The following is an 889,237-nucleotide window of genomic DNA, read 5'->3' as shown; positions in this document are numbered from 1 at the left end:
GCAAGGCTGAGGCAGGAGAATCACTTCAACCCAGGAGGTGGAGGTTGTAGTGAGCTGAGATTGTGCCTGGGCCACAGTGCAAGACTCCGTCTCAAAAAAAAAAAGCGGGGGGGAACATTGCTCCCTGCAGCTCCCCATTTTCTCTCCTGTGGATCCCAGTGGTCCTGGTGGCTGGTGGTCTCCGTTCACACCAACAAGCTTCACTCCGATGTTTGACAGAAAATTCCATGGGAGCTCACTGGCTGCTGAGCTCGGGATGTACCAGCGCGTAGCTGAAGAGCTGAAGTCATCCTGCTCAGATGCCGGCAGAGCTGAGGGGAAGGCAACGCAGGCTGTGCGACCTCTTAGGAGGCTGAGACCCACCAGCAGGGCAGAGGCAGGGGCTTCGCTACGCTGTCCCCGCTGATCTCAGACTCCAGCACTCAAGCCATCCTCCCCACTGGGCCTCCCAAAGTGCTGGGATGGCAGGTGTGAGCCCCCACACCCATGACTGTCTCTCCTGTGTCATCCCTTTTAATCCTCGCCATGGTCTGATGAGGATGGTAATGCTGTGATTCCTTTTACAGATGCAGAAACTGAGGCAGGGAGAGCCAAGCAGGAAAGGCAATTCTCAAGACTATGAGGGGAAATTCTCATGATGCACATTCCAAGAAGCACAAGTTAGCCCTTCTGGAGCTTCTCCCAGCAGCCAGGTTCCGATGGGCGAGGCTCAGGGTGCAAGTGTGGGAGATGTCTAGAGAACGGCACGGGGGCTGTGAACCAGAGAGCCTAGAACGGAGCTTCACCCTCGACACCAACTAACCACAGGGTCCTGGGCGAGTCACTGAGCGACTCGTGCCTCAGTAAAACAGGAATCACAACATTACCAGCCTCATCAGATAGTGGCAAGGATTAAAAGGGGTCACACATGAAAGACAATCATGGGCATGGGGGCTAACACCTGTCATCCCAGCACTTTGGGAGGCCCAGCGGGGAGGATGGCTTGAGCCCTGGAGTTTGAGATTAGCCTGAGCAGCATAGTGAAGCCCCTGTCTCTACAAAAAAAGGCCTGGTGTGGTGGCTCACGCCTGTAATCCCAGCACTTTGGGAGGCCAAAGCAGGTGGATCACTTGACGTCAGGAGTTCAAGACCAGCCTGGCCAACATGGTGAAACCCTCTATTAAAACTATATAAATTAGCCAGGTGTCAGGCACCCATAATCCCAGCTACTCAGGAGGCTGAGGCAGGAGAGTCACTTGAACCAGAAGGTGGATGGAGGTTGCAGTGAGCTGAGATCACACCACACCACTGCACTCTAGCCTGGGTGACAGAATGAGACTCCATCACCCCCCCAAAAATAAATTAATTAAATTAAAATTTAAAAATTTAGCAGAGCACGGTGGCATGTCCCTGTGTCCCAGCTACTCAGGAGGCTGAGGTGGGAAGATCGCCTGGGCCTGGGAGGTTGAGGTTGTAGTGAGCCTTGATCTCACCACTGCACTCCAGCCTGAGTGGTGGAGTGAGACCCAAGGCATGGTAGCCCATGTCTGTAATTCCAGCATTTTGGGAGGCCAAGGTAGCAGTTCGCTCGAGGCCAGGAGTTAAAGACGAGCCTGGGCAACAAAGCAAGACCTTGTCTCTACAGAAAAGTACAAAAATTGGCCAGACATGGTGGCTCACGCCCAGCACTTTGGGAGGTCAAGGTGAGGGATCACCTGAGGTCAGGAGTTTGACACCAGCCTGGCCGACATTGAGAAACCCCATCGCTAGCAAAAATACAAAAACATTAGCCAGGGGTTGTGCCAGTGGCCTGTAATGCCAGCTACTCGAGAGGCAGAGGCAAGAGAATTGCTTAAACTGAGGAGTGGGAGGTTGGAGTGAGCCAAGATCGCACCACTGCACTCCAACCTAGAGCAAGACTCCATCTCAAACAAACAAACAAAAAAAGATAGGTTAGCAGAGAAAAGAAATAGTGATGGTTGATCATTTTAATGTACTATAACTGTTAACCATAAGCAACAAAATAGAAAAACTGTAGTTTGGTTAGGGTGAGTGAAAAACGGGTAGGATATTAGTAATTAGTGATCACCAAAAGATTTTAAATTGTGATTTTTTTAAATAACCATGTTATGGATTTCATATGTATGTTTTCAGAGGTCATAGTTCAGAAATGTATTACAGTAGTATCACAAGATGCCACAATGGGATATTTTATTCCATATTTATCATCGTATCATGGAATACATCATATTATGACATACAGAATTCTGTCTGACATCTAAGCAAGCACTTTCTTAACAGAAAGTGGAAACCCCAAGAGTAAGTGACAAAATCTCAAAATAAAAACCAAAATCGTGAATGTATATGAATGTATAGCAATGATGGTTTATATAATTCGAGGTATCAGCTCTAACAGACTTTTATTTTTTTTTGCCATTTGCTCCTCATCTTTTCAAACACTAAATATCAGAGCATTTCAGAGGTCAGGCTTCAGATTTCATCTGTATCTACTTTTACGGCCCATGAAATCTCATACAAGTACAAGTACATTTAAAAATTAACCAGGTGTTATCATGTATAGCTACAGTCCCAGCTACTCAGGAGGCTGAGGCAGGAGGATCCTTAGCTCAGGAGTGAAAGCCTGCAGTGACCTGTGATTGCACCACTGCACTCCAGCCTAGCTGACAGAGTGAGACCCATATCCTAAAACAAAAAATAAAAAAAATAGATCAAGTAGCAAGTTGTATGTGGCTTACTCTGAATATCTCTAAACTAGAAGTTCTCAAAGTAATGTTTCTAAATCTTTTGGGGTCTAGCATCCCGTTACATTTTTTAACTTTATGTAAGATTTCTAAGACTTTTTTCTTTACATAAATAATTACATTAAAGTTAAAAAATAAAACAAAAATTTAAAAATATTTTTATTCATTACATAATAATAAAACCATTACATGTTAATATAACTAATACAAAACAAAAAATTTAAAATATTTATTATTCATTACATATTAATAATAAAATTGGCTAAGTGAGATGGCTCATGCCTATAATTCCAGCACTTTGGGAGGCTGAGGCGGGTGGATCACCTGAGGTCAAGAGTTTGAGACTAGCCCTCCAACATGCTGAAACCCTGTCTCTACTAAAAAATACAAAATTAGTCAGCTGTGGTGGCAGGTGCCTGTAATCCCAGCTACTTGGGAGACTGAGGCAGGAGAATTGCTTACACCCGGGAGGCAGAGTTTGCAGGGAGTCAAGATCATGCCATTGCACTCTAGCCTAGGTAACAAGAGCAAAACTCCATCTTAAACAATAATAATAATAAAACCATTAAGTGTTGATATAAGTAATCCTTTTGTTTCTTTGAGACAGAGTCTTGCTCTTTCCCCAAGGCTGGAATGAAGCATGTAATCTCGGTTCACTGCAACCTCTGCCCCACCTCCCAGTTCAAAGGATTCTCCTGTCTCAGCCTCTGAAGTAGCTTGGATTACAGGCACCTGCCACCATGCCCGGCTAATTTTTGTATTTTTTTTTTAGTAGAGATAAGGTTTTGCCATGTTGGCAAAGCTGGTCTCGATCTCCTGACCTCAGGTAATCCACCTGCCTCATTCTCCCAAAGTGTTGGGAATGCAGGGGTTAAGTCACTGCACCCATCCTGATTAACATATTTTTTAAAACTCTGATTAGTCAGGAAACAACACTGGGCAGGGGTCTCCTCATTTCCAGTGATTAAAAACTCCACTGCATGGCTCCAGGGTTGCAAGGGCTGCAGAGCCCAAAGGCTCTGACTTGAGATTTCATTACTTTATTTGTATTTCTATTTGTATTGTGAGACAAGGTCCTGCTCTGCCACCCAGGCTGGAGTGCAGTTTTTGCACTTATAGCTCACTGCAGCCTCAATGTCCTGGGCTCAAGCCATCTTCCTGGCTCAGCTCCCCAGTGCTGATACTACAGTTGAATGCCACCATACCTGGCTAATTTTTAATTTTTTTCTTTTGAGACGGAGTTTCGCTCTTGTTACCCAGGCTGGAGTGCAACAGAGCGATCTCGGCTCACCGCAACCTCCGCCTCCTGGGTTCAAGCAATTCTCTTGCCTCAGCCTCCCGAGTAGCTGGGACTACAGGCGCGCACCACCATGCCCAGCTAATTTTTGTATTTTTAGTAGAGATGGGGTTTCACCATGTTGGCCAGGATGGTCTCGATCTCTTGACCTCGTGATCCACCTGCCTCAGCCTCCCAAAGTGCTGGGATTACAGGCGTGAGCCACCGCACCCGGCCTTTAATTTTTTTTTTTTGTAGAGAGCGGAGTCTTGCTATGTTGCCCAAGCTGGCCTCAAACTCCTGACCTCAAGAGATCTGCCCACCTCAGCCTCCTGAGTAGCTGAGACTAAAAGTACACATCACCATGCCTAGCTACATTTATTTTATTAAATCTTGAAAAATATTTTTGTAGAGAGGAGGTCTTGCTATGTTGCCCAGGCTGGTCTTGAACTTCTGCCCTTAAAAGATACTCCCATCTCTGCTTCCCAAACATCAGGGACTACAGTCATGAGCCACTGCACTGAGCCTGAAGAGATTTCTTTAATCTAGCTTCCCACATTTGGTAACACTGGGAAAGACAGTAGTGTTTTTAAAAATTAATAATTCAATAAGAATCAAACTCAACCTTGAACCCTGCCTTCTCTCACACCCCAACAGGAAATCCTGTTGACTGTCTTCACCATGTACTGAAGATCCCCACCCAGCAACTCCCTGGATTCCTCCCCTGCTTCTCTCCTCTGACCATCTCTCACTACCACCATGACCCTGGTCAGGACCACTATCATCTTTCACCTGGATGTTACCACAGCTTGACCCCCATGCTTCTACCCAAATCTTCTCACAGTCTTTCTTAACTCAGCAGCCAGAGAATGCTTTTACATCAGGAGACAGATCATGTCGCCTCTCTGCTCAGAATCCTCCCGCAGTTCCCATCTCATAGCAAAACCCAAAGCCGAAGTAATAACCTCCCAGGGCTTACATAATCTGTACTGATCCCCGCCCAGCAACTCCATGGCCTCCTCCCCTCATTTTCTCCCTCTCTCCTTCTGCTCCACTGGCCTCCTTCCAGAGCCTAAGACACACCTCAGACACTTTATTCTGTTGTTTCTGCCTATAATGCTCTTCCTTCAGCACCTTGGCCAGCTCCTTCCCCTCCAAGTCTTTGCTTAATTTTCACTTAGGAGGCCACTCCTGACTCTTTTATTTAACATTGCCATCTGTCCCCATTCCCACCGTGCTCATTCTTTTTTTAAACAAGATCTCACTCTATCACCAAGGCTGAAGTGGAGTGGTGCAATCACAGCTCACTGCAACCTCGAATTCCCAGGCTTGACTGATCCTCCCACTTCAGACTCCCTAATAGCTAGAACTATAGGTGCATGCCATCATGCCTCCCTAATTTATTTTATTTTATTTTGAAATGGAGTTTCACTCTTCTTGCCCAGGCTGGAGTGCAATGGTGCAATCCCAGCTCACTGCAACCTCCACCTCCCAGGTTCAAGCAATTCTCCTGCCTCAGCCTCCCAAGTAGCTGGGATCACAGGTGCGTGCCACCATGCCTGGCTAATTTTTGTATTTTTAGTAGAGATGGGGGTTTGCCATGTTGGCCAGGCTGGTCTCGAACTCCTGACCTCAGGTGATCCAACCCCCCTCAGCCTCCCAAAGTGTTGGGATTATAGGAGTGAGCCACGACACCCAGTCAATTTAATTTTTCGTAGAGACAGGGTCTTACTATGTCGCCCATGCTGATCTTGAACTCCTGGCCTCAAGTGATCCTCCTGCCTGGATTCCTAAAGTGCTGGGATTACCGACATCAGCCACCATGTCTGGCATCATGTTCTTCTTGCTGCTGCCACAAACTACCCTACATTAGTTGTTTAAAACACCACAAATCTACCATCTTACAGTTCTGGGAATCAGAAGCCCAAACTAGGTCTATTAAGGCAAAAGTTAAGGTGTCAGCAGGGCTGCATTCCTTCTGGGGGCTCTAAAGTGTTCCATTGGCTTTTCCAGCTTCTAGAAGCCACTCCCATTCCTTGGATCATGGCCCCTAACTCTATCTTCAAAGACAGAAGTGAAGCATCTTCAAACCGCCCTCTCTGACTCTGCTTCCATCACCACATCTCCTGCTCCAATTCTGACTCTCCTACCCTCTTTCTTTTATAAAGATCTTTGTGACTGCTGGGCATGGTGGATCCCATCCATAATCCCAACACTTTGGGAGGTCAAGACAGGAGGATCACTAAGACCTTAGAGTTTGAAACTAGCCTGGACAACATAGTGAGACCCTACCTCTACAAAAGTAAAAATAAATATTAGCCGGACAGGGTGGTGTGTGCCTGCAGTCCCAGCTACTTGAGAGGCTGAGGTGAGATAATGGCTTTGGCCCAGGAGTTTGAGATCAGCCTGGGTGACATAACTAAATCTTGTCTCTACAAAAGTTAGCTGGGCATGGGTGACATGCATGTTTAGTCTCAGCTACTTTGAAGGCTGAGGTGGGAAGATCGCTTGAGCTCAGGTCAAAGCTATAGTGAGCTATGATCATATCACTGTGCTCCAGCCTGGATGACACAGGGAGATTCTGTCTCAAAAAAAGAAAAGAAATATATATTTGGTCTCTGTCCCTGGTTCCTGGCACAGAGCTTCTAAAGTTTATAAAGACCTCAGTGATAGAGGTGATAGGAGCATCTTTCATTTTAATATTTTGGTCTTGGTTTCAGCTTTCTAACATAAGAGCCTCTAAGAACTTTGGGATCTCCAGCATGCTAAGAATGCATTTGGGGATGTGCCTCAGATGACTTGGTGGCTGCATGCTCCTGGATTTCTTCAGGAGGAGGGCTGATTGCCAGAGAAAGCAACCACATGATTAGAGGCTTGGAACTTTTAGCCTCACCTGCTGAACTCCGGGAGGCGAGAGTGGCTGGAGATTGACTTAATCACCAATGGCAGAAGATTTTATCAATTGTGTTTACATAATAGAGCCTCCATAAACACCCTGAACAACAGGGTTTGCAGAGCTTCTGGGTTGCTGAACACAGGAGATGCTGGGAGGGTGGCATGTTGAACAGAGGGCATGGAAGCTCTGTGCCCCTCCCACTTACCTTCCCCTGGGCACCCATCTTTCTTTCATTTCTTTCTCCCTTTCCTTCTTTTCTTTTTCCTCTCCTTCTTTTTTTTTTTTTTTTTTAAAGACAGGGTCTGGCTCTTTTGTCCAGGCTAGAGTGCAGTGGCACAATCTCAGCTCACTGCAACTTAAGCTTCCCCAGTCCCCAGCTCAAGGCATCCTCACCTCAGCTTTCCTAGTAACTGGAACTACAGGTGCACACCACCACACCTATTTATTTATTTTCATTTATTTTTGAGACAAAAATCTCACTCAGTAGCCCAGGCTGGAGTGCAGTAGCATGATCTCAACTCACTGCTACTTCTGCATCCTGGCTTCAAGGGATTCTCCTGCCTCAGCCTCCTGAGTAGCTGGGATTACAGGTGCACATCACTGAACTTGGCTAATTTTTGCATTTTTTAGAGAGACAGGGTTTCACCATGTTGCCCCGGCTGATCTCAAACTCCTGCCTTTAAGCAATCCTCCCAACTCAACCTCCTAAAGTGCTGGAATCACAGGTGTGAGCCACTGTATCCAGCATGCACATCTCTCTCACTAGCTGTTTCTGAGAAATGGATCCTTTACAGTGAACCAGGAATAGGAAATGAACTGACCAGATGTGGTGGCTCACATCTGTAATCCCAGCACTTTAAGTGACTGAGGTGGGAGGATCACTTGGGCCAAGGAATTTGCAGCCAGCCTGGGCAACAAAACAAGACCCCATCTCTATAAAAATATAAAAGAAATTAGCCAGATGTGGTGGTGCAGGCATGTAGTCTCAGCTACTAGGGAGCGGGGAGGATCACTTGGGCCCAGGCAGTCGAGGCTGCAGTCAGCTATGACTACACCACTGCACACCAGCCTGGGCAACAAAATGAGACCCTGTCTCTTAGAAAAAATGAAAACAAACTTTTTCTGAGTTCTGTAAGCTGTTCTAGCAAATGATTAAATCCAAGAAGGGGGTCATGAGAACCCATGATTTGTAACAGGTTGGTCAAAAGTACAAGTGACAACCTAGTACTTGCTATTGGCATCTGAAGCGAGGGTAGTCTCATGGGACTAAACACCTAACTGGTAGGGGCTGCGCCAGCTCCAGGTAGTGTCAGAATAACATTGTGGGATACCCAGTTAATACCCAGAGCACTGGAGAATTTGGTGTATAAGCTCCACACACAGTCAGTCAGTCGAAGTGTGTGACTAGAGAGAAACCTGGGCTTTTCTTTTACCTACCTGCCTAACTGCATAGGAGAAGCAATACATGGTGCTCATGAAAAGAGCAAGCATTAAATCAAACCAGTCCCTACATCTCACTCAGCTTAATACCCATGTGAGCTTGGGCAAATCACTTTTTATCCCTATGTCTTCATTACTTCATTCATAAAATGGGGTTAACTGTGGTGCCTGCCTGTGATTTTGTGAGAATTCATGAAATATTATGCTTGATATTACTGTGATCATCATACCTATTCCAAACTATCTGACAGGGACAGTGATGGATGATAACATTACAAGATTAGAAACTGTAGTGAGGTCTCTCAGGCAAAATTCCATACAAGCAAATTACTGTGATCATCATACCTATTCCAAACTATCTGACAGGGACAGTGATGGATGATAACATTACAAGATTAGAAACTGTAGTGAGGTCTCTCGGGCAAAATTCCATACAAGCAAATCACTGTCTCTCCAAAGCATTCCTGCCACACTTAATTCCCCATTCCCTGAACCAAATGTGCCATCTTAATTGTCCAGGTCTTTACAGTGCTGGTTTCCCTGCCCATTCCCCATCCCTTCATGTCCCCCTTCCCTCCCCACTCTCACACAACTCTAATATTAGTATAAAACAAGCAGTATTATTTTTCCTTTTCCTGTGACTAAAATTGTTTCTAAGATTTCAGAATGTATTTATTACTGAAACAATGCCTACACTGCACAAAAAAGGAAGAACCAGACATTCATTAAAGCTGGGAAAAAGCAGAACTCAGTGCACTCAAGAACAGCTAGCAGGCTGGGCACAGTGGCTCACACCTGTAATCCCAGCATTTTGGGAGGCTGAGGTGAATGGATCACCTGAAGTTAAGAGCTCAAGACCAGCCTGGCCAACATGGTGAAACCCCACTTCTACTATACAAAAATTAGATGGGCATGGTTGTTTAAGCCTATAATCCCAGCTACTTGGAAGGCTGAGGCAGGAGAACTGCTTGAACCCAGGAGGTGGAGGTTGCAGTGAGCTGGGATCACACCACTGCACTCCAGAGTGGGTAACAGAGCAAAACTCCAACTCAAAAAAAAAGAAAAAAAAAGAAAGAAAACATTTGCTATGGGAGACTAGAAATATGATCTTGCTGGCAGTCCATCCATTTTAGTTAATCTAAACAGTGTGAGTCCATTCTGTTTTGTCTGTCTCCACTCCAGAGACAAAACCAGCAAATCAATTCTATTTCTTTCAAAACACATCTAACAACTAAGAGATGATATGCATGGCTTCATACTCTAAAAGAAAACCTTCTTAGGTCCTGGGTATCAGGGATGGTTGATGAAGGCTTGTTCAGTTGACTGGTGTAGACTTCAATAATAAACTGTTCAATGCACTATGCCAGATAAATCATGCATCTCAGAAGTAGGACAAATACTGTTATTTTAGTTCTATCTACATATAAATGCAATATTTACACTTATTGATAATGGGCTAATACAAGCAAAGTGAGTTAATTGTTCTATAGAGTATTAGAATTTGGACAACATAAATTCTCCTGTCCTGGCACATAATAGTTAGAGGCATATTATTTCACATGAAAGATGCCATTAAAAAAATCAATGGTAAGCATTATAATAATTTTTGAACATGATCTTCTCATCTGAGTTAATACTGAAGACCTACCTCCTGAAGCTGGTTTATCAAGTTGTAAATCTTCACATATAGAATAGGCTCATGCCTGAAAGGTGAGAATAAACATTTAATATTCACTATGCAATATTCAGCAAAGTAATATCCACTAGTGCATATTTAACATTTAATCATCAAGGGTGGTTTTGAAAAGAAAAGACAGGCTGGGGACAGTGGCTCAGATGTGTAATTCCAACACTTTGAAAGGCCGAGGCAGGTAGATCATGGGTTGAATGTTTGAGACCAGCCTGGCCAACATGGTGAAACCCCGTCTCTATTAAAAACACAAAATTTAGCCTGGAGTGGTGGCAGGTGCCTGTAATCAGAGCTATTCAGGAGGCTGAGGCAGGAGAACTGCATGAACCCAGAAAGCAGAGTTTGCAGTGAGCCAAGATCATACCACTGCACTCCAGCCAGGGTGACAGAGTAAGACTCTGTCTCAGGAAAAAAAAAAAATTAAGAAAAGGTCATCTGAATGCTTGAGCACAACTAAATCTACAGAGTAACAAAACAAAATAACAATTGCAAATTGTCTCATCAGGTGCTTCATGGTGCATGTGTCCTCACAAGTAAAGTGGTAACTTGGTAACACATAGCTCTTTTGAAGCATATTACAAATATCTTTAATGGGATCCTTTAATATCACATTGTATTCAAGGCTATCTCCCACTAAACATCTATAAATACAATAATATATTCCCTCATATGCTTTAAAAGTCTCAGGCCTAAAAACAATATATGGATATTATTTTATTCCATCTACCAAAGAAGAAAGGGAAGAGACAAAAGACAGATATAACCAGGTATGGTGGTTCATACCTGTAATCCCAGCAGTTTGGGAGGCCAAGGCAGGCGGATCACTTGGGTCCCAGAGTTTGAAACCAGACTGGGCAACATAGTGAAACACTGTCTCTACTAAAAATACAAAAATTAGCTGAGTGTGGTGGCATGTGAAGGTAGTCCCAACTTCACAAGAGGCTGAGGTAAAAGGATCATGAGGGTCTGGGAGTTCGAGGCTGCAGGGAGCCGTGATCACACCACTGCATTCCTGCCTGGGTGACACAGTGAGATCCTCTCTCAAAAAAGAAATGTTGGTGAAAATGTAGAAACTGGAACCCGCATACATTACTGGTGGGAACATAAAATGGTTTAACCACTTTGTTTGGATGTTTCTTTTCTTGTCATTTTCATTTCATTTTTTAAAATCAAGACAGGGTCTTACTATCTTGCCCAGACTGGTCTCTTTTAACTCATAGGCTCATGTGATCCTCACACCTCAGCCTCTCATGTAGCTGGGATTACAGATGTGAGTCACCACACCTGACTGGTATAACCATTTTGGAAAACAGTTTCTCAAAAGCCTAAATGTACAGTATCATAGAATGTAACAATTTATCTCCTAGGCATATATCCCAGAGAAACAAAAATATATGTCCACACAAAAACTTGTACATGAATTTTCGTAGCAGTATTATTCATAATGTCCAATACATGAAAACAACCCAAATGTTCATTAACTGATGAACAGATAAATAAAATGTAGTGTGACTCTACCACAGAGTATATTATTCAGCCATAGAAGGAAAGAAATACTGACACATGTTATGACATGAAGGAACTCTGTAAACATTGTGCTAGGAGTGAAAAAAAAAAAAAAGCCAGCCACCAAAGATCCCCACATATCGCACAATCCTATTTATATAAAGGGTCCAGATTATACAACTCTATAGCGACAGAAAATAGATCAGCAGTTGCCTATGGGAGCACAGGGGTATGGGGGAGTAGGAACTAGTGGCAAAGAAATGTAGATTTCTCTATAGGGTAATGAAAGCTTCTAAAATTGATTGTGGTGACAGATGCACAGCTCCATGAATACTCTAAAGACCACTGAATTGCATACTTTGGTGAATCAATTGTAAGGTATGTTAACTATATTTCAATAAAACTGTCTTGTACCCAGGAATTCAAGACCAGCCTAGGCAACATGGGGGCAAGACCCCCCCATCTTTGCGAAAAAATACAAACTATTAGGCCAGGCATGCACCGTGCCTAGCTAATTTTTGTATCTTTTCATAGAGATGGGGTTTTGTCATGTAGCTCAGGCCTGTCTCAAACTCCTGAGTCCAAGCCATCCTCCTGCCTCGGCTTCCCAAAGTGCTGGGATTACAGGCCCCAGGCAGCCTCAATTTTTCTTTAAGCAGTCCCCCGATGTGGCACACTTGGATAGTTTTCTTATTTTTTTAGACAGGGTTTACCTCAGTCTCGCAGGCTGGAGTGCTGTGGTAGGATCAGAGCTCATTGCAGCCTTGAACCTTGGGCTTCAAGTAGGTGGGAGGCTGAGGTGGGACTACAGAAATGGGGTCACACTACGTTGCCAGGCTGCTCTTGAACTCCTGGCCTGAAGAAAACTTCCCGCCTCTGCCGCGCCCGGACACAGTTTTCCTTTTTTTTTTTTTGAGACAGAGTTTCACTCTTGTTACCCAGGCTGGAGTGCAATGGTGCGATCTCGGCTCACCGCAACCTCCGCCTCCTGGGTTCAGGCAATTCTCCCGCCTCAGCCTCCTGAGTAGCTCGGATTACAGGCACGCACCACCATGCCCAGCTAATTTTTTGTATTTTTAGTAGAGACGGGGTTTCACCATAATGACCAGGATGGTCTTGATGTCTTGACCTCGTGATCCACCCGCCTCGGCCTCCCAAAGTGCTGGGATTACAGGCGTGAGCCACCGCGCCCGGCCCGTTTTCCTATTTTTGACCCACATAAACACTGTGCTGGGTCGGAGTCTGTTAACTACCTTTCTCCAGCCAGCAGCACACGGGACACAGCGGGAGGTAGAGCTTACCAGGCTCTGCTCCGCGGAGAAGACAGGCCAGCTCCTAGGTAACATACCGCCACGTGAGGTCCCCGAAGGTCCGTGCCTGTGACGTTGCCAGAGGCCGGCTCCTGTGACGTCGCCGGAGGCGCGTCCCTGTGACGTCACAGGCGCCCGCCCCTCATGTGGAGCCAATCGGAAGTCGAGGTGAGGCTGCCCGGTCTTACAGGAGTGCGCACGCCCATGCGGGTGACGGAAACCGCTGCAGAGCCGGCACTTCCGCGTTGACAGGCTCCCACCTGGCTGCAGTCATCTATAAGCCCGAAGACGACTTTTAAGCCGGGCGCGGTGGCTCACGCCTGTAATCCCAGCACTTTGGGAGGCCAAGGCGGGTGGATCACGAGGTCAAGAGATCGAGACCATCCTGGTCAACATGGTGAAACCCCATCTCTACTAAAAATACAAAAATTAGCTGGGCATGGTGGTGCATGCCTGTAGTCCCAGCTACCCGGGAGGCTGAGGCAGGAGAATTGCTTGAACCCAGGAGGCGGAGGTTGCGGTGAGCTGGATCGCGCCAGTGCACTCCAGCCTGGGTAACAAGAGTGAAACTCCGTCTCAACAACAACAACAACAACAACAACAACAACAACAACAAAGATTTCCCAATCTGCAGGGCCGGGAGAAGCAGGGACCCGATGCAGCTAGCAGTCGCTGCACACCAGCCTCCCGGCGCCTGGCGGGCATGAGCGCAAGGTCACGCAGAAGCAGATCCTCAATGGCCAGTGCAAGGGCTACCAGCGCCACTGCTACACTGGCAACGTATTCACCTCGCCTCAGCCTGGGTTCGTGCGACCCCCAACACCTTTCCCAGCCAGGGCCCCGGGGAACCCAGGAGCGTCCTTCACCGCTGCTCATCCTGGGCAGGATGCCGACCCTGAGGCTGCCTCCCATTAAGGAGCTGCACCTCCCCCCCAGCTTGACTTTTGATGGCTGTTGCAATAGCCTTAAAGCCTTTGCAATTTGTAGCTGGGTACTAGGGAGTTAGGAAACAAAGAAAACATCTTTATAAAAATCTAAGGGATTGGCCAGGTGCGGTTGCTCAGGCCTGCAATCCCAGCACTTTGGTAGGCTAAGGCAGGTGGATCACGAGGTCAGGAGTTCAAGACCAGCCTGGCCAGCATGGTGAAACCCCATCTCTACTAAAAATTAGCCAGGTGTAGTGGCAGGTGCCTGTAATCTGAGCTACTTGGGAGGCTGAAGCAGGAGAATTACTTAAACCTGGGAGGTTGAGGTTGCAGTGAACAATGATAAGGAAATGATGCTGTTCTTTGTTTGTTTGCTTTTTGAGACCAGGGTATTGCTCTGTTGCCCAGGCTGGAGTGAGATGGTACAATCTCACTGCAGCCTCAACTTCCTGGGCAGGTGCAAGCAATCCTTCACCTTAGCCCCCCCCTTTCCCCCACCAAGTAGCTGGGATTACAGGTTCATGCTACCAAGCTTGGCTAATTTTTGTATTTTGTATAGAAACAGGGTTTCACCATGTTGCCAGGCTGGTATCAAACTTCTAGGCTCAGCTGTCATCCACCCTCAGCCTCCCAAAGTGCTGGGATTATACGTGTGAGCCACTGTTCCTGGCTATTGCTGTTCTTTTCAAATGCATTTTTACCTTTTTTTTTTTTGAGATGGAGTCTCAGTGTTTCCTACACTGGAGTGCAGTCGTGCAATCTTGGCTTACAGCAGGCTGGTCTCGAACTCCTGACCTCAGATGATCCACCTGCCTCGGCATCCCAAAGTGCTAAGATTACAGGTATGATCCACTGCACCTGGCAATTTTGCTCATTTTAGATACTAGAACTTTTTTTTTTTTTTTTTGAGAAGGAGTCTTGCCCTATCGCCTAGGCTGGAGTGCAGTGGCGTGATCTCAGCTCACTGCAACCTCCACCTCCTGGATTCAAACAATTCTCCTGCCTAAACCTCCTGAGTAGCTGGGATTACCAGCGCCTGCCACCACATCCAGCTCATTTTTGTATTTTTTTAGTAGAGATGGGGTTTCACCATGTTGGCCAGGGTGGTTTTGAACTCTGGACCTCAAGCAATCTACCCACCTCGGCCTCCCAAAGTGTTGGGATTACAGGCATGAGCCACCATGCGCAGACGATACTAGAACTTTTTAATTCAAAAAAAATTTTTTTTGAGCTGGAGTGCAGTGGCATGCTCTCGGCTCACTGCAACCTCTGATTCCCGGGTTCAAGCCATTCTCCTGCCTCAGCCTCCAGAGTAGTTGGGACTACAGGTATATGCTACCAGGCCCAGCTAATTTTTGTATTTTCAGTAGAGATGGGGTTTCACCATGTTGGCCAGGATGGTCTTGATATCTTGTCCTTGTGATCCATCAGCCTTGGCCTCCCAAAGTACTGGGATTACAGGTGTGAGCCACCACCCCTCGCGAAAAAAATTTCTTTTTGAGATGGAGTCTCACTCTGACACACAGGCTGGAGTACAGTGGGACAGGATTTCTATATGTACTCCTATAGGTCGGTAGAAGAGGCAAGGACCTCAACATGATGGGAGGTCAAATTTTTTTTTGAGACAGGGTCTTACTTTCTCACCTAGGCTGGAGTGCAGTGGCAAGATCATAGCTTACTGCAGCCTGAAACTCCCAGGCTCAAGCAAACAAGGGAGGCTGAGGCAGAAGAATCACTTGAATTCGGGAGGCACAGTTTGTGATGAGCCAAGATTGCACCATTGCAACAAGAGTGAAACTCCAACTCAAAAAAAGTGTTTTGTGGTGGAGCACAGTGGCTCATGCCTGTAATCCCAACGCTCTGGGAGGGCAACATGGGAGGATCAGCTGAGGCCAGGAGTTATAAACCAGTGTGGACAACATAGCAAGACCCCATCTCTACTAAAAACATAAAATTAGCCAGGCACAGTGACACACTGTAGCCCTAGCTATTCAGGAGGCCAAGGCAGAAGAATTGCCTGAGACCAGTAGTTCAGAACTACAATGAGCTATGATTGTGACACTGCACTCCAGCCTAGGTGACAAAGACAGACCCTGTCTCTTAAGAAAAATAATAGTAAGATTGTGTTTTGCCCTCTGTTCTCTGAAGTCCTTCTGCTGTCCTGAGGATGTCAGCATCCATGTGGATGAGCATGCAGTCTGCCTGACTCACTATCCCACATCTTCCTCAGCTCTGATGACCTTTTCTTCCACTCCCTTTAAGCCACCACAGGAACGGCTCTTGTGACATCTTTTGGACGGCTAGATTTGTGAAATCTTAAACTCCAACTTTCTTTTTACTTGCCCTCTGTGGCAGATTATAGTTTCCAAGGTGGCTGCAACAAGTTATGCCATCCTGTGTGCCCTTCTTTTTTTTTAATTGTTAAATTTTTTATTTTTTGAATTTTTTGTTTATTTATCTTTATGTTTTGAGACTAGAGTCTCACTCTGTCACCCAGGCTGGAGTGCAGTGGTGTGATCTTGGCTCACTGCAACCTCCATCTCCTGAGTTCAAGCAATTCTCCTGCCTCAGCCTCCTGAGTACTTGGGATTACAGGCATGTGCCACAATGCCTGGCTAAATTGTGTGTTTTTAGTAGAGATGAGGTGTCACCTTATTGGCCACGCATGTCTCGAATTCCTGACCTCAGATGACCTGCCTGCCGCAGCCTCCCAAAGTGTCTTGATTACAGACCTGAGCCACCACGCCTGGCCTAATTTTTAAGTTTTTAAAAGAGGAAGCAATAGACACTGTGGGCTATCAGATGGGAGGGAGGGAAGAGGGGTATGGGTTGAAAAACTACAAATTATGTGCTATGCTCACTACCTGGGTGCAAAATACACTTGTAACAAAACCTCATGTGTATCCCCTGTATCTAGCACAAAAATTGAGAGCTCGTACAATGGCTCATGTGTAATCCCAGCACTTTGGGAGGCCACGGTGGATGAATCACTTGAGCTCAGGAGTTCAAGACCAGCCTGAGCAATGTGGTGACACCCTGACTCTACAGAAAATACAAGAATTAGCCAGGCATGGTGGCGTGCACCTGTAGTTCCAGAAACTCGGGAGGCTGAGGTGAAGATTGCTTGAGCCCAGGAGGTCAAGGCTGCAGTGAGCCATGATCACACCACTGCCCTCCAGCTTGAGTGACAGAGTGAGGCACTGTTTCAAAAACAATAACAGTAAAATAAAAGTTGAATTTTTGTTTTGAGACAGTCTTGCTCTGTCGCTCAGGCTGGAGTGCAGTGGCACAGTCTGGGCTCACTGCAATTTCTGCCTCCCGGATTCAACTGATTCTTCTGCCTCAGCCTCCTGAGTAGCTGGAATTACAGGTGTGAACCACCATGCCCAGCTAATTTTTGTATGTTTAGTAGGAACAGGGTTTCACCATGTTGGCCAGGCTCATCTTGAAGTCCTGACCTTAAGTGATCTGCCTGCTTCAGCCTCCCAAAGTGCTGGGATTACAGGTATAAGCCACTGTGCCTGGCCAAAAGTTGAATGTTTATTACCCTCTTGATATGGACTCTCACTCTGTCATGCAGGCTGGAGTGCAATGGCACCATCTTGACTCACTGCAAACTCCACCTCCCGGTTTCAAGCGATTCTACTACCTCAGTCTCCCGAGTAGCTAGGATTACAGGCACGCATCACTGCAGGCCTGGTAATTTTTGTATTTGTACTAGAGATGAGGTTTTGTTATATTGTTGTGCTGGTCTAAAATTCCCAACCTCAGTTGATCACCCGCCTTGGCCTCCCAAGGTGCTGGGATCATAGGTGTGAGCCACTGTACCCAGCCAAAAGTGGAATTTCTATTTTTTGAGAGGGAGTTCACTCTGTCACCCAGGCTAGAGTGTAGTGTATCTCAGTTCACTGCAACCTCCACCTCCCGGTCCAAGTGATTCTTCTGCCTCAGCCTCACAAGTAGCTGGGATTACAGGTGCCTGCCACTGCACCCAGCTAATTTCTGTATTTTTAGTAGAGACATGGTTTCATCATCTTGGCCAGGCTGGGATTGAACTCATGACCTCGTGATCCACCTGCCTCAGGCTCCCAAAGTTGTGGGATTACAGGCAGGAGCCACCACATCTGAATAGTTGAATTTTTTAATAAATAAAACTGAAAAATAAAGTTTGATCTATTTAGGGGTACAGGTGCAGGTTTTCCATATCTGTATATTGTGGAGTGCTAAGGTCTGGGCTTTGAGTGTAGCCATGACCCAAATAATAAACACTGTACTCAATAGGAGAATTGTCACCCCTCACCCTCCTCCCATCCTCCCATGTTTTAGAGTTTCCAATATCTATTGTTCCCCATATGTACCTAGTGTTTAACTCCCAAGGGTAAGAACATTCAGTATTTGACTTTGTTTCTGAGTTATTTCACTGAGGATAATGTCTCCAGTTCTATTGACACTGCTGCAAAAGACATGATTTCATTGATTGTGGCTGAGTCATGTTCCACGGTGTATAGGTACCACATTTTCTTTATCCAATCATCTGTTGATGGACACTTAGGTCAATTCAATTTTTTTGCTACTCTGAATAATAATATCAGTACAGACACTGGTTTTTCTTCATTTTTCTTTTGAGATGGAGTTTTACCCAGGCACAATATCAACCCACTGCAACCTTCGCCTCCCAGGTTCAAGTGATTCTCCTGTCTCAGCCTCCCGAGTAGCTGGGACTACAGGTGCGTGCTACTGCACTCAGCTAATTTCTGTATTTTTAGTAGAGATGGAGTTTCATCAGATTGGTCAGGTTGGCTCGAATTGCTGAGCTCAGGTGATCCACCAGCCTTGACCTCCCAAAGTCCTTGGATTACAGGTGAGTACAGGTACTTTTTGATATATTGGTTTCTTTCCCTTTGGGTAGATACCCAGTAGTGAGATTGCTGGTTGAATGGCAGTTATGTTTTTAGTTCTTTGAGAAATCTCCATACTGTTTTCCCTAATGGTTGTACTAATTTACATTCCCACTAACAGTGTGTAAGCATTCCCTTTTCTCTGCATCTTCACCAACATCTGTCATTTTATGACTTTTAATTTTTTATTTATTTTATTTATTTTTTGTTAAGACAGAGTCTTGTTTTGTCACCCAGACTAGAGTGCAGTGACACAGTCTCAGCTCAGTGCAACCTCCACCTCCCAGGTTCAAGTGATTCTCCCGCCTCAGTCCCCCAAGTAGCTGGGATTACAGGTGTCCACCACCACACCCAGCTAATTTTTGTATTTTTTTTATTGGAGGCGGGGTTTCTACATGTTGGCCAGGTTGGTCCCAGTCTCTTGACCTCGTGATCAGCTTGCCTCAGCCTCCTAAGTGCTGGGATTACAGGCATGAGCCACCATGCCTGGCCTACTTTGTATTTTTATACGTATGTCAGGTCTCATTATGTTGCCCAGGCTGGTCTCAAACTCCTGACTTCAAGTGATCTGCCCACCTCAGCCTTTCAAAGTGCAGGGTTATAGGCATGAACCACCACACCTGCCTGCTTTCTGGCTTTTTACTAATAGCATGTGCTAGATGCGGTGGCTCATGCCTGTAATCCCAGCACCTTGGAAAGCCGAGTCAGGCAGATCACCTGAGGTCAGGAGTTTGAGATCAGCCTGGCTAACATGGTGAAACCCCATCTGTACTAAAAGTACAAAAATTAGCTGGGCATGGTGGCAGGCACCTGTATGTAATCCCAGCTACTTGGGAGGCTGAGGCAGGAGAATCACTCAAGCCTGGAAGGTAGAAGTTACAGTGAGTTGAGATTGCACCACTGCACTCCAGCCTGGGTGACAGAGCAAGACTCCCTCATGATGATAATAATAGCATGTGCCCTTTTTCAGACATGACCTTGGCACTGCTCCCATGATGAGGTCGGGTCTGTGCTCCTTACCCTTGAATTCAAGAATGTCTGTGACTGGCAGAAGTGATTCAAGGTAGGTCATAAAAGGTGACACCGTTTCTCTGTGGTCTTCCTGGGATGCTTGCTCTTTGACCCCAGTCACTATGCTGTGAGGAAGCCCAGATCACAGGGAGAGGCCACATTTTGATCTTCCAATCAACAGTCCCAGCACAGGTTTCAGATGATAGCCAACATCAGTAGCTAGATGTGAGAGTGAAGAAGGCTCTGTAATGACTCCAGCCCCAGCCACTGCAACAGCATGAGTCCCCGAGTGGAAATCACCTACCTGAACCCAGTCAGCACCCAGAACCATGAAAAAAAAAGATTGTTATTTTTTTCTTTTTTAGACGAAGTTTTGCTCTTGTTGCCCAGGCTGGAGTGCAATGGCATGATCTCGGCTCACTGCGACCTCTGCCTCTCAGGTTCAAATAATTCTCTTGCCTCAGCCTCCCAAGTAGCTGGGATTACTGGCATGTGCCAGCCACCACACCTAGCTAATTTTGTGATTTTAATAGAGATAGGGTTTCTCCATGTTGGTCAGACTGCTCTCAAACTCTCAACCTCAGGTGATACACCCACGTTGGCCTCCCAAAGTGCTGGGATTACAGGCGTGAGCCACCATGCCCAGCAAGATTGTTATTTTAAGCACCTGAAGTTTTGGGGTCATATATTATGCAGTAACAGTAACTTAAATATCCTCCTTTCCTTCTAGCTTTTGAATCTCTTACTCACCAAACCTAGTCTCTCCAGGAAGACCTCCTCTGCATTAATGTTTTCCCCATGGACCCAGCTAGAGGGAGGTTGGGTTTTCTTCCTATTCATCACGGCTACTCAGAGACCATTTCTTCTTCTTTCTTCTTCTCCTTCTCCTTCTTCTATTTCTTCTTCCCCTTCTTCCTCCTCCTCCATTTTCTTCTCCTTCTTCTACTTCTTCTTCCTCCTCCTCCTCCTTATTCCTCTTCTTCCTCTTCCTCCTCTTCTTTTTCAACAGGGTCTCACCTCCCCAGGCGCAAGTGATTCTCCTTCTTCTTCTTCTTCTTCTTCTTTCTTCTTCTCTCTTCTTCTTCTTCTTCTTTCTTCTTCTTGTTCTCCTCCTCCTCCTCCTCCTTCTCCTTCTTCTTCTTCTTCCTTCTTGTTCTGCTTCTGCTGCTGCTGCTTCTCCTCCTCCTCCTCATCCTCCTCCTCCTTCTCTTCTTTCTCTGCTTTTTTCTCCTCCTCCTTCCCCCTCATCCTTCTCTTCCTTCTTCTCCTCCTCCTTGTCCTCTTCCTCCTTCTCTCTTCTTTCTCTGCTTTTTTCTCCTCCTCCTTCCCCCTCATTCTTCTCTTCCTTCTCCTCCTCCGCCTTCTCCTTCTTCTCCTCCTCATTCTCCTCTTCCTCCTTCTCCTTTTTCTCCTCCCCCTCCTTCTTCTCCTCCTCTTCTCCTCCTCCTCCAGAGAATCTCACTTTGTCTCCCAGACTGGAGTGCAGTGGTATGATCTCAGCTCACCACAACCTCCACCTCTTCTCCACCTCTTCCTCCTCCTCCTCCTCTTCCTTCCCCTTCTCCAGAGAATCTCACCTTGTCACCCAGACTGGAGTGCAGTGGCATGAGCTCAGCTCATTGCAACCCCTGCTGCTTCTCTTCCGCCTCCTCTTCCTTCTCCTCCTCCAGAGACTCTCACCTTGTCACCGAGACTGGAGTGCAGTGGTATGATCTCTGCTCACCGCAACCTCCGCCTCTCAAGTTAAAGTGATTCTCTTGCCTCGGCCTCCCAAGTAGCTGGGATTACAGCCACATGTCACCATGCCCAGCTAATTTTTGCAGTTTTATTAGAGATGAGGTTTCACCATGTTAGCCAGGCGAGAGAGAGAGAGAGAGAGAGAGAGAGAGAGAGAGAGAGAGAGAGAGAGAGAGAGAGAGAGAGAGAGAGAGAGAGAGAGACACGTCACTACATGGGTTCAAATGAGCAAGCTGAGTATTCTTGGCTCCCGGTGGAAAGAGAGGCGCTAATTTCAGGTGAGCCCATCTGCTGTGCCATGGGGCTTGGTTTTGAGCTGCTCCTTGCGCTCCTGGCACAAGAGGAGCAGATGTTTAGGGCAGCCACATGACTGACTGAGCAGCCAAGACCAAGACTCCTGTGTACACAGAAACTCATGTTCTCAGTGGAATGGAAAGATCTGCTGACCGCTCACTCGGGATGAGAGGTGTGGTGAGTCACCAGTGGGGCCTTTGTGTGACCCAGACCAAACAGCTGGTGCCAGGCATGGCAGAGGCCAGTGAGGCAAGGCCCTGCTGGGTAGGTAGCGCTCACCTGAGTGCTATCTGGCTAAGGCCAAGGAGGAGGAGCCATCCAGCAGAATCCATTCATGCAGCTTGCACGCTCCAATGTGGTGGCTGCTAGTCTTTTGTGGAGATTTAAAATCTTGCTTCTCAGCCCACCAGGTACATTTCAAGTGCTCAGCAGTGCACCTGTGCCTTGCGGCTGCCTTCTGGACAGCACAAACACAGACCATCTCCAACCTTCCCAGAAAGTTCCACTGCAGGCACTGAGCCGCACCTGGCCACAGCGATGGAGCTGCCAGAGGGCGAAGCCCAGCCTCACTTTGGTCAACACATCAAGGACAGGTGCCCAGGGGCAGGTGCCCAGTGGCAGAAAGGTCTTCAGGGACCTCCCTGCCCACAGGCACTCTCTCAATGCCATCTCCTGCCTCCGAGCCCATCCATGGTCTTCAGCCCACCTTGGCCCCTCTCCTCCACTCCACCCCAAGCCGGAAGCCATCTGTCCTTCCTCTAAGCTCCTAGAGTCTCCGGGAGGTGTTTATGGGCTGACTGAAATGCACAGCATTGCTCAGAATAAAGCTCACCAGCCCCTGCTGGCCTGGAGGCCCCGCCTGCCCAGACCCCCACCCCTCTGACCTCCCCACTGGTTCTCTCCACCCTAGCCCAGGTTCCTGTTTGTGGCCTTTGCAGCTGGTGTTCACTCTGCTAAGAATGCTTTTCCCCAGTGCCCCCAGTTATCCCCCCACCCCACTGCTTCTGCCAGGTCTCTCAAATTTCACATCAGAATGTCTCTCCAGAACATTCTAGCTAAAAGAGCTCAGGCATACGCAGACAGACACACAGACACACACACACACGCACACACACAGACATACACTTTCACACATACAAACACACACACTCACATTCTGATGCTCACACTCATTCTCACACACACCCTACATGCACACCCCACAGGCATACCCCCTCCATAGACCCCACAGGCACACACTCACACCCTCACACTCCACAGGCACACCCCCATCCCCATACCCCACACACACACTTATACACCCCCTGCACACACTCACACACTCGGATACAACCCAAAGGCTCACTGCACTCTGGGCATGGGGCTGTTCCACCGCTGATGCTGGAAGCCACCCCCGGCAGCCACTCCCAGGATCAGGGGCCTGAACTCCTCTCTTCCCTTACCTGGCTGTGATGAGTTTCTGAGAGTCAGAGCCCTTGAATGGGGCTCCCAGTCCTATGTTTTGGCTTCACCGTCTGTAGGAAACCTGTGTGGCAGGAGGACAGGTCACTGGTCTCAGGATCAGACGAGCTAGGCTCTAGTCCCGATGCTCTCCCTGACTGGCTGTGTGACCTGGAGCAAGTCACTTAACATCTCTGAACCTCACTTTCCTACTCACTGAAATGTGGGAGTCAATGTGTTGAGCAGGGTTTGGTGAAAATGTTTCTCTCCTGGATCCCGAGTGGTGGTGTAACTCACTACACATTCTCTGGAAGGGGATTTGGTAACATGAATCTAGAGTAGGGGGTCTTTAACTCGGGTGCCCCTAAGAGCCAGGTAGGTGTTGTAATAGAGAGCTCATTAACACAAGGGCAAGGGCAGCTCTGATTTTTGTGGGGTTTTCTTGAGACAGAGTCCTGTTCTGTCATCCAGAGTGAACACACCCCACAAACACCACACACCCCACACATACACCACACACACTCACACCCCACACACATCACACACACACCCCACAGACACCACACACACACCTCGCAGACACACACCCCACAGACAACCCACACATGCTCACACATCTCACACTCACCCCCCCACACACACCCCAGACACATCACACATGCTCACACACACCCTATAGACACAACCCACACACATTCACACACTCCACACACACCCTCCATACACCCCCTAGCACACCCCCACACCCCACACATACCCCACAGAGACACCACACACACACCTCACACACCCCACAGGCACCCCACAAACTCCCTCCACACTCACACACCCCACAGCACACCCCACACCTCATACACACACACCTCCCAGACATACCCCCCCACACACCCCTACACACACCCCATACACCCACACCACACACACCCCATACACTCCACACTCACACCCCACACACCCACACACAATCACATACCCTACACATACACACCACACAGACACACCCCACATGCCCCCCACACACTCATATACCCCACAGACCCTCACACATCCCCCATACCCCCACACACTCACCCCCCACACACACCACACACCCCACACACACCCTCCACACACCCCACACACACTCATACACCTGACACACCCCCCCACACACCCACAGATACCCCACACACACACCCCACACACACACACTCACAAACCCCCTGCAATCTCAGCTCACTGTGGCCTCGATGTCCTGGGCACAACTGAACCTTAGCCTCTCGAGTAGCTACAGTGCACCTCAATACCTGCTAAATTTTAAACTTTTTTAGAGATAAGGTCTTGCTTGTTGCACAGGCTGGCCTCAAACCCCTGGCCACAAGCAGTCCTACCTCAGCCTCCCAAAGTGCTGGAATTACGGAACTGAGCCACTGCAACTGGCCTGATTTTAAAGAAAACAATTGGCTGTGTGCGGTGGTTCATGCCTGTAATCCCAGCACTTTGGGAGGCTGAGGTGAGTGGATCAACCTGGGGTCGGAGTTAGAGACCAGCCTGACCAATATGGTGAAACTCTATCTACTAAAAATACAATAATTAGCTGGGCATGGTGGTGTGCACCTGTAGTCCCAGCTACTCGGGAGGCTGAGACAGCAGAATCGCTTGAACCTGGGAGGCGGAGGTTGCAGTGAGCCAAGATCATGCCACTGCACTCCAGCCCGGGCAAGACAGAGCAAGACTTTGTCTGGAAAAAAAAAAAAACAGAAAAGAAAAAAAAAAAAATTTTTGAGGTAAAACTCACATAGCACAAAATCCATCATTATAACTATTTTAAGTTGTACAATTCCGTGGTGCTTAATGCAGTCACAGTGTTGTGCTACCATCAGCAGTAGCAGGTTCCAGAACATGCGCATCACATGAAAAGGAGACCAGTAGCCCTTACGCAGTCACCCCTCATTTCCTCCTCCCCTCATTCCCTGACGGCCACTCATCTCCTTTCTGTCGTTATGGATTTACCTATTCTGGCCATTCCATATAAATGAAATCATACCATATGGAATATTTTATGTCTAGCTTCTTTCACTTAGCTTACTATTTTTATAAACTTATCCACGTCATAGCGTGTGTCAGTATTTCCTTACTTTTATGTCTGAATAATACTCCATTATGGATAGACCACATTTTGTGTATCCATTCATTTGTGGTGTTTCCATCTTTTGGCCATTACAGAAATTACAAGGTACTGCTGAGAAGATTTGTACAAAAGTGTTTGTTATCAGTTCCTTTGGGATGCACACCTAGGAGTGGAAATGCAGGATAATTCTATGTTAAACTTTTTGGGGAATTGCCACATTGTTTTCCACAGCAACTGCACCGTCTTAACATACCCACCAGCAGTGTACAAAGCTTCCGGTGCATCCCTTCCCAGCCGCCCAGCCCCGACTGCTTCTCTCCTTCGTTGCGCCGCCACCATGCTCTCCGTCCGCGTCCCGCTCGCGCCCATCACGACCCGCAGCAGCTGCAACTCTGGCCGCTGAAGGGGCTCAGCCTGGTGGACAAGGAGAACACGCCCCCTGGCCCTGAACGGGTCCCGCGTCCTGGCCAGCAAGACCGCCAGGAGGATCTTCCAGGAGCCTGCAGAGCAGGAAACTAGAGCAGCCGCCCACCGCGTGGCGGATGAGCCGCTGCTGAGAGAAAACCGCGTCGCTTTGTCATTTTCCCCGTCGAGTACCACGATATCTCGCAGACATGTAAGAAGGCGGAGGCCTCTTTCTGGGCCGCCGAGGAGGTGGGCCTGTCCAAGGACATTCGGCACTGGGAATCCCTGAAGCCCGAGGAGAGATGCTTTATATCCCACGTTCTGGCTTTCTTTGCAGTGAGTGATGGCGTAGTAAATGAAAACTTGGTGGAGCGATTTAGCCAAGAAGTTCAGATTACAGAAGCCCGCTGTTTCTATGGCTTCCAAATTGCCATGGAAAACATACATTCTGAAATATATGGTCTCCTTATTGACATTTATATAAAAGATTCCAACGATCTGGGCGCGGTGGCTCACGCCTGTAATCCCAGCACTTTGGGAGGCTGAGGCGGGTGGATCGTGAGGTCAAGAGATCGAGACCATCCTGGTCAACATGGTGAAACCCCGTCTCTACTAAAAATACAAAAAAATAGCTGGGCATGGTGGCGCGTGCCTGTAATCCCAGCTACTCAGGAGGCTGAGGAAGGAATTGCCTGATCCCAGGAGGCGGAGGTTGCGGTGAGCCGAGATCGTGCCATTGCACTCCAGCCTGCGTGACAGAGCGAAACTCCTGTCTCACCAAAAAAAAAAAAAAAATCATGACCTAAAAAGTCTCCCTCTCACCCTGTTTATCATCCATTCAGTTCCCAGATCCCTTAACCCGTTTTTAGTTTCTTGGTTATCCTTCTAAAGAATTTATACGTATATATAAGCTACTATGGAAATATGTTATTTTTCCTTTCCTCTTTATTTTTACCCAAATGCTAGCACGCTATCCAGCCTTTTTTGTTACAACATATCTTGCTGATCTTTCCATAAAACACAAAGAAGCTTCCTTACTCTCTTGTTACAGCTGTGTAATATTCTACCAGATGGAGGTCCCACCATGTAACCAATCCTTTACTGTGGGACATCTGGCTGGTTTCCAACCTTTTGGCGTTACATCACTGTAATGGATAACCTTTTATGAATGTCATTATGCACATGTATAAGGATATTTATAGGAAAAAATTCTGGGATTGGGATTTCATTTGTAATCCTGATAAATACTAATTGCCCTTAAGGCACGGTGTCAACATACCTCCCTACCAACAATGTTTCAGAGTGCTTGTTTTCCTTTTTTTTTTTTGAGATGGAGTTTCACTCTTGTTGCCCCGGCTGGAGTGCAATGGCATTATCTCTGCTCACCACAAACTCTGCCTCCCATGTTCAAGCGATTCTCCTGCCTCAGCCTCCCCAGTAGCTGGGATTACAGGCATGTGCCACCACACCTGGCTAATTCCGTATTTTTAGTAGATTGGGGGTTTCTCCATGTTGGTCAGGCTGGTCTCGAACTCCCGACCTCAGGTGATCCGCCCACCTCAGCCTCCAGTGCTGGGATGACAGGCGTGAGCCACCGTGCCTGCTGAGTGCTTGTTTTTACCCTGATCCATGCAGGGTGATGTCAGATTTTGAATTTTACTAGTATAACAGGTGAAAATAATTATCAATATAGTTTTAACTTTCATTTATCTTATGACTGGGGTTGAGCATGGTTTTTTTTTTTTGGAGATAGAGTCTTGCTTTGTCGCCAGGCGCCAGGCTGGAGTGCAGTGGCACGATCTTGGCTCACTGCAACCTCCGCCTCCCGGAGAATCAAGTGATCCTCCTGCCTCAGCCTCCTGAGTAGCTGGGACTACAGGCATGCACCACCATACCCAGCTAATTTCTGTAGTTTTAGTAGAGATGGGGTTTCACCATGTTGGCCACGCTGGTCTCAATCTCTTGACCTCATGATCTGCCCACCTCGGCCTCCCAAAGTGCTGAGATTACAGGCATGAGCCACTCTGCCCAGCCAAGCATGTTTTCATAATAAGAGCCATTTATTTTTTCTTTTCTGTGGACCATCTGTTTAAATCTTTTGCCCATTTTCCTCTTAGGCTACTAATCTTTTTCTGATCAATTTGCAGGAGTTCTATAAATAACAGAGTACTTAACTCTCTGCCTGTGATATGAGATGAAAATATTTCTCCAAGCTTGTAATTTATCATCTGATGCTGCTCATTGCGTTAGCACATTTCATGCTGCTATAAATTCTGTTGTAACAGAACACCTGAGACTGGGAAATTCATTCTTAACAGAAATGCATTGGCTCACGGTTCTGCAGAGCAAGGCAGTGGCAGGCCCGGCGGCAGGTGGGGGCCTGGTGTCTGCTTCCAACACGGAGCCTTGACGTTGCCTCCTCCAGGGAGGAAAAGCGCTGTGTACTCACCAGGCAGAAGGTGGAGGGGCGGGTGGCAAATAGGCCCAGACACGCCCCTTATAAAATGACTGTATTTTAGAGCCACACGCGGGGGTGAAGCCCTCATGGGCTAACCAGCTCTTAAAGCTCCCACCTCCTAATACTGTTACAGGCCAGGCACAGCGGCTCACACCTATGATTCCAGCACTTTGGGAGGCTGAGGCAGGTGGATCACAAGGTCAGGAGTTCAAGACCAGGCTGACCAGCACAGTAAAACCCCGTCTCTACTAAAAATACAAAAAGTGGTGGGTCGTGGTGGCTCACGCCTGCAATCCCAGCACTTTAGGAGGCCATAGGTGGGGGGATCATGAGGTTAAGAGATCGAGACCATCCTGGCCAACATGGTGAAATCCCATCTCTACTAAAAATACAACAATTAGCTGAGCGTGGTGGCACATGCCTGTAGTCCCAGCTACTCCAGAAGCTGAGGCAGGAAAATCACTTAAACCTGGGAGGCAGAGGTTTTGCCACTACACTCCAGCCTGGGTAAAAGAGCAAAACTCCATCTCAAAAGAAAAGAAAAAGAAAAATCTATTCCCCCATTGGTTTTTTATATTTTATTTTATTTTTTGAGACAGTTTCACTCTTTTGTCCAGGCTGGAGTGAAGGGGCATGATCTTGGCTCAGTGCAACCTCTGCCCCACACCACCCCCACCCCAGGTTCAAGCCTTAGCCTCCTGAGTAGCTGGGATTACAGAGGAGAACCACCACACTCAGCTAATGTCTGTATTTTCAGTAGAGACGGGGTTTTACCATGTTGGCCAGGCTGGTCTCAAACTCCTGACCTCAGATGATTCACCTTCCTGGACCTCCCAAAGTGCTGGGATTACAGGCGTGAGCCTCAGTGCCCAGCCCCCATACTGCTTTTAGATTCTGTCTGTATTAAATACTAATGAGCTAAAGCAACTTTCTATTGTTTCCATTGGTCTGTGTGTTCACACAGTCAATTTAGTCATTCAGGTATTTGCTGAGGCTCTCTCCATGCTTGGTACCATTCTAGGCACTGGGAATTCACAGTGAACAAGACACACAAAAATTTCTATCCTGGTGGAGCTTAGATTCTAGTGGGGACACTCAGAGAAAAACACTAAGTTAAATAAAATGTGTATGAGATAGTGATACAGGTCAAGGAAGGAGGATGGTAGGGCAGGGAGAATATCCGAGAGGGTGGGGGCAGGCCTCTCAGCAGGCATCATTTGAGTTAAAGGAGGCTGCCAATGGGACTTCTAGGCAGAGGAAATGAAAGGGCGAGGCGGGGAAGTGGGTGTGTAGCTGGCATGTCTGGGGAAAAGTAGGGCCTGTGGGGCAGGAATGGAGAGAAACGGGCTCAGGTCAAAGTGGTGAGGGCAGCCAATGGCACAAAACCTTGAACTACCACTTTTTTTTTTTTTTTTTGAGATGGAGTCTCAGCCTGTGGCTCAGGCTGGAGTGCAGTGGCGCTATCTCAGCAAACTGCATCCTCTGCCTCACAAATTCAAGCGATTCTCCTGCCTCAACCTCCTAAGTAGCTGGGATTACAGGCGCCCGCCACCACGCCCAGCTATGTTTTGTATTTTTAGTAGAGATGGGGTTTCATCAGGCTGACCAGGCTGGTCTCGGACTCCTGACCTCAGGTGATCTGCCCACCTCGGCCTCCCAAAGTGCTGGGATAACAAGTGTGAGCCATCAATCCCAGCCTAAAATGTACTTTTGACAGTTCCACAGGTGTGGGAGACAAAGTTGGAATCCTAAAAGGGTGGGGACTCTGGTAAACCACTCCCTTCTAAAGCTTTCAGCTGGGGGTCTGAGGGGTAAGAATATGGGTAATCCTGAAGCAAATGAGCCCTCCCACTCACTGCATCTGGCTCTGGTCTTATGCGTTGTCCAGAAAATCTCAAGCCTTAAACTTGGTGTTAGGATGTCCAGGACACCTGGAAGAGGCAACCCCCACTCCAGTCCAGATACAGTGGCTGATGCCTGTAATCCCAGGAGGAGGCATATGTTGCAGTTACGGGAGATCTTCGCCCCACTGCACTCTAGTCTGGATGCTGAAGTGCAACCCTGTCTCAAAAAAAAGTACATCTTAGACCTTTATCAAATATTTCTGGAGAAAGTGATGCCAAGTACTTTGCTCATCCATCTTCATTTCTAACTTCTCCAGTAATTGATCCATATCTTGTTAACTCTGATGCTTTGGATAATGTTTTGTTATTCTCTGTCCAGTATTTAAATTTCTCTTCAAGGAAAGAGTTGTCCTAAATTATCCAATCTGCTAGTACCAGAAGAGGACTTTCTGGATTATTGTGGCAAAGTTTCATGTGATGAACCATCCTTGAAATCTCCCAGAATATACCCCACATGGTCATGACATATTAATTTTAATATGCAGGCCAGGCGTGGTGGCACGTGTCTGTAGTCCCAGCTACTTGGGAAGCTGAGATGGGAGGATCGCTTGAGCTCGGAAGGCAAAGGTTACAGTAAGCCAAGATCACCTCGCTGTACTCCAGCCTGGTGACCGAGTGAGACCTCATCTAAAAAAACTTTAGGCCGGGCACAGTGGCTGACACATGTGACCCCAGCACTTTGGGGGGCCAAGGCAGGAGGATCACCTGAGGTCAGAAGTTTGAGACCAGCCTGGCCAACATGGTGAAACTCTGTCTCTACTAAAAATACAAAATTAGTCAGGCATGGTGGCACATGCCTGTAATCCCAGCTACTCAGGAGGCTGAGGCAGGAGAATCTCTTGAACTCAAGAGGTGGAGGTTGCAGTGAGCCAAGATCACACTACTGCACTCCAGCCTGGGCAACGAGAGCAAAACTCTGTCTAAAAAAAAAAAAAAATTAGCTGTGCGTGGTGGTGGGCACCTGTAGTCCCAGCTACTTGGGAGGCTGAGAGGAGAATCACTTGAACCCAGGATGCAGAGATTGCAATATGCTGAGATCGTGCCTGGGTGACAAAAGTGAAACTCCATCTTAAAAATAATTAGGTCGGGCGTGGTGGCTCATGCTTGTCATCCCAGCACTTTGGGAGGCCGAGGCGGGCAGATCACCGGGTCAGGAGTTCGAGACCAGCATGGTCAATGTGGTAAAACCCCATCTCTATTAAAAAAAAACAAAAATTAGCCAGGCATGGTGGTGTACACCTGTAATCCCAGCTATTCAGGAGGCTGAGGCAGGAGAATCACTTGAACCTGGGAGGCGAAGGTTGCGGTGAGCCAAGATCTTGCCACTGCACTCCAGCCTAGAAAACAAGAAGAACATTTTGTCTCAAAAAAAACAAAACAAAAACAAAATAGGCCAGGTGCAGTGATTCATGCCTGCAATCCCAGCACTTTGGGAGGCCAACAGGTGGATCCCCTGAGGTCAGGAGTTCAAGACCAGGCTGGCCAACATGGTGAAACCCCATCTCTATTAAAAATATAAAAACTTAGCCAGGTATGATGGCGCACACCTGTAATCCAAGCTACTCGGGAGGCTGAGGCAGGAGAATTGCTTGAACCTGGGAGATGGAGGTTGCAGTGAGCTGAGATCTCACCAGTGCACTCCAGCCTGGGTAACAAGAGTGAAACTGCGTCTCAAATAAAATAAAATATAACATACATTAATATATGATACTCTATTTACTAATACTGAATTTATACTCTTTGCATTAATAGTAATTACTGAGCTATTTCTACATTTGTATTTTAGCCGAGTCTTTCTTGGGATTTCTATCAGCCTTGTGCTCATGTTTTTAAAGGATTTTGGAAGTTTTTCTTCTGTTTCTATAGTTTGGAACTAATTAAATAGCCCTGGTATTATCTTTTCTTGAAAGGTTTGGTAGAATTCCTTTTTTTTCTTTTGAGACAGAATCTTGCTCTGTCACCCAGGCTGGAGTGCAGTGGCGTGATCTCAGCTCACCACAACCTCCTCCTCCTGGGTTTAAGCAATTCTCCCAGCTCAGCCTCTGGAGTAGCTGGGATTACAGGCAGAGCAACCTCGCCAGCCTAATGCCATGGTTTTAATTGTGTTCATGAGGATCCTTGCTGGGGGCTCCGGAGGGGAGAAATGTATGTGAATGACAGAATTTGATTCACACCAGTGCACACAGCTGCAGCTGCGCGATTACATGGTTAAAAAATAAAAAAAACATGCAGTTAGAGTAAATGTTCAATAATGTGAAATTACAAAGATTTAATGTTTGGCTTTTGTTGTTGCAGGAGTAACAAGGTTTTAAAACCTTTTCTTGTACTTATATCATGCTCCAGCCTTTTTCAGAGACCAAAATCTGTGCCTCAAATCACTTCCCAAACCATCAGGGCTCTAGCAGTGGATCTAGTTGCTTCAGGCTATAATGATAACCCTTCCTCTCATCCACAAAGCTCATCTATAAAATTTGACATTTGCTCATCAGGAAACCATTCCTGTCTCTGGGCTTCTTATCTGTGCTGCTCTCCCCTGAGGGGACAGGCTTGCCTGTCTTTGATCACTCCTAGAGCAGAGTCAATATGATTATTAAGCATAAGGATGGAAGCATGATGGGAGCCGGGAGTCAGATCCACACTCAGATTTTGCAAAATCAAAACAAACAATTCCCCAATAACCACAAAAGCCCCTCTCTCCTTTAGAACAGCATGCTATTTATTAATGGGCTATTTTCTCATCTCCCCTTCTGGAAAGATTCCCTCAGAGAAACCCTAGCATACAACCAAAAAGCCTCTGGTCAAAAGTGACCTTTGCAAGGTGTTCTGTTTTCAAAGGAAGGGATTTCACAATAATAGAAGGCGGAAGACATCTGAATTAGAACTCGCCCCCGCCACCACATCCGAACCCTGAGAAAGAGGGTGGGGATCAAGATCACTGCCAGCCAGGCATGGTGACTCACCCTTGTCATCTCAGCACTTTGAGAGGCCAAAGCGGTGGGTCATCTGAGGTCAGGAGTTCGAGACCAGCCTGGCCAACACGGTGAAATGCTGTCTCTATGAAAAATACAAAAATTAGCCAGGCATGGTGGCAGGCGCCTATAATCCCAGCTACTTGGGAGGCTTGGCGGGAGAATCAGTTGAACCCAGGAGGTGGAGGTTGCAGTGAGCTGATGCCATTGCACTCCAGCCTGGGGGACAAGAGTGAGAATTTGTCTCAAAAAAAAAAAAAAAAAAAAAGAAAAGCTCAGCACAGTGGCTCATGCCTGTCATCCTAGCACTTTGGGAGGCCAAGGTGGGCAGATGACCTGAAGTCAGGAGTTTGAGATCAGCCTGGCCAAACATGGCAAAACCCTGTCTCTATTAAAAATAGAAAACTTAGCTGGGTATGGTGGCAGGTGCCTGTAATCCCAGCTACTCAGCAGGCTGAGGCAGAAGAATTGCTTGAACCCACGAAGCGGAGGTTGCAGTCAGCTGAGATGGTACCACTGCACTCGAGCCTGAGCGATATGAGCAAAACTGTCTCAAAAAAAAGAAAAAAAGATCACTGCCAAGATAAGCAGTTGAATTTCAGAAGGCTACTGTCAGTCCAGCCCCTATGAAACCTGCCATGTGACTGTTGTGATCTGTTGGTTGAAGAAAGCTAGAAATTCTATTGCTCAAATTCATGCCTGAAGTTCACAGGGTTGTCCTCTCCTTGAGGTCCGGGATTATACTTTTGATCTCTGATTCCTCAGTGCCTCACACAGCGTACATACTCAGTACACGCAGGAAAGAATAAGCTGAAGCTCATGTCTGTAATCCCAGCACTTTGAGAAGCAGACCACCTGAAGTCAGGAGTTCAAGACCAGCCTGGCCAACATGGTGAAACCCCATCTGGCCAAAACCCCGTCTCTACTAAAATACAAACTTAGCCGGGCATGGTGGTGCGAGCCTGTAATCCCAGCTACTCGGGAGGCTGAGGCAGGAGAATCACTTGAACCGGGGAGGCAGAGGTTGCAGTGAGCAGAGATTGCACCATTGCACTCCAGCCTGGGCGAAAGAGCGAGACTCCGTCTCAACAAAAAAGAGAGAAAGAGAGAATATGAGCCCCTCCTATTCCTCCAAAAGACAGAAACTAAATCCCCAAAGGGCAAATCTACCAAGGCTGATCCATCCCCACCACAGCCCCCAGCTCCAACCCCCGCCCCTCCACCATCCTCCCCACCTTCCAGGGGAATTAGGAACGGAGCAGAACTCTAGCACAGCCGGTCTTGGCTACCCACTGTTTAGTCTCTGATTCCCACCCTGAGGAGAAAGTATATGACTTTTTATAAACCCATCTGTTCTCTCTCTTCTCTGCAAAGACAAGAACCCGGGGCTGGGTCATAATACTGATGGCATTACCGGAGGCTCACTGGTGTCTCCCTCCCCTCTCCCGCAACAGCACTTAATTTGAAGATTTTCTTTAAAAAAAAAAAAAAAAGACTTTAATGTCCCGAGCTATCTTTTCTCAACAGCAATAATGATAAATTCAAAACACAACCTTAGCGGCGGGTGTGCGTGCGTCTCTCCCGGCCTTTTCATTTCAATAGACCTGTTAATTAAAAGCTATAATTTAACAAACAATGACCCAACCATCTCACTTTGAAATCAAACGAAAACCTACTACTAAAATATTGCACTAGATAAAGGTAATGAGTCCGGGGCAATTCAGACGCCTGCTGGGTCCCAGCTCACCCCCTTCCAGCAACGGGCCGCACGTGATCAGAGGAATCGTTCTTTCAGCCATTTGGAGCAGACACTACAGGGAGGATAAGTGAGCCGTTTCTGAGGCTAACGTCTTTCTGGACCCAGTCCCACTGCTGACGGAGCAGGATGAGCATGTATCCCCTCCCTGCCCTCCCTCATTGACACTTGGTCAATTTCATTTTCTCTGAGGCCCTCTGTGGCCTCTGGGGGAGAATGTTATTTCTGAAGTAACAAGGCAGAAGGATTTGTGAACAGGAAGACTAGCAATGAAACCAGGCGAAGGTGCCCACTGAATCTGGCATCCTAAATGTTTAATAAAATAATAGACGATGGGCCGGGTGTGGTGGCTCACACCTGTCATCCCAGCACTTCGGGAGGCCGAGGTGGGAGCATCACCTGAGGTTAGGTGTTTGAGATGGTGAAACCCCATCTCTGCTAAAAACACAAAACTTAGCTGGGGATGGTGGCAGAAGCCTGTAATCCCAGCTACTCGGGAGGCTGAGGCAGAAGAATCTCTTTTTTTGTGGAGACAGAGTCTCACTCTGTGGCCCAGGCTGGAGAGCAATGGCACAATCTTGGCTCACTGCAACCTCCACCTCTGGGTTCAAGCAATTCTCCTGCCTCAGCCTCACAAGTAGCTGGGATTACAGGTGTGCACTGCCATGCCCAGCTAATTGTTTTTTTAATAGAGAGAGGGTTTCACCATGTTGGCCAGGCTGAAACTCCTGACCTCAGGTGATACACCTGCCTCGGCCTCCCAAAGTGCTGGGATTACAGGCATGAGCCACTGCGCCCAGCCGAGAATCTCTTGAATCCTGGAGGTAAGGTTGCAGTGAGTGGAGATTGCACCATTGCACTCCAGCCTGTGCCACGGAGTGAGACGCTGTCTCTAAATAAATAAGTAAATAAGTAAGTAAACAAATAATAAACAATGAAAGCAAGATTGTTTCCCACCTCCCACACCTCTCCCTGGGCTGGGAATCGGGCATCTGTGCCAGGTTAGACATAGCCTGTGTTCTGGAACCTCCCCCTAGCCGCAACTCACACCTGTCTGCTGAGAGTGCTGCCCAGCTGCTGTACAGGAACCCTTGTGCTCCGTGGGAGGAGGCCTCAAATACCCACCCCTTCCTGAAGTCCTGGCAGGAAGGCGAGAGAAAACGATGCAGAGCGGCAAGGAACTCCCATGGAGGTAGGAAAGCTGACCACTGGCTGAGACCCCAGGAGGACCCACAGCTCCCACATGCAGACCTGTCTGCAGCCCCAGGGAGGATTGCCACCCGAGGACCTCAGCCTCATCCCTCTGCCTTGATGTCATAAATCCCAACAGCCTCCTGTGAGCACAGTTCCCATCCTTTTTTTTGTTTTTATTTTTTTGAGATGGCGTCTTTGTCACCCAGACGCGATCTCGGCTCACCGCAACCTCCACCTTCCAGGTTCAAGCGATTATCCTGCCTCAGCCTCCCAAGCAGCTAGGACAACAGGCATGCACCACCACGCCTGGCTAATTTTTGTATTTTTAGTAAAGACGGGGTTTAGCCGTATTGGCCAGGCTGGTCTCGAACTCTTGACCTTGTGATATACCTGCCTCAGCCTCCCAAAGTGCTGGGATTACAGACATGAGCTACTGCACCTGGCCTGTTTTCTTGTTTTTTTGGTTTTTTTTTTTTTTTTTTTTTGAGACAGAATCTTGCTTGATTGCCAAGGCTGGAGTGCAGTGGTGCAATCTCCACTCACTGCAACCTCTGCCTCCCAGGTTCAAGTGATACACTTGCCTCTCAAGTAGCTAGGATTGCAGGTGTGTGCCACTATGCCCAGCTAACTTTTGTATTTTTAGTAGAGACTGGATTTCACCAGGTTGACCAGGATGGTCTCGAACTCCTGACCTTAGGTGATCCACCCACCGTGGCCTCCCAAAGTGCTGGGATTACAGGCATGAGCCACCATCCCCGGGCTGTTTTTAAATATTGTGTAGGGCAGGGTCTCGCTATGTTGCCCAAGCTGGTCTCAAAGTCCTGGCCTCATACAGTCCTCCCACCTCCTGCTCCTGAGTACTTCACCTTGCACATGGCCTGCCCTTGTCAGGAAGCCTTTCCCTGCCTCTCCATTCCTCAGGCTTCCACTTAGAAGCCACTTCCTCGAGGAAGCTGTCCCTGATCACCCAGACTCAATGGGGCTTTCTGTTCAGCGCATCCTGCCTGCCTCTGTACTGACTACTTTTCTCACATTTATATTGACTTTTTTTTTTAGACAAAGTCTGGCTCTGTTACCCAGGCAGGAGTGCTGTGGTGTGATCTTAGCTTACTGCAAACTCCACCTCCCAGGTTCAAGTGATTCTCCTGCCTCAGCCTCCCGAGTAGCTGGGATTACAGGCATGTGCTACCACAGCCGGCTAATTTTTATATTATTAATGGAGAGCAGGTATCGCCATGTTGGACAGGCTGTTTCGAACTTCTGACCTCAGGTGGTCCACCCGCCTCAGCCTTCCAAAGTGCTGGGATTATAGGCGTGAGCCACTGTGCCCGGCCATCGTTTATTATTTCATTAAACATTTTTTTTGTTTGTTTGCCTTTCCTAGTAAGTCCAAAGAAGTGTTGTTAAACATTTGTATTGATTTTTACCAAAAGAATATTCACTTCTTGGAAGCCAGGCCAGTCCTGTCCACCCTGCAGATGCAGTGCTTGGGGCACAGCCAGCACTACGTATGTGTTAGACGCTCAGTGGCTGAGCAGGTGGCTGTGGGTTCATTTTCTAGGGCTGCTGTCACGAAGCCACCCCAACACTGGGTTGCTTAAAACACCTGGTATTTTTTCACTCACAGATCTGGAAGCTACAAGTTCAAAATCAACTTGCATTGGCAAGGCTGCTTTCTTTGCCAGCTCCGGGGAGACCCCTGTGTGACCCCTTTCAGCTTCTGGGATGTCCACCAATCCTAAGTGTCTCCTGGTGGTAGATATGTCTCTGCAGTCACGCGTCCTCACGCTGTCTTCCCTCTGCATGTGTCTGTCGTTGTGTCCAAATTTCCCCTTTGTAGAAGGACACCAGTTATGTATGATTAGGACCCAACCTCAAGGCCCTCATTTTAACTTGATTACCTCTATAAAGATTCCGTTTTTCACCTGGACACAGGGAGGGGAACATCACACAGGGGGCCTGGTGGTTGGGGGGCTAGGGGAGGAATAGCAGGGGGTGGGGGGATTGGGAAGGTATAGCATTAGGGGAAATACCTAATGTAGATGATGGGGGCGATGGATGCAGCAAACCACCACCATGGCACTTGTATACCTATGTAACAAACCTGCACAATCTGCACATGTACCCCAGAACTTAAAGCATAATAATAAAAAATAAAATAAAATATTTAAAAAGATACTAGCTCATTTAATCCTCAACACAATCTTTAGGGTATGTGTTATAATTGTCATTTAATAAGTAAGAAAACTGAGGCACAGCTGCCTTAGGTGCAGAGCTGGGATTTGAACTTTTACATCCAAAAAATCCATAATTTCCTCCCCTCCTTTTCTCTCCCCTCCCCTCCCTTCCTCTCCTCTGTTTTATTTTCTCTTTTCTGTTTGATGGAGTCTCGCTCTGTCACCCAGGCTGGAGTGCAGTGGTGCTCACTGCAATCTCCACCTCCCAGGTTCAAGTGATTCTCCTGCCTCTGTCTCAGCCTCCCAGTAGCTGGGATTACAGGTGCCTACCACCACACCAGGTTAATTTTTGTATTTTTAGTAGTGATGGGGTAAAAAAAAAAAAAAAAAAAAGATTCCGTTTTGACCGGGCATGAGGGCTCATGCCTGTAATCCCAGCACGTTGGGAGGCTAAGGTGGGTGGATCACCTGAGGTCAGGAGTTCAAGACCAGCCTGACCAACATGGAGAAACCCCATCTCTACTAAAAATACAAAATTAGCTGGGCATGGTGGCGCATGCCTGTAATCCCAGCTACTCTGGAGGCTGAGGCAGGAGAATTGCTTGAACCCAGAAGGCGGAGGTTGCAGTGAGCCGAGATTGTACCATTGTGCTCCAGCCTGGGCAACAGGAGCGAAAAAATAATAATAAAATAAAATAAAGCTTTGCTAATCCCATTTGTTGATGTGGGATTTGGGTTTTCAAAGGCTGCTATTTCACTGAGGAACACACTGACTTACTCATCCCAAATCTTAAGCGCAAAAGTATCCAATGCCAGTTTTTGGCATCAGCAGCCTCTCCAGCAGTGACCTGAGCTGGGCTTTCACATCGGGGCTGCCAAGGATGAGTGTGTTGACTGATGTTAGAGTCTGTGTCATCACTAACTGGGGATATTTGCATTTCAGAAGAGGCAGAGTTCAAGTTCAAGCCACTCTTCCTTCTTGTGACTCAGAAGGGGCTCATCAAGGACTGAATTCCATCTTGTTTATCTCTGTGTCTTCCCAGCACCTTGTGGTCCTTATAAAGATCAAGGCTGTGGTCAGGGGCACGTGGTGGCTCAGGCCTGCGATCCCAGCACTTTGGGAGGCCTAAGTGAGTGGATTGCTTGAGCCCAGGAGTTCGAGACTGTGGGGAGGAGACCCTGAAAGAGCTGAGGCAAGGGTCTGAGGCCTCAGCATATTCTCATATAAATTTAGAGTTAGAAAAGAATTAGAATATACTTAATTATTCCTGTATATAATCATAAATAATCACATAGCTATTCACATGTAATCACAAATATATACATATATACAATCATATAATCTCTAATCTTACTAATAAGTCTCAGGTCAGGAAGTATGGGACTGAAGTGGCATTGGAAAAGAGGTGACCCTAAGGCAAGATGCTCTAAGCCCTCTGTGACGCCCGCATAAGGGCTGCTGGAGGGTGCCTCGGCTGTGCGGCAGTGTCAGCACTGGGAAAGCCCCGCTGTTTAGCCAGCTAGGGAAGGAGACGTCCAAGATGGCTGAGGGGGTCTCCTTCCCCAGAGGAGTTAGAAAACTCCTCTCCCCCCAGCTCTTGCAGCAGGCCTGTGGCTGTCAGAGGCCCACAGACACCCAGTGACTTGTCTCCCTGTGGTGCTGCCCTTCAGCGGTCACGTTCTGTGGCTACTTTCAAGTTCTGCTTCTGCACCTGGTTTCTCTTTTTCATGGAAGATGAGAATTAGCAATAGTCACAGAAATCTTAGTGACCTTGCTATTTCTTGACAAGTATGAAAAAAGTGCTGACGCCTTAGGTTTTCTCTTCACCTCGGCTTCTTGAAAATCCTGAACTCCAGCCAGGTGCGGTGACACGTGTCTGTATTCCCAGCTACTCCGGAGGCTGAGGCTGGAGGATCTCTTGAGCCCACGAGTTCTGGGCTGTAGTGCACTATGCCGATCAGGTGTCCACACTAAGTTCGGCATCAATATGGTGACCTCCCAGGAGCGCAGGACAACCGGGTTGCCTAAGGAGGGGTGAACCAGCCCAGGTCAGAACTCCCGTGCTGATCAGTAGTGGGATTGCGCCTGTGAATAGCCACTACTCCAGCCTGGGCAATATAGTGAGACCCCGTCTCTTTAACAAATAATAATAATAAGTTTTAAAAAAGAAAATCCTGAACTCCTGTCTCCAAGACACGTGACTTACCTGACCCTATCACTGACCACCATTATCTCAGCCTACCTGCCGTTCCCCTGCTTTGTACTCAGTAAAAGTCAGAGCGTCCTGGCTCTCGGGGCCACTGCTGGTCTCCGCACTTTGGTAGAACTGGAACCCCAGGCCCAAACTCTCTTTTCTCCATTCTGTGTCTTGTGTCTTTATTTCCAGTTTCTCGTCTCTGCACCAGCAGGGAAGGACTCATCGGACCCTACATGAGACCAGCCTGGACAACATGCTGAGCCCTGTATTTTTTTTTTCCTTGTTTTTTTTATTGCATTTTAGGTTTTGGGGTACATGTGCAGAGCATGCAATACAGTTGCATAGGAACACACATGGCAGTGTGTTCTGTTTGCTCTCACCCCTTCACCCACATTTGGCGTTTCTCCCCAGGCTATCCCTCCCCACCTCCCCGTCCCACTGGCCCTCCCCTTTTCCCCCAATAGACCCCAGTGTTTAGTACTCCCCTTTCTGTGTCCATGTGTTCTCATTTTTCATCACCCGCCTATGAGTGAGAATATGCGGTGTTTCATTTTCTGTTCTTGTGTCAGTTTGCTGAGAATGATGTTCTCCAGATTCATCCATGTCCCTACAAACGACACGAACTCATCATTTCTGATTGCTGCATAATATTCCATGGTGTATATGTGCCACATTTTTCCAATCCAGTCTATCATCAATGGGCATTTGGGTTGATTCCAGGTCTTGGCTATTGTAAACAGTGCTGCAATGAACATTCGTGTCCATGTGTCCTTATAGTAGAATGATTTATAGTCCTTTGGGTATATACCCAGTAATGGGATTGCTGGGTCAAATGGAATTTCTATTTCTAAGGCCTTGAGGAATCGCCACACTGTCTTCCACAATGGTTGGACTAATTTACACTCCCACCAACAGTGTAAAAGTGTTCCTTTTTCTCCACATCCTCTCCAGCATCTGTTGTCTCCAGATTTTTTTAATGATCGCCATTCTAACTGGCGTGAGATGGTATCTCAATGTGGTTTTGATTTGCATCTCTCTGATGACCCAGTGACGATGAGCATTTTTTCATATGATTGTTGGCCTCATATATGTCTTCTTTTGTAAAGTGTCTGTTCATATCCTTTGCCCACTTTTGAATGGGCTTGTCTGTCTTTTTCTTGTAAATCTGTTTGAGTTATTTGTAAATTCTGGATATCAGCCCTTTGTCAGATGGGTAAACTGCAAAAATTTTTTCCCATTCTGTTGGTTGCTGATTCACTCTAGTGACTGTTTCTTTTGCCGTGCAGAAGCTGTGGAGTTTGATTAGGTCCCATTTGTCTATTTTGGCTTTTGTTGCCAATGCTTTTGGTGTTTTGTTCATGAAGTCCTTGCTTACTCCTATGTCCTGGATAATTTTGCCTAGATTTCCTTCTAGGGTTTTTATCGTGCCAGGTCTTATGTTTAAGTCTTTAATCCATCTGGAGTTAATTTTGGTGTAAGGTGTCAGGAAGGGGTCCAGTTTCTGCTTTCTGCACATGGCTAGCCAGTTTTCCCAACACCATTTGTTGAACAGGGAATCCATTCCCCATTGCTTGTTTTTGTCAGGTTTATCAAAGATTGTATAGTTGTAGATATGTTGTGTTGCCTCCGGTGCCTCTGTTTTGTTCCATTGGTCTATATCTCTGTTTTGGTACCAGTACCATGCTGTTTTGATTACTGTAGCCTTGTAGTATAGTTTGAAATCCGGTAGTGTGATGCCCCCCGCTGTGTTCTTTTTGCTTAGAATTGACTTGGCTATGCGGGCTCTCTTTTGGTTCCATATGAAGTTCATGGTGGTTTTTTCCAGTTCTGTGAAGAAAGTCAATGGTAGCTTGATGGGTATAGCACTGATTCTGTAAATTACTTTGGGCAGTATAGCCATTTTCACGATATTAATTCCATCATGAACATGGAATGTTTCTCCATCTGTTTGTGTCCTCTCTGATTTCATTGAGCAGTGGCTTGTAGTTCTCCTTGAAGAGGTCCCTTACGTTCCTTGTGAGTTGTATTCCAAGGTATTTTATTCTTTTTGTAGCAATTGTGAATGGCAGTTCGTTCTTGATTTGGCTTTCTTTAAGTCTGTTATTGGTGTAGACGAATGCTTGTGATTTTTGCACATTGATTTTATATCCTGAGACTTTGCTGAAGTTGCTTATCAGTTTCAGGAGTTTTTGGGCTGAGGCGATGGGGTCTTCTAGGTATACTATCATGTCGTCTGCAAATAGAGACAATTTGGCTTCCACCTTTCCTATTTGAATACCCTTTATTTCTTTTTCTTGCCTGATTGCTCTGGCTAGAACTTCCAGTACTATATTGAATAGGAGTGGTGAGAGAGGGCATCCTTGTCTAGTGCCGGATTTCAAAGGGAATGCTTCCACTTTTTGCCCATTCAGTATGATATTGGCTGTTGGTTTGTCATAAATAGCTTTTATTACTCTGAGATACATTCCGTAGATACCGAGTTTATTGAGGGTTTTTAGCATAAAGGGCTGTTGTATTTTGTCAAATGCCTTCTCTGCATCAATTGAGATAATCATGTGGTTTTTGTTTTTGGTTCTGTTTATGTGGTGAATTACGTTTATAGACTTGCGTACGTTGAACCAGCCTTGCATCCCCAGGATGAATCCTACTTGATCGTGATGAATAAGTTTTTTGATTTGCTGTTGCAATCGGCTTGACAATATTTTATTGAAGATTTTTGCATCTATGTTCATCATGGATATTGGCCTGAAGTTTTCTTTTCTTGTTGGGTCTCTGCCGGGTTTTGGTATCAGGATGATGTTGGTCTCATCGAATGATTTGGGAAGAATTCCCTCTTTTTGGATTATTTGGAATAGTTTTAGAAGGAATGGTACCAGCTCCTCTTTGTGCGTCTGGTAGAATTAGGCTGTGAACCCCTCTGGACCTGGACTTTTTTTGTGTGGTAGGCTCTTAATTGCTGCCTCAACTTCTGACCTTGTTATTGGTCTATTCATAGTTTCAGCTTCCTCCTGGTTTAGGCTTGGGAGGACACAGGAGTCCAGGAATTTATCCATTTCTTCCAGGTTTACTAGTTTATGTGCATAGAGTTGTTTGTAATATTCTCTGATGATGGTTTGAATTTCTGTGGAGTCTGTGGTGATTTCCCCTTTATCATTTTTTATTGCATCTACTTGGTTGTTCTCTCTTTTCTTTTTAATCAATCTGGCTAGTGGTCTCTGTATTTTGTTGACCTTTTCAAAAAACCAGCTCTTGGATTTATTGATTTTTTTGGAGGGTTTTTCGTGTCTCAATCTCCTTCAGTTCAGCTCTGATCTTAGTTATTTCTTGTCTTCTGCTGGGTTTTGAGTTTTTTTGATCTTGCTTCTCTAGCTCTTTCAATTTTGACGATAGGGTGTCAATTTTGGATCTCTCCATTCTCCTCATATGGGCACTTATTGCTATATACTTTCCTCTAGTGACTGCTTTAAATGTGTCCCAGAGGTTCTGGCATGTTGTGTCTTCGTTCTCATTGGTTTCAAAGAACTTCTTCATTTCTGTCTTCATTTCACTGTTTACCCAGTCAACATTCAAGAGCCAGTTGTTCAGTTTCCATGAAGCTGTGCGGTTCTGTGTTGGTTTCTGTATTCTGAGTTCTAACTTGATTGCACTATGGTCTGAGAGGCTGTTTGTTATGATTTCAGTTGTTTTGCATTTGTTGAGCAGTGCTTTACATCCAATTATGTGGTCAATTTTAGAGTAGGTGTGATGTGGTGCTGAGAAGAATGTGTATTCTGTGGATTTGGGGTGGAGAGTTCTGTAAATGTCTATCAGGTTTGCTTGCTCCAGGTCTGAGTTCAAGCCCTGGATATCCTTGTTGATTTTCTGTCTGGTTGATCTGTCTAATATTGACAGTGGAGTGTTAAAGTCTCCCACTATTATTGTGTGGGAGTCTAAGTCTCTTTGTAAGTCATTAAGAACTTGCCTTATGTATCTGGGTGCTCCTGCATTGGGTCCATATATGTTCAGGATCGTTAGCTCTTCTTGTTGTATCGATCCTTTTACCATTATGTAATGGCCTTCTTTGTCTCTTTTGATCTTTGTTGCTTTAAAGTCTATTTTATCAGAGATGAGAATTGCAACTCCTGCTTTTTTTTGCTTTCCATTAGCTTGGTAAATCTTCCTCCATCCCTTTATTTTGAGCCTTTGTGTATCCTTGCATGTGAGATGGGTTTCCTGGATACAGCACACTGATGGGTTTTGGCTTTTTATCCAATTTGCCAGTCTGTGTCTTTTGATTGGTGCATTTAGTCCATTTACATTTAGGGTTAATAATGTTATGTGTGAATTTGATACTGCCATTTTGATGCTAAGTGGCTGTTTTGCCTGTTAGTTTTTGTAGATTCTTCATTATGTTGATGTTCTTTAGCATTTAGTGTGATTTTGGATTGGCTGGTACTGGTTGTTCCTTTCTATGTTTAGTGCCTCTTTCAGGAGCTCTTGTAAAGCAGGCCTGGTGGTGACAAAATCTCTGAGTACTTGCTTGTTCGCAAAGGATTTTATTTTTCCTTCACTTCTGAAGCTCAGTTTGGCTGGATATGAGATTCTGGGTTGAAAGTTCTTTTCTTTAAGAATGTTGAATATTGGCCCCCACTCTCTTCTGGCTTGTAGTGTTTCTGCCGAGAGATCTGCTGTGAGTCTGATGGGCTTCCCTTTGTGGGTGACCCGACCTTTCTCTCTGGCTGCCCTTAGTATTTTTTCCTTTATTTCAACCTTGTTGAATCTGACAATTATGTGCCTTGGGGTTGCTCTTCTTGAGGAATATCTTTGTGGTGTTCTCTGTATTTCCTGCATTTGAGTGTTGGCCTGTCTTGCTAGGTGGGGGAAATTTTCCTGGATGATGTCCTGAAGAGTATTTTCCAGCTTGGATTCATTCTCTTCGTCCCCTTCTGGTACACCTATCAAACGTAGGTTAGGTCTTTTCACGTAGTCCCACATTTTTTGGAGACTTTGTTCATTCCTTTTTGTGCTTTTTTCTCTAATGTTGGTTTCTTGTTTTATTTCATTGAGTTGGTCTTCGACTTCAGATATTCTATCTTCTGCTTGGTCAATTCGGCTATTGAAACTTGTGCATGCTTCGCGAAGTTCTCGTATTGTGTTTTTCAGCTCTTTTAATTCATTCATATTCCTCTCTAAGTTATCCATGCTTGTTATCATTTGCTCATATCTTTTTTCAAGTTCCTTAGTTTCTTTGCATTGATTTAATACATGTTCTTTTAGCTCACAAAAGTTTCTCATTATCCACCTTCTGAAGTCTAATTCCGTCATTTTGTCACAGTCATTCTCTGTCCAGCTTTTTTCCCTTGCTGGTGAGGAGTTTTGGTCCTTTCTAGGAGGCGAGGTGTTCTGGTTTTGGGTGTTTTCCTCCTTTTTTCGCTGGTTTCTTCCCATCTTTGTGGATTTATCCGCTTGTCGTCTGCTTAGTTGCTGACTTTTTGATTGGGTCTCTGAGTGGACACCCAGATTGTTGATGATGAAGTATTTCTGTTACTTGGTTTTCCTTCTACCAGTCTAGCCCCTTTACTGTACGACTGCTGAGGTCCACTCCAGGCCCTGCTTGTCTGGGTGCACCTCTAGCAGCTGTGGCACAGTGAGGGATGCTACCAGTTTCTCTTTCTGCTATCTTTGTCCCAGGATGATGCCTGCCAAATGTCAGTCTTTTGGATATAGAGGGGTCAGGGAGCTGCTTGAGGAGACATTTTGTACTTTATAGGAGCTCAATTGCTGAGCTGTGAGCTCTGTTGTTCATTCAGGGCTGTTAGGCTGCTATGTTTGATTCTGCTGCAGCAGAGCTCATTAAAAAAAACCCTTTTTTTCTCAAATGCTCTGTGGTGGGGGGTTCGGGCTTTATTTTTGGATGTCGGTTGAGGTGTCCTGCCCAGCTAGGAGGCAGACTAGCCACTGTTTGCCTGCTGAGGCTCCGCCCTGCTGTTGTGCTGCAGGCTCTGCTGTTCTGCTGTGGTCTCCGCCATGCCCTGCCGCGGAGTCTCTCTGTTGTAGCGGGTTGCCTCGGCAATGGCTGGCTGCATCAGCAGTGGGCGTGTATCTCAGTTGGGGCGGGTTGCCTCGGTAATGGTGGACGCCCCTCCCCCACAGAGCGTCTCGGACCGCCTGCATGGGGATCGTTTGAAATCGCGGTTTTGTTCATCCCACTGGGCTACCCCAGACGCTCTGTCCCTGCAATCCCCTGGGCTGGCCCACTGTCCAAGTCTCGTTCAGTCTCAAGTCCAGCCCTCTCAAGTCTCAGGTTGCCGGTTCAACAGGGCACCCGGACAAGGGCGCCCTGTGGGAAGTGCTGGGTAGGGCTGGCCGCCGCCACCCCAGCTGCCGGCTTCACCAGGCAGAGGTACTGCCTGGCGTCCCGTGTCTCCTTTATACTTGGGAATTTCCCCGTTCTGTGGGCAACAAAGATCAATCTGGAAATGCAGCTCCAACTCACCTCTCTGTGGATTCAAGGAGAGCTCCAATCCTGGGTTGTTCTCACAGCGCCATCTTCCTCAGCCCTGTATTTACAAAAAATACAAACATTAGCCAGGCATGGTGGCACGCACCTGTAATCCCAGCTACTCATGAGGCTGAGGTGGGGGAATTGCTTGAGCCTAGGAAGCAGAGGTGACAGTGAGCTGTGATCACACCATTGCATTCTAGCCTGGGTGACAGAGTCAGATCCTGTCGCAAAAAAGAAAGAAAGGCCAGGCACAGTGGCTCATGCCTGTGATCCCAGCACTTTGGGATGCTGAGGCAGTGGATCACTTGAGGTCAGGAGTTCAAGACCAGCCTGGCCAACATGGAGAAACCCCCGTCTCTACTAAAAGCACAAAAATTAGCCAGGTGTGGTTGCACATACCTGTAATCCCAGCTACTCAAGAGGCTGAGGCAGGAGAATCACTTAAACCCGAGATGCGGAGGTTGCACTGAGCCGAGATCACATCGCTGCATTTCAGCCTGGGCAACAGAGAAGGACTCCACCTTGGGGGGGGGGGGCGGCAGAAAGAAAGAACAAAAAAAGACCGAGCCTACTATCAAGATCTACCCATGAAATGGACTCAGAGCATCGTGTTCCTTATGACTCCTCACGCTGCAAACAACAGCTAAAGGAACAGGCATATACACGGCTTTAGTGTTTTCGCTTGCATGACCGAACGGTTTGGGGATAGATCATCTAGTACTCAAACGATGTGACCAGGAACCTGGTTTCTCTTACCACATTTCCCGGCTCTCTTCTTGGTGCTAATAGCTTCATTCACAGGCTGATCCCTGTCTTCATGGTGGCCGGATAGAGGCGGCCATTCTCCTGAGCTGGAGCTATGCTCAGAGACGTCCAGCAGGGGCGAGTCTATTCAGGCAATTTCCTGACAAGAAGAAGGAGGTATTTTATTCCTGGCAGCTCCAGCAAACATTGCTGGGCATCTTACTGACTCCGGCTGGCAACTGCCCATACCTGAACCACGTGCTGTGGCCAAGGTGAGATCCTCTCACGGGCTTAAGCTGATCCCATGCAAAGTGCTGGGGACAAAGGGGTGGTGACTCTCCAACAGAAAAGGGACTTTTTTTTTTTTTTTTTGAGATGGAGTCTCACTCTGTCTCCCAGGCTGGAGTGCAGTGGCGTAATCTTGGCTCACTGCAACCTCCACTTCCCAGATTCAAGCGATTCTCCTGCCCCAGCCTCCCCAGTAGTTGGGACTACAGGCGCTCCACCATGCCTGGCTAATTTTTGTATTTTCAGTAGAGACAGGGTTTCACCATATTGGCCAGGCTGGTCTCTAACTCTTGACCTCAGGTGATCCACCTGCCTCGGCTTCCCAAAGTGCTGGGATGACAGGCGTGAGCCACCGCACCCAGCCAAAAGAGGTCACTTTGGGGACAGAACGGGCTGGGTGCAGTGGACACCAAGAAAACAAGCAGGCGTGGAAACCACAGCAGCTGGTTGGCTCCTGATGGGTGGAGGTGGGTGGGAGAAGTTTCCTTTGTGGCTTCCCTCTTGGGGGATCACTGCAGCAGCTTCGAGGGTGAGAGCTGGAGACCACAGAGCAGGGGGCGCATCGGCTTCGTGAGAGGCTGGGGACAAAGGCTGGGGCCCCGTGCTCAGGAGTCCTGCCCTCGCCAAGCTCCCTGGGCTGCCTGCACTTCCCCTCTCCTTGCCCTCACCTGCCGGGCTCCTAGCTTGGAGGCGGTTCTCATCTCTTTGATCATCTTCCCTTGTCTCAATTTCATGCATGTGGGGGAATTTTTCTGATTCCTCGTAGGCCTGAAGCTCCTTTTTCATTTTTACCTTGTAGAGCCTGGGTGTCGCTTTGTTGCCCAGGCCAGAATGCAGTCACGCGATCTTCACTCACTGAAACCTCACTCAAACTCTTCGGCTTAAGCGATCCCCCCACCTCAGCCTCCTGAGTAGCTGGGACAAGTGCACACCACCACCCCCAGCTAATTTTTAAATTTTTTGTGGAGACAGGGTCTCTTAATAATGATGATGTGTCAATATTGATTCAGTAATTGTAATAAATGTACTATAGCAATGTGGCAGGTTAGTAGCAAGGGAAATGGGGTAAGGGTATATGGAGGACTCGGTATTAGCTTCTCAATTTTTCTGTACATCTTTTTTCTTTCTTTTTCTTTCTTTTTCTTTTTTTTGAGACAAAGTTTCACTCTCGTTGCCTAGGCTGGAGTACAATGATGCATCTCCACTGACTGGAACCTCTGCCTTCCAGGTTCAAGTTATTCTCCTGCCTCAGCCTCCCAAGTAGCTGGGATTATAGGCACCTGCCACCATGCCCAATTAATTTTTGTATTTTTAGTAGAGACGAGGTTTCACCATGTTGGCCAGGCTGGTCTCAAACTCCTGACCTCAAGTGATCCACCCTCCTCGGCCTACCAAAGTCCTGGGATTACAGGTGTGAGCTGCTGCACTCGGCCTAATTTTTCTGTACATCTAAAATTATTCTAAAAAATAAAGTTCACTACAATATAGAAAATGGACAAGGTGCAGTGGCTTATGCCTGTAATCCCAGCACTTTGGGAGGCCAAGGTGGGAGGATCACTTGAGCCCAGGAGTTGGAGACCAGCCTGAGCAACATGGTGAAACCCCATCTCTACAAAAAAATGCAAAAATTAGCTAGGTGTGGTGGCACATGCCTGTGGTCCCAGCTACTTGGGAGGCTGAGGTGGGAGGACTTCTTGGGTCCAGGAGGTCAAGGCTGCAGTGAGCTGTGATTGTGCCACTGCCCCAGCCTGGGTGACATAGAGTGAGATCCTGTCTCAAAAAAAAAAAAAAACCTTTAGCTGGGCATGGTGTGCGCCTGTAATCCCAGCTCCTCAGGAGGCTGAGGCAGGAGAATCGCTTGAACCCTGGAGGTGAAGGTTGCGGTGAGCAGAGATCATGCCATTGCACTCCAGCTGTGGCAACAGGAGGGAAACTTCGTCTTAAAAAACAAAACAAAACACCACCCTCCAAAAATCATGAAAAATCAAAAAACAAATGGAGAGACAGAATAATAGCTAGTGGCTCAAAGCCCACCTTCTGTGAAGACGGGAGTAGATACTCCTGCCCCCACCCTCACCCCCACAGCAGGGGTTATCTTCAGACAGCAGGAGGGGAGGACATGCAAGTGGGTGCAGACAGATCTCTCTGTGCGCCCCGGCAAGAAGCTGAGGGTTCACACCTGGTGGCCTCAATTTTTCCTCCATCACGGGTGATGTGCAGTGAGCAACTATGGGTGGCTAAGTGATGAAGATTTGGAGATCCCCAGAGAGACGTCAGGAGGGACCTGACCAGGGCAACAGAGCAACCTCCTCTCCCAGCACAAATGAGAAGAGATAAAACTCCAATATTTGCAGCGGACAGCCGCAGGCAGACAGCACCAAGCAGCAGGGCCCTAGCCACTAGCTATTATTTTCTCTCTCCAGTTGTTTTTTGATTTTTCATGATTTTTGGGGGTGGTGTTTTGTTTTGTTTTTTAAGATGAAGTTTCGATTTTCTTTTCTTTTTCTTTTTTGAGAAGACAGAGTCTTGCTTTGTCACCCAGGCTGGAGTGCAGTGGTGGGATCTGGGCTCACTGCAACCTCCGCCTCCTGGGTTCAGGTGGTTCGCCTGCCTCAGCCTCCCGAGTAGCTGAAATTGCAGGCACCCACCACCACGCCTGTCTAACTTCTGTATTTTCAGTAACGATGGGTTTCACCAAGGTCTTGAATTCCTAATCTCAGGTGATCTGCCCGCTGTGGCCTCCCAAAGTGATGGGATGACAGGTGTGAGAAAATTCACCAAGCCTGGAGTTCCACTTTCTGACCAGAAGAGGACGCCGAGATTCCACCTAACTTTTGTTCTTCACACCCCACGTTTTGATTCCAGGAGTAAAATATCCCCTCTGAGTTAGCTACAGGGACGGTGGCAGGCACGTGGGACGGGTCATGGGTTTTTGGCTGGACCAACTAGGTCAGTGATGGCTTTGCTCATTTACTCATCTCGTTCACCCAGGTGGGGAGCCGGGGAGAAGTGTTTTGGAATAGGGTTGAGATGTCTGTGGAACAGAGAAGTTGCAGCTGGAAACAGACATTTGACAGCTAAGGGACTGGCAGAAGAAGAGGAGCCAATAAAAAGGACAGAAGAGGAGTTGGGGGAGAGATCCCAGCGGGAGGAGCCCAGTTCCAGTGGGAATCCCAGCACTCTGGGAGACCGAGGCAGGCAGATCATGAGGTCAGGAGTTCGAGACCAGCCTGGCCAACATGGAGAAAAAAAAATACAAGAATTAGCCAGGCATGGTGGTGGGCACCTGTAATCCCAGCTACTTGGGAAGCTGAGGCAGGAGAATTGCTTGAACCTAGGAGGAGGAGGTTGCAGTCAGCCTGGGCCACAGAGCAAGACTCCATCATAAAACAAAGAAAGAAAGAGAGAGGGAGGGAGGGAGGAAGAAACAGAGGGAGGGAGGGGGAAGGAGCCCATTTCTGGAAGGCGTGGTCAGTGGCTTCAGAGCTGACGGGTAGAGGAAGGAGGTGAAAACGGAAGGTGGCCGTTATATCAGCCCACGGGAAGTCACCGGAGAGTGCTGGTCCAGCAGCGGAGAGAGGGGAATCCAGATTTTATGGGATGAATAAATGAGCCGGGGTGAGGTGAAGCAGAAAGGGGTTTACTGCGTGAAGCAGGATGAAGAGGGTTCAGAACTGGGCACCTGGGCACATTCGGCCATCTTCAAATACCACTGTCAGCAATTCCTCTAATCCAAGCACATAGACAGGTGCCCCTGGAAGAGGTGGAGTCTGTTTCCCCTACCCTGGAATTGGGCCGGCCTCACCACTTGCTTTGATCAATGGCGCTGGCAGACGTGGTGTTCCCAGACCTCCAGGCTGAGTCCTTATGAGAACACTGGCAGCATCCTACCCCTCTGCCTTGTAATCCAGTGGCCACACTGGGAGGAATCCAGGCTGTCCTGTGGGAGATGCCTCAGAGGATGAGGCCACGTGGTGAGAGAGACCTCAGGCATTCCCACACTCAGCTCCCAGAGCAATGAAGTCACATGAGTGACCCTGGCTGACGCCACACTGAGGCTGCCTGAAGAACTGCTCGTGAGAAATCATGATTGGTATTTTATTTAATTAATTAATTTGTTTATTTTGAGGGGACAGAGTCTCGTTCTGTCACCAGGCTGCAGTCCAGTGGCACAGTCTCAGCTCACTGAAATCTTCACCTCCTGGGTTCAAGTAACTCCTGCCTCAGCCTCCCAAGTAGCTTGGGATTACAAGTGCCCACCACGCCTGCCTAATTTTTTGTTTGACGGGGGTCTCACCATGTTGGCCAGGTTGGTCTGGAACTCTTGACCTCAGGTGCTCTGCCCACCTCAGCCTCCCAAAGTCCTGGCATTACAGGCGTAAGCCACTGTGCCTGGCCTGACCTGGAATTCTTTATCCAGCTGGGTCCCCTTTAGGCCTCCCCCAATCCCACTGAAAACCCTCAGATACCTACCAGCTTCCCGGCTGTGGGACCTCGAGGGGCCTCCCCTTGCTGACCCGGGCTGCTCCCCTCGCTGGCCCGGGCATCTCCCCCTTGCTGGCCCAGGCTGCCCTCCTTTGCTGGCCCAGGTGTCTCCTCCTTGCTGGCTGAGTCATCTGTGGGCCGGGCAGAGCAACACCCAGGCAAGGGCAGTCCACCCGATGCTAACTGGGACTTCCCAGGACCTGGGTGAGGTTGGCTCCCTCTCTCCCCTTCCCTGACCCCCCCAGGCAGCTGCCCTGGCCTGGGCTCTTTCCCTTAGGCAGGAATGATGTGGCTAAAGGTGGGTGGGGGAGGGGGGTGGAGGAGGTGGACCTACAGGGGGCAACTGAGGGCCGCTCCGTGCCTCAGCCTGTAGTACCAGCACTCTGCCAGGCAAGGCGGCCGGGGTTCAAGACCAGCCTGGACGACAAAGTGAGACCCACCCCATCTCTGCAAAAATAAAATAGCCAGGCGTAGTGGTGGCCACCTGCAATCCCAGCTACTCGGGAGGATGAGGCAGGAGAATCACTTGAACCCGGGAGGCAGAGGTTACAGTGAGCCAAGATCATGCCACTGCACTCCAGCCTGGGCAACAGAGCGAGACTACGTCTCAAGAATAAATAAATAAATAAAGTAACAGAACAGAAGCTTTGCAGTCAGGGAAAACTTACTGAGACTTGGTTTTCTCATCTGAGAACAGGTGACAGATAACAAGGACCGTGCAGGTGGTCATGAAGTGTCCCTCAATCCCTGCAGGTGCCTGGTGCAAAGCCAGGTCCTGGAGGGCTGGGAAGTGCCAGGACTGGGTCCCCAGCCCTGGCCCCTCCCGCTACAGCCACTTGAGGTAGAATTGAGGCGGTGACGACCCCTGGGTCGCTCCCTTGGGGCCTCTCTCCCAGCCTGGTCTGAGCTCTAAATCTCCTTCACACAGAGGGCCATAAATCAGGGGCTGGTGGAGGGACCCCCCAGCTCCCCGCCCCGCCCCCACTCCTGGAGAGGTGGGGGTACAGGAAGCCCCTGGGACCTACAGGAAGCAGCCAGGGACCAGGCTGGTTAATTATAGGTCACAGGGCCTGATTTATGGGGGGCGGGCCGTGTGCTGTGCAGGGGCTGGGCATGTCTGGGGGAGCCCGGATGGTTCCCGGAGGCCTGAGAGACTCCAAGTTCTCAGCAGCTTGTCGAAATGACAACCTGGACGGTAACAAACCATGAAATGTTTCCATGTAAATAAAATATAAGCGTAATAATAAGCATAGCGAAGGCAGTGGAGAGACTGTGTGCCCAGCTGTGCTAAACGCTTCCTCAATGCACTCATCAAATGTTTACTAAGTGCCCATCGGGTGTCAGGAGTCCTGTACATGTCATCTGAACTTCCCCTTAGAGCTCTGAAAGTCAGTCTTACAGTGCCCATTTTCCAGATGGAGAAATCAAAAGAGAAATGACTCCTCCGAGGTCACTTGACTAGTTCAGGAGTCAGGAATCACACTCCTGGTCTCTGTCCTCCAAGCTTAACCTGCTTTGACTGTTATCCTACCACTGGCTTCCTGCTCCACCCATGAGCTGTGTGACCCTGAGCAAATGTCTTAGCCTCTCTGAGCCTCAGTTCTCCTCACTGATAAAAGAGCACTCTGTCCTACCTACCTCACAAGGAGTTAGGAGGATCAAATTTAAAGGAAGTTTATGTAAAACTTATCTCTAAAGTTCTAGATGAGGCCGGGTGCAGTGGCTCACGTCTGTAATCCCAGCACTTTGTGAGGCTGAGGCGGGTGGATCACCTAAGGTCAGGAGTTAGAGGTCAGCCTGGCCAACATGGTGAAACCCCATCTCTACTAAAAATACAAAAACTGGCCGGGCTCAGTGGCTCACGCCTGTAATCCCAGCACTTTGGGAGGCCGAGGCAGGTAAATCACGAGGTCAAGAGATCCAGACCATCCTGGTCAACATGGTGAAACCCTGTCTCTACTAAAAATACAAAAACTTAGCTGGGCATGGTGGCGCGTGCCTGTAGTCCCAGCTACTCAGGAGGCTGAGGCAGGAGAATTGCCTGAACTCAGGGGGCGGAGGTTGCGGTGAGCTGAGATGGCGCCATTGCACTCCAGCCTGGGTAACAAGAGCGAAACTCTGTCTCAAAAACAAAAACAAAAACTATCTGGACATGGTGGTGCATGCCTGTAGTCTCAACTACTCGGGAGGCTGAGGCAGGATAATCGCTTGAACCTGGGAAGTGGAGGTTGCAGTGAGCTGAGATTGCACCATTACACCCCAGTCTGGGGGGGGGGAAATTCTGTATAAAAGAGTATTAATTAAGGTAATTTTAGGTACTGTAACAGATAAATCCCCAAATCTCAGTGGCTTAACCATGAAAGTTTATTTCTTTTTATTGAGACAAGAGTTTTACTCTGTCACCAGGTCATTGCAGTGGCGCAACCTCAGCTGACTGCAACCTCTGCCCCTGGGTTCAAGCAAGTCTCTGCCTCAGAATCCCAAATAACTGGGATTACAGGTGCCCTCCACCTCACCCAGCTAAATTTTTTTTGTATCTTTAATAGAGATGGGGTTTCACTATGTTGGCCAGGCTGGGCTTGAACTCCTGACCTCATGATTCACCTGTCTCAGCCTCCCAAAGCACTGGGATTACAGGTGTGAGCCACCATGCCTGGCTGAAAGTTTATTCTTGCTCATGGAACCATTCATGTGGGGTCTGTGTCAGGCAATATTCCTGGGCTCTATCCTCCAGCCATGACAAGGGGCCCAGACTTCTCCCCCTTGTAGCTCTGCCATCTTCAGCTTGTGCCTGCCATGGCTGGCCTAGGGGACCTGAAGCTAGCAGAACGGGCGTGGAGGCTGCAGAGGTGTGGAGGCGAAGTTGGTGCGGGCGGGCCTGCAACGGCTCCTGCTCACAGTCACCAGAGAACTCTGCCAACTGCAGGAGCCGGAGGGCCTGGGAGACGGCAGAGGGGCTGAACTCATCACCTCATGTTGAGGGACAGATAACCTCAGAAACAACTGGTTTAAAACAACCACAGTCTGGGCACGGTAGCTCCCGCCTGTCATCCCAGCACTTTGGGGGGCCAAGGCGGGAGGATCACCCGAGGTCAGGAGTTTGAGACCAGCCTGACCAACATGGCGAAACTCTGTCTTAAAAAAAAAACCATGTATGTTCAGTTTCTGTGGGTTGGGGTTTTAAGAGGGACCTTCCTGGGTGGTTCCCTTCTCCTTCTGTTCATGATGGAGGATGCATGTGAGTCAGAGAACTCCTGTAGCCCTTTTGCCACTATGAGGAAAGCCATCTTGAGAAAGAAAATATGGGCAAGGTGGCCGGGTGAGATGGCTCACACCTGTAATCCCAGCACTTTGGGAGGCCAAGACGAGTGGATCAGCAGAGGTCAGGAGTTCAAGAGCAGCCTGACCAATATGGTGAAACTCCATCTCTACTAAGACTACAAAAATTAGCCAGGCATGGTGGTGCATACCTATAATCCCAGCTACTTGGGAACTGAGGCAGGAGAATTGCTTGAACCCAGGAGGTGGCTGGTGCAGTGAGCCAAGATCGAGCCACCGCACTCCAGCCTTGAGGACAGAGGGAGACTGCATCTCTGACAAAGAAAATGCTTAGAAGAGGGAAGAGGGAGTCACAGAAAAATAGTGACTAGAAAAAAGGATAATCAAATTCCTGTGGAAGTGTAGAAGGCAAGAATACCCAAGACAATTCTGACAATGAAAAAGGAGACTGCAGGATTTCCCAGCCAGGCAGGCACGACCCAGAGATGGTGGATGTGCAGGGCAGGGACGTGGCATTACAAATTGCCAGAGGCAGAGCGAGTGAGTCACCAAAGGGAGTTGGAAAAATGGGTCACCGAGTTCCCAGAATGACAACAATAATGAAAGCAATGATAATAGCAGCAATAGTAATGGATGCCATTTATTGTCACCTACAAAGTGGTAGAAATCTTTTTTTTTTTTTTTTTTTTTTGAGATGGAGTCTCACTCTTGCCCAGGCTGGAGTACAATGGCGCAATTGTGGCTCACTGCAACCTCCGTCTCCCTAGCTCAAGTAATTCTCCTGTCTCAAAAGTAGCTGGGATTTCAGGCATACGCCACCATTCCCAGTTAATTTTTGTATTTTTAGTAGAGATGGGGTTTCACCATGTTGGTCACACTGGTCTTGAACTCCTGACCTCAGGTGATCCACCTGTCTCGGCCTCCCAATGTGCTGGGATTACAGGTGTGCACCACCTTGCCCGGCCAAAATCTACTTTTTTTTAAAGCAGGGTCTCACTGTGATCCAGGTTGGACTGCAGTGGCTTGATCTCAGCTCACCGAAGTGTCAACTTCCCAGGCTGTAGCTGGGACCACAGGCATGCACCACCATGCCCAGCTGATTATTTTTGTTTTAAGAGACAGGGTCTTGCTGTGTTGCCCAGGTTGGTCGGGAACTCCTGGTCTCAATCAATCCTTCTGAGTTCAAGCAGGTAATGCCTGTCTGCCTCAGCTTCCAGAGTAGCTAGGATTACAGGCACCTGCCACTACCCCCAGCTAATTTTTGTATTTTTAGTAGAGATAGGGTTTCACCAGAAGCCAATCAGCAGGTCATTAGCGGGTGGAGGTGAGGAGGATTTGGTAGTCGGTGGGAGGTAGGAGGCTGCTCTTGGTTACCCAGATGATTTACAGCCACAGCGGCGGGCTTGTAGGGGAGGGGAGCAGAGGGTACAAAAAAGAGAAAGTTCAGATTCCTAGAGTTCCTTCCAGGAGGCTGGCCCTGTACTCAGAGCATAACGTGCTTTGTTTTGTTTAATCCCACCACTAACCTGATGAATACCCCCTCTTACAGGCAGGAATGGGGGCTAGAAGAGGTTCAGCCTCTTGCCCAAGGCCACACCACTAAGAAACGATGATCTGATTCCAGAAGCCAGACAGCACTCTGCTGTTCTGTGTTATGGGCTCGGCTGGGTGGTGCAGGCAGAGGGCCAGGCAATATTCCAGCTTTACAGCAAGAAGGAGCAAGCTGTCGGGAGGAGCTCAGTTGAGGGGTGCCACTGGGTGTGCTGCGAGTGGGAGCAGGGGGAGGACCAAACACATGCGTCAGCTTGGAAGAAGGAAGAAATCTGGGCTGCTAAGCATGTTCTCCAGAAAGAGGGTAACAATAGGAACAACTAATTGCTAATTTTTTTTTTGAGATGGAGTCTCGCTCTGTTGCCCAGGCTGGAGTGCAGTGCTACGATCTCGGCTCACTGCAACTTCTGCCTCTTGGGTTTAAGAAATTCTCCTGCCTCAGCCTCCTAAGTAGCTGGGATTACAGGCACCTGCCATCACACCCAGCTAATTTTTGTATTTTTAGTAGAGACGGGGTTTCACCATATTGGCCAGGCTGGTTTCAAACTCCTGACCTCAGGTGATCCTCCTGCCTCGGCCTCCCAAAGTGCTGGGATGACAGGCGTGAGCCACTGCGCTCCAGCCTGGGCAAAAGAGCAAGACTACATCTCAAAAAAAAAGAAAGTCTGGGAAATTAAGGCTGGGAGAATCACAGGAATTAGAGGAAACTGGGTAGCTAGACCCACGGTGCCAGGCCAGGAACCTCCTCTAGATGCCCGTGCAGGACTCGGAGGGCCACAGCCCTAGCCCTGGCCCTGGCACCGGGATTTCTCCACAGCTACCTGTTTGTTTCTTGGGGACACCACTCCAGATTCAAGTCAGGCAGTCACGTGCCCAGACTCCTGTCTCTCTCAGTTACCAGGAATCTCTGCCACCCAGAGCCCCACCATGGAGGCTCCCTTCTCCCCAGATAGGAAGGCTATTCAAATGCCACACAGCAAACAGTGATAACAAAAACATTCACTGTGGCACGAACCTGTAGTCCCCGCTACTCAGGAGGCTGAGGCAGGAGAATGGCTTGAACCCAGGAGGTGGATGTTGCAGTGGGCTGTGATTGAGCCATTGCACTCCAGCCTGGGCATAGAGAGAGACTCTGTCTCAAAAATTAAAACATTTAAAAAAAGTAAATAAAGTGTGGTTTGGGCCAAGCATGATGGCTCACACCTGTACAGGCATGGTAACAGCCTTTTAAAGTGTGGTTTGGGCCGGGCGAAGTAACTCACATCTGTAATCCCAGCACTTTGGGAGGCTGAGGTAGGGCGATCACCTGAGGTCAGGAGTTCCAGACCAGCCTGGCCAACATGGTGAAACCCGGTCTCTAACAAAAGATACAAAAATTAGCCAGGTGTGGTGGCGGGCGCCTGTAATCCCAGCTACCTGGGAGACTGAGGTGGGAGAATCACTTGAACCCAGGAGGCAGAGGTTGCAGTGAGCTGAGATTGTGCCACTTCACTCCAGGCTGGGCGACAGAGCAAGACTCTTGTCTCAAAAAAAAAAAAAATTCACCATAGCAGCAGGTGCCCTGGGGCCGAGGTGATCATATGCCATCGGCTTTCTTACCCTTCCTGGGCTTTCCCCATGTCCATGGCTGAACCTTCGTCTGGAGAGCCTCTCCACTAAGGCCTCTCCTCTTACAGAGGATGTGGAGCTGACACCCCTTTTTGTCACCTGCTTTATCCCGCTGCCCCCTCCCACACATGCCAATTCTATTTTCCAAGCAGGTGGTGACTTCAGTGTGTTTTTCTCACAATTGCCTGCTTAGCTCAGGCCCCACTTCCTCCAGGATCCTTGCTCCCTAAGTGGAATTTGTCTTTTATTTTTCAAGACAGAGTTTTGCTCTTGTTGCCCAGGCTGGAGTGCAGTGGTGCGATCTCGGCTCACTGCAACCTCCACCTCCCAGGTTTGAGCAATTCTCCTGCCTCGGCCTCTCGGGTAGCTGGGATTACAAGTGTGCACCACTACGCCTGGCTCATTTTTGTGTTTTTAGTAGAGACGGGGTTTCTCTGTGTTGGTCACACTGGTCTTGAACCCCTGTGATCTGCCTGCCTCGGCCTCTCGGGTAGCTGGGATTACAAGTGTGCACCACTATGCCTGGCTCATTTTTGTGTTTTTAGTAGAGACGGAGTTTCTCTGTGTTGGTCACACTGGTCTTGAACCCCTGTGATCTGCCTGCCTCGGCCTCCCAAAGTGTTGGGATCACAGGCGTGAGCCGCCACGCCTGGCCCAGAATTTGTCTCAACATCCATTATCAGCTGGGCGCTGCAGCTCACGCCTGTCATCCCTACACTTTTGGAGACGGAGGTGGGTGAATCACCTGAGGTCAGGAGTTCAAGACCAGCATGGCCAACATAGCAAAACCCCGTCCCTACTAAAAATACAAAAATTAGCCAGGAGTGGTGGCGCATACCTGTAACCCCAGCTACTCAGGAGGCTGAGGCAGGAGAATTGCCCCAACTCAGGAGGTGGAGGTTGCAGTGAGCCAAGATCGCGCCACTGCACTCCAGCCTGGGTGACAGAATGAGACTCTGTCTGGAGAGCCTCTCCTCTTACAGAGGATGTGGAGCTGACACCCCTTTTTGTCACCTGCTTTATCCCGCTGCCCCCTCCCCCACATGCCAATTCTTTTTTTTTCAAAAAAGAAAAAAAAAAAAAAGCCATTCTCCACACTGCTCAAAGGAGCGCTAGCTGTAATTCAAATATGACTGTCATTCCTCAGCTTAATAACCTTTTGTGGTACCCAGCTGCCTACAGGTCGAAAAGCAAGCTTTTTGGCACGATGCCTACTGACCTCCAGCCTCATCTCCCGTCACTCCCTGGCCTCACATTTCATGGTTTGGCAAAGTCTCTTCCTACATTTTCTCATCCCATGATGGCTGGCACTCCCAGGGTCTGGCACCTGCTCTTCCTATAACTTCAGTGCCCTTCGCTCCTCATCTCCCTGGCAAACTGCTATTCATCCTCTGAAGTCCAGTTCAGGCATGATCTTCCCTGTCGAGCCTGACCCCTCAGAGAAGAAGCTCATCCTTCCTCTGTACGACTTCCAAATTTTGCGTGTTCTTTTATTTCATGCTGTTGAAATAACTGGTTTACCAGATGGCCTTCTCCACTAGATGGCAAACCCCATGGACACAGGAACCATGTAAGTTCTGTTCAGCATGGCATCTTCGTAATCTAACCCAAGATCTGGCAAATAGTAGGTGCTCAATGAGTGTGTAACAATTGACCAGGAAGACCTTGCAGAGGTCATGGGGGATGAATGAAAGGGGAGTGGTTTCAGTAGATTGGGGATTTGGGGTGGCGAGAGCCAGGCTTCCAGGCTTATGAGAGGTGAGAGGACATGAAAGAGAGAAGGTAGAAATTCTAGGATGTAAGGAAAGATGAATTCAGAGAAAGCAGCTTGAGCACATGTGTATTTCCAAGGAAGGAGCCAGTAGAGAAAGAAAGCTGGAGAACTGAGGAAGGGGCAATTGATGACATGAGGCACCAGGAGAGATGGAGCCGAGGCAAGCCAGAAGAGAAAGACACTGCCCTCAGAGCATGGGGGCGCTGTGCAGGGAGAGAGGGACAGTAGGTCAAGATGGGTGCTGCCTGGAGAAGGGGGAGGTTGAGGGAGTCCTCATCCTGTGGTCAGAGGAAGGGAAAGAAAGCTAACGGCACCCAGGTGCAATGGCACACACTGGTAATCCCAGCACTTTGGGAGGCCCAGGTGGGCAGATCACCTGCGGTCAGAAGCTTGAGGCCAGCCTGGCCAACATGGTAAAACCCCATATCTACTAAAAATACAAAAAAATTCTGGGCGTGGTGGCTCACGTCTGTCATCCCAGCTACTCAGGAGGCTGAGGCAGGTGAATTGCTTGAACCCAGGAGGCAGAGGTTGCAATGAGCTGAGATGCCTTATTGCCCTCCAACCTGGGTGACAGAGTGAGACTGTCTCAAAAACAAAAATGAACAAACAAAAAACAAACGTAATGTCTTTTCTTTTCTTTTCCTTCCTTTTTTTCTTTCTTTCGTTCTTTTCCCCCTCCCCCCCTCCCTGCCTCTCTTCCTCCCTTCCTCCCTGCCTCCCTCTCACCCAGGCTATGGTGCAGTGGTGCTATCTCAGCTCAACACAATCTCTGCCTCCCAGGTTCAAACAATTCTGCCTCAGCCTCCCGAGTTGCTGGAACTACAGGCACATGCCACGATACCCAGCTAATTTTTGTATTTTCAGTAGAGACGGGGTTTCACCATGTTGGCCGGGATGGTCTCGATCTCCCGACCTCGTGATCTGCCGGCTTCAGTCTCCCACAGTGCTGGAAGACTCCCACATGCCTGTAAGGCATGAGCCACTGCACCCGGCCACTTTTTTTTTTTTTTTTTGAGACAGAGTCTTGCTCTGTTGCCCAGGCTGGAGTGCAGTGGTGCAATCTCAGCTCACTGCAACCTCCACCTCCTGGGTTCAAGTGATTCTCCTGCTTCAGCCTCAGAAAGTAGCTGGTTTTACAGGCGTCCACCACCACACCCGGCCAATTTTTGTATTTTTAGCAGAGACAGTTTTTGTATTTTTAGCAGTTTCACCATGTTGGTCGGGCTGGTCTTGAACTCCTGATCTCAGGTGATCCGCCAGCCTCAGCCTCCCAAAGTGCTGGGATGACAGGCGCGAGCCACTGAGCCCCGCCTGTCTAATCTACTTTTATTAACACAGAGTCTGGCTCTGTTGGCCAGGCTGGAGTGCAGTGGTATGATCATAGCTCACTCCAGCCTTGACCACCTGGGCTCAAGCAATCCTCCTGCCTCAGCCTCCCGAGTAGCTGGGACTACAGGCGTGCACCATAACATCCAACTAATATTTTATTTTTGGTAGAGATGGGGATCTCACTATGTTGCCTAGTCTGGTCTGGAACTCCTGGGCTCCAGTGATCCTTTGGCCTTGGCCTCCCAAAGTGCTGGGATGACAGGCTGGGATGACACCATGCCTGGGACTGGCTCATGTCCCTTTAATTGTATTTATTTACTGCACAAATTATTTTCCTCATTATTCACTCTTCCCAGGAGAACATGTGCTCCATTAGGACGTGTTTTTGGCTGTTCACTGCTCTGTCACCGGATCACTTGTCAGGCAATAAGTTTTTGTTGAGGCCCTGCCTATGGCTCACACCTGTAATCCCAGCACTTTGGGAGGCGGAGGCGAAGGCGGGTGGATCACCTGAGGTTAGCGGTTTGAGACCATCCTGGCTAACATGGGAACCCCCATCTCTACTAAAAATACAAAACATTCGTCAGGCGTGGTGGCAAGGGCCTGCAGTCCCAGCTATTCCAGAGGCTGAGGCAGAAGAATCGCTTGAACCAGGGAGCCGGGGGTTGCAGTGAGCCGAGATCGCGCCACTGCACTCCAGCCTGGGCGACAAGAGGGAGACTCCAGATAAACAAACAAACAAAAAAATGCGTTTGTTGAATGAATGCATAAAGGGCCAGAGCCTGAAACTGCGCCCTCTGTCTTCGACACGGGGCGCGTGTGGGTTGAAATCAGCGTCTGGGCTTGGAATGGGGCGCTCAGGGCCTGGGGGGACCCGCTGTCTGCGGGCGGGAGAGTTCCAGGACCCCGCCAGTGGGGCCCGAGCTTTCTCTCCAGGGCGGGCGTTCTGTCCTCCCCCGGGGGCGGCGCCGGAACTTCCCGAGGAAGGGCAGGAATTTTTGAAATCCAGGCCCCGCCCGGCGGTAATAGGCACCTTCGGCCCCGGCGGAACCGCCCGGCCCTAAATCACCGCGCCCGCCTCTGCTCTGGAGAGAAACGCGCGCTCCCGGGCACGGGCGCAGGTGCCGCGGAAATGCCTGGTCCCCGCTAGCCTTTGAAGTCGGCGGAGCCCGCAGCGGCCCGGGATCCGCGGGCTTCCAGGAGGAGGCGCCGCTGCGTTTCCTGACCTGTGCGGGGAGGGAGGGGTAGGAAACGCCGGCCTTTGGGCATTTTCTTTGCTTTTACTAACCTCTTTTTTCATTCATTCATTCATTCATTCATTTGACGGAGTCTGGAGGGCAGTGGCGTGAGCCACCGCGCCCGGCCAAGTACTTTCAAGGTTCTTAAAACACACCAAAGGTTAGGCGCGGGGGCTCACGCCTGTCATCCCAGTTCTTTGAGAGGCCGAGGCAGGTGGATCACCTGAGGTCAGGAGTTCAAGACCAGCCTGGCCGACATAGTGAAACACCGTCTCTACTAAAAATACAAAAATTAGCCAGGTGTGGTGGTGCATGCCTATAATCCCAGCTACTCAGGAGGCTGAATCAGGAGAATTCTCCTGAACAGCAGGAGAATCACTTGAACCCAGGTGGTGGAGGCTGCAGTGAGCCGAGACCGCGCCCCTGCAGTCCAGCCTGGGTAAGAGAGCCAGATTCCGTCTCAACCACAACAACAAAAACACCAAAGTACCACACTTCTGGTTTTTATTTCTATTTCTGAGGCAGGGTCTCACTCGACTGCCCAGAAATAGACCGCCCCAGCCTCCTGAGTAGCTGGGACTACAGAGGCACGTACCACCGCACTTGGCTAATTTTTGTATTTATCATATAGACCGGGTCTCGCCTTGTCAGCCAGGCTGCTCTCGAAATGCTTGGGCTCAAGCGATCCACCCGCCTGGGCCTCCCAAAGTGCTGGGATGACAGGCGTGAGCCACCGCACCCGGCCGCTCCCACTCTTTCCGTTCCCATCAGCTCTCCTGCTAGAAGCCACATTTAGCCCGGTGTCTGGAGTGGGAAGTGAGGAACGTGGCCACCCCGCAGCGGCCCCTGAGTGAGGCCAGTTCCCTGGGGCGGCGTGGCCGGGATGCCCGTCTGGTCTCCGCTTTCAGAAACCTGCAAGCTTCCTTCCTCGCCTTCCTCCTTCCCTTGGTTCCCCCCTCGCCCCCCGACCTACCTGGAGGCCGGCAATAAAGCAGGAGGAGGGAGATGGATGGGTGGGAGGGCGGGGCGCAGCGTGGTGCCATAAAGCCCTGCCGGAGAGGCCCGTCCAGGGAGTGTCCAGCCCGTAGGAGCCGGGACTGTCCGTGTCGCGAGCCGGGGCTGGGGCAGAGGGCAGAGGGCCCGGGAAGGCCATGCTGCGAGCGCCAGGACTAGGCCTCAGGGCGCGGAAGGGGGCCGAGGGTTCCGCGGAGGACTTGGGGGGCTCCTGCCCCGGGGCCGGGAAGGATATGGGGGTGCTGCGAGCGAGCCGCGCTCCCCACGGCCTGGGCGAAGCGGAGGAGCCCGCGGGCCGGAGGCGCGCGCGGCCCGTGCGGTCCAAGGCGCGGCGCATGGCGGCCAACGTGCGGGAGCGCAAGCGCATCCTGGACTACAACGAGGCGTTCAACGCGCTGCGTCGGGCGCTGCGGCACGACCTGGGCGGCAAGAGGCTCTCCAAGATCGCCACGCTGCGCAGGGCCATCCACCGCATCGCCGCGCTCTCCTTCGCCTTGCGCGCCAGCCCCGCGCCCCGCGTGCCCTGCGGACACCTGGAGTGCCATGGCCCGGCAGAGCGCGGGGTCCCGGGGGACGCGAGGGATGACCCGGGCGCCAGTCTCCCGCCGCCCGCAGGGCCTGGCCTCGCGCGCCCAGATGCCGCCCGCCCCCCGGTGCCGCCTGCGCCCCGCTGTGCCTCGTGCTCTCCGCACGCGCCCCCGGAACGACCCCGCGCTCTGGCCGAGGTGCCCCGCCCGGCCCAGCCCAGGCCTCCGGGGGAAGCTGGCGCCGAGGTCCAGGGGCTTCCTCCGCCGGGCCGCCTCCCTGACCGCGCGGCTACCTGCGAGCCAGCCCCGGGATGGGCCCCCCGCACTCCTGACCCGGCTCGGGGCGCCCGCGGGCCCGGAGGGAGGCCGGGCTGGCAGCTGGGCTACAGGAACGGAGGCTGCAGAGGCGCCTGGACAGAGCGACACGGGACACAGCGACACTGCACCGGCTGAGACCTGGCGCGGAGGAGACGCCGCCTCTCCAGGGAGAAGGAGCTCAGGGGCCTGTGGAGCATCCCCGATCCCAGCCTAGGAGGCATCCTCATCCCAGCCTGGGGAGCACCCCCTATCCCAGCCTGGGGAGTACCCCCAATCCCAGCCTGGGGAGGTGGCTCGAGGAAAGGGTCAGGACCCCGGAGTCATCTTGGACTGGAACTCGTCCTGGAGAGCAGCCTTTGCACTCCGGCGCCTCGGGGCCCTGCCTGCCTTTAGGAGGGTGAGGGTATGGGACAGGTGTGGAAGCCCGTGGGGCCCGCTGTGGTCTCATGGCCAAGGGCCGAGTCCCCTTCCCCTGCCTGCGCCGCTGCCCAAGCCTGATCCAGGAGAGGCAGTCAGGAGCAGCAGCCAAATAAAAAGGGAAAACTGTCATTTCTGCCAGATACCAGACTCCAGCCGGCATAGTGGCCCAGGGTGACAGGAAAGCCTGAGGGCCAGGCTTGCCTTGGATGCTGAGCAGGTCCTGAGTGCACAGGTGGGCCCCCCGGGAATGGGTTCATGGCAAACCCCAGGTGTGGCTGAGCTCCGGGGCCCATGGGGAAGAAAGAGACAGCCAGTGATGACGCCCCACCCTGTGGTGGGAGAGGGGCTTGGGGGCTGGGAGGTTACCGATGTGCTCAGCCCAGGCTCTGGACCTCCCTGCAGAGCCGTGGTCTAGAGTCAGCCACAGGGGGGACTGCCATGAAGGGAGAGTCTGGCCAGGTCTCAGGGCAGGAAGCCAAGGGCAGGCCAAGGACTGGATGCCAGTAAGTCCTGCATGCACCTACCTCCAGCGACAGGCAGGGAGAGCTCCCAGGGAACCTCGGGCCAGGGCCCCCCATGGTGAGGGGCTGATTTGGAACCCAAAAAGGATTCTGGGTGGGGGGGTTGAGTGAGGGCAGACACCTCAAGGACGTCTGAGTGAGGGCAGAGGGACCTCAGGCCAAGCCTGCTGAGTAAGTGAGAGGCACAGCCAGTTCCGCATGGAGAGCTGCCCTTGTCTGAGATGAGCTGGTGTCCGGCCAGGCTCAGGTTAAGGGTGTCATGCTGCAGGGGCCACCTGCTGGGCCAGAGCCCGGGTCTTGCGAGCGGGGGAGGGAAGGATTCCACACAGCTAGCTCAGGGTGGGAATCCCAGAGATGCAAGAGAAATTCGGTTAGGCATGGCTCAGGGGGGTGTCCCAGAGCAGGTGGAGTGAGGCTCACGGCCACAGTGAAAGCTTCCTCTGCACTCTGTGAAACCCAGCCCTGGCTGGCACGCTCAGCATCCTGTCCTCAGCCACAGGCCTTCGGGCTCCCAACTGCCCAGGGGGGCTGTGGCACAGAAGCTATTCAGAGGGGACATGGGGTCTAGCCAGGCCTGCCTGGGGCCAGCCCCTCCTCAGCCACCTCTCTCAGCCTCCAGTTCCTCCCCTCTGACTTGAATGGTGACTCCAGTGCAGGGCGGCTGTGAGGAGTGAAAGTGCTTCCTAATGGACTGTTTCTGGCAAACAGAAGGCGTTCCGCAGTCGTGACTGTTTGCACGATTAGAATCTGAGGCAAGGCCAGCTTGGACAAGGCTGTAGCCTTCTTTCAGCCTCAGGTGTTCAGTCTCTGGAAACACCATACAATGACCAGCAAGTCTGCTTGCCTAAATTTCAGGACTGAAAGAAATAAGGGTTCTTCTGCAATCACACACTCAGCCTGGAAATGGCAAGGACGCCTGAGCAGGCAGAATCCTGAGGCGGCAGCCCTGTGAGTTCAGCGCGGGGCGGGGGAATGTCACAGGTCTGGACTTCTGTCTCCTCACTTACCAGCTGAGTGATCTGGGCAAAGCGCCTGGTGGCTTTGAGTCTCAGTGTTCCCATCTGTATAATGGGCTAGACTAAGTACTTAACATCATCGGCTGTTGTAGAGACTATATGAGACAATGCATTTAAAGCAATAGCATAGTGGAGGCTGGGTGCAGTGGCTCATGCCTGTAATCCCAGCACTTTGGGAGGCTGAGGCGAGCAGATCACTAGGTCAGGGGTTCAAGACCAGCCTGGCCAACATGGTGAAATCCTGTCTCTACTAAAAATATAAAAATTAGCCAATGTGGTGGTGGGTGCCTGTAATCCAAGCTACATGGGAGGTGGAGGCAAGAGAATTGCTTGAACCTGGGAGGCGGAGGTTGCAGTGAGCTGAGACCATGCCATTGCACTCCAGCCTGGGTGGCAGAGCAAGACTCCGACTCAAAAACAATCAAGAAATAAAATAAAGCAGTAGCATAGTGCTTGGCCCGCAGAAGCACTCACTGGGCAGAGGTTGCTGCAACCTTTGCAAGGTTGTTGCAAAGACAAAATGCCTGGGAAGGTGTTTTATAAACTGTAAAGTTCAGGACACACCGCAGTCATCAAGGTCTGTCCAGGGTTGTGTGTTCCGGTGTGCACATCACATGTTTGTATGTTGATACTTGCCTAGCATTCTGAGTTTGTGATATGGATGTATTTTGTGTGTGCTTACGCAGATGTGTGGCTGCGTGGACATTTGTGTGTGTATCAAACACCTAGCAGCCTGACAGGTGCTTCCTCCTCCCTCTGATGCCGCAGGGGTCCTGGGCCTGAGTAGCATTAGTTGTGTGCCGTTTAGCGTTTGCTTGATTTTCTGTCGGCTTCCAAAGATCATATCCATTCTCCAAGATAACTGATATGTGGTGAAGAAAGGATTTTGTGATTATTTAAAAATGGTGGTTATCCTGGCCAGGCATGGTGGCTCATGCCTCTGTTCCCAGCACTTTAGGAGGCCGAGGTGGGCAGATCACCTGAGGTCAGGAGATGGAGACCATCCTGGCCAACATGTGAAACCCCATCTCTACGAAAAATACACAAATACAAAAATTAGCCGGGCATGGTGGTGTGCGCCTGTAATCCCAAGTTGCAGTGAGCCAAGATGGTGCCATTGCACTCCAGTCTGGGCAACAAGTGCAAAACTCCGTCTAAAAAAAAAATTACATGTTGAGTCGACACTGTGCCAGCTAAACCACGCCTATCATCCTGGCACTTTGGGAGGCCGAAGCTGGTGGATCACCTGAGTTCAAGCATTTGAGACCAGTCTGGCCAACATGGTGAAGCCCTGTCTCTCTTAAAATTACAAAAATTAGCAGGGCATGGTGGCAGTGCCTGTAATCCCAGCTACTTGGGAGACTGAGGCAGGAGAATTGCTTGAACCCGGGTGGTGGAGACTGCAGTGAGCCGAGCTTGCGCCACTGCACTCCAGCCTGGGCGACAGAGCGAGACTCCATCTCAAAAACAAAAAAAGTCACCTGTTGGGTCAGCACTGTGCCAGCCAAAACCACCTTGTGTGATGAACATCGCCATGGTCCTTCATGGTCTTCCATGTGGTCCTAAGTGAGAACCTGTCTGGAGCAACTGCAGACGAGCGGGGCCCTGGGCAGCTGGCTGGGCTGGGCTGGGCTCACCTGCCAGGAGTCCAAATCAAGGGCGGCTTTTCCCTCCCTCCTCCTCCCTCTGCTCTGGTCATGCCCTTCATCACTATCTGCCACTAGGTGGCGCTCAGAATCCAGCATCCTACACGAGCAGAGCAAACGGGTCCCTAATTCCCCCGACTTCAGTCCACTGGGCAACCTGGAGTTTTTTTCTTTCCTCCTTTTATTCAATCAAAAATTTAACACATAGCCAGGCACGGTGGCTCACACCTGTAATCCCAGCTGGTTTCTGCATAAAGTATTTCAAGGAGAAGCAAGAGACTGCCTTTTTGTCCCTTTGAGATTCCTAACTAAACAAAACCTTACAAAGCATGGGGTTGATGACAAGAGATACCAAAAAAAGGGGTCTGCCCCAGCCATCGGGGATGCAGTGTGCCATGCCAACGGCAGGAGGCTGTGGGATTGACCAGAAGGCCAAGCCAGGTGAGAGCAGAATGGCGAGGGGTAGAGGCCGTCTCTACCCCCTGTACCCAGAGTCTTCCTGGGCAGGCCTCCCATGTGTGCCTCAGTGGCCAAAGGACACCACCAAAGCAACCTTCCTGGGCATCAGTGCCCCCAACCCCCACACACCTCCTGATTAGGTCTGAATGCTCCGCCGGCATCCACAGCCCCTCGCAGCCCTGCCCCAGTGAGGCAGCCCCCTGGCCTGTCACTGCATCACCGCACAGACTGGCATATGCAAACCTTAGGACGGGCCTCAGAAGGCCTTGGGGACATCAGGTGATACAGTCAGAGGACTTGGTACAGCCACATAGCTTGGGGGGGCACAGCAATGGCAGCCTCGAACACACACACCTATTCAACAAGCCCCACGCTGAGCATGCCCCATGTTGGCAAACTGAATACTTGCAGCCACCCAGAGTGTAGATCCCAGGACCATCCCCATCACACAGACAAGGAAACTGAGAGGCACAGCTCATGAGCAGAGGGACGGGCCTGCACTCGGCTGGCCAACACCAGCCTCCCTCCGACCAAATGCCAGGCGGCACCGTGGCCCACACAGTGGACACGGGACTCGGGATACTGAGGGAGCCAAACGTGCCACGAATGCACTAAAGCTCAATCTTTAAAACTAACCAGGAGAAGCAAGGAATGATGAGCCACAGTTAGGGCGGTTGTCAAGAGAAGGCAGGAGATGCAGCCCAGGGAGTCCAGGCCGCAGTCACGCTCAATCTCTTTAGCTGGGCATTGGGGACACAGAGCTCACTACGCTGTCATTTTCTTTTTTTTTTTTTTTTTTTGAGACGGAGTTTCGCTCTTGTTACCCAGGCTGGAGTGCAATGGCGCGATCTCGGCTCACCTCAACCTCCGCCTCCTGGGTTCAGGCAATTCTCCTCTCAGCCTCCCAAGTAGCTAGGATAACAGGCACGCGCCACCATGCCCAGCTAATTTTTTGTATTTTTAGTAGAGATGGGGTTTCACCATGTTGACCAGGATGGTCTCGATCTCTCAACCTCGTGATCCACCCGTCTCAGCCTCCCAAAGTGCTGGGATTACAGGCTTGAGCCACCGCGCCCGGCCAACGCTGTCATTTTCTAAAGGACGTATATTCTGCATATCCTTTTAGTGTCTGTGGATACAGTTACAACTTTTTTTAAAGGAGAGGGATGGAAGTCCTGCCTGCCAGGATGGCATCGGCCAGGAGGTGTCAGCAGAGCCAGGCACGATCCTGGCTGTGGGCCCCATGGCAGGAGGTGATGCTGGCTACCCTGGGCAGGGGCCCAGCTGGGAGAGGGGCAGCTGGATGTGGCCTCCCCAGAGAAAGCAGGGAGGGTGGCCCTGGAATTCAGAGCAGGGAGGTAACAGCAACATGTGCCCAGTACTCGATCAGGAAAAGAAAGCCTGGGGCCCTCTCTGGAGCTGCTGCAGCCAGGCTTGGTATCTGGAAGCTGCAAAGGGCCCAGCAAGCTGCTGCTGCCTCCCCTGGCCCTCTCTGGGCTTCAGGCCCTTGACATGAGGCTGTTTGAAGTTTCCAGGGCCCCTGCTTCAGGGAGGCACCTGCAGAAGTCACTGGGCAGACAGGCCTGATGGGGGTAGGCAGTGCCAGGAGGCACAGCCAAGGGCAGGCATGGATGGCATGTGGGCATCAGTCATGGGGTGCTGCCACAACACGGCATCCTCCATGCTGCTGCCCAGCAGCCCTCCTCTGGGACCCCTCCTGAGACACTGGCACCATGACCCTGTGCCTAGTTCCTCCCCTCAGCTTGGCCCACCACCCACCAACACCCCTGACACAGGACAGAGCCCCTGGAACCATGACCCCAGGCCCTGCTTCTGCTTCCCAGGCTGGCCCAGGGGGCTGCGTCCTGATTCCCGGTCCCACCCCGCCTTCACCCTGTCATCCTGTTAATGCCTCATGTCAAAGCTGGGGACGGGGCAGGCCTGCAGGAGCAGGCTCCAGCTCTCTGCTCCCCACGTGCCCTCCCCAGGAAGGCCTAGGAGGCCAGGGGCAGCCCCCAGCCCCAGACTGGGGACCAGAAGTTTAAGAGGCCCTAAAGCCTGATAAATTCTGGCCTAGATGAAAGGACCCTACTGCCCAGAGGCCTCGCGCTGCACCCACGAGCCCACCGTCATGAAGCCCTGCTACTGCTTATCCACCACCAATGAACTACAGCCACAAAAATAACAACAATAAAACAAGAACAGGTGCCATTCACTTGACAAATGCTATCTGCAATCTCAACCACTAGCCTGCACGGGAGAGGTGTTTACTCTCACCTTACAGAAGAGAAGACTGAGGATTAGAAAGGGCACAAGATTTACCCAGGTGAGGAAGCAGCAGAGCCAGGATTCGAACCCAGGGCCATCCGACCAGAGCCCAGGTTCCCCTGACTTCCTGCCTGGCAGAGGCGTGCCTCAGCTGGGTTCTTTGTGGACAGAGGGCAGTCTTGCCATGACTCGCGCCTGAAACTCAGCAAGTGTGGAATGGAACCATCTGCATTCAGACAGACAGGGTCCCCATTCCCAGTCTGCAGATGAGGAAATGGAGGCTTCTCCTCTGAGGGCTGGGCCTTGCCCAGGGACAGAAATCATTTACAGAGTGCAGCGAGTGGACCAGCTGCAACTTGTCCAATGTCACATCGCAAAAGGGATGGAGCTGGGGCATGCGCTCAGGCAGTTAGGCTCTGGAGACTGAGGTCTCACAGCCCCTCCACATAACCACCTTCCAGGAACTCAGGCCGGGTCCCACCCCAGCCTACCCTGCACCACCTCTGCTGCTCACCCCCCCGAGTCCCAGCTGCACAGCTGAACCTGAGGAGTCCCCTGGGCCAAAGGCAGTAAACAGCCACTGCCACCTGCTCCTGCTCCGTGAGCAAGAGGAAGCAGAGCCCCTTGCCTAATAGAGGAAGTTCCTGGGTGGGGCACAGAGGGCCTGCCCAGGGGGTCCCAGCCCAGCCCGAGGTCCCGGAAGGGGCCACCTCCAGTGCCCCAGCTCAGGGCTAGGTGCCACCTGCAGGACACGTAACCCCCTCCCCACCCACCAGGCTGGTGGCATCGCCCCTTTAAGCTGTAGGCAGCCGGCTGGCATGCCCAGCGGGTGAGTCAGCACCCAGTGCCCGCTGACTCATGGCCGGAAGCCTCCGTGGTCCCGGCCTTCTCCTCACACAGGCCAACTGAGAACTTTGCTCCCTTTGGGCCCTGGGCCATGGGTTGGCTGACAGAGAGTTTCCTGTGCGTCACAAGAGGGGTGGGGGAAGTCCCCGAGGTGCCACCTCCAGTCTTTCTGACAGCCGAAGGTGGGGGAGGGTGGCCACACCAGGCAGGGCTAGGACATGGCTGTGCTCCGTGAAGCCTCGGTGTTCCCATGGGGCAGTCAGGAGTCCGGAGCCACGGTCCAAGCCATGTGAAAATTAACCATGAAGTGCCTCCACAGGTGGCACTCTTAGGGCAGAAGGGCAGAACCCATGCTCTGAACGACGACAGGACATGTGTGGTACCCTGCAAGGACAAAGGTGGCTTGCACACATGCCCCTGCCCACTGGCCCAAAGATGACCATGTGGGCAAGGAGGCCAGGGGAAGACCAGCAGAGCTCCGGGCCTGAGGGCTGCACACACACAGAAAACTCCCCAGGCCGATGGCACGGAGGACGGAGGACGGGGCCGGGTACCTGCTGCATGGCAGGAAGCTCAAAGGTAAAGCTCCAGTAAGGTCAAGCGCCAGCCACTCCCTGCCGTGTTCAAATTCCTTTGAGAAGGTGGAGAAGGCTCTGTGCTGGGAGGCCCAGTGCCCAGGATGGGGCGGGCATGGGGCGAGGATCTCCACCTATTGGGGCAGGCCGGCCATCCTCCCTCCAAGCTCGGTTCTGCATCTGTCAAATGGGTCAGATTGCAGTGAATATGCCTCAGGCCCAGCGTGAAGCGCTGTGCACAGGAAAGGCAGCACCTCTGCTTCAGTCTGTCCTGGAGGTCTGACATGGCCATGAGGATAGGCCCACTGCACAGGCTGTGAGCAAGGCCAGGGGTGAGGGTGTCCCACCCACTCAGCTCAGGCATCTAGCATGGGAGCGGCACACAGGGGGTCACTGGGAAGACCTCTGTGGAGACACACAGTCCTGGGGGAACCCTAGTACACCTGTCACCTCTGTGTGGCCTCAGGCAAGGCACTTAATGCCTCTGGGCCTCAGTTTCCTTATCTGTAAATGGGGCTGTGAGGAATGAATGAGGAAATGCATGGCACGTGGAAAAAAAGAAGGAGCTCACAGGGATTTTGGTGAGGGGCACTGTGGCTCTGCCACCACATACTTCTCCAGACCCCGAAGAGGCTACAGGGTGCCTGGGCCTGAGGGAGGTCCCTGACCCTCCATTCAGCCCACCCAACCTCATCTGGGACCTGGGTTCACATCTAGAAGTTCATCCTGGCCTTCTCACAGCGCTCCCACCACCTCTGTGACCCCTCTCCCTGCACAACTCTGCAACTGGAGCTTTTATTTTGCTGAGGCATTCCCTGCCTGGAGAGCTAAAAAAGCCTCCAAAACAAACAGTGCTTCTTACCCCTCCCCGAGCTCTCCAGAGTGGAGAAGTGTCTGATTTCCCGGTTCCCAAGCTCCACGAGGTCTGTGCAGTGAAGTCCCTCTTCAGATGCCTCCCCCGGCGAGTGCCTCCTGAGTTACTCACAGTGGTTGGGCAGTTGTCAGGGATCCAGCCTCCCACTTATGTAAGGCATAATTATTCTGCCCACCCGGCTCCAGCCACCACAGCAGCCAGCAGCAGGGGCCAGGAAGAGCCCATGCCCTCCCCAGACCCCCATAGGGCTTCCATTGGCATGCATCCTCCAGGGCAGGAGAGTGGTTGACCCCTGATGAGGGGGTGCCCGCTGCTACCTGCCTCCTGCTCACTCTGCAGTGGAGTCCCAGCAGCGGGGGCCTTTCCAGCAAGAATGAAAGCAACAGCGGGATGCATGCAGCCGGTGTCCCCTGGTGAGCACTGGCCCTCGCCAGGCTCTCTTTGAGTGAAAGAACGCCTCAGAGCTCATTAGCATTCACCACCCCACACCCCACTCCCGCATCCACAGAAGCAGGTGTGATGACTTCCAATTTACAGAAAAGAAAACTGAGACCCAGAGACACCAGGGAGCTTGCTGGGGTGAGGCAGCCCATTCATTACAGCTATGTCCGGTTTGGAAATCTCTCACAACACAGCCTGCTGAAACTCCGACGCACCAAAAACATCCTCTCCTCTTCCTGAAAAAAAAAAATTCCCCTTCTGCCCTCCAAGTCTCGTCCTTCCCCCCTCCGCATGACAAATCCTGCTGCCGCCACCTCACAAAAATTTCCAGGAAGGCCAGCTACTTGGAGAAGAGCAAATCCCTTGCACAGCCAGCACCCTGGCCTGGCGGCTGGCCCAGATCCCAGGCAGCTGGGACGGGAACCAGATGGGGTGAGCGCCCCAAGTGCAGGGAGAAGCTTGCAACTCAGAGAGGAGTCGGTACAGAGGGGGCTGCACCTTACGGAGGGGTGAGAGGACAAGGGAGGTTCCTGGGGACACAGGACTGCAGGACGGGGTGGAGGTCAGCCAGGGAAGGGGTAACATAGGGCCTAAAGGAGAGGGAGAGTTGGGGGAGAGGAGGTCAGGCGGTTCTGAGCTGGGGTGTAGCCAGAGCACCCACATAGGGGCCACAGTGAGGCCCGCAACAACAGGAGCACTCTGGGGCCCAGATGGAGACGCAAGCGAAATACCAGCCTAGATACAGCCCTGGGTCTTGAAATTGGACGTGGGACTGGGTGCTGACCAAGGACCCAGGTGGGGGCCAGTGTGAATCTCACCCGGGTCCCGCTGACGGAGAAGATTGGGAGAGTTCCTGTCTAGGCTGCAGCCATAAGGTCCAAATGAGGTCAGAGTGGGGCTCCTAACTTGGATGGGTGGGAACAAAGTCCTCACCTGGGTCCAGCCTGGGTGATCTCAAGCCTGAGTGGAGTCCCAAGGCCTAACCTGGGGGTCCAGGTGAGGTCCCAGGCTAGGGCCGGTCCCGGGACCCCAAACAGGAAGGGGTTCTGGGACAGGGCGCCACTGCTAGGTCAAGGACAGGATAGGGTGGGACCACAGAATGGTCAGAGTTTGCAGCCCGACCCCAGACTGGGCCTGGGGTCAGGCCAGGGGTTACACAGGTGTCTCCATTTATCAAACTGACACTTCAAGTTGGTGAATTTTAAAGTCTATAAATTATGACTCATTAAGCTGATCTTTTGTTTTTAATATGGGGTTCCACCATGTTGGTCGGGCTGGTCTTGAATTCCCGACCGTCAGGTGATCCGCCCACCTTGGTCTCCAAAGTAATTGGATTACAGGCGTGAGCCACTACGCCCGGCCTTAGCTGATGTTTTAACAGTTTTTTAAAGCATGTTATAAAACAACAGGGTCTCAGTTTTGTGCAAAAAAGAAGTACACACCTATGTTAGTCAGGACAGATTAAGACAGGCTGTGGTAACAAAACCCCTCAATCTTGATGGCTTTAGCAAACTAATATGCATTTCCTCATCACGTCCCAGTCTAAGATAAACCGGGTAATGTCTGAGGCAGCTCTGCTCCACACAGTGATGCTGGCATCCAAGCAGCATCCACCCTTCAGCTCCATCCTCTCAGCACATGACTCCCACAGTTACTGCCAACAGAGGGGAGGGTGTGTAGAGGCCCTGACTCTTAACTGTCTCCACTGCAGTTGGCCCAGCTCCCCACTGGGCCCGCCATCTACCAGAAGAGTCATGCGGCCCCAACTCAACAGGCAGGGAGGCTGGGAAAGGAAGGACACCATGGGTATGCAGCAAGTGCCGGTTGTCTCTGCTGTAACATTTCACGTTTCCTTACAGACACCAGATCCCTCTTGCTCTTTTTCCTATACAGAGAACACGCCCCTCCTGTCTAAAGGGAAGAAACCTGTTCCACCCAGCACTGCCTCCAGTTCAGGGTGACGTGCAGGTCCTATGTCTGTGAGGGTCCTGTTGTCCAGGGCCTTCTGAACTAAAATGACAAGTGACCCACCCTTCATCACACCCCTCAACATACTCCGGTGGATACCACAGGCAGCCTTCCCACCTAGAGCCTGTGCAGACGTCAAGATTCACAGTGAGACTGAGAGCCTGCCGGCTCACTGTGGGCAGCCCCTACCTTGAGGATGAGGATGGGCTTTTCATCAGGCCCTGATGCTTCTCAGGGCAGAAACTCCCTCGTCCAGTATCCTCCAGGGCCCCTCATTCTGCCTTTTGGGGTGTTCTCTTTCTGCTGGTTTCCCTTTTCTTCTTATCCCTATCTGCAGTGAGATCTCTCGCTTTCTCAGTCCACTTCCTGTCTCCTGGAAGGGCAAAGATCCTAACGTCACTTAATCCCATTTCAAGTTTCAAGTCATCAAAGGCTTTTGTAGGCCAGGTGTGGGATTTCCCTGCAGTCATATTCCCTTTAAACACTTCGCAGGTTTCTGAGTTAGTTGCCTCCAGTCGGTTCTGCGTGCTTTAGAGGGATGATGGGGGATCAAGGCTCCCTCTACCTTAGATGTCACTGTGTCTGCAGAGATCACCAAGGCCGTAAAAGAATGGAAGGGAGGGGGCACACCAGGCCTTAACTGCTTCCAACTGGAAGTGACAGTCATTGCTGAAACTGGGAGGACTTGCTACACGTCCCACTTGTGGGTGATTACAAGGGGTCCATAGAAAAGTCAGAGGAAGGCTGGGTGCAGTGGCTCATGCCTGTAATTCCAGCACTTTGGGAGGCCAAGGTGGGTGGATCATGAGATCAGGAGATTGAGACCATCCTGGCCAACATGGTGAAACCCCATCTCTACTAAAAATAAAAAATTAGCTGGGCGTGGTGGTACATGCCTGTAATCCCAGCTACTCAGGAAGCTGAGGCAGGAGAATCACTTGAACCTGGGAGGCAGAGGTTGCAGTGAGCCAAGATCACACCCCTGCACTCCAGCCTGGCGACAGAGTAAGACTCCATCTCAAAAAAAAAAAAAAAAAAAAAAAAAAACAGAAAGAAAGAAAAGGACTGGAACAGTGCAGGCTTCATGAACTTTCCCTGTAATAAATTAAAACTCCCTTCCAGGTCAGGGCCCACACTGAGAACTGGCTGAGAGTAGTCAGGGTGTGGTGGCTCATGCCTGTAATCCCAGCATTTTAGGAGGCCAAGGTGGGCAGATTGCTTGAGCCTAGGAGTTCAAGACCAGCATGGCAAATCCTCATCTCTATAGGAAACACAAAAATTAGCTGGGTATGGTGACACACACCTGTAATCCCAGCTATTTGGGAGGCTGAGGCAGGCAGATCACTTGAGCCCAGGAGGTCAAGGCTGCAGTGAGCTGAGATTGTGCCACTGCACTCAAGCCTGGGTGACAGAGTGAGACACTGTCTCAAAAAAAAAAAAAAAAAAAAAAAAAAAAAACTGACTGAAAGTAGCATCCAAACTGGGCAGAACAAAGACAACAAGAACCAAAAACTAGAAATGAAAGAAAGAGCAAGAGAGGAAGAGAGGGAGGGAGAGAAAATCTAGGTGGAAAGGAGGAGGGTATAAAATACAGATCCTATTTTTTAACACTTCACAAAAACAACAGAGGAGGAAACGATGGAGCCATGAAGCTAGAACAGTGAGTCTGACCCACTCATCTTCTTGAGAGTTTAGAAAACTCATTCCATTTAAAAATGAGCAACACAAAATGATTGTGGTTAAATCTCATACAAAGTTAGTACAAGAAAAATGAGAATGGGGACTCCATGTTTGGATCCTCTTCCACGAACACTCCTTTCATGGAAGCCATCTTTCTCTCTCCTGGATTTTCCCTCTGGCGTCCCCTTCCATGAACACACTCTCGTGGAAGCCTGTCTTCCCCTCCCACACTCCATCTCTCTCTATTCCCTTCCCCTCAATGTGGAAGCTGCTTTCCTCTCCTGGATTCCATCTTTCTGGATTCTCTCACTCAGTGTGAGTTAGCTGTTTCTCTCTCTCTCCTTCTCCTGTTTCTCTCTCTCTCTCTAAATAAATCAACATCAATCAATCAATAAAAATTAATTAAAAAAAGAAAAATGAGAATGATAAATGACACCTTCACAGATAATGAAGACATTCCAGAAACACATGCCCCCAAATACATACCTGAAAGTTTAGAAACTCATTTAAAAATAAGCCAAAAGAAAGTAACAAAAGATACAAAAGAATAACAAAAGTTGGAAGACTTCAGGAAAGATGTGCTAGAACGAAAGAAATCATTGGATATAAAGAAAAACTCTAATTTCAGAATGACGACTAAACTAGAAGGAACACAAGAACAAATGAACACAAAGAAGATAAAACGGTGAACGTTTCTAAAACAAAAACAATGGAAGACAGAGAACTTGGATTGAGAGAAAATGACTATGTAGATGACAGGCAAATGATCTAACATATGTATAATAGTAGCGGCTGGAAAAGAAAACCATAGGCCAGTGTTCCTCAGCTCTTTTCTCTAGTTTTTGCAGTGTCCTGGCATCCTTAAAATACTTTATCCATGGATTAAATATTTGATCCATGGATTAAATCAGTATCTAGGTGAATGTGTTGTTTTATTGATCAGATCTATATAAGTGGGACTACAGCATATAGCTGGATAGTCTTATAGTTATCTTTTTAACATCTTATTTTTTCCTTAATTACATATCAACATTAATTTTATATCTTGAAGCAAATTGATTTTGTATAATTAAATGTGTCAAGCATCTGTTAAAAAAAAAAAGCACCAACAATCAAGTTCCCCCATTTTCATTAAATGAAGGAAAAAGTTGAAGTTAATGCTATGAAAACTGAGTGAGGCTCTGTTATTAATGTAATATTTATATTATTAAATGGCAAAACCTTAAGCAATACTGCATTACCATTCAGTTTTTATAAGCATTTCACTTCTGTTTTTAAAAAATTGTTAATAGTAGCTTTAGTCACAATTTTCAAAAGGTGAAAACAACCCAGCAGATGACTGGATTTTAAAATTGTGGTATATACATACAATAAAATATAATTTAGCCATAAAGAATGAAGTTCTGATACCCCTTACAACACTAATGCACCTTGAAAACAATTTAAAATAACTTCTCTTAATGTGACTTATTTTAATGTATTTACTGATATTTACATAATTAATTTGTTTTTCTTTGCACAACCAGGATTTTTTCCTAATGTTTCTGCCATAATCAAGGAACATGGAAAAGAGAGAAGTGGGTTTACGACAATATCTAAACCTCCCGAACCACACAATGGTCTCCTTCACAAGTAGACACTCTTACTCCACAACGCTCTTGTTGCCTATGCCAAGTGTGGAGGTGCTTCCAGAATTTTCTCCCCTCATGTGCCATGAGATGAGGCAAGGTTGAAGGCTGGTGTTGCTCTCCAATGTGCAGAGCTAAAAAAGCCCTGCTTGGGCATGGGCTGGGTAACTCTGGTGCCACTTTCTGTTTCATGCAGAGATGATATGAGTGACTTCCTGGCTGACAATCCAGGTTTTTCACTCCCCATTTTTCTGTGATTATATTGTTTACAAGCATGACATACACTATCCAGGTCATCTGCTATCCAAGAAAAGTGTTATCAATATTTGTTTTATACAATGAACAGTTTGTTCCTAACATGATATGCTGTCTAATGGAGAATCTTCACAAGTATGGATTTGTAGTTGCCTTGGGCTACCAGATGGCCATGCTGGCTTTGCCAGATTCTGTCTTCATGGAGATTAACATAGAGTAATTTCCAGTGTAGCTTATCAGAACAGCAGGCCAATTTTTGTGCACTTATAATGTAATCCTTAAACCTCTTCATATTTTTTTCTTAAACTTTCATTGGAGCAGCCTACATAGCATGATAATCTCTAAAGCACTTTTTCTAGATTTTATGGTCTATGTTTTGCTGTGAGCTTTTATTTTTCAGACAGTCACTTCTTTAGATAGCATAAAAACATCCACTAATTTATATTTTTAGTGACCATTTGCATAGGGGTACACGAAGAGGATAAAAAGGTTTTTTTCCCTATAAGTTTACAATGTCATTAATATTCTAGATACACATTGTGTATCAGTGTTTATGCATACTCTTTAACTTCCAGCCACTTGACATGCCCCAGAGAAGGCAAGAATTTGGGCCACTTGAGTGTATTTTGGCCTGGTAAGAGAGTAGATTGCATACACATGTTCAGAGTAAATTATTGCATAACTATCCAAGTATTTTTCCTGAGACCTTTTATCAAGGTTTTTAGCTTCCTTGCATTGGGTTAGAACATGATCCTTTAGCTCAGAGGATTTTGTTATTACCCATCTTCTGAAGCCTACTTCTCTCAATTTGTCAAATTCATTCTCAGTCCAGTTTTATTCCCTTGCTGGCGAGGAGCAGTGATCCTTTGGAGAAGAGGCATTCTGGTTTTTGGAATTGTTAGCATTTTTCTGCTGTTTTTTCTTCATCTTCATGTATTTATCTACCTTTGGCCTTTGATGTTGTTGACCTTGGGATGGGGTTTTTGTGTGGACGTCCTTTTTGTCGATGTAGATGTTTTTGCTCTTTTTTAGTTTTCCTTCTAACACTCAGGGCCCTCTTTTGCAGGTCTGCTGGAGTTTGCTGAAGGTCCTCTCCAGACCCTGTTTGCCTGCATATCACCAGCAGTGGATGCAGGACAGCAAAGATTGCTGCCTTCTTCCTTCGCAAGCTTTGTCTCTGAGAAGCACCTGCCAGATACCAGCCAGAGATCTCCTGTTTGTATGTCTGTCAACCCCTGCTGTGACATGTCTCCCAGTCAGGAGGCATGGCAGGGGTCAGGGATCCACTTGAGGAGGCAGTCCCTTAGCAGAGCTCAAGCACTGTGCTAGGAGTCCCACTGCTCTCTTCAGAACTGGCAGGCATGAACTTTATGTCTGCTGAAGCTGTGCCCACAGCCATCCCTTCCCCCAGTGCTCTGTCCCAGAAAAATGGGGGTTTAACCTATAAGCCCGACTGGGGCTGCTGCCTTTCTTTCAGAGATGCCCTGCCCAGAGAGGAGGAATCTAGAGAGGTAGTCTGGCTACAGTGGCTTTACTGGACTGTGGTGGGTTCTGCCCAGTTTGAACTTCCTGATGGCTTTGTTTACACTATGAGTGGAAAACCACTTACTCAAGCCTCAGTAATGGTGGACACCCCTCCCTCCACTAAGCTCAAGCATCCCAGGTCAACTTCAGACTGCTGTGCTGGCAGCGAGAATTTCTAGCCAGTGGATCTTAGCTTGCTGGGCTCCATGGTGGGGGGATCCACTGAGCAAGACCAGTTGGCTCCCTGGCTTCAGCACCATTTCCAGGGAAGTGAATGGTGCCACTGGGGTTCAAAAAAAAAAAAAAACTCCTGCAGCTAGCTCAGTGTATGCCCAAACAGCCCTCCAATTTTGTGCTTGAAACCCAGGACCAAGGTAGTATAGGCACCAAAAAAAATCTCCTGGTCTGTGGGTTGCCTAGACCATGGAAAAAGCATAGTATCTGGGCTGGATAGCACCATCCCTCATGGCTTCCCTTAGCTAGTAGAAGGAGGTCCCCAACCCCTTGTACTTCCCAGGTGAGACAATGCTCTTCCCTGCTTCTGCTAACTCTCTGTGTGCTGTACCCACTCTCTATCTGGTTCCAATGAGATGAACCAGGTATCTCAACTGGAAATGCAGAAATAACCTCCTACTTTCTGCACTGGTTTTGCTGGGAGCTGCAGACTGGCACTGTTCCTATTTGGCCAACTTCAGGATGATGTCTTTCTTTTTTCTTAACACAAATACTGGGTTTAAATCTGAGTCCTCAGCTTTAAATAAAAGAGTATCACTCTTTCTCTTCAGCCTTACCATGAAGTAAGGGTGGCTGTGGGCACAGTTTCAGCAGATATAAAGTTCCTGCCTGCCAGTTCTGAAGAGAGCAGTGGGACTCCTAGGACAGTGCTTGAGCTCTGTTAAGGGACTGCCTCCACAAGTGGATCCCTGACCCCTGTGCCTCCTGACTGGGAGACATGTCCAGGAGAGTTCTGGCTGGCATTTGTTTGTTTTCACTCCAACTTCCACCTCCCGGTTCAAGTGATTCTCCTGCCTCAGCCTTCCAAGTAGCTGGGGCTACAGGCATGAGCCACCACACCCAACTAATTTTTGTATTTTTAGTAGAGATGGACTTTCACCATGTTGGTCAGGATGGTCTTGATCTCTTGACCTTGTGATCCACCCATCTTCGCCTCCCAAAGTGCTCAGATTACAGGCATGAGCCACTGTGCCTGTCCAAAATGTCTTTTTAACTGGTTTCTCCAATGACATTTTTGGAAATTTTGTCTTTTTTGAAAAAGTGCTTAATTTCTAGCTTATGTTTTTATCTTTTACGTATTTACTTCTCTTTTTGTTGAAATGTGATTAAATAATATGGACCATAAACTCAACTTTTAAAAATGTTAAGTTTTCATTTGTGTCTAATACATGATCATTTTTGTAAATGTTCCCATGTACAGCTGAATAAAATTTGTATTTTCTAATAGAGGTAAAGGTCTACTCTTTAATGCCATCATATTATTGCACCCCAAAGCCTAAAATAGTATAATACACAGTAAGAACTTAGTAGATACATAAATTCTGCTAATTTCTTTATTTTAGATATTTTTATTTCTCCAAATTTGATATTTATCAGGAGTGACTGAAATAAAAAATATAATTGAGTCCCATCATCATCATGGAAATGGCTTTAAGAGAAAACTGGTCAGATGAATATTATTGCTTCTCATTTTCAACCAGTAAATAGTTGCCACAGATAAACTGACAGCCAGGAGTCTGTAGAGAATGCTCAAGATATGTTATATAATACAACATGCCTGTTCACGGGGGGAACATTCCCAGGAAATAACTTATGTGTACTTCTTGATTTCATCATACAAGACAAGTATAAAAGCACCACCCATGCATCGGAGAACATTGGACCATGCATCGGAGAACATTGGACCATGCACCCTTGAAGAAAGCTTTGCCTCCTTCATCACGAGCAATCTTCCTTCAGCAGTCAAGTGTGCCTGTGTACATGATGTCAGTTCCTTTGCGCCCCGACTGCATCATCATGTGGCGGCGAGCAGTATCAAATGGATAGGAAGTCAACCCAGCAAGAGCAGTGACAGTCTGTGCGATCATCCAGCTGATAACGATGTGAGTGTTCTTGGGATCTGGAAGCATTCCCTTTGCAGTGTCATAGATACCGAAGTAGGCAGCTCGGTAGATGATAATACCCTGCAGAGACACATTAAAGCCTTGGTACAGGCCCTTAATCCCATCAGATTTGTAGATCTTAACCAGGCAGTCGCCGAGGCCTCGGAATTCCCTTTCAGCTCCAGCTTTACCCACATCTGCTGCTAGATGGGTATGGGCAAAATCAAGAGGGTACACAAAACACAAGGATGTGGCCCCAGCAGCACCGCCTGATGCCAGATTCCCTGCAAAGTAGCGCCAAAACTGGGTCCTCTTGTCCACACCACCCAGGAAGATCTGCTTGTATTTATCTTTGAAGGCAAAGTTAAGGGCCTGGGTGGGGAAGTATCTGATGACATTAGCCAGGTTACCGCGCCAGAAGGACAGGACTCCCTGCTCCTTGGGAATACGGACCACTCCACCTGCCAGGAAGTCCTTGGCGAAGGACACAGCGGCATCTGTCATGTTGAAAGGAAAGAGGAGGCAGGCTTGCTGCAGGATGGGACCGGGCCGGGAACCGGCTTTGACTCCGGGGCTGCGGGCGCTAATTTCTTTCTTACTTTTTTGGTCAGCCAAATTGGTCAAAATCTGAAACAGATTATGGCACAGAGTGCTATCTGTCCTCTAATATTCATTATCTTTTTTGCTGGGGACATGGCCCCCACGATACAATCCAAATGCTCTAGTCTCCCTTGGAGTTATGTGAGGCCATTAAATTCTGTCCAGTAAGATGTTAGTGAAAAACATGTGAGGAAATTCTGTGCCATTTTCTTAGAAGTAAGCTGCTTTCCTTCGGCACTTTCTTCCTTCCCAAGTGATTAGTTTAGAAGAACTTGGTGGTGGTGAGCCAGCTTCTAGTATGCAATCCAGAGACTGCAAAGGTTGGAGAAGAAGCCCAAAATACAGGCTGACTTTCAGAAGCAGAGATAGCACCTACCCCCAGACAGTTTACCAACAAAAACCTTTTTAGAAATTGTGGCAAAAAACTAGTAACAGGGAACTCCCAGTTTCCAGAGCATCAGGTAAAAACCTCAGAAGTCACCACTCCTTCTGAAAAGTCATGTAAAAAGCTGAACAAAATAAAAAAATCAACAATTCTAACACTTCTTAGGTCTTCAAGAAAGAAGAGGTACAGGATAAACCCATGCTCCCAAAATTGGAGACAGAGAAGTAAATACAAAAAATCAGATCTTAAAAAAGCAGAAACCTCTATGGGAATAGGTTCTGGGACAGAAAAACCTGAACTGTAATTGATGAATTGCTGAAGGTTCAGTGTGGACAAGTCTCAAAGTAAAGGCTTCAGGGGGACTTGATAATCAGCAACCCCCTCCCCCCACCCTCAACACACATACTTTTGTGTGTTTTATTGTCTGAAGCTCCACCAGGCTTTCTGGATGAATTCCAGAGAAGACCCACCCTTCTGCTTTTGGAAGTAGGGTGGAGGGCAGGGGGTTGAGAAACAATTTTGAAACACAACAGAGCATTCTGTTCTTCATAGCATATTGTACTTTCAGGAGAAGGTATATAACCAGAGCCTAACTTGCTGGGGGGTTTTATGAGAATCAACTGTCTAAACTGAAGGAAATACCCAACTCCAACCAAATTTAGCATCCTAGGTGACAGCAGAAAAATATCTAACTCCAGCTTCCTCAACTCACCATGTTTCACCTAAAAAGAAGGTGTGGTCTACAAAACATACTGGTGAAGTTCACAGTCCAGAGGCACAGGTTCACAAAATAACAAAATCTAACCATAGGACTGTAGAACAATTCCTACCTCCAACACCTTATTACATTACCAAAGCCCTATTTATAGCAATTTGTTACATACAGCGCATCAAGCAAAAACTGCAAGACATACTAAAAGGCAACAATCAATCAATCAGGTTGAAGAATTTTAAGACTGAAAATTTAAAACAACTGTAATTAGGCTGGGCGTTGTGCCTCACACCTGTAATCTCAGTACTTTGGGAGACAGAGGCAGGTGTATCATGAAGTCAGAAGTTCAAGACCAGCCTGGTCAATATGATGAAATCCAGTCTCTACTAAAAGTACAAAAAATTAGCTGGGTGTGGTGGTGGTATAGTTTCATTAGGATTGATACCAGTTCTTTTTGTATCTGACTGAATTTGGCTGTAAATCAATTCGGTCCAAGGCTTGTTTTGGTTGCTATTTTCATTACTGATTCAATTACAGAACTTGTTATTGTACTTTTCAGGCTTTTAGCTGATAAACTGTGGCAGAAGCAGCAGCAGACAAAACCTCTCCAACACTGAACTGAGAAAGGAGTGGCTTTCTATTTGGCCAGAAGCTGCCACACGCTAATGCCTTAACAAGTGAGCTCTCCAAGAAGCAGCTTCTTTCCCTTTTTATAGGCTCACAACTCTAAAGGGGAAACCAAGGCAAAACTGTGTTACTGTCCATTTGCCAAGTGACCTCACAATCTTTGGCTTCACTGATGCTAGTCTATATGCAGCGCACACAGAAATAGGCAGGGGAGGGGGCTTACAGAGACAAGACAAAGGCTTTCTTGAAATTATTAGTTGGCAGAGGTATTTCCAGGAGGGGTCTGGGTTGTGTAAATGTGGAGGACGTGACCCAGTTCCAGGCTTTGGCCAGTAGTTATATTCTTTGCAACACTTTCAAGGCTTATAGATAGCTTAGATGCTGGGAACCAAAAAGCGAGTTATCTTCCCAGTCCTTGGGCCTCATTATGGCCTGGTCAGTGGTGTCAGCAAGTCACTTGACCATGGATTCCAGTTCTTTGGTATTTTATCTCTCTTTACTCTCCTTCTCATCTGGAGGGAGGAGGTGGAGGTCTGTGAGGAGGGAGTTGGGGAGGCAGTCTTTCCTCTTAAAACAACTGTAGTAAAGTTTCAGAATACAAAATCAACGTACAAAAATTAATAGCATTTCTATATGTCAATAATATTCTGGCTGAGAGCAAAATAAAGAACACTATACCATTTACAGCAGCTATACAAAATTGAAGTGCCTAGGCACACAGCAAACTGAAGAGGACAGCTGTTAAACACTGCTGAAAGTAATCAGAGATGACAAAAAAAAAAAGGGAAAAACATTTATGGCTCATGGACTGAAAGAATCAGTATCATAAAATGGCCATACTACCTGAGTTAGGCTGTTCTTGCACTGCTCTAAATACCTGAAGCTGAGTAATTTATGAGAAAAAAGATTAAGCTGACTCACGGTTCTGCAGGCAATACAGGAAGGATAGTCACATCTGCTTCTGGAGAAGCCTCAGGAAGTGTCCAGCCTTGGTTCAAGGCAAAGGGGGTGCAGTCACATCACATAGCAGCAGTGGAAGCAAAAGAAAGAGAGACAGAGAGACAGAGTTGGGGTGGGGCACCATGTACATTAAAATGACCAGATCTCACAAGAAGTCTATCGCAAAGACATCAAGCCATGAGTAATCTGCCTTCATGATCCAAACACCTCCCACCATTTACAATTTGGGATGTTGCTTATATACAAAGAACACACACAATGTTACTGTGGGACACCCTGGAGAGCAGCACAAAGTGGCTTGACAGACCCAGGACACAGGGAGGGAGTGCCTCTGGGACCCAAAAGCTTAGGAAAGGGGACTTGAGTGTTGATGACTCCCGTTTTTTCCTGGCCAGTGAAAGGCCCCAGAAAATTGAGAAAAAATAGTTCCTCAAAAATCTTCCCTTGCATCAGATCTGCTTTTTATACTCTCTCATCACCATCTTGTAAAATGATACATTACCTCACTTTTCTGGTAAGTACTGTGAACAGAAAAAATATCTTGGGCCCCAAAATAACTAAGCTAAAAGGAAAACTCAAGCTGGAAATTGCTTAGTGAAAACCTGCCTCCCATTCTTTTCAAAGTTCTCTCTGCTCACTGAGATAAATGAGTATCTGTCTCCTTCGGAAACGCAAATCAGAAACTCAAAAGAATGCCACTTTGCTAGATCCGGAAAGTTTTCCTGAATAATATCTTGAAGAGTATTTTCCAGCTTGGATTCATTCTCTTCGTTGTATTCAGGTACACCTATCAAACGTAAATTAGGTCTTTTCACATAGTCCCATATTTCTTGGAGACTTTCCTCATTCCTTTTTATCCTTTTTTCTCTATTCTTGTCTTCTCGTTTTATTTCATTAAGTAGGTCTTCGATCTCTGATGTCCTTTCTTCTGCTTGATCAATTCGGCTATTCAAACTAGTGCATATTTCGCTAAGTTTTTGTGTTGTGTTTTTCAACTCTGTTCATTTATATTCCTCTCTATATTGTCTATTCTTGTTAGCATTTCGTCAAACCTTTTTTCAAAGTTCTTAGTTTCTTTACATTGGGTTAGAACAAGTTCTTTTAACTCCCAGAAGTTTCTTATCATCCACCTTCTGAAGGCTGTTTCTGTTAATGGGAGGCAGTCCTTTTCCATCAGGGCTGTTCCGTTGCTGATGAGGAACTGTAATCCCCTGTAGAGAGAGAGGGGCTCTAATTTTGGGCATTCTCAGTCTTCTTAGGCTGGTTTCTTCCTAGTTTCTTTACATTGGGTTAGAACAAGTTCTTTTAACTCCCAGAAGTTTCTTATCATCCACCTTCTGAAGGCTGTTTCTGTTAATGGGAGGCAGTCCTTTTCCATCAGGGCTGTTCCGTTGCTGATGAGGAACTGTAATCCCCTGTAGAGAGAGAGGGGCTCTAATTTTGGGCATTCTCAGCCTTCTTAGGCTGGTTTCTTCCCTTTATTACAAATTTATCCATTTGTTGTTTCTACAATTACCACCTTTCTAGTTGGGTTGCTGAGTGGACGCCCCGTTCATTGACTCCCAGCGCTGAAATCCGAGCAACCCACTGCACCGGCTAAAACAGCAGCGATAAGACTGATGGTGCTCTGCTGCCCGGGAATCTCCTCCCATTTACTCTGCACGAAGAGCTGCCACGCGAGGCGCTGGCAAAACCGCTGCGCCGGCCACAAGAGTCGCCCTGGCGACCCGTGGGGCCCCTCCACTGGGAATCCTCTGGTCCATGAGCAACTAAAATTCATCTGAAAGTGTGGCGTCCTCTTGTTCTCTGACCTTTCACTGGGAGCTACAATCCTCAACTGTTAGCGATCAGCCATCTTGGATCTCTCTCCCGCAAGTGTTTTCGGATTTTTTTTTTTTTGGCATTTGACTCAACTGTAAAGTGAAGTTAAAATACACGTATAGGTAAACTTTATGATCTAAATTATAAAGTGTTAAAGATTCTCCAGCATTTCAGAATACTTTATATCCTCTGTACGGCAAAAAGTAGGAGGAAATGTGGCTGCTGTATCATTTTTCCCCATATAAAGTTGACATATAATTCTCATGTCCTTGCAAATATTTTAGTATGTGAATTATTATGTATAAAATACTTTATTTTTGAAGATTTCTATTCCAAAATTATATTAACTCTAGCCTTGAGCATTAAGAGTGAATTCTTCTATAAAATCACAGTAATATTAGACTTCCTTACAAAGTCTCTGTATGTGAAATATTAACATTAATATTAGACATTCATGAAGCCATATGTTTTTTGTAGATTTGCAGATATTCTTCAACAATTATAAAGAAAAAAAACTCAATGTATGTTCTATTATTAAACAGCCCAGAAAATACATACATATTTATAGATCTGTGCAATATGTATATTTATTATATAATTTATATGTTTTTGTATATTTATACATTGCATATATACAGTTTAATAGCAAATTCATAAATTACACATTTCTGGACTTAGTTGCTTATAAAACATTTACCTACAGATAAAACTTATATGAACTCTTTTTTTCAGTCAGCTTTCACACTTTCTTCTTCAGCTCATTGCATTCCTTGGTTTTCCGCAAAAAAAAAAAAAAAAAAAAGAATGCCACTGTTTGTCTCCCACCTATCTGGAAGGAAGCCCCCTCCCAGCTTCCAGTCTTCCTCCCTTTGCTTCAAGTTTTCCCACCTTTCCAGACTGAACCACTGTACTTCTTACATATATTAATTGATGTTCCCTGTCTCCCTAAAATGTATAAAACCAAGATGTGCCCCGACCACCTTGGATACATCATCAGGATTTCCTTAGGCTGTGTCATGGCATGTGTCCTCAACTTTGGCAAAAAAAAAAAAACGTTATCAATTAACTGAGGCCTGTCTCAAATTGTGGGGGTTCACAGTACTAATGAGAACATTATATTTGTATCATGCTTAACAATTTACAGATGTATTTAACATTCATTTTCCTTTTGTACCCAGTGGTACAATTTCATGACTGAAGCATTTGGATGCTAATCATCTTATTTGTTTTTCAGAAAAAGAAAACCTAAGCAAACAATATCATTAAAAATCTCAGCTAGCTGGGCTCCTGAAATCTATGTATTAAAACAATAATTTAATGCATTGCCTTTTAAGCTATTTGGCTGCAATGCTGTCTAAGAAACCACAGATTTGCTCTTCTGTGATATGTTAGGACATGAAATAGCCAGGTAAACACAACAAGGTCGAGGCCTCATTCCATGTGGGCCTATGCTAATTTTCTATGCATTTAGGAGATCATAAAAACACCAAAACTAAGCCAGGCATGGTGGCTCACACCTGTAATCCCTGGACTTTGGGAGGCTGAGGCTGGCAGATCACGAGGTCAGGAGTTTAAGACCAACCTGGTCAATATAATGAAACCCCATCTCCACTAAAAATACAAAAATTAGCTGGGTGTGGTGGTGCACGCCTATAATCCCAGCTGCTTGGGAGGCTGAGGCAGGAGAATCACTTGAACCCAGGAGGCAGAGGTTGCAGTGAGCCAGGATTGCACCAGTGCACTCCACCCTGGACAACAGAGCAAGACTCCATCTCAAAACAAAAACAAAAACAAAAAAACCAACAGGCTGGGCATAGTGGCTCACACCTGTAATCCAAGCACTTTGGAGGCCAAGGCGGGTGGATCACCTGAGATCAGGAGTTCAAGACCAGGCTGACCAACATGGTGAAACCCTGTCTTACAAAAAAACCAAAACAAAAACCAAGAAACAAAATAACAACAACAACAAAACCACTGAAACTATAAGCCAATGTGCATTGACCGAAATTTAAAAAAATAAAAATACACACAAAGAAAACTATTTTTGTTCATACAAATGTTTTATAAATTTTGTAATTTTTATAAGAGGCAGAATCTTGCTATATTGCCCAGGCTGGAGTGCTACAGTGTTACAGAACAATCATTACACACTGAAGCTTTGAACTCCTGGGCTCAAGTGATCTTTCTGCCCTCAGCCTCAGGTGTAGCTGGGACTACAGGTGTGTGCCACTGTGCTCAGCTTTTATAATTTTCCTCCAGTTGAAAAATGGACAAATGCAAGACAAATACCTTAATCTGAGTTAAGCATAGCTGAACTCCTTTTCTTTCCCTTTACCAATTCTATAGTTGACACAGCTTGTCATTCTTAGACACATTTTGAAATCCTCAGGAATAGACTTTGAGTGAAACTGTTGTAGTGGAGTGAGCATAGAAAGTCAACACCAAGACAAAAGTATGCCAGATTGCAGGGTCTTTATTGCCGGCGGCCATGGAGGACTCACGTCTCTCCAACCCATGGCCCCGAAAGGAGGGTGTCAAGACCTTTTATACCTGTACAACCACCTCAGAAGTGAGGGTGAGGGGCGTGGGTGGAAGTGAGGAGCTCCATACATTCTGAGGGCTAGTAGATTCTGTAAATCACCTACTGGGCGGAGATTAGGGTGATGGCCAGGGGCCTTCTGACATTCTGATTGTTACTTAAGCGGTTCACAAAAGTCAAAATAAGCATTCATGTATACATTGTTTGCATAGCGTGAAAATTACAAGTCACAGGGGCCAAGATGGCATGGGTTTGGACTGCTTGCCTGTCACATTTGGGTTACAGAGAGCAGTTTCAATGGAAAGCCGAGGTATGGTTGAGGTATGCAGTTTTATAGGGCTTTACCATGTCACAAAACCACATGGTTGAACTAAAAGGTTCCTGTTACTAGTCCAGGGGAGATGTCCATGTGCAGCTTTAGATGGCATTTGGGGTAGAAAGAATAGAATTGATTCTGTTTGGTCACATTTGCTACTGAAGGACCCAAGACATCACTGCCATCTTAGTCATCAAGTTATGGCTAGGTAGAGAGACATAACTGAGCTTTACTTTAAAAATTCAGATATTTGTTTATTTCAGAATCACTGTACAATTGCATAGTAATAGATACATTTTACAAAAATGGAGATTAAAATGCTGTAAGAGCAATAGCAATGACAGGTGTACTCGTAAAAAAATCACAAATATTTTAACTTAAAGAACAGAGATTAATCAAGTGTTGCAGGTTTATACAACATATTAAAAGTTTTCACATTGGATCTTTTTGAATAATAAACATCAATGTATGGTTAGTGTGTGGATACCAATCATTCACATATGATGAGGGGTAGAAAACCTGAGATTGAAGCAGGAATGGCCTCGAGAAACAGACCTCTCTCGAACACCGAACTGTGAAGGAAGAGGTGTTTATTATTATTATTATTATTATTATTATGGCCAGGAGCCAGGCAACAATTTGTCTAAATGACCACACTCTCCTAACAAAGAGAAGCTCTGCCTTAATATAGGCTTATACTCCAGATATTACACATGAAAGAATCTTAGGTTTCCAGCCTTAGAAATTACCGGTGAAAGGGTCTTGGGTTTACAGTTTTAGAAAGCACATATGAAAGGGTCTTGATCGATGGAGGAGTGGGATGGGGTTTTGATCTTGTTTAAGTAAAAGCAATGTCTTCTGGAGAGATTCCCCCACAACACGCCTGCTATTTACAGGAACGTGATTTAGGAGGCCAGTCAGCCATCCTTTTTTTCCTAATGAAAAGCAGTGTGGAGCTCAAGGGGAAGGTGATCCTAGATGCCTGGGTCTCCTTGTCATGATGATACAGAAAAACTTTCAAAGTGACCCCAGACACACCAACCCCTTTAAAAGTGAACCCCAGGCAAACATAAAATCAATTAGCAAGACCACGCACATCAAAGTATACCTTTGTTAAAATCTAACTTAATTGTGGTTTTAAAAGAAATTTAAAATGTGTCAGTTTGGTTACCTTTACTGAATCAAGTTAACAAAGGAGTAATCTCCTGTGAATGAGAGCTCCGGGGATTCAAAAATCACTAAAATTTCTGTCTCCTCTTTATGAACAGAGATAATTATTACCTTTGCTTACCACACAAAACACAATTAAACAACTGAGTATTTCAGCAAGTAACATGCCAGAATTATATCAGAAATCTAAACACCAAAGGAAAAAAGATAATAAAACTAACCCTCAACATGAAGCTCTTCATGCTCTCACGTCAAGACCTGCTTTTTCCTTCAATATGTCTTCTGTTGAGACATTCACTAAGATTTCCAACAGAAGGTGACACTAGGACTAGCCTTGTAGTAGAAGCAGTTGCTGGATATCTGGTCTTCTTTCTCCATAGTAAGCTAGAGACTGACCTCTGCTGTCATCTCCATGGTTCTATGAAGATTGCAAGAGACAAATGCTTAGTATTTCATTTTATCCTAAGTGATTCCTAAATGACTTCAAGTGTTCTAAAAGTTGCCATAAAAGTAAATGGAACATACTGTAAGCCATATTTTAACTCTGAAAATATGTTAGAGCACACCTACTGTATCCAGTTACATTGGTCTAAAGAAGTACATCTATTTCTAGGGGGAACAACTACTTGTTTGTTGGAAATCCCCCTAGAAATCATGTTGTACTCCTTAAATATATACAATAAATCATGTTGTACTCTTTAAATATATACAATTGAAAAGCTAAAAGAAAAAAATAAAAGCTAGAAATACTTGTATTTAGTAAACTAGTTAGAGATTTTTAAAAAACTATCAGTCAAAGACATTTTCAAACAACTGTTTTTACTGCCCTTGCACATTTCACCCATTATCTGGAAAAAATTGAGCATTTGGCATTGAGGAATCATTCAAGGAGACTTTTCCTAGGGGAGAATAAGACAGCTGAGATCAAAGAGAGCTAAAGCAGCATCGACAACAATCAGCTCCTAATACTGTGGCCCACACATCAGAGGTGGGGTCTGCCCTTTCTGTCTTTCACACACCCCCTCAGGCTGACTGAGGTGCTTTTTTTTTTTTTTTTAAATCACTTAGTAAGTGATATGTCCCTTCAACCCTATGTTAATCATTCTGTACTTCACAAGTGTGTCTTGATGTGGAGCGGAAAAACTATACAGGACGCTTCTTCTCAAGGTGCCCTCTAATGATCACAGTCAAGTGAAGGGAATTTACTCAGTGCCAGAATGTGCCCAGAGTCGTCGTACTTGACCCAAGGTTTTCAGCTGCCATCTTCCAAAAATTAATTAAATTCATTAATATTTTGAATTAAGGGAATACTGACAATTTTTATCATGATATCACTGTCTAGATTACGAAGCTTCACAAATATTTAGCTGAAACCCTAAGAGATCGGGCTAACTATACAAGAATATTAAGGGGCTGAGGGAAGCCATGTAAAACCAAAAAACAGCAGTGACATGAACTGTCCTGGACTAAGATTTTAAAGGTCAAGTTCATTTACTATTTATAATTTACAATATTCAATTGTACAGTCTAGTTAGCTTTCACTTCCCACAAATCTCATGAACCTGTCTCACTAGAAGTTATGCTTTGGATGGCAAATTAATGAGCTTAACTTATTTGCTATGATTCTGTATACTGACTTACCTTCTCAGTTTATTTGACAAGGATTTTACAACTTGTAATTTTTCTTGGTAGTTTCTCATACGTTTCCAATTCGATTTTATTTTCAGCTTCCGAAGTTTTTATTCTGGAGAGTTCAGATTGCAGGTCTTTGATTGTGAGTTCCATCTGGGTTTTTTCTGCAGGAATATCATTCACCCTTTGCGCTAACTGTTCTAACTGTTCCTGAGGTGCTGCTTGAGTCTAAAATAATGAAAAGGGAACATTTTAAAGTAATTATAACCTGAATAATTACGTGCATTTGTTTCCTTTTGTTTGGAGTCAATTATTCAGACAATTTTAAGTATGTGAAGAAAGAAGCTCAAGCTTCACATATTTATCATCAGTATCAACTGAATTAATGATTGATTCTGAGTTGTACAACAATCCTCCAAACAATGACAGAAACAAGTTAAGATTTTAAAAATGAAACAATGTAACTTAAAAGCAGTTCAAGAGTATGGTATAATTTCTCAATCACAATTTTTTTCTTTTTTTACTTTTTCTATTAGTCTTCTTTTATGCATACTGGCCTTAGTAATCAATGATTTACTAGTGAGAATTCTTATTATGGAAGATCAATTTAGTTAGAAGAATGATGGAAACCAAAATATTTAAATGGAGAAACAGATATCACCTTCCTTCTAGAAGTCTGCCAAACAAATTGCTGTAAGAAAAGTACAGAAAACATATACGATGGATATATCCGAGATAGAATCTGCAGCAAAACAAATGAAAGCACATTGCAGACAATTAAACCAACATGCAAGGGGAGACTGATTTCCTTTAACTCTTCCACTATCTTCCATCTTGATCTTTCTTCAATCGGCACTTCATACTGTTCAGCTTCACCACGTTCTAACATTTTTCTCTCCATATAACTTTTGAGATTTACTATTACCTGTTTCAGCTGCTGCATCTCCTCCTCTAGTGTTTGACATTTTTTTCTAACACTTTCATAGAGAATAATATCTGCTGAAGGACTTCATTCTCTGCGTGCAGATGTAGACATTGTGAAGGTGCTGTTTCCTGTGCTTCTGTAAGGTCATCCTGCATGAGTCAAAAAACAATATACTTTGGTAATGAAGGAGGCAGACAGAGGCCAGGTGTGGTGGCTCACACCTGTAATCCCAGCACTTTGGGAGGACGAGGTGGATGGATCAACTAAGGTCAGGAGTTTGTGACAAGCCTGGCCAACATGGCAAAACCCCGTCTCTACTAAAAGCACAAAAATGAGCTGGGTGTGCTAGTGGGTGCCTGTAATCCCAGCTACTCAGGAGGCCGAGGCAGGAGAATGGCTTGAATTGGGGAGGTGGAGGTTGCAGTGATCAGAGATAGTGCCACTGCCCTCCAGTGTGGGCAGGAAGAAAATAAGATAAAAGAAAGTAGACAGAGAATGGTCTAACACAAAGCTAATCATTTTTTAAATGAATTCAGTTGCAACAAAATATTACCTATACTGTTGTAGATTCATAAAAAACAGACCCTTGGATTACTCAGAAAATTAAAAACAAAGTTAAAACCACCAGAATTCACAAAAATATATCCTTTACTTTCATCATTTTTTCCACATAACATTTGGATTTGATCTTAGACTTCTGTTTTTCTATGATTATTTCATGGCTTTCCTACTTAAAATGGCTCTAAGTCACCCTTAGCACAAGTCTCTTATTCCTTTAACCCACTGTCATCATCCGTAATTTGCATGGAAGTTTTAGGGGCATTATATTAAATTATTTGGGCCTCAGTCAAGATATGGTTTCCATAATAAGACTCTGAAAATAAGACTCTAATAAATCTTGAAAAAAAGGAGATTCCAGCACCACAAGCCTCTTGCTGAACTGCAAGTGTCTTAAGTTAATTTGAATTATATTTCAAGGAGTAATGACACTTGGAGTTAAAAAGCAATCACATCTCCCAGTATAAAAGTTGAATGGCATGATCCGTACCACTTTTCTGAATAAAAATGCCTAATTTAGTAGCACAATCTTGTAATTCATTGCTGTTTTACACAAAATAAGAGAGCACATTAAACGATGACAACAAAAAATCTCCCTGAAATTTCCGTGGTGCTGAGTTGGAAAGAACTGCTTTCCTTTAGAGGAAATGACTAGGACTTTTTTATTTTAAAAAGGTAAGTGAAGTGGTGGTTCCAAAACATCTGCAAATTGCTTGCCACTTCTCCCATGACATTCCCTCTCCTGAATACAAGCTGGCATTAATAACTGGTTTCTCGTGAACATAATGTGGCAGAACTGCTGTGTGACTGCTAAGGTTGGGTTACAAAATGTCATACAGCTTCCACCTGACTCTCTTTCTCTAGGGACTCTAGTCCTTCAAATGTAGTCACCACGCTGTGAGAAAGCCCAAACTACATGGTGAATCCTCATGTAGGTGGGTGTTTGAGTTGTCTTCCCTACCTAATGTCCCGCCAAAAGCAGCTTCAAATGCCACAAAGGTGAATGAACAAGCCTTTAGATGATTCTAGTCCCAAGCTTTAAGTCACTTCAGCTGATGCCAAGTAAAGAAAAAGTGAGCTGGCCCCACTGAGCCTTCCTTATAACTGCAGCTTATGAACAAAATAGATGTTTTGAGACACGACATTTTATTACATACCAAGAAGTAACTGATACAGATATGGACACTACATATAGATTGCATAACAACTAAAACTACTAAAACATGTAGGATTACCACTGGACCAGGAGCTAAGAAGAAGTTAAAAGGACCTACAGAAGAATAAGCATGAAAACAAAAAGAGTCTTAAAGAGACTGAGTGGAATCCTGATGGTCCTCGAAGAGGCTGGTAGGCAGGTTTTAAGGATAGTGAAGAAAATGATAGTGGAACCTGAAGGAAAGGACACTGTTACTACACAGCTTCAAATGGAAACCAAAAGCATGCAGGAGCAGCTGTATTTCTATCAGACAAAATAGATCTTACGTCAAAAAAAAAAAAAAACATAAAAGAGAAAAAGAAGGTCATTATATAATAACAGGATCAATTCAGCAAGAGTATACAACAGTCATAAAGGTATATGCACTTAACACCTGAGCACAGAGATATATAAGGCAAACATCACTGAAACTAAAGAGACAGTCCCCAGTACAATAGTAGATGAGGACTCCATCACCTGACTTTCAGCGCTGTAAAGATCATCTAAACAGAAAATCGACAAAAAAAAAACATCAAAATTAACCTGCACTGCAGACTATAGGGACCTAGCAGACACTTACAGAACATTTTATTAAAAAGCTGCAGAATACACATTCTTCTCATTAGCACATAGAAAATTCTCCAGAATAAACTATATACTGAGTTTAAAAACTCCTAGGAATCAAGTATCTTCTCAAACCACAATAGAATAAATATAAAAATCAATAACAAGGACAAAAATTTTGGAAACTGTGCAAACACATGGAAATTAAACGGCATGCTCCTGAATGAACAACTGGGCCAATCAATAAATTAAGAAAAAATATTTAAATATCTTGAAACAAATGAAAATGGGAAAAAAACCAACCCCTATAGAAAGTGACAAAAGAAGCACTAAGAGGGCAATTTATAGCAATTAACAGCTACATCTACAAAAGAGAAAGACTTCAAACAAGCAACCTAACAATGTACCTTAAGAAACCAAAACAGCAAGAACAGACTGGAAACTCAAATGTAGTAGAAGCAAAGGAATGATAAAGGCAGGGCAGAACTGAATGAGGTAGAGTAAAAAAACAAAACCAACAAAACATCCTTCAAACTAGAAGACCGTTTTGGGAAAAGACAAACACAACTGATACACTGCTAACTATATTAAACAAGAAAAAAGAGAAAAATAAAAAGAGAAACAGAGAAGGAGATATTAAAACCGATACCAAAGAAATACATGGGGTCGTGAGAGACTACTGTGCACAACTATATGCCAAGAAACTGAAAAGCCTAGAGAAAATGGATACATTCCTGGAAATGCATAACCAGCAAGAACGAAACAAGAAGAAATGGAAACCTGAACAGAACAATGAAAGGTTATGCAATTGAATCAGCAGTAAAGTTTCCCAACAAAGAAAAGTATAAAACTGGATAACTTTACTGCTGAATTCTATTAAACTTTTAAGGAAAAACTAACAGCAATGTTTTGCAAATTACTCCAAAATCTTCCTAGTTTATTTTAAAGGTCAGTATTACTCTAAGGCCAAACCCAGACAAGGACACACACAACAGAAGGAAACTACATGTCAATATCCCTGAAGGACACAGACACAGAAATTGTCAAAGAAATAAAGGGGATCCAAATTGGAAAACAGAAAGTCACACTGTCTCTCTGTGCACATAAAAGAATTCAGCAGGCCGGGTGTGGTGGCTCTCGCCTATAATCCCAGCACTTCGGGAGGCCGAGGCGGGTGGATCACAAGGTCAAGAAATCGAGACCATCCTGGTCAACATGGTGAAACCCCGTCTCTACTAAAAATACAAAAATTAGCTGGCCATGGTGGCGGGTGCCTGGAGTCCCGGCTATTCAGGAGGCTGAGACAGGAGAATTGCCTGAACCCAGGAGGCGGAGTTTGCGGTGAACCGAGATCGCGCCATTGCACTCCAGCCTGGGTAACAACAGCGAAGCTCCCTCTCAAAAAAAAAAAAAAAAAAAAAAAAAAAAATTGGGCATGGTGGCGTGTGCCTGTAATCCCAGCTCCTTAGGAGGCTGAGGCAGGAGAATTGCCTGAACCAAGGAGGCAGAGGTTCTGGTGAGCCGAGATCACGCCATTGCACTCCAGCCTGGATAACGAGAGCGAAACTCCATCTCAAAATAAAAGAAAATTAGCTGGGCATGGTGGCCTGTGCCTGTAATCCCAGCTCCTTAGGAGGCTGAGGCAGGAGAATTGCCTGAACCCAGGAGGTGGAGGTTGCAGAGAGCCGAGATCGCGCCATTGCAGTCCAGCCTGAGTAACAAGAGCAAAACTCCATCTCAAAAAAAAAAAAAAAGATTGCTATTTTCGTACTCGTCTCCAGAATACCGACTCCTCCCCTGTGCGCTACAAAGTAAAAGATTGCTATTGCCTTACTCACCTCCGACATACTCCAGGGTCTTTGGGAGTTTCCTCCCCTAACCATTTCAAATTTTTTAAATTCTCGCTCTTCCATGCCTCCCTCTTCCTTTTTCTGTTGCCAGTTCCCTGATGACAGTTACTGGTTTTCCTGAATGGAATCCTGGGCCTATCCCTCACCCCCACCTTCACTTTCAACCAGTTTGAAACCATTTGGCTCCTTTTTTGCCAGAACAGTTGCTGTCATTGTAAAGTTTTTAGATCAATAAAGTCAGTGGCTTTCATGAAAAAAAAAAAAAAAATGAAAACTACAGCCCAATATTTCCGATGAATGTAGACACAAAAGTCTCAACAAAATATTAGCAAATGAAACCCAGCAACACATCAAAAGTTTACTTCACCACAATCAAGTCGGGTTTATTCTTGTGATGCAAGGTTGGTTCAAAGTACACAAATCAGTAAATGTGTTTCACCACATAAACAGAATGGAAAAGGAAAAACCATATGATCATCACAAAAGATGCAAAAAAGCTTTCAATAACATCCAGAATCCCTTCATAAAAAAAACAACACCACATTAGGCATCAAACAAATAGACCTCCAAATAACAAGGGCCACTTTGTAACAAACCTGCAGCTGAAATCACAGAATGGGCAAAAGCTGGAAGTGGGGGCTGAGTGCAGTGGCTCATGCTTGTAACTCCAGCATGTTGGGAGGTATCACTTGAGGCCAGGAGTCTGAGATCAACCTGGCAACACAGTGAGACCCTATCTCTATAAAATAATAAAGAAAAATTTTAAAGGAAAAAGAACAAAAAAAGTTGGAAGCATTCCCCTTGACAGCTGGAACAAGACAAGGATGCCCCATCTCACCACATCTATTCAACATAGGACTGGAACTCCCACCTAGCCAGAGCAATCAGGCAAAAGAAAGAAAGAAAAGGCATACAAAAAGGAAAGGAAGCCAAACTATCTCTCTTTGCTGATGATCTGATGCTATACGTAGAAAACTCTAAAGAGTCTGCCAGTGTATCCTGGAACTGATAAATGACTTCAGTCAGAATGCAAAAATATCAGTAGCATTTCTATAGACCAATAAAGTTCAAGCTGAGAGACAAATCCAGAATGTAATTCCATTGACAACAGCCATACACAAAAAAGCAAAATACTTAGGAATGCATCTAACCACAGAGATGAAACGTGTCTAAAAGGAGAACTACAAAACACTGCTGAAAAGTCATGACACCAAAAAAACGCAAAAACATTCCATGCTCACAGATTGGAAAAAATCAGTATCAGTAAAATGGCCATACTGCCCAAAGCAATCTACAAACTTCAATACTATTCCTATCAAACTACAAAGGTCATTTTTCACAGCATTAGAAAAAACGATTCTAAAATTTCATATGGAACCGGAAAAGAGCCCAAACACCCACAGCCATCCTAAGCAAAAAGAACAAAACCTGACACATCACACTGCCCAACTTCAAACTATACTACAGTAAACAAAGGCTACAATGAACAAAACAGCATGGTACTGGCACAAAAACAGACACACAGACCAATGGAACAGAATAGAGAGCCCAGAAATAAAGTCACAAGCCTATAACCATTTGATCTTTGAAAAAGCGCAATGGGGAAAGGACTCCCTGTTCAATAAATGGTGCTGGGATGACTTGCTATCCATACATAGAAATATGAACCTTGACCCCTAGCTATCACCACATATAAAAATGAATGAAAGCTGAAGTACATTCTTAAAAGAAAAACCTCTAACTATAAAAACCCTACAAGAAAACCAAAGAAACATACTATTTGAAATCAGCCTCCGAATATAATTTATGAATAAGTCGTCAAAAGCAACTGCAACAAAAGTCAAAATGAGAAATTGGGACCTAGTTAAACAAAGGAGCTTCTGTATAGAATAAGGAACCATTCAAGAGACTAACTAGGCAACCTAAATCATGAAAGAATGTATTTACAAGCGATGCATTAAACAGTTCTAATATCCAGAACCTATAAGAAACTTAAATCAACAAGCAACAATTTAAAAATATATAAAAGTGGGCAAAATACATAAAGAGACATTTCCCAAAAAGAGACAGAAAAGCAGAGGACAAAACTGAAAAAAAAGCTCATTGCACTAATCATCAGAGAAAAGCAAATCAAAGCCACAATGAAATGCCATCTCATACCAGACTTAATGGGCATCACTAAAAAGGCAAAAAATAAGCAACATCGACCCAGATTTTGGCAGAGCTGCTACAGTGAAAAGGGAATTCAAATACACTGCTGGAGAAAATGGTAAATTCATTTAGCCACTGTGGAAAGCAGTTTGGAGATTTCTGTCATGGAACTAAAAATAGAACTGCCTTCAACCCAGCAATCCCATTAGTGGGTTAAATACCCACTCCCTCCCAGAAATCATTCTACCAATAAGACACGTGCACCCATATGTTGGCTGCAGCACTATTCACAATAGCAAAGATATGGAATCAATCCAGAGGCCCATCAATAGTGCACTGGATTAAGAAAATGTAGCACACATAAAATATGTAATACTATGCAGCTATAACAAGAACAAAATAATGTTCTTTGCAAGAACACGGATGTAGCTGGAGGCCATTATGCTAAGCAAACTGATGTGGAAACAGAAAACCAAATACTACATGTCTCACTTGTCACTGGGACCTAAACATTGGGTCCACATGGACATAAAGAGGGGAGCAACAGACACTGGGGACTACAAGAAGAGGGATTGGGTTGTGACAACGGTTGAAAAATGACATGCCAGGTACATGCTCACTACCTTGGGGTTAGGTACAATTGCACCCTAAACCTAACCATTATGCAATATACCTTTGTAACAAACCTGCACATGTACCCCTAAATCTAAAATAAAAGTTAGAGGTGGTGGCTCACACCTGTAATCCCAGCACTTTGGGAGACCGAGGTGGGCAGATCACGAGATCAAGAGATCGAGACCATCCTGGCCAACATGGTAAAACACTGTCTCATTTTTTTTTAAATTTTTTATTGCATTTTAGGTTTTGGGGTACATGTGCAGAACATGCAAGACAGTTGCATAGGTACACACATGGCAGTGTGTTTTGCTTCTTTTCTCCCCTTCACCCATATTTGGCCTTTCTCCCCAGGCTATCCCTCCCCACCTCCCCCTCCCACTGACCCTCCCCTTTTCCCCGAAATAGACCCAAGTGTTTAGTACTCCCCTCCCTGTGTCCATGTGTTCTCATTTTTCATCACCCGCCTATGAGTGAGAATATGCGGTGTTTCATTTTCTGTTCTTGTGTCAGTTTGCTGAGAATGATGTTCTTCAGATTCATCCATGTCCCTACAAATGACACAAACTCATCATTTCTGATTGCTGCATAATATTCCATGGTATATATGTGCCACATTTTACCAATCCAGTCTATCATCAATGGGCATTTGGGTTGATTCCAGGTCTTTGCTATTGTAAACAGTGCTGCAATGAACATTCGTGTGCATGTGTCCTTATAGTAGAATGATTTATAGTCCTTTGGATATATACCCAGTAATGGGATTGCTGGGTCAAATGGAATTTCTATTTCTAAGGCCTTGAAGAATCGCCACACTGTCTTCCACAATGGTGGAACTAATTTACACTCCCACCAACAGTGTAAAAGTGTTCCTTTTTCTCCACATCCTCTCCAGCATCTGTTGTCTCCAGATTTTTTAATGATCGCCATTCTAACTGGCATGAGATGGTATCTCAATGTGGTTTTGATTTGCATCTCTCTGATGATCAGTGACGATGAGCATTTTTTCATATGAGTGTTGGCCTCATATATGTCTTCTTTCGTAAACTGTCTGTTCATATCTTTTGCCCACTTTTGAATGGGCTTCTTTGTTTTTTTCCTGTAAATCTGTTTGAGTTCTTTGTAAATTCTGGATATCAGCCCTTTGTCAGATGGGTAAACTGCAAAAATTTCTTCCCATTCTGTTGGTTGCCGATCCACTCTAGTGACTGTTTCTTTTGCCGTGCAGAACCTGCGAAGTTTGATTAGGTCCCATTTGCCTATTTTGGCCTTTGTTGCCAATGCCTTTGGTGTTTTGTTCATGAAGTCCTTGCTTACTCCTATGTCTTGGATGGTTTTGCCTAGATTTTCCTCTAGGGTTTTTATGGTGCCAGGTCTTATGTTTAAGTCTTTAATCCATCTGGAGTTAATTTTGGTGTAAGGTGTCAGGAAGGGGTCCAGTTTCTGCTTTCTGCACATGGCTAGCCAGTTTTCCCAACACCATTTGTTAAACAGAAAATCCTTTCCCCATTGCTTGTTTTTGTCGGGTTTATCAAAGATTGTATGGTTGTAGATATGTTGTGTTGCCTCCGATGCCTCTGTTTTGTTCCATTGGTCTATATCTCTGTTTTGGTACCAGTACCATGCTGTTTTGAGTACTGTAGCCTTGTAGTATAGGTTGAAATCCGGTAGTGTGATGCCCCTTGCTGTGTTCTTTTTGCTTAGAATTGACTTGGCTATGCGGGCTCTCTTTTGGTTCCATATGAAGTTCATGGTGGTTTTTTCCAGTTCTGTGAAGAAAGTCAATGGTAGCTTGATGGGGATAGCGTTGATTCTGTAAATTACTTTGGGCAGTATAGCCATTTTTACGATATTAATTCTTCCTAACCATGAACATGGAATGTTTCTCCATCTGTTTGTGTCCTCTCTGATTTTGTTGAGCAGTGGTTTGTAGTTTTCCTTGAAGAGGTCCCTTACATTCCTTGTGAGTTGTATTCCAAGGTGTTTTATTCTTTTTGTAGCAATTGTGAATGGCAGTTTGTTCTTGATTTGGCTTTCTTTAAGTCTGTTATTGGTGTAGATGAAGGCTTGTGATTTTTGCACATTGATTTTATATCCTGAGACTTTGCTGAAGTTGCTTATCAGTTTCAGGAGTTTTTGGGCTGAGGCGATGGGGTCTTCTAGGTATACTATCATGTCGTCTGCAAATAGAGACAATTTGGCTTCCACCTTTCCTACTTGAATACCCTTTATTTCTTTTTCTTGCCTGATTGCTCTGGCTAGAACTTCCAGTACTATATTGAATAGGAGTGGTGAAAGAGGGCATCCTTGTCTAGTGCCGTATTTCAAAGGGAATGCTTCCAGTTTTTGCCCATTGAGTATGATATTGGCTGTTGGTTTGTCATAAATAGCTTTTATTACTTTGAGATACGTTCCATCGATACCGAGTTTATCGAGGGTTTTTAGCATAAAGGGCTGTTGAATTTTGTCAAATGCCTTCTCTGCATCAATTGAGATAATCATGTGGTTTTTGTTTTTGGTTCTGTTTATGTGGTGAATTACGTTTATAGACTTGTGTATGTTGAACCAGCCTTAAATTCCTGGGATGAATCCTACTTGATCATGATGAATAAGTTTTTTGATTTGCTGTTGCAATTGGCTTGCCAATATTTTATTGAAGATTTTTGCATCTATGTTCATCATGGATATTGGCCTGAAGTTTTCTTTTCTTGTTGGGTCTCTGCCGAGTTTTGGTATCAGAATGATATTGGTCTCATAAAATGATTTGGGAAGGATTCCTTCTTTTTGGATTATTTGGAATAGTTTCAGAAGGAATGCTACCAGCTCCTCTTTGTGTGTCTGGTAGAATTAGGCTGTGAACCCGTCCGGACCTGGGCTTTTTTTGTGTGGTAGGCTCTTAATTGCTGCCTCGACTTCTGACCTTGTTATTGGTCTATTCATAGTTTCAGCTTCCTCCTGGTTTAGGCTTGGGAGGACACAGGAGTCCAGGAATTTATCCATTTCTTCCAGGTTTACTAGTTTATGTGCATAGAGTTGTTTGTAATATTCTCTGATGATGGTTTGAATTTCTGTGGACTCTGTGGTGATTTCCCCTTTATCATTTTTTATTGCATCTATTTGGTTGTTCTCTCTTTTATTTTTAATCAATCTGGCTAGTGGTCTGTCTATTTTGTTGATCTTTTCAAAAAACCAGCTCTTGGATTTATTGATTTTTTGAAGGGTTTTTCATGTCTCAATCTCCTTCAGTTCAGCTCTGATCTTAGTTATTTCTTGTCTTCTGCTGGTTTTGAGTTTTTTTGATCTTGCTCCTCTAACTCTTTCAATTTTGATAATAGGGTGTCAATTTTGGATCTCTCCATTCTTCTCATATGGGCACTTATTGCTATATACTTTCCTCTAGAGACTGCTTTAAATGTGTCCCAGAGATTCTGGCATGTTGTGTCTTCGTTCTCATTGGTTTCGAAGAACTTCTTTATTTCTGCCTTCATTTCGTTGTTTATCCAGTCAACATTCAAGAGCCAGTTGTTCAGTTTCCATGAAGCTGTGCGGTTCTGGGTTGGCTTCTGAATTCTGAGTTCTAACTTGATTGCACTATGGTCTGAGAGGCTGTTTGTTATGATTTCAGTTGTTTTGCATTTGCTGAGCAGTGCTTTACTTCCAATTATGTGGTCAATTTTAGAGTAGGTGTGATGTGGTGCTGAGAAGAATGTATATTCTGTGGATTTGGGGTGGAGAGTTCTGTAAATGTCTATCAGGTTTGCTTGCTCCAGGTCTGAGTTCAAGCCCTGGATATCCTTGTTGATTTTCTGTCTGGTTGATCTGTCTAATATTGACAGTGGAGTGTTAAAGTCTCCCAATATTACTGTGTGGGAGTCTAAGTCTCTTTGTAAGTCATTAAGAACTTGCCTTATGTATCTGGGTGCTCCTGTATTGGGTCCATATATGTTTAGGATTGTTAGCTCTTCTTGTATCGATCCTTTTACCATTATGTAATGGCCTTCTTTGTCTCTTTTGATCTTCGTTGCTTTAAAGTCTATTTTATCAGAGATGAGAATTGCAACTCCTGCTTACTTTTGCTCTCCATTTGCTTGGTGAATCTTCCCCCATCCCTTTATTTTGAGCCTTTGTGTATCCTTGCATGTGAGATGGGTTTCCTGGATACAGCACACTGATGGGTTTTGGATTTTTGTCCAATTTGCCAGTCTGTGTCTTGATTGGTGCATTTAGTCCATTTACATTTAGGGTTAATATTGTTATGTGTGAATTTGATACTGCCATTTTGATGCTAAGTGGCTGTTTTGCCTGTTAGTTGTTGTAGATTCTTCATTATGTTGATGCTCTTTAGCATTTACTGTGATTTTGAAATGGCTGGTACTGGTTGTTTCTTTCTATGTGTAGTGCCTCTTTCAGGAGCTCTTGTAAAGCAGGCCTGGTGGTGACAAAATCTCTGAGTACTTGCTTGTTCGCAAAGGATTTTATTTTTCCTTCACTTCTGAAGCTCAGTTTGGCTGGATATGAAATTCTGGGTTGAAAGTTCTTTTCTTTAAGGATGTTGAATATTGGCCCCTACTGTCTTCTGGCTTGTAGAGTTTCTGCCGAGAGATCTGCTGTGAGTCTGATGGGCTTCCCTTTGTGGGTGACCCGACCTTTCTCTCTGGCTGCCCTTAGTATTCTCTCCTTTATTTCAACCTTGTTGAATCTGACGATTATGTGCCTTGGGGTTGCTCTTCTTGCGCTATATCTTTGTGGTGTTCTCTGTATTTCCTGCAATTGAGTGTTGGCCTGTCTTGCTAGGTGGGGGAAATTTTCCTGGATGATGTCCTGAAGAGTATTTTCCAGCTTGAATTCATTCTCTTCGTCACATTCTGGTACGCCTATCAAACGTAGGTTAGGTCTCTTCACATAGTCCCACATTTCTTGGAGACTTTGTTCATTCCTTTTTGCACTTTTTTCTCTGATCTTGGTTTCTCATTTTATTTTATTGAGTTGATCTTCGACTTCTGATATTCTTTCTTTTGCTTGGTCAATTCGGCTATTGAAACTTGTGCATGCTTTACACAAGTTCTCGTATTGTGTTTTTCAGCTCCTTTAATTCATTCATATTCCTCTCTAAGTTATCCATTCTTGTTATCATTTCCTCGAATCTTTTTTCAAGGTTCTTAATTTCTTTGCATTGATTTAAAACATGTTCTTTTAGCTCACAAAAGTTTCTCATTATCCACCTTTTGAAGTCTAATACCGTCATTGCATCACAGTCATTCTCCATCCAGCTTTGTTCCCTTGCTGGTGAGGAGTTTTGGTCCTTTCTAGGAGGCGAGATGTTCTGGTTTCCAGTGTTTTCCTCCTTCTTGCGCTGGTTTCTTACCATCTTTGTGGATTTATCCACCTGTCGTCTCAGTAGTTGCTGACTTTTCAATTGGGTCTCTGAGTGGACACCCAGATTGTTGATGATGAAGTATTTCTGTTACTTGGTTTTCCTTCTACCAGTCTAGCCCCTTCACTGTACAACTGCTGAGGTCCACTCCAGGCCCTGCTTGTCTGGGTGCACCTATAGCAGCTGCGGAACAGTAAGGGATGCTACCAGTTTCTTTTTCTGCTATCTTTGTCCCAGAATGATGCCTGCCAAATGTCAGTTTTGGATATAGAGGGGTCAGGGAGCTGCTTGAGGAGACAGTCTGTACTTTATAGGAGCTCAATTGCTGAGCTGTGAGCTCTGTTGTTCATTCAGGGCTGTTAGGCTGCTATGTTTAATTCTGCTGCAACATAACTCCTGAAAAACCCTTTTTTTCTCAGATGCTCTGTCTGGGGGCGGGCGGTTTGGGGCTTTCCTTGTGCGTGTCCACCGCGCTGTTCTGCCCAGTTAGGAGGCTGTCTAGTCACTATTTGCCTGCCGAGGCTCCACCCTGCTGGTGTGAGGTTCAACCTGTTGCTGCAGGCTCTGCCCTTCTGCTGTGGTCTCCACCCTGCTGCCACGGGCTATGCCCTGCGGCAGAGTCTCTCTGTTGTAGCGGGTTGCCTCGGCAATGGCAGGCTGCGTCAGCAATGGGCGTGTACCTCAGTAGGGGCAGATTGCCTCAGTAATGGCGGACGCCCCTCCCCCATGGAGCTTCGGTCTCAGGGAACCCCTCCATGGGGAGCATTTGAAATTGCCGTTTTGTTTGTCCCACTGTGCTACCCCAAATGCTGTGACCCTGGAATCTCCTGGGCTGGCTCACTGTCCAAGTCCCGTTCAGTGTCAAGTTCAGCCCTCCCAAGTCTCAGGTTGCCAGCCCAACAAGGCACCCGGATGAGCGTCCTTTGTGCGGAGCGCTGTGTAGCGCCACCACAGTGCGGGCCGCCGCCACACCGGCCGCCGGCTATACCAGCCAAAACCTCTGCCTGGCGTCCCGCATCTCCTCTATACCTAGGAATTTCCCCATTCTGTGGGCAACAAAGATCCATCTGGAAATGCGGCCCTGACTCACCCCCTCCACACATTGACCACGAGCTTCAATCCTGGGTTGTTCTCAAAGCGCCATTTTGAGTCCTCTCCGAACCTAGTCCCTTTTATGATAGTGATGGCAACAACAACAAAAACTTAACCTTTTAGGATATTTCACCTCCTTGGTAACCAAGATGAAAGATCTCTAAAAGGTGAACTACAAAGCACTGCTGAAGACATCTTTCATTGGAAAAAAGGAAATCATAGATGACACAAACAAATGGAAATATGCCCTATGTTGATAGATTAGAAGAATCAATATATTGAAAATGACCATATTAACTAAAGCAATCTACAGATTCAATGCAATTCCTATCGAAATGCTACTTTCATTCTTTATAAAATTAGAGAAAGTACTTCTAAAATTCACAGGGAATAAAAAAAGAGCCTGACTAGTCAAAGCAATCCCAAGCAAAAAGAATGAAGCCAGAGGCATCACAATACCAGATTTCAAACCACACGACAAGCCTAAATTAACCAAAACAGCATGGTACTGGCATAAAAGTAGATACATAAACCAGTGGAACAGAATACAGAACCTAGAAATAAAGCCAAATATGTATAACCAACTGACCTTTCACAAAGTGTCCAAAGAGATAAACTGGGCAAAGGACACCCTATTCAATAAATGGTGTTGGGAAAATTGAATAGCCACGTATAGAAGAATGAAAGTGGATCCCTATCTCTCACCATATATAAATGTTAACTCAAGATGGATTAGGCCCTAACATGGTGGCTTCTGTCTGTAATCCCAGCACTTTGGGAGGCCAAGGCAGGAGAATGGCCTCAACCCAGGAATTCAAGACCAGCCTGGGCAACATAGTTAGATCTTGTCTCTACCAAAAAATATTTTTTAATTAAAAAAAAGATGAATTAAAAACTTAAATCTGTAACCTGAAACCACAAAAAAATCTGGAAGAAAGTGTAGGAGAAAACTCTTCTGGACACTGGCCTAGGCAAATTATTTATGACAAAGACCCCAGAACTAAAAGCATCAAAAACAAAAATAAATACATGGGACCTAATTAAATGAAAAGGCTTCTGCACAGCAAAAGAAATAATCATCATAGTAAACAGACAACCTACAGAATAGGAGAAAATATTTGCAAACTATGCATCTGACAAGGGACAAACAAATCAGCAAGAAAAATACAAATAATCCCATCAAAAAGTGCACAAATGACATGAACAGACACTTCTAAAAAGAAGATGCACAAATGGCCAACAAACACAGCTAAAAATTCCCAATATCACTAATATTCAGGGAAATGCAAACTAAAACAACAAGGAGATATCATCGTATTCCAGCCAGCATCCTCATTATTAAAAGGTTGAAAAACAATAGAAAGATGTTGGTGCAGATGTGGTGAAAAGGGAATGTCTGCTCATACATCGCTGATGGGAATGTAAATTAGTACAACCTTTATGAAAAACAGTAGGGAGATTTCAAAGAGCTAAAATAGAGCTACCAGGCACTCCAACAATCCCCTATTGGGTATCTACCCAAAGGAAAATAAATCATTACATCAAAAGACACCAGCAAATGTATATTTGTTTATTGCAGCACATTTTGCAATTGCAAAGATATGAAATCAACCTAAGTGTCCGTCAACCAGTGAATGGAATAAATAATATGTGGTATATATACACCGTGGAGTACTACTCAGCTGTAAGAAGAATGAAATAATGTCTTTTGCAGCAACTTAGAAGGGACTAGAGGCCATTATTCTAAGTGAAGTAACTCAGGAATGGAAAGCCAAATAAAAACACAATCTCATTCATAATAGGGAGTTAAGCTATTCATCCATGTAACCAAAAACCACTTGTATCCCCTAAAGCTATGAAATACACCAAAATTCTAAAAAAGAATAAAACTGTAGAAATTTTTAAAAAATTACTTTGGTTTTAGAAAAGTGGCCAGTTCATGCTCTATTGGTTGGACTGTAAATTAACACAAACGTTCTTGAGAAAAATTAATATTGATCAAAGATCTTTTTTAAAAAGTTCCTGTATTTCAACCTAATAATTCTATATTGGATAATTTATTCAAAGCAAACAGTTTAGAAATGTGAGATTTATATAAAAAATGTTATGGGCTGGGCATGACGCTCATGCCTGTTATATTAATGACTTGGGAGGCCAAGGCAGAAGGAATGCTTGAGGTTGGGAGTTGGAGATCATCTTGAGCAACGTAGTGAGATCCTGTCTCTACAAAAAACTTAAAAAGTTAGCCAGGCATGGGAACAGGCACCTGTAGTCCCAGCTACTTAGGATGCTGGGGCAGGAGGATGAAGTTCAAGGCTGCAGGGAGGTATGATCACACCACTGAACTCCAGCCTCAGGCACAGAGTGAGACCTTGTGTCTATAAATAATAATAATGAGAAAAGATGCTCCTTATATCATTAATTATAAATACAAAATAATTTCAAAACTCAAATTGCAATTCGTTAAATGAATAACAAGATTTCATATGGTGGACTTCTACATGGCCATTAAGATTGCAAAGAATATGCATTTATTTATTAGCAGAAGAGTTCACAGTTAAAATAATTTATTATTTCCAAGAATTTCATGTTCCACAAGACCAAGAAGGTTTCTCCCATTAATCCCCAGAAGGCAAGTCAGAAATTACAAAAATTCTAATATATTATCTCTAGTATAAATATTTCTTTAAAACTAGAATGTGGCACATATATACCATGGAATACTACGCAGCCATAAAAAATGAGTTCATGGGCCGGGCGCAGTGGCTCAAGCCTGTAATCCCAGCACTTTGGGAGGCCGAGGCGGGTGGATCACGAGGTCAACAGATCGAGACCATCCTGGTCAACATGGTGAAACCCTGTCTCTACTAAAAATTACAAAGGAGAAAGAAGAAGGAAGAAGGAAGAAGAAGAAAGAAGAAGAAAGAAGAAAGAAGAGAGAAGGAAGAAGGAAGGAGGAAGGAGGAAGAAGGTAGGAGGAAGAGGAAGGAGGAGGAGGAGGAAGAAGAAGAAGAAGAAGAAGGAGAAGGAAGAAGAAGAAACTAAAAAAAGAACAAATTAAACCCAAAGCAAGCAGAGGAAATGACATAATAAACATACGCGGACTCCGGCGCACCAGGCCCAACCACAGCTTCTCGGCTTAAGCACCTCCACTTGCAGCACCGATTCTGAGGCCACCTCCAGCAATGGCCTTTGCAAATCTGTGGAAAGTGCTCATCAGTGACAGCCTGGACCCTTGCTACCGGAGGATCTTGCAAGATGGAGGGCTGCAGGTGGTGGAGAAGCAGATCCTTAGCAAAGACGAGCTGATAGCCGAGCTGCAGTTCATGGGAACAGAGCTGAACGGAAAGATCCTGGGAATTCTGGGCCAGGGCGGGATTGGGAGGTTGGTGGCTACCCAGATGCAGTCCTTTGGGATGAAGACGATAGGGTATGACCCCATCATTTCCCCAGAGGTCTCGGCCTCCTTTGGTGTTCAGCAGCTGCCCCTGGAGGAGATCTGGCCTGTGATTTCATCACTGTGCAGACTCCTCTCCTGCCCTCCACCACAGGCTTATTGAACAACAGCACCTTTGTCCAGTGCAAGAAGTGGGTAAGTGTGGTGAACTGCGCCCGCGGAGGGATCGTGGACGATGGCTCCCTGCTCCCGGCCCTGCAGTCGGGCCAGTGTTCCGGGGCTGCGCTGGACGTGTTTACGGAAGAGCCACCATGGGACCGAACCTTGGTGGACCATGAGAATGTCATCAGCTGTCCCCACCTGGGCGCCGCACCAAGGAGGTGCAGAGCCGCTGTGGGGAGGAAATTTTTGTTCGGTTTGTGGACATGGTGAAGGGGAAATCTCTCACAGGGGTTGTAAATGCCCAGGCCCCTACCAGCGCCTTCTCTCCACACATCAAGCCTTGGATTGGTCTGGCAGAAGCTCTGGGGACACTGGTGCGAGCCTGGGCTGGGTCTCCCAAAGGGACCATCCAGGTGATAACACCAGGAACATCCCTGAAGAATGCTGGGAACTGCCTAAGCCCTGCAGTCATCGTCGGCCTCTTGAAGGAGGCTTCCAAGCAGACGGATGTAAACTTGGTGAACGCCAAGCTGCTGGTGAAAGAGGCTGGCCTCAGTGTCACCACCTCCCACAGCCCGGCAGCACCAGGGGAGCAGGGCTTCGGGGAATGTCTCCTGGCCATGGCCCTATCAGGCGCCCCTTACCAGGCTGCGGGTTTGGTCCAGGGCACCACACCTATGCTGCAGGGGCTCAATGGAGCCGTCTTCAGGCCGGAAGTGCCTCTCTGCAGGGGCCTGCTTCTGCTCCTATTCAAGACTCAGGCTTCCGACACTGCAATGCTGCCTATCACGATTGGCCTCCTGGCAGAGGCAGGCGTGCGGCTGCTTTCCTACCAGACTTCACTGGTGTCAGACGGGGAGACCTGGCACATCATGAGCAACTCCTCCTTGCTGCCCAGCCTGGAAGCATGGAAGCAGCATGTGACCGAGGCCTTCCAGTTCCACTTCTAACCTTGGGGCTCACGGTCCCCGCCTCTGGGGCTTTTCTGAAGAAACCTACCCACTGTGATCAACAGGGAGAGAAGATCCACATTCTTGGGCTGAACACAGGCCTCTGACACTGCTTACACGGCGCTTGTCTGACCCTGTAGTACAGCAATAACCATCTAATAAAGACCCTACCAGTGGCCGGGCGTGGTGGCTCAAGACTGTAATCCTGGCACTTTGGGAGGCCGAGGCGGGTGGATCACGAGGTCAAGAGATCGAGACCATCCTGGTCAACATGGTGAAACCCCGTCTCTATGAAAAATACAAAAAATTAGCTGGGCATGGTGGTGTGTGCCTGTAGTCCCAGCTATTCAGGAGATTGAGTCAGGAGAATTGCCTGAACCCAGGAGGCGAAGGTTTCGGTGAGCCGAGATGGCACCATTGCACTCCAGCCTGGGTAAACAAGAGCGAAACTCCATCTCAAAAAAAAAAGACCCTACCAGCAAAAATAAATAAATAAATAAAATAAACATATGCCATGTTTGACATTTGCATCTTCCCAGAACTTAAGTTTATGTTAAGTTTATGCTGAAACTTAATCACAGAGGTGATGTTATCAGAAGGTGGGGCTTTGTGGAGGTAATTAGCTCATGGGAACCAAGCCCTCATGAATGCGACTAGTGCTCTTATATAATAGACCCCAGAGGGCTCATTTACCCATTCTGCCATGTGAGGACACAGGGGGCAAAAAGGGATCTATAAACCTAGAATTGGTCCCTCACCAGACACCAAATCTGCATCACCTGGGTGTTGGACTTCTGTGAGAAATCTATTCTGTTGTTTATAAGCCACCCAGCCTATAGTATTTTGTTACAGCAGCCGAACAGACCATAACATCAAAGATGAAACCAATAAAACAGAAACACAATAGGAAAAACATCAATTACAACCAAACACTTTGAGGAGGTCAAAAAAAGTGATAAAGCTATCTAGTCAGGTTGATCATAAAAAAGAAGATGCAAGTTACTAACTTCAGAAACATAGTCATATGACATTTTATAGATTTGAAAGCTACTCAAAGAATAGCAGCATAATAAGGTCAGCTTTGTGTGACTAAACATGACAACTTTGATGAAACGGACACTTTCCTTGAAAAATAAAAACTACGACAGTTCAATCAAGAAGGAATAACTTGAACTGTTCTATATCTATAAAAGAAAATAAAGCATAAGTAAAGCCTTCCTAGAAAGAAAATTCCAGGCCCAGATAGCTATGTTCTGGTGAATTCTACCAAATATTTAATAAGTAATACAACAATTTTACATGGCCTCTCCCCTAGCCCTGAAAAAGAAAAAAAAAGGAGAAATACAACTCATCCTGTCACTCTAGCATTACCCTGAACCGAAATCTGACAAGGATATTACAAAAAAGGAAAACTTCCTCGTGAACATGGACATAAAAATTTAACCAATTTCTGAAGAAACCAAGATACCTTCCTTTAGGTGACAGAACCACCTCTGGTACAGTCATGCAATAATGAGCTATCATGTCATGGGAAGACATGAAGGAACCACAAAGGCATATTACCAAGTGAAATATGCAGTCTAAAGGCTGCACATTGTATAATACCAATTATATGACATTTTAGAAAAGGCAAAACTATAGACAGTAAAAAAAAAAAATCATTGGTAGCCAGGAGTTGGGGAAGGTGGGAAAAGATGAACAGATGAAGCACAAAGGAGTTTTGAAACTCTGAAACTACTTTGGATAATACTACAATGATAAATACATGTCCTTATACCTTTGTCTAAATTCACAGCAATTAAGACACCAAGACTGAACTCTAACATAAACTATGGACTTTGGGTGATTATGATATGTCAACTCAGGATCATCAATGAGATCAACTGTACCACTCTGGTGAGGGAGACTGATTGTGGAGGCTATGAACATGTGTGGGGCAGGTAGTACAGGGATAATCTTTGTGCCTTACTTTCAGTTTTGCTGTGAAGCAAAAACTACTCTAAAAGATGGTCTTCTAAAAATTTCTAAATAAAATTTTGGCAAATCTAATATACTAGAAGGATAATACATCATAAACAAGTGAGGTTGATCCCAAAACATGGGGTTGGTTTGACATCAGTTATTCACCACATTAACAAACTAAAAGAGAAGAACCATCTGACCATCTCAGTAGATATAGGCATTTGATAAAATACGACATTCATTCCTGATTTTAAAAAATTTCCTCTTAGTAACTAAAGAATACAAGGGAAGGCCATCAGCATGATAAAGAGCATCTCTGATAAATCTACAACTAACATGCATCATGATGAAAAACTGAATGCTTTCCCTGTAAGATCAGGAACACAGGAATGTCTCCTTTCAGTATTTGAGCAGCAGTGTACTAAAGCCAGTGCAGTTAGGCAAGAAAAAAAAATAAAAGCTATCTGGGTTGAAAGAAGAAGTAAAACTGTCTTTATTCACAATTATGATCACATAATAGGGACAAGTAAAATCCAACCTGTGGGGAAGCTTCTTATTTTTACAAATAAAGTTTTATTGAAATGCAGCTGTGTTTTTAAAAATATATTTTATTGCACTTTAGGTTCTGGGGTACATGTGCAGAACATGCAGCATTGTTGCACAGGTACACATATGGCAATGTGGTCTGCTGTCTCCATCCCCTCGTCACCTATATCTGGCATTTCTCCCCAAATTGTCCCTCCCCAACCTCTCTACCTGCACTGTCCCTCCCCTATTCCCCCTCAACAGACCCCAGAATGTGATGTTCCCCTCCCTATGTCCATGTGTTCTCATTGTTCAATATCTGCCTATGAGAACATGTGGCGTTTGATTTTCTGTTCTTGTGTCAGTTTGCTGAGAATGATGCTTTCCAGATTCATCCATGTCCCTACAAAGAACACAAACTTAATCATTTTTATGGCTGTACAGTATTCCATGGTGTATATGTGCCAAATTTTCTTTGTCCCATCTATCATTGATGGGCATTTGGGTTGGTTCCAGGTCTTTGCTCTCGTAAACAGTGCCGCAATGAACATACATGTGCATGTGTCTTTAAAATAGAATGATTTAGAATCCTTTGGATATATACCCAGTAATGGGATTGCTGGGTCAAATGGAATTTTTGTTTCTAGGTCCTTGAGGAAGTGCCACACTGTCTTCCCCAATGGTTGAACTAATTTACACTCCCAGCAACAGTGTAAAAGTGTTCCTATTTCTCCACATCCTCTCCAGCATCTGTTGTCTCTAGATTTTTTAATGATTGTCATTCTAAGTAGCATGAGATGGTATCTCAACATAGTTTTGATTTGCATTTCTCTAATGACCAGTGATGATGAGCATTTTTTCATAGGTTTATTGGCCTCATATATGTCTTCTTTCAAAAAAGGTCTGTTCATATCCTTTGCCCACTTTTAAATGGGTTTGTTTTTTTCTTGTAAATCTGTTTTAGTTCTTTGTAGAGTCTGGATATTGGCCCTTTGTCAGATGGGTAGATTGCAAAAATTTTTTTTGCTCTGTTGGTGGCTGGTTCACTCTAATGATTGTTTCTTTTGCTGTGTAGAAGTTTAATTAGATCCCATTTGTCTATTTTGGCTTTTTGTGTCTATTTTGGCTTTTGGTATTTTAGACATGAAGTCCTTGCCTATGCCTATGTCCTGAATGGTTTTGCCTAGATTTTCTTCTAGGGTTTTTTATGGTGTTAGGTCTTATGTTTAAGTCTTTAATCCATCTGGAGTTAATTTTAGTGTAAAGTATCAGGAAAGGATCCCATTTCTGCTTTCTGCACATGGCTAGCCAGTTTTCCCAACACCATTTATTAAACAGGGAATCCTTACCCCATTGCTTGTTTTTGTTAGGTTTGTCAAAGAGCAGATGGTTGTAGATGTGTGGTATTGCCTCCAAGGCCTCTGTTCTGTTCCAGTGGTCTATATCTCTGTTTTGGTACCAGTACCATGGTGTTTTGATTACTGTAGCCTTGTAGTATAGTTTGAAGTCAGGTTGCATGATGCCTCCAGCTTTGTTCTTTTTGCTTAGAACTGACTTGGCTATTCGAGCTCTTTTTTGGTTCCATATGAAGTTTAAGGTGGTTTTTACAGTTCTGTGAAGAGGCTGTCATAGGTAGCTTGATGGGGATAGCGTTGAATCTATAAATTACTTTGGGCAGTATGGACATTTTCACAATATTGATTCTTCCTAACCATAAGCATGGAATGTTTTTCCATCTATTTATGTCCTCTCTTATTTCCTTGAGCAGTGGTTTGTAGTTCTCCTTGAAGAGATCCTTTACAACCTTTGTTAGTTGTATTCCTAGGTATTTGATTCTCTTTGTAGCAATTGTGAATGACAGTTCATTCTTGATTTGGCTCTCTATTTATCTGTTATTGGTGTATAGAAGTGCTTGTGATTTCTGCACATTGATTTTGTAACCTGAGACTTTGCTGAAGAAGCTTATCAGTGAGGAGATTTTGGGCTGAGACAATGGGGTCTTCTAAATATACAATCACGTCATCTGCAAATAGAGACAATATGACTTCCTCCTTTCCTATTTGAATATCCTTTATTTCTTTTTCTTGCCTGATTGCTCTGGCTAGAACTTCTAATACTCTACTGAATAGGAGTGGTGAGAGAGGGCATCCTTGTCTAGTGACACATTTCAAAGGGAATGCTTCCAGTTTTTGCCCATTCAGTATGATATTGGCTGTTGCTTTGTTAATAAATAGCTTTTATTATTTTGAGATATGTTCCGTTGATACCTAGTTTATTCAGAGTTTTTACATTAAGGACTGTTGAATTTTGTTGAAGGCCTTCTCTGCACCTATTGAGATGATCATGTGGTTCCTGTCTTTGGTTCTGTTTATGTGATGAATTATGTTTTAGATTTGAGTATGTTGAACCAGACTTGCATCCCCAGGATGAAGCCTACTTGATCATGGTGGATACACTTTTTGATGTGCTGTTACAATCAGTTTGCCAGTATTTTATTGAAGATTTTTGCTTCTATGTCCATCATGGATATTGGCCTGAAGTTTTCTTTTTTTTTTTTAAGAGAAGGAAAAATAAAAAGGAGTGAAAAAGAGGAAGAAAGAGGAAGAAAAAGAGGGAGAGAGAATGGAAATGTTGCTTTATTCTAAAAAAATGAATATTAATAATGGCCAATCCATATTTCATTTAAACCTATGAGTAGGTGTGATGTGGTTTTGACAAGAATGTATATTTTGTGTATTTAAAGTGGAGAGCTCTATAAATATTTATTAAGTTTACTTGTTCCAGATCTGAGTTCAAGTCCTGGATATCCTTATTAATTTTCTGTCTCATTGAGTCTAAGTCTCTATGTATCTGGGTGTTAGGATCATTAGCTCTTATTGTTGCATTGATCCTTTTACCACTATATCTTTGTTGCTTTAAAATCTATTTTATCAGATAAGAGAATTGCAACTCCTACTTTTAATTTATTTATTTATTTTTGCTCTCCATTTGGTTGGTAAATCTTTCTCCATCCCTTTGTTTTGAGTCTTTGTGTATCCCTGCATGTGAAATGGGTCTGGATGTAGCATACCGTTGGGTTTTGGCTGTATCTTTTGATTGGGGAATTTAGTCGATTTAAATTTAGGATTACTGCCATTTGATGTTAACTGTCTGTTTTATCCATTTGTTGATGTAAATTCTTCTTTATGTTGATGCTCTTTACTTTTTGGTATATTTTTAGAAAGGCTAATACTGATTGTTTCTTTCCATGTGTAATGCTTCTTTCAGAAGCTCTCGTAAAGCAGGCCTGGTGGTAATAAAATCTCTGAGTACTCGCTTGTTCATAAAATATTTTATTTTTCCTTCAATTGTGAAGCTTAGTTTGGCTGGATATGAAATTCTGGGCTGAAAGTTCTGTTCTTTAAGGATGTTGAATATTGGCCCCCACTCTCTTCTGGCTTGTAGAGTTTCTGCTGAGAGATCTGCTGTAAGTCTGATAGGCTTGCCTTTGTGGGTAACCTGACCTTTCTCTCTGGCTGCCCTTAGTATTTTCTCCTTTGTTTCAACCCTAGTGAATCTAACGATTATGTGCCTTGGGGTTGCTCTTCTTGAGGAATATCTCTGTGGTGTTCTCTGTATTACCTGGGGTTGAATCTTGTCCTGCTTTGCTAGTTTAGAAAAATTTTCCTAAATAATATCCTGAAGAATATTTTTCCAGCTTGGATTCATTCTCTCCGTCACATTCAGGTACACCTATCAAATGTAAATTTGGTCTTTTCACATAGTCTCACATTTCCTGGAGACTTTGCTCATTCCTTTTTATCCTTTTTTCTCTAATCTTGTCTTCTCGTTTCATTTCATTAAGTTGGACTTCGACCTCTGATATCCTTTCTTTTGCTTGAACAATTTGAGTGTTTAAACCTGTGCATACTTCTCGGAGTTCCTGTATTGTATTCTTCAGTTCCATTAATTCACTTATATTCCTCTCTAAGTTGTCTATTCTCATTAGGATTTCGTCAAACCTTTATTCAAAATCCTTAGTTTCTTTACATTGAACTCACAGAAGTTTCTTATTATCCATGTTCTGAAGCCTGATTCTGTTATTGGGATATGCTCATTCTCCATCAAGTCTTGTTCCCTTGTTGATGAGGAACTGTGATCCTCTGTAGAGGGAGAGGCATTCTGATTTTGAGTATTCTCAGCCTTTTTACACTGGTTTCTTCCCATCATTGTAAATGTATCCACCTGTCGTCTTTGTAATTACCAACTTTCAAATTAGGTCTCTGAGTGGACGTCCAAGTTGTTAATTCCCAGGGCCAAAATATGAGCAACGCACTGCGCCGGCCAAAACAGCAGTGTTAAGACTGATGGTGCTTTTCTGCCCAGGAATCTCCAGTCTGGCTTCCTTCTTGAATCCGTAATAGGCGACTCTGCTGTCCTGGAGCTCCAAATGTCCATCAGAAAAGGAACCAGTCCCGTTCACTTTGCACCAAGAGCTGCCAAGCCAAGGTGACAACAAAACTGCTGCACTGGCCACAAGAGTTGCGCTGGTGACCCATGTGGCTCCTCCACTGGGAATCTTCTGCTCCGTGAGTGACAAAAATTTGTCTGAAAGTGTGGCGTCCTCTCGTTCTCTGTGCTTTCACTGGGAGCTGCAATCCCAGGATGTTAGTGATCAGCCATCTTGGATCGTTCTCCTGGCCTGAAGTTTTATTTTCATGCTAAGTCTCTGCCAGGTTTTGGTATCAGGATGATGTTGGTCTTATAAAATGATTTGGGAAGGATTCCTTCTTTTTGGATTGTTTGGAATAATTTCAGAAGAAGTGGTACTAGCTCCTCTTTGTATGCCTGGTAGAATTCAGCTGTGAACCCAACTGGACCTGGGCTTTTTTTTTTGTTGATAGGCTATTCATTGCTACCTCAACTTTAGACCTTGTTATTGGTCTATTCAGGGTTTTGTCTTCTTCCTGGTTTAGGTCTGGGAGGGTGCAAGTGTCCAGGAATTTATCCATTTCTTCTAGGTTTACTGGTTTATGTGCACAGAGTTGTTTGCAGTAATCTCTGATGGTAGTTTGTATTTCTGTGGAATTGGTGGTGATATCCCCCTTTATTGTTTTTTGTTGCATCTTCTCTTTTTTTATTAATCTGGCTAGTGGTCCATCTATTTTGTTGATCTTTTCAAAAAACTAGCTCCTGGGTTTATTAATTTTTTGAAGATCTTTTTTGGTCTCTATCTCTTTCAGTTATGCTGTGATCTTAGTTATTTCTTGTCTTCTGCTAGCTTTTGAGTTTTTGATCTTGCTCCTCTGGCTCTTTCAATTTTGATGATACAGTGTCAATTTTAGACCTTTCCTTGATTTTTATGTGGGCATTTATTGCTATAAATTTTCCTCTAGATACTGCTTTAAATGTGTCTCAGAGATTCTGGTATGTTGTGTCTTCATTCTTGTTGGTTTTGAAGATCTTTATTTCTGCCTTCATTTCATTGTTTATCCAGTCCACATTCAAGGCCAATTGTTTGGTTTCCATGAAGTTGTGCAGTTCTGAGTTAGTTTCTTAATCCTGAGTTCTAATTTGATTGCACTGTGGTCTGAAAGACTGTTATGATTTCCCTTCTTTTGCATTTGCTGAGGAGTGACTTACTTCCAGTTACGTGGTCAGTTTCAGAGGTGTGATGTGGTGCTGAGAAGAATATATATTCTATGGATTTGGGGTAGAGAGTTCTGTAAATGTCTGTTAGATTTGCTTTGTCCAGATCTGAGTTCAAGTCCTGGATATCCTTGTTAATTTTCTGTCTCATTGATCTGTCTAATATTGACAGTGGAGTGTTAAAGTCTACCACTATTATTGTGTAGGGAGTCTAAGTCTCTTTGTAGGCCATTAAGAACTTGCTTTATGTATCTAGGTGCTCCTGTATTGGGTGCATATATATTTAGGATCATTAGCTCTTCTTGTGGCATTGATCCTTTTACCATTATGTAATGCTCTTCTTTGTCTCTTTTGATCTTTGTTGGTTTAAAGTCTATTTTATCAGAGACTAGGATTGCAACTCCTGCTTTTTTTTCTCTCTCTCCATTTGCTTGGTAAATCTTCCTCCATCCCTTTATTTTGAGCCTATGTGTATCCTCGCACATGAGATAAGTTTCCTGGATACAGCACACCAATGGTTTTTGACTTTTTATCCAATTTGCCAGTCTGCGTCTTTTGACTGGGGCCTTTAGCCCATTTACATTTAAGGTTAATGTTATGTGTGAATTTGATCCTACCATTTTGATGCTAGCTGGCTGTTTTGTCCATTAGTTGATGCAGTTTCTTCATTGCATCAATGCTCTTTGCCATTTGGTACGTCTTTGGAGTAGCTGGTACTGGTTGTTCCTTTCTATGTTTAGTGCTTCTTTCAGGAGCTCTTGTAAGGCAGGCCTGGGGGATGACGAAATCTCTGAGCAATTGCTCGTTCATAAAGGATTTTATTTCTCCATCACTTATGAAGCTTAGTTTGGCTGGATATGAAATTCTAGGTTGAAAGTTCTTTTCTTTAAAGATGTTGGCTATTGGCCCCTACTCTCTTCTGGCTTGTAAGGTTTCTGCTGAGAGATCCACTGTGAGTCTGATGGGCTTCCCTTTGTGGGTAACCCAACATTTCTCTCTGGCTGCCCATAGCATTTTTTCCTTCATTTCAACCCTGGTGAATCTGATTATGTGTCTTGGGGTGGCTCTTCTTGAGGAATGTCTGTAGTGTTCTCTGTATTTCCTGGACTTGAATGTTGGCCTGCCTTGCTAAGTTGGGGAAGTTCTCCTGGATAATATCCTGAAGAGTGTTTTCCAGCTTGGATTCACTCTCTCCATCACATTCACGTACACCTATCAAACGTTGATTAGGTCTTTTCACATAATCCCATATTTCTTGGAGGCTTTGTTCATTTCTTTTTACTTTTTTTTCTCTAATCTTGCCTTCTCATTTTATTTAATTGAGTTGATCTTCAATCTCTGATATCCTTTCTTCTGCTTGGTCCATTGGGCTATTGAAACTTGTGTATGCCTCACGAAGTTCTCGTGTGGTGTTTTTCAGCTCCATCAAGTCTTTTATGTTCTCTAATCTGTTTATTCTCATTAGCATTTCATCTAACATTTTTTCAAGTTTCTTAGTTTCTTTGCATTGGGTTAGAACATGTTCTTTTAGCTCAAAGAAGTTTGTTATTACCTACTTTCTGAAGCCTGTTTCTGTCAATTCATCAGACTCATTTGCCATCCAGCTTTGTTCCCTTGCTGGTGAGAGTTGTGATCCCTTGGAAGAGGAGGAGGGTGTGGGGGTCCGGCATGTCTGCCGGGGGGCTTCCGGCCAGTGGAGAGCCTCAGCCCCACTCAAATGTTCTCAACCTGGAAGAGGGAGTGTGTGGAAGAAAACATAGATAGTGGGGTCTGGAGGACTGCCAGGCAATGCTGGGACAGCGAGTTTATTTGTGCACACTACAGGTTATATACTTTTCAGTGTTTAAGGAGTGACATACATTCCATTGTATCTTAAAATAAAATCAAGAACATAAATCACAAGAAAAGGGGTACAGAAAGTATGACTCTTAATCATAGGGTGTACAGCAAAGGGACAATAAAGTTTGCAAAAGGGGGTCATAAATCTAAACATATGTTTATCTAAAATCAGTCAAGCAAGCAAGATTGTTAACAAGGTACAGTTAGACCTTTCCAAATGTCATTCTAACCTTGCCTATTCATATAGGATCATATGCAAACAATATAATTGAGTTAGCAGAGGTAAACAAAGTCATACAGTTTTTGTGCAGAGAAGGAACTAGGAGGCACACAATGTCTAACCACACAATGTCTCGTTAGACCACAAAGCCTGAGCTCAGCCATCCTGTTGCGAATGTCAGAGGCAAAGATAGATGATTAAAGAATCAGTGCAACCAGACTTCCTTTTTTCCCTTAGCTCAACAGCCTCCAGGAGAGGAAAAATGTGTATGGGCTCAAGCTCAAGATGGCAAGGGTCCTGTCAAGGATCCCTTGCAGGAGCAATCCCCACAGGAGGGGTTCTGCTTTTGGATATTTTCATCCTTTTTGCACTTGTTTCTTCCCATCTTTGTGGATTTATCTACCTGTGGTCTTTGTAGTTGGTGACTTTCAGATGGGGGTCTCTGAGTGTACATCCTTTTTGTTGATGATGAAGTTATTTCTTTCTGTTTTTTAGTTTTCCTTCTAACAGACCCCTTTGCTGTAGGACTGCTGGAGGTCCACTCCAGACCCTGCTTGCCTGAGGATCACCTGCGGCAGTCTCTGCATTCTCGCTGGAAACTGTACTCCAGAGCTGTTCCTATTTGGCTTCTTGAAGAACAGTCACAGCTGTGCTTTTCAACATATGCATTGTCTACAGCTGGTCTCATACTACAATGGCAGAGTTGATTGGCTGTGACAGAGACCATTTTGCCATAAGTTAGTTTCAAAATGAAAAGGTCTGGCAACCTTTGGTGTATGTATAAAAGCTGATTGACTTAAATCTCAATTTCAGATGTTCATAAGCTACCCCAATCGGAAAAGACATTTCACCAAAGAAGATATACAGGTAGGAAATAAGCCCATACAGGATGTTCAACATTATTAGTCCTTAGAGTAATGCACATTAAAACCATAATGATATGAATACATATCCATTATAATGGCTGAAATTTCAAAATTAAAAAAACAGCAATAATAAGATCTTGAGATGCTACAGAAAAACAGGAAATGTCATATACCTCTGACCTCTGGTTGGAATGGAAAATCAATTCAAATACCTTGGGAAACAATTCAGCAGTTTCTTAATAAAGGAATATAAAGGGACAGGAAAAGACTTTGATGGATGATCAACATGCTAACTCTCTTGATTATGGTGATGGTTTCTCATGTCCATGCAACTGTACATTTTATATATGTGCAGTCTATAGTGTGTCAGTTATACCTCACTGAAACTATTGACTGCTGGAACAATCATCTAAGACGCTGGGTGGGACACAGAGATAGAGAAGGGTAAAAACGATGCAGGATAAAGCTAGAGGATTCAGATCTCTAACCTTATAGCAATGAGTAGTAGCAGCTGAGTTATAAGCAAAGGAATAACATGATCAGATCCGAATCTTTAAAAACATATCATTATGATTGCAGAGTAGACCATGGTTTTAGGAGGTAGGGTATTAGAGAAAAAAGTTCTAGGATTCCTAAGATTTCTGCAGCATTCCAAATGGGAAAAAATGGTAACCTGACATTGGGGGAAGGCATAGGAGAGAAACAGAGCCAACAAAAAGACTGGGAGTGCCATTCACACCGAGAAAAGTACAGTGGAGTTATCATAGCTCTTTGGTGTACAGTATACATTTGTTCTCTTTTTATTTTAACACTGAGCATATTTCTGAGATGAGCTTCACTATCATGCATCAGTTCTCAGCAATGTATACACACATTACTGCAGGACACATTAAAAGGTCTTGCATTTATGCAATGGTCTTACCTTTACACTTCATTCTAAGTTGTTCAATCCACAACAAAAAATTCTCATAAGTAGAGTCAGACAACTCTCATTCTGAGTCTGTTTCAGATGGTTGCAATGAGTCAGCAAAGTCAGCCTCAGGATGTATTTGGTTTTTGACCTATAAGATAAATAATACTGTTTCACAATGTCCTAGAAAGATTTATAACATATGCTAAATGTACAGAAGTGGTATTTCTCCATTGTTTTTTTTTGTATGAGCAAAAACACAGGTACTTCTTAAAGAAACAGATTGTTCTTAGAAGGTACAGTTACAAATGGCTATTTTTTCACCACTTTTTCTAAGCAAACAGCTTTATAACAAAACATTTTTTTTTCCACCTTACCTTTTAGAATTTTTTAAAAAATAATATTTTAGATCATTTACTTTTTTTACAACACCTGGTTCTTTTCAGTAGATGTTTTATTTTCAGCCCTGAAAAAGAAACAATTCCTATTAGAAAAATAGCAAAGATGTAAAATATAAAGAATATCTAATACTATTGTTTTATCATATAAAATATCTGCATTTGTATTACTTCTGCTATTCATCAAGTGCACAGGTAATTTTTTTTTACAGGTAATGCAAAATACAGTAATTTTCTACAATAAACATTAAATTATAAACAGAAACATTGACATTAAGGGATAAAGAAATTTACTGCTACCCCAAATAATTAAATTTAAGTCCAGCTTTCTGAGAGTAAAACCCAAAGAAAAAACTTGTTACCTGCATTATGTGAGAAAAAAAAGATATACATCAGGTTCTTCTCATTGTTGTCCTTTTCAATAAAAACAGTGTTTACAGGCAGTAAAACCTATTTGGAAAATATTACATTCTTATATAAGGGAAATCCTTTTTTAATGATGATATTAGTTAGCTTTTTCTGGACTTACTATGCAGGTACTATGCATCATTCTAAGCACTGTCCATGCGTCGAATTCATATAATCCTTTCAACAGTGTGAGGTTGGTAACATATTAGGTATTTTATAAAGAAAGAAAATAGGCACAGAAAGGCCCCATGACCCTCCTCAGCGGATACACTTGGCCAGTAGCAGACCCAGCACTCAAACCCAAGAATTCCACCTCAAAAACATGTGTTTCATGAGATGCTGTGAAGGTTAGCTTTATTTTCATTTTCAAGTGTTTTAAAGAGATATGACAGCAGATTAATCCACACTGTCATTCCATTTCTAACTATAACTATAAATAATAATTTCAGAATCTTGCAATTTTTTCTGTTATAAAAACTATACAGAGGCAAGTTTGGAAACCTACATTCAAAAACTAAAAATCGTTTTTAATGAAATTCATCAACAGGCATTCATTCATGTATTCATCCATTTATTTGCACATTTAACAAATAAATACTAATTAAGCACACAATACATCCTGATGGCAATGCTGGTCCAGGGAAACATGGTGTTTTGATACTTTAGAACTTTAGAATTCATTGTGGGTCAACTTGATTAAATTTTTTTTAAACTCAGAAGTAATAATCTGTGATAGACTGTCAACAATTAGCTTTCCTAAAGTACTTGAACAAAAACCTCCCCTTCTCCCCAGAATCTAAACAACTCTAAAGTTGATACGCCTGACATTTTAGAGTGCCTTAGTAAATCATACCTATTCATCAAGGGATGTTTAAATTCTGTTCAGTATGGCCTACGTATTTGCATGTTTATTATTTCACAATTTAAAAAAATCTATACGTAACAGTTTAAATTTTAGTTCACATTTACATGCTCAGTTAGACTAATGTTACATTTCTGAAGGAACAACTCTTACCATAAAACTCTACATGAATAAACATTTTAAGGACAATTAGTTTGCTAAAAGCCTATAAAAGATAATGAGTCGAGCTTTCAAGCACTGAGACATGCAAACAAAACTAAATCTCATAAACATGTGCTTCTTTCCTGATCATTGCCAGCATCATACAAACACACTCTAAAAGCTTCTATTTTAAAATAAAAAAGAAAGAAAAATCCCTGAATTCCATATTCTTCTTCAGTTATCACCCATTTCTCTACTCTCTTTCCCAGTAAACATTTCCCCAAGGGGTGTCTATGCTTATCCATGATAGTCAGGGTTCCACAGCAATTATTTATTGAAACTGCTCCTTGTCAAAGTCACCAGCCCTCAGAATAATCTGTCTTTCAGCATTGATAGTTGAGTATCCTCTAGCTTTGGCAGTCTACACTATTCCATTTCCAGAAAAAGTAACCACTGCAAATGTTCCTTCTCAGAGAAATTAAGAACGTTTAAATTTTATCTCCTTTCATCCTCATCTACTTCACTTAAACCACTGTCATCATCTACTTGCAGCAGACCATGAGTTACTAAATTAGCCTTCTCAAACATTGGTGTAATCACATTATTGTGAGGTCCATTTTTTATTTTCATTTTTCTTTACTTCCTTCATATGTAATACAGAACCACAACTTTAAAAAAATCTGGCCGGGTGCAGTGGCTCATGCCTATAATCCCAGCACTTTGGGAGGTCGAGGCAAGTAGATCATGAGGTCAGGAGATCGAGACCATCCTAGCCATGGTGAAACCCTGTATCCACTAAAATACAAAATCATTAGCCAGGCATGGTGGCATGCACCTCTGGTCCCAGCTACTCAGGAGGCTGAGGCAGGGAAATCACTTGAATCCAGGAGATGGAGGCTGCAGTGAGCTGAGATTGGGCCACTGCACTCCAGCCTGGCAAAAGAGCAAGACTCTGTCTCAAAACAAAAAAAAAATCTATAAAAAGCCAATGTTTTATAATAATTCTACTGATAACAAATAAAAAACAATTTTTTAAAATTCCAACTCTTCCCTATCTCAATTCATTAATTTAAAAAACAGTTATGAATTACCAACATATAAAAAAATATATATTTCCTGCCTCAAAAAACAAGTGATATACAATTTGATACAATGTGTTAAGAGTTGTTATATGAAAAGTTATATTTTAGCACAAGAAAGGCTTTACAGAAGAAGCAAAATAGGAGCTCACCAGGGAAAAATAGAGAAAACGACTCCACTCAGAGAACAGAATGAGAGCACAAAGATTAGTCCCATGGAGTCTGGGTGTTTCCTAGGAACTTGAAAGGAAGAGTGTAAAACACAAGGAAACTAAGAATGGAAAATGAATGCTACATCAGACAGCTGGAGCATACAGACAATGACTCTTAGACATAAAACTCGTAAGTAGATCTGTTCTATGTTTTGGGTTTTGTTTTTAAATAGAATAATATTTAAACAGTTTAAACAAGGTTTTAAAAATATCAGGCACATATTAAAGAAATAAAAAAAATGTCTTGGGAAGAAAAAAATCTTACTGTTAAAATTCCTAAATGTCAGTGTATACAGTTCAAAAATAGCAATATTTTTGTTAGTTATAGAAGTTTGTTTGAAAATAATTTGGTAAATTTTCTATATGTTTAGTCTAGTTTTTTTTTTTTTTGAGACGGAGTTTCGCTCTTGTTACCCAGGCTGGAGTGCAATGGCACAATTTTGGCTCACTGCAACCTCTGCCTCCTGGGTTCAGGCAATTCTCTTGCCTCAGCCTCCCGAGTAGCTGGGACCACAGGCGCGTGCTACCATGCCCAGCTAATTTTTTTATTTTTAGTAGAGATGGGGTTTCACCATGTTGACCAGGATGGTCTCGATCTCTTGACCTCATGATCCACCCACCTCGGTCTCCACCTGCCTTGGCCTCCCAAAGTGCTGGGATTACAGGCGTGAGCCACCGTGCCCGGCCCATAGTCTAGTTTTTAATCTTAACACAGAAAGCTGAATTTGCCAGCAGAAAATTGTAATGACTTTTTTTTTTTTCAAAGCTTGCTTATTTGGGTTCAATTTTGTCAGCTCTTCTGTGGGCCCTGACACTGTGCTAGGCACAAGGACGTGTAAGGGTAGTACTAGGCACCTCACCCTGACTCATGCTTAGAACTGGATGCTGTTTTTTCTTTTCTTTCTTTCTTTTTTTTTTTTTGAAGAAAGAGAAAGAAAAAGAGGGAAAAAGAGAAAAAAAAGAGGGAAAAAGAAATGACTTTTTTTTATGAAGTAAACACATAGCATCACTACCATTGCATGGAACAGAAAGTGAACAACAACAACAAAATAGATTAAGGAATATAAAAAAGTATCACTATCATATAGCTACACACATTAACAAAAAGACAAACATTTACCACTTGAGATTATGTTAGGAGTTTAGAAGAAGCCTCTGAAAATACCAAAAACTGAAACAAAACTAATAATTGCTGTTTGTTTTTAACTATGTAGAGAACTCTCTGGTTAAGACTAAAAAAAAAGAGAGAGATCTTGCTGAGACCAATTATTAAACACTTCCTCTTGACCCCTACATCCAAATTAATTACATAGTTCTGGAATATGAAATCATTTTCATTTTGAACATAGTTGATGGAAGGCAACTTTTAAACAGAAAACTGCAGTTTAAAGTTGCATCAGACTTAGGAAAGAACTGACCTATAGCACAGTAGTAACAAGCAACCACCCACAGCCAGTTCTAAATACAGTCAATCAATCAACCACTATCAATGTGGGCCACTTGCTTCTGAAAGACAGGCGATCAAACACAAACTTACTCCAATCCACAAGCCTGGGAGTGCTGACCAACCCACAGCAGCCTCCCTCACATAGCCACGTTTCTCCAGATCATGTCAACCCTCTTATGCCCTGAGAGTCTGCCAATCCTTCAAGTCCGATCCACCCACCACCCTATATAAGAGCCACAGCTGCTCAGAGTGCCTGATCAGCACAGCTCTCTGATAGAAAGCAATATATTCCGACTTGGCCTTTTAACTTCAAATACTGAAGGTTCATAATTGCTTGAAAACAATTTTTAAGTCCATTACATTTACCACCCTTATATTTTTTCTTTATAAATTACCAGTGAAGTTTGTAATTCCTTTGATCCATTTTATCATAAGTAAAACTATCATGATTATTACTAAAACAGTAAATACTGAGTAACCACAATATTGAGCTTTACTCTCTAAATGGAAAACTATTAACATAAAGAATGCAGCCTATTACAAAGAGCTAAAAAAAAATCCCAAAAGGCATATAATTGCCAAGCAAAAGTGTTAGAATGAACCCATGTTAATCCTTTTATTATTTCTTTTCTTTTTTTTGAGACAGACTCTCACTCTGTCACCAGGTGCCAGGCTGGAGTACAGTGGCATGACCTCTGCTCACCGCAACCTCCACTTCCTGGGTTTGAGCAATTCTCCTGCCTCAGCCTCCCTAGTAGCTGGGACTACAGGTGCACTCCACCATGCCCAGCTAATTTTTTTGTATTTTTGGTAGAAGATGGGGTTTCACCATGTTGACCAGGATGGTCTCGATCTCTTGACCTTGTGATCCACCCGCCTCGGCCTCCCAAAGTGCTGGGATTACAGGCCTGAGCCACTGTGCCTGGCCTTTCTTTCTTTCTTTTTTTTTTTTTTAACATGAGAATCAGTCTAATGTTTTTAAAATACACCAAAGGGTAAACTTCACTTGCTCATTTAGTGAGTATTTGTTGAGTAGCTACTTATTGCATGCTAGGCACTTTTCTAGGAACACAGGACATGGTAGTGAACAACAAAAATCCTTCTCATGAGAGTGAAATAAACACACAATGACAGTAGATAGATTAGGCAAATATATAATGTTAGAGGGAAAAACTGAAGCAGGAAAATGAAATGTTTACAGGTTTGAGAGGAGGAATGGTGAGAATTTTAGGATGGCCAGAAAAGTCCTGACTGAGAAAGGGGCTTTTAAGTAGAGAACTGAAGGAGTGGAAGGAGAAAGCCAGGAGGCTATCTGAGGAAAAGGCATCCCAGACACAGGGAACTGCCCAGTACAGAGGTATGCCTAGAGTGTTTAAGCAACAGTGATATATAAGGAAGAGCAAGAAGTTCAGTGTGGCTGAAGTAGAGCAAAGGGAGTAAGAAACAGAAATTTAAGTTGAGAGAGGGGCATTAGGGGGAACCCTGACACATACTCAGAGTAAAAGGGGAGGCAATCAGATGGGTCTGAGCAGAGGAATGACATCATCTGACTTACATTTTAAAGACGGCCACTGAGTTAAGGATTGATGAAAAGAAAATTCTTTTAAGAAAACAGAAAGACCAATTAACAGTCTATTACTTGCATCTACACAGCAGATGGTGGTGGCTTGGACATGGACGATATGACTAGCTTCTGGATATATTCTTCAGGTACTCCTGACAAGATCTACTGACAGATGAGACATGAGGTGTCAGAGAGAGAGGTGAGTCAAGGATGACACTTTGGTTTCTAGCAGAGCAATTGCAAGAGTGCCATGAATGCAAAGGAAACACTATGTGAGGGTAGGTATGAGAAAGAACACTGGTACCCCAATCTTGGACCTGGTAAGTTTGTGATACCGAACAGTTTGTGATCAACCAAACAGAGATGCCAGGTTAGTACAGAAGTCTAGAATTAAGGAGAGAGATCGAGGCAGGAGACATGCATTTGGAAATCATTAGCAGACTCAAGATAGTAAGCCATGAGAAAGAAGATTGAGGACTGAGCCCCGGGACACATCAATGTGTAAAATGTGGGATATGAGAAGAAACCAAAACAGATTATAACAGATGGACTAGAAAGGCATGAAGAAAAGCCAGGTGAGTGAGGGAGATCCTGAAAACCAAGTGAAGACACTGCTATGGAGGAGAGAGAGGTTTCCATCAGGTCCGATATCGCTGACAGGTTAAATAAAATGAGGTGTAAGAAACAATGTCTAGATTTGCTGAAGTGAAAATCAGTGGTAAACTGAGAACAACAATCCTGGAAGAGCGGTGGGAGTGAAAATTACTGGTGTCAGCTCAAGAGTGAATGGACAGGAAATCTAAATCCATGAGTATAAACCATTCTTTCAAGGCCAACATACCTAGGGACATGACGTAGATGACCTTATTTTCTTCTTGTTTAGCTGTATTTTTCAATTCTTATATTACTATATAGTATATTTTTACCCTTTAAAAGTTTTTAAAATTATGTCTATATGGTATTTTTGCAATGCCAGATCAAGGTATTGAATAAAAAATTCATGAAGTTGTAGAACCAAAAGATTGAACTTTTCTAGATTACATAAGCTGATTATCATTTTGCTCATGCTTATACATAAAGATCCAGGAAGACTAAAAGTTTCAGAAGAAGCATTTCTTGCTTAATAAAAATCATCCAACTCTAGAATATGTTATACTCATCAAATATACAAAAACAGTAGTCAAAATATGGAATTCTATTAACAGGAATAAAAGGGGACAAATGCAGAAAATAATCTTATTTTGTAAACCAAATTTGTTGAAATTATATGAAGCCACTGTTGAAAAATATGGTGTACTCCCTACTGAAATATATTATCTTTTTAAAAAAAGGATAATGGCATGCAGGTAGGGCACCTTTAAAAAGAGGATTCACTTCATAAAAGCACCTTGGTTTTAGAACAAGGGTCAGCAAATTGGGGCTTGTGGGCCAAATCCAGACCACTGCTCATTTTCAGGAGGAAATTTCCTTGAAACACAGCCGCACTTACTCACTTTATAATCCACAAAGCCTGCAATATTTACTAACTGGCTCTTTACAAAAAGGGCTAACTCTTGGTTCAGTACATCTAAGATCCTCTCATATATTTTAGCAAGTTTTACCTGATATACTGAAACGCTTATGTGGAATATGAATCCCCTTGTGCAATCCCTTGGCAATATACAGATTAATTTGAGGGTCTGGTATTTCAGCACTCATACACTGAAAACAAAAATCAAAAATTTAATAACTAGCAGTTCTGTTGCTAACAAGGTACGGTGTCAGTGTAGCATGTAGCTAGCTTCCTGTTGTAACTGAGCAGATATTATGAGAATTTCAACAAAACTGGCTTAAGATGTGTCACCAAACTAAATGCTTTAAATACACTTTGTGAAATAATCAGGACACTCTAGATCTAACACCTTCGTTTATTAAAATGACTGCATACTACATGATTTTCTAGGTATGACAATTGTACTATTTCCTTATTGCTAAGGATTTAGCCTATCTCCAACTTTTTGATATTACAATGCTATAATATCTTTATACATAAGTACATATGTAACACATATAAATAACCTTAACATACATATGTCATACTTACGACATATTTACCCATTAGCCTGTCATATATTATTATTATTATTTTTTGCCAATCAGTTTGAGCTTATGAGGTTGCTCAGGTTAGCCTTGAACTGATGACCTCGCCTTCGTGAGCGCCATGACCTCCGGCGGGAGCCACTTTGGACCCCTAGCCTGTCATATATTATATACTACATGTAATAAATGTCCTTAATGCATATGTGTATGTGTTTACACAAGTAATATTTTCCTCTGGGCTCTCATCTCAAAGGTGAAGCCGTTAAAAGAGTGATGTGTTTGAAATTTTGATGCACGCTACTAAACTACCCTGCAAAAAGGATTTCCCAATTTCATTTAACAACAGTGTATGAAAATGCCTTTTTCCTCATATTTGCCAATGCTTCCTATTTTTTTAAATAAAAAATATGATTGGAAAACATGGCATCTCGTTAATTTGCATTTTTCTGATAACCAAAAAAGGCTGAATATCCTAGTAAAAGTATAAAATTTGTTCAGCATGAATATTAGCCAAAATTCAAATTCACTTTATAGCACATAATTGTCTCTTGTTTTTTTGTTTTTTGTGTTTTTTTTTTAATGGAGTTTGGCTTTTGTTGCCCAGGCTGGAGTGCAATGGCACAATCTTGGCTCACTGCAACCTCCACCTTCTGGGTTCAAGTGATTCTCCTGCCTCAGCCTCCCGAGTAGCTGGGATTACAGGTATGCACCACCACACTCAGCTAATTTTGTATTTTTATTAGAGATGGGGTTTCTCTGTGTTGGTCAGGCTGGTCTCAAACTCCCAACCTCAGGTGATTCGCCCACTTCAGCCTCCCAAAATGCTGAGATTCCAGGCCTGAGCCACCACACCCACCCAATTGTCTCCTGTTAAGTGTTGCTATAGGCTTACTGTCATGCACTTCATTCTCCTTCCTAGGAAACTGCTGATTAAGTCCATCATCATCACTGCTAGCAGCGGCACCATCAGGTAGGCTTCCGGATAATTCTGCATTATTACTCATGTGCTGCTTCATTTCTTCTTCAACCTTGAGTGAAAGTTTGATGTTAGGATGATTGTTATTACTTTATTCAATACAAAGAATTTTGTTCTGTTTTCATTGATTTCATCACTTGACTCAGTTTACTTATCATAATTTTAGTCATTAAAATACTTTGTGCTTAATTTTATCATATCTAAAACTATAATAGAATTATAATTATTATAATTGTATCATCAACGGTTTTGTAAAGTCAGCTTTATTTCTGTTTCAATCAATGAGACAGAATTTTCCAAAATTTCAACAAGTGCCCTTCTTAATTTTGTGCTTTTATTCCCAACCACCCTTCACTATGTATTATAAAATTTTACCTCATTTGACTGGTACAAAGACAAATAAGAAGACAAAGACAGAAAGCATGTCTTCTTCTGTCTTTACCACTTGGCTTCAACATTAACAGCCAGACTGAGAGGGTGTGACACTGTGGGGCTTCAGGAACAGAAAGGAAGCTTTCTCTTTTCTGCACTAAGCTATTCTTTTCCCCCGCTAACTTTTGTCATTTTTTTTTTTCATTTGAATCCTGGGATGTCAAAGCTCACTGAAATACAAGTCTGCCTCAACACAAAAAGCAGAGTGAAACTGCTAAGCTGCTAGTGTGGAATTATGGAAATGAGATGCTTCCCAAATTTCACATTCAATAGCCATAGAAGTTTGTAGCTGGAGGATATGCAGCATAAGAATCTACTTTAGCCCACTTCTATTGATAACAGGAACAAAGCCAAAAAAGATTTGGGCTATCTTAAATTATTAAAGCAAAGAAAACAGTATTAAACCAGAAATTTAGATTTAATTTAAATGTTTACACACCTGTGGCTGCTTATTTTCACGTCCTTTAAGTGTTTCTTCTTCTTTCTCCGATGGCAGCTCCAAGTCTTGTTCTTCTGCGAAATCGAAATGTTTAGTTAAACTTACAAGTTAGATAAAAGAGAGAGTCTTTACAAAAATAGATTTTAAATTATGTTTCATTTTAAGATGGAGTCTCACTCTGTCACCCAGGCTAGAGTGCAGTGGCACGATATTGGCTCACTGCAACCTCCGCCTCCTGGGTTCAAGCAATTCTCCTGCCTCAGCCTCCTGAGTAACTGGGATTATAGGTGCATGCCACCACGCCTGGGTAATATTTGTATTTTTAGTATAGACAGGGTTTCACCATGTTGATCAGGCTGGTCTTGAACTCCTGACCTTGGAATTCACCTGCCTCAGTCTCCCAAAGTGCTGGGATTATAGATGTGACTACAGAAACAGTCCCACGTCCTGCTGTCTCCCATAAACACACTATGCATTCAGGGCTTATTATATTTTATATGTCCTATGCTTGCAATTCATTAAGTTTAATTAACTATCATCTCTCACTTTTCTACTTTTTTTTTTTTAAAGCAGACAAGTTAGGACAAACATTTTATTATCAAAATAAACACTTTTGTATAAAAGCTTTACAGATCAACAGCTATATTTACACTTATTGATTCAAGGTCCAATCATGCATCAAACACTGAATGGGTCAGCAATGGTTTACTCATGCAAGTAAATTGGACACACAAACACTTAGATTCCTCCTCTACCAAATTATGCAAAGAGGCGGGGGAATACTGACACAGGAAACCTGTCCAGAAACTAGACTGGCAGAGATGTCAGGTTAACAAACTGCTGAAAGTTACATCTCTAAAAAGGCACTTCTCATTCTTACAAAAATGCTTAAAATCTAAACTTGAACCCTGTGCCTAGGTTCATAAATTTTCGAGAAACTGTAAAGAACCATAGACTAGTTTTTAATATCAAGTTTCCAAGCAAAATTGTCCAAGAATTTATTTGCAGTACCTTACATGTAAACTGAAATAAACTTGGCAAACTATAATCATACTAAAGTAAGTTTTATACTGAAAATTCAAATCGGCCTACTGGTAATTTCCAGATAGCTTTTCTATCACAATTTTAAGTATTACTTGCCCACCAACCTTTGAATCATGATTGTATAAGCTAGACATACCATTTACCCTTCGGGCACAAGAAATTAGCAGAAATTAAGTCTCAACTGTGACAACAACTTGTAACATAAGCACAATGCATGGGTTTGAGAGGCATGTAAAGTAATGTACTCCAATCTGCAGTAATCACCTAATTTCTCCACATGGTTTTAAGACTTCTGTGCCTTGATTCTATTAAAAATTTCAACTAGTATGAATGCTAAATCATACTTGTTTATATGTAAACAAGTTAGAAGGCTGTTCTCTGAAATTCTCTAGTTACTTAATACTATTACTGTGTTTCTAAGTGCTTAGCTTTTATGAGGGCTATTTCAACACCAAGTAAATAAAATACGCTTTCATAAAACTATAAAGGAAATTACAAAACTAAGTGGCTAGAGAGGACCACTGGAAATGGAGGGCGATGCTATGAGGTGGGGGTTGGAAGCAGAGAAGAAACTGCAGGAAGGCAAAGTGTAACTAGTAATATACCTTCCGCGATGCTCCAGAAACATGTCGACTGAGATTACCTTGATTGGAGTTTCTTATAAAACAGTCTGATCATCAAGATCCTTGACTCGGGTTTCAGTGAAAAAATTGGAAACTTTAACAAGAAAGATTTGAGAAGCAGAAGACAGGCCGTGAATTTTCCAGATATTATGCTTGCATTTCAAATTCCTGTTTCAGACTTTTCAAGTAGGCATGCACATTCCCAACGCCATGATATTTGGCTAAATACACAAGGACTCCAGTTGCATGCCGTCCATCTCGCTGCTGGCAGAAACTGCAGTTGCAGACTCCTCGACAGGGCGGGCAATGCCAGTTCAGATCCAGCAAAGCATCCCTGACCTCTTCACCAAAACGGTTTCGAAGGCAGGGGCCACAGAACTGTCCTCAAACGCCACAGCAGTCTGGGTTTCTGCAGTTTGTTCTGGTATCAAGTCTTCTGACGGCGTTGATGACAAGTGGAGCCCAGTGAACGGTCATATATCTTCTCTCCAGAGTTGCTGCAGATGTTCTCCAAATCTTACTCTAATTTCTTCCACTGGGCGAATTACACGCGGAAGGGTCAGGGATGACCTGGAGCGACGACTTTTGGGCATGTCATCTTCGTTCATGTAGCTGTCCATGGTCTTCCTCTTTCTCACCAACATGTACTTATCCTCTTCCTCCTCTTCCTCCTCCATGGGTAGAGCGTCAACAAACCCGATGACCCGGGACCTTGACCTGAGGTCAAGAGGACGAGCTCTCCCTTCAGGGTTCCTCCTGGACGCAACACCTGGGAATGTACGCCACACCTGGGAATGTACGCCACACCTGGGAATGTACGCCTTCGAGGTCTCCTCGATTGTGAGTTGGACCCTGGAAGGGAATATCTTCCAGGGAACCAGCCAGGGAAGCTTTCTAATTCAGACATGAGTTTTGCAAGATTGCTTTGTTTTGCTTTATATTTAAAGCCCTTTTCTCCAAAAAATTCATCCCAGTTTCATCTTCTGAATTGGAGTTGGAATCAGTCGCAGAATTCTCCGAGGACTGTGGGAGCTCTGCTTTTTTGTTGGTTGCTCCTCTGGTACTTCGAGCTGGAAACTCCATCGCCGCCCTGAGAGGTCCAGAGTGCCTGCACTGGCTGCGGGTCCTACAGCCTTCCCGAACTGACTGCAGCCTCGTGTTTGCAAAATTATCAGAAGCAAAGCTGTCACAACTGTCATCAGAGATGATGAGGTTTCCATGGAAATCAACTTCACATACCTGAATTTCTTTAAGTTCTTTACTCTGAGATCGTTCTGTAGCACGCAGAGAGCGACCATGTTGGCGGCGGGTGCCCAGGCCCATACTTGGAGCTGGAAGAGCGAAGCAGCCGTGTGCTCAGAGGTCCCACAGCAGGAGTAACAGCAGCCGCGCGGCCGGCAGGCGGGGCGCGCCGACCCCACTTTTCTACGTTTTTATGTTTACTACTTACTTTGATTCACCTAGCAGTCTCTATTACATATTTTGCTTTCCATTAAGATTCTTCATGGATATAAATTTTTTATAAACAGAATTTATGTCTAACCATTTTAAACTTAAATATACATGATGGGATCGTGTGTATGTATTCTAGATTCTTTGTTACCTTTTTTGCTCTCTTTGTTTTCTGGCGGCTGTGATTGGCACACGTCATGGAGAGTGTTATTCCTTGAGCAAAGTTCAACTCCAATGTTCATCTTTTCTTGTTCTATTAATAAAAAACAGACTTCCTGTAATCCCAGCACTTTGGGAGGCCGAGGCAGGTGGATCACGAGGTCAAGAGATCGAGATCATCCTGGTCAACATGGTGAAACCCCGTCTCTACTAAAAATACAAAAACTTAGCTGGGCATGGTGGTATGTGCCTGTAATCCCAGCTACTCAGAAGGCTGAGGCAGGAGAATTGCCTGAACCCAGGAGGCGGAGGTTGCAGTGAGCTGAGATCCCGCCATTGCACTCCAGCCTGGGTAACAAGAGCGAAACTGTCTCAAAACAAACAAACAAAAAAACAGACTTACAGGATTTACAAAAAGTCATAATAAATATATTTTAAAAACTATTTTAATTATAGTAAGATAGTCTTTCCTGAATGTACCACTATTTTCAGAGTTTACTTTCAAATACTTGGATAAACTTCATACATTTCTATGCAAAATGAGAGCCTTAAGGGACCTAATTGTTCCCATATAAAAACAGGATTAGTCTAAGACCACATTAGATCCAAAAAGCATGCAGTACCATGAGACAGGAAAAAAATATATAACAAAAATATTTTCCTTTTTTCTTTTTTTTTTTTTTGAATGGAAACAACTTTTTCTAAATTGTTACACTTTAAGTTCTGGGATACATGTGCAGATCATGCAGGTTTGTTACTGCTACACAGGTATACATGTGCCATGATGGTTTGCTGTGTCCATCCTCCCGTTATCTACATTAGGTATTTCTCCTAATGTTATTCCTCCCCTATCCTCATACCCCCTGCTATCCTTCCCCATCCCCCTCACCTCCCAACAGGCCCTGGTGTGTGATGTTCCCCTCCCTGTGTCCATGCACTCTCACTGTTCAACACCCACTTACGAGTGAGAACATGAGGTGTTTGGTTTTCTGTTCTTGTGTCAGTTTGCTGAGGATGATGGTTTCCAGCTTCATCCACGTCCCTGCGAAGGACACGTACTCATCCTTTTTTATGGATGTATAGTATTCCATGGCATATATGTGCCACATTTTCTTTATCCAGTCTATCATTAATGGGCATTGGGGTTGGTTCCAAGTCTTTGCTATTGTGAACTGTGCTGCAATAAACATACATGTGCATGTGTCATTATAACTGAATGTTTTATAATCCTCTGGGTATATACCCAGTTTTGGGATTGCTGGGTCAAATGATATTCTTAGGTCTAGATCCTTGAAGAATCACTACACTGTCTTCCACAATGGTTGAACCAATTTACATTCCCACCAGCAGTGTAAAAGTGTTCTTATTTCTCCACATCCTCTCTGTTGTCTCCTGATTTCTTAATGATCGCCATTCTAACTGGCGTGAGATGGTATCTTAATGTGGTTTTGATTTGCATTTCTCTAATGACCAGTGATGATGAGCTTTTTTTCATATGTTTTTTTCTATATAAACAAAATTGTTGGGATTTAAAATTTCTAAGACAAGTGAAAGAAAAAAAGCAAAAACACACAGAAGTGAAACTTTAAAAGCCATTTCATCAAGGGCCCATTTATCCACAACCATATTCAACCCACATATGTATGTGGTTTAAAATATTGGCTCTAAATTGTGATCTGAGAATCCCTGGAGTTCAAGATCCAGGCAGGGGGTCTAAGAGGTCAAATAATACAAAATGTTATTTGTCATTTTCACTCTTATTCTTTTTCAAGTGTACAGTGGAGCTTGTCATAGACATGATGTGTCATAACGGCATAGCTCTAATGGTGAATGGGTCATAGTCCTAATGTCTATTGGAATGTGTGGTTGTGCATGCTTGTTTTTTAAATATTTTAATTTCTAAAATATTAAATATCAATAGATACAACCAACTTAAAAGCTCTTTGGAATCTGCAATCATTTTATTTATCTATCATTATGAAGAGGGTTTAACTGAGATCCAGTAATTTGATAGAAAACCAGAGCTTCCTGTGTCAATAAGGACAGACCTCAGTAATGTAATGTGACCAGAAAAAAGAAAGTTGCAAAATATGTAGAGTGTACAACAATTTATATACACTTTTAGGGCATAAAAACAAATCTACATATTATTTATGACCATAAACATATGTAATAAAATGTTTTAAAAGAGAATGGAAATGATAAATGGAAATGATAATTCACGGTGTCAGTTACCTCTAGGCAATAATATTTAATCATGTAAAAGAAACTTCAAGCCAGAAAGTTTCAGAACCAATGTTCCAGGAAACCCATCTCACATGCAAGGATACACAAAGGCTCAAAATAAAGGGATGGAGGAAGATTTACCAAACAAATGGAGAGCAAAAGAAAGCAGAAGTTGCAATTCTCATCTCTGATAAAATAGACTTTAAAGCAATAAAGATCAAAAGAGACAAAGAAGGCCATCACATAATGGTAAAAGGATCGATACAACAAGAAGAGCTAACGATCCTAAACATGTATGGACCCAATACAGGAGCACCCAGATACATAAGGCAAGTTCTTAATGACTTACAAAGAGACTTAGACTCCCACACAATAATAGTGGGAGACTTTAACACTCCACTGTCAAAATTAGACAGACCAACCAGACAGAAAATCAACGAGGATATCCAGGGCTTGAACTCAGACCTGGAGCAAGCAAACCTGATAGACATTTACAGAACTCTCAACCCCAAATCCACAGAATATACATTCTTCTCAGCACCACACCACACCTACTCTAAAATTGACCACATAATTGGAAGTAAAGCACTGCTCAGCAAATGCAAAACAACTGAAATCATAACAAACAGCCTCTCAGACCATAGTGCAATCAAGTTAGAACTCAGAATACAGAAACCAACCCAGAACCGCACAGCTTCATGGAAACTGAACAACTGGCTCTTGAATGTTGACTGGATAAACAATGAAATAGAGGCAGAAATAAAGAAGTTCTTCGAAGCCAATGAGAATGAAGACACAACATGCCAGAATCTCTGGGACACATTTATAGCAGTCTCTAGAGGAAAGTATATAGCAATAAGTGCCTATATGAGAAGAATGGAGAGATCCAAAATTGACACCCTATCATCAAAATTGAAAGAGCTAGAGGAGCAAGATAAAAAAAACTCAAAACCAGGAGAAGACAAGAAATAACTAAGATCAGAGCTGAACTGAAGGAGACTGAGACACAAAAACCCTCCAAAAAATCAATAAATCCAAGAGCTGGTTTTTTGAAAAGATCAACAAAATAGACCACTAGCCAGATTGATTAAAAAGAAAAGAGAAACAACCAAATAGATGCAATAAAAAATGATAAAGGGGAAATCACCACAGATTCCACAGAAATTCAAACCAACATCAGAGAATATTACAAACAACTCTATGCACATAAACTAGTAAACCTGGAAGAAATGGATAAATTCCTGGACTCCTGTGTCCTCCCAAGCCTAAACCAGGAGGAAGCTGAAACTATGAATAGACCAATAGCAAGGGCAGAAGTGGAGGCAGCAATTAAGAGCCTACCACACAAAAAAAGCCCAGGTCCAGACCAGTTCACAGCTGAATTCTACCAGACACACAAAGAGGAGCTGGTACCATTCCTTCTGAAACTATTCCAAATAATCCAAAAAGAAGGAATCCTTCCCAAATCATTCTATGAGACCAATATCATCCTGAGACCAAAACCCGGCAGAGACCCAACAAGAAAAGAAAACTTCAGGCCAATATCCATGATAAACATAGATGCAAAAATCTTCAATAAAATATTGGCAAGCCGATTGCAACAGCAAATCCAAAAACTTATCCATTATGATCAAGTAGGATTCATCCTGGGGATGCAAGGCTGGTTCAACATACGCATGTCTATAAACATAATTCACCACATAAACAGAACCAAAACCAAAAACTACATGATTATCTCAATTGACGCAGAGAAGGCATTTGACAAAATTCAACAGCCCTTTATGCTAAAAACCCTCAATAAACTCGGTATCGATGGAATGTATCTCAAAGTAATAAAAGCTATTTATGACAAACCAACAGCCAATATCATACTGAATGGGTAAAAACTGGAAGCATTCCCTTTGAAATCTGGCACTAGACAAGGATGCCCTCTGTCACCACTCCTATTCAATATAGTACTGGAAGTTCTAGCCAGAGCAATCAGGCAAGAAAAAGAAATAAAGGGTATTCAAGTAGGAAAGGTGGAAGCCAAATTGTCTCTATTTGCAGACGACATGATAGTATACCTAGAAGACCCCATCGCCTCAGCCCAAAAACTCCTGAAACTGATAAGCAACTTCAGCAAAGTCTCAGGATATAAAATCAATGTGCAAAAATCACAAGCCTTCCTCTACACCAGTAACAGACTTAGAGAAAGCCAAATCAAGAACGAACTGCCATTCACAATTGCTACAAAAAGAATAAAATACCTAGGAATACAATTCACAAGGAACGTAAGGGACTTCTTCAAGGAAAACTACAAACCACTGCTCAATGAAATCAGAGAGGAAACAAACAGATGGAGAAACATTCCATGCTCATGGTTAGGAAGAATTAATATCATAAAAATGGCTATACTGCCCAAAGTAATTTACAGAGTCAATGCTATACCCATCAAGCTACGATTGACTTTCTTCACAGAACTGGAAAAAACCACCATGAACTTCATATGGAACCAAAAGAGAGCCCGCATAGCCAAGTCAATTCTAAGCAAAAAGAACACAGCAGGGGGCATCACACTACCAGATTTCAAACTATACTACAAGGCTACAGTAATCAAAACAGCATGGTACTGGTACCAAAACAGAGATATAGACCAATGGAACAAAACAGAGACATCGAAGGCAACACAACATATCTACAACCATACAATCTTTGATAAATCCAACAAAAACAAGCAATGGGGAAAGGATTCCCTGTTCAACAAATGGTGTTGGGAAAACTGGCTAGCCATGTGCAGAAAGCAGAAACTGGACCCCTTCCTGACACCTTACACCAAAATTAACTCCAGATGGATTAAAGACTTAAACATAAGACCCGGCACAATAAAGACCCTAGAGGAAAATCTAGGCAAAACCATCCAAGACATAGGAGTAGGCAAGGACTTCATGAACAAAACACCAAAAGCATTGGCAACAAAGGCCAAAATAGACAAATGGGACCTAATCAAACTGCACAGCTTCTGCACGGCAAAATAAACAGTCACTAGAGTGAATCGGCAACCAACAGAATAGGAAAAAATTTTTGCAGTTTACCCATCTGACAAAGGGCTGATATCCAGAATTTACAAAGAACTCAAACAGATTTACAGGAAAAAAACAAACAAGCCCATTCAAAAGTGGGCAAAGGATATGAACAGACACTTTATGAAAGAAGACATATATGAGGCCAACAATCATATGAAAAAATGCTCATCGTCACTGGTCATCAGAGAGATGCAAATCAAAACCACATTGAGATACCATCTCACGCCAGTTAGAATGGCGATCATTAAAAAATCTGGAGACAACAGATGCTGGGGAGGATGTGGAGAAAAAGGAACACTTTTACACTGTTGGTGGGAGTGTAAATTAGTTCAACCATTGTGGAAGACAGTGTGGCGATTCCTCAAGGCCTTAGAAATAGAAATTCCATTTGACCCAGCAATCCCATTACTGGGTATATATCCAAAGGACTATAAATCGTTCTACTATAAGGACACATGCACACGAATGTTTATTGCAGCACTGTTTACAATAGCAAAGACCTGGAATCAACCAAAATGCCCATCGATGATAGACTGGAGTGGGAAAATGTGGCACATATACACTATGGAATATTATGCAGCCATCAGAAATAATGAGTTTGTGTCATTTGTAGGGACATGGATGAATCTGGAGAACATCATTCTCAGCAAACTGACACAAGAACAGAAAATGAAACACCACATATTCTCACTCATAGGTGGGTGATGAAAAATGAGAAGACATGGACAAAGGGAGGGAAGTATTAAACACTGGGGTCTATTGGGGGGAAAAGGGGAGGGCCAGCGGGAGGGGGAGGTGGGGAGGGATAGCCTGGAGAGAAATGCCAAATGTGGGTGAAGGGGAGAAAGGAAGCAAAACACACTGCCTTGTGTGTACCTATGCAACTGTCTTGCATGATCTGCACATGTACCCCCAAACATAAAATGCAATAAAAAATTAAAAAAAAAAAAAGACTATGTCCAGCACATACTCAGTAAAGAGTGATTAATTACTTTCCTCATTCTTGATAATCAAAGATACCCTCCCCACAACACACACACACATATAGTCTGCTAACTAGAATATCTGACTGGCTTAAAATCATCAGTATAGCCACAGTATGAATAAATAATTAAACTAAAAGCACAGCTCACATGTTGGCAGGTAAAGTTTGTCTTATCTGATAAGTTTTGGGCTACACGTTGACCTTACATTCTTTCCACCCTCCTAATACCCACTCTTCCTTCTTCGGAGGTATTATCTCATTTTGCCACCCTCCATCATATGCACCTGCTTCTTTTCCCTTCATTTGCTCCCTACACTCTCTGCCTTCCTCGTTCTTTATTCCCCCTTTTACTCTTATCCTCTTCCTTCTAATCTGACATGGCATATCTAGGGTTCAATAGTATCCACAGTTGCAGGCATTCGCCAGGGGTCTTGGAACATATCCCCCGTGGATAAGGTGGGGAAACTGTACATTTTGTTGTGTCACAACCTAACTTCTCCAGATCTTCAGTTAAAACTGTTCCGTTTAGGAAAAAACACCCTAGCACAAGGAAGCTAGGTCTATGGGTACTGTGCTATGTCATATGGCAAAACATAGGAAACAGACCAGGGACAAGGATCTTTGCAAAGACTTTTCACTGCCAGTGGAGAAGAGCTCAAGGGACATCAATGTATTCACTCTCAATAATCCTCTTGTGGGGCAGATGCTGGTTATGTTTACTTACTTCTGGCTATTTTCTCTAGCACAAAGAAGGTTCAAATTCACTCCCATTTTACCTCCCATGGAAAAAACCACTGGAAAGATCACTCCCTTAAAGAGCTTATTCACTCTGAGCCATACCACTCATTCAGAGAGAAGCTTAAGAAGAAACACTACCACAGTGGCGGCAGGTTGCCAGAGAGTGTGATCTGATATGAAAAATACATACCAACACAACTATCATCAACTCACTCACACTACCAGAATGTGTCAACAGCTGTTGCTCTTGCTGGCAAAAACAAAATTATTTTTCAGTTCTTGTAAAGCAAAACACTGGCATTTCCTATGACAGGGAATCTAACTGTAGATGAGTCATATTATAATAATATAGACTGTTTTCAAATTCATCCTTAAAAGGAAGAGAATCACACTGTTGTCAGGCTGGAATGCAGTGGCATGGTCTTTGCTCACTGCAACCTCCACCTCCTGGGTTCAAGCGCTTCTCCTACCTCAGCCGCCTGAGTAGCTGGGACTACAGGCATGTGCCACCATACCCAGCTAATTTTTGTATTTTTATTAGAGACAGGTTTCACCATGTTTTCCAGGATGATCTCCATCTTGTAACCTCATGAACTACCCACCTTGGCCTCCCAAAGTGCTGGGATTACAGGCATGAGACATCACGCCTGGCCCACTGAAGAGCTTTTAAAAGGTTAACTCACTTTATTTTTTAGTAATCCTACTGGTTAGAATTTATACTCCCTCCCTGAAATTCTCACCTTTGTAAGTTTTTGCAACATCCCTTTTGATTCCTCTCCTCTTTCTCTTTAGCCACTGCTCAGGCTTCTTTCTTAACACCTCTGGGTAATGCTGATATTCCTAGGGTTCTGTCACTGGCCCTCTGCTCATTCTATACCTTTTCCATCATGGATAAGCTCACTCAGGTCTATGATTTTGCCTCTGTTATTCCAAGTCTGCATCTCCAACCTCAGAGTTCCATCTCCAGCCATAGATGCCTATTATCCAATTACTTACTGAAAGTATCCTACATGGACATTCCACTAAACTTAACAATGCTGAGAAATGTTAGTCATGCCTGTTGACCTGCTGCTCTCCTTTACACACCCGAAAACTGCCTACTCCTTCATGTCCCGGTTAGGTGTGAGGGCACAAGCCAGAAACCTGAGAATCATCTGAGATTTCTCCTCATCCCCTATCTTTGTACATTCAATAATCACTAAATCATTTTAACTGTACCTCTTTTCTGCATCCACTTGATATTTCCACCACCACACATTCATTTTATGCTTATATTTTCTAGTTAAACATGGGTTCTTAAGTAGTGGCTTTTATAGGGAAAACCATTATTAATGTTATTTCTTAAATGAAAAAAAAAGTTTAAGTAAAATAAATTAAAAAGGCATCATGACAAGAATGAGACCGACATTTTTAAATGAGTAACTGAGCTCCTTAATCTTCCTGATTTCACCAGGGCTGGGTGAAAACCTCACAACAGACTGCTACTAGTCTGAGGACAGGACAAGGGAACTATAGCTCTGCTAACTGCATGCTTCCTTTGTTTCCCTGTCTCTTTATATGGTTATCTTCTAGCTGCCCTCCATATGAGGGAGTCAGCAAACTACAGGCCATGGGCCAAATCCAGTCTGCCTTATAGTTTTGTAAATAAAGTTTTACTGGAGCTCAGTTATGCGTATTTGCTTACCTGTTATCTATGACTGTTTTCATACTTCAACAGCAGGGTTGAGTAGGAATGACAGAGACCATGAAAAAGCCCTGTACAGAAAGAGCTTCCCAATCCCTGCTTTATACCATAACCAGAATGCCCTAATACTCCAATCTAATTGTGTGACTCCCAGCTCACAATTCTCCAATGAACCCCTACAGTAAACATTGCTGTCTCCCTACGCGATTCCCTACTCTGTGTTGCTGGAGAAACACACGTCTATTTGGATATTTATCATGCCAATAGCCCTCCCAACTCCAAAAGAAGAAATGATTATTCTAAGCTTATCACAGTAATTACATTTGCTTTCCCAGTGCCTGGTTTAGGAATGAGCATGTAGCAGCCAATAAAATGTTACAGGAAGTCCACTGCATGCTTCTGAGTCTTCTCTCTAATCAAAAGAAACAGGTAAACAAAAGCCACCCTTTCAGCTTCAGATATTGTCAGTGAGACCATGATGTTTGGGCCTGCTGCTAATTAGCCAGCCATGAAAAGAGACATGAACAAAGCACTGTGATGTCACTCAACAGTCAAAATGACTGGTCCCTACTGTTTTAGCCACTGTTAGTTAGGTCATCTAGTATTTGCAGCCCAAAGCATTCCACCTGGTAAATTTCCCATGGCCTACAGGAAAAGATCTACTAATTTCTACAGTATTAAAAAGTCTGGGCAGGGAGTGGTGGCTCGTGTCTAATCCCAGCACTTAGGAGGCTGAGGGGGATGGACCACTTGAGGTGAGGAGTTTGAGACAAACCTGCCCAACATGCCAAAATCCTGTCTCTACTAAAAATACAAAAATTAGCTGGGCATGGTGGCTTGCACCTGTAATCCCAGCTACTTTGGAGGCTGAGGCATGAGAATCACTTGAACCTGGGAGGTGTAGGTTGCAGTGAGCCGAGAGAATACCACTGCACTCCAGCTTGGATGAAGAGTGAGACTGTCTCAAAAAAAGAAAAAGAAAAGATGTCTGTGGTAAGCTTGCTTTAGGTATTCACTTCATTCCCTAGCATTCACATCTAGCATGACTTGCACTAGAAAAACTGAACTGCTCAGAAACCCTGCAAAGTTCATTCAGGCATCTGACTTTTGCACTTGCCGCTGCTTCTGCCAAACACACAGTCTTGTTAGATGTTCCTTCTGCCCACATCATCCTTCTGCCTCTTTACCTAGTAAAGTTCTACTTTCTCTGCATGCTTACCTTAAATCCTACCCACTGTTTTACAGCTTTCATTCCTCACAAAAGTGTTGGCACATATTTAACACAATAAATGATCATTTCATGCTTCAGAGGGCATCTAGCCCACAGTAGTAGGCACTGAATAACTAATTCAGCAAATAAATAAAATGACAATGATAATAACAAGCTCCTGGGTTTTTTGTTTGTTTTTTTCTTTTTTGAGACAGGGTCTTATTCTGTTACCCAGACAGGAGTGCAGTGGCATGATCATAGCTCACCATAACCTCAAACACCCAGGCTCAAGAAATCCTCCCACCTCAGCCTCCCAAGTAGCAGGAAACACAAGCACCTATCACTGTGCCCATCTAATGTTTTATTATTTTAAAAAAAATTTAGTAGAGATGAGGTCTTGTCATGTTGCCCAGGCTGGTCTCAAACTCCTGGGCTAAAGTGATCCTCCCATCTCAGCCTCCCAAATTGCTGAGATTACAGGCATGCACCACCGTGGCTGGCCCTGGCTATATTTTTAAATGTTTGTGTTCTGTTACATTAGAAAAAAATGCTTAGTATCTAACAAATAATTATCAAATGTCTGTTAAGTGGACAAGTGAATTATTTTCTTGAAAATTCTGTTAAAAAACACAGAAATTAAATAGAGAAAGTTCTATTATGACCACCTCAAAGACTAAAACTATGTCTATTTCATGTTTGCGGCCAATAACTTACAAAACCTAACTTACAGAAGTTCGTTGATTAATATGTACTAAATTAAAGTTGTCCTCTTACAATTCAGGTTGTCCAATGCATGAGGCATCACATCTCAGTAGCACAGTAGCATTTTTGTTATTGTGAAACATTTTTATACTTTTATTATAATTTGTTGAGCCTAGAGTTGGGCTATTTGAATATTTATTTTGATAATCTTTTGGCTAATGGTAACAGGATATCTTGTGCTAACAAAATTATTGTTATCATAACAACTAACCAGCAGGTAGAAGAACACATCTTGTTCTAATGAAGTAAATATACCTCATTCAATTTCAAATTAGGGGGAAAGTCAATAATAGTGAGACCTTGTTGGTTTATAAGTGTGTAACATGACCTGTACTTCTCAACAAGGAATTGCTTTTCTGACTTATGCACTCAGTAGGTGTCTTTAAAAATAATTTGCTATTAGTATGCACACTGGATATGTTTTGCAGGTTTTTTTCTTTTTTGGAGACAGGGTCTCACTCTGTCATCTGGGTTGGAGTGTAGTAGCATGATCACAATCATAGTTCACTGCGGCCTCGACTCCCAGGCTCAAGTGATCCTCTCATCTCAGCCTCCCAAATAGCTGGGATTACAGGTGTGCACCAAAACACCCAGCTAATTTTTTACTTGCTTTTGTAGAGATGTGGTTTCACTATGTTGCCCAGGCTGGTCTGGAGCTTCCTGATGCAAGCAATCCTCTGGCCTAGGCCTCCCAATGTGTGGGACTACAGCTGTGGGCCAGCACACCTGGCCGTTTTGCAGTTCTTATTGCCATTTGTTTATGGCGCCAGAAAGGCATTGTTGATTTTCCAGTTTTGAAACTACTTTGTGTTACTTTCGTGACACAAATCACTATGTAATACTCTTAGCCTTTGAACAACACAGGTTTGAACTTCAGGGGTCTACTTATAGGCAGATTTTCTCCCACCTCAGATAGCAAAGACCAATCTTTCTCCTCCTCCTTAGCCTACTCAACTTGAAGACTATGATTAAGAGTTATATAATGATCCACTTGCATTTAATGAATAGTAAACTTACTTTTTCTTATGATTTTCTTAATAACAGTTTATTTCTCTAGCTTCCTTTATTGTAAGAATACAGCATATTAATACATACATCACACCAAACACATCTTAATTGACTGTTTATGTTATCAATAAGCTGCTGGTCACCTTCTTGGGGGAGTTGAAAGTTATACACAGATTTCTGAATGCAGAGGGGATCAAGCATCCCTAAATCCTACATTATTAAGGGTCAACTGTGATTGATATTCATTTACTAAACACAAGCCATTTATTTTAAAAATTAAATAGAAGTTCCAATTTCATAACAAGTCTAATTCATTATAATGTGACCAGAAAGAAAACATGCAACTTACTAACTTAAAAATATCTTTTTCTTCTCTATACAAATATATCATATAGGATTTTATGGACCATAATTAAGTAATTTTTTTCAGACAATATTGTTTGAGATAATAAATGACCTGCAATTAACTTTTTAAATAATTGTGAAATCTAACCTACCAAGAAAGAAATTAAGAGAAAAATATACAAGCAACTTACACACACAGGGCTTTTAAAAAACTGCTTTTCATGATCAAAACTTCCTTACTCTTACTTTTTTATCTATAGGACCACCAAAAATAATTCACTATCAGAAGTCTTAACTGGATTGTTGTTTTGAGGAAAACTTGCAGGTGTCTGTTTTTCCTTACATTCAGAAATTAGTTGCTGAATGCTATGGATAAAAATGTAATAAATAAAATTACTATTTTAAAACAAATGAAAAATAACAAATATATTAAATTTTTAGAGTATTTCAAACAATATCGGAATTAATATCAGAACTTTATCCTATATACTAATTTGTGAGTTCTACCAACATTTCTTTAAGCTTTTAAAGAAGATAAACAGATGAAGTACTCCTAAATTGAAGGGAGTATAGCTCAGTATAAATTAACTCATATTCGCTTGACATAATGGAAAGTGTCCTAGCCCTATTACCAGCAGCTACTTGTTCTCTGACAAGTCACTTCTCTTAGGCTCAATGTATTCTTTTAAAAAGCAAAGATTTTACTGGCTTATTTCCCTAGGTTGTTAAAAATTTAATAAAATAATGTTTTGAAAATGCTCAGATAAACAGTGAAGCAATAAAATAATTTGTTCTTCAACTTTATTGCCAAAAGTATTTCCCAGTGTGTATTTTTTCAGAGGTTCTAAAATTCCCATTGCAGTTTTCTGAAACTGTTATTAAGTCCTAGTTTTGCTTATCAGTTGTTCCATTCTTTGTGGCTTATAATTCAGGGCATCACAACTATTTCATACTTTGTAACTAAATTTTCTAATAAATATATTATTTCAGCAAACTAGATAACTTCCCTGTCCACTATGACTGAACTCATCAATCACACTAAGGGCAGAAAGCTAACATGTCAAGACCTAGCTTGAACTACTGCTCAAACTCTGAATTGGCAGATTTTTGTTAGAATGATGCTCAATCCCCATGTTAACCTCAAACTGACATGGAAAACAAAATTCTACTTTTATTTTTTCAGTTCCATGAAAGAGATGCAAGTTGACATTCTCTCATTTCTGAGATACATACTAACAAAATATTTACACACACATCCCATATGATACTCAGCTCAATTCTCATTCCATAGATCACCTTACTGCATATTTTGTAGTGAAAATCACAATTTTAATATTAGGTTACACCCAATTTGCTTTGACTCACACTGTTTCTTTGGAGCTAGTCAGCAAAGAGTCAAATGAACTTCCAGTTACAGTGCAAAATATGGACCACTTCACAGATCTGTGCATCATCCTTATGCAGGGCCATGCTAATTTTCTCTGCATTTTGTTTCAATTTTAGTATATGTTTGCTGCTGAAGCAAGTACAAAGCTCTCCTTTTCTACATGGATACTCATGAGTCATGAATGAAGCTTAGCTCTGTTAAATCCAACTAATATACTTGAGACTCCAAATTCTGGTAATGGCTTCCTGCCACAACTCTTGGGAAGGATAATATGGGACCTTCCATGATCTAAGAAAAGGTACTATACTGGATATACAGGGCCCTCAGTGTACAGATTTGGTAGCAATGAAAAAAGGAAACACATCTCTTTCTGCAACATTATTTGAACTGAACCCGAGGGCCTAAAGGGCAACTTAACATAAAGCTTTTAGCTAAGTCTAAGCTAAGATGTTGGCTCCACCTAGGTTCTGAGTGAGGGGTGAAGGGTCGGTTGGCTCACTATGTGTGTGTATAATGCTAGGAGGCTCAGCTGCCAGAGCAGGATGCTGGGAACAATGCCTGAGCATATAAACATATGTATATCAAGCCAAAAAGTTTAACTTTGAAATCTATGTATGGATCACCATGAAGACTTGAGGGCATCCTGGTGGCAAAGGTCAACCATTACTGGACTGCAGGACCAGTTTCAGTGCAATGACACAGCAACAGAAACAACAGCAGAAACAACAGGATGATTACAGTGACCTTTTTCTTCCCTCCTTCTGACTTGCAAAAGAGGGTTGTCTTCTGAAACATAAAGAACCCCATAGGTTCTGAAAAAATTCAAGGAAGAGGGTAGAGGAGACAGTTCCCAGAAGACAGTACAAAATTTTCTGCTAAACAGGACATTTTAAGACCCAAATACCTAATTAGAAAACCCTAAGCTGTGACACTATTTTTTATCTCATGCATAGGGGTTACACTTGGAATGAAATGGACAATGCTGAAATCTCTAAGGATAAAGGTCTTAAAAGTCCTGATATAAGCCTGTACCCTTTGCTACTTTTAACTAGTTTGGCCTTTTGCTGAATTTCAGGCTAATGATGTGGACTAATTCATTGCCACTCCAAAACTACCTGAACCAAACTATAAAATCTCACCTGATGTATACAATGCAATCATTATAATTATTTTAGACCTCAATTTGGTGTTAACTAGCCTTTTAATGTAAACACCCAGTAAACTGATTAAAAATTGCATAGTCTTCTGCAGTCCTCCCAAACATCTTGAGAAAAGATGTCAATTTTTTGCTGCAGAAGAAGGCTAACTATGTTCACTGATCCACACTGCACGGCGAGAATGAGCACTGTTCTAAAATGACAGAGCGATAACTTCTCCCTTAGGAACTGTAAAAAGCTATTTAAAAAGCTTATTCAATATACTCTACCAACTTAATAGCTTGCCCATCCGTGGAGAATTAAACATTTACCTGTACTAACAGACACCAGCATCTTGGGTGCTCAAGTGTTCATCTTTGTAAATTACCACCAAGGCTAAAAGGAAGGGACAAAGAGGAAGTCTCTTGTCTTAATGGGGTATGTCATAGTAGAAGTTACTAACTTTCAGTTCCCTGATGAACAAGAGACTATGCTGAGGTCACTTATCTAAAGTAGGCAAAGATTTAAGTGAAGATTTCACCACTGCTTCCCTAGACTGATACGCTGTAATTCAAAATCAGCCAGGGGTCAGATAAGTGAGAGCTATCTGCAGGCTGAAAAACAATAATATCAATAACAATGGTAATATGAGTAGTCACAGTGGTTTCAGTTACTGATACTGATAAGCATATGCTAGGCACTGAATTAAAGGCTACACACACAATCTTTCTTACATACACAACGCTGGAAGGATATATTAGTATCCTCTTTTTAATACAGAAAAAACATACTTGGTGATGAGTAATGTTCCCAAGGTCACACACCTAGTAAATGGGAAAGCTAGAAATTTAAACTCAGTCTTGTGTGAATCTGAAGCCTAACTCTTTTCTCTTTATCATCCACCTATGAGTTGTCTTCGTGAAAAAAAAGTTTATCCACCAAAAACTGTATTTTCTCCCTCTGCCCATACCAATTTAAAAAAACATCAAAACACATTAGAAGTGAAAAAGGAAACCCACATATCTGGTAATGGCAATTAACAGTCATGTAGAGATAATCAAACATTAATATTCTTCAAAGAAATAAAGCAAATAGTTATCCAAAAGACAAAATTATTTTTAACTCTATTCATTTTTATTTAACATAGCATGTTTAAAAGAAAATCATGTAAGGAGAGATTAAAAACTACAATAAAAAGATTAAGAAATTCAGTATCGAGTCATAAAGTAAAAATTACAAAGTCCACACTCTGTAAAACTAATAAACTAATAGGAGACCTCTGTAGCTAATACAAGATCATATGACCCAAAACATCAAATTACAAATAACAAACACCAGTCGGTATAAGAAGACAAGATGAATCCTTTTATACACTGTTCATGTCACCCAGTCCAAATAATTTTCCACCCGATGATTTGTGTTTATATTTTTTACTATATTCCAATAATTTTATTAATCTTTTTATTAATTTAATATTTCTGGCTTGACTGTTTTCACTCCAGAACAACACAGGGTTAAAAAAAGAACATACCTTTGAAACTTATCAACTGCAAGTAAATTTGCTCCTCTCTCCAGTAAAAGTTCTACCATTTGCTGTCTTTTTCCGCTTATGGCAAATAGAAGCGGTGTGAGGTCATTCTGTCATACACCAACAACAATTTACAATTCACAAAATTCTTATTTCTCAACTGGACTGGAAACCTTACATAAGATCCTATAGACTTAAATGTATAACACAGAAAGTAAATTAAAAATAGCCTCTTCCTTCTCACTCCTCTGTGTTTGCCCATGCACTGCTCCTTCCCTTAGAGGCCACCTTCCTCTGCCTCACCACATCAACTCTAGTCATCTCCAAAACTCCCTTCAAATATTGCTGGTTCCAAAAATCTTTGCTTCTATCATAGCATTTAGCATGGAATATTGTAACGGTGGTATTGCTTCCAATGTAAACCAAGAGCTTCTTGGAGGGCAGGCTCTTTATCGCTATATATGTCTCTGTATTTAGCTCCATATTTCCAATCCCTGAGACATACCAGTAAATGCTTCAAGTATTTTTACTAAATTAATGATCTAACATATTTGCCTTTAGATCAGTGTTTCTTAAACTACATTCCAAAGAATATTTATTTTACCAGAAGTTATAGACTGTATATCTTCCCAACAGGAAGATTCCATGATCATCTACATTTGGGAAATATTATTAAACAGCACATTATATATCCAGTATTCAAGAAATCTCTTGAATTTTGCCTAATTCCTATTTGGCAATACTTTCTTTGTGGCAAACAGTAACATGAGGATCTAGAGTTTCGGGAATACCGTGGTGAGAGCTTTACAGTAAAGGCGGGTGTTTCCTCCAGGTTATACAAACTTGCTTAATTCTCTTCTATCAGTGGTGTCAGGATCCCAGATGCCCAATGTCAGCGCCCAGTGTCAGGTCCTTCTACTACAAATGGGTCACTAAGAAAATGGTCTGTGAATTACAGAAATCAGCTTCAAATGAACTTCCATTGCTAATTAATAAAAGGCTCACGGGTTTTCTCCTACTACAAGAGGAAAGATTTTTATCTTAGATGTTAGAAAGCACAGTACAAAATTCTGTTCTTAATTATAATCCTAAGACCCTAATGCACATCTACTGTTAAAATTCTTTGTTAATTTTGTTACCATTTTTATTGCCTCTTAAAACTATCTTTCATTTTAGGCAAAATGTAAATCAGAAATACAAACTCCCTGTTTAATAAATGGTGTTGGGAAAACTGGCTAGCCATGTGCAGAAAGCAGAAACTGGACCCCTTCCTGACACCTTACACTAAAATTAACTCCAGATGGATTAAAGACTTAAACATAAGACCTGGTACCATAAAAACCCTAGAAGAAAATCTAGGCAAAACCATTCAGGATGTAGGAGTAGGCAAGGACTTCATGACCAAAACACCAAAAGCATTGGCCAAGAAAAAGCCAAAATAGACAAATGGGACCTAATCAAACTCCACAGCTTCTGCATGGCAAAAGAAACAGTCACTAGAGTGAATCGGCAGCCAACAGAATCAGAAAAAATTTTTGCAGTTTACCCATCTGACAAAGTGCTGATATCTAGAATTTACAAAGAACTCAAACAGATTAACAAGAAAAAAAAAAAAACAAAAACAAGCCAATTCAAAAATGGGCAAAGGATATGAACAGACACTTTACAAAAGAAGACATAAATGAGGCCAACAAACATGAAAAAATGCTCATCATCACTGGTCATCAGAGAGATGCAAATCAAAACTACATTGAGATACCATCTCATGCCAGTTAGAATGGCTATCATTAAAAAATCTGGAGACAACAGATGCTGGAGAGGATGTGGAGAAATAGGAACACTTTTGCACTGCTGGTGGGAGTGTAAATTAGTTCTACCATAGTGGAGGACAGTGTGGCAATTCCTCAAGGCCTTAGAAATAGAAATTCCATTTGACCCAGCAATCCCATTACTGAGTATATATCCAAAGGACTATAAATCATTCTACTATAAGGACACACGCAAACGAATGTTCATTGCAGCACTGTTTACAATAGCAAAGACCTGAACCCAAATGCCCATCTATGATAGACTGGACTGGAAAAATGTGGCACATATACATCATGGAATATTATGCAGCCATCAAAACAATGAGTTCATGTCCTTTGTAGGGACATGGATGAATCTGGAGAACATCATTCTCAGCAAACTGACACAAGAACAGAAAATGAAATACCGCATATTCTCACTCATAGGCGGGCGATGAACAATGAGAACACATGGACACAGGGAGGGGAGCACTACACACTGGGGTCTATTGTGGGGAATAGGGGAGGGACAGTGTTGGGGGGGGAGCTGGGGAGGGATAGCTTGGGGAGAAGGGGAGAAATGCCAGATGTGGGTGAAGGGGAGGAAGACAGCAAATCACACTGCCATGTGTGTACCTATGCAACTATCTTGCATGTTCTGCATATGTACCCCAAAACCTAAAATGCAATTAAAAAAAAAAAGAAAGAAATACAAATACAATGGCTTATCAACAAAACTATCTAATACCGATCTATCTGGATTGTTTCTATAATAATGAAAGCCACTAAGTCACCTGCATTTCTAAGGGACAATGCTGAGGAGAAAAATATATATATATTTGCAATATTAATAGCTCAGCCACGTATAGCCAGGAATAACCCAAACAGGCTTACACGCATGCTAATGTGAAGGCGACTCTTTGTGGTAGCTATAAGGCAAAAGAGTTTTTAAAAAACAACTTCCAAACCCTAAAGTTCAACCCCATTACTAAGGGATAGCTATAAAATATAGACTATATGTTATAAACAAATATAAAGTGTTTTGAAAAACTTCAAATCTTTTCAAAATATGCCATGACAGGAGCTGTAAACTCAAATCTTACCCAGGCAAAGGAAGTGACCTGAGTGAAGTACCTAGGTGGGCGCAGCAGCAAACCAGAGAACATATACTTCCTACAAAGGGGCAACCTAGTTGCAGCACCCCGAACAGTGACATGGGCTCAAGGAACAACAGGCTTGATTCTTAAAGAGAAGCCTGAAATCCAGATTTGTGCATGAGTCTCCTAAATTTTACACATTGACACAATTTGTGGAGGCAAATTAAACATATCTGTGGGCCACATTTTGACTACAGCCCTTGTGTTTTTATACTTGTTATAGATGTGTTTCAAAATGGTTGTGTGTAAAGCATTTACATGTAAAATATTTCCTTTAATTTCAGATGTTTTATCAAAACAAATCAGGCCCCAAAATGTAATAAAAATTGCTATTAAAACTCACAGCTGCTCACACCTGCAAGTCCAGCACTCTGGGAGGCCAAGGCAAGAGGATCACATGAGCCCAGGAGTCTGAGACCAGCCTGAGCAACGCAGTGAGACCCTGTTTCTTCAGAATAAAAAAAAAAATGCTCACAGGCTCAAAACACTCACACTTCAAGCATTTTTCCAATACGTATTCAATTAAAATCTACTTGTATTTATTTTTCCCAGCTTGTTAACCAAATGGATAATTAGTCCACATGACTGCCGAAACTAAATTGTTAAAAGAATCAATATTTGTACTCTTACTAATTTCAGGGTTTTCAGTGCTTAAAACTGCCATCTTGATTATTTCAAACTCTGTGAACTTAACAGAGATACTGAGATAGTCCATAACAGAGCTTCAATTAATAAAAAAAAAAAAAAGGCTAAATGTTTGCCAGCTCTAATTGAGAAAACTCTGCTTGTAATAAAGATTAAGCTGCTTGTAATAAACAATAATCACCTGGATGATAACAAAGACAAAAAATCCTAAAGCAGTCAGCCTCTGCTTACTGAAGGGCTATGAGGTTGGGAACAAAAGGTATTCTGGAAGCTGAGAGATATTACCAATAACATTCCTTTTAACTTCCCAACCCAGAGGTAAAGAAAGATAAAAGTCAGGATAACAGTATTGAAAAGTGACAGAATTAAAGGAAGTAGCACCTATCAAACTCCAACTCCTCTAGAGATTTCTTATGTTTCTGAGAATGGGCATTTACATATTACACCTACCTATTCACTGGCTCTTAACCAGGACTGTATCTGAAGTTTTAGGAATTTACTGCTGTTGTTAGAGACAGGGTCTCACTATGTTGCCCAGGCTAGACTCAAACTCTGGGGCTCAAGCAATCCTCCCAATTCAGTCTCCCGACTAGCAGGGACTTCAGCCAAGTACCACTACACCTGGCTTCAAGGAAATATTTTAAAACATAAACTTGTTCAGGCTTTATTAGACTTATTATATCAAAAGTATTCAGGGAAGAGCTTAGACTTGTAGATTTGTTTTCATTTCCTCGGTTGCTGTGATGCACAACTCTAGCTGAGAACTAGAACAACAATTACTTCAGTCTCATCTCTCACCCACATGACCAGTTCCCTTTATCGTTTGAGGATTTTGTCAAAAAGAGGAAAAAATAAGAGACAGTCATTTGCTAAAAACTCCATTTAGTTTTCCTGGGTAGGAGTAGCACAGGGACTGGTAAACTCAAAATCCAACTTGATTTTGCTATTTCTAAACTCCACCTCGCCCACCTTCCCGTCAGGGCATTCTAGATTTGAGGGCTGAGCGCAGACGCTTATCTAAGTGGCTGTTTCCTACTCATCACCACCTAGTCGCAGCTAATCTTGTTTCCTCAGAGTCCTCCTAAATTGGATTCCTAGGCAAGTTCACAACTCACTCTCTTCCAAACAGAAAACGATGATCTGATTATCCCTCAAACTGAAGAAAACCTTGTCTAAACATATAAACTAGAAAAAAGAAATAGTAATAACAACAACAAAACACATTTTAAAAAAAAGGTCGCCTTGGTATTTTCCCTCAATTACCTAACCTCCAAGCCGGCCTCCATATTTCTGGCTGCTTTTTTCGCCCTTTCCATTTTACCCTCCTAAGCTTTGCCACTGAGAGCTAAACTGCTTGAATGTTTTTTTTTTTTTTTTTTTTTTTAAGAATCTGTCAATAGCAGCAAGATTTGTATTTACTGAAAAATGTTTTAAGATAAAGTCTATTTCCAGGGCAAATTTTGCTTTCCACAGATTAGAAAAAAAAATAGGGAAGAAAAAAAATTTAAGTATTAACTTTTACAAATGAAGATGGCTGACCACTAACAGCTCAGGATTGTAGCTCCCAGTGAAAGCTCAGAGAACGAGACGACGCCACATCATTAGATGAATTTTCATCACTCACCGATCAGCCGATTCCCAGTGGAGGAGCCCCACGGGTCGCCAGTGCGACTCTTGTGGCCGCCACAGCGGTTTTGCTGGCGTCTCGGCGCAGCAGCTCTTCATGCAGAGCCAACGGGACTGCTTCCCCTACCGACCGGAGTTTGGAGCTCCAGGAAGTCAGAGCCGCTTGTTGCGGACTCAAGAGGGAAGCCAGACCAGAGACTCCCGGGCAGAAGAGCACCATCAGTCTTATCGCTGCTATTTAGGCTGCCACAGTGGGTTGCTCGGATCCCAGCACTGGGAATCAATAAGTCGGACGTCGACTCAGAAAACTAATTAGAAAGGCGGTTCATCTACAATGAAGGGAAAAAAACAGCCTAAGAAGGCCGAGTATACTCAAAATCAGAACCCATCAGCAATGGAACAAGCCCTGATGGAAAAGGACTCATCAGCAACCGAACAAGCCCTGATGGAAAAGGACTGTGTTCCATTATCTGAAGTAGGCTTTAAAAGGTGGATGATAAGAAACTTCTGGGAGTTAAAGGAACTTGTTCTAACCCAATGTAAAGAAACTAAGAACTTGGAAAAAAGGTTAGATGAAATGTTGAAAAGAATAGACAATATACAGAGGAATACAAATGAACTTATGGAGTTGAAAAATACAACACGAGAACTTAGTGAAATATGTACAAGCTTAAACAGCCGAATGGATCAAGCAGAAGAAAGGGTATCAGAGGTAGAAGACCAACTTAATGAAACAAAACGACAAGACAAGAATAGAGAAAAAAGGATAAAAAGGAATGAGCAAAGTCTCCAAGCAATATGGGACTATGTGAAAAGACCTAATATACGCTTGATTGGTGTACCTGAATGTGACGGAGAGAATGAAGTCAAGCTGGAAAATACTCTCCAGGACATTATCCAGGAAAATTTTCCTAATTTAGCAAAGCAGGACACTATTCAACCCCAGGCAATACAGAGAACACCACAAAGATATTCCTCAAGAAGACCAACCCCAAGGCACATAATCATTAGATGCACCAAGATCGAAACGAAGGAGAAAATATTAAGGGCAGCCAGAGAGAAAGATCAAGTCACCCATAAAGGTAAGCCTATTAGGCTTACAGCAGATCTCTCAACGGAAACCCTACAAGCTAGAAGAGAGTGGGGGCCAATATTCAATATACTTAATCAACAGAACTTTCGGCCCAGAATTTCATATCCTGCCAATTTAAGCTTTACATTTGAAGGAAAAATAAAATCTTTTAGGAACAAGCAAGTACTCAGAGATTTTATTACCACTAGGCCTGCTTTACAAGAACTTCTAAAAGAAGCATTATACACAGAAAGGAACAACCAGTATGACCCTTTCTAAAAATACACCAAAAAGTAAAGAGCATTAACATAAAGAAGAATTTTTATCAACGAAAGGACAAAATAGCCAGTTAATAACAAATGGCAACAACCCTAAATTTAAATCGACCAAATCTCCCAATCAAAAGATACAGACAAAATCTAACGGTATATCCAAAGATATACATAGACTCAAAATAAAGGGTTGGAAAAAAAAAAACAAAAATGTACCAACCAAATGGAGAGCAAAAATAAATAAATAAGAAGCAGGAGCTGCAATTTTCACATTTGACAAAATAGATTTCAAAGCTACAAGGATAAAAGGGTAAAAGGAATAATGTAATAATAAGAGATCTTAACACCCAGATACATAAGACCCATAATGAGATTTAGATTCAACGAGACAACAAATTGATAACGATACCCGGGACTGGAACTAAGATCCAGAACAAATAAACTCAATAGAGCTCTCCATTTTAAACACACAAAATATACATTATCCACAAAATCTAACGATATATCTGAAGATATATAAAGACTCAAAACAAGGGGATGGAAAAAAACTCACCAACCAAATGGAGAGCAAAAATAAATAAATAAAAAGCAGGAGTTGCAATTCTCACACTTAATAAAATAGATTTCAAAGCTACAAGGATGCAAGGGTAAAAGGATTAATGTAACAATAAGAGATCTTAACACCCAGATACATAAGACACATAATGAGATTTAGATTCAACGAGACAACAAATTGATAACGATATCCAGGACTTGAACTCAGAGCCAGAACAAATAAACACAATAGAGGTCTCCATTTTAAACACATAAAATATGCATTAACCACTTTAAACACTCAAAATATTGATCGGCCATTATTGAAACCCATTTTAGGAATGAAGTAATATTCCTTTTTCCCTCTTTTTCTTTTTTTCCCCTTCTTTTTCTCTTTTTCTCTCTAAAAAATAAAAAATAAATAAAAGAACAGAACAAGACTCTGTAAAAAAAAAAAAAACTTTTACAAATTCAGTGTTTTCAAAAATATTTACCATATGTACATAAAAGAAAGCTGTGCCCTCTCATGCTGCTTTAAAAGTATCAAGATTTCAAATATTAGATAATCATTTCAAAATATTCTCATTCAGGGAGTGCTTGAGCTTCCAAATATGGAAAACTGATAGTTACATATGTCAGTGTTAAAACAAATGTATTTCAAACAGTTTGAAAATAAAGTTGGTTGGTCTATACCTCATTTTTTGCCTCCTTGTTTGTACTGTATGAAAGCAGTTTTTGTGCTACTGATTCGTCTTCATTATGCACAGCATAGTGTAGAGCAGTGTTGCCGTAGATATCTGGAAGGTCTGGATAAGCACCCCATTCCAGCAAAATAGTTGCACATTTCTCTTTTCTGCATTCTCTTGGCCTGTCATTATTAGACCAAGAAATAGATTACAAAGGCTAGGAATTCAAAATAGAGGTTTTGCTAATGAGTTACATTTAAATGAAATGAATTCATTTTTATTCTGGTGAGAAATGTGAAATTTATGAATATTGATGAATGCTAAGTGTATGATAGAATATATTGTTTGCTAGGAAGAACAATGGCAAACAAAACCTAGCATCTCCCCCCCTCCACCCCAGTAGAAAACCACTTGGGGCATTCCAAAGTGGCAGGACAATATGTAAATATCATACACCTGTTAAAACAATTCTTTAAGCTATCTGACCCTGCCCCAGTGGCTCCCTCATGAAGAATACTTTTTAGGTTGTTTGATCAGTGGTGAGTGGGCACCAGCTGCCTAATTGGTGTGTTTTGTGTTATGGGAAAATACTGAACACCTGTTTGTTAATAATGATCACCTGTTCAGAGAGATTAAATGCGTGGGTCAGAGTCTACCTGGGGCCTGCAGCCTGGAATGCTGTCAGCCCCCGAGCCTCTCAGTTTGGAAGGCTGCTGGCCCCCCTGCTTGACCCACTTTGCTGTTCTATCTGGGTGTCTGCCTCTCATTTCTTTCAGTGCTGCCTGGGTGGGAGTCTCTACCACTGAGCTGGTTCTCAGTAATTCTACCCATTCAGATCCATCTCATGCTGAAATACTTGGTTACTATATACCTTTATCAGAGCTGTCTTCTTATCGCTGTCAAAATAACTAAGTTGACATTTTCTGTCCACCAGGAGAGCTACCACTGCTGGATGTCCACAGGCACATGCGAAATGCAGAGCCGTCCTAAGACAGTAAGAACACTTTTTAGGAAATTGTACTGTACTATCTGAAAACACACAATGATTCACATATATCCATAGCACTGGATATAATTTTAGTCCTCTGTCTTTAAAACAAGTATTTAATTTTCCTGAGAAGAAAGCACAGTATTTACCAGCTCTTATTATTCACTACATTAATGAAATGTAGTTTATTTGAATAGAAAATGCTTCACCTCTGGATTCAGTTCACCTTGAGGTGAAATCCTACTTTAAGATCTGTCACTTCCTGTTGGCCTTTTTGGGCCTCAGTTTCCTAATCAATAAAATGGGAATTAAAGTATCAGCAGTCCATAGTGATGTACTGGGCATCACTATGATGCTTAAATGAGAATCTGTGCAAAGCATTTAGAACAGTTCCTAGCACAAATAACCGCCCAGTAACTGTTAGATATTATAATTTTTATAATACTACTAGTTAACATAAACAAGTAAAATAATACGATTATACACACTTCTGAGGTATGTTTAAAGATTAGAAGTAACACTGTATTATCATTCTAAGATGTTCCTTTTCTCACATTTTAACAACTCTGCCATTGGGATTCTCCTTGCAATTCATAATTTATCACAACTATAATTGGCAGCATCTAAATAATTCTTATTGACACATAAAATAATGGGCATCAGACAATCCACGGTGCCTTACGTGAAGTAGAATATGGTGTATACAACAGGTCCAGAGCAGCTGGGCAGTTCTAATCATATGATTGGTGTTTAAGTACATTTTAGTTCTTTAAAAGTACTATGGAAAAAAGAGGGCTGAGATAAAAAGCATAACAAATTTTTAAAACAAAATAATTCTTACTTTGATTTTCAAAAAAAACTTTAAGCCAAAGGAAGAAACTCAGGTTCAGATGAACAGGTATGGCTCATTTTATTCAACATTTAGATTTATATAATGCATGTAAATCAGGCATTCCCAATGATTAATATTAGTACATAAGACTGTTATATATTTTCAGAAGGGCAGTTTAAGCTTACCTTTTACTATTTTCTACCTTGAGAAATGCTTTTCTTTGAAAGGGGGGAGAAAAAGCTTCCACTGAGATCAAGTCCTAATACTTCAATTTTAAATCTCTCAGGCTTACTCAGGCTGGGCAGCTAAACATGAAGTTTTTAAGTATGGAAGAAACCTGAGCAATATAATATATATAATAGCTATTCAGCTTGTGTTTGACGAATACATTGATTAAATGGACAAACATAGTTGAGAAGTGCAATATTTTTAAAGAAAACTCCTGTAAAGTAGAGCAACACTTTTTTTTTTTTTTGAGACGGAGTTTCGGTCTTGTTACCCAGGCTGAAGTGCAATGGCCCGATCTCAGCTCATTGCAACCTCCGCCTCCTGGGTGCAGGCAATTCTACCTCAGCCTCCTGAGTGGCTGGGATTACAGGCATGCTCCACAATGCCCAGCTAATTTTTTGTATTTTTAGTAGAGACGGGGTTTCCCCATGTTGACCAGATGGTCTCGATCTCTTGACCCCGTGATCCGCCCGCCTCCTCCTCCCCACAAAGTGCTGGGATTATAGGCGTGAGCCACCGCACCCGGCCTGCAACACTTTTGCAATAGTAATAACCATTTTTATTTGCTCCTGGCTCACGGAGAGGCCTGGGACCCCGACCCTTCCAAGGTTTCCCCATCCGGGGTGCCATGGAGCCTGTGGGCACCAGAAAGCCCGGGCCCCCGACAAGACGGTGCGCCCGCCTCCTTGGCCTGGCCATTACCTATTCTCATTGTCCCTCTTGTCCACGCCAGGGCCTCCGGGCACCAGGATGCACTCCAGCCCGGGGACGTCGCCCAGCCAGGCAGCTCTGTGGGGCTCGTCGAGATCTTTCGGGTCGACGCGGTACTGAGGCGGGGCGAAGACTTCCGCTTCACGCTTCCTTCTGCTGAGCGACCTGTCGGGCCGCCAGCTGGCGAGGGAGCCCAGGGCCATTGGTCCTCCGGGCGCCCGCCTCTAAATGTCCTCCTCATGGCGGAGACTGCCGCCTTCCGAGACCCCTCAGCCCCTCCACACCCCTCCCCGCTTTTCTCCACCCCGGGAGGCCAAAAGTAGCGAGTTACTGCCTTGGCCACAACCTCCCAGGAGGAAAGCTCGCTGTTTCCAATCAGTGAAAGGAGCACCTCCGAGCCAAGTAAGAAATGTCAAGCCAAGCGACCACCGCCAAGCCTCACGGGTAACGGCAAGGCACGCAGGTAACGGCCAAGCCCTCGCGTGTGACGTCACCGCACTTGCTGAGGCTCCCGTGACATCACTGCACCTGTGCACACAGGCCCCCGCCTCCCAGAGAAAACTCCTTGGCCATAGGTGGCGCTGCAGCTCCGGCGCCGGCCTGGGCTGGCGGGTCCTTCCGGGTGGCGGCGTCCAGCCTACCTGTCATCGGGGAGTGCCGCCTCACAGCGCCGCGGCGCACCTGCTCCTCGGCTTCCTCAGTTCAGGCGTGCGGACCAGTTCCCGCCCCTGTGCCGCCACCGCAGCGGAGTTGCCAGGACACAAGCCGAGTCAGGCGGCTGGGTCAAAGCGAGCTGCCCGCCCGGCGGGAAGAGCCTGCCCGACGCCACTGCCCGCCCAGCTCCTACTTGGCCGGTGCCGAAGCAAGGGGACCAGTTCTGGGCATTCCGCTGCCTGGGGATGGGGCCGAGCAGCGGCTCCCCGCTCTGAGCCGCAGCCGCCGCGCGCGTCTGCCCAGAGGCTGTGCGGCTGGCAACCCGATTGGGTCGGGGAATGCCAGGTGCTGCTGGGGTCACTGGCCTCTAATCCGTCCTGTCCCTGCAGCCCGCGAGCACTAGTGTCGGTCGGGCGCAGTGGCTCACGCCTGTAATCCCAGCACTTTGGGAGGCCAAGGCGAGGGGATCACTTGAGGTTAGGAGTTCGAGGCCAGCCTGCCCAACAAGGTGAAACCCCGTCTCTACTAAAAATGGAAATAGTTGGGCATGGCGCACCTGTAATCCTAGCTACTTGGGAGGCTGAGACAGGAGAATCACTTCAACCCAGTAGGGGGTCGAAGTGAGCCAAGATTGCACCACTGCACTTCAGCCCCGGCAACAGAGCAAGACTCCCTCTGAAAGAAAAGTGGCAAAGGAGACTCTAGAAAGTACTCAAATACTAATTCTTGAGGACAGTGAAGATAAAGCATTATGAAAAACAGATTTTGTCACTGAAGCCTCGGGGCATTAGCCTAGGTCCTGCATTGCTCACCCACAGAAAGCCAATCACAGAAATGAGTATTGCCAAAGAAGAAGGCTTTAATCAGGTGTTGCAGCCGTGGAGTTGGGAGCTCAGTCTCAAATCCATCTCTGACCAACTAAAATTAGGTATTTGTAGTATAGCAAGGAAGAAATGTAATTATGTATAAGAAAACATGAACTAGGGAGGGGTAAGGAAGCAATCATTTAAAAACTATCTTCACTTTGCCTCCTCAATCTTGGCATGATTCCCCCTATGAGTGGTTTCCAGGGTCTCAGTTGGCATTTAGTCACACATGACATTGCACATATTGTGTGCACATCTGCACAGCTCAGCAGCATCCTGGGTAGGCCTTGAAAGGCAATCTTCATGAGCCTGTGGCCTCAGCAATAAAGCTGGAAACGGGAAGCGGAGGAGCCAGGAGCCCAGTCCTCTGCGGAAAATTCCAGCACAACCCGCAAGAGCAGCTGCAGTGAAGACTGTGACCCAACAAGGAATACATGGATGAAGATGCTGGTTTGAAAACAGACTCAGTGTAAGCATGGCACTTTGAGAAAATATTAATGATAAATGTCACCAAGGGAAAAAAATCATCGGACAGAAACAAAATATATTTATTAGAAATAGTCGTTTATCATACACTCTCCTGTGAATAAAGACATCTAATAAGCATGTCATATCCTAACAGTGCTGGGTACAATCTAGTGTGCTCTTTAATAGACACGAGGCCACAGATGTATCAACTGCATTCAACTAATGTAGTTAAAATTTGTATGCTACTCAGGATGCTACAGATTTAGCAAAACTCTAACTTGGGTTAGAGGAGTGAAACGCCCAGTGGCATTGGTAGCTATTCGAAATGCTTCTAAAATGGCTGTGAGGTTATATCCTTCACTGCATGTCTGGTAGGTCATCTCAAAATGTCACTCGAGCTTTGGAAGGGTGATAATTATTGCTGAACTTGGCAGGGGTTCTGCATGTAGGGGCGTGAGTCCTCCATCTCCACAAGCCGCCCCTCAGTGGGGAAGAGGAGGGGGAGACTAAGGGAGTCTCTGTGGGCAGCAGGTAAAAGAACATGGGAGAGATTCCTCACCACTGGATGGCTTGCCCCTGGGGATGTGTGTTTTTGTCTAACACCCACCAGCATCTACTTGCGTTAGTCTCTACAAAAGTTGTAAAACAACAACTGAATGAAAAAGGGAAACAAAAGACTTATATTGTTTTTGAAATGAGAAGGGACTAGGATAAGAAGTTCCTGAGAATGTTACCCCCACAAGGCGGGGGCCATGGGCTACACTCAGACAGGAAAAATTCAATCCATGTTCGACGCAGAGAACAGCAACTTCTCACCTCGAAAAACTCCCCCACTCTATTGGGGCTTGCATGTTGCAGATGTCTTTTCATGTAAAATTTACACATTAAAAAAAGAATCTGCAGAACAACCAAAGAATTTTAAATGACTATGTACTGGCTGAGGGAAGATGGAAAGAAATGTGGTTTTTGTAGCCTCTGAAAGTCTCAGGATAGAAACTGGGAATGGCATACACTGCTAAAGAAAAGGTAAGAGCTCACCTTGTTTTCCCAGTTTATCAACTTTCCACCTTCACCTGGTGCTCTAAGCTCTGTTAAAAACACCTAAAAACCCTACCCCTTGGCCTAGTTGTGGTGGGACTGCCTCCCCCAGGTCCTGCACCTCCATGCCAGCCGATGGCTTAGGGGAGCCTACTTGCTGCTGTGCTAGAAGGCCTATTCCTACAGCCCTGAGGCCATCAGTCACAGCTCCAGAAGCCCAGCAGAATCTGCCCTTCCCCTAAACACCATGTGTATTTCTTTTGTGTGTGTGACAGGGTCTCGCTTTTTTACCCAGGCCAGAGTACAGTGGCACAACACAGCTTACTGCAGCCTCCAACTCCTGGGCTGTGATGCTCCTGCCTCAGCCTCCCAAGCAGCTGAGACTACAGATGTGTATCACTGTACTCAGCTAATTTAAAAAAAAATTTTGGGCCAGGCACGGTACCTGTAGTCCTAGCACTCTGGGAGGCTTAGGCAGGCAAATCACTTGAGGTCAGGAGTTCAAGACCAGCCTGGCCAACTTGGTGAAACCCTGTTTCTACTAAAAATAAAAAAATTTGCTAGTCTTGGCGGCATGTGCCTGTAATTTCAGCTACAAAGGAGGCTGAGGCAGGAGAATTGCTTGAACTTGGGAGGCGGAGTTTGCAGTGAGCCGCGATCACGCCACTGCACTACGGCCTGGGCAACAGAGTGAGATGCTTTCTAAAAAAAAAAAAAAAATTTTTTTTATAGAGTCAGAGTCTCGTCATGTTGCCTAGGCTGGTCTCAAAATCCTGGGCTCAAGCAGTCCTCCCACCTCAGCCTTCCAAAGTGCTGAGATTACGGGCATGAGCCCCATGTGTATTTCTGTGGACAGAACATGGCATTCCTCTTCTACATGCACATTCACTGGCAGAGAAAATGGTAGTTGGGGAATCTCCTTAAGTTATAAAAATAAATTGCACATGGCCTTTCACGTTTCTTTCCTTCTTTTTAATCTAAAGAGCAGGATACAGACAAAAATGGGAAGTTTGGCCACTGTGATTGGCAACTTGGGATCCCATTGGAGAGGGGCTGGTATGGCCTCAGTGTGAAGGGAGGGAAACCACAACACCATTGCTCAAAGTTGGTTCTAGATGGTTTACATGTAATCACTCAAAACAGAGCCAATCACAGGCCAGGTGCGGTGACTCATACCTGAGTGAGCTGAAATAGCGCCACTGGCACTCCAACCTGGGCAACAGAGCAAGACTCTGTCTCAAAAAGCAAACAAAAAACAGCCAGGCACAGGGGCCCACGCCTGTAATCCCAGCATTTTGGGATGATGAGGCGGGTGGATCACTTGCAGTCAGGAGTTCAAGACCAGCCTTGCTAACATGGTGAAACCCCCGTTACTAAAAATACAAAAAAAAGTAGCCAGGTGTAGTAGTGACACCTGTAAACCCAGATACTTGGGAGGCTGAAGCAGGAGAACTGCTTAAACCTGGGAGGCAGAGGTTGCAGTGAGCTGAGACTGCACCACTGCACTCCAACCTAGGCAATAAGAATGAAACTCTGTCTCAAAATAAAAAAATAAAAATAAAAAACCAGGCCAATCACAGAAAACACCTACCCCACTCTGGGTATCCCAAGGCAGCAACTGCCTCCCCACACAAAACCCTGGAGTAATTCCAGCTAAACTCAACTACTTTGGATATTACTTCCCCTACTTTACTGGTGGGCAAAGTAGAAATGCAGGTTAATAAAAAATGCTTCAGACAAGTGCCTGAAGCAGCCGAAGTAATAACTTACAGGTTGAATTGGTTCTGACTGTATCTCAAGTTTCATTTAAATACAAAGGCATGGGTGATGTAATGACCATCGCCAAAAAGCTGCTCAGGAGCTCCCACAGGCTGCCTGCCTTGGGGCTGCCAGGGAAAGGTGTCTGCCCCTCAGTACTTCACGCAGCTATGCTTCAGTCACCTAAAGAACCTTCAAAACACGTAGACTGCATCTCTGGTCCCATTTCATAGTTCTGAGACAACCAACTGGGGCAGCCAGGAGTTTTCAAATGGTGCCCTGCAGGTTCTGATGCAGAGCCACAGCTGGGATGCACTAACAGGGCTGGGGCGGAGTCTCTCGTCTCAAGGTGGCTTGAGAATCAGGGATCCCCTGACCCGTGCAGCCCAGCGGCCACCTCTGCAAAGGTCTGGCTTGGGGCGGGGGCGGGGGGGCTGAGTTCCTGCTTCTCCAGGAATGATAAGGGGCTGGACCTGCAGCCTCTAGAACTTGGCTCTGAACCAGTGGCTCAGATCAGCAATCAGAGATGTACTTTGAGTAGTAATGGTAGTCACTGTCATTTGCAGTGACTCACTAGAAGTATGATCATTTGTTGGAGGGGCACTAACAGGCTATTTGGCACTTAAAACAGCAAGGGATGGGCATTACCCATTTCCCTCAACCACCTGTATGAGCCACACCCTTACTCGCTGTGTAGTGCACATAGATCTGCCCAGAACACCGCAGAGCCACCAGATGGGCACCCAGGCCAGACTGAGCTCTTCTGAGGGGCTGGGGTGACTCCGGGGAGGGCTCTGCTGCCACTTGAGGAGAACAATAGGGTGTCAGGAGCAACTGCATTCTTCTTTGTTGATTATAAGTGGGCCCTCACCACCCACCCCCAAAGGCTTCTTTTTCCCATGCCAACATAAGAGGCCTGGGGAAGCACTGAAGGCCAAGTCAGTCCAGAGCTGAAATGCTGTTGAAATTTGCTGTCAGCCCAGCATCACCAGAAGCACATGCCCTCAGCCAGCTCAACCCTGCAAAGCAGACACAGGCCATTCCCACACACGTGACCTCCTGTCAAGTTCTGTGGGGGACAATCCTGTGTGGGTATGAATGAATGGGAGGACAAAGTTGGGGGCAATGAGGACTGCATTTTCCCTAGTGTGAAAGCTGCCAGCCGCTTGGGACCACACAGACTGTGGTGGGCAGAGGTGTGGGGCACCTCCCAGGGACCCTCTAGCAAAGCAGCCCGGGGCTCTCTTGCATTTGCACAGGCTTTCCTTTTGCTACAATGAACCAAATAAGGAACTGTGAGAACTAAAAATCAATAAAATTCTAGGTGTTAACATTGTTACCTAGAACTCCCACCTTTCCCCAAAAGGCTGAGTGAGCACATGCTTCCAGGTTGCCCTGGAATAAATGTTTATTTTTTTGTGTTCTGTTGGTTTTTATTTTGGAGGGGAGAAAGGAGGAAGGTTTATAGGGGCAAAGTTTTGCTTTTTGTTTATTGTTTTTTTTGAAACAGGGTCTGGCTCTTTCACACAGGTTGGAGTGCAGTGGTGCGCTCATAGCTCACTGCAGCCTTGAATTCCTGGGCTCAAATTATCCTACTGCCTTGGCTTCCTAAAGTGCTGGGATTACAGCCACGAGCTACCACACCCAGCCAAGGGCAAAGGTTTCATAAAGGCAAAGCCAGGATACTTTTAACAACGAAAACAACCAAAAGACTGATTTGGAGATGCTGTTTGTCTGAATTTCTGCAGATGATGTGTTCAGTCACCCAGTGTAATCAGCAAAACAATCCTGGGTGTGGGGTCTTGGTCTGGAAGGAGGCAGGCTGCCTTCTTTAGAAGCATCCTGAGGGAGAACAAAGTGTCCCCAATTTACCGTCCAGCTGGGGTTTGCATTTGAGACAGGTACACCGTGGGACCCACTCTGTTTCTTATTTGGGTGTGGGTCCACTTGGATTAAGCCTGTCTTTTAAGTCTAGGCAGCTGGGTGGTGGGCAGAGTAGGGTCAGTGGACAGTGATCAGGCACTGCAGTAGGTGGCAGTGGTGGCTACTCCGGGCCCTCCAGGGTTACGTCTCAAAGTACTTGTAGATTTGGGCCACATACTGCATCACGCTCTGCCAGTCGGGCCGGTCCGTGTACAGCATCTCGCTGAGTTCCTGCAGCGGAAGGAAATGGAGGACAGGCAGGACATCACAGACCCCTTCCCCTCTGGGACTTCAATCCAGGTTAGGGCTTACACTGCCTGGAAACCCTCCACTTACATAGAATGTGAAGGCCAGCACAGGTGGTGCTGAAAGTAATAAATTAAAGGCCCTTTCCTCCCACTTATTCAGGAGATACTATTCCTTTCCAAAAAATGGAAAACACGATTTCCCACCATTTTCATCTTTTAACCATAGGACGGCATTTAACAAGTTTTAAAAAGCAAGTCACCCATAATTTGACTGTTAAAATGATTTCCAAGTTTCTAAATTGCATTTGAATCTGCACTTCTAATTCCCCAGGCTCTCAGCACAGTGCACGTGCTATTATGTGGACTGATCATTTCACACCTGGGGCCCTGTGCTGCTATGCCATTCTGCGGGCTACCATTCTAGTGGATGTGCACTATCTAGGGAAACTGCTGTCTACAAGGGACATGGAGCAGTGTATGCTCACCTCATCACCACCACAGACTTTGCGATAAGCATCTTTGTGCAAGATTGTTTCCTTCTGTCAAACTAGTTCCTCAAGATAAATTCCTGAGGGTGGGATTATCACAAAAGTCTTGAAGCAATTTCAAATGTAATTGTTTTACCAGCATTATGTGTTACCATTTAACTTTTTTATTGTTATTTAATATAGTTTGTGATTTTTTTTGCTTCTTTTTATTTTTACTTTTGCTAATTTGCTGGTTTTGACAGACTGATTTATTTTTGTTCATTTTGCAAGTAAGCTTGTGATGAACATGCCTTAAGTTAAGTCCAGGCCAGAAAGGGAAGGACAAGAGGGTAGGCATCCTGTCAGGCACTTAGTCAAACTTTTCTGAAATTTGTGCCACTGGACATATTTAGTAATTAACTTTGGGGTTGAATTTGGATTCCTGTGCGATTACCAGAGAATAGTAGGAAAGGACCCTGATGTAAAGCCAGAAGCAGAGATGCCATGGAAAAGTAAGGCTGAACTTAGCACATCTGTCCCTTGATTCAACATCTGAACAGACTTCACCTATTCTGCTCCCTGGTGATGCTAAAAAATTATCAGCATATCACTAGTTATGGAAAGGAGTGGAAGAGGAGTTGGTAGAACATTCCATGCAGGACAACTAAAAAAAAAACAACACACTTTCACACAAGGATAGAATGTCTCCTTCTACCTATACTGCTGTAGTCATGACTGCACACAGACTGAGGCCTGGCAAGCTAAAATCCTTACCAAGGAGGGTTGCTAACATGACTTACAGAAACAAAGTGATGAAGAATTTAGCATGCAATTTGGGAGACAGATGAGCTCTGGGAAAAGAAGGGATGGCTACGAATGCAAGAGAGAGAGCACACTGTTCACTTTCCTCTGTATGATGGAAAGGGTGTGTCTTTAATCTCAGGGACGACTCAGAAGTTTAATCAATATTCAGTTGTGAGCAGACAATCTTACATGCTTGAACTTAATAATAATAGAACTAAAAATATTTAGCACATTGTTAACGTCACATTTGAGAAATTTGTGAAAGTATATTTTGTACATTTCAGAAGACAGAGTTTGCTGCATTAGTTACAATCTTATAGTGCACGGCCTTTGTTTGAATTAGTAGTTAAGACTCTCCAAAAGATACCAGACCAAGATGATTTCACTTGTGAATTCTATCAAATACTTAAGGAAGAAATAATACCAATTCTACACAATCTATTCAAAACAGGGAAGAGGGAAGAACACTTCCCTACTCATTCTGTGATACCAACATTATCCAGATACCAAAACTAGACACAAACATTACAGGAAATCTACATGCCAGTTTCTCATGAGTACACGCTAAACTGAATCCATTAATCTATAAAAGTATAATAAATCATGATCAAGTGAGGTTTATCCCAGGAACACAAGGCTGGTTCAACATTTGTAAACTGATGTAATTCATCACCTTAAATAACTGAATGAGAAAAAACACATGATGAAATCACCAGATGAAGAAAAAGCATTACACAAAATTCCACAACCAAGACAGTTTTTATATGTGGTGACCTTCAACAACTAGGAATAGAAGGGAACCCCTTTTACTTAATAAAAAATATGTACAAAAAACCAACAGCTCATATCATACTTAATGGTGAAAGACTTGAACACTCCCTCATAAAATCAGGAACAAGGCAAGGATACCCTTTCTCATCTGTCCTGTTTAAAACTGTACTGGACTATAAGTAATTCCAGCACTTTGGGAGGCCAAGGCAAGGGGATCACCTGAGGTCAGGAGTTCAAGACCAGCCTGGTCAACATGGCAAAACCCCATCGCTAGTAAAAAAAAAAAAAATTAGCTGGGCGTGGTGGTGGGCACCTGTAATCCCAGTTACTAGGATTACAGGTGTAATCTAAGTAGGCTGAGGCAGGAGAATCACTTGAACCCAGGAGGTGGAGGTTGCAGTGAGCCAAGATCATGCCATTTTACTCCAGCCTGGGTGACAGACAAGACTCTGCTCAAAAAACAAAAACAAAAACAAACCAAAAAAATTGTACTGGAAGTTCTAGCTAGTGCAAAAAGGCATGAAAAATAAATGGCATGCAGATTGCAAAGGAAGACATAAAACTGTCTTTATTTGCAGATGACATAATTGTTTAGAAAATCCCAAAGCATTTCCATGCAGGTTTAGCAAAGTCAGATACAAAGTCAGTATACAAAAGTTAATTGCTGCCCTATATACGATTGAACAACTGGATTCTGTAATAAGAAAAAACAATGTTATTTTCAATAGCACCAAAAAAAAGAAAAAAACAACTAAGGTCTAAATCTAACAAAATATGTGCAGAAGGTGAACATAGCTGTCAGGTGGTTGAGAGTATGGGCTCTGGAGCCGCTTGCCTGACCTTGCCTCTTACCTTTCCTGCTCATAAGCCACATGCCTCAGTTTCCCCCTGTAGAGGGCATCCATCTTAAGGACCTCTGTAAGGGTCCAACAAGTCCACGCAAGAAAAATGCCCAGAATGGTAAATAGTCAATACACACAGTAAATACAAAAAACATTGCTTTTCATACAATCAAGTAGAAATTAGCTATTTAAGCACAGCTCATCAAGTTTATACTTGCAGAGTAGGCCCAGCCACACCTTAAGAATTGCTGTGTGGTGACCTCCTCCATGGAAGCATGCAGCACCCAGCCCTGCAGCAGCTGTCCTGGTGGGCATGCTGGCACTCAGTGAGCAACAGCCCTCACGGACTACATGGCCTGGTAATGACACAGCAGCCCTGGGGCACATATTCTGGCTGTTTAATGACAGTGATGTCACATATCCTCCCAAATGAAATTCCTTTCCCGAGGAGTTGCTTGCACCTGCAATTGGACTGGCTAAGATGCTCTCCTTACACGGTGGCTGAGGAAGAACAATTTCTAGTATCTGGGAAATACTACAGAACTTCACTTTTAAAGATCCCAACATTTCACACCAGTCAGAATGGCTCCTGATAAAAAATCAAAAAGTAACAGATGCTGACAAGGCTGTGGAGGAAAGGGAATGCTTATACACTGCTGGTGGAAATGTAAGTTAGTTCAGCTACTGTGGAAAGCAATTTGGAGATTTCTCAAAGAACTTAAAACAGAACTACTATTTGATCCAGCAATCCCATTACTGGCTATATATACAAAAAAAAAAAAAAGAAATCGTTCTACCAAAAAGACACATGCACTTATGTTCATCACAGTGCTAGTCACAATAGCAAAGACATGAAATCAACATAGATGCCCATCAACAGTAGTCTGGATAAAGGGCCTATAATCCCAGCTACTAGAGAGGCTGAGGCAGGAGAATGGCTTGAACCTGAGAGGTGGAGGTTGCAGTGAGCCAAGATCACACCACTGCACTTCAGCCTGGGTGACACAGAGAGATTCCATCTCAAAAAAATTTTTTTTTTTTAAAAAGGGAGCAGTTATTTCCCAAGGCCACTCCTCAATTGTAATAATAAGGCCATGTTGTGTGGAGGCCAGTGCATAGGCTTCGAAGTCACAGAGGTGAGTTCAAATCTTGGCTCTGACATATTCTATCTTGGGTATCATGGTCAAATTGAATATACAGCTGGGATTACAGGTGCCCACCATCACACCCGGCTAATTTTTTGTATTTTTAGTAGAGACAGGGTTTTGTAATGTTGGCCAGTCTCAAATCCTGACCTCAGGTGATCCACCCACCTCGGCCTCCCAAAGTGCCAGGATTACAGGCGTGAGCCACCATGCCAGGCCAGAATTGTATCTCATTTTTATTTAAGCTTAGATTTTCTCGATCCCTAATGAGATTGAACATCTTTAAAACTGCTCATTGACCATTCCTGATCTTCTTTTCTGAACTGTCTATTCCAGCCTTTGATAATTTCCTACTAGGTTGTATTTTTATTACTGAGTAGCAGAAATTTTTAATGGATTAACTGTCTTATCTTTGACTTTTCTGTAGTCTCATTACAATACATCTGGATGGATATTTTTGTTTTATTTATCCTGCTTGAGATAAATAAAGAATCTGTGGACTCTTCCATTGTCCTTTCATCATTCAGGAAAATTTTCAGACATCGTATCTTCAAAATTATCTCCATTCCATTCTTTCCATCCTTTTCATATCAGGAATTCCCTTTGGGCATGGGACATGGCCATCGTCTCATTTTTTCAGCCATGTTTCTTAAACTCTGAGACAGACCCTATTAGTTAGATAGCCCAAGAGTAATTCCCAAGCTCTCTCTCCCTTGCAGGCTTCCCACTAAAGAAACTGAAAAATGTTATGTGCTCACTTCCTCAAATGCCCTTGCAGCTGGAGACCATGTAACAGAGTACCGCCAAGGAGCTGGAGAAACCCAAGGAGGCTTTTATTTTCATTCTTTAAAGGGAAAAGACAGGAGACACTTGCTCTATCTCTTCTCCCTTCTTCCTACCCTGTAGATGAAAGTGATGTCTGAAGTTTGGGAGCCACCTTCAACCACAAAGGAACAAGTATGGAGACAAAAGAAACAGATTAAAGATGGTGATCATGAAGAAGAGACACTCTGGGACTTTGAATGTAATACTGAGTGGTGAACCAAACCTAAAACTACTGTTGCTAAAAAAGAAAATTAACATTTTATGGTTTAAGCAACTGCCAGTTGGGTTTTCCCTTTACTGAGGTTGAACACATATTAATTCAACTTTACCATTATATTTTATAGTTTTTAATGTCTCTTTTATATTTTGGATAATTTCCCTATATTTATTTTCCAATTTAGTAGTTCTCTCTTCTGCTGTATCTATTCAGTTTGGCAACACATATTGTGGTCTTAATTCTAAATTTTCATTTCTAGAAGTGTTATTTGATTCTTTAAAAAAATATTTTAAAAATGGAATCATTCTTTCTTTGTGATTTATATTGCTCCTTTTATCTCTTTAATATGTTTAAATAGTCTTTTTGTTGCCTCTTATTTATCATCTCAAGTTCTGACACATAATCCTTTTGTTTGCTGTATCTGCTGACTAGCTCAGGTAGATCATTTTTCTCAAGTGTTTTGTCACTTTTTAGCAGCCACTGTAGTATCAGCCCAGGGGCTTCCTGCATCCGAGAGTATAAACTAAGGGCTTCATGCAGCACAGATTTTATAAATTTGGGCTCTAAATCTCACCTGGCCCTTTTCCTTTCCTTGCAAAAGACTTTTTCTTTTTTCTCTCTCCTTTTCCTCTCTCTGAGCGCATGTGCACATGCGTATACACACACACACACACACACACACACACACACACGTGGAGACCAGCTTCCTTATCACCTCCCTGGACTGGCTGGTGGAGTTTTAAAGATTTCTGCTTTCACTAAGAAGAGCAGCATGTTGTAAGCCTTGGCTTTATACAGGCATGGGTCTTGGTGCTTGCCTGGCCCCCTGCCCCCTGCCCACCCCTGCCGGCTTTTGCAGGCTCAGCCTATGCCTGGTTTCTGCTTCATTTTACATTTCTGGCATCTGGGTATTTCCCATTCTTCCTTGAGAGGTCAGCTATATGTTGATTTTTTAAAAATAGCATTTTATTCAGATTTCTAGGTGCTCTGAACAAGAGGGCTCTAATAATAATTCAGTCCACTGAATTATTATTGTGTGTTTCCAGAACTGAAATTTGTCCATATGAAATCGTATGTGACTGAAAACCTCTTAGAGTTGAAAATTTCTAAATCATATGTGATTAGATCAACTGGATAATTCTATATTAGGTATTGAGGGCAAGAGCTTTCAGCAAACAGATGTCAATGTTCTACAAGAAATTGTTTATTAGCTGCCATAAAGCTATTTTTCATACAATTAAAATAAAGTATCACAAGAATACAAAATAGGATACCTACCAGGCTGGGTTTGATGCCTACACTTTCAGCTGCTTCAAATGCCAACAATAGATTCTTCTTCTAGGTTAAAAAGACAAACAGATTGGAATCATTAATTTAAAATATACAGCTTTTTCCAGGAAAGAACATCAACTGATACTCCCATATAAATTATGCACTATTATAAAACAAAAAATAATAAGTCAAGTGTACAAAATACGATCTCAGTTTAAGAAAAAAAATAAAGAGGTTGCAACTGCACCAAAACCAACATTACTGACTGACACCTGTCAGAGACAAATTTTTGTTTACCTCTGTCAGGATTTAGGTAATTTATACTTTGCAAGATTTATGGGGCTGGGCGTGGTGGTTCACACCTGTAATCCCACCACTTTGGGAGGCTGAGGCGGGTGGTCACCTGAGGTCAGGAGTTCGAGACTAGACTGGCCGATATGGTGAAGGCCTGTCTCTACTAAAAATACAAAAAACAGCCAGGCATTGTGGTGGGTGCCTGTAAGCCCAGCTACTCCAGAGGCTGAGGCAGGAGAATCACTTGAACCCGGGAGGCAGAGGTTGCAGTGAGCTGAGATTGCGTGATTGTGCTCTTGTGCTCCAGCCTGAGCAACAGAGACTCCACCTCTGAAAGATAAATAAATAAATAAATAAATAAATAAATAAATAAATAAATAACATTTATGGCATACATATTCTATTGTATAACAAAGCTGCTTGATAAGCAGGGCCTGGAGTGGACCTCAGCAGTCGTACAGCAGAGGGGCTAGACTGTTAGAAGGAAAACTAAGTAACAGAAATACTTCATCGTCAACAATCTGAGCATCCACTCAGAGACCCAATTGAAAAGTCAGCAACTACTCAGACGACAGGTAGATAAATCCACAAAGATGGGAAGAAACCAGCGCAAAAAGGACAAAAATACCCAAAACCAAAACACCTCACCTCCTAGAAAGGACCAAAACTCCTCACCAGCAAGGGAACAAAGCTGGACGGAGAATGAGTGACGGAATCAGACTTCAGAAGGTGGATAATGAGAAACTTCCGTGAGCTAAAAGAACATGTTCTAAATCAATGCAAAGAAACTAAGAACCTTGATAAAAGATGCGAGGAAATGATAACAAGAATGGACAACTTAGAGAGGAATATGAATTAATTGAAGGAGCTGAAAAACACAACACGAGAACTTTGCAAAGCATGCACAAGTTTCAACAGCCGAATTGACCAAGCAGAAGAAAGAATATCTGAAGTCGAAGATCAACTCAATGAAATAAAACGAGAAACCAAGATTAGGGAAAAAAGCACAATAAGGAATGAACAAAGTCTCCAAGAAATGTAGGACTATGGAAGAGACCTAACCTATGTTTGATAGGTGTTTCAGAATGTGACGAAGAGAATGAATCCAAGCTGGAAAATACTCTTCAGGATATTATCCAGGAAAATTTCCCCAACCTAGCAAGGTAGGCCAATATTCAAGTCCAGTAGATACAGAGAACATACAAAGATATTCCGCAAGAAGAGCAACCCCAAGGCACATAATTGTCAGATTCACCAGGGTTCAAATGAAGGAGAAAATACTAAGGGCAGCCAGAGAGAGAGGTCGGGTCACCCACAAAGGGAAGCCCATCAGACTCACAGCAGATCTCTCGGCAGAAACTCTACAAGCCAGAAGAGAGTGGGGGCCAATATTCAACATTCTTAAAGAAAAGAACTTTCAACCCAGAATTTCATATCCAGCCAAACTAAGCTTCATAAGTGAAGGAAAAATAAAATCTTTTGCAAACAAGCAAGCACTCAAGAGATTTTGTCACCACCAGGCCTGCTTTACAAGAGCTCCTGAAAGAGGCACTACACATAGAAAGGAACAACCAGTACCAGCCATTCCAAAAACATACCAAATGATAAAGAGCATCAACAAAATGAAGAATCTGCATCAACTAAAGGGCAAAACAGCCAGCCAGCATCAAAATGGCAGTATCAAATTCACACATAACAATATTAACCCTAAATGTAAATGGGCTAAATGCACCAATCAAAAGATACAGACTGGTAAATTGGATAAAAAACCAAAACCCATTGGTGTGCTGTATCCAGGAAACCAATCTCACATGCAAGGATACACAAAGGCTCAAAATAAAGGGATGGAGGAAGATTTACCAAGCAAATAAAGAGCAAAAAAAAAGCAGGAGTTGCAATTCTCGTCTCTGATAAAATAGACTTTAAAGCAATAAAGATCAAAAGAGACAAAGAAGGTCATTACATAATGGTAAAAGGATCAATACAACAAGAAGAGCTAACGATCCTAAATATATATGGAACCAATACAGGAGCACCCAGATATATAAGGCAACTTCTTAATGACTTACAAAGAGACTTAGACTCCCACACAATAATAGTGGGAGACTTTAACACTCCACTGTCAATATTAGACAGATCAACCAGACAGAAAATTAACAAGGATTTCCAGGGCTTGAACTCAGATCTGGAACAAGCAAACCTGATAGACATTTACAGAACTCTCCACCCCAAATCCACAGAATATACATTCTTCTCAGCGCCACATCACACCTACTCTAAAATTGACCACATAATTGGAAGTAAAGCACTCCTCAGCAAACGCAAAACAACCGAAATCATAACAAACAGTCTCTCAGACCATAGTGCAATCAAGTTAGAACTCAGAATTCAGAAACGAACTGAGAACCGCACAGCTTCATGGAAACTGAACAACTGGCTCTTGAATGTTGATTGGATAAACAATGAAATGAAGGCAGAAATAAAGAAGTTCTTTGAAACCAACGAGATTGATGACACAACATACCAGAATCTCTGGGACACATTTAAAGCAGTATCTAGAGGAAAATATATAGCAATAAGTGCCCACATGAGAAGAGTGGAGAGATCCAAACTGACACCGTATCATCAAAATTGAAAGAGCTAGAGGAGCAAGATCAAAAACACTCAAAACCTAGCAGAAGGCAAGAAATAACTAAGATCAGAGCAGAACTGAAGGAGATAGAGACACAAAAAACCTTTCAAAAAATCAATAAATCCAAGAGCTGGTTTTTTGAAAAGATCAACAAAATAGACCACTAGCCAGACTGATAAAAAAGAAAAGAGAGAACAACCAAATAGATGCAATAAAAAATGATAAAGGGGAAATCACCACAGATTCCACAGAAATTCAAACTATCATCAGAGAATATTACAAACAACTCTATGCACATAAACTAGTAAACCTGGAAGAAATGGATAAATTCCTGGACTCCTGTGTCCTCCCAAGCCTAAACCAGGAGGAAGCTGAAACTATGAATAGACCAATAACAAGGTCAGAAGTCGAGGCAGCAATTAAGAGCCTACCACACAAAAAAAGCCCAGGTCCAGACGGGTTCACAGCCGAATTCTACCAGACACACAAAAAGGAGCTGGTACTATTCCAAATAATCCAAAAACAGGGAATCCTTCCCAAATCATTTTATGAGACCAACATCATCCTGATACCAAAACCCGGCAGAGACTCAACAAGAAAAGAAAACTTCAGGCCAATATCCATGATGAACATAGATGCAAAAATCTTCAATAAAATACTGACAAACTGACTGCAACAGCACATCAAAAAACTTATCCATCATGATCAAGTAGGATTCATCCCGGGGATGCAAGGCTGGTTCAACATACGCAAGTCTATAAACGTAATTCACCACACAAACAGAACCAAAAACAAAAAGCACATGATTATCTCAATTGACTTACAGAAGGCATTTGACAAAAATTCAACAGCCCTTTATGCTAAAAACCCTCAATAAACTCGGTATCGATGGAACGTATCTCAAAGTAATAAAAGCTATTTATGACAAACCAACAGCCAATATCATACTTAATGGGCAAAAACTGGAAGCATTCCCTTTGAAATCTGGCACTAGACAAGGATACCCTCTCTCACCACTCCTATTCAATATAGTACTGGAAGTTCTAGCCAGAGCAATCAGGCAAGAAAAAGAAATAAAGGGTATTCAAATAGGAAAGGTGGAAGCCAAATTGTCTCTATTTGCAGATGACATGATAGTATACCTAGAAAGACCCCATCGCCTCAGCCCAAAAACTCCTGAAACTGATAAGCAACTTCAGCAAAGTCTCAGGATATAAAATCAATGTACAAAAATCACAAGCATTCCTATACACGAATAACAGACTTAAAGAAAGCCAAATCAAGAACGAACTGCCATTCACAATTGCTACAAAAAGAATAAAATACCTAGGAATACAACTAACAAGGAACGTAAGGGACCTCTTCAAGGAGAACTACACACCACTGCTCAACGAAATAAGAGAGGACACAAACAGATGGAGAAACATTCCATGTTCATGGTTAGGAAGAATCAATATCATGAAAATGGCTATACTGCCTAGAGTAATTTACAGAATCAACGCTATCCCCATCAAGCTACCATTGACTTTCTTCACAGAACTGGAAAAAACCACCATGAACTTCATATGGAACCAGAAGAGAGCCCGCATAGCCAAGTCAATTCTAAGCAAAAAGAACACAGTGGGAGGCATCACACTACTGGACTTCAAACTATACTACAAGGCTACAGTAATCAAAACAGCATGGTACTGGTACCAAAACAGAGATATAGCCCAATGGAACAGAACAGAGGCATCGGAGGCAACACAACATATCTACAACCATACAATCTTTGAAAAACCTGACAAAAACAAGCAATGGGGAAAGGATTCCCTGTTTAATAAATGGTGTTGGGAAAACTGGCTAGCCATATGCAGGACCCCTTCCTGACACCGTACACTAAAATTAACTCCAGATGGATTAAAGACTTAAACATAAGACCTGGCACCACAAAAACCCTAGAAGAAAATCTAGGCAAAACCATTCAGGACATAGGAGTAGGCAAGGACTTCATGACCAAAACACCAAAAGCATTGGCAACAAAAGCCAAAATAGACAAATGGGACCTAATCAAACTCCACAGTTTCTGCATGGCAAAAGAAACATTCATGAGAGTGAATCGGCAACAAACAGAATGGGAAAAAATTTCTGCAGTTTACCCATCTGACAAAGGGCTGATAACCAGAATTTACAAAAAACTCAAACAGATTTACAGAAAAAAAACAAGCCCATTCAAAAATGGGCAAAGGATATGAACAGACACTTTACAAAAGAAGACATATATGAGGCCAACAAACATATGAAAAAATGCTCATCATCACTGGTTATTAGAGAGATGCAAATCAAAACCACATTGAGATACCATCTCACGCCAGTTAGAATGGCGATCATTAAAAAATCTGGAGACAATAGATGCTGGAGAGGATGTGGAGAAAAAGGAACATTTTTACACTGCTGGTGGGATTGTAAATTAGTTCAACCATTGTGGAAGACAGTGTGGCGACTCCTCAAGGCCATAGAAATAGAAATTCCATTTGACCCAGCAATCCCATTACTGGGTATATATCCAAAGGACTATAAATCATTCTACTATAAGGACACATGCACACAAATATTCATTGCAGCACTGTTTATAATAGCAAAGACCTGGAACCAACCCAAATGCCCATCAATGATAGACTAGACTGGGAAAATGTGGCATATATACACCATGGAATATTATGCAGCAATCAAAAATGATGAGTTTGTGTCCTTTGTAGGGACATGGATGAATCTGGAGAACATCATTCTCAGCAAACTGACACAAGAACAGAAAATGAAATACCGCATATTCTCACTCACAGATGGGTGATGAAAAATGAGAACACATGGACACAGGGAAGGGAGTACTACACACTGGGGTCTATTGGAGGTAACAGGGGAGAGACAGCGGGTGGGGGGAGGGATAGCCTGGGGAGAAATGCCAAATGCGGGTGAAGGGAAGGAAGGCAACAAAACACACTGCCATGTGTATACCTATGCAACTATCTTGCGTGTTCTGCACATGTACCCCAAAACCTAAAATGCAATAAAAAAAGTCGCTTGATCATGATACTATATCAAAAAATTATCAAAGTAATATATGCATATATTATAGTATATATAGATTGTATTTAAATCGAATGAAAACCATTAAATCGATGTTCCTTCAATCCTGGTGCTTCAGAGAACTACCTTTTAATTTCTGCTTAGTTGTGAATTATTTCCATATCTCTGTAAATGCTTACACAACTACTACTTGATTTCTAAAATGAAGGCATTTTCAACGGACTTCCTCCAGGACAAATTCCTCCAGTTCCTCCAGGACTCAGGCATCATGCATCTGCCTCCTCCTTGCCCTGTAGTCACATAGCTAATTTTAGTGCCCTATTAATATTAGCTATGTTTGTGACCTTAAATAATATTCTCAAACTTCTATTTTTTTGTCCCATTGATGTGATGTGGACACGACTTCCTTACTCCACTTTGTATGTCAGGAATAAATCCCCCCATCTTCCCTCCACCTGCTCAAGTTGTAAATTGCCACAGCTGAAAACATTTGCTTCCTTCTCTGGAAGCACATTTAAGTCCTCTGTGGTCTCTGACCAGAATGATTCTGGAAGGTGAAAACCACAAGCAGCATCACAGAAGGCAGCTCTGGGCACATGTCCTCATCAGTTCCACCACTGTGACCTGTGCCACTCAAGGCTTCATTCAAAGGACTTCCTCTGTTACTCTACCAATTGTCCAAAATCACCCTACGTTTTAGTGTGCTCTGGATTTGGACCCTGCCTTTCTTCAAAAGTTTGGTTCTCTCCTATAATTTCTGCTTGTTTGGGGTTTTCCTTACTAGGAGGAGGACTTCATGCCTCCTTCTCATCTCACTCACTGTAACCTCCACCTCCTGGGTTCAAGCAGTTCTCTTGCCTCAACCTCCCTTCTCATCCGGCCTCTTGCCCATTCTGATTGTTGCCTGTAAGTCCTAACATTCTCCTCGTGGCCTCACCATTCAATTCTGACACAGAGAGACTGCCTCATAGACACACTGAACTGTGGCTTCCTCACACAGCCTCTCGTCTTCTCCTTTATCACAGCCTCAAGCTCTTAATCATCCCATCATTCTATGAAACCCTTCACCCCCAAGCCCTCCAGAACCTCATTGATTTTTGGATTTTACTCCCATTTTATTGCCTAGGTTTCCTTCATAAGAAGGAATATGGGGAGATACATTTTCTGGATGCAATTGTGTATGAAATATTCCCTCTTTTTTTTGAGACAGAGTCTTGCTCTGTCACCCAGGCTGGAGTGCAGTGGCTCGATCTCAGCTCACTGCAACCTCTGCCTCTCAGGTTTAAGTGATTCTTGTTCCTCAGTCACCTCAGTAACTGAGATTACAGACACACACCACCACACTCAGCTAATATATATACACATGTTTTTTTTGGTATTTTTAGTAGAGAAGGGGTTTCACTATGTTGACCAGGCTGGTGTTGAACTCCTGGGCTCAAGTGATCTGCCTGCATCAGCCTCCTAAAGTCCTGGGACAAGTGTGAGCTATGGTACCTGGCCATCATGTTCCTCAGCAGAATTTCTTCTTCTGTTTTTTTTTTTTTTGAGATGGAGTCTTGAGTCTCACTCTGTTGTCCCAGGAAGGAGTGCAGTGGCACAACCTCGATTCACTGTAACCTCCGCCTCCTGGGTTTAAGCAGTTCTCTTGCCTCAGCCTCCCTAGTAGTTGGGACTACAGACACCTACCACCATGCCTGGCTAATTTTTGTATTTTTAGTAGAGGTGGGGTTTCACCATATTGGCCAACCTGGTCTCGAACTCCTGACCTCAGGTGATTCGCCTGTGTATGCCTTTCAAAACTGCTGGGATTACAGACATGAGCCACTGCACCTGGCCAAATTTCTTAATTTTGTTTAGATATTATATGTAATTGTATATTTTAGATTTCATACTTCATTTTATACCCTTTTCCATTTCCCCATTTCTTCTGTGTTCAATATCTGTTGTGAAAACACAAGGGGAGCCAGATGTGGTGACACGCATCTGTAATCCCAGCTACTCCAGAGCCTGAGGTTGGAGGATCCCTTACTGAAAACTGTCTCGAAATACCTTGAAATAATATACAGGGTGACATGGAATATAGAGAGGAGGTGCGTTTTTTATTCACAACAGTGACTATTCATTTTTGCAGCAGCAGAACATCTGTGACCAACTGTTATTATCCTAACCTCTTTCATTTGATCACTGTGCAGAGGCCAGCTGGGAGACAGAAGCCACAGATAAGCAGCAGCTCTGAAGGGACTCACATCCCCCATGGGCTGTAAGCTTCAGTTGCAGCTCGACCCACAGGAGCTGGGCAGGGTGACATGGTCACTGCTTCAGTCTGCCGTGGTCGGGGGGGGGAGGATGGTGCAGGCTTGGGACCTTCCAGTTCCAGGACAGCATTAGTGCCCAACTAGTGGGAAAACTCTGTCATCAGCCGGGCTCAAGGGCTTGTTCTAGTTGGGCCTTGCACTCAAAACCGATGGGAGAAAGGATGCCAATCCTAGAGCTCCCCCTCTCAGGGTCATGCTTCATTTCAGACACTGGCACAAGCACACTCCATTCCAACACCCGAGTCCATCTGGACTAAGAGAGTTGCATAGGCTGCAGGTGAATACCCTTATTATTGAAAACAATAAAACAAAACAAAAATGGCCAGGCACAGTGGTTCACACCTGTAATCCCGGAACTATTGGGAAGCCAAAGTGGGTGGATCACCTGAGGTCAGGAGTTCGAGACCAGCCTGACCAATATGATGAAACCTCATCTCTACTAAAAATATAAAAATTAGTCAGGCATGGTGGTGTGTGCTTGTAGTCCCAGCTACTCGGGAGGTGAGGTAGGAGAATCACTTGAACCTGGGAGGCAGAGGTTTCAGTGAGCTGAGATGGCACCACTGCATTCCAGCCTGGGTGACAGAATGAGACTCAGTCTCAAAACAACAACAAAATGACGAAACCTTCCATGGACTGGAAATCACACTCTGTGATCATATAACTCTTTACTATCATAGAAGATATGCTTGCTGGTTTTTATCAGAAATTCCCTACTTAACACCAATGTCAAACAGACATAGTTTAATTGCTTCCATCCAGGTGGGGAGCTCATAATTTCTATATTTCCTGGGCTATCAACAATTCTATCATATACTTTTTAGATTTTGTTTTTAATAGTTTTACAAACATTAAAGAAAGATTTCTCTTGGTGTCCTTTGTGATGTATGTGTAACTTAAAAAAAAAAAAAAAAGCCCTGGCACTGAGCACACAGGAGAACATGGCTGCAGGCTGGGGTGGACAGATATGCCTCTCATCCTGATGACACAGGGTGTGTGCTACATTCACATCTGCGTGCTCCCTATGAAACCCAGCTTCTAACACGATTCTTTTAGGAAAATTTCCCTGCTCTTTCCCTCTTCTGCTCTAGTAAGAGTTCTCCTATGTGCTCAGTTTTATACTGTATGGGTTTGCCTGTTTTGACACGTTATTTTGAAAACCTGTACCTGTAACTGTGATAGATATGACCTCTCTCACCAAAAAGAATGCCAGCATCCCCCAGCGGAAGCCATACACCAAGAAGTGGTGAAATGTCACTGCAGCCACTGTGGCTCCTCTGGAATGTGGCCAGGATGGGGCATTTAGGAAGCAGGAGGCTGGGTTCCTTCAGGGAGAGGCAAACAGGCTATAATCAGCAAACAGAATCCTAGGCTCTGGGACACAACCCAATTCAAGATTATTGTGAAGTCAAATAGACCCTAAAATGAAAAATGCCGGACATCCAGGGCTGATTGAGACTCTCATCACAGACCTGCAGTCTTCTACACGCTCCCTGGTGGTTGGGTGATCGGTCTGGGGAAGAAATTCAACCCTGCAGGTAGGGAACAGGGGCCTATGCCATGGCCTCAGCCTGACCCATTGCATGCTGCCATGGCTGCAGGAGGCTTGGGCAGGTGGTGGAGCCTCTGTGCTCAGAATCGCAGAGACTAGTGCCAGACACAGGGGCTCCAGCCCAGGAGGCATGGCTTGCCATTCGGAGCCTGAGAGCAAACATCTTTAGGTCCATAATTTTCCAATAGAACCGTGCTGATTCGAGGACAAAAAGGCCAATCTATCTGGATGACTGCAGGGAGAGATGCACAAGCACTGTCAGGAGGACGTGGGCGTGTACCTGTGTGGGCTCCACCCAGCAGTGTTAGGAAGGCCTTCTGACTATTTTCAGTGCTTTTATGCCCACTATTTCCTCAGTTATCTCCACAACATCATATCAGAAAAGCAGAGACTAAGACATCAATGAATGCATAGATCACACCTTTGACCCGTGAAGCCGCTGCAGCCCGTGGCCCCAACTTAGGCCGCCTCTCTGGCTGCTCCTTTCCGGTCCCCTTTGCTGTGTCCTCCTCTTCTACCTCCACGACAAACACTGGGGTTCCCAGGTGTGTTCCTTGGTCCTCCCTCTCTATGCTTCCCTAAGACCAAGGGGCTAGATGCTCTCCTTCACTCTGATGGCTTTAAATTCCATTTGTGCCCATGGTGTCCAACATGGCAGCCACACATGATGTGGCTATTTAAATTAAAATTTGATTTAATGTAATTCAATTGAGCTAGTCAGCAGATATAGTCTTCAGTCACACTTGCCACATTTCAAGTGCTCAAGAGCAGGTGTGGTTGGTGGTTGCCCCGTGGGCAGTGTAGATAGAGAATGTTCCCATCATCTCAGGAACCTGCATTAGATGGCATGAATCTCTTCATGGACAACCCCAGATATGTGTTTCCAGCTCTGTTCTCCCATCCCAGCTTTGGATTTGCTATGCAGTCACCTGCCTGCCATTGCCACCTGCATTATTTCACAGCACCTCCGACTTCACATGATTTAAACACAACCTTTCCCCTAGAATGTTTAATAATCCTGTCCAGCCTGCTTCACAAACAAAGCATCACAGAAAAGTAATTTAAAGATTTTAATACATTCTGTGATGGTTAATTGCATGTGTCAACTTGGATAGGCATGGTACCCAGATATTTGGCCAAATATTATTCTAAATGGTTCTGTGAATTCCTTTTTTTTTTTTAAGACAGGGTCTCTGTCACCCAGCCTGGAGAGCAGTGGTGTAATCACAGCTTCAAACTCCAGTGTCAAGTGATTCTCCCACCTCAGCCTCCCAAGTAGTTGGGACCTCAGATGTGTGCAACCAAGCCAACTAATAAAAAATTTTTTTTCTGTAGAAATGGGGGTCTCCCTATGTTGCCCACGCTGATCTTGAACTTCTGGGCTCAAGCGATCCTCCTCTCTCAGCCTTCCAAAGTGCTGGGATTGCAATTTTGAGCCCCTATGCATGGCTTAATATTTAAAGTAGTAGACTCTGAGCAAAGAAAAAGACCCCACTTAGTGTGTGTGGGCTCATCTAATCAGTTGAAGGCCTGAATAGAAAAGGCTAACCTTACCCAAGAAGGGGGAATTCTGCCAGCAAATGGCCTTCACATTGGGACTGCAGCATCAGCTCTTCCCTGAGTCTCCAGCCTGCTGGCTTCTTACCCTACAGATTTTGGACTTGCTAACTTCTATCATCTACACATACACATACACACACACACACACACACACACACACTCTCTCTCTCTCTCTCTCTCTCTCTCTCTCTCTCTCTCTCTCTCTCTCTCTCTCTCTCTCTCTCTCTTGGTTCTGCTTCTCTGGAGAATCCTAACACTTTAAAAAATTAAATTACTTTGCTCAGTTATTGTCATTGCCATGACCATTCTCTGGACTTTATTTGAATCCTGATGTGAGATAATCAAAACAGAGCTTTTAAACATTTATCTATACCCTCCCCATCTCAGAAAATGGCCCTGTCTAACTAGATGCTAGGGCATCATCTTTGACTCCTTCCTCTCCTCCTCCCCTACAACCAATCTGTCACAAAGTCCAGTTGATTCTATCTAAGACATATTTTGAATCTTTCCATGTCTTTCCATCTGCATTGCTACCACCCTCGTGGTTAGTGAGTGAGGCCAAACCAGAGCTGTGGGGAAGCTCTGTGGGTTCTGCCTCCTCGGGTCAGCCCAGCTGTGGGGTTCATCTCCCTGACTTCCCTGGATCATCACAGCCTCTCTGCCCCCCTAACCACATCCAGTCAATCAGCCTTCTTCCACAGCCTGTGACAACACCAACACGTTCCCTTACTGCAACTGCTCTGTCACCCTGGCTCTGCACTGCTGCCTCCTCCACCTTCCAATGCCAGTATATTTTCTTTCTTTTTTTTTTTGAGATAGAGTCTTGCTCTGTTGCCCAGGCTGAAGTGCAGTGGCATGATCTTGGCACACTGCAACCTCCGCCTTCCGAGTTCAAGCAATTCTCCTGCCTCAGCCTCCCAAGTAGGTGGGATTACAGGTGTGTACCACCACGCCCAGCTAATTTTTGTATTTTTAGTAGAGACAGGGTTTCACCATGTTGGCTAGGCTGGTCTCGAACTCCTGACGTCAGGTGATCCACTTACGTCAGCCTTCCAAAGTACTGAAATTATAGTTGTGAGCCACTGTGCCCAGCCTGGATGCCAGTTTTGACATCACTGCTGTAGTCTCCATGGTCTGAATGTGATCCCTGTCACTCACTCTCACAGTGCTGAGTTTCTCTCTGGACTCTGATGACTCATCCTTGCTCATTTGTAATTTTACTTACTATAAGTCTACCCACTTGCTTATTGTCTGCCTACCTCATGAGGGTGCAGAACTTCTCTATTGTTGACTGTTGTCTTACTGTGGTGCCCGATGCTTGACAAGAGATTCTTGAGTGACTGAGAGCAGGATCCAGCACAGCATTTTCCATAGTATGCTCTGTGGGACATTTTGTAGGAGGTTCTAGGCCAGGAATTGGCAAACTGCTGCCCATGGGCCAAATCTGGCTCATAGCCTGTTTTTGTAAATAAACTTTTGTTGGGACACAGCCATGCCCATTCATTTACAAAGCAATCAATGGCATCTTTAGCCGGATGGTAGAGTTGAATAGTTGTGACTGAGACCAACTGACCCACTGAGCCTATCACATGGCCCTTAACAGGGAAAATTTGCTAACCCTTGTTATGATGATTGTAGTAAAATAAACAAATGTAAGTAAAGAGGTTATGTGGATCTGATCTATGTTGGGTTAAACAGTCACATAGATTTCTTAATGGAGGACTTCTTGAAGTCTTTAATGCGTTAATAGGCACCATGCTCTCTAAAAATGTGAAGCAATATACATTGTCCCAGACTTATATGAGCAGGATATTCTTTTTGTTGGTGCTTGCTGGTTCTTTGGAATAGGCTTTGAAAAATGCTGGCCAAGGTCTTGAAACCATGAAGGTAAGATTCCTGAGACGGGAAGCTGAGGAGTATTTGCTGAGGATGGGGTTCCACAGTGTAGTCACACATTCAGGAGTTATCTGTACCTGGTATCAATATCCCAACTTCTACTTCAGGCCTGTAAGCACCCCCTACACTGGGGTTTATCAATTAGGAATCCCCCTGCATTTCCTAGAAGGTAACCAAGGTGACAGGGCCATGACTTACTTTCTCCTGACTGTTCAGCTCCTGGTAGGGGATGTGGGCAGGCAGGTAGGTGTGGAGCAGAGCACAGAAGGCCAGGCCATCACTCCAGCTGCTGCTGAAATTGGTGATGTCAATGTTCTGCAGTAGAGAAAAGCAGCATTAATCAAATACTATTGCAAGTTGTACAGTATCACAGATGAGGGGATTCTGATAAGCTGGGAATCTATCTTTGGATTTTTCAGTAAGGCAACATAAGAATAAACTTCCAAATTTGCTCAGAGTACATTTCATTTTGGTACCAGGAATGGCCTGGTGTTGCCCAAATCTATTCTTAGAATAGCACTGAGAAAAAGCTTTCAGTGTTCAAAACAGTAGAAGATTTCTGTCCATCCCTCAGGAGAGTCATTAAAGGCTCAAAGATACCTTATTCTCAAATTAACCCACCTGATTAGCTTTGTACATGCCAGCATTTCCCAGACTTACTTGGTCAAGAAAGAATCACCCATCATCATTATCACCACCATCATCACTACCTTCATAACCATTACCATCATCCCCACCACCATCATCACTACCATCACTACCACCATCACCATCTCTGTATAACCCCAATTCACAACAAGCAGACCAAGATGAGAAGGTCTGAAAGACCTACAGGGCTGTCTCTGGATTCTTCTTCCTACCACAGTCTTCTCCTCACAATTTAGGAGGCTTCTCGGGGGAAAAGAAAACCCTTCCTACTCAGCATCCCCCTGTCAGCACAGGAAACAAGCAGGGAGCATGAGGCCTCATGGGAAGAAAGGAGCTTCTCCTTCAGGATGGGTGCAGCCCCCAGCAGCTGCTTGGTACACAGTGATAAGGAAACTAAAATCCAACTCTAGCCGGGTGTGGTGGCTCATGCCTGTATTCCCAACACTTTGGAAGGCTGAGGCAAATGGATCACCTGAGGTCAGGAGTTTGAGACCAGCTTAGCCAACATGGTAAAACCCTGTCTCTACTAAAAACACAAAAATTAGAAAGGCATGGTGGTGGGCACCTGTAATCCCAGCTACTTGGGAGGCTGAGGCAGAAGAATGGCTTGCACCCGGGAGGTGGAGGTTGCAGTAAGCCAACAATGTACCACTGCACTCTGGCCCAGGTGACAGAGCAAGACTCTATTAAAAAAAAAAAAAATAGATGAAAAAAAAAATCCAACTCTTAAGTTCCTGCCCATGGAGATGGTGGCTCTGAAGATTCCCGTGAAGGTCCCCTAGGCCCCTAGGCTCTGCTGCATCCCCACCTCTTAGATCCTCAGTCCTGTCACCCACCTGCCCACCCCAACAAGGTTTTCTTGCCTGGATCCACAAAGTCTGTCCCAAATGAAGTGGCAGGATCCCAAGCCTGCTAAAGCTGGGAGCTCAGGTTGTTTAAGCAGGGACCCTGCAAGGGATTGCAGAAGAGGGACACAGCTCAGACTTGGCTGAGTTTTAGGTCTGTGTTAGGTTTGGGGACAAGAAGAATTGGGCAAGTTTAGGGTTCCTTCCTGCAGTCTCCCCAAAGCCACTGAGAAACTCTTCCTCCTCATGCCCTGTCCTGGGAAATGTGAAGCCAGCAATGTTGGAAAGCTGTGGTGTGTGCCGGCTCCCACCCACGGGGTGGACACTGACCACTGTTCCCTCCCTCTGCCCAGATGGCCAAATACAACCCTACAATTAGTTAACTCTCTGACTGCTCTGGGAAGGCCATTTAGGGAGTTTCTATCAGAATCTATTCATGGCTGAAAAGGAGAGGAAGGGTGAAGATGAACAAGGCATGACATTAAGATGGAATAAGAGAAGGAGGCTTTATGAAACTCTCCTCAAAGTGTGTGTAAAGAGGTTCTGGAAGCAAATCATCTTAGGAAAGAAAAAGCCTATAATCTCATTTAGCTTTTTGTCTATAGATTTTTTGAGGGTTATTTCAAGCTAGCCTGACCCTTAGCAATAAGGTTTGTCAAATATCTAATTTTATGGGTAAAGAAACTGAGGTCAAAAGTGAAGGTTTTCACATGTCACGTGTAGGGTTTACCTGAATGACACAGATACAAGGAATCTGTCCCTGTCTTCCTAGCAAACTTCTCAGTGTCCAGGATGACCCTGGTGGACCCCGGTATGTCCCCCAAAAGCACCGGCTTTCAGGAAAACAGTGTGTTCCTGAGTCTCCTTTGCAGTTACATTTGCCTAGCGAGGAGGATCTGGCTGAAAGCAACACACAACCATAACAATTATCTCTTCATCTTGGCTCTCATGACTCAAGCACAACCAACTTTCAGCAGCTTCTAAGCATCAGTGTTACATAAAAGCCTGAGGATGCCCTTGTTGGGAGGGCCCCATCTTCTAAGTGCTGGGGCCATCAGGAAGCTGATTGTGTGGATTTTTGGCTTCAAAGTCTCTTTGAGTTCAAAAGCTACCTGATGAGAACTGAATATTCTTGAAGAAATGGGGAGTGCTTTGATTTTACACTTTTTGAAGAGGTTTATAGGTTAGGGAGGCTGAAGTGGGTGGATCACCTGAGGTCAGGAGTTTGAGACCAGCCTGGCCAACACAGTGAAACCCCATTTCTACTAAAAATACAAAATTAGCTTGGTGTGACGGTGGGTGCCTATAATCCCAGCTACTCAGGAGGTTGAGGCAGGAGAACTGCTTGCACCTGGGAGGTAGAGGTTGCAGTCAGCTGAGATTGAGCCACTGCACTCCAGCTTGCATGACAGAGAGAGATTTTGTTTCAAAAAAAAAAAAAACAGTGGTGGGGTGGTGCCCCATCCAGTTCACTGAAAACATTCAAACCAGATGTTATGGACGTCAAACCCTGGGAAGGTGAAAATGAGGACCAAGCCAGCCTTGGGAAGGGCAGAGAGCACTGTGGCCCCTGCCAGTCCCAGGCGCCCCCTTCCTTCCTCTGCCGTGCACAGGCTGCCCGAGACCCTATCTCCAAACCCATCTCTTGCAGTGCTGACCTGGAGGAAGGAAAGCCAGGCTTTATATCCAAACCTGTGTTGATGTTTATATTATGTTGACGTCAAGGCATCTGTGTACACAGGACAAACACTTGCCCTGCCTGGAAGTGTTCTTTCCCAAGAGCAATGCTGATGGATACAAGATCGTTTCCAACAGAAAGGCCACATTTCAAATAGAAAACTGAATGTTCAATGATCAAGACGAAAGTCCTTTAAGTATGAGTCCCTTGGCTGGGTGCAGTGGCTCAAGCTGAACCCTAGCACTCTGGGTAGCCAAGGCAGGCAAATCACTTGAGCTCAGGAGTTCGAGACCAGACTAGCCAACGTGGCAAAATCCCATCTCTACTAAAAGAACAAAAATTAGCTGGGTGTGGTAGCAAATGCCTGTGGTCCCAGTTTCTTAGGGGGCTAAAGCAGGAATATTGTTTCAGCTCTGGACGCAGAGCTTGCAGTGAGCTGAGATCATGCCACTGCACTCCCGCCTGCATGACAGAGTGAAACCCTGTCTCAAAAAAAAAGAGTCCCTTAAATATGAAGCTCCAAAAATGGTGGGCTGGGAAGGGCAGTGGCATTTGCTGAGTGCCTGTCATAGGCCTGTCACTGCGTATTTTCTCATTTACAGCCATGCACAGTAACTAGTATTATACCCGTTTTACAGATGAGAAAGCCAGAGCAAAAAGAAGTATTTCTAGTGCCAGAGTCAGGGCCAGAATGCGAGCTCCATTTGCCTCTGAAGCACATGTCCCATTTGCTGTGGACACTGCCATCAGGGGAGGGTGAGGATAGGAGAGGAAAGGGCACCAGGCAGGACAGCCGCAGCATGGATGTCAGCACTGCTGGCAGCGCTAAAAGCAGACCCTGCTGAAAGAGGCCCTGTGGCTTGGTCAATTCATGTCTTGGACAAAAGTGAAAGGAGAGGCTGAGGGTGGGAGAGGGCAGATTCTAGAGGAGTGAGCAGTGAAACTTTGGTTCCTTCTTGTCAGTTAAAGAAACTAGAACCCTGTTTTCTGAGGCCAGGCCAAGCCCACCAGGAACAGGCTCTGGGATGGAGGGCACTGCTCTCTGAACTGGTGACTGCTACCACCCCAAGGAATTCGTGCATCCAAACCAGCCAGGTTCTCCCTCTCACCCTTCCTCCCTCCCTTCACAAATTCACTTTAACCCTTGCTAAATCTTTCTTTTCCCAAAACATGAGAACATTTTATACACACTTATATCTTCTATCATTTCTGATACAAAACATCATTTTTCGTCATCTGCAAAATCTTCAGAAGCATTTGAGTGGGTCAGATGGATCTGAAAGCTTGACAATGCCACCATCTCCTACAACCAAGAAGGTGCCCATATGCTGGTTAATTGAACACTGTCAAGAGCAGAAGCACCCAGATACATAAGGCAAGTTCTTAACGACTTACAAAGAGACTTAGACTCCCACACAATAATAGTGGGAGACTTTAACACTCCACTGTCAATATTAGACAGATCAACCAGACAGAAAATCAACAAGGATATCCAGGGCTTGAACTCAGACCTGGAGGAAGCAAACCTGATAGACATTTACAGAACTCTCCACCCCAAACCCACAGAATATACATTCTTCTCAGCACCACATCACACCTACTCTAAAATTGACCACATAATTGGAAGTAAAGCACTGCTCAGCAAATGCAAAACAACTGAAATCATAACGAACAGCCTCTCAGACCATAGTGCAATCAAGTTAGAACTCAGATTCAGAAACCAACCCAGAACCTCACAGCTTCATGGAAACTGAACAACTGGCTCTTGAATGTTGACTGGGTAAACAATGAAATGAAGACAGACATAAAGAAGTTCTTCGAAACCAATGAGAACGAAGACACAACATGCCAGAATCTCTGGGACACATTTAAAGCAGTCTCTAGAGGAAAGTATATAGCAATAAGTGCCCATATGAGGAGAATGGAGAGATCCAAAATTGACACCCTATCATCAAAATTGAAAGAGCTAGAGAAGCAAGATCAAAAAAACTCAAAACCAGCAGAAGACAAGAAATAACTAAGATCAGAGCTGAACTGAAGGAGATTGAGACACGAAAAACCCTTCAAAAAATCAATAAATCCAAGAGCTGGTTTTTTGAAAAGATCAACAAAATAGACAGACCACTAGCCAGATTGATTAAAAAGAAAAGAGAGAACAACCAAATAGATGCAATAAAAAATGATAAAGGGGAAATCACCACAGATTCCACAGAAATTCAAACTATCATCAGAGAATATTACAAACAACTCTATGCACATAAACTAGTAAACCTGGAAGAAATGGATAAATTCCTGGACTCCTGTGTCCTCCCAAGCCTAAACCAGGAGGAAGCTGAAACTATGAATAGACCAATAACAAGGTCAGAAGTGGAGGCAGCAATTAAGAGCCTACCACACAAAAAAAGCCCAGGTCCAGACGGGTTCACAGCCGAATTCTACCAGACACACAAAGAGGAGCTGGTACCATTCCTTCTAAAAGTATTCCAAATAATCCAAAAAGAGGGAATCCTTCCCAAATCATTTTATGAGACCAACATCATCCTGATACCAAAACCTGGCAGAGACACAACAAGAAAAGAAAACTTCAGGCCAATATCCATGATGAACATAGATGCAAAAATCTTCATAAAATATTGGCAAGCCGATTGTAACAGCAAATCAAAAAACTTATTCATCATGATCAAGTAGGATTCATCCCGGGGATGCAAGGCTGGTTCAACATACGCAAGTCTATAAACGTAATTCACCACATAAACAGAACCAAAAACAAAAACCACATGATTATCTCAATTGATGCAGAGAAGGCATTTGACAAAATTCAACAGCCCTTTATGCTAAAAACTCTCAATAAACTCGGTATCGATGGAACGTATCTCAAAGTAATAAAAGCTATTTATGACAAACCAACAGCCAATATCATACTGAATGGGCAAAAACTGGAAGCATTCCCTTTGAAATCCGGCACTAGACAAGGATGCCCTCTTTCACCACTCCTATTCAATATAGTACTGGAAGTTCTAGCCAGAGCAATCAGGCAAGAAAAAGAAATAAAGGGTATTCAAATAGGAAAGGTGGAAGCCAAATTGTCTCTATTTGCAGACGACATGATAGTATACCTAGAAGACCCCATCGCCTCAGCCCAAAAACTCCTGAAACTGATAAGCAACTTCAGCAAAGTCTCAGGATATAAAATCAATGTGCAAAAATCACAAGCATTCCTCTACACCAATAACAGACTTAAAGAAAGCCAAATCAAGAACGAACTGCCATTCACAATTGCTACAAAAAGAATAAAATACATTGGAATACAACTCACAAGGAACGTAAGGGACCTCTTCAAGGAGAACTACAAACCACTGCTCAACGAAATCAGAGAGGACACAAACAGATGGAGAAACATTCCATGTTCATGGTTAGGAAGAATTAATATCATGAAAATGGCTATACTGCCCGAAGTAATTTACAGAATCAGTGCTATACGCATCAAGCTACCATTGACTTTCTTCACAGAACTGGAAAAAAACCACCATGAACTTCATATGGAACTAGAAGAGAGCCCGCATAGCCAAGTCAATTCTAAGCAAAAAGAACACAGCGGGGGGCATCACACTACCGGATTTCAAACTATACTACAAGGCTACAGTAATCAAAACAGCATGGTACTGGTACCAAAACAGAGATATAGACCAATGGAACGAAACAGAGGCATCGGAGGCAACACAACATATCTACAACTATACAATCTTTGATAAACCTGACAAAAACAAGCAATGGGGAAAGGATTCCCTGTTTAACAAATGGTGTTGAGAAAACTGGCTAGCCATGTGCAGAAAGCAGAAACTGGACCCCTTCCTGACACCTTACATTAAAATTAACTCCAGATGGATTAAAGATTTAAACGTAAGACCTGGCACGATAAAAACCCTAGAAGGAAATCTAGGCAAAACTATCCAGGACATAGGAGTAGGCAAGGACTTCTTGAACAAAACACCAAAAGCATTGGCAACAAAAGCCAAAATAGACAAATGGGACCTAATGAAACTCCACAACTTCTGCACTGCAAAAGAAACAGTCACTAGAGTGAATTGGCAACCAACAGAATGGGAAAAAATTTTTGCAGTTTACCCATCTGACAAAGGGCTGATATCCAGAATTTACAAAGAACTCAAACAGATTTACAGGAAAAAAACAAGCCCATTCAAAAGTGGGAAAAGCATATGAACAGACACTTTATGAAAGAAGACATATATGAAGCCAACAGTCATATGAAAAAATGCTCATCGTCACTGGTCATCAGAGAGATGCAAATCAAAACCACATTGAGATACCATCTCATGCTAGTTAGAATGGCGATCATTAAAAAATCTGGAGACAACAGATGCTGGAGAGGATGTGGAGAAAAAGGAACACTTTTACACTTTTGGTGGGAGTGTAAATTAGTTCAACCATTGTGGAAGACAGTGTGGCGATTCCTCAAGGCCTTAGAAATAGAAATTCCATTTGACCCAGCAATCCCATTACTGGGTATATATCCAAAGGACTATAAATCGTTCTACTATAAGGACACATGCACACGAATGTTCATTGCAGCACTGTTTACAATAGCAAAGACCTGGAATCAACCCAAATGCCCATTGATAATAGACTGGATTGGAAAAATGTGGCACATATACACCATGGAATATTATGCAGCAATCAGAAATGATGAGTTTGTGTCATTTGTAGGGACATGGATGAATCTGGAGAACATCATCCTCAGCAAACTGACACAAGAACAGAAAATGAAACACCGCATATTCTCACTCATAGGCGGGTGATGAAAAATGAGAACACATGGACACAGGGAGGGGAGTACTAAACACTGGGGTCTATTGGGGGGAAAAGGGGAGGGCCAGTGGGAGGGGGAGGTGGGGAGGGATAGCCTGGGGAGAAATGCCAAATGGGGGTGAAGGGGAGAAAGGAAGCAAAACACACTGCCATGTGTGTACCTATGCAACTGTCTTGCATGTTCTGCTCATGTACCCCAAAACCTAAAATGCAATAAAAAATTAAAAAAAAAAAAAAAAAAAGAATAGTTTTTTGGGCCAAGAGTCAAGGCAGGCAGATCACTTCAGGTTAGGAGTTCGAGACCAGTCTGGCCAATATGGTGAAACCTCATCTCTACCCAAAAAAATTCATTAATTAGCCAGGCATGGTGGTGTGTAACTGTATTCAGGAGGCTGAGGTGGGAGAATTGCTTGAACTTGGAGGCAGAGGTTGCAGTGAGCAGAGATCACGCTACTGCACTCCAGCCAGTGTAATAGAGTGAGACCCTGTCTTCAAAATATAAACATAAATAAAAATCAAAATCAGGCAGGTGTGGTGGTACATGTCTGTAGTTGCAGCTACTTGGGAAGCTGAATGAAGTAGGAGAATCACTGGAGCCCAGGAATTCAAGGTGGCAGTGAGCCATGATCACACCAGCCTGGGTGACAGAATGAGACACTGTCTAAAAAAAAAAAAAGTTATTTTGTTTTCCTTGCACAGGGGCCCTGTCAGTCTTTTCTGTATCATTTCCATTTTAGTGTATAGCTGCCAAAGTGAGCACTAATTCTTGATCTGTAACTATGAAAGGGTCATAGGTTGAGACTGAAGTCTGGAAAGATCAAAGCCATGACTGAAAAACCAAACAGAATGACTGAAACCCACAGAAGAGCACTGAGAGCCCAGTGCCTCAGGACAGACTGCACTGGTGTCTGGTCTGGGGGCTCAGGCATATTTGAATGCAGACCTTGGCACTGAAGCAGTGAGACCACACAGAAACAACACAGGAGAAAGGAGAGTGTGCTACCTTAAAAAACAATCATTATAAAAAGTCCAAATCTAGTCAGGTAGACAAGCCCAAGCCCATGGTCAGGAAACACTCTTCTTCCCTACAAACAAGGTTTCCCTGCCTCAACTCAGCTAATGGTGGCAGAGGTGGAGGCTACCCAGCTATGGTTTGCAACATAACACTTATTCCAAGAACGTTATACTCCCAAATAAAGATGTTCCCTTTCATCTCGGAGTGTAACAACCCCAACCAAGTCCCCTTGGTACCATCTGAACTCATCTCTAATTCTAGCTGAACATCAGGAGTGCCAGCAACTCCCAGTCCAGTGCAGCTGGGGGACAATTCAAAGCAGCATGCACTGTCATCCACAATGGTTGAACTGATTTATATTCCCACCAACAGTGTAAAAGTGTTCCTTTTTTGGCCATGCATGGTGGCTCATGCATGTAAACCCAGCACTTTTTGGGAGGCCTAGGCAGGCAGATCACTTGAGGCCAGGAGTTTGAGACCAGCCTGGCCAACATAGTGAAACCTCATTTCTACTAAAAATACCAAAAATTAGCTGGGCTTGGTGGTGTGTACTTTTAGTCCCAGCTACTCAGGGGGCTGAGGCAGGAGAATCACTTGAACCCGGGAGGTGGAGGTGGCAGTGAGCCAAGATCACACCCCTGCTCCAGCCTGGGCATCAGAGCAAGACTCCATCTGGTATAGTTTGGCTGTGTCCTCACCCAAATCTCAATTTGAATTGTATCTCCCAGAATTCCCAAGTGTTGTGGAAGGGACCCAGTGGGAGATAATTGACTCATGGGGGCCGGCCTTTCTCATGCTATTCTCATGATAGTGAATAAGTCTCACAAGACCGCATGGATTTATCAGGGGTTCCCACTTTGTTTCTTTCCTCTTTTTTCTTGCTGCCACTGCCATGTAAGAAGTGCCTTTGGCCTCCTGTCATGATTCTGAGGCCTCCCCAGCCATGTGGAACTCTAAGTCCAATGAAACCTCTTTTTCTTCTCAGTCTCAGGTATGTCTTTATCAGCAGTGTGAAAATGGACTAATACACCATCTCAAAAAAAAATTGTTCATTTTTTCTCAGCAACCTCACCAGCAACTGTTGTTTCTAGACTTTTTAATAATTGCCATTCCAGCTGGTGTCAGATGGTATCTTGCTGTAGTTTTGCTTTGCATTTCTCTAATGATCAGTGATGTTGAACTTTTTTCATATGTTCGTTGGCTACAAAAATGTCTTCTTTTTTGAAGTGTCTGTTCATGTCCTTTGCCCACTTTTTTTTTTTTATTGTACTTTAGGTTCTGGGGTACATATGCAGATCATGCAGGATTGTTGCATAGGTACATACATGGCAAGGTGGTTTGCTGCCTCCACACTTTTTAATGTGGATGTTTGTTTTTTTCTTGTAAATTTGTTTAAGTTCCTTGTAGTCCTCAAAGATCCAGAAGCAGCAATCATTTGACCCAACAATCCTATTACTGGATATATACCCAAAGGAATACAAATCCTCTTATTATAAAGATATATGCAAGCATATGTTCACTACAGCACCATTCACAATAGCAAAGTCATGGAACCAACCCAAATGCCCATCAATGACAGACTGAATAAAGAAAATGCGGTACATATAAACCATGTAATACTATGCAGCCATAAAAAAAACAAGATCATATCCTTTGCAAGGACATGGATGGAGCTGGAAGCAGTTATCCTCAGCAAACTAGTGCAGAAACAGAAAACCAAACACCGTATGTTCTCGCTTATAAGTGGGAGGTGAAGGATGACTATATAAGAAGACATAGAGGGAAACAAGACACACTGAGGCCTGCTGGGGGGCCAGGGGGAGCATTGCTAATGCATGCTGAGCTTAATACCTAGGTGATGGGTTGATCTGTGTGGCAAACCACCATGGCACACATTTATCTATGTAACAAACCTGCACATCCTGCACATGTACCCTGGAACTTAAAATAAAAGTTGATTTTAAAAAAGAACTATAATAATAAAGGTTTCTTAGAAATAAACAAAAAAAAGCTATGTGCACTTAGGACATCTCGGATGTGAGGCCAAGCAGCAACCTGCAGAGCATCTCAAAGGCTGCTCTGCTGCTGTTCTTAGAACAAAAGTGGCTTCCTTTCCAGTCACTAGGGTGTGCTTTTGTGAGCTCTAAGGTATATTTTCAGGAGCAAGGGGTCTGTCGACGTGATATGGCACAACTGATATCGTTCACACTTTCCACATGGATGGAAGATGAATTGCAGAAAAGAGACGAATTGAGTTATGCTTTATCAGAGCTCTCAGATCATTCTGGAAAAGGCACGTCACTTAAATTACTGTTCCCCTGTGGACCACATACAGAGGCTATGAGCTATGTGGTGTGCTGCACCCTCATCAGCAGAGCCCAGGTGAGGCTAGGGGAGGCTGAGGATGGCAGTCAATGACCTCATAGAGCATTAAGGGGGTCAGTCCTCCAGGAGCCAGGACTTCCTCTGGGCTAGCACAGTCTCCAGGAGCTCCTGCAGCTTGAGGCCTGGGGGCTGGTTCAGGGGGTGGGGGAAGGAGCAGGCAGCAGTGATGGGATCATGCCATCATTCACCAGGCTATGGGGGACCGATTTCCTGGACTAAAAATGAATCCAGCCCTAGGCAGCCAGGAGCTAGGCAGGTTCTGTGGGTACCAGGTAGGTAGGTTAAGATCTAGGCCCACTGCAGTGACCAGAGAGGTCAAGGAAGCCATGGCAGCAATGTACTAATGTGGGCAGGGCCAATGTACTGGGCACCAGGCAGAAAAACTGCAGTTTGTTGGGGAAGGGTGGCTGGGCCAGTCCTGGGCACCCTAGGAAGCAAGCTGAGGACTCACTCCAGGACCTACCCCTGGATGGGGGTGAAAAGCCTCATTTTTGTTCACAGGATCATTAGAGGTGGCTCAGTCCTTAGAGGAAAGGGAGGTGAAATCTGGGTAAGCTGCTGGGCAACAGTCCTCAATGCTCACAGAAGCAGCCAAAACTAAGAAGAAACACAGACTACCCCAGGAATGTTAATACACTAAGGTCCTTTCCCAAGGACCACTCATCTGAGACTCAGGGGTTCATCAAAAGAACAATGAGAAGAAAATAAAAAGCAGGTATTCTATAGGCTATAGGCTATATCTTCAGGTATTTTCCTTGATATTCATTCCATCATTGTTATCCTTGAGTGGAATCTGGTAACCAGGGGAAAATGAAGAGGATTCTGGGGGACTGAAACTGTGCCTTCTAGACCTGGGTCATTTTGTGGACATCCCTATGTACACATGTATGTTATACCTCGATTAAAAAGGAGGTCATGGCCAGGCACAGTGGTTCGCGCTTATAATCACCACACTTTGGGAGGCTGAGGCTGACGGATCATGAGGTCAGGAGTTCAAGACCAGCCTGGCCAACAGGGTGAAACCCTTTCTCTGCTAAGAATATAAAAATTAGCTGGGTGTGATGGCAGGTGCCTGTAATCTCAGCTACTCGGGAGACTGAGGTAGGAGAATTGCTTGAACTTGGGAGGTGGAGGATGCAGTGAGCCGAGATCACACCATTGCACTCCAGCCTGGGCAACAGAGCTAGACTCTGGTCTCTAAAAAAAAAAAAAGAAGGTTATATACAATGGCTTGCATCTGTAATCCCAGCACTTTGAGAGGCTGAGTCAGGAGTTGCTTGAGCCCAGGATTTCAAGACTAGCCTGGGCAACATGATGGGACCCTGTCTCTACAAAAAATGTAAAGATTAGCTGGGCATGTTGGTGCATGCCTGTAATGCCAGCTACTGGGAGGCTGAGGTGTGAGAATCCTTTGAGTCTGGGCAGGTTGGGGCTACAGTGAGCCATGATCACATCACTTCACTCCAGCCTGGGTGCTAGAGTGAGACTCTATCAAAAAAAAAGGAAGAAAGGAAGGGAGGGAGGGAGGGGGGAGAGGGAGAGGGGGAGGGGGAGGGGGGAGAGGGGGAGGGGGGAGAGGGAGGGGGAGGGGGGAGATGGGGAGGGGGAGGGAGAGTGGGGAAGAGGGAAGGACCTTGATTGTCTTAAGGGGCTGGAGTGTGGTGTCCACTCTGAACACTAACATTTAGAATTTATATACAAGACTTTTTGGGAGAAAAAGTGGAGCAAAAACAGAAAGAAACTTGCTGATTATTTTACACAGAGAAATGCTAGTTATTAATTGCAAATTAACTTTTCCTAGGATATAAATACCTTTTTTAAATTGCATTTTAGGTTTTGGGGTACATTTGAATAACATGCAAGATAGTTGCATAGGTATACACATGGCGGTGTTATTTGCTGCCTTCCTCCCCATCACCTATATCTAGCATTTCTCCCCACGCTATTTCTCCCCAACTCCTCACCCTCTACTGTCCCTCCCCTATTTCCCCCCAACAGACCCCGGTGTGTAATGCTCCCCTCCCTGTGTCCATGTGTTCTCAATGTTCAACACCCAACTATGAGTGAGAGCATGTGGTGTTTGATTTTCTGTTCTTGTGTCAGTTTGCTGAGAATGATGGTTTCCAGGTTCATACATGTCCCTACAAAGGACACAAACTCATCGTTTTTGATGGATTATTATTCTTCCATGGTGTATATGTGCCACATTTTCCCTGTCCAGTCTATCATCAATGGGCATTTGGGTTGGTTCCAGGTCTTTGCTATTGTGAACAGTGCTGCAATGAACATTCGTGTGTATGTGTCCTTATAGAAGAATGATTTATAATCCTTTGGATATATACCCAGTAATGGGATTGCTGGGTCAAATGGAATTTTTGTTTCTAGGTCCTTGAGGAATCGCCACACTGTCTTCCACAATGGTTGAACTAATTTACACTCCCACCAACAGTGTAACAGTGTTCCTATTTCTCCACATCCTCTCCAGCATCTGTTGTCTCTAGATTTTTTAATGATCGCCATTCTAACTGGTGTGAGATGGTATCTCAACGTAGTTTTAATTTACATTTCTCTAATGACCAGTGATGATGAGCATTTTTTCATGTTTGTTGGCCTCATGTATGTCTTCTTTTGTAAAGTGTCTGTTCATATCCTTTGCCCACTTTTGAATGGGCTTGTTTTTTTCTTGTAAATCTGTTTTAGTTCTTTGTAGATTCTGGATATTAGCCCTTTGTTTCAGATGGGTAGACTGCAAAAATTTTTTCCCATTCTGTTGGTTGCCAATTCACTCTAATGACCGTTTCTTTTGCTGTGCAGAAGCTGTGGAGTTTGATTAGGTCCATAATGAGACACTACTTACTACACATTACCCTCATGCCCTTGAGTAAAAAGACTGACAATACCAAGTGCTGATAAGAATGCAGATAAATAAATCTCTCATTAATTGCTGGAGGGACAGAAAGTGTACAATTACTTCAGTCATCTGTTTGGCACTATCCACTAAATTGTATGCAACCCTATGGCCCAAGAGTTCCATTCTTAAGTATGTATCCACCAGGAATACATCAACCAATTTCTGAGACAGTACAGGGACACGCTTATCTTCAGTTTACCCCCACTACAGCATTATTTCTCGCATTCCCACTGATCACAAAACCCACACCATTACATCACTGACATACCTGCAGTCATGCAAAGAAATTAACCGCATTGTTTTTCTGCACTCTCATAATGTTTAAAAGAATAAAAGAATGTTTAATTTTTTTACTTAAAGAATTCCAGAAACTAACACTAGGAAATCCAAAATATCCAACCAAAATTGCCAATGTCCCATCTCAGGAAGGAATGCTAAACAACTGATGTCCAGCCTTGCTGCCACTGACCAGAACACCAGCTAGCTCATTACTCAAGACCACCATTGTCAGCAGATAAACTGACCCACATCCCCTACCCTTCACTTGCTCTACCCAGCCCAGCCCACGTTCCCTACCTTGATATAAATTCCTTCTTAATTCCTGCTTAATAAAAAAATCCCTACCAGTTCATTTCAGGAAGTCAGCCAGAGAATCCTCCCTCTCCTGTGCTTCCTCCCTCATGCCTAGGCATAAGCTCCAACAAAGCCTTGCTGGGAGAACTCTTTGGGCCTCATGTGCTGGGTGGAGTGCAGACTGTTTTTCAGTTGCATTTGCCTCTCTGTCTGGGTGCCTTTGGGCAGTACACAGATATCAAACCCTCCCTGGCAGCCTTGCCTAGGAAAACAGAAAGATGATAATTACACACCTCTCAGCCCACCAAGCACAGGCACATATGGAACATGTACTGACAAAGGGATACTACTGTCTGAGGCCAGCTGGATGTTGGTTGATGTCCCTTACCGCATAACCCTGTGTCTTTTTCTGGCACCATTTCAGTAGAGCATTGCGCTTGGAACCGCCATATTCCCGGGCCAACGCCGCCAGAGGGTCTTTTCTTTCCACACTGGTTAGAAAGGACACATAGTTAGGAGAAGATGCTAATATTTAGAATCCTCAAATACACAAGAAATAAATACCTACTTTAGAAAAGCAAAAGTCTACTTCATCCAGCAAGACTCTAACGAATAGCCGAATTAGTCACATTACTATTTTATATCTTACCGTATAAAATAAAAATTAAATTGTGCTTCCTGACTATCATAAATCTAAGGAGAGTTGTGTTACATTTTGTTTTAAAATCCATCTGTTGCTCATCCAGCTAGTCTTTTCTTTGTTTACTTAAGTATGACATTATTTGAATTAAAGATACCTAAACAAAACACACCCTACATCTTTCAAGCCTAAACCAATATCTAAATAACATGTAACAGGTAGATTGTCTGGGAGCAGTGGCTCACATCTATAATCCCAGAATTTTAGGAGCCAAGGCAGGAAGATTGCTTCAGCCCAGGAGTTCAAGACCGGCTTGGGCAACATAGCAAAACCCCATCTTTAAAAAAATAAAAAATAAAATAATTAGCTGTGCATAATGGTCTGCACCTGTAATTACAGCTACTCAGGAGGCTGAGGCAGGAGGACTGCTTGAGACCAGGAGTTCAGGGTTGTAGTGCATTATGATTGTGCCACCCCACTATAGCCTAGATAATAGAGCAAGACCCCATCTCCAAAAAATAAAAGTAAACAAATTTTAAAGGTAGATTGGAAGGGCATATTAGAAACACCAGATATCCTGCCATTGTTTATCTCAATTACATAAATGTAAAATTGAAATAAGAATTTTACTAATTTACCTTTTTATTATGAAAGGTAAAATGTCAATTTTAACCTTTATCAGTCTTTCATTATGAAAGGTAAAATATCAATTATGAATAGCATATTCATATATACATAGCCTTTTGTATGCATTTCTGGCATAAAGAAAAGGACAATTCAGAATAGCACTAATTCTGGTCCTTAAAACCTCTTTCAATTATATAAATTGCTTGTGCTTAAACAGGACAATATATAATATGGGGCTTTACATTGCACCTGTAAAACACATGACTTCATCTATTTGGATTCAAATATATGCTATACCCAAAGGTGTAACAAGATCTGAATTAATTCAGACTTTCATAAATCCTTCTATGATATCCATATTTGTAATTATAATATTTATTCAAAAGCTATTACTCCTAATGTAGCCAATTTTGTATATTGATACATCTCTACTCAATTCTTAAGTTTTACTAAGTGAAATACTATGTGTGTTGCACAATGCAAGGGGCTGGAAGAGATACCAGAATGTAAGCTAAACATTTACTGTCCACTAAATTATAGCATAAATGGAGGCAATGACATGTACTGTGCAACACTGTTCTACACTACAAAGCAGCACAGAAACTAAACGCCCAAAACAGTGTAGACACCAAAGTCAGAGAAGGGATATGTCAATGTGCCAGGTATTAGGTACAACTTCATGAAAGGTTTGACCTTGGCCGGGCAGTGGTGGCGGTGGTGGCGCACCGTGCGAAGTTTCTAGCTATGGTGGTGGCCCCGCGCCAAGTCTGGCCGACAGGACCCCTAAAGCACTGCTTCTGTCCAGCCCGCCTCCGCTGCTGGAGCCCCAGCCGGCCAGGCCCTGCCACTCATGGTGCCGGCCCAGAGAGGGGCCAGTCTGGAGGCAGCGAGCGGGGGGCCGCCCCAGGTGCGGAAGCGACAGCGGCTCACACACCTGAGCCCCGAGGAAAAGGTGCGTGCTGAGGAGGAAACTGAAAAACAGAGTAGCAGCTCAGGCTGCCAGAGATCGAAAGAAAGCTCGAATAAGAGCTGGAACAGCAAGCGGTAGATTCAGAAGAGAACCAAAAACTTTTGCTAGAAAATCAGCTTTTACGAGAAAAAACTCACGGCCTTGTAGTTGAGAATCAGGAGTTAAGACAGCGTTTGGGGATGGATGCCCTGGTTGCTGAAGAGAAGGCAGAAGCCAAGGGGAATGGAGTGAGGCTAGTGACCGGGTCTGCTGAGTCCTCAGCACTCAGACTACCTGCACCTGTGTAGCAGGTGCAGGCCCAGTTGTCACCCCTCCAGAACATCTCCCCATGGATTCTAACGGTATTGACTCTTCAGATTCAGAGTCTGATATCCTGTTAGGCATTCTGGACAACTTGGACCCAGTCATGGTCTTCAAATGCCCTTCCCAGAGCCTGCCAGCCTGGAGGAGCTCCCAGAGGTCTACCCAGAAGGACCTAGTTTCTTATCAGCCTCCCTTTCTCTGTCAGTGGGGACGTAATCAGCCAAGCTAGAAGCCATTAATGAACTAATTCGTTTTGACCACATATATACCAAGCCCCTAGTCTTAGAGATACCTTCTGAGACAGAGAGCCAAGCTAATGTGGTAGTGAAAATTGCAGAAGCACCTCTCAGCCCCTCAGAAAAAGGTCACCCTGAATTCATTGTCTCAGTGAAGGTAAAACCTGTAGAAGATGACCTCATACCAAAGCTGGGTATCTCAAATCTGCTTTCATCCAGCCACTGCCTGAAACCATCTTCCTGCCTACTGGATGCTTACAGTGACTGTGGATATGGGGGCTCCCTTTCTCCCTTCAGTGACATGTCCTCTCCGCTTGTAAACCATTCTTGGGAGGATGCTTTTGCCAATAAACTCTTTCCCCAGTTGATTCGTGTCTAAGGAGTGATCCAATACTGTTGCTCTTTTCCTTGACTATTATACTGCCTGGGGGATAGCAGAGAAGCCTGTTGTACTTCATTCAGAAAGCCAAAATATAGAGTATACAGTCCTAGAGAATTCCTCTAAAGTATTTGTTCAAACCTCATAGATGACCCCCAGGTGTTGTCTTTTACATCCAGCAGTCCAAGGTATTGAGATACATAACTGTAATTGAGAACTACAGCTTTTTTTAAAGATTGTACTTTTATCTTAAGTGTGGTAGTTTGCCCTAAAATATATATTACGTATAAAATACTTATTATATATGTCTTGAAGTAGACATGGAATCCATTAATGGTTCTTTACCATGTCTCTTCCCCCTTTTTGGTATCCAGGCTTGTCTCCAGTTTTAGGTCCTTTAGTTTGCTTCTGTAAGCAAAAAGAACCACCTCAGGCAGGTATACTTCAAGTAAGATCAAAAATCTTTTGTGAAATTATAGAAATTAACCATGTAAATGCTTAATGGAATTTTTTTCCTGCTAGTATGGATTCTGAAAGGTGCTTTCTCCATTTATTTAAAACTACCCATGCAATTAAAAGGTACAATGCAAAAAAAAAAAAAAAAAAAAAGAGAAAGGTTTGAAGGAGAAGCAGTATTTACAGTATGAAAGGAAAAAAGAAAAATGATTCAGGCTAAAACCTTATACACAAAGACTTGCAATCAGAAATTCTCATGTGATATTACAAAGGCAGGGACTACAACAGGCTCAGGTGGAGGGAGGAACAGAGCCATCCTGGAAGGTGGGTGGGGTAGTGCTAAGTCGTGAGGCATCTAGAAGACCAGGATTAGGAGTGTGGATGACAGAGTCATGTGAGATTTTTGTGAGATCTGCAGCAGGATGTGCTCAGTGCTTCAGAAGATTAACCAACACAGAGAAGCAGGGAAGACATAAGAAAGAGAAGGGGCAGCTGAAAGGTTTGCTGTAGCCTGGATGACCAGGAGCACTGAAAAGGGAGGAGGTGACAGAGGTGTGGAAGCAAAGACCTGCTCTTAGTGACCACCCTGCTGGTCTTGCCATCCTCTCCCTCTGCCAACCCCTCCTTCACATCCTTGTGAAAGTCCTTCTTAATAAACACTGATTTCATATGCCTCTCCAATCCTTACATGCCACTGTTTTCTGATGAATCTCCTTAAAATGCAGGTACAATCTCACTGTACAACCTCAAACTCTGAAACAAAATCCCACAAACTTGGTAGTTCCCCAGTCCTTTACCAAAATAATACACAAACCTCTTCCTTAGCAATGAAGATTAATTACAATATGGCTCCAACCTGCCTTCCAGCTGGAATTTCCTACTCACCTATCCATCCACCCAACAAATACTGACAGAGAGCTTGTTATGCATATGTATGGCAGGGTCCCTGCCCTCAGGAAGCCCATAGTCTAGTCCAGACACACAATACCACCCACATTCCCTGAACACTGCTCCACAGCATGCTTGTAATGGTACCTTTAGGGCCCTCGGCAGAAATGCCAATTCTCTCTAGACTTCTTGATCCAACTAACAACCTCTCAAGACTTTTCTTATGTAGTATTGTTTTTAACAGCCCTTAATTCCATTTTGCATACTACTGCTGTCCAGTGTCTCCTTTTAGACTCACCAAGGGCAGGCACAGTGTCTTAGTAATGTTCATGCAGGAAATATTTGTAGAAGTAAATTGGCCATGGGGACAAACAGCAAGAATAAAAGGTGATCAGCCCAATGTTTTTCTGATTTCTTATTGTTTGAAACATGATACCTGAGTTTGCTTTGTGGTTTCCATGCCCTGGTGGAAGCGCTCAGCAGTCTCGTGTCCCCAAAGCCCAGAGATGGGGTTCTGCTAAGTGACTCCAGTGAGGGACTCTTGCGGAGGTGGGGGTCCGGCTTCAGGGCTTCAGTCCTTCCCTTTAGAATATCTGTGGGAACAACCACATAATCAGCCATTCCTGAAGCAGCAGCTCTTGACTGCCATCATATTTCTTCTCAAATATAATACAGTTCTCATTTTATCCTCAAATAAAAACATATATATAGTTTCTGAAGTAATAAAAATGCAATAGGGATATGGATTCTCCAGGCAGGACCACGACATCATTTATAGGACCTAGTGCTGGATCAACCTCTTGTTCAAAAATTACTGTGATGTCATCAAAGTATTACACCAAGCATGTGCTCTTCTAAGGGCCTTGTGCAAGTGCCAACAAAGCCAGCCCTGTCCCCAGGTAATATCTTTTGTTTTAATTGATAGACATCTGAGAGGTAACGGCAGAAAAATGCCTTGTATGATGATCAGATCACAGGCAAACAAGAAGCTGGTAACCAAAAAAAAACTATTTTACAACAGAAAAGGCCATTCTGACCATAGGGCCTTGCTTGCTAAAAAAGAAGTAAAAATCATGCTTTCAAGGCTTCTTTCTGCTGTCATATTAGCCTGCGTCAAAACAGGTAATGAAATGGACTGAATCCTCCAGATGATATTCCTTTTTTTCTCTTTTAGAGACAGGGTCTTGCTGTGTTGCCCAGGCTGGAGTTGGACTCGACCTCCTGTAGTAATCCTCTGCCTCAGCCTCCCAAGTAGCTGAGACTACAGGAGAGTGTACCACCATGTCTAGCCAGTTGATATTTCCTAAAGGATCATAAAAGAATAGAAAAGGAGAAACTTTTCAAGATTGTCTAGTTCATATTTATAGAGGCAGCTAGAGCTCAGAGAATTAAGTGCCTTGCTCAAAGCTACATAGCAGGCCAGGGACCAGGATGAGCCCAGAGTTGTCCCTATGACCTGCGAATAGTCACAGAAGAAAACAATCCTTTTACAGCTCACAGCCATCGGTTAGGGGCAGTAAGGTTGGGAGTGAGGCTAGTCAGCTCTAAATAGCAGAGAAAAACAGTATTTATATCACTAAAGATAACAACAACAAGAACAGCACATTATCTTCAGTTTCTGCAGCTTCCAATGACCTCAACGTTGACAAGCAATTTCTGGAGATTGCCAGAAGCAAGTAATTGTCACTGCAATCCTTTGCTGTAATAACAGTAAATAGAATCATCCAAGCAGACAGGTGCCTGGTGGGGGCAAAGTGGGGAGGGCTGTCAATGAGGTAGTAACTTCAGAGCAATAGCTGTTGTGGTCTCAAGTTCAGTATGTATCTTGTAAACTAAAAGAATGGTTTCTTGGACAGGCGTGGTGGCTTACATCTGTAATCCCCCAGTGCTTTGGGAGGCCAAGGCAGGTGGACTGCTTGAGGCCAGGAGGTCAAGGCCAGCCTGGACAAATTTGTGAGACCCTGTCTCTACCCATCAAATTATTTTTGTAATTAGCCAGGCATGGTGACATGCACCTCTAGTCCCAGCCACTTGAAAGCTGAAGCAGGATGATCACTTGAGACCAGAAGTTTGAGGCTGTAGTGAGCTATGATAATGCCACAGCACTCCCGCCTATGTGAGAGCAAGACTCTGTCTCAAAGAAAACCAAAAAGAATGGTGTCTCTACACAACAGGAAACGTTAAGGCTAGTGGAACAGAGAAGACACAAATATTATCTACCAAAGGCTTACCTAGTACACTTAAAAAACGGTTGAGATGGTAAATGTTATATTATGTGTCATTTAACACAATTTTTCAAAAACCCCACACCTAGCACTATGCATATAATCTAGTTATTCCCTCTTCTGTGCTGCACAGCGGTAACTGTGAGCCAAGTGGGTGTCCCGCTGTGCTTTGGCATCCTCCACTCCCCTCCTAGCACGGGACACTCAGGCCTGGTCTCCTGCAGCGCAGACTCTCTTATTTCTCTACCTCCACTGAACTCCATCTGTTTGTTCTTACACTCTTGACTTTACATCGGCCTTTGGTTTTCATTTCCTCCTGCTGGGAAGTCATTATCATGACTTGGAGTCCCACATAAACTATCATCACTTCTTTAGAAATCACCAGCCTCAGCACCAAGAAGCACATGGTAGAAAGAATCAGGAGACTTCCTGGCCGGAGAGCCACCCAAAATCACTGCAGCCTTAATAAGTCACTCAATCTCTGTAGGGCCTGAATCTCTCCCATGTAAAATTCAAGGAATGGGCCGGGATCATCTTTAAATTCTCAATTGTCAGTGTTTATCCAACTCTAAAATGTTTACTTAATTCCATGAAAAAGCAAAGAAGATTATTCAGAGGGAAAGTTCCTTTATAGAAACAACTATTTTAAGAACAAGCTGGATTGTGCTTTACCAAGATCTAAAGGAAGTACAGTTGTAGAAATTTTATTTTATGCTTAGAAACCAAACGATTTTTGTCCATGTGATGCAGACTTTTGGCTTTCTATCCTTCCTGCTGGCACCCATAAACAGTTCATTTCGTGTTCTTTTTTACTTTTTTATTTCCTAACAGTGACCGCATAGACACATACATAGGTTCTAAGGCCCAAATTCTGGACAACCTGAACTTCCCACTAGGCTCAAGTGCTGTTGTCCTTTTAGTTCTGGGCAGGTAAACTGGGTCAGCAGAGAAGAACAGGTGAGATGTGCACAGCAAACACTTCCACAGCACTCACCACGAGCCCAGCATATTCTAGGCACTTTAACATGCTAACTCAATCCTTGATATGATCCAATGAGGTAGACAGGATTATTTCCATTTTAGAGATGAGGAGACAAAAGCACAGAGAGGTGGGGTGATGGGGCCAAGCCAGGCTGAACAGCAGTGATGAGACTCAAACCCACACGTCCCTGCTCCTGGGTCCCCTCTTGATGGCTGCTTCACATAAGCCTGTGACACAGGAGATGTAGTGCAAACCCAAATGTGATGATGAGTGGGGACTGCTGAATGCAACCTCCACTTTACAACCAAAATTTGAGTTAATACAAAACAAACAAAAAAATACACACACACGTGCACACACACACAACACACACACGGTGTAGCAAGAGGAAGAGGACTACACCAAAAGACAAATAGCTTTAAAGAGGCAACTTTTGAGAATTGTGGAAGTAGCAGACAAATTCAAAATCAGGTAAGATTTTTCCCCTTATATTAGTTACTTTTTAAAGATTAGAAAATATGCTCTTGAGATTCACTTAAAAAACAACAGGCCAGGCACAGTGGCTCACACCTATAATCCTAGCACTGTGGGAGGCTGAGGCAGGAGGATCAGCTGAGGCCAGGAGTTTAAGACCAGACTGGGCAACAAAGCAAGACCATGTCTCTAAAAAAGAAAAAGAAAACAACAAAGTTGGGCCTGTCTCCCTCGCGCAAGGGCACTGAGAAGTGCAGCTGGCAGGAGACAGACACTTTCTCCTTTTGTCAGCTGCACTGCTGCATCTAACATCCATAACATATACATTCAGGGGTTGAAATAACCTGAAAGAAATGCCACTGATTATTTTTCTAAGCTCAGTTTCATGCAAAAAAAAAAGAAGAAAAGTTAACTGCACGGAAAGATAAGTAAACAGTTCTTCATGTTTACATAACTTACCTGACAGGGGAAGGTCGGGAAGGTCCAAGCGTTGAGTCACCCCTCTGCTGGCTGGCTGCATAGCGCTGTAAGTTGAATGCCTCTGTAAAAAGCAGGGGAACACCAGCATGGTGAGCTCATAACATCAAGAATAGCACAAACACAGGTATAGGTGGGTGTGCAATAGTTCTTAAACACAGTGGAATAAGCAGGGGGGTTTATAATTAACTCATTTATTTGAATAGGCAATACATGCAAATAGACAATCCTCAAAAGCAATAAAAAGGACAAATAGTGAAGAGAAAGTCTCCTTTTCCTTCCCATCCCACAGTTCTTCTCTCCAAGGGTAATCATTATTAATTGGCTTTGTGAATATCTTTCCTGGAATGTTCTACGTATATTCAAGGACATGTGTAAAAGTATTTTTTTAGCTGCCAATAGGTATATGAAAAGATACTCAACATCACTAATCATCAGGGAAATGCAAACCAAAACTACAGTGACACGCCACCTCACATCTATTAGGAAGGCCATCATTAAAAAAACAGAAAAATCACAAGTGTTGGTGAGGAGGTGGAGAAAATGAAACTCCTGTGTACTGTAGGTGGGAATGTACAATGGTGCAGCCATTACGGAAAACAGTATGGAGGATTCCTCAAGAAATTAAAAATAGTACTATCAAATGATTCAGCAATGCCACTTCTAGGTATTTATCCAAGAAAATTGAAAACAGGATCTCAAAAAGATATTTGCACCCTCATGTTCATTGCAGCATGACTCACAACTGCCAAGAGGTGGAAGCAACCTAAGTGTCCACCACCAGATGAATGCATGAAGGAAATGTGGTATATAATATACAATGGAGTATTATTCAGCCTTAAAAAAGAAGGAAATCCTGTCCCATGCTACAACATAAATGAGTATTGGAGACATTACGCTAAGTGAAATACTCCAGTCACTGAAGGACAAGTGTGGCATAACTCCACGTTCGCTAGGAATCTAAAGTAGTCAAAATCACAGAAGCAGACAGTGGAGTGGTGGCTCCTAGAGGCCTCAGAGAGGGGAAGTGGGAGTGTTCTGTGGGTACAGAGTTTCAGCCAGGCAAGACAAAAAAGTTCTAGAGGACAGAATTATGGTAACAACAGATACTGGGCAGGGCCAGAGGAGGGAGAAGCAAGGATTGAAAAACTATTGGGTACTATGCTTACTACTTGGGTGATGAGATCAGTCATACCCCAAACCTCAGCATCCCACAATATATCCATGTAACAAATCTGCACATGTACATCCTGAATTTGAAATAAAAGTTGAAATTATTCAAAAAAAATTCTAGAAACCTGCCATACAATATTGTGCTTCTAATTGATAATATTTAAAAATTTGTTAAGAGGGTAGATTTCATGTTGTATTTTTTTTACTGTCATTTAAAAAAGCATTTCAGAATGCAAGTAAGCATGATATTATTCAAGGAAAAACCTTGAAAAAAAAGTCTGTTTTTCTAAAAACACAAATGTTATAGCATTACATTGTTTTGTATACCAATTTGTTTCTTTTACTTACTGTATCTTGGATGTCATTCTCTACCCACCATCACCCACCATGTTGGCAGCTTCCCATGAGAAGTGCCACAAGAGGCCAAGCACATGGCTCTGGGGCCAGATGGCACCACTCACCTGTGAGACTCTGGGTTACTTCATTCTCTACCTTATTTTATCTGTAAAATGGCAATGATACTAAAAGTACTTACTGCAGAGAGTTATGGGAGGATTAAATGAGTTAAATCCAGTAAGAACAATCAAAACACAGCCCAGCACATGGTAAGCATTCAGTAGATCTTAGCTATTTTCATTACCATAATTTATTTTAGTGATTCTCTATTGATATTGATATTAGCATAAGGAACAATACTGCAATGAACATCCTGGTATATTTGTCTGTGTAGGGCCATTCTGAGGCTTTCCAGAACATTCTTTTTCTTAGAGGCTCTACTTCATATCACTTTTCTTTTTTGAGACAAGAGTTGCACACTATCACCCAGACTGTAGTGCAGTGGCGCGATCTCAGCCTACAGCAACCTCTGCCTCCTGGGTTCAAGCAATTATCCTGCCTCAGCTTCCCGAGTAGCTGGGACTACAGGCATGTGCCACCACACCCGGCTAATTTTTGTATTTTTTGTAGAGACGGGGTTTCACCATGTTGGCCAAGATGGTCTCAATCGCCTGACCTCATGATCCGCCCACCTCGGCCTCCCAAAGTGCTGGGATTACAGGCGTGAGCCACCACGCCCGGCCTACTTCGTATCACATTAGACACAATACCATGTTCCCACATCCCACAAAAATATAATGGTTGTATACAGTTTTCAAAAGTAGTTTTAAATTTGCTTTTGAAGTTGGCTGAACAAAAGTAACAATATGGGGCATTCCTATCCCATTCACAATCTTGTGGCAATATTTTACCATTAAGTATGTTTGCTGTAAATACATAATAGAGACCTTTTATCATATTAAAGAATTTCCCTTCTATTCCTAGTTTTTAAAGAATTTCCATCAAGAAAGATATTAATCTTTATTAAATACATTTTTGTGCCACCTACTAAGATATATATATATATATATATATATATATTATATATATATATATATACACACACATATATTTTGAGACAGAATCTTGCTCTGTTGCCCAGGAGTGCAGTGGCATGACCTCAGCTCACTGCAGCCTCCGCCTCCTGGGTTCAAGTGACTCTCCTGCCTCCCGAGTAGCTGGGGTTACAGGGGTGTGCCACCACACCCAGCTAATTTTTTGTATTTTTAGTAGAGATAGGGTTTCACCATGGTGACCAGACTGGTCTTGAACTCCTGGCCTCCAGTGATCCGCCTACCTTGGCCTCCCAAAGTGCCAGGATTACAGGTGTGAGCCACTGCACCCAGCCGACCATATTCTTTTTACACCTTTGTTAATCTGGTGAATTCCTGTGGTTGGCTTCAATAGTTAAAATCACCTTGCATTCCTGGAATAAACCCGACATGACATGATCTTTTTCATGTATTTCTGAAAAAGGTTTTCCAAGATTTTGTTCAGGATTTTTGCAAAGAGATTCATGAGAAAGACTGACCTTTTAATTTTCTGTCTAATAATATTCTTGCAAGTATTAGGGATCGAAGCTATGCTAACTTCTTTTCTAGTCTCTGAATTTACTAAGGAAGATGTTATTGCTTCCTTAAATGTTTGAGAGGTTTCATGGTGAAGCCATGAGGACCTGGCATTTCCTTTAAGGAAAAGATGTAACTTACAGATGATTGAGAGATTTTCTACTTTTTCCTATGTAAGTTCAGTAAGTTACAGTTTCCTAAGATTTTGACCATTTCATCAATATTTTCTAATTTATAGCACAAGCTAGTAATCTATAATATTCTCTTTCTTTTGCTTTAATAATTATGAGATCTTTAGTGATGTATCCATTTAAAAATTCCTGATACATGTAATTTATGCATTAGCCTTTTCAGATGTTTTGAATTTTAATTGTCCTTTAAAAGAACAAACTCCATGCAGAACTCCTTTAGTCTTTTCATTGTAAGTATCCCAGTAAAACAAAAATCTGGTTGTGTCAGACTGAAAGCATCTGTCTTTTGTGTTCACCTTTGAAGGGTATTTTCACCAGGTAGAGTATACTGAAGGTTATTTTCACCAGGTAAAGGAAAGCGGGTGTTTTCTTTCAGCATTTTGCAGATGCCACTGCACTGTCTTCAGGGCTTCCATCATTTTTGTTGAGAAGAAAGATGACAGTTTTGCTCTTGATCCTTTGACACTGAGGTGTCTTTTTTCTTTTGTGTGCTTTTAGGATGCTTTCTCTTTAATATCCAGCAATTTTAACCTAATGTGTCTAGGTGGTTTTCTTTGTACTTATTTCACTTGGAGTTCATATTGTTTCTTGAATGTGGGCTTGACATCTTTTACCAGTTTTGGAAATTCTTGGTCATTATGCCTTCCAATATTGCTTCTGCCCTTTTCCCACCTTTTGGGGACTCCAATTACACATGAGACCTTCTTGCTTCATCCCATATGTTTCTTGTTTCCTTTTCTCTATTTCCTATCATTTTTCTCTGTGCTTCAGTTCAGATGTTTCTACTGACTTGTCTTCAGTTCTTTAAGCCTCTCTTGAAATCTCTAATGGATTCTTTTATTACAGACTCTGGTTTTCTGTGAAAATTCTTCACCTTATCTCTTATTTTGTTGACTGTATTAATTTTTTTGTTTTAGGGTCTATGTCTAATAATATCAATATCTAAATCTTCTGTGTCTGTTTCCATTGTCTATTTTTCTCTTGGTTTTTCAACATTTGGGTTCAAGCAATTTTCCTGCCTCAGCCTCCTGAGCAGCACCACCACGCCCAGCTAATTTTGTATTTTTAGTAGAGACAAGCTTTCACCACGTTGATCAGGCTGATCTCAAACTCCTGACCTTGTGATCTGCCCACCTTGGCCTCCCAAAGTGCTAGGATTACAGGAGTGAGCCACCGTGCCCAGCCATATCTGGTATTTGTAAAAGTTACTACACGACATTGTACGTTTTAAAATGTGGTTATGATTTTAAGGATCTAGATGATGTAATTGTCTGCCAGACAGTATTTACTTCTGCTTCCAGAAGGCAGTTAAGATAGGGGAAGAACATCTAAATCCAAACCCATGTTTTTATAGGTTTTAAGACTGAACAAACAAAAGACTTGCTTAAGATATTTACGGAGACTATTTTAATAATCGAATAGCTAGAAAGACATTTTAAGGCAGGAAACAAAACAAAATCTTAAAAGAAAACACAACACAAAAATGTAAAATTTCTCTTCAGTAAAAGATTACATATGAAAAATGCACAATATATCAAGATTTCTTACAAACTAGAAAAGGACTTGACACTTCAAAAGAAAACCAGGCAAAGTATGCATGTTTCCATACATACATACAAAAGATAAATGGCCTATAAACATATGAAGAAGTGCTTAACCTTACTGATAAAGTAAAGCTAGATATTATTGCTCATTTACACGATCTTCAAACTTTATAAACAGTGTCAAAATTCTGGGAAAACAGTACTGTGAGTGGGAGGGCAAACTGAAGGGCAATGCGTCTATCAAGTTTTTAAACATGCTGGAACAGGTTAAATATATTTCCTTTTCTAGGACTCCATTTTCCTTTACTAGGAATCAATTTGTAGAAGATCTGAAGAAGGGCTTACTCAACACCATCCTCATCTCTTTGTAGGGTGACTTACTGAATTATAGGGGACTGGGAAGCTAAAGGGTATATATACTAGCCAAACTCCCTTAAAGCTTGGCTCATCAAGTGGCCTAGCTTCTGTCGAACAGGCCGCCTCTGAGAGCATCTGGAAGGTGCAAGGGAGTGTAAAATCCCTTCTGCAGCTTCTCCTGGTAAAAATCACTGGAAAGGCATTGGCTGCTCTTTGGCAGGGGAGCAGAGGTTCTAGGGTCTGTTCCACTGTTTTCTGGGCAGTATGAGGCAGGCACAGAGCCTGCTTTGCTGGCATGGACTGCACCTGTGGCACTGTTGTCCTAAGGCTGATCCTTGATCTTGGGCAGCAGTGGCAGTCCTGGGTAAGCACCTAGAGACAGAAGCTCCTTTAATGGGCCAACTTTCAGATGCTCTGGGAACCTTTCCTGGAAGCTCAGTACAGCCTAGAGCTTTCTCAAGCCCTCCCAGTACCAAAAGCCCTGTATTAAATTCCTTTCTGCTTAACTACTGATCTCCTGGTTTTAACTAGTGATCTCTGATATTTGCAAATGAATCTTGATATACCCTTTTTAAAAAAGCAGCACTTTAGGTAGTCAAAAGTTTGAATAGGGATCTTCACCGTAATGTTTTTTGTAATAAGTTAAACCTGAAAAAACCTAAGGTGTATCATAGAAGAGTAGCTAAATAAATCACCACATATTACATAACCTTTTATAAAAAGAATTGTTTCTCCAAATATTGAAATTTGAAGATATCTCTGACATATTATTCACTCAACAAATATTTATTGAACTTCTACTATAATGTGGCCATGTGCCGGCCAGTGTTATAGACAAGAGACAAAACAGCAAGCAAAATGAACAAAAACCTCTGACCTCATGAAGCTTATATTCTGACAATAAAGTGAGATAAGTATTGGAATAATGCATAGTGTAATCCAATTTACAAAACACACACCCTACACACAGACACATACATACACAGACACTACTAAGTGTAAAGAAAACCATCTAGAGGGATACAGAGCAAACCATAAGCAGTGATTATTTCTGGGGCTCATCTACCTGCATTGGAGAGACAGCAGCTGCTGGAGCAGTCCTCACTGGTATCCCACTTAGGGGACTTCTGGGGGTCTTATGGACAGAAATATTCTGTCCAGCTCCACCTGCCAAGAAAAAACATGGGAACATTTATATGTTGTTGCACTTCAAAATAGCTGATAGTTCCTGATTTCTCACTACTTTTCTTGGTGGCTGCAGGAGTATCTCTGTTTAGTGAAATATTTACTCTATTATCCTTTTCTTTTCTGGTCTAGAGCTGAATTGGGGAAACAAGAAGGGAGGAGTTAGCTGAGTGGAGGTCAGACTTAGATACAGGATAGCTGAGCAAAAAGAAAATGTGTAAATAATGAGGTGCCTAGGAAAGGAAGGAAAAGAAAAGTTCCTGTACAAATTGTTACTGTTCATTCATTTCCAGTCTTCACAGACATGAAAGGCTTTCATGTCTTTGAATATGTAGAGTCTAGTCTTAATCAAATTTAGGTGCAAATAATTTTAGCAGAGACAACCAGGTACATCCTAGAATTAACTTTTACTACAGTCTCCCAATACAATGGCATGACTGTTGCAGTCTGGGGAAGACAGATATTGTTATTGGGGAGAGATACACATTCTGTTTCTTCTATGGCTATGTTTATGTATGAAGTATAGAATCTTTCTCATATAGGAAGATAAGCATGACTAAAGGGGAACTGCGAGTCCATCAAACAATATCAGGAAAAGCTGGGAACACGCCTAGATCAAAAGTGACAGATTAGCACAGGTGCTCATGTACAAGACCAGGTAGAAAAATGTCAAGCAGGTTGCAAGATGAGGATGGCTGGGGGATTACAAGATGGCCAGGTGGACAGATGTGATGTCTCATTTCCCAGGGGATGAAGTCTCTAGCTGACCTTTATGATTCTCATGAGATGGCAAAAAGGCTAATAGTAGCACCTGAATTTAATGGCTATGAGAGGCAGAAAAGAAAGGTAGCAAGGCAGGAACTGGAGGGGCAGAAGAGGCAGAGAGGAAGAGGCCACATTTGTGTTATTCATGTACCAAGCTCTCCATCGGTGCCTCCCTGGAGCCTCAATGAGGCTCCTGCATGCAGTGGCTGCACGTGGTAGGACCTGGAAAGCACCCATGTGGTTGTAGCAATGTAGGGCCAGGGTGTAGAGAGAGTAGACACATCAAATGTCAGGCCAAAATTTGAATTTGGAGCTTTGCTTATAGAAAAAATGATTAAATACCTGAGCGTCCCAAGTCAAATGACTTGATAAGTGACCTAACGGTGGTTGCAGACTCTGGGGGTGTTGGAGACGTTCTGTTAACAGAGACACCAGGCCACCGGCCAGCAGCATCGACCTCGGAGGACTCCAGCTCTTCATCCACAGGTCTGCACGGCAAAGAGCAAATCAGATTGAAAAGGTGGAGGACATCCCCATGGGAGAAAAAGACACAGAGAAAATAGAACTGACATGAAGAAAATAAAGGAAGCTGGAAGGGAATTCTAAATTTAACATCCTGTTTTCTCTAACAGTTTGCATCTTTACAAAATAATGTAGGCATTGCTCTCAATTTTTAGAAGAGCTGTTTTCTTGGGAAATGGTCAGAAATAATATTTTTATATGCAGAGTGACTTATGGCTACTCTGCAAATTGTGCATTTTTTTTGTGAAAAAAAAATGCAAATGTTATTGATCATATTTATTTCGCTTACTGTCAATGGTGAATGCAGTGGATTGGCTTGCTGACATGTGCTCCAAACTCCATGCAGCACAGAGTTTGGAAAGATGAAATCTCACAGCTCTCCTGAAGCTGGGATTTTGGGTGTGATTCAAGTTCCACCAATCAGAAGGACTTAGGCAAGACCTGGAGTGGGATCTGAGTTAGATGAGCAGGACAGAGGGTGTTCACTATGTGGACAGATACTGTAGCAGAGACAAGATGCTCTGGTGATGGCAACTGTGGTGGTAGCTTTCCAACTGAGCAGGCAGCTTTCTGAAGTTAAGGCTCCTGTTCTAGTGGAGGGAGCAGGTTCCCTGGTGATCCAGTTCTGTGTACAGACTTTGGGAACTGCTCCTGGAAGCTCAGCCTTCCCAACAATTCTGCAAGCCATTTAACACCTTTCTGCCTAAGCCAAAGAGAGTGTGATCCATTATACACGACAGAATCCTGACTCAGACACTCTGCCTTCTAAGCCTAAGAATGGTAACAATACTCTGGACTTCTGCCAAGATGGCTGAATAGGAACAGCTCCAGTCTGCAGCTCCCAGTAAGAATGATCCAGAAGATGAGTGATCTCCACATTTCCAACTGAGGTACCAGGTTCATCTCATTGGGAATGGTTAGACAGTGGGAGGAGCCCAAGGAGGGCAAACTGAAGCAGGGTGTTGCATTGCCTCACCTGGGAAGCACAAGGGGTCGGAGAACTCCCTCTCCTAGCCAAGGGAAGCCATTAGGGACTTTTCCAGGCACTCTGGTTCAGAAACTGCGCTTTTCCCATGGTATCCACAACCTGCAGACCAGGAGATTCCTTCTGGTGCCTACAACACCAGTGCCCCAGTGTCCAGCACAAAACTGGGGGGCTGAACCACTCATTCCCCTGAAACAGAGGGGGCTGAGGCCAGGGAACCAAGTGATCTAGCTCAGTAGGTCCCACCCCCACAAAACCCAGCAAGCCAAGATCCACTGGCTTGAAATTCTCAAGGCAGCACAGCAGTCTGAGCTCAACCTGGGACGTTTGAGTTTGGTGTTGGGAGGGGCATCCACCACTACTGAGGCTCGGGTAGGTAGTTCTAAACTCGCCCGTGTAAATAGAGTTGCTGGGAAGTCCACACAGCAACTGGGTGGAGCCCACAGCAGCCCAGCAAGGCCTCTGCAGGCAAACTGTGACTAGACTTACTTCTTGCTGAGTAGTGCATCTCTGAAAAAAGGCAGCAGCCTGTCAGGGACATATAAATAAAGCCCCACCTTCCTGGGACAGAGCACCTGGGAAAGGGGCAGTGTGGGTCCCGCTTCAGCAGACCTAAACATCCCTGCCCAGCAGCTCTGGAGGAACCAATGGAGCTCCCCTCACATCACTTGAGCTCTGATAAGAGACAGACTACCTGTTCAAGTGGCTCCCTGACCTCCGTTTATCCTGACTGGGAGTGACTCATACAGGAGAGCTCTGGCTGACATCTGGCAGGTACCCTTCTGGGACAAAGCTACCAGAGGAAGGAACAGCAAGCGATCTTTGCCATTCTGCAGCCCCTGTGGGTGATTCCCAGGCAAGCAGGGTCTGGAGTGGACCTCTAGCAGACCTGCAGCAGAGGGGCCTGTTAGAAGGAAAACTAAAAAACAGAAAGGGTAGCTTCAACATCAACAGAAAGGAAGTCCACTCAGAGACTGCATCCAAATGTCACCAACTTCAAAGACCAAAGGTAGATAAATCCACGAAAATGGGAAGAAACCAGAACAAAAAGGCTGAAATTACCAAAAACCAGAATGTCTCTCCTCCTCCAAGGGATCACAACTCCTCACCAGCAAGGGAACAAAACTAGATAGAGACTGAATTTGACAAATTGACAGAAGTAGGCTTCAGAAGGTGGGTAATAACAAAATCCTCCGAGCTAAAGGAGCATGTTCTAACCCAATGCAAGGAAACTAAGAACATTGAAAAAAGGTTAGATAAAATGGTAACTAGAATAGCCAGCATAGAGAAGAACACAAATGACTTTATGGAGCTGAAAAACACAGCAAGAGAACTTCGTGAAGCATACACAAGTTTCAATAGCTGAATCAATCAAGCAGAAGAAAGGATATTAGAGATTGAAGATCAATTCAATGAAATAAAGTAAGAAGACAAAATTAGAGAAAAAACAGTGAAAAGAAATAAACAAAGCCTGCAAGAATATGGGATTATGTGAAAAGACCAAATCTACGTTTTACTGGTGTACCCGAATGTGATGGGCAGAATGAAACCAAGTTGGAAAACACTTTTCAGGATATTATCCAGGAGAACTTCCCCAACCCAGCAAGGCAGGCCAACATTCAAATTCAGGAAATACAGAGAACACTGCATAGATATTCCTCAAGAAGCGTAACCCCAAGACACATAATCATCAGATTCACCAGGGTTGAAACGAAGAAAAAAATGCTAAGGGCAGCCAGAAAGAAAGGTGGGGTTACCCACAAAGGGAAGCCCATCAGACTCACAGCAGATCTCTTGGCAGAAACCCTACAAGCCAGAAGAGAGTGGGGCCAATATTCAACATTCTTAAACAAAAGAATTTTCCCAAAGCAGAATTTCATATTCAGCCAAACTAAGCTTCATAAGTGAAGGAGAAATAAAATTCCTTACAGACAAGCAACTGCTGAGAGATTTCCTCACCACCAGGCCTGCCTTACAAGAGCTCCTGAAGGAAGCACTAAACATGGAAAGGAAAAACGAGTACCAGCCACTGCAAAAGCATTCCAAACTGTAAAGACCATCGACAACATGAAGAAACTGCTTCAACTAATGGGCAGAACAACCAGATAACATCAAAATGGCAGGATAATTCACACATATTAACCTTAAATGTAAATGGCTAAATGTCCCAATTTAAAGTCACAGACTGGCAAATTGGACAAAGAGTCAATATCTATTGGTGTGCTGTATTTAGGAGACCCATCTCATACACAAAGACACACAGAGGCTCAAAGTAAAGGGATGGAGGAAGATGTACCAAGCAAATGGAGAGCAAAAAAAAAAAAGCAGGGGTGCAATTCTAGCCTCTGATGAAACAGACTTTAAACCAACAAAGATAAAAAGAGTCAAAGAAGGGCATTACATAATGGTAAAAGGCGCCATGAGGTCTGCTTGTACCGGTTCCACGGTACAAGCAGACTCTATAGTGCGCTCGCCAAGACACTGAACAGCAGCGCTGCCTGCCAGCACTCAGAGTATTTGGTGTCACCTGACCCAGAACATCTGGAGCCCAGTGATCCTAAAGAGCTACTTGAAGAATGCAGGGCTGTCCTGCACACCCGACCTCCCTGGTACCAGAGAGATTTTGTGGATCTGAGGACAGATTGCTCCAGTACCCACCCACCTTTCAGGGTCAAGCAGTGGAACATCCTCGCCCAAGCTCTTGGAGAAGGCAAAGACAACTTTGTACAATGCCCTGTTGAAGCACTCAAGTGGGAAGAAAGGAAATGTCTCATCCTGGAAGAAATCCTGGCCTACCAGCCTGATATATTGTGCCTCCAAGAGGTGGACCACTACTATTTTGACAGCTTCCAACCACTCCTCAGTAGAATAGGCTACCAAGGCATGTTCTTCCCCAAACCCTGGTCACCTTGTCTAGATGTGGAACATATTCATGGATCAGATGGCTGTGCCTTATTTTTTCTCCAAAACCAATTCAAACTAATCAACAGTGCCAATATGAGGCTGACAGCCATGACATTGAAAACCAACCAGGTGGCCATTGTGCAGACCCTGAAGTGCAAAGAGTCAGGCTGACACTTCTGTATTGCCGTCACCCATCTAGAAGAACGCACTGGCTGGGAGTGGTTTCGATCAGCTCAAGGCTGTGACCTCCTTCAGAACCTGCAATACATCACCCAAGGAGCCAAGATTCCCCTTATTGTGTGTGGAGACTTCAATGCAGAGCCAACAGAAGAGGTCTACAAAAACTTTGTTTCCTCCAGCCTCAACCTGAACAGCACCTACAAGCTGCTGAGTGCTGACGGGCAGTCAGAACCCCCATATACTACCCGGAAGATCCGGACCTCAGGGGAGTGCAGGCACACCCTGGATTACATCTGGTATTCTAAACACACTCTCAATGTAAGGTCAGCTCTCGATCTGCTCACTGAAGAACAGATCGGACCCAACCGGCTACCTTCCTTCAATTATCCTTCAGACCACCTGTGTCTAATGTGTGACTTCAGCTTTACTGAGGAACCTGATGGACTTTTATAAATACTTATTAATAACAAGAGTCTTGTGATTAATAGGAGCAGTTTTTCTAAATAGCATTTTAAGTTATTTGTGGGTTTTTAAAATGTCAACAAAATATGCATGATGATATTTATTTTTATATCTTCATATAAAATTAAGTAAATAAATTATAACATTATCAACATTTTAGAATCATGCAAGAGAAGTTATGGAAGAAGTAATTTATGGTAATTTTCATAAAGCTTTAAACTATTTTCATTTGGGCTGTAACAAAATTAGTACAAAGGAACTATTTAGCCTGGAAGGGCTTTTGTTATTTAAGTGTCAGATTTCTTTGATGTATTCTTCATAAATAATCCTTGTCCTGCCTCTATGTTCCTCCTTAGTGTGTTTCTTGAAGAGATTCCAATTGGTTTTCAATTATTTAATCAACTAGTGTTCATTATTGAATTGCTGTTATATATTTAAACTTTGCCATTGGAATATTGGTATATATTTCATATTGGTCACTTGATGCCATTATTTATATTGGAATGAATGTGCTGTTCACAATAGGTTATTTAGAAGCTGTATGTGGCAGTGGCCAAAAGAGTCAGTAGGACCACTGGGCACTTTGGCTCACGCCTGTAATCCCAGCATTTTGGGAGGCCAAGGTGGGTGGATCACAGGTCAACAAAGAGATTGAGAGTCAGTAGGACCTTCTTTTCAGAGATAAGGAACTTTCTAGAAAGCCTGTTAATGGGCTGTCATTGAAATTTCCTAAGATAGCCAGATACCGTGATTCAAAATATATAGAACAAAGAATGTAAAAAGTTACAACCTGGGCCAGGTGCAGGGGCTCACACCTGTAATTCCAGCACTTTGGGAGACCAACGCAGCAGATCACCTGTGGTCAGGAATTCGAAACCAGCCTGGCCAAGATAGTGAAACCCCATCTCTACTAAAAATGCAAAAATTAGCTGGGCAAGGTGGCAGATGCCTATAATCCCAGCTACTCAGGAGGCTGAGGCAGGAGAATCACTTGAACCTGGGAGATGGAGGTTGCAGTGAGCTGAGACGGCACCATTGCACTCCAGCCTGGGCAACAAGAGTGAAACTCTGTCTCAAAAAAAAAAAAAAAAGAAAAAAAGAAAAAAAAACCCTGCAAACAAAATAACTTATTGGTAATAGATATTTTACTCCATGAGTTGTAAATACATAAGATTAATAAATGGTCTTTTCAAGCTAAAAAAAAAAAAAAGCAGTGTCTAGAGGGAAATTTATAGCACTGAATGCCCACATGAGAAGCAAGGAAAGATCTAAAATCAACATCCTAACATCATTATTAAAATAACTAGAGGAGCAAGATCAAACAAACTCAAAAGCTAGCAGAAGACAAGAAATAACTAAGATTAGAGCAGACCTGAAGATAGAGACACAAAAAAACCTTTCAAAAAAATCAATAAATCCAGGAGCTGGTTTTTTGAAAAGATCAACAAAATAGACCTCTAGCCAGATTAATAAAAAAGAAGAGAGAGAAGAATCAAATAGATGCAATACAAAATGATAAAGGGGATATCACTACCGATTCCACAGAAATACAAACTACCATCAGAGATTGTTATAAACACCTCTATGCACATAAACGAGTAAATCTAGAAGAAATGGAAAAATTCCTGGACACTTACACCCAAGACTAAACCAGGAAGAAGTTGAATCCCTGAATAGACCTATAGCAAGGTCTGAAGTTGAGGCAGCAAGTAATAGCCTACCAACCAAAAAAAGTCCAGGGCCAGATGGGTTCACAGCCAAATTCTACCAGCGATACAAAGAGGAGCTGGTACCATTCCTTCTGAAACTATTCCAAACAATACAAAAAGAGGGAATCCTCTCTAACTCATTTTATGAGACCAACATCATCCTGATACCAAACCCTGGCAGAGACACAACTAAAAAAGAAAATTTCAGGTCAGTATTCATGATGAACATTGATGCAAAAATCTTCAATAAAATACAGGCAAACCAAATCCCACAGCACATCCAAAGCTTATCCATCATGATCAAGTAGGCTTCATCCCTGGGATGCAAAGCTGGTTCAGCATATGCAAATCTATAAACATAATCCATCACATAAACAGAGCCAAAGACAAAAACCACATGATCATCTCAACAGATGCAGAGAAGGCCTTCGACAAAACTCAACAACCCTTTATGATAAAAACTCTCAATAAACTAAGTATTGATAGAACATATCTCAAAATAATAAAAGCTATTTATGACAAACCCACAGCCAATATCATACTGAATGGGCAAAACTGGAAGCATTCCCTTTGAAAACTGGCACATGACAAGGATGCCCTCTCTCACCACTCCTATTCAACATAGTACTGGAAGCTCTGGCCAGAACAATCAGGCAAGAGAAAGAAATAAAGTGTATTCAATTAGGAAAAGGGGAAGTCAAATTGTCTCTATCTGCAGATGACAGGATTGTATATTTAGAACACTCCATCATCTCAACCCAAAATCTCCTTAAGCTGGTTTAAAACAGTTAAACCACACTGCCTTACACTCTTCACTACATAGTCCCTTTTTATAAAGAAAAAGAACACATCAGAAAACTGAAAATTTCATTGGAAGAAACTATCAGGCACTTCAGAAATTGTAGGAGGCTGGGTTTTTAAACGTTTATTAACAAGTACACGTTTTCATATTTTCCCATAGAATAAAATCAGGTGGTGACAATGCAGAGTGAATGAAAGGTTAGGTTTGAACAGGAAATTATTTCCTTTGTCTGTGCTAGCCATTCTCACCAAGGTCATCAACAAACAAAATGGGCCACCTTCTTTTTCTTTTCCTGAGACAGAGTCTCACTGTGTTGCCCAGGCTGCAGTGCGGTGGTGCAATCTCAGCTCACTGCAACCTCCGCCTCCCAGGTTGAAGCGATTCTCATACCTCAGCCTCCTGAGTAGTTGAGACTACAGATAAGCACCACCACAACCAGCTAATCTTTCATATTTGTTTTTTAGTAGAGATGGGGTTTCACCATGTTGCCCAGGCTGGTCTCAACCTCCTGAACTCAGACAATCTGCCTGCCTTGGCCTCCCAAAGTGCTAGAATTATAGACATGAGCCACTGTGCCTGGCCACCTTCCTTTTTATTTTTTTGAGATGGAGTTTTGCTCTTGTTACCCAGGCTGGAGTGCAGTGGCACGATCTTGGCTCACTGCAACCTCTGCCTCCTGGGTTCAAGCAATTCGCCTGCCTCAGCCTCCCGAGTAGTTGGGACTACAGGCATGTGCCACCATGCCCAACTAATTTTTCTATTTTTAGTAGAGACAGGTTTTCACCATATTGACCAGGATGGTCTCGATCTCTTGACCTCGTGATCCACCTGCCTCGGCCTCCCAAAGTGCTGGGATTATAGGCGTGAGCCACCGTGCCCGGCTCTGGCCACCTTCTTACCAGTCCATTTAAATGACTTGGTACCCGACGCCTCCAAGGACAATCATTTTAAATAATTCATTTTACATTTCATTCTTTGATAATTTAATAAGAACAAAATGGAGAAGCCTACATTCTGCTGAGTTATTCCTTTCAGTTATCTGAATTTCTGTGCAACTGAAAATATCAAATGACAAATTTAAAAAGCAAGCCCACAAGAATCAATCACCCCTGCCTTCAGGTATCCAAAGACAATATTCCAAACACCCAGTCTACTTGGCTGGAACAGTAAGAGTCAGTATGAGAAAATCCTGTATTATTTGAGTAGATTAGGGAAATAGCTACTGTGTTATATAACAGCAGTGTGTGTGTGTGTCTGTGTGTATGAGGAATTCGCAAACAAAGCCTGAATTGAATAACCAAAGAAAATGGTTATTAAGAATGCTATTGGTCTATTAGAATATACTTTAATCATGGGGTTGAAAATCCTTATACTAGCCTATTGGTGGGATCAATTAGTAACAGCCTCATCAATAAATGAAGTATGACATTTCCTCTGTTCCAAAGAAGCATAAAAACTCTGTATTCCATAAAGAATATTAAGAAATGTTTAACTATACAGCCAGGTATGTCTTAGAAATAAACGAAAAACTGCAAGGCACCACTACTGGAGAAACACTTGCTCAAGGCTTGCTACTGCAGGCTGATGGTGTTAGGTTCTAACATCAATCTGTAAAATAACAATCACATGTGTCATCACATAAGCCATGAAAATCACTAGAGGCACTCAAAAGTACACGCTTTTGTACACACTACTGTTTATAAACACACCATCTCTGCAGAAGTCTCACATACTCACTTTCTCTCCAGCATTTCATGGTTGGCTCTTTCTTTTTTTTTTTTCTTTTTGAGACGGAGTTTCACTCGTTACCCAGGCTGGAGTGCAATGGTGCAATCTAGGCTCACGGCAACCTCCGCCTCCTGGGTTCAGGCAATTCTCCTGCCTCAGCCTCCTGAATAGCTGGGATCATAGGCACGCACCACCATGCCCAACTAATTTTTTGTATTTTTAGTAGAGACGGGGTTTCACCATGTTGACCAGGATGGTCTAGATCTCTCGACCTCGTGATCCACCCACCTTGGCCTCCCAGTGTTGGGATTACAGGCGTGAGCCACCACGCCTGGCCGGTTGGCTTTCTTTAGTTACATCACAGATTAAAGAGCTGCTTTGTGTTTAGAGGCCACGCTTAAAACAACAAAAATAAAGCATGTGTTCTACCTGCTCCCAGCATATAAAACTATAATAATAATTGATAATTTCAGCAAAACAATATATCTGTATGACATAACTCCACTGTATATGCCAGGTACAATACCATGTGTCTTAAAAACATTATCTAATTTAATTTTCAACAAAACTACATATTATTATCCCTTGTTTTAGAGGAAAATTTGACAATGGACACATAGTTCATGAATGGTAAATCTGGGATGCTAATCCCGCTCTGACCATGCCTTTCTCAAATTTTCCAGAATCTATGAATGTTCTGTGAGAGGTATACAAGGTTCTAAAAATAATACTGATGGTATTTCTTCTTAAAATTTAAGTATATTTTAAAAATACTACCAATATTTATTTCAGTGTTCCTATCTTCATACAATAATCTGTTCTTACAAGGTGGCCACCCATACCTGAGAATGATAGTTGCAAGTCAGACTGCTCAATGCCGTCAAACACAGCAGGTTGACACACATTCCATAAGCAGGCAGTGTCTCCATGGAGCACAGCAAGGCGCATGGCCCTCCTCACTGAATGTCAGTCTGCCTGCTATGCCTTACCTTGTCATTTAAGCACATACACATTTATGTCTGTAATTATTTCCCTTTAAAACTTTTATTTAACCTTTCTAATTTGCTGCCTTCCTTGTTACATTAGAGAACAGTCTTCAAATGTCAGTGATGGTCTACAGTGTTTACTTCCTCAAAACATCACTTTGTGTCATTGTTTATTCTGATCCATGAACAGAGAAGATTAGATTACAGGTGAGCTCCTGTACATGATGATTTTTAAAGTATTCACAGGTTAACTCCATTTGAGTAGTGTTGCATAGTACCACTGCTACCTTCACAATCAGCATATTAATATTTGTGAAGAAGGCAGCTGTGTCAACCACATGCACACTCCGGTCCGGTTCTTTCTTGAACATCTGAATGAAGCTCAATCCCAGGCCTTTTGGTTGATCTCCCATGACTCCCCTATACCCATCTAGTTTTGGACTATTCACCCAGCCACCTGAAGTTGTTTACTTTTATGTCCTGTCTCTGTGCCTTTACTCATTCTATGCCCTTGCCTGGAATGTAATTTTCTCTAAATACTTATTTTGTACAAAACAAATGTAACAAATTTTTCACTCTATTTGGAGACAGAAATTATAAAGTGCTTTGTCTCTCAGGTGTCAAACAATATCTTCTAAATTTCACTTTCAAATTTCACTATAAGCACATATGACAATAAAAACAAACAGGATAAGAAGGTAATTTGAACACCAGCATCTTAATCTACAAATTCCAACAATAAAATCAGGACTATATGAATAAGGATGGCTGCTATAGCACTGCTCATAAAGAAAAAAATTATAACCTTGTTGTGCATTAGCAAGACAGTATTTTAATATTCCAGGACATGTCCCTCCTGTGGAAGGTCATGAAGCTCTTAAAATAAGCTAAATTTGTAGGTATGGACCTGGAAGGATACCTAAAATATGTAAAATGAAAAGTAGGGGGAGATCCAAGGTGGCCAAATAGGAACAGCTCTGGAGTGCAGTTCCCAGTGAGAAGAACACAGAGGGTGAGTGATCGCCATATTTCCAAACGAGTTTTTACTGCCCACAGATCAGGAGATTCCCGGGCTGAAAAGTGCCACGAGTTTCCACCACTGCTGTTTCAGCCAGCGCTGCAGGTCTCTGCTCAAAAACTCATACAAATCCAGGGGGCCATATCAACTGGCACCTGGGACACCTGGGATACAGTGCTGCCCATTCAACTGAAAAAAAAGGGGGCTGAAACAGAGAGCCAGGTGATCTGGCTCAGTGCGTCCCACCACCAGTGAAGACCAGCAATCAGAAATGCTCTGGGTTGAGGTTCTCAGCAAGCCTAGCTGGACCCAGGATATTCCAGCTTGGTGGGGGAAAGGCGTCAGCCACTACCAAGGCAGACCACGATTACCGAGGCAGTTCAAACTGTGCCTCTGTAAACAAAACCACAAGGAAGTTAACACAGCAGCTGGGCAGAGGCCATGGCAGCTCAGCAACACCTCTGCTGGCAGACCATGAATAGACTACATCCTTGCTGGGCAGGGCATCTCTGAAAAAAGGCAGCAGCATGTCAGGGACTTATAAAGCTCCCTCTTCCCAGGACAGAGCACCTGGGGGAAAAGGTGATTATGAGTTCCACTGCAGCAGACGTAAACGTCCCTGCCCAGCAGCTCTGAATGGAACAATGGAGCTCCCAACTCAGCACTTGAGCTCCTATAAGGGACAGACTGTCTCCTTAAGCAGCTCCCTGACCCCTGTATATCTAAAGAGGCACCTCAAAAGGGAGAGTTCAGGCTGACATCTGGCGGGTATCCTTTGGGGATGAAGATAACAGAAGAAGAAACCAACAGCATCCCTTACTGTTCTGCAGCTGCTGCAGGTGATCCCCAGGCAAGCAGGGTCTGGAGTGAACTTCCAGTAGTCCTAAAGCAGAGGGACCTCGCTGTTAAAAGGAAAGCTAAAAAACAGAAAGAAATAACTTCAACATCAACAAAAAAGATGTCCACTCAGAGACCCCATCTGAAAGTCACCAACTACAAAGACCACAGGTAGATAAATCCACAAAGATGGGAAAAAACCATCACAACATGGATGAAAACACCCAAAACCAGAATGCCTCTCCTCCTCTAAGGGATCACAACTCCCCACCAGCAAGGGAACAAAGCTGGATGGAGAATGAGTCTGATGAATTGACAGAAACAGGCTTCAGAAGGTGGGTAATGACAAACTTCTCTGAGCTAAAAGAACATGTCCTAACACAATGCAAAGAAACTAAGCACCTTGAAAAAAGGTTAGACAAAATGCAAACAAGAATAAACAGCTTAGAGAAGAATATAAATGACTTGATGGAGCTGAAAAACACAACACGAGAACACGAAGCATACACAAGTTTCAATAGCCGAACTGACCAAGCAGAAGAAAGGATATCAGAGATTGAAGACCAATTCAATGAAATAAAATGAGAAGGCAAGATTAGAGAAAAAGGAGTGAAAAGAAATAAACAAAGCCTCCAAGAAATATGAAATTATGTCAAAAGACCTAATCTATGTTTGATAGGTGTACCTGAATGTGACGAACAGAGTAAATCCAAGCTGGAAAACACTCTTCAGGATATTATCCAGGAGAACTTCCTCAACCTAGCAAGGCAGGCCAACATTCAAGTCCAGGAAATACAGAGAACACCACAAAGATATTCCTCAAGAAGAGCAACCCCAGGGCACATAATCGTCAGATTCACCAGGGTTGAAATGAAGGAGAAAATGCTAAGGACAGCCAAAGAGAAAGATTGGGTTACCCACAAAGGGAAGCCCATCAGACTCACAGTGGATCTCTAGGCAGAAACCCTACAAGCCAGGAGAGGGTGGGGGCCAATACTCAACATCCTTAAAGAAAATAACTTTCAACCTAGAATTTTTTTTAAAGCCAATTGGAAGACAGTGTTTATTACTCAAATCAGCCTCCCTGAGAACTCAGAGGCTAGTATTTCTATAGATAAGTTGGCAGGCAGGGGGCTAGGGAATGGGTGATGCTGACTGGGGATGAAACTACAGGGGTGTCGAAAATGGTCCTCATGTGCTAAGTCAACCTCTGGGTGGGGGCCACAGGATGTGTTGAGTCATGAATCACAGTCCAGGTGGAGTCAGGTGGTCACCAGAATGCAGAAGTCTATCCTTATGGCTCTGCATATCTCACTGGGGCTAGAATTTCATATCCAGCCAAACTAAGCTTCATAAGCAAAGGAAAAATAAAATCCTTTACAAACAAGCAATTGCTGAGAGATTTTGTCACTACCAGGCCTGCCTTACAAGAGCTCCTGAAATAAGCACTAAACATAGAAAGGAACAACCAGTACCAGCCACTCCAAAAACATATCAAATGGTAAAGACCATCAACACAATGAAGAAACTGCGTCAACTAACGGTCAAAACAACCAGCTAGCATCAAAATGGTAGAATCAAATTCACACATAACAATATTAACCTTAAATGTAAAATGGGCTAAACGCCCCAATCAAAAGACAGGGACTGGCAAATTGGATAAAAAGTCAAAACCCATCAGTGTGTTGTATTCAGGAAACCCATCTTATGTGCAAGGACACGCATAGGCTCAAAATAAAGGGATGCAGGAAGATTTACCAAGCAATGGCGAGCAAAAAAAGAGGAGTTGCGATCCTAGTCTCTTAAAAAAAAAATCGGCTTTAAACCAACAAAGATCAAGAGACAAAGAAGGGCATTGCATAATGGTAAAAGGATCAATGTAACAAGAAGAGCTAACTATCCTATTATATACACACCCAATTCAGGAGCACCCAGATACATAAAGCAAGTTCTTAATGACCTACAAAAAGACTTACACTCCCACACAATAATACTGGGATACTTTTAACGCTCCACTGTCAATATTAGAGAGATCAATGAGACAGAAAATTAACAAGGATATCTAGGACTTGAACTCAGATCTACACCAAGCAAACCTAATAGACATCTATAGAACTCTCCACCCCAAATTCACACAATATACATTCTTCTCAGCACCATATCACACCTACTCTAAAACTGACCACATAATTGGAAGTAAATCACTCCTCAGCAAATGCACAAGAACAGAAATCATAACAAACAGTCTCTCAGACCATAGTGCAATTAAATTAGAACTCAGGCTTAAGAAACTAATTCAGAACCACACAACTTCATGGAAATTGAAAAACTGGCTCTTGAATGTTGACTGGATAAACAATGAAATGAAGACAGAAATAAAGATGTTCTTCAAAACCAATGAGAACAAATACACAACACACCAGAATCTCTGGGACACATTTAAAGCAGTGTATAGAGGGAAATTTATAGCACTAAATGCCCACATGAGAAGTTAGGAAAGATGTAAAATCGACACCCTATCATCAAAATTAAAAGAACTAAAGGAGCAAGATCAAAACAACTCGAAAGGTAGCAGAAGACAAGAAATAGTAACTAAGATCAGGGCAGAACTGAAGGAGACAGACACACAAAAAAACCCTTAAAAAATAATCAATAAATCCAGGAGCTGATTTTTTGGAAAGATGAATACAATAGACCGCTAGCCAGATTAAAGAGAAAAGAGAGAAGAATCGAATAGATGCAACAAAAAACAATAAAAAGGATTATTACCACCGATTCCACAGAAATACAAACTACCATCACAGATTACTATAAACAACTCTATACACATAAACCAGTAAACCTGGAAGAAATGGATAAATTCCTGGACAGTTGCACCCTCCCAAGCCTAAACGAGGAAAAGTTGAAACCTTGAATAGACCAATAACAAGGGCTGAAGTTGAGGCAGCAATTAAGAGCCTACCCACCAAAAAAAAGCCCGGGTCCAGATGGGTTTACAGCCGAATTCTACCAGACATACAAAGAGGAGCTGGTACCGCTCCTTCTGAAACTATTCCAAACAATCCAAAAAGAGGGAATCCTTCCCAAATCATTTTATGAGACCAACATCATCCTGATACCAAAACCCAGCAGAGACTCAACGAGAAAAGAAAACTTCAGGCCAATATCCATGATGAACATAGACACAAAAATCTTCTATAAAATACTGGCAAACCGATTGCAACAGCACATCAAAAAGCTTATCCACCATCATCAAGTAGAATTCATCCCGGGGATGCAAGGCTGGTTCAATGGATGCAAGTCCATAAACGTAATTCACCACATAAACAGAACCAAAGACAAAAACCACTACGATTATCTCAATAGATGCAGAGAAGGCCTTTAACAAAATTCAACAGCCCTTTATGCTAAAAACTCTGAATAAACTAGGTATTGACGGAACATATCTCAAAATAATAAAAGCTATTTACAACAAACCCATAGCCAGTATCATACTGAATGGGCAAAAACTGAAAGCATTCCCTTTGAAATCTGGCACTAGACAAGGATGCCTTCTCTCACCACTCCTATCCAATACAGTATTGGAAGTTCTAGCCAGAGCAATCAGGCAACAAAAAGAAATAAAGGGTATTCAATTAGGAAAGGAGGAAGTCAAATTGTCTCTATTTGCAGACGACATGATTGTATATTTAAAAGACCCCATCTTCTCCGCCCAAAATCTCCTGAAACTGATAAGCAAGTTCAGCAAAGTCTCAGGATAAAAAAATCAATGTGCAGAAATCACAGGCATTCCTATACACCAATAACAGACTTAGAGAGAGCCAAATCAAGAACGAACTCCCATTCACAACTGCTACAAAAGAGAATAAAATACCCAGGAATACAACTAACAAAGGATGTAAAGGACCTCCTCAAGGAGAACTACAAACCACTGCTCAAGGAAATAAGAGAAGATACAAACAGATGGAAAAATATTTCATGCTCATGGTTAGGAAGAATAAATATTTTGAAAATGTCCATACTGCCCAAAGTAATTTACAGATTCAGTGCTATCCCCATCAAGCTACTTATGACCCTCTTCACAGAACTGGAAAAAAACACCTTAAACTTCATATGGAACCAAAAGAGAGCCCGCACAGCCAAGACAATCCTAAGCAAAAAGAACAAAGCTGGAGGCATCATGCTACCTGACTTCGAATTATACTACAAGGCTACAGTAATGAAAACAGCATGGTACTGGTACCAAATGGAACAGAACAGGGGCCTCGGAAGTAACGCCATACATCTATGACCATCTGATCTTTGACAAACCTGATGAAAATAAGCAATGCGGAAAGGATTCCCTGTTTAATTAATGATGTTGGGATAAGTGGCTAGCCATGTGCAGAGAACAGAAACTGGACCCCTTCCTGACACCTTACACTAAAATTAACTCCAGATGTTTTAAAAAATTAAATGTAAGACCTAACACCATAAAAACCCTAGAATAAAATCTAAGCAAAGCCATTCAGGACATAGGCACAGGCAAGGACTTAATGACTAATACACCAAAAGCAAACGCAACAAAAGCCAAAACAGACAAGTGGGATCTAATTAAACTTAAGAGCTTCTGTACAGCAAAAGAAACAATCATTAGAGTGAACCGGCAACCAATAGAATGGGAAAAAATTTTTGCAATCTACCCATCTGACGAAGGGCTAATATCCAGAATCTACAAAGAACTAAAACAGATTTATAAGAAAAAAAACAAACAAACCCATTCAAATGTGGGTGAACAACATGAACAGATGCTTTTCAAAGAAGACATTTATGAGGCCAACAAACATATGAAAAAATGCTCATCATCACTGGTCATTAAAGAAATGCAAATCAAAACCACATTGAGATACCATCTCATGCCAGTTAGAATGGCGATCATTAAAAAATCTGGAGACAACAGATGCTGGAGAGGATGTGGAGAAATAGGAACACTTTTACACTGCTGGTGGGAGTGTAAATTAGTTCAACCATTGTGGAAGACAGTGTGGCGATTCCTCAAGGACCTAGAAATAGAAATTCCATTTGACCCAGCAATCCCATTACTGGGTATATATCCAAAGGATTATAAATCATTCTATTATAAAGACACATGCACATGTATGTTCACTGTGGCACTATTTACAATAGCAAAGACCTGGATCCAACCCAAATGCCCCCATCGATGATAGACTAGACAAGGAAAATGTGACACCTATCCACTATGAATACTATGCAGCCAAAAAAAAAACGATGAGTTCTGTAATCCCAGCACTTTGGGAGGCCGAGGCAGGCAGAACACGAGGTAAAGAGATCGAGACCATCCTGGCCAACATGGTGAAATCCCAGCTCTACTCAAAAAGATACAAAAATTAGCCAGGTGCGGTGGCACGTGCCTGTGGTCCCAGCTACTTGGGAAGCCGAGGCAGAAGAAATGCTTGAACCCAGGAGGCGGAGGTTGCAGTGAGCCGAGATTGTGCCACTGTACTCCAGCCTGGAAACACAGCAAGACTCTGTCTCAGGGAAAAAAAAAAAAAAAAGATGAGTTCGTGTCCTTGGCAGGGAAATGGATAAATCTAGGGACATGGATGAATCTGGAATCTGGAAGCAAACTGACACAAGAATAGAAAAACAAACACTGCACGTATTCACTAATAGGCGGGTGTTCAATGAGAAAACATGGACACAGGGAGGGGAGCATCACACACTGGGGTCTGTTGGGGGGGAGTAGGGGAGGGGCAGTGGTGGGTAGGGAGGTTGGGGAGGGATAACATGGGGAGAAATGCCAGACATAGGTGACAGGGGGATGGAGGCAGCAAACCACATTGCCATGTATGTACCTATGCAATAATCCTGCATCATCTGCACATGTACCCCAGAACCTAAAGTACAATAAAAAATAAAGGTGCAGAGTACTGAAGAGAATATAATCCAAATTTATTAAAAATATAAAAATGAACCCTATACATATTTATGAGTAAAGAAAAATGTACACACTGTTAACACTGATTTCCTCACAGGTGGTAATGAGGGAAAAGATTAATATTTTTCTTCACGCATCTCCAGTTTGTTATTAGTATACCTAAATATTACTTCATAATTAAAAAATCCAATACATTAAGTCACCAATCTATTCATATTTAAATGTCAACAAAACACATCTAGACTTTAAGTCCAGACTATATTTTCTGAGACCCTAAAGTTTGAAAAATTATGCAAAATTAGCATTTTTACTCCATGCCCTTTTGTTCTAATAATGAAATTGTTCATATTCCATGTCAACTTCCTGTTTACGACTTACAGTCCAGCTTTTTTCTACCTCAAATTCTAGTTACTTGATGTGGCTCTGAAGTTCTGAAATTGTATTCAGAAAAAAATGTAGAATAAAATGACATAAAGGCCCTGCAGAAACGTAGCTGGCAGATTAAAACTAAGCAGCAGACGCTTCTCTATGATAATGTTTATTCTGCACTTCATAAATGCTCACAGATAAAAATATTCAACAGTACCTAATGACAGGTCAAAATGTGGGGTACAAATACAGCAGTGCCTTTTAAGTTGAGGTTGCAGTTTTCTTGTTTATATTTGAAAACATCCAGCAACTGAATTTTAAATAATTCTAAGAATTCTGAATCTGAGGTAAAGAGCTCCCGAAATATAAATTTTGGTCCTATTCACAAGTATCTAAGTTATTTTTACAGAGACCTCAATGTCTCTTCTTTCTGATGCCAAGCTAATTTTTCCAGTGATTCTACGCTGTCCAGTTTGACACCCCAAAATATATTCCTGAGTTTAAAGAGCATTCCTATTCCTAATTTTCCTTTTATTAGACAGTAACTCTTGTCTTGTCTCATTCTTTGGATAACGTAGCTAAGAGCTCCATGCTTTGTACACTGTAAACCAGTTCCTCACATGAGAATTGCAGATTTCTGCCTGATGGAGGTTGCTGAATTGGACTTGGATCTTCACAAACACATGCATTTCCAGCAGTTTAAAATCGTATTTTGAATTGTGGATCACTCTGAGTTGAACACTAAGTTTCCAGGGCGAGTTTCATCCATGAAGCTTTTGGTATAGTTGTCATTCAATTGTTTTCCATTAGATTTCTATTGCCGTTGTCACCATCCTTACCTATCTGGCTTAACAACATCCTTTATGATCAATCAAACATCTACTTATGTTTAGCCCAGCAAGATTTTGGAAATCAACCCAACGCTTGGAGGCACCTTGTTTCAAATGAGGTAATGAAGTCAGACTCTGAGTGATGAGGCTCAATCAAGACACCACAGATGGGGCTGGGCACAGGGGCTCATGCCTGTAATCCCAGCACTTTGGGAGGCCGAGGTGGTTGGATCACTTGAGAACAGGAGTTCAAGACCAGCCTTACCAATATGGTGAAATCGTATCTCTACTAAAAATACAAAATTAGCCAGGTACGGTGGCAGGTGCCTGTAATCCCAATTACTTGGGAGGCCGAGGCATGAAAATTACTTGAATCCAGGAGAGGAGAGTTGCAGTGAGCTGAGATCGCACCAGTGCACTCCAGCCTTGGGCAACAAGAGCAAAACTCTGTCTTGTCGAACTTTTTGACTTCTTTGGAATACAGCATCACACAGATGGCTTCCTATTTTGCCGTGAGCTATGTGAATTCCAAGATCATCAGATACCACAGTCAAAAGGAAGCAGAGAAATGAATGCCAAAAAGCAGAACTCGGGCCTTAGGGGCTGGGCGTGGTGGCTCAAGTCTGTAATCCCAGCACTTTGGGAGGCTGAAAGATCACCTGAGGTCAGGAGTTTGAGACCAGCCTGACCAACATGGTGAAACTCCGTCTCTACTAACAATACAAAAATTAGCTGGGCATGGGGGCAGACGCCTGTAATTTTAGCTACTTAGGGGTCTGAGGCAAGAGAATCACTTGAACCCAGGAGGCAGAGGCTGCAGTAAGCCGAGATCATGCCATTGCACTTCAGCCTGGGCAACAAGAGTATAACTCCATGTCAAAACAACAGCAACAATAACAAAAGAACTTGAGCCTGCGCTGCGCCCAGCTCTGCCACTGAGCCCTCTCAGCGCTCCAGCTGCAAATCACTTTTTCATGAGACTTCTACGTTTTTCAATACAACTTCATTTTATTCTCCAAATAAAAGACAGCTGAATCTTCTGAGAAAAAGTAAAAAGAGGGAAACATTATCTTTGATCATACAATGAGCTGATCCCAAAATGTGGACAAAAAGCAGAGACTTGACGGCAATGACTGAGAAACAGTGAATGTCACAAGGAGACAATTGGGCTCTTTATAAAGAGGCAATTTCTCCTCTACACATTCCCCCTTTCATCTAGAGATGGCTGTGGCTCCCAATCATGGCAAGAGCTGGGCTGTCTTTCTTCCACCAAATGCTCTGCTAGCTGACAGAACCCAGGGAGCTGTGAAAATAGAAACGGGAGGGAGAGGCGGTAAAGGAGTTACCTAAGGCAACACAGTCTTAGTTTACAAATGCAAGAATTTCCAGCTTATGCTGTCCCACAGGGAAAAGCTAATGTGCAGGATAGGCCAACGGGTTTTAATTCCTACTGTTCCAATTTTTTGGAAGCCAAAAATTTTCAGAGATTAAAAAAAAAAAAAGGACTGCAAACGCCTGTACTAGGCTCCTTCTGCCAAAACTTCTCCAACAAAAGAACTATGTGGTGAAGAAAGAGATGTCCACAATGAACACCACCGGCACCTCCCGAATTTACAGAGAGGCTCATGCTTCTCTCTATTGTCAAGGCCAAAAAACCTTCCTGCTTTTATAATTGCAACCTAAAAATCCTAAAGGCCTAAAGAAAGTTTATGTCCACACAGTTGAAATCGATTAAAACTGGGAGATAGACACATCTCTTTAGAATTATAGACTGTGTATCTAACATCATAAATGTACTTTTAAACTATGAAAAAAAGTACTATGTGAGTGAACAGATAATGCTGGCTGGAGTAAGAGCATATGAGAGGACCAGGTTCTGCATCAAGGGCCAAATTAAGTGCTGAAGACCCTTGTGCATCATGGGTCATGGGTTGCTAAGGTGAGGTTTGTTCAGAAACTGCTTAATCCTCAGGAGAGGTCGGGCATTGTGGCTTATGCCTGTAATCCCAGCACTTTGGGAGGCTGCGGCGGATGGATCACCTGAGGTCAGAAGTTTGAGACCAGCCTGGCCAACATGGTAAAACCCTGTCTCTACTAAAAATATAAAAATTCCCTGGGCAGGGTGGCAGGCACCTGCAATCCCAGCTACTCTCAGGGCTGAGGCAGGAGAATCACTTGAACCCAGGAGGCAGAGATTGCAGTGAGCCGAGATCACCGCCACTGCACTCCAGCCTGGACAACAAGAGTAAAATTCTGTCTGGAAAAAAAAAATAGTCCCAGGAGAATGGCCTCCTCCACCTGGGAAACAGGCTTGGTATCAGAGCAGCTGTGGCTGAAAAAGGGACCTTAAAGAATCTATACCTCCAACTTCCACCCTTCCCCTTTTCATGGTAGCTGGAGAACACATGCTGAGCAGCTATGACCCATATCAGAGCAACACAGAGGGCGGCACAGGCACACACAGTGATGCTCAGGCTGACACAGATGTGCACACACGGAGTTAACCAATTCCAGCGGAGTCTGCAGTGCTGTGCTGCCACGCTGCTCACCTCCAAGAGGCAACAATGCAAGAACTGGTGGTGCAGGCAAAACACGTTTGAATCACAGACATTCTGTTCAGAAACCAATAGCATTAATTAGGCAGAGATGTTAAGTGTGTTGAACGATCGCTTTTAAAGATGTTTTCCATGGATGTTTATTGGTGTTATATGATAAACTCAGTAAGAATTAGCTAAGTCACCCTAAAAAGTAATGGCATTTGCTGTTTCAGAACAAGAGAAACAAATGCCACAAACACAGAGGTCTTTCCCTGCTGCTGCTTGAGAAGCCTGTGCCATGCGCAGTTCACGAACAGTGTCTTTCATTAAGAAAGCTTCTATGTGGCCCAGCGTATCATTACATTGAGCTGCCTGTGTTTTTTCCTGATTTTGCCAGGCCCCAGGATTCAACTTTTCAGGAAAAAGATCTGATGTGTTCATTTCAATGACAGTTTTCATTTCAAAGCCTTTTTCTTAACTGAAGAATTTTCAAAACTGGGAGGAGCCACAGCTGAAAATGTTATTATCTTTTCATCTGTTAATTTATATGTATCCAGTGAAACACATCACTTTTAGGTTCCTAAAAACACAATGGCTTGTTCACATTTCTGGAAGAGAAAGATCAGGTCCACAAGCCACAACTAAGATATGGAAATACCACTGTGTTAAAGAGATTCAAAGTACTGCCCCAGAACAATGCTAAGGCTGGCACTTTCTCATTCTCCTACCAGGGAAAGGTCAGCTAACCAGCCAGTCCAGAGAACAGCAGAGCTTAAAGGGATCTCAAAAACAACCCATTCTTCCCACCTCTTTTAACAGAGGCAGGAGGCAAGGCTGAGAATGAGATATTTCTGCAAACATGAGGCTGGGAATGAGATATTGCTGCTTGACTGCAAAGATGAGACTACTGCCTTCCTTCCCCACGTACCTTAACATCAGTTATTCTGACTCTGAAATAAAAATATCTGTGAAAGTGTAACAGGACTGAAGATCATGGATGAGTTAGATGATATCCCACTGTTTAGTTACGGAGTTCCAGCAATGAATGCTGACTTGCACTTCTGCCTGGGCGCTTCATCTCCTGCTTATCAGCCTGGCTGCAACCAACCCCATTGAGTGCCCATGAACACAAGCAGAACTTAAGAACCGGGTAATCCCATGTCGGGATCCAGGTGTTTTTTTGGGTGACCTTACCTTCTCTCAGTTGACCTTGAGGACCTCACCAGAGAACGCTCTGTAAGTTCTTTGGCTGTGGCTGAACCAAGAATAACTTTTGAGTTCTCATTAGATGACTATCAAAGTCAAATTGAGTTTCAATCAAGAACTCATTCAGCCAAGATGGAAACACTAGGTGGCTTCTGGAGCTTTGAGGATGTGAGTTGGTTTCAAGTCTTGCTCATTGGGTAGGTGCTGGAAGTGGCTGAACCAACAGCGACTAACTGCCAACCCTTTAGAGGGGGCAGCTTGCCAGAAAAGTACAAAATCAGACAAGAAATCATCAGCATTTGTCTGACATCCTGCCAAATGTGTTGACAGGCAGAAACGTTCTGATGCCTAATTTCAGTACCATGAAGTGTTCTCATTGGTGTCCATTCTAAAATTTTGAAATGTCTTTTGATAAGGGATTAAATTGTTGGATTGGAAGGTAGGTTTGCAGATCACTGGAAAAATCAAAAAAGAAACATTCTGTGTGTGTGTGTGTGTGTTTTTTAAAGTGATGTTAAGGTTGAAGATGCAGGGTGCAGCACAGGGAGTCCTAAACTGCCAAGACACATGCAGAGATTTCCTAGAATATCAGGGTTCATGATGCATGGTCTTGCCTGTGTCTCAGAATATATGTAAGAAACACGGCATCTCATACAAGAACCCATTCAGGGCCACCACAGAACCTCAGGATCTGTCTTTTACCATTTATCATTAAAATAATGTCCGTGTGAAGCAACACAAGTTCGGACTCGGATTTTCTTCCAATGACAGACAATAGGGAAGCAAGACAGAGGCAAACAAACAAAAGCAGACACTGAGGCCACCCAGAATGGCCTTACTACTGCTTCAGGAGCGAACACTGCAAAATCTAGTTTTCCTATTTAGGAGGCTGAGGCAGAAGAATCTCCTGAGCTCAGTATTTCAAGTCCAGCTTGGGCAATATAGTGAGACCCTATCTCTAAAAATAAGTAACTAAATAAAATAACGATCTTGAGTCTGATTTTCCATGAGTGAATTACTTGGAGCAGAATTGACAGGAGAATCACAACTGAATTCTGAAAAATTTCCTCTTTCCAATGTCATGAAATTCATAACAGAACATCAGATCAAAAGGCTCAGGAGCTATCTACTGATCTTTGAAACATGTAAAAATTAGGGCCAACTGATGACCATTCAAAACCCAGGAAATCTGATCTAAAAAGACTATGTTCGATATTTGAGAGACACCTGAAAATTCAAAATCATTTCCTAATATCCAAGAATCTCAAGTTAAGGACATTGATTCCTGATTGGGTAAATATAATATCATATTAAAGCATAAAATACTATTTATAAATGAATGATTCCAGCTTCTCCCACTGCATGGGAGTGACCTGTGCAAGGTAGTAGATTCATATTTATTAGTGTGTACTCCCCTACATTAATAAATACTAAGATTCAAGGGGCACCCTAGACAGGACTTCTATTCTTTAAGCCTAACAGGATACTTGGCTAGAACTTGCCCTTCATATGTAAGTGAGGAGCTTAGCAGCCCTTTAAGCTGGAACATGGCAGGGACTGGGTACTGGACAGAATGTTCCCAGTGGTGCGGTGGTGGTAGTAATGCAGGGTGATCTCAGAAAGGAAACAGCAGAGCCTGGCACAGACATGAAGAGTCCCATCCTCACCAGGGAGCCCCACACATAGATTAAGTGAGAAGCAAGCACAGCCCGGGTGCCCACCAGACTCACGGAGGGGCGGCTCTGTTGGCGACGATCCTGCCATGGCCCTGCACATCCCCAAGCTCCTTCTGCAGTCGGGCGTTCTTCTCTTCCTCCTCCAGCAGTTTCCTCTTCACAGTGCGCAGCTCCTGCTGGGCCTCACACTTGATGTCATTGGCCACCACCACCGCGGTCTGCAGATCTGCCTGGAATCGCCTCCATTCCTCGGTCTCCTCCTGAAAATGCCAGAGCCCACCCCTGTGTCAGATGTCTGCCAGGGCTGGTGCCTGGGCAGCGACCCCAGAGTCCCCATGTTAGTCACCAAGAAAGAATGCCAGCAATGCTTGGTGAGGACCTGCTTCCACTGTGTCTCACTGCTAGGAAAAGGCACTGGTGGGAATTTTACCTTCAGGTTCTCCATCCTGACACCAAATGACTGCTTTGAATTTACTTCCTGCCAACAAGAATTTACAGTTCCAGGGCACACCATGCTGGGGAAATGTTCCAAGAGAAAGCAGTATAGAGAGAGTGACCCAGATCTCGGAGGGGGTAATTTATAGGAAGATGGTGGTGAAGGTTCCTGCCCACATCTCACCTTCATTTGTTTGGTCAAAGTCTTTAGCTGCCTCTCCAAGTCTGACTTCTGTTCCTCCAGCTTGATCACATTACCTAGAAATAAATAATTCAGACAGGGCTTGGAAAAACTGTGAGACTCTTAAGAGAAGATAAGCTAGGTAGCAAAAGGGCAGCTCCAGATGCTACAACAGGCATTCAAATCCATCTATTCTACTCTAAATGCAACTTTTAGCAATTTCAATTTACCCTGCAAACCAGGGAATGGACACGAGAGGTTCCTCTGAGATAGAGAACAGGATGCTCCGGAAAATATGTGGTGTGTATTCAAGTTAAAGTCTCAGCAGACAGAATGCACAATGAAATAGCAGCACTACAGGAAGAGGCCTCCATGGCCATGCATACTTGCACCCTGAGCCCAGCCTCCCTGGCACTCACACACAACCATCCTGAGTGTCCTTTTTTGCTGTAAGAGAGAGGCTTTCACATGACAGAGAATATGAATGTTTATTCCTCCTGTGATTTGTAAAACTTTTTTTTAAATTTAATTTTTTATTGCATTTTAGGTTTTAGGGTACATGTGCAGAACATGCGAGACAGTTGCATAGGTACACACATGGCAGTGTGTTTTGCTTCCTTTCTCCCCTTCACCCACATTTGGCATTTCTCCCCAGGCTATCCCTCGCCACCTCCCCCTCCCGCTGGCCCTCCCCTTTTCCCCCAATAGACTCCAGTGTTTAGTACTCCCCTCCGTGTCCATGTGTTCTCATTTTTCATCACCCGCCTATGAGTGAGAATATGCGGTGTTTCATTTTCTGTTCTTGTGGCAGTTTGCTGAGGATGATGTTCTCCAGATTCATCCATGTCCCTACAAACGACACAAACTCATCATTTCTGATGGCTGCATAATATTCCATAGTGTATATGTGCCACATTTTCCCAATCCAGTCTATCATCGATGGGCATTTGGGTTGATTCCAGGTCTTTGCTATTGTAAACAGTGCTGCAATGAACATTCGTGTGCATGTGTCCTTATAGTAGAACAATTTATAGTCCTTTGGATATATACCCAGTAATGGGATTGCTGGGTCAAATGGAATTACTATTTCTAAGGCCTTGAGGAATCGCCACACTGTCTTCCACAATGGTTGAACTAATTTACACTCCCACCAACAGTGTAAAAGTGTTCCTTTTTCCCCACATCCTCTCCAGCATCTGTTGTCTCCAGATTTTTTAATGATCGCCATTCTAACTGGCGTGAGATGGTATCTCAATGTGGTTTTGATTTGCATCTCTCTGATGACCTGTGATGATGAGCATTTTTTCATATGATTGTTGGCCTCATATATGTCTTCTTTCGTAAAGTGTCTGTTCATATCCTTTGCCCACTTTTGAATAGGCTTGTTTGTTTTTTTCCTGTAAATCTGTTTGAGTTCTTTGTAAATTCTGGATATCAGCCCTTTGTCAGATGGGTAAACTACAAAAATTTTTTCCCATTCTGTTGGGTGCCGATTCACTCTAGTGACTGTTTCTTTTGCCGTGCAGAAGCTGTGGAGTTTGATTAGGTCCCATTTGTCTATTTTGGCCTTTGTTGCCAATGCTTTTGGTGTTTTGTTCATGAAGTCCTTGCCTACTCCTATGTCTTGGATAGTTTTGCCTAGATTTTCCTCTAGGGTTTTTATGGTGCCAGGTCTTATGTTTAAGTCTTTAATCCATCTGGAGTTAATTTTGGTGTAAGGTGTCAGGAAGGGGTCCAGTTTCTGCTTTCTGCACATGGCTAGCCAGTTTTCCCAACACCATTTGTTGAACAGTGAATCCTTTCCCCATTGCTTGTTTTTGTCGGGTTTATCAAAGATTGTATGGTTGTAGATATGTTGTGTTGCCTCCAATGTCTGTGTTCTGTTCCATTGGTCTATATCTCTGTTTTGGTACCAGTACCATGCTGTTTTGATTACTGTAGCCTTGTAGTATACTTTGAAATCCGGTAGTGCTATGCCCCCCGCTGTGTTCTTTTTGCTTAGAATTGACTTGGCTATTGCGGGCTCTCTTTTGGTTCCATATGAAGTTCATGGTGGTGTTTTCCAGTTCTGTGAAGAAAGTCAGTGGTAGCTTGATGGGTATAGAATTAATTCTGTAAATTACTTCGGGCAGTATAGCCATTTTTACGATATTAATTCTTCCTAACCATGAACATGGAATGTTTCTCCATCTGTTTGTGTCCTCTCTGATTTCGATGAGCAGTGGTTTGTAGTTTTCCTTGAAGAGGTCCCTTACGTTCCTTGTGAGTTGTATTCCAAGGTATTTTATTCTTTTTGTAGCAATTGTGAATGGCAGTTCGTTCTTGATTTGGCTCTATTTAAGTCTGTTATTGGTGTAGACGAATGCTTGTGATTTTTGCACATTGATTTTATATCCTGAGACTTTGCTGAAGTTGCTTATCAGTTTCAGGAGTTTTTGGGCTGAGGCGATGGGGTCTTCTAGGTATACTATCATGTCGTCTGCAAATAGAGACAATTTGGCTTCCTCCTTTCCTATTTGAATACCCTTTATTTCTTTTTCTTGCCTGATTGCTCTGGCTAGAACTTCCAGTACTATATTGAATAGGAGTGGTGAAAGAGGGCTTCCTTGTCTAGTGCCGGATTTCAAAGGGAATGCTTCCACTTTTTGCCCATTCAGTATGATATTGGCTGTTGGTTTGTCATAAATAGCTTTTATTACTTTGAGATATGATCCATCGATACCGAGTTTATTGAGGGTTTTTAGCAGAAAGGGCTGTTGAATTTTTATCAAATGCCTTCTCTGCATCAATTGAGATAATCATGTGGTTTTTGTTTTTGGTTCTGTTTATGTGGTGAATTACGTTTATAGACTTGTGTATGTTGAACCAGCCTTGCATCCCCAGGATGAATCCTACTTGATCATGATGGATAAGTTTTTGGATTTGCTGTTGCAATCGGCTTGCCAATATTTTATTGAAGATTTTTGCATCTATGTTCATCATGGATATTGGCCTGAAGTTTTCTTTTCTTGTTGGGTCTCTGCCGGGTTTTGGTATCAGGATGATATTGGTCTCATAGAATGATTTGGGAAGGATTCCTTCTTTTTGGATTATTTGGAATAGTTTCAGAAGGAATGGTACCAGCTCCTCTTTGTGTGTCTGGTAGAATTCGGCTGTGAACCCGTCTGGACCTGGGCTTTTTTTGTGTGGTAGGCTCTTAATTGCTGCCTTGACTTCTGCCCTTGTTATTGGTCTATTCATAGTTTCGGCTTCCTCCTGGTTTAGGCTTGGGAGGACACAGGAGTCCAGGAATTTATCCATTTCTTCCAGGTTTACTAGTTTATGTGCATAGAGTTGTTTGTAATATTCTCTGATGATGGTTTGAATTTCTGTGGAATCTGTGGTGATTTCCCCTTTATCATTTTTTATTGCATCTATTTGGTTGTTCTCTCTTTTCTTTTTAATCGATCTGGCTAGTGGTCTGTCTATTTTGTTGATCTTTTCAAAAAACCAGCTCTTGGATTTATTGATATTTTGAAGGGTTTTTCATGTCTCAATCTCCTTCAGTTCAGCTCTGATCTTGGTTATTTCTTGACTTCTGCTGGGTTTTGAGTTTTTTTGATCTTGCTCCTCTAGCTCTTTCAATTTTGACGATAGGGTGTCAATTTTGGATCTCTCCATTCTTCTCATATGGGCACTTATTGCTATATACTTTCCTCTAGAGACTGCTTTAAATGTGTCCCAGAGATTCTGGCATGTTGTGTCTTCGTTCTCATTGGTTCTGAAGAACTTCTTTATTTCTGCCTTCATTTTGTTGTTTATCCAGTCAACATTCAAGAGCCAGTTGTTCAGTTTCCATGAAGCTGTGCGGTTCTGGGTTGGTTTCTGAATTCTGAGTTCTAACTTGATTGCACTATGGTCTGAGAGGCTGTTTGTTATGATTTCAGTTGTTTTGCATTTGCTGAGCAGTGCTTTACTTCCAATTATGTGGTCAATTTTAGAGTAGGTGTGATGTGGTGCAGTGGAGTGTTAAAGTCTCCCACTATTATTGTGTGGGAGTCTAAGTCTCTTTGTAAGTCGTTAAGAACTTGCCTTTTGTATCTGGGTGCTCCTGTATTGGGTCCATATATGTTTAGGATCGTTAGCTCTTCTTGTTGTATCGATCCTTTTACCATTATGTAATGGCCTTCTTTGTCTCTTTTGATCTTTGTTGCTTTAAAGTCTATTTTATCAGAGATGAGAATTGCAACTCCTGCTTTTTTTTGCTCTCAATTTGCTTGGTAAATCATCCTCCATCCCTTTATTTTGAGCCTTTGTGTATCCTTGCCTGTGAGATGGGTTTCCTGGATACAGCACACTGATGGGTTTTGAATTTTTATCCAATTTGCCACTCTGTGTCTTTTGATTGGTGCATTTAGTCCATTTACATTTAGGGTTAATATTGTTATGTGTGAATTTGATACTGCCATTTTGATGCTAGCTGGCTGTTTTACCCGTTAGTTGTTGTAGATTCTTTATTATGTTGATGCTCTTTAGCATTTAGTGTGATTTTGGAATGGCTGGTACTGGTTGTTCCTTTCTATGTGTAGTGCCTGTTTCAGGAGCTCTTTTAAAGCAGGCCTGGTGGTGACAAACTCTCTGAGTACTTGCTTGTTCGCAAAGGATTTTATTTTTCCTTCACTTATGAAGCTCGGTTTGGCTGGATATGAAATTCTGGGTTGAAAGTTCTTTTCTATAAGGATGTTGAATATTGGCCCCCACTCTCTTCTGGCTTGTAGAGTTTCTGCCGAGAGATCTGCTGTAAGTCTGATGGGCTTCCCTTTGTGGGTGATCCGACATTTCTCCCTGGCTGCCCTTAGTATTTTCTCCTTTATTTCAACCTTGTTGATTCTGATGATTATGTGCTTTGGGGTTGCTCTTCTTGTAGACTATCTTTGTGGTGTTCTCTGTATTTCCTGCAATTGAGTGTTGGCCTGTCTTGCTACGTGGGGGAAATTTTCCTGGATAATGTCCTGAAGAGTATTTTCCAGCTTGGATTCATTCTCTTCGTCACATTCTGGTACACCTATCAAACGTAGGTTAGGTCTCTTCCCATAGTCCCACATTTCTTGGAGACTCTGTTCATTCCTTTTTGTGCTTTTTTCTCTGATCTTGGTTTCTTGTTTTATTTCATTGAGTTGATCTTCGACTTCTGATATTCTTTCTTCTGCTTGGTCAATTCGGCTATTGAAACTTGTGCATGCTTCGCGAAGTTCTCGTATTGTGTTTTTCAGCTCCTTTAATTCATTCATATTCCTCTCTAAGTTATCCATTCTTGTTATCATTTCCTCGAATCTTTTTTCATATCTTTTTTCAAGGTTCTTAGTTTCTTTGCATTGATTTAATAGATGTTCTTTTAGCTCACAAAAGTTCCTCATTATCCACCTTCTGAAGTCTAATACCATCATTTCGTCACAGTCATTCTCCATCCAACTTTGTTCCCTTGTTGGTGAGGAGTTTTGGTCCTTTCTAGGAGGCGAGGTGTTCTGGTTTCGGGTGTTTTTCTCCTTTTTGCGCTGGTTTCTTCCCATCTTTGTGGATTTATCCACCTGTCATCTGTGTAGTTGCTGACTTTTCGATTGGGTCTCTGAGTGGACACCCAGATTGTTGATGATGAAGTATTTCTGTTACTTGGTTTTCCTTCTACCAGTCTAGCCCCTTCACTGTACGACTGCTGAGGTCCACTCCAGGCCCTGCTTGCCTGGGGTGCACCTATAGCAGCTGCGGAACAGTAAGGGATGCTACCAGTTTCTTTTTCTGCTATCTTTGTCCCAGAATGATGCCTGCCAAATGTCAGTCTTTTGGATACAGAGGCGCCAGGGAGCTGCTTGAGGAGACAGTCTGTACTTAATAGGAGCTCAAGTGCTGAGGTGTGAGCTCTGTTGTTCATTCAGGGCTGTTAGGCTGCTATGTTTAATTCTGCTGCAACCTAACTCATAAAAAAACCCTTTTTTTCTCAGATGCTCCGTCTGGCAGGGATTGGGGCTTTCCTTGTGAGTGTCCGCCGTGCTGTCCTGCCCAGCTAGGAGGCAGTCTAGTCACTATTTGCGTGCCAAGGCTCCGCCCTGCTGGTGTGAGGTTCGCCGTGTTGCTGCAGGCTCCGCCCTTCTGCCACAGGATACGCCCTGTGGCGGAGTCTCTCTGTTGTAGCGGGTTGCCTCGGCAATGGCAGGCTGCGTCAGCAATGGGTGTGTACCTCAGTAGGGAAGGTTTGCCTCAGTAATGGCGGACGCCCCTCCCCCACGGAGCTGCGGCCTCAGGGAACCCCTCCACGGGGAGCGTTTGGAATCACCGTTTTGTTTGTCCCACTGCGCTACCCCAAACGCTGTCACCCTGGAATCTCCTGGGCTAGTTCAGTCTCAAGTTCAGCCCTCCCAAGTCTCAGGTTGCTGGCCCAACAGGGCACCCAGACGAGCGCGCTTTGTGTGGAGCGCTGTGTAGCGCCGCCACAGTGCGGGCCGCCGCTGCACTGGCCGCTGGCTGCGCCAGCCAAAACCTCTGCCTGGCGTCCCGCATCTCCTCTATACCTAGGAATTTCCCCATTCTGTGGGCAACAAATATCCGTCTGGAAATGCGGCCCTGACTCACCCCCTCCGCGCACTGACCGTGAGCTTCAATCCTGGATTGTTCTCATAGCGCCATCTTGAGTCCTCTCGTAAAGCTTTTTTTTTTTTTTTGAGATGGAGTCTCACTCTGTCGCCAGGCTGGAATGGAATGGCGCAATCTTGGCTCACTGCAACCTCTGTTTCCTGGCTTCAAGTGATTCTCCTGCCTCAGCCTCCTGTGTAGCTGGGACTACATGCGCACACCACCATGCCCAGCTAATTTTTGTATTTTTAGTAAAGACAGGATTTCACCATGTTGGCTAGGATGTTTTCAATCTCTTGACCTTGTGATCCACCTGCCTCAGCCTCCCAGTGTGCTGGGATTATAGGCGTGAGCCACTTCACCGGGCCCGTAAAGTACTTTCTAGAGATGTGAGTCTCAATCACAGTTAAGCCTCTGAATCACTGGTGAGGTTTTTCAAAAGCACAGATGTTCTAGTCCCACACTCCAGACACACAGAGGCAGAATCTCCAAGGACGGACAGAACCCAGGCATGTGTGCATTTATCAGCTTCCCAGGAGGCTTGACCACCTCTCCCTACTTAAGGACACCTGCAGCCCCTCAGGCTCCCTGCCTCCAGTTCTCTCCTTATGGCTATCAGAGTCATTCAAGTTCAAATTTGATGATGTCAATCACTGAGCTAAAATTCCTCAATAGGTCCTCATGCTCTAACCTAGAGCATTAGTTTTCTATGAGGGATGTAAATCAGAATAGCCAGAGTAGGCTAAAAAGATGCTTGTGGGCAGGTCCTACCCCAGCAGTTCTAGTTCTACTGGGACTGAGAGTTTGTGTATGGAATCAATGCTGCACAGCAGAAAACACTCCTTAACTTCCTTTTATTTTTCAGTCCATTTCTTTCCCATCAGCATCTTATAGGAAAAAGTGATTGGTCTAGGCTAGATTTATGTGTCCCTGGGTCTCTGTGCAAAAACATATCTTAATCATACCTCAATATCCTTTTAAAAAGTTTAAAAGCTTTTCAAAAGACGATTTGTATGTGGTTCTAAATTTCGCTGTGGACATTAATTATACACTGATTTTCTTGGTATGTCTGTGCTGACTTTTAAGGATTTAGGGACAATATAACCCTATTTTCAACAGTGAAATATCACAAAAACAAAAACAGAACTTGCTGTCTTTGACTTTTCTTCTCGATCATGCTGCTGGGTTTGGAAGGATATACTGATGATGATGGCATCTAGGTTTTCAGTTGCATCCTGACAACAGTCTGGATGGCACCAAATGCCGAGGTTCCCCAGTTCTACTGCATGTCATGTCCAAGCAGGAATGGGCAGACGCTGTCAACTCTCATGCTAACTAACTAATGTCTGAAATACACAGTCAATTCTAATATTCATGGTAATTGCAGAGTTGCCATGAACACCAAATCAGCAACCACTGAACTATTGTCCCTAGGAAAAATATGAGTTAGGTTCCTGTGATCCTCTGATCATGAGATTCTCATCAACTAAAATGTCACTTGCATTATATAGACTCATCCACCAATGTCTCTATAAAACAAGCCAGGCTCATCAACCATGGAAACCCACTCTTTCCATTTCTCTCTTTCTGAATAACATTAAGCAAGTATTTTAAATTCTTCTTCAGCCTCCTGATCTGCAGAGCCTGACTTGCCTGCAAAGTTAACCTTTCTCACACCTTATGCCCTTTTGAAACTTGGGAGCCAACCAGCACTAGCCGAGAAGGGGTTAACATTTTCCTGCCCCTGGGTGATGTGAATATACATTGCTTTGGTTTTCAGCCTCACAACAATATTGCCCACTGCTTTTTAGAACTGGATGTCATCTCACAAATCCATGAATTTAGCACATAGTTTTAACAGGTCTCAGGGCAGCCTTTTATACATATTGTCAAACTTCCTCTCCTCTTCTCTGATGCACTGTATTGAGTTTTTTGTTTGGTTTGTTTTTTAGAGATAGAGTCTTGCTCTATTGCCCAGTCTGGAGTGCAGTGGCACAATTTTGGTTCACTGTGGCCCTGGCCTCTCGGGCTCAAGGGATCCTTCCATCTCAGCCTCCAGAGTAGCCAGGACTATAGGCATGTACCACCATACCTGGCTAGTTTTTAAATCACTATTTTGTCAAGACAGAGTCTCATTATGTTGCCCAGGCTGGTCTAAACTCCTGGGCTCAAGCAATCCTCCCACCTCAGTCTCCCAAAGCACTGAGATTACAGGGATGAGGTCACTGGACTTGGCCTCATGTGCTGTATTGTTGATTCAATAATGCTGAACTCATGCTCAACAGGACAAGAGCTCATGTCTGCATGAAGCTTCCCTAACACAGGTGTTTTCTCTGTAGGTACATCTCAACCTTGCTGTGCTTGGGGGCAGTGGACAGCACTGCAGCATGCACTCAGGGCCATTTTAAACAGCAAAGTTACCAAAAACAAAAAAAAGCACAGAAAATGTTTAAAAGCAAGGTATTAAATAGACTGTAAAAAAGACACATGTACAGTATGAGAAGGCCAAGTGTCTCAGTCTGACCTCAGTTGAAAACATAAGCAGTGAATGACACGTTTTTGCTTCTCTGTGCATGTCTGAAAATGATGGTGGAAGTGCTCTGTGTATTGGTTTTGGGGTTAAAATACATTTTAGCAAGCAAGTGAATTCACAAATGTGAAATCTCTGAATAAGGAGGATCAACTACATGGGATAGGGAACTTCTCAGGCAACTGACCAAGCCAATCTTAGTAATGGCAGGTGTGACAATGGTTTGTGCATTAAATCTTTCGTTACAAAAGAAAATACATTAGATGTGATAATTTGACAAGGCTTATTTGGACCAAAAAGGTAATATTTAACTAGTCGCTTTTAAAATTTTATTTCCCAATTCAAAGCAAACAATGAGTTCATAAATAAGTCATATGCTGATGCCTCTTCAGCAACTAAGTGTCTGACATCTATAAGTTACTTGACATCCTACCTCCAATGGGACACATGCAGGAATTGTTTTCTCCCTTAGATCAAGTGTACACATTTCTGACACCTATCATCCATCTCTATCAGATCCAAGAGAGAACACAGTGTCAATACTTGATGACTGGCAAACAATTTCTTCTGAATAACTTTCTCCTACCCCGCAGAATATCCTTAGGAAGGGTTCCTGTGAACTCTCAGACACAGCTGAAAGTGTCCTAATATGTGGCCTCCAAGCTGATCAGGCTGCCTAGAGACAGCAGCAACAGCATGGCTTACACACAGCACATCCAGCACAGCCAAAAAACATTTGCAGCTGGGTATATTGTCCAGCTCACACCTGGTAATCCCAGTGGTTTGAGAGGCCAGGAGGATCACTTGAGCCCAGGAGTTTGAGGCTGTAGTGAGCTATGATTGCTGCAGTGAGCTACAGCTGCATCACTGCACTCCAGCCTGAGTGATAGAGTGAGATCTCTAAAAAAACAAAATGAAAAGAATTTGCTATTTTTCACCACCATTGCTGACTCATGTTCAACAGTCTTTTCTTCTGTCATCCCAGTTTCCAAAACAACTGCTATAATCACTCATCTCTTAATCTGTAGTTTTTAAACTAGAGATTAATGATTGTTTCTTAGGTGGCATTCTTCCTATGAGATTACAGCGCACTCAAATGAGAGACTTCATAAACCCCAGCCAACACATGGTCAAAAACCCTCCAACAGTCACCTACTGCTACTGGTTTCTTTAGTGTCCCACTCAGGTCCCTTCCATATTTCACCTGGGCTTGACTCCACTTTCTTTCTTTTATAATTTTTGAGACGGAGTTTCGCTCTTGTTGCAAAGGCTGGAGTGCAATGGCGCGATCCCAGCTCACTGCAACCTCTGCCTCCCAGGTTCAAGTGATTCTATTGCCTCAGCCTCCCAAGCAGCTAGGATTACAGGCGCCCACCACCACACCTGACTAATTTTGTATTTTTAGTAGAGATTAGGTTTCACCATGTTGGTAAGTCTGGGTCTCAAATTTCTGACCTCAGGTGATCCACCTGCCTTGGCCTCCCAAATTGCTGGGATTACAGGCGTGAACCACCATGCCCGGCCAATCCCACTTACTTTCTAGCTCACTGATAAGCTGATTATTGTGTAACTTGACAGCCCGGTGCTGTTCCACCTGATCTTCCAATTCAAATATGGTTTCTTTCATGTCTTTGATCTCTGCATCACTCTCTGAAGCTTTTTCTTGCAGCTTTAGGCTGGTTCTACTCAGCTGTTCTGCTTGGTGATCACATATCTCCTTCAGGTGTGAATAATCCTTTTCCACCTGAAATAAAAGGAAGGTTCCTTGGTCAGTTTAACAACAACAAAATTCCCACAGTGACCTGTCCACTAGAAGCCCAAGCCCCAACATGATGCAATATACCCATGTAATAAACCTGCACATGAACCTATTCAACCTAAAATGAAACATTACAAAAAGCTCCCCACAAGTCAGCAGCAGACTCATGACCACAGTAGCAAAAACACTCTTGGCATGTGCGGTTTCTTGTATTACCTCAGAAACAGCCAAGGCTGTGAATAGTCAGAGAAACACAATGTATGCTCCCAATGGACTGGATCCTGTGACCCTTCCTACAAGCAGGAGAGAATCTGCACGCACTTAAACATTCCTCTTTCCACAGCTGGGGAGAGCAATGCTTCCCTGCGAAGAACTGGCCCTGCACCAAGAGAGTTGCCTGGTGCGGCGGCCCTCACCAAACATCTGCTGTGGAGCAGCGCCCTCTGCTGCTTAGCTGTGAACAACATCCCTGAAATTATGCTAATCTGCAAACCCCCAGGTCCCCTTACACATAAAGATACTTGTGGTTGCAATGCTTCTTTAGAGGAATCTCTAAAGATTCTTTATCACATTCATGCTCTATCACAGCAAAAATGTGATAGAGAACTCTGACAGAAGGCACACAGAAACGTGCATGCACCAGAAGCACAAAAGTGGCACAGCAGAGTCGCTCCACCTGTTCAATTTTTAATTGTTAAACACTTTAAATACACAGAAAAGCACCAAAAATAATCATGCACCAAAACAGATTTAACGACAGTTAAATATTGCCACATTTGCAAAATCTTTTTACTTTAATTTCTTAAAGCCTCTACCTTCCCTTCCACCTCAGAGAGTAGTAGTATCCTAATTGATAATATGGTCATCCCTTGAACGGTTTTTCACTTTTACTATATACGTATGTGTCAATGATAATATGCAGTACTGCCGTTTTATACAATGTTATACTACATTGTGCTTTTGCATTGGATTATACTGTGTCTGTATTATATTGCATGCTCTTGCTTTTTAACTGTTTTCTTTTCTTTTCTATTCTTTTTTTTTTTTTTGAGACGGAATCTCACTCCGTCGCCCAGGCTGGAGTGCAGTGATGCAATCTCAGCTCACTGCAATCTCCACCTCCCAGGTCCAAGGGATTCTCCAGCCTCAGCCTCCCAAGTATAGCTGGGATTACAGGTGTGTGCCACCACACCTAGCTAATTTTTTTGTAGAGACAGGGTTTCACCATGTTGGACAGTCTGGTCTCAAATTCCTGACGTCAGGTGATCCACCCGCCTCGGCCTCCCAAAGTTCTGGCATTACAGGTATGAGTCATAGTGCCGGTCCAACTGTGTTTTTAAATGTATCCATACTGGTACACATCAGGCTGGTCATTAATTGCTGCACAGTATTCCACTGTCTTAATATAGTATTTTATTATTACAAAAATGCTACAATAAACATCGTTGCCCCTTTTTTACAGTGCTTCAATTAACATTACTAAATAGCTGTATATTTACCATGTAATCTAAGTTTGATGCCTAATAGACTTCTTCCTAGACTTGGGGTAGGGGTGGGGTTTCTTTGTATGCAATATAATTTTTTTCCAATTACATTTTACTTGCAAAACCTTCTGGCTATAAGCTCTATGGCAACAGGGACTTCTCTGTTTAATTCACCATTGCATCCCCAGTATCTACAGAGCATCACACACAGGAGGCATTTAATGAATATTTGATGAATGAATGAACACTGGGAGGCAACATTACAGGGTCATTCACTGGGAAGTTGTGATAAAGGATAAGGAAGGGAGGGGAGACCTGGAAACAGAGCAAGATAGCTGAAAAGACTCCTTCAGCAATGCACCCTTCCTGCAGAAACACCAAATGGAATTGCTATCCACATAAGAAAGCATCTTCATAAGAACCAAAAATCAGGTAAACGATCACAGTGCCTGTTTTTAACATCCTATTAAGGAAAGAGGCACTGGAGAGGGGAGGAAAGTGGCACTGGAGAGGGGAGAAAAGAGGCACTGGAGAGGGGAGGAAAGAGTCTTGACTCTCCATCATCCCCTTTCCCTCATTCCTTGGCAGCAACCACATGGTACAGAGACAGCATCTGTGCACCCATGGGGAGGGAAAGAGCAATGATTGTGAGACTTTGTATTGGAATTTGGTGCTGTCCCATCATAGCAGAAAGCAACACAGGACAGAATTCAGGCAGCACCCATGGAAGAAGCATGTAGACCAGCCCTAGCTAGAGGGGAATCTTCCATCCCATTGAGAATCTGAGTTCTGGCAAGCCCCACCTCTGTGGGCTAAAGTATTTTGGAGTCCTAAGCAAGCATGAAAGATAGTCTAGGCCATGAGGGCTGCAATTCCTGGACAAGTCTTGGTGCTGTGCTGGGCTCAGAGCCAGTGGACTTGGGGTGTACATGACCCAGTGAGACACCAGCTGGAGCAGCCAAGGGAGTGCTTGTACCACTCTTCCCCCAACCCCAGGTAGCACAGCTCACAGCTGAGGGAGGAGAGGGAAGAGTAAAGAGGACTTTGTCTTGTAACTTGGATACCAGCTCAGCCACAGTAAAATAAAGCACCAGAGTCCTGAAGCCCCCATTCCAGGTCCTAGCTCCCAGATGACATTTCTGACATAGCCTGGACCAGAAGAGAAACCCACTGTCTTGAAGGGAAGGACCCAGTCCTGGCAGCATTAATCACCTGCTGACCAAAGAGGTTAAACATCAGTGGCGCCCACGCAGTAGTCGTCATGGGCCACATACTATACTGGCCTCAGGTGTGAGCCAGTGAGTTTCCAGCTGTGGTGGTCACAAGGAGAGATTCCTTCCACTTGAGGAAAGGAGAAGGAAGAGTGAAGGGGATGTCATCTCGCAACTTGGGCACCAGTTCAGCCATAGTAAAATAAAGCACCAAGCAGGCTCCTAAAGTCCCTGATTCTAGGCCTTAGTTCTTGCACAGCATTTCTAGACCCGCCCTGGACCTGAAGGGAGCCCACTGCCCTGAAGGGAGAGACTGAGACCTGCTGACTAAAGAGCACTTGGGCCCTGAATAAACATCACTGGTGCTGCCACAGGCCTGGGGTGATGTTGGCCACTGGGTTTGAGGAAAGGAGAGGGAATAGTAAAGAACTTTGTCTTCCAACTTGGGTACCAGCTCAGCCACAGTAAAATAAAGCACCAAGCAGACTCCTAAAGTTGTAGATTCCCAAAGTTGTGGACTCCAGGCCCTAGATTTCAGATAGCATTTCTAGACCCACTCTGGGCTAGAAGGGAGCCCAGCAGCCTGAAGGGAAAGACACAAGCCTCGCTGGATTCCTCATCTGAAGACTAAAGGGCCCTTAGGCCTTGAATAAACATCAGCAGTAGCCAGGCAATAGTCACCACCGGTTTTGACTGAGACCCAGTGCTGGGCTGGCTTCAGGTCTGACCCAGCACAGTCCCAGTAGTGGTAGCCACAGGGGTGTTTCACCTCTGTTCCAACTCTAGGCAGCTCAGCATGAAGAGAGAGACTGTGTATTTGAGGGAAAGTAAGGAAAAGGAGCAAGAAATTTTGCCTGCTAAACTGGGAAATTCTCCTCGATCTTATCCAGGTCCACCAAGGTGGTACCTCTGTAAGTCTGCAAGAATCACAGCATTACTGGGCTTGTGGTACCCCTTAATGCAGATACAGCTGCAGTGACCAAAGCCTTAGATCATTTCCTTTGAATGCCTGGAAAGTCTTCTCAAGAAAAACAAATACAAACAAGCCCAGACTGTGAAGATTGCGTAAATCCCGGACTCTGCTATGCCCATCTATGAACATCCAGAAATTTATGACATACTGAAGAATGCATGAGTCTCAACAGCATAACTGCTCAAACGGAAGAATTAGTGAGCCAGAAGACAGGAGATTTGAAAATCTACAGAGGAGTAAAAATTTAAAAAGAATGAAACACACATATAAGATCTAGAAAACAGTCTAAAAAAGGGGCATATCTAAGAGTTATTGGCCTTAAAGAGGAGGTAGAGAGAGAGAGAGACTGGGGTAGAAAGCTTATTCAAAGGCATAATAACAGAGAACTTCCCAAACCTACAGAAAGATATTAATACTCAATTACAATAGGTTATAGAACACCAAGCAGATTTAGCCCAAATAAGACTATCTCAAGACATTTAATAAACAAATTCCCAAAGTTCAAAGATAATGAAAGGATCCTAGAAGCAGCAAGAAAAAAGGAACAACAAAGGAGCAGATTTCTCAGTGGAAACATTACAGGCCAGGGAGAGAGGCATGACATATTTAAAGTACTGAAGGAAAAAAGTGTCAAACATGACGGAGAAATAGAGTTTCCCAGACAAACAAAACCTGAGAAATTTCATCAACAGCCAACAAGAAATGCTAATGGGAGTTCTTCAATCTGAAAGAAAAGGACATTAACAAACAATAAGAAATCATGTGAGCATACAAAACCCACTGGTAACAGCAAATACAGAGACAAATAAAGAATATTTTAACACTGTAATTGTGGTGTGTCTACTACTCATATCTTAAACAGGAAGACTAAAACGTGAATCTATCAATAGAAACAAAACTGAAGAAATGAGATCATATCAAGTTAAAAAGGAAACAACCAACAAAGTGAAGAGACGGCCCACAGAGTGGGAGACAATACTTGTAAACTACCCATCTAATAAGGAATCAATAACCAGAATACATAAGGAGCTTAAACAATTCAATGGGGAAAAAATCTAATAATCTGATTAAAAAGTGGGCAAATTATATTAGACACTTCTTAAAAAGACATGGCAAACAGGAATATGAAAAGGTGCTGAAACGTCGCTCATCATCAGAGAAATGCAAGTCAAAACTACAATGAGATACCATCTCACCCCAATTAAAATGACTTTTATTCAAAAGTCAGGCAACAACAAATGCTGGAAAAGATGTAGAGAAAAGTGGACCCTTGTACACTGTTGGTGGAAAGTAAATTAGTACAGCCACTATGAAAAACAGTATAGCAGTTCCTCAAAAAAAAAAAAAAACTAAAAAGAGAACCACCATATGATCCAGCAATAGTACTTCTGGGTATACACTCAAAAGAAAGGAAATTAGTCTATAAAGAGATATCTGCACTCCCCATGTTTATTGCAGCACTATTCACAATAGCCAACACTTGGAATCAACCTAAGTGTCCATCGGCAGACAAATGGATGAAGAAAATATAGCCCATATACACAACAGAGTATTCAGCCATAAAAAAAGAATGAGTTCCTGCCACTTGCAACAACATGGATGGAACTGAAAATCATCATGTTAAACAAAATAATCCAGGCACAGAAAGATAAACTTCATATATTCTCACTCATTTGTGGGAGATAAAAATTAAAACATTTGAACTCATGAAGCAAGAGACTAGAATAATTATCAGAGGCTAGGAAGGGTGGTGGGGCGGGGTGGAAATAGGGATGGTTAATGGGTACAATATAGTTAATGAAACCTATTATTTGATAGCACAACGAGGAGACTACTGCATTGCATGCCTGTGTCAAAATATCTCAGGGACCGCACAATTGTATACACCTACTATGTACCCATAACAACAAAAATTAGAAAAAAGTATAAGAGAGAGGAAGGGAGGGAGGGGAAGAAAAGGAGAAGAGAGAGAAAAACAGCCTGGGAAAGAGCTAGAGGGCCCTGCCTGTGCTCAGGGGTCAGCTCTGGATGGTAATATAAAATGGATCATTGCAGGTTGTAGCCTAAAGCTTGAAAGTTGTTCAAGTACATCAAGATGACTAAGGACACACATTCCGGAGCCAGACTGCTAGGGTTTTAACCCCAATTCTAGTGAATCGAGCCTTGTATTCTTTAATCCCCCTGCCTCTGCTTCATAATCTAACAACTGGGGTGGGGGGGAGCAGTGCAGTTAAGTGAAATAATGACTCGTAGAGATTATCATAGTGCCTGGACCATATAATAGTAAAAGTCAGTAAAACTCATTCTTTCGGGCCAGGCATGGTGACTCATGCCTATAATCCCAGCACTTAGGGAGGCTTAGGCAGGTGGATCACAAGGTCAGGAGATTGAGACCGTCCTGGTTAACACGGTGAAATTCCCATCTCTACTAAAAATACAAAAAATTAGCTGAGCGTGATGGCAGGCACCTGTAGTCCCAGCTACTTGGGAGGCTGAGGCAGGAGAATCATTTGAACCTGGGAGACAGAGGTTGCAGTGAGCTGAGATCACAGCTGCTGCACTCCAGCCCAGGCAACAGAGTGAGACTGTGTCTAAAAAAAAAAAAGATTATTCTTTCTCTCACAAGTGCCTTATTTATTATACATATAATACTACATAGTAATATAATACAGGTCCATTTGACCAAGAAAAATCATAATACATAAAAGACCAAATGTCTTATATCCTAACTACTTTATTAAACAGATGACTTTACTATTTTTTGTTATTGTTTTTTTTTGCAGTCAGGGGACAAGGTCTTGCTCTGTTGCCCAGGCTGGAGTGCAGTGGCACAATCACAATCATTGCAGCTGCAACCTCCTGGGCTCAAGCCATTCTCCCCACCTCAGCCTCCCTCACAGCCGGGACTAAAGGTGTGCATCACAACGACCAGCATATTTGTTTTTAAAGATGGGGTCTTGCTATGTTGCCCAGGCTCCTGAGTTCAAGTGATCCTCCCACCTTGGCCTCCCCAGGGCTGGGATTACAGGCATGAGCCACTGTACCTGGCCAGAAGATGATTTTTAAGGAGAAAAGAGGTGCTGCACTTTAGATCCTGGAAGGCTGATATCTGAAATCATCTGAAAAGCAGCAACAGAAGGTAGGTTTTGAGTCTTGCAACCTGGGGCAGACTGTACTGTGGCCTTCTGCATAGCTGGCTGGCTGAGTGTTGTGGAGAACTCAGGCTGGAGTCTTGAAACATGCATGTGATTTGGCTAGGACTACTGTGGGCTAGGAATTAAACTGAGGATGTAACAAGGCAGCCTAGAGGGAGAGCACCCTGAGCAAGGCCTCTGCAAGCAGTCAAGGCTGCTGCCCCTCAGCAGCTCTGCCCCTCTGCCTCCCATGGGTAGGTAACTCGGCATGGGGAGGGCACCTGCAAATCAGCATTTGTTTTATATGTACCCATTATTTCATCCTTCTTGGGTGTTGGAATAATTATCTCAAATTTAACAATATATTCCACAAACTTCTTTTTTTTTTTGAGACGGAGTTTCGCTCTTGTTACCCAGGCTGGAGTGCAATGTCACGATCTTGGCTCACCGCAACCTCCACCTCCTGGGTTCAGGCAATTCTCCTGCCTCAGCCTCCCAAGTAGCTGGGATTACAGGCACGCGCCACCATGCCCAGCTAATTTTTTGTATCTTTAGTAGAGACGGAGTTTCACTATTTTGACCAGAATGGTCTCGATCTCATGACCTCGTGATCCACCCGCCTCGGCCTCCCAAAGTGCTGGGATTACAGGCTTGAGCCACCGCGCCCGGCCCACAAATTTCTTTTATGTACAAAAAAAAAAAAAAAAAAGACAAGAATAAAAAAACAGAAACCTTTAAGTAACTTCACAACTTCTTCTAACAAGGGCTTGCTAAGTAATAACAGGCAGATTTTTTATATTCATTTATCAGATTCACACAGGAAGAGAGGGGAAGTTTTGAGTGAAATTAAATCACTTGAAAAGAGTAATCCAGGGGGGGACTCAAGATGGCGCTGTGAGAACAACCCGGGATTGGAGCCCGCGTTGAATTCGCAAACGGTGAGTCAGTGCTGCATTTCCAGACTGATCTTTGTTGCCCACAGAACGGGGAAACTCCCAAGTATAAAAAGACACGGGACGCCAGGCAGTAGGTCTGCCTGGCGAAGCCGGCAGCCGGGGCGGCGGCGGCCGGCCCTACCCAGCAATCCCCACAGGGCGTGCTTGTCCGGGTGCCTTGTTGAACCAGCAACCTGAGACTTGAGAGGGCTGGACTTGAGACTGAACGAGACTTGCACAGTAGCCCAGCCCAGGGGATTGCAGGGACAAATCGTTTGGGATACCCAGTGGGACGAACAAAACCGCGATTTCAAACTATCCCGGGCAGACGGTCCGAGACGCTCTGTGGGGGAGGGGCGTCCACTATGGAGGCAACCTGCCCCAACTGATATACACGCCCATTGCTGAGGCAGCCAGCCGTTGCCGAGGCAACCCGCCCCAACTGAGATACACGCCCACTGCTGACGCAGCCTGCCGTTGCTGAGGCAACACGCTACAACGAAGAGACTCCGCCCAGGGCGTGGCGGAGACGACAGCAGAGCCGGCAGGAACAGCGCGAATCACACAACAGCAGGGCGGAGCCTCGGCAGCCAAACAGTGGCTAGTCTGCCTTTGAGCTGGGCAGGACACCTGATCGGACATCCAAAAATAAAGCCCAAACCCCTCAACACAGAGCATTTGAGAAAAAAAAAAAGGGTTGTTTAATGAGCTGTGTTGCAGCAGAATCAAACATAGCAGCCTAACAGCCCTGAATGAAGAACAGAGTGCACAGCTCAGCAATTAAACCCCTATAAAGTACAAACTGTCTCCTCAAGCAGCTCCCTGACCCCTCTATATCCAAAAGACTGTCATTAGGCAGGCATCATCCTGGGACAAAGAGAGCAGAAAAAGAAACTGGTAGCATCCCTCGCTGTGCCACGGCTACTAGAGGTGCACCCCAGACAAGCAGGGTCTGGAGCGGACCTCAACAGTCGTACAGCGAAGGGGCTAGACTGGTAGAAGGAAAACCAAGCAACAGAAATACTTCATCATCAACATTCTGGGTGTCCACTCAGAGACCCAAACGAAAAGTCAGCAACTACGCAGACGACCAGCGGACAAATCCACAAAGATGGGAAGAAACCAGCGCAAAAAGGAGGAAAACACCCGAAACCAGAACACATCGCCTCCTAGAAAGGACCAAAACTCCTCACCAGCAAGGGAACAAAGCTGGACGGAGAATGACTGTGACGAAATGACAGAATTAGACTTCAGAAGATGGATAATGAGAAACTTTTGTGAGCTAAAAGATCATGTATTAAATCAATGCAAAGAAACTAAGAACCTTGAAAAAAGATTTGAAAAAAGATTCGAGGAAATGATAACAAGAATGGATACCTTAGAGAGGAATATGAATGAATTAAAGGAGCTGAAAAACACAATACGAGAACTTCGCGAAGCAAACGCAAGTTTCAATAGCCGAATTGACCAAGCAGAAGAAAGAATATCTGAAGTCGAAGACCAACTCAATGAAATAAAACGAGAAACCAAGATCAGAGAAAAAAGCGCAAAAAGGAATGAACAAAGTCTCCAAAAAATGTGGGACTATGTGAAAAGACCTAACCTACGTCTGATAGGTGTACCAGAAGGGGACGAAGAGAATGAATCCAAGCTGGAAAATACTCTTCAGGACATCATCCAGGAAAATTTCCCCCACCTAGCAAGACAAGCCAACACTCAATTGCAGGAAATACAGAGAACACCACAAAGATATTCCACAAGAAGAGCAACCCCAAGGCACATAATCGTCAGATTCAACAGGGTTGAAATAAAGGAGAGAATACTAAGGGCAGCCAGAGAGAAAGGTCGGGTCACCCACAAAGGGAAGCCCATCAGACTCACAGCAGATCTCTCGGCAGAAACACTACAAGCCAGAAGAGAGTGGGGGCCAATATTCAACATTCTTAAAGAAAAGAACTTTCAACCCAGAATTTCATATCCAGCCAAACTGAGCTTCAGAAGTGAAGGAAAAATAAAATCCTTTGCGAACAAGCAAGTACTCAGAGATTTTGTCACCACCAGGCCTGCTTTACAAGAGTTCCTAAAAGAGGCACTCCACATAGAAAGGATCAATCAGTACCAGCCATTCCAAAATCACACTGAATGCTAAAGAGCTTCAACATAATGAAGAATCTACAACAACTAACAGGCAAAACAGCCACTTAGAATCAAAATGGCAGTATCAAATTCACACATAACAATATTAACCCTAAATGTAAATGGACTAAACGCACCAATCAAAAGACACAGACTGGCAAATTGGATAAAAATCCAAAACCCATCAGTGTGCTGTATCCAGGAAACCCATCTCACATGCAAGGATACATAAAGGCTCAAAATAAAGGGATGGAGGAAGATTTACCAAGCTAATGGAAAGCAAAAAAAAGCAGGAGTTGCAATTCTCATCTCTGATAAAATAGACTTTAAAGCAACAAAGATCAAAAGAGACAAAGAAGGCCATTACATAATGGTAAAAGGATCGATACAACAAGAAGAGCTAACGATCCTAAACATATATGGACCCAACACAGGAGCACCCAGATACATAAGGCAAGTTCTTAATGACTTACAGAAGGACTTAGACTCCCACACAATAGTGGGAGACTTTAACACTCCACTGTCAATACTAGACAGATCAACCAGACAGAAAATCAACAAGGATACCCAGGGCTTGAACTCAGACCTGGAGCAAGCAAACCTGGTGGACATTTACAGAACTCTCTACCCCAAATCCACAGAATACACATTCTTCTCAGCACCACATCACACCTACTCTAAAATTGACCACATAATTGGAAGTAAAGCACTGCTCAACAAATGCAAAACAACTGAAATCATAACAAACAGCCTCTCAGACCATAGTGCAATAAAGTTAGAACTCAGAATTCAGAAACCGACCCAGAACCGCACAGCTTCATGGAAACTGAACAACTGGCTCTTGAATGTTGACTGGGTAAACAACGAAATGAAGGCAGAAATAAAGAAGTTCTTCGAAACCAATGAGAATGAAGACACAACGTGCCAGAACCTCTGGGACACATTTAAAGCAGTCTCTAGAGGAAAGTATATAGCAATAAGTGCCCATATGAGGAGAATGGAGAGATCCAAAATTGACACCCTATCGTCAAAATTGAAAGAGCTAGAGGAGCAAGATCAAAAAAACTCAAAACCCAGCAGAAGACAAGAAATTACTAAGATCAGAGCTGAGCTGAAGGAGATTGAGACACGAAAAACCCTCCAAAAAATCAATAAATCCAAGAGCTGGTTTTTTGAAAAGATCAACAAAATAGACAGACCACTAGCCAGATTGATTAAAAAGAAAAGAGAGAACAACCAAATAGATGCAGTAAAAAATGATAAAGGGGAAATCACCACAGATTCCACAGAAATTCAAACCATCATCAGAGAATATTACAAACAACTCTATGCACATAAACTAGTAAACCTGGAAGAAATGGATAAATTCCTGGACTCCTGTGTCCTCCAAGCCTAATCCAGGAGGAAGCTGAAACTATGAATAGACCAATAACAAGGTCTGAAGTTGAGGCAGCAATTAAGAGCCTACCTCACAAAAAAAGCCCAGGTCCAGATGGGTTCACAGCCGAATTCTACCAGACACACAAAAAGGAGCTGGTACCATTCCTTCTAAAACTATTTCAAACAATCCAAAAAGAGGGAATCCTTCCCAAATCATTTTATGAGACCAACATCATCCTGATACCAAAACCCGGCAGAGACCCAACGAGAAAAGAAAACTTCCGGCCAATATCCATGATGAACATAGATGCAAAAATCTTCAATAAAATATTGGCAAGCCGATTGCAACAGCAAATCAAAAAACTTATTCATCATGATCAAGTAGGATTCATCCCGGGGATGCAAGGCTGGTTCAACATACGCAAGTCTATCAACGTAATTCACCACATAAACAGAACCAAAAACAAAAACCACATGATTATCTCAATTGACGCAGAGAAGGCATTTGACAAAATTCAACAGCCCTTTATGCTAAAAACCCTCAATAAACTCGGTATCGATGGAACGTATCTCAAAGTAATAAAAGCTATTTATGACAAACCAACAGCCAATATCATACTGAATGGGCAAAAACTGGAAGCATTCCCTTTGAAATCTGGTACTAGACAAGGATGCCCTCTCTCACCACTCCTATTCAATATAGTACTGGAAGTTCTAGCCAGAGAAATCAGGCAAGAAAAAGAAATAAAGGGCATTCAAATAGAAAAGGTGGAAGCCAAATTGTCTCTATTTGCAGACGACATGATAGTATACCTAGAAGACCCCATCGCCTCAGCCCAAAAACTCCTGAAACTGATAAACAACTTCAGCAAAGTCTCAGGATATAAAATCAATGTGCAAAAATCACAAGCATTCGTCTACACTAATAACAGACTTAAAGAAAGCCAAATCAAGAGCGAACTGCCATTCGCAATTGCTACAAAAAGAATAAAATACCTTGGAATACAACTCACAAGGAACGTAAGGGACCTCTTCAAGGAGAACTACAAACCACTGCTCAACGAAATCAGAGAGGACACAAACAGATGGAGAAACATTCCATGTTCATGGTTAGGAAGAATTAATATCGTGAAAATGACTATACTGCCCAAAGTAATTTACAGAATCAACGCTATCCCCATCAAGCTACCATTGACTTTCTTCACAGAACTGGAAAAAACCACCATGAACTTCATATGGAACCAAAAGAGAGCCCGCATAGCCAAGTCAATTCTAAGCAAAAAGAACACAGCGGGGGGCATCACACTACCGGATTTCAAACTATATTACAAGGCTACAGTAATCAAAACAGCATGGTACTGGTACCAAAACAGAGATACAGACAAATGGAACAAAACAGAGGCACCGGAGGCAACACAACATACATACAACTATACAATCTTTGATAAACCTGACAAAAACAAGCAATGGGGCAAGGATTCCATGTTTAACAAATGGTGTTGGGAAAACTGGCTAGCCATGTGCAGAAAGCAGAAACTGGACCCCTTCCTGACACCTTACACTAAAATTAACTCCAGATGGATTAAAGACTTAAACATAAGACCTTGCACCATAAAAACCCTAGAAGGAAATCTAGGCAAAACTATCCAGGACATAGGAGTAGGCAAGGACTTCATGAACAAAACACCAAAAGCATTGGCAACAAAAGCCAAAATAGACAAATGGGACCTAATGAAACTCCACAGCTTCTGCACGGCAAAAGAAACAGTCACTAGAGTGAATCGGCAACCAACAGAATGGGAAAAAATTTTCGCAGTCTACCCATCTGACAAAGGGCTGATATCCAGAATTTACAAACAACTCAAGCAGATTTACAGGAAAAAAACAAACAAGCCCATTCAAAAGTGGGCAAAGGATATGAACAGATACTTTACGAAAGAAGACATATATGAGGCCAACAATCATATGAAAAAATGCTCATCGTCACTGGTCATCAGAGAGATGCAAATCAAAACCACATTGAGATACCATCTCATGCCAGTTAGAATGGCGATCATTAAAAAATCTGGAGACAACAGATGCTGGAGAGGATGTGGAGAAAAAGGAACACTTTTACACTGTTGGTGGGAGTGTAAATTAGTTCAACCATTGTGGAAGACGGTGTGGCGATTCCTCAAGGCCTTAGAAATAGAAATTCCATTTGACCCAGCAATCCCATTACTGGGTATATATCCAAAAGACTATAAATCGTTCTACTATAAGGACACATGTACACGAATGTTCATTGCAGCACTGTTTACAATAGCAAAGACCTGGAATCAACCCAAATGCCCATTGATAATAGACTGGATTGGGAAAATGTGGCACATATACACCATGGAATATTATGCAGCAATCAGAAATGATGAGTTTGTGTCGTTTGTAGGGACATGGATGAATCTGGAAAACACCATCCACAGCAAACTGACACAAGAACAGAAAATGAAACACCGCATATTCTCACTCATAGGTGGGTGACGAAAAATGAGAACACATGGACACAGAAAGGGGAGTACTAAACACTGGGGTCTATTGGGGGGAAAAGGGGAGGGCCAGTGGGAGGGGGAGGTGGGGAGGGATAGCCTGGGGAGAAATGCCAAATGTGGGTGAAGGGGAGAAGAAAAGCAAAGCACACTGCCATGTGTGTACCTACGCAACTGTCTTGCATGCTCTGCTCATGTACCCCAAAACCTATAATCCAATAAAAAATTAAAAAAAAAAAAAAAAAAAGAAAAGAGTAATCCAGCAAGGATCAAGCGGCTGAGAACAAAGCCTACCCTTCCAGGACTGCAGGTGCTCCAGGCCCTGCTTACATTGCGGGTCTCTCTGCTGGCCAGCTCCTTTGCATTTCCCTTGCTTGAGATTTTTTTTTTAATTGCATTTTAGGTTTTGGGGTACATGTGCAGAACATGCAAGATAGTTGCATAGGTACACATGTGGCAGTGTGTTTTGCTGCCTTCCTCCCCTTCACCCACATTTGGCATTTCTCCCCACGCTATCCCTCCCCAGCTCCCCCCACCCACTGTCCCTCTCCTATCCCCCCCAGTAGATCCCAGTGTGTAGTGCTCCCTTCCCTGTGTCCATGTGTTCTCATTGTTCATCACCCGCCTGTGAGTGAGAATATGCGGTATTTCATTTTCTGTTCTTGTGTCAGTTTGTTGAGAATGGTGTTCTCCAGATTCATCCATGTCCCTACAAAGGACACGAACTCATCATTATTGATTGCTGCATAATATTCCATGTTGTGTATGTGCCACATTTTCCCAGTCCATCGATGGGCATTTGGGTTGGTTCCAGGTCTTTGCTATTGTAAACAGTGCTGCAATGAACATTCGTGTGCATGTGGAGATTTTTTTTTTTTAAGAGATGGGGGTCTTGCTTTGTTGCTTAGGCTGAACTCCTGGGCCCAACTGATCCTCCTGCCTCAGCCCTCTGAGTAGCTGGGAACTACAGGGAGACTGCCCAACATGCCTGACTGGCCAGCTCCTTTTACTTCTCTATGTCAAGAGACATTGTCACGTAACAATGAGACTTGCAACATTTCCCTTGAAAAAAGAAACCACTCTCATGCATCACAAGCATCTCCCAATTTCAAAGATCAATTTTCTGTAGATATGGAACCAGTAGAATTGCACTATAAATAGATTCAAACAAACTTCCCAGGAAGGCCACTATTTCCTGCAGAGAGGACAGTGAAAGCCACTCCTTTCCAGCAGGTGCCCAAGGCAGATGGCAGCAGAGGCCCCCAGGGAGGGCCCAGAGGACAGGCAGTGCAGCTCTGAGGTCAGACCCCTCTAGAATCCTAGCAAGGGTCACCTCCTCCACTCCCCACCCCCACCCCATGCTTATCAAGACACTTATAAAAAAAAAGAAAATCTCAGGACCCCCAAAATCCTTACTCAGAAGATAAAGTTAAGCATGGAGGCTGAGTCATGCTACTTGCCATCCTCTCCCCAAATGAATCTATTGCTTTACAAGTCTGGGTCAAAGCATTAAATCAGACATTCACCAGTGCCTTCATGAAAGGCAAAAGGCCTCAGGCATCTCCAGATGAGTGTTCCTGAAGAGGAAGAGCTTCATGCCGGGGGACCCTGGGGATGCACTCCCCAGCTGCAGATATTAAGAGCACTCCTATGCTGGTGGCAACACACCATCTAGATTCTTCTCTCAGAGGGGTAAACAACTGGTTGTGATGGTTTGACCAACAGATAATTTGACAGTACTGAATAAACATCTCTATCAGAACACCTACATAGCTTTCTTTAGTGTGATGAACAAAAGCACAAAGGAAATCAAGCTAGAGATCATCTAAGAACCAAGTTCTTCTCTTGCACAAAGCAGCCATAAGAATAGAGACTAAAGAGAATAAGGAATTAGATTTATAGCTAACCCAGAAACGTTGTCAATATATCAAGAACCAAGAAATCAGAACATTAAAGTAAAAGCATGCTGTGGCTCCAACATTTCAGTGTTAGTTATTTTTAGTAAATTTTTATAGCAAAGACAGTATTTTGAAGAATTATGTCCTGGCTTTGAGAAATCATTTAACCCTTCATTAAAATATTCACATAGCAAAAACATGGTACTAAGGAGACATAAACAGATATCCTATAATAAATTGTGAGTAAATTCCAGTAACATTAAAGTTGTACAGATAGTGTTATTAGAAACCAGCACAAGTGGAGAAGTGGGTATGACCAACAGGAAGATACCTGTCTCGTAAATACCCCATAACTGCTTCTTGGGTAAGTCTGCCATTTCAGTTGGCTTTTGACTTAATCTGGTGATTATATAGTCCATTCAATCAAGTTATCTCGAGTGCTTAAAAAGAGATCATCTACCAGGGCAAAGAACTGTCAAGAATTCAGAATCTCATCTGCCCATCTTCAGGGTCACCTCCTCCTCTAACACTGTGGAGACTACTCACAAACCTCAGCAGATGTGAAATGCATTTGTGGAACATCCTGGCTAGACATGTTTCTACAGCTTCTAAAGGTCCTGGAGGGGCAAAGAGAAACATCAGGCATGAGGTCCCTGCCTTGGAGGACTCTTGGCCTAGAAGGGCAGGGGCTTCCAATCTCTGTGGCTGGATCAGCAGGTGCTGACAGCAGCCTCGGCTTGCAGGCCTGGGAATCCTTGCTGGCTCCAGCAGACAACTCTCCCTTCTCAAACCTGCCCCATATTCTGTGTTCCCTCTCCCAGGAAGCAGCACAACCACATATTCAATCACACAAGCTGGAGATCTATGAATGGGCTGATACGCCTTCCTCCTGCCCATCCCTGACATCAAATCAGTCACCTGACCCTACTGAACCTCCCTTCTAAACATCTAATGTCTAAATGTCTTTCCAGGCCAGATGTGGTGGCTCACGCCTGTAATCCTAGCACTTTGGGAGGCAGAGGTGGGTGGATCACTTGAGGTCAGGGGTTCGAGACCAGCCTGGTCAATATGGTGAAACCTCATCTCTACTAAAAATAGGAAAGTTATCCAGGAGTGGTGGTGGGTAACTGTAATCCCAGCTACTTAGGAGGCTGAGGCAGGAGAATCGCTTGAACCCAGGAGGCGGAGGTTGCAGTGAACCAACAGATGCACCACTGCCAAGACTTCGTCTTAAAAATAAATAAATGGACGACTCAAGATGGCGCTGTGAGAACAACCCAGGATCGGGCTCTCGCTGGATGCGCTGAGAAGGTGAGTCAGGGACACATTTCCAGATGGACCTTTGTTGCCCACAGAACGGGGAAATTCCCAGATAAAAAACAAACGCGGGACGCCAGCCAGAGATCTTGACGGGTGTAGCCAGCAGCCGGTGCGGCTGCGGCCTGCGCCGGAGTGCAGAGGCGCTCCACAGAGGTCCGCACAAAAGCGCACTGTTCTGGGTGCCCTGTTGAACTGGCAACCTGAGACCTGAGAGGGCTGAACTTGAGACTGAATGGGACTTGAACAGTGAGCCAGCCCAGGACAAAGCGTTAGGGGTAGCACAGTGCGACAAACAAAACGGGATTCCAAACGCTCGCTGTTAGGAGATTACCTTAAGGCGAAGCTCCGTGTGGGAGGGGCGTCTGCCATTACGGAGGCAATCAGCCCCTACTGAGGTACACGCCCATTGCTGACCCAGGCTGCCGTTGCCGAGGCAACCCGCTACAACAGAGAGACTCCGCCGCAGGGCGGAGCCCGTGGCTGCAGGGCGGAGCCCTTAGCAGAAGGGCAGAGCCTGCAGAAACAGGGTGAACCTCCACCAGCAGGGCGGAGCCTCAGCAAGACAAGACTGCCTCCTAGCTGGGCAGGACAACCCCACAGGCACTCAAAAATAAAGCACCAACCACTTCAGAAAGAGCAGCTGAGAAAAAAAGGGCTTTTTTTTTGAGTTCTGTTGCAGCAGAATTAAACATAGCAGCCTAACAGCCCTGAATGAACATCAGAGCTCACAGCTCAGCACTTGAACTCCTATAAAGTACAGACTGTCTCCTCAAGCAGCTCCCTGACCCCTCTATATCTAAAAGACTGACATTTGGCACGCATCATTCTGGGACAAAGATAGCAGAAAAAGAAACTGGTAGCATCCCTACTGTTCTGCAGCTGCTATAGGTGTACCCCAGACAAGCAGGGCCTGGAGTGGACCTCTGCAGTCGTACAGCGAAGGGGCTAGACTGGTAGAAGGAAAACCAAGTAACAGAAATACTTCATCATCAACAATCTGGGGGTCCACCCAGAGACCCAATTGAAAAGTCAGCAACTACACAGACGACAGGTGGATAAATCCACAAAGATGGGAAGAAACCAGCGCAAAAAGGAGGAAAACACCTGAAACCAGAACACCTCGCCTCCTAGAAAGGACCAAAACTCCTCACCAGCAAGGGAACAAAGCTGGACGGAGAATGACTGTGACGAAATGTCGGAATTAGACTTCAGAAGGTGGATAATGAGAAACTTTTGTGAGCTAAAAGAACATGTTTCAAATCAATGCAAAGAAACTAAGAACCTTGAAAAAAGATTCGAGGAAATGATAACAAGAATGGATAACTTAGAGAGGAATATGAATAAAGGAGATGAAAAACACAATACGAGAACTTCGTGAAGCATGCACAAGTTTCAATAGCCGAATTGACCAAGCAGAAGAAAGAATTTCAGAAGTCGAAGATCAACTAAATGAAATAAAACGAGAAACCAAGATCAGAGAAAAAAGCGCAAAAAGGAATGAACAAAGTCTCCAAGAAATGTGGGACTATGTGAAAAGACCTAACCTACGTTTGATAGGTGTACCAGAATGTGACGAAGAGAATGAATCCAAGCTGGAAAATACCCTTCAGGACATCATCCAGGAAAATTTCCCCCACCTAGCAAGACAGGCCAACACTCAATTGCAGGAAATACAGAGAGCACCACAAAGATATTCCGCAAGAAGAGCAACCCCAAGGCACATAATCGTCAGATTCAACAAGGTTGAAATAAAGGAGAAAATACTAAGGACAGCCAGAGAGAAAGGTCGGGTCACCCGCAAAGGGAAGCCCATCAGACTCACAGCAGATCTCTCGGCAGAAACTCTGCAAGCCAGAAGAGAGTGGGGGCCAATATTCAACATCCTTAAAGAAAAGAACTTTTAACCCAGAATTTCATATCCAGCCAAACTGAGCTTCAGAAGTGAAGGAAAAATAAAATCCTTTGCGAACAAGCAAGTACTCAGAGATTTTGTCACCACCAGGCCTGCTTTACAAGAGCTCCTGAAAGAGGCACTACACATAGAAAGGAACAACCAGTACCAGCCATTCCAAAATCACACTAATTGCTAAAGAGCATCAACATAATGAAGAATCTACAACAACTAACAGGCAAAACAGCCAGCTAGCATCAAAATGGCAGTATCAAATTCACACATAACAATACTAACCCTAAATGTAAATGGACTAAATGCACCAATCAAAAGACAGAGACTGGCAAATTGGATAAAAATCCAAAACCCATCAGTGTGCTGTATCCAGGAAACCCATCTCACATGCAAGGATACACAAAGGCTCAAAATAAAGGGATGGAGGAAGATTTACCAAGCAAATGGAGAGCAAAAAAAAAGAAGGAGTTGCAATTCTCATCTCTGATAAAATAGCCTTTAAAGCAACAAAGATCAAAAGAGACAAAGAAGGCCATTACATAATGGTAAAAGGATCGATATAACAAGAAGAGCTAACGATCCTAAACATATATGGACCCAACACAGGAGCACCCAGATACATAAGGCAAGTTCTTAAAGACTTACAAAGAGACTTAGACTCCCACACAACTATAGCGGGAGACTTTAACACCCCACTGTCAATATTAGACAGATCAAACAGACAGAAAATCAACAAGGATATCCAGGGCTTGAACTCAGACCTGGAGCAAGCAAACCTGATAGACATCTACAGAACTCTCCACCCCAAATCCACAGAATATACATTCTTCTCAGCACCACATCACACCTACTCTAAAATTGACCACATAATTGGAAGTAAAGTACTCCTCAGCAAATGCAAAACAACTGAAATCATAACAAACAGCCTCTCAGACCATAGTGCAATCAAGTTAGAACTCAGAATTCAGAAACCAACCCAGAACCGCACAGCTTCATGGAAACTGAACAACTGGCTCTTGAATGTTGACTGGATAAACAACGAAATGAAGCCTGAAATAAAGAAGTTCTTCGAAACCACCGAGAACGAAGACACAACATGCCAGAATCTCTGGGACACATTTAAAGCAGTCTCTAGAGGAAAGTATATAGCAATAAGTGCCCATATGAGGAGAATGGAGAGATCCAAAATTGACACCCTATCGTCAAAATTGAAAGAGCTAGAGGAGCAAGATAAAAAAAACTCAAAACCCAGCAGAAGACAAGAAATAACCAAGATCAGAGCTGAACTGAAGGAGATTGAGACACGAAAAACCCTCCAAAAAAATCAATAAATCCAAGAGATGGTTTTTTGAAAAGATCAACAAAATAGACCACTAGCTAGATCGATTAAAAAGAAAAGAGAGAACAACCAAATAGATGCAATAAAAAATGATAAAGGGGAAATCACCACAGATTCCACAGAAATTCAAACCATCATAAGAGAATATTACAAACAACTCTATGCACATAAGCTAGAAAACCTGGAAGAAATGGATAAATTCCTGGACTCCTGTGTCCTCCAAGCCTAAACCAGGAGGAAGCTGAAACTATGAATAGACCAATAACAAGGTCAGAAGTCGAGGCAGCAATTAAGAGCCTACCACACAAAAAAAAGCCCAGGTCCAGACGGGTTCACAGCCGAATTCTACCAGACACACAAAGAGGAGCTGGTACCATTCCTTCTGAAACTATTCCAAATAATCCAAAAAGAAGGAATCCTTCCCAAATCATTCTATGAGACCAATATCATCCTGATACCAAAACCCGGCAGAGACCCAACAAAAAAAGAAAACTTCAGGCCAATATCCATGATGAACATAGATGCAAAAATCTTCAATAAAATATTGGCAAGCCGATTGCAACAGCAAATCAAGAAACTTATCCATCATTATCAAGTAGGATTCATCCCGGGGATGCAAGGCTGGTTCAACATACACAAGTCTATAAACGTAATTCACCACATAAACAGAACCATAAACAAAAACCACTTGATTATCTCAATTGACGCAGAGAAGGCATTTGACAAAATTCAACAGCCCTTTATGCTAAAAACCCTCAATAAACTCGGTATCGATGGAACGTATCTCAAAGTAATAAAAGCTATTTATGACAAACCAACAGCCAATATCATACTGAATGGGCAAAAACTGGAAGCATTCCCTTTGAAATCCGGCACTAGACAAGGATGCCCTCTTTCACCACTCCTATTCAATATAGTACTGGAAGTTCTAGCCAGAGCAATCAGGCAAGAAAAAGAAATAAAGGGTACTCAAATAGGAAAGGAGGAAGCCAAATTGTCTCTATTTGAAGACGACATGATAGTATACCTAGAAGACCCCATTGCCTCAGCCCAAAAACTCCTGAAACTGATAAGCAAATTCAGCAGTCTCAGGATATAAAATCAATGTGCAAAAATCACAAGACTTCCTCTACACCAATAACAGACTTAAAGAAAGCCAAATCAAGAACGAACTGCCATTCAAAATTGCTACAAAAAGAATAAAATACCTTGGAATACAACTCACAAGGAACGTAAGGGACCTCTTCAAGGAGAACTACAAACCACTGCTCAACGAAGTCAGAGAGGACACAGACAGATGGAGAAACATTCCATGTTCATGGTTAGGAAGAATTAATATCGTAAAAATGGCTATACTGCTCAAAGTAATTTACAGAATCAATGCTATACTCATCAAGCTACCATTGACTTTCTTCACAGAACTGGAGAAAACCACCACGAACTTCATATGGAACCAAAAGAGAGCCCGCATAGCCAAGTCAATTCTAAGCAAAAAGAACACAGCGGGGGGCATCACACTACCGGATTTCAAACTATACTACAAGGCTACAGTAATCAAAACAGCATGGTACTGGTACCAAAACAGAGATATAGACCAATGGAACACAACAGAGGCAACAGAGGCAACACAACATATCTACAACCACACAGTCTTTGATAAACCTGTCAAAAACAAGCAATGGGGAAAGGATTCCCTGTTTAACAAATGCTGTTGGGAAAACTGGCTAGCCATGTGCAGAAAGCAGAAACTGGACCCCTTCCTGACACCTTACACTAAAATTAACTCCAGATGGATTAAAGACTTAAATATAAGACCTGGCACAATAAAAACCCTAGAAGGAAATCTAGGCAAAACTATCCAGGACATAGGAGTAGGCAAGGACTTCATGAACAAAACACCAAAAGCATTTGCAACAGAAGCCAAAATAGACAAATGGGACCTAATGAAACTCCACAGCTTCTGCACGGCAAAAGAAACAGTCAATAGAGTGAATCGGCAACCAACAGAATGGGAAAAAATTTTTGTAGTTTACCCATCTGACAAAGGGCTGATATCCAGAATTTACAAAGAACTCAAACAGATTTACAGGAAAAAAACAAACAAGCCCATTCAAAAGTGGGCAAAGGATATGAACAGACACTTTATGAAAGAAGACATATATGAGACCAACAATCATATAAGAAAATGCTCATCGTCACTGGTCATCAGAGAGATGCAAATCAAAACCACATTGAGATACCATCTCACGCCAGTTAGAATGGCGATCATTAAAAAATCTGGAGACAACAGATGCTGGAGAGGATGTGGAGGCAAAGGAACACTTTTACACTGTTGGTGGGAGTGTAAATTAGTTCAACCACTGTGGAAGACAGTGTGGCAATTCCTCAAGGCCTTAGAAATAGAAATTCCATTTGACCCAGCAATCCCATTACTGGGTATATATCCAAAAGACTATAAATCGTTCTAGTATAAGGACACATGTACACGAATGTTCACTGCAGCACTGTTTACAATAGCAAAGACCTGGAATCAACCAAAATGCCCATTGATAATAGACTGGATTGGGAAAATGTGGCACATATACACCATGGAATATTATGCAGCAATCAGAAATGATGAGTTCGTGTCGTTTGTAGGGACATGGATGAATCTGGAGAACGTCATCCTCAGCAAACTGACACAAGAACAGAAAATGAAACACCGCATATTCTCACTCATAGGCGGGTGATGAAAAATGAGAACACATGGACACAGAAAGGGGAGTACTAAACACTGGGGTCTATTGGGGGGAAAAGGGGAGGGCCAGTGGGAGGGGGAGGTGGGGAAGGATAGCCTGGGGAGAAATGTCAAATGTGGGTGAAGGGGAGAAGGAAAGAAAAGCACACTGCCATGTGTGTTCCTACGCAACTGTCTTGCATGCTCTGCTCATGTACCCCAAAACCTAAAATCCAATGAAAAATTAAAAAAAAAAAAATTAAAAAAAATAATAAATAAATAAATAAACAATCAAATAAATAAAACAAACGTCTTTCCAGCCCTCATCTTCCCACCCAACTCACTCTCTGTTCTGCCCTTCATTCTTTCTCAACTGTGGCCAAAGTCATCTTTCTCAACTGTAAACGTGATTCCATAACTCTTATTTAAAATTCCTTCGACCAAAAGCACAAACCACCAATGAAAAATAGTAAACTCAACTTCATAAAAATAAAAATTAAAACATTTTGTGCCACAAAGGACATTATCAAGATAGTGAAAAGATAACCCACAGAATGGGAGGAAATATTTGCGAATCATTTTTCTGGTAAGGGATTTGTATCCAGAGCACATAAAGAACTCTCCAGCACTCTGGCAGGCTAAAGTGGGAGGACTGCTTGAGGCTGCATAGAGTGGGTTCCATATCTATAAAACATCCAGAAGAGACAGGTCCACGGAGCCAAAACATAAATTAGTGGTTGCCAGGGGCTGGGAGGGAGGTGATCTTGGAGGTTAAGATTTCTTTATGGGGTGACAAAAATGTTCTAAAAGTGATTGTGCTGATGGTTGCACCATTGTGTGAATATACTAAAAACCATAGACGTATGTGATTTATATGGATTGTATCTCCATAAAAGCTATTAAAAAAAAATCTTCAGAGACTCCCACTGTCTTGAGAATAAAATCCTAACTGCTTGGCTGTAATCTCCTCCAGGCCACTTCCACCAACCACCCTGTGCACTCCACCAAGGACAAACTACCTGCATCACTTCTTCCATGGCCAGGCTTTCTGACCTTAGGACCTGCTGTTTTCTTCCAGCAGCATTCCCAGAATCCCTACCCCCACACACTCAGGGGTCAACTCACCCCCTCTCCCCTTAAGATTCAGGTTAGAGGTCATAGGAAACAACATTTCTTGATGACTCAGGTTTTCATTGTGAATTTCTCCATTGTATTACAATCAGGTAAAACTCTCCCAGTTCAACAAAGCTTTCAAAGGTGGTTTTCTTCAAATCAAAGGGCTTTGGCCTTAAGACAACAGTGACAGCATATTAATTGGAGTCTTAGGTCTGCTTTAAATGTTTTTCTGTCTCTGCTTTCAGGTAACTTGGAAGCAGTATAAACCAGTGATTAAGAGTAAGAGCTCTGGGTACCTTGGCTCATCCCTGTAATCCCAGCACTTTGGGAAGCACTGAGGTGTGGGAGGATCATCTGGGGTCAGGAGTTTGAGATCAGCCTGGTCAACAGAGCAAGACTCTGTCTCTATGAAAAACAAATTAAAAAATTAACGGGGTATGGTGTTGTGCACCTGTAATTCCAGCTACTTGGGAAGCTGAGGTGGGAGGATCACTTAAGCCCAGGAATTCCAGGTGCAGAGAGCTATGATCACACCACTGTACTCCAGCCTGGGCAACATAACAAGACCATGTCTCAAAAACATAAATAAGCGCTCCAAGATCAGACCCAACTTTGAATCCTGGCTTCATTTCATCAATTCATTAGGCTAATAACTTAATCATTCTGTTCGCTCAACTGAAAAAAGATTAGACAGAATCAACAGCATATAGTTAAGACAAAAAATAAGATCAAAATATGGAAAAGCTTTAAGAGTGCCTAGCACATATAAAGCGCCAAAATATTACCTGCTGTTATTAAGATATAATAAACTTTATTTTTAAACATATTAACATAATTATAGCAGCCTCTCAATTCTGTTGCAAGTTTTTCTGACATTCATTCATCTGAAAAGTATTTACTGAATACCTAATAGATGGAAGAAATTGCAATGCTAAAATTACACATAGTTTAAAAGGAAAAAAACTTGGAACAACACTTGAGCAACTTACCATGAGTGATACAGTTTGGCTGTCTCCCCACCCAATTATCTCGATATCCCACATGTTGTAGGTGGGACCCAGTGGGAGGTAACTGAATCAGGGGGCAGGTCTTTCCTGCTGTTCTCCTGATAGTGCGTTAAGTCTCAAGAGATCTGATGACTATATAAGTGGGAGTTTCCCTGCACAAGCTCTCTTCTCTTGTCTGCCACCACATGAGATGAGCTTTCACCTTCTACTACCATGATTGTGAGGCATCCTCAGCCATGTGGAAATGTAAGTTCATTAGACCTTTTTTCTTTCCAGTTTCAGGTATGTGTTTATCAGCAGCATGAAAACAGACTAATACAATGAGTAAGAATGTGGGGTGTTTGTTTTGGCATCTAGCTTGGCTACTGCAAAACTCCCTCTGCTTGGTTCTTGGCCCTGTTATGAATAAACACTGCTGATAATCAGCCACAGTTCATTCTTACTGGCCTAAAGTTGCATTATTATTATTTTGGCAATGCTGCTCCACCAAGGGAGAGGAGAAAATGTTAATTTACACTTCAGTTATGGGGGAGTAAGGCTGTTGGAAAACTCAAAGATGAGGATAAACATCTGTATTTCACCTTTGGGAACACAGAGGCAAGCTTTGGAAGCAAGGTCTGTGCCCTGGTAGGGACCTTTCAAAGCAGCAAGGCCCCAATCGGGTGCTTCCCAAGACCTCGCACTGGAGAGAGAAGTGCTGGGCAACACCAGGCTCACAGACGAGTCCTGAAGTCATGTGAACGGAAGACAGGGTGCTCTCTTCATGTGAGGCCTCACGTCAGGAAAGGCATTAACATGTCCAGAAGAAAACAAGTCCATGTTTTCTTGTTTTCAGTAAATGACATAATTGTCACTCAGCCAAGGTCACTCATGGGAACACCCTGGCCCTCAGAGGACTCAGAAGTGCAGATGAAACACGGGGAAGTAGGGTCAGGCAGGACTGGGAAGCAGCCCCCTGTGGAGTCACAGGTAAGAGCAAGGGGTCAGAGCTACAGGTTCTGCAGATCTGCCCAAGTGGTAAGACCACCCTTCCTCAAACCATCCGACTGTCTCCACCAAACTTCTGCCCCTTTTTAACGGGCTTCAAGAACAGAGATCTGGGGGTATAGGGGGAGGACCTGGCAGACATGCCATGAGCTCCAGGCCACATGCCTGTCACCTCCCACATAATAAAGGCTGCAGGGGCATTCTGGCTTTGTAGTTTAATCTTCAGAAGATTCCGTTCCTGGGGCACAGCTAACTCTGCATAGCCAGGCTGAGGCCTGTGGCAACTCTCCCCAGGCCACAGCCCCTTGAGCAGAGGCTTCCTGGTGCAGCGTCTGTGAGACTCTCCCCAAGCAGCCTCCACAGGCCTCTTCCTGACTTCCACATCCTCATGGTTTGCCCAGGGGAGCTGGAAAACAGGCCCTGTTGACAGAAGCTGCTGACAGGCTTCCTTTCCAGCATGAAGCCACAGGCCTCTGCTCATCAGAGTTGATGTTTGGTGCTGGAGAGTAGGAGTTGAAGATGACTGAAATCTCCGTGTTTTCTGTTCCGTAACCTTCCCACCTCTCCAGCAGTCGCCAGTGGCTACTCAGGCAGTAGGTTCCCTCAGCTTCCCTGAAGCACTCCAAATAGTTTCACCTGCATGTCTGAGTCCTCTGAGGGCCAGGGTGTTCCCATGAGTGACCTTGGCTGAGTGACAATTATGTCATTTACTCAAATGAGCCTGGAGTTCCATGGGACAGGGCCCTGCAGAACTGAAGGCCTTGCTGAAGACCCAGTAACTGAAGCAGAAAGCTTCAGGAGGGATCAGGTAATGGTGAATGGGGTGGGGATCTCTTCAGGCCAAGAGAGGCCCCTGAGAAAACATGACTGCCAGGCAGCCACTGGCCTGGCTGGGCCTGGCATGGAGGGAGGTGTGGGAGTACGGCTGGACGTGCGGTGGGACTGCGAGTGGAGGTGTGGTGGGAGCGGGTGCTGGGCGAAGCATGTGGTGCCCCAGGCAGCACCGGAAGGGCTACATGATCAGATCACTGTGAGTACTGTGTGGGGAAAGGTGAAGGAGTGGAGGCCTGGTGTGGTAAATAGTGCCCATTCCTCACCAAAAGCCACCCCCCAACCTTGTATCTTCCTAATAGAATTCCAATTTTGTTCAAGAATCAGGCTGCAACTGTGATTTCAAGAGGGGTAGCATGGGGGCGCTATGTGACCCGCTTCTCATCAATCAGCTGTAAAGGGAAAGTTCTGGGAGGCTGTGGGAAACCCTCTCCCCATAGGACCCAGGTATCCAGGAGACATGCCTACCCAGAGCTGCCAATAGGCGGGCCAAGCTGCTTGTCAATGCTGAGCTGTCCTGTACCCCTGGCAGGAGGCCCAGAACCACAGCACTACCAGCCACAGTCTGGGCCTGCACCATGGGCAGCCACAGCCTACCTCCTGCTCTTAGGGTCCAGGGTGGAGAGAGGGTCCCCTGGTTCATGCTTTTGATAGGAGGGCAGTTTCTCATATTCCAATGCATCACCTGATACACTCCTGGCCCACCTGACTATTTAAACCAGGTTTCCAGGTCTCTTAAGTCTTTTAAGGTGCCCTACTCCAATGTCGCAGCTACAGGATCATCTATTTGCCAATATTTCCCTCAAATTCTGTTTCTGCCATCTCTGACTAGCTGCCACTCTAAATCAGTCTGGCTCCAGAATTCACTTAGGTAGCACACTAGTCATTTCAACTCTGCTCACTCCCCCAGACCACTCACGGCAAGTGGTTATTTATAATCTCCTTACTCTTCTAGAAGTGGACCCCGAGTTTCTGCAGAAACAACTAAAATTCTAAGGACACCACCTATAAACTTCAACCTCAGGGGGAATAAATAGGTATTTTTCTTTTAGAACTTCTAGGTTTCAAGCCTAGAAATGATATTCTAACTTGAAATCAAGATCCCAAACAACTGAAAAGGTAAAAAAGAAAATTAAAGCTGGGTCATGTTATTGCCTGGAAAAACAACAATCCCATACAACTCCATGCTGCTTGCAGGAACAGGTGTGGCTCCCAGGAGTGGTGACTTTGGGTTCTGTGGAAATGAGACCCTTCCTCAAAGTTGTACAGATGTCATGTGACTACAGATTAAGCAGCCAGCAAAATGCATATGGGGTATATCAGAGAGGTTAAAAAAATAAAGAGCTTAGCAAACCACTGAAGACAAAGAAATGAGAAGAAAAAGAAACCTACAAAATATTGTAGAAATCCTATCAATTTTCCATTTATTGCATGAGGAAGAAACCTACCTTCTATTTAAAAAAAGGACTTTTCAAGGCTTTTCAGAGGCTCTTTTGACAGTATTTGGGTCACGTGAGTAATCTAAACTGGAAACTTACATAGATTTACTGAATCTATTAGATCATAGGATGGTTTGGCACTTTGTAAATAGCTTATTGTATTCTTTTTCATAATATTCACCTTCTGCCAAGCATAAGAGTGGATGAATGCGCTGCTCACGGGGTACACAATGTTGCTTGGTGATTAACAGGACAGTTACTCCCATACCTGCTGAAGGCAGTTATATTTGAAATATAACTGAAGGCAGTTATATTTGAAAGTTCAAGTGAAACAATTGAAAACTCAAGAATTAGGATTTACCTTAGGAATGCAAGCATGATTTTACACTAGACCACCTTAGAAAATCCGTTGTTATAACTCACCTCATTAACAAATTAAAGGAGAAAAAAACCTGATTACATAAAAGCTATCAGATCATGTCATTAATTATAGAAAAAATTCAATCCCCATCCTTTAAAAACAAGCCAAGTAGTCAGGCATGGTGGTGCCTGGCTGTTGTCCCAGCTACTCAGAAGGCTGAGGTGGGAGGATCACCTGAGCCTGGGAGTTCAGGACTGCAATGAGCTATGATCATTGCGCTCCAGCCTAAGTGACAAAACGAGAACCCGTCTCTAAAAATAAATAACCATATAATAGTTTTGTGCTAAAACTTCTCCTGTTATCCTTTGGACATGAGTCTCTGTCATTTAAATTCATGGTTGTTGGTGGATTAGTTGATATTCTGTGGTAGCGATACAATAAATATTAGTCCATTTAGGAGGTCTGTGTTTTGCTTTTTCTGCAGTAATGTAAAAGGGCAGGAAGATTAGTATGTTACAAGTCCACTGGGATTACAAATCAGTTTCTATGCACTTAAGACAGCACAAAATCACAGACCTAGGGTCTTGATGGATATAAAAGAAAGCCTATGTGATAGCATGCCCCCATCTTTACCTCAAACTCTCACCTAAAAATACTAGTTAGGTCCTTTCCCCTCCTACTATCAGTATTTTATAATTCTAGTTAGCACTCAATAAGATCTGGGATATATAAATAATAGCAGTTTGATTTTAAACATATAAATTGTGCCTGGTAGTCTACAGAAAATGCAAACGATTTCTTTTAAATTAGATTTAGTTTATTCTAGAAGATTATAGATTTTATTGTCTCTATTTACCAAAGCTACAATACCTTTAAATGCTTTCATTATCAACCAAGAATAAAAAAAGTTAAATGAAGAAATAATTTTACTCAAGAAACTAGTAAGAAACCAAAGAAATGCACAAAAATAGGACAAAAAAATTAAGATAAAAGTAGAAACAAGTTAATCAGAAAAGATTAACAGTGGAATATATAAACTGATCCAACTGGTTCTTTGTAATGGAATGTGGACAGACATACTCTACTCTTCTGGATAGGAAGACAAAATATCATAATCATATCAATGCAAGTTTTTATACATGCTCAAACATGTATAAATTGAGAAAAGGCCTGAAAGGACACATAGCGAAATGTTAGCAGTTTTTATCCAAGTGGTGAGATTAAAGGTAATATATTTCTTTTTTATACTTTCCTGCTTTTTTAAATCCTCATAATGAAAACATAATTTTATGATCAGAAAAAATAAGCTACTCTGAGATGTCAAATTATTTCTCATTGATATATACAATGTAATGCCAATCAAACTACCAAAAATACTGAAGGACTGAGAAAGAACTTCAAGAAGGTCCACATGGGAGATAAAACATTTTGCAAGAGAGTAGTGAGTAATCAAGTAAAAAAGAATATTCTTATTCCATAAGATATTAAAACCCGATACAAAGCCTGACTGGTAACCTCTAATGGAATTACTTCCATACCTTCAATAAAATACCTGCAAATTTAGGATACAGACAAAGACAGAAACTCCTAAACATGACCCACCACTAAAACCATCAGATGGCCAAATGCGGAATCAGGTTGCAACGAACTCATCTTAAGACAGATGAAGCAGTGGAGAAAAATCTCATGAGAACTCAGGGCATAATTTGCTTCTTGAAACAATGACAACCCCTGAAGTAAGGTAGGAAGATGATCCTCTTGCCAGCAGATCCCTAAATCAGACCCAGAACTTGGAGGAAACAGGGAATAGGAATCCATCTCTCTGCACCTCTCCAGCACTGCTCTGAGAGGTGGGCAGAATATCATATAATCACCACAATTCTTACATCAAAAAAAAAAAAAAAAACAACAACAACAAACAAAACCAAAATTCCAGGCTGATTAAAGTATTATTTTTTAAAAATGAGAAAAGTTATTATTTATTTGGTCTTGGGCTATGGAAGATCTTCCCAAGCAAAAAATGTTTAAAAAATGAAATGATTGGGCTGGGTGTGGTGGCTCACGCCTATAATCCCAGCACTCTGGGAGACTGAGGCGGGTGGATCACATGGTCAAGAGATCCAGACAATTCTGGTCAACGTGGTGAAACCCCGTCTCTACTAAAAATACAAAAATTAGCTGGGTAGCACGCCTGTAGTCCCAGCTACTTGGGAGGCTGAGGCAGGAGAATTGCTTGAACCCAGGAGGCAGAGGTTGCAGTGAGCCGAGATCACGCCATTGCACTCCAGCCTGGGTAACAAGAGTGAAACTCAGTCTCAAAAAAAATGAAATGATTAACAGATTTAAATGATAATACAAAGTGTTGACAGGGTTCAGGGAAGCACATGATCTCATGACCGCTAGGATGAATAAACTGGCATAATATTTCTGAAAGACAATCTGGCTGAATGTGTTGAACGTCTTTAAAATGTTTATACTCTTTGACTCAGTAAGTCATCGTCTAGGAATTTTTCCAAAATAAACAGTAAGACATATAAAAAAGTATTTATAATATTGAAAGACTGGAAAGACCACAAATGTTTGACTATATGTATGTTCAACAACAGGGACCTAATAAATATGAAATATTTATATTAAACTACTATCTGGCCTTTAAAAGAATGTTTAAATGAATATTTAATGATGTAAATATGCTGATTAAAAAGTTTAATCATTTCTAAACTGTTAAATGCAAAAAGAAAGTTAATAACATGTATAGGATGATTCAAAATTTGTTTAACTTGTATGATACATATACACACATATATATCTGGAAGAAAACACAAAAATAGTGGTAATTTTTGGTGGAAAATTGGGAGTGATTTAATTGTCTGTTACCAGCAGCTAAAAGCATGCTGATAGACCTGGCAAACTCCCACTCAGTCTTCAGAACTCAGCTCAGTTGCTATTTCTTCCAGGAAGTCCTTCTGTACCCCCAACCCCCATGTTATACCAGGTGCCCCTCCTTTGCACTAGACCAGAGCCTGGGCATAGGCTCTGTAATATTCTTTATCACTGCATCATACTCTGATTTCACTCCACATCCCCACTACACACTCAATCACACATAATCAGAAATCTAGGCCTTTCTTTTTTGTATCCCCACTTCCAATCTCTCTGCAATCTAACAGGACTTCAAGCTGGAATGCTGGCTTCATGAATGAAATAGACTGAGCAAATGCTTCTACGTGCTCTGTAAAGTTGGAGGTTAAGGGCAGAAATATGAATAAGGATGAACAAATACCAGTAAAGAATTGTCTCTTCTCACCTTGGCCAGCAGGCTGGAAACATGTTTAATTTCACTATTTGCCTTCAGTAATTCTTGTCTGAGCTCATTGCAAGACAGTTCCAGTATATCTTTCTCCGCTTGGGCTACTTTCAACATTTCTTGAACTTCGCAGCTCTCTGCCATCTGCCCTATGGAACTGGCCTCTATGGCTTTCTGCTTCTCACCCTGCAAATGAGATTTCAAAGATCCATTCTCCGTTTTTAGCCCTTCCAAGGTAAATCTACACTCTTCCAAAGTTTTGGTCATGATATTATTATTACGCCGTTCCAGTTCTAGAAACTCACTCAGTTTTTCATTTTCTTCCTTCAGGCGTTTAATCATTTCTAAAGCTCCTTGGTTTTCTTCCTCAACCTTCCGCAAGCTACAGGTCAACTGTTGCTGAATGTTGAGAAGCTTCTCTCTTTCAAAGCGGCCCTGCTCAAGAATATCTGTGCACTTCTGCTCCAGTTCAAGGATTTTTCCTTCCTGAGTGGTAGGTTCTTCACTTTTTACTCGCTCTTGTAAAAGAGTCATCAGTTTCTCATTTTCTTGACTTAGCTGCTCTGCCCTCTCTCGATGCTGATGAACGGATGTCTCTAAAATTGTCTTTTCATCCACCAGCTTCTCATTTTCAGCTGTCAATTCTTGCACCATTTGTTGCTGGTCTGATAACTCTTGTAGAGTAGCCTGCAGTTCTTCTGCAGTGCTATGGTGATTTTCTTCCATCTTTTGTATCTTCTCTGTGAGGGAAGCCAGGGATAATTCGCTTACGTTGTTTGGGGAACTCCCAGCGGTAGAACACTTTGAACTCTTAAAGGGGTTACTGGTCGAGGACAGGAGCCTCGAGGGTGTCTCTGCTGTAATGTGCTCAAAGTCGGAGGCATCTGGTGACAAAGAAGCTTTGGTAACATCGCTACTTGAAGAGCCTGATGTCCGTAATGAGTTTCCATGTATGTTTTTCTTATACTCATCAACGTCACTGGACAACTGATTTCCAGTTGGGCTTCCAAAGCTTGACTCTTGAGTTATGGATGTTGGGCAGCTGCTGTCACCAGTGTGACTTGCTGCCCCTTCTGAGTTTGGGGAGTGCTCAAGACAGATGAGTTTCTCCTTCAGGGCCTGGTTTTCTTCCTCTAGGTCAGAGAGCTCTTTCTGAAAGTTCTTGTTCTTCTCCTCAAGAGCTCTTATCATAGGTTCCATGTCACCTAGGGAGACTGATGTTCCATCTCCATTTGGGCCCAAAGCATCAGTCCCCTCAGTGCTCAGAGTCCTTTTCTCTTTGCATTTCTTTAGTTCACTTCGAAGCCTGTTAATTTCACTATCTTTTGCTTTGGCTTCTGCCAAAAGTTCCCGAACTTGGGACTCAAGCGCAGCCTTTTCTCCACCTTCATTGTCTTGCTTGAGCTTTGCAGAAGGGGTCCTCAGGTGCTTGGTAGGAGTGGGAGTGTTGGAAGAAGTTGGACTGGACACTGATTTCCTGGGGTTGGAGGGACCACGTGGCACAGACCTCTCTCTTGAGACAGTTACTGAAAATTCCCGTGGGGCTGGAATGCCTGTCCGTTTGGTTGTTGTAAAGGCACCTTAAAGACAGAAGAAGAAAAAAAGTAAAAAAATAAAGCAAGAACTCTTATAAATAAAACCCAAATGACTGTAAATCACATGGCACAGTGGACAGTGGCTGTCGTTCTTCATCCATTTACTCCTTCTCTAGCTAATTACCTAGTCCTGACTAGGGTTTCTGTGCTTTCTCCCACAGCCTATACTTTGGGTGAGGCTGACTCCATGCCTGAGCTACTTAGGATAACTCCATCCCCAGCCAGTTGCTGGTTCACACATGGGCACACACTTCAATTAAGATCAATGTGACAAAGGGAAGGTTTCCTGGGCAAGCTATTAAACACCACAGGACCAGAAAAAAGGTGTAGGTATAGAAATGGTTTGCAACCACCCTGCCCTCTCAAGACAAAGGTGGGAATGCAGATGGCAAGAGAAACAAGAAGGAAACTAAACTCTCAGTGGCACTGTTGAGTTGCTAAATCAAACCAACCCTGAAGCCTGGCCTATAGGTGGCCTTTCAGTTAAGCAAGCCAGGAAATACACTTCCTATAAGTCATCTTGAGTTGGGTTTTCTGTAACTTGCAATTTAGTACATCTGCACTGATAATGTTGACAATTAAACAATGGCCTTTTGACGAAACACAAGTTCTTTGTGAATTTCTCAATAAACAGTTTAAAAAACATCATTAACGTATTTTGACAGCATAAATTTGACTAAGAAATCAGAAGATACAGATAATACTGCGAGATGGATCTGATACAATGACATAGTGCTTTTGACATAGTGGAAATGATGTACTCATTTGTATACATGGAGAAATAAGAACAAATGAGATAAGAACACACCTATGGTAATTGACATGATATGGACATAATACAGAATACTTGTAACAGGAAATGTAAGGTATAAATGATTTTCTTATTTTCATCTGTATCATGTACTATATACTATATCATAGACAACGTAAAAAACAATTCTAGGGGTGATACCCAGACATTAGTCTCCATTCCACCTCAAATGTTACAGTGTAATTTTATTTTTTTTTATAAACTCAGACTATTTGATGAGTCAAGGCTAGCTACTGTCACTTACACAACTATATGCTTTGAGTGGGAGGTCTAACAAAGGGTCCCAGAAGTGGTCATCAACCTGTAGGCCTCTACAGCATAGGAAGGGCATGGGAGAGAATGTTCCCATAGACTGGCAGCAGCCCCAGAGCTAAGACAGGTTCAGCATCTAACAGGGTGTGCATCTGTAAACCCACCACCAAGACTGTTTCCAAGCCCTGAGCAAACGCACACCTCAACATCCTGGATCCTGACATCATAAAGGCTGATGGCATTCATTGCTAAACATCTAACAACTGAGCTCTTTTGAAACTTTGACCCAATAAAGGCTGAACCATCCATTTGTTTTTGTTTTTGTTTTTTGAGACGGAGTTTCACTCTTGGTACCCAGGCTGGAGTGCAATGGCACGATCTTGGCTCACCGCAACCTCTGCCTCCTGGGTTCAAGGAATTCTCCTGTCCCAGCCTCCGGAGTAGCTGGGACTACAGGCGTGCGCCACCATGCCCAGCTAATTTTTGTATTTTTAGTAGAGATGGGGTTTCACCATGTTGACCAGGATTGTCTCGATCTCTTGACCTCATGATCCACCCACCTCGGCCTCCCAAAGTGCTGGGAGTATAGGCGTGAGCCACCACGCCCGGCCTTGAACTGTCAAATTAACATAGAAAACCATAGTTTTAAAATTAATTTCTTCAGATTGTTTCTGGAAAGCCAAGAGTATATATATATATATAATAGACTTTTAATACAGTTGACCCTTGAACAACTTGAAGGTTAGGGTGCCAAACTCTCATGCAGTCAAAACTCTGTGTATCACTTTTGGCTACTCAGAAACTTAACTACTACTAGCCTATTGCTGACTGGAAGTTTTATTGATAACATAAACAGTTAACACGTATTTTGTATGTTATATGTATTATATGCTGTATTAAAGTGAGATTAAAAAAAGAAAATGTTATTCAGAAAATCATAAGGAAGTGAAAATACATTTACAGTACCATACTGTATATACCAATACCATAAGTTTAAATAGTCTGTTTACAAAATGAATCATCTGTCTGACGCATCAGGCAACCACTCCTCAATCTAGCAACCAATTCAACTCTGTCAGGACTTTCCTTGGCTTCTAGGGAGCACTGCCAGCATCAGTAGTGGCACTTCATATAGGTCCCATAGTGTTATTCAGAGTTTGTGGTACTGCACTACACACAATAAAACATACTCAAGAACTTCAAGAGATTACTTTTTATTGTGATCTGAAGTGTACTAGAGCGAGGAACTGCTCCCACAGAGATATTCGGCATCATAGTGCCTTCCAAGTAGATACCCCCAATGCTTGAACACACTGTAATAGCATCAGGAAGTAGCTATGGGATTATTACAGGAGTACCGTATGCACTACAGTTAATTTTATGCAGTTATAATTTAATACTGCCTCTTTGTTTACATTTCTCTCAACTATGAATAGCACCATGTACAGTGTGTGTGTGCCTAAGTTTAGATAAATTTTAACTTTTTATAATAGATTTGTGCATATTTGGTAGTAAATGATAAAACCGATTAGTATCTACATATATTTTATGTATTCATAACATATGTAACTTTTTCTCAATTTTTTCCATATTTCTAGACTACTCAATTCATCTGAGTTTTTTCGAACTGTTGCAACTCCCCAAATAATTTTCCAATGTATTTACTGTTTAAAAATCTGCATACAAATGGACCCACACAGTTCAAGCCAGTGTTGTTCATGGGTCAACTTTATTTTTAGGTGTCAGATACCTCACCTGCGTCATACTACACAACTCAATGAGGAAAAGATTTATTCTTGGGAAATGAGCATTAAAACCACTAAGCACTAAAATGTTTCAGTAATGCCAGTTCTCTAGAATGAACTCATTGCAGAAAGGACTGTATTAAAAACTGGAATATAACTAAAGTTTCACCATAACTCTAGTCAGAACAGACAAACCTGAGAGTCCAGGACTGGTCATCAAACAGGCATTTGCCATTCTTTTTTTTTTTTTTTTTTTTTGAGACGGAGTTTCGCTCTTGTTACCCAGGCTGGAGTGCAATGGCGCAATCTCGGCTCACTGCAACCTCCGCCTCCTGGGTTCAGGCAATTCTCCTGCCTCAGCCTCCTGAGTAGCTGGGATTACAGGCACGCGCCACGGTGCCCAGCTAATTTTTTTTTTTTGCATTTTTAGTAGAGACGGTGTTTCACCATGTTGACCAGAATGGTCTCGATCTGTTGACCTCGTGATCCACCCGCCTCGGCCTCCCAAAGTGCTGGGATTACAGGATTGAGGCATTTGCCATTCTTAATAATATCGCTAAATTAAAGCTGCCTCTTTCTTTCTTTCTGATTTTTATTTTATTTATTTATTTATTTATTTTTTGAGATGGAGTTTCACTCCTGTCACCCAGGCTGGAGTACAATGGTGCGATCTCAGCTCATGCAACCTCCGCCACCCAGGTTCAAGTGATTCTCCTGCTTCAGCCTCCTTAGTAGCTGGAACTACAGGCACAAGCCACCGCACCCAACTAATTTTTTGTGTATATATATATTTTTTAATAGACACAGGGTTTCACCATGTTGGCCAGGCTGGTCTCAAACTCCTGACTTCAGATGATCTGCCTGCCTCGGCCTCCCAAGTGCTAAGATAACAGGTGTGAGTCACCGTGCCCAGCCACTTTCTTTTTTTAAAACCTTCAATCATTTATTGGTTTTGAAGATAAAAGAACTAATATAGAACAGATCAACTTTTATTGATCTGTTATTATCTGTTGTTATTTCCAGCTACAGTTTAACTCCCTTTTGCTGCCAAATTGTAGTCTGTTCTCCCTGTGTTATTTCTGCCTTATCTATACTACTAGTAATTTTTTAAAACCATGAAACTAAAGTATATTTATGAACTGATGTGTATTATGAAATGTACAATCCGGCCATATTTTTATTACATCTATTCTTTTTCCTTTTTTAAAAAAAACTACATCTGTCTCTTTTCCAAAAGATTCTTCCCATCTCTGTACACTTCATTTCAGAAACTGTTATGGAGCACAGATTAGGTTCAGAGAGTTGCTAAAAATTAATCATCAGACCAATAATGAGGGTCTTGGCTGTGCATCTCCCATATGAGCCCAGGCCTCCAGCCCAAACACACCTCCTCGTGGGTACTAAAGGGGAAGAGTAAACAGCTTAGGACACCTCCTTCAAGCAGTGGGAGTCAGCCCTCACTGCTAACCAATGCACTCTGGAGCCCTGAGACTGGCCATGTTTCCTTACACAGCACATTTGGGGCACTGGAGAGAAGGGCCAGTGGAACAGGGACTGGCTCAGCCAGCACCGTTGGATCTTTTGTGCTTCTCCCACCCAGGCATCACTTATGTGTACCATCCCTGTGAGGCTGGCTGACTCCAAGAAGTTAACATAAAAGCAAGCTCATAATTATGAAGATTAACACAATCATAGAGAAGAAACATGTTTGATGTGTGACATTTTTTAAATGGCAATGAACAATTAATTACACTGTGGTCAATCACAAGTACATCAAACTAAGCATTCATAGAATTCATATAAAACAAATATTCACGAACTAGAAAGGAACACAAAGTATTGGGAACAGTTGAGAATTAAGCTGGTTGGTCTGTAAGTAATGTTCCTGCTTCTCTTTTATGGTTACATTTGTGCAATAAATTAGAAAACAGGAGGTAGCCAAAGAATATATGAAAAAATGTAGTAATCATCAGAGAAATGCAAATTAAAACCACAATGAGACAAAAGATAACAAGTATTGGTGAGGATGTAGAGAAAAGAGAACCCGTGTACACTGTTGGTGAGAATGTCAATCAGTATAACCATTATGGAGAACAGTATGAAGGTTCCTCAAAAAATTAAAAATAAGGCCAAGACAGTAGGATCACTAAAGACTAGGAGTTCAAGAACAGCCCTATCTCTACCCACAAAAAATTAAAAAATTAACCCCACGAATAGGGTATGCACCTGTGGTCCCAGCCACTTGGAAGGATGAGGTGGGAGGATCACTTGAGCCCGGGAGTTTGAGGCTGCAGTGAGCTGAGATCACACCACTGCACTTCAGTCTGGGTGACAAAGAGAGGCCCTGTCTCTATTTAAAAAAAAAAAAAAAAAAAAGGCCAGCATAGTGGCTCATGCCTGTAATCCCAGCACTTTGGGAGGCAGAGGTGGGTAGATCACGAGTTCCAGACCAGCCTGGCCAACATGGCAAAACTACATCTCTACTAAAAATACAAAACTAAACCGAGCACCATGATGCATGCCTATGACCTCGGGTACTCAGGAAGAGGCTGAGGCAGGAGAATTGCTTGAATCCGGGAGGTGGAAGTTGCAGTTAGCTGAGATCATGCCACTGCACTCCACCCTGGTCGACAGAGCTAAGACTCCATTTCAAGAAAAAAAAAAAAAAAAAAAAGCTGCCATATGATCCAGCAATCTTATTATCACATATACAGTCTAAGCAAATGAAATCAGCAGGTATCAGCATGTCAAAGAAACGTCTGCATTCCCATGTTTACCACAGCATTACTCAACAGCCAAGATACAGAATCAACCTAAGTATTCATCAGCGGATGAACGAATAAAGAAAATGTAATATATACATAATGGAATACTATTCGGCCTGTAAAAAGAAGAAAATTCTGTCACCTGTGACATGTATGAACCTGGAGGATACCATGTTAAGACTGCATGCTTGGCTGGGCGCAGTGGCTCATGCCTGTAATCCCAGCACTTTGGGAGGCCAAGGTAGGTGGATCACAAGGTCAGGAGATCAAGACCATCCTGGACAACATGGTGAAACCCCGTCTCTACTAAACTACAAAAAAGTCCCAGCTATTCAGGAGGCTGAAGCAGGGGAATCACTTGAACCCGGGAGGGTGGAGGTTGCAGTGAGCTGAGATCGCACCACTGCACTCCAACCTGGCAACAGTGCAAGACTCCAGCAAAAAAAAAAAAAAAAAAAAAAAAAAAGACTGCATGCTCTCACTCGTATGTGGAACTAAGAAAACTGAACTCATAGAAGCAGAGTAGAGTTGCCAGGGGCTGCTGGAAGGGCAGGGAAGGTGCTGGTCAGAGGACAAAAATTCGGTTAGACTGGAGGAATAAGTTCAGGAGATCTACTGTACATCATGGTGACTACAGTTAGTAACAATGTATTATATTCTCAAAAATCTCTGAGAGAACAGACTTTAAGTGTTATCACAAAAATAGCATGTGAGGTAATGCAAATGTTAAACAGTTCAATTTAGCCATCCTACAATGTAAACATATATTTCAAAAATATGTTGTACATGATAAATATATAAAGTCTATCTCAATACAAAATAAATTTGGCTGGGCATGATGGCTCAAGCCTGTAATCCTAGCACTTTAGGAGGCCAAGGCAGGTAGACTGCTTGAGCCCATGAGTTCAAGACCAGCCTGGGCAACATAACAAAACCCCATCTCTTTAAAAAATTTAAAAAGTAGCTGGGCGTGTGGGCCTGTGCCTGTATTTTCAGCTACTCCGGAGGCTGAGGAGGGAGGATCACTTGAGCCCAGGGGGTGGAGGCTGCAGTGAGCCGAGATTGTGCCACTATACTCCAGCCTGGATGACAAAGTGAGACCCTGTTCTCAATTTATTTATTTAAAAACATTCTTGATGTAAAACAATTAAAAACAGAAGGAATAAATTCTATCATAGCAATATACAGAGATGGGGTGGGAAAAATAAATATATATTTTCAGAGAACAAAGAGTACATTTAAAATAGCAATAACATGATCAGGTATATCAAAGATTAGATAACTATATACTGCTTCAGTGGTGATTCTCATGAGCTGAAAATAAAACATTTTTAATCCTTTTTTCCATTCACCTTCTTACCCAAAGAATATGCTAGTGGGGCTGTTCCTTGGTAGGTCATCTCTCTAACCTGAACTGATTAAGGAAATGGTAACATTCTGAAATAAATGATTTTTTTTCATGTATTCAACAAGTATTAATGGAGCGGCAGGTAGGAGACACAAATGAAAATTCAACATCTTCATACACCACAAAATTACAAGATAACTTGCTCATTTGGTTTTTAAGAACCTAAATTATTAGGATTTTTAAAGTATCACTCTTCATAAATTGTTTTCTCAAGGAGTTCCAATAATTTCTTCATTGTCAAATCTAATTTTTTCCCTTAATCCTCATCCTTCTCAATTTTCACTGGCTGCTAACTTTATGAACTATTTGTTTCTTCTTTCTGTCATTCTTTTTATTCATATCTGACAGTGGTATCAATCTCAGGATCCCCCATGCAAGGAACTTATAACCATATTTAAAATTTCCTTCCCCTTTCTTTTTATAACCAACCAGCCAGCCACTAAATCCCATTAGCAGTTTTTGGAAATGTTCCCATGTTTTTCCTTTCCTTTTCTTTTGATCTGAATCAAGTCTAGGCCCTCAGAATATTCCACCTAATTTTCTGAAACTGCTTTCTCATAGGTCTTCCTGATTCCAGCCTCTCTCCTCTTCAGGGCACACTGGACTAATATCCCCTAAATATCCCATTGATGTTTCTGTTCCAGAATCTGTACACGTTTCTTATCTCCTGCTGCATCAATGTCAAACTTCTTCCCTTGGCTTTCAAGCCTACCTCATCCCAATCGGTATATCCACCCTCATGCACCTTTTTGCTTCATGGTCATAAATTGTTTAACTTTTAAAACTTGTTCAATTTACCTACCTTAAAGTCATTAGATTCTAGATAAGGCCTGGGGCATGTGGAATTAGCCATGCCCCCTAGCTATTCAAAGATTATAAAGAAAGATATTTTATATAAGAAAGGATCTTGTATAGTAAATTCTTGTCCTAAAGTAAAATGACTGGATGTTTAAAAGACGGTTGTTTAGGGCAAGTCAGAAAGTCCAAGAGGGTCTCAGATGGTCTGTGTTGAGTCATGAAAGGATTTTTGAAAGAGAATTTATGCAAGAAATGTTATACAAGTGAAAGGTTGTTAGGCCTCCTAAATGCTTCATAAAATGTCACTATGACTCTTACTGTACAACTTGCCTGCTTAAGTAAGGTAAGGCCTAGGGACATGTGGAGTTAGCCACATGTCTGCCTGGTGTGTCCTGGGCTAGGCTCCACACCTAGTACACAATTAAAACTGCTTACTAACCAGGGTTTTCACCAAAAGTAGAAGTTGCTAAAAGTTAACCTTGTAACATGTAATTAAGACTATTGAAGAAACACTTTTACCTGTAAGGTGTGTAAGAAAAGTAGAATATACTTTTGGTAAAAGATTATAAGAAGGCATGGAAATGTTGTTTTTTTGCCTAAAGGGTTAAGTCCAATAGAATAAAGCTGAAGGTTTGAACAGTTGTGGAAGGTTTGTAAAGAATTAATTCTAAAAGAGATTCTGTGTGTGAACATTGGCTAAATTAAGAGGGTATTATTCAGTTTTTCTACAAACATTGGAATTAAAGCAAAACAGGTTTTTCTTAGAGCAAAAATCTGCTTATGATCTGCTCTTTAACAAAAATTTGTAAAGGGTTATAAAATGTTTATGAGACTCTTACCTTATGGTCAAACTGATTAAGACTGAAAAAATTGGGTTTAATATGAATAATGTGCTAATGTAACAGTGTCGTTTGGCTTATTTGGTATAAAAATCATACTGGACGCATTATCAAATGTGAAATGATGTTTCACTTTCTTTGGACTATGTTTGCATAAACATGTTACTTGTATATCTAAAGTTATGGGGAAACTCCTATAATTCTAATATTATTTAGTGTATGTTATTAATAATTATTATTGTTATATAAAATTCTGTGTACCACAAAAGTAACCAAATTTCCTTATCAACTGTGGCTTTAATAGTGGCTGTCCTAAAGCTTTTTATCATCCACAGACAACTGCCTTGTTTTAATCTTCTTTAGAATGTGACTTATAATAAATTATTGAACTCTAACATGTGTTCTTAAATGCAGGTTTTCTGGTAACTCTGGAGAGGGTAACATCAGAATAAAGAAAAATCTTTCAAGACTCTTATGGAGAGTTGAAATGTTCATGAATTTCAAGCAAAACAGGAGTTAACTAAATTCAATGAACCAATAAAAAACTGAAGTAATCTTTTAAACTTTGCTTAAAACATTGCTGATCCTTTGTTTTGTTTTTTGGAGTCAAGTAAACTTTTCTTTTGAGCTATTTACAGCTCTTAACAGTTAAATATACTCCTATGCACAAAATTGGAGCATGTCTCTACCTGATTTCTCCAGAATTTGGCAACTAGTTGTGAGTATTCTTAACTTACGGCAATACAGTTATTTGCAAAGGTGCAATAAGAATCTGTTTTCTTTTGTAACAGGACACAATTGGAGAAATTGGTTATTTTAGCAAGGCTTTGACTGGAATGGTATGTTTTCCTTTAAGGAATTAAACTTGACTTACAGTGCCAATAAAAGCCCTATAGGGAACTGGTCTCATACCTTGTCAACAACAGTCCCTGTGCAGGGTTTCTGACTTGTAGTAAGTAAAGAATATCACTTTCTCACAGGTCCAGGAGCCCCAAATTATCTTGGGACCTCAAAATGAATTTACCCAACTCATAGGTATTTGAGGGTACAAACTCATGACAGGGCTCAGCTTTATAAACATCTTATCTGAGATTCCTCACAAAACAGAGTTCCATCAAAGCCAATTTAAAAGCCTATGTGAAAAATAAATATTCTTGTTGTACTTTATACAAATAATCAGGCCAAGTATAATAAAGCAAATCAGTCTTACCATAATTTGTCTTTAGTAAAAATGGAAAACTAGAGAGAGAAAAGTTAAGTTTCAAGAACTACGGTACACTTGTTATTAAATTCTAATCTCATCAGTTGTTTTTAAGTTTGTTTCTGCAATTTAGTCTAAGCCTGCTAATTCCTGTGAATCAACCAATGATCTCTGACTGCTGCTCAGAATAAACAAGGGGGATGTAAAAATTTGAATAAGTATTCTAATTCTGGGCACATTACCATCAGCTAACAACCCCACATCAGCTTAATTTCAACAATTGCCCAGTTCATGAAAAGTCTAATTTAGTTTATGTGAAATAACTTTACTTATTTTGCTTTACTCTTGTGGAATATATTGCTGTTATACTTTCTGTGTAGGCAAGCTTACTGAATGTCTTCTTAGTCTTCCAGATATCACCTTTTGTCAAAACTCAAGAGTTATGAATGGACCTTACCATACTGATGCTTTCTGACTAAGCTCCTCTCTACTCTGAATGTAAAAGACCCTAATAGTTAGGCAGGAATATAATTGTCCCTATTCAGCCTGAAGAAGTTACAGAAGATGAATCTTTATCCCTCTGCAATCCTCAGGATTAAGGGTTCTCTTATAAAAGGGAGGAGGAAAATGTCAGAGGCATGTGAACCAAAACAACTCCATCCTAAATAGAAGCTGAATAAAATGAGGCTGAAACCTAACAGGCTGCATTCCCAGTTAAGGCATTCTAAGTCACAGGATGAGACAGGAGGTTGGCACAAGATCCAGGTCATAAAGACTTTGCTGATAAAACAGGCTGCAGTAAAGAAGCCGGCTAAATCCTACAAAAAACAAGATGGCCACAAGAGGTCCTCTGGTCATCCTCACTACTACACTCCCCCCAGTGCCATGACAGTTTACTAATGCCATGGCAACGTCAGGAAGTTACCCTATATGGTCTAAAAAGGGAAGGCATAAATAATCCACTCCTTGTTTGGCATATCATCAAGAAATAACTATACAAATGGGCAACCAGCAGCCCTTGCTCTGTCTATGGAATAGTCATTCTTTTAATCCTTTACTTTCTTAATAAACTTGCTTTCACTTCAGACTATGGACTTGCCCTGAATTCTTTCTCATGCGAGATCCAAGAATCCTCTCTTGAGGTCTGAATCACGCCCCCTTTCCTACAACAAAAATAGTGACAAAACAAGAAACTTCATAAAAATAAGGTATATAAGACAGATAACAAAAATCACAGCACATTACTTCACTCTGCAGGGCACAATATATATATATATATAGTCACAATAATATCCATACTATTTAAATTGACTACACACAGAACATGCAAGACTATTTTCTAGAACATATGAATACGGTCATTCTTGCTAGTGAAAAAGGTAAAATACAGGTGAAGGAAACTGGGACATAAAAGAGAAAGTAGAAAGAGCAGGCAAAAAGGATGGCAGCAATAATATCCACCCTCACCCTACAAATGGGGTGTCAAAGATGCTATTGACAAGAAATAAAGATGAAATGCATTACTAAAATAAAAGCAATAACCAATAAAGAAACTAAAACTGATTTTATGACACTGGGAGGGAGGTGCAAGGCCAAGTGTTAAATCCTCATCTATCATAAGAAGAATCAACAAAATTGGGGGAAAAATAGCAATATTAAAAGAATGAGAATACAAGCCACAGGCTGGGAGAAAATAGGTACAAAAGACATATCTGATAAAGGACTATTATCCAAAATATACAAAGAATTCTCAAACCTCAACAATAAGAAAATGAGGGCTGGGTGCACCTATAATCCCACCATAGTATTTTGGGAGGCCAGAGCAGGAGGATCACTTGTGTCCAGGAGTTCAACACCAGCCTGGGCATTCTTGAGACCCCTGTCTCAAGGGGTCTCCCTGCAAAGTAAGACTCATCTCATCAAAAAAATTAAAAATTAGCTGGGTGTGGTAGCTCACTCTTGTAGTCCCAATTACTAAGAAGGCTGAGGAAGGAGGATCACTTGAGCCCAGTGGGTAAAGGCTGGTGAGTCATAATTGTGCCACTGCACTCTAGCCTGGGCAACAGAGTGAGACACTGTCTCAAAAAAGAAAAAAAAGAAAATGAACACCTGACTAAGTTGTTTTGGTGGATTTTTAAATATAAATTTTTGTCCGATTGTGTAAAGTAGTTTTCTTGTTCTAGAAAATGAAGGAACCAAAGAAATACATAAAGAAAATCAAATCATTTAAAACCCTGCCACTCAGAGATAATGGCTGTTGACATTTCTGTGTAGTGTCATTATTGAGCCATTTGTGTGTCTATGTATTGTTACCCAGTTCAAACCTCACTGTATATTAAAATTCATATCTTGAATTGTTTACTTGACAGCATATCAGCATTTCTTCATGTAATTAAATATTCTCAAATATCCTTAACATTTCCATAATACTGTATATATTACCATAATCCATTTAATCCATCATTGTTAGATACAGTATTTTTCTATTTTACTTCATTTATTTATTTTTGAGACAGGGTCTGTCTTGCCCTGTCACCCAGGCTGGGGTGCAGTGCTACCATCACGGCTCATTGCTGCCTTGACTTCTCAGGCTCAAGTGATCCTCCCACCTTAGTCTCCCTAGTAGCTGGGACTGTGGGCATGAGCCACCACTCCTGACTCCGCTCTATTTTAAATAATACTAACACATAGATCTGTGTTTAAGTTTTTGAGTGATTCCTCAGGGCAGGAGTGCTTCTCCTCTGTTTATTCTCTGACTTGTGAGATCAGGTGGAAATGTTCCCGTGTCTAGGTGGAAGAGATCCCGATGTGCCAGTTCATTCACTCCTGGGCTCTAGAGTGGAAACTTCTGTGTTTTTCTCTGTGTGATGATTTGTGTGAGTGTCAAGGGCCAAACCCATATTTAGCGAAGAAATAGTGTGATCCACTTAAAAGGGGATTTAATAACTTGAGATGGAGAGATCAAACTGAACATTTACAAGCATAACTAAATCAGAGAGGCAGAAGAAAGCATAACCAGAGAAGAAGTACTAACTTTAAAGAGTGATTACTCTTGATTTAAAACTTTTGATAGATGAAATACAAAGGGTAGCAGTCTCTGTTGAGAACTGAGTTAATTTTCTGGAAGGAGTGTCCTGTAAAACAAAAATACTGTAAGGTAAAAAATATAAGATGCTTAAGGGATCTACATAGGAGACATAATAGGATTCCTAGAAGGGGACAAAGGAACAGATGAATAAGATATAATATTATAAAAGAAGAAAATCTTCTAAACTGAATAAAATTTTAGACTTCAGATTGAAAGGACTCATGGAATTGTTTTTTAAAAAGACATAATTGTTGGACTGCAGCAATAAAGACAGAAATCCACCAACTTCTAGACAGGAAGATAGGTCAGTTTTGAGGGGAACTGGGATGCTATTGGAATTCTTAGCCACTTCACTAAGAATTCCACTAGAAGTTAGAATAGAGTCTGTAGGGATTATTGACTCTAAAGAACTAATATAAATCTTCTCTATTCAACCATATCAGCCTAGGTTTTTACTTGCATGCCACAGAAGCTGGTTTTGGTTGATTTAGGAAGCAAAATAAATTTTTAAGGATGTTGAGTTGCTGTGAAATTGTTAGAAGGGCTAGAGAGAGATGCCTGAAGGCTCTGCAGCCAGGGACAGTGCATCAAATATTACACAGAATTGGCCCAGGCCAGATGCTGCCACTGTGTTCCTGAGTGTAGACCATGCAGCTTGCATCAGACGCTACAGGAACTAAAGTCTACAGTGAGCGCCTTGGCCACTGCTTTCCAGGATCTTAATCTTGCTGCAACTATCATTGTTGCAGCGAGCCATTTTCCATCAGTCATTGCTTTGCAGCATTAGTTTCTGAATCAAAGTCTGGGTTAGGTGTAAACAATGGCAGGGTCAAGGGGCCTCCTAGCTGCAAGGGGGCATTGAGAAAGCAGACAGCTGGCATTTTTAGCTTATTTAATGGGAGGTAGACCCTACCTTTAACTGAGACGAATAAGGTGGGAAAGGCCCCAGGCTTAGGAAAGAAGAGTTAAAAAGCTACATAGTCAGAAAGAATGTCAGAGATTAAGTACTCCTGCCCAGATATAATTCAGTGAACCAGGGCGAAAGAATATTTTTAGCCATGAGAGATTCATCCATCTCATTTGAACAAATATTCGAATGTCCAACTAGATACTGGTACTTGGCTCAGAATAGAAATATGAAGATAGAAGAAAATGAAGAATATAAGAAACCGTAGAAAGCAACGAATCTTGCAGCAGGAAACGTTGCATATATAAATGGAAGATATTAATATGGCCGAAGATTCAGAACGTAAGTGTGAAGTAAGGATTCTTGAAAAATTATACTATCTTTGAACATCTAGGAAATACCCTAGAATTAAAAATTCTAGACTATCTCAGCAAAATCCTGGATTAGGATTCCAAGCATTCAGATGTAAAATTACTCTAAAAATTTTGTCTTTGTTAGTGAGGGACGGGGGATATGGTTATTTAGTTTGGATGAAGATTTAATTAAGAATGTTAGGAATGGCAGGTAACCACTAACAAAATAGTAAAACATAGTATTCCCAAAATAACAGGGATTAAGGATGATAGTGAACGGAGGGATAAGCAAGCCAGGAAGGAATAAAAAGAAGAAATATCAAATTAGCTATATTAAGGAGAGAAAAAAATGAAAGGAGTTAACAAACACAATTCAAGTGGAAACAATAAAGCCAAGTGAGCAGCCCCACAATAAATACTCTTCAGCTAAATTCACCTATTAAAAAACAAAACTGGAATATTCGTGTCAGAGCAAGATGCAAGAACAAAAGCACTGAACAGGACTAAGAGGCACTATATATTGATAGAGACCAAAAAAATGAAGTATAACTGTCTTTAACCTTTAAGCAGCAAAATGCATAGAACAAACACCAGGAACAAAAGAATTTGATAAAAAACATATTATAGTAGGAGATGCTAATTATGTGTCTTTTCTAATTTGAGGAGCTGAGCTAAATTGCCAACTTGGATGCCCACAGGGGCAGGTGGGTAGCATGAATATGTAAATTATGGGGTGGGAGACCAGGGACGGTGGGAATTGTACAGTGAACTGGATAATGCATGTCTTGCCTAAAGGCACTGAAATTCATACATTTTAAAGTACTTTGCCAGCTAAACAAAATATATCTGTAGCTTGCTTGCAGCCTGCCAGTTTTCAACCTTTGAAACAAATAAAAAAGCAAAAGAATAGAGGTTGGAAACAACATATGCAACACATTTATAGATCAGGGAATGTACATTTTTCCCCCTATATTAAGGGTGTATTTACAGAAGTTGATCATGTCCTTTATCACAGAAAACAAAAAGTAAAATATGAAAATTCTGATTTTTATATGCAATAACCTGTTATTCCAGTCCAGTGAAATTAGTGGGAAAAAGACGATTATAACAAGAACACCACCACCACCACCACAAACTACCTTGGAATTAAGAGCCACTGTTGTAAAATAATCTCTGCACCAAAAGAAGGTCCAGACAGAAATTATAAATCATCTAGAAATAAAATAAATAGAAGCATTTTTTTAATCACAATCTGTAGAATAGAACTGAATTTATAGTTAGGAAAAAGTGTAATTTTAGATGTTTTTATTAGTATAAGAAAAGAAAGACTGAAAATATATGAGTGAAATCTTCAACTTATGAAACTAGAAAAAAAGAACAAAATAAAAGAGAAATAAAAGCTGAAATGAATGAAATAGAAAACAAAATGGTAGAGAAGATAAATAAGAACAACACTAGTTTTTTAAAAAAGTGAATAATGGAAATTATTCTTGATTAAAGAAAAAAGTATTCACAAAGAAGAATCTATTGTCACAGATGCAGAAGAAATGGAAAACTAAATCTGCAACAATGTTTGTGAAACACTGGAGGAAATGGGCAACTTTCCCTCAAAATATAAACTTAACAAATTGTTTTCTAGAAAAATATAAAACCTGAAGTATTATTGCTACTATTTAACATTGTTTTGGTATTGATGCAATAAGGCAAAAACATTTTTTGCTTTAAATCCTGAAAAAGAGAAAAATAAGAGAATTTGTGATTATATGTAAGATAAATATAAAAAGAATAATAGCTTTTTTCTATACTAGCAGTAACTGGTTAGCATTGGAACGTGGGAAAAAATTCAATTCACAAATACCATAAAATATCTAGGAGTAATTTAAACTAGAAAATTATAGGACCTAAAGTGATATGTATTAAATCTTACTGGTTCATAAAACAAGACTTGAAATAATGAAGAAACTGCACTATGTTCCAGGATGGGCAGACTTAATGTTATAAAATTATCCTTCTGAAGTAGCCTGGTTAAGAGACTAATTCTCCCCAGAATTTTTCATTAGGAAAAAAGAAGCTCCTTATATTTAAGTCTTTAGAAAGTGTCTTTTTAAACTGGGCATTTTCTAAATAACTTTATTTTTAAATGAAGTAATACTTCGGACAAACCTCAATTTTTTTCTTTTTTTGGAGACAGAGTCTCACTCCACTTTCCCAGGCTGGAGTACAGTGGCACGATCTTGTAGCCTTGACCTCCAGGGCCCTGGTGATTCTCTCACCTCAGCCTCCCAAGTAGCTGGAACTATAGGTGTGCACCACCATGCTGGCTAAACTTTTTGTATATTTAGTAGAGACAAGGTTTTGCCATGCTCAGGCCAGTCACAAACTCTTGGACTCAAGTAATCCACTACCCCAGCCTCCCAAAATGCTAGGATTACAGGCATGAGCCACCACATCTAATCTTCTCGATTTGTTTTAAATTGAGTTTTATAGAGACCACATGACAGAATTGGTTTTAAAAAAGCTAGTCAATTTTTTTTTAATTTAGTACTTATTCTGTTGGGTATGATCTCATAGTTACGAGTGTTAATATTGTTGAATTGAGGTTTCGAAAGACTATATAACAGTGCAGTAAGTGGTTAGGTTGTAGAGATCACCAGTATACACCCACAGGAAGAATTTTTTTTTAAAAAACTGACCTGGCCACACGTGGTGGCTCATGCCTGTAATCCCAGAACTTTGGGAGGCTGAGGTGGGTGGATCACCTGAGGTCAGGAGTTCGAGACCAACCTGACCAACCAACATGGAGAAAACCTGTCTCTACTAAAAATACAAAATAAGCTGGGCATGGTGGTGCATGCTTGTAACAGGAGGCTGAGGCAGAAGCATCACTTGAACCTGGGAGGCGGAGGTGGCAGTGAGCAGAGATTGTGCCGCTGCATTCCAGCCTGGGCAACAAGAGTGAAACTCCCTAAAAAAAAAAACAAAAAAAACAAAAACAAAAACAAAACAGACCTAATATCATGTAAATACATATTTGTGACTTAGTATAACATTTCAATGACAGCATAATACTATCACTGGATTCAGAAAGTACTGAGTCTCAAATAACTTAGACGATAGAGGAAAGGGCTAAGGAAATAGAGAACCAAGGTGATACATGATACCTGCACTGCCTGTTAAAGAGAGCTTCCAGAAAATGCTTCATCCACTTGGGCCGGAACCTAGCCATCCAGGCACACCCAGCTCCAAAAGAGGCAGGAAATGTTCTGGAACCACCAAGTGCCCAACAAAAAGTTGAGTTACTGAGGAATAAAAGAGAAAAAATAATGGGGTACAACTAGCCTCTACTTGGACATAGGCGGTACTCTGGGGGAAAACATTATAAAATATCCTGAAATATAAGTACATTTGTAAACAAATAAAACTAAATGCCAAAAGAGGTGGTGGCAGAGGTCAGTAGGTATAGGGTGATGAGCAATCGAATGGCAAAAAAAGAAAAAGAAAAACAAAGATGTTCAACATCAATAGTAATCAGAGAAATGCACATCAAATGAAATCACTTTTCAACCTTCAAAAAAAGTAACTTCCAGTGGTGGTAAGTGTATAGAGAAACGATTACTCCCATACGTCTACCCCAGTGCTGTGTGAATGATTGCAATCTTTTTTGGAAAGCACTATCGCAATAGTTTTGAAATTGAAAATATGTTTCTCTTGAGGAATCTAGGAATTCTGTCTTCTGGACATAAAAACTCAAAAATGTAGGAAAAGTTTGTTAATTGCAGTCCCTTTTTCATTCTGGCCCAAATCTGGGAATATCTGAATGTGCTAAAAAAAAAAATTATAGCACAGTCATCTTCAGTATCCTTGGGAGGTTCGTACCAGGATCTCCCATGGATAGCAGAATCCACAGGCACTCAAATCCCTGATACAAAATGATACGGTATTTGGCCTAGAACTGCTTCAGCTGGTAGAAGAGGGTGGAAGTGCTCCTCTGACTGGCGAGGGCGGGTTATAAAAGGCTGTGCAGGTCCCTCTTGTTTGCAGGGGCGCTTATGCCTGGACCCATGAGCCATTCTGTAATAAGTGCAAGCACTGCGAGGTCACCATGCTGGGGAGACTAATGCATGGTGCTCTGACCCACAACCCGTGGAGCTCCCATCTCAGCCAGGGTTTCGGATGGCTACCTCAAAGCACCTACCTGCATTTGGTGAGAAATGAAATGTTGCCTACCCTCAAGGAAAATGACTGAAAAGTAGGAAAACAAGGGGGAGGAGAGAGAAGAAAAAGAGAAGTGGTTAAGATTTTTTTGATGAAAGTAACATTTTCTGCTAACTTATTTAATATTTACTAACATTCACTGAGAACTTATTAACTTCTGGACTTTTTCTAAGAACTCCATAAGGAAACACTATCAGTCCCATTTTACACAGGAGTGGAATGAAGCAAGCAAGAAAGAAATTAGACTGTGGATCCTATAGCTAGTAAATAGGAAAGCCAGGATAAGAATTTTCGCTCCAGAAAGCATGAAGAAAAAACTTCTATCAAGAGAATTTGCAGAAATTTCTGCATTTACATAAGCCAAGGGGGCTGAATATAGTTTATATCAGGCCAAATTCATTAAAAAAAAAAACTCGACATTCAATGTGCCACAGGTCAGAGTGGTTATCTTTTGTAAATGTTCAAATTCATACCTGGATTCAAATCCCTTGGCATGAAGCAGGGAAGTCTGTAGACTAGGAATGCTGCACTGAAGCCTTCCCTAAATGTGCATCCAGCCCACTGTCCCACCCTGCAGAGGCCCAGACCCCCTAGGGACCTGAGCTACAGAAGTCCCAGTACTTAATCTCCGGGAGCAGAACAGTCATGATTATCCACACACCCAGCAAGGCCAGTGTGGTAATAGTCCTTTAGAAAGTCTCTCATCCAGCCAGGCACAGTGGCTCATGCCTGTAATCCCAGCACTTTGGGAGGCTGAGGCAGACAGATCATGAGGTCAGGAGATCAAGACCATCCTGGCCAACATGGTGAAATCCCATCTGTACTAAAAATATAAAAATCAGCTGAGCATGGTGGTGTGTACCTGTAGTCCCAGCTACTTGGGAGGCTGAGGCAGGAGAATCACCTGAACCCTGAAGACAGAGGTTGCAGTGAGACCAGATCGCACCACTGCATTCCAGCCTGGCAACAGAGCAAGACTCTGTCTCAAGAAAAGAAAAAAAGGAAGTCTCTCATCCATATTTTCAGCAAGATTTTTTTTAAAGAAGAACACCTTTGTTAAAAGGGAAAATGTCACATCAGAAAAGATTGCTGTCAACTGCAAAATATTAATCACTAGCAATACTGAACACTACAGAAAATCCAATCAATGAATGAGAAGACCAACTAAGAAAATTCACTCAGAGTTGTGAATAAAAGAATACTGAAATGCAGAGAAGTTTAAAAAATTTAAGAGACATGGAAAAGACTGAAAAGATTCAATACAAGTATAACAGGAAAGCCAGAGAGCCAGGAGAGAGCACACACAGAAGGAAAGGTAACTTGCAGTAAACAAAAGCATTAAAAGATTTTAATGTTGAGTGCCAATCTCCGGGCAAAAATTAATGAAACGAGATTCACACCGAGATGATGATCAACTGTCTGAATTCGAAGTGCTGTGCTGGCTTAGGGCAAATGACTTATGAGTGGAGGAGGAGGTGAGGGGTTCTGACAGGTCAATGATGGCATTAGGAGCTTTGGCATGACTAGATCCCCTCTGGAGGCTGCAGGCTGAAGGTGCTGGGCTCACAGCATCACCCCAAAAAAAGAGGCACGCTTTCCCAACAACTGGCCACGGTTCCCCTGCAGAAATTGAGCTGAGAGCACAGAGGCACGGCCAGGCTTTCCAGAAGCCTCTTACCCCACCCTCTACAATGCAGGGTGAGCCTGACCTGGCCTGCCCATTCCCCGGGCAAAAAGGAGGTGGGCAGAGGGCTTGGCAGAATGAGATGACAGGAAGCAAGCCCTGGTGAGGTTGACAAGGAGCGGAAGAGAATGAGTCAGGCCTGGGTGCTGACCTACAGAGTCAGCCAGGCCAAATGCAGGCAGTACCTGTGGTCAACCAGGGAGCCACCTCCCTAAGAATAAACTTTTGAAAGAAGAAAATACTTGGTGTTTGAAATTCATAAAGGAAATGAAGGGCAAGATTGCTGGAAAAGGCAAAGAAACAGATTCTTCACAGACTCCCCTCCAAGACTGATAGGGGAGGGAGAGCAATGCGACCACCTGGTCTCCATTTGGGACACTGTGAAGGCCCATTGCAGCTTGATCCCCTGGGATGGAAGAGGCAGCTGTCACAGCTGCATCCATCTTAGCCTCTCCCTCTGCCCAACCCACTTCCCTCACCCCCCTCATTGGTACTATTCCCAGAGGCATCCCCCACAAACCCTGCAAACAAATCTGGGTCACAAGGCCTGCTTCCCTGGGAAGTAACAAGGAAGATCAATTATCTCCTCACTGCATATTTACATTATATCAATTTAATTTTCAAAAATTATTCCATTTAAAAATCATCTTTATTTTAATTTAAATTAAATCCCAGTATTACAACAGTCTTTTTTAAATCAGGGATCAAAACTTCAACTGCCAGACAGGTGCAGGGGCTTACATGTGTAAAACCCAGCACTTTGGGAGGCCGAAGAGGGTGGGATCAACTCAGGTCAGGAGTTCAAAACTAATCTGACTAACGTGATGAAACCCCGTCTCTACCAAAAATACAAAATTGACCAAGTGTGGTGGTGCATGCCTGCAATCCCAGCTACTTGGGGAGGCTGAGGCAGGAGAATAGCTTGAACATGGGAAGTGGATATTGCAGTGAGCCAAGATGGCACCACTGTACTCCAGCCTGGGCAACAAAAGTGAAACCCGATCTCCAAAAAAAAAAAATTTAATTGTCTACAGAGCTGAACAAGTAAATAAATGTCTGCGAGGGCCAAGTAAAGAACAAAGGGGCTGGCAAGAACTATGGCACTTGGAGAACTCAGGCCCAAGGTGTCATAATTTTAAAAACTTAGAGCACTGTAAGACAAATACATTTTGCCAATTTGTGTCCTATGGACTGCACTTTCACAAAGATTGAATCAGCATTCACACAACTTTGCATTCAGCTTTGTTCACTTACCTGTATGTCCAACATTTCACCATGCTTAGGGCCTAATCCTGACAATTACAGTTTACAACAGCAGTCTGTACATTCTGCAATGAGGCAAGTTGCCATCATTATTCACCATTCCTTCATGGTTGAGATGGATAAACTGCTGGGACACGACCTAGCAATGTTAGTGACAGTGCTAGATGGGGACAGGTATACTGAATGTCACCATACTCATTTGTGAGCCCAGATTAATTTCTCTAAATTTAGCTTTTCAGTACTGCTCCTGATACATACACAATAAGCATGACAGTTTCATAAATACAAGTGATCACAGCTGTCTCACAGAAAATATAAACCATCTTATCGTTGCACAAATATGTTAAAGTCTGGACAGAAACTTCTTTGTGAGTAGTGATCAAAGCTGACCATTTCACCTAAACATGAAATAAAACAGAAACCTTTAGGTTATCTAACAGTCTGCATTCTTTTCATGCCAGCGCAAAGGCTAGACTTGTATTCTAGTTTTTGTTTCCCTGTGTTTCCCAGAGTGGCTTGTGCATCCCAATTTGGAAGTTTTTCTTTCTGGCCCACAATTAGGGGAAAAAAAAAAACAATAAAATTAAAAATGCTTTATAGTCTGGACTCTTCAGAGCATACAACAGAATCATATACTTCTAAAAATTGGAAAGGGATTTCATAGATGTAGCTCAAGTCTTCATTTGCCCAACATGAAAATCCATCAAGGTAAAGAAATGAGGCAAAATGCACGTAGAGTGCCCTTCTCTGAATCCAAGGTTTTGTCTAACAGTCCAACCTATCACCCAGAGAAAATGAAGCTTGTTTATTAATGTCATCCATTTATAATCAAGCCTTACCAGAGGTCTCTCCTGTATCAGTTCTCTTCAAGTTAATCTCACACACCGTCTCATTTTAAAAACACTTAGATCTGACTCTTACAGCCTTGAGGGGTAAAACAGATTAAAACTCATCAAGGGCTGGTATGCACTGAGCTTACCACTGAGGTACAGCACACTTTCATGTTGCTTCCTCCCTTTCCCCTTCTGGCTTCAGTCCCCACCTCTCCTCCCCATGTCTCTCCCAACCCTCCCAGCACCTGGCTGCCCCTCCCAACTCACATCCTCCCACGCTGGCCTGCCATGGGTCCTCACATAGAAAGAAGCCTGAATTTGTCTAGTGGCAAACCCTGGCTTAGTCCAACCGAGCCCTGGGGTTTATTCTACAGCCACAGCAAGCCAAGCAACTTGCCCCCTAAGAGAGAAAGGGAAAGGTCTACTTGAAGAGGTGATACTGGACTGAGATCTGAGGCCAGGAGGGGTGTAGTATGGTACAAGGAAGGAACAGAAAGCAGGCCCACACATCTTCCACAGGTGCCAGGACAGGGGAACAGCACCTGACCACATGCTTGTGCAATGACGCTTTATCTAAGACTCAGCTCTATGGCCACTCAGCTACCTGAGATGACATCATCAGCGGGAACAGGAAGAGAGCTCCAGAGCTCAATGACTGTACCCTAAACGCCACACCTGCTTATTACTAGGAGAATAACAAATAATAATAAACTAGCCTGTATACAGTTATGACTGGTTTGGCTACCTGCTTCCAGGCACAGAGGAACAGATGAGAGCCAGAAGATGATAAGCGAGGAATGACGAGAATGCTGACAAGCACATGACCATGAGCTGGTGATGTCCAAGAGCTGGTGTAGGCTGACCACAGCCATCAAGAAGCCCCAGAGCATCTCCAGAGTCAAAGGTGGTACCAGAATTCACATTAATAGGGATGAGACCAGCCTGAGCAACATAGTGAGATTCCACCTCTACTAAAAATTTTAAAAATTAGCCAAGCAAGGTGGGACATGCCTGTAGTCCCAGCTACTTGAGAGGCTGAGGCGGGAGGATCACTTGAGCCTGGGAGGTCGAGGCTGCAGTGAGCCATGATTGCAGCACTGCTCCAGCCTGGGTGAAAGAGCAAGACCCTCTCAAAAAACAAACAAAAAAAGGGATACCCTAAGTAATGAGAAAATAGTAAACGAAAAAGGCATGCTTGTGATGCTTTAAGCACTGTTTTCCATCTGAAATGGATAGCATAAAGTTCTGGATATCAAAATTTACAGGAGAGGTAATTTTCATGTATAGTTTACACTACAATTTCATCATTGATCCAAATACAGTTATCTCTTGATTTTCATTCTCTCTCTTTCCTGTATGATTCAAAATCCTTATGAAAGCATAAAGTGCAGGCTGTCCAGGAATTTGCGGGGGAGGAACACAGAAACACAAATACCAGCAGGCAAACAGCAGGCAGAGCCACATATCACATCCCCATCACTCACACTTTGTTAACCTGCAAATAGAGGCTGTTATAACACATTTTGGGTCCAGTTTGAAACCGTATTAATTCCACATAACTTTGGAACGTATTCAGACTGAGGCTGGAGAGCAAAAGAGACCAAAATAGAACCATAAACAGATAATTTTTGTAATAGTTTTTGACCACTATGAATAGGCTCTTTGTTTATCTGCTTACAGATCAGAAGGTTAGACTGCTTACAATGTAACCTTCTAAGATTTTTTTAAAAATTTGGCTGCTGGTGCTACAGAGAAAAAGGAGAACCAATTAGAGAAAGAGATGAATTCTCTGGCAGATAAAACAAAGGGGATTTTCAAGGGATTTGGAGGTGGTGGACACCAGTTCTTTACTGGATATAGTTTTATATCAAAATTTATTACTTTATCTTTCTAGGTTTATCATAAACCCTAATCTTAACACTCAACCATAATTAGGCTTAATTTGGAACAAGAAGTTGGAAATTAGGGGAAGGTTAAGAAGGAAAAAGAAAACAAGAAAGATACCGGTAAAAGAATATTTACAAATACATATGAAAGACTGAGGGAAAGGGGACCAAGGTGGTATTAGGTCTCTGGGACAGGGATAAAAGGAGACAGTAGGTGGGCAAGGTCCCTGTGATACCTGTACCCACCCCACCCCCTGCCGCCCCAGGAGTTCCACTGGCTCAGGATTTCTGGCTCATCTTTGCAGTAGTGTAGGCTGAGGAAAAACTCGTATCCACAAACTTTCTGGAGATCTGTGCCACTAAAATAATTTTTTAATCCAATATAAAATATTTGGCCAACCACATTAGTTTCGAAATATCAAGCCTACTTTCTTCTGAGAATTCAAAAGTTTCCTAGAAATACAAAGGACAGCTGCCATCAATTCATTAAAACCATACATTTTGCTAAGGACTCTGCAGAGTATTGGATGGAAACAGCAAAGATAAACATGGATACTCAGGCGGTTCTTACTTAGCTGGAGAAGCAACCAACTGCAGCACAATGTCTACGTGAAGGCGGTGCCAGACAACATGCCCCCTGGCTAAGCAGAAAGTGGCAGACCAATTGGATGGAGGGGGACAGCAAGGGCAACAGAACAGCAGAGGCTGGGTCTGGTGGGAGGACAGCCCTAGAGGTGTTTTTGTCTCGTGATGGTGAAGTCTTCAGAATACCTGGAACTCTTCAAAATTTTCTTTTTTCTTATTTATTTGTTATTTATTTATTTATTTTTTAAAGAAAGAAAGAGAAAGAGAAAAGGGGGAGAGAGAACAGGAGTCTTGCTCTATTGCCCAGGCTGGAATGCAATCTAGAAATAGGTATTAAAAACCTCTTTTATGCTGATGATTGTGCTTAACAGCAGAGACAGGAAGGAATAAGGAAAGAAAATAACAAACAAACAGCCAACCAATATTTCGTTTAAATCTGTGAAATGCTGTGCAAGTACTGAAGAGTGATTTGCTTCCATTTGTGTGGTCACTTTCAAAATAGGTGTAATGTGATACTAAAAAAAATTTATGCTCTGTGGACCTGGGGTGTAGAATTCTATAAATATTCACTGAGCTTACTTGTTCCAGGTCTGAGTTCAAATCATAAATGTCTCTGTTAATTTTCTATGTCATTGATCCGTCGAATATTAACAATGTGGTATAAAGTCTCCCGCTATTAGTGTGGAAGTCCAAGTCTCTTTATAAGTCATTGAAAACTTGTCTTATATATCTGGGTGCCCCTATATTGGGTACATATATATTTATGATCATTGACTCCTATTGTTGCATTGATCTTTTTATCATTATGTAATGTCCTTCTTTGTTTCTTTTAGTCTTGGTTACTATTGTAGTCTATTTTGTCAGAGACGAAAGTTATGACTCCTGTTTTTTTTTGTTTGTTTTGTTTTTCTTTCCTCTCCGTTTCATTGGTGAGTCTTCCTCCAACCTTTTGTTTTGAGTCTTCGTTGTCCTTGCTTATAAGATGGATCTGGATACAGAGTACCGATGTGTTTTGACTTTTTAATTCAGTTTGCGTGTCTGTGTCTTTGATTGGGGCGTTTAATCCATTTAAATTCAGGATTAATATTGATATTTGTGAGTTTAATATTGTCATTTAATGCTGGCTGGCTATTCTGCCCATTAGTTGATATACATACTTCATTATGGAGATACCCTTTATCTTTTGGTAAGTTTTTGGGATGACTGATACTGGTTGTTCCTTTCTGTGTGTAGTGCTTCTTTCAGAAGCTCTTGTAAAGCAGGCCTGGTGGTGATGAAATCTCTGAGTGCTTGCATGTTCATGAAAAATTTTATTTTTCCTTCATTTATAAAGCTTAGTTTGGCTGGATATGAGATTCTGGGTTGAAAATACTTTTCCTTGAGGATTGAATATTAACCCCCTCTCTCTTCTAGCTTGTAGGGTTTCTGCTGAGAGATCTGCTGTAAGTCTGATAGGCTTCCCTTTATGGGTAACCTGACCTTTCTCTCTAGCTGCCCTTAGAATTTTCTCTTTTATTTCAACCCTGGTGAATCTAACAATTATGTGTCTTGGGGTTGCTCTACTTGAGGAATATCTTTGTGGTGTTCTCTGTATTACCTGGAGATGAGTATTGTCCCACCTTAGTAGGTTAGGGAAGTTTTCCTGAATAATATCCTGAAGAATACTTTCCAGCTTGGATTCATTCTCTTCATGACATTCAGGTACACCTATCAAACGTAAATTAGGTCTTTTCACATAGTCCCATATTTCTTGGAGACTTTGCTCATTCCTTTTTACTTTTTCTTCTCTAATCTTGTCTTCTTGTTTCATTTCATTAAGTTGGTCTTCGACCTTTGATACCCTTTCTTCTGCTTGATTGATTTGAATGTTTAAACCTGTGCATACTTCTCAGAGTTCTCGTATAGTATTCTTCAGTTCCATTAATTCACTTATATTTCTCTCTAAATTGTCTATTCTCGTTAGGATTTCGTCAAATCTTTTTTCAAAGTTCTTAGTTTCTTTACATTGGGCTAGAACATGTTATTTTAACTCACAGAAGTTTCTTATTATCCATCTTCTGAAGCCTAATTCTGTTATTGGAATGCACTCATTTTCCATTAGGCTTTGTTCCCCTGTTGATGAGGAACTGTGATCCTCTGTAGAGGGAGAGGCATTCTGATTTTTAGTATTCTCAGCCTTTTTATGCTGGTTTCTTCCCATCGTCGCAAATTTATCCACCTGTCGTCTTTGTAATTACCAACTTTCAAATTAGGTCTCTTAGTGGACGTTCAGCTTGTTAATTCTCAGGGCCGAAATGTGAGCAACCCACTGCGCTGGCTAAAACAGCGGCATCAAGATTCTTGGTGCTTTTCTGTCCAGGAGTCTCCCATCTGGCTTCCCTCCTGAATCCCTTCTTCAATCAGCTCCAAACGTCGGCCAAAAGGGGAACCAGTCCCGTTTACTCTGCACCAAGAACCGCCGCACCAGGGGCACTGGCAAAACCGCAGAGCCGGCTGTAAGAGTGGTGCTGGCAACCCGTGGGGCTCCTCCGCTGGGAATCTCCTGGTCCTTGTGCAAGAAAGATTCATCTGAAAGTGTGGCATCCTCTTGTTCTCTGCGCTTTCACTGGGAGCTACAAGCCTGAGCTGCTAGTGGTTAGCCATCTCGGGTCTCTCTCCTGGTCTCCAAAATTCTCAATATTTTACTGTTCCTTCTATGATACTACATAGGCTGGTCTGATTCAGTTGGAACCATATAAAAAAAATTTTAAGTAAAATAGAATTCAACAAACTAGAAATCCCATACCTAAAGCACATTTGGGAAACATACTCAAGAGGTAAAATCCAAACACTTCTCTGAGTTAGAAATGTTTATAAGTCTGGCTAAGGGTGGTGGCTCATGCCTGTTACACCAGCATTTTGAGAGGCCAAGGCAGGAGGATCCCTTGAGGACAGGAGTTCAAGACCAGCCTGAGCAACAGAGCATGCCCCTGTTTCTTGGGGAAAATAAGTCTAAAACCATAAAATCACAGAATGTTAAAGTTACCAGGAACTTTAGAACTAACCATGCACACACACCCTAATTTTATATATAATGCAATAAGTCACCAAGAAAAATTTATGCTATTAATTCACCTTTCATGTTAAAAATAAATTCCAAAAGGAAAGTTTAGGAAAAACCTGATTGAAAGTTTTTTATAAGATAAAGATATTTAAATCCATAAAATCATTATATCTAAAAAGAAAAATAGTAAGATCACTGTAGGCCGGGCATGGTGGCTCATATCTGTAACCCCTAGCACTTTGGGAGGCCAAGGTGGGCATCAGAGGTCAGGAGTTCGAGACCAGCCAAGGGAAAGGAAGGGAAGGGGAGGGGAGGGAATGGGATGGGTAGGAAGGGAGGGAGGGGAGGGTAAGGCGGGAAGGAAGGGAAGGGAGGGGAGGAGAGAGAGGGGGGAAGGGGAGGAGAGAGAGGGGAGGGAAGAAGGGGGAGGAGAGGGGAGGGAAGAAGGGGAGGAGAGGGAGGGAGCGGGGAGGGGAGACATGGTGAAACCCCGTTTTTACTAAAAATACAAAAAATTAGCTGAGCATGGTGGCATGTGCCTGTAATCCCAGCTATTCGGGAAGCTGAGGCAGGAGAATCACTTGCACCCAGGAGGTAGAAGGTGCAGTGAGCTGAGATCACACCATTGCACTCCAGCTTAGGCAACAGGAATGGAAACTCCACCTCAAAAAAAAAAGGAAGATCAATGTGAATGTCCAAAAGGCATTTTACAAAATTCAGCAGCTATTTCTGATTTTCAGAACTATAATATATTAAATAATTCCTCCACTTAATGGAGAACACCTACCACATTATCACTAGTGCCTCTGAGCAGATAAGTTTATATCTATTCCCCTGAGTAGACAGTTTATAGTTTTCACAGTTGCCTTGCATATTTCTTACTTCTTCTCAGGTTTTATACATTTTTTTCATGCTGTGAATGAAATCTTTTAATAAGCCATTGTGGCTGGGCATGGTGGCTCATGCCTGTAATCCCAGTACATTGGGAAGCCAAGGTGGGTGGATCACTTGAGCTCAAGAGTTCAAGACCGGCCTGGGCAACACAGTGAAACTCTGTCTCAACAAAAAAATACAAAAATTAGCTGGGTGTGGTAGTACTGCCTGTAGTTGCAGTTACTTGGGAGACTAAAGTGGGAGGACTGTCTGAGCCTGGGAGGCACAGGTTGCAGTAAGCCAAGACAGCACCACTGCAATCCAGCCTGGGTAACAGAACAAGATCTTGTTTCAAATAAATAAAATAAACCATCATTTCTGATTACTAACATAAAACTACTGTTACATATACATCTACATCATACAAGCATATATGTGCACACACATACATATCTGAATATATACTCATTTCCAAGCTGCTTACCTTACTAAATTCTCATAAGTTCTCATAGTTTTTCAGTTGTTCTCCTTGGTTATTCTAACAAAAAAATTCTAGAACTTACAAGTAATGCTAATTTTGTCTCATTTTTAATAACCATTTTTAAAAAATCTTACTGTTTTGGCTAGGGTATTTGAAAACAGTATCATAAAGTCCTGTATGGGCACCACTGTTTTGTTCCTGATCTTTATAGGGATGATTTTAGTTTCCTGTTAAGCATGGTATGTGCTACTTTTAGAGCTTTTTTATTTTAGAAAAAGATCCATCCCATTCCAACAGGAATTAAATGTATATGAGGTAGATGTTAAATTTTATTAAATGCATTATTGACATATAGTGATGGTAATTTTTATCTTTAAATTTACTGATTTTTCCAGTTCTATTTATATAATAATATTTTTGCATTCTTGGAATAAGCCGCTTTTTAACCAATGATGTAGTATTTTTTTAAGTATATGATTGAATTAAATTTGGCTTATATTTCAGTCAAGGAGAGCATCTACATTAGTAAGAATATACTGTGGCTTTCTTTGTTCGTACCATCTTTGAAAAGCTTTGGAAACAGAAATAGTATTAACAGTATTAACACTACTTTAATCAAAACAAATTGGAATACTTTCCACTTTTTCTGCACTTTGGAAAATTTTTTAAGCTTCTATTATTTGAATATCCCCTTCATAATTCTGGCTATATTTGCATTCAGTTGCCTTATGTGTTTAATATTTTTCTGCATAAACTTAATATTGACTCATTTCTTCTTTAACCTAACCTGGTCCTAAACAAGACATATATTAAATATACTAGTTATAGTTTTTCTAACATATTTGAATTATTAAAATAAGAAATAATCATCTGTACATATAACGTTACCTATGCCCTTTGTAATAAGTAATATCTAATATCTTTGGGAAACATACCACACAACTTTAAATAGCACAGAAATTATATCTTCCTCATATTTTAAAAACTTTACCTATAACACCATCTGGATTCAGGATTATTTTGGGAGCCATTTTCTTAAGTCACTTTGTGATATCTTCCAAGATTATTCTTCTGTCCAAATGTTTCATTTCTTTATAAATTGACTTTGGTAATTGTTTTCGTAGATAATTTCAATGTTATCAAGATTTTCTATTTTTTATTCTAGTTTTTTAAAAATCTCCAACATCCCTCATTATATACATTCTTACATAGCTAATTTGGGGTATTTGTGTTATCGTATTTCTTGATGAGTCTAACTAAAACTTTATTGTTTAACAAAGAGCATACTCTTAAGATTTTTCAATTCTAGTGGTTTTCTTTTTTGCTTATTTGTATTTATTCAACAGATATTTATTAAATACCATTCATGTGTCTGTTAAGGTACTAGGTACTGAGGAAAGAGGAGAATGAAACAGACACAGTCGTGACTTACTTCATTAATTTCTGCCATTTTAAAAACTCCCTCCTGTTTTCCCAGATTTCTTTTGTTGTTTCTCTTCTTTCAAATGGCCTTTGTGTAGAACTTACTTTATTTTCATTCTTTATTTTTTGATAATAAATGCTTTCAGAGGAATAAATTTGCTTATTATTTGTAACTTTATTTGTATTTCATATTTTTCTAAATGATCTATAATTGTAGTTTTCAATTCCTATTTGAGTCAAAATTTCCAAATAGATTGTTTTTAAAATGTCAACTTTCATTATTTTCAGTTTTATTGCATTATGATCACAGAGTGACCAGTAAAATTTCCCTCGAATAACAGTAATGAGGTTTTTTTTTCTGGCCTTAGCATAAATCAATATGTTAACCATTCCATGATCATTTTGGAAAAATGGTTTGTGTAAGACATGGTTAAATTCTCTCACTACACTTGTGAGTTTTTCCATGCATTTCAAATAGGTCTTGCTTTAATTACTTCCAGTTGCTATTTAATGAGTGGACTTTGTAACTGCTGTTTTTCTTCTTGAATTGTACTTTTATCAGTATAAAAGATCCTATCTCATTTAATATACTTTGTGGTATACTGTGTCTTTAACTGATACTACTGTTTCAGAAGAATTATCTTATAAGATAGACAAAGCCAAGAAAGATATCCACAATTAAATCACATTTTGTTTTACTCTCAAGAAAGATACTGCTATTCACAGAATGGGAGAACATTTTTGCTATTTATCCATCTGACAAAGGTCTAATGTCCAGAATCTACAAGGAACTTAAATTTACAAGAAAAAAACAACCCCATTAAAAAGTGGGCAAAGGACATGAACATATACTTCTCAAAAGACATTTATGCAGCCAACAAACATATGAAAAAAAGCTCAACATCACTGATTATTAGAGAAATGCACATCAAAACCACAATGAGATACCATTTCATGCCAGTCAGAATGTCAATTATTAAAAAGTCAAGAAACAACAGATGCTGGTGAGGCTGTGGAGAAATATACTGTTGGTGGGAATGCAGTCCAACCATTGTGGAAGACAGTGTGGTGATTCCTTAAAGACCTAGAACCAGAAATGCCATTTGACCCAGCAATTTCATTACTGGGTATATATCCAATGGAATATAAATCATTCTATATCATAAAAATTCCTGTATTACAATGGCATCCAGATGCCATGATGGAACTGGAAGCCATTATCCTCAGCAAACTAACGGAACAGAAAACTAAACACCTCATGTTTTCACTTATAAGTGGGAGCTTAACAATGAGAACACATGGACACAGGCAGGGGGTGGGAACAACACACACTGGGGCCTGTCAGGGGGTGAGGGTGGTAAGAGGGAGAGCATCAGGATAAATATCTAATGCATGTGGGGCTTAATACCTAGGTGATGGGTTGATCTGTGCAGCAAACCACCATGGCACACGTTTACTTATGTAACAAACCTGCACATCCTGTACCTGTATCCCTGAACTTAAAATAAAATTAATTTAAAATTTAAAAAAAGATACTACTTTAAAGACAGAAAGTATTAAAAAAAAGCAGGCAGTATTCTATCAAGTCAAATTTCTTTGGAATTAGATGGAAAAATATTTATATATTTTAAGTGCTAAAGAAATGCAAACTCTAATCAAGTGATATGGCCGTTTGAATAGGGGTTTCAGGCCTCTATTAGAAGCTACACGAATTAAATAAAAGTTGAATGTATGGCACATAAGTATTATGACACCTCTTTCTTCAAGTGTTGAAGTCCATTCCATGGAGAAATTACAAAGGTCGTGAACAAGAATTCTATACCCAGGCAAAGTATCAATAAAGTGTAAGGGCAAAACATAGATATCCTCACATGAAGGTTGAGAAAACTTGTCCAGCACAGAATATCCCTGAATATGCTCAAACCAAATATCTTCAAGAATATGTTCCAACCAAAGTAAAGTGGCTCGAGTGGATATCTGAAGTCTAGGAAGGGTAAGAATCCCAACCTTGTCCCTGTCAGAGATCTCTGCTGATTAAAAAACCTCAGCAAATTGAGACGACAACCCCCAAAATTATATGGGACCAGGCATAGTGGCAAACAGTCAACACTTTGGGAGGCTGAGGTGAGAGGACTGCTTGAGGCCAGGAGTTGGAGACTGGCCTAGGCAACACAGTGAGACCCCATCTCTCAAAAAAAAAAAAAAAAATTCTTTAATTAGCTGGGCATGGTGGCACCACCTGTAGTCCTAGCTACTCAGGAGGCTGGGCAGAGAGGAAGGTCAAGGCTGCAGTGAGCCAGCATCGTACCACTGCACTCCAGCCTGGGCAATAGAGCAAGACTGTGACTCTTAAAAAATTATATGGGAAGAAATCCCAACATTATTGGGAATAAAACACTTATGTATACATCTTTTAATCCTAGAAAGATTTAGAACAAGTGGGGAAATAAAAGAATCAGACAAATAGTAATAGTCCATATTAAGAAATACCTCCATTATAGAATTATACTTTAAATGTTTAAGAGTAACAGGTCAACCTTGTGATTCCAATTCAAAATGTGTAACTGAGTCATTAAGTTGTAATTTTAAGTTTGAAAGTGTGCATCTACATATACACACATACAAAGAGAGAATGCAGACTGGGCACTGTGGCTCACACCTGTAATCGCAGCACTTTGGTAGGTCAAGGTGGGAGGATAGCTTGAGCCCAGGAGTTCAAGAATAGCCTGGACAATATAGAAGACTACGTCTTTATTTAAAAAAAAAAAATTAGCCAGGTGTGGTGGCATGCTCCTATAGTCCCAGCTACTAGGGAAGCTGAGGTGAGAGTATCGCCTATGCCCAGGAGGTCTACACAATGCCACTGCATTCCAGCCTGGGTAACAGAGAGAAACTGTCTCAGAAAAAGAGAGAGAGAGAATATAAATGTTCTGGAATATATAAGAGGACTTAAGAATCACTAAGTTTATTAGAATAATTATTAAATTTATAAGACTTTAAAAACTGGACTTTTTTTTTTTTGCCAGACTTTAACAAGAACCTAAATATACTAAATTAATAAACACAAACTTAAATGTTAAATTTATTAGCAAAGTTTGTAAACAGAACTGAGTATTAACCAAAGACTGTTAAATAGTGCTTATTAAATTTTACTGCATTTATAAATAGAACATATAGAATAACAAGACCGTTGAACCTGAAAGTTTAAAGAGCTACTTTTTTATTATTCACAACTTTAAATGGCTTAATTTTAAAAATCAAAGTAACATAAATAGGCTTTTCTATAGTATGTATGATTTTTTTGTCTTAATTGGGGAAGCTCTCTTTTTAATGGAGAGTTTAACCCATTCACATTTATTACAGTACCTATATTTGACATGACTTCTTAGATTTTTTTACTATGTATTATCATTGATATCTGATGCATGTATCTTCACTTTTTTTTTTTTTTTTTGGAGACGGAGTTTTGCTCTTGTTACCCAGGATGGAGTGCAATGGCGTAATCTCAGCTCACTGCAACCTTCACTTTCTGGATTCAAGCAATTTTCTTGCCTCAGCCTCCTGAGTAGCTGAGATTACAGGCATGTGCCACCACGCCTCGCTAATTTTGTATTTATTAGTAGAGATGGGGTTTCTCCCTGTTGCTCAGGCTGGTCTTGAACCTCTGGTAATCCACCCACCTCAGCCTCCCAAAATGCTGGGATTACAGGTATGAGCCACCGCTCCAGGCTGCATCTTTACTTTTACAAAAGCAAAGAGAATGCAAAAAAGAGAAAAAAAAAAATCCAAGAAACAATGAGTTAACCAGAGAGTAAGATAGGATTAGAAAGCAACCACTCCAGACCAAAATATTTTGGAGGGTTAAGAAGAATTAACAGCTAAAGCTTATCAGGCACTTTCTATGTGTGTCTATTTTAAGCCTTCATATGTTTTAACTTATGAATCACCACAATAACCCTGAAAGGTAGATTGTATTACTCTTTCCTTTTCTAGATGAAGAAGTTGAGCCTTGAGTCTGCAATCCCAGCACTTTGGGAGGCCCAGTTGGGCAGATCACCTAAGGTCAGGAGTTCAAGACCAGCCTGGCCAACATGGCGAAAACCTGTCTCTACTAAAAATACAAAAATTAGCCAGATGTGGTGGCACACACCTGTTGTCCCAGCTACTAGGGACAGCTACTTAGTAGCTGTAGTCCCAGGTACTGAGGCAGGAGAATGAATATCTTGAACCTGGGAAGCAGAGATTGCAGTGAGTCAAGAACATGTCAATGCACTCCAGGCTAGGCAACAGAAAGAGGCTGTCTCAAAAAAAAAAAAAAGAAAGAAAAAGAGAAGTGACAGAACTGAGTTTGAAAAGGCAGCCTAGCTCCGGAACCCAAACTCTTAACCACTGTGCTTCTTGGTTTTAAGAAAAAAGAAATTCCCTCTACCAGTCTGCAAAAGTAAGAAACTGGGTAATAGGCTAAAAGCATATTAATTTTAAAAGTAGTCAGGAAATTCAGACCATCCTGGCTAACACAGTGAATCCCCATCTCTACTAAAAATATAAAAAATTGGTTGGCCGTGGTGGCACACGCCTGTAGTCCCAGCTACTCAGGAGACTGAGGCAGGAGAATTGCTTGAACCTGGGAGGCAGAGGTTGCAGTGAGCTGAGATCGCACCACTGCACTCCACCCTGGGTGAAAGAGATTCCGTCACACACACACACACACACACACACACACACAAAAGTAAACAGCAATAATACTTGTATCAACTATTTTTTATTTTTATTTTTTATTGCATTTTAGGTTTTGGGGTACATGTGCAGAGCATGCAATACAGTTGCATAGGTACACACATGGCAGTGTGTTTTGTTTGCTTTCTCCACTTCACCCACATTTGGCATTTCTCCCCAGGCTATCCCTCCCCACCTCCCCCTCCCACTGGCCCTCCCCTTTTCCCCCCAGTAGACCCCAGTGTTCAGTACTCCCCTCTCTGTGTCCATGTGTTCTCATTTTTCATCACCCGCCTATGAGTGAGAATATGCGGTGTTTCATTTTCTGTTCTTGTGTCAGTTTGCTGAGAATGATGTTCTCCAGATTCATCCATGTCCCTACAAATGACACGAACTCATCATTTCTGATTGCTGCATAATATTCCATGGTGTATATGTGCCACATTTTCCCAATCCAGTCTATCATCAATGGGCATTTGGGTTGATTCCAGGTCTTTGCTATTGTAAACAGTGCTACAATGAACATTCGTGTGCATGTGTCCTTATAGTAGAACGATTTATAGTCCTTTGGATATATACCCAGTAATGGGATTGCTGGGTCAAATGGAATTTCCATTTCTAAGGCCTTGAGGAATCGCCACATTGTCTTCCACAATGGTTGGACTAATTTACACTCCCATCAACAGTGTAAAAGTGTTCCTTTTTCTCCACATCCTCTCCAGCATCTGTTGTCTCCAGATTTTTTAATGATCGCCATTCTAACTGGCGTGAGATGGTATCTCAATGTGGTTTTGATTTGCATCTCTCTGATGACCAGTGACGATGAGCATTTTTTCATATGATTGTTGGCCTCACTTTCTTTCATAAAGTGTCTGTTCATATCCTTTGCCCAATTTTGAATGGGCTTGTTTTTTTCCTGTAAATCTGTTTGAGTTCTTTGTAAATTCTGGATATCAGCCCTTTGTCAGATGGGTAAACTGCAAAAATTTTTTCCCATTCTGTTGGGCGCCGATTCACTCTAGTGACTGTTTCTTTTGCCGTGCAGAAGCTGTGGAGTTTGATTAGGTCCCATTTGTCTATTTTGGCTTTTGTTGCCAATGCTTTTGGTGTTTTGGTCATGAAGTCCTTGCCTACTCCTATGTCCTGAATGGTTTTGCCTAGATTTTCTTCTAGGGTTTTTATTGTGCCAGGTCTTATGTTTAAGTCTTTAATCCATCTGGAGTTAATTTTGGTGTAAGGTGTCAGGAAGGGGTCAGTTTCTGCTTTCTGCACATTGCTAGCCAGTTTTCCCAGCACCATTTGTTGAACAGGGAATCCTTTCCCCATTGCTTGTTTTTGTCAGGTTTATCAAAGATTGTATGGTTGTAGATATGTTGTGCTGCCTCCGATATCTCTGTTCTGTTCCATTGGTCTATATCTCTGTTTTGGTACCAGTACCATGCTGTTTTGATTACTGTAGCCTTGTAGTATAGTTTGAAATCCGGTAGTGTGATGCCCCCCGCTGTGTTCTTTTTGCTTAGAATTGACTTGGCTATGCGGGCTCTCTTTTGGTTCCATATGAAGTTCATGGTGGTTTTTTCCAGTTCTGTGAAGAAAGTCAATGGTAGCTTGATGGGTATAGCACTGATTCTGTAAATTACTTTGGGCAGTATAGCCATTTTTATGATATTAATTCTTCCTAACCATGAACATGGAATGTTTCTCCATCTGTTTGTGTCCTCTCTGATTTTGTTGAGCAGTGGTTTGTAGTTTTCCTTGAAGAGGTCCCTTACGTTCCTTGTGAGTTGTATTCCAAGGTATTTTATTCTTTTTGTAGCAATTGTGAATGGCAGTTCATTCTTGATTTGGCTCTCTTTAAGTCTGTTATTGGTGTAGAGGAAGGCTTGTGACTTTTGCATATTGATTTTATATCCTGAGACTTTGCTGAAGTTGCTTATCAGTTTCAGGAGTTTTTGGGCTGAGGCGATGGGGTCTTCTAGGTATACTATCATTTCATCTGCAAATAGAGACAATTTGGCTTCCACCTTTCCTATTTGAATACCCTTTATTTCTTTTTCTTGCCTGATTGCTCTGGCTAGAACTTCCAGTACTATATTGAATAGGAGTAGTGACAGAGGGCATCCTTGTCTAGTGCCGGATTTCAAAGGGAATGCTTCCACTTTTTGCCCATTAAGTATGATATTGGCTGTTGGTTTGTCATAGATAGCTTTTATTACTTTGAGATACATTCCATTGATACCGAGTTTATTGAGGGTTTTTAGCAGAAAGCGCTGTTGAATTTTGTCAAATGCCTTCTCTGCATCAATTGAGATAATCATGTGGTTTTTGTTTTTGGTTCTGTTTATGTGGTGAATTACGTTTATAGACTTGCGTATGTTGAACCAGCCTTGCATCCCCGGGATGAATCCTACTTGATCATGATGGATAAGTTTTTTGATTTGCTGTTGCAATCGGCTTGCTAATATTTTATTGAAGAGTTTTGCATCTATGTTCATCATGGATATTGGCCTCAAGTTTTCTTTTCTTGTTGGGTCTCTGCCGGGTTTTGGTATCAGGATGATATTGGTCTCATCGAATGATTTGGGAAGGATTCCTTCTTTTTGGATTATTTGGAATAGTTTCAGAAGAAATGGTACCAGCTCCTCTGAGGCTGCTGTGGTATGGATACTGGCTGTCTCACTGGTAATTTGGCCTTGGGTGATAGCTGTATGTGTGGCATTTGGAGCCGGTGACACCTCGGTGGCACTAGCTATGGCCTTATTCGCAACTTTCTTAGCCTTGAAAGCTTTCTTAGGTTTGACAGAGGTTATCAAGGCCTGGGAACTGGCTGACTCATTGGCAACTGGAACGTGACTATTCTGTGAGATGACTGGCAGGTTTAGGACTTGCAAGGGTGACTTGAGCTGTGTAGTGACACCCTCATAGCCAGCTGGGGATTGGGAGCCTTGGGCTGACTTGGCAGTAACTCTCCTCATCTTGTTGGCTTTCTTAGGCTGAGAAGTGACTGAAGAAGCCTGAGTATTGGCTACCTCGGTAGTAGATGAAGCCTGGCTGATCTGGGTGATGACTGGCAGGTTTAAAGCTTGCAAAGTTATTTCGGGCTTGTTGGTGGCAATCTCACTGGCAGTTGGGACTGGAAGGGCAGCAGGTGTGGCCTTAGTAATAGCCTTTATAGGGGCCTTCTTGGTCTTGCTTTTCTTAGGCCGGTTGACAACTGGTGGGTCCATGGCCAGGGGGTCCTTGGTTGCCGCCAACAGGGTATGCATCAGCAAGACACTGTCCTCTTCTGTGGTCTCAGTCTGTATATCTGGAGGGAAGGGAAGCCCCAGGCTCCCAGGGGGAGGCAGAGGGCCCTGAAATGGAGGCAACCTATATCCGTAGTCATTTCTCCTATCCATCTTTCTGGGAGGCCGAGTAACAGCTGAGCCTTGTCTTCTTGAATCGAGAAGGCGTCTGCTCTCTTCAAGCCTCTCCTTAGGTCTCCAACTCTTTTCCATTCTCCTTACTCCTCCCTCCTGTCGTCATAGATCATGAGTTATTCAATGTAAGATTCCATTGTCTTCTCTATAAATCTAAACATACTGCCTGCTTCTCCAGTAAATAATACATGAGATCCTGATATTTTAAATGCTGATTAGCTTTCCATTTTTAGAATCAACCTATAAATGATGCACAGAAGATTTAATAATACTAATTATGGAACAGTATGTAAATGTTCTAGTCATGTGAAAGGTTAAGAGGCAGACTGGGAATAAGTCGGGGAGGGGAACTCTGATAATAAGGCAGAAGACATTTAGGGGCACTATATTCTCATTTACTTGTAGTGAAGCCTAGCACACTGTTTAAAGCTGGTGAGTCAAGAAATACAAGTGGAAAACAACAGATTTCCTTAGAATTTTAAAGTTTTTTTTTTTTTTTTTTTGAGACAGAATCTTACTCTGTCGCCCAAGCTGGAGTGCAGTGGCATGGTCTCGGCTCACTGCAACCTCCACCTCCTGGGCTGAAGTGGTTCTCCTGCCTCAGCCTCCCAAGTAGGCTGGGATTGCAGGCGCCACCACTGCACCTGACTAATTTTTGTATTTTTAGTAGAAACAAAGTTTCACCATGTTGGCCAGGCTGGTCTCAAAATGAAAATTTCATATAGTAAAGTGAAAAGAATTTTACAGTAAACTTCTGTATACCACCACCTGTATTCCACCATTAGCATTTTTATACTAACAATGGATTTAGAAAATTTAAGTATGACTTGCAGAAATGAGGGATGAGGGGAATATGTATAGCAGGGAAAATGTACTTAATTCCTCAGCTTTCATAGTGTGGGTGAGTAGCAGAGAGACTTTAAAGCTAACAAATCAAGAAACAGTAAAGGTGTAGTATATAATGTAGAATTATAGAAATAACTACCATTTCTTTGAAATGCATCAAAAAATGAAACGGACTAATGGGTGGGCAGAGGGATGAATACAAAGATGTACAAACAAAGCAAATACAGCAAAATATTAATTTAGAATCTAGATGGTTGGTACTATGTAAGTCTTAATTCTTCTGATTAAAATGTTTGTAATAAAATACTGATGCAAATGTGGTTGAGAGTGGTCATGAGGTCTACAAAGACACACTAATGTTTACCAACATCCATGCTTCTCTCTGCTTGGTGTGCTGCAGTCTCCTGGCATGTCAGTGGGATTGTTTGACTGAGCCTGGCCAGCGGAACGTTCATGGAAATGATGTGCATCACAACTAGGCCTGGCGCCCAAAACCTCCTGCAGGGTCCTCCACACGCCTTCTCCTCTGCTGACTGCTGGCAGATTCAGAGCAAGTTGGGAGCCATATGTTGAAGAGGAGCATCCACTAACCTGAGACTCTAACCACCTTTTAATGGCCCCCAACTCAGACCAGATGCGACATGAGGGAGAAATCAACTTTCACTGTCCTAAGTGGCTATTTTGGAATTTATCTGTAACCACGGTTAGCATTAACTGTAAATAATAAAAGAGTGTACCTGAGGAGCTTTTATTTCAGGTGATTTGCATTTACTTTTTAAACACATACATGCAAATTAAAAATAAGTAATAAGCTAGTGTGGGGTCTGGGGAAAACCTTACTTTCTAAGACTAAACTTACTTTCTAAGACTTCTTCAGCACTTTGGGCACCTTGGTGTCAGTCAATATAAAAAGGCAAAATTGCAAAATGCACCCCTTCCTCTGGGTTGCTACAACCCTGCTGGGCCCACTCAGCTCTCTAAGCAGGTGACTTTGAACAGTACACAGACTGCACGACTATGCCCGGCAGCCCTAACAATGCAGGTGCTGACAACCTGGTTGGAAACTGAAGAACTGTAAACTAGGACCTTTTAGGAAGCAAGAGCCACCAGCTTTCTTCTCTGCCCAGGCTGAAAATTTCAGATATGACATATTCACATCTTTTACTTGATCTATCTATCTTATTCATTCTGCAATACCACGTTAAGTCATGATGCCCCAATTCAAAGGACTGCAGATACCACAAAAGAGGAATCCTGCTGGCACCACAGCCAATTCCGAGGCTAGAAAAGCAGCAGCAGCTGAGAGCTGAGAAGCTGCCTTCTGCCTTAGACACACCCCAGAGGGGGATGAGCTTCCACCTGGAAAAGATGGTGCACTCTTAATCCTTACAGGGGGTCTGAGATGGGGATTTTATCTCTTTACCCTTTAAAGAGACTCTTCCTATCCAAGAAACTGAGGTCCTGCGGCAGTCAACCATGGAGGTGTTCCACTGGGATCTCTTTTTCAAGAAAGAGCTTAGCCAGGTGCAGTGGCTCACCCCTAAAATCCCAGCACTTTGGAAGGCTGAAGCAGGAGTATCACTTGAGTCCAAGTGTTTGGGACTAGCTTGGGCAACACAGCAAGATCCCATCTCTACACCAGGCGCAGTGGCTCCCACTTGTAATCCCAGCACTGTGGGAGGCCGAAGCATCACTTGAGGTCAGGAGTTCAAGACCAGCCTGGCCAACATGGCAAAACCCCATCTCTACTAAAAATACAAAAATTAGCCTGGCGTAATGGTGCACACCTGCAGTCCCAGCTACTTGAGAGGCTGAGGCAGAAGAATCACTTGAACCCAGGAGGCAGAGATTACAGTGAGCCAAGATCGTATCACTATGCTCTAGCCTGGATGACAGAACAAGATTTCATCTCAAAAAAAAAAAAAAAAATCTCTACAAAAAAAAAAAAAAACAAATAGCCAGGCCTATGGTCCAGCTACTTGGGTGGCTGAGGTGGGAGGATTGCCTGAGCTTGGAAGGTCAAGGCTGCAGTGAGCCATGATCACAGCACTGCACTCCACCCTGGGTGACAGAGTCAGATCCTGTCTCAAAGAAAAAACGAACTTGCCATTCAGCTGCAAGGCCTCCATCCAGCTGTTGGCGCCACAAGGATCCTAGGACTCGTGTTAGCTTCTGAGCTGAAAGCACGTTCTTCCCAAGTAGCCTCTAGCCAATGACTGACCACAGAAAGACTAGTGACTATCCTTTCTGCCCAACCTGAGACCCCTCTAATGGGTGGGCTTTGCTCTGGAGCTCCCCCATCAGCTGGCCAAGACTTCAGGTCTACATCATTAGCTGAGGCTCTCCTTGCCCAAAACTGCTGCCTACCGCTTCCCTTTCATAGGTGTTGGGTCTGCATCACAGTCAAAAGCTTTCCTTGCCCAGGCTGGCCTCAAACTCCTCAAATTCTGCTTCCTATCCCTTTTGCCTTTCTTGGGTGCATTCCTAATTCTAAATGTCTGTTCTCCATGAACAAAACTGACACAGCACAGGAACCATGTGACACTCAGGCTTGCATGCTGCTTTCACTCATCGCTCATCCAGCCTACCTTCTGCTTCCCCTTTACCTTTTGGTCCCCTTGCTCTGATGACTCACAGAAGCACTTGTTGAGATTCTAGTCCAATGTACCACAACTGCCAGTTGGGGACAGGCGACCTCATCCCAGTCCCTGTGATAAAGCAGACTGAAAACACACACACAATTTTTTTTTTTTTTTTTGAGAAAGAGTCCTGCTTTGTAGCCCAGGCTGGAGTGCAGCGGCCTGTTACATGCCTGTCCAGATATTGTGAAAACCCCTATGTATTATTCCAATCCCGGCCCACTGCAACCTCCACCTCCCAGTTCAAGCAATTTTCCTGCCTCAGCCTCCCAAGTAGCTGAGATTTACAGGCACACGCCACCATGCCCAGCTAATTTTTGTATTTTTAGTAGAGACAAGGATTCACCATGTTAGCCAGGATGGTCTTGAACTCCTGACCTCGTAATCTGCCTGCCTTGGCCTCCCAAAGTGCTAGGATTAGAGGTGTGAGCGACCGCGCCCGGCCAACACAGGCATCTTTAACAAAGCTCTAATTTCCAGAGTTCCCATGCTTGAATATGCATTCTTTGGAAAATACAATAAAATAAGTCACTGGCATAAACGTTCTTTTTATGTCCTAACCATCAAAGTGCTTTAAAAAGTAAGGTCACTAAAAAATTGGAACACAGGTATCCAAATTACTCTTAAAAACTCCTAACAACAGTGTTTTCACAATTTTAACACAAAGGAATAATACATAGGGGTTTTCACAATATCTGCACAGGCATGTAACTAATAAGAGGTGTTTTTTAATGTTACATATCCTTTACCGAACAGTTATCAACAGGGTTCTAAGTACATTATTTTTATTTTATGGATATTTTATTTTATTAATATGCATATTATTGGTTATTCTGCCAAAAAAAAAGTCTGAACAAGTGCTGTGTAGTCACTTCTATGCAGTAAGCCGGCCCCTGAAATTTTTCTTCACATATTCCTGTGTGGCTGTCCAAGTTTTCCATCCTGACTCTGGTTCCAGTCCAATGCACCCCAGGTGCCGGAGAGGCCTCCCGCCTCCGCTCCGCCCCGCCCCGAGGATACCGCCCGCCGGGGCGCTGGGAGGTGACGGAGGAGCAATGTGCAGAGGCCGGGACAACCCAGCGTCCACAGCCAGCTCCCAGCTCCGGAAAAGGTCACTTGGAAAAGCCGCTTCACCTCTCAAAGCCTCAAAGTTCTCATTCAAATTCAAATTAAAACATTACGCCTTTGGAAAATGTTTAGAGTTCTGACTCTCTCACAGAAACACATACCTGTCACCTGCACGCCCCCCCGACTCCAGCGGGTCAACCATCTCTTTCCTATCCGCCAAGATGCCATTTTTCAGGCAAAACTAAAACCCATTTGCTTCACGTGACAGTCCAGAAATGTTTCGTTCTGTTTTTAAAAGCAACCCTGGTTATAAGCACCTAACTCTGCTGGGGGCCGTGATAAGCGCCCAGAAGACAAAAACTACGGCCCAGCTGACTCCACCAAGCTCACTCAGGACGGAGGAAGTAAACACGGGATAACCAGAGGCGCGACCGACATCCCAGAACAAGCACGGACTATTCCGGGGAAGGAACAGTCGCCCGGCAGCCCTAACAGGAGTGTAAGGGGCAGAGCCGCGGACGCCACAAAGTGCGGGGCCCGCGGCCGAGAGGGAGCAGCCACGGGGCACGCCCTCCCCGCATACGCCCGGAAAGTCCGCGGGCGGCCTGCGCGCTCAGGAGACCCAGTCTAGGCGCAGGCCAGGCGCGCAGGTGGGACCCAGCGGGGACCCCGCGGCTCCCGGCTGGCGGCCCCGACCCCCAGGTGCGCATTCAGGACGAGCAGCGTTTCCTGGTCGCAGCGCCGGCACAGGTAATTTCACATTCCCCTGCGCCGCATTCCAACGGCAAGAATGACACGCCGGGACCTTAGCCTTTCGCTCGCCCCCGCTGGGCGCCGCGGGCGGGAGGCGGTGGGGGAAGGGCGCTCGGCCGTTGGGTGGGGAGCGGCGCGACCCTGCCAGCCGTACAGACCTGGTTCCGGATCCTCGGGCCGTCCTGAGTGGTTGCCCATGCTTGGCCGACTCCGGCAGCGGCCGGCTGGCTGGCCTCGGACGGGGTGACCACCGTGCCGAACTCGCGCCGTCTCCTGCTGGCGAGGCGTCTGCGTCCCGCGGGTCCGCTCCAGTCAAAGAAAGGGCCGGGCGCCTTCCAGTTCCCAGAGGCTGCCGGCGGAGCGGCTCCTCTCCCGCGCCCGCGGGTCCCGCCCCCTCATCTGCATCCTGCCCGCCCGGCACGGCCCGCCCCCTTCATCTGAATCCTGCCGGACCACCTCCACTGCACGCCGCCCGCTAGGTTTGGCCCGCCCCCCTCATCTGCATACTGTCCACCCACCTCCTCCGCGTTTCCTTCTAGGCGGCTAGAGGGCCCCCAGCCGCAGGCGGAACGCACCGGCTGACCCGCTGCAGGTCTCCACCCGCGGACGCTGAGGACTGCAGCTGCACAAGGAAGGCTGGAAAAACCCCACTGCGGGGACACGGGAGCCTATTGCCTCCGGAAAGGCAAAATCCTGCGCTTGTGAAACTAGACCTATCAGGACAAGAGAAACCTAGGACTGGCGCAGGACAGGCGCTTAATAAGCATTTTTGGGATGAATGAATGAATGGATGAACAACTCGAGGAGGAGGTGAAGAAAAATAACGCTAACAAAGACGTGCTCATTATCCAAAATGAATACTATGGCTAATAATAAAAATGCATACCAATCATAAGTAGAAACTGTTCTGCTGCTGTCAGAAATTACAAAAATGGAAATTACCCTGAACGACTTTCATCCTTCATCTGCCAGTGAAAACACAACGACTAAATCTTGCAGTAAAAATATTTAGGACTAATAAAATTATTAGTGGTATGACTGGTTCTATCTCCTGCATTACTTGAGCACTGTGGTCCATTCTCAGGTCTCACACATTAACAGCGTAGGACAGGACTGATCACTCCTGACACCTCAAAACAGTGTGTTCACTTGGTTCCAGGATGCTACACTCTCCTAGTTTTCTGCCCAACCCCTAAAAGCCTCTTCTCAGTCCCCTTTGTTGGTTCCTCCTCATTTTGACCTCTAAACCCTGAGCCCTAAAGCTCAGCCAACATACCTCTTTCCAATATACTCCCTTGGTCTTTAATCTACCAACTTGTGGCTTTTAACTACCATCTACATATCTCCAGGCTGGTTCTTCTAACTCCAGAGTCATTTAACCAACTACCCATCTTGACAGCTTCTCTTGACATCTCCATTTAGCTTTTCTAATAGTCCTGTCCATCTCCATAAATGGCAGTTCCGTTCTTCCAGTGACTTAGGCCAGAAGCCTCGACTCCTTTCACACGCCACATCTAGTCCCTCAGCAAGGCCTGTTAGTGTGTATATCATAAATAGCCCCACATTTCGGCACTTCTCACCTCCTCCACGGCTACCACCTGATCCAAGCCACTGTAATCTCCTGCCAGGATTATTGCAACTGCCTCCTAACCAGTCTCACTTCTGCCCTTGCCTCCTTATAGTCTCCACATACAGTGAGAGTGATGCTTCTAAAACCTAGGTCCAATCATTAGGTTACACCTCCACTTGTCTCTCTGTCTCACTTGGAGGAAAACTCAAAGCCCTTAAAATGTCCTGCAAGGCCCTGAATAATCTTCCCCTCCCTTCATCAGCAAACTCAACTCATCTTCCTGTTCTCACATTGTTCTTGCTACACCAGCCTCCTCACTGTTCCTCAAATAAGCGAAGCATGTTCCCATCTCAGGGCCTTGAAATTTGCACTTGGTGTTCCCTCTGCCTGGAACATTCTTCCCCCAGACACCTACATTGCATAGACCATGTCTCACCCTCTCTCACTCCGTGGGCCTTTGCTCAAATGTTACCCTAATAAGGGGGCTTCTCTCATCACACCATATTAAATAGTAAGCCAGACCCTCAGCACACACCCTCTCCTACTTTGCTGGCCTCTGTGACACTGATTGCCATTCCATTTACTACATGTTTACTAATTATTGTCCCTTCACTAGAGTGTAAACTTTATAAACGCAGGCACTCAGAACAAATGAATGAAAACAAATGATTGAACCACTGTATAGGCTGCATGTAGCAGACACAAATTAGCCCTTAAATACACATTACTTCCTTTTAGTGGCAGTACCATGATTTGGTTTCTCCAGCAAAACTAGTGTGTCAAAAACATGAGTCACAGTTTTATTTCTGTAATGTATCAAATGTAGCACAATACTGAGCATGTGCAAATATACTAAGGAAAATAAATAGCAGAGGACAATATTAGAGCAGAAATGCATATGACACCAATGTTAGAGCAGACATGCATATGACACCAATGTTAGAGCAGACATGCATGACACCAATGTTAGAGCAGACATGCATATGACACCAATGTTAGAGCAGACATGCATATGATACCAATGTTAGAACAGAAATGCATGACACCAGTTAGAGCAGAAATGCATGACACCAATGTTAGAGCAGAAATGCAAATGACACCCTTTTAAAAAGGTGATTAGAGGCCAGGCGTGGTGGCTCATGCCTATAATCTCAGCACTTTGGGAGGCCAAGGCAGGTGGATCACGAGGTCAGGAAATTGAGACCAACCTGGCCAATATGGAGAAACCTCATCTCTAGTAAAAATACAAAAATTAGCCGGGCATAGTGGCGGATGCCTGCAGTCCCAGCTCCTTGGGAAGTTAAGGCAGAAGAGTTGCTTAAACCCAGGAGGCAGAGGTTGCAGTGAGTGGAGATCACACCACTGCACTCCAGCCTGGGTGACAGAGCAAGACTCCGTCTCAAAATAAAAAAAAAACACAAAGGTCATTAGCCCAGAAAAGACCGTCGACTTCCCCAAATAGTTCTGAAATGATAGGTAAAGATTGAGTTTGTGATCATGGTAAGAGTGACACAACTTCAATTTACAAATCAGTTACATACTTATTTTGAGTTTTGGAAATCAATGAATTAATTTACTAATTCTGTAAAATGTGAAATAATTAACATGTCTCTTTATGGAAACTGAACAAGTAAGACACCAGCCCAGCCTGGACGCCTATGGCTCTCTCACCTACCACATTTAAAATATCTAGTCAAGTCCTGCACATTTCATCTTCACATTTTTCAAACTTTGCCTCTCTCTGGTCTTTGCTGCATCTTTTATTCACAAGGACTACTACATTAGTTTCCCAACTAACTCACTAATTCCAGTTTTGCTGCTGCTCAAATTGCTCCTCCACCTGATTTATCAAAAATGCAAATCTGACCTCACCATTCCTCTGCCTAGAAGTTCCTGTCACTCCACTCTACCATTAAGATGAAGTCCTTCTAAGCTTAATACACACTAAGGTCCTTCATAATCATGTGCCCCACCTCCAACCCTATTGTTCTAGCCTCAGCTTTCAGAAGTTCTTTCTCCCACCTTATATTCCAGCAACACTGAGCCAGCTGTAACTCCCTGAACACATGCTATTGTTTCAGGCCCCTATGCTTTCACATCTGCTATATTCCCTCTGTTTCAACACCTCTTCCATAACTTGAGGTGCCTGGCAAATGCTTATTCATCTGCTATGAACTGAATTGTGTCCTTCTTAACTTTATGTTGAAGCCCTAACCCCCAATGTGATGGTATTTGGAGATAGGGCCTTTAGGAGGTAATTAAGGTTAAATGAGGTCATAAGGGTGGGGCCTTAATCCAGCAGGATAGTGGCCTTATAAGAAGAGGAAGAGATCTTTCTCCCTCCCTCTTTCTGTTACGTGAGGTCACAGTGAGATGGTGGCATGTATAAGCCAGGAAGAGTCCTCACCAGAAGCTGGCCATGCTGGCACTCTGAATTCAGACTTTCAGCCTCTGACACTCTGAGAAATAAATCTCTGCTGTTTAGGCCACGTAGTCTGTGGTATTTGGTTATGATAGCCCATGCAGAGTAATATCTTTCATCTTTTAAATTCTTGCTTGGTTACCACCCCCCTTTAGTGGGCCTGCACATCTCAGAATTCAATGCTATCTCCCTCATGGTACTTCTGTACTTTGTATTATTTTAACCTTTTTTTTTTTTTTGAGACGGAGTCTTGCTCTCTTACCTAGGAGTGCAGTGGGGCGATCTTAGCTCACTGCAACCTCTGCCTCCCAGGTTCAAGTGACTCTTGTGCCTCAGCCTCCCAAGTAGGTGGGATTACAGGTGTATGCCACCATGCCTGGCTAATTTTTGTATTTTTGTAGAGCCGGGGTTTCACCACGTTGGACAAGCTGGTCTCAAACTTCTGACCTCAAGTGATCCACCTGCCTCTGCCTCCAGAGTAGCTGGGTATACAAGCATGAGCCACCAGACCCAGCCTATTTTAACCATTCTTTCTTATGAGATCATGAACTCTGTGAGGGGCACTGATGCTGTCTTATTCATATTTGCATCTGTAATACCTAATAAATAACTCAGTTAAGGATATAGGCCACGTGTGATGGTTCACACCTGTAATATCAGCACTTTGGGAGACCGAGGCAGGCAGATCACTTGAGGTCAAGAGTTTGAGACCAGCCTGGCCAACATGGTGAAACCCCATCTCTACCAAAAATACAAAAATTAGCTGGGTGTGGTGGTGTGTGCCTGTAAACCCAGCTATTTAGGAGGCTAAGGGATGAGAATCGTTTGAACTCAGGAGGCAGAGGTTGCAGTGAGTCGAGATTGCATCACTGCACTTCAGCCTGGGTGACAGAGTAAGACTCCATCTTAAAAAAAAAAAAAAAGAATATGTTTATTTACAATACAACTAAAACATAACTTCTCAAACAAACAATTCTATGGTTATTACTTGAATCTCTGAGGATCCTTTGCCAGCCAGTGAAATTGTTATTGTAGTAAAAAGACTAAGTAATAGAAAAACATTGAGTCTGCCCAAATTAACCTGTAATTTTAACAAAACTCAAACCAATTGTGAACTTGATGTGTTTATTCCAAAATTCCCCTGGAAGAATAAAGCACTGGAAAAATCTAGAAAAATTTGGGAAAGGAAGAATAAAAAAGAGAAATCTACCTTATTAAAAAACACCAGCCAGGCGTGGTGGCTCAGGCCTGTAATCCCAGTACTTTGGGAGGCCAAGGTAGATGGATGGCGTGAGGAGTTTGAGACCAACCTGTCCAACATGGTGAAACCCATCTCTACCAAATACACACACACACAAAATTAGCCAGGGAGGGTGGTGCATGCCTGTAGTCCCAGCTACTCAAGAGGCTGAGGTAGAAGAATCACTTGAACCCAGAAAGCAGAGGTTGCAGTGAGCCAAGATTGTGCTACTGCACTCCAGCCTGGGCAACAGAGTAAGACCCTGTCTCAAAAAAAAAAAAAAAAAAAAAAGAGCCATAATATTATATTAAAAAGTATGGTTATAACAAAGTGGAAAAATGGAAATTCCCAAAAAACAGACTTGAGAGTTTTAACATAAGTGGCACTTCAAATTAAGTGAAACCCCGATCTCATTCTTTATGATAAAATAAATTCCAAAAAAATTAAAAATAAAAAAATCCCATTTTAATACAAATTTAATTGTAAGATATAAAAATATAAGTCCTAGAAGTAAATATGAATGAATATTTTTATATTACAGAGAAAATGTCCTTCTACACTGTCCAGCTTTTCACTTTGAACATTTTCAAATTCATAGAAAAGTGTGCAGACAATATTGAACATTGTTATATATCCATCATCTACATTTACCAATTGTAAACAAATTACATTCGCTTTTCACCCTACCCCTATTTTCCTTTTTGTTGAATCATTTGAAAATATGTCGCAGATATCATGCCACTTTGCCCCTAAACACATCCAGCATCATCTCCTAGGGCATTCTCCTATAATACCTTATCATACCTAAAAAATTATTTTCAATGTATCATATAGTATATAGTCCATACTCAAATTTCCCTGTCTCCAAAATGTATTTTATATACCTTAGAAAAATTAATTCCAGGATCCGATCAATGTTAAATACTGTTTGAGAAAGTCACATCTTGAAACATCCTTGATCAATGAAAGTTTTTGATGCTTATAGAGGTTACCTGACAACACTATTTTAAAAGGAGGTAGAGAAATTTAACACACTCACAGTAATTATTCCTGGGGGATGGCCTCATAATTTTAAATATTAAATATCACTATAAGCATGTCTTAAGGTTGACTTTTTTTTTGTTTTGAGATGGAGTCTCACTCTGTCACCCAGGCTAGAGTGCAAAGGCACAATCTCAGCTCACTGCAACCTCCATCTCCCAGTTCAAGCGATTCTCCTGCCCAACCTCCTGAGTAGCTGGGATTACAGCTACCTGCCACCATGCCAAGCTAATTTTTGTATTTTTAGTAGAGACAGGGTTTCATCATGTTGGTCAGGCTGGTCTCGAACTCCTCACCTCAGGTGATCCACCTGCCTCCACCTCCCAAAGTGCTGGGATTACAGACAGGAGCCACCACACTCAGCCAGTGATAACTTTAAAAAGCAGTACAGGGACTAGTCAGGTTGTGGCAATCACACATCCTGGGCAAACAAAAAACCAATTGCCTGAATATTATATGAATAGGATAAAATTTCCAGTAGAATCAGAGTTCAGTGGAATCAAGCAACAGGTAGAAGTGGAACTGATGTGCTCTATATCTGTTGTAAACCTTAAAAGTGGCCCTAATGATCATGTTGATGAGTGAAGTGTCAAAGACGCCTGTGATGCCTATAAAAAAAGCAACAGTATACAGACACTCCTCAACTTATGATGGGTTACGTCCCAATAGACCATTGCAAACTGAAAATATCCTAGGTCAAAATGGGCTTTGTAGACAGGATGGAAGCAAAAACGCTGGCAAACAATAGTCCAAAAAATGCTGACAAAGCAGTGCTGTGAAGGTGTACCATGATCGCAGGGCTGTCTAAGAGCTGTGGCTCACAACCACCGCCCAGTATCACGAGAAAGTGTTCCACATATCGCTAGCCCAGTAAAAGATCAAATTCAAAACCTGCAGTACGGTATAGCTTTTGTACCACTGCAAAATCAAAAAACTCCTAAGTGAAACCATCATAAGTCAGAGACTGTTTGCAATTTCTAAAATACTGTGTTTCTATAATGTGTAATTTCAAATGTAAAGGTATAACTAAGTTGACAACTTGGACATTATAATTACGTATTTTCTACTTTACCTATATTCTAAATGTTTTAAGGAAGACAAAAAAATTTTATGGATCTTCATTGAATATAAGGATTCCTTATATACAGGCATAAACAATAAAATAATGTATACCTGGTTCCATTTTTATTAAAAATTTCTATATTCTACTGTACATATTAATATGTGTAGAAACAAATTTTAATATATTCAAAGCAAATTATTAGAAATAACTATATCTGAAATACAAAATTAGGACTTTTATTTTCTATAGCAGATATCTCTAATGCTTTAATAAATATATTTCACTTTTATGACCAGAACACATAAAAAAAGTATATATCCTTAAACTCAGTAGTTATTCTTACAGAAATTTATTTGAAAGAAATAGTTATAGGCCAGGCATAGTGGTTCAAACTTGTAATCCCAGCACTTCCTTTTTTTTTGGACAGAGTTTTCACTCTTTTTGCCCAGGCTGTAGTGCAATGACACGATCTTGGCTCACCTCAACTTCCGCCTCCTGGGTTCAAGCGATTCTCCTGCCTCAGCCTCCCGAGTAGCTGGGATTACAGGCATGCGCCATCATGCCTAGCTAATTTTGTATTTTTAGTAGAGACGGGGTTTCTCTTGACCTCAGGTGATCCACCCACCTCAGGCTCCCAAAGTGCTGGGTTTACAGGCGTGAGCCACTGTGCCCAGCCAATCCCAGCACTTTCAAAGTCCGAGGCAGGCAGTTCAGGAGTTCAAGGCCAGCCTGGCCAACACAGTGAAAACCTGTCTCTACTAAAAATACAAAAATTAGCCAGTCATGTTGGCACATCTCTGTATTCCCAGATACTTGGGAGGCTGAGGCAGGAAAATCACTTGAATCCGGGAGGCCAAGGTTACAGTGAGCTGAGATTGTGCCACTGCACCCCAGCCTGGGCAACAGAGTGAGACTCCATCTCCAAAAAAAAAAAAAAAAGGAATAGTTACAAATTTATATAAATATCTAACTTGCAAGATAATTCTTAACCTTTATTGAGAAATAATTACATGCCAGGCACTATTGTAAGTACTTTATATATTTCAATTTATAAAACAAAACTATTTTCTAACTCTAAGATTAGAAAATGACTGAGAGGGTGAGTAACTTGCCTAAGTTTGCTCCACTAGAAAGCAGCAGAGCCAGGATTTAAACCTGTGTCCCCAAGTCCACCCCAGGGTTTGGTGATTCACTGGAAGGATTCACAAGACTCAGCACACAGTTGTACTCAGAGCTATGATATATTACAGCAAAAGGATACAAAGCAAGGGAAAAGGTCTGCAAGGCCAAGTCCAGAGGAAACCAGGTACAAGCTTCCAAGAATTTTCTCCCAGTATAGTCATTAGGGGTGTGCTTAATTCTCCCAGCAATGAGCTGTGACAACATGTGTTAAATGTTGTCTGCCAGGGAAACTCACTTAGAGACTTAGCTCCCAAGGTTTTTACCAGGGGCTGATCATGTAGGCTCCTGGAAGGAAAACAGGAGTTCAGCATAAATTAGTGTTTGCACAGTTAATGCAGTGAGCCATTCTTATCAATTAGGTGGTAGGAACCCTCCTGAAATCCAAGTTCCCTGACACCAGCCAAGTGCCAACCTTGCAAGCAGCCTTTCCAAGGATAGCAGTCCCAGGCCTGCTACAGTCACACTTTTCTGCAGAGAAACCATTTAACTCCAGAGTGTGTGCTCTTAACAACTGCTCATTGCCTCCTTCTGTCTGTAATAGCAAAAGGCTGGAAAAACTTTCAATGTTCAACACAAATGTCTGAGTTTAATCAAATATAATACAGCTATATGATGGCTTCCTATGTAGTCTCTAAAGCAATGTGTCAGAGATATTAAGTTACAACACAAAACAGTAAATATATTAATAATATAATTCTAAATTCGTGTACATAAACAAAAACTATATAGATACAGATACCTGGATAAGCAGGAAAAGGTTTCAAAAATTATACCTCAAGGCACTGATTGAGAGTGGCCTCTCTGAGTAGGCAGGATTATGATGTCCTTTATAAAAGTTATTTTATTGCTTGTTCATAATTTTTTTCTAGTACACGTGTACTGCTTTTTCCTTTTAAGTTAAAAATACATTTATTTGGAAAAATACGTAAATGTTAAAATAATTTAAAGTAAAATTCAGCCTGGGAAACAGCACAAGACCCTGTCTCTAGAAAAAATAAAAAATTAGCCAAATGTGGTGGTGTGCACCTGTAGTCCCAGTTACTTGGGAGGCTGAGGTGGGAGAACCACTTGAACCTAGGAGTTTAAGGTTGCAGTAAGCTATGAGTGTACCACCGCACTCCAACTTGGGCAAAAGAATGAGACCATATCTCTAAAAATAATATAATTACAAGTAAAACTGTAATAAAATTACAAGTAAGATTACCAAAAATCTTCAGTTTCTAGGAAGATTCTTTGAAAAATAAACTGTAATACATGTATAATTATTCAACAAATAGTCATTTATTCCTCAGAATACTGTTAAGAACTAAACTTAAGTGAAGGTGGGCCCAGAAGACAGTTCCTAATTTTCATTAAACACCAAAGTGTCTTTTTTCTTTTTTTGAGACAGGGTCTTACTCTGCTGCCCACGCTTGAATGCAATGGCACAATCATAGCTCACTGCAGTCTCGAACTCATAGGCTCAAATAATCCTCTTACCTCAGCCTCCCTCCCAAGTTGCCAGGATGATAGCCTCATATCATCATGCCCAGCTGATTTTTAAAAAATTTTTTATAGAGATGGGATCTCACTATGTTGTCCAGACTGGTCTTGAACTCCAGGGCTCAAGCAATTTTCCCTAATTGGCCTCCTGAAGTGTTGCGATTATAGGCATGAGCCATTGCACCCTGTCTCCACCATTTTTTTTTTTTTTTTGCGGCAAAGTCTTGCTCTGTTACCAGGCTGGGGTATGGTGGCACAATCTCAGCTCACTGCAACCTCCACTTCCTGAGTTCAAGCAATTCTCCTGCCTCAGCCTCCTGAGTAGCTGGGACTACCAGTGTGTGCCAGCACGCCTGGCTAATTTTTATATTTTTAGTAGAGACGGGGTTTCACTATGTTGGCCAGGATGGTCTCAATCTCTTGACCTTGTGATCCACCCGCCTCGGTCTTCCAAAGTGCTGGGATTACAGGCATGAGCCACTGTGCCTGGCCCTCCACCATTTTTAAATAATACATGATTAAACTTTAATTATAATAACCTATTATGAAAAACTGCAACATATACAAAACTAAAGAGAACTAATATAATGGGCCTCTATGTGCCTCTTGACTCAGTTTCAACAGTTACCAACTCTTTTTTTCACCTATCACCCACTTCTTCCTCTAACTTCAATTATTTTGAAGCAATTCCAAGATATCCTATTTCATGGGTAAATATTTCAGCATGGATTTCTAAAGATAAGAACTCTTGAAAAAAAGCAATTCCATCATCTCAACTAAAAAAAAATTAACAGGGCCAGGCGCAGTGGCTCACGCCTATAAACCTAGCACTTTGGGAGGCTGAGGCGGGTAGATCACGAGGTCAAGAAACCGAGACCATCCTGGTCAAGAAGGTGAAACCCCATCTCTACTAAAAACACAAAAATTAGCTGGGCATGGTGGCACGCACCTGTAGTCCCAGATACTCGGGAGGCTGAGGCAGGAGAATTGCTTGAACCCAGGAGGTGGAGGTTGCAGTGAGCTGAGATTGTGCCAGTGCATTCCAGCCTGTGCAACAAGAGTGAAATTCCATGTCAAAAAAAAAAAAATCATGATCCATACTATTACACACGTATTAGAATGGTGAAAATCCAAGACTGGCAACACCAAATGCTGGCAAGGATGTGGAACAACAGGAACTCTCATTCATTGCTGGTGGAAATGCAAAATGGTACAACCACTTTGAAACATAGTTTGTCAGTTTCTTATAAAACTAAACATATTCTTATCATATGATCCAGCAATTGAGCTTCTTGTTATTTACCCAAATGAGCTGAAAACTTAGGTCTACACAAAAACCTGCACAGGAATGTTTATAGCAGTTTTATTCATAATTGACAAAACTTGGAAGCAAGGAAAATATCCTTTAATAGGTGAATGACGAACTGTGGTATGTCCATACAATTGAATATTATTTGGCACTAAAAAGAAATGATCAAGACACAAAAAGACATGGAGGAACCTTAAACGCATATTGCTAAGTGAAAGAAGCTCATCTGAAAAGGCCACACACTATATCATTCCAGCTATCTGACAAAAAGGCCACACACTATATCATTCCAGCTATCTGACAAAAAGGCAAAACTGTAGAGACAGTAAGATCAGTGGTTGCCAAGAACTTAGGAGGAAGGGATGAACAGGTGGAGCACAAGGGATTTTTAGGGCAGGGAAACTACTCTGTATGATTCTGTAATGGTGGATACATGTCAAAACCTATAGAATGTGCAACACCAAAAGTGAACCCTAACTTAAGCTATGGACTTCAGTTAATAACAATGTATCTGTACTGGCTCATCAATTCTAAGAAATGTACCACCTTTAATGCAAGAAGTTAGTGACTGCAGAAACTGGAGGTAATGGTGAGGGGGTATAAATATGGAAACTTGCTGTAGTTTCTACTAATTTTTCTATAAATCTACAATAGCTCTAAAAGATAAAGCTCATTAATTTTTTTAAACATTCCTGATCCAAATAATAAACTTGAGCTTAACACCACAAAACAGATGTGGCAGTCTCTGTGGACTACCTACCTATCAGCCATTTCCGACATCTTCCTTCCTTCCTGCCTCCAGAGAGCTGGCCCTAACAGAAAGTGGCCTGTTCTTAGCTCAAGAGTAGACCCTCCATGCACAGTCTATGTCAATCCTGGTGATTCCACTTTCCTTGCTAGTGGCTAGGTCAGGGATGCTATGAGACCCAGTCTGGCCAACAAAAGTTGGAGGGAGGTCTGCTGGGAGGAGGGCTGGGGAAAGTTCTCTTGTTCTTAAACAGATGCTGGAAACCTTCTTCCGTGGGACTTTGTTCCCTGTTTGAGGTTGCCAGAACTCTAGCAGTTATCTCGTGATGACAAGGGGAGCTGGCCTGAGGGCCAAGCCAGCATGCTCAGGTTGGCCGACCAAAAAGATGGAAAGAACCTGGGCCCTTTCCAGCATGCTGAACTCCTGAATTAAACACCCTCTGGGTTACCTACTTTCTGTTCTGTTATGCACATGGTACACTTCCTCAGTGTTACAGTCCAGTGAATCAGGTGTGGTCTGACCCAGTAGCCATTCTTTTTCTCTTCTTACAAGGAAGAGACTGAGGTTCAGAGAGATTACGCTATCTTGCCCAAGGTCATATAGATTAAAAGTAGGGAGCTGAAATTTAATGCAGGCCTGTTGCCACCAAAACATTCATTCTTCCTACACTATACCACTTTGTCTCCAGTAGAATCTGGAGACAGAAACTTCAAAGAGAAATCAACATTTCAAGATTCAGAGAAAACAGATAGTTTCTTGCAATAGGAAACTATAAAATGAGAATTATCTTTAAGGAGAGAATCGTGAACATCGTTCTTGAATTAGAATATGTTTTTATCCTTAATAGGGCTTAACTTAAACATGAATAACTGATAAAATCTAAATGAAGGAAGATTGATATCAATCACTATAAAACCATACACAAGGCTGGGAGCAGTGGCCCACGCCTGTAATCCCAGCACTTTGGGAGGCTGAGGCAGACAGATCACGAGGACAGATCACGAGGTCAGATCAAGACCATTCTGGCTAACACAGTGAAACCCTGTGTCTACTAAAAAAATACAAAAATTAGCTGTGCGTGGTGGCATGCACCTGTAGTCCCAGCTGCTCAGGAGGCTGAGGCAGGAGAATTGCTTGAACCGAGGAAGCAAAGGTTGCACTGAGCCAAGATCACACCACTGCACTCCAGCCTGGCAACAGAGAGAAACTCTGTCTCAAAACAATGACAACAATAACAACAAAAATATACAAAAAAACCCTCTGTACTTGTCTCAGCCACTGATTCATTAGAAATCTGTCCTCTGAGCCTGTGACAACTCTATTATATGCCCACTGCTTTCTTTCAGAGCTTGGTACAAATAATAAAAAATAATCATCGTGCCAGGTAATGCCTGCTGGTAGCCCCAGCTACTTGGGAGACTGAGGCAGGAGGATTACCTGAGCCCAGGAGCTCCAGTCTAGCCTAAGCAACATAGCAAGATCCTATCTCTAAATAAGAAAAATCAAAATCATCATTGGCCTTCAGGATTTTGAAGTTCACATTATATGTAAAGGAAAAGCATAGGCTGAATACCTTCCTATGTATTTTGTGTGTCTCATGTTAGGGATATAAATGGGGTCATGTTAACAGTACTGGCTGGGCAAGGTGGTTCACATCTGCAATCCCAGCACTTTGGGAGGCCAAGGCAGGAGGATCGCCTGAGCTCAGTAGTTCAAGACCAGCCTGGAAAACATAGGGAGGCCCCATCTCTACAAAAAGTATAAAAATTAGCCAGGCATGATAGTATGCACCTGTAGTCCCAGCTACTTGGGAGGCTGAGGCAGGAGAATCACTTGAGACCAGGAGGTCACGGCAGCAGTGAGCTGTTATCGCACCACTGCACTCCAGCCTGGATGACAGAGAGAGACCCTGCCTCAAAAAACAAAAAAAAACAAAAAGAAAAAGAAAAAACAGTATTAAATAATATTTGTCTGGCCCTAGTCATTTACTACTGTGACTTAACCATCATCCCCACTGCAAAGTTTCCCCAGTATTTCTAGGAATCCCAGGAGTGCGTCACCTTTTCTCAAAGCGAGGATTCTCAGTGAACTCACATCGTGTGCTCTGTATGTTCTCTCCTCTACAGAACACCTCTGGGAAGCTCAACCTCAGCAGCCTAAGCCCCTCCCTTCACTCAATGGCAGAAGGAGGCTCCCTGCTGCCTGGGGTCCCTGATGCCCCATGGTGGGTACTGAAGCCACGCTACAGGCCTATCCAGCACTCACTGCTGCAGGTACGGACAGCTTTCCTGCCTTGTGTGATCAGCCCCCACCCTTGCTGCAGGCCTCCTCTCAAGGACTCTGGCTAGATTTCCTCTACTCTGAACCTGTACTGGTATTAGTTGTTACAGTGGTATCATTGCTGAGAGAGGTGCTTAGAAAATCATCCCCATAGTTTAACACTGGTTGCTTTTATTTTTATTATTATTATTTTTTTTGAGACACTTTGTTGCCTACGCTGGAGTGCAGTGGTGCGATTCAGCTCACTTCAACCTCCATCTCCCAGGTTTCTAGCTATTCTCGTGCCTCAGCCTCCCAAGTAGCTGGGATTACAGGTATGTGCCACCATACCCAGCTAAATTTTGTATTTTTAGTAGAGACAGGGTTTCACCATGTTGGCCAGACTTGTTTCGAACACCTCAAGTGATCTGCCCGCCTCAGCCTCCCGAACTGCTGGGATTACAGGAGTGAGCCATCGTACCTGGCCTTTTTGTTTTTTGAAACTTGGTCTTGCTCTGTCACCCAGGCTGGAGTGCAGTGGTGCCATCATAGCTCATTGCAGCCTCAACTTTCTGGGCTCAAGCAATCCCTGCCTTAGCCTCTCAAGTAGCTGGGACCACAAGCACATACCACCACAGCTGGCTAATTTTTTGTATTTTTGGTAGAGATGGGGTTTTGCTATGTTGCCCAGGCTTTTTTTTTTTTTTTTTCCTATAAAGAATATTCTTGTGGCAACCACTGGTTGCTTCTAAGACATTGTATTTTAGATAGTACTTTAACTTTCTTCTTTGTTCTTGTTCTATTATTCCCTTTATTATTTTTTAATTGTGGCAAAATACAGATAACATCAAATTTACCATCTAAACTATTTTTTTTTTTTGAGACAGGGTCTCACTCTGTCAACCGGGCTAGACTGCAGTGGCACAATCTCAGCTCACTGAACCTCTACCTCCCAGGTTCAAGTGATTCTCCTGCCTTAGCCTCCCAAGTAGCTGGGACTATACAGGTACATGCCACCATGCCTGGCTAATTTTTTGTTTTGTTTTGGTAGAGACATAGTTTCACTGTGTTGGCCAGGCTGGGATCTCAACTATTTTTAGTGCACATTCCAGAAGTGTTAAGTACATTCACATTGTTGTACCACCATCACCACCCCCATGCCCAGAACTCTTTTCATCTTGCACAACTGAAACTTGGTACACATAAAACTGCAACTCCCTATTCCCTCTTGCCTCAGCCGCTGGCAATCACTATTCAACTTTTATGGATTTGGCGACTCTAGGTCCCTCATAGGAGTGGATCACACAGTGTTTGTCCTTTTACTCAGTGTAATGTCTTTGTCGTAGCACATGCTGTAGCATGTGTAAGAAATTCTTTCTTTTTAAGGCTGTGTAACATTCTGTGGTATGTACAGACCACATGTTTGTTGATCCATGCATCTGTTGATAAACACTTGGGTTGCTTCCACCCTTTGGTTATTACAAACAATGCTGCTGAGAACATGGGTGCACGAATATCTTTTTAAGTCCCTGTTTTCAATTCTTTTGGGTATATACCCAGAAGTGAAAATGCTGGATCATATTATTTTAAGATACTACTTTGTTTGTACTCTTTAAGCTATCAAACATGAATCATTTTAATTAAAAACAATGTCGGGACTCTTCAAGATGGCAGAGTAGGAGCAGCTTGGGGTTGCAGCAGCTCGGCTTTGCGGCTCTCAGTGAAGGCTCAGAGGGTGAGTTCAAGCTGCATTTTCAGACAGATTTTTGTTGCCCACAGAACGGGGGGATTCCCAGGTGGAGGAGAGTCACAGAGCACCGCCACGGCTGTTTTGGCTGGCGCTGCCGTTTTGGCTAGCACAGCAGCACAGCGGCACTCCGCGTAAGGTGCACTGGTCTGGATGCCCTGTTAAACCGGCAATCTGAGATTTAGGAAGGCAGATTAGCATATCCATCTGATTGAACCAGACTTGGACAGTGACCCAGACCAGGAGATTCCCAGGAGGCAACATTTGAGCCAGCGAAGTGGGTGGCTGCACAGGAAATCGCACGGATCCCAGTCCCCAATCAGCGGGCGACTGAAATACCAGGGAGACACTCAACCTTTCAACTTAGGAAAGGGAAAAAGAGGGGCCCTGAGGCGGCAAGCCAGCTGACCAGGCTCGGCAGGTCCCACTGCCACAGCAACCAGCAGGGCAGCAATTCCATAGACCCAGAGTTGAGAGTTTCACTGCTGAGGCAACTGAGCCCGGGACGGCGCAGCTCGGTGGGGGAGGGGTGTCCACCATTGCCAAGGCAATCCACCCCTACGGAAGTATACCCCCATTGCTGACTCAGCCTGCCGTTGCCGAGGCAACCCGCCATAACAGAGAGACTCTGCCAATACAGAGGCAACAGAGCGGAGCCCTCAACAGCAGGGCTGAGCCCTCAGCAACAGGGCGAAGCCCACGGCAACAGAGCAGAGCCCACCACAGTAGGGCGGACCCAACGCCAACAGGGTGGAACCTCGGCAGGCAAATAGTGACTAGACTGCCCCCCAGCTGGGCAGGAAAGTGCAACGGATACTCATAAAGAAAGCCCTAACGCCCCGAGACAGAGCATCTGAGGAAAAAAAAAAAAAAAGCGTTTTATGAGTTCTGCTGCAACAGACTTAAAAGTATCTGCTGAACAGTCCTCAATGAACAACAAAGCTCACAGCTCAGCACTCGATCTCCTATAAAGTAAAGACCATCTACTCAAGCAGCTCCCTGACCCCTGAATATCCAGAGTCACCTCAAAAAGGACTGATCAGACTGACATTTGGTGGGCATCGTTCTGGGACAAAGATAGCAGAAGAAGAAACTGCTATAGGTGTACCCCAGAGAAGCAGGGCCTGGAGTGGACCTCAGCAGTCATACAGCAGAGGGATTAGACTGTTAGAAGAAAAACTAAGCAACAGAAATACTTCACCATCAACAATCTGGGCGTCCACTCAGAGAACCAACTGAAAAGTCAGTAACTACTCAGACCACAGGAGGATAAACCCACAAAGATGGGAAGAAACCAGTGCAAAATGGAGAAAAAACCCCGAAACCAAAACACCTCGCCTCCTACAAAGGACCAAAACTCCTCACCAGCAAGGGAACAAAGCTGGACGGAGAATGAGGGTGATGAAATGACGGAATCAGACTTCAGAAGGTGGATAATGAGAAACTTCTGTGAGCTAAAAGAACATGTTCTAAATCAATGCAAAGAAACTAAAAACCTTGAAAAAAGATTTGAGTAAAAATTTGAGGAAATGATAACAAGAATGGATAACAGAGAGGAATATGAACGAATTAAAGGAGCTGAAGAACACAACACAAGAACTTCGCAAAGCATGCACAAGCTTCAACAGCCGAATTGACCAAGCATAAGAAAGAATATCAGAAGTCGAAGATCAAATCAGTGAAATAAAACGAGAAACGAAGATTAGAGAAAAAAGCGCAAAAAGGATGAACAAAGTCTCCAACAAATGTGGAATTATGTGAAGAGACCTAACCTACGTTTGATAGGTGTACCAGAATGTGATGAAGAGAATGAATTCAAGCTGGAAAATACTCTTCAGGATATTATCCAGGAAAATTTCCCCCACCTAGCAAGCCAGGCCAAAACTCAAGTCCAGGAAATACAGAGAACACCACAAAGATATTCCGCAAGAAGAGCAACCCCAAGGCACATAATCATCAGATTCACCAGGGTTGAAATGAAGGAGAAAATACTAAGGGCAGCTAGAGAGAAACGTCGGGTCACCCACAAAGGGAAGCCCATCAGACTCACAGCAGATCTCTCGGCAGAAACTCTGCAAGCCAGAAGAGAGTGGGGGCCAATATTCAACATCCTTAAAGAAAAGAACTTTTAACCCAGAATTTCATATCCAGCCAAACTGAGCTTCATAAGTGAAGGAAACATAAAATCCTGTGCAAACAAGCAAGTACTTAGAGATTTTGTCACCACCAGGCTGCTTTACAAGAGCTCCTGAAAGAGGCACTACACAGAGAAAGGAACAACCAGTACCAGCCATCCCAAAAACATACCAAATGCTAAAGAGCATCAAAAAAAGAATAATCTGCACCAACTAACGGGCAAAACAGCCAGCTAGCATCAAAATGGCAGTATCAAATTCACACATAACAATATTAACCCTAAATGTAAATGGGATAAATGCACCAATCAAAAGACACAGACCGGCAAACTGGATAAAAAACCAAAACCCGGAGACGACTCAAGATGGTGCTGTGAGAACAACCCAGGATTGAGGCTCTTGCTGGATGCGCGGAGAAGGTGAGTCAGGGACGCATTTCCAGATGGACCTGTGTTGCCCACAGAATGGGAAAATTCCCCGATATAAAACAAACGCGGGACGCCAGCCAGAGATCTTGACTGGTGTAGCCAGCAGCTGGTGCGGCTGCGGCCCGCGCCGGAGCGCAGAGGCGCTCCACAGAGGTCCACACAAAAGCACACTGTTCCGGGTTCCCTGTTGAATTGGCAACCTGACACCTGAGAGGGCTGAACTTAAGACTGAACGGGACTTGAACAGTGAGCCAGCCCAGGACAAAGCGTTAGGTGTAGCGCAGTGCAACAAACAAAACGGGATTCCAAACGCTCGCTGCTAGGAGGTTACCTTAAGGCGCAGCTCCGTGTGGGAGGGGGGTCCACCATTACCGAGGCAATCAGCCCCTACTGAGGTACACGCCCATTGCTGACGCAGCCTGCCGTTGCCGAGGCAACCCAGTACAACAGAGAGACTCCGCCGCAGGGCGGAGCGCGCGGCTGCAGGGCGGAGACCGCAGAAACAGGGTGAATCTCACACCAGCAGGGCGGAGCCTCGGCAGGACAAGACTGCCTCCTAGCTGGGCAGGACAACCCGGCAGACACTCAAAAATAAAGCACCAACCCCTTCAGAAAGAGCAGCTGAGAAAAAAAGGGCTTTTTTTTTGAGTTCTGTTGCAGCAGAACTAAACATAGCAGCCTAACACCCCTCAATGAACATCAGAGCTCACAGCTCAGCAACTGAGCTCCTATAAAGTACAGACTGTCTCCTCAAGCAGCTGCCTGACCCCTCTATATCTAAAAGACTGACATTTGGCAGGCATCATTCTGGGACAAAGATAGCAGAAAAAGAAACTGGTAGCATCCCTACTGTTCCGCAGCTGCTATAGGTGTACCCCAGACAAGCAGGGCCTGGAGTGGACCTCTGCAGTCATACAGCGAAGGGGCTAGACTGCTAGAAGGAAAACCAAGTAACAGAAATACTTAATCATCAACAATCTGGGGGTCCACCGAGAGACCCAATCGAAAAGTCAGCAACTACACAGACGACAGGTGGATAAATCCACAAAGATGGGAAGAAACCAGCGCAAAAAGGAGAAAAACACCCGAAACCAGAACACCTCGCCTCCTAGAAAGGAACAAAACTCCTCACCAGAAAGGGAACAAAGCTGGATGGAGAATGACTGTGACGAAATGACGGAATTAGACTTCAGCAGGTGGATAATGAGAAACTTTTGTGAGCTAAAAGAACATGTTTCAAATCAATGCAAAGAAACTAAGAACCTTGAAAAAAGATTTGAGGAAATGATAACAAGAATGGATAACTTAGAGAGGAATATCAATGAATTAAAAAAGATGAAAAACACAATACAGGAACTTCGTGAAGCATGCACAAGTTTCAATAGCCGAATTGACCAAGCAGAAGAAAGAATTTCAGAAGTCAAAGATCAACTCAATGAAATAAAATGAGAAACCAAGATCAGAGAAAAAAGCGCAAAAAGGAATGAACAAAGTCTCCAAGAAATGTGGGACTATGTGAAGAAACCTAACCTACGTTTGATAGGTGTAACAGAATGTGATGAAGAGAATGAATCCAAGTTGGAAAATACTCTTCAGGACATTATCCAGGAAAATTTCCCCCACCTAGCAAGACAGGCCAACACTCAATTGCAGGAAATACAGAGAACACCACAAAGATATTCCGCAATAAGAGCAACCCCAAGGCACATAATCGTCAGATTCAACAAGGTTGAAATGAAGGAGAGAATACTAAGGGCAGCCAGAGAGAAAGGTCGGGTCACCCACAAAGGAAATCCCATCAGACTCACAGCAGATCTCTCGGCAGAAACTCTGCAAGCCAGAAGAGAGTGGGGGCCAATATTCAACATCCTTAAGGAAAAGAACTTTAAACCCAGAATTTCATCTCCAGCCAAACTGAGCTTCAGAAGTGAAGGAAAAATAAAATCCTTTGTGAACAAGCAAGTCCTCAGAGATTTTGAAACCACCAGGCCTGCTTTATAAGAGCTCCTGAAAGAGGCACTACACATAGAAAGGAACAACCAGTACCAGCCATTCCAAAATCACACTAATTGCTAAAGAGCATCAACATAATGAAGAATCTACAACAACTAACGGGCAAAACAGCCAGCTAGCATCAAAATGGCAGTATCAAATTCACACATAACAATACTAACCCAAATGTAAATGGACTAAATGCACCAATCAAAAGACACAGCCTGGCAAACTGGATAAAAATCCAAAACCCATCAGTGTGCTGTATCCAGGAAACCCATCTCACATGCAAGGATACACAAAGGCTCAAAATAAAGGGATTGAGGAAGATTTACCAAGCAAATGGAGAGCAAAAAAAAGCAGGAGTTTCAATTCTCATCTCTGATAAAATAGACTTTAAAGCAACAAAGATCAAAAGAGACAAAGAAGGGCATTACATAATGGTAAAAGGATCGATACAACAAGAAGAGCTAACGATCCTAAACATATATGGACCCAACACAGGAGCACCCAGATACATAAGGCAAGTTCTTAAAGACTTACAAAGAGACTTACACTCCCACACAATAATAGTGGGAGACTTTAACACTCCACTGTCAATATTAGACAAATCAACCAGACAGAAAATCAACAAGGATATCCAGGGCTTGAACTCAGACCTGGAGCAAGCAAATATGATAGACATCTACAGAACTCTCCACCCCAAATCCACAGAATATACATTCTTCTCAGCACCACATCACAGCTACTCTAAAATTGATCACATAATTGGAAGTAAAGCACTGCTCAGCAAACGCAAAACAACTGAAATAATAACAAACAGCCTCTCAGACCATAGTGCAATCAAGTTAGAACTCAGAATTCAGAAACCAACCCAGAACCGCACAGCTTCATGGAAACTGAACAACTGGCTCTTGAATGTTGACGGGATAAACAACGAAATGAAGGCAGAAATAAAGACGTTCTTCGAAACCAACGATAACGAAGACACAACATGCCAGAATCTCTGGGACACATTTAAAGCAGTCTCTAGAGGAAAGTATATAGCAATAAGTGCCCATATGAGAAGAATGGAGAGATCCAAAATTGACACTCTATCGTCAAAATTGAAAGAGCTAGAGGAGCAAGATCAAAAAAAATCAAAACCCAGCAGAAGACAAGAAATAACTAAGATCAGAGCTGAACTGAAGGAGATTGAGACACGAAAAACCCTCCAAAAAATCAATAAATCCAAGAGCTGGTTTTTTGAAAAGATCAACAAAATAGACAGACCACTAGCTAGATTGATTAAAAAGAAAAGAGAGAACAACCAAATAGATTCAATAAAAAATGATAAAGGGGAAATCACCACAGATTCCACAGAAATTCAAACCATCATCAGAGAATATTACAAACAACACTACGCACATAAGCTAGCAAACCTGGAAGAAATGGATAAATTCCTGGACTCCTGTGTCCTCCAAGCCTAAACCAGGAGGAAGCTGAAACTATGAACAGACCAATAACAAGGGCAGAAGTCGAGGCAGCAATTAAGAGCCTACCACACAAAAAAAGCCCAGGTCCAGACGGGTTCACAGCCAAATTCTACCAGACACACAAAGAGGAGCTGGTACCATTCCTTCTGAAACTATTCCAAATAATCCAAAAAGAAGGAATCCTTCCCAAATCATTCGACGAGACCAATATCATCCTGATACCAAAACCCGGCAGAGACCCAACAAAAAAAGAAAACTTCAGGCCAATATCCATGATGAACATAGATGCAAAAATCTTCAATAAAATATTGGCAAGCCGATTGCAACAGCAAATCAAGAAACTTATCCATCATGATCAAGTAGGATTCATCCCGGGTATGCAAGGCTGGTTCAACATATGCAAGTCTATACACTTAATTCACCACATAAACAGTACCATAAACAAAAACCACATGATTATCTCAATTGACGCAGAGAAGGCATTTGACAAAATTCAACAGCCCTTTATGCTAAAAACCCTCAATAAACTCGATATCGATGGAACATATCTCAAAGTAATAAAAGCTATTTATGACAAACCAACAGCCAATATCATACTGAATGGGCAAAAACTGGAAGCATTCCCTTTGAAATCTGGCACTAGACAAGGATGCCCTCTTTCACCACTCCTATTCAATATAGTACTGGAAGTTCTAGCCAGAGCAATCAGGCAAGAAAAAGAAATAAAGGGTATTCAAATAGGAAAGGAGGAAGCCAAATTGTCTCTATTTGCAGACGACATGATAGTATACCTAGAAGACCCCGTCGCCTAAGCCCAAAAACTCCTGAAACTGATAAGCAACTTCAGCAAAGCCTCAGGATATAAAATCAATGTGCAAAAATCACAAGCCTTCCTCTACACCAATAACAGACTTAAAGAGAGCCAAATCAAGAACGAACTGCCATTCACAATTGCTACAAAAAGAATAAAATACCTTGGAATACAACTCACAAGGAATGTAAGGGACCTCTACAAGGAAAACTACAAACCACTGCTCAACTAAGTCAGAGAGGACACAAACAGATGGAGAAACATTCCATGTTCATGGTTAGGAAGAATTAATATCGTAAAAATGGCTATACTGCCCAAAGTAATTTACAGAATCAATGCTATACCCATCAAGCTACCATTGACTTTCTTCACAGAACTGGAGAAAACCACCACGAACTTCATATGGAACCAAAAGAGAGCCCGCATAGCCAAGTCAGTTCTAAGCAAAAAGAACACAGCGGGGGGCATCACACTACCGGATTTCAAACTATACTACAAGGCTACAGTAATCAAAACAGCATGGTACTGGTACCAAAACAGAGATATAGACCAATGGAACAGAACAGAGGCAACAGAGACAACACAACATATCTACAACCACACAATCTTTGATAAACCTGACAAAAACAAGCAATGGGGAAAGGATTCCCTGTTCAACAAATGCTGTTGGGAAAACTGGCTAGCAATGTGCAGAAAGTAGAAACTGGACCCATTCCTGACACCTTACACTAAAATTAACTCCAGATGGATTAAAGACTTAAACATAAGGCCTGGCACAATAAAAACCCTAGAAGGAAATCTAGGCAAAACTATCCAGGACATAGGAGTAGGCAAGGACTTCATGAACAAAACACCAAAAGCATTGGCAACAAAAGCCAAAATAGACAAATGGGACCTAATGAAACTCCACAGCTTCTGCACGGCAAAAGAAACAGTCACTAGAGTGAATCGGCAGCCAACAGAATGGGAAAAAAGTTTTGCAGTCTACCCATCTGACAAAGGGCTGATATCCAGAATTTACAAAGAACTCAAACAGATTTACAGGAAAAAAACAAACAAGCCCATTCAAATGTGGGCAAAGGATATGAACAGACACTTTATGAAAGAAGACATATGTGAGGCCAACAATCATATGAAAAAATGCTCATCGTCACTGGTCATCAGAGAGATGCAAATCAAAACCACATTGAGATACCATCTCACGCCAGTTAGAATGGCGATCATTAAAAAATCTGGTGACAACAGATGCTGGAGAGGATGTGGAGAAAAAGGAACACTTTTACACTCTTGGTGGGAGTGTAAATTAGTTCAACCATTGTGGAAGACAGTGTGGCGATTCCTCAAGGCCTTAGAAATAGAAATTCCATTTGACCCAGCAATCCCATTACTGGGTATATATCCAAAAGACTATAAATCGTTCTACTATAAGGACACATATACACGAATGTTCATTGCAGCACTGTTTACAATAGCAAAGACTTGGAATCAACCCAAATGCCCACTGATGATAGACTGGATTGGAAAAATGTGGCACATACACACCATGAAATATTATGCAGCAATCAGAAATGATGAGTTTGTGTCATTTGTACGGACATGGATGAATCTGGAGAACATCATCCTCAGCAAACTGCCACAAGAACAGAAAATGAAACACCGCATATTCTCACTCATAGGTGGGTGATGAAAAATGAGAACGCATGGACACAGAGAGAAGAGTACTAAACACTGGGGTCTATTGGGGGGAAAAGGGGAGGGCCAGTGGGAGGGGGAGGAGGGGAGGGATAGCCTGGGGAGAAATGCCAAATGTGGGTGAAGGGGAGAAAGGAAGCAAAACACACTGTGATGTGTGTACCTATGCAACTGTCTTGCATGTTCTGCACATGTACCCCCAAACCTAAAATGCAATAAAAAATAAAAAATAAAAAAAAAAAGAAAAAAACCAAAACCCATCGGTGTGCTGTATCCAGGAAACCAATCTCACATGCAAGGATACACAAAGGCTCAAAATAAAGGAATGGAGGAAGATTTACCAAGCAAATGGACAGCAAAAAAAAAAAAAAAAAAGCAGGAGTTGCAATTCTCGTCTCTGATAAAATAGACTTTAAAGCAACAAAGATCAAAAGAGATAAGGAAGGTCATTACATAATGGTAAAAGGATCGATACAACAAGAAGAGCTAATGATCCTAAATATATATGGACCTAATACAGGAGCACCCAGATATATAAGGCAAGTTCTTAATGACCTACAAAGGGACTTAGACTCCCACACAATAAGAGTGGAAGACTTTAACACCCCACTGTCAATATTAGACAGATCAACCCGAGAGAAAATTAACAAGGAAATCCAGGACTTAAACTCAGACCTGGAACAAGCAAACCTGATCGACATTTACAGAACTCTCCACCCCAAATCCACAGAATATACATTCTTCTCAGTGCCACATCACACCTACTCTAAAATTGACCACATAATTGGAAGTAAAGAACTGCTCAGCAAATGCAAAGCAACTGACATAATAACAAACAGTCTCTCAGACCATAGTGCAATCAAGTTAGAACTCAGAATTCAGAAACTAACTCAGAACCACACAGCTTCATGGAAACTGAACAACTGGCTCTTGAATGTTGAATGGATAAAAAATGAAATGAAGGCAAAAATAAAGAAGTTCTTCGAAACCAACGAGAATGAAGACACAACATACCAGAATCTCTGGGATACATTTAAAGCAGTCTCCAAAGGAAAATATATAGCAATAAATGCCCATATGAGAAGAGTGGAGAGATCCAAAATTGACACCCTATCATCAAAATTGAAAGAGCTAGAGGAGCAAGATCAAAAAAATTCAAAACCTAGCAGAAGGCAAGAAATAACTAACATCACAGCAGAACTGAAGGAGACAGAGACACGAAAAACCCTTCAAAAAATCAATAAATCCAAGAGCTGTTTTTTTGAAAAGATCAACAAAATAGACAGACCACTAGCCAGACTGATAAAAAAGAAAAAAGAGAATAACCAAATATATGCAATAAAAAACGATAAAGGGGAAATCATCACAGATTCCACAGAAATTCAAACCATCATCAGAGAATATTACAAACAACTCTATGCACATAATCTAGTAAACCTGGAAGAAATGAATAAATTCCTGGACACCTGTGTCCTCCCAAGCCTAAACCAGGAGGAAGCCGAAACTATGAATAGACCAATAACAAGGTCTGAAGTCGAGACAGCAATTAAGAGCCTACCACACAAAAAAAGTCCAGGTCCAGATGGATTCACAGCTGAATTCTACCAGACACACAAAGAAGAGCTGGTACCATTCCTTCTGAAATTATTCCAAATAATCCAAAAAGAGGAAACCCTTCCCAAATCATTTTATGAGACCAACATCATTCTGATACCAAAACCCGGCAGAGACCCAACAAGAAAAGAAAACTTCAGGCCAATATCAATGATGAACATAGATGCAAAAATCTTCAATAAAATACTGGCAAGCTGATTGCAACAGCACATCAAAAAACGTATCCATCACGATCAAGTAGGATTCATCCCGGGGATGCAAGGCTGGTTCAACATACGCAAGTCTATAAATGTAATTCACCACATAAACAGAATCATAAACAAAAACCACATGATTATCTCAATTGATGCAGAGAAGGACTTTGACAAAATTCAACAGCCCTTTATGCTAAAAACACTCAATAAACTCTGTATTGATGGAACATATCTCAAAGTAATAAAAGCTATTTATGACAAACCAACAGCCAATATCATACTGAATGGGCAAAAACTGGAAGCATTCCCTTTGAAATCTGGCACTAGACAAGGATGCCTGCTTTTACCACTCCTATTCAATATAGTACTGGAAGTTCTAGCCATAGCAATCAGGCAAGAACAAGAAATAAAGGGTATTCAAATAGGAAAGGTGGAAGCCAAATTGTCTCTATTTGCAGATGACATGATAGTATACCTAGAAGACCCCATCGCCTCAACCCAAAAACTCCTGAAACTGATAAGCAACTTCAGCAAAGTCTCAGGATACAAAATCAATGTGCAAAATCACAAGCACTCCTCTACACCAATAACAGACTGAAAGAGAGCCAAATCAAGAACAAACTGCCATTCACAACTGCTACAAAAAGAATAAAATACCTAGGAATACAACTAACAAGGAACATAAAGGACTTCTTCAAGGAGAACTACAAACCAGTGCTCAACGAAATGAGAGGACACAAATAGATGGAGAAACATTCCATGTTCATGGTTAGAAAGAATCAATATCATGAAAATGGCTATACTGCCCAAAGTAATTTACAAATTCAATGCTATCCCCATCAAGCTACCATTGACTTTCTTCACAGAACTGGAAAAAACCACCATGAACTTCATATGGAACCAAAAGAGAGCTCGCATAGCCAAGTCAATTCTAAGCAAAAAGAATACAGTGGGAGGCATCACACTACTGGACTTCAAACTGTACTACAAGGCTACAGTAATCAAAACAGCATGGTACTGGTACCAAAACAGAGATATAGACCAATGGAACAGAACAGAGGCATCGGAGGCAACACAACATATCTACAACCATACAATCATTGATAAACCTGACAAAAACAAGCAATGGGGAAAGGATTCCCTGTTTAATAAATGGTGTTGGGAAAACTGGCTATCCATGTGCAGAAAGCAGAAACTGGACCCCTTCCTGACACCTTACACCAAAATTAACTCCAGATGGATTAAAGACTTAAATATAAGACCTGGCACCATAAAAGCCCTAGAAGAAAATCTAGGCAAAACCATTCAGGACATAGGAGTAGGCAATGAATTCATGACCAAAACACCAAAAGCATTGGCAACAAAAGTCAAAATAGACAAATGGGACCTAATGAAACTCCACAGCTTCTGCATGGCAAAAGAAACAGTCACTAGAGTGAATTGGCAACCAACAGAATGGGAAAAAATTTTTGCAGTGTACCCATCTGACAAAGGGCTGATATCCAGAATTTACAAAGAACTCAAACAGATTTACAGAAAAAAAACAAACAAGCCCATTCAAAAATGGGCAAAGGATATGAACAGACACTTTACAAAAGAAGACATATATGAGGCCAACAAACATATGAAAAAATGCTCATCATCACTGGTTATTAGAGAGATGCAAATCAAAACCACATTAAGATACCATCTCACGCCAGTTAGAATGGCAATCATTAAAAAATCTGGAGACAACAGATGCTGGAGAGGATGTGGAGGAATAGGAACACTTTTACACTGTTGGTGGGAGTGTAAATTAGTTCAACCATTATGGAAGACAGTGTGGCGATTCCTCAAGGACCTAGAAATAGAAATTCCATTTGATCCAGCAATCCCATTACTGGGTATATATCCAAAAAACTATAAATCATTCTACTATAAGGACACATGCACACGAATGTTCATTGCAGCACTGTTTACAATAGCAAAGACCTGGAACCAACCCAAATGCCCATCCACGATAGACTGGATTGGGAAAATGTGGCACATATACACCATGGAATATTATGCAGCAATCAAAAAGGATGAGTTTCTGTTCTTTGTAGGGACATGGATGAATTTGGAGAACATCATTCTCAGCAAACTGACACAAGAACAGAAAATGAAATACCGCATATTCGCACTCATAGGCGGGTGATGAAAAATGAGAACACATGGACACAGGGAAGGGAGTACCAAACATTGGGGTCTACTGGGGGGAATAGGGGAGGGACAGTGGGGGGGGTAAGGGGGGAGGGATAGCCTGGGGAGAAATGCCAAATATGGGTGAAGGGGAAGACGGCAGCAAAACACACTGCCATGTGTGTACCTATGCAACTATCTTGCATGATCTGCACATGTACCCCAAAACCTAAAATGCAATAAAAAAAAGATAAAAAAAACAAAAACAAAAACCAAAAAACAATGCATTTTCCTTACCAAAAAATAAAAAGTATTTATTACCAAATAAAATAATTTAGTGACTTTATGTATACTATGCTAACTATAACAGAAGACAAGATTTCCTGTGCCTTAGCGGGGCCCAGATTCCTTTATTCAGTAAATAGTGTTTAGCATCTGCTTTGTACATGACTCCACAATACTTGTATATGACACTATTCAAGTTTTCCATATTCTAAAGGAAGGAAAAAAGTCATTTTTCTTAACAAGCCAAAGGCCAACTCAGTGAACAGAGACAAGGTTCACACAACAAGGAAAACCAAGAGAAACCTGAACATGGGAAGAATGAGTGAAAGGGAAGATCACAAAGGTATGTAACGGAATCAGAAGAAAAGTTCCTTAGGCAAACAGCTCACACATTAGGTCAGAAAACATTCCAATTCTGGGGAAGTGGCGGGGACAGTCAAGGGAGGAGCTACATGGATAAAAAGCAGATTAGTGGTTGCCTGGAGCTGGTGGTAGAAACAGATATTGAGTGGAAAGAGCAGCAGCAGGTATTTCTGGAGTCAGAGGAATGTCTTAAAACTCATCTGTGATGATGGTTGTAATTCAGTCAATTAACTAAAATTAATTGGATTGTACACTGTAAATGGGTGAATTTTATGGCATGTAAATTATTATCAATAAAGCTGTTTTTAGAAAAAGTCAAGGGAGGCAAGCAGATAAGCCTTTAGGACTTGATGTATGACTTCCAACTTCCAACCTCAAAAGAGCCATGTCCTCACTCTGAATCAGTTAGCATGACTGAAGCCTGGGGGAGCCTGGTGAACTCACAAAGACACAGGCTGTGAAGAAGAGGAGTTAAAGGGGACAGGCCCATACTCAAGAGGTGCCTGCTTGCTGAATGAGCAGCCAGCAGGTCCAGTGAGCTGGGTTCCCCTCACAGCAACAGAGAGTTATTAGGCAAGAAATGCAGTATAGGCGGGATATGGCAGTGATTTAACAGAAATACACATGGGGTATGGAGAAGGGTTATTAAAGGAAAAAGCATGTCCTGTTGTAAGGAGCTCAAGAAAGGCTTTTTAAAGGAGGTGCTACTATGAGCTGGTCCTTTCCAGGTGAATGGCATGTCCATCAAGGTCTGCATTGGTGGAAGCGGGGTGGGCAGCAGGGAGGGAGGGGCTTGGCTTGGACATGCACGGCCTAGCATACAAGGCCCGAGCAGCAGGCCCCATCTTTGTTCACCAGAGTGAACAAAGACTTGATTGTGAAAAGGTCACAGTGAAGGCACAAACAGGGGAGGGAGGTAAGACAGCCATAGATCACAGGGCAAGATGTTGTCATTGGCCCCTGACCCAGTGAGGAGTGCTTGAAAGGTTTTTGAGCAGAGGAGTGGTCTAGTGACAGCTGTGGCTTAGGAAGATTACTCTGGTAATACAGAAGTTGCTCTCTTATGCACCCTCTACTGAATATTTTACAGATAATCAATTCACCAGAATAACAAATGCACCCCATGTTCATAGGACACAATGACTGATACCCTTGGCAAGATGAGCACTTTTGGCTGGTAGTCTCCTCTCTGGGACACCTGGGCACTTCTGCTGCCATCATGTGGGTTGTCTTCATACTAAGAGTCAGGCATATTTGTTCCCAAGCCTATTTATGCTAGTTGTACTTGCAATTTTATTTCCATAACTTTGTACATAAACTAATGAAATATGAGTGCAAAGAGGGAGAGACATTGCTTCCTCAAAAGCCACGATGAATGGTTTAAAAAGACTGAATGAAGGTGAGTCACTAAAAATGGCTGAAGCAATTATGAAAGATTAGGGGAATATTTGCAAACGTGAAAGGATTCAGCATTTAGTCTTCCTCTTAAGTATTTTTGTTCTCTCATGTTTAAAAAAACTAAAACTGGAAATCATAGGAGATGTATTATAAGAATGGAAAGATTTTTCTTTTTTTGAGATGAAGTTCCCCAGGCTGGAGTGTAATGGCGCGATCTTGGCTCACTGTACCCTCTGCCTCCTGGGTTCAAGTGATTCTCCTGCCTCAGCCTCCCAAGTAGCTGAGATTATAGGCATGTGCCACCATGCCCAGCTAATTTTTTGTAGAGACAGGGTTTCTTCACGTTGGCCAGGCTGGTCTTGAACTCCTGACCTCATGATCCACCCGCCTTAGCCTCCCAAAGTGCTGGGATTACAGGCACAAGCCACTGCGCCCAGCCTGAAAGATGTTTTTAAAAATTTCAATCTATAAGACCACTGAAAGACAATGTCTTGCCTATAACTAAAAATGAGTGAGCGAATGTGCACTTATATCTTTTGGGTGAAAATAAAATGTTTAAAATATATGCTTAATTTTTTTAGATTTCCTTGGTTTAGCCAACTTTTTCAATTGATTGGCCGAAAATGATCCTACTCACACAGGATGAGAGAGTAAGCACTAATGACCAGCAGCAACTCAAGTCAGGAAACTACTGTGCTTTAGGTAAGAGAGACTACACTGGGTGAAGTCAGGAGAATGCAGAAGAAATAAAAATAAGTGTAAGATGCAACTGCAAATGACAATTACATGTTGAGAGAAAGGAAGTTAATAAAGATAACATTAGAATGTATCTGGGGGACTGAGAAATGCCACTTCAGTTAGGACAAATCCAGATGCTAGAGGAAGCAGATAAACAACTGTATAATGAAATGAGGATGATGAGTTTGGTCAAGACATGCTGAGAATGAAACGTAAAATCCATGAGAGCAGGGACTTTTTTTGTTGTTAATTGCTGCATCCCTAGCACCCAGAAAGATGCCTGGAACATAGTAGACACGAAATATGTATGAAGGAATAAATGAATACACTTGCAGAACATTCACCAGACATTTTCAGCAAACAGTGGGAGGAGTGTTTCTGGAGTACAAGGGGCAAGTTGGGACCACAGATGCAGGTTTGGGAACCATCAGGGACTTTGTCTATCTTATAACTCAAGGGCCTGGCATAGAGCTACCCACATGGGAGCATACAAGAAAATGTACCCAAGAATAGTCATTTGACCTTAATAGCAACCCCATCAGGGTTGGAAAGGACTTTGATGAAAGTCTTCTGCCCGTCACCCCACAGCTCCTCCACTTGTAGCAAATGAGTACACCTCTAGCAATAATATGAAGTTCCCTTACTTCCTGGGGCAACATGCTTGTCTCTGAATTTCTGCAGCTAACTGGAATATTCTTTCATCTATTAAGTCAAAATATGGCCTAGTTTTACTAGTTGGAACCAAAAATGGAAAAATTTAATTTTGATCAAAAAAAGAACTAGTTGATAAGTGATGGTAAGTTGGGGGAGAAAAAACATGATACCTTAAAACAAAACTTCACAAATATTTATAGCAGCTCTATTCTAATTGCCAAGACTTGAAAGCAACCAAGATGTCTTTCAGTAGAGGAATGGATAAATACACTGTGGTACATCCAGAAAATGGAATATTATTCAGTGCTAAAAAGAAATGAACTATTAAGACATGAAAAAACATGGAGGAACCTTAAATATGTATTACTAAGTGAAAGAAGGCAATTTAAGAAGTCCACATACTGTATGATTCCAACTATATGACATTCCAGGAAGGCAAAACTATGGGACAGTAAAAAGATCAGTGGTTTCCAGGGAGCTAGGGATGAGGGAGGGATGAATGGACAGAGCACAGAGGATTTGGGGTCAGTGAAACTACTCTGTGTGATATTACAGTTGCACATATGTAGTATTATACATTCATTCAAATCCACAGAACGTACAACACCAAAAGTGAATCCAAACTTAAACTATGGACTTCGGGTGATATCATCTGTCATATCATTGTACCACTCTGGTGGGGGAATGTTGATAATGGAAGAGGCTGTACATGTATAGGGAAAGGGTGTATATGGAAACTCTAAAAAAAAATAAGACTCAGGCTACGCCTGGTGGCTCATGCCTGTAATCCCAGTACTTTGGGAGGCTAAGGCAGAAAGATTGCTTGAACATGAGTTCAAGATCAGCCTGGGCAACAAACATAGTGACACTCCATCTCTACAAACAAAATTTAGCTAGGCATGAAGGTGCCCACCTCTAGTCCCAGCTACTCAGGAGGCTGGGCTGGGAGGGTTGCTTGAGCCCAGGAGTTCGAGGCTGCAGTGAGTCATGATTGCACCACCACATTCCAGCCTAGACAACAGAGTAAGACCCTGTTGCAGAAAAATAAAATAAAATAAAAGGGGCACGGTGTGGTGGCTCACGTCTGTAATCTCAGCACTTTGGGAGGCCAAGATGGGTGGATCATTTGAAGTCAGGAGTTTGAGACCAGCCTGGCCACATGCTGAAAACCCATCTCCAATAAAAATACAAAAATTAGCTGGGCTTGGTGATGTGTGCCTGTAATCCTAGCTACTCAGGAGGCTAAGGTACGAGAATTGCTTGAACCCAGGAGGCAGAGGTTGCAGTGAGCCAATATCATTCCACTGCACTCTAGCCTGGGCAATGGAGTGAAACTCTGTCTCAAAAAAACAAAATAATAAATAAATAAAGTAACATAAAGACTTAATTTTAAAAAACCTTCTAAAGGAATTAAAAAAAAAGAAAGAAAGCAAAACTTGAAGAGTCTTCAAAGATGCCCCAGAGTCAAAGGCAGGTAGACTTTTTAAATTTTGTTTTTGTTTTGCCGTAATTCCTAAGTAGGATATTCTGTTAAGGAAGATGATTTGAGGGAAAAATCACATTTTATAAAAACATATATATTTCAGGCTCTGCTCTTGGTTCATCAGATGTGTCATTTCATTTGCTTGTCACAATTCTCTGTGATGGACATGATTAATACCAGCTTGTAGATGAGGAAACTAGCTGAGAGTGACTAAGCAGCTTGTCCAAAGTCACACATGACACTCTCCAACAGGCTAAAACACTGGCAGAATTGTGAGTCTGACCCCAAATGAGTAACTGACAGACCAAAGAAGAAAGGGGCAGTTCCTAAATAAACCAGTGTAACTTTCAGGTGTTCTTGGTATGCTCAGGAAAACATAAGTGTGTATATAGAAACTGAAAATAGGGCACTCAGCTGTGGCTGAACAGGAGTGGACAGAAACCTCAGACAGCGGTCTGAAAAGCTAGCCCTGAAAAGGAGCTGGGTGGTTTACAACAGTGAAGGCAAACCCTCTGGATGCTCTTTCAGCTTTGTTTTTCTGTCTTACCTCAGGCATATACACCCAAAAATGGCCTTTGCCATTTGCAAAGTGTAGCCCAAACCTTAGTGGCAGGAAACTAAAGTCCAAGGAAACCACCTAATGAATTTAAATATCCTAGCTCAGGGAAATTAAACCCCAAACACTGAGATAACTTGTGAACTAGGCTGTGAACTGCTATTAGTAGCCATTGAGAAATCATAAAACATGTGCCAGAGAGATGGGGACAAGAACAAGGAGGCTCTTTATGGAATGATAGGAATGATCTCCAAAATACACTGAAAAGAGAAAAAGCCCAAACGCAGAATGGTGTGTCCATTTATGCTGCCATTTGCACACAGAAAGGTAAGAGGATATCCCTTTGCTTCCAGACACACTGAAGAGCTCTAGACAGATCCCACATCGCCCACCACTGGTGGGTGCACTCGGTGGCTGGGAAAGGGGGCAGGAGCAAAACTTTTCACTGTAACCCTTTACATGTTGAATAAGTAAACTGCCTTACTTGTTCCAAAAAAAAAAAAAAAAAAAAAAGGATAAAATTTAGAAAATGTTTACCTGATAAAATACTAGAATTTGAGAGAACAGATTTTTAAAGGAATGGTTTGCAAGGAGACACAATGATCCCCAAGAGCCAAAATAAGCCAAACTCTAGGATCCTTTCTACGGTATGGTGTGTAGGCCCTTTCTACAGTAAGGTCCTAGAGTTTGGCTTCTTTTCAGTGACTTTTCCACTCCCACAAACTTGGCTCCTCCCAGCAGAAGGAATGGTTGTAGTTGGTGTGTTAATTTGCTTAAGGCCACACAGCCAGGATGTGGCCAAGAGGACAGAACAAAGCCATACCTATGCCCTCTCTTATACAGACTTTTCTTACAGTCTTCTCGTTACTGCATTGACTATGTGTAAGTCTTATTTTCTGCTCACCGATACATGGTTCCTAATGTAATTCCCTGCAATGTAAATCATTATATGTTGGGGCCAGGCATGGTGGCTCACACCTGTAGTCCCAGCGCTTTATGAGGCCAAGGCAGGAGGATCGCTTGAGCCCAGGAGTTCAAGACCAGCCTGAGAAACATAGTAAGACTGTCTCTACAAAAATAAAAAAAGTACCCAGGCATGGTGGTGCATGCCTGGGGTTCCTCCAGACTATTCGGGAGGCTGAGGTGGGAGGATCACTTGGGACCAGGAAGTCAAGGCTGCAGTGGACCATGGTCATATCACTGCACTGCAGCCTGGGTGACAGACCAAGATCCAATCTCAAATGAATACATAAACAAATTTGATTTAATTTATTGTAATCTTCTTGGCTTAATGTTCCAAAACCAAAATCCACAGTATAAAATCACCATAATTGGGCTGCCTTTTGAGACTGATCAAATAAGGATAAATGTCCCATCCAAACATCACTGAGAAAATATTAGCAATATTCCACTGTTGTGGGGGAAGAGGGAAGTATCAAGAGTGTATAATTCTACTCTGACCATCTGTACTGTAATTTGCTTAGAAACAGTACTTTCACAGTATTAAACTACTTTTTGAAGTAGAAATCAACATGCAAAGACAATTCAATGGCAAACTCAGTAACACGCACAAACTTTTAGGAAAAGAGAACACACAACACCAAGAATCTACTGTGTGTCAGCAGCCAGGAAAAGGAGCATAAGAGATCTGATCATATTTTCCACTGACAAACTTGAAAACTTCATAAGGTCACGCCCAAGTTTAAGGGCTGGAACTCTAATATTCCATGAATTCAGTGGAAAGACCTCCAGCTTCCCTTCCATTCAATATGATGATTGTACAGAACCAGAAAAGCAGAACTTTCCTCTGGAACACAAAACTTGTTCTATGGTGGGATTCTACAATTCTTTCCCTTTCTCCTCTTCCATAAGGGAGTGTGGGGTACTGGAACCTGACCATGTTACCTGCAGAGAAAGCATTTCTCATCCGCCCCCTAGGCAACATGGCAGGTGCAGTGGCTCACACCCATATTTCCAGCTACTCTGGGACCTGAGGCAGGAGGATGGCTTGAACCCAGGAGTGAGACTAGCCTGGGCAACATAGTGGGACTCTCTCTCTTAAAATCTAAAACAAAACATTCCTAGGCAATAAGTACCTTTCTCAACAAAGAAAGCAGGAGATCCTGCTTTTTGATAATGTAAACCACTAGAAGAACCACATTGAATTGGTTTTATAATATAGTTTTTTAAAATTTATAATATATTTTTTAAAAGCTCCAGCACCCAATTTTCTTTCCCTTCCCAGGGCAAAGGATCAACATGGTAGCTGAGTATGGGGCAGTGAAAGGATGTTATGGAGCCATGCAGAAGCCTGGGTTGGTCAGTGAGGCTGGAGGGTGGGGAATGGGGAGTTGGGTGCAGGTGGCAGGTGGGAAAATTAACTATATTGATTGAGCAAAGAGGCACATAAATTGAGGATAATGAGAGCCACGTTTCTCACTACTACCAGAGATGATGGTTACAAACAGAGAAAGAGGCAAGGCTAGAAAGAACCCTGAGTGGTTGGATTGAAATTGGAAGTGTGGCTTTATTATACATACACAGGTTACATATAATATGTATTTTATAATATATTTTGTTATATTTATAATACAAAAATATATACATATATTTGTAAAATGTTTACATTTATAATATTTATAAATATATGAAGTAATGCTTATATATAATGTATAAATATTCTATATGGTGTTAATATATAATCTTATATATAATGTGTGAATATTCTATATATAATAGATATCTATAATAATTAATATATTAATATATAATCTATATAATCATAATCTGATATATAATGTGTGAATATTCCATATGGTGTTATTAATACATAATCTTATAACCCTAACCATCAACTGTTATAAATAACACCAGTTAGGGTTATAATATATAATCTTATGTTATGAATAACTGGTGTAATTCATAATGGTTGATGGTTAGGGTTATAAGATTACATACAAATAACACCATTCACAACAGTTAATGGTTAGGGTTACAAATTATTCATAACAGTTGATGATTAGGGTTACAAGATTATATATTCCCATATAGAATATTCACACATACAGCCCGAAGAAACACTTCACATCTCTCTTCCTTGTCTTTGAAACAAAAGGGACCACGTCTGAACACTGTGCGCCTTTCTGGGTTATACCACCCACTGCCCCAGTGGAGATGGGCCTTCTCAGGAATACGGAGTGCAAAGCTGGGAGGGGTTTTGATAACAGATCACACAAATGATTCAATCTGTTAAACTGGTTTCAGATAGGATGAATAGAATATATTCTTACACTTTGCCAGAGGCACCAAGTTCCATTTTCCATTTTTTTTCTTCCCATCCCAACAGGTGGTTCTGGAATATTAATGAATCCCTGCAGTGTTTGCAGCAGGAGCCATGGTGGTGGAGGAGTATTCTTATTCATCTCAAATTTATGTATATGTAAACCTAGACATAACATGAGTCAAGTGTGACTTTTAAAAAAAGAAAAATCTTAAGAAAGCAAAGGTTACAACATTGGGCAAGATACTCCACACTAAGGCAGGTAGATTTTTTTTTAACTGCCATGATTCCTAAGTAGGGGATTCCATTAAGGGAGATAGCTCAGGGAGGGAAATCACACCTTACAAAAAAAAAATCTGTACTTCTGCTCTGTCTTAGGTACATGTATTTGTCATTTCACTTAATTCTCACACTGTGGGAGATAGGTAAGACTAGCTCTGTTTTTCAGATAAGGAAATAATAAAGAAGAACAGAACTCAGTGAAATGGGAAACAAAAACAATGGAGGAAAACTAGGGAGACAAATAGCTGGTTCAGAAAAAAATGTATAAAATTGACAAAAAAAAGAGAAAGAAAATACAGATTACCAATGGTAGGTATGGAACTAGGAATAACACCATAGACCCCACAGACTCTAAAGGATAAAGGAGAATGCTATGAATAACTCTACGCACATAAAATTTGACAAAAGACATGGACCAACGGCTTGAAAAATACAAGTCACTCAATATGAAACAGGTAATATGAATAGCCCTAGAACAATTAGGGAAATTTGAATTTGAAATTTTTTAAACTCACCCTTTCGCACCAAGAAAAAAAAAGAAAACCTCTAAGCATAGAAGATTTCACTCAGAATTCTACCAAATATTTAATGAAGAATTAACATAAACTTTATCTAATTTCTTCCAGAAAAAAACAAAAGTTAGGAATACTTCCCAATTTACTTTATGAAGTAATATTTATAGTACTTCAACCCTATTATGAGGTTGAAAAGATAAAAGAGAGACTGGAAGAACATATTTGCAGACCACATATTAAATAAAGAACTAGTTTCTAGTGTATATAAAGAACTCGCAGAATTCAACAGTTAAAAAAAAAATTACAGTATCCAATTAGAAAATGGGTAGAAAACTTGAATAAACATTTCACTGAAGAGGATATACAGATCACAAGCTCACAAGCACATGAGAACATGTTCAACACCATAAACCATTAGGAGAATGCAAACTTAAAAAATGACAACTGTCATGACACAACTATCCAAATGACTAAAATAAAAAAGAGTCACTACAGTACCAAATGCTGGCGAGGATGCAGAAAAGCTGGAGCAGTTGTAGATTACTGGTGGGAATGTAAAATGATACGGTCACACTGGAAATACAATTTGGCAATTTCTTAAAAAACGAAACATGCAACTGCCCTGTGACCCAGCAACTGCTCTCCTGGGCATCTTCCCCAGAGAAATGCTCCCACAAAATGTTCACACAAATCTGTACATGATGTTTATAACAGCTTTATTCATAACAGCAAAAAACTGGCAATGACTCAGATTCAACAGGTGAGCAGTTGAACAAACAGTGGTGCATCCCTACCATGAAATGCAGGAAGAAATAAGAAAGGAACAAACTTTGATACATGTAACAAACTGGATGAACATCCAGAGGATTATGCTGAGTGAAAAAAAGCCAACCCCAAAAGTGTATACACTTTTGTGTGTACCATTCCATTTACATAACATTCTTGAAATAACAAAATGATAGGAATGAAAAACAAACTATTGTGACTGCCAAGGGCTAACTGGGTAGGAAGAAGGAATTGGGTGTGGCTATAAAGGGGTCATATGAGGTGATATCAGGGACGCTTCTGGTGGTGGAAATGTTCTATAAGGTCATGATTCAATGTTAATATCCTGGTTGTGATATTATATTATCATTTGACAAGATGTCGTCAGTACAGGGAAACTGGGTAAAGGGTACAGGGGATCTACCTGTAATATTTCTTACAACTGCATGTGAAGAATCTACAATTACTGCAAAATAAAAAACATGAAATATTAATACATTTAATTAAAATTTTAAAAGCAGGACAGGCCGGGTGCGGTGGCTCAAGCCTGTAATCCCAGCACTTTGGGAGGCCGAGGCGGGTGGATCACAAGGTCAACAGATCAAGACCATCCTGGTCAACATGGTGAAACCCTGTCTCTACTAAAAATACAAAAAATTAGCTGGGCATGGTGGCGCATGCCTGCAATCCCAGCTACTCAGGAGGCTGAGGCAGGAGAATTGCCTGAACCCAGGAGGCGGAAGTTGCAGTGAGCCGAGATCGCACCATTGCACTCCAGCCTGGATAACAAGAGCGAAACTCCATCTCAAAAAAAAACAAAAAACAGAGGACTCAAGATGGTGCTGTGAGAACAACCCAGGATTGAAGCTTTCACTGGATGCGTGGAGAGGGTGAGTCAGAAACGCATTTCCAGACGGATCTTAGCTGCCCACAGAACGGGAAAATTCCCAGGTATAAAAGAGACGTGGGACGCCAGGCAGAGGTCTCGGCTGGTGTAGCCAGCAGACGGTGCGGTTCCGGCCTGCACTGGAGCGCAGAGGCGCTCCACAGCGCTCCATACAAAAGCGCACTGATACGGGTGCCCTGTTGAACCGGCAAACTGAGACCTGGGAGGACTAAACTTGAGACTGAACGGGACTTGGGCAGTGAGCCAGCCCAGGAAATCCCAGGGACAAAGCATTTGGGCTAGCGCAGTGCGACAAACAAAATGGCGATTCCAAACCCTCCCGGTGAGGAGGTTTTCTTAAAGCGCAGCTCCGCGGGGGAGGGGCGTCCCCCATTACCGAGGCAATCAGCCTGCACTCAGGTACACTCCCATTGCTGACGTAGCCTGCCGTTGCCGAAGCAACCCGATACAACAGAGACACTCCGCTACAGGGCGTAGCCCGTGGCAACTGGGCGGAGACCGTGGCAACAGGGCGGAGACCGCAGCAGAAGGGCAGAGCCTGCAGCAACAGGGCGAACCTCACACCAGCAGGGTGGAGCCTCGGCAGGCAAATAGTGATCTGACTGCCTCCTAACTGGGCAGGACAGCGAGGCGGACACTCACAACAAAAGCCTCAACCCACCCCCAGACAGAGCATCTGAGGTAAAAAGGTTTTTTTTAAAGCCTATCAGCCCTGAATGAACAACAGAGCTCACAGCTCAGCACTTGAGCTCCTACAAAGTACAGACTGTCTCCTCAAGCAGCTCCCTGACCCATCTATATCCAAAAGACTGACATTTGGCAGGCATCATTCTGGGACAAAAATAGCAGAAAAAGAAACTGGTAGCATCCCTCGCTTTTCCGCAGCTGCTATAGGTGCACCCCAGACAACCAGGGCCTGGAGTGAACCTCAGCAGTTGTACAGCGTAGGGGCTAGACTGGTAGAAGGAAAACCAAGTAACAGAAATACTTCATCACCAACAATCCGGATGTCCACTCAGAGACCCAATCGAAAAGTCAGCAACTACGCAGACGACAGGTGGATAAATCCACAAAGATGGGAAGAAACCAGCGCAAAAAGGAGGAAAACACCTGAAACCAGAACACCTCGCCTCCTAGAAAGGACCAAAACTCCTCACCAGCAAAGAAAAAAAGCTGGACAGAGAATGACTGTGATGAAATGACGGAATTAGACTTCAGAAGGTGGATAATGAGAAACGTTTGTGAGCTAAAAAACATGTATTAAATCGATGCAAAGAAACTAAGAACCTTGAAAAAAGATATGAAAAAAGATTTGAGGAAATTATAACAAGAATGGATAACTTAGAGAGGAATATGAATGAATTAAAGGAGCTGAAAACACAATACGAGAACTTAGCGAAGCATGCACAACTTTCAATAGCCGAATTGACCAAGCAGAAGAAAGAATATCTAAAGTTGAAGATCAACTCAATGAAATAAAACAAAAAACCAAGATCAGAGAAAAAAGCGCAAAAAGGAATGAACAAAGGCTTCAAGAAATGTGGGACTATGTGAAGAGACCTAACCTACGTTTGATAGGCGTACCAGAATGTGACGAAGAGAATGAATCCAAGCTGGAAAATAATCTTCAGGACATCATCCAGGAAAATTTCCCCCACCTAGAAAGACAGGCCAACACTCAAATGCAGGAAATACAGAGAACACCACAGAGATATTCTGCAAGAAGAGCAACCCCAAGGCACATAATCGTCAGATTCAACAAGGTTGAAATAAAGGAGAAAATACTAAGGGCAGCCAGAGACAAAGGTCAGGTCACCCACAAAGGGAAGCCCAACAGACTCACAGCAGATCTCTCGGCAGAAACTCTACAAGCCAGAAGAGAGTGGGGGCCAATATTCAACATTCTTAAAGAAAAGAACTTTCAACCCAGAATTTCATATCCAGCCAAACTGAGCTTCAGAAGTGAAGGAAAAATAAAATCCTTTGCGAACAAGCAAGTACACAGAGATTTTCTAACCACCAGACCTGCTTTACAAGAGCTCCTGAAAGAGGCACTACACATAGAAAGGAACAACCAGCACCAGCCATTCCAAAATCACACTAAATGCTAAAGAGCATCAACATAATGAAGAATCTACAACAACTAAAGGGCAAAACAGCCACTTAGCATCAAAATGGCGGTATCAAATTCACACATAACAATATTAACCCTAAATGTAAATGGACTAAATGTACCAATCAAAAGACACACACTGGCAAATTGGATAAAAATCCAAAACCCATCAGTGTGCTGTATCCAGGAAACCCATCTCACAGGCAAGGATACACAAAGGCTCAAAATAAAGGGATGGAGGAAGATTTACCAAGCAAATGGAGAGCGAAAAAAAGCAGGAGTTGCAATTCTCATCTCTGATAAAATAGACTTTAAAGCAACAAAGATCAAAAGAGACAAAGAAAGCCATTACATAATGGTAAAAGAATCAATACAACAAGAAGAGCTAATGATCCTAAACATATATAAACCCAATGCAGGAGCACCCAGATACATAAGGCAAGTTCTTAAAGACTTACAAAGAGACTTAGACTCCCACACAGTAATAGTGGGAGACTTTAACACTCCACTGTCAATATAACACAGATCAACCAGACAGAAAATTAACAAGGATATCCACGGCTTGAACTCAGACCTGGAGCAAGCAAACCTTATAGATATTTACAGAACTCTCCACCCCAAATCCACAGAATATACATTCTTCTCAGCACCATATCACACCTACTCTAAAATTGACCACATAATTGGAAGTAAAGCACTGCTCAGCAAATGCAAAACAACTGAAATTATAACAAACAGCCTCTCAGACCACAGTGCAATCAAGTTAGAACTCAGAATTCAGAAACCAACCCAGAACCGCACAGCTTCATGGAAACTGAACAACTGGCTCTTGAACGTTGACTGGGTAAACAATGAAATGAAGGCAGAAATAAAGAAGTTCTTCGAAACCAATGAGAACGAAGACACAACATGCCAGAATCTCTGGGACACATTTAAAGCAGTCTCTAGAGGAAAGTATATAGCAATAAGTGTCTATAAGAGAAGAATGGAGAGATCCAAAATTGACACCCTATCATCAAAATTGAAAGAGCTAGAGAAGCAAGATCAAAAAACTCAAAACCCAGCAGAAGACAAGAAATAACTAAGATCAGAGCTGAACTGAAGGAGATTGAGACACGAAAAACCCTTCAAAAAATCAATAAATCCAAGAGCTGGTTTTTTGAAAAGATCAACAAAATAGACAGACCACTAGCCAGATTGATTAAAAAGAAGAGAGAGAACAACCAAATAGATGCAATAAAAAATAATAAAGGGAAAATCACCACAGATTCCACAGAAATTCAAACTATCATCAGAGAATATTACAAACAACTCTATGCACATAAACTAGTAAACCTGGAAGAAATGGATAAATTCCTGGACACCTGTGTCCTCCCAAGCCTAAACCAGGAGGAAGCTGAAACTATGAATAGACCAATAACAAGGTCAGAAGTCGAGGCAGCAATTAAGAGCCTACCACACAAAAAAAGCCCAGATCCAGACGGGTTCACAGCCAAATTCTACCAGACACACAAAGAGGAGCTGGTACCATTGCTTCTGAAACTATTCCAAATAATCCAAAAAGAGGGAATCCTTCCCAAATCATTTTATGAGACCAACATCATCCTGATACTAAAACCCGGCAGAGACCCAACAAGAAAAGAAAACTTCAGGCCAATATCCATGATGAACATAGATGCAAAAATCTTCAATAAAATATTGGCAAGCCGATTGCAACAGCAAATCCAAAAACTTATCCATCATGATCAAGTAGCATTCATTCCAGGGATGCAAGGCTGGTTCAACATATGCAAGTCTATAAACGTAATTCACCACATAAACAGAACCAAAAACAAAAACCACACGATTATCTCAATTGACGCAGAGAAGGCATTTGTCAAAATTCAACAGCCCTTTATGCTAAAAACCCTCAATAAACTCGGTATCGATGGAATGTATCTCAAAGTAATAAAAGGTATTTATGACAAACCAACAGCCAATATCATACTGAATGGGCAAAAACTGGAAGCATTCCCTTTGAAATCCGGCACTAGACAAGGATGCCCTCTTTCACCACTCCTATTCAATATAGTACTGGAAGTTCTAGCCAGAGCAATCAGGCAAGAACAAGAAATAAAGGGTATTCAAATAGGAAAGGTGGAAGCCAAATTGTCTCTATTTGCAGACGACATGATAGTATACCTAGAAGACCCCATCGCCTCAGCCCAAAAACTCCTGAAACTGATAAGCAACTTCAGCAAAGTCTCAGGATATAAAATCAATGTGCAAAAATCACAAGCCTTCCTCTACACCAATAACAGACTTAAAGAGAGCCAAATCAAGAACGAACTGCCATTCACAATTGCTACAAAAAGAATAAAATACCTTGGAATACAACTCACAAGGAATGTAAGGGACCTCTACAAGGAAAACTACAAACCACTGCTCAACTAAGTCAGAGAGGACACAAACAGATGGAGAAACATTCCATGTTCATGGTTAGGAAGAATTAATATCGTGAAAATGGCTATACTGCCCAAAGTAATTTACAGAATCAACGCTATTCCCATCCAGCGACCATTGAATTTCTTCACAGAACTGGAAAAAAACCACCATGAACTTCATATGGAACCAAAAGAGAGCCCGCATAGCCAAGTCAATTCTAAGCAAAAAGAACACAGCGAGGGGCAACACACTACTGGATTTCAAACTGTACTACAAGGCTACAGTAATCAAAGCAGCATGGTACTGGTACCAAAACAGAGATATAGACCAATGGAACAGAACAGAGGCATCAGAGGCAACACAACATATCTACAACCATACAATCTTTGATAAAACTGACAAAAACAAGCAATGGGGAATGGATTCCCTGTTTAACAAATGGTGTTGGGAAAACTGGCTAGCTATGTGCAGAAAGCAGAAACTGGACCCCTTCCTGATACCTTACACTAAAATTAACTCCAGATGGATTAAAGACTTAAACATAAGACCTGGCACCGTCAAAACCCTAGAAGGAAATCTAGGCAAAACCATCGAGGACATAGGAGTAGGCAAGGACTTCATGAACAAAACACCAAAACCATCGGCAACAAAAGCCAAAATAGACAAATGGGACCTAATGAAACTCCACAGCTTCTGCACGGCAAAAGAAACAGTCACTAGAGTGAATTGGCAACCAACAGAATGGGAAAAAAGTTTTGCAGTTTACCCATCTGACAAAGGGCTGAGATCCAGAATTTACAAAGAACTCAAATGGATTTACAGGAAAAAAACAAACAAGCCCATTCAAAAGTGGGCAAAGGATATGAACAGACACTTTACGAAAGAAGACATATATAAGGCCAACAGTCATATGAAAAAATGCTCATCGTCACTGGTCATCAGAGAGATGCAAATCAAAACCACATTGAGATACCATCTCACGCCAGTTAGAATGGCGATCATTAAAAAATCTGGAGACAACAGATGCTGGAGAGGATGTGGAGAAAAAGGAACACTTTTACACTGTTGGTGGGAGTGTAAATTTTTTTTTTTTTACAAGTTGATTTCTTTTTTTTGAGAGAAGGAAAGAAAAAATAAAAAAATAAAAAAGTAAAGGAGAGGAAGAAAGAGGAAGAGAAAGAGGGAGAGTAAACGGAAATATTGCTTTATTCTGAAAAAAATTGGGTATTAATAATGGCCAATCAATGTTTCATTTAAACTTATGAGTAGGTGTGATGTGGTATTGACAAGTATGTATATTTTGTGTATTTGACGTGAGGCGCTCTATAAATATTTATTAAGTTTACTTGTTCCGGATCTGAGTTCGAGTCCTTGATATCCTTATTAATTTTCTGTCTCATTGAGTCTAAGTCTTTATATATCTGGGTGCTGGGTGTTAGGATTGTTAGCTCTTGTTGTTGCATTGATCATTTTACCACTGTATCTTTGTTGCTTTAAAATCTATTTTATCCGATACGGGATTTGCAACTCCTGCTTTTTATTTATTTATTATTTATTTTTGCTCTCCATTTGGTTGGTAAATCTTTCTCCATCCCTTTGTTTTGAGTCTTTGTGTATCTTTGCCTGTGAAACAGGTCTGGATGTAACATGCCGTTGGGTTTTGGCTGTGTCTTTTGATTGGGGGATTTAGTCGATTTAAATTTAGGGTTACTGCCATTTGATGTTAAGTGGCTCTTTTATCCATTCGTTGGTGTAAATTCTTCTTTATGTTGGTGCTCTTTACTTTTTGGTATATTTTTAGAAAGGCTAATACTGGTTATTTCTTTCTGTGTGTAATGCTTCTTTCAAAAGCTCTTGTAAAGCAGGCCTGGTGATAATAAAATCTCTGAGTTCTTGCTTGTTCATAAAAGATTTTATTTTTCCTTCAGTTTTGAAGTTTAGTTTGGCTGGATATGAAATTCGGGGCTGAAAGTTCTGTTCTTTGAGGATGTTGAATATTGGCCCCCACTCTCTTCTGGCTTGTAGAGTTTCTGCTGAGAGATCTGCTGTAAGTCTGATAGGCTTGCCTTTGTGGGTAACCTGACCTTTCTCTCTGGCTGCCCTTAGTATTTTCTCCTTCGTTTCAACCCTGGTGAATCTAATGATTATGTGCCTTGGGGTTGCTCTTCTTGAGGAATATCTTTGTGGTGTTCTCTGTATTACCTGGGGTTGAATATTGACCTGCTTTGGTAGTTTAGGAACATTTTCCTGAATAATATCCTGAAGGGTATTTTTCAGCTTGGATTCATTCTCTCCGTCGCATTCAGGTACACCTATCAAACGTAAATTTGGTCTTTTCACATTGTCCCACATTTCTTGGAGACTTTGCTCATTCCTTTTTATCCTTTTTTCTCTAATCTTTTCTTCGCGTTTTATTTCATTAAGTTGGACTTTGACCTCTGATATCCCTTCTTCTGCTTGAACAATTCGAGTGTTTAAACCTGTGCATACTTCTCGGAGTTCCTGTATTGTATTCTTCAGTTCCATTAATTCACTCATACTCCTCTCTAAGTTGTCTATTCTCAATAGGATTTCATCAAACCTTTTTTCAAAGTTCCTAGTTTCTTTACGTTGGGCTACAACATGTTCTTTTAACTCACCGAAGTTTGTTATTATCCATTCCCTGAAGAGTACTTCTGTCATTGGGATGCGCTCCTTCTCCATCAAGCCTTGTTCCATTGTCAGTGTAGAACTGTGATCATCTTTAGAGGGAGAGGCGTTCTGACTTTGAGTGTTCTCAGCTTTTTTACGCTGGTTTCTTCCCGTCATTGTAAATTTATCTTCCTGTCATCTTTGAATTTACTAACTTTCAGATTAGATCTCTTGAGTGGGCGTCCAGGTTGTTAGTTCCCAGGGCCAGAGCAGAGGCGTTAAAACTGATGGTGCTTTTTTTCCCAGGATTCTCCTGTCGGGCTTCCTTCTTGTGTCCATAGTAGGCGACTTTGCCTTCCCGGGGCTCCAAACCTCGGTAAGAAGGGGAGCCAGTCCCATTTACTCTGCACCAAGAGCTTCTGCGCCGAGCGCTTCCACCCCGAGGTGCCGTCACAGCTGCTGCACTGGGCTCTGGTGTTGTGCTGGGGGCCCGTGCAGGTCCTCCAAACCTGTTTACTCTGCTCCGAGAGCTGCCGCGCCGAGGTGCCGGCGGAACCGCTGCGCTGGCCACAAGAGTCGCGCTGGCGACCCGTGTGTTTCCTCCACTGGGGATCTTCTGCTCCGTGAGTGACTAGAATTTGTCTGAAAGTGTGGCGTCCTCTAGTTCTCCGCGCCTTCACTGAGAGCTGCAATCCCGGGATGTTGGTGATCAGCCATCTTGGATTGTTTGGGAGTGTAAATTAGTTCAACCATTGTGGAAGACAGTGTGGTGATTCCTCAAGGCCTTAGAAATAGAAATTCCATTTGACCCAGCAATCCCATTACTGGGTATATATCCAAAGGACTATAAATCGTTCTACTATAAGGACACATGTACACGAATGTTCATTGCAGCACTGTTTACAATAGCAAAGACCTGGAATCAACCCAAATGCCCATTGATAATAGACTGGATTGGAAAAATGTGGCACATATACACCATGGAATATTATGCAGCAATCAGAAATGATGAGTTTGTGTCGTTTTTAGGGACATGGATGAATCTGGAGAACATCATCCTCAGCAAACTGACACAAGAACAGAAAATTAAACACCGCATATTCTCACTCATAGGTGGGTGATGAAAAATGAGAACACATGGACACAGGGAGGGGAGTACTAAACACTGGGGTCTATTGGGGGAAAAAGGGGAGGGCCAGTGGGAGGGGGAGGTGGGGAGGGATAGCCTGGGGAGAAATGCCAAATGTGGGTGAAGGGGAGAAAGGAAGCAAAACACACTGCCATGTGTGTACCTACACAACTGTCTTGCATGTTCTGCTCATGTACCCCAAAACCTAAAATGCAATAAAAAATTAAAAAAAAAAAAAAAACCAGGACAGGCATGGTAGCTCATGCCTGTAATCCCAGCACTTTGGGAGGCCAGGATGGGAGGAAGGCTTCAGCCCAGGAGTTCAAGACCACCCTAGGCAACATAATGAGTACCTGTCTCTACAAACGTTTTTTAAAAATTAACCAGCCATGGTGGCACATGCCTGTAGTCCTAGCAACTCTGGAGGCTGAGGCAGGAGAATCATTTGAGGCCAGGAGTTTGAGGCTGCAGTGAGCCATGATCACACCATTACACTCCAGCCTGCACGACAGAGTGTGACACTGTCTCTCAAAATAAAAAATTAAAAAACATGAAATATATCTCACACTTTTTACTGACTTTAATTTATATTTTGAAGAAAAATTATTTTAAAATTATATTTGAATATCATTACTTTATTTTTAATCTTCGAGAAGAATTGCAAATTGCAAAGTCATAAAAATGAGAAAATACTAAAGTAGAACTGGGGGAACTTAAGAAGAAAAAATAAAATTCACCCATTACTCAGAAAAAATGAAAATGAGTAAGAAAATTATTGTAATTAAATGTATAGCCTACCAGGTCATCTGAAATCCCTGACACTTGATCTCCTTTACTAGAATATTTAATTATATCAGAACATTGTGAATAAACAGACGGCCCCCGCTACACTCTTGCCTCAAGCCTTGCAAATATGACGGCCATGCCTACTTCCTGCCTCTGCCTTCTCTCCTTGTGATCTGACAGCACTCGTGAAGGGGAGAACATAGTTTATAAAACCTACATCCAGAATCTAACTCTGTTTTACAGAGAAACACAAAACAGTTTTACACAGCATTGCTATTATACACTGATATTCTAGGAATGCAACTAACATGTAACTTAAGGAAAGACAGTACTTTGCTTTATTCAAAATGTTTAGCCTGAGCTGTCAGCATTTCAAAGTCACTGATGTCAACACTGCCTGGTATTTGAATTCTCAACACTGCACCTGTGAGTCAGTCTCATTTGTAGCACTCATGCTTACATACAGCAATCTCCACTAATGCACAAGCATCTAATGATCTTCTAGTGGAATCAGGCTCCAGAATCTACACACTGAGATGTCACTTTATTAGAAACTATTTGCCTTTTATTTCTTCTCTACATTATAGGTAGGGCATTATGTTGATTTTTTTAGTAATATATATGGACTGGTGAATTTCATTTTAGAATATTAAAGGGGGACATTACAGAATAATCATCATTTAAAAGCGTAACTGGACTGCTAGGTTGAGGCCTCTGATATGAGCAGCTTCAAAAAGCCTGCTAGTGCTTCCTTCTCCTTGCCTGCATGCACAGAAGGCCACACAAGGGAAACAGCCATGGCCAGATGATAAGAACAGGGACCATCCTGCAAGCAGAAGGGGAGGACAAGGCCACCTTCCAGCAGGCACTAAAGTAACAATGAGAACAATAAAAACAAAATACACAAAAGAAAAGAAAAGAAAAAAAATGGCAAAATTGCACTTTATGCTTTAGTGCCTTCCTTACTTTCACCCCAGATGATGCAAAAATTTTTCTTCTTCCTTCAACTGAGCATAAATGATATGACCTGGCTGGGTGCTATGGCTTATGCCTATAATTTCATCACTTTGGGAGGCTGCAGATTCAGTAAGCTATGATCACGTCACTGCACTCCAGCCTGGGCAAAAGAGTGAGAGCCTATCAAAAAAAGAGAAAGAGAGAGAGAGACAGACAGACAGACAGAGAGAGATGACCTGATAACCACACGTTCTCCAGTAGTATCCCTTTCAATTTCTGACTTGGACAAACACAAGCTTCCTTCTATAAAAATAGGTAATCACAGAAGACTCTCTAGAATTATCTGGAAAGCTCTGGCAGATCATAAAAGGGGGACCATCTGAAGATTCCAAGTAAATAGGCACCTATGAAACAAAGTTACTGGTAGAAATGGAGATTTCAGAAAAATCTCCAATTTGCATTCTCATTGAAATTCAAGATTTTATACCTATGAAAGTTGAGCAAGAAGGCATGAAGAAGAAATAATTTGAAGTCAGATAAGTTAGACTAAAGATTAAAAACACAATAGTTGAAGAAAAGAAACATACAGAGCAAAGCATATTAGATGATAAACTTTTTAAAATCAGAGCATGAATGAAAATGATCACAAGAATCAGAGAAAATATGACACAGAAGAAATACTCAGGAGACCAAATACACACATACTTTACTTTCCTGGAGGAGACCCCAGGGTAAAAAGAGAAGCAATAATCAAAGTAATAACAGAATGCCTAGAAGGCATTTAATAAAACCCATCACCAAATCCTAATAACTCAAAGAAATATAGGAAGAGAGGACTTAACATGTAAAATAATGCCCAAGCCAACTTTCTGCATCATATTTAATGACAAAACACCAAAATCACCCACAGTAAAGTGAGAGCAAGTCAAGGATGTCATCAGTAATTAACACAACTGGGGTCACACACACAAAATAGCAAGAACTACTGGAAAGGAGGAGACAAAAGGCATCGTTACCTGCAGCTGATATGACTGTCAGCTTGGAAGACACCCCAGAATCAGCTGAAAACCGTTAGTGCTAAGAAGAGAGGATGGTAAGGGAGCGAGCCAGTTCCAAAATATTTTTAAAGTGTCTAATTTAAAAATACAGTCAATGACAGTGCTAATACCCAAATTAGAATGATACAGAGAAGATTAGCCTGGTTCCTGAGTAAAGATGACATTCAAAGTTGTGAAATAATCTATATTTCATTTTAAAAAAGAAAAAGGTATAATGAATAAAGAACCCCATTCACGATAGGAATAAAAGTATAAATGAAGGTATAAACTCAACAAAAATGAAGGAAGGAAAAAAGGAAGGAAGGAAGGAAGGAAAGAAGGAAGGAAGGAAGGAAGGAAGGAAGGAAGGAGGGAGGGAGGGAGGGAGGAAGGGAGGGAGGGAGGGAAGGAAGGAAGGAAGGAAGGAAGGAAGGAAGGGAGAGAGGAAGGAAGGAGGGAGGGAGGGCAGGGAGGGAAGGAGGAAGGGAAGGCATGATCAAAGGTATAAACTCAACAAAAAGGAAGGGAGGGGAGGAGAGAGGGGAAGAAGGGAGGAAGGAAATAAGCAAACTTTAGGGGAAAAGCCAAAAAATGAAGAGAGGACATGGAGAACTGAAGAGGCTACTGGGTTCTGGATGAAAAGAACTGGCAAAGATGTCAGTATTGTTGGGGAGGTGCAGAGAGAGCTCCTGGCTGTGTGTACCACAGGCACCCAGGGAGGACTCAGGAAAGCTGCCATCCCCAAACCAGCACTGCACCTTGTGCCAACACAGAAAAGCCACAGAAAACCCTTGGCCCCACTCTAAAGCCCTGACTAAATCAGAGCCACACCACCACCAGAAACTGAAAGCCACTCCTGGTCCATCCACATATGATGGCTAAACAAAGTGTGGCTATCCAGACAATGGAACATTATTCAGCTTTAAAAAGGAAGGAAATTCTGACACATGCCCCAACGTGGATGAATCTGAAGGATACTACGCTAAGGAAAATAAGCCAGTCACAAAAGGATACTGTATGATTAAGTAGAGTGGTAGCTGCTGACAGGGGAATGGAGGGGACAGACAGGGGATTTGGGGAGGCTGTGGACAGGGGATGGGGGCTGTGGAAAGGGAAACGGGGCTGTGGACAGGGGAACGGGGGGCTGCGGACATGGGAACAGGGAGTTGTTCAGTGGGTACAGATGTGTAAGCTTGAGGGACCTGCTATGCAGCATTGCCCCTGAATTACACACTTAAAAATGTGTTCAGAGAGTAGATCTCATGTTAAGTGTTCTCACTACAATGTGAAAATGAACTAAATGTAGAATAAACTAGAAGAAAATGAAACTACAGACAGTTCCAAACTTATGACGGTGTGACTTACCCTTTTTGACTTTAAGGTGATGCAGAAGTGACACACATTTAGTAGAAGCTATACTTCAAGTGCCCAACCATTCCGTTTTTCACTTTCAGTAAATTAGGTTAGTGCAAAAGTAATTACAATTTTTAAAATGGCAAAAATCGCAATTACTTTTTTGCACTAACCTAATACAATAAATTACATAAGATATTCAATTCTTTATTATAAAATAGGCTCTGTGTTAGATGATTTTGCCCAATTGTAGGCTAATGTGAGTGTTCTGAGTATGTTTAAGGCAGGCTGGCCCAGCGATGATGTTTGGAAGGTTAGGTGCATTAAGTGTATTTTCAACTTAGCATATTTTCAGCCTATGATGGGTTTATCTGGAAGTAACCAATGAAGTAACCAGAGGAGCATCTGTGCCAAATCTGAATTTTTTTTAAATCATAAACTATACTCGTTGATAAATGACATGTCTAAAATTTTGAAAACAAGAACAAACGCATTCCTGGCACTCTGTGATTTTGCAGGTTCTTATCTCCAAACAGACTCAACCACACCTGCCCCAGGCCCCTTCCTGGAGTCCCCAACACTTCTTCAGGGCCCTTCAGAACTCACAGTGAAATCAACACTTCCCATAGGCTGAGCTCTCTGAATGTCCCCTCACTTCCATGGCTGGATGAATCTCAACACTGCCTTTCCAAGCCAGCCTGTTCCCTTTCTCACATTTCCCAAACTGAAGGTCTCGCTGTATCTCATATTCATGACTTGCTTCCCCACTGCCTGTTCCCCTCCCCACTGTAAGCATACACCCTCCATCTCCACAGTTCATGCAGCAAGACCTGGCATCATCTTCCCCTCCCTATTGCCACCTTCAGACCCCGACCCCTATCTCCCCATTCCCTAATGTCCCTGGTTCATGGTGCTCCTCCTCCTGTGGCATCCAAGAAAAACTGACCTACCCACCTTCCAGCCTCTCAATTCCAAGACTTCCAACATTCCCTTCCTCTACTCTCCTCTCAACAAGCCAACCCATCCATGGTTTTCTCTCAGCCTCTGTTTCCTAAGCTGCAAGTCCTGGTCCCAATATTTGTCTCGTATGGACTTGGACAGTCTGCTCAATCTCTTCATGCCTCAGTCTCCTGATCTATAAAATGGGAATGATAACAGGGTTGTAGTAAAGACTAAAGAAGACTATATTCATTGCATACTGAGAACAGTGGTTAGCACATAGTGAGCAAAGAATGCTAGTCACCAGTACTAGTAATTCTATAACACATAAAGATGATGGGGGAAGAAAATGAGTTTCCCTACTAGAGAAAAACAGAGTAGCAGAACAAAGAACTCTGGAGTCAGACCCTAGGTTTGAATTTGGGAACACTACCTAACCTTCTGGAGCCTTGGCTTCTTCACATGTCAGATGGGGGTAAGAATACTTGTTTTCTATGTTAGAGGAGTTTCCCTGATAGGAGACCAGAGTTATTCCCTCCTGTGTCAGAGAGGACAGGTGTCTCAGGTTGGAGCCTCAGGCATTACCTGGGTGTGATGCAGGTAACTGGGAATGCAAGGATCCAGGTACCAGCAAGGACACAGATAGCTTCTTGGCAGTGAGCCAATCACGACTGCTCGTCCTTACTCATCACCCTCGTGAGAGGTCTGAGATTCTGAAACCATTAAAGCAGAGTTTGGCCACAGTAAAGCTAGCCTTTCACATTTATTTTGCCTTGTTTTTTAACTTTTAAGAGAACATTGATATCAGTTTAAAATAGTGACATTCCTTTGGATTCCACATGTGTTATATAAGGAAACATCTAAATGGGCATGTCCGTGTCTCATGTTTTTTAAAATGTGTTAAATGTGGCTATGTGAACCTCCTTCTAGCCAACTGCTATCTCCAGAAGAGATCCGTGTTCACTCCTCATTCCATGGGGGCCCATCAGATCTCATTTCACTCATCCCACTACTAACATGAGCAGAAATCTTACCCTACACCAACTTTACAATCTATCAGGAGAATCCAGCAATTCTACTTCTGGGTATATACCCCCTAAAAGTAAAAGCAGTGTCTCAAGAAGATATTTGTACACCTGTGTACTGAGCAGCATTATTCACAATAGCCAAAGGAAAGCATAGGCCAAGCATCCTTCAACAGATGAAGGGATAAAGAAAATATAGTATAGTCATACAAGGAAATATTATTCAGTCTCAAAAAGGAAGGAAATTCTGACACAGCATGGATAAACCTTGAAGATATTATGTTGAGTGAAATCAACCAGTTGCAAAAGGAAAAACACTGTATGATGCCACTCCCATTAGGGGCCTAGAGCAGTCAAGATTCACAGAGACAAAGAAGAGAAATGGGAAGTAAATGTTTAATGGGGACAGAGTTTCACGATGGGAAAACGAAACAGTTCTGGAAATAGAAGTTGGCGATGGTTGTACAATGTGAATGAACTTAATGCCACTGAACTGTAGGCTTAAAAATGATTATGTGTATTTTTCCACAATTCCAAAACTAGGAAAGCTGACAGCCAGCTGGCTTTCCCCTTCAGAATACATCCAGACACAGCTGCTGTTCCCTGGTGCCACAGCTGCCAGCCCAACCCAGGTCACTTCTTTCCTAGACCACAGCCCCAGCCTCCAATCTGTTCTGCTCACTCCATCTGTCCACTCTGAAAAAGCAGCCAAAGCAGTCCTTTTAAAATGCGATTGGGTCATATCACTGCTCTGTGCAAAACCTTGCGAAAGTTCCCCAGTGGAGTCAGAGTAAAAAATCTAAAGTCCTGACAGTGACTCACAAGCTCCCCCATATTTCTGCCCTCTTCCCCAACCGCTTGTTCACTCTGCTGTGGCCCCACTGACCTTCCTACCACTTCCTGGACATGAGGGACACGGGCCAGCTGTCATCTCTTCCTGGAATGTCCACCTCTCCAGCCGTCCACCTGGCTTTCTCATCTGTCCCATATCTTGCTCATGTAGCTTTATGAAGGCAAGTTTGTCCTGCTCACTCACGTAGCCCTTTTGCCTAGAACAGGGCCAGGCACATGGTAGCCTCTCAAAGATATTTGTTGAATTAATGAATAAATAGGACTGTTTCTAAAGTCAGACACAGTCAGAACTGGAACAAGGAGCCAAGGAGCAGATGGGTGCTTTTGACAAGGCTGCCACCTAGTGGCTGGATTCCTTCACCGCCTTCTGGGGGTTCCCCAACCTTTCACTTGACCCTGGGGCAGGCAGGGAGGACTACCACCTGCACACACGGAACCTCCTCATTCTCTAAAAGCTACACCACTGTGTAACATGAGATATACACGAAGGACACCGCAGGGAGAAAAAGAAGAATAAGAACTGGAATCCAGGCCAGGTGTGAAGCCTGTAATCCCAGCACTTTGGGAGGCCAAGACAGGAATCCAGGAATTCAAGACCAGCCTAGGCAACATGGCAAGACCCCAGTGGTATGCACCTGTAGTCCCAGCTACTCAAGAGCTGGGGCAGGAGTATGGAGGCAGCAATGAGTTATGATTGCACCACTGCACTCCAGCCTGGACAACAGAGCAAAACTCTGTCTCTAGGAAAAACAAATGAAAAAAAGAATCCAGAATTATTTTTTGGAATTCAGAATTCAGGTATGTGAATAATATCAATGAAAGAAAACCAATTAGGAAAAGTGGATGCTCCATATGGAAACCTGGGGTGGGCATGGGAGATGACTTTTTCTGAAGCCAAGGTTCCTGGTTTGGGAGAAATACCATGCTCTTCCTACATCTCTTATGAGTATAAAGAGAGACAGCAGCTCAGAGAAGCCAGCACAGTGGCAGGCAGGTGGCAGGGCTTGAAAATAGTAGTCCCTTTCGTGATTTTTGCTGTGTTCTTGCTATTGTTGGAGCGAACTTTGGCACAGCCCCAGAGAACAGCATAAAGCCTGGAAACCAGAAACTAGGTATAGTCTTGAAAAGAATGAAGAAGCTCATGTCTCCCCATTCAAGCAGTTCCAATACCACCCATGATAAATGGCAAGTTGGTGCCCTAGGCAAGGCTGAGGCAATAATACACTTATTATGACCAAAAGATGACATATTTTCTCCTGGAGGAGATTTCAGGGGTTCTCCCTGAGGACAGATCGGCTCCCTGGAAAGGGTGCAATAAAATACAGGTTGACTATAGGTTTCATTCTTGTAAGTTCAAAATCACAATACTGTGTTAAAATTTCACAACAAAAATCTTTCTCAAAATTAATACAATTGAAAGAAAATACAGATAATACCATGCTATGCATCTTAGAAAATTTGACCCCTAGTCAAAAGTACAAAAACTAAGTCTTGGATGTCATAAAAAGAATTCTACCCTCTACAAGTCTATATATATAATAATCACACATTTCCTTTCAGAGGAAATAAACTATATGTTGCCAGAATTCCCCCAATTTCCTTTAATTTTATTCTTTTTCTTCACAGCTGAGCCTATAGAAAATTGCTTTAAGTCCAGTGAGCATCTAATGGGAGATGCTATTACCAACATGCTAAATAATTTCCATCTGTCTCATAATTTCCACTGTATGGAGTGTTTTGGTGGGTTTTTTTTTTTTTTTTGGTTTGTTGTTGTTATTTATTTATTTTTTTAACATTGAATGACCTCTGAACTTTTTATTGGCCTCCTACTCCCCAAAGGGTCCCCTGCTTCTGCTGGCCTAATGTCTCAGAACTTTGGTGTCGTTGGTCTCAGACACCACTTTGCCATCCACTATCCAGCAGGTGGTGGTTTTTTGGATGATTTGCATGGAGTTGCTGCTGTCCAGGGCATCACTAAGACTGAAGTCCTCGCCATCTTCCAGCAGGTGGCGGTAGCTCCAGTTTGACCTTGGTGTTCAGCAGAGCCTCGTACTCCTGGGCCTGGCGCTGTCCCTCTGCCCGGGTCTGTGCCAGCTCTGACTCCAGGTGCAGAAGGATCCCGTTGAGCTGCTCCATCTGCAGGACGTACCGGGCCTCCATCTCCCTCAGGCTGTTCTCCAAGCTGATCTTTGTATTTCTCATGGAGTCCAGGTCGATCTCCAAAGACTAGACTGTACATCTAGCTCTGTGAGTGTCATCTCAGCAGCTTCAACCTCAGTGGACTGTATAGTGACCACTATGGTGCTCTCCTCAATCAGCTGAGTCTAGTACTTGTCCAGCTCCTCTCAGTACTTCCGAGCCAGCTCATCATATTGCGCCCGGATGTCTGCCATAATCTTGGCGAGGTCCTGAGATTTGGGGGCATCTACCTCCACGGTCAACCCAGAGCTGGCAATCTGGGCTTGTAGGCCTTTTACTTCCTCTTCATGGTTCTTCATGAAGAGCAGCTCCTCCTTGAGAGCCTCGACCTCTGTCTCCAGCTGCAGCCAAGTGACACTGGTATCATCGATGACCTTGCGGAGCCCATTGATGTTGCTCTCCACAGACTGGCGCATGGCCAGCTCTGTCTCATAGTTGACTCTAAAGTCATCAGCAGCAAGACGAGCATTGTCAATCTGCAGAACGATGTGGGCATTGTCCACAGTATTTGCCAAGATCTGAGCCCTCAGGTCCTCGATGGTCTTGAAGTAATGGCCTCAGTCTCTGACTTGGTGTCCCTTCTTCTCCAGGTGCTCCCGGATTTTGCTCTCCAGCTTCCAGTTCTCTTGTCTCCAGGCTCCTCACTCTGTCCAGGTAGGAGGCCAGGCAGTCGTTCAGGCTTCGCATGGTCTCCTTCTCGTTCTGGATGCCTCCCATTCCTGCCAGACCCCCAGCCATCCCCGCGGCCAGGCTCCCGACCCCCATGCTGCTCCGCAAGCTGGTGGAGTGCAACATGGAGATATGGGAAGCAGAGCCCCCAGCACCTGCAGAGACGATGGCCGCGCTGCTGACTGGCTGGGCGCTGTAGCCGGGCACCCGGATGGAGCCCACGGACCGGTAGTTGGTGGAGAAGATGGACCGAGTGGTGAAGCTCATGCTGCCCGGGGAGGAGAGTGAGACGACAGGACTCAGGCTTTGCCGAAGACCTGTTGTTATTTTTTGACAGAGTCTCACTCTGTCACCCAGGCTGGAGTGTAGTGGTGTGGTCTTGGCTCACTGCAGCCTCTGCCTCCCAGGTTCAAGTGATTCTCGTGCCTCAGCCTCTCAAGTAGCAGGGATTACAGGCACCTGCTACCACGCCCGGCTAATTTTTTTCTATTTTTAGTAGAGAAGGGGTTTTGCCATGTTGGCCAGGATGGTCCCAAATGACCTCAGGTGATCTATCTGCCTCAGCCTCCCAAAGTCCCAGGAGTATAGGCATGAGCCACCACACCCAACAGAATTGAGACTTTGAAACCCACACTTATTAATACAAGGTGAGTATCCCTTATCCAAAATGCTCAGAACCATAAGTGTTCTGGATTTCTGATTTTTTATTTTGGAATATTTGCATTATACTTACCAGTTGAGCATCCCTAATCCCAAAATCCAAAATCCAAAATGCTCCAGTGAGCATTTCCTTTGAGCGTTATGTCAGTGCTCAAAACATTTCAGATTTTGGAGCATTTGGGATTTTGAATTTTTGGATTTGGGATGCTCAACCTGGACAACTGATTGCTGCAGTCCCAACCAGCACTTTCACTTTCCTGGTTTTCACACATGTAAAATAGACAAAATGCAATCAGATATTGAAATGATGACTGAAACAATGCTATACAACTACAGAGGTGGTAGCACCTACAACAGAGAGGCGCTGGATGCCACTGCTCCTAATGGTCGGTCCTAATAGACTGGAAGCCACCCATTCCAAATGAGGCAGTCTGGGGACATCATGACAACATACAAAAGTGTCAGCTGTCCAAAAGTGCTACCAAAATGTTGAGTACCACTGACATTTAAAAATAAAAGCTGCAGAAACAAAATGTAATTTTCAGATTCAACCCTATTAAGTCAAATAATTTAATTTCACTTAAATGAAGTAATTGACAATTTGTATAAGTAGGAGAATAGTAACTGCCACTTTCATTTCATTACAGTCTATAACATATTCACAGACCATTTTCCCAACATCACTGTGTATTAGATATGTAGTTATTTCCTTTCTTTGACAAATAAAGGATACTAATGCCCCTTGGGACATGGGAATTTGTCTACTTTAGGAGCCAATATGAAACCAAGGTATTTTCTCAGAATCCTGTGCTAAGGAGCAGACGCTGTAAGCAAACAACAAAAAGAAAACCCACCAACAAATGGCTAAGGAACAACAGGGAAGACAAGTAGAAGAGGAAGGATTATGTGTTTATATTTATATTGTCTAAATTTATATTGTATTTACCTTGTTTTTAGTTTTTTATAGCAATGTATGCATATGTTTAAACTGTTCAAACAGCACAGGAAAATCTAAAATGAAAAATTCTTCCTCTGCCACTTTCAATTCTGGTAACACTCCTCGAAGAGAATCATTCTGACATTCTTCCAGGGAAAAAAATTGATTTTAATAATCAAATTAACATATACTTTGAAAACCAAAACCAAATTAAGATTATACCATATGCACCATGTTATCTTCCCCACTTAGTAATGTATCTTGGAGATCTTTCCCTATCAAGTACACACAAATCTACTGTACTCATTTTCATGCCTGTATACTGTTCTACTGCACCAAAATCACATTGTTCAACTAGCCCTGTATGAACACATACTCAGGTTGTTTCCCATATTATACTATTATAAAGAATCCTGCAACTGAACTTGGTCATACGTGTTGGCATTCTTTTCCAAGAATATCAGTAATGTTAAGTGCTAAACAGTAGAAATGCCTCGTCAAAGGTTATATTAAGATTTAGACAGATATTACCAAATTGTCCTTGTGCATCAACCGTATGTGGCTCCTTATACCCTTAATGACACCAGAAATCATAAACTGTTTTAATTTTTGCTATTAGGGAAAATTATATACCTAACTTTGCTTTACTTTTTTTTTTTTTTTTTTTTTTTTGTGAGACAGGGTCTCACTGTTGCCCAGGCTGGAATGCAGCGGCACAATCTTAGCTCACTGCAACCTTCGCTCCCCAGGTTCAAGTGATCCTCCCACCTCTATCTCCCAAGTAGCTGGGGACCACAGGTGCACACTTCCATGCTCAGCTAATTTTTGTATTTTTTTTTTTTTGTACAGATAGAGTTTCACTATGTTGCCCGGGTTACTCTTGAACTCCTGGGCTCAAGCAGTCTGCCTACGTGAGCCTCCCAAAGTGCTAAGATTATAGCCGTGGGTTACCGCACTCAGCCTTGCTTTACGTTTCTTGAACTATAGGTAAGGCTTAGTATCCTTCCACTGGGTATCTGTATTTTTTCATGGGAGCTATACATTTTTCTATTATGCTATTTTCCTTTTCTTTTATTAATTTAATTTTTTTTTGAGACAGGGTCTCACTCTGTCACCCAGGGTAGAGTGGAGTGGTGTGTTCATAGCTCATGGCAGCCTCAAACTCCCAGGCTCCAACAGTCCTTCCACCTCAGCCTCTCAAGTAGCTGGGACTACAGTCATGCACCCAGCTAATTTTTATTTATTTATTATTTTTATAGAGATGAGGTCTCACTATATTGCCCAGGCTAATCTTGAACTCCTGGGCTCAAGAAATCCTCCCACTTCAGCCTCCCAAATTGCTGGGATTATAGGCATGAGCCACTGCACCTGGCCTATTTTTCTTTTTCTTATCGATTTGTATAAACTCTTTATAAATAAGCCCTTTGTTACATGTATTGCAAATAACTTCCTCTTTTTGCAAAGAAGTTTCTTTTATTTATATGAGTACATTTTTCATCTTTTCCTTTAAGCTTCTGTAGAAAGGCTCTTCCCAGGCCCAAACTACAAATTAATTCTCTGATGTTTTCTCTTTGCACTTTTGCAGTTTCATTTTTTAATATTTAAATCTTTAATCCTCTTAGAATTTATTTTTGATGGGAGGAATGGAATAGGAATCCAGCTTTATTCTTTCCTAAATGCTTACTCAGTCACGTTGTTCAGTGAATTAGCCATTGTGATATGGCATGCCGCCTTTCCCCTGTACTAAACCTTCCAGTGTATTCTGCACTTTCTCCACCGTTCCACTGAGCTGCCTATCGCTTCTTCATTTCAAGGATGCCTAAGGTTAATACCTGATTACTATTTTCAGAATTTTCCTGGTTACTCTAGAATATTTATTCTGCTAGGTCAGGGTTTCTCCGCAGCAGTACTATTGGCATATTTGGGCAGGACATTTCTCTGCTGCGGACGGTCCTGCGCATCCTCGGATGTTTGGTATCTCTGGCTTCTACCCACTAGATGGCAGTAGCAGCCCCGGGTCATGACAGCCAAAAAGAAAAGAAAAAAAAAAATTCTCCAGACACTGCCAATTGTTTCCTGGTTGGAGCTGGAGGGGAAAATCATCCCCCTTTGAGAATAACGGGTTTTAAATAAAATTCAGTTATTTTATTCGTCTTTCCACTCCCCAATTCCCACTGATATAATCAAGATGAAAATGAATTCATAGAATTGACATCCTTATGACATTTTATATGTTGTACTAATTAAGTTTAATCTTCATTATATTTAGTCTTCCTATCTAAGAATCATATACATGCTTCCACTTATTTGTGCCTTCTTTGAAGGACATAGATTTCTCCATGAAAAGAGTTTTAAGATATTTTTATATAGATTCATACACTATTTATTTCTAAATATTTTGCCCTTGTATTCTTTTATAAATACAATTGTTTCTTACATTATTATTTTTTTCTAATTAGTCACTGGTAAGAAAGCTATTGATATATTAGTCTACAACTCACCACATATAGAACTCTTACTGTCTCTAATAGAATTTCAGGAAATTCTAAGATACAATTTTCAGGAAATTCAAAGCACACAATGCTATTATCTGATTACAATCATCATTTTGTTCCTTAATTTCCAACATTTATGTACTTCTATATCTCTCTTATTGCCTTGGTTAATATCTATAAAAAATTTTAGATGACAGTAGTGATAGTAGGCAAACTTGAATCGTCTTTGACTTGAATGGGAATTGCTGGCTTTCATTTGTGACACATACATCATTAAAGAAGTCTCTGCACATGTACAATCTATCAAGAGTTTGTTGTTAAATCAGAAAGATTGTTAACTGTGTCAAATGTACGTTCTGTATCTCTAGAGATAACTGTACAGTTTTTCTTCTTTGGCCTATTAATGGTGTGATAGATTATATTCCAAAATTTCCTAATATTCATCCACTCTTAGGTGGCATAAATTTACTAAGTTGTTATGTACATACTGTTCTTTTAATTTATTATTGAATCCTACGTGCTAATATTTTGATCTCAAATTTTTATAGTAATATTTGAGGACGGGATCAGTCTTTTTTTTTTCTTTTCAACACTTTATATCGTTTATTAATGCAGTAAACATTAGATCTAAAATCTGCAGTTTCTAAGCACACCACGTTTAGATCTTTCAGATCCTTCTGCAGTTTTAGGTTATTTCTACCTTTAAGTGAATGAATAACACATTCTACAATTCCTGAAAATATAGTACAGAGTGAAATGACTTAAATGTAATTTAGGCACACGAAAATAGATTCTCTCTCAATACAATACTTCTCTGTCTTGGTAAAAATAATAAAGCAAAGAAAATAATTCATTTCTGAAGTTGCTTTCCTTCACTTGTAAAGGTCTGATCTCCTCCCACTATGCACATGTAGCCTATACTGTTAAGGAAAGCTTTGCATATGTAGATATAGAAGAATAAGCTATGTAAATACTAAAGATATGTCATTCTCCCAAAGGAGACAAAAGTGGTTTTCAATGATTTCTTGCCTTTGGACACAGCTAATATCCCTGCTCTTGGGGTAGATGTAAGGACACCAGGTCATTGGTTAGAGAGGTACATGCCCTTCCTCTGCTGCTGCTGCAGAGAGATAATGACTCAAAAAAATTGGGCTAAAATTTGTTTAAAAAAAAAACAAACAAAAAATATAAGTAAAAGAATCACAGGTGCTGACTGACTGGTATTACATCTTGGAGCAGCCAAATGCCTTTATTTTTACTTTATATATTTTTTTGGTGGCTATAATCAAATGTATGTTTGAAATTCCTCATTCCCCACTGTAGGGTTTTAGCTGCATTTATATTACATTGCCTTTTAACAGGCAACTCTATCATATTCATTCATACTGTATAAGCAAGCTTTGGCTGCAGTAGATCTGGATTTAATATCTATTTCTAAGCTGGCCCTGTGTAAACTATTTGATATTTGAATTAAATGAATATAATGATGCACCTTGGTTTTTTCGGTTTTGAAGTATCTTCCTGTGCTTGTGCTGACTGTGAGGAAAACTAGGCTAATAGTCAGAAAACTATTTATAGTCAGAATTGCTTGGTCTGATGTTGAGTGAAACTTGCCTAGGATGAAATTCTGAGAAATGCTCATTTGTAAGTGTGATAATGATAGGTAAGTTCTTCTTCCATCCGTTGTTCCACAGTACCTTTGGAATGACAGTGATGTACAATGATGTCTTTCTTTCCACTCTGTCTCAATCAGTAAGAACTAGATATTACTTTAATTTAGCTACTGTTTTATTCTAAAAAGTAAACATTGTCAAAATGAACTAGAAAAGAGTATTAGGGAGTCTGATCTCATCACATTCATATGGTGTGACAGGTGTTTAAAGAGGGGAGGCGTCACTAAAGCTATTTATAAACCTGAACAACCTTTTCAAAGTTTTCATAAAGTTTTAACAATTTAAATATCCATACTGCATCTAAGTATTCAATAAATATAATTGCATATGTTATGCTTTCATAAATTAAAATCCTCAAATGCATCTCAAAGATGGTATTGCCACATCAAGCCTATTTAAAAGCAAATATAATAGTACTATTCCTGGTCATAAAACCAGATAAACCCCCTGTCCCCATTCAAAAGGCATCAATATCTAGTTTCCCCACATCTGTTAAATGAGTGCTTTTCTATTAAAAATCATAATATGGAAAAAAGTCAATTTTTTCCCTTATGCACTGCTGAGAACAAGCATAATCCTCTAAATGTTTTTTCTTTTAAATTTCCTTACAGTGTTATTTCTTTTTTGGGGGGGGAAGGGAGGGGGGAGGAAGGGAGGGAGGAAGGCAGAAAAGGAGGAAAGGAGGAAGGGAGGGAGAAAGGAAGGGATGAAGGAAGGAAGGAAGGGAGGAAGGGAGGGAGGGAGGGAAGGGAAGGAAGGAAATCAAACAATGAGAGAGACATTGCTGACCTGGATCTAGAGGTTTACAAGTTGATTTCTTTTTTTTTTTTCTTTTTTTGAGAGAAGGAAAGAAAAAAATGAGTAAAGGAGAGGAAGAAAGAGGAAGAGAAAGAGGGAGAGTGAATATTGCTTTATTCTGAAAAAAATGGGTATTAATAATGGCCAATCAATGTTTCATTTAAACCTATGAGTAGTTATGATGTGGCATTGACAAGAATGTATATTTTGTGTATTTGAAGTGGAGAGCTCTATAAATATTTATTAAGTTTACTTGTTCCAGATCTGACTTCGAGTCCTTGATATCCTTATTAATTTTCTGTCTCATTGAATCTAAGTCTCTGTGTAGCTGGGTGTTAGGATCGTTAGCTCTTGTTGTTGCATTGATCCTTTTACCGCTATATCTTTGTTGCTTTGAAATCTATTTTATCAGATGCAAGAATTGCAACTCCTGCTTTTTATTTATTTATTTATTTATTTTTGCTCTCCATTTGGCTGGTAAATCTTTCTCCATCCCTTTGTTTTGAGTCTTTGTGTATCCTTGCATGTGAAATGGGTCTGGATGTAACACGCCGTTGGGTTTTGGCTGTGTCTTTTGATTGGGGGATTTAGTCAATTTAAATTTAGGGTTACTGCCATTTGATGTTAACTGGCTGTTTTATCCATTCGTTGATGTAAATTCTTTATGTTAGTGCTCTTTACTTTTTGGTATATTTTTAGAAGGGCTGATACTGGTTGTTTCTTTCGGTGTGTAATGCTTCTTTCAGAAGCTCTTGTAAAGCAGGCCTGGTGGTAATAAAATCTCTGAGTACTTGCTTATCCATAAAAGATTTCATTTTTCCTTCAGCTGTGAAGTTTAGTTTGGCTGGATATGAAATTCTGGGCTGAAGGTTCTCTTCTTTGAGGATGTTGAATATTGGCCCCCACTCTCTTCTGGCTTGTAGAGTTTCTGCTGAGGGATCTGCTGTAAGTCTGATAGGCTTGCCTTTGTGGGTAACCTGACCTTTCTCTCTGGCTGCCCTTAGTATTTTCTCCTTCATTTCAACCCTGGTGAATCTAACGATTATGTGCCTTGGGGTTGCTCTTCTTGAGGAATATCTTTGTGGTGTTCTCTGTATTACCTGCGGTTGAATATTGACCTGCTTTGCTAGTTTAGGAACATTTTCCTGAATAATATCCTGAAGGGTATTTTCCAGCTTGGATTCATTCTCTCCGTCACATTCAGGTACACCTATCAAACGTAAATTTGGTCTTTTCACATAGTCCCACATTTCTTGGAGACTTTGCTCATTCCTTTTTATCCTTTTTTCTCTAATCTTGTCTTCTCGTTTTATTTCATTAAGTTGGACTTTGACCTCTGATATCCTTTCTTCTGCTTGAACAATTCGAGTGTTTAAACCTGTGCGTACTTCTCAGAGTTCCTGTATTGTATTCTTCAGTTCCATTAATTCACTTATATTCCTCTCTAAGTTGTCTATTCTCATTAGGATTTCGTCAAACCTTTTTTCAAAGTTCTTAGTTTCTTTAAATTGGGCTACAACATGTTCTTTTAACTCACAGAAGTTTCTTATTATCCATACCCTGAAGCCTGATTCTGTTATTGGAATGTGCTCGTTCTCCATCAAGCCTTGTTCCATTGTTGATGTGGAACTGTGATCATCTTTAGAGGGAGAAGCGTTCTGATTTTGAGTATTCTCAGCCTTTTTACACTGGTTTCGTCCCATCATTGTAAATTTATCCTCCTGTTGTCTTTGAAATTACCAACTTTCAGATTAGGTCTCTTGAGTGGACGTCCAAGTTGTTAGTTCCCAGGGCCAAAGCAGCAGCATTAAGACTGATGGTGCTTTTCTGCCCAGGATTCTCCTGTCTGGCTTCCTTCTTGTGTCCGTAATAGGTGACTCTGCCTTCCCGGAGCTCCAAACCTCGGTCAGAAGGGGAACCAGTCCTGTTTACTCTGCGCTGAGAGCTGCTGTGCCGAGGTGCTGGTGAAACCACTGTGCTGGCCTCAGGAGTCGTGCTGGGAACCCGTGTGGCTCCTCCAATCCTCGGTCAGAAGGGGAGCCAGACCCGTTTACTCTGCTCCGAGAGCTGCCACGCCGAGGTGGCGGCAAAACCGCTACACCAGCCACAAGAGTCATGCTGGCAACCCGTGTGGCTCCTCCACTGGGAATCTTCTGCTCCGTGAGTGACCAGAATTTGTCTGAAAGTGTGGCGTCCTCTAGTTCTCTGCGCTTTCACTGAGAGCTGCAATCCCGAGATGTTAGCGATCAGCCATCTTCACAGTGTTATTTCTTCTAGACAACTGAGTGGGTGGAGAAAGTAAAGTGATAAGAAAAACATTTTCATCTTCTACATCTTCCTCCAGCCCCTAAAATTCTCACCTGACTCTTTGTGACATGTGGAGAGGTATTGGCATCTCTTCAAATATAGCTCCCTTCATGTTAGATGCTCTCAGGTTGGCTTCTTGAAGCCAACAGATCACAATTCTCTCAGTCAGTTCCTGCCAGACTTGCTCCGCTGAGGTTACAGATCTCCAGCTTTCCATTTTTTAAGGCAGCCACTCTCAGGTTAATTCTTGTCATCTGACTTCCTTCCACATCCACACCCTTCAGATTAGCACCTTCTAAATTCACTTTAAGACCAGAAGGATCCTCAAAATTACACAGTTTTGAGGATGCTCCTTCTGTATCAGAACAGAGCATCTTGACTCCCTGGAGATTTGCACAGTCAAGCACTGATCCAGAGAGATCAGCTCGTTCAAGATCTGCATAGCGAAGTGCATGTGCCAGACTATAGCAGTGTAAATTGGCCATTTTGAAATTAATGTATGGAAGGTACAAATGAGAAAGGTCAGCACCACTGAAGCTCGAACCCTGGCATCGCAGTTCTGTCTTGGTTGGAGTTGCTAGCAAACATTGGAGAAATTCCTTTCAGGATATTGGTGAATGATCCTTCAGTGGTTGAGAATTCTTTATTGCCACTTCCAGCTTTTCAATCTACCAAAAAATCTTGCTTCTTCTAAGACACCCAATAAATCAATATCATCATTTACAATGAGATGTCCATGAGGCAAGTAGTTTAAAATGGGTTCAAAGTAAAACTTCAGTCAATTAAGAAAGCTCCTCTAAGATCTTGCTGATTTCCCCAGACACCTTTGTCCTTAAACATGTGGGCCAGCATACTGTCAGGTTCTTTATTCAATAAAGTGCTCTGTGTAGTTGTAGAGTACCACCCAATCAGTCCACCTTTCCTATTATACACACCGGTGGCTTTTATGCTGAGTTTACTGCTGGCCACAGAAAGCAAATCCAATAAAATTCCACATACAGCAACCACCTGTCTGATCTTGGGGCTGCCGTTTGGGAACAGGGTCACCTGCCTCATCACGCTGCCCACCAACCCGCTGGGTCCTGAGTGAGCTGCTACCTTCCCACCTGGTCCTCCTCCCGCCTTTTTCTCCTTCCACCCTTCCCCTTCCTCCTCCCACTCAGAGTAACCTCCCTTCGCCACCTTCTTGCTTCTGGGGAAACACCATACACACGCACTCTGTCCCATACCCGAGGCTCAGCTGGTCCTACTCCCCACCCCACCCCTAGGCTCCTCCCAGTCTGTCTTTTTTTAATGGGGCTTTATTAACTTTCGGAATCAGTGTTAGGCTGCCTTGATAAAAATAAGCGGTACTTTCCTTTACTGTATTTTAAAAACCAAGTATGTGTGTATGTGTAGTACAATATCAGTCTTTACAATGGTAAAGCCATTATGTAGAAACACCAGGTAATTACCATTATACCCAAGAAAAGAAAGCCACATACAGTTCTCACAGATTCAACTTTTTGAAAACCAAATAAATTAAAATATACCTTTTGAAATCTAGCCTGAATGTGACTTTTATGAAAATAGCACAAAAATTGTAAGTGTACTACTCTTCAACACATTAAAAATTAATAATGATGTATTTCAGTTATTTTTCCCATCTTAGGCAATTTAGCAATACACTGAGGGCTGCCCTGTAAGAGTGAGACCATGGAAAGCTTAGATTTATTATCTATATGCTCAAAGAGAAAATTAAACAAATTATTTGATATTTCATGTTTTACATGCTCTGAACTCAAATATAATGCTTGAAAAACCCTTTCCTGATTCTCAAAAAATGAGTAACACTGAAAAGGTTGACAGCTTCCAGCTGCCACTGCCGTCCAAGCCACTCTGAGCAGCTTTCCACAGATGCTGGATGAGGCTCTTAATATAAATATTACACATCCACCTCTGCAAGGGATCAACAGGGTTCATTCATTCCTCTAATGCATTTTTCATCAAGACAGCCCCAGAATATACACTGCCCTGCCTGGATGTCAGAAGGAGTTCACACATGCATGGTGACAAATGAACCTCTGGAGGGACCAGAGAAACCACAGCACTCCCAGTTACCTTGTATTTGTCATCAATCTCCCCACTAGATGTGAACTCCCTGTGGGCAGCTACATCGTCTGCCTAAAATAGTTCCGGCACAGGGTAAGTACTCAAGAAATGTAAGGGAAGGAATGGGTGGGTCATGGGTCACCTAAGTGCTTCCATGCGGCCTGCTGGTCCCACCTGCCCGGTCCCTCCTACCTGTGCTGCTCCTCAGGCGACTCTCAGCAAGCTCTGAGATGGCTCCGGCAGTGGCAGTCTTCTTCAGGCAAACCACTCCCGATGTGGTGGTGCTTCCTGGCTTGTTGAGCGTGTCCTCACTGCTGGCCCTCTTGAGCTGCGAGAGTTGGAGGGAAAGAGAGAGGATGAGGAGGTGGTTTTCAGGAAGGAGCCTATAAGCCAGTAAAGCATGGGAGCTGGGCTATGTGCCCACCAGTCAAGATACGGTAACAGCGCTTTGAGTAGCATGACAGGGTGAAGTAAAAAAATACAAAGTTACACAAACCTGTTTCTGTCATTACAGGTTAGAGTATGATCTCCCATGATTGTTTCAAAGAACAGTGTAAGATGACGTGAAGAATATCCATCAGGTCAAGTAATGAGCCTTAAAAAATCTGGCTGGGCATGGTGGCTCATGACTGTACTCCCAGAATTTTGGGAAGCTGAGGTAGGAGAATTGCTGGAGCTGAAAAATTCAAGACTAGCCTGGGCAACACAGTGAGAGCCTGTCTTACTATTTTTTTTTTTAATTAGCTGGGCATGGTGGCACCCAGGAGGCTGAGGCAAGAGGACTGCTTGAGCCCAGGAGTCCAAGATTGCAGTAAACTATGATTGTGCCACTGCACTCCAGCCTGGGTGACAGGGTGACACCTTGTCTCTAAACAAAATTTTTAAATAAAAAATAAATCTGCTTTCCTATTGGGGAAAAAAAAGAATGGGAACCAATGAAAAAAGAACCATGAGATGCACAAAAGGCAGAGTAGGTCAACGCACAAGAAATTCCAGAACAACAAAAATGACACAAGCCAGGAGGAAGTGGAGGGAGAGAAACAATCTGAATATGTGCCCTAGCCTCACCACCAAGCATTCTGTAGATGATCTCACAAGGAAAATTGTATTCAAAGATGAGAAAGGAAGAGGCTGGAGGCTGGAAGACAGAAGAGAGCAATGCCTTCTGTTCTGGCTTTACTTTCTTCACTGCCACTGGACAAACATACGCTAAATGGCACTGGAGTCTAAGAAAGGAGACTCCTTAGTGATCCACACTTCAGGCCCAGATAGATTACATTCGAGGTTAATTAGGAAAACCACAACTAAATTGTCTCAGCCACTGTTGAGTCTTTGTGAAAGAAGGCTCTGGAGAGGAATGGCGCCAGAAGACTGGAGAAGGTAGCTGCCCAGAGTGATCTAATATAGCTGACATCTGGAGCGCACAGCATGGAAAAGCCCTCAAATCAATGCAGGCAAGCAGTGGGCGATCCCCGCCCATCACACAGGCAGGAGGGAAGGAAGGGGGCGGGGGAGGGGAGGGAAGTGGGGGTAGGGGAAGTCCTGTTCCATCCTCTACTGGTCATTTACTGAGAGTTAGAAGTTTAAATATTTGCACAATTTTTTAAAGTTTCCACCTTTGCATCATTTAAATTTCAGGGTATAAATATCCTCACCCCATCATAGCTCAAAAGTGAAAAAACCCCACCATAGCTTAAAAGTGAAAAAAACACCAATACTGAGTGTTGGTGAGGCTGTGGAGCAGCTAGAATGCTCATGCCCTGGGGGTGGAAGTGTAAACTGGCACAACTGCTTTGGAAACTGGCAGTAGCTAATAATGCTAACACTGGAAGACAGAAGAAAGCAACACCTTCTGTTCTAGCTTCACTTTCGTCCCTGTCATGAAAGGGGTAGGACAAACATTTGCTGAAGGGCACTAAGTCAAAGTAGGAGACTCCTAAGTGAGCACAGCAGTCCCCTATGATTCAGCAATCCCATTCCTAGATCCACATCCAAGAGGAGTGAGTACATAGGTCCCTCAAAAGAATATTCATAGCACCATTTTATAGCAGCCCAAAACTAGGACAATCCAAATGACCTTCAAGTGAAAGGGTAAATGCAATGGGAACTACACAGCGAATAGGAAACAAGCAAATTACTGATACACTAATAAATGGATGTCTATCCCAGGTATTACGCTAAGTGAAAGAAGCAGACACAAAAGAGTATAAAAGAGTATATACTGCCTGATTCCACTTGTATTAAGTTTAATAACTGCACAATCAAATGATGGTATATAAGTCAGAATAGTGGTTACCTCTCAGGGAGTTACAGCTCAAAAGAAATGTTCTGGGGTGCTGGAACATTCGACATCCTGGCAGGGTGGTGATTACACAAGTATAAACAAATGTAAACATGCAGTGACCATTATAGCTAAGATTAAGATTAGTGTACTTGGGAGGACTCAAGATGGCACTGTAAGAACAACCCAGGATTGGAGCTCTCATTGAATCCGCAGAGAGGTGAGTCGGAGCTGCATTTCCAGACTGATCTTTGTTGCCCACAGAACGGGGAAACTCCCAAGTATAAAGGAGACGTGGGACACCAGGCAGTACTTCTGCCTGGTGAAGCCGGCAGCCGGGGTGGCGGCGGCCAACCCTAACCAGCGCTCCCCACAGGGCGCGCTTGTCCGGGTGCCCTGTTGAACCGGCAACCTGAGACTTGAGAGGGCTGGACTTGAGACTGAACGAGACTTGGACAGTAGGCCAGCCCAGGGGATTGCAGGGACAGAGCGTTTGGGACAGAGCGTTTGGGATTGCAGGGACAGAGCGTTCATCCCAGTGGGACGAATAAAACCGCGATTTCAAAAGCTCCCCGTGCAGATGGTCCGAGATGCTCTGTGGGGAAGGGGCGTCCACCATTACCGAGGCAACCCGCCCCAACTGAGATACACACCCACTGCTGACGCAGCCTGCCGTTGCCGAGCCAACCCGCTAAAACAAACAGACTCCGCCTCAGGGCATGGCGGAGACCACAGCCTGCAGCAACAGGGCGAACCACACAACAGCAGGGCGGAGCCTCAGCAGGCAAACAGTGGCTACTCTGCATTCTAGCTGGGCAGGACACCTCATCGGACATCCAAAAATAAAGCCCGAATCCCCCAACACAGAGCATTTGAGAAAAAGAGGGTTTTTTAAATGAGCTCTGTTGCAGCAGAATCAAACATAGCAGCCTAACAGACCTGAATGAACAACAGAGCTCACAGTTCAGCAATTGAGCTCCTATAAAGTACAGACTGTCTCCTCAAGCAGCTCCCTGACCCCTCTATATCCAAAAGACTGACATTAGGCAGGCATCATCCTGGGACAAAGATAGCAGAAAAAGAAAATGGTAGCATCCCTCACTGTGCCACAGCTGCTAGAGGTGCACCCCAGACAAGCAGGGCCTGGAGTGGACCTCAGCAGTCATACAGTGAAGGGGCTAGACTGGTAAAAGGAAAACCAAGTAACAGAAATACTTCATCATCAACAATCTGGCTGTCCACTCAGAGACCCAATCGAACAGTCAGCAACTACACAGACGACAAGCGGATAAATCCACAAAGATGGGAAGAAACCAGCGAAAAAAGGAGGAAAACACCCGAAACCAGAACACCTCACCTCCTAGAAAGGAAAAAAACTCCTCACCAGCAAGGGAACAAAGCTGGACGGAGAATGACTGTGACGAAATGACGGAATTAGACTTCAGAAGGTGGATAATGAGAAACTTTTGTGAGCTAAAAGAACATGTATTAAATCAATGCAAAGAAACTAAGGAACTTGAAAAAAGATATGAGCAAATGATAACAAGAATGGATAACTTAGAGAGGAATATGAATGAATTAAAGGAGATGAAAAACACAATACGAGAACTTCGCGAAGCATGCACAAGTTTCAATAGCCAAATTGACCAAGGAGAAGAAAGAATATCTGAAGTCGAAGACCAACTCAATGAAATAAAATGAGAAACCAAGATCAGAGAAAAAAGCGCAAAAAGGAATGAACAAAGTCTCCAAGAAATGTGGGACTATGTGAAAAGACCTAACCTACGTTTGATAGGTGTACCAAAAGGGGACAAAGAGAATGAATCCAAGCTGGAAAATACTCTTCAGGACATCATCCAGGAAAATTTCCCCCACCTAGCAAGACAGGCCAACACTCAAATGCAGGAAATACAGAGAACACCACAAAGATATTCTGCAAGAAGAGCAACCCCAAGACACATAATCATCAGATTCAACAAGGTTGAAATAAAGGAGAAAATACTAAGGGCAGCCAGAGAGAAAGGTCGGGTCACCCACAAAGGGAAGCCCATCGGACTCACAGCAGATCTCTCGGCAGAAACACTACAAGCCAGAAGAGAGTGGGGGCTAATATTCAACATTCTTAAAGAAAAGAACTTTCAACCCAGAATTTCATATCCAGCCAAACTGAGCTTCAGAAGTGAAGGAAAAATAAAATCCTTTGCGAACAAGCAAGTACTCAGAGATTTTGTCACCACCAGGCCTGCTTTACAAGAGCTCCTAAAAGAGGCACTACACATAGAAAGGAACAACCAGTACCAGCCATTCCAAAATCACACTAAATGCTAAAGAGCATCAACATAATGAAGAATCTACAACAACTAACAGGCAAAACAGCCACTTAGCATCAAAATGGCAGTATCAAATTCACACATAACAATATTAACCCTAAATGTAAATGGACTAAATGCACCAATCAAAAGACACACACTGGCAAATTGGATAAAAATCCAAAGCCCATCAGTATGCTGTATCCAGGAAACCCATCTCACAGGCAAGGATACACAAAGGCTCAAAATAAAGGGATGGAGGAAGATTTACCAAGCAAATGGACAGCAAAAAAATGCAGAAGTTGCAATTCTCATCTCTGATAAAATAGACTTTAAAGCAACAAAGATCAAAAGAGACAAAGAAGGCCATTACATAATGGTAAAAGGATCGATACAACAAGAAGAGCTAACGATCCTAAACATATATGGACCCAATGCAGGAGCACCCAGATACATAAGGCAAGTTCTTAATGACTTACAAAGAGACTTAGACTCCCACACAATAATAGTGGGAGACTTTAACACTCCACTGTCAATATTAGACAGATCAACCAGACAGAAAATCAACGAGGATATCCAGGGCTTGAACTCAGACCTGGAGCAAGCTCCACCCCAAATCCACAGAATACACATTCTTCTCAGCACAACATCACACCTACTCTAAAATTGACCACATAATTGGAAGTAAAGCACTGCTCAACAAATGCAAAACAACTAAAATCATAACAAACAGCCTCTCAGACCACAGTGCAATCAAGTTAGAACTCAGAATACAGAAACCGACCCAGAACCGCACAGCTTCATGTAAACTGAACAACTGGCTCTTGAATGTTGACTGGGTAAACAAAGAAATGAAGACAGAAATAAAGAAGTTCTTAGAAACCAATGAGAACGAAGACACAACATGCCAGAACCTCTGGGACACATTTAAAGCAGTCTCTAGAGGAAAGTATATAGCAATAAGTGCCCATATGAGGAGAATGGAGAGATCCAAAATTGACACCCTATCATCAAAATTGAAAGAGCTAGAGGAGCAAGATCAAAAAAACTCAAAACCCAGCAGAAGACAAGAAATAACTAAGATCAGAGCTGAGCTGAAGGAGATTGAGACACGAAAAACCCTTCAAAAAATCAATAAATCCAAGAGCTGGTTTTTTGAAAAGATCGACAAAATAGACAGACCACTAGCCAGATTGATTAAAAAGAAAAGAGAGAACAACCAAATAGATGCAATAAAAAATGATAAAGGGGAAATCACCACAGATTCCACAGAAATTCAAACCATCATCAGAGAATATTACAAACAACTCTATGCACATAAACTAGTGAACCTGGAAGAAATGGATAAATTCCTGGACTCCTGTGTCCTCCCAAGCCTAAACCAGGAGGAAGCTGAAACTATGAATAGACCAGTAACAAGGTCAGAAGTCGAGACAGCAATTAAGAGCCTACCACTCAAAAAAAGCCCAGGTCCAGACGGGTTCACAGCCGATTTCTACCAGACACACAAAGAGGAGCTGGTACCACTCCTTCTAAAACTATTTCAAACAATCCAAAAAGAGGGAATCCTTCCCAAATCATTTTACAAGACCAACATCATTTTGATACCAAAACCTGGCAGAGACCCAACAAGAAAAGAAAACTTCAGACCAATATCCATGATGAACATAGATGCAAAAATCTTCAATAAAATACTGGCAAGCCGATTGCAACAGCAAATCAAAAAACTTATTCATCATGATCAAGTAGGATTCATCCCGGGGATGCAAGGCTGGTTCCACATACGCAAGTCTATAAACATAATTCACCACATAAACAGAACCAAAAACAAAAACCACATGATTATCTCAATTGACGCAGAGAAGGCATTTGACAAAATTCAACAGCCCTTTATGCTAAAAACCCTCGATAAACTCGGTATCGATGGAACGTATCTCAAAGTAATAAAAGCTATTTATGACAAACCAACAGCCAATATCATACTGAATGGGCAGAAACTGGAAGCATTCCCTTTGAAATCTGGCACTAGACAAGGATGCCCTCTTTCACCACTCCTATTCAATATAGTACTGGAAGTTCTAGCCAGAGCAATCAGGCAAGAAAAAGAAATAAAGGGTATTCAAATAGGAAAGGCGGAAGCCAAATTGTCTCTATTTGCAGATGACATGATAGTATACCTAGAAGACCCCATCGCCTCAGCCCAAAAACTCCTGAAACTGATAAGCTACTTCAGCAAAGTCTCAGGATATAAAATCAATGTGCAAAAATCACAAGCATTCCTCTACACCAATAACAGACTTAAAGAAAGCCAAATCAAGAACGAACTGCCATTCACAATTGCTACAAAAAGAATAAAATACCTTGGAATACAACTCACAAGGAACGTAAGGGACCTCTTCAAGGAGAACTACAAACCACTGCTCAATGAAATCAGAGAGGACACAAACAGATGGAGAAACATTCCATATTCATGGTTAGGAATAATTAATATTGTGAAAATGGCTATACTGCCCAAAGTAATTTACAGAATCAACGCTATCCCCATCAAGCTACCATTGACTTTCTTCACAGAACTGGAAAAAACCACCATGAACTTCATATGGAACCAAAAGAGAGCCCGCATAGCCAAGTCAATTCTAAGCAAAAAGAACACAGCGGGGGGCATCACACTACCGGATTTCAAACTATACTACAAGGCTACAGTAATCAAAACAGCATGGTACTGGTACCAAAACAGAGATATAGACCAATGGAACACAACAGAGGCACCGGAGGCAACACAACATATCTACAACTATACAATCTGTGATAAACCAGACAAAAACAAGCAATGGGGAAAGGATTCCCTGTTTAACAAATGGTGTTGGGAAAACTGGCTAGCCATGTGCAGAAAGCAGAAACTGGACCCCTTCCTGACACCTTACACTAAAATTAACTCCAGATGGATTAAAGACTTAAACATAAGACCTGGCACCATAAAAACCCTAGAAGGAAATCTAGGCAAAACTATCCAGGACATAGGAGTAGGCAAGGACTTCATGAACAAAACACCAAAAGCATTGGCAACAAAAGCCAAAGTAGACAAATGGGACCTAATGAAACTCCACAGCTTCTGCAGGGCAAAAGAAACAGTCACTAGAGTGAATCGGCAACCAACAGAATGGGAAAAAATTTTTGCAGTTTACCCATCTGACAAAGGGCTGATATCCAGAATTTACAAAGAACTCAAACAGATTTACAGGAAAAAAACAAGCCCATTCAAAAGTGGGCAAAGGACATGAACAGACACTTTACGAAAGAAGACATATATGAGGCCAACAGTCATATGAAAAAATGCTCTTCGTCGCTGGTCATCAGAGAGATGCAAATCAAAACCACATTGAGATACCATCTCACGCCAGTTAGAATGGCGATCATTAAAAAATCTGGAGACAACAGATGCTGGAGAGGATGTGGAGAAAAAGGAACACTTTTACACTGTTGGTGGGAGTGTAAATTAGTTCAACCATTGTGGAAGACAGTGTGGCGATTCCTCAAGGCCTTAGAAATAGAAATTCCATTTGACCAGCAATCCCATTACTGGGTATATATCCAAAGGACTATAAATCGTTCTACTATAAGGACACATGCACACGAATGTTCACTGCAGCACTGTTTACAATAGCAAAGACCTGGAGTCAAGCCAAATGCCCATTGATAATAGACTGGATTGGAAAAATGTGGCACATATACACCATGGAATATTATGCAGCAATCAGAAATGATGAGTTTGTGTCGGTTGTAGGGACATGGATGAATCTGGAGAACAGCATCCTCAGCAAACTGACACAAGAACAGAAAACGAAACACCGCATATTCTCACTCATAGGCGGGTGATGAAAAATGAGAACACATGGACACAGAAAGGGGAGTACTAAACACTGGGGTCTATTGGGGGGAAAAGGGGAGGACCAGTGGGAGGGGCGGTGGGGAGGGATAGCCTGGGGAGAAATGCCAAATGTGGGTGAAGGGGAGGAGGAAAGCAAAGCACACTGCCATGTGTGTACCTACGCAACTGTCTTGCATGCTCTGCTCATGTACCCCAAAACCTAAAATCCAATAAAAAATTAAAAAAAAAAAGATTAGTGTACTTTATGGACTTTATTGTAAATATGCTGTGCTTCATTAAAACAGAAAAAAATTGGGGTGAAGGAAGTTTGCAATTTGGGGAAAGTCCTAGTTCTGCTCCTGCAGATACCAATCTTCTGGGTTTTTTCTTTTTTTAAAATAATTTTTAGAACTTTACTGTGCTAAAATAAGCATAATAAAGTCTACTCATTAATCAGTAACTTGCCATTGCCTTTTAACATCAGGGATGAGGGTAGAATTTTTTTTTTTTTTTTTTTTTTTGGAGACAGGGTCTTGCTCTGTTACCCAGGCAGGAATGCAGTAGCTCAATCAAGGCTCACTACAGCCTTGAACTCCCAGGCTCAAGGGATCTTCCCAAATCAGCCTCCCAAATAGCTAAGACTACAGGTGTACAACACAATGTCTGGCTAATTAAAAAAATTTTTTTGTAGAGATGGGATCTCATGGCCAGGTGAGGTGGCTCACGTCTGTAATCCTAGCTCTTAGGGAGGCCTCGGCAGGCAGATCACCTGAGGTCAGGAGTTCGAGATGAGCCTGGTCAACATGGCAAAACCCTATTTCTAGGAAAAACACAAAAATTAGCTGGGTGTGGGGGCACATGCCTGTAATCCCAGCTACTCAGGAGGCTGAGGCAGGAGAATCGCTTGAACCTGAAAGATGGAGGTTGCAGTGAGCTAAGATTGTGTCACTGCACTGTAGCCTGTGAGACAGCAAGACTCTATCTAAAAACAAAAAAAAGAGATAGGATTTCACTATGTTACCCAGGCTGGTCTTGAACGCCTGGCCTCAAGCAATCCTTCCACCTCAGTCTCCTAAAATGCTGGTATTACAGGTGTGAGCCATCACTCCCAGCCTCATGGTAGATGTCTTAATATTAGGCAGGTGATCTTGGTCAAGATTTTAAAACAAATTATTAACTTTAAAAACAAATAATTCACATTAAAAGGATGAGTTATGTGCAACTCCAATTACTAGATATCAGCATGATCACATTTTCTTTTCTTTTTTTATTTTGAGACAGAGTCTCACTCTGTCACCCAGGCTGGAGTGCCATGGCAGGATATTGGCTCGCTGCAACCTCTGCCTCCCGGGTTCAAGCGATTCTCATGCCTCAGCCTCCCAAGTAGCTGGGATTACAGGCACCTGCCATCACGCCCAGATAATTTTTGTAACTTTAGTAGAGACAGGGTTTCACCATGTTGCCCGGGCCAGTCTCAAACTCCCGATCTCAGGTGATTCACCTGCCTCGGCCTCCTGAAGTGCTAGGATTATAGGCATGAGCCACCACACCCGGCCTGTGATCACATTTTCTGAACAACAGCACAGTCCCCTAATCTAGCAACTGGACTGTATTAGTCCGTTCTCATGCTGCTAATAAAGACATACCCAAGGCTTGGTAAGTTACAAAGGAAAAAGGTTTAGTTAAATTACAGTTCCACATAGCTAGAGAGGCCTCACAATCATGGTGGAAGGCAAAGGAGGAGCAAAGTCACACTTTTTTCTTGGCAGGCAAGAACTCCCCTTTATAAAACCATCAGACCTCTGAGACTTATTCACTATCACAAGAACAGCATGATTCAATTACCTCCTGCCAGATCCCTCCCACGACACATGAGAATTATGGGAGCTACAATTCAATATGAAATTTGGGTAGGGACACAGTCAAAACATATCATGGACCAAACATCATACTTAGGTTGACACAGAAATTATACTACTGCCCTTCTTAGAGGAACTCTGTAATTATCTTTCTACTTGCCATCTCAGAGAAAAAAGCATCCCTTCACTAAAGCTCTCCAGCCTCTCAAACCATCTATCAGGTCACCTGTATAATATATGTCAAATAATAAATGACCGTAGCCTATAATGTTGGCAGCTTTTTCTCAAGAGAGAAAAACTATTACTCACTCTTCCAAGAAGCACACTCAGGTAGCTTCCTGGTTCCCCAAAAGAAAATCAATTCTTGTTTGGAACTTTGAAAACTCCCTAGATGACATCACAAATGAAAAAGGGAAATCATGGTGGTTAAGGGAACTCTGAATGCAATAATGCAAGCCATACACATTGGGTTCTGCTTTTCCCCTATCTGGTTCTCTGACATTAAAATCTGCAAGTCTGACTCAAAGTACAGAATTATCAAACTCTATGGCAGAGGCCAAGAAAGGAAGAACTCCTCTGCAACCTAGAATAAACCGGGAAATCCAACAGATGAGAGCTCTCCTACTGGGAACAGAAGTGAAACCCCCTTGAAGATCACACCACAGCCTCCACCCCCAGCCACCACCACCCCAGAGCAGCATAGGTAGCGTTTGACCTGCCCCCTTCCACAAGGGGTTGGTTCCTGGGACTCAAGGTCTTGGTAAGATGACAGCTGGAGGCAACACCGGACAGCAGTGGGCAAGCAGTGGGAGTTTTGCCCTTGGGGCACTACAAGAGGACCTGGCAAGGCAACAGAGATGGCACCAGTAATGATAAGAACAGGGGTGGGCCGGGATCGGTGGCTCACGCCTATAATCCCAGCACTTTGGGAGGCCGAGGTGGGTGGATCACAAGGTCAAGAGATCGAGACCATCCTGGTCAACAAGGTGAAACACTGTCTCTACTAAAAATACAAAAATTAGCTGGGCATGGTGGTGCGCACCTGTAGTCCCAGCTACTCGGGAGGCTGAGGCAGGAGAATGGCTTGAACCCAGGAGGCGGAGGTTGTGGTGAGCCGAGATCAAGCCATTGCACTCCAGCCTGGGTAAGAAGAGTGAAACTCTGTCTCAAAAAAAAAAAAAGAACAGGTGTGAAACAGCAGCAGTGACAGGGGAACACACAGGTAGGTGCAGCACCAGGCTCAGGGCTAGACAGCTTCTGGTGCGGAGTTAGCAGTTAGTAAGTGCTGTATCTCAGGGTTTGTTTTTGTTTTCAAGGGTGGGGAGGGAGTAGGAGATGTGAAAGAGGACTTGTTGTCTGGGATCTCTGTAGAGGAGGTTCCCAGCAATCACATAGGCAGGAGGCAGCCCAGGGAGCAGTGAAGGGAGTGGTGCTACTTCTTCCTACCTGTGTGACCTGGGGACCGATGCTGCAGTTCCTCAATTCTAAAATGGAGAAAACATTTTGAGGCCAAGGCAAGAGAATCTCTTAGGTCAGGAGTTCAAGACCAGCCTGAGGAACACAATAAGACTCCCTTTCTATAAATAACCTTTCTAAAAAATTAGTGGGGTGTGGTGGTGTTTGCCTGTTGTCCCCACTACTTAGGAGGCAGAGGTGGGAGGATCACTTGAGTTCGAGGCTAAAGTGAGCCATGATCACATCATTGCAAACCAAAGAGAGAGAGAGAGAGAGGGGGGGAGCACAATTGGTATACTTTTAGGATTGTGCCCTTAGTTAAGAATTTAAAGCATTTGATTAAGAATATAAATGTTGGCAGCTCTCATCATCATCTTCATCCTCATGATTGCAGCTGTTTTCCTAGTGCCCCTCCATAGTGGTTCTCCAGGCTGGTAGCAACAGAAGCATCTTTAGATTTTTAGATTTACAAATAAAACTTTGGAAGGAGGCCATGAAGTATTATGCTGTATTAGGAATCAGGCAATTTGTGAGCCATGGGGCCCTGGGAAAGTATGATCTAGAGGCTCAGTTTCCTCACCTCCAAAAGATAAGTATTTATTTTATTTTGAGACAGAGTCTCACTTTGACACCCAGGCTGGAGTGCAGTGGCACAATCTTGGCTCATGCAACCTCTGCCTCCTGGATTTGAGAAATTCTCCTGCCTCAGCCTCCTGAGTATCTGGGATTACAGGCACGTGCTACCACACCCAGCTAGTTTTTGTATTTTTAGTAGAGGCAGAGTTTCTCCATGTTGGCCAGACCGGTCTCAAACTCCCAACCGCAGCTAAGCCACCTGCGTTGGCCTCCCAAAGTGCTGGGATTACAAGCATGAGCTGCCGTGCCTGCCCACAAAAGAGAAGAATTTGAATCACCTAAGATCCTTCTCCCTGTGTATGTCTTCATTGCTATGAGACTGCATATGTATGCTTATTAGGCTTAAAGAATTTATCGATCAGTGTCACTGCATATTGTGCACATGTACTCAGAGCACAAATAGCAGAGAATACAAAAATTCCCCATGCTCTCTGGGCTGATTAGTTGAAGAAGGAATGTGCTGATGCCTTCACAATTCTGCACTGACTGTACTCATCACCCCTTCTGCTCAGTACACGTAGTGCCTGCTTCTTGACCCTCCTCACATCAGAAAAACCGCACCATTAAGGGCCCTGTGGTAATTGCCAAATATTGGACTAACCAACTGATCGTAACCTCCACTTCAAACACACTGATTTTTGACTACTGATCCTAAAACAGATTTAAATTCATTCCGCAAACATGGAAATGCCACTACTCATAACCTAGGGCCTGGATGAAGCAACATTTCACATGGAAAAGAATATGAACAGCGGGTCCTGAGCAGAGGGTGGGGCTTCCTTCCTTGCCCCCTTCTGCTCTCCCCTTCTCCAGCCACCTCACCCACAGCGAAGAGCCCTTAGAATATGGGGCCACCTAGTGAGCCGTAAAGGTTGAAGGGGTTTCCAGTTATCCATCAGCCTTTCAGTGAATCCTGCAGTGAGATAAAAGTCCAGATTTCAGTGCCAGGAGGAAGTGGGCCAGCGATGCGGAGGCCCTGGGGGTGGGGGAGCATGCCTCCTGGGATGCCGTGCTCCTAGGGAGCCTGCAGCGGCCCTCCGCATGTATGTGGGAGAGGGAGGAGAGGACTGGCAGAAGAAACGGCTCCAGAAACTTCCCATCCTTCTTTTCATGGTGCCAGGGCTGCTTCTGTCGGGCCTGTCCACAGAAGGCCCATTCCTATCCCTTCCATCCTGGACACTATAATTCAGCTAAGCTTTACCAAAAACCCACTAGCAGCTGGATGTACATCTTTAGCCCATGTCCTCTTAGTAGATCTGTACACTTTGTATATGGCTTGAATGCCAAAGTGAATCAGGAGACCCTGTCACTTGGGGTTAACCACCTACAGAGGTTCCCATACAACCACACAGAACACAATGAGGACAGCATTAAGCTGCAGAGAAACGAATGTGCAGAAAGCTCAGGAGGGGCTGGGGGAGTCCAAAGACCTCGCCGCAGAGGCCATGATTCGGTTTTTCTCAGGCAGAGAGGGCAATGAGGCATTCTGGAGGGGTGGGTGTTTTCCATAGCACCATCAGGCTGAAGACCAACAGGAGCCAGGAGGCCCCCATCCTATGTCACAGGAGTTGGGACAAAAGCCATGTCACATGGCAGCACAGTTTAGTGGCCAAGAGCTCAAAATATAGACCACCTGGGTGTGAATCCTGGTTCTGCCAGTGCTTGGCTGTGTGACCTTGGGCAAATCATGTCACCTCTCTGTGCTTTGGTTTCTTCATCTAAAAAGTAAGTATAATCATGGTACCCTCTGCAGAGAGTCGCTCTGAGGATTAAACAAGTTAGCCATGTAATGTGCTTAGGATAACAGTATCTGACACAGTATACATTCAACAGACACCAGCTATAACAATAACAAATGAAAATCATCATTATTGCTTTTACTATTGTTATCCTATAAAAACTAAATTCAAATTAAGGTGAGGAGGAGGAAGAAGGAGGGGAGTGTTTTTAGGAAAAGATGAATGCAATGCAGTGGGGTTCCAGAGGCTACAACAGAACATCAAGCAAGTCATTAACCTCCCTGAACCTCAGGCTCCTCTTCTGGTAAATTCATCCAAGAACAATATCCAGTAAAAATGTATAGTGTGCCTGCCTCTGATGCACCAGGCACAGCTAGGGATAATATACATTTTACTCAGCTACTGTGTTGCATTTTGTGAGCCGGCCACACCCAGCTGACTCTGTCTCCTCTTAGACTGTGGGATTTGACTGCACTGTGGGTAGATGTGGTTTTCTCCTTCCCAGGCAACAGGGTAAGTATGATGTGCTGTAGGCCATGCTGTGCCACCTCCCTGCCATTTGGCCTAGAGTTTGGGTAGCAGCAAAGCTTTCAAGTGGCGCACTTCATCTCCCCTGCATCTTCCACAAGGAATTCCATTTGAAAAAGACTGGTAGCTTAGAAGGTTTCCTGGGGGTAGGACATAAAGACAAAAAACTGATCCCACATGTCCTTCAAAACAAACAGCTGAAGGAAGCTACTCTTACTCTGTCACTGGTTTTTGGATGCAACATCAAAGGGAAAGCTACCAGTGTCAGTTACTAATTCTCGCTCTGTCTCTATTCGCCACTGCATTTTTTGGTTTTGTTTCCTGGCCACGGCACCACTTGAGATTTCTGGCTGCGCTAGAAGATCCTATGAAGGTGTGCGCTTCAGCGTTGCTTTGCTGTCTAGTAAGTATCTTCACTAACAGTTTCACTGATGTTTAAACTGACAACCACCTGTATAAGAAAGCGTATAAAAGGAAAAAGTTTAACTACCTCACAGATTAAAGTGACTAAGAAATTCCTCTCAATTCCACAAAGATGCTGAAAAGAATCCATAGCTCTAAAATCATCAGACATAACATAATCTAGTCGTTAGCCGTGGGTAGCATATTATGATTAGACAGTGCTTCTCAAACTGAAGCAGACATCAAAGTCATGGGAAGGGTTTGTTAAAATGCACCTGTGTCCCACTCATAGTGACATGGGAACCTGAGGATCTGCTCAACACATTCCTTTTCTGCTGAGGCAAGCTCAAGTAAACATTTCGTCATCGCAACGAAGAAAGCCCTAATAGATCTGGGCCTCACAAATGGCCAGGATGGGCAGCCTTTGTCAACCGGAGTGCTGCAGGTACTCTTCTTTCTGGGCTGTGCTCGGACACCATAAGGAGGATTTATAGGAGTGTCTGCACCCTCCCTGAGCTCCTGTGCCCCCATCTCCCACCCTTTCTTTCACTGCTCCTTCAGTTCAGGCCAATATTGAAACTCAGGTATTCAGACATTTCTCAAAAGAAGACATTTATGCAGCCAACAAACATATGAAAAAAAACTCATCACCTGTGGTCATTAGAGAAATGCAAATCAAAACCACAAAGAGATACCATCTCACGCCAGATAGAATGGTTATCATCCCTTTAAAAAAAGAACAACAACAGATGCTGGTGAGGCTGTGGAGAAACAGGAACACTTTTACACTGTGTTCCTATGGAAGTGTAAATTAGTTCCACCACTGTGGAAGACAGTGTGGCAATTCCTCAAGGACCTAGAACCAGAAATACCATTTGACCCAGCAATCCCATTACTGGGTATATACCCAAAGGAATAGAAATCATTCTATTACAAAGACACATGCACATGTATGTTTACTGCAGCATGATTTACAATAGCAAAACTTGGAACCAACAGAAATGCCCATCAATGACAGACTGGATAAAGAAAATATGGCACATATATACCATGAAATACTATGCAGCCATAAAAAAAGATGCATTCATGTCCTTTGTAGGGACATAGACGAAGCTGGAAGCCATCATTCCCAGAAAACTAACACAGGAACAGAAAACCAAACACCACATGTTCTCACTCATCAAACAATAAGAACATTGAACAATAAGAACAATAGACACAGGGGGGAACATCACACACCCAAGTCTCATTGAACAATAAGAACACATAGACACGGGGGGGAACATCACACACCCAAGTCTGTTGGTGGGTTGGGGGCAAGGGGAGGGAGAACATTAGGACAAATAGCTAATGAATGCGGAGCTTCAAACCTAGATGACCGTTTGATAGATGCAGCAAACCACCATGGCACATGTATACTATGTAACAAACCTGTACATTCTGCACATGTATTCCAGAACGTAAAATACAATTTTATAAAAATTAAAATTAAAAAAAGAAAGTCAGGCATTTAGTTCTACTTTGGGTGGATTTGTCTCAGTTTTCCTGTTTTGACCAGTGAAACCCTATCTATTCATTTTATAAAGCAAATATAGCGAGATGCCGGCTGTAGAATCTGGGTGGTGGTCCTTGGTGTCTGCTGGAGGATCCCCTGTACTGCTGCAGAACCTCCCTGTGTGCTTACAAATTCTCATAGTAAAATATTGGGGGTGGGGCGGGGTTACTTGCTTTTTTTGTCCACCACCATTTCCCCTTTTTCTCTTCTGTTCTCCAAATTCTTATATAGTCTTTTTCTTCTTCCCATACCATAGGTGGAAAGAAGAAGGTCAAATCAGAGGAACAGAACAAGGGCTGGAAAGGGTCAGGTGGGCTACATTTCTCTCTGCTGCTCCTTCCCTCAAGTCCTATCATTCTCCTTCACAGAATCAGGCCTGGAGAGGACAGGAATCAGGAAGGAGAGCAGAAGGCCCCTAATATATGCACAGTACCAAGTACAGAAAAATTATTTAAAAAATTAACAATGCAACAATAAAAAATTTAAAATGATATAACAACTATGTATATGGCAGTTACATTGTATGAGGTATTATAGGCAATCTAGAGATGACTTAAAGTATTCAGCAGAATGTGTGCAGGCTATATACAAACACCCTTTATATCAGGGACTTGATTATCCATGCATTTTGGTATCCACAGTGGATCCTGGAACCAATCCTTCAAGGATACCAAGGAATGACTATATTTGCTTTTCCCTGATATTTCCCCTGTGGAACAAGTTTCCAAAACATGAACCTATTGATGGCAGAAGTGGCCAGCATCTCATTCATTGTCTTTAGAAACACTCCTATGCTTCAGGTCTTATTTTATTTGATTTTACTGAGATAGAGCCTCACTATGTCACCCAGGCTGGAGTGCAGTGGCATGACCTCGGCTTACTGCAACCTCTGCCTCCCAGGTTCAAGTAATTCTCCTGTCTCAGCCTCCCAAATAGCTAGGACTACAGGCATATGCCACCATGCCTAGCTAAGGTTAATTTTTTTTTTTTTTTAGTAGAGACAGGGTTACACCATGTTGGTCAGGCTGGTCTTAGACTCCTGACCTCAGGTGATCCACCCACCTCAGCTTCCCAAAGTGCTGGGATTATAGGTGTGAGCCACCCTGCCTGGCCGAGGCCTTAAACACTGCTTTTAAAAATATTTCCATATTCCACAAGCTCTAATGGTCTATTATTGTGGAATGTATTGTATTCATTTAGAAGTCTAAATTTGTATGTTGCTTATTGGATACAGAAAAAATAATAATAAACATAAAACTCTAAGTTTAAAATGTGCTATTGGGTTGAAGATAATGAAAACAAAAATAATGGAAATGATGGTTGAATCTAGAATAATAGAATAATAAAATTATACGTAGGATGCTTCACCTGCATTTATTCCTGTGGCAAAGGTAAGACTCCTTGTCTTCATCTCAAAGACAAGGAAGCAAAAGCTCAGAACAGCTACACAGCTTGCCTGCAGCTTCACAGCAGAAAAGTAAATACTGAGTGTCTATCAGGTAGCAGATGCTCTTCTAAGCACTAGGGACAGAGCTGAGGACAAAAAAGAAAGTACACAGTCCCTGCCCCAAGGGGGCTTATTTCCACCAGTGGAAAGACAGACCCTAAATAAGCAGGGTGTACAATGGCATCAAGAGCTGAGAGGGAAAACAAGGCAGGAGGAGGAGGAGGATGGAGGTCAAGGGCACTTCCTGTAGAGGTATCAGGTGCCTTCCAGGCAGAGGGAGCAGCAAACGCAAACACACTGCCGCAGGACTGCACCTGGTATATCTTTTCTTTTTTAAATTGCATTTTAGGTTTTGGGGTACATGTGCAGAACATGCAAGATAGTTGCATAGGTACACACACGGCAGTGTGTTTTGCTGCCTTCCTCCCCTTTACTCACGTTTGGCATTTCTCCCCAGGCTATCCCTCCCCAGCTCCCACCCCCCGCTGTCCCTCCCCTATTTCCCCCAATAGACCCCGGTGTGTAGTACTCCCCTCCCTGTGTCCATGTGTTCTCATTTTTCATCACCCGCCTATGAGTGAGAATATGCGGTGTTTCATTTTCTGTTCTTGTGTCAGATTGCTGAGGATGATGTTCTCCAGATTCATCCATGTCCCCACAAACGACACGAACTCATCATTTTTGATTGCTGCATAATATTCCATGGTGTATATGTGCCACATTTTCCCAATCCAGTCTATTATCGATGGGCATTTGGGTTGATTCCAGGTCTTTGCTATTGTAAACAGTGCTGCAATGAACATTCGTGTGCATGTGTCCTTATAGTAGAATGATCTATAGTCCTGTGGATATATACCCAGTAATGGGATTGCTGGGTCAAATGGAATTTCAATTTCTAAGGCCTTGAGGAATCACCACACTGTCTTCCACAATGGATGGACTAATTTACAATCCCACCAACAGTGTAAAAGTGTTCCTATTTCTCCACATCCTCTCCAGCATCTGTTGTCTCCAGATTTTTTAATGATCGCCATTCTAACTGGTATGAGATGGTAACTCAATGTGGTTTTGATTTGCATCTCTCTAATGACCAGGGATGATGAGCATTTTTTCATATGTTTGTTGGCCTCATGTATGTCTTCTTTTGTAAAGTGTCTGTTCATATCCTTTGCCCATTTTTGAATGGGCTTGTTTGTTTTTTTCCTGTAAATCTGTTTGAGTTCTTTGTAGTGCCTGGTATATCTAAGAGACAGCTGTCACCAGACACCGGCAGACCATGTGGTTAGAGCTCCAGGAGCCAAGGCACAGAGGAGTGAGGCCACATCTGAGAGGGAGGGGACAGTGTTGGGCCTTGAGGGCATCACTGGCCATTTCAAGGACTTTGCTTTTTACTCTGAGTGAACAGGGAGAGCAGAGAAGTGACATGACTCAGGTATTTCAAGAACCAGGACAAGGACACAGAAGGGTGGCGGCATGATCCAACTGGTCACAAGGGAGGCAGTGGGAATTGGTTGGAGTTAACACATATTTTTTTGTTTTGTTTTGAGATGGAGTTTCGCTCTTGTCACCAGGCTGGAGTGCAATGGCATGATCTCAGCTCACCACAACCTCCACATCCAGGGTTCAACTGATTCTCCTGCCTCAGCCTCCTGAGTAGCTGGGATTACAGGCATGCATCACCACATCTGGCTAATTTTATATTTTTAGTAAAGGTAGGGTTTCTCCACGTTGGTCAGGCTGGTCTCGAACTTCCAACCTCAGGTGACCTGCCTGCCTTGGCTTCCCAAAGTGCTGGGATTACAGGCATAAGCCACCATGCCCAGCCAGAGTTAATACATATTTTTAGGTGGCTACGGAGATCATCAGTGATGCCATTTCACTGATGGACTACGGGACGTGAGAAAAGGAGGGTTTGAGGGTGATGCCTGGGCAACCGAAAGAATGGAGTTGCTGTTTACACAAACAGGAAGATTCATGGGGAGCAGGTTTGGTTGGGGTGTGAGACAGATGGAAAGGCAAGCACTGAGATTTCAGTTTTGGACATGTTACATTAGAGGGGGATTTCGGACATCCAAGGGCAATGACACAAGGTCAGTTAGAGGGGTCCCAGCTGGAGATGCAAATTTGGACATTATCCACTTAGAGTGTTAAAATCCATGAGAATGGACCCTGTCACCTGGAACAATGGTTCTCCATGGGGACTGTGCTGTCCCTCAGGGGCTGTGTTGAAAATCTGGGGGCACATTTTTGGCTGTCACCATGACTGGATGTGTTACTAACATTTAATGAGTAGGAGGACGGGAAATTCAGATGTCCTAAAATGCTCACAACAATCTTACACATAGAACTGCTCCACGATCCACAGACTTTGCACAGATTCCACAGGCACTGACACAGGAGCAACACCTTTTATTATTATCTGAGCCTACAGCCTCCCTCCATTTGACTCATAAAAACAATGTGCCCCTTGTCCAAGATCCAAGGTACCTAAACTTTCCAAGAATACATAAAACAAGGGGAGGAGAGGACTCAAGATGGCGCTGTGAGAACAACCTAGGATTGGAGCTCGCGTTGAATCCGCAAACGGTGAGTCCGAGCTGCATTTACAGACTGATCTTTGTTGCCCACAGAACGGGGAAACTCCCAAGTATAAAAAGACACGGGACGCCAGGCAGTAGGTCTGCCTGGCGAAGCCGGCAGCCGGGGTGGCGGCGGCCGGCCCTACCCAGCAATCCCCACAGGGCACGCTTGTCCGGGTGCCCTGTTGAACCGGCAACCTGAGACTTGAGAGGGCTGGACTTGAGACTGAACGAGACTTGAACAGTAGCCCAGCCCAGGGGATTGCAGGGACAGATCGTTTGGGATACCCAGTGGGACGAACAAAACCGCGATTTCAAACTATCCCGAGCAGACGGTCCGAGACGCTCTGTGGGGGAGGGGCGTCCACCACTACCGAGGCAACCCGCCCCAACTGAGATACACGCCCACTGCTGACGCAGCCAGCCGTTGCCGAGGCAACCCGTCCCTACTGAGATACACGCCCACTGCTGACGCAGCCTGCCGTTGCTGAGGCAACACGCTACAACGAAGAGACTCCGCCGCAGGGTGTGGCAGAGACCACAGCAGAGCCTGCAGGAACAGGGCGAATCACACAACAGCAGGGCGGAGCCTCGGCAGCCAAACAGTGGCTAGTCTGCCTTCTAGCTGGGCAGGACACCTCATCAAACATCCAAAAATAAAGCCCAAACCCCTCAACACAGATCATTTGAGAAAAAAAAAAGGGGTTTTTTTTAATGCGCTCTGTTGCAGCAGAATCAAACATAGCAGCCTAACAGCCCTGAATGAACAACAGAGTGCACAGCTCAGCAATTAAGCCCGTATAAAGTACAAACTGTCTCCTCAAGCAGCTCCCTGACCCCTCTATATCCAAAAGACTGACATTAGGCAGGCATCATCCTGGGACAAAGATAGCAGAAAAAGAAACTGGTAGCATCCCTCGCTGTGCCACAGCTGCTAGAGGTGCAGCCCAGACAAGCAGGGTCTGGAGCAAACCTCAGCAGTCGTACAGCAAAGGGGATAGACTGGTAGAAGGAAAACCAAGCAACAGAAATACTTCATCATCAACATTCCGGGTGTCCACTCAGAGACCCAATAGAAAAGTCAGCAACTACACAAATGACCAGCGGACAAATCCACAAAGATGGGAAGAAACCAGCGCAAAAAGGAAAACAACACCCGAAACCAGAACACATCGCCTCCTAGAAAGGACCAAAACTCCTCACCAGCAAGGGAACAAAGCTGGACGGAGAATGACTGTGACGAAATGACAGAATTAGACTTCAGAAGATGGATAATGAGAAACTTTTGTGAGCTAAAAGATCATGTATTAAATCAATGCAAAGAAACTAAGAACCTTGAAAAAAGATTTGAAAAAAGATTCGAGGAAATGATAACAAGAATGGATAACTTAGAGAGGAATAAGAAAGAATTAAAGGAGCTGAAAAACACAATACGAGAACTTCGCGAAGCAAACACAAGTTTCAATAGCCGAATTGACCAAGCAGAAGAAAGAATATCTGAAGTCAAAGACCAACTCAATGAAATAAAACGAGAAACCAAGATCAGAGAAAAAAGCACAAAAAGGAATGAACAAAGTCTCCAAGAAATGTGGGACTATGTGAAAAGACCTAACCTACGTTTGATAGGTGTACCAGAAGGGGACGAAGAGAATGAATCCAAGCTGGAAAATACTCTTCAGGACATCATCCAGGAAAACTTCCCCCACCTAGCAAGACAGGCCAACACTCAATTGCAGGAAATACAGAGAACACCACAAAGATATTCCGCAAGAAGAGCAACCCCAAGGCACATAATCGTCAGATTCAACAGGGTTGAAATAAAGGAGAGAATACTAAGGGCAGCCAGAGAGAAAGGTCGGGTCACCCACAAAGGGAAGCCCATCGGACTCACAGCAGATCTCTCGGCAGAAACACTACAAGCCAGAAGAGAGTGGGGGCCAATATTCAACATTCTTAAAGAAAAGAACTTTCAACCCAGAATTTCATATCCAGCCAAATTGAGCTTCAGAAGTGAAGGAAAAATAAAATCCTTTGTGAACAAGCAAGTACTCAGAGATGTTGTCACCACCAGGCCTGCTTTACAAGAGCTCCTAAAAGAGGCACTACACATAGAAAGGATCAACCAGTACCAGCCATTCCAAAATCACACTGAATGCTAAAGAGCTTCAACATAATGAAGAATCTACAACAACTAACAGGCAAAACAGCCACTTAGCATCAAAATGGCAGTATCAAATTCACACATAACAATATTAACCCTAAATGTAAATGGACTAAATGCACCAATCAAAAGACACAGACTGGCAAATTGGATAAAAAGCCAAAACCCATCAGTGTGCTGTATCCAGGAAACCCATCTCACATGCAAGGATACACAAAGGCTCAAAATAAAGGGCTGGAGGAAGATTTACCAAGCTAATGGAAAGCAAAAAAAAGCAGGAGTTGCAATTCTCATCTCTGATAAAATAGACTTTAAAGCAACAAAGATCAAAAGAGACAAAGAAGGCCATTACATAATGGTAAAAGGATCAATACAACAAGAAGAGCTAACGATCCTAAACATATATGGACCCAATGCAGGAGCACCCAGATACATAAGGCAAGTTCTTAATGACTTACAAAAGGACTTAGACTCCCACACAATAATAGTGGGAGACTTTAACACTCCACTGTCAATATTAGACAGATCAACCAGACAGAAAATCAACAAGGATATCCAGGGCTTGAACTCAGACCTGGAGCAAGCAAACCTGATAGACATTTACAGAACTCTCCACCCCAAATCCACAGAATACACATTCTTCTCAGCACCACATCATACCTACTCTAAAATTGACCACATAATTGGAAGTAAAGCACTGCTCAACAAATGCAAAACAACTGAAATCATAACAAACAGCCTCTCAGACCATAGTGCAATCAAGTTAGAACTTAGAATTCAGAAACCGACCCAGAACCACACAGCTTCATGGAAACTGAACAACTGGCTCTTGAATGTTGACTGGGTAAACAAAGAAATGAAGGCAGAAATAAAGAAGTTCTTCGAAACCAATGAGAACGAAGACACAACGTGCCAGAACCTCTGGGACACATTTAAAGCAGTCTCTAGAGGAAAGTATATAGCAATAAGTGCCCATATGAGGAGAACGGAGAGATCCAAAATTGACACCCTATCGTCAAAATTGAAAGAGCTAGAGGAGCAAGATCAACAAAACTCAAAACCCAGCAGAAGACAAGAAATAACTAAGATCAGAGCTGAGCTGAAGGAGATTGAGACACGAAAAACCCTTCAAAAAATCAATAAATCCAAGAGCTGGTTTTTTGAAAAGATCAACAAAATAGACAGACCACTAGCCAGATTGATTAAAAAGAAAAGAGAGAACAACCAAATAGATGCAATAAAAAATGATAAAGGGGAAATCACCACAGATTCCACAGAAATTCAAACCATCATCAGAGAATATTACAAACAACTCTATGCGCATAAACTAGTAAACCTGGAAGAAATGGATAAATTCCTGGACTCCTGTGTCCTCCCAAGCCTAAACCAGGAGGAAGCTGAAACTATGAATAGGCCAATAACAAGGTCTGAAGTTGAGGCAGCAATTAAGAGCCTACCACACAAAAAAAGCCCAGGTCCAGACGGGTTCACAGCCGAATTCTACCAGACACACAAGGAGGAGCTGGTACCATTGCTTTTAAAACTATTTCAAACAATCCAAAAAGAGGGAATCCTTCCCAAATCATTTTATGAGACCAACATCATCCTGATACCAAAACCCGGCAGAGACCCAACGAGAAAAGAAAACTTCAGGCCAATATCCATGATGAACATAGATGCAAAAATCTTCAATAAAATATTGGCAAGCTGATTGCAACAGCAAATCAAAAAACTTATTCATCATGATCAAGTAGGATTCATCCCAGGGATGCAAGGCTGGTTCAACATACGCAAGTCTATCAACGTAATTCACCACATAAACAGAACCAAAAACAAAAACCACATGATTATCTCAATTGACGCAGAGAAGGCATTTGACAAAATTCAACAGCCCATTATGCTAAAAACCCTCAATAAACTCGGTATCGATGGAACGTATCTCAAAGTAATAAAAGCTATTTATGACAAACCAACAGCCAATATCATACTGAATGGGCAAAAACTGGAAGCATTCCCTTTAAAATCTGGCACTAGACAAGGATGCCCTCTTTCACCACTCCTATTCAATATAGTACTGGAAGTTCTAGCCAGAGCAATCAGGCAAGAAAAAGAAATAAAGGGTATTCAAATAGGAAAGGTGGAAGCCAAATTGTCTCTATTTGCAGACGACATGATAGTATACCTAGAAGACCCCATCGCCTCAGCCCAAAAACTCCTGAAACTGATAAGCAACTTCAGCAAAGTCTCAGGATATAAAATCAATGTGCAAAAATCACAAGCATTCGTCTACACCAATAACAGACTTAAAGAAAGCCAAATCAAGAGCGAACTGCCATTGACAATTGCTACAAAAAGAATAAAATACCTTGGAATACAACTCACAAGGAACGTAAGGGACCTCTTCAAGGAGAACTACAAACCACTGCTCAATGAAATCAGAGAGGACACAAACAGATGGAGAAACATTCCATGTTCATGGTTAGGAAGAATTAACATCGTGAAAATGGCTATACTGCCCAAAGTAATCTACAGAATCAACGCTATCCCCATCAAGCTACCATTGACTTTCTTCACAGAACTGGAAAAAACCATCATGAACTTCACATGGAACCAAAAGAGAGCCCGCATAGCCAAGTCAATTCTAAGCAAAAAGAACACAGCAGGGGGCATCACACTACCGGATTTCAAACTATACTACAAGGCTATAGTAATCAAAACAGCATGGTACTGGTACCAAAACAGAGATATAGACCAATGGAACACAACAGAGGCACCGGAGGCAACACAACATACATACAACTATACAATCTTTGATAAACCCGACAAAAACAAGCAATGGGGAAAGGATTCCATGTTTAACAAATGGTGTTGGGAAAACTGGCTAGCCATGTGCAGAAAGCAGAAACTGGACCCCTTCCTGACACCTTACACTAAAATTAACTCCAGATGGATTCAAGACTTAAACATAAGACCTGGCACCATAAAAACCCTAGAAGGAAATCTAGGCAAAACCATCCAGGACATAGGAGTAGGCAAGGCCTTCATGAACAAAACACCAAAAGCATTGGCAACAAAAGCCAAAATAGACAAATGGGACCTAATCAAACTCCACAGCTTCTGCACGGCAAAAGAAACAGTCACTAGAGTGGATTGGCAACCAACAGAATGGGAAAAAATTTTTGCAGTCTACCCATCTGACAAAGGGCTGATATCCAGAATTTACAAAGAACTCAAACAGATTTACAGGAAAAAAACAAACAAGCCCATTCAAAAGTGGGCAAAGGATATGAACAGACACTTTACGAAAGAAGACATATATGAGGCCAACAATCATATGAAAAAATGCTCATCGTCACTGGTCATCAGAGAGATGCAAATCAAAACCACATTGAGATACCATCTCACGCCAGTTAGAATGGCGATCATTAAAAAATCTGGAGACAACAGATGCTGGAGAGGATGTGGAGAAAAAGGAACACTTTTACACTGTTGGTGGGAGTGTAAATTAGTTCAACCATTGTGGAAGACAGTGTGGCGATTCCTCAAGGCCTTAGAAATAGAAATTCCATTTGACCCAGCAATCCCATTACTGGGTATATATCCAAAAGACTATAAATCGTTCTACTATAAGGACACATGTACACGAATGTTCATTGCAGCACTGTTTACAATAGCAAAGACCTGGAATCAACCCAAATGCCCATTGATAATAGACTGGATTGGAAAAATGTGGCACATATACACCATGGAATATTATGCAGCAATCAGAAATGATGAGTTTGTGTCGTTTGTAGGGACATGGATGAATCTGGAAAACATCATCCTCAGCAAACTGACACAAGAACAGAAAATGAAACACCGCATATTCTCACTCATAGGTGGGTGATGAAAAATGAGAATACATGGACACAGAAAGGGGAGTACTAAACAGTGGGGTCTTGAGGGGAAAAGGGGAGGGCCAGTGGGAGGGGGAGGTGGGGAGGGATAGCCTGGGGAGAAATGCCAAATGCGGGTGAAGGGGAGAAGAAAAGCAAAGCACACTGCCATGTGTGTACCTACGCAACTGTCTTGCATGCTCTGCTCATGTACCCCAAAACCTATAATCCAATAAAAAATTAAAAAAAAAAAAAAAAAAAAACAAGGGGAGCCCACACCATGTTTGGATCAGAACTTCGCCAAGAGTGTCTATTTCAAAACAATCCCATCTCTCCTTCTGCACAGCCTTCACTGTAGTTGAGTTATCAACAGGACAACTGGAAGTAGCTGCATTTCTAATCCATCTGCATGTGGCTGTCAGGCCCATAGTGCTTTGAGGAACACCTCAAGGCTTTTAGCACAGCTGTGCTCAGGCATTGCAGGTAGAAATGCATGCTATTTAATACTTCCCTTTTGAGTTAGAAGATCATGTTGATTTTTCTAAAGTACTGCATGAGGTAGGTGCCAATGTCTATGAATTCATCTTAGGGTAGCTATGTATGAGCTTCTCACGTAGATAAATAAATGCAGCAAGAAAAGAGATTAGTCTAGGAATGTGATCTTGGCCCACCCAACCTTAGAGACCAAAGGGATGAAGGGAGGAGAAAACTGGAGGAGAACTCACTCCCTGATGGAAGGTGTAATCAAAAGCGTCCATGCTGCTGCAGGGTCCAGCAAGAGGGGCTTGAAGAACTACAACTGGATTGCAGGTGGCTACGGAGATCATGCATGACCTCGACCCCTATCCAGGGCGGTGCTGCGGGGGGAGACTGCCAGGAGCGTCCATGCAACCCAGGGCAGAGGACCTTAATTACTGTGTAAAACACTTTGTAGACCTCCTTTCTGGACCCCAGAGCACCCCCACCCTCACCCAGAAGCTCCATTCCTTCATGTCCAGGCATGGTGGTCTTCCTGCGCCCCTCCTTGGGGCCTCCTTCCCTGCCTTGAGAGGCCACTGGTTTGCCTACTGCCCTCTTCCATCCTCCCAACCCAGGGTATGCAGGCACCCTGCCCGGCCCTGTGCATATTGGTCCATACCCTGCTGAGTCGGGATTCAAAAGCCAGTGAACTTGAAGACTTAGAACTCTTCATGCCAGAAGAGGCTGTAGGCAGGGGCCGCACCCGGTCTGGGCCGTGGCCCCCTGCCCTGATGGCTGGGCTCCAGGGCTTGGCTGCACTCCGCATGTTTGTCTTCGTGGGTCTTTCCTGCAGAAGAGCAGAAAAGAAAAACATGTCTCCATCACTTGAACCTGCATCGTCACACTTTACCCCCTATACCACATCACCATGGACTATCATAGAGCAGGAGCATCTGTGATTTGGCTGAAAACAGAATATTCCTAAGATGGGACCTTTATACTAGGCTAATTTTTACAACTCCACAACAGCTTTTACCAAACTACTGAAACATATCCACAACATTATTGATGTCCTGACATCACCTTTCAGCAAAATGATAGCTTCTATCATTTTCAGGGACACCTGACACAGCATTCTACCTAATACCCATACACTATATATCTGTATCTCACACCCAGATAAAACAGGTCATCCAGAGTCAACACATAAAATTCCCATAAGCTTTGAGGCTTTAGGATTGACAAAGGAACAATTTACTTATTTTTTAAATAAACATAAATGAATTACTTGAAAGATTTCACAGAAGCACAAAATGATGTTTTTCTTCTTTGGATAAAAATGGGTATCATATAAAATTAATGAAGCATATCTTAATTGGTGAGATCCGACACTGTAGGGCAGAGTGACTGCCTAACTACAATATTTTATGAAAGGAAAATTGTTCAAACTAGCAGGATGCAGCTGAAGACATAAGGGGGAAATCTGCAGAGATGTGGAAGGCAGCCCAAGCCTGGCCAGCAGGGACCAGCGCTGTGATTCCTGAGCAAGGAGTGGCCCAGCCCATCCCTCACCCTCTCAGAGCCTCTGTTTCTTCCGTCAATAACATAACAGGGCTGGATTAAAGGCCCCAACCCTGACTCCGCCTGTCCCATGGACTCTAACAGCCAAGGGTGTGACACAGGGCACCAAACCCATGACATTCCATCCTTTCAAAGAACATGAGAAATGCACTTTACAAAACACCCACATGTGACAACCACTTTCAGCGGCCACTCTCACTGGGCACGGGGTAGGAGGGCATCTCAGTAACTGCCCCCCTGGGACAGCAGCCAGTGCTGGCCTCTCTGGCTGCCTCTCCCCTCACCGCCCATCAGCCAATCATGAGAAAAACCACCGGCAGCCTCCTGCTCAGCCTTCGACCTGGTTTCACCTGATAATGTCTCTCTGCAAGGCACAGTTCCTGTCCCTATTGAAACAGTGGCCAGCTGGTGGCATGTGTCCAGCATGTACCTGACTGAGCTCACACTGCAGCACTGATGGCAGTGGCTCTGTGAATGTTGCTACCTGTGGAAACCCTCCTTTAAAGGCTAGGCAATTTGTTTACCACGGTGTTTCCAAGAAAAACTATTAATGATTCAGTTATATAATTAGTTCAGAACCTTATGAGTCTCAGCTTTGTTCTAAGTATTATGATTTTTAACAATTCTAGATTACAAACAGCAACTTAATTCTCATCTATTTTTACAGAGATGTTCAGCACCAATTATTTTTCTTCCTTAGCCCATGATTTTTATTGCTGGTTTCCACAGCAACAATGAAAGAATGCCTAGGTTGAGTAACTAATTTCATAAGGACCCCCTTCCAATATAAAATGAATGAACAGAGACAGAGTGACTCTTGAAGAGAATTATTGATAAATTTTACCAATTATTGCAGAATCAACCAGAAACCTGTCACTCTGACTCATGGAGATGACTTAATAAAATATCTGTTTGGCTGGGCGCAGTGGCTCATGCCTGTAATCCCAGCACTTTGGGAGGCCGAGGCGGGTGGATCACGAGGTCAACAGATCGAGACCATCCTGGTCAACATGGTGAAACCCTGTCTCTACTAAAAATACAAAAAATTAGCTGGGCATGGTGGTGCTGTAATCCCAGCTACTCAGGAGGCTGAGGCAGGAGAATTGCCTGAACCCAGGAGGTGGAGGTTGCAGTGAGCTGAGATCGCGCCATTGCACTCCAGCCTGGGTAACAAGAGTGAAACTCCATCTCAAAAAAAAAAAAATCTGTTTAATCAAGGCACCCTTTTTTGTTTTTTTTTTGAAATGGAGTCCTGCTCTGTCACCCAGGCTGGAGTGCAATGGCACAATCTTGGCTCACTACAACCTATGCCTGCTGGGTTCAAGCGATTCTCCTGACTCAACCTCCCGAGTAGCTGGGATTACAGGCACACACCACCATGCTTGGCTAATTTTTGTATTTTTTTTTTTTAGTAGAGATGGGGTTTCACCATGTTAGCCAGGCTGGTCTTGAACTCCTGACCTCATGATCCGCCTGCCTCAGCCTCCCAAAGTGCTGGGATTATAGTTGTGAGCCACTGCGCCCAGCCCCAGCATCCTTTTATGCTACAATTAGTATTACTTAGAAATGACTATTACAGGCCAGGCACAGTGGCTCATGCCTGTAATTCCAATGTTTTGGGAGGCCAAAGTGTGAGGATCACTTTAGTCCAGGAGTTTGAGACCCAGCTGGGCAACATAGCAAGACTCAGTCTCTACAAAAAAATACAAAAATTAGCCAGCCATGGTGGTGCACACCTGTTGTCCCAGCTACTTGGTAGGCTCAGCTGGGAAGATGGCTTGAGCCCAGAAGGTCAAGGCTACATTGAGCTGCCATTGTGCCACTTCACTCCAGCCTGGGTGACAGAGTGAGACCCTGTCTCTAAATAAAAATAAAGGACTGACTATTACAGGGATAACTGATGAAAACATAGGATGATTTTGCAATCAGTCTACATTTTCCAAAATCTGCCCAGGTTACACCTAAAATGAAATGCCTTTATTTACTGTCCACCCCCACCACAAAAGAGAAAAATACAGAGATTGAAAAGCAGCAGGAGGAGGGTGGACATTTTCCCTGTCAACCTTTTTCCCGACATTTCAGGAGTCTAAGTCCTTGGTTAAAGAAAAGAAGGAAAAGCCATCTCAGTCAAAATTCAAGAATCTAAACCCCTCTTAATCTCTGGCAACAAATGTGTCAATCCCGTGGACAGCGCCCCTGGTGACAGCACAGCCGCCTTTCCAGGGTTGGTGGGTGGCCCGCTCTGAGACAGCACTCTCCGGGCTCACATTTGTTGCATCAGGCCTCTTTCCCTATTCGCTTGGACCCTCTGAATTCAACCCAACTCTGCCCACATGACTGCACCCAGAAATCGCTCCTCATCTGGTCACCTCCTGCTGCCCATACTCCCTTTCCTGAGCATCTTCGGCTTCAGTCCCATCATTGTATTCCTGGACTAGGTCTTCTATTTCATACCCACCCATCAGCCATACTCTTCTCCTCAAATCCCATCTTCCTCTTGAATTTAAAATACGCAATATAGGCTGGGAGTAGTGGCTCACAGCTGTAATTCCAACACTTTGGGAGGCCAAGGCAGGTGGATTGCCTGAGCTCAGGAGTACAAGACCAGCCTGGGCAACATGGTGAGCCCCTGTCTTTACCAAAAACACACAAAAAAATTGCTGAATGTGATGGTACACACCTGTAGTCCCAGCTACTCAGGGAGCTGAGGCATGAGACTTGCTTGAATCCAGGAGGCAGAGGTTGTAGTGAGCCAAGATTTAGCCACTGCACTCCAGCCTGGGCAACAGAGGGAGACTCCATCTCCAAAATAAATAAATAAATAAAAATACACAAAATGCTCCCCTCCGTCCACTTTCAGGAAGGACTCCTACTGAAAGGGAAGCAGGTGGACCCCTAGGCCCACTCCTAGTTTCTTCAGGCTTCCTCCCATCCACTTCCCACCACTTCTACTACCCTCCTGTCTTCCCAGCCCCTTGGCCTGGCTTTCTGACCTCGGAAGCCAGTTCATTTACATAAATGTTATCATGATCTGAGAGCAGCTATCCTGTTTCACTCTGAGCCTGGCAAGGCACTGCTAAATGCTCTATGTGAATGGCTCAGTAACCCTAAGAGGTAAGGGTCACCTCCTGCTATAGTCTGAATGTTCTCCCAGAATGTACATGTTGGAACCTAATCCCCAATGTGGCATTAGAAGGTTGGGCATCTGGGAGGCAGAGCGCTCATCAACACAATTAATACCTGAGGGAGCTTGTTTGCCCCTTTCACCAAGTGAGGGCACTGCAAGAGGGCTCCATCTATGAACCAAACAGCAGGCCCTGGCCAGACAGCAAATCTAGTGGTGCCTTGATCTTGGACTACGCAGCCTCCAGAACTGTGAGCAATACATTTCTGTTGTTTATAAGCCACTGGTTTATGGTATTCTCTTATAGCAGCCTGAACAGACTAAGACATGTCCATTTCACAGGTGGGGAAACTTCATTTCCCCAAGGGAGGTTAAGCAACTTGACCAAATCTCAAGAGTTTATCATGGAGTCAAGATTCAAACCCAGTTTAAATTGGTTCCAAAACCTACACGCCTAAACACTGGGGACAGATGGCCTCTCTGGATAATCTTTGCTCCCCTGAGAGAGCACCAGGGCTGTTGATCAAGTGCACCTGGACCAAATTCACCTCCACTGTTGACATTGTGAACTCAGTCATGCTTTTTGAACATGATTCTCTATATCTTCATCCAATAAGATGGAATTATCAGTGCCAACTTCCCAAAACTGTGAAGACAAAAGGAGAACAAGTCCATGGATGCCAGGTACACAGAAGGCTGCCAACAATGATGAGCCACCCTCCCAACAAAAACTGTTGACGGTGTTCATTAGAGCGCAGCTCTGCCTTCAGACTCAGTAGTATACAGTGATGAGTCAATTAAATGTGTTTTCAGGGCAGGAGGCAGACAGACATACCAGATCCAAGGAACACACTCTTCTTCTACACAGAAAAGCCTATTTTCATTTGGAAATGTGAAAGAGGGAAAGAAGCAAGAGAAATGCACATGCAGGGCAGACACTTTACAGCCATTAGAATTGCCCAGGCCTTAACAAATCCCAGCTGCTGAAAGACAAAGACAGGTGGGAATGCTGGCTGAGCAATAATTTTCTTATGAATGTGAATTAGTCACATAAAATAAACAGGCTCCAGCCAAGTACAAGATAGTGAAAAAAAAGCGTCTATTATTAATCTCATGATTTCCTACAATCTTCATAAATACTACAAAGGATCATATTGATCAAGGAATGACAGTTAAACCTAGGACCCTTACTCCCATGGTGAGGTGGGGGATGTCACTCCAAGGGGGTTTCCTTTAAATTTTTCAAACATTTTCTTTTCCTACCAAGTTTCTCCCCTCTCCAGAATAGTGTAAGACTTAAACTGCAACTCATAAACTTCAGAGTGTAAAGCAGAAAAGAAAGGAGGGGGAGGAAGAAAAGGAGGAGAGGGAACCGCTATTTAAGGAATACAATTAGGTGCTGGGCACCAGGGAAAGTCAGAGTCCACACGTCTCCTGCTCCCTGAAAACATGCTGTTCTGCCACTAAATTGCTGCCTTCAGAGCCTGCGTTGGAGGGGTTATCTCTGGCCTCAGCTTCATTATCCTTTTAAGGCAAGAAATAGAACCATTCTGGACGATCAGAAAATAATGACAAATCTCCGGGAGTGGGAGAGGGCATTCAGGGCTCGGCTACAAGCACAATAAGCACTGGGAAGCGGAAGCCCAATGCATTCAAGTCTGAGAACCAACAAAATAAGAATGTGCACATAGCTCAATCGCCAGGGGACTCAGCAGGAAATAGAACGTAAGTGAACCACACGTTGAAAACACTGAGCTGGAGCTTTTTGGAACATGGGTCGAATTTGCTCCTGACATCTTCTACAGTAGTAGTTCCAAGCCCAGGGGGCATGTAGCAATGTGCAGAGGCATTTACGGTGTCACAACTTGGGGTGCTACTGGACAGAGGCCAGAGATGCTTCTAGACATCTGTAACCCAAAGGGGAGCCCCCCCAACAAGGAAGCATCTGGCCTACAATGTCAGCAGAGCCACGGTGGAGAGAATTGCAGAGGAAGAATGAGAGTCCTTGGACAGTGGCTCCTAGACTAACCAGTACATGATGTATCTGGTGAGCCTCCCACCTACCATGGGAATATTAGCACTGAAAATCTGTTTGGGGCACAGCTGAAGGACTCCCAGACCTCAGCAAATGGCCACAGGAAATGCTTCAAAGCTGATTATTTCCCATGGTGTCGAGATGAAAAATCATCCCAATAGCCTCAGATTCCTTCCCGGTGAACAAGGAAAAGAACAGATTTCCATAAAGCATCAGAAGAAAAACTTCAAACTAAAATTCATTGGTCCCATCAGCAGAAGTCACGGAAAGAAAAGAAGAAGAAGTGATAAAAACAAAAACTAGGCCGGGCGCGGTGGCTCACGCCTGTAATCCCAGCACTTTGGCGGCCGAGGCGGGTGGATCATGAGGTCAAGAGATCGAGACTTCCTGGTCAACATGGTGAAACCCCGTCTCTACTAAAAATACAAAAAATTAGCTGGGCATGGTGTCGCATGCCTGTAATCCCAGCTACTCAGGAGGCTGAGGCAGGAGAATTGCCTGAACCCAGGAGGTGGAGGTTGTGGTGAGCCGAGATTGCGCCATTGCACTCCAGCCTGGGTAACAAGAGTGAAACTCTGTCAAAAAAAAAAAAAAAAAGAAAGAAAGAAAAGAAAGAAAAACAAAAACTAAATGGAAAAGAACATTTGTACATCACCAACCACACCACCTCAAATCTGAAAATAAACTTTGACAGTGGAATAAGAAACGATGGACTGCTGCCAGAAGGCAAAGACCCATAAGGAATAGGGTGTCATCTGGAAAAAGAAACAGAGGCTGAGGCAGGTCTCAAATACGAAATGTAGACGCAAGAGAGAAGCTATAATCTGGAGGCTATATTGAGACCAAGAGCTCACAATCATCGGTCTGTGATGTCCTTTTGTCTCCAAAGCTGCCTCATGCAATCAGCATTCCAAAAAACTAAATGACCACTAGTAAGTAGTTATTCCCTTACCTATAACATGGCTTCACATCAAAGAATTAAAAGTGAATGTGCCAAGGCAGTAGGCAAAGGAGAGTGAAATAAAATACTTTAAGAGCCCCCCCCTTTTTTTTAGAAATAGTGTAAAAAGGTCTATTGCAAAGTAAACAGGATAAAAACTACAGTATAGGAGGGAACCAGACACTTTCACATCTACCTAGGCTGTAGTATCTTGAGCCATATTATCAAGTCCTGGTTCCAGGCCTTTGCACATGCAACTACCTCTGCCTGGGATGCCAGCTGGGAAACTGAGGCAAGCTGAGAAAGGAAGTGTTTACAAGGGTATGGACAGGGCTTGTAACAAAAGGGAGAAACAAAAGGGAAAGTGCAGCACCCCAGGGCTAGGGAAAGCCTCATACACATCCTCTCCCTCCCTCAGGCTCAGGGAATGCATCGGGCATGGGCAGTGTCTACAGGCACAGAGCTGGAGGAAGAAGCAGAGAGACGCAGGTGGCAAACAGGAAGCCCAGGATGCCTCCCAGCTCCCGTGGCCTAGCTAACTTCACCGCCACCTTCCAAAGTGTGCTCAAGTCTCTCCCCTCCAGAAAATCTTCCCCCAGTCTGAGGGGGTCTCATCAGTATGCCTCTCCTTGTTGGTAAGCCCTTCCCAGGGGCAGCCTCCTGGCATCTGCCTATATACAGCCAGCCTCAGCTGGGGCACAGAACAGACCCTGAATAACCAGCTTCAGCCCTGACTTCCTTGTTTCTGTCATCAGCACAGCCTTTCTCTTGCTTTCCCAGACTCAAAACCTCAGAGTCATCTTGGACTCCTCTCCAGGGCTCCTATTTCTCAAATTCACAGCTGTCCAGCCCAGAAGATTAGATGCCTGCAACATTTCCTGTAGGAGCCCTGCCTTTTCTCCAGCACAGAGTGGCATTAAGTCACTCCTGGGCCCATCCGTTCCACATAGTCAAGACAGATTTCTGAAAACTCAGGTAGGGTTAGTAATTTCCTGCTCAAAATTCTGCATTTTATGTTATTTACTCATTTATTTTTTTAGAGATGGGGTCTTACTCCATTGTCCAAGCTGGAGTGTTGTGGCATGATCACAATGCACTACAGCTTCGACCTCCTCAGCTCAAGGGATCCTCCTGCCCTCAGCCTCCCAAGTAGCTGGGACAACAGGCGCATCACCACGCCTGGCTATTTTTATTTTTTGTAGAGCCAAAAATCTCACCCTGTTGCCTAGGCTGGTCTCAAACTCGTGGATTCAAGTGATCCTCCTGTCTCAGTCTCCCAAAGTGCTTGGATTACTGGCATGAGCCGCTGCACTCAGCCCATTTTACTGTATTTTTAAGCTAACATTTAGCAACACCAAGTCAGAGCCCTGCACCATGTTCAGCATTTTCCTACATGTCCTTTCATGTTTCTGACTGCCCTGTGAGGTAGCTGCTATCATCCGCATTTTATAGTTCAGCAGCAAGGAAATGTCAAGGAGTTTGCTAACTCCCCCAAAGAGACCTCAGCAATCCCACTTCAGGCTGTGTGCCTAGCCTTGGCCTACTGCTCCCCTTACACATTGCCTTAGTCCATCTGGCCTCCTACAACAAAAAAAAACCCGTAGACTGGGTAATTTATAAACAAGATAACTTTATTGCTTATAGTTCTGGAGGCCAGGAAGTGCAAGGCAAGGCACCAGCAGATTTAGTATCTGGTGAGGGCTCACTCTGCTGCACAGATGGTGTCTTCTTGCTGCACCTCACATGGCAGAAGGCGCAAGGGAGCTCCTCAAGCCTCTTTTACACAAGCACAACCCCATTCATGATGGGGCAGCCCTCATGGCCTATTTCCTAAAGGCCCCACCTCTTAATCCTATCACATGGGGTTTTAGGTTCCAACAGATAAATTGTGGGGAGTACATCAACATTCAGACAACAGCATCCACCAAATTAAATGACGGCCTGCCTGAGCTCAGCTGAGCCACGCTGACCCCTTACCCTGAGCGTAGCCAAGCAGGACTCTTCTCTGCGCTTCCCACGAACCTTGCGGTTCTCACATTGGGGTGTTCACGGATCTGAGGACCTACCTGTATGAATGTTCTATCCCCTCCTTTCAGGCTCATGCCAATCAAGACTTTCTTGCAAAATCTTTCTGATACTCCTACCTCTAAACCTCCAAAAAATTGTCTCTCTTCTGGAACTCGTAGGTCCATGACCACTGCCCACCATTCTGAGCCAGTCCCGCCTCTCACCCAGGTGCTGTAGCCTCCCCTCACTGGCTCTTAGCCTCTGTTCCTGTCCCTTCTTGTCCACTGGTTAATCCCCATTCAGCAGCCATGGGAGTCTTTTCAAATCACAGATCATGAACTGTCCACTTAAAAGTGGTTAAGATGGTAAATTTCATGTTATGTGACTTTTTTCACTAAAATTAAAGTTTAAAAAATTAAGACACATACACAAAAATCAGATCACATCAATCCCTACACAGAACCCCCAGTGGCCTCTCACTGCATTGGGAATGAAAGCCCAAGGTCTCTGTCCCGGCCCCAAGCTCCTAGGCAGCCTGGCCTTGCCCACCTCCTGGCCTGGCTCTGATCACTCTCCCCTGTTCACTATGTTTCACCTGAGCTGCTCCTAGCTCCCTGAGCATGCCTGCCTAGTTCCCAAGTAAGAGCTCTACCCCTGCTGTTCCCTGTGCCCAGAAAGTTCCCCAGATCCTCACACAGTACATTCCTTTCTCCTCGGTCAGTCTCTGTTCCAAGGTACTTTCTAGGAGGCGTCTTTCTTCCACTCTCTACATTAGCTCTCCCATCCCACCAGACAGCCCCTGATTTATTTCTTCAGAGCCTTTATCAGCAAATGAAGACTCCGGCTGCCATCGATTATCTGCCATTGATTATCTGTCATGGGTTATCTGCCTTCCTGTACCACCAAGGAGGGTCCATGAAAGCAGGGCCTTATCTCCCTTGTTCACCATGGTGTTCCTGGCACAGAGTAGGTGCTCAACAAATATTTGTTAATGAATATTTAGATTCTGGCTTTCACTGAAGACATGCACATGGGTGTCTCCCTGCCCTTGCCCCATCAGCTGGGGAGCTCCTACAAAGGTGCACAGGTCCCAGCAGGCAGAAGCCACTCACTAAATAGGTGTTGAATTAATGCGCAAGCACAAAAGAGAACTGGAAACCAATGGCAGTACTTCTCCCATAAGACTTATAAATATCTCTAAGCAGTTGAAAAAAGACTGCAAGCCCCATGGATATGAATATAGAGCCTTCAGGCACTACTACCTTGAAAAGATTCATGTACATTAGTGTTATAAAACTTAATCTTGTTAACTGACAGTCATGCTTGAGAAATAGTTCCTAAATTTATTCCTGAGGGATGACTTTTAAAAATTTTTGGTTTACACCCTAGTTTCACAGAAATACTAAACAATGCTTTACATTTCTATGGTTTCAGATTTAACTAGGCATCTTCACAGAAACATAATAAATGAATTTATGTTAGTAGATGCTTAGTAAAGTGGGAACTGATGGTAACTACCAACTTAAGAATCTGATAATTTAAAGTATCAAGTCTGAGTACCTTATCTTTTATCCAATCTTTTCTGCTTCTTCGTTACTAACTGGGGCTCCTAAGCCAAGTGGGGAGATGGGCACAGCCCTGTGATGTCAGGGGCACAGCTTCCCAGGCCAGTTCTGTTTCATTCTCTTCTATTTCCTCTAGGAACAATGCAAGAACTGCTAGACATGCTGCCCCACCCACCCAGCAAAACTCCTGTGTGCTCTACCAACATGCTTCCGTGCATTTGAACTATGAGGACCCGGGAGCAAGGGGACAAACTCTCTTTCCCAGCACTGCTGAGCATAGATGCAAAAAAGGGATCCTCTGTAATGAGAGCCCTGACCCAGGGGTGGAGAGGTCTGCCCCCGACCACATCCACAGCCCCTCCCTTAGTTCACTATATTTCAGCCACTCTGGCCTTCTGATAAGAGGAAGACAAGAGCAAGGAGGAGCCAGCACAGCTCTGCAAACTCAGGAGAGGCAGCCTACACAAGCCACATGCCTCCAGGTGACATACACTGGCTGCATGGCAAATGGGACCCAACAAGAGAAGCCGGAGAGTGATCCATTAGTTCCCTAGCTGAGAAAGTGGCTTAATTCAATGCACAGAAGCCTTAAGTCATTAGCAGCAGGGTCTCAACTGGACCCAACCACATTGAGTGCTGTGGCCTCGGCATGTGATGAGACTGGCTGGGGAGTGTCCCTGACAGCCTGTCTGTCTGGGTTGTCTATTCCGACAACACTCAGCCCAGGGGCAGAGAGAGGAAGTAGGAACAGGGCCATCAAGGCAACATGGAAAGAGCTACCTCCCCAAGAAATTCTGAGGCATCCACCGTACTCATCATACCTTCTGGGGCATGCTGAAGACTTGGCACTGTGGCATCTCACAGTCACAGAGCAACATGGTGGTGGTCAGGGTGGCAGAGGCCTTCAGTGCCATGGACATGATGGCAGCAGCCATCCCAGAAAGTGCCTGGCCAGGTAGAGAAGGGAGAGTCCACACAATAGCTAGGCCTAATCATTTGCTTCACTCCTTGGGGACATCAGGAAGAAAGGAGGGGAACACAGAACTTTGCTAGAGCTTCTCTAGTTTCAGAGGATGTTGGAACAAAATATGGATCATCTCTGCATGGCCCTAACTCATGCCTGCATCCCACCCTGGGTACCCAGAGTCGTGATGGATATACCGTCCAGTGAACAGGGAATGTCCACCCCCTCACACATGCAGTGGGAGTCCGCCATTGCTCAGAGCACCGTTGAGTTCTGGATTTCTTTATTGTTGCCAGATTACGTTAAATCACTGAATGCAGGCTGATTTCTTTTTTGTTCTCGCATTCCTGAGATTTTCTTTTCTCGCCCACAGGCGGTAGCTATATTCCTGTAGTGCCAGCTGGCTAATGAAAGCAACTGCTGTGCTTTGCAGGGTTAATTTATTCAGTGCCTGGAATATGCCCTATCCTTCGTCAGCATCAATTGCTTCTAGCATTGTGTTTTAAATATACACAGGAACCACAAATAGCGGGGATAACTTTGCAGGCTGCCCTTGGGATTACCTTGTCACACGTTCCCTGCACAGGAATAAGTCTACAAGGAACAGCAAGTAGAGCAACCACTATGTGATTTGTTCCCAGCGTGGGGGACAGAAATAGTTATGTAACAGCACTTCCACTGCCCCTGTGGATGGGCCCTTTATGACAAAGACACATCTAACTTTCAAAATGAAGAGAGACAGTTCCCCCAACCCTCAAAGAGCACAGCCAGAGCCATGCCATGAAGCCACTTCCACCTCCTCTTTGTTTCAGGATAAGGCACGCCAAATGCTCAGGCCCCTGCCCTCGTTGCCCACTCCTGCCAGCCATCTTGCACTTAGACCCCGGGCACAGCAAATGACCTGCAGTTGCCGGGATGCTGAGTTCTATCATCCAGCCTCCAGGCCTAACCAAGGCCACTCCAAGCCCAGAACAGTCTTTTCAGCCCAGCTTCCTACTTTCCACCTACCCCCTACTGTCTGGTAAACCTCAGTTCACAGCCCCCTTGTCTGGGGCACAGACCTGCTTCCACACCACAGTGGGTCCACAGCACCCTGGACCTAGGCTTATCAGCAGGCCTTATGCCAGACGAAGACTGTTTCCTACTGTGGCTCTCACCCCCACCTCCCTTACCCAGATGGACCTTGAGTAAAGGGCTCTGTCTCATTCCTCTGTGGTTCCACATCTGTGGGCCCAGTATCTGGTCCACATTAAAGATAGATCATCAACCTAACGGTGAAACCTGAAACTAGAAATATCCTAGAAGAAAACAGGAGAAAATTGTTCTGACCTTGAGTAAGACAAAGATTTCTTAGTTACACCACCAAAAATACGAGTAGCAAAATAACTAAGACCAAAAAAAAAAAAACCAAAAACAAAACGCCTGATTAATGGGACATTGTCAAAATTTAAAATTTATGGTCAGGCCAGGCACAGTGGCTCATGCCTGTAATCCCAGCACTTTGGGAGGCCAAGGTGGGCGGATCACAAGGTCAGAAGATTGAGATCATCCTGGCTAACATGGTGAAACCCTCTCTCTACTAAAAATACAAAAAATTAGCCAGGTATGGTGGTCCACACCTGTAGTCCCAGCTACTCAGGAGGCTGAGGCAGGGGCACAGGGAAGTGGAGGTGATAGTGAGCAGAGATCGCACCCCTGCACTCCAGCCTTGGAGTGAGACTCCATCTCAAAAAAAAAAAAAAAAAAAAAGGAGGGTCTTTAAAAGACATTGTCGAGAAAATGAAAAGACAAATTATCAACTAGAGGAGAAATATTTGCAAAACACAAAGCTGATAAAGGACTTGAATCTTGAATTCTTCAATAATAACAATTTTTGTTATTATTTGTTATTTTTATTTATTATTTATTTTTTGAGACAGAGTCTCCCTCTTGTCAAACAGGCTGGAGTGCAATGGTGTGACCTCCGCTCACTGTAACTTCCACCTCCCAAGTTCAAGTGATTCTCCTGCCTCAGCCTCCCAAGTAGCTGGCATTACAGGTGCCAGCCACCATGCCCGGCTAATTTTTGTATTTTTAGCAGAGATGGGGTTTCACCATGTGAGCCAGGCTGGTCTTGAACTCCTGACCTCAGGTAATCCGCCCATCTTGGACTCTCAAAGTGCTGGGATTATAGGCATGAGCCACTGTGCCCAGCCTATTTGTTATTTTTATTAAAAATAACAAATGATAATAACAAAATGCACAACTCAATAAAAAATGACGAAAGATTTAAATAAAAACTTCACCAGCGAAGATATCTGGATGGAAAATAAGCACATGAAAAAATGGTTGACATCATTAGTCATTAAGGAAATGCACATTGAAGCCACAGAAGCTATCACTACACACCTACTAGAATGGGTAAAAATTAAAAAACAAAACAAAACAATATCAAGTGCTGGCACGGATATGGAACAACTGCAACTCTAATACATTGCTGGTGGAAATGCAAAATGCTACACCCACTTTGCAGGGTTGAAGTTTCTTCAAAATTAAGTATATACAATCCACTATTCCCACTCTTCAGTATTTATCCAAGCGAAATAAAAATTTGTGTTCACACAAACAACTGTAACAATGTTCGTGGAAGTTTGATTCGTAGCAGCAAAAGCCAAGCAACCTAACTCTCCCTCAACAGTGAGTGGATAAATAAACTGATGCACCCCCAAGTTAGACTACTACTCAGCAACAGAAAGAATGAACTCAGCAGTAAAAGTGAATAAATAGCACACATACAAAAAGGATGTATTTTAAATGTACTATGCTAAGAGAAAAAAGCCTAAACTCAAAAGGTTACCTACTATATAAACAAATCTTATCCATCCTTCAAGTCCCAGATCAAATGTTACTTCTTCCTTGCAGTCTTACCTGCCATCTCCTATACCTACAAAAAGCAAAGTTCAGACCCCTTCTGCATCTGCTGCCTCCTTCCATCACAGATGATACTAGGTTGCCACCAGTCACACAGGGAAAAGGCACTCTCAAAGCCTCAGCTCCTCAACCTGCCGTTCTGGTCCTCCACCATCCATTGCCACCCTGTTTTCCAGCTCACTCGCTGTGGCCAGACAGCGCTGCTCCTTGCCTGCCTTTAGGGGTGCTCCTCTTCTCACCTGGAATGCCCTCTTCTCACCCAGAATGGCCTCTCCTCCAGATACCATTTAAAAGCAAAGGCAAATCAGTGGCCCACAACAGCTGGCAGGCATTCAGACCCCTTCTGCTGTGCCTGCTGCCTAGCATCTGGATCAATGCCTTACATATGGGAAGTGTTCAGAAATTTTCTGTTTGATGAATTAACAAAAAATTAAATGTCCTGAGTGACCTGTGTCAGATAAAGTTGGTGTGGTCAGCACTCAGAAAGTTTAATATAGCCCAGGAGTCTGGACTAGATGGTCTCTTAGTACTATTTCAGATGAATGAATGAATGAACACCAAAGGACAGAGCAACCAGTGCTAGAAGGAAGCCCATTAACAGACTATGGAGTGTTAGCACAGCGGCTGCTGGAGAGCAAAGTGGCATCTGAGTGCGACTCTAGTCATGGGCTGAACTGTGTCCCTCCCCGCCACCCCCTTCCTATGTTGAAGCCCTAACCCAGCATGTAACTGTATTTGGAGAGAGGGTTTTTAAAGTGGTCGTTGAGGTGCAATGAGGTCATATGGGTAGGCCCTAATCCAACAGGACTGATGTCCATATAAGAAAAGGTTAGGACTCAGGCTCACACAGAGGGATGACCATGTAAAGACACAAGGTGAATATATATACCTTTTTTGAGACAGAATCTTGCTCTGTTGCCAATGCTGGAGAGCAGTGGCATGATCATAGCTCACTGAAGAATCAAACTCCACACCCAAGGGATCCTCCCACCTCAGTCTCTTGAGCAGCTGGGACCAAGGTGCACACCACCATGCCTGGCTAATTTTTTTCTTTTTTTAGAAATGGGGTCTCGCTGTGTTGCCTAGGCTGGTCTCAAACTCCTGGGCTCAAGCAATTCTCCTGCCTCAGCCTCCCAAAATAACACCTTGATCTTGACTTCAAAGTCTGCTTCCAGTACTGTGAGAAAATTGATGTCTGTTCTTTAAGACCTCTAGTCTGTGGTGCTTTGCTGTGGGTGACCAAGCAGACTAATACAACTCTTGAAGGATGGGTAGGAAGTTGACGTGTGAAAACTGGAGGAGAGGGCATTCTGGGTGAGAAGAGGGCATTCCAGGTGAGAAGAGGAGCACCCCTAAAGGCAGGCAAGGAGCAGCGCTGTCTGGCCACAGCGAGTGAGCTGGAAAACAGGGTGGCAATGGATGGTGGAGGACCAGAACGGCAGGTTGAGGAGCTGAGGCTTTGAGAGTGCCTTTTCCCTGTGTGACTGGTGGCAACCTAGTATCATCTGTGATGGAAGGAGGCAGCAGATGCAGAAGGGGTCTGAACGTCAGCCAGCTGCAGGTGGGGCCACCGTGGCCTAAACTGGCATACATAGGTGCCAGGGCCTCCTGGGGTGACTTTAGGGGGCAGCAAAGTTTTGTTAATTAAAAAGTTATGTGTGTGTACTGATTCCCAGAACACCACCCCCATGGGCTCTACATTCCAGACAGACCCCAATCCACCCCAATCTTCCAGATGCCACCACCTCTCTCATTCACCCCCATCCTCTCCTCAGCCCCCTCTCTCTGCCTGGCTAATCTTTTTACACTAACCACAGTGATCCTTTTGAAATGTAGGTCAGATCCCAGTCACTCCTCTGCTCAAAGCCCTCCAGTGGGTCCCTGTGTCCCCTGGAATAAACCCAGGCTCCCTACCATGGTTCACATGCACACCCGCATCCGCACTCCCCAGACCTTCCTTTCCCCTTCACTCCCTGTGTTCTGCTGCACTGGGAAAGAAAACCCAGGCCCAAAAGGAGTTGGGGGAATTCACTCCTTTACACAAACAGTGAGGGACTCTCATTCATTTGTTTGCTCAAGAATCATTCTGGGAGCACCTCCTGTATCTAGGCCTTGCAGTAGGCACCAGGACACAGGACCGGCAAAACCAAACACCACCCCTCCCCACTTGGGGCTCACTAACCCGGTTAGGGAACTATCAAATGGCCATGAAAATACCAGATGTCAACCAGGAAAACTCTACTAAAAAGTCACAGAGTGACAGGAGAGCTTATCCAAGGGGCGCACGACCAAGAGGAGAGGAAAAGACCCTTTGATGACCCTTCCAGGATAATAAACATGAACTAGGTGACGAGAGAGAGAAACTCACAAGCATGGGGAACAGCAAAGCAAGGAGAAGGGACACTGGGGCAGGAAAGGGAAAGCAAGTGTTTCAAGTTCCTGCAGCCTCAGGGCCAAGACAGGAGAGCAGGACCACAGGAGGGCCCCAGTGACCCCCAGGGGTACTACCTGCCCTGATCCTATCATGTAGGTTTGGCCCTCCTCAACATGGCCAAGGGGATGCCCAAATCTCTTAGCATCCCAAGCCAGTTCACAAAGGCTGCTGTGCCACTTCTTGTCCTGGGGCTCCTCCCATACAGCAAGGGCTCGAAGGCGGCACAGGGAAGCCAGGAGGACTTCCTTTCCCTGTGTTCAGACCTCATCAGGGAGACCGAGAGAGGTTCTCAAACTCCTAGACTCAAGACGACCTGAGACCATCCCTCGAGGATCTCATTCTTTACCTACTGCAAAACGTCCCCTCTGCTTTCCCCAAGAGGCAGCAAGGTAGGCTGCTTGTCCCTCTGCCTGTGCCATTTATTTTGGGCACTTGTGGCTCTTCTCATTATAAGGAGGCCCATTACTGTAGTAACCAGGCATGGCTCCCACACAGTCTGTCTCAGAGGGACCCTCTGATTCCCCAGGTTGTAATGTGTTGCTGGCTTATCTCACCTCTTGTAATGAAACAAAAATAAATGCTCTGCAGTCTCTCCCTCTTTTTTTCATCTCTTTCCTGCAGTGTCCTCCATGAATTCACTGACAAGAGTCCCCCTCTGCCAGCTAAATATCTAAACCTAATACATTCCCTTCCTCCCATATAAATAGCATCCCTTTGTGATCAAAGCAACCCCAAAGCATGCCTTAGAGACCACATTCAAGAGTTCTGCCTTCATTACTTATCATCTTGTAAATTTAAACTTGTAAATTTAGCATCATTTCATTTTCATTGTTTCTCATTTTCGTTGAGTCCTTTTGAGACACATTAGTAATGTTAAGTCAGTTTTAGGAACTGTAATAAGTAATGGTAGTTGGCAATGGCAACAATTGTAAAAAGAGGCATTAAAGGACCAAAATGTGGGGAACAGTGGTCCCAGTGAAAGGAATGAAGACATGGCGGTAGGGATGCAGAGACAGGGATGGAATGGGAGGGACTGGAGCAAGGCAGGCTCTCCTCAGAGAAGCCCTAGTTTCCTTGCACCTCCTGACCACCCAGGGAAAGGATCCTCCTCTGTGACTCTCTGCCACAGCCTACCAATGGCAGCTTCACAGCCATGATCGCAGTCAGCGAGGTAATTCATTTGGGTTTGCTGTCCCTCCTCCCTAACTTGTGTGTAGGTCCCTGGAGGCTGGCACGTTCTCTCTTGCTTACCCTCATCTCTCTAGGGCCTAGCACACTGCCTGGCTCAGACTGGGTGCTGGATGTCTGCCAGGTGGATAATGGATGAAGGGCTATTTTGAAAAACCTCGGATGACAGTTTTCTAAACTAGAGAGGCTGGGCACAGTGGTTCACGCCTGCAATCCCAGCACTTTCAGAGGCCAAAGTTGGAGGATCTATTGAGCCCAGGAGTTCAAGAACAGCCTGTAGTAAGCCCCTATACCTATCCAGGCCTCTTGGGTTGCTTCCTTCTCTAAAACGTAAGACGTTTAAGACATCTTTAAACACTGCCACAAAATGTTTGTTCTTCCCAATATCTGTCACTCGCTTTCCCAACCTTGAGCTTCTACATCTAGCATCCTGTTCCCAAGAATCTTCTTGCCTGTGGGCTTGGAAAAAATGCCTGTTTATTCACTTAATACAAATATACAAATGCAGACTCATGAAATATTGAAATACAGGAGTATATCTAGCAAGAAGAAAAACTGACCTTGCCCTAATTCTACTTCCCTCTCCAGAGGTGACACAGGAAACAACAGTTTGATATTATACATCCAGTGCTTTTTGCTAATGAATTTTTATGTACATACAAATAAAAATATATAGTTTATATTTCTTAACATAAACATTTTAACATAAATATGATTATATTGTTTATGTTTACTTAAAAACATGTATGGTGTTTTTCTAAGACAAATCAAAGGTATGCATATTTTGCCTTTTGATAGATTTTGTAAGTTTGCCATACAAAAAAAGCTTTACTGGCTGGGTGAGGTGGCTTATGCCTGTAATTCCAGCACTTTGGGAGGCCAAGGTGGGCGGATCACCTGAGGTCAGGAGTTTGAGAGACCAAAATGGAGAAACCCTGTCTCTACAGAAAAATACAAAATTAACTAAGTGTGGTGGCACATGCCTGTAATCCCGGCTACTTGGGAGGCTGAGGCAGGAGAATCACTTGAACCTGGGAGGTGGAGATTGCAGTGAGCCAAGATCATGCCGTTGCACTTTAGCCTGGGCAACAAGAGCAAAACTCCGTCTCAAAAAAAAAAAAGCTTTACTAATTTTTGTTCTCACTGGTTGTGATTGCCAGTGCCCATCTCCCTATGTTCTCTCTGTATTGGACATTATTTGTATTTTCAATTTTTTCCAATATGTTGCATGGGAAATAACATTTCATGAGTATTTGAATTTGCATTTCTATGACTATTATTGAGGTTGAACATTATATGTTTATTGGCCTTCTGTATTCCTTCTTCTAGAAATTGCTTTTTTATAACCTTTGCCCATTTTTCTTTGGCGTGTGTTTTTTCTTTTTCTTTCTTTCTTTTTTTTTTTCTTTTTGAGACGGAGTTTCGCTCTTGTTACCCAGACTGGAGTGCAATGGCGCGATCTCGGCTCACCGCAACCTCCGCCTCCTGGGTTCAGGCAATTCTCCTGCCTCAGCCTCCCAAGTAGCTGGGATTACAGGCACGCGCCACCATGCCCAGCTAATTTTTTTTCGTATTTTTAGTAGAGATGGGGTTTCACCATGTTGACCAGGATGGCCTCGATCTCTTGACCTCGTGATCCACCCGCCTCGGCCTCCCAAAGTGCTGGGATTACAGGCTTGGGCCACCACGCCCGGCCTTGGCATGTGTTTTTTCTAGGTGATGGTAGAAATCATTTAATATGAGTAGTCACCTTTGCAGTATATGTGCTGCATGTACTTCTCTCACTTGCCTTTCATTATACCAAGTTTCTAGCATGTGGCCACTCAAACATGTCATTCCTTACCTATGTGGCTAAGACAATCTTTCCTGTCTCCTAAGATTACATAAAAGGTTGTCTTAAGCCATAGATGGAAAGAAGGACATACTTGACTCTATAAAAATACATGTATTTTTATGTAAAAGTGTAATATAATTCATACTCATGTATGTAAAGTCATCTACATATGCTTCAAATACTTCCTCTACATATCTAGCTACATCAAATACTTTTTCAGTGTGCGTGTTTTAATTAGCTTTTATTTCCTTACCCCAACAACCTTATGGAATAGACACTATTATTATTACTATTATTTTTAAGACAGAGTCTCACTCTGTCACCCAAGCTGTGATACTGGCTCACTGCAACCTCGGCCTCTTGGGTTCAAGCAATTCTCTTGCCTCACACTGCCAAGCAGCTGGGATTACAGGCCCAGCTAATTTTTTGTATTTTTAGAGATGGGGTTTCACTATGTCAACCAGACTGGTCTCAAACTCCTGACCTCACGATCTGCCAGCCTCCTCGGTCTCCCAAAGTGCTGGGATTATAGGCGTCAGCCACCTTGCCTGGCCAGAATAGACACTATTATTAATATTGTCCCCATTGTACAGATAATAAGACTGAGGGACAGAGAAGTTAAGGCTGAGCAATCTGCTTCCAGTGCCATGGGATTAACCAGTACCTTATGTTGCCTCTTGAGTATTACTCCACACAACTCATTCTCTCTACATACTATAAAAGCAACAGGCTGGGTACAGTGGCTCACACTTGTAATCCCAACATTTCTGGGAGGCTGAGACAGGTGGATCACCTGAGGTGAGGAGTTTGAGATCAGCCTGGCCAACATGGTGAAACCCCAACTCTACTAAAAATACAAAACTTAGCCAGGTGAGATGGCAGGTGCCTGTAATTCCAGCTACTTGAGAGGCTGAGGCAGGAGAATTGCTTGAACCCAGGAGGCAGAGGTTGTGGTGAGATGAGATTGTGACATTGCACTTCAACCTGGGCCACAGAGTGAGACTCCATCTCAAGGAAAAAAAAAAAGGCAACAAAAATTATCACAGTGTGATAATGGCATAGAAATAGATTGCTCCTGTAAATAATCAAATAATGTAGAAAAATCATATAATAGAAAAGCTGGAGGTATAAAAAGAAAAAAAAATCATAAAATAGTAGAAAACATAAGAGTTGCTCATAAATGATATTAAAAAAACTGGTTCATGTTTTTAAGTCAGTTTAAATTTACTTTCACATCATCCATGAAAGAAAATACTAGAATAAAATAAATGCCTTAAAAGCAGAGAACTTAGATCTCTAACATAGAAGAATTAGGGAAAAAAACGGACCAATTTGACTACATAAACATGTTAAATGATTGAATGGTTTTTAAAAACTCATTTTTAAAAGGTAAACAATAGACTGGGGAACATAAATGATAAAAATATGGCAAATAAATCTTTTTTTTTGCCATGTAATCTGAAGATGCTGTCATTCTTTTTTTTTAATTTAATTTTATTTTTAAAATATTTTTTATTGCATTTTAGGTTTTGGGGTACATGTGCAGAACATGCAAGACAGTTGCATAGGTACAGACATGGCAGTGTGTTCTGCTTTCTTTCCCCCCTTCACCCACATTTGGCATTTCTCCCCAGGCTATCCCTCCCCAGTTCCCCCACCCAGCTGGCCCTCCCCTTTTCCCCACAGTAGACCTCAGTGTTTAGTACTCCCCTCCCTGTGTCCATGTGTTCTCATTTTTCACCACCCGCCTATGAGTGAAAATATGCGGTATTTCATTTTCTGTTCTTGTGGCAGTTTGCTGAGGATGATGTTTTCCAGATTCATCCACATCCCTACAAATGACACAAACTCATCATTTCTGATTGCTGCATAATATTCCATGGTGTATATGTGCCACATTTTCCCACTCCAGTCTATCATCGATGGGCATTTGGGTTGATTCCAGGTCTTTGCTATTGTAAACAGTGCTGCAATGAACATTCGTGTGCATGTGTCCATATAGTAGAACGATTTATAGTCCTTTGGATATATACCCAGTAATGGGATTGCTGGGTCAAATGGAATTTCTATTTCTAAGGCCTTGAGGAATCGCCACACTGTCTTCCACAATGGTTAAACTAATTTACACTCCCACCAACAGTGTAAAAGTGTTCCTTTTTCTCCACATCCTCTCCAGCATCTGTTGTCTCCAGATTTTTTAATGATCGCCATTCTAACTGGCATGTGGTTTTGATTTGCATCTCTCTGATGACCAGTGATGATGAGCATTTTTTCATATGATTGTTGGCCTCATATATGTCTTCTTTTGTAAAGTGTCTGTTCATATCCTTTGCCCATTTTTGAATGGGCTTGTTTTTTTCCTGTAAATCTGTTTGTGTTCTTTGTAAATTCTGGATATCAGCCCTTTGTCAGATGGGTAAACTGCAAAAATTTTTTCCCATTCTGTTGGTTGGTGATTCACTCTAGTGACTGTTTCTTTTGCCATGCAGAAGTTGTGGAGTTTGATTAGGTCCCATTTGTCTATTTTGGCTTCTGTTGCAAATGCTTTTGGTGTTTTGTTCATGAAGTCCTTGCCAACTCCTATGTCCTGGATGGTTTTGCCTAGATTTTTTTTCTAGGGTTTTTATGGTGCCAGGTCTTATGTTTAAGTCTTTAATTAGTGTAAGGTGTCAGGAAGGGGTCCAGTTTCTGCTTTCTGCACATGGCTAGCCAGTTTTCCCAACACCATTTATTAAACATGGAGTCCTTTCCCCATTGCTTGTTTTTGTCAGGTTTATCAAATATTGTATGGTTGTAGATATGTTGTGTTGCCTCTGATGCCTCTGTTTTGTTCCATTGGTCTATATCTCTGTTTTGGTACCAGTACCATGCTGTTTTGATTACTGTAGCCTTGTAGTATAGTTTGAAATCCAGTAGTGTGATGCCCGCCACTGTGTGCTTTTTGCTTAGAATTGACTTGGCTATGCGGGCTCTCTTTTGGTTCCATATGAAGTTCATGGTGGTTTTTTCCAGTTCTGTGAAGAAAGTCAATGGTAGCTTGGTGGGGATAGTGTTGATTCTGTAAATTACTTTGGGCAGTATAACCATTTTCACGATATTAATTCTTCCTAACCATGAACATGGAATGTTTCTCCATCTGTTTGTGTCCTCTCTGATTTCGTTGAGCAGTGGTTTGTAGTTCTCCTTGAAGAGGTCCCTTACGTTCCTTGTGAGTTGTATTCCAAGGTATTTTATTCTTTTTGTAGCAATTGTCAATAGCAGTTCGTTCTTGATTTGGCTTTCGTTAAGTCTGTTATTGGTGTAGAGGAATGCTTGTGATTTTTGCACATTGATTTTATATCCTGAGACTTTGCTGAAGTTGCTTATCAGTTTCAGGAGTTTTTGGGCTGATGCGATGGGGTCTTCTAGGTATACTATCATGTCATCTGCAAATAGAGACAATTTGGCTTCCACCTTTCCTATTTGAATACCCTTTATTTCTTTTTCTTGCCTGATTGCTCTGGCTAGAACTTCTAGTACTACATTGAATAGGAGTGGTGAAAGAGGGCATCCTTGTGTAGTGCCAGATTTCAAAGGGAATGCTTCCAGTTTTTGCCCATTCAGTATGATATTGGCTGTTGGTTTGTCATAAATAGCTTTTATTACTTTGAGATACGTTCCATCAATACCGAGCTTATTGAGGGTTTTTAGCATAAAGGGCTATTGAATTTTGTCAAATGCCTTTTTTGCATCAATTGAGATAATCATGTGGTTTTTGTTTTTGGTTCTGTTTATGTGGTGAATTACATTTATAGACTTGCGTACTTTGAACCAGCCTTGCATCCCCGCGATGAATGCTACTTGATCATGATGGATAAGTTTTTTGATTTGCTGTTGCAATCGGCTTGCCAATATTTTACTGAAGATTTTTGCAACTATGTTCATCATGGATAGTGGCCTGAAGTTTTCTTTTCTTGTTGGGTCTCTGCCAGGTTTTGGTAACAGGATGATATTGGTCTCATAAAATGATTTGGGAAGGATTCCCTCTTTCTGGATTATTTGGAATAGTTTCAGAAGGAATGGTACCAGCTCCTCTTTGTGTGTCTGGTAGAATTCGGCTGTGAACCCATCTGGACCTGGGCTTTTTTTGTGTGGTAGGCTCTTAATTGCTGCCTCGACTTTAGACCTTGTTATTGGTCTATTCATAGTTTCAGCTTCCTCCTGGTTTAGGCTTGGGAGGACACAGGAGTCCAGGAATTTATCCATTTCTTGCAGGTTTACTAGTTTATGTGCATAGAGTTGTTTGTAATATTCTCTGATGATGGTTTGAATTTCTGTGTAATCTGTGGTGATTTCCCCTTTATCATTTTTCATTGCATCTATTTGGTTGTTCTCTCTTTTCTTTTTTATCAATCTGGCTAGTGGTCTGTCTATTTTGTTGATCTTTTCAAAAAACCAGCTCTTGGATTTATTGATTTTTTGAAGGGTTTTTCATGTCTCAATCTTTTTCAGTTCAGCTCTGATCTTAGTTATTTCTTGTCTTCTGCTAGGTTTTGAGTTTTTTTGATCTTGCTCCTCTAGCTCTTTCAATTTTGATGATAGGGTGTCAATTTTGGATCTCTCCATTCTTCTCATATGGGCACTTATTACTATATATTTTCCTCTAGAGACTGCTTTAAATGTGTCCCAGAGATTCTGGCATGTTGTGTCTTCATTCTCATTGGTTTCGAAGAACTTCTTTATTTCTGCCTTCATTTCATTGTTTATCCAGTCAACATTCAAGAGCCAGTTGTTCAGTTTCCATGAAGCTGTGCAGTTCTGGGTTGGTTTCTGAATTTTAACTTGATTGTACTATGGTTTGAGAGACTGTTATGATTTCAGTTGTTTTGCATTTGCTGAGGAGTGCTTTACTTCCAATTATGTGGTCAATTTTAGAGTAGGTGTGATGTGGCACTGAGAAGAATGTATATTCTGTGGATATATTGGGGTGGAGAGTTCTGTAAATGTCTATCAGGTTTGCTTTCTCCAGGTCTGAGTTCAAGCCCTGGATATCCTTGTTGATTTTCTGTCTGGTTGATCTGTCTAATATTGACAGTGGAGTGTTAAAGTCTCCCACTATTATTGTGTGGGAGTCTAAGTCTCTTTGTAAGTCATTAAGAACTTGCCTTATGTATCTGGGTGCTCCTGTATTGGGTCCATATATGTTTAGGATCGTTAGCTCTTCTTGTTGTATCGATCCTTTTACCATTATGTAATGGCCTTCTTTGTCTCTTTTGATCTTTGTTGCTTTAAAGTCTATTTTATCAGAGACGAGAATTGCAACTCCTGCTTTTTTTTTTGCTCTCCATTTGCTTGGTAAATCTTCCTCCATCCCTTTATTTTGAGCCTTTGTGTATCCTTGCATGCGAGATGGGTTTCCTGGATACAGCACACTGATGGGTTTTGGATTTTTATCCAATTTGCCAGTGTGTGTCTTTTGATTGGTACATTTAGTCCATTTACATTTAGGGTTAATATTGTTATGTGTGAATTTGATACTGCTATTTTGATGCTAGCTGGCTGTTTTACCCGTTAGTTGTTGTAGATTCTTCATTATGTTGATGCTCTTTAGCATTTAGTGTGATTTTGGAATGGCTGGTACTGGTTGTTCCTTTCTATGTGTAGTGCCTCTTTCAGGAGCTCTTGTAAAGCAGGCCTGGTGGTGACAAACTCTCTGAGGACTTGCTTGTTCGCAAAGGATTTTATTTTTCCTTCACTTCTGAAGCTCAGTTTGGCTGGATATGAAATTCTGGGTTGAAAGTTCTTTTCTTTAAGGATGTTGAATATTGGCCCCCACTCTCTTCTGGCTTGTAGTGTTTCTGCCGAGAGATCTGCTGTGAGTCTGATGGGCTTCCCTTTGTGGGTGACCCGACCTTTGTCTCTGGCTGCCCTTAGTATTTTCTCCTTTATTTCAACCTTGTTGAATCTGACGATTATGTGCTCTTCTTGCGGAATATCTTTGTGGTGTTCTCGGTATATCCTGCATTTGAGTGTTGGCCTGTCTTGCTAGGTGGGGGAAATTTTCCTGGATAATGTCCTGAAGAGTATTTTCCAGCTTGGATTTATTCTCTTCGTCACATTGTGGTACACCTATCAAAAGTAGGTTAGGTCTCTTCACATAGTCCCACATTTCTTGGAGACTTTGTTCATTCCTTTTTGCGCTTTTTTCTCTGATCTTGGTTTCTCATTTTATTTCATTGAGTTGATCTTCGACTCCTGATATTCTTTCTTCTGCTTGGTCAGTTCTGATGTTGAAACTTGTACATGCTTCGCGAAGTTCTCGTATTGTGTTTTTCAGCTCCTTTAATTCATTCATATTCCTCTCTAAGTTATCCATTCTTGTTATCATTTCCTCGAATCTTTTTTCAAGGTTCTTAGTTTCTTTGCATTGATTTAAAACATGTTCTTTTAGCTCACAGAAGTTTCTCATTATCTACCTTCTGAAGTCTAATTCTGTCATTTCGTCACAGTCATTCTCCATCCAGTTTTGTTCCCTTGCTGGTGAGGAGTTTTGGTCCTTTGTAGCAGTCGCGGTGTTCTTGTTTCGGGTGTTTTCCTCCTTTTTGCGCTGGTTTCTTCCCATCTTTGTGGATTTATACACCTGTCGTCTCAGTAGTTGCTGACTTTTCAGTTGGGTCTCTGAGTGGATGCCCAGATTGTTGATGATGAAGTATTTCTGTTACATGGTTTTTCTTCTACCAGTCTAGCCCCTCCACTGTACGACTGCTGAGGTCCACTCCAGGCCCTGCTTGTCTGGGGTGCACCTATAGCAGCTGCAGAACAGTGAGGGATGCTACCAGTTTCTTTTTCTGCTATCTTTGTCCCAGAATGATGCCTGCCATATGTCAGTCTTTTGGATATAGAGGGCTCAGGGAGCTGCTTGAGGAGACAGTCTGTACTTTATAGGAGCTCCAGTGCTGAGCTGTGAGCTCTGTTGTTCATTCAGGGCTGTTAGGCTGCTACGTTTAATTCTGCTGCAGCAGAACTCATTAAAAAACCCCTTTTTTTCTCAGATGCTCTGTCTTGTGGGGTTGGGGCTTTCTTTGTGAGTGTCTGTTGCGCTGTCCTGCCCAGCTAGGAGGTAGTCTAGTCACTATTTGCCTGCCGAGGCTCCGCCCTGCTGGTGTGAGGTTCTCCCTGTTGCTGCAGGCTCTGCCCTGCTGCTGCGGTCTCTGCCCTGCTGCCACGGGCTACGCCCTGCAGGGGAGTCTCTCTGTTGTGGCGGGCTGCCTCGGCAACAGCAGGCTGCGTCAGCAATGGGCATGTACCTTAGTAGGGGCAGATTGCCTCGGTAATGGCGGACGCCCCTCTCCCACCGAGCTGCCCCGTCCTGGGTTCAGCTGGGCCCGCAGTGAAACTCTCCACCTGGAGCATTTGGAATCGCCATTTTGTTTGTCCCACTGCGCTACTCCAAACGCTGTTTCCCTGGAATCTCCTGGCCTGGCTCACTGTCCAAGTCCTGTTCAGTCAGATAGATATGCCAATCTGCCCTTTCAAGTCTCAGATGGCTGGTTCAACAGGGCACCCGGACCAGTGCGCTTTGTGCGGAGCGCTGTGGAGCGACGCTGCGCTACAGCGCCGGCCGCCAGCTGCACCAGCCAAAACCTCTGCCTGGCATCCTGCGTCTCTTTTATACCTGGGAATTTCCCAGTTCTGTGGACAACAAAGATCCATCTGGAAATGCGGCCCTGACTCACCCTCTGCGCGTTCACCAAGACCTTCAATCCTGGGTTGTTTTCACCGCGCCATCTTGAGTCCCTCCCGGCAAATAAATCTTACTCATATTAATCAGCCCCAAAAAGCCAGCATTACGTTCCAAAAACTGATCAAAAGAGAAAGAACAACTTGTAAACAAGCACATAAAAAATGTTGAGCCTTGCTGTATTAAAAGAAATGCAAAATACCATAAAGAGGTTCTGTTTTTCTCATTCTTTTTTTCCCCATGATACTGTTGGCTGGTGGAATGGATGAATTAGACTAATGCTCCCACACACTGTGTTGATAGAAAGTAATTTAGCAGCACATACCAAGCACCATTAAAATGTTCATGCCCTTTCACCCAGTAATCCCACTTCTGAAAATCTATAGATACAACCCAAAAACAGAAGAAAAGTTCCATGGACAGAGTTACTAATCTATTACTTATAATAGCAAAAAACAAAAAAAGAAAAGCAACCTAATTAAAAAAAAACAGGGAATAGTTAAACAATTTATGGACCAAACATTTAATAAATATTATATGCCATTAAATAATTGTCAAACTAGGCTGGAAACAGTGGTTCATCCCTGTAATCCCAGCACTTTAGGAGGTCAAGGCAGGCAGATCGCTTCTGCTCAGGAGTTCAAGACCAGCCTGGGAACCATGGGGAAACTCCATCTCTACCAAAAATACAAAAATTAGCTGGGCATGGTGGCACACACCTGTAATCCCAGCTACCTGGGAGGCAGAGGTAGGAGGATAGCTTGAGGCTGGAAGGAGGAAGTCACAGTAAGCTGAGGTCACACTACTGCACTCCAGCCTGGGTGACAGAGCAAAACTCTGTCTCAAAAGAATAATATAGTAATAATTGTGAAACTATATAACCTTTTTTTTGAGATGGAGTCTCACTCTGTCGCCCAGGCTAGACTGCAGCATGTTCTCAGCTCCTGCAACCTCTGCCTCCTGCCTCCCAGGTTCAAGTGACTATCCTGCCTCAGCCTCCCGAGGAGCTGATTACAGGTGCGTGCCACCACGCCTGACTAATTTTTTTGTGTGTTTTTAGTAGAGACAGGGTTTCACTATCTTGGTCAGGCTGGTCTTGAACTCCTGACCTTGTGATCCACCTGTCTCAGCCTTCCAAAGTGCTCGGATTAGAGGCATGAGCCACCATGCCCAGCCTTATATAACATTTTTAAAGCCTTATGCTATAGTATCTGGTTGTACAGGTAGAAAGAAATATACAGTCATTTTCTTAGAGACAGGGTCACACCCTGTCACCCGGACTGAAATGCAGTGATGAGATCACAGTTCATTGTAACCTTGAATTCCTAGGCACAAGTGATCCTTTGGAGTAGCTGGGACTGCAGGTATGCAGCACCATAACTGGCTAATTATTTAGTTACTTATTTTAATTTTTGTTTTCTTCAGAGAGGGTCTTGCTCTGTCGCCCAAGCTGAAATGCAGTGGCATGATCACAGCTCACTGCAGCTTCGACCTCCTGGTTTCAAGTGATACTCTTACGTCAGCCTCCTGAGTAGCTGGCCCTACAGGTGCACATCACCATACCCAGCTAGCATTTTGATTTTTTGTAGAAACGAGGTGTCGCTATGTTGCCCAGGCTGGTCCTGAACTCCTAAGCTCAAGAAATCCACCTGCTTCACCCTCCCAAAGTGCTGCGATTATAGGTATGACCTACTGCGCCCAGTCCTGACTAATTAAAAAAAAAATTTTTTTTTAAGACAGTGACCTTGCTGGAGACAGTTTCCCATCCTGGTCTTGAACTTCTGGTCTCAAGCAATCCTCCTCCTTTTCCTCCAGAGTAGCTGAGATTTCAGGTGCAAGCCACCGTACCCAGCAAGAAATACAGAAATTTTAACAGTTGCTTTAGGGTGTGGGATTAAGTCACAATTTTCTCCAATTTCTGAATTTATTGAAATGCCATATAGAGAGCATGAGCTCTGGATTGAGAGAGACTTGAGTTCCCATCCTGGTTGCACCACTCACCTACCTGTCCACCCATCTGTCTGACCTCTGACAAATTACATAACCTCTCTAGGCCTCCATTTCCTCAGCTATAAAGTGAAGACCATAAAGGTAACGACCTCATGGGGCTGCTGGGAGAATTGAATAAGATGATGTTGTAAAGAGCTTGGCTGCTGCACCTGTGACACAGTGAGAGCTCAAAATTACTTTGATCATTTAAAAAAATGTTAAGTATTGGGGCCGGGTGAGGTGGCTCATGCTTGTAATCCCAGCATTTGGGAGACCAAGGCAGGCGGATCACCTGAGGTTGGGAGTTCGAGATCAGTCTGGCCAACATTGTAAAACCCAGTTTCTACTAAAAATACAAAAATTAGCTGGATGTGATGGCAGGTGCCTGTAATCCCAGCTACTCAGGAGGCTGAGGCAGGAGAATCACTTGTACCTGGGAGGCAGAGGTTGCAGTGAGACGAGACTGCACCACTGCACTCCAGCCTGGGCAATGGGTGAGACTCCATCTTAGAAAAAAAAAGGCCTGGTATGGTGGCTTACACCGGTAATCCCAGCACTTTGAGAGGCCAAGGTGGCTAGATCACCTGAGGCCAGGAGCTTGAGACCAGCCTGGACAACATGATGAAACCCTGTCTCTACTAAAAATATAAAAATTAGCCAGGTGTGGTGGCATGCACCTGTAGTCCCAGCGACTCAGGAGGCTGAGACAGGAGAATTGCTTGAACCCGGGAGGCAGAGGTTGCAGTGAGCCAAGATCATGCCACTGCACTCCAGCCTGGGCTACACAGCAAGACTCCACCTAAAAAAAAAAAAAAGTTAATATATTGGAAAAATAAAATTGGAATGAGGAATGACACTTCATAGGTGGTGTTTTATTTCAAATTCCACATTTTCGGCCGGGCGCAGTGGTTCAAGCCTGTAATCCCAGCACTTTGGGAGGCCGAGGCAGGTGGATCATGAGGTCAAGAGATCGAGACCATCCTGGTCAACATGGTGAAACCACGTCTCTACTAAAAATACAAAAAATTAGCTGCGCATGGGGGCGTGTGCCTGTAATCCCAGCTACTCAGGAGGCTGAGGCAGGAGAATTGCCTGAACCCAGGAGGCGGAGGTTGCGGTGAGCCGAGATCGCGCCATTGCGCTCCAGCCTGGGTAACAAGAGCGAAACTCCGTCTAAAACAAACAAACAAAAAATTCCACATTTTCAAATGGAAGTTTAGTATTGCTTATTTTATACCCCCTCTCCTGCCTTGGGGGCTCCTCTGTTTAGACGGCCTTCCATGTTAACTAACTTGGTAAAGTTAAGATTAAAGGAAGTGAAACACGGCTACTCTAAAACAGAACCACAGAGACACAGAGTCCCCGGAGCTGAGCGGTAAAGGAGCAGAAGCAGCCACACTGGCGAGTTCTGCAGCAGGAGCAGCACCACATGGCTTTAACCTTCACATTCTATTGAGAAGGGGCAGAAGCCACATTTCCCAAGAAAACTTACAGTGTGACCTCCTGCACGGTTGAGCGAAACACTTTATTCCAATAGGAAATTTGAGTCAGTGGGACAAGAAAATAAAAAGCAAAAACTTAATTTCTAGAAAAGAGAGTGGGTAAGAGAGATTTTAAGGTATCTTCAGCCCTGTGAGGCGGTGTGGGGGCAAACTGCCTCAACCAACCATATAATAAATAACTTCCCAGAAGAGCCACCAACTTTATCGTATTATTGCTTGAAACTCCGCCATCTGGGCTTCACAAGCATCTAATTTCAGACCCTCACACAATGTTTGTATTGCCCAGATGTTGAACACTGGAACATTATCAGACCCTCTGCCAGATGACAGGGTACACTACAGTGCTGATCTCCTCCAAGGGGAGATGACTCTAGAATGTTCCAGGGGCTAAGCTACTAGTCCAGCAGGCAGTTCTCTCCACAGGATCTTAGATATCCCACACTTGGCAAAAAGAATGCACAGAAGGAGCCCTATTCACCCTGGATGGAAAAATAATACCCACACGGCTACTAATTAGTACCCGTAGGCCTTCTTTTCTAAAGAACTTCATATATTAACTTGAAGTCAGCATTAATCAGCCTTTCCTTGCAAGAAGAAACAAATGACAAGCAGTGAGAAAAGACCATGTTCTTTCAAGACGTCAGAAGATGAGTTTCAAACCCTTCTTCAGCCCCCGCAAAAACCACGGGAGAATGTACTCACACTGCCTTAGTCACACCAGGATCCACTGGGTCTGTAAGACATTGTACCTACTAAAGCAGAAGCACCTCTTCCCCAGCTATTCTAAGCTTTTCCATCTCGGTCTTAAATAATAGCCAACCGTGTACTTACTGCAAAACTCTGCTTCTCCTGCTTCTTGGGAGCTGCCGACCTCAAGTCAGCCACTCTATTCTGGGTTTGGTGCTGGCCTGGGAGGAAAACCACACTCGGAGGGGGCCGGGCAGAGAGCGCTTGAGCAACACTTCACTCAGGAAGCAGGCGGGCTCTGCTTTCTCCAAGTTCTGTTGGCCTCTCCCTCTCCTGTCTCTCAGAATCTCTCTTTCTTACATAAACACACATACACAAAGTGCAAAATCATATTTCCATCCTGCTAGGTCCTGAATACTTGATTTGCACCTCGCCAAAATGTAAGGATCTCAAGATGTAGGTGGGCTAGGTTCTAGCTGATTGCTCCCTGAGCTATCAAAGAGATTTAAAAACAAAACAAAATAAAACTCAGTCTGCTCTTCACAAATGTATTTACCCTGAAGCGTGCCCCACCAGCTTGCCCCACCAGCTTGCCACTGCCCTGTGAGCACCTCGAGTTCTAGGTGGGAAGGGGAAGTCAAGCTACGACCAGGAAGCATAACACAGAAGGGGGTTCTGGTGAGCCAGCTAAAGGGATCTCAGAGGTGGGCATCTGAAACTCCTAGGCTCGAATAATTTGTTGCACTTTTTTTTCATTTTTAAATAAATCTCTTCATACATAATTTTGACTTCAGGGAGCTCCAGAATGATATGGGCATCCTCACAAAGCCTGGGGTCCATGTTCCCTGCTACTACGGAGGGCCTAGAGGAAGCCCCAGTGACAACGGGATCTACTGCAAGAGGGAGCAAACACACTGCCCAGAAAAAAGCATGGAAGAAATGCTGTGAAGGTAAACAAGCAACATGTGTTCCATCCACAGGCACCAAGAACTCTATCAGAGGACCTGGGTTAAGCTTGGTCACTGCCACAAGCTGCACTTTAATTGCTGTTTTACTGGATAACAGGTGAGGAAGGCAGCCAGTCTGCTCTTGCATGGCAGAGAGCTCTTATATAGCAGGTTGCATGCGGAGTCTCTGTGACACAGGATCCCCCGTGTTCACTATAATTCTAACCTCCATACTCAGACTCTGTCATTCTCATTGACAGAATGAAGAAAGGAGCTGTAGTCAGGCAGCTCTGAGCCAGCCTGGCCTGGCATGGTAGCCCCACTTGGTTGAGGTTGCTGCCTCTCATGGCCATCCCTCTTTGCCTTGAAGGAGGCAACAGGCATAATGCACAGAACCTGCTCTCACTGAGGAACTCAATTTGTACCTCTCCAAAATGTAAGGATTTAAAGATGTGGAATGGCTAGCTTCTTGCTGATTGCTCCCTGATATATCAAACAGATTTAAAAACAAGACGGGACAAGGGGCATACAGGGTCCTAACTCATCTGGGTGACTTCCCCCAGCATGTGGTGCCATGGGATGGACACAGGAGGTGGTAGTGGTCGGAACTGTGCAGATGACAGACACCTAACTCAACTCTGCTTAAGCAAAATAGTGAGTTTGTTGGCTTTACTGATCTAGGAAAGTCTAGGATGAATTCAAGCTGCCTTTAAGCCAGCTAGACCTTGAGATCCAATGATGTCATGAGGAATGGTTTTGAATCATCTGGTAGCTTCACTCTCCTAAGCTGGTGTCATTCAAACACGGGTGCTCTTGGGATGGGAAGGCCTTGCCCAGCAGCACTGCAGGACTGGAGGTCTTTAGCACTTGAGATTCCAGAAGAATAGAGTCCTTACCAGAAAAGAGCCCTGAGGTGATACACTGTCCAACCCATTGGCTGTGGAGAGGGACCTGGATGATTGGCAGCTCTACTAGTTATGGGAAAAGCAGTTTCCAAAAGGAGAAAAAAGACTAGGCAGAAAAAGGTACAAACCAGTCACTCAGTAGTGTCTCAGATTATTAAGCCTTTCATGTGATCATGTCTTACTTCCCTAATAGACTGTAAATCTATTAATAGAAAGATACACACAAAATGTTAACAGTGCTTATCTCTCAGATTGAGGGTCATTTACTTTTTAAATTCAAGTTGTAGCTTTTAAATTTTCTAAAACAATTATTAAATTGTATAATAAAATAATATACTTAAATAAGTTATCACATGCTTTAAAAAATCCTACTTAACAACAGCAACTATCTATAAATAAATCTGGTAAGAAAGTTACAGTCACCCCCAAAATTCATGCTTTACTGAATGACAAAAAAGAAAACTGGTAGAAAAACATACAATGTTCTCCCAATGGCTATTCATTCTCTGCAGACAATTTTATAAAGGTGCTGTGATTTCAATAAATATTCTAATTGGATTAGAAATATGAAGAAAATTATTTATAAAATTATCCTAAAATGCATCTGGTAGAACAACTGATTATTCTCTATAGAAGCTATCAAATAACTGGATTCTTCTCTAAAGAAGAAAATTCATACACACACACACACACACACACACACACACACACACCCCACTTGTACTACCAGATAGCAGAATAGATCAGAAAAGTAAAAAATTACAGTGCCAAGGTTTAGGAATAGAAAGAAGAGCAGTGGATCATGGCAAAGCCCAGAAATAAGATGTTAGACTATGACAAAGATGGCATGACTAGTCTAGGATAAAGAATGGATTGTTTTAGCTGAGCACAGTAGCATGAACTTATAGTTCCAGCTACTTGAGAGGCTGAGGAGGGAGGATCACTTGAGCCCAGGAAATCAAGGCTGTAGTGCACTATGATTGTGCTTGCAAATAACCACTGAATTCCAGCCTGGGCAACATAGTGAGACCTTGTCTTGAAAAATTTTAAAAAAAAGACCACACTTCAACCTTGGCAACATAGTGAGATCTTATCTTGAAAAATTTAAAAAGAAAGAAAATACAGGAGATTATACATTTGAATAAGGTAGGAGAGGCCTCTCTGAGCCCACAGGCAAAAGCAGAATACATTAAGAAAAAAACAGATGTGACTACTTGAAAATTAAAAACCTCTGAAAAAAGAACCCCACTATAAACAAAATGTAAATGTCAATGACAAGATGAGACAAACATCTGTGCATAACCTTTGGTTCTGTTATTCCATTTGTAGGAATGTATCATACAAAAATAATTATGAATGTTCCAGAACAGAACAGAGGCCTCAAAAATTACGCCACACATCTACAACCATCTGATCTTCCACAAATCTGACAAAAACAAGCAATGGGGAAAGGATTCCCTATTTAATAAATGGTGTTGGAAAAAATGGCTAGCCATATGCAGAATACTGAAACTAGATCCCATCCTTATATCTTATACAAAAAATTAACTCAAGATGGATTAAAGACTTTAAAATAAGACCAAAAACCATAAAAACCCTAGAAGAAAACCTAGGCAATACCATTCAGGACATAAGCATGGGCAAAGACTTCATGACTCAAATACCAAAAGCAATGGCAACAAAAGTCAAAATAGACAAATAGGATCTAATTAAACCAAAGAACTTCTGCACAGCAAAAGAAACTGTCATCAGAGTGAACAGGCAACATACAGAATGGGAGAAAATTCTTGCAATCTATTCATCTGACAAAGGGATAATATCTAGAATCTACAAAGAACTTAAACAAATTTACAAGAAAAAGCAAACAACCCCATCAAAAAGTAGGCAAAGAATATGAACAGACACTTCTCAAAAGGAGACATTTATACAGCCCACAAACACGAAAAAAAGCTCATCATCACTGGTCATTAGAGAAATGCAAATCAAAACCACAATGAAACGCCATCTCATACCAGTTAGAAGAGCAATCACCAAAAAGTCAGGAGACAGATGCTGGAGAGAATGTGGAGAAATAGGAAAGCTTTTACACTGTTGATGGGAGTATAAATTAGTTCAACCATTATGGAAGACAGTGTGGCAATTCCTCAAGGATATAGAACTAGAAATACCATTTGACCCAGTAATCCCATTACTGGGTATATACCCAAAGGATTATAAATCATTCCATTATTAAGACACATGCACATGTATGTTTACTGCAGCACTGTTCACAATAGCAAAGACTTGGAACCAACTCAAATGCCCAACAATGATAGATGGATAAAGAAAATGTGGCATATATACACTATGGAATACTATTCAGCCATAAAAAAGGATGTGTTCATGTCCTTTGTAGGGACATGGATGAAGCTGGAAACCATCATTCTCAGCAACCTGACACAAGAATAGAAAACCAAACACCACATGTTCTCATTCATAAGTGGGAGTTGAACAATGAGAACACATAGACACAGAAAGGGGAACATCACACACTGGGGACCGTCAGGAGGTAAGGCTATAGGGGAGGGATTGCATTAGGAGAAATACCTAATGTAGATGACCAGGTGATGGATGCAGCAAACCACCATAGCACATGTATACCTATGTAACAAACCTGCATGTTCTGCACATGTACCCAAGAACTTAAAGTATAACTTTTTAAAGAGCCCAGACCATTAAATATAAGGGAAAAATAAATAAATAATCATGAATGAATACAAAGCTATCTGAGCAACAGTGATAAGCTTATCCTTGATTATAACAACAATGGCAACAAAAGAAATAATTTAAAGTCTAGTTGGCTATATTATAGTATATCCACATAATTAACCCTTATGCAGCCATTAAAAGTGATAATACATATGATACAGATGATATATATCTAGATATGACATAAAAATCCTCAGTAAAATACTAGCAAATCAATATACCATAACCAAATGAAATCTAACCCAGAAATTCAAAGTTAGTCAAAATCAGTTCATGTAATTTACCATAGTAATAGAATAAAGGACAAAACCACATGATCATCTCAACAGATGCAGACAAAGTATTAGACAAAATCCAACAGATTTTCATAATATAAACACTGAACAACTAGACATAAAAGGGAACTTCCTCAACCTGATAAAGGGCAAGTTCAAAACACTCACAACTACCATTGTACTTAATGTGAAAATCTGAGAGCTTTCTCCTAAGATCAGAAACTAAACAAGAGTGTCTCTGCTCTCACCACTTCTCGTCAAGATTATACCAGAGGCTTTAGTCTGGAGAATTAGGCAAGAAAAAGAAAGAAAAGAAAAGGCATCCAGATTGGTAAGAAGTAAAACTATCTCTATTCACAGATGATATGCTCTTGTACATATAAAATCGTAAGGAATTTACAACAAAAAACCTCTGAGAGCTAATAAAGGAGTTCAGCAATGCTGCAGAACAAAGATCTCACAAAAATCAATTGTATTGCTATACACTGGCAATGAATAATCCAAATACTCCAAGACGCCAATTCCATTTATAATAGCATCAAAAAGATTACAATATGTATAAATATGTTTAACTATAAAATATTTACAAATATGTATGAACAAGTAAGTGGGAGATCTATACGCCAAAGACTATAAAATGTCATTGAAAAAACTAAAGAAGTAAATAAACACACATCTCCTGTTCATGTAAGACAGTCATATATATAGATCAATGAAATAGAATTGACAGTCCAGAAGTGAACCCATAAACTTATAGGCAGTTGATTTTCAACAAGGATGCTAAGACAATTCAATGGGAGACAGTCTTTTCAACAAATGATGCTGGAATCACTGCATATCCACATACAAAAGAACAAAGTTAGACTCCTACCTCACACTATTTACAAAAATTACATCAAAGTACAAGAGCTAAACCTATACAACTCTTGGAAGAAAACAGAGCTGTAAAACTTCATGACTATATTAGACAATATTTTCTTAGAGATGAGATCAAAAGCAGAAGTAAGCAAAGACAAACTAGATAAGCCAGACTTCCTAAAAATTAAAAACCTTTTGCTTCAAAAGATAACTATCAAGAGGCCGGGCATCATGGTTGCATGCCTGTAATTCCAGCACCTTGGGAGGATGAGGCAGGCAGATCACAAGGTCAGGAGTTCAAGACCAGCCTGGCCAATATGACGAAACCCGTCTCTACTAAAAATACAAAAATTAGCCAGGCGTGGTGGCAGGCACCTATAGTCCCAGCTACTCAGGAGGTTGAGGAAGGAAAATTGCTTGAACCCCGGAGGTGGAGGTGGTAGTGAGCCGAGATCAAGCCACTGCACTCCAGCCTGGGCAACAGAGCTAGACTCCATCTCAAAAAAAAAAAAAAAAGTACTATCAAGAAAATAAAGGGATATGGAACCATAAAAAAAGAACAAGATCTTGTTGTTTGCAGGGACATGGATGGAACTGGCGGCTATTATCCTCAGCCTCTAGCTAATGCAGGAAGAGAAAACCAAATACTGCATGTTCTCACTTATAAGCAAGCACTAAATGATGAGAACTTGTAAACACAAAGAAGGAAACAATAGACACTTGAGGGTGGAGGCTGGGAGAAGGGAGAGAAGCAGAAAAGATAACTATTAGGTACTGGGCTTAATTCCTGGGTGATGAAATAATCTGTATAACAAACCCCTGTGATATGAGTTTACGTATGTGACAAACCTTCACATGTACCCCTGAACCTAAAATAAGTTAAAAAATAGAAAATGAAAAGAAAACCAACAGAATGGGAGAAATCATTTGCAAATCATATATATGATAAGGGTCTACTATCTAGAATGTATAAAGATCTCTTAAAACTCAATAATAAAAAGACAAATAACCCAACTGAAAAGTGGGCAAAGGATCTGAATAGAAATTTCTCCAAATAGACCAACACAAGTGGCCAAGAAGCATGTGAAAAGAAGCTCCACATTAGGAAAATCAATCATTAGGCATTATGCAAATCAAAGCCACTGGAAGATATCACTCCACATCTACTAGGATGGCTCCAGCCAAAAGAACAGACATTAACAAGTGCTGGTGAGGATGTGGCAACACTGGAACCCTCATACATCACTTATGTAAATGTGAAAAAGCACAGCCACTGGGAAAAACAGTTTGGGAGTCCCTCAAAAAGTTAAACACAGTTACCATTATGACCCAGTAACTCCACTCCTTAGTATATATCCAAAATAACTGAAAACAGATGTTCAAACAAAAACTTGCAGACAAATGTTCACAGTAGCAGTATTCACGGTAGCCATAAAGCAGAAAATACCCAATGGCCATTACCTGATGAATAGATACATATAAAGTGTACATTCACACAGTGAAATACTATCCATCAGTAAAAAGGAATAACATACCACTACATGGATGACCCTGAAAACCTTATGTTGAACAAAAAAAGCCACACAGGCTGGGCACGGTAGCTCATGCTGATAATCCCAGCACTTTGTGAGGCTGAAGCAGGCAAATCACTTGAGCCCAGAAGTTTGAAACCAGCCTGGCCAACAGGGCAAAATCCTGTCTCTACCAAAAATACAAAAAATGAGCCAGGTGTGGTGGTGTACAACTGTGGTTCCAGCTACTTGAGAGGCTAAGGTGGGAGAATCACAAAAGTTGCAGTGAGCTGAGATTGTAGCACTGCACTCCAGCATGGGTGACAGAGCAAGACCCTGTCTCAAATAAAAATAAAAAAAAAAAAAAGAGAAGCTACACACAAAATACCATACATTGTATGATTCCACTTCTACAAAATGTTCAAAGAGGAGAATCTAGACCGACAGAAAGTACTTGAGTGACTACCACAGGATGAGGGAGGGAGCACTGGAAAGGTAGTAACTGCTCTGGGTTTTCTGGGGTGAGTAATGGAATGCTCTAGAATTTGACAGTGGTAATTGTTGTGCAACTCTGTGAAGATACAAACACATCACTGTATTGCTCACTTTTAAAGCATGAATTTTATGGCAGTGAATATAAGTGAATTCATGCTATCTCCATAGAAATATGATATATACTATAAATATGTTTAAAATATTTAAACATTTATATAAATGTGAATATATGTGAATTTATGGCATCTTAGAATAGAAAGTGATACTGTAAAATACCAATGATATAGAACAATGATGACAATATATTTTCGTGGAAAATACAAACTGTAAGTGTATTCAGTAGGAGCTCATATTTACATTTAGGCATAGAAAAAAGACTGAAAAGAAGCTATATATTAAGAATGGTTAGGCTGGACATGGTGGCTCATGCCTGTAATCCCAGCACTTTGGGAGGCCGAGGCAGATGGATCAACTTAGGTCAGGAGTTTGAGACCAGTGTGGCTAACATGGTGAAACCCAGTCTCTACTAAAAATACAAAATCAATTGGGCATGGTAGTATGCATGCACCTGTAGTCCCAGCTACTCTGAGGCTGAGGCAGGAAGATCACTTAAATCTAGGAGGTGGAGGTTTCAGTAAGTGAGATCGCATCATTGCATTCCAGCCTGGGCAACAAAGCAAGATTCCAACACCAAAAATAAAAAATTGAAACAAAACAAAACAAAACCAAGAATGGTTATATAGGTGGTGGAATAATAGGACATTTTAATTTTCTTTATGCTTTTCAAATTTCTCTACACTGTCTACTATGAACACGTAACAGTTTTGTAATTTTTAAAATCTATTTAAGGCTGGGCACAGTGGCTTACACCTGGAATCTCAGCGCTTTGAGAGGCCGAGGCGGGAGGATTACTTGCATGCAAGAGTTCAAGACCAGTCTGGGCAACATAATGAGCCCTTATCTCTAAAAAAAAGAATTTTTTTTTAATTAGCCAGTTGTGGTGGTATGCATCTGTAGTCCCAGCTACTTGGGAGGGTGAGATGGGAGAAATGCTTGAGCCCAGGAAGTTGAAGGTGCAGTGAGCAGTGACTGCGCCTTTGCACTCCAGCCTGGGCAAAACCCTATCTCAAAAAAAAAAAAAAAAAACTACTGAAGCATAACAATTATGTATCCTGACAGCATCAGACACTATTTGTAAATTCATGGTTTATATTGCAGAAAGGAAATTCAATTCAACCTGAGGAAGGCTTTCTTAATTGTGGAAATAATTAAACCCTGGACAAGACATCCTTTGCTTGGACTCTAAATCTCCTGTGGATTCTGTAGAAACAGAGTAAGATGATAGACTATAATGGTATGTAGAGGTGTTCATTTGTAGGCAGGCCAGGCAGTATCAGGGTAGCCAAGCTCCAGGAGCTGGATGGATGACTCCAGACTAATGCTCTTCAGCTGAAGGGAACCTGTATGCAGGCTAAGTTCCTAAATGGGCAACTGGCCAGCTCTCCACAGAACAAGAATTCCTAAATGTTAGCCAAAAATCAAAGTTTAAAAATGCTGTTTGCTCTTGGAAAACAAATTTATCAACCCTAAAAATAACTAGGAGAAAGGCAAAGATGAAAATGACTGAGTGAGTTTCAAACAGATGTTTGGCTAATTTTTGCAAAGACTGTTAGAATAAGAGTCCTCACAGCAGAGTACCCAGGAGACCCTAATGATTCTGGATGAAAAGGCACACTCCCAGGGGTAAAAAAGGTAAAAAGCTTCATGGGTTTCTGAGTTTCACCTAGCCAGCAACAGATCCAGTTTTTATCACTGAAAAATGGATATGAATAGAAATTGTTTATCTGATGGTATGGTGTCATTTTATTTATGTATATATAATGAGTTACATATACATGTAAAAAACAAATTATAACAATGACTACAGGCATTAGGAACCGGTTCCTAGCTCCTAAAGCCTATAGTCCTTCTTATAATTTCAGGGCACTTTAGGTCTCAGGAAACAGAATCTCTCTCTGTGAACTTTTCCTGTCCTTTCACCTGCCCAAAGCAGGACCCTAATCTAATTGAAGTCCCTCAATTCAGAGAGAGTCCTACCCATACCCTAGAGGAAGGAATGCTACACGAGAGATCAAGAGAAGTCTTGAAGGGACAGGCATGCTGGGCTTAGATCATGTACTTTTTGTCCAATCACATTTCTACATGGTTACGGTGCCTATGCAATGAAACCTCCATAAAAACCCAAAAGGTCACAGTTCAGAGAGCATCTGGACAGCTGAACACCTGGAAGTTTCTGGAGGGTAATGCACCCAGGGAGGGCACGGAAGCTCCATGCCCTTTCCCCATCCCTTGTCCTATGCATCTATTCATCTGCATCCTTTGCGATATCCTTTATAATAAACTGGTCAATGTAAGTACGTGTTTCCCTGAGTTTTGTGAGCCATTCCAGCAAATTAGTTGAACCCAAAGAGGGAGTCATGGGAACCCAATGTGAAGCCAGTTGGTCAGAAGTTCCAGAGGCCCAGACTTGAGACCAAACAAGAAGTTTGTGGGCAGCCTCGGGGCCTGAGTCTTGTCCTGTGGGATCTGATGCTCTCTCCAGGTAGCCAGTGTCAGAGTTGAACTGGAGAACACCCAGCTGGTGTCCACTGCTTGTGGAAAGAAACCCCCACACATTTGGTCATGGAAGTCTTTTTCCATGTTGACTGTTGTGGTGTGAGAGCAGAGGAAAAACCCAGTTTGAGAGGGTTTTTCCAAAACAGATGGGCTGGCAGATCATAATGAATATACAAATTGCTAAACAAAATCTGAAATTTGACATGTCATTTAGAAATATATTGCTCTTCTTTGTAATATCTATAAAGTCTGACTGTAACTGCTGGTTTCTACTAATAGGAACTTGACTTCCATGTTAACCAAACCATCTCTTTAGGTGACTTTTAAATTTTATTCTAAAGCATAAAATTTTTCCATAAGAAAGTACACAGGGGAACTAATTACAGAGGGAAACACCCCACACCTGGCCAGGAGTGGTTAGTGAGGTTGGCTTTCTCATGAGCTGTAAGACAAGGTTCATCATGCCCTCCCTGTGAAAACATAAAAGCAAGGTTTTCCTGTAGGCACCTGGCTAGAAACAAGAAGTTTGTGGGCTTACAAGTTACAATACACTGGTATATTTTCATTTTTAAAAACGATACTGCGGTACCAGGTGAATTCACATGCCAAAGGTCATGTAACATGACCTTGAGAGGTCCTGTAGGGATGGAAGATGTCTGGTGCCAGGACAGATCCTCCTGCTGTACTCCCACCCCAGCACTGAACACCCTCTACTTCTGGCATCATGTACCTGCCACCCACACTGTGCTTCCCTCCCAGGCTGTGTGAGGATATGGTAAGGCTAGGCGTACATTTGCATTTGTTTAATTAGCCAGAAAGAGAAAAGCAGTTACCCTTTTGATACCAAAGCAGATGTTAAACTAATTTGGGGAAAGAACAAGTGTCCCAGAGAGTCTGAAGAATGACTCATCATCAGTCCCCCACAAGTTTCCTCACACTTGGAGGTGTGCCCATCCTTGCCACTCTCCTGCCATCAGGGTTCTGGATGTGCAATGTCCTTCTCTGGCCCCCAGCTGCCCCTCTTTCAGCTGTCCCAGCATCCCACTCCCTCCAAGCAGAGTTTGCATGCTCGAAAGAAGCTGAAGCCCCAACTCCTGCCTCTTCCTGGTTTCTTCCATGCCCTGCTAGTCTCACTTGCCTCCCTGACTAGTCTGAAGCCCCAGGATCACCTCCTTCCACGAACTCTGGCCCGGCTTAATCAACCACCAACCAGAGACTGCCAAGTCATTTTTCTTTGTTCCTGATCTAGGCCTCCAAACAGAACTGAACTACTGAACTGCCCTGAGGCCATTTGGCCTGAAGTGCCTCTAAGTGATTGATTTATTCATTTCATTTATTCATAACTGGCTTCTTATCAAACCTCTCAAAGCATTTATTCTAAATGCCTTATTCTATTGGTTAAGTTTAACTCAGAGGGAAGGGTTACTAGCCTGACTGTGATCTTAAGTCAAGACTACTCTCCACTTTAGCCTTATTTTTTATTTTTATTTTTTATTATACTTTAAGCTCTGGGGTACATGTGCACATCCCAAATGGGTTGTTGCATAGGTACACATATGCCATGGTGGTTTGCAGTCTCTGTCCCCCACATTGCCTACATCAGGCATTTCTCCCAGTGTCTTCCCTCCCCAGCCTCCCCACCGCCTGCTGTCCCTCCCCTAGTCCCCCACCCCCAATCTACCCCAGTGTGTGATGTTCCCCTTCCTATGCCCATGTATTCTCATTGTTCAACACCCGCCTATGAGTGAGAACATGCGGTGTTCAGTTTTCTATTCTTGCTTCAGTTTGCTGAGAACGTCGGTTTCCAGATTCATCCATGCCCCTACAAAGGCAATGGGGAAAGAATTCCCTGTTCAATAAATGGTGTTGGGAAAACTGGCTAGCCATGTGCAAAAAGCTGTAACTGGACCCCTTTCTTACACCTTACACAAAAATTAACTCCAAATGGATTAAAGATTTAAACATAAGACCTAACACCACACTTTAGCCTTATTAACAAAGTTGATAGCCTGATTCAGTCTGCCACATTCCTGACTCTTATTTCTTGATGGATTCTGAACTGCCTGTATTTGTGATGGCAATTGGGGCTGATGGGGTAGAGGAGAATGATGCCAACAATTGTTTTCCCGACCCCCAACAACTATCTTTGAACCTTTGTTCCCACTTTCCTCTATACAAAGGGGTCTTCTCTGAGCCCACAGAAAGCAGGATGAAGAAATGAATAAAGATAAAAACGGCAATTAATTAAACAGAAAACATTTTTTAAATGACCTTGAAGATGAACAAAATGAAAAGCTGGTGTTTTGAAAGGACTAACAAGATAGAACCTCTGGCAAATCTAATCAAGTAAGAAAAAAGGAAGGTACCCAAATTAGAAACAAGAAAAAGGACATAATTACACATAAGGATTTGTAAACCAGGCAAACCAGATCATTTTCTAGGAAAACACAGATTACCAAAATTAACTCAAGAAGAAACAAACAGTCCAACAGAGAAAAAGGCAAAGGATATGAAAAGGCAATTCACAAAAAGAAAAAACCAATGACTGCTAAACATAAAAATATGCTTAACCCATCTAATAGCAACAAATATGAGCTAAAGCAATGAGGTATTTTTAAACCCATCACACAGACTAACATAAGAGATAAGACTATTAGCAAAAATGTAGAACATAGGCTGTTTCATGGCTCTTGAGAGGCAGTTAAGCTGGGGAATATAAGGGGTGACTTCATATTTACCCTATTTCTATATATTTGGATTTTTATAGGAATGTGCTTCTTGACTGGGTGTGGTGGCTTATGCATGTAATTCCAGCACTCTGGGAGGTCAAGGCAGGTGATTACTTGAGGTCAGAAGTTTGAGACCAGCCTGGCCAACATGGCAAAACCCTCTCTCCACTAAAAATACAAAAATTAGCCGAGCATGGTAGCTTGAGCCTGTAATCCCAGCTACTGGGGAGGCTGAGGCAGGAGAATCACTTGAACCCGGGAGGTGGAGGTTGCAGTGAGCCAAGTGATTGAGCCATTGCACTCCAGCCTGGGCAACAGAGCAAGACTCCATCTTGAAAAAAAGAAAAAGAAAAAGAATGTGTTTATTGTGTTATACCTGAAATTTTGGCCTGGCATGGTGGCTCATGACAGTGGGGAAGCACTTTGGGAAGCTGAGGCAGGAGGATCACTTGAACTCAGGAGGTTGAGACTACCTGGGCATCATAGCAAGGCCCCATCTCCACAAAAAAAATTTTAAAAATTAGCTAGGCATAGTGGCACGGGCCTGTACACCCAACTACATGGGTGGATCATACAAGCACAGGAGTTCAAGGCTGCAGTGAGCCATGATAACACCACTGCACTCCAGCCTGGATGACAGAGGGAGACTCTGTCTAATTTTAAAATAAAAATACCTGAAATTTTTTGGATGGAATTTTTACCTTTTAATGCACAAAGGTTAATGCTACAACTGTTACTGTATGTTTAGTCTAGAGAACAAAATAATTTGAAATAAGGACATAGACAAAACAGTTTATGGATCTGAAACATAATAGGTAAGAAATAGAAAAATTAGAAAAATAAGCAGCAAAGAGTAGACTGGATATGATACAGGAGAAAATCATATATGCAAAGCATTAGTTCCATGAGGGCAAAAATGCTGTCTTGTCTTGCAGAGTGCCTAGCATACAGCAAGCCCTTAATACATATTTCTTGAATAAGTGAAAGGAAAATGTGACCAAAGTCACTAAGTTATAGAAAACATTAAAAAAAGTTATGTGATCGGTAAAGGGAATAACTTAAAGACCTTCCAAAAGTATCTATCAAGAAATCAATTTCCTCATAGGCCTTGTTCAGCCAAAGTTCCTGAGTGATGATCAACTAGCGGATTTACTTGCTTACAGCAACCAAAGGTTCAAGGTTCCCAAAGGTTGCATCTTTAAGGATCCACCAGGTGCACTCTCAGACTGGCCTCTACCACAGTCCTTGTCACCAAATGGCTACAGTCCAATGCACACACAGCCTGCAGATGGAGGACACATGGAGGCCCCTGGAAGTGCATTAAATGTTACACTGGGAATTCCTATTTCAAAAGAAACAAATGGGCCAGGTGAGGTGGCTCACACCTGTAATCCCAGCACTTTGGGAGGCAGAGGCGAACAGAGTTCCAGACCAGTTTGAGGTCTGGAGTTCAGACCAGCCTAGCCAACATGGTGAAATGCTGTCTCTACTAAAAATTACAAAAATTAGCCAGGTGTGGTAGTGGGCACCTGTAATCCCGGCTACAGAGGAGACTGAGGCAGGAGAATAGCTTGAACCCGGGAGGCAGAGGTTGCAGTGAGCTGAGATCATGCCTTGCACTCCAGCCTGGGTGGCAGAGCAAGACTCTGTCTCAAAGAAAAAAAAAAATGCTGAGCATGGTGGCTCATGCCTGTAATCCCAGCACTTCTGGAGGCTGAGGTAGGCAGATCACGAGATCAGGAGATCAAGACCATCCTGGTCAACATGGTGAAACCCCATCTCTACTAAAAATACAAAAATTAGCCAGGTGGTGGTGCCTGCCTGTAGTCTCAGCTACTTGGGAGGCTGCGGTGGGAGAATTGCTTTAAGATGGGAGGCAGAGGCTGCAGGGAATTGAGATCATACCACTGCACTTCAGCCTGAGTGTCAGAGCAAGACTCTGTCTCAAAAAAATAAAAGGGCCGGGTGCGGTGGCTCGTGCCTGTAATCCCAGCACTTTGGGAAGTTGAGGCGGGTGGATCACAAGGTCAAGAGATCGAGACCATCCTGACCAACATGGTGAAACCTCGTCTGTACTAAAAATACAAAAATTAGCTGGGTGTCGTGATGCACGCTGATAGTCCAAGCTACTTGGGAGGCTGAGGCAGGAGAATCCCTTGAACCAGGGAGTTGGAGGTTGCAGTGAGCCAAGATCTTGCCACTGCACTCCATCCTGAAGACAAAGCAAGATTCTGTCTCAAAAAAAATTTTTTTTGTTGTTCACATATATTCCACAAATTTGAAATGTCAAAGTATTATGGTCACTGAACTCCTGTTTCATTCTTTATATAATCATTAAGTTTGAAATTTATTCTTGCACTACTAACAATGTAGTTAATATCAGTCCTACAAGTTACTACTGCTTTTTCACAATATATTTTCATAATATTTATGAACTGGTGTTTGTGTCTATATATGTTAAAATTAGCAGTTTTCACCTTTTTCTATTTAGTAGCATTACATCATTTCAGAAGAATTGATACAGTAAAATGATTTGATGACATATAAAAGTCACTTTGTGAGTGGCATAAATATAACTCAACAATTAGAGGGGGTCACTATTAACTAGAACTAAACTGCAGACTGGAGAGACACATGCTCTATGCATCAACTGATATACCACTCAGGCACTTAAAAAAGGGAAATGCATATAGAAAGCACAATGGTGAATAATAAAAAATTGGAATTTATCAGACCTTGGATTCATCTGCTCCTAAAGCCAGAGTCCTTTATTGTTTTTGTTTGTTTGTTTGTTATTGTGAGGTTTTTAAATTTTTCTTATTTTTTGTAGAGGCAGAGTCTCACTAGTCACCCAGCCTGGTCTTGAACTCCTGGCCTCAAACAAACCTCCTGCTTCAGCTTCCCAAAGCGCCAGGATTACAGACATAAGCCACTGCGCCCAGCCCAGACTCTTTATTTTTATGAAGCTTCTGAAATAGTTGCAGAAACCGCATAAACTTTCCATATCACTTTCAAAGTTTGATGGTCTCTTTGGTAAACCAACCAAGTTCTTCCTCAAGGGCAAAATAATGTTTCTCAGCACAAAACTGATGCATTTCATTACCAAAAGGAAAAGACCACAACTATAGAGGCGTCACTGAAAGCTGTACTCTTCAGAGGCAAAACAAAACAAAACAAAACAAAACGAAAAACCAGTACAAAACATACACTAATGGAATATTCTTTAGAACAGCCCCAAAATTAATGATAAATGTTTTGGTCAGAGAGGAAAGAGAACAAGGTATTAACAAATTCCTCTACTGAACACTGAACATCAAGGAACAGCATGCCATGTGGAAGAGGAAGTGCTGGCTCATGTACAAACCAGTAGATAATTTCAACTTGCTGCCAAATGAAACCTCTTTGCAGGGTATGAATCAGCACCCTTCATGTTTGTTTTGCTTTGTTTTGTTTTGTCACCCAGGCTGGAGTGCAGTGGCACCATCAGAGCACACTGCAACCTCAAACTCCTGGGCTCAAGGGATCCTCCTGCCTCAGCCTCCAAGTAGCTGGGACTACAGGTATGTGCCACCATGGCCAGCTAATTTTTAAAATTTTCTGTAGAGATGAGGTCTTACTAGCACCTTTCATGTTTGAGGTTCCTGTTACAATGACCAAGGTACAAAGTGGAAAATGGTCCCAGGGATCTAAACTGAAGGAGGACCAGAAAGAAAAGGAGTTGCTACATAGAGTAAAAGAAGTTGCACTTCATGCCAGCCTACAACACTGCTGTTTTCCTCAGAGCAGAGCTGATGATCTAAATCAGGGGTCCCCACCCCTGGTCCATGGCCTGTTAGGAACTAGGCCACACGGCAGGAGGTAAGCAGTAGGCAAGCGAGCATTACCACGTGAGCTTCACCTCCTGTCAGATTAGTGGTGCCATTAGATTCTCACAGGAGCATGAAACCTATTGTGAACTGTGTATGCAAGGGATCTAGGTCATGTGTTCCTTATGAGAATCTAATGCCTGATGATTGATCACTGCCTCCCATCACTCCCAGATGGAACCATCTAGTTGCAGGAAAACAAGCTCAGGGCTCCCACTGATTCTACATTGTGATGAATTGTATAGTTATTTCATTCTATATTACAATGTAATAATAATAGAAATAATGTGTACAATAAATGTAATGTGGCTGAATCATCCCAAAACCATCCCCCCACCCTACTCCATGGAAAATTATCTTCCACAAAACCAGTCCCTGATGGTTGTGGACCATGGATCTAAATAATCTAATCTTCACTCAATGCTAAAAGATGAATAAACTTTTTTTTAAATACAGGGTCTCACTTTGTTGCCCAGATTGGAGTACAGTGGCATGATCACAGCTCACTGTAGCCTCAATCACCCAGGCTCGAGCAATCCTCTCACCTAAACTTCCTGAGTAGCTAGGACTACAGGCATGTACCCCCATGCCCAGCTAATTTTTAATTTTTTTATAGAGATAGGGGTCTCCCTATGTTGCCCAGACTGGTCTCAAACTCCTGGAGTCAAGTGATCCTCCCTCCTTGGCCTACCAAAGTGCTGGGATTACAAGCATGAGCCAATGTACCGGCTGGATAGACATTTTAAATCACACTATGGTCATGGGCGATCAGCCTTTTCAACATGCAGTATGGACAGTGAGTCCCAGTGTCTGCTTCTCCACACTGAAATACACGGGATGCTAATGAGAAAGGTGTCACAAGGATATTTAAAATGAGGAAAACTATTTCTTTATGACTTTGATGATGCTGAGAAAGGCCATATCTGTGATCTCAGGTGATTCATTCAAGTAGTATATATCAGCAATCATTATCTGGAACAGCTTGAATCTTAGTCAAAATATCATAATTTTTTAATTCTGTTAGGATATCTTGATATGACCAAACTGCAATGTAGGCAGCTAAATCTCCACGAGTTTGATTTCCCCAATAGTTGACAGTTTTCTTCACAAATGAAAGAAATGCATTTTTTTTTTTGAGATGGAGTCTTGCTCTGTTGCCCAGGCTGGAATGCAGTGGCATGATCTTGGCTCACTGCAACCTCTGCCTCCCAGGTTCAAGCGATTCTCCTGCCTCAGCCTCCCAAGTAGCTGGGACTACAGGCATGTGCCACCACACTTGGCTAATTTTTTGTATTTGTAGTAGAGATGGGGTTTCATCGTGAGCCAAGATGGTCTCAATCTCCTGATCTAGTGATCTGCCCACCTCAGCCTCCTGAAGTGCTAGGATTACAGGCTTGAGCCACCATGCCCAGCCAGAAATACATTTTTTGATACATGATTGCCATATTTAAAAACTATACTGAAATGCTGCAAGATGATATAAAGAAAAATTTTCCAGAATCAAATGTAATCAAAGAATGGATTAGGAATCTACTCACTATTATTAACTAAATAGAAACACTTGGGCTGGATGTGGTGGCTCACATCTGTAATCTCAGCACTTTGGGAGGGCAAGACAGAAGGATCGCTTAAGGTTGGGTGCTTGAGACCAGCTTGAGCAACACAGCAAGACCTCATCTCTACAAAAAAATTTTAAATTTCCAGGCACGGTGGCAGGTGCTCATAATCCCAGCTACTCTGGAAACTGAGGTGGGAGGATCGCTTGAGCCCAGGAGTTCAAGACTGCAGTAAGCCATGGTCGTGTTTCACTCCAGCCTGAGTGACAGAGAGGACCTTGTCCCCAGAACAACAACAACAAAATAAAAAAATCTTCCTGCTTTTAAGTGTGACATGCTTGTTAACTCAGCAGCTGAAAGAATGCCAAAAGTGGTCTTCAGAAAAAAAAATGTCTCTATAATCTCTACATCCATATTTAACCTGAATGCATATTCAGATTGATCAGTTAGAGCCAAAACATTTGTTATCATTCCTGATGACCTATAATTCTGGTTTCAGCTTTCTATTTTAATGGAAACAGAATAAGAAAAGAAATGAAAGGCTCTGGAAATCTGTCCTGGGCTATGATACTATCAAAGATCACAAACAATGTGATCTCTCCTATAAATATAAAACAAGCATAATTAATTTTTAAATTATTTTTTCTCTCCAGAGGATTTTATTTCAAGATAAAACATAACTTATACCCATACTCTGATTCCAAAGGGTGGAAAAGTGTTTTGCCTCCTTCTACCCTTCAAAGAGGTCACAGAAATGCAAACATCTGTAAAATGCTTCTGCATAATTGTCAGAAGAGATAGTTCAGAAATCATTGAAAATCATTCTCCATTTTAAGCTTAGGTGAAGTTTATTGGGAAACCTCTGTGACAACTTATTCGATTCCTTGGGAGGTAAACCCCCAGACTCTCCCAGGGGCTCCTGCATCGATCTCAAGTTTTGGATTTCCTAAGCCCTTGAAGCACAATTGAAAAACGCCCTGGACCTCTTTTCTGCACATATCATTGTGGAATTCATTTGGCTCCCAGTAAGCTGACACTCTGTGATACAAGCGGCCTTGCCCTTCTCCGGACACCTCTCCTTGACACAGTTAAGTTAGGATGAGGGGTTTCCTGGGCTTCAGTGATGGCTTCTGGGGGTTCCCAAGCCACACCAGGCTGGATGTTGCCATGCCCTGATCTCCTGGCAGGCTGTACCAATTTTTTAATTATTTAATATTTATTTTTTAAACTATGGAGAATATTTTGGTATTCTGCTCTAAAATAGGCCCAGAGATGCACAGCAGATATCTCTTGAAACCCAGGATTTTCCACTGGAAGAACTAAGTAGTTTTCTTTTAAAGATGCTGCTTAGTGTCTGAAAAGAAATCCAGATCTGCTACCTCTTTCCATCCTGAACTAAGACTTGGAATTTATGAGTGATCTAGCTAACAGATACCCCAGGCACATCATTGGTTCCTCCCAGAGTGCAGGCCTAAGGCTCAGCTGTTGGCAGGCCTGGGCACCAGGAGGGCGGGACTGAGGCCCACACAGCATGTCCCAGGGTGCATGCCCCAGAGAGACAGTGAAACAGCTGAGCACAAGCCTACAAGCCTGCAAGCCTGGAGAACTCTCACAGGCGGAAAGGAGGCGGCCCAGTGGGACTAACATAAAGAAAAAGGGAGCACAGAGGAATGGATGGCACCAACAACCAGCAAAGCCTTCGTGGCAAACAAAAGCATCAGTGATGGGGCCAGAACACTCATCCCCAAAGAATCTTCACTGCCTTTAGTAGGAAAACAATGGCTAGAGAGTGAAGTTATGATCATGTACAGAAAAGTAAAGTTACATTTTAATATTCTGAGTCTGCTAATATGAAATTCCCTATCAGCTAGACTAAAAGTTTCAGACACCCTGTTCAAATATCCCATTAGGTGCTAGAGACTTATGACGAAAAAAACCACATCGTCAGATGGCTATTCCCCAAAAATCAAAAGACAAGAAGTACTGGTGAGGATGTAGAGAAACTAGAACTTTTGTGCACCATTTATGAGTATGTAAAATGGAGCAGCTGCTATGGAAAACAGTATGCAGGTTCCTCAAAGAAGTGAAACTAAGATGTGGAAACAACTAAATGCCCATCAATGGATGAAGGGGCAAACAATACATGGTATATACATATCATGGAATACTAGTCAGTCTTTTTAAAAAAGGAAATTCTATAACATGCAACAGCATGGATCAATCTTGAGGACATTTTGCTAATAAAATAAGGCAATCATAGAAAGACAAATATGGCATGATTCCACTTATATGAAGTACCAAAAATAGTCAAATTCATAGAATCAAAGAGTACAATGGAGGTTACCTAGAGCTACAGGGAGGGAAATGGGGAGTTACTAATCAACGAACATAAAGTTGCAGTCAAGCAAGATGAATAAGCTCTCAAGCTCTGCTGTACAACACTGTACCTGGAGTCAATAGTAATGTATTGCACACTTAAAAACTTGTTGAGGGTAGATCAACAAATGTGGTTAAGCGTTCTTACCACAATAAAATAAAGAAAGAATATCAAGCCCAGGAGTTTGAAAACATGGGCGACATGGTGAAACCCTGTCTCTACGGAAAATACAAAAATTAGCCAGCTGTGGAGGTGTGTTCCTGTGGTCCCCAGCTACTTGGGAGCCTGAGGTGGGAGGACTGCTTGAGTCCAGGAGGTCAAGGCTGTAGTGAGCCATGATTGCACCACTGTACTCCAGCCCAGGTGACAGAGCAAGATACCATCCAAAAAATAATCTCAACGTAACAGTGAAGTCAAAGCCTTTCCTTTTCTTACTCTTTATGTGTATTTTCCAGTAGCTTATTTGAGGTTTTGAGGTATTTATAAACACAAAAGATTGTATTTCTGCTCCCCTGCCTCTTCTTACGTCTGTAATGAAGTTTTGAAATAAGTAAAAAAAAAAAAAAAAAAAAAAAAAAAGAACATCAAACATTTAAAAAAGATCAGAGATGCAAGAACAGCAACAAAAAGAGATGAACAGAACATAGACCCTCATCTAGTGGGATTCTTGGTCTAACTGAAAAACAGACATTGACAGACAAACAATGACAGTGATGTGATCACAGCAATTACACAGGTGTCCACTGGGAACTGCAGAAGAAAGGAGGAATGCCTAACTTTCAGAAAATATAGAAATTGTCAAAGAGTTGGTGAAAGTTTTCCAAAACTAGAGAGAACTGCACATACCAAATCACAGAAAGAGGAAAAGCTGTGACAGATTCTGGGACCCACCAACAATTTCTGATGGCTGAACTCCCTGCTTCAGGAGAGACGGGAGCTAGAAAGCTCAGTAGGATCAAACCTCAAACAGCTTTGCCTGCATTGCTTAAGATAACTGGGCTTGATTAACTCTAGTCAATGGGAACAATTTGAGCAAAGAAGAAAGATGCTCAGATTCACATTTTAGAATGATTTTTTTGTAGAAGTATGGGGAACAGATTAAAGGGGAGTGAAGCTGGAGGCAAGAAATTTGTTAAGAGGTAACCAAAACAGTCTAAATGATAAATAATAAATGGAGGCAGTGACTAGGAAAATCAGAATAGGCTGAATCAACAGACACCTAGATGAAAATAACAGGACTTGGTCACCAGTTAGATATTGAAGAGGAAGGAGTTGTTTCCTTGTTTTCCCTATGACTGGGAATACAGAAGGTTTGTTATGTGCATTGGTTATATAGGGCTCTTTAGTAAATCACTGACAACCATTTAGCAGCTTAAAACATAAACACTTGTCTCACAGTTTCTGTGGGTCAGGAATCTAAGATAGGCTTATCTGGCTGTTCTGGCTCAGAGTTTCCCATGAGGTTGCAATCAAGATGTCAGCTGGGGCTGCATCATCTGAAGGCTCAACTGGGGCTGGAGGGTCCACTTCCAAGCAGTTCACTCACATGCCTGACAAGGCAGTGCTGGTTGTTGACAGCAGATCTCAGTTCCTTGCCAAGTAAGCCTCTCTATAGAGTTGCTGGAACATTCTCTCCATCTGGCAGTTGGCTCCCCTCAGCATGCGTGATCTGAGAGAGAGAGCAAGGAAGAAGCCACAGTGTTCTTCCTACTCCTACTAACACTATGGACCTACTCCTAACACTCTCACTTCTGCCTTATTCCATTAGTTAGAAAGGGAATCAAGCTCCACCTCTTGAAATAAGAAGTGGCAAAGAATTTGTGGATATATTTAAAAATCACACACTATGGAAGTGGATAATGGGTTCAATTAATGCTAAATTTTAAATGCCTGAGACATTCAAATGTCCAACAGATGATGAACATACCCATAGATGGTCACGACTTTAGCAAGAATAGCAGAAGGTCGTGGAATTAAGGAGATCACAGAATCAAGGAGGATTTGAAAAGTAAATGAAGTGGAGTCACATTTCTCCTGAAAAGTGAGCCATGAAAGGAACTTTAACTATTGAATTAGAGTTCAGAGTAGGAGATTTTGGCGGACTTCTTTCTTAAAGATATTAAGTATATGAGCATGTTTTGAGGCAGAGGAAGAATAAATCAGTAGACAGGGAGAAATAAAAAACATAAATGACAGGGGATAGTTGACAAAGTTCTTGGCAGAATCCCTTGGCCATTGATTTCAGGCCATGGGAGGGATACTTCTTTGTTTAAGGAATAAGGAAAAAAAGTAAGAATGCGTGTTATTTAGTGTGGCCCTGTCTCTAGGGCAAACGAATAGGTAACAAACTGTGTGTGTGTTAGGAATATAGATGCTGCCTCACGTTGAGATTCTCATCTCAAATCCATTTCGTTGTCACCTGTACCTTCCTGCCTTCTCTTTTTGCTATATGCAGACTGCTGTTTTGTCTTCCTGGCCTGTTCCAGGTTTCAGCAACCTAGTGTGTCTGCTACTCTGTTTCCAAACCTCTCTAGAGCCCATGCTCCTCCCTTGGATGGTGTTTGATTGGGCCACCTATCTAAGTGAAGCCTTCAGCTTGGCCTGAGAACCTCCTCTATAGAAATCTCTATCAGTGACCCTAATGACTTGGTATCTTGGGGATGTCACTGCTCCCAGCCTGTGGTCTACGAGGAGCACAGCCTGGGCCTCTAGTAGTATGGATAAGGCATTAAAGTATCTCTGAACCAGAGTCTGTCATATTCCTCAACGTGGGACAGATGAAACAGTGGTAGTGCTGGTGTTTCAGAGCTGGAACTCTGGTTTTGTCTCTAGATTCTTCGATATATTATCTTTCAGAGCTACTAAAATTTGTTCTAACAGTGTTCAATACAAATGTAATTCCTTTTTTGTTATGACCTCAATAAAACGTGACCCACAGTAGATGAACATTAAACTATGACAACACATGGAAATGAATACACTGATACCAGCGATTCCACAGTTTAGCAGTTACCATGGTGACATTTGGCACAAATGGCTATTTAAGGGTGCTTTTGTTAAAACCTACCATCTTCTTATTAGGCACATGATATTAAAACTAATGAAATCATGGGGAAAATTCTTAAAAACTTTTAATGAATAAAGTGATTAAGTGATAATATTTTAGCTACTACTTTTAAAGTGACTATTTCAGCTTAAACATGCTTTAAGGGTTTTTGTTGAAGTTGCCACATTAAATCCTTAATAACCTGCTATGATTTAGGTATTCTTTTTTCCCCTTTGGACAGTTGATGAAATGGGGGTCAGAGAGGTTAGGTAATTTGCTCAAGGCCACACAACCTACATGCAGAAAATCTGAGATTTGTACAGGATCTTATCAAACTCTGAAGTCCATGCTGCTCCTATTTTTCCACGCTGCCTTTTTAATAAAAGGTAACTAATGCTACGTATAACTATATTGCTTGATTTTCTCCATAAAACTAAACACATCCGGACAATTTCTTATTTATTGCTGATCTCCCCCACTAGATTATAAACTCAATAAAAGCAGGGTCCTTGTCTGTTTTGTTCCCTGCTGAATATCAGTATCTAAAACATTGTCAGAGCAAGTAATCAAAAATAAATGAAAAAAAATTCAAAGGAAGAAAAAGTAAAAACAGACATTTAAATAAACATACATTTTAAAAGAAAGCATCTGACAAATTCAGGACAGAATTTAAGTAAGTTTTTAAAAGAAATAAGTAAGTGCTAGCTGGGCACAGTGGCTCACATCTGTAATCCTAGCCCTTTGGGAGGCCAAGGCTGGCAGATCACTTGAGGTCAAGAGTTCAAGACCAGCCTGGCCAACATGGTGAAATCTGTCTCTACTAAAAATACAGAAATTATCCAGGTATGGCGGCAGGTGCCTATCACCCCAGCTACTCCGGAGGCTGCAGTAGGAGAATTGCTTGAACCCAGGAAGCAGAGGTTTCAGTGAGCCAAGATCACACCACTGCACTACAGCCTGAGCAACAGAGCAAGACTCTGTCTCAAAAAAGAAAGAAAGAAAGAAAAAGATAAAGACAAAGAAAGAACCAAGTACTTATTTGGGACATATTGTGCTATGTTGTTTCATGCACACTATTTTCAGTAAAGGAATTAGTAAACTTGCAATATCATAACAACAAATGTATGCTTCTATAACTCTTAAAATTGTGCTTAAAGAAGTTCCTCTTTACCAGCTCATGGATGCATTAATTTTCTAAGAATTAGTAGTAACTTTTTCCCTGGAGAATATCCACAGCCAGTTTCTTTAACCAAAGGAGCATGCTTACTAAGATGAGCCTAAGTTGGGCTAGTTCATATTAATATACCATAGAACAAAAACCATCAGTCTCACATTTAGGCTGTGGATATTCTCCACATGGTGATGTTTGAAACTTTTCAAATTTTTGCCATTCTAATAGATAAAACAGATTTGATAGTTTTGATTTTCATTTCCTCTTAATACAGGCAGTTGAGGAGCCAGGTGTAGTGGAGCACACCTGTAGTCCTGGTACTCAGGATGCTGAGGCAGGTGTAAAATCTATTTTACCTATTAGAATGCCAAAAATATGAAACGTTTCGAACATCATCATGTTGGTGATAATGTGAGAAAATTGGCACTCTCATTTCTTGCTGATAGCTTATGTATACTGATGGCTTCTATGGAGAGCAATTTGGCAGTATCTACAGAATGTACAAATGCATATATCCTTTGACAAAGCAATTCCATTCTAGGAATGTCTTCTATATGGCTGTGTTTTCTGGGGCTGGGAACTGGGAGCTAAGGGACAGCGGCAGAAGATAATCTTTTCCCTCATTCCCCCTGTTAAACATGTTGGATTTTATATACTGTAATATATTACTTTTTCACAAAAGATAATTTTTAAGCTATATGTCTGGGAATTCTTTTTTTTTTCTTTTTTGAGACAGGGTCTCACTCTATCACCCAGGCTGGAATGCAGTGGTACAATCTCAGCTCACTGCAGCCTCGACCTCGTGGGTTCAAGCAATCCTCCCACCTCAGCCTCCTGAGTAGCTGGGACTACAGGCACATGCCATCATGCTAATTTTTGCCTTTTTATATACAGGGTCTCACTATGTTGCCCAGCCTAATCTCAAACTCCTAAGCAATCTACCTGCCTTAGGCTCCAAAGTGCTGGGATTACAGGCATGAGCCACTGCACCTGACCTATATGGGAATTCTTATAAAAGAAAAAATATCTACTCTCTCCTTCTGTTAAAGTCAAAACAGAGAAGGAAATTCAACCTATAATGAATGGCCTTAACCCTGAACAACAGACACAAAGCCTATCTCCCAGAGACAGAAATTTGCTGAACAAAATAGAGGGATGACAATAAGAATCAAGACTCGCTTCTCTAAATCTTGAGCCATTTTTAAATTTCTCTCAACTAAGTGAGAGGTGAAAGCAAGGAATATCCTGCCCTGTGGGCCTTGTTCCTTACTGAAGAAAGATAAGGGATGAGTCAAGGACACCAATGGAGAAAAGCACTAACACGATTACCCACAAACAGTACGTGAGGAAGGGCAAGAAGTGAAATGGAAATGCTGAAAAAGTCAGTCAGTGAAAGCGGAAACTCATTTGGGGAAATGGAATGCAGGAAGCCATGAAAGTGATTACAAAGATGTTATACATGGGAGTAGAGAGACAGCAGACACACAACTGCTAATTCTCAACAAGAGAACAAAACCAATTGCACAGTAAAATAAAATTTAAGATATAATACAGGAAAACTTTCCTGAAATTGAATAACTGAATCTATAGCTTGAAAGGGTTCAGCATATGCCAAGAAAAATCAGTAGAGTCCAATCAGGGAAAGACATATCTACCAAGGCTGGTGATACTACTGACACAGAGAAAGAAGTGGGTGGCCCATGACATGGAGAAGGGCTGACCATCTGCAGCCTTCTCCCGATCACTGGAGTCCAAAGACAAAAGAATGCTGCCTACTGAGCCAGAAGGAAGAGAAGTGACTCAACACTTCTTTACCAAGTTGGAATGTCATGCATATTTAAAGACAGCAAAAAGCTGTTTTATGACATGAAAGAACGCAAGCATTCTCACACTCGATAATCCTTGAGAAAAATGTAGTCCTAATCCAGCAGACCAAAAATGAAATGCACATAATGTGCTCATTAATGGGAACTTCTCAGTTTCAAACCAGCCTCGTCCCACCTACCCACATCACTCGCCTGGCTTTCCTGCAATAGTCAGCTCTTTCCCTCAACTCACTCTTGTCCCCTGGAGTCTGCTCTCAGCATAGCAGAGCAACCACATCAACACCCAAGTCAGAGTCCTCCAGTGGGCACCTGTCTACAAGGTCCTTCCAAATCCCCAACCCACATGCCCTCTGGGTCCTCGTTCCATGTCTCCTACATACCCTGGCAGCCCTGGCCTCCTCACTGCCCCTCCTACACATCAGGAAGGTGACTCCTTGAGTCTTGGCTCTGGCTGCCTCCAGCTGTAGTGAGTTAACTCCCTTACCTACTCTAGGTCATTGCTCAAATATCAGCATCTCAATGGGGCCCTCCCTGACCACGCTATTTAAAATTCTACATACTCCCCTTGACCCCCTGGATCTCACTCACCCTATTCTACTTCTATTCTTATAATTTAGCCCTTGTTCTCTTCTAACATATTACAAGACTTACCCATTTATTACATTTATTGTGTCCCACCCCCTCTAGTATATAAACTCCAGGGGCAGGGATTTCTGTCTATGTATTCATTTATTTATTCCAAGCACATAGAACAGTACGTAGTTCAGGGTATTCATTGTTATCAATGAATGAACTAGCAGTAGTATCGATTCCAGTTCAGCACAGAATTAAATCTACATAGAATTAATTCCTATGGCCTGGGTTAACTATAGATAGAAAAGTAGATATAATTTTAAGAAGTCTAGAAAGAAAAATTAACAATGTTTAAAACAATATTAATCTGACAATAATCACAAAAATTCTGCCAGGTACTGTGGCTTGAACCTGCAATCTCAGCTACTCAGGAGGCTGAGGAGGGAGGATCACTTGAGACCAGAGTTCAAGACCCAGCCTAGGCAACATGGCAAGAAACCATCTCAAAAAAAATTAAAACTTAAATTTTTAAAAAATAATTCTCAAAGCATCACAAAAACTGGAGATTAAGGTACAGGGAGTGTGAAGTAATATTACTATGCTAACTAAAGTTTGTTTTTTTTTTTCCAGAAAGGTATAACCAAAAGATTTCTTTCTCACATCAATACATTGAGAAAGATAAGCATATCTTCCAATTAAAAGAGGGGAGGAAAAGCCAGACCAAAAAAAAAAAAAAAAGACATAAATTAGTTTCCAGTTGAAAATAAGAGAGTAGGAGTTATTTTGCATCACCTTACCTGTGACCCCCAACCCAAACAATACTACTGATAAACGGAGTGGAAAAGCATCATCTCAGATAAAGTAGGAAAACTGCCACAGTCTCAAACCACAAACTACAAGCACACACTTGGCCAATCCTGCCAAGTCTGGGCTCAGTCAGAAGAACATCCTAAGAGCTGGGATGTACCAACTTAGACATTCTTCAGGATACAGATGTCCCTGGAAGGGTCACACCATCTCAAAGGCACTTATAATGCCAACTGATTACAGCCACCATAAGTGAGATTTTAAAGAAAAAGAAAGAAAACCCATTGAGCATCTAGGTAAAATAACCAAGATCCTCATAAGGGAAAAAAATTAAACTATCATCAGATTTTGGCAGCAGACAATAGAGAAATACTTTGAAGATACTCAAACAAAACATATGCCAAGGAGTTTATAACCAACCAAACAGACCCTTGAGTATAAGTGTCACAGATAAAACTGTTATGAGCATGGAAGAACTCAGGGAATATTACTCCTTTGGACTCTTCTTGAGGACTCTCCTAGAATACAAACCTTAGCCAAGTAAAACGTCTAGAGAGGGTTCACCATGAGGACTGGTAGTAAGTATTAAATGCATATTTACCCACAGACTAAGACAGAATGATTATTATGATGGAAACAGCAGAGTGAGAATTGTTTATATATTTTGACAATGTGAATTCAGTACAACCATCAAAAAGTACTAAGAGAAAATACAGAACCAGAGAATGGGAAACACCCTTTTACATACAGCATGAAATCCAGAGCTATAAAAAAAAGATTTATAACTCTACTACAAAAAAGTTTCAAACATTTATATAGCCCAAAACACCATAAACAAATTCAAGAAACAAATGAAAAATGGGGGGGAAATCTGCAATATATATAATGAACAAACTGCTATCACTAAAATTTTAGCTCTTTCAGCCAGTTCTAAGACAAACAGCCCAACTGAAAACTGGGGGAAAAAAACACTGAGGAAATATGAATGGTAAATATATTTAGGTAAAAAGTTGCTCACTCAATTTTTAAATACACAGTAAAATAATGATCTATGATACAATATTTTTCAGACTGGCAAACGCTGATAACACTAAGTGTTGGTGAGGTTGTGGGAAATACTGATGACCTACTGAGTACACACTGTGTGAAGAATTATGCTGGGTGCCAGAGATATGAATATTAATAATATAGACACAATTTTCCTGTCCACATAGAACTTATATTTTTATGTGGAAAATAAGAGAAGGGAAATTTTAAAACAAGCATGCAATAAAAGTACAATTCTGACTTGTGCTCCAGAGGAGAAACTCAGGGCACTCAGAGAGTGTAACAAGAAATAATCCAGATGTCTCTCAGTAAGATACTGAGCACATGAGGGTACATACACAGAATTCAGCCATCAAAAAGAATGATACAGATGTCCACAGATGGACGTAAAAAGCTGTGTGTTGTGTGAAACCAAACCCAAGCAGCAGCAGGGTGGGCTTATGTTAGCCAGTATGGGCTAATTTCTGGAAAAAGAATTCTAGCATATGCGCAGAAAACATCTGAAAGAACAGAAACAAAACTGTTGGCAGAATATTGAGACTTTTTTACTAACTTTTACATCTATATTGTTTGCAACTTTTACCCCAAGCAAGAATTACTTTTTGAAAAAAGAAAATTCAGGAAATAAAATATTTCTTTAAACTTCATGTTTAAACAAATGGTGATGGAAAAAGAGTTCTTACTAATTAAAAACACACATACACAGCACACATGCACATACATGTGCACGCACACCCTTTACTTGATAAATACCATGTTGAATATTTTAGTCTTTCCTTTTAGGTTCTATCCCTTCACTCAAAATGCAGGTTATAAATAAATGTACTTTTCATGTGCCTTCTGCCTAAACCTACTTTAATATAATTTTACAGTCGCATTATCATTATAGTCTCAACGCTAGACTCAGCCTAGAAGTACCCTTTCATTTGGAACTCTTATTAAAATACCACACTGCAGCTCCTTCAAATAAAAACAAACCCTAGGACCTGACGCTAGGCTTCCCTTGTTGCTACTCATAATGGCCAAGTTCTGCGCTTATAAAACATCTTCTTTCATTTTATTGCTACATATCAGAAGGTTTTATATATTTTTCTCATTATGTCTTAATTTAAGACACTACCACTCTTTTCCAGATGAAAATAAGGAAAAGAAATTGAGCAACTGACTGACTTAAAGGTCATCAAATAATATAGTAGCAGAGTCAGGAAAAGAAAAAACACACATCTCCCAAATAGAGGCTGAAAACCAGGACCATTCACCTCTGGGTGAGCTATATACAGCTTTGAAAGTCACCTTCTATAAACGTTCACACTGAATCTGGTCCTCATACTTTACAACTACCTCGTAAGAACAGCCTCGGATCTCATTATAGCCCTTTTTAGCATGCTGAAGCCAATAAAGAGCTTTCCATTCAGCAAGAGAAACAGGTTCTGAAACACAGAATAATTTGCCTGCAGCCTATGAATATTTCCACTGCAACTTCTTTCCAGATCTTTACTCTTCTCCACACAGTCAGAACACTAGAAAAATGCTTGGATTCGCTCTAATGATAGTTTCTTTTGCTGTGCAGAAGCTCTTAAGTTTAATTAGATCCCATTTGTCTATTCTGGCTTTTGTTGCCATTGCTTTTGGTGTTTTAATCAAAACCACATTGAGATACCATCTCATGCCAGTTAGAATGGCAATCATTAAAAAATCAGGAGACAACAGATACTGGAGAGCATGCGGAGAAATAGGAACACTTTTACACTGTTGGTGGGAGTGTAAATTATTTCAACCATTGTGGAAGACAGTGTGGTGATTCCTCAAGGATATAAAACTAGAAATACCATTTGACCCAGCAATCCCATTACTGGGTATATACCCAAAGGATTATAAAATAAATTATAAAGACACATGTACATGTATGTTTATTGTGGTACTGTTTACAATAGCAAAGACTTGGAACCAACCCAAATGCCTATCAATGATAGACTGGATAAAGACAATGTGGCACATATACACCATGGAATACTATGCAGCCATAAAAAAGGATGAGTTCATATCCTTTGCAGGGCCATGGATGAAGCTGGAAAACATAATTCTCAGCAAACTGACACAAGAACCGAAAACCAAACAACGCATGTTCTCACTCATAAATGAGTGTTGAACAATGGGAACATAGGGACACAGGGAGGGGAACATCACACACCGGGGCCTGTTGGGGGTTGGGGGTGGCTAGGGGAGGGATAGCAGGGGGTGGGAGGATTGGAAAGGGATAACATTAGGATAAACATCTAATGTAGATGACCAGGGGATGGATGCAGCAAAACACAATAGCATGTATATACCTATGTAACAAACCATGATCTGCATGTGTACCCCAGAACTTAAAGTATAATTTTTTAAAAAATCACTTGAATTGACAGAAAAAAAAAGAAAAGAAGAAAAATACTTGGATTCTATGATGCACAGCCTAGGAGTCTGTTTAGTATAATTTAAGTCCAAATATTTATTAAATGCCTCCTCTGTTCCAGAAACAGAGTTAAATACTGTGAACATAAAAATCTAAAAGATACTCTCCTGGCTCCCAAGAAAGCCAGCCAGGTAGGGAAGACACAAGCACACAAATCACTGTCACATGAAGCTCTACCTCCCTAACTTCAAACGAGGGCCTAAGTCACCAAGGATACAGTAGCAGTTGTGACTACAAATTACTATTCAATACTTTATCTTCCCTTAGAAAACTCTTCTCCCTGAGAAATTTATCTACATTTCTAAAAACCATTCCTTACCGAAAGGAAGCAGGGCTCCTTGGGGAAATAGCTGATTCTAGTTGTGGACTATGAAATGAATATGGTGAGTCTGGGACATCTCATGTTGCCCAGAAATCAAAGAAATGCCCAAAGATGAATGGAGTCTTGTTAAACGGACTTAAGAGTGAACCAGAAGGAACTCAATTTGCACTACTTAGGACAATTTCAATAAAAATATGACAGTAATGAATTATTAAACATGAATTAAAATACATATTGATACTAAAAAGAGAATAAAGGGGTGTGGCTTTGGATAAAGCTCTTCTTCTTGGAAGAATACCAGCTAATAAATGTAAAGGAAATGACAGAATTAGAAAAATTAGCATTTTGTAAACCTTAATCTATTCACCTAGACATGCTAAAACCACTTAGTAAAAGGCTGCTTGGGAAGAGGATGCTCACACGATCTCAGAGTTTCACACCACAGATAATTCATTAGATACAGAAAGGAAGATGTGATCAAGCTTCCTGTGACCCCCAGCTAGGCCCCTCAACACTCTGTGCCTTCCTGTGATTAGTGAACTACACAGCATCGCCCACATAGCTTCTCGCCAAAATGGCTTGAAGCTAATCACAAGGGAAGAGCTAAACAGATTCTGACCATGAGAAGCTCCAACAGACAACTTGCTTGGCCTCTTCAAAGAAAACTCAGTTTCATTTAAAAACAAAATGAATTATTTTAAAACAACAAATAAAAAACAAGGTGTGGATCTGAGCTCCATGGAAGACAGAGCAGACATACTTTTCCCTGTTCTTCCCACTAAGTGGTAATAAACACCCTCAATACTAGATATAATACAAACATAAGAAGGTTCTGGAAGGGGGAGAGGAGGCAAATGATCCAGGTACCTTGAGGCCCACAGAACAACCCAGTGATGAGTTCACTGGGTCTTTTTTTGCTTCATTATCTCAGACTGAAGAAGCAGACAACTTCAAAACACCAAGGGACACAGACTGAAAAGCCCCAAGAACAGCCTGCCGCCTCTAGCCCAAGGACCAGGAAGGAGGCAGTCTAATGAGATGGAACACCTTTAGACAGTAACTGCCCATTTACCAGCAAAGACTGGGCGGAGAGCCTAGACTTCCAGTCTCATGAGGATGTAGCAAGGTACCCAACACCCCCACCAAGGCTGAGTAAGGACTGGGATGGACTTTTATCCCTGCATGGCAGTAATAAGGAGCCCATCCGTCACCCCCCAGCAGTGTCAGGGGAGCCTGGACTTCCACTCCCAACCAGGAGTAATGAAGCACCCGCTCTTCCTCTCCCTGCTGGGGTCATGTCAGAGGAGGACTGATACAAATTCAGTGACTTAAGATTTTCCCAGAGATAACGAGGACACCCTTCCTCCCTCTTCCCCCATGGTGGCAGTGAAAGCATTGTGGCAAGCAGTCACAAGGCACTCCTACCCCTCCCAGACAGGGAGGTATCAGGGAGGTTTAGAACCAGAATACCCACAACCACCCAGCAGCAACAAGGGTCCTCTAGCCCATTGGGTGTCAATGGAAGCAGAGCAGAAAGCCTGGATATTTACCCCCATCTAGAAGTAACAAGTGAATGTCCCACTTCTTCTGCTACAGTGGTGTCCAAAACAGCCTGTCAAAACAGAGGTTTAAATAAGATTTAGAGTTGAATAACATAATACTTAAATTGTTGAGGTTTCCATTGAGTATCACTTATACAAAGAGCCAGGAAGATCCCAAACTGAAAGAGAAAAGACAACTGACAGACACTAGCACTGAGAGAGCACAGATACTAGAATTACCTGACAAGGGTTTTAAAGCACATGTCATAAAAATGCCTTAACAAACAACAACAAATGTGCTCAAAACAAGTGAAAAAGCAGTCTTGGCAAAGAAGTAAAATATATATATTTTGGCCTGGCATGGTGGCTCATGCCTGTAATCCCAGCAATTTGGGCAGCTGAGGTGGGTGGATCACCTGAGGCTGGGAGTTTGAGACCAATCTGACCAACATGGAGAAACACTGTCTGTACTAAAAATACAAAATTAGCTGGGCATGGTGGTGCATGCCTGTAATCTCATCTACTCGGGAGGCTGAGGCAGGAGAATTGCTTGAACCTGGGAGGAGGAGGTTTCAGTGAGCCAAGATCGCACCATTGCACCCCAGCCTGGGCCACAAGAGTGAAATTCCATCTCAAAATAAATAAATAAATATATATATATATAAATGGAAACTTTAGAATTGAAAAATAAAACACAGTAACCAAATTGAATGGATAGACTTAACATAGAATGGAGGGGGCAAGCAAAATAATCAGTGAACTTCAACAGAAAACAATAGAGGCCAGGTGCAGTGGCTCACGCCTGTAATCCCAGCACTTTGGGAGGCCAGGGAAGGTGGATCACTAGGTCAGGAGTTCCAGACCAGCCTGGCCAACATGGTGAAACTCTGTCTTTACTAAAAATACAAAAAAGTAGCTGGGCATGGTGGCGGGTACCTGTAATCTCAGCTACTCAGGAGGTTGAGGCAGGAGAATAGCTTGAACCCGGGAGGCAGAGGTTGCAGTTAGCTGAGACCTGCCACTGCACTCCAGCCTGGGTAACAAAGCGAGATGTTGTCTCAAAAAAGTAAAAATAGAAATTACCCAATACAAAGAACAGAAAGAAAACAGACTGGCCAAAAAAAAAATGAAGAAGAGGAGGAGCAGGAGGAAAGATGGAAAAAGAGAAAGAAAAGGGGGAGGGAGAGAGGGAGGGAGAAAGTCTCAAAGACCACTGAGACTAAAATAAAAGATCCAACACTCTTGTCATCAGGGTCCAGGAAAGAGACAAAGAGGGCAGATCTGGAAAAGCATTCAAAAAACAATAGCTGAAAACATACCAAATTTGGCAAAAGACATAAATCTACAGATTCAAAATGCTGAACTATAAACTGAAAGCCCAATAAAATCCACACTAAAATACATCATACTCAAACTTCTGAAAAGACTAAAAGACAAAAAGCAGTGAAACAACACTTCACCTATAAGGGAAAAACAATTCAAATAACAGATTTCTTATCAGAAACTAAGGAAGCCAGAAGGAAGTGACACAACAGTTTTCAAGTGCTGAAAGAAAAGACGTGTCAACACAGAATTCTAGATTCAGTAAAAATACGCTTCAGGAATCAAAGGGAAATCAAGACATTCTCAGATAAAGGAAAATAAGAGAACGTGTTGCCAGCAGATCTACCCTAAAGAAATGGCAGAAGGAAGATCATGCAACAGAATGAAAAGTGATGAAAGAAGGAATCTAAAAACATAAAGAAGAAAGAAATAACATGGTAAGCAAAAATACATGTAATTACAATAAAATTTCTATCTCCTCTTAAGACTTCTAAATTATACCGATGGTTGAAGCAAAAATTATAACCCTGTCTGAAGTGCTTCTAAATGTATGTAGAGAATTATAAATGGGGAAAGTATAGGTTTCTATACTTCCTTGAAGTGGTAAAATGACAACACTGTGAAAAGTTACATACACACACACACACACACACACACATACACACACATATACCTATATATGTATACATACAATGCAATACTGACAGCAACCACTAACACTATACAGAGATAATAATCAAAAACAATTTAGATAAATCAAAACAAAATTCTAAAAAATATTCAAATAATCTACAGAAAGACAAGAAGAAAAAAGGAAAAAGGGGAAGACAAACTAAATTTTTAAAAAACATAAATAAAATGGTAGACTTAAGCCACAACCTATCAATAATTATATAAATGTAAATGATCTAATTATGTCAATTAAAAGACAGAGATAGCAGAGTGAATTTAAAAACATAGCTATAAGAAACCTGCTTTAGGCCAGGCACAGTGGCTCACGCCTGTAATCCCACCACTTTGGGAGGCCACAGCGGGTGGATCACCTGAGGTCAGGAGTTCGAGACCAGCCTGGACAACATCATAAAACCCCATCTCTACTAATAATACAAAAAAAATTAGCCGGGCATGGTGGCACGTGCCAGTAGTCCCAGCTACTCAGGAGGCTGAGGCACAAGAATTGCTTGCACCCAGGAGGCAGAAGTTGCAGTGAGCCAAGATTGTGCTGCTGCACTCCAGCCTGGGTGACAGAGCAAGATTCTGTCTCAATTGAAAAAAAAAAATATATATATGTATAACAATATATGTTGGTTGAAATTAAAAGAATAAAACATATCATAAAAACATTAATTGAAAGAAAGGAACGGCTATATTAATAACATAAAATAGACTTCAGAGAAAAGAAAATTTCAAAAGAGAGAGGAATAAAAGGATCAAGAAAAGATCCTGAAAGAAAAACAGACAAATCCATCATTATAGTTGGAGACTCAATACCCTCTCTCAACAAATGATAGAACAATTAGACAAAAAAATCAACATGGAGTTTAGAAGAACTTAACACCACTGAATAACAGGATCTAATAGACATTTACAGAACACTCTATCCAACAATAGCAAAACAAACATTCTTTTCAAGTATTCACGGAACATATCCTTATACCCTACCCTGGGCCATAAAACAAAGCTCAATAGTGAAGAACTGAATGGGGAGGAAGAAGGTGACAGCTAAAGAGTGTAGAATTTCTTTTAGGGATAATGAAAATGTTCCAAAATTGACTGTGGTGATGTTTGCACAACTCTACAAATATTAAAAGGGCTATTGAATTGTACATTTTAAGTGGGTGAAACATATGGTATGTGGATTATATCTCAATAACACTTTTTTAAAACACAACACATTTAAAAGAATAGAAGTCATACAGAGTGTGCTCTAGTGGAATCAAACTAGAAAGAAGTTAACGGGAAGATAATGAAGAAAGTCTCCAAATGCTTGAAAACTGGACAACACATTTCTAAAATCATCCATGGGTCAAAGATATTAATTTTTGATATCATTTTTATTCAGTTTAATGTTTTGTTATGTTTTTTGAGATGGAGTCTCACACTGTCACCCAGGCTAGAGTGCAAAGGCGCAAAATCGGCTCACTGCAACCTCCACCTCCCGGGTTCAAGTGATTCCCCTGCCCGACTGGGCAGGGTGGCAGATAAAAGAAAAAGAAAAAAGAAAAGAAAATTGCAGACCAGTATCCTTCATGAATAAACACAAAACTCCTTAAACTCCTTAACAAAATATTAGCAAGTAGAAGCAACATATAAAAATGATTATACACCATGATCAAGTAGGACTTATTCCAGAAATGCAAGGCTGGTTCAATATTTGAAAATAAAACAATCCAGGTAATCCACCATATGAATGTACTAAAGAGGAAAACCACATGATCACATTAATCGATGCAGAAAAAATCATTTGTCAAGATCCAATATCCATTCATGATACTCTAAAAAGAAATAGAAATAGAGGGAAAATTCCTTAACTTGATAAAGAACATCTACAGAAGCTTACAGCTAACCTATACTTAATAGAGAGCAAGTAAATGCTTTCCCCTAAGATCAGGAACAAGGCAAGGATGTTCACTCTCATTGGTCTTATTTAACACAGCCCTGAAATTCTAACTTGGGCAAAATGACAAGAAAGGGAAATGAAAGACCTGCAGATTGGAAAGGAAGATATAAAACTGTTCCTGTTTGCAGATGACATTATTGTCTACATAGAAAATGTAAAGCAACTGGGGTAGGAGGGCAGTGGAGAAATGCTGGTCAAAGGATACAAAATTTCAGTTAGACAGGAGGAATATGTTCAAGATATCTATTGCACAACATGGTGACTATACTAAATAAGGATATTTTGTATCCTGGAAAAATGCTAAAAGACTGGAAGTTAAATGCTCTCACCACAAAAATGATAACTATGTGAAGTAACACATATGTTAATTAACACAATGTATATTACTCCAAAACATCACAGTTCTATATGGTAAATACATAAAATTTTATCTGTCAGTTTAAAAATGCATGATTTTGGCCAGGCACAGTGGCTCACACCTATAATCCCAGCACTTTAGGACGCCGAGGCAGGTGAATAACTTGATCAGGAGTTCGAGACCAGCATGGCCAACATGGTGAAACCCCATCGCTACTAATAATACAAAAATTAGCAGGTTGTGGTGGTGAATGCCTGTAATCCCAGCTACTTAGGAGGCTGAAGCATGAGAATCACTTAAACCAGGGAGGCAGAGGTTGCAGTGCGCTGGGTCCACTGCACTCCAGACTCCATCTCAAAAAACTAAATAAATAAATAAACAAAATAAAGCATAATTTTTCTTAAATGCAAAGTGGCTGGGCAAGGTGGCTCACGCCTGTAATCCCAGCACTCTGGGAGGCTGAAGTGAGAGGATCAGGTCAGGAGTTTTGAGACCAGCCTGACCAACATAGTGAAACCCCATCTCTACTAAAAATACAAAAATTAGCCAGTCGTGGTGGTGCATGCCTGTAATCCCAGCTATTCAGGAGGCTGAGGCAGGAGAATCGCTTAAACCTAGGAGGCAGAGGTCACAGTGAGCCAAGATCACACCATTGCACTCCAGCCTCAGCAACGGAGCGAGACTTCGTCCAAAAAAAAAAAGGCAAAGCAACCTAATTAAAAAAGAAACTAAAACTAATAAGTAAATTCAATAAGTCTTCAGGATATATGATGAATAGACAAAAATCAATTGAGCCGGGCACAGGAGGATTGGTTTAGGCCAGTAGTTTGAGGCTGTAGTGCGCAATAATTGTGCCTAGGAATAGCCACTGTGTTCCAGCATGAGCAACATAATGAGACCACACCTATAGTAAAAAAAAAAAAAAAATTGTGTCTCTATGTACTAGCAATAAATACATGGATATATGTTTTATTAAAAACATAATAAATATTGTTTTTAATTGCCTGCAAAAAACGAAATACTTAGGTATAAATCTAACAAAACGTACAGGATTTGTTACTGAAAACTACAAAATGCTGATAAAGAAATCAAAGAAGACTTAAATAGAGTGAAATATACCATGCTTATAGGTTGGAAAACATAATGTAAAGATGTCAATTTTATCCAATTATACAGATTTTCATGATTACTACCAAAATCCCAGAAAAATTTTATATAGATATAGGCAAGAGTATACTAAAATGTATATGGAAGTGAAAAGGAACTAGAGTACCTAAAACAAATTTGAAAAAGAACAATAACATGGGAAGAATCAGTCTATTCAGTTTCAAGTCTTACATACCTACAGTAATCAAGACTGTGATATTGACAGAGGGACAGACATAGATCAATGCAACCAAATAGAGAACTGAGAAAGAAACACACACAAATATGCCCAAATGATTTCTGACAAAGGTGCTAAAACACTTCAGTGGGGGAAGATATGTTTCTCAAATGCACATCCATAGGCAAAAAGATGAACCTGAGTCTCACGCTCTACAAAAAAATTAACTCAAAACAACACATAAGATGTACATCTACAAAACATTTAGAAAAAGATAGGGGAAAATCTTTGGGATGTAAGCCTAGGCAAAGAATTTGTAGACTTGATGCCAAAAGAAGATCTATAAGGCAGGTCACAGTGACTCACGTCTGTAATTCCAGCACTTTAGGAGGTCGAGGCGGGGGATCACTATCACTTGAGGTCAGGAGTTCGAGACTAGCCTGGACAATGTGGTAAAACCCCATCTCTACTAAAAAAAAAAAAATACAAAAATTAGCCAGACATGGTGGTGGGCACCTGTAAACTTGGGAGGCTGAGGCAGGAGAACTGCTTGAACCCAGGAGGCAGAGATTGCAGTGAGCAAAGATCGTGCCACTGCACTCCAGCCTAGGCAACAGAGAGACACTCAGTCTCAAAAAAAAAAAAAATCTGTAAAAGGAAAAAGTAATAAGTTGGACTTCATCAAAAGTTTTTCTGTGTGAAAGACCCTGTTACAAGGATGAAAGAACAAATATTTACAAACCATACATCCAACAAAGAATGAGTACCAAAAATATATAAAGAATTCATACAACTCAATAGTAAAAAAACAAACAAAAAATCCAATTAGAAAATGGGTGAAAGACATGAACAAACATTTCAACAAAGAGGATATACATATGACAAGTTTGCACATGAAAAAATTTTCAACCACATTATTCATTAGAGAATGAAAATTAAAACACTAATATCGCTATATATCTATCAGAATGGTTAAAAGAAAAAATGACGACACCACCAAATGCAGGTGAAAATGAAGAGAAAGTACGTAAATAACACATTACTGATGAGAAGGTACAATGGTATAGCCATTCTGGAAAACAGTTCAGCAGTTTCTTTCTTTTTTTTTTTTTGAGACGGAGACTCTGTCACCCAGGCTGGATTGCAATAGCGCGCAATCTTGGCTCACTGCAACCTCCGCCTTCCCAGTCAAGCGATTCTTCTGCCTCAACTTCCTGAGTAGCTGGGACTACAGGCATGTGCCACCGTGCCTGGCTAATTTTTGTATTTTTAGTAGAGATGGGGTTTCACCATATTGGCCAGGCTGGTCTCAAACTCTTGACCTCGTGATCCACCAGCCTCGGTCTCCAAAGTGTTGGGATTACAGGCATGAGCCACTGCACCCAGCCTCAGAAGTTTCTTAAAAAGCTAAGCATGTAACCATCATACAACCCAGCAACCGCACTATAAGCGTTTTACCTCAGAGCAATGAAAACTTATGTTCACACAAAAGTCTGTACACAAATGTTCATGTTCACAGCAGATTCATTAGTAATAGTAAAACACTGGGATATATACAACCCAGAAGTCCTTTAGTGAGTAAATAATTAAAGAAACTGGTGCATCTGTATGAGTCAGCACCAGTTTTATTTTCAATAAAAATGAAACAAGCTACTGATACACACAACCTGGATTAACTTCCAGAGGATTATAATTAGTGAAAAAAGCCAATTCCGAAGGTTGTATCCTATATAATCCTATTTATATAGCATTCTTGAAATGACAAAATTATAGAAATTTCATACATATTAGTGATTTTCAGGGATGAAGGAGGGGGTAAGGAAGAAGGGATTTGGGTGTGGCCATAAAAGGATAACGGGGGAAGGATCCTTATGGTGGTAGAAATGTTCCATATCTTGGCTGGATCAATGTCAAAATCCTGGTTGTGGTATTGTAGTATAGTTTTGAAAGGTGTCACCATGGCCAGGCGCGGTGGCTCATGCCTGTAATCCCAGCACATTGGGAGGCCAGGGTGGGTGGATCATCTGAGGTCAGGAGTTCCGAGACCATCCTGGCCAATATGGTGAAACCCTGTCTCTACCAAAAATACAAAAATTAGCTGAGCATGGTGGTAGGTGCCTATGACCCCAGCTATTTGGGAGGCTAAGGGAGGAGAATCGCTTGAACCTGGGAGGCAGAGGTCACAGTGAGCTGAGATCATGCCATTGCATTCCAGCCTGGGCAACAAGAGTGAAACTGCATCTCAAAAAAAAGAAAGAGAGAGAGAGAGAGAGAGAGAAAGACAAGACAAGACAAGACAGATACCACCATGGGGGAACTTGGTAAAGTGTACCTGGGTTTCCTCTGTATTTCTTAGAAATGTAAGTAATTCTACAAAAATAAAATTAATGGAGATTTTTAAAGGTAATAACCAAATATAATATGTAAAACTGGACTGACTCCTGGATTTTAAAAACAAAAGTAAAACTCATTTTTTAAATGATTAAGAGAAAATTTAGAAGAAAAAAGAAATCAGGATTAACCCTCTAGAAAAAAGAAAAAAATTAAAATATGAACTATAGATTAAATGATATTATTGGTTTAGTATTACACTTCTTCACTGTGATAATATTAAGGTTGTACAGGAGAATACTCATGTCTTAGGAAATAAACACTGAAATATTTATGGATGAAGTTTCAAAATGTCTGCAATATACTTTTAAATGTGTAAGCCAACAAAATTTTAAAAAGACAAATATGTATGTATGCATACACACAAATATAGACCTAATACACATATAGACACATACCTGCATACATATATGAAGAGAGAGAGAGAAGAAAGCACACAAATGTGTCAAAATGTTAATGCTTAATCTAGATGAAAGGTGTATAGGAATTCACTGTATTATTCTTTCAACTTTTCTGTAGGTTTGAATTTTTTAAAATAAAAAATTGGGAGAAGGGCCAAGCGCTGTGGCTCATGCCTCACTTTGGGAGGACAAAGCAGGTGGATCACAAGGTCAGGCATTCAAGACCAGCCTGGCCAACATGGTGAAACCCCATCTCTACCAAAACTATAAAAAATTAGCTGGGTGTGGTGGTGCATGCCTGTAATCACAGCTTCTCAGGATGCTGAGGCAGGAGAATCACTTGAACTTGGGAGGCAGAAGTTGTAGTGAGCCAAGATTGTCACTATACTCCAGCCTGGGTGACAGAGAAAGATTCTGTCTCAAAAAAAAAAAAAAAGGGAGGAAGGGAAATCAACTTCCAGTCTGACAGTGTGAGCGGCTGTACTAACCCACTCCCAGTAAGACTGGGAAAGACAAGTTTTTTGGGGTTTGGAGGGTTGTTTTGAGACAGAATTTCACTATTTCACCCGGGCTGGAGTGAAGTGGCACAATCTTGGCTCACTGCAACCTTAGTCCCACAGATTCAAGCGATTCTCCTGCCTCAGGCTCCTGAGTTGCTGGAATTATAGGCATCTGCCACCACACCCATCTAATTCTTGTAGTTTTAGCAAAGACAGGGTTTTGCCATGTTGGCCAGGCTGGTCTCGAACTCCTGATCTCAGGTGATACACCCACCTCGGCCTCCCAATGTGCTAGGATTACAGGCATGAGCCACTGTGCCCAGCCAAAACTGCTTTTTAAAAATCAACCACTGATAAGCTCTGGGAATGGTCCTAAGGACAAAGAGCAAGTAAAGAAACATCAACTCAAGGAAATCTATGAATATTCAGTAGGAAAGGCAATAGTTTGTGGTATTTGAACCAAGATTGCTTCTTCGCTCCTCACTGTCAGCTAGTCAAGTAAAGACTCCTCTCAAGACTGCTACTGACAAGAACAAGGAGTCTCCTCTTCCCACAGACCAAGGACACTGGGCTCTCTCACCCAGGTCCTAGCAGGATGGCTTTCTTCCCTGAAGAAGGACATTAGTGCTTCTCATCCTGCTACCAGCTAAGCCACCTGTTGATGAGGCTAAGTCCCAGGTGAGTGCGGTTGGAAGGTGGGGACTCCCTTCTTCTACCCAGCCCCTACTCATAAAATGGAGGCTACACCTTAAGTTCAGTGTGCTGGGAATACTGAAGCCTGGATCACCCCTGCCCTGGCTCATAAGGCAGTGATTTCACAGCCAGAGAGGCAAGTCAAAAGGATTTCAGGCCATTGTCTACTCCCATCAAGTGCTTGGCTCCTGGAGCAGAGTATCACTCAGAAAGAAGCTTACCATTGTCTCCAATTCTAGCTCAAAAACCCTGACTCGATAATTTTACCTAGAGAGATAGCTCCTAATCTCTTCTGCGAGGAACTGACTTGATTTGCAGTGGTTTGGAGTTCAAGCCTAAGGGCACGTTCAAGAATGGTAAATGTTGTGGTGAAAGGCACATAGGAAAAGATTCATGGATTTAATGAAGATACAGCCTAAACTATAGGCTGGCTAGTTTGTAGAAGAGAACTGGAACATATAATGACTGGGAGGAGTTTTATCAGGATCAGAATATCAAACACTAAGTTTAGGCCGGGTGCCTTGGATCTAAGACAACAGCAGTCTTACTCTTAGTTCCTGTAATCCCGGCACCTTGGGAGGCCGAGGTGGGTGGATCACTTGAGGTCAGCAGTTCAAGACCAACATAGCAAACATGGTGAAATCCCATCTCTACTAAAAATACAAAAATTAGCCAGGTGTGGTGGCACGTGCCTGTAGTCCCAGCCACTTGAGAGGATGAGGCAGGAGAACTGGTGGAACCCGGGAGGCTGAGGTTGAACTGAGCCAAGATTGTGTCACTGGACTCCTGGGCAACACAGCGAGACTCCATCTTAAAAAAAAAAAATCAAATACTAACTTTAGAAACTATTTAAAGGAGCCAAAATTTAATTGTATTAGTTTATAAAACAATTGTTATGCTCCATAGCATTGCTGAAAACAATAATCAGCTAACAATTAGTGGAGTTCAACAGCTGTTAAACCTGATAACTGTTTAGGAAGAGAGCCCTATTAATATTACTGTCATTTGAGGCTGACAGTAGGCACACCCAAAGTTGTGCCTTCTTGAGGAGCAACATGAAAGGTTTAACACTGTCAGGGTACTGTGGTTTATATGGTTTGTTCGGCCCCACTAAGTCTCATGTTGAAATTTGTTCCCCAGTCCTGGAGATAGGGTCTTATTGGAAGGTATCTGAGTCATCGAGGCATTTCCCTCCTGAATGGTTTGGTGCCATTCTTGGAAGAATGAGTGAGTTCTTATTCTTAGTTCCTGCAACAGCTGGTTGTTAAGAAGAGCCTGGCACCTTCCCCCCGCCATCTCTCATTTCCTCTCTCACCATGTGATCTCACTGGTTCCCCTTTCCTTTATGCAATGAATGGAAGCAGCCTGAAGCCATCACCAGAAGCAGATATTGATGTCATGCTTCTTGTACAGACTTCAGAGCCATGAGCCCAATAAACCTCTTTTCTTTATAAATTATCCAGTCTCAGGTATTCCTTTACAGCAAGACAAATGGACCAAGATAGGGAGCATCTGACTTCATTAAAATAATCTATGCAGTCACTAAACAAATAAACAAATAAAAAGAGGCTCCAGAGGTGGGAGGCCAATACTCAGAGATCCTACAATACAGTATCTGAAAAGTCCAGTTTCCAACCAAATATATATATAGGCCAGATGTGGTAGCTTAATGTCTGTAATCCCCGCACTTTGGGAGGCTGAGGCAGGTGGATCACCAAAGGTCAGGAGTTCAAGACCAGCCTGGCCAACATAGTGAAACCCCATCTGTACTAAAAATATAAAAATTAGCCAGGCATAGTGGTGGACACCTGTAATCCCAGCTACTCAGGCAAGAGAATTGCTTGACCCAGGAGGCGGAGGCTGCAGTGAGTTGAGTTTACACCAATGCACTCCAGTCTGGGCAACAGAGCAAGAGTCCATCTCATATTTTTATATATGAGGCATGAAAAGAAACAAGGGGGAACTGCCAAGATGGCGCGGTAGGAGCAAATCAGGATTGCAGCTCTCAGTGAAGACGCAGAGGGTGAGTTCAATCTGTATTTCCAGACGGATCTTTGTTGCCCACAGAACGGGGAAATTCCCAGGTGTAGGAGAGACACGGGATGCCAACGCAGCTGTTAAGGCTCGTGCGGCCTGTTTCAGCCGGCGCCACAGCGCAGCAGCACTCTGCACAGAACTCACTGGTCTGGATGCCCTGTTAAATGGGCAATCTGAGATTTGGGAGGGCAGATTAGCATATCCATCTAATTAAATGGGACTTGGACAGTGAGCCAGACCAGGAGATTACCAGGAAGAGATGTTTGAGCCGGTGCAGTGGGTCACTGCACGGGAAATCACACAGATCCTGGTGCCGTATCAGCAGCCAACTGAAACACCTGGGAGAGAGTCAACCATTCAACTTAAAAAAAGAAAAAGGGCTCTGAGGCAGGGAGCCAGGTGATCAGGCTCGGCAGGTCCCACCCCCACAGGGACAAACAAAACAGCGATTCGAAATGCTCAGGGTTGAGAGCTTCACTGTGAGCACAGCTGAACCCAGAATGGTGCAGCTCGGGACGGTGCAGCTCGGTGGGGGAGGGGCATCCGCCATTACCAAGGCATACCGCCCCTACTGAGGTACACTCCCATTGCTGACGCAGCCTGCCATTGCCGAGACAACCCACCATAACAGAGAGACTCCGCCAACAGGGCAGAGCCCGCGGCAGCAGGCTGGAGCCTCGACAGGCAAATAGTGATGAGACTGCCTCCTAGCTGGGCAGGAAGGTGCAACAGATACTCACAAAGAAAGCTCTAACTCCCCGAGACAGAGCATCTGAGGAAAAAAAGGGGTTTTATGAGTTCTGCTGCAGCAGACTTAAACGTACTGGACTAACTGCCCTGAATGATCAACGGAGCTCATAGCTCAGCACTTGAGGTCCTATAAAGTACAGACCACCTCCTCAAGCAGCTCCCTGACCCCTGTATATCCAAAGAGTCACCTCAAAAATAACTGATCAGACTGACATTTGGCGGGCATCATTCTGGGACAAAGATAGCAGAAAAAGAAACTGGTAGCACCCCTCACAGTTCTGCAGCTGCTACAGGTATACCCCAGACAAGCAGGGCCTGGAGTGGACCTCATCAGTCCTACAGGGGAGGGGCTAGACTGTTGGAAGGAAAACTAAGTAACAGAAATACTTCATCATCAACAATCTGGGCGCCCACTCAGAGACCCAATTGAAAAGTCAGCAACTACTCAGATGACAGGTGGATAAACCCACAAACATGGGAAGAAACCAGCGCAAAAAGGCAGAAAACACCTGAAACCAAAACACCTCACCTCCTACAAAGGACCAAAACTCCTCAACAGCAAGGGAACAAAGGTGGACGGAGAATGAGTGCGATGAAATGACAGAATCAGACTTCAGAAGGTGGGTAATGAGAAACTTCTCTGAGCTAAAAGAACATGCTCTAAATCAATGCAAAGAAACTAAGAACCTTGAAAAAAGATTTGAGGAAATGATAACAAGAATGGACAACTTAGAGAGGAATATGAATGAATTGAAGGAGCTGAAAAACACAACACGAGAACTTCGCGAAGCATGCACAAGTTTCAACAGCCAAATTGACCAAGCAGAAGAAAGGATCTCAGAAGTCAAAGATCAACTGAATGAAATAAAACAAGAAACCAAGATTGGAGAAAAAAGCTCAAAAAGGGAAGGGACGACTCAAGATGGCGCTGTGAGAACAACCCAGGATCGAGGCTCTCACTGGATGCGCGGAGTAGGTGAGTCAGGGACGCATTTCCAGACGGACCTTTATTGCCCACAGAACGGGGAAATTCCCAGATATAAACAAATGCGGGACGCCAGCCAGAGATCTTGACTGGTGTAGCCAGCAGCCAGTGGGGCTGTGGCCCACGCCGGAGCGCAGAGGCACTCCACAGAGGTCCGCACAAAAGTGCACTGTTCTGGGTGCCCTGTTGAACTGGCAACCTGAGACCTGAGAGGGCTGAACTTGAGACTGAACAGGACTTGAACAGTGAGCCAGCCCAGGACAAAGCGTTAGGGGTAGCGCAGTGCGACAAACAAAATGGGATTCCAAACGCTCACTGTTAGGAGGTTACCTTAAGGCGCAGCTCCGTGCGGGAGGGGCGTCCGCCATTACCGAGGCAATCAGCCCCTACTGAGGTACACGCCCATTGCTGACGCAGCCTGCCGTTGCTGAGGCAACCCAGTACAACAGAGAGACTCCGCCGCAGGGCGGAACCCGCGGCTGCAGGGCGGAGCCCGCAGGAAGAGGGTAAACCTCACACCAGCAGGGCAGAGCCTCGGCTGGACAAGACTGCCTCCTAGCTGGGCAGGACAACCCGGCAGACACTCAAAAATAAAGCACCAACCCCTTCAGAAAGAGCAGCTGAGAAAAAAAGGGCTTTTGTTTGAGTTCTGTTGCAGCAGAACTAAACATAGCAGCCTAACAGCCCTGAATGAACATCAGAGCTCACACCTCAGCACTTGAGCTCCTATAAAGTACAGACTGTCTCCTCAAGAAGCTCCCTGACACCTCTACATCCAAAAGACTCACATTTGGCAGACATCATTCTGGGACAAAGATAGAAGAAAAAGAAACTGGTAGCATCCCTACTGTTCCGCAGCTGCTATAGGTATACCCCAGACAAGAAGGCCCTGGAGTGGACCTCTGCAGTCGTACAGCAAAGGGGCTAGACTGGTAGAAGGAAAACCAAGTAACAGAAATACTTCATCATCAACAATCTGGGGGTCCACCCAGAGACCCAATCGAAAAGTCAGCAACTACGCAGATGACAGGTGGAGAAATCCACAAAGATGGAAAGAAACCAGCGCAAAAAGGAAGAAAAAACCCGAAAGCAGAACACCTCGCCTCCTAGAAAGGACCAAAACTCCTCACCAGCAAGGGAACAAAGCTGGATGGAGAATGACTGTGACGAAATGACGGAATTAGACTTCAGAAGGTGGATAGTGAGAAACTTCTGTGAGCTAAAAGAACATGTTTCAAATCAATGCAAAGAAACTAAGAACCTTGAAAAAAGATTCGAGGAAATGATAACAAGAATGGATAACTTAGAGAGGAATATGAATGAATTAAAGGAGATGAAAAACACAATACGAGAACTTCGCGAAGCATGCACAAGTTTCAATAGCCGAATTGACCAAGCAGAAGAAAGAATTTCAGAAGTTGAAGATCAACTCAATGAAATAAAACAAGAAACAAAGATCAGAGAAAAAAGCGCAAAAAGGAATGAACAAAGTCTCCAAGAAATGTGGAACTATGTGAAGAGACCTAACCTACGTTTGATAGGTGTACCAGAATGTGACGAAGAGAATGAATCCAAGTTGGAAAATACTCTAAAGGACATTATCCAGGAAAATTTCCCCCACCTAGCAAGACAGGCCAACACACAATTGCAGGAAATACAGAGAACACCACAAAGATATTCCGCAAGAAGAGCAACCCCAAGGCACATAATCGTCAGATTCAACAAGGTTGAAATAAAGGAGAGAATACTAAGGGCAGCCAGAGAGAAAGGTCGGGTCACCCACAAAGGAAAGCCCATCAGACTCACAGCAGATCTCTTGGCAGAAACTCTCCAAGCCAGAAGAAAGTGGGGGCCAATATTCAACATCCTTAAAGAAAAGAACTTTCAACCCAGAATTTCATATCCAGCCAAACTGAGCTTCAGAAGTGAAGGAAAAATAAAATCCTTTGCGAACAAGCAAGTACTCAGAGATTTTGTCACCACCAGGCCTGCTTTACAAGAGCTCCTGAAAGAGGCACTACACATAGAAAGGAACAACCAGTACCAGCCATTCCAAAATCACACTAATTGCTAAAGAGCATCAACATAATGAAGAATCTACAACAACTAACAGGCAAAACAGCCAGCTAGCATCAAAATGGCAGTATCAAATTCACACATAACAATATTAACCCTAAATGTAAATGGAATAAATGCACCAATCAAAAGACACAGCCTGGCAAATTGGATAAAAAACCAAAACCCATCAGTGTGCTGTATCCAGGAAACCCATCTCGCATGCAAGGATACACAAAGTCTCAAAATAAAGGGATGGAGGAAGATTTACCAAGCAAATGGAGAGCAAAAAAAAGCAGGAGTTGCAATTCTCATCTCTGATAAAATAGACTTTAAAGCAACAAAGATCAAAAGAGACAAAAAAGGCCATTACATAATGGTAAAAGGATCGATACAACAAGAAGAGCTAACGATCCTGAACATATATGGACCCAACACAGAAGCACCCAGATACATAAGGCAAGTTCTTAAAGACTTACAAAGAGACTTAGACTCCCACACAATTATAGTGGGAGACTTTAACACCCCACTGTCAATATTAGACAGATCAAACAGACAGAAAATCAACAAGGATATCCAGGGCTTGAACTCAGACCTGGAGCAAGCAAACCTGATAGACATTTACAGAACTCTCCACCCCAAATCCACAGAATACACATTCTTCTCAGCACCACATCACACCTACTCTAAAATTGACCACATAATTGGAAGTAAAGCACTGCTCAGCAAATGCAAAACAACTGAAATCATAACAAACAGCCTCTCAGACCATAGTGCAATCAAGTTAGAACTCAGAATTCAGAAACCAACCCAGAACCGCACAGCTTCATGGAAACTGAACAACTGGCTCTTGAATGTTGACGGGATAAACAACGAAATGAAGGCAGAAATAAAGAAGTTCTTCGAAACCAATGATAACGAAGACACAACATGCCAGAATCTCTGGGACACATTTAAAGCAGTTTCTAGAGGAAAGTATATAGCAATAAGTGCCCATATGAGAAGAATGGAGAGATCAAAAATTGACACCCTATCGTCAAAATTGAAAGAGATAGAAGAGCAAGATCAAAAAAACTCAAAACCCAGCAGAAGACAAGAAATAAGTAAGATCAGAGCTGAACTGAATGAGACTGAGACACGAAAAACCCTCCAAAAAATCAATAAATCCAAGAGCTGGTTTTTTGAAAAGATCAACAAAACAGAAGGCCCACTAGCTAGACTGATTAAAAAGAAAAGAGAGAACAACCAAATGGATGCAAAAAAAATGATAAAGGGGAAATCACCACAGATTCCACAGAAATTCAAACCATCATCAGAGAATATTACAAACAACTCTACACACATAAGCTAGCAAACCTGGAAGAGATGGATAAATTCCTGGACTCCTGTGTCCTCCCAAGCCTAAACAAGGAGGAAGCTGAAACTATGAATAGACCAATAACAAGGGCAGAAGTCGAGGCAGCAATTAAGAGCCTACCACACAAAAAAAGCCCAGGTCCAGACGGGTTCACAGCCGAATTCTACCAGGCACACAAAGAGGACCTGGTACCATTCCTTCTGAAACTATTCCAAATAATCCAAAAAGAAGGAATCCTTCCCAAATCATTCTATGAGACCAATATCATCCTGATACCAAAACCCGGCAGAGACCCAACGAGAAAAGAAAACTTCAGGCCAATATCCATGATGAACATAGATGCGAAAATCTTCAATAAAATATTGGCAAGCCGATTGCAACAGCAAATCAAGAAACTTATCCATCATGATCAAGTAGGATTCATCCCGGGGATGCAAGGCTGGTTCAACATATGCAAGTCTATAAACGTAATTCACCACATAAACAGAACCATAAAAAAAAACCACATGATTATCTCAATTGATGCAGAGAAGGCATTTGACAAAATTCAACAGCCCTTTATGCTAAAAACCCTCAATAAACTCGGTATTGATGGAACAAATCTCAAAGTAATAAAAGCTATGTATGACAAACCAACAGCCAATATCATACTGAATGGACAAAAACTGGAAGCATTCCCTTTGAAATCCGGCACTAGACAAGGATGCCCTCTTTCACCACTCCTATTCAATATATTACTGGAAGTTCTAGCCATAGCAATCAGGCAAGAAAAAAAATAAAGGGTATTCAAATAGGAAAGGAGGAAGCCAAATTGTCTCTATTTGCAGATGACATGATAGTATACCTAGAAGACCCCATCGCCTCAGCCCCAAAACTCCTGAAACTGATAAGCAACTTCAGCAAAGTCTCAGGATATAAAATCAATGTGCAAAAATCACAAGCCTCCCTCTACACCAATAACAGACATAAAGAAAGGCAAATCAAGAAGGAACTGCCATTCACAATTGCTACAAAAAGAATAAAATACCTTGGAATACAACTCACAAGGAACGTAAGGGACCTCTTCAAGGAAAACTACAAACCACTGCTCAACGAAGTCAGAGAGGACACAAACAGATGGAGAAACATTCCATGTTCATGGTTAGGAAGAATTAATATCGTGAAAATGGCTATACTGCCCAAAGTAATTTACAGAATCAATGCTATACCCATCAAGCTACCATCGACTTTCTTCACAAAAGTGGAGAAAACCACCACGAACTTCATATGGAACCAAAAGAGAGCCCGCATAGCCAAGTCAATTCTAAGCAAAAAGAACACAGCGGGGGGCATCACACTACCGGATTTCAAACTATACTACAAGGCTACAGTAATCAAAACAGCATGGTACTGGTACCAAACAGAGATATAGACCAATGGAACAGAACAGAGGCAACAGAGGCAACACAACATATCTACAACCACACAATCTTTGATAAACCTGTCAAAAACAAGCAATGGGGAAAGGATTCCCTGTTCAACAAATGGTGTTGGGAAAACTGGCTAGCCATGTGCAGAAAGCAGAAACTGAACCCCTTCCTGATACCTTACATCAAAATTAACTCCAGATGGATTAAAGACTTAAACATAAGACCCGGCACAATAAAAACCCTAGAAGGAAATCTAGGCAAAACTATCCAGTACATAGGAGTAGGTAAGGACTTCATGAACAAAACACCAAAAGCATTGGCAACAAAAGCTAAAATAGACAAATGGGACCTAATGAAACTCCACAGTTTCTGCACGGCAAAAGAAACAGTCAATAGAGTGAATCAGCAACCAACAGAATGGGAAAAAATTTTTTCAGTTTACCCATCTGACAAAGGGCTGATATCCAGAATTTACAAAGAACTCAAACAGATATACAGGAAAAAAACAAACAAGCCCATTCAAAAGTGGGCAAAGGATATGAACAGACACTTTACGAAAGAAGGCATATATGAGGCCAACAATCATATGAAAAAATGCTCATCGTCACTGGTCATCAGAGAGATGCAAATCAAAACCACATTGAGATACCATCTCACGCCAGTTAGAATGGCGATCATTAAAAAATCTGGAGACAACAGATGCTGGAGAGGATGTGGAGGCAAAGGAACACTTTTACACTGTTGGTGGGAGTGTAAATTAGTTCAACCACTGTGGAAGACAGTGTGGCGATTCCTCAAGGCCTTAGAAATAGAAATTCCATTTGACCCAGCAATCCCATTACTGGGTATATATCCAAAAGGCTATAAGTCGTTCTACTAAAAGGACACATGTACACGAATGTTCATTGCAGCACTGTTTACAATAGCAAAGACTTGGAATCAACCCAAATGCCCATTGATGATAGACTGGATTGGAAAAATGTAGCACATATACACCATGGAATATTATGCAGCAATCAGAAATGATGAGTTTGTGTCATTTGTAGGGACATGGATGAATCTGGAGAACATCATCCTCAGCAAACTGACACAAGAACAGAAAACGAAACACCGCATATTCTCACTCATAGGTGTGTGATGAAAAATGAGAACGCATGGACAAAGAGAGAAGAGTACTAAACCCTGGGGTCTATTGGGGGGAAATGGGGAGGGCCAGTGGGAGGGGGAGGTGGGGAGGGATAGCCTGGGTAGAAAGAAAGCAAAACACACTGCCATGTGTGTACCTATGCAACTGTCTTGCATGTTCTGCACATGTACCCCCAAACCTAAAATGCAATAAAAAATTTAAAAAATGAAATAAAATTAAAGTAAATTTTTAAAAAGCGCAAAAAGGAATGAACAAAGTCTCCAAGAAATGTGGGACTATGTGAAGAGACCTAATCTACGTTTGATAGGTGCACCAGAATGTGACGAACAGAATTAACCCAAGCTGGAAAATAATCTTCAGGATATTATTCAGGAAAATTTCCCCAACCTAGCAAGGTAGGCCAATAGTCAAGTCCAGGAGATACAGAGAACACCTCAACGATATTCCGCAAGAAGAGCAACCCCAAGGCACATAATCATCAGATTTACCAGGGTTGAAATGGAGGAGAAAATACTAAGGGCAGCCAGAGAGAAAGGTTGGGTCACCCACAAAGGGAAGCCCATCAGACTCACAGCAGATCTCTCAGCAGAAACGCTACAAGTCAGAAGAGAGTGGGGGCCAATATACAACATCCTTAAAGAAAAGAACTTTCAACCCAGAATTTCATATCCAGCCAAACTGAGCTTCAGAAGTGAAGGAAAAATAAAATCCTTTGCAAACGAGCAAGTACTCAGAGATTTTGTCACCACCAGGCCTGCTTTACAAGAGCTCCTGAAAAAGGCACTACACATAAAAAGGAACAACCAGTACCAGCAATTCCAAAAACATACCAAATGCTAAAGAGCATCAACAAAATGAAGAATCTGCATCAACTAACGGGTAAAACAGCCAGCTAGCATCAAAATGACAGTATCAAATTCACACAAAACAATATTGACCCTAAATGTAAATGGGCTAAATGCACCAATCAAAAGACACAGACTGGCAAATTGGATAAAAAATCAAAACCCATCGATGTGTTGTATCTAGGAAACCCATCTCACAGGCGAGGATATATAAAGGCTCAAAATAAAGGGATGGAGGAAGATTTACCAAGCAAATGGACAGCAAAAGAAAAGCAGGAGTTGCAATTCTCATCTCTGATAAAATAGACTTTAAAGCAACAAAGATCAAAAGAGACAAAGAAGGTCATTACATAATGGTAAAAGAATCGATACAACAAGAAGAGCTAACGATCCTAAATATATATGGACCCAATACAGGAGCACCCAGATACATAAGGCAAGTCCTTAATGACTTACAAAGAGACTTAGACTCCCACACAATAATAGTGGGAGACTTTAACACTCCACTGTCAATATTAGACAGATCAACCAGACAGAAAATTAACAAGGATATCCAGGGCTTGAACTCAGACCTGGAACAAGCAAACCTGATAGACATTTACAGAACTCCCCACCCCAAATCCACAGAATAGACATTCTTCTCAGTGCCACATCACACCTACTCTAAAATTGACCACATAATTGGAAGTAAGGCACTCCTCAGCAAATGCAAAACAACTGAAATCATAACAAACAGTCTCTCAGACATAGTGCAATCAAGCTAGAACTCAGAATTCAGAAACTAATTCAGAACCACACAGCTTCATGGAAACTGAACAACTGGCTCTTGAATGTTGACTGGATAAACAATGAAATGAAGGCAGAAATAAAGAAGTTCTTCGAAACCAACGAGAATGAAGACACAACATACCAGAATCTCTGGGACACATTTAAAGCAGTCTGCAGAGGAAAACATATAGCAATAAGTGCCCATATGAGAAGAGTGGAGAGATCCAAAATTGACACCCTATCATCAAAATTGAAAGAGCTAGAGGAGCAAGATCAAAAAAACTCAAAACCCAGCAGAAGACAAGAAATAACTAAGATCAGAGCTGAACTGAAGGAGATAGAGACAGGAAAAACCCTTCAAACAATCAATAAATCCAAGAGCTGGTTTTTTGAAAAGATCAACAAAATAGACAGACCACTAGCCAGACTGATAAAAAAGAGCAGAGAGAACAACCAAATAGATGCAATAATAAACAATAAAGGGGAAATCACCACAGATTCCAAAGAAATTCAAACCATCATCAGAGAATATTACAAACAACTCTATGCACATAAACTAGTAAACCTGGAAGAAATGGATAAATTCCTGGACACCAGTGTCCTCCCAAGCCTAAACCAGGAGGAAGCTGAAACTATGAATAGACCAATAACAAGGGCAGAAGTCGAGGCAGCAATTAAGAGCCTACCACTCAAAAAAAGCCCAGCTCCAGACGGGTTCACAGCCGAATTCTACCAGACACACAAAGTGGAGCTGGTACCATTCCTTCTGAAACTATTCCAAATAATCCAAAAAGAGGGAATCCTTCCCAAATCATTTTATGAGACCAACATCATCCTGATACCAAAACCCGGCAGAAACTCAACAAGAAAAGAAAACTTCAGGCCAATATCCATGATGAACACAGTTGCAAAAATCTTCAATAAAATACTGACAAACCGATTGCAACAGCACATCAAAAAACTTATCCATCATGATCAAGTAGGATTCATCCCGGGGATGCAAGGCTGGTTCAACATACACAAGTCTATAAACGTAATTCACCACATAAACAGAACCAAAAACAAAAACCACGCGATTATCTCAATTGACGCAGAGAAGGCATTTGACAAAATTCAACAGCCCTTTATGCTAAAAACCCTCAATAAACTCGGTATTGATGGAACATATCTCAAAGTAACAAAAGCTATTTACAACAAACCAACAGCCAATATCATACTGAATGGGCAAAAACTGGAAGCATTCCCTTTGAAATCTGGCACTAGACAAGGATGCCCTCTCTCACCACTCCTATTCAATATAGTACTGGAAGTTCTAGCCAGAGCAATCAGGCAAGAAAAAGAAATAAAGGGTATTCAAATAGAAAAGGTGGAAGCCAAATTGTCTCTATTTGCAGACGACATGATAGTATACCTAGAAGACCCCATTGCCACAGCCCAAAAACTCCTGAAACTGATAAGCAACTTCGGCAAAGTCTCAGGATATAAAATCAATGTGCAAAAATCACAAGCATTTCTATACACCAATAACAGACTCAAAGAGAGCCAAATCAAGGACAAACTGCCATTCACAATTGCTACAAAAAGAATAAAATACCTAGGAATACAATGTACAAGGAACGTAAGGGACCTCTTCAAGGATAACTACAAACTACTGCTCAACAAAATAAGAGAGGACACAAACAGATGGAGAAACATTCCATGTTCATGGTTAGGAAGAATCTATATTGTGAAAATGACTATACTGCCCAAAGTAATTTACAGAATCAATGCTATCCCCATCAAGCTACCAATGACCTTCTTCACAGAACTGGAAAAAACCACCATGAACTTCATATGGAACCAAAAGAGAGCCCGCATAGCCAAGTCAATTCTAAGCAAAAAGAACACAGCGGGAGGCATCGCACTGCCACACTTCAAACTATACTACAAGGCTACAGTTATCAAAACAGCATGGTACTGGTACAAAAACAGAGATATAGACCAATGGAACAAAACAGAGGCATCGGAGGCAACAGAACATATCTATAACCATACAATATTTGATAAACCTGACAAAAACAAGCAATGGGGAAAGGAGTCCCTGTTTAATAAATGGTGTTCGGAAAACTGGCTAGCCATGTGCAGAAAGCAGAAACTGGACCCCTTCCTGACACCTGACACTAAAATTAACTCCAGATGAATTAAAGACTTAAACATAAGACCTGGCACCATAAAAACCCTAGAAGAAAATCTAGGCAAAACCATTCAGGTCATAGGAGTAGGCAAGGACTTCATGACCAAAACACCAAAAGCATTGGCAACAAAAGCCAAAATAGACAAATGGTACCTAATCAAACTCCACAGCTTCTGCATGGCAAAAGAAACAGTCACTAGAGTGAATCGGCAACCAACAGAATGGGAAAAAATTTTTGCAGTTTACCCATCTGACAAAGGGCTGATATCCAGAATTTACAAAGAACTCAAACGGATTTACAGGAAAAAAACAAACAAGCCCATTCAAAAATGGACAAAGGATATGAACAGACACTTTACAAAAGAAGACATACATGAGGCCAACAAACATATGAAAAAATGCTCATCATCCCTGGCCATTAGAGAGATGCAAATGAAAACCACATTGAGATACCATCTCACACCAGTTAGAATGGCAATCATTAAAAAATCTGGAGACAACAGATGCTGGAGAGGATGTGGAGAAATAGGAACACGTTTACACTGTTGGTGGGAGTGTAAATTAATTCAACCATTGTGGAAGACAGTGTGGCGATTCCTCAAGGCCTTAGAAATAGAAATTCCATTTGACCCAGCAATCCCATTACTGGGTATATATCCAAAGGACTATAAATCGTTCTACTATAAGGACACATGCACATGAATGTTCATTGCAGCACTGTTTACAATAGCAAAGACCTGGAACCAACCCAAATGCCCATCGATGATAGACTGGATTGGGAAAATGTGGCACATATACACCATGGAATATTATTCAGCAACCAAAAATGATGAGTTCGTGTCCTTTGTAGGGACATGGATGAATCTGGAGAACATCATTCTCAGGAAACTGACACAAGAACAGAAAATGAAATACCGCATATTCTCACTCACAGACGAGTGATGAAAAATGAGAACACATGGACACAGGGAGGGGAGTACTACACACTGGGATCTATTGAGGGGAATAGGGGAGGGACAGTGGGGCGGGAGCTGGGGAGGGATAGCCTGGGGAGAAATGCCAAATGTGGGTGAAGGGGAGGAAGGCAGCAGAACACACTGCCATGTGTGTACCTATGCAACTATCTTACATGTTCTGCACATGTACCCCAAAACCTAAAATGCAATAAAAAAATAATAAAGAAAGAAAGAAAAGAAAAGAAAAGAAACAAGGAAGCATGAACCATACTTTCTGTGGTTATGATAGGGTGGGGTATGACAGGGGAAGCAGACAAGGGAAACTGCAAAGTGAGAGCAAACAGTTATCATATTGAACAGAAAAAGACTTCAACGTAACCATTATAAATATGTCCATGGAATTAAAGGAAAGCATAATTAAAGAAGCAAAGGGAAGTATCATAACAATATAACTCCAAGTAGAGAATATCAATAAAGGAACAGAAATTATAAAATACGATAAAATGGAAATTCTGGAGTTGAAAGGCAGAATAACTAAAATTAAAAATTCACTAGAGAAGGCTCAACATTATGTTTGAACTGGCAGAAGAAAAATTCAGTGAGTATTAGTATACATCAATAGACATTATTCAAACGAAAAACAAAAAGAATGAAGAAAAATGAACAGAATCTCAGCAAAATATGGCACATTAACTTTAAGTTAATCAGATTAACTTATGCATACTGAGAATACTGGAAAGAGATGAGAAAGGGAAAGAGGAAGAAAAAATATTCAATTAATGGCCAGCAACTTCCTAGATTTTTTTATAAAACAATAACCTAAGGCCAGGCATGGTGGCTTACGCCTGTAATCCCAACGCTTTGGGAGGCCGAGGCAGGAAGATCACAAGGTCAGGAGTTTGAGACCAGCCTGGCCAATATAATGAAACCCCGTCTCTACTAAAAACACAAAAATTAGCCTGGCATGGTGACATGTGCCTGTAGTCCCAGCTACTCAGGAGGCTGAGGCAGAAGAATCACTTGAAGCCGGAAGGCGAAGGTTGCAGTGAGCCAAGATCGCGCCACTGCACTCTAGTCTGAACGACACAGCAAGACTCTGTCTCAAAATAAATAAATAAATAACCTACACAATCAGAAAACTCAATTAATTCCAAGTTGAATGAATACCAAAAGATCCACAAACATACATACCATGGTAAAAATGCTGAAAGTCAAAAACAGAGAACATCTTAAAAGCAGCTAGAGGAAGACTTAAAAGAGAACCTCACTTATAAAAGAAATTCACTTATAAAATAATATCACTTACTCACGCCTGTAATCCCAGCACTTTGGGAGGCCGAGGAGGGTGGATCATGAGTTCAAGAGATCAAGACCATCCTGGTCAACATGATGAAACCCCGTCTCTACTAAAAAATACAAAAAATTAGCTGGGCATGGTGGCGCGTGCCTGTAATCCCAGCTACTCAGGAGGCTGAGGCAGGAGAATTGCCTGAACCCAGGAGGCGGAGGTTGCGGTGAGCTGAGATCGCGCCATTGCACTCCAGCCTGGGTAAGAAGGGCGAAACTCCGTCTCAAAAAAAAATATATATATATCACTTACAAAAGAACCACAATAATATAAACAGTTGACCTCTCATCAGAAACAATGAATGATAACATATTTAAAGTCCTCAAAGAAAAAAAGTGTTAACCAAGATTCCTATATATAACAAAGCTATCTTTCAAAAATATAAAAAATATATATTCAAAAAAATGAAACCAGGGTCTTGAAGAGGTATTTGTACTCCCATGTGCATAGCAGCGTTATTCACAATAGCCAAAAGGTAGATGCAACCCAAGGGTCCATCAACAAATGAATAAACAAAATGTGGTATATGTATACACAATGGAATATTATTCAGTATTAAAAAGGAATGAAATTCTGACATATGCTACAACATGGCTAAATTGTGAGGACATTATGCTAACTAAAATAAGCCAGCCACAAAAGGACAAATACTGTATTACTTCACTTACATGAAATACCTAGAGTAGTCAAATTCAGAGATAGAAAGTAGAACAGTAACGGGGAGTTTTTGTTTATTGGGTCCAGAATTTCAGTTTTACAAGATAAAGAGTTCTGGAGACAGATGGTGGTGAGGGTTGTACAATAATATAAATATGCTTTATACTACTGAACTGTACACTTAAAAATGATTAAGCAGGAGGCCAGGCACAGTGGCTCATGCCTATAATCCCAGCACTTTGGGAGGCCAAGGCAGGCAGATCCCTTGAGGCCACAAGTTAGAGACCAGCCTGGCCAACATGGCCAAACTCCATCTCTGATAAACATACAAAAACTAGCCGGGCATGATTGCATATACCTATAATCCCAGCTACCTGTGAGGCCGAGGCATGAGAATCACTTGAACCCAGGAGGCAGAGGTTACAGTGAGTTGAGATCACACCACTGTATTCCAGCCTGGATGACAGAACAAGACCCTGTCTCAGAACAAAACAAAACAAAGATAATTAAGCAGGAAACAAGAGATTGCTGCTGAGAAGGAGAAAACATATGAAGGACCAAGGCTTATGAGAGCAAAAACTTTTTACTGATTAAAATGGTAACTTTTATGCGTATCTTGCCACTTTATTGTGGCAAAAATGGGCAGACAATGAAGGTGAAATAAAGACATCCCAGATAAACAAAAATAGAGCATTTGTTGCCTTATAAGAAACACTGGAGGAAGTTCTTCAGGCTGAAGGCCAGTTATCCCAGAGGATAATCTGAATTTACACAGAAAATCAAAGTGTACCAATCAAGGTTATTCTGTAACTGTGACACTAAAAGTGCGTATTTTTCTCCTTTCTTCTCTGAATTGATTTAAAAAGCAATTGTATAAAATATTATATATAATGCATATTGTTGAACCTATAACATATAGAAATGTGCATGTTCTTGGAAATACTTGTGTATGTACAGGAGGGAGGGGTTATTTTTCTACAAAGTAATTTATGATTTCTAATTTTCTAATGTGCCTTGGATATGTGCCAAATGATGGAACAGAAACAGTAAACTTTATGATTCTTAAAAAAAAAAAGAAAGAAATGTACTTGTAATATATTTGCAAATAACTGCACAAAAGAGAGAGCTGGAACAAAGCTGTTATTAGGCTAAGGAAATTACTACAGATAGGAAAGTAATATAATGATAGGGAACTTAAAAATAAAATTTTAAAAGATTTAAAAATAATAATTACAACAATAGTATGGTTGGGTTTGTAATATTAATAAACATAATAAATACCACAAAAAGGGGAAAGACAATAGAACTGCACAGGAATAACATTTCTATATCTCATTAGAATTAAATTATGAGTTAAGACATACATGTTAAAACCTAGATACTAAAAAATAACTCACATAAAAACAGTGAAAAAATAAATAAAGGAATTAAAAAGTGTGTATTAGTTTCCTCAGGCTACAGCAACCAACTACCACAAATTGAGTGGCTTAACACAACAGAAATGTATTCTCTCCCCATGCTGGAGGCTAAAAGTCCGCACTCAAGGTGAGTACAGGGCCATGTTCGCTGTGAAGGCTCTAGGAAAGAATCCTCCCTAGTCTCTTCCAGCTTCCAGGGGTTCTCAGTAATCCTAAGTGCTCCTTGGCTTGTAGCTGCATCACTCCTAGCAAGCAGAAGGGAAATAAGATTAAAGCAAAAAATAATGAAATCGAAACTAGAAAAACAATAGAAAAAATAAATAAAACCAAAAGTTAGTTCTTTGAAAAGATCAACCAAGTTAACAAAATTAACCTTTTAGCTAGATTGACAAAAAGAAAAGATCAACAAAGTTAACCTTTTAGCTAGACTGACAAAGAAAAAAGAGGGAAGACTCAAATTACTACAATCAGAAATGAAAGAAAGGACATTACTAATGAGGGATTAGAAAATAATATTATGAACAAATGGGTGCCAACGAATTAGAAAACTTAGATGAAATAGACATATTCCTAGGAAGACACCAACTACCAAAATTCACTCAAGAAAAAAAGACATTTGAATGAGCTACAACAAGGGAAGAGGCTGAATGGGCAATCAAGAAACTATCCACAGGAACGATCCAAGATGGCTGATCACTAACATCTCGAGATTGCAGCTCCCAGTGAAAGCACACAGAACGAGAGGATGCCACACATTCAGACAAATTTTGGTCACTCACAGAGCAGAAGATTCCCAGTGGAGGAGCCGCATGGGTCGCCAGCGTGACTCTTGTGGCTGGTGCAGCGGTTCTGCCAGCACCTCGGCTCGGCAGCTCTTGGTGCAGAGTAAACGGGACTGGTTCCCCTTCTGACCAAGGTTTGGAGCTCTGGGAAGGCAGAGTCACCTATTACAGACTCAAGAAGGAAGCCAGGCTGGAGATTCCTGGGCAGAAAAGCACCATCAGTCTTAACGCCGCTGTTTTGGCCGGCACAGTGGGTTGCTCATATTTCGGCCCTGGGAATTAACAACTTGAACGTCCACTCAGAGACCTAATTTGAAAGTTGGTAAATACAAAGACAACAGGTGGATAAATCTACAATGATGGGAAGAAACCAGCGTAAAAAGGCTGAGAATACACAAAATCAGAATGTCTCTCCCTCTACAGTGGATCACAGTTCCTCATCAACAAGGGAACAAGACTTGATGGAGAACGAGTGTATCCCATTAACAGAATCAGGCTTCAGAACATGGATAATAAGAAACTTCTGTGAGTTAAAAGAACATGTTGTAGCCCAGTGTAAAGAAACTAAGAACTTTGAGAAAAGGTTTGACGAAATCCTAATGAGAATAGACAACTTAGAGAGGAATATAAGTGAATTAATGGAACTGAAGAATACAATACAGGAACTCTGAGAAGTATGCACAGGTTTAAACACTCGAATTGTTCAAGCAGAAGAAAGGATATCAGAGGTCGAAGTCCAACTTAATGAAATGAAACAAGAAGACAAGATTAGAGAAAAAAGGATAAAAAGGAATGAGCAAAGTATCCAAGAAATGTGGGACTATGTGAAAAGACCAAATTTACATTTGATAGGTGTACCTGAATGCGATGGAGAGAATGAATCCAAGCTGGAAAATACCCTTCAGGATATTATTCAGGAAAATTTTCCTAAACTAGCAAAGCAGGACAAGATTCAACCCCAGGTAATACAGAGAACACCACAAAGATATTCCTCAAGAAGAGCAACCCCAAGGCACATAATCGTTAGATTCACCAGGGTTGAAATGAAGGAGAAAATACTAAGGGCAGCCAGAGAGAAAGGTCAGGTTACCCACAAAGGGAAGCCTATCAGACTTACAGCAGATCTCTCAGCAGAAACTCTACAAGCCAGAAGAGAGTGGGGGCCAATATTCAACATCCTTAAAGAACAGAACTTTCAGCCCAGAATTTCATATCCAGCCAAACTAAGCTTCACAATTGAAGGAAAAATAAAATCTTTTATGAACAAGCAAGTACTCAGAGATTTTATTACCACTAGGCGTGCTTTACAAGAGCTTCTGAAAGAAGCATTACACATAGAAAGAAACAACCAATATTAGCCTTTCTAAAAATATACCAAGAAGTAAAGAGCATCAACATAAAGAAGAATTTACATTAACGAATGGATAAAACAAACAGTTAACATCAAATGGCAGTAATCCTAAATTTAAATCGACCAAAACCCAATGGTATGCTACATCCAGACCCACTTCACATGCAAGGATACACAAAGACTCAAAACAAAGGGATGGAGAAAGATTTACCAACCAAATGGAGAGCAAAAATAAATAAATAAATAAATAAAAAGCAGGAGTTGCAATTCTTGCATCTGATAAAATAGATTTTAAAGCAACAAAGATATAGTGGTAAAAGGATCAATGCAACAACAAGAGCTAATGATCCTAACACCCAGATACATAGAGACTTAGACTCAATAAGACAGAAAATTAATAAGGATATCAAGGACTCGAACTCAGATCTGGAACAAGTAAACTTAATTAATATTTATAGAGCTCTCTACTTTAAATACACAGAATATACATTCTTGTCAATACCACATCACACCTACTCATAGGTTTAAATGAAATATTGATTGGCCATTATTAATACCCATTTTTTTTAGAATAAAGCAACATTTCCGTTCTCTCTCCCTCTTTTTCTTCCTCTCCTTCACTCCTTTTTTTTCTTTCCTTCTCTCAAAAAAAGAAAAAAAGAAATCAACTTGTAGACCTCTAGATCCAGGTCGGCAATGTCTCTCTCATTGCCTGATTTCCTTCCTTCCCTTCTCTCCCTCCCTCCCTCCCTCCATTCCTTCCTTCCTCCCTTCCTACAAAAAAAAAAAAGAAACTATCCACAAAGAAAATCCCAGGCCCAGAAGATTTCACTGTGAAATTCTATCAAACTTATAAATTAGTATTAGTTCTTTACAAACTCCTCCAAAAAATAGAACAGATCTCCATTCACAGGTGATATGATCTTATATTTAGAATATCCTAAGGAAACTACTAAGACACTATGATAACTGATCAACAAGTTCAGCAAGATTGCAGGGAGGGAGGAGGGAACACTTCCCAACTCATTTATGAGACTAGTATTACCCTGACACCTAAATCAGGCAAAGATATCACAGGAAAACTACTCACTGGTATCTCTTCTGAATATGGATATGAAAATCCCCAACAAAATACTAGCAAAACAGTTTCAGCAACATGTAAAAAAAATTATATACCATGACCATATGGGATTTACACAAGGAATGAAAGGTTGGTTAAAAAATGTAGTATCTGAGGCCAGACAGAGTGGCTCATGCCTGTAATCCCAGCACTTTGGGAGGCCGAGGTGGTGGATAACCTGAGGTCAGGTGTTTGAGACTAGCCTGGCCAACATTGTAAAACCTCGTCTTTTCTAAAAATACAAAAAATTAGCTCAAGAGGCTGAGGCAGGAGAATCTCTTGAACTTGGGAGACGGAGGTTGCAGTGACCTTAGATCGTGTCATTACACTCCAGCCTGAACAACAAGAGCAAGACTCTGAATCCAAAAACAAAAAAGCTTATTATCTGAAAATCAATTGATAATATCAATAGAATAAAAATCATATGATCATCTCAATAGACATAGAAAGAGCATTCAACAAAATCCACCACCCTTTCATGATAGGAATAGAAGGGAATAAAAACACTCAGAAATAAATTTATCCAAATAAGTACAAAACTTGTACTCTAGAATCTACAAAACACTGTTAAAAGAAATTAAAGGTTTAAATAAATGAAAAACTATGTTATTAAATAGCTATTCATCGCAAACATTTGTGATAAAAACTATGTTTTTCATTATATGTTTTTCATAAATGAAAACCTATGTTCATGGATCAAAAGATTTAGCATTGGTAATGCTCTCCAAATTGACCTATAAATTCAACAAAATCCTTATCAAAATCCCAGATGAAGCCAGACACAGTGGCTCACACCTGTAATCCCAACACTTTGGGAGGCCAAGGTGCACAGATCACCTGAGGTCAGGAGTTCGAGACCAGTGTGACCAGCATGGAACAATCCCATCTCTACTAGATAAACAGTGCATGTTCTCACTCAGATGTGGGTGCTAAAAAGAAAATGGAGTCATAGAATTAAAAGGGGAGGCTCAGGAAAAGCTATTTAATAGATACAAATTCACAGCTATACAAGAAGAATAAGTTTTAGTGTTCAGTAGCACTGTAGGGTGAGTATAGTTACCAATAATATGTTGTACATGTTCAAAAAGGTAGAAGAGATTTTGGATGTTCCCAACCAAAGGAATGATATACTCCATTCTTGTATTTCAATTGGAATTTTCGGTTTTTCCAGTATAACTGGACTAAATGTTTGTGATGATGGATATCTTAATTACCCTGATTCAATCATTACACATTGCATACATGTATCAAAATATCACTCTGTCCTCATAAAAACATATAATTATTACATGTCAACAAAAAAATATTCACATCATCTTTTCTGTGTGTGTGTCCATGTCTAAATTTCGATTGGCTCATTCTGGGACATAGTAGATTACTGTGCCCAAAGTGAAGTCAACTTCCAAAAGAAAGGAAGAGGGAACACTGAATAGACAAAACTTACAGTCATTTTCATGTCTGCTTTTTCTGAGATTGTCAATACACAGAAGTAGGGTTTTTATCTACATTGGGCAAGGTTTATTAAGGAAAATAGAATTCAAGAGAAGCAGTTCAATAGAGGGAATTTAATATGGGAACTAATTACAAAGTTTAAGGCAAGACTAAAAAGCCAGGTTGGGAATGCTGAGCCAACCCAGAGATTCCCATGAAGCTGGAGGGATAAAGGAGGAGGGGGTATTATCAGAGTCCACAAGCCAGTGTCAGAGTCCTTGGCTGGAGCTGGGACCACCCCAGAGACACTGTGCAAAGCTGAAAACAAGGGGCAGAAACCCTGGCTTCTCCCTTCCTCCCACCTTTCAATCTCCCACTAGTGCTTCCTACTAGCCATACTTGGCCAGAGGCCGTTGGCAAGGGACACTGCAAAGTGAAGTTTGTAGGAATCCTCTCCCTCCGAGACAGAGAAATATGGAAGGGTAGAAAAATGAGTCTGAGGGTAAAGAGAAAAAACCCTGAGTACTGTCTTATTTATCTTTTTTCTACAGTGCCTAATCTCTGTCTCTCAAAAAAAAAAGGCAATCAATTGAGAGAAACCGAAAATTCCAATTGAAATACAAGAATGGAGTATAACTGGACTAGAGAGAAGAGAAAAACTTATTTCACATAGAGTAAACAAGAATGGATTCACAAAGGACGAGATAAACGAAAAATTATAGAAATAATGAGCAAAGGTTTGCCAGAGAAATTAAAAAGTGGTAGTCAGTCACGCTGTACACCCTAAAGGCACAATAACGAAACTACTTCAAGAAATGACAAGGTTTAAAGTCAAATTCTTTCAAATGCCTTTCCAGAATTTCTCAAGACGATTATATAGCTCCCCCATTTTATTAAACTAATAAAACAGAAACTTATTAAACTTTTCCCTTGTATTAAATTAACATACATCCTAATATCAAATGATTCTGGAATTCCTAGAGAAAAATCTATCTGATTAAAGTTTATTACACTTTTAATATTCTTCTGACCTCATTTTGCTATTTTAGGATATTTGTGTACATATCACATGTAAATCTGGTCTATAGTTTATATTTGTGGACTTATACTGTTCTCTCTTTTTTCATTTTTTAAAAATGTCTAACCCCCAGTATTCATATACTGCTCTCTATCACACTTTGTAAAATTCACTGAGATGCTTTCCACGTTTTTTTTCTGACACATTTTAATAGCACAGGGGTTATCACCATCAACCTTGGATTATTTAAGCACTCACAATTCCATGTGTGGATTGTTCATTCAGTTGCTTTCTTGTCATTCCTGCTATCAGCACAGAACCCAATCTCGACTTTCCAGCTATATTGAGCTAAACTCTGACCTCATGGAATTTGCAGATGAGGTTCAAAAACACCTTTGCCTTGTCCTGCCTAACCCTCTCCCTGCTTCATTTAGACTTCACCTTCTTCTAGAAAGTCTTACCTGACATGCCCTGCTCACAACCCCTGATGCCCAATTCTGTGCTCCCCTGTGTCCTGGCCTGCCATTCTCTTCAGTAATTACCTGCTCCCTCATGTGTCTCCTCATCCAGACATTAAGCTGAATAGACTGGATTTGCATCTTGTCCATCACTATAACCTCAGCACCTAATACCTAGTAGGTACTTACCATGTATTCGTTAGCAGAAAATTAAGTCTAAGACTATGGTTTAGAACATGGAACAGCAAACTACAGACTGCAGCCCAAATCCAGACCAAATGAAAGACCACGTTCATTTCCATACCTCCCATGGCAGCTTTCACACTACAGGAGCAGAGCTGAGTAATTCCAAGGGAACACACAGCCCTGCAAAGCCTAAAATATTTACTCCATGGCTCTTCACAGAAAAAATTTTCAGATCCCTCATTTAGACCTGTTGCTCATAATGCAATTTCACTAAACCATGATTTGGTTTTTTTTTTTGTTTTTTGTTTGTTTGTTTGTTTGTTTTGGTGAAAAGAAATGAGCTGATCCAGAAAAGGGTGAAAAGAATGAATCATTACTGATGAGAGAGGGTGCACACAGTCTGTCAGTATCCTATTGCCGTGCTGACACTCATCCTATAGTGTCAGGAGACACAGCAGCTACTACTGTGTTCTCAATGCTGAGTCCACCCACCCCAAAATCATGTCCAAGTAATCTTATGAACGTCATCACCATGCTTGTTTATTCTCAAGGCATTGCCTAGCACACAGCAGGGGCTGGTCATAAAGCCAGATGATAGTGGCCAGGAGGTCAAGAGAATGAGTGAGGACAGGAGGGTAGGCAGCCCAGGCCCTAGCTACAGCAGGAACTCACCCCTCATTCACTCTAGACAGGACTGAAACACTTTTCACTTTTTCAAGAGAGGTTAGGAATCTGGATATTTATGTGAAATATCTTGATTACTAAATGTTGTCAACAGACATGTCAAAAGGTAAAACTAAGTAAGTTCATGGGGCAGATTGATTTCTCAGGTTATAGAACCAAGGATTCTTATCCAACAAAGATACCAACTGAAAAGGTGACATATAACATATCGGGAGAAACTCCGTGCACTGTCAAAACATCAACAAGAAGCTACTGTGTAAGGCATCCAATTAGAGAGTCCAGTTGAAACATGGGGAAAGGGCACAAACAGGCAATTTATGTAATGGGAACTCAAAAAGATAACAAGCATATATAAAGTCATTCTCACATTCAGCAGTAAGCAGAGCGATGCACGTAAAAAGAGGGAGACTGCTAAAGCCTAGAAAGCTGAATGATAACCACGCACACATGAAGATCAGGGCCTTTGGAATCCTTGTGCACTGCTGGGGAAAGTAGTGGTGCAGCCACCCTTGAGAGTGAACTGGCAGTACTTGGTTATATTAAGTACAGGCACATTCCATGACCAGACAGTCCTACTGCTGGGTCTAAATCCCAAAGAATTCTCATACAAGTCCATAAGGAGACATGTACAAGAGGTTCATTCAGCATTTCTAGGAGTGGGAATCAACCTGGGTGTCCATCTCCAGCAGACAAGATGGGCAAAATGTGGTAGATACAAAGACCAGAGAGTCACCAAGTAACAGGGATGGGTGGTAAGTGACAATGCTAAGATGCAGAATAAAGGCTAGCACATGACATCTTGCTGTTCAAGGGTCACGTGTATACTGTTTCGTGTGCATATATTTTTAATTTAAATGAATTAAAATATATGCACACGAAACAGTATACACGTGACCCTTGAACAGCACAGGTCTGAACTGCATGTGTCCACTTATATGTGGATTTTCTTCTACCTCTGCTACCCCTGAGACAGCAAGACCAACCCCTCTTCTTCCTCCTCCCCCTCAGCCTACTCAACATGAAGGTGACAAGGATGAAGACCTTTATGATAATCCACTTCCAAATAACTAATAAAAAGTATATTTTCTCTTCCTTATGATTTTCTTAATAAGATTTTCCTTTCTCTAGCTTACATTATTGTAAGAATACAGTATAAAACACACATCACACACAAAATAAACATTAATTGGCTGTTTACGTTATGGGTAAGGCTTCCAGTCAATAGTAGGCTGTCAGTAGTTAAGTTTCGGGAGAGTCAAAGTTATACACAGATTTTCAACTGTGCAGGGAATCAGTTCCCCTAAGCCCCTCATTGTTCAAGGGTCAACTGTATATACACAAGAGCATTATATGAACCTCATTGGAGTAGCTGTCTGTGGGGAGAAGAGAATGGGAGTGGGACAAAATGTAATGAATAGATGAACCAACAAATGCATGAGCAAGCAAAACTACAGAGGGGCTTGCTTGCGTCAATGATGATAAAGGGCTAAGAATGAGAATATAATTAATTCAATTGCTCACACCTGAGGTCTAAAAACAGGCAAAGGGAGGAAACTAAATACAGGCCTATGGCTAGATACAACCTGTACAGTTAGAAAAGATGATTTGACAATCTAAGCTCACACTCAGGTTGAATGAAATTGAAAAGCCTTTCAAACTAAAACATTTAATAACACCATCTGGGCCGGGCGTGATGGCTCGCGTCTGTAACCCCAGCATTTTGGGAGGCCGAGGCGGGCGGATCGCCTGAGGTCAGGAGTTTGAGACCAGCCTGACCAATATGGTAAAATCCCATCTCTACTAAAAATACAAAAAATTAACTGGGTGTGGTAACAGATGCCTAAAATCTCAGCTACTCGGGAGGCTGAGGCAGGAGAATCACTTGACCATTGGAGGCACAGGTTGAAGTTAGTCAAGATCGTGCCATTGTACTTCAGCCTGGATGACAAGAGTGAAACCCCAACTCAAAAAAAAAAAAAAGCATGGTTTACCCATCTGGCAACTTAGATTTCAGGAGAGTTCCCACCATCTAAGCTGGAAAGAGGGACTCACTGTGCTTAAATTATTGTGTGGTTTATGCTGAAGTAATTTTCTTCAGGGAGTGTGGAATGTGGTATGTGCTGGGCAGAGGGGGCCTACATGACCAGCCCCCAATAAAAACCCTGGGCGTTGGGTCTCTAATGAGTTTCTCTGGTAGACAGCATTTCACACGCGTTGTCACAGCTCCCTAGTAGGGGAGTTAGCAGGGGAGTGAGGCACATCCTGTGTGACTACACTGGGAGATGATGCTTGGAAGCTTGTGCCTGGCTTCCTTTGGAATTGGCCCCATGCACCTTTCCCTTGGCTTTCCCTTTGCTGATTGTGTTTTGTATCCTTTCACTGCAATACATTACAGCCATGAGTACACCACATGCTGAGTCTTCCAAATGAACCACCAGATCTGAGCGTGGTCCTGGGGGCCCCCAAAACTAAAATAAATTATAAAAGAAAGGACTGGGCATGGTGCTGCATGCTGGTAATGCCAGTGCTTTGGGAGGCCAAGGCAAGAGGAACATTTAAGCCCACAAGTTCAAAGTTACAGTGAGGTATGATCGCCCCAATGCACTCCAACCTGGGAGTGAGCAAGACCCTGTCTCTAATGTGTGTGTGTGTGTGTGTGTGTGTGTGTGTGTGTAGTATTGGAGGTTGGACCAAGATAATAAACTAATCACATACTTCTGCCTTCCAAGTGTCTTAAAATTCAACGGAATGGTGGGAATATTTTTAAAACACTAAATCAAAAGAAACCTGGAAAACAAGGAACTGTGCCAATGGCCAAATAAAATGTCTAGAAAATTTCTGAAAAGTAAAAAGTACTTGGAACCAGATTATCTGAGCAAACCACAGCCCAATATGAGCTTGGGAGGAGGCTGTCATGCAGTGGGAAATGGTAACGGGTTTCTGGTAAGCTTCTAACAGCAGACAGAAAGAATAGCAGAGGTGGAATCTGACAAGATGATTAACTGGGGAACTGCAATCAGAATGGCTAGGACTGTTGGACCCTTCCCCACAACCAACCCCCTCACCAGGATCACACACTCTACTTGGCAGCCCACCACAGCTCTTCAACAATCACAAGAGGCAGGGTATGGCTAAGAAGAGACAGGAAACAGGAATTTTCAAACTTCAAAGACTCACACACAAAAAGAATCATGAAGTTTTTATTCAATATCATGAAATGGGGACACCAAATCAACAGAACACATACATACCCAAGCAAAGATAATTATGAGAACACACAGAAGAAATTATTAGGTATTTTTGGGAAGATCTGAGGGGACATTATGTCTATAAAGAGCAAGCAGTTGGTATGTGACGATCTCGATTTTATACTATGAAATAAAAACACATTATTATAGAAAATAATGCTACTATTTGTGAAAAAAGGAGGAATAGAGAATCTGATTCATATTTGCTTGCATTTGCATGAAAAAACTTTGGAAGGATACATAAGAAAGTAATAACAATGATTACCTGCTTATAAGGCAAGAGAAGTAAGAGGATAGGAACGGTGGGGATGCCTTCCATTTACACTTTTTTTTTTTTTTGAGACAGAGTCTCGCCTGTTGCCCAGGTTGGAGTGCAGTGATGTGATCTCGGCTCACTCAACCTCCACCACAGTTTTGCAATTGTCCTGCCTCAGTCTCCCGAGTAGCTGGAACAACAGGCACACACAGCCATGCCTGGCTAATTTTTTGTATTTTAGTAGAGATGTGGTTTCACTGTGTTGCCCAGGCTGGTCTCCAACTCCTGAGCTCAGGCAATCCACCATCCTCGGCCCCCCAAAGTGCTGGGATTACAGGTGTGAGCCACCGTGCCTGGCTTTTTACACCTTTTTAATTCATTCTGGTTTTGATCACTGATTATCTTATCTACTTCAAAAGTTAAATGTTTAAAAGTAGAGACCCAGAAAGTTAAAACTATGATAATCAATATTTGAAAATGCTCAAAAAGCAAAAACACTCAAGAGATGGGCTAAAGAGTTGACTGAATAAATCTAAATATTAGATTGGCGACCTGCAAAATCAGGTCAAGGAACATCCCAGAATGCAGCCCATAAAGATAAAAAGACAGAGCATTTGAGCTGGGTACAGTGGCAGGGGACTCGCTTGAGTCCAAGAATTCCAGGCCACAATGAGCCGCACCATTGCATCCAGGCCTGGGCAACAGAGCAATACCCTGTCTCTTAAAAATAAAAATTTAATTTAATTTAAAAAGACAGAACATTTGAGAGAAAATAAATGCTTATTTTAAGAAACATGAAAGATAAATCAAGATATTCCAATTCCCAAGTAAGAATAATTCCAAAAGCAGAAAATAGAATAGAAGCAAGGAAACACTCAATACTTCTCCAGTGCCACAGAAATGTGTATTAATCTTTGGAATGAAAGAGACTACCAAACATTGAACAGGAAGAACAAAAAAGATCCACTCTTAGGCCAGGTGTGCTGGCTGGGCCCGTTGGCTCACACCTGTAATCTCAGCACTTTGTGAGGCAGAGGTAGGCAGATCACCTGAGGTCAGGAGTTCAAGATCAGTCTGGCAAACATGGTGAAATGCTGTCTCTACTAAAAATACTAACATTAGCCGAGCGTGCTGGTACACACCTGTGTACCAGCTACTTGGGAGGCTGAGGCAGGAGAATCACTTGAACCTGGAAGGTGGAGGTTGTAGTGAGTTGAGATTATGCCACTCTCTAGCCTGGGTAACAGAGCAAGACTCTTTCTCCAAAAAAAAAAAGAGAGAGAGAGAGAAAAAGAAAAAGATCCACTCCTAGACAAACAGTAGTTAAATTTCAGAATACCAAGGAAAAAGAATAAAAATTGTAAAGCTTCAGAGAAAAGAAACAGGCTAACTACAAAGAAACAAGAATCAGAGCACACGGACTTCCTCCTAGAGACCAGCAGATAACAAAGTAGCTATCTTCAAAATTCACAAGTTTTTAAGGTAGAATCCTATACCTAGCCAAGAATATTCATATGGAAAAGCAAAATAAAAAACATTTTTTAAACATGCAAGGGTTCAGAAAGTTTACCACTCACAGAATCTCTGAAAACAAAACAAAATAAACACTTTTAGTCCTTACTCACTAAGCAAAACAAAGAAGATAAAAGCATCAACGATGAGCAAATAATCAGAAAAATTTACAGTTTACCTAAATAACTGTTTATGCACAATGTATGAAAACCCAAAACTTTAATATGATCTTAACATGAGACAATTAAAATCATGCAAGATTCTGTTTTGCTTTACTCATCAAGAGTTCACATAAACAGATTATCTTTTAACAGCAAGAGAAAAAACTGTTTAGATACGTGTGAAAAACATATATCTATGGGTCCCAAAAGAATGCAAATTCATTTATCATCAGGAAAATCCAAATTAAAACCAGAAAATCCATCAGAATACTAAAAGGGAAAAGACAGAAATTACCAAGAGTAGGCAAGAATGTGGGGCAACCACATTTACTTCTAGGATAAATAAACTGGTGCAACCACTACTGAAAACTGTTTGCTAGTATCTACTAAAACTGAGCATATGCAGAGTCTATGCCAAGCCATTCCACTCCCAGATACACACTCAACAGAAATGCATATACTCACTCAGCAAAAGACATGTACTTGAGTGTTCATGCACTCACTATTCATACAAACAAAAAAACTGCAAACAACCAACTGCCAAAGTTAAATGTGTATCTACATTAGGGATATATACAATGGCATGGCATATATACAGCAGTGAGAATGAAATGAACCGGGCACAGTGGCTCATGCTTGTAATCTCAGTACTTTGGGAGGCTGAGGCAGGAAGATCCCTTGAGGTCAGAAGTTTGAGACCAGCATGGTCAACATGGTTAAATCCCATATCCACTAAAAATACAAAAATTAGCTGGGCATGGTAGTGCAGCCTGTAATCCCAGCTACTTAGGAGCTGAGATGGGAGAATTGTTTAAACCCAAAAGACAGACGTTGCAGTGAGCTGAGATTGCATCACTGCACTCCAGCCTGGGAGATAGAGTGAAACTCTGTCTCAAAAAAAAAAAAAAAAGAAAAGAAAAGAAAAAGAAAGAAAGAAAGAAAAGAAATAAAAAACATAAAATAAGATAGCAGGAATAAACTCCAAAAGATCAGTAATAAAAATAAATATAAGTGGGCTAAAGCCACCTATTAAAAGACTAGGGTTTCACACCCATAAGGATGGCTGCTATCAAAAAATAGGAGAGAGAATAACAAATGTTAGCAAGGATGTAGAAAAACTGCAATTCTCATGCATTGCTGGGAAGACTATAAAATGGTCAGCCTCTGTGGAAAAAAGTATGCTGGGTCATCAAAATACTAAAAATAGAAGTACTACTTGATCCAACAATTCTATTTCTGGGTATATACTCAAATAATTGAAAGCAGGGTCTTGAAGAAATATTCATTTATGCATGGTCATGGCAGCATTATTCATTATAGCTATGATGTGGAACCAATACAAATATATATTGATAAATATATGGATAAGCAAAATATGGTATATACATTCAATGGAATATTAGCAATAAAAAGGAAGAAAATTCTGACACATACTACAACATGGATGAATCTTGAGGGTATTATGTTAAATAAAATGAGCCAGTCATAAAAAGAAAAATACTATATGAGGTACTATATTAGATACTCATGCAAGGTACCTAAAATAGGCAAATTCGTAGAGACAGAAAGCGAAATGGTGGTTGCCAGGGGCTGGAGTGATAGATACAGAACTTCAATTTTGTCAGGTGAAAAAAATCTGGAGATTGGTTACACAACAATGTGCACACTTAACATTGGTGAACTGTACACTTAAAGTGGTAAATGGTAAAATAAAAAAAAAGATGATAAATTTTGTTAATTTACCACAATATTTATTAAAAACAAAGATTAATTAAACAAAATCCAGCTATAAGCTAATGGTAAGAGTAACAATTAAACAAGACACAGAAAACTGGAAATAAGTGAATAGAAGACATGCCACATAAATGTTAACAAAAAACAAGTATAGCAATATAAAAAGAATGAATAACAAAAACAAATAAGATGGCCGGTTTACTCTCAAAAGGTACAACTCACCAAGAAGAACTGTGAACCTTTAAGCACATAAAACAGCTTCAAAAATATAACATTTAAAGAAAGAAACATATATTAAACATAGAACAAAAAAGCTCTACGAGAATCATAATGGAGGTCTTTAATATAACTCTCCAATTCAACAGGTCAAACAGAGAAAAAAATAAGTTAAGGATGCAGAAAACATGAATTATAATTAATAAACTTGAGATGAATATAGAACTGTATACCCAATATACTAAGGATACAGGGAACAATCATGACTGACAGTAGACTGTAAATTAATTTCTGTTTTTAACCTTTGTTTTTCTTTCAGCACTCTGGCAGAATAGATATCCCAAAACCTTGCAGCTACAAAACATCTTTTTAAAATGCTAGAAAAGAAAAAATATATAAAACTAACTCTGAAATCAATTGAAGAAAGAAATATGGTGAAACCAAAATTCAAGAACACAGGGAGAATAAAGGCATTTTCAGACATTAAAAAAATAGAGAATTTGTCATCACTGAAGTAATTTCTAAAGAATGTATTTGAGGGAGAAGGAAAATGTTCCAGAGAAAGGTATCTGTGATACAAGACGGAATGGAAAGTGAAGAAAATGGTAAACAGGTAGATAAAGCTAATAAATATTGACCTAGAAAATTACCAAAAAACAGCAATAATGTCTCATTGGCAGGGTTAAAGTAAAAATACAGCAAAGGCCAAATGTGAAGTAAGGGGAATGAAAGAATGAGAAATCCTTGCCTTGTTCAGAAGGACTAACTGATTAAATAAATGAGCCAAGTTTTCTGTTCAAAATGCTAAAACTTGAACAAAATAAATTCAAATTAAGTAGAAAGATAAAGAACAGAAATTAACAACATAGAAAAATAAAAATCAACAGAATTAATCAATGAATCCTGGTTAATAAAAGCTGGTTCTTTGAAAGGATTAATAAAATAATCATTAATCAAGTCTGACCAATAAAAAAGAGAAAAGGTACCAAAAAAGTACTGTATCAGAAAGAGAACATACAGATATGGAAGAGTTTGCTTTCTTACAACAGAATACTATATATGACATTATGCTAGCATATATTAAATTTACTTTGAAGAAATAGAAAATTGAGAAAAATAAATTATCATAAAAAAATGAAAAGGTAATTAAATACTGATGTTAACTTCCTAAAAAAACACCAGCAATAGTGCAGGCAGTCGCAGTCAAGTTGTGCCAAACTTGAGGGAACAGAGCATGGAAAATGATGGAAAGTTTTCCAATTTAATCAGAGAGGACAGCCTAATCCTAATTATGAACACAGACAAAAACCGGGTAAGTTATATGCCAATCTCAGATACCAAAACCCTAAATAAAATGCTAGCTTATCGATGTGAACAGACAATCCAAAAGTGCATTTTAATTTAGCCCAGGGTTTTAGAGAAAGAAAATCTAGTAACATGACCACTTACGTTAACAATTTTAATTTTAAGACGAAAATCTATGCCACACAAAAGCATTTGGGGGAAAAAAAACAACACCCACCCCTGACTTTTCAAACTTTTAGTAAAACAAAATATACCTAAACAAAATAAACAAAAATGTACCTAATGGAATAGAATACACTCGGTGAAGATACAGAGGGAATGCTCCCTAAAAACAGGCCTGAGACCAGGAGTCCTATTTAACCTTAATAGTCAACACTGCAGCGAGAGTAATCCGTGGAAGACAAGATGTTAACTTGTAACTTTATTTTTTTTTCTTTTTTTTTTATTGCATTTTAGGTTTTGGGGTACATGTGCAGAGCATGCAATACAGTTGCATAGGTACACACAGGGCAGTGTGTTTTGTTTGCTTTCTCCCCTTCACCCACATTTGGTATTTCTCCCCTGGCAATCCCTCCCCACCTCCCCCTCCCCTTTTCCCCCTATAGACCCCAGTGTTTAGTACTCCCCTCTCTGTGTCCATGTGTTCTCATTTTTCATCACCCGCCTATGAGTGAGAATATGCGGTGTTTCATTTTCTGTTCTTGTGTCAGTTTGCTGAGAATGATGTTCTCCAGATTCATCCATGTCCCTACAAACGACACAAACTCATCATTTCTGATTGCTGCATAATATTCCATGGTGTATATGTGCCACATTTTCCCAATCCAGTCTATCATTGATGGGCATTTGGGTTGATTCCAGGTCTTTGCTATTGTAAACAGTGCTGCAATGAACATTCGTGTGCATGTGTCCTTGTAGTAGAACGATTTATAGTCCTTTGGATATATACCCAGTAATGGGATTGCTGGGTCAAATGGGATTTCTATTTCTAAGGCCTTGAGGAATCGCCACACTGTCTTCCACAATGGTTGGACTAATTTACACTCCCACCAACAGTGTAAAAGTGTTCCTTTTTCTCCACATCCTCTCCAGCATCTGGACCCCTTCCTGACACCTTACACCAAAATTAACTCCAGATGGATTAAAGACTTAAACATAAGACCCGGCACCATAAAAACCCTAGAAGGAAATCTAGGCAAAACCATCCAGGACATAGGAGTAGGCAAGGACTTCATGAACAAAACACCAAAAGCATTGGCAACAAAAGCTAAAATAGACAAATGGGACCTAATGAAACTCCACAGCTTCTGCACAGCAAAAGAAACAGTCTCTAGTGTGAATCGGCAACCAACAGAATGGGAAAAAATTTTTGCAGTTTACCCATCTGACAAAGGGCTGAGATCCAGAATTTACAAAGAACTCAAACGGATTTACAGGAAAAAAACAAACAAGCCCATTCAAAAGTGGTCAAAGGATATGAACAGACACTTTACGAAAGAAGACATATATAAAGCCAACAATCATATGAAAAAATGCTCATCGTCACTGGTCATCAGAGAGATGCAAATCAAAACCACATTGAGATACCATCTCACGCCAGTTAGAATAGCGATCATTAAAAAATCTGGAGTTAACTTGTAACTTTAACGTGTAAAGTACAAAGGTGCGAAATATCTGTTAACAGACAGTAAGATCACCCATTTGGAAGAGGCAAACCAATCAACTGAAAAACTATGAAAACTGAGACAGGGTTTAGTATGGAGGCTCAGCTTCAACTGTAGTTTGGGCTGCCAAATTCAGCTCGATTGCTTGGAGAGTTAATCCTGCAAAGCTAATTTCTGTTGAGGTATTAGGATTGACAAGCCTTTGCTCTTTCCTCCTCCCCCATCTACAACACTGAAAGAACACGGTGTTTGAAACTGGATAACAGAATCTTTCCAAAACAAAAATTGTCCTGAAGGGCTGACTTGCGCCCTACTCAAAAAACACTTTATCTGCTGCCTGCAGCTCCTACAGTTACTGGTGGATAAGCCTGTCACCAGCTCGGCGTAATTCTTCCTGCAGAGGGCAAGGAAGAGCACCTTCACAGGAAGATTTTTTTTCCCAACTGTATGCCGTTTATTACATAAACTTACATCCTGGCAAATGGGGCTCCAGCAAAATAAGATATTCAGAGTCAAACTTCCTTAAAAAAAAAAAAAAAAAAAAAAAAGGCAAGCACATAACACTAATTTTCTTGCACAGACGCTGGGGAAGGAGGTCTTTACCGCCGCACCCCCGCAGGTCCGCACCACCGGGACACCCACGGGCACCGCGCGCTCCCCCGGGCCCGCCAGATGCACTGCGCCGCGATGCCCCAGCTGACCCGGGATGCGCAGCCCGCACCCTTCTCTGGCCACCCCGGGCAGGAAGGGGCGGGAGCGCGGTGGACGCCGAGGGCCAAGGGCTTCCCGGTTCTCTGCACCACGCAGCACCCCCAGGGCAGCACCAGGGAGGGTGCGAGAGGCTCCTGGGATCCAGGAGCCGGGGCCAGGCGTGCCCGCCCACCTGTCCCACCGCGGCTGGGGTGGCCGCCAGGGCCGCAGCTGTTGGAAGCCACCTGGCCCTCAGTCCCGGGTCCCTGCGACAACCCTCAGGCATGGAGGGGAGGAGGCGGCCACCTGCCGCGGCCACCTGTGGCACCGGTCCCTCCGCTCCGGGTCGGGCAGGACGGGACAGGACGTTCCTACTGGGCTAGGGACAGGACCCGCGCCGAGGGCACCGGGGCCCCCGCGGCAAAGACGCAGCGCGCCTCCCCAGAAAGGCAGTCCCATGCCCCCGCGACGGACTGCCGGACCCCCGCGCTCGCCCACCCAGCCGTGCAGACCAGCCGGCTGAGGCGCAGAGAGCCGGCAGGCGGGCGGGCAGGCGGGCAGTGCGGCTCCTACTCACCGGCTCTGCTGGCTCAGCGCCGCAGCCCGCAACCACCACGGCTCCCGGCGCTCACTGATGCTAAGGCGAGGGACGCGCGCTCCACCGGCGCCTCCCGCCAGCGCCGCCAGGGGGCGAGCGCGAGCCGCGCGGGGCTCGCTGGGAGCTGTAGTCCCGGCACCGCCGCCGGCACTTCCGCCTGCGCCGTCCTCCTTCAGCTGGCGGCTGGGGACACCTCTCGACGCTCCGGGTCTCCTTTCCCTAGCTGCTCATCCTCCAGTCGCAGATAATCGATGTTGGGGCGCCCCAGACCAGACCTGGGACCCATTTCCGCACTCTAGACCGGCGGTTTTCTAAGGGTGGTGCCGGGACCAGCAGCTTCAGCCTCATCTGGGAACCGAGAAAATTCAGTATTCGTCCCATCGAGGCTCTTCGGTTTTTCCTGCACTAACAGCCTGAAGGTGGATCCAGGAGTCCGCAGGCTCGCGAGCCCTTCAAGTCATTCTGAGGCGCCCTCCAGTGTGAGAGCTATGCTCACGGCCTCACCTCCCCCACTGCAAGGGGCCCAGTCAGGCCTGTGGCGTTCGCTGCACCTGGCCCCCGCGTCCCCGGCCCCCCCCACCCCCGCTCCGCTGCACCCTCCCGCCCAGCGCCTCCTCCAGGACACCGCGGAGGCGCCTGGAACTCTGCAAGGTCAACATCCCAATCAGCATCTTCCTTCCCTCACCGCTCCTTCTCCAGGGTACCTCATGGCCAGGGGCTGGAAAGTGCCACTGTGTTTCTTGACATGGAAGTGGCCTAAGACCTTAGTGAAATAACAGGACCTTTGGTCATATTTGAGGGCGTGAGGATCAAACGAGGAGGAAGGAGCGGATCCAGGGAGACTAACCAACCCTGGCAGGACGCGGTGCACAGGTAGAGGGGCGAGCCTAGACCAGCGGTTCTCCACCAGGGACGGTGCTGCCCCTCCCCGCCGCCCCGCGGACATCTAGGGAGGTCTGGATATCCCACCTGAAGGACAGGACTCCCCCAAGGAAGAATGACCCCGGCCCAAATAAGAAGGCCTGGGCTGGTCAGCAGCAACCCCTTTGTTCTGAGAGGAGAGGAGGAAAGAACAAAAGAAGAGGGATGAAGCTTTGCTTTCATAGAGGAAACTTGAAGAAATTTTCACTGGAAAGGAGGAGAGAAAGAGGAGGAAGATGTCTCTAAGCATGAGCAAACCGGGTGACCGTGAATTTCCCCATACCAAAGTCATGAGTCCTAGTTATAATAAATTCCTAATAAAAAATCCAGTTTATCCCTGCAATAAACTTGTCTTATTTTTAAAAATATACTGTTCGATTCTGTTTGCTAATATTTTGTAAGTTTTGCGTTGATATTCAAAAATGAAATGGGCAATAATTTTCTTTTGAATGTCTAATGTTGTTAGGTTTCAGAATCAACCAAATTTTATGCTCACATCACAAAATATTTGGAACCAAGATAGGAGGAGTGCTTGAGGCCAGAAGTTCGAGACCAGTCTAGGAAACATAGACCTCCATCTCTACCAAAAAAAAAAAAAATTAGGCACTTTGGCTTTTTCCTTGTACTCTGAACAATTTAAGGAGCATTAACATTAAAATTATCTATTTTTTTGAGGTTTAACCTTTCCCTAGTTGAAAATGTCCCTTCCAGCCTGATGCTTTCTTTGGGGAAGGTACCTTTGAAGGCTACCAATGGTTTTTTTGTGGCAATTTTATAATTTACATTTTAAAAATTCTTCTAGAGTTAATTTTGAGAAAGCATGTATTTCTTAAAACAAATTAGCCTTTATTTTCCAGACATTCAAGTGTGTGTGCATAAAGTTGAGGAAAGTAGTCTTTTTTGAACCTTTTAACTTCCAAATACCTTATTCTGGGTATTTTTGCTTTCTTTATTGTGTTAACTTTTAAAATGATATTGTTTTTTCAAAGAACCAACTCTTAGATTTATGTTTTCAGTTATACTGAAGATTTTTTTCTTCTTTTAAAACTATTTTTCTCCTTTTCTTCTTTTTCTTTTTTTCCTTTCTTTTTAGCCTAACTTGAAGCTTCATCTACTATTTTTGTTGTTGTTGTTCCCTGTTAAAGAAAACTGAAGACACAGTTGGAGCACAGAATGATTCGATTCCTAAATCTGGCAGCTGCCCTAAAGCAAAATAGGTTAAGAGTAATTTCAGCACTGCCACGTGGTCAGAGAGAATTTATGGACAGAAAAAAGAAAGTACATACAGAAAATGAAAGCAAGGTGCAGAAACAGCCAGATGGGTTACAGCTCAGCTTTTGCCTTATTGAACAGGGTTTGAACAGCTGATGGCAGAAGAGTAAGTTACAGTCTGTTTGCACATTGTTAGGTTACAGTTTACTATGTAGGAAGGAACCAACAGGTTGAACTTAAAATATGTAAGGAGGCAGCTTTAGGCTAAACTTTTTAACATTTCTAATTACTTATTTCTGCTTTTATCTTTATTCCTTTTTTTCTGCTTTCTTTCAGAGTAAGAAAGAAGTGAAATAAGTGAAGGGGTCCCTGAGGCCTGGTGGAGAGAATGGTAGCATTGCTGGGCAGGGTGGATCAAGACCGCCCAGTTGAAATAAGCCTGCCAACAGAAACTCCAAATTCAGGGCCAGGTGCAGAGGCTTACGCCGCTAATCCCAGCACTTTGGGAGGCCAAACAGCCTGAGGTAGGGAGTTCAAGACCAGCCTGGTGAAACCCTACCTCTACTAAAAAAATACAAAAATTAGCCGGGCATGGCAGGCTCCTGTAATCCCAGCTACTCAGGAAGCTGAGGCAGGAGAGTTGCTTGAACCCGGGAGGTGGAGGTTGCAGTGAGCTGAGATCCCACCATTGCACTCCAGCCTGGGCAACAGAGTGAGACAGCACCTCAAAAAAAAAAAGAAAGAAAGAAAGAAAGAAAGAAAGAAAAGAAAGAAAGGAAGGAAGGAAGGAAGGAAGGAAGGAAGGAAGGAAAGAAAGAAAGAAACTCCAAATTCAACAATCCAAAGAAGATAAGCACATGATAAGCAAGGTGGCATATCTCCTGCTTTCCCAGAAATAATCTCAGTTCACAATGCTAGTCCCAGCATCATACTACTGTCAGCCTCTTTCATTCTTACAGTTCCTGGTTTGGATGATCAATTACATGGTCACCTAACATATGAAATGAAAATAGTAGAACAAGGCTGGGACACAGTGGCTCATGCTTATAATCCTAGCACTTTGGGAGGCCGAGGTGGGAGGATCACTTGAGGCCAGGAGTAAGAGGCCAGGCTGGGCAACATATGGAGAGCCTGTCTCTACAAAAACATTAAAAGTAACTGGACATGGTGGCATGTGCCTGTAGTCCCAGCTACTCAGGAGGCTGAGGCAGGAGGATCACCTGAGCTCAGGAGTTGGAGGTTATAGTCAGCCATGATTGCACCACTGCACTCCAGCCTGGTCAAAGCAAGACCCTGTCTCTGAAAAAATTAAAATATGATGGGTGCCTATAATCCCAACTACTTGGGAGACTGAGGCAGGACAATCTCTTGAACCCAGGAGACAGAGGTTGCAGCAAGCTGAGATCGCACCACTACACTCCAGCCTGGGCAACACAGCAAGACTCGATCCCAAAAAATAAATAAATAAATATAAAATAAAATAAACAGCCTGAAGAAAATGATTGAAAATGGACTTCTGGTGTAGGTGTGGGGATCTTGCAAATTACCCAAGAGTACAAAGGAATACAAGAAACACAAACATAAGAACTATCTTTATTAAAACTACAGATTAAAACTCCAAACCATAAACCAGGTGGAGGCTGACAGAGTCACTTGAGATCAAGCGGGAGAAAGCCAGAGCCATCTACCAAGGTGGGGGCAGACCTGGGAATAGGGTGCTTTATGCATCTTAGAACACTGAAACAACATATTAGAATAAATTTTTTTAACTTAAGAAAAATTATGAAATAGAAAGAGGAATTGAGGCCAGGCATGGTGGCTCACTATACCTATATCCCAGCACTTGGGAGGCCAAGGAGGATGGATCACTTGAGGTTAGGTGTTTGACACCAGCCTGGCCAACATGGTGAAACCTCATCTCTATTAAAAATACAAAAATAAAAAATTAGCCAGGCGTGGTGGCGTGCCCCTGTAGTCCCAGCTACTCGGGAGGCTGAGGCAGAAGAATTCCTTGAACCTGGGAGGCAGAGGTTGCAGTGAGCCTAGGTTGCAGTGAGACTCTATTTCCCCAAAAAAAAGAGAGAGGAATTAAATCCATAGAGTCATTTGTGTCCCAGGAAATATTGGCCCAGAATAATAATTCCAAAATGTATAACAGTGAGATTTCTGGATTTTGTAAACAAAGAGATAATTCTTGGAACAGCACAGCAGTTACCTCACTTTTAAGGAAAAATAAATCAGGCTGACTTCTGATGTCATTATAGCAACATTCAATTCTAGAAGACAATACTTAAACATTCTTCAAGAAATAAAATACTACCCAAGAAATTTATACTTAAACTTTTACAGGACAAAGGCAACAAATATTTTTAAACATGAAAAACTCAGGGAACACAATTTTCATAAATCATTAAAGAGACAGGGTCTTACTTTGTTGCCCAGACTGGAGTGCAGTGGCACAGTCATAGCTCACTGTGGCCTCAAACTTCTGGGCTCTTGCAATCCTGCCTCAGTCTCCTGAGTAGCTGAGACTATAGGTACACGCTGCTATGTCTGGGAAATTTTTAAATTATTTTGTAGAGACAGGGTCTCACTATGTTGCTCAGGGTGGTCTTGAACTGTTGGCCTCAAGCGATCCTCCTACCTCTGCCTCCCGAAGTGCTGGGATTACAAGCATGAGCCACCATACCCTGCTCTATAAATTATTCTTGAATAAACTACTAAGGCGGGATCATTAACTTACCACAAAACGGGTGGGGAAAAAACTATGGTAAAATAACTGTTGATAGTAATAATCCTGAATCTTTTAACTGCAGAAGTAGAAGTAAAACAAATGTAGGATTATGGTTACAGAGCAGAATGTATGATTTTATAAACCTACTAACGTATAAATGGTATAATTAACATCTTTTATGTCTAGGAATCAAAATATATCATTCAAAGCGGATTTAAAAATCAAGTGATAAAGATATTTATAAATGTAGTTAATTTTAAAAAGCAAAACTAAAGAAGGATAAAATCATTTACATTAGGTGAGGAGAAGAAAAGAGAGTGAAGGTCCAGGCACAGTGGCTCACCCCTGTAATCCCAGCACTTTGGGAGGCCAAGGCAGGCAGATGAACTGAGGTTGGAAGTTCGAGACCACCCTGACCAACATGGAGAAACTATGTCTCTACTAAAAATACAGAATTAGCTGACAGTGGTGGCTCATGCCTGTACTCCTAGCTACTTGGGAGGCTGAGGCAGGAGAATCACTTGAACCTAGGAGGTGGGGAATATGGTGAGCTGAGATCACACCATTGCATTCCAGCCTGGACAACAAGAGTAAAACTTCGTCTCAAAAAAAGGAAAAAGAGGAAAAGTGCAACATCGCCTTTATTCAGAATAGGGAGTTAACAGACAGTTGGAAGAAATAGAAGATGATGCATATTGCAGAGTATGGTTATAAATAAATAAAACAAAATATAAATAAGTAAATAAAAATACAAACCTTCCAAATTATCAGAAGAAACACAAAACACAATAAACACAAAATATGCAATACAAGAGTGAAAAAAGACCCCAAAAGGCTATGAAACATAGCATAATATAGCTGTCACACAAACAGGGCTCAACTCATCTATGGCAAGATAAAGACTTGCAGATTTAATCACAAAGCAAAACTTGGTTCTCTAATTCAATGGATTTACCTAAAATAAAGGGTTCAGAAAAGATGGAGCAAAGATTTATTGGGGTAACAAACAAAATTCAGCAGGGCTGTCATAATATCAGACAAAGTTAAATTCAGGGCAAAGGTTGAATACATGAAATGAGACAAGAAAGGTAATTTTATGATGAAATGGGGCAATTCCCAAGAATATAAGACAAGTGAATATTTACGCACAAGTAACATGGTGCTATTTATAAAGCAGGACTTCAGAGAAATAAGGAGAAATTAAAACACAATAGTAACACAAGATTCTAATTTACCTTCTTCAGATTATGTTAGATCAAAATACATCTAAGGTCACAGAAAGCATAAATAATATCATCGACAAATTATATCTCATTGATACTGTCAAAATTTGCATGTTGAAAACAAAGAGGACACACTACGCTCAAGTGCCCATCAAACATTCACAAAAATTGACTCCATTTTATGCTGCAAAGAAAAAACAAGTATTTCAAAAGTAAAAAGTGTTACAGGCTGGACACAGAAAAAAAATAATAAGAATAAGAACTGGAATCCAGGCCAGGTACAGTGGCTCATGCCTATAATCCCAGTGCTTTGGGAGGCCAAGGTGGAAGGATCACTTGAGGTCAGTAGTTGAAGACCAGCCCAGCCGACATAGTGAGACACCATCTCTAAAAATTTTTTTTTTAATATAAAAAATAAATGAGCCAGACATGGTGATTCACACCTTAGTCCCAGCTACTTGAAAGGCTGAGGCAGGAGAATCACTTGGGCCCAGCAGGTTGATGCTGCAATAAGCTATAATTGTGCCTCTGCACTCTAGCCTGCATAACAGAACAAGACGCTATCTCTTGAAGAAAAAAAAAAAAAGAATGGTACAGAAAACACCGATCTCTGATCACAATGAAATAAAACTAAAAATTAATAACAAAATCAGAAACAAAAGTCTCTACCACCTGGACATTTTAAAACTCTGGGCCGGGGCACAGATGGCTTACACCTATAATCCCAGCACCTTGGCAGGCCGAAATGAGCAGATCATGAGGTCAGGAGTTCGAGACCAGCCTGGCCAACATGGTGAAACCCCATCTTTACTAAAAATACAAAAATTAACCAGGCATGGTGGTACATGCCTGTAATCCCAGCTATTCAGGAGACTGAAGCAGGAGAATCACTTGAACCTGGATGGTGGAGTTTGCAGGGAGCAGAGATCGTGTCCACTCTAGTCTGGGCAACAGAGCAAGACTCCATCTCAGGGAAAAATAATTAAATAAATAAAACTCTCGTACTTCCCACTTCAAATTTTAAAACTACATTAAGACAAATCAAAACCAAAATTTTAGAATATCTATAAAATAAAAATGATGAAAATGCTTTACATCAGAAATCATGAGCTATATTTAAAGCCATACATATGTAATCTACATCTAAATGCTAAGTCAGCCCCCAACTCTTGCTTTTTTTGAGACGGGGCCTCTATCTGTCCTCGTGGCTGGAGTGCACTGGCACGACCTCAGTTCACTGCAGCCTCGATCTCCTGGACTCAAGTGATCCCCCAGCCTCAGTCCTGAGTAGCTGGGATTACAGGTGTTTGATTCCATGCCTAGCTAATTTTTTTTATTATTTTTGTCTTTCTTTCTTTTTTTGAGACGGAATCTCACTCTGTTGCTCAGTCTGGAGTGCAGTAGCATGATCTCAGCTCACCACAACCTCCACCTCCTGGATTCAAGCAATTCTCCTGCCTTAGCCTCCCAAGTAGCTGGGACTACAGGCATGTGCCACCATGCCTGGCTAATCTGTCATATTTTTAGTAGAGACAGGGTTCCACGGTGTTAACCAGGATGGTTTTGATCTCCTGACCTCATGATCTGCCCACCTCGGCCTACCAAAGTGCTGGGATTATAGACGTGAGCCATCCCGCCTGGCCTATTCTTTTTATTTTTTTAGAGACAGGGTATTGCTTTGACCGGGCTGGAGTGCAGTGGTGCAATCATGGCTGACTATAACCTCCAACTCCTGAGCTCAAGTGATCCTCCTGCCTCAGCCTCCTGAGTAGCTGGGACTACAGGCATATGCCACCATGTCCAGTTACCTTTAATGTTTTTGTAGAGACAGGCTCTCCATATGTTGCCCAACCTGGCCTCTTACTCCTGGCCTCAAGTGATCCTCCCACCTCGGCCTCCCAAAGTGCTAGGATTACAAGCATGAGCCACTGTGTCCCAGCCTTGTTCTACTATTTTCATTTCATATGTTAGGTGACCATGTAATTGATCATCCAAACCAGGAACTGTAAGAATGAAAGAGGCTGACAGTAGTATGATGCTGGGACTAGCATTGTGCACTGAGATTATTTCTGGGAAAGCAGGAGATATGCCACCCTACTTATTGTGTGCTTATCTTTGGATTGTTGAATTTGGGATTTCTATTTGCAGGCTTATTTCACCTGGGCAGCCTTGATCCACCCTGCCCAGCAATGCTACCATTCTCTCCACCAGGCCTCTGGGACCCTTTCAGTCATTGTACTTAGCTCATTTCCCCCACCACCCCCACTCCCTAAAAGCCTAAGCTTTAGCTCTAGGCAGGGATCAGCACAACTTTCTCTTTCTTCATTCTGGAGCCAGGAATCCTGTCCCAGGTCTACTGCTTTGTCGTCTGTGGGCAGTTTTAGTTCCTATTACCCAGAGTCAAACTCCCAGCCTTCCCTACCTGAGTCCAGTGCTTTAATGTCTTCAGGCCAAGTCCCCACTTGGTGTTCAGTCCATAGAAATATGTTTCATGTCTTTGAGTATACTTAAATAAGTAAATTTTGCTCTTTTTATATTTCATTGCTATCTGTTTAAAGAATGAGTTTACAGTGCTATATCCATGCCCAAATGTTAGGGCCAAAAAAGCTCTGAAAAATTAAAAAAAAAAAAACTCAAAAAATTACCAGAAAGCAACAGTCACATAGAGCATACTTACTGACCCCAATAAAATAAAATTAGAAATTAGCCAAAACTTAAAAAAATAAAGTACTCAAGTCAGAGAGAAAAGAAGGAATAAATATCAAAATTACAGACTCTTTAGATAGAAATGTCAACATGAGGCCGGGCACAGTGGCTCATGCCTGTAATCCCAGCACTTTGGGAGGCTGAGGCCTGGGAGGATCACTTGGGCCCAGGAGTTTGAGACCTGCATGGGTAACAGAGACAGAACCCATCTCTATTTACTTACAAAAAAGAAAAAGAAAAGACCTTTTAACATGAAAAGTATCTATCAAACCCTGCAAGATATTGACAAAAGCAACTCAAAGGAGAATTTATTACTTTATGTGAATTTACTGGAAACTAAGAAAGAGGCCAGGCATGCTGGTACACACCTGTAATCCCAGCACTTTTGGAGGCCAAGGCAGGCAGATCAAGAAGTCAGGAGATAGAGGCCATCTTGGCTAACATGGTAAAGCCCCGTTTCTACTAAAAATACAAAAAATTAGCTGAGCATGGTGGCACGCACCTGTAGTCCCAGCTACCTGGGAGGCTGAGGCAGGAGAATCCCTTGAACCCAGGAGTCAGAGGTTGCAGTGAGCCAAGATCTCACCACTGCACTCCAGCCTGGGCAACAGAGTAAGTCTCTGTCTCAAATAAAATGAAATAAAAACAAAAACAAAGAAGGAAACCCCTAATAATAAAGGAATCAAATGTTCAACTCCCGAAGCTGGGAGACCTTAAGGAAATAATTAATAAAGGCAGAAGTTAAAGGGAGAAAAAAAATATTTGACCTGGTCAATAAAGCAAATTTTTTTTAAGATGGAGTCTTGCTCTGTTGCCCAGGCTGGAGTGCACTGGCATGATCACTGCAACCTCATGGCAACCTTTGCCTCCCAGGTTCAAGCGATTTTCCTGTCTCAGCCTCCCAAGTAGCTGGGATTACAGATGCCCGCCACCATGCCTGGTTAATTTTTCTGTGGTTTTTGTAGAGATGGGGTTTCACTATGTTGGTCAGGCTAGTCTTGAACTCCTGACCTTAGGTGATCTGCCTGCCTCATCCTACCAAAGTGCTGGGATTACAGGCCTAAAGCAAAATATTGGTTCTGTGAAAAAGGCCAATAAACAGAGCAAATATTTATAAGCTGGAACCTGCACCCATTCAGCTCAGTGCGCCTGGGGAAAAAAAAACAGTTTCGCTTCAAAATTCATGATCACACAGCCCTTTTTCCTTCCTAAAAATTCTTCTGTGTTGCTCTTCAGCATTCTCCCTCTTTCTTTCTCTCTCTCTTGCTTTCTTTTCAGAAAAGCTGTTCAGACTTTCTCCTCTTTCCTCAAACCTCCAACACTTCCTCCTCCATCCTTAGCCTCAGCTGCTAATCTCATTTCTGATCATTGAGAAACCAGGAGTATTTAAGAGTGGACCTCCACCTCCCAGCACAGGCAAAACCACACACTTCCCAACATCTGTGCCCCAACCCTGTGTCTTCTCCTCTCACCATGGATCGACGGTCAGGGCTGAGAGCCAAAACCAGGCTTCTCTGGAGCTCTGGATCCACCACCCGTGGCTTCTCAGATGGGGCCGCAGCAGCTCCTCTGCACCCCTGCACCATCAGTTCCTCCCCTCCCCGGGTGACTCCCAACAATATATAAATTTAGTAACGTTTCTCCCATGCGGTAAAATCTCTTAGCCTCACTTCTCCCCCTCACATGTTTCTTTCCATTCTCTGTAAAATTTCTGAAAGCGTTATCTCTGTGTGCTGACTCTATTTGTCTCCTCCCATTCTCTGCTGAGTCCTTCTAGCAGACTCTCGCCCCAGTCACTCCATGAAATGACCTCTGCACTGCCACTTGCAATGGTCAATGTTCAGTTCCTAATTTTACTCCATCTTTCAGCAGCATTTGGCCTGGCTGATCACTCCCTGTCCTTTTTTTTTAAAGACGGGTTTTCACCATATTGGTTAGGCTGGTCTTGAACTCCAGACCTCAGGTGATCCACCCGCCTTGGCCTCCAAAGTGCTTGGATTACAGGCATGAGCCACCACGCCCAGCCTCACTCCCTGTTCTTAAAAATACTTTTCTCCGCCAGGCATGGTGGCTCACACCTGTAATCCCAGCACTTTGGGAAGCCGAGGGGGGTGGATCACGAGGTCAAGAGATCGAGACCATCCTGGTCAACATGGTGAAACCCCATCTCTACTAGAAATACAAAAAATTAGCTGGGCATGGTGGCACATGCCTGTAATCCCAGCTACTCAGGCCGAGGCAGGAGAATAGCCTGAACCCAGGAGGCGGAGGTTGTGCTGAGCCGAGATCGCTCCATTGCACTCCAGCCTGGGTAACAAGAGCAAAATTCCGTCTCAAAAAAAAAAAAATTGCTTTTCTCAGCCAGGTGTTGTGGCTCATGCCAGTAATCCCAGCATTGGGGAGGCTGAGATGGGTGGATAACCTGAGGTCAGGAATTCGAGACCAGCCTGACCAACATAGGGAAACCCCATCTCTACTAAAAGATACAAAATTAGCCAGGCATGGTGGTGCATGCCTATAATCCCAGCTACTCAGAAGGCTGGGGCAGGAGAATTGCTTGAACCCGAGAGGCCGAAGTTGTGGTGAGCTGAGATCATGCCATTGCACTCCATCATGAGCAATAAGAGCGAGACTTTATCTCAAAATAAAAATTAAAAAAAAAGGACTTTTCTCAGCCAGGCATGATAGCTCATGTCTGTAATCCCAACACTTTGGGAGGCCAAGGTGGGAGGATCATGAGAGCCCAGAAGTTCAACATCAGCCTGGGCAACATCGCAAGACCCTATCTCTACAAAAACTAACAAGTAGCCAGTGTGATGGCATGCACCTGTAGTTCCAGCTACTCAGGAGGCTGAGGCAGGAGGAGCACTTGAGCCTCCCGCCTCAGCTGCAGTGAGCCATTATTGCACCACTGCACTCCAGCCTGAGTGAGAACCTGTCTCAAAAAAAAACAAAATACAAAACTTTTCTCAGGACATTTTTGTGAGTCTGTTGCTGCTTCAGGCTGTACAGGCTCAGTCTCCTTTGCTGGTTCTTCCTCTTCCTCCTGACCTCTTGACCTCAAAGTGCCCTGGAGTACAGGCTTCAGATAGCCTCTCTGCCTATACTCACTCCCCTCATAAACTCCTCCTGTCTTGTGGCTTTAAATGCCATCTGTAGACTGATGGATCCATATTTCTATCTCTTGCTGGGTGGGTGTTCTCCTCCCAACTCCACACTCATATATCCAACTTGTAAATAGCATCTCAAATGGGTAATATGCTCAAAAGTCAATTCCTACTTTTCTCCCTAAACTTGCTTTCCTGCAGTCTCCACCGTCTTAGTTAATGTCAAATCTAACCTGGAGGCAAAAACTTTGCAGTCATTCTTTTTTTTTTTTGAGATGGAGTCTCACTCTTGTCACCCAGGCTGGAGTGCAGTAGCAAGATCTCGGCTCACTGTAACCTCTGCCTCCTGGATTCAAGTGATTCTCCTGCCTCAGCCTCCCGAGTAGCTGGGATATAGGTGCGTGCCACCACACCTGGCTCATTTTCTTGTATTTTTAGTAGAGACGGGGTTTCACCATGTTAGCCAGGATGGTCTCGATCTCCTGACCTCGTGATCTGCCCACCTCAGCCTCCCAAAGTGCTGGGATTACAGGAGTGACCACCGCGCCTGGCTAGTTCTTGACTCTTCTTTTACACACCATATCTAATCTTTCTGCATCTGCAGTTGACCCTCAAATCCAGTTAGCTCTCATCAACTCCCCTGCTACCACCTGGTCCAGGCCCTCTTCCTCTCTCACCTGAATCATATTGCAGCCTTCTCCTCACTGGTCTCTTCAGTTCTGTTTTCACTCCACCTCAGCGTAGTCTACAGAGCAGTCAGAGGGATCCTTTTAAAGTGTAAGTCACATCCTGTCCCTGCTCTGCTCAAAACCCTGTCATGGTTCACGTTTTAATCTGGCAGATTAAAAGCCAGAGTCTTTCCAGTGACCTACATGATCTGCCCATGATCGCCTTCCACTTCTTTCCCCTTGCTCCCTCCATTCCAGCCCTGCAACTGTCCTGATTCCTGAACACCCCAGATTTTGCTTCTTCAGAGCCTTTGTATTTGCTGTCCCCTCTGCCAGGAATGTTTCTGCAGGAAGTCACCTGGCTCTCTCCTACACTTCCTTCCTAACCATCATGTTTAAAAATCACACAAACAGGCCAGGCGCGGCTCACGCCTGTAATCCCAGCACTTTGGGAGGCCAAGACGGGTGGATCACAAGGTCAGGAGTTTGAGACCAGCCTGGCCAATATGGTGAAACCCAGTCTCTACTAAAAATACAAAAATTTGGCCAGTCACGGTGGCTCACGCCTGTAATCCCAGCACTTTGGGAGGCCGAGGCGGGTGGATCACGAGGTCAAGGGATCAAGACCATCCTGGTCAACATGGTGAAACCCCATCTCTACTAAAAATACAAAAAATTAGCTCCAGCTACTTAGGAGGCTGAGGCAGGAGAATTGTCTGAACCCAGGAGGCGGAGGTTGCGGTGAGCCAAGATCGCGCCATTGCACTCCAGCCTGGGTAACAAGAGCGAAACTCCGTCTCAAAAAAAAAAAAAAACAAAAACAAAAACAAAAAATTAGCCTTGTGTGGTGGCACATGCCTGTAAACCCAGCTACCCGAGAGGCGGAGGCAGGAGAATCGCTTGAATCCAGGAGGTAGAGGTTGCAGTGAGCTGAGGTCGTGACACTGTACTCCAGCACTCTAGCCTGGATAACAAGAGCGAAACTGTCTTAAAAAACGAACAAACAAAAAAGATCATTAATTTGGCCAGGCATGGTGGCTCACGCCTGTAATCCCGGCACTTTGGGAGGCCGAGATGGGTGGATCACATGGTCAAGAGATCCAGACCATCCTGGTCAACTTGGTGAAACCCTGTCTCTACTAAAAATACAAAAATTAACCAGGTGTGGTGGCATGCACCTGTAATCCCAGCTACTCAGGAGGCTGAGGCAGGAGAATTGCTTGACCCTGAGAGGCAGAGGTTGCAGTGAGTGAAGATCGCACCACTGCACTCCAGCCTGGGCGACAGAGAGAGAATCGGTCTCAAAAAAAAAAAAAAAAAATCACACAAACACACTTATCTTCATATTCCCTTTCCAAGTTTTTTCTCCAGAATACGTTTTCTTTAACAAAAATTCTCTGTTGCCCCCCAACTAGAATGGGTGCTTCCTGCAGGTAGCCACTTTTAGTCCTCTCACCCAAATACTACCCAGGCCCACCCCTGCTTAGCTTCTGAGAGCAGGAGAGATCAGGCCTGTTCAGGGTGGGATGGCGCAGGTATTTTGATTATATTTTATTCATTGCTGTTCTGTTGATTCTCTTTTGTTCCTCCTCAGTGCTGAGAACATACTTGTACACAATAAGCATTCAATAAATATTTGTTGAATGAATGAATTGCTGAATGAATTAATCTCAGAAATACAGGACTGGTTCACATTAGAACATTTGTCAAGGTCATTCTCTGTTGTTGTAACACATTAAGAGAGGAAAATGTTGTACCCTAAATCACTTCATAAAATACATACTGATTTCTCTTTTCAAAAACTCTTAGTGGCCAGGCTTGGTGGCTCACGTCTGTAATCCCAGCATTTTGGGAGGCTGAAGCAGGCAGATCACTTGAGGTTAGGAGATTGAGACCAGCCTGGTCAACATAGTGAAACCCCATGTCTACTAAAAATACAAAAATTAGCTGGGTGTGGTGGCAGGTGCCTGTAGTCCCAGCTGCCTAGGAGACTGAGGCAGGAGAATGGCTTGAACCAGGAGAGGCAGAGGTTGCAGTGAGTTGAGATCGTGCCATTGCACTCCAGCCTAGGTGACAGAACAGGACTCTGTCTCAAAACAAAATAAGATAAAACAAACAAACAAAACAACTCTTATTGAGCTTAGGAATTCACGGAAAATTCTCAAACCAAATAGATAATCGAGCTACCAGAAACCTTCAGCAAACTTTAACACTCCATGGTGAAACATTAGAAACATTCCTACTGAAAGGCCAAGAATGCCTGCAATCTTCATGGCTAGTCCAATAAGTCAAAAAGAAGAAATGAGCAGTGATTAAAAAAACAAAACACAAAACTCCCGGTGCAGAGGCTGGCAGCAAGGGCTGTGCAGGACTTGCCCGGAGCAGGTAGATGACTCGCCCCTGTGACGCCTGCCCAGCGGGCTGGAGGACGCTCCAGTGTGTGAGTGGTGGGATGCGGGGTATTTCCTCCGCCCGGGAGTTGTATCAGGGAGATCCTCCCAGCTTCACACTTTGGCAACTGGGGCTTTGGAATGTGACTTATCTTCTGTCAGGGTCAATCCACCCTTTGATATATGATGCAAAGGCAGAACCTATGATGCAAAGGCGAGAGAACAGCCCAAATCAGGACACTGCCCATCGCTGTGGAGGTGGACAGTGACGGTGCTGGGGACCTAGCCAGACATTTCATGCTGAAAGGCGATGGTTGTGCTTCCTACTTCTTGTCCATCCAGGACTTCCTTTGCCTGGTGCTGAACCTGCTTCTTTTAATTTTTTTTTAACTTTTAATTTTTTAATTAAAACAAATTTTTAGAACTATATAAACCTGCTTTTGAACCTGCTATGGTTTGAATGTTTGTCCCCTGCCAAACTCATTTTGAAACTTAATCCCCAAAGTGGCAATGTTGAGATGGGGCTTTAGGAGTGATTGGATCATGAGGGCAGAGCCCTCATGAGTGGATTAATGGATTAATGAGCTGTCATGGGAGTGTCATCAGTGGCTTTATAAGAGGAAGAATTAAGACGTGAGGCAGCTGGGCCAGGCTTGGTGGCTTACGCCTGTAATCCCAGCACTTTAAGAGACTGAGGCAGGTGGATCACCTGAGGTTGGGAGTTCAAGACCAGACTTGCCAATATGGTGAAACCCCATCTCTACCAAAAATACAAAAATTAGCTGGGTGTGGTGGTGCATGCCTGTAATCCCAGGTACTCAGGAGGCTGAGGCAGGAGAATCACTTGAACTGGGTAAGCAGACATTGCAGTGAACCCAGATCAAGCCACTGCACTCCAGCCTGGGCAACAAGAGCAAAACTCTGCCTCAGAAAAGAAAAAAAAAAACAAGACCTGAGCTAGCATGGTCAACCCCTTCACTGTGTGATGTCTTACACTGCCTAGAGTCACCACCAACAAGAAGGCTCTTGGCAGATACAGCTCCTCAACCTTGGACTTCTCAGTCTTCATAACTGTAAGAAATAAATGCCTTTCTTTATAAATTACCCAGTTTCAGATACTGTTATAAACAACAGAAAACAAACTAAGAAAAACTCTCATGATTATAGTGCCATGCCATTCCAATAAACTTTCATGCTTAAGAGAGCCAGAGTTTATTTCTGTTGCTTGCAACCAAGAAATTTGGCTGGTACAATGACACTTCCATGCATGATGGCAATTTAAAGCCTCTTTCCAAGCCAGGCAATGCCTCACCTTGTGAAGTCCTTGTGATAATCCATTGATTCCTTCATCTTTTCAACCAACTCTGCTCCAGAGACTAAGTATACAAACATTGTAAAGTTATAGCGTGCTTCTAGTTTGGTTGAGAGGACATCTGTCCTTCAAGGAAGGCTAGAATCTACACCCTGAGTCCTCACCGAAATCCATCCAGCAGTCAAAACGTAGGACCAACAATCACAGCAGTAAGATTGGAAGAACACCTTCATACATTTAGCCCATGTTGAGATAAACCACTGACAGAGCGGAAGGAAGCTCCCAGTTCTGGGTTCCATCCTTTGGCACTAAAGCAAAAAAAGAAAAGAAAAGAAAAGAAAAAAAAGGCCGGGTATGGTGGCTCACTCTTGTAATCCCAGCCACCATACCCGGCCTTTGGGAGGCCTAGGAGGGCAGATCACGAGATCAGGAGTTGGAGACCAGCCTGTCCGATAACAACTAAATCCCATTTCTACTAAAAAATACAAAAATTAGCTGGGCTTGATGGCACACGCCTGTAGTCCCAGCTATCCGGGAGACTGAGGCAGTAGAATTGCTTGAACCTGGGAGGTGGAAGTTGCAGTGAGCCAAGATAATACCAGTGTACTCCAGCCTGGGCTACAGACTGAGACTCAGTCTCCAAACAAACAAACAAAAAAAAAAAGTGATAAGAAAATTCAGGCCAGGGCCGAGGCCAGCAGATCACGAGGTCAAGAGATTGTGACCATCCTGGCCAACATGGTGAAACCCCGTCTCTACTAAAAATACAAAAAAATTAGCTGGGCATGGTGGCGCACGCCTGTAGTCCCAGCTACTGGGGGAGACCGAGGCAGGAGAATTGCTTGAACCCAGGAGGCGGAGGTTGCAGTGAACCGAGGTCTCGCCACTGCACTCCAGGCTGGTGCCTGGTGAGACTGTCTAAAAAAAATTAAAAAGAAAGAAAGAAAAGAAAATTCAGGCCAGGCATGGTGGCTCACGCCTGTAATCCCAACACTTTGGGAGGTCGAAGTGAGAGGATGCCTTAGCCCAGGAACTCAAGACCAGCCTGAGCAACATAGTGAGACCCTGTCTCTATAAAAAAAATTTTTTTTGAGGCAGAGCCTCACTCTGTCGCCTAGGCTGGAGTGCAGTGTTTCGGTCTTGGCTCACTGCAACCTCCGCCTCCCCGGTTCAAGCAATTCTCCTGCCTCAGCCTCCCGAGTAGCTGGGATTACAGGTGCGCACCACCATGCCGAGGTATTTTTAGTAGAGAGAGTTTCACTGTGTTGGTCAGGCTGATCTTTAACTCCTGACCTCGTGATCCGCCCACCTCAGCCTCTCAAAGTGCTGGGATTACCGGCGTGAGCCACCGGGGCGGCCCAGAAATGTTTTTAATTGCCAGGTGTGCTGACACAGAACTATAGATCTAGCTACTCGGCAGGCTGACGTAAGAGGATCGCTTGAGTCCAGGAGTTCAAGGCTGCAGTGATAGTGCCACTCACTCTACCTTGGGTGACAGTGAGACCCTGTCAAAGGAAAGAAGGGAGGGAGGGAGGGAGGGAGGGAGGGAGGGAGGAAGGAAGGAAGGAAGGAAGGAAGAAAATTAGTTCAAAGACCAAAAGGTCAGGTTCCCAAAAGTTTTTTTTTTCTTTCTTTATTTATTTACTTATTTTTGAGACCATCTGATTCTGTCGCCCAGACTGGAGTGCAGTTGAGCGATTGCGGCTCACTGCAACCTCCCCTCCCCCGCCCCCTCCCCCACCCCCTCTCCCGGCTCAGGCGACCCTCCCACCTCAGCCTCCGGAGTAGCTGGAACTACAAGCGCGTGCTGTTTCTTTGTAGACATGAGGTCTGTACATGTTGTCCAGGCTGGTTTCGAGCTCCTGGGCTTAAGCCATCCACCAGCCGAGACCTCCCAAAGTGCTGGGATTACAGGCATGAGCCACCCACCGCACCTAATCGGGTTTATTTTATTTATTTATTTGTTTGTTTATTTATTTATTTATTTTTAGAGAGAGGTTCTCGCTGCTGCCCAGGCTGGAGTGCAGTGGCAGTTCAAAGGTGCAGTCCTGGAGCACTGCACCGGCTTCTGGGCTCTAGAGAGAGCAGCTGTAGCTGGGATTCCTGGCGCGCCACCGCAAGGGGCCCAGAACGGGTTTTTATATTGAGGGTTATGCTGCCACCTAGAGGATTTATGTAGTACTGAACTGTGTGCGCAGACATTGAGCAAACTGGAGGCTGCGTTTAACAGAATAAAGCAGAATTCCTTGGAGTTTTAACAAAACCGTTTGGATGTATTATGCTAGCAATTCAACTTTGGATCATGGACTGATTTTAAGATGTGCTGAAACAGGCCGGGCGCGGTGGCTCACGCCTGTAATCCCAGCACTTTGGGAGGCAAGGCAGGCGGATCACCTGAGGTTGGGAGTTCAAGACCAGCCTGACCAATATTGAGAAACCTCGTCTCCACTAAAAATACAGATTTAGCTGGGCGTAGTGGCACATGCCTGTAATCCCAGCTACTCGGGAGACTGAGGCAGGAGTATCACTTGAACCCGTGAGGCAGAGTTTGCGGTGAGCCAAGATTGTGCCCCTGCACTCCAGCCTGGGTAACAAGAGCGGAACTCCGTCTCAAAAAAAAAAAAAAAAAAAAAATGTAACAATGGATACTTTTTCTAAGACATGCACATGCCGGCTAGGCGCGGTGGCTCACGCCTGTAATCCCAGCACTTTGGGAGGCTGAGGCAAGCGGATCACAAGGTCAAGAGATCGAGACCATCCTGGCCAACATGGTGAAACCCCGTCTCTACTAAAAAATACAAATAATAATAATAATAATAATAATTAGCCCTGCGTAGTGGCGCAGGCCTGTAGTCCAGCTACTAGGGAGGCTGAAGCAGGAGAATTGCTTGAGCCCAGGAGGCGGAGGTTGCAATGAGCTGAGATCGCGCCACTGCACTCCAGCCTGGCGACAGAGCGAGCTTCCGTCTTAAAATAAAAAATATATATATAAAAGAAAAAGAAATTCACATGCCACACGTTTCCAGGGATCCTGAGACCACCGAAGACCACACTGAAGTCTAGGCCCAGTTAAAACTTGTTTTACATGGGAATTAATAACTAAAGGATCAGAATACAAATTCAAAGACAGGTTTAACTTGACAGTGGTGTTGGCCACAGACATGGGAAAGTGGAGGTGCTTTTCGCACCTTGCCAGCAGGGGACGCCCCGGGACCGGAAGAACCGGCGCCAGGAGCCGGGGGAACGGGGGCCTGGACGTCTGCTGACTGCGGGTACCCGCACGCGCCGGCTCCGCCGGGGCCCGCTCCAGCCGAAGAGGCTATTTTTGCGTTCCGCCAAGCCCCGTCACTTTCCCGCGTCGTCTGGAAGATGAAACTCCTCAGCCGGGAAAACAAAACCGCTGTGGCTGTGAGGATCGGGACGGGTGGCATTGGGGGGCACGGCTGCGTGCCGCGCACCGGGCAAGGTCCTTGCCTACAGCGGCGGTCCTGGCCCTCCCCAGGCCGTGGCCCCGTCCAGGTCTTGGGTCGTCGCCAGGGCCGGAGGTGGACTCGTTTTTCCAGCGAGGCCTGGGGAAGCCCGCGGGGCCCCAAGCCCTGTGTCCCCTCCAAGGGCTGGGAGTTGGACAGCCCCAGAGGCCGAAGGGCCAGCGAAACTGCAAAAGCTAGGCCCGATCCTTCCCTCTTACTAAAGAGACTTTGGGCCGTGCGCGAGCCTCACTCCTGTAGTCCTAGCTACTCGGGAGGCCCAGGCAGGTGGATCGCTTGAGACCAGGAGTTCGAGATCAGCCTGGGCAACATGGCGAGACGCACCGCCCCACCCACCCCCCACAACCACCAACACCCTGTCTATACCAAAACATACAAAAATTAGCCAGTCTCATAGCCCACTCTCAAAATAAATTTTTGAAAAATAGATGCTGGTAGGGCGGAAGAAAAAAGTGGAGAGGAATCCAGAGCAGAGCGTCAGTCAGGCCAAACCAAGTCATCCTAGATGCCCAGCACAATGCTGGACGTCCTCTCCGCTTATTCTGGACAAGGGTCAGCCCTGCAGTTGGGTGGCTCTGCTGGAACGCAGGCTGCAGTGCTCACCAGCTTTGGATCTCAGCCACAGTTGCCCCACATACAAAATGAGTATAAGGCACTTACCTCTTGGGTTTGGGGTGAGGGTTAAACGAGATCATGAATGTAAACGGTAAGTTCGGAGCCTGTTATACAATAAACATTTAATGAATGTCAACTATGGGTTTCTTTTTTTGTTTTGTTTTGTTTTGTTTTTGAGACGGAGTTTCGCTGTTATTACCCAGGCTGGAGTGCAATGGCGCAATCTCGGCTCACCGCAACCTCCGCCTTCTGGGTTCAAGCAATTCTCCTGCCTCAGCCTCCCGAGTATCTGAGGCTACAGGTGCGCACCATCAGGTCCAGCTAATTTTTGTATTTTTAGTAGAGACGGGGTTTCACCTTGTTGACCAGGATGGTCTCCATCTCTTGACCTCGTGATCCACCCACCTCGGCCTCCCAAAGTGCTGGGATTATAGGCGTGAGCCACCGCGCCCGGCCTATGGGTTTCTTTTAAATGGGTTTCTTGGTCAGGACTTGATAGGACATGACACAAAACCCTTGCCATTGCAGTGTTTATCTTAAAAATGAGCGAGAGGGCCGGGCGCGGTGGCTCACACCTGTAATCCCAGCACTTTGGGGAGGCTGAGACTGGCAGATCACCTGGGGTCAGGAGTTCGAGACCAGACTGGCCAACATGGTGAAACCCCATCTTTACTAAAAATATAAAAATTAGCCAAGTGTGGTGGCACCACCTGCAATCCCAGCTACTCAATAGGCTGAGGCGGGAGAATCACTTGAACCCAGGAGGTCGATGCTGCAGATGAGGAAACGGGCTCAGAGAGGCTTCCAAGCTCCTACAGCTAATCAGTAGTAGAGCCAGGATTCAAAATCAGATCTGGGTGAGCCAAAAGCAGGAGCTGGCAAACTAAGGATTATGGGCCAAACCCAGCCCACTCATTGTCTGTTTTGGTAAAGAAAGTTTTGCTGAAACAAAATCAGACTAACTCATTTACATAACCCTGGTGGCCGCCTCCAAACTATAATAGCAACATTGAGTCCCTGCAAACGAGTCTATGTGGCTCTCAAAGCCTAAAATGTTTACTATCTGGCCCTTTATAAAAGTTCACTTGTAAACTTTTTTTTAAATAGAAAAACTCCTATTTAGAAGCCTGTTTTCTTGCCACTTCATCTCTCTTCTTCTCTGCTAATATGCCACTGCTATTATAATATTGCAATCGTCACTCTTGCTCCCAACAGGTGGAAGGACACCATGCTTCTCATAAAAAAGACCTCAGCAGGACACACACAGAAATCCAGGCGACTGGGACAGAAACCATGTCCTCCAGGAAGGGAGCGGCCCATCAGCCCAGGGATCGCCAGTACAGGAGCCCCTTTTTTGGAAGGAAGGTCAGAAAGATCCTGTTTTGGCAGCCTGCCTGGCCACATCCCTACCTCCCAGAGGCCTGTGTTCTGGCTCTAGGATGTCACCCTGTTCTCTGCAGGTGCCAGGAATGTTGCTTTTGCATAATCCCAGGGGCACCATCTGCATGTTCCAGGGACTCCATCTCCATAGTTACTCTGGGGGCTGTGATCACCTGGGTGTGAGTCTGGAGTGGGTGGAGAGACGGGTGTGGCTGTTCTAGGATCTGCAGTGAGAGACTCTGGCTTAAGCGTTCTGGGAGAGGAGGCTGTGTCATGGGGTTTGAAGGAGGGACCTGAGACTCTGCAGCTTTTGGTCTTTTCAAATCAGTGGGACTTGAGGAGGTAGAGAAGGAAATCCTGGGGAAGAGGTTAAGGGGACTGTCATGAGCCGGGAGTGCAAACCCACACATGCCCAGTACTACATAATGTGAATATGAGATAGAGTTTACTGGGCAAAGCCTACCTGCAGCAAAGTCTCAGAGCACACTGTTTTGCCCGAGGCAGCCTAAGACACCAAGGATGACCCTGCAGTAAAACCATGGCCAGCTACTGACTCGGTGCAGTGAGAGGGACTGCACACTGAGCGGCATGGGGATGGCTCAGCACTCAGAGGTCAGCACAGAGTTCTTCCAGGACTTGAGTGTGGTGTGAAGTTAAGGTGACAATTAAATGAAGCAGTGCTTTGATAGGCTCACAGCAGACCAGGCTGTGTATTGTGAGTCAACATCAGGTGTGGGTTGGGAAATGGACTCAGGGTCTTGTTTCTTTGGAAAGAATAAAAATTTTTTTTTCAAGATGGAGTCTCACTCTTGTTGCCCAGGTAGGAGTGCAGTGGCACCATCTTAGCTCACTGCAACCTCCACTTCCTGAGTTCGAGCAATTTTCCTGCCTCAGCCTCCCCAGTAGCTGGGATTACAGGCAAGTGCCACCATGCCTGGCTAATTTTTGTATTTTTAGTAGAGACAGGGTTTTACCATGTTGGCCAGGCTGGTCTCGATCTCCTGCCTCAGCCTCCCAAAGTGCTGGGATTACAGGGATGAGCTACCGCACCCAGCCTAATGTGTTTCTTTTGACAGGAATTCCTTTTTGATTGATCATCTTTAAAAGTATCTTAAATATACCAACTGTTATATAAACATTTAATAAATGAACAAACAGTATAAATTTGTTATGAATATAGTTAATCACATCTTTAGAATTTATCAAACATTGGTAAATAGAACAAAAATAAGGGAGAAAAAGGTTTCTGTGTTCATAGTCCTGAAAGTTGACAGCAAATTTTGCTGTTATGAATACACAAAGGCAAACTATTTTCCCTTTCCAGCTAGTAAGTAGTTTTGAACTTTGCACTGTTGCTTTCATTCACAAATATTCAACAGTTTATGTGCACTGGGAGCGCTAGCAGCAGCAGATCCATGTGGGTCTGCAGCAATCTCAGTTCTTGCCTCCTCAGAAGAAGAATTTGATTGAGGGGCATAAGGCAGAAGAAGCGACCGAAGCCAAGCTTTAGAGCAAAAGTGAACGTTTATTAAAAAAAAAAAAAAAGCTTTAGAATAGGCGCAAGTGGACATCTTGGAGGTCAAGTGCCCAGCTGGCCTTCTTCTGGTGTCTTGTGTCCCTTTTCTGGTAGAATGCCCCCCGAAGTCATATGCCAGTGAATCTCCGCCATTTTGCCTCTTAATGTGAACACTTGAGCTCACTCCCCCAGCTCCTGCGATCTGATCAGGAAGCAGCTGAGGATCAGAAGTTGCAGGTGTTTTCTATCAGCAGCGAGACTGCCTTTCCCTGGCACTGGCTATGACCAATTATTATTTTAGAGAGGCAGTTCACAACCACATGACCATCACCTGCCTTTCCTGGTGGGGTGTGGCACGAGTCCCCTCGTGCCCTGCCCATGCCTGGTTAGCTCCCTACAGTGACATCCACAGCTGTCTGTATGCTCACTGGCCAAGATCCTATCAGGGACAGGCCTTTCTGGGTATACTGGCTTGGCTCTGCATGGCACTAAAAACACGCTGAGAGAGTGGGAATCTCAAGTTCCCTTTGTCTTACGTATTTATCTGTGGGTTAACCTAACAAGGGTTAGGGAACACTAAGTTTTCCTAAGAAACAAGAAGTTTATCAATTCATCTCAGGCCCTGGAACTACACCAAGGAGAATATACAAGAGTGCCAAGCTCTGCACACGAAGCCTTGGGAAAGCCTGGCTGCCTGGGCAGTGCTCACAGCAGATCCCCACAAAGACTGGCCAGGTCCTCCTGGGACAGCTCTCTGAGCCATGCACACACAAAAAAAGAGTTAGTGAGACTCCAGGGCCATCCTGATTTGTGTCTCCTCAATATGATAACTTTAAACATTAAAAATAATATTTTTTAAAAATGAGTCGAGACTTTTGAAATACTTTAAAGCATTTTAAATTTCATGTATCTAATGAAATGCTATTAAGGTAATCATTTTAATATTAAATATGAGAAAAAAAACGGCTGGGCATAGTGGCTCACGCCTGTAATCCCAGCACTTTGGGAGGCTGAGTTGGGTGGATCACCTGAGTTCAAGACCTTCCTAGCCAAAATGGTGAAACCTGGTCTCTACCACAAATATGAAAATTAGTCAGGCATGGTGGTGGGCGCCTGTAAGTCTCAGCTACTGTGGAGGCTGAGGCAGGAGAATCGCTCGAACCCAGAAGACAGAGGTTGCAGTGAGCTGAGATTGCAGCACTGCACTCTAGCCTGGTGACAGAGTGAGACTCTGTCTCAAAAAAAATTTTTTTTGTTAGGATGGTGTTTTACCACAGGAAAAATATAATTATTTCATAATAATGATAATAAAAACATTTTTCCTGAATGTTGTAACATTTAGCTATCTGCTTTTATTTAATATTAAAATTTGCCATGGATTATTTTCTTGATTTAAATCAATATCTATTGAGCAAATTTTATATTACTTTCTTATTAAAAGTCTCCACAGCTTTTATAGTCTTCAGGTCCCTCCAAATGTGGAACTAACCCTTTAAGTGAAGGATAATTTGTAATTAGATTTCTCAATTGATGTAATTTGTTTTTATTTATAGGATTTACTAATTACCCAATGGAGATTATTTCACAAAAACATGGAGTTGAAGTATTTGACTAAATAACTTTATATACAATTTATAACTGAGATACTACAAAAAAAAGTTGGAATGTAGAGGACTAAGTATTCTTTAAGAGTATTTTGGCAACAACAGGAGGGGTATAAGGTGTTTTATGGAAATAATTTGAAACAAGAGTGACATGGATTTGTCAGATGAGATTTGCAGTCAGGAGAAAGAAAATAGACTGGGGAGAACTGTTTGTGCTGACAGTTTTACCAACCAGTAGTAAGAACCAACATTTTAAGACTTCAAGAGAAGCACAACGGCCAGTGCTGTCAGCACCACATTTTTAAAAGTTTTTACATATTCATATTTGAATAAAAAATATGATCATACTTTAAACATTCGATTATCAAATTGATCTTCAATAGTACTCAAATTAATGCTTTAAAATTGTTCTTCCTGTGGGACAACACATTTCTCTTGCAGAGAGATAAAGAGGTGATATAATATTAATATAGAAGAGCATCTTTATCTGTTTTAAGAAATTATTTCCCATACTAATTTACATAAAAATCATTTCAATGCTGTTGGTCATTTTATTAATGACTTAAGTAACTCACTTCTGTATTTTATATATTAATTACTTTAAGTTACAACAGGCTTTTGAGGCTTTCTCACTGCATATGTGACACACAGTTCAACTTAACATTTGATATATTCCATTATAAAATATATGTAAACAGTCTCCTCTAGATGATGTCTTTTATCAGTAGACCTAAAATTAACATATTAATAGAACCTTTATCTTTATAGTTTTCAGAACAAACTTTTTTTTTTTTGAGACCGAATCTTGCTCCGTCGCCAGGCTGAAGCGCAGTGGCGCAATCTCGGCTCACTGCAACCTCTCCCTCCTGGGTTCAGGTGATTCTTCCGCTTCAGCTTCTGGAGCAGCTGGGACTACAGGCACACGCCACGACGCCCAGTTAATTTTTGTGATTTTAGTAGAGATGGGGTTTCACCATGTTGACCAAGATGGTCTCCGTCTCTTGACCTCGTGATCCGCCCACTTCAGCTTCCCAAGTGCTGGGATTACAGGCGTGAGCCACCGCTCCAGGCCCAGAATAAACATTTTAATGAAATTTCTTTTTGGTCATCTAGAATTTCTTCTCATCAAAATGTTCCCATAATCTGCAACGAATAAAAATAGAATCGATAGACTTTTCTCAATGAGAACTCCTTCAAATCAAATGTAAATGGCCAGGCACAGTGGCTCACGCCTGTAATCCCAGCAATTTGGGAGGCCGAAGCTTGCGGATCACAAGTTCAAGAGATCGAGACCATCCTAGTCAACACGGTGAAACCCCGTCTCTACTAAAAATACAAAAATCAGCCGGGCGTAGTAGTGTGCGTCTGTAGTCCCAGCTACTCGGGAGGCTGAGGCAGGAGAATCGCTTGAACCCGAGAGGCAGAGGTTGCAGTGAGCTGAGATTGCACCATTGCACTCCAGCCTGGGCGACAGAGTGAGACTCTATCTCAAAAATAAATAAACAAACAAACATTTCTGCCCATAATATCATGGTCCTATAACTCTCTCCAAACTATATATATATATATTTCTTTTTCTTTCTTTCTTTTTTAAGACAGGGTCTCACTCGGTCACCCAGGCTGGAGGGTAGAGGCTTGATCTCGGCTCAGTGCAACCTCTGCCTCCCAGGCTCAAGCGATCTTCCTGCCTCAGCCTTCTGGGTGGCTGGGCCGACAGGTGTGCAGCACCTGTTTGTTTGTTTTGGTATTTTGGTAGAAATGGGATTTTGCCATGTTTTTCACTCACCCTAACCAAACTACAGTTTTTCTATTTTGTTGCTTATGGTTAACAGTTATAGTACATTAAAATGCTCAACCATCACTATTTCTTTTTTATTTTTATTTTTTTGAGATGGAGTTTCGCTATTGTTACCCAGACTGGAGTGCAATAGCACGATCTCAGCTCACTGCAACCTCCGCCTTCTGGGTTCAAGCAATTCTTCTGCTTCAGCTTCCCAAGTAGCTGGGACTAAAGGCACACACCACCATGCCCAGCTAATTTTTGTATTTTTAGTAGAGATGGGGTTTCACCTTGTTGACCAGGATGGTCTCGATCTCTTGACCTCGTGATCCACCCACCTCAGCCTCCCAAAGTGCTGGGATTATAGGCATGAGCCACCATGCCCAGCCCAACCATCACTATTTCTTTTGTCTGCTAACCTATGTTTGTTTGTTTGTTTGAGATGGAGTCTTGCTCCAGGTTGGAGCTCACTCCAACCTCCGCCTGCCGGGCTCAAGTGACTCTCCTGCCTCAGCCTCCTAAGTAGCTGGATTACAGGCACATACCACCATGCCCAGCTAATTTTTGTATTTTTAGTAGAGATGGGGTTTCACCATGTTGGTCAGGCTAGTCTCGAACTCCTGACCTCATGATTCTCCTGATCATAGAATCTCAATCAGAAAATGTAAAAAAAAAAAAAAAAAAAGGCAGTACTATTATTTAGTATTCTTCAAGAAAAATAGTTTTCATCTACTGAATGCAACCATGCACCATTTAGAAAATGAACATTAATTTTAATTATCTACCAGTGTCTTTACTCTTAATGGCCTTATTGCAGCCTTTCACTAAGAACGAAACGTTACAGCTTTTGCAATAGCAAATGGAGAACTAAAGTTTAGAATCAGTGGTTTCAAATTCCACACTTGTGAAGATCCTGGAAAAGAAGTATTAAATAATGATGTCTAGAAGGCTGAGATAGGACAATGGCTTGAACCCGGAAGGCAGAGGTTGCAGTGAGCCAAGATCATGCCACTGCACTCCAACCTGCGTGATGGAGGGAGACTCCGTCTCAAAATAATAACAGTAACAATGATAATAATGACACCCTGAGCCATACTCGGCTCAGGCCACACTTTATGTTGTGCCATCACCACTGAGAGATGTGAAAATCCCCCTGACACGTCCCTACATCCCCTCCATCACACATAATTGGGGGAAATTATGCAAATTAGCCAGTGTCCTATATGAAAAGCACAGGGATGTCAATTGGAAAAGCTCCCTATGACATCCAAGCAGTTCTAAAACAGGATTTTTCATTGGCAAATCACATCATTTATGAAGGAATTCACCAAATTATTTTGGTCTTACTACCTGCAGCTCAACTGGTTATTTACTTCAGAGAATTGACCTGAATTAAAATCTTCTCTATAGTGCTTTGTATATACTACAAATATACAGGTATTATATTACATTATTTATGTTATGTTATAATGTTGTATTGTGTTATAATATGCTATTTGCTATATTATACTGTATTATATTATCACATAATCTGCTTACGGGTTAATCCTATCATTAAATTATGAGATTCTCACAGAATTTAGAAATAGTAACTTTCTAACATTTATATGTTTACTTACAGTGTTGGATTATGCCAATTATACAATAAGAAAGCACTTAATTTGATGTTAAATAAATGTATGAATTAAATCTGTCTTACTGTATGGGGTTAACATGGTATCAATATGGCTATTAAGTATATTGGACTCTGATAATTTCACATATCCATTTAAACAAAAAGGCCCATCTCCCATTTAAAAGACATCTTTCCTAGAAGTCAGTGCTGGAAATAGCATTGTCAAGTTTGTTTTGGTAATCTCAAGTTTCTCTAAATCCGTTACTGCCCAAGCCCTAATGTCAATTGCCTGTTTTTCTAGATACATTATTCTTTGTAATGCTACATGCAATACTTCCTTGAGGTCATTACTATGACTACAGGTTTCTATTCCAACGTGTGATGTGGTGATAACAAAGCTTCTTTAAGAAGAACCAATTGTTTCTCATTTTTCTGTACTTTCACACCTCAATGTCCCATCTGTCTCTGAACAATCCTATAAGTATCTCTCTTGTATGGTCCTCCATCTCAGTGAACCACATGGCTGTGCAGAAAATCTTTGACAAGTGAAAATGAGTAAACTGCAGATTTGTTTTTTTTTATAATTGTAACTGAGTTTACAGTATAAAGATAACAGTCTCATACGTTCAATTTGTCTATCTGATCAATTTCATGTCACACTAGAATTCTGGGCATGTTATACCTTACAAAGTAAAGTAAAAAAATTGTTGATCACATCATAGCAAATTGTCTACATCTTCAGAAAGAGAATTTTGAAAACCTAACACTAATAATCCAAAAATTGTATTGCTTTTATCATGTTTTCTTCAGTAAAACATAAAAAGTACATTTCCTGGGGATATCTTACTCTTCTTTCCCAGTATTTCTGGAAAACAGTGCTGTGTAGAGTTTTAGAAAGTCGGATTTGTCAGTAAAATAGAAATTTAAGAGAATTTACATTCCTCTTTGAAGTCATTCAAAAGAATGCCTCCACTTTTTGTTTTTTGAAATGGAGTCTCGCTCTGTTGCCCAGGCTGGAATGCAGTGGCATGATCTCAGCTCACTGCAACCTCCACCTCCTGGATTCAAACAATTCTCCTGCCTCAGCCTCTGGAGTCACTGGAACTACAGGTGCACACTGCCACACCTGGCTAATTTTTTGTATTTTAGTAGAGACAGGTTTCACCATGTTGCTAAAGCTGATCTCAAACTCCTGAGCTCAATCAGCCTCGCCTTGGCCTCTTAAAATGCTGGGATTACAGGTGTGAGCCACCATGCCCGGCCACCTGCACTTTTTTAAAAAATCAAAAAACAAAAAACAAATTTACCTTGTATGGAGCAATGTTGAAAATAACTCAATTTCAAGTTTGACAAACCCAAAAATGTGCCCCTTTACCAGTTGTTTCTGTCTCAGGAATTGGTTTCTCATTGCACTGTGGTATAGATGAAGCCGATGACTCTTTCAGCTCATTATCCCCAGAATGGTTTTGTACATTATTGACACAGAATAGACACCTAATAAATATTTCTAAATTTTTATTGTTCTTCCATGCCACAAAACAGAAATCACTTTTTTTTAGCATGAATTATATGCCCTTCTATTATCTTGCCCTGAACTGTTTCTCACATCTTATTTCTTCCCACTCCCCTATTTGTTTCCCACACTGTAGCCGTTCACAAGTACTTAGAGGTCTGTCAACTCTCCATGCTATGTATAATAATCAACACTAATGAAAAGAAAAGGGGCTTTTTAGCAGAGGCAGAACTCATTATTTTCTAAAAAGTTATACATATCTCCTGGGTTAAACAGTGTCCTGCAGAAGGTCATGTCCACCTGGAACCCAAGAATGTTAAGCTATTTGGAAACAGCATCTCTGCAGATGCACTTAGTAAAGACGAGGTCACAGAGCATTCGGGTGGGCCCTAAAGCCAATGGCTATATCCTTATAAATAGGCCATGGGAACACACAGAGACCCACGGGGAAGACGGCCAGGAGACAAGGGAGGCAGAGTCTGGAGTTATGCTGCCTACAGTCATCTGCCAAGGACAGCCAGAAACCACAAGAGGCTAAGAGGGAGATTTTACCTGAAAGCCTCCTGAAGAAATCAATCATACTCATACTTCCCTTTTGAATTTTTGGCCTCATGAACTGTGAAAAAATAAATTTCTATTGTCTTAAGTGGTTTGTGGTCATTTGTTCTGGTAGCCTTGGGAAACTAACACAACATGCTAAGGGAAAAGAAGAAAATTATGAGTAAAATGTCATTTCACTTTTTGAAACGACTATTATTGACAGTAAATGAGCATTCTTCCAAGATTCATAGGCAGAATATATATGCAGACCAGAAGATTTTTGCAGACCCATGGTGTGATATGATACGATCGATAAAATCCAAATATTACCCTGCCAAAGAGTTATTCTTTCTTTTACAGTCATTTAAAGGTAATAAGCAGAGGTCATGAGCCCTATAAAAATTATTCATTTGTTGTCACTTGATACTTATGATCCATTGACATATTTAGGTTTTTAATTCTTTGTACAAATTATGGTTTGTCTTGTACTATAATTTTACTGAACTGCAAATTTTATATATCTAAGTTGTTTCTAAAGTGTAAATAACTTTGTACTTGAAAATACTCAGAAGACTTCTGTCCATGTTCTCATAAACAGCTACTTCTAGTTAATAAAAACCTAATTCCATTTTCCTATTATGTATAGATTATAAGTAAAATCAGCATTTAAAAAGTAAAACCTGGGCCGGCACTGTGGCTCACTCCTGTCATCCCAGCACTTTGGGAAGCTGAGGTGACCAGAGATCGTGCCACTGTACTCCAGCCTGGTGACAGAGAGACTCTGTCTCAAAAAAAAAACAAAAGTAAAATCTGTTCCAAAATTTCTGTTGCTATTGTATGTAGTATTACATAAAATTTCTTATTTTTCCCTCAGTTATTGACAGTAAATTTTTTAAACCAAGAAACTCTTTTCACATACCAGGCCCAGTGATTAGAATTGAGAATTCAGTATTAAACAGAGCAAATAAGTTTCTTATCATTAAGCTCACATTCTATGTTATAAATATTTTTCCAGTGAAAATTACCGGAATGTTTTCAAGCAATATTGAATTGTGTTCTTATAATCATCTATCTGCACATGTTGTTATCAGCTCACTGCAACCTCCACCTCCCAGGTTCAAACGATTCTCCTGCCTCAGCTTCCCGAGTCTCTGTGATTACCAGAACACGCCACCACGCCCAGCTAATTTTTGTATTTTTAGTAGAGACAGGGTTCCACCATGTTGTCCAGGATGGTCTCGATCTCTTGACCTCATGATCTGCCCACCTCAGCCACTGAGATTACAGGCGTGAGCCACCAGGCTTGGCTAAGGACTAAGGATTTCTAATTCTTAGTCTGGGAAAGAAAGCTTGAGATAACATAATTCTGTGGGTGCTATAAAGGCAACAGTGTATTTGCTTAATAGAGTTTTTTCTGCTAGATTAGTAACATTTCTCTCCTTCCATTTTGAAATGTGTTGTGCCCACAGTTAAATCAAAATGAATTTCTAATATGATGTAGGTTTAATTTTTATTTGGTTTTAAAATAGTTCCATGATTAACTACCATTGAAAAATGACCCTTGGCTAATTTTCAGGATTTTCCTACTGGCCTCCTGTGGCAGGTTCTAGATAGCCCATATCCTATTATGTATTCCACCTTTCTCTTCTATGGGAAAACTACTTTATTTGGGGGATGGGGGAAAAAAACAAGTTTAGTTCATTTTCCTTGCTAACAAACAGCTGGCATCACTTTGTAAGAATGTAAGGTTTACCACGGAGTATAATCTCATATGAATTATTATTTTCAGCTCTTCCTCCTTGCCCTTTGTCATTGTTGTTTGCTATTAATCAAAACATTGACCTTGAATTAACAGGAAAGACCTTGGATTGCACACTAAAAGCTGGAGACAGCTCTTTTGTTTGTATTGCAACGATATTGGCAGTGTTTCAGAACTTCATATTCCAAAATCCATTCTCTTTATGATACGTTAGAGTTTGCCAGTAGCCAAACTTGCATGGGCTCTGGAAGGCAGAAGCGAAGGCATTAGTGTGGTTTTGGAGGCAGGGAGACACATGCACATAGGTTGTGCAGACACCTGCTTCCAGCCCACTTTCCTGATTCTTTGACCTGCAAATCAAGAGAATCAACAATACTATCAATTACTTGGCCTCCATTATCTGAGATGTTTAGATTTTCACAAATATCTCCAAAGCTTCACACAAAATATCCAGCCACAATTTGGATTTTCCTGTAAGCCCTAATGTGTACCAGGCAAGCAATATAGACTGTCATGGTTGGAAATATTCTTTGATTCTCTGACTCTCATAATCTCTAGACTGAACTCATATAAGGTATAATTTGCACAAAAACATCTATGTTCATAAAAAATAGCCTCATCTTGCTAGACAGTGCCACCTGTCACTCTTTTCTCCATCATTTTTGAAAAGTCATACTTCAAATTTCATCATTACAGCAATGATTCCCCTAGTGTATGATCCTAACTATATTTATGTAAACTAAACTCAAATTTTAGGGCTTTTCACATTTAGCTTGAAAAAATTGTTAAGGATCATTGGTGATTTACCTGAACACAATAATTCTAAAGTGCTTGATTTTAAGACATCCATTTTGAACATACACTTCATCAATTTCTATGAAAAGAGATCATTAAAATGTCATGCATACGGAAAAAATGATTCTGAAGGCAAAAGACAAATATCTGAATAATATTAAGCATATTTATTTTAGTGAAAGTAAATGATCATAATATGCCACTTAACAAATAGTCTGCTTAAATATTACCAGTTAGGGTTAATTAGGATAACAACACATGCAAAACATTTGTTTACCATTACTATTATGAAATATAGACAGTTCAATTTAAAGTGTCTTTCTTAACCATAGCATTTTTAATAAACATAGTATTATTTTCTTTTTTTTTTTTTTTTTTTTTTTTTTGTGCCCACTAGGTTCCACTTCCTGGCCCCCTGACCACAACCTCCCACTGTGGCTGACAGCTCCAGAGCACTAAAGGTGCTTTTAAAAGGGTTTGTCTGTTTTTTGTTTTTTTGGAGACAGAGTCTCACTCTGTTTCCTAGGCTGGAGTACAGTGGTGCAATCTCAACTTACTGCAACCTCCACCTCTGGGTTCAAGCAATTCTCCTGCCTCAGCCTCTCAAGTAGCTGGGATTATAGATGCCTGTCACCATGCACAGCTAATCTTTTTTTTTTTTTTTTTTTTTTTATTTATTTATTTTTTTTAGGGAAAAAGAGAAAAAGAAGGGGAAAAAAAGAAAAAGAGGGAAAAAGGAATATTACTTCATTCCTAAAATGGGTTTCAATAATGGCCGATCAATATTTTGAGTGTTTAAAGTGGTTAATGCATATTTTATGTGTTTAAAATGGAGACCTCTGTTGTGTTTATTTGTTCTGGTTCTGAGTTCAAGTCCTGGATATCTTATCAATTTGTTGTCTCGTTGAATCTAAATCTCATTATGTGTCTTATGTATCTGGGTGTTAAGATCTCTTATTGTTGTATTAATCCTTTTACCCTTGCATCCTTGTAGCTTTGAAATCTATTTTATTAAGTGTGAGAATTGCAACTCCTGCTTTTTATTTATTTATTTTTGCTCTCCATTTGGTTGGTGAGCTTTTTTCCATCCCCTTGTTTTGAGTCTTTGTATATCTTTAGATATATCGTTAGATTTTGTGAATAATGAATATTTTGTGTGTTTAAAATGGAGAGCCCTATTGAGTTTATTTGTTCTGGATCTTAGTTCCAGTCCCGGATATCGTTATCAATTTTCCGTCTCGTTGAATCTAAATCTCATTATGGGTCTTATGTATCTGGGTGTTAAGATCTCTTATTATTACATTAATCCTTTTATCCTTGTATCCTTGTAGCTTTGCAATCTATTTTGTCAAATGTGAAAATTGTAACTCCTGCTTTTTATTTATTTTTGCTCTCCATTTGGTTGGTACGTTTTTTTTTTTCCAACCCTTTATTTTGAGTCTATGTATATCTTTGGATATACCGTTAGATTTTGTCTGTATCTTTTGATTGGGAAATTTGGTCGATTTAAATTTAGGGTTGCTGCCGTTTGATATTAACTGGCTATTTTGTCCTTTCATTGATAAAAATTCTTCTTTATGTTAATGCTCTTTACTTTTTGGTGTATTTTTAGAAAGGGTCATACTGGTTGTTCCTTTCTGTGTATAGTGCTTCTTTTAGAAGTTCTTGTAAAGCAGGCCTGGTGGTAATAAAATCTCTGAGTACTTGCTTGTTCCTAAAAAATTTTATTTTTCCTTCAAATGTAAAGCTTAAATTGGCAGGATATGAAATTCTGGGCTGAAAGTTCTGTTGATTAAGTATATTGAATATTGGCCCCCACTCTCTTCTAGCTTGTAGGGTTTCCATTGAGAGATCTGCTGTAAGCCTAATAGGCTTACCTTTATGGGTAACTTGATCTTTCTCTCTGGCTGCCCTTAATATTTTCTCCTTCGTTTCGATCTTGGTGAATCTGACGATTATGTGCCTTGGGGTTGGTCTTCTTGAGGAATATCTTTGTGGTGTTCTCTGTATTGCCTGGGGTTGAATAGTGTCCTGCTTTGCTAAATTAGGAAAATTTTCCTGGATAATGTCCTGGAGAGTATTTTCCAGCTTGAATTCATTCTCTCCGTCACATTCAGGTACACCAATCAAGCGTATATTAGGTCTTTTCACATAGTCCCATATTGCTTGGAGACTTTGCTCATTCCTTTTTATCCTTTTTTCTCTATTCTTGTCTTGTTGTGTTGTTTCATTAAGTTGATCTTCGACCTCTGATACCCTTTCTTCTGCTTGATCCATTCGGCTGTTTAAGCTTGTACATGTTTCACTAAGTTCTCGTGTTGTATTTTTCAACTCCATAAGTTCATTTGTATTCCTCTCTATATTGTCTATTCTTTTCAACATTTCATCTAATCTTTTTTCCAAGTTCTTAGTTTCTTTACATTGGGTTAGAACAAGTTCCTTTAACTCCCAGAAGTTTCTTATCATCCACCTTTTAAAGCCTACTTCAGATAATGGAACACAGTCCTTTTCCATCAGGGCTTGTTCCGTTACTGATGAGTCCTTTTCCATCAGGGCTTGTTCTGCTGCTGATGAGTCCTTTTCCATCAGGGCTTGTTCTGTTGCTGATGGGTTCTGATTTTGAGTATACTCGGCCTTCTTTGGCTGTTTTTTTCCCTTCATTGTAGATGAACCACCTTTCTAATTAGTTTTCTGAGTCGACGTCCGACTTATTGATTCCCAGTGTTGGGATCCGAGCAACCCACTGTGGCAGCCTAAATAGCAGCGGTAAGACTGATGGTGCTCTTCTGCCCGGGAATCTCTGGTCTGGCTTCCTTCTTGAGTCCGCAACAAGCGGCTCTGACTTCCCGGAGCTCCAAATTCCGGTCAGTAGGGGAAGCAGTCCCGTTGGCTCTGCATGAAGAGCTGCTGCGCCAAGACGCCGGCAAAACCACTGCGGCGGCCACAAGAGTCGCGCTGGCGACCCGTGGGGCTCCTCCACTGGGAATCGGCTGATCGGTGAGTGACGAAAATTCGTCTAAAAGTGTGGCGTCGTCTCGTTCTCTGGGCTTTCACTGGGAGCTACAATCCTGAGCTGTTAGTGGTCGGCCATCTTGGATCGATCCTCCATAGTATTATTTTCTAAATAAAATGCAATTTAAAACTCTGTGCATTTTATATGAATTGTAATGAAGAAATTAAGAAAATTTTGAAACATTTATGAACAATAAGTGCTAACGATCCTAATACCCAGATACATAAGACCCATAAAGAGACTTAGACTCAATGAGACAGAAAACTGATGAGGACAACCAGGACTTGAACTCAGATCCGGAACAAGTAAACTTAATAAATATTTATAGAGCTCTCCATTTTAAATACACAAAATATACATTCTCCACTTTAAATACACAAAATATTGATCGGGCATTATTAATGCCCATTTTTAGAATAAAGCAACATTCCCGTTCTCTCTCCCTCTTTTTCTTCCTCTTTCTTCCTCTCCTTTACTCCTTTTTTTCCCTTTCTTTTCTTCTTTCCTTTCTAAAAAAAAAAGAAAGTATCAAGTAGAAAACAGGTCTAGCCAAGCTGAAATATTCCTAGCAGAAACAAAATAATAGGATGAAAATCTCCTGATATCTCAATGGGAAGACATGAAGAGATGACAGGAAACAGGATTCAGAGCTTTGCCACGTTGGAAAGCATATTATCAGTTACCAAGGTTCCTAGAAGAAAGGAAAAACATTGGAAAATAAAAAGAGAAAGGTAGTTGGAGTTATAAACTTGGTGTTCAATTAAGGAGAGAGATGGAGGAATATACCAACTGGAAGAGCAAGAGCTGAAAAAACAGAACTTATGAGAACATTTTAACTTTAATTGAGGAATGTTCAGTGAAATAACAGAGCTCCTCCCACCTCTTCTCCCTCTCCCTGCGGTCTTCCTACCATCTTCGCCCTCTCTCCCCACTGTATTCTTCTTTTTTTTTCCTTTGAGACAGAGTCTTGCTCTGTGACCAGGCTGGAGATCAACATCGCGGTCTCCACTCACTGCAACCTCTGCCTCCCAGGTTCAAGCAATTCTCCTGCCTCAGCCTCCAGAGTAGCTGGGACTATAGGCGCGAGCCACCATAGCCGGCTGATTTTTGTATTTTTAGTAGAGACAGGGTTTTCACTATATTGGCCAGGCTGGTGTCGAACTCCTGACCTCATGATCCACCCGCCTCAGCCTCCCAAAGTGCTGGGATTACAGGCTTCAGCCACAGCGCCAGGCTTTCTCCCCACTGCATTCTGTCCCGCCCTCGCCTCAGCGTTTTCTTCCACTGTTTTCTCTACCACACCGTCTTCTCCCTGCACTTTCTCCCTCCTCCCCACCTTCTTCTCCCCCTTCTTACTTTCCAAGGTCGTTTCCACCCTGTCCTTCTGGTCCTCCCCCTGTCCCCACGGTCTCCTGGGCCAAGGTCTTCTCCGTGAGGCCAACGGAGAAGGGGGACTCTGAGGGGGACTCTGAGGGGGACGGGGGCGGCAGCAACTGTGGCCCCGGCAGCGACTCCCCAGGTCTCCAGTTGGCCGCGGGCGCAGAGCTCAGGGGCCAATGCACGCGGGACGGGTCTAAATGATTCCTACTAATTCTTGCAGGGTTGTTACAAGAATTAAACTAAACCTATAAACATTTATATGGACCATTAACTCGGTGGTTCGCAGTAGGTCCATGGAGATGGCAGCTGTCCTCATTCCCAAGTATGTTGATGTAGCTATGTGGATGGGAGAAGGGAACTAATCTTCAATCCTGCTCCCTCCCGGTAACTGAATGGGGTTTTGTTGGAGACATTTTATATATCCCAGCATTTTAAGAGTGGCTTTATATATTGGGGTGTGTGAGTCTGTGGGCATGTGTGCGTGTGTGTTTGGCAAGAGTGTTGTTTGACCCTCTTTCCCCCCTTTCCTATTGACATTGTATTCACCATTTCATGGTTATTAATCAAGCATGCAATATGAGATGAACAGGAGTGGCAAATTGGTCAGGCTGCCAACCAAGACCTCGAATATTTGGTTCATTTGCCAACCACGTTTATTCAGGACTGACCAAAATACAGAAACAGCAAGAAGGTACCATGGGGAGGGAGTGGCCCCCGTGACTGCTTTCTGCAGAGCCAGGAGACAGGTGCCCATGGCTGTGACCTGGCACCACCTGCCTCTCAGTGGGTGGGTGGCACCCATCCTCACCATAGGACAGCAGCCCTGTTCACCAGCTTTCCTCGCTGAGGCCACCCCATGTCCTGTCTCACTGGAGTCTTCTTCTGTCAGTAGCTGTCTCAAAGAGTATAGAAAGGCATTCCCCTGGAGGTACAGGCCCAGGCATGGTCACTCTTGCTAGACATGGACAAAGTCAAGGCTGAGAACCCAGGGAAATATAGGGTAAGGCCCTCCCACACTCAGCCAGGGCAGGACAAACAGGCCAGGCCATGACAAACAGGCCAGGCCATGTCAGGAACCCAGGACTCCAGCTAGAGGGAACGTGGAGCCTGGGTTGCAGGTGGGGGTTGTGGTCAGATGCACATCCAGGCACAGACGGTGACTCAGGCACACAGGGCACAGCTGAGGCACCCTACAGGGAGGGGCAGGGGGACATCAAGGGCTTTAACTCTAGGATGCTGGGAGAAAAGAAGGGCAGGGCCCTGGCCTGGGTTTCTCACAGTCACCAGGGTAGTAGGGAGATGACAGCAAGGCACCCAAGGCCTGGTTTTGCAATGGCTAGGAGGAGGCTGTGGGCTGAAGGTCCCTGAGAGCCAGCTGAGGCTGGAGGCAGGGTGATAGGGCCATTCCCTTGACCTGCAGGGCCCTTGGGTCACCCTTGTTGCCCTGCAAGGCCCATGGGGAATGTCCAGTGGGACGGGCTCCAGGTACATCTCAGGGCCCTGGGCAGCTCTCAGGCCAGGCTCCCGGGACTTGCCTGGGTGTTGTGGTCTCTCCTGAGGCACTACTGTCAGTCAGGGATCAGCCACCCATCCTGGGCAGCACCCATCCGGTCTCAGGACTGGACTTTCTCAGCTCCCACAGAGGATGTTGCCTCCAGCCTAGGAGGGGCAGCTCCATTGTGCAGTCCAAGGCACACCACTGGCCCCAAGCAGCCCCCACCAGGCCAGCCTCAAGCTCCATCTTTCCCAGGCTCCCAGTGCCTTGCAGGCAGTCAGCTCCACAGGGAGGCTTTTGCCTTCCTTCCCTGTGCCTTCTCCCGGGCTGAGACAGGGTAGATGGGGATGGGCTGGTCCTTCCCTGAGGTCCTCTCTGGGATAGGGATGGATCCTGGCCTGGTCAGGTCCTCAGCTCTGCCTGGATTACCTTACACTGAGACGGAGCTGCCCCCATCAGTGCCCTGAAGGTTAAGGTAAGAGCCTGTGTCTGCTACTTGGGAGGCTTTCCCAGGGACAGGGAAGCAGGGCTGGTCAGTGAGGCAGAGGGGGGCAGCCTGTGGGCCGAGGTGGTGGTGACTTAGAGTGACACGCTGTCACTGGAAGAATGGTAGTTCCTGCTCCACCTGACCCCAAGACTGTTCCTGATTCAAACCCAAACCAAGAACCAGTCTTGCTTAGAAGTCACTGCCTTCTTCTTCCAAGACCCAAGCTGAAGGCTTGGAAACAACCAAACCCAGGGTTTGTGTGATCTGAGGATGCCGAGTCCTGGTGTGACGAGGCCAGGCAGCTGGTGCTCGTTCTATCAGAGGATCTCAGCCCCCAGGGTCTGCCCTTTCCTGGTTTCCAGTTCCTGGAGCCCACGACCCAGCATCCACGAGCCACTGGCAGAGGCCTGGCAGCTCCGCTAACTCCATCAATGGCTTATTTGACAGCAAAGACGTCAGGAAATAAAGTGAACTGCGAAGTGGCTGAAGATGCTTGGAGACTGGCCACAATATAGGAACAGCAAGAAGGAGTGGCCCCTGTACATAGTGGCCTTCTACAGAGCCAGGAGACAGGCACCCATGGCTGTGACCTGGTACCATCTGCCTCTCAGTGGGTGGGTGGCACCCCATACCTCACCCAGAGAACAGCAGGCCTGGTTGCCAGTGTCCTGCCCGTCCATGCAAGCATCACCTTTCTGGGAGAAAACCTAATGCCAGGACCTGGGCCACCCATAGTTCAGGGGTAGGGATGCATCCTGGTGACCCGAAAAAAGGAATAAGTCCAGGTTGGAGTGCACAACCCTGAGTGCTCATCCACACTTTCAATTGTTGGGGGAAGGCCTGCTCCCAGGAAACCCCATCTCTCTCTGGGAACCGAGGAGCCAAAGGCTGAAGACTTCCAGAATCCTCATGCTCTGATCTTCCCCCGGGTTGCCCCATGTCCTGTCTCACTGGAGCCTTCTGTCTGTTTCTGTCTTGCAGGGTCGTCAAAGGAATTCCCCCCACCATTGCAGGACTGGGCATGGTCACTCCTGCTAGACTTTGAGGAAGTCAAGGCTGAGAACCCAGGAGAATACAAGGTATAGCCCTCCCAGACCCGGCCAGGGCAGGACAAACAGGCCAGGCCATGTCAGGAGCACAGGACCCCAGCTGGAGGAAATATTGAGCCCGGGTTGGGGGTGGGGGCTGTGGACAGATGCACATCTAGGTACAGACGGTGACTCAGGCACCACAGGTGTGCTGGGCTCTGCTGACCCTTCCTGGCTTCAGAAACAAGGCAAAAAAGGAGCTTTCTGCAGAAGGAAACCTTCCTCCTTTCCTTCCAGAAGTGCTGACTGTGGGATGACTGCCATTTGGGGCAGGGAGTGTTTTTTCTGTTCTGAAGCTGCTTCCTCCTCTTGGCCCTGCCCTACAGGTCATGAAGGAGAAAGGCAAGAGGTCTCCACATGAGGTTTAGAGAATGATATAGAGTCACATAAGGCATGAGGTATTTAGAGAACAATGTGGTGTCAAGCAAGGCCTTCTGAGTAGGTAGGATTACAGGTGTGTGCCACTACACCTGACTAATTTTTATACTTTTAGTAGAGAAAGATGGATTTTCACCCTGTTGGCCAGGCCAATCTCGAACCCCTGACCTCAAGTGATCTACCTGCCTTGGCCACCCAAAGTGCTGGGATTATAGGCGTGAACCACTGGCTCCTAGCCAAAAATCTCATAGTGCTTTAAGAAAGTTTACAAATTTATGTTGGGCCTCATTCAAAGCAGTACTGGACTGTGGGTTGGACAAGCTTGTAAAAGGCAAAACAAACACAACAAAAAAAATAGGGATAGCAAATTTAGGGAGCTACCACGGTGCTCTCCAGGGCTTCAGGAAAGCACTGCGAGAAGAAACCAGTCTGGAAGAATCCCCCACACACCAGAAGTGAGTGCTAGACCTCCTTGGAGAGAGTGGGGCTGTGGCCTGCTCAACAGCAGAAAATTTTGCTGAGGGGCTACACTGATAAAACATTGGGAAGCTGCTTCCCCAAGTGCTGCCCATGAGCTGCCCTGTCCCCAGAGAGGTGATAGCCACTGTTGGCTCCCACACACCACAAATGCAAGCTAAGAAGATCACTCAGTACCAGGAAGAAGAGCCCCATCCTTCTCCAGCATCCCTCTAGCAGATGCTGCAGATGAAGTTTCACACTGTGCTGCAGACAAGACAAAGCCGGCAAGCATGGCAAAGGGGTGAGGCTTCGAACTGATGATAATCAGCTCAACAGTGTAAGAAAAATGGGTTTTCTTTTGAGAAGACATTAACACTACTGATTATTAGAGAAATGCAAATCAAAACTACAGTGAGATACCACGTCACACCAGTCAGAATGGCTATTACTAAAAAGTCAAAAAATAACAGATGCTGGCAAAGTTGTGGCAAAAAAAAAGGAACACTTACACACTGTTGATGGAAGAGTAAATTAAGACCTTGTAGAAGACAGTGGCAATTCCTCAAAGACCTAAGACAGAAATACCACTCAACAAAGCAATCCCATTACTGGATATATACCCAAAGGAATAGAAATCATTTTTTTATAAAGACGCATGCATGTGTATGTTCATTCCAGCACTAGTCAACAATACCAAAGCATGAAATCAACCCAAATGCCCATCAGTGATAGACTGGATAATGTGGTATATATACACTAGGGGGTATATGCAGCCATAAAAAAGAATGAGGTCATGTCATTTGCAAGGACATGGATGGAGCTGGAGGCCACCATCCTTAGCAAGCTTGTAAGTGGGAGCTAAATGATGAGAACACATGGACGCATAGCAGAGAACAACAAACACTGTGGCCTTTTTGGGGGTGGAGGATGGGAGGAGGGAGGAGAGCGGGAAAATAGCTAATGGGTACTAGGCTTAATAACTGGGCGATGAAAGAATCTATACAATAAACTCCCATGACACCAGTGTGCCTGCGTAACAAACCTGCACATGTACCCCTGAGCTTAAAAGTTAAATTAAAAAAAAAAAAAATCATGAGTTTTGCCTTCATTTAAAGAATTTGGGCCAAAGGGTGACATTTTAAACGATATTTTTGAAAAATCAGCTAGGTGGCTTCCTGGAAAGACAAAAGGAACAGCAGAAGGAGTGAAAGGCATCTAGAAGGACAGGTTGCTATTCGAGACCTGAGATGATAGTGGCTGGGTGGGGTGGCAGCAGTAGGCCTGTAGAGATGCTTGGATTTACAATATGTTTTAAAAGAATCACCAACACGACCTACTGATGATTTAGTTTGGAGTATGAGGGAAAGAAAGCAGTCCCAGAGGATTCCAGATTTCTTATGGAAGGAATAGAAGTGACATTTACTAGATGGTAAACTCTGAATAAAGTGAAAAACAGTGAACTTCTCATTTCAAGGAAAACTAACAATATCTTCTATGTCAGTGATAAAATTAAAAATTTCAATTAAAACTTAGATTTTTGGAAAACTTTTTTTTTTTTTTTTTTTTTGAGATCAAGTTTCACTCTTGTTGCCCAGGCTGGAGTGCAATGGCGCGATCTCGGCTCACCGCAACCTCCGCCTTCTGGGTTCAGGCAATTTTCCTGCCTCAGCCTCCTGAGTAGCTGGGATTACAGGCACGCGCCACCATGCCCAGCTAATTTTTTGTATTTTTAGTAGAGACAGGGGTTTTACCATGTTGACAAGGATGGTCTTGATCTCTTGACCTCGTGATCCACCCGCCTCGGCCTCCCAAAGTGCTAGGATTACAGGCTTGAGCCATTTGGAAAACTTTTATCAACTACTGCGAGCCAGACTGCTGTCCAAAAACCTAAAGATCTTTCTTGTTAGGCTGGCAATGATTTAACAATGCTTTTGTTTATTTGACATTGTATAATGAAATGTGCCAACATTTAAAAGATCTGCTTAACTCAGTGAAACAGTGTCTAATGGGTGATATTATAAAACTGTGCATGTGTAAAACTTAAAGTATCAGATGGAATGACAGATTTTAGAGTAAAATCTAATCTATTTTAAATCTTAAGAGTTTTAGGAATTTTCATATTTAAGGTTCCAGATTCCACAACACAAGAAACACAAACCATCTGATCTCCAAGAGCTCATTTAAAACCAAAACCACCATGTGAGACTTAATAATTAAAGATTACAGTTAGTATACTATGCATTAGATATGGATGACATATCTGCAGTAAATCATGGTAAGTCTAGCAACTATCTAGATGATAACATCTATTTAAGAGTACCATTGATAATTATATACAAAAAGATCATGTTAGTAATCCACAACAAATAAAAGAGATGAAGTCCATGAAATTATCTATGCTACTCTATATAATAGACGGGAACAGCTTGGGTAATATTCAGTGCAGTTACTGACTTGTGTTCCTGACTCATAGGTGGTGCTCAGATGTGTTTAACCCACTGTGACAGAATGAATGAACGTGTGCTATAAGTGAATCCCTTTTGGGCATGAAAGTAATTATTTTCTATATGAGTACATTAAAACATTTTGTTTTCAAAGCGTAAAGGAGGTCTTCAATTTGAATAAAATACAGGACATGCACTACCATGCGTGGCTAATTTTTTGTATATTCTTGAGACAGGGTTTCACCATGTTCCCCAGGCTGGTCTGGGACTCCTGAGTTCAAGCCATCCACCTACCTTGGCCTCCCAAAGTGCTAGGATTATAGGTATGAGCCACCGCCCCGTCCTGAAATACAGTTTTTGCTTAATTTTTACACTTGATGTTCTGGTACAGACATTTGTTCGGAAATACAATATAGGTAGCTGCAGCCTTTTCATGGGGAAATAAGGTATCAGTAAGTATTCCAGGATTTTAAAGTAGAACACAAAAGAAGAAAATATTTGTAAAAACTATAGGGTAATACAAAATGTATTTACATCCTTAAACTTAACTGCTTATTTTACAAGCATTAATAATTATCATTCATCAATAATTTATGTCAAGTTCACCTGTAAGTATTAATACACATAAACTTCTATCAAGTTCTACAATGCCAAATCAAAAAGCAACATTTAGGTTTAACATGTACTATATATAAAGGTGTAAGGCAACACCAGCATTACAGGATTGCATTTACAAATTCTCTTGACTCTTAAGTATGAAGTTATGTTAAAAGACGAAGGTAATTTAAGAGTTTTGGGGTTTTTTATATTAAGGAAACCTAAATTTGTATGAGTGAATTAAATTGAATTAATTACATTTTTATAGACATATCATTTTATCATACCTCTGTTAAAATAACATGCACTGCCCTACAGAATGAATGCGGTATTCACAATAATGTTTCGGCCACCATCTTAAAGATTTGGGGAAACAATGCAACCTAAAATCAGAGACTCCATCTTCAATGCCAAAGGTACAGCCCTCTATTTTTTCCCCAATGAGATTCTTAGAAAAATTATGTATTAAAATGCACTTGAAGGAATGTGATGTTTTCGTTTCTAGCTGGTGAACAGCATGCACCTTGACAGCACTGTCACTAACAATCAGACTGCTCTGGATCTAAGCACTAAAAATGACCCACACTGCAGACACAACATATTTGGAAGTGGGAATTTATTGAACAAAGTTAGGCTGGGACTCTAAAGCGTACTTGCTGCTTTTGCTTCAAGAGGATGACGTTTAAACGTTAGTATTCTCCATTGTTGCTTTCCCCCAACTCTTCTCCCACATCTGCCTTCTTCTCCCACCATCTTCTCCCTACTCCCTGCTCCCTCTCCCCACTGCCTTCTTTCTCAGCACCGGTCTTTCTGCCTTTTCTTCCCCTCTCCCCAACACCTTCCCTGCCTCCCCCACCACCATCTTTCCTCAAGGCCTCCTTCCCCACTTTCCCCTCCCTTCTTCTTCCAACCCTTCCTCTTCCTTCTCCCTCCCCACCCTTTTCTTCCCCCTCCCTCTCCCCTTTCCCACCATCTGCTTCCCCACCTTCCCCCTCCTTCTGCCCTCTCCCTCCTGTCTCCTTCCCGACTCCTCTTCTTCCTCAAAGTCTTCTTCCCACCTTTTTCTCCCATCTCTCTCTCTCCCCTCTTCTCTGCCCTTCTCCCCTCCTTCTTCCCCGAGGTTTCCCTGCACTCTTTCCTCCCTGCTCCCTCTCTCCACCGTCTTCTTCCCGCACCTTCTTCTCCCCCGCAGTTTATAAGTAACTTTTGCAAGATCACAAAGAAGTGATGGAAGAGTCGGCATTTCAATGCTGCCTGTGACTCTAAAGCTCAAGCTCAAGCTCCTTTTGTTAAGTCACAGGTTTAGCTGATAAATTGTAAAGCCCAGACTTAAGAGTTGTTTCATTCTTCTTCTTCTTCTTTTTTTTTTTTTTTTTTTGAAGTTCCCAATATGTATTTCAAATCACGGGGGTTTGGGGGATGTTCACACAATGTGTCTGGCTCACATTTTGGACACTACTCCAGATTGTTCAATCACTAGATTCACATGTTGAAGCAGACCAGAGTCACTGGCTTGCTTCTAACCTTTAACAAATGAAATCAATGAGATAAGGGTGGTAGGGACTATTTCTCCTCCCAGGCTGGGCTTGCACTTTAGGAGGCCGAGGTGGGCAGATCTGGAGCTCAGGAGTTGAGACCAGCCTGGACAAATAAGCGAGACCAGGTCTCTACAAAAATTAAATGGGCATAGAGTGTGTGCCAATAGTCCCAGCAACTAGTGAGGCTGAGGTGGGAAGATGGCTTGAACCCAGGAGGCAGATGCAGTGAGCCACTCGTGCCACTGCACTCCAAGCCTGGTGACCAAGCTGTCTCAAATATTCTCTTCCCTTTGTTTCATTATTCAAAGCCCATTGGAATTTCCATCTCTTCTGTGGGTTCTTGACTTGTTCTAGACAAATTTTTTTTTTTCAGACAGAGTCTCGCTTCATCACCCAGACTGGAGTACAGTGGCACGATCTCAGCTCACTGCAACCTCTACCTCCTGGGTTCAAGAGATTCTCATGACTCAGCCTTCCAAGTAGTTGGGACTACAGATGCATGCCACCACGCTCAGTTAATTTTTGTATTTTTAGTAGAGATGGGGTTTTGCCACATTGGTCAGGCTGGTCTTGAACTTGTGACCTCATGATCCTCCTACCCTGGGCTCCCAAAATGCTGGTATTACAGGCGTGAGCCACTGCGCCAGCCAGCTAGACAGAATTCTAATGGTTACAAGTAACAGAAACCACTCCAAGTAGCTCAAGTAATAGACTTTACGGATAAGTATCTTCCATCTTATCTGCAAAAGTAAAAGATGGGGAATGGTATCCTAGTCCCACCTCTACTTTAAGTAAGAAAACAATGAGAATATATTCACAGATCTTAATAAGAGCAGAAAGAGTAGAAACTAAGGTAACCCAGATGCCCCTCAGCCTCCCATTTCACAAAGACTGCTTCTTTTTGCACACCTGTACATCCCAAACAGCTTATCTGGGTCTCCAAAAACTGAAAGCAGTAAGCACCCAATACAGACTTCCTACAAATCAGCCAGGAAATACAAAATGAAAATTAGCAAACAACAGGCATTTTTAGACAGAGAAACTGGAGACAAATAAGCATCAGAAAAATGTTCTAACTCACAAATAATCATTCCATCCTATAAATTAAATGCATTCCTGTTCGGGAATGAAGTGTAACATCAAATAATGTCAAATACTAGTGAAAATATGGGACAATAGGACTTTCTCCCATGGCTGCTGAAATTGTTGACTTGGCCTAGCTCCTCTGACCAGCAAATTGTCACAGCTGGTCTGAATGGGTATTTACCACTGACCCAGTGATCCCACTGCTGAGCACAGAATCCCAGGTGTCACCAAAGGGCCACAGAAAACATGGGCCAAGATCTTCATCTCACTGTGCTTTCCTATAGGGAAGCCTTGGGCCAATTTAGGGCTCTTCAATAGTGGGATTAATGAATGAAATTGAGTCTGTAGAGAGAACAGAAGAAACAATAATAGCCAATATTGACACAGTACTTAGGATGTCCTAGGCACTCATCCAAAGCATACATGTATTAATTCATAACAGTCATTTATTATTATTACTCTTCCCATGTTATAAGTCAAGACACAAGAGGTGGAGAGAAGTCAGAATAGCCAAGGCCCCTTGGCTCAGAGCATGGGAGCCAGGTCAGCACTGCCTCCAGGAGTCTGTGCTCCAACCCCCACAAAAAGGAATTGTGAGGATACAAAATGAGATGGGAAGCAATCCCTAAACACAGCAGTTTCCATTATGTTCATATAATGGCAAGGGATGAGGTGCCCCATCAGACATCTAGGGTGATGAGACATCCAGGGTAGAGGGTTTTGCTAAACACGAATTTTACAACGGAATACAGATGGACCTAGGAAAAGGTTTAGAAGCCTGACTAAAGTTTGGTCAAGTGAAGAATCGTCATCACATCTCTCTCTATCTACCCATCTCTAACTCTGTTGATCTATCATCTATTTATCTAGGATGAACCTATCTCATCAAAGCTACAGAAATTTCAATGATTCCATATTAAATAACTACGTGAGGATCACAGAAAAAAAATGACATTTCCTTATTCCTTTCCATTCCTCCCTAATCTTTCTCATCCAACTAATCAACACCTCAAACCTTAAAGACATTTATATCAACTCCCTGGTAATAAAATAAGGCATACAATGAAATTTCCATGTCTTTTGTTGCCCCCAAGTTCCATCTTTCGTGTATTTCTGAGGGTATTTGTACCATTTTCAAAATACAGTCCTGTAGTGCATAACATTGTGGTCAACAATGAACCACATGTGAGACAGTAGTCCCATGAGATTATAATGGAGCATCGTCTAGTGACATCATAGGTGTCATAATGTCAACATGTTTGTGGTGATGTGGCTGTGAACATACAATTTGTAAAGTATATAACGTGTGATAAAAATAATAAATGACGTTAATGTTTTATGTATTTAATATCCTATATTTCTTATTGTTATTTCAGTGTATATGCTTACTACCTTTTTTTTTTAAGGTTAACTGTGAAACATCCTCAGGGAGTTCCTTCAGGTTTCCAGAAGGCATTATTTCATAGGAGATGACAGCTCCATGCCTGTTACTGCCCCCAAAGACCTTCAGTGGGACAAGATGTGGAGGTGGAGAACAGTGATGCTGATGATCCTGACCCTGCTTAGGCTTAAGTGAATGTGTGTGTCTGTGTCTTAGTTTTTAAAAAAAAGGTTTAAAAATAAATAAATAATAGAAAAAAGCTTATAGAATAAGTTTATAAAGAAAGAAAATATTTTTACACAGCGAGATAATTTGTGTGGTTTTTGGTTTATTTATTTGTTTGAGATAGGGTCTCTCACTGTCCCCCAGGCTGGAGTGCAGTGGCGTAATCACGGCTCACTGTAGCTTCGACCTCCTGGGCTCCACTGATCATCACACCTCAGGAGGACATCAGCACTCCAGACAGACATCAGGCCCCAGGTGGACACTGGATTCACGGTGTACACCAGGCCCCAGATAGACACCAAGGCACTAGGTGGACAGCAGGCCCATGTTGAACACCAGACTCATGTGGACATCAGGCTGCAGGGAGATACCATGCCTTATAGATAAGTAGGGTCCAGGTGGAATTAGACCCAAGGTACACACCCAGTCCCCAGGTGATCACTAGGACCAGGTGAAGACTCGGGACTTAGGTGCACATCCAGCCTTAAGTGGATACCCAGGCCCCAGGCTGATACCTAGGTCCCAGGTGATCACCAGAACCCAGGTGGACACCAGGCCTCAGGTGAACAAGACCCAGTAGGCCCTCAGGCCCCAGCTAGATATCAGTCCCCAGGTGAACACAAGGCCCAAGTGAGACATAAGCTCGAGGCAGACATCAGGCCATAGGTGGAAATCAGGCCTCAGAAGGACATCTGGCCTCTGGTGAACATATCAGGCATAGATGTCCAAGCACACCCTGGGTGGACATAACTGTATACAGGCAAGGAGTTGACCTGGGGGAGAGAGTAAGCAGTCAGCAGCCCACTGGAGTCCAGAGTAGGCCTTATGGAAGGAAGGGGCCGAAAAAAACGGAACCCTAAAGAAGTGACCTCAATTCCTTGACGACAGACCCAAACAGAACTCAGAACTCTGGTAACCAGGCGCCCATATCCTGGAGTCAGCCCTGTAGCCAGCTCACTTGGTGGGAGACACTCAAGAGAGCAAGATGTTCTCATGCTGCATCCCCACAAATCGAGGCTCCTGCTTCAAAAATGGCGGGAGTGAGAGCCTTTTCCGTCGCTGCCGACAAAGGCTCATCCCTCACCCCAGGCGCCTGTGGCCTTTTGGACACAGGCGCACCCAGGTGCCACAGGGCAGCCCACGGCAGACCCTCGCAAGCCAGGTCTCACTAGATAGCATACCGGATCCGTATCTGAATACTGTCCTTGCCCAGCAGGCAATTCTGAAGCACATGGAGGCACAGGCACATGGTGAGGTGGCCTGCAGTCTGGAAGACTTTGTGGGGGCGGTATTTTGGGGCCAGAATTCCTTTCAATTCAGTGAAGTTGTTTCCACATTGGTGTCCCTTTCACCTTTTCAGCTCCTGAAGTACGAGAACTTGAAATACAAGAACTTCCAGCACCAGCTGTTCAGCCAGAGCCAACTGTATCAGAGGAGCCCCCTGCAGAGACATCACAGGAGCTAGAGGCAGCTCCACAGCCCTCCTGCCCCTACATTGGGGCAGCCAAGGACCATCCCAGCGAGGAGCTGCCTGACGGCCTGCCACCTGCTGCCACCACTGGCCTCAGAGAGGGGGTAGCCAGCATAGCCCCAGCCAGCAGCTCCAACACTGCCCCTAGTCCTGGGCACACTGGGAGCCATGGAGGCAGAAACCAGGGTGTGCAGCCTGGGCTCCTCTCCCTCGCTGGAGAGAGGCTTCTCTCATTCATAAGAGCCACAGTCCTGCTGCTGCAGGAACGCTTCCTTCTGCTGGTGCTGGTGGTATCTGCATGGATGAGGCGCCTGAGATCAGGAAAAGAAGCCTTCAAGGAAGGGTTCCAGCAGCTCCTCCTGCTCCCAGAGGCGGCCTCTTCCTCCAGGCCTGAAGGTCTCTCCACAAGTGGGCATCTGGGCTGTTTGCCCCTGAAATCCCACCCAGGATGGCCTCTTCTTAACAGATGGGCAGGGGATGAGGGGACCAAGGGGTGAGTCCAACAGGTACAGAAAACAAACCTTCCCAACTCTTGTGCCCTGGGCTCTCCATGTTGCCACCTGCCCTGGCTGGGTTTTCTTCATAGCTCTAGAATTAGCAGTTTATGAAATAAACTTTTAAATAAAGTTTGGCTTTTGGAAACTTCACATCTTTTTTTAACTCTATAATGTTAAATCATGGTTTTGAGGCTATCCTGAAAATCTCTGATAGTTGTCTTTTTGTTGTGGCTGTTTGGGAGAATTACCATTGAATCAGCTGCTACTGGAAACCTTTCAGGTATAGCTTTTAGAAGCTCCTGACTTACTTTTGCCTGTTTTGACTCTCTGGTTTATTGTGGAGAGAGGAATAATGTAATTTCATTTATCCGGCAGATCAATCATGTTTGCTGTTAAGAACCTGACATTGGCTGGGTGCGGTGGCTCACGCCTGTAATTGTAGCACTTTGGGAGGCTGAGGTAGGCGGATCACCTGAGGTCAGGAGTTCAAGGCCAGCCTGGCCAACACAGTGAAACCCCATCTCTACTAAAAATACAAAAATTAGCCAGGCGTGGTGGTGGTTACCTGTAATCCTAGTTACTTAGGAGGCTGAGGCAGGAGAATAGCTTGAACCCAGGAGGCAGAGGTTACAGTGAGCTGAGATGATGCCATTGTACTCCAGTCCAGGTGACAAGAACAAGACTCCGTCTCAAAAAAAAAAAGAACCTGGCATCGAAGTTTCCAAGAATTATGTGTATAAGTTGATATGCTGGTACTTAACTAATCTGGGTGTCAAAACAGAATGCCATAGACTAGGTAGCATATAAAATTTATTTATCACAGTTCTGGAGATGGTAAAATCCAAGGTCAAATGGTCAGCAGATTCTGTGTCTGAAGGGGGCTGGCTTCCTGGTTCATAGATAGCCATCTTTTTACTGTGTCCTTACATGACAGAAAGGGGGAGCTCTCTGTGCTCCCTTTGATAGGGGTATCAATCCCATTCACAAAGTTCCTGCCTTCATGAATTTAATCACCATCCAAGGCCCTACCTCCAAATACCATCACACAGGGAATTAGATTTCAACACATGAATTTGAGGAGGACAATAACATTTGGTTTATAGCATCAGGTCACCCCGAGCCATATGCACTCACAGGAAATCCATAATCCATTAAGTATTTCCTGGTCCCCTATGGGTTTAGGGAATTTCTCTCTCTCTTTTTTTTTTTTTTTTTTTTTTGCTTTCGGAAAAATGATCTTTTATGTGATCCATAAATGAGAGTGCTGTCTTTTTTTTTTTTTCAAGCAACCTATTGGGCTGATACATTGTAGGGGCCCTTGGCTGGACAGTAAGACTTGAGTAGCCACAAACGGCAAATACAACTTCTTGGTCAGTTTGGAGTGAAAAAAATGAGTTTGTCTTAGTTCACATTCTAGCTACACCACTGCTTCACTGTCAAACCCCACCCCCAATTCAGGAACTAAGACATGAAACAGTAAACACCAAGATACTTGTATCCAACTGACTCTTCTGAATGCCCTTGCTACCTCCTACAACAATTCTAGGCTGAGCATAGGGGTCAAGAAGGTAGCAGGAACATGATGATACACTGTGGACGTCAACCAGGGATAAGACAGGGCTGCCCACTAGGGCTAGAAATTAGGAAGGGAGAGGCTAAGTGCAGACCAGCCCTAGCCTCCAAGTGAGCAATGAGACTGTGACAAAAACAGGAGAGGAAGCTTGAGGGAGAAAGGCAGGGGAAGAAAGCAAGCACAGGGCGAGAAGAGACTGTGCAGCTAAAGAAGCCAATCTGATGGCAGAGGGAGTCTGGTGCTTAGAAGCTCATTTGGTGAGACAGAATGAGTAGAGGATGCAAAGAGATGGGCAACAAATGTTTGGCTGGTCAGAGCGATTTAAGAGGAGTGAGAAGAGAAATCTGGCAAAAAAGAACACATTCATGTAGATCTTCAAAGATGAACACACAGACATGCCTCTATGTAGACATATGCTCAGTTACACATATAAAAAACACAAATGAGAGGCCAGGCACAGTGGCTCACTCCTGTAATCCCAGCACTTTGGGAGGCCGAGGCGGGTGGATCACAAGGTCAGGAATTCGAGACCAACCTGATCAACATGGTAAAACCCCATCTCACTAAAAATACAAAAATTAGCTGGGCGTGGTGGTGCACAACTGTAATCCCAGCTACTCAGGAGGCTAAGGTAGGAGAATTGCTTGAATCTGGGAGGCAGAATTTGCAGTGAGCCAAGATCGCACCACTGCACTCCAGCCTGGGTGACAGAGTGAGACTCTATCTCAAAAAAAAAAAAAAAAGAAGACAGATGCATGGAGAGCAAGCATACGCGCAGACACAAATATATGTCTACACGTGCACTTGTGTAGACATAAACATACACAATAAACATGAGATATATATACGAACTAAACATGTACAAACATGAAAGCATTTACACAGACACACATACACACTAAATAAAGATACATAGACATGAGAGCATTTACACATAGATATGCATCCTCACGGGTACACAAATGTTACATCCACACACAGAAACCCACAGTCCAATGTGCACATATCCACACAGGTATGCAGCCATAGAACTGACATAGACACACATAAATAAAGGCCGGGCGCAGTGGCTCACACCTATAATCCTAGCACTTTGGGAGGCTGAGGTGAGGGGATTGCCTGCTCTCAGGGGTTCAAGACCAACCTGGGCAATAAGGTGAAACCTCGTCTCTACTAAAATATAAAAAATTGCCGGGCGTGCCAGAGTGCGCCTGTAGTTCCATCTGCAGAGAAGGGAGAGAAACTTCAAATGACAGATCCTAAAGACAGCAGGGCTCAGCGGTAACGTCCCTCCCCCTAGGCTCTCACAAGCCCAGGCAACTTTGGGCTGCTCATGGCTTTAACATCACCAAAAGTAGCAGAAATGTGTCAAGAATGAGGTGAGCAGAGGTCCCCAAGGTCAAAGCAACCTCCTGGACACTCTCCTATAGGAAGCAAACTATAAAGAAGCTAGACTCTTCTTGGAGTGCTCTGAAGATCCTTTGGACCAAGCTTATTTACTTCACACAGAAGTACGCAAGCACCCCAGGTTAATTTCTCAGGCTGGACCTTCATAACTTATGGGACTGACAGACTCACAGGTTGCCCCTGAAAAGAGCACATATCCAAAAGCTAAAACCGTTTTCTCTACTATGTCTGAGGACATGAGCTGAGCTATGAGTCCTCAGCATGGCCCCTACACAGGAGGAAGCTCTCATCTCTCATGAGGCTCAAGGACTCCCCAGGCTAGGACGGAGCAGAGCTCCCCACTGTGGAGGCTGGCCCTCAGCACCATGCTTGCCATGGAAGGTGGCCTCATGGTCTCTCCATGACTTCCATGTATGAGAGGCTCAGGGTCAGCAGTCATGGTCCAAGGGCATCAGACCTACTACAATCAGGAGGAAGGAAATTCTGACACCAACACAGCTGATCACAGCCGGTTGCAAAGGACAAACAACACTGCATGATCCCATTTATGTGAGGTTCCTGAGGAGTCAAATTCATAGAGACAGAGAGTAGCTTGGGGGTTTCCAGGGGCTGGGAAAGGGAGTTCAATGGGTGCACAGGTCAGTCAGCAAGTTGAAAAGTGTCACGGAGAGGGAGGGTGGTGGTGGTTGTCCAACAGTGTGGATGTACTTAATGCCACTGAACTGCACACTTAAAAACGATTAAGATGGTGAATTTCCTGCACACTTACGAAAGTTTAAAACATTCAAACAAAACATTCAATCATCTTTTTGCCTTGGAGAGCAGGCCCGTGAGAATCCCAAAGCCTCACGGCCTGGCCTGCTCCACCCCAAGCTCCCGGAGCTCCCACTCTGCTTCTAGACTGGGAGCTCCTCCTGAGAGCTTTCTAGTGACATCTGGTGACACCCACACCTCAGCTTGACATCAGTCCCCAAAAACTCAGTGGCAGAATTAGGTAAAATCATGGGGAATATTTTACAGGCAGAGAAACAAAGGCAGAGGACAGAGGCAGCAGTCCAGGTTTCTAGGCTGTTACTTCGTCCACTCCTGAAAAACCAGGGGCCAGCCAAATCTCTCAGGCTCCTACTTGTCTGTGCAGCTGCCCAGAGCCCACCTCACCTCAGCCTGCATTTGAGAAATTTTCTTTTTTGGAAAATTTGCCTCTCCTTCATACCCACCAATTACAAGGTATGTGGGTGTATCAAGAAAGAAATTTCCCAAAAAAGGAAGAGATTCCCCAAAGTTAGCCCCATCTCATGGCTGCCTGGAGAGGTAACAGTCAGTCTCCAGAACTGGATGAGGTCCACCAGCCCCAGACCCAGCAGAAGTCCCCAAGCAGGAAGAGCTTCCTGAAGCCACTGTCCCCAGATCCAGGGACTGCTGCTTTCCTCCCCCTCCTGCACGCTGTGACCTCCTGATGCTCACCTTCCTCTCCAGGTCCCAACCCAGTGGGGCTGAGGTAACCTTTTCCCTGGTTCTCAGGAGCTCTTGGGAAGTTTCTCCCTTGTGCTGAGTAATCCCTAAGGGTCACCACATCCCTCATCTCCCTCCAAGGAACACTCCTTGACCTGTCTTCTCTTTTTTCCTACCCACCCTCTGTCTTAAGGTTTTCAAGCTGGAATCAGAAATTCTGTAGCAAGGCACTGACAAAGCCGGTAGCTCAACTCCACAAATACTGAACACTTGCTAGATTTGTATCGCCCAAGCCCCATACTAGACAATGCAGACAGACAGAATTCTCAGGGGCACAACAACAAAACAAGTCAATCTAGTTGGCAAGATAACACTCAAGCAAATGAAATCAAATAGCAACATCATACAAAAATCAATAACTCGAAACAGATGGTGACTGAGTGTTGAGGGCACAGACCAGCCTAAAATGCTACAGTTTATTATGTGGGCCTGGGAAGGTCAGAGGTGGCCATGGGCTGCTCGGAGCTACTACTTTTGAAGACAAATGCCGAGGCAGGGCTCACTTTACAACATCACGGTCTCAGGGCACCACGCAGGAAGCAGCACCTATGTGATCCCTGGGACACACAAGCAGTTCTGCAGGCCTGCGGTTGCCTGGTATGCAGGGGCGCCCCATAGACCTCTCCAGATGAGGGACAGCCCACCCCATTCCACAACTGGCACTGCACCATCAGCAAGCCAACTGTGCTCCATCACCACCCACCCCCCACCCCAACTCCCAGGAAATATGACAGGTGAGTCCTGTGCTGTTTAAGAGCAGAGCCAATACCAAATCACATTTACATTTTCATTTTAAAAAACAATTAAGAATTTAAATAAACCACTGACCAAATTGCTTAGTTTCTCGGCCTTGGCAGTGGTTGACATTTTGGGCTGGAGCCTTCTTTGTTCTGGGGGCTGTTCTGCAGAGGACCTTCAGCAGCATCCCTGGCCTCCACCCACTAGAAGCCAACAGCATCCCTGCCCCAGGTGTGACAATCAAGGATGACTCCAGACATGGTCAGTGGTGGACAGTGGCCCCGGGCAGCACAGTGCTGAGGACCAGTGGTCTATTTCAAGACTCACAGAGAACGCTTCTAGCTTGGCTGGAGTTCACCCACACATGAGCCTGCCTGAAATGGAGTTCTCCTGCTCCAGGTCTCAGGATCCTGCCAGCCTGGTTGGGATGGGACTCTCAGGTCAGGGTAGCTGACCGTTAGGCTGGAGTTCCCTGGCCATGGGCTGTCTGCTCACCCTCGGGAGAGGCTCTGAGGAACAAATCCTGATGTAGGGCACTGGGTGCTGGAGAAACCAGCCTCTGCCTTCTCCCACCTGGCTTCTACCCTGACTGCCTCCTCGCAACCTTCCCCTGTGACCTTCCTGATACAACAGGGAAGCCCCTCCATGGTCTCAGCTGGGCAGAGCCATACTGATGGGCTAAGTGAGTCAGTCTCTCCAACTCCCAGGTCATCTGCCAGAAACCAGCCCATGGCAAGAAACTCTCACCTCTGGGCATGCCCCCACGACCTCTCTCAGTCCAAGTTTTCCCTGGGGCTTCTTTCTTTCCCCACATCCCTGGCACCATCCCACACCTCTGCCTGAGCACTCCATGTAACATTATGCAACCCATATTTAGGTTGTTGGGAGACCACAGTACACTGTGAAGGGTTGGTACCCATGGCTAGGCGGCCTCAATTATCCAGGAGCTGTGCCTGGGAGGCAGCATATGCTCTGCACTTGTGCTGACCCAGCCTAGCCTGAATGCAATTCAGCGACCTCTTGAGGCTCCTTTCATACTGTTGTCCAATTGCAGGACTTAAGAACCAGTCAACCAGCTACAGGGAGGCAAGGTAAACCTCACAGCTGCAGGAGCCCAGCTCTGACCCCAGGACTACTCCTTGTGTAAGGGCTAAGCCAGGAGAAGACCCATGTGAAGTCTATCCTCCAGGTCTGCTTTCTTGCCTCAAAGGAACAGAGTGACGGAATGCATTGTCTCCCTGCTCCTACTTCTAGCCAAGTTCACCATTAGTGCTCAGCTCCAATCCACTACCCTGGAGCATAGATGTTCCCACAGCAAAAACCCCCTGTGGTCTAATCATGATGTGCAAATATTTGCATATGCTCACCAGAAATAATGAAAAGGAAGACAATTCTTTTTAAGAATAAATGAATGAGGTGACAGTTGATACAGGATTATGGTATCATACCTCTTAATTCACCCCAGAAACAAAAGTAGAAAAAGTATCACATCACAAAGGTTAGGATTCAGGTGCAAACACACCCACTTCTGGGCTTTGTACATGTGAGCTGTAATGACCACCCAAAAATCCCAGGGCCCCCCAAAGTATGGAAGGTCCCTGGAGGGCACAGTTATCTCCACTCATATATCCAGAGTCTGTCTGTTTTATATAGTGTGACTAGACTTTCCAGGACAGGTTCAATTTTAAAATGCTGCATATATGAGCACACAAACAATCACCCACCAATTGGAACTAGAAAAGGTGATCAAATCTCTCATCTTCAACCCTTTACACAGTTTGGAGACTAATCTCCTTTAGAGAAAAAGCCAGAGATAAAATAGGTAGAAAAAGAAAAGCTAGAAATTCCATGTAGTTGATTTTCAGGTTTGGCCTCTGGGGCAACAGCAGCAAACGCTCATCCAGCCCAGGAGGCAGCTGGAAAACCAGGGAGGTGGGAAGCAGAAGGAGCCTGTATGCCTGGTTTAGTGACCAGCTGACCTCATGACCAGGAGGCCTCTGAAGTTGGCTCAGAAAACTATGTGAAGCTCAAATAAGACAAATAAAACCAACTGTAGCTGTAGAACTCACAGGCAGCCCCAGGACTAGGCACGTGAGCATGCGTGCAGCCCCAGGGCCAGTCCCTGCCCCACACCTACAGGTCCACAGCCTGCACCTGTCCTCACTGTGACTCAGTACTTTGCCCTTGCTTTCTCCTAACCAGGAGTGCTCCAGCCAAGTCCACACTATTAGCCTTGAACAGAAATGACTTCCTCCCTCACTTCTTCCTTTCACTCAAGACCACAGAAGATGATGCTTCAAAGGTCTGGGTTTTTAGGGCGGTCTTTGCAAGGTGCCACAAGTTCTTCAAAACATTCCAGACTTCCAAACAGACAAAAGTGGGAGCACACAGCTGCTGTGCTCTTACACAACAATGCAAGGACACTGTGATGGAGGGAACCGGCGAAGGCTGGGGACAGGGAGTGGGCGAGGATGACACTTACCATCTCATCTAGGGCATAGCGCAAGAGGCCGTGCTCATAAAGGATGAAGAACCGTCGCTGCCATTTCTGCAAAGGAGCACAAGGTGGGTGGTTAGGAGGATCTGGGTCCTGGCCCCGGAGCTTGGCTTATTGAGTTCCCATGTCTAACAAGCCCGTATCTAAGGAAGGCGGTTCTACAGATTCCACTTCTGGGGCAGGTGGCAGAAAAAGAGGGACCCGATGCCTAAGAATGCTGACTCATCAGCCAGGACTGGGCTGGGAGAAAGGCCCAAAATCACATTAGTGATCGAGGCTTAACAAGAAGCTTCTTTTTTTTTAAACACTTGGAAGCTCCTCAGAAGCAGAAACAATCTGTGTTTACCTTTTCATATTCCTTCTGGTGCCCAGCACAGAATGCATCACATGATATGTGTCAATATTTATTTGATGAATGATCTGACATAACATGGAATAACCCAAGAATGCCAAGGCACGGATTCACCACTTCTGAAAAAATCTGGGAAACCACCACAAAAGATCGTTCTGATGATCCACTGGCAAAGAGGAGGTACAAAGACAGCCAGGATCCAGAATTCACTGAGGGGAAATGAGCTACTGAAAATCAAAACTGAGGAGCAGCAAGACCAGTGGAAATAACTCCAATATCCAAGGAGTGACCAACTGGCACAGAGTGTCCCCCCTCTACTCTCCATCCAAAAGCCAGACCACAGGGAAGTGCCCATGGTGGTCAGATGCCACCAGGAGCTGAAATGAAAAGGAGTATGTCTTCCTTTGTGTGGGCCTTGTTATGAATGACAGGCACAGCTCCCAGCCCCAAATCAAGGGTCCATGACTATATTCAATATTTCAAAAAGCTCAATCCAGCCTGGGCAGCATGGTGAAACCCCGTCTCTACAAAAAACACAAAAATTAGCTGGGCATGGTGACACATGCCTGTAGTCCCAGCTACTCAGGAGGCTGAGGTGGGAGGATCACTTGAACCTGGGTTAAGACTGAACTGAACTAAGATCACACCACTGAACTACAGCTTCAGTGACAGAGCAACTCTTTCTCAAAAAAAAAAAAAAACAAAAAAAAAAAAAGAAAAGAAAAGAGCCCAGCAATGCTCAAAGTTTAACTGGCAATAAGGCCACATGAACTGACTATAAAAGCACATCTCTCTGCTTTGGGCCAGAGTTATCATTTATAATAAAGAATCCCATCAGAAGCTGGAAATGGCAATTTTGTACAACCTCAATGTAAACTAGGAAAGGGAACTACTCCCTGGAACCTGCAGTCTGGTTGGACCAGTGATTCCTGAGTCCTCCCGTCTGGGTGGGGACTCAAAGGGCCTTGCTAAGAGGCCTTGTAGAAGGCTGCCCCATGCTGGGTGTGAGGCCACCTGAACGTGTTTCCCAGGAGCATTTCCAAGGGTCTTATGTGCTGCCCTTGAAATCAAAACCCATTCCGGATGGAATCCCAAAGACCAGAGACACAATGCAAGGCCTGTGGCATGAGAATACACAGCCCAAGGCCCCTACCCCACATGTAATATTCACAGTGGGGAGAGGGTAAGTAGCAGATACTAAGAAGAAGGGGAGAGGGAGCTTCTGGGGATGGAGGGAACTGAATTTATAGGGTATGAATGGCAAAACTGTAAGACAGCATGTGAGGAAGGACAGTGTTTTAACTGGAGTCAAATCCAGAGGGGCTTCTTAGCAGAGAAACAAACCACAGGTCAGGCCAATGGTGGTCCCAGCTCTAGCGGGGCCCTGCCCTGGGCAATGCATAATTTAGTAAGAGGTGAGCCAAGGCTTCTTCTGGGCCCCCAAACCTTCACTAGTGCTAGTGGGCTGAACCCTTGGCTCAGGAGGAAGGGAGGTGTGATAGGGGCAGGCCTTGGCATGGAAGGAATCGGGAGCTGCTCAATATAACACAAACGTTTGTTAAACAGCTCTTTTGCCTCTTGCATTTGACTGTTCCCAGAGTCAAGCTTACCCACAAAACAGGGAACACCCACATGAGACCTCCTCATGCTGAAGGGAGTACTACACATAACTATGTATAATTGAGACCTTTTCCGTACAACGTGCAAGTGCGCGGAGCCCTGCTGATCCTGCCACCCCAGGATCCACTGTTCAACCCTACATCTCCCTCTTCCATTCTGCCAGTTCACCCTTAGATGTGCCCCCTTCTTTGGTTCCTCCCATCCTGAGAGTCGGCTCTGATGCCCTTACCCGAGATCGGTGCACTGGGTTGTCAAAGTCCGTCCCATCTGGAGCCAGGAGCAGCCAACCGCCATAAATTGGTTTTGCCTAGAGAGGAGAGGGGGCGAGAGAGAGAGAGAGAGAGAGAGAGAGAGAGAGAGAGAGAGGGAACAGCTAAAGTTAATGGTAAGTACTTGCTGGAAATTGACGCTACCTCTGCTCAGCAGAGGTCATGCCACTCATCCCAGCTGCAGTGCGTCTGTGGCTGCTTGAGAATGAGAAGCTGGTGGGGATTCTGCAACAACCGGGGTAGAGTGGGGAACACAGACCTGAGCAGGAGTGTGAGAACCTGTAGAGTACAGGAGCCCCTAATACATGCTGCCTCCCTCAAGCTGCTGATCAAACCACCAAGATCAGGAAAAAATGATATTTTATTAAACAAGTATGTGAATGACAATGTGTGGCAGGTGCCAGGAATAAAACATGAACATAGTCAAAAAGCCTTATCCTCTCACACCTGTAATTCCAACACTTTGGGAGGCCAAGGCAGGTGGATTACAAGGTCAGAAGTTCAATACCAGCCTGGCCAAGATGGTGAAACCCTGTCTCTACTCAAAATACAAAAATTAGCTGGGCGTGGTGGTATGTGCATATAATCCCAACTACCTGAGAGGCTGAGGCAGGATAATCACTTAAACCTGGGAGGTGGAGGTTGCAGTGAGCCGAGATTGCACCACTACACTCCAGCCTGGGCGACAGAGTGAGACTCTGCCTTTAAAAAAAAAAAAAAAAAGGAACCTCAACCTCATCCTGAAGACACAAATAGGGCCAAGAGAATAGACTGCTTTTGTGATCAAAGCCAGCTCTGGCCAAAGAATCATCAACTGACTGGCTGTGTGGCTACATGCAGAAACCCTCTGAGTTCAAACTCTTCCATTTGAAAAGTGAGGGTGGCCTCGGATCCAAGATGGCCGATCGCTAACATCTCGTGACTGCAGCTCTCAGTGAAGGCGCGGAGAACTAGACGACGCCACACTTTCAGACAAATTCTGGTCACTCACGGAGCAGATCCCCAGTGGAGGAATCACACGGGTCACCAGTGCGACCTTTGTGGCCGGCGCAGCAGTTCCGCCGGCGCATCCGCGAGGCAGCTCTCTGAGCAGAGTAAACAGGTTCGGAGGACCCACAAGGGTCCCCAGCACGACACCAGAGCCCGGCGCAGCGGCTGTGACGGCACCTTGGCGCGGCAGCGCTCGGCACAGAGTAAACGGGACCGGCTCCCCTTCTGACAGAGGTTTGGAGCCCCAGGAAGGCAGAGTCGCCCACTACGGACACAAGAAGGATGCCAGACAAGACAATCCTGGGCAGAAAAGCACCATCAGTTTTAAGGCCACTGATCTGGCCCTGGGAACTAACAACCTGGACGCCCACTCAAGAGACCTAATCTGAAAGTTGGCAAAATCAAAGACCACCGGAGGATAAACTTACAATGACGGGAAGAAACTAGAGTAAAAAAGCTGAGAATACTCAAAGTCAGAACGCCTCGCCCTCTAAAGATGATCACAGTTCCACATCAACAATGGAACAAGGCTTGATGGAGAACAAGCACATCCCAATGCCAGAATATCGCTTCAGGGAATGGATAATAAACTTCGGTGAGTTAAGAGAACATGTTGTAGCCCAACGTAAAGAAACTAGGAACTTTGAAAAAAAGTTTGATGAAATCCTATTGAGAATAGACAACTTACAGAGGAGTATGAGTGAAATAATGGAACTGAAGAATACAATACAGAAACTCCGAGAAGTTTGCGCAGGTTTAAACACTCGAATTGTTCAAGCAGAAGAAGGGATATCAGAGGTCAAAGTCCAACTTAATGAAATAAAATGCGAAGAAAAGATTAGAGAAAAAAGGATAAAAAGGAATGAGCAAAGTCTCCAAGAAATGTGGGACTATGTGAAAAGACCAAATTTACGTTTGATAGGTGTACCTGAATGCAACGGAGAGAATGAATCCAAGCTGGAAAATACCCTTCAGGATATTATTCAGGAAAATTTTCCTAAACTGGCAAAGCAGGTCAATATTCAACCCCAGGTAATACAGAGAACACCACAAAGATATTATTCCTCAAGAAAAGCAACCCCAAGGCACATAATCGTTAGATTCACTAGGGCTGAAACGAAGGAGAAAATACTAAGGGCAGCCAGAGAGAAAAGTCAGGTTACCCACAAAGGCAAGCCTATCAGACTTATAGCAAATCTCTCAGCAAAAACTCTACAAGCCAGAAGAGAATGGGGGCCAATATTCAACATCCTCAAAGAACAGAACCTTCAGCCCAGAATTTCATATCCAGCCAAATAAGCTTCACAACTGAAGGAAAAATAAAATCTTTTATGAACAAGCAAGAACTCAGAGATTTTATTACCACCAGGCCTGCTTTACAAGAGCTTCTGAAAGAAGCATTACACACAGAAAGAAACAACCAGTATCAGCCCTTCTAAAAATATACCAAAAAGTAAAGAGCACCAACATAAAGAAGAATTTACACCAACGAATGGATAAAACAGCCAGTTAACATCAAATGGCAGTAACCCTAAATTTAAATCGACTAAATCCCCCAATCAAAAGACACAGCCAAAACCCAACGGCATGTTACATCCAGAGCTGTTTCACAGGCAAGGATACACAAAGACTCAAAACAAAGGGATGGAGAAAGATTTACCAACCAAATGGAGAGCAAAAATCAATCAATCAATAAATAAAAAGCAGGAGTTGCAATTCTCGTATCGGATAAAACAGATTTTAAAGCAACAAAGATATAGTGGTAAAAGGATCAATGCAACAACAAGAGCTAATGATCCTAACACCCAGATACATAGAGACTTAGACACAATGAGACAGAAAATTAATAAGGATATCAAGGACTCGAACTCCGATCCGGAACAAGTAAACTTAATAAATATTTATAGAGCGCTCCACTTCAAATACACAAAATAAACATTTTAGTCAATACCACATCACACGTACTCATAGGTTTAAATGAAACATTGATTGGCCATTATTAATACCCATTTTTTTTAAGAATAAAGCAATATTTCCACTCACTCTCCCTCTTTCTCTTCCTCTTTCTTCCTCTCCTTTACTCATTTTTTTCGTCTTTCCTTCACTCGAAAAAAAAGAAATCAACTTGTAAACCTCTAGATCCAGGTTGGCAATGTCTCTCTCATTGCTTGAATTCCTTCCTTCCCTTCCCTCCCTCCCTCCCTCCCTCCCCCCTTCCTCCCTTCCTTCATCCCTCCCTTCCTCAAAAAAAAAAAAAAAGAAAAGAAAAGTGAGAGTGATAACAATTCTACCTAAACCTCATGACTCTGATGTGAGAACTAATGAGATAATGCAATTAGTAAAACCCAGCACATGGATGTAAAACGGTGCTGCCACCTTGGAAGAGTCCAGCAGTTCCTCAGAGAATTAAAAGCAGAATTACCCTAGGACCCATCAATCTCACCCCATGTATACACACCCCAGAAAACGGAAAACGGGCTCAAATAAAAACCTGCACATGAATGTTCACAGCAGTATTATTCACACTTGCCAAAAGGTGGTAACAGTCTAAATGTCCATGGACAGAAAAATGGATGAACAAAGTGTGATGGATCCCCACAAGGGAACACTATTCAGCCAGAAAAAGGAATGAAGCACTCACACACACTACAGCACAGAGGAACGTCTAAAACATGACGCTAAGTCAAAGAAACCAGACACAAAAGCCCACATGTTACAGAACTCCACTTACACGAACAGTCTAGAATAGGCACATCCACAGCAAAGAAAGCAGATCAGCGGCTGCCAGGGACTGGAGGAAAGGCAATAAGGAGAGACAGGTAAGGGGTATGGGATTTCTTTCGTGGGTGACGAAAATGTTCTGGAATTAGACAGTGGAGATGGTTGTACAGCATTGTGAATATGCTAAAACTCACCAAACTGTACCCTTTAAGAGGGTGAATCTTAAGATAGGTGAATTATATCTCAATTTTAAAAGCTGCATGAGCACAAAGAACACTGAGCACAGTGTCCGGCCTGTGAGGTCTTAACAAATGTGAGGCATTGTTCCACTTCACCATCCAGAGTCCCCACTCCCCAAACCACGAGTAGGAGCTCCACACGGGGAGCGGAGTGGGGGGGTTCTAGACAGACACTCTGGCTCCATCTCCTTTCTCAGCCACACCCAGCTGGTGAGACTGGGCTGGAAAAGGTACAACCAGACCCATTTATTTAGTCCCCTTTGGAGGCCATTAACACAAATTAAAACCCAAATTCTCCCGCTTACAAACACAGCCTGATCCCTGGATCCCCTCAGGGGTTCCCCATGTGCTTTCTATTCAGTGCTCTCCAAAGTAGGAGGCACCACCACACCACCTCATTTGGTAGCTGCAGATTGTGACTCAGAGAGGGCAGGTCATGTGCCAGAGGCCACACAGCCTCGAGGCTGAACCAAGAACCCTCTTTTCTTGGCTTCCGCCTGCAGGGGTCCTCAAGGTCCCCAGGAGCACTGGTTTTCCCCATGAATGACAGGAGTAGAGCTTCCCTGGAATTGGGGGAAAGCCGTAAGGACAGGAGAGTGGGTGCGAGATGCAGACATAGTCTAGGAGGGCCAATGGGTGTATGGTGGAAATCCCACCTGGGAAGGCAGAAGCAAAAGCAGGGAGGTCTGGGCTCTCTACAAACTCCAGCAGTGTCCAGCCAACCTCAGGTAGGCACACACACTTGGCCTCTCCACACCCCATTCCAGGAGTACACACCCTGAGCAGACCCTACCAGAGGCCTTGCATACGGCATGGGAAAGCCATATGGACAACTCCCTGGGTGTATCTGGACTCTGACTCCCAGCTCAGCCTCTTGTCGGCCACAAAAGCCCACCTGTGAGGTCGGAGGCTAGCCCACCAGGCCATTCCTCCAACCCTGGCTTAACTGTGCGACACCACCTTGGGGTGTCATCACATCATCAGCTACATTTACCTGACCTTTCTCCAGGAGGGACTGTGGGGAGCTGAGGGCTCAGCATCTGTTCCCTCAGAACCTGAGCCCCAGTCTCAACCCAGGCATCCTCAGCAAAACCTCTGCTCAGAATTTTTTTAAAAAAATCACTTATAAAGGAAAAGCCCTAAACAAGGGAAGGACCACACACACAGGAGAGGCCTGGGGTTGAGAGGGCTCTCTGGGCAGGGGCACAGCTGACGCACAGGTGCAAAGGCAGGAATGATGGTGCCAAGGAGCCACGAGGAGCAATCTGTAATTATTGAGAACTTACTCCCCAAGCCCAGGGAGCCAGGGACCAGAACCTGGCGGGCTACGGCACTGCCACTCTTCCCTCTCACAGCTAGCCATACGGCCTGTGCAGCTGCCTCCAGCCTCCTCAGCTCCCCAAAACCTGGCCCTCTCTGCCATCCCTCAGGGCTTCCCTAAAACGCCCCTTCCTCAAGGGACAGTTCTGATCTTCCCCTGTCAGTCTCTAACTACTCACTTCTACCATTACTGTCACTGTACATCACAGAACTAATTTCTACCTATGGTTTCATTATGCAATTACATTGCTATGACATGACTGACGGTCCCCCATCCCCACCCCAGAACCTTCACTCCAGGAAGGCAGGGATGGGGTTAGCTTGGCCCTAGCTGTGTCCTTGATCCTGAGGCGGGTGTGCAGAGCGAGTGAAGGTGAGTACCCCACCGGTCTAGGCCAGCAGTGGGTGCTTGGTGCCTGCTCTGAGCTTCCTTCTCCTTACATAACCTAGGTCCTGACTCAGACAACCTGTCCTCATCCCCCAGGCATGGGAAAGGCCTCCCAGGAAGACTGCCACTTCTCTACGTCTCAGCCTATCTAAAAATGCTGCATCCTCCCCTGAACAGCAGACCAGTGTCTGTGAGTCCAGAAGTGCCCACAGGCAGAGGCTCCCATGCATGCCCACCTGCTTCTGGAGCAGCGCCTCTAAAAGGCCCTAAGGTATTCTCTTCCAGAGTGACCTATAATAATCGGAAACTGGGACACTAAAACAGAAAGCCCACAAGGAAGCAGGGAGTGTGCTTTGGAAACACTGCATGGGTAGGCTTAGCTTTGCTGCTTTTTGGTTGAGCTGCTGGGCATTTTGGAGGGAGGCATGAGAAGCATGTACCCGTTATTGACATGGGGGATCCAAGCTGGGCTGTAAGGACACAAAAGATGGGGCCTGAGTCCTGTTTCAAGTAGCCCTGCACACGGGGCACCTTTCCTATGCAGGTCCTCCCAGAGGATGTATATGCCTCCAGACCAAGTATAAATGTGACCACATGAGAGGCTCCCCGGAGCTACCTCCTCTCCAATTGAACTTGGCCTTCCCTTGTGATCCATACAAGCCAGAGACTGCATTTCTGGTTGGCCTCTAGGAAGAGGCTACTAGTGGTCTGGGTGTGCCTTCAACTTGACACTCTTTCAAAAACAGTGCTGTGAAACTTCTGCTTCCTGAACGATGGGGTAGATATAGATTTCCCTATTCCTCCTGCTAAGTACAACTAAAAATTTGGGACCATCATGTGCAAGACAAACATGAGGAGACTCAGAAAGGTGGAGAAAAGAAGGTAGGTGGGCCAGGGAACCAAGACCTGAGGAAGGCTTTTTTTTTTTTATCTCACTATCGCAGAGTGGGTACTGGAGAAACTGGTAACCTGAAAATGCCAATGGGCACACAACAAGAAAAAAAATCAATCAAAAGCTACTATCCATAGCTGATGAACCAGAAAAGAGCAGACAAACAAGACAGAAAACTCTCAAACAAGAACTGCCCTACTCTAGCCAAAAGCCACAGGAAAGCCTGCACCCCAACCTTCCCCTCACCCTGCCACCAAGTGAGCAAAAGCTGGATTTCCATCCTTGTGAAGTGTCCCACACCCCGGCCAGGGTGGTGTCAGAAGACACAAGGGCCGTACATCCCACCAGCAGCAATGAGGACCCTTCCCTCTCTGTGCTAGTGTGTGTCAGAGGGTGCCGAGTGGAGGGTCAGGGTTTTTACTGTGGCCCAGTGGGAAGGGAACCCATGACGAGGAGCCTCTCCAGTTTAGGCATCAGTGGAGGCGGAGGGGTGGACTTCTGTCTCCCCCTGAGTAACTAGGTGGTCATGGTGACCCCCTTCCCACATGGAAACATTGTCAGAAAATTCAACTGAAAGAGAAGGTTCAAATGAGACCTAGAGTCACCCAATAGAATACAAAACACCTGGGTTTCCACCAAAAATCATCATTATACAATAACCAGGAAGGTCACAAACTGAATGAACAAAGACAACCAAGAAATACCAACACCAAGACACAACCATGCTAGAATTATCCAACATTTAATTTAAAATACAGTAACTGAATTAAAAGCTCCTGGGTGGGCTCAAGAGCAGAAGGATGGGGGCCAAGGAAAGAACCAGTGAACTGGAAGACAGAAGAACAGAAATCATCCCATCTGACAACAGAGAAAAAAACAGACAGGAAAAAATGAATAAATAAAAGGGACCTGTGGAACTGTAATAAATAGTCTAACATTCATGTCATCAGAGTCTCTGCAGGAGAGGAGGGAGGAGAAGCAGAAAAAGGGCTCAAAGAATGCCTAGAAACCTCCCAAATTTGGCAACCTACACATTCAGTAAGTTTAGTGACCAACAAAGGATAAACCCAAAGAAATTCAGACCAAGACATATAATAACTAAAGAGAAATCTAAAAGGCAAAGAAAGACAAAGACAAAGAAAAAAATCTCAAAAGCAGTCAGAGAAAATTAAGACCTGACAGATTTGAGAAAACCAAGCAGAATCACTACATATTTCTTATCAGAAACCACGGAGACCAAAAGGAAGTGGCACACCACTTTTCAGCTGCTGAAAGAAAATAACTGTCAACCTAGAATCCTATAACCAGTAAAAATATCTTTCAGGAATGAAAGGGAAATCCAGACCTTCTCATATGAAGGAAAACTAAGAGAATTTCTTAGCAGACTTACTCCTAGCAAAATGATCAAAAGAAGTTCTCTAAACAAAATCATAGAAAAAGGAATCTTGGAACATCTGAAAAGAAGCAAGAACACAGTATTTAAAAACATTTAAAAAGGTAAATAATTAGGCTTTCCTTCTCTTGAGTTTTTAAAATTATGTTTCATGACTGAAGCAAAAATTGTGTAATGTGGTTCTAAATGTATGTAAAGGAAACACTTAAGACAATTATCAAAGGAAAGGTAAAGGGGTGTACAGATCGGTGCTCTCAAACTGGTAAAATGACACCACCAAGAGACTATGACAAGTTATGTCTATAGAACGTCTCATTATAACCACCAAAAAGTCTACACAAAGAGATATACTTAAAAACTATTTGTATTTTGATATATAAATCAAAATACAAATCTAAAGAAATGTTCAAGTACAACAAAGGAAGCAGGAAAAAAAAAACAGAAATAACAACCAGAGATGCAAACAAAAAACAAAAATAATTATGATCTAAATACATCAGTTAAAAGAGATTGGTAGATTCCTAAAATGATTCAACTGTACACTGTCTACAAAAGATTCACTGTGAATATAATGATTAGAGGCAGGTTGAAAAGACTAAAAATGATACATCCTGTAAATATTAATCGAAGGAGAGCAGAGTTGTTGTATTATCAGATAATTTGTATTTCAACACAAAGAAAATGACCAGACCCCAAGAGGAATATTATATAATGATGAAAGGGTCAATTCACTAAGACATAGTGAGCCTAAATGTGCGTGCACATTTAAACATCAGAGCTGCAAAATAATGTGAAGCTAAAACTAATATGACTGAAAGAAAAAATAAATAAATCCACAAATATTGTTGTAGACTTCAACACCCATCTCAATAACACAACTAATGCAGTCCTATGAGGGAACCAAATGTGACTAAAATGCTCACATTAGAAAAAAGGAAAGGTCTGAAATCAATAATCTAAGCTTCTACCTAAAGAATCTAGAAAAAGAAGTACAAAATGTACTAAAAGCAAGAAAAAGGAAATAATAAAGATAAAAGTAGAAATCGGGCTGGGCATGGTGGCTCATGCCTGTAATCCCAGCATTTTGGGAGGCTGAGGCAGGTGGATCAGGAGGTTAGGAGTTTGAGACCGGCCTGGCCAACACAGTGAAACCCCCTCTCTACTAAAAATACAAAAATTAGCTGGGCCTGGTGGCGTGCACCTATAGTCCCAGCTACTTGGGAGGCCGAGGCAGGAAAATCACCTGAACTCGGGAGGCAGATGCTGCAGTGAGCCGAGATCACGCCACTGCACTCCAGCCTGGGCGACACAGCAAGACTTCGTCTCAAAAAAAAAAAAAAAGAAAGATAAAAGTAGAAATCAATGAAATTAGAACAAAAACAAAATCAATGAAACAAAAAGCTGGTTCTTTGAACAGACTGATAAAACTGACAAACTTCGGCCAGGCATGGTGGCTCATGCCTGTAATCCCAGCACTTTGGGAGGCCAAAGCGGGCGGATCACCTGAGGTCGGGAGTTTGACACCAGCCTGACCAATATGGAGAAACCCTGTCTCTACTAAAAATACAAAATTAGGCGGGCGTGGTGGCATGCCTGTAATCCCGTCTGCTTGGGAACCTGAGGCAGGAGAATCGCTTGAACGCATGAGGCGGAGGTTGTGGTGAGATGAGATGAAGCAAGATCACACCACTGCACTCCAGCCTGAGCAAGAAGAGTGAAACTCCATCTCAAAAAAAAAAAATTTTTTTTTTTACAAACTTCTGACAAGACCAACAAAGAGAATAAAGACATCATGGCACAAAGTAATATCAGAAATAAAACAGGGATAGCATTACAGATTCTGCAGACTTCAAAAGGATAATGAGGAATACTAATACAATTCCACAAACATTAATTTGACAACATATAGGAAACTGACTTACTTCACTAAAAAACAGATAATTTAAATGATCCTATAACTATTAAGGAAATTGAATATGTAATTCTATAACTCACAAAAAAGAAACCTCCAAGCCCAGATGGTTTTACTGGAGATTTCTACAAGTGTTTAAAGAATTGACACTAATTCTATATCATTTTTTCTAAAAAACCAGAAGAAACACCTTGGAATTCATTTTATGAAACTATTATTACCCTGACACCAAAACCAGACAAACTATATGACAAAGCCCAAACATTTTTTAAAAAGGAAAAAAAGAAATATGGGCTAATATCCCTCATTAATAAACAGTAGTTCCCCCTCCCTCATCTATGGTTCCATAGTTTCACTTACCCACGGTAAACCGCAGCCTGAAAATATTAAATGGAAAATTCCTGAAATAATTTACAAGTTTTAAACTGCATGCCATTCTGAGTAGTGTGATGAAATCTTGCATTGTCCTGCTCCATCCCAGCTGGGATGTGGATCCTCCCCTTTGTCCAGCGAATCCAGCTGTATACTCTGCCTGCCCCTTAGTAACTTAGCAGCCGTCAATTATCAGATTGACTATGGTGGTGTTGCAGTGCTTGTGTTCAAATAACATTTGTTTTACTTCATAACGGCACCAAAGCACAAGAGTAGTGATGACAGCAATCTGAATATGCCAAAGAGAAGCCATAAAGTGCTTCCTTCAAGTGAAACAGTGAAAGTTTTCAATTTGAGGGGGAAAAAAAAATTGTCTGGGCACGGTGGCTCACATCTGTAATCTCAGTACTTTGAGAGGCGGAGGCGGGTGGATCATGAGGTCAAGAGATCGAGACCATCCTGGTCAACATGGTGAAACTGCATATCTAATAAAAATACAAAAATTAGCTGGGCATGGTAGCATGCCCCTGTAGTCCCAGCTACTCAAGACGCTGAGGCAGGAGAATGATTTGAACCAGGGAGGCGGAGGCTGCAGTGAGCCAAGATTCTGCCACTGTATTCCAGCCTGGCGACAGGAAAAAAAAATCATATGCTGAGGTTGCTAAGATCTATAGTAAGAATAAATCTTCTATCTGTGAAATTGTGAGAAAGAAAAAGAAATTCATGCTAGTTTTGCTGTCACACCTCAAACTGCAAATGTTACAGCCCTAGTGCATGATAAAGTGCTTAGTTAAGATAGAAAAAGTATTTATGGCTGGGTGTGGTGGTTCACACCTGTAACCCCAGCACTCTGGGAGTCTGAAGCAGAAGGATGACATGAAGCCAGGAGTTTGAGACCAGCCTGGGAATTACAAGACCCTGTTTCTACAAAAAAAAAAAAAAAAAATTACTAATAGCTAGGTGTGGTGGCAAGACCTGGCATAGGACCTGCTACTTGGGAGGCTGAGGCAGGAGGATCACTTGAGTCCAAGAATTCGAGGTTGCAGTAAGCTACACTAGTACCTCTAGCCTGGGCAGCAGGGCAAGACCCTGACTCAAAAAAAAAAAAAAAAAAAAAGATAAAAAAGCATTTGTGGGTTTGATACGAGAAAATACATAGGTTGTTTCCAATCAGAAATGTGTTCCGACTGAGAACAATCAGGTTCAGTAGGTTTGGTACTATCCGTGGTTTGAGGAATCCACTGGGGATGTTGGAATGTATCTCCTGCAGATACAGGGGGACTGCTGTACATGCGAAAACCAACAAAATGTTAGCAAATAGAATTCAGCAATATATTTACAGAATTATACACCATGACCAAGGGAACTTTATTCCAGGGATGCTGGCTTAATATTCAAAAATCAACCAATGTCATCCGCCAAATTCATGCTCTACAGAAGAAAAGCCACATGGTCCTATAGATTGATGCAAAAAAGGCATCTGACAAAACCCAACGCCCATTCATAATTATTTTAAAAACCTCTCAGAAAAGCAGGAATAGAGGGGAACCTACTCAACTTCGAAGAGTATCTCTAAAGAAACCTCCAGCTACTATTATAATAATGGAGAAAGGCTGAATGCTTTCCCTCTAAGATCAGGAATTAGGCAATGATGTCCATCTCAGAATTCTTATTCAACATAGTGCTGGAATTTCTAGCCAGTGCGGTAAGGCCGGAAAAGGAAATAAAAGGCACAGAGATCAAAACGGAAGAAATAAAATCTTTACAGATGACATAGTTGTCTGTGTAGAAAATCCCAGAATCTACAAAATACCCTAGAACTAATAAGTTCAACAAAGTTGCAGGATACAATCAGCATACAAAGACCAATTGTATTTCTACATGCTAGCAATGGACACATGGACACTGAAATTAAAATACAATGCCACTTACAATTGCTAAAAAGAAAGAAAGAAATACCACACAACATGTATAGGAACTGCTGCACACTACACAACACTGATGAGGGAAATCAAAGAAGAGCTAAATGGAGAGACATAATGTGTTCATGCACTGGAAGATTCTAAGATGTCAATTCTCACCCAACTGATACTCAGTTTAACACAATTCCTATCAAAATCCCAGCAAGATTTTTTATAGATATGGATAAGATTATTCTAAAATTTACAAGGAAAGGCAAATGAACTAGAATATTTTTAATTAAAAAGGAATGAAGGGGATATAATCTATTTGCTAAATTACAAGACTTATTATATAGCCACAGTAACGAAGACTGTGTGGTATTAGTGGAAACTCAGACACATGGATCAACGGAACAGAAGCTAGCGATAAACCAACACAAATATGCCCAATTTTGACAAAAGTGCAGAAGGAATTCGATGGAGGAAAGACAGCCTTTCAACAAACGGTGCTAGAGTGACTGTTTGTCCATAGGCAAAAAAACAAAAAATGCCTCAAGCTGATACAAAAAGTAACGTTATACAAAAAAATGACACAAAATGGAACAAATTTAAATTGATAAATTGGACTTCATTAACAACTTTTGCTCTGTACAAAGTCCTGCTAAGAAGATGAAAAGATAAGCCACCAAGTAGGATAAAATATTTTGCAAACGAGGTATCTGACAAAGAACTAGTATCTAGACTGCATACTGGTATTTAGACTATATAAAGACCCTCAAAACTCAACTGTAAAAACACAAAACAATCCAATTAGAATATGGGCAGGAGACAAGAGAAGACTTTCCACAGAAGATAAATAGCATAAAAAAGGTGTTCAACACCAAAAGCTATAGGGGAAATGCAAATGAAAATCACATGAGATGTTACTATGCTCCTATCAGAACGGCTAAAAAAACAAATGGTGACAATACCAAATGCTGGCACGGTCACAAAGTAAGTACACCACTCATATCACTCATACACTGCTGGTGGGAATCAGTTTGGCAGTTTCTTAAAAACCTAAACATGCAACTACCATACAACCTAGGAACTGCACTCCTGGATATTTATTTCAGAGAATGCACTCATACAAAAACTGCATGTGAATGGTTATAGCAGCTTTGTTCATAATAGCCCAAAATTGGAAACAACCTAGGTGTCCCTGGTATCATGGAATGCAAGTCAACAATAAAAAGGAGACAACTACTGATCCAAGCAACAACTTGAATGAATCACCAGAGAATTCTGAATGAAAAAAGCCAATCTCAAAGGTTCTAGGTTGTATGATTCTCTTCACCTAACATTCTTGGAATGTCCAATTTATGGAAATGGAGGATTCCTGGGTGGCTGGGGCTGGGGTGATGTGGGAGGGAGAAGGCGATGGAGACGCTGGGTACTCTGTGCACTGTAGCCAGTATCCCAGCTGTGGTGCCGTACCACAGTGTTGCAGGTCACCATTGGAAGACCCGGGCAAAGGGGTACATGGGATTTTTGTTACTTCCTACAACCACAGGGGAAACGCAATTATTGCAACATAAGAAGTTTAGTAAAAAAGGAAACACAAAACCCAGCCACTGTGGCCTCTGTAGTCAGTCCTCAGGGATCTTTGTTGGATGGCCATAGGCCTCCTCCAGGGCACCGGCCTGCCATGGCCTCTAGCTGCACCATGTATGCTCTCCTGGCCTCTCCAGATGCTTCACTGGAGGCCATGCACATTCCTTCTCTCAGGAGTTCTTCTGCCCTTTCCCTTCACCACCCTCCCCAGCCAGATCTGCGATGCATGTCAGGAAGAGCCCAACTGTCTCAACTGAGTTGTCCAACTGCCCCAAGTGGGTGGCCAGGGGCAAAGGATGGAGAAACATCCCAACCTGCTCTTCTGGGTGTTATCAAGCTGCCAATGTTGACACTTCCCAGATGTCCTCTGGACAAAGCCATCCCATAACAACCAGCCCACATGACATACTTGGCTCTCACTCCATGTGACCTGTCTGTGGCTCCAAGAGGAGGAACAGTTGGTGACAGGATCTCTAACAGGTGGTTAGCTCAGGTTTCCTGTCTGCTTGGACTCAACTGCTCTTAGACAGCAGTGGGCGGGAAGAAAGGTGGTCAGACACATTGCACAATCTGGCACTAAGAGGGCAGCCCTCAAACAGTCAATGTAGACAGGTGGGTCTCCCCCTTCTTATCTCATCACATCCTGCCACCCCACTAGGTCCCATGCCCCTCACCCGTCATACACAAACATCTTCTATTCCATGGAATAAGGTGACTCACTGTCCCACACACAGCCCCCTCAAAATCCCACACCTTCTTCAAGAACGCTAATTGGCCCCAGGCCAAATGTGTCCGTTTTCTCTCACAATACCACATCTAATCGCTGGGGACAACATCCTGCCTCATCCAGCAAAGCACCGAATACAAAGCTGGGCTCCAATGACCAAATAAGTAAAACACGTGAATGAGTCAACGGGTACACTTATTAGTGCTCACATCCAGCTGAAAAGGTAACTGCTCCCTAACAGCTCTGAGTGCTGCTGGAAGGTGCTTGCCCTCCCAGCCAAGACTTGGGGGAGCCAGACTGCACCTCTGCCTCCCACACCCAGAGTTCCCAGGTCGCTACGATGATACTGGTCAGTATCCAGCAGTGAGGGACGATCAGCACTCTGAGAAGCAAGTAGACATGAGCCAGGGCTGCACCCTCACATGGCTGAATCTAACTTGTATTTCTCCTTTCTCTTGAGTCAAAGTCTCCAGTTATACCACTGTGTGCACTATGCCACCAAGGACAAGAAGCAGGGCGTGGGCAAGGCTGGCACTCAGAACGCAGCACACGGCCACACGCAAGAGCCACAGTGCTTCCGTGCTCCTGGTACAGTGAACCCACATCCAAAGCCTGAGCCTGAAGAACTCACACAGAGAGAAGCAAATAGTCCCATTCCCGACATGGGAAAAGCTCAATGCCCAACAGAGAAACAGTTTTGAGACTGATGATACATCCACTTCCTAACATGCTACCACTTAATAACCAGTGAGGATGAGGATTCAAGAAGCCCTCCAGGGTACCACTCACACCATCGAATGCAGCCAGCATGTCCTGCACAGGCCCTCATGGCTCTGTTGCTCTGTTTGCTGGTGACCAGCAACCCCTGAAGGTGTGCAATAGAATTTCTCCAGCAGCTGCCCTGAAGCTGGCACCACTCAAGGCCCCACAGATAAAAACATGAAGTACACAGGTCTCCCAAGGGGCTCATGGTCGGTTCTGTTTGTAACACATGTAAGGATGGATAAGGATTGAGAGTTAATGAGAAAACAGCTATTGCATGGACTGCAGGGATCAGCAGCAGGTTGGGAGGCTTTTGCTTGATTTGACCATTTTTGTAATAGAAATGCCACTACACAGCACTTATCAGTTATTTTTCAGGGGAGGGAAAGATGCCTGTCTGACGGAGCATACAGGACTTCTGATATAACCCTAGCAGAGAGGCTTCAATGGGGGGGTCTTTGTCATTCCTGGGAGAAGTAGGTGCAGTTAGGGAACCCCTATACTTCACTCTCCACAAACCGGACCTCACAGCTCCAGGTATTTAATGCAAACTGGCCTGGGAACAAGAAGGCCAATTCAAGTCCTGGCTCTACCACCTAGTGGCCCAGGGCAAGGCACTATCTCTGTGATTCTCAGTTTTATCATCTACAATGGAAAAATACATCTATTCCGTCCATATCATTTTTTATTAAAAAAAAAAAAAAAGATCATGTCAGACACAAGCATACCTTGGGTAACTGCACAATCAAAAATGCCTCAAGGTCAGGAACATATACCCAGCACCTACTCCGGTACACAAACCAAACCAGTGCTCACAGGAGTGCTTCATAGTGGAAGCAGCCAGTGGGAGCCCAGAACAGTTGTACAGTTCAAGTGCTACAGGGTTTCTACTTCTGAGGGTAGGCCAAGGACCCAAATCCCACACTGGCTTCCTCACGGCAGGCTCCACCCTAGACTCCAAGCAGAGTGTTCATCCCCAGGAAAATTCTTCAAGAGGAAAAGTTCCACACAGTACTGAAGACGGGCCTACACCTGTAAGCAGAATGTGTGCAAACTATGGCTAATACAGTCTCTGTAGTTTTCAGGTTGATTCTTGCCCTTTTCTTATTCCCAAAAGAAAACACTTCCACACTCACAGCAAACAGGCTGTTTAATGTTTTCTGCATTTAAGTTTGAAAGAGGAAGGATACCGGGGTAGCAGCCCTCTGGCCCTCTTTCTAAGCTTGTAAATCATGGAAGACTTCAAGGTTGCCTCTCTTTTCTGGGACATTCCAATGTAAGTCAATAAGACAGTGAGGGATGAGGGCACATTAAAATCCAGTCTCAAGCCTCACCCCTGCCAAGACTTTGTGTGTCCTGTGGCCACCCAGGTGGACTATGAGAAAAGCAGGGGTGCTAAATCCAAGCATCTGGGGAGGGAAGCTTCTTGGCAGAGCTGTGACCACCTGCCTCACCACAGTGGGGTCAGCACACACCTCTGACCATGCTCCGAATGGGGACTTCTCTTTCAGAACAAGCCTGCAAGGGCCGACGAGCACTGGTCACCACTGCATACCCCTCAAGAGGCCACAGGCTTGTCCTGTGTTGACTAAACTATGCTAGAACTCCTAAGAGCTGTCCATGGGGCCTTGAGCCCTGGAAAATACTGTTCTGTTGCTGTACAACCACACAGTTCTAAACCCAAACTACGTTCCTCAATGCAATCATCATCATCTCCCAGCCCAGGCTTCCGGGAGCAGCCAGCCACTGTGCAGGTGTTAAAGATGGAGCTATGGCCTCTGAAAGTGTTTCAACATCATCAGGACCCAGAGCCATGTCCAGGGAGGTAGCCCAGCCTCCGAAGAACACCAGCTCACCAGCTGGCAGGAAAGCATCCTGTGGGGAGGACACACACCCCAGCTATGGGACCCCAAGGGTAGGTCTGCACCCCTCCCTGCTGGCATTGGAGCTGACCCCAGGGCTTAGGGCATTATGAGCCCTTATGAACTCCATTTTATACCTGAGGAAACTGAGGCACACAGAGACTCAAGGTCTATCCGAGGCCACAGAGCTAGGAAGCGATGGAAGCTGAACGGGAGCCAAGGCCACCCTGGCTCCACATCTGGCCCTGGCCCTGGCCCATGGGACACCCCTCCACAGGTTAGCAGGCCACTCCAGAAAGTAAAGGATGACACAGGTGAATGGTATATTCCCAAGTAAGACGTTCTCCCAGGAGTGGGGGTCTGGTCCTCACCAGCACAGCACTCAGTTCTGCCCCACATCCATGCAGCTGGGGCCATGGCCCCGGGAGGCTGCATGTAGGGGCTGAGGGACTCAGTGCGGCCCCCAAGCACATCGCCCATGAGGCACACATGGAAGGAAGAGCCCTACAGCCTTTACTTCCAGATGAGCCAGCCACAGACCACTCTTCCACAGCACACACCCAGCCTGGCCAACTGTGCAGGAGTTCAAGAAGCTGGCGAAGCTTGCAGACTGTCCTCCAGAAAGACTCTTCCTTACCTGTGCCAAGACATCAAGACTGGGCACAGGCTACCACTTCTACTCACCCCCAAAAAAGCTGGGCCAATAAGCCATCTACTTCAGAGCCTCATCAGTCAGGAACTCAACATAATTTATCATCCAAATTGGGGTACTTGGGCAAGGAAAAGGGATCCTGCTAATTACACCAGGACTGCTGGACCCAGAACTCAGAACGGCCATGCCCACCTGAGCTCCTGCAGACTGCAATTGTCTCACCTCCCAACTGGGCCACTCCCTGCCCACCGTTCTGCTGCTCTCTATGGAGGCAGGTCAGGGATGCCCCTGATGTTTACCAGACACTTCGAGGCCACTGATGCAAAGATTGCAAAGCCTCTAAGAATACCAACAAGGAGACAGAGGCACAAAAGGTGGTGCAAAAGGACAGGAACTCACCACCGTGCCGGGGAGCAAAGGGGAGGAATTTGGGAGACTTCCCTGGGAGTAGGCAAAGGGCAGACTTCAGAAATTGGAAGTCAGGTGACACCGCCTGTGGGAAGCTGACACAGCCACAGCCAAGCAGGCCCCGAGGCAGCAGCGCAGCCTAGAACAGTGGACTGCAATGCCCCTCCTATCGGGGCCAGCATGCTCCTCCAGCCAATGGCCCAACTTAAGCTTGACCAGTGGTCCACAAGGGTGGGAGTCCCTGAGGCCCTTTTTAGGGTCCCTGAGTCAAAACCTTTTTCTTTTGAGATGGTGTCTGACTCTGTCACCCAAGATGGAGTGCAATGGCATGACCTCAGCTCAATGAAACCTCCACCTGCCGGGTTCAAGCAATTCTCCTGCCTCAACCTCCTGAGTAGCTGGGACTACAGGCGCACACTGCCATGCCCAGCTAACTTTTGTATTCTTAGTAGAGACAGGGTTTTACCACTCTGTTCAGGCTGGGCTCGAACATCCTGACCTTGTGATCCGCCCACCTTGGCCTCCCAAAGTGCTAGGATTACAGGCGTGAGCCACTGTGCCTGGCCATCAAAACCGTTTTCGTAAAAATACTAAGACATCCTTTGCCCCTTCTCTCACTCTTTCACGAGAGTACAGTACAGCTGCCCAAAGGCTACAGGACATGCTATGGCTGTAGACTGCAGAAGCTCTAGGAACCCAGCTGTCTTTCATGATGACAGACAGTACAGAGCTCTGCAAAGAAGTGAAAACACGGGGCTATTTAGCAATTTTTTGTTTTAGAAAAGTTATTTTTCAGAATATATGTTACTTACGTGACTACATAATAGGCTTGTTACTTTAAAGTGAATTCATGAATAGTTTTAAATTTTTCAGTTTTAACTTCTAATAAAAGAAATACCGATGAACATAACCCACATAAACTAAAGCCTTCTCGGGGCCTCAATAATTAAGAGCATAAAAGGTCCGAAACCCCAAAAGTTTGAGAACTGCTGACCTAGCCACCCATTCCCCTAGCATGTCCCCATCTTTCTGCACCTCTGCTCGGGCAGCAGCCCTGTACTTCTCAGTTGCCATGGGCCTAAACACAAACATGCCTTTAAGTCAATCTCCTGGTTTCTACTCAGAGTCCTTTCTATCCAACAGCACTACCTTAAAAGGCGACATCTAACCCCAGACTTTCTCTCCGTGGCTGTGTTACATACGGTCCATCTGGAAATGAAACAGACTCCAAGGCACAGGAAGACAGGAAAACCTTTCTCTCAGAAATGCAGACCTCTGCCTTGGTGAGGAGGCCAGGAGGAGGGAATACCTGTTTCCCCAGGGACCTGCAGCCCTCCCTCGGTCCCCACTCCCCACGACCCTGCAGCTTTGCTCCAGGGTCCCCACTACCCATGGCCCTGGAGCTGTCCCCCGAGATCCCCACTGCTAATAGTCCTGGAGCTCTCCTCCCCAGGTCCCCATACCCCACAGCCCTGGAGCTTTCCTCCCAGGGTCCCCACTCCCCATAGCCCTGGAGCTCACCTCCCCAGGTCCCCACTCCCTATGGTCTTGGAGTTCTCCTCCCCAGGTTCCCACTCCTAATAGTCCTGGAGCTCTCCACTCCCCAGGCCTTGGAGCTCTCCTCCCCGGGTCCCCACTCCCCACAGCCCTAGAGCTCTCCTCCCCGGGTCCCCACTCCCCACAGCCCTGGAGCTCTCCTCCCCGGGTCCCCACTCCCCACAGCCCTGGAGCTCTCCTCCCCGGGTCCCCACTCCCCATAGCCCTGGAGCTCTCCTCCCCGGGTCCCCACTCCCCATAGCCCTGGAGCTCTCCTCCCCGGTCCCCACTCCCCATAGCCCTGGAGCTCTCCTCCCCGGGTCCCCACTCCTCACAGCCCTGGAGCTCTCCTCCCCGGGTCCGCACTCCTCACAGCCCTGGAGCTCTCCTCCCCGGGTCCCCACTCCTCACAGCCCTGGAGCTCTCCTCCCCGGTCCCCACTCCTCACAGCCCTGGAGCTCTCCTCCCTGGGTCCGCACTCCTCACAGCCCTGGAGCTCTCCTCCCCGGGTCCCCACTCCTCACAGCCCTGGAGCTCTCCTCCCTGGGTCCCCACTCCTCACAGCCCTGGAGCTCTCCTCCCCGGTCCCCACTCCCCATAGCCCTGGAGCTCTCTTCCCTGGATTCCCACCACCCATGGCCCTGGAGCTCCCCTCCCTGGGTCCATACTCCTAATAATCCTGGAGCTCCCCTCCCTGGGTCCCTACTCCTAATAGTCCTGGAGCTCTCCTCCCTGGGTCCCCACTCCCTATAGTCTTAGATCTTTCCCTGGGTCCCTGCTCCCCATGGCCCCTGGAGTCCTCTCCCTCGGTCCCTGTCTGCAAAGAGGGACCTGAAGGACCTCAAACATAGACACCTTTACTATGCCACAGGAATAACATCCCTGAGCCTGTGGAGAGGATTCAGAAAAGCAGGGGACTCCACTGGAATGTGCTTCTGTCTGTGTTCCCTAGAACAGCTCAACCAGCACTGGCATGAAGGGTAGTACCTGAGCTAACCACCTGGGCCTTGGCTACCACCCCTAAATCATCCCAGGTCACCTCTGTGGAAAAGATGCCATTGGAAAGGGGCCCAGAGGATGCTTTGACTGTATGTCAGTGTTCTCTTTCTTAAGTCAGGTGGCAGGTTCATGAGCATTCATTTTTATTAGATTTATACTGCAAATGTATACTACTTGTATCTTTTTATGTACATCCAATACTACATTCTATTAAAAAATATTACCGCAAGTATTATAGTACATTAGTGGTTCTACAGCACATCAAACTGTGACGATCCCTGGAGGTCATGCTTCAGGGGCCACCTCAGGTATAGCATGGGGCAGGGGGTGGGGGGTCAGGGTGGTGTCATAGCTGGTGCCATTCCTCTTCCTGGTCTTCAACATGAGAACATTCAAGCATCAAGCATCATATATGTGAGCCCCAGGTTTCATTTCAAGCGGCTGGGTGTTCTGCTGCCAAATAAATGAAGCTTGAAAACTGGTAACAGTGACGAACAGCTCAGAGAAGGCCTTTTCCCTCTAGCTGACCCCAAGGTCCTCTGGGGACGACTGTGGGGCACCATGGGCCAGCAGCTCCTAGCACTAGCACTGTGAACACTCCGTGTCTCCCTGGGTTCTCCAGCCTTCAGCTCCCATGCTCCACAGCCCTCCTTCCAATGATGTTTAAGGATTAACTTCCTCTTCCTTGGCAGCTCAGCTGATCTTCAGGTCAGACAAAAAGGAAAGAAAGAAAGCATGCACCTCTGAGCAGCTGAAGCACCCCTGCACCTGCATGGCCCCCTGTGCCATTGCCTCATGGTGGCATTTCATGTGTACGACTCTTGAGGGATACTCCAGGAACCCAGTTTCCATCCTGGACTCCTCTGTGAGGAGCACCAGGCTTTGGGTGGGCACTATTTGGGACTCACCCATAGCCCTCCCACCCAGTAGTCTGCAGGGCTGACATCTGGCTCTAGGTGCTGATGCCAAACAGTTCATTCACAGAACAGCCACAGGCCAGCAAGTCCTCTCCTGGGGTCCACTCAAAAGAGCTGAAAGTAGGTGTTCAGACAAATGCCCACACACCTGTATTCACAGCAGCAGTATCCACAACACCCAAAAGGGTGAAGCAATCCCAGTGTCCACCACCCATAAAAGGAGTGAACTCTGACCTGTGTTACAAGGTGGATGAACCTTGAAAGCATTATGCCAAGTGCAAGACACCACAGACAAAAGGTTACATATGGTATGATTCTGTTTTGACGAAATTTCCAGAATAAGTAAATCCATAGAAGCACAAAGATTTGTGGTTACTGGGGACCAAAGGCAAGGGTGACTGCTTAATAGTTACGGGGGGGTGTCTTCTGGAGCAATGGAAATGCTTTCAACTGAAGAGGGACGGTGGTCGTACAACATTGTGAATGTGCTAGAGGCAATGGAATTGTACATGTTAAAATGGTTAATTTTATGTTGTGTGAATTTCACCTCAAAAAAAAAAACCCCTCAAAATCAAGAAACCACACACACAGTTCACCCCATCATAGCACCAGGGCAGCAAGGCCCACAGCTGCCGGCTGACTATAAACTATCCCCCAACTCCCACTGGGCTCCTGGTCCCCCGCTGCCCACACACAGACCCTGCAAGCCCAGCCCCAGTCCCCGCCCCTGCTCCCCTGTACTCCAACTGGAGGGGGAAAGTCACATTTTAAAAGCCTCTTCCCTGTTTGGTCTTGACAAACAGCCCATGGCCACAGGATTTTTGGAACATGACGCCATTCATGGCAAAGGGAAGAAAGCTGGTGAATGCATGGGGACGAACTTCCGGGGCAACATCTTTGCAAGGAAGTCACATCTTGTTCCTTAAAAAGCTGTCCTTCCCATTCAGAAACAGGTAACACAGAAGTATGGTGGAAGGAGGAGCAAAAAAGGGACAGGAAAGCTAAAAGAGGTCACCCTTCCCCACACACACCGAGGTGGTCAGGCCTACTCCTGGACACTAGGGGCCAAGGGGGTCACACACGGACAGAGAGTGATCATCTCAAGGCCGAGCTCAGCCCTCTCAGGTCATGTGGAGACAGAGGAGGCCCAGAGTCCCACAGCTGGGTTTCCTTCTGGCTTTGCCACCAGAGGAGCTGCCTTAGGCACATTGTATTACCTCTCTACACCCTCTGAGGCTGCTGTAAATATAAATGAGCTAATAGCGACACAGGGCAATTCCTGTCAGCTAAGAATACCACCAACAGAGCAACAACACAATCCCAGAGCAGGCCACCCTTCAGCAATTTCTGTATAAGAAAACCTCCACACCATCGAAGGCCAGGTGCTAGCTGGCTGAGCCCCCTCCTAAGCTCCCAGGCTCACAAGGTTTCCAGGTGGGAAGGGAGATGTGGAACTGAGAAGCAGTGGGCTGTCTGCCAAGGTGACATCTGCCTGTTAGAAGAGCTAGTTCTCAGGCTCAAAAGAAGAGATGAGACTTCCTCTTGTTTAGATCTCATAGAAGGGTCCCCTCAGCAGAGGCTCCATTCCCACCCAGCAAGGGTGAATGACTTGTAAAGGCTGGAGGAGAGGTGGACAGAGAGGCTGGAAGGACCTGCCTGCCAGCTGAGGGGACCCACTCAACACTGGTGACCAGAGGGTCATGAAACGTCCTGGCCAGATATCCCACCCAACCGGTGATTTGGGACTAGACCCGGCTCCCCAGCTCTGAGATCCTCTCTACCTTCCTTGGGCATTTCAACCATGCCCAGCACAAGGATTTTTCCTTCTCAGACAGGTGCAAGGCAGTTGCTCCACGGGATACCAGTGGGATAAGCGTGGCTTCTCTCAATCCCCTCCTACTCCCTTCAAAGTGATTCCTAAAGTTGGGATCTGCTCTGCCCTTCACGGAACCTGCATGACTTCACTGGGCTTGATAGAGGCAGAGAAGTGGCCTCTAAAGTGGCTTCTAATGTTAAATCCTAAACTGATGATGCCTGGCCCCTTCACTTCCTACCCTCTAAAAAAGAAACTTTTTTTTTTTCATACAGGGTCTTGCTCTATCACCCAAGTTGGAGTGCAGTGGTGTGATGTGGGCTCACTGCAAACCTCCACCTCCTCTCACTGGCGATCATTCCACCTCAGCCTCCCAAGCAGCTAGGACCATAAGAAGCATGTGCCACCATGCCTGGCTACGTTGTTTAATTTTGTGTGGAGACAGGGTTTCCCTGTCTTTCCCAGGCTGATCCAGAACTTCTGGGCTCAAGCAATCTGCCCACCTTGGCCTCCCGAGGTTCTGGGACAATAGGCATAAGCTATAGCACCTGATGTAAAGATTCTTAATATCAGTTCAGTCCTTACACAGCAGGCCCTCAAATAATATCATTTCATTCAACATTGATTTGTTATAAAAATGTTGGGAAAAAAGGATTCCTGTGACCACTGTCTGCGTGGAATTTGTGTGCTCTCATGTCTGCATGGGTTTTCTCTGTGTACTCTGCTTTCTTCCACATCTCAGAGATGTACACATTCTTAGATGTCAAATGGCACAGCTAAATGGTCCCAGTCTCAGCAGGTGTGGGTGAGAGGGTGTCCTGCGATGGGACATCATCCTGTCCAGGCTTTGTACCCTTGGGAGAGGTTCCAGACACCTGTGACATTGAACTGGAATAAGTGAGCTGGAAAACGAATGAATGAATACAGGTAACTGTTAACTAAAAATTCATCAAGTCTACAATAATCATACAAATACACAATAATAAACTACGCATTAAGAAGCACCCAGTGCACTCGCCACTTTTGTTCTTGTTTTTGAACTTCCTGGTTATGATAGGAGGTATGCCTTGTAATTATCACTTTGCAGACATTTATTCCTTGATTTAACCCACCACCATAACTGTCATCACTCATTGATTCACCAAAACTTGGATAAATAATGATCTTACTTGTTTTTATTCATCTTTCTGAAATGTATTGAATAGCTCACATGTATTTCTATGTTTAATATTAGAAGTATTTTGGATCTTTATTTAGAAGTTTGGTTATTTTTTTTGTAACCCGAAATATGCTGTAAAAACTTAAATCCTGTTTATATCAATAAGCTTATGATAAAATTGGTTTGGTTGTATGTTGTTTTGCTTAAAGTAGCAGTTTCCAAGAGCCTATCAATGACGATAAGTGAGGACTTACTGTACTTATACATTCTGAAAAATCAAACACACACAAGGCAAAGCAACTTTGTTCTTCCAATCCTCAATGGGCTGACATGAGGAAGCTGCTAGGGTGGTGCAGAGCAGCTCAGTGGGAGAGGAGACAGCCTGAGCTTCTGTTTAATGCACATGGGACAGACAGAAACAGGTTTGAAGGCCAGCTCACTCACAAAATCACGGTGGCTGTTTTCTCAGCAGTAACCTAAGAGGGATTGGGACCCAGCACTCCCTTGCACTGCTCCTGCCCCATCCTGCCCAGGGTCTGGCCCATGGTGGACATTCAAGAGCAGAGGGGCCAGCATGCTAAGTGAGAGCTTCCCGAGGCCAGGATCCATGTCCCACACACAGCTCCATACTGCATGGTTTATGGCTGATAAAACAGATCCCATTTACTAAGCACCTACCATGGAATCCAGTATTTACAAACTCAGCCCTTGCCACAGCAATCTTGTGGTTGCTGAGGGCTTTGCAAGCATCTTCTGCTATCCTCATCAGAACTCAAAGCCATGGGCACTACTGTTATAACCCCCCAGTTTTCAGATGAGGGACACAGATGCTTCAGCTCTAAGTAACTTACACCCATCAGCATGGAAAATGGAGCAAGAATGGAAACTCAAATCTGGGCTCGCTACCATTCCAATTCCCTTGCCTGGGCACGTTGAAATGAAAAGTGGGACTGTGTCAGATTTCTAGGTCAGAGCAGGTCCCCAAGCAGAAGCCATACAAATGCCCTGACTCCCTGCTCTGCCAGGCCCTGAGGCTCCTGAGCCCCAAGTGGCTCACTCAGTCCTGACAGTAAGGCTCTGGGTGTGACATCAGGAGACCCAGGAGGCATGGTCCCTTTCTCTGGCTCAGCTGCGGCTCCCTGCAGCTGCTCCCCCTTCCCTTGGTTCCTTTAGCTATGGGTAGAACCACGAGAAGGTCAGAAACCTTGTATGGAAAATGCGCCATAGGTGCTTGTGGGTCTGTTAAAACCAGTGCCTCGGAACCTACAGAGATCAAGGGCAAAGCTATTTCCTGATTCTGAATTCCTCTTTCACAGGGAAAAAATTGTGCTTCCTGTTCAGAGCTGTGCCAAACGTGTGGCTGCTGCCTAGGCCAGTAGCCCACGTTGGGGATGTGGGGCATCCCGAAGCTGAGGAGAGGTGAAGACCTGGGCGACGCCCTGAGCAACAGCCTGCACCATTCACACACACGCCCCACCACATACCCAAGAACTAAGGAGTCCAAGTTGGGCTCCTGTTCCTGATAGCAAAGGTTAACACTTATCAGAGACAAGGTGGCCAAACAGGACTTCAGGAAAAAAAATGTTCACCTTCCTGTGACCTAGGCAGGTCGCTGAACCTCTCCAGGTCTCAGCGGCTCCATCTGCTAATTGGAGACAATTTCTCACCTGCATAACATGGCGGAAGGGAGGAGAGGATGGGTACAGACAGCCCCAGCAGGTCCCTTTTCCCAGGACTAGGAACTAGAAGTCCATTAAACAGCTGTGATTTATTCTGCAATATTGCAATATATGAATCTCCCTACCACCCATCCGTCCCAAGCCAAACAAAAACACTAAAGCATTTACAAAGCAAAGTGGCCTTCCCAAGGACAGGGAGGATGAGTCTGGAGCCAGGGTACATGCTGGCACGGGAGCTGAGCTCTGCATCACAGCCCCACTGCTGAGCAGCTCAGTGATCTTGGACAGGCCGCTCAACCTCTCTGAAAATTCAGTGTCCCCTTCTCCGAGGGAGGCCTTGCTGCCACCAGCCCTGCTGGCCACCCTTGCCTGCTGAGGCCCGTGTGAAATCAAAGGATATGTATGAAACAATAATAGGCAGAGGTTCAAAGGATCCAGCAGACCCATCCACTCAGTCTTGCTGGAAGGCAGCTCTGACACCAGGGCCACCTCCAGCACAGCATCCAACTGCCAAGCTGAGCCCAAGGGGAAGGAGTCAGAAGGGTTACAGGCTCCAGGCAAAAACCAGGCTCCGGTTTCATGTGAACTAGGATGACCCTGACTGAGAAAACCACTGAGTGGTTTGGAAGATTTCAGTTCCAGCTTCCAGAGACTACATGCCAGTGAATCAACCCCCCTAGGTGCTCTTGCCCCCAATGGAAGTGACAATGCCTTGAGTGCTGGGTAGGGCATGGGGGCTCCATCTCAAACCAGCTGTGAGACTGTCTCAACTGCTGAAACTGGAAAAAGCACAGAATCTAGGACAGAGTGTTTGAACCCGCCCCATATGGCCCCAGAGATGACCCAAGGCTCCCCCTAGGATGACAGGCCCAGCTCCGGGCTTTAGACCGCATTGCCCAGAGCCGCACTGCTCTTGATGAAAGCTTGAAAACTATCCACCTGGTCCAACTGTGTCATTCAGCTGGGAAAAAGCGGCTAGGGGGGTGAGTTTCCCAGGATAAAAGAAGAGCCTGTTTTCTTAGGTCAGATGTTTCCAAATTAGCACCCTATGATCCTCCACGTCCAGCAGTAGGATATCTTTCCCTGTGCCGCGCTGCCACGCTCTCTCCCTCTTTCAAGACTAAGTGGCAGCTTGGGAAGAACTTAAACATTCCGAGTTGAATGCTTTATTTCTGCTAAAGAGCATTAGGGTCCTATTAATCATGAGGTTGCCCAAAGAAAGGCTACTTCCCCAAGAGGCCGCAGCCAGTGTGCTTCCTGGAACATCCCTCACCACGGAGGGGAGCTCCTCCATTCCATCAGCACGCTACTTCTTCCCTACAAACACAAGGCAGGCACACGCTTTACAGGTGGGAGACATAAGTCACCTTCCTGGGTCACCCTGCACATTTGTGCCAAGAAGAAAACACAGGCCTTGCACTATAGTCCTGTGTGACAAGGGACACAGAACTCAGAGGAAAAGGTCGGTAACTGGCTAGAACCCAGCGAAAAAAGCAAGGGTGCAACTACATAACACTGAAACATCATACATCCAATCTAGACAGGGACACATGGACACACCAGCCTGCCCCCCAAGGCCCTCACCTGCTCCCCATGGGACAGTCCTGAAGCCCTGGCCAGCACCCTTCTTGCCCCTAAACTCTGCCCCTGGGCAAGGGGGTCAGGGTCAGAGCCCCGAACAGAGCTTCTAACACACCAAAAGAAGCCACCAAAGACGTGACAGTCAAATAAAGAAACTTCAAAAGTTGGCAATAGACACTAAGGGCCAAGGAGGAGTGGGGACACAAACAGGAGTAATACGTCCTAAAGAAGCAGCACTCCAGGAACCTTCCAACCCAGGGCCTGAGGGAGGGAGGGAAGAAACTCACCACCACCTGTGCCACCCCAGGACTGCCGCCAGGACTGCAGACAGCAGCCACGCCACTGGGTTACTAAGCAGTGGGAAAGTGGTGTGAGCTGAAATGTGCTGTAAGGTAAAATGCGCACATCATAACTTTTTTACATGGTGAAATGATAGTATTTGGATATGTCTGGTTAAATAAAATATAATTAAAATTAATTACACCTCTTTTTCCTTTTTTAACGTAGCCACTAGAAAATCTAAAATTTCGTATGTGGCTTCTAGTATAGCGTCAGAGGACAGGGCTGGTCTAACTGAGGGGTGATACACTGTCTCTGTGCCAAATCTGGCCCACCACCTGCTTTTCTAATACCCCATAACCAAGAATGGCTGTTACATTTTTAAATGGCTATATCCTACACAAACTCCTCGATTTTTGCCTGTTGGCCAGCAAAACCTAAAATATTTACAAGATTCTTTTGAGTAAAAGACTCCGGGATTTGATGAAAGCTTGAAAACCACTGACTTGGTCCAGTTGTGTCATTCAGGTGGGAAAGAGTGGCTTGGGGAAGGAGTTCCCCAGGATAAAAAAAAAAAAAAAGAGTCCCTCAAAAAAAAATTGCCAATCCCTGGTCTAGACTCTAGAAACTATCAGATTTTCACTCTAGGTCACACAAGGAGCAGAAGGCAGGTATGTAGATGAGAAAGAAATTCTTGTACAGAGAGTCCCTGACTTAGGATTTTGAGTTTGTGACAGGTCTGATGGGTTTGCCTGAATGTACCCCCACTGTAAGTCCCCTCAGAAGTCATGGAGCACTTGGAAGTGAATAATTCAGTGGCGTTTAGCACATTTCACAATGTTGTGTAACCAGCACTTTTACCCAGTTCCAAAACATTTCATCACCCCCAAAATAGAACTCCAATCTCATTAGCAGTCATTTCACATGGTCCATCCAACCCTCAGCCTCTGGCAACAACCAATCTGCTTTCTGTTTCTACAGATTTACCTGTTTTGGACATTTTACATAAATGGAATCATACAGTATGTGACATATGACCTTTCCTGCCTGCTTAGCACAATGTTTTCTAGGTTCGTCCATGTCGTAGCATGTCTCAGTGCTTTGCTCCTTTTTAGAACTGAATGATATTCCATGGTACAAATACACCATGACTTGCTTATCTGCTCATTAGTGGATGGACTTGAATTGTTACCACCTTTCGCTATTGTGAGTAGTGCTTTTACGAACATTTCCATACAAGTATTTGTTTGAATACACCTGTCTTCAATTCTTCTGGGCATATACCTAGGAGTAGGATTGCTGGCTCATGCGGTAGGTTCAATGCTGAAGTTTTTGAGAAATCCCCAAACTGTTTCCATAGCAGCTATACCATTTCATTCCCACCAGCAACCCACGAGGGTTTTAACTTCTTCACATCCTCGCCAACATGTTATATATAATTCTAGCCATCCTGACAGGTATGAGGTAGTATCTCACTGTGGTTTCTATTTGGACTTTGCTGATGATGCTGAAAATTTGGTGCTTGGCAGTTTGAAATAGGATTTTGTGTGTCTGAGATTTTTGACAAGCTCCCTGCCAAACAACACACCAACTCATGTTACAGATCTTCTACAAGGGGGAACGTGAAATCTCCCCGTTGCCTCCGAGATACACATTAAGTCAAATCAGGAAGTCCTATGCCTTAGAACTTACACGAATGTCACAGGAACAAAGGAAAGCTGATGAAATGCTTCCCTGAGACCTCGTCCTGGCCTACATCCTCTATATCTGAAATTCCTACCCTGAGGCCCCTGCAGCCTTGGCAGTGGAGTATGGGGCACAGCGAGGGCAGAATCACAACAGGAAGACTAGGAACCCTGGGAGATCAAGACTAAGCTCATTTCCAGATGGGAAAACAGAGGCCTGAGCAATGAAAATGACCCAGCCAAGGTCCCACAAAAAACAGGGCTACACAAAGAACTAGAAAGAGGCTTGTGGGCAGTGGCTCCTTTCACAGAGGCAATGCCTGAAGTTACACAGTCAGCAGGAGAACGAGACACTTCCAGACACTGTTGATCACTTCCAGATCAACACCACTGAAGGCCCACATGGATGTGGAAGCTGAGCACCCTGGGTTCCAGACCTGCTTCTCCCACTAACACCCACCCCTCTGATTCACCTCCCGGCCACTGCATCTGTTTCCCTTCTGCCCGCCCACTACATGGGGGCTCCCTAGGCTGGTTCCTCTATCACTCTATGCAGACTCCTGAGTGCTCAAACTCACTCCCATGATTTCAGCAACCACCTCTACATATAAGACTTAAGAATTTCTACCCAGCTTCCCTCTACTTCCATAAGGTCAAACTTACCATATTATTTTTTACCATTCCCCATCCCCCCAATTTACTCCAAATCTGTTCTCAATCTCTGTTAAAGGTACACTTCTAACTACCCCAGTTTCCTTAACACCGACCTCTGATAAACCAACAGCATCCTGTTCCTAGTGTCTGATTCCTTCCATCCTCACCAGCACTGATCTGGAGAGAAGGCCTTTACTGTAATTCGCCTACTTTAAGAGCCTCCAGTAGATTGGCTGCCTTTAGCCAGAATTATTTTCCTAAAAAACAAGTCTGACAGATTAAAAGACTTAGCATAAAAATAGCTATAAAAGAATCTGAGAAATTATATTACGAATCTTGGAAAGTGGACCTTAAATATGACATTAAAATCACAAACTAAAGGAAAACAGACTTAACTGCATTCATATTATGAAAAAGAAAAATGACCACACATAAAAGACAAGTGACATTCTGGGAAAAAATACCTGGAATATACGGCAAGCATCAGACTAACAGCTATAGCAGGGTCAGCAAACTATGGCTCGCAGGCCACATCATGCCAGCTGCCTATTTTTGTAAATAAAGTTATTTATTTATTATTATTATTTTTAGAAAGAGTTTTCATTTTGTTGCCCAGGCTGCAGTGCAGTGGCACAATCTTGGCTCACTGCAACCTCTGCCTACCAGGTTCAAGCAATTCTCGTGCCTCAGTCTCCTGAGTAGCTGAGATTATAGCCATGTACCACCGGGTCCGGCTAATTTTTGTAGTAGAGACAGGGTTTCACCATGTTGGCCAGGCTGGTCTCAAACTCCTGACCTCAGGTCATCCGCCCACCTCACCCTCCCTAAGTGCTGGGATTACAGGCAAGAGCCACCACGCCCGGCTGTGTTTACTAGAACACAGCCGTACTCATTCGTTAATGTGTTGTCTACAGCTGCCTTTGTGATGAGACGGCAAAGTTGCACAGTTGTCACAGAGACCATATGGCCCACAGAGACTAAATTATATTTACAATTTGGCCTTTTACCAAAAAAGTTTGCAGACCCTTGACCTAAAGCACTTATAAAAAGCTCCTACAAATCAACTGGGGGAAAAACTAACCTCATAGAAAAATGGGCCAGCAATAGGAACAGGCAATCCACAAAAGAAACAAAAATAGTAAATACTATAAAAAGAGGCTCAACCTCACCAGTAATTAGGAAAATTATTAGAGAATTAAATCATTTGATAATATCCAGTCCTGGAAATGTTATGACACAGCCTTTTTTGGAAGGCAATTTCATGGTATCTGAAAAAAAATGTAATGTACTTGATGTCAACCCAGCCATTCTATTTATAGGTATCTGCCCCTCAGAGAAATACTTGCATTCGTGCTTGCACGCACACATACCCAAAAGCATTTATAAGGCTGTTTGCAGAAACATTCACTGTATATGACATCAAAACCCGTAAGTAACCTTGATGTCCATCAATAAGGGAACAGGTTAAATTATAGTACACTCCTAAAGGCCCAATATGCAAAATGGTTCTGGCATATTCATATGTAACACCATGAAAAGAACGCCAAGACATACTGTTACGCAAAAAACAAGAAATATGTCACAGCACAAATACATGCACACAGTTCAGGACAAAAAGGTTTAACTGTATATTTGAGTCCATATGTCACCGAGAAATGCACAGGAAAACTGGAAGATAAATGCCACTGTGAACAGGGGCCTGGGACAAGTAATAAAGGACGGTCACCTATCACTTATCCCAGATCACTCTGAATTCCTGTGAGAAGGCAAAGAACTCCTCTGCTCCAAGCTACCATTCTCAAGGCACCCTCCGCAACATAACCATCCCTGACATTACTGTCCTCGTCGTGTGTTTATGGCCACAGAAGCAGGAAAAATAACATTCACTTCAGAATCATGGCTCCATCCCTGAACTAGGCAAGTGGCTTTCTTTCTCTGGGTTTCAGTCTTCTCATCAGTAAGAGGAAGTGGTTATGTTAGCTGATCTCCAAGTCCCTTCCAGATCTGATGCCCTAATACAGTCCCTGTGAGAGGTTTCTGTGCCTTTCTAGAGGAAAAACAAACAAACAAAACCCACAGCTGAGGAAATAAAGCTCAAACCAAAAAGCTCAGAGAAATGTCTGCTCCTGGGAAGATGACATCTCAAGAGCAAAAGCCGGCTAAGGCTGCTCATCACCTCCCTGGGCCCAGTATCCTCTCCACTTAAACAGGGGTGGCCTCTATGGTGGCTGAGGTATCTTCCAGCTTTGACCATCTAAAATAAGCTCAAGCCTGGGAGGGGCAGGAAGCAGGGACTTGGGGGAGACATGGGAACTGATTAGTTGAGGTTTTCTAATGGAGCCATAAGGATGAGAGTGAGAGGCTGGGGGTGGGGGTGGCGGGGGGGATGCAGAGAGCAGCAGAGAAGCTGTTGGCAACAGCCCTGAGTCTCTCTCCTCTCTTTTCAAGAGCAGTTTCTTCCTGAAAGATCCCAGGAGGTAGAAGGCTGGGCTAATCTCTCCCAGCACAAATAACCCCACTCATTATTTCAGAAACTACCATTCCAGTTGTGCCCTGAAGGTCTCAGGCCTGTTTCAAAACCCACAATTCAACTTTGAATACAGTGAGAGTACAGTATTTTAAGTTTGCCTCACCCAGTAAATCCAATTAATAATCAACAGTTTATTAAAAAAACTTAGCAGATTGTACTCAAACATGAAGATTCCATTCTAGTTTATCTAAGCTTAAGAATCCACAAACAGCCCCTATGAGGTGTAAAGTTACCAATTTTGACAATTGCTTAGAATAACCAGGAAACTTACAAACCTCTGTCAGAACAACCCTTGACCAGAAATTTCTAAAACTGGCAGGATATTTTGGTTTGTTAAACTGTAAGGGAAAAATAATAAAATATCATTTCCTGCTTTTCATAAATGGTCAGTGAAGGAGGTAAGCCAGGGACCAGGATTCCCAATTTACAGATAAGGAAATTAAACTATAGAGGTAAAGGGATTTGTTCAAGGTCACATGGGTGAAAGTGACAGCCCAACACTTGAAGCAAAGTCTCCCAAATCCTCCTCATCACATAAACTAATCCCCCCGCCCTCCACCGCTGGGCGAGGTGGCTCACCCCTGTAATCCTAGCACTTTGGGAGGCTGAGGTGGGTGGATCACCTGAGGTCAGGAGTTCAAGACAAGCCTGGCCATCATGGTGAAACCCCATCTTTTAAAAAAAAAAAAAAAAAAAAAAACTGTTTTTCCCCAAAAAAGCATCCAAATGAGAGGAGTCAAGGTCTCCTTTACACTCCAGAACACCAAGGTAACTGAGTAACTGAGTTCTACCCGTCCCAAGTAGACCTTTCCTAAAGCCCTTGGTATCTCAACCATCTATGACTTTGCAGCCTTGAGTGTTTCCTTAAACTTTTGGGTTTAGATGAAAATAATCTTTTTCCTGGCGGTTGGAAACCTGACCTCAGAGAAAGGCCCCACGCCCCAGGCCATAACCCCTGCCCCACCACCCTACTCCAGTTGGCCATGGAAACAAGTCAAACCCTGGGTGCACTGAAGCAGCATTAAAAACAACCAGGCCCGTTCACTTCAAGCAACCTTTTCAGTCTAAGGGGTTCTTCTGTGACAGGAGTGGCTACAACTAGGTCACACTGGACTGGAATGTGAAGGGAGCTCCCCTGCCCTCACTCAAGCGGCTGAAAGCCCTGAAGAGGATGGAGAAGATGGCTGTGGGGAGGGCACCCAGGCACATCCCAAGGAGGCCCACACAAGGGCTCAGAATCCTAGAACTCTAATTCAAAGGGGTTCCCGAGGGCCACGAGGATTGCAGCCAAGCCTCTTGGGGCCTTTTGGCAATACAAACTCCCCACCTCCCAAATCACTCGGGGTGGGGGTGGGGGGCAGAACGCTGTTTAATGGCTATGACTCTAATGCAGGTTTGGGAGTTACAACTAGTTCAAAGCCCTGTTTGACAGAGAAGGTTGGGAGACAGAAACCAACTTTCCCGAGGACCTATAAGGTCTCCTCACCCCTCAGCCAGTGACCAGTGAACTGGTCCCAGCTCTCCCCTCAACTGCAGCCTCCCAGCCTAAGTTCAAGAGCAAGACCCTCCTCGCCAGACTCAGACACCCTTCACCTCTATCCAGTCCTTGACGGTGATGACGATTCCGAATCAGGGCAGGCTGGGTCCACTAGATGGGAGCCCAAAGTCTCTCCCAACAATCCGCCCCCCGGGGCCACTCTGGCTGGACAAGTCCAAGTCCCGTCCCAAGCAAGACTGAGGGGGCGTCCCCTCAAACGGCATCCAATCCCCAAGCGCTTTGTTTCTACTAAGCGAACCCGGGCGCTTCTGAGTCACCCAAAAAGCATCAATCACACACAGCCGGGCAATGGGAACAGGAAAGGATGTTATTTTTCGGCATACTCGAGGATTTTTCCTTTGTCTAGGCTCTGTCAATGCACTTCCCGTCCCCATCCCCATGCCCCAGGACTCGCGCATTTCCCTGCTCCATTTTTATTTTTCCCGCAGTCCTCGGCGGCGCCCCAGCCCCCGGCCCGCCCAGGCCTGGGCCGCGCCTCTTCGCTGCTCCCGGGACAGAGATGTCGGGCCGGCCCCGGCGCTCACCTGCGTCAGGTCCTCGTCATTGAGCAGATGCGACTCGCGGGGCTTGAAGCACTTCTGACACTTGCTCTTGTTGAAGATGTTGGCCTGGAATTTCCAGCCGTCTGGCGCTCCCAGCGGACTCAGGGCTCAGCGCGGCCGCCGCCGCATCCCTCGCCGGCCCCCCCGAAGTCCGGCCCGGCCTCCTACCCGGCGGGCGGCTCGCTGCACGCGCCGAGGCTCCTACGCCGCCCGGGCCTCACTGCGCGCGCGACGCCCCGCGCCCGCCCGGCAGCCGAGGGTCCCGTGGACGCGGCCTCTGGCCCGCTGCCTCCCGCTGCGGCCCGCCTCTCAGGCGCCGGTCGCCGCCGGCCCGACTAGTCCGCGCCGCCGCCGCCGCCGCGCCAGGAGTTTGAGACTAGCCTGGACTACTATAGGGGGTACCCAGTAACCGCAGAACTTACCACCACTGATATTGAGGGAGCGTCTGCTGAGTTTCTTCACTGTAAAAGAATTGTTTTTCTTCTTTCCATACATGGTGAGACCTCATCTCTACAAAAAATTGAAAAATAAACTGGGAACCAGGTACAGTGGTTCTTGCCTGTAATCCCAGCACTTTGGGAGGCCGAGGTGGGCAGATCACTTGAGCTCAGGAGTTTAAGACCAGGCTGGCCAACATGGTGAAACCCTGTCTCTACTAAAAGTATAAAAAATTAGCCAGGTGTGGTGGCTCATGCCTGTAGTCCCAGCTACTCAGGCGACTGAGGCAGGAGAAACACCTGAACCTGGGAGGCAGAGGTTACAGTGAGCCATGATCCTGCCACTGTACTCCAGCCCGGGCAACAGCAGAATGGTCTCAAAAAAAAAAAAATTAGCTGGGCATGGCAGTGCACACCTGTAGTCCCAGCTAATCAAGAGGCTGAGGCAGGAGGATCACTTGAGCCCCGAAGATTGAGGCTGCAGTGAGCTAGGATGGCATGACTGCACTCCAGGCTGAGCGACAGAGTGAGACTTATCTCTAAAAGTAATAAAAATAATAAATAGAGTAAGATTAGTACATGTCTGTGTCTGTGCCCATGCCTCTGCGTGAGAGTGTCAGCATGCATAGCTGTGTGTTGTGTCTGACTGAGTAGGTACATGCATGCGTGTGTGTTGGATGCTGGGGCAGTCAGGGTTCAAGTCACTTGCAGTCAGCACCTGCTCCTCAATTCCTCATGCCTGTTCCTACAGGTCCCCACAAGAAGCATCCAGGGCCCAAGCACTCCCTGCCACCCCCAAACTCCAAGCACAGGCACGAGAAGGGTGAGGGTGGCCAGCTAAACAGTCCAGGCCTGGAGGACCCTGAAACCGATTCCTGGTGCACACACTGCAGCACCAGTATGCCCTGGCCTGGCTCCTGAGGGACCCTTGCTGTTGGCCAGCTGGAGAGCTGTTAATTTAGGACACAGCCCGAAAGCGGGCCACCACTTTATCCCGCTTCCTAATACTTCCTAAGGCCATTTGTTGCTAGAAGACAAGCACAAGCAGTCTGCTTTGATGACTCTTTAGACTACATATCCCTATCCTTTCCCACTGGATGACCTGGAGGATGGAGGGAGATGCCATCATCACTCGGAAGTGAGCTGACATTCTCTCCCCATATGCATACTCCTTTATGCAATGAAAATAACCTTCTAAGATGATAGATAAGACTAAAAGCATTATTTTTTAACCCTTTTCTGGTTCAAATAGGCAAAATCCAAGTACTCTGGTGAATCAGTACAAAATGAAGACCTGCATGAAACTAAAAAGTCTGAAATCCAATGGCTCCAGTTATTTCCCTCTCTCACTGCACAAGCCTCAGTTACCTGGAATTCAAGCAGGCAGAACAGTACACCCACCATCAGGGATGACGGACTCCAACAAGTTCCACTGACTACACCGAGTTAGAGCAGGTTCTTTCCCCTGAAGCATGCATCTTACCACATTCCATTAAGGAGATTTTGCAGGGCAGGTTGGACAAAGGAAGTAGAGCCTTTCATTGCTCCTTCTGCCTCTTCTTGTCCCACACCACTGTTCCGTCCTTTCACAAGCTTTTGACACTGACCCTTTTGCTACTGACATTGTTTGTAAGAGCATCATTTGCTGGGTACAGTGGCTTACACCTGTAATCCCAGCACTTTGGGAGGCCAAGGTGGGTGGATCATGAAGTTAGGAGTTTGAGACCAGCCTGGCCAATATGGTGAAACCCCATCTCTACTAAAAATACAAAAACTAGCTGGGTGTGATGGCATGTGCCTGTAGTCCCAGCTACTTAGAGGCTGAGACAGAAGAATCGCTTGAACCCAGGAGATGGAGGTTGCAGTGAGCTGAGATTGTGCCACTCCACTCCAGCCTGGGCAACAGAGCAAAACTCCATCTCACACAGACACACACACACACACACACATACACACACACACACACACAGCATCACCCTCATTTCATTATCCAGGCAAAAGTCACTTTAGGCCTCTCAAGCTGCTCCAACTAAAAAGTGAATGCCCAGTAGAGTGCATTTCCTGACAATTCAGCTCCCACTTTTGCATGCTACTGCATGTTTCTCAGGATGTAGAACTGGGCCATGAAGAAACCAAGGTTCCTTTTCCCTCACACAACATTAGCTTGCTCAGCTGAACTGCGCTTGAACCTTCTGCAAAACACTCTCCATAAACTGACAACCAAATACTGACAGTCAGTGAAGTTGTTCCAGGATGGTGGTGGGAAGGCAGAGGGAGATGCACGGGCAGAGGATGGCTCTGTCCTCAGCACGCCAGGAAGGACCCAGGCAAACTGTGAGGCAGGAGAGTGAATGGCTTCCCATGCTCAGGTTTCCCACACAGCAGTTTCACATGGTTAGGCTTCGCTTTCCTTTTCTCTTCCCTCCTCTCTATCTGGACGCCGGGTGCTTTCCCATGACTCCAGGCCATTCTCCCAGGGAGTGGCATCCAATCCCATTCATCCACACTCAGGGACAGCCGTCACCTGCTTTAGAAGGGCAGTAGTTTACAAATTAAACTAATTGCAGCCCCCACCCCTTAATGTGAGGAGCAGGAAGAAGTAGGAGACCGAGGGTGGGTAATACATTGCTAATGAGTGAGTATGGGCCTCACTGTCTAACAAGCCTGGACCCTCATCCTGGCTCTGCCATTTCCTGGCCACATGGACTGGACAAGTCCCCTGGCCCGGCCCACTCAGTACTTGTTAGCAGCTGCTTCACAGGGTGTCTGCTCACCACAAGTGGGGCTCCAAGCTTGGCAGAACACCCCAACCCAGTGCTTCCACCTGCACACAGGCAGCATGCTGCATACCCCCAAGGCTCAAGAGAGGTAGCACTGGTCACGTGTGCCTGAATTCACTGAGGGACAAAAGAAAAAGCTGAGGTTTCTCCAGCTACTGTCTTTTAATACACTTTTTAGTGTTTTGATTTTATTATAAGGATAACCTTCTTAGGGCAATCAATAGTCATTCTCAGATTATTAAAATCCTAGCTGGGGCTGGGCACAGTGGCTCACCCCTGTAATCCCAGCACTTTGGGAGGTCGAGGTGGGCGGATCATGAGGTCAGCAGTTTGAGACCAGCCGGACAACATGGTGAAAACCCGTCTCTACTAAAAATCCAAAATTAGCTTGGCATGGTGGTACATGCCTGTAATCCCAGCTACTTGGGAGGCTGAGGCAGGAGAACTGCTTGAACCTGGGAGGCAGAGGTTGTGGTGAGCTGTGATTGTGTAATTGCACTCCAGCCTGGGCAACAAGAGTGAAACTTCATCTCAAAAAAAAAAAAAAAAGAAAAGAAATATGTTCTGAACAGAAAACAAAAGGTATGGCAAAACAGCCATTCGATGGGGAGATCATGGTTGTGACTCATGGATTTGATCAGCCATCTCAGGAAAAGCCAAGAATGGAGACAGATTATATCCACAGAGATAAAGCTTGTTTGAACTAAAGAAGAATTAAAAAGTGGGATGGCATAAAGGAAGACTGTCAAACATCTTGGATTCTACAGGACAGGACAGTAAAGCTATTAGGCTGCAAACATTTTCTTGAATGCTGTATTGTTCGACAAAAGAGAATGACCATAAAGGTAACTCAGAGGTCTTCAGGGCTGCACTCTCCTCAGGGACCCGGGGAGGACATTAGGACTCCCTCCCCCACTTGCAAAGGAAGGACCACAGCTTTAGGTTTCCTAGGCCAGACTGCTGCTGCACAGCATCTTGGTTTTCTATAGTAAGATTACAATTTTTCAAAGTAGATATTTTATTTTATTTATCCTGCTTGAGATGTATTGATCTTATCAAATCTTTGGGTTGATATTTTATTGATTCTGGAAAATCAAACATTTCTGGGCTATTTTTCTTCAAATGTTACTTTTGTGTCTCTTTCTCAACTCTCCCAGTGACACCAATTAAATGCCTGTTAGGCTGTCTTAATGTATTCCCAAAGTTTTTATCCTCTCTTCTGTGTTTTCGTTTTTAGGCTGCTTTCTGTATATTTTCTTATGACCATTCTTCCAGTCCATTAATTTTTTCCTTCACTTAAGTAAAATATGAAATCACTACCCTTCAAATTGTTTCATTTAAATGTGTAATTGCACAGGAGTGATTTTAGATTTTATTCCATTGAAAAAGGAACAATTTCAGTTTTAAAGTTTTCAGTTGCAAAAATTATAATAATGCTACTTTTAGTTCTGTGATATATGTGCTGAACGTGCAGGTTTGTTACATAGGTATACATGTTCATGGTGGTTTGCTGCGCCTATCAACCCATCATCTCAGTTTTAAGCCCTACATGCATTAGGTATTTGTCCTAATGCTCTTCCTCCCCTTGCCTCCCACAAGCCCTGACAGACCCCATTGTGTGATGTTCCCCTCCCTGTGTCTATGTGGCTTTTACTTGTTAAAACAAATCATATTTGCTTAATCATCTGCTGGAAACAAATGCTTGTTTCTTGGTGCTGAAAAGAACCAGTGCTCAGACAAAGAACATTTCTCAGCAAGGCAGTTTTACTTTCTCCAGAAAGGATGCTTCTTGGAAGTCTGATTGCCACGAGAGCACATTGAACAAAGAAAAGCAGGAGTTTTTATCCCTGACACATTGGGTCCTTACTGCTGTGTCCTATCTCCATTGGCTGGAGCTGGACCGCACAATTCAGACTGATCCCGATTCGCTAAAAACTTAAAACTTTCTTAATTAGGTAAATGCATGATGGAGAATAAAGAAAGAAAGGGGGTTGTTTACAGGAAACTAGGAGAATAATGATATTTGCAAATAAGGAAGAGGTGTGGGTGATAAGCCAGGAAATGTCTTGGCATGTTTGGACATGTCTGAGCAGGCTCCAAGCCAGAACAAATAACTTGGTTAAACTACAAAAGATAGGATATATTTAACAGCTACGTAGGGCATGACAAAGAGTTATTAGTAAAAAGCAAGGAAGCTTGAAGGAAGTTAGTTTTTAAAAGAAACTATTATTTCTAACACTTATTATTTATTTTGTAACAAGAATGGAAACTTTGAAGTGGAACTTTTTACTTTTCCCAATTGCCCCTCTTGATTTTACAGTTGTTTTCCTCTTCAAACTTCCTTAACACTTATTGATTTAGTTGTTCTGCTTGACTCCTTAAAAGAAGAAGCTTCTCTGAATAAGGTTGAGGAGAGTTAAGGGAGGTTTTAGTAAGTACTCTCTCTATGAGTCTCTGCACCAGCCCACAGATGCATGATATGACACAACACCAAACAAGAATGAGTATACCTACTATGGCTGTGAGAGAAGTAAGAATTGAGACTATTATTTCATTCCATTCACTGAATCATGTTTGTAGCCACCCTGTGAAAGGGTTATTTACTCTGAGTTTTTGGCTAACTCATTGGACAGAGCAATTAGACCTTGCAATGCCTTTGTTATACTTCCACCAGAGGTGGTATTGTTTGGGAGAAGGTACAACATTGAGTTTAATCATGTCAGGATGCAAACTCCTCCTCTTTCTGCTAATATCATGTCTAAGGCTATCCTGTTTTCCCAAGCCATCTGGCTAGCAGCCCCTAATTGCTCAGCTACTCCTTTAATAGCATTTCTAGTGTAGTTAATAAGTGACTGTAGGTTGTAATAAATGTAATTTATCCAATTTACGTTTTTATTAACTGTCACCCACCAAAATATTGACTCAAATTCTGCAGCTATTTTTTGAGTTTTAAATTTATCTGGTACTCCTTGTGGTACTCCAATGGCATCTAAATAAACATGAGAGTTGAAAGACCCATAAAAAGCTTCCCTTGTTTTACGATGTTGTAGTTCTTTTCTCTCTCTGGTTGATGAAATGCCAGGGTGAAAGGGATAGCCAACTGGACTAGAGCACAATTGCCACTCTTGTTACTTGGCAGAGTGTCCAGTAAAGGTCCACCACAATACCACCATACATCTGCTCGGGGATGAAGAAGGGCTGACTGATTGATAAGCTCTTGAAAAGCCTTAAGCTCATTGCATCCTTTTGGGTCTCCAAGACGCACTTGTCATGAGAGACATGAAGTGAACATAATTTCAAGAGACGGAGGCCGGATGGCTCTCGGGACTGACCCGCAGGGTGTTGAACTTTAGGATATAGCAGAGAGAGAGCTTGACACACTTGCTGCCCCAAGCTGTGGAATCGTGGAAAAGAGCTGCCACACAGCCCATGCCTGGTTGGCTGAAGGACCATCTTAGTGGAAAGAGGACAATCTGGGCCTCTAACCTGCTGTATGCATTAAGCATAACAATGGCTTTTGTTTAAAGTGCCGATGGAATATCTGATCCATTTCAACCAGGCATTCCCATCTTGATATCCTGTCTCAATTGCCAAGGTTTGCTTTAGGTCTTTAACTTCTACAATAGCTACCTTACTTTTGTCATTAGATAGAAGATGAACAACTGTTTCATTGTGAAATGTTTTGGAAGAAGGCTTAGGGGAAGATGTAGGCAGTGGGGGATCAATGAAATGTATTTTAAAGAATCCGATATGGTCTGTTCCTGAAACCCCAATCCCTGTACCATTAAAACCAGCTTAAAGAAGGGAACTGGATTAGAGAAGGAGAAGAACGTTGAGGCTTTGAAATAATAACTGGTATTGGATTGCACTGGTTTAGCTAACAGGGGAAGCTGTTCCTTTAGTAAAATAAATGTATGGTTTTAGGAAATTACAATTACTGGTAGGGGCAGTCCATCCTTGCTCTTTAGTGGTCTACAGAATGTTGAAACAGCTATGGAATAAAAACTCTGTATAGGGTTGGAGGGGGCAAGACTCTTAGTTGATACTGGGGTCTTCATTGAAATCTTCTCAGACTAAATAATCCCAGTTCTCTAATGTCCAGTCTGAGGAGAGACAGAAAGGATAGGGGTACTTTTCTGAAGTGGAGAGCTGTCTTTGACTTGACAAGTCTCCACCGGGTATAACAAGGCAACTATGAAATGTAATAGTTTGAGGCAAAATTGACTTGTTGATATTAATAACTAGGTGGTCAGCAATAGAGCGAGGAAAGAAGAAGGAATAATAGAATAGATTATTAATATTATTAATATTAGAATAGAGAGTTAAATTTTTCTTAGCCTTAGTTTGATATGGTTTTCCCTTGAGACTATGGCCCATGACTCCAGAGGGGGTGGTGTTTTCTTAACTTGAGTGTGATGGATCCATCCTCTCTCTCTGCTGTCCAGACTGCAGTTTTAGTAGTTAGGAGCACTAAATAAGGTCCTTCCCAGGCCAGCTTGAGCTTCTCCTTTTTCCAGCTTTTGATGAGGACGCAACCCCCACGCTGATGCTGATGCACTGGGAACTCCAGGGGCAGTGCCTATACTAAGAGACCTTTAGTTTTCAGAGAAGAGAAAGTAGAAGACAGACTTGAGTATATAATTTTTAAGAAATTGATCTTTTGTTTCAAAGGTAGGAATGTCAGCAGTCAAGTGTAAATAGGGAAATCCATAGAGCACCTCGTAAGGAGAAAGACCAATATCTTTCCACAGTTCAGATTCTCAGCAGGGCAATAAGAAGACACTTGGTCCATGGTAACCGAGTCTCCAGAACCAATTTGGTTAAGTGGTTCTTTAAAGTCTGATTCATTTTTTTCTATTCCCTGCATGAAGATGGGTGCCAGGGAGTACTGTATTCCATCTAATGTCTAATGTTTAGGATAGGTTTTTAATGATGTGTGTGGTGAAATGAGTTGCAACGTCTGAGTCAGTATTTTCTATTAGTCCAAACCTGGGTACTATATTTTAATTAGGGCCTTGACTGCATTATTGTCTGTTGCATTTGAAAAGGGGATAGCTTCAACCCAGTGAATGAGGTGATCTACTATTACTGGTATTTTAGATGACCTATTGGAGGCATTTTGGTGTAATCAGCTTGGATACTTTGGAATGGCCTTAATTCTGGATTTCTTCCACCAAGAGGTGGTTTTCTGAGGGTCTGTTTATTAGTCTTTTTACATACCAGGCAACTATTTGTAACCTGTCTTGCCAAAGTATAAATTCCTATACATTCATAAACTCTGAGGATTGTGTCACACAGGGCTTGGGGGTCCCCAATGGGTCCCTTCATGCAGTTAGAACTAGATCTCCCTCATAAATGGTTTAGATAACATTTTTCTCTGGTGTGGCAATGTCCATTTTCCTTCTGAATTCTCTTTAGCACCTATTTTTATTCATTTTTAGGCCAAAGAAAGCTAAACACCATTTTATATTTGACAATGCTTCTTGTATGATTTTATACTAGATATGCTAAATTTTATCTTCATATACTAGTGTGCTATTAATGTTAAACTCAATTTTAAGAAAACCTTTTAGCTATATTTATCCAGTTTTAATGTCTGATCATAAGGTAAGATTTTTATACTCTTTTCTTAATATCTAAGACGATAACAGTTTTTTTCCGAAAGCAAACTTCCTTTATGTCTGTTGAATAGACTGCTTCAGGCCACAAGATGAGAAGTTAGGATAATACATGTTACACTGTTAACTTTAAGCAAACTTTACTTTTGTTGAAAACCTTGTAAGTTTGAGATTAATTATATGCTAGATGTAGAGCCTAGGACCTAGACAGAAGTGCAGATAAGATCTGGCTTCTTTTAGTATTTAATGCAATGTGTCCTAGGTTTACCTAGCTGTAAAGCACGCCAGCTGTACAGCTAAGAAACGGTAGCCTGTTTGCCTATCTGACCTGCTAGGTTATTCCCTCAACTTTCAAAAGAAAGGCTTTTCTGGTGTCCAGGGACATGGAAAATAGTTATTTCTTTTGGCGACTGAAGGTTATTTAATAGTTGGGTGATTAATTCCTTGTGGACCAGGTCTTGGCCTTCACTGTTAATAAGACCTTGTTCAGCTCAAATTTTCCAAAGGTGTGAGCTAACCCAAAGGCATATTTAGAATCAGTAGAGATGGTTCTTTCCTGGTTCTTCAAGACTTTAAGGTTTGGCTGAATGCAAACAGCTCACAAGTTTCGGCAGACCCATTATTGGGCAAATTTCCTGACTCTATTTCTTCAAGAATTTTTCTGTCAATTACCGAATACCCATTGTGTCTTTTTTTTCCCCTCAATCACTGGGAGAAACCATCTATAGATAAGCGGCCCCCACCAGGCCAGCCTCGAGCTCCCTCTCCTCCAGGCTCCCACTGCCTTGCGGGTGGTCAGCTCCACAGGGAGGCTCTTGCCTTCCTTCCCTGTGCCTTCTTCTGGGCTGAGACTTAGGGTGGATAGGGATGGGGCTGGTCCTTCCCTGGGGTCCTCTCTGGGAGAGTGATGGATCCTGGCCTGGGCAGGCTCTCAGCTCTGCCTGGGTTGCCTTACAGTGAGATAGAGCTCTCCCCCATCAAGTGTCCTGGAGGTAAAGGTAAGAGCCTGGGCCTGCTGTGTGGGAGGCTGGTCTAGGGACAGGGAATCGGGTGGTTGGTGAGGCATTGGGGGTGGCCTGCAGGCCCAGGCAGTGGTTGAGTGGGCCACGGCTGTCATTGGGAAGGGCAGCCATTCCTGCTGGACTCTATTCCCCTGAGGGTTTGACCAAAACCCAAACCAAGAACTGCAGTCCTGGCTCAGACCGCCTGTTTGCACCAAGTCTCTGGGACTGACCATAACTCAGGGCTTCTGTGGCCTGAAGATGGTGTGTCCTGGCATCACCAGTCCAGACTGCTAGCTCCAGTTAGGTCAGAGGGTCTCAGCCCCTGGGGTCTGCCCTTTCCTGGCTCCTTCTGGTTGGGTCCCTTCAGGGCCCTGAAGCCCAGGACCCAGCATCCAGGGGCCACTACCAGAAGCCTGACAGCTCTGCTAACTCCATCATGGCCCATTTCACAGCAAAGACGTCAGGAAATAACACAAATTAAGAAGTGGCTGAAGATGCTCAGAGACTGATCAAAATACAGGAACAGCAAGAAAATACCATGGGGAGGGGGTGGCCCCCATGACTGCTCTCTGCAGAGCCAGGAGACAGGTGCCCATGGCTGTGACCTGGCACCACCTGCCTCTCAGTGGGTGGGTGGCACCCATCCTCACCACTGTGCCAGGGACCACATGAGGACTGTCCCCAGATGACCAGAAAACCCTTTGCTAATTTATTTGTACCTCATTTCTCACCAGCTACCCTTCCCCAACCAGGAATCCCCTTCTTGCCGTCAACGAGTAAAGGAAGATAGTCACTGAATCCATGGAAAGAAACGAAACAAAATGACAATAGAACATCATCTATTTCCATCTGAAAGGAAAGCCTAAGGAAGCCTATTGGGTTCCATCACTCTGAGGGCCCCGAGGATGGCAACAGATAGTGCAATACCCAGCAGCAGGGGCTGCGCTTGATCCCTGCAGATGTCGAGGGCACACCCGTGGTCATCCAGGGTCATGGACCTGGACATAAGAGCAGAAACTGGGTTAACAGGGGTACGCACATACACACACACACACACACACTCACACACTGGAATAAAATGAATTTTGTACCAAGTGTGCAACATACATGTTGCTGATCTGCTGACTTACTTCATTGGCATGAAACAGCAGCTGAGCCAGCAACTGCTCTGCCTTTCCCTGGATTTTTCCTTTAGTTTCTCTGACTACTGGATTACCGGCCTGTGTTTAGCTTCATCAAAATGGGTTTCACTTTATTTTTATGGGGTTTGGGGGGAAGTAGAAAATTTCCTTTTAAAATTTTCTTTCTTGTTAAAGAGTAAGTGTGTTAATAACTTTGTTAAGCCCTATCCTATGTCGGTGTTAGACATGCCATGCTTACAGGCACGTGGTACATTCAGTGTCCTTGTACTTTAACCAAAATATCTGTGCTTGACATGCTCACAGGCACATCCCAGATCTCCATTGCTTTTACGTGTTAAGTTTTAATAAGTTATTAGCCAACTGGGTTTTAGTTTAAATTGTGAGGTCTGACTCCAGCCAATGGAGATCAGATACAGCAGTAAGGATGACCTCAAATGTGTAAGGGATAATTTGTGTGTTTTCCTTTGTTCATTGCACTTTGTTCACTGCTACCATGGGTACCCTTCCTGCAGTCCAGGAAGTAAAAATTGCTTTGCTGAAAGATCCTTTGTCTTAGTGCTATTTTTTCTTTGTGGCACAGAGCATCTATTTCCAACAGGGTTTCAGCTCTTGCTCATGGAATCCCTGCCTGTTTTGTAATCTTCCCTTGTTTACTGCCTGTGGACTTCAAGTACCAGACACAGAGAAAACTTTGTAAAGACTGTTTACTCAGCCCCCACAATTTCCATAGCAGGTCTATTAATTCCCATCACCTTCAGGGAGGTCATTGCTGGGATCCTAGGAATCGTGTGCCTTGTCTTGATGGCCACAGTGGTAACCATAATAGCCAGTTAGTCCCTCTGTGCAATTCTGGAACATAAAAATCTTCTCTGGTTACAAGACTACAGAAAGCAATGAAAGCAACACTAAACTGAGAGTTTGATGGCCTGTGTTTCTAAGAAATTTAATGTTTTCACATAAATAATGAAAAATGACTTTTCTGCAATTCCTACCATTTATGCCATGGATTGAACTCTTCTGTGAAAGCAGTTTCATTGATGGATGTGGATAATTAGCTTAACTTCAAGTAAAAGATTAGAGTCAGCAAATTGTAAACATAACTGTGCTTTTTTACACGCAAATGACATTAATCAGACAGTTGTGGATCTCCAGAAATACATATTTGCACATATAAGTTTTTTTTAACTCAGTCTTGCTCTTGTCCATCAGGCTGGAGTGCAATGGCATGATGTCAGCTTGCTGCAACCTCTACCTCCTGAGTCCAAGCGATTCTCCTGCTTCAGCCTCCCAAGTAGCTGGGATTGCAGAAATCTGCCACCATGCCTGGCTAATTTTGGTATTTTTAATTGAGACGGGGTTTCACCGTGTTGGCCAGGCTGCTCTCAAACTCCTGACCTAAGGTGATCTGCTAGACTACACCCAACACTGACTTCTTCACTTGGGTGTGGGTTAGGAATCTCAAAATTAATATGTCTACACAGAGCCACTGATAATCCCCAAACTTGCTCTTCCCCATTCTGTTTAATGGCAACTCCCATTTTACAGTTTCTCAGCTTAATATTATTGGTGTCCCTTTTAGTTCTGTCTGGTTCTCATTCTCTGTCTCTCCATCACTCCATATCTCTCTCTCTCTCTCTCTCTCTCACACACACACACACACACACACACACACTTTCAGATCTAATGTGTATGGAAAACCTGCCAGCTTTACCTTAATTCCAAATGGTGTTTCTAATTCACCTTCCTACCCTCACCACTTGTACTTCCATGGCAAGATCAGTACTTCCCTCACAAGATCAAGGCTCTACTGCAGAGATTTCTTGAGAAAGTAAGGAGAACTATTATACTCTTTTTTTTTTTTTTTTTTTTTTGAAGTGGAGTCTCACTCTTTTGCCCAGGCTGGAGCACAGTGTTGCGATCTCAGCTCACTGCAACTTCCACCTCCTGGGCTCAAGCAATTCTCCTGCCTCAGCCTCCCTAGTAGCTGTGACTACAGGCACCTGCCACCATGCCCAGCTAATTTTTGTATTTTAGTAGTGATGGGGTTCTACCATGTTGGCCAGGCTGGTCTCGAATGCCTGACCTCAACAATCCTCCTGCCTCGGCCTTCCAAAGTGCTGGTATTACAATCATGAGCCACCATGCCTGGCCCAAGAACTATTATACATTCTTATTTCAGGGACTCTTAAAATTATAGGCTACCACATTCTATATAAATTTAAGCTTTTATCATTGCTCTTTTTCTTAATGCAGTCTCCACACAGCAACCACAGTAAGCAATTTTTAGAATTCCAAGCCATATCCTAACACTCCTGTTTTAAAGTCCATGCTGGATTACTTCTTTTCTCCTTCATTAGAATTTAAACTTAATGAAGCTGGGCAACTTTATATATTTTTCCACTGATCTATCTCCATGAGCTGGAGATCACTTAGTGTAAGGTAAATGATCAGTAAATATTTTCAAATAAGTTAATCAATTGTTAATAATTTCTTTGAGTATATATTTAGACTTTTAAAAATCAAGAAAATAGATTGGTCAAGAGAATTCTGTTTGCTTTGATTTTTTTCATTCTTTGATTAGATTAGCTGTGTTAGTATAAATTTTAGTGTGGGAAGCTTCAAGAATTTCCTAAATTTTAAAATGAAAGGCATGGGATTTAAATACCTGCTCCTTTTATTTAAGGAATAAAAAGAGACAAGCGTATTTTTAAAAATATATTTTATATATGTGAATAGTATCTTTTAAAATATATTTTATATACGTGAACAATCTAAATTTATTTTTCTCTTTATCCCTGAATACTTTTGCAAGTTATTAATGCCCTCAGTTTTATAGATCCACTTTTTTTTTTTTTTTTTTTGAGATAGAGTCTTGCTCTGTTACCCAGGCTGGAGTGCAGTGGCGCGATTTTGGCTTGGTCAAGCTGGTCTCAAACTCCTGGCCTCAGGAGATCCACTTGCCTCAGCCTTCAAAAGTGCTGAGATTACAGGCCTGAGCCACCGAGCCCAGCCTAAAAAATCCATTTCAATGATAACATTTTAAAATATATATGCAACTTCATTAAGAATATTTTTGTGTTTCACTGAAAGATTGCCAAATAATACTTCAGCAGTACAATTTCCTCATAATTCTTCAATTCACTTGATTAGATTAATAGAGTTCCTACTCTCAACTCGTAATTTCATTCAATACATCCTACTTGACCTTTGTGGGGTTTCCATAACATATATTTATTATTGAAATTGGTTTTTGATATTCAAATCAGAAGTTTATCGTTGTATTGTTGGTTAGATTGGTCCGTAGAATCCTTTTTTGTTTTGGTTCTGTAGTTTATTCATTACACAGTGGCTTTGCTACTGTAAAGCTTGAAACATGTTCTTTGTTTTCTTTCTTTCCCTCCATCCCTCCTTCCCTCCCTCCTCCCTCCCCATTCCTCCCTCCCTCATTCCTTTCCACATTCCTTCCTTCGTTTTCCTTTCTTTCTTTCTTTTGACAGGTTTTGCTCTGTCACCCAGGATGGAGTGCAATGGTGCTAACAAGGATCACTTAAAAATTTTTTTAACAGAAATTTATCTATCTTACATTATCCAAATTTCTTTTCAATGTAACCAATATTTTTTAAGTGAAAAATTAAATATTTACCATCTGTTAGCCTCAACACTTTACCTTCTGCAGCCTCAACTTTTCCGGCTCCAGCAAACCTCCCGCCTCAGCCTCTCAAGTAGCTGTGACTACAGGTGGTGCCACCATGCCTGGACAATTTTTGTAATTTTTTGTAGAGATGGGGTTTCACCATATTGCCTAGACTGTTCTGAAACACCTGGGGCTCAAGTGATCCTCCCAACTTGGCTTCCCAAAGTGCTGGGATTATAGGCCTGAGCCACCATGCCCAGCCAAAAGGTTGAAACATTTTCTAAATTTGAAAACAAAGTGCATGCCATTTAAATACCTATTTCTTAAAATTTGGAAGACATGTTAAGACCATATAAACCCAGAGCCTGAATTTTTAGATTAGTAACATGTAGATACTTTCAATTTCTTCTAAAATTAAAAAATTTATACAAAATTAGCAGGTCGTGTTAGCACATGCCTGTAATCCTCAGGAAGCTGAGGCAGGAGAATCGCTTGAACCCAGGAGGTGGAGGTTGTGGTGAGCTGAGATTGCGCCACTGCACTCCAGCTTCTGCAACATGAGCAAAACACCATCTTAAAAAAAAAAAACTGTACTGAAAATTATTTCATCATCATTTGTAGGCTCTGCAAAATACTATTTAATTAGCACATATCCTAATAAAGAGCAGAAGTACAGTCAAAATAATTTTTATATAAGGTAACATGTTAATATGTGTGGTTTATATATTTTTCATTTAGTTTCAGGCTGTCTCAGAATAGTGAAATAGGTCAGTGAATGATATAAATATTCTCACAGTTAAAACAGAATGATGAACCCTTCAAAAGGTAGAATTTAACTTTAATTTTACTTTCAAAAGAAAAGATAGTATATCCATATGCACTTGAACTTTAGTTTGAAGAATAGGGATCAATATTAATCATGGGCGTTTTGCCAGACTCATGGTTGTATTTGGTAAATTGACTATGTGTGCCTGAGTGTCACTGATTTGCTGCATGTAATGAATAATGTAATTAAATAATATGGTATTTATAGAGAAAACCCCTCAGCTCCTCAGCCCCTCAACCCCTCAGCCCCTCAGCCCCCCAGCCCCCAACCCCTCAGCCCCTCAGCCCCTCAGCCCCCAGCCCCCCAACCCCTCAGCCCCTCAGCCCCTCAACCCCTCAGCCCCTCAGCCCCTCAACCCCTCAGCCCCCCAGCCCCTAAACCCCTCAGCCCCCAGCCCCCCAACCCCTCAGCCCCTCAACCCCTCAGCCCCCCAGCCCCTCAACCCCTCAGCCCCCAGCCCCCCAACCCCTCAGCCCCTCAGCCCCTCAACCCCTCAGCCCCTCAGCCCCTCAACCCCTCAGCCCCTCAGCCCCTCAACCCCTCAGCCCCTCACCTGTCTCAGCCCCTCAGCCCCCCAGCCCCTCAGCCCCTCAGCCCCTCAACCCCTCAGCCCCTCACCTGTCTCAGCCCCTCAGCCCCTCAGCCCCTCAACCCCTCAGCCCCTCACCTGTCTCAGCCCCTCAGCCCCCCAGCCCCTCAGCCCCTCAGCCCCTCAACCCCTCAGCCCCTCACCTGTCTCAGCCCTAGCCCCTCAGCCCCCCAGCCCCTCAGCCCCTCATTCCCTCAGGCTCCTCAGTCGCCTCAGCACTTGAGCCCCGCAGCCCCGCAGCCGCCTCGGCCGGCTCAGCTCCTTCATCCCCTCAGCCGCCTCAGCCTCTCGTCGCCTGCTCCACCGCCTGCGCGCCCGCCGCCTCACCCGCCTCAGCCCCGCAGCAGCCCGCGTCGCCGCTGGCTCACTCGCCCGGCTGTCTTAGGCGTTGGCGCCGTCCACCGGCTCCAGCGCAGCCTCCGGCCCGGCATCGGCGTCCTACCGACCGCAACCGCCACTGGCTCCTGGCCGCCCGCTACTACCCGCGCGCCGTGGGCAGGGCCAGTCCTGGGGAGCGGACCCGAGAGGCACCAGGGGGTGGCAGGCGGTTCATCCAAACCCGAGCCTCCGAAAGCCGCATCCGGCCGCCAGTCGCTCACGCGGAGGCCCGGCTCAGTCCCAGCCGAGGCCTCCCGGCGCCATCACCCACGAGGAGTCCCGGGCACGGGCGCCGCCTGCTCCACGCTGTCGCGGGCTTCTGCGAGGAGGTGATCCGTGCCCAACGCCACCAAGGGCCAGCTTGTGCCCGACAATCGGGGGAAATGCATCCTTCACGGGGACCTGAAACTCCAGGTCTTCCTGCCGGGAGCCCACGGCCTCAGTTGGGGCCCAGGACGCGCCCGCGCTGGGGAAGCGCTCCTTGTACCTGAGCCCGAAATTGTCCCCAACAAACCCCACACCCGCAGGGCTGACGTCTGGGCTCCAGGGTGCGGTGTCGCTGAAACGGGCACCGCGTGCTTTCCATGCAAAAGACATGAAGTCTGGATGTGATGGAATCATTGAAGGAAAGCCGCGCCAGAGCCATTGATCAGATCAATGCTGAGCAAAAGGCCGAAGATGGAGGAGCAGCCCGAGCGCCTTCCCTAAAGCACCAGATCGCCTTCCTTTCCGAGGCCACAAAGGCGAGAGCCTCCAGAAATAACATGAAACACGGTGACTTGGTGACACCCAAGCCTCTCAGGGCTCCAAGACATAGATAATGGGTGAAGGCCAAGTGTTCGTTCCAGGAGAGACACAGGGTTGTTGGTCCCTTGAAGTCACCCGCCAGTCTGAAGGCCCACGGACTTGAGCAATACCAAGAACTGGCCACTGTCGGTAGCGTAAACATCCACATCTTACCTTCAGAAAGGAGGGATGCAGGGAGGGAGGGAGGGAGGGAGAAAGGAAGAGAAGGGGGGGAGGAAGAAAGGAAATTTATTGTCTTCAGTGGTTCGAAATAACAAAAGCTGATTGCTAAGTACAGTCTGTGAACTAACTCCTGTGTCAATTATTTAATAATGTGAGCCGGGCGTTGCGGCTCATGCCTGTAATCTCAACACCTTGGGAAGCCGAGGAGGGCAAATCACGAGGTCAGGAGTTCGAGACCAGCATGGCCAACATGGTGAAACCCCATCTTTACTAAAAATACAAAAAATTAGCTGGGCATAATGGTAGGCGCCCGTAGTCCCAGCTACCCAGGAGGCAGAGGTTGCATTGAGCCGAGATCGCGCTCCAGCCTAGGTGACAGAGTGAGGCTCCGTCTGGAAGAGAAAGGTGGCGGGGGGGGGGGGGGGGGGGGAGAGAGAGAGACACAGACAGACACAAAGTCTGCGCGCTAAGCGGTTCGCCCCAGGACTCGGTTCTGACGGGATGGGAGGCAGGTGGAAAGACGCGCTCCTTCCTTCACTTCCTCTTCCCTGTGGTCATTGGCTGTGCCAAGCACTGGACTGGGCGTTGAGGCGCTGGGGACCCGGAGCCGCGCCCTGGGCGAGCGCACTGTGGCGAGACGCACTGGTGGCAATTCCTGCTGTGCGACCCCCTCCCCTGCGGCTGAGGACCTGCAGAGGCTCCATTGGCCTGGAGACAGACTTTCCGGAGACCTGGAGGTGGAAAGGGCTCAGCCAGGGAAAGTGAGAGCCAAGACAGGCAGGGGGAAGGGGTGCCGGGAAGGGACGGAGCAGAGGGGAAGGGCGGGCCAGCAGCATCGCGGAGCTGGAGCTCAGAGCCCAGGCGTGGGGGGTCAGCCGCTCGGGAGTCTCTGGAAGGTGGGCTTTGGATTTGGTCCCGAGGACAAGCCGGAACCATTCAAAAGTGTTCAGCAGAGGGAGTGAATTAGGGAGAATCATTCTGGCTTCAGAAGAAGGGCTTGGAAGGTCCGCATCATAGGTGGCAAGGCCGCTGGAGGTGTGAAATGGCTTTTAAAATCGAGAAATCGGGAGGACCGACGACCGCTTCCGCGACCGCTGAGTTTCCAGGCTCGAGAACTGTGTGGAATGAGGGGCGCTCAGCAGCATCCCCTCCATTCCAAGGAGATGGAGCAGCGGGAACATTACTGAGCGTTTACTGTATGTCGCCAGCTGCCCAACCTCCGGAGGGAAAAAGTGAGGAAGGAGTGCGCCTTTCCGCCTTCCGTCCCTCTTCCCCTCCCCGTGGGGTTGCGGGGCCACCTGCTCCGTGCTCATTTTCTCTTTTCTTTCCATCTTCCTTAGCGCCGCTTTCTCGGAAGCTCGGATCAAGGGCGTGGGGGTGCGGGCAGCAGCGCTCGGCAGGTTCAAGGGCGATCGGGGGCGGGTGGATATGGGGCCGGGACGCGGGAGATGCTCAAGGTCTAGAACTGACTGCGCCAGATTTTTGTTTAGAGGGAGGTGAAGGGAGGAAGGAGGCTCGGGTGACACCGGGAGAGGCAGGAGGAGAGGTCTGGGAGGTGGGAGGAGGGGCGGACTTCATTTCCTTCGAAGTTCCCTGGGAAGGGCATCCAGATTTGGGGAACTGGGAGAGAGCTAGACCAGTGACGGGAATTTAGGGTTGGCGGAAGAAAAAGAGTAACAGGACCTGGTGGGACCCCAGGTAGAGATGATATGTGATGGGATGTGAGTCGGGAGATCGAGAGTGTTCTCCTGTCTTGACTTCCCATCCCTTCGCTCTCACCACCCACTCCACCCCAGGCGATAAAGCCCGGAAGGTAGGAGATCCCACAGCGCTAGCGGTTGAAACGGTTTTTTAAAATAGAGAAAAGGGGAGGACAGAGGGCCGCTTCGGTGACCACTGAGTTTCCAGACAAGGGAGCTCTGCGCAGTGAGGGGCGCACAGGAGCATCGCAGGAGATCTGGCAGCCGGAACATTTATTAAGCACTTACTGTCTGCCACCAACTGCTCTAAAGCCCCCAACCCCGCGGTCTCCGTGCGCAGTCTGTGAGCCCAGCTACTGCGCGCTCGGCAAAGAGGATCCGCCAGAGGCCGGCTGGAGCGCGTCTCCTCGGTATTTGACTGACTCAGAGCCAGGGACGCAAGCCCACCGCGCCGGGCTCTGGGGAGCTCACCTTGCCCCGTGCGAGCCGCAATTGAGTCCCGAGCGCCGCCTACCGGTGTTGGCCGACCAGCCATAGCTGCACCTGGTTGTTGGAGCCCGCACAGAGCGAGGCCCCAGTAGCCCCAGTGGACACGCGGACGAGGTAGAGACCCATCTTGCTCAAAGACGTTTCCCTCCTTCTGGTGGGGAAGGATGGAAGAGCTAAATAACCGAGCCTGAGACCTAACACTCTCAGAGGTCGCTTGGGGTCGGAATGTGGGTGGCAGGTCACCAACCAACTCCGCCAGGCCCCCAGCTCCCAGGTGCAGAATTCAACCCCAGTCCAAAAGGCGGTGTCCTGGCGGGAGCAGGGAGTGGAATCCACTGTGTCGACAGGAAGGAGAAGTAGAAAATGGTTTGGACAGAAAACACGCAGGAGGAAGGAATTAATGCCTGGTACAGCAGGCAGGAGAGGTAGAGGTCGGAACTATGCGCACAGACTATTACCACAGACGTTGGGGCAAGCCTGGATGGCTGGGAAGTCAGTCATCCTCCATCTAAACGCGAGTGCACACGCACGTGCACACACACACGCACACACACAGGCCTCACAAGTTGGATTGCAGGAGAGGGTGAAGTGATTGAGGAGACTCAGTCTGCGGTGGCATTTGAGGAAGGCCCATTGAGGCCACCGAATTCATTCGACCCCCGTCGCACACTTGCCTATCTCTATGCCAGCCACTGGGACTCATTCCTTTTGAGCATAAAAGCCGCTGCCTCCCTGTTACCTGCAGAATAAGAGTCCAGATGTTTCTGGCATTCAATGCCCTTGCTAACCTGACCAGCAGTCCTCACCTCTCATTCCACTGCATGGCATCTTGGCATCTCCAGTGCTCCACTTTGGGCTGGAGCCACTCTGCTCCTGCTGTCCTCTCAGAGAACTTGCTCCTGGATTAGTCTATTCATGCTTCTTTTATTTGTTTGTTTATTTTTATTTTTATTATTGCATTTTAGGTTTTGTGGTACATGTGTACCGATGAGTGAGAACATGCAGTGTTTGATTTTTTGTTCGTGTCAGTTTGCTGAGAATGATGGTTTCCAGGTTCATCCATGTCCCTACAAAGGGCACGAACTCATCGTTTTTTATGGCTGCATAGTGTTCCATGGTGTATATGTGCCACATTTTCCTGTCCAGTCTATCATCGATGAGCATTTGGGTTGGTTCCAGGTCTTTGCTATTGTAAACAGTGCTGCAATGTACATTCGTGTGCATGTGTCCTTATAGTAGAACGATTTATAATCCTTTGGATATAGACCCAGTAATGGGATTGCTGGGTCAAATGGAATTTTTATTTCTAGGTCCTTGAGGAATCGCCACACTGTCTTCCATGATGGTTGAACTAATTTTTTTTTCTTTTTTATTGTATTTTAGGTTTGGGGATACATGTGCAGAACATGCAAGACAGTTGCATAGGTACACACATGGCAGTGTGTTTTGCTGCCTTCCTCCCCTTCACCCACATTTCTCCCCAGGCTATCCCTCCCCAGCTCCCCCCCCACTGTCCCTCACCTATTCCCCCCAATAGACCCCAGTGTTTAGTACTCCCTTCCCTGTGTCCATGTGTTCTCATTTTTCATCACCCGCCTATGAGTGAGAATATGCAGTATTTCATTTTCTGTTCTTGTGTCAGTTTGCTGAGAATGATGTTCTCCAGATTTATCCATGTCCCTACAAATGACACGAACTCATCATTTTTGATTGCTGCATAATATTCCATGGTGTATATGTGCCACATTTTACCAATCCAGTCTATCATCGATGGGCATTTGGGTTGGTTCCAGGTCTTTGCTATTGTAAACAGTGCTGCAATGAACATTCGTGTACATGTGTCCTTATAGTAGAACGATTTATAGTTCTTTGGATATATACCCAGTAATGGGATTGCTGGGTCAAATGGAATTTCTATTTCTAAGGCCTTGAGGAATCGCCACACTGTCTTCCACAATGGTTGAACTCATTTACACTCCCACCAACAGTGTAAAAGTGTTCCTGTTTCTCCATATCCTCTCCAGCATCTGTTGTCTCCAGATTTTTTAATGATCGCCATCCTAACTGGCATGAGATGGTATCTCAATGTGGTTTTGATTTGCATTTCTCTAATGACCAGGGATGATGAGCATTTTTTCATACGTTTGTTGGCCTCATGTATGTCTTCTTTTGTAAAGTGTCTGTTCATATCCTGCACCCACTTTTGAGTGGCCTTATTTGTTTTTTTCTTGTAAATCTGTTTTAGTTCTTTGTAGATTCTAGATATTAGCCCTTTGTCAGATGGGTAGATTGCAAAAATTTTTTCCCATTCTATTTGTTGCCGATTCACTCTAATGACTGTTTGTTTTGCTGTGCAGAAGCTGTGGAGTTTGATTAGGTCCCATTTGTCTGTTTTGGCTTTTGTTGCCAATGCTTTCGATGTTTTGGTCATGAAATCCTTGCCTATGCCTATGTCCTGAATGGTTTTGCCTAGGTTTTCTTCTAGGGTTTTTATGGTGGTAGGTCTTATGTTTAAGTCTTTAATCCATCTGGAGTTAATTTTAGTGTAAGGTGTCAGGAAGGGGTCCAGTTTCTGCTTTCTGCACATAGCTAGCCAATTTTCCCAACACCATTTATTAAACAGGGACTCCTTTCCCCATTGCTTGTTTTTGTCAGGTTTGTCAAACATCAGATGGTCGTAGATGTGTGGTGTTACCTCTGAGGCCTCTGGTCTATATCTCTGTTTTGGTACCAGTACCATGCTGTTTTGATTACTGTAGCCTTGTAGCATAGTTTGAAGTCTGGTAGTGTGACACCTCCCACTTTGTTCTTTTTGCTTAGAATTGACTTGGCTATGCAGGCTCTCTTCTGGTTCCATATGAAGTTTAAGGTGGTTTTTTTCCAGTTCTGTGAAGAAGGTCATTGGTAGCTTGATAGGGATAGCATTGAATCTGTAAATTACTTTGGGCAGTATGGCCATTTTCACGATATTGATTCTTCCTAACCAAGAACATGGAATGTGTCTCCATTTGTTTGTGTCCTCTCTTATTTTGTCAAGCAGTGGTTTGTAGTTCTCCTTGAAAAGGTCCTTTATGTTCCTTGTTAGTTGTATTCCTAGGTATTTTATTCTCTTTGTAGCAATTGTGAATGGCAGTCATTCTTGATTTGGCTATCTTTAAGTCTGTTATTGGTTTATAGGATTGCTTGTGATTTTTGCACATTGGTTTTGTATCCTGAGACTTTGCTGAAGTTGCTTATCAGTTTCAGGAGATTTTGGGCTGAGACAATGGGGTCTTCTAGCTATACATCATGTCGTCTGCAAATAGAGACAATTTGACTTCCTCCTTTCCTATTTGAATACTCTTTATTTCTTTTTCTTGCCTGATTGCTCTGGCTAGAAGTTCCAATACTCTATTGAATAGGAGTGGTGAGAGAGGGCATCCTTGTCTAGTGCCACATTTCAAAGGGAATGCTTCCAGTTTTTGCCCATTCAGTATGATATTGGCTGTTGGTTTGTCGTAAATAGCTTATTATTTTGAGATACCTTCCATCAATACTCTAAACCCTAATTCCCCTCCGGTTTCTTAGGAAAGGCTTGCCCCATACTTTCACCCCTCCCACTCTACCGGAGCAAATCAGCTTTCCTTTCTACCCCCCTCTCCTTGTGCACACTTCTATTGTTGCACACTTAATCCCACAGTGTGGGCATTTGTTTGTACGTCTGTGTCCCCCACTAATGTGAACCCATCCTAGGCAGGGACTACACACCCAGCATGACTCTCATTGTCCTTTACCCTGGAGTTAGCACAGTGTTAGGGCTTGTGGGCGTCAATAAATGCTTGCTGAAACACACTGAGCTGAAAAATTCATTCTAAATCAATCCTTCCCTTGTGGGAGACAAAGGGAAACAAATAACTATCAGGTATCAGGTCTCCATATGCAAGCCTGGAGCCTGAAAGTCTGAAGTCCTGCTTGCCTCCGCTGATGTCTCCCAACCTCTGCCTGCTTTCACCATTGTCCCTGATCGCCCAGCAGAGCTTCCCGACAAGCCTCTCGCCCGACCCTGTCATCTTAACTGTTCTTATAGTAATGTAAATACCGAGGTTGGACTCAAGATGGCGCTGTGAGAACAAACCAGGATTGGAGCTCTCGTTGTGTCCACGGAGTGGTGAGTCTGAGCTGCATTTCCAGATTGATCTTTGTTGCCCACGGAACGGGGAAATTCCCAAGTGAAGAGGAGACGCGGGACGCCAGGCAGAACCTCTGCCTGGCGAAGCCAGCAGCCAGGGTGGCGGCTGCCGGCCCTGCCCAGCGCTCCCCACAGGGCGCGCTTGTCCGGGTGCCCTGTTGAACCAGCAACTGGAGATGTGAGAGGGCTGGACTTGAGACTGAGCTAGACTTGGACAGTAAGCCAGCCCAGGGGATTGCAGGGACAGAGCGTTAGGGGTGGCCTAGTGGGACGAACAAAACTGCGATTTCAAACAAGCCCCATGCAGGCGGCCCGAGACGCTCTGAGGGGGAGGGGCGTCCACCATTACCGAGGCAACCCACCCCAACTGAGATACACGCCCATTGCTGACGCAGCCTGCCGTTGCCGAGGCAACCCGCTACAACAGAGAGAGTCTGCCGCAGGGCGTGGCAGAGAACACAGCAGAACAGCGGAGCCAGGGTGAGCCTCAGGACAGCAGGGCGGAGCCTCGGCAGGCAAACAGTGGCTAGTCTGCGTCCTGGCTGGGCAGGACCTCAACGGACATCCAAAAGTAAAGCCCAAACTCCTCAACACAGAGCATTTGAGAAAAAAAAAGGGTTTTTCTAATGAGCTCTGTTGCAGCAGAATCAAACATAGCAGCCTAACAGCCCTGAATGAACAACAGAGCTCACAGCTCAGCAATTAAGCCCCTATAAAGTACAAACTGTCTCCTCAAGCAGCTCCCTGACCCCTCTATATCCAAAAGACTGACATTAGGCAGGCATCATCCTGGGACAAAGATAGCAGAAAAAGAAACTGGTGGCATCCCTCGCTGTGCCACAGCAGCTAGAGGTGCACCCCAGACAAGCAGGGTCTGGAGCGAACCTCAGCAGTTGTACAGCGAAGGGGCTAGACTGGTAGAAGGAAAACCAAGCAACAGAAATACTTCATCATCAACATTCTGGGTGTCCACTCAGAGACCCAATCGAAAAGTCAGCAACTACGCAGACGACCAGCGGACAAATCCACAAAGATGGAAAGAAACCAGCGCAAAAAGGAGGAAAACACCCGAAACCAGAACATCTCGCCTCCTAGAAAGGATCAAAACTCCTCCCCAACAAGGGAACAAAGCTGGACGGAGAATGACTGTGATGAAATGACGGAATCAGACTTCAGAAGATGGATAATGAGAAACTTTTGTGAGCTAAAAGATCATGTATTAAATCAATGAAAAGAAACTAAGAACCTTGAAAAAAGATTTGAAAAAAGATTCGAGGAAATGATAATAAGAATGGATAACTTAGAGAGGAATATGAATGAATTAAAGGAGCTGAAAAACACAATACGAGAACTTCGCGAAGCATGCACAAGTTTCAATAGCCGAATCAACCAAGCAGAAGAAAGAATATCTGAAGTCGAAGACCAACTCAATGAAATAAAACGAGAAACCAATATTAGAGAAAAAAGCGCAAAAAGGAATGAACAAAGTCTCCAAGAAATGTGGGACTATGTGAAAAGACCTAACCTACATTTGATAGGTGTACCAGAAGGGGACGAAGAGAATGAATCCAATCTGGAAAATACTCTCCAGGACATCATCCAGGGACACTTCCCCCACCTAGCAAGACATGCCAACACTCAAATGCAGGAAATACAGAGAACACCACAAAGATATTCTGCAAGAAGAGCAACCCCAAGGCACATAATCGTTAGATTCAACAGGGTTGAAATAAAGGAGAGAATACTAAGGGCAGCCAGAGAGAAAGGTCGGGTCACCCACAAAGGGAAGCCCATCAGACTCACAGCAGATCTCTCGGCAGAAACACTACAAGCCAGAAGAGAGCGGGGGCCAATATTCAACATTCTTAAAGAAAAGAACTTTCAACCCAGAATTTCATATCCAGCCAAACTGAGCTTCAGAAGTGAAGGAAAAATAAAATCCTTTGCGAACAAGCAAGTACTCAGAGATTTTGTCACCACCAGGCCTGCTTTACAAGAGCTCCTAAAAGAGGCACTACACATAGAAAGGAACAACCAGTACCAGCCATTCCAAAATCACACTGAATGCTAAAGAGCATCAACATAATGAAGAATCTACAACAACTAACAGGCAAAACAGCCACTTAGCATCAAAATGGCAGTATCAAATTCACACATAACAATATTAACCCTAAGTGTAAATGGACTAAATGCACCAATCAAAAGACACAGACTGGCAAATTGGATAAAAATCCAAAACCCATCAGTGTGCTGTATACAGGAAACCCATCTGACATGCAAGGATACACAAAGGCTCAAAATAAAGGGATGGAGGAAGATTTACCAAGCAAATGGAAAGCAAAAAAAAGCAGGAGTTGCAATTCTCATCTCTGATAAAATAGACTTTAAAGCAACAAAGGTCAAAAGAGACAAAGAAGGCCATTGCATAATGGTAAAAGGATCGATACGACAAGAAGAGCTAACGATCCTTAACATATATGGACCCAATGCAGGAGCACCCAGATACATAAGGCAAGTTCTTAACGACTTACAAAAGGACTTAGACTCCCACACAATAATAGTGGGAGACTTTAACACTCCACTGTCAATATTAGACAGATCAACCAGACAGAAAATCAACAAGGATATCCAGGGCTTGAACTCAGACCTGGAGCAAGCAAACCTGATAGACATTTACAGAACTCTCCACCCCAAATCCACAGAATACACATTCTTCTCAGCACCACATCACACCTACTCAAAAATTGACCACATAATTGGAAGTAAAGCACTGCTCAACAAATGCAAAACAACTGAAATCATAACAAACAGCCTCTCAGACCATAGTGCAATCAAGTTAGAACTCAGAATTCAGAAACCGACCCAGAACTGCACAGCTTCATGGAAACTGAACAACTGGCTCTTGAATGTTGACTGGGTAAACAATGAAATGAAGGCAGAAATAAAGAAGTTCTTTGAAACCAATGAGAACGAAGACACAACGTGCCAGAACTTCTGGGACACATTTAAAGCAGTCTCTAGAGGAAAGTATATAGCAATAAGTGCCCATATGAGGAGAATGGAGAGATCCAAAATTGACACCCTATCGTCAAAATTGAAAGAGCTAGAGGAACAAGATCAAAAAAACTCAAAACCCAAGACTCAAAAAAGACAAGAGTCTCAACTCAAAAAGACAAGAAATAACTAAGATCAGAGCTGAGCTGAAGGAGATTGAGACACGAAAAACCCTTCAAAAAATCAATAAATCCAAGAGCTGGTTTTTTAAAAGATCAACAAAATGGACAGACCACTAGCCAGATTGATTAAAAAGAAAAGAGAGAACAACCAAATAGATGCAATAAAAAATGATAAAGGGGAAATCACCACAGATCCCACAGAAATTCAGACCATCATCAGAGAATATTACAAACAACTCTATGCGCATAAACTAGTAAACCTGGAAGAAATGGATAAATTCCTGGACTCCTGTGTCCTCCCAAGCCTAAACCAGGAGGAAGCTGAAACTATGAATAGACCAATAACAAGGTCTGAAGTTGAGGCAGCAATTAAGAGCCTACCACACAAAAAAAGCCCAGGTCCAGACGGGTTCACAGCCGAATTCTACGAGACACACAAGGAGGAGCTGGTACCATTCCTTCTGAAACTATTCCAAATAATCCAAAAAGAGGGAATACTTCCCAAATCATTTTATGAGACCAACATCATTCTGATACCAAAACCCGGCAGAGACCCAACGAGAAAAGAAAACTTCAGGCCAATATCCATGATGAACATAGATGCAAAAATCTTCAATAAAATATTGGCAAGCTGATTGCAACAGCAAATCAAAAAACTTATTCATCATGTTCAAGTAGGATTCATCCCGGGGATGCAAGGCTGGTTCAACATACATAAGTCTATAAACGTAATTCACCACATAAACAGAACCAAAAACAAAAACCACATGATTATCTCAATTGACGCGGAGAAGGCATTTGACAAAATACAACAGCCCTTTATGCTAAAAACCCTCAATAAACTCGGTATCGATGGAACGTATCTCAAAGTAATAAAAGCTATTTATGACAAACCAACAGCCAATATCATACTGAATGGGCAAAAACTGGAAGCATTCCCTTTGAAATCTGGCACTGGACAAGGATGCCCTTTTTCACCACTCCTATTCAATATACTACTGGAAGTTCTAGCCAGAGCAATCAGGCAAGAAAAAGAAATAAAGGGTATTCAAATAGGAAAGGCGGAAGCCAAATTGTCTCTATTTGCAGACGACATGATAGTATACCTAGAAGACCCCATCGCCTCAGCCCAAAAACTCCTGAAACTGATAAGCAACTTCAGCAAAGTCTCAGGATATAAAATCAATGTGCAAAAATCACAAGCATTCGTCTACACCAATAACAGACTTAAAGAAAGCCAAATCAAGAACGAACTGCCATTCGCAATTGCTACAAAAAGAATAAAATACCTTGGAATACAACTCACAAGGAACGTAAGGGACCTCTTCAAGGAGAACTACAAACCACTGCTCAACGAAATCAGAGAGGACACAAACAGATGGAGAAACATTCCATGTTCATGGTTAGGAAGAATTAATATCGTGAAAATGGCTATACTGCCCAAAGTAATTTACAGAATCAACGCTATCCCCATCAAGCTACCATTGACTTTCTTCACAGAACTGGAAAAAACCACCATGAACTTCATATGGAACCAAAAGAGAGCCCGCATAGCCAAGTCAATTCTAAGCAAAAAGAACACAGCAGGGGGCATCACACTACCAGATTTCAAACTATACTACAAGGCTACGGTAATCAAATCAGCATGGTACTGGTACCAAAACAGAGATATAAACCAATGGAACAAAACAGAGGCACCGGAGGCAACACAACATATCTACAACTATACAATCCTTGATAAACCTGACAAAAACAAGCAACGGGGAAAGGATTCCCTGTTTAATTAATGGTGTTGGGAAAACTGGCTAGCCATGTGCAGAAAGCAGAAACTGGACCCCTTCCTGACACCATACACTAAAATTAACTCCAGATGGATTAAAGACTTAAACATAAGACCTGGCACCATAAAAACCCTAGAAGGAAATCTAGGCAAAACTATCCAGGACATAGGAGTAGGCAAGGACTTCATGAACAAAACACCAAAAGCATTGGCAACAAAAGCCAAAATAGACAAATGGGACCTAATCAAACTCCACAGCTTCTGCACGGCAAAAGAAACAGTCACTACAGTGGATCGGCAACCAACAGAATGGGAAAAAATTTTCGCAGTCTACCCATCTGACAAAGGGCTGATATCCAGAATTTACAAAGGACTCAAACGGATTTACAGGAAAAAAACAAACAAGCCCATTCAAAAGTGGGCAAAGGATATGAACAGATACTTTACGAAAGAAGACATATATGAGGCCAACAATCATATGAAAAAATGCTCATCGTCACTGGTCATCAGAGAGATGCAAATCAAAACCACATTGAGATACCATCTCACGCCAGTTAGAATGGCGATCATTAAAAAATCTGGAGACAACAGATGCTGGAGAGGATGTGGAGAAAAAGGAACACTTCTACACTGTTGGTGGGAGTGTAAATTAGTTCAACCATTGTGGAAGACAGTGTGGCGATTCCTCAAGGCCTTAGAAATAGAAATTCCATTTGACCCAGCAATCCCATTACTGGGTATATATCCAAAAGACTATAAATCGTTCTACTATAAGGACACATGTACACGAATGTTCATTGCAGCCCTGTTTACAATAGCAAAGACCTGGAATCAACCCAAATGCCCATTGATAATAGACTGGATTGGAAAAATGTGGCACATATACACCATGGAATATTATGCAGCAATCAGAAATGATGAGTTCGTGTCATTTGTAGGGACATGGATGAATCTGGAGAACATCATCCTTAGCAAACTGACACAAGAACAGAAAATGAAACACCGCATATTCTCACTCATAGGTGGGTGATGAAAAATGAGAACACATGGACACAGAAAGGGGAGTACTAAACACTGGGGTCTATTGGGGGGAAAAGGGGAGGGCCAGTGGGAGGGGGAGGTGGGGAGGGATAGCCTGGGGAGAAATGCCAAATGTGGGTGAAGGGGAGAAGAAAAGCAAAGCACACTGCCATGTGTGTACCTACGCAACTGTCTTGCATGCTCTGCTCATGTACCCCAAAACCTAAAATCCAATAAAAAATTTAAAAAAAAAAAAAAGCGCCAGTTAGAATGGCGATCATTAAAAAATCTGGAGACAACAGATGCTGGAGAGGATTTGGAGAAAAAGGAACACTTTTACACTGTTGGTGGGAGTGTAAATTAGTTCAACCATTGTGGAAGACAGTGTGGCGATTCCTCAAGGCCTTAGAAATAGAAATTCCATTTGACCCAGCAATCCCATTACTGGGTATGTATCCAAAAGACTATAAATCGTTCTACTATAAGGACACATGTACACGAATGTTCATTGCAGCCCTGTTTACAATAGCAAAGACCTGGAATCAACCCAAATGCCCATTGATAATAGACTGGATTGGAAAAATGTGGCACATATACACCATGGAATATTATGCAGCAATCAGAAATGATGAGTTCGTGTCGTTTGTAGGGACATGGATGAATCTGGAAAACATCATCCTCAGCAAACTGACACAAGAACAGAAAATGAAACACCGCATATTCTCACTCATAGGTGGGTGATGAAAAATGAGAACACATGGACACAGAAAGGGGAGTACTAAACAGTGGGGTCTATTGGGGGGAAAAGGGGAGGGCCAGTGGGAGGGGGAGGTGGGGAGGGATAGCCTGGGGAGAAATGCCAAATGTGGGTGAAGGGGAGAAGAAAAGCAAAGCACACTGCCATGTGTGTACCTATGCAACTGTCTTGCATGCTCTGCTCATGTACCCCAAAACCTATAATCCAATAAAAAATTAAAAAAAAAAAAAGAATCAAAAAAAAAAATAATAATAATGTAAATACCTCTCACCCAATCCTGCCATTGTAACTGAAATTGTGGTCATGTATACTCTTTGCCCCTACCCCCCACCTCTGTAACTGAACTTACTCTGCAACACCCCTACCTTCAAAAAACTACCCAAACCTATAACACCAACTCTTATCCCACTGCCCTTTGCTAATGCCCTTTTCGGCCTTAGTCCACCTGCACCCAGGTGAATAAACAGCCATGTTGCTCACACAAAGCCTGTTTGGAAGTTCTCTTCATTCAAAGCATGCATTTTTCAACATCAGACAATGTAAACAATAGGGGAATAGTAACATAAACTCCAAGGCATGGATTATCCTCAGCCTGGAATCACAAAGAAGTCCACTTTTGTGATGCATAGTTTCTGGTTTGCTTAATTGATAGTTTTGTTTGTTTGTTTTATTTTATCATGAAGTTTAATTATGGTTCAGAAAAAATTGAGCAAATAACTTTCTCTGAAAAAGTATATCAACTGTGTGTAGACCGCAGTTATTGGTGGGGAGGGACTGGTAGGTTAAATTACCCTACTTTATATTCTGAAAACGATATTCATAGAAAATCAAATATCCAGTCTGAGTATAAAGATACATTTGCCCAAAATGGCTGAGACTAAATACAACAGAAATGCAAAAGCTGTAAGCTAAGGGCATGCAAGAGAAAATCTCAGAAATGCCCAAAGTGGCATTAGGGCATGTTTGGCTGGAATGCAAACTTCTTTCAGTCATCTTTGTCTTTTACTCCATGTTTCAGGATGTGTGTGAAACTTGATGGAATTGAAGTTCCACTTTTTCTCAATAGGCACCTTTCTGTACAGCTTATCCACTTCCTCATCCGTAAACTGATCCCCCATGGTTGTCAGTAGCTCTCTCAGGTAATCTTCCTGAATGGTTCCAGGTGCTTCTTCATCAAAGCAAGCAAAAAGGCATTTCTGATGACATCTTCAGGATCTGTGCCATTCAACATCTCACCAAACATGGTGAGGAAAATGGTGAAACTGATGGGCCCTGGAGCCTCATTCATCATGGCATCCACATACTCATCAATTGGATTCTTCCCCACTGAAGCAAGCAGAGCGTGCATATCTTCCTTGTTGACAAAACCATCTCTGTTCTGATCAGACATGTTGAAGGCCTCTTTGAACTCCTGAACCTGTGACTGGTCAAACATAGCAAGCACATTTGATGCTGTGTGCTGAGGGCGATTCTTGGTGGTCTTTGTCTTTGCTCTTTTGCTTGACATGGTGGTGGCTAAATCCTGGCACAGGTACAAGAATCTGAGCACGTCAACCTTGTTTGTTTTGGTTTGTTTGGTTTTTGTTTGTTTTTTTATGAGATGGAGTCTAGCTCTTTCAACCAGGCTAGAGTGCAGTGGCGCGATCTCGGCTCACTGCAAACTCTGCTTCCCAGATTCAAGCGATTCTCCTGCCTCAGCCTCCTGAGTAGCTGGGATTATAGGCATACACCACCATGTCCGGCTTGTTTTTGTATGTTTAGTACAGATGAGGTTTCACCAAATATGGCCAGGCTGGTCTCAAACTCAAGACCTCAAGAGATCCGCCCACCTCGGCCTCCTAAAGTGTTGGGATTACAGGTATAAGCCCCGGTGCCTGGCCCTGCTTAATTGTTTAGTGGGAAATACATTCACACGACTCAAAATTCAAAAGGTACAGTGATATTCACTAGTTTCTCCCTCCTCCTGGCCCCAAGCTACCCAGTTTGTACACTCCCAGCAATCACTGTTGCCAGTCTCCTCTGTGTACTATTACTGAGCAAATACATGCCTATCCTTTTATCCTTTTTGTCTTTATCCTGCATATTGTAGCATACCTTATTCTGCACCTGGTTTTTCCACAGCGCAACAGGAGCTTATTCCATATCCGGACATAAAGAGCTTCCTTGTTCTCTGCTAAGGGTGCCATTGTTTTACTGTAACATGATAAATCCTAGTAGTCTCTTTTTTTTTTTTTGAGACTGAGTCTCAGTCATCTAGGCTGGAGTGCAATGGTATGGCTCACTGCAACCTCCGACTCCTGGGTTCAAGCAATTCTCATGCCTCAGGCTCCAAGTAGCTGGGATTACAGACATACGCAACCCCACCTGGGTAATTTTTGTATTTTTAGTAGAGACGAGGTTTCACCATCTTGGCCAGGCTGGTCTTGAACTCCTGATCTCAGGTGATCCACCCTCCTCAGCCTCCCAAAGTGCTGGGATTACAGGCGTGAGCCACCGTGTCCAGCCAAATTCTACTAGTCTCTTTTAGTGGACCCAGGTTGTTAGCAATCTTTCGTAACTATGAAAAGGTGATAGGCTGGGCACTGTGGTTCACACCTATAATCCCAGCACTTTGGGAGGCTGAGGCTAGTGGATCACCTGAGGTCGGGAGTTCCAAAACAGCCTGACCAACATGGAGGAATCCTGGCTCTACTAAGAATAGCAAAAAAAAAAAAAAAAAAATTAGCCGTGCATGGTAGCTCATGCCTGTAATCCCAGCTGCTTGGGAGGCTGAGGCAGAAGAATCACTAGAATCTGGGAGCCGAGATCACACCATTGCACTCCAGCCTGGTCAACAAGAGTGAAACTCCATTTCAAAAAAAAAAAGAAAAGAAAAGAAAAAGTGCTGGAAAAAAAAACACCTCGTACATACAGCATTTCTCATATGAAATTGTATCTGTAAACAAAATCCTGGGGATGGAATTGCTGGACCAAAAGCATATCTGATTTCAGCAGAAATTGCTAAATTGCCCTCCATAAAAAGTTGTACCCATTTACACTGCCACCAGTGGACTATGTGTGAGAATGCCTGTGCTTCCTCATCTTGCCAGTGGTGTGTTAATAACCATTATTACCTTATCTAATCAGACAGGTGAAAAATGGCACCCTAGTTTTAATTTTAATTTGCATTTCCCTTATTATGAATAGAGTTAAGCATCTCTTTATATTGTAGGAGCTATTTGTATTTCCTTTTGTGTGAATGGGCTATTCCATTTTTCTGTTGGATTTTGGGTTTTTTCTTTTTCTTTCTTTTTTTTTAGACAGGGTCACACCATGTCACTGGAGTGCAGTGGTGCAATCATAGCTCACTAAAACATCTAACTCCTGGGTTCAAGTGATCCTCCTACCTCAGCCTCCCATGTAGCTGGGACTACAGATGTATGCCACCATGCCCAGCTAATTTTCTTAATGTTTAGTAGAGATGGGGTCTGACTATGTTGCATGAGCTGGTCTCAAACTCATCAACTCAAGCAATCCTCCTGCCTCAGCCTCCCAAAGCACTGGGATTACAGGCATGAGCCACCACACCCAGCCTTTGTCTTTTTCTTATTGATTTGTAGAAACTATTTATATATTAGGAATATTAGCTCTCTCTCAACTCTATTATTACTAAGAGGGGCCCAGTAACGACAAGGTCCTTTTCACATCAACTTCTTAGAGCCTAGATTTTGGTCTATAATATAATTCTCCACTAAAATAAACCTGGACCCTTGGAGGGTATCTGGTTTTGTGTTTGAGACAGTGAAGAACATATGATAAGCCTGAGACATACTGATGATGCTAAAAGGTAAGGGTGCTGACATAGCAGAATCTTACTAGAAAAAGATAGCTCTTTGAGGCCAGGCACAGTGGCTCACACCTGTAATCCCAGCACTTTGGGAGGCTGAGGCAGGTGGATCACTAGGTCAGTAGTTCAAGACCAGCCTGACCAACGTGGTGAAACTCCGTCTCTACTAAAAATACAAAAATTAGTCGAGCGTGGTGGTGTGCACCTGTAATCTCACCTACTCAGGAGGCAGAAACAGGAGAATCGCTTGAACCGGGTAGGCGGAGGTTGCAGTGAGCAGAGATAGTGCCACTGCACTCCAGCCTGGGCAACAGAGGGAGATTCCATCTCAAAAAAAAAAAAAGAAAGAAAGAAAAGAAAAGAAAAAGATAGCTTTGAGAGAAACAACAAGCTTCAGAACTCCAACCATGAAGCAATCTGCTGAGAAGCCCAAATCAATAGACTTGGTTGATCTGAAGATTAAGGATATTAGACAATTTAGGTGTGGGGAGGGTCTGATAAGATTTCAGTAACACAAGGAAACAAAAGAAATTTTTTAGCAAATAGGAAAGTGTCATATTCCTAGGAAAAAACACAAACAAGTAAAAACCAATGAAGCAATAAATTAAATCCAGGATGCTGGTGTTTTAAAATAGATTTAAGGATAATTACAGTAAGTCTTGTAATCTCTGCATTTGTGTTTACTTTGTGTAATGTTTAAAGCGTATTCAAAAGAGGCCGGACATGGTGGCTCACACCTGTAACCCCAGCACTTTGGGAAGCTGAGGTGGGTGGGTCACCTGAGGTCAGGAGTTCCAGACTAGCCTGGCCAACATGGTGAAACCCCATCTCTACTAAAAATACAAAAAATTAGCCAGGCATGGTGGCATGTGCCTGCAATCCCAGCTACTCAGGAGGCTGAGGCAGAAGAATGGCTAAACCTGGGAGGCAGAGGTTGCAGTGAGCCAAGATAAAGCCACTGTGCTCCAGCCTGGGCAACAGAATGAGACGTTATCTCAAAAATAAATAGTGTATTCAAAAGAATCTTCATATTAAATTTGTAATTACAGTTTAAATTGTTGAAGAAAATTTAATGACATTTGCAATTAATCTTTGAATATTAAAACATGTTTCAAAGTTTTGTTTATAGGTATATTTTAAATAAATTGAGCACTAAACAAAACGTGAATATTTGTGGGGTGTTCTCTCCATGGACAAAACTATCCTCAAACATTAAAAACTCTTTCAGCAATGAGCATACACTCTGTCAATGATAAGTATAGGTAAATACTTGAAAAAAAGTATTAGCAATGATTGTCTCTAGGGAGTGGAGAGAAAGTATGGAAGGAATTTTTGTGTTTTATACACTTTAGAACAGTTCTAAAATTTTTAAAGAAGCATAAGTTAATTTCAAACATTTTATCTTGAATAAAATATAAAGCTAAAATGCTATTATAAAAACATTAACTATAATCAAGTATGGTTATATAGGAAGCCCCAGGCCGGGCATGGTGGCTCACACTTGTAATCCCAGCACTTTGAGAAGCCAAGGTGGGCGGATCACAAGGTCAGGAGTTCAAGACCAGCCTGGCCAACATAATGAAACCCCATTTCTACTAAAAATTCAAAAAATTAGCTGGGCGTGGTGATGCGCACCTGTAATCCCAACTACTTGGGAGGCTGAGGCTTGAACCGGTAAGTGGAGGTCGCATTAAGCAGAGATCACACCACTGCACTCCAGCCTGAGCAGCAGTGCAAGACTCCATCTTAAAAAAAAAAAGGAGCCCCAAAACCCAAGTGCAGATTTCTTTCTTTCTTTCCTCTTTCTTTCTTTCTTTTGTTCTTTCTTTCTTTTTTTCTTTCTTTCTTTCTTTCCTTCCTTCCTTCCTTCCTTCTTTTTTCTCTTTCTTTCTTTGTTTCTCTCTCTTTTTCTTTCTTTCTCTCTCTCTCTCTCTCTTTCTTTCACAGAGTTTACCTCTTGTTGCTTAGGCTGGAGTGCAATGGCGGGATCTCTGCTCACCGCAACCTCCGCCTCCCAGGTTCAAGTGATTCTCCTGTCTCAGGCTCCTGAGTATCTGGGATTACAGGCGCCTGCCACTATGCCAGGCTAATTTTGGGTGTTTTTAGTGGAGACTGGGTTTCACCATGTTTGCCAGGCTGATCTTGAATTCCTGACCCTGTCTCTACTAAAAATACAAAATTAGCCAGGCATGGTAGTACATGCATGTAATCCCAGCTCCTCAGGAGGCTAAGGCAGGAGAATTGCTTGAACCCAGGAGCCAGAGATTTAGGTGAGCTGAGATAGTGCCATTGCACTCCAGCCTGGGCAACAAGAGTGAGACGGTCTCAAACAAACAAACAAACAAAATACAAAAAGTAGCTGGGCGTGGTGGTAGGCACCTGTAATCCCAGCTAATCAGGAGGCTGAGGCAGGAGAATCACTTGAACCTGGGAGGCAGAGTGACCTGATATTACACCACTGCACTCTAGCCTGGGTGACAGAGTGAAGTTCCATCTTAAAAAAAAGACGAAGAAGAGGAATTGTATTCAGGAAGTATACTTAAGGTAAGACACTTCAGAAAAATCTCATCTAGACATGGACCTGATTTAGATGATGAAATTCTAGACTTTGAGAATGCTATAATGGGATTGGATGTTACAATGGGATTAGACTTTGGGGTGGCTTGAGAGGGGGTGAATTTTGCATGTGGAAGGAATGTAAACCATTGGGGGTCAGAGGGCACACTGGTGGTGGCCATTCTTTAAAATGTCCCCCAGTGACTCCTACCTCCTGATATGCATGCCTTTGCCTAGTCTCCTAAATTGTTTCTGGGTTGGTCTGCAGAGCCAGTGCAGTATGAAATGATGTGTGCGACTTCCAAAGCTAGGTCCTAAAAGACATTGGGGTTTTCCTTCTCCTCCCTCCCACACTTTCTCCTTCTTGGGCTGCTTTCTCTGCTAGAAATAAACTACCGTCTCATGGGGTCACTCAAGAAACTCTGTGGAGAGGTCTGCATGGCAAGGAACTGAGCTCTCTTGCCACAAGCCAGCAAGGAACTGAGACCTCCAACGAACAGCCAGAGCCATCTTGGAAACAGGTCCTCTGGTCCCCGTTAAGACTTCGGATGACTACAGCCAACATCTTGACTGAAACCTCATAAGGCACTTGAATTAGAACCAGTTGCCTCCCAAAACTGTTTAAGGTAATGGGTGTTTCCGTTTAATTTTGTTTTGTTTTGTTTTGTTTTTGACTTGCCCTGTCACCCATGCTGGAGTGCAGTAGTGTGGTCACAGCTCACAGTAGCCTCCACCTCCCAGGTTCAAGTGATCTTCCCACCCCAGCTGAAATTATGGAAGTACCAGGATCATAAAAACACATGTTTCAACTGGGTGCAGCGGCTCATACCTGTAATCCCAGCACTTTGGGAGGCCGAGGTATGTGACTCACCTGAGGCCAGGAATTTGAGATCAGGCTGGCCAACTTGGTAAAAGTCTGTCTGTACTAAAAATACAAAAATTTCCAGGGCGTGGTGGCACAAGCATGTAATCCTGGCCACTCGGGATGCTGAGGCACAAGAATCACTTGAATCCAGGAGGTGGAGGCTGCAGGGAGCTGAGATTGTGATGCTGCACTCCAGTCTGGGTGACACAGAGAGACCCTGTCTCAGAAAAAAAAAAAAAAAGTTGTGTAACTACACTGAAATCAGCCTTCTAGCCTTCGAGGAATGAATGGGTGCACAATCTCAAATTGAATGTTTAGACATTCAATAAGCAATAAGTAAGCTGCACATAGATCATTCCATAAACTTCATAGAGCCACTGAACCTGAGCAATTCCCTGGTGAGATAATTGGTGGGAGAAGACCTCAACATTTGGTGTTTAGCAGGCTCTAGAAACATCCCGTTTAGTAAGAGGGTAGAATCTCAGGAAGTGTATGTGATGTGCTTGAAATTAATCTGATTCCACTCTATTCCTTCTGCTGAGATAAGATTTCCTGGAGGCTGATTTAGGTGCACAAAGGCACACTCTGAAACCTCTGGTTAAGATCACCTGCTACCAGAAACTAGAGACATTGACATTCTCAGGGGTACAGGATTAGGACTAAACAAAAGGATTTGGAGTTGTGGTCAGAACACATCACCGAAAACTGGACAAGGAGGCTTATGCCCTTATCCCAGCATTTTTGGAGGCCAAGGGAGGTGATCACCTGAGGTCAGGAGTTCGAGACCAGCCTAGCCAATATGATGAAACCCCGTCTCTACTAAAAAGACAAACATTAGCCAACCATGATGGCTCATGCCTGTAATCTCAGCTACTTGGGAGGCTGAGGCAGGAGAATGGCTTGAACTGGGGAGGCAGAGGTTGCAGTGAGCCATTATTGCACCACTGCACTTCAGCCTGGGAGACAGAGTGAGATTCTGTCTCAAAACAAAACAAACAAACAAAGAAAAGAACATGTCATTGAAGTGTAGGCCTGAGGAAAAGAAGCAAAATATTAATGAAATTTTTTTTCTGACCAATGACAGAAACTATAATTGACCTCCAAGCTGTCAATGCCTTCAACTCTGCAATTGCCCAATTCTCAAAAAGATAACAAGGTTTGGACATCAGATTTTGCCTGATGGGGTAAACATACTCCCACAGGCAGAAGAAAAAAACACTCTGCCCATATGGATTAAGACTGGAGGAGCCGGAGGACTCAAGAGGGCACTGTGAGAACAACCCAGGATTGGAGCTCTCGTTGAATCTGCAAACAGGTGAGTCGGAGCTGCATTTCCAGACTGATCTTTGTTGCCCACAGAACGGGGAAACTCCCAAGTATAAAAAAGACACGGGATGCCAGGCAGTAGGTCTGCCTGGCGAAGCCGGCAGCCAGGGCGGCGGCGGCCGGCCCTACCCAGCAATCGCCACAGGGCGCGCTTGTCCGGGTGCCCTGTTGAACCAGCAACCTGAGACTTGAGAGGGCTGGACTTGAGACTGAATGAGACTTGGACAGTAGACCAGCCCAGGGGATTGCAGGGACAGATCATTTGGGATACCCAGTGGGACGAACAAAACCGCGATTTCAAACTATCCTGAACAGACAGTCCAAGACGCTCTGTGTGGGAGGGGCATCCACCACTACCAAGGCAACCCACCCCAACTGAGATACACGCCCACTGCTGATGCAGCCTGCCGTTGCCGAGGCAACACGCTACAACGAAGAGACTCCGCCGCAGGGCGTGGCGGAGACCACAGCAGAGCCTGCAGGAACAGGGCGAATCACACAACAGCAGGGCGGAGCCTCGGCAGCCAAACAGTGGCTAGTCTGCCTTCTAGCTGGGCAGGACACCTCATCGGACATTGAAAAATAAAGCCCGAACACCCCACACAGAGCATTTGAGAAAAAAAGAGTTTTTTTTAATGAGCTCTGTTGCAGCAGAATCAAATATAGCAGCCTAACAGCCCTGAATGAACAACAGAGCTCACAGCTCAGCAATTGAGCTCCAAAAAAGTACAGACTGTCTCCTCAAGCAGCTCCCTGACCCCTCTATATCCAAAAGACTGATATTTGGCAGGCATCATACTGGGACAAAGATAGCAGAAAAAGAAATGGGTAGCATCCCTCACTGTGCCACAGCTGCTAGAGGTGCACCCCAGACAAGCAGGGCCAGGAGTGGACCTCAGCAGTCATACAGCGAAGGGGCTAGGCTGGTAGAAGGAAAACCAAGTAACAGAAATACTTCATCATCAACAATCTGGGTGTCCACTCAGAGACCCAATCGAAAAGTCAGCAACTACGCAGACGACAAGCGGATAAACCCACAAAGATGGGAAGAAACCAGCAAAAAAAGGAGGAAAACACCCGAAACCAGAACACCTCGCCTCCTAGAAAGGACCAAAACTCCTCACCAGCAAGGGAGCAAAGCTGGATGGAGAATGACTGTGACGAAATGACGGAATTAGACTTCAGAAGGTGGATAATGAGAAACTTCTGTGAGCTAAAAGATCATGTATTAAATCAATGCAAAGAAACTAAGGAACTTGAAAAAAGATTTGAAAAAAGATTCGAGGAAATGATAACAAGAATGGATACCTTAGAGAGGAATATGAATGAATTAAAGGAGCTGAAAAACACAATACGAGAACTTCGCGAAGCAATCGCAAGTTTCAATAGCCGAATTGACCAAGCAGAAGAAAGAATATCTGAAGTCGAAGACCAACTCAATGAAATAAAACGAGAAACCAAGATCAGAGAAAAAAGCGCAAAAAGGAATGAACAAAGTCTCCAAGAAATGTGGGACTATGTGAAAAGACCTAACCTACGTTTGATAGGTGTACCAGAAGGAGACGAAGAGAATGAATCCAAGCTGGAAAATACTCTTCAGGACATCATCCAGGAAAACTTCCCCCACCTAGCAAGACAGGCCAACACTCAAATACAGGAAATACAGAGAACACCACAAAGATATTCTGCAAGAAGAGCAAACCCAAGGCACATAATCATCAGATTCAACAAGGTTGAAATAAAGGAGAAAATACTAAGGGCAGCCAGAGAGAAAGGTCGAGTTACCCACAAAGGGAAGCCCATCAGACTCACAGCAGATCTCTTGGCAGAAACACTACAAGCCAGAAGAGAGTGGGGGCCAATATTCAACATTCTTAAAGAAAAGAACTTTCAACCCAGAATTTCATATCCAGCCAAACTGAGCTTCAGAAGTGAAGGAAAAATAAAATCCTTTGCGAACAAGCAAGTACTCAGAGATGTTGTCACCACCAGGCCTGCTTTACAAGAGCTCCTGAAAGAGGCACTACACGTAGAAAGGAACAACCAGTACCAGCCATTCCAAAATCACACTAAAAGTTAAAGAGCATCAACATAATGAAGAATCTACAACAACTAACAGGCAAAACCGCCACTTAGCATCAAAATGGCAGTATCAAATTCACACATAACAATATTAACCCTAAATGTAAATGGACTAAATGCACCAATCAAAAGACACAGACTGGCAAATTGGATAAAAACCCAAATCCCATCAGTGTGCTGTATACAGGAAACCCATCTGACATGCAAGGATACACAAAGGTTCAAAATAAAGGGATGAAGGAAGATTTACCAAGCAAATGGAAAGCAAAAAAAAAGCAGGAGTTGCAATTCTCATCTCTGATAAAATAGACTTTAAAGCAACAAAGATCAAAAGAGACAAAGAAGGCCATTACATAATGGTAAAAGGATCGATACAACAAGAAGAGCTAACGATCCTAAACATATATGGACCCAATGCAGGAGCACCCAGATACATAAGGCAAGTTCTTAATGACTTACAAAGAGACTTAGACTCCCACACAATAATAGTGGGAGACTTTAACACTCCACTGTCAATATTAGACAGATCAACCAGACAGAAAATCAACAAGGATATCCAGGGCTTGAACTCAGACCTGGAGCAAGCAAACCTGATAGACATTTACAGAACTCTCCACCCCAAATCCACAGAATATACATTCTTCTCAGCACCACATCACACCTACTCAAAAATTGACCACATAATTGGAAGTAAAGCACTGCTCAACAAATGCAAAACAACTGAAATCATAACAAACAGCCTCTCAGACCATAGTGCAATCAAGTTAGAACTCAGAATACAGAAACCAACCCAGAACCGCACAGCTTCATGGAAACTGAACAACTGGCTCTTGAATGTTGACTGGGTAAACAATGAAATGAAGGCAGAAATAAAGAAGTTCTTCGAAACCAATGAGAACGAAGACACAACATACCAGAACCTCTGGGACACATTTAAAGCAGTCTCTAGAGGAAAGTATATAGCAATAAGTGCCCATATGAGGAGAATGGAGAGATCCAAAATTGACAGCCTATCGTCAAAATTGAAAGTGCTAGAGGAGCAAGATCAAAAAAACTCAAAACCCAGCAGAAGACAAGAAATAACTAAGATCAGAGCTGAACTGAAGGAGATTGAGACACGAAAAACCCTTCAAAAAATCAATAAATCCAAGAGCTGGTTTTTTGAAAAGATCAACAAAATAGACAGACCACTAGCCAGATTGATTAAAAAGAAAAGAGAGAACAACCAAATAGATGCAATAAAAAATGATAAAGGGGAAATCACCACAGATTCCACAGAAATTCAAATCATCATCAGAGAATATTACAAACAAATCTATGCACATAAACTAGTAAACCTGGAAGAAATGGATAAATTCCTGGACTCCTGTGTCCTCCCAAGCCTAAACCAGGAGGAAGCTGAAACTATGAATAGACCAATAAGAACGTCAGAAGTCGAGGCAGCAATTAAGAGCCTACCACACAAAAAAAGCCCAGGTCCAGACGGGTTCACAGCTGAATTCTACCAGACACACAAAGAGGACTTGGTACCATTCCTTCTAAAACTATTTCAAACAATCCAAAAAGAGGGAATACTTCCCAAATCATTTTATGAGACCAACATCATTCTGATACCAAAACCCGGCAGAGACCCAACAAGAAAAGAAAACTTCAGGCCAATATCCATGATGAACATAGATGCAAAAATCTTCAATAAAATATTGGCAAGCCGAATGCAACAGCAAATCAAAAAACTTATTCACCATGATCAAGTAGGATTCATCCCGGGGATGCAAGGCTGGTTCAACATACGCAAGTCTACAAACGTAATTCACCACATAAACAGAACCAAAAACAAAAACCACATGATTATCTCAATTGACGCGGAGAAGGCCTTTGACAAAATTCAACAGCCCTTTATGCTAAAAACCCTCAATAAACTCGGTATCGATGGAACATATCTCATAGTAATAAAAGCTATTTATGACAAACCAACAGCCAATATCATACTGAATGGGCAAAAACTGGAAGCATTCCCTTTGAAATCTGGCACTAGACAAGGATGCCCTCTTTCACCACTCCTATTCAATATAGTTCTGGAAGTTCTAGCCAGAGCAATCAGGCAAGAAAAAGAAATAAAGTGTATTCAAATAGGAAAGGCGGAAGCCAAATTGTCTCTATTTGCAGACGACATGATAGTATACCTAGAAGACCCCATCGCCTCAGCCCAAAAACTCCTGAAACTGATAAGCAACTTCAGCAAAGTCTCAGGATATAAAATCAATGTGCAAAAATCACAAGCATTCGTCTACACCAATAACAGACTTAAAGAAGAAAGCCAAATCAAGAACGAACTGCCATCCACAATTGCTACAAAAAGAATAAAATACCTTGGAATACAACTCACAAGGAACGTAAGGGACCTCTTCAAGGAGAACTACAAACCACTGCTCAACGAAATCAGAGAGGACACAAACAGATGGAGAAACATTCCATGTTCATGGTTAGGAAGAATTAATATCGTGAAAATGGCTATACTGCCCAAAGTAATTTACAGAATCAACGCTATCCCCATCAAGCTACCATTGACTTTCTTCACAGAACTGGAAAAAACCACCATGAACTTCATATGGAACCAAAAGAGAGCCCGCATAGCCAAGTCAATTCTAAGCAAAAAGAACACAGCAGGGGGCATCACACTACCAGATTTCAAACTATACTACAAGGCTACGGTAATCAAATCAGCATGGTACTGGTACCAAAACAGAGATATAAACCAATGGAACAAAACAGAGGCACCGGAGGCAACACAACATATCTACAACTATACAATCCTTGATAAACCTGACAAAAACAAGCAACGGGGAAAGGATTCCCTGTTTAATTAATGGTGTTGGGAAAACTGGCTAGCCATGTGCAGAAAGCAGAAACTGGACCCCTTCCTGACACCGTACACTAAAATTAACTCCAGATGGATTAAAGACTTAAACATAAGACCTGGCACCATAAAAACCCTAGAAGGAAATCTAGGCAAAACTATCCAGGACATAGGAGTAGGCAAGGACTTCATGAACAAAACACCAAAAGCATTGGCAACAAAAGCCAAAATAGACAAATGGGACCTAATCAAACTCCACAGCTTCTGCACGGCAAAAGAAACAGTCACTACAGTGGATCGGCAACCAACAGAATGGGAAAAAATTTTCGCAGTCTACCCATCTGACAAAGGGCTGATATCCAGAATTTACAAAGGACTCAAACGGATTTACAGGAAAAAAACAAACAAGCCCATTCAAAAGTGGGCAAAGGATATGAACAGATACTTTACGAAAGAAGACATATATGAGGCCAACAATCATATGAAAAAATGCTCATCGTCACTGGTCATCAGAGAGATGCAAATCAAAACCACATTGAGATACCATCTCACGCCAGTTAGAATGGCGATCATTAAAAAATCTGGAGACAACAGATGCTGGAGAGGATGTGGAGAAAAAGGAACACTTCTACACTGTTGGTGGGAGTGTAAATTAGTTCAACCATTGTGGAAGACAGTGTGGCGATTCCTCAAGGCCTTAGAAATAGAAATTCCATTTGACCCAGCAATCCCATTACTGGGTATATATCCAAAAGACTATAAATCGTTCTACTATAAGGACACATGTACACGAATGTTCATTGCAGCCCTGTTTACAATAGCAAAGACCTGGAATCAACCCAAATGCCCATTGATAATAGACTGGATTGGAAAAATGTGACACATATACACCATGGAATATTATGCAGCAATCAGAAATGATGAGTTCGTGTCGTTTGTAGGGACATGGATGAATCTGGAGAACGTCATCCTCAGCAAACTGACACAAGAACAGAAAATGAAACACTGCATATTCTCACTCATAGGTGGGTGATGAAAAATGAGAACACATGGACACAGAAAGGGGAGTACTAAACACTGGGGTCTATTGGGGGGAAAGGGGAGGACCAGTGGGAGGGGGAGGTGGGGAGGGATAGCCTGGGGAGAAATGCCAAATGTGGGTGAAGGGGAGAAGGAAAGAAAAGCACACTGCCATGTGTGTTCCTACGCAACTGTCTTACATGCTCTGCTCATGTACCCCAAAACCTAAAATCCAATAAAAAATTAAAAAAAAAAAAAGACTGGAGGAGCCTTAGATGAACAAAACCACCAGATAATATGGTTTCAAAGCTAGGATCAGTTAGAGGAAGATAGTAATTTACAGAGGAGCTTCACTGGGAAAACCTTTGCAGAACCAGACACCTCTATGTCTTGTCTCCAAGAGCTCTGACATAGAGAGGGCAGGCAGGCAGGTGGGTGAGTGCTCAGCACCAGTGACACTGTGGGGTCATGACACCCATCACAATGGACCCCTGCCTGGTTCATCAGAGTCAGTGCCCTCCACCCCCTGAAGTGTCAGCATGCGTGCATGCAGTGTTTGTGTATGTCAGCATGCATGTGTATGTGGATTAACACATATGTGCAAGGGTGTGTCACTGCTCTGGCTGGGCCTGGCTGCCCAACTCACATGAGGACCCATGACACTGGGTCACCCTTGCCACTGTCTCCCACCGTGGGACCCATGGCCATTATCAGAGCATCCACAGGTGCTCCCTAACTTCAGACCTCCCCATCCAGGGTGCTCCTGGAATTGCAGATGGGGATGTGGGGCAGAAGGTTGAGGGATGGGGGCAAAGGGCAAAGGGTAGGCCCCCTCCCTAGTAGGGGACTTAGCCAGGCTGTAAAGTGCTAGGTGTGTGAGTCAGGGCTGGATTCCACACACCTGCTTACCTCCTCCTCCCAGTAGCCCTCTGGAGTGCTTTAGCTTAACTTAAAGTAAAAGGTTAGAAAGTCAGCAAATTATAAACAGAAGTGTACTTTTTTATACTCTAATGACATTAGATAGATGTGGACCTCCAGAAATACATATTTGCATGCATAAGTTCTATATTGAAATACCCAAGTTTGGAATCCTTTGGATAACTTATTTTTTATCAACCAGAAATAATATTCAAATCGCAAAGATTTATTATGATGTATATTATTTGTTCTGATGGCAAAAATGAATTCAAATACATTTACTAAAGTATACTATACACAATAATCCTATATTCTACTACTCAGTGATTTATCTCAAAGAGAATACATGTTTGGATCTACCACACAGTCCAAGAAAATGAAATAAAAATAACAATCTGGAAATCCCTCTCCTGAAGGCCTGCTCCCTAACCACTGCCCATCTGTCTTGCCAAAGCAAATAATCACCTGGTTTTTAGCAGCCCCAATTAGTGTTGCCTGTTTCATAAATGGATTCATGGAGCGCCATTCAGTAGGAATGCTTGTGTGTGTGGCTTCTTTGGCCCAGCATTACATCTGTGACACTCCTTCATGCGCTTTCATGAAGCAGTTCATTTCTTTTCCCTGCTTGGTGGTGCTCTGCATGAATATGGCACCTCTCAATTCTACTGATGATGGACACTGGTTTGTTTCCAGTTTGGGGCTATTAGCAATAAAGCCACTATGAACATTCTTGTTCATTTCTTTTGGTACACATGTATAGATATTTTAATTAAGTATAGACCTACAAGTAAAATAGCTTGGTCATAGTAACTGGCTATGTTCAAATGCAATGTATGTCACCAAAAATTTCAGCTAGGAGGAAAAAGCTCAAGAGCTCTAGTGTACATGTTGACTATAGTTCACAACAATGTGATAATGCTTGAAATCGCTAAGACAGCAGATTTTAAATGTTTTCACCACACAAAAAACGATAAGTATCTAAGGTAACTGATGTGCTATGTAGCTTGATTTAGCCATTCTGCAATGTATGTCTGTGGCTATACACACACACACACACACACACACACACACACACAGATTTTGCTATTCTACAATGTGTGTGTGTGTGTGTGCATGCATGTATATAAAATGTAGTAACACCAGAAATACATACAATTTATCAACTAAATTTTTTTAATTCCAATTTTTTTTTCACTAATATACAACCCAACCACAAGTTTGAGAGCGTTCTAATTAGATGTCCTTTCCAACACCTGGCTTTGTCAGTCTTTCTTTTATATATTCTGGATAGTGGGTAATGTTATTTTCATTTATTTTGGTCTCCTAATTATTAAAAGGCCTGAGACCATTTTCATATATGTTTACTGAAAATATATATAATCAGGCTGAGCACAGTGGCTCATGCTTGTAATCCAGCACTTTGGGAGGCCGAGGCGGGCGGATCACTTGAGGTCAGGAGTTCGAGATCAGCCTGGCCAACATAACAATAGTCGTTTTTACTAAAAATACAAAAAAATTAGTCGGTAGTGGTGGCAGGCACCTGTAATCCCAGCTACTCAGGAGGTTGAGGCAGGAGAATTGCTTAACCCCAGGAGGTGGATGTTGCCATGAACCGAAAGCACCACTGCACTCCAGCCTGGGGGACAAGAGCAAAACTTGGTCTCAAAAAAAAAATTAGCAGGGCGTGGTGGCGTGTGCCTGTAATCCCAGCTACTCAGGAGGCTGAGGCAGGAGAATTGCCCGAACCCAGGAGGCGGAGGTTGCGGTGAGCCGAGATCGCGCCATTGCACTCCAGCCTGGGTAACAAGAGCAAAACTCCGTCTCAAAAAAAAAAAAAAAAAAAGAAAGAAAGAAAGAAAAGAAAGAAAGAACAAAACAAGACAAAAGAAAAAAGAAAATGTCTATAATTGTATACTTTTTCTACTGTGATAATCTTTCTAAATGATCTTCGAGAAGTTTTTTAAAATAAATTCTTGATATACATTTTTGGGATTTTGTCAGTTAAAGGTGGAAATATCTTTAAGAAAGAACTTATTACCGAGTGCCATGGCTCACACTTGTAATCCCAGCACTTTGGGAGGCTGAGGTGGGCGGATCACCTGAAGTCGGAAGCTGGAAACCAGCCTGACCAACGCGGTGAAACCACGACTCTATTAAAACTGCAAAAATTAGCCAGGTGTGGTGGCGCGTGCCTGTAATCCAGCTACTCAGGAGGCTGAGGCTGGAGAATCACTTGAACCTGGGAGGCGGAGGTTGCAGTAAGCCAAGATCGCTGTCGCTGCACGCCAGTCTGGGAGACAAGAGCGAAACTCTGTCTCATTACAAAAAAAGAAGAAGAAGAGGAGGAGGAGGAGGAGGAGGAGGAGGAAGAAGAACAAGAAGAAGAAGAAGAAGAAAGAAGAAGAAGAAGAAATAGAAGAAGAAAGAAAGAAAGAAAGAAAAGAAAAAGAAAAAAAGAAAAGAAGGAAAAGGAAAGAGATTATTAATGGATAATAAATCATTGGCGACGTGCTTTAGGTAAGATAGCAAAAAGGGTCTTGACATAGTTGTGTTATAAGTATTTTTGCCTTGTATTTTTACAGAATGGGTCTAACTTTGGGTTAACATATGTATTCACTTAATTTTTTTTTAATTTGAAAGAGACGGGGGCGGCAAGCAGTCAGCAGCGCGCGGCGCATTCGTTCCCCCGCAGCAGTGGCGGCGTTGGCGGAGACTCTACCCAGAGTGGCGGCGGCGGGCCAGAGCGGCGGGCTGGGCGCCGGGCGGGTGGGGCCGGCCGCTGAGAGTCCGGCGGGCCAGGGGCTCCGGGCGCGGGGCCGCCTTGTAGAGGGATTGCGGCTCCTTCAGCAGCCTAGTGCTGGGCGTGCTGGTAGTCTGCAGGGTGCGCACCTGCTGAGTCCTGCAGGGCATCGTCTACTCCCGCCCGTGCTCCGGCGACGCCAGCTGCATCCAGCCCTACCTAGCGCGGTGGCCCCAGCTACAGCTGAGCATGTACCCCACGACGCGGTCCCACTTGGGTGCTGAGAACAGCATCGACCTGGTCTTGAAGGTGGAAGACTTTGATGTGGAGTCCAAATTTGAAAGGACAGTTCAAATTTGTCCTTTCTGGACAGTACCAAATTTGTCCTTGTTTGTCTGTACCAAAGAAAACAAGAAATAACGGACGCTGCATGCCTACATCCTCCTCCAGCACGCTGGGATCCTGCCTTGGCACGAGGGGAAGCAGGTGCACCGGTCAGTCCTCTGACCACCGCCATGGTCCCCAAGCCGGAAGAAATCAACCTGCTCCCTGGGGAATCTGATACACAGCAGCAGACGGAGGCGGAGAAGCTGACTGGCGCCCCAGTGAGCTGCTGTCCCACGGGAGACCGCGGCTGGGGCTGAACGTGACGGCTGACAACTTCGTCTTCCGCTGGCCCTCCCTGCCCGCCGACGTGCATCGGTACATGAAGATGATCCAGCTAGAGTAGACCTTGCACCACCTCCCCACCCTGCTCATCTGCCAGCTCGGCAATCGCGGGAAGGGCCTGAGGGTCATAAACCGCTCCACACAGAGCTGCCCCTCCCGTTGTCCTACCACAAGGTCTCGCTGGGGCGGCTGCGCTTCTGGATCTGCATGCAGAACGCCGTGGATTCCCTGCGGCAGTTCGGGTTTTCAGAAAAAGATGCTGATGAGGTGAAAGGAATTTTTGTAGATACCAACTTGTACTTCCTGGCGCTGACCTTTTCTGTCACAGCGTTCCATCTTCGCTTTGATTTCCTGGCCTTTAAAAATGACATCAGTTTCTGGAAGAAGAAGAGCATGATTGGCAAGTCCACCAAGGCAGTGTTCTGGAGCTGCTTCAGCACGTGGTCATCTTCGTGTTCCTGCTGGAGGAGCAAAGGAGCCTGCTGGTGCTGGTCCCAGTGGGCATGGGAGTGGCTATGGAGGTGTGGAAAGTGAAGAAGGCATTGAAGATGACTGCTCCTTGAAGAGGCCTGAGACTGGAACTTCAGTTTGACACTTACAGCGAATCCAAGACAAAAACCAAGGAGTACAATACTCAGGCCATGAAGAACTTGTCTTACCTGCTGTACCCTCCCTGCATGGAGGGTGCTGTCTATTCGATCGGGAACATCAAGTGTAAGAGCTAGTACTCCTGATTAATATCAGCTTTGTCAACAGGGTCTATGCCTTTGGCTTCCTCTTCATGCTGCTCCAGCTCTTCCTGAACTACAAGCTGAAGTCACTGCCCGGGAAGGCCTTCACCTACAACGCTTTCAACACCTTCATTGACTATGTCTTTGCCTTCATCATCACCATGCCCACGTGGTGTTTCTGGTCTACCTGTCCCAGTGATGGCTTTATCCTGTGGATAAACGCAGAGTGAACGAGTCAGGGGAGTCCTATGAGGAGGCCACGCACACACCCCACTCAGACTGAAGGCCGCCCACCCTTGGGGCTGCCCGGGCTGCTGCTGGCCAAGTGCAACTTGAATTGTCAATGAGTATTTTTGGAAGCATCTCGTGGAATTCCTAGACATTGCATCTTCTGTGTTGCCAGAATCCCTTTGGACATTGCTCAGACCTCTCCCAAGTTCCCTTCATGTCAGATTTGGAGCTGGTAGTGCTTACGATGCCCCCCACGTGTGAACATCTGTCTCGGTTACTGAGCTTCACACTGCCGGTCGCCCTGAGTTGTGGTGGCTCTTGGCACATGAGTGTCCAGTGGGGGTTGGCCATGTCCTCACACTGGCAGACCCGGGAGCCCTTGCAGGTATGGGGGCTGTCAGATTAACATTTCAGGTGGTTTTTTAAGTGCTCCTTATGTGAATTTCAAACACATATGGAATTCATTCCGTGTGGACTCTGGGATCAAAGGCTCTTTCCTCTTTTGAGAGTTGATTGTTTTAAAGCTTCACGTATGTATGTATCTGTTTTTAAATACATTTTCAGATATTTGAGTTTAACCCCTTTCCAGAAAGTAACACATAATATGGATTTATTTATGCATTAAAAGATCAAATTTTAAAAAAAGAAGAAAAAGAAAGAAACCTGAAACTTACACAAAGGATGCAATAGAATTACAAAGGATAGCCAGGTTCCTCTTAGTTAGATTGACACACCGTTAACATTTAATCCTGCTTATTTCATCATTTGCTCTTTCTATACACAAATTTTTCTTGAATAATTTGAAAGTAAATTTTATACATTACTCTTCTTTTTTTTTTTTTTTTTTTTTTTTTTTTTGAGACACAGTTTCACTCTTGTTGCCCAGGCTGGAGTCTGATGGCATGATCTTAAGCTCACTGCAACTTCTGCTCCCAGGTTCAAGTGATTCTCCTGCCTCAGCCTTCCAATTAGCTGGGATTACAAGTATGTGCCACCATGCCCAGCTAATTTTGTATTTTTAGTAGAGATGGGGTTTATTCATGTTGGCCAGGCTGGTCTCAAACTCCCAACCTCAGGTGATCCATCTGCCTCGGCCTCCCAAAGTGCTGGGATTATAGGCATGAGCCACTGCACCAGGCCCACATTCCTCTTTCTTACCTCTAAATACTTCAATATACATTTCTCAATAATGAGGATATTATTAATGCGTTATATAATCATGATATAGTTATCAATTGCAGTAAATTTAACATCAATACAATACTTTTATCTACTCTATTGCTTGCATTCCAGTTTAAAAAAATTGAGCCAATAATGTCTTTGGGGGATTTTCTCTCACACAAGACCTAGTCCAAGATTCTGTATTGTGTTTGGTTGTCATGATTCTTTAGTCTCTTTTAATTTGGAACAGTAATTTAACTTTTCCTTATCTTTCAAGACAACACTTTAGAATAATGCAGTCCTTTCGATAATCCTCATAGTGGGGTTTGTCAAATATTTCCTCATGATTAGATTCCAGTTATGCATTCCCAGCCAGTATAGTACACACTGTACGTTGTGTCCTTCTCATGGTATCACATCTGAGGCACACAGTGTCCCTGTGCCGCTTACTTATTATATTCATTTTGATCATGTATTCAAAGGTTTTCCCAGTTCTTCCACTATATAATTATTTTTTGCTTTGCAATTGCTAATCATAACAAGCAATCTCTGGAAAAGATACTTGAATTCTAATCAAATATCCTGTTCCTCATCAAAATTTTCCCTTAGGTTTAGCATCTGTTGATGATTCTTGCTTGAATCAGTCTTTAGTGTTATGGCTACAAAATGATAGTTTTCCAGCTCCAACATTCCCTTCGCATTTACACGTTGGCACCAGGTATCCTGCTGTAAGCAAGGGTCCTTTGTTATCACTCATTTATTTACTTACTATCAATGTGAACTCATGGACCACTACTTTTTCAATGATTTACAAATCATCATTGTCTTGTTTTCCTGCTCAAATTGTACCAGATTTAGTCAGTGAGGTCTACTTCCTGTGTCTTTGTGACCTACCCTCATCATATTTTTGAGTACTTTTTTTTTTTTTCCTGAGATGTTCCAGGATCTTCTTGGAGTTTCCTTTTCTTAGACCTGGAATCAGACATTTTTCTGAGGAGCCTTGGTTCCTTTTAGTAGAGAACAATATCAGAAACCAAGATCTGGGCTAATTGAAACTGAGGTGTCGTTGCTTTTAGTCGCCTTCAGTAGACAGAGCTAGGAAATATGTGTGCTAAGGTGTAAAAGGGATGTGTGGCTGCAGCAGGTTTTTTTATGTGTTTGTGAGTCTTACTCATCTGCTGAGTTGCCTATCTATAGTAGAGAGTTCTGATTATCTATATCCCAGTTAATTTCTTTGGTTAGCAAATTTGTGATTAATATGCATGGCTGTGAGGCTGTATGAAAACAATAATGGCAACAAAACTGTGCAGAAAAGTTAACATAGCAAGGCCCAGCCTGCTATCTTTAGAAAGATTTGCCTGCAAGATTGGCCACTGGCTGGCATCTGGGAACTATAATGTGGGGTTTATTCATTAAAATCTTTATGAAATCTTTAATTTAAAATATTGTATTTAAAAAGATTAAACTTTGGTTATCTTTGCTTAAGTGGTAGTTTGTTCAACAAGAGAAAAGGAAAGATCATTCTTTACCTTCTGTGTAATCTGCCCAAATAGTAGAGTTGTCTCTCCTCAGAACTATGATTTTGTGCTTTGTGCTGTGTTACGCTTTTCGTTAAATATAGGTATATATTTATATAAGTGAACGAAGCCAGAACAGACCCTTATCTTGGAGCCCGTGATATGGCACTCATAAAATGTAAGGAAACAGGAAACGTAAGAAATACTTTGGTTTGTAAATAATACAGTTATTAATTAGTTCCAAATGATTATAAGAGCTGCTCTATTGGAAGAGGTGTCAGATCAAAGAGAAGAGAAATCTTCCCTAGTTTAATTTTATATAGATATATTACTAAAATAAATGCTTCAGAAACTGTATACTTACTTATGTTTGGAAGGGCCCTGGAGACGTCCACATTGTATATAATGCATTCTTACTCTCAGGGAAACACTGATCAATGCCTCTTTCAAATAGTCATGTGTTATACCCCAATAAAGGATTTTACCCTCCTTCATTCTGATATTGTCAGTTATTATAATAAATTATAAATCATTAACTATAAATTCAGATGGAATTAAATGGTGCTGAGATAGCAAGAAATGATCTGATGAAATCTTCTGAATTACATGAATCTAGTCATATCTAAAGCCAGATATCACCGTCGCTTTTTAAAAATTACAGTCCTGGATGACCCAGCAGGTTTGAGTCACTACAATATGAGATGCATAGGTCATAAGACAGGAAACTGAGTCAACCATTCATGAAATTATGTTTTGAATGTGGCAAAGTAACTTTTTTTTTTTTGAGACAGTTTTGCTCGTTTCCCACGCTGGAGTGCAATGGCGTGATCTCAGCTCTCGGCAACCTCCACCACCCGGGTTCAAGTGAGTTTCCTACCTCTGCCTTCCAAGTAGCTGGGATTACAGATATGCACCACCAAGCCAAGCTAATTTTTTTGTATTTTTAGTAGAGATGGGGTTTCTCCATGTTGGTCAGTCTGGTCTCGAACTCCTGACTTCAGGTGATATGCCCATCCCGACTTCCCAAAGTGCTAGGATTACAGGCATGAGCCACAGTGCCCAGCCGGCAAAAGTAATATTTATGGTGATGGCTGTCCTAAATCTTTTAGGGACCCTATCACCTTGGGTCCCTAAATAACTACAGATGTGCTACCTGTCCCTGCCAGCCCACAAAGGACAGGTAGCACAGGTTAGCATTAAGAACTGGCATCCTGGTGAGTGGTACATGTAGGGTCCTTTGAGCCCCTCTCTGCTGGTGTGGAGACGAGAAACTGTAGACACAGAGATAAAGAAAAGAGAATTTGGGCCCAGGGGTCCACTGCCAACCAAAGCACAGAGTCTGACGGTGGCCCCGAGTGCCTGGACACTCTTTTATTGTGTACAAAGCTGGGGCAGGGGAAGTAGGGCATGGTACAAAGCTGGGGCAGGGGAGGTATGGTATAGCATTGGTGGTCAGTGATAGGGTCAAGTATATCACGTGTCATATAGGTAGGGGTCCAAGGCCTTCTAGTAGCAAAGATGAGGTAAGGAGCATAATGCGCCAGTACTTTTCCATACTTGTCAAGAAAGAAAAAAGACATTAAGATTTATATTACTTTTACTGATTATCTCTTCTAAGAAAAAAGGAACCAGTTGCAGAAGTGGAAAATGAGAGTGGTCATGGAACGTGACCACTGAAGGACAGCATCACATAGAGACAAGCCCCTGGATGTCTGCTGGCCTCCCTGACAGCTGTCAGGCCTACCACAAGAGCTTGAAGGAGCAGAGTTTTCTCCTAACTCCCCTGAGGAAGGAGACGTCTCAGCCATCTTTGGACGTCTCATTCCCTAGCTGGCTAAACAGCGGGCACTTTCCCAGCACTGGCATCCAGTGTCTGGTCTTAAGCTGCCCAGTGGCCCTGATCCCAGCTCCCTGCACCCCGCAAAGATAGTGGTGCTTCAGTGGTGCCCCTGATTCCCACCACCCGGGCAGCTCCCTGGGCAGCTTGGTTCTTCCGGGCTCTGGGAGGGATGGGGCGGGGGCAACCCAAGACCTCTCCTCCAACTTGTCCGGGGATTTTGTAAATGCTAAATGCCTGCATCAAATCCTAGCTGCTCAAACACCTGGAAATATCACTCATACCCATTGCGATGGCCACTGTAAAACCAAAACATTAATAAATATATAAATAAATAAATAAAATGGCAAATGCTGGCAAGGATGTGGAGAAATTGCAACCCTTGCATATTGTTGGTGTCAATGTCAACTGGTGCAGGTGTTGAGGAAAATAGGATGAAGATCACACACACACACACACACACACACACACACCAGTTAAACAATTACCAAATGATTCAGGCATCCCACTTCCAGGAACATACCCAAAAGAACAGAGAGCAGGTCTCAAAGAGGTGCACACCCGTGTTCACCACTGCCTTATTCCCAACAACTGAAACAGGGAAGCAGTCCCACATCCATCCATGGATAAATGGAGAGGCACAGAGTGGGACAGCTGCATGGCAGAATGTTCTTCAGCCTTCAAAAGGAAGGAAATTCTGCCACATGCTGCCACATGGATGGACCTCGAGAACACAATGCTAAGCTAAATTAGCCAGTCACACAAAGACAAACCGTGTATGATTCCACGTGGATGAGGCACTAAAGTAGTCAGATCCTAGAGACAGAGTAGAATGAAGGTTGCCAGCGGCTGGGGAAGGGGGAAGAAAGTCAGTGTTTCTTTTTTTTTCTTTTTTTAAGACAGGGTTTCACCATGTTGGGCAGGCTGGTCTTGAACTCCCGACCTCAGGTGATCCACCTGCCTTGGCCTCCAAAGTGCTTGGATTACAGGCGTCAGCCACCACACCCTGCTGAAAGTCAGTGTTTCATGGGGAGAGTTTCATTTCTACAAGCTGAGAGGGTTCTGGAGATGGACGTTGAGGATGTTTGCACAGCAGTGTGGATGTACTTAATGCCACTGAACCAGACACTTAACAACAGTTAAAATGGTAGCTTTTATGTTCCATGCATTTTATCACACATACAGCAAAACCCCAAACTGAAAACCAAAAACACCAGAGAGGACCCTCTGCAGAGCCTTTCCTGTGTGTTGTCGGGTCAACTGATGCCCCATCTGTGAAAGATAGGGACAGAGTCGGGCCCATTTTACAACCGAGAAAACCAAGGCTCTGCCAGAGGAGGGAGGCACCCAGCAGGTGAGCGTCAGAGGGGGCTGGACTCTGGGTCTCCCCACTGATCTGTGCTCTTTCCACCAATCCTGTCCCCATGCCACCCCACCTTGCCCTAAGAAATCATCCTTTAAGGAGCCAGTGTTTCCCTCTGCCAGGAGGAGGACGAAGCCCACCCACCCCAGCGGATCCACAGAAGGGAAGGCTGCTCCTGCCCCTCTTGTGACAGACGCCCCTTTCATCTCAGTCTGCACAGGGTAGGGGGGCTCAGGCCCAGCCTCTCAGAGTCAGAGAGGCAGCTGGACTGGTTCAGACCCACTAGACTGGTTTGAAAAACCCCACCCCGCACAAACTCTAAACGTTTTCCCAGATTGTGACTGGGGCACTGCCAGGCGAGAGTGAGGGACAATTTGCCCTCCAGTGCCCCCTGTCCCTGGGTCAGAGTCCCAAAATTCATTGCACCCAACCGCCCCAGGGACAAAGTCCTCTGCACCTCTGCACAGGACAGGCAGCCAGCCCCTGGCCCAAGGCCTCAGGAAGGTAAGGAGCCAGGTCTACCTGTGCTCACCACCTGACTTGGTCCAGGGCAGACAGCCCAGGGCTCCAGCCCACCCAAGCTGGCTTCTCCCAGTACCACCCAGAACCCAGGGTGCAGAGGGGCCCAGTGCCTAGGTCAGGGGTGCCACCTGCTGGTGACCATCCGGAGGTGCCAGTGCCTGGTATCCTGCTGCATGCCAGGCAGCCACTCAGGTGCAGTGAGGGTTGTCACCCAGGAGGCCTGTCACCCAAGAGAGCTGTCACTCAGGAGGCTTGTCACACAGAGGGGCTATCACCCAGGAGGAGCAGCTGCCCACCCACAGGTGCTGAGGGGCCTTTAGATAAGGTGTCCTTCAAGCTGCCAGGGTGTCCTTTGGCAGCCATCACACAGAGTCACAAACCAGGTTTAACACAACAGAAATGTATCCTGTCAGGGTTCTGGAGGCCAGAATCTGGGATCAGGGGTCGGCAGGTCTCGCCCCTCCTGGCCCCTTTTTCTGGCTTCTGCTGGTGGCCAGCGTCTATGGTGCTCCTGGGCTCTGAAAGCAACACAGCAACCTCTGCCTCCGTCTTTACTTGGCTTCCTCCCTGTGTCTCTGTGCAAATGCCCCCTGCCTTATAATGACACCAGTCACTGGGTGAGGCCCTCCCTAATCCAGCAAGCCCTCATCTTTCCTTCATCACATCTGCAGACAGACCCTGTTTCCACATCAGGTCACCTTCACAGGTGCTGGGTGGACATGACTTTTGGGGAGGTGGCTACTGAACTCAGCACAAAGGCTCAGCTCACATACATCTACCTCACAGTACACAGCTGAGCGGCATCTCCTGGGGAGGCTGAACCGGGTTAGGGGCCCCTTTTCTGTGCCCCACAGCCCCGTGCTGTCCCGATCCTAGTGTCATTCATGCATTCAGTAGGGGTGTGACCTCCCCACTTGCTGTGGACTCTACAGCCAGAATTTAGTTCCGTTTTCAGGCACCGTCATTGATGTGAGCACCTAGGATACTCCGAATGGAGTCAGGTTTTCCAGGTTGAAGCCTGGAAAGAACTGTCAGTTTTCTGCGTGTAGTATCTGTTCCATGACAAGATGCACAAGAAAGAAGAATGGAAGAGGCTGTGATCCTAGCTGCTTAGAGAAAGGGGCGCAGTCAAAAACAGCTGCACAGTGAATCCCGTTGTCCATCGTGTTGAATTCTTGGAGACAGGTGCATCCCTGCTGACCAGCAAAGTGAGAGACGATGTTCAAGATTGTTTTGATTCAAGTGCTTATGAAAAACAGGGATGGGTGGGACAGGGGGTGGATTTCTGCCCAAAGCAGTTCCTCCACGTGACCGGCAGGGCAAATGGCTGTGGACGAGCACGCAGCCAGCCAAAGGGAAACTGGTGTGCGGAGATGCACTCCTGAGAGTCAAGTGCTTAAAATGCAAATCAAACGTGGGAAGTGCCAAGAAACGTTATATCAGAACATCACTCCGAATTTGGAAATAGAGGAGAGGCGAGCAGTTGGGGAGGTGACCTATTTGAGCCACCCTACCCCAGCCAGGAGAGGAGGGCTTGCGGAACCTGTCTTCTTTTTGTCACAAGAAAAAAGTGTATGTTCATAGCAGATGACAATGACAGTGATATTGAACAACCATTGTTAAAATTATGTCACCTATATCTACTGAGGACATTTCACAGTCTTCCTGTAAGCCATTCTAAGTGGCTGCAAAACATTCACTCTACGGGGCTGACCATGAGGTTTCAGTGTCCCCTATTTCTGGGTATTCAGGGACTTTCTAGCTTTGGCAATTAAAGGTGATACTCAAGTGCAGGTGTAAAATGTTGCCCATATTTAGGGTTATTTCTTCTGGATGGATCCCTAGAAGTGGAATTCCTGAGTTAAAGGGAGGGAGGACTTTAAAGTCCCTTGATTAGTGATTTCAAACTGGTGAGCCACGGCCAAGTTGGCTGTTAGCTGAGTTTCATTTGGCCTATGCAATTTTTTTTTTTTTTGAGACAGAGTCTCACACTGCAGCCAGGGCTGGAGTACAATGGGGCAATCTCAGCTCACTGCAACCTCCGCCTCCCTGGTTCAAGCAATTCCTCTGCCTTAGTCTCCCAAGTAGCTGGGATTGCAGTTGCCCACCTCCATGCCCAGCTAATTTTTTGTATTTTTAGTAGAGATGGGTTTTCATTATGTTGGCCAGGCTGGTCTCGAACTCCTGACCTCATGATCTGCCTGCCTTGGCCTCCCAAAGTGTTGGGATTACAGGTGTGAGCCACCGCGCCTGGCTGCAATTTTTTAAATGTACATACAGTTTTTTGTTTTGTTTTTTAGATATAGGATCTCACTCAGTTGCCCAGGGTGAAGAGCAATGGCATGATCATAACCTCAAACTCTTGGGCTGAAGCAATCCTCCTGCCTCAGCCTTCACAGAGGCTGGGACTACAGGCATATGCCACCAGTCCTGGCTAAGTTTTTCTTTATTTTTGTAGAAACAGGTTATTGTAATATTGCCCATGCTGGTTTCAAACTCCTGGCCTCAAGCAGTCCTCCTGCCTCAGTCTACCAAAGCACTATGATTACAAGCATGAGCCACCTGGCCTGTGCACACATTTTTAAAAGTAAGATTTCCCATCAGAATGCAGATTTACAGCTTATCTTGGAAAATCTGAGCTACCCAGTCAATCAGTATAATCCACTGCATTATGAGATTGAAGGAAGAAAGCCACATGATCAACATAATTGATGCAGAAAAAGTATTTAACAAAAGCCAGCATATTTTCATGATAAAAAACATTCAACAGACTTGAAACAGAGGAAACTTCTTCAACATGAAAAGCACATTTGTGAAAAACCAACAGCTAACCTCATACTTGATGATGAAAGGCTGAAAGCATTTATCCCAACAGAGGAAAAGGATGGGATATCCAATTTTCACCACTTCTGTTCAGTACTGGGATTCTAGCCAGATAAATTAGGCAAGAAAAAGAAATAAAAGCCATCATATTGGAAAGGAAGATATAAAATGATCTATTCACAGATGACATGATCGGAAAAAAATGATAGAAAAAAATCCACCGGAAAAGTATTAGCCCTAACAAAGAGATTCAGCAACGTTGTGGTGTACAAAGTCAACACACAAAAATTCATTGTATTTCTACACACCAGCAATGAACAGTCCAAAAAGAAAGTTAAGAAAACAATTCCACTTACAATAGCATCCTTAAGAATAAAATTTTTAAGAATAAATTTAACCAAGGAGATGAAAGACTTGTACACTGAAACTTAAATATATTGCTGAAAGAAATGAAAGAAGACCTAAATGCATGGAAACTCAGCTCATGTTTATGGACTAGAAGACTTAATATTGTTAAGATGCAATACCACCCAAAGCAGAATACAGACTCGATACAATCCCTATCAAAATTCCAGTGGCCATTTTTTTTTTCTTTTGTAGAAATGGAAAAGCTGATCCCCAAATTGCTATGGAATTGCAAGGGACCTCAAAGAGCCAAAACAATCTTGGCAAAAAAAAAAAAAAAAGATGAAGTTAACTGACTCACAATTCCTGATTTCCAAAACTTACTACAAAGCTACAGCAATCAAAAGGTTGTGACACTGGCATAAGGACAGACTTATAGAATGGAATACAGACATATAGACAATGGAATGGATTGAGACAATGCAGACATATAGACAATGAAATCTATTTAGAGTCCAGAATTAAGCCCTCAGACATATGGTCTCTTGATTTTTGTCAAGAATGCCAAGATTGCTCAGTGGGGAAAGGCCAATCTCTTCAAAGATGGTGCTCAGACTACTGGATATTCATAAAAAAGAATGAAATAGGATCCTTACCTCACACCATATACAAAAATTAATTTAAAATTGATTAAAACTGTAAATATAGGAGCTGAAACTATAAAACTCTTAGAAGGAAACATAATGGTAAATCTTTATGACCTTGAATTTGGCAGTGGTTTTCTAGCTATGACAACAAAAGCACAGGCTGCAAAAGAAAAAATAACATGGACCTCGCCAAAATTAAAAATGTATATGCATCAGAGAACCCTATCAAGAGAGTGAAAAGGCAACCCACAGAATAGGAGAACATATTTGCAAAGCATATAGCTGGTAAACATCTAGCATCCAGGATAGAGGAAGAGCTCTCCCAACTCAACAACAAAAAAGCCAACCACCCCAATTTAAAAATGGGCAAAGGACTTAAATAGACATCTCTCCAAAGAAAATATTGAAATAGCCAATAAGCACAGGAAAAGATGTTCAACATTATTAATCATTAGGGACATGAAATCAAAACCACAATGAGGTACCTTTTCACATCTACCAGGATGGTGGAGCAGGGGGAATAACAGGTATTGGTGAAAATGTGGAAAACTTGGAAGCTTTTTTGTTGTTGTTAGTGAGTATTTTAATTCATTAAAATAAAAGTTAGACATTACATGCTTAGTCTATACAAGTTTAACTTACTTTAGTCCCTTAGTGAATTGTGAATTGGCTCCTGTTAGTGGTCAGGAGAATGCTTTGTATTTGGTGTAAAACCAAATAAATCAAGCTATTATCATCTTTTGAGTACAAACAATGTTTGTTTGTAAAGTGCCAGTTTTATATTAAATATTAAAATCTGTGTTGAAGCAGTGAGGCTGCCTCTTTCAACTGCCTGTCCTGGTTAAATGAAATGTTTAATCCTGCTGTGTCAAGCTCACTAGAAGGCCACCCCTGACTTTAAAGCCAAGAAAACTGCCACTGTCACTGCTATGGAAAGTCACAGCCAGCCAGCCTGCTAGCAAAAGGTGATAGCACCAGCATTATAAATAAACAGGACTGGTTGTGAGGTAGCTACACAGTTTTAAAGATGCTGTTAATGAACATTATGGACAATTCATGGTGTAGCTAGTTGATAACACTTTAGCTGATTTTTTCATGAGATGGAAAAAAAAATGAGCAAAATAAAGGCACAACTTCAGTTTATTTAGAAGTCAGCATCCAAGGTAAAAAAATTCTCTGTTAAACTTGACATCACTCCCATCCTCTGATACTCGCCTACTCTCTTCTCAGAGAAGTTAGTCTTTCCTTGCTGTGAAATATTCTCCATAAAGTCAAATGGATTTTCTACTCTGAAAACCTTGCTAAAACCCAGTTCCAGCATAAGTCTGTCTGCCACAAACTCAATGTGTTGCTTCCTTAGAGTGCAATTCATCCCAATGAACTTCACAGGCAAGGCCTCAGTGAGGAACTCCTGTTCTATCCAAACAGAATCAATAATTATTTATCTTACTCTCTCCTCTGATGGTTTGTGTACTAGGTGTTTGAACATCAGGCAAGCAAAATCACAGTGTAAACCCTCATCTCTGCTAATAAGTTCATTAGAAAATGTGAGGCCAGGCATCAGTCCTCGTTTCTTGAGCCAGAATATGGATGCAAAAGAACCAGAAAAGAAGACGCCTTCCACTGCAGCAAAGGCTACGACGCGTTCACCATAGGTAGCGTCTTTGTCCCCAATCCAGCACAAGGCCCAGTCTGCCTTCTTCTTGACACAAGGCATCGTTTCAATGGCATTGAAGAGAAATTCCCTTTCGTTGGGATCTTTTATATAAGTGTCAATACGGAGACTATACATTTCAGAATGTATGTTTTCCATGGCAATTTGGAAGCCATAGAAACAGCGGGCTTCTGTGATCTGAACTTACTGGCTAAATCGCTCCACCAAGTTTTCATTTACTATGCCATCATTCACTGCAAAGAAAGCCAGAACGTGGGATATAAAGTATCTTTCCTCGGGCTTCAGGGATTCCCAGTGCTGAATGTCTGGACAGGTCCACCTCCTCGGCGGTCCAGAAGGAGGCCTCCGCCTTCTTACATGTCTGCGAGATATCGTGGTACTCGACGGGGAAAATGACAAAGCAGCGCAGTTTTCTCTCAGCAGCGGCTCATCCGCCACGCGGTGGGTGGATGCTCTAGTTTTCGGCTCAGAGGGCTCCTGGAAGATCCTCCTGGCGGTCTTGCTGGCCGGGACGCGAGCCCCATTCAGGGCTGGGAGCGTGTTCTCCTTGTCGACCAGGCTGAGCCCCTTCAGTGGCGAGAGTTGCTGCTGCGGGTCGTGATGGGCGCGAGCTGGACGCGGACGAGAGCATGGTGGCGGCGCGACAAAGGAGAGCTGGCAGTCGGGGCTGGGCGGCTGGGAAGGGGTGCACCGGAAGCTTTGTACACTGCTGGTGTGTATGTAAGACGGTGCAGTTGCTGTGGAAAACAATGTGGCGATTCCCCAAAAAGTTGAGCATAGAATTATCCTGCATTTCCACTCCTAGGTGTGCATCCCAAAGGAACTGATAACAACCGCTTGTATACAAATGTTCTTAGCAGTACCTTGTAATTTCTGGAATGGCCAAAAGATGGAAACACCACAAATGAATGGATACACAAAATGTGGTCTATCCATAATGGAGTATTATTCAGACATAAAAGTAAGGAAATACTGATACATGCTATGATGTGGATAAGTTTATAAAAATAGTATGCTGGGCCGGTCGTGGTGGCTCAAGCCTGTAATCCCAGCACTTTGGGAGGCCGAGGCGGGTGGATCATGAGGTCAAGAGATCAAGACCATCCTGGTCAACATGGTGAAACCCCGTCTCTACTAAAAAGTACAAAAAATTAACTGGGTATGGTGATGTGTGCCTGTAATCCCAGCTACTCAGGAGGCTGAGGCAGGAGAATTGCCTGAACCCAGGAGGCGGAGGTTGCGGTGAGCCGAGATCGTGCCATTGCACTCCAGCCTGGGTAACAGGAGCGAAACTCCATCTCAAAAAAAAAAAAAAAAAAAAACAGTAAGCTAAGTGAAAGAAGCTAGACATAAAATATTCCATATGGTATGATTTCATTTATATGGAATGGCCAGAATAGGTAAATCCATAAAAACAGAAAGGAGAGGAATAACCGTCAGGAAATGAGGGGAGGAGGAAATGAGGGGTGACTGCATAAGGGCTACTGGTCTCCTTTTCATGTGATGCGCATGTTCTGGAACCTGTTACTGCTGATGGTAGCACAACACTGTGACTGCATTAAGCACCACGGAATTGTACAACTTAAAATAGTTACAATGATGGATTTTGTGCTATGTGAGTTTTACCTCAAACATTTTTTCTTTTGCTTTTTTCTTTTCGTTTTTTTTTTTTTTTTTTCAGATGAAGTCTTGCTGTCTTGCCTGGGCTGGAGTGCAGTGGCATGATCTCAGCTCACTGCAACCTCCGCCTCCCAGGTTCAAGCGATTCTGCTGTCTCAGCCTCCCGAGTAGCTGGGACTACAGGTGCACACCACCATGCCCAGCTAATTATTGTATTTTTAGTAGATAGAGTTTCACCATATTGCTCAGGCTGGTCTCTAACTCCAACCTCGGGCTGATCCACTCACCTCGGCCTCCCAAAGTGCTGGGATTACAGGCATGAACCACCGCACACAGCCAATTTTCTTCTTTAAAATCAGGCCAGTTGCAGTGGCTCAGTTCTGTAATTCCAGCACTTTGGGAGGCCAATGTAGGAGGACCAAAGGTTTGAGGCCAGCCTGTGCAACAAGCAAGACCTTATCTCTAAAAAAGTTAAAAATTTAGCAGGTATTGAGGTGCACATCTGTAGCTACTCAAGAGGCTAAGGCTGGAGGTTCACTTGTGCCCAGGACATCGAGGCCACAGTGAGCTGAGATTGCAGGGGTTTTGTGAGTGTGTGTGGGGGGGGGGGAGTGTGGGGTGTGTCTGTGGGGTGTGTGAATGTGTATGGGTTGTGTCTGTGGGGTTTATGTGTGGGGTGTGTGTGTGTGTGTATGGTATGGAGTATGTGTGGGTGTGTGTGTGGGGTGAGTGTGTGGGGTATGTCTGGGAGGTGTGTGTGTGTGGTGTGTCTGTGGGGTGTGCCTGGGGGGTGTGGGGTGTGAGTGTGTGTGGGGTGTGTGTGTGGTGTGTGAATGTGTGTGGGATGTGTGGGTTGTCTGTGAAGTGTGAGGTGTGTGTGGTGAGTGTGTGGTGTGTCTGTGGGGGGTGTGGGGTATGTGGGGGTGTGCTGTGGGGTGAGTGTGTAGGGGGAGTGTATGGGGGTGTGCTGCAGGGTGTGTGTGTAGAGTGTGTGAAGGGGGTATGCCTGTGGGGTGTGTGGGGTGTGCATGTAGGGTGTGTGTGAGAATGAGTGTGAGCATCAGAATGTGTGTGAAACTGTGTGTGTGTGTGTTTGCGTGTGTGTGTGTGTGTCTGTGTGCATATGCCTGAGCTCTTTTGGCTAGAATGTTCTGGAGAGACGTTCTGATGTGAAATTTGAGAGACCTGGCAGAAGCAGTGGGATGGGGGGATAACTGGGGGTGCTGGGGAAAAGCATTCTGAGCAGAGGGAACAGCAGCTGCAAAGGCCACAAACAGGAACCTGGGCTAGGGTGGAGAGAGCCAGTGGGGAGGTCTGGGGGTGGGGGGCTGGGCAGGTGGGGCCTCCAGGCCAGCAGGGGCTGGTGAACTTTATTCTGAGCAATGCTGTGCATTTCAGTCAGCCCATAAACACCTCCCAGAGACTCCAGGAGCTTAGAGGAAGGACAGATGGCTTCCGGCTTGGGGTGGAGTGAAGGAGAGGGACCAAGGTGGGCTGAAGACCACGGATGGGCTCGGAGGCAGGAGATGGCATTGAGAGAGTGCCTGTGGGCAGGGAGGTCCCTGAAGACCTTTCTGCCACTGGGCACCTGCCCCTGGGCACCTGTTCTCGATGTGTTGACCAAAGCGAGGCTGGGCTTCGCCCTCTGGCAGCTCCATCGCTGTGGCCAGGTGCGGCTCAGTGCCTGCAGTGGAACTTTCTGGGAAGGTTGGAGATGGTCTGTGTTTGTGCTGTCCAGAAGGCAGCCGCAAGGCACAGGTGCACTGCTGAGCACTTGAAATGTACCTGGTGGGCTGAGAAGCAAGATTTTAAATTTAAATCTCCACAAGAGACTAGCAGACACCACATTGGAGCGTGCAAGCTACATGAACGGATTCTGCTGGATGGCTCCTCCTCCTTGGCCTTAGCCGGGTAGCACTCAGGTGGGCGCTACCTACCCAGCAGGGCCTTGCCTCACTGGCCTCTGCCATGCCTGGAACCAGCTGTTTGGTCTGGGCCACACAAAGGCCCCACTGGTGACTCACCACACCTCTCATCCCGAGTGAGCGGTCAGCAGATCTTTCCATTCCACTGAGAAACTGAGTCTCTGTGTACACAGGAGTCTTGGTCTTGGCTGCTCAGTCAGTCACGTGGCTGACCTAAACATCTGCTTTTCTTGTGCCAGGAGCACAAGGAGCAGCTCAAAACCAAGCCCCATGCCACAGCAGATGGGCTCGCCTGAGATTAGCGCCTCTCTTTCCACCGGGAGCCGAGAATACTCAGCTTGCTCATTTGAACCCATGTGGTGACATTTTCCTGTGTCTGTCTCCCTCCCTCTCTCTCTCTCTCTCTCTCTCTCTCTCTCTCTCTCTCGCCTGGCTAACATGGTGAAACCTCATCTCTAATAAAACTGCAAAAATTAGCTGGGCATGGTGACATGTGGCTGTAATCCCAGCTACTTGGGAGGCCGAGGCAAGAGAATCACTTTAACTTGAGAGGCGGAGGTTGCGGTGAACAGAGATCATACCACTGCACTCCAGTCTGGGAGACAAAGTGAGATTCTCTGGAGGAGGAGGAGGAAGAGGAGGAGAAGAAGGAGGGGGAGGAGAAAAAGGAGAAGGAGGACGAGGAGAATGAGGAGGAGAAGAAGGAGAAGGAGGAGGAGGAGAAGGAAGAGAAGAATGAGGGGTAAGGAGGAGAGGGAAGGAGGAGGAGAAAAAAGCAGAGAAAGAAGAGGAGAAGGAGGAAGAGGACAAGGAGGAGGAGAAGAAGGAAGAGAAGGATGAGGGGGAAGGAGGAGAGGGAAGGAGGAGGAGAAAAAAGCAGAGAAAGAAGAGAAGGAGGAGGAGGAGGACGAGGAGGAGAAGCAGCAGCAGAAGCAGAAGAACAAGAAGGACGAAGGAAGAAGAAGAAAAGAAGAAGGAGGAGAAGGAGGAGAATCACTTGAGCCTGGGGAGGTGAGATCCTGTTGAAAAAGAAGAGGAGGAGGAAGAGGAAGTAGAAGGAAAAGAAAATGGAGGAGGAGGAAGAAGGGGAAGAAGAAATAGAAGAAGGAGAAGGAGAAGAAGAAAGAAGAAGAAATGGTCTCTGAGTAGCCGTGATGAGTAGGAAGAAAACCCAACCTCCTCTAGCTCTGGGGAAAACATTAACGCAGAGGAGGTCTTCCTGGATAGACTAGGTTTGGTGAGTAAGAGATTCAAAAGCTAGAAGGAAAGGAGGATATTTAAGTTACTGTTACTGAATAATATATAACCCCAACACTTTAGGTGCTTAAAATAACAATCTTGCTGGGCGTGGTGGCTCACGCCTGTAATCCCAGCACTTTGGGAGGCCAACGTGGGTGTATCACCTGAGGTTGAGAGTTTGAGAGCAGTCTGACCAACATGGAGAAACCCTATCTCTATTAAAATCACAAAATTAGCTAGGTGTGGTGGCTGGCACATGCCAGTAATCCCAGCTACTTGGGAGGCTGAGGCAAGAGAATTATTTGAACCTGAGAGGCAGAGGTTGCAGTGAGCCGAGATCATGCCATTGCACTCCAGCCTGGGCAACAAGAGCAAAACTTCGTCTAAAAAAGAAAAAAATAACAATCTTTTTTTTTTCATGGTTCTGGGTGCTGACTGGGTTCAGGTAGGTGATTTCCACTCGGGGACTCATGCTGTTGCAGTGGCTGGGGCTGGAGTCATTACAGAGCCTTCTTCACTCTCACATCTAGCTACTGATGTTGGCTATCATCTGAAACCTATGCTGGGACTGTTGATTGGAAGATCAAAATGTGGCCTCTCCCTGTGATCTGGGCTTCCTCACAGCATAGTGACTGGGGTCAAAGAGCAAGCATCCCAGGAAGACCACAGAGAAACGGTGTCACCTTTTATGACCTACCTTGAATCACTTCTGCCAGTCACAGACATTCTTGAATTCAAGGGTAAGGAGCACAGACCCGACCTCATCATGGGAGCAGTGCCAAGGTCATGTCTGAAAAAGGGCACATGCTATTATTATCATCATGAGGGAGTCTTGCTCTGTCACCCAGGCTGGAGTGCAGTGGTGCAATCTCAACTCACTGTAATTTCTACTTCCAGGCTTGAGTGATTCTCCTGCCTCAGCCTCCCAAGTAGCTGGGATTACATACAGGTGCCTGCCACCATGCCCAGCTAATTTTTGTACTTTTAGTACAGATGGGGTTTTACCATGTTGGCCAGGCTGATCTCAAACTCCTGACCTCAGGTGATCTGCCTGACTCAGCTTTCCAAGGTGCTGGGATTACAGGTATGAACCACCGCACCTAGCACATGCTATTAGTAAAAAGCCAGAAAGCAGGCAGGTGTGGTGGTTCGTGCCTATAACCCTGCACTTTGAAAGGCTGAGGTGGGCAGATCACTTGAAGTCAGGAGTTTGAGACCAGCCTGGGCAACATAATGAGACCTGCCATATCTATAAAATACAAAGTAGGCCAGGCATGGTGGCTCATGCCTGTAATCCCAGCACTTAGGAGGCTGAGGCGGGCTGATCACAAGGTCAAGAGACTGAGACCATCCTGGCCAACATGGTAAAACTCCACCTCAAATAAAAAAATACAAAAATTAGCCAGGTGTGGTGGTGGACACCTGTAATCCCAGCTACTTGTGGGACTGAGGCGGGAGAATCACTTGAACCTGGGAGGTGGAGGTTGCACTGAGCTGAGACTGCATCACTGCACTCTAGTCTGGGTGACAAAGCAAGACTGCCTTAACAAAAAAATAAATAAATAAAAAATTAAAAGTCATAAAATGACAGATGTTGGCGAAGATGCAGGGAAAAGGGAATGCTTACACACTGTTAGTGGGAATGTAAATTAGTACAACCATTAGGGAAAACAGTGTGGAGATTTCTCAAAGAACTAAAAATATAATTGCCATTCAACCAGCAATCTCACTACTGGGTATCTACCCAAAGGGAAAGAAACCAATATATCAAAAAGTACCTGTACTCACCTGTAATCCAAGGACTTTGGGAGGTCAAGGCTGGTGGATCACCTGAGCTCAGCAATTTGAGCCAACCTGACCAATCTGATGAAACTCTGTCTCTACTAAAAATACAAAACTTAGCTGAGTGCGGTAGCACGCACCTGTAGTCCCAGCTACTCAGAAGGCTGAGACAGTTGAGATGAGCCTGGCCAACATGGTGAAACCCTGTTCGTACTAAACATACAAAATTTAGCTGGCATGGTGGTGCACACCTGTAATCTCAGCTACTCAGGAGGCTGAGGCAGAAGAATCAGTTGAACCCAGGAGGCAGAAATTGCAGTGAGCCCATGTGTCACTGCACTCCAGCCTGAGCGACAGAGCAAGACTGTCTCAAAACAAAAATTCAACTTTTATTTTACTGTTATTGTTTTTGAAACAGGGTCTCACTCTGTCACTCAAGCTGGAGGGCAGTGGTGTGATCATGGTTCACTGCAGCCTTGACCTCCTGGGCTCAAGCAATCTTCACCTCAGCCTCCCGAGTATCTGGAAATACAGGTGCACGCCACCATGCCTGGCTAATTCTTGTATTTTCTGTAGAGTCAGGGTGTCACCACATTGCTCAGGCTGGTCTTGAACTCCTGAGCTCAAGTGATTCACCCACCTTGGCCTCCCAAAGTGCTGGGATTACACATGAGCCATTGTACGAGCTCTCAATTTTTGTGTTAGATACAGGGGGTACACGTGAGGTTTTGTTACAAGTGTATTTTGCACCCAGGTAGTGAGCATAGCACGTAATTTGTAGTTTTTCAACCCATACCCCTCTTCCCTCCCTCCCATCTAGTAGTCCACAGTGTCTATTGCTTCCTCTTTTAAAAACTTAAAAATTAGGCCAGGCGTGGTGGCTCAGGTCTGTAATCAAGACACTTTGGGAGGCTGCGGCAGGCAGGTCATCTGAGGTCAGGAATTCGAGACATGCATGGCCAATAAGGTGACACCTCATCTCTACTAAAAACACACAATTTAGCCAGGCATTGTGGCACATGCCTGTAATCCCAAGTACTCAGGAGGCTGAGGCAGGAAAGTTGCTTGAACTCAGGAGATGGAGGTTGCAGTGAGCCAAGATCACACCACTGCACTCCAGCCTGGGTGACAGAGTGAGACTCTAGTCTCAAAACATAAAGATAAATAAACAAAAAATTCAAAAAATAAAACATTTAACAAAAAAAAAAGAAGGGCACACAGGATGGCATAGCTTGTTACAGCCACCTTGGAAACTATAATCTGCCACAGAGGGCAAGTAAAAAGAAAGTTGGAGTTTAAGATTTCACAAATCTAGCCGTCTAAAAGACGTCACAAGAGCCGTTCCTGTAGTGGCTTAAGGGGAGTGGAAGAAAAGGTCATCAGAGCTGAGGAAGATGTGGGATAGTGAGTCAGGCAGATTGCATGCTCATCCACATGGATGCTGACATCCTCAGGACAGCAGAAGGACTTCAGAGAACAGAGGGCAAAACACAATCTTATTATTATTTTTCTTAAGAGACAGGTCTGTCTTTGTCACCTAGGCTGGAGTGCAGTGTCACAATCATAGCTCATTGTAGTTCTGAACTCCTGGTCTCAGGCAATTCTTCTGCCTTGGCCTCCTGAATAGCTAGGGCTACAGTGTGTGTCACTGTGCCTGGCTAATTTGTATTTTTAGTAGAGATGGAGTCTTGCTATGTTGCCCACGCTGGTTTGTAACTCCTGGCCTCAACTGAGCCTCCCATGTTGCCCTCCCAAAGCATTGAGATTACAGGCATGAGCCACTGTGCTCCACCACAAAACACATTTTTTGAGTTGGAGTTTCACTCTTGTTGCCTAGGCTGGAGTGCAATGGTGCGATCTTGGCTCATCACAAACTGCGCCTCCCGAATTCAAGTGATTCTTCTGCCTCAGCCTCCCTTGTTTGCTTGAGCCTGGGAGTTTCAGGCTGCAGTGAGCTATGATCTTGCCACTGCACTCCAGCCTAGGTGAGAAAGTAAGACCTTGTCTCAAAAAAAATTTGACCTCCCATCATGTTGAGGTCTTAGCTTCTTCTACCCACCTACAGGAGTACATATAGAAATCCTGTCCCACTGTACTCCAACCTGTGTGTCAGAGTGAGACTCTGTCTCAAAAAGAAATTTTTTTTGGCGAGGGGTGGTGGCTCACACCTGTAATCCCAGCACTTTGGGAGGCCAAGGCTGGTGGATCACAAGGACAAGATATCAAGACCATCCTGGCCAACATGGTGAAACCCCATCTCTACTAAAAATACAAAAATTAGCTGGGCCTAGTAGCATATACCTGTAGTCCCAGCTACTCGAGAGGCTGAGGCAGGAGAATGGTTTGAACCCGGGAGTTAGAGGTTGCAGTGAGCCGAGAGCATGCCACTGCACTCCAGCTCAAAAAAAAAAATTTTTTTTTACTTAAAAAGTTCTAGTATCGTCTGCGCATGGTGGCTCATGCCTGTAATCCCAACACTTTGGGAGGCCGAGGTGGGTAGATTGCTTGAGGTCCGGAGTTCAAAACCACCCTGGCCAACACGGTGAAACCCCGTCTCTACTAAAAAAATACAAAAATGAGCTGGATGTGGTGGCAGGCACTGGTAATCCCAGCTACTCGGGAGGCTGAGGCAGGAGAAATGTTTAATCCAGGAGGTTGCAGTGAGCTGAGATCATGCCACTGCACTCCAGCCTAGGCAACAGGGCAAGACTCATCAAAAAAAAAAAAAAAGAGTTCTAATATCTAAAATGAGCAAAATTGCCAAGTGCAGTGGATCACACCAGTAATCCCAGCACTTTGGGATGCCAAGGCAGGTGGATCATCTGAGGTCAGGAGTTCGAGACCAGCCTGCTGTGAGCCAAGATTGCACCACTGCACTCCAGCGTAGGAAACACTGAGACTCCATCTCAAAAAAAAAAGGTAAAAATGCATTTGAAAAACAGCAATAGCCAGGAACAGTGGCTCATGCCTATAATTCCAGCACTTTGGGAGGCTGAGGGTGGATGACAGCTGAGCCTAGAAGTTTGATACCAGCCTGGCAACATGGTGAAACCCTGTTTCTATACAAAATACAAAAATTAGCCAAGCTTGGTAGCATGAACCTGTAATCCCAGCTACTTGGTGGGGGTAAGGGGGGGCTAAGGTGAAGGATTGCTTGCACCTGCCCAGGAAGTTGAGGCTGCAGTGAGATTGTACCATCTCACTCCAGCCTGGGCAACAGAGCAATACCCTGTCTCAAAAAGCAAACAAACAAAGAACAGCATCATTTCCTTATCATTGTTCACTGCAACCTCAACCTCCCAGGTTCAAGTAATTCTCCTGCTTCAGCCTCCCAAGTAGCTCAGATTACAGGCACCTGCCACTACACCCGGCTAATTTTTAGTAGAGATGGGGTTTCACCATGCTGGCCAGGCTGGTCTTGAACTCCTGACCTCGTGATCCACCCGCCTTAGCCTACCAAAGTGCTGGAATTGCAGGCCTGAGCAACCACACCTGGCCAATCCCTTAGATTTTTATAAAGATGTTTTCTTTGTTTCCTAACTCCCTAGTACCCAGCTACAAAGTTGCAAAGGCTTTAAGGCTATTGCAACGGCCATCAAAAATCAAGCTGGGGGGGAGGTGCAGCTCCTTAATGGGAGGCAGCCTCAGCGTCGGCATCCTGCTCAGGATGAGTAGCGGTGAAGGATGCTCCTGGGATCCCCGGGGCCCTGGCTGGGAAAGGTGTTGGGGGTCGCACAAACCCAGGCTGAGGCGAGGCGAATACGTTGCCAGTGTAGCAGTGGCGCTGGTAGCCCTTGCACTGGCCATTGAGGAGCTGCTTCTGCGCGACCTTGCGCTGGTGCCCGCCAGGCGCCGGGAGGCTGGTGTGCAGCGACTGCTAGTTGCATCGGGTCCCTGCTGCTCCCAGCCCTGCAGATTGGGAAATCTTAAAAGCCCCGTCTTCGGGGCTTTTTTTTTTTTTTTGAGATGGAGTTTTGCTCGTTACCCAGAATGGAGTGCAATGGCGCGATCTCGGCTCACCGCAACCTCCGCCTCCTGGGTTCAAGCAATTCTCCTGCATCAACCTCCCGAGTAGTTGGGACCACAGGCGCGCGCTACCATGCCCAGCTAATTTTTGTATTTTTGGTAGAGACGGGGTTTCACCATGTTGACCAGGATGGTCTCAATCTCTTGACCTCGTGATCCACCTGCCTCGGCCTCCTGAAGTGCTGGGATTATAGGCGTGAGACTGAGCCAGGCCGGAGCCTGCCAACGCGGAAGTGCCAGCTCTGCAGCAGCTTCCGTCACCCGCCCCGACTTCCGATTGGCTCCACATTGAGGGGCGAGCATCTGTGACGTCACAGTGGTACGCATCCGGCGTCGTCAGAGGGGCGCGCCTCTAGCAACGTCACAGGAGCGGGCTTCCGGCGACTTCACAGAGACGGACCTTCGGCGACCTGACGTGGCGGTATGTTACCTAGGAGCTGGCTTGTCTTCTCCGCAGAGCAGAGCCCAGTAAGCTCTACCTCCCGCTGCGTCCCGTGTGCTGCTGGCAGTGTTTATGTGGGTCAAAAATAGGAAAACGGGGGCCGGGCGCGGTGGCTCACGCCTGTAATCCCAGCATTTTGGGAGGCCAAGGCGGGTGGATCACGAGGTCAAGAAATCGAGAGCATCCTGGTCAACATGGTGAAACCCCTGTCTCTACTAAAAATACAAAAAATTAGCTGGGCACGGTGGCACGTGCCTGTCTGTAATCCCAGCTACTCAGGAGGCTGAGGCAGGAGAATTGCCTGAACCCAGGAGGCGGAGGTTGCGGTGAGCCGAGATCGTGCCATTGCACTCCAGCCTGGGTAACAAGAGCGAAACTCCATCTCAAAATACATACATACATACATACATACATCATACATACATACATACATACATACATACATACATACTCCCACCTACTTGAAGCCTAAGGTTCAAGGCTGCAATGAGCTCTGATCCTACCACAGCACTCCAGCCTGCGAGACTGAGGTAAACCCTGTCTAAAATAAAATAAAACTATCCAAGTGTGCCACATCGGGGGACTGCTTAAAGAAAAATTGAGGCTGCCTGGGCCCTGTAATCCCAGCACTTTGGGAAGCTGAGGCGGGAGGGATGGCTTGGACTCGGGAGTTTGAAACAGGCGTGAGCAACATGGCAAAACCCCATCTCTATGAAAAGATAGAAAAATTAGCCAGGCACGGTGCATGCCTGGCCTAATAGTTTGTATTTTTTTTGTAGAGATGGGCGGGTCTTGCCCCCATATTGCCTAGGCTGGTCTCGAATTCCTGGATACAAGCCATCTTCTCACCTTGGCCTTCAGAGAGTCATTGGGATTACAGATGTGAGCCACCACACCCCGCTTGGGTTAGGCTATTCAATAACAAAGTGCTTAGACAGGCTTGGTGGCTCATACCTGTAATTCCAGCACTTTGGGAGGCCAACACAGGTGGATCACCTGAGGTCAGGAGTTTGAGATCAGTGTAGCCAACATGATGAAACCCAGTTTCTATAAAAATTAGCTGCATGTGGTGGCACATGCCTGTAGTCCCAGCTACTCCAGAGGCTGAGACAGGAGAATTGCTTGAACCCAGGAGGCAGAGGTTGTAGTTAGTCAAGATCACATCCCCGCACCCTAGCCTGGGTGACAGAGTGAGATCTCAGAGTTTGAGACCAGCGTGGGCAATGTAGTGAAACCCTGAGTCTACAAAACAAACAAATAAAAAAGGCAGGTGTAACTGTGTCCACCTGTGGCCCCAGCCACTTAGGATGCTGAGGCAGGAGGATCACTTGAGGCCAGGAGCAGGTCTGCAGTGAACTATGATCATCCCACTGCTCTCCATCCTGAGCAAAAGAATGAAACCATGTCCCTAGATAGCTAGCTAGATAAATGATACATAGTTTTCTATCAGAATTCGTTTTCCTACAATTGAGCATATTTTTCTAAAGTAGCATTTAACACATCAGCATTTTACAGTGTTATTAGTTGTTAATATGATTATGTTTTTCTGAAATACAGTATCCTTTACAAAAGCAGTTTTGTCTGTCAGAGCACAAATAGGTCCTCAAGTGAATTTGCCTGATGTTGGTGACCTTGGTACCATTTTCTCCAGTTGATTGGAACAGTCAGTAATTTCAGGTCACTGTTGGCCTTGGAGGAAGAGCCCAAAGGCAACAAGTAAGGGCACTGGTGTCCAGGCCCTTCTAGAAGCATTTTCGCCTTCCCTTAAAGTTTCCCTTGATGAACATGGAAGTACTGTATGTAGAATTGACTATTCCAGCATCTTTGTATATTAGGCCAAATTTATACGTCTTACCTTTATGAGAGGCACCCTGGTAGGCTAGGGGAGTTAAAGATAAAGTCTGATCGCAGCCTCACTGTCCAGAGATGCAACATGGTCCAATCAAATAACATTCTCTGAGCCTGTTTCTCTTTTACTTATTTTACTTATTTTTTAGAGACGGGGTCTTGCTCTTTTAGCAGGCTGGAGTACAATGGTGCCATCTTGGCTCACCAACATCAGGCAAATTCACTTGAGGACCTATCTCTGTGCTCTGACAGACAAAACTGCTTTTGTAAAGGATACTCTATTTCAGAAAAACATAATCATATTAACCTCCACCTCTCGGGTTCAAGCCTCAGCCTCCCGAGTAGCTTGGACTACAGGCTCGCACCACCAAGCCCAGCTAATTTTTGTATTTTTAGTAGAGATGGGGTTTCACCGTGTTGGCCAGGACGGTCTTGATCTCTTGACCTCATGATCCACCTGCCTTAGCCTCCCGAAGTGCTGTGATTACAGGTGTGAGCCACCATGCTTGCCCTGAGCCCATTTCTTTAGCTGTAAAATGAGAATAACAATTATACTCATCTAAAAAAACAGCTTATTGTACTGTCTTTTATTTTCTATGAAACTTTTTAACACAGTAATTATTTTCTTTGCCATGCCGCATTTGTTTTTTGTTTTTGTTTTTGTTTTTTTTCCTTTAGAGGGAGTCTGTTTTTTTGTTTCTTTGTTTTTTTTTTTTTGTTTTTTTTTTTTTTTTGAGATGGAGTCTCCCTGTTGTAGCTCAGGCTGGAGTGCAGTGGCATGATCTTGGCTCATCCTGTTTCATACCCACAGGGAGACCCTTTTATTCTCCAGGGCCTGGGGAGCAGCCAGGTTTCATGAGTTAAATGCAGACCTGAACCATACCAAGCTGAGATTAAAGTACACACTGTCCTGTTCTGAAAAGTAGCTAAGGATTCCAACTTGGTGATGGGGAGAGTGTGGCAGAGCCAGACCAGACAAGGACTGATCACCTGGAAAAGCGTGCTATCAAAGGCCTTGGTGAGTGCTGAGTGCCGTGGCTCACGCTTGTAATCCCAGCACTTTGGGAAGCTGAGGCGGGCAGATCAGCTGAGGTTGGGAGTTCAAGACCAGCCTAACCAACATGGAGAAACTCCATCTCTACTAAAAATACAAAAATAGCTGGGCGTGGTAGTGCATGCCTGTAATCCCAGCTACTCAGGAGGCTGAGGCAGGAGAATTGCTCAAACCTGGAAAGTGGAGGTTGTGGTGAGCTGAGATGGTGCCATCGAACTCCAGCCTGGGCAAAAAGAGCAAAACTCTGTCTCAAAAAAAAAACCAGATGTATTCCCTTACAGTTCTGAAGGCCAGAATTCTAGTCAGTCCCACTGACTCAAAGTGGGAGCAGGGCAGGTACCTTCCGAGGCTCTGTAAGAAAACTCGTTTCCTGGCCCTGGAGGTGGCCTGCATTCCTCAGCTTGTGTTGCCCTTCTTGAATGACTCGAGGTTCCTGCTTCCGTCACTACACTTCCCACCACTCTCCATCACCTGCTCTGCTCTTACAAGGATCCAGGTGAGTACATCAACCCCACTGTGACAAGCCAGAATAATCTTCCCAGCCAAAGATCCTTAACTTCATTGTATCTGCAAAGCCCCTTTTATCATATGAGATCATGTTCACCGGTTCCTGGGATTAGGTTAGGAGCATCTTGTGGGGGTCACTATCAGCCTATTACAGGTATGTTGCAAAACTATTACACCTTCCTGGTGTTTCAGTGATTGGGAGAAAAAGGGTTGGGATTTTTTGCTTTGGGGTCCCTCTTAAACTTGCTTTTTTTTTTTTTTTTTCTTTTTTGAAATGGAGTCTTACTCTTTCACACAGGCTGGCTGTGGTCTCGGTTCCCTGCAACATTTGCCTCCTGGGTTCAAGCAATTCTTCTACCTCAACCTCCTGAGTAGCTGGGACTACAGGTGCCTGCCACCATGCCTGGCTAAGTTTTGTATTTTTGGAGGAAATGGGGGCAAGGAGGGGGTAGCGAAAGGTGGGAGAGGGGATGGAAGTTTCTGCTATGTTCCCCTGAGCTACAAGCAATCCACCTACCTCTGCTCCCAAAGTGCTAGGATTACAGGCCTGCATCACCTCACTGACTGCTCTAAAGTCTTATTTCCACACAGCTGAGACATGTTTTAGGAGTTTGCTAAAAGACCCCTGGAGACCTTCTCATTGTGGCCTCCCTGTTGTCTTATTTAATTTGATTGATCTTTTCTGCCCTCCTCCTTTTCAGAATTAAAAGGAAAAAAAGAGGTACTAAACTTTAAAACTTCTCTTACAGTCTCCAATTAAACTAATTATCAGAACCACCAAAAAAGGGAAAAATGTTTTTGAAAGCAGTAAAATGATACGGACTGTTGAGATGTAAAATATAGGAAATAAGTCATTATATGTTAGTGCTGCTCTGACATAGGGACGTATTATTGAGAATCAACCTTTGCTCAATTTTGAGAGAAGTGGAATGATTGTATTGCTGATCTATGTAAACACGTTGAAGAATTATTGGAAAGAAAATGTGGTATGTCTAAACTGGAAAAGTCCTGTAATTCTTTGTTCATGAGTGTTTACACAGTGGAGTCACTGTTCATCCTGTAGTGTCTGTCTAAATATTAGAAACAGTCTTTGTTTCTAGATTACTGCAAAGCTAAGGAAAAGTTGTATCTCTTAAATTATCGGTGTTTCTTTTAAACTTTCAGCATGGATATTCGGGATTTATTTACATATTTATTGCAAAGTCCTGGATCTTAGGGATTTAATTAATATTGTTTTTTCAAACTAATTGTTTCTCCTTATCTGCTTTGTTAAATTCAGTATTTGGCCAGGCATGGTGGTTCATGCCTGTAATCCCAGCACTTTGGGAGGCCAAGGTGGGCAGATCATGAGGTCAGCTTGGCCAAGTCTCTTATCCTGTCTGAGCCTTAGTATGCTCTTGTGGTTATGAGAACTGAAGATCTATCTCGAAGATTTGATGAGATTCTATAGTACTTCACATAATACCAGGCATATAAATACATAATAAATGCTTCCTCCTTATCTTTTTATTTACTTATTTACTTTTTGAGACAGATTCTTGCTCCATTGCACAGATTGGAATGCTGTGGCATGAGATCTTGGCTCACTGCAACCTCTGCCTCATGGTTTCAAGCAATTCTTCTGCCTCAGCCTTCTAAGTAGTGGGGATTATAGGTGTGCACCACGACGCTCAGCTAATTGGTGTATTTTTAGTAAAGACAGCATTTCACCATGTTGGCCAGACTGGTCTTGAACTCCTGACCTCAAGTGATCCACCCGGCTTGGCCTCCCACAGTGCTGGAATTTCAGGTGTCAACCACTACACCTGGCTTATGTTTTTATGATATTGTTAATTTAGTACTATTCTGAATAAAAATCATTTGCTATTAAAGTTTTATGAATTGACTATTTTATAAATTATGACAATTTTTATAAATGTTATTGCTTTTATAAGGTGAAACTGATTATGTTGTGGGGCTTTTGTTGTGATGGTAGTTTATTAGATTATTTTGTTTAAAGACAATAATGTTCAGCTGTTGTGAAATTATAAATGAAATTATAAAAACAATCTTCACATTTTATAATTTTAAAGCAATATTAATGGTACTTGCCTTAGGGAAAGATACGTTTGTTGTAATATAAAAGTATGCTATTCAAGTTTAGTGCACAGCAAGGGATATTAAATCTAAGCACTAATGTGTTATATGGTGCACTTGAAACATTAGTACAAATATCAATATTTAGCAAATAGACCTTAACACATAATGATAGCAAAAAAATGGAGTTGTTTTGATGGGAGACTGTTGGTTATGTTTGAATTTAATACTCCACATGCTCTTGACTTTTTTTTTTTTTTCTTTGAAACAGAATCTTGCTTTTTCACTCAGGCTGGAGTGCAGTGGTGCAATCTCAGCTGACTGAAACCTCCACTTCTCAGGTTGAATTGATCCTCTCACCTCAGCCTCCCTGGTGGCTAGGACTACAGGTGAGTGCCCCCATGCCCAACTAATTTTTGTATTTTTAGTAGAGATGGGGTTTCACCATGTTGGCCAGGCTAGTCTTAAACTCCTGACCTCAGGTGATCCACCCACCTTGGCCTCCCACAGTGCTAGGGTTTACAGGTGTGAGCCACTTCCACCCAGCTAGCTCTTGACTTTTATTTTTTCTGAGATGGAGTTTTTCTCTTGTTGCCCAGGCTATAGGGCAGTGGCTTGATCTCAACTCACTGCAACCTCTGCCTCCCAGGTTCAAGCTATCCTTCTGCCTCAGCCTCCAGAGAACCTGGGATTACTGGCATGTGCCAAAGTTAATTTTATATTTTATTAGAGACAGGGTTTTTTTCATGTTGCTCAGGCTAGTCTGGAACTGTCTACATCAGGTGATTTGCCTGCCTCAGCCTCCCAAAATGCTGGGATTACAGGCTTGAGCCACCATACCCAGCCCAGCTCTTGACTTTTTATAGCTGTTGTATTATTTTAATCTTGAGTAAATAAATGCTAGCTTAAAGGTTGCAGTTCAGGGAATCTTCTGTTTCTGTTATTTTAAAAAAATTATTTTTATAAGTCCGATAAGGTTAGTTACACTAATGTTTCTGTTTTGAAAATATTACCTCTTCTATTTAGTACTGTATGTATTAAATGATATTAGCTAGTATGTTTTTCTCGCTTTATAATGTGGTTCAGATTTCTGTAGAAAGTTTGACTTACATTGCCTTAAAGTAATGGGATCTATCTCCCCTCCCCACCCCGCCTTTCCTTTTCTTTCTTTCTTTCTTTTTTTTTTTTTTTTTTTGAGACAGAGTTTTTGCTCTTGTTGCCCAGGCTGGAATACAATGGTGCTATCTCTGTTCACTGCAACATCTGCCTCCCAGGTTCAAGCAATTCTCCTTCCTCAGCCTCCCGAGTAGCTGGGATTACAGGCACCTGTCACCATGCCCGGCTAATTTTGTATTTTTGGTAGAGACGGGGTTTCTCCAAGTTAGTCAGGCTGGTCTTGAACTCCTGACCTCAGGTGATCCGCCTGCCTCAGCCTCCCAAGTGCTGGGATTACAGGTGTGAGCCGCCACACCTGGCCCTCTTTTCTTTTCTTTTTTTCTGAGCTGGAGTTTTGCTCTTGTCACCCATGCTAGAGTGCAATGGGGTAATCTCAGCTCACTGCAACCTCTGCCTCCCAGGTTTAGGTGATTCTCCTATCTCAGCTTCCTAAGTAGCTAAGATTACAAGCACCCACCACCACAACTGACTAATTTTTGTATTTTTCATAGAGATGTGGTTTTGCCATGTTGGCCAGCCTTGTCTCCAATTCCTGACCTCAGATGATTCACCTGCCTTGGCCTCCCAAGTGCTAGGATTACAGGGGTAAGTCACCCTGCCTGGCTGTAATGAGATATTTCACTGTGAAGTTTGATAAATAGAATATTAGCATTTTGGGTGTTCTTTTTATTTTCCTCATACTATTTTTCTTTGGACTAAATTATAATAACAGAAGTCAAGATGAAATTATAAAAGTTAAAGAGCAATTCCTGGCTTGTTGCCTCATGCCTGTAATCCCAGCACTTTGGGAGGCTAAGGTGGGTGGATCACGAGGTCAGGAGATCGAGACCATCCTGGTAAATATGGTGAAATTTTGTCTCTACTGAAAGTATAAAAATTAGCTGGGCATGGTGGCAGGTGCATGTAGTCCCAGCTACTCAGGAGGCTTAGGCAGGAGAATCACTTGAACCCGGGACTCAGAGGTTACAGTGAGCTGAGATTACACTACTGCACTCCAGCCTGGCAACAGAGCAAGACTCCATCTGAAAAATAAAAAGTTAAAGAGCAATACAGATTCAATAATTACTCTTTTCTACAAATTGTGTTTAAATGATCTACCTTTTTCTTTTTCTCCTTATAGCTCAAACTGTAAAAGCCAAAGGTTTGTTGATGATCCTATATCCCTTTTTTGCAGTCTCATGTTGAAGATTTTTATGTAGAAGGACTTCCCAAAGGAATGTTTTTTCCTTTGTGAGACAGAGTTTTCACTCTTAATCGCCTTGGCTGGAGTGCAGTGGCGTGATCTTGGCTCACTTCAACCTCTGCCTCCTGGGTTCAAGCAGTTCTCCTGCCTCAGTCTCCATATGGGCCAGGCTGGCCTCGAAATCCTGACCTTGTAATACACCTTCCTTGGCCTTCCAATGTGCTGGGATTACAGGCATGAGCCACTGCACCCAGCCTATTTTATGTATTTTTATCTTCCCTTTTTAAATTTATCTGAGTCCCAACTTTGAGTCAGTCATGCCAGTGTTAGCTTTTGAAACATGAACACTGCCCACACCTGACTGGCATGCAACTTACATTTTCTTTTACAATTTTCTGATATGTTTGCTAAAGAAAATAGTATCCATGTCTTGCTTTTAGGCCTGAGATTTTTAAAGCATATGTGGGAATATATGATTGTTTTTATAGATATGTAGAGGAAGATAGCTTTGAATGCAATGCAATATTAAAGGATCCCATTTAAGACTTTTGTAGTATGCTTCAAAGAGCTGTGTGTTGCCAAGTTACCACTTTACTTGTGAGGACACATGCTCCATGAAGCAACTTGTGAGACAATTTGCAGTTACTACTTTGTTTCTCTGTAGAAACCTCAGTTGAAGATTTGGTTGTGCTCAAGCATTCAGCTTGCCTTTTCTTAATTTTTTTCCGAGAGGGAGTCTTGCTCTGTCGCCCAGGCCGTAGTGCAGTGGTGTGATCTCAGCTCACTGCAACCTCCCCCTCTTGGGTACAAGTGATTCTCCAGCTCAGCCTCCTGAGTAGCTGCGATTCCAGGTGCCTGCCACCACGCCCAACTAAGTTTTGTTTTTTTCGTAGAGATGGGGTTTTACCATGTTGGCCAGGTTGGGCTCAAACTCTTGACCTTGTGATCTGTCTGCCTCAGCTTTCCAAAGTGTTGGGATTACAGGCAGGAGTTACTGTGCCCAGCCTGTCTTTTCTTTTCAAAACCACCCTTGGTGATTAAATATTAAACATGGACTAATGGATATTGCTTTGCTAAATATTGCCTAGTGCATATTAAATATTCTCACCTTTCAGACATAAACTTATGAATTTAATACCTGAAGATTTACAACTTAATAAACCAGCTTCAGGAGGTAGGTCTTCAGTCTTAAGTCAGATGAGAAGATTATGTGCAATAATTATTTAATGATTAACATTGATTTCTTTAATGGTATCTTCCACATGAAATACTATGTTTCCATTATTTTCAAGGATAAGAGAATTTATGTTGTCAAAATTCTAATACTCTCTAAAACAGTCAACTCATTTTCTTTGTGTTAACCCATTATACATACATGTAGATATTGGATTAATGGGTAGACAGAAGTAAAATAATCTTTGTTCTACTTCTGAGATGCAAGATTTATCTGGCATAGTGCATTGAACAGTTTATTGTTGAAGTCTATGCCAGTCAACTGAACAATCATTCATCAAATGCCCATGTTACCCAGGACATAAGAAGGTTTCCTTTTAGAGTATGGAGCCATGCATATCATGTCTTAATTGTTAGATGTATTTTTCAAAGAAATAGAATTGATGTTCTCACTAGTTTTGGTTCTGGCGTGGAATGGGTACAAAACAGAATGGAATCACACTGCTTAGATTTACTAAAATGGGAGGATTGCCAGCAAGATCATGTCCCTAGTCTCCCCATAGCAAATGTTGCCTGCTAGCTGTTTATTTATTTATTTATTGAGATGAAGTTTTGCTGTGTTGCCCATGCTGGAGTGCAGTGGCATGATCTCAGCTCACTGCATCCTCCCACCTTCTGGGTTCAAGCAATCTTCCTACTTCACCTTTCAAGTAGCTGGGATTACAGGCACATGCCACCATGCCTACCTAATTTTTGTATTTGTAGTAGAGATGGGGTTTCATCATGTTGGCCAGGCTGGTCTTGAACTCCTCACCTCAGGTGATCCACCTGCTTCGGCCTCTGAAGTGCCGGGATTACAGGTGTGAGCCACTGTGCCCAGCCTGGTAGCTGTTCTTGAGCACACTGAGTTCTGCTTTTTTCCAGCTTTAATGAATGTCTGATTCTTCCCTTTTTTGTGCAGTGTTAGCATTGTTTCAGTAATACATTCTGGAATCTTAGAAATAATTTTAGTCACAGGAAAGAAAAAATAATACTGCCTGTTTTATAATAATATTTAATAACCCAAGTTATTAAACCCATTACATTGAGAAAACTGTTATTTTTGTGATTTTAACAGTAAAGGAAGAAGGGTGTGCCAGAATCACTAAATTAAGAAAGACAGTGGATCAGCTTTTCTGCAAAAAAAATGTGGTAAGTCTTTTTCTTCCTTTAACTAAAGTATATTACTGAGTATTATGTTTTTTTGTTTTGTTTTGTTTTTGATATGGAGTCTTGCTCTGTCACCCAGGCTGGAGTGCAGTGTCTCACTGCAACCTCTGCCTCCTGGGTTCAAGTAATTTTCTTGCTTCACTCTCTCAAGTAGCTGGGATTACAGGCACACACCACCATGTGTAGCTAATATTTGTATTTTTTTTAGTAGAGATGGATTTCACCATGTTGACCAGGCTTGTCTGGAACTCCTCATTTTGTGATTCCCATGTTTTGGCCTCCCAAAGTGCTGGCATTACAGACGTGAGGCACCACACCTGGTGGTAATGTTTTTTATAATGTTTTATTTTAGGAAAGTAAATACAATGAGTAGGACTCAGCTCCGGTTTTTTCTTACTAGTTTTTTGTGTGTGTGTGTGTGACGGAGTTTCAGTGTTGTTGCTCAGGCTGGAGTGCAGAGTGGCACGGTCTTGGCTCACTGCAACCTTTACCTCCCAGGTTCAAGCGATTGTCTTGCCTCAGGCTTTCAAGTAGCTGGGATTCTAGGCACCTGCCATCATGCCTGGCTAATTTTTATATTTTTGTAGAGATGGGGTTTCATCATTTTGGCCAGGCTGGCCTAAAACTCCTGACCTGAGTTGATTCACCCTCCTCCCTGTGTGTTGGGATTACAGGCATGAGCCACTACACCTGGACTCTCTTATTTATTTTTTTTTTTAATTTAGATGGAGTCTTGTTCTGTCACCCAGGCTGGAGTGCAATGGCAGGATCTCAGTTCACTGCAACCTCCGCCTCCCGACTAGCTGGGATTATAGGCATGACCACCACACTTGGCTAATTTTATATTTTCAGTAGAGACAGGGCTTTGCCATGTTGATCAGGCTGGTCTCAAACTCCTGACCTCAGGTGGTTCGGCTGCCTCAGCCTCCCAAATTGCTGGGAGTACAGATGTGAGCCACCGTGCCTGGCCATCCTACAGTTTTTAATATGCATGGATTATGGAAATTTTAATCCTACATCAGAGGAGAGAGTCAGGTAATGGAACCCAATATGCTTTTTACTGAGTAAATTTTTCTGTACAGTCAAAGGTTTTCTGCAGGAGGATTGACACCATTGGGAAGCCTCTTTTCTTTGGGCTTTACCTGTGCCTGGGTGCTGCTCTATAGTAACAGAGAGAGCTTTCGCAGTAGCCACTGCTGGGCATTTGAAGGTGCAGTCTCAGCCAACCTGTCTTTTCTAGCTTGTTCCTTAAACACTTCATCAGCACTTCAAAATACTTAGTTTTAATTTTTCATTCAACATATTTTGCCACCCAAAGTTGCTCCCTGCCCTTGTTTTATTCTGCTTCTCAGCAGAACTCTAATAAGTTATTGTCCTCTGTCCCCCAATACTCTTTTTAAAGCTATTTTTATAAAAATGTTCAAATCTTGTGGGCTCTTCCTTGGCTCCTGTTGTCTCATTTTCAGTCTCTTGAGGCCCCTGCCCTCATCCTCTCTACACTGCAGAGTACCAGCTGGCAGCTTCATCTTGAGCCCTCTTTGTTTTTCCTTTTTTATTTTTATTTTTTGAGATAGAGTCTTCCTCTTGTCACCCAGGCTAGAGTACAGTGGCACGATCTCAGCTGACTGCAACCTCCTCCTCCCTGGTTCAAGCGATTCTCCTGCCTCAGCCTCCTGAGTAGCTGGGATTGCAGATGTCTGCCACTATGCCTGGCTAATTTTTCTATTTTCGTTTAGTAGAGGTGGGGTTTTGCCATATTGGCTAGCCTGGTTTTGAACTCCTGATCTCGTGATCCACCTGCCTTGGCCTCCCAGAATGCTGGGATTACAGGTGTAAGCCACCATGCCCAGCCAGGAATGGATTATTTTTCTGCTTTCCCTTTTGAGACGTTGCCATGGCATTTATAAACTGTCATGGTGTTGGTGGGAGTGTAGCAGCAGTGAGGACGACCAGAGGCCACTCTCATCACCATCTTGGTTTTGGGTGGGTTTTGGCTGGCTTCTTTACTGCAACCCATTTTATCAGCAAGGTCTTTATGACCTGTGTCTTGTGCTGACGTTCTTACCCTGTGACTTAGAATGCCTTAACTATCTGGGAACACAGCTCAGTAGTTCTCAGCCTCATTTTAGATGGAGTTGCTCTGGTTCAAATGCCTCTAATAGTATTGCTGCTTTCTTTATGGTCCCTGAAAGAGAGAGAGGAAATCTTAGGATTTTCATTGCTGTGAACCACTGCAAGTATTGAGGAAATATTCACTACTTCCAATCTCATAATCCTGAAGTCATTTTGGTACCTGTGAGTCAGATGTTGGAAACTGGGCAGTGTGGAAGACAGTGTCCTGCCCCATGCATTCTGGAGCATTTAATCTGGTGGGGAAAGTGTACTAAATAGGAGATATTTACTGTGTAAGAAGGTGTTATGGTCTGGGAAAGAATTAAGTGGAATGGGGGGATAATGAGGCAGAGGGTGTGATTGGGACAGCCTTGATGATGCGTGATGAGCACATTCTGTAATTGGCCTCACCTCTTTCTAAAACTTCCAGTTTTTACTCTCAACCCCAACAAATGGTTCTTTTTTTATTTTATAGAAAGTTTGGGCCGGGCGCAGTGGCTCAAGCCTGTAATCCGAGCACTTTGGGAGGCCAAGGCGGGTGGATCACGAGATCAAGAGATCGAGACCATCCTGGTCAACATGGTGAAACCCCATCTCTACTAAAAATACAAAAAATTAGTTGGGCATGGTAGTGCATGCCTGTAGTCCCAGCTACTCAGGAGGCTGAAGCAGGAGAATTGCCTGAACCCAGGAGGTGGAGGTTGCGGTGAGCCGAGATCGCGCTATTGCACTCCAGCCTGGGTAACAAGAGTGAAACTCTGTCTAAAGAAAAAAAAAAAAGAAAAAGAAAGTTTGTCAGAATTAGGTTTATATATTTTCTTGCTGAATTAATAGAATAATTAGAGTAATTTTATATAACATCATTCTCTAGTACGACTGAAAGCCTCTAATCCTTTACTGTTATTTATTTATAGGCATATTTCTTTTTACAGCTATGATGATTATTTGATTTTGCATGGCTTCTCAAAAACACATGGGTTTCTTATGTCAAAGAGCTTCTATACTAGAGCTGTTCAAATTTAATGCTAATAACATGAGTAAGAATTTAAGACAAATCTTTAGATGTTAGAGGAAAGCCAATCTAAGTACAAAGAAGTTAATTAATTAATTAATTTCAAGTTGACGTTCAAGTTGAGTTGTGGAGGTAGAGGAGGCAGTTTGGTAAATGAGGTTGGAAGTAAGGAGAAAGGTCTGGCAATAGATATGATTTTGGATTTTGTAGTAGTGTTTTGATAGCAGTTGTTGATAGCACTAAAATAATTTATCAGTGAGCTCCTTGACTTTTCTTTTTAAAGAAAGAGTGTCGTATTGTTTTCTGGGCTGAGCTAGAACTCCTGGGCTCAAGTTATCCTCCTGTCTTAGTCTCCTTAGTAGCTAGGGCTACAGCCAAGTGCCACCATGCCCAGGTTTGAGCCACCCCCAACTATCATGTTGCAAAATATTTAAATGTTACATTCAAAGGTGCATGGGAGATCTGTAAATAAATAGCACCATGTAAATTGCTTGAATCTTTCTCTTTAGAGTTCTGTTTGGATGTGGCTTTAGAACAGGGATTAGTAAATTCATTTTTACTTTTTCTTCTTAAAAGTAGCAGATTCTCACTCTATGTTCAGGCTGGAGTGCAGTAGCTCACTGCAGCCTCTGCCTCCCAGGGTCAACTGATCTCTTGCCTCAGCCTCCTGAGTAGCTGGGACTACAGGTACCTGCCACCACATCCAGCATTTTTTTTTTTTTTTTTTTTTTTTGATAGAGACAGGGGTTCACCATGTTGGCCAGGCTGGTCTTGAACTCCTGACCCAAGTGATCCACCTGCCTTCGCTTTTCAAAGTGTTGGGATTACAAGCATGAGCCACTGTGCCTGGCTTTTTTTTTTTTTTTTTTTTTACCTTTTTATTACAGTTTTTAAACCTATTCAAAAGTAGAGAAAATAGTATGATGAACACTAAAATACCCATTCCTCAATTTCTGTGATCATTAAGATTCTCCTGCATTTTGTCCTATTTCTTTTCCTCCCTTTGCAGGAATATTGTGAAGCAAATTACAATCTTCACATCATTTTACCTGTTCAGTGTGCATCCCTGAACAGCCACTGTCTCATCACATCTGACAAATTTAACAATGATTTTTTGGTGTCAGCTCATTGTTTGGTTTATATCTGGATCCAAACAATCTTCTTGTGCTAACTTTGGTTATTATGCCTCTTTTAATGTAAACCAGCCTCTGCTTACTATTGTTATTTCACATTCCATAAATTCTTTGTGGAAAGTTATTTCTTTTAAAATAGCATGCTCACAAGGTTGAAGTGGTAAAGAACATTGATCTCGTCCTTTCAGTGCAGAGGAAAGTGTAACCTAAAATGCACCATTGTGCAGCAGCCAAAGGAGGAGGATTATATTAAAGGTCACCAGCAGATAGTAGCAAAAGGCTGCTTCCAAATAGTATTTACAGGCTGGGTGCTATGGCTCATGCCTGTAATCCCAGCACTTTGGGAGGCCAAGATAGGTGAACCATCTGAGATCAGGAGTTTGAGACCATCCTGCCCAAAATGGTGAAACCCAGTCTCTACTAAAAATACAAAAATAAGCCAGGCATGGTGGCAGGTGCCTATAATCTTAGCTATTTTGGAGGCAGAGGCAGGAGAATTGCTTGAACCCGGAAGGTGGAGGTTGCAGTGAGCTGAGATCATGCCATTGCACTCCAGCCTGGGTGACAGCAAGACTCCAAATCAAAAAAACATTACTGTTTAGGTTGTGTTCTTTATTGTCTATAATAATTTTCTTTCTTCTCTTCCTAAGGGTATTGAAAAACAAAGCTTTATCTTTTTTTTTTTTTTTTTTTTTTTTTTTTTTGAGACGGAGTTTTGCTCTTGTTAACCCCAGCTGGAGTGCAATGATATGACCTTGGCTCACTGCAACCTCTGCTTCCTGGGTTCATGCAATTCTCCTGAGTAGCCGTGATTACAGGCACCTGCCACCACACCAGGCTAAATTCTGTGTTTTGAATAGAGACGGGGTTTTACCATGTTGGCCAGGCTGGTCTCAAACATTCAACCCATGATCTACCTGCCTCGGCCTTTCAAAGTGTTGGGATTACACATCTGACCCACTGTCCCCAGCCTGTCTTTTCTTTTCAAAACCGCCCTTGATGATTAAATGTTAAATATGTACTAGTGGATATTATTTTGCTGAATATTGCATAGTGAATATTAAATGTTTATTCTCACCTTTCAGGCATGAACTTATTAATTCTACATGTGAAGATTTACAACTTGATAAACCAGCCTCTCCAGCCTCAGCTTCTGCCCTCCCAGGGCGCCTATGGGCCCCAGACGTCCCCGAGTTGGCTTCTCCAGACCTGGCTCGCGCCTCCTCCTATTGAACTCAGCAAGCCCAAGCATTGGGTCCTGAATTTGGCCTCTCCAGGCCCAGCTCCTGCCCTGCTGGCGTCTCCTCCTCATGGGCACAAAACGTCATCAGGTGGGCCCCTCCAAGTCCAGCTCCTGCCTCCCAAAGGCCCCCCCGGGCCCAGCTCCTTCCTCCTGTCAGCCTCTCCGGGAGGTCCAGCCTATGTCTCCTTTCTGGCAGACTCCCCAGACCCGGATCCTCCTCCTGCCCACGTCCTGCCTCTCGGTAGCTTCTTTTGGCTCGGCCCCTGACCAGCTTCCAGCAGCCTTTCGTCTGTCAGCCCGAAGCGTTCTCAAGTGGGGCTTTCTGGGCCTCTGTTCTGCCTCCCGGTGGCCTTAACAGGCCCTGCTACCGTCTGACATTGGCCCCTCTGGACCCAGCTCTGGACTCCCCACAGCCCTCCCAGCACCAGCTGCTGCCTGCTGGTGGCTTCCCCAGGCCAAGATCCTGCCTGCCTTCCTGCCTGCATCACACTGCCAGCGCCTCCCTCACACTGACTCATTGGGGCCCAGCCCGTGCCTGTGGCAGAACTCTCCGGACCCAGCTCTCACCTCACACTGGCCTCGGTCTAGGCCCAGGTCCTCCCTCACAGCGGCCTTCCTCAGACCAGCTCGCCTATCACGGTCTCTCCCGAGCCAGCTCCTGACTCCCGGTGGCCTGTCCAGGCCTGGCTTCTGCCTGCGCCAGGCCCCTCCGGGCCCAGCCTCCTCCTTTCAGTTGACCCTCCAGGTCAAACTCGTGGCATCACCGTGGCCTCTGCTCAGGCCCAGCTCCTGCCTCCATGGCAGCCTGTATCAACAGGCCCCGCCCCTGGCCTTCCCATGACCCCATTGGGCCAATCCGGTGCATCCCAGTGGTTCTCCCAGGCCCAGCGTTGGCCTGCTGACATCCTCTCCGGGCCCAGAACGTCTTCAGGTAGGCCTCTCAGGGCCCAGCTCCACCTCTCGGCGGCGTCTCCAGGCCCAACTTCCAAATTTGCCTCGCAACAACCTCTGTGGACTCAGCTCCTGCCCAGCTCCCGACAGCCTTAGTAGGCCCAAAAGCTCAGACCATCGACTCAGGCTTTCCAGGCCCACCCGGCTCATGCCTCACCCCAGCCTCTTTAGACTCGGCTCCTGCCCTCCCAAGGCGCCTCCAGGCCACAAATGTCCCCGAGTCGGCTTCTGCTGGCCCAGCTCTGGCCTTCTCCTGCTGGCCTTGGGAGGCCAAGCATTGGGTCCCGAAGTTGGCCTCTCCAGGCCCAGCTCCTGCTCTCCTGGCATCTCCTCCACATGGACGCAAAACATCCTCACATGGGCGCCTCCAGGACCAGCTGCTGCCTCCCAATGGCCCACTGGGGCCCAGCTCCTGCCTCCCCTCAGCCTCTCTGGGAGGTCCAGCCTATGCCTCCCTTCTGGCGGCCTCCCCAGGCCCAGATCCTCCTGGCTGCGTCTACTGGACCACGTCCTGCCGCCCAGCAGCTTCTTTTGGCTTGGCTCCTGACCAGCTTCCAGCGATCTTCCTTTTGTAGACCCGAAGCTTTCTCAAGTGGGGCTTTCTGGGCCTCCATTCTGCCTCCTGGTGGCCTTGACAGGCCCTGCTACCGCCTGACATTGGCTGCTCCAGACCCAGCTCAGGATTCTCCACAGCCTCCCCAGCACCAGCTGCTGCTTGCTGGCGGCTTCCCCAGGCCAAGATCCTGCCTGCCAGCCTGTCTGCCTGCCTGTCTGCATCCCGGCTGCATCCACAGGCCCAGCGCCTCCCTCACACTGGCCCTTTGGGACCCAGCCCATGCCTCTGGCTAACCTCTCCAGACCCAACTCTCGCCTCATGCTGGCCTTGAGTCTGGGTTCAGGCCCTCCCTTGCAGGGGTCTTCCTCAGCCCAGCTCACCTATCATGGAGTCTCCCAGGACAGCTCTTGCCTCTCGGCGGCCTGTCCAGGCCCGAAGCTTCCTCACCGGGCCCGGCCTCCCCAGGCCTGGCTGCTGCCTGCGCCAGGCCCCTCCAGGCCCAGCATACGCCTCTCAGTGGATCCTCCAGACCCAGCTCGTGGCCTCACCGTGGCCTCCGCTCAGCCCAGTTCCTGCCTCTGTGGCAGCCTGTCTCCACAGTCCCAGTCCCTGGCCTCACCGTGGCCCCCTTGGGCCAAGCCGGTGCCTCCAGGCACCCTCCTGTGCCCAGTGTTGGCCTTCTGGCATCCTCTCCTTGTCCAGAATGTCTTCAGGTCAGCCTCTTGGGGCCCAGCTCCTCCTCCCGGCGGCTTCTAAGGTCCAACCTTCCGGCCTCACCTCGCAGTCAGCTCCCGGAGGCCTTTGTAGGCCCAAAAGCTCAGGCCCTTGACTCAGGCTTTCCAGGTAGTCCTCATGTTGGCCTCTCCAGGCTCAGCTTCTGCCCACCCAGGGTGCCTATAGGCCCCAGATGTCCCAGAGTTGGCTTCTGCATGCCCGGCTCCAGCCTCCTCCTATTGGCCTCTGCAGGGCCAAGCATTGGGTCCTGAATTCGGCCTCTCCAGGCCCAGCTCCTGCCCTTGTGGCATCTCCTCCCCATGGGTGCAAAACGTCATCAGGTGGGCCCCACCAGAGCCACCTCGTGCCTCCCAAAGGCGCCCTGGGCTTAGCTCCTGCCTCCCATTGGCCTGTCCTGGAGGCCCAGCCTCTGCCTCCCTACTGGCAGTCTCTCTAGGCCTGGATCCTCCTCCTGGTCATGTCTACGGGCCCAAGTTTTGCCCCCAGCAGCCTCTTTTTTTTTTTGAGATGGAGTTTCGCTCTTGTTGCCCAGGCTGGAGTGCAATGGCACAATCTCGGCTCACTGCAACCTCTGCCTCCTGGGTTCAGGCAATTCTCCTGCCTCAGCCTCCTGAGTAGCTGGGATTACAGGCACACCCCACCATGCCCAGCTAATCTTTTGTATTTTTCTTTTAGTAGAGATGGGGTTTCACCATGTTGACCAAGATGGTCTCGATCTCTTGACCTCGTGATCCACCCGCCTTGGCCTCCCAAAGTGCTGGGATTACAGGTGTGAGCCACCGCGCCCAGCCCCCAGCAGCCTTTTTTGGCTCAGCTCCTGGCCAGCTCCCGGCAGCCTTTCATCTGTCTGCCCAAAGCTTCCTCAGTTGGGTCCTTCTGGGCATCCCTTCTGCCTCCTGGTGGCCTCAACAGGCCCAGCTCTCTCCTGACACTGGCCTTTCCAGGCCCAGCTCTGGCCTCCCCAGCATCAGCTGCTGCCTGCTGGCGGCTTCTCCAGGCCAAGATCCTGCCTACCTCCCAGCTGCGTCCACAGGCCCAGTGCCTCCGTCACACTGGCCCGTTGAGGCGTAGCTCATGCCTGTGGCAGATATCTCTGGACCCACCTCTCCCCTGGAGCTGGTCTCGAGTCTGGGCCCAGGTCCTCCTTGCACTGGCCTTTCTTAGCCCAGCTCACCTGTCACGGACTCTTCCCGGGCCAGCTCCTGCCTCCTGGCAGCTTGTCCAGACCCGAAGCTTCCTCTCTGGGCCCAGCCTCCCCACGCTGGGCTCCTGCCTGCGCTAGGCCCTCGGGCCCAACCTCTGCCTCTCAGAGGACCCTTCAGACCCTGCTCCTGCCTTTGTGGCAGCCTCTTTCAGCAGGCCCAGCCCCCAGCCTCCCTGTGTCCCCTTGGGGCCAAGCTAGTGCCTCCCAGGGGGCCCTGTCGGGCCCAGCGTTGGCCTTCTGGCATCCTCTCCATGTCCAGAATGTCTTCAGGTGGGCCTGTCAGGGCCCAGCTCCTCCTCCCCATGGCGTCTACAGGCCCAACATGCGAATTTGCCTCACAGCAACCTCTGTGTACTCAGCTCCTGCCCAGCTCCCGACGGCCTTTGTAGGCCCGAAAGCTCAGACCATCGACTCAGGCTCTCCAGGCCCACCTGGCTCATGCCTCACAAGTGGCCTCTCCAGGCTCGGCTCCTGTGCTCCCAGGGCATCTCCAGGCCCCAGACGTTCCTGAGTCGGCTTCTGCCAGCCAGGCTCCTGCTGCCGCCTCCTCCTGGCCTCGGGAGGCCCAAGCATTGGGTCCTAAAGTCGGCCTCTCCAGGCCCAGCTCCTGCCCTCCTGGCGTCTCCTCTCCATGGGTGCAAAATGTCCTCACGTGGGCCCCTCCAGGGCCAGCTCCTGCCTCCCAAAGGCCCCCTGGGGCCCAGCTCCTGCCTCCCCTCAGCCTCTCTGGGAGGTCCAGCCTATGCTTCCCTTCTGGCAGACTCCCCAGGCCTGGATCCTCCTCCTCCTGGCCCTGTCTACCAGCCCATGTCCTGCCTTTTGGCAGTTTCTTTTGCCTGGCCAGTTTCCAGCGGCCTTTCCTCTGTCAGTCTGAAGTGTTCTCAAGTGGGTCTTTCCAGGCCTCCGTCCTGCGTCCTGGTGGCCTTGACAGACCCTGCTACCGCCTGACATTGGCCGCTCCAGGCCCAGCTCTGGACTCCCCACAGCCTCCCCAGCACCAGTTGCTGCCCACTGGCGGCTTCCCCAGGCCAAGATCCTGCCTGCTTGCCTGCATCCTGGCTGTGTCCACAGGCCCAGCACCTCCCTCACACTGTCCCATTGAGGCCCAGCTCATGACTGTGACAAACCTCTCCGGACCCAGCTTTCACCTCGCGCTGGCCTTGAGTGTAGGCCCAGGTCCTCCCTCGCAGCAGCCTTCCTCGGCCCAGCTCGCCGATCACAGATTCTCCTGGACCAGCTCCTGCCTCCCAGCAGCCTGTCCAGGCCCAAAGATTCATCTGCGGGCCTGGCCTCCCCAGGCCCAGCTCCTGCCTATGCCAGGCCCCTCCAGGCCCAGCCTCCACCTTTCAGTGGACCCTCCAGGCCCAGCTCGTGGCATCACCGTGGCCTCTTCTCAGGCCCAGCTCCTGCCTCTGGGGCAGCCTTTATCCTCAGGCCCTCCCCCGGACTCCCTGTAGCCTCATCTGACCAAGCTGGTGCCTCCCGGTGGCCCTCCCGGGCCCAGCGTTGGCCTTCTGGCATCCTCTCCATTCCCAGAATGTCTTTAGGTCAGCCTCTTTTGGCCCAGCTCTTCCTCCCTGCTGTGTCTGAAAGCCCAAGTCTTTCCTTGCAAGAAGCATCATAGGCCCAGCTTCTTCCCAACTCTCGGTAACCTCTACACCTCAGCCTTCCTCAAATGGACTTTTCAGGCCCTCCTTTGGCCTCCTGGTGATCCAGACAGACACAGTGCTTTCCTCAAAGCAGTCTATCAAAGCCTAGCTGTTATCTCATGTGGGCCTTCTGAGGCTTATTTAATACCTGTTTTTCAACCCTTTTGGCAGGTCTTTAGTACACACTGGCGTCTCCAAGACCATCTGCTTAGTCATGTCTGCCTCTGAAGATGCAGCTTCTGTTTTGCCATGGACTTTTTTACCTCAGTTCCTGCCTCACGATGGCCTCTTCAGGCTTTCTCCTGCCTCTTAATGGACACTCAAGTCTCATCTCCTCTCATGGTGACTTTTTCTGTAGCACACTTGCGTTATAATGGCCTCTTCTCGATCCAGCTCTATATGTCTTTGATTTTCAACTGCATCTAGAATCCCAAAGCTTCCCTGGACTCTCATGTGTTTAGTTCCTAGCAGTGTGCCTTGACTAAATGCCTATGTCTACTTTTAATCTTGAAAGTATATTTCTGACCTATTTGTAGTAAATTCTGCCTATGTCATTTTACAATGTGGTCTGTTTTATTTAATGTCTCATTGTTTTTCTTGTCTTCTGGTTATTCAGAGCGGAATGGGCCTCTGCTTTGGCTGTTTGTCTTTGTCCTGGACATGGTAGCTGCTCATTTCATGTCTTCTTTTTTTTTTATATTTTTTACTGTTCACTTTTTTTTTAATCCTCTTGCTCTGTCACCCAGGCTTGGGTGTCATTATATGATCATGGCTTCACTGCAACCTTGGCCTTTTGGCCTCCACTGATTTTCCCCAGTCATCATCTTCAGTAGCTGGGACTACAGGCAGATGTTGCCATTTCTGACTAATTTCTGATTTGGTTTAAGAGGTTGGTTCTTACTCTGTTGCTTAGGGTGGTCTTTTTTTTTTTTTTTTTTTTTTTGAGATGGAGTCTCACTCAGTTGCCCAGTCTAGAGTGCAGTGGCAGGATCTCAGCTCACTGTAGCCTCAGCCTCCTGAGTTTAAGTGATTCTCCTACCTCAGCCTCCTGAGTAGCTGAGATTATAGGTGCATGCCACCAAGACCGGCTAATTTTTTTATTAATATAGACAGGGTTTCACCATGTTGTTCAGGTAGGCTGGTCTTAAACTTTTGGACACAAATAATCCTCTTTCCTGGGCTTCTCAAAGTGCTGAGATTACAAACATGAACCATCATCCATGGCCTGTCCTTTGCTTGCCATGAACTACTAAGAATTTACTTTTTGATTAATATACTATGGTTATATACATTTGTGAATATATAGATATTTTAAAGTTTTCTGGGATATCAATTTTTTCTTTTCTTTTTTGAGACAAGTTACTGCTTTGTCATTCAGGATGAAGTGCAGTGGTGTGATCTCAGCTCACTGCAACTCCTGCCTTCTAGGCTTAAGTGATCCTCCCACCTTGGCCTCCTGAGTAGCTGGAAGAGCTGCCATGCCCATCTAATTTTTATATTTGTGTAGAGACAGGGTCTCACCATCTTTTCTGGGCCAGTTTCAAACTCGGGCTCAAGTGATCCTCCCGCTCAACCTCCTGCTGTGCTGGGATTACAAGTGTGAGGCGCTACACCTGGTCTGCCATTTTCTTTTTATGGATCATTAAGAATTTACCTTTTAATTAGTATACTATAAACATATATGTAGGTATGTGTGTATATATTTATATGTGAATATTTGGGTGTATATCTTTTCATAACATGCACACACACCCACGATAAACATTGTGAAAGAGATATTTGCATATTCAGAAATTGATAAGCTTCTTCCAGCTTTTGAAACGATCTTTAGCACAAATATGAAAGAAGTACAGAGTATCATTATTAATGACCATGGACCAAGATGACCATGAGTCAGTAGTACTTTGCAGCTCAATGACCTTCCAGCAGAGCATCTCAAAGGGCTGTATATATCTGAACATCATACCCTTTCACATTCATTAGGATGCTTTGTAATTATTACTACTTTTGAAACCTCGTTGTGACCCTCATCAGTGTGGAATCAGAAACTATTTCCCAAATCGTAGAGGTATTGAATAACAGCTTTTGTAAGGAAATAGTTATTGCATTTGGTTTGTCATGACAAGTTCCTGGCCTAGGCAGATGAAATGTTGCAGAAGTGTGTGTGTGTGTATGTGTGTGTGCACGCATACATTCTTGTACACAGCTGTGGAGGTAGAAGTAGGGGGTTGAATTTGATAAAACCAGAAGGGGTAGGCTGCTGGGGTGGGCACTTGTTTTGGCAGCAGCTATGTAACTCTAGAGTTAAGAAATAATTTTGTCAATTTTGTCTCCCAGAAAATAAAGGTTATAATTCCTGCCTTGATATGTCAATTAGGTGGTCCACTATATGCAAAATATCTAGTATACAATAGATGCTGAATAAATACTACTTTCTGTAGCTCATTCTTAATTACTGCTTAATTTTGAAAAGTTTAGAATAACGATGACTTTTATAAAAACTATTTGTAATTATTATAAAGAAATCTAAGTCCTATAGAAAAGTGCAAAGAGGCTGGGCATGGTGGCTCATGCCTGTAATTCCAACAATTTGGGAGGCTGAGGCAGGCAGATCACTTGAACTCAGGAGTTCGAGACCAGCATGAGCAACATAGCAAGATCCCATCTCTATAAAAAATTATAAACCAGTTATGGTAATGAGCACCGCAGTCCCAGCTACTTGGGAGGCTGAGGCAGGTGGATCACTAGAACCCAGGAGTTTGAGACTTCAGCCTGGGAAACAAAGTGAGACCCTGTTAGAGAGAGAGAGAGAGAAGTAACAAATCATGAAATTTTCAGTTACTAAGAAATAGCACAACATTAGGTGATACGGCCGGGTGCTATATCTCATGCCTGCAATCTCAGCAGTTTGGGAGGCCGAGGTGGGTATATCACTTGAAGTCAGGAGTTTGAGGCCAGCCTGGCCAACATGGTGAAACACTGTCTCTACTAAAACTTCCAAAATTATCCAGGCATCGTGGTGGGCGCCTGTAACCCCAACTACTCAGGAGGCTGAGAAACAAAAACCACTTGAGCCCGGGAAGCAGAGGTTGCAGTGAGCTGAGATTGTACCATTCCGATCCAGCCTGGGTAACAGAGTGGGACTCTGTCTCACAAAAAGAAAAGGTGATAATTAATTCAAAACTCTTTTTGTACAAATAGGTAGATGAATAGATAAATTGATGAAAAATAACTACATATTTTGTTTGTGTTTAGTTTAAATATATATGTTTCATTTCCCTGATACAACAGAAGCTGAAGAAACTAAAGTAAGGTGGGAGAATTCTGAACTTCAGATAAATGCCTATGTGCAAGTGATACCTTTTCATTCAACATTCATTACAATTATGAAAAAGATAAATGTGTCATGATTCTTTTTAATCTGTAGTTTCTTCACCCACAGCTGCTGTATTTTTAAAATTGGTTTGATAGTTTCTGTTTAATGCTTGTATACTTGGATGACATCTCTCTTGAGAGAGTATTCTTGATTCATTTTTTTTTTAGTTCTTTAAGTTCGGACTCTATTGTCATCTGGTTCTGGCTGGGGCTATGGGAAGGTCTGAGCCTGGCTTGTGTGTTATATTATCCTGCCGACAGGCCAGTGGAGTACTTTTTTTTTAATCATTGAAGTTCAGTAGCTTAGCCAGGGTTGGCTCTAGGTCAGTCATTCTGTATTAGTTTTTCCAAATGTATGGTGTGCCCTTTGACTACTGATTATGTACTTCTCTATCTCTGCATTCCTTCCTTTCCTTCTTTCTTTTTCACTCTCTCCTTTCCCTCCCTCCCTCCATTCCTTCCCTCCTTCTTCCCTCCCTGCCTCCCTCCCTTTCTCTCTTTTTTCTTTATTCCCTTACTCCTTCCATTCTTACATTTTTTCCCTTCTTTCAAGACAAGGCCTTGCTCTGTCACCCAGGTTCTGGAAGAAAGTGGTGTAATCGTAGCTCACTGCAGCCTTAAACCTCTGGGCTTAAAAAATCTTCCTGCCTCAGCCTCCCTCATAGCTATGACTACACGTGTGCACCACCACACCTGGCTAGTTTTTGTTACTTTTCTAGAGATGGGGTTTTGCTATGTTGCCCAGGCTTTTCTGGAACTCCTGGCCTCAAGCTATTCTCCCAATTTAGCCTTCTAAAGCACTGGGATTATACATGTGAGCCACTATGCCCAGCGCTGTTTTTGTTTGTTTGTTTGTTTTGTTTCATTTAGGTTCTCTAACTCAGGGTTATTGACAACACTACTATTGATAGCAGTGTTAGACCACTATCTCTAATTTTCAAAATTTTTCAGTTGCTTTAATGTAGCTCTTTTATTCTCTGATTCACTTTGATTTTTTTTTTTTTTTTTGAGATGGAGTCTCTGTCACCCAGCCTGGAGTGCAGTGGTGCAATCTCAGCTCACTGCAACCCTTGCCTCCCAAGTTGAAGCGATTCTCCTGCCTCAGCCTCTCAAAATAACTAGGATTGCAGGTGTGCACCACCACATCCTGCTAATTTTTGTACTTTTAGTAGAGACAGGTTTCACCATGATTGCCAGTCTGGTCTCAAACTCCTGACCTCAGGTGATCTGCCCACCTTGGCCTCCCAAATTGCTAGGATTATAGGTGTGAGCCACCACACCCGGCTGCCACATTTTCTTTATTCTTTTTCCTATCAATGGAAGGAAACTTAGGTTGATTCCATCTCTTCACTATTGTGAATAGTTGTCTGCAATTTTTTTTGCACTTGTCATGGAGAGATAGAATTCAGTTTCTCTTCCCTTGAAAATGAGCCTAGACCCCTGCTTCTGTAAGTAGAATACAGTAGAAGTGCTGCTCATGACCTGCCAAAGTTAGGTCTTAAAAGATGATACTGTTTCCTCTTGGCTCTCCTTCCTGGGAGGTGTGCACTTAGAACCCATTAGCCATTTTGTGAGAAAGCCCAGGCCATGTAGGGAGGTTATGTGTGGGTATTCCACCAGGCAGCCCCGGCTAAGCCCTGGCTGACAGTGCACATTAACCAGGGGATATTTGAGCAAGGAAACCTTTGACACTATTCTAACACCATACTGTTTGAAGGCAACCACATCCTGAGCCAGAACTGCCTAAGTGAGTCTAGTCAGCCTCCAGAAGTGTGAGAAGACTAATAAACATCATTGTAACTTGATGCCTTGGGTGTTTTTTTTTTTTTCTTGTTTGTTTTCTGAGACAGTCTCACTCTCTTACTTTGTCCCATGGGCTGGAGTGCAGTGGCATGATCTCAGCTCACTGCAGCCTCTGCCTCTGGAGTTCAAGTGATTCTCCTGTCTCAGCCTCCTGAGTAGCTAGGATTACAGGTGTGTGCTACCACACCTGGCTAAGTTCTGTATTTTTAGTAAAGACAGGGTTCATAATGTTGGCCAGGCTGGTCTCAAACTCCCGATTTTGTGATCTGCCTGCCTCGGCCTCCCAAAGTGCTGGGATTACAGGTGTGAGTCACTATGCCAGGCTGGTATGTTACACAGTAATAGATAGCAAATACACAAAGGCATCTTCCAATATAAATATCAGGTCACTTCTCCACTTGACAGCATTTAATGGTTTCGAGTTCGGTGTAAAATTAAGACAAAACCCAATCCTGAATTCATCTGATGAGGGATTAAAAACCAGAGTCTATAAGGAGCTCAGGGGAAAAAATAAATAGGAAAAAAAGCTCTAATAATATGATTTAAAATGTGCAAAAGATAAGAATAGACATTTCTCAAAAGAAGACATATAAATGGCAAACGGGTGTATGAAAATGTCCTCAACATCATTGATCATCAGAGAAATGCCAATTAAAACTACAATGAACTATCATCCCACCCCAGTTAAAATGGCTTATATCCAAAAGGCAGGCAGTAACAAATGCTAATGAGAGTGTGGAGAAAAGGGAACCCTGGTACATTGTTGGTGGGAATGTAGATTATTGCAACCACCATGGAGAATGGTTTGGAGGGTCCTCAAAAAACTAAAAAGAGCTTTTTTATGACATAGGAATCCTACTGCTGGGTATATACCCAAAAGAAAAAAATCAGCACATCAAAGAAATATCTACATTTCTATATTTATTGCAATACTATTCACAATAGCCAAGATTTGAAAGCAATCTAAGTGTCCATCAACAGGTGAATGGAGAAAGAAAATGTGGTACCTGTACACAATGGAATGTTATTCGGCCATTAAAAAGGATAGAATCTTTTATTTGCAACAACAAGTGTAGAACTGGAGATCACTGTTAACTAAAATAAGCCAGACACAGAAAGGCAAATTTTGCATGCTCCCAGTCATTTGTGCATGCTAAAAATAAAAACAATTGAACTCATGAAGATAGAGGTAGAATGATGGTTACTGGAGGCTGGGGAGGGTAGTGGGCTGGAGGGAGTACATAGGAATAATTAATGGGTACAAAAAATACAATTAGAAAGAATAAGATGCAGTAGTTGACAGTACAACAGATTGACAATGGTAAACAATTTATTGTATATTTTAAAATAGCTAAAAGAGGCCAGGAATGGTGGCTTATGCCTGTAATCCCAGCACTTTGGGAGGCCAAGGCAGGAGGATCAGGACTTTGAGACCAGCCTAACCAACGTGGAGAAACACCATCTCTACTAAAAACATAAAAATTAGCCGGGGGCAGTGTTGAGCACCTGTAGTCCCAGCTATTCGGGAAGCTGAGGCTGGAGAATCACTTGAACCTTGGGGCAGACATTGCAGTGAGCTGAGATTGTAACAGAAGACAGAGCTACACACCATCTCAAAAAAAAGGGGGCAGGGGGAAGAGCATAATTAAATTGTTTGTAAAACAAAGAATAAATGCTTAAGTGAGGTGTATTCTATTTACCCTGATGTGATTATTACAATTGCATGCCTGTATCAGAACATCTCATGCACACCATAAATATATACACCTACTCTGTACTCACAAAAATTAAAAGTAAAGCATTTTTAAACCCCCAATTTGGCCAGATGTAGTGTACAAACCTGTAATTCCAGTGTATTTTGAGGTCAGGATAGGAGGATAACTTGAGTCTGGAAGTTTGAGACCCACCTAGTCAACACAGCAAGACTCCCATCACTAATAACAATGAAAAAAAATTAGCCAGTCCTGGTGGAGTTTCTGTCTATAGTCCCAGCTACTTGGGAACTGAGATGACAGGACCCCTTGAACCCAGGAGGTTGAGGCTGCGGTGAGCTATGATTGCCCTGCTGCATTCCATTCTGGGTGACAGAGCGAGATTATGTCTCCTTAAAAAATAAACCAATCCTAGCATGATCTGACCCTGGCTGCCACCCTCTATTCTTTTCATCTTGCTAATTGTGCATCAGGGATCTGGGCTTCTTTTCTGCTCCTGTAAATGCCAAGTGGTTTCCCTCTTAAGGACCTTTGCACATGCTCTTCTCTGCCTCAAATGGACTTCCCACACCTCCTGCCATAGCTGGATTTTTCTCATGTTTCAGACCTCAGCTCACACATCACCTCTGCAGGGAAATCCTCCCTCATCCTGTGAAGGGGGAATCATCCTCCTCTGCATTGCCTTGTCCTGCCTGGTTCTATCAAAGCAGATATCATACTCAAAAATCAGCTTGTTATTTATTGAATTGCTTGTCTGCATGTTCTCCCAAACTCATGCCGAATCAGAATAGAAGCTCCCTATGACAGGAGTCTCATCTTGTTCATTCTCAGAACCTAATCTAGTAATTGGCACATAGTAGGCACAAAATAAATGTCATTAGAATGAATAAGTATCAAGGGGCCAGGAACTGTGACTAATGCCTGTAATGCCAGAGCTTTGAGAGGCCAAGGCAGGTGGATCACCTGAGGTCAGGAGTTCGAGATCAGCCTGACCAACATAGTGAAATGCTGTCTCTGCTAAAAATACAAAAATTAGCTGGGCATGGTGGTACACACCTGTAATCCTGGCTACTCAGGAGGCTGAGGCTGGAGAACTGCTTGAACCTGGGAGGTAGACGTTTAAGTGAGCCAGAGGTTGCAGTGAGCCAAGATTGTGCCACTACACTTCAGCCTGGGCAGCAGAGTGAGACTGCATCTCAAAAAAAAGGTGGAGGGGGGGAATGAATTAGCATCAAGGAAGGGAGATTTTGTGATTTGCCACCTTTACATGGAAATCCTACTTAACATTGACATTTTCTATTTGATGGTATTTCTGTAATAGGAAATTGAAAGTGAGCTAATTAAAAGAGAATGAGGCTGTGCACTGTGATTCATGCCTATAATCCCAGCACTTTGGGAGGCTCAAGGGGGAGGATCACTTGAGGCTAGGAGTTTGCCACTAGCCTGGGCAACATACAAGACCACTGTCTTTGCAAAAACAACTTTTAAAAAATTAAACAGCTTTTCCAGGGGCTCATTCCTGTAATCCCAGCACTATGGTAGGCCAAGGCAGCTGGATCATCTGAGGTCAGGAGTTTGAAACCAACCTGGCCAACATGGCAAAACCCCATCTCTATTAAAAATACAAAAATTAGCCAGGTGTGGGTAGTGGATGCCTGTAAGCTTAGCTACTTGGGAGGCTGAGGCAGGAGAATCACTTGAACCCAGGAAATAGAGTTTGCAGTGAGCTGAGACTGGGCACCCCAGCCTGGACAACAAATGTGAAACTCTGTCTTAAAAAAAAAAAAAAAAAAACATGTAGTGGCATTTGCCTATAGTCCCAGCTCCTCAGGAGGCTGAGGTGGGAGGATCACTTGAACCCAGGAGATAGAGGCTACAGTGAGCCATAATTTCACCACTGCACTCCAGCCTGAGTGAGAGAGCTACACCTTATCTCTAAAAACAAAAAACGTCCAGGTTCGGTGGCTCACACATGTAATCTCAGCACTTTGGGAGGCCAAGGCAGGTGGATTACCTGAGGTCAGGAGTTCAAGACCAGCCTGGCCAACATGGTAAAACCTGTCTCTACTAAAAAATAAGCCAGGCATGGTAGCAGGTGCCTGTAATCCCAGCTACTTGGGAGGCTGAGGCATGAGAATTGCTTGAACCCATGAGGTGGTGGTTGCAGTAAGCAGAGATCACACCACTGCACTTCAGCCTGGGTGACAGAGAGAGACTGTCTCACAAAGAAAAAAAAAAAAAAACAGAAACACAAAAAACACAAAAACATTCCAGCTGCTTGTGAAGAGACTGGCTATGAAAGGGCAAGAGTGGGAGCAGGACATCTGGTGAGGAGCGCCAAACCAACATCTTTTGATTACTTGAGGCCAAGTTTTGAGCAGGGCCTCTGCAAGAATATGGCCCAGCCTTAGATGCCTTAATTCTGACTCAGTGCTCGTGGAGGCCTTGTGAGGTCACACTGTGGAGGCTTCTTGGGAAAGTGTTGGCTCTTCAAAATCAACGTCTTGGTTCATTCCTTTGATGCTGGAGACAATGACCTGTCTCTCCTCATATGTCTGCTCAAGACAGTTACAGGTGCCTTTTGGTCCAGGAGCTTGTCTCCTCTAGAGTTTGCACAAACACAAATAATCATCACAGGCTCTCGGGCCACGTGTCTTGGTTATGATGCAAAACAGTCCTCCAGCAGTGGATGTCTACATTGTGGCAGTGGAAGTTCCCAAACACCTTTTTTTTCTTTAAGACAGAGTCTCACTCGGTTGCCCAGGCTGGAGTACAGTGGCGCAATCTCAGCTCACTACAACATCTGCTTCCTGGGTCCCAGTTCAAGCAATTGTCCTGCCTCAGCCTCCTGAGTAGCAGAGATTACATGCATATGCTGCCATGCCCAGCTAATTTTTGTATTTTTAGTAGAGACAGCATTTCACCATGTTGACCAGGCTGGTCTTTAACTGCTGACCTTGTGATCCACCTGTCTTGGCCTCCCAAAGTGCTGGGATTACATGAGTGAGCCACTGTGTCCAGCCTTTTTTTTTTTTTTTTTTTTAATACATAGAGACAGGGTCTCACTGTGTTTCCCAGGCTGGTCTCAAACTCCTGGCCTCAAGAGATCCTCCTGCCTCAGCCTCCCAAAGTGCTGGGATTACAGGTGTGAGCAACTGAGCCTGCCTTTTTGTTATTTTTAGACAGGGTCTTGCTCTGCCACACAGGCTGGACTGCAGTGGCATGATTACAGCCCACTGCAGCTCCAAATTCCTGGGCTCAAGTGATCCTCCTGCCTCAGCATTCTGAGGAGCTGGGACCAAAGGCATGCACCACCAGAACCAGCCAAATATTCTTTTTTCTAGAGACAAGATCTCACTATATTGACAAGGATGGTCTTGAACTCCTGATTTTTCGATCCTCCTGCCTTCACCTCCCACCTTGAGGACCTCTTTTCCCAGGTTTGAAAATAGAATCCAGGCTTTGAAAAGAGGAAGAAATGGGGAGCACAGAAAGCCAAGAAGCCAAGCAGGCTTGCCTAGATACGCACTAAATCCCTTAAATTGGTTTTAATTCAATGATACAGCTAATTAAGGGATTTTTTAAAAGTTCCTACTTGGCATGTGAATAGCTTCTTCCTCAGTAAATTTGAACATCAAGTGTCTATCTGTGATTGAACCAAGCAAATATTTTACACATGGGAAACCATTATTAAATGATTGTATTATAGAAAGGGGTGGATGGGGTGGGGGAAAAGCTATTCACATGCCAAGTAGGAACTTTTAAAAAATCCCTTAATTAGCTGTATCATTGAATTAAAACCAATTTAAGGGATTTAGTGCATATCCAGGCAAGCCTGCTTGGCTTCTTGGCTTTCTGTGCTCCCCATTTCTTCCTCTTTTCAAAGCGTGGATTCTTTTTTCAACACAGGCATGGTGGGGGTGGATGTCACCATGCCTCTATTCCTTTGCTCCCACCCACCTCCTCTGTCCCTGCTACCTATGATACTTGTCAAGAGGCACAGTGCACTGAAGGAGGAGTTACCAGGCAGCATATCCAGAAGACATCATTCTTGGCTTCATGGAATTCACTTACTTTGATCTAATTTATTTAGCACAAATTTCATTAAAAGTTCACATCCGCTCCTTCTGAATATCTAAGTGAATTGTTAAACATAGTGATGTTACTGGATTCTTAAAACAAGTTGGAGGTCAGGCGCAGTGGCTCGCACCTGTAATCCTAATATTTTGGAAGGCTGAGGCTGGTGGATCACCTCAGATTAGGAGTTCAAAACCAGCCTTGCCAACATGGTGAAACCCCATCTTTACTTAAAAAAAAAAAAAAAAGCCAGACATGGTGGCAGGAGCTTGTAATCCCAGCTACTTGGAAAGCTGAGGCAAAAGAATCACTAGATCCCAGGGTCGGAGGTTGCAGTGAGCCAAGATCGCACCACCGAACTCCAGCCTGGGCGATAGAGAAACTCTGCCTCTAGAAAAAAAAAAAGCCAGAGAAGGGTTTGTTTAGAATTCATTTTGAAACTGTGAAGACAGGCAGTGAGACTGAGTTGACCAAATTCAGGCAGCAAGCTGTAGACATGCAGTCCCTAGCCCTTTGCAGCCAGAGTGTGTGGACCGACTGTGTGGTGGAATGCACTCCCCTCCATCTGCCAGCACTACCATGTACCTTATCTGGCCTCATCACCTGGAGACCTGGGAATCTTCGGATTTTCCTGACCTTTGGCACCAGATGTGCTTACTTGCAAGTCCTGTTGGTTGCACCCCTTCCAACTTTTCTCCTGTCTTCCTACTTTTTATCTTTGTTTTCACCTGGCTATAATCATATCTGGCCCAGGTTACTGCAATAGCTCCTAGTTGGAGTCCTTTAAACTCTCTTTATTTAAACAAATCTGGCCTAACAGGTGACTCACACCTGTAATCCAAGCATTTTGGGAGGCTGAGGCAGGAGGATCACTTGAGGCCAACAGTTCAAGACCAGCATGGGCAACAGAGTTGGACCCCCATCTTTGCCAAAAAAATTCAAAATTAGCTAGTTGTAAGAAATAATGTATACAGTGGTCCATTTCCAAGACATTTAAGTGCCTTAAATCAGCATAGGTCAGCAAACTACAGAAGAAACAGGCTATACTAGGCCCTGGCAGGAGCCTGGATATCCAAGTCAGGAGTCTGCTTGGATAGCCAATGCCTGCTTCTCACCCCCACCCCCTTAGTTGCCCTCACCTGAACCAAAGAAGTTTAGTCTAAGATGAAAGTTTACTAGCCTGCAAAATATCTCATTTGGTCTGTTCTTATTAGCCTACCCAGCTACTTAAGTCATAAGTCAAATACTTGAAGAGCCCCTGAGCTGACTAGGATTGCAATGTGGGCAGCAACAAGATGCAGCAGGACAACCCTAAAGAAACACCTAAAGCCCCAAAAACAATAGGTGATGTCAGGGAAGGTTGTGTCCCCAAAGTACTCAGCCTATGAGGAACCAGGAAAGGGACCTGCACACTAGGGGATAAACTTGTTGAAATTGTGCTGGGTGTGCCTGCTGCCAGACACCCGATATTGCCAGACCATCATTAAAAGTCTCACTTTCAGCCAGGCGCGGTGGCTCAAGCCTGTAATCCCAGCACTTTGGGAGGCCGAGGCTGGTGAATCACAAGGTCAAGAGATCGAGACCATCCTGGTCAACAAGGTGAAACCCCGTCTCTACTAAAAATACAAAAAAATTAGCTAGGCATGGTGGCGCGTGCCTGTAGTCCCAGCTACTCAGGAGGCTGAGGCAGGAGAATTGCTTGAACCTAGGAGGTGGAGGTTGTGGTTAGTCGAGATCGTGCCATTGCACTCCAGTCTGGGTAACAAGAGCGAAACTCAGTCTCAAAAAAAAAAAAAAAAGTCTCACTTTCACTGTTCTCTGGGTCTCTGAGTCTGTTCTTTGGGTTTGGTGGGGTGAATTTTTTTCTATAATGGAGAGTAAAAATCACACATTCCCTTGGGGGCAAGTATTGGGGTCTAGAGGGGTTATAGCTAAAGATGTTTCATCATTATGGTATGCTCTAGAGGGGTATATGACCTTATCCCCGCAAAGTTGGTGACATAATACTAACACAGGAAACAAGGAGAAAAACAGTTATGCTGAAGCCGATTTAAATTGCTATTTGGAGGCTGCAGCAATTGAGTTCAACTTCATGAGGAAATAGAACGTACGATAGCTGAGCTGTTAATGAGGCTGTGATTTCCCAGGTAGGGAGACTGGGTGTATGAACATCTGGAAGGAGAAGAAAGTGAAGAGAATGAAAGGAGGCAGGTGAAAGGCACCGTATATGAGGGAGCAGTAAGGCCACACTGTGGCGGCAGAAAAGCTTAGACATTTATTTATTATTTATTTTTTAAATTATTTTTTGAGATGGAGTCTCACTCTGTCACCAAGGCTGGAGTGCAGTGGCACTACCTTGGCTCACTGCAACCTCCTCCTCCAAGGTTCAAGCAATTCTCCTGCCTCAGCATTCCGAGTAGCTGAGATAACAGGCATGCACCACCACATCCAGCAATTTTAGTGTTTTTAGTAGAGATAAAGTTTCACCATGTTGGCCAGGCTGGACTCAAATCCCTGATCTCAGCTGATCCACCTGCCTTGACCTCCCAAGTGCTAGGCTGATATGTGTGGGCCACCATGCCTGGCCAGCTTAGACATTTAGATGTATTGTTAGGCATTGCACAATTAAACATTTTGGAGAGAATGAGTGACTTAAAACTGTTAAACCCAAGATTAATCTGACATCAGTATTCATTTAATTTTAATTTTGTTTTGAGGCAGTCTCCTTCTGTCACCCAGGCTGCAGTGCAGTGGCATGATCTTGGCTCACTGCAACCTCTGCTACTTAGGTTCAAATGATTCTCTTGCTTCAGCTTCCCAAGTAACTGGGATTACAAGTGCATACCACCATGCCTGGCTAATTAAAAAAAATTATTTTTTGCTAGAGACAGGATCTCCCTATGTTGCCCAGGCTGGACATACTCATTTCAAATGGAAGGGGACAAGGCTAGGGGAGTGGAGTGGAAAGGACAATAGAGTCAGACTATGCCTTGGCCCAGCTGGATGCCAGGTCATCCGTGGCACTAGCTGGGGGCCCTGTGTAAGTGACCTCATCTGGCTGAGCCTGTTTCCTGATCTGTGAAATGGTATGTATGTCAGAAGTCTCTTTGGAGGATTAGTCAGTCATTCACCAAGTATTTTACTTGGTTTCTAGAAAGTGCCAGACAGTTTACTAGGTGCCAGAAGTAAAACAGACAAGAAAAAACATAGTCTTGGTACTCCAGGATCTTACTGACTGGGATAGGAATCAGATAATAAAAAAGGCAACAAACAGATGAAACACTGCAAAGTGTGGTAAGTACCATGAAGAAGGTAGGCAGTGGGAGAGTTTAAAAGGCCAGGGAAAAGCTCTCTGAGGAAGTGAGACTTACTGAGACCAGAGAATCGAGAAGGAGACTATCAGTCAAAGAGCAAAGGGGGCCAGGCATGGTGGCTAATGCCTGTAATCCCAGCACTTTGGGAGTTGGAGGCAGGCAGATTATTTGAGGTTGGGAGTTTGAGACCAACCTGGTCAACATGGTGAAACCTGGTCTCTACTAAAAATACAAAAATTAGCCAGGCCTGGTGGTGTATGCCTATAATCCCAGCTACTCAAGAGGCTGAGACAGTAAAATTGCTTGATCCTGGGAGATGGAGCTTGCAGTGAGCCGAGATTGTGCTACTGCACACCAGCTGTGTGACAGAGTGAGACTCCATCTCTAAATAATTAAATAAATGAATAAATAGCCGAAGAGAAGAACATTCCAGAGAGAGGAATGAGACATGCCGGGACAGGAAGAGCTTGCTATGTTCTGGAAATAAAGACATTTCTAGGGCACAAGAGGTGAGGCGGGAAGAAAGGCCTGTGATAAGATGGAGAGGAGAACGTTGCTGGCCCTGGCAGAAGTCTGGGCTCTCTTCTAAGTGAAATATAAGCCACTGAAATGCTTCAGGTGGAGAGGGACCTGTCCAGATTTGCATTCTAAAAACTTTTATTCTGCCGTGTGATCCAAGAAACACACTGAAGGTAGGATCAAAGATCTTGGAAGTGGATGGAAAGAAGGAGGAAAAGGGTGAAAGCAAGTGTGACTCTTAGCAAAGTTTCTGGCTTGAGTGACAGAGTAGAAAATACTGCAATTTCTGATATGGATATGACCTATATGGATAGGCACTAGTTTTGGGGTGGAGATGAGATAACATGTTAAATATCCTTTTCATGCCTAGCAATATAACACACAATGTGGGAATTATTACCACCATCTGAATGTCCTGTGTTCCATAACAATGACTTCTAGAAAATGAGTGGAAATAGTAACTTCTGTGTCCTTCAGCACAGTATGCAAGCATAAAATAGAACAGAATTCTGAAACTGGAGGGTGATAGTTTCTGTCTGAAATAAATTACAGAAAACTTCACTAAAAAATAATGATGCAGACAAGGCACAGTGGCCACACCTGTAATCCTAGTACTTTGGAGGCTGAGGGGCTTTAAAAGAGCAGGTTTGTGAACACACATTGTAAACTGTGAATATAGTATAATAGCAATAATAGTTCATAGCTTGAAAAAGCTATGTACTACATAAACTGTAGCCTGTACTGCAATTTTTTAGTTGTTCATGCTAGTTCTTCTTAGCCTCACTTGGGGATACTATGTCCACAAATTCATCATAAAGCCCAGAGCCTTATGTTTAAGGTTACTTTAGGGGCTAAACCATATCAAATATCAGTCTCAGGGCTAAAAAATTCTGTTGCAGCAAAGTTGATCTAATTAAACTTCTGAAAAGTGAATTCTATTTTCCCACTGATGTCCTTACTAATATCAGAATCATGTCTCCCAGAAAATATTTCAGTGGATTAGCTTGCAAATTCATTTTCCCAAAGAATTACAGAAGTTGCCTAAATATCTTTGAAGGGTCTCTGTCAACTAAAATAGTAGATGGTTCTGATTCTATTTTAGGATTCAGTCCAGGAGTTACCCTTTCTCAAACTGGGATGCTAGTGGGTGTATCCTGCTCAGATTTTCATGGGGTCTTAAGAATGTGTGTCCCTTCTTGATGTAGATCTGGTAAAGCTCAGTTTACTCAAAATTTGTTTCTTTTTTAACTGTGTGGCCACAAGCACAGAAGTAGAATTTGGACTGATGTTACTGAAGGAACAATTCAATGTAAAAAACTTTCTAACAACCAGAGCTGGCTGATAAAGAAGTAGCCAGTAATGAAGAAACTGAGTTACTATGGCAGTAGAAAATAAATAGAGGGAGCTCACCACTTATTGAGGATAAGCATCCATTTTAGGATATTACTGCTCATCCTTTATTTCTTCTAACTAACCGTAGGCATCCTGGGGACAGCTTTTAAAATTTTAGTGCTTTCTGGATCTCTGGACATATTGTAGATGTTTAGTAAATACATTTTTAATCATTAAAGGAATAACAAAGAGGGTAATCCTGCATTTATTGAGTGGGGCATTGGAAAGCAAAACTTTAAGATGCTTTAATTGTGAGATTCTTGGAAGCATGCATCATCCTGTGGAAAACTAAATTCAATGGTAAGCGTGCAATGTTTTAGCAAGTATTTTGTGATTTTTAAGAGCCTTCTTCTATCTCCAGATTGTTTCTTCTTGCAATTCTGTATTTAGAAGACTTTCTTTCTTATCTAAGGCCCCAACTTTATACTAAGACTACCCAGAACTGAGAAATCACTGTTCTCACTGCAAAATGTCTAAAATTTCAAAGAGCTCTGCTGCCAAATCGTCTTTCAACAACATAAACCACATACTAACTGGGAAAATACCTGATTCTGAAAAACTTTGTTTTATATTGTGAAAAATAAAACCCAAATTCGATAACTTATGGATTCTACCAGGCTTGTTTGTTTTAAATAAAATATACTTGAATTTCATCTTATTCTCGAATACAACCAGCACCCTGATTTGTTTATGTTTGTGATTCAGACTCACACTCTGAGTCTCAATTTTTTTCTTGAGTGGTATAATCAATTTAATGGATTGAATGCAGAATTTTTTAATGATACAATGAAATTCAAAAATATCAGAATGCATTATACCTAGTAAGAAAAAGGATTTTTAAAATAAAATTTCCATTTCAGCAATTTAGATTTACATATATGCATATGAGGGTTGTGATATAAAATGTATTTCTTACAGTGGATCACATGCAAAAAATAGTTCTGTGGCCCTTTAAAATAATATCTACAGTATGTCAATAGTATAATGTATAAATAATATCCACAGTATGTCAATATTTTCAGGAGATCATTTTGGTAGATAATCAGGCTCATACCTGTGAAATTACTCAGTTCAAAATTTCTCATTAGCAGTAAAGGGAACAGATGGTGCAGTTCCCAAGTTTCATGCACCTAGGTTAGCTGGAATTGAAATAAGAAGAGGAGGATGCTATTCATTTTACATCTTCCACAGAGGAACTGAAGGTCAAGTGGTGCTTCGCAACTCACAGTCTAGATGTAGCTGCCCCTGCTTCCTTCCCCAGTGTCAGCACACAGGATTGTCCCTTTCCAGGAGTTATCTTTGTTATCTTGCTTACACCTTTATAACCCACTCTTATTACTGTCTCCTCTACTATTTTATTTTAGCACTTGGCAAATATGTCAGGCAAAGTTTACAGGAGTAAAAGTTTACAGGAGTAAAATATTTCTAAGAATATTGCTCTTAAAAGGTTCTTAGAAAGGAGTCCTTTCTCTACCCTCCTTACTTTCCTTCTCCCTCTTTTCTCCACTCTCCCAAGACCACAAGACAAGTGTTTAGAGGCATTTTTGTTCTACAAAGTTGTCTGTGTCTGCTTTAGAATGGGTAAGGTCCTATGTATGGTGATAGTGGTTGAATAACTCAAAATGAAAAAGGTTAAGAGAATGTAAACAATTTTAAATTGTCTTTTCAATTTTCTTTTAGTAGCCTTAAATAGCTATACGTAATGTACCCTTCATAAACAGAGGAAAGTTAATTCTTATAAATATTATTTCAGGAGAAGTAAAATATTAGATGCACTTCACTTGGTAATATATTTTCCATTTACCAATTCTTTTCTGCCCCCAATTTCTGTCTTATCAGTATAGTGGATAGAGAATATTTGACTTCAAGCTGAATCTATTTTCTCAATTTTTTTGAGTGACTATTCTCTAAAGAAAGTATTATTAAAAGCAGGCTTCCCCAAAATTGACTTTAACAACAATTATTTTCTTTGAATACGAGAAGGATATTTTTATTTCCCAAATGCACATTAACTTAATATTTGAACTGAATCTTTTATGGCTAAGTTTTCTCTTTTTTCTGTAATACAAATATTACATTACATTGTCTCCCTGAGAACTCTAAAGCTGGGGGCTCCATGGTATGCATCTTGCAATAAATAGAAGTGCAGACGATAGCAAATTAATTTTTCTACTTTGCCATAGCTCCTATGGCTCACTAACTTTTGAACTATGGCTGTGCTGAGTGAATTTTCTTGTCAGGCTCTGTAAAACTGCATTTCAGAGAGAGCAAAAGCAACTTTTCTCAAAGGGACCTGTGGTAGTGGACAAGTCCCATGGCTTATCTGGATATCAGTAACTTCTATTCCATAAAGTAAGAACTTTCAGATAGAATAATCTCCAGGGTTTGTTCTTTTAAGTCTTTCTAGCAATAAAGTGTTGACTCTGTTAACTAATATTTAATCATTTTAAGTCAAACAAAACCAATTTTTACATCATTGTAGTGTTACAAATGTATTAGGTTTCTTTTAAGCTGACCAGAGAGAACTTCTTAAATATATATTGAATTTCGGTGTTCTAGATATAAATTTGAGCATTTCTTAATGAAGAAGAAAAGATTAAAACTCACATTGGTTCAATCATACTGGAGCAGGTTGAGAACATCTGACAAGGCAAGAGCAAAGACAGCCCCAAGTATCTCCTCTCCTTTGTTGAAATATTTCCAGCAAAACATGACTGATCAAAAAAGACCCACAAACTAGATGACAGTCCATGGCTACAAAATATAATACAATTTGGTCAAGGTACCCTAGGTAAGTGGCTAAGAGCCTTGTGTTTCTTTTAGTAGTTATATAAGCAGTTAGATGTGTTTGCTTTTTTTTAAGACTAAGGAAAAGGGAAAATTGTCAACACAATTACCAAAATAATTAATTAAAATCCAGCCCCATCAGCAACAGCTGGTTGCAGTTGTCCCAAGTGTGCCCTGAGGCAACAGCACTGCAGATCCTTGCAACTCCTTTCTCAGGCAAGGAGTGCTGCCATTATCTCATTCTCAATGGAAAACCACCTCCCCTGTCACACTCCTGTAAACTGTTTTTTGTTTTTTTGCTATGAAAATGCTTTATTAGGCCAAACTACTTACTATGAAAATGCTTTATAATGCAGCAGGAGGAGATGTAAAGACTCAAAGAAGTGCATAGTGACAATGCTATCAGAACACACTAAAGAATCCACACTGCTTCCCCCTTTACCTAGAAAAGGAAGTTTCTAGGCTACCTCCTCCTCCTCAGCACACTCCTCAAACTCCTCCTCCTCAGCTGTGGCATCTTGGTTTTGCTGGTATTCTGACACCAGGTCATTAACGTTGCTCTCAGCCTTGGTGAACTCCATCTCATCCATGCCCTCGCCTGTGTACCAGTGCAGGAAGGCCTTGCGCCTGAACATAGCTGTAAACTGTTCAGAGACGCATTTGAAGAGCTCTTGGATCGCTGTGTTGTTACCAATGAAGGTGGCTGACATTTTTAGCCTTTGGGGTGGGATATCACAGACGGCTGTTTTCACATTGTGAGGGAGCCATTCAGCAAAGTAGCTGCTGTTCTTATTCTGAATGTTGAACATTTGCTCGTCCACCTCCCTCATGGACATGCGACCTCTGAAAATAGCAGCCACGGTTAGGTAGCAGCCATGACGGGGGTCACAGGTGGCCATCATATTCTTAGTATCAAAGAGTTGCTGATTGAGCTCAGCCACGGTCAGGGCCTGGTATTGCTGGCTGCCCCGACTGGTCAGCAGGGCAAAGCCGGGCATGAAGAAGTGCAGTGGGGAAATGGAACCATGTTCACAGCCAGCTTCTGCAGGTCAGCATTCAGCTGGCCCAGGAAGTGGAGGCACGTGGTGACCCCACTCATTGTAGCAGACACCAGGTGATTCAGGTCACCGTACGTGGGTGTGGTCAGTTTTAAGGTCCTGGAACAGACCTTAAAAGAGCACTTAATTATCGATGCAGAATGTCTCGTCTGCATTTTCTATGAGCTGGTGGATGGAGAGGGTGGCATTGTAGGGCTCCACCATGGTGTCTGACACCTTGGGTGAGGGTAGGATGCTGAATGTGTTTATGATCCTGTCTGGGTACTCCTTGCGAATTTTGCCCATGAGAAGGGTACCCATCCCAGACCCAGTCCCCCCACCCAGGGAGTGGGTCAGCTGGAAACCCTGCAGGCAATCACAGCTCTCAGCTTCTTTTCTCACATCCGTCATCGACTCCATCAGCTCCACGCCTTCTGTGTAGTACCCCTTGGCCCAGTTGTTCCCAGCCCGACACTGACCAAAGATGAAGTTGTCTGGCCTGAAGATCTGCCCAAAGGGCCCTGAGCGCACAGAGTCCATGGTGCCTGGCTCCAGATCCATGAGCACAGCACAGGCCATGTACCTGCCACCACTAGCCTTGTTGTGGTACACATTGATGCGTTCTAGCTGCAGGTCACTATCCCCGTGGTAGGTGCCAGCAGGGTCAATGCCATGTTCATCAGAGATCACCTCCCAGAACTTGGCGCCTATCTGGTTCCTGCATTGTCCAGTTTGGGTGAGCACAATCTCCCTCATGGCCAAGGCAAAACTAGAGCAGCAGATCACACCCTCATGCCCAGTCCCCCTTTTAGGACAACACATTCTTCAGATGGTGGAGACCACTCTCCAACTCACTGGCACCCCACACCCAAGCCCATTATCCACCCATCTCCTACTGCCACTCTTAACTGATGTCACACCGTCTTAACTCCTCTCCCCAACCCCCATCCCTCCTGACGTAGTTAATCCCCTCGTATGGGATACCTAACCTTAACTATGCCTCCTTCCTGTCACTTTGGTCCCATAGTTAGAAGTGTCCTATCCCTCCTTCCACCCTCCCCTGATCACCGACAAACGAGCAGCTTTCCTCCCAATGGTTGTTGGTCTCTAGCATCCTCTCTATCAGCAACCGGGCTGGGCAGTGGCACCCTGGCCTACAGTGTCACTTCAGCTGCCCAAATAGAAGCCTGCTGACAGTGGAAAAGGGAGGTATCTGTTTCTTCATGAGCAACACTGCTATTACATCAATGAAACAGGCCTTATGGAAGAAAATGTCAACATTCTTTATTGCCTCCAAGAGGACCTTCGCAAGAAGCAAAATGCATGTTTCGCCATTCAACTGGTGGACCCCTATTATCATTCCCCATCATTGTTGTTTGCTTTCTATTAATGTTAGCCCCCTTTTTCCTCAGGTTTTTACAGGCCCGTATGGGGGAAATTTCCAGGGTGGCTGTAAACTGCTTCACCCCTATGTCTGACTCCCAACCGAGGCACCAGCCAACTGACCCTTCTCCCACACTCCGCCCCTATTCAGCAGGAAGTAGCCAGAAAGAAGTGGCGTCCTGTATCATCAAAAGGGTCGAAATGTAAGGCCGGTTGCCTCACTGGGAGGTTGGACACGTCCACCTCTGCACCCGACACCAAGCTCTGCACTCGGCACCTAGCTCTGACACATGGCTCCCCTGGAAGGCTCCAGCTGATGCAAGGCTCCTGGCCGGCTCTCCCACAGGAAAACCTGCCCAACAACCCGCTAACCAATAGCGGCCTGCCCCATCTCAATCCTGCTCCCCTGGAGTTAATCAGAGCACCCAGCTGTTGTTCGTTTCTTCTAGCATAAAAACCCCACGCCCCAGAAAGTTGGCATGACTTCCCTGGCCCCTTTCCCCAGGACCATGGAACCTCACCCGGGAGCTGAATAAATTGGATTTTCATTTTCTTATTTAAAAAAAAATTTCTTTTAGACAGACTCTGTTGTTTACATTGACACAATAAAAACATGAATTATGACAATTATGGACCAGATGCGGTAGCTCACACCTGTAATCCCAGCACTTTGGGAGGCTGAGGTGATCATGAGGTCAGGAGTTCAAGACCAGCCTGAAACATGGCAAAACCTAGTCTCTACTAAAAATACAAAAATTAGCCTGGTGTGGTGGTGGACCCCTGTAATCCCAGCTACTTGGGAGGCTGAGGCAGGAGAATTGCTTGAATCTGGGAGGCAGAGGTTACTGTGAGCTGAGATTGCACCATTGCACTCCAGCCTGGACAACAAGAGCAAGACTCCATTGCTCAAAACAAAACAAAACAAAAACCAAGACAATTATGTTTGTACATAAAATGGCAAGTGATACAAAGTTTATACTTCTACTCTGTCTCAAGCTGGAAGGTATTTTCTCAGATAAGCCATCATGTTCAAGGCTTTATGTAGGTATTGTGGCTCAACTGAATAAAAATACTCAGAATTTTCACGTCTAGTCCAAATTTATTTAAACTTACGTGATTATTTTCTCAAATGAGTTAAAATAAGAATTCAATTGCCATAGAAATAGTACAGCTGGCCTGGGTGCAATGGCTCACACCTGTAATCCCAGTACTTTGGGAGGCCAAGGCAGGCAGATCACCTGAAGTCAGGAGTTTCAGACCAGCCTGATCAACATGGCAAACCCTTGTCTCTACTCAAAATACAAAAATTAACCAGGCATGCTGGCAGGTGCTTGTAATCCCAGCTACTCAAGAGGCTGAGGCAGGAGAATCACTTGAACCTGGGAGGCAGAGGTTGCAATGAGCCAAAATTGTGCCATTGCACTCCAGTCTGGGTGACAGAGTGACATTCCATTGCAAAACAAACAAAAAGAATTGACTAAAAAGAAAGTTTTTCTTTTGTTTCTTTCTTTTGCTCAGGTCTTCCTCTGTTGCCCAGGCAGTGGTGTGATCATGGCTCACTGCAGCCTCAACCTTCTGGACTCAAGCAGGCCTCCTGCCTCAGCCTCCTAAGTAGCTGAGACTACAGGCATGCACCACTCCACCCAGCTAATTCTTAAAAAATTTTATAACAGCCAGGTTTGGTGGCTCAAACCTGTCATCCCAGCACTTTGGGAAACTGAGGCAGGAGGATCACTTGAGACCAGAAGTTCGAGACAAGCCTAGGCAATATAGTGAGACCTCATCAATTTTTTTTCTTGTAGAGAAAAATTTTTTGCCCAGGTGGTCTCGAACTCCTCAGCTCATGTAATCCTTTCTCCTCAGCCTCCTAAAGTGATCAGATTACAGGTGTGAGCTATTGCACCTGGCCTTGAAGCAGTTGTTCTTTTATGGAAGGGAGTGAAAAAGACTATCAGGAATCAGCTGTGGGGAAATGGAATAAAAGGCCATGATCGGGCCAGGCATGGTGGCTCAGCCTGTAATCCCAGCACATTGGGAGAATGAGGCGGGCAGATCACCTGAGGTCAGGAGTTTGAGACCAGCCTGACCAGCATGGAGAAATCCCATCACTACAAAAAATACAAAATTAGCCAGACCTGGTGGTGCACACCCATAATCCCAGCTACTTAGGAGGCTGAAGCAGGAGAATCACTTGAACCTGGGAGGTGTAGTTTGCGGTGAGCCAAGATCACCTTTTGGCCTGATGTGGTCTAGCCCTACCTTTTGGTCTGGCCTTGCATTTTGGCCTGGCCTTACATTTTGGCCTGGCCTTACATTTTGGCCTGACCTTGCCTGGCCTTTTGGCCTGATTTGGTCTGGTTTGGGCCTGGCCTTCTGGTCTGGCGTAGCCCTGCTTTATGGCCTGGTCTTTTGGCCTGGCCTTACCTTTTGGTCTGGCCTTGCCTGGCCTTTTGGCCTTGCCTTAACTTTTGGTCTGGCCTGGCCTGGTCTTGCCTTACCTTTTGAGCTGGACTTTTGGTCTGACCTTTTCACCTGGTGTGGCCTGACCTTGCCTTTTGGTCTGGCCTTACCTTTTGTCCTGGCCTGGTCTTTTGGCCTGACCTTTCCTTTTGGTCTGTCCATGCCTTTTGGCCTGGTCTTTCCTTTTGGTCTGGTCTGGCCTGTCCTTACCTTTTGGTCTGGTCTGGCCTGGTCTTACCCTTTGGTCTGACCTGGTCTTTAGGTCTGGCCTGGTCTTTTGGCCTGCACTGATTTTTTTCCTGGTCTAGCCTTTCCTTGACTTTTGGCCTGACCAGGCACGGCCTTGCCTTTTAGCCTGGCCTGTCCTTTTGGCCTGGCCTTATCTTTTGGCCTTGCCTTTTGGCCTGGCAAGGCGTGGCCTGGCCTTGTGGCCTTGCATTTGGGCCTGGCCTTTTGGCCTGGCTTTGACTTTCCACCTCTGGGAAGCTCATGTGAGAAGCAGGGGCTCAAACCAGGCCTTTGTTCACAAGGCCTGAATTTTCTTTTTATTCCTTTTCTTTTTATTTTATTGTATTTTTTTGAGATGGAGTCTCGCTCTGCAGCCCAGGCTGGAGTGCAGTGGCGCAATCCCAGCTCATGGCAATCTCTGCCTCTCAGGTCCTGGTTCAAGTGATTCTCCTACCTCAGCCTCCCAAGTAGCTGGGATTACAGGCATGAGCCACCATGCGCAGCTAATTTTTGTATTTTTTAGTAGAGATGGGGGTTTCACCATGTTGGCCAATCTGGTCTTGAACTCCTGACCTTGTGGTCTGCCTGCCTCGGCCTCCCAAAGTGCTAGGATTATAGGTGTGAGCCATGGCACACGGCCTCCTTTTTTTTTTTTTTTTTTGAAACAGTCTCACTCTATAACCCCAGGCTGGAGTGCAGTGGCAGGATCGCAGCTCACTGCAACTTCTGCCTCTCAGGTTCAAGCATTCTGCCTCAGCCTCCAGAGTAGCTGGGATCACCACACACAGCGATTTCTTGTATTTTTAGTAGAGACAGGGTTTCATCATGTTGGCCATGCTGGTCTCAAACTCCCTGCCTCAAGTGATCTGCTCACCTCCCTCTTCCAAGGGAGGGATTACAGGTGTGAGCCACTGCTCTGAGCCTGGAATTTTCTTGACCATACATCTTAAGCAGTAGCTTCGGGGGCTGCCCCTCTGTTGGCCCAAGGGTCCCCTGAGCAGGTAACTCCACCAGGGGCTGCTTGGGAGAGACCTTGACAATGTCATCGACCTTCTGCCTAGAGAGGTGTTTGACCTTCTTGACCTCGGTCACGCCTAGCTGCCCTTCTTTGAGAGCAGGGGGCCCCTGGCTGTGGCTGCATCCCTGCACCCTGAGAGGATGGCTCTGAGGGCCTGTGAAGGTGCTGGCCCTGTGGCAATTACACATTTCCAAGGCTTTGGCAGGAGAGGTCTCCTGAGAGAGGCTGGACAGCTTCAGTCCCTGAGTCCTCTGAGTTCCTTTCTCTGCATGATGTCCAGGGATTTCTGGCACTGGAACTATGTTTCAGGGGCTGCTCTGAGTGTAGCTTCCCGGAATCTGACCCAGCAGCAGCCAGAGGGACCCTGGGCTGCCAGGCTGGCTCAGTTGATCAGACTCCGCAGCTGCTGCAAGAGACCCACCCGTTGTCCGGGTCTGCCTCTTGGAACTCATCCTGCACGTGTTCTGTGGGGTCTGTTTATATAAACTCAGCATCCTGCTGTTCTCAGGTGCCCAGTCTTGCCCTTGGCTGCGACTGTGGGTGTGGGTGTGTTGGGGCCTGACTCTGCCAGGTCAAGGGCTGAGCTGGGCAGGGGCTTTTGGGAAGTGGGGCTTGGGGTCCCCAGTTATTGAATGTATCCCATGCCAGTTCTCTGGGCCCTGCAGAGCACTCCAGCTTTCCCACCAGGCATCTGGGGAGGCTGCACCTGCAGCTGCCTTGGTGCTGTCTTGGCAGAGCCATGAATGGCTCTGCATTCCCCAACTCTGCAGTGGCGAGAAAGGAGATGTGTGGTCACAGCAGCTCCTACCCACCCCGGGATTAGCACTCAGGAGCCTGAGCTCACCCTCTCCTTCTTCACGTGGACTGGCTATACTCGAAAAACCCACCCACAGCAGAGTTCCTGAAGGGACCCCTCATGTCTCCCACCCATCCACGGCAGGGGACAATTGGTTCCCACAGCTTCCCCTAAGCATGTCACCACTGGGGACCACAGGTGACCATCTGATCATGGGGGCCTCAAGGTCTGAGCATGCCACCTCACTGTCCCTGAGCTCCCGTGAGTGCACAGGGCCCAGCCACACGTGCAACAGGTTGTCAGCCCCTCCTCTGGAATGGTCATTATGACTTACACTAGAGATGAGAAGGAAACTGGGTCATTTGTAAAACTGATAGGTTCGGCCAGGTATGGTGGCTCACGCCTGTAATCCCAGCACTTTGGGAGGCCGAGGCAGGTGGATCACTGAGGTCAGGAGTTCGAGACCAGCCTGGCCAACATGGAGAAACCCCATCTCTACTAAAAGTACAAAAATTAGCTTGGCATGGTGGTAGGCGCCTGTAATCCCAGCTATTTGGGAGGTTGAGGGTGGAGAATAACTTGACCCTGGGAGGTAGAGGTTGCAGTGGATGGTGCCACTGTACTCCAGCCTGGGCAACAAGAGAGAGACTCCATCTCAAAAAAAAAAAACCCTAAAACAAAAAAACAAAAAACAAAACAAAAACAAAATCTGATAGGTTCAGGTCCAGTAAGACTCAGGCATGGCCAGCTAGTGCCGCAGGGGCTGTCTACTGGGGAACCCCACAGTGATGAGATGGCATGCCACACCGCAGCTCCAGCCCAGCCTGTCTCCCCTTCATGACGTGCATGCCAGGCTTGCACATGTGGACCCAGCTTTCCCATGGCTGTGGACAAGGGAAAGCAACTCGTCCCACCTCTGCCCTCCAGAACAGTACTGTGACCCTGAGAGGCTAAAACATGACAAACATTCAAATAACTTAAGAAATGAAATTGAGGCTGAGCACACTGGCTCACACCTGTAATCTCAGCACTTTGGGAAGCCAAGGCGGGAGGACTGCTTGAGTTCAGGAGTTCAAGACCAGCCTGGACAATATAGTGAGACCCCATCTCTAAAAAAATAAAATAAAAAACTTAGCCAGGTGGGGCAATGTGCACCTGAACTTTCAGCATTTTGGGAGTCAAGGTGGGAGGAGGGTTTGAGCTCAGAAGGTCAAGGCTGTAGTGCAGTGTTCGTGCCAAGGGCTTGAGACAGTTAGTGTGACTCGCCCCATCTTGGCTGCTGGACCTATCTGCTCTCCCCCCGCGGGCTGTCGAGTCGAGGTAAAAATTGCTAAGCCACTGAGGCAAAAACAGAATGCAGAGTAAGGGCCTGAGGTTTATGAGGACATTGTGCTGACTGCTTTCATATCCCTTTTAGTCTCTGTGTAAGCAATAGGCTTGCTGCAATTGAGATGCCTGAGAGGGGCAGAGACCCCTGCCCATATTTTCTCAGGAGCTGAGCCTCTGTTCTACCTCCTGATGGAAAACATGATTAACAAGCCACCTTAAGGGCACCATTGTTTGCTTGCATTGTGTATCTTTGAAAAACATATATTAACTCTTAAACTGCTTTGTAAGCTCTTATCACAAGCCCCCTTAAAACTGCTTTGTGAGCTGTTATTACAAGCCCCTGATAACTATTTTTACGTGGTTTCTGTTCTCTTTTCTGTTTACCCCTTTTTCTGCTGAGATAAAGTAAATGTAACAAGAAAAAAGGTATAAAAGCTGTAACCTACAAAAATAAAGTGCTGCGTTTTGACCATAAGTCATGCAGACCTCCAGACTCCGCTTTTCTTTCTTCTTTCACTTCCGCGCACTCTCTCCCTCAGGTTGAACGAGACATCTACGTTGGTGGTCTCGGGGACTCCCACAGGTCAGTAGCCCCCCAGCAGACATGCCGGACCCCAACAGTGTAGTGATTTATGATTGTACCACTGCACTCTGGCCTGGGAGACAAACAGAAAGACACTGTCTCTAAAAATAATAATAATAATAAAATAAAAAACAGCTGGGCGCAGTGGCTCATGCCAGTAATCCCAGCACTTTGGGAGGCCAAGGTGGGTGGATCATCTGAGGTCAGGAGTTCAAGACCAGCCTGGCCAACAAGGTGAAACCCCATCTCTACATGGTGAAAGTTGCCAGGCATGGTTGTGGCTCATGCCTCTTATCCTAGCTACTTGGGAGACTGAGGCAGGAGAATTGCTTGAACCTGTGGGGCAGAGGTTGCAGTGAGCTGAGATTGCACCATTTCACTCCAGCCTGGTGTAAGACAACAGGACTCCATTTCTAAATAAATAAATAAATAAATAGGCCAGGCAGAGGGTCTTGCACCTGTAATCCCGGCACTTTGGGAGTCCCAGGCAGGTGGATCACTTGAGCTCTGTCTGCCTGCCTGGGTCTCCCAAAATGCTGGGATTACAGGAGTTCAAGACCAGCCTGGGCACCATGGTGAAATGCTGTCTCTCCAAAAAAAAAAAAAAAAAAAAAAAAAAAAAGCAACTGTTTTACAGCACTGCACCCTCCCAAAGCTGGCCTCTCCCTAGCTGAGGAGTGGGAGTGGCAGTGGTCAGGGAGACCCACGTGGACTCAGACCCAAGGCTGGACCAGAGTAAATGGTCCAGAGGTGGCCCTGGAAGGAGGTGGGGAGTCTTTTGCAGGGCTGCATGTCGGGCCCCCTGGGACTCCTCAACACTTTTGGGTGGACAGGAGGACGTCTGTGGGAATCTCAGAGTTGGCACTGAGAAGGAGACTTCTGAGTGGGCGGAGGGTGGTGCCTGCCAGGCTCAAGCCTTCCTGTGGGTGGTCCCCACAGCCCCCACAGTGCCCTGTTCTGGGAGTGGTCCCCCAAATGCCCTGTTCTGGGAGCAGCCCCTGCAGCCCCCACAGTGCCCTGTTCTGGGAGTGGCAGTTCTGCTGGCAGGGGCACAGTGGTCTGCTTGTCCCAGTCTTCTACACTGCCATTGCCAACAGGAGCTTGGACTAGGCATGCCAGCCTCCTGGCACCCAGAGCCCATGCTCTGCCCATGCATGTTACTGGATGGTCCTCGTGACTCCTGGGATGGTCCTGGGGAGCAGCGTAGGATGCCTCATGTGGCACAAGACTCTCCTTTGTCCAGAATGGCCTGTATTTGTCGTCAGGGGCAGGGGAGGGAAGCTTCTTGGTGGAGGGGACAGGCTGAAGGATGAGCAGCTGGGCCGGGTCACTTCCTCTGACAGGAAGTGGGGACCCAGGAGGGTGTAGCCTCCTCCAGGAAGCCCTCTGTTGGGCCAGCGACATGCCTCTGTCTTGGAAAATGGTGCACTTGGTTGCCTCATGCCGACTGGGGTCTGTCACAGATCCTGGTTTTTCCCAGGAGTTCTGGAGGCCCAGAGCCTGGGTGTGGCTCCTGGTTCATTGAGGAGGGGCCTGGGTGCTGCCCCCTCCTCCTGGCTGGGCTTCACCGGGCTAAGCTCTCATCTGGGGTTGCAGAAGTGAGCCAGGGTGGGGACAAAGTCCTGGCTGGTGGGTCTGGGCCAGTTCCAGGTACAGGGCCCAGATCTTCCCACTCCAGGAGAAGGGAGCTCCCTCTTCAAAGCCATCTGGCTCTGGGAAGGGCCATCTGCTTCCAGGCTCCCTGGGGTCTCTTCCTGGCCTAAGACGGAGCCTGCAACCTGGCCCAGAAGGTCCTCCCTCCCACTGGGTCCACAGGGGCCGGCCTAGGCCTCCAGCTTGCTGCTGTGCAGAGGGCCAGAGAGCAGAGGGGTCTCTGAAACAGTGGCAGAAAGTCTTGGCGCTGAGGGACTGGATTCCACATTGGGCTGCAGCCCCCCAGTCACCGTCACGAGGTGGAGTGGGCAGTAGTTTCTCTGTAGGCCCAGGGTGGAGGGGCGCCTGGGCTGCCACACAGACTCTGGGCTGGGTCAGGAACAGTGCCCGCCTCGCCTCCAGCTCAGGACCGCAAGAGCTTTGGCCCTGGATGCTCAGGGCGGCAGGAAGGGCAGGCCAGTCCTATGATCTCAGGATACCGGGCTGGAGTACGGTTTCCTGGCAAAAGGCTGTCCGCAGCTGTGACCCCTTCGCCCAGGGCTCCACATCCTTCGGCGCCGCCCTCCCGGTCCTGGCCCACCTGGGACAAACAAGGCCGTGGCTGAGGAGTCACCCTGCCGCGCAGCGCTCACGGGCGAAGCTGCACGTGTGCGCCTGCAAGGCCGCCCCTTTTGCAGTGACCACCACGCTGCGCACGCGAGTACCCACCTGGACCCACGCCCTTCTCGCAGGGGATGCGGGCGGCATCGCCAGCCCTGCGTGCCCCGGGACGCGAACCCGCGGCCCTGAGGTGTCCGCCGGTAGGGGGCGCCCCCGCGCCTGCCTCAACCAGCTCGTCCCCGTGCGGCGGATGCGCGCGCGCTGCCTCACGCGACGGAAGCCCCGGCTGCTGTCCGTCACCGCTCGCGTCCGTGCGTGCGCGCGCCCGGTGGCCCAGAAAGCCGCGCTAGGCGCCTGAGGCGGAAGTAATTCGGGGGTTCCCCGGCGGGTTCTCCGTTGTGGTGACGGTACCCGAGCTCCCTGCTTCCCACTCTCCGTGCTCCTCCGCCCGGGCCCGCCAGCCGAGGCCGCTCCCCAGCGCCGGAAGATGCAGGCCGTTTCCAAGGGGGATGGGATGCGGGGCCTGGCGGTCTTCATCTCGGATATCCGCAACTGTGAGTGGTGGGGGCGACGCGGGGCAGGGGCCGCAGGCGGAGACAGTCTGCGAACGGTGGCTCGAGGCGGGGGTGCAGGCTAGGATGCGGCGGGGCCTGCGGTCTGGGAGTGCGGGCGGCGCTCGCGGTCTGGGGGTACCAGGTCTCGGTGTGCGGGCCAGGGTGCGGGGCGTGGCCCTGGGTCTAAGGGTGCGGGCGGCGCTCGGAGTCTTGGGGTGCCGAGCCTGGGGGTGCAGGCCAGGGTGTGGGTCGGGGCCCTGGATCTAGGGGTGCGGGGCGGAGTCCTGGGTCTGGGGGTGCGGGGTGGGGTACAGGGTCTGGGGGTGGGGGCGTGGGGGTTCAGGGCACGGTCCTTCATCCACATGCGCATTCCCGGTCCCTGGGCTGCGCGGTGGCTGCGGCACCATGGAGGGGGTTCTGGGCCCAGACGCCCCTCCCCAGCATGATGTCACCTCGGTCTTTTTGGTAGTGGAGCGTATAACCCAGCCTTTCCCAAAACGGCGTGGGTTTTTAGCTTTGGGAGCAGAAATCTGGAAATCAGCATCTTCCCAGGAAACAGCTTTGTGACCTGGGTTCTGGCGGCTTATTATCCCCTGGCTAGATCTCACCCACGACGATTAAAATGACTCATTGCTGGAGGGAATCCGGACACCAGCCATTGTCGGGGTGTGGGTTGGCTGCTGCTAGCTACTCCAATCACGGACCTCGTTCTCAGCCACATGCGTGTCTTCTCAGGGTGGAACCAAACCGTGAAACAGTCCAGGAAGGCTTGAACTGTTAAGAGAACTTGGAAGGGGGTGCAGGGTGCAGGGTGGGCCTCCACTCCACCAATTAATTTGACTTCTGTGTGCAGAACCTCCTCTTGGACTTTGGAGGCTGCCCTTTATATTTAATTTAAGGGAGGAAAAAAAAGCTAGTTTCCTGTCTGGTGTGTTGATTTTTTTCCTTGTTATCTACCAAATAGTTGACTTAATGATTTTTTTTTTTTTTTTTTTGGCAGGTTCTTGCTCTGGCGCCCAGGCTGGAGTGCAGTAGTGCCATCACGGTGCACTCAACCTCCCCAGCTCAAGTGATCCTACCACCTCAGTCTCCCGAGACACGGACTGTAAGCGTGCACCACCACCGTGCCTGGCTAATGCTCGTGTTTTTTGTAGAGCTGGGGTCTCACTGTGTTGCCCAGGCTGGTCTTGAACTCCCGTCCTCAGGTGATCCACCTGCCTTGGCCTCCCAAAGTGCTGGGATTCCAGGTGTGAGCCACTGTGCTGGCACAGGTCAACATTTCCTGAGCTGTTTGCATTTTCAGAGTGAATAGGTATCGTTTATTTAAAATATTTGTGGGAGAACGTCTTTATGTAACTAAAGTCTTCTTTCAAAAGGTGTGAGTGATTGAATCCCTAATGCTTGTGCTGCGATGGTAACAGGCTGCCTGGTGCTTTGGGGAGGACCCATTGTGCCATGGTGTCTCAATCTGTTCTCAGTGAGGCCAGGAGGAGCAGGGAGGGAGGACTCACATGCTGGGTCTGGTGGCCTCATCCAGACTATGGTTCAGTGACTGCTGGGACCACTTTCCAAAAAGAATGAAAAAGGACTTCTTCAGCTGCTTATTTCTATGGTTTCACTTCTGGGTTGTAAAGATTTAAGTCAGTCTAAAGGTGGTGTCTCCTGCTGTAGTGAACTTGGAATGATTAAATCAGAGACACGAGTGCAGGCGACAGTGGAGGCCAGGCCAGGAGAGGGCAACACGCCAGGTGGTGTGTGCAGCCCCATGCTTGACCTGCATGGCGGAGCGCTGCTCTCTGGCTCTTCACACTGGCGGGATCTGGGCTGAGCATAACTGAGTTTCCCAGCTTTTAAGGAGAAGCTGGAAAAAGAAAACCTATGCTGTCAGTCTCTCCAAGTAGGCCGAAGTGGCCGTGGGCTGCTGGCATGTTGCTGGCTGGCTTCAGGTTTTGTTTGGAAGATGAGTTAACACAAGCGTTTAGCTTCAAGTGTTTTGACTGTCTATTGTATGTGTGCGTTTGCTTTCAGGGTGTGGTAACTGCAGCCACAACTCTGATCGCCACTTAAGCACAGAAGAACCCAGAAGAGTTTAAAACCTCCATGTCTCTGGCCATCTCTAGGCTAAGCAGAGTAAGTCTGTTTGTGGGGGAGCAGAAGTTAGGGTGGGTTTTGTCTCATTTATTTATTAGCTTACTTTTAGAATGCAAGGCATGTGGTCAGTTTATAAATTCAGGGGTGAAAACCCACTTGGCTTTTCTCTCAACCTTCTACTTAATTGAGAGCTGTCCCATCTGTATGGAAGCCCAGTTCCCTGTTCCTGTCGTGTGAGTGAGCACCCAGTACCACTCGGGTGGAGGGGTGGTACCCAGGGCCCGTGCCCCCCCATGGGGAGGCACTACTGGCCGTGCCTTGGGACTCACTGGGTGGCATGTGCCCTAACGCCTGCTGTTCAACTTTGTGTTTTGGGTTTTATGTAGGTGGACCTGCAGCACACATTCTTTTGTTTTGTTCAACATTGTGAAATGTTTGTTTTGTGTGCAACAGTTACACGTTCATTTTTGATGCTGCATAGAATTGGTTGTGTGAACTGACCCCTGCAGTTGACCCCCTATCCTGTTGAACACTTAGCTCCTTGCCATCTGGGGCTGCTGTGGCCTCTCTAGCGTGAGCAGTCTTGGATGTCCCTTGGTTTCCACACACATGAGATGCGTGGGCGTCTGGTGAGATGTGGCATGGCTCAGTTAGGGGCTGCAGCTCCTGAACCTGAGGAGACAGGTGGTGCCAGACCAGCTTCCCCTATGGTCTACCTGGCCTTCCCAGCATCAGGAGGCATGGGCACGGCATGTCCTGGTGTTAGCCCCTTGGGGTTTTTGTTTTGTTTTGTTTGAGATAGAGTCTCACTCTGACGCCCAGGCTAGAGTGCAGTGGTGCAGTCTCGGCCTCCCGGGTTCAAGAGAGTCTTCTGCCTCAGCCTCTTGAGTGGCTGAGATTATAGGCTGCACCATCATACCCGGCTAATTTTTGTAATTTTAGTAGAGATGAGGTTTCACCATGATGGCCAGGCTGCCCTCAAACTCCTGACCTCAAGCAGTCTGCCTGTCTTGGCCTCCCAGACTGCTAGAATTGCAGCAATCGGCTTCTTTGTGATTTAAATGTACATTTTCCTGATTATCAATGAGGTTGAGAAACTGCAATGTGTTTGAGAGACAACTCAATGTCAGTTATTAATTTTGCTTGTAAGCTTTTGGGACCAGTCACACCCTGACACTTAAAAATAATAATGAATGTTAGTATAAGAAAAATTGCTAGCTGCCTGTCCCAACCCTCTATCTTAGTAACTGAACCTAATTCAAGGCACATTGCTACCTACACTGTAATAATAGATTTTCCAGTCTCCTGTATGGCCAGGTAAGTTGTGGACAGTGATAGAGAGAAATTACTATAAGCTATCATTTAAGGAAGTATTTTTTTAAAAAAAGAAAAGGATTCTTTTTTCCTTTCTCCCTTCCTCCTTTTATTTTTCCTTCCTTCCTCCCTTCTTCCCAGAATGCAGTTGGAATGGCTGGAGTTCCAGCAGCCACTTTAGAACATAACATGAAAATCAAGCATTGAGGATGGCAAAGCAAAAAGCTAAAAGCCTCAGACACGATGACCATGGGGCTGCCATCCCACCCCAGGACTGTCTCCCATCAGACATATTTTACAAGAGAAAAAAATAAAGCCACTATTATCTTTTGTTTTACTTACGCAGCTGAACCAAATTCTAATTAATCCATATAGGTTCACTCTGAGCAGATGATGCTCAGAGCAAGATAGAGCTCAGAGTGATTGGAGCAAGACGAAGCTCAGACCAAGATGGAGCTCAGAGCAGATGGAGCTCTGAACAAGATGGAGCTCTGAGCAAGATAGAGCTCAGAGCTTATGGAGCTCAGAGCAGATGGAGCTCTGAGCAAGATAGAGCTCAGAGCAGATGGAGCTCTGAGCAAGATAGAGCTCAGAGCAGATGGAGCTCTGAGCAAGATAGAGCTCAGAGCAGATGGAGCTCTGAGCAAGATAGAGCTCAGAGCAGATGGAGCTCTGAGCAAGATAGAGCTCTGAGCAGATGGAGCTCTAAGCAAGATAGAGCTCGGAGCACATGGAGCTCTGAGCAGGTTAAGCTCTGAGAAGATTAAGCTCAGACAAGGAACTCCAAGCAAGATGGAGCTTGGAGTGAAAGGAGCTCAGAGCAGATGGAGCTGTGAGCAAGAAAGAACTCAGCAGATGGAGTTCTGAGCAAGATAGAGCTCAGAGCAGATGGAACTCTGAGCAGGTTAAGCTCTGAACAGATTAAGCTCAGAAAAGAAGGAGCTCCAAGCAAGATGGAGCTTGGAGCTGATGTTCTTCTGTGTAAGATGGAGTTCAGAGCTAGATGGAGCTTGGAGTGATAGGAGCTCAGAACAGGTGGTGCTCAGAGCAAGATGCAGATCAGAGTGATTGGAGCACTGAGCAGATGGATTTCTCAGCAAGATAGAGCTCAGAGCAGATGGAGCTCTGATCAATAAGGAGCTGTAAGCAAGATGGAGCTTGGTGCACATGTTGCTTGGTTTTAGGTGGAGCTCACAGCAGACGGTCCTTACAGCAGGATGGAGCTCAGCGTGATTGGAGCTCCAAGCCAGCTGGAGCTCAGAGCAGATGGACTTGGGACACATCATTTGTGTTTCCTTCATTCCCATTTCCTTCATTCATGGTAAACTTTTTAAACAACACACATATTATTTAGACATCATTTGGGAAAAAAAATAAACAGCATTTATCTTTTGCAGTCTTACAGAAGGAAATTCTAGCAGATTTTACTACCAAACTTCTAGTGAAGAAACAAACCAGATGTTTATTGGCCACATATACTATGATGCCAGTCCTAGAATCACCTTGCAATGGAAAGTTTAATGACAGTTTAGGTCTCAACAGAATACTTAATCCAAGAGAAGACTTAAGGATTCCTACGTCAAGCTCATTGTCTTCAAATATCAGAATGGAAAACTACTTGTCAAAGGTTAGTTACAGTATCTCTTTTCTTTAGTTTTCAGATTTTTAACATAATTCTTGTATTTTTCTGTTAACAGATCAGAGCAGGTCCAGGAGTACATTAGAGATCTTATAGACCAGGCCTCTCATCTTTGGTAACGGGATATTAAGAGTTGGCTCTGCTGGGGCATCACCTGGTCTTCATTCTCTCTCTTTTTTTTTTTAATTAATTAATTTATTTATTTATTTATTTTTAAGAAGGGGAAAAAAAGAAAAAGAGGGAAAAAGGAATATTACTTCATTCCTAAAATGGGTTTCAATAATGGCCAATCAATATTTTGAGTGTTTAAAGTGGTTAATGCATATTTTATGTGTTTAAAATGGAGACCTCTATTGTGTTTATTTGTTCTGGCTCTGAGTTCAAGTCCTGGATATCGTTATCAATTTGTTGTCTCGTTGAAGCTAAATCTCATTATGTGTCTTATGTATCTGGGTGTTAAGATCTCTTATTGTTGCATTAATCCCTTTACCCTTGCATCCTTGTAGCTTTGAAATCTATTTTATTAAGTGTGAGAATTGCAACTCCTGCTTTTTATTTATTTATTTTTGCTCTCCATTTGGTTGGTGAGTTTTTTTCCATCCCCTTGTTTTGAGTCTTTGTATATCTTTAGATATATCGTTAGATTTTGTGGATAATGTATATTTTGTGTGTTTAAAATGGAGAGCTCTATTGAGTTTATTTGTTCTGGATCTTAGTTCCAGTCCCGGATATCATTATCAATTTTCTGTCTCGTTGAATCTAAATCTCATTATGGGTCTTATGTATCTGGGTGTTAAGATCTCTTATTATTACATTAATCCTTTTATCCTTGTAGCTTTGAAATCTATTTTGTCAAATGTGAAAATTGCAACTCCTGCTTTTTATTTATTTATTTTTGCTCTCCATTTGGTTGGTACGTTTTTTTTTCCAACCCTTTATTTTGAGTCTATGTATATCTTTGGATATACCGTTAGATTTTGTCTGTATCTTTTGATTGGGAGATTTGGTCGATTTAAATTTAGGGTTGCTGCCATTTGATATTAACTGGCTATTTTGTCCTTTTGTTGATAAAAATTCTTCTTTATGTTAATGCTCTTTACTTTTTGGTGTATTTTTAGAAAGGGTCATACTGGTTGTTCCTTTCTGTGTATAGTGCTTCTTTTAGAAGTTCTTGTAAAGCAGGCCTGGTGGTAATAAAATCTCTGAGTACTTGCTTGTTCCTAAAAAATTTTATTTTTCCTTCAAATGTAAAGCTTAAATTGGCAGGATATGAAATTCTGGGCTGAAAGTTCTGTTGATTAAGTATATTGAATATTGGCCCCCACTCTCTTCTAGCTTGTAGGGTTTCCGTTGAGAGATCTGCTGTAAGCCTAATAGGCTTACCTTTATGGGTAACTTGATCTTTCTCTCTGGCTGCCCTTAATATTTTCTCCTTCGTTTCGATCTTGGTGAATCTGACGATTATGTGCCTTGGGGTTGGTCTTCTTGAGGAATATCTTTGTGGTGTTCTCTGTATTGCCTGGGGTTGAATAGTGTCCTGCTTTGCTAAATTAGGAAAATTTTCCTGGATAATGTCCTGGAGAGTATTTTCCAGCTTGACTTCATTCTCTCCGTCACATTCAGGTACACCAATCAAGCGTATATTAGGTCTTTTCACATAGTCCCATATTGCTTGGAGACTTTGCTCATTCCTTTTTATCCTTTTTTCTCTATTCTTGTCTTGTTGTTTTGTTTCATTAAGTTGATCTTCGACCTCTGATACCCTTTCTTCTGCTTGATCCATTCGGCTGTTTAAGCTTGTACATTTTTCACTAAGTTCTCGTGTTGTATTTTTCAACTCCATAAGTTCATTTGTATTCCTCTCTATATTGTCTATTCTTTTCAACATTTCATCTAACCTTTTTTCCAAGTTCTTAGTTTCTGTACATTGGGTTAGAACGAGTTCCTTTAACTCCCAGAAGTTTCTTATCATCCACCTTTTAAAGCCTACTTCAGATAATGGAACACAGTCCTTTTCCATCAGGGCTTGTTCCGTTACTGATGAGTCCTTTTCCATCAGGGCTTGTTCGGTTGCTGATGAGTCCTTTTCCATCAGGGCTTGTTCTGTTGCTGATGGGTTCTGACCTTGAGTATACTCGGCCTTCTTAGGCTGTTTTTTTCCCTTCATTGTAGATAAACCGCCTTTCTAATTAGTTTTCTGAGTCGACGTCTGACTTATTGATTCGCAGTGTTGGGATCCGAGCAACCCACTGTGGCAGCCTAAATAGCAGCGATAAGACTGATGGTGCTCTTCTGCCCGGGAATCTCTGGTCTGGCTTCCCTCTTGAGTCCGCAACAAGCGGCTCTGACTTCCCAGAGCTCCAAACTCCGGTCAGTAGGGGAAGCAGTTCCCTTGGCTCTGCATGAAGAGCTGCTGCGCTGAGACGCCGGCAAAACCGCTGCGGCGGCCACAAGAGTCGCACTGGCGACCCGTGGGGCTCCTCCACTGGGAATCAGCTGATCGGTGAGTGACGAAAATTTGTCTAAAAGTGTGGCGTCGTCTCGTTCTCTGGGCTTTCACTGGGAGCTACAATCCTGAGCTGTTAGTGGTCGGCCATCTTGGATCGATCGGCCCCATTCTCATAGCTCTTCCCTTTCCTGGTACCCCTGGCTTCTATCTTCCTTCTCCTTTTTGAGCCTTGCTCTCTGAATCTTCTCAGTTTATTTTCTCCCACCTAGAAACCATCAGACTTCGAATGATCTCGTGATGGGGATATCAACCTCTTTCTCTCCCTCCAGGACAACCAAGTCCCTATATGTCTCCTCTGGACAGCACGGGTGAAATCTAAGCGACAACAATCGTCAAAACCTCCTCACCATGACAGCAAGCAAGGAGGAAGGACCCTGAAAACCGTCGATGCCCCTTTTCAGCAGGAAGTAGCTACAGAGAATGATGTCTGCCCCATCTCCCAAAAGATTTCTGGGTCTCAACCACTTGAGGGAGAATGTAAGAGGAGGAGACAGTCAGACATGAGCAGGCACAAGGGGGCAGTATCCACGTTGGAAAGAACCCCCCGGAACATCTCTTTGGATGCTCAGTACTCCATCTTCAAACTGTCAGAATGTTGTTAACTAGATCATGATAAGGAAAAAAGGCAAAGGGGAATTCCTGAGAGCTGAGCAGGCACAATGAGTACAAAATTGACTGCTATACCTTCCCAGGGTGGTGGTAATATGCAGTGCCACCATTAGGTAGGATTCATGTTGATTAATATTTCCCGTGCATGTGCATTAAGCACAGTAAGGGAGGATCCCCCGAACTTTGGTGAGAACTGGGCAAAGAAATAACTGAGGCAGTAGAAGATAACAATGCAGAATGTCGTGAGGATGTTTCCAGCAGGGTCAGCCCCCTCCTCTCTTGGAGTGTATTTGTACTTTCCCAGTAAAACGTTTCTTTATTTACAAATTGGTCTTTTGTGTAAATTCTTTCTTCCACGAAGACAACCAAGGATCGCCCAGGTAACATCTTCATGTGATTTCACTCATAGTAAGAGTCTATTTCTGGGGATCTCAGAGTGCATCTAATGACAAGGAATATCAGTTACGGAGTTGGTAAGGAAAAAATTAGTTCAATTATGCTTGACTTATTAAGAAACTTTATCTAGAGTTTGACTATTTTCACTGGGGGAAAGTCACAAAAGCCAGGTGCAGTAATGCACAACTGTGCATTACTAGTAGTACCAGCTACTCCAGAGGCTGAGGCAGAAAGATTACTTAAGCCCAGGAGTTCAAGGATGTACTGTGAAATGATGGTGCCAGTGAACAGCCACTGCAGCCTAGGCAACAGCATGACCCTGTCTCTTGAAACTATTAACAGTTATAAAACATTTGTTTTAACAAAAATAATTAAATTGTAATTTTTCTGTCTCATTATTTTAAAAATTCAGTCAATGCACTTTAACTTACAGTTTTGATGGTGTTTTTATGATCTCAATGCCCAGAAAAGTAGCATAAGCCCATGTGAAATGAGGTCTCAAACTTCTTTCTTTACCTGGGTTCATGTACTAGCACATCATAAAAAAGCAAATCTAATGTTTTTAGGAAAGCATTGCAGCAAATAACTTAGAACAAATTAAATGGTTGTTCTGATACATAAATTACAAACTCCCTGCTAGCCGATAGAAAAAACCTTACTGCTTGTGTTATTTCTCTACAAAAATGATGTAATGAGAGTCTAAATGCTTTAGAGTCATGAAATTTTGCCACTGGGTGAAAAAAGAAAATGAAAACTTCTGTAAATTCAGCATGATGAAAATGTAAATGTTCTCGGTTTTTGCCAGCAAAATCAGGTAGTATGTCATTTTACAAAATGACAATGAAGGGTATACAAATGAAGATTTATAGTTTGCCAGGTCGTGTTAGGCTTAATACATGATTCAGAATTATTCTGTTGAGATAGAAAGGTGTTATTCCATAAGCACTGCAGGGTGCCTTGAAAGAATTGTAATATGGTTGCTGTCTACTAAATTCTCAAGTTACAGAAAGAAGATGCTTTTTAAAGTTGTTAGTAAGTGAAAATTTATTTTAAACAGTGATGAACTTTGTGGATGCTTCATGTTGGGTTTTAATATTCAAGCAGAAGCCGTTTTTTTCATTCTGTGATGAGCTAACCCTGTGAAACCCCATCTCTACTAAAAATACAAAAAAATTAGCTGGGTGTGGTGGCACATGCCTGTAGTCCCAGCTACTCAGGAGGCTGAGGCAGGTGGCAGAGGAGCCCAGGAGACATAGGTTGCAGTGAACCAAGATCTCACCTTGGTTCACAGAGTGAGACTCCATCTCAAAAAATAAGAAAGAAAGCAAAGAAAAAAGAAACTAAGGACAAATGAAGAACATCTATGAGTCTGAAATTAATTATGGTGAATGAAATAAACCAGGTGAAAAAGAGTATCTACAATATAATTCAATTTATATACATTTCTAGAAAATGTTAATCTATAGTGACTGAAAGCAGTTGGGGGAGGAGAGGGATTTGCAAATGGGCTGTGGGAAACTTTGGGGAGTGATGGATATATTCACTATCTTGATTGAGGAGATGGTTTAACAGTGTGCACATAAGTCAAAATGTATCACATTTTATCAACAATTTCAAATTTCTATCAAACTTTAAATGTATGCATTTTTCTGTAGGTCAGTTATACCTTAATTTAAAAACAGAATTCAGGCCAGGTGCAGTGGCTTACTTTGGGAGGCTGAAGCTGGCAAATCACCTGAGGTCAGGAGTTAGAAACCAGCCTGGCCAACATGGTGAAACCCCGTCTTTACTAAAAATACAAAAATTAGCTGAGCATAGTGGTGCACATCTGTAATCCCAGCTACCTGGGAGGTGGCACTCCAGCTGGGCAACAGAGCAACACTGTCTGAAAATAAATAAAAAATAAACCACTGTAGAATTCAACATAACAAATTTTTTACACACACACACACACACACACATATTTCCAGTGTGGGTTCAGAAGGTTGGTTGGTGGCTTGACCATCCAATCCTGGTGACCTGACACTTAAAGCTCTCACCCAAAAGTGAAACATGCCACTTTTACTTGTGTCTCAGTGGCCAAATAAATTCACATAGTGGTATCAAAATTCAAGGGGGGGTGAAAGGAAAATACATTCAGGTTTATCTCTATAATCACGTCTTTTTCAGTCACTTGTTTTTGAGAGGAAAGAGAAGGGTGGAATTACTTTTAGCTGTTTTAAAATGAGTGTTATTTGCATGCTGGCTCATCTGGAGGCCACAGTCCCAATGCTGTCAGAATTTATCATCATCAGAATTACCTGCAGGCTTGTTAAACTCAGATTGCTGGGAATCACCCTCAAAGTTCTTTTTTTTTTTTTTTTTTTTTTCCGAGACAGGGTCTCGCTCTGTTGCCAGTCACCAGGCTGGAGTGCAGTGGTGTGATCTCGGCTCATTGCATCTTGCCTCCTGGGTTCAAGCAATTCTCCTGCTTCAGCCTCCCAAGTAGCTGGGGCTACAGGCACGCGCCATTATGCCCAGCTAATTTTTGTATTTTAGTAGAGATGAGGTTTCACATGTTGGCCAGGAAGGTCTTGATCTCTTGACCTCATGATCCACCCGCCTTGGCCTCCCAAAGTGCTGGGATTACAGGCGTGAGCCACTGTGCCCAGCCCCTCTTTTGTATTTTTATTTTTATTTTGAGACAGGGTCTCTCTCTCGCTCAGACTGGAGTGCAGTGGTGCAATCTCAGCTCACTGCAACATCCGCCTCCCAGGCTCAAGCGATTCTCCTGCCTCAGGCTCCTGAGTAGCTGGGATTACAGACATGCATCACCATGCCCAGCTAATAGTATTTTTAGTAGAGACCAGGTTTCACCATATTGGCTAGGCTGGTCTCGAACTCCTGACCTCAAATGATCCACCTGCTTCAGCCTCACAAAGTGCTGGGATTACAGGTGTGAGCCACAGCACCCAGCTTCAGAGCTCTTGATACAGGAAGTTCTACAGTGGGATCCAAGAATGTGCATTTCCAAGAAGTTCCTAAATGACGCTGATGCTGCTGATTGGTGGAGCCACACTTGGAGAGCAGTTGCCAAACTCTAAATAGGCAATAATAAATAAATAAGAATCAAAGTATTATTAGTAGCTGTGGCTACTTTGAATTATTAGTGCTTTACTTATCTTCAACATTTTTCGCTTTCACTAAAATCCATGAATATCCATGGAAATGTGTCCTATAAGTCGTACATCTGTCTTGTGTGTTCCAAGTGATCAAAGATTAAGAACGAATTGCTTCCATAGAACATTCAGGAGCATTTCCATCTTAGAGTACAAGTGCTACAGTCATTCATCTAAACATGTCTCAAGTTCACCAATTTACCCTCGTGAATTTATCTGTCCTTTTGAGAGTATCATTATTTATTTTAAAGAAACAGGGTTTCACTCTGTCACCCAGGCTGGGGTGCAGTGATGAGATCATAGCGCAGTGTAGCCCAAATTCCTGGGCTCAAGCGGTCCTCCCACTTCAGCCTCCAGAGTAGCTGAGACAACAGGCATGTACCACCACACCCAGATAGTTTTTTTATTTTTATTTTTGTAGAGACAAAGTCATGCTCTGTTGTCTAGGCTGGTCTCAAAGTCCTGGCAAGAGTACAATTGTTAGCATTCAAGGTATAATTATTTGAGGTATAACTATTACTATTATATTTTATGTTGACTATTGTTAGCCACGTGAAGCCAGACGAATCTTTAAAATGCATTTTGTTTGAGACAGAGTTTCACTCTTATTGCCCAGGCTGGAGTGCAATAACATGATCTTGGCTCACTGCAAACTCTACCTCCTGGGTTCAAGTGATTCTCCTGCCTCAGCCTCCCAAGTAGCTGGGATTATAGGTATGCGCCACCACGCCAGGCTAATTTTTTAGTAGAGATGGGGTTTCTCCATGTTGGTCAGGCTGGTCTCAAACTCCCGACCTCAGGTGATCTGACCGCCTCAGCCTCCAGAAGTACTGGGATTACAGGCGTGAGCCACCAAACCTGGCAGTCATTCATTCATTCATTTATTGAGAGTGAGTCTCATTCTGTTACCCAGGCTGGAGTGCAACAGCCTGATCTTGGCTTACTGAAACCTCCACCTCCTGGGTTCAAGTGATTCTCCTGCCTCAGCCTCCAGAGTAGCTGGGATTATAGGCATGCACCACCACACCTGGCTATTTTTTGTATTTTTAGTAGAGGCAGAGGAGGGGGAGGGGTTTTACCTTATTGGCCAGGCTGGTCTAGAACTTCTGACCTTGTGATCCGCCCACCTCAGCCTCTCAAAGTGCTGGGATTACATGCATGAGCCACAGAGCCTGGCCTTAAAATGCAAATTTGATCCTGCCACCCACTTGCATAAAACTCTCAGGAGGCTGAGGTGGAAGAATGTTCTCAGGAAAAACTCCACTACCTTTAACAGCCCTGCTTGACCTGGCCCCTGTCCACCTTACAAACCACTCCCCTCCTACCACAAGGATGTTATTTTAGTTCTTCATTCTCAACTAGCATGCTCCTTTCACATGCAGGATCTTAGCACTGTGCTATCCTCTCACTCAGAAATAGTTCTTCCCCCTTATCTTACTAACTCTTCCTCTTTCTTCAGAGCTCAGTTTATGCCATTTCCTCAAGAAAGCCTTCCCTGTTTCTCCCAGGCCAGGTCAATCTCCTCTGTGACATGATTTTATAGAACCATGTTCCATTCCTTCAGAACACTAACTCCCCCTTTTTTTCCTAGGGCGTTATCTGCTGGAGAGAAGGACTGAGACTGGTTTTTGTTTGTTTGGTTTTGTTTTTATTGTACTTTAAGTTCTGGGGTACATGTGCAGAACGTGCAGGTTTGTTACACAGCTATACACATGCCATGGTGGTTGGCTGCATCCATCATCCTGTCATCTACATTAGGTATTTCTCTTAATGCTATCCCTCCCCTAGTTCCCCACCCCTGACAGTCCCCAGTGTGTAATGTTCCCCTCCCTGTGTCCATGTGTTCTCACTGTTCAACTCCCACTAATGAGTGAGAACATGCAGTGTTTGGTTTTCTGTTCTTGTGTCAGTTTGCTGAGAATGATGATTTCCAGCTTCATCCATGTCCCTGCAGAGGACATGAGCTTGTCCCTTTTTTATGGCTGCATAATATTCCATGGTGTATACTTGCCACATCTTCTTTATCCAGTCTATCACTGATGGGCATTTGGGTTGGTTCCAAGTCTTTGCTATTGTAAAGTTTTGTTTTACTTTGTTTTCTTTGAGATGGATTCTTGCTCTGTTGCCCAGGCTGGAATGCAGTGGTGCCATCTTAGCTCACTGCAACTTCTGCTTCCTAGGTTCAAATGATTCTTCCACCTCAGCCTCCCAAGTAGTTGGGACTATAGGCAACCGTCACTAAGCCCAGCTAATTTTTGTAGTATTTTTAGTACAGGTGGGGTTTCACCATGTTGGCCAGGCTGGTGCCCAGATCCTGACTTCAAGTGATCTGGCTGCCCCAGTTTCCCGAAGTGCTGGGATTACAGGTATGAGCCACTGCGCCCGGCCCCAAGACTGTTTTTACTACCAGTGTATTTCTAGTGCCTGCTACAAAAGATTGTGTCAGTAAATATATGTTGGATAAAATTTTAAGCTGGGTGTGGTGGCTCACACCTGTAATCCTAGCACTGTGGGAGGTTGAGGCAGGTGGATCATCTGAGGTCAGGAGTTCGAGAACAGCCTGGCCAACATGGCAAAACCCCTTCTCTACAAAAAATACAAAAATTAGCCGGGGGTGGTGGCCTGCACCTGTAATCCCAGCTACTCAAGAGGCTGAGGAAGGAGAATCACTTGAACCCAGGAGGTAGAGGTTGCAGTAAGCCAAGATCACACCACTGCACTCCCGCCTGGGGGATGAGAGTGAGACTCCATCTCAAAAAAAAAAAAAAAAAAAAATCAAATGCATGTTTATGTCCTCAGTTCCTACTGTGCACCTAATCCTATGCTGCTTGGCCCTAAAGGGGAATCGAGGTTAATAAGAGAGATGTTTGACCTTCACTCCATGCCGGTTAGAAGCAATGGATATGTTAGCCAGGTGCAATGTCACCTGCCTGTAATTCCAGCACTTTGGGAGGCCAAGGTGGGCAGATCACCTGAGGTCGGGAGTTTGAAAACAGCCTGACCAACATGGAGAAACCCCATCTCTACTGAAAGTACAAAATTAGCTGGGCGTGGTGGCATATGCCTGTAATCCCAGGTACTTGGGAGCCTGAGGCAGGAGAATCACTTGAACCTGGGAGGTGGAGGTTACAGAGAGCCAAGATCACGCCATTGCACTCCAGCCTGGGCAACAAGAGCAAAACTCCATCTCAAAAAAAAAAGAACTAATGGATATGTAAATCAAAAATATCTGAGACCAGTCTCAATCAGTTGAGAAGGTTTATACTGCCAAGGTTAAGGATGTGCTGATGCCTCAGGAGCTCCTCAGGACATGTGCCCAAGGTGGTTGGGTACAGTTTGGTTTTATACATTTTAGGGAGACATGAGTCATCAATCAATACATGTAAGATGTACATTAGCTAAGTCTGGAAAGGCAGGCCAACTCGGGGCAGTTGGGAGGCTTCTACCTTATAGGTAGACTTAAAAGATTTTTTGATTGCTAATTGGTTTAAAGAGTTATTATCTAACGACCTGGAAGTAAATAGAAAGGAGTATCTGGGTTACAATTATAAGGGGTTGTGGAGAACAAGATTTTATCATGCAGGTGAGGCTTCCAGGTAGCAGGATTCAGAGAGAAAAAATTGTAAATTTTTTTATCAGTCTTGAGTCTACTAGTCTTAAGGTCTCTGAGTTGATGTCTGTGAGGCATGTCTGACTACCACTTCCCATCATGGCCTGAACTAGTTTTTGAGGATAAATTAGAATGTCCTTGGCTCAGGAGAGGGTCCACCAGTCAATTGGGGTGCTTAGACTTTTATTTTTGGTTTACAAATATGATATGGACTATGAAGACACATTTCTGTAACAGAGTAGAAGTAGCAACATAAGAAGAACAAAGTGCTTTAGGGGACAAGCAGAGGAAGGAGAGATCAATCCCAGATGGGGAAAATCAATTCACTTTTTCTATGTGGTGTTGCTTTTTTTTTTTTTTTTACTTGTTGCGGGGAAGGGATCCATTCATTCAAAGTACATATTTCTTTTTTTTGAGACAGTCTCTGTCACCCAGGCTGGAGTGCAGTGACACGATCTTGGCTCACTGCAACCTCTGCCTCCCGGGTTCAAGCAACTCTCCTGCTTCGGCCTCCCAAATAGCTGGGACTACAGGCGCATGCCACCACGCCCGGCTAATTTTTTGTATTTTTAGTAGACATGGGATTTCACCATGTTAGTCAGGATGGTATCAATCTCCTGACCTCGTGATCCGTCCGCCTCGTTCTCCCAAAATGCTGGGATTACAGGCGTGACCACCGCGCCTGGCCCCATTCAAAGTACATCTTGAAGGAATAACTATAGTTCTCCCTAGCGCTGTCCTAAGTGATTTATGCGTTTAAGGACACTGAGATTTTACAGATGGGGAAAACGACGCACACGACGGTCAAATGACTTGCTCAAAAGTCACACAGCTACCAGAGCCTAAAATCACGGGGAAAACTTCATGGCAGACGCGGCAATGAAGTCTTGCCTCATTGAAGCATCTGTCCAGGTGGAAAACCGCAGGGCCACTCTAGCAAAATCCAGACCGGAAAATACTTGTTTAGTTATGAGTTTCGTTCCTTTCTATGCCCACTATCCCCAATTTAATGTGCGGAGGGATTTCACAAGCGCACTGAATGAAGAAGGCGGGAGGGACGACTGACGCCAATTTCCGATTACGGCGAATTGCGGCTGTTTCCATGGAAACACCAACGTGTTGGCAGTTAAGGAGAGTCTCGCGGTGCTTGAAGCACCGGAAGTGACGTTGCTACTCGCGAGGACCTCAGGTGGATCGGCGTGGCTCCTCCTCCTAGAGCGGCAGTCTTTTCCCGCGCGTGCTGCCTTCGCCGCTCGAGTCGCTCAGGGGAAAACATGGCGTCTGCCCTGGAGCAGTTCGTGAACAGTGTCCGACAGCTCTCTGCTCAAGGTGAGGCCCTAGGCCACCGGGCTGGGCCTGGGCGGGTACCGGGGACGGGCCTGCATCCCTAGGCGCCAGCACAGATGGCTGGAACCGCCCTTTTGCCCTGAGCCTCTTCTCCGGGGACGGGATCAGGGTTGCAGCGTTTAGATCAGGGCAGGATCGAGCGCGGCCGGTGTAGTCAGCCCACTCGCCCTCCGCGGTCCTCGCCGGCCGGCCTCCCCTCCCTCGGGCCGCCAGGAGCTCCCCTCCCCCCGGCGCGGGCCCCTTCCACCGGGCGCTTTGCTTGACAGTTTGGGGGCGTGACTTCCGCCAGACGCCTTCTCGGGTAACTATTGGTCTCTTTTGTCTCTCTTGCCTTTGGTGATTGGCGTACCGCCATGTCAGTTTCCCCGCCGCCTGCGGACTAGGCCGCTGGGAGCCGGCTGGAGGCGAGTAGGTTCTGGGTGCCTTCGCTCAGCGGCTTGTCTTGGCCGGCTCCTCCGCTGCCAGGCGGCGCACGCTCGGGAACCCGTGCGCCTATTTTGGTCCTACAGAATGCTGCAGAAGCTCTCATACGTAGGACCCCCTTTCTTTTTTTTTCTTTCTTTTCTTTTGATACAGGGGCTCGCTCTGTCACCCAGGCTGGAGTGCAGTGGCGCGATGTCGACTCACTGCAACCTCCGCCTCCCAGGTTCAAGCGATTCTCCTGCCTCAGCCTCCCGGGTAGCTGATCTTACAAGCGCCCACCACCTCGCACGGTTAATTTTTTTTTTTTTTGGATTTTTGGTAGAGATGGGGTTTCACTATGTTGGCCAGACTGGTTTCGAACACCTTACCTCAAGTGATCCGCCCATCTCGGCCTCCCAAAGTGTTGGCATTACAGGCGTGAGCCACCGCGCCTGGCCAGGACTCCATTTCTAGGGGTAGAACTGTGATTATTTTGCTCTCACTTTCCAGGTTGTTTGGTTCATTCATCACATATGAATATACCGAATTCTGGACCCGAAATTATAATTATTAGATGCTGCTGTGAAGGCCCCTTTAATTATCCCATGCTTCAGTTTCTTCGTCTGCGAAATAAGTACCTACTTAATACAGAAATGTGAAGATTAAATGAGAGTGTCTGTCATAAGGGGGGCAATAAATACAGCTGCAAATTGTTATCGTCATTAATTGTAAAGTTCTAGGAGCTGCGTGACCTTGGACAAATCGCCTTTAATCTCTGAGTCTTTTGTGTCTCCATTGTGAAAATGGAGGAGTGCTTTTACCTCACTGGTGTAAGTGGAGCTGTGCTTAATAAATAATAGTTCTTCCTCATTTTCCTTTTTATTAATAGAAATTAGGTTCACAGGGAAGACACAGACTTGCATTTTCTATGAATAAAGGAACCACTGGTTTGTTAATTTATGCCACAAATACTCAGTTTTCTCCTTCCTGTGGAGTAGTGTAGTTAGAAGCTTCAGGTTGAAATCCCTTCTCCGTCACTTCTTGTGCTAGCCACTTAATTTCTCTGGGCCAATTTTCTGATTTACAAAACAGCCCTAAGGCTTTTGTGGGCATCAGGTTGTAGGATGCTATAGGAACAGTGTGCTAGACAGAGATCAGTATGACTACTTTCACTGCTGTCAGCTACTGTGCCTCACGCTCACTGCACAGAAAATCTTTGCGTTTCAGGCAGGGCACCGTGGCACACTCCTGTAATCGCAAGCACTTTGGGAGGCTGAAGTGGGTGGATCACCTCAGGTCAGGAGTTTAAGACCAGTCTGACCAACATGGCAAAACACCGTCTGTACTCAAAATACAAAAAAATTAGCTGAGTCTGGTGGCAGGCACTTGTAATCCCAGCCACTCAGGAGGCTGAGGCAGGAGAATCACTTGAATCTGGGAGGTGGAGGTTGCAGTGAGCCAAAATCATGTCATTGCACTCCAGCCTAGGCAACAAGAGCAAAACTCTGTCCCCCCAAAAATAAATAAAAGTTAAAAAAAAAAAACTTTGAGTTTGTTTTCTCTGCTTTTCTTCAGAATTTTCTAATGTACACCTCAAAAGAATTATAATATCCAGCTTTTTCTAATTAGAATTTCATTGGCCACATCTCTGGTTGGACTGATTTCAAATGCACTCTGTGGCACTTACACTTTTTTTTGACTCTGTCCTTGGCCCTGCACTAATATTAGTTATCTAAGGATTTCATAGTGACCCAGCTTTTATTTCAGTCTCAACTTGGCACTGATTATTAACTAGTAGAGAACTAATCGATTGCAATGCTTATTTCTGGGTGTTACAAATTATTGTTAATATATTTAGAGTAATGGTTAAAAAGGCAAATTATTTAACTGGAAGAAGTTACTTCATACCTACCAGTGAGATCTGTAATAAAATTATGATGAGTTGGTATTTCCTAGTTAAATCTGTGTGATCTCAAGAGGTGATAGCTAATAAGATCACAGCTATTTTATTCTTGTTTTGCCATACATGTATAATAATGATATATTTCCTTTGCTTTCAGTAAAATGTATCAAATTTAAAAGTATTATAGGAGCACCAGAAATTAGATTATAAAAAGTACCTGGCTATAGTCACTTGTATTTTAAGAATTATACGATGTTGTATTCTTTTAGTAAGGAAAAGATGATGCAGTTGTTATGTAGAAGCACAGAAGTAGGAGACTTGAGTTAATGCCCATGGACTTAAATATATTCCCTCTGTTACCAACTAGAGTGTGACCATGGTGTCTGCCATGAGAATAATTGTCGAAATCGATGGATCTACTTCATGGTGTCAATTCAGGCCTATTTTTTTTTTTTCCCTCAGACGGAGTCTTGCTCTGTTGCCCAGGATGGAGTGCAGTGGCGTGATCTCAGCTCACTACAGCCTCCATCTTCCAGGTTCAAGGATTCTTCCATTTCAGCCCCCCAAGTAGCTGAAATTACAGGTGTGTGCTACCACACCCAGCTAATTTTTGTATTTTTAGTAGAGACACGGTTTTGCCATGTTAGCCAGCCTAGTCTTGAGCTCCTGTCTTGAAGAGATCTGCCTGCCTCATCCTCTGAAAGTGCTGGGATTACAGGTGTGAGCCATAGCACCCGGCTGAGGCTGAATTATTAATAGATTCTGTACCTTAGTTGTTAAAACATGGCATTGCAGGCCAGGTTTGGTAGCTAATGCTGGTAATCTCAGCACTTTGGGAGGCTGAGGCAGGAGGATTGCTTGGGCCCAGGAATAGGAGACCATCCTGGGCAGCATAGTGAGACTCTAGAATGTACAAAACATTTTAAAAATAAGATGGGCATGGTGACGTACACCTGTAGTTCCAGCTACTTGGGAGGCTAAGATGGGAGGATTGCTTGAGCCCAGGAGGTTGAGGCTGTGGCAAGCTGTGATCACACCACTGCACTGTAGCTTGGGTGACAGAATAAGATCTTGTCTCAAAAAAGAAAACAAAACAAACATAGTATTTTAGTATAGGGGAAAAATAGATCAGTTAGGAGATTAATTCAACAGGTAGCTGCTTGCTTGATAAGCTGCTAAGCATGTGCTGTATTCTAGAGCTGGAGAAAGGGACAGTCCCTCCACCTGAGTTTACTGAATTACCTAACCACCACAGTCCCATGTGAGGCAGAGAGGGCAGATATCCAGCTTATCCATGGGGAAGGGAACTGAAATGAGGGTCCAGAGACGCCACAAGCTGATTGTTGAATGCTGGATGAGGCTCAGTCAGGTAGCAGAGGATGTCGGGAGGAGGATAGAAAACAGCATGTGTAGAAGCATAAAGAGGAGAGAACATAGAATGTTGATTTTTCTGAGCTTGCTGTGACCAAAGAGTAGGTTTGTGAGGGGAAGTATCAGGAGATAAGGCTGCAAAGGTAGCAGGGACCAGTTACTGAAGGTCCTTAGTTCAGGCTAAGGCATTTGGATTTCTTAAACTCATTGGAGTAATTCGATTGAATGCGCAGTTTAGAACAGACTAGTGGGTTATGAAGTGTGGGTTGGAGGAGAGAAAGATCGTAGTAGGCAGACCATTTAGAAGATGTAGGCCAGGTGTGGTGGCTCACCTCTGATCCCAGCACTTTGGGAGCCCAAGGCAGGCGGATCACTGAAGGTCGGGAGTTGGAGACCAGCCTGAGCAACATGGAGAAACCCCGTCTCTACTAAAAATAAAGATAATTAGCTGGGCATGGTGCCACATGCCTGTAATACCAGCTATTTGGGAGTCTGAGGCAGGAGAATCACTTGAACCCAGAGGCAGAGGTTGTGGTGAGCCGAGATCACGCCATTACACTCCAGCCTGGGCAACAAGAGTGAAACTCCATCTCAAAAAAAAAAAAAAAAAAAAGAAGAAGAAGAAGATTTATGATATAGTCCAGACAAAAAATGATGAGGATCTGAATTAAGGCAGGGAGGGAAGTGAAAAAGGAATGGAGCTGAGAGAGAAAGTAAAACTAAATCATCTGGATTCAGAGAGGTGCTAATAGTAACATGTACATTTCTGGCTTGGGAGACTGGAAAACGGAATAGAGGAAAATGTGAAAAATTCAGAGAGAAGTGGAAGGTCCAGTGTAATCTCTAACTCATTTTGAGACCACGGACAAGTTCTTTCCCTCCTCTGGTCCTTCTGGGTCCTCATCCGAAATGAAGAATGTGTAAGTCATTTTTGAGCACTTCAGGCTCTGAAGTACAAAGCTGTGGTTGGAGTTCCTTTAGTTTGGTTAGTGCTGTAGCTGAAATACAATAGTGTTGTTCCTGTTTTCCAGGGCAAATGACACAGCTTTGTGAACTGATCAACAAGAGTGGGGAACTCCTTGCGAAGAACTTATCCCATCTGGACACTGTGCTCGGGGCTCTGGATGTACAAGAGCACTCCTTGGGCGTCCTTGCTGTTTTGTAAGGGGCATCTTCTTTTATAGTTTTGTGCTTGTTAAAACTGAACACTCTGCACTTTCTGGCTTTATTTTTGGTGTAGAAAGTAAATCATTAGAAACAACATTGAGCTCCTTTGCAAAACTAAAGTTGTAGTAGTTACATTTTACTCATTCCAACTAATCATTGCTTGTTGTATTTTGTTCAGTTTTATCATTTTTATAAACTCCTTTTTGTTTATACAAATTTTGAAAATTTGTTTTAAAAAATGGCCATCTCAATTGTGGGGCCTATAGTTTGCAACATAACAAGGCCTTATTTCTGCAAAGAATAAAAAAATTAGCTGGGTGTAGCTGTACATGCCTGTAGTCCTAGCTTCTCAAGATGCTGAGGTGGGAGGATGGCTTGAGCTCAGTTCAAGGCTTTCAGTAAGCTACAATTAAGACGGTAGGATCAGCCTCCATGACAGAATCAGACATTGTCTCAAAACAAGAAAAAATATCAAAGATCCCAAGCAATGTTGCTTAGAATTCCCTTCAGACAAATTTAAGCTATTTAAGACCAAATTAAATAGAGCTTCCTTTAATTGGGAGTCCTTATAACTGTGTACTTGGTGGTAGAATTCTTCTCTTGATGTTATATTATTATAAATTGGGATATTGTGGTTGTCTTGACAATTAAATGATATAAATAAACTGAGAAGAAATTGACTTAAAGTGAGAGTCTGGCTTCACTTATGCTGGGATTCCTGAGACAAAGGTATGTGTGCAGAGTAGAGTTTAGAGAAGAAACTTGGTCAGAATAGAAGGATCTAGAGCTATGCTCTGCAGTATGGTGACCACTAGCCATATGCAGCTATGTAAATTAAAATTAAAAAAGATTCAGGTGTACTTGCCATGTTTCAAGTACTCAGTAGCCACATGTGGTCACATGTCCATGTCTTAGCACAAATCTGTAACATTTCCACCACTGCAAATAGTTCTGTTGGACAGTGCTGGTAAAGATGTCTACTAAAATTACAAAAAAATTAGCCGGGCATGCTGGCACGTGCCTGTGGTCTCAGCTACTCGGGAGGCTGAGGCAGAAGAATCACTTGAACCCGGAAGGCGGAGGTTGCAGTGAGCCAAGATTGCGCCACTGCACTCCAGCCTGGTGACAGAGCAACACTCTGTAAAAAAAAAAAAAAAGATTTCTACTGTCTTTATTTTCTTTTTCTTTTTTCAGACGGAGTTTCGCTCTTGTTACCCAGGCTGGAGTGCAATGGCGCGATCTCGGCTCACTGCAACCTCTGCCTCCTGGGTTCAGGCAGTTCTCCTGCCTCAGCCTCCTCTGAGTAGCTGGGATTACAGGCACGCGCCACCATGCCCAGCTAATTTATTGTATTTTTAGTAGAGACGGCATTTCACCATGTTGACCAGGATGGTCTCGATCTCTTGACCTCGTGATCCACCCGCCTCGGCCTCCCAAAGTGCTGGGATTACAGGCTGAGCCACCGCTCCCGGCCTTATTTTCTTACTTATATGAAAGAGCAGATGCTGGGCACAGTGGCTAACACCTGTAATCCTAGCACTTTGGGAGGCTGAGGTGGGAGGATCTGTTTGAGACCAGCCTGGGCAACATAGCAAGACCCCATCTCTACCAAAAAAAAAAAAAAAAAAGTGGCTGGGTACAGTGGTTTATGCCTGTAATCCCAGGATTTGTAATTCCCACTCTGAGGTGGGCAGATTGCTTGAGCTCAGGAGTTTGAGACCAGCCTGGGCAACGTGGCAAAACCCTGTCTCTTAAAAAAAAAAAAAAAAAAAATTAGGCAGGCGTGATGGTATACACCTGTGGTCCTGGCTACTCAGGAGGCTGAGGTAGAAGGATAGCTTCAGTCCAGGAGATTGAGGCTGCAGTGAGCTGTGCTCATGCCACTGCACTCCTGTCTGGGTGACAGAGCAAGACCTTATCTCAAAAAAAACAACAAAGTTAGCTGGGTGTGGTGTCACATGCCTGTGGTTCTGGCTACCCAGGAGGCTGAAGTGGGAGGATTGCTTGATCTTGGGAAGTTGAAGCTATAGTGAGCTATGCTTACACCACTGCACTCCAGCCTGAGTGACAGCAAGGCCCCTCTTGCAAAAAAGAACAGATGGCATGGATGTTTTATGTACACATAAACTCACCTATACATATATCAAGTGAGTAATGGACATGAAAGCATTTTAAAGCTATAAGATGTTTTACCATTGTATATGTTAGATATGGAAAGAACCCTGAGCTTATGATTGGGTACCCTGGTTTTAAATCTACATTCTTCCAATTTTGAGTTGTGGGGCCCTGAATTTCATATTTTTATTTATAAAATGGCAATCAGAGCCAGGCATGGTGGCTCACACCTGTAATCCCAGCACTGGGAGGTCAAGGTGGGCGGATCATGAGGTCAGGAGTTCAAGACCAGCATGGCCAATATGGTGAAACCCTGTCTCTACTAAAAAATTAGAAAATTAGCCAGACATGGTGGCATGTGCCTGTAGTCCCAGCTACTCAGGAGACTGAGGCAGCAGAATCACTTGAACCCAGGAGGAGGAGGTTGCAGTGAGCTGAGATCGTGCCATTGCACTCCAACCTGGGTGACAGAGGGAAACTCCGTCTCAAAAAAAAAAAAAAAATGACAGTCGCAATACCTTACTGACCTATTTTGAACCCCAAATGAAATTGTTTCTGACATGTTTTGATAATTACAAAGTGTAAATACAGATCTGTGGTGACATTGTTAAATAATACAGTATGGATGGAAGTAGACAGACCAAAAGATGTAGGAGAAATTATGATTAGGTAATATCTATTTAGTTTTTCTTTGAGACAGTTATCATTCTGTTGCCCAAGCTGGAGTGCAGTGGTGTGACCTCTGCTCACTACAGACTCTGCCTCCTGGTTTCAAGTGATTCTCCTGCCTCAGCCTCCTAAGTGGCTGGGATTACAGGTTCATGCCACCACAACTAGGGAATTTTTTTGTACTTTTAGTAGAGACAGGGTTTCACCATGTTGATCAGTCTGGTCTTAAACTCCTGACCTCAGGTGATTGGCCTGGCCTCCCAAAGAGCTGGGAGTACAGGCTTGAGCCACCGTGCCCCAGCATCTTTGGTTTCATTTAGTGGAGTTTTTCATCTTGAAAGTTGTTCTTGATTAAACATTTTTCTTTTTATTTTTTTAATTTTTTTTGGAGATGGAGACTCTGTGTCCCAGGCTGGTCTTGGCTAACTTGCCTCAGCCTCCTGAGTAGCTGGGATTATAGGCACTCGCCTCTACACTCAGCTAACTTTGCATTTTTAGTAGAGATGGGGTTTCATCATGTTGATCAGGCTGGTCTTGAACTCCTGACCTCATGATTCGCCTGCCTCAACCTTCCAAAGTGCTGGGATTATAGGTGTGAGCCACCTCATCCAGCTATTTTTTTTTTGAGACGGAGTCTCGCTCTTGTTGCCCAGGCTGGAGTGCAATGGTGAGATCTCAGCTCACAGCAACCTCCGCCTCCTGGGTTCAAGCGATCCTCCTGCCTCAGTCTCCTCAGTAGCTGGGATTATAAACATGCACCACCAAGCCCAGCTAATTCTTTTGTATTTTTAGCAGAGACGTGGTTTCTCCATGTTGGTCAGGCTGGTCTCAAACTCCCAACCTCAAATGATCTGCCCACCTTGGCCTCCCAAAGTGCTGGGATTACAGGCGTGAGCCACCGCACCCAGTCTAAACATATTTTTCTTAACCCTTATTTGTGCCTACTCTGTATCTTGATTGTGCAAAAGAACCAGGTCAGGAGAATTTTACAGTCTCTGGTTCTTATTGTTTTTTTGAGACTGGATCTTACTCTGTCACTCAGGCTGGAATGCAGTGGCATGACCATAGCTCACTGCAGCCCAACCTTGTAGACACAAGTGATCCTTCAGCCTCAGTCTCCCAAGTCTGGGACTACAGACATGCACCCCCATGTCTGGCTAATTTATTTTTTGTAGTAGAGACGGGCTCACCATGTTGCTCAGGCTGGTCTCAAACTTTTGGCCTCAAGCAATCCTCCTGCCTCAGCCTCCCAAAGTGCTTGGATTATAGACATGAGTCACCGTCCTGGCCTTGTTCTCAATTCTAAAAAATACTGTTGCTCAGGCCGGGCATGGTGGCTCACACTTGTAATACCAGCACTTTGGGAGGCCGAGGCAGGTGGATCATGAGGTCAAGAGTTCAAGACCAGCCTGGCCAACATGGTGAAAACCCACCTCTACTAAAAATACAAAAGTTAGCTAGGCATGGTGGTGCATGCAGGTAGTCCCAGCTACTCAGGAGACTGAGGTGGGAGAATCCCTTGAGGCTGCAGTGAGCTGAGATCGCGCCACTGCACTCTAGCCTGAGCAGCAGAGCGAGATGCTGTCTCGAAAAAAAAAAAATACTGTTCCTCATTAAATTTTACCGAGTGTCGGAGGCAGGATGGCTTTCTTGCATATGTTGCTTCTGTATTTTATGCCATGAACTATCAGGATAATTTGATTCTTTTCTGCTCATTCTAGGTTTGTGAAGTTTTCTATGCCCAGTGTTCCTGACTTTGAAACGCTGTTCTCACAGGTTCAGCTTTTCATCAGTACTTGTAATGGGGAGCACATTCGATATGCAACAGACACTTGTAAGCTAAATAACATTTTATTTTCCATTGAAAGTATTTTTCCCTTGTGGTTATATTTATATGTTCAATATTTTGTTATTGTATCTAGTTGCTGGGCTTTGCCATCAGCTAACAAATGCACTTGTGGAAAGAAAACAGGTAAGAAATACTATTCAAGCATTCCTAGTTGCTATAATATGTAACTAGCTTATACAATGCACTACTTTATAAAGATTCCAGGTTAGTATTGAGCATCTGACATCTAGATGTCCATAGTCACTTCAGAGCACTCACAGCCATTGCTATAAGTATAGGTAGCCCCAGCATCCCTTAAGTGAGGTGGAGGCACAGGGCGGTGTAGCACCCCAGGGAGGCTGCTGGTGGTGGAACTACCAAGTAGTTGGAATTACCAAGCTAGTACCCTTTATGTTGCAATAGCTGGATTTTATCTGTTACATTTTTTATTTTAACTTTTAATTAGGACATTATTTTAGCCTTACAAAAAGCCTCAAGAATCATATAAAAAATTCTCATACATTTCACCTATATTCTCCAAATGTTAACATTTTACCACACTTACTCTTTTTTTCTCTCTTCCTTTTTTTTTTTTCTGAGCCATTGGAAAGTAAATTGCACATGTGTTGTTCTTTATCCCTAAATACTTCAGTGTAATGGTCAGCATCCAAAAATGAACTTTTTTTTTTTTTTTTTTGGCAGGGGGAGACAGAGTCTAGCTCTAACGCCTAGCCTGGATTGCAGTGGGGTGATCTCAGCTCACTGCAACCTCCAGCTCCCAGATTCAAGCAGTTCTCCTGCTTCAGCCTCCTGAGTAGCTGGGGACTGCTGGTGCATGCCACCACACTGGCTAATTGTATTTTAGTAGAGACGGGTTTTCACCATGTTGCCAAGCTGGTCTTTGACTCCTAAGCTCAGGCAGTCCGCTTGCCTCGGCCTCCCAAAATGCTAGGATTACAGGCGTGAGCCACCACGCCTGGCCCAGAAATGAACATTAATATAACGCATCAACAAATTGACAAACCCCATTTAGATTTTCAGCCAATCAAAAGGACTGTCTTTTGCTAAAGGACATTAGCTATTCAGACAGTGTCTGTATAGCAAAAGAAAACCTTGGGCCATGGGTTGCATTATATTGCTGTGTCTCTTTAGTGTCCCATAATCTGGAATAGTGCTTCAGTCTTTATCTTTTATAATAGTAAGTTATAATGTGGATTTTTAAAGAAAATTTATTTAGTTATTTTTTTTTGATATGGAGTCTTACTGTGTTGCCTAGGCTGGAGTGCAGTGGTGTGATCTCAGGTCACTGCAACCTCCACCTTCTGGGTTCAAGCAATTCTTGTGCCTCAGCCTCCTGAGTAGCTGCAACTACAGGCACGTGCCACCATGCCTGGCTGATTTTTTTTTTTTTTTTTTGAGAGAGAGTCTCTCTGTCACCCAGGCTGGAGTGCAGTGGTGCGATCTCAGCTCACTACAGTCTCCTCATCCTATGTTCAAGCAATTCTTCAGCCTCCTGAGTAGCTAGGATTACAGGTGCCTGCCACCATGCCTGGCTAATTTTTGTACTTTTAGTAGAGACAGCATTTGATTATGTTGACCAGGCTGGTCTCGAACTCCTGACATCAGGCGATTTGCCCGCCTTGGCCTCTCAGTGATTTTTGTGTTTTTAATAGAGATGAGGTTTTGCCATGTTGGCCAAGCTAGTCTCTAGAACTCCTGACCTCAGGTCATCAGGCCACCTCAGCCTCCCAAAGTGCTGAGATTAGAGGTGTGAGCCCCTGTACCCAGTCAGGTGTTTATTTTTAATTTGAAAATGAATTTAAGATTAGTGGTTTGAAAGAGGCTGAAAATAGAACCAGTTGTTATTTTGTAATACTAAGTAAACTGTTTGAAAGAGATGGTTAAGAAAAATCAGGAGTTTTTGGAAAAGCTGTAAGTTATTGAGATATTTTTAGTCTCTTCTCCAAAAATTGATTATGCCTCACTTGACACTTGGTCTTGTTATTTATAATCAGGGCAGGAAACAGTCCTTTTGAAATCTATGGTGTTAGTTTTGGTGGTAATTTACTACCAGGTAAGGGCTAGACTGCCCTATCATCCCTATCCACAAGCAATTTTCCTAAGCATAAGCTGTTATCTCTTGTATAATCAGTGATTTGGAAAGTTTTCATTTGTTTAGATGTTAATACAGTGAACTGTTGAGGAAGTAACATTGTTTCTGATTATTGATCTTCATTGTAAAAATAAAAGATTTTTATGATTTAAAAAATAATGCTGAATTACTAAAAATTCCAAGAAACAGCTTAAGAAAACATTTTCTGACTTAAATGGGACAGAAATTTCCTGAAAGAGTATGGAAACCTTATATTGGTATTTAAAGGAACCTATCAATTAGTATTATTTTTTATTTGTAAGTGACAACATAAGATCCAATGTGCTGCCATCTTTGAGAACTTATCTGAAAGAGATGTCATTTCTGACAGCCCCTTCGAGGAATTGGCATCCTTAAGCAAGCCATAGACAAGATGCAGATGAATACAAACCAGCTGACCTCAATACATGCTGATCTCTGCCAGGTAAGCAACCAAAGTGTGTGATTCACACCAGGTCAGAGGTGTAGGTTGTTTATGGGCTTCCTCAACATTGGGTTTGATAAATCAAGGCAAGTTGGCGGATACCATGATGTGTTATAGAAGTTGGACTATGTGGATACATCTATTATATTCAGGAGGGTGCTGGATGCAAACTCTAGGATGGGGCTCAGCTAGTAAGCTTGTGGAACCAATAGTATAATTAATAGTTGTACTTTTTTTTTTTTTTTTTTTTGAGACAGTGTCTCGCTCTGTCACCCAGGCTGGAGTGCAGTGGCGTGATCTTGGCTCACTGCAACCACTGCCTTTCAGGTTCAAGCATTCTCCTACTTCAGCCTCCCAAGTAGCTGGGACTACAAGTGTGTGCCACCATGCCCAGCTAATATTTTTATTTTTAGTAGAGATGGGGTTTTACCATGTTGGCCAGGCTGGCCTTGAACTGACCTCATGAGCTGCTGCACCCCATCCTAGTTGTAACTTTTTAAAAAATCCTGAATCATTTTAAAAATTGTGGAACCGAGTGGGTGCAGTGGCTAACACCTGTAATACCAATACTTTGGAAGGCCCAGGTGGGCAGATGACGAGGTTAAGAGATCAAGACCATCCTGGCCAACATGGTGAAATCCTGTCTCAACTAAAAATACAAAAATTAGCTGAGCATGGTGACATACATCTGTAATACCATTTACTCAGGAGGCTGAGGCAGGAGAATTGCTTGAACCCGGGAGATGGAGGTTGCAGTGAGCTGAGATTGTGCCACTGCACTCCAGCCTGGCCACAGAGCAAGACTCCATCAAAAAAAACAAAAAACAAAACTGTGGAACCTGCCAGACCCGATGGCTCACACCTGTAATCCCAGCATTTCACGAGATTGAGGCAGGCAGATCACCTGATGTCAGGAGTTCAAGACCAGCCTGACCAACATGCAGAAACCCCATCTCTACTAAAAATACAAAATTAGCCAGGTGTGGTGGCACATGCCTGTAATCCCAGCTACTTGAGGCTGAGGCAGGAGAATTGCTGGAAGCCAGGAGGCGGAGGTTGCAGTGAGCTGAGATCATGCCATTGCACTCTAGCCTAGGCAACAAGAGCAAGACTCTGCCTCAAAAAAAAAATTATGGGGCTGGGTGCGGTGGCTCACGCCTGTAATCCCAGCACTTTGGGAGGCTGAGGCAGGTAGATCATGAGGTCAAGAGATCGAGACCATCCTGGTCAACATGGTGAAACCCCGTCTCTACTAAAAATACAAAAAATTAGCCGGGCATGGTGGTGCGTGCCTGTAATCCCAGCTACTCAGGAGGCTGAGGCAGGAGAATTGCGTGAACCCAGGAGGCGGAGGTTGTGGTGAGCCGAGATCGCACCATTGTACTCCAGCCTGGATAACAAGAGTGAAACTCCGTCTCAAAAAAAAAAAAGTTTATGGAACCTGGGACTTAACATAAGTAACTTCTTACACCTTAAAATGTTATTCTTTTATTTATCTTATTTTGTGGTGTTCAAAATCCAGAAGGCAAAAGGGTGTGTATATAATGAAGTCTCCCTCCCACTCTGTTCGCTAGCCTTCTGTTTCTTCTCTGCAAAGGAAACTATGTTAGTAATTTCTCGTGTATCCTTTCAAAGACGTTTTATGGACTTAAAAGCAAATATGAGGCTGGGCGCAGTGGTTCATGCCTGTAATCCCAGTACTTCGGGAGGCTGAGGCGGGTGAATCACCCGAGGTCAGGAGTTCGAGACCAGCCCAGCCAACATGGCAAAACCCTGTCTCTATTAAAAATACAAAAATTGGGCCGGGCGCGGTGGCTCACGCCTGTAATCCCAGCACTTTGGGAGGCCGAGGCGGGTGGATCACGAGGTCAAGAGATCGAGACCATACTGGTCAGCATGGTGAAACCCCGTCTCTACTAAAAATACAAAAAAACTTAGCTGGGCACTGTGGCGCGTGCCTGTAATCCCAGCTACTCAGGAGGCTGAGGCAGGAGAATTGCCTGAACCCAGGAGGCGGAGGTTGCGGTGAGCCGAGATCGCGCCATTGCACTCCAGCCTGGGTAAACAAGAGCGAAACTCCGTCTCAAAAAAAAAAAAAAAAAATACAAAAATTAGCCAGGTGTGGTAGCGAATGCTTGTAATCCCAGCTACTTGGGAGGTTGAGGCAGGAGAATCACTTGAACCTGGGAGGCAGAGGTTGTGGTGAGCCAAGATGTGCCATTGCACTCCAGCCTGGGCAAACTTCGTCTCAAAAAAAAAGCAAATATGAATATATATTTTCTTATTTTTTACACAAATTTTAATAATTTTGCAAACTCTTATGTAGCTTGCTTTTTCTATTTAACATATCTTGGTGATTATTCCATAGTGGTTCTCTACAGGTACAGAGTATTCTATAATATGAGTATGCCATGGTTTCACAAGTCTGCATGGGGTATTTATATTGTTTCCTTTAAGAAACATTGTAAATAGCAGTGCTGGGCCTTGCAGTTTAGTTTTTTATAGAGAAATCCTGGATTGGGCACGGTGACTCACACTTCTAATCCTAGCACATTGAGAGGCCGAGGTGGATGGATCACCTGAGATCAGGAGTTCCAGACCAGCCTGGCCAATGTGGTGAAACCCCATCTTTACTAAAAATACAAAATTAGCTGGGTGTGGCACTGCGCCTATAATCCCAGCTACTCGGGAGGCTGATGCAGGAGAATCACTTGAACCTGGGAGGTGGAGGTTGCAGTGAGCCAAGATCATGCCGCTGCATTCCAGACTGCGGGACAGAGTGAGACTCTGTCTCAAAAAAACAAAACAAAGCAATGCTGTTTTATTCTGAATGGCTAAGAAAATGGAGTACAGGTTGAGTATTCCTAATCCAAAAATTTGAAACCCAAAATGATTCAAAATCTGAAACTTTCTGAACACCAACATGACACTCAAAGAAAGGGCTCACTGGAGCATTTGGATTTCAGGTTTTCAGATGAGGGATACTCAACTGGTATATATTCTGCAAATATTCCGAAATCTGAAGACGAAACACTTCTGGTCCTAAGCATTTCAGATACATGAAATGTGTTGACATTTAGATCATTTTAGTCAATAAAATGTAAAACAAAATTATATGGAAATTTCTAGAATCTATTAATTTTCTCCTTCTGCTGATATCTGCCAAAGTAAAATTAAAGTGATGATTTACTATCAATTTGTTCACAGCTTTGTTTGCTAGCAAAATGCTTTAAGCCTGCCCTTCCATATCTTGACGTGGATATGATGGATATCTGTAAAGAGAATGGAGCCTATGATGCAAAGCACTTTTTATGTTACTATTATTATGGAGGGATGATCTATACTGGGCTGAAGAACTTTGAAAGAGCGCTCTACTTTTATGAACAGGTAATCATCTCTCTAAATGTCCCTGAAGTTGTTCTGAACTTGTGTGACCAAAGAAGTGCTCCCACAGGTTTGTGGCTGGAGTGGACTGATCCCGGGGCCTCCATTTCAGGGGGTGGTCCTTTCAGAGACTGCTTCTCTGTGATCATGTACGTGGTGGTAACCTGTTCCCTAAGTTGAGGAGCAGTGCCAGTGCATAGAAGAGTGCTTGTGGCTGGGCGCTAATCTAGGCTTTGCCACTTATGCCTTACCTGATTTGGGATAAGTTATGCCAAATCTCTTGACCTTTATAGCTTCCTTTGCATTTAAGGAAGAGATTGAACTTGATGATTTTGGATGCGTCTTCTTATTCTAAAACCAGGTGTGGTATTTTGTTTTTATTTAATCAGTGAAACCTTCTCATTCAAAATTTAAAGGGAATAAAGGAGTACATACCTTTATACCCACTCCCACCCTTTCTGTGTCTGTGTAATGAAACATAATACACAATTGGTAGACTATTCTGGAGGTTTACTCAGAATCTGAAAAAGATACGTACAATATGGATTAATAAACCGGTTGTCTTAAGGTAAATTAGTCATATGTTCATAAGGTCCTATTTAGTTCATAGCATGTATTAAGTAATGAAGGATATTTAAAACCTTCAGAGAGGTCAATTTAGGTAGAATTCTAACACATACACACACACACACACACACACCCTGTGGCTCTGAGCCATACTACAATGAGTGGTTGATGTGTCCTGTTGAGGGTACCTGAGAAGGGCCATCATAAGGTGCCCGTAGGCAGAGATGATGGTGTCATTTAAGTATGTGTCTAGTCAGGTGACTTCTCTTTAAGTCTACACGTTCAGAAAATTATAAAAATGCATTTCAGAGCCACTGGATGCATTATCATTGCTGTAGCTGAATATAGTAACTCATGAGCAAACTGATCTTGAAATATCAAGATGATATGGGCATTAAAAAGGCAAGAGATGGCCGGGTGCAGTGGTTCTTGCCTATAATCCCAGCACTTTGGGAGGCTGAGGTGGGTGGATCACCTGAGGTGGGGAGTTTGAGACCAGCCTGACCAACATGGAGAAATCTCATCTCTACTAAAAACACAAAATTAGCTGGGTGTGGTGGCGCATGCCTATAATCCTAGCTACTTGGGAGGCTGAGGCAGTATAATCGGTTGAACCCTGGAGGCAGAAGTAGTGGAGGTAGCAGTGAGCTGTATGGCACCATTGTACTCCAGCCTGGGTAGCAAAAGTGAAACTCCGTCTTCCCACCCCGCCCAAAAAAATAAAAGGCAAGAGACAGCCAGGCGCAGTGGCTCTCCCCTGTAATCCCAGCACTTTGGGAGACCAAGGCAGGCAGATCACCTGAGGTCAAGAGTTCAAGACCAGCCTGGCCAATATGGTGAAACCCCGTCTCTACTAAAAATGCAAAAATTAGCTGGGCATGGTGGTGGGCACCTGTAATCCCAAGCTACTTGGGAGGCTGAGGCAGAAGAATCTCTTGAACCAGGAGACAGAGGTTGCAGTGAACCGAGATCACGCCACTACAATCCAGCCTGGGTGACAGAGCAGACTCCGTCTCAAAAAAAAAAAAAAAAAGGCAAGAAAGTGGCCGGGCGCAGTGTCTTACGCCTGTAATCCCAGCACTTTGGGAAGCTGAGGTGGGTGGATTGCCTAACAGATATGGTGGTTCAAGACCAGCCTGACCAATATGATGAAACCCTGTTTCTACTAAAAATACAAAAATTAGCCGAGCATGGTGGTGTGCACCTGTAGTCCCAGCTACTCTGGAAGCTGAGGCAGTAGAATTACCTGAACCTGGGAGGCGGAGGTTGCAGCGAGCCGAGATCATGCTACTATACTCTAGCCTAGGCGACAGAGCAACGCTTCATCTCAAAAAAAAAAAAGTGTGCAGTGCACTTAGGAAATATTTCTTTCACTAATAATTAAAATGTTAAAAACATTTTTGATATTTATAGGTATAATCCTTTTGCTTGAAAATAAACTGATTTCCTGATTTTGACCTAATGACAAGCATTGTCTAGTGTTAGTCTACTTCATACAACTTTGTTTTAATGATATGCTTGCAGTTGTAGATGATATTACCTGAATTTCAGAAAGTGATGTAGATTTTTTTACAGCTTTAAAAATAATTCCAAAAGTAGGGCATACTTAATTGAAAAAAATTTAGATCATATGCCACTATATAAAGCAAAGCATCTTCTCATAACACTCAGATGCACCAGGAAAAAATTTTTTAATTGAAAAAAATTTAGATCATATGCCGCTATATAAAGCAAAGCATCTTCTCATACCACTCAGATTGACCAGGAGTTTACTAGTGCCTGATCAATGGAAATTGTAAGTTGATTCTGATATTTCACAATTAAAAGTGTTGTAGTGGGAAGCATTGTATGTGTGTCCTCATGTCCTTACATGAGTGTTTCTGTAGAATCATCTCAAATGAGTGCCTTACAAGCTCAGTTATTTGGATTTGGATTTGGAAGATTTGGGCTGATTTGGATATGATAGTTTTGAAATAAAGTGAAAAGGCAGACACAAAATGGGAGAAAACATTTGTAGACCATATTTCTGATAAAAGACTTACATCTAGAATATACAAAGACCTCTTACAACTCAACAATAAAAAGACTAAAATTTTAAAGTGGGTGATAGATTTCAATAAACATTTCTCCAAAGAAGATACACAAATGGCCAATAAGCACATGAAAAGATACTCATCATCATTTGTCATAAAGGAAATACAAATCAAGACCACAGTGTGATATGGTTCACACCCTCTGGGATGGATAAGATTTCAAAAGATTGCCAGTAACAAGTGTTGGTTAGGATCTGGAGAATTTAGAAGTCTCAAAATTGCTGACAGGAGTGTAAATAAACAGTCACAGTTTGGCAGTTCCTCACAATGTTAAACATAGTTACCATATGACCCAGCAGGTTCACCCCTTAGAATATACCCAAGAGAAACAAAGAGGTGTTCACATGAGAGCATGACCACTAACTTTCATAGCAGCATTATTCATAATAGCCATAAGGTAGAAGCAACCCAAATGCTCATCAGCAGAGGAATGGATAAAATATGGTATATCCACACAAAGGAATATTATTCAATCACGAAAAGGAATGAAGTACTGATACATGCTACAACATGGATGAACTTTGAAAACACAAGTTAAAGAAATCAGTCACAAAATTCCACATACTGCATGATGCCATTTATATGAAGTGTGCAGAGTAAGCAAATTTATAGTCAGAAAGCAGAATATTGGTTGCCTGGAACTGAGGGGCAGAGAGAATGGAAAATGACAGCTATCGGGTAGGGGGGTGAAAATGTTCTGAAATTAGATAGTAGTGTTGTTTTGCAACATAGTGAATACATTGGGAACCACTGAATTGTATACTTTAATAGAGTAAATTTATTTTTTCCCTGGGGTGCGATGATATGATCTTGGCTCACTGTAACCTCCATCTCCTGGGTTTAAGTGATTCTCTCATCTCAATCTCCCAAGTAACAGGGATTACAGGCGTGGCACCACCACACCTGGCTAATTTTTCTTTTTTCTTTCTTCTTTTTGAGACAGAGGCTTGGTCTGTCACCAGGTTGGAGTGCACTGGCGCCATCTTGGCCTCACTGCAGCTTCTGACTCCCTGGTTCAAGCGATTCTCCTGCCTCAGCCTCCCGAGTACCTGGGATTATAGGCACGCGCCACCACACCCAGCTAATTTTTGTATTTTTAGTAGAGACTGGGTTTCACCATATTGGCCAGGATGGTCTCCATCTCCTAACCTCATGATCTGCCCAGCTTGGCCTCCCAAAGTACTGGGATTATAGGCATGAGCCACTACACCTGGCCAATTTTTCTGTTTTTAATAGAGACAGGGTTTTACCATGTTGACCAGGCTGGTCTTGAACTTCTGGCCTCAAGTAATCCACCCACCTCAGCCTCCCAAAGTGCTGGGATTACAGGCATGAGCCATTGTACCAGGCACAAGAGTAAATTTTATAACATGTGAATTATATCTCAGGCCAAGCATGGTGGCTCACACCAGGAATCCCAGCACTTTGGGATTCTGAAGTGGGAGGATTACTTGAGCTCACAAGTTCGAGACCAGCCTGAACAACATAGTGAGACCCCCCCATCTCTACAAAAAATTTTAAAATTATTCAAGCATGGTAGCCCACGCGTATAGTCCCAGGTACTCAGGAGGCTGAGGCAGGAAGATCGCTTGAACCCCAGGAGTTTGAGCGTACAGTAAGCCATAATCACAATACTGCGCTCCAGGCTGGATGACAGAGTGAGACCCTGGCTCTAAAAATTAAATACATAAAAAAAAATAAAATGGGCTGGGCGCGGTGGCTCAAGCCTGTAATCCCAGCACTTTGGGAGGCCGAGACGGGTAGATCACGAGGTCAAGAGTTCGAGACCATCCTGGTCAACATGGTGAAACCCCGTCTCTATTAAAAAGACAAAAAATTAGCTGGGCACGGTGGTGCGTGCCTGTAATCCCAGCCGCTCAGGAGGCTGAGGCAGGAGAATTGCCTGAACCCAGGAGGCAGAGGTTGCGGTGAGCCCAGATCGTGCCATTGCATTCCAGCCTGGGTAACAAGAGCGAAACTCTGTCTCAAAAAATAAATAAATAATAAATAAAATAAAATAAAATGAATTATGGCCGGGCGCGGTGGCTCACGCCTATAATCCCAGCACTTTGGGAGGCTGAGGAGGGTGGATCACGAGGTCAAGAGATCGAGACCATCCTGGTCAACAAGGTGAAATCCCGACTCTACTAAAAATACAAAAAGTAGCTGGGCATGGTGGTAAATGCTTGTAGTCCCAGCTACTCGGGAGGCTGAGGCAGGAACATTGCTTGAACCCAGGAGGCGGAGGTTGTGGTGAGCCGAGATCGTGCCATTGCGCTCCAGTCTGGGTAACAAGAGCGAAACTCTGTGTGAAAAAAAAAAAAAATTATATGTCAATAAGGCTGTTATAAAAATAATGGGACATTTAAAAAGTATTATTGATTTATAATTAAGGTGATACATGTGGTTGATTGCTATTTGCTACTGTGGCATATTCTCTTTACAGTAAGCATTCTTCTCTTGCCTAGGCTATAACTACTCCTGCCATGGCGGTCAGTCATATCATGTTGGAATCATATAAAAAGTATATTTTAGTGTCTTTGATATTACTTGGCAAAGTACAACAGCTCCCAAAATATACATCTCAAATTGTGGGTAGATTCATTAAGGTAAGTTTTTTAAATAAAATTGATTTCTTATGTGAGTATGTTCGGTATATAAAGAAATTGCAATGATACTGTTCTATAAATTTATTAAATGTTTGCTGGGAGCTGTGTTGTTAGAATTGCTTAACGCCATTCCAGTCCGTACACATTCCGGTCACCTGATTGGGATGGAATATTTCTCAGGAACCTGCTTTCAAACTTGTGCTTTAGGTACAGCATCTAGCTATACATGTTTAAGCTCCTATAGCAGTTGATTTACCCCTCTCCCCACTGCCAAGAGTCTGGCTCTGTTGGCCAGGTTGGTCTTGAACTCGTGACCTCAAGCAGTCCTTCTGTTTCTGCCTCCCAAAGTGCTAGGATTACAGGCATGTGCCACTTCACCTGGCCTTGATTTTGTTTTGTTGTATTTCTTTATTACATTTTAGCCAGAATACAGAAGAAGCAGTGCTGATTTTACTGAACTTACTTTGCTCAAGTATTGGGAAATCTTACTAGAGATTCATACAGGGGGAGGAAACCATAAGCTCTGCTCACTGAACTTTGGATTCAGTTTTTACTGATAACCTAGCTTTGGAACCATGTTTTAAAATGAAATTAACTATTTAAAAAATTTTAAAAACACATCCTCATGGCTTAAAAAAAAAACTTGATTCTGCCTAAAGGGAGCATTAAAAAGAAATTTTGTTTTTAATAAACAGAAAATGAAACACCGCATATTCTCACTCATAGGCGGGTGATGAAAAATGAGAACACATGGACACAGAAAGGGGAGTACTAAACACTGGGGTCTATTGGGGGGAAAAGGGGAGGGCCAGTGGGGGGGGAGGTGGGGAGGGATAGCCTGGGGAGAAATGCCAAATGTGGGTGAAGGGGAGAAGCAAAGCAAAGCACACTGCCATGTGCGTACCTACGCAACTGCCCTACGTACATGCCCTGCTCATGTACCCCAAAACCTAAAATCCAATAAAAAATTAAAAAAAAAAAATTAGGTGGGTGTGGTAGCTCATGACTATAATCCAAGCACTTTGGGAAGCCTGACCACCTGAGGTCAGGAGTTTGAGACCAGCCTGGCCAATGTGGTGAAATTCTGTTTCTACTAAAAATGCAAAAATTAGCGAGGCATGGTGGTGTGTACCTGTGATCCCAGCTACTCAAGAGGCTGAGGCATGAGAATCGCTTGAACAGGGGAGGTAGAGGTTGCAGTGAGCCAAGATCACACCACTGCACTCCAGCCTGGGTGACAGAGTAAGACTCCATCTCCCAAAAAGAAAAATTGAACAGTTTAAGAGGGTTAGAAAGTCACAATCTTTTTAATAATTTCACCCTGGCTGGGTGCGGTGTCTCACATCTGTAATTGCAGCAGTTTGGGAGGTCGAGGTGGGCAGATCACAGGTCAAGAGATAGAGACCATCCTGGCCAACATGGTGAAATCCCATCTCTACTAAAAATCCAAAAATTAGCTGGGCATGGTGGCGCGCACCTGTGGTCCCAGCTACTCAGGAGGCTGAGGCAGAAGAATCACTTGAACCCAGGAGGCGGAGGTTGCAGTGAGCCAAGATTGCACCACTGCACTCCAGCCTGGCAACAGAGCAAGACTGTATCCAAAAATAATAATAATTTCACCCTGATTGCCGTTGTACAAAACTTAAAATTTTAGAGTGCCAGTTAGAACCTCTTACTGGGAATTTTATGCTGGATTGTGGAAGATAACCAAGTGTCCTTTGCCTAAGAGTCCTTTAGTGGATCTCAGGGCTCTAGACTGCTTGGCCCCTGGTGGGGAGGAGGGGAAGGTGGTTAAGAGAGGTCCTTGGACTCCCAAGGAAGAGTGATGGGCAGGGCAGCATTAATGCAGCCTTACTCAGATCATTTTGGAGAACTCCAGGTGACTGAGCTGGCCTGTTTTAGAAGAAATGTTCATAAAAAGTAATGTCTTCATGCCTCAAGGGCATCATTCACAATAATTAGTAATTTATTTATGATGATAATCATAAATGGTAGAAAGAATGCAAATTCTAGAGTCAAAGTTTCTGCCTGTTGGTAGCACCCTTCAAGACTTCATCTTCCCATTGGCCTCTGTACCCATTTCTTAATATTTAGCATAGGGGCTAATTTGCATAAAATTCCTAAAGCTGGTCTGGCTTCCTAGCCACTGCTAGTTTTCTTTCGCCCAGGCTGGAGTGCAGTGGTGCGTTCTTGGCTCACTGCAGTCTCCGCCTCCTGAATTCAAAGGATTCTCCTGCCTCAGCCTCCCAAAGCGCTGGGATTACAGGCATGAGTCACTGCACCCAGCCCCCTGTCTTCCTTCTTGCTAGCAGAAGTAGCATATTGTTTCATTGCATCTGATGAGGTATGAGAGAGAGGGAGTGTTGGGAATGATGAATGTTTTGTCTCCTTTCTTCTCTGTGTGATTTATCAGTAGAGAAACAGACCACTGTTAAGATATATGTGCCTTCACTAAATTCAGTGGGTTTTCACCTGCTGTGTTATTGCTTGTTCTGCACTACAAAATTTTGTTGAAAATAAATTACTCCATAGGACTTTCTATCCTTGGTCTTAAAAACCATGCATTGGCCAAGCGCAGTGGCTCACACCTGTAATCCCAACACTTTGGGAGGCTGAGGCAGGTGGATCATAAGGGCAGGCATCTAAGACCAGCCTGGCCAGAGTAGTGAAACCCTGTCTCTACTAAAAATACCAAAAATTAGCCAGGTATGGTGACAGGCACTTATAGTCCCAGCTACTCAGGAGGCTGAGACAAGAGAATGGCTTGAACCTGGAAGGTGGAGGTTGCAGTGAGCCGAGGTTGCGCCACTGCGCTCCTGCCCAAGTGACAGTGCGAGACTCCGTCAAAAATCAGGCATTTACTTTGGGTAAATTATAATGTGTAGGGTAACGGTCGGTTGTTACCGGACATGTACTTGCTTAAAAAATTGTATAAAAATGTGTTTTTGCTTCCTATACACATTTGAGTCTTCTGAAGTTTTAATCTGAATTTTTTCCTTCGTTGCATCTTTAGCCTCTTAGCAATGCATACCATGAGTTAGCACAAGTGTATTCAACCAACAACCCCTCAGAACTCCGAAACCTGGTGAATAAGCACAGTGAAACTTTCACTCGTGATAACAACATGGGACTGGTGAAGCAATGCTTGTCATCTCTTTATAAGAAGAATATTCAGAGGCTAACAAAGGTGAGGAAAACGCCACCTTCACAGGGCAGCTGAGGTCTGGTAGGCAGGAACCGTGTCTTTAAAGGACCTAGCTAGCCAGAAGATTACATCCGTGATAGTGGCTGCTCCGTTTTTTTTTTGTTTTTTTTTTTGAGACGGAGTTTTGCTTGTTACCCAGGCTGCAGTGCAATGGCGCGATCTTGGCTCACTGCAACTTCCATCTCCTGGGTTCAAGCAATTCTCCTGCCTTAACCTCCCGAGTAGCTAGGACTACAGGCGTGTGCCACCATGCCCAGCTAATTTTTGTATTTTTAGTAGAGACGGGGTTTCACCATGTTGACCAGGATTGTCTCAATCTCGAGCTCGTGATCCACCCGTCTCGGCCTCCCAAAGTGCTGGGATTATAGGCGTGAGCCACCGCGCCTGGCCGGCTGCTCCATTTTTGGCATGATGTCCCAGTGCTAGAATGAAAAGAAGGGGGAAACATCCAAGGATTTTTCTAGCCCACTTTTTCTTTTTTGTTGTTGAGACGGAGTTTTGCTCTGTCGCCAGGCTGGAGTGCAGTAGCGCATTCTCGGCTCACTGTAACCTCCAACTCCCTGCCTCAGGCCTCCCAGATAGCTGGGATTATAAGCACACACCACCATGCCCAGCTAATTTTTGTATTTTTAGTAGAGACAGGGTTTCACCATGTTGACCAGGATGATCTCAATCTTCTGACCACATAATCCTCCCTCCTCAGCCTCCCAAAGTACTAGGATTATAGGTATGAGCCACTGGGCCCAGATGCTAGCCCACTTTTTCTTACTAGAAAATCCAAGTAAGTCTTAACAGGTAGACCGTATGAGTAGGTGATGACATTGCTTACTAGCAGGCAGCTGGGTATGGGTTAAATCTGCCACCTCTGATGCTGAAATATTACTTTGTATTAACATTTTAGTGGATGTTTTTACAGGTTCCTCTTCTCTGTTTCTTTTCTATGTATATGCATAGACTCTTCCAATTATGTGTAATTGGGGTCATATGAACACTACATGCTATTCTTGACCCTGCTTTTTTTTTTTTTTTTTGAGACCAAGTCTCGCTCTGTTGCCCAGGCTCTGGAGTGCAGTGGTGTGATCTCTGCTCACTGCAGCCTTTGCCTCCTGGGTTCAAGTGATTCTCCTGCCTCAACCTCCTAAGTAGCTGGGACTACAGGTGCACACTACCACACCCGGCTAATTTTTGCATTTTTAGTAGAGATGGGGTTTCACCATGTTGGCTAGGCTGGTCTGGAACTCCTGACTTCAAGTGATTCGCCTACCTCAGCCTCCCAAAGGGCTAAGATTACAGGCGTGAGCCACTGCGCCTGGCCTACTTTTATATAGAAATGGGATCCCACTGTGTTGGCCAGACTAGAATGTTGTCTTTTGAGTCTTCGTTTGTGTTAAACTACTTGTGTACCTAAAGTTAGCAGTAATTTCAGTTTCTTGGGTACTGTTCTCTGAACTAAAGTATATGTAAGTTTTAAAATTATTGGTTCGTCAAGAATTTAGGGCTAGGCACAGTGACTTACCCCTGTACTTCCAGCACTTGGGGGAGCTGAGGCAGGAGGATAGCTTGAAACCAGGAATTCAAAACCAGCCTGGGCAACAAAGGGAGATCCCATCCCTACAAAAAATAAAAAAAATGAAATCAACTGGGCACAATGGTGCACACCTGTAGTCTCAACTACTCGGGAGGGTGAAGCAGGAGGTTTGCTTAAGCTGCTATGATTGCACCTCTGCACTCTAGCTTGGCCAACAGAGCAAGACTTCATCTCTTTTCAAAAAAAAAAAAGGCTGGGCCTGGTGACTGGCTGGCTCATGCCTGTAATCCCATCACTTTGGGAGGCCAAGGCAGGCAGTTCATGAGGTCAGGAGTTCGAGACCAGTCTGGCCAACATAGTGAAACCCCATCTCTACTAAAAATACAAAAAATTAGTCGGGCGTGGTGGCAGGCGCCTATAATTTCAGCTACTCAGGAGGCTAAGGCAGGAGAATCACTTGAACCTGAGAGGCAGAGTTTGCAGTGAGCCAAGATTGTGCCACTACACTCCAGCCTAGGTGACAGTGCGAGACTCCGTCTCAAAAAGAAAGGGAATTTTCAAGATGAGGGTTTTGATATACCCAGCTCTGAAAATGCCATTGTTGTAAATATTGCCAGCTGCCATTAAGAAAGGAGATCTTGCTGGGTACAGTGGCTCACTCCTGTAATTCCAGCACTTTGGAAGCCGAGGTGGATGGTTCCAAAGTGAATTCAGGAGTTCGAGACTAGCCTGACCAATATGATGGAATCCCATCTCTATGAAAAATACAAAAATTAGCCGGGCATGGTAGCAGGTGCCTGTAATCCCAGATACTCGGGTGGCTGAGACAGGAGAATCTCTAGAATCCAGGAGGCAGAGGTTGCAGTGAGCTGAGATCACACCATTATACTCTAGCATGGGCAACAAGAGCAAAACTCTGTCTCAAAAAAAAAGAAAAGAAAAAGAAAGGAACTCTTTTAATGTGTTCCTGAGAGGGGGCATTTTCATCAGATCCCAAGAGAGCAGTGGTAAACACTGGTTTCCCTCATGTACCCCAAGTGTGTAGCCTCTTTTATTTAACTCCCCTATTTGTTTGAAAATGTTAACTTTAAATTTTGAATAGAGTGTTTTTTTTTAAAATTTTATTTAATAGATTATACATTTATAATACAAAATTCAAAAGATGAAAATCTCCATAAAGATGTGCATACCTTGGATTCCTTTTCAGTTTACATATGCATAAAATTAATCCTTTTTTATTACTCCTCTAGGAAATTAATGACAAGCCACTGGATTCGTCAGTTTTGTTTTGTTTTGTTTTTTTTGAGATGAAGTTTCACTCTGTTGCCCAGGCTGGATGCAGTGGTGTGATTTTGGCTCACTGCAACCTCCACCTCCCAAGTTTAAGTGATTCTCCTGCTTCAGCCTTCCAAGTAGCTGGGATTACAGGAGGCTGAAGCAGGAGAATTGCCACCATGCCTGGCTAATGTTTGTATTTTTTTTTTTTTTTAATTGAGACGGAGTTTCGCTCTTGTTACCCAGGCTGGAGTGCAATGGCGTGATCTCGGCTCACCGCAACCTCCGCCTCCTGGGTTCAGGCAGTTCTCCTGCCTCAGCCTCCTGAGTTGCTGGGATTACAGGCATGCACCACCATGCCCAGCTAATTTTTTGTATTTTTAGTAAAGACGGGGTTTCACCATGTTGACCAGGATGGTCTCAATCTCTTGACCTCGTGATCCACCCGCCTCAGCCTCCCACAGTGCTGGGATTACAGGCGTGAGCCACCGCGCCTGGCCCATATTTGTGTTTTTAGTAGAACTGGAGTTTCACCATGTTGGCCAGGCTAATCTGGAACTCCTGACCTTAAGTGATCCACCTGCCCCGGCCTCTCAAAGTGCTGGGATGACAGGCGTGAGCCACGGCGCCTAGCCTGTCATTTTTAAGTCATCTACACAAATTTATTTTGTACATCAATGGGAAGAGCTCTGTACACATTTTTTTGTTGTTGTTGTTGAGTTGGAGTTTCACTCTGTTGCCCAGGCTGGAGTGCGGTGGCATGATCTCAGCTCACCGCAGCCTCCGCCTGAAGAGGGTTCAAGCAATTCTTCTGCTTCAGCCTCCCAAGTAGCTGGGACTACAGGCTTGTGCCACCACATCCAGCCAGTTTTTTGTGTTTGTATTTTTTTTTTTTTAGTAGAGACGGGGTTTCACCGTGTTAGCCAGGATCAATCTTCTGACCTTGTGATCCACCCACCCTGGCCTCACAAAGTGCTGGGATTACAGGCATGAGCCAGTCGCCCGGCTCCTCTGTACACTTAATAAAATATCTTTCCTTTGTTGTTCCTTCCTGTGACTAATTCTGCTTCTGACTTTTAGACCTTTTTAACTCTGTCATTACAAGATATGGCAAGTCGTGTGCAGTTATCTGGACCTCAGGAGGCAGAAAAATACGTTCTGCACATGGTAAGTGGATTTTCTTTTTTATATTTTTATTTTTAGAGACACAGTCTTGCTCTTGTTGCCCAGGCTGGAGTGTAGTGGCACAGTCTCGGCTCACTGCAACCTTTGCCCCCCAGATTCAAGCAATTCTCTTGCCTCAGTCTCCGGAGAGCTGGGACTACAGGCATGTACCACCACATCTGGCTAATTTTTTGTATTTTTAATAGAATTGGTGTTTTGCCATTTGCTCAGGCTGGTCTCGAACTCTTGACCTTTTGATCTGCCCGCCTCAGCCTCCCAAAGTGCTGGGATTATAGGCATGAGCCACTGTGCCTCGCCTGGATTTTCATTTTTTAGAAAATTAATTATTGGATTTTTGTTTTTGTAAGAGTAACAGATGTTCACTGTGGAAAATATTAAAAATGAGAAAGACAGGGGAACCTCCAGAGTCAACCACTATTGATAGTTTAGTCTATTTCCTTATAGTCCATATGGTTTTCTACTTTTAGTGTGCTTGTATGATACACACACCAGGCTTGTGTCCTATTTGTTCTCTTTTTTTTTTTTGAGATGATCTCATTTTGTTGCTCAGGTTGGAGTGCAGTGGCACAATCTCAGCTCATTGCAGCTTCGACCCTCACACCTCAGCCTCCCAAGTAGCTGGGACTACAGGCGTCTGCCACCATGCTGGACTAATTTTTGTATTTTTTTGTAGAGATGGGGTTTCTTCATGTTGCCCAGGCTGGGCTTGAACTCCTTGGCTCAGTCTGCCCTCCTGGGCCTTAAATTGTTGGGATTACATGTGTGAGCCACTGAGCCCAGCCTTGTACTTCTTCTTATTATTATTATTATTATTTATGAGACATAGTCTCAGTCTGTTGCCCAGGCTGGAGTGCAGTGATGTGATCTTGGCTCACTGTAAGCTCCACCTCCTGGGTTCAAGTGATTCTTCTGTCTCAGCCTCCTGAGTACCTGGGATTACAGGTGCCTATATTTTCATTATCAGAATTTTTGTAAACCTCATAACACTCATGAAATGTTTTGGGTATACAAAGAGTTTTAACAGAGGGCTACTTTCTCTGCTTACCTGTGATGAGATCACAAGCTTTTGCTAGTATGTATGTAAAGCAATTACCGTAGCAAGAAACCTTGCTCAACAATGTTGGGTGAACTACAGTGTGCTTAGTGACATCACTGACTGACGTTCTGACTCAGTCTCTTCCCTCACTGAGGGTTTTGGTCCATGATGATTATTTATTTATTTATGAATGAATGAATGAATTAATTAATGACAGAGTCTCGCTCTGTCACCCAGGTTGGAGTGCAGTGGCACAATCTAGGCTCACTGCAACCTCTGCCTCCTGGGTTCAAGCAATTCTCCTGCCTCAGCCTCCTGAGTAGCTGGGATTACAGGCGTGCGCCGTCATACCCGGCTAATTTTTGTATTTTTAGTAGAGACGGGGTTTCTCTATGTTGGTCAGGCTGGTCTCGAATTCCTGACCTTGTGGTCTGCCCGCCTCAGCCTCCCAAGTGCTGGGATTATAGGCGTGAGCCACTGCACCCGGCCTGTCCATGATGATGATTATTCTGTGAGCAGCACTGACACAAAGGAGGCCAGAGCACACACCCACGTAGTTAGCAACGAGCTTCAGAAATGAAACCGCACCAGTGCACTGACACACCCCAGTTGCATTTCCCCACTCTCAGCCCCACTCCAACCAGGCATCCACTCCTGATTTAGATAAGCCTCATTTAAATGACTATATGATAACCTACCACACTGAGTATTGTAATCTACCTACCTATTCAGTTACATAAGTACATAGTTCTGATCTGGTTTTATTTCACTGAAAACAAACCTGTATCTTCAGCTCAGGACAGGCAAAGCTTCATATGATTTCAGAATTAGGAGTAATAAAACTAGTTTCCCTTGTGATAACAGTGTACTGTATTTTGATTAATTGATTGGGACAGGGTCTTGCTATGTGGCCCAGGCTGGAGTGCAGTGCCGTAATCATGGCTCACTGCAGCCTGGACTGCCTGGGCTTAAATGATTCTCTTACCTCAGCCTCCCAAGTAGCTGGGACTACAGGTGTGTGCCACCACACCCGGCTAATTTTTAAATTTTTTTGTAGAGACAGGGTCTCATTATGTTGCCCAGGCACAACTTGAGACTTCTGGCCTCAAGAGACCTTCCCACCTTGGCTTCCAAAAGTGCTGGGATTACAGCTGGGACTACAGCCACTGCACTTAGCTATTTCATTTGATAGTTCAATTTACAAATGTTCTAAGGGGTTTTTTGCTTCAACTTACCACTCAAAACATGCACACACCAAACAAAACCATAGCTCTGTGACTTGTATCTGCTAAGAGCATCTTACTAACCCCACAGGGATTACGCAGAATGAGTAACCTACAGACTTTCCCCAAGAAATTCACTCTTCAGTGGTGAGTGCGAAGAAATACATGAGTCATTATGACACCAGACATGCAAGGCAGCAATGTGTTGAGGGGTCAAAGTGGGTGTGAGTTTTGAACCCTGATTAACCAGCCCAGATACCCTATCAGGCTCTGGAGCAGTGGTTCTCCCCGAGGGTGATTTCGTCTGCCAGGAGACATTAGGCAACGTTGGGAGATAGTTTTGGTTTTCACAGATGGGGGTGCTACTGGTGTCTAATGGGTACAGGCCACGGCTGCTGCTAAACATCCCACAGTACCCAGGACAGCCCACACACCAAAGCATCATCTGGCCCCAAATGTCAGTACTACCAGGCTTGAGAAACCCTTCCCCTAGAAAGAAAGGTTTGTGAGGTCAGGGTTTTTTTTTTTTTTTTTTTTTTTAAGTAAACATTGGAAAAGTACACTTAAGTGTACAGCTAAACACATTTTCACAAAGTTTCCAACACCTAGATGAAAGAACAGAATATGACTGGCAACTCAAAAATATCCCTCGTGCCTGCTCCCAGCCCTGTGCCTCTCTAGAAAGGTTGTTCCCATCCTGACTTCTAACATCCTATTTTAGTTGTGTTTGTTTCTGAGCTTTATATAGAAGGAAACACACAATACATACTTTCTGGGGATCTGGTTTTTGGCTCAGCATGGTGAGAGTCAGGCGAGATGCTCTATGTAGCTGCAGTTCATTCGTTTTCAGGGCTACAGTGTTCCAGTATTTTATACACCTTTCCATTTTAATTAGTTAGACATTGGAGTTGTTTCCAGTTCTGGTTTATTTATTTTGAATAGTGCTGCTGTGGTCATGGTAGGTCCAAATTTTGCTTAGGTACATTCCATCCGCTTCTTAAACAGGCAGCTCTCTGTGATCACATAGAGAACTATGCATTTTGTGTAGTATGTATTGGGGCTGGTTGCTGTTTCACTAAATAGCATCTATCCCTTCCAAAGCTAGAGAAGAGTAGGCCAGCAGTTCCATTTCTAACAAATGGACAAGTCATATCACATGTGGGGAATATCTGGTTAGGAATAAAATATCTGTTTGGGACTTTTATTGGTATCTCACTTTTTAACTTCATAGGCAGTATTTGACTTTGAGGATGAGTCAAATAAATCCCCAGTAACTGATGCAAATAAATAATATGTAGACCTTGAATCTGTCTTGGAATCAGCAGTTGGTAAAGTTTTCTTGAAGAATCAGTAGATAGTTTCCACTGGGATGAAATGAAAATGTGTTAGGCTTTACTTTTTAAAATACAGTTGCCCAACCTGGCCAACATGGCGAAACTCCATCTCCACAAAAATACAAAAAATTAGCCAGGCGAGGTGGCATACACCTATAGTCTCAGCTACTTGGGAGGCCGAGGTAAGAGAATCCCCTGAACCCAGAAGGTGGAGGTAGCAGTGAGCAGAGATCGAGCCACTGCACTCCAGCCTGGGTGACAGAGCGAGACCCCATCTCAAAAAAAAAAAAAAAGGGAATGTAAATTATATCTCAATGCAATCCATGTTGAAAAATACAAGGGTACCTCAAACACATCATGCTGAGGGAAGCCAGACCACAAAAGACTACATAGTGTATGGTTGCATTCATATATCCAGAAAAGGCAAATCCATAAGAGACAAGGACAGATTGGTAGTTTCCAGGGGCTAGGAGGCCAAGGGAATGGGGAGGAACTGCTGATGGGTCTGGGGCCTCTTTCTAGGGTAATGAAAATGCTCCAGAACTAGATAGAGATGGTAGGTGCACAACATTGTAGAATGCATTAAATCCAATGAATTGCTCACTTTAAAATGGTAGGCCAGGTGTGGTGGCTTATGCCTGTAATCCTAGCACTTTGGGAGGTGGAGGCGAGCGGATCACTTGAGGTTAGGAGTTCGAAACCAGCCTGGCCACCACGTTGAAACCCTGTGTCTATTAAAAATACAAAAAAGTTAGCTGGATGTGGTGGCAGGCACCTGTAATCCCAGTTGCTTGGGAGGTTGAGGCAAGAAAATTGCTTGAACCCAAGAGGCAGAGGTTGCAGTGAGCTGAGAATGCACCACTGCACTTCAGCCTGGGTGACAGAGTGAGACGCTGTCTCAAATAAATAAATTAAATTAAATTAAATGGTTAATTATGTTGTGTGGACTTCACCTCAACAACAAAAATGCAAGGGTAGGGATTTTGTATGTGTGAGCATCAGTTTCATACCTCTTAGCATCTATAATGGTGCCTAGCAAATAATAGGCTGTTGGATAAACAAATGGTGCTTAAAAATCTACAAGTTTGTTTATATCCATATTGCCTTCTGTGCTTTTCCCTGATTATACTGGATGACTCTGTATTCATATAGCATTTGGGTCTAAACTGCTTTCCTGATTTTTTTTTTTTTTTTTTTTTTGGTAGATAGAAGATGGTGAGATTTTTGCAAGTATTAACCAGAAGGACGGTATGGTCAGTTTCCATGATAACCCTGAAAAATATAATAATCCAGCCATGCTTCATAACATTGATCAGGAGGTAAACATGAATGCCATATTTTTATTTTTTTGATTGACAGTTGAAATGTATTTGAAATACTGCTCCTGTGTTCCAGGTGATTTTAGTTTTAAGTACAGGTAGTTCCCAGTCTATGTACATCTTAGTTACTAGAAAGTTAATTTCAGAATGGGCTGCTTAAGGAGAATTGCTTGAACCCTGGAGGCAGGGGTTACAGTGAGCTGCAGTTGTACCACAGCTCTAGCTTGTCAGGAAACATCTCTCCCTGTGTCAGTCAGAAGCAGAGTGGGGTGGCTGGAGGAGAAGAGCAGAGCCCCCTCCCGAAGGTCCCCTTCAAGCAACAGCATGGGCCACAGCAGCAAGACTAGCTTGGGCAACAGAGCAAGACTCTGCCACAAGAAAAGCAACAACAAAAACTCAGAATGGACTGCTTAAAACTCTTCCAGGCTGGACGCCGTAGCTCACGCCTATAATCCCAGCACTTTGGGAGACTGAAGTAGGTAGATCTCCTGAGGTCAGGAGTTGGAGACCAGCCTGGCCAACATGGTGAAACCCGTGTCTACTTAAAAAAAAAAAAAAAAAAAAAATTAGCTCAGCATGCTGGTGTGTACCTGTAATCCCAGCTACTCTGGAGGCTGAGGCAGGAAAATCGCTTAGAAGAACCTGGGAGGCAGAGGTTGCAGTTACCTGAGATCGCGCCACTGCACTCCAGCGTGAGAAACAGAGGGAAACTGTGCCTCAAAAAGATAAAAAAAAACTCTTCCTGATTGTATGGGTATAAATAAATAGTGGATTAGACATCCCAGCTAGCTCATCAAAACCTCCCTTAACTCTGAAAACACTTGAAGGGCCTAGTATAACTTGATTCCCAGCTGCCACTTACAGCACAGGGCCTTGTGGTTTTGCTGAAATGTCTGTTGAGTTCCATGGTGGGGGGTCAGGAAACATCTCTCCCTGTGTCAGTCAGAAGCAGAGTGGGGTGGCTGGAGGAGAAGAGCAGAGCCCCCTCCCGAAGGTCCCCTTCAGGCAACAACATGGGCCACAGCAGCAGCAGCCACCTCTGTGTCTCCTGAGGGCATGCTGCCCTGATTCTGGGGCTGAAGGGGGCATTTTTTGGGTGGTCTGTGTTTCTAACTTCTGAGCAGGGAAGTGAACTGAAAATTAAATCTCAGAAAACTTTTTTAATAACAAATTTGATAGCAAAATGTCACCTGAAATGGTGTCTGTTCTTTTATCTCAGTGTGAATATACTCTAGTTTCACTGCAAAACTTACTATGTCTTTGATTATGAGGTTTGCCTAGGTCCTGTTGGGTGGGTATTAAGTATGGTTTCAGAACAAGAGATTGTGAACCTACAGCACTCATGTTAACAGCCATGTTAACAGTCTAACATTAAGTTAGAAAGGATGCAGTTGACCTGAATCTGCTGCTGACCATCTTCTGATGTGCCTGTCATGCAGATGCTGAAGTGCATAGAGCTGGATGAGCGGCTGAAGGCCATGGACCAGGAGATCACAGTGAACCCCCAGTTTGTGCAAAAGGTGACTACAGTTCCCCTTATAAGAAGTAGACTGGACTGGGCACGGTGGCTCACGCCTGTAATCCCAGCACTTTTGGGATGCCAAGGCAGATGGATTACCTGGGTAATCCCAGCTACTCGGGAGGCTGAGGCAGAAGAATCGCTTGATCCCAGGAGGTGGAGGTTGCAGTGAGCCAAGATTGCTCCATTGCACTTCAGCCTGGGCAACAAGAGCAAAACTCCATCTCAAAAAAAAAAACAGTAGACTGGGTGGAGAAAGAGGGATGTTGTCACATCAGGCACATCAGGCACAGGAACTAAGTTTCAGGTTATTAAATATTTCTTGAAAACCTTTACCATATGATCATGGAGAAATCCTAGTTGAGAGCATTTTCAAGCGACGGCCTGGAAGTACACTTAGAGATGCTTAGGGTGGTTCCTGAATTGCCTGCCCTTGTTCACAGGGTGGCTTTGTTCTGGGAGCAACCAGGTAACTGGTGTGCTTACTGGGCTGCTGGAGAACCCTAGCTAAAGGCAAACAAAAATATGTAGCTTCACTTTCCCTTTACAGAGTATGGGCTCACAAGAAGATGATTCAGGAAACAAACCATCCAGTTACTCCTGAAAGTAACATCCATCCTGAGCTAAGCGAGAGAAACTACCATCTTGGCCAGTGGCAAATGTTCAGAGGGCAGCAGAGAGGACCAAGCCTGTGTCACCTGGTTATTAAGAAATTAAGTTTTGTTTTGAAATCTTCAGTCCTATGTGCTTTCAGAAAACCATTCTCTCTGCAAAGAAAGGAAACAGATTTGCAAACTTTAAAGTCTGTCATGGATTTATTTATCCTCAGATTATTGTTATTGCATTAAATCTACCTTTTTGTTTTAAATTGCTTGAACATTAATGTGTCATCTGTATCACTTTTTTCCCCTCTGAAAGGTTTTTACGAAGCACATTCATTGTGAACAGAAATAGTTAGATTTTAGGAATTTTGGGAAGATTTGAATCTGAAAGGTTTTTTTTTTAATTCATTGACATATTCGTATCTAAAGAAAATCTAAAAGTTGTTATCAGTGTCTTAAAAAAAAAAAAAAGACCAGACATGGTGGCTTATGCTTGTATATAATATCCTAGCACTGTGGGAGGCCAAGGCAGGATTACTTGAGGCCAGGAATTCAGACCACCTTGGTTAACATAGTGAGACCCTGTCTGTATGGAGAAAAAAAAAAAAAAAAAAAGAGATAGGAGAGTCCATAAGGCACAACCTAATTTTTAAAATTAAAATTAACATGCATATTAGTCAGAGTATGAATTGTGGATTACGAGATGCCATTGGCACTTCACTCTTTTTTGAGACAGTGTCTCTGTCACCCAGGCTGTGCAATGGTGCGATCATGGCTCACCTAAACTTCCCAGACTCAGGCGATTCTCCCACCTCAGCTTTCTAAGTAGCTGGGACTGCAGGCAAGCACCACCAGAGACAGCTAATTTTTGTTGTTGTTGTTGCTGTTTTTGATAGAGATGGGTTTTGCCAGGTTGCCCAGGTGGTGTCACAAGCACCTTCTAGCCCTTAGTGTTTGCTACACTTTTGTAGTCTTGAGAATGGCTTTTTTCCCCTTTCGATTTAACAGTTTTTAAGAAACAAATGGCAGGCTTTCCCATGGCTTCTTCTCAAAGCATTTCAGGTAAACTGATAGCTGCATTTTGATTATGTTCAGGGCCTGTCCTCTCACAGGAATTTGGACTAGGATTTACTGATTTCACCTAGGAATAGTGTAGAGTAGAATAAAGTATGGAGACATGCCTGTAATCCCAGCTACCTGGGAGGCTGAGGCAGGAGTGTCACCTGAACCTGAGAGGTGGAGGTTGCAGTGAGCCGAGATTGCACTTCAATGGGCAACAAGAGCAAACTCCATCTCAAAAAAAAAGAAAGTGTGGTCAGGTTAAAACAGCAAATTTGGGCCTTAAAAAACATTTCTCTCTTACTATGAACATTCAGTTCTTAAAATGTTTCAAGTTGTCTGGTAAGCCACATTTTCATTATTTAAAAAAGAAACCTCAGCCAGGTGCAGTGGGTCACACCTGTAATCCCAGCCCTTTGGGAGGCTGAGGTGGATGGATCACCAGAGGTCAGGTATTCCAGACCAGCCTGACCAACATGGTGAAACCCCATCTCTACTAAAAATACAAAAAATTAGCCGGGGGCTGTGGGAGTGGCAGGTGTCTGTAGTCTCAACTACTAGGGAGGCTGAGGCAGAAGAATCGCTTGAACCCAGGAGGCGGAGGTTGCAGTGAGCCAAGATCGCACCATTGCCCTCCAGCCTGGGCGACTAGCAAGACTCGATACTAAAAAAGAAAAAGGCCAGGCGCGGTGGCTCACGCCTGTAATCCCAGCACTTTGGGAGGCTGAGGCAGGCAGATCACAAGCAAGAGATCGAGACCATCCTGGCCAACATGGTGAAATCCCATCTCTACTAAATATTCAAAAAAATTAGCCGGGCGTGGTGGCATGTGCCTGTGGTCCCAGCTACTTGGGAGGCTGAGGCGGAAGAATCGCTTGAACCCAGGAGGTGGAGGTTGCAGTGAGCCGAGACTGTGCCACTACACTCCAGCCTGGCCACAGACCAAGACTCCATCTCAAAAGAAAAAGAAACCTCATGAGTCACATAAAAAGTTGCCCCCAAGGCCTTGGAGGTCATACGGCCTATTGTAACTACTCTGTGTTGCTGCAGGGAAGTGTAAAGCTGTGCGTGAGCAAGTGTGGCTGTGCTGCAGTAAAACTTTATAAAAAGTAGCTGGCCGGGCGCAGTGGCTCAAGCCTATAATCAATCCCAGCACTTTGAGAGGCCAAGGCGGGTGGATCACGAGGTCAAGAGATCAAGACCATCCTGGTCAACATAGTGAAACCCCATCTCTACTAAAAATACAATAAATTAGCTGGGCATGGTGGCGCGTGCCTGTAATCCCAGCTACTCAGGAGGCTGAGGCAAGAGAATTGCCCGAACCCAGGAGGCAGAGGTTGTGGTGAGCTCAGATCGCGCCATTGCACTCCAGCTGGGTAATCAGAGCGAAACTCCTTCTCAAAAAAAAAAAGTAGCAGCAGGCCAGGTTTGACCTGAAGCCTATAGTTTGCTGACCCATCAACTAAACAAATTCTCTAACGCTGGAATTAGGACTGTTTGTGGGTTGCATCACTTTCACTTGCTTATGTATACCTGCACTTAAGAAACAATATTTAATGGAAAATGATCTCTCATCTGTGTAGTGAATTACAGACCCTGTTATATTTAAAAAAAAAAAAAACTAGACAACTCATTTGTCTGGATCTGAAATTAAAATCACTTAAAATGTGTCTGAGAACGTCTATACTTGGCCATCGAGACTATGCAAGTGAAAAGTAACTCTTGTGAGCTGCTGATGTGGACGCTATTATAATTTTTTCCCAAGATGGATTCGTTACAATACTGCATTTTTTTGGAAAGTTTGAACTGAAAATGGGTATGTTACTTAGAACCTTGTCCTAGTACCCCCAAACCCTTGAGTCAGTGTTTGAGGAGAGTGCTGGTCATGATCATTGCAGCTTTGAATCCCCTGTTCTGTGTTCTGCTTCTGGGCTAGATCTCTGCAAACCAGCAGGAAGGGGAATTAAAGCTCGTGGGAGAAAGGGACAGCTCCTGTGTCTGCCTCTGCTGAGCAGTATGGTCCAGGCAATTTGGCTTCCAGTGCACAGTTTCCCCCATGCTCCTAGAATTAGCCTCAGTGCAGCCCCTTAGAGATAAGGGGCCAGGAGGCAGGCCTCCTTCATCTCCCTACTGTGCCCCCCTTCAGACTTCTAAATTCTATTCATCCCAATCTTTTCCCCTTTGTTACCCAAACCCTAAGGGGGTGGTATTTGTTCACTATAGCTGCTACCTCAGTGAGACTACTGACTTTTGTTTTTAGAGACAGAGTCTTGCTCTGTCACCAGGCTGGAGTGCAGTGACGCCATCTCAGCTCACTGCAACCTCTGCCTCCCAGGTTCAAGGAATTCTCCTGCCTCAGCCTCATGAGTAGATGGGACTACAGGAGCATGCCTCCACACCCAGCTAATTTTTTGTATTTTTAGTAGAGACTGGGTTTCACCATGTTGGCCAGGATGACCTAAATCTTTTGACCTAATGATCCCCCTGCCTCAGCCTCCCAAAGTGCTGGGATTACAGGTGTGAGCCACCATGCCCAGCCTTGATTTTTTTTTCTTTTTTTTTTTGAGTCTCACTCTGTTATCCAGGCTGGAGTGTAGTGGCACAATCTTGGCTTACTGTAACTTCCACCTCCTGGGTTTAAGCAATTCTCCTGACTCAGCCTCCCTGATAGCTGGGATTACCTGCCACCATGCCCAGCTAATTTTTGCATTTTGCTAGAGATGGGGTTTCACAGTGTTGACCAAGGTGGTCTCAAACCTCTGCTTTCAAGCAATCCACTCGCCTCGGACTCACAAAGTGCTCTGATTACAGGCATGAGCGACCATGCCTGGCCAGTTTTTTTTTTTTTTTTTTTGGCAGCACTTTTGTTTTTCCTACACAATGATGTGTTGCTGGGGCCTAAAGTTCTCACATAAGAGGAAAAAAAACAAAATGTGCTGTCTCAAAGAATGGAGAATTGCGAACAAGAAAACCTCACATAAATTAAAAGGATGAATACATTTATGGGTGGAAATGCAAACTGCTTCTACCTCAACACAAGTAGCAGCTCATGGTGTTCTAGCAGGAAAACCGCTAAGAAAGGAAACTGGGTCCTACGGCTTGGACTTTTCCGACCCTGATAGTCCGGCAAGGCAGAGACAATCAGTTCAGGAGCCCTTACCAGCCTCTACAGAAATCCCAGAGCACTCAGCCCTGACACATTAACACCCTGCACAGATTGGAGACGGCTGGACACACAGACCGACCAAGCCACCGACTTGTCTTCCAGAAGCCAGTTCTTACGTCAGCCACGAGGTGACCAAGCCACAGGTAATAAGGGTTGAAATCAAAAATATGTGTAGGGCATTAAATACCACAGATTTTTAAGTCAGATATCCATGCATAAGAAAATATGATGGCTATCATTTAAACTTGAATACAAGGTCAAAATCAGCAACAAGTTCTACAATCCAGTGCTGATATCAGATACAAACTTCAAGGATAATTTTTTTGAAGGCTTATTCTACTTTTGTGAGGCTAGCATGAGGTATATGCGTTTGCCAGGGGCGAATTTATACTTCAGAATTAACCCATGCAGCAAATGCCACAAGTCAGCTCACAGTCCATTTGTGGTGGACGACGGTGGAGCTCAACTCTTCATACTCCTGCTTGCTGACCTACATCTGCTGGAAGGTGGAGAGTGAGGCCAGGATGGAGCCGCTGATCCACATTGAGTACTTGCACTCACAGGGAAGCACAGTGATCTTGATCTTCATGCTGCTGTGCACCAGGGCAGTGATCTCCGTCTGCATCCTGTCGGGATGCCAGGGTACATGTGGTCCCGCCAGACAGCACCGTGTTGGCATACAGGTCTTTGCAGATGTCCACGTCACACTTCATGATGAAGTTGAAGGTGGTCTCGTGGATGCTGCAAGATTCCATACCCAGGAAGGAAGGCTGTAACAGTGCCTCCAGACACTGGAACTGCTCGTTGCCAATGGCGATGACCTGCCATCGGGCAGCTCACAGCTCTTCTCCAAGGAGGAGGAGGATGTGGCAGTGGCCATGTCATGGCCAGCCAGGTCCAGATACATGGGGAGGGCATAGCCCTCATAGATAGGCACCATGTGGTGGCCACCTCCAGGGTCCAGGACAATGCTAGTGGTGTGCCCAGAGGTGTAGAGGGACAGCATGGCCTGGATGGCCACATATGTGGCCCAGGTGTTGAAGGTCTAAACATGATCTGAGTCATCTTCTCTCTGTTAGCCTTGGGGCTCAGGGGGTCTTTGGTCAGCAGCACCAGGTGCTCCTCTAGAACCACATGCGGTTTATTGCGGGTGTGGTGCCAGATCTTCTCCATGTTGTCTGCATTAGTCTGTTTTCACACTGCTGATAAAGACATACCCAAGACTGGACAATTTACAAAAGAAAGAGGTTTAATGGACTTACAGTTCCACCTGGCTCGGGAGACCTCACAATCATGGCAGAAGGCAAGGAGGAACAAGTCACATCTTACATGGATGGCAGCAGGCAGAGAGAGAGAGAGAGAGAGAGAGAGAGCTTGTGCAGGGAAACTCCTGTTTTAAAAACCACCAGATCTTGTGAGATGTATTCACTATCATGAGAACAGCATGGGAAAGACCTGCCTCCATGATTAAATCCCCCTCCCCCAGTTCCTCCCATGACACGTGAGAACTGTGGGAGTTACAACTGAAGATGAGATTTGGATGGAAACACAGCCAAACCACATGCCAAAGCCACTGTCAGTGATGAATGTGATGATCTCTTCTTCCATTGTGATTGGCAGAGGAGTGGGGCAGTGGAGTGGTGGGTGCACAGGAGACCAGGAGTTAATTTTGAAAATCTCAGGGCCGGGTGCAGTGGCTCAAGCCTGTAATCCCAGCACTTTGGGAGGCCGAGGCGGGTGGATCACGAGGTCAAGAGATCAAGACCATCCTGGTCAACATGGTGAAACCCCGTCTCTCCTAAAAACACAAAAAATTAGCTGGGCATGGTGGCGTGTGCCTGTAATCCCAGCTACTCAGGAGGCTGAGGCAGGAGAATTGCCTGAACCCAGGAGGTGGAGGTTGCGGTGAGCCGAGATTGCCCCATTGCACTCCAGCCTGGGTAACAAGAGCGAAACTGCATCTCAAAAAAAAAAAAAAGAAAGAAAATCTCAGGCCGGGTGCGGTGGCTCAAGCCTGTAATCCCAGCACTTTGGGAGGCCGAGGTGGGTGGATCACAAGGTCAAGAGATCGAGACCATCCTGGTCAACAAGGTGAAACCCCATCTCTACTAAAAATAAAAAAATTAGCTGGGCGTGGTGGTGCACGCCTGTAGTCCCAGCTACTCGGGAGGCTGAGGCAGGAGAATTGCTTGAACCCAGAAGGCAGAGGTTTCCGTGAGCCAAGATAGCACCACTTCACTCCAGCCTGGGGGACAGAGAGAGACTCCATCTCTCAGATGGAGTCTCAGAAAAAAAAAAAAAAAAAAAAGTGGCTGGGCGCAGTGGCTCACGCCTGTAATCCCAGCACTTTGGGAGGCCAAGGTCAGGATATTGAGACCAGCCTGGCTAACACGGTAAAGACCCGTCTCTACTAAAAATACAAAAATTAGCCAGGCGTAGTGGCTTGTACCTATACTCCCAGCTACTCGGGAGGCTGAAGCAGGAGAATTGCTTGAACCTGGCAGGCAGAGTTTGCAGTGAGCTGAGATTGCACCACTACACTCCAGTCTGGGCTACAGAGCAAGACTCCGTCTCAAAAACAACAACAAAAAAGAAACAAAAATGAAGTTTTGGGTTTGTAAATCCTAAGTTTCTGGGTTGCAACCTGAATTAGTAGCCACTTTGTGGAAGGTGATGTTATTTGCACCTAAGTCTGAGCAGTTGCAAAGGGGGCAGAGAAAACAAATGACTTGTAAGTCACATATCTGTGAATAAGAAAATATGATGGCTATGTTTTAAGTAATTGAATTACTTAATGATAGTAAACAAAGACAAAATCCTATTTGTATCTTTTCCTAACATTCAAGGCTGAAACCAAAGAACTTAAATTGCAAAAAGCATTTACTAAGTCTGAATCCATAGACTGGCTGTAGAGTTGATTGTTAGACTAAAGTTTATATACTTGATATTTCATAGACACTTAGTAGTAGATTAAACCACAAAAGGCATAGCAGACGAATTCTAATTGGTGGAGGGAGGTTAATTTTTAAAAGCTTACAGAAATTGCCATGGTAAAAAATATTAAATTAATCCTAATGGCCTTTATTGGACCACTGATAATTCATACCTCGCAACCGACCAGATGCCTTACGTGCAGAGTTAATTGTCTAATTACCTAAAACCTGAACTTAGAAATTGTGCATGGGCCCAGCACGGTGGCTCACGCCTGTAATCCCAGCACTTTGGGAGGCCAAGGCGGGCAGATTATGAAGTCAAGAGATTGAGACCATACTGGCCAACATGGTGAAAGTCCGTCTCTACTAAAAATACAAAAATTAGCTGGGCATGATGGTACACGCCTGTAGTCCCAGCTACTTGGGAGGCTGAGGCAGGAGAATCGCTTGAACCCAGGAGGCGGAGGTTGCAGTGAGCCAAGGTCATGCCATTGCACTCCAGCCTGGTGACAAAGTGAGACTCTGTCTCAAAAAAAAAAAGAAATTGTGCATTAATCTCACCTTCTGAAATGTTACTCATTGCTTGCTGACTTTCTGTTGCAGAATATTCAGGAGACCGAGGAGGATTTTATTAAGTTGGCCATCGGTTTAGCGGATTAGCATCTCAAGGCTGAGCGCCAAAGACAGGGCTTGGCTTTTTATACATCCAGGATGATGTAGCAGCTAACAGGTTTACAGAAGCCAGAACAAAGAATAGTTAATCTGTTACATATCCTGTGACATACGTTACATTTGAAAATAGCATTTTTTTTTTCTTAGACAATGTCGCTCTGTCACCAGGCACCAGGCTGGAGTGCAATGGTGTGATGGCTCACTGCAACCTCCAACTCCCGGGTTCAAGCAATCCTCCTGTCTCAGCCTCCCAAGTGGCTGGGACTACAGGTGCATGCCACCACACCCAGCTAATTTTTGTGTTTTTTTTTTTTTTTGAGACGGAGTTTCACTGTTGTTACCCAGACTGGAGTGCAATGGCATGATCTCGGCTCACCGCGACCTCCGCCTCCTGGGTTCAAGCAATTCTCCTGTGTCAGCCTCCCGAGTAGCTAGGACTACAGGCACGCACCACCATGCCCAGCTAATTTTTGTATTTTAGTAGAGACGGGGTTTCACCTTGTTGACCAGGATGGTCTCAATCTCTTGACCTCGTGATCCACCCACCTCGGCCTCCCAAAGTGCTGGGATTATAGGTGTGAGCCACCGCGCCCGGCCAATTTTTGTATTTTTTAGTAGAGACACGGTTTCACCATGTTGGCCAGGATGGTTTCCATCTCTTGACCTCGTGATCCACCTGCCTCGGCCTCCCAAAGAGCTGGGATTATAGGAGTGAGCCACCGCGTCCGGCCGAAAATAGCATTTTGAGAAACATGTTGCACATTATTTGCGTGTTATCTTGCCCTGTGACCTTGCAGCTGGTCTGCAAGAAAAACAGGAGTCTTGAGATGCCTGGGGACTTTACTGAGAATGTGCGGAGAATAGATAAGGTAGGTTTTACAGGGAGTTCGTTAATTTCAAGCAGAGCTGGGGGTCAGGTTTTATATTGAACACAACACAGTAAACTTTATTATGCAGCAATTACAGACTACTATTGATATTATTTAATTTCCCTCTTCATTTCAGCAGCTGGCCAGACTCCTAAACTGTTCAAAACATCTAAAAACAGGGAATGTTTTCTCAGTTGCTGGAAAAAACAAAAGTTTAGATCATTAATTATTTTTATAACAGGGAATCAATTATAGTAACTTTAAAATAATGAGATGTGATTTAAAATGTTAAATGAAATACAAATGAAATACACCATTTCTTCTTGAAACTGAAAACTAACAGTCATTGACACGTGTTTTGACTGAAAGAGAAAAGCCCAGCTGTATCCTCCAGCTACATCAGAGCCCTTGTGGCTAAGGGTACATATAAAAACTCATTCAGAAATTGAATGAGATGTGACTTTTCCCTACCACTTGGCTATATGGTCCTGGCAACTGACAGCTTGGAAGTGATTTATCAATTTGGATACTCAGCTGTAATGAAGTCTCTTGGTTTAGTAGTCGTAAGGCAGAAAAGCATCAAGAAATCTTAATTCTGGCTGGTCTGATGGTAGTGGGTTATCAGAACTTATTAACATTAGTGTCAGTAAAGTTGGTATACAACCCCCGACTGCTAAATTTGACTGGCTTAAAAAATATATATATTAATTCTGATTTTGCATATTTCAGTGGTGGAAAAAACATGTTCTGGATTCTATGAGTGCCAGGCAGTAGCATGTCCAGAGCTTCTGGAATCATTTCATACAATTTCCATTATGGGATAGAAGCTGAAATTAACACTGCATACCATTTGGTTGTGAATTGTTGGATGTTATTGACATCTGTGCTTTCTGAATGTTACTGCTGAGTTTCAATTGTCATTCCCATGAGAATGGGCACATTTTCCAACTTCTAAGATGTCTCTTTTGTTGCATGTCCTTGAAAGTTTATACCCCATGAGAGCCCAATTTAATTAACCTTTGGTACAATTCACTGGGGGCAAAGATTTGGCAGTAGTTAATTTTTTAAAAGATTTATAGGTTTGAGAAAGTGGTACCAAAAGACGTAGGTGGCAGAAGCCAGTGGTGCTGGGAAAGATGTTTACGGTCTAAATTGAGCCCAGCTGTGGTGAATGTGGTGCATGCACATTGGCTTTTACTGGAAATGCAGTGGTTGAATAACCTTCCTCCATTAGCCTATCACCATGGGAATAAGGATAATCTGAGCAAGGTGGTGACCTCCACTAACTGAAAAAGGTAATTCCTGGAATTCAAGTTACAAAGTGAAAAAAACCTTGTGCTTGACTTAAATCCTCATTAACAAATATTAATGTTTCCAGAACACTAACTACTAAGAGAAAATGGGCAAATACAGGATTACAAAATAAACCAGAAAAAGAAAAAACTTCTGTCTTCCCAATAGAATATACAACTATTTTTTTAAAAAAGACATTCATTTTGTTAAATAAAAACAGCTATGGTCACTAATTGAAACTTGTGGGAAGTTTTGTAAGTTCTTTGCTTGTTAGTGTGGAAATCAGTTAATCAAATTTGTATTCAGAAGTGTAGATGCAGCCATTTTCGGTGTGAATCCTTTGCACTTTGACAAATGCTGGAAATGTTTTCTTTTAGAAAAATTGTTAAACACAGAGACAAGGTGGCTGCAAACATTTCTTGCCCCTTTTCATGAAGGCTCTCAAAGCATCTTGTGAACTGAATAAGATTTGTGTCTGCACTGTTCATGGTGAGCGTTCCAAATCAGTATACCCTTGTGGGGTTTTTGCTTCAGAAATTGCCTTGTGGCAGGGCATGGTGGTTCATGCCTATAATCCTAGCACTTTGGGAGGCCAAGGCAGGCAGATCGCTTGAGTTCAGCCTGGACAACATGGTGAGATCCTGTCCCTACCAAAAAAAAAAAAAAAAAATTATCCAGGCATGGCAGGGCCCGACTGTAATCCCAGCTACCTAGGAGGCAGAGGTGGAAGGATCGCTTGAGCATGGGAGATTGTGCCACTGCACTCCAGACTAGGCAACAGAAGACCCTCAAAGTAATAATAAAAATAAGTTTTAAAAAATTACCCTGTAAGGCCGGGCTCACGCCTGTAATTCCAGCACTTTGGGAGGCAGAGGCAGGTGGATCACCTGAGGTCAAGAGTTCGAGACCAGCCTGACCAACATGGTGAAACCCCATGTCTACAAATAATACAAAAATTAGCTGTGCATAGTGGCAGGTGCCTGTAATCCCAGCTACTCTGGAGGCTGAGGCAGGAGAATGACTTGAACCTGGGAGGAGGAGGTTGCAGTGAGCAGAGATCTCACCACTGCACTCCAGCCTGGGCAACAGAGCAAGACTCTGTCTCAAAAAAAAAAAAAAAAAAAAAAAAAAAAAATCACCCTGTAACTTACTATCTTAAGTTTGCGCTGTCCAACAGCAGGAAGAATTGGCTTGATAAGAATAATTAAACACGTAAAGGCAATGCCTAATCTCATAATGCCACCCCGTATTCCTTAATCTTTATCAAACCACTAGAAGATGGCAGAAAACACAAACTGCAATTTCGTTCTTTTCTCGTGTCCCTTTTTCAAAACATCATGGATTTCAAAAACACAACCACCCACTGTGGTTTCACCTCTGTGATTTCAAAAACACAACCACCCACTTTTTTCTATTCCTGAGGAGTATATTCTGGACCCTGCGGGAACCATAGCCTCGCGGGGAAGGGGGGCGGGGGGGGGGTGTGCAGCGCGCCCAAGCCGGTTGGGCTGTGATTCCCATCTTTTTCTTTTTTGAGACGGAGTTTCGCTCGTTACCCCGTTACCCAGGCTGGAGTGCAATGGCACAATCTCGGCTCATCACAACCTCCGCCTCCTGGGTTCAAACAATTCTCCTGCCTCAGCCTCCTGAGTAGCTGGGACTACAGGCGCGCGCCACCATGCCCAGCTAAATTCTGTAATTTTTTTTTTGAGACGGAGTTTCGCTCTCGTTACCCAGGCTGGAGTGCAATGGCGCGATCTCCGCTAACCGCAACCTCCGCCTCCTGGGTTCAGGCAATTCTCCTGCCTCAGCCTCCTGAGTAGCTGGGATTACAGGCACGCGCCACCATGCCCAGCTAATTTTTTGTATTTTTAGTAGAGACGGGGTTTCACCATGTTGACCAGGATGGTCTTGATCTCCTGATCTCGTGATCCACCCGCCTCGGCCTCCCAAAGTGCTGGGATTATAGGCATGAGCCACCGCCCGGCCGTGATTCCCATCTCTCAGGGCTTCACTGGAAGGATCCACACTACATCACAAATTAATGGCTTTACAATTAAATTTTTTTTTGGAGACGGAGTCTTGCTCTGTCGCCCAGGCTGGAGTGCAGTGGCGCGATCTCGGCTCACTGCAACCTCCATCTCCTGGGTTCAAGTGATTCTCCTGCCTCAGCCTCCGGAGTAGCTGGGGTTACAGGCATCCACCACCATACCTGGTTAATTTTTTTGTATTTTTAGTAGAGACGGGGGTTTCACCAGGCTGGCCAGGCTGGTCTCGAACTGCTGACCTCAGGTGATCTGCTTACCTCGGCCTCCCAAAGTGCTGGGATTAAAGGCGTGAGCCACCGCACTCAGTCCATAATTAACTTTTAAGTAGCTAAACTTGAGTAATGGATGCTTACATTTTTAAAAATATTATTCAGGCCGGACGCTGTGCGTCACTCCTGTAATCCCAGCACGTTGGGAGGCCAAGGAAGGTGGATCACCTGGGGCCAGGAGTTCAAGACCAGCCTGGCGAAAACCCATCAACACAGCGAAACCCCTATCTACCAAAAAAAAACCAAAAAATTAGCTGGTTGTGGTGGCACGCACCTGTAATCCCAGCTACTCGGGAGGTTGAGGCAGAAGAAACGCTTGAACCCGGGAGGTGGAGACTGCAGTGAGCCGACATTGCATCAGTGCACTCCAGCCTGGGCAACAAGTGCGAAACTCCATTTCCAAAAAAAAAAAAAAAAAAAAAAATGTTATTCAGCTGGGCGCGGTGGCTCACGCCTTTAATCCCAACACTTTGGGAGGCCGAGGCAGGCAGATCGCCTGAGGTAGGGAGTTCGAGACCGGCCTGGCCAACATGGTGAAACCCCGCCTCTACTAAAAATACAAAAATTAGCCGGGTGTAGTGGCGGGTGCCTGTAGTCCCAACTACTTGGGAGACTGAGGCAGAATAGCTTGAAGCCAGGAGGCGGGGGTTGCGGTGAGCCGAGATCGCGCCATTGCACTCCAGCCTGGCGACAGAGCGAGACTCCGTCTCAAAAAAAAAAAAAAAAAGTATTCAATAACTGATTTTCATATTTTTAAAAAAGTTGGAGATGCACGGAGGGAGAAATAACGAATCCCACACAGGCGCGCACCCACACCGGTCCCGACTTCCGGAACCAACCTCCCCCGCGGCCTAGCCTTCCCCGCTTCACGTCACGGCCGTCGCCCGCATCTTCCACACCCTCAACGTAGGGAGAGGACAGGTTCCATCAGCAATTTAATACAAAACATTGGTGAAGCACAAAAAGAGAACCCGACAATCTCTTATAACGTTTTGTCTCTATTTTTCTCTTCTGTGTGGACAGGGAGCTTTATATTTGCCCTCAAATCTCTTTTGGAAATGGTTTTTAAGTTTCAGCATCCCCCCACATTTAATGAAATGGTTTCCCCTGAGCAGCCCTGCCCGGTGCGGTCTGAACCATTCGGAACTTCTCGGAGAGAGGCACCGGAATAGGGTCGGCGGGAAAGGTGGTTGTCGGGCAGGGCCCTTGCTTCCTTGTCAGACCTCGGAGTGGCAACACTCGGGATGTGTTCCTGAGCGTGCGGGAGCTGGCGAGGTCTGGCTCGCTTCGCGGTGCAGGACTAACTCTAACGGCTCCCGAGCCCCCACCTCAGAGCTAGGCGGTGGTACGGCCCGGAGAGTCACGCGCCTGGGTCTCCGCGGGGCTGAGGGACCACGGGTGAGTGTAGCCGTTCCTGGTTCTGCCAGCTCCCCTGCGAGCCCGAGCCGGGGCTGAGAGCCTCGGCACCCCGGCTGGCATCCCTGCCGTGGGCTCGGGAGCCTGCCTGTGATCCCGCGAGTCCGGGACCTGCAGCGACCACCTCCACGGCGCAGTCAGGGGCGGGGCTGGGACGCGGAGTAGGACCCCGGCTGCCTGGTGCAGATGTCCCGCAGGTCTGGATTGGGGAGCTGGTGGGCGGGGGCCTGAGAGGTTGGCGGAGGGGCATGACCGAGTTTGCGTTGGTCCCGGGTGGACGAGTAATGGGGGAGGGTTTAGGGTCAGAGTGCAGGGCGTCGCCGAGACCCTGAGATTTGTAGATAGGTTGGGGGCACGCCCATTAACCAAGTCTGTAGGGATGAGGACTTTGACCTGGGTTCAAACCCCGGGTCAAGGTCGTTGATTTATTCTCATTTGTCGTTACCATGAAACAGGACTGTTTGCCTTCCCTTTTCCCAGGTTTTGTCTTCGCTTTCTGTTTGGAAGAGAGGATGTGTGTCATCCTCTTCTCCCAGTTTGGCGTTCAGGAGGGCCCTCTAATGCGCTAATAGGGTAGCACCGTGCCATCCACGGAGGGTGGAAGACGGCGCTTCTCTCCAGTTGAGAGTATTGTCAGTCGTGTCTTTATCACCTGGAAAGAATTGATTGGCTTGTAGATTGAAGTCCAAGGTGTGGTCAGCAACAGTCATGGGGACACGGGAAGGAGGAGCTTGCTGGAATTAGGTACTGGCTCTCCAGCCTTTGGCCACAGCCAGTTTACTGCCAGATTATCACCGTGGTCATCAAAATTGAGTAATAGTGGCAGGTGACACTGTGTTTGCCCTTCTAGTGTCCAATATCAGGGAGCTCTGTGAATGGAAATCCCAGGGAATGGTGGAAATAGAACCACAGTGAGAGTGGGTCTGAGCTGGCAGTACTCCCCTGCAGAACTTTTCACCCTGGGCTTGTTGGGAATCCCAGCTGCTGACTTCATGAGGCTCCCCAGTGGGAGACTAGTTATAGAAGGTTTGTATCTGCAGGGTGTGGTGGCTGACGCCTGTAATCCCAGCACTTTGGGAGGCCGAGGTGGGTGGAACACGAGGTCAAGAGATGGAGACCATCCTCACCAACTTGTTGAAGCCTTGTCTCTACTAAAAATACAAAAAATTAGCTGGGCGTGGTGGTATGCACCTGTAGTCCCAGCTGCTTGGGAAGCTGAGGCAGGAGAATCACTTGCATCTGGGAGGCGGAGGTTGCAGTAAGCTGAGATCGTGCCGCTGCACCCCAGCCTCAGGCTGGCAACAGATCGAGAAGTTGTCTCAAAAAAAAAAAAAAAATAGCTGGGCATGGTGGCTTATGCCTGTAATCCTAGCTACTCGGGAGACTGAGGCAGGAGAACTAGGAAGTCGGAGGTTGCAGTCAGTCGAGATTGTGTCATTGCACTCCAGCCTGGTGACAGAGTGAGACTCTGTTTCAAGGAAAACAAAAAAGTATTTTTTTTTTTTGTTGTCCCCTGCTGGTTAAGAGCCATTATAGTGCCTTATTTATAGAGTGCCCTTAGTGTCCTCTTTTATTCTCCATGGTGCTATGAAAAGACCATAGGAAGTAGGGGTGAAATAGACCCAGGGCCAGGGCACACCACAGGTCAGGTGGTGAAGTAGGTCACTGTCCAGGTCCGGGACTCAGCCATTGTGGGAGGGGGATGTGGACAGACTACCACATCAGGGAATTTGAATACTGTCTTTGGGTGGGATGATGAAGAGATTCAGCCAGGAAATTTCAGTTTCCTCCGTAGGTTCTGGAAAGCTTGTTGGAAACAAAGACTCGTGAGACATACTCAAACCAGTTTGTTTTCTTCAGCAAACACCTGGTAGAGATTGGAATTGAAGAGTGAGTAAAGAACTGATCTCACGCTGCCCAGAATTCTGATTCCATGTGTAGTGTGAATCCTGAGAGGCCTCTGTTTCTCAGCTTTTGGGTAGTATTCAGAGAGGTCCGGTAACATTTGGTGTCACCTGGCTGGTGAGGACAGGCTCCCATGACCACAAAGCTAAGTGCTCTCTAGGGCACCTCCCTCTCTTTCAGGGGCTACCTGGGCCTCTGGCATGCATGATCCATGGAGTCAGAGCTCTCGCCCAACAAGTGCCTTTTTTTTTTTTTGAGACAATCTCACTCTGTCACCCAGGCTGGAGTGCAGTGGCGTGATCTCAGCTCACTGCTACCTCCACTTCCAGGTTCAAGTGATTCTCCTTGAGTAGGTGAGACTACAGGCATGTGCCACCAGGCCTGGCTAATTTTTGTATTTTTAGTGGAGGCTGGGTTTCACCATGTTGGCCTGGCTGGTCTCAAACTCCTGACCTCTGGTGATCTGCTCTTCTCAGCCTCCCAAAGTTCAGGGATTACAGGCTTAAGTCACTGCATTGGCGAGTGCTTTTCATTAAAAGGAAAAATGAGTAAGAGGAGCCCAAGTTTTGGCAGGGTGCGGTGGCTCACGCCTGTAATCCCACTTTGGGAGGCCAAGGTAGGATCACCTGAGGTCAGGAGTTCGAGACCAGCCTGGCCAACATGGCGAAACCCTTTCTCTACTAAAAATACAAAAATAATCTGGGCATGGTGGCACACGCCTGTAATTCCAGTTACTTGGGAAGCTGAGGCAGGAGAATCACTTGAACCTGGGAGCTGGAGGTGGCAGTGAGCTGAGATCATGCCACTGCACTCCAGCCTGGGCAACAGAATGAGACTCTGCCACCAAAAAACAAAGATTAGCCCACGTTGGCCCTGGGTGCTGGGAAGTCCTTGGCAACACTGCCTCTGGTTTCCCTCTCCCATTTGAGGAGGAAACTGCCAGACCTACAGCTGAAAGGTAATTGGTGTGATGTAGATGCTGCCAGAGCAACCCTGTAAGAAAGACGACTTGCTCAGTCACCCAGGCTGGAGTGCAGTGGTTTAGTCATGGCTCAATGCAGCCTTGACCTCCCAGGCTCAAGTGATCCTCCCAACTTAGTCCCCCAAGTAGCTTGGACTAGAGGTGTGTGTCACCACGCCTGGCTAATTTTTTTTTTTTTTGAGACGGAGTCTCGCTCTGTTGCCCAGGCTGGAGTCCAGGGGGGCAGTCTCGGCTCACTGCAACCCCCACCTCCCAGGTTCAAGCGGTTTTCCTGCCTCATCCTCCCTAATAGCTGGGACTACAGGCCTGTGCCACCATGCCCAGCTAATTTTTTGTATGTTTAGTAGAGATTGGGTTTCACTGTGTTAGCCAGGCTGGTCTCCATCTCCTGACCTGGTGATCCACACTCCTCAGCCTCTGAAAGTGCTGGGATTATAGATTATAGGCGTGAGCTACCGCGCCTCGCCTCCTCTACTTAAAAAAAAATTTTTTTTGTAGAGACAGGGTCTTATTTTGTTACCTAAGGCAGTCTTGAACTCATGGGCTGAAGCAATCCTCTTGCCTTGGCCTCCCAAAGTGTTGGGATTACAAGCTTGAGCTACTAAGCTGGCCTCGACTCCATCTTTAAACAAATACAGACATCCTTTATCAAATACTGCTTTAGAGTGTTTCAGAGGTAAAGGGTTCGGCTACGTCAGCTGCCGTGTCACCTTCCATGTCACCTTGTTGTCAGCTCTGCTCAGAAGGTTCGTGGCCTGCTAAGCCATTCAGAACCCTGGGGAGTGTCTACATCCTCATTCGAGATGTCCTCATTTGAGACTGGCTGTAAACTGCTCACATTTTTTTTTTTCAGGCTACAGAGGCCTCTAAGAATTAGCTGTGATTTTTTTTCTCTTACCTTGAAAATGCCAGATCTTTAAGGATGTATGCCGCCACCATGCCTGACCCATTTGGCAGTGGCCTCCACTGAGTAGCAGGTTAGTGTGGGTGCTCTGCGGGCGGGCTGAGACTTGGCCCAGGCTTGCTCTCCTGTGGATGTCTTGCTAGAAGGAACCTTGTTAGGCTCCCTTTTAGGGGCTTAATGCCTTTACCTTTCCTTTGGGTCCTGCTACTCCTTATTCCATCAGTGGTCGCCCCATCTCCTCTCATACAATGGATTGTTAAGCCACTCACCGTGGTGAGCCCTGTGGGTCCTTTATTGAAACTCAGTCTGTTTGATTCCTGTGCCACTAGACTCTGGCCTTCCCCACAGCTGTGGCTCCTTAACCTCTGCTGCCCCTAGATTCCTCCCCTTTTCTTGACAAAGCCTGCCGCCTCTCTAAGGGTAACTTCTCAGTCCACTCATTTATCTGACATGTGAAGTTGGTGCCTCCTGTGTGTCAGAAGGGCACTGTGAAGGCCCAGTTCTGCTATGAGGAGCTCTATGACTCAAAGCAGGGCAGGGGAGGGTGTCGGGGTGGAGGGGAGCTCTTCGGGTGGGCTGGCAAGGGGTCCTCTGTGCAGGGGGCCTGCAAGTGGAGGCCAAGTGGTGAGGAGCAAGCCAGGTTAAGGTGTGTGGAACTTCCTGACCTTTGTCCCCAGCCCTGTCCTTTCCCGTCCTGCAGCTTGCATCGTTGTTCAGCCTTCGGGGCTTTCCAGCAGAAGTTCTGCCGTCTCTTATTTTTATTTTTATTTTTCTAGATGGAGTTTCGCTCTTTCACCCAGGCTGGAGTATAGCGGCGCAATTTTGGCTCGCTGCAACCTCCGCCTTCCAGTTTTCAATTGGTTCTCCTGCCTCAGCTTCCCTAGTAGCTGGGATTACTGGTGCCCACCACCACACCCGGCTAATTTTTGTATTTTTAGCAGAGACAGGGTTTCACCGTATTGGCCAGGCTGGTCTTGAACTCCTGACTTTGTGATCTGCCCACCTTGGCCTCCCAAAGTTCCGGGATTACAGGCATGAGCCACCACACCCAGCCTCTACTGTCTCTTAAATGCTGTTTGTCTCCTTTCCTACTGCCTGCCTGCCTCCCTCGTGGAGTGCACCCGAGGAGCACCAGCCCTCCATTCCCTGCCACCCACACTCAGGATCTCCCTCTCTGACTTCCACACCTGCCTTACTGCTAGCCCAGCTGAGGTTCTCTTCAAATATCTGTTTTCTGTCTCCCTCTGCCATTCCCAGTGTGACCACTCGCGCTCAGCCATATCTCAGGCAGGAGGACAGCTGCCATAGCAGCTCGTGCCAGCCGAGCAGCCAATTGCAGAAGCGTCAGGTGGGTGGCAGCATTTGCAGGCACGCTGGAAAAGCGGCTTCAGGCATGGGCCACTGGCAGGGAGGCTGGCTGGGGGCCCCACCGCCACCGTGCACATTCTGACTTCACTGCTTTGCTTATTCCTGGAGTTAGGGGCTTTGGCAGGCCATGCCATGTTTGTGTCCACACCTTGCCTGTCAGGAGTGAAGACAGAACATCTGACTTTTGGGCCGGTAATGGGGGTGGGGGTTCCCTGTCCTGGCCAGTGTCCACTACTCAGTGACGCATTCAGAAATGTACATGATTCCTTATTGTCCCAAGCAAGTCTGACTGACCAGTGTGGCTTTCTGTGAAGGCAGAAATACTGTGTGACCTGTGCTGTTCAGAGGGGTGGCATGAGTAGCGTGTGCCTAGCAAACACTCAGGATACAGCCGGTGAGACAGAAGGGCTAAGATTTGTCCTAGCCAGTGTATTTGTTATTTCTTTATTTTATTTTATTTATTTTTTTGAGATGGAGTCTTGCTCTGTCTCCCAAGCTGGAATGCAGTTGTGCAAGCTCAGCTCACTGCAACCTCCGCCTCCTGGGTTCAAGTGATTTTCCTACCTCAGCCTCTCAAGTAGTTAGGATTGCAACCTCCGCCTCCCAGGTTTAAGTGATTCTCCTGCCTCAGCCTCCCAAGTAGCTGGGACTACAGGCGTACACCACACCCAGCTAAGTTTTTGTTTTGTTTTGTTTTTGTTTTAGTTTTTGAGACCGAGTCTCACTCTGTTGCCCAGGCTCTAATGCAGTGGCGTGATCTTGGTTCACTGCAACCTCGCCTCCCAGGTTCAAGTGATTCTCGTGCCTCAGCTTCCTGAGTATCTGGGATTACAGGTGCCCACCACCATGCCTGGCTAATTTTTGTATTTTTAATACAGATGGGGTTCTTCTTTGCTTTTGAAAAGCCAAACTGGTCTCGAACTCCTGACCTCAAGTGATTCACCTACCTTGTCTTCCCAAAGTGCTGGGATTACAGGCGTAAGCCACCGTACCCAGCCTCTCCAATTAAATTAAAGTTGTCACAATTGGCTGTGGCCATCCCCACTGTGCACATTTGCCTCTGTGGTCCGGTTTCCACAACTTCTCTGCCTGTCAGAACCCCGTGATGCACCCCTATTTGAAAGCCTCCTCTGGCCTTCCTATATCCATTAGGAGGGTGGACTGCCTTATGCCACTGCAGCCAGCCCTCTGCAGCAAATGTGTGGGGCCCCTCAGACTGTGCCTGCAGCTGCCCTCGGCCCTCACATGGTTCCGCCAGCATCCAGCTGTACTGTGGCCAGGCTTGGGGCTTCCCTTGACTCCATGTCCTCACCAGGTGTCCCATTGCTGGCTCTGCCACAGAAACTCTCTAGAAGGCTGTTTGTACCCACTCCTGTGAGGTTTTCCTCCACTGGAAACTGTCGAGGTCACCTTTGACCTCATCATTGCTCTGCAGGTCACCACTTCCCCTTTTTAAAAGATTGTGGTAAAATAACGTGTCCTAAAATGTGCCATTTGAACCACTGCTTGGCATGCAGTGCCATGGCATGAAGTATGTTCTGTGCGGCCATCGCCACCCTCTGTCTCCAGAGCTGAGCCCTGCTCTTCCCTCCCAGCCCCCAGCAGCCACCATTCCGCTGTCTCTGTGGGTTTGAGGACTCTAGGTACCTCATGTTTAAGTGGAATCCTACAGTATTTGTCCCTTTGGGACCAGCGTAGTCACTTGGCTTGTGTCCTCTAGTTTCAGCTATCTCACAGCATGTGGCAGGATTTCCTTCCTTTTTAAGGCCATGCGACATTCCAGTCCCACCTTGCTAAAGCCGTTTGTTTACCTGGTCACTGGGGTGACCCTGGAGCTCCGCTCCGGCCTCACTGCCTGTGCTCAGTCACTGTGGCCAGCTGACCTCCCTTCTCCACCTCTGAGCCTGCAAAGGCTCCATTCACAGAGGTCCCACGCGCCAGCCCTGACTGCAGCACTTGGCTCTGCTGCTGTGTCCTGTCCCACAGAGGCTCAGCAGGCACTCGATGGGCCTCCTCCTCAGCTTGATTCTCCTCCTCACTCTGCAGCCCCACCCACACTATGCTGCTTTACAGTCTGTGGCCCTGGCCTGGGCCACTGTCCTTTCCTGCTCAGATCAGTCAGCGGGGCTCCTCAGCTTGTTCCCCACCTCTACCCTGGCTCCTGCCATCTTTTCTGCACATAGGCATGAGTGAGACTTTTCTTTTCTTTTCGAGATGGAGTCTCACTCTGTTGTACAGGCTGGAGTGCAGTGGTGTGATCTTGGCTCACTGCAACTTCCACCTCCTGGGTTCAAGACATTCTCCTGCCTCAGCCTCCAGAGTAGCTAGGATTGCAGGTGTGCATCACCACGCCCGGCTAGTTTTTGTATTTTTGTAGAGACGAGGTTTCATCATATTGGTCAGGCTGGTCTTGAACTCCTGACCTCGTTATACAGCTGCCTCGGCCTCCCAAAGTGCTGGGATTACAAGTGTGAGCCTTGTCAAGTGAAATTCACATCCTCTCATGTCTCATCAGGTCCCCCAAAGTCGGGGTCCCCAGTCTCTGATGTGTTCATCCAGGGTCTTTCCATGGCCTGGGGGAGCTGTAAGATCTGCTTCCTAAAGCCTCACCCTGTCTCCTCCTCCTCTCCAGACACTGGACCCCTCATGCCCCTCGGGCAGCCCAGCACACACCTTACTCTTCAGCTCTCACTTGGCCCTGTGAGCCAGTCCTTCCAGGCTCCTCCCGCCTTATCTGGTTACTCCCTGCCCGGGCCTCTTGCAGGAGGGAGCAATTTTCCTGTGCCCATCCCCCACCCCCACAGGAGGTAAGCTGGACCCTCTCCCTGTGGGCTTTTATCTGTTTGTTCCCACGGGATTTGCCATGTTTGGCTACGGTCACATCACTAGAAGACATTCCTTCCCTGCACCGTCGGCTCTGTGGATCGGTCACAGCCCCAGCTGTGTGATCATTGTTCCACATCGTCCCCTCCCCCATTTGCTGTGACTCCCGTACGAATACCCTATCCTGTCTCAGTTCGTCTTCTCTCTCCTGCACCTGATGCAGCACTGGGGCAAAGCAGGTGCCCAGCAGTGCTGGCGGTGGGCGGTGGGAACAGGCAGGTGGCCTCTCCTGGGCAGGAAGCCCATGGCACCCAGGTGCTCCCTGTGCCCCAGAGGGACTGGGGAGGTTTCATGGAGTAAGGCACTGGCCAGCTGATATGTCCCCTGTCCCCCGCAGGCCTCTTGGGGTCTCCAAGTCACCATGAATGCCATCGTGGCTCTCTGCCACTTCTGCGAGCTCCATGGGCCCCGCACTCTCTTCTGCACGGAGGTCCTGCATGCCCCCCTTCCCCAAGGGGCTGGGAATGAAGACAGCCCTGGCCAGGGCGAGCAGGCGGAGGAAGAGGAAGGTGGCATTCAGATGAGCAGCCGGATGCGCGCACACAGCCCTGCTGAGGGGGCCAGCGTTGAGTCCAGCAGCCCGGGGCCCAAAAAGTCGGACATGTGTGAGGCAAGTGTCTTTGGGGTCTTGGTTTTACTGTCCCTGCAGTAGGTGTGGGATGGACAGGAGGACCTGAAAGCAATGAATGAGGCCTCCTGGGATGACAGACTGCTTCTCAGGGGCCCTTTAGTTCTGCTTATCTTGGCTGTAGCTTCCTTTTTTTTTTTTAAAGACAGGATTTCACCATGATGGTCAGGCTGGTCTTGAACTCCTGACCTCAGGTGATCCGCCCGCCTTGGCCTCCAAAGTGCTTGGATTACAGGTGTGAGCCACCACTCCCAGCCTTTTTTTTTTTTTTAAATAGAGATGTAATAGAGATGGGGTTTCACCATGTTGGTGAGGCTGGTTTTGAACTCCTGATCTCAGGTGATCCACCTGCCTCGGCCTCCCAAAATGCTGGGATTATACGTATTAGCCACCATGCCTGGCCGACTAGCTTTTTTAACCCACTCTGCCTCCCTGCTGTAGCCTTCATGTTTGTGTTCACACACTCCAGCCTGTTCTGGGTATGGGTCCCCAAAGCCCCCTGCTCCCAGGACCCTCACCCCATGTTCTCAGTGGATCACTACTGGCTTTGGAGCTCTCAGGAATGAGTGAGTTTTCCCCAGTGGGCCACTTGTTTGTGTAGAGGACTGGGGTTAGGGCCTGACATCAGGGCTGGGTACTGGACCTGCCACTGCAGTGCAGACAGGAACTCAAACTTGTTCTTTTTTTTTTTGATTCAGAGTCATGCTCTGTTGCCAGGCTGAAGTGCAGTGGTGCAGTCTCAGCTCACTGCAAACTCTGCCTCCCAGGTTGAAGCAATTCTTCTGCCTCAGCCTCTCGAGCAGCTGGGACTACAGACATGTACCACCACGCTCAGCTAATTTTTGTATTTTTAGTAGAGGTGGGGTTTCACCATGTTAGCCAGAATAATCTCAATCTCCTGACCTCGTGATCCACCCGCCTCGGCCTCCCAAAGTGCTGGGATTACAGGTGTGAGCCACCGCGCCCAGCTGACAACTTGTTCTTTTGGTTCCTCTGCAGAAGCAGAGGATGTGTGAAAGCTGCATCCATTGTGGGAAACGCCTTTGAGGACTGGGGCGTGGGGACCACCTCAGACCTGGGAAGGAGGGCGCCGCCAGGCCGCTGGGGCATCCTCGAGCTGGTGTTGGGGTTGCCCTTGGAGGAATCCTGTGACATTGTGGGGAGGGGCTTGGCTGGCACCCAGCTGTGCAGTCTTGAGGTAGGGGTAGCTCCAGGGCACACAGCCTCAGCACCGGAGTGGCTTCTGCTACAGTGGGGCAGCAGCTGGTCTCAGCTGCCACAGCAACGTTCTGGAGCTTGGTGCCCACACTGTTTATTGGGTCTCCCACCTGTGGCTGAGGCCCCTTCCAGATGTTAGTTCAGGACCAAGGACAGAGGCTGGGGTGGATAACATCACCCAGAAAGTGGGTAATGTTACCATCACAGAGCCCCTCACCCTCGGGCCAGCTACTTCCCACCTCAGCCTCAGTTTTGTCTTCTGTAGAATGGGGCTTCTCTCACTGATATTACCTGAGAGGGTGGCACCTGGGATTGAATAAGATGGAGCTTGCAGGGCCCTTTTCATGTTGCCTGCTTCATAAGCGCTCAGCAAATATCTGTTAGGAACAACCTCTGGCAGTCTCTGTGATCTCTGTGTTCTGTTTTCCTCTTTAGGATACATTTAAATCTTCAGGTAAGTATAAATCTAGAGGCCAATTATTTTTGTACAAAAATAGCTTGAGTTGTCTGAGCTTGGATCTGCATAAGCCTAAGAGAGTTGGCTGCCCTGCTTCCCAACTAACAGATTTTCTTTTCCTTTTTTGTGGACAGGGCTGCCGGTCACTTGCTGCAGGGCACCCAGGGTATATCAGCCACGATAAAGAGACCTCCATTAAATATGTCAGCCACCAGCACCCCAGCCACCCCCAGCTCTTCAGCATTGTCCGCCAGGCCTGCGTCCGGAGCCTGAGCTGTGAGGTGAGCATCATGACCACAGAGACAGGCTTTGTGGGAGCTCACATGCTCCCAGGTGCTCTGGGTGGGCTCAGAGCCAGCATTGCACAGGGAGGCAGGTGCTGGTCCTCTCTCAGGATGGACCTGTGGATCAGCACAGCACTGGGTACAGGACACCTCCATTGTCCAGAATTGCAGAAGTCATGTTGACCAGGCACAGTGGCTCACACCTATAATCCCAGCACTTGGGAGGTTGAGGCGGGTGGATCACGAGGTCAAGAAATTGCGACCATCCTGGCCAACATGGTGAAACCCCATCTCTACTAAAAAAAAAAAAAAAAAAAATACAAAAATTAGCTGGGCATGGTGCATGTGCCTGTAGTCCCAGCTACTCAGGAGGCTGAGGCAGAAAAATCGCTTGAACCTGGGAGGCGGGAGATTGCAGTGAGCCGAGATCCTGCCATTGCACTCCAGCCTGGATGACAGAGTGAGACTCTGTCTCAAAAAAATAAATCTCATGTTGGATTCGCTGAGCATTTTCTGAATGAGTGCTAGCTTTGCACTTTAAGCACCAAACTTTTATTATTTGTCACTTCTTTATTATTATTTTATTTTATTTATTTATTTTTTGAGATGGAGTTTCACTCTTGTTACCCAGGCTGGAGTGCAATGGCGCGATCTCGGCTCACCGCAACCTCCGCCTCCTGGGTTCAGGCAATTCTCCTGCCTCAGCCTCCCGAGTAGCTGGGATTACAGGCACGCGCCACCATGCCCAGCTAATTTTTTGTATCTTTAGTAGAGACGGGGTTTCACCATGTTGACCAGGATGGTCTCGATATCTTGACCTCGTGATCCACCCGCCTCGGCCTCCCAAAGTGCTGGGATTACAGGTGTGAGCCACCGCACCTGGCCTATTATTATTTTATTTTTTAATTTTTAATTCTTTTTTTGAGACAGACTCTTGCTCTGTTCTCAGGAACCAGGCTGGAGTGCAATGGCACAATCTCAGCTCACTGCAACCTCTGCTTCCTGGGTTCACGCAATTCTCCTGCCTCAGCCTCCCGAGTAGCTGGGACTACAGGCACGCACCACCTGCCCAGCTGATCTTTGTATTTTAGTAGAGCCGAGGTTTCACCATGTTGGCCAGGATGGTCTCGATCTCTTGACCTCGTGGTCCACCTGCCTTGGCCTCCCAAAGTGCTGGGATCACAGGTGTGAACCACTGCGCCCAGCCAGTATCACCTTTTTTTATTGCCTTGGTCCTCATTCCCTGGTTCAGTCATGGTCACGTGCTGCTCTCAGCCTGCTGAGGTGTAAATGATTTGTTCCTAAGCTCCATCGCTGCTGCTGTGGCTCTTGACTCTGAACTCAGATCTTTGTCTGTCACAAAGAATTCGTTGTTCAGTTACTAAACTTCCTTATCATCGGGTCCACCCAATTAGACACACCAAGCTGTTAGTTCTCATTCCATATGGCCGTGTGCCTGCGCTCAGCCATCCTTTCCTTTTAATTTCTTGCTGCTAGTCTGCTCACAGGCATCGGGCATATCTGTTAGAATTGTGTGTTAAGGAAGAGTAAGTATGTCATAAGGAGGGACTGAAATCCTCTTATGAGAATAAAGTAAGCTGGGCTGGGCACAGTGGCTCACGCCTATAATCCCAGCACTTTGGGAGGCTGAGGCAGGCGGATCACAAGGTCAGGAGTTCAAGACCAGCCTGGCCAATATGGTGAAACCCCATCACTGCTAAAAATACAAAAATTAGCTGGGCATGGTGGCGGGTGCCTGTAGTCCCAGCTACTTGGGAGGCTGAGGCAGGAGAATCACTTGAACCTGGGAGGCAGAGGTTGCAGTAAGCTGAGATCATGCCACTGCACTCTAGCCTGGGTGACAGAGCAAGACTCCGTCTCCAAAAATAAATAAATAAATAAAGTATGCAGGGCTGGGCATGGTGGCTCACGCCTGTAATCCCAGCACTTTGGGAGGCTGAGGTGGGCAGATCACCTGAGGTCAGGAGTTCGCAACCAGCCTGGCCACCATGGTGAAACCCCGTCTCTACTAAAAATACAAAAAAATTAGCGTGGTGTCACCTGCCTGTAATCCTAGCTACTCGGAAAGCTGAGGCAGGAGAATCGCTTAAACCCAGGAGATAGAGGTTGCAGTGGGCTGAGATTGTACCACTGCACTCCAGACTGGATGACAAGAGCGAGACTCCATCTCAGAAAGAATAATTATTATTATTTTAATTATTAAGAACATTTTTTTAAAAGTCTGGGCATGGTGGCTAACACCTGTAATCCAAGCACTTTGGGAGGTCAAGGTGAATGGATCACCGGAGGTCAGGAGTTCAAGACCAGCTTGGCCAACATAGCAAAATCCCGTATTTAGTAAAAAATACAAAAATTAGGTGGGTGCGATGGCAGCGCCTGTAATCCCAGCTACTTGGTAGGCTGAATTGCTTGAACCCAGAAGGCAGAGGTTGCAGTGAGCTGAGATTGTGCCATTGTACTCCAGCCTGGGAGACAGAGCAAGACTCCGTCTCAAGAAAACAAACAAAAAAAAGAATAAAATATGCAGATTTCAGTGCAGGGATAATACAGTGGCTGATTTGATCTGCTGGTTCTTCTGCATGCTCTGGGTAAGTTGGTGCATTTGAGTCTGGGAGAAGTGTGACACATGCATGGGAGTTATTTATGGCTCAAGGTGGAAAAAAAGCAATGAACCTTGTTACTGGCCCTTACAGTCCATGATGACAAGTGTTGTTGGAAGCTTGATCACAGGAGCAGAAGGATGCAGAGTCCTTGGCTCTCATGGCCTCCACTCTGCCACTCTCCCCTGTTATTAACACTGGCTGATTTGTGCCAGCAGACTGAAAAGTCTGAAGAGGAGGCATTGATTTGGTGTCACTAAGCGAGGAAAGGGCTGTTTCTGAGTTGCTGGTGTTCCCGCCAGGTCTGCCCTGGCCGCGAAGGCCCCATCTTCTTCGGAGATGAGCAGCATGGCTTTGTGTTCAGCCATACTTTCTTCATCAAGGACAGCCTGGCCAGGGGCTTCCAGCGCTGGTACAGTGTCATCACCATCATGATGGACCGGATCTACCTCATCAACTCCTGGCCCTTCCTGCTGGGGAAGGTCCGGGGAATCATCGACGAGCTCCAGGGCAAGGCGCTCAAGGTGAATTCAGAGACGGGGTGGCAGGGTGGCAGGGGTCCTACACTGCAGCAGTCACTCTGTGCCAAGGTTGAAGCCTGGAACCTGGGAGCTTATTCCCCTCCACCTGCGTCCACCGCACTGTGTGAATTGTGGTCTCTTGGCTTCAGGGGTGGAGATCATGGTGAGGAGACTCCCAGTCCCTTCTGCCTGCTTTACTGGTCTCTCCCGCCCCCATTATCCTTGTTCTCCTTCAGCTCTGGTGTCTTTGCTGCAGTCAGACCCCTAGTTTCCTCCCTGCTGTCTTTGCTTTCTCTGACCTTCATCCCATGGACGTCCATTAATCCCATTGAGCTGCACCACCAAATGTAGACCTCCAGCTGTGGAGTTGAGGCTCAGGCCAGGCCAGACCAAGCTAGGCTGTGCCTAATAACAAACAGCTCCCAGTTCTCAGCACAGCACCTTCAAGCCAGAGGGCCTGTTTCTTGTCATGCTGTGCGCATACATAAGAGCAGGGCTCTCTCTGCTTGCTGTGGTCATCCTGGCAGGCAGAGCAGCAGCTGTATAGAAGTGTTGCTCCTTCTGCCCTCCAGAAGCACGGAGGGTGCTGGGGTGCCTTGTTTCTCTCAGCTCGTTGGCCAGAGCCACATGTCCCTCAGCCAAGGGTCTGAGTAGTGCATCTGGACGGGGAGGTAGAGACAGGTGGGCAGCAGCGCAAATGGCCACTCAATGAGAATCCCCCTGGGTGCCTCGGGTTGCTTGTTAGGAAGGGGACAGGAGAAACTCAGCCAATTCCTGTTCTCAGGTGGCTCCTGATCTAGCTGGGTTGGGGGCAGAGCCATGCTGTTGGGAACGATTCGACTGGTGGCACTTTGAGTGTTCTGCATGGAGAGAGTGCAGTGGGACTATGTCCAGGAGTCAGGTCCTGGAGTTGGCTATGAACGAGTGGGGGTCCAGGCTGCTGGCACCTTTGGCTTAAAGATGCCATCCCTTCCCTTTGCATTTCAGGTGTTTGAGGCAGAGCAGTTTGGATGCCCACAGCGTGCGCAGAGGATGAACACAGCCTTCACACCATTCCTGCACCAGAGGAACGGCAATGCCGCCCGCTCACTGACGTCACTGACAAGTGATGACAACTTGTGGGCATGCCTGCACACCTCCTTTGCCTGGTAACGGGCATCTCCGCTTTTGGCAGCTGTTAGGATAGAGCAGTCACGACACATTGGTTGGCTCATCCACAGATTTGGGAGAACAGTCCGTAGCTGAGTTTTCTTGCTGCCTCTGCTAGGAGCACTGGCCTGTGGGCACTTGTCAGTGAGCACAGATCTGGGCTGAGAATCCTTGTTCTCTGGGTCTTTTTCCCTGAGTGTGCAGAAAATGTATTGAGGTGGAATTCATTTCCCAGTGATATGAAAACGCAATGTCTGAGCCTGTAATGCCAACACTTTGGGAGGCCAAGATTAGAGAATCCCTTGAGCCCAGGAGTTCAAGACCAGCCTGGGCAACATAGACCCCTGGCTACAAAAAAATGAACAAAACTACCCAAGTATGATGGCATGCACCTGTTGCCCCAGCTACTCAGGAGGCTGTGACGGTAGGGTTGCTTGAGCCCAGGAGAACCATGATTACACCACTGCACTCCAGCCTGGGTGACAGAGTGGGACCCTGCCTCTAAAAAAAGGAAGAAAAGGCCAGGCACGGTGGCTCATGGTTGTAAATCCAGCACTTTGGGAGGCCAAGGCAGGCGGATCATGAGGTCAGGAGTGTGAGACCAGCCTCGCCAACACGGTGAAACCCCGAGTATTAAAAATACAAAAAAATTAACCATGCATGGTGGCACACGCCTGTGATCCCAGCTACTCAGCAGGCTGAGGCAGGAGAAATGCTTGAACCCGGGAGGCAGAGATTGCAGTGAGAAGAGATCGTGTCACTGTGCTCCAGCCTGATGACAGAGTGAGACTCCCTCTCAAAGAAAAAAAGAAAAAACAAAAACAAAACAGCAGTCTGGTCTGTCTTCCGGCCAGCAGTGGCTTCTGTTCATCCCACAGCAGAATATACTCCCTCCTTCCAAAAGCTCCAGCCCCAGATTCTCATTCCTATGCAGCACCAGCTCGAAGTCTAGGATTTCATGTGTAAATCTGATCTTGGGTGGATCAGGCCCCTCGGGGTAGGCCTGTGAGTGCAGCTCCTAAGGATCTGTGGGCAGACAGGGAAAGCATCAGCTAATTCCCCTCTGTTAAAGTTGTTAATAGCTGGGCATGGTGGTGCAAGCCTGTAATCCCAGCTACTCGGGAGGCTGAGGCAGGAGAATTGCCTGAACCCAGGAGGCGGAGGTTGCGGTGAGCCGAGATCGTGCCATTGCACTCCAGCCTGGGTAACGAGCGAAACTCTGTCTCAAAATAAAATAAAATAAAAATAAAGTTGTTTTGTAGAGACGAAGTCTTACTATGTTGCCCAGGCTGGCCTCAAACTTACTGACTCAAGTGACCCTTTCACCCAGCACTTTAATTTTTTTCTCTTTTAGAGACAGGGTCTCACTATGTTGCCCAGGCTGGAGTGCAGTGGCTATTCACAGGTGTGACCATAGCACACCACAGCCTCAGACTGCCAGGCTTAAGCCCCCAGGTAGCTGGGGCTCTAGTACACAGCTTAATATATTTTAGGTAGGGTGCGGTCGCTCACACCTATAATCCCAGCACTTTGGGAGGCTAAGGCAGGCGGATCCCTTGAGGTCAGGAGTTCGAGACCAGCCTGGCCAATATGGTAAAACCCTGTCTTTACTAAAAATACAAAAATTAGCCTGGTGTGGTGGCAGGCGCCTGTAGTCCCAGCTACTCGGGAGGCTGAGGCAGGAGAATGACTTGACTCGAAAGGCAGAGGTTGCAGTGAGCCACTGCACTCCAGCCTGGGCGACAGTGAGACTCTGTCTAAAAAAAAAAAAATTGAATTGACAGGTAAAAATTGTGTATATTTTATGGTGTGTAACATGAAGTTTTAATAAATGTGCAACAGGGAGCAGTTAAATCAGGCTCCTTAACATGCTTTACCTTGTATACTTTTCCTTTCTTGTGTGGTGAGAAGACTTCAGATCTACTCTCTTAGCTTCCCCCTTTTTTTATTTTATTTTATTTATTTTAATTTTTTATGAGACACAGTATTGTTCTGTCGCCCAGGCTGAAGTGCAGTGGCACAATCTTGGCTCACTACAACCTCTGCCTCCCAGGCAGGTGATTTTCCTGTCTCAGTCTCTGGAGTAGCTGGGATTACAGGCATCCACTGCTATGGCAGCTAATTTTTGTATTTTTAGTAGAGGCGTGGTTTCGCTGTGTTGCCCAGGCTGGTCTTAAACACCTGAGCTCAGGTGATCCACCTACCTTGGACTCCCAAAGTACTGGGATTACAGGCATGAGCCACCGTGCCCAGCCTCCCCTGTATTTTAAAAATCATTTTACTATTAAAATTTTCAAGCAGACCCAAAGAATAAGCTTTAGTCAGCCTCCATTCCTGTCCTCCAGTGTTGGTGGTTATGAGCATTTTCCTGCTTTTTCTTCTGTTGTCACTTTTTTTCCTGGAGTTTTTGTCTTTTTTATTCTTGTAGAGATGGGATCTCACTATGCTGCACGGACTGGTCTTGAAATTCTGACCTCAAGTGATCCTTCTGCCTCGGCCTCCCAAAGTGCTGGGATTATATGCATGAGGCACTGTGCGTAACCCTTTTTTGGCAGGAGTCTTGCTATGTTCAGGCTGGGCTTGAACTCCAGGGCTCAAGTCATCTTCCTTTCTTGGCCTCCTGAGTATCTGAGAGTACAGGCTTGAGCCACCATGCCTGGCTGGGGTTTTCTTATTTGTTTGCTGGTTTTAGTCGCTGCCTGGGCAGGGGTGCAGTGGTGCAGTCTAGACCCATGCACACCTACTGCCCCAGCCTTCTGAGGAGCTAGGACTACAGGCATACACCACCACACCCAGCTCATGTTTTCTTTTTTTTTTGAGACGGAGTTTTGCTCTCGTTACCCAGGCTGGAGTGCAATGGCGCGATCTCGGCTCACTGCAACCTCTGCCTCCTGGGTTCAGGCAATTCTCCTGCTTCAGCCTTCTGAGTAGCTGGGATTACAGGCACACGCCACTGTGCCCAGCTAATTTTTTGTATTTTTTTTTTTGGGACAGAGTTTCGTTCTTGTTACCCAGGCTGGAGTGCAATGGCATGATCTCGGCTCACTGCAACCTCTGCCTCCTGGGTTCAGGCAATTCTCCTGCCTCAGACTCCTGAGTAGCTGGGATTAAAGGCATGCACCACCATGCCCAGCTAATTTTTTGTATTTTTAGTAGAGACGGGGTTTCACCATGTTGACCAGGATGGTCTCGATCTGTTGACCTCATGATCCACCTGCCTCGGCCTCCCAAACTGCTGGGATTATAGGCTTGAGCCACCACGCCTGGCCTATTTTTTTGTATTTTTAGTAGAGACAGGGTTTCACCATGTTGACCAGAATGGTCTCGATCTCTTGACCTCGTGATCCACCCGCCTCGGCCTCCCGAAGTGCTGAGATTACAGGTGTGAGCCACCGCGCCCGGCTGATGTTTTCATTTTTTGTAGAGACTGGACCTTGCTATGTCGCTGAGGCTGGTCTTGAACTCCTGGCCTCAAGCAATCCTCCCCCTTGACCCCCTCAGCCCCCCAAAGTACTGGGATTACAGGTTTGAGCCACTGCTCATGGCCTGGAATTTTTTTTTTTAAAGGAAATCTGAGTTGTATCATTCCAGTCATAAATACAGTCACCATACGGTGATCATGTCCAACAAAATGGACAGATTCCTGAGTGTTCTCCAGGGTGCAAGCCCTTGTCAGTTTCCTCTTTTGTCTCACAAGTGACTGCATTGGTGTCGCAGCAGCACCCAAAGTCTCTCTGGCTAGAACAGCTCCTCCTCACATCCCCTCCCCTCCCAGTTTCTCCCATGCTGCCTGTTGAAGAACCTTGGTCACTGGCTTGTGGAATTGCCTGCCCGTGGGATCTGGCTGGTTGTGCCCTTGTGGTGCTCTTTTATTCTTATATTTTCTTTTTATTTATATATGTATTTATTTATTTTGAGTTGGAGTTTCACTCTTGTTGCCCAAGCTAGAGTGCAATGGCACAATCTCTGCTCACTGCAGCCTCCACCTCCCGGGTTCAAGTGAGTCTCCCGCCTCGGTCTCCTAAGTAGCTGGGATTACAGGCACCCACCACCATGCCCAGCTAATTTTGTATTTTTAGTAGAGACTGGGTTTCTCCACCTTGGTTAGGCTGGTCTCAAACTCCCACAGGTGACCCACGTGCCTCGGCCTCAAAGTGTTGGGATTACAGGCGTGAGCCACTGCGCCTGGCCATATTTTCTTTAACCTGGTAGGATCAGTGGCTGGGTGAGAGGTTTGCTTTTTCCTTGGCAAGAAGGCTCATAGGTGGTGCTGTGTTCTCCAGGCTCCTGAAGGCATGTGGCAGCCGGCTGACCGAGAAGCTCCTGGAAGGCGCTCCGACCGAGGACACCTTGGTCCAGATGGAGAAGCTTGCAGGTGAGCCAGGGGTGCTGTTGCTGGGGCCTTGGCCCTGATGGCCGTGGGGTGGTACCAGCTCTCTGCTATCCTGGCAGGAATTGCTGAGGAAGGGAAATGCAGCTCTGAAGCAGCCCAGGATGAGCCTTTGGGAAGCTTGCCCCTGAGCTCGGTGTGATTGTTGTGATTTCCTGTCTCGTTTGCCTTGACCGTCATGTGAAAGAATTCATTTCCTGCTAGGCACGGTGGCTCATGCCTGTAATCCCAGCACTTTGGGAGACCAAGGCAAGTGGATCACTAGGTCAGGAGTTCAAGATTAGCCTGGCCAAGATGGTAAAACCCCATCTCTACTAAAATTACAAAAAATTAGCTGGGTGCAGTGACAGGCGCCTATAATCCCAGCTTCTCAGGAGGTTGAGGCAGGAGAATCACTTGAACCCAGGGGGTAAAGTTTGCAGTGAGCCAAGATGGTACCATTGTACTGCAGCCTGGGCAACAGAGTAAGACTCCGTCTCAGAAAGAAAGAGTCCTTTCACTAGCTAGGTGGGGAAAATTCACTGGTAGGGCTGTCCGTAGAGAGAACTGGCTGATTGAAGGTTTCTCCTCCCCATTTTGGGATAGCTGAGTGCTCAGCCTGGTGGACAGTCTCTTCTTAGTCTTTGTTCCTTTACAAATAAAGTGTTCTGTTTCATTTGGACCCCAGCTTTCCATCAAGGGCAGTGGTTCCCTGACCTCCCAGGTGCCTGGGCTTCCCCAGGTTCCTGATGGGGCTCAGGGCCCTGTGTCTGGAGATCCTGGCAGCTTGTGCACTAGCCCGGAAGCACTGGGCCCAGTCTTGGCCGAGGTTTCAATCAGGGATGATTTGATCTTGGTGCTACAGGTCTGTGATCCCGGCTGTGAGGTGGGTGCACAGGCTTATGACCATTGTTCCACACCGCGTGTCATCAATCATGCTTCCCATGCTTCTACTTGCAATTGACTGGCCTTCCAAACAGCTGGAGCTGTTTCGAGGTGTTTCTGCAGGCATGCCCTCAAATAAGCTTTGCCAGTGGAGTCTTAGCAAGAGCGGAACCTAGTCAGGAAAGACGAAGCCTGGCAATCCACCCCCACGCCCTGCGGGTTGGCCGGCCTTGGAGCCAGTTATTATAGTGCCAATCATGTTTCTAGGCATGTGCAGATGGCAAGGGCAGTGTCTTGGGGAACTTTCTAGCTCAAAGAGCCAGAGCTGTCGAAGCCTTTGTGAGAACTTGGAAGTGGGTGTGCGGGGTATGTGCAGTGTGGGGTTTCAGGCTCAAGGCTTGCCCTTTGGACTCAGGCCTGGCTTCGCATTCTGGCTCTGCTTCTCACGTGCACCCTTCCCTTTGGGTTTCATGATGTGAAATGGAGATGTGGTCATTTGTGAGGGCTCCATGAAGGTTCATTGAAATGACAAATACCCATTTCTTTATCTGTGAAATGGAGGTAATAGTGCTGACCTGACCTCAGCACAATTGAGAGGACTAAATGAAATGATGTTGGATGCAGCCATAAAGAAGAATGAAATTAGGCATTGGTGCACACCTGGAGTCCCAGCACTTGGGAGACTGAGACAGGTGATGGCTTGAGCTCAGGAGTTTGATACCAGCCTAAGCAACATAGCGAGGTCCAGCCTCTACAAAAAATATGAAAAGTAGTTGGGCGTGATGGTGCATGACTGGACTCCCAGCTGCTTGGAAGGCTTAGTTGGGAGGATCACTTGAGCCCAGAAGATTGAGACTGCAGTGAGCCGTGATTGTGCCACTGCATTCTAGCCTGGGCAATAGAGTGAGACCCTGTCTCAAATAAAAAGATGGGAATAGTAGACACCAGGGACTCCAGAAGGAGGGAGGGAGGGAGGGGACCAAGGGCTGAAATACTTTCTATTGGATACTGTCTGGGTATATTACTTCTTGTGGTTCACTCTTTGGGTGACAGGATCAATAGCAGCCCAAACTTCAGCACCACCCAGCGTACCTTTGTAACAAAACTACACCTGTACCCCCTCAATCTAAAATGAAAGTGGAAAAAAATAAAAACGATTTGTAGATCGTTGAGAACTGTGGCCGACTGGATGTGTTCAGAAGACACACTGTTGGCATTTTTCACTAGTTTGAGTTTTCTCACCAGCAAAGAATAGCTGATGGTCTTTCTGTAAGTGTTTCTAAGATGGACGTGTGGTGCCCTGGGCTAAGCAGACAGCAACTGAGCCCTCCCTCCCGGCACAGGGCTCCCAGAGCAACAGGGAACATGGGACCTGGCCACAGCTAGGAATCTACACTGACCAGTTCAGCCCACGAGGTGCCTTGGGCTGTAGTCACAGGTTTGTATCTGTAACTGTCCTTGTTGTCTGTCTTGCAGATTTAGAAGAGGAATCAGAAACCTGGGACAACTCTGAAGCTGAAGAGGAGGAGAAAGCCCCTGTGTTGCCAGAGGGTGCAGAAGGGCGGGAGCTGACCCAGGGCCCGGCAGAGTCCTCCTGTCTTTCAGGCTGTGGGAGCTGGCAGCCCCGGAAGCTGCCAGTCTTCAAGTCCCTCCGGCACATGAGGCAGGTAGGTGGCAGGGACAAAAAGCATCAGGAGCTCAGGAGGAGAGCAAAACCGTCCCCACCCACATGCCTTACCTCTGGGCTCTCCATCTTCAAAACCCTGTGGGAAGTGACTGACAGCCTCTCGATTGATGGCTGAGGGCACAGGGTGTCGGGAGTATTAGCCGTAAGATCAGTGCTCCCCCTTCAGTGATGACCTAAGTATCTTCAAAGAAAGGCCAAATAGTTGGCATCCCATGGTCCCTCTGATCCTCTGAGAACCTCCAGGAGGCAGTGAACAGCACTATTATTGGTTTGGGTGCAGCCAGGACCCTGCTGATTGAAAGTGAGGTCATTCTTACAAAAAAATTAGGAAGAACCTGAGTATCAAACCATTGTAGTAAATGGTAGCCAAACCGTGGAATATGATTAATTAGAAGAAATAAAGCAGGCAGCGTGTGTTTAGGGTGATATATGCACATGTGTGCCTGCCGGACATAACAGAATTGGAGGAGTAGGTGTGGGTTGCTCCATTGCAGGGGCAGGCTATGTCCTTGATAAGATTCTTCTGGCCGGGCACGGTGGCTCACACCTGTAATCCCAGCACTTTGGGAGGCCAAGGCAGGCGGGTCACCTGAGGTCAGGTGTTTGGGATCAGCCTGATCAACAGAGAGAAACCCCATCTCTACTAAAAATAGAAAATTAGCTGGATGTGTTGGTACATGTCTGTAACCCCAGCTACTTGAGAGGCTGAGTTACAGTGAGCCAGGATCATACCATTGCATTCTAGCCTGGGTGACAGGAGCAATCTCTCTCAAAAAAAAAAAAAAAATATCTTCTGTATTTATTTTTCCAATGAGTACTGATTCATCAGAAGGGTGTTATTTGTTTTGGAAAATGGAGTAAGACTGATTTCATGGCAGATGCCCTTGGGGCTTCTGGATGAAAACACTCAATCCATTAAAATCCTACATTCGGCTGAAACCTTCCTTGTCAATTTCTTGCGTAGATGAAGGTTGGAAGGTGTGTGGAATTCCTCTGGAGGTGCGACTGCTTTGAGGCTCTGAGGATTTGGTGAAATGTGGTATTGTGGCCTCTCTCTTAGGTTTTGTTTCAAAGCCGTGTTTGGCTTCTTAGAAGCAGTGAGACAACAGGCTGGACTCTCCTAAGGTGTCAGTGTCGTGGAAGCTAATAAAAGGTGGGGTCTGGAGAGAGGCTGTTCTAGGTTAAAGAATAAGGACATGATAACTAAAGGCAGTCACGGTGCTATAGTAGCTCCTGGATCAAAAGAACAGCAGCTGCCAAGCAGGCAAGGGCCCTGGGCTTGTGCACATGGCTGGATGTCAGGTGTGTCCATCGTGGTCTCACCATGATGGGCTCCAGTCATGGAGCCATCATGTCTCAGCTGTGGTGACATCCTTGTTCTGGGTGCCGCCGGTAGAGGGCCCTACAGCCTGCTTTCAAATGCTTCGGCAAAAAGTGTCTGTAAAGGCTGGGCGCGGTGGCTCAAGCCTGTAATCCCAGCACTTTGGGAGGCTGAGGCGGGTGGATCACGAGGTCAAGAGATCGAGACCATCCTGGTCAACATGGTGAAACCCCGTTTCTACTAAAAATACAAAAATTAGCTGGGCATGGTGGTGCGTGCCTGTAATCCCAGCTACTCAGGAGGCTGAGACAGGAGAATTGCTTGAACCCAGAAGTGGGAGGTTGTGGTGAGCCGAGATCGTGCCATTGCACTCCAGTCTGGGTAACGAGTGAAACTCCATCTCAAAAAAAAAAAAGTGTCTGTAAAGAGAAGGTGAATAAATATTGCAGGAAGTTAACATCTTTTTGCTTCAAGTTTTTAAAAACAAAATTGGGAGGAAGATCTTGGAGCAAGAGCTTTGGAATCTGGCTTTTAAGTGCAAACCTGGAACTTCTGTCTCTCCCCATTTAACCCTGGGCTGGGCACCGCCTCCCTGAGAAGATAAGTGACTTTCTCCTGAACCTGTCTTTGTTCTATAACATTTTATGAACACAAATCAATAACTTCATGGGAAGGGAGAGGAAAACCATTTCTCCTAGTCATGCTGAAAGCACTGCATTCTCTTGTTTAGGTCCTGGGCGCCCCGTCTTTCCGCATGCTGGCCTGGCACGTTCTCATGGGGAACCAGGTGATCTGGAAAAGCAGAGACGTGGACCTCGTGCAGTCAGCCTTTGAAGTGCTTCGGGTGAGAACATCTCTTCCATGGGTGTGCGGCGCAGAGCAGTGTGGGCCTAGTGCCTGGCATCGGGGGCTGCTGAGGTGCCCCGACTGCCCTGTGTAAGCCGCAGTGCCCCAAGCTGCCTCCACCTGGGGTGCAGTGGGTGTGGAGGCCAGGTCTGGTCTGATGATGTTGAAATCATCAGAAGGTGTGAGTGTGCCTGCTGACTGCCTGGCCTGAGGGAACAGAAATGTATATGACACAGTCCTGGTTAGAGGCTTCTTTGTGGGATGTGGTAAGAGCCAAACATTTGTGCAGGCAAGATTAATATAAGAGTTAGCTCCACAAAGCAAGAGGCAGCACGAGCTGGTGTGTGCCTGGCGGTCCAGACGAGAGTTAGCCTGATGGCAGAGGACCCCCAACCATGGGCTGAGAGTCTTGAGGACTCCTCTGGGAGGAGGGAGGCCTTGGACCGGGCCGCAGGAGGCGTGTGGGATTTAGTGGAGTGTGGATGGCCGGGGCCAAGGGCTTCCTCTCGTCCTTGGTCTGAGTCCTGCTGTCCTCCTCAGACCATGCTGCCCGTGGGCTGCGTCCGCATCATCCCGTACAGCAGCCAGTACGAGGAGGCCTATCGGTGCAACTTCCTGGGGCTCAGCCCACACGTGCAGATCCCCCCCCACGTGCTCTCCTCAGGTGCGTTCCACCGAGGTCTGTAGGGCCGTGCCCTGCGCTCAGGGTCCCCGCACCTCTGGCCCAGAGTGGAAGCAGATGGCTGTCGTGGGTTGTGGAGGGAGGAGGCCTCATTGCACGGCCAGCTTCCCCCATGGTTCTGGGCCTCCATGTTCCATCTTCACACAGGCAGGGGTGGGTGGGTGGACCTGATGGGAAGGGTGGCTGGCAGGGACTGTCCTCAGCAGGCTGCAGGTCACCGTCCTGGGGTGGGAGAATGTGTGCCCTGGCTGGAGGATCCTAGTTGTCCTGGTGAGTGGGTGCCTATGAGATGTGGGAGGCCTGCTGAATGCTGGGCATGGGCCACTGGCTTCTGTGGGCCCCGCTGTCCTCCCCTCCTCACAGTTCTCCTGTCCCGCCTTCTGCTGTCCTCCAAGCCTGTTTCTTCCTCTCATGTACCCGAATCCTTCCTGGCCTTCTCTGATGGGGTCAGGGCTCAGCAAAAGAGACCCAGGAAGCTCAGCGGCATCCCTGGTGTTTTGGTTTGGGGATGTCTGGGGGTCAGCCCCCTGGGCTCATCAGTGACTTCCCCGGCACAGCTGTGAGCAGCAGTTGCTGACTTGTGGTCTGAGTGGAGCTGCCATGAGCCTCCGATCAGCACCCAGACTGGGTCCTGAGTCCCCGCAGCAGTGCTTTTTTTCCCAGCTAGCACTGGAAACACAGGCTCTGGTTTCAGACAGACTTGAAACTCTTACCACTACCATAGGCCGTGTAACCTTTGGCGGGTTATTTAACGGCTCCAGGTCCGTTTCCCCATCTGTAAAATTAGGCCACGGTGGGACCACCCTCATAGGGCTTCTTAGTAGGAGGTCAACTGATGTATGTAAAGTACTTTGTGATTATTGTAATACAATAAATTACTAGTTTAACAGGCAAAAGTTAACCCTTAACTATGCACAGACACCTGAAAGGTCCTAAATAGCAAAGCATTGATCTTGGCAGCCTTTTCAGCGGTAGCCCTCCTCACTGACCTGACGTGAGCCAGAGTAGGCCCTCAGTGGGGGAGTGCAGGGGAGGTGAGGAGCACTTAGGGGCTGTGGACCTTGTGTTGTCACAGAGTTCGCTGTCATCGTGGAGGTCCATGCGGCTGCGCGCTCCACCCTCCACCCTGTGGGCTGTGAGGACGACCAGTCTCTCAGCAAGTACGAGTTTGTAGTGACCAGTGGGAGCCCTGTAGCTGCAGACCGAGGTGGGTGCCCCTAGGCAGGCGTCCTTTTCATGGGACAAGGCTCCCGCCCTGTGCTGACACCTGCCCTCACTCTGCCCCTGACCTTCTCCCCAGTTGGCCCCACCATCCTGAATAAGATTGAGGCCGCCCTGACCAACCAGAACCTATCTGTGGATGTGGTGGACCAGTGCCTCGTCTGCCTCAAGGAGGAGTGGATGAAGTAAGCGTGGGTGAGGCCCCTCTGCTTGCGGGCCCGAGGATAAAACCCGGAGCTGTTTCCAAAAGAGGAGCTGGGCCATGACCACTGGGAGGTGCTGAGAGTGGATGTTGGGGGCGGGGTACCAACACCAGGTCTGCCACTGCGGAGCTCAGGTGGCCTTGGGAAGTGGTTGTCATCTCTGACCCCTGCTCCTGCTTGGGGAGGTGGGGGTTGCACCTGCCTGGGAGAGCGGTCGAGGCTTGGGCAAGAGCCCCGAGCACATGGGAGGGTTGATAATGGAAGCTCTGACATCTGCTTTGCAATTAACTTTAAAACCTGAAAGCCCAGTAACACCTGCCGACCCCCGACCCTGCCGCTTTTTGTTTTTTAAGCAAGTTTATTTTAATTCCTCCTGCCTCAATTCTTGGTAATTTTTTGGTCAAATTTATTAATCAAATGTCCTGATGTAAAATAATGCAGTGAAGCTTAGGAGCATTCCCCGTCTTCAGTGAGTTTAAGGAAGGTTTTTCTTTGTTTCTTGGTATCATAACAACTTGACGGAGGGTGTGGGAAGCACCCAGGCCCCAAACCCAGCAGAGGGCACAGTTTCCCTTCTTGCGGGATGCAGCGCCTTCTGGCAGTTCAGGGGCCTGCTGCCCGGAGGGTGCAGATTCTAGCCCTGCCTGTGCAGCTTCTGCTGGTCCCGAAGCCACTGGCTGTGAGCAGGGCTCGGGGATCGTGCCGTGGTGTCTGAGTGTTTTGTTTTGGTTTCCTGCAGCAAAGTGAAGGTGCTTTTTAAGTTCACCAAGGTGGACAGTCGGCCCAAAGAGGACACACAGAAGCTGCTAAGCATCCTGGGCGCCTCCGAGGAGGACAATGTCAAGCTGCTGAAGTTCTGGATGACTGGCCTGAGCAAGACCTACAAGTCACATCTCATGTCCACGGTCCGCAGTCCCACGGCCTCGGAGTCTCGGAGCTGACCTGCCACACACAACCACCTAAAGATGGGGGTGGCTGTCCACAGGCCCCTCCAGCCACACACGAGGGACTGTCACGTGTTTCTGATTTGCTGGAAGGACCTGTGTCCCAGCAAGGAATGGAAACTCTGGGCTGGGCTGGCCCTCTGTCGAGTTTGGGGCCTGTGTGCTTCCCACAACCTTCCTTAAGCCACTGGAATCGCTGAAGAGGCAATGAAAGGTGTGGGGATGGTGGGCTCCCTTTCTTGGAATCCTTCGGAGAGATGCCTAGGACAGCTTACCCCTCAGGCCCCTTGTGGTCTTAGATTTCAAAACCCACAGGAGAAACAGGTTGGGTTGGTCCGACTCCATATGCAGGCGCAATGACATATCCGCTCTCGAGGTTAACATTCAAGCCTTTCCATTTGAAATTCAGCCTGTGTTTCTGGGTCTCTTGTTTGAGTGTACATTTTGCTGCAGTTGTGAATATTCAGTACACTGCCAGTCCTTGGTCACTGAGTCGTCATTTTTAAGTCAGGGCTCTACAGGAGACTTTGGGGAGTGAAGTGGAGCTGGTCCTCATCTTCAGGGCCCCTGAGATGTGTGTTGTGAAATCATGGGGCTCGTCTTCTGGGGTGTTCCCCTTCAGGTGCTTGTGAAGGTAACCTGTGGCTTAAGGTTGGATCCCCTGATCATGATTGCACAAAGATGATAGGTTGCTGAGGTGTCAGAGCGAGCATCTGACTTGCCCAACCCTCTGGATATGGGAGGCCTACCATGCTTTTATTTTGTATTGCTTTGCCTTTATTGCTGCTTTCAACATTTACATTTGGCTACAGTTAACTATTTTCAGAGTGTGGTGATTGAAGACAATTTCATCATCCCACTGTACTTTTTTGTTTTTAAAGAGACAGCATCTTGCTATGTCATTCAGGCTGATCTTGAACTCCTAAGCTCAAGCAGTCCTCCTGCTTCCACCTACAGCTACAGGTGCCCCTACCGTACATTTTTAATAAGGATTCATAGCTTGGAGGGATTTTATGGCAGTTTTGCTGGTTTCTAGTTTTTTGTGTTTAATTTATACTTAACATGAAGAATAAGTTTATATAACTAGTTATCTGTATAACGCAGCAACATTGGAACACAGTAAAGATGTATTTTTGTAAATGGTTGACTACATGGTTTTATTGATTTGATGCCTAATATAAACTTGCACTCAGGCACAGGAAATACTATGGTTAAAATAATAGCAGCGAGTGGCCAATTCACACCTTTAAGCTTCTGCATTGATTGTAGACAGTTTTCTCAAAGTTAATCTTTGGAGTTGGTGTGGGAGAGAAGAAAACATTTATCCCAGGGACATCTATTTAGTGTCTGTGCCCATGTACTTGGCGTTTTTATTTTGAGACAGAGTCTCTGTGGCCCAGGCTGGAGTGCAGTGGCGTGATCTCGACTCACTGTAACCTCTGCCTCCCAGTTTCAAGCGATTCTCCTGCCTCAGCCTCTTGAGTAGCTTGGACTACAGGTGTGTGCCACTGCACCTCGCTAATTTTGTTGTATTTTTAGTAGAGATGGTGTTTCACCATGTTAGCCAGGATGGTTTCAATCTCCTGACCTCATGATCCGCTCACCTTGGCCTCCCAAAGTGCTGAGATTACAGGCATGAGCCACTGTGCCTGGCTGTGCTTGGCATTTTGTTCGGCTTTAGGAAATGGCTCATCCCTTAATGATATTTAAAGGTGTGTCCATCTGAGAGGAAGATGGCTGGAAGCACCCTGGGTGACTGTGGCAGTCCCCCAAACTGAGGGTTCATGGTTGAGTCATCTACCTCGAGGTAGGGGACCTCTTGACCTGTGCGAGTCAAGAGAAAATGAGGAGAGAGGTAGCCGCCCACTGTCCTCCCTAGCTTCAAGTAGATTCCTGTTTCTCTTGTGCATGGCATTCCTGGGAGCTCAGTTCTGTGCTCAGTTCTTGTCAGTTGTCTGCCAGTCTAGTGGCTGAATCCACTTGGCAAGTAGGAGCCCAGCATTAAGTTAGCTCTGCATTCACTTCAGGAGCGTGTGTGACCTGGATTTCTCATGTCTAACAGCTTGCTGGCAAGGGGGCAGGCACCACCCTACACCAACTGGTGTTTCTAGGCAGCTGTGGGCTTTTTCTCCTTGAGGGCATACAGTTCTTGAAGACTTTTCCTATTAGTTGTGATTGCAGAAGAGCCTTAGGCTGAGCTGAATCTGTGCCAGGCCAAGACGAGGCCAGACTGCTTCCCTTGTGAGGGAATAGGGATTCCTGATTTTACATTCACTGTAGCTTTTTACTCCCAAGTGCAAGAGACAGAAAACAAATTCCCAATCTCGAACCTTCCCTGTGTGTTGAAGGCAGTCAAGGGTTTCCTGATTTTACATTCAAGATACCCTCAGGGCTGGGCACAGTGGCTCATGCCTATAATTCCAGCACTTCAGGAGTCCAAGGAAGGTGGATCACCTAAAGCCAGGAGTTCAAGACCAGCCTGACCAACATGGTGAAACCATCTCTACTAAAAATACCAAAAAAAAAAAAAAAAAAAAAAGAAAGCTGGGCTGGTAGTGTAAGCCTGTAGTCCCAGCTACTCAGGAGGCTGAGGCAGGAGAAACGCTTTTTGAACCCGGGAGGCAGAGGTTGCACTACTGCACTCCAGCCTGGATGATAGAAAAAAAAAAAAAAAGATATTTACACTCAGTTTTCTTTTCAAGGGAAATGGGTCATCTTACAGATTCCAGGAACTTGTTTTTTTTGTTTGTTTGAGACAGGGTCTTGCTGTGTCACCCAGGCTGGAGTGCAATGGCACGATCCCAGGTCACTGCAACCTCAGTCTCCCAAGCTCAAGCGATTCTCCCACCTCAGCCTCCTGAGTAGCTGCGGTTACGGGGACACACCACCCTACCCAGCTAATTTTTGTATTTTTTGGTAGAGACAGTGTTTCACTATGTTGGCCAGGCTGGTTTCAAATTCCTGAACTCAAGCTATCCTCCTGTCTCAGCCTCCCAAAGTTCTGGGATTACAGGTGTGAGCCACCGTGCCCAGCCACTTCATTCTATTTTATTGCTAAATAGCATTCCCTTGTATAGATATACAAAAGTTTGCTGACCTGTTTACCTGCTGACACACGTTTGGGTTTTTTCCAGGTGTGGGTTATTGCACATGTGCCTGCCAAGAACACTAGTGTATGCATGCTTGTGTGAATGGATCCATCCTTTCTCCTGGGAGTGGGATGCCTGGACCATCTGGAAGGTGCAAGTTTAATATTTTAATACATTTTTAATTTAAAATAATTTTAGATTTACAGAAAAGTTTCAAAGATAGAACAGAGTTCCATTTACCCCCATCCCGCTTCCTTTATTGTTAGGCTTTTACATTCCTTTCATACATTTTTCAAAGCTAAGAAACTGACATTGGTACAAAGCGATTAAGCTCCAGACTTTATTTGGATCTCACCAGGTTTTCTGTGAATGCCTTCTTTCTGTTCCAGGATCCAGCCCAGAACACCGGCTCAGTGCCCACTAAGACAGCCCTCAGCTGCCTTCGTCTCCCCTCCGTTAATGCTTAAAGCAGGGCAGCCTCCTTCCAACAATGCTGGAGATCCAGTTGGGTGTGGGTAACACCCCCTGGGGCACCGAGGAAGGAGAACTGTGCAGACCCCAGGCACAGTTAGTGCCTGAAGTATAACTCACTGCTTACTTATATCTAGCTTATATATAAAATCATACTAGGTCTCATATGATCTTTCTATATAATCATATAACTTACTGCTTACTATATGTAGCTTATATATATAATCATACTTAGTTCCATATAATCTTTATAATCATATAGGTATTGTAGTCGGAGCTGTACTGACACATTTAGTGCTGATTTATAGAATCCTTCTATATAACCATATAGTAGTTTGTAGTAGGAGGAATGCCTAGAGCAGTCACAGAACAGAAGCAGTACATGGGAAAACAGCCAGACCAGGACAAGAACTGAAGTCCCAGGCGGTGGCGGCCTTGCCTGAAAGGGCATATGCTGTATGGCAGGCTTGGAGCAAGAGCCTTTCCTCCTGATAAAGGAGTTGTAGTATCTTGCATCCAGTTCCTGTGGAAAGTGGGCCTCAGGCCTGAGATCCTGCAAAGAACTGAGGGAGAAGAACCCCTCAGGTGTGACCAGTCTCGGAGGCTGTACACCCTGTCAGTCTTTTCTCGATTCTGTGCTAGGTCAATCATCCTCCCATACATATCTTAGAGAAGAGCACAAGTCTGTCAGATCCCACTGCATTGGCTTGCAGTATCCTTCTATTAGAAATCCTTTGAAGTCTCCAGCCCCAGATAAGAAGTGTCGTGCACACGACACCTATTGCACACAGCCCACCTCTTTGCCTCAGTGACCTAATAGGGGTGGACCCCTTTTCTGTACACGACCCTCTACTACTGCTCACGGCACAGCCCCCTACTGCACACGGCCCACGTCTCTGCCCAGGTGACATAATGGCGTGGCCCCCTCTCTTGTGACTCATGTAATTATGTATGCCCTATCACTAAGCCTATAGCTGATGACCTCACTTACGACCCTTCCCCCTGCTTGTACCTAATAAATACAGACACTTCCGGGCGTTGGGGCCTCGCCTGTCTCTGCTCATAGGTGGCGTGCCCCCATCCCCAGCCCAGCTGCTCTTTTCCAGTTCTCCAGTGTCCTGTCTCTTCACTTCTCAGATCCTGCACCTCAGCACAGCATAAGGGACACCCCACAACCCTGTGGGGCCAACAGCCCTACAGCTAGGCTGGGAAAAAAAACCTATAGGGGCCTAACTCTGGACTTGGGCATCCCTACTACGCCATCGCCTCCAGCAGGCTGGGTTCCAGTGCTGCCTCCAGCTGTGTGGATTCCCTGATATCTGTTTCCATGTCCTTCCCCAGCCGGAGGGGACAGTGAAGGTGTCCACATTTCCCAAGCAGCTCTGCTGTGCTCCAAACGAGGAAAGCCGGGGTTGCTGAGGCTTCCGGGGCGGCGGGCGGTCTCTGGCCTGGGCAGGTGACTGGTGCAGCGAGGGCCCGTGGCCCGCAGGTGTGCATGAGGTGCCCAGTGACGGAGGGTCTGGGGGCGAGGTTTGGTGCATAGTGGGAGGTGGAACCTGGGGGGCGTGGCCGGGGGGGCCTGGCTGGTGGGGAAATAGGGGGCGCGGCCTGGTGTTGGCAGCCTGTGGCGTTGGGGGGTAGGTAGTGGTCTGGCGCGTGAGGGAGGTGTGGCCACCCTTGGGGACTAGGGACGGACTAGTGGGAAGGGATGGGCTCAGCTTGGTGTCAGTTGTCGGGGAATGGCGCGGTCTGGCACACGTACTTAGGGGGCTGGGGGCGTGGCCTCGCACGTGGCCGTTGGTGGCGCGTGACGGGGGCGTGGCCTGGCACATGCCCTCGGGGGTTGGGGGCGTGGCTTTGCACGTGGCTGTTGGCGGCGCCTGGCGGTCTGGGGCTGGAGGCGCGCAGGCTCGGCGGCGGCCGGGGCAGCTGCGGCATGTGGCGGTTGCGCGGGCGGGTGGCGGTTGCGACGGCTGTGGGCCTGGCGCTGGCCCTGGAGGTGCTACCTTGGGTGCTGCGCTGGCTGCGGTCCGGGCGGCGGCGGCTGCGGCGTGAGGTGCTGTTCTTCCCGTCGCAGGTGACCTGCACCGAGGCTCTGCTGAAGGCTCCGGACGAGGCGGCAGCCGCGCTCCCCAACTGCTGCGGGTGCGGCCTGCCTCACAGCGAGAGCTCCCTGAGCCGCCTAATGCGCGCCCTGCTGGCCGCCCGCGTCAGCCTGGAGCTCTGCCTGTTCGCCTTCTCCAGCCCGCAGCTGGGCCGCGCGGTCCAGCTGCTGCACCAGCGCGGGGTGCGAGTGCGGGTCGTCACCGACTGCGACTACATGGCCCTCAACGGCTCACAGATCGGCCTGCTGCGCAAGGCAGGTAGGCCCGGCGGGGGCGCAGGTGGAGAAGGCCGACCTGACCCACGAGGGGTCCTAGGCAAAGGTGGATACTTAGGGGAAGGGGTCTGGGGTCGGGCTGAGACCTCATTTACTTTCCCTCGGGGCCATGGGGGGTTGGGGGTGGTTTAACGCGGAGGAAGCGGAGTCCCCTCAGAAGGCTTAGCTGGCTGCGCCGGCAGAAGCGAGCAGGGCCCCCGGTTGTCTCCGCGGTGGGGGCGGTTCTCTGAGTGACTGCCATGCTGGAAGCAGGTGCCTGCATGTGCCGGCTTAGAGGCGGGGCCGGCTCCCCCAGGAACTCCCCCGCCCTACCAGCGGAGGAGTTTTCGTGACTGCTGCATCCCGGGCCCGCCCTCCCGCAGGCTGTTGGAGACCTCCGGACGGCCTCTGGTGACCCAGATCCTGCTAGCAGGGAAGCTGGATGCCAGGGTTGTGCTGGGACTTCAGTACTGAAGGGTTCCTGGGAGAGGCGGCCACCTGCTGCTGAACAAACCTCAGGCCACCAGGCTTTGGGAGACCTAAAGATATGTTCTAGAAGGCAGCGCCAGGACTTCCGGTTGTTTTCTCAGCTGCATAAGGAGGGGGAACGCATGTCTCTCTGGTGGGGGCGCCCGTCTCACGGGATTGACAGAAGAGAACAGGAAATGTGAATAATTGGGATCCTTGCCCTGCCTGAGGATTCTCAGGCCATCCTGGCCCAGTTCGGTGGCCCAGCCTGCTCTTGCCTTTGGTGTATTTGCACCCACAGACTCTTGGGCTTCTCTCTGTCTCCATCACTCAGGTACCCAGAAAGTCATACTTGGACGTGCAGCCGTTGGATCTGGTAATTCTGGTCACAGTGACTGAAAGACCGTGGAGTCCTGGCAACTGCCCACGTTGGGCAGTGGCCACCAACGCACTGTTCCTTCTGCATAGCCACAGCCTCGCTGACTTGGGCCGCAGAGCAGCCTCTCCAGAGTCAGCCAGCCTCCCTCTCTGCTCTGGGTGGTGTGGGGGTGTTGCAGCCCCCGGGGGAGCAGAGTGGGGCGAGTGGTTTTCATATTGAGGCTGCGCCTTTCTCTTTTGTCAGTCACAAGAGCTGTCCTCTCAAGTGTTGGTCATTTTAACGGGGGAGGTGTGGGGACCTCCAGCCGTGCACAGCACAGTTCTGTTTGAGTTGCTTTTAGAGTCGTGGAAGCTGAGGTTTGTGAAGAACCTTCAAGGACCCCTAGACCGAGGTCCCATCCAATCCCCTCTGTGATGGCCTCCCAGCGTCCTTGCTGACTTTGAGGCTGTTCAGTGGCATTCACCTATTCAAAGAAGTAATGTCCCCTGTGTGCCAGTATTTGTGAGGAGCTGGGACACCCTAGGGCACAAGGCCAGGTTCCCATGGGGATACCAGCTAAGTCATGCATATTTCACTTAGGGTACTAAGAAGGGTCAGGAAAACTTCATAAAGCAGGGTGAGGAGGCAATCGTGTGTGAGGAAGTGGTGTGGGCCAGGTCAGCTGCCCAGGGGCAGTGACACTCAGGGCAGGGACCTTGATGACACGAGTGGGCTGTCCGGAGGGAGAGGCATGCGGCTAGAAGGGGCAGCAGCCCTGACGCCCTGGGTCACAGACTGACTTCCTTGTGACGAACCGCAGGGGTCCTCTGTGGCAGACCATGGGAAGTGGTGAGTGGGAGTAGGCCGGGCTTCCCCTGAGAGGCCAGAGGTGGCAGGCCACGGGGAGGGGCTGGGGGTTGGGGCAGTGGATCCCAGTGGAGGCAGGAGATTGGGCTTTAGATTGCCCACCATTTGGAGGAATGTGTTTGGATGGCAGCACCGACAGGGTGTGCTGGTGGAGTGGCCAGAGTGTGAGGAGAAGGGTTGGATCCCCCAGGTAAGGAAGCTACCAGGCGCAATGCAGGAGGCACAATTAAATGTAAATTCCACACAGAGGGAGTGAGTTTTAGGATACGATCCCAGTACTCCATGGCACATACTTCCCTTCAAAAATAACTATCTGAAACTCCATTTAATGTGATGTCCTGTCTTTTGATGTGGAAAAATCTGGCAACTGTGTTGCGTGGCAGCCTGTTTAAAACTTTTAAGCCCCATTTCCAACGGCCTCATTCCTTGAGCAGATCCTGAGTGAGGCAGTGTTATTCCAGGGGAGACAGAGACAGGCCCTTCCCTGCAGGAGTTTGAAAGCTGGGAAGAGGGGAGGCAGGCGCCACTGGTTCTTTAGTGAAGGAAGCAGGGGAGTGTGGAAGAGGAGAATTTGTTTGTGCGTCAGTTAGTTAGGGCCCTTCCTCCCTTGGTGGCCAAGGTTGTGCCGGCAAAGTGGCCTCTGCTCCCAGACTCCAGGGCCTCTCTGGGCAGAGTGGGTACAGTCTCAGCCTTAGCTGTGAAAGAGTCAGAATCTGAAGGCAAGGGGACTCACAATGCTGTCTTTGCCCCAGTTGCCTCTGACTGGGTTAGTGACAGTCTCAGCAGCAATCAGTAGCCCCTAAGGGACATGCTGCATAGACTCAGAGGTGTGGTCTCACCCAGACCACGGCCTGCCCAGTTCCCCATGGCCTGTGTTTGATGCTCTGGCCCCATGAGTGATGCCCCCTCTGTGGTTCTCAGGATCCCTCCTGGGAGCTTAGCCACCACCACTCTGTGAAACATGGTGGGCTTTCCTGGCCCAGCAAACTGAAATAAATAGTAAAGCCATTTGCCCCCAGGAATAGTCCACACTTGAGGCGGGACTCCTGAATGGGATGAAAGCACCTTGTCCTTTCTGCAGGTATCCAGGTCCGGCACGATCAAGACCTGGGCTACATGCATCACAAGTTCGCCATCGTGGATAGGAGGGTGCTCATCACTGGCTCGCTCAACTGGACCACACAGGCCATCCAGAACAACAGGGAGAACGTGCTCATCATGGAGGACAACGAGTACGTGCGGCTTTTTCTGGAAGAATTTGAGCGCATCTGGGAAGAGTTTAACCCTACAAAGTATATCTTTTTCCCACAAAAGAAGAAAAGTCACTGAAGCTGGGAGATCACTTTCATGGCACAGAACTTGTTGCACCTCCAGCCAAAACGAGACCTAATCAAGAAGGGGACTGTATCCTCCCTTTGCTCCAGTGCTGTTCACACAGCACTGGAGCAAAAGGTCTAGTGCAGAGACCTCAGCACTAGAAAAACACTGTTAAACGCCTGTCCATTAGAATACTAAATTGAACTAAAGAAGGTTAGGGAAGGGAATATCTGTTATTTTGGGCCAGACCTTTTTTTTTTTTTCCCCTCTGCCAAAATAACTTCAGTCACAACCTGCCACAGGGGTGCTTTTGGGAGCGTGGCCTTTTTCTTGGTTTGGAATCGAAGCTTCTGCCACAGTACAGAAAAGGCATAGTGCCTCATCCAGGTTGGTCCCATTCCCTTCCCTGATTCTAGAAAACCTCTGCTTTGCCAGACTTGGCCCTTTTTGCGTCTCCGTGAGAGTTCTTCCCTCTCTCCATGTGGCATGCTGGGGATTGGCTGGGGCCAGCAGTCTCCTTGTCCCTCACAGTCTGTCCCTGTCGGGTCTCTCTTCAGAGTAGGGAAGTCAGGAGGAAGGGAAGATCTGAGCGTGCGGTGGGGGTGGCAGGCAGTTTTCAGTGCAACCCTGTGAGCATCATTGCCACCAAAGGCTGGCTGTTCCCTTGCTTCTGTGCATAATTTCTCTTTATAACCAGTATGCATGACAGTGCCAAGCTCTGCAGCTGGCCTGTCCTTGGGTAGTAAGTGCAGTGGTCTGTCAGGACCAACGGCCAGCAGCTGTTTCTGTTGCCAAAGTGGGCTTTTATTTATTTATTTATTTATTTATTTATTTATTTATTTTGAGATGGAGTCTGGCTCTGTGGCCCAGGCTGGAGTGCAGTGGCTTAACCTTGGCTCGCTGCAACCTTTGCCTCCCAGGTTCAAGTGATTTTCCTGCCTCAGCCTCCTGAGTAGTTGGGATTACAGGCACCTGCCACTACGCCCGGCTAATTTTCTTTTTTTTTTCCTTATTTTAGTAGAGAAGAGGTTTCACCATGTTGGCCAGGCTGGTCTTGAACTCCTGACCTCAAGTGATCCACCCACCTCAGCCTCCCAAAGTGCTGAGATTATAGGCATGAGTCACCACGCTAATCAAGCTTTTAACTTAATATCCTTATGTTTAAAGTAATTTTGTTGTGTGTTTAGAAGTTGACCTTACCTTTAACACCTGTGGACTTAGGGTGTGCACATTGTTGGCTCAGCATAACCCGTCACGGGACCAGAGGAGAGGAGAGGAGGGAAGAGGAGAGCAGTTTCAGGCTGTGATGTCTCCCATATCTGTGCTCTTATTTGCAGCTCAGGGTTTGCATTCACAAGTAGAACAGGTGTTGTACATTGTGAAATGTTTTAGGTTATTTGTTTATAATGTGTATGTCATATATAGATAGCTCCAATGACATCTGAATTTGTGACCTCACTGTCTTGTCATATTTCTATCTGATGCGCCCCAGGTTCCATCCTGAGGTCTGCTGGCTGTGTGTGTGGTCTCACCTCCCGGCTCATGCTGACACTACCACCCAGAGACCCTTCAGTGCTGTGTTTTTCCTTTTTAAAGTTACCCTTCAACAACAACAACAAAAGTAAAGTTACCTTTGACTCACAATGTTAGGCTAGTCAGCCTGAAGTTAATTTTTTAAAAAATTCAATTGAAGCTGGGAAGTATAATATACAGATTGGAAGTCACCAGAAATTGTTTTAGTTTGTGAATTCCCACAGTGTATGTTCTGAAACAAAAATGGGAGAACTTAGAAAGCATCTCCTGAATGCAAAGCCATGAGGCCCTGGACTTCTGGCACATCTCAATAAACATGTTCTTATTCTGGGATGTGAGCGCTGCGTTTCTTTGCCTTAGCCTGCTGCTATGTCATTCAAATTGGGGCTACTCTTTATTAAATACAACTTTTTTTGGGGGGCGGTATACAGCTATTTACAAACTGTTAGTCAAAGAACAGGAGACTCAAAAAGGAGTAAAACTTTAAGATGTTCCTCGGGTGAAGAAAATAATGTACACAGTAGTCCATTTCCAAGACAAACTGCCTTGAACCCTCTTAGGTCAGCAAACTATGGAACAAACGATGTACTAGGCCTACCCTCAGGATAGCTGATGCCTGCTTGTCGGCTTCTCCCTGCGTCCCTTTCCACTTTCCTTAGTTGCCTTCACCTGAACCAAAAGAGTTTATTTAGTCTAAAATGAATTACTAGCCTGCAAAATAGCTCGCTTTGTCTGTCCTTAACAGCCGGCCTGGCTACTCAGGTGTTGTCAAATACTTGAAGAGCCCCTTAGCTAAGATTTCAATGCAACAAAATGCAGCAAAACAACCAAAAAAAAAAAAACACCTAAAGTCCCTACCTAACAACAAGCAACGTCTGAGAAGACTAATGCCACAGTACTCAGCCTAAAAGGAAGGAGGGGCCTGCACACTTAGGGGATAAATTGCTGAAACTGCTGGGTGTGCCTGCTCATCAGACACCTGATCGTTATTAAAAGCCTCACTTTCACTGTTCTCCAGGTCTCTGAGTCCATTCTTTGCTTTGGATAGGTGAGTTTGTTTCTCACATTGGGTGCCTCCTAGGTTAAAATATTTCTCAAAATGTCCAGGTGCTCTCTCTAGACCAGGAGTCGGAGCGAGGCTCAGCCCCTGCTGTTGCCCTGACTTGTGTGGCATGCACCCTGCCACCTGGGGACCTGCCCCACACCCAGCGCAGGTGGGAAGGGGCTCCAGTGGCATCCGTGGGTGAATGCATACAAAGTAACCTGCCCAAGCTGTCAACAGGAATGTTTTAAGAAATGTGGAATTGTCAGGAGTGGTGACTCACGCCTGTAATCCCAGCACTTTGGGAGGCCAAGGTGGGCAGATCACTTGAGGTCAGGAGTTTGAGAACAGCCTGTCCAACATGGAGAAACCTGTCTCAGCCAGGCGTGGTGGTGCATGTGATGAGTGGAGATCGTGCCATTGCACTCCAGTCTGGGCAACAAGAGTGAAACTCCATCTGAAAAAAAAATGTGAAATTATTTCATATATTTAATACTTCTTAATTATTTTTATCTTAGCAGCAGAGGGAAATTGAATCTCACAAAAAGTTTCAGATACCAGTTAGCCTTTCTTTTTTCTGAGACTGGGTTTCACTCTGTTGCCCAGGCTGGAGTGCAGTGGCACGATCGTGGCTCACTGCAGCCTCCACCTCCCAGAGTCAAGAGATTCTCCTGCTTCAGCCTCCTAAGCAGCTGGGACTACAGGTGCAAGCCACCACACCTGGCTAATTTTTAATTTTTTTTGTGGAGATGAGGGTCTCATGTCCAGTCTGGTCTTGAACACCCGGGCTCAGGTGATCTTCCTGCCTCAGCCTCCCAAATTATTGGGATTATAGGTGAGTCACCACACCCACCCCAGTTAGCCTTTCTGAAAAGACCTTAAGCTAGAGTGAGATGTCCCTTGAGGGAAGTGGGTCTGAGCAAATTTGGTGCTAAAATCTTCCTCAAAAGTGGAGGCTGTTTTCTGCCCTGCTGCCCCCACCATGGGTATAGAAGATCCTTGGGCCACAAATATTGCTGTGCCAGTGGCAGGCAGGCATGCCCAGGTGACCCTAGAACTGCAGGCCAGCTTCTGCTCCAACACCTGAGGCGAGTGATGCTAGAAGGTGGGGGTTCATTGAAGATGAGGGCTGGGGAGGGGGCTGTGTAGTGTGTGTGTCACCTGAAGCCTCTTTGTGCCTGCAAGATTGTCTTGCCGCCTCCTAGAGAGAAACTTTAAAAGAATAAAAGAAAATAATAGCACCTGTAATCCCAGCACTTTTGGAGGCCAAGGCAGGCAAATCATGAGGTCAGGAGTTCGAGACTAGCCTGACCAACATTGTTAACCCTTGTCTCTACTAAAAATATAAAAATTAGCCAGTCATGGTGGCATGTGCCTATAATCCCAGCTACTCAGGAGGCTGAGGCAGGAGAATTGCTTGAACCCAGGAGGTGGAGGTTGCAGTGAGCCAAGATCACGCCACTGCACTCCAGCCTGGGGGACAAAGCAAGACTCCATCTAAAAAAAAAAGGCCAGCCAGGCACAGCGGCTCATGCCTGTAATCCCAGCACTTTGGGAGGCTGAGACAGGTGGATCACGAGGTCAGGAGTTCAAGACCAGCCTGCCCCCTGTCTCTACTAAAAACTACAAAAATTAGCTGGGTGCAGTGACAGGTGCCTGTAATCCCAGATACTTGGGAGGCTGAGGCATGAGAATCGCTTGAACCCGGGAGGCAGAGGTTGCAATGAGCCAAGATTATGCCACTGCACTCCAGCCTGGGCGACAGAGTGAGACACTGTCTCAACAACAACAACAACAGAAATAATAAATTTCCCAAGTAGGCTCAACAGTCCCAAGAGAGGCTCTAGGAAGTTTCTCCTCTAACCGCCCTCTTCTCCTGGGATGGGCTCTCATCAGCTTAGTGGTTTGGATTCACTGTTGTTATTTAACTAATATGAGCAGTGATACAGCTTGAGAACAAAATGTGAGATACATGTTAAACATTAGCACGGTTAAATTTAAAATACTTTAAACTCTTACAACACATGATTTAAAAAATTGTGATGGTATCTGGCTGGGCATGGTGGCTCGCACCTGTAATCCCAGCACTTTGGGAGGCCAAAGCAGGTGGATCACTTGAGGTCAGGAGTTTGAGACCACCCTGCACAACCTGGCAAAACTCTGTCCCTACTAAAAATACAAAAATTAGCCAGATGTGGTGGTGTGTATTTGTAATCCCAGCTACCCAGCTGGGCATGGTGGCGTACACCTGCAGTCCCAGCTATTTGGGAGGCTGAGACAGGAGAATTGCTTGAATTCAGGAGGTGGAGGCTGCAGTGAGTCAAGCTCGCACCACTACACTCCAGCCTGGGCACACCACTGCACTCCAGCTACTTGGGAAGCTGAGGCAGAAGAATAGTTTGAATCCGGGAGGTGGAGGTTGCAGTGAGCTGAGATTGCACCACTCCACTCCAGCCTGGGTGACAGAGTGAGATTCCATCTAAAAAAAAAAAAAGAAAAGAAAAGGGATAGCCTCTATCTAATGAGTAAAATGATAAGTGTCACCTCAAAACATAAATGTCACCTTGTTTTGAAGGCGGTCTCTAACTAAATCTGGCTGGACCTTTGTATGACAGTCAATTAAATCAAGACATAGGCGTTCCCTTTTCAGAAGTGGATTTCCTGTTAAGAAACCTGTTGGGTTGAGAGAGTTATCAGTGGTTAATGTCAATTCATCCTTTTCTAATAGTATAGCCTCAAACTTCAGAATTCTGGAGTCAGTAAGCCACCTTCCTGCCTTTTTTATTTTTTGAGATGGAGTCTTGCTCTGTTGCCCAAGCTAGAGTGCAGTGGCGTGATCTCAGCTCACTGCAAACTCCGCCTCCTGGGTTCAAGCAATTCTCCTGCCTCAGCCTCCTGAGTAGCTGGGATTATAGGCGCATGCCACCATGCCTGGCTAATTTGTTTTTCATGTTTTAGTAGAGACAGGGTTTCACCATCTTGGCCAGGCTGGCCTCAAACTCCTGACCTCATGGTCCACCTGCCTTGGCCTCCCAAAGTGCTGGGATTATGGGCGTGAGCCACCGTGTCTGGCACCTTCCTGCTTTTTGATTTAGGATTGCTCTAACTTGGTGGGTGTACTTACTGTTTGCTTCCCCCCAAAAGTTAACTTCCTACTCTCTTCATCTAATACTGCAGTAGCCACAACGGATTGGATGCACTGAGGCCACCCACAGGCGACTGGATCTAAAACCTTTGATAGAAAGGTCGGCAGCCTCCGTGTTCCTGGGTTAGTACTCCTAGAGCCAGCCCGTCCTTTACATTAACAAAAAGGTGGAATGGCTTTTCCAGAGAAGGTAGGGCCAGGACAGGGGTGGTTATAGGTTCTTCTTTTAATTCTTCAACCTAATCAACCTCTTCTGAAGTCCATATTAGATGGTCAGGCTTACAGTGGGCAACTTTTTCATATAGTAATTTACTTTTTAGTGCATATGAATCAATCCATAAGTGGCAATATCCAACTAACCTTAAAAATTTCCTAAGTTCCTGTTTAGTTTGGGGCAAAGGTAAAGATATAATTCCTTCAACCCATTTGGGCCTGATTCTTCACTTTCCCACACGTATTAAATGGCCTAAATATTTAACTTCAGACTCCACATATTGAAGCTTCCCCTTTAAGACTCGTAACCCCTCAAACTGTAGGTTATTAAGAACATGTGTAGAAAACCCAGATGCTTTTTCTACATCTTCCCCATATATGAGAATATCATCAACATACTGAAGAAAACATAGCTGTTTTGGGACAACTTCTTCTAATGCTTGTTCTAAAATCTGACAAAAAGGGTTAGGTGAGTCTGTAAATCCTTGGGACAAGACTGTTCATCTATATTGCTGCTTCCATCCTGAATGGGGATCTTCCATTCAAAAGCAAATATGTCCCGGCTGTCCTCAGCTAAGGGACATGCCTAAAAAGCATCTTTTAAACCTATTACTGTAAACAATTGGTGAGTGTATGGAATTTTACTAAGAATGGTATAACGGTTGGGTACAACAGGCTGAGTGGTCTGGACTATTTGCTCTGAGGTCCTGCACTAGTTGGTATGACCCATCTGATTTCTTAACTGGCAAAATTGGAGTGTTATAAGGGGACAAACAGGCTTCAGGGAGCCCATTCGTAATGAGACTCTCAATTACAGAACCCTATACTTCCTTCTAAACGAGTGGGGTATTGCTTCCTCCTTACTACCTCCCCAGGAGTTTTTAACTTGACGTGTATTGGAGGAATTAGAAGCTTCCCCAGGTTTCCTTCCCTTGACCAAAAATCAGGATGAATGTTTTAAATCCCTTCCTAGTAGATTGGTCCCTGCTTCAGGAATTAACAAAAGTTGGATACAAGTTGATTGGTTCTGGTATTTTACTTGGGTATTTTCTTCTTCTTTTTCTTTTTCTTTTTTCTTTTTTTTGAGATGGAATCTTGCTCTGTCACTCAAGCTGGAGTGCAGTGGTGTGATCTTGGCTCACCGCAACCTCCACCTCCTGGGTACAAGCCATTCTCCTGCCTCAGCCTCCTGAGTAGCTGGGATTACAGGCACGCACCACCACACCCAGCTAATTTTTGTATTTTTAGTAGAGATGGGGTTTCACCATATTGGCCAGGCTGGTCTCAAACTCCTGACCTGGTGATCCGCCTGCCTCGGCCTCCCAAAGTGCTAGGATTACAGGCATGAGCCACCGTCCCTGGCCCTACTTCTGTATTTTCTAAAACTTTGTCTTAAATTCTTCTCCTTTTACTTCGGAGACTAACAATTCTTCTGAAGAACAGGTTAGATCAGCTGGGGAGAAACAAACAGATGACAGGGCCACTCCTGGGTCAATTAAAAAGACGGTAAGTTCATGTTCAGGTCCCACCTCTAAATTTATCAAGGGCTCCTGGTGCGACTTGAGATAAAAGAGACAGAGCCCCTGATCTCCCTATTCCTCCTCAAAAGTCCTGAGCGGAAGGGCTTCTGCCTTTTCTAACCCAGGACGTTCTGTTTTGAAACGACCTGTCCTTCCACATTTGTAACATCTGTTTTGTCCTCCATCTCTCCCAAGTCCAGGGTCCTATTTTTTCACTTCCTTGCACTTACAGCATTTACGCTTACTTTGACCTTCTCCCTTAGAGTACCGACGTTGCTTGCTTTCTTTCTGTATTTCTGGATTTCCTGACCTCCTTTTCGCAATCATTTGGAGAACGTAGCAGGCAGGGGTCTAAACTTAGCCCCTAGTATCTGTCCTGGAAAACTCTGCCAAAACATTTTTGCTGAGACAGAGTTTCACCATGTTGGTCAGGCTGGTCTTGAACTCCTGACTTCAGGTGATCCACCCGCCTCGGCCTCCCAAAGTGCTGGGATTACAGGCGTGAGCCACCGCGCCTGGCCCAGATTTTTGCTTTTTGTCTCTGCCATTGTTCATCTCTCCTTACATATACCTTTTGGGCTCCCCTCAGGAGCTCCTCTGTAGTCCAATTCTTCCAATTTTCCAGCTTCTGTAACTTTTTGTGCAATCTCTGGCTGTTAGTAACAAAGTGCAGATTTAACATTCCTTGCCCAAGGAGGTCTTCTGGGTCTAAATCTGCATGTTTTCTCATTTGCTCCCTTAGTCTTTCTAAGAATTTCATAGGTCCTGGCCAGGCGCAGTGGCTCATGCCTGTAATCCCAGCACTTTGGGAGGCCAAGGCGGGTGGATCATGAGGTCAAGAGATCGAGACCATCCCAGTCAACGAGGTGACACACCATCTCTACTAAAAATACAAAATTAGCTGGGCATGGTGGCGCGTGCCTGTAATCCCAGCTACTCAGGAGGCTGAGGCAGGAGAACTGCCTGAACCCAGAAGGCAAAGGTTGAGGTGAGCCGAGATCATGCCATTGCACTCCAGCCTGGGTAACAACAGCAAAACTCCGTCTCAAAAAAAAAAAAAGGGATACTCAGGCTGGCAATGCACAGGCTCCTTGGGCAATAGCTCCTAAGAGTCCAGGTTGTACTGGGGAGGAATAACCTGGATAGGAGAGTCCAGAACTGGGTCAGAAGTGGCAGCAACTGTTGGGGGAGAAGGAGGTGGGTTAGGATTAAGGAATGGGGAAAGGTGATCTAAAGGATCCCATTTGCTTATAGATGCCTTAGAAGTAGAGACTTCACTCTTCTAGAACGGGACGGTCTCTGATTCCTTCCCACTCTCTAGTTCCTTTCCCACCATCTTAAAGGGTAGAGAAGAACAGGCCCCTGCCACCAGCATAGGGCGTAGTTTATTTCTTCTTGTGAGATAGGACTTTTGTTATTAGCATATATTATTAAAAGTTGACAAACCCAATCCTCACCTGGCCCAAACTTTGGCCAGGAAACAGTGGGCTTGAGGATTGATTGACTCTTTTTAGTCCAAATGCAGCAGCAATATTTTATCATTTGCTGCTTTTTCTTTTTTTTGAGACGAAGTTTCACTCTTGTTACCCAGGCTGGAGTGCAATGGCACGATCTTGGCTCACCGCAACCTCCGCCTCCTGGGCTCAGGCAATTCTCCTGCCTCAGCCTCTCGAGTAGCTGGGACTACAGGCACATGCTACCATGCCCAGCTAATTTTTTGTATTTTTAGTAGAGACGGGTTTCACTTTGTTGACCAGGATGGTCTCGATCTCTTGACCTCATGATCCACCCGCCTTGGCCTCCCAAAGTGTTGGGATTACAGGCATGAGCCACCGCGCCCGGCTCATTTGCTGCTTTTTCTTCCGTTTAGTCCTTTCATTATCTGTCCAGTACTTTAACATAAGTCCTAAAGGACAATCAGAAGGAATTTGATCATCTGTATTCTTTCCCGTCGTGTTTTACTAGAAACATTTCCCATACTGGGTACCAGTTAGGCTCAACCCTCTTGACCCAGAGATTTCTTGCCTATCCCTTTTCTAGAGACTTAAGATTCGACCTCATATGCTTGAGGAGTTTCTTGCCCTTCTTTTCCTGGGGGAGGGTTTTTAACTGTCCCCCCACCCCCGGAGGTCTCTTACACTCTTTTCCTTTCCTTTTGTCCTCTCTGGCTGCTCCCCCAGAGAAGATTTAGGCCCCTCTTAGCAGTGGCGTGTCAGTGCTGTGAGGTGATTGCAGAACTGCAGAGAGGACCGACTCACTCCATCTAGCAGTAGGGCTTATCACCAGCCACAAAGGCAGTGCTGTCACACACACATTCAACCTCTAGAATCCTGACCACTAAAGAAACACTTTGTTGCCCTTGTGACGTTTCTTACCTTCATCTGTTCACAGAGTTACCTGGTTGCTGCGGTGTTGCAAGCCTTTCCCTTCCCCACGTTTTTATTCATCACAATGGGTGGATCTCAGTCTCCCATCTTGAGGCCACTGCAACAAGGCAGTGGGGTGCACCTTCCCTGGGAGGTGACCAAAGACCCCTTCCCTGAAGGAGAATGGTATATCCTGGATGAGCCCCCAGAATTGTTAGAAGTAAAAGTTCAGAGTCACGAAGAAAATGAACACTTGAACAAAGAAGTTCTCATCAAGGCAATTTTTACTTCTGCTGCTTGTGAGCCTGGTTGCCACGAGAACACACCGAACAAAGGAGAGGAGGGCTTTCTATCCCTAACATATGAGGTTTCTACTACTGTGTCCAGTCTCCATCGGCTGGAGCTGGACTGCACAGTCTAAGCTACACCCGATCTGGCTAAAAGCTTAAATAGGTAAAAGCAATGGAGAACAAAGGAAGGGAGGAAGCGGCTTGCATGGCTTTTAAAAAGGCTAGGAAAGCAGTAACATGTCAAAATAAGGAAAAGATTATATGCTACAAGCTAAGACATGCCTGGGCATATCTAGGCATGCCCTGACAGATCAGGAATCAGTGATTTAGGCCTGTTAAAAATAAAGGAAGAGGGAGGCTGGGCTCAGTGGCTCACACTTGTAATCCCAGCACTTTGAGAGGCAGAGGCGGGCAGATCAAGAGGTCAGGAGTTCAAGACCAGCCTGGCCAACATGGTGGAACCCCGTGTCTATTAAAAATACAAAAATTAGCTGGACATGGTGGCAAATGCCTGCAATCGTAGCTACTTGGGAGGCTGAGGCAGGAGAATTGCTTGAACCAGGACCCAGGAGGTGGAGGTTGCAATTAGCCGAGGTGGCGCCACTGCACTCCAGCCTGTGCTACAGAGCGAGACTCTGTCTCAAGAATAAATAAATAAATAAAAGAACAGGGAGACAGAGTATGCTTTATTTGAGGAAGAACTTTACTGCATCTGTCACTGACTCGGGGCATCTGCTACAACGTGGCTACTAGAGGATCCTTCTTGAGCCTCAGGCACTGAAGCCGAGACTGGACCATTTTCAGAAATTTCATCATGAAGATCCTTACACTCAACACTTAAGGTAATAGGTTTCTGCATGACTTTTCAAGACCACAGCCAATGCCCTTAAAATCATAGCGAGCTTATGTGTCAACACATATTTTCCACTCAAACTTCAGAATAAGGCATGAGGTGGATGTGTGAAGGCACCAACTCTGCTTTCTCCTTTCTGGTGACCACTCGGGCCCTGCAAGCACCCGTTTTTACTCATTATAGGGCTCCGTCCATTACTCTGAGCCTTCAACCTGCAGCTCTGCTTTTCATTGTCTGCAGATGCCTGACTAAAGGCTTTGGGCTGTTGGCTGCAATCAGTACCTATGGAAGCCTCCATGATCCACCCCACAGTTTTTAAAGAAACACTTGATCAGCCAGGTGTGGTGGCTCATGCCTGTAATCCTAGCACTTTGGGAGGCTGAGGTGGGTAGACTGCCTGAGCTCAGAAGTTCGAGACCAGCCTGAATAACATGGTGAAACCCTGTTTCTACTAAAATACACAAAATTAGCCAGGTGTGGCAATGTGCACTTGTAATCCCAGCTACTTGGGAGGCTGAGGTAGGAGAATTGCTTGAACCCAGGAGGTGGAGGTTACAGGTGAGCCAAGATTGCGCTACTACACTCCAGCCTGGGAGACAGAGCAAGACTCAGTCTCAAAAACAAAAACAAAATACTTGATCAAGATTTACACACCATAAAATCCACACATTGAAAGCATAGGATTCAATAGTGGGTTATAGTATATTAACAAAGTTGTGCCACCATCACTTCAAAAAGAAACACTGTCTCATTAGTGGTCACTCCCCATTCCCTACTATGCTCCAGCTCCTGGCAATCACTAGTCTAATTTGTCTTATAGATTTGCCTACTCTGGGCATTTCCTATAAATGGAATCCCTCTGCAGCCTTTTGGCTCTGCCTTCTTCATCTAGCGTCATGCTTCAAGGGAATCTGCTGAAGCCTGTTCCATCACCTCATTTCTTAGTTTGGCCGAATAACATTCCATTGTATGGATAACACATTTTGTGTACCATTCATTAGTTGGTGGAAATTTGGGTTGTTTCTTTTTACCGTTATGAATATGGTGCTATAAACATGTGTGTACAGGTGGTTGCACAGACATGCTTTCATTTCTTTAGTATCTACCTAGGAGAGACATAATTAGGTCACATAACACTATGTAACCATTTGAGAAACTGCTAGACTTTTTCCAAAATGAAAGTATCATTTTCTATTCCCACCAGCAGTGAATGAGGATTCCTTTTCCTCCACATCCGTGCCAACATTTGGCATGACCTCTTTCTGATCAGAGCCATTTTCTTGGGTGTGGTGTCTCCTTGTGGTTTTGACTTGCATTTCTGATGACTGAAGATGATGAATGTCTTTTCATGAGCTTATTGACCATTTGTATGTCATCTTTGAAGAAATGTCTATTCAAATCATTTGCCCATTTTTTTTTTAATTTTTTATTGGATTTTAGGTTTTGGGGTACATGAGCAGAGCATGCAAGACAGTTGCGTAGGTACACACATGGCAGTGTGCTTTGCTTTTCTTCTCCCCTTCACCCACATTTGGCATTTCTCCCCAGGCTATCCCTCCCCACCTCCCCCTCCCACTGGCCCTCTCCTTTTCCCCCCAATAGACCCCAGTGTTTAGTACTCCCCTATCTGTGTCCATGTGTTCTCATTTTTCATCACCCACCTATGAGTGAGAATATGTGGTGTTTCATTTTCTGTTCTTGTGTCAGTTTGCTGAGGATGATGTTCTCCAGATTCATCCATGTCCCTACAAACGACACAAACTCATCATTTCTGATTGCTGCATAATATTCCATGGTGTATATGTGCCACATTTTTCCAATCCAGTCTATTATCAGTGGGCATTTGGGTTGATTCCAGGTCTTTGCTATTGTAAACAGTGCTGCAATGAACATTCGTGTACATGTGTCCTTATAGTAGAACGATTTATAGTCTTTTGGATATATACCCAGTAATGGGATTGCTGGGTCAAATGGAATTTCTATTTCTAAAGCCTTGAGGAATCGCCACACTGTCTTCCACAATGGTTGAACTAATTTACACTCCCACCAACAGTGTAAAAGTGTTCCTTTTTCTCCAAATCCTCTCCAGCATCTGTTGTCTCCAGATTTTTTAATGATCGCCATTCTAACTGGCGTGAGATGGTATCTCAATGTGGTTTTGATTTGCATCTCTCTGATGACCAGTGATGATGAGCATTTTTTCATATGATTGTTGGCCTCATATATGTCTTCTTTCGTAAAGTGTCTGTTCATATCCTTTGCCCACTTTTGAATGGGCTTGTTTGTTTTTTCCTGTAAATCTGTTTGAGTTCTTTGTAAATTCTGGATATCAGCCCTTTGTCAGATGGGTAGACTGCGAAAATTTTTTCCCATTCTGTTGGTTGCCGATCCACTCTAGTGACTGTTTCTTTTGCCGTGCAGAAGCTGTGGAGTTTGATTAGGTCCCATTTGTCTATTTTGGCTTTTGTTGCCAATGCTTTTGGTGTTTTGTTCATGAAGTCCTTGCCTACTCCTATGTCCTGGATAGTTTTGCCTAGATTTCCTTCTAGGGTTTTTATGGTGCCAGGTCTTATGTTTAAGTCTTTAATCCATCTGGAGTTAATTTTAGTGTATGGTGTCAGGAAGGGGTCCAGTTTCTGCTTTCTGCACATGGCTAGCCAGTTTTCCCAACACCATTTGTTAAACATGGAGTCCTTTCCCCATTGCTTGTTTTTGTCAGGTTTATCAAAGATTGTATAGTTGTATGTATGTTGTGTTGCCTCCGGTGCCTCTGTTTTGTTCCATTGGTCTATATCTCTGTTTTGGTACCAGTACCATGCTGCTTTGATTACCGTAGCCTTGTAGTATAGTTTGAAATCCGGTAGTGTGATGCCCCTGCTGTGTTCTTTTTGCTTAGAATTGACTTGGCTATGCGGGCTCTCTTTTGGTTCCATATGAAGTTCATGGTGGTTTTTTCCAGTTCTGTGAAGAAAGTCAATGGTAGCTTGATGGGGATAGCGTTGGTTCTGTAAATTACTTTGGGCAGTATAGCCATTTTTACAATATTAATTCTTCCTAACCATGAACATGGAATGTTTCTCCATCTGTTTGTGTCCTCTCTGATTTCGTTGAGCAGTGGTTTGTAGTTCTCCTTGAAGAGGTCCCTTACGTTCCTTGTGAGTTATATTCCAAGGTATTTTATTCTTTTTGTAGCAATTGTGAATGGCAGTTCGTTCTTGATTTGGCTTTCTTTAAGTCTGTTATTGGTGTAGACGAATGCTTGTGATTTTTGCACATTGATTTTATATCCTGAGACTTTGCTGAAGTTGCTTATCAGTTTCAGGAGTTTTTGGGCTGAGGCGATGGGGTCTTCTAGGTATACTATCATGTCGTCTGCAAATAGAGACAATTTGGCTTCCACCTTTCCTATTTGAATACCCTTTATTTCTTTTTCTTGCCTGATTGCTCTGGCTAGAACTTCCAGTAGTATATTGAATAGGAGTGGTGAAAGAGGGCATCCTTGTCTAGTGCCAGATTTCAAAGGGAATGCTTCCAGTTTTTGCCCATTCAGTATGATATTGGCTGTTGGTTTGTCATAAATAGCTTTTATTACTTTGAGATACGTGCCATCGATACGGAGTTTATTGAGGGTTTTTAGCATAAAGCGCTGTTGAATTTTGTCAAAGGCCTTCTCTGCATCAATTGAGATAATCATGTAGTTTTTGTTTTTGGTTCTGTTTATGTGGTGAATTACGTTGATAGACTTGCGTATGTTGAACCAGCCTTGCATCCCCGGGATGAATCCTACCTGATCATGATGAATAAGTTTTCTGATTTGCTGTTGCAATCGGCTTGCCAATATTTTATCGAAGATTTTTGCATCTATGTTCATCATGGATATTGGCCTGAAGTTTTGTTTTCTCGTTGGGTCTCTGCCGGGTTTTGGTATCAGCATGATGTTGGTCTCATAAAATGATTTGGGAAGGATTCCCTCTTTTTGGATTGTTTGAAATAGTTTTAGAAGGAATGGTACCAGCTCCTCCTTGTCTGTCTGGTAGAATTCGGCTGTGAACCCGTCTGGACCTGGGCTTTTTTTGTGTGGTAGGCTCTTAATTGCTGCCTCAACTTCAGACCTTGTTATTGGTCTATTCATAGTTTCAGCTTCCTCCTGGTTTAGGCTTGGGAGGACACAGGAGTCCAGGAATTTATCCATTTCTTCCAGGTTTACTAGTTTATGCGCATAGAGTTGTTTGTAATATTCTCTGATGATGGTTTGAATTTCTGTGGAATCTGTGGTGATTTCCCCTTTATCATTTTTTATTGCATCTATTTGGTTGTTCTCTCTTTTCTTTTTAATCAATCTGGCTAGTGGTCTGTCCATTTTGTTGATCTTTTCGAAAAACCAGCTCTTGGATTTATTGATTTTTTGAAGGGTTTTTCGTGTCTCAATCTCCTTCAGCTCAGCTCTGATCTTAGTTATTTCTTGTCTTTTTGAGTTGAGACTCTTGTCTTTTTTGAGTCTTGGGTTTTGAGTTTTTTTGATCTTGCTCCTCTAGCTCTTTCAATTTTGACGATAGGGTGTCAATTTTGGATCTCTCCATTCTCCTCATATGGGCACTTATTGCTATATACTTTCCTCTAGAGACTGCTTTAAATGTGTCCCAGAGGTTCTGGCATGTTGTGTCTTCGTTCTCATTGGTTTCGAAGAACTTCTTTATTTCTGCCTTCATTTCATTGTTTATCCAGTCAACATTCAAGAGCCAGTTGTTCAGTTTCCATGAAGCTGTGCGGTTCTGGGTCGGTTTCTGAATTCTGAGTTCTAACTTGATTGCACTATGGTCTGAGAGGCTGTTTGTTATGATTTCAGTTGTTTTGCATTTGTTGAGCAGTGCTTTACTTCCAATTATGTGGTCAATTTTTGAGTAGGTGTGATGTGGTGCTGAGAAGAATGTGTATTCTGTGGATTTGGGGTGGAGAGTTCTGTAAATGTCTATCAGGTTTGCTTGCTCCAGGTCTGAGTTCAAGCCCTGGATATCCTTGTTGATTTTCTGTCTGGTTGATCTGTCTAGTATTGACAGTGGAGTGTTAAAGTCTCCCACTATTATTGTGTGGGAGTCTAAGTCCTTTTGTAAGTCATTAAGAACTTGCCTTATGTATCTGGGTGCTCCTGCATTGGGTCCATATATGTTTAGGATCGTTAGCTCTTCTTGTTGTATCGATCCTTTTACCATTATGTAATGGTCTTCTTTGTCTCTTTTGATCTTTGTTGCTTTAAAGTCTATTTTATCAGAGATGAGAATTGCAACTCCTGCTTTTTTTTGCTTTCCATTTGCTTGGTAAATCTTCCTCCATCCCTTTATTTTGAGCCTTTGTGTATCCTTGCATGTGAGATGGGTTTCCTGGATACAGCACACTGATGGGTTTTGGCTTTTTATCCAATTTGCCAGTCTGTGTCTTTTGATTGGTGCATTTAGTCCATTTACATTTAGGGTTAATATTGTTATGTGCGAATTTGATACTGCCATTTTGATGCTAAGTGGCTGTTTTGCCTGTTAGTTGTTGTAGATTCTTCATTATGTTGATGCTCTTTAGCATTCAGTGTGATTTTGGAATGGCTGGTACTGGTTGATCCTTTCTTTGTGTAGCGCCTCTTTTAGGAGCTCTTGTAAAGCAGGTCTGGTGGTGACAAAATCTCTGAGTACTTGCTTGTTCGCAAAGGATTTTATTTTTCCTTCACTTCTGAAGCTCAGTTTGGCTGGATATGAAATTCTGGGTTGAAAGTTTTTTTCTTTAAGAATGTTGAATATTGGCCCCCACTCTCTTCTGGCTTGTAGTGTTTCTGCCGAGAGATCTGCTGTGAGTCTGATGGGCTTCCCTTTGTGGGTGACCCGACCTTTCTCTCTGGCTGCCCTTAGTATTCTCTCCTTTATTTCAACCGTGTTGAATCTGACGATTATGTGCCTTGGGGTTGCTCTTCTTGCGGAATATCTTTGTGGTGTTCTCTGTATTTCCTGCAATTGAGTGTTGGCCTGTCTTGCTAGGTGGGGGAAATTTTCCTGGATGATGTCCCGAAGAGTATTTTCCAGCTTGGATTCATTCTCTTCGTCTCCTTCTGGTACACCTATCAAACGTAGGTTAGGTCTTTTCACATAGTCCCACATTTCTTGGAGACTTTGTTCATTCCTTTTTGCGCTTTTTTCTCTAATCATGGTTTCTCGTTTTATTTCATTGAGTTGGTCTTCGACTTCAGATATTCTTTCTTCTGCTTGGTCAATTCGGCTATTGAAACTTGTGCATTGTTCGCGAAGTTCTCATATTGTGTTTTTCAGCTCCTTTAATTCATTCATATTCCTCTCTAAGTTATCCATTTTTGTTATCATTTCCTCGAATCTTTTTTCAAATCTTTTTTCAAGGTTCTTAGTTTCTTTTCATTGATTTAGTACATGATCTTTTAGCTCACAAAAGTTTCTCATTATCCATCTTCTGAAGTCTAATTCCGTCATTTCGTCACAGTCATTCTCCGTCCAGCTTTGTTCCCTTGCTGGTGAGGAGTTTTGGTCCTTTCTAGGAATCGAGGTGTTCTGGTTTCGGGTGTTTTCCTCCTTTTTGCGCTGGTTTCTTCCCATTTTTGTGGATTTGTCCGCTGGTCGTCTGCGTAGTTGCTGACTTTTCGATTGGGTCTCTGAGTGGACACCCAGAATGTTGATGATGAAGTATTTCTGTTGCTTGGTTTTCCTTCTACCAGTCTAGCCCCTTCGCTGTACGACTGCTGAGGTCCGCTCCAGACCCTGCTTGTCTGGGGTGCACCTCTAGCTGCTGTGGCACAGCGAGGGATGCTACCCGTTTCTTTTTCTGCTATCTTTATCCCAGGATGATGCCTGCCTAATGTCAGTCTTTTGGATATAGAGGGGTCAGGGAGCTGCTTGAGGAGACAGTTTGTACTTTATAGGAGCTTGATTGCTGAGCTGTGAGCTCTGTTGTTCATTCAGGGCTGTTAGGCTGCTATGTTTGATTCTGCTGCAACAGAGCTCATTAAAAAAACCCTTTTTTTTTCTCAAATGCTCTGTGTTGAGGGGTTTGGGCTTTATTTTTGGATGTCCGTTGAGGTCCTGCCCAGCTAGAACGCAGACTAGCCACTGTTTGCCTGCCGAGGCTCCGCCCTGCTGTTGTGACGTTTGCCCTGGCTCTGCTGTTCTGCTGTTCTCCGCCACGCCCTGTGGCGGACTCTCTCTGTTGTAGCGGGTTGCCTCGGCAATGGCAGGCTGCGTCAGCAGTGGGCGTGTATCTCAGTAGGGACGGGTTGCCTCGGCAACGGCTGGCTGCATCAGCAATGGGCGTGTATCTCAGTTGGGGGTTGCCTCGGTAATGGTGGACGCCCCTGCCCCTCAGAGCGTCTTGAGCCGTCTGCATGGGGCTTGTTTGAAATCGCGGTTTTGTTCGTCCCACTGGGCCACCCCTAATGCTCTGTCCCTGCAATCCCCTGGGCTGGCCTACTGTCCAAGTCTAGCTCAGTCTCAAGTCCAGCCCTCTCACGTCTCCGGCTGCCGGCTTCGCCAGGTGGAGTTTCTGCCTGGCGTACCGCGTCTCCTCTTCACTGGGCAATTTCCCCGTTCCGTGGGCAACAAAGATCAGTCTGGAAATGCAGCTCAGACTCACCTCTCCGCAGACACAGCGAGAGCTCCAATCCTGGGTTGTTCTCACAGCGCCATCTTGAGTCCTCCCACCCATTTTTTGAGTTGTCTTTTTATTGTTGAGTTTTAAGAGCTTTTGTATATATTCTGGATACAAGGATCCCTTAACAGAAATATAACTTGCAAGCTGTGGACAGTGGCCAGTGTCTATAATTAGCTGGGCATGGTGGCACACTCCTGTAGTCTGAGCTACTCAGGAGGTTAAGGTTGGAAAATGGCTTGAGCTTGGGAAATTGAGACTGCACATAATCCTGGGCAACCTGGGCAACAGAATGACACCACTCTGTCCCAAAGAAAAAAAACAAATGTTTTGCAAATGTTTCCCTTCTTTGGGTAACAGGTCTTGATGGAATTGTTTGCAGCATGTAAGGTCTTGCTTTTGGTATAATCTATTAAAATTTTTACTGTTGTTGCTTGTGCTTTGGTGTTGTATCTAAGAAACCATTGCCCAACCCAAGGTCACAAAGATTTGCTTCTCTGTTTTGTTCTGTCATATATGTAATTTTTTTTTAGACAGTCTTGCTCTGTTGTCCAGGCTGGAGTGCAGTGGCATGATCTCGACTCATTGCAGCCTCTACCTTCCATGTTCAAGCAATTCTGCCTCAGTCTCCAGAGTTACTGGGACTACAGGTGCCCACCACCATGCTCAGCTAATTTTTGTATTTTTAGTACAGATGGGGTTTTGCCATGTTGGCCAGGCTTGGTTTCGAACTCCTGACCTCAAGTGATCTGCCTGCCTTGCCCTCCCAAAGTGCTGGGATTACAGGCATGAGCCACTGCACTTGGCCATTGTGTTCTTTTTTTTTGAGACGGAGTCTCACTTTTGTTACCCAGACCGGAGTGCAATGGCACAATCTTGGCTCACCGCAACCGCCGCCTCCTGGGTTCAGGCAATTCTCCTGCCTCAGCCTCCCGAGTAGCTGGGACTACAGGCACATGCTACCATGCCCAGCTAATTTTTTGTATTTTTAGTAGAGACGGGGTTTCACCATGTTGACCAGGATGGTCTCGATCTCTTGACCTCGTGATCCACCCGCCTCGGCCTCCCAAAGTGCTTGGATTACAGGCTTGAGCCACTGCGTCTGGCCTGGCCATTGTGTTCTTATCACTTACACTTTAGGTCTGTGATCCATCTCGAGTCAATTTTTTTTTTTTTATTTGTACAGAGGAATGTATTGAGTAGAGGTGAGGAACTAGGATGTTGAAAAGTAAAAAAAGGAGAGAAGGAGAGGAAGAAAGGAAGAAAAAGAGGGAGAGAGAACGGGAATATTGCTTCATTCTAAAAATGGGTATTAATAATGGCCGATCAATATTTTGTGTATTTAAAATGGAGAACTCTATAAATATTTATTAAGTTTACTTGTTCCAGATCTGAGTTGAAGTCCTGGATATCCTTATTAATTTTCTGTCTCGTTGAGTCTAAATCTCATTATGGGTCTTATGTATCTGGGTATTAAGATCTCTTATTGTTGCATTGATCCTTTTACCACTGTATCTTTGTTGCTTTGAAATCTATTTTATCAAATGTGAGAATTGCAACTCCTGCTTTTTGTTTATTTATTTATTTTTGCTCTCCATTTGGTTGGTAAATTTTTCTCCAACCCTTTGTTTTGAGTCTTTGTGTATCTTTGGATATACCGTTAGGTTTTGGCTGTATCTTTTGATTAGGGGATTTAGTCAATTTAAATTTAGGGTTACTGCCATTTGATGTTAACTGGCTATTTTATCCATTTGTTGATGTAAATTCTTCTTTATTTTGATGCTCCTTACTTTTTGGTATATTTTTAGAAAGGCTCATACTGGTTGTTCCTTTCTATGTATAATGCTTCTTTCAGAAGTTCTTGTAAAGCAGGCCTGGTGGTAATAAAATCTCTGAGTACTTGCTTTTCATAAAATATTTTATTTTTCCTTCAATTGTGAAACTTAGTTTAGCAGGATATGAGATTCTAGGCTGAAAGTTCTGTTCTTTAAGTATGTTAAATATTTTTGTGAGTATTAGTCAATTTTTGTGTATGGTGCGGAGGTCCAACTTCATTTTCTTTTGCATGTGGCTATCTAGTTGTCCCAGTACCATTTGTTCAAGGGGTTATTGTTTCCTCACTGAATGGTCTTGGCATTATTGTTGAAAATCAATTGATCATAAATGTAAAGACCGTTTTTCTGAATTCTCAATTCTGTTCCACTGATTTACCAATGTCTATCCTTATGCTAATAGCACAGTTTTTTTTTTTTTTTTTTTTGAGACAGAGTCTCCCTCTATAGCCCATGCTGGAGTGCAGTGATGCAATCTTGGGTCACTGGAACCTCTGCCTACTGGGTTCAAATGATTCTTGTCCCTCAGCCTCCCAAGTAGCTGGGACTACAGGCATGTGCCACTATGCCTGGCTAATTTCTGTATGTATATATATGTCTTTTTGGGTAGAGAAAAGGTTTCGCCATGTTGCCCAGGCTGGTCTTGAACTCTTGGTCTCAAGTGATCCATCTATCTCGGCTTCCCAAAGTGCTGGGATTATAGCTGTGAGCCACTGCACCTGGCCTATCACACTGTCTTAATTACTGAAGATTTGTAATAAATTTTGAAACCTGGTGATGTGAAGCCTCTTTATTCTTCTTTTCCAACATTGTTTCGGATATTATGGGTCCCTTATATCTCCATATGAATTTTAGGCCCAGACAATTTCTGGGAAAAAAAAAATCCCAGCTAGGATTTTGATAGGGATTGTGTGGAATCTGTAATGAAGTTGGGGAATATTGCCATTTTAACGATATTAAATCTTCCAATCCATGAACATGGGATGCCTTTCCATTTTATTCAATTTGTTTTAACAAGGTTTGTAGCTTTCAGTGTACAAGTTTTATACGTAAGTAACTTTTTTTGATGTTACTGTAAATGGAATTGACTTCTTAATTTGTTCATGATTAGAGTATAGAAGAACTACAACTGATTTTGGTAAACTGGTCGTGTATCCTGCAAACTGCTGAACTGAATTCTAACAGATTTTCTGCTGGATTTCCTAGGATTTCCCATATTACAAGATCATTTCATTTGCAGAGATAATTGTAATTCTTTTTCAATCTCCATGCATTTTATTTTTCTTGCCTAATTGCTCTGGGTAGACCCCTCGACAAAATGCTGAATAGAAGTGGTGAGAATAGATATCCTTGTCTTGCTACTGATCTGAGGGGGAAATCGTTCAGTCTTTTACCATTGTGTATGATGTTAGCTGTGGGTTTTTCACATATAGTCTTTATCATATTGAGGAAGTTCTCTTCTATGCCTAGTTTTTTTTTTTTTTTTTTGAGACACAGTCTTGCTCTGTTGCCCAGGCTGGAGTACAGTGGCACGGGTTCAAGCGATTCTTCTGCCTCAACCTCCAAAGTAGCTGTGACTACAAGTGCATGCCGCCACGCCTGGCTAATCTTTCTATTTTTAGCAGAAACGGGGTTTCACCATATTGGCCAGGCTGGTCTTGAACTCCTGACTTCGTGATCTACCTGCCTTGGCCTCCCAAAGTGCCAGAATTACAGGCATGAGCCACTGAGCCCAATCTTTTTTTCCCTTTTTTGTTTTTTTGAGATGTCTCGCTCTGTCACCAGGCTGTCATGAAAAGGTGCTGAATTTTCAAATGTCAACTGATTTTAAAAATTGCATTTACATAGCTTTACAAAAATAGCATATGTTAAAACCATAGGAGGCCGGGCACAGTGGTGCATGCGTGTAATCCCAGCACTTTGGGAGAGCAAGGCAGTTGGATCACTTACCAGGAGTTTGAGACCAGCTTGACCAACATGGTGAAACCCTATCTCCACTAAAAATACAATTAGCTGAGTGTGGTGGCGTGCTCCTGTAGTCCCAGCTACTCAGGAGGTTGAGGTGGGAGAATCACTTGAACCTGGGGTGGGTGGTGGCAGAGGTTGCAGTGAGCCAAGATCCCACCACTACACTCCAGCCTGGGCGATAGAGCAAGACTCTCTCTCAAAACAAAAACAACAACAAAACAAACAGGAACCATAGGACACCACCTGACTATAATAATTTTTTAAATGGGCAAAAATTATTGAAAACTCTTTAAACAACTGGAGTAGCAGACTAAAAATATGTATCTTCTTATGTCTGCACTTTTTTGGGTTAAGTTTTATAAATTTCTTAAATTGATTTTTTTTTTTTTTTGAGACAGAGTCTTGCTCTGTTGCCCAGGCTAGAGTGCAGTGGTATGATCTTAGTCACTGCAACCTCCTCCCTGGGTGCTCAAGTGTTTCTCTCACCTCAGCCTCCCCAGTAACCGGGATTACAGGCGTGCACCACCACACTCAGCTAATTTTTGTATTTTTAGTAGAGACAGGGTTTCACCATGTTGGCCAGTAGTTGAACTCCTGGTCTTGAACTCTTGACCTCAAATGATTTGCCCTCCTCAACCTTCCAAAGTGCTAGGATTACAGGTCACCACACCTGGCCTCTTAAATAGATTTCTTATCAGTAGAATCAACTTTAACTTTTTTCAATGTTATCTGGATGAAAGTTTAGATTCCCACAATGTCACCCATTTCATTCTGAATGTTGTGGATATATTGTTTAGAAAACCCAGTTTCGTTTTTTTTTGAGTTGGAGTCTTGCTCTGTTGCCCAGGCTGGAGTGCAGTGGCATGATCTTGGCTCACAGCAACCTCCGCCTACTGGGTTCAAGCAATCCTTGTGCCTCAGCCTCCCAAGTAGCTGGGACTACAGGCACGTGCCACCACACCCAGCTAATTTTTGTATTTTCAGTAGAGATGGGGTTTCACCATATTGACCAGGCTCATCTCAAACTCCTGACCTCAGGTGATCCACCCACCTCAGCCTCCAAAAGTGCTGGGGTTTATAAGCATAAGTCACTATGCCTGCCCTAAAAATCCCAGTTTCTTAAATTAATTTAGTGGGTCACAATCAGAATTTTAAAAAATGAACAAAATCATCAGAGTATATCACAGTAAGGGTGCATTATTTTGTTAAATTTCAGGTTGTTGGTGTGTGTGTATATTAGGTCATGATGTAAATTGCATTTTCTTTTTTAAAATTTTATTGTAAATAAATCCATTCATAAGAGGGACAGGGATGGGGAATTACAGAACCTTGATTAATAAGGGAATCACCACCATCAGCACTTCTCATCGTCCCTTTAACCCCTGAAGGGTTCTTTAACTGAAGCAGTGTACCTTAATTAGATTCTGGATGTAAAATATTTATGATGGCTATTGGGTGAGCAGGTAAAACCTGAATTTTTGTGTTAACTACCGTAATTCTGAAATGCTGAAAACTGCCTGGGTGTGGTGGCTTACATCTGTAATCCCAGCACTTTGGGAGGCCAAGGCAGGTGATTACCTGAGGTCAGGAGTTCAATCTACTAAACACACACACACACACAC

General features: G+C 44.0%; 6 protein-coding genes, 6 long non-coding RNA genes, 2 other non-coding genes and 12 pseudogenes across 119 annotated transcripts in view; 13 read left to right on the top strand and 13 right to left on the bottom strand.

Moving 5' to 3' along the window:
* LOC108591982 (uncharacterized) overlaps nucleotides 1-12,914 on the bottom strand; it is a 24,287-nt gene extending 11,373 nt beyond the window's left edge. Inside the window, exons 1-2 of the long non-coding RNA XR_013535365.1 lie at nucleotides 12,851-12,914; nucleotides 10,002-10,056 (exon numbers count right to left, since the gene is read on the bottom strand). This is a non-coding gene — a long non-coding RNA (uncharacterized LOC108591982). The remainder of the gene's footprint in view (nucleotides 1-10,001; nucleotides 10,057-12,850) is intronic.
* Nucleotides 12,915-13,029: 115 nt separating this feature from the next.
* Nucleotides 13,030-25,193, top strand: LOC118153657 (uncharacterized). 6 transcript variants are annotated; one of them, XR_013535369.1, is made up of 4 exons: nucleotides 13,030-13,256; nucleotides 13,494-18,646; nucleotides 19,654-19,746; nucleotides 22,128-25,193. It is a non-coding gene; the product is annotated as an uncharacterized LOC118153657 (long non-coding RNA). The 6 variants fall into 6 exon arrangements; XR_013535368.1 differs by having other exon boundaries at nucleotides 13,030-13,662; nucleotides 14,503-18,646; XR_008481877.2 differs by having other exon boundaries at nucleotides 13,030-14,627; nucleotides 18,413-18,646.
* Nucleotides 25,194-45,354: 20,161 nt separating this feature from the next.
* On the bottom strand, nucleotides 45,355-543,827 carry SPECC1 (sperm antigen with calponin homology and coiled-coil domains 1). Of its 39 annotated transcripts, none has more exons than XR_013535346.1 (27): nucleotides 543,766-543,827; nucleotides 432,386-432,553; nucleotides 404,746-404,881; nucleotides 290,201-291,780; nucleotides 257,976-258,183; nucleotides 247,307-247,380; nucleotides 246,742-246,947; nucleotides 222,341-222,486; nucleotides 221,115-221,215; nucleotides 214,823-214,904; nucleotides 211,119-211,275; nucleotides 206,572-206,674; nucleotides 191,500-191,616; nucleotides 190,665-190,861; nucleotides 177,993-178,052; nucleotides 138,069-138,170; nucleotides 134,799-134,872; nucleotides 125,522-133,979; nucleotides 124,774-125,227; nucleotides 94,904-95,052; nucleotides 93,988-94,206; nucleotides 92,568-92,764; nucleotides 86,462-91,748; nucleotides 64,093-76,385; nucleotides 47,577-47,724; nucleotides 47,220-47,341; nucleotides 45,355-46,875 (listed from the first exon to the last, which is right to left on the bottom strand). XR_013535346.1 is itself a non-coding variant. In XM_078372281.1 (17 exons), exons 3-16 carry the CDS (start codon nucleotides 432,530-432,532, stop codon nucleotides 178,010-178,012), a joined length of 3,297 nt encoding a protein of 1,098 aa, XP_078228407.1. In that variant the 5' UTR covers nucleotides 432,533-432,553; nucleotides 508,160-508,277; nucleotides 543,766-543,827; the 3' UTR covers nucleotides 166,736-171,626; nucleotides 177,993-178,009. The 39 variants fall into 39 exon arrangements, 26 of the variants coding, with proteins under 26 accessions (XP_078228407.1, XP_054112931.2, XP_008994586.3 ...); XR_013535353.1 differs by lacking the exon at nucleotides 190,665-190,861 and having other exon boundaries at nucleotides 125,522-125,609; nucleotides 133,844-133,979; XR_013535349.1 differs by lacking the exons at nucleotides 138,069-138,170; nucleotides 190,665-190,861 and having other exon boundaries at nucleotides 125,522-125,609; nucleotides 132,474-132,573; nucleotides 133,844-133,979.
* On the top strand, nucleotides 64,188-64,992 carry BHLHA9 (basic helix-loop-helix family member a9). Its single transcript, XM_035299227.3, is given in 2 exon segments — nucleotides 64,188-64,861; nucleotides 64,864-64,992. Coding segments are annotated over 2 exon segments (720 nt in total). The 5' UTR covers nucleotides 64,188-64,270.
* LOC144582525 (ADP/ATP translocase 2 pseudogene) lies at nucleotides 82,657-83,798 on the bottom strand (annotated as a pseudogene). The gene has a single exon (XR_013535359.1). The product of XR_013535359.1 is annotated as an ADP/ATP translocase 2 pseudogene (transcript).
* Nucleotides 111,488-112,811, top strand: LOC100408540 (D-3-phosphoglycerate dehydrogenase pseudogene; annotated as a pseudogene).
* Nucleotides 133,844-137,788, bottom strand: LOC100412005 (cell division cycle-associated protein 7-like; annotated as a pseudogene). Its single transcript, XR_013535360.1, has 4 exons — nucleotides 137,273-137,788; nucleotides 136,448-137,234; nucleotides 134,799-134,872; nucleotides 133,844-133,979 (listed from the first exon to the last, which is right to left on the bottom strand). The product of XR_013535360.1 is annotated as a cell division cycle-associated protein 7-like (transcript).
* Nucleotides 151,519-151,622, bottom strand: LOC118154263 (U6 spliceosomal RNA). The gene has a single exon (XR_004744146.1). It is a non-coding gene; the product is annotated as a U6 spliceosomal RNA (small nuclear RNA).
* LOC118154302 (U6 spliceosomal RNA) lies at nucleotides 199,963-200,058 on the bottom strand (annotated as a pseudogene).
* Nucleotides 207,928-209,598, top strand: LOC103793011 (uncharacterized; annotated as a pseudogene).
* Nucleotides 223,048-227,042, top strand: LOC103793012 (nocturnin pseudogene; annotated as a pseudogene).
* Nucleotides 386,664-386,768, top strand: LOC118154280 (U6 spliceosomal RNA). Its single transcript, XR_004744160.1, has one exon. It is a non-coding gene; the product is annotated as a U6 spliceosomal RNA (small nuclear RNA).
* On the bottom strand, nucleotides 402,459-403,714 carry LOC103793008 (uncharacterized; annotated as a pseudogene).
* LOC118153656 (uncharacterized) lies at nucleotides 415,314-422,332 on the top strand. Its single transcript, XR_004743058.3, has 3 exons — nucleotides 415,314-419,631; nucleotides 419,923-420,075; nucleotides 421,442-422,332. It is a non-coding gene; the product is annotated as an uncharacterized LOC118153656 (long non-coding RNA).
* A 24,245-nt stretch (nucleotides 543,828-568,072) lies between the features above and the next one.
* On the bottom strand, nucleotides 568,073-655,922 carry LOC118153655 (uncharacterized). Of its 7 annotated transcripts, none has more exons than XR_013535344.1 (5): nucleotides 655,593-655,922; nucleotides 639,218-639,745; nucleotides 604,132-604,209; nucleotides 601,916-601,981; nucleotides 568,073-569,805 (listed from the first exon to the last, which is right to left on the bottom strand). It is a non-coding gene; the product is annotated as an uncharacterized LOC118153655 (long non-coding RNA). The 7 variants fall into 7 exon arrangements; XR_013535339.1 differs by lacking the exon at nucleotides 568,073-569,805 and adding an exon at nucleotides 576,811-580,186; XR_013535342.1 differs by lacking the exon at nucleotides 568,073-569,805 and adding an exon at nucleotides 589,106-590,971.
* Nucleotides 593,191-594,339, top strand: LOC118153654 (CMT1A duplicated region transcript 15 protein-like protein). The gene is made up of 2 exons (XM_035299218.3): nucleotides 593,191-593,485; nucleotides 593,596-594,339. The coding sequence occupies exons 1-2, from the start codon at nucleotides 593,221-593,223 to the stop codon at nucleotides 594,201-594,203; spliced, it is 873 nt and encodes a 290-aa protein (XP_035155109.1). The 5' UTR covers nucleotides 593,191-593,220; the 3' UTR covers nucleotides 594,204-594,339.
* A 14,765-nt stretch (nucleotides 655,923-670,687) lies between the features above and the next one.
* On the bottom strand, nucleotides 670,688-671,390 carry LOC100396193 (myosin regulatory light polypeptide 9 pseudogene; annotated as a pseudogene).
* Nucleotides 671,391-684,702: 13,312 nt separating this feature from the next.
* On the top strand, nucleotides 684,703-689,575 carry LOC100389892 (lipid scramblase CLPTM1L pseudogene; annotated as a pseudogene).
* Nucleotides 689,576-700,862: 11,287 nt separating this feature from the next.
* Nucleotides 700,863-712,268, bottom strand: LOC100409614 (ribonucleoside-diphosphate reductase subunit M2-like; annotated as a pseudogene). Its single transcript, XR_013535337.1, has 4 exons — nucleotides 707,986-712,268; nucleotides 706,895-706,987; nucleotides 704,636-704,826; nucleotides 700,863-702,150 (listed from the first exon to the last, which is right to left on the bottom strand). The product of XR_013535337.1 is annotated as a ribonucleoside-diphosphate reductase subunit M2-like (transcript).
* Nucleotides 712,269-712,393: 125 nt separating this feature from the next.
* On the top strand, nucleotides 712,394-736,668 carry LOC144582524 (uncharacterized). Its single transcript, XR_013535338.1, has 6 exons — nucleotides 712,394-715,845; nucleotides 718,204-718,321; nucleotides 719,600-719,693; nucleotides 722,582-722,655; nucleotides 728,016-730,393; nucleotides 733,440-736,668. It is a non-coding gene; the product is annotated as an uncharacterized LOC144582524 (long non-coding RNA).
* A 16,037-nt stretch (nucleotides 736,669-752,705) lies between these two features.
* On the bottom strand, nucleotides 752,706-754,040 carry LOC100407968 (tubulin beta-8 chain pseudogene; annotated as a pseudogene).
* A 26,365-nt stretch (nucleotides 754,041-780,405) lies between these two features.
* On the top strand, nucleotides 780,406-815,737 carry COPS3 (COP9 signalosome subunit 3). 15 transcript variants are annotated; one of them, XM_054255535.2, is made up of 13 exons: nucleotides 780,406-780,543; nucleotides 783,329-783,449; nucleotides 785,269-785,398; nucleotides 789,910-790,022; nucleotides 790,111-790,160; nucleotides 792,500-792,592; nucleotides 795,800-795,979; nucleotides 801,105-801,245; nucleotides 804,259-804,432; nucleotides 808,334-808,420; nucleotides 813,237-813,350; nucleotides 814,790-814,870; nucleotides 815,420-815,737. In XM_054255535.2, the coding sequence occupies exons 3-13, from the start codon at nucleotides 785,274-785,276 to the stop codon at nucleotides 815,471-815,473; spliced, it is 1,212 nt and encodes a 403-aa protein (XP_054111510.1). In that variant the 5' UTR covers nucleotides 780,406-780,543; nucleotides 783,329-783,449; nucleotides 785,269-785,273; the 3' UTR covers nucleotides 815,474-815,737. The 15 variants fall into 15 exon arrangements, with proteins under 15 accessions (XP_054111510.1, XP_078228383.1, XP_002763622.1 ...); XM_078372257.1 differs by having other exon boundaries at nucleotides 792,432-792,592; XM_002763576.7 differs by lacking the exon at nucleotides 783,329-783,449.
* Nucleotides 815,738-820,042: 4,305 nt separating this feature from the next.
* LOC144582807 (actin, cytoplasmic 2 pseudogene) lies at nucleotides 820,043-821,304 on the bottom strand (annotated as a pseudogene).
* A 7,830-nt stretch (nucleotides 821,305-829,134) lies between these two features.
* On the top strand, nucleotides 829,135-861,323 carry FLCN (folliculin). 37 transcript variants are annotated; one of them, XR_013535332.1, is made up of 17 exons: nucleotides 829,169-829,393; nucleotides 832,937-833,060; nucleotides 834,245-834,335; nucleotides 837,576-837,848; nucleotides 839,676-839,822; nucleotides 842,749-842,970; nucleotides 843,955-844,115; nucleotides 848,400-848,491; nucleotides 850,847-851,037; nucleotides 853,109-853,222; nucleotides 853,765-853,888; nucleotides 854,982-855,113; nucleotides 855,207-855,312; nucleotides 856,070-856,488; nucleotides 859,409-859,514; nucleotides 859,753-859,943; nucleotides 861,176-861,323. XR_013535332.1 is itself a non-coding variant. In XM_078372236.1 (15 exons), exons 5-15 carry the CDS (start codon nucleotides 837,600-837,602, stop codon nucleotides 856,269-856,271), a joined length of 1,740 nt encoding a protein of 579 aa, XP_078228362.1. In that variant the 5' UTR covers nucleotides 829,135-829,178; nucleotides 832,937-833,060; nucleotides 834,245-834,335; nucleotides 836,988-837,162; nucleotides 837,576-837,599; the 3' UTR covers nucleotides 856,272-857,414. The 37 variants fall into 37 exon arrangements, 25 of the variants coding, with proteins under 25 accessions (XP_078228362.1, XP_078228364.1, XP_078228361.1 ...); XR_013535334.1 differs by lacking the exon at nucleotides 861,176-861,323 and having other exon boundaries at nucleotides 829,135-829,178; nucleotides 859,753-860,867; XR_013535333.1 differs by lacking the exon at nucleotides 859,753-859,943.
* Nucleotides 861,324-861,703: 380 nt separating this feature from the next.
* Nucleotides 861,704-867,069, top strand: PLD6 (phospholipase D family member 6). Of its 4 annotated transcripts, none has more exons than XM_035299214.3 (3): nucleotides 861,704-862,197; nucleotides 864,968-865,118; nucleotides 866,696-867,069. In XM_035299214.3, the coding sequence occupies exons 1-3, from the start codon at nucleotides 861,771-861,773 to the stop codon at nucleotides 866,826-866,828; spliced, it is 711 nt and encodes a 236-aa protein (XP_035155105.2). In that variant the 5' UTR covers nucleotides 861,704-861,770; the 3' UTR covers nucleotides 866,829-867,069. The 4 variants fall into 4 exon arrangements, with proteins under 4 accessions (XP_035155105.2, XP_035155103.2, XP_003735957.5 ...); XM_035299212.3 differs by having other exon boundaries at nucleotides 861,704-862,260; XM_003735909.6 differs by lacking the exon at nucleotides 866,696-867,069 and having other exon boundaries at nucleotides 864,968-865,356.
* Nucleotides 867,070-868,102: 1,033 nt separating this feature from the next.
* Nucleotides 868,103-875,143, bottom strand: LOC128932068 (uncharacterized). Its single transcript, XR_008481416.2, has 3 exons — nucleotides 875,032-875,143; nucleotides 870,342-870,451; nucleotides 868,103-868,235 (listed from the first exon to the last, which is right to left on the bottom strand). It is a non-coding gene; the product is annotated as an uncharacterized LOC128932068 (long non-coding RNA).
* Between the last annotated feature and the right edge of the window lie 14,094 nt (nucleotides 875,144-889,237).

The sequence above is a fragment of the Callithrix jacchus genome, chromosome 5 (genome assembly GCF_049354715.1).
Source record: "Callithrix jacchus isolate 240 chromosome 5, calJac240_pri, whole genome shotgun sequence".
Classification (NCBI taxonomy): Eukaryota; Metazoa; Chordata; class Mammalia; order Primates; family Cebidae; genus Callithrix; species Callithrix jacchus.
The sequence above is the reverse complement of the archived record's forward strand: the minus strand, read 5'-3'. Positions and strand labels throughout refer to the sequence as shown.

What these genes read in the sequence shown, in the direction of transcription:
- PLD6 (XM_035299212.3), top strand. Translation starts at nt 861,771, where the DNA reads ATGTGGCGGTTGCGCGGGCGGGTGGCGGTTGCGACGGCTGTGGGCCTG. An exon ending in ACGAGGGGTCCTAGGCAAAG is followed by an intron (nt 862,261 to 864,967) that starts GTGGATACTTAG and finishes TCCTTTCTGCAG; the next exon opens with GTATCCAGGTCCGGCACGAT. An exon ending in CTCATCATGGAGGACAACGA is followed by an intron (nt 865,119 to 866,695) that starts GTACGTGCGGCT and finishes GATGCGCCCCAG; the next exon opens with GTTCCATCCTGAGGTCTGCT.
- FLCN (XM_035299204.3), top strand. An exon ending in AAAAGTCGGACATGTGTGAG is followed by an intron (nt 837,849 to 839,675) that starts GCAAGTGTCTTT and finishes TTTTGTGGACAG; the next exon opens with GGCTGCCGGTCACTTGCTGC. An exon ending in CCCCCACGTGCTCTCCTCAG is followed by an intron (nt 853,889 to 854,981) that starts GTGCGTTCCACC and finishes GTGTTGTCACAG; the next exon opens with AGTTCGCTGTCATCGTGGAG.
- SPECC1 (XM_078372281.1), bottom strand. Translation starts at nt 432,532, where the DNA reads ATGCGGAGTGCAGCCAAGCCCTGGAGCCCAGCCATCAGGGCAGGGGGC. An exon ending in TCCCGACCTTCCCCTGTCAG is followed by an intron (nt 211,276 to 214,822) that starts GTAAGTTATGTA and finishes TTGTTCCCACAG; the next exon opens with ATATTCTAAAGGGAAGGACT. An exon ending in AGCTGAACAGTCAGGAGAAA is followed by an intron (nt 190,862 to 191,499) that starts GTAAGTCATGGC and finishes TTACAAAAACAG; the next exon opens with GCTATGAGCCAGATTTGGCC.
- LOC118153654 (XM_035299218.3), top strand. Translation starts at nt 593,221, where the DNA reads ATGTTCTCATGCTGCATCCCCACAAATCGAGGCTCCTGCTTCAAAAAT. An exon ending in CATGGAGGCACAGGCACATG is followed by an intron (nt 593,486 to 593,595) that starts GTGAGGTGGCCT and finishes TCACCTTTTCAG; the next exon opens with CTCCTGAAGTACGAGAACTT.
- COPS3 (XM_002763576.7), top strand. Translation starts at nt 780,489, where the DNA reads ATGGCGTCTGCCCTGGAGCAGTTCGTGAACAGTGTCCGACAGCTCTCT. An exon ending in CACTTGTGGAAAGAAAACAG is followed by an intron (nt 790,161 to 792,499) that starts GTAAGAAATACT and finishes CATTTCTGACAG; the next exon opens with CCCCTTCGAGGAATTGGCAT. An exon ending in CGCTCTACTTTTATGAACAG is followed by an intron (nt 795,980 to 801,104) that starts GTAATCATCTCT and finishes TCTCTTGCCTAG; the next exon opens with GCTATAACTACTCCTGCCAT.